The sequence below is a fragment of the Homo sapiens genome, chromosome 22 (assembly GCF_000001405.40).
Source record: "Homo sapiens chromosome 22, GRCh38.p14 Primary Assembly".
In the NCBI taxonomy this organism is placed as follows: domain Eukaryota; kingdom Metazoa; phylum Chordata; class Mammalia; order Primates; family Hominidae; genus Homo; species Homo sapiens.
In genome coordinates, this window is record NC_000022.11 from 21,988,104 (window position 1) to 23,037,913 (window position 1,049,810).

The 1,049,810-nt window shown below is 45.3% G+C and overlaps 6 protein-coding genes, 11 long non-coding RNA genes, 2 other non-coding genes, 58 pseudogenes, 48 gene segments (V, D, J or C) and 1 further gene, besides 71 other annotated features; 106 read left to right on the top strand and 20 right to left on the bottom strand.

Annotated features, from left to right (window-relative positions):
• Nucleotides 1-2,995: 2,995 nt before the first annotated feature.
• Nucleotides 2,996-55,831, bottom strand: PRAMENP (PRAME N-terminal like, pseudogene; annotated as a pseudogene). Its single transcript, NR_135291.1, has 7 exons — nt 55,579-55,831; nt 38,119-38,224; nt 37,070-38,026; nt 35,191-35,327; nt 7,030-7,329; nt 6,041-6,670; nt 2,996-3,651 (listed from the first exon to the last, which is right to left on the bottom strand). The product of NR_135291.1 is annotated as a PRAME N-terminal like, pseudogene (transcript).
• Nucleotides 30,267-30,874: an enhancer, noted in NCBI's record as "OCT4-NANOG-H3K4me1 hESC enhancer chr22:22372768-22373375 (GRCh37/hg19 assembly coordinates)". NCBI's record gives its function as "activates a minimal SCP1, AML or CMV promoter by ChIP-STARR-seq in primed H9 embryonic stem cells {active_cell/tissue: H9 hESC(primed)}" and the evidence as "EXISTENCE:reporter gene assay evidence [ECO:0000049][PMID:30033119]".
• Nucleotides 37,221-37,400: an enhancer, noted in NCBI's record as "active region_18713". NCBI's record gives its function as "activates an Ori minimal core promoter by ATAC-STARR-seq in GM12878 lymphoblastoid cells {active_cell/tissue: GM12878}" and the evidence as "EXISTENCE:reporter gene assay evidence [ECO:0000049][PMID:35858748]".
• Nucleotides 37,973-38,450, top strand: IGLVI-70 (immunoglobulin lambda variable (I)-70 (pseudogene); annotated as a pseudogene). The gene is given in 2 exon segments: nt 37,973-38,018; nt 38,147-38,450. Coding segments are annotated over 2 exon segments (350 nt in total).
• Nucleotides 37,973-934,810, top strand: IGL (immunoglobulin lambda locus).
• Nucleotides 38,501-38,620: a silencer, noted in NCBI's record as "silent region_13520". NCBI's record gives its function as "represses an Ori minimal core promoter by ATAC-STARR-seq in GM12878 lymphoblastoid cells {active_cell/tissue: GM12878}" and the evidence as "EXISTENCE:reporter gene assay evidence [ECO:0000049][PMID:35858748]".
• Nucleotides 40,547-40,616: an enhancer, noted in NCBI's record as "active region_18714". NCBI's record gives its function as "activates an Ori minimal core promoter by ATAC-STARR-seq in GM12878 lymphoblastoid cells {active_cell/tissue: GM12878}" and the evidence as "EXISTENCE:reporter gene assay evidence [ECO:0000049][PMID:35858748]".
• Nucleotides 41,265-41,394: an enhancer, noted in NCBI's record as "active region_18715". NCBI's record gives its function as "activates an Ori minimal core promoter by ATAC-STARR-seq in GM12878 lymphoblastoid cells {active_cell/tissue: GM12878}" and the evidence as "EXISTENCE:reporter gene assay evidence [ECO:0000049][PMID:35858748]".
• Nucleotides 42,094-42,874: an enhancer, noted in NCBI's record as "H3K4me1 hESC enhancer chr22:22384595-22385375 (GRCh37/hg19 assembly coordinates)". NCBI's record gives its function as "activates a minimal SCP1, AML or CMV promoter by ChIP-STARR-seq in naive H9 embryonic stem cells {active_cell/tissue: H9 hESC(naive)}" and the evidence as "EXISTENCE:reporter gene assay evidence [ECO:0000049][PMID:30033119]".
• Nucleotides 42,252-42,511: an enhancer, noted in NCBI's record as "active region_18716". NCBI's record gives its function as "activates an Ori minimal core promoter by ATAC-STARR-seq in GM12878 lymphoblastoid cells {active_cell/tissue: GM12878}" and the evidence as "EXISTENCE:reporter gene assay evidence [ECO:0000049][PMID:35858748]".
• Nucleotides 42,875-43,654: an enhancer, noted in NCBI's record as "H3K4me1 hESC enhancer chr22:22385376-22386155 (GRCh37/hg19 assembly coordinates)". NCBI's record gives its function as "activates a minimal SCP1, AML or CMV promoter by ChIP-STARR-seq in naive H9 embryonic stem cells {active_cell/tissue: H9 hESC(naive)}" and the evidence as "EXISTENCE:reporter gene assay evidence [ECO:0000049][PMID:30033119]".
• IGLV4-69 (immunoglobulin lambda variable 4-69) lies at nt 42,891-43,369 on the top strand. The segment is given in 2 exon segments: nt 42,891-42,939; nt 43,060-43,369. Coding segments are annotated over 2 exon segments (359 nt in total).
• Nucleotides 42,952-43,031: an enhancer, noted in NCBI's record as "active region_18717". NCBI's record gives its function as "activates an Ori minimal core promoter by ATAC-STARR-seq in GM12878 lymphoblastoid cells {active_cell/tissue: GM12878}" and the evidence as "EXISTENCE:reporter gene assay evidence [ECO:0000049][PMID:35858748]".
• Nucleotides 43,172-43,231: an enhancer, noted in NCBI's record as "active region_18718". NCBI's record gives its function as "activates an Ori minimal core promoter by ATAC-STARR-seq in GM12878 lymphoblastoid cells {active_cell/tissue: GM12878}" and the evidence as "EXISTENCE:reporter gene assay evidence [ECO:0000049][PMID:35858748]".
• Nucleotides 43,302-43,421: a silencer, noted in NCBI's record as "silent region_13521". NCBI's record gives its function as "represses an Ori minimal core promoter by ATAC-STARR-seq in GM12878 lymphoblastoid cells {active_cell/tissue: GM12878}" and the evidence as "EXISTENCE:reporter gene assay evidence [ECO:0000049][PMID:35858748]".
• Nucleotides 44,799-45,102, top strand: IGLVI-68 (immunoglobulin lambda variable (I)-68 (pseudogene); annotated as a pseudogene). Its single transcript is given in 1 exon segment — nt 44,799-45,102. A coding segment is annotated over 1 exon segment (304 nt).
• Nucleotides 49,207-49,356: an enhancer, noted in NCBI's record as "active region_18719". NCBI's record gives its function as "activates an Ori minimal core promoter by ATAC-STARR-seq in GM12878 lymphoblastoid cells {active_cell/tissue: GM12878}" and the evidence as "EXISTENCE:reporter gene assay evidence [ECO:0000049][PMID:35858748]".
• On the top strand, nt 55,349-55,811 carry IGLV10-67 (immunoglobulin lambda variable 10-67 (pseudogene); annotated as a pseudogene). The gene is given in 2 exon segments: nt 55,349-55,391; nt 55,506-55,811. Coding segments are annotated over 2 exon segments (349 nt in total).
• Nucleotides 68,894-69,657: an enhancer, noted in NCBI's record as "NANOG-H3K27ac-H3K4me1 hESC enhancer chr22:22411410-22412173 (GRCh37/hg19 assembly coordinates)". NCBI's record gives its function as "activates a minimal SCP1, AML or CMV promoter by ChIP-STARR-seq in primed H9 embryonic stem cells {active_cell/tissue: H9 hESC(primed)}" and the evidence as "EXISTENCE:reporter gene assay evidence [ECO:0000049][PMID:30033119]".
• Nucleotides 69,658-70,421: an enhancer, noted in NCBI's record as "H3K27ac-H3K4me1 hESC enhancer chr22:22412174-22412936 (GRCh37/hg19 assembly coordinates)". NCBI's record gives its function as "activates a minimal SCP1, AML or CMV promoter by ChIP-STARR-seq in primed H9 embryonic stem cells {active_cell/tissue: H9 hESC(primed)}" and the evidence as "EXISTENCE:reporter gene assay evidence [ECO:0000049][PMID:30033119]".
• On the top strand, nt 70,376-70,702 carry IGLVIV-66-1 (immunoglobulin lambda variable (IV)-66-1 (pseudogene); annotated as a pseudogene). The gene is given in 1 exon segment: nt 70,376-70,702. A coding segment is annotated over 1 exon segment (327 nt).
• On the top strand, nt 73,143-73,454 carry IGLVV-66 (immunoglobulin lambda variable (V)-66 (pseudogene); annotated as a pseudogene). Its single transcript is given in 1 exon segment — nt 73,143-73,454. A coding segment is annotated over 1 exon segment (312 nt).
• Nucleotides 82,122-82,608, top strand: IGLVIV-65 (immunoglobulin lambda variable (IV)-65 (pseudogene); annotated as a pseudogene). Its single transcript is given in 2 exon segments — nt 82,122-82,167; nt 82,291-82,608. Coding segments are annotated over 2 exon segments (364 nt in total).
• IGLVIV-64 (immunoglobulin lambda variable (IV)-64 (pseudogene)) lies at nt 87,083-87,579 on the top strand (annotated as a pseudogene). The gene is given in 2 exon segments: nt 87,083-87,125; nt 87,250-87,579. Coding segments are annotated over 2 exon segments (373 nt in total).
• Nucleotides 91,667-92,130, top strand: IGLVI-63 (immunoglobulin lambda variable (I)-63 (pseudogene); annotated as a pseudogene). Its single transcript is given in 2 exon segments — nt 91,667-91,712; nt 91,823-92,130. Coding segments are annotated over 2 exon segments (354 nt in total).
• On the top strand, nt 98,613-98,921 carry IGLV1-62 (immunoglobulin lambda variable 1-62 (pseudogene); annotated as a pseudogene). Its single transcript is given in 1 exon segment — nt 98,613-98,921. A coding segment is annotated over 1 exon segment (309 nt).
• Nucleotides 99,672-110,603, bottom strand: LOC102724653 (uncharacterized). Of its 4 annotated transcripts, none has more exons than XR_938059.3 (3): nt 109,874-110,603; nt 106,521-106,632; nt 99,672-100,891 (listed from the first exon to the last, which is right to left on the bottom strand). It is a non-coding gene; the product is annotated as an uncharacterized LOC102724653 (long non-coding RNA). The 4 variants fall into 4 exon arrangements; XR_430420.4 differs by lacking the exon at nt 106,521-106,632 and having other exon boundaries at nt 109,874-110,054; nt 110,416-110,597; XR_938061.3 differs by lacking the exon at nt 106,521-106,632 and having other exon boundaries at nt 99,672-100,369; nt 100,512-100,891; nt 109,874-110,593.
• Nucleotides 110,658-111,109, top strand: IGLV8-61 (immunoglobulin lambda variable 8-61). The segment is given in 2 exon segments: nt 110,658-110,703; nt 110,803-111,109. Coding segments are annotated over 2 exon segments (353 nt in total).
• Nucleotides 115,406-116,692, top strand: LOC100736408 (NAD kinase 2, mitochondrial pseudogene; annotated as a pseudogene).
• Nucleotides 123,160-123,239: an enhancer, noted in NCBI's record as "active region_18720". NCBI's record gives its function as "activates an Ori minimal core promoter by ATAC-STARR-seq in GM12878 lymphoblastoid cells {active_cell/tissue: GM12878}" and the evidence as "EXISTENCE:reporter gene assay evidence [ECO:0000049][PMID:35858748]".
• Nucleotides 123,560-123,629: a silencer, noted in NCBI's record as "silent region_13522". NCBI's record gives its function as "represses an Ori minimal core promoter by ATAC-STARR-seq in GM12878 lymphoblastoid cells {active_cell/tissue: GM12878}" and the evidence as "EXISTENCE:reporter gene assay evidence [ECO:0000049][PMID:35858748]".
• On the bottom strand, nt 129,378-129,902 carry ABHD17AP5 (ABHD17A pseudogene 5; annotated as a pseudogene).
• Nucleotides 139,856-140,371: a silencer, noted in NCBI's record as "fragment chr22:22482353-22482868 (GRCh37/hg19 assembly coordinates)". NCBI's record gives its function as "represses an EF-1alpha promoter that drives an FKBP-Casp9 reporter gene in an ReSE screen in HepG2 liver carcinoma cells {active_cell/tissue: HepG2}" and the evidence as "EXISTENCE:reporter gene assay evidence [ECO:0000049][PMID:32094911]".
• Nucleotides 167,563-167,705: a silencer, noted in NCBI's record as "fragment chr22:22510059-22510201 (GRCh37/hg19 assembly coordinates)". NCBI's record gives its function as "represses an EF-1alpha promoter that drives an FKBP-Casp9 reporter gene in an ReSE screen in HepG2 liver carcinoma cells {active_cell/tissue: HepG2}" and the evidence as "EXISTENCE:reporter gene assay evidence [ECO:0000049][PMID:32094911]".
• Nucleotides 168,815-168,974: an enhancer, noted in NCBI's record as "active region_18721". NCBI's record gives its function as "activates an Ori minimal core promoter by ATAC-STARR-seq in GM12878 lymphoblastoid cells {active_cell/tissue: GM12878}" and the evidence as "EXISTENCE:reporter gene assay evidence [ECO:0000049][PMID:35858748]".
• Nucleotides 174,095-174,578, top strand: IGLV4-60 (immunoglobulin lambda variable 4-60). The segment is given in 2 exon segments: nt 174,095-174,147; nt 174,268-174,578. Coding segments are annotated over 2 exon segments (364 nt in total).
• Nucleotides 175,617-175,804: a silencer, noted in NCBI's record as "fragment chr22:22518113-22518300 (GRCh37/hg19 assembly coordinates)". NCBI's record gives its function as "represses an EF-1alpha promoter that drives an FKBP-Casp9 reporter gene in an ReSE screen in K562 erythroleukemia cells {active_cell/tissue: K562}" and the evidence as "EXISTENCE:reporter gene assay evidence [ECO:0000049][PMID:32094911]".
• Nucleotides 179,725-179,814: an enhancer, noted in NCBI's record as "active region_18722". NCBI's record gives its function as "activates an Ori minimal core promoter by ATAC-STARR-seq in GM12878 lymphoblastoid cells {active_cell/tissue: GM12878}" and the evidence as "EXISTENCE:reporter gene assay evidence [ECO:0000049][PMID:35858748]".
• Nucleotides 179,965-180,024: an enhancer, noted in NCBI's record as "active region_18723". NCBI's record gives its function as "activates an Ori minimal core promoter by ATAC-STARR-seq in GM12878 lymphoblastoid cells {active_cell/tissue: GM12878}" and the evidence as "EXISTENCE:reporter gene assay evidence [ECO:0000049][PMID:35858748]".
• Nucleotides 181,853-183,499, bottom strand: SOCS2P2 (suppressor of cytokine signaling 2 pseudogene 2; annotated as a pseudogene).
• IGLVIV-59 (immunoglobulin lambda variable (IV)-59 (pseudogene)) lies at nt 191,062-191,385 on the top strand (annotated as a pseudogene). Its single transcript is given in 1 exon segment — nt 191,062-191,385. A coding segment is annotated over 1 exon segment (324 nt).
• On the top strand, nt 194,480-194,787 carry IGLVV-58 (immunoglobulin lambda variable (V)-58 (pseudogene); annotated as a pseudogene). Its single transcript is given in 1 exon segment — nt 194,480-194,787. A coding segment is annotated over 1 exon segment (308 nt).
• On the top strand, nt 197,367-199,013 carry BMP6P1 (bone morphogenetic protein 6 pseudogene 1; annotated as a pseudogene).
• Nucleotides 207,406-207,465: a silencer, noted in NCBI's record as "silent region_13523". NCBI's record gives its function as "represses an Ori minimal core promoter by ATAC-STARR-seq in GM12878 lymphoblastoid cells {active_cell/tissue: GM12878}" and the evidence as "EXISTENCE:reporter gene assay evidence [ECO:0000049][PMID:35858748]".
• On the top strand, nt 207,696-208,173 carry IGLV6-57 (immunoglobulin lambda variable 6-57). The segment is given in 2 exon segments: nt 207,696-207,741; nt 207,867-208,173. Coding segments are annotated over 2 exon segments (353 nt in total).
• IGLVI-56 (immunoglobulin lambda variable (I)-56 (pseudogene)) lies at nt 210,621-210,916 on the top strand (annotated as a pseudogene). The gene is given in 1 exon segment: nt 210,621-210,916. A coding segment is annotated over 1 exon segment (296 nt).
• Nucleotides 212,428-213,237: an enhancer, noted in NCBI's record as "H3K4me1 hESC enhancer chr22:22554925-22555734 (GRCh37/hg19 assembly coordinates)". NCBI's record gives its function as "activates a minimal SCP1, AML or CMV promoter by ChIP-STARR-seq in naive H9 embryonic stem cells {active_cell/tissue: H9 hESC(naive)}" and the evidence as "EXISTENCE:reporter gene assay evidence [ECO:0000049][PMID:30033119]".
• Nucleotides 212,428-213,346: a biological region, named in NCBI's record as "Sharpr-MPRA regulatory region 1853".
• Nucleotides 213,052-213,346: a silencer, noted in NCBI's record as "tiled region #1853; K562 Repressive DNase unmatched - State 25:Art". NCBI's record gives its function as "represses a minimal TATA promoter and a strong SV40 promoter by Sharpr-MPRA in K562 cells {active_cell/tissue: K562}" and the evidence as "EXISTENCE:reporter gene assay evidence [ECO:0000049][PMID:27701403]".
• On the top strand, nt 213,572-214,058 carry IGLV11-55 (immunoglobulin lambda variable 11-55 (non-functional)). The segment is given in 2 exon segments: nt 213,572-213,617; nt 213,736-214,058. Coding segments are annotated over 2 exon segments (369 nt in total).
• Nucleotides 214,946-216,054, top strand: LOC100419915 (OTU deubiquitinase 1 pseudogene; annotated as a pseudogene).
• On the top strand, nt 226,704-227,168 carry IGLV10-54 (immunoglobulin lambda variable 10-54). The segment is given in 2 exon segments: nt 226,704-226,749; nt 226,862-227,168. Coding segments are annotated over 2 exon segments (353 nt in total).
• Nucleotides 231,544-232,030, top strand: IGLVIV-53 (immunoglobulin lambda variable (IV)-53 (pseudogene); annotated as a pseudogene). Its single transcript is given in 2 exon segments — nt 231,544-231,586; nt 231,707-232,030. Coding segments are annotated over 2 exon segments (367 nt in total).
• Nucleotides 235,083-235,562, bottom strand: TOP3BP1 (DNA topoisomerase III beta pseudogene 1; annotated as a pseudogene).
• On the bottom strand, nt 240,607-242,316 carry LOC100533679 (URI1, prefoldin-like chaperone pseudogene; annotated as a pseudogene).
• VPREB1 (V-set pre-B cell surrogate light chain 1) lies at nt 256,683-257,412 on the top strand. Of its 2 annotated transcripts, none has more exons than NM_007128.4 (2): nt 256,683-256,756; nt 256,843-257,412. In NM_007128.4, exons 1-2 carry the CDS (start codon nt 256,711-256,713, stop codon nt 257,232-257,234), a joined length of 438 nt encoding a protein of 145 aa, NP_009059.1. In that variant the 5' UTR covers nt 256,683-256,710; the 3' UTR covers nt 257,235-257,412. The 2 variants fall into 2 exon arrangements, with proteins under 2 accessions (NP_009059.1, NP_001290438.1); NM_001303509.2 differs by having other exon boundaries at nt 256,857-257,412.
• Nucleotides 266,784-267,078: a silencer, noted in NCBI's record as "tiled region #5890; K562 Repressive DNase matched - State 25:Art". NCBI's record gives its function as "represses a minimal TATA promoter and a strong SV40 promoter by Sharpr-MPRA in K562 cells {active_cell/tissue: K562}" and the evidence as "EXISTENCE:reporter gene assay evidence [ECO:0000049][PMID:27701403]".
• On the bottom strand, nt 275,541-283,559 carry LOC124905087 (uncharacterized). The gene is made up of 2 exons (XR_007068018.1): nt 283,275-283,559; nt 275,541-282,393 (listed from the first exon to the last, which is right to left on the bottom strand). It is a non-coding gene; the product is annotated as an uncharacterized LOC124905087 (long non-coding RNA).
• LOC105372952 (uncharacterized) lies at nt 300,193-310,049 on the bottom strand. Its single transcript, XR_938055.3, has 3 exons — nt 309,579-310,049; nt 307,692-307,862; nt 300,193-306,827 (listed from the first exon to the last, which is right to left on the bottom strand). It is a non-coding gene; the product is annotated as an uncharacterized LOC105372952 (long non-coding RNA).
• Nucleotides 301,950-302,457: an enhancer, noted in NCBI's record as "H3K4me1 hESC enhancer chr22:22644419-22644926 (GRCh37/hg19 assembly coordinates)". NCBI's record gives its function as "activates a minimal SCP1, AML or CMV promoter by ChIP-STARR-seq in naive H9 embryonic stem cells {active_cell/tissue: H9 hESC(naive)}" and the evidence as "EXISTENCE:reporter gene assay evidence [ECO:0000049][PMID:30033119]".
• Nucleotides 309,842-310,141: a silencer, noted in NCBI's record as "silent region_13524". NCBI's record gives its function as "represses an Ori minimal core promoter by ATAC-STARR-seq in GM12878 lymphoblastoid cells {active_cell/tissue: GM12878}" and the evidence as "EXISTENCE:reporter gene assay evidence [ECO:0000049][PMID:35858748]".
• BMS1P20 (BMS1 pseudogene 20) lies at nt 309,995-334,865 on the top strand (annotated as a pseudogene). Its single transcript, NR_027293.2, is given in 11 exon segments — nt 309,995-310,108; nt 315,121-315,194; nt 315,840-316,011; nt 318,687-318,800; nt 319,003-319,142; nt 320,594-320,716; nt 321,633-321,780; nt 322,123-322,298; nt 330,796-331,148; nt 333,478-333,768; nt 334,560-334,865. The product of NR_027293.2 is annotated as a BMS1 pseudogene 20 (transcript).
• Nucleotides 330,563-331,123, top strand: IGLV5-52 (immunoglobulin lambda variable 5-52). The segment is given in 2 exon segments: nt 330,563-330,602; nt 330,796-331,123. Coding segments are annotated over 2 exon segments (368 nt in total).
• Nucleotides 334,405-334,866, top strand: IGLV1-51 (immunoglobulin lambda variable 1-51). The segment is given in 2 exon segments: nt 334,405-334,450; nt 334,560-334,866. Coding segments are annotated over 2 exon segments (353 nt in total).
• On the top strand, nt 339,248-339,713 carry IGLV1-50 (immunoglobulin lambda variable 1-50 (non-functional)). The segment is given in 2 exon segments: nt 339,248-339,293; nt 339,404-339,713. Coding segments are annotated over 2 exon segments (356 nt in total).
• On the top strand, nt 351,623-353,064 carry ASH2LP3 (ASH2L pseudogene 3; annotated as a pseudogene).
• Nucleotides 355,121-355,631, top strand: IGLV9-49 (immunoglobulin lambda variable 9-49). The segment is given in 2 exon segments: nt 355,121-355,166; nt 355,304-355,631. Coding segments are annotated over 2 exon segments (374 nt in total).
• Nucleotides 364,837-365,330, top strand: IGLV5-48 (immunoglobulin lambda variable 5-48 (non-functional)). The segment is given in 2 exon segments: nt 364,837-364,882; nt 365,008-365,330. Coding segments are annotated over 2 exon segments (369 nt in total).
• Nucleotides 369,458-369,557: a silencer, noted in NCBI's record as "silent region_13525". NCBI's record gives its function as "represses an Ori minimal core promoter by ATAC-STARR-seq in GM12878 lymphoblastoid cells {active_cell/tissue: GM12878}" and the evidence as "EXISTENCE:reporter gene assay evidence [ECO:0000049][PMID:35858748]".
• On the top strand, nt 369,692-370,159 carry IGLV1-47 (immunoglobulin lambda variable 1-47). The segment is given in 2 exon segments: nt 369,692-369,731; nt 369,853-370,159. Coding segments are annotated over 2 exon segments (347 nt in total).
• Nucleotides 378,263-380,320, top strand: ASH2LP2 (ASH2L pseudogene 2; annotated as a pseudogene).
• Nucleotides 381,545-381,984, top strand: IGLV7-46 (immunoglobulin lambda variable 7-46). The segment is given in 2 exon segments: nt 381,545-381,590; nt 381,680-381,984. Coding segments are annotated over 2 exon segments (351 nt in total).
• IGLV5-45 (immunoglobulin lambda variable 5-45) lies at nt 387,911-388,402 on the top strand. The segment is given in 2 exon segments: nt 387,911-387,956; nt 388,080-388,402. Coding segments are annotated over 2 exon segments (369 nt in total).
• On the top strand, nt 392,777-393,244 carry IGLV1-44 (immunoglobulin lambda variable 1-44). The segment is given in 2 exon segments: nt 392,777-392,816; nt 392,938-393,244. Coding segments are annotated over 2 exon segments (347 nt in total).
• Nucleotides 398,873-399,442: an enhancer, noted in NCBI's record as "NANOG hESC enhancer chr22:22741343-22741913 (GRCh37/hg19 assembly coordinates)". NCBI's record gives its function as "activates a minimal SCP1, AML or CMV promoter by ChIP-STARR-seq in naive H9 embryonic stem cells {active_cell/tissue: H9 hESC(naive)}" and the evidence as "EXISTENCE:reporter gene assay evidence [ECO:0000049][PMID:30033119]".
• On the top strand, nt 406,949-407,386 carry IGLV7-43 (immunoglobulin lambda variable 7-43). The segment is given in 2 exon segments: nt 406,949-406,994; nt 407,082-407,386. Coding segments are annotated over 2 exon segments (351 nt in total).
• On the top strand, nt 408,929-409,387 carry IGLVI-42 (immunoglobulin lambda variable (I)-42 (pseudogene); annotated as a pseudogene). The gene is given in 2 exon segments: nt 408,929-408,973; nt 409,097-409,387. Coding segments are annotated over 2 exon segments (336 nt in total).
• Nucleotides 410,181-410,479, top strand: IGLVVII-41-1 (immunoglobulin lambda variable (VII)-41-1 (pseudogene); annotated as a pseudogene). The gene is given in 1 exon segment: nt 410,181-410,479. A coding segment is annotated over 1 exon segment (299 nt).
• LOC101929255 (uncharacterized) lies at nt 414,693-421,094 on the bottom strand. Of its 2 annotated transcripts, XR_007068016.1 has the most exons (4): nt 420,712-421,086; nt 420,122-420,582; nt 419,434-419,499; nt 414,693-415,345 (listed from the first exon to the last, which is right to left on the bottom strand). It is a non-coding gene; the product is annotated as an uncharacterized LOC101929255 (long non-coding RNA). The 2 variants fall into 2 exon arrangements; XR_938052.4 differs by having other exon boundaries at nt 420,122-421,094.
• IGLV1-41 (immunoglobulin lambda variable 1-41 (pseudogene)) lies at nt 416,157-416,618 on the top strand (annotated as a pseudogene). Its single transcript is given in 2 exon segments — nt 416,157-416,202; nt 416,312-416,618. Coding segments are annotated over 2 exon segments (353 nt in total).
• Nucleotides 416,713-416,772: a silencer, noted in NCBI's record as "silent region_13526". NCBI's record gives its function as "represses an Ori minimal core promoter by ATAC-STARR-seq in GM12878 lymphoblastoid cells {active_cell/tissue: GM12878}" and the evidence as "EXISTENCE:reporter gene assay evidence [ECO:0000049][PMID:35858748]".
• Nucleotides 421,714-422,179, top strand: IGLV1-40 (immunoglobulin lambda variable 1-40). The segment is given in 2 exon segments: nt 421,714-421,759; nt 421,881-422,179. Coding segments are annotated over 2 exon segments (345 nt in total).
• On the top strand, nt 432,274-433,684 carry ASH2LP1 (ASH2L pseudogene 1; annotated as a pseudogene).
• IGLVI-38 (immunoglobulin lambda variable (I)-38 (pseudogene)) lies at nt 437,885-438,175 on the top strand (annotated as a pseudogene). The gene is given in 1 exon segment: nt 437,885-438,175. A coding segment is annotated over 1 exon segment (291 nt).
• IGLV5-37 (immunoglobulin lambda variable 5-37) lies at nt 439,442-439,932 on the top strand. The segment is given in 2 exon segments: nt 439,442-439,487; nt 439,610-439,932. Coding segments are annotated over 2 exon segments (369 nt in total).
• IGLV1-36 (immunoglobulin lambda variable 1-36) lies at nt 443,895-444,362 on the top strand. The segment is given in 2 exon segments: nt 443,895-443,934; nt 444,056-444,362. Coding segments are annotated over 2 exon segments (347 nt in total).
• On the top strand, nt 458,733-460,904 carry ASH2LP4 (ASH2L pseudogene 4; annotated as a pseudogene).
• Nucleotides 462,255-462,549, top strand: IGLV7-35 (immunoglobulin lambda variable 7-35 (pseudogene); annotated as a pseudogene). The gene is given in 1 exon segment: nt 462,255-462,549. A coding segment is annotated over 1 exon segment (295 nt).
• Nucleotides 496,318-521,051, bottom strand: ZNF280B (zinc finger protein 280B). Of its 8 annotated transcripts, none has more exons than NR_130642.2 (5): nt 520,556-520,639; nt 519,707-519,767; nt 505,960-506,077; nt 498,758-501,363; nt 496,318-497,875 (listed from the first exon to the last, which is right to left on the bottom strand). NR_130642.2 is itself a non-coding variant. In XM_047441145.1 (5 exons), exon 5 carries the CDS (start codon nt 501,293-501,295, stop codon nt 499,664-499,666), a length of 1,632 nt encoding a protein of 543 aa, XP_047297101.1. In that variant the 5' UTR covers nt 501,296-501,363; nt 505,960-506,077; nt 519,320-519,391; nt 519,707-519,767; nt 520,556-520,639; the 3' UTR covers nt 496,318-499,663. The 8 variants fall into 8 exon arrangements, 6 of the variants coding, with proteins under 6 accessions (XP_047297101.1, XP_047297102.1, NP_542942.2 ...); XM_047441145.1 differs by adding an exon at nt 519,320-519,391 and having other exon boundaries at nt 496,318-501,363; XM_047441146.1 differs by lacking the exon at nt 520,556-520,639 and adding an exon at nt 520,836-521,051 and having other exon boundaries at nt 496,318-501,363.
• ZNF280A (zinc finger protein 280A) lies at nt 525,633-532,167 on the bottom strand. The gene is made up of 2 exons (NM_080740.5): nt 531,986-532,167; nt 525,633-527,598 (listed from the first exon to the last, which is right to left on the bottom strand). Exon 2 carries the CDS (start codon nt 527,525-527,527, stop codon nt 525,899-525,901), a length of 1,629 nt encoding a protein of 542 aa, NP_542778.2. The 5' UTR covers nt 527,528-527,598; nt 531,986-532,167; the 3' UTR covers nt 525,633-525,898.
• On the top strand, nt 529,677-529,772 carry LOC124905161 (uncharacterized; annotated as a pseudogene).
• Nucleotides 531,807-533,012: an enhancer, noted in NCBI's record as "BRD4-independent group 4 enhancer chr22:22874253-22875452 (GRCh37/hg19 assembly coordinates)". NCBI's record gives its function as "activates an origin of replication core promoter dependent on BRD2, P300/CBP, MED14 and CDK7 cofactors, and independent of BRD4, by STARR-seq in HCT116 cells {active_cell/tissue: HCT116}" and the evidence as "EXISTENCE:reporter gene assay evidence [ECO:0000049][PMID:35650434]".
• On the bottom strand, nt 559,598-571,162 carry PRAME (PRAME nuclear receptor transcriptional regulator). Of its 12 annotated transcripts, none has more exons than NM_206954.3 (6): nt 571,072-571,162; nt 569,442-569,477; nt 568,709-568,806; nt 562,664-562,986; nt 561,623-562,231; nt 559,598-560,540 (listed from the first exon to the last, which is right to left on the bottom strand). In NM_206954.3, exons 3-6 carry the CDS (start codon nt 568,727-568,729, stop codon nt 559,964-559,966), a joined length of 1,530 nt encoding a protein of 509 aa, NP_996837.1. In that variant the 5' UTR covers nt 568,730-568,806; nt 569,442-569,477; nt 571,072-571,162; the 3' UTR covers nt 559,598-559,963. The 12 variants fall into 12 exon arrangements, with proteins under 12 accessions (NP_996837.1, NP_006106.1, NP_996839.1 ...); NM_006115.5 differs by having other exon boundaries at nt 568,709-568,827; NM_206956.3 differs by having other exon boundaries at nt 570,868-571,162.
• Nucleotides 566,061-566,258: a silencer, noted in NCBI's record as "fragment chr22:22896585-22896782 (GRCh37/hg19 assembly coordinates)". NCBI's record gives its function as "represses an EF-1alpha promoter that drives an FKBP-Casp9 reporter gene in an ReSE screen in K562 erythroleukemia cells {active_cell/tissue: K562}" and the evidence as "EXISTENCE:reporter gene assay evidence [ECO:0000049][PMID:32094911]".
• Nucleotides 571,059-571,356: an enhancer blocking element, noted in NCBI's record as "candidate insulator 22-2; strong CTCF association in K562 cells". NCBI's record gives its function as "blocks activity of the beta-globin HS2 enhancer when located between the enhancer and the Agamma-globin gene promoter in a lentiviral reporter assay in K562 erythroleukemia cells {active_cell/tissue: K562}" and the evidence as "EXISTENCE:reporter gene assay evidence [ECO:0000049][PMID:24098520]".
• Nucleotides 571,059-571,373: a biological region, named in NCBI's record as "IGL region enhancer-blocking element 22-2".
• Nucleotides 571,079-571,373: an enhancer, noted in NCBI's record as "tiled region #1631; HepG2 Activating DNase unmatched - State 4:PromP, and K562 Activating DNase unmatched - State 1:Tss". NCBI's record gives its function as "activates a minimal TATA promoter and a strong SV40 promoter by Sharpr-MPRA in HepG2 and K562 cells {active_cell/tissue: HepG2 | K562}" and the evidence as "EXISTENCE:reporter gene assay evidence [ECO:0000049][PMID:27701403]".
• LL22NC03-63E9.3 (uncharacterized LOC648691) lies at nt 571,240-578,496 on the top strand. The gene is made up of 3 exons (NR_027426.2): nt 571,240-571,304; nt 574,760-574,869; nt 575,564-578,496. It is a non-coding gene; the product is annotated as an uncharacterized LOC648691 (long non-coding RNA).
• Nucleotides 585,379-585,913: an enhancer, noted in NCBI's record as "NANOG hESC enhancer chr22:22915922-22916455 (GRCh37/hg19 assembly coordinates)". NCBI's record gives its function as "activates a minimal SCP1, AML or CMV promoter by ChIP-STARR-seq in naive and primed H9 embryonic stem cells {active_cell/tissue: H9 hESC(naive and primed)}" and the evidence as "EXISTENCE:reporter gene assay evidence [ECO:0000049][PMID:30033119]".
• IGLV2-34 (immunoglobulin lambda variable 2-34 (pseudogene)) lies at nt 591,739-592,209 on the top strand (annotated as a pseudogene). The gene is given in 2 exon segments: nt 591,739-591,784; nt 591,902-592,209. Coding segments are annotated over 2 exon segments (354 nt in total).
• Nucleotides 598,835-599,129: a silencer, noted in NCBI's record as "tiled region #7390; HepG2 Repressive non-DNase unmatched - State 13:Ctcf, and K562 Repressive DNase unmatched - State 25:Art". NCBI's record gives its function as "represses a minimal TATA promoter and a strong SV40 promoter by Sharpr-MPRA in HepG2 and K562 cells {active_cell/tissue: HepG2 | K562}" and the evidence as "EXISTENCE:reporter gene assay evidence [ECO:0000049][PMID:27701403]".
• On the top strand, nt 600,110-600,585 carry IGLV2-33 (immunoglobulin lambda variable 2-33 (non-functional)). The segment is given in 2 exon segments: nt 600,110-600,155; nt 600,278-600,585. Coding segments are annotated over 2 exon segments (354 nt in total).
• Nucleotides 606,464-606,953, top strand: IGLV3-32 (immunoglobulin lambda variable 3-32 (non-functional)). The segment is given in 2 exon segments: nt 606,464-606,506; nt 606,653-606,953. Coding segments are annotated over 2 exon segments (344 nt in total).
• Nucleotides 606,660-607,159: an enhancer, noted in NCBI's record as "H3K4me1 hESC enhancer chr22:22937233-22937732 (GRCh37/hg19 assembly coordinates)". NCBI's record gives its function as "activates a minimal SCP1, AML or CMV promoter by ChIP-STARR-seq in naive H9 embryonic stem cells {active_cell/tissue: H9 hESC(naive)}" and the evidence as "EXISTENCE:reporter gene assay evidence [ECO:0000049][PMID:30033119]".
• IGLV3-31 (immunoglobulin lambda variable 3-31 (pseudogene)) lies at nt 616,590-617,082 on the top strand (annotated as a pseudogene). Its single transcript is given in 2 exon segments — nt 616,590-616,635; nt 616,782-617,082. Coding segments are annotated over 2 exon segments (347 nt in total).
• Nucleotides 630,615-631,108, top strand: IGLV3-30 (immunoglobulin lambda variable 3-30 (pseudogene); annotated as a pseudogene). The gene is given in 2 exon segments: nt 630,615-630,660; nt 630,803-631,108. Coding segments are annotated over 2 exon segments (352 nt in total).
• Nucleotides 641,962-648,481, top strand: BCRP4 (BCR pseudogene 4; annotated as a pseudogene).
• Nucleotides 643,454-656,438, bottom strand: POM121L1P (POM121 transmembrane nucleoporin like 1, pseudogene; annotated as a pseudogene). The gene is given in 10 exon segments (NR_024591.1): nt 643,454-644,477; nt 645,370-645,613; nt 646,122-646,284; nt 646,943-647,071; nt 647,377-647,577; nt 649,106-649,212; nt 649,920-649,982; nt 650,066-650,072; nt 651,019-651,225; nt 654,589-656,438. The product of NR_024591.1 is annotated as a POM121 transmembrane nucleoporin like 1, pseudogene (transcript).
• Nucleotides 650,946-651,134: a silencer, noted in NCBI's record as "fragment chr22:22981520-22981708 (GRCh37/hg19 assembly coordinates)". NCBI's record gives its function as "represses an EF-1alpha promoter that drives an FKBP-Casp9 reporter gene in an ReSE screen in phorbol 12-myristate 13-acetate-treated (for megakaryocytic differentiation) K562 erythroleukemia cells {active_cell/tissue: K562(+PMA)}" and the evidence as "EXISTENCE:reporter gene assay evidence [ECO:0000049][PMID:32094911]".
• Nucleotides 656,511-659,795, top strand: GGTLC2 (gamma-glutamyltransferase light chain 2). Of its 6 annotated transcripts, NM_199127.3 has the most exons (6): nt 656,511-656,605; nt 658,209-658,418; nt 658,651-658,778; nt 658,880-658,935; nt 659,038-659,187; nt 659,492-659,795. In NM_199127.3, the coding sequence occupies exons 2-6, from the start codon at nt 658,243-658,245 to the stop codon at nt 659,636-659,638; spliced, it is 657 nt and encodes a 218-aa protein (NP_954578.2). In that variant the 5' UTR covers nt 656,511-656,605; nt 658,209-658,242; the 3' UTR covers nt 659,639-659,795. The 6 variants fall into 6 exon arrangements, with proteins under 6 accessions (NP_954578.2, NP_001378839.1, NP_001378840.1 ...); NM_001391910.1 differs by having other exon boundaries at nt 658,880-659,187; NM_001391911.1 differs by having other exon boundaries at nt 658,231-658,418; nt 658,880-659,187.
• Nucleotides 662,826-663,800: an enhancer, noted in NCBI's record as "H3K27ac-H3K4me1 hESC enhancer chr22:22993399-22994373 (GRCh37/hg19 assembly coordinates)". NCBI's record gives its function as "activates a minimal SCP1, AML or CMV promoter by ChIP-STARR-seq in naive H9 embryonic stem cells {active_cell/tissue: H9 hESC(naive)}" and the evidence as "EXISTENCE:reporter gene assay evidence [ECO:0000049][PMID:30033119]".
• On the top strand, nt 663,496-665,977 carry LOC129026 (gamma-glutamyltransferase-like activity 1 pseudogene; annotated as a pseudogene).
• IGLV3-29 (immunoglobulin lambda variable 3-29 (pseudogene)) lies at nt 672,846-673,474 on the top strand (annotated as a pseudogene). Its single transcript is given in 2 exon segments — nt 672,846-672,891; nt 673,184-673,474. Coding segments are annotated over 2 exon segments (337 nt in total).
• IGLV2-28 (immunoglobulin lambda variable 2-28 (pseudogene)) lies at nt 676,370-676,828 on the top strand (annotated as a pseudogene). Its single transcript is given in 2 exon segments — nt 676,370-676,415; nt 676,533-676,828. Coding segments are annotated over 2 exon segments (342 nt in total).
• Nucleotides 678,762-678,941: a silencer, noted in NCBI's record as "fragment chr22:23009335-23009514 (GRCh37/hg19 assembly coordinates)". NCBI's record gives its function as "represses an EF-1alpha promoter that drives an FKBP-Casp9 reporter gene in an ReSE screen in HepG2 liver carcinoma cells {active_cell/tissue: HepG2}" and the evidence as "EXISTENCE:reporter gene assay evidence [ECO:0000049][PMID:32094911]".
• IGLV3-27 (immunoglobulin lambda variable 3-27) lies at nt 680,223-680,705 on the top strand. The segment is given in 2 exon segments: nt 680,223-680,268; nt 680,411-680,705. Coding segments are annotated over 2 exon segments (341 nt in total).
• IGLV3-26 (immunoglobulin lambda variable 3-26 (pseudogene)) lies at nt 685,235-685,534 on the top strand (annotated as a pseudogene). Its single transcript is given in 1 exon segment — nt 685,235-685,534. A coding segment is annotated over 1 exon segment (300 nt).
• IGLVVI-25-1 (immunoglobulin lambda variable (VI)-25-1 (pseudogene)) lies at nt 690,831-691,294 on the top strand (annotated as a pseudogene). Its single transcript is given in 2 exon segments — nt 690,831-690,870; nt 690,994-691,294. Coding segments are annotated over 2 exon segments (341 nt in total).
• On the top strand, nt 698,666-699,178 carry IGLV3-25 (immunoglobulin lambda variable 3-25). The segment is given in 2 exon segments: nt 698,666-698,711; nt 698,878-699,178. Coding segments are annotated over 2 exon segments (347 nt in total).
• On the bottom strand, nt 704,653-705,911 carry LOC112267890 (uncharacterized). 2 transcript variants are annotated; one of them, XR_001755446.1, is made up of 3 exons: nt 705,567-705,911; nt 705,044-705,328; nt 704,653-704,959 (listed from the first exon to the last, which is right to left on the bottom strand). It is a non-coding gene; the product is annotated as an uncharacterized LOC112267890 (long non-coding RNA). The 2 variants fall into 2 exon arrangements; XR_001755447.1 differs by having other exon boundaries at nt 704,653-704,974.
• Nucleotides 704,723-704,772: an enhancer, noted in NCBI's record as "active region_18724". NCBI's record gives its function as "activates an Ori minimal core promoter by ATAC-STARR-seq in GM12878 lymphoblastoid cells {active_cell/tissue: GM12878}" and the evidence as "EXISTENCE:reporter gene assay evidence [ECO:0000049][PMID:35858748]".
• IGLV3-24 (immunoglobulin lambda variable 3-24 (pseudogene)) lies at nt 706,673-706,967 on the top strand (annotated as a pseudogene). Its single transcript is given in 1 exon segment — nt 706,673-706,967. A coding segment is annotated over 1 exon segment (295 nt).
• On the bottom strand, nt 707,726-723,491 carry LL22NC03-102D1.18 (uncharacterized). The gene is made up of 3 exons (XR_001755442.1): nt 723,363-723,491; nt 718,214-718,302; nt 707,726-708,323 (listed from the first exon to the last, which is right to left on the bottom strand). It is a non-coding gene; the product is annotated as an uncharacterized LL22NC03-102D1.18 (long non-coding RNA).
• Nucleotides 709,223-709,342: an enhancer, noted in NCBI's record as "active region_18725". NCBI's record gives its function as "activates an Ori minimal core promoter by ATAC-STARR-seq in GM12878 lymphoblastoid cells {active_cell/tissue: GM12878}" and the evidence as "EXISTENCE:reporter gene assay evidence [ECO:0000049][PMID:35858748]".
• Nucleotides 709,403-709,802: an enhancer, noted in NCBI's record as "active region_18726". NCBI's record gives its function as "activates an Ori minimal core promoter by ATAC-STARR-seq in GM12878 lymphoblastoid cells {active_cell/tissue: GM12878}" and the evidence as "EXISTENCE:reporter gene assay evidence [ECO:0000049][PMID:35858748]".
• On the top strand, nt 709,848-710,318 carry IGLV2-23 (immunoglobulin lambda variable 2-23). The segment is given in 2 exon segments: nt 709,848-709,893; nt 710,011-710,318. Coding segments are annotated over 2 exon segments (354 nt in total).
• IGLVVI-22-1 (immunoglobulin lambda variable (VI)-22-1 (pseudogene)) lies at nt 712,649-712,938 on the top strand (annotated as a pseudogene). Its single transcript is given in 1 exon segment — nt 712,649-712,938. A coding segment is annotated over 1 exon segment (290 nt).
• IGLV3-22 (immunoglobulin lambda variable 3-22) lies at nt 716,226-716,715 on the top strand. The segment is given in 2 exon segments: nt 716,226-716,271; nt 716,421-716,715. Coding segments are annotated over 2 exon segments (341 nt in total).
• On the top strand, nt 724,316-725,096 carry IGLV3-21 (immunoglobulin lambda variable 3-21). The segment is given in 2 exon segments: nt 724,316-724,361; nt 724,796-725,096. Coding segments are annotated over 2 exon segments (347 nt in total).
• IGLVI-20 (immunoglobulin lambda variable (I)-20 (pseudogene)) lies at nt 727,055-727,340 on the top strand (annotated as a pseudogene). Its single transcript is given in 1 exon segment — nt 727,055-727,340. A coding segment is annotated over 1 exon segment (286 nt).
• Nucleotides 732,560-733,052, top strand: IGLV3-19 (immunoglobulin lambda variable 3-19). The segment is given in 2 exon segments: nt 732,560-732,605; nt 732,752-733,052. Coding segments are annotated over 2 exon segments (347 nt in total).
• Nucleotides 745,521-746,021: an enhancer, noted in NCBI's record as "H3K4me1 hESC enhancer chr22:23076112-23076612 (GRCh37/hg19 assembly coordinates)". NCBI's record gives its function as "activates a minimal SCP1, AML or CMV promoter by ChIP-STARR-seq in primed H9 embryonic stem cells {active_cell/tissue: H9 hESC(primed)}" and the evidence as "EXISTENCE:reporter gene assay evidence [ECO:0000049][PMID:30033119]".
• IGLV2-18 (immunoglobulin lambda variable 2-18) lies at nt 746,517-746,986 on the top strand. The segment is given in 2 exon segments: nt 746,517-746,562; nt 746,679-746,986. Coding segments are annotated over 2 exon segments (354 nt in total).
• On the top strand, nt 750,808-751,088 carry IGLV3-17 (immunoglobulin lambda variable 3-17 (pseudogene); annotated as a pseudogene). The gene is given in 1 exon segment: nt 750,808-751,088. A coding segment is annotated over 1 exon segment (281 nt).
• Nucleotides 758,079-758,579: an enhancer, noted in NCBI's record as "H3K4me1 hESC enhancer chr22:23088669-23089169 (GRCh37/hg19 assembly coordinates)". NCBI's record gives its function as "activates a minimal SCP1, AML or CMV promoter by ChIP-STARR-seq in primed H9 embryonic stem cells {active_cell/tissue: H9 hESC(primed)}" and the evidence as "EXISTENCE:reporter gene assay evidence [ECO:0000049][PMID:30033119]".
• On the top strand, nt 759,318-759,818 carry IGLV3-16 (immunoglobulin lambda variable 3-16). The segment is given in 2 exon segments: nt 759,318-759,363; nt 759,518-759,818. Coding segments are annotated over 2 exon segments (347 nt in total).
• IGLV3-15 (immunoglobulin lambda variable 3-15 (pseudogene)) lies at nt 767,450-767,734 on the top strand (annotated as a pseudogene). Its single transcript is given in 1 exon segment — nt 767,450-767,734. A coding segment is annotated over 1 exon segment (285 nt).
• On the top strand, nt 770,638-771,108 carry IGLV2-14 (immunoglobulin lambda variable 2-14). The segment is given in 2 exon segments: nt 770,638-770,683; nt 770,801-771,108. Coding segments are annotated over 2 exon segments (354 nt in total).
• On the top strand, nt 773,976-774,471 carry IGLV3-13 (immunoglobulin lambda variable 3-13 (pseudogene); annotated as a pseudogene). The gene is given in 2 exon segments: nt 773,976-774,022; nt 774,177-774,471. Coding segments are annotated over 2 exon segments (342 nt in total).
• Nucleotides 782,286-782,452: a silencer, noted in NCBI's record as "fragment chr22:23112882-23113048 (GRCh37/hg19 assembly coordinates)". NCBI's record gives its function as "represses an EF-1alpha promoter that drives an FKBP-Casp9 reporter gene in an ReSE screen in HepG2 liver carcinoma cells and K562 erythroleukemia cells {active_cell/tissue: HepG2 | K562}" and the evidence as "EXISTENCE:reporter gene assay evidence [ECO:0000049][PMID:32094911]".
• On the top strand, nt 783,730-784,479 carry IGLV3-12 (immunoglobulin lambda variable 3-12). The segment is given in 2 exon segments: nt 783,730-783,775; nt 784,179-784,479. Coding segments are annotated over 2 exon segments (347 nt in total).
• On the bottom strand, nt 797,565-798,130 carry LOC100420967 (chromosome 2 open reading frame 27B pseudogene; annotated as a pseudogene).
• On the top strand, nt 804,430-804,900 carry IGLV2-11 (immunoglobulin lambda variable 2-11). The segment is given in 2 exon segments: nt 804,430-804,475; nt 804,593-804,900. Coding segments are annotated over 2 exon segments (354 nt in total).
• Nucleotides 823,679-824,178, top strand: IGLV3-10 (immunoglobulin lambda variable 3-10). The segment is given in 2 exon segments: nt 823,679-823,724; nt 823,878-824,178. Coding segments are annotated over 2 exon segments (347 nt in total).
• IGLV3-9 (immunoglobulin lambda variable 3-9) lies at nt 831,022-831,649 on the top strand. The segment is given in 2 exon segments: nt 831,022-831,067; nt 831,354-831,649. Coding segments are annotated over 2 exon segments (342 nt in total).
• Nucleotides 832,878-896,496, bottom strand: LOC105372948 (uncharacterized). Of its 2 annotated transcripts, none has more exons than XR_938047.2 (4): nt 895,836-896,496; nt 893,872-894,021; nt 850,466-850,559; nt 832,878-833,533 (listed from the first exon to the last, which is right to left on the bottom strand). It is a non-coding gene; the product is annotated as an uncharacterized LOC105372948 (long non-coding RNA). The 2 variants fall into 2 exon arrangements; XR_001755438.2 differs by lacking the exon at nt 895,836-896,496 and adding an exon at nt 894,218-894,325.
• On the top strand, nt 834,673-834,768 carry MIR650 (microRNA 650). Its single transcript, NR_030755.1, has one exon. It is a non-coding gene; the product is annotated as a microRNA 650 (primary transcript).
• On the top strand, nt 834,718-835,186 carry IGLV2-8 (immunoglobulin lambda variable 2-8). The segment is given in 2 exon segments: nt 834,718-834,763; nt 834,879-835,186. Coding segments are annotated over 2 exon segments (354 nt in total).
• IGLV3-7 (immunoglobulin lambda variable 3-7 (pseudogene)) lies at nt 850,487-850,785 on the top strand (annotated as a pseudogene). Its single transcript is given in 1 exon segment — nt 850,487-850,785. A coding segment is annotated over 1 exon segment (299 nt).
• Nucleotides 862,270-862,553, top strand: IGLV3-6 (immunoglobulin lambda variable 3-6 (pseudogene); annotated as a pseudogene). The gene is given in 1 exon segment: nt 862,270-862,553. A coding segment is annotated over 1 exon segment (284 nt).
• On the top strand, nt 868,487-868,957 carry IGLV2-5 (immunoglobulin lambda variable 2-5 (pseudogene); annotated as a pseudogene). Its single transcript is given in 2 exon segments — nt 868,487-868,531; nt 868,649-868,957. Coding segments are annotated over 2 exon segments (354 nt in total).
• On the top strand, nt 869,718-870,199 carry IGLV3-4 (immunoglobulin lambda variable 3-4 (pseudogene); annotated as a pseudogene). Its single transcript is given in 2 exon segments — nt 869,718-869,763; nt 869,909-870,199. Coding segments are annotated over 2 exon segments (337 nt in total).
• LOC124905086 (uncharacterized) lies at nt 874,240-875,019 on the bottom strand. Its single transcript, XR_007068015.1, has 2 exons — nt 874,930-875,019; nt 874,240-874,836 (listed from the first exon to the last, which is right to left on the bottom strand). It is a non-coding gene; the product is annotated as an uncharacterized LOC124905086 (long non-coding RNA).
• Nucleotides 883,436-883,932, top strand: IGLV4-3 (immunoglobulin lambda variable 4-3). The segment is given in 2 exon segments: nt 883,436-883,481; nt 883,608-883,932. Coding segments are annotated over 2 exon segments (371 nt in total).
• Nucleotides 884,905-885,390, top strand: IGLV3-2 (immunoglobulin lambda variable 3-2 (pseudogene); annotated as a pseudogene). The gene is given in 2 exon segments: nt 884,905-884,949; nt 885,096-885,390. Coding segments are annotated over 2 exon segments (340 nt in total).
• LOC102724638 (uncharacterized) lies at nt 889,393-893,022 on the bottom strand. Of its 3 annotated transcripts, XR_938046.4 has the most exons (5): nt 892,939-893,022; nt 892,219-892,318; nt 891,285-891,372; nt 890,950-891,090; nt 889,393-889,776 (listed from the first exon to the last, which is right to left on the bottom strand). It is a non-coding gene; the product is annotated as an uncharacterized LOC102724638 (long non-coding RNA). The 3 variants fall into 3 exon arrangements; XR_001755434.3 differs by lacking the exon at nt 889,393-889,776 and having other exon boundaries at nt 890,411-891,090; nt 892,877-892,998; XR_001755436.2 differs by lacking the exons at nt 889,393-889,776; nt 890,950-891,090; nt 891,285-891,372 and adding an exon at nt 891,811-892,045 and having other exon boundaries at nt 892,877-892,998.
• IGLV3-1 (immunoglobulin lambda variable 3-1) lies at nt 892,809-893,289 on the top strand. The segment is given in 2 exon segments: nt 892,809-892,860; nt 892,994-893,289. Coding segments are annotated over 2 exon segments (348 nt in total).
• Nucleotides 898,164-898,276, top strand: MIR5571 (microRNA 5571). Its single transcript, NR_049835.1, has one exon. It is a non-coding gene; the product is annotated as a microRNA 5571 (primary transcript).
• Nucleotides 899,713-908,008, top strand: IGLL5 (immunoglobulin lambda like polypeptide 5). 2 transcript variants are annotated; one of them, NM_001178126.2, is made up of 3 exons: nt 899,713-900,156; nt 905,597-905,715; nt 907,272-908,008. In NM_001178126.2, the coding sequence occupies exons 1-3, from the start codon at nt 899,951-899,953 to the stop codon at nt 907,589-907,591; spliced, it is 645 nt and encodes a 214-aa protein (NP_001171597.1). In that variant the 5' UTR covers nt 899,713-899,950; the 3' UTR covers nt 907,592-908,008. The 2 variants fall into 2 exon arrangements, with proteins under 2 accessions (NP_001171597.1, NP_001243225.1); NM_001256296.2 differs by lacking the exon at nt 905,597-905,715.
• On the top strand, nt 905,678-905,715 carry IGLJ1 (immunoglobulin lambda joining 1). The segment is given in 1 exon segment: nt 905,678-905,715. A coding segment is annotated over 1 exon segment (38 nt).
• IGLC1 (immunoglobulin lambda constant 1) lies at nt 907,272-907,591 on the top strand. The segment is given in 1 exon segment: nt 907,272-907,591. A coding segment is annotated over 1 exon segment (320 nt).
• IGLJ2 (immunoglobulin lambda joining 2) lies at nt 911,515-911,552 on the top strand. The segment is given in 1 exon segment: nt 911,515-911,552. A coding segment is annotated over 1 exon segment (38 nt).
• Nucleotides 912,564-912,613: an enhancer, noted in NCBI's record as "active region_18727". NCBI's record gives its function as "activates an Ori minimal core promoter by ATAC-STARR-seq in GM12878 lymphoblastoid cells {active_cell/tissue: GM12878}" and the evidence as "EXISTENCE:reporter gene assay evidence [ECO:0000049][PMID:35858748]".
• Nucleotides 912,654-912,713: an enhancer, noted in NCBI's record as "active region_18728". NCBI's record gives its function as "activates an Ori minimal core promoter by ATAC-STARR-seq in GM12878 lymphoblastoid cells {active_cell/tissue: GM12878}" and the evidence as "EXISTENCE:reporter gene assay evidence [ECO:0000049][PMID:35858748]".
• On the top strand, nt 912,873-913,192 carry IGLC2 (immunoglobulin lambda constant 2). The segment is given in 1 exon segment: nt 912,873-913,192. A coding segment is annotated over 1 exon segment (320 nt).
• Nucleotides 912,964-913,053: an enhancer, noted in NCBI's record as "active region_18729". NCBI's record gives its function as "activates an Ori minimal core promoter by ATAC-STARR-seq in GM12878 lymphoblastoid cells {active_cell/tissue: GM12878}" and the evidence as "EXISTENCE:reporter gene assay evidence [ECO:0000049][PMID:35858748]".
• Nucleotides 914,214-914,313: an enhancer, noted in NCBI's record as "active region_18730". NCBI's record gives its function as "activates an Ori minimal core promoter by ATAC-STARR-seq in GM12878 lymphoblastoid cells {active_cell/tissue: GM12878}" and the evidence as "EXISTENCE:reporter gene assay evidence [ECO:0000049][PMID:35858748]".
• Nucleotides 916,885-916,922, top strand: IGLJ3 (immunoglobulin lambda joining 3). The segment is given in 1 exon segment: nt 916,885-916,922. A coding segment is annotated over 1 exon segment (38 nt).
• On the top strand, nt 918,239-918,558 carry IGLC3 (immunoglobulin lambda constant 3 (Kern-Oz+ marker)). The segment is given in 1 exon segment: nt 918,239-918,558. A coding segment is annotated over 1 exon segment (320 nt).
• Nucleotides 918,941-918,990: a silencer, noted in NCBI's record as "silent region_13527". NCBI's record gives its function as "represses an Ori minimal core promoter by ATAC-STARR-seq in GM12878 lymphoblastoid cells {active_cell/tissue: GM12878}" and the evidence as "EXISTENCE:reporter gene assay evidence [ECO:0000049][PMID:35858748]".
• Nucleotides 919,541-919,600: an enhancer, noted in NCBI's record as "active region_18731". NCBI's record gives its function as "activates an Ori minimal core promoter by ATAC-STARR-seq in GM12878 lymphoblastoid cells {active_cell/tissue: GM12878}" and the evidence as "EXISTENCE:reporter gene assay evidence [ECO:0000049][PMID:35858748]".
• Nucleotides 919,761-919,850: an enhancer, noted in NCBI's record as "active region_18732". NCBI's record gives its function as "activates an Ori minimal core promoter by ATAC-STARR-seq in GM12878 lymphoblastoid cells {active_cell/tissue: GM12878}" and the evidence as "EXISTENCE:reporter gene assay evidence [ECO:0000049][PMID:35858748]".
• Nucleotides 920,201-920,390: an enhancer, noted in NCBI's record as "active region_18733". NCBI's record gives its function as "activates an Ori minimal core promoter by ATAC-STARR-seq in GM12878 lymphoblastoid cells {active_cell/tissue: GM12878}" and the evidence as "EXISTENCE:reporter gene assay evidence [ECO:0000049][PMID:35858748]".
• On the top strand, nt 922,467-922,504 carry IGLJ4 (immunoglobulin lambda joining 4 (non-functional)). The segment is given in 1 exon segment: nt 922,467-922,504. A coding segment is annotated over 1 exon segment (38 nt).
• Nucleotides 922,725-922,977, top strand: IGLC4 (immunoglobulin lambda constant 4 (pseudogene); annotated as a pseudogene). Its single transcript is given in 1 exon segment — nt 922,725-922,977. A coding segment is annotated over 1 exon segment (253 nt).
• Nucleotides 924,984-925,154: a silencer, noted in NCBI's record as "fragment chr22:23255258-23255428 (GRCh37/hg19 assembly coordinates)". NCBI's record gives its function as "represses an EF-1alpha promoter that drives an FKBP-Casp9 reporter gene in an ReSE screen in phorbol 12-myristate 13-acetate-treated (for megakaryocytic differentiation) K562 erythroleukemia cells {active_cell/tissue: K562(+PMA)}" and the evidence as "EXISTENCE:reporter gene assay evidence [ECO:0000049][PMID:32094911]".
• IGLJ5 (immunoglobulin lambda joining 5 (non-functional)) lies at nt 926,169-926,206 on the top strand. The segment is given in 1 exon segment: nt 926,169-926,206. A coding segment is annotated over 1 exon segment (38 nt).
• On the top strand, nt 927,521-927,829 carry IGLC5 (immunoglobulin lambda constant 5 (pseudogene); annotated as a pseudogene). The gene is given in 1 exon segment: nt 927,521-927,829. A coding segment is annotated over 1 exon segment (309 nt).
• IGLJ6 (immunoglobulin lambda joining 6) lies at nt 930,061-930,098 on the top strand. The segment is given in 1 exon segment: nt 930,061-930,098. A coding segment is annotated over 1 exon segment (38 nt).
• On the top strand, nt 931,432-931,755 carry IGLC6 (immunoglobulin lambda constant 6; annotated as a pseudogene). Its single transcript is given in 1 exon segment — nt 931,432-931,755. A coding segment is annotated over 1 exon segment (324 nt).
• LOC105372947 (uncharacterized) lies at nt 931,903-936,863 on the bottom strand. 4 transcript variants are annotated; one of them, XR_938041.3, is made up of 4 exons: nt 936,544-936,863; nt 933,721-933,801; nt 932,549-932,634; nt 931,903-932,029 (listed from the first exon to the last, which is right to left on the bottom strand). It is a non-coding gene; the product is annotated as an uncharacterized LOC105372947 (long non-coding RNA). The 4 variants fall into 4 exon arrangements; XR_938043.3 differs by lacking the exon at nt 936,544-936,863 and adding an exon at nt 933,980-934,067; XR_001755445.2 differs by lacking the exons at nt 933,721-933,801; nt 936,544-936,863 and adding an exon at nt 932,984-933,289.
• IGLJ7 (immunoglobulin lambda joining 7) lies at nt 933,295-933,332 on the top strand. The segment is given in 1 exon segment: nt 933,295-933,332. A coding segment is annotated over 1 exon segment (38 nt).
• IGLC7 (immunoglobulin lambda constant 7) lies at nt 934,491-934,810 on the top strand. The segment is given in 1 exon segment: nt 934,491-934,810. A coding segment is annotated over 1 exon segment (320 nt).
• Nucleotides 940,402-940,451: an enhancer, noted in NCBI's record as "active region_18734". NCBI's record gives its function as "activates an Ori minimal core promoter by ATAC-STARR-seq in GM12878 lymphoblastoid cells {active_cell/tissue: GM12878}" and the evidence as "EXISTENCE:reporter gene assay evidence [ECO:0000049][PMID:35858748]".
• Nucleotides 940,802-940,931: an enhancer, noted in NCBI's record as "active region_18735". NCBI's record gives its function as "activates an Ori minimal core promoter by ATAC-STARR-seq in GM12878 lymphoblastoid cells {active_cell/tissue: GM12878}" and the evidence as "EXISTENCE:reporter gene assay evidence [ECO:0000049][PMID:35858748]".
• Nucleotides 941,182-941,241: an enhancer, noted in NCBI's record as "active region_18736". NCBI's record gives its function as "activates an Ori minimal core promoter by ATAC-STARR-seq in GM12878 lymphoblastoid cells {active_cell/tissue: GM12878}" and the evidence as "EXISTENCE:reporter gene assay evidence [ECO:0000049][PMID:35858748]".
• Nucleotides 943,962-944,071: an enhancer, noted in NCBI's record as "active region_18737". NCBI's record gives its function as "activates an Ori minimal core promoter by ATAC-STARR-seq in GM12878 lymphoblastoid cells {active_cell/tissue: GM12878}" and the evidence as "EXISTENCE:reporter gene assay evidence [ECO:0000049][PMID:35858748]".
• Nucleotides 946,095-946,184: a silencer, noted in NCBI's record as "silent region_13528". NCBI's record gives its function as "represses an Ori minimal core promoter by ATAC-STARR-seq in GM12878 lymphoblastoid cells {active_cell/tissue: GM12878}" and the evidence as "EXISTENCE:reporter gene assay evidence [ECO:0000049][PMID:35858748]".
• Nucleotides 947,355-947,734: an enhancer, noted in NCBI's record as "active region_18738". NCBI's record gives its function as "activates an Ori minimal core promoter by ATAC-STARR-seq in GM12878 lymphoblastoid cells {active_cell/tissue: GM12878}" and the evidence as "EXISTENCE:reporter gene assay evidence [ECO:0000049][PMID:35858748]".
• Nucleotides 953,155-953,244: an enhancer, noted in NCBI's record as "active region_18739". NCBI's record gives its function as "activates an Ori minimal core promoter by ATAC-STARR-seq in GM12878 lymphoblastoid cells {active_cell/tissue: GM12878}" and the evidence as "EXISTENCE:reporter gene assay evidence [ECO:0000049][PMID:35858748]".
• Nucleotides 954,885-954,974: an enhancer, noted in NCBI's record as "active region_18740". NCBI's record gives its function as "activates an Ori minimal core promoter by ATAC-STARR-seq in GM12878 lymphoblastoid cells {active_cell/tissue: GM12878}" and the evidence as "EXISTENCE:reporter gene assay evidence [ECO:0000049][PMID:35858748]".
• Nucleotides 955,615-955,864: an enhancer, noted in NCBI's record as "active region_18741". NCBI's record gives its function as "activates an Ori minimal core promoter by ATAC-STARR-seq in GM12878 lymphoblastoid cells {active_cell/tissue: GM12878}" and the evidence as "EXISTENCE:reporter gene assay evidence [ECO:0000049][PMID:35858748]".
• Nucleotides 959,111-959,160: a silencer, noted in NCBI's record as "silent region_13529". NCBI's record gives its function as "represses an Ori minimal core promoter by ATAC-STARR-seq in GM12878 lymphoblastoid cells {active_cell/tissue: GM12878}" and the evidence as "EXISTENCE:reporter gene assay evidence [ECO:0000049][PMID:35858748]".
• Nucleotides 966,609-966,758: an enhancer, noted in NCBI's record as "active region_18742". NCBI's record gives its function as "activates an Ori minimal core promoter by ATAC-STARR-seq in GM12878 lymphoblastoid cells {active_cell/tissue: GM12878}" and the evidence as "EXISTENCE:reporter gene assay evidence [ECO:0000049][PMID:35858748]".
• Nucleotides 1,000,161-1,000,486, top strand: ATP5PFP2 (ATP5PF pseudogene 2; annotated as a pseudogene).
• Nucleotides 1,041,243-1,042,140: an enhancer, noted in NCBI's record as "NANOG hESC enhancer chr22:23371522-23372419 (GRCh37/hg19 assembly coordinates)". NCBI's record gives its function as "activates a minimal SCP1, AML or CMV promoter by ChIP-STARR-seq in naive H9 embryonic stem cells {active_cell/tissue: H9 hESC(naive)}" and the evidence as "EXISTENCE:reporter gene assay evidence [ECO:0000049][PMID:30033119]".
• Nucleotides 1,042,663-1,043,438: an enhancer, noted in NCBI's record as "H3K27ac-H3K4me1 hESC enhancer chr22:23372942-23373717 (GRCh37/hg19 assembly coordinates)". NCBI's record gives its function as "activates a minimal SCP1, AML or CMV promoter by ChIP-STARR-seq in naive H9 embryonic stem cells {active_cell/tissue: H9 hESC(naive)}" and the evidence as "EXISTENCE:reporter gene assay evidence [ECO:0000049][PMID:30033119]".

A 1,049,810-nucleotide genomic window follows, 5' to 3' on the forward strand; every position in this document is an offset into this window, starting at 1 on the left:
CTTTGATAATCATGTTGGTTTCATGTTTGCAGTGACCAAGAGTCAGGGGTTAACTGAAAGACCCAAACACGTATCCATTACTCAGATAACTTTCTCTGTGCTCCAAGCTGACTTTGCCAAATAGTACAAGCAACACCCCTAATGCTGCAGGGTGCACAGTGTCTCTGTAGTGATGGCGTGAGTGGTTTCTGGGGGTGCAGGCGCCACCTGCTTCCTCGGTTGTTTCTGGGGAGCTGGCACATGCTGCCTTTGTGTGTGGAAGTGGGTGTGGTGCAGGCCGAGGCAGGAGGATGCTTTGGAAGCAGGGAATATCTGGGAAAGCAGTTGATCTGGCCCTGGCCCAGAGATCCCTACCCACCACAGTCCTGCTTCTACAGGGCAACAGCAGGCAACCCATTCTTTTCCTCTAATCCTACTGAAATGTTTGGCTTTCTCCCTCCCTCCCTTCTTTTTCCACTCTCCCTCTCCTCTTTCCTGCATTTCCTCTCTTGACTGAGGCCTGCGTGGGGCTTGCTGGTGCATCGTGCACCTACTGCTTCTTCCTAGGGATCCCCTGGAGATGACTGTCCACTCACCACCAAGATGGGGAAGGACTTATTGAAAAAGACCCACATGACCACCACTCTCCCGAAGATTTTCCATGGATCATTTCCCTGAATGCTCCCACCAAGCCTCCCAGCCAGGTTCCTCTGACCACTCTACTTTGCTATGGGAACTCAGAAGTGTCCCTTCTTTTCCAAGAGGGTTTACTAGATGCCAGGCACTGTTCTCAGCATGTAACCCTTCTAAATAAGTAACTTATTCAACACACACGTAATGGTGTGAGGTAAGGACTATGATTAACTTTGTGATTCAAAATTCTTAAATTCATAGATGAAGAAACTGAGGCACAAAATAGTGGATGCAAATCACAGTCAGCTCTCCTAACCCCAACCCAGAGGTTGAGTTTTGACCCTCGGCCTGGACTGCAGGAAACCTTCAAGCAAGCTCTCAAGTGGGTGCAGCAGGAGGAAGGTCTTATGATCTTGGGGAAATTTGGTCCAGATACTTCCAGGAGCAAGCATCCTCCCATATCTGACTAAAGAGCAATACTGACTCAGGCAAGAAGAAAGTGAGTGGTCAGGGTAAGGAGGAAAGCGAGGCTGAGGTCATGGCAGCACCTGTGCCCTGACACTGCTGGAAAGACATGTCACCAGAAGGTACCTACAGGAAGCAATGGGATTTCATTCATGCAATCTGATCTTACGCTCTGATAGTGTCATGTGGAGCAGCTGCAGTTACATGCCTGCGTGGCTGCATCGGAGAGAGGCGCATTGTGTGGATCAGAGGCAATTAGCCAGTCAGGGTTTGGGGAGGCATCTGATTTTTTCAGCACAGCAAGGAACGGCACAGTACATCGAGCCCCCAGTGCATTTCTCGGTATCTCGATCTTCCTCTACTTGCGCTTTTCTGTTCCTCTGCCTGGAGGTTTTGCCTCCATTCTAGTCTCTGCTCTAACACAGACCTTGTGTGTACTTTATCGCAAACAGTTCCCTTTCCACCCCTCAGCAGCGGGCCCCACTCCCTTTGTTTTGCCCTTTCTCAATCTGAAGACGTGTCATTTACCTGCCAGCTTGCTTATCTGCATGGAGCCCATGCTCCACTAGGGCACGAACTTGGAGTTATTTCTGCTGCATCCTCTGCCCTTGCAAAAGTACCTGTCACCTGGGAGGCACTTAGCAAGTACTTGTTACCTAAATGGACAATGTGAAAAATCACCATGCTCCACTCGCAGGCCAGGCTGCTGGAGATGACTGTATGGCCTCTGGACTGGCCCTCTGAGCGTGACCGATACACAGAGGAAGGTGGGTGCACAAGGACTGTGCTATTCTGTAGGAATCCTATGAGGAATCTGCTGGGCACTATCACAACCTGGAGTCAGGGTAGTTCAGGAGGCGCTGAGGCTGCTGCAAGATGGCTCATGAGAGCAGGCAAGCTCCCTCGCCTGGATGGAAGCAGCACTCAGCAAGCAAGGCACTGAGGACCCTTCCGCTAAGTGAGGCTTTCTTACCTATCTCTGGTTCCAGGGTTTACATGGGTGGAACCAGGATGCCTACAACAGAGCTTCAGCAAGGACAGGCAAACAAACAGAAACTGACAAGTGGACTAGCAGAATGGACTGAAGGCTGCTCTGTAAACTTCTCCCACCCAGCAGTAATACTCTGGCTTTCTATGGCCCTGTGTGTCAGTTTGGTCCAGGCCTTTCTATGAAGCCCCTGTACATATCTTGGTCACTCATAAGTTCCCCTGCGTCTGCCTTCTGTCTCCATCTACATCAGCCTTGACTATATTCCACCCACATGGTGCTGGGGGCCTGGGCCTGTGAACCTCTGACCTGTCCTCTCCTGCCAGACTCAGGCCCAGCTCTCAGCTGCTGCTGTTGCCGGGCCCCTCCCAGGGTGCCTGACTCCAGATCTCTGCCACAGATTCAGGACTGGACTCAAAGGTCTCCTCTCTGAGGTGCCTTCCCTGACCTGCTTTGGCAGCCACTCCTGATTCTTCTGACTTTGCCCTGTTGTAGGGACTTCCTAAACGGTTGTGACCCATGCTCTCCATGTATGCCCGGTCTGAGGACAGCAGCGCCTGGCCCAAGCACACGCTCGATGGTGATCAGCTGACTGATGGCCGCGTGCTCTGGGTTTGGTGCCAGGCATGTGCCTCCTTCCAGTCTCCCAACAGCCCCCAGAGCTGTTCAGACCTCCAGTGCACAGCTCATGTCCAAAGGTGGGGAAGTCAGCTAAGGACCCACTTCATTCTACCCAGAAGCATAAGACAAAGAGAAACTGAGTGAGTGGCCAGAAGAGGGAGTGTTCGCCAGGGAGGGCTGGACCTCTGGGGTCTCTGGTGATCTGGCGGTAGAGCCACCTGGATAACGTGTGCCGATTGAATGAACAGGTGAAACAGGCCAGGCTTTCGACTGGGGAAGGGGAGCGAGAGGAATGAAGAAAGCGCCAGATAGTTCCCATGGAAGTTTATTTTATGTTCCTTGCAAACAACATGTGGCCTCAGCTGTGATTCCAGCTGCCCTCTCTGACTTCTGTTCCCTGAGCCTGGCTCCTGTTCTTCATTCAAACTGCACCAGCTGCATAAGCAAAGACAGTGGAGGGGCTCCACTGCATGTCAGCCTGCTGCATGGCTTGCAGCTGCTTCTGTATCTCGGCCTGCAACTGGCACAGCTTGTCCTCGTTCACAGGACCCCGGCAGACGCCATGCAGGTAGATGCAGCAGTCAACTGGGATGGGATAGAGTACCTGCTTCAGCTCCATCAGCCCCATGGTGTGCTCCAGCAGGCTCAGGAGGCAGGCACTGGAGATGGGGTTGTCGGAGAGGCTCAGGGAACTGAGGTGGGAGCAGCGGCACAGGGCGGGCAGGAGGGCACTGAGGTGGGCATCCTTCAGCCAGCAGTGTTTCAGGTCTAGGTGCTGCAGTGTCCCTGAGACTGCCCTCAGCAGGGTACCCAAGGGCCCAGGGATCATGTAGGACAAGTCGTTGACGCTCAGATCCAGCTTCTTCAGGCAGGTGGTATGATGGCTCCGGGACAAGTAGGTGATGTCAGTGTCCAGAAGCTTGCAGTTGCAGATCTCCAGGGAATGTAGTGGGACCCACAGACAGCTGAGGAGAGAAGGGTGGCTCTGTGAGGGGAGGGCCCAGGCACCCCACCCGGAACACCTATTTGTCCATGGAGGAGGCTAGTCCTATGGCCACCCCCTCATCAGGGAAGCCATTTACCAGCAGGGTCAGGAGCATGTCCTTTGGTGTCCCAAGGCCTGGCTCTCTCTCAACAGACCTACCAGGTCCTCCACGAACCCTTCTAACTCTAAGTTTCTCTTCGGTGAAAGGGAGATGCACATTATCCATACCTAATAAGACTGCTGAGAGGAGCCATTTGAAAGCGCTTATCTGATGAGAAGTAACCATAGGCTGAGGCCATTATTCCTCAGGTTTGGGTTTGGGGAAGCTGCTGCTCAGGCTTCCATTTAAGCCAGGGCTGGGGGTCCTGAATGCCCTATCTTGAAATTTCTAGGAGACGTGCACAGAGTGGATACTGATTGTCCTTCAGGGCTCTGTACCCACCTGTCTGGGGCAGTATGAGCTCAGAAGAAGAGGCATAACCTGTGCTGTGTCAGGATCTTTTCTTGGGGACCAGCATAACATTCAGCAGTGCCTGAAAATGTTTGTTGAGTAAATAAACATATTATTAGGAAAGGCGCAATGGCTCACACCTGTAATCCCAGCACTTTGGGAAGCCGCAGTGGGTGGATCACCTGAGGTCTGGAGTTCAAGACCAGTCTGGCCAACGTGGTGAAACCCCATCTCTACTAAAAATGGAAAAATTAGCCAGGCATGGTGGCCCATGCCTGTAATCCTAGCTACTTGGGAGGCTGAGGCAGGAGAATCACTTGAACCTGGGAGGCAGAGATTCCAGTAAGCCGAGATCATGCCACTGCACTCCAGCCTGGGTGACAGATACTCTGTCTCAAAAACAAAAAATTAAAAAATTAAATGAAATTCATGGAAGACCACTGTTTTGGACTAAGCTCCTGCACTAGACCTCAAAAGACCAGAGCAAACCAGAATGCAGTCACTCGTGCTAAGTGCCAGGTAATCAAACTGAACTTCGAAACTGGTCAGTTTTCCAAAAAACAGGAGATTCACACCAACCAATCAGAAGGGGCCCAGGATGATAAGGAAGTGCCCTCTGTTTTAACCCCATAAGGAAAGTAACCGTCAACTGACCAATCTGCTTTTTGTTTTGGCTTTTTTCATCACTTTTATGCTTATAAAGCCAGTCTCTTCTGCTCAGCTCATCAGAGCTCTTATTCTATTTTATAGAATGGGAGGCTGCCCCAATTTGTGAATCACAAACCTAAGCCAATTAGAAGGCCAGGCATGGTGGCTCATGCCTTTAATCTTAGTGCTTTGGGAGGCTGAGGTGGGAGGATGGCTTGAAGCCAGGAGCTCAAGACCAGCCTGGGCAGCAAAGCAAGACCTTGTCTCTCCAAAAAAGTTTTTAAAAAATTCGCAAGGTGTAGTGGTGCGCATCTGTAGTCTTAGCCGCTTAGGAGGCTGAGGCGGGAGGGTAGCTTGAGCACAGGAGTTTGAGACTGCAGTGAGATGTAATCGTGCCACTGCACTCTAGCCTGGGTGACAAAATGATGCCCTGTCTCTAAAGAGTAAAAAAAAGCCAATTAGATCTTTAAACTAAATTTGTTGTAATTTTTTTTTGAGACGGGGTCTCACTCTGTTGCCCATGCTGGAGTGCAGTGGCACAATCATGGCTCACTACAGCCTCAAACTCCTGGGCTCAAGCAATCCTCCTGCCTCGGCCTCCTGAGTAGCTGGGACTAAAGATGCACTATGCCCAGCTAATTTTTCTTTTTGTTTTTGTTTTGTTTTTGAGATGGAGTCTTGCTCTGTTGCCCAAGCTGGAGTGCAGTGGTGCAATCTTGGCTCACTATAACCTCCACCTTCTGGGTTCAAGAGATTCTCCTGCCTTAGCCTCCCGAGCAGCTAGGATTACAGACACATGCCACCATGTCCGGCTAATTTTTGTATTTTTAATAGAGATGGGGTTTCGCCATGTTGGCCAGGCTGGTCTCAAACTCTTAACCTCAAGTGATCCGCCTGCCTCTGCCTCCCAAAGTGCTGGGATTACAGGCATGAGCCACCGTGCTTGGCCTTAATTTTTGTATATTTATTTGTAGAAATGGGGTCTCACTTTGTTGCCCAGGCTGGTTTCCAACTTGGCCTCAAGTGAGCTTCCCACTTCAGCCTCCCAAAGTGGATTTTATTTTTTATAGCAACATGCATCTTTCCCCATCAAATATGTTTCCAAAGCAGATCCCAGCCATCAGCTGCATCTGAACCCTCAGTTCCCAGGCTGTGCCCACAATTCCATGAGCATCTAAGAATAAGCCCCATTTCCTGTCTTGTTCCCCTGACCTGACCTCACTTGGGAGTATTCAGAGGACTCTTCCGACGCCCCTGCCTACCCATTCACCTGAGTATGTAATGTAGTTTGCCTACGAGGTAGGAGTGAGACAGGTGCAGCTTCCGGAGGTGGCCCAGCATGGTGAGCTGGGAGAAGAAGTAGCTGGAGGGCCGCCTGACCCATGAGGAGAAGGCCCACTTGTAGTAGAAGAGCTTGAGGCTGCGCAGGTTGAAGATCCTTCCCAGCTGTATGGCAGATAGGTTTGGCTCTGCCAATACCAAGAAGTCTCTACACCAGTAAAACACCTCCAGCTCCTGGATGAAATCCAGCCTGAGTGTCTTCAGGATCCTCAGCAGACTGTCGACGGCCATCTTCTCAATGTGCAACTTCCTACAGCAGAGATGCAGGGCCCCGTGGCTCTGTTCCACTTTCGTCAGGAGGTCGGAGAGGAACTTATCTAACTTGAAGAAGCCTCATAGGAAAAGATCAATGTGTATTTCCACTGCTTCCCATGGCTGCTTTCATCCTTTTTTCATGTTCTTTGCTGGCTTGGGCCTGGCCGTGGCCTGGGGCGTCTCTGCCTTGACTGCTGATGGTAACCAAAATGGGAACTTGGCCAAGGCTTCAGAAGCCCCTTTACCACAGTAAAAGACTTGCTCAGAGTCCAGGGTGAAATCCAGCATCCTCAGTTCTGACTTCCTGCGGGGAGAGGGGTGTGATGAGATGCTGGGGAGCCCAGGTAAGATGAGTGGCAGCAGCCCTGGGCTGCTCCCCAGGCCCCAGCACCAGCCCGCCTCGCCTCTCCTCTGCAATAGGCTTTTCCTCCCTCACTCAGGCTCCTTGTCAGCCCCTATTCCTCATACAGCTTGTACCACCACCCCTAGAAAGTAAAAAGCCCTCTCCTTAAAGCCTTCTAGCTGTACCATCAACCACTTAACTCAGAAACATATAGTTTCCCCACTTGTCCCTCTAGCCAATTTAACGCTCCCCTCCCCTGGACCTCAGCTCACCCTCCTTCTGGCTCTGAACTGAGGTCTTGCTCCCAGCATCCCCCTTACCTGGGACAAGCCCTGTGGGCAGAAAAGGCCTCCAGCCCATCCACCACAGCTTGCAGGCTGTCTTGGTTGGGCCACTGCACTATCAGAGAGCCCAGATGGAGAAACCGGAAGGGCCAGGCCTGCACCAAGGCCTTCAGAGCCTTTCTGTGCCCCTTGGCAAATGCAGCAGTGAGTAGTGGCGGGAAAAGGTTCACTGTGAGCTGTTCCAACACCAGTGGAACTGAAGCCTCATTGCTCAGCAGGCTGTGGGCTGCAAGTTCCAAGAGGCTGAGGGGTGCTGGGTGGTTCACCTCCATGGACCTGGAGCAGAAGAAGGTAGAAATCCTCAGAAGACTAATGGCTCAGCATCACTCCCAGGCCAATGTGGGAGATGCAGGCCTTTCGCATCTGTCACAGAACCAAATGCTGGCTCCTCCCTCCATTCAAGACCAAAACTCCACAATTCAGGTCTTGTAAGCCTGAGACCCTGGAGCCCTAAGACCCTGGGGACATGGGATCCAGAACCTTAGGGGTTTAGATCTATTCCTTGCTAGGCTGTAGAGGCTTGGAATTGACCCACACTTTCCTCTTCTGCCTTCACCATTAACATCATGAACACCTAACTAAGGACACTGTCCCAAAACTCCACATCAATTCTCCCAAAGCGTATGTAGATTCTGAGCAGTTCTCATCACTTCCAGTTTTACCAAGCCATTATCTCTTGCCCCCATTACTGCAGTGGCCTTCTAACTTGTCTCTCTGCTTCTGTCCTTGTGCGCCCTGTGGTCAAAGTCAGATCATGACATTCCTTTGCTCAAAACTCTAGTGGCTTCATTTTCACTGTGAATACAACCCACCCTGCAGCTGCCCTCAGAGTCTAGCATCCGGGCATCTCAGGGCCCACCTCCTGTCACTCCCCTCACTATTCACTCTGCACCAGCAACCTACACTGGACTCCATTTCTCTCCTCAAACACCAGCAACGCCCTGCTTCAGGGCCTTTGCACTTCCTGTTCCCTCTGCCTAGAAGTGTCTTCTCCCAAATATCCTCATGGCTGGCCCCCTTACTTCATTCAGGTTTCTGTTAAAATTTCACATGAGAGGCCTTCCCTGACCACCCAAGTAGAATAGCACTCCCATCCCTTAATTACAGCTTTATCTTTCCTAATCTGATTTACAGCACTTCTTATATCACCAGTTTTCTGTTTCTGTCTCTCTTATACACATACACATACGCAGACACACACATGCGTGTGCACATAAATGCACACAGTCGTATATTATCTGTCTCCCCTCTGCTAAATTATAAGCTCCATGAAAAAAGGGGCTGTGTCTGCTTTCATTACTGCTGTAGTCTGAGTGATAAACATAGTTCCTGACATACACCAGACAAGCAGGATATATTTTAAATGCATTTCAAGAGCAAGTTTGCACAATACACGCTTACCACAATCCCACTGATGGAGTTGAGGGTAATGTGGAATGGAGGTTTTTTTTCTATGCTCTCACAGAGCATCAGGTTCAGGTTAGTTATGGATTCTTTCAACTGCCCAAATTCCTCTTTTTTTTCTGCCCAGTGAAATGCGGGAGTGTAGCCCCATCCCATCACTTTCCACGGTCCACCACAGAGCAGGGCTTTGTGCAAGGAGGGGGATGTTCTAGACCTGCACTGTCTAATGTGGGAGCCCCAAGCCACATGTGGCTACTGAGTACTTGAAATGTGGCTAGCATGACTAAAGGACTGAATTTTAAATTAAATTAAATTCTAATTAATTGCAATCTAAATAGCTTCATGTAGCCAGATGCTACACTTCTGGACGGCAGAGTTCTAGGATCTATGCTAGTCAGAGACAAGAAACATTCATTCACAGTCTCACAAGCTATGAAATCTATTTGTATGAGGCCACTACGGCCTTGGCAACAAACTGGGCAAGGACAGAGGACAGTATAAGAAAGGACAATTATTGGCCAATCATACATAGGAAGCTATCTAGCAAAGGCTTAAATACTAGCAAATCAAATCAAACGCCTGGCACACTAAATCTATAAATATCTCTTACAAATAGTGATCAAGAACGATTGAGCAAGAATGGTTAATGTTAGGTTTATTAATTATTAATGTCAATGCATTTGAGAAAATCAAAGAAGAAATAGAAGGCAAGGTTCTGAACCTGATATTTAGTAGTGGTGTTTTATAAACATTGCTTTTTTTTTTTGAGACGGAGTCTTGCCTGTCGCCTAGGCTGGAGTGCAGTGGCACAATCTTGGCTTACTGCAAGCTCCACCTCCTGGGTTCACGCCATTCTCCTGCCTCAGTCTCCCGAGTAGCTGGGACTACAGGTGCCCGCCACCACGCCCGGCTAATTTTTTGTATTTTTAGTAGAGACGGGGTTTCACCATGTTAGCCAGGATGGTCTTGATCTCCTGACCTCGTGATCCACCCGCCTTGGCCTCCCAAAGTGTTGGGATTACAGGCGTGAGCCACCGCGCCCAGCCAACATTGCTTTTAAAGTTAGAAACAAGATGAAGATGGTGTGGCCACCATGAGAGTGTGCCCTGCACCTCCAACTCAGGAAATGCACCTGAACCAAGGGCCCCACCCACTGCCCTTAGGAATCCCTGGCAGCCTTAAGGCCCAAGTCACACCACCACATGCTGCTCACCAACAATGACTGGGGACAGATCAGTTCCTGGGAGACAATGTGACAGACTAGTTCCTGGGAGACATCACTCCTCTGACAACCACCTTTGGCTTCAGGACTCCCTGATAGCTTTGCTAAATCTTCCTGAGTGCACACGTTTCCACCCAACCTTCCCTCCAGTTCTGCTTCACCAAACACAGCGATGTAGGTCAGTGGGGTCTCCATGCCTTCCCGCTCACCCCTCAATGCCCCTCATAGGGGGCTCCCCTAGTAAAAATCCTTGGATGTTTTTCCATCTTGGTATCTGCTTCTAGCAGGACTTTGATGGAGTTTAGGATGTGCCTTCCCAAAATACAGCAACTTGGCATACTGAATATTTTAAGCTGAAGGAATTTGAGAAATGGCATGGGCAGGCAGGATTTTCTGACCTTCCCCTGTAGTAGGTATAAGACCCTCCTGTGAGAGGTACTCCCCCTATACAGGAAGGAAAGGCATATCCTTATTTCCAAAGATGAACGCTTGCCAAGAGGGATCTGAACACACAGGCCCGCTGTTCCGCCATTTTATTACACTTGGCTCATACTCTCATACTTCTTTTGTCTTATCATTATTTCTCCATGACTAATCAAAATTTTTTTCTCTCTCTATATATAAACATATATATATAATATATGTGTGTGTGTGTGTGTGTGAGAGAGAGAGAGAGAGAGAAAGACAGAGAGACAGAGAGAGACAGAGAAAGAAAGAGAGAGGGAAAGAGAGGAGCTGTATCATGGGTATTTTTGTTGATGTCTGAATTAGAAACAAGCATGCACACTATCAACATTGTTTGGGAAAGTTGTAGCCGGTGCAGTAAGACACATAACAATAGGGTTGTCTAGGGCAATAAAAAGAGGCAAACGATTATGTACATAGTGTAGGAAAAAATGGTGTTGCGGCTCAGAATGTCACCCCGAAATACGGAACTTTGAAGGTGTCTCTCTGACTTTTCCCTGCCTTTCTGTGTGAGAGCTAGTCATAAAGGAATTCTTTGACCTTCCTTTCCTGAAAGTAGGCAGTGAGACCTCCACCCCATGTGACAGGTGTCCTGTCCTATTACCAGGAGGAAAGAAATGCTACACAGAGGGGCCAAGAAGAATCTGAATGAACAGGCCTTGCTAAGTTCTCCCCAGCTTATTACCATTAGACCACAGGTTTTTTGTCCAATCATACTTGTACATGACTGTCCATCCTTCATCAAACCTAAGCATACATATATACAGATAGTCAGGTGCAGTGACATGCACCTGTAATCCCAGGTACTTGGGAGGCTGAGGCAGGAGGACTGCTTGAGCCCAGGAATTCAAGGCCGGTCTGGGCAATACAGTAAGATCCCAGTCTCTAAAAAAAATTTTAAATTAAGAACTACAGTTCTCCCTGGGTCTTTGAGTCTTCATTTCTGAAGGTTCCTGTATCACGCAAAACTTTGATACATTTGTTATGGTGTCCTCTTGTTAATCTGCCTTTTTAAAATAGGGGTATCAGCAAAGACCCTTGAGATGGGTGAGGAAAAGCTATGATTTTTTCTCCTCTACAGTGGAAAGCAATGGATCCTCTGTAATGTACCCTTCTGGGTTATCAGATTTGAGTCCTGTTCATTATCTTTGAGCTATTTTTTAACTTTATAAGTTGTAGGTAACTGATAGACATATAAATTCTGTCTGGTCTGGTAATGATTTTCTCCTAACTTCTACCTGTGGAAAATTTTGTCTCCATCTGAAATTCATCTCAACATCCCTTCATGTCATATAAATATGTGCTGTCTTAACTCTTCTTTAACATCTGCCTGGTACTTCATATTATATGAGTAAAATAAATTCTTTAATACATGTTCATTTCTATATCTGTATAAAGTCACAATTCTACTTTTCTGAAAATTATCTTTTAACAATTGGAAGCTAAAAAGGATAAAATAGGAAACAGTTAATATAATTAATAGGAGTATTTCTGCTGATGTGACTGCACAAGAGTGCCCAGTATTTCCAGCAAGAACTGAGCTGTAAATGTATAATGGCAGAAGTAATGTAGATGTATGAAATAAACTATTCACTCACTTTTTTCTGTCATCTAGGGATGACAATAAATGTGAAAACAGTATTAAGAATTAAAAAATTAATGTAATGGAGTAAAATTAATAAATGGAAAGATGTAAATGGATGAGGAGAGCAAATATTGAAAAGATATAAATATTGTTATAGTTAGGACATTTTAAATAATGTCTAATTATGACTTTAATCTAGAAGAAATAACAAAAACAAAACTAAGAGAAGACTATTGAAGAGATACTAATGTGAAATTAATTCAAACTGGCTGGGCGTGGTGGCTCATGCCTGTAATCCAGCACTTTGGGAGGCTGAGGTGGCTGGATCACCTGAGATCAGTTTGAGACCAGTCTGGCCAACATGGTGAAACCCTGTCTCTACTAAATATACAAAAAAGAAAAAATTAGCCATGCATGGTGGTGCATGCCTGTAATCCCAGCTACTCGAGAGGCTGAGACAGGAGAATCACTTGAACTCGGGAGGCAGAGGTTGCAGTGAGCCAAGATCCGGCCACTGCATTCCGGTCTGGGCGAGACAGTGAGACCCTGTCTCAAAGAAAAAAAAAAATTCAAACTTAAAGTTACTGGAAATTGAAATTATTCTGAGCCTTGAGAGAAATGTGGCTATGTGGCCTGAGTCATGTAATATGCAGCTGCAACTTCTACTTCTCTGATTTAAATCAACTTTCTTCCTTATTCTTGTACTATAGAAAATTAGGAAGACCTAATGGCACCGGATATAGGACCCCTTCAGATCACTACCTCTTCTCAGGGAGTAACAAAGTAATCTTTCTTGGAATATAGCATTCTATAACCAACCAAATCACTGTAATGAATGCACTGGTTTTGTATGGAAAACTCTGCAATCCTGCTAAAATTTCTCTGTCTCTGCCTACATAAGTGAAACCTTAACTTCACTGCTTTGGAACGCTGACCCCGTTCATCTGGAGTTAGTGTTTCCTGGGTGGCTATACTCAAGCTTTGTGCGCAAATAAACTCTATATTTAATCATGTGTTCTGATCTCACTATTTAACATTAACACTAATATTACCATATGTTTACATAAAACAATATTATGTTGACCTGAGAACAGAAATCAATCCGTGAAAACACATAGAGCAAGCTCTCCCAAGAGCTTGTAGAATTATTGAAGGATCTGATTTTCATTATCCACAGAGCCTGACCATAGGTAGCTTAGGCAAAAAGAGGAACTTTCTGGGAGAGGATTCCATTGTAGCTTACCTAACTGAAGAAAGCTGTCTAACGAAGTCAAGGTCTTGGCAGCAGGAGACCCTGTCTACCCTCTGTTCCCTACCCTTAGAGCTATGCCATAAACCCAGCAGCAAAAAACCCTCCAGGATGGTTCCCTGGCTCTGTCTTCTCTTGCCAAATGTCAAATGGCTATGAGACAGGTAGATTTGTAAGATGCACCACCTAGGAAAGAAAAAAAACTCCTGCCAATAAAACTGATACCTATGAAGGTAAGACCCATACTGATTTTTCTGAGATTTCAATCTCTGACACATCCGTAATGAACAATGAGTGGGACTCCTTGGTTGGTGAATGAATAGTGCTAAAAGGTGGAGTACAGTGTTACAGTGAGAAGATAATTTTTTGGCCAATAAACATATAAAAATGCATTCACTATTACTAATCAGGGAGACACAAATCAAAAATACAATGAGCTATTACTTCATATCCATTAGGATGGCTACCATCAAAAAAACAAAATAGAAACAAATGTGTTGGTGAAGACACGGCGACATTGCAACCCTTGTACGATGCTGGGAATGCAAAATGGTCGAACTGCTGGGAAAACAGTATGGTGGTTCCCCAAAAAACTAAAATTAGATCCAGCCATTTCAATTCTAGGAATATACCCAAAAAGACTAAAAGCAAGGCCTTGAAGATATATTTGTACACCCATGTTCACAGCAGCATTATTCATAACAGCCAAAAGGTGGAAGCAACACAAATGTCCATCAGCAGATGAATGGATAAACAAAACATGTATATAAATACAATGGGATATTAATCAGCCTTAAAAAGGAGGAAAATTCTGACACACGCTACAACACATACGGACCTTGAGAACATTAGGCTGAGTGAAATAAGCCAGTCACAAAGGACAAATACTGTATGACCCCACTTGTATTTCCAGATTGAAGATTATTTTAAAATGAAGACATTTTAAGATACAGCAGATGCAGAAAGAAGCCATTTCAGAGCTTCCCTTATCTGGCTACAGGCAGAGCCTTCTAAGAATGAAGTTGTCATAAATCCTCTCTTTAGGAGAGCTTCACTCCCAGACAGGGCCACTTGCAATGGGATGAGAAACTGTATAAGCAAACATTATCACCAAGTGTCATACCTTCCATTTATTCTCCTAAAAGACCATTTATCTTTCCCATGGAAACCCTTTCTCCCTTCACCCTTTCCCCTATAAAGTTGGTGTATAAATCCCTATCTCTAGTTCTTCAGGGAGCTTCTCATTTAAATGCTGCCCCACACACATGTAAAGAAATCTTGTCTTTTCTCCTGTTAATCTGTCCATTGTTTGGTTACCTTTTTCCCCCTGTTAATCTGTTAATTTGCTCATTTGCAGCTCCCACACACTACTGGACCTGAGATGGCAGAGGAAAAGCTTTCCCTCCCAGCACAGTTATAAAAGATATCTACAATAGTCAAATTCATAAAGACAGTAAGAATGGAGGTTTCCAGGAGCTTGGGTGGGGGAGAAATGACACAAGACAGGGACCCCCTCTTAGGAGCCTGGAAGCTCCCAAACATAAAAAAATTTAAAACTCTTGAGTTCCTCCAAGGGAAATTCTAGATATCTAGCTAGTCCTAAAAAATAAATAAGTAACTTGGGGCTGGGTATGGTGGCTCATGCCTGTAATCCTAGCACTTTGGGAGGCTGAGGCAGGCAGATCACTTGAGGCCAGGAGTTCAAGACCAGCCTGGCCAACATGGTGAAATCCCGTCTCTACTAAGTGGTTCATGCCTGTAGTCCCAGCTACTCGGGAGGCTGAGGCGTGACAATCTCTGGAACCCAGGAGGTGGAGGTTGCAGTGAACCAAGATTGCACCACTGATCTCCAGCCTGGGTGACAGAGCAAAACTCCCTCTCAAAAAACAAATACATAAAAATAAATAAATAACTTGATAAAAAGGTATCATGTTTTGCAGGGTCTTATTTTAAAAAAAAGATAATAGTAGCCTAAAATAATTGCCAAGGAAATTAGATCTAAAGATGTTCAATTTTCCTATAAAAACTAAAAATAACATCTTAACATATATCTCTGAGTTGTCTTTCAGAAGCCTGGACCCTCACCAAATGCAACTGTTGGCTCATGGACCTTTGATAAGAGAGTTGAGGACTGAACTTTGACCACCATTCTTTGTTCTAAATTTCTTCCTGAGGGGGCCGGGTGTAGTGGCTCACAGCTGTAATCCCAGCACTTTGGGAAGCCGAGGTGGGTGGACCATCTGAGGTCAGGAGTTTGAGACCAGCCTGGGAAACACGGCAAAACCCCATCTCTATAAAGAGTACAAAAATTAGCCAGGCCTGGTGGCATGTGTCTGTAGCTCCAGCTACTTGGGAGGCTGAGGTGTGAGGATCACTTGAGCCTGGGAGGTGAAGGTTGCAGTGGGCCAAGATTGTACCACTCCATTCCAGCCTGGGCAACAGAGTGAGCCAAGATTGTACCACTCCACTCCAGAGTGCACCATTCCACACCAGAGCCTGGGCAAAATCAATAAATAAACACATGTTAAAGATGTTATTTAACTGGTTAGTGAGGAAACTGAGAAGGTGTTAAAATCAGTTCTAGGGAGAATCCAAAATAAGATCCAGAATATTGAAATGAATATGCAAATGGAGGTAAAATTGGCTTCCAGTAGGGAGAGAAGCCAATTGAATAGGACAAAATGTACATGTCTAGAGACGAGAATTATGTTGCAGTGCTATCACCAGTCTTCTAAAGTAGCTCAAAACAATGAAAGACGAGAGACAACCTGGAAGGGTTGTGATCCACTTCAGTGGAAAACTATCCTATCCACCTAGGATAGGATAGAATCCATCATTCAGCCAGCTTATTCATCCCAAGTCATACTAGATTCAAGTTTGAGTTCTACGAGACAGACTAAAATTTACAGGGCTATTTCATTACCAAATTCGAAAACATAAATTGAAAATGATGTCTCTAAAAATTAAACTACTGACCAATCTCACTTACGAATATCAATGCAATGGTACCGTTAAGACAGTTAATTGGGAAGTCATGAGGCTAAGATGTCTCCAGCACCTTGAGTTTCTACCTAAGCCAACCAAAACCCAATTCAATGTAAAAAGTAAAATGAAATTTAAGCTTAACCAATCAGAAACTGCCAACTAACCTCTAACTAGGGACTTCCCACTTTAACCAATCAAATATGTTTTCTTTGTCTTGTTTCTGTGAATACTTTATCAAATTTCCTCTGTTGCCCCCTTTCCTACCCACCCACAGTGGAGCACTGAACTACTTGTGGTCTGGTGCTGCCTGATTCATGAATCAATGAATGCTCAAATAAAGTCATTCAAATTTTATTGTGCCTAAATTTATCTTTTAACAGCATCCAGCAGCACATGAAAATAATAATGGAGTATGAGTAAATGAGAAATATTAGTAATGCAAAGAGAGTCCAATATGAGCAAATCAAGTCACCATATGTAATAAAATTTACCAAGTTAATAGGACAAAAGAGGGAAAAAAGAAACACCTTGGCCGGGCGCGGTGGCTCACGCCTGTAATCCCAGCACTTTGGGAGGCCGAGACGGGCGGATCACGAGGTCAGGAGATCGAGACCATCCTGGCTAAAACGGTGAAACCCCGTCTCTACTAAAAATAGTAAAAAATTAGCCGGGCGTGGTGGCGGGCACCTGTAGTCCCAGCTACTCGGGAGGCTGAGGCAGGAGAATGGCGTGAACCCGGGAGGCGGAGCTTGCAGTGAGCCGAGATCGTGCCACTGCACTCTAGCCTGGGCGACGGAGCAAGACTCCGTCTCAAAAAAAAAAAAAAAAAAAAAAAAGAGATTGAATGTGTGGCGAGGCCCTTCAGGGCCCAGGCGTGGAGCCCTGTACTGGGTATTCATAAACCATTTCTGCAGGCTAGCCTACGTTGGCCCTGAAAGGCCCAGGAAGCTGGGAGAGCCAGGGAGAGACATGATGGAGTTGTGGCAGGGTGAGATGTGCCCCTTCCTCCTCCTAGGACTGGACGCAGAGAATTTGTATAAAGCTCTTTACTAACCGGAGTCTTAATTAAAGGAAAGAATTAAGGAAAGCCCTAAAGGATCTATGGGAGTGGGTATCTCCACCGTGGCCTTGGTCTCAGCCATTCCTCTTTTTTATTTTTTTGGGACAGGGTCTTACTCTGTTGCTCAGGCTGGAGTACAGTGGCACAATCTTGGCTCACTGCAACCTCTGCCTCCTGGGTTCAAGCAATTCTCCCACCTCAGCCCCCAAGTAGCTGGGATTACAGGCGCGAGACACCATGCCTGGATAATCTTTGTATTTCTTGTAGAGATGGGGTTTCACCATGTTCCCCAGGTTGGCTTCGAACTCCTGAGCTCAAGCCATCCACCCGCCTCGGCCTCCCAGAGTGCTAGGATTACAGGCGTGAATCACTGCGCCCAGCCTCAGCCATTCCTCTGGGGGTTTTCTTACAGCTTAGGAGTTATATGGCAACACAAGCTGCAATCTAAAGTCATAGGCTTGGTGGCTCATGCCTGTAATCCCAGCACTTTGGGAGGCTGAGGCGGGTGGATCACCTGAGGTCAGGAGTTAGAGACTAGCCTGGCCAACAAGGTGAAACCCCGTCTCTACAAAAAATACAAAAATTAGTCTGGTGTGGTGGCGTGCACCTGTAATCCCAGCTACTCGAGGGGCTGAGGCAGGAGAATCTCTTGAACCTGGGAAGCAGAGGTTGCAGTGAGCTGAGATTGCACCACTGCACTCCAGCCTGAGCAACAGAGCAAGACTCCCTCTCTAAAAATAAAGCCACACAGATCTGTGCTTAAATCCTGGCTATGTGTGATTTTGGTAAGTTACTCAAGTTCTGTAAACCTCCTATTTTTACATCTAAAATGCGGAAAGAAATTATATTTGTTTTAGAGTTATTGTTGCAAAATATATACACTACAGAGCACAGAGCCTTGTGCCCAGTAAGTGCTCAGTTGACACATGTGCTTTTAACATTATGTGCATTGATGCAAACTCTTTTCTACTTTGCTTTATCTTTGTCCTAGTGGCATACGGCACCCTCTTGGCAAACCAGCTAGGCCAAAACAGAAAAGATTCATCACAGACTGAAAACTCTTTTATTTTAGGAGAGGATAAATAAGTTGGTTCACATTGTGTTACAAAGGGCAAAATAACATTGGAAGGTAGATTGTCACCATAGTTTAGGGCCTTTAGGTTCACGAAAGGATTTCCAGGGAAGAGGCATCAAAATGAAACAATGGAGCTAAGGAGGAATGAGCCCCGAGAAGAGAGGATAAACTTTCCAGGCAAATGGAATGTGTGAGAAGGCCCTGAGATGAGCTGGAGCATGGCAGGCTTGGAGAACTGAAGTCAGCCCTGTTTGAACTGACTTATTAATGAAGGAATGGAGAGAAGTCTGGATACAGAGGAAAGCAGGCCAGATCTTCTATGGCCTTGTAAGTCACGTTAAGGAGCTGTCATTCAAATTATCCTTCCTGATCATGTAGTTGTAATGTATGCATTAGATTAATAAATATATCTTAAAATATAGACAACATGGAATTAGCAAATTATAGCTACTTCACATGGTAATGAGGCCAGCTTTCCATAGAATACCAGGTAAAGTGACATCTCAGTTTTATACATGATGTGGCATGAAGAAATGCTCTACTTTAAGCGGTTGGTTGTGGCTTTTTCGGGAGCCCCCTTAGAGAGGATCTCGGAGGTATCTGGATAAAAATCTGGCTTGTAGCTGTTATTGCTAATTTAGCCTCATTCAGCAACAGTTTTGAGGATGTATATCCCACATGCCGCACTAGAGAAAAGGAGAGGGAATGGGAGATACAATTTTGCTTCCTGAGAGAACCTTTCCGTCATCTTACTTCAGGTATTGGCAGCAACATCTAAACCACGGTGATTTCACATGGACAAGACAGAAACACAGTGGTTATGAGTGCGGTTTTTTCATGGGGTCAAGCTGCTTGGGCTTGAAACTTTACTCCCAACGAAGTTATTTGAGTAAGTTACCTAATTTATTTGACACCCCCCCTTTTTTTTTTTCTGAGACAGAGTTTCGCTCTTATTGCCCAGGCTGGAGTGCAATGGCACGATCTCAGCTCACCACAACCTCCGCCTCCCGGGTTCAAGCAGTGCTCCCGCCTCAGCCTCCCAAGTAGCTGACATTACAGGCACACACCACCACGCCCAGCTAATTTTTGTATTTTTAGTAGAGATGGGGTTTCACCATGTTGGTCAGGCTGGTCTCGAACTCCTGACCTCGTGATCCGCCTGCCTCGGCCTCCCAAAGTGCTAGGATTACAGGCATGAGCCACCATGCCTGGCCTATTTGACCCTTAATTTCCTCATTTATAAAATGGGAACAGGAGTCTCTTGATCATGAAGTCGTTAAGAGGAGTTAGTAAGATATTTCACAGCTAGCCCTACCCTAATGCCTGGCACATAGTAAGATCTCAATATATCCTATTCATTATGATTATTAGTATTTTGCATCTTTTAATCTTTCACTTTTTTTTTTTTTGAGACAGAGTCTTTGTTGCCCAGGTTGGAGTGCAGTGGTACAATCTTGGCTTACTGCAACATTCACCTCCCAGGTTCAAGTGATTCTCCTGCCTCAGCCTCCTGAGTAGCTGGGATTACAGGCGTGCGCCACCACACCCGGCTAATTTTTATATTTTTAGTAGAGTTGGGGATTTCACCATGTTGGCCAGGCTAGTCTGGAACTCCTGACCTCAGGTGATCTGCCCGCCTTGGCCTCCCAAAGTGCTGGGATTACAGGGGTGAGCCACCACGCCCAGCCAATCTTTCACATTTTTAAAAGCCTATGATCACTAGAATTTTACAGCTTTGCTTAAGTGAGTATTATAGGATCAGAAAGCTGTACTTGGTAAACTTTCCTGGCATTAATTTAAATTCTCTAACTTATTTCTTTAAGGTATTCTTTTTTAAAGCTTCTTTTAATGGAGACACAAAAGTAGGAAAAAAATATTACAGCGGATCCCATGTACTCATAATTCAGCTTGAATAATTATTCTTTGCTGATTCCTTTGTATCCACACCCACACCCTCCTTCCTCCATATAGCTCCATTTGCAAATATTTCAGCAGATGGAGTATAAAATATACCATCTTATCATGTGTAAAAAAATTTAATACTTCTGGCCGGGCACGGTGGCTCACGCCTGTAATCCCAGCACTTTGGGAGGCTGAGGTGGGTGGATCACCTGAGGTCAGGAGTTCAAGACCAGCCTGGCCAACATGGTGAAACCCCGTCTCTACTAAAAATACAAAAATTAGCCGGGCATGGTGGCATACCCCTGTAATCCTAGCTACTCGGGAGGCTGAGGCAGGAGAATTGCTTGAGCCCAGGAGGCAGAGGTTGCAGTGAGCCGAGATCATGCCACTGCACTCCAGCCTGGCTGACAGAGCAAGACTCTTTCTCAAAAAAAAAAAAAAAAATTAATACTTCTGTAATATCATTAAATATCCATGCTCAAACTTTGAATCATCTCATAAATTGTCTGTTTAGATCAGGATCAAAACAAGGAACACATTGTGATTGGAGTTATCTTTACAATTTTTGAATTGATTTTGTCATTTTAATATGTATAGATTCAGTCTTTTTTTTTTTTTTTTTTTTTTTGAGACAGAGTCTCGCTCTGTCACCCAGGCTGGAGTGCAGTGGCACAAACTCGGCTCACTGCAACCTCCGCCTCCTGGGTTCAAGTTATTCTCCTGCTTCAGCCTCCTGAGTAGCTGTGATTACAGGAGTGTGCCATCACTCACACCTGGCTAATTTTTGTATTTTTAGTAGAGATGGGGTTTCACCATGCTGGTCAGGCTGGTCTCGAACTTCTGACTTCATGATCTTTCTGCCTCAGTCTCCCAAAGTGCTGGGGTTACAGGTGTGAGCCGCCGCACCCGGCTAGATTCAGTCCTAACCTGGCTGCAGATACCATCTCTTCCCCTTCTTCTTTATTTTCCTTTACACGACTTGTTAATACCTGTCATATTTGTGTGCCTGGTGTATTGTCTCTCTACCTGCCCATCATAACAAAAGCTTCATAACAGCTTTATAAGAAAACTGTGGAGGGGGCAAAAATCAGAATGTGCTTAATCAATGTTCTCTTCTAACATAAGTGATTTTTCTCTTGGAACTTTTTCTTCTTGAGATAGTGTGGGAGAGAGGTGTTACATTTATTTTTAATGATGATTGTTCTTTTCTAAGCCGAAGGGATTTATTCAAAGTGATAGGCATAGCAAGTCTTATGATGAGATTTTTTTTCAATGATACCAATCAAAATTCTAGCCTCCAAAATCAACTCTGACAGGATTAGAAAAGGAAAATGGAGACAAACATGTCTGTGGGGTGAGGGGGGCTGTTTGGAACTAGGATGTGTGGCATGGAGGTTTTGGCTTGGAGCAGGAAGTAGACTAGTGTGAAAGACACAATACATTAGACAATTAAGGAGAAGATATTATTCAGCTTATTGCAGTAGAGAGAGCACCCCAGATCCAATGGCTAAAGTGTCTCAGCACAGTGGTTCTACCTTAGACTTTTATAGCCAGGGGTAAACAAGTTGCAGAAGGTGTTGTTTTGCAAGTAGGGGACGTCTTGGTTATCTGAACGTCAAATGTTTTCTCTGTGGTCAGTTTCAGTGGGATAGACTCTTCTAATCTGCTAATCAATCAAAGAATAGGAGGTTGGAGCATCTGGGTCTAACCTTGTGAGCAGGCTCAGGCAAAAGGGACTGTTTGGCTTTGCCAAAGGAGTCATCTTTGACTCATGGAAGTTGTGAGAAAGTAGATCATGAGTCTTATGTAAGTCATATGGGGAAGAGTAGTTCTTTGAGGTAAACTCTTTCCAGAAACACAAGGATTTTTTGAGGGGGGCAGGGAGCGGTCTAGAAAACAAAAGGATGGGGGTACTTCCTAGCCATCACTGTGTCCTGAGAGCACAGGGCTCAGGTAAAGTTCAACCTTGTCATGAGGTTGCCTATTGGAGGACAGAATAGGTGGGGGGGACTGCTAGAGTTTCACTGCCTTGGGACAAAAAGTGCCCCCAGAACTCAGCGTTCTGAATCAGGTGTATTCAGGTATAAAACCTGGGATGCAGTTTAAGGCCTGGCTTGTGGTGAGCTGAGAAAAAGTGGAGAATGGTCTCAAGGGAGTTGCTTTCTCATCCTTTTACCTCCAAAGCACAGAACTGAGCAGTTACAGTCTGATAGTCTCCCCCAAGACTGCTTCTCTTAAGAGGCAGAAGTTGAAGACTGGTCCTGAGTATTTAGTAGGGTGGGCAATGACTGTTTTTTCTGGTGCCCTCCACCCAAGGGTTCATCCACTCTGTATCCCCTCAGCCAGTTGGAGATGACAGGGTTTGGTATCTGGTCTTTATCCATTTCTTTGCCGTATATAAGAGCCTGCTGTAGAGGGAAATAAGCTCAGCCATTTCAAATGCAAAAGAGCATACAGGATTAAACATGCCACCAGAAGCAAATACGTTAGAAAAGAGGAACACAGAACTTAAAATTAGCCTAAATAAGCATATTAACAGGGGTAAAGGGTGCTTTAAACTAAAATGAGAAAATAAGAGAATTAAGCAGAAATATGCATACAGAATAGCTGAATCAATTAAAAAAACCACTGCTATGGGGAAAATGGATAGAGCAAGGAACAAATGAGTGCATTTGAAGAAGATGTTGAGTAAACAAGCTGGAAACGAGGGTGACAAACTGTCCCAGTCTGCCTGAGACTGCGGGGTTTTGAAGACATGGGACTGTCAGTGCTAAAACCAGGAGAGACCCGGGCAAACCAGGACAGCTGGTCACTTTTGAATAGACATAAAGAATATAAAAGCAAAACTAAGAGCAATGGAGGAAAAGAAGTGCAAACATCCAGATAATTGTGATCCCAGAAGGACAGGGAAATGAAACAGAGAAGAAATACTTGAAGAAATCATGGAGATACCTTTCGTAGATTAAAAAGAAAAAGCGAGGCTTCTGGTTTCTGGTCTGAAATATAAGAAGCTTGGAAGTCATCACTCCATCCTAACAAGTAGTAAGCTGAACAAACTGAAAAATCAGTTCTTCTTAGATCCGCAAGAGAAGTGAGGCCACAGGGCAAACTGTTTCCCCCCAGATTGAAGATACAGATGGGCAGATACAGAGAATTACAATTTACCAGAGCAGAAACCCATGAGCAGGAACCTCCACAGGAATCAGTGCTGGGTAGAGAAAACTGAATTGTAATCGATGAATTACTGGAGGCTCAGTGTAGATATATCTGAGAGATAACTCCAGGGGGACCCAGCTATTGGGTGGGCCTCACTTTTCTGAGTTTTACTTCCTGAAGCTCTACCAGTTCTCACAGTAAATATCAGAGAGAACTCTCAGGCTTTGGTAGAGAGAGGAAAAATGATTTTGAAACATTCCAGATAATTCTGTTTTTTTTTCTTTTTTTTTTGAGACGGCGTCTTGCTCGGTTGCCCAGGCTGGAGTGCAGTGGCACGATCTGGGCTCACTACAAGCCCCGCCTCCCGAGTTCACACCATTCTCCTGCCTCAGCCTCCTGAGCAGCTGGGACTACAGGCGCCCGCCACCATGCCTGGCTATTTCTCTTTTTTTTTGTATTTTTAGTAGAGACAGGGTTTCACCATGTTAGCCAGGATGGTCTCGATCTCCTGACCTCGTGATCCGCCTGCCTTGGCCTCCCAGAGTGTTGGGATTACAGGCGTGAGCCACCGCGCCCGGCCAATTCTGTTCTTTTTAAATTATTTTATTATTATTATTATTATTTTGTAGAGACAGGGTTTTGCCATGTTTCCCAGGCTGGTCTTGAATTCCTGATCTCAAGCAGTCCTCCTGCCTCAGCCTCCCAGAGTGTTAGGATTACAGGCATGAGCCATTGCACCTGGCCAGTTCTGTTCTTTTTTTTAATTATTTTTATTATTTTTTAAAAATTATTATTATTATACTTTAAGTTTTAGGGTACACGTGCAAGAGAGACTACAGTAAGTCCTCAGTGTCATCACTAGGTTCTTGGAAACTGCAACTCTAAGCAAAATGACATACATATGGCCATGAATAATGTCCATTTGTTCAATGTCATTTCCTTACAATGGTGATGAGGAAAAAAAAGTTGGTTTTGCTTAAAGTCATAGTCAATAGTTTCCAAGAACCTATTGATGTTAAGTGAGGACTTACTGTATTTAACCAGAACCTAACCTGTTAGGGTTTTATCAGAGCCTAATGACCTGGAAGAAGAGAAAACCTCAGCTCCAGCCAGCTGTAGCCATCCTTTCCCACCTAACTGGGGAGAAGAACTGGGAAGCACCTGTGAAGTTCACAGTCCAGAGGCACAAGCTCACTAAAAGATCAAGACCTAGTCATGAAAATACTGACTACTTTCCTCCCCTCACACCTTACCATATTACTAAAAGCCTATTTATTACAGTTCTTTTTATCCTATACGTCATGTTGGGCTATCAAGAAAAAATTACAGGCTGGATGCAGTGGTTCACACCTGTAAATCCCAGCACTTGGGAGGCTGAGGCGGGTGGATCACTGAGGCCAGGGGTTCAAGATCAGCCTGGCTAACATGGCAAAACCCGTCTCTACTAAAAATACAAAAAATTAGCCGGGCATGGTGGCGCACGCCTGTAATCCCAGCTACTCGGGAGGCTGAGGTAGGAGAATAGCTTGAACTCAGGAGGCAGAGGTTGCAGTGAACTGAGATTGTGCCACTGCATTCCAGCCTGGGTAATACAGTGAGACTGTGTCTCAAAAAAAACCAAACCAAAACAAACAAAACCCCCCGAAATATATAAGAACTCATACAACTCAACAGCAAAAACAGAACAATTAAGAAATGGATAGGCCTGGTGCAGTGGCTCACGCCTGTAATCCCAGCACATTGGGAGGCCAAGGCAGGTGGATCACAAAGTCAGGAGTTCGAGACCAGCCTGGGCCAACATGGTGAAACCCCGTCCCTACTAAAAATACAAAAATTAGCTGGGCATGGTGGCGGGTGCCTGTAGTTCCAGCTACTCGGGAGGCTGAGGCAGGAGAATTGCTTGAACCTGGGAGGCGGAGGTTGTAGTGAGCTGAGATCGCACCGTTGCACTGCAGCCTGGGCAACAAGAGCAAAACTCCATCTCAAAAAAAAAAAAAAAGTATAAAGGACCTAAATAGACATTTTTCAAAAGAAGATACGTAAATAGTCCACAGATACATGAAAATATGCTCAACATCATTAATCATCAGAGAAATACAAATTAAAGCCACAGTGAAATGTCACCTCATACCTGTTAGGATGGCTATTATAAAAAAGTCAAAAGATAACAAGTGTTGGTGAGAACATGGAGAAAAGGGAACCCTTGTACATTATTACTGGGAATATAAATTCATATAGCTTTTATGAAAAAACAGTATGAAGATTCCTCAAAAAATTAAAAGTAGAAGTACCATATGATCCAGCAATCATATTTTTGGGTACGTGTCCACAGGAATAAAATCACTGTCAAGAAGAGGTATCTTCACTCCCATGTTCACTGCAGTGTAATTTATTGCAGTATTGTTTACAATAGCCAAGAAACGGAAACAACCTAAGTGTTCATTGACAGACGAATGGATAAAGAACATGTGGTATATATACACAATGGAATATTATTCAGCCCTAAAGAAGAGGAGAAAAATTTGGACCCAAAGAGAGAGGGATGACAAGCATGTGACGATGGAGGCAAAGGTTGGAGTTACATTGCCACAAGCCAAGGAATGTCTGCAGAGACCCAAAGGGTGTAATAGGCAAGGAAAGATCCTTTGCTAGAGATTTCAAAGGATGTATGGTTCTTTAACACCTAATTTCACATTTCTAGCCTCTAGGACTCTGAGAACAAATTTTGGTTTTAAGCCACTCAGTTGGGTACTTCTCTATGGCATCACTAGGACATGAATACACTACCCAAAGTGACTTACAGATTCAATGCAATCCCTATCAAAATCCCCATAGTGTGGCTGGGTGTGGTGGCTCACGCCGATAATCCCAGTATTTTGGGAGGCTGAGGCAGGCGATCACCTTAGGTCAGGAGTTTGAGACCAGTCTGGCTAACATGGCAAAACCTTGTCTCTACCAAAAATACAAAAATTAGCTGGGAGTGGTGGTGCACACCTGTAATCCCAGCTACTTGGGAGGCTGAGGCAGGAGAATCGCTTGAACCCGGGAGACAGAGACTACAGTGAGCCAAGATTGCGCCATGGCACTCCAGCCTGGGCAACACAGCGAGACTTCATCTTAAAAAAAAAAAAATCTCTACGGTGTTAGGCAAAAGATGGAAAAACTCATCCTAAAATTGATATGTAATTTCAAGGGATCCTAAATGGCTGAAACAATCTTGAAAAAGAACAAAAGTTGGGAGAACCCAATTTCCCAATTTCAAAACTTACTGCAGACTGCGTGCAGTGGCCCATGCCTATAATCCCAGCACTTTGGGAAGTCGAGGTGGGAGGACTGCTTGAATCCAGGCATTTGAGACAGCCTATGTAATAAAACGAGACCGTCTTTACCAACCTCCCCCCACCACCAAAACAAAAAACAATCGGGAGGCTGAGGCAGGAGGATCACTTGAGCTCAGGAGGAGGAGGCTGCAGTGAGTCATAGTCATGCCACTGCACGCCAGCCTGGGTGACAGAGCAAGACCCTGTTCCCCCAAAATTAAAAAACTTACTATGAAGCTGCAGTAATCATAAAAGTGCAGTACTCGTTAAGGTAGACACATAGACCAATGGAATAGAATGGAGAGCCCAGAAATAAACTCTCGCATCTATGATCATTTGATTTTCAACAAGGGTGCCAAGCCTATTCAATGGGGGAAAGAACAGTCTTGTCAACAAAGAAACTGTTGGGAAAACAGGATATACACATATAAAAAAATGAAGTTGGACTCTTTCTACTGTATACAAAAATTAACTAAAAATGGATTGAAGACCTAAATATAAAGGTTAAAAGTACAAAACTTTTAGAAGAAAACATAGAGACAAATCTTCATGACTTTGAATTTGGCAATGGTTTTTTTTTTAACTTTTTAATTTTATTAAAAAAAAAAATAGAGACCATGTCTCGCTATGTTACCCAAGCTGGTCTTGAACTCCTGGGATCAAGCAATCCTCTGGTGTTGGCCTCCCAACGTGCTAGGATTACAGGCATGAACCACTGTGTCTGGTCTGGCAATGTTTTTTTTAAACTGATACTCAAGGCACTGCAACACAAGAAGAGATAAATAAGTTGAATTTCATCAAAATTTAAAACTTTTATGCATCAGCAGACACTATCTAGAATGTGAAAAGGCAACCCACAGAATGGGAAAATGTCTGCAAATCATAAACCTGATAAGGGCTTAACATACAGAATATATAAAGAATTCCTATGACTCAACAACAAAAAGAGAAACACCCAATTATAATATGGGCAAAGGATCTGAATAGACATTTCTCCAAAGAAAATATACAAATGGTAAATTAACACATGAAAAGATGCTCAACATCATTAGTCATTAGGAAAATGTCAATTAAAGCCAGGGAAGATAGCAATTCACACCTACCAGACTATAGTCAAAACAAAATGGAAATAAGAGGTATTGATGAGGATGTAGAGAAAGGATAACACTTGTACATTGCTGGTGGGATTGTTAAATGGTGCGGACCCTGTGGTAAACAGTTTGGTGGTTTCTCAAAAGGTTAAACAGAATTACCATATAACCCAGCAATTCTGCTCCTAGGTATATGACAAAGAATTTGAAATAGGGACTCAAACAGATACTTGTATGCTGATGTTCACCACAGTACCCACCAGAGCCAAACGGTAGAAACAATCCAAGTTCCCATCAACAGATGAATGAATGAACAAAATATGGTACATACATACCTAGAAAGGAATGAGGTTCGGATACATCTGCAACATGGATGAGTGTTGAAAACATTATGCTAAGTGAAGTCAGCCACAAAAGGCCATTGTATTAGTTTCCCAGGGCTGCCGTAAAAAAGTACCACTAAGTGGTTGGCTTGGAACGATACAAATGTATTGTTTCACAGTTTTGGTGTCCAGAAGTCTGAGATGAAGGTTTCAGCAGGGCCAGGCACTCTCTGCAGGCATTAGGAAAGAAAGGATCTGGTCCAGGTCTCTGTCCTAGCTCCTGGTAGCTTTAGATGTTCCTTGCTTTCTACCTGTGACTTTTTCACAGTCAAACATTTCCCTCTGTGAGTGCATGTCTCTATGTCCAAATTTCCCCCAGTCATAATGGACTAGGGCCTACCCTAATGACCTCATCTTAATTTTTTTTTTTTTTTTTTTTGAGATGGAGTCTTGCACTGTCACCCGGGCTGGAGTGCAGTGGTGCGATCTTGGCTCGCTACAACCTCCGCCTCTCGGGTTCAAGAGAGTCTCCTGCCTCAGCCTCCCAAGTAGCTGGGATTACAGGTGCCCGCCACCATGCCCAGCACCCGCCACCACGCCCAAGCTAATTTTTTGTATTTTTAGTAGAGACCGGGTTTCACCATGTTGGCCAGGCTGGTCTCAAACTCCTGACCTTGTGATCCACCCACCTCGGCCTCCCAAAGTGCTGGGATTACAGGCATGAGCCACTGTGCCTGGCTGACCTCATCTTAATTTTATTACTTCTGTAAAGTCTCTATTTCCAGATGAGGTCACATCCTGAGGTATTGGGGATTAGGACTTCATTACATCTGCTTTGGAGATTTTCAACCCATAACAACCATTTACTGAGTGATTTCCCACATACAAAATATTTAGAATAAGCAAATTTATAGAGACAGAAAGTAGATTAGAGGTTATTGGAAGTGGGAAGGTGGGAGAATGAGAAGTTGTTGCTTATGGGTACAGAGTGTCTGTTTAGGGTGGTGAAAATGTTTTGGCAATTGATAATGGTGATGGTTGCAGAACATTTTGAAAAGTAACAACATGAAATGGTACACTTAAAATGATTTAAATGACTACTTTTGTTTATATATATATTTTATCACAATGTAAAGGTTTATTAATTTCCATAGAAGAACAGAGAAAGTTATCAAAAACTACCATGCAGGAAGCACCAAGCCAAGATAGTTTTATAGGGGAATGCTACTAAACTTTATCCTGAACAGGGACATCTCATTCTAAATGAGATGTGTCGGAGGCATATCTCACAATGTCAGGGAAGGGACAAGGACACCCACGTTCATGTATTCTAATTAATACCATACTGGAGAGCCTAGTCAGGGTGCTAAGGAATGAAAATTATATTAAAGACACAGGATTAGAAATGAATAAATACAATTGCTGTTATTGCAGATGACACGGAAAACACAAAAGTATCCATAAATTATTTAAGAATTAGAAGGAAGAATAGCAATAGAAGTTCTCAAGGAGTGCAGGATGGGTGAGGGGCGGCATGGGAATGAGACATGCATTTAGTATCAGTAACGTATGCAACAAAAATATTAAAACAATTCCACTTAATTAGCCTGTTTCCACCTTAATCACCTGTGTTCCATCCCAGTTGCTTCTTCTCCAGGTGACTTCACATGAAGGGCCAAGGGTTCCATGACTCTCCATTTGCAGCATCAAAAGTTTTGGCCCATCTTTCATCCTCCACTTCCCTGATTCCTTTTTTTTTTTTTTTTTTTTTTGAGATGGAGTCTCGCTCTGTTGCTCAGGCTGGAGTGCAGTGGCATGATGTCTGCTCATTGCAAGCTCCGCCTCCTGGGTTCACACCATTCTCCTGCCTCAGCCTCCCGAATAGCTGGGACTACAGGCGCCCACCACCACGCCTGGCTAATTTTTTTGTATGTTTTTAGTAGAGATGGGGTTTCACCGTGTTAGCCAGGATGGTGTCGATCTCCTGATCTCGTGATCCACCTGCCTCAGCCTCCCAAAGTGCTGGGATTACAGGGGTGAGCCACCGCACCCGGCCCTATTCCTTCTTGCTGTGCCTCTCATTTCTCTGCCTGAGAGGCCTCTCCTTATCTCTCTTGATGTCTGGCTGCTTCTCAACCCTCACCCATCAGTCACTGGTAACGTTCACAGACAAGCCTTTGTTCTCTGACCCTCACTGCTCCCCACGACTCAAGTAGAGTAGCCCCCAACCCACAACCCCAGTAGCCCTCCGTACGGGTCTTCTGTTGTTCTCACAGCACTTCTCTGAAATCAGCTTTCTTAATGGTTTGCTGACTTGTTTAGTGTTCTCAATCCCTTCGGCTGGTCAGAGTCCAGAATGTAAACCAAAAAGGAACAGACGCAGATCTTAATCAATTTAGAGGGAAAAAGAAACACAAGTCATAGTAGAATCTGTATCCTGTGCTTTATCCAAAGAGGGTTTTGAGGACTTCAATATTTAAAGGGGAAAGGGTAAGTTAGAAAGGAAGGAGAAAAGGAAGAAGCAGGAGAAAAATCAGAGTTGTGGGGTAGGCAATGAGGCAAATGGTAACATTCTTGTGACCACTCAGTAGGGACAGGCTCAGAGGAAGCAATTATAGATGAGTCTGGATGAGCTCAGTGAATCTACAGTTTACATATGAAAAGAAATGAGTGGGGGAAGTCAACTATGCATGCCTCTTCTGAATGGTGAATCTACATTTTACATAAGATGAAGTCAATATGTGAAGTTGCAGCTACCTCTGTGAACACAAGGAAGGCAGTTTTTGCACAACTCGGTTCCCAGGTGTAACTTTACCTTTGGCATAGTGAATTTGGGGTCCTGATATATATTTTTTCCTTTGACAAGGGATGCATTTTTGCATTCCTTTGAATGCAAAAAATTCTCCACCATTGGGACTTGTAGAGACTAAGAATTAGTAGTACTTCTTCTGGGCATGGTGGCTCACACCTGTAATCCCAGCACTTTAGGAGGGGAAGGCTGGCCGATCACCTGAGTTCGGGAGTTCGAGACCAACCTGGCCAACATGAAGAAAGTCCGTCTCTACTAAAAAAAAAAAACACACACACACACACACACAAAATTAGCCAGGCATGGTGGTGCATGCCTGTAATCCCAAGTACTCAGAAGGCTGCGGCAGGAGAATCGCTTGAACCCGGGAGGTGGAGGTTGCAGTGAGCCGAGATCATGCCATTGCACTCCAGCCTGGGCAACAAGAGATAAACTCTTGTCTGAAAAAAAAAAAAATAGTGGTAGTTCAAGTCCATGCTGGAGTCTTGGGATGCAGATATTTTGATGACCGCACCATGACCTGGCCACTCTCCTCTTAGTTCTCCTCACTCTGCACAGGTGAGGGCTGACCTGCCGTGGGGTGAGGACTCCACAGAGACCCTACCCATGCAGCAGCAACACCTGGGATATGCCCCCAAACTCCTGATCTTAGGAATAACAACTTCTCCTCAGGGATCTTAGAGATTCCCTGGCTCCAGGTCAGGCAGTTTGGCCTCCTCTGGGCTCCAGCCTGGGGATGAGGCTTGTTATCACTATTTAGTACAGGACAGCAGCTTTCAACAATGGTTGCATTGTGTTGGAGGCCCACAAGGAAATAAAATAAAAACCTGGGGGCTTCCTCTGACTTTTTCAGGCTCATGAAGAAGAGGCCAATGAAATGTGAGGAGATGTGGCCTGTGGGTTTCTGGTGGGTGGTGGCCTGTGGGTTTCTGGTGGGTGGTGGCCTGTGGGTTTCTGGTGGATGGTGGCCTGTGGGTTTCTGGTGGGCAGTGTTTTGTGTTTGAAGGGGCTGTTATCTAAAGGGGCTCTTTTTAAGTTGGGAGTACTACCAAAACTCAATAAATCCAATTAAGAATGCTTAGAATTATTCATTAGACACATATTTATATGCAACAGAATTCTAAATATTTTTGGGGTGTGATACTAGGCATTCCATACATTGTAAAGGACAGCGAGTCTAGACGCATCTACTTGGCCCTGATTGAGTTTCAGAAGAAACTGAGAATGCTGCTGGAATAGCTGAGGGAATCGTCACTTACCTGCTTTTTTCCCCTATCTTTCAATTCCATGTAGTGACCAGGGAACAATTATGTAGATTGTCTATCATTAACTGTGTCGATTGGCTCCTTCCTGTCATCTCTGGCACAGGAACAGTGATCCCCTAACACAACTTTCCTCTTTAGTTTTCAGGAACTGAGTCTCTTAACTTGTGCCTAGATCTAGAGCCCCATCTCCTCCTGTTTCCAGCAGTCCTTGAACTCAGCTGTTTGAGGAGAATTAAGGGTGGCCATGAGGGTACAATGGAGTTAACTCCCACGGAGCGCTTGTGCTTGGGGAGGATCTGGACCACTGAAGCCTGACCACAAGAAGTGATATCTGCTACGATGTCTTTAGGGTTAATGAAAATGAGCTATAAGGGATGATGGTGGAATGTTCCAGGCATTGTTAACAGCATTTGTCAATAATATTTTTGAAAAGAATATCTGGTTGTTGATTCTATTTACTAAGAGAGCTTGCATTGGGCCTAAGTGTGGCAGATCTCAGTGGGGACAGGGTCAGAGGAAGCCACTCTAGGTGAGTCTGGGTGACCTAAAGGAAGGATGTGAATGGATCATTAAGAGGTCGCATATGCTTGACTGCAGAGGCCATGGTAGTCACTGAAGTGTCCTCCTCTGGCATCTGTGAGCTCTGTAGGTACAGAGTGGAGAGTGGATTAAAGGGTAAACTGAGGCAACATCTGAGACTGGGAGAGTAGTTAGGCATCAAAGACAATATTTCACGGAGAGATGACAATATATTTTGTTAGATTTGTGACAGTGGAGAAGAAGGGAAGTTAGCAATCTACAATCCAGAAGGAAAGAGTAATTGGAGAGAATTAAAAATTAAGTGTGTGCCCCGTGGCAGGAAAAGGAAGGCATCTAAGATGACTCCTACGTGTCTGGTTGGAAGTTACTATATATATAAATATAAATATTTATATATATAGTAAAGCAGAAACCAGTGAAGTCATGTGATATTTGTAATTTGTTTTAATATCATTCAGTGAGAGATTAGCATGAGAGGTAGAAGGAATGGTTGAGGCTAGTCTATGCCTGTGGAGAGTTTGTTGAACTAGTCTCTATAGTTTATGTAACTTCAAAAATTACCTGATACACACACATACACACACACACACACTGTCACAGGTGGAATTCTGAAAGTTGCCAAAATATAAGCTTCCACCCTGACTTCCAGTTGAATCCCATCTCCCCCCAACAGACAGAGGGGGAGCTGGTATGGAGACCATGGAAGGGACAGAAACTCAGGATTCCCATGACAGAGAAGTGAGTAAGGCTGGAACCCCAATCAAGGGGAGGGGCTGTGAGCCAGTCAGAGGCCAGACCAGGAATGTGCCTTAGGGAAGCTGGGGAGTGTGAGTTTTATACAAACAGCAATGAGGAGTCAGTGCAGGATTCTAATCCACGGGGTGACCTGCCCAACATGAATAAAAACATCTCTCTGGATGTTTGGGAAGAGAGTACCTGGGGAAGAAGGGGATTTTGTGTGTAGGTTGTTACTGGATGGGCCCATGAGCTGAGGATTTGGGGGATCATTCACACAGTTAAAGTAAATTTGGATATGGAGTATGATGAGGAGGTGATGATTTCTAAATTTTCCTGTTCAAGTTTTCTACATGTCTACAAACACATTAAAATGTCTCTCTTAGCTTCATAATTAACCAAAACAAAGAATAAGCAAATACAGGTTTTTTTTAAAAAAGGTTTAAATGTAAACACATTATATGACACTAAGTCCAAATTCTGATATAAAATATCTGGAACAACTATTTAGAAAACTACAAACTTTAAAAAATAAACCTCACTTCATAAAATAAAAAGTGTGTATACACTATTAACTAGTGTATTAGGCCTACCAAGACCATGACTATTAGTAAATCACATCTAAGCCCTATCAAAACTCTAAGAGCATTGTGTGCTGTTAGAGGTAAAGCATTGTGTGAAATGTTTGCTGAGAATTGCCATCTTTTAAGAAGGCCACCAACCTTATCTCCTGGGAATTTTCCATTCAATGCCATTCCCTGAACAGCCCCTACACATGTTTGAAACCATCAACTGTAACAGTGTCTGTGATGCTGACCAGATGGCACACGTGGGTCATTCAACTTTTTCCAGAATATACTCTGGGGGTACAAACACCTTAAAAAGTTACATTCACAGCAGTTTGTACCACATAGAAACCAAGACTCCTTTTGGGAGTGAGAAACTACAATAATAAAGTACAACATATCAGGATCACAGAAGGTAGGATTCGGATGATGGATGTGTGAACAGAGATGATGGATGGTGAACTACAGAGACAGGCTGGGCTCTCAGGTCTCTGGGCCACGGAAGGAGTGTGTCCTGTAACCAGCACAGGACACAGCTCAGTAAGAACCATATACTCCAAGGAGCTCGGGGCTTGGAGCTGGGCCCTGTGCTCACTGATGGGGACTCAGCAGCTGTGTCCTTTCTGGCCTGGCAGAGTCCCCTGAGCAGGGACCTGTGTATGGTCTCAGCAGGTGCTTCCTCCCAGGGCCCTCCCAAGGCGGGAAGTAAACCTTCCTCCTCCTCAGGCTGCAGTGTGAGCTGAGCTCCAGCTCCAGGGCTCAGGGAGGGGCTGGGCAGTCCCCTGATGGAAACACACTTGCATGAGCAGCCCCTCCTCTGCAGAGGGTGGGGAAGAAAAGGATGCCTGGGGCAGTCCAGCCCCACGGTGTGGTGGGGTCAGGGGCTGTGTCCACCATGGACTTGACTCCTCCCCTCCTTGTGATCCTGTCTCACTGTACGTGTCGGGACGGGCCTCAAAGACCAGCCTACATCAGAAACTTTGACTGAGGCCCCTGAGAAATGTTACCCTGAACTCTGCCTTAGTATCTGGATGTGTCTTTTCACCTGATAGAGTTATAAAGATTTTCCCAGTTAAAAACAAAAGCAAAGCTCTGCCAGACTCGTGTTCGTGGCTCCAAATCTGCTTCAGCCACTGAGCAGGAGCTGAGAGGGAAGAGAGAGAGAAGAACACAAGATCCATATGGGGAAGGATTTCTATGAGGGTGTGGCAGTGAGAGCGGGTGGCAAGTTGCCAAAGAGGCCTAAGCCACAGAAGTGGGTTTCATGTGGGACTTTCGGAATGAGCAGGAGGGCGATGGGTGGAGGGTGAGGGTCAGAAGATTCTAATCAGAGGTGAGAACCCAAAGATGAGTTATTGGTCATTCAAGTCAAACAGTGAAATTACCTTGGCCTGTGCCTCCAGTCAGTGGAGCAGGGAAGGGGCCAGGATGTGCTTCCTGCAGGTGTTACTGGAAAGGGGTCCTGATTCAGATCCCAAGAGAGGGTTCTTGGATCTCATGCAAGAAATAATTTGGGAGGAGTCTATAAAGTGGAAACAAGTTTATTAAGACAGTAAATGAATAAAGGAATGGCTACTCCATAGACAGGGCAGCACCAAACACTGCTGGTCGGCTATTTGTATAGATAGTCCTTGATCATATGCTAAATAAGGAGTGGATTATTTATTAGCTTTTCAGGAATTCTTTTTAAAAATATAGACCACATAAGGTAACTTGTGGATGTTGCCATAGCATTTCTAACTGTGAGGACAACCAGAGGTCACTTTCCTCACCGTCTTGGTTTCAGTAGGTTTTGGCCGGCTTCTTTAGCGTATCCTGTCTTATCAGCAGGGTCTTTATGACCTGTATCTTGTGATCCCAGTCTGGTTGACTTCCTAGCTCATCCTGTGACTAAGAATGCCTAACCTCCTGGAAATGCAGGCCAGCATGCCTAAGCCTCATTTAATCAAGCCCCTATTCAACATGGAGTCACTCTGGTTCTAACACCTCTGACTTAGGGTGGCTGCAGAGCTGGAGGTGCAGATTGGGGCAGATCAGCCTCCTGAGAAAAGCACACAGAGCCACTGCGGGGCTGTGAGGTGGGAGAGATGAACTCACATTGGCATTTGATCAGTGACTCTCCAGCTGTAATGAGAATAGAATGGAGAGGCCTGGGACAGGAAGACAGGATGTGGTTGCTCATGCCATCCTGGTGGGAAGATCTAGGTGAGTTACTGTGGGGTAAAGAGGAGAGAGCAGATTCCTTGTCACTTTATGCTGTAGAATACATTGGACATGGAGAGGGCTTGGAGCTTGTGTGTGAGAAAAGCAGATCTATCTCGGCTGACTCCCAACAAACTGGCTGAGAATTTAGATGGAGGATTATTATTAAATAAAAGAGGAAGACTGAAATGAATATTGTCATCGTATTTTTTTACCCAGGGTTGGGATAGGTGGAAATGTGTGTGTGTGTGTGTGTGTGTGTGTGTGTGTTTAAATATTCACTAATTTTTCAATTCAAAAATATTTACTGCGTGACTACTAAGTAATAATATTATACAGGTTTTAGCGTTACCATGGAGAATCAAATTGTCAAGGTCACAGGCATCTTTTTGTTTTGTGTGGATCACTGTGAAAGATACTATGCTAAATTTTTTCTGAATCATGCAGATGAAAGCATTAAACACATACACAAACATTTACGTTTGTGTGTGTGTTGTGTGTGTGTGTGTGTGTATGTGTAATCTATCTCAGCATACAATGCCACTGAAACTACACTTGCGGATTAGGTCCTCGGAAAAATAATCGTGTTAACATTCACGATGCAAATAGAATGGTACCTGACACAAAGTAAGTGCTATAAAAGAATACTTGAGGCTGGGCGCGGTGGCTTATGCCTGTAATCCCAGCACTTTGGGAGGCCGAGGCCGGTGGATCACCTGAGGTCAGGAGTTTGAGACCAGCTTGGGCAACACGGTGAAACCCCGTCTCTACTAAAAATACAAAAATTAGTCAGGTGTGGTGATGGGTGCCTGTAATGCCAGCTACTCGGGAGGCTTAGGCAGGAGAATCGCTTGAACCTGGGAGGCGGAGGTTCAACAAGAGCAAAGCCCATTCTCAAAAACAAAAAATTTGAATGGTTAAATCACATTGGACTGTGAGTAAAGGGCTTAGACAAGGTGTCTCGGAACTTTTGGGTCATCTTCTTGATCTTTCCATAAAACTCTAACCCTTCTATTCTTAACCTCCCCCATTCCCAATTTCACCCTGATGTGCACATCCTACCTGGTGCCTAGTCATCCCGGTGGCCCCTCTCTGGGCTGTATCTAGGGAGAGTGGTGACCTTGGTCATCTTCCTCAGGTCCAAGTATCCATAAGAGAAGCAGACTTTTCTCTCTTTCATAATGATGGTCTCTTCTTGAATAATTTCCCTGTGCATTTTCATTAAGGGTCTCACCCCATCAAGGGTGTGATGAGGACAGTGATGAGGGTCACGGAGCCCGGCCTCCCACGGGGGGATGTGGGGTATGATGAGAGAGAGAAGCAGGTGCCCTCAGGCCCATATGGAGGCTGGGGAGGGTTGTTAACCCTCCTGCCCTCCTGGCCACTGGGTGCAGGACATGTTCTCTCTGAGGCTCACTCACCTATGGCCCCAACCACACAAAAATCTAAATGGGGAAGAAGCAGAGGATGACTTCATGCTGAGGAGGCCCATCTTGCAGCGAGAAATGTGCTGTGGTGAGCACCTGCAGCACAAAGAGCCTGGGGTGGGGGTGGAGGGGCGTGAGCGCTGCCTCTGTGTGGGGATGGTGTGCGCAAGGCAGTGCTGAGGACCTTCAAGCCAGTCAGGAATGAACCTGGGCTCTGAGACAGTGGAGGGAAGTGTGGCCTGTCCCTGAGGGTCTGTGGGGGTTTCAACTGGGAAACCAGGCCCTGGACCCCTACCCTGGGCCCTCTGCTCTGTGCTTTCTGGGGCCCAGCAGCTGGGACCTCCCAGGAGCAGAAGAGGCTCCTCTAGCCCCACCCCACACTCAACTTTCCCCAAGTTCAGGCCCAGGGATAGCAGGGGGAGGGGTGTGATTTGCATGAAGGGTGCTCTGTGCCCTCTTAGGAGGAGAGGATAAGAGAGACTCTGTGCAGTTCTGCTCAGCTGTGGGCTTAGGAAGCAGAGCCTGGGGCATCTCCACCATGGCCTGGACCCCTCTCCTCCTCCAGCTTCTCACCCTCTGCTCAGGTGACTGCCTGTGGAATGCCAAAGTGATTATTGGGGACACATGGGATGACTTTTCTCTTATATTTTAACATTGTGGGGTGGGTAGTGAACCCAGACTCACCTCTCTGTGCCTGCCTCCTCTGTTCCAGGGTCCTGGGCACAGTCTGCGCTGACCCAGGAAGCCTCGGTGTCAGGGACCGTGGGACAGAAGGTCACCCTCTCCTGTACTGGAAACAGCAACAACGTTGGAAGTTATGCTGTGGGCTGGTACCAACAGATTTCTCACGGTGCTCCCAAAACTGTGATGTTTGGAAATTCTCTGCCCTCAGGGATCCCTGACCGCTTCTCTGGCTCAAAGTCTGGGACCACAGCCTCCCTGACTATCTCGGGCCTCTAGCCTGAGGACGAGGCTGATTATTACTGTTCAACATGGGACTACAGCCTCAGTGCTCACACAGTGCTGCAGGCACATGGGGAACCGAGACAAAAACCTGCCCTTGGCCTGTCCCGAGGCTGATCACTCCATACTTGCCTATGACAAACAAAGAGGGTGCCTGTGGCTGATCGTACAGTTTAAGCAAGGGAGGAAGTGAGACTCAGCCACAGGCCCCTGCAAAGGGTCAGCGGGCCTTGTTCCCACATTGTCTCTATTTGAAAAAGTGAGATAAATTTCACTTCGTATAAAATGTACAATTAAATTGTCTTATTGTGTTTACAGAATTATGCATCTATCACCATAATCTAATTTTAAAACGTTTTCATCACCCCACAAAAAAACCCCCACAATTAGCAGCCACCCTTCACCCTTTCTCCCCAGCCACTGGTCATTGCTAAAGACTTTCTGTAAAGAACATGCATTTAAAGACCTAAGAAACTCAGTGATGCCAAACAGCTAGGTTTTTCAAATGCCCAAGCATGTAATAATAGATTACTGAAACCAAAGATAAAGACACAATTATGAAAGCAGACAGAAAGCTTTATAATATATACAGAAAATCAACAATTCAAACAATGAGAGGTATTTTATGAGTATACATTGAGGCCAAATGGCAGTGTTATGTTCTTACAAAGTCAAAAGAAAGAAAGAAAGAACTGTTGAGTCATAATGCTATATCCAGGTAAAGATTTTTTTTTTTTAAAAAAGGTAAAAAATAAGACTTTGTCAGATGAAGAAAACCTGAAAGAATTCATCTAAAAAAAATCAAAACAAATCAACTCTAAGAGAAAATTTTCAGGTGGAAGATAAATGATAATGGAAACATTGAACCCAAAGAATGCAGGAAGAATAACCAATAAATATAGTAGTAAAAGACCAAATTTTTAGCTCTACAGTTCTGGAAAATATGCATATCAAAAGCTAAGTTATAGCATTTTTGATATAATTTCTACTTATGAAAAATATTATATATACATATATACACATATATACATATATATACACACACACACACACACACACACACACACACACACACACACATATATATATATACATGAAACTTCAACCAAAAGAAGGAACTGTAAGGGGTCTACATGACTGGGAAAATATTAGGCCTATTATTAAATCTAAATAGATCATGAATAGTTACATGTACATGTTGTAATCTTTACAGCAACCAATGTAAAACTGTGCAGAGATACCAATATAAAATCAATATAAAAATCAAAAGAGCCCACTAAATAATACTCAAATAATCCAGAAGTAGCAGAAACAGGGTGGAGAGGAACAAAAGTTATAAAGAGAAAAAGGAAACTTACACTAAAATTGTAAGCTTAAATCCAACCATGTGAATAATTTCATTAAATGTAAATGAACTAAGCACATATATTAAACACAGAGTTTGTCACACTGAGAAAAATAAAAAACAAGAGACAAGCATGCGATTCTATAATAAACTCTAAATAGAAGTATATACACAAAAGTAAAATGATAACACAAATAAACACCTAGTTAAAATGGCATAAAGCATTACTTCAATGTTAATTGCATCATTCTGATTTTCTAAATTGCATATTGTGTTGTAAGATGCCACTTTTGAGGAAAACTGGTTGAAGTGTAACTAAACCTTTATTACATATTTTTTCACCTTAATGTGTATCTATAATTATGTTTACAGAAAACATTAAATGAAAGTAAAAGGATGGAAAAGTTTTATCATGTAATCCTGAATTAATAACACAAACATATAGTGTGGATATTTCTTTGCGTTTCTTTTTTGTTGTTGTCGTTGTTTTTTGAAAAAGTCTCATTCTGTTGCCCAGACTGGAGTGCAGTGGCACAATCTCGGTTCACTGCAACCTCTGCCTCCCAGATTCAAGTGATTCTCCTGCCTCAGCCTCCTGAGTAGCCGGGATACAGGCGCCCGCCACCACACCCAGCTAATTTTTGTATTTTTAGTAGAGATGGGGTTTTGCCATGTGGGCGAGGTTGGTCTCGAACTTCTGACCTCAGGTGATGTGTTCACCTCGGCCTCCCAAAGAGCTGGAATTACAGGCATAAGCCACAACGCCTGGCCTTTTTTTGTTTTGTTTTGTTTTTGAGACAGTGTCTCACTCTGTTGCCCAGGCTGGAGTGCAGTGGTGCAATCATGGCTCACTGCAGCCTCAAACTCCCAGGCTCAAGCAATCCTCCCACCTCAGCTTCACAAGTAGCTAAGCCTACGGGCACGCACCACCATGCCTGGCTAATTTTGCTTATTTTTTGTAGAGACAAGATCTCACTATGTTGCCCAGGCTGGTCTGTAACTACTGGGCTCAACTGATCCTCCTGCTTTGGCCTCCCAAATTGCTGGAATTACAGGCATAAGCCACCACACCTGGCCCAGTATGGATAATTCATGGGTAAAAAATGTAATACTTGAAAAACAAATTAGATGTTTTCTTATTATTTCCACATAGCAGAGTACTAACTGTAGGACATTGGGATGTACTTTTGAATAAGAAATGAAGGTTTAAAAAAAGATAAAATAAAACAAAATAAGTGCCTAAAACTGACTGGTGAGGGGTTTACCCAATGCATGAGCAGTAGAAAGAATTTAATTTTTTGCATCCAGGATACTAAAAAGTGGAAAGATAGATTTCTTTTTTTTCCTGTTTTACTTCTTTTGGGTTGCTCTATTTGATCTAATTAAAAAGCCTATTACTCCTATGCTATGCTGATGGAAGAGAAGTCTTCTCTAACTTAGTCCCAGTGAGATTGCCTCCTCTGGGCCAACAATGCTCATCTAGAACTTGGAATTTCGATAAATCCATTCTGAGGTGATGAGCAGCAGCAGCACCAGAAAAGTTGATCCAGGCCATCTAGGACCCTCCAGGGAAGGGCTCAGGCCTGTCAAAGAGGCCTGATAGAAACTGGGGCCTGCAGTCAGTCAGGGACATTGAAGCTCTCCTGACACGGTCCCACCAGCTGGGAAAACACTCGGGGTCTCCCTCGGGTTTGATCAGATGGCAAGTTCCCCATTCCCTGATTGGCCCAAAGCTTTGACCTGTTGGACCCGGGGCCTATCAAAGGCCAGGTGTCCTCTCCCCATTGGAAACCTCCCTAGGCTCAACTCTTCTCTTCTCATTCTCCTGCTGGCCTGGGAGCATCCAGGCCAAGGGGTGAGGTGGGGACAGCCCTACATTAAGTTTTTATTTCAAGGTAGAAAATCTGTCCCCTTGATTGTTTGGGAAACTATAAAAAGACTAGGGCAGCTCAGGGTCTAAAATACAGCTTCAGGGAGTACAGAGTTAGAGTGCAGAAACTTCAATTCCATTTACTCTCTAGCAATTTACCTAATATCAAAACATACAGTTATGTTATGTTTACAAATATGCACGCACCTCTATTAATATGTGTTCATAAGTACATACACATGCACCATTACGTTTACACATACATGCATGTAACACCAACTGATGTAAAAATCATTGTTTTATGTACTCAGTTTTCCTTTGAGTTTACCCTCTTTTCTCTACTTTTTAAAATATTTATTTCTAATTTGGGGAGCTACTAACTGAGATTATTTTTCATCTCACTGAAAAACAGTTTTAGAATTTCCTGTAGAGCAGTTCTGCTGGTGGCAAATTCCATCGGGTTTTGTCTGAAAAGTAGCCATTTTCTCCTATTTTTTCTGTTTATTATATAGAAAGATAACTTATATAAAGTAAAATTCACAGGTCTTAATTATACAGTTTGATGGTTTTTACAAATGCAGATGCTCATGTAGCCAACAGTCCGATCCATTCTCACAACATCTCCATTACTGCAGAATGGAGACATTCTGTTCCAGTCAATGTAAATTATCCCATTACACCTACCAAATAGAACGTGTATGAGAGACACCTTTCTCCTGAGGACTTTTGCAAAGTGGGGTGGATCATGTGTCCCGCTCCCACTGAAAAGGGCTAAATGGAAAACTAAAGTCTGAAATAAAATAGGAGGCTGCCCTGACGAGGGGTCCCACTTTGCCCTTGGACAGAGAACAGGCCGTGGTCAAGGCCCTGGTCCGGGCAGAAGCCTCTGTCAGGACCCACTGGCATCTGGTCACAGACACGATGGACCTGGGCCTAGGCAGAAGGGGGTGCTGTTGGTCTGCTGCTGAGGGCTCTGTGGGTTTCTCAGCTGGGAAACCAAACACTTGAACTTGGTCTCCACGCAGGGTTCACTGGGGCCAGCAGCTGGGCTCTCTCTGCACCCTTGGAGAGCCTCAGGCCAGGCCCAGCCCAGGTAACCCCTCCCAGAAATGTCACCCCACCACTGGGACTGACACTCAGGCACACGGAGTGATTTGGTTGGGCAGAGGAAGAGGAGCACATTTGCATGAAGGGCCCCTCTCTCTCCTCTGGGACTACAGGGTGGGTAAGAAATACCTGCAACTGTCAGCCTCAGCAGAGCTCTGGGGAGTCTGCACCATGGCTTGGACCCCACTCCTCTTCCTCACCCTCCTCCTCCACTGCACAGGTCAGGATGGCCCTCAGCACCCTGACCTCCAGCTCACTGATACCACCTCCCAAACTTATGCCAGGAATGTCCTTCCCTCTTTTCTTGACTCCAGCCGGTAATGGGTGTCTGTGTTTTCAGGGTCTCTCTCCCAGCTTGTGCTGACTCAATCGCCCTCTGCCTCTGCCTCCCTGGGAGCCTCGGTCAAGCTCACCTGCACTCTGAGCAGTGGGCACAGCAGCTACGCCATCGCATGGCATCAGCAGCAGCCAGAGAAGGGCCCTCGGTACTTGATGAAGCTTAACAGTGATGGCAGCCACAGCAAGGGGGACGGGATCCCTGATCGCTTCTCAGGCTCCAGCTCTGGGGCTGAGCGCTACCTCACCATCTCCAGCCTCCAGTCTGAGGATGAGGCTGACTATTACTGTCAGACCTGGGGCACTGGCATTCACACAGTGACACAGGCAGATGAGGAAGTGGGACAGAAACCTCAGCCTGCTCAGGGTCTTGTTATATGACAAGTTTTAAATTTTCAAATATGTTTTATATGTACACACTCCACTTGGAAGCACCGTCTGGTTTAAAATGTTTCTACTCTCAATTTCTCATTCAAGTTTTCTGAAGTCTCAGGAAAACTAAAAACAGAAACAAAAATATCATGATGACTATGAAATATTACCTAATTTTCCAAATATGCTGAATTCAGTGCCTGTGGAGCTAACCATTTTCTCTTGACAGAAGAAAAATGAGCCTTAGAAATTGTTTCCAAATCCTGAAAGAGTCATCATTCCATGTACTCAGGACAGATTTAGAGAGTGCTGACCCTGCCCTTTGAAAGATGTTATTTGCCTCTTAGTGCCCAAATAAGGAAGGATAATTAGGAATCAGAAGCCTACCTAGGGCTCCCCTCTCTCCTCTCAAAATTGCACTTGGTGTCATATTGCCCTAGAATTTATGCCTGGTGCTGGCAAATATTTTTAAATTTATTTTTTAATCTTTTCCTTTTCTGCAATCAAATTTCTTGAGGGGCTGAGAAGAAGAAATAGGCCCAGAGAGAAGCAAGGCAGTCTGGGTGCAGGCTCTAGACAGCCCAGGGAGAAGAAAGAGGGAGCAGCTCCCTGTGTCCTGGAGGGAGCCCTGTCCCCATTGGGCTTCCTGCTCTGATGTCCCCTAGTGGAGGCTCCTCAGGGAGTCCAGCCTCCCAGAACTGCCCTATAAACCTCACAGTGAGCTAAGCAAGTATATCCAGGAAGGAGGGTCTGTGGAGATGTGAGACTAAGGTGTGTTATGGCCTAAACACTGCCCATCTCCATCCTTCTTGGGGATGACAAAGTGAACAGTGGAGGAGACAGGATACATGGGTGCATCTGGACCTCAAGCAGTAGGCTGTTCTGTGGTCTGTCCCTAAATCTTGTGCTGGAGACCCCATACGAGAGCCACTCCCTGACCCTGGGCTGGAGCCCTCTACCCCCTGCTCACAAGACCAGCAGCTGTTTCCTTATAGGCCCCCAGGGAGCCACAGAACAGCATCAACCAAGACCATCCTCTTCATGTGTCAGCTTTTCAGGGAGGGATCGAAGTCATGGCCCAGGAAAGGGCTTGGACAGCCCAGGGGAGGAGGCTGGTTGGTATGAAGGATGCCCTCCTCACCCTGAGCTGCTGGAGGGAGTACAAGGGACTTGGAGAGCCCAGGCTCAGTTGATGATCCTCAGGATGTAGAGCTATGTATGGGTCTCCACTGTGGTCTCTCCCCCGCCTTCTCCTTCACTGCACAGGTGGCTAGGGCTCAGTGTCAGGGCTGGTGATCAAAAGACCAAGGTTTATGCATGTGTCTCTGTCCACTGACCCACCTCTCACCCTGTGTCTGTCTTAATGTCCAGCGTCCTGAGCCCAGCCTGTGCTGACCCAGCCACCTGCAGTGCATGCATCTGTGGGGCAGGTGGGTACCAGCTCCTGCACTAGAAGCAGCAGCAATGTTGGGCACGGGCATGTGCTCTGGTACAAACATGCCTCCGAGAGACCCAGAGCTCCACATATATAAAAGCAGTCATTGACCCTTAGGGGCATAGGCCCAATGCTGAGGCTCCAGGTTGGAGAACATGGCCTCTCTGAGCATCTCTGGACTCCAGGCAGAGGAAAAGGCTGATTTTTATTCTCAGCTTGGGACACAAGCACCAAGGCTCAGGCAGTACTTCAGGCCAGTGGGGAAGTGGGAGAAAAAGCTGCTGCCCATCCAGCAATGGAGCTTCTCTGTGCAGCCCCCACTTCTTGGGCAAGTCAGCTGATTAACGTTGCTTTTCATTTGTTTAGTAAAAATTTAGATTTTAAAACTCACTCCAGTGAACGCAGTGTGGAGAATGTGTTTCTGTCCTCTCAATTCTACCCTCACACCCAACCCTTGGCAGTAACAAATTGTCGTATTGTCTCATATTAAGAGAAATCCCTCAATACCAAGATCAGGCTGTCCTGGAAACCAAATCCATAATGGGTCAAAACAGGACCAGGGTCATTGTGTCTGACTCAGGATAGTCGACTCCCAAAGGTCTGTTTATCCACCTCATTCACTGAGAAGCTACTATGCACCAGCCTCAGATCCAGGGATTCAAGGTACATGATGAACAAGAGAGGAAGGGGCCCTGTCCTCATGGAGCTGACACTGAGTGGTGGAACAGATAAGGCAATCAAGTAAAAATGTCAATGCGACAATATGATGTCATCACACAGTGAGGAGAGCTCAGTTGGGGGTAGAGGAGCCATCAGAAGGTTGGGCAAGGAAGACACAGGATCTGACTCAAGTTTATGAAGAAAAGTCCAGATGCCTCAAAGAAGATGAACAAGGAGACAGCAAGCATGAAGGCCACGGGGCCAGTTGGGGTCATTGGAGAGAAAGGTCAGGTCTAGCCTGTGTTTGTAAGAGGAGGGACTGAAGCCTGGGTGAGGAGAGAGGGCTCAGGAATAGCCTTGGAAAGTGGAGGGAGTGGATGCGAAACCCCTGCTGAGGGGGCCTCCATGAGCAATGAGGCTGGGGGAGGCCCTGAGCTAATCACCATGATGGAAACTCAGACAACAGCCTCCCAGCCTCTTTCAAAGTTGTCACAGGACGCTTTTCTCTCCAAATGGCAAGGGGGGAATCCCACTATGAGTTTTATTTGAGATGTCTCTTCTCCATGTCCTGTCCTGTCCCTAGGCTAAATTCCCATGCGCAAACAAGATACTGCTCAGTCTCAGGTATCACATTCACACACAAATGCTCCAGAATGAGGGAATGCACTCTGACCAACCCACCAGGAATTTTTGCCTTTGAGAATACTAGATCAGATCACTCACACCATCTCCCCTGACACCATCATGTTGACCAGTGGGTTGTCTGATCGGTTTGGACAGCAGAATGCAGATGCCTGTAGTTGCAGCTGGGGTCAGTCACATGCTCATCTCATGGCTGGGAGACTTTGGGTCCAGACAACAGGAAAAAAAGGAGGTTTGCCTACGTGATCCCACAATGTGCATCACTCTGTCATCCACTCCCATCCTTAGTTCATGTTGGGTTTTGTCCTGTAGATGCTGGGACCTGGACAGGATCACAAGCCAGGCGATTTCTGGCTCACAAAGTTACAGCTCAAGCTCCCTGATGTTGCTGACATTCTTCCCACAGACCAATTTTAGACAGACACACTATTGCCATGCAGGCACTGACCTGAGATACAGGTAGTCTCAGGAGAGGGAGGAAGCAGATACACATCCCCATGATGGCCTCCTTGTCCCAGAGTGGGTAAGAAAGGCAAGGAGGCCAGGAAGCCACAGGAGTGGCCACTGCCCACCACCTGTGCACCTGTCCCTCCCTCAGGTGAGAAGCAGCCTGAGGGTCCAGCACCTGCACCTTTCCCAGTGCCCACACACTTCCAAGTGGGGCCTCCTTCTGCTCACCTCCCAAAGCTACTGCTTTCCGGGACATCTGTGTCATTGCTGAGAGTCTACTTTTCATGGGGCCCTTGTCCCAGTGGTCTGGGATCAGTGTCAGCCTGTTTAATTCAGCACTGTCTCTGTCCTTTCAGGACACCAATCTAGCTATTAAAGCTCTAATTGAATTCTCCTTTTTTTGCCCTGAAACTTTAGACTCTCCTTCTCAGTGTCTCTCTAGAATATTTTGTCTCTATCCAATAAGATCAAGTTATGTCTTCAGGCCTACAGCCACTTCTTTCCCCAAATTCTGCACCTTCTTTTAAGTTCTTATTCCCTCTTATGGCTTATTTTCCACTAACTAGCTAATGATGCCAAAACATTTATCTATTTTACCTCCTTCAGGAATAAAAAAGAAAAGCATTTATCAATAGCCCATTGTCACAAAGAAAGGAACAGAGGAGAGATATCTTCTAGAAAAATACAGGTGAACAAGGAAAAAGTTTTAATTCCTCATAGGAACTACTCCATGATCCAAGAAAATAAATTCCAGAGATTCAAGAGTTCACTCCTTAGAAACAACAGTGTAAATACAAGGTAGTAAATTTTCTTGGTTTTCTCAATGAATAACCTCAAAAGGGTTAGAGTATGATTATAATAAAAAGATTATACATTACTTTCAAAAATGTAAGATGAACATGTCAAAAATTTTAATCGACTCATATTTCTGAAAAGACCAGTAAAATGGTGAATAATTTTAAAGAACATTTTAAAACACACAGAGTTTCTATTCCACGAGGGCAGGACCTGTGAGGATAATTTCCTGTGTTAGAGAAACACTGTCCTAAACAACAATAGTAGAACTCTCTAAGCTCTGAATTTATCTTCTCCTGTAAGAAAAAATCTACAAAGTGACAGGATCCAATTTATATAAAATATCTAGCAAAGATTTTGGACATTCCCATCTCACACCTCCTCTCCAGGCTCTCCTCAAGTGAAATCTACTCTCCTTCTGCCCGTGTTCTCACCTTTCTGCACGCTTCCGCCTGCTGACACATGGCTTCTCCTGCTTTCCTTTCCAGTAGCCCTAACAGATCAGGCCCTGCCAGTAAGTAAGCTCCTGGCCTGAGGGAACCACATCGCATGTTACTGGATTTCTGAGGCACTTGCCCTGCCAGGGTCTCTCTTTCTGAATCACAATCCCTGTATTCCTGGGAATTCTCTTCTCCTGGATTCTGTTATTCAGCTCTGTGTTTCTCCCTCCATATCTACTTTGTGAATTTCTCTACATCTTCACCTGAATCCCAGGAAGCCTAAGGACATGCTGATGCTTCCTCAGTTCTCATGTCACACCCTGTTCCCTCCTCCTCTATGATCCCACCAGGTCATCCTGCATCAGAACCCTGAGTGCGGCAGAGGCTTCTCTGGCCTCCTTACCCCCAGTGGCAGAAGGGAGGAAGGGAGGTCCCCTGTGGCCTCCCATCCTTGTGCTCCCATTAGGGTCAGCATGAAGCAGGAATGAGGCTGTCTATATCATCATGGCATTCCCAACACTAAACTCTGTGCCCAGGAGAAGGTAGGCACTCAATAACTATTTGACAATTGAAGAACTGCCTCTCACCACACTGGCCACATTGTACTGGACTCAGGATGGGGCTGAACTGGAAGAGTCAGCTGTGAACCTGCTCTTGTCTCTGCCCTCAGCCTGAGAGCTGAAGGGGAACCTAACAGGGAGAGCACCCATGGGCAGGGAAGGTACATTAGTAGCCTCATCCTGTTTGTGAGGCTCTGCTCAGCCTTGGGAATCCCTGTTTATTCAAGGCAGAGAAGAAGGAAAACAATTAACCAGGCCTGGCCAACAGGCAGCATCTACAAGGCGATGAGTTGAGGGCCAGATGGTCAGAGTTGGTTCTGGCATCTCTCAGGCGCCTCTCTCCATGTTGCCCTTTTTTGCGATCCAGGGGTGAGGTTTCACCCCACTGAGCCCCCACCCATCTAGATGGGCTCTGCTGAGAGAAAAACCCATTTTCTAGATGAGCCCACTGAGGCTCAAGGGGCACATGTACTTGGTGATGCACCTTCTTCCTTTAGAGACTGGTCAGCCTAGAACACCCCCTCTCGAGTGGCCTTCTGGTCCCTCATCTGCCCAGCCCCACCCAGATCTCCATGAACCTGAGCTGTGTGAGAGAAGAGGGAAGAGTAGGAGGAAGGGAGGAGTCCAGGCCATGGTGTGGATGTTGCAGGAACCCCTGGGTCTTCAAACTGAGGCTGGACACCGCAATGTTCTTTTTATCTCCCTCAAATTTTTTGGTAAAATGTCAGTGCTTGTCTGGTCCATTATTCAAACCTGATTCTTTTTACCACCATCATAGGCATACATTTCTGAGTCTTCATCCCAGAGAACAGCTCCTCTCTAAAGGGGAGGTGTAGGGTGGCTGTGAGTTCTGAGTTTGCCCCTGGGGAGGAAGCACCTGCTCCACCATGTGCACAGGCCTGTAAGCAAGAGTCCAACTTTGTTGAAATAGGAACCATTTGAGTTTGCTTCAGGCCTTGCTGACCTCAGAAGTTTCACATTGTCCCCTGGTGACCTCTTCACAATGATGTTAGTGGTGATGGAACAATGCAGGACAGAAGGCCTTCCTTACTTTCTTTCAACAAAAAAATGGTGTATTATCTAGCCTGACAGTACCCTAGCTGGAGACAGTGAAAATAATTTACATTTTAAACAAATAATGTTTGTTATTTTTTCAATCTCATGAGTGTAAGATAAAAGTAATCCTATCTCAATACCAAAACAAACAAACACGAAAAACCAGAATCTGAGGAGACTGAAGTGTGTTGATTGAGAGACAGTAAGAATAACTTAGTCCAGCTCCCCTGCCTGGCTGTGAAATCCAATGATCCAGTGTCCCACTCTACAGACAAACCTACAGGTTTTTCACCCAATGCAGACAGAAGACATGGTATTGAATTCATGAGTCCCCGCTGAGAGTCACAATAGGCTGGTGTGGCACAATGCATTATGGGAGGCACAGAATGAAGGGACAACATGTATTCAGTGGATTCTGCTCTCTTATCAGACTGAGTCACTGCACAGACTGCTCACAGGGTTTCTCCACTGCATTCTGCCTCACATAAATAAACACCAAGAGCCATAGGATATTAGTCAATTATATTTTCTCCTTCAGTGTCATACTTGAGATCTCTATCATATTTGAAATTGGACTCAGAGAGCTTCAATTATTTTGTTGCAATATATATTATCTTTACAAAAATTACCTAGACTACTGTGTTTCTGAAAAATAAATCTTACAATTTATTTTACTTCCATGATGGTATTAAACTTGAATGGTTAGCATATCAGCCAGTAGTGTGTCTGGGGCTGGACAACAGAGAGTGTTTGGGGTCCATTCCTGAAGGGTGTGTGTGTGCTCAGAGCTGGCATCATCCACCTATTCTGACTCCTGCCCTCTGCTAAGTCCTCACAGCTGTGAACTTCCAAACCCCTGGGACAACACAGCTCCACTCCTGCTCATTCCCCTGATCCCCAAAGGCACAGGGCCCTGATCCTGACCCAAACACAGAGTGGGATCAAAAAGCTGAGAGGTTGTCACTTGCATAGGTGGATTTTTTTCCTCAAAGAGTATAAAGAGAGGGAGAAAGATTGGGAGAAGCTCTGCGGTAGCTGTAGGCACAGAAGGCAGGAATCAGGCCAATCTCCACCATGGACTGGTCCCCTCTCCTCCTCATACTCCTCACTCACTGTACAGGTGACTAGACACAGGCCCAGGGGAGGAGCCCTGGGAAGCCCAAGGGACTCTGCTTTCTCATCTTGTCTCTAGAACAGTATCACCACTTCTGTGTCTCTTCCACTTCCAGGGTCCTGGGCCAAGTCTGTGCTGACTCAACCTCCATCAGTGGCAGGGGCCCCAAGATAGAGGGTCACTATCTCCTGCACTGGAAGTGCCACCAGCACTGGGGGTGGTTTTCATGTTAATGAGTACTAGCAGCTCCCAGGAATGGCTCCATAGCTCCTCATTTGTGAAAACAGCCATTGGCCTTCAGGGTTCTGTCCTGGTTCACAGGCTTCGCTGAGCATTTCTGGGCTCCAGTCTGGGGATAAGGCTGACTATTTTTCTTTATCTTGGCACACAAGCATTAATGCTCACACAGAACTGTAGGCCACCGGGGAAGGAAGACAAAGATATGCTGTCTTTCCAGTGACAGAGTTTCCCTGTGCAGCCCCCAACCCATTCACCAAATAAGTGCTTAACTGTGATTTTTTTTGGTGGACAAAATGTGGAGTATGAGAAGCACTGAAGCAAACATGGTCTAAATAATGTTTCCCAGTCCTCTCTCAATTCTACCCCCATATCCAACCCTTGGCAATAATAAATTGTCATACTGTCATATATTGAAATAAATATCTATATTAGTCCATTCTCACATTGCTATAAAGAACTACCTGAGACAGGGTAATTTATGAAGAAAGGCTCACAGTCTTTAATTGACTCACAGTTCTGCAGGCTGTACAGGAAGCATGAATTGGAGGCCTCAGGAAACTTACAATCATGGAGGAAGGACGAGGGGAGCAAGTACATCTTGATATGGCAGAGCAGGAGAGAGAGAGAAGGGGAAATACTACGCACTTTTAAACAACCAGAACTCACAAGAACTCACTCATGATAGTGAATCTTAAGAACAGCAAGAAAGAAATCTGCCCCCACGATCCAATCACCTCCTACCAGCCCCTCCTCAGCATGAGATTTGGGTGGGGACACAGAGCCAAGCCATATCAATTCCTCAATACCAGGGTCAGGCTTCCCTGGGAACCAAGTCCATCATGGATCAGGACAGGACCAGGAACACAGCACCCACTGTGTCTGACCAAAGAGCCTCAACTGCCAGACGTCTGTCCATCCACACCATTCAATTAGCACCTACTATGTGCCAGCCTTAGGTCTAGGGGCTCAAGAAACAGGGTGGACAAGACAGGAAGTGTCCCTGTCCTCATGGACCAGACACCATCTGGTGGAAGAGATGAGACAATTGAGTAATAATATCAATACAATAAGATGTCATCACTTAGTGAGGAGAGGAGAGGAGAGCTCAGTAATGGTGGTAGAGGAGCCATCAGAGGGTTGGACAAGGAAGACAGAGGATCTGAGCTAAGTTTGTGAAGAAAAGTCCAGATGCCTCAGACAAGATGGACAAGGAGGTGGGAAGCATGATGGCTGTGGGTCCAACTAGGGTCACTGGGGGAGACTGTTTATACCCAGCATATGTTTGTGGGGAGGAGGGACTGAAGCCTGGGTGAGGGGAGAGGGCTCAAGGCTGGCCTTAGGACATGGACAGGATGGTATTGAGTCACGCTGCAGAAGGAGCCTTCATGGGCAAGGGGGCTGGGGGAGGCCCTGAGCTCATTACTCCAACGGAAATATCAAACTGCCTGTTAGCCTTTGTCAAAGGTATCAAAGAGACTTTTTCATTCAAGATGGCAAGAGAGGAATCTCCCTCTTAGACTTCTTTGAGATATTCTTTCTTCATGACCGTTTCTTGCCCCTGGATGAATGCTCACATGGGAGCAAATTACCTCCTCAGTCCCAGGATTTCAATTTGCACACAATCCCCCCAGAATGATCGAGACCTGCCATCCCTGACCCACTGATCAGGAATTCTGGCCTTCAGGACAACTTGACCAGATCAGTCACACCATGTCCCCTGACACCATCGTGGTGACTGGGGTGAACTGTCAGACTGGTTTGGGTAATACATGTCCTGTCCCTGGAGTTGCAGAACCTGTTCAGAAAGATAATGGTGTGGATGGAGGGAGGCTAATTCCAGCCACATCAGAAAGCAAGAAAGACATGGAGACCACCCTTGAGCTGGCACAGCATCCTTGGGTCTCACATGTGTCTCTAGCGACTGGAAAAGGAACTCAGATTTAACTAATTCTATTTTCTCATCTGTCACTCTCCCTTTCACTACTGACTCCTGAAGCCCCAACAAAAGCAGCACTATGGGATTATGGTCATGGAATAGAGGCCTTGCTGCTGAACTTTTCTTTTTTATTCTAAAAAGTACAACACAGATAATGCATATTAACTAAAAATTATAAAAATGTATTTAAATGATGTGACAATGAATGTATAAGGGGTTAATAGGAGAAAATAATAAACAATGTTAAAAAATACAAAATACCAATACACTATAAGAGTTATACTATGTCATGGATTGTATAAATCAGTATTGTAAAGATGGCAGTGTCCTAGGATTAATCCATCAAATTAATATAAGTGTAATTAAAATTTCAGTAATATTTTAGGAAACTGCTTAACTTATTTTAAAACTCAAATTGAAAATTGAGATAAAAATTACCTAAGATTATTTACCAAAAATTTGTAATGGAAGTGATACCAGATATTGAGTTATTTGACCAAGCAATATTAGCTAAAATCATGCATGATTGAGATCTTGACATTTACATAATTCTCTTAAAAATTAGAGTAGATAGGACTGATGATTTTTTATGTGACCTTGGAAATATGGCTAACTCTGTTCATAAAATTAAGTAGAGTACCTAATTCATACTTTTATTAAAAAATCCAAACAGATTTAAAATATAATTTAGAAAAGAAAAAGTTTAAAAACTTTAGTTTGGAAAAATAGAAATATTATTTTTATTTCATATGAGAAAGTACTTCTTAAATAAACCCAAAAGTCAATTCATAAAAGAAAATTTGAAGTATTTGGTTGCAATTATTTGAAGCTTTTTTTTTCCCAAAGAGGACCACAGTTGGTAAAAAGAGAGAAGGATATGCAAGAGTGGAAAGACATTGGCAAGGACAAAGTATTGCTGTTTGCATCCAGAAGACAACTTTGAAATGAGCGAAGACAGAAAAAAAGGAAACCCAGTAAAAATGTTCAAAGGACACAAACAAGCCATTCACGGGTCTCAAAATGAGAGCAGATAAATGTGACATCAAAATATGTTAAATTCCACCAGAGACAAAGAGAAGGGAATAAGATCTTCAAGTAGAAATTGTGGAATGAGCCAAGCATGTCTGTGCATGGGGAGCTTTCCAGGCCTTGCAAAAAGCAAAGAGAGTAAGAAAAGAGCAAGAAGGGAGTGAGAAGCCCTTTTGTAGAGAAACCAAGAAAAGAAAGTTTAGAGTGTTAGAGCCTGGGCCAGAAAGATAAAAGAGAGAGAAGAGGTAGATAATGTGGGATTTGAGTGACCTTTGATTCCTGTGGGCATACTTCTGAGTAAGACATGAAGCCACTGAGGGTGGAAAGCTGTTAAATGATATTGCAAATTTAAATAAAAAAAAAAGATGCCAGTGAGGATGTGGGGAATCCCAAACTCTCACTCACAGCAGGTTGTAAAAACAAATTCAGCTATTTTGAGCAAAGTCCCTCAGCACGAAGATACCTTAAGAGGGTGAGCATCTGTCTTGCACCAAGTCCACTCTGTACAGAGACACAAGGAAATGTTTATGAGAAGGTCCTTACTAGGGGAAAAGTATAAAAAACAAGCTAGTTGTCAAACACAAGGGGAATTTATAACCTGCAGTTAGCTGATGGAATGCTAACTAGTTGGAAGTAATAAAATAAAAGTATTATTATGAGTTTCAAAGGCAATAAATATATAAATAAAATTAAAAAGCCAAGAGCTAAAGAAATAAATTATTTTAAAATATGAACATGCACTATAATTTTTTTTAAGTTTATACCATGAGCTATTTGAAAGTTAGACTGGAAGCACATTATATACACTTATGTAAGAGCCTCTGAAAAAGATGGAAACACATACGAAGGTTAAAAGATAATTTAAAACAATAGAGAGTTATTTCAGTAGCTGAAGATATGAGTGCCAATAAAATGAATGCGATTCAACCCTGTGAGCATTGCTTTCATAAAAAAATTAAAACAGAAAATGAATATTAATAGATGACTTAAGTGAAATCACAATGTATGTGGTGATACAGCTGAAAGACAAACGTTTTGTTAGTAAGAAGGGCATCGCTAAGCCTGATGAGTGCTTTGTTTAGAATTCCCAGCTACCCTGGATTCCTCTCCAACCTCATGAACAGCTTCAGAAAAGAGGATCAGGACAACCGATGCTCCTCTCATTGAAATGCCCGGATGTGGCAGAGAGGCAGGAAATATTTTGGGTCTGAGGACAGTGAGGATCATCACTGAGATGATCCTGCCCAAATGAAAACCACTCAGGGCCTCCAAGGGAGTTCAGCCATCAGCTCACTGGACTAGGTTTGGGATGCAACACTGACCTGCCCCGACCCAGAGTCATAATGAGCCAGGCCACCTCCACCCACTGGGTCAGCTCATCTCCTCTTTATCTTTTCTCCTTCTGACCTGTGAGTACCCAGATCAGGGTGGACAAGTAAGAGACACATAGCAAGGTCTTATGTGAATACAGTGACTCTACCTTACGACGTTTTTGGGAGATACAAAGGTACTTAGAGGAGCTCAGTTTCCAAAGCAGTGCTCCAGGAAGCTGGAAATCTGCACTATGCTCTGGGCTCCTCTCCTCCATCTCCACCCTCACTATTCAGGTGAGAAAGAACCTTATGTCGGGGGATCCACACCCAGCTCTGCTCCATACCCCCTCACTCTCTGGCTCACTGGGTTGTAAACCTGCTCTCATGGCCCTCTCTGTCCCCCTGCAGTGTCTGTGGCCCAGGCAGGGCAGACTCAGCAGCTCTCTGTATCCAAGGGCTTGGGATAGACAACCACACTCACCTGCACTGGGGACAGCAACAATGTTGGCAAAGATGGAGCTGTCTGGCCGCAGCAGCACCAGGGCCATGCCCCCAAACACCTGATCAACAGGAAAAACAGCCAACTCTCAGGGATCTCAGAGAGATTCCCTGGCTCCCGGTTAGGAACATGGCATCTCTGACCATCTCTGGCCTCCAGACCAAGGACAAGCCTGCCTATTACTGCTCAGCCTGGGACAGCAGCCTCAGTGCTCACACAGCGCCTCAGGGGAAGTGAGACGAAAACTCAGGAGCTCCCCTAGCTTCACTCGGTATGCGGGGGCGTCATAGAGCACTGTTTAAACTAAACCAAAAATGACAAGGGCTGGTTTCCACGTGACAAAGTGTGTGCTATTCAAAACTATTAAAAATAATATCATAAGTTAAAATAACTAAATCTGCAGTATTAATGAATATTTATAGGAAACATTGTTGTGAATATATTTGTGGCTAGATACTTACATGAACATACACATGCATTAATCAGTAGTAAAAATGAATGCAAGGGTAAACTAAGGAAATATTTATTTTCCCAGATTTTCCTTCTCTTTTATTTGGAGATGCTGGACTAAATGCTCAGAGGTTCCGGTGGTCTGCCTTTGAGTGTGTGTTCAGCAGGGTCACCTCAAGCTTATCCCACCTTCTTATGACCTGGGCCCATGCCTGTCCTCTCATTAGAATCCCCTTTCCCTCTGTCACAGAGCTCTCTTTATTCCTTCTACAGACCCAGACTTGTTCCTCACACTTAGTTGAGGCTTCCTGGGCCCCACGTCCCTGTTTGCCCCCAACACCCACACAAGACAATGATCCCATGTGTGTGCTCTTGTTGTGCCCTTTCCTTATCCTCTGACATACCTCAGGCAGTATCTGGAAAGAACAAATGAAGTGGGAGCGTTAGCTTGTAGTTGAAAATGATTTTTGATATTTTGGGGAAAATATCTGGTTTAAAGATAGTTTTCCATCGAGATAAAAATGCATGTGTGACAGCACCACATTTCTAATGGCGGACCAAAGCCCCCCACATCTTTGCCCCCCACATGGCTCCAGGGACATTGACTTGTTAATATACAACCCAGGAGAGAGCACTGTGTCCTATGCAACTGCAATGCAGAGGCAGGTTTCTGCCCGCTCCTCCAATGAAGTGAGTAGCAACCCCAACCCCATCTTCACCCATCATTTAGATGACCCCCATACAACCACAACATAGAAACACATTGATCAAAGGGCCTTTTTCTCTTTGCAGAGACCCCTATTTGTTTATTTGGCATGTGAGATTTTAGACTTTTACCAACAATTAAAATATACTTTATTAGAAAAGTTACACTTCTTAAGAAACTCTGATTCTTACTGTGAAGTTAATACCTAATGCATCCTATAAGCATAGTAAGTGGAAAATTGTTCTGTAAGGAGAAGATTAATCAATGAAATAAAATACAAGTATTTGAGAGCAATCTAATAGGTAAAAGATTAGAGGACATAATTGTGAATGCCAGGTGCAATATAAAGGAAATGTGGGCCGGGCATGGTGGCTCAACCCTGTAATCCCAGCACTTTGGGAGGCCGAGGTGGGCGGATCACCTGAGGTCAGGAGCTCGACACCAGCCTGGCCAACATGGAGAAACCCCATCTCTACTAAATATACAAAAATTAGCCAGGTGTGGTGGTGCATGCTTGTAGTCCCAGCTACTCAGGAGGCTAAGGGAGGAGAATCACTTGAACCCAGGAGGCGGAGGTTGCAGTGAGCCAAGATCACACTATTGCACTTTGGCCTGGGTGACAGAGTGAGGCTCAGCCTAAAATAAAATAAAATAAAATAAAACAAAGGAAATGTGAATACCTAGAGTTGATTAAATTGTGGCCCCTCACCTTCAACACTCGAAAAGCTCAGAGTGGGTAGAAAAGCTTGTTGAGTTATCTTCTGATGTCATTGACAAGATAAATCAGGGACAATAGAAGGAATATGTGGAAAGAGGTGCCAGAGGCTAGAGGGGAAAGTGTGAAGTAGCCAGCAGAGAGGAGCCTGCTGGCTGACTACTTGTGTTAGTAGTAGCAGGTGGTGTTGACGCCATCTCCCAGGGGAAAACCCTGGGAAACAGGAAAGCTAAAAGCAGGCTCACCATCCTCATCCCTAACAGAACCACTGAAGTGAGCACACCAGAGTGTGGGGTTCCCTCCCGGCTCTTCAGATGACATTGTTATTTGGCACCAAGCTGATGTTAGTATGTTCTTTATAAATATATATTGCACAAAGAATTGCATAAAACCTTCAATAATTTAATGAGGACTTTCTCACTTAAAAAGGTTTTTATGTCTCTTCTGTGGCCCCCATAGGTAGCCGGGGATCCCTCACTGCATTTCAGTCTGACAACTCATCACATGGACAGAGTCCACCGTGTGTGACTGTGTGTCTGTGATAATAGGTGGCAAAGCTTCACTGTCATAGCCGCACCTGCTTCATTGCCTGGTGCTTGCCTTTCTGAAATAGGAAAATAAACTCTTACCAATGTGTCATAATTAGGTTCTATTTAAAATCTCCTACCAAAGTTAAGAGCAGCCTGCACAACTGGTCCACAAAATGAGAAACCTCCAATTTATTTGGACTCTTTTCTCTACCCTACCCAGTGATCCAACTGGTCACCAGCCATGTGGATTCTCTCTCCAAAACGCTTTTAAATTCAACTCTCCTGTTTACTTTCCATTCTCATGTCTTATGTCAAATATTCATGTCACTTACCTAGTTCTGATCAGTTCTCTGGCTCCATGGACAGCTCCCCCAACTCTGCCTCCCTGACCGTCTCTGGGCTGCGGATTGGAGATGAGGCTGACTTCTCCTGTCAGTCTCATGATGAAAGCTACAATCTCACAGTGCTGCAGGCCCATTGGGCAGTGACAGGAAAACTCCCCAGAGCGCCCTCACCCTGAGTCTGCCATCAGCCTCTCCCCACCAGCATGGGTTGCTTTTTCCTGTCCCCTGTTTGAATGTTTGAATTCAAATTTTCTGTTTATGTGTCTCTCTATTTTCTTTCCAAAATACACAACTTTTTCTTTCTTGTCTTCATGGATGGTTTTTCTGGTCCCTGTGAAATTACTTTATGAAGAATATTTAGTTTAAAACATGGCTTCTGAACATTGTCATTTTAACATTGTGCACTGGGTCATTCATTGTGTGAGGGGGGCTGTTCTGTTCATGGTTGGACATTTATAAGATTATTGGGACTCACACATCAGATGCCTATAGCACCCTAATTCCCAAATTCTAACAAACAAGCAAAAAATGTAGACATTGCAAAATATCCTAGGGAGACAGCACTGCAGAATCACCCTTGTCTGAGAACCACTGGATTAAAAGGACATGGTTTCACGTATTGGGCAGCCTTTTGTGTTGAACCCTCCTTATCCCATTCCACTGAATATAAGGCTACATGCATTATATCTCGATAGTTCCAAATTTCCTCTTAAACAAATGTGTGGGATACAACTCCAAAGGTTATGTTGACAGATGAATAATCCTCTGAACACCATTAGTTCAGAAAACCTGCTACCCAATGTACAGCATCTCTTGCTGACCAGAGTGTGGAGTGAAACATTTGACCAAACTGTGTGCATAATTGCTAATTCAAATTTTTAGGTAAAACACCTAAAACATAACACATTCTTCTCTACTTATCCTCTTAGGGGTTGCTTTTCAAGCATGGTGTACAAAATTATGACAAGGCCTCGTATGTGTGGAGTTTACATTTTAGAATGGGTAGACGACAGTAGACAAGAGCAGCCTCAGAACTGAGCAGTCAGTGAAGTCCTTTTTTTAGCCCTAGCGCTGGATGCAAATTTTACCAGCTGCCATTTGTGTTTTTGGGCTTGCTCCACCCAGTACAGTCCCCATGAACTGCATGTTGATATGTATATTTCAAAGTTAATTAATTAAAACTAAATAAACTTTAAAAAATATTCCTCAGCCACACCAGCTTCATTTCACCTGCCTCCTGGACTCATGCTCTCCATCCATGGCTCTCATGCTGGAGAGTTCAGACACAGGGCATCTCCACCATGGCATAAAGTTCTACTGCAGAGCACAGTCTGTGACAATCTATTTAACACTTCCTTAGGCCAGTTTCTTCATTACCTGTAATGGGGATATAGTAACACTCAAGTTCTCTTCACAGTCTGGAACACTATTCTCTGTGGGAGTATTACCTCGGCCCCTTCTTCCTACAGAACGGAGGAGTGATAATGTAACTAGTATTGGCCAATAAGATGAACAGAAATGAGAGGTGTAATTTCTGAGCAGTAGATGTAAGATTAGCCTGTGCTTTGTCAAGTTCTATCATCTCTGACGTAACACCCACAGTGTTCTCACAGAATTCTCTCAACCATCCTGCATCCTGGGATGAAGGTGAAGTGAACTGAAGCCCCAAGCATTTCAATCAGAGATGGGAATGGTGGAGGAGTGAGAAATATACATTCGTTGTGAGTCACCAAGATTTCTGTCAATTTCTCACTGCATCCAAGCCTAGCCAGTACTGAGTGCTATGGAAATTATAAGTGAATGTGGGGAGCCACAATGACAAAATTAACATCTATCTATAAATATATATAATATATATTAATTACATTATATCATATACTAATATTAATATATAATAAATATATAATATATAACACTTACATATTATATAAGTATATAATATATAACACTTACATATTATATAAGTATATAATATACAATAATTAATCTATATTACATATAATATATTAATATAAATATATATACATAATTTGATTTGATGCAATACTGTGAACATTTAGTAGACTACGGAGATTGCATGATGTTTCATTTTATTCATTGGCAAATATTTAATTAAGCTGTCACCATAATAAACATTAAAACACACAGAATTGACAAAATAATTCTCCTGAGCTGTGGATATACAAGTTAGACAACTGATTAGAAGCATAGGTTCACTCCTGTGCCATTTGTGGAATTTTTACAACTTATTTACTTTAAGTGATGATTTTAAGCATAATTGGTTTTTGTTCTTGCTTTTTATTTATTCAAGCAGAAGAAAGACACAAGAATGATAACCCACATACATACAGAGTAGTAGAATGGCAAGAGCTAATTATTCTCAAACACAAATTCTTAAAGATAAATGTAAAATATTTGAATTAAACATTTTGCTATCCAAAAAAAGGTATGCCGTTTTTTTCCTGAGTACTCCAGGGCAGGAAAGTATATTCATCAATCCCCCTGGTGTCCGCTTTCTTAACACATTGTTCATATTGGTATATATTTTTTTCTTATTACTTAACTTACTCATCCTATATATTGTGTTTCCTAAATATATTTCAAATTCATTCTCAGCCTTGTGATTTCCCTCGCCCTCATTATGTCCCATGTCCTGCTGGGGCTCCCCCATACCACCCCTCTCCTCATCTGTAATGCCCCCTCCCAGTTCCTGCCCTCCTGGGAACTGCTGTGCTCTTTTCTGCCCTGAGCCTTGTTACCTCCTTCTTGTACTACCTATTTGTCTCAGTGAGCTCCTCTTCCATTCTTCAAAGGCTCCAGAGCCCTAGAGAAGAGCATCATCTCAAAAAATTTCCCAAGAAGCTGCAAGTAATGAGAGTGTCTAAGACCACTCTTTCTGCTTTATGGCAATTTTATATTTAACGTGGTATTGAGTCTTGCTGAATTTTCAGTCTGAAGTCATAATGTGCTCAAATATACAAATTCCAGAGACACAGAGCAGAATGGTGGCTGCCAGGAGCTGAGGGGAGGAGGAAATGGGGAGTTGCTGGTCAACAGGTGTAAAGTTTTAGTTATGCAAGAATATGTTATAAAGATGTGCTGTGCAACACTTATCTAAATATTAATTATTAATCAAACAAAAAATTCAAAATTATTAACACACATTTCCCCCTGGGTTTACTGGACAGATGATTTTATATTTGTCTCTGCTAAGTAGACTAAGGTGTAAGGATTTGGCACGAAAGTTGTAAACCACAAACCCAGCCAAAAACAAAATATTCTTTATACAGTTTTTCAATAAATAAAATTAATTTAATATTGCTAGTTTAATAAAATAGCTGTGTCTTCTAAGTTATAGATAAATTTTGCATATTTTTCACTTTAAGGATCTTACTTAGGTAAACAACTGCATATACCAACTACTAATATTACTAAGAAAAAATGATTTAGAGAAATAAAAATAATTTTCTTGTGTCTCAGTTTTCACATATAATCTAAATAAATTTTTAAGTAACTAAATTAGATGAATATAAATGAAGTAAACACTTCTATCTAAACTTTTTGTATAATTTAAAATCTTAAAAAATAAATTAAATAATAGGTACTCTTAAAAAAGTGTAGGTCATTTAAAATTAAAAATATATATTTTGGATATAGTTATAAAAATATTAAAATAGTTCTCATGTATAAAAGATGAATTTATGAGAGACAATTCAAAGTTTCTTACATCCTAGGTTTTGAGTAAAAATTATTGTTAAAATAATTAAAAATTCTAATTAATATATAATTCAATATATAAAATAAGACAAAAATAAAAATACTAAATATATGTTTTTAAGTTAAAAAAGCAAAGTCATAAAATATATGCTTTATTAAAATAATTTTGCCAAGTTAAGATGTTATATAATGGTTACTTATAAAGCAATATAAAATAAATTAGAGAGATATAAAATATTATAAATATAGATATCTTTTTGTAAAAAACATTAGAACATAATTTTATATTGAACAATCTTATATAATTTTTGTCCTAAAATAAGATGATTTACTATTTTAAGAAGACAAATCAAAATGTCCCAACAAGTCTTAGTCTATGTAAATTATAATAAAATACATTTGGGAATTATGTCCCAACATATCTTACTCTATGTAAATTATAGTAAAATACATTTGGGAATTATTTAATAAAATTAAGTATAATTAACAGGACTATAATTTTAAAAATTATGTCTTCCTAAATATTAAACTTTAATATTGAAAATACACAAATACAAAACTGAATATTTTGATTTTCTATGTCCAAACACAGTTTTCTTAATATTAATTTACTCTAAATAAAAGAGTTAAACATTGATTTTTAATTTTAACATCTATTTCTCTTTAAAACTTCTCAAAATTACACTTCAAAAGTTCAAATTTTGTTAATATTTTCACACATAATTTACAGACTTTTATTGTCATACCTTTCAAAAAAATGTAATTTTTTTACTTCACTGGGACAATAACTCTTTTCTTTAACCTTTTTTTAAATTATTATACTTTAAGTTTTAGGGTACATGTGCACAACGTGCAGGTTTGTTACATAGGTATACATGTGCTATGTTGGTTTGCTGCACCCATCAATTCCTCATTTATATTAGGTATTTCTCCTAATGCTATCTCTCCCCCAGCCCCCCACCCCCAAACAAGCCCTGGTGTGTGATGTTCCCTGCCCTGTGTCCATGTGTTCTCCTTGTTCAACTCCCACTTATGAGTGAGAACATGCGGTGTTTGGTTTTCTGTCCTTGTGACAGTTTGCTTAGAATGATGGCTTCCAGCTTCATCCATGTCACTACAAAGGACATGAACTCATCCTTTTTTATGGCTGCATAGTATTCCATGGTGCATATATGCCACATTTTCTTAATCCAGTCTATCAGTGATGGACATTTGGGTTGGTTCCAAGTCTTTGCTATTGTGAATAGTGCCATAATAAACACACACGTGCATGTGTCTTTATAGTAGCATGATTCATAATCCTTTGGGTACATACCCAGTAATGGGATGGCTGAGTCAAATGGTATTTCTAGTTCTAGATCCTTGAGGAATCACCACACTGTCTTCCACAATGGTTGAACTAGTTTACAGTCCCACCAACAGTGTAAAAGCGTTCCTATTTCTCCACATCCTCTCCAGCATCTGTTGTTTCCTAACTTTTTAATGATCAACATTCTAACTGGTGTGAAATGGTATCTCATTGTGGTTTTGATTTGTATTTATCTGATGACCAGTGATGATGAGCATTTTTTCATGTCTGTTGGCTGCATAAATGTCTTATTTTGAGAAGTGTTTGTTCATATCTTTTACCCACTTTTCAATGGGGTTGTTTGCTTTTTCTTGTAAATTTGTTTAAGTTCTTTGTAGATTCTGGATATTAGCCCTTTGTCAGGTGGGTAGATTGCAAAGATTTTCTCCCATTCTGTAGGTTGCCTGTTCACTCTGATAATAGCTTCTTTTGCTGTGCAGAAGCTCTTTAGTTTAATTAGATCCCACTTGTCAATTTTGGCTTTTGTTGCCATTGCTTTTGGTATTTTAGTCATGAAGTCTTTGCCCATGCCAATGTCCTGAATGGTATTGCCTAGGTTTTCTTCTAGGGTTTTTTATGGTGTTAGGTCTTTTTTTTTTTTTTTTCTTTGAGACAGAGTCTCGCTCTGTAGCCCAGGCTGGAGTACAGTGGCGTGATCTCGGCTCACTGCAAGCTCCGCCTCCCGGGTTCCTGCATTCTCTTGCCTCAGCCTCCCAAGTAGCTGGGACTACAGGCACCTGCCACTGCGCCCGGCTAATTTTTTTTTGTATTTTTAAATAGAGACGTGGTTTCACCGTGTTACCCAGGATGGTCTCGATCTCCTGACCTTGTGATCTGCCCGCCTCGGCCTCCCAAAGTGCTGGGATTACAGGCGTGAGCCACCGTGCCCGGCCATGGTGTTAGGTCTTCATTCAAGTCTTTAATCCATCTTGAGTTAATTTTTGTATACTGTGTAAGGAAGACATCCAGTTTCAGCTTTCTACATATGGCTAGCCAGTTTTCCCAGCACCATTTATTAAAGGGGGAATCCTTTCCTCATTGCTTTTTTTAGTCAGGTTTGTCAAAAATCAGATGATTGTAGATGCGTGGTGTTATTTCTGAGGCCTCTGTTCTGTTCCATTCGTCTATATATATGTTTTGGTACCAGTACCATGCTGTTTTGGTTACTGTAGACTTGTAGTATAGTTTGAAGTCAGGTAGCATGATGCCTCCAGCTTTGTTCTTTTTGCTTAGGATTGTCTTGGCTATGCAGGCTCTTTTTAGGTTCCATATGAACTTTAAAGTAGTTTTTTCCAATTCTGTGAAGAAAGTCAGTGGTAGCTTGATGGGGATAGCATTGAATCTATAAATTACCTTGGGCAGTATGGCCATTTTCATGATATTGGTTATTCTTATCTATGAGCATGGAATGTTCTTCCATTTGTTTGTGTCCCCTTTTATTTCATCGAGCAGTGGTTTGTAGTTCTCCTTGAAGAGGTCCTTCACATTCCTTGTAAGTTGGATTCCTAGGTATTTTATTCTCTTTGTATTAATTGTGAGTGGGAGTTCACTCATGATTTGGCTCTCTGTTAGTCTACTATTGGTGTATAGGAATGCTTGTGATTTTTGCACATTGATTTTGTATCCTGTGACCTTACTGAAGTTGCTAATTAGCTTATGGAGATTTTGGGCTGAGATGATGGGGTTTTCCAAATATACAATCTTGTCATCTGCAAACGGAGACAATTTGACTTCGTCTTTTCCCAGTTGAATACCCTTTATTTCTTTCTCTTGCCTGATTGCTCTAGCCAGAACTTCCAACACTGTGTTGAATAGGAGAGGGCATCCTTGTCTTGTGCTGGTTTTCAAACAGAATGCTTCCAGTTTTTGCCCATTCAGTATGATATTGGCTGTGGGTTTGTCATAAATAGCTCTTATTATTTTGAGATATATTCCATCAATACCTAGTTTATTGAGAGTTTTTAGCATGAAGGGCTGTTGAATTTTGTCGAAGGCCTTTTCTGCATCTATTGAGGTAATCATGTGGTTTTTGTCGCTGGTTCTGTTTATGTGATGGATTACATTTATTGATTTGCATATGTTGAACCAGCCTTGCATCCTAGGGATGAAGCTGACTTGATCGTGGTGGATAACCTTTTTGATGTGCTGTTGGATTTGGTTTGCCAGTATTTTATTGAGGATTTTCGCATCAATGTTCATCAGGGATATTGGCCTAAAATTCTCTTTTTTTGTTGTGTCTCTACCAGGCTTTGGTATCAAGATGATGCTAGCCTCCTAAAATGAGTTAGGGAGGATTCCCTCTTTTTCTATTGATTGAAATAGTTTTAGAAGGAATGGTACCAGCTCCTCTTTGTACCTCTGGTAGAATTCGGCTGTGAGTCTGTCTGGTCCTGGACTTTTTTTGGTTGGTAGGCTATCAATTATTGCCTCAATTTCAGAACCTGTTATTGGTCTATTAAGAGATTCAGCCTCTTCCTGGTTTAGTCTTGGGAGGGTGTATGTGTACAGGAATTTATCCATTTCTTCTAGATTTTCTAGTTTTCTTGTGTAGAGGTTCTTATAGTATTCTGATGGCAGTTTGTATTTCTGTGGGATGGGTGGTGATATCTCCTTTATCATTTTTTGTTGTGTCTATTTGATTCTTCTCTCTTTTCTTCTTTATTAGTGTTGCTAGCGGTTTATCAATTTTGTTGATCTTTTCAAAAAACCAGCTCCTGGATTCATTGATTTTTTGAAGGGTTTTTTGTGTCTCTATCTCCTTCAGTTCTGCTCTGATCTTAGTTATGTCTTGCCTTCTACTAGCTTTTGAATGTGTTTGCTCTTGCTTCTCTAATTCTTTTAATTGTGATGTTAGGGTGTCGATTTGAGATCTTTCCTGCTTTCTCTTGTTGGCATTTAGTGCTATAAATTTCCCTCTACACACTGCTTTAAACGTGTCCCAGAGATTCTAGTACGTTGTGTCTTTGTTCTCATTGGTTTCAAATAACGTCTTTATTTCTGCCTTCATTTCGTTATGTACCCAGTAGTCATTCAGGAGCAGGTTTTTCAGTTTCCATTAGTTGAGTGGTTTTGAGTGAGTTTCTTAATCCTGAGTTCTAGTTTGATTGCACTGTGGTCCGAGAGACAGTTTTTTGTGATTTCTTTTCTTTTACATTTGCTGAGGAGTGTTTTACTACCAATTATGTGGTCAATTTTAGAATAAGTGCGATGTGGTGCTGAGAAGAATGCATATTCTGTTGATTTGGGGTGTAGAGTTCTGTAGGTGTCTATTAGGTCTGCATGGTCCAGAGCTGAGCTCAAGTCCTGGATATCCTTGTTAACCTTCTGTCTCATTGATCTGTCTAACATTGACAGTAGGATGTTAAAGCCTTCCATTATTATTGTGTGGGAGTCTAAGTCTCTTTGTAGGTCTCTAAGGACTTGCTTTATGAATCTGGGTGCTCCTGTATTGGGTGCATATATATTTAGGATAGTTAGCTCTTCTTGTTGAATTGATCCCTTTACTATTATGTAGTGGCTTTCTTTGTCTCTTTTGATCTTTGTTGGTTTAAAGTCTGTTTTATCAAAGACTAGGATTGCAACCCCTGCTTTTTTTTTGCTTTCCATTTGCTTGGTAGATCTTCCTCCATCCCTTTATTTTGAGCCTATGTGTGTCTTTGCACATGAGATGGGTCTCCTGGATACAGCACACTGATGGGTCTTGACTCTTTATCCAATTTGCCAGTCTGTGTCTTTTAATTGGGGCATTTGGCCCATTTACATTTAAGGTTAATATTGTTGGGTTTGAATTTCATCCTGTCATTATGATGTTAGCTGGTTATTTTGCCTGTTAATGATGCAGTTTCTTCATAGCTTCAATGATCTTTACCATTTGGCATGTTTTTGCAGTGGCTGGAACCTGTTGTTCCTTTCCATGTTTAGTACTTCCTTCAGGAGCTCTTGTAAGGCAGGCCTAGTGGTAACAAAATCTCTCAGCATTTGCTTGTCTGTAAAATATTTTATTTCTCCTTCACTTATTAAGCTTAGTTTGGCTGGATATGAGATTCTGGTTTGAAAATTCTTTTCTTTAAGAATATTGAATATTGGCCCCCACTCTCTTCTGGCTTGTATGGTTTCTGCTGAGAGATCCACTGTTAGTCTGATGGGCTTCCATTTGTAGGTAACCTGACCTTTCTCTCTGGGTGCTTTTAACATTTTTTCCTTGATTTCAACCTTGGTGAATCTGACAATTATGTGTCTTGGGATTGCTCTTCTTGGGGAGTATCTTTGTGGTGCTCTCTGTATTTCCTGAATATGAATGTTGGCCTGCCTTGCTAGGTTGAGTAAGTTCTCCTGGATAATATCCTGAAGAGGGTTTTTTTTTTTTGGTTTTTTTTGAGACAGAGTCTCCCACTGTCACCCAGGTTGGAGTGCAGTGGTGCGATCTTGGCTCACTGCAAACTCTGCCTCCTGGGTTCCCACCATTCTCCTGCCTCAGCCTCCCGAGTAGCTGGGACTACAGGCACCCACCACCATTCCCGGCTAATTTTTCATATTTTTTGGTAAAGACAGGGTTTCATCATGTTAGCCAGGAGGGTCTTGATCTCCTGACCTCATGGTCTGCCCACCTCGGCCTTCCAAAGATCTGGGATTAGGAGGCATGAGCCACCGCACCTGGCCCTGAAGAGTGTTTTCTAACTTGGTTCCATTCTCCCCGTCACTCTCTGGTACAACAATCAAACATATATTTGGTCTTTTCCCGTAGTCCCATATTTTTTGGAGGCTTTGTTCATTTCTTTTCACTCTTTTTTCTCTAATCTTGTCTTCTTTGTTTATTTCATTAATTTGATCTTCAATCACTGATATCGTTTCTTCCACTTGATTGAATCGGCTATTGAAGCTTGTGCATGCGTCACGAAGTTCTCATGCCATGGTTTTCAGCTCCATCAGGTCATTTAAGGTCTTCTCTACACTGTTTGTTCTAGTTAGCCATTCGTCTAACCTTTTTCAAGGTTTTTAGCTTCCTTGCGATGGGTTAGAACATGCTCCTTTAGCTCAGAGAAGTTCGTTATTACCGACCTTCTGAAGCCTACTTCTGTCAACTCGTCAAACTCATTCTCTGTCCAGTTTTGTTCCCTTGCTGGCGAGGAGCTGTGGTCCTTTGGAGGAGAAGAGGCACTCTGTTTTTTGGAATTTTCAGCTTGTCTGCTCTGGTTTCTCCCCATCTTTATGGTTTTATCTACCTTTGGTCTTTGATGTTGGTGACCTACAGATGGGGTTTTGGTGTAGATGTCCTTTCTGTTGATGTTGATGCCATTCCTTTCCGTTTGTTAGTTTTCCTTCTAACAGTCAGACCCCTCGGCTGCAGGTCTGTTGGAGTTTGCTGGAGGTCCACTCCAGACCCTGATTGCCTGGGTATCACCAGCATAGGCTGCAGATCAGTAAATATTGCTACCTGATACTTCCTCTGGAAGCTTCGTCCCAGAGGGGCACCGCCTGTTTGAGACGTCTGTCGGCCCCTACTGGGAGGTGTTTCCCAGTCAGGTTGCATGGGTGTCAGAGACCCGCTTGAGGAGGCAGTCTGTCCATTCTCAGAGCTCGAACACCATGTTGAGAGAACCACTGCTCTCTTCAGAGCTGTCAGACAGGGACGTTTAAGTCTGCAGAAGCTGTCTGCTGCCTTTTGTTCTACTATGCCCTCCCCCAGAGGTGGAATCTACAGAGGCAGTAGGCCTTGCTGAGCTGTGGTGGGCTCTGCCCAGTTCATGCTTCCCTGCCTCTTTGTTTACACTGTGAGCTACTCAAGCCTCAGCAATGGCAGGTGCCCCTCCCCCCATCAAGCTGCAGTGTCACAGGTTGATCTCAGACTGCTGCACTAGTAGTGAGCAAGGCTCTGTGGGCCTGGGACCTGCTGAGCCAGGCAACGGGAGGGTATCTCCTGGTCTGCCGGTTGCTAAGACTGTGGGAAAAGCGCAGTATTTGGTCAGGAGTGTACCATTTCTCCCAGTACAGTCTGTCAGGCTTCCCTTGGCTAGGAAAGGGGAATCCCCCGACCCCTTGTGCTTCCCGGGTGAGGTGACACCCCACCATGCTTCAGCTCTTTGGGTTGCACCCACTGTCCAACTAGTCCCAATGAGATGAACCAGGTACCTCAGTTGGAAATGCAGAAATCACCTGTCTTCTGCGTCGATCTCACTGGGAGCTGCAGACCAGAGCTGTTCCTGTTTGGCCATCTTGGAAGAGACCTTCCCTGTGTATTCCGAGCCTTCTGCATTCTGCCATCACTGCAGCCTCCTCATGTTGGATGGACCTGATATTTTTGCTTTTCTAGTAATTCAGAAATCCTCAGTGGAAAGGCTGTTTATTAATATGAGTTATCTCCAGACAGGGCAAAGGTGTGGTCTATGGATGCTGTGGATTAGCAATGACCAGGCTCTCAGGTGACTCCACTCATGTGATTTTCACAGAAAGACTGCTGTCTGGCCAGTGAGCAGCACAGGGCACTGTGAGTCACACTCAGTGTCTGCACAGTGAAAACCCAAAACTTGCCACCCCCCCCAAACTCCCCAGGGCTGGGTAGATGGAGTCTGCACTCACTGACACAGATTTAGCAGCTAGATATGGTCCCAGCACCCCCACCTTCTTCCAAGTCCTGTGTGCCAGACACCCCGACAACAGCTCCCAGATACTGATAAATCCATCGGGAGAGTTGGGGGTAGGCAGTGGGAGCAACACACTTGCATCCATAACCCCTCCTTTGTGAGGCCACTGAAGGGGATAAGAGAGGCCTGGAGAAGCCATTCCAGCTCTGGACCTCAGGAGGGCTGTGTCCACTGTGACCTGGGCACCTATTCTCCTGTGATATTCTATCATTTCTCAGGTAGGGACAGGTCTCACGTCCTGGGGAAGCCCCCTAGCCTGAGTTCTTGCCCTGTGTTTCACTCTCACCCTTTGTCCTGATTCCTCACCCACGATCATCTTTGCTTGCAGGTTCCCTCTCTCAGCCTTTGCTTATTCAGCTGCCCTCCCTCTCTGCACATCTGAGAAATGCTATAAGACTTCCCTGTACCCCAAGTAGTGGCTGCATTGTTGGAGGCTGTCACATATTCTTGTACCAGCAGAAGTCACGGAGCCTTCCCCAGTATCTCCTGAGATACTACTCAGACTCAAGTAAGCACCAGGACTCTGGGGTCCCCAGTCACTTCTGTGAATCCAAAGATCCCTCGGGCAATGTGCAGGGATTCTGCACATTTCTGAGCAGCCTGAGATCAAGTCCGACTATTACTATTTTACATATCACAGCAACAGTGGCACTTTCACTGTGCTCCAGACTTACGGGGAAGTGAGATTAGAACCTCCCCTGCATTCTCTCTGCCTTGTGCAGGCAACAATACACTGTCTGGGACCGAGTGTGGCTCATCAGTAGCAGCTTTGTTGTTTGTATTTTTCATTCTTCAGTACAGGGTGGGACCTTTCTACTGGCCTCCATTAATAGTGAGAGTCAAACAAGACAGTCTGTGGGTGACTCCAAAGTCTAACTCAGGGTTTCCTTATGTTAGTTAGCTTGGACTACTCTTGGCTCCTCCCCAGAGATCTCAACTTCTCTGGAATTCTCCAGGTGCCACAAGCACTGATTTCAGTCTTGGCCTTGCACCTCCCCTGAGCAGCTTCTGACTCTCCTCTCATTACATCTCCATTTATGGCCTGTCACCCACTCAATGTGTTAAAAGGTAAAGCATTTTGCAAAGTACTTATCCTGAACTTTAGCCCCAAATCCACCCAGCTTCCCTAGCCCAGGCCAGCTCTGCTTCTTATGAGGCTGATGAGAGGTACAAGGGCTGCGACCCTTGCTGAGTCCATTCCTGAAAATGCCCCCAATAAAGCCTGATTAGTGCCAATGCCACAGGACATTGTTCTGTTTCCTTTGCAGGTGGTGCCCAGTGAGGAAAGTTCTTCCTCCTGAATATGAATATTTTGGAGCATGAAACAGCTGAGCTGATCTGGGGAGGGGAGGCAACCCCTTGTGATGGTGGTCAGATTGCTTGGTTGGGATTGTCACAGACCATGTGATAATGGGATTATATTGCATATCACAGATGCCCTGGACCCTCAAGTGTGCTGGGGAACTCTGGTTAAAGAATAGAAGTGATCCCTTTGTTCATATTCACTATGCTGGATGCCCTTTTGAGATCCCTGCAGGACGCTAACCCTCTGACTGCAGCAGCCTTGCCCTTTGATCTGAAGCTTTTATCATACATTGTCCTGCTCAGGGGATTTGGGTGGGGCGTTACTCCTATATATCATCACAAGAAAGGGATTCTCTGGAGACTAAATGCAAACTGGAATATCCCCTGGAGGCTGTCCCCCTGATTGGGAAATATGAAGAGACTAGGGGTGCTCAGTGTTTAAAATAAAACTTCAGAGAGTAGAGTCTGAGTGTAAACCCTTCAATTCCATTTAATCTCTACAAATGTATATAATGTCAAAACATAGTTATGTCATATATTTACACATGTGCACACAAATCTATTAATACATGTTCATAAGTTCACACATATGCTTTATGTTATACATATATGCATTTATACATCAACTGATGTTATTATAATCATAGTTTTACAGACTCAATTTTCCTTTGGGTTTTTCCACATTTCCCCACTTTCTTTAACACTTATTTCTTGAAAATTTTGGTGGCTGCTTACTGAGATTTTACTAAAAAAGAGCTTCAGAATTTCATTTAGAGTAGATCTTGTGGCAAATTCTATTTTTTTGATCTGAAAAAATGGTATTTTTTCTCTTTTTTATTTTTAAAACTTATCTTGAAGCATAATATGTAAAGTGAAATTTGCAGATCTTAATTGTAAATTTCAGTGTGCTTTTTATGAACACATATACTCATGTGCCCCATGCGTACTCACAACATTTCCATTGCTGCAGAATTAAAACATTTTGTTCTAGTCAATGAAATTATTCCATTACAGAATAGATATGTGTACCACATAGAATGTGTACCTGAGACACACTTCCCCTGGGGACTCCTTATAAAGTGCGGTGAATTGTGTGTCTTTTTTCCCATTGAGGAGGCCAGTGTGGAAAACTAAAGACTGAGATGATGTAGAAAACTGCCCTGAGAGGGAACCTCACTCTGCCCTGAGGTAGGGAGCCAGCACTGGTCAAGGCCCCGGTGGAGGATGGCAACTCTGTTGGGTCCACCTGGCCTCTGGTCACAGGCACGATGGACCTGGGCCTGGGCAGCAGGGGGCGCTGTGGGGCTGGCACTTAGAGTCTGTGGGGCTCTTAGCTGGGAAATGATACCTGGCCCTGGCCTCTGCCTAGGGCTCACTGGGGCCAGCAGCTGGGTCCTCTCTGGGCCCTTTGGGAGCCTCAGTCCAGGTACATCCCAGGCCTACTCTTCCCAGAAATGACCCAGCCACTGGGACTGCACACGGGCCCAGGGAGGGGCACGCTTGGGCAGGGGAAGAGGAGCACATTTGCATGAAAGGCCCATCTCTCTCCTCTAAGGCTAGAGGGTGAACACGAGAGACCTGCCGCGTGGCTTCCTCTGCAGAGATCCGGGGAGTCTGCACCATGGCCTTGACCCCACTCCTCCTCCTCATTGTCCTCCTTCACTGCACAGTCCAGGACAGCACAAAGCATCCTGATCCCCCAGCTCACTGACACCACCTCCCAACTCATGCCAGAACTGTCCTTCCCTGTTCTGCTTTATTCAGTGTATAATGGCTGTCTGTGTTTTCGGGATCCCTCTGGCAGCCCGTGCCGACTCAGTCGACCTCTGCATCTGCCTCCCTGGGAGCCCTGGCCAAGCTCGCCCACACTCAGCAGTCAGCATAGCAGCTATGCCATTGAATGCTTTCGGCAGCAGCCAGGGAAGGCCCATCAGTACCTGATGCAGCTTAAGAGTGATGGAAGCCACACCAAGGGGGCTGGGATTCCCAGTCACTAGTTCTCAGTCTCCAGGACTGGAGCTGACCACTATAGTGTCATTTCTACAATCCCGTCTGAGGATGGAGCTGACTATATCTGTGGTACAGATTGTAGCATTGGTGTGCCGTTTGGGTAAAGCACAGATAAATGGGGAAATGAGACAAAAACTGTTTTTCTACTCTGCTACCAAGGTTGAAAAATGGCTCTCAGAACCAGTGTCTGCTGACCTGCATACTCAAATATGTTATGTGTGTGTGTGTGTGAATGCGTGTGTGTGTGTACTTTAATTTTACGAGTAGAGAGCCAGATATTTTCTGATTCCTGCTTCAAGTTCCCTTGGAAACAGCTTTTTAGGCCAGGCCTCTAGGGAGTGCACTCTGATCTGTAACTATTGCGCAAATATTACAACAGAGCCTGTCTCCTCCTGCTGGTCTGGTGTATTGTGGCTATATAGGGGGGTGCAAAGAAATTCTCCTTTTCATATTCAGACACTGGGACTCAGCTGCATACCTCAGTCCTGTCTTATTGAGATCATTTAAATGATCAATCTTAGAAGAAAACTTCTGACTTAAATAAATTTTAGAAGTCTATCAACATGCTAGAAAGCATATTCCAGATAAATAAAAATAGAATAAAGATTTATAGAGATTGAGATGAAAAGCTTTAAACCCTTTGGGGGTTTCTGAAGGTATTCTCAGGTGTTCAGTGCCTGGGATTTGGGAGTAAGGGATAAGGAGGAGAACTTATTTCCAACACACTGAAGATGACAACAGATAAGCAGAAAGTTACCAAAGAAGGAGGAATAGAAATAGCCATGAATATCATCCTGGTAACCCTGATCTGGAATGAAGGATTTCATTTATTTACTTATTTATTTATTTATTTTCAAAATAAGTACATCTCATGGAGTCCTTGGCAAAAGCTGAAGGAAGTATTGCTTCAGGAAATATCTGTCCAGTAATTAGGAAACTACTAATGTGATTGAGCAGAGACTTCATTAACTTCACATGCAAAGAATACAGACTTGCAGAACCCTCCTGGAAAACCATGAAACAATACATCATCAACAATAACAACTATAGCAAAAACAGCAACAACATCAACCAAAACGCTTTACAAAAAAGTTCTAATTTCCAGAACTGTCACATTATATTATTTAAAATTTCCATTTGTCAAAGCAAAATAATGAGGTAGGTTCAAGACACAGGAACATATTGCCATATATAACGGAAAATAACAAAGAAAAAAACATTAAAAAAACAAAAAAATTAAAAGTTGACAAAAACTATTTTCAAAGAGGCAGAAACACTGGTCTTATTTGACCAATACTTCAACTCCATTATTTCTCCATTTGCTCAAAGAAATTTTAAAAATGTAAAAATGTTCAAAAAAGCATGAAAAGAATGTATCTCCAAATAAAGAATATTAATAAAAGATATAAAAGAAAGAGTCATTGAAATAAACATAGATTAATTGATATTATCCTATTACAGGAATAGAATGAAATAAGGGTGGAAAAATACGCAGGACCTAAAGACCCTCTTGACACCATCAAGTGTACCAATATACACATAATGAAAGGCCCAGAAGGGTAAGAGTGAGGAAAAGAAACAGAATAATGTAATTGAAAAATGGTAACCAAAACTTTCCCAAATTTGACAAAAAGAAACATACTCAATCCCTAAAAAGTTCAATAAACCTTAATCAGCATTAATCGGAACTCATAGATATAAAACTTATGGAAAGCGTCATGGTGGGATAAAGCTTACTAAGTTCTAAAAAGTCAAATAGACAAAGACGGTTACACCAAAAGTGTGTCAATTTCTGTTTCCTGCCATGATGCAATAGATGGAGTTCTTACACCATAAACAACACTTTAAGACATAATCGAGTGCATGTAATGACTATTTCCAGACAGTGAATATTGGCCAACAGGGATAACTTGATTATGTAACCTCAGAGAAAGGACCCTAACACGCAAATGAGCACTGCAGTGGACACGGATTTCTTTTTCTTCACTTTTTTTTTTTCGAGTTAGGGTCCTGCTCTGTCGCCCAGGCTGGAGTACAGTGATGTGATCTCCGCTCACTGCAAACTCTGCCTCCCAGGTTCAAGCAATTCTCCTGACTCAGCCTCCCGAATAGCTGAGATTATAGGCACTCACCACCATGCCCAGCTAATTTTTTTGTCCTTTTAGTAGAGAGGGGGTTTCGCCATGTTGGTCAGGCTGGTCTTAAACTCCTGACTGATCTGCCCACCTCGGCCTCCCAAAGTGCTGGGATTACAGGTGTGAGCCACTGCACCCAGCCAACACAGATTTTTTTTTTTTAATTATACTTTAAGTTTTAGGGTACATGTGCACAACCTGCAGGTCTATTACATATGTATACATGTGCCATGTTGATGTGCTGCACCCATTAACTCGTCATTTAACATTAAGTATATCTTTTTTTTTTTTTTTTAGACGGAGTCTCGCTCTGTTGCCCAGGCTGGAGTGCACTGGCTCTATCTCGGCTCACTGCAAGCTCCGCCTCCCGGGTTCACGTCATTCTCCCGCCTCAGCCTCCCGAGTAGCTGGGACTACAGGAGCCTGCCACCACACCTGGCTGATTTTTTGTATTTTTTTAGTAGAGACGGGGTTTCACTGTGTTAACCAGGATGGTCTCAATTTCCTGACCTCGTGATCCGCCCGCCTCGGCCTCCCAAAGTGCTGGGATTACAGGCGTGAGCCACCGCGCCTGGACCACAGATTTTTTTTTGGAGACAATTTTTGGCCCAGAAGGAGGTGGTGACCAAGATAATCGTGAGCTTTTTACACAGCTCAGAACACACAGATGAGAAGTCAGAAAAACATAGATGGCTGAGACTTTCAGAGCAAGACACCGAAAAGCAGGCAGCTACACAGAGCAAGGTCCCTGCGCTCTGCATGAGGCCCCTTTGGATTTGGTTGGGCAAAACATGACACCTTGCAGGGGGCTCTAATTTAATGAATAGGCCTTCCCCTACTGGGAACTAAGATTCATATTTTTTCTCTCTGTCCTGTTTTTTCACCACTGTATCTACAAACCCTAGGACTCAGCCTAGCGCAAACAGCCAATTAATACCATGTTTGTTGAACGAATATGTGAATTCACCTAAATAGAATTCTCAGTAAGAGAAAAAGATCTGAGGAAAATAAAGTGATTTTTACTGCTTTATGTGTATTTTGAGTTTGGGTTGTGAATTGATTCAAGGGGATATATTAAATTAGAATGTTGACTTCTGTGTTTAGAGAACAAGAGAGGAATATGAACTTGAGTGCTGGAAAGGTGACCAGCAGGATGGACTGGGTCCCATGGGTTTGTGCAGAGACCATGGAAAAGGATGAGCCTCCAGTTACTAAGTAATTGAACAAGATATATTTTAGGTAAACACTTATTTTATAATCACCTGTTGGAATGGGTGATAACTGTAGATGTGACTGTTATTCATTGACTCTCTGAAAAAATTATTTATTCAAGGCAAGAAAGATTGGAGAATAGTTTTATCTTGAAACACTTTTCATAAACATGACATATTCTTGCTAAAGCAGATACCATATTCATCTCCAAGCTGGAAGGGTTATCTCATCTTCCCAAACATGCACCCCTTATAGTATATTTTATCTGCTTTTATGGCATGTCCACTTTCTTGGTCACAGACATTGTAAGCCTCAGAGTTTAATTTGTTTCTCTACTGTATACGTATGGCACCTCCAGTTGGTCACTGAAGCTGGAGATTGAAATCCTCTACATCCCCCAGATCTGTCCTCTGGCTCTATGGCGCTGTCCTGTTCCATCAGACCTACATTGCCCTTCCTTGTGTGAACCCTAACCTAAGTCCAATCTCTACTCCATGAAAGCTGTCTGTAACAGAAGCCTGGCACCTCTTTCTCCTTTTTATGAAATAAATATCTATTTCTATAGATAGATCTAGATCTAGACATTAATAGCTCCAAATCTGTAGAGGACAAAGTGCCTAGTTCTCAGGTGATAACCAACCCACATCTTCTGTCCTGGAATATCCAGCCCCAGATATCACCCCATTTTCTCCTCCCTGTCTCGCTAAATATATATTCACCCACCAAGCCACTGGGTTTGTAGTAATTTGTCACAACAAGAACAGAAAAATATGTGGAAAAGAATGGAAGAGGAGTGTTGCTGTTAAAAAAAATACTTAAAATATGGAAATAGTTTTGGAAGCAGACAAGAGATAGAGTTTGGCAGAATTTTGGAAAGCATGTTAGAAAAATCCTAGATTGCTTTGAGCATGGTGTTAATGCAGATATGGTTGCTAAAGACTTGGCTGGGATGGGCTCAGTAGGAAGTCAGAAGCATGGTAGCGAAAAAGCTACATTTTCTTTCTTTTTTTTCTTTCTTTTTTTTTTTTTGAGACAGGGTCTTGCTGTGTTGCCCAGGCTGCATTGCAGTGGTACAATCTTGGCTCACTGCAGCCTCCACCTCCTGGGTTCAAGCGATTTTTGTGCCTCAGCCTCCCAAGTAGCTGGGACTACAGGTGTGCGCCACCATGCCCGGCTAAGGTTCGTAATTTTAGTAGAGATGGGGTTTCACCATGTTGTCCAGGCTAGTCTCCAACTCCTGACTTCAAATGATCTGCCTGCCTCAGCCTCCCAAAGTGCTGGGATTACAGGCATCAGCCACTGTGCCTGGTCTAGTTACATTTTTCTTAGCAAATACCTAATTATACATCTACAGACTGGAAGTAGAAATACAGCCAGTACCAGCACTTTGGGAGACCAAGGAGGGCAGATCATAAGGTCAGGAGATCGAGACCATCCTGGCCAACATGGTGAAAACTTGTCTCTACCAAAATACAAAAAAATTTAGCCAGGTGTGGTGGTGCATGCCTGCAGTCCAAGCTACTCAGGAGGCTGAGGCAGGGGAATCACTTGAACCTGGGAGGTGGGGGTTGCAGTAAGTCCAGACAGATCACACCACTGCCCTCCAGCCTGGTGACAGAGTGAGACTCCATCTCAAAAAAAAAAAAAAAAAAAAAGAAAGAAAGAAAAGAAGATAAAAGAAATACATCCAGTAAAGGAGCTCCTGGTGCACTGATGGGAGTTCACAGGGAATTAAGAGCGCTCTTTTGACTTTTGTGGGAAAACCGGAGGAAAGGGGATCATTGTTTTTTGGTGGAAAACAGGTTGGCTGGATTGTTTCATGCAATTGTATGGAAAGCAGAACAGGTGAGCAGCAAACTTGGATATTTAGCTGAGAATATTTCCAAGCAAAGTATTAAAAGTATAACCTCATTCATTCTTGCTGCTTACAGTAAAATTTTGTGATAAAAAATGTGAAGTAAGGGAGGAAGTCTTAAATGGAAAGAAACTAGGGCATGATAATTGAGGAGATTACTAGCATATTTCACCAATTACTTGCTCATTCCCTCTTTTCTGGGAGACCCTAAAAGTAACTCATCATTTACTGTTTTCCATCCGCTTCCTTCCTTGTCTAGAATATGGGCCTGGACCCTCCACAAGATGCGTAGAGAAGTCAGAAGGCCTTGTCCTGTGCAAGCATTCAAGCATCCACTCCTCGCACTAATATTTCTAGACAGCAAACTGGTGATCCTTGCTCACCTGAAACATACATACGGGTTGGAGGAAGACAGAACCTAACACACCTTACCTGTGTGATGTTCAGGGCTGGCCTCTAACTTCTGAGAGCTTCATTTCACTCCACTTCCTACAAGGATTGCTCATGCCCTCCTTCACTTGTGGTGAAGTTCAAACAATACATTAGATTTGACATCTTTGCCAAGAGCTGTAGAGTGCAAGGTGCTCACCCAGAGCTACATCTTCCAGCAGATGAGGCTCACAGTTAAATCACTGCTATGGTGTCCGTCAACTCAGGCACTGTTGTGCCTTTTCACAGAGCATCGCCTGTTAACTGCTTCACCCACCCACTGTGGGAGTCCAGGTAGGAGGACAATGCCTCCCCACTAGCTGGCTCCTCTCTGGTTGTACCTGTGGGTCACACATGCAGGTGACGGTTTGTACTACCTCCTACCTGGCTGTACTCCCCAAAGCCAGGGCTGACACCCCTCACTGCACTTCCATTCCATCCCATCAGTCACAGGAGGCAGCTATTGGCTCATTACCCTTTGCAAGGAGTTCAAGGGTAGAAGTGGCCCATTTATAAGAATATTTATATGGACTATCTTGTATATCCTGTGAATCATGATACTGTTAAATCAACTCTAATACATCATGTTTATGTCCACTGAAATGATGATGATAAAAGGAAAAGTGATATCTGGACACGCAGACTGAAAAAGATCCCAAAGATTCTGCACACAAGGCCCCTATTCTCTGGGGACATGTGGGAATTCAATGGTCTTGCTGACATATAGAGTTTGCTTCACTCTGTGTCAATCTGAGGCATTTGTGACCTCAGAGTTGTGTTTTCTAAGAATTTACCATGTGTGGCAGCTGGACTTCAAGTTATACCTAAATATCTCTGTCTCCTAGCACTCACATCCCTGTACATATTGAAAAGGGATCACTAGTACAATTGATAGGATATTGAGAAAATGACTGATGCCAGGCCATAATACACTTTGAGTTTTGCGTTCTGCTCTCTCAGATCACTTGCTTTGGGGAAAGCCAGTTGCCATTTGTGAGGACACTCAAGTAGTCCCACAGGGAGTTTCATGCAGCAAGAAGCTGAGGCCTCCTGCCACCAGCTTTGTGGCTCAGTGAAACTGTAAGTTGATTCTATTGCCTTGGTAAAGTCTTCTCATGGCTTTAGTTCCCCCCACTGAAATCCTATTTTCAACCTCATGAGCCTATCTGAGCCAGAGCCACCTTGCTAAACTGCTCCCAGGTTTCTGACCCACAGAAACTGTGGGATTGCACATCTTTGCAGTTGCTAAGTTTTGTAGTATTTGATGTGAAGTAATTGAAACTGGATGCATCGAGAGAGGGGAATGGAGGTGGCAGAGTGGGTGGAATTAGGCCTGGAGGTCTGCTTTCAGTGAGATGTGATGGGACCATGGCAGACACCTCCCTGTTTCTGATTCCAGTGGATTGCTTACTGGGCCTGGCCTTTTTCTTATACTCCATGACTTCATTGTTAATACCCTACAGGAATTCTGTATGCGCTATGTCTTATCCATCTTCCTTGGGTAAATATTTAAATATAAATGAATCAAAACACATGGGCCACTTTCTAATCTTGATTGTTCAAAACTGAATTCCTCAAATTGAGGGGTATGATTTTCTTTATTGTCCTTGGTGCTCGTCTGCCAGTGTCTATCAATGGTAGAATCATGTAAACAGTCCCCTCCCCTATTTTGTTTCACTCTCTGAGGACGAGAGAGAAGTCTTGGCCTTCAACAGAAAATGGTCAAACTAGAAAGAGTAACACTTTTGAGCTCCTCAGTGAATGTGGCCTTGGAAAACCCCTTCACCTGGGCAGCAAAGGAAGAGGGAGAAAGACAGAGCCTGAACTGGTAGGAAGTCCTACCTCAAAAACATCAGTCAGTCCTCACATGGATGGCCAGGGCATTAAGGAGAACTAATTAAGTTAATTTCACATTCTCCATGACAAATGCTGTTGTCATCAGTAGGGACCTCTCCTCTCTTTTTCCATCCTCCTACCTGTTCTCACTGTCCCTGACTTACCCACAGTGAACTTTATGTTTTCACCTTTTATATCCCTATGCCTGGTCCTCTGCTGGCCTGTGCTGATCTTTTCATAAATATTTTTGAAATGAGAAGACGCATTTTCTTAAGTACCATGAAAGTCGACATCACATCCATCTTTCAGGGTCCTGCTCCCAGACTCTTCTGACTTATCTGTTCACTGTGCTGGGTTGGCAGGGAAAAGTCATCTGCAGCAGAAAAAGTGACAAAATGGAGATACATAGTGTGTCTTGGCCAAAAATCAGCCAACAGATGAGAGAGATCTAGGATTGTGAGAAGTTCTGCCGTTCCCCAGCACCTCACACTATTTGATGTCTCAATGTTTGTACATATCACTATATTTTCTAGAAGATGCACTACATCTAGAAATAGTGTTTGCTTTGTTTGTCCCCAAGCAGGACCCCACTCTCCACTCAGAGCCAGTTCACAGTTGCCTTCTTCCCTGGCCCCTGTGGAAGGAGCTGCTCAGGTGTTTGCTCCCAGAGCCCTCCGCATTTTCCCCTTACTGCGGCCTCCTCACAATGAACAATTGTCATGTTTTTCATTTCTCCTGTTCCTGTTATTCTAGAAATCCCTCAATCAAAAAGGATGGTTATGAATATAAGTTACCTGAGACAGAGCAGGGGTGTGGTCCATGGATGCTGTGACCTGACAGAGACCCAGCACTCAGGCCAACTCCACTCACATGATTCTGACTGAAAGACTGAAGTGTGCAGCAGGGGGAAATCTGGGTCTTTCCAAGCTCTGAACAGTGGTGCCCACATATCTGTTATCCCTGGGCAATGGAGCCTGCACTCACTGAGGAAGATACCACAGCTGTGTCTTCTCTGGGCTGGGTAGAGTCTCCTACTCACAGGTCTGTGGAAGGTGCAGGAGCTGCTTCCTCACTTACTCCTCCCGTGGGACAAACGCTGAATCTCACCCACCAACCCACCATATCTAAAGAATCATGCTCAGACTTCAGCTCTTCCTAGGGTGGAACAAAGATTACCAGGAGGATACACAAATTTGTGTGGACAGATCCTCCCTTTTCAGGCCACTGGAGAAGATAAAAGAGGCCTGAGTTAAGCAGCTTCCTCTGTGGGGCCACAGGAGGCGGTGTCCACCATGGCCTGGACCCCTCTGCTCCTCATGTTCCTCTCTCATTGCTCAGGTGAGAACTGGTTTTAGGTGTCTAGGGTTAGCTCCTTAGCTTGCGTCAGCCTCTCTGGCTCAGATCCCCAAGACATGTATCTCTAGTTCCTGCCCCAGCCCCCATGAGTGTCTGTGCTTGCAGGTTCCCTCTCCCAGCCTGTGCTGACTCAGATGACCTCACTCTCTGCATCTCCAGGAGCATGAGCCAGACTTACCTGCACCCTGAGCAGTGGCTTCAGAGTTGGTAACTTTGCAATATAGTGGTCAGCTGAAGCCAGGCAGCCGTCCCAGGTGTCTCCTGAGATACTACTCAGACTCAAATATCACTCAGCACCCTGGGGTTCCCATCCACTTCTCTGGATCCAATGATACATTAGCCAATGCAGGGATTCTGTACATTCCTGGGCTGAAGCCTGAGGGTGAGGCTATTACTGTTGTACGTGTCACAGCAGCTCCAAGTCAGCACTCCAGACCCACTGGGAGGTTACAAAAACCTCTTCTCTGATCTCCTGGCCTGGTGTAGTCACTCCTGCTGGTGGCTCTAATAAAGTCTATCTCACTGGGTGACTTATATTTTAGATCTTCAACCAGCACCTGATTCTTTTTTTCAGACAAGTAGATCTGAAAATGTGACTTTATTTTCTTCAATTCCACTTTCATATTGATTCATGCTCATACCTTCTCATTTCTTTCTGGTTTTCACAGGCAGAAATCCCTTGCTCAGAGACAAAAATTCTCTAAATTGAGACTTTGGAGGAGACCAAAAGAGAGTGGTTCGGGCCATGCCCGGCTCAGAGTCTAGGAGTGACTCAGAGATGCTTCTGGTCCCAGAGCTTCAATCTAGGCATTGGATACAATACCAGCATTCACAATGGAATTGTATTCTCTATATTAGCAACAAACCATCACAGATTTTGAAATAAAAAGAATATAATTTATAATAACATCAATATAAAATATTTAAGGGTAAATATTAAAAAATGGAAAGTCTTAAACTGAAAACTATAAAACGTTGAGAGTCATTACAAAAAAACCTTAAAATAACTGATATTCCTTGTTTGTAGTTGGAAAACTCAATGTGATTATAATTTTTATAATGACAATTCTTTCCAAAGTTATCTAAGGAATCATTGTAAGGTCTTCAGTAAAAATAGGTTTGCAGGGAATGAGGAGATAAAAAAATCTCAACAAAGAAATGAAAACTGTAACAGAAAACATCAATGAAACAACAGACCTGGGATAATCCTTCTCAGCTGCCATGGGATCTAACTGTATTTAAGAAAGGGGTGAGTAGGAAGGCGGCTGCCAAATCCAGGAACACAGATGTCATTTTGAGTGACCAAGGTGAGCCAAGGGAGGACAGCTTTAGTCAGAAGAGCATAGACCAGGAGCAGAACTCACATATCTGAAGCTGATGGGCAGAGTGTGGGTGCAATAGGCCTGGCATTGGGTGCTGCTGAGCTGAAATTATGCTGTCACCTGCAGTGCGCCCCTGGGGTGACATGGTTCTGGTTGTTCTTCACCCCAGGGAAGGACACTGTGACCTGTTATCTGTTGGAGGATGAGGACTCAGAAAGCTCTTTATAAGAGAGGGCACCAGTGTGATATGAGGGTCCCTGATTGTCTTTCCAAAGGTTGGAAATTGAACCCGCATCTTTCATTTTTGTGTAGAGAACCCAAGATCCTTTTCTACATAATCAAGGGTTATTTCCAATAGCTGCCTTGGCCTGTCTCAGAAAGAGTGTGGGTTTGTCTTACAGCAATGGTGCCCACTATTTATGGGAACGTCTTGTATACCCTGATCTATGCTTTCAGGTCTTTGACATCTCAGGTTTTTGGCCTACCTAATACTAGCCATACGTCTGGGTACTGTGATCTACCTCCTACTACACATATAAATGCCCATCTCAGCCTCATCTCTCCTTGGGATATAAATGTGTGCAAGGGATTTGAAGCAGCTCTGCCTTCTTTTTGGGTCCTAAGGATCAGGGTTATGGGTGTCTCCATCCTTCCCTGGGTCTTCTCCTCCTCACTGTCCTGAAACATGACCCAGACACAGGCTCCTGAGGCTCCTGCAGGCCTTCTTCCCTGCTTTTGCCAACTGCAGGTGGACCCTGCCCTGTGCTCACAGGTCTTTGTATCTCTCCCTGCTGGTCAATTGCCCTGCAGGGGCTTTTCTTATTTCTCCATTATGAGAATTCCTTTGTTTTTGGAGGAAATAATTTTTATCTAATTTTTGATTTACTTATCATAATCCTAGAATTTGTATAAAAACTCCTGTTTTTGCATAATGAAACAGTTGCTATCTCATGCCATTTTATTCAAAGTCATGTGCTTCTGTTCACTTACTGGTTAGAACTGTTGTTTAATCATTGACAAATATTTATCGAACACCCACTCTGCGCCATGTTCTCCTATGTCAGGTGCTGGGTATACATTGATGAATGAAACAGACTCTATCCTTATGGAACTTGTGTCTAGTGAGCTTAGAAGTAAATTTTGTGAGTGCTAGGATGGAGAGTCAAGCTAAGGACTCTTAGTTCTGCCAGCATTTAACATGTTGTTCTTATACATTTTAAGAATAAATTACTCCAGAAGAATCTTTTTTTTTTGTTTTGTTTTGTTTTGTTTTGGTGAAGAGTATCCACATAGACACACATAGCAAAGACCTTATAGAATGCATCAGAGATAAACAAAATAAAATGTAATGTTTCCCAGAGCTGGATGTAGTTTCTGGTTTGATTTATTTTAATGACACACAGAAGAAATCACTTTATAATGAAGTAAAATTCCACACTACAGAAACAGAGTAAAAATACTTTCTTGAAAAAAATGCCAAACCTACCTTTAATCCCAAGGAAAGAGAATTGCTTGAATAGATCTGTTAGTATGAAACACATAATAGACAACCTGCTGTGTAAAATTACTTGGAAGTCATATTTTAGAAGGTTTTAAACATTCTTAATATACTCTGTTTTTGATATTACGTCTTATATTTTTCTCTGTGGTGGAAATTTATTTCTAAGAAATAAGAAAGGATATTAGAATGGCAAAAAATATTTGTATAAATGTGTTAACATTTTAATGGTAACTATATATGAATAAAATAAAAACATTGTTAAAAATTTATTGGAATGAATAATAAAATTATCAAGTTTATAATTAATAAAATCAAGTATATTTCTTCTTATGCAATTTAAAAATAGTGCAGAATGTTTATTATTCTGGTATCACTAAAAATGACAAACTTCATTCATATCTATAGAAAAATAATTATAAAATTCAGCAAGTAATACAGGAGATAATTTGAACAAATATTGAAACATTTTCTTACTTAAAGACACTAGGTAAAAATTTCAGCAATGAGTAGAGAGGTTATCAAGGCGCATTTTATTATTGATGATTGATATATGTTTTTTCTCTCGAGAAAGTGCACAGGTGGGTATCAGCAGAGGAGACAGTATAGGCTCCCCAGATGTCAAAGCAGGGATGCGCCAATACCCATCAGTCATCATCATAAAAGACAGACTGTGCCTTCCTGTGTCAGGCTCTGTGCCAGGAGCTGTGTGCCCCACGTTCCCTTCCAGGGTCCTGCCTGAAGTCTGTGCTCACTCAGCCAGCCCCATCATCTGGAAGTAACAGTCCCCTCCTCCTGCACTGGAATAAGCAGAAGATTTGGGTGGACAGTGTGGCCTGGCCCCATCAGCTCCCAGGAGAAGCTCTCTGTCTCTCTCTCATCCTGCATGCCAGTTAATGACGATAAAACCCACCTAACCAACCCATCTACAACACTCAGCTTCATCCCTATCTCTCTCTCACACTCCATCAAGGGACACAGTCATCCCATGGGTTTTTTCCCCTGGCATCTCTCACTTTCTTCCTCTTCCAGATCCCTGGGATCAGCTATCACCCCACCCGACACCCCTTCTCCTGCTTGGCTGCCTTCAGGCTCTTTGTTGAGCCTGACACCAAAGGATGTCTTTCTAAAGTGTCAGTTTCATCTATTCTGCCCCCAGTTCACAACCTGAAACAACCTCCGATAGTGAATCAAGCCAAGCCCCTCACTCTAAAGCACAGAGACATGCCATGAATTCCTAAGGGGATGACAGAATACATCATTGATGAGAAGATTGAACAAGTGAAGTGTGAGTGGCAAGTCAGGTGAGGACATTTGAATCCAATCTGGCATTTAAAATGTCTCTTCATTTCCAAAGTCCTATCTCTCCCTAGTAATGTTGTTTGACTGCTAGTCCCAGAGCAGGACCCCACATCCCAGTGACAGCCAAGTCACAGTCGCCTCCTTCCCTGGTCCCTGTGGAAAGAGCTGCTCAGGGCTTTGCTCCCAGAGCCCTCTGCATTCCCAACTTCCTGCAGCCTCCTTTCATTGGATGGGGGTGATAGTTTGCACATGCCTTTCTAGTAATCCAAGAAAAACTTACTGAAAAAGTCTGTTTGTTCATGTCAGTAATCAGGGGCATGACCAGGGCATGGCCCATAAATGCCTCTGGACTGATACTCACCAGGCTCCCAGGCCAACACCACATACATGATTTCCACTGAGAGAATGCAGTCTGGACAGAGAGCAGCAGGGTACACTGTAGGTCTGCCCAGTGGGCATCCACAGCTGTGCCAACCCCTCCCACCCCACAAATTCCTCAGGGCTGGGCAGTGGACCCTGCCCTCACTGAGCCTGACTCAGCAGCTCTGTCCTCCCTGGGTGTGGTCCCAGCACCCACTTCCTCCCAGGTCTGGCCTGCCAGACTCCCCCCTCCACCAGACCCTAGGACTTGAATAAATACATAGGGTAAGGTAGAGGCAGGCAATGTGGGGGACACATTTGGGTCCATAACTCCTCCTCTGTGAGGTCAGTGGAGGGGATAAGAGGCCTGAGGCAGCCCACTACGGCTGTGGACCTCAGGAGGACTGTGTTGACCATGGCCTGGGCCCCTCTCCTGCTGTTTCTCTCTCAATTCTCAGGTAGGCACAGGCCTCCCATGTCCAGGGCATGTCCCTCAGGCTTCACCAGTCCCCTCTGGCTAAAATCTTACAGCAACTTTATGCTGGTAGGTGGCCCAACTCCCATGTGCATCTGTGTCTGCAGGTTCCCTCTCCCAGCCTGTGCTGACTCAGCCGCCCTCCCTCTCTGCACCTCCGGATCAGCCAGACTCTCCTGCACCCTGAGCAGTGGCTTCAGTGCTGATTTCTACTGGATATACTGGTACCAGCATAAACCAGGGAGCCTCCCCAGTATCTCCTGAGCCACTACCAAAATTCACTTCATGACCAGGGCTCCGGGGTCCCCAGGCACTTCTCTGGATTAATGGAAGGCCGGTCCAATAAAGGGCTCTTGCTCATATCTGATCTCCAGTCTGAGGATGAGGCTTACTATTACTGTATGATCGAGCACAGCAGAGCTTCTCATGCTGACACACACAGGTGGGGAAGTGGGACAAAATCTCAGCCTGCTCAGAGTCTTGTTCTCTGATGAAATTTAGATCTTAAAATAACTTATATCACTTGTGTGGGATGAGTGAGATATCCCGAGCTCACAGGAACTGTCGATGAACAGAGTCGAGCTCTGTAAAATATTGAAGACATTTATTCCAAGCCAAATATCAGTGACCAATGGCCCACAACGCAGCCCTCAGGAGATCCTGAGAACATGTACCCCAGGTGGTCAGGCTGCAACTTGGTTTTATACATTTTAAGGAGACATGAGACATCAATCAACACATGCGAGATGTACGTTGGTTGAGTCCAGGAAGGCAGCACAACTCAAAGTAGTGGGGCTCCAAAGATCGTCTTTTTGATAATTGGTTAAAAGAGTTAAATTATTGTCTAAAGACTTAGAACCAAAGGAATGCCTGGGTTAAATTAAGGCATTGTAGTGACCAAGGTTTTGTTGCTCAGAGGAAGCCTCCAGGTAGCAGGCTGCAGAGAGAATAGATTGTAAATCTTTCTTATCAGATGTAAAAAGTCTGTTCTCTCAGAAATTCCAAAAATGAGGAGGCATATCTGGCTCCCCGTTCCCAAGATGACCTGAACTCTCTTTCAGATTAACTTTGGAATGCCCTTGGCCAAAAGGAGGGGTCTGTTCAGATGGATGGGAGTCTTAGAATTTTATTTTTGGTTTACAATCCTGTAACACATCCTGTAATTTGCTGCCCAGAGGTCATTAATGGCCTGGAAGAAATAATGTGCCAGCTGCAGTGTTGTCCACAGAAAGACTTACTCATTCTGCTGCCCTGAGTAGTGATATCAGAAAGATCCATCTGCCAACAGTCAGAATGCCCTTCCAGGAGGGTTGCACAGTACCAGGGGTGCTGGAAGACCTGGGATCTGAGGCAAGCAGGGGGCACTGTTGGATGGATCCCAAGATGACAGGATTACCAGGCCACACAAGGATTAAACAAGAGACAGTAACAGTCCACTGGCTCTTACACACTTGGATAAGCAGTGACCTCCCTGAAGAATGACTTTCCTGCACCTGGGCTGAAGGACCCACATGAGCACTGGGTTTTGGATAAAATAGAGCAATTTCATTTATGAACATAGATGTGAAAATTCCTCAGCATATTCACAAGTAGAACCCATGCTGGACCTCTGACCTCTAGGATTTAGGCTGAGAACAGGACATTTGTGAGGTCGGTGGGGAATAAGCATGAACTTTGGAGGGACAGCAGGTATGAGGGGTGCTGAGCCGTATGTTAGATGCCCCAATCAGGGAAAGAGCCTCGAGGCTTCCAGTGCAGCTTCCCTGATACCCTGTGGGAGAGAAAGATAGATACTGGATATGCTGCAATAGAGCTCACTAATGCTCTAGTAAAGAGCAGGCAGCTTGCATTAGCACAGTCCTTCAGGAGAGAAAACGCAGCCCCAGGAAAGCTGTCAGAGGCCAAGATGACTCATTAGTCACATTGAATTCATAATGCATTTATGATGAAATATATGATAAATGTCTTATCCTTTTGTTCTTTTTTATTTTTTATTATCGTGGGTACATAATAGGTGTATATATTTATGGGGTTTATGAGATGTTTTGATACAGGCATGCAATGTGAAATAATTATATCATGAAGAATGGGGTATCCATCCTCTCAAGCATTTATCATTTGTGTTACAAATGATCCAATTACACTCTTTACATAATTCAAAAAAGTACAATTAAGTTATTATGACCATAGGTATCCTGTTGTGCTATGAAATAGTAGGTACTATTCATTCTTTCTAACTACTTTTTGTACCCATTAACCATCCCCACATCACCTCCTACTCCCTGCTACCTTCCCAGCCTCTGGTAACCATTATTCTACTTTCTATGTACATGAGTTTCAAATGTTTTGATTTTTAGATTCCATAAAAAAGTGAGAATATGTGATGTTTGCCTTTCTGGGCCTGGCTTATTACACTTAATATAATGATCTCCAGTTCCATCCCTGTTGTTGCAAATGACAGACTCTTATTCTATTTTATGGCTGAATAGTACTCCATCGTGTGTATTTACCACATTTTTTATGCATTCATCTGTTGATGGACACTTAGATTGCTTCCAAATCTTAGCTAAACAGTGCTGCAGCAAACATAGGAGTGCAGCTATTTCTCTGATATACTGATTTTCTTTATTTTGGATATGTATCCAGCAGTGAAATTGCTGGATCATATGGTAGCCCTATTTTTAGGTTTTTTGAGGAACCTCCAATCGTTCTCCATAGTGGCTGTACTAAATCCAAGAACATTCAAAATCATATTTATATCAGTGCTAAAAAGTGTGACTTGACTTCAAACAATAGCCAGTAGTTGGTAGGAATACAAGTATAAGTTTGCTAAAAATATGATTTGTCATTTATATGAATATTTCTGTTCCCAGAACAATCTCATGTAGACTGGCTTCTGGAATCTCTCCTACCTCCTACTGAGCTGACTCTCCTGGAGCCTGGCCGTAACGGTGCAGGGCTGGAAGCTATATACTACAAGCACATGCTGTATGGCATCCAGCACTAACCTGGGCAGATGACGGCGAAACAATGTGTGATATTTCCATTTGATTTATTTTCCTTCTTTCTCTATAGAAAGTGTTATTATAAAACTGTTATGTTGAAGGAACACAAAATTTGAAGGAAAGGAATCAAACATAAATGTTAAATGTTTATGTGTGTTTATACTGTTGATCTATGATATCTCTTGTAGTTACTGTTCAACATTTCTATTTTATATGCTTTTGTAAAATAAACAACATATTTTATACAAAAACTCTCATGTGTGCTAGTTGAAAGTAATGCCACCTAAATGCAATAACAGAATTTGAGGAGACTAAAATGTGTTGATTTGAGAGACAGTAAGAGTAATTTAGAACAAGTCCCCATCTGGCTCTGAAATCTAATCCTTTGCTGGTATCCCTACACCTGAAAACCTGCAGGCTTTGCACCCGCTGCAGACAGATGACATTGAGTTAAATTCATGGGTCTCCACTGAGGGTCACAATAGGCTGGTGTGGCACAGTGCATTCTGGGAGATACACAACTGAGGGACAGTAGGCTGGGCGCGGTGGCTCACACCTGTAATCCCAGCACTTTGGCAGGCCGAGGCGGGCAGAACACGAGGTCAGGAGATCGAGACCATCCTGGCTAACACGGTGAGACCCTGTCTCTACTAAAAATACAAAAAATTAGCCGGACATGGTTGGGGGGCACCTGTAGTCCCAGCTACTTGGGAGGCTGAGGCAGGAGAATAGCATGAACCTGGGAGGAAGAGGTTGCAGTGAGCCGAGATTGTGCCACTGCACTTCAGCCTGGGCGACAGAGCAAGACTCTGTCTCAAAAACACAAAAACAGACAAACAAACAAAGAACTGAGGGACAGTATATCCCCAGTGGACACCGATCCATAATCAGCCCCAGTCACTGCACAGACTGGGTGTATGGTGTCCTCAGTGCCTGCTGCTCCCGTGTAAATGAACAGCAGGAGATCCTAGGGTATTAGTGAATTATATATTCATTTCCAACGTCACACTCAAGATGAAGTCTCTACAGTATTTGAAATTGAACTTGGACAGCTTCAACTATTTTTGTTTCAAAAAATATTATATATACAAAAATACCCTATTTCTGAAGGTAATTGGAGTTTATTTTACTTCCACAATAATACTAAACATAAATGGTTAGCGTATTATAAAGTGGTGTGTCTAGGCATGGACAGCAGAAGGCACTTGGAGCCTGTTCCTGAGGGTCTGGGGGTGTTCGGAGCTGAGACCAGCCACTTCCCCTGTCTGGTGCTCTCTGTTCAGGGCTCACAGCTGTGATCTCCTCACCCCTGAACGGCTCACAGCACTACTCATACTTATCCCTATGGCGCCCTCAGGCAGAAGAGTCTGATCCAGAGCTCAGGGTGGGATCAGAAAAGTTCCCATTTGCATGAGGAGATCCTCCCTGCCTCAGAGTATAAAGAGAGAAAAGGAGAGAGTTGGGAAAAGCTTTACTTCAACTGTGGGGCAAAAAGGCAGGACTCAGGACAATCTCAAGAATGGCCTGGTCCCATTTCCTGCTCACCCCCTTTATTCACTGCACAGGTGACTGGACATGGGGCCACGGAAGGGGCCCTGGGGAGCCCATGGAGAGCTGCTTTCTCCTCTTATTTATAGACCCAGAATCACCATGTCTGTGTCTTTCCCACTTTCAGGGCCTTGGGTCCCATCTGCGCTGATTCAGTCACCCTCAGTCCCTGGGGCTCTGGGCCAGAGGGTCACCATCTCCTGCACTGGAAGCAGCTCCACTTTGGTTATTGGTGTGATGTACACTGGTTCCAGCAGCTCCAAGGAATGACCCCCAAACTCCTCATCTATAAAAACAATTGGTGACACCTGTGGGTCCCTGACAATTCTCTGGCTTCAAGTCTGGCAACTCCATTTTTGTGACCATCACTGTGCTACAGCCTGAAGATGAGGCTGATTATCACTGCCAATTCTACAAAAACAGCCTGAGTGCTTTCACAGTGCTCCGGGTTGAAGTAAGTCAGACCAAAACACACAGTGTGCCCAGCCATGAAGCTCTCCCATGCACCCCCTACTCTGCAGCTAAGTCAATGTGTTCTCTCACTTGTTTGTCCTAAAACTGGGGCCTGAGAACTTCTTCAGGGTAATTTTTCTAGGGAATGTGTCCTCACCCTCTCAATATCTGCCCCAAATTCACTCTTTGGCAACAATACCATGTGCTCTTTTCTCAGAGGTAGCAGCTGGTACTGAATGCCAGAGGCCAGCTGCCCTGTGGTGGAGTACATATGGGTGAATCAGTCGGCTGGGGCTTCCACAACAACACACCACAGACTGGAGTCTTCACCAACAGATATGTACTGTCTCACTGTTCTGGAGTCTGAAAGGACCAGATGAAGGTGCCACCCCGTTTGGTTTTCTCTTTGCCCTCTTTCCTTTGCTTCCAGATGGCTCTTTTCTCACTGTGTCCTCACATGGCCACCCCCAGGTCTGCATGTGGTTTTTGTACACATTTCTTATGAAGTCTTTAGTCCTTTTGGATTAGAGACTCATTCCTATGACTTCATTGAATCTTAATAATCTTAGTGTCCAGATCTCCCAATACAGACAAATTGGTAACTTAGTTATAACATAAAAAATCAGGGGGCCAGGCTCGGTGGCTCACTTCTGTTAATCCCAGCACTTTGGGAGGCTGAGGTGGGTGGATCACGAGGTCAGGAGATTGAGACCATCCTGGCTAACACGGTGAAACTCCATCTTTACTAAAAATACAAAAAATTAGCTGAGCATGGTGGTACATGCCTGTAGTCCCAGCTACTCGGGAGGCTGAGGCAGGAGAATCACTGGAACCAGGAGGTAGAGGCTGCAGTGAGCCAAGATCACCCACTGCACTCCAGCCTGTGTGACAGAGCAAGACTCCATCTCAAAAAAAAAAAAAAATTCGGGGTGGATGCAATATAATTTGTAACAAAGGATCAGGGGTCCAGGGACCCAGAGTCCATCTGTGTCTGACCCAGGAGAGGTGATGCTGCAGAGGCCACCTGGTCACTCCATTCCTCTGAGCTCCTACTATGTGCAGATTCTGGATGTGTTCTTGGTGCTCAGGGTACAGCGTGGATAAGACAGGATGGTCCCTGTCCTCCAGGAACTGATGCTATTTAGGGGAAAACAGAACACATCAGTAAATGTATCAATAGGAATATGACATGTTTTAGGAAAATGAAGAGAGGTGTGTTTTGGTGAGGTGGGGTGAGCAGACTTAGAGGAGTTGACGACAAAGATGCAGCGACTGATTAAGGTTGTAAAATTCACCTGCTGCAACATAAAGTGAACTAAGAGGAAGTGAGGGTCCAGGCAGGGCCATATGAGGCTCTGGTTTTGACACAAACATTAGGCTGTGGAGTCCTGGACATGGGCGGAACACGCAAACGGTGAAAGGTCATGTCTGCATGGTTCAGAAGTGGGAGGTGCTGAGGAATGGAGTGTGGGGAGACAGGGACCACAGCTGGGATCTCGGGACCTGTGAGGGGTATGGGTGAGCAGCAGCTAAGTGAGAAAACATTAAGGACCCTGTGTAGTTGACACAAGATTATTGACATCTTAAGTTTTCAATAAATACAATCAGCGCTGACAAATGTGGCCGTGCCTCAGAAGAGCTAGAAATGTTTATGTCTAGGTAACTCTCATGTTCTGTAGAACTTCACTTGTATTTTTTTGGTTTTAAAGGATTATTATAAGAGCAGACGTTTATGAATATACTCCATTCTTTTATCCTCAATATTGCCCATCTCTTAAAATCCTTTGGCTTTACACACACCTACAACAAACTGATCTTCAAAAATTGATAAAAATAAACGATGTGTAAAGGATACCCTATTCAATAAATGATGCTGAGAAAACTGGCCTACAATGCAGAAAAGTAAAACTGGACCCCTACCTCTTACCATATAAAAAATTAATTCCAGATGAATGAAGACTTAAATGTAAGACCTCCAACTATTAAAATCTTAGAAGAAAAGTTGGAAAATACTCTTGTGGACATTGGTGTGGGCAAATAATGTATGTCTAATCATCAAAAGAAATTGCAACAAAAAACTTGACAATCAGAACCAGATAAAACTAAGGAGCTCCTGCATGGCAAAAGAAACTCTCATCAGAGTAAACAGACAGCCTACGCAATGGGAAAAATATTTGCAAACTATGCATCTAACAAAGGACTAATATCCAGAATCTATAAGAAAGCTAAGTCAACAAAAAAATTTAACTCCATTAAAAAGTGGACAAAGGACATGGTCACTTCTCAAAAGAAGACAAAAAAGCAGCCAGCAAACATGAAAACATGCAGAACTTCACTTATCAGAGAGGTGCAAATCAAAACCACATGGGATATCATCTCATACCAGTGAGAATGGGTATTATTAAAAAGTCTAAAAATAACAGATGCTGGCAAGAATACAGAAAAAAAGGAATGCTTATACATTGTTGGTGGGGATGTAAATTAGTACAGCTTCTGTGGAAAGCAGTTTGGAGATTTCTCAAAAAAAAAAAAAAAAAAAAAAAAACTACCACTGGACCCAGGAATCTAGGTGTGTACACAGAAGAATATAAATAATTCTACCAAAAAGATATCTGAACTCATTCGTTTGTTGCAGCAGTATTCACAATAGCAATAACATGGAATCAACTCAAGTGCTCATTAGTAGTGGATCGAGTAAAAATAAAATGTGTGATACGCATTCACCATGGAATACTATGCAGCCATTGTGAACAACAAAACCATGTTCTTTGCAAAATATGGATGTAGCTGAAAGCTACTTTGCTTCCAGATGGCTCTCTTCTCACTGTGTCCTCACGTGGTCACTCTCAGGTCTGTGTGTTGTTTTTGTACAGATTGCTTATGAAGTCATTAGTCCTCTTGGATTAGAGACTCATTCTTATGACCTCATTGTATCTTAATTATCTTAGTGTCCAGATCTCCCAATACAGATAAATTGTTAATTCAGTTATAACGTGAAAATTCAGGGTGAACACAATATAATTTGTAACAAAGGATCAGGGATCTCTTTGGCTTCTCGATGGATCATCTGCCAAGGGGCAAGGGGGTAATTTTTACAATGATAGGCGCATAGCTCTTAACACAAGACAGAATTACCCTGTTGAATGCTTCATTCAAATGACATGTTAGGGAGGAGGCCAGTTGGATGATAAAGCTTTGGGAATGAACATTTAACAGCACAGGATCTAAAATGCAGAAGAAAAGAACCTCTGATGCAAACTTTCTGAGTGGAGATAAACTGTCTGATATCCTGCAGATTAATAAAACCAGAAACTTCATCTGCCCCCTCTAATAGAAATCTACACATTAACACAATTTCACTATATGAAGTTTCCAGAAGATGATGTGGAGCTTGCAGGTGAGCTTCATTTTACACTTTCCGCCTATTCATTTCTGTGGGAGGACTTACTTTCCCTCTTTCAATTTTCTCATGTGCTGTTCATGTCACACCCTCTAATTCAAGGCTCCAGCCCACCTTTCCTGCCAACACCAACACTCTCTGTAGATGAAAACCCACCAGTCAGCAGCCTCCTTGGCCTGAGAGAGGTCATCTTCCTGGGTTTCTAAGACTCTGGTCCTGCCGAGATTCTCCTTCCTCAATCCTAATCCCGTGGTCTCTGGCAGCCCCTTCACATGGACCTCATCGCTCGTCTCTGTGTTCCTCCAGCTATATCCACGTCAGAAACTGCTCTTCATCTGCACTAGAAATAAAGAATTATCCTCTCAACTCTTAAATGTTTGCTCTGATTCTCTCCTCTTCTTTGAGCTCAGGCACACCACCCCCTCTCAGATTCCTGAGTGTGGCAGTGTCCCCTCTCCAGTCTCCCTACCACCTCCAATGGTGAAGGCGAAGAAAGGATGTCCCTGCATGTATCACATCCTCATCCTTCCCTTCAGGGTCAGCTCCCTGGGTAGGGAAAACACTGTTCCCTTGAGGCTCACATACCCACTGTCAAAAAGCACCCAGCACATGGTAGGCACTCAATAAACCTTTACCAAATGCAGACCTGCCTCTCACCACACTGGACACATTGTAGTGAGCTCAGGATGGGGCTAAACTGGGAGTATTAGCTGTAAACTTGCTCCTCTCTCTGTCCCCAGCCTGAGAGCTGAGGGGGCACCCACGAGGGAGAGCACCTAGGGGCAGGGAGGGGTCACAGGCAGCCTCATCCTCTGTGTGAGACACTGCTCAGACTGGGGGATCCCTCTTCATTCAGATGGGAAGAAAAGGGAAACAAAATTCGGTAGGAACTTCTACGCATCCACACAGAGGAGGCAATGACAAGAAAACACAGGATGCAAGCACAGTGGTAATAATGTATTTCTACCTAATATTGAATAAAACTCAATATTGCCTGTATTCTGTAAACAATAACTATTTACAAAACTGACTGTAAATTATGCTTTTAAAAACCACAGCTTATGAAGAAGAGAAACCTCAAACAATGACACCCCTGAATTGCAAATCTAAGACATGGCACACATTTATTTTCAGTTCCATATGTGGCCTGGATTTATTTACAAGACAATATTATGATATTATATGTCACTATTCCATTTTAGATGGTGTATTTAAAATCTCACAGTACTGCAACTGCCTAGTAATCTACTCATCAGTATAAACATCAATGTGACAATCCTGCTATCCTTCTCTACCCCTGCATAACCCCAGCAAAAATTCATTATGAATTCACAGAATGTAATATCAGAACTGTTGTAGCCACATACACAGTTTGTTTCATTTTATGTTTTGATAAAGTAATCTTTTTTGTTTAAGCTTATTGTTTTTTAAAAAATATATTACATACTAGATGTCATTACAAATCAGAGATTAATAATTTCTCTTATGCTTATACTACTCCCACAGCACTCATTACTGAATGTAAACCATATTTATATTTTCTTTCTTTTTTTTTTTTTGAGACAGGGACTCACTCTATCACCCAGGCTGGAGTGCAGTCGCACAATCTCGGCTCATTGTAACCTCCACCTCCCAAGTTTAATTGATTCTCCTGCCTCAGCATTCTGAGTAGCTGGCATTACAGGCACCCGCCACCATGCCCAGCTAATTTTTGTATTTTTAGTAGCGATGGGGTTTCACCATGTTGGCCAGGCTGGTCTCGAACTCCTGACCTCAAGTGATCTGCCTGCCTCAGCCTCCCAAAGTGCTGAGATTACAGGCTTGAGCCACCTGCCTGGCTCCATATTTATATTTTCTAAACATCCTACTTGGAGTGGCTGATCCTACCAGCTACCATGTTTCCACCTCACCTGGGATCAAACACTGACAATTGGTAATTTTATCTCTTGCAGTCTTCAAATATTGAGCAAATTTGCCATTTTTGCTATTCAATAAAAATGCTGCAAAGTTATTTGCCATGCCACTGACTCTGTTCAGTGCTTGGAGGACAGACTCCTAGGAGTGAGAAGTTGACCACAGCATCTGAATAGCTATTACCCCAAGTCTGTGGAAATTAGAGAACAAAATTTTACCAGAAATGCCCCCCAGAGCTTCTCCCCATAACCTCACCACCCTTAGAGAAGAGAGCTCCTGTTCTCCTCAGTGCTGCAGGGTCCACAGAGGAGGAAGAGCTCTGGCCAGCAGGGAGGAGCCACAGAAGAAAGGACCTGGTGTCTCCCGTGACCAGGGTAGTGAGTCATGGGAACCAGTCACTGCTCTGGACTTGACCTGACCTAAGAGGACTTGGTATAGAGTCACCACTTCAGTCCTCACCAAGGAACATCCAAAAAGCCCTGGACAGATTCACCCTTAAGGAGACCAGTAAAGCATGAACTGCCCTGAGTTAATGAGAAGGTCACAAAAAGGGTCTGTCTGGCCTGGTGCTGAGCCTGGGGGCAGTGATCAGAGCAGGGGGAATGCACAGCTGGCTCTGGGGACATCTGGTCATCATGTCACAGGAGAGTGTGTCTGGATGTGGACACCTGGGGACATGAAGGGCTCATTACCAAGTGATCTAGGGGAGATCAGAGCTGCGATCAGCTAACTGCCTGCATGGTGCCCTCTGCTCAGTGATCACAGTGGTGAGCTCCTGATGCCCCGGAACACACAGTTTCACCCTTGCCTGCATCCCTGATATCCACGAGAGGGGCCTGACCCAAGGCCAGCGTGTCATCAGAAGGCTGGGGGGCTCTAATTTGCATGGATGGACCCTCATTCTCAGAGAATGAAGAGGGGAAGGGAGAGATTTGGGGAAGCTCTGTCTCAGCTGTGGGCACAGAAGGAAGGCAGGACTCAGGACAATCTCCAGCATGGTCTGGTTTCCTCTCCTCCTCACTCTCCTTGCACACTGCACAGGTGACTAGATATAAGGCCATGGCTAAAGCCCTAGGAAGCCCATGGGCCCTGCTTTCTCCTTTTGTCTCTCAACCCAGAATCACCATGACTGTTTCTCTCCCACTTCCAGGATCCTGGGCTCAGTCTGTGCTGACTCAGCCACCCTCAGTGTCTTGGGCCACAAGGCAGAGGCTCACTGTCTCCTGCACTGGAAGCAGCTCCAACACTGGGACTGGCTATAACGTAAACTGTTGGCAGTAGCTCCCAAGAACTGACCCCAAACTCCTCAGGCATGGTGATAAGAATTGGGCCTCCTGGGTATCTGACCAATTCTCTGGTTCCAAGTCTGGCAGCTTGGCCTCCCTGGGCACCACTGGGCTCTGGGCTGAGGACAAGACTGATTATCACTGCCAGTCCCGTGACATCTGCTGAGTGCTTGTACAGTGCTCCAGGCTTGCAGGGGAGTGAGACAAGAACCCCCTTCCTCCTTTCCCAGGAGGGTGAGTGCCCAGCAGCTACTGCACAGGCCTGGCCTGTGGCTTCTGCAGTTGCTGTTTCCCCAGTGGGCCTGGGAGCATCCAGGGCCCCACCTGGGAGTAGATGCTTCTCCTCCCCTCCGTCCTCAGAGTCACCCACAGCAGTCCCTTTCTAGGAAAAGGGCCTCCAGAAAACAGAATGTCCTGTACCCTGCAACTTGGGACACAGGGTCTCTGCTCTAAAGTCCAGGGGCTGGAGTGACAAATCCAGCAGTGAAATCTCAGATCTACATCTGATGGGGAACCTGCATCTCCATCATCCTTTTGCTATTTCCAGGAGTTTTCAAAGCAGTGTCTTCCTCTCACTGGTCCTCAGTGTGTTTTCCTGTTCTTTTTGTTTCAGCCTATTTTTTTTTTTTTTTTGAGATGGAGTCTCGCTCTGTCGCCCAGGCTGGAGCGCAGTGGCGCGATCTTGGCTCACTGCAAACTCCGCCTCCCGGGTTCACGCCATTCTCCTGCCTCAGCCTCCCGAGTAGCTGGGACTACAGGCGCCCGCCACCATGCCCGGCTAATTTTTTGTATTTTTAGTAGGGATGGGGTTTCACCATTCACAGGATTGTCTCGATCTCCTGACCTTAAGTGATCCGCCCACCTCGGCCTCCCAAAGTGCTGGGATTACAGGCGTGAGCCACCATGCCGGGTCTGTTTCAGCCTATTTTTTATGTGTCTTTTTATTGAGGAATAATTAACAAAATAAACCCCTGATATTTAAAGTGCCCAATTTTGTGTGTTTTAAGATATTTATACACCCTTGGATAATCACCACAATGAATCAGTGATTCCATCAGAAGAAATCGGTGACTGGTTCTGGCAGAATCCAGGGAACCCTATCTAATATCTCGTGAACTTCTACTTGGACTCAAGTAAGAAACAGGGCTCTGAGGCTCCCAGCCACATCTTGGGATCTAAAGATGCGTCGGCCTGTGCAAGGATTTTGCACGTTGCTGTGCTGCAGCCTGAGAATGGGTCTGTCTCGGGGTCTGCACAGGGGCAGTGGATTTCACAGTGGCTCTGAGGCTTACACAGGGCTCCAGGCCCATGGGAAAGTGAGACACAAATCTTCCCTCTGCTCTCTAGGCCTGGTGCAGTGATCCTGGCTGGAGGCTCTGATAAATCTAGCTCAGAATGTAACTTCTGTTGTGAACATCTGATTTTCCTTGGACAAATAGTTCTGACAATATCTTATTTCAGTTCGACTAGTATATCGATCCATTGCTCATACTTCTCATTCCATTCTTGCTTTCGCAATCGGTGGACCCTGTCCTGTGCCCACAGTTCTCTGCATCTCTCCCTGCTAGTCCAGCCTCCTGCAAAGGTTCAGCTCCCAGAAGAGACTCCTACATCCACTGCCCTGGAAGAAGCAACACTATGAGTAGAATGGCAAGATTTTGTCACATCAGCACTGGGGATAACTCATCACTACTCTGGGCCCATTGAAGCAATCACATACTCTCTGAACCTCAGTTTTCATTTTTGGCAGCATGTAACCCTACCTCAGCAGCTCTTGCTTTCAACATGGGGATGAGCTGAAGAAGAGGCTTGTAAATGACAAGTATCAGTCACTGTTCACCGTGCAGGGGTGTCTGTGTCCTTCTGTGTCAGGCTTTGTGCCAGCAGGGCTGTGCCCCGCAAACTCTTCCAAGGTCCTCCATGCAGTCTGTGTTCCCTCATCTGGCCACATTGTCTGGAAGTTAAGGTCACCTCCTCATGCACTGGAACAAGCAGCAGAGTCGAGTGGACAGCGTGGCCTGGCACCGCCAGCTCCTACGGGAGCCCCAGATGGTAATGCCTGCTGGTCTCCAGCTTGCAGGGTTCTGATTTTGGGCTCTTGCTCTAGGTCTGGCCACTTGGGCTTCTGCAATACTCTGGGATCCTGTATGAGGATGAGGGTGATGATCAGTGTTCAGGATGTGGAAAGAGCCCCAGGTTAACCCAGGACACCTGTCTCATGGGGACATGAGGCACAAGCCTCCCATCTGATCCCACAGCCTGGCCTATAGACTCACTTTAATTTTGTGTGACTGTCACCTGACTCAGGACATTCCTGCAGTCATTTTTTCCTCCAGGACTGATGGAATGAGGCCATTCCCTGGGTCTGTCGCCTCATATGCAGTCGACCTATATACTGGGCTTTCAGGATAAAACATTCCCAGCCTGGGCATTGCAATACAGACAGGCAGGTAGCTCAGACAGAAAATACTCTTGTTGATTCCAGATTTCTGGGCACATGGACTTGGTGTGTGTTTGTGTCCATGACTAAGGTCAGGTTTGGGGTTGGGAGTGAGAGTGGTCACCACATGGTCCAGGAAGAATGTGTTGTCAAAGATAAAATTCGTACACCTTCCTGCCCTTCCCTGTACCTGAGGCAGCTTCCTGAAGCCTGCAGGTTTCTGAGATTCTCCATAAATGGAGAGGAAACATCCCATAGAATGGATGGGTTTTTTTTGTCCCAGACAAAAAGACAAGACAGGACGAGGGTACAGATGTCAGCAAGGGTTAAACAGCAAGTATGCACTTGATCATGCCAAAGAATACTGAAATAGCTTTGAGGGTAATTCAGTGTCCTTGAGAATTAAAAACAAATTGGAGATTGAGGGCTTCAAACCCCCATTAGGTCCTTGTGCAAACAGATGCTGAATTCCAACCCACATTAAGAAAGAGGCTAAAAAGATGAGACAAAATCTCTGAAAGACAGGTGGAGGGGATTTCTGCAGTTTCTTGGTGCTTAAGAGACAGGGACCTGCCAGGCACTCACCTGAGAAATCCTGCAGGGTCACAGCACAGGGAAGGGAATGTGTCGGGTACATAAGATGACTTTGATGTTGAAAACACCACCTCTACCACTGATAATGGTTTTCATCATTCATACTTAGGTGCATGTACAACCTCTAGCAACCATAATTACCACAAAGGACAGGCATTGTGTAAACTTTTATGAGGTTCTGTGTTATAAAATAATTACACAAAATGTATAAATAATGTGGGCACTAATAAGGTGAGGTTATATGTTGCAATATCTGGGGTTCCTATTGAATTTATAGAATGTAAAACTAAATAGGTGCTAATGTAAAATGATACAGTTAGAAATACTTGATTCATGAAAAATAAAAAGTGAGCGAAAAGAAATAAAGCAAAAAGCCCAAATAAAATAAAGAGAAAGGTAAACTCACACACAATATCAGCAATTATATTCAATGTAAATGTGTTGATGAACCAGATAAAAATAATTTCCTTAAAATAAAGTTACTTGTGTGTTATATTTTAAAGGATGCTAAAAATACACTATGCAAACATTTACCTGCAGAAAGCTCTTGTGGTTATCTCGGTATCAGACCAGATAATTTCAATGAAAATTATTTACATCAGGAAATGTGGGACATTTTATGTATATAAAATGAAATATTTGACAAGAACACATAACAATTATAAAATACACATCAGTCCATGCATGGTGGCTCACGCCTGTAATCCCAGCCCTTTGGGAGGCCAAGGTGGGTGGATTGCTTGAGCTCAGGAGTTCTAGACCAGCCTGGGCAGCATGGCAAAATTTCATCTCTAAAAAGTACAGAAAAAAAAATTAGCCAGGCACGGTGGCATATGTGTCTGTAGTCCCAGATACTTGGGAGCCTGAGGTAGGAGGATCCCTTGAGCCTGAGAGGTGGAGGTTGCAGTGAGCCAAGATAGCGCCACTGCACTCCTGCCAGGGTGACAGAGTGAGATCCCATCTCAAACAACAACAAACAAACAAACGAACAAAACAAACCAAAAAAGCACACACAAATAAACAAACCAAAAAACATGTCCCTAATAATATAATCTATATAAAATATAAATTAGCAGGACTAAGGAAGAGAAAAGAATCAATTCCCAATTATAGTTATAAATAATAGCACACACTTCTATTAACTGAGTGAATCAGCAGAAAAAAAATTGCACATAACAATATGTGAACAACCTGAAAAACCAAATTCACCCACTGACGCCAGGAGCCCAAACCTGAGGAGTAGTTGGCTAATGAATATGTATTACTGAAACGATTGAATAAGTGCTAGAAGAAATAAATGAGGCATTCATTATTTTTACCCGATTTGATGCTTCTCCTCTCTGTCCTGTGAGCAGGGGGCACTCCCATGTCTATTCCTAGTCCCATTCTTATCCCCTCGTCTCTCTCCCCAAGACTGAGCTGCATTCTGCAGGGTGGCTCCCGTCCCCCTGGAGTAAATGACTGACGTGAGGAGCCCTGCCTTCCAGTGCTGCTGTTTTCATCGTGCTCTGGTTTGAATGTCTCCCTTCCAAAAGGATTTATACTTAATTGCCAGTGTGATAGTACTAAGAGGTAGGCCTTCAAAAGGTGATATAGTCTTGAACACGGAGACCTCACGGTTGGGATCAGGTCTCTTATATAAAGGCTGGAGGTAGCGGTGTGCTCTGTCTCTCTTCTTGCCATGTGAGGACACAGAAAAAAGGCACTTATCAGATGACAGTGCCTTGATCCTGAACTTCCCAGCCTCAAAAACTGTGAGAAGGCCAGGTGCGGTGGCTCATGCCTGTAATCCAAGCACTTTGGGAGGCCAAAGCAGGTGAATCCCTTGAGTCCAGGAGTTCGAGACCAGCCTGAGCAACATGGTAAAACCCCATTTCTATAAAAAATACAAAAATTAGCCAGATGCAGTGACAGGCACTTGTAGTCCTACCTAATCAGGAGGCTGAGGTGGGAGGATCACCTGAGCCTGGGAGGTCGAGGCTGCAGTGAGTTGTGATTGTGCCACTGTACTCCAGCCTGGATGACAGAGCGGGAGACTGTCTCAAAAAATTAAAAAATAAATAAATAAAAAATAAAACAGTGGGCGAGATAAAGAAAATGTGTTACTTATATACCACGGAACACTATGCAGCCATAAAAGAAAGTTATGTTCTTGGCAGCAACGTGGATGGAGCTGGAGGCCATTATCATAAGTGAACTAAGCCCCGAACAGAAAACCAAATGCTGCATGATCTCACTTATAAGTGGGAGCTAAACTATGAATATACCCGAACATACAGAAAGGAACAACAGACACTGGGAATGACTACCAGACCAAAAAAAAAAAAAAAAAAAAAGAGGATCCACCCTGTGGATCCTCTGCCCACTGCCTGGGTCATGAGGTTGTTGGGACCCCAAGCCTCCGTGTCATGCAATCAACAGATGTAACTAACCTGCATGTGTACCCTTTAAACTAGAATAGTAAGAGTAAAGAGCATTGAAAGAAAAAGTCAAGATCAGAAGCGAAGAAAATAATAAATGAAAAAACACAATCTATAGTTATCCAAACAATCCATGACTGTCACAAACACAGAACAAGGACCCAGTGGACAGAATGAGGCAGCCAAATACTCAACCCAACATGATACATAGGGAACACATTTTTCAAAACACCAAAAAGACACAATGGGAAAGGGAGAGTCTGGTTCAAGAAGTGATTTTGAGAAAACTGAATATGCACATGCAAAACACTGAAATAAGACCTTTGCATTGCACGATACACAAAATCAACACAAAATAAATTAAAGACCTAAACTCAATCTTGAAACTGCAAAGGTCTTATAAGAAAACATAGGTTGGGTGTATATTTTAGGAAGCCTGTATCTATGCACACAGGCTGCAAAAGGTGAAAAATAATCATAACACTAAAGGGAAAATTAGGGGAACTACATGCACAGACAATGCAATGGCTTGGCTATATATGTGTGTGTGTATGTGTGTGTGTTTTGTAGGGTGGAGGTTTGGATACAAAAATTACAGCTAACATGCAAATATAAACAAAGACACTAGTGACACTTTAGAACTTCTACAGGGGGAAAGAAACAATGAAATAAACAAACAAACAAAATGCATCCTAAAGACTAGGAGAGAATTATGGAAAGTCCTACCTCTGAAAGAGATTGTTATCTAACACCTACAATAAACTCACTCTACTAAATGAAAAACAACAAAAACAACAACAACAAATACCCAAGCTAAGAGGATCTGAATAGACATGTGTGTAAAGAAGACAGGAAATTGACTCACAGGTTAACAGTTTCTCAATATCACTAATCCTCACAAAAAAGTGAATCAAAACCATACTCAGGTACCATATAATTCCAGTTAAAATGAATATTGCAAAAGATAAAAATAAAAATTGTTGGAGGTGATGGCTGGTGTAGAATTGCAGGAAGGAAAACTCTTGTACGCTCTTTGTGGGAATGTAAATTAGTATACACACTATGCAAAACTGTTGGAGGTTCCTTAAAAAAGTAAAAGGTCAAAGTACAACCACCACTCCAGGTTAACAATCCCACCACTGGGTACACATTTAGAGGAAACAAAATCCCTGCATTGAAGAGGTATCTGCCTTCCCATGTGTCCTGAAGCACTAGTCACAATAGTCAAGATATGGAATCAACCTAACTGTCCATCCACAGATGAAGAGATAAAGGAACTGGATATATACATGATGGAAAGCATTTCAGCCATAACAGTTTGGGAAATCATTGATCTGCAGCCATGTGGAGAAACCTGGAAGACAATTAGGGGAAATGAAATGAGCCTGTTAGAGAGAGACCCATACTGCATGACATTAGGCAAATGGAATCCAAAAAACACTGTCTTCTAGAAGCAGAACTTTCAATAGGGGTTACTAGAAGCTGGAGAGAGGAGGGGGCCTGGGCAGGGATTGGTAATGGGTACAGAGTAACACTCAGAGGAGAGGAATCCATTCTGATGTTCTATTCCACAGCAGGGTGACCAGGGTCAACAATGTCTAGGGGAATTTTTCAAAAACAGCTGGAAAGGATGGTTCTGAATGTTCTCTCCACAGGGAAATAATAAGAAGCCAGACACCATGATTTGATCATGACACTACGTATACATATATCAAAATGTCCCTTGCACCCTCTGGTTATATACATACACTCTATAGTAATGAAACTGCCATCAAATGTTGGTAGTATTCATTCTAACTGGAGTGACATAGAATCTGAGTGTGGTTTTCAATCATGTTTTGGTGTGAATCGGCCATGTTGATAATCTTATCTTTTACCTGTGCATCAACCTCATGTCTTCAGGTCCTCTGCCCACTTTTACACATCAAATTCAAAACAAATTAACAATAACATGGCAAATATAACTAATCACACACACACAGAAAATGAAAACCACCACTCAGATTCCATCTCACTCTAGATGGAATGGATACTACAAAAAAAAAGTTGAAAAATATTAAAAGACAAAAAAACGATGGTGTGGATTTCCAGAGGGGGAACTTGTCTCCGCAGTTCGTAGGAACATAAACTAGTACACACACTAAAGAAACCACTTGGAGGTCCCTCCAAACCTTAAAACCACAACTACCATTTCATCCAGCAATCTACTACTAGTCGTATATACAGAGTACATGAAATCAAGCCATGGAAGAGATTATCTGCGTTCCCAGGTGGAATCCAGCACTATGCAGAATGGCCAAGATGAGAAATCAGCCGACCTGTCCATCTGCAGATGAAGGGATAAGGAAACTGTCCCATGCGTAGACACTGGAATACTCTTCAGCCAGAAAAATACAATGAATTCCCATCACGGGAGCCACACGGTTGCACCTGGAGGACATGATGGTAAATGAAATGAGCCAGGCAGAGACAGACAAACTTTGCATCCTCTCACTCATGCAGAAGCTGAGAAACTTTATCTCAAAGACCTAGAAAGCATAATCATGGTTACCAGAGGTTGGGGGGAAGAAGGGGAAGGGGCAAGGATTGGAAAGGGGTAGAAAGTTCCACACAGATGAGAGGAAGGAAATTCTGTTTTTCTATTCCACAGCAGGGTGACTAGGGTTAATAGCATCATTACATCTTCAAAACAGCTTGAAAGGAGGATACTGAAGCTTCTCGCCACAAAAGAATAAACAGTGGTACGAAATAACAGAAAAAATAAATACCCTGATTTCGTCATTCCACAATGTATGCAAAGACCAAAATGTCGCACTCTACCCTCTCATTGCATTCCTTTACTATTCAGCAAATTTGTTTAAAGAAATATAAATACATGATGCTAGAATTCACATGGGACCATGAATCACCCTGAATTTCTTCCAAAGCAATCCTGAGACATTCAGACTACATCAGATGCATCTCACCCACCGATTTCAAATTTCATGGAAAAACTGGGTACCTGCTTCCACACAGAGCAGTGGAACACAAGAGAGGGCCCAGAAGTAAACTCACACACCAAAAACCATCTGATCCTTGACAGAATCCACAACAATAAGCAAGGGGGAAAGGATGCCCTATTCAAACAATGGTGCTGGGATAAGTGGTTAGCCATATGCGGAAGAGTAACACTGGGCCCCGACCTCTAACCAGACACAAAAAGAAACTCCAGATGAATGAAAGATTTAAATGGAAGACCTCAAACTATTAAAATCCTGCAAGAAAACATACAAAATACCTTTCTCCACACAGGTTTTGGCAAAGAATCTATTTGGCTATGTCCCCAAAGGAAATGACAACAAAAATGGACAAGCCATGCTTAATACTCTAAAGAGCCACCACACAGCAAAATAAATTAGCAACAGAGTAAGAGACAGCATACAGAGTGGGAGAACATGTTCCCAAACTGCATCTGATCAAGGTCTAATATCCAGAATCTTCAAGGATCTTATGCCAATCATTCAACAAAAAACAACAAAAAAATCCCATTAGTGTATGGGCAAGGGATGTGAACACACACTTCTCATAGGACAATGTGCAAGTGACCAACAAAGAGGGAAACATGCTCAAACTCACTCATCAACAGAGAAATGCCAATCAAGAGCAGGTCGAGATACCATCCCACACCACTCAGAGCGGCGATGACTATGCAGACAAAGAAAGAAAGAAAGATACTGGCGAGGCAGCTGAGGAGAGGAAAGGCTGATATGGTCTTGGTGGGGGAAGCAAGCTAGTACAGACACTGTGGAAAGAAGTTTGGAGATTTCTCAAAGAACTTAGAACTACCATCCAACCCCACAATCCCTCTCCTGAAGATCTACCCAAGGAAAATATATCCTTCTATCCAAAAGACACAGGCACTTGTATGCTCACGGCCGTGTTATTCACAATGGTAAAGAAACGGAATCAACCTAGGCATCCATCAACAGTGGATAAGATAAAGAAAATATGGTATGTATACACCACAAAACACTACACAGCCCCCAAAAATCACATTTTTGGCAGCAACATGGATGGAGCTGCAGGTCATTATCCTAAGTGAACTCAAGGCCAGAACAGAAATCCAAATGCCACACATTCTCACTTATAAGTGGGAACTAAACTATGAATGCACCTGAACGTAAAGAAGGGAATGATTACATTAGGAATAACTACCAGACCAAAAAGAAAATGCAAATGGGAGGGAGGGGGCGTTGCGTCCTGAAGACCCACCTTGTGCGTCCTCTGCTCACTGCCCGGGTCATGGAGTTGTTGGGAGCCCAAGCCTCAGTATTATGCAACCAACAGATATAATTAACCTGTGTGTGTACTCTTTCATCTATAATAAAAGTAGAAACTATTACACACACACACACACACACACACACACACACACGAAGAAGCTTAAGAGCTACATAAACAAAAAAATAAGTAAAATCTATAGTTATCCAAACAATCCCTCACTGGCAAACACACAGAAACACTAACCTATGGACAAAATGAGAAAGCCAAAAATGCAGCCCAAAATTACATATGGTGAATGCATTTTTCAAGAGAACACCAAATATCACAACAGTGAAGAGAGAAGTCTGCTAATTGTCTTTGAGTAAAATGAATTTCTACCTGCAAAACACTGAAATGGATCCTCATGTTACATAAGACAAAAAAATCAATGCAAAATACAGTAAAGATCTCCACCCAAAACTGAAAACACAGGGTGTTTTCACACCCTAGAAGAAAACACAGGGTGAGCGTTTACTTCAGTGAAACTTTAATCTATGTACACAGATTGCCAAAAGGAAAGAAAACAAAAGGGAAAAGTAGGAGGAAGAAACCCACAGACAATGCGATCTTTTTTCCTTTTTTTTTGTGACGGGACACCAAAGTCACCACATGCACATGCAAATAGAAACACGCAGGACTATGGAAAGCTTTAGAGATGTTCCACAGGAATGAAACCAATGAACCGAAAGAGAAGGTGTCCTACAGATTTGGAGACAGATCTGAAAAACTGTATCTCTGAAAGCGGTTGTTATCTAACATGTCCAAGAAACTAACACCACTGTGTTTGGAAGCAACAACAACAACAAAAAAGACAAAACAAAACAAAAACACAACAACACATATGCTGAAGCAAAACTGGGCAAAGGCCCTTAATAGACATTTCTGAAAAGATGACATGAATTGACTAATGAGTCAAAAAGAAGTTGCTCAACTTTATCATTTCTCCCGCAAAGGTAAGTCCAAACCACAGATTCTCTGGGATTCTGGAGAATGTGAATTCTGACTCAGTAGGTCTGGAGTGAGCCTGAGATTCTGCGTTTCTAAAAGGTTCATTTCCCCACAAATCCACATTATGTGTATTAATATTACCAAGTAAATAAGAAAGGTCAAAAATAAAATGGCAAGCCATTAGTAGATAACCTTAGTCTTCCTCCTCATCCTCCTCCTCCACTGCATGGGTTAGGATGGTCCCCAGCATCCTGATCCCCCAGGTCACTGACATCAGCTCCCAAACTCATGCCAGGAATGTCCTTCCCTCTTCTTCCTTCAGGCCATAATGGGTATCTATTTTTCCAGCATCTTTCTCCCAATCTGTGCTGATTTAGCCACCCTCTGTATCTGCCTCCCTGGGACAAAGGGTCAAACTCACCAGCACTCTGAGCAAGAGCTACAGCAGCTGCCACATAGACTATCCCCAGCAGAGCTCAGTGATGGACACCAGGTTCACAATGCCAGTGGGCAGTGGTGCTGTTTACTGCATCCAGTGGGGATGGAGTGGTTGTCCAGGCACAGACAGATGGACAATCACACAGCAGGAACAAATGTACATTCTGAAATTTAACAAAGACAGAATAAGGGACTCTTGGGGAATAGAGGTCTCAATTGCAGACATAGTGAGTGCCTCAAAAATTAGAGAACTGGGGCCATCTCTGTCATGGCCCGGATTCCTCTCTCCTTCATCCTCCTCAGTCATCAAAGAGATTCCATTAGGGGGCAATCAAAGGATGCTGGGGCCTGCTACTAGCTCCCAAAAAACACCACAAGCATTTCAGCAGGGAGAAAAGAAAATGCTCACAAGGATGGGGTTAGATTTAGTTATAAACCAGATTGTGTGGCAGGAGGGAGGACATATCCCCCATCCTTTGGCCACTCCAAAATTGGGAGAGCTAATCTGGGGAAAGGCACCAACACCTATTCATTAGTGTCTCGGTCCTGTGTGATCATGGGTCTGTGTGAGTTCTCAGCAGCTGCCTCTCTCAAGGTCTCCCCACAGGACAGCAGGGTGAAACCTGGGGCAGGAAGAGAGGGGAAGCTGATTTGCATAAAGAACTTTTTTTATCCTATTGGGTCTGGGGAGGCATGAAAAGGCCCTGAGGAAAACAAACCCCAGCTGGGAAGCCTGAGAACACTTAGCCTTCATGAGTGTCCCCACCATGGCCTGGATGATGCTTCTCCTCGGACTCCTTGCTTATGGATCAGGTCAGGGGAAGGGACTCTATCCCTGGGGGACCACAGAAAACAGGGTCCAGGTTACTCTCATCCTCATGATCATAACTGTGTCTCTCCTGTTCGTTTTAGGAGTGGATTCTCAGACTGTGGTGACCCAGGAGCCATCGTTCTCAGTGTCCCCTGGAGGGACAGTCACACTCACTTGTGGCTTGAGCTCTGGCTCAGTCTCTACTAGTTACTACCCCAGCTGGTACCAGCAGACCCCAGGCCAGGCTCCACGCACGCTCATCTACAGCACAAACACTCGCTCTTCTGGGGTCCCTGATCGCTTCTCTGGCTCCATCCTTGGGAACAAAGCTGCCCTCACCATCACGGGGGCCCAGGCAGATGATGAATCTGATTATTACTGTGTGCTGTATATGGGTAGTGGCATTTCCACAGTGATTTAAACCTATGAGGAAGTGCAACTAAAACCTCTTTATATACTGAGAACAGTTCAGCCCTTACAGACAGGAGGGAAAGTGAGAGGGTGGAAATGGTCAACACGGTGAGTGAGGAGTCTCCTCGCCCCAGTCTCTGACGCAGGGGTTCACTGCCAGGTGCCTCACCCAGTCTCTCCCCGGGTGTGTCCACCTTCCCAGTGTGGCTTTTCCATGGCTGTGCTTCGTCTCCACTGAGAATAATGTGGAGGGAGAATTATCTACAAAATATATAAGCTCACAGTGAGTCACAGACACCCCAGTGCTCCAGGAAGACGCTTCTTATTCAAAGAGAATTAACAGGCATATGCTCACTCATTAATTTGACCATGGAGGCTGACTGAATATTTTATTTATCACTGAAGTGGGAGCATTTTCAAGGGGCTTGTTAAAAATGTAATTCTCTAACCTAAACCTACTAAGTCAGAAACTTGTGTTGGTGACAGATAGCCTGTATTTAACAAGCTGTACATGAGATTTTTATTAGCGTTAATGTTTGGGAAGAACCTACTTTTATTATCATAAAATTATTCATAAGGATCTCCATTTATAATGATGTCAGGTTAATATTCCATAATCCTACTCTCCTAAATTCCCATTCAAAGCCCCCAAATACTCAGAAACAGATTTTAAATCTCAAGCCATAGCAAAAATTATAACTTGATTTATGCAGACAGAGTAGGGAGGAATTTCTAAAACCGTAAGTTCCTAGGTGCCAGGTGTGCTGACTCATGCTTATAATCACAATACTTTGGGAGGTTGAGACAAGAGGACTGCTTCAAGCCAGGAGATTGAGACCAGTGTCTTCCACATAGCGAGAGTCTATCACCACGAAAGAAAAAAAAAAGATATAAGTCCCTTCAGGAATTTCCAAAAACTTGTTTCCTTAGGGTATATTTAGTGGTCCATATGAACATCTGTTACTGAAAACCATCCCGTAGAGGACTGGCTTCCAGAATCCCTTCTCCCTCCCACTGAGCTCACCTACCTGTGGCTCTGGCTCTCAGGGTCTTTATAGGACACAGGGCTCAGCCTCTTATCACCGATTGTTCCACAGGATCATGGTTCCACTGAGATCCTCTCAGCATAGATACGTACCTGTCCTGAACAGTGTCTTTTAACATAATGTTGGCAAGATGGGAAGGACTAAGGGGTGACGGAGCCTTGGAGCCACCAGAAGATGGCAGTAACCTCACTGCTGAGCTTTGCTAGGCCAGACTCAGGCTCCCACCCTCCTCCCTTCCTCTGACTCTTTCTTCTGGCCACCCGGGGTCCAGGAGCTTTTTCCACTCAATCTGGGCTCAGGGGTCACCTCAGAGAACCTCTCAAGACAAAGGAGGTGCTTCAGGGGATCTAACACAAGTGAGGGCAGATTTTAAGACTGTCCATGCACAGAAAATCCTGTGAAAAGAAACAAACCAGCCCTACTTGTGTCTGCGCACCTGAGTCCTTAGGACTGTTTTCTCCTGATCTCCTGGCTGAGTAAAGATTGCAAATGTGCGGTTCATTATCCAGATCCAGAGAAATCCATGAGAGTTTATGAAGACAAAGACGACAACTACCCTATCTACTTGTCACACAATGAAGACACTGGCCTTAGATCTGTCAGTGCCCTGGAACATTCTGGAAGAAGAGGGTGAAGGTTACTTGGCATACGTTGGGACTCAAACATGAGGATCTCATGATGACCCAGAGGGATAAAGGTGGGATCAGTTGTGAGGGTGGAAAATGTGGATTTCTTAAGGCCATTTTGTTAATCCTTTTCTCATTGCAAAGGATTTAAACTGAAATGAACACGATTTTTCTAATAAATGCTTATGAGGCTTTCCATTAAATTTAATCATATTTCCTGCCTTTATGAAAATAAATATAGAAATAAAATATACTTCCATAATGCATTACTGATTGTGTATCTTTAAACTAGAGGGAACCATTACTTCTAAAGAAAAATTACTAGGATTGTTTGCATTTTAATCTGGGATCCTACATGATGGCTACAGATACAGCTGTTGTTCAAGGTTTTAGCCTGGAATCTCTGCCAATTCAATAACGGAGGCAATAAAAATAGACACTAGTATTATAAAGACAGAATTCATTTATTTTGAAAGTTTTGAAAGCTATGAATATCTACCAAGAATAAAATAAATTGTACTGAAAATATATTAGAATGAATTAAAAAATGCCAAATTCACAACTAATAAAATTTATTATAAAGTTAAAAATTCTTATATTTTTCTGTCTCAGTATAAAAAATAAACATTTAATGTATCTATTAGAAAATAATTAGCAATTTTGTAAATGATATCAAAGAAAATTTGAACAAATGGTGAAATATTTTCTTATCTGCGGACACCAAATTAAAAAAATTCAGGCCAGGTGCAGTGGCTCACACCTGTAATCCCAACTACTTTGGGAGGCCAAGGCAGGAGGATCTCTTGATCCAAGGAGTTTAAGACCAGCCTGGGCAGGGACGGGTGCAGTGGCTCATGCCTGTAATCCCAGCATTTTGGGAGGCTGAGACGGCAGATCATGAGGTCAAGAGATCAAGACCATCCTGGCCAACATGGTGAAACCCTGTCTCTACTAAAAATACAAAAATTAGCTGTACATGGTGACGCATGCACTCCTGTAGTCCCAGCTACTTGGGAGGCTGAGGCAGGAGAATCACTTGAACCGGGGAGGCGGAGGTTGCAGTGAGCCAGATCGCACCACTGCACTCCAGCCTGGTGACAGAGCGAGACCCCATCTCAAAAAAAAATTAGCCAGGCATGGCTTCATGTGCCTATAGTCCTAGCTACTAGGGAGGCTGAGGTCGGAGGATTGCTTGAGCCTGGGAGGTCGAGGCTGCTGTGAACCGAGATTGTGCTACTGGACTCCAGCCTGGGTGACAAAGTGAGACCCTGTCTCAAACAAACAAACAAACAAAAAACCAAAAAAACCCCAAAATAAAACAAAAATTCAACAGCATGTAGATTAGTAATGTTAGTGCTTTATTTTTAAAAATTATTGTTAACTTATATGGGTTTTCCTCTGAGAAGGTGCACTGGAAGGTGTCAGCAGAGCAGATAGCACAAACTCCTCAGATTTCAGAAGCAGGGGTTTATGGTAAATGAAAAATGCCAGTCACTTGTCAGCATGCACAGGTGGCTATGCCCGCCCTGTGTCAGGCTCTGTGTCAGTAGTAGGGTGCTCCATGCGTCCTTTTCAGAGTCCTACATGCCATCTATGCTCACTCAGCCAGGCCTGTCACCTGGAAGTAACAGGCAACTCCTCCTGCACTGGAATTAGCAGCAGAGTCAGGTGAATAATGTGGCCTGGCCACACCACCTCTCAGCAAATGTCCCCAGTGGTGATGCCCGATAGTTCCCAATCCTCCTTAAGTAATTAATTCACTTCAATTGAATTAAAAAAATCAATCACTTCCCTATGACACACAAGGACATTCACTCTCTGGCTTTAACTATCCTTGCCTGCCTTGTTATTATCATTCCATGTGCCCAATACTGTCAAAAGATGTATTTTTGCCATACCCTCCACATGCATTTCATATGTGTGATTTTTATTTTCAAATTCTATATCTCTTCTAGGAATATGGTGTGTTTTATTTGTCCTGCTGCAGGACTCCCCTCTCCACTCAGATTAAATTATTAAATTCCAGATAAAAAATTAACTTGGAATACTGTTGAATCAATAGTAGAAGTAACCAAAATAATAAAGATATTTCAAAATGAAGATTGATTTTTAAAAGTAAAAATGTCACATACTCCACCTAGAAGATAAGAGACTGTACTACAAATTCATTAGAACATCCCCTTCATGTCATGGGCCAGTCATGTCCCTGAACTTAACCTCTGTCTTCTCGGGTGATGTTACAGGCCAATGCAGCATCAGCTGCCCACACTCCTAGTGGTGGAATCTGGGAGCACAGGCAGGAGTCTGCGCCTGTGGCCTTGGCTGGGTGAAAGATGACATTTCCAAGACTTCTTGCTTGGCAGCCATCCTCACGTGCAGGTGGTCTGGCAGCAGCACTGCAAAACCCAGGCAAGGGATGCCCCACTGCAAGGCCCAGTGGTAACTGTGGTGGCCATTGGCATTGGGGGCAGATGCAGCCATGTGAGTTGGTGGGCTGTGGCAGCCACCCTAATGATGGTTTCCACCCCTCCCAGCTGGTGGTGGCTAAAACCACCCGGTAGGAGTTTCAAAAGCAGTGGCACCATTAAGCGGAGCTCCTGGAGGAGGACTGGAAGCAACTGCTTGCATTGAAGGAATGTAGCTATAGTGGAATTATTGAACCACATCATATTTGCAAAGATGCAGAATGTATTACAGATTACGAGATATGGAAGTTGAGGTTAATCTGGTAGAGAGCAGTGAATATGAGGAGGAAGCTCTCTATTGGGCGGGTGCTATCATAGCTGCAGAAGGTGATGGTGCAATGCTTCTGCCAGTGAGTAAAGTCTTGTACAAACTTAAACCAGTTACGGGGTAAAATCTGATCCAGGACTACCTGAGGGTCACTTATGTTGGCCTGTTCAATACACACATTTCTTTCCAGGAGCCTTACCAAAGGTCTATAGTAGTGAGTTCAGTATGGAGGCAGTAATCAGATCATATCTGGAAGGAACTGGCATAAACTCCAATCCTGTGGGACATCATGGACAGCAACTAAATTCGAATCAACAGAGTAGAGCCCTTGACATTGGACAAGTTCGTGGTGAAAGATCTGAGGCTTTAGGACTCCGACATTTGTGAATGACAGCACTAAATGAAGTCTTTACTGGTGAACGTCTATCCAGAATACCTTATGCTTGGGCTGTGGCAGTGGATAATTTAAGTAGACCCACTCTATTTATTTATTTATTTTGAGACGGAGTCTTGCTCTGTTGCCCAGGCTGGAGTGCAGTGGCGTGATCTAGGTTCACTGCAAGCTCCGCCTCCCAGGTTCACGCCATTCTCCTGCCTCAGCCTCCCAAGTAGGTGGGACTATAGGCACCCATCACCACACCTGGCTAATTTTTTGTATTTTTAGTAGAGACAGGGTTTCACCGTGTTAGCCAGGATGGTCTCGATCTCCTGACCTGGTGATCCATCCGCCTTGGTCTCCCAAAGTGCTGGGATTACAGGTGTGAGCCTCTGCGCCTGGCTAAGTAGACCCACTCTAAAAGACTGGTTTCTTACTGTGAGATTTCAGTTGGTAATGGTCCATGGGAAAAATGGAAGACTTCAGGGCTCAATTTGTGAACTGGAGCAAGATCAAAGGCAACAGGGTTGCAAGTCAGGCTGTGGAGCATGATTAAAATATTGCAAATGACAAGGACGTTGGAGTCTTGCATTCAACTGTAAAATGACAGAATAACAAATAAATATAATGAATCATTGTTCTAGAGTCCAAAAAGGGCCAAAAGTAATTTTCAGTATTCAAGAACTAAAAAGCAAGCAGTTTTCTCGAGCACCCATGAGCATTGTTTCTCCTGAGAGATTTGTCCTCGTTTTCATTGCTGGAACACCTGCATGGTTGTAGATGGAGGAATGTCTTTTGATGTTCCTATTTTTATATCAGACAAGCTTTAAAGCAACAACAGTTATAAAAGACAAAGAAGGAAATTTTATAATGATAAAAGGATCGGTCCAACAGAACAATATCACAATCCTAAATATATATGCACCTAATACTGGAGCTCCCAAATTTATAAAACAATTATTACTAGACCTAAGAAATGGGATAGATGGCACCACAATAATAGTAGGGGACTTCAATACTCCATGGACAGCACTAGACAGGACATCAAGGCAGAAAGTCAATAAAGAAAAAATTGACTTTAATTATATCCTAGAACAAATAGATTTAGCAGATATTTACCTAACATTCTACCCAACAACTTCAGAATATACCATATTTTAATCAGCACATAGAACGTTCTCCAAGATAAATCATAAGATAGGCCACAAAACAAGTCTCAACAAATTTAAGAAAATTGAAATTATGTCAAGTACCTTTTCAGACCACAATGGAATAAAACTGGAAATTAACTCCAAAAAGAACCCTTAAAACTATACAAATACATGAAAATTAAATAATCTGCTCCTGAATGACCTTTGGGTTAACAATGAAATCAAGAAGGAAATTTAAAAATTGCTTGAACTGAACAATAATAGTGACACAACCTATTAAAACCTCTGAGATACAGCAAAACTAAGAGGACAGTTCATAGCATTAAATAGTCTGAAACAGCATGAACAGACAATCTAAGGTGACACCTCAAGGAACTCAAGAAACAAGAACCAACCAAACTCAAACCCAGAAGAAAAGAAATAACAAAGATCAGAGCAGAACTAAATAAAATTGAAACAAAAAATACAAAAGATAAATGAAACAAAAACTGGTTATTTGAAGAGATAAACAAAATTGACAGACCGTTAGTGAGATTAACCAAGAAAAAAAGGGAGACGATCCAAATAAGCTCAATTAGAAATGAAATGGGAAATATTACAACCAATACCACAGAAATATGAAAGATATTCAAGGCTACTATGAACACCCTTATGCACACAGACTAGAAAATCTAGAAGAGATGGATAAATTCCTGGAAAATAAGTTATTATTTGAAAAAGACACTTGTATGGCCGGGCACGGTGGCTCATGCCTGTAATCCCAGCACTTTGGGAGGATAAGCGGGCGGATCATCTGAGGTTAGGAGTTCAAGACCAGCCTGGCCAACATGTTGAAACTCCATCTCTACTAAAAATACAAAATTAGCTGGACATGGTGGTGCATGCCTGTAATCCCCGCTACTCTGGAGGCTGAGGCAGGAGAATCGCTTGAACCCAGGAGGTGGAGGTTGCAGTGAGCCAAGATTGCACCATTGCACTCCAGCCTGGGCAACAAGAGCGAAATTCTGTCTCAAAAAAAAAAAAAAAAAAAAAAAGAAGAAAAGAAAAAGACACTTGCACACATGTTTATAGCAGTACAATTTGCAATTGCAAAAATATGCAAACAGTATAAATATACATCAACCAATGAGTGAATAAAGAAAACGTTATTTTTTTATTTTTAGACGGAATTTCGCTTTTGTTGCCCAGGCTGGAGTGCAATGGTATGATCTAGGTTTACCGCAACCTCTGCCTCCTGGGTTCAAGTGATTCTCTTGCCTCAGCCTCCCGAGTAGCTGGGATTACAGGCATGTACCACCACGTCCAGCTAATTTTGTATTTTTAGTAGAGACAGGGTTTCTCCATGTTGGTCAGGCTGGTCTCGAACTCCTGACCTCAGATGATCTGCCTACCTTGGCCTCCCAAAGTGCTGGGATTATGGGCATCAGCCACTGCACCCAGCCAAAAATGTGATTTTATATATATATATATAATATACACCATGAAATACTACTCAGACCTAAAAAGGAATAAAATAATGGAATTTGCAGCAACCTGGATGGAGTTGGCCTCGTTTACTACTCTGGGTTTCTGTCTGAGGATGAGGGTGATGATTGCTGATCAGGATGCGGAAGGAACCCAGTGCTAACCCACAGCATCTGCCCCACAGGGAAATAAGGCACAAGTCTCTTGTTTGATCCCACGCTATGACCTCTAGACCTACTCTTCCCTCTTGTCACCAAAACCACAATCAGGAAAAATTTCTGCAGGCATTTCCCCATCCTGGAACAAGGATCTGAGACTCTTCACTGAATTTGTGACCTTCTATCCAGCCAATATTTATACTGAGCTATTAAGATTAACATCTTAGCCTGGTCATTGCCACACAGGCAGGCAAGGCAGCTCAGGTGGAAAATACTTTTGGTCATCCCATGTGTCTGGGCATATGGCCTTGATGTGAGTTTATGTTCATGCTCAGGACAAGTTATGGGTCAGGGGACTAGTCAGCTTATGGGCCAGGAAAAGGTGCTAAGGTTTGTGGAGTCAAAGAGGGAATTCACACATATTAATGCTCCTTGTTTCCACCTAAGGCAGTTTGTGAAGTCTGTGGGTTCTGTGACTGTCCACAAATGGAGCAGGAACATTCCTTAGAACGGATGATTGGGACCCCACAAAGGAAAAGACAAGAGGAAGCACAGGCTACACAATGAAAATACACTTGGTCATGCCAAAGGCTAGGTCATGCCAAAGGCTAATGAAAGAGCTTTGAGTATAATTCAGTGCCTTTGGGGTTGAGTGGAAAATACAAAAACCATCTTTGCCCTGCTCTCACACCACAACAATCAACACGTTTCCATGACCAAATGTGTAGGATTTCTCCCCACCCCCTAGAAAGCAAGCCATTGGTTTTGCAGCGGACACCACACAGGTGCCCTCTCATTGAATGCAATTCTGACACTATCCACATGGAGACAGGGTCAGATCTTACAGTTTGAGGGCTATTTCCCCAAGACTGTGCCCCACTACTTACGCCAATCCCAAGCCTCAGATTGCTTTACCTGTGCTTCTGTCCAAATAGCTGTAAGTTGAAGATTTCACAACATCTCCTTGGCTTCTATTAATTTGCTAGAATGGCTCACAGAGCTCAGTAGACACTTACAGGTTTATTAAAAAGGATACAACCAAGCATATAGATGAAGACATGCATAGCACAAGGTATGGGAAGTGGTGCACCACCGTCCAGTAATCTTCATGTGTTCAGCCTTCCAGAAGTTCTCCCAGCCTAGCTCCATTTGGGTTATTTTATGGACGCTTCCTCACCGAGGCTTTATGGAGTAAACCACTGCCCATTGGTGAATAATCGGCAGCCCCTCTCCCCTCCACAGAGGTTGGGAGATGAGGCTGAAAGTCCCATCCCTCTAACCCTGCCTTGGTCTTTCTTGTGACCTGCCCCCATCCTGAAGTTACCTAGGGACTGTCAGCCAACAGTCATCTCATTAGCATACAAAAAGACTCTGGTGATTTTAAGTATTTTAGGAGTTGTATAACAAGAAATGGGGTCAAAGACCAAAACCATAATTTATAATAACACAGGGATGAAAAAGAAAGTAGAGGTTGATGATTTCAAGCCCACACTAGTCCTCATTATGACAGATGTGGATTTCCAACCCATAAGAGGCAGGAGGCTGAAGAGCTGAGACGAAACCTGTGAAAAGCAGGGACAGGGGACATTTCTCAATTTCTTGTTACTGAAGTGATAGAGCTCCACCAGGCCTCACTTGGATTGACAAACTAAATTAAAAGATACACTCTTTAAATAAAAAGCACTTCTGAGCATACATCCAAAAGAATGAAAATCAGGATATTGCAGAAATATTTGCACATTTTTATTCATGCAGCATTAATCACAATTTCAAAGACATGGAGACAGCATAAGGTCCACTAATCATTGAATGTTTACAGAAAATGTGGTGTATAGCTGCAATGGATGCTGTTCAAATTCAAGAAGAATTAGGCCGGGCACGGTGGCTCCCGCCTGTAATCCCGGCACTTTGGGAGGCCAAGGCGGGCGGATCACAAGGTCAGGAGTTCAAGACCAGCCTGACCAATATGGTGAAACCCCGCCCCTACTAAAAATACCAAAATTAACTGGGTGTGGTGGCAGAAGCCTGTAATTCTAGATACTCAGGAGGCTGAGGCAGGAGAATCTCTTGAATCCGGGAGGCAGAGGTTGCAGTGAGCTGAGATTGCGCCACTGCACTCCAGCCTGGGTGACAGAGTGAGACTCTGTCTCTCAAAAAAAAAAGAATAATTAAATTTTGCCATATGCAGCAACAGGGAAAACCCTGGAGGATATTACACTGAGTGAAATAAGCCAATCTTAGAAGGGGAAATGCTGCACGGCCTCATTTATATGAGGTATCTAATTTTTTTTTTTCGAGACAGAGTTTTGCTCTTGTCACCCAGGTTGGAGTGCAATGGCGCGATCTCAGCTCATTGCAACCTCCACCTCCCGGGTTCAAGCGATTCTCCTGCCTCAGCCTCCTGAGTAGCTGGTATTACAAGTGCCTGCCACCACACCTGGCTAATTTTTGTATTTTTAGTAGAGACACAGTTTCACCATGTTGGCCAAGCTGGTCTCGAACTCCTGACCTCAGGTGATCCGCCTGCCTCGACCTCCCAAAGTGCTGGGATTACAGGCATGAGCCACCACGTCCGGCCTATAGGAGGTGTCTAATATACTCAACCGAGCAGAAATGGAGTAGAATGCTGGTTGCCAGGGGTAGGGAGAGAAGGAAATGGGGAGTCACTGCTCAAGGGCTATGAAGCTTTAGGTTTGCAAAATGAACAAGTTCTAGAGATGTGCTGTACAACACTGTGCTTACAGCTGACAACACTGTATTATGTACTTAAAATTTTATTCAGAGGGTATATCACACATTAAACGTTCTTATTAACATGAAAAAGGGATAGAAAATACCATGAAACCACTTACAGAAAGCAAGTATGGCAATCCTCTGTCCTTTGTCTTGGGAGAAAGTTTTGGCCAAGAGACAATTTAGGCAAAAAAGAGAATTTACTGAAGAAAAACAGAGAGCAAATAGTTTATTTAGAGAGACAGTGTACTCTGGAAGATAAGGCAGAGCGGGCTGCTGATAGAGAATGAGCCAGCGGCCCGAGAAATGTGCACTGAGTTTTTATGATATTGCACTTTTTCTTGGAGTTCCCACCTCTGTTTTAAGTCTCCACCTTTTTTTCTTTCTCTAGTTTTTCTGCTTCAGCCTTAAGTCCCTGCCTTTTCCCCACATAGTTTCCAGCCCAGGCTGTGGGACCCTCCCTTAACACACACATGGGCCCAGTGTTTGATAGGAATTCTACCTAATGGCTGCATTGCTCATTACTGCCACCCCAGGAAGGTTGTATGGTGGTCAAATCTATACTTACTGTACCTGCATCTCTCTTAGAAATTTCTCCTTTGCTCTCACCCCTATTATCAGCATGCAGCTAGCTACATTCTGACAGGTTAACTTCAGAGTGAGTGAATACTGGGTGTCTTAAGGGGCTTTGTTCTGGCATAGGTATTTACCCTAATCTCTGTTCGTATCTAGCATGTGTGCTTTGGGTGGTCTCTGGGGTGTGAGATTTTCCAGAACTCCCTTTTCTCAGGGGCTGCCCCTCCTGCTTCTGTCTAGCTATCTGCCTACTCTAAAGTTAGTATTAGTATGAAAGCTTTTATGAAAAACATTTTTTTCCAAGAAAAGGGAGGCATTTTATACTGGTGAAATAAGGTGTTCAATGACAACACATAACAACTGTAAATTGTATGCACCTAATAAAATAGCTTTAAAGTATTTGAAGCAAAACTGTCTCTTTTAGCAGAATTAAAAAGAGAAATAATCAATCCATAATCATATACACAGATATTAATACAACTCTCTTATTAACTGAGTGAATGACATGGAGAAAAAAGAGTATACATACAAATACGTGAAAACCATGATTAACAAAATCAATCCAGTGACACCAGGAACCCAAGCCTGAAGGGTAGTTGCTTGAGTATGCATTCATGGATGAACGCATCCAATGAATCATCACAGGAACAAACAATTGAGGCCTTCGTTTATGTATTTCTAACTGATGTTAAGTTTTTCCTTCCTATTCTGTGAGTAGAGGTGGATCCCTGTGGAAGGAGCTGCCCGGGTCTTTGCTCCAGAAGCTGTCTGCATTCTCCCCTCACTGTAGCCTCGTCACATTAGGCCATTGTTATATTTCCCATATGTCCTTCTTCTAGTAATCCAGGAGCCCTCAATGAAAAGGCTGTTTATTAATACCAGTAGCTCAGGACAGAGCAGGGGCATGGCTCATGGATGGTTTGGACCAGGCCCTTAGATGACTGCACTCACATGATTCCCACTGAGACTGCAGTCTGGCCAGTGAGCAGCAGGGGCACTGTGGGTCTGTCTCACGGTCTGCACAGTGGCTATTCATAGCTGTGCCAACCCCTAAACTCCCCAGGGCTGGGCAGTGGAGCCTGCACTCACTGAAGCCGACTCAGCTGCTGCATCTTCTCTGGGTGTGGTTCCAGCACCCACTTCCTCCCAGGTCCTGCCAGACTCTCTCATCCACCAGTCCCCAGGTCTTGAATAAATGCATAGAGTGGGGTGGGGGCAGGCAGTGGGTGGGACACATTTGCATCCATAACCCTTCCTCTGTGAGGCCAGTGGAGGGGATAAGAGAGGCCTAGGGCAGCCACTCCAGCTCTGGACCTCGGGAGGGCTGTGTCCACCATGGCCGGGGCCCCTGCTCCTCCCTGCTGCTCCCCTCTCACTTATCAGGTAGGGACAGGCCTCAGATTCCTGGGAAAGCCTCCCAGTCTGAGTTCTTGCCCCGTGTTCCACTCTCACATTTCATCCCTGCTTACTCACCCATGAGCATTTGTGTTTGCAGGTTCCCCCCACCTCGGCCTGTTCTGACTCAGCCACCCTCCCTCTCTGCATCTCTGGGAAATTCTGAGGCTCACATTTACCCTGAGCTGTGGCTTCACTGCTGGTGGCTAGCACATATCCTGCTACCAGTAGCATCTAGGGAGTGCTCTCTAGTATCTCCTGAGAGATGATATATCTCCAGTGGGATAGATATCTCAAGAGTGGGCTCCTGATAAAAGGATAAAGTTCAACCCTATTTACTCATTTTCACACTCTTCTTTGCCCTTTTTCCCTGAGATAATGCAGCAGAAAGACCCTTGCCAGATTTCAGCATCTGCTTGTGGACTTCTAAGGTCACAGAAATCTCAACCAAATAAACTTTTAGTCTCAGTAAGTTACCCAATATATGGTATTCTATTGTATCAGAAGAAAATGGAGAAAATGGACTAGGACAGCACGTGTAGAACAGTCTGCTAATCTGACTCAAGTAAGCACCATGGCTCCAGGGTCCCCGGTCACTTTTCTAAATCTAAAGATGCCTCAGCCAATGCAGTAATTCTGCACATCTCTGGGCTGCAGCCAGAGGATGAGGCTACTACATATCTCAGCAGCCATGGCACTTCCACAGTGCTCCAGAACCCCAGGGAAGTGAGACTAGGACCTCCCCTGTGTTCTCTCTGCCTGGTGCAATCACCACTGTCCTGCCTGGGACCAACTCTGGCTCAGGGATTGATTCCTGTTGTTACTTTTTCAGCCAGTGTCTAATTTTCCTAGGATATATAGATGTAAAATGTGTTTTTTTCTTAAAATGTTAATTTGATATATTTTTCATATCTTTTCCCCTTATGATGCCTACAGTGGAGTAGGTCAGTTCTTAGAGCTAAGTTTCCCTCCAGGAAGATTACAGAAGAGGAAGGAGATGAATAACCTACACGTGCTGTCCTAGTCCATTTCCCCCATTTTCTTCTGATATAATAGAATATCATATGTTGGGTAACTTACTGAGACTAAAAGTTTATTTGGTTGAGATTTCCGTGGCCTTAGAAGTCCACAAGCAGATGCTGAAATTTGGCAAGGGTCTTTCTGCTGCATTATCTCAGGGAAAAAGGGCAAAGAAGAGTGTGAAAATGAGTAAATAGGGTTGAACTTTATCCTTTTATCAGGAGCCCACTCTTGAGATATCTATCCCATTGCCAGGATAAGGGCACTAATCCATTCATGATGGTGGAACCCTCATGACCTAATCACCTCTTAAAGGTCCTGCCTCCAATTACTTTTACCATGATAATTAAATTCTACCATGAGTTTTGGAGGGGATATTCAAACCATACACATGTCCAAACTAGGGCCTAGACCTGACTTAGAGATGTGTGTGGTCTGAGAACTTCTGATCAGCTGGTTGGTCCAGCATGCCCCAACCCCAGCTCCACTGACCAGCTCCAGGAGTGAGTGAGGTCACCTTCCTCACAACTGCTCATTCCAGCCTGTCTCTGAACTGTTCACTCCTCTTGAGGTTCAGAGGATGCAGGTCTTTGTGGTTCCAGGGATGTTGGGCAAACAGTCTTTTCCACAGTGGAATATGACTGTGCTTGTGACTTCGCAGTGTGCAGAGGACACTCAGCACCTGCCTCTCCCCACCGACTTTGTCAGGCCCATGATTATCACCCTCTCCTTCATCCCAAGTTCATCTGATACGCATGCCAAGATTTCAGTGAGGCTGGGGACACATAAGGATGATGATACTAAAATGAACAAGTTCCATTTCATAATAGTGGCAGAAGATCAGAGATCTGTAGGGGAGTTGTGCCCCCACTCTGAGTATTTAGGAAGCAACTCTAGGGACATCTTGCTCTGCTTCTCCCTTCTCTGCACAGGTGAAAGAAGGAGCCTGTGCAGACAATCGTTCATTAGAAGCTCCTGCCTTCTTCCTCTTTTCCACCCCCCAGGACTGGATGGGGCCTTTGTAATGGCTTCAAATTATAGTGAGAGTCAAACAAGACAATTGGTCAATGACTCCAACATCCCTCTCAGGGCTGCCTGACATGAGACAGGATGGATTGCATCTGATACACCCCCACCCTTCTTTCTTATCGGTATATTAGGTTTTTCTTATTGATGTGAACACACTCTACATTATACAAAATAAGTTATATTTATATTTCAAACCTGTGATGGTGATTTTTAAATTATAGTAAAAATATACATATAAAATTTACCATCTTAATCATTTTAGGTGTACAGATCATAAGTATTAACTATATTCACATTGCTGTGCAACAGATCTGCAGAAATTATCCATCTTGCAAAACTGTAGCTATTGAATAACAGCTCCCCATTTTCCTGCCTCTTGTGGTGGTTTTAAATACAATGCAATACATACTAGCTGAAAATGGAAAAAAGAAGTATATGAAAATGTTAAATGCATAGCACAAAAAATGAATAATAGGGTCACTTTGGTTATAACTTTAAATGAGAAAACTCAAAGTAAAACAACAATCTATGATATATCATATAAAATGCACAATTTAAAATTTTTAAAATTTAATATTAACAAAAATATATGTAATACACCACATAAGTATTCAATAAAACTAAATACAATTATGTTTAATTTTTTTAAACTGTGAAAAAGATCCTATTAACTTTTGAATATTTACGCAAGGAAACCAAGTACATCTCTTCTTGAAAAAGTTTGATTCCAATTGTTTTTTTTCTTTTTTGAGACAGAGTCTTGCTCTATCACCCAGGCTGGAGTACAGTGGCGCTATCTCGGCTCACTGCAAGCTCCGCCTCCCGGGTTCACGCCATTCTCCTGCCTCAGCCTCCCGAGTAGCTGGGACCATAGGCGCCCGCCACCGTGCCCAGCTAATTTTCTTTTGTATTTTTAGTAGAGACGGGGTTTCACCGTGGTCTTGATCTCTTGACCTCGTGATCTGCCCGCCTCGGCCTCCCAAAGTGCCAGGATTACAGGCGTGAGCCACCACGCCCAGCCAGTTTGATTCCAATTTTAACAGACAGGTGTTTTTGACAACCAGTTTATTTTCTTACTGAAATTTTCTTTTTCTTTTTTTTAAAAATTTTAAATCTTTAATTTCCGTTTTCACTTATTTTCTTCTTGCTTCCAAAAGGAAAGGAGTGCGTAGCTCTGTTGCCTGTACATCGTCCACAGCCCCCGGCTCGGGGCAGGGTCCCCTAGGCCGCCCGGGGGTCCACATGCAGCCCCTGGGGGGCCGGCGCGGGGTGAGGTCCGGGGACCGCCTTATTGCTGAGGTCTGGCCGGTTGGGGCCGCCGCTAGGCGCGCTGGCTGGGCAGCTCCTGGGAGATGAAGCGACGCAGGCGCTCCAGGTACTGGCTGTAGAGCTCGATGTCGTTGTGCCCGGCGCCCTCCACCCACAGCGGCTCCACCGCCTTGGGGCAGCGCTCGTAGAGCGCCAGCCCGTGTGAGAAGTCGATCACCTCGTCCTCCATGCCGTGGATGATGAGCACGGGCGACGTGATCTTGGACACCTTCTCGATGTTAGGGAAGGCGTCGAAGCAGTAGGTCTTGGTGTCGGGGAAGGCGACGGGCATGCCCGAGGTGAGCGGCAGTGCAGCACCACCGCGGCACACTCGTAGCGCGAGGCCAGGTCCACGGTGGGCACCGTGCCGATGCTCTGCCCGTACAGGATGATGCTGTCCGGGCTGATGCCGTACCTGGCGGCGCCCGAGCAGGGTCAGCCGCTGCCTCCGACGCGCGCGCACCCTTCCCACCAGCGGGCGTCCCCGGGCCCAGCTCCGGATGCGACCCTCTAGTCTCCCCACTCAGCCAAGTCAGTGGGTCAGGCCCAGGCTCCACACCAGTCCCGAGGGCCACCCCCAGCCCCCCAACACCACGGCGGTGGGCGAAGCCAGCGGCCCCGCCCCGTTCCCTGGCGCTGCCGTTCACTGGCGTTTCCTAGCAAGGATCTGCAGGGATCCCGCCTACGGAGTGCCCCTGGGGCGGGGGTAGGGGAGGCCCTGGCGCCTCTTCTCCTCCTGGTCACCCCTAGGTGCACACTGGGAACTGTGTGCCCCCCACATCCTGAATGCGTCACGCCTTCCTGCCCGGGTTAGAAAGCCGTTCCTGGTGCACTGGCCAGGACAGCGGACACTCTTCCTTCCTGCAGCCCTTGCCCACCCCCTTGGCCATGAGGAATTCAGGCAGCTGTGTCCCCAAATGTCTCCACCCAATTTTGGACTCTCGGAGTCCCCACGCCCAATGAGATGCCAGTGCAACCCAGGTCAGCATCGAAGGTGGTGGCTGCGGAGGTGGCACCCCCTCCCACCAGCACCTTCCCTTGGGAGTGGACAAGTCCTTGGCCACCTCAGCACCACCAGCTCCCACCCAGGGGCACCCTCACCCCCAGGTCACTGGTGTGCGGCCCTTGACCCAGCTGATCCAGCACCAGTTACAAGGCCTCCTCGTGCCCAGTCCCAACCACGCGGGACCCACCTGCTACCCTGCCCATGCCGGGACCCCACAACTCTCCTCCCACACGCTCTAGGCTCTGATCCCAGGTAGATGCCCTCTTGCAAGGCAGGAGCATGGGCAGGTGTGCGTCCCCTCTGCCTGGCATTCGGACTCCACCAGCGGGCTGTCCCCGTCCCTGGCCTGGAATCCCAGCCTCCTGGCAGCACTCCACAGCTCGCCACTCACCCATGCCCCAAAGGATGCTGCCTGGCTGGTGCCTGTGGCCCCAGCTCTGCCTCGGCCTCCCTGGCCTGCTCCCTGGCAGCCATGGTCAGTAGTGTGCTGAGCCAGCCCAGCCCTGTCACCTGCTACAGGCAGGAGCCCCCAGCTGCCACCTGGATGTCACCACTCAAACGAACGGGACACATCCCCAGTGGAGGCCCTGGGCACGCTCTGGCCTCCCCCTCACAGCTCTGGGCCTAGGTTCCTGCAGGACAAAGTGGCAGCAGGACAGATGGCCGAGCAGACGAGCTCAGAGCTGGCCATGGCGGGTGTGACTCTGCCAGTGGCCCAGGCAGTAGAGACAGGAGGGGCCGAGGAAGTCGCATGAAGTGGTACTTGGTGTCAGCGCCCCACACTGCTGGGAGGCCCCCAGAGCCAGGGTGGTGCCAGGGGACCAGCTCCCAGGCCCACAGCAGGGACAGCCTGCAATATCACCAAGGCAACGAGGACCCCACCTCCCCAGGGCCTCTGACTTCTCAGAGTTGTGCCTGGTCCCCTGCAGGAGCAGGTCAGACCAGTGGGCTGGGCAGGGCCAGGACGAGACAGCCCCAGTGGATGGCGAGCAGGAAAGGCCACCAGAGGCCCACCCGGGTCTCCTCGTCCAAAGCAGCACTGGCCCGGGCGGTGCTCAAACACCGGTGAAGGGCCCAGGCAAGCGCAGGGCTGGGGACCTGGATGACTAGGAGGGCTGGATCTGGAATCGAGGCTGGCCCAGACCTCGGGTGTGTGCTGGGGGTCTGCACCCTACCCTGCAGGCCCTGCCCCAGGATGGCCAAGCTCCGCAGCCACAGGGCCTCGTGGGCCAGGCCTCGGGACCTGGATGCAGCAGCCTCGCCTCACTTGGCCCCAAGTGCTGCCTCGGCAGATGGGCTCCCAGCCACACGTGCACAGACCCCCAGACCACCACCCACTCCCTCCCACCGGGTGGCATCCACGCCCCTGTGACAAGCTCAGCCCCTTCCCGTCCTCAGGCCAGGGGTTCCAGGGAGCCTGGCTCCACAGGCCAGGGTGTGGGAGGACCGCCTGGCCACACCTCAGCCATGTGGAGGTGGCACCTGCACACCCCAGCTCGCCTGTCCGGCTCTCTGGCCCTGTGCATCCACTGTGGCTCCCCTCCTGCAGGGCCGCCCAACTTCCTCCCAGGGAAGCCCGCCCCCCGGCCCCCGGCTTGGTCCCCTCTTGGGTGTGCCCAGGCTGAGCTGCCCCCAGGGTCGCCCTCACCTGGTGCGCAGGGCCTGCCAGGCGGCGTCGATGTCGGCATAGAGGTTCCTCTCGGAAGGCCTGCCCGCGCTGGCACCGTAGCCGGAGTAGTCGTAGAAGATGTTGCAGTGGAGGCGGGAGCCCAGGCCAATGTAGAAGCTGCTCATCTGGCCCAGGTCCACGGCGTTGCCGTGCGAGAAGAGGACCGTGTACCTGGCACCAGGCACGCAGCGAACATACATACAGGAGACGCGGTTGCCGCGGGCGCTCTTGGTGGGGAAGACCTCGATGGTGTCCAGCTCGCGCTGGCTGTACTGGAAGTCGGCGCGCTCCGCCAGGTGCAGCTTCCAGCGCCCGGGTGCGCCCGAGGAGGCCCGCAGGGTCCCCGAGGGGGCGGCCCCGGCCCCACCAGGCCCCGGCTCGGGCTCAGGCACCAGGGAGTAGGTGGCCTCCGGCGGCAGGAAGGCGAGCTTGGCAGCGATGCGGCCGGGGCAGGGCGGGCAGCAAAGGCAGCAGAGCTCACTCAGCGACAGCCCATTCATGGCGGGCGCCGCCCGGGCCGGGCCTCCACCGGGGCCCCCGCCAACAACGCCGCCTGGCCTGGCCCGGCAGGGGAAGCGTGGGGGTGCTCCGAGTCGCGGGCAGGGGGGAGAGCGCCCCCCCAGCTACCGCCCCAGACGGCAGCCCCGTTAGGAGGCCAGGGCCCACCCCCATCGCGGTCCAAGCCGAGCCCCAGGGAGCCTCGCAACCACAGGTCTCCATGTCGTGCCCTGGGAAGCCCATCCCGGCCCGCGCCCCCGGGCCCCAGGGCCGCGCTCCATGGCTCCCGGCCGCCCGCCCGTGCATCCGTCGGTCCCTCTGCGCCCCGGCCCGGCCTCCTGCACCGCCACCGCCGCAGCTCCCCCACGGACGGAAGTGAGTTTACTGAAATTTTCAAGCCACAGAAAGAACAAAAGAAGTAATATCCATTATATTGTCCAAAACAATAGTACCTGGAAGATCTGGAGGCAAAAATGAAGCCTGAGAATAGCAGGACATAGACATATTTCATAACATAGACTCACAGCAGAATAATGGTTATGTTGGTTCATTAGGGAAGAAAACACTAAACAGCTCTTGCAAATACACTCAATATACAGTAAGATAGCTTGTGATTTTAACGAGTTAGCAAAGCAGAACAATGAGGCAAAAGCAAACAGAAACACTAAAAGAAATCCATTCTCTAGAATCATTTTTAAAGACTTTGCTAGATTTACCAAATAATTCAGTATTGACTTATTCTGTCTCCATTTTATTTCATAATGGAACCCGTCTAATTTTATGCTAAATGTATGCTGTAAGGACACCTTGCTACTCTGAAAAAATAAGGGATCAGTGGATAAAAGACCATATTTTATTAAAAAAAGAGTGTGTTTTGATGCATGATTTTGTGACTCTACATTTTTAAGTAAGGATGAAGAACTTGGTGATTAATTAAATGATTCCTCAGTTGCTCATCAATGCCATCAGATGCCTTGAATATACTGTGAGGACAGCATCTGGAAGAAATGGAGGAGATCTGAGTAATAATTCAGATGGAGCCAATTTCCACAATCTTATTTTCCCATTACCTGCAGCTCTGAATTTAACTAAGTCTCTGTGTTAACAACTTGTATTGTTTATCTGGGTGAATGACCTCAGAAGACACCAGGCAGCTGGATGCCTGCACTTCTTTCGTGCTAATGGTTCATATAGTCTCCTCACCCCCAACACTTTGATACTTCCTTGAAACTGGATTACATATGAGATAGAAACAAAGAATGCAGGTGCCATAATGACTCTCAGGAGTCACTGAATCTGTGTTCATGATGCATTACTGTGCCAGCTGCCTCCCTCTTCTTGTGAAGGCCCTTCTTTATTCCTTGAGATGTGCTCATCATGAAATAGCTACAAGCATATCATCTGCTTGCCTTGCCCGTTATAGCAACCATGAAAATAAATTTGCAGCATCATATATAGCCCAAATATTCTCGAAAGATGATCCTAATAGCTCTAATAACAAAATAAGTTTTCTACAGAGTAGCTATATGTACCTGCTCTCAGCTTATGTAAACTTGTGTTTTTATTGCTCTTAAAGCAAAATTTTTCCTAAAATTGAGAAAAGAACTAAAGTTCTTTGTCATTATATGAAGAAAGATACAGCATCTAATATTGTGAACTTCTCTATTTTGAGATGTTTTCAGACATCAAGACTGGATAATAGGCTGGGCACGGTGGCTCACGCCTGTAATCCCAGCACTTTGGGAGGCCGAGGCAGGCGGATCACGACGTCAGGAGATTGAGACCATCCTGGTTAACATGGTGAAACCCCGTCTCTACTAAAAATACAAAAAAATTAGCCGGGTGTAGTGGTGGGTGCCTGTAGTCCCAGCTACTTGGGAGGCTGAGGCAGGAAAATGGCGTCAACTCGGGAGGCGGAGGTTGCAGTGAGCCGAGATCACGCCACTGCTCTCCAGCCTGGGCGACAGAGCAAGACTCCGTCTCAAAAAAAAAAAAAAAAGACTGGATAATAAAATTATTTAACAATTCGGAACATAAATTTAGAATTGAAAAAAGCTTTATACTATACTATACTATACTATACTATACTATACTATACTATACTATACTATACTACTAACACATTTTGTTTGAGCATGGTTGCCTTATAAGTTTTTGGTAGTTCAATGAAAATAATGGCTACTTGTGAGAAAACTGAAATAGACTAGGACATAGTAGATAGAGATAGAAAGAACAGGTAAATTAACTGTCTATGCCACATGGCAAAGAAAGTTTACAGTACGTAGTCATTAAACGTACATGCTTATAAATATATAACCAATGATGAATAATTTTAAATGCAATTTAGCAGAATTCAGACCGTTTTATATTAAACATATATTTCTGAATGAAATATAAAATCTATTGAATGAGGGAGACACTTTATATGTGTAATTAATCTCATAAATAGAGAAGACTTTTACAATAGTTTGTACACTTTAGCTATAAACTGTAATTCAAGAGATTCAGTAAGAGTAGCTTTTTGTAACTTAAATATTCTATATTTTCCTTGCATACATTTTTGCCTTTGATCATGTATTTTATTTAGCCTGCTAAGATGGTAGAGAAGGTACAGACAGTAAGCTTTTCAACCTGACACATAAATTCAGGTTATTTGAAAATGGAATGGTAAAGTGTTACTGAAGAACTTTTACTATGGTTCGCATTTGGTAATATTTCCTAATTATTCTATAAACAAAATCCAAAAAAACCTTGATTTCATAACATAAACTTCTGAGGTCTAAATTAATCAATAAAATAAATTTGTTTTAATTAATTATATTTTATTTTGATGCTAATTTCATAATAGATTAAATACTAGCTGAGGCTCATTAGAGGTAAACTAGAGAATTATCATCCCATTAAGATAAATTTTGATTCAGGGAAGTAACATCTTGGAAGTTTACTAAATTTAAATTTAGGAGGAATTTACTAAATCAAGTACCAAGATTTTATTTCTGCACCAAATGGAAGACATATGTAAAATTTAAATACATTCCATTACTTAATTTACTCTTTACTATCATGAGAATTAGTATAGACAGCATATTTTACACAGAGCATACAAAGCCTTATCTTCATTGAATTACAAGTAAAATATATGTATGTACATATAATTATATATGTAATTTAGATATTAAATGACAGAATTTACTTATTTACCTGTGTGTGATGGAATTTGATTCTAGTAATTATTCCAGGTACAGTAACTGGTTGAAAATGGGACATGAAGTAAACTGATATGCTTACAAGTAATTACAGCAAGCGAATTCATTGTAATGTCTCCAAGCAAAGCAAGACTACCCACATGAGATAAGAAATGAGAGGCTACTTATTTTGACCAAGTTAGCTCGGTGACTTGGGGACCAAGGACTACATGCACATGGATGCTTCTTTTGTACCCCTACCCCTGCCAAAAAATATGTTTCCATGGCAATATTTGGGAACCCATTATTTCCCAATTGATGCTTTTACTTTCATATAAGACAACAGTTGATACTCCAAAATCAACTTACATTTTAATTAACCAAATACAATGTTCCTAAAGACAAAGAGAAACATTTCATAACAATAAGAGTTAAGCCAACAGAAAGATAGGGAGTATGAAAAAACAGAGAAAATCAATAAACCAAAATTAAATGCTTGAAAAGACAACACAATTGGCAAATGTTTATTTAGGCTAAGCAAGAAAAAAGCAGAAGAGACTCAAGTTTCTAAAATCAGCAATAAAAGAGAATCCATCACTGCTAGTAATACAAAATAAAAATAAAAGACAATGCAATGAAAATCTTATGCTAAAAAAATTAGATAGCCTAGATAGAATGAAGTCCTAGAAAGACACAAACTAAAACAGACTAAAGGACTAAGGAGCAATAGAAAATCTAAATAGACCTACAAAAGGTAAAAAGATTGGATTGTAATTTTAAGAACTTATAATAAAATTCCCATCTCAGGTAGCTATCACTCTGAGAAATTAATATCAATTGTTCACCAACTCTTGCAGAAAATAAAAGGGGAGAGAACACTTCCCAATTCATCTTATAAAGCCAGGATTACTCTGACACCAAAGCTATATCACAAAACAATATATAACAGTATCTTTCTTTTTTTTTTTTTCAGATGGAGTCTCACTCTGTCGCCAAAGCTGGAATGCAGTGGCCCAATCTCGGCTCACTGCAACCTGTTTCCTGGGTTCAAGTGATTCTCCTGCCTCAGCCTCCCAAGTAGCTGGGATTACAGGTGTCTGCCACCACGTCCGGCTAATTTTTGTATTTTTAGTAGAGATGGGGTTTCATGTTGGCCAGACTGGTCTTGAACTCCTGACCTCAGGTGATCTGCCAATCTCTGCCTTCCAAAGTGCGATATAAGTGTGAGCCTTATATCACGGTGAGCCACTGTGCCTGGCCCATTGTTTAAATAAAATTAAAAATCTTCAACAAAATACTGGACAAACTGAATCCAGCAACATATAAAATAGATTATACACTATATGCAGATGTGATTTACCCCAGCAATGCAACATTGATTTAATATTTGAAAATCAATGCATACAAAAATCGTATTAATAGAATAAAACACAAAAATACATGAGCATCTCAACAGAAAGTATTTGAGAAAATATTACACATTTTCATCATAAAACACTCCAGAGTTATGGACAAGAAGATAACTTCCTGAAACTAGTGGTAGTTATCTATGAAACCCACAGCTATCATTATACTTACCAAGGAGAGAGTGAATGACTAATCAGAATGACCACTCTTGCAAATTCTCCCTTTTTCACCTTCCTGCTCTCATCACCCTCTTTTGCTCCTCCATCTTCCCAAAAACATTTTCCCCCATCTTTTCCCAAAGCCTTCTCCCCTCTCCTGCTGCTCACCACCATTTTATCCCCCTCCACCTACCCCAAAACTTTTTTCTCACACCCCCACCATCTTTTCACAATGCCTTCTCCCCACTCCTGCTTACCAACCTCTTTTCCCCACTCCTGCCCCTCTCCCATATGCCACTCTTTTTTCACCCTCCATCTACCCCAAAACTATTTGTCTTCCCAACCCTCCTTCCCCTCATGCTCGCCACCATCTTTTCCCCCTCCATCTACCCAAAAACTTTTCTCCCCACTGTCTTTTTGCAAATCCTTCCCTCCCTCCCGCTTGCCCATTTTCCCCACCTTTACCAACCTCTCTTTACTCCTCCCACTTGCCACCCTCTTTTCCCCCTCCATCTGCCCAAAAACTTTTTACCCACCATCTTTTCCCCACCCTGTTTTCACAAAACCTTTTCTCCCTCCTGCTCAGCCCCCCGTTTTTCCCTCTCCTATTTGCCAACCTCATTTCCCCCTCCATCTACCCAAAAACGTTTTTTTTTCCCACCGTCTTTTTCCTATTGCCTTTTTGCAATGCCTTCTCCTGCTTGCCATCCTCTTTTCCCGTTGGTACTCACCACCCTGTTTTCCTCCTCCATCTACCCCAAAACTATTTTCCCCCTCTTACCACTCCGGTCGCACTGCAGTCGCCATCTCGGCCACCACCCACAGTGAGGCGAGCCGCGGTGCCGCAGGCTGCAGCCTCCAGCATTTGGCAGGTGTCTTCCTTCCCCTTCTCCTCTGCCTTTAAGTTGGGCACAGAAGAGCTGTGTAGGCAAACAGGAAAGAACCCGGGATGGTCTGACTCCCCCACCTCAGCATACTTTATATGCGGAGTTATGCAAATGAGTTCTGGGACTACATGTTCTGATTGGATGAGAGAAAAACCTCTAGGCATACTCAGATTTGGACTTTGTTATCATGTTCTGACTGGATGAGAGCAAGTCTTAAAACGACCAATCAGAACATGATAATAAAGTCCAATCAGAGTAGGCCTAGAGGTTTTTCTCTCATCCAATCAGAACATGCAGTTCAGGAATTCATTTGCATACCCTCCCTGTATAAAGCATGTTGAGTGGGCAGAGTCAGGGTCTTCCGTATATTCTCCCCGTACCGTCCGTGCTCGGCTTAGTGCAGGAAGAGGAGAAGAACGGGAAGACAACCGCGGCACAGCAGCTTACCTGCTGATGTTGGCTGTGGTGATGGAGCCTGCTACCGGAGCCACAGTGGCCCACAGCGGGAGCATGGCCAGAGTGGTAGAAAGACAGTGGGGCAGGTATGCTATCAGAGCTGCGCTGCCCGCGGTGAGGGCAGATTGGGGGCGCTATCTGGGGTTGCATTGCCTAGGTGGGTTCTGTGCAGTATCGGGGACTACGTTACTTGCGGAGGTGGAACAGGGGAAGGGGGTGGGGTGGGGGGTACACTATTGAGGATGGGATTAGGTGTGCTATCGGGGGCCGTGCTGATCATCAAGGCGGCTTAGGTGTGCTATCGGGGCAGGGGACACGCTGCTCCGAGTTGGGGGATGTTACAGGGGCTACACTGCCTGTGGCTGGCAGGGGTTAGGGGCACTATCTGGGGCTGCACAGCCGGTAGTGGGTGGCGTGTTAGGGACGCTATAAGCTACTGTGTTGTCTGTGCCCCAGGGAGGGTTGGGTGTGGGGTTGGGTGTGCTATCGGAGGCTACAGTGCTAGCAGACAGGTTAGGGGCACTGTTGGGTGTTGCACCGCTTGTGCCAAGGGGTATGTTTGGTGTGCTATTTGGGGCTACAAGGGGCAGGTTGGGAGCACTGTCGGGTGCTGCACTGCCCATGGCAAGGGGTGGGTTGGGTGCACTATCAGGGGCTACACTGCCCAGGGCGGGGCGGGTGGGGGGGGCGTGCTATCCTGGGCTTCACTGCCCATGGCGGGGGGCTGGCTGGGGACGCTGTCATAGGTTGCATTGGGGTGGTAGGGGGCGGGTTCGGTGTGGTATTGGGGGCTGCATTGCCAGCAGTGTGGGGGGGGGGGTGGTTGGGGGCACTGTCAGGAGCTTGCGCTGTCAAGCTAGTAGCAGGTTAGGTGTGCTATTGGGGGCTGCACTGCCCGAGGTAGGGGGGCGGATTAGGTGCGCTATTGGGGGCTAAACTGCCCACAGCTGGCGGGGTTTGGGGGCTCTGTTGGGGGGTTGCAGTGTCAGAGGCGGGTTAGGGGCATTATCAGCTGCTGCACTACCCGTGGCAGGAATCAGGTTGGGGGCACTATCGGGTGCTGCAATGCCTGTGGTGGGGACGGGTTGTGGGCATTATCGGGTGCTACACTGCTGGCGGTGGAGTGGTTGGGGGTGCTATCGGGGTCACACTGTCAGCGGCGGGGGACAGGTTAGGGGTGCTATCGGATGCTACACTGTGGTGGAGGGCAGGGGGTGGGGTGTTGAGAGCGCTATTTGAGGACTACATTGCTGGCAGCGGGGGGCGGATTAGGGGCACTCTCAGGGCTGCACTGCCGGCAGCAGGCAGCAGAGGTGGCAGTGACAGCAGTGGTCTCCACGGAAAGGACAGTCCTTCCCTCCCTGGACTCCAGGCTTTACAAAGCGATTTTCTCCTGCTTAAGTACAGAGGACATACAGTGTTTCCGCAGGAATACTGAGCACGGCAGGGCCCCCCACATCTGCTGTGGTTCCCTGGGTTACACCCTCTCGCTCTGTGTTGTGGATACTGCCTGGGACCCCCAGGCACCGAGTAACGTGCACCACGTGGGGGACGGTGCTCTCTGGGTGGAGGCTCAGGAATGAGAGCCCGCACTTGGGTGGGGAGAGCTGGCTGGGTCTGACTTTTTGCTGCTTCCGTTCCCCTAGGACCGCAGCTCTGGTGGGCCCAGTGGTTCCTGCGGAGTGGGGAGCCGGGCACTGTGGTGTCTCCAGTCCCCACCACAGGCTCCGATTCATGGCCAGCTTGGGCCGAAAGGGGAGGGTGGGTGTCAGTGCCTTCGCTGAAACTGGCACCTGCCACCCAGTGGCCAGCATGACCAAGGTGAGGCTTTAATGCTACCACTCCCTGCATCTGTTCTAGGTTTTTCTGGCTTTGCCTGCCCAGCAGTCTGTGCCCACCTAGAGGAGTAGGAGGGGCCACCATGCCGCATGCTGGAGGCTGGAGCCCGCAGCCTGCAGATGGCACAGTACTACAGCTCGCCTTGCTGCGGTTGGTGGCAGTGATGGAGACTGCAGCTCGACCCCAGCGATGGAGGCTGGAGGTAGGAGGGTACCTGGTGGTGGCCACGTGGTAGGAGCCTTGTAGGGTGGGGCTGGTGCATTGAGAGCAACAGCAGCAGTGGTTGTATTGGCATGGGCATTAGTGGTGGCAGCAGCAGCAAGTCTGTGAGCCGGGAAGGGGGTAGTAGGAGCCCTGCAAGGCCCAGCTGGCCTGGGGTGGGTAAGAAGCAGTGGGTGCTGCAGCGTGGGCCTCGGTGGCAGCAGTGGAAGTGCAGCCAGGGCAAGGAGTCCTCCCCCACCTTTCTGCAGTCTCTGGAGGGCGCCCACCTCCTGCTGGCTCCTGAGCCAGGCATGAGTGGCAGCATTGTCTCATTCTTAACAAAATTTAGGGAATGACTATTTGTGTATCTTTTTGCTTGTTTTTTGTTGTGTTAATCTTGGACTTTTCGAATTTCATGAATCAGGGAGTGGATAAAAGGTATCATAATAGGCCTTCTAACTCTATCACCTGATTTTTTTCCTTTCTTCCAGTCTGTTTTTTCTTATCACCATCATCTTGTTCTTTATTTTCTTATGCTGCTGCCTATATTTCTGGTTTCTATTCTTGTTTCTCTTTCTGGTCCTCCTGCTTTTTGTTTTCTTTATCCCAAGCAATGGCCTTAACAAACTGAAACTGAGTTAAAAGTAAACTACTTGCTAGTGTGTTGTATTTTTAAAGTAATTGGTCCATTACTGTGTTTTAGAGATGAGAAAGTAGTTGCATAATGATTTAGTTACTTGAATAGCTTTGCTTTCGTGATCCTGTTAATGCGTTGTAAGTAGTTATGCAAGGAATCAAAAAATGAAGCATCAAATAAAATACTGATAGCAAACAGTCATTTCATCTCTCTCCCATATAGTCTGGAGATAAATGCAAGTCAGGGGGTTAATAAGTTCCAAAAATTTATGAGATCGTTAAGTGAACCACATTCCCTTCATTTTATTTTTCTGCCACAGTTTTCAAGAGCATTGTCATTTGCATGAGCAAACCTTGTTCACCACATCTTTGCAACAGGGAAGGGAAGGGGAGGATCATATGTACAATGTTTTAAGGCAAAAAAATTCACAACCAAAAGCAAGGCTTTATTAACTTTCACCTTCGAGAAGCTGCAGTGTTGAGCCCTGTTTTATTCCTAGTATTACTGCCTTTGATACGAACTCTTAAGTGATCACTTTAGAAGTTAATGCATTTTATTGACTGCTTTCAAGAAACAGTCTATATTGTATCATGCATGTTTTTCAAGCCCGCAGAATTGTATAAGGCCTATATATACATAGGGCCTATAATTTTGACACTTTTTAATGATTTATAAGGTTACGATCATGTAAAATCCTGTTGACACGTGAGAATATGCCTAAGTACCGCTAGATAGCTTATTTTGAAGAGATAGTTATTTTGAAGAGATAGAAATTGGTTGCAGTTTGTTAGGTGTATTTGTCAATGCATTGCCTCAATGCTTTAAAGCATATAGAAGTTTGAATATGCTTTAATCTCATGTAGTCCTTTGTTTATAGGGTGTTTAATATTTTTAAAGACTAAAGATGTCACAGCCCCCTTTAAGGTTCAGTAATATTAAGATTGGAGATTTATAGGGTTAGAATCCAACAAATTCAGAGGAAAATTGTTAAATTATATAGCTGTAGAGCAGGAAATGAAACCCAGGTTCTAAGCTCTAAGGGGACCATGAGCTGCCATACCAAGTGCATCAGTGACTGGGCATAGAGTTGGCAGAATTACAGGATGGTTAAGAGAGTGAGCTGTAGAGCCTCACTCTATGTGAACATGAATTTTATATAAGTATGTATGTATTTATTTATTTTGAGATGGAGTCTCACTCTGTCGCCCAGGCTGGAGTGCAGTGGTGTGATCTTGGCTCACTGCAACCTCTGTCTCCCAGATTCAAGCAATTCTCCTACCTCAGCGTCCCCAGTAGCTGGGATTACAGGTGCACACCACCATGTCTGGCTAATTTTTGTGTTTTTAGTAGAGTTGGGGTTTCACCATGTTGGCCAGGCTGTTCTCGAATTCCTGACCTCGTGATCCACCCACTTCAGCCTCCCAAAGTGCTGGGATTACAGGCAGCCACTATGCCCGGCTGTGAACATGAATTTTTAAACTGCATGGTGCTTTGGGTCCCAGCTTCTCCATCTGTACAATGGGGACAGTACTAAGGTTTTCTTTTTCTTCTCAGTTGACTGAATTATTTCCATAGTCTGTCTGTCTTGCCACTCTTGTTACCCACACGAAAGGACCTAAGGTAATTTCTGACAGCCTGGGACTCCTTGTGCAAAACAGAAGGTGCCACAGACCTCATTTTAGGAGAAACCTTTGTTTTCCTCTTGGAACCCCAAGAACTGTAAGCAGACAGGTCCATCTCAAAATCCAAGGCTCTGCTCTGTTTTGCTTTGCTTTACCTGACTTTTTTTTTGATTTGGGTGGGCATCAAAAATTAGTAGGGGAGAGCTAAAGAAAGTTGTGGATATGAACATGTATTTATGGTAAGGTAAGTTATGAAGGAGAGAAATCTTAGGATCTTGTATGGCAAATTCTTGCACTAAAGTAGATAATGACTAATTAGGAAAGCAGGAAATATAGGACAAGTCAGAAAGTCATAAGATGGGAGAGAAAAGCTTACGCCTGGTAGATCCTCTCCTGTCTAGAAGTGTCGTATGTGTGATGTTTATATGAAGGAGCTCTAATTAATTGGATTAAAAGATAATGAAAGCTCTAAAATTGTCAGAAAAATAGAAGCTCTAATGCCTTTTATTTCACGTGACTTCAGCAATCTTTGGGAAATGAGAGTTTTAAAATTATTGGTGGTAAAAAGTCTTCAAAAAGTAGACATTTGGTCTAAATTAAGTCAGAGGTTAAATTGGCTAAGTGCTTTAATGTCATAAACTGCTTCTTTGACTTTGGAAAATTGTTCAGTTTACCTAATTTGGAACTGTTAGATTTCTAGGTAAGGCCTGGGGAGAGGTGGAGTTAGCCATGTCTCCTAGCTATGCTGGAAGAGTTAGACTTTATCTGCAGTTCTGTCATGTATCCTGGACTCTGCACCTGGTATGTAATTGAAACTGCTTACATTGAAAAGAAAAATTATGTGTTTTTGGTTTTAAAAGGGGTGGGAATATGGTTTTTTCCAAAAAGTGAGTTTTGGCAAATTTAGAAAGTTTAAGAATTATTTTTAGTTGTAAGAAAATAAAGTTTAAGCAAGTTATAGAAGGTTTATGAAAATTAACTTTGTAAAGAATTGTGTGTGTGAGCAAGTTGACTAAAGGGACAGTAATGTTAGATGTAATAAATGCAGGTACCCTTCCACTTTATCTTCTGTTTCTTAGGTTATAAATATTCACTACCTACGTTTCTAAAAACTCTTTCACTGTAATATTAACACATAACTCCATTCTCCTTGTATTGCCTGCTTTTTCATAGTATCCTGAAATTGCATTAGTAGATTTAGATTCAGAAGATGGTGGGGAAGCATCTTATGAGTGTTTTAAGTAAATTTAAGGCAAAGGGTTTTCTGTACATGGGTGGTTATCACAGCATCACTTGTTGCAGCAAAACACTGGGTAACAACAATGTTTATCAATGAGAAATTGTTCGGATAAATGATGATTTGTGCCTTGCGAGGCTCAACTATTCAAAAGCACCCTCTTTTCCTCACTTGCTTTACCTTTGGTTCTGGGCCTGGAGCCTTTCAGAGGTTACTCAGGACAGTGGACTCCTGTTTCCTGTGACTAATCTGGACAGCGGCTTCCTATTTCATTCTTCAGCATCTTCCAAAAATTTCTGAAGATAATTTCTTCCTTTGTGACCACCCATACTCTTGGTTTACTTTGCAGTTAACAATTTCATGCCTTCACTGGATTATCTGTGTGAAGGTGTGGGGTGTATGTGTTCATACTCTGGAGGGAGCAGAGGAAAATAGCCACAGCCAAAGGAGTAATCTTGCACTAAATACTCATTATAAGAATGTTGATACGTTCATAGATGGTAAATCTGTCAGTAATTTTTACTTGTATGATTCTTGGTTAAGACTGCACTCACTGGTGATAAGCGTGCTGAAGGGATCATAGGTGCTATACTTATGTGTGGGAATTGCATTCAAACCACCAATGCCTGTCTACTCAAGTTTTGTTGCCTTTTGATTAAAAACTCTTGGGAATGTTTCCCTGGCATGCAAATATGGGAACTGCAGTTTGATTCTAGGTAGAAACTCTTTGGTAGTTGAAATGCCATAATAAGAGACACAGCTGTCAATGGGCAACAATTCACTGTTGGTAAGGAATTTACAGTGCTACTTGCCATATTCTTCTTTATCCAGACTTTGTGCCAAGAAAATGAAATTCTTTTTAAAAATTTTTTTCTAGAGTAATCCTACAATATTGCTGTTATCAAGCCTGATGCTGTAATTAGTAGAAAATGTCTAGAAATTAAAAGAAAAGTAGTATTTTCCAACTATGGTTAAATTAATTGCAAAATAACTTCCTCTTAATTGTCAGATTGGAGACAAGCTTATTAAGAGTGAAATAAAACATAATGTGTTGCTGGTGCTAGGTACCTCTAAAGCCTTTGAGCACTTTCTTCTTTATAAAGGCTCAATCTACTCATGTGTCCTGTAAATAATCCTGCTCTACCAGCATCCTATGTAAATTTTAAAAATTATAGTTCATATATTAGATTGTAACAAATGTTGTTCTTCTTTAATTATATGCAATGCAATCTTGTTATAGACTCACATTAGCTTGCCTTATTCCCTGTATGTTTGCTGTAAAATGTATAGTCCTTTTCAATATATGATAGCTTAAAGATGGACTTAATATTTTGTTTTAGAACCAAAATCTTTTATCTTATATACAGGAAAATTACATTGGAATTCAGAGATCAGCAAACATTTCCTGTAAAGGATGAAATAGTAACTATTTTCAGGTTTGCTCAGCATGTGGTCTCTGACAACTAAACTCTGAAGTCATACCAAGGCAGCATCAGTAATGTTTAAATGAGTGAATGGCGCTGTGTTCCAATAAACTTTATTTACAGAAACAAGTGGTGGGCCACATTTTGACTGCAGGGTATAGTTTGTGGACCCCTGAACAATGGCTTTTTCTGAAACAACACAATTGAATTGAGATTTGAAAGAATGTTGAGGCAGCATTGTTTGTCTGGGGTAATACCTGAGGTTTGTCATCTCACACCAGGGAAATCAGGGATGTGGACACACAAGAAGTGAGTTCAAGAGTGGATGATTAATAGGTGAAAGAAAGAGAAAAGAGAACAGCTCTCTCTCCTGCAGAAAGAGAGAGGGGCACCTGAGTGGGTCTTCCGGTTTTGTGGTGAAAAGCACAAGGTTTTATAAAGGAGCTTGAGGAGGTGGTGTCTTGATTTACACAGGGCTCTAGAGACTGGTTGGACCAGGTGTGAACGTTTGCATAGCACAGGGAGAAGCTGGCCATTGCACCCTAATCTTTTATTATGCAGATGGGTTCTTTACCTTACCAGGACCATATTGTCTGTTCCTTACTGTACCTGTGGTTGACAGAGAAAAGGGAAGATGGAGCCACCATGTTGAACATGCCTGGCCCACAGGTAGCCTTTTCCTATTGGCACAGCTGCTGGCATTCCTATGAGAGCTTATCAATGTCTGCAGCCCAATTTTACAAGATGCTCTTTGTTAGAAAATAAATGATATGGGTTTTTTTTTTCATTAGTAGGAAAACTTTACACTAGGACTTCCTTACTTTCAGTATCTGCCTAAATAATTTCTTTTTAATTCCTACATCAATGTTGCATGTGCAATAGAGAAGGTGACATGTAGGGAGCTGTGTCAGCAGGGGTTGCATATTTCTTGATGAGCATCCCATGATGCATTCTTCTTCACTTGTGGCAACATTAGCATTAACTAATCTACAGTAAAGTAGATGGGTCCACAGGTCATGGGACATACACTAGCTCTGCCAATTACATGTTGATTTAAATAATATCATTCTCTAAGGACAGCTTTTTTTCCCCCAGATCCTGGTATGTATGTGGAGTTGGGGAGAGACACCAAACTGTACCCCATTTCCTCATACATTGCTTATACTTTTAGAAGTGTTTGAAAGATAATATCACATACTAGTAGTTTACTGTTTCTTATTCAAGTTAGTTTTAATAGTCGCTAGGGTGAATGTTTTCAAAATTGTATAGATATTCGGGTTGAGGCAATACTATAAATTATGAGTTCATCTCAGTTTTTTTGTGCTAGCGTAATGACATTTCGGAGACATAATGCATATGTGCAAAATACTTCACCTCTCTGGAAAACAGTAAAGGGCTACATAATAGGACAGACAAAAATAAAGGCTTGGCGTAATGGCTCACACCTATGATCCCAGCACTTTGGGAGGACAAGGCGGGTGGATTGCTTGAGCTCAACAGTTCAAGACCAGCATGGGCAACATGGCGAAACCCATGTTTACAAAAACGATAAAAATAAGCCGGGCGTGGTGGCATGTGTTTGCAGTCTGAGATACTTGGGGGACTGAGGCAGGAGAATCGCTTGAGCCTGGGAGGTCAAGGGTATAGTGAGCCGAGATCGTGCCACTGCACTCCATCCAGCCTGGATAACAGAGTGAGACCCTGTCTCAAAATAAGTAAAAATTTATAAAACAAAGAATGTTTCTAACTGTAATAAAGGAGAAGTGATCAAGCTTAAGTGTAGCTTAGATTTAATCTTTGATTTCCGGGTACTATATTACTTAAAAATATGATTTGGATATTTAGAAGTTGTTCAAATTAGAAACTCAGGAGTGGGGTCACTGGTCACTAAGGTGCTGAATATTTTTAATACCTTAGTGGATATGTAATCAACAAAGCCAACGGAACCAATAGAGCATTTGCTTTCATAAGAATTTAAGTGTTGCTGGGTACTCTTAAATCGAGCTCACATTATTGGTGTCATTTAATATAATTACTGAATTTCTTTGAACCCAGTTTCCACTTTTTAAAAATTATTTAGCTCATTAGGCTGAAAACTTCTCTTTGTTACATTTTATTACACTTCAGTGTAATATGTGTAAGATGTACATTGCTTCTCTCTAGAAAGGTGAGACAAGTTGAAGCAGGGTTGGGGGTGGGTGCTTCCAGTTCATAGGTAAATAGGAGACAAACGGTTGCATTCTTTTGAGTTTCTGATTATCCTTTCACTGAATACACAATTTACATGCAAGATGCCATAGAGGAATAGTCACTTATGCCTGAGTCTGGCTTAGTGAATCTGCATTTTTACATAAAAAACTGGGCAGAGAAAGCCAATCAGATACACATTTGTCTCAGGTGAGGAGAGGGATGACTTTGGGTTCTGTCCTTTGTCCCCCACCTGTAAAGATAATCTATCAATTGCCAATTTATATTGCCAGGGTCAAATTCAACAGAACTGTTTTAGTGTAAAGATCTTGAGGCCCACAAGAAATTTCCTTTCTGACAAATTATGAGGGAGGTATATAGCTTTCGAAATCTTTGTAGTTATTTTTTTATTTTATTATTTGGGTTTTTTTTTTCTTTATTGACAAATAATTGTATATACTCACAGGGACATAGTGATGTTTCAATACAGAAAAGTTATAGTGAGCAGAGCAGGATAATTTCATATCCTTTGTTAAAGGAAAATAAATCTCCGGGACACCCCACTAAGCCAAATAATAGTTATCTTATTTAGAAATAAAATGGGAGGCAGGTTTGTTTGATGGAGTTCCTAGCTGAGGTGGGAGAATTGCTTGAACCTGGGAGGCCGAGGTTGCAGTGAGCCGAGATCGCGCCATTGCACTCCAGCCTGGGCAACAAGAGCGAAACTCTGTCTCAAACAAACAAAGACTATAGAAAAGCTATTTGTGAAAATGCTTTTTGATGTGCTGTTTTATGTCACAGAATGCAACCTGTGTTTTGATTCAGCAAGTTCAAAACACTCTTTTTGTGGAATCTAAGAATTGATTATTTTGATCCTATTGAGCTTTCATAAGAAAATATGAATATCCAGTTGTAAAAACTAGAAATAAGCTATAAGCTATCTGTGGAATGCTTTGTGAGGTGCTGTTTTATATCATAAAATTGAACTTGTGTTTTGATTGAACAAGTTGAAATTACTCATTTTGTAGAATCTAAGAAGTAACGTTTTGGAACTTCTTGAGCCCTTATTAAAAAATAGAAATATTCAGTCCTAAAAACTAGAAACAAGCCATCCGTGCAAATGCATTGTGATGTTCTGTTTTGTATCATAAAGTTGAACCTGTGTGTTGATTAAACAGGTTCTGAACACTTTTTTTTGTAGAATTTATGAAGTGGCATTTCTGAGCCTATTGAGCCCTTATACAAACATACAGTTTTAAAAGCTAGAAACAAGCTATCTGTCAAAATGCTTTGGGATGTGCTATTTTATGTCACGGAATGAAACCTGTGTTTTAATTCAATAGGTTCAACACATTCTTTTGGTAGAATCTGAGAAGTGACATTCCCAAACCTCTGAGGCCTTTAAAAGAAAATACGAATATTTTCCTCTAAAAACTAGAAACAAGCAATGCGTGGAAACGCTTTCTGATCTGTTAGTGTCACAGATTGGAAACTTTGTTTTGATTGAGCAAGTTCAACGCACTCTTTGTAGGATCTAAGTAGTGACATTTCCAAACCTATTGAGCCCTTATAAGAAAATATGAATATTTAGTCCTAACATGCTATCTGTGAAAATGCTTTTTTTTTTTTTTTTTGGCACAGAGTCTTGCTGTGTTGCCAAGCTGGAGTGCAGTGGTGTGATCTCGGCTCACTGCAACTTCTGCCTCCTGGGTTCAAGCAAGTCTCCTACGTTAGCCTCCCTAGCAGCTGGGACTACAGGCGTGCACCACCACGCCCAGCTAATTTTTGTATTTTTAGTAGAGATGTGGTTTCACCATGTTGGCCAGGATGGTCTTGATCTGTTGACCTCGTGATCCGCCTGCCTCAGCCTCCCAAAGTGCTGGGATTACAGACGTGAGCCACCATGCCTGACTGAAAATACTTTTTGCTATGCTGTTTCATAACACAGAATTAAACCTGTGTTTTTGTGAGACAGGTTCCAAACACTCTTTTTGTAGAATCTAAAAAAGTGATGTATCCAAACCTTTTGAGCCATAATAAGAAAACATGAATATTTAGCCCTAACTGCTGGAAACAAGCTATCTGTCAACACACTTTGTGATGTGATGCTTTATATCACAGAAATGAACTTATGTTTTGATGAAACAGATTCAAAACACTATTGTAGAATCTTAAGAAGTGACATTTCTGAGCCTATTGTGACCTTATAGGAACATACAAACATCCAGTCCTAAAGTCTACAAACAAGCTATCTTGGAAAACACTTTTTGACGTGCAGTTTTATAACACAGAATTGAACCTGCATTTTGATAAAAACACGTTCCCAACTCTCTTTTTGTAGAATCTAAGAAGTGACATTTCGAATCTATTGAGCATTTACAGTAACGTATGAATATCTTGTAATAAAAACTAGAAACAAGCTATCTGTAAAAACACTTTGTGATGTGCTATTTTATGTCACAGAATGGAACCTGTGTTTTGTTTCAGCAAGTTCTGAACTCTTTGTAGAATCTAAGAAGTGACGTTTTTGACCTTATTGAGCCCTTATAAGAAAATACAAATATCCAGCTATAAAAACTAGAAACAAGCTATCAGCGAAAACACTTTTTGCTGTTTCATATCACAAAATTGAACCTGTATACTGATTAAACAGTTTCCAAACACTTTTTTTGTAGACTCTTAAGAAGTGATGTTTCTAAGGCAGTGAGGCCTTATGGGAACATATACATAATCCAGTCCTAAAAACTAGAAACAAGCTATCTGTGATAACCATTTGTGATATGCTGTTTTATGTCAGAGAATGGTACCTGTGTTTTGATTCAACAACTGTGAGACACTCTTTTTGTATAATCTAAGAAGTGATGTCACCAAACCTATTGAGTTTTATAAAAAATATGAATAACCCTAAAAACGAGAAACAAGCTATCTGTCGAAAATGCTTTGTGATGTATTTTTTTATATCAAATAATGGAACCAGAGTTTTGATGAAACAGCTTCCAAACACTCTTTCTGTAGAATCTAAGAAGTGACATTTCCAAGTCAATTGAGTTCTTACAAAAAAAATGCAAAATCCAGTCCCAAAAAACTAGAAACAAGCTACCTGTAAAAATGCTTTGGGACATGCAGTTTTATGTCACAGAACGGTTCCTGTGTTGATTCAACAAGTTCAAAACACTCTTGATGTAGAATCTAAGAAGTGCTGTTTCCAAACCTATTGAACTTTTATTAAAAAAGTAAAAATATCCATCCCCAAAAACTAGAAACAAGTTATCTCTGAAGATGCTTTGTGACGTGATGTTTTATGTCACAAAATGGAAACTACGTTTTGATTTAGCAAGTTCTAAACACTTTTTCTAGAATATAAAAAGTGACATTTCTGAGCTTATTGAGCTCTTAGACGAACATACAAGTATCCACTCCTAAAAATGAGAAGAAAAACCTATCTCTGAAAATGCAATGTTATGTGCTATTTTACATCACAGAATGAATTTTCAAACACTCTTTCTGTAGAATCTAAGAAGTGAAATTTCCAAACCTGTTAAGCCCTTATAGGAACATATGGATATTCAGTCTTAAAAACTAGAAACAAGCTATATGTGAAAATGCATTGTGAAGTGCTGTTTTATGTCACAGACTGGTCCCTGTGTTTTGATTCACCAAAGTTGAAACACTCTTTTGGTAGAATGTAAGAAGTGATGTTTCCAAACCTATTGAGCTTCTATAAGAAAATATGAATATCCAGCCCTAAAAACTAGAAATAAGATATCTGTGAAAACACTTTGTGATGTGCTGTTTTATGTCACAGAATGGAACCTGTGTTTTGAGTTGACAAGTTCCAAACACTCTTTTTGTAGAATCTAACAAAGTGACATTTCCAATCTTACTGAGCCCTTATAGGAAGATGTGAATATCCAGTCCTAAAAATGAGAAAAAAAGCTATGAAATTGCATTGTGACATGTTGCTTTATGTCACAAAATGGAATCTTTGTTTTTATTCAACACTTTCAAAACTTTTTGTAGAATGTAAGAAGTGACATTTTCAAACCTATTGAGCCCTTATAAGAAAATGCAAATATTTAGTCATAAATATTAGAAGCTCTCTGTGAAAATGCTTTGTGATGTGCTGTTTTATATCACAGAATTGAACCTGCATTTTGATGAAACAGCTTCCACTCACTTTTTTATACAATCTAAAAGGTGACATTTCCTAGCCTCTTGAGCCCTTATTGGAGCATATGGATATCCTGTCTTAAGAACTAGAAACAAGCTAGCTGAGAACATGCTTTATGACATGCTGTTTTATGTAACAGAATGGAACCTGTGTTTTTAGTCAACAAGTTCCAGACACTCTTTTTGTAGAATCTTAGGAAGTGACATTTTCTATTTTTATTGAGCCCTTATAATAAAATATTAATATTTAGTCCTAAATATTAGGAAAAAACCTACCTGTGAAAACGCTTTGTGATGTGGTTTCATATCACAGAATTGAACCTGTGTTTTGACAAAGCAACTTTCAAACACTGTAGAATCTAAGAAGTGACATTACTGAGCCTATTGAGCTTTTATAGGAACATACAAATATCCAGTTCCAAAAACTAGAAACAAGCTCTTGGTGAAAACGCTTTGTGACATGCTGTTTTATGTCATAAAAATGGAACCTGCCTTTTGATGAAACAGCTTCCAAACAGGTTTTTTTTTAGAATCTAATAGTTGACATTTCTGGCCCTATTGAGCCCTTATAGAAACATATGAATATCCAGTTCTAAAAACTAGAAGCAAGCCATCTGTGAAAATGCTTTGTGATGTGCTGCTTTTTGTCACGGAATAATACATATGTTTTGATTCAACAAGTTCAAGACACTCTGTAGAATCTAAAAAGTGAAGTTTTTGAACCTATTGAGACTTGATTAAAAAATACGAATATTCAGCCCTAAAAGCTAGAAGCAAGCAATCTGTGAAAACACTTTGTGGTATGCTGTTGTATGTTATGGAATGGAACCTGCATTTTGATGAAACAGCTTCCAAAACACTTTTTTGTAGAATCTAAGAAGTGACATTTTGGAGCCTATTGAACCCTTACAGGAAAATACGAATATCCAATCCTAAAAACTACAAACAAGCTATCTGGTAAAACGCTTTCTGATATGCTGTTTTATGTCTCAGAATGGTACTGGGGTTTCAATTCAGCAAGTTTGAAACTTTCTTTTTATGGAATCTAAAAAGTGACATTTGAGAACCTATTGAGCCGTTATAAAAAATTCAAATATTAGCCATAAAAATTAGAAACAAGCTAGCTGTGAAAACGCTTTGTGGTGTGCTGTTTTATGTCAAAGAATAATACCTGTGTTTTGATTTGGCAAGTTCAAAGCACTTTTTTTTCTAGAACCTACGTAGTGACATTTACAAATCTGTTGATCTTTTATAAGAAAATATGAATATCCAGCCACAAAAACTAGGAAAAATCTGTGAAAATACTTTGTTATTTGCATTTTATGTCACAGAATGAAACCTGTGTTTTGATGAAACAACTTCCAAACCCTCTTTTTGTAAAATCTAACAGTGACACTTATGAGCCTATGGAGCCCTTATAGAAGCACTCAAATACCCAGTTTTAAAACTGGAAACTGTCTCAAAAACACTTTGTGAGGTGCTTTTTTATGTCACAGAATGAAACGTGTGTTTTGAGTTGAACAACACACAAGTTTCCAACACTCTTGAATCTAAGAAGTGACATTTTCAAACTTGAGCCCTTATAGAAACATACAAATATCCAGTCCTAAAAACAAGCAAAGGCTATCTGTGAAAATGCTTTGTGATATGCTGCTTTGTGTCATGGAATGGAATCTGTGTTTTGATTCAAGTTTGAAACACTCTGTAGAATCTAACAAGTGATGTTTTGAACCTATTGAGTCATTATAAGAAAATGCAAATATTTAGCCATAAAAATGAGAAACAAGCTTTTTGTGAAAATCCTTTGTGATGTGTTTTCTATCACAGAATTGAACCTTTGTTTTGTTGAAATAGTTTCTAAACATACTTATTGCAGAATCTATGAAGTTATATTTCTGAGCATTTGAGCCCTTATAGGTACACATGAATATCAGATTCTAAAAACTAGAAAGGAGCTATCTTTGAAAACTATTTGTGATGTGCTGTTTTATGTCACAAAATGATAACCATGTTTTGATTCAAAAAGTTTGAAACACTCTGTAGAATCTAAGAAGTGACATTTCTGAGCCTATTGAGCCCTTAGTAAAAAAACAAACAAAAAACGAATATCCACTCCTAAAAACCAGAAAAAAGCTATCTGGTAAAATGCTTTGTGTTGTGCTGTTTCATGTGACAGAATGGTGCCTGTGTTTTGATTAAACAAGTTTGAAACACTTTTTTTTTGTAGAATATAAGTAGTGATGTTTTAGAATGAATTGAGCCCTTATAAGAAAATGCAAATATTTAACCATAAAAATAAGAAACAAACAACCTGTGAAATCACTTTGTGATATCCTTTTTTTATGTCACAGAATGGTACCTGTGTTTTGATTTAACAAATTTGAAACACACTTTTTGTAGAATCTGAGATGTGACATTTACAAACCAATCTTAAGCCAGTTAGATACTCTGATGAGCCAGCTGTGTGTGTATGTGTGTATGTGTGTGTGATCTTTGATTATTAAAACTGAAAAAATAATCGTATATTCATGACTAGTAGACACAGTGTTTTAAAACTGATTCTGAAAGATTTGAGGGTTAGGCTTGTTTTAAAAACAATTGCATAGGTCCTGGAAACACCAAGAATTAGTGGCTTCTCATTCCTAGTCACATGAAAAATATTTTACTACTCTTGTGAATGGCCATAAATAATATGCAGAATTTTTTCTGTGTCCTAACCTTTTATATAATTGGTTCTACAGTGTACATCACTGTGTGCAACTTTGTTTTGTGTGCTCAGACTTACATTTTCCAGTTTTCTCCACTTTGATACAATTGGTCTGTGTTTCATACATTTTGTATTTTCTATAGCGTTCCTTTATATGACTCTACCACATTTTATTGAGTCTCCTCATGCTGACAGGTAAGTAGATGAATTAATAAATGAATGAATAAATAAAAATGAGAGCAAATTTCAAACAGGTGATTAATTTAGTGATTGTAACCATGGACTCAGCAGGTTAGAAATAAAAACTGAAAGATTTAGAATGCAAGCAGGCACATCATACCTTCTAATAGCCATTGGAACTATGACCCACAAACCATTAGCCTAGAATGATGGGACATATCTTGTCTCTAAAAAAAGGTCACTGTTCAGTTCTCAAAGAATGGATATAAAAATGGCAGATACCATTCCACATTATTCTACTTCCTTTAACCTCTACGCATAAAACTTGAGCTGCAGGGAATGTTACCTCCTGTTCTTAAAAAGACTTGTAGTTCAGTGAGGAACTCACTCCTTTCTTCATTCATGTGTTCAAATAATATAGGGAAATGAATGGAAAAGTGAAGAGAAGTTGAAGACTATTATGGGGATAGCACAGGATTAGTCAGCCTCATGGTATTATTGATCTGCCTTATTCCACAAATATTTACCAAGCACCTGCTACATGCAATTTGTATACTAGGTGCTGGGGATACAGGAGATAACAAAGTCCCTGCTGTCAATGAAAGGGGTCAGTCCTTTGATTCATCTTTAGTTAATTTTAAGCACACAACAACTATCTCAAACTTTCTTCACACTTTCCAAGCTCCCGATCCTTCATGCACTCTTGGTAGATGCCTGACCTTACCTCTTACCTTACTAGAACCTAAGACCACCTGGTATAAAATCCCTTAAGCACACTCAGATTTGCGTGATTTTACAATGATGTCTGTTCCCAAAGCATCCTCACTTCTCTTGGAGCTGAGGGTGAAGAGCTCCTCTTTCTTCCCATCCGTGATCTTGGAACATGTACGACTACACTTGTGACAGTAAATGCTTAATACAGGCAGAAGGTTTGTTCCTTATTTCCTCCCTGGGGCCTCCCTCCAGTGAATATCTCTTCTAGCATTGTCAGTTGTATCCAACAGAAAAGCAGAGATCTCTCCATTGGTCCAAAAACCTAAGATGGACTCTCACTGCTAAACTTCTCAAATGAAAATTCCTCCACTTTAGTCCTGATTACCACTCAAACACTGTTAGACTGGGCAGGTCACTACCCCTGCCTAGTTCTGTTTCCCCATCTACATAACAGAGAAATAATTGCGCCTTATCTATCCTACAGAAGTGTGAAGAGGTTTGATGTGACAGCAGTGAAAGCAATTTAAAAAGCACAGAGTGCTATACATAAGAAGACATTTTCATAATTATTCCGCTCTAACATGATATCTGTATTCATACGATCTCAAAGTACTTACCCAAGCATGGATTCTAACTCTTGTGTATGTAAGCAAAGGTGTAAGTCTGTCACCCTCCATGCAAATAGAATCTCCCCTCCCTTGGCCCCTGCATCTCACCATATACAGGAATTAACTCAAGATGAATCAAAGTTTTAAATGCAAGACCGCAAACTATGAAAATCCTTTAAGATAACCTAGGCCATACCCTTCTTGACAAAGGCTTTGGCAAAGCATGTGTATGTCTAAGTCCCTAAAAGCAATAGAAATAAAAACAATTATTGACAAGTGAGACCTAATACATGAAAGAGTGGCTGCACAGTAGAAGATATTACCAACAGAGTAAACAGACAGCCTTCACAATGGAAGCAAATGTTCCCAAACTACATCTGACAAAGGTCTAATATGTACGATCTACCTTAAGTCCTTAAATCAGATCAAAAAGTCCAATTAATGGTTAGAGACATGAATACACACTGCTGAAAAGATGTAACAGCCACCAGTAAACATGAAAACATGCTCAACCTCGTTAATAGAGAAATGCAAATCAAAAGCACACTGGTCAAAATGGTGATTATAACACAGTCCACAAGAACAGATACCAGCAGGACAGAGGAGGGCACTGGGGCAATTGATCATGATTCTTATGGATAGTCATTTAGTGTTATTAATGAATTTCATAACAAAATGATCACCATACAAAAAATACAAAATGTGTTTTCTTCCCTGAGAAAGGAAAATAAAAACTTGGAATGCCGATTCACTATGCCAAAAGGAAAAGTTAAGCTGAAAGCTGAGTCATGCAAGAAACTGCCTTTCTTTTTTTTTCCTGAGCAGACAGCTACTGATAAATAGTTAAATTTCTCCACAGGTAGCTACTCTATGTTCATCTCATCTTACTTAAAGTGCTGATTTACTGAGCAGGAGAAAAATATATAACTGACTATTCCTTTACCTGTTTGTTTTCTCTTGCAACATGTGGATTCAGCAACGTGACCATACTCTCCCTCTTTTCCCCGCAGCCTGCTTTTCTCTTCTAAACACTGAAACCCTAAAATATTTTTGGAGAAAGGCACAGACCTCTGTCGCCCAGCCATGTCTTTAACCTTGGAAGAAGAAACTTCTAAATTGATAAGAGATCTGTCTCAGACACTTTTTCGTTTACATCCCGTTATCTCAGAAAGCAAAACAGGCTTTGTTCCAACCCAAAGTAATTTGTGAATATTCAAGCGGTATCATTCTGATGTAAAATTTACATAAATTCTTGGGTTTACCAAAATGCAAATGGGCAAGCAGATCACTATTTACAGATAATGGCCTAAAAAATGGTAAGAGTAAATGCTGTGGAGCTAAATGTTTCTGAGTCTGCCATTTCCTAGTTTTGTAGTTTCTCTCGGGCAAGTTACCCAAAGTTGCTGTATGTTATTATCTTGACATTTAAAATAGAAGTAATAACTTTATTATAAATAATAGTTAATACCATAGGGTCATTAGGAAAGTGTCTGGCATATATAGTCACAACCCAGTGAATGCCATTATTGTTTTTGCTATTATCAGTATAATAATTGATACTAATTTTGATGCTGAGGTAAAATAATATCTGGCAGCTTTTAATTTGCTAATGTTAAATAACTGAAAATAGCTTTAAAAAGTGAAAATATCCAAATCAATGACAATATTTGATTTATATAAAATAAGCTTCATTTTTTTTAGTTTTTTTGCTCCTAATTATTACTTCACTCATCACACTGATATCTGAGCACTTTTTAAAACATATCCACCCTTCTCAGTTGTACTACTTATTCCCTTTTCTTGTAATCCCAGCCTTCAAAGATCCTTTCTCATTTTTCTAACTCATTTCACGACTCCCTCACCTTGACCCCCAGTTATATCTCTCTTGAAGTCAATTCCATTGAATTGACTACTTGGCCCAAACTTCACCCCAACTCAGTCTCTCTTCAGGAAGGAAAGTCCCCACACAAAAAGGAATGTGTCTTTCAACTCATGCGCCCTTTTTGAAGAAGCTTTCCAGACAGCTTCCTTACAGTGATCTCCGTTATCCATCCTTTAGATCGCTGTGGAGTCCTACAGGGGCGCAATGTGGACAGTCATTCAAATGAAGCACACCTAAGTGCTTGCATTTTCTAAAGGCCCATTGATTCATGTAACTCCCGTACTTGCACAGATAAGATGTTCCTGCCTGAATGCAGCAGATGGAAATGAAAATTGTATTCTCTGTCAAGGCTGATTGTATTACAGCTTAATGATTTGCATTTTAAAACTTGGAAGTTCTCATAAATATTAAAGTGAAAGAACAATTGGCTACATTATTAGGTAGGTTCGGCTGTTCGTATAACCTGGTGCTAACTATCTAACCTGCCTGAGTGAGCCTCAGTCTTCATTACTGCAGCATTTGTAAGATATCAATGCCTGCTTGAACTCATGTCTTACTAAGATTATGGCCAGGATTGAGTAACATATGGATATAAAAGCACTTGACAAATCAGAGTATTTCATAAATGTAATAATAATATGCTACATTTATAACATCTATACTCTTTTCCTGTGTCTATCTTCATTTAAACCTTGCAGTTTCTATCATAATCAAAGATTTTGTAATCAGGTTACAATGAGTAGGATTTAACCCATAAGCAATTTTCAAATTTCCTAGATATGTTTTCAGTTTTCACATTTATGTTGGTGACAAAATTCTGTTTTCAGTTTTGGTGTTTGCATCTTCTAAAACAGTGTCTTGGGTACTTGCTCTTTGATGAGACACTGTGCAGACATAAAGAGTGTAAGAAAACAGAACAGTTTATCTCAGCTTTTTGTGGTCTAGATAACCTGCACACTGCTTTCTTGGCTCACTGCAACCTCCTCTTCCTGGGTTCAAGTGATTCTCCTGCCTTGGCCTCCCGAGTAGCTGAGACTACAGGCATGTGCCACCACGCCCAGCTAATTTTTGTATTTTTAGTAGAGATGGGGTTTCACCATGTTGGCCCGGATGGTCTCGATCTCTTGACCTTGTGATCCCCCTGCCTTGGCCTCCCAAAGTGCTGGGATTACAGGTGTGAGCCACCGTGCCCGGCCTGCACACTGCTTTTTAATAAGCTGATCTGTCTTCTTGTTTACATAGGCTGTGCTATAGTCATTTAAAGTTCAAAATTACTGCTAAAAAGTAATTAATCCTTTACTGAAATATTCCTGCTATTTCATGAGCTGTCTTACAATTTGGAGGAATCTATTTGTCACTGATGTTTAAAAAAGAAAGTCACAGCAGGGAGGCTTTAGCTTCATTGAGGAACATTATTATAAAATAAAATGATCGAGGGTAATTTTTTTTTGTCCTTGTGGTACTGTTTCTGCAGATCTACATTAATCTGAGCATTTAAAGTAATAATAAATTTGTTATATCCTCTTTATTATTCACTTCACCATGGTAGCCCCTAGTGGTAAAAGGAGATGTAAATTGCTCAGTGCTCACATTGCAGGGAATTTTTTCCTCAGTTGAATAAAAAGGAGTTAAGCCTCTTTGGAAATGAGGGCTATAGCCTGTCAATAACTACATATATTCCTGTTTTTAAGAAATCAGAATTCTGGTGTCCAGTAAATGTAGATGCCAGCATTATTAAAAAGTGATTGAGCAGAGAAATGAATTGAATTTTTGACCCACTCTGGCTTCCAGCTTTCATGGGAGCCTATACAGGGGGATGATGAAGAGGGATATAAGAGAATAAATGATTGCTCTATTAATCTACTTTAATTGATACTAAAATCTGACAGCGAATTACAAGTTCCAGGCAGTAAGGCTTACCAATTCATTGGTAATTTCAAGGTTCTACTTTGCTTTCTTTTTGCCTTCAGCTCCTTGCAAAGGACACCTTTTTTTTTTTTTTTTTTTTTGAGATGGAGTATTGCTCTTGTTGCCCAAATTGGAGTGTAATGGCCCTTAACATCCGCCTCCTGGGTTCAAATGATTCTCCTGCCTCAGCCTCCTAAGAAGCTGGGATTACAGGCATACATCACCACGCCTGGCTAATTTTGTATTTTTAGTAGAGATGGGGTTTCTCTATGTTGGTCAGGCTGGTCTTGAACTCCTGACCCCAGGTGATTTGCCTGCCTCAGCATCCCCCGCCCAAAGTGCTGGGATTACAGGTAGGAGCCACCACACCTGGCCAAGGACAGCCTTTTATAGTTCAGTTTCTCAGTTTATCTTTGACTATTCTTAATTAAGCTTGACCTGGTTCTCCACCACTGACGCTATTGGAGTTGCAAAGCATTTTGCTGTTATAATGATAGCTCCCTTGATGGCTGTTCATTATTAACTGGTTTTCAAAAGTGCTGCTTTTAACTTTCATTTTATAAATATTTAACTCAATTTTTATAAAATGTGCATAGACTATAGAGGTTCTGCTTACCTGTTTAATACAGTAAAAAAATCCCTTTTGTAATCTTATATAATATTAAGAATGTGTCCTTAATTCATGCTTAACATAAATTCTTACACAACTAGCAGTATCTCAAAAAATAAATGATTTAATAGTTTATGACCCTTATACATATAATTAATTGTAGTAAAATATCTTAGAAAATAGAATGAGTATTTTTTATAAAGATAAAAAATCCTGATTTTTTTTTCTGGTCTTAATATAAAATTAAATGTGTTAAAGGGAACTTATAAATTACATAGTAGTTCATTGCTCAGGAAAAGAAATGACAAAGTAATTAAGAGTGTAAAATTAAAAGGATTAATTTTTCTTAAAGGCCGATGAGTTAACAACACGCATCAATCTCTCTTCCTTCTCCAAACTTCAGACAAATGATGGCAAAGTAATTTTTAAGAAGTCAATTTATAGAGGCAAAAAACCTGAAGTACAGAGAGTAGGAAAGACAGTAATAGAATTGAGAGCAGTTGACATCCATAACATTCCTATTATTACCTCCATTTTCTGGATAAGAATATGGAGAAGAGGAATCGTTAAGCAATTTGCTGATTGTCACATATTCAGTAAGTGGCAAAGTTAGTATTGAAACCCAAGTAGTCTTGTTTTAAAGTCATACACTCAATCACTGTGCCATAATTCAATAAATTGTGAAGGATGGGAAGCAGATGGAGAAGTGATTGATGAAGCAGGACTGAGAAAGTGCTGCCTATGTGCCCACAGTGTGAAGACCCTACAAGACATCAGAACATCATCCAGTGAAGCTGTGAGCAGCTCACCACTTGGAAAAACTGAGTGTTTTGGAAGGCAGGGATAAAGTGCAGTTCTGAAAAGAGAAAAATCCATCAAGTTCTAAACGGTCGCGCTCTCTTACCCCACAGTGGGCAATGGTCTCTCCATTCATCATTTTCTTTTCCCTGAGTCCCTTGAATCTTAAATATACTATTCTGTGAATTAAACATGGTAAACATTAGACTTTGACCAGCGCTATTATCAGAAGTTCACATACCTAATCAAAGGACCTGTAACCTTCTTCCCCTCCTTAGTTTCTACACCACCAGTAGCCAATTATACTATCCCAGCTCCCATCCTAAAATCCCCTTCTAAAATAGAAGGCAAAAGATCATCAGTCATTTGAGCAAAATTTCAGCATGACAGCATGAGTAGTTGAGACCTATAGTAACAACTAAAATGGACTGGGATAAAACAAATAATGTTTGGAATCAAAGAACAGGAAAAATACAACCGATATTGGAGCAAGAAAAAATAAAAAAGAATATGAAAAATAGATAAGAAATAGCTATTGGAAAGGTACAAGAAATACAATTTTAAAACCAGTGGAACATAAGACAAACCACAAAATGAGAAAATTCTATTAATAAAAGGTCGGGGGTCGGGGAACTGTATTCTTTTTTTTTTTTTTTTTTTTTTTAAGACAGAGTTTCGTTCTTGTTGCCCAGGCTGGAGTTGCAATGGCGCAATCTCGGCTCACTGGGCAACCTCCACCTTCTGGGTTTAAGCTATTCTCCTGCCTCAGCCTCCCAAATAGCTGGGATTACAGGCATGCGCCACCACGCCTGGCTAATTTTTGTATTTTTAGTAGAGATTGGGTTTCACCATGTTGATCAGGCTGGATGGTCTTGAACCCCTGACCTCGGGTGATCCCAAAGTGCAGGGATTATGGGTGTGAGCCACCGTGCCCGGCCACTGTATCTTTTAAAAATGTAATTGTCATGGAAGGCAAGAAAGGTTTAGGAGGCTTTCCATATTGAAGAGGACTGAGGAGACATGGCAACTAATTGCAATACATGATTCTAGACTGCATGCAATACTGGAGGAAAATCATGCTATAAAGAATTGACTCAATTGATAAAATCAGAATACTAGCAGTAGATTACATCAAAGTATCGTATCAATGTTACATTTACTGAATCTGACTACCATACTATAGTTAAGTAAGAGAATATTCCTATTTTTAGGAAATACAGAAGTGTTTAGAGGTAAAGGGTCATGATATATACAACTTAACAAAAGACTTAGACAAATATGGGGTATTTAAATAAAGGAGAATGACGTGCAATCTGAGAACAAGAAGTCCAACAGAGAAAAGCAAAAATAGGGAGTCAGCGAGCAACCAGTGAGATGGGAGCAGAAGGATGGAAGGGTGGAGGAGTGACATCTAAACATATTAAGAACTCAAATATGTTGATTATTTTGTATATCTGAAGTTTGAAATTATCACTGACAATCTTCTAAACTTCAGGAAAAATGAGGATACTGTGCTACAAATGTAAACTTAAGAACAATATTTACATAGTCATCATAATGTAATTATGAAATACTGATTTCACCAAAACCAATTTGATTTAACACATCGAGAGAACAGTGGGAATAGAGTCCTGTAATTGGTGCACCTGTCCTAATTCCTATGTAGGTATTATAATAGAAAGTTAATAGGTAATGTTTAAAATTGATAAATCAAGATAACAATATCAGCATGTTAGGTTAAAAACAAGGTAATTACCAAAAGCACCAGATAAAAGAGCCAAACATTGCTTTCTCTATTGAACGGGACTACAGCATAGAGAAGTGTTAAGCAAGCTGCCATTATTCTTTTGCTCTTATTATAAGCCTCTTAATACTATTTGATTACTAGCTCATGAGCTCCTATTTATAAAAATAAAAGCAAATTTTCGAAGTCAGAACAATTCATGCTGCTACAAAATCCCTAAAGTCATTTCAACAATACAGCACACTGATGATTATATAGACATTTTTCTTGTCTGAGTTCTTTGTCTAGAAACTTTTTAAAAGAAACGTGGTCCTGTATTACATGTAGCATGCTTTGGAAGAAAAACTATCTCCAATCAAAAAGTTTTTAAAAGAGCCCAGATGTTATCGTCCTTTGTATCTCTAAAAGCAATTGCTTTTATAAAATTAGGATCTACTCTTTTTTGAAATTTGAATGCTGAAGTTTTGTGGGTTTCAGCAAAAGATAGGCATAACATACATCTCTACATTTTATTAAATATGATGGTGCAGATGTTAAAAATATGTTTGAAATGCAGTACCTTCTGTTCTTGCTTTCAACTCCTACCCTAGAGTAAATGAAATGCTAATCACCTCTTGTGTTAGTGATAGAATTTGTGAGTTTCCACAGATAAAATATGTTTACTGTAATTTCCAAATAGTTGATAGCCAGTAGCAATATCTTGACTTCAGCAACTGGTATGTAAGGGTCTATATTAAAGTGTTTATATTATGACTAGTATAACAGATGGTATTATTTGTTACAGCAGGTCATAACACTAAAAAATAAAACTATTACACATCTACAATTTGATCACAAATTTTAGTGGCAGTGATCACTTATTTTATGAAAGAGAGGCAGTAATTGCCGAAGTACTGCCTAAAAATGTAAGACAATTCTCATTACAGGGTAAGGTAAAATTATTGACTTATTAACCAGAAATTCACATCTATCCCGCTACAGGAAAAAAAGTGTACATTTAATATCTACTACAGTCAGTTGAGTTTTCAAAGTAATCTGTCATCTCTACCATGAATATGGGGAACAGGAGAATAACTGCTGGATTTTTGGCATTTGACACCTAATATATAGAACTTTAAAGGAGGTTATCTATTATATAAATAATCTTTGAAGAAGAGCAATTTATGTTTTTGGACAACCAAAAAATTACTTGTTTAGCTTCACAGGAATTTTAAAGCATGTTTTCACTTATTATTAAACAGTAACATTGAATATACTGCTCTTTTATCAGTTCTCATTTTTTTCAACATTCAGTAGATGACTTTAAAGAACTCTCACCTTCCTGGTTTTCTTTCTAAACTGAGATTATTTCTTCTCTCACTTATGCACCTATTTTCTAATGGCCATGTCTCAAAAAATTTTTATTCTAGCGTCTTTTTTCCTTTTATCTTGGTTTTGCTGTAGTGCTAGATAGATGGTTACTTGTGAGACTTTCAAATCTATATACCAGGCTCCAACTTCTCTCCCTCTCCCTCTCTTTTTGAGTAAGGGTTTGGCTCCATCACCCAGGCTGGAAGGTCATGGCTGATTGCAGCTTTGGACTCCTGGGCTCAAGGGATCCTCCCACCTCAGCTTCCTGATTAGCTGGGACTCCAGGTGTACAGCATCATGACTAGCAATTCCATTGTTTTTAGAAATGGGGTCTTGCTCTGTCGACCAGGCTGGTCTAGAACTCCCAGCCTCAAGCAATCCTCCTGCCTCAGCCTCCTAACGTGCTAAGATTACAGGCGTGAGCCACCACACCTGGCCAACTTCTAAGTTTCAGTGCTGTAGTTTTAAATTGTTTCTCATACTTATCTAATATTTTTTCCCACCATGTCAAACCCTTAAAAACTCAGTATGGACAAAATAAATATTAACTTTTTTGAGATTGATAATTGTATGATAGTGCTTATTACCTCAAAAGAATTACTGGGGCAGCAGTATAATCCAGTAGATGGGGGAAATAGTGGATATTAAGACCGAAATGGGATCATAACTTTTTAGTTGTATTTGCCCACATTAATTGTTTTAAAGGGGGTAAAGGCCTGGAATATGAAAACAGGAGGATATAAAATATATGGAGGTTGTGAAAGATGACTCAGAACTTGAAACAATTGTTTCACTGCAGTAAATACATGTTGAATGCATAGAACAGAGAAAAACAGAAGAAAAGAAGAAGGAAAAACAAACTCCATGATTTAAAATATTGATGAATGTGACAATAATTGTATCTTTAAAATAACTGAGAAATGGTAGAAATAAAAATTATAAGCTTCAACTGTATATTACTTATTCTTGACAAAGATGATAGTTGCAAGCTGAAGCCAAAATTTCTAACTAGGACTAATGCAAAGATTTCAAGAGAAACTTTAATAAAGAATTATTGATGCAAGCGCTTTCAGAAAGCAAAGGTAGGGACTAACCATTAGCTCTTGTTTAGAAAGATAAAGGTCACAAATAAAATTTGTGTTTTAATCTATACATTTTCAGCATTATGTCATCATAAATTTGCATGTTGTTTATTACAAATGGGAAAAGGTTTCCTGTAATATATCAAGATGAGTTTTAATAGTTTCAAGGACCATTGATTTGTAAACTTAAGACTATTATAGTGTTGTGGAAAATTAAATATAATTGGTGTTTTAGGAAAAGTTGTTCATTGAAGTTTCCATTTTATGTGCCTTAACAGATTAATTTTGCTTATTAATTCTGTGATATTTAAGCACTGCTGTAAGCTTCACAGATTTGGCAATAGCCACTATATACTTAATGAGTACAAACTATGGAGTATTTCCATATTAAGGTAGAAGAAATATTTAAAAGCACTTCTACTTGTGATGTCATTGGGGGTGCAACACAATATAAAGTACGCACATTGCTGGAGGAGAAGCATAAAATAAAGAACTCACGGGGCAGAAACTTAAGACACACCTAAATCAAATCTTTGTTTTCAGCATTATCTTTCATTACTATTCTTTGTTACAAAAAAACATTGCTATCTGTCCTTTTCTATATGTTCTCTACATTAAAACTTATTATTTGTATACATACTGTTCCCTACATCTGCAGTGCCATTCCCAGCTCACATATCTGCCCTCTTAAATTTATATCAAATTCAACTCCCTTCAAAAAGCCTTCTCAGTTGCTTTAACCCAAGCCAGTAGTCTGTCTTCTAGAAAACAGTTGATGCCGATGCCTCCTTTTCCTTTAGCAACTGAAAATAATATTATAGTTATTTAATGTGTGTGTGTGTGTGTGTGTGTGCATAACATCATACTATTTAGTAGTATCTATATCTATCAAGTATCTGCTACAGTGGATGATAGATGACTTAAAGACAGAAATATGTTATTCATATCTACTTCTCACAGGTCTAGTGCTGTTGCAGGATATTTTTTAAGGAATCAGAGAGACTGATGGGGTTCAGGAGGATATTTATTATTTAGGTGCACCAGCCCAGTCGGATTAACATCCAAAGGACTGAGCCCTGAACAAAGAGTTAAGTTACCTTTTAAGCATTTTGTAGGGTGGGAGGAGATCTGTGCAGGGGGAAGCATGTTAGAGAAGTGAGAAACAAAGACAGTTATTCAATTAATTGAGAAATGCGTTACATCATTTCTTACTTTTCAAGGAAAAACATGTTTTGCGACTTTTGTTTATGTGTCTAGTGACTTTGCAGCTGCCCAGCTAGGGAATCAGGGTCTTCACAATGCCTGGGAATGGAGGGGAGAGAAAGCTCATTAGCCACAGAAAAATAGGCCGTTAGTTTTTTAAAGGACTCTAGCTCTTTCTCTTTCTCAGGGGGAATTGGATTTTCTTACATACAACTGAGGTTCTGCTTACACATTCTTTAATTTCTTTTAATTCCTGTTCCAGTGCAGTGCAATGTTCATAGTAGATGCTTAATATTTTTTGAATTATTGTATCTTTAGTCATTGCGAGCCATCATTTTGAGAGTCAGTCTCATTCTTTTAGCCCTAGATTATTTTTATTTTCTTGAGATACGTGAATAAAGGGCACAGGAAAAAAACACAGTTGAGAGTTTTGGATAATAGTAACCTAATTCACCCAGATTTTACTTCATATTGGTTGGAACTCTAAGTTGGGTGCAACTAACATGAGACTTGTTTTGATTTATTGTAAACATATTCTTGAATGACTAATGAACAGTGCTTCATGTGAACAAATTTTCACCTTCTGATAATTTCCAATATTACACTTTGAAAAACATTCCCATTGTAGTGCTCTAGAAAATATAATTTCAATTGTTAAAATTCAATATTACTGTAATTGAGGATATTAAATAACTTGTTGTTACATGATGCTAGCTGCAGCTTAAATTTCAGATCATGAGTGTTGTTAATATTATATAGTTGGAATTAGTTCTGAGATCAATGAATCAATGCTGTCTTACTGTTTTGTCTTTAATTTTTATACCACATTTATTTTGTGAGTGGATTTCATAAAAGGAAGTTGCTTTATGTTGCCAAGCTCATTATCTTGGGTTTTTGTCCAGAGCTGAATTCCCTTTTTCATCAAAGGACAGAGAGAGCCCATTATAAACTATTGAGTAATGCTGATTTGATGGGTAGGCCACTTACCTTTAAGTGGAAAGGAGGCCAGGCGCGGTGGCTCACGCCTGTAATCCCAGCACTTTGGGATGCTGAGGAGGGCGGATCATGAGGTCAGGAGATCGAGACCAGTCTGGCCAACTTGGAGAAACCCTGTCTCTACTAAAAATACAAAAATTAGCCGGGCGTGGTGGCGGGTGCCTGTAGTCCCAGCTACTCGGGAGGCCGAGGCAGGAGAATGGCGTGAACCTGGGAGGCGGAGCTTGCAATGAGTCAAGATCACACCGCTGAACTCCAGCCTGGGTGACAGAGCGAGACTCCTTCTCAAAAAAAAATTACACAAAAATGTTAGACTAATAAATATTAATAAACACTAAAGGAAGAAATTTAGTGGAACATTTATCAGAGGCAACAGACCAGGAAGTTATAGTTACCCTGTGAAAAGGCATCATCTAGGATTCATAGAAAACATTTGCAAATTGGCAACAACCACCACCACAACAAACTAAAACAAATGAAAGAAATAGACATTTATACAGGGAAAATATAAATAGATAATAAGTGTAATAAATTTTGTGACTTTCCACTTGAAAACAAAGAAATGGAAATAAAACCTATGTAAAGAAGTGGTGGAGTGAGCCGAGCTGGGGTGGGAGGGGTGGGGGCATCCCAGGCAGAGGGAACAGCAGATGCAAAGGTCTGGAGGCTGGAGCAGGCTGTGAGGGGTGAGAGCAGCAAGTACATGAAGTCTAGACCACAAATCGATGCTTCACCCTCAAAAATAGCCTCTCACTGGCCACCACTCAGGCCCAGATACATGTGTAAGGTGGGCAGCCTTCAGGAAAAGTGACCGCAAAAGTGCACCACATTGGGAATTCTGAGGTGTTTGAGAAAGTTATGGATGAAGGGTGAGGTAGACTCTAGTGGGGAATGTCCTCTTGCCACTTGGACTTCTCTGTCTATTTCATGGGCTATTATCAACTTCTAAAGAGCCAGTGGTTTGGGTGCACATTTAGGTGTAAGTACCTCTTGCCTCAAGCCTTAACTCTCTTTCCAATGAGTCAAGTGAGCTGTTGTGTTTAAGTAACTTCTCTTTATTGTGAAATCTTTCCTATCACTTTAAGAACCTTCTTCTTCAGACCCAAGTAATCCCAAGGCACCTATAATGTCCCTCCTGGAGAAGACAAAAGGGTGTCTTCTATTTCTGTGTGGCCCGATATTTCAGGGCCCCTAACCAGGTTAGTTCAAGGTGCTCAGCATAACCATGAATCTGCTACCCATGTTTCTCAGGTGGGTCATAGGCCCTGGAGGGATTGTGGCTGTGGACCAAGCAGGGGGTGCTGTGGGCTGTTCTGAGAAGGAGGGTTTTGGAGTGTCCAAGCTGAGAACATAGAGGCCCCAGATGTTGTATGAGTAAATTTTCATCTGACAGAATTATATTTTCCTAACTGAAAACATGAAACAGAGATGTAACAACTGTGCCTCTTTGGCTCTGTCTTTGCATGCTGTCATCAGCCACTGAACAGGAGCTGAGAGGGAAGACATAAAGAACAGAAAACCCATGAGGGGGATGGTCCATGTGGGTGTGGAAGTGAGGGTGAGTGGGGATTTGGCCAAAGAGGCCTAATCCACAGGAGTAGAGTCTCATGTGTGACTTTCAGAATGAGCAGGAGTGAGATAGGTGGAGGGGGAGTGTTGGAACATCTCATCAGAGGTGAGAATCCATAGAAGGAGACACTGGTCATTACAGTCAGTGAGAAAAGTGACTTTAGCCTGAGCCTAAGGTCATTGGATCAAGGAAGGGGCCAGGAGGAGCTCCTTGAAGGGAAGCTGTGAGCTTGAGAGGCAGGCTGAGGCAGATCAGTAGAATGAGCCCCCGAGAAGGGCTCACAGAGTCACTGAAGGACTGTGAGGTGGCAGGGACAAGCTCACATGGCCTTTGGTCAGTGAGTCTCCAGCTGTAATGAGAATGAAATGGGGAAGATCTGGGACAGGAAGACAAGCTGGGGGCGCTGGTACCATCATGGGGAGATGATGGTGGGTGGCTCTAGGTTAGTTAGAGTTGGAATGAAGAGCAGAAAGCAGCTTCGTGATACCTTTATGTCATAAAATACATTTGGCATGGAGAGGACTTGGACTTTGTGCATGAAGGATATGGATGTTTCTAGGCTGACTCCCAAATGTTTCTAGGCTGACTCCCAGAAACTAGGATGTTTCTAGGCTGTTCCTGGCTGAGAATTTGGATGGTAACTATAGTCCAAAGAAACAAAGAACACTGAAATCATATCTTATTTTTTTTAACTCACAAAATAGAGGCAGGTAGATATTTATATGTGTTTTGTTGGCTCAATGATTTTTTTTAGTAATAAACATATTTACTTAGAAACTACTGGGTGTCTGTATGCTCTGGGATTTTTTTCTCCTGTCCTGATGACATCTCTTTCCTTTCTCTGGGTTCAGGAGTTACTTCCCAGGTTGTGGTGACACAGGAACATTCACTTTCCACAACTCCTGGAGGGGCAGTCACCTTCACCTATGGCTCCAAAATTGGGGCTGTCATCAGAGCATCTCGACAGCTGGGCCCAACAGAACATCTGGCAATGTCCCCAGGGCAATGGTGGGCACAAGCAGTCAGGTCCTGGGACCCCTGCACAATCCCCTGGTTCTCTTCATGAAGAAAAAGCCACTCTGGTTATAATGAGGACTAGACCAAGAATGAGGCCCAGTGTTACATGCTCGGTGTGGTGATCTGAAATATCACCACAGGGACAAATACAAAAATACAAGTGGGAAACTACACTCAAACCCTTGGATCAAGCCTCAGTCCTATGCTTCTGAAGCAAATTTCTTGTTTTTGGAGTCTGGTTTTCAACCACTGTAGACTCAGATCATTTATTCTTCAGGCCCCCAATGGGATCATCACAAGCACTTTTTCTATCAATCATGGCAGTCACTTGAGATCAAAGGTGAATTTCTTCTTCCTCAAGTTATAAGCAACACTTTGGCATATTTGGTGAACTTCAAAGAAAATGGCTAAGATAGAGGATGAGAGACATAAGAGGCTTCAGGAATATTTCAGCAGATGCAAAGCAGACTACAGGGTAACTCATTTCCCATATGATTTGATTGATTGCAAAATGTGAAATTAAATGCATACAAAGGGGAATGTGTGTCATTTTTCCTCTTAATGACAAAGTAAAAAAAAAGCAATAAAACAAAAACAAGCACTATTTCATGTGTCTTGATAAACTTGTAGAAAGTCTTATAATATCCACAATATCTAGGATACAGTAAAATAACTTTCCATATGAAGAACCAGAAGAACACAACTTAAATGAGAAAAGACAATTGATAGACACCAATACTGAAATAATTTAGGTGCTGATGTTATGTAACTGAGATTAATTAAGGAGTAATTATACAATTCCTTCAGTGAGCAATTTTAGACATTATTTTTTGAAGTTTTAGGTTCAGGGGTTCATGTGCAGGTATGTTACGTAGGTAAACTTGTGTCAGAGGGGACATTCTTGAAACAAGTGGAAAAGAAGCAAATCCCGAAAAGAAAAATAAGTCATAGAAACAAACCAAATTAAAATTAGAAAACAGAAAAATGCAATAAATTAAAAAGAACAGTCTGGAGGGACTCTGGAACAGGTAACAGTGAAATTAAAGTTCAGGCATTAGAGGAATTATTTACCGTTAAGTAGGGAAGAAAGTACAAACAATAGCCATCTAAGCCCAGCAGAGGGAGCTGTGGATCTTCTCAGAGGTGAGCAAGGCCGGAAATGAACTCCCGGGGCTCTCATTTATGGCTCCTGGGTCCATACTCACTGGCCCGAATTGGGGTTTAGAGCAGGTGCTTTCTCCCAAAGGGCAAACTCAGAGTTCCCAGCAGCCCATCCTCCCTGACAGAGCGGCTGCTGCCTGGCTGAGCACTCAGAACTTAGGGAGCCGGTGGTTTTGGTAGAGGCCCCATGTTTGCATAATGTCCTAACCAAACACACATCTACCCGGGGAGGTGACGAGGAGTTAGAGGAACTGTCCCAGGGTCCAGAAGTAGCCGGGGGTTCTGGGGATCCTTGGAAAGTCCACACCATAGCTTGGATGTCTATCCTCCCCTCTCTCCCTCCTCACTGCCCAGGTTCATGTAGATTTCAAAGACAGGACTTTGGAGGGATCTGTCTGCTGTGATTCCTCACACATAACATGTATCTGTTTTAGTTTCTTGGTTCAGTTCTCAGGCTGTGGTGACTCAGGAGCCCTCACTGACTGTGTCCTAAAGAGAGAGACTTATTCTCATGTGTGGCTTCAGCACCACAGCACTGAATTCAGCAGAAGCCTGGTCAAGTCCTCAGGACATTGATGTGTAACACAGATAACAAACACCCCTGGATGCCCACTTGATTCTCTGGCTCCCTCCTGGGGGAAAGCTGCCCTGACCCCTCAAGGGGCCCAGCCTGAGGATGAGGCTGAGTATACTGTGGGCTACACCACAGTGGTCCTTAGCACAGTGAGAGACCCAGATGGGGAAGCAGGACATGAACGAGCTTTTGGCTGATCCGGGGTACAAACATGAACGTAGGATATCAGGATCACGTGGCCAGACACCTGAGCTCTCAAGGACACCTAAATTTTAACTATCCGTAGAGAGAAAGGTGGGTGGAGGGGTGTAAATTGATTCCTGTATCTGTTTGAATTTTAAAGTGGAAAATATTTGTGAATCATTTGGGAGATGCAGATTCCCAAAAAGAAGAATTTATGTTTATATTCCAAACAGAACAGTAATAGTGAGATCAACTCTAAAGACTAAGGTCAAACACACTTCATCCAGAAAGATGGATCTCAAAAGATTTTGTTGTTGTTTTGCCTATTAAAAGCTAAGAGAGGAAATTATATTAATAAAGTTTATTTCATGTTCTATGTTAATAGTGTGTATTTCATAGCTTTTTAAGCATTAAAAATTATAAAAGTGTTAAGAGGGATTCTCTTCTCTAATGTTATATAAGAAAGTATCCACCTAGGAAAATATTTTGAAGGTCTAACCCCCAGTACTTCTAAATGTGACCTTATTTTTAAAATAGTGTTATTGCTTATGTAATTCTTAGGATGAAGCCATCCTAGAGCGAGGTGGCCTCTTGATCCAATGTGCCTGGTGTCCTTATAAGATGATGGTAGTAAGGAGATTGGAAGACACAGAGAGAATGCCGTGTGACGACGAAGGCAGAGATTGAATTTACACAGCTGCAAGATAAGGAGCACTAAAGATTGCTGGCAAACCACCAGCAGCCAGAAAGAGGGAAGGAAGGATCTCCCCTCAGGTATATATGGAAACATTGCCCTTTCTATGAATTTTGGGAGGCTAGCCTCCAGAACTGTGAGACAATACATTTGTGTTATCTTAACCAAACTTGTGTTTAATACATTCTGACAGCAGTTCTAGGAAACCAATACACCAGACAATAAATTACACAATACTTCTGAAATTGATTGTACTTCTTTCATTTTGGCAACCAGTTTTTCCATGAATATGATTATATCTGTGCTCATATTTCTAACTTTATAAATATGCTTGTAATTTAAGGTTAAGATAAGAAATCCTTGTGTCTTAAAAATCCCTAAATATATGAGAACTGAATAATAATATTAACATTATGAGATCTAATGGAAAATTGTAGCTTTTACATAATTCCACTTGTTCACTAGTATCAAGATGTGAAGGTGGGAAGATCACCTTGTTATTAACAAAACACTCCTGGTCATCTCTGTGGATTTGAGAGTGCAGGGGGAGACACCTACATATTGTTTGGGAAGTCACAAATGCAGCATGCCCAGAGCATCATGTACAACAGTGTGAGTTTGCTGGACATGTGGGCAGGACGCAGAACAGACTGGGGCATGAGGAACCACCTATCACCAAACCCACCAGCGCCTTCCTCCCTGGATCAGCCCAGAGCTGCTCAGACTTGAATGTGCACATGGATCATGTGGGATCCTGGATAATGTGGATTCTGATCAGTGGGTCTGGACTGTGGACTGAAATTCTGCGTTTCTAGAAGGCCCCTTCTTCCAAAGATCCACATACATGTTTTAATATTACCATATTCATAAGAATGGTGGGAAATAAGGGAAGCCACTTTCAGACAGAAACCAAATAGAAATTTATCTGAGAGGGAGCTAAAGGATTATGATCAAAGAGAAATCCCCAATTCCAGGCAGGGAGCTGATCACAGAGGGCAGATGGGAAGTTGGGAGAGGTTCTATTTTTTTTTTTTTAAGAAATAGAAATGAATGCAAACACAACTCAAACCTCCTCTTGATCCAACATCCCTGCTGGCTCCTGCCCAATTTCTGCACTGGCTTCTTCTCCAGTCTTTTCCCAAGCATGGACCCTCCTCACCCTCTCTGCTTCCCCATCTCAAACTCACAACTTCCCTTCTCAGTTCTCCTGTTTCTCTCCCTTTCATTCCACTTCCTTCTTCTCTGTGACCTCCTTAGACAATCACCAAAATATTTCTAGAAGAAAAGCCATGGGTATTTTTCATCTTTTCTTGAAAGTTGTCACTCACATTCCCTCTTCGTTCTTCAGCCTCTCTTACCCCTTACTACAAAAGATGCCTGAGGCCACTGTTTCTCTTTTCCATCCCCTCAAATAGCTTCTCCTTCCAACCCGTTTCTCTCCTCAGTTACTAGAGCATTCAGTGAAGCACTCAGTCAGGTTAAAGGATCCTCCCAAATGCTCACCCTGCTCTCTATGTGTGATCTCCTGAAGAATCAAGTAGGGAGAGAAACATGGCTTCATGAGTTTGTGGGGAAGTGGGTGCATGGCTGAACTGTCCTTGTTCTCAGCAAATGTACTTTATTTCATGCACAGTTTGTATATGAGACAACCTTCTCCTGCGGACTCCTTATAAAATGGGAAGAATTATGTGTTGTGTTTTCACAGAGGAAGCCCAAATATTCCATGCTCATGGGTAGGAAGAATCAATATCATGAAAATGGCCATACTGCCCAAGGTAATTTATAGATTCAATGCCATCCCCATCAAGCTACCAATGACTTTCTTCACAGAATTGGAAAAAACTATTTTAAAGTTCATATGGAACCAAAAAAGAGCCCGCATCGCCAAGTCAATCCTAAGCCAAAAGAACAAAGCTGGAGGCATCACACTACCTGACTTCAAACTATACTACAAGGCTACAGTAACCAAAACAGTATGGTACTGGTACCAAAACAGAGATATAGATCAATGGAACAGAACAGAGCCCTCAGAAATAACGCCGCATATCTACAACTATCTGATCTTTGACAAACCTGAGAAAAACAAGCAATGGGGAAAGGATTCCCTATTTAATAAATGGTGCTGGGAAAACTGGCTAGCCATATGTAGAAAGCTGAAACTGGATCCCTTCCTTACACCTTATACAAAAATCAATTCAAGATGGATTAAAGACTTAAATGTTAGACCTAAAACCATAAAAACCCTAAGAAGAAAACCTAGGCATTACCATTCAGGACATAGGCATGGGCAAGGACTTCACGTCTAAAACACCAAAAGCAATGGCAACAAAAGCCAAAATTGACAAATGGGATCTGATTAAACTAAAGAGCTTCTGCACAGCAAAAGAAACTACCATCAGAGTGAACAGGCAACCTACAAAATGGGAGAAAATTTTCACAACCTACTCATCTGACAAAGGGGCTAATATCCAGAATCTACAATGAACTCAAACAAATTTACAAGAAAAAAACAAAAAACCCCATCAAAAAGTGGGCGAAGGACATGAACAGACACTTCTCAGAAGAAGGCATTTATGCAGCCAAAAAACATACGAAAAAATGCTCACCATCACTGGCCATCAGAGAAATGCAAATCAAAACCACAATGAGATACCATCTCACACCAGTTAGAATGGCAATCACTAAAAAGTCAGGAAACAACAGGTGCTGGAGAGGATGTGGAGAAATAGGAACACTTTTACACTGTTGGTGGGACTGTAAACTAGTTCAACCATTGTGGAAGTCAGTGTGGCGATTCTTCAGGGAGCTAGAACTAGAAATACCATTTGACCCAGCCATTCCATTACTGGGTATATACCCAAAGGACTATAAATCATGCTGCTATAAAGACACATGCACACGTATGTTTATTGTGGCACTATTCACAATAGCAAAGACTTGGAACCAACCCAAATGTCCAACAATGATAGACTGGATTAAGAAAACGTGGCACATATACACCATGGAATACTATGCAGCCATAAAAAAGGATGAGTTCATGTCCTTTGTAGGGACATGGATGAAATTGGAAATTATCATTCTCAGTAAACTATTGCAAGAACAAAAAACCAAACACCGCATATTCTCACTCATAGGTGGGAATTGAACAATGAGAAAACATGGACACAGGAAGGGGAACATCACACTCTGGGGACTGTTGTGTGGTGGGGGGAGGGGGGAGGGATAGCATTGGGAGATATACCTAATGCTAGATGATGAGTTAGCGGGTGCAGCACACTAGCATGGCACATGTATACATATGTAACTAACCTGCACATTGTGCACATGTACCCTAAAACTTAAAGTATAATAATAATTAAAAAAAAAAAAAGAGAGTTAAAGGCTGAGATGAGGTAGGAGGCTGCCCTGAGGAAGGGTCTCATCCTCTGGCATCTGGTCACAGACACGATGGGCCTGGGCCTGGGCTGCAGAGAGCACAATGGGGCTGCTGGTGGGGGCTCTGTGCGGCTCTCAGCTGGGAAATAAAGTCCATGAACTTTGTTTTGCCTCACGGCTCACTGGGGCCAGCAGCTGGGTCCTCTCTGGGTGCTTGGGGAGCTTCAGGCCAAGCTCAGCCCAGGCTGACTCCTCCTAGTAGTGTCACCCAGCCACAGAGGCTGTACACAGGCCCAGGGAGAGTTAGGTTAAGCAGGGGAAGAGGAGCACATTTGCATGAAGGGCCCCTCCCTCTCCTTTGAGGCTAGAGGGTGGATAAGAGAGACCTGCAGCGTGGCTGCCTCAGCAGAGCTCTGGGGAGTCTGCACCATGGCCTGGACCCCACTCCTCCTCCTCTTCCCTCTCCTCCTCCACTGCACAGGTCAGGAGGACCCTCAGCATCCTCATGCCCCAGCTCACTGACACCATCTCCCAAACTCATACCAGAAATGTTGTTTGCTCTTGTCCTTCCTTCAGGCCATAATGAGCGTCTCTGTTTTCAGGGTCTCTCTCCCAGCCTGTGCTGACTCAATCATCCTCTGCCTCTGCTTCCCTGGGATCCTCGGTCAAGCTCACCTGCACTCTGAGCAGTGGGCACAGTAGCTACATCATCGCATGGCATCAGCAGCAGCCAGGGAAGGCCCCTCGGTACTTGATGAAGCTTGAAGGTAGTGGAAGCTACAACAAGGGGAGCGGAGTTCCTGATCGCTTCTCAGGCTCCAGCTCTGGGGCTGACCGCTACCTCACCATCTCCAACCTCCAGTTTGAGGATGAGGCTGATTATTACTGTGAGACCTGGGACAGTAACACTCACACAGTGATACAGGCAGATGAGGAAGTGGGACAAAATCCTCAACCTGCTGAGGCTATTGTTCAGTGACAATTTTTAATTTTAAAACATTTTCTGTATGTAAAAAATCTATCTGGATGCATCCTCTGATTTAGAACAATTTTACTCACAATTTCCCATTTAATGTTTCAGAAGTCTCAGAAGAAATTAAAACATAAACAAGAACATAAGCCTCCTGATGACACTGAGATGTCTGCTTATCCTTATGGGCTGATACCAAAGTCTGTGAAGCTCACCTTTTCTCTTGAAAGAAAAAAAGAATGAGCCTTCCCTTGAGCAAATCTTGCTCAGAGCCCAAACTTCAAGCCCACAAATGGACAGTCCCCTGCAGCATGGGCTCTTGTTCTTCAAGGGGTCAATGAGGAGACCTCCCTTTCCCACCCCAGGTGTCTGTAGTCAGGGCTGCCTGATGTTCCCTGCATCCTGGGACTAGGCACTCAGGTGTGTAATACCCCAGAGGACAGGCCTGGGAGTAATTCCAAACACAGAGCTGGCCTGATTCACTTTCAGGTTCCTTTATTTTAAGTTAAAATGTCAGGATAGAAAGAAGTTGGGTATGGGGTTATTCATGAAACTGAGGCCAGAAGATGTCTTTGTGGGCTGTGAGAGGGTGACATGGTGGCTCCACCATTGCTAGGGGAATGTTGAGTGAGCTCCTAAGAAGTTTGGGGAAATCGGTCTTGTGAGTGTGGCTTCCCTTCAGCTCATTCCACTCAGAAACATGAGGACACCCATGGGTGGATTTTTCTGAACTCACAAACACTGACTTGTGTCCTCTTTTTTCTTATCCCATTGGAGATATTCAGTAATCTACTCTGTGAGATGGGGTCTACAGGAGATCATGGAGAAGAAACTCTTCAACCTGTGCAAGTGAAACTTCCTTGTGTGAAGCTCTTGATGTGTCCAGATTCCAAGGTCACCTTCTCCTGCACAGGGGTCAGCAGAAACATTGAATATTACCATGGAAACTGGCCCAATGGCTCCAGAGAAATCCTGAATTTGTGACTGAGAACTGCAGTAATCAACCTTCAGGGATCTCAGCCTGATTCTCCTTTTTCAACTTGACTTTCCTTGACTGTGCAGCCCGAGGGTCAGGATGACTATCACTGTCAGAGCTGAATACAACCCGATGCTGCCATGAGCTCCCATTCCATGGGGAAGTGACATAAACATCTGTCCTCCATTTCCCCCATCAAATCCGTCACTGCCCTGTCCCTGCCTGTGACCGACACCTGCTCAGGTTGTGGATTCTGCTGTCACTTGTGATTCCAGCAAGTCTGATGCTTTTAACTTGGTGCATCATTATTAGGGAAGCCACTCCCTCTAAATCCTCAGAAGATGCCCCCAAGGAGTTCCCGGATCCCAAGGTGCAGGATCAACCTCCCAGTAAGGAAGGCTCTCTGGGCCCCATCACTGTTCATCTGTTCTACTTTAATCCTAAGAACCTTGAGCCTTCATTATTTCCCCTTTCTGCTTATTTGGCTGGAACGTTGCTGGAATGCATCTCAGTTCTTTGGGGACTAGAGGGATAAAAAGCACAGCCCATAGAAAGCTTTCACCTGGTTAAGTAGCATTTCCTAAGAGCCACGAGGGCATCTGCTCACTGCTCACTGCTCATCCTTGCATCATAATGGGTTCCTGGACCCTGGGCTCTCCTGGCTCATTGAGTTTACCAATCCCTCCACACTCCACTCATTGCTAGGGCTGGCTAGAGGGAAGGATAGTAATTGTCCAATAGGGAGATAGTTTTAGGGGGGATTACAGAAACTACTCCCCATAATCTTTGTTGATAACATCTTCATCTTGATGTTTGCTCCCCAGGATCTGATTGTGACAGTGGAAGTCTGACACTTGAAGAAATGTAGGTTTACCCTTCTGAAAGGCCTGGCCCTGGCTTGGCCTAGGGCTGGAAGGAAGAGGTGCTGAGCTTTGGGCAACCAAGGCACAGCTGTCAAGGGGCTGAGCTCTCTGCAATGTGGGCCTCCTGCAGAGACATCCCTAGGGAGGCTGAGACCTGACGATGATGCAGAAAAGCAAATTGAAGTGAGCAGGGGATGGTCTGTGGGGGAATCAGATGACAGGTGGGGGGCCAGATGTGATACAGATGGTGCAACATGAAGAAAAGTGTCTTTTGTGATTGTTCTGAGGAGAAGGGCTCAGTGCTAGAGCAGTGATAATGAGGCAGGAGCTGGGTCCTGAAGCCACAGGGGAACCAGGTCTTGGGTCTTTTTCTGAGGGTCCCTAGGGAAGATCACATGACAACCAAGTCCCATGTTATATGTCCAGTGCTCGGTATCCCAGATGCTGTCCCTCCCAGAGCCTCTGGGTGTCCTCGTCCCACTCTTCCCTGTGATCTGTTTTCAGCTCCAGGAGCAGGTTCATACTCTGTGCCAAGAGTGGGGCTTGCATGGCTGAGTGGAGAACAGATTTGCAAGAAGATCCCACCTTGCAGTCTGGCTCTGTGTCCTGGGTGTGGGTGGTAACTGAGGAGATGTAGGCATTTGGGCTCCACTAGAGACCACAGGGAGCAGAGCTCACAGGGGCTCCCCACAACCCGGGCTCCTCCCTTCATCCTCCTCCCATTGCCTTCCTCACTGGGGTTCGGGCCAGGGGAGAACCCAGGGCTGCTTCAAGGGCCCTGCTCTGCAACCATGGTCTTTATCCAAGTCATTGTCTCCAAACTCTGTAAGGGCTTTCTCTGAAACTGTAGGAGCATTTTTTTTCCATATGCCCAAGGCAGGCTTACAGGGTGCTGACCCCACCCCTTAAAAGTGCTAATAGTCTCTCAATGCTCAAGACAGGAGGGAGAATTAGGAATCAGGAGCCTACCCAGAGCTTCCCTCTTTCCTCACTTTCAAAATTGCACTGTGTCTAGACATAGAATTTATGCCTGGGTTGGGAAATATTTATTTACTTATTAATGTATTCATTCATTAATCTCACTTTCTGCAATCTGTGTAAGTGAGGGGCAGAAGGGAAGAGGGGCACAGAGGGAGAGGTTGAACCCAAGGGCAGGTCCTGGCAGTCTGGGCACAGGCTCTGATCAGCCAGGGGGAAGGAAGAGGGAGCAGCTCCTGGTGCCCTGGAGGGAGGGGATGCCCTGTCCCTGCTGGGCCTCCCACTTCGTTGTACCCAGGGAATGCTTTTCAGAGAGGCAGAGCTCTTAGCAGAGTCCCGTAAACCATACAGTGAGTTGGGCAGGTGAGTCCAGGGGTAGGGGCTGTGTGGAGACCTGAGACCAGGTGTGGCCTGGCATGGACACTGCCCAGCTCCATTCTTTTAGGGAGGACAAAGTGGACAGAGGAAGAGACAGGAGACATGGGTGTGTCTGAGCTTTGGGCAGCAGGGGATGCTGTGGCCTAGCCCTGAGGGCTGTGCTGTGGATCCCAGCTGGGAGCCACCCCCTGGTCCTGGCCTGGAGCCCTCTGTCCCCTGCTCACTGGGACTAGCAGCTGTGTCCTCACAGGTCCCTGAGTACCCACAGAATAGCCACACCCAGGTCCACACTCTCCCGGGGTTAGCTTTCCAGGCAGAGGTCAAGAGTCAGAACCCAAGGTGGGGTTTAGACAGCCCAGGAGAGGAGGCTGGTTTGCAAGTCCCTCCTAACCCCCTTCGCCCTGAACTGCTGGAAGGATAGGAGAGACTTGAAGAATCCAGGCCCACCTGAGGGTCCTCAGGACACAGCTGTGTGGCGGGTCCCCACCATGGCCTGGGCTCGTGGCCTCTTTCCTTTTCTCCTTCACTGCTCAGCTGGCTGGGGCCAGGCGTCAGGGCTGAGGATGAAGGGACCAGGATTGCTGTGTGTGTCCCTGTCCACTAACCTGTGTCTCTTACTCTTTGTCTGTCATGATATTCAGGGTCCTGGGCCTGTTCTGTGCTGACTCAGCCAACTGCAGTGTCCAGGTCTGTGGGACAGATGACCCCAGCACCTGCACTGGGAGCAGCACCAATGATGGGAGTATGCACGTGTTTTGGTACCAGCAGTCTCCAGGCTGTGGTGCCTCAGAAACCCTCCTAGTCAACAACACCCTGCCCAGCAGGAGCGGGCCATGCTCTGATTGCCCATCTGGGGTAGTGTCAGTGGGGCTCAGTGAGCAGCTGAGCTTTCACCCCAATATCCTCAACCAGGCGAGCATGGCAGGGCTAGTTTGAGCTGGTTTATCCTCCCATCCACCTATGCCTGATTTTGGCAGGGCCCAGTCAGGAACTGAATTTCAGCCCCCATCCCCAGCAATGAGTTGAATGAAATGGTACAAGGCAGAGCACACCAGCCCTCAGTATTCCCTCCCTGAACCCAGACTCTGGTGGTTATGGGGGCCAGGGAGGACCAGAGCTTTGTCTCCCACCTGGCAATGAGAATACTGGTTGGGGATGGAAGTCAGTGTCGTTGGCACACCTGCTGTCCCCCTCCCTGCCCTGGTGTCAGTGAGTCCTCTTTTTCTCATGAAAGTGTCAGCAGCACTGGAGTACTGAGAGCCAGCGTTCTGCCTTTGCTTTGGCAGTGGGAAGCTGAACCTACAAACCTGTGTCCTTCAACAACTCAACAAGAAGATCACCTGATAAAAGGGAGATTAGTGGTGCCTAGAGGCTCAAAATACAGTATTTAAGGTGTCTAGCATTCAGTTCATGAAATCATTGTCACATCAAGAATTAGGACATTCAGAACCCAAATGAAAGAAGACAGTGACACGCATGGACACTGAAGCAAACTCAGATGCTAAAATCATATGACGGATTTTTAAAGCAACAACCACAAAATCCCTTCAATGAATAATTAAAAACACTCTTGAAACAAATGGAAAAGAAGAAAATCTCAGAAAAGAGAAGTTATAAAATCAAACCAACTGGAAATTAAAGAACCTAATAAACTAGAGCACATTTAAAAAGAAAGTTAAGGCAGGACTCAAGAACTGGTTACATTTGAGATTCAGTCACTGGGTGAGGTGTTCCACACGACATAAAAATACAGTAAAAATAAGTAGGTAAACACATGAAAATCAATGATTCTGGTTTGACTTGGGAAACATTAAAGTGGAAAATATAAAGAATAAAATAGCATTTATTTATTGAAAGAAAGAACTACCTTTAGCTTTTTATCGTTTCCCCATTAATACTCTCTTGAAGATGTTCCCAGGGGACACTGTGAGTCTTCTCAGAGGTGAGAAAAGCCTGAAATAAACTCCCACGAATCTCATTTAATGGGTCCTGGGGCCCATGCTCACTGGTCTGAGTTAGAGGTGATAGCAGGTGCTTCCTCTCAAGTGGTGAAATTAGACCTCACAGCAGCCCAGCCCCCCTGACAGTAGAGCTGCTCTCTCAGCTGAAAACAACAGAAGCAGATGGTGTTGGTGATGGTTTTGGTAAAGTGCTTATTAATGTGTGAACCAAATATATGCCCTTCATCTAGGGAGCTGCATAGGAGATAAAAGAACCATCTCAGGGTCCAGCAGCATCTTAGAGCTCTGCAGATTTTTGGAAAGTTTACATCATGCCCTGGATGCTTCTCCTCCACTTCCCCATCCTGTTCAGTCTTTGCCCAGGTTCATGGAGATTTCAAAGACCAGCCCATGGAGAGAGCCCTCTGTTCTTCCCCATTCCTGTCGTGTCTGTTTCGGTTTCAGTATCCAGTTCTTAGGGTGTGGTGACTGAGGAGCCCTCACTGACTCTTTCCTGAGGAGGGACAGTCACTCTCACCTGTGGCTCCAGCACCAGAGTGGTCACCAACAATTTCTATCCACACTGGATGCAACAGAAGTCTGGCCAACTTTTTGAGACATTGATTTATGATGCAAGCAACAAACATTCCTGAATGACCACCTGATTCTCAGACCTTCCTGGGAGCAAAGCTGCCCTGAGCCTCTGGGGGACCCAATCCATAGGCTAGACTGAGTACTACTCAAGCTACACGACAGTGGGGGTTACTGCAGTGAAAGATCCAGATGGGGAGCCAAGACGTAACCCTGCCTCTGACAGCCTGGGGAGAAAATGATCACGTGATATCAGGATCACATGACCAGAAACCTGAGCTCTCAAGGCGGTCTAAATGTTGCCTATCCTTAAAGAAAAAGGTAAACAGAAGGGTCTACATCAATATTTATTCCTGTTTGTGTCCAAAAGTTGAGGAAATCCATCAATGAGGAGGAACTGTTCCAGAAAAGCGGATTCCTAATATTTTGTAATCCAAAAGGAATAGTATTGCCTACATCAGATCCAAGGAATAAATTTAAATATATTTTTTTGCAGGAGGAATAATCTTCAACGATGTACTTTGCCAGCTAAGAACGAAAGGAAGAAACGTTCTTTGGTATATTAATAACATTTTTTATTAGGTTGTAATTAAGGTGTATTGCACAATTTAAAACATATTAAAATGATTTTTTGTAAGAAATTCTTTTTTCTATATGTTATGTGTTGTATTGGACTCTAAAGAATATATGTTAAAGCCCTACACCCCAGTATTCAAGCACATAAAATCATTTGAAAATCGGATCATTGAAGATATAATAGTTAAGATGAGGTCATTCTGGAGTAGGGAGGTCTCTTTATCAGTGTTCCTGGGTCCTTGTAGGAAGTCAACCATGAGAAGACAGAGAGGCACAGGGAGAAAGTCATGTTAATATGGAGGCATGGAGTGAAGTTACTCAGCTACAATACAAGGAACACCAAAGATTACTAGCAAAGAGGAAGAGCTGCCAGGAAGAATCCCAGGAAGGTTTTCTCTACAGGTGTCAGAGGGAACATGGCCCCGCCCTATGGATTTGGATTTCTAGCTTCCAGAACTGTGAAACAATAAATGCCTTTCATTTTAAATCACATGTGTAGGGTTATTTTTATGGCAGCTCAAGGAAATTATTACACCAAACAGTCATTGTAACTATTTCTGAGTTTGCATGCATTCTCTCATCTTGTTTCTCAGTTTTTTCAACAAATGTGACCATGTCTGTCTTCGTATTTCTTCCTTGTATAACTGGCATTGAAGGTTGACGTAAGTTATTCTCGCTGTCACAAAAATTATATAAACATGTAAATAAGGCTTAATTTTATTTTGTTCGTAGGTACAAATGCAAAACTAATTCCAATTGTTTTGTAAGAAATTTTTGTAAATATTTTTCTCATGTAAATTAGAAGGGTCTCTTGAGTTACTGAAACACTTCTGGCCATTTCTGTGATCTTGTGGTGTCAGGATGAGATGGCTACCATGTTCAATGAAAGCTTCAAATACATTATTATTTTTTCTAGGTTTTTAAAATTTAATACAGTCTAATTAAATAGTAACAGCAGTAACTAAATGCACTGAAAAACAGACAGGTGCCTGCCTATATCTGGAATAAAATTACATCAAACTAGTCTCCATGGTAAAAAAAAAAAAAAAGACAACTGCTGATATCCATGGTTAGACAAGTCAAGGACAACTTGGAATTTCTAAAGCCATTTTTCTAAAAATCAACAGCAACAGGGACACAACTACTTCAAGGGGTAAAATATCTATATCTACATTGTTTTTTATTAACGAAGATTGAGTTGCACCTAAACAGCATGGCATTCTTATCTTTAGCCTTAAAGGAAAAGTGAAAGTATTTTCCATTTGCACCAGTTTGAAATATTTCTGAAATAAGGATTACTTCAAATGAATTATTACATTACTTATACACATAAGAGGGTCTCACATATAGTGAAAAGGCAAACCCAGGATTTTAACGTCAACCTTTTAAAGTTGATTTGATTGCATAAAATGAGAGAGAAATTCTCACACGCATAATCTGTTTAACAAAACTCCTCGGTGAATCAGGATGCAAAATATAAAATGTTCTAAGGAGACTCTGATGAGCAGGCATATAAAATTGAAGTGAAACCCATGTCAGCTTCGTTCCTCCCACTTCTTTGGTGCTTCTATGAGGAGCTCTTTCTCTACTGCAAGAGCCTGGACTTTTGACCTAATGGAGAAGAACCTCAGGAAGGCAAGGCATTCTGATAAAATGCCCCTTCAGCCCTTACTTGAGACCTTTTATTTTTTAATTTAAAGGGATCAACTGGTCTTGTTCAGCCTTAGGAAAGAAAGCATCACTCAGATAAAAGTATTTGGGGAAACTTTAAATACCTGGCTACCTCTTGATATATTTAAATTAGATTGACTTCAGCTGTTCTTAGAAAGCATTCTGCATAGTTATCCAGAGCAGCCACTGAAGTTCTGGTTCTCCTTACATGGCTGCATTCAGAGGTACTCCACATGAGGCATGTTTAGAAAAAGAAGGACCCTTATACTTGGGAGTTTTTGTTCTTCCACGTAACCTGTTAGTACTGTTGGTAAAGGCAGTCCCCAGATGGCACCAGTGCATTTTGTCAATGGTGAGTCTAGACAGTGTTGCAGGGGTGTTGCTGATGAGTAGAACAGTGAGCAGATAAAGGTGAGCAGTGTTGATCTAAAGGCTTTGGGGTCCATCTGCTTATCCTTGCACACCTGAACAAAGTCATCAGATGTGCCACACCATCAAACTGTTGAAGCTTGGACTTGATACATGATAGAGTTCCATGCCAATTGCCCATCTTCATATTCAACTTGCAGATTAGTTGGTCCAGCTGATATTTTAACAGATACTGTTAGTAGATCATCTGAATGTGAACTATCTCTAACCAAGAAATTTCCTTCTGGTGTCTCTTTTAACTTTTCTTTGGCTTCATTAACAATCATCCTTCCCCAGTGCCATCCTGTTTGAGCTCCTACGGGGACTTCACCAGATGCACCACCTCCAGGGAAGGTTCCTGTGCTGACCCTGCTCCTCACTGGCTCTGCATCTATTCCCTGCCATTCCCAGAGGGCTGGAGACACCACAGGGTCATGGAAGTAAGGTCACTGAGGCAAAGACAGATGGCCACCCAAACTGGGTGAGAAAGGAGCTTTCATTTTTCCTGGAAGTCAGTGGGAACCCCCCCAATCAACCCTATGGGTTTCTGAACTGGTGGAAGATGGGGAAGGAATGAAAAGCTGCCTGTTTTTCTCAACAGGTCCAGGTTGAGGGATGACAAAGTTCCTTGCAGATGCATCACCCACAGATCACCAGCAGGAGGATCCTGAGGCTGCGGTCAGTGCCCTGGCACAGGACACATGGGCCATGTCCCATGCAGCACCGGTGGCTCCGAGTGAGAGGGCTTATGCTGCAGGGGAAGCCAAAGATTCCTGAGCCACAGCGGTAAGACATGAGATGACTTAAATATCTGTCCCTCAAGTATATTATTCTTAATATTTAATGCACAAAATAGTGAAAGAAGAGATTAGCTTGCAGTGCAAATTGAACAGATTCAGTATAGCTTGAGGCATGAGAAACAACAGCTCTATTACCATTTACCAAAAATACACCCTGAATGGACAGGGGGTGCCCGTGAGCTGGAGATAGGGTGCCCCAATTGAGGAAATATAAATACTGGTTATCAGTTAAATTTGAATTCATGTAAACAACCATTTAATAGATTTTTATTTTTAGTATAATTATGTCCTATGCAAAGTTACTTATCTTTAATTCTAATGTAACTGGATGTCTTGCATCTTGTGAGATACCATTCCCAGCATTCCCAGCTGGGCTCTGACATCTGAGTCTATGCTATTTACCTCAAAAACAGAGTTCCTGTAACAAAGTTATCCCCAAGTAAGTACTTCGGTTAGAAATAAATATGTCTGGGCTGGGCACAGTGGCTCATGCCTGTAATCCCAGCACTTTGGTAGGCCAAGGCAGGCAGATTACTTGAGGTCAGGAGTTCAAAACCAGCCTGGCCAACATGATGAAACCCTGTCTCTACCAAAAATACAAAAGGTAGCCGGGCGTGGGGGCACCTCTGCAGTCCCAGCTACTGGAGAGGCTGGGGTGGGAGATTCACTTGAACCGGGAGGTGGAGCTTGCAGTGAGCCAAGATTGCACCACTGCACTTCAGCCTGGGTGACAGGGCAAGTCTCTGTCTCAATAAATAAATAAATAAATAAATACATAAATAATTTATAAATAAGTGTGTCATCCCATCCACCTCAAGGCTGTAAAACCTAGCATGCCTTATCCCTCCTCACTTTCTTTTTTTTTTTTTTAATTATACTTTAAGTTCTAGGGTACATATGCACAACATGCAGGTTTGTTACATATGTATACATGTGCCATGTTGGTGTGCTGCACCCATTAACTCATCATTTATATTAGGTGTATCTCCTAATGCTATCCCTCCCCCCTACCCCCATCCCATGACAGGCCCCAGTGTGTGATGTTCCCCTTCCTGTTTCCAAGTGTTCTCATTGTTCAATTCCCACCTATGAGTGAGAATATGCGGTGTTTGGTTTTTTGTCCTTGCGATAGTTTGCTCAGAATGATGGTTTCCAGCTTCATCCATGTCCCTGCAAAGGACATGAACTCATCCTTTTTTATGGCTGCATAGTATTCCGTGGTATATATGTGCCACATTTTCTTAATCCAGTCTATCATTGATGGACATTTGGGTTGGTTCCAAGTCTTTGCTATTGTGAATAGTGCCGCAATAAACACAGGTGTGCATGTGTCTTTATAGCAGCATGATTTATAATCCTTTGGGTATATATCCAATAATGGGATGGCTGGGTCAAATGGTATTTCTAGTTCTAGATCCCTGAGGAATAGCCACATTGTCTTCCACAATGCTTGAACTAGTCTACAGTCCCACCAACAGTGTAAAACTGTTCCCGTTTCTCCACATCCTCTCCAGCACCTGTTGTTTCCTGACTTTTTAATGATTGCCATTCTAACTGGTGTGAGATGGTATCTCATTGTGGTTTTGATTTGCATTTCTCTGACAGCCAGTGATGGTGAGCATTTTTTCACGTGTCTGTTGGCTGCACAAATGTCTTCTTTTGAGAAGTGTCTGTTCATATCCTTCACCCACTTTTTGATGGGGTTGTTTTTTTCTTGTAAATTTGTTTGAGTTCTTTGTAGCTTCTGGATATTAGCCCTTTGTCAGATGAGTAGATTGCAAAAATTTTCTCCCATTCTGTAAGTTAACTGTTGTACTTAGTTGTACTGGGTTTGATCGTAGTTTCTTTTGCTGTGCAGAAGCTCTTTAGTTTAATTAGATCCCAGTTGTCAATTTCGGCTTTTGTTGCCATTGCTTTTGGTGTTTTAGACATGAAGTCCTTGCCCATACCTATGTCCTGAATGGTATTGCCTAGGTTTTCTTCTAGAGTTTTTATGGTTTTAGGTCTAACATTTAAGTCTTTAATCCATCTTGAATTGATTTTTGTATAAGGTGTAAGGAAGGGATCCAGTTTCAGCTTTGTACATATGGCTAGCCAGTTTTCCCAGCACCATTTATTAAATAGGGAATCCTTTCCCCATTTCTTGTTTTTGTCAGGTTTATCAAAGATCAGATGGTTGTAGATGTGCGGTGGTATTTCTGAGGGCTCTGTTCTGTTCCATTGGTCTATATCTCTGTTTTGGTATTAGTACTATGCTGTTTTGGTTACTGTAGCCTTGTAGTGTAGTTTGAAGTCAGGTAGCATGATGCCTCCAGCTTTGTTCTTTTGGCTTAGGATTGTCTTGGCAATGCGGGCTCTTTTTTGGTTCCATCTGAACTTTAAAGTAGTTTTTTCCAATTCTGTGAAGAAAGCCATTGGTAGCTTGATTGGGATGGCATTGAATCTATAAATTACCTTGGGGAGTATGGCCATTTTCACGATATTGGTTCTTCCTATCCATGAGCATGGAATGTTCTTCCATTTGTTTGTGTCCTCTTTTATTTTGTTGAGCAGTGGCTTGTAGTTCTCCTTGAAGAGGTCCTTCACATCCCTTGTAAGTTGGATTCCTAGGTATTTTATTCTCTTTGAAGCAATTGTGAATGGGAGTTCACTCATGATTTGGCTCTCTGTTTGTCTGTTATTGGTGTATGAGAATGCTTGTGATTTTTGCACATTGATTTTGTATCCTGAGACTTTGCTGAAGTTGCTTATCACCTTGAGATTTTAGGCTGAGAGGATGGGGTTTTTTATTTTATTTTATTTTATTTTATTTTATTATTATTATACTTTAAGTTTTAGGGTACATGTGCACAATGTGCAGGTTAGTTACATATGTATACATGTGACATGCTGGTGTGCTGCACCCATTAACTCGTCATTTAGCATTAGGTATATCTCCTAATGCTATCCCTCCCCCCTCCCCCCACCCCACAACAGTCCCCAGAGTGTGATGTTCCCCTTCCTGTGTCCATGTGTTCTCATTGTTCAATTCCCACCTATGAGTGAGAACATGCGGTGTTTGGTTTTTTGTCCTTGCGATATTTTACTGAGAATGATGATTTCCAATTTCATCCGTGTCCCTACAAAGGACGTGAACTCATCATTTTTTATGGCTGCATAGTATTCCATGGTGTATATGTGCCACGTTTTCTTAATGCAGTCTATCATTGTTGGACATTTGGGTTGGTTTCAAGTCTTTGATATTGTGAATAGTGCCACAATAAACATAGGTGTGCATGTGTCTTTATAGAAGCATGATTTATAGTCCTTTGGGTATATACCCAGTAATGGGATGGCTGGGTCAAATGGTATTTCTAGTTCTAGATCCCTGAGGAATCACCACACTGACTTCCACAATGGTTGAACTAGTTTACAGTTGAGACGATGGGGTTTTCTAGATATACAATCATGTCATCTGCAAAGAGGGACAATTTGACTTCCTCTTTTCCTAATTGAATACCCTTTATTTCTTTCTCCTGCCTGATTGCCCTGGCCAGAACTTCGAACACTTTGTTGAGTAGGAGTGGTGAGAGAGGGCATCCCTGTCTTGTGCCAGTTTTGAAAGGGAATGCTTCCAGTTTTTGCCCATTCAGTATGATATTGGCTGTGGGTTTGTCATAAATAGCTCTTATTATTTTGAGATACATCCCATCAGTACCTAATTTATTGAGAGTTTTTAGCATGAAGGGCTGTTGAATTTTGTCAAAGGCCTTTTCTGCGTCTATTGAGATAACCATGTGGTTTTTGTTTTTAGTTCTGTTTATATGCTGGATTATGTTTATTGATTTGCGTATGTTGAACCAGTCTTGCATCCCAGAGATGAAGCCCACTTGATCATGGTGGATAAGTTTTTGATGCCCTCCTCACTTTCAAACAGTACAACAGTTAACATTTCCTAACCATTGGAGATATTAAAGCACAGATCTTTTATATGAGATTAGTTAAAATTTTTATCTTTAATGCACAAGAGTTTGGGAACATTAGGAATTTGTACATATGCTAAATTATATGTAAATGAAATGATACGATGTTTGGAATATGTTTTAAAATTAGTTGAGTGTGTGGAGTGAGGGGTAAAGAGGGATGTAAGATGAATAAGACAATTTTATGTTGATGATGATTTAGTTGGGATGCTGGGTCCAGGACATGCAATGGGCTTTTCTCCATAGATGTCTGCAACTTCAAAAACATCCACAGTGACAAATGTGTAAAAAAAATTCTGTGAACTCTTCTGTGGTGGTGTGTGTATTGAGGTGGATAAGGGACCCCCTATTAAGGGCCTGACTTCTCCCCCTGAAGCACGGAAATAAAGGAGAATCTTGAGTTTCTTCAAGGGAAATTTCAGGTACCTCACTGTCCCTGAGAAGAAAACCTGACTAGCAAAAAGGTTAAAGGAGCTTAAAACAACCAAGGAAGTTAGAGGCATGGGATGTCTGGGTCCCTATAGAAACTAAAAACAACAACTTAACATATGCCCCTGAGTTGTTTTTCAAACACTCAGACCACCTCCAAAAGTCTCGGCTGTCAGTAGGCCTCAGATAATGGGAAACTGAGGACTGAGGTCTGACTGCCCTTCTTTGTTCTAAGTCTCTTACTGAGGGGCCCTGAGGAAATCACGCCCATGAGCCAGAGCTAACATTTCTTTCTGTTGACCCCAATTTTTTGGACAAAGCTTTACGACCTTAACCAGTTGCAAATCAGGAAATTTCTAAATCTACTTACCTTTGACCTGAAAGCCCCTGCTTCAAAATACTCTACTGTTTTAGGCCAAATCAGTGTATAACCTCTATATATTGATTTACAGTTTTGACTATGACTTCTGTTTTCTGAAGATTTCCCCTGCTTTTAAACACCTTTGCTTTCAGGCCATCAGGGAGTTTGGGTCTTAAGCATGAGCTGCCCGATTCTCCTTGCTTGATGCCTGTGATAAATGTCTCATTCTCTTGCTGCAATCCTGATGTCAGTGCTTAGATTTGTATACCTGGTCAATGGATTCAAGTTTGGTCCATTAATAGTGTGTCTTGCTTTTAACAGACACTCAGAGTTGCCAGATGGTGTGCCTCCACCCTGACCTCCAGTTGAAGCTCATCTCCTCCCCGCACACAGAGGAGGACTTGGTGAGAAGGCCACAGAATGGAAAGGAGCTCAGGGTTTCCCAGGAAAGAGAAGTGAGTGATACCGGAGGCCCCAGAGCAAGAGGAAGGGCTGTGAGGTAGGCAGGGGCCATAAAGTGAAGGGCATGCTGGTGGGGCTGCAAGGTCCAGGGTTTATGTAAACAGCAATGAAGAACCACAAAAGGAGTTTAAGCCCAGGAGTAAGATGAACAGGCTGAATGAGAAGGATGTCTCCAGCTGCCTCGAGGAGAAAGGCCTGAGGGCACCAGGGGATCCTGGTCATAGATTATTCACTAAGAGAACCTGTGAGTCTAGAAGTTTGAAGACTATTTGCACAGTTAAAGCAGATTTGCATCTGGGATACAGTGAAGAAGTGATAATTTCTGCATTAATCTGTCCAGTCATTCAACGTTTCTGCAGAAACATTAAAAGGTCACACTTATCTTTCTTAGTAAGCCATGAAAAAAATGTAAGTAGGGAAAATTAGGTTTAGAATATAAACAAATTGTATTCTATCTAAAACAAAATTCTATTGAGAAGTAGATGAAACAGATAAGCAGAAAAATAAAAAGGTAGGAAGACAAAACTCACTTCATAAAATAAGAAATGTGTTACACCATGAACTGGTAAATGTTATGCCTACCCAAATTATTTTTTCACAAATAAAATCTAGTGAGTATCAACATGCTAAAATCATGGTGTGACTTAGGAAATGTTTTCTGGGCCAGGTGCGGTGGCTCACGCCTGTAATCCCAGCACTTTGGGAGGCTGAGATTGCGCGGATCACGAGGTCAGGAGATCGAGACCATCCTGGCTAACATGATGAAACCCCGTCTCTACTAAAAATACAAAAAAAAAAAAAAAATTAGCCAGGCGTGGTGGCAGGTGCCTGTAGTCCCAGCTACTCAGGAGGCTGAGGCAGGAGAATGGCATGAACCTGGGAGGCGGAGCTTGCAGTGAGCTGAGATCGCACCATTGCACTCTAGCTTGGGCGACTGAGTGAGACTCCGTCTCAAAAAAAAAAAAAAAGGAAATGTTTTCTGAATTGCTGGATGTTAAATCTATCACTGAGGTGATTCCTGAAACAGTCCCCTTCTATGTCATTGCCTTGAACAACCCCTTCATGCCACTCAAGTCAGCACAACTGTTTCAGCATCTGTGGTGGTGCCATAGTGACGTATGCAGGTCATTTAGCTTTTTCTAGAATGTACTCTTGGGGCACTGGCACCTTAAAAGGTTATAAAATTTTTAAACAGTTATAAACGAACATATTTGCTCCTCTCATAGATCAAGACTACTTACAGGAGTGAGATACTGGCTAGGCATCTAGTAGACCACGTCATCATCACAGGATATAGGATTCAGGACACAGATGTGTATACAGAGGAATAGTGTCCTGGTGAGCTGCAGAGATCAGCTGGGCTCTCTGGTCTCTGAGCCATGGGGAGGTGAGTGTCCTGCTATCAGCAGGCTGCACTGTGGGACTTGCCTGTGGTGTCTGCACAGCTGCTCTTTAAGAACCATTCATTCCAAGGAGCCTAGGTCTAGGGGCTGGGCCTTGTGCTCATTGATGGGGACTCGGCAGCTGTCTTCTCTGGTCTGGCAGAGTCTGCTGAACAGGGACCTGTGTATGGTCTCAGCAGGTGATATCTCCTAGGGCCCTTCCAAGGAGGGAAAGCAAATCATCTTCCTCAGTCTGCAGTGTGAGCTGGGCTCCAGCCCCAGGGCTCAGGAAGGGACTGGGCAGTCCCTGCATAGAAACACATTTGCATGAGCAGCCCCTCCTCTGCTGGGGGTTGGGAAGAAAAGGAGGCCTGGGGCAGCTCAGGCTCACTGTGGTGGTCAGGGGCTGTGTCCACCATGGCCAGAACTTCTCTCCTCCTCCTGATCCTCTTTCACTGCTGGCCTGAACTTCTCTTCTCCTTATGCTCCTCTCTCACTGCACAGGTAAGGACAGGCCTCGGAGATCAGGACTCAGTTTTCAGCCTGCATCAGTCCCTCAGGCTCAGGAACCCATGACAAATTTCATCCTCATCTTAACCCTGTCTCTTATTTGTGTCTGTGTTTACAAATTCCCTCTCCCAGCTTGTGCTGACTCAGCTGTGTCCTCCCCCCCACTTCCTGTATCTCTGGGAGCATCTTCCAGACTCACCTGCACCCTGAGCAGTGGCTGCAGTGTTGACATTTATCTCATATCCCGCTGTCAGCAAAAGCCAGTGAGCCCTTCCCAGTATCTCCTGATCTACCTCTCAAAAGTCAAGTAAAACTAGGGCTCTGGAGTCTCCAGCTGCTTCTCTAAATCCAAAGATGCCTTGGCCAGTGCAGGCAATTTGCTCATCTCTGGGGTCCAGCCAGAGGACAAGACTATCTGTTCTATCTATTACTGTCAGACCTGGGATATTGATACTTCAGTTACACAGGCAGATGAGAAAGTGAGACGAAACTCAGCCTACTAAGAATGGAACTATGGCTCTTTTTCCAATTGTCAAATAATTTTCACATACACAAACTATTTTGGAAGTAGCTACTGATTCACAATGGTTCTCTCAATGTCCCATTCAATGTTTCTGAGTCCTCAGGCAAACTAACAACAAAACAATGATAAAACATATGACAAAACATATGATAACACTGACTCTTTCCCTGCTGAACCACATGTAATAAAACCAGAGGAGCTGGTTTAATAAAACCTGAGGAGCTGACTTTTCTTTTAAAAGAAAAGATGACAGTCTTTTGGAGTCTTTTTCTTGGTCAAAATTTCCTAGACCATCCCAGCAGGTGGACAGTCCCCTACAGAAGACACGATCCTGGGAGGAATCCCAGGTACAGAGCTGGCCTGCTTCACTTGTGGGTACCTGCCACTTCAATTGTGAAATCAGGGAGGGGAGAGTAAGCATAGGGGGTAGGTGAGGATCAGGAAAGGGGCAAGGCCACTACATTTCATTAACCACCTTTGGACTCCAGTGCAAGATAGAGGCTGATGATCCCATCACACAGGTGACTACAACCTCCTTGTCATCAACAGCTCCTGCCCATGGGGAAGCGAAATGAAAATCTATCCCCATCCCTCTCTTCTTACATATCCCTGTCCTGCCCCTGCCGGTGACCAACACCAGCTCAGGTTGAATTTTGTTTTGTCACTTGTGCTATTAAAGAAAATAACTCCTTCTCTTACTGGTCTCCTAGTTCAGACAGAATCAGTTTGTTTCCAGAAATAGAAAACGCTGCTCACACACATGAGTGTAAAGTAAGGATGACAAAAAGAAAAAATCCAGGCTATGTGGCCCAGAGACCCAGGTGCCCTCTGATTGGCCTCATAGATGTCCCCTCCTCCTGGCCCAGGTTTGCTTGTCATTCCTTAAGCTCTGGAACCTTGAACTACATGGGTTCTGTCTTCATAGTTGCAGAAGAAAACCCTCCCCAAGAAGGAGATGGTTCCCAGAACCAGCACATGCTCACTTTTCTCTGTTTAATTCCACACATCTGACTTATTTTTGCTTCCATGAGCCTTTGTTGAAGATATCACTGAATACCTCTCATTTCTGTTAGGTCTACAGCCTATGGACCTATCTCCATTATATTTGTGCTTATTTTTCTAACCTTTATGACTGATTATCATTTAAGCTTAATATGAGATATGCATCTATATTAAAGATATATAAATATGTCATCAATGGTCAATATTATTAAAGTTATAAGTAGTAATGCAAAATTGTAGCTATTATATCATTTCACTTGTTCACTAACATTAATATGTGAAGTGAGAAGATCACTTTATTAATCACGCACTCCTGGTCATGTGTGCGGATGAGTAAGCTCAGGGGGGATGCTGCCATGGTCCATGGGAAGCCTCAAGAACAGCAGACCTGGCACATCAGGCACAACATGGGACACAGGGAGTGAGCCATGTCAGCAGAAAGCAGAATAGACTGAGGCATCAGAAACAACCCATTGCCAAACTCTCCACTGCCTTCCTGCATGGGTCAGACCAGAGCTGCTCAAACATAACGTGCACACAGATCATCTGGGCTCCTGGAAAATGTGGACTCAGGGGTCTAGGATGAGGACTGAGATTCTACACTTCTAAAGATCCCTTCTCCTACAAATCCACATATGTGTTTCTGTATCACAAAATTAGTAAGAATGGGGGAAAATAAGAAGGAAAGCCATTTGTAGACAGGAAGCAAAGAAACATCTTTCGCGGAGAGAACTACAGAATTTTCATGAAGAAAGACTTCCAGTTGAGGCAGGCAGACAACCAGAGAGGACAGCCGAGAAGACTGAGGAGGCTCCTCTTTCTTCACAAAACAAACAAATGAAAGCAAAAAGACACCAAGCCTCCCCCTTACCTGCCCTGCCCTCTGGCTCCTGTCCAATCTCCCCACCAGCTTCTCCTTCAGCCTCTTCTAAATTGTGGACCCTCCTCACCTTCCCTTCAGGAGATGCCCTGAGTCCACTGCTTCTCTTTCCCAACCCCACTAGCACCTTCCGCTACTTCCTGGGTTTCTCCTCAGCTACCAGAGAATGCAGTGAACCATCCAATCCAAATAAATTATCCTGTTAAACATTGACCAGTAGGTCTCCTTTGTGCGGATCTGAGGAATCAAGCAGGGAGAAAGAACCTGACTTTGTGAGCTGCCTGAGAAATGAGTTCATGGCTGAAGTGTCCCTTTTCTCAGCTAACATGTTTTATTTCATGCACAGGGTGTATACAGAGACAATCTTCCCCTGAGGACTCCATAAAAGATGGGGAGAATTGTGTGTCCAGTTCCCATTGAGGAGACACACACAGAAAACTAAAGGCTGAGGTGAGGTAGGAGGCTGCCCTGAGGACGGGCCTTGCCCTGCCCTTGGTCAGGGAGTGAGCAGTGTTCAAGACCCTGGTGGGGACAGGAGGCTCTGTCAGGACCCCGGCATCTGGTCAGAGACACGGTGGACCTGGACTTGAGCAGCAGGGGATGCTGTGGCCCTGCTGCTGAGCCCTCTGTGGGGCTGTCAGCTGGGAAACCAGAACCCTGTGTGGTCTGTGCTCAGAGATCACTGGGCCAAGTAGCTGGATCCTCTGTGGGCTCCTGGGGAGCCTCAGGCCAGGCTGGATCCTCTGTGGGCTCCTGGGGAGCCTCAGGCCAGGCCCAAGTTAGGCCCACCCCTCCCAGAAATGACACAGCCATTGCCGCTGCATACAGCCCCAGGGAGGGGTACGGTTGGGCAGAAGAGAGACAAGTTTGCATGAAGGGCCCCTCTCTCTCTTCTGGGACTACCGGATGGATAAGAGGGACCTGCATCATGTCAGCCTCAGCAGAGCTCTGGGGTGTTTGCACCATGGCCTGGACCCCACTCTTCCTCCTCCTCACCCTCCTCCTCCACCACTGCAGAGGTCAGGATGGCCCTTAGCACCCTGATCCTGCAGCTCACTCACACTGCCTCACAAACTCATACCAGGAATGTCCTTCCCTCTTATCCTTACTTCAGGCCATAATGGGCGTCTATGTCTTCAGGGTCCCTCTCCCAGCCTGTGCTGACTCAGTCACCCACTGCATCTGCCTCCCTGTGGGAGCCTCGGTCAAGCTTACCTCCACTCTGAGCAGCAAATACAGCACCTACATTATTGAGTGGCATCAGCAGTAGCCAGGGAAGGTCCCTTGGTACTTGATGTATGTTACCAGTGATGGAAGCCACAAAAATGGGATCCCCAGTTACAGTTCTCAGGATCCAGCTATGGGGCTGATCGGTAGGTCACCATCTCCAACATCCAGTTTGAGGATGAAGCTGATTGTATCTGTGGTGCAGATCATAGCATTGGTGTGACATATGGGTAAGGCAAAGTGACCCCAGTGAATGAGGAAGCAGGACAAAAACTGTTTTCTCTGCTCCACTATGAAGGCTGCCACGTGGCCCTGAGAAACAGTGCCTGTTTTCCTTACTACTCAAGAAAGATAGATAGATAGATAGGCAGATAGCTAGCTAGATAGATAGCTAGCTAGACAGATAGGCAGATAGCTAGCTAGCTAGCTAGCTAGACAGATAGATAGGCAGATAGCTAGCTAGATGCTAGATAGACAGATACCTAGATAGCTAGATAGATTTTTTGCTTTGGGTTCCTTAGGAACAAGTTTGCTAGGCCAAGCTCCTAAGGAGTACACAAGTCTGTATTAATGTGGCCAATATTAAGGCAGATCCTGTCACCCCCTGCATGTCGATACATTGTCACCACATGGGAACTGCAAGGACATTTTTCCCTGTGGATTTAAACACTGGAACTCTGCTGCATGGCACACCCCTGCCACATCAAGTTTCATTTTAACAATCACCCATAAGATATAACTTCTTAAGAAAATTTTGAATTCTAACAAAATGCTAGAAATCACACTGTTGATACACAGCGATGGAAATAATGAAAATTTATAGACAGTGAAATAAAAAGATTTAAAATTTTTGGTGGTTTATAAAGGTTTTCTCAGTTGTTCAGTGCGTGGGTTTTGGGATTAGGAGAAAATGAGGAGAAACTGCCTCCACCACATTGAACATGACAACTGATTTGCAATAATCTAACAAAGAAGAAGGATATAAATAATCATTAATGTCATCCTGACAGCCCTGATCCTAAATGTCAGAATTTTATTTCTTAACTTTTTTCTCCAAAAAAAAAATGTAGCTTCAGAAAAACTTCTGGAATGGTGGTATGAGGCCATCAGAAAACCTGATTCACCATACAAGCAATGAGAACAGCAGTAAAAATGATATAAATCTACTTTTCAGAACTCTGTACATTACCAAAAGCTTACAAAATTCTGGGAATCATAAAAAATAGTAATAACAGCCAGACATGGTGGCTCATGCCTATAATCCCAACACATTGGGAGCTGAAGCAGAGCGATTGCTTTATCACTCCTGGGATTTTGTGATCAGACTGGGCAACAGAGTGAGGCCTCTTCTCTAAAAAACATTTTAAAAAAGTAGCTATATGTGGTGGTGTGTGGGTGTAGTTGCAGCTACTGGGGAGGCTGAAGGTGGAGGATCACTTGAGTCTGGGAGGTGGAGGCTGCAGTGGGCTGTGATTGTGCCACTCTACTTCAGCCTGAGTCATAAAGCAATACCCTGTCTGAATCAATCAATCAATCAATTAAAATAATGTGGAATCTCTGTAAGAATCTGAAGCTTTGTGGTGATTTTATTTCTTTTGCTCTCTCCCAAGTTCCACAGTAGCCTTAAAAACCAACAGCCTCAAATCTCCTGGATCTAGGGAAACTAGAAAAATAGCATTCACTGAAGCAACCAAATACCAGATCTGGAATTTTCTCAAAAGCCCCATTCCCGTGCGACTGTCATTATTTGAGCTTTCCAAAGCTCAGAAAAGCTTCACGCTCTGTACTTTTCTAAATGTGAATTGTCTCAGAGCTCGCTTGGTTTAAACAGCTTCATCCTCAATACATTTATCAAAACAATCAGTGAGATCTGTTAAGGTCCTGAGTCAGTGATACAAGATGGGGTCAATAAAAGGCTGACCAAAAACCTTGAGAGAAAAAAACTGGGTGTCAGAATCTGTAGAAGATTTTGATGAGCTCTGCCATATTCCTGGAAAGACAGAAGATCACTCTCATGCTCAGAGTTATGTGCATGGCCAGGTAAAAATTAGGAAAGTCCTTAATTTTCGACACTGGCTGAAATCAACAAGGAAGGCTAAAATAGAGTTGTAAAGTGGCGGGGTTTTGCAGTCATGACCCAACCCCTGCACAGAGCATTCGGCAAATGCTGAGGAATGTGTTGTTCGAGGCGTTTAAGAACATGTCTGTCCAATAATAAGCTAATGACTGATATAATTGAGCAGAGACTGCAGTGGCTGCACAAGCAAAGAAAACAGACTTAGAGAATTATTCCAGTACCGTGAAACAATAAATCATCATCAACAATAACAACTACAACAAAACCAGAAGCAATTATGACAAATATTTTAAGGAAAGAATCTGATTTCCAGAATCGTCACATTGTGTGACTGAGAAGCTCCATTTGGCAAAGTGAAATTTTGAGGCAGGGACACAGCAAAGTACTGTCCATACACAGGGTTAAAAAGGAAAGCAAAGCAAAACATAAAAACAAACAAACAACATTAAAAATAAGTTGACAAAATGATGTCCAGAGATGCATTTGGTGGTTACTACATAAAAACTTCAAATTAGCTTTTGTAAATGTGGTCAAATAAATAAATAAAACAACGTTAACAATTGTTAAGGAAAGTACGGAAAGAATGCCTCATTACAGAGAGAACATTGGCGGGGTGCAGTGCCTCACACCTGCAATCACAGAACTTTGTGAGGCCAAGGCAGACAGATCTCTTGAGCCCAGGAGTTTGAGGCTAGCCTGGGTAACATGGCCAAACCATGTCTCTACAGGAAATACAAAAAAGCTAGCTGGGCATGGTGGTGCATGCCAGTAGTACCAGCTACTCAGGAGGCTGAGGTGGGAGGATTTCTGGAGCTTGGGAGGCAGAAGTTGCAAGAGCAAAGATCATGTCAATGCACTCCATCCTGGGGGACAGAGCAAGAGTCTGTCTCTAATAATAATATAATAATAATAACAATAGAGAATACTAATAAAGAGGTATAGAAGAAAGGATCATTGAATTAAAGACAGATAAATTGATAATTATTCTGTTCCAAGAATAGAAAAAAATGACAAACAGTCTGCACAACCTGAGAGACGATGTGACACCAATCAAATGTTCCAATACACACATAGTAAGTTTCAGTCCTTCCACCATGTGAGCTCGCAGTGAGAAGATGGCAGTCTATGAACCAGTAAGCACATCCTTACCAAACACCGAAGTATCTGCTTGTACTTTGATTTTGGACCTTCCAGCTTCCAGAACTAAACTCTGACCTATTTTTTTTGGACATTTGCATAGTGTGGGCCTCAGAAGGAAGCTGGCTGGAATTTGACATCACAGCCACTAGTAGTCTGTGGGTTGTAACCCCACAGCATAACATGGGGCTTCAGCTGAGCGTAGTGACAGAGGATGGAGTCCACATCCACCCTCTAGCTGCAGACCTGGTGGGCAGAGACAGCACTTAGGCTATGCAGCCCTTCATGGTGGCTTTCTTCAAAGTCATTGTGGTCCATGTGTGCATCACCAGGTCAGCCTCTGGCTGGCGTTGACAGCAGAGTTGTACTCACTTTACCCAGTCCCACTACGTGGCTCAAGTCTCCAGTACTTCAGATTACATCAGCAGCAAATTAAAAACAGCCTGCAGGAAGCATGAGCTATATGTGAGCTTCCAAGACCTGGATGGCAGGACTGGTTCATCGCACCCAAGGGCTATGCTGCTAATTACTGTGATGTAGAATGCTCCTTCCCAATCAATGGACATGTGAATGCAATCAACCATGTGATCATTCAGACCTTGGTTCACCTTATAGATCCTGAATATGTCCCAAAGCTGTGCTGTGTGCCAACTAAACTCAATGCCATTTTGGTTCTTTACTTCAATGACAATTCCAAAATCACCTTGAAAAAAATACAGAAATATGGTTGTAAGAGCTTGTGGATATTGCTAACTTGAAACCAGATGCTGGGGACACACATTCTGCCTTGGATTCCTTGGTCATAGCTGCCTTAAAAAACATACAGAAGCACAGTGGAGGTGGAGGGATAAGACTTTGAAACCATCTCATGCTGATGCCTTACTGCCCGAGAAAAATTTTAACGGACCTTGCTAATAATTTGCTCACTTGGTAAGTAACATGAGTAGTTGTTGGTCTGTACTAAGCTGAGTTTGGTTGTCTGGTAACTACAGAAACTTAAACTTAAAAGGTACCCCCCAAGCCCACCAAATTTAATTTTAGCTATAGTTCAAGCTATTTGGGTTATTAGTGAGTAAATAGGGAAAATAATCTCAATGGAGTTAAATGTATTCTTGGGTAAAGTATCAGCTGGTTTATTAGTGTCTATCAAAGGTACATTTTACAGATAGTGAAAGTTGGGGAAGTAGGAATAACTCCTCTATTCACAGATTTCATTCCCAGGAAGGCAAATTTTATACTGGATCCACAGTCCAGGCCATAGCCCGGGCTCCTTGGGGATGCCTCTGTCTCAGTCTTTGCTGTTATGAGTTTGTGCTGGAGTTCTGTTGGTGTGAAAATATACTTATTTCAGTCAAAACAAACCATATCATTTTCACATCTCAGTCCTCCATTTGCTGTATTCTTTGCTAGTACCCAAAGTAGACTGATTAAACTTTGAAGTGAGGCTTAGAGGAGTGGAAAGCATTTGTGACAGGCTCCATGGTAACTGTGTAACATGTGAAAGCAATGCTGCACCTCTTCTTTATTGGAATGACTTTTTGACCAGCACATTAACTTGAGGACTGCCGACTCTAATATCTATTTCAGGAAAGCGGTGCTTTGTCTTTTTACTACAGAGCATACCACGTGATTGGGTTAGAACCAACAAAGGAAATAAAATGGGAAAGGGTGCCCCACCTTTAAGAATGGCTTTAGGGGGATGAGTGTGCCATTTATGAATGGAAATTATGATTTTCTCTTGTAGAAAGGAAGGCTCAGATTAAATTTTAGAATATTTTTAAAATATCTTTTTCACCAACATGTACTGGGAAAGCAATTTCATACTAAACTGATTAAATGATAGTTTTATAATCTATAACTGCAGTAATGGTTTTTTTGTAAATATGAAGTATAATTTATTTTATATCTGTTTTGCTGTAACATTGAAGGAAATACCAGACATTTTCTTTAAGTGTTTATTTAGAAAGTACCAGGAGATGGTTCCAAGATGGCCAAATAGGAACAGCTCCAGTCTACAGCTCCCAGCGTGAGTGACGCAGAAGATGGGTGATTTCTGCATTTCCAACTGAGGTACCGGGTTCATCTCACTGGGGCTTGTTGGACAGTGGGTGCAGGACAGTGGGTGCAGTGCACTGAGTGTGAGCCGAAGCAGGATGAGGCATCGCCTCACCTGGGAAGTGCAAGGGGTCAGGGAATTCCCTTTCCTAGCCAAGGGAAGTGGTGACAGATGGCACCTGGAAAATCGGGTCACTCTCACCCTAATACTGCGCTTTTCCAATGGTCTTAGCAAACGGCACACCAGGAGTTTATATCCCGCACCTGGCTCAGAGGGTCCCACGCCTACGGAGCCTCACTCATTGCTAGCACAGCAGTCTGAGATCAAACTACAAGGTGGCAGTGAGGCTGGGGGAGGGGCGCCCACCATTGCTGAGGCTTGAGTAGGTAAACAGAGTGGCCAGGAAGCTCGAACTGGGTGGAGCCCACCACAGCTCGAGAAGGCCTGCCTGCCTCTGTAGACTCCACCTCTGGGGGCAGGGCATAGCCAAACAAAAGGCAGCAGAAACCTCTGCAGACTTAAATGTCCCTGTCTGACAGCTTTGAGGAGAGTAGTGATTCTCCCAGCATGTAGCTTGAGATCTGAGAATGGACAGACTGCCTCAAGTGGGTCCCTGACCCATGAGTAGCCTAACTGGGAGGCACCCCCCAGTAGGGGCAGACTGACACCTCACATGGCCAGATACCCCTCTGAGATGAAACTTCCAGAGGAATGATCAGACAGCAACATTTGCTGTTCAGCAATATTCGCTGTTCTGCAGCCTCCGCTGCTGATGCCCAGGCAAACAGGGTCTGGAGTGGACCTCTGGCAAACTCCAACAGACCTGCAGCTGAAGGTCCTGACTGTTAGAAGGAAAACTAACAAACAGAAAGGACATCCACACCAAAAACCCATCTGTATGTCACCATCATCAAAGACCAAAGGTAGATAAAACCACAAAGATGGGGAAAAAACAGAGCAGAAAAACTGAAAATTCTAAAAATCAGAGTGCCTCTCCTCCTCCAAAGGAATGCAGCTCCTCACCAGCAATGGAACTAAGCTGGACAGAGGATGACTTTGAGGAGTTGAGAGAAGAAGGCTTCAGACAATCAAACTTCTCCGAGCTAAAGGAGGAAGTTTGAACCCATCACAAAGAAGTTAAAAAATCTTGAAAAAATATTAGACAAATGGCTAACTAGAATAACCAATGTAGAGAAGTCCTTAAAGGATCTGAAGGAGCTGAAAACCATGGCACGAGAACTACGTGACGAATGCACAAGCTTCTGTAGCCGATTTGATCAGCTGGAGAAAGGGTATCAGTGATTGAAGATCAAATGAATGAAATGAAGAGAGAAGAGAAGTTTAGAGAAAAAAGAATAAAAAGAAATGAACAAAGCCTCCAAGAAGTATGGGACTATGTGAAAAGAGCAAATCTACATCTGATTGGTGTACCTGAAAGTGATGGGGAGAATGGAACCAAGTTGGAAAACACTCTGCATGATATTATCCAGGAGAACTTCCCCAACCTAGCAAGGCAGGCCAACATTCAAATTCAGGAAATACAGAGAATGCCACAAAGATACTCCTCGAGAAGAGCAACTCCAAGACACATAATTTTCAAATTCACCAGAGTTGAAATGAAGGAAAAAATGTTAAGGGCAGCCAGAGAGCAAGGTCAGGTTACCCACAAAGGGGAGCCCATCAGACTAACAGCTGATCTCTCGGCAGAAACTCTGCAAGCCAGAAGAGAGTGGGGGCCAAAATTCAATATTCTTAAAGAAAAGAATTTTCAACCCAGAATTTCATATCCAGCCAAACTAAGCTTCATAAGTGAAGGAGAAATAAAATCCTTTACAGACAAACAAATGCTGAGAGATTTTGTAACCACCAGGCCTGCCCTAGAAGAGCTCCTGAAGGAAGCACTAAACATGGAAAGGAACAACCGGTACCAGCCACTGCAAAAACATGCCAAATTGTAAAGACCATCGAGGCTAGGAAGAAACTACATCAACTAACGAGCAAAATAACAAGCTAACATCATGACAGGATCAAATTCACACATAAGAATATTAACCTTAAATGTAAATGGGCTAAATTCTCCAATTAAAAGACACAGACTGGCAAATTGGATAAAGAGTCAAGACCCATCAGTGTGCTATATTCAGGAAACCCATCTCACGTGCAGAGACATACATAGGCTCAAAATAAAGGGATGGAGGAAGATCTACCAAGCAAATGGAAAGCAAAAAAAGGCAGGGGTTGCAATCCTAGTCTTTGATAAAACAGTCTTTAAACCAACAAAGATCAAAAGAGACAAGGCTGTTACATAATGGTAAAGGGAGCAATTCAACAAGAAGAGCTAACTATCCTAAATATATATGCACCCAATACAGAAGCACCCAGATTCATAAAGCAAGTCATGAGTGACCTACAAAGAGACTTAGACTCCCACACAATAATAATGGAAGGCTTTAACACCCCACTGTCGACATTAGACAGATCAACAAGACAGAAAGTTAAGGATATCCAGGAATTGAACTCAGCTCTGCACCAAGCAGACCTAATAGACATCTACAGAACTCTCCAACCTAAATCAACAGAATATACATTATCAGCACCACATCACACTTATTCTCAAATTGACCACATAGTTGGAAGTAGAGCACTCCTCAGCAAATGTAAAAGAACAGAAATTATAACAAACTATCTCTCAGACCACAGTGCAATCAAACTAGAACTCAGGATTAAGAAACTCACTCAAAACTGCTCAACTACATGGAAACTGAACAACCTGCTCCTGAATGACTACTGGGTACATAAAGAAATGAAGGTAGAAATAAAGATGTTCTTTGAAACCAATGAGAACAAAGACACAACATACCAAAATCTCTGGGACACATTTAAAGCAGTGTGTAGAGGGAAATTTATAGCGCTAAATGCCCACAAGAGAAAGCAGGAAAGATCTAAAATTAATACCCTTACATCACAATTAAAAGAACTAGAGAAGCAAGAGCAAACACATTCAAAAGCTAGCAGAAGGCAAGAAATGACTAAGATCAGAGCAGAACTGAAGGAGATAGAGACATAAAAAACCCTTCGAAAAATCAATGAATCCAGGAGCCAGTTTTTTGAAATGATCAACAAAATTGATAGACTGCTAGCAAGACTAATAAAGAAGACAAGAGAGAAGAATCAAATAGACACAATAAAAAATGATAAAGGGGAGATCACCACTGATCCCACAGAAATACAGACTACCGTCAGAGAATACTATAAACACCTCTATGCAAATAAACTAGAAAATCTGGAAGAAATGGATAAATTCCTCGACACATACACCCTCCCAAGACTAAACCAGGAAGAAGTTGAATCTCTGAATAGACCAATAACAGGATCTGAAATTGAGACAACAATTAATAGCTTACCAACCAAAAGTCCAGGACCAGATGGATTCACAGCCGAATTCTACCAGAGGTAGAAGGAGGAGCTGGTACCATTCCTTCTGAAACTATTCCAATCAATAGAAAAAGAGGGAATCCTCTCTAACTCATTTTATGAGGCCAGCATCATCCTTATACCAAAGCCTGGCAGAGACACAACATAAAAAGAGAATTTTAGACCAATATCCCTGATGAACATCTATGCAAAAATCCTCAATAAAATACTAGCAAACTGAATCCAGCAGCACATCAAAAAGCTTATCCACCATGATCAAGTGGGCTTCATCCCTGGGATGCAAGGCTGGTTCAACATATGCAAATCAATAAACGTAATCCAGCATATAAACAGAACCAAAGACAAAAACCACATGATTATCTCAATAGATACAGAAAAGGCCTTTGACAAAATTCAACAGTCCTTCATGCTAAAAACTCTCAATAAATTAGGTATTGATGAGACGTATCTCAAAATAATAAGAGCTATTTATGACAAACCCACAGCCAAAGTATCATACTGAATAGGCAAAAACTGGAAGCATTCCCTTTGAAAACTGGCACAAGACAGGGATGCCCTCTCTCACCACTCCTGTTCAACATAGTGTTGGAAGTTCTGGCCAGGGCAATCAGGCAGGAGAAAGAAATAAAGAGTATTCAATTAGGAAAAGAAGAAGTCAAATTGTCCCTGTTTGCAGATGACATGATTGTATATTTAGAAAACCCCATTATCTCAGCCCAAAATCTCCTTAAGGTGATAAACAACTTCAGCAAAGTCTCAGGATACAAAATCAACGTGCAAAAATCACAAGCATTCCTATACACCAATAACAGACAAACAGAGAGCCAAATCATGAGTGAACTCCCATTCACAATTGCTTCAAAGAGAATAAAATACCTAGGAATCCAACTTACAAGGGATGTGAAGGACCTCTTCAAGGAGAACTACAAACCACTGCTCAACAAAATAAAAGAGGATACAAACAAATGGGAGAACATTCCATGCTCATGGATAGGAAGAATCAATACCGTGAAAATGGCCATACTCCCCAAGGCAATTTATAGATTCAATGCCATCCCAATCAAGCTACCAATGACTTTCTTCACAGAATTGGAAAAAACTGCTTTAAAGTTCATATGGAACCAAAAAAGAGCCTGCATTGCCAAGTCAATCCTAAGCCAAAAGAACAAAGCTAGAGGCATCATGCTACCTGACTTCAAATTATACTACAAGGCTATAGTAACCAAAACAGCATGGTACTGGTACCAAAACAGAGATATAAACCAGTGGAACAGAACAGAGCCCTCAGAAATAATACCATGCATCTACAACTATCTGATCTTTGACAAACCTGACAAAAACAAGAAATGGGGAAAGGATTCCATATTTAACAAATGGTGCTGGGAAAACTGGCTAGCCACATGTAGAAAGCTGAAACTGGATCCCTTCTTTACACCTTATACAAAAATTAATTCAAGATGGGTTAAAGACTTAAACGTTAGACCTAAAACCATAAAAACTCTAGAAGAAAACCTAGGCAATACCGTTCAGGACATAGGCATGGGCAAGGACTTCATGTCTAAAACACCAAAAGCAATGGCAACCAAAGCCAAAATTGACAAATGGGATCTAATTAAACTAAAGAGCTTCTGCACAGCAAAAGAAACTACCATCAGAGAGAACAGGCAACCTACAGAATGGGAGAAAATGTTTGCAATCTACTCATCTGACAAAGGGCTAATATCCAGAATCTACAAAGAACTCAAACAAATTTACAAGAAAAAAACAACCCCATCAACAAGTGGGCGAAGGATATGAACAGACACTTCTCAAAAGAAGACATTTGTGCAGCCAACAGACACGTGAAAAAATGCTCATCATCACTGGCCGTCAGAGAAATGCAAATCAAAACCACAATGAGATACCATCCCACACCAGTTAGAATGGCGATCATTAAAAAGTCAGGAAACAACAGGTGCTGGAGAGGATGTGGAGAAATAGGAACACTGTTACACTGTTGGTGGGACTGTAAACTAGTTCAAGCATTGTGGAAGACAGTGTGGCAATTCCTCAGCGATCTAGAACTAGAAATACCATTTGACCCAGCCATCCCATTACTGGGTATACACCCAAAGGATTATAAATCATGCTTCTATAAAGACACATGCACACTTATGTTTATTGCGGCACTATTCACAATAGCAAAGACTTGGAACCAACCCAAATGTCCATCAATGATAGACTGGATTAAGAAAATGTGGCACATATATACCACGGAATACTATGCAGCCATAAAAAAGGATGAGTTCATGTCCTTTGCAGGGACATGGATGAAGCTGGAAACCATCATTCTGAGCAAACTATCGCAAGGACAGAAAACCAAACACCACATGTTATCACTCATAGGTGGGAATTGAACAATGAGAACACTTGGACACAGGGTGGGGAACATCACACACTAGGGCCTGTCGTGGGGTGGGGGTAGGGGGGAGGGATAGCATTAGGAGATTAATGTAAATGACGAGTTAATGGGTGCAGCACACCAACATGGCACATGTATACGTATGTAACAAACCTGCACATTGTGCACATGTACCCCGGAACTTAAAGTATAATAATAATAATAAAAAGAGTCAGCCCCCTAGCCTGGCAGTGCTGCTCTACAGGCACCCTCAGCCCTGATCCCTTCACTGCACCTAGGGGACACAGTTTACAGGACTGAGTCAGTGGGACACCCTGTTCCTTTACATTCCCAGTCATGGGCTCAGATTCTGCACTTGTCTCACTGCTGGAGGGAGGAGCCTGCATCAGTCACCCTCAAAGAAGACATGAAGTTATTTCACCTGTAAAGGCAAGAAACTGTTCGCAGCACTGGGGGCAGGCTTGGGGAAGATGAGGTTTGTGAGGATGTTGAGAATTCATGCAGCTCATCCTTCAGCCCTATAGCTTTCCAGAGAAGTGTATAATGGGGGTCACTAGGCATGTGAGTAACTGATTTGGTGAAAGATGCCACTTCAGATCAAAAGTGCATTTCCCCTTCCCCAAGGTGTCAGCAACACTGAAACATATTTGACTAACTTTATAGAGGAAGATTAAGATAGAGGATGAGAGAGACATAAGGCCTCAGGAATATCTTAGCCAATAGAAAGCCTGCTGGAAGATGCATTTCCAATATGATTAGACTGATTGAAAACCTTGAAACTAAACACTTCCAAAGGAGACTGGGACCCATTTCTCCTGAGAATGACAACACAAAAAATAGTAGAGGAAACCAACAAACCAAAAGCAGACACTGTTTCAGATCTATTGAAAATCCTCAAGATAGTCTCATAATATAATATTCAAAATATCTAGGATACAATTCAAAGAAACACTTGTTATATCAAGAAGTAGAAAAATTCACCATTTGAATGAGAAAAGGCAATCCAGACATCAACGCTGAGATGATTTAGGGCTGAAATTACCTGACAGATATATTGAAATCAGCCACCATAAAATCCTGTTGATGAGCAATTTCAGGCATTCTTGAAACAAATGAAAAAGGATAAATTCTCAGAAAAAATAGAAGTCATAAAATCAAACTAAATATAAATACAAATAAAATAAATGAAAAATTTAAAAATACCTCTCTGGAGAGACTCAAGAACAAGTAACTATGAAACTAAAATCCACGCATTAGAGAAGACACTTAACACTGTTAACTAGAGAAGCACAAACCATAGTTATCACAGCCCAGCAGGGCGAGCAATCAGTCTGCTCAGAAGTGAGAGGCCTGAAAAAAAACTCCTGGTGTCCCTGATGGTGAAATCTGGCCCCTGATCCCAGGGTTCCTCCCTCTTCGTGCTCAGAGGGCTAGACCTAGCAGTGAAGGGTTCCCAACCTCACCCTATGTGGCCCCTCCAGAAGGCAGAGCCCATTCTTGCTGATATTCCCGATCTCCAATAACACAAAGTCAAAGAGAATGTCTTAACCAGAGTACTGAGTCTTGGCCTATCTGAACATATTTCAAAGTTTAAATGTACAGTGAGCATAGGATGCTGAGCAGAGGCCCCCTGGACAGTGGCTGGAGTTGGGAGCAGTGCAGGATGGAAGGACAGGTCAGGGGCCCTGAGCACCTGTACCTGCACCTGCACCTGCCCAGGGTGGACATGACTCCCACATCCACCAGAGGGCGCTGTGGTCTAAGCAACTAATCAGAGCTCCCCAGATCCTCTGCTGTTTTCCCTCCACCTGCTGGTGTTTCTGTGCCCTCCAGATGGTGTTGCTCCTCCCCCTTCTATGACCACTTTTCAGCCATAACCTTGTCTGAGGTCAAAGGAGGGGGTTGTGCAACCTCCAGAAAGGGAGAAATTTGCATGGAGCCCTACCACTCTGAGGATACGCGTGACAGATAAGAAGGGCTGGTGGGATCAGTCCTGGTGGTAGCTCAGGAAGCAGAGCCTGGAGCATCTCCACTATGGCCTGGGCTCCACTACTTCTCACCCTCCTCGCTCACTGCACAGGTGGCTGCCTGCAAGGAATTCAGGGAGCGTTCCTGGATGTCACCTGGGCTGATGATCTGTTCCTCCTGCCTGGGAACCAGTCTTCATCTCTCCCCACTGATCTCTGTGTTGCTCTCTTCTTGCAGGTTCTTGGGCCAATTTTATGCTGACTCAGCCCCACTCTGTGTCGGAGTCTCCGGGGAAGACGGTAACCATCTCCTGCACCGGCAGCAGTGGCAGCATTGCCAGCAACTATGTGCAGTGGTACCAGCAGCGCCCGGGCAGTGCCCCCACCACTGTGATCTATGAGGATAACCAAAGACCCTCTGGGGTCCCTGATCGGTTCTCTGGCTCCATCGACAGCTCCTCCAACTCTGCCTCCCTCACCATCTCTGGACTGAAGACTGAGGACGAGGCTGACTACTACTGTCAGTCTTATGATAGCAGCAATCACACAGTGCTCCAGACCCATGGGGAAGTGAGACAGAAACTCCCCAGAGCATCTCTACCTGGGCCAGTCTCAGCCTGTCTCCACCGGAGAGGGTAGCTCTCCCATCTCTCCTGTCTAAGTGCTTGAGGTGAACTTTGCTTATGACTTCCTCTTTTCCTTTTCAAAATACCAATCTGTTTTTCCACACCTTGATGGCTGATTTTCTGATATGTGCACGATCAATTGTGGGATAAATGTAGTTTATAATCGGGTCTCTGAGCCACACCATGATTGATGTTCTGGTTGGGGCTGCCTTGCACAGTATAAGTTATTGACTTGCATCTCTGGCCTCTACCCTTAGATACTATTAACACCCTCCCCTCATTTGTGACAACAAGACTGTCTTGAGACACTGCCACATGTCCCATGCTTGGGGACAAAATCAGCCCAGGTTGAGATACTCAGTTAAAGAGCATGTCTTCAGCTACTAAGAAGCTTGGCTTTGAAATGTGTTTATGCCATTCTGCTGAGCATGAGGCTGGTTTTCTAATTTTTGTTTCTGGTTCCCATCTATGAGACAAAACAATAACACCAAACTTCAATGTTTTGATGGTTGAATGGTTTTTCCAAGCAACAAGAAGTCAGAGATTGTGCTACTTAGAGGTGTAGAAGCCCTAACCAGATCCTGTAACACAGAGTTTAGCTCTGACTAGGACAGCACACAATGCCTTCCATCAATCTCCAACCCACAGCCCGCAGGCTGCATGCAGCCCAGAAAGGCTTTGAATGTGGCCCAACACAAATTTGTAAACTTTCATAAAACATTATGATTTTTCTGCAATTTTCTATAGCTCACCAGCTATTGATACTAACAGTTAGTATCAGTTTTATGTGTGTTCCGAGACAATTCTTCTTCCATTGTGGCCCAGGGAAATCAAAAGATGGGACACCCCTGCTTTGCACTTTTGTACAATGCACATGGAAATATAATAGAGCCTTCTTCCTTCTAAGGTCATGTGACTCAGCCATTGAAAGGTGGAAGTGCTGAAATGAGCTCCATATGAACGGACCTTGAAAAATTATGCTCAGTGAAAGGAACAAATGCAAATATCTAGAAATGAAATGTCTAGAAATGACTGTATTTATAACAAATGTCCATGATACGTAAATTCATGGAGGCTGAGAAGATCGAGATTATCCTCAAACCTTGTGATAATTTAGGTGAAAAGGATGATTTCAGAATTGGATAGAAAGTGATCTACTTCAAAAATAAGCTGGAAATGCCTCCACGAACAGAGGCGATGCTTTGCGGAATCCTAGGTGGAGAAGTGTATCAGGTGCAGATGAGGTCTTTAAGAATACTTCTTGTTTTGTTTTGTAAAATTAAATATGAATAAGAACACTGTGGGCCAGGCGCGGTGGCTCACGCCTGTAATCCCAGCACTTTGGGAGGCTGAGGCTGGTGGATCACGAGATCAGGAGATCGAGACCATCCTGGCTAACACAGTGAAACCCTGTCTCTACTAAAAATACAAAAAAATTATCCAGGCGTGGTGGCAGGCACCTGTAGTCCCAGCTACTCGGGAGGCTGAGGCAGGAGAATGGCGTGAACCAGGGAGGCGGAGCTTGCAGTGAGCTGAGTTTGCGCCACTGCACTCCAGAGCCTGGCTGACAGAGCGAGACTCCATCTCAAAAAACAAAACAAAACAAAAAAACACTGTGCTTGCTCGCTTACCTCCTCCTCAGGTCATTTCCTGCAGTCTCTAAGAACAGTCCGCCTGGCTTCCCCATCTCCTCCCTGAGCGCCAGCATCTGGGGCGTGAACAGCACAATCAAGGCCACACCTGTGAGACCCTCAGTGAGTCAGCAGGGCTGTGTCCTGGTGATGTCAAGGGACACGGGGTCAGCAGGGGACCTGTGAGGCTGTCTCAGGGGGTGAGCATGTCTGGCCCTGCCAGCTGGGAAGGCCCTCAGGAGGTTGAGGGGAGCTGAGCACACAGTGAGCTCACTGAGCTGAGATGGGAAGTGACTGCAGCTGTCAGGACCTTCAGGGACACTCAGTCTAGGATCAGGCTCTCTCACCCTGTGGGGCCTGGTTCAGGTCAACTCCTCATCCTCCTCTTCTTCCTCCAGACAAGAGAGACATTGCCTATGGCTGAGGGGTCCTGGAGGTGATCCGGGTGCAGGGACATATTTGAATGTAGGAAATTCTCTCCCAGTGAGACCTGTAGAGACTAAAAGAGCGTTAGGAACATTCACTGTTACTGCTGGAGTCTTAGGGTGCAGATCTCTTGAGCACCTGCACCATGGCTTGGCCCCTCTGCTTTTTGACCTCTTCCCTCCCTGCCCAGCTGAGGCACATCCTGCTCTGGGGAGAAGGGTCTATGCGGTCCTCAGCCCACCTCTGCTCCACTCCCTTTCTCACAGGGCTCATTGTTTTCTCTTTCTCTCCACCCTCCTGGGTCTGTGGTCCACATGGCACTGACAGCCTCTTTCACTGACCAAGCCTCCGGGACTGACAATTACAATCACCCACCCTGGAAACAGCCATAATACTGTCAATCAAGGCACAGCTTGGATTCAGGAGCACCTGGGACATGTCCCCAAACCTCAGACCCAGAGGGGGTAACAACCATCCCTCAGGGACCTCAGGGAATTTCCCAGCCCCATGTTAGGCAGTTTGGCCTCCCTGGCCATCTCTGGGCTCCAGGCTGGCGACGGTGCTGATTTTCACTATTTAGCACAGAATGGCAGCCTCGCTGATTATTCTCTGATTATCTGGATGCTCTGTGACTCCTTCTGTGCATCTCTGGGATCATCATTCAGACTCACCTGCACCCTGAGCAGTAACATCAATGTTGTTTGCTATGACATTTACTGGAAACATGACAGGGCAGGGAGCCTTCCCTCCCTGGTATCTACTGAGATTCTACTGAGATTCAAGCAGAACCAGGGCTCAGGGTCCCCAGCCTCTTCTCCGTGTGAGTGGGTGCCGTCGCCAGTGCTGAGGTTTTCCATATCTTTGGTCTCAAGCTTGAGGATGAGGCTACTCATGGCACAGTAGTGCCTCTCACAGTGCCATGGATGGGATGTTCTCTCTAAAATAGAAGTCTTTTTTTTTTTTAGTTTGGCCCCTTTGATAAGTAGATTCTATAATAATTAAAGAAAAAAAGTAATGTCTTTTTTGGAGGGTAGAAACACTGGTGAAAGAGAAACCGGGAAGGACTTGGCATGGGGGGTGGGTGGGCTTCAGGCCACGGCTCTGACCCCCACGAAAGGAGAGAAGGAAGGGGGATTAGTAGGAACTGCCCCAGCCCACAGGCAGGTCAGACGTCAGACAAAGCCTCAGCCGACTGAGTGGGTTCTTTCCCAGGGGTGCCCATTAGAAGTGCCCTGCTTCCTGCAGGAAGACCTGGCTGGAGGGACCCTGGGGTCCTCATTGCCTGGAGCCAGCCCAGGGGCAGGGGACATGTTAGTCACTTGTGGTCCTCCTGCAGGTTCTCCCAAAGAGGCATCTGAGTGGGACACTTCCATAGCCGCCACCAGCACTGCTGCTGCATTCCCCCTCAGGACAGGGGTAGTGCCTTCCTTCCCTGGCTCATCTACCTGAGCCCCATGTGAAGTCAAAGCTTAGGTGTCTCAGGGCTTTCCCCCAACAGGCCCTGCAGCCACTGAGACCCTTATATACCCTGAGCTGCATGCTGTGGAGAGAGGGTCTGTGGAAGACCTTGGCTCTTAGCCATCGACTCCTCTGGGGAACACCATGAAATCCTCAGACTGGGGATGTCCTCTGGAGCCATCTTTATCCTCTTCTTCTTCCCAGTATCTCCTGCTCCATGATCTGGGTCCTGTCCCTGGCCCTGTTGCATCTCCAGTGTCTGATCCATGCCAGCCCTTCCTTAAATATGTGTTGAACCCATTTCCCATTTGCCCAAGAAATGAGTGCTGGCAACGAGCTGCACTTTTTTTTTTCTAAATGGGAAATGGGTCAATAAATGAATGAATGAATGAATGAATGAATAACAACGCAACCTGAGTCTCCTGTCACATGGTTATTTTAAGACCTGCATTTTTCTTTACCCAGGAGGAAAATGAGTCCCTGCAGCTGTTATTGCCTCTGAATTGAGCTAACTTGTTTCTACACTGTCATGCCATGGTCACAGTGGGACAGATGTACACCAAGCCTACCATAGCTTTCAGCCCTGCCCTTCCACCCGCCCCGCCTGTGGCAGTGATGGCATCAAGGCTTCCCTCAGAGTCGGCCTCTACCCACCACACACTCTGGGCCATCTCCTGCTCTCTGACAGCCTGGGGTTCAGTGATCCCTGTCCATGTGTCCTACCTCAGAGACACCTGCCACTCCTCCCCTTCCCTAATTTCTCTGCCATCCTGTTTCTCCAGCCTCCCAGGAATGTCCCCTGCCCAATCTCCTGTCTCAGGTTCTAGAACTTGTCCTGGAACTTCCCCAGAGCTGAGTCTCTAATAGGAGAGCTGATGACAGGCACAGCCGCGGTCAAGCCCTCTAGCCAGCAGATGGAGGAGAATCAGCCTGAGGGCCCTGTGCATCCTCCCTGCTGCACACCTGGGCCCATAGCCCCCTCCACCCTCCATATGCTCCTGCAGCCCCCACCTCAGTGTCTGCCTCAGTGTCTCCTCCCAGCACCTTCCTCAGGAAGGGCCTGAGATCTTGCATGGTGTGTTTCCCCTTGGTGAACTCCTAGTCACAGCAGCATCCTGAGTAAGAGCCTCCTGGTGAAGAGATCGTCTTGGTGCTCCACCCTGGCATTGTGTCCTCAGCTCCAGGGCAGGTCACATGCTTTCCTGGACCAAGATTACATGCAGTCCACCCCTGCTGGCCCCTGCCCCACAGAGGGAGGCCCGGGGTCAGGGGTGGCACCAAGACCACAGCTCCACTGATCCCTGTAGGAATTCTTCCTGCATGTTTGAAAGACAAGAGTTACAGAAACAAAGCAGAGGGAAGATTCTGGATCATTGCAAAAGGAGAAATTTGCCTGCAGACCAGCAGGGGGCGCGGTGAGAACTTCTCTGTGTATTTCTGCAGGACAGGTGCTCACAGCTGGGGAGCCCTCAACTGACAGAGGCCCAGGGCTGCTCCTTCACTTCCTCCTGGGACTCTGCAGCCTTGTCTCATCTGTGCCTGGCAGAGTCCTCTACACATGACCCTGTGTGTGGTCCCAGCAGCTGCTGCTTTCTCTGGTCCCACCCGTGGGGCAAACTCTTGCTTCATGCCAGCCTCCCTGTCCAAGGGTCTGGTCCCTGCGAGTGCACCTGCGGGAGAGGCAATGGGGAAACACATTTGCATGGTCAGCCCCTCCTCTGTGAGCCCAGTGACGCTGGGATAAGAGAGGCCTGGGGCAGCCCACCCCTAGGTCTGTGGCCTCAGAGGCAGCTGTGTCCACTATGGCCCTGACTCCTCTCCTCCTCCTGCTCCTCTCTCACTGCACAGGTAGGGACAGGGCTCAGAGCCCAGGGTGGTCCCCAGCCTGATCTGTCCCTCATGGCTCAGATCCCTCAGCAGCTGCGCCCTGACCCTGCTCCTCACTGTGCTGTGTCTGTGTCTGCAGGTTCCCTCTCCCGGCCCGTGCTGACTCAGCCGCCCTCCCTGTCTGCATCCCCGGGAGCAACAGCCAGACTCCCCTGCACCCTGAGCAGTGACCTCAGTGTTGGTGGTAAAAACATGTTCTGGTACCAGCAGAAGCTAGGGAGCTCTCCCAGGTTATTCCTGTATCACTACTCAGACTCAGACAAGCAGCTGGGACCTGGGGTCCCCAGTCGAGTCTCTGGCTCCAAGGAGACCTCAAGTAACACAGCGTTTTTGCTCATCTCTGGGCTCCAGCCTGAGGACGAGGCCGATTATTACTGCCAGGTGTACGAAAGTAGTGCTAATCACAGTGAGACAGATGAGGAAGTCGGACAAAAACCAAGGTTTTAAGCTTGTCATTTTTACTGAACTGGTTAAGAACTTCAGTGGTTAATAAAATCACATTAAATACTGGATTGTTGTTAAAAATGGTGGCACATTATAACTCTCTCCCATTTTTTTCACATAATGCCCATAGTGACTCTAAGCAGCTAAAATCAAAACACAAAAACTTATACCAATACTAAGAAATACTAACATTACTAACCAATTTCCACTAGTAAAAGAGTTGTGAAACAGCTGAAATACATCCAGATGGCATAATACATAATACCACTATATACAAGAGTTGTATAAAATTATGTATCATGTATATATAAAATTATGTATCATGTATATGTATAATATATGAAATAAAATGTCAGCAGACATTACCGTCTTCCCACCAGTAGCCAGCAATTCTGCCCTGCCTCTAGAATAAATGGTTACCATGGGTTGAATAGGTGAACAGCCCTGGCAGCTCTGCAGGATGACTCTCACTGTTTGTTATTGTTTTATTTTTAAGATTGCTTTTCTTTCCTTTTTTTTTTTGAGGCAGAGTCTTGCTGTCAGCGAGGCTGGAGTGCAGTGCAGTGAGCTGGGCTCACTGCAACCTAAGCCTCCCTGGTTCAAACGATTCTCCTGCCTCAGCCTCCTGAGTAGCTGGGATACAGGCGTGCGCCACCATGCCTGGCTAAATTTTTTGTATTTTTTAGTAGAGACGGGGTTTCACCATGTTGGTCAGGCTGGTCTGGAACTCCTGACTTCGGGATCCGCCGTCCTCGGCCTCCCAAAGTGCTGGGATTACAGGCGTGAACCACCGTGCCCGACCTCTTTTTTTTTTTTTTTTTTTTTTGGTTTTGTTAGTTTAGTTTTGTTTTATCTCTTTAACTTGACAGAGATGATCCATGTGGATCTCTGCATGGGTCTGGGAGCTGCAAGGCTCCTGGTGCATGGCCCAGTCCCGCCTGCCTTGGCAGGGCTCCTCCACCTGGCTCCTGGAGGAGCTGCTGCGCCCGACTACCCTGCATGGAGCCCGCGGCTTAGCGGCAGCTCGGGAGGGGCCTGATAGAAACTTCCCCCTGAGCAAGCAGCGCCAAACCCAGGCCGCCACCCAGGATGGAGGCTGCATCACCCCCGGGGAGCCCGGATCCTCGCCAGGGTCCACCAGGAGAAGAGCACATGGCGGAGATGAGCCTGCGGGGCTGGGAGAGAGAGAAGACACGGCGAAGATGCAGGTGAAGACGCTGCACTAAGGCCCCACCCAGAGGCTGAGGTTCCCCGACCAGACCAGCAGCAGCGAGGCTGCCCAGAGCGGCGCCAGCAAGGTGGTTCTCTCCAGGTCGGATCACAGGAGAAGCTAGCCTTGCACCTGGCCCAGGCGAGAAGCAGGACATGGGCTTACGCAGAAGAATCAGCACCGATTCCACATCATTCCCCATGGCAACGGCCTCTACGGTGCTGTCAGCAAGACCCAGTGCTAGACCCGAGCCTGCACCAGGAGCTGCGGAGCGGAGGGTGCGCCCCATCCCGATCGTCTCCACCACTTTAGCTCCCTGGGTGAGGGTGACACGGGGAAGCTTATTATCGCGGCTGCCCAAAACGGGGCGTGGCTGGGTACCCTGTGTACATAGGGTAGATGCTGAATGTGAATAGCACTGAACTACTAGAGGGAGGCTGGAGAGGCCCACAGTGTCTATCTACCATGATTCATTATTTGGGCCCAGAGGATTGCCTAAAGCCTAGTATTTGGCTCAGTTGGCTCAGTAACGGGCACTAGGATGCAGTATTTGATCACTCCTATCCTAACCAAGTACGACAACTGGTGCAAACAGACTCAAAAGCAAAAGGCAACGCAATGAATAACTTGCTCACTCTGGGGCCACATATTCTGAATAAAATGCCTACCCTTGAAATGTCTGAAAACCTTACACCCTGGGAAAATTGCATACAGAACTTGTGCTTGGAGAATGACATGAACTCTAATCAGGGTAATAACACTTGTAAAGTTCCTAACAGCTTTTCTTTCCTTTTTTTTTTTTTTTTTTTTTTTGAGATGGAGTTTCGCAGTGTTGCCCAGGCTGGAGTGCAGTGGCGCGACCTCGGCTCACTGCAAGCTCCGCCTCCTGGGTTCACGCCATTCCCCTGCCTCAGCCTCCCGAGTAGCTGGGACCACGGGTGCCCACCACCACGCCCGGCTAATTTTTTGTATTTTTAGTAGAGACGGGGTTTCACGGTGTTAGCCAGGATGGTCTCAATCTCCTGACCTCGTGATCCACCCGCCTCGGCCTCCTACAGCGCTGGGATTACAGGCGTGAGCCACCGCAGCTGGCACTTCCTAATAGCTTTTCTGTGAGTGTAACGCCATAATCATCTTTTAAAATGTTTTCTCGGAACTAAAAGTTGCTGGGCGCCTAAATGATGTTGCATGATAGTTTTGGGTGATTTTACTGCATCTGTAATTTTCTGTTTAAGTGAGCACTGCTTAATTTGAAAGCTAATTTCTCACAGTGTAAATCTGTTCATTCCTGGTAGTCTATTTTCTACAAAAGTGTATTTTTACACAACATTAAAAAATGGTGTACCTTCATCTATGACAGTACATTACTTTTGACAAGCAGCTTTCAGGCAGAAATTAAGAGAAGTGTTTTATATAAAATTTATTATTTTGAACAGAGTTTGTGATTTGGTAGTTACGCTGTTGAAATTTGAATTTTACAATTCTTAGAAACTTATATTGATGCATTCTTGTTACCAAATGATTGGCCCATTACATTTTGATACAAATAGATTTGTTGTTTTGGAACCATTATTTGTTTAGAAATGGTCAATCTTTTAGAGAGAAATACTTAACAAAGGATTGTGGGAAGTTTTTTTTTTTCTTCTTCTTTAACGGATTGTACCAGGTCTTACTTGAATGAAAGTCTGATGCTTGCTGATGGCAGAGTGACTAATCTGCACTAGATTGATGTTAGAGCAGAATGTTGGGTGATCTCAATTGTTTTTATTTATGTTTGTGATTTTGTTTTAAGGTAATCTTAACATGGTATAAGACTCTGTGACAAGCTAAACCTACTGCAATATAGCATGTTGGAGTCCCCTAAGAGTTTTAAAAGCTAATGGCATAAATGCCTGGAGCCAACCTCGGCAGTTATTTCATAGCAGAAGATACCGTCTTAATACTCCTTTTAAATTCTTTTAAAAGGCAAAATAGGATCATCCTATTTTATAATGTACAAATGTCTGCAGAGATTGTATGGTTTGTTGTGTTAATGTTTCCCACCTAAAATCTATCATATTGCCACTTTGCCTAATTGTAGTCACATTTATTAAGTAATGCAGTTTGTACTTTTTATTTTGTAACATTCTGTGATTTTTGTACAACATTGTATTTGTACAATACAGCAATTCCCAGTTGATTGAATGAATAAATAAAATGTAAAATCATACTTTATAAAAAGATCTATGTGGCTGATAGAATTCTGACATTCCCCTCCAAATGGAAAGTGATGTGTTTCTTTAAAGTAAAGGTAGAGGAGTCTTAAATATAGGTGTTCCTGCCCCTATTGAGAGGTTTTCAAAACATGCTCTTAATTTAACGTTTAAATATACCAGAGTCTTAGAATGTGAGAATAATGAAATTGGTTTGTTTTAATTTTGTGATAATATTAAATCTACTGGAAAGAATATTCTCCTTTGAAAAGATTCTCAGCTCAGTGATCATAGAACCTGTACTTGCGTTTAATTCAATGAGGAAAGACATAGAAATGCCACGTTAATATCCTCATTTAGGTGGTTTCTCCCTTCACTGATCAGCCTATGAATGTGTCAATGCAGTACTCCCCAGTTTAGGCTTAGGTACTTATTGAAAGGATGCTGCCTGAGCATTTTTAATAATTGCTATTTCAAGATCACATTTTGGCCGTGAGGCAGGCTGCCACTCACTTTAGGCTCTGCCTAGGCAGGAATGGGTCCTGGAAGACACATGTTCTCTCTCTCTCTCTCTCTCTTTCACACACACACACACACACACACACACACACACACGCACACACACACCCCTCTCTTCTCTCTGGGTACACATTATTCTGGACATCTTCAGTTTCCAGGATTCTCTATGTCTCCAGCTAGAAGTCAGGGCTTAGCCTGTGGTGATCCAGCCACCCTCAGGTTGAATCTCGATGAAGTCACAGGAACCACCAGTGGCATGGAGGGTAAGGGATCCTGCTATCAGGTTCAGCCAGGAAATGCTCTGGACACCTGCTGGTGGAAAAGTTTAATGCTGGGCAATCACAGGTCAGGTCCCTTCTTCCAGTCGGCAGTTCAGCCTCCCTGACTTTCTCTGGGTTCCAGTCAGTGCATGAGGATGATGGTGACATTTATTCAGGGGCAGCACAGCAGCCTCAGTCACCACCAACAGTCACTGTCATATGAGAAAATTAGATAGAAATTGGCCTTCCAACTCTTCTGTCAGATCCATCTTTGCCCTTTTTCTGCCTGCTTGAGTGAATACTACCAAGACCAGCTCAGGTTTTTGCTGATGCTATCACACGTGCTCCTAAAACCAGAGGGCTTAATGGTATTTTCTGTTTATCTTTACGGATTCAATGAAAAGACACCTTTTCTTACTGGTCTCCCAATGAAAACATAATCACTATGTCCACAGTAACAAAGATAGCCCTCGTTGTTGTCTGCTGGGATGAGAAGAGCAGCAGAAGTTTGGCAGGTATGGCCCTCATGGGCTTCACATGTCCCTACATCTGGCCCTGGCTTTGCTGATCACCCTTTGGGCTCTGAACCCACAGAGAAGTTAGGTTTCTCTTTCTTTTGAGATTGCCTCTGGAAGAGCTGCTCTGTTCCCAGGTGCAGGGCAGCCCCTCCGCAGTAAGGACCCAGCTCTCAGAGCCATGAAGGCCTCAAGCCTCCAGGTTGACTCCACATTTCTAGTGCTTGTCTCTGGTTCTTTGGTTGGAAAGATGTTGGATGAATAGAAGTTCTCTGAGACCTAGGCTTTGTGAATCCAATCCCCATTAAATCCAGGGATCTTCTTAACGAATAAAATGAATCAGGGCCCAGTGATGGTGGGGAAATGGGACGTGAGGGTTCCTCAGGCCAGTAGTATGGGGAGAACATCCAAAAAGAAAGGAGGGGTTCCACTTTTGAGAATTGTCTTTTTATATCCATCCACATATTGACGAAAATTATAAAATTAGACTAAAATACCTTAAATATATAACATGGTCAAAAGAAAAGAGGTATTACCAGGATAATATTAAATAGCAAAAGAAGTCAGAGGCGAAACAGAGCAAGAGACACTTTTTTTCTGACAGCATCATTCTTATGGGCTATAATGCCAAGGCTTGTGCAGTAGGAGCTGAAGGAATCTCACAGGCGACCCTCACGACAATAACGACAATAACAAAATAAGTCAACCTCTAAAAGAAGCCCATGTAGAATTATCCCCAGGTATGAACCACCTGGAGGCTCAGCAGAACATTAAGCCTTAGATTGGGTTCAAGATGACCACAGACTGGTGATGACCACAGGCCCCTGGGAGAAACACACTCACACGCCTGGTGATGCTGATATCTGGTAAATCATCACTGTGCATCCTGAAACACATTCTGTGATTAGCTCTTTGCAGACCATAACTAACGTGAAAGAAATAATGTCTCAGCTGTAAACACTGCAGAGAGGACCCACTCATTCTACTCCCTTAGGTCATGAGTTGAAAGATCCATTTGCAATGGTCAGGATGTCCTTCCAGAAGAGCTGGGTCTGTGTCTGAGGGGCCACCCGACTTGGGATCGGAGCCAGCAGGGGGTGCTGTTGGACTGTTCCTGAGAGGGAAGGGCTCTGGGCCAGGCCACATAGGAAAATACTGGTTCTCATACACTTGAGCAAGCAGTGTCCTCACTGAAGTATGACTTCCTGCACCTGCACCACCGAGCAGGAGCCACTTCCTGCACCTCAGGAGCCACTGAGCACTAGACTCACACTCCAATGCTTCCTATTTTATCCTCCGCCCTCATGGAGTCCTTGTCCAAGCCTGCCCTTCAAGCAGAGACAAATCACACAGCAGGAACAAATTTGCTCAAAGGAACTTGAACTACAATGTTTCCTGGGCACAGAATGAGAAACACTTGGAATTGGGGAAGTTCCCATCCTAACAACTTAGACTCAGCAAGAAGAACCCTGGAGCTTCTCCAGCATGGCCAGAATCTCAGTCCACTTCAAAATCCTCAGTCTTTAGATCAGGAGTTCTTTTAGGGATGAGGTCAAGGTTTCTGGGTGCACATTACCACTGCCTTTCAGTCCTATCGTCTGGGCATGAGGAGCTTGTTATCTCGTTCTATCCATTATTTCTAAACCTCCTTGTAGAGGGCTGGGTTAGAGAGTGCTAACTGCCATTTATACAGTCTGGACCTTTGTATAAAATTATAAACACACACACACACACACACACACACACACAAACACACATACTTATTTTGATGTTCCAGCGAAAGAGTAAAACTAAACTCAACAGAAACAGAAACAGATTTGAATAATACAAGACAATCTCATTAATGAACATAGAAGCAAAACTTTCTCAGAATATTAGCAATTAGAGTCCATTTTATATCAATGAAGGATTATCTTGAGCATCTGGGAGGATGTGGGTTGAGACATTTGCACAGTCATTGGAAGACAGTGAACATGATTTTTGAAAAAACAGCATGTTTAGAGATATCAACCAGAGGTCAGATGCTTCAATCAGAGAAAGATCCTCTGAGTTCTCAGGGCTGCTTCCCTGAAAAGCTACGGGAGAAGGAAATGGAGTGACTGGACACAATGCCAGGGGATTCATTGACCCTTTGGCTTCCCATGGGCAGCATGCATCAGCATGGTCTTACAAGGATGAAAAAGGGCATCCCTCAAAAAAGACCGACCATTTCCCCAGAAATTAATAAAGAAATATCATGGCCGGGCGTGGTGGCTCACGCCTGTAATACCAGCACTTTGGGAGGTGGGCGGATCAGGAGGTCAGGAGATCGAGACCATCTTGGCTAACACAGTGAAATCCCATCTCTACTAAAAATACAAAAAATTAGCTGGGTGCGGTGGCAGGCGCCTGCAATCCCAGCTACTCAGGAGGCTGAGGCAGGAGAATGGTGTGAACCCAGGAGGCGGAGCTTGCAGTGAGCCTAGATAGCACCATTGCAGTCCGGCCTGGGCGAAAGAGCGAGACTGTCTCAAAAAAAAAAAAAAAAAAAAAAAAATCACAGTATTTTCACCAGTGCATTTCTGTTTGAGCGAATATGTTGGGTGAAGAAATATATAATATATACTTTTCTAAATGAAATTTTTATCTCACAAAATTGTAGAATTAAATTTTTGTTTTGGATAAGAAATCAAGAAACAATCACACACATTCTTATGATCTCATGAAAACCAGGTATAGGAAAGGAAGTGACGACCCCAAAATTCATCTAAAAAGTGAAGGTTTTGGTTCAAAGATAAGAGGGTTGTCATGTTCAAGACAAAGTCACTACCATTCGTGGTATTTAAAGCTGTTGGTACAAGTGCCTATCATTGCCGATTCCCTTCAAATTTCTTGTGTATGTTTGGATCTTAAACATGAGCACACACAAAAAGAGAAACAGCAAAACTAGAAAACAGATTTACCTTTTTGAGTTTCCAACTGGAGGAGAAAATGAACAAAGAGTAAGAATATCACATGATAATGGGAGGAGGAGTGTTAGGAAGGTGATGAGGAGCAGTTCAGCCTTCCCAGCTTGGGGACAGTCTTAGTGGAGCAGAGAAACCTCCTTCCTGCTGCCACCTGACTCTCTAGAGTAGATGAAGAATAAATAACTAAACATAAAAAGCCCTTAGGAAAAAGATTGTCATGATGTCAGTGCTATTAATAGTTCAGTTAATAATTCTGTAAGAATATGCAAAAACTTACTGGCTTTTTAAAAATTTTTATTTATTTATTTCTTTTGAGACGGAGTCTCGCCCTGTCGCCCAGGTTGGAGTGCAGTGGCGCGATCTCGGCTCACTGCAAGTTCCGCCTCCAGGGTTCAGGCCAACTTACTGGCTTTTATATTTGGAATCACAACCTGAAAGGCTGCAGAACATGAAAGGAAGAAAACTCAGATTGCAGTGTTCATTCTCTTTTATATTATGAGTTTCCTGCAAGAGCTACATCTGTTATTATGCAAAAACAAACAGATAAGGAAACAAGAATTATCCAGCCTCAAGAGTGGAATAAAACATGCACTTTTTTTGCTTGTAGGCATAGGTGAGTAATTCAGACACGGCTGCTGTGGGTGACTCATTTCCCCTTATGATGGAGCCTCAGCAAAAAAGCTTCACAGATTGGGGCTGATTTGGTATGAAGGGGTTGGAATCGACTGAAGGTGACCTCATTGAGAGTCTGCAGTGAAGCCGGCCTTGGCTGAATGACCTACCTGAGGCCTCCCATGTGGCCTGGGTTTCCAGGAAGCTGGGCAGTCCCAGAGAATTCAGAGCTCTGACTTGGTTTATAAAGTGTCACTTCCACAGAAACTGTCAGTGCCGAGAGATCACTAGTGCCAGATCTGGTTAACAGGGAGGGGCCTGATCTCACCCCTCAACGGAAGGTGACGGGAAAACAAAGGAAAAGCTGTCTTCACATCAACATGGGCAGATACCACTTTAAAGCATATTCTGTAGCAGGGTTCCCACTCCAGAAGCTGTGGTACAGGATGTGTCTCCTATGGCATGGGCCAAGGGAGGGTAAAGGTGAGTTTGACATCTGTCTCAGTCACCATGAGGTTTTTCTGACAACTAAATATAAATATGTAAGGTGTCTCACAGCACAATCATGTGACAATAAATGCAGTGCGTGCCTTCAATATTGCTCTATCAAGGAGGCTTTCCCTCCACTCCAGGTGTGAGCACGTGGCTTGCATGTCCCTCCACTCCAGGTGTGAGCACGTGGCTTGCATGTCCCTCCACTCCAGGTGTGAGCACGTGGCTTGCATGCCCCTCCAGCTTCCTGCACTGTGGTCATACTGCTGCTGCCTCATTCTCAGCCTGAGCATCCCTACACAGGCACAAACTCTATGGCTCAGGCTGGTCATCACTCTGGGTCCACAGTAGCTGGTCAGAGAGAAACTGTCTTCAGCCCTGCCCAGCAGGAGAAAAGAGCATTCCAGACTGATCAGCTGGGTTCCTGCCATCCAGAAGTCCTTGTCTGTCTGGAGGCTCAAAACATGACTGTGATTCCTTTGAGGACTCCTCCCATACCCAGGCTGTGGGCTTCGCTGCCCTCCTCAGGACCCGTGCAGCCTGTTCTATCCCTGCCTCAGCTGCAGGCAAAGCTGCTTGCCACAAGCTCCCTGCTCATAGGATGCCGGAGTCCTCCCAAGGGCTGCTCTTCCTGGAGAAGAAGGAGAACCAGGCAGTAAGGTCTACCTGAGCATCATGGGAAGGAAGTGATCCGATTCTGACTCCGGTGGGCGCACACCCTTGGTGCTTTGTGTCTCCTGCTATCCCAGCCACAGGAGTGGGGGAAATGTGTGAGTTGTAGTCCTAGCCGGGAATAATCCATAAAAGGTGAAGGTGAGAGAAGGACACTATGCATGGTGTCACCTTGTTTTCCTCGTTGTTTCAGCGGCCTGAGTCCTGTGTTTCCTGAAAGATCTGTGGCTCGAGGTGACACGCCCTATCAGGGGACAGGAATCAAAGAGGAGAATCTCTGATGGAAAAATTCACAAAGGAAGAGGGAGATAAAAATTGGGCAACATGCTCAGGGTGAGAACGATGGCTTTTTGTCCTTGTGATAGTTTGCTGAGAATGATGGTTTTCAGCTTCATCCATGTCCCTACAAAGGACATGAACTCATAATTTTTTATGGGCAAGGACAAACAACCAAACACCGCATGTTCTCACTCATAGGTGGGAATCGAACAATGAGAACACATGGACACAGGAAGGAGAACATCACACACCGGGGCCTGTTGTGGGGTTGGGGGAGTGGGGAGGGATAGCATTAGGAAATACACCTAATGTAAATGATGAGTTAATGGGTGCAGCACACCAACATGGCACATGTATACATATGTAACAAACCTGCACGTTGTGCACGTGTACCCTAAAACTTAAAGTAAAATAAAAAAAAAAAGACGGCTTTGTGTCAAGGGCTATTTATTTAGTGTCTCTCGTTCCCATTATTAAATAATTTAACAACAAAAATTGCCTTTTCTATGAATTTTCAGGAAATTCTAACCATCATTCCTTTATTAAATATCTAGATATGTACATCTACACATATGCATATACATGTGCATATATAGACATATATTATATTATATATATTTGTGTGTATGCATGTGTGTATATATTTATATATATATACATGCATGTGTATATACACACACAAAGACAAATTAAGAAATATGGGAATATAGTATACTTCTTTAATTTCTTAATAATGTCCATTTATATCTAAAAAAAAGATACCCCTAAGGTTGAACCACTAGAATCATTTTATTTTTAATGTGGAACAATAGAAAGCTTATGGCCCATAAAGATATTGGATAACATATTTTTCTAGCAATATGAGAAATAAGCAAAAGTGTAAAACATTTAAATACAATAATTTAATTCAAAAATATGAAATAATTTGTATTTTTTAGTTGCTATGTTTATCTACCAAGAAGGCATTATATTATTCTGATGTTCTTACACATTGTTGAATTAAAGCTTGTTAAATACAAATGTTATCATATGTGCAAATAGCATATCAACATTTCTTTTTCTCTCATATATTTTCAGAAATCACTTTAAAATGTAGCAGTTCATAATGTTGACAAAATATCAAAATCTATAAACTCTGGGTTTAAAAAACAATGAAATACACAGTACACATAAGAAAATAGTGTCAAAGCTCACTACTATAAGAGACAATGATCAATATTGAAATTTTCTCTTACATGAAGACGCTCAAAACATTTTAGCAGTGACTAGTGAGGTTGTATCCATTCTCTTATGTTTATATTTATGTTTAAAATATTGTCCTTGAGAAGGAGTGTAGGTAGGTATAAGCAGAGGTGGCTGTGCGGATCCAAGATTCTAGCCTGCCCCCTTGATACAGCCCATTACCCTAGTCCCATCCAATCTCACACATGGCCCATCATCATCTTCTGACTTGAGCGGGGAGAGAGACGGTGGGTAGAGAGGGAGGAAAGGAGTTAGTTCAGAGCATAGGAGACGTGGTCAGAGAGTTGGCAGAGGGAGGGAGGGAGGCAGATACTGTGGGTTCACGTGGTGCTTTGACAACTGTGGATTTACTTCTGAATGAAGCATGAAGTCATTGAGAGTGTGGAACAGTAAAATGATATTGCAAAATAAAATAAACTAAGATTCCAGTGAGCATGTTGGGAATCACAAACACTCACAGCTGGGTGAATAAACAAGTGCTGCCATCTGGAGAAAAGTTCCTCAGCACACAAGGAGAAGTGTGTTTGCCTCTGTCAAGCAGAAGTCCACCTATACAGAGACACAAGGAAATGTTTATAAAGAGATCCTTATTCGGAGCAAAGTATTGGAAGCAACATAGGTGTTCAACACAAGTGGAATTTATAACACAAGGAGAAGATAAAATGCTAGCCAGTTGGAAGTAATACAACTTCTTATGCGACACGAATAAAAATATAATTATCAGTTGAAAAACAATAACAACAAACTCCCACCAAATTAAACAAAATCAAAAGCTCTCAAGAAAAAAACAATGTGCCACTTATTTTAAAGCAGAAACATGCATAACGAATTCTTCAAGCTTATATAACGGGCTTTTTGGAAAGTAGACTGGAGGCACATTATTTCACATAAATGGGTGTCTTAGGAAGAGATGGAGACACGTATAATGGCTAAAAAATGAAATAAATCCATAGAGAGGTTTTTAGTGTCTAGTGATAAAAGTACTAATAATATTACGTAATTAAATTCCAAAAAATTAATACAGAAAAATATTCTTGATTTGGGGGTGGTAACAGATGATTAAGTAAAGCGAGTCTACATGAGCTGCTGATGCAGTGGATGACAAGCTCTCTGCAGCTCATTGTTAGTGAGAAGGGCACTGCTTTGCCAGAAACCCCTTTTATTTAGATTTCTCATGGTCCCTGGGTCCCTCTCCAACACCATGAGCAGCTTCAGAAGAGGATCAGGATAACCAGTGACTCTCTGGCTACCATGGCCCAGTTGTGTCCGAGAGGTAAGAAAGGTTTGGGATCTTGGACAGAGTGGGACAGTGGGAGAAATTCCTGAGATGGCCCCAACCAGCCTGGAAACCACTCAGAACCTGCATTGAAGTTTAGCCATCAGGGTGCTCTTGAGACTCGGTTTGGGCTGCAACACAGACCTGTGGGGACAGGGGTCACCATAAGCCAGGCCACCTCCACCCCTGGGTCAGCTCATCTCCTCCCTCTCTGCTTCAGATCTTTGAGTAACCAGCACATGGAGGCCCGGGAAAAGTCAGAGAGCAAGATCTTATTTAAATGCTGTGACTCCACCCCCATGAAGGCTTTGGGAGCTATAAAAAAGAGACTTAGGGGAGCCCAGTCTCCAAACAGAGCTTCAGCAAGCATAGTGGGAATCTGCACCATGCCCTGGGCTCTGCTCCTCCTGACCCTCCTCACTCACTCTGCAGGTGAGAGTGGACCTTACCCAGGGATCTGCACCCACCTCTGCTCCAGCTTCTCCACTCCCTGGCTCAGTGGACTCTGATCCTGCTCTCACATTCCTTTCTGTCCCCTCTACAGTGTCAGTGGTCCAGGCAGGGCTGACTCAGCCACCCTCGGTGTCCAAGGGCTTGAGACAGACCGCCACACTCACCTGCACTGGGAACAGCAACATTGTTGGCAACCAAGGAGCAGCTTGGCTGCAGCAGCACCAGGGCCACCCTCCCAAACTCCTATCCTACAGGAATAACAACCGGCCCTCAGGGATCTCAGAGAGATTCTCTGCATCCAGGTCAGGAAACACAGCCTCCCTGACCATTACTGGACTCCAGCCTGAGGACGAGGCTGACTATTACTGCTCAGCATTGGACAGCAGCCTCAGTGCTCACACAGTGCCTCAGGCCAGTGGGGAAGTGAGATAAAAACTCAAGAGCTCCCTCGGCCTCACTGAACAGGCCTCACAGAGCACTGTTTAAACTGGACCACCCAAAAGACAAGGGATGCATTCACAATAGTGTACACTATTTAGGACTGTTAAAAATAGGAACATGAAGTGAAATTAGCAAGCCTGCCTTATTAACAAATGTGTGTAGGGAACATCATTGTTTATATATTAGTAGTTACATATATATAATACTAGTGCATGAACATACATATGCACTAGCAATTAGTAAAAAAGAAACACTAGGTTTAACTAAGGAAATATTTATTATTCCAGAGTTTTCTTATCCATTCCATTTGAAGATGCTGGGATCAAGTCACCGAGGGTGCTGCTCTCTGGCCTTGAGAATCCACTCAGCAGGGCCACCAGCAGCCCCTCCCTTCTGTGGCCTGCTCATGCCCTGTCTTCTCATTAGAATCCCCTTCCCTGCTGTCACAGGGATCCCTGGACTCCTCCAGATCCAAATATGTCCAATACATTTGGTTGAGGCCTCCTGGGCCCCACATTACTGTGTAATCTCAACACCCACACACTCAAAACAGTGTTCCCATGCGTATTCTTCTTTCGACTCATCACTGTCCTCTAACAGCCATGGGCAGTGTGTGGAGAGAGCAGGTGAAGTTGGAGCTTTGGGGTACAGTTGACAGAGATGTTGACATTTTGAGAAAAAGAAAACACCTATATAGCTGTTTTCAGGATAATTTTCCATCAAGATAAAAATCCACGCATGAGAGCATCACTCTTCCAGTGATGAATGCATGGAGGATCCTTCTCACTCTATTGTTGGGTAGTGACACCTGGGAAACTTACTGTGTTATTTAGTGTGCAGACAGCTGGTAAACCACTCAGCTGACTCTAGGGAAGTTGACCAAACAGTGTCCCCACTGATGTGTGACTTTTCTCCACCCATGAGGCCCCACTACCCTGTCACCTCCTGAGTCCACCTTTCCCATTGCGTTGCTTTAGATTTGAGGCATCTCTCTCTTACCTCTTTAAAGTCTTTACCCAAGTCTGGTTCAGGAAGTGCTGATACACGGTGAGAACCCAGGGTGCATATGGATGGAGTGATTCTGTGCCTAGGAGAGCCTGGCCAGGGGATCCAACACAGCTTGTGGCCATCCTCCCCGCAGTGGAGCTTCTGGAGACAGAGCTCTGAGGTGTCCCCACCACACCCTGGGGCCTTTCTCCCTCAGTTCTTTATAAAAGGGATATTTGTCATGGGCTTAGGGGAAGAGGCCGCTGAGGTCACACAAGACCTGCCTTCTTGCTCTGGCTCACAAGGCACAAGTGAGCTGTGACCCTGGACTCTGTGTCAGTGCTGTGGTCACTTGGTCAGAACTAAGGGAAGCTGGAGAAATGTGGGTAGCTTTGATGCAGTCTGGCACCAGAAGCTCCATCCTGAAGCACTCTGAAGGTGCTGATGGCTGTTCACTGTGCTGCACCCTGAGCAGGAGGATGATCATCATCGCAGACCTAGGGTGACAGCCTCAGAGCTGAAATATTCCTCCTGGCCCTGAGAAAAGTGGGCTAAAGTTCTCCCTTCTGCGTGTGTTACCCAGTGGTTTGCCCCCCTTTCATCACCTGTGACCAACATGGGCTCATTGGGGATATTTGTGCTGTCATTTCTGGCACAAGAACCCAAAGATCTAAGACCATAAAATGCATTTGGTCTTTCATACTGTCTATTCCCATCAGGGCAGACATCTATCCATTAATACATTTTATTTAATTTTCTTGTCTTATATTTTCAGAGCAATGATGAGTAATGAGTGAGGTAAGGGGTACCTTTGCATTTTTTTGATCTCAGGGAAAATGTCCTCCATGCAGTAAGATGATGACTCCGGACCAAGACAGGTGTGTGTGTGTGTGTGTGTGTGCGCGCGCGCGCGCGTGCGCGTGCACACGTGCACACGCATGTGTGTTACCATATCATAAACAAATTTATCTGTTTCTGTATTCTTACGTGATTTTTATTAGGGATAGATATTAAAATTTGCCAAACACATTAAAAATCTATTGATACAATATGATCTTTGGTTGTGATGTAATAATATGGTATTATACCAAAACTTTTATTAATGTTGAACCCAACCATTATTTTAAGTATAAATCCCACTTGACAATGGTGTATAAATGCGTAAATCTGGTGTTGAAATCAGTTCGTTCCTCAAATTTCCTGGTTCAAGTGATCCTCCCACCTCAGCTCCTTGAGTAGCCGGGATTCCAAGTGGGTGTCACCATGCCTGGCTAATTAAAAACAAATCTTATTTGTCTCAACATATTGCCCAGTCTGGTCTCGAACTCCTGGGCACAAGCGATCCTCCTGCCTCAGCCTCCCAGAATGAGTTAACATTTTATTTTAAAATTTTGCATTAATATGTTTATTTTATTTTTTATTTTTAAAATTTTTAACTTTTATTTTAAATTCAGGTGGTACATGTGCAGGTTTGTTACAAGGGTATATTGTGTGATGTTGAAGTATACAATTTTATCTTTTTAAATTGCTCTTAATACATATTTTTAATTTAAATTTCAACTTTTATTTTAAATATAGCAGGTACACGCGCAGGTTTGTTACATGGGTGTATTGCACCCGGGTTGTGAGCATTGTACCCAACAGGTAGTTTTTTACACCATTCCCTCCTCTCCCTCCCCCTCCTAGCAGTGCCCAGTGTCTATTGTTCTCATGTTTATGCCATGCGTGCTCAATGTTTATCTCCCACTTAAAAATGAGAACACGTGGTATTTGGCTTTCTGTCCCTGTGTTAGTTGCCTAGGATTATGTCCCCCTGCTGCATCCATGTTGCTTCAAAGGACATTATTTTATTCCTTTTTATGGATGCATAGTATTCCATGGGGTATATAAACTATATTTTCTTTATCCAACCCACCACTGACGGGCACCTAGGTTGATCCCATGTCTTTGGTATTGTGAATAGTGTGGTGGTGAATATACAAGTGCATGTGGCCTTTGGGTATAATGATCTATTTGTCTTTGGATAGATACCCTGTAATGGGATTGCTGGGTCAAATGGTAGCTCTGTTTTAAGTTCTTTGAGAAGTCTTCAAACTGCTTTCCACAATGCCTGAAATACGGTGTATACGTGTTTTCTTTACTCTACAGCCTCACCATCAGCTGTTGTTTTTTTACTCTAATTATAGCCATTCTGACTGGTGTGACATGGCGTCTCATTGTGGTTTTGATTTGCATATCTTGATGATTAGTGATGATGAGCATTTCTCCACAGTTTTGTTGGCCACTAATTTAGTGCAGTTTTAAGTTCATAGCAAAATACAGAAGAAGGTAGAAAGATATTCCCTATCCTCCCTGGCTCCACACATGTCCAGCCTTCCCCCTTATCAACGGGTCCCATCAGAAATGTACATGTCCTGTAATTGATGAACCACATTGACAGGTCATTATCACTACAAGTCAGTATTTTCCTTAAGGAATTTTTCTCGCTGATGCACATCCTATGGCTATGGGTTTGTGCAAATATATAATGACATATATCCACCATTACAGTATCATGCAGTGTATTTCCCTTCCCTACAAATCTTCTGGCTTTACTGATTCATCTCTCTCTCTCCCCTAACCTTTGGAAGTCGATGACTTTTCTACTTTTTTCCTTTGTTTGACTGTAATACACTTGAAATTATTTCCCCCTTTTTGGACTGTAATATACTTGGAATCACGTATCATGTCATTTGCAGGTCAGCTCCTTTTACTTACTAATAAGCATTTAAGTTTCTTCCATGTCTTTTCGTGGTTTGATAGTGTGTTGTCCATAAACATGTAGAATATATTAATATAAAGTACTTTGGAGCTGATCACATCACTGGCCATTCAGGTTTTTCAATTACTGTTTGTTGAATGACAGTGACCAGTCAGATGACAGGAAGTCTTAGACCCCCTGAGAACACAGAAGATGGACTGAGGATGTCAGGGTCACCGAGGACTGCACTGGGTGCTCTCATGGAGGGCTCAGTAGGGGTGTCCTCTAGTTCCAGTGAGCCTGGACTGTGATGGGCACTCAGAGAAGGGTCCTCTCTAGCCTAGCAGAGCCCCTGCTCACAGGCCTACCAGCTGTCCCAGCAGCTTTCCCTCCCAGGTCCTTCCGTGGGGCAGACAGAGTCTCACTGCCTGTTAGCCCTTCCTACCCACAAGACCCTCAGCAAAAGATCCTTATTCAGTGCTCAGGGAGAGGTGGGGCAGATAGCAGCTGGGGCCACACCTGCATGACCAGCTCCTCCTCGCTGAGGCCTACAGCAGGTAATAAACTCAATCCATCCCACTGGACCAAAGGGAGCTGTGTCTACCATGGCCTGGACCCCTCTCGTGCTTGTCCTCACTCCCTGCACATGTAGGGAAAAGGCCTAGAGACCTGGGGCAGTTCCCAGCTTGTGTCAGCCCCTCTGGCTCAGACTTGCCAACAGCTTAACCCTGACACCTGCTCCAACAATGTAAATGTTTGCATTTCCAGGTTCCCTCTTCCAGGCTGGGCTGACCCAGGTGTCCTCACTCCCAGCATCTTCATGCAGATCAAACACTCACCTGCACTCAGAGCATATCGGCTTTCATATCGGTGGCAAAAATACCTTCTTTTCCCTACAGAATCCAGGGAGCCCTCCAACTATGTTCTGAGATTATGCTCAGGCTAAAATGAGTACCAGGCCTCTGGGGTCCCCAGACAATTCTCTGGGTTGAGAGGCTCCTCCAGAGTCTCAAGTTATTTGGTCGTCTCTGGCCTTCACCTTGAGGATGGAGCAGATCATCTCTCTCAGATGGGCTGACAGGGCATGGCTTACACTGTGCTCTAGGCCAATGGGAAAATCCCCTCTGCTTGTGCTGCCTGGGCTCCCACTAGGCCCCTGCTGTTTGTGACAACAGCCAGCACTGGTGGTGACGCTTCAGCCATGTATGCCCTACGGTGAGAGTCTGCAGCCCTTCCACGCAACTATCACTTGCAGAATGTCTGCATCATTGCTAATAGCACATTCTGAGCCTCCTCACGTTTCTGTGGGCAACAATTTCCTTCCCAAGACGTGCACATGATACAGGAGATTTATTTACCAAATAAGTTTATTAGGAATCCAATTATAATTAGAAGATATTCATCAGTGATCGGGGGAAATACCTGGTATAATTAAAATAGAATTTGATGAAAATATAAATAAAGAACTAAATTATGAAGGTGTGGGCAGAGAGTCTGGACACCCTAAGGGAGATGGAAAACCATTCATCCTTGCCAGGAATGAATGTCTCTGGGATGCTTCTCTAACAGGAGGAACCTGGAGTGAGACCAGGAACCTGGAGAACTAGCAGCTGGGTGACTGGAAAGGAAACCATCTGGGGTGGGGTTGGGTCTGCAAGGCAGGAGGTGTCTGGGCAGAGAAAGCAGGGCTGGGGCGGAGGGTCCTGCCTCATCCCATTCTCCTGCTCACTCCTTCCTAGATCCCTGTCAGGGCAGTAACCATGAGCAAGGCTTGAGGCTACTTCTTATAAACTGTGGCCCTGGGCACATTCCTTAGCTCACCTGAGCCTCAGTTTCTTGATGAGAAAAAATCGGGACAATAGCAACCAACCTATCTCAGAGGGCTGCTGTGAGACCCTGAGCCACTGTTTCTCAAACTGCCCCTGAGATCACCTACAACAGAATGGCTGTAGGGTGAAGTTTGAGAACCGCAGTATAGGTGAGGTGGTGCGTGGGGCAGGCCCTCCCACACTGTAAAGTGCAGTGTGGTGCGGTAAAAGCTGATATTCCCGCAGGCATCCTCAGAGTGGGCCCAATTAGACTCTTGAGCACTGATTCCATTCAAGGTCTGCGGCTTAGAGAGGATGGCAAAGTGAGGCACCACCAGGAGCTTGTCCCTATGGGCTCCAGGCCAAGGACGTGCCTGGAGATGACTCCTGCCTTGTGGCGCTGTCACTGCCTCACTGTCCACATTCCATCACGCCTCAGATCCTGGCTTCCACCCTGGTGAAAGGAATCTTTCAATATCACCCACCCAGCCACAGACGCTTCTCTGCTTCTCTGGCAAGGCTGCACCCCTGGCTAGGTGGGCAGGGCCAGGGGCTCCTTGAGACAGTCTGCAGCCACTGAGCTCTCCAGCCTCCAGGGCAGAGGTACAGTCCCATGGAGCGTGGCTGATCTGAAGGCAGTTCTGGCCTAAAAGGGGTCTTGTCCCTTCCTCGTCCTCATTGCTCCCAAGGCCAGGTTGGCAGCAGTAGCAGCGGGGTTGGATGCTATTGGATGGGAGAAGGTGAATGGACTCGGAGTGCAGAATCAAGCTGCGGAAGCCAAGGGCCTTGAAGGAGGGTCACACACAAGGGACAACTGCAGAGGAAAATAAAGGAACACTTTGTGATTAGCCCTGCCTGTGGCTGAAAGCGCAGTGCAGAAGCATAGTAAGGAAGGACTGGGTGGTCTGGGTTTAAGACCTAGGAACCGTCTCTGCTCCTCCAAGCCTGAATGAGCCCTATAACCTAAGGGTCCTGGAGGTCTTGAAACCTTCTGCGGAGAAGGCTCCAGGTCCACTGGGCCCTGTGGGTGGAAGAGCAGAGTCACAGCCCCGCACTGGGGACCTAACAGGTGTGGCCTTGCTAGGGCCCCAGAATGGGACCAGAGTGGGTGGGAGGGGGCAGAAGCTCTGAGAGCACCCCCTCCTTCCTGAAGCCTGTGCTTCTGAGACACATCCCAGGACCCTCTATGTGGTTCCCCATGTCTCTGTATTTTCATTCAGCTTCGAGTAGCTCTCCAAACTGTGTTCCAGGGAACCCCCGTGTTAACCTGTGAGGGCCTCCAGGAAGGGGGTCCAGGTGGGGTATGCTTGGTGGGCTCTGGGTTTCCTTACAGGAGCTCTCATATAAGTCCTGGTGCAGCCTGGGAATCTACTACTGAGTTGGGGCGGGGGCGGGTCTGAGTCCGAAACATTCCTGACCTGCCCCTCAAAGAAAGGTCCCACTGAACAGTCTGGAAAGCTGTTTTGCTGAGCTCCCGTCATCACTCAATGAGGCACGGGCGGAGTGTGGAGGGAGTTTCCAACACACAGTGGATCCCGCACAGGTGTCTCTCCTCGGGTGGCTGGGGAGGGGAGCACAAGAAGGCACTGAGGTCAGAGGGCAGCTGCCACCAGCACCTGGCACCACAGGGCAGTCTGGCCTACAGGGTATTTTCTAAACCTGGCATGTGAATGGGTTCCATGGGGCACCCAGCTGCCTCTAAGACCATAAGGCCTTGTTGTGAGAATGGGAATTGCAGCAGGTCCTGGGAAGCTGCCAGACGCACACGGGCACCATGTACAGGGCTTCTCAGAGATGGGAGCAGGGAGCAGGGGACGGAGAAGCGTGGGGTCAAGAGCGTGGCCCTGAGCAGGGGGCTGCAGCGAAGACCAAGGGGATTCATAAGCCAGATCCAGGGAGGGGGTCTCCCAGCCCCACCTGCTCCACTAAACTCCTCTCCTGCCGGAGCCACAGCTGTCAAGGCCGCCTTCCTTAAGGCATCAGGGCCACTGCTTGTGCACACAGCTACCATCAGCAGCACGGATTGAGATGGGGTGTGAGTGCAAACTGGGTCTATTCCCCAGGGCTTCAGGGTTGGGGCATCCCTGCCCGTACTGCCAGGGTGTAGGGATAGCAGGGAGCACTCTGGGCACGTGTATGCAGGCTGAAGGGAGACGTATTGGGTTTCGGAGAGGGAAAGAGGGCCCCACAGGTGCCCAGGGACACGGTAACGCTCTGACATCGCTGCACCAGCAAAGGGGCCCCAGCTCTGGATAAGATAAAATGCATTTTAATAGTTTGAAGTGCCATGAGGTGTCTGCATGGCACTGCAGCCTGGGTGAGGGAGGACAGGGTCATCATACAAAGTAGGCGGCCAGGGCTGACATCTTGTCCTTGGGCCGTCTGGGGTTGGGCTTCCCAGGGGGCCTCCTGGCCCGGCCCCGCCCTCGACCCTGCCTTCTCCCTGGTCCACCGCGGTGCATGGGGTGGCAGGAGGCCGCATGCTTCAGCTCCACCAGCTCCTGGAAGACGGGGTCACAAAAGACGCAGCCCATGTGCTGCGCCTCATCGCCCGGGAGTGGGGACTTGGCCTTGTTGAAGTCCACATCAAGCAAGGCGGCCTCACAGACACTGCAGGTGTCGGCGGACACCCGCACGCGGTGGGCGTTCTCGAAGCAGTGCGCTACCACGTTGCACTTGTTGCAGGCCACCTTCCACTTGGGGCCCGAGGTGGGGTCCAGCACCAGCACCCCGCTCTCACATTCCACGCACTGGCCGATGCCCAGCATGCTCAGCGAGTGCTGGCAGGAGGGGTGCGTACACTCGTTGCAGCCCATGCCTGGCGGGAGAAGGGAGCCCTGTAAAGGCACGCCCACTGTGCCCACCTGCCCTCTGCTGCCTGCTCCCAATGCCTCAAGCTCCTGGATCCCTCGTCCCAGCAGAAGGAACTCTTCTTGGCCTTGCTCTTGGGGACAGCCTTGCTCATGTTTCGGCTCCTGGCTGCCATTACCCCTGTTTTCTGCTTACCTGAAACCTCCTCAACTTTCAAGGCCCCTCGCTGGCGCCATCCCAGTGGGTTTCAGCTGACTCCATCCCCCCTTTGCTTTGCTGCCAGCTTGTTACTGGTAATGCCACATGACCCTCATGTCACTGGGCCACATGGGACCACCCTGTCAGCTACTCTGGCGGCAGCAGGAGGGCAGGGATGGGGTCTCACTCCCGGGGCAGCCTGGGTGCAGACTGAGGCCTGAGGGGGCTTTCTGCAGAGCACACGGTGAATGTGGGCAGATGCCTCACTCCCGCTGATTCCTGGTCTGGCTCGGTGCTCTGTCCTGCCTGCCTGGACATGCGCTCCCTCCTCCAGTAATGAGGACGAGGATGAGGATGGAGGACAGTGGTGGACGCTGACTGGGGGTGCCCGCTCACCGGGTGGGTCCCCCGACTGCTGCATCCTCTTGCTGACTCAGCTCCAGAGGGAGCACTGCACACCTGCGCCCAGGTCCTGAGGGTGGACTAGGGTTGCCTGCTCGATTCTGACACAGAGAGAGGGTGGCACCACTGGCTGAGGCCTAAGCAGTGCCCCAGCTACATCCAGGGTCTCTCGTCTCAGTGCCAATGAGTGCAGGAAAGGCCAGGGTGAGGGGTCCCCTCAGAGTCCAGCCTGGTGCAAGGCAGGGGTTGGCACTGAACAGAGACTGCAGCTACCTGTGGACAGGAGGGAGCGGCTGCACTCACCTTGATGCTGCTGTTCAACAATGGATTGCTGTTGCGCCTAACCAACTTTAAGACTTGGTGGGCTTGACACAACTTACCTTGTGATAGGCAGATGTGAATGTGTGGTCAACAGGTATCTTATGGTCCTCCGCTAGGGCCAACAGCACTGCAGAAGTTGTTTTACAAAACACATGTAATTCATTACTGCAGACTGCACTTAGCCCTGCTAAGTGCAGGGCTGGAGGGCCTGTGCTGTGATTCTCCCACTGGAGCTCACTGCAAATTCCACATGGCATCTTTTCTTACCACCGACCCCTCCAGTCCCCTAAATTCTGCCGAGTCTTATGGCCCAAGCAGCAGGGCTGTTTTCACTGCAGCCTTGTCAGGCAGCAGATGACTTTTCTACGCCAGGCTGCATTCAAAGGTGGCAGCCTTCTGTAGACCAACGACATAGGCCAGAAGTGGAACATGCTGTTCCCAAAACCTGAAGAGTTCTGCCAGGCATTATGTTTGGACGATCTGACCCATCCTGCCTTGACCACTTAGGCACTCAAAACTGTACTCACGTGACAGTTCCCTGAATCTTCATACAGATTATCTCCTACCCTTTATAGTGCATGTTTCTTATGAAGGCCTCCAACATGCTAGCCATTTCCTACTAAACTAACTCAACTAGCATGATGTCAACAACACAGTCAATCAATGGGATATTTTGTGGGGTGCTCAGATGGCAGAATGCTCCCACATCAATAAAACTCACCCTTATCTAATCTTCATGTTCTGGTCCCCCTCTATCACCCACCCTCATGATCCAGTCCCATGCCTAGTCCCTTGACTCCTGCTGGTACCTGCTGGTTAGGTCTTATGGCTCCTCTGGTGTGTAGTCCCTTTTCTTCCCCTTTTAAAAAATGTTTTGAGACAGGGTCTTTTCTGTCCCCTAGACTGGAGTGCAGTGTCATGATCATGGCTCACTGCAGCTTTGACCTCCTGGGGTCAAGTGATCCTCATGTCTCAGTCTCCTGAGTAGCTGGGACTACATGTGTGAGCCGCCAAGCCTGGCTAATTAAAAAAAATTTTTTTTTTTTTTTTGTAGAAGTGAATGTTCCGCTATGTTGCCCAGGTTGGTCTCAAACTGCTAGGCTCAAGTGATCTTCCTGCCCCAAACTCTTAGGCTCAAGTGATCCTCCTGATTTTCCTTATCCCCGTGAGCCTCCTGAAGTGCTGGGGTTACAGATGTGAGGCACCTCACCCAGCCTTTTCTCTCTTCTCAAAATGAGCACATCTCCTGCTGTGTTGTGCTGGGACTTAACCCTAGTTCTAGGCCAAGAGGGAAATTGGGCAAGATGGTGAAGAAGGCATATTTTGTCCTAGTGAGAGAGGCCTCTGCAAACAAAGGAGTTTAGCTCTGAATAGGCTGAGTTTAGTCCACTTCTGCAGGCTCAGGGGATTAAGGAAAATCAGTGACTTAAGATTTTAGAGGCCTCAATCCAAATAACTCTATCAATATATATGAGGGTGTTGGCCGGGCACGGTGGCTCACGCCTGTAATCTCAGCACTTTGGGAGGCCGAGGTGGGTAAATCACTTGAGGTCAGGAGTTTGAGACCAGCCTGGTCAACATAAAGAAACCCCGTCTCTACTAAAAATACAAAAAAAGAAAAAAAAAAAAACAAAAAAAAACAACCCTGGCGGGGCATGGTGGCACACACCTGTAGTCCCAGCTACTTGGGAGGCTGAGACTCAAGAATCTCTTGAACCTGGGAGGAGGCAGAGGCTGCAGTGAGCCGAGATCGTGCCACTGTGCTCCAGCCTGGGCAACAGAGCAAGACTCTGTCTCAAAAACACCAAAAAAAAAAAAAAAAAAAGAAAAGAAAAAACCCTGACTTTTCTCCAGCAGTCTGGATCAATCACCCCAAACAGTCCAGTGACCCCTGATGGTTGAGCAGCAGCACTAGAACCCCAAATTTCTAGGGGAGACCCAGCTTCCAGTTTATTAAGTTCCATGCACTTAATTCTTGTTCTGCTTGATTTTGGGTCAGCAGTTACATGAACTCACGTGTTTCTCAACCAGTGTTCTGGAGATCTGGCTCAGTGCAGGGCTGTGGTTTCAAAGTTATTCAAGCAATGCCACCAAAAGCCTGTACCCCAGAATACCTGCCATAGGCCATCCTGTCTATCCCTGAGACAGTCCCTTCTTATTGAAGATGAAGCACTTTGGCCCGTAGCTGGTTGCCAGAGCTTTCAGAAAAGCGTCGGAGTAAAACAACCATCTCTGATGACAAAAGACTTAAAATGGCTGTGAAGAGCTCTATTAATTCCTCAAATATTCATTGCTCTATTTTTTATCTCCTTTTATAACTCCTACTGCCAGGCTATTGGCCTTTCTACTTCTATCCTCTCCCCGACATTCCCATCTTAGTAAATGACTCCACAAGTACTTCAGCTCCCATTCAAGGACCTTGGATTACCCTTGGGTCCTCTCTCTTACTCAACAGCCCATCCTATGCCAAGTCTCACCAATTCTTCTCTCTCTCTACACACACACATATACAAACTTATTTGTAAACAATTATTTTAAAAAATCTCTCTTCTGAGGTTCCAGCTTTCTTCTTCTTTTATTTTTTTGAGACTGAGTCTCGCTTTGTCACCCAGGCTGGAATGCAGTGACACGATCTTGGCTCACTGCAATCTCTGCCTCCTGGTTTCAAGTGATTCTCATGCCTCAGCCTCCTGAGGAGCTGGGACTACAGGCATGCATCACCACGCCCAGCTAATTTTTTTGTATTTTTAGTAAAGACAGGATTTCACTATGTTGGCCTGGCTGGTCTCAAACTCCTGACCTCAGATAATCTGCCCACCTTGGCCTCCAAAGTGCTAGTATTACACGATGAGCCACTGTCCCCAGCCTCTCTCTCTTTTTTTTTTTTTTTTTTTTTTGAGACAGGGTCTTACTCTGTCGCCCAGGCTAGAGTGCAGTGGTATGATCTTGGCTTACTGCAGCCATGATCTCCCAGGCTCAGGCCATCCCACCTCAGCCTCCTGACTAGCTGGGACCACAGGCATGCTCCACCATGCCCAGCTAATTTGTGTATTTTTTTTGTAGATACAGGGTTTCACTATGTTGCCCAGGCTGGTGTCAGGCTCCTAGGCTCCAGTGATACCCCCACCTCGGCATCCCAAAGTACTGGGATTACAGGGGTGAGCCACCACACCCAGTCACAGCTTTCTTTTTAGAGTTCACCACAGTTTGAGTGATTATTTGGAATTTTTAAGTGGCAAAAATTACAACAATATATTTGTAAATGAAAGAGAATTGTGAAATGTATTTGAAATTTTAACTTTAAGATTTTCTTTAAAATACCCATATTGAATGAAGAGTATCAAAGTAACTATTGCTTAAAAAATGGGGCTTCATTTGGGTTAAAACACAAGAATCATGAACATGATCAAAATTCTTCAAAGTGCTTGCTTGGAATGATACAGAGAGGATTAGCAAATACAAATAGTTTTTTTTTGTTTGTTTGTTTTTTTTTTTTTTTTTTTTTTTTTTTTTTTAGAGATGCGGTCTCACTATGTTGCTCAGGCTGGTTTCAAACTCCTGAGCTAAAGCAATCCTCCTGTCTTGGCCTCCCCAAGTGCTAGGATTACAGGCATTGAGTCACCACTGCTGGCCAAGATGCTGATCTTTTTGTTGTTGTTGTTGTTGCCTAGGCTGGAGTGCAGTGGCCTGATCTCAGCTCACCACAACCTCCGCCTCCCAGATTCAAGCAATTCTCCTGCCTCAGCCTCCTAAGTAGCTGGGATTACAGGCATGCGCCACCACGCCCGGCTACTTTTTGTGTATTTAGTAGAGAGGGGTTTCTCCATGTTGCCCAGGTTGGTCTTGAACTCCTGACCTCAGGTGATCCACCTGCCTCAGGCTCCCAAAGTGCTGGTATTACAGGCATGAGCCACCGCGCCCAGTGATGCTAATCTTATGAAAGACAACCAACAACAAATTCTGAATACTAAAGTGTGCGAAATGTATTTAATTCTTTTCATAGCACAGATGAGTTAACCCACGATGTGTTGTCCCAGGCACTATGGAGTCATCTTGAATTTCATGTTCTAAACAAACACCCTTGGCCTGGAGGAATGCACCTGCATATCACGACAGGACCTAGTGTCTCAGATTTAGTCCGGCAGCTTTGAATTTGGAAATCCTCTTTGGAGCTTCTTCTGACACAGCATCTTTTCTCTCTGGGAAGGTAGGTGACACCTGAGAACAGAGGCATGGTGTGGCATCAGAGATGGAGGTAAGAATTATTTTTCTACCACAATCCCAGGAAAAGACTCTCCTGTTCCTGGTGAGGGTGAGAGCTCTGGCTGAGGATGTCCTCTTTCTTCTTTCTTCTCCAGAGGATTTTTCAGTCTCTCTGCAAATGGCTGCTTCACAGCCAGGGTTCATCGAAACCCCTGGATCGTCATGGCCAGTGGTTTGCGTCTCTCCAGCGCCACTCCATACGAGGGTCTTTCTGCATCCTGCTCTCATGGTGGACTTCTGAGGGCCATGCTCCTCATTTGCAGGGCTCACAAATATTCTGTAAATATCCACCAGTGTTCTGATAACGGGGTGACCCAGGACAAACTGACCGTCTCCAGGGTTCAGGTCCCAGGCATGTCTAGCTCCCTCTTTCCTTTCACTGAAAACTAATGTCCTGTTTTTTTCCGTATCTATATGGACCTTTCTGGGTTCAGTGGTGTGGGAAAAATAGATTGTTGGTGAAGACTCATCTTCATCTCCTGAACTGCCATCATTGCAGTGTTCAGAGTGGGGATGGTGCTTGGAATCATTCCCTTGACCTTGCCTTCGACCTTGCATTAGTTTTGACTTTAAAATGTCCTTATGAAAATTCCCCCAAGTACGGAAGCCCATAGTCTCATCAGAGATCCCACCTTTTCCCTGTTCCCCTCCATTTTTTTTTCTTTTTTGAAATGGAGTCTCACTCTGTTGCCCAGGCTGGAGTGCAGTGGCGTGATCTCGGCTCACTGCAACCTCCACCTCCCAGGTTCAAGCGATTCTCCTGCCTCAGCCTCCCGAGTAGCTGGGACTACAGGTGCCCGCCACCATGCCCGGCCAATTTTTTTTATTTTTAGTAGAGACGGGGTTTCACCATATTGGCCAGGCTGGTCTCGAAATTCTGATGTTGTGATCTGTCTGCCTTGGCCTCCCAAAGTGTTGGGATTACAGGCATGAGGCACTGCACCCAGCCCCTTCCCCTCTGTTTGTGAACTCCATCCCAGGATCATGGTTGAGTTCACCCAGCAGGTTTTCTTGCCTCTCCAGTTCTTCCAGTCGAGCCCACAGTTCCTCATTTGTAAGTAAGCATCCTTGGACTTGAGATCATTTTCAAAACCTGAGGTTTTGGATTTTGAATCAGGTTTATGTGCAATCCAGGGTTTTCTCTTTAATTCAGACTTGTTTTGAACATGTTTTCTTAGGTCAACAAGATCTCCATCCCCATCACCCCATCCCTGCAGATCTGCTGTGAATGCAACTTTAGATTCAAAGTTTCTCCTGGCTTTTGTAAAGTCATGTAGTGCTTTCCTCACACACTCCTTCCTATGCTCCACTAACCCCACTGCTTGCTTTGCAGAGCACTGGCAAAACCAGTTGTCCCCGAGGAGAAGAGTGATTTTGCTGGTATCCACAAGCCTTCCTGGTATAGAAGGCAAGAGGCCCAGTTGGCACCATGAGCTCGTAAGACAGCCTATTGGGCAAGGTTTGGAGTCGCTCTTGGAGGGTATTACAGTCCCCCTTTACCTTTTGCCAGTGTGCAATTTCATCTTGGCACCTAGAGATCATCTTTTCCTGTTCTCCTTGGGGCCTCATAACCTGTTGAGGATGCAGCTGTTTGAAGGTGGCCGAGGAGGCTGCACGGTGGGGCACACGGTGGGGCTCCATGGCTCCTGGTTCTGCGTGTGCGCTGTGGTCGGCACTGCTCAGGCTGCTGCCCCCAGTCATGGCGACTGCAGTGCCCAACTTCCTCCAGCTGAGTCCTCATGAGATCCTTCCTGCAATCAGTGCTCCCAGCTCCTCAGTCCCTTCAAAAGATAAATCATTCCGGAGATGGGTGGTGGTGATGTAGCATGACAATGTGGCTACTTTCAATGCTACCGAACTGCATACCAAAAAATGGTTAAAATGCTGAATTTTATGTTATGTATATTTTACCACATTAAAAAAATATTAGCTGGGTACAGTGGCTCACACTTGTAGTCCCAGCACTTTGGGAGGCTGAGGCAGGAGGATTGCTTTTAGTCCAGGCATTTGAGATCAGCCTGGGCAACACAGTGAAACCCCCATCTCTACAAAAAAACTCACAAAATTAGCTGGCCAAGTTGATTGTGTGCCTGTAATCTCAGCATCTCTGGAGGTGGAGGTCGGGGGATTGCTTGAGCCCAGGAGTTCAAGGCCTCAGTGTACTGTAATCACACCACTGCACTCCAGCCTGGGTGGCAGAGCGAGATCCAGTCTCCAAAATAATAATAGTAATAAATAATAGTAATAATAATAAATAAATAAGTGATAATAAATAAAAATATCCACTTGGGATAATTATCACAAGAACTTTGCTGTCATGGTTGTGATTTTTTGGAACAAATTCTCATGGTTCTAACTAAACCAAATCAAATACAACATTGATTTGAACGCCCATGCTCACAGCAGCCTTATTCACAAAAACCACAAGGTAGAAGCAACCCAAATGTCCATCGACAGATGAATGGATCAACAAGATGTGGTCTCTCCACACAATTCAGCCTTAAAAAGGAAGGAAATTCCAACACATGCTACATGCAGGAACTTTGAAGACTTTATATATACTAAGGGTACCCACCCCCTACCTCACTGTATTCATATGTTGAAATCCCAACCCCCAAGCTGATGGTATTAGGGTATGGGATTATTAGATTCAAAGTTTGGGACATAATTAGGTCATGAGGGTGGAGCTCCCATGATGGGAGTTGTGACCTTATAAAAGGGATTCCAGAGGCCCCTCTTACCCCTTCTGCCATGTAACAATACAACAGGAAGTCAGAAGTCTGTGAATGAAAGAGGGCCCTCACCAGAACCCAACCATGCTGGCCCTTCATCTTGGACTTCCAGCCTCCAGAGCCATGAGGTATCAATGTCTGTTGTTTATAAACCACCCAGACCATGGTACTTTGTTATGGCAGCCCGACCTCACTAAGACACTAATCAAAACAAACCGGTCCACAAAAGGACAAACACTGTATGATTCCACTTACATGAGGTACCTAGAGTAGTCAAATTCCTACAGACAGAGTAGAATGGTGGTTTCCAGGGGCTGAGGGGAGAGGGAAATGGAGAGTTGTTTAATGGCATGGAGTTTTAGTTTTGCCAAATAAAAAAGTTCTGGATTAGTTGGACAACGATGTGAATGTACTTCATGCTTCTGAGCTGTACACTTAAAAACGGTTGCCTGGGCATGGTGGCTCATGCCTGTAATCCTAGCACATTGGGAGGCCAGGGCAGAGGACTGCTTGAGCCGAGGAGTTCAAGACCAGCCTGGGCAACATAGCAAGACTCTGTCTCTACAAAACATTTTTAAAAAAATTCACCAGGTGTGGTGGTGCACACCTGTAGTCCCAGCTACTTGGGAGTCTCAGGTGGGAGGACTGCTTGAGTCTGGATGTTCGAGGCTGCAGTGAGCTGTGATCACACCACTGCACTCCAGCCTGGGCAACACATAGTGAAGCCGTATCTTTAAAAAAAACAATGGTGAGACTGGGTGCGTTGGCTCACACCTATAATCCCAGCACCATGGGAGGCTGAGGTGGGTGGATTGTTTGAGCCCAGGAGTTTGAGACCAGCCTGGGCAATGTAGCAAGACCCTGTCTCCACAAAAAGTTAGCTGGGCATGATGGTGCATGTCTGTGGTCCCAGCTACTTGGGAGGCTGAGGTGAAAGGATTACTTGAGCCTAAAAGATTGAGGCTGCAGTGAGCTGTGATTATGCCACTATACTCCAGCCTAGGTGGCAGAGTGAGACCTTGTCTCAAAAAAAAAAAAAAAAAAATGGATAAGGTGGTAAGTTTTATGTTATGTGTATTTTATGTTTTTTTTATTTTTTAAAGAAACAGGGTCTTGCTATGTTGCCCAGGCTAGAGTGCAATGGCTATTCACATGTGTGATCAGAGTGTACTACAGCTTCCAACTCCTCAGCTGGAGTTGAGGTGATTCTGCCTCAGCCTCCCGAGTAGCTGAGACCACAGGTGTGCACAGCTTTGCCTGGCTCCATTTTACTACACTACAGTGTCTCTCTTTTTACATGGTTGTTGCAGTAAAAGAAAATTCAGTGTATATAGAAACATCACAAGCAATTGTTTTAAGATTATATGTAAAGTGGAAATAAGTTGTAGACTCATATAGTTGTCAATAGGTTTTCTAACATAAGAACTTTGGGTGGGGCACTTGAGAACTGATTCAGATGGAAGATGGTTCTAGGCTGGTGGAACAGTGTTGAGAATTCCTGAATGTGTAGTATTCCTAGACCTCTGTCCACCAAATTAAAGCAGGTCCCCCATCACCATGATCCTACAGGGGGCATCCCCCTTAGTAACGGCCTCTTTCTCTAGCCTAAATTGAGACATTCTCCTCCTTGTTTCTCTAGGCCTCAGCCACACTGGCCTTCTTCTATTTCCAAACACACACCAAGCTCTCTCCTGAAACACAGCCTTCCCACACACCGCATCTCTGCCTAGTTCATACACTGCCGGCAAATTGTGTATTGGGGCTGGGCCCTTCCCACTGTTCAGCTGTCATCCTATTTTTTTCCTTTGTCAGGGGTCCTTTGAAAACTACGTATTCCAGACCAGGTGCCTGGACATTCTCTCTTATGACACTTATTAAAACATGTTGTTGGCTGGGTGCGGTGGCTCACGCCTGTAATCCCAGCACTTTGGGAGGCCGAGGCAGGTGGATTGCCTGAGCTCAGGAGTTTGAGACCAGCTGGGCAACATGGTGAAACCCCGTCTCTATTAAAATATAAAAAATCAGCCGGGCATGGCAGTGTGTGCCTGTAGTCCCAGCTACTCGGGAGGCTGAGGCAGGAGAATTGCTTGAACCTGGGAGGCGGAGGTTGCAGTGAGCTGAGATTGCACCACTGCACTGAAGCCTGGGAGACTCTGTCTCCAAAAAAAACAACAACAAAACCAAACAAAACCAAAACAAAACAATAAAAAAAATGTTGTTGTCATTATTTTCCCGCTAGACTCCCACAAGATTCCCCACTAGACTCTAAGCTTCATGGGAGGAGGGGCTATGCACATTCACAGTGTCTGCTCTTACCAGAGAGTCTCACAGAGCAGCCCTAACAGGTTAGACCAAAGAACAGGTCATATAAAAACCCAAGTTCCAATTTCTCCTGAGATGTTTTTCTCCTAAAAACCAAGTTAAGAACTCTAGGCCTCTACTGGGAAGCTGCCTCCCCATTCAGACAGGGTCTCCCCATTACCACAATCCCTTCTAGTCCTCTCTTCTACTTGCTTCCCTAGGTGATCATTGCAGGCATCTGAGTTTGTAAACCCGAGTTTACAAAAGGGGATTAGAGAAATGCCCACATCAAATGATCTCATTCACCCATTTCTCAGATTCTAGGTCCTTATGGTTGGCACACGTTGCAATGAGTTGGATGGGGGGAGTCCAGCCAGGACCTCAGGGTAGCCACAGACTTCTTCAATTTCCACCCTCTAAGGTTTGGTCCTCAGATTGGAATTATGTTTCCTCAATTCTCTGCAGACAGGAAGTGTTGAGATCTGACTCTTAGTAGTAATTTAAATGAGAGAAAGAGAGGAGGAGGGAGGTATTTTTATATCCTATTTGTATCTAAATACCAGAAAAGGTAGGGAGTGGGAGCTTACACCTGTAATCCCGACACTTTGGGAGGCCAAGACGGGAGAATCTCTTGAGCCCAGGAGTTTGAGAATAGCTTGGGCAACGTGGCATGACCCTATCTCTACAAAAAATACAAAAATTAGTTGGACATGGTGGCATGTAGCTGTAGTCCCAGCTATTTGGGATGCTGACATGGGAGGATTGTTTTAGCCTAGGAGGTCAAGGCTGCAGTTAACTGTGATTGTACCACTGCACTCCAGCCTGGGCGACAGAGCAAGACTGTATCAAAACAAACAAACAAACAAACAAACAGAAAAACAAACAACCCGGGAAAATGGTACTTTGGGAACAAGGACCTTGGTCAACCCAATTCCTTATTGAAGGAAATAACGTATACAGTGGTCAATTTCTTTTTTTTTTTTTTTTTTTTTTTGAGACGGAGTCTTTCTCTGTCGCCAGGCTTGAGTGCTGTGGCGTGATCTCGGCTCACTGCAACCTCCGACTCCCTGGTTCAAGCGATTCTCCTGCCTCAGCCTCCCAAGTAGCTGGGATTACAGGCACGCACCACCATGCCCAGGTCATTTTTGTATTTTTAGTAGAGATGGGGTTTCACAATGCTGGCCAGGATGGTCTCAAACTCCTGACCTCGTGATTCACCTGCCTCGACCTCCCAAAGTGCGTGCTGGGATTACAGGTGTGAGCCACTGCACCCAGCCTACAGTGGTCCGTTTCTAAGACAAAATGCTTTGAATTGGCTTAGGTCAGCAACCTACAGAAGAAACATGATACACTAGGTCCCTGCTTGGATAGCCAGCCAATGCCTGCTTGTCAGCCTCCCCCTTCCCCACCTTCGCCCCTTAGTTGCCTTCACCTGAACCAAAGTAGTTTAGTCTAAGATGAAAGTTTACTAGCCTGCAAAGTAGCTTGTTTTGTCTGTTCTTAGCCTGCCCAGCTACTTAGGTCATAAGTCTAACACTTGAAGAGCCCCTAAGCTAACTAAGATTACAATGCATTGTGGGCTGCAACAAAATGCAGCAAAACGACCCTAAAATAAACAAAAAACAAAAAACTCCTGGCGCTCCCACCCAACAATCAACAGGCGAGAAGATTATGACCCCGTAGTACTCAGCCTATGAGGAACTGGGGGAGGGACCTGTGCACTAGGGGATAAACTGCTTGTTGAAAGTGTGCTGGGTGTGCCTGTCAGACACCTGATCTTGCAAGACTGTCATTAAAAGTCTCACTTTCACTGTTCTCCGGGTCTCTGAGTCCATTCTTTGGGTTGGGATGGGCGAGACTGTTTCTCACATTATGAAAAGCTGAAGGTTAAGTGAACTTGGGGAATACTGCCTCCTGCTGGCTGGATGTCATGGAAGCCTGGCCCATCAGCAGAGAATGATAAGCTGGAGTTCTGGAGGGTCTGATTTCCAAGGAATCACCCCCTTGGAAGCTCCTCTAATACACCCTGATGAGATTAACCTGATTAGGTCCATTGTTTGATAAAAAGAGGAGGAAGTTTAATCACTTCCACATTCTTTGCCCACGACTAACCCTGATTGGATTTGGGGCTATGGTTCAAATGTATGACCGATTGATTTTTTTCACTTCTTCTGTTGGACTTTTGAAAAAAAGTTCTCTGAAAAGGAATTTAGAGGAAAGAGACTTATTCCAGTGAACAGTTACAGTTTGCAAACCCAAGAGACACAACTTTTGGTACAAAAGGAAGTTACATTCCAGAGAACAAGGGGAGGCTTTGTCTTTTCTAGAGAAAATTCCCGCTCAGAATCCCACTCAGGTCTGCTTATGCAAATGAAAGATTCAAACTTTTTAGTTCTGATTACTTGGCTCTAGCTGGGTTCTGATTAGTCAAAGCAGGTCACAGTCTACTGGTGGCGTAAACAGGAACAGGCAGCTATGTAAGTCCCAAAGTTTCTCCAGAAACTCAAAGTATGTGTGTGACCTCTGGTCAGCAAATAACCACTTGTCTCAAATTTAAATTCAGGCCCAGGATTCATCTTGAGGAATCGGCTCTTTCAGGGTTCAGAGACCAATCAAAACGTCTATCAGAATGGTTGTGTTAAAAGGCAAATAATGGGCAGGGCATGGTGGCTCAAGCCTGTAATCCCAGTACTTTGGGAGGCCGAGGCAGGTGGATCCCCTGAGCTCAGGAGTTCGAGACCAGCCTCGCCAACGTGATGAAACCCCGTCTCTACTAAAAATACAAAAAAAATTAGCTGGGCGTGGTGGCGCGCGCCTGTAGTCCCAGCTACTTGGGAAGCTGAGGCAGAAGAATCTCTTGAACCCTGGGGGCGGAGGTTGCAGTGAGCCAAGATCATGCCACTGCACTCCAGCCTGGGTGATAAGAGCAAGACTCTGTCTAAAAAAAAAAAAAACAGCAAATAACGTTGTCCTGTGCCATGAGCCACATACTCAAATATTTACACAGGTCCAGGGGAAGTAAAGAGTAAATATGGCCACCAGGCGCGGTGGCTCACGCCTGTAATCCCAGCACTTTGGCGGCTGAGGCGGGTGGATCACGAGGTCAGGAGATCGAGACCATCCTGGCTAACACGGTGAAACCCTGTCTCTACTAAAAAATACAAAAAAATTAGCCAGGCATGGTGGCGGGCACCTGTAGTCCCAGCTACTTGGGAAGCTGAGGCAGGAGAATGGTGTGAACCGGGGAGGCGGAGCTTGCAGTGAGCAGAGATAACGCCACTGCACTCTAGCCTGGGCGACAGGGTGAGACTGTCTCAAAAAAAAAAAAAAAAGAGTAAATATGGCCTGATGTGAAAAAAAATTATAACCACCAGAATTTCCTAAAATGTATTTTATTGATCTATAGTGTTATTGCACAACATCCACAAATATCTATGATGACAATTGTTTAAAATTCAAGTTAAAATACAAAATTTAAAAAGTTTACCTACTTTTACGTTGTTAATTTATGACTCTTTGGGTTTGAAATGAGATTTGATATCATTGTATTTATAGATATTCCTTGACTTCTTGTGTTATGTACCAATAAGCACATTGTTAAGTTGAAAACATCATAAATAAAAAATGTGTAGCTGGGCCAGGAGCTATGGCTCATGCCTATAATCCCAACACTTTGGGATGCTGAGGCAGGAGGATCACTTGAGCTCAAGAGTTCAAGACCAGCCTGGGCGACAAAGCAAGACCCCCATCTCCACAAAAAATTAAAAAATTAGCCAGTTGTGGTGCTGCATGCCTGGGGTCCCAGCTACTTGGGAGGCTGAGGCAGGAGGATCATTTGAACCCAGGATGTCGAGGCTGAAGTGAGCTATGACGGTGTCACTATGCTCCAGTCTGGGTAACATAATGAGACCTTATTTTTAAAAGAACACACAATGTGTAGCTGAGTAGGGCTGCGGCTCACTGCCACTGCCAGTGTTTGAAGAACAGTTCCCACTGAATGCATCTCAATTTTGCACTGTAATCAAGTAGAAAAACTGTAAGTCCAATCATTGTAAGTCTGGGACCATCTTGTCCATAGTCTTATGACAGAATACTGTTTAAAAGTGTAGATCTATCCGAATGTTGATGAATTTATTGTGAAATGCTTCCCCTTGTGTTGCTTCTATGTGATCTATGTGCAGCAGTGGACTTTTTTTTTTTTAAGTGAAAAACAAATCATGCCCCTCCCTTCATTCTCTCCCCCGTGATGTTTCCCTTAGAGAACATTCCTCCCTTCCCTTCCCAGTCCCCACCTCAGAGATGGGGCAACTCCTCCCTTTTTATCACACTTCTTCCACTCTGAGGCTCTAGGCAATCAGTTCTCGGTCACTCCCACCCATGTGAAGGTTTTTTTTTTTTTTTTTTTTTTGAGTTGGAGTCTCGCTCTGTCGCCTAGGCTGGAGTGCAGTGGTGCGATCTCGGCTCACTGCAAGCTCCGCCTCCTGGGTTCATGCCATTCTCCTGCCTCAGCCTCCCGAGTAGCTAGGACTACAGGCACCTGCCACCACGCCTGGCTAATTTTTTTGTATTTTTAGTAGAGATGGGGTTTCACCGTGTTAGCCAGGATGGTCTCGATCTCCTGACCTCGTGATCCGCCTGCCTTGGCCTCCCAAAGTGCTGGGATTATAGGCGTGAGCCATCGCGCCCGGCCCCGTATGAAGGTTTTTGATGATGCTTGCTAGAATGGACCCAGATAATTTTCGTGTGGACAGAAGGTAGATTTTTAGTAGCTCTTGTTAGAGGTCATGTAGGAGATTGTCTCAGCTTGAGCTGCTATTGTAAATACCGATACTGTAGACTGGGTGGCTTGAAAACACCAGAAATGCATTCCTCAGAGTTGTGGAGGCTGGATGTCCAAGATAGGACAGGTCTGAGATCAGGGTGCCAGCATGCTTCAGTTCTGGTAGGAATCCTCTTCCAGGCTACAGACTGCCAACTTCTCGTGTCTTCGTGTGGCAGAAAAAGGGCTAAAAAGATCTCTGGGATTTTTTTTTTTTTTTTTTGAGACAGAGTCTCACTCTGTTGCCCAGGCTGGAGTGTAGTGGTGTGAGTGGCATGATCTTGGTATACTGCAGTCTCCGCCTCCCGGGTTCAGGCAATTTTCGTGTCTCAGCCTCCCGAGTAGCTGGGACTATAGGCGTGTGTGACCATGCCCGACTAATTTTGGTATTTTTAGTAGAGACCGGGTTTCACCATGTTTGCCAGGCTGGTCTTGAACTCTTGGCCTGAAGTCATGTGTCTGCCTTGGCCTCCCAAAGTGCTGGGGTTGCAGGCACGAGCCACCGTGCCCAGCAGGGCCTCTTTTGTAAAGGCACTCATCCCATTCGTGAGGTTCTGCCCTCATGACCTAATTACCTCCTACAGGTCCCATGTCTGAGCACCATCACACTGGCATTTAGGATTTCAGCTTATGAATTTTGGGAGGACACAAACATTCAGTTCATAACAGCATTGTGTTGTCACCCACTTTTTTTTTTTTGGTAGGAACAGTGTGTCGAATTCTGGTCTCAAGTGATCCTGCTGCGTCAGCCTCCCAAAGCTTTGGGATTACAGGCACGCACTGCCAAGGCCAGCCACATCCATATTCTTAATCTCCACCATGGCCTCATGAGCCTGGTCCCCTGTCAGTGGGCTAGGGCCTCGACATGGGTAATACGCATATTAGCTGAGGTTCAGGAACCCAACTGACTTGTGTAAGAATTTCCAGCTGGCCCCGCAGAACAAGAGGCTAAAGAGTGGGGAGCAGTGCTAGTGTTGCCACTGCTACAGCTCTCGGGCAGTATTCACTACCCTCACCCTGTATGTGTGCCCAGGTGCTGGGTGAGCATTTCACTCCACACGAGAGGCATCATGCATTCCTTCATTCGTTCGTTCATGCCGTTATACTACAGTGAACAATAAACTCTTGAGGAATGTCGGGTTTAGGGGAGCCAGTCCCCTGTTCAGTTGAAAATCTGCCTGGCTATGTATATATTTTGACTCCCCCAAAACTCTTAACTACTAATAGCCTGCTGTTGACTCGAAGCCTTACTGATGATATCAACAGTCAATTAACACATACTTTGAATTTTATACGTATTATGTACTGTATGCATTTTTTTTTCTTTGAGATGGAGTCTCACTATGTGGCCCAGGCTGGAGTGAAGTGGCACCATCTCTGCTCACTGCAACCTCCCAGGTTTAAGTGATTCTCCTGCCTCAGCCTCCCAAGTAGCTGGGATTACAGGCATGTGCCACCAAGCCTGGTTAATTTTTGTATTTTTAGTAGAGATGGGGTTTCACCATGTTGGCCAGGCTAGTCTCAAACTCCTGACCTCAAGTGATCCACCTGCTTCGGCCTCCCAAAGTGCTGGGATTACAGGCGTGAGCCACTGCACCCTTCCTGTACTGTATTCGTATAATAAAGTAAGCTAGAGAAAAGAAAACGTTATTAAGATAATCTTAAGGAAGATAAAATCTATTTACTATTCATTAGGTAGAAACAGATGGATTATCCTACAGGAGGAGGAGGAAGAGGAGGGGGTTGGTTTTACAGTCTCAGGGGCGAAAGAGGCATAAGAAAATCTGCAAATAAGTGGACACACGAAGTTCAAATTCCTGTTGTTCACAGTTAGTGGTACACAGGAGACACTAGGTAAGCTAAAGGTTGGGCTGGGCATGGTGGCTCACACCTGTAATCTCAGCACTGTGGGAGGTCAAGGCGGGAGGATCGCTTGAGGCCAGGAGTTTGAGACCAGCCTGGCCAACATTGTGAAATGCTGTCTCTACTAAAATACAAAAAGTAGCTGGGCATTGTGGCATGTGCCTGTAATCCCAGCTACTTGGGAGGCTGAGGCACAAGAATCACTTGAACCTGGAAGGCAGAGGTTGCAGTGAGCCAAAATAGTGCCACTTCACTCCAGCCTGGGTGACAGAGTGAGACTGTCTCAAAAAAAAACAAACAAACCAAAAAGATTAGCTAAAGGTTGAACTTTCAGTGATGAACTAAACAGAAACAATCTCATAGAGATTGTGGACAGGAGAAGAAACAAGCACAGGTGCAGTTAAAACCTGTGATAAATGCCCCGGCAGAAACAAGTGTTAGGCCAGGCGTGATGGCTCATGTCTGTAATCCCAACACTGTGGGAGGCCAAGACAGGAGGACTGCTTGAGGCCGGGGGTTTCAAGCCTGCAGTGAGCTAAGATTACACCACTGCTCTCCTGCCTGGGCGGTAGAGACCCTGCTTAAGAAAAAAAAAAGAAAGGCTGGGCGCGGTGGCTCACGTCTGTAATCCCAGCACTTTGGGAGGCCGAGGTGGGCTGACTACGAGGTCAGGAGATCGAGACGATCCTGGCTAACACAGTGAAACCCCGTCTCTACTAAAAATACAAAAAAAAATTAGCAGGGTGTGGTGGCGGGCGCCTGTAGTCCCAGCTACTCGGGAGGCTGAAGCAGGAGAATGGCGTGAACTTGGGAGGTGGAGCTTGCAGTGAGCTGAGATTGCGCCACTGCACTCCAGCCTCGGTGACAGAGCAAGACTCTGTCTCAAAAAACGAACAAACAAAAAAACAAAACAAAACAAAACAAAAACCTAAACCAAAACCAAAACGCAGCATAGTCCATGAGAGAGGAAGAGCAGGGCAGGCCTACTCACCTGGGGCTGTCGGGGAGGCTGCCCAGGAAGGGACTCTGAAGTGAGCACCTGGAGGAAGGAGGTTAGTTCTGAGGGACTGGAATTCATCCTGGCATTGGGATCACGGGCAAAGGTCCTGTGGTGACAAGGAGACTGGTGCGAGCCTGGCTTAGCACCATGTGAGAGCAGAGGGGTGGAAAGGCACTAGGTAAGCATGCCTTCGGATGTGAAATGAGGGAGACGGGGACTGGGGGACCCTGACATGAGGGAGGAGGAAAGGAGATGGGACGAATGGGTGACCAGAGGGACCACTAGACCACCGAGGGTGAGAGCTTGCTAATATCAGAGCCATGTGTAGGAGAATGAAGTGCAATCTTGGATAGACCTCCAGTGCAGGTGGTCCAGCCATCAATGACCATAACCACATGCATGATTGTAGGTGGAACCAGAAGAACCACCCAGGCAACTCACAGAACTGGGGAACTAATCAAGTCTTGTTTTAAATGACTACATTACGGGTGGTTTGCCACGTAGCAGTGGATCGCTGAAACAGTTTAAAATATCTATTCAGCCGGGCGTGCGGTGGGTAGCTCACACCTGTAATCCCAGCATTTTAGGAAGCTGAGGCAGGAGGATCTCTCGAACGCAGGAATTTGAGACCAGCCTTGAGCAAAATGGCAAGACCCTGTCTCCACAAAAAGTAAAAAAAATTAGCTGGGTGTGGTAGCATGTGCTTGTAGTCCCAGCTACTTGGGAGGCTGGGACAGGAGAATTGTTTGAGCCCAGGAGTTCGAGGCTGCAGTGAGCTGTGACTGCACCGCTACACTCCAGCCTGGACAACAGAGTGAAACCTTGTCTCTAAAAAAAAAAAAAAATCTACAAACCAGGCAGGAGCACTGAATAGCTCCTGTCTCCCCTGAGACCCTTGTAGACCTTGAGGTCTGTTACAGAGCTCACCAACCTTCTCTTGGTCTAGAATTATCTAAAAAGAGTTGAGTGCAGCCAGAAAGGACTGAATACATGGTGTTCTTCAATCCCATCAAACTGCTGTGCCCTGCAGATGATCCCTGAGTCCAGGTGTTGGTGGGTTGAGGACAAGGCTGAGGGAACAGAGGTGGGAAGAGTGGCCCAGGGCCAGGAGAATGCAGAGTTCAGAGTGCATGACCTGCATCTAACTCTAGATGCTCCAGGGGTCTGAGACCATCTCCAGCAGGGTCTGGAAGGCCCAGTCATTCCCCAGCACGCACAGTCACCACTGGATACTATCTTGCTCTGTGAGTGATGCAAAGGTCCTGGGTCAGTGAAGCCTGTGAAAGAAAGTTGGGACCAGAGTGTCTCTACGGTTGAGGGCTGGGCTTATTTGCTCTCTAAGTATAATTGTAAGAGCAAGTAGAAACACCTATCCTCTCTGAGCTTAAAAGGATCAAAAAGCTCTGACAGTGTCAGTGGTAGGGCTAGTTCAGGGACTGCAGTAGTGCTGGTGCCCACAGGTGGAACCTTCTCCTGCCCTGATTCCCAAGGACTGGTGCTCTCGGAGGGGTCTGGGAGGTATATTTCTCTTTCACAAATACGTGCACAACACATGAATGAGCTACTGGATGAGGGAATAAATGAATGAATGAGTGAAAAAAGCTTCCTTTCTCCTCTCCAGGAGTCAGCAGTCACTGGTTAGTTCCCCACTGCCCACCAGCCTGTGCAGAGGAGGGAGGAGCAACAGGTCATAGATGTGGTTGCAGCTGTTACTGGACAGAGTGGTCAAGACATCCTGTGTCTGCAGAGGCCCTCCCCAGCCCTCACCTGGGCAGTGGAGCTGTTGGCCAGAGAGGCAGTGGGAAGAAGGGTGGGGCTCCCAGAGTCGACCCTGCGGGCTGAAACTGGTGCAGCCTGCACCTCACCAGGCAGAGAATGGATGTGGGGCAGCTTGACACCGAGCAGGGGCTCATCTGAGCCTCAGGGGTGGTTGCTCTATCAAAGTGTTTGCAAGTAAACAGTCCCAGTGCACACCCAGCTGCTCAGTGCCACCTCGTGCACCCAGGGACACTTCAGCCTTGATCACAGGCCTGCACAGGTTCCAGGGGAGGAGACACTCCAGCTTTTTGAGGGAGGGTGAGCATGTGGGATCAGAGACTTTAAGTCCAAATTTCCCCTTAATTTTTTTTTAAATCTTGCAGGTAGTATGCAAACATACATTTAATGTATTATTTTTATTCTCATTTTTTTTTTGAGGCAGGGTCTCCCTCTGTTGGCCAGGCTGGAGGGCAGTGGTGAGATCTTGGCTTGCTGCAGCCTCAACTCAACCTCCCAAGCTCAAGTGATTTTCCCACCTCAGCCTCCCAAGTAGTTGGGACTGCAGGTGCCTGTCCGCCATGACCAGCTAATTTTTAAATTTTTTTTGTAGAGATGGGGTTTTGCCATGTTGCTCAGGCTAGACTCGAACTCCTGAGCTCAAGTGATCCTCCCACCTTGGCCTCCCAAAGTGCTGGGATTATAGGTGTGAGACACTGCATCCGGCTCCCAAATTTCCCCTTTTTATAAGGACACCAGTTGTACTGACCGGGGCCCCACCTCTATGACCTCATCTAACCTTCATTAACTCCTTAAAGGCCCTATCTCCAAATACAGGCACACTGGGGGTTAGGGCTTCAACCTATGGATTTGGGGGATGCAATTCAGTCTATCACAGTGCCAAGCTGCACCTGCTCGGTGAGCCAGAACAGGGGTGGGGAAGGCACCAGGCCCTGGTGCTTCTTTCCCATGCCTGAGTCACTCTACTTGGTTCTAGTAGGGAGAGGAGCATGGGCCGAAGGCAGTGCTGCAACATGGAAGGGGCAGAACATCCCAACCCGCTCTGGGCCCCCAGTGTCTTCTGCTGTACAAAGCAGGTGTTTTCACCCCCCGAGGATGTGTCCTCCCTTCCTGGCTCACCAAGCATTTAAATGTAGACAGAAAATTTATTTATCTGGGGTGCGGTTTCCTCAGGGGGAAGTTGAGGTCACGACCCCTGAGGTACCTTAACCCAAAGGCCTCCAGGGCACTGGCCCCAGAGTCTCCAGCAGGTGCTTCCTCCCTGAATGCTTCCATATGGCAAGATCAGAGCCACAAATGCTGCCCCGACGCTGTTCCGGTAACCGACGTTGCAGACCCAAGAAAGTCTGGGATGGTAGTGGCCAGGAACGGGGTGTGCCACGGCCCCACCTCTCAGAGCAGGGAGGAGGATGCTGGGCCAGCCCTTGGGGACCCCAGGCACCGTGGCCACAGGAGTCAGAGCTCTGCATGTCTGCACCATGTCCTGGGCTCCTGTCCTGCTCATGCTGTTTGTCTACTGCACAGGTGAGGGAACCCCCAGATCCCAAAGACTCCTGCCCCTTCCTTCATCCTGCCCTGCCCCCACGGCCCACATGCATCTGTGTCACCAGGTTGTGGTCCTCAGCCGGTGCTGCATCAGCCGCCGGCCATGTCCTCGGCCCTTGGAACCACAATCCGCCTCACCTGCACCCTGAGGAACGACCATGACATCGGTGTGTACAGCGTCTACTGGTACCAGCAGAGGCCGGGCCACCCTCCCAGGTTCCTGCTGAGATATTTCTCACAATCAGACAAGAGCCAGGGCCCCCAGGTCCCCCCTCGCTTCTCTGGATCCAAAGATGTGGCCAGGAACAGGGGGTATTTGAGCATCTCTGAGCTGCAGCCTGAGGACGAGGCTATGTATTACTGTGCTATGGGGGCCCGCAGCTCGGAGAAGGAGGAGAGGGAGAGGGAGTGGGAGGAAGAAATGGAACCCACTGCAGCCAGGACACGTGTCCCTTGAACTGAAGACAGCAGAGGCACGCATCCCCTTGGAGAGACTGTCATGGAAGAGGGTGGAGTCGCCGCCCGAAGCGCCGAGGAGGCTGAGCCACTCAGCATCTCCTGGTCCTGCAGTGTTGCTGTAAATCCCCATTGGAGACTGCATTAGGGAATTAAAGCTGCTTGTCACTTTTTGCTGAGTTTGGTCTGACTGTTGTGCGACTTCGTAGTACCAGCCTTGGGCAAAGGCCCGGGGCCCCGGGAGACTGGCAGATCACTGTGGTGAGCACTCACCTGAGTCCTTACTTTTGTGGGCCATGGGAGGCAAGGGGTTGACCGAAGCACCCTGGAGGGGCATCCATGCCCAGGACAGGACCCTCTGGTGTCATCTGATTCTGCCCAGCGGTTACAGGGCAAACAAGCTTAGAAAGCACCTGGTCTGGGCCTCCAGGGAGAACAGGAGCCAGGTAATAGGCCTAGAGTGGGTTCTCCACCTTGGTCCTATCGACGTTTTGGGCTGGACAGTTCTTGGTTGTGGGGCTGTCCTGCGGATTGTTGAATGGTGAGTGGTTATCTGTGGCCTCTACCCACCAGATGCCCCTTCCCAGTTGTGACAAACAAAAATGTCTCCAGACATTGCCAAATGTCCCCAGGTGGTAAACTCACACTGATTGTGAACCACTGGTCTAGATGAGCAAGTAAATGCATTTACTTATTTGTACAAGAGAGTGGCAGGTGTCGGCAAACATGTTCTTTTTTTCCTTTTTTTAGGGATAAAGTCTTGCTCTGTGGTCCAGGCTGGAGTGCAGTGGTGCAATCATAGCTCACCGCAGCTTCAAACTCCCAGGCTCAAGTGATTGTCCTGTCTCAGCCTCCTGAGCAGCTGAGACTACAGGCGTGCATCACCATGCTTGGCTATTTATTTAGTTTTATTTTTGGAGAGATGAATGTCTCACTATGTTGCTCAAGCTGATCTCAAACTCCTGAGCTCGAGTGATCCCCCTGCTTGGGCCTCCTAAAGTGCTGGGATTAGAGGCGTGAGCCACTGCACCCAGCCCATTTTCTATAAAGAGCCAGGTGGTAAATATTTTTGGCTTTGTGGGCTATGCGATCTCTGTCACAACTGTTCAATTCTGTCCTAGTAGCAAGAAAGCAGCCACAGACAAACATGTCAACAAAGAGGCATGGCTGTGTTCTTATAAAGCTGTATTTACAGAAACAGATGGGGCTACACTGGGCTGGGTATGGCGCCCAGGCTGTAGTTTGCTGAGCCCTGCTCGGGAGCACTCCAGCTCCTGTCTCCAGGTTTTAAGCAAGCCATGCTTGGTGGGATAATCAGAGTCCCCCCTCAACTTATCTTGCCTGTGACCCCAGGCAGAAGCCTCTGGACCCATGGAGATACCTAGAGGCATGAAGGACGTGGTCTCACTGAGACTGTGTTGGACTGTCTGGGTGAAGTAGCAATGGGGAGCTCCCTGCAGCCCCGGCCCACAGCAAGGCCCCCTGAGCCCGTGGGTGGTGGGTCTGAGTGTGCCTTGCGGAGAGGGACTCTCTACATTGGGTGTTCACACAACCTGTAGACATGCCTCACTCAGAGAGGTGCCGGGCAAACCATCTCCCTTGTAACCCCAACTTGCCTGGGAACGTGCATTCACCCCAGCTAAAAAGATCCTGAGGCATCTCCCCAGAGAGGTGGACACATGTCAGTATCAGCGTTCCATGTGTGGTCATGAGTCCCTCTCTTGTTAAACAGTGGTCTCCAGCACTTTGGGAGGCCGAGGCGGGTGGATCACCTGAGGTCAGGAGTTAGAGACCAGCCTACCCAACATGGTGAAATCTCATCTCTACTAAAAATACAAAAATTAGCTGGGTGTGTTGGCACATGCCCGTAATCCCAGCTACTTGGGAGGCTGAGGCAGGAGAATTGCTTGAACCCAGGAGGCAGAGGTTGCAGTGAGCCGAGATCATGCCACTGCACTCCAGCCTGGGTGACAGAGCGAGACTCCATCTCACAAAAAAAAAAAAAAAAAAAAAAAGAGACAGTGATCTCAGCTTATGCCATACTCTATGCACTGGGTTCTTCCTGCATCAGGCTTTTACCCCTGGGCCAGGCCCACATTTTAAAACATTATTATTTACTTGTTTATTATTTTATTTTAGAGATAGGATCTTGCTATGCTGCCCAGGCTGGACTGCTGTGGCTATTCACAGGTTCAATTCATGATGCTCTACAGCCTTGAACTCCTGGGCTCCAGCGATCCTCCTGTCTCAGCCTGCTGAGTGGCTGAACTACACGTGTGAGTCACTGCACCTGGCCATGGCCCACAGTTTTAAAGACCAGCTAGATGGTTCCAGAGGAACTCTGTCTTCTGCTTGTAACCCGTCCCTCTCTTGCCTCCATCCTTCATGATTCTGGGATTCCATGCTATGAGAAGAGATCTAGAAAGCCGGGAGCTGAGTTGGACTCCTGTATCATCCTCATGCCCCCACCCCACCAGCTCAATGGAAAATGAGACCTGGAACTCAGGCTTGAGGCCAGACTGAGTGTGAGTCTTAGCTCTGGAGGAGTCACTTAAAATCTAAGCCAACATTTCCAATGTTGCATGTAAAGGGGATAATCATAGAACTGATTAACTTATATAAAAAGTTTTTATCTGGCCAGGCGTGGTGGCTCATGCCTGTAATCCCAGCACTTTGGGAGGCCGAGGCGGGCAGATCACCTAAGGTCAGGAGTTTGAGGCCATCCTGGGCAACATGGTGAAACCCCGTCTCTACCAAAAATACAAAAATTAGCTGGGCATGGTGGCGGGTGCCTCTGATCCCAGCTACTTGGGAGGCTAAGGCAGAAGAATTGCTTGAACCTGGGAGGCGGAGGTTGTAGTGAACCGAAATCGCACCACATCACTCCAGCCTGGGTGACAGAGCAAGACTGTCTCTCAAAAACAAACAAACAAACAAACAAAAAGGTTTTATCCATCATGAGTGCTCAACAAAATAATAGTATCATGATTTCCCCATCAGTCACCTGCCTGGCCTTCCCTCTTGTCAAATCCTTTCCTTTAGTCTGAGTCATTTCTCACCTTGACCATTATCTGGTCTCCTTCCCATCCATCCTCCTGCTGCATGCAGTCTATACCCACCACTCCTCATCTTTGTTGCTCCTAGATCCAGCCTTGCATGCATTCCTCCTCTCTAACCCTTTATTGTCTCCCACACTCTAAAGAACATATGCAAGCCACATCTGTAATTTCCAATTTTCTAGTGGCTACATTATTTTTAAACAGTAAAAACAAATAGGTGAAATGATTTTTTAATGATATATTCTATTTAACATAATAAATCCCCAATATTACCAATTCAACCTATAATCAATATAAAAATTAGTTACTAGATAGTTTAAACTTGTTTTTCTTTTGTATTCACACTTCAAAATCTGGTATGTATTTTATATTCATGTCTTGGATAATTTGCTCAAGTGGATAATCTGGTCAGCCAAGTGGTCAAGAGCTACATATGCCTTGTGAAGAGACCACTTTGGTTGAGGGGATGCAATTCAGCCTCCTTCCCATGACACAGCCTTTGAAGGCTGGCTCAGGCTTGGTCCCAAGTCCCATTTCTTGTGCACCCTCTCTCCCTGTTTCTGCCATGTTAAGCCAACTGCAACTGATCAAACACCCGAGTCTCTTGGTTGCTTCTAAACCTTTGCCCAAGCTGTTTACTGCCAGGACTTCCTGTCCCTTTGTTGTGGCCTCCATCTGGCTGCACTGACTCGGGGCTCCACAACTGTCTCAAATCTCACTCCTTGGGCAAGACTTCCCCGAGCTCTTCATGCAGTTATTAACTTCCTCCACTGTGCAAACAGCATGTTTTCCTAACTATATTTAGCTTCTACTGCACAGTTATAAATTTATTTAGCAAAGCTCCCTCCCCTACTAATCTGCAGATTCTCAGTGGGCAGGATCTACTCAACCCATTGATGTGCCTGATAAACACTTGGCAATTAGACAGTTGAATGAACAAATGAATGAATGTGTAACTGAATGAATTTTCGGGTTCCAAGGACCCTGACATTCTGGGATCCCATTAGGTGGCTGGGGTCACCACCTTAGAGAATTGTGATTCCCTAAGAAGGGAGAACCAGCCCAGACCTTCTCGATCATATTAGTGACTGGCCACATTTCCTCTCCTTTCCGATTCTCTCTCTCCCCCACACCCTTACTGCATGACAGTGATGAGAAAATCCACTTGATCAACCAAACTACAACTTTCGGCCTCATCCCTATCCCTCCCTTGCCTTCTGACCAGGGCCACAGTCACCCTGTGGGTTCTTCCTTTTGAGTGTCTCTCACTCCCTTCCTCCTCCATATCTCTGAGACCAGCCTCCAGCCCTGCTGGCCTGCTCTGCTGCCTTCTGGCTCTTTGTTGAACCCAAGACCAGGGTTTATATATGTTAAATATAAATATATTTTTCCATATGAAATGTAAACATATTTTAAACATTAAATATAAATATACATCTTAGATATGGCCTGTGTTGGAATGTGTAATAGATTGAGTATATAATGTCTATTCAATATAAAATTTATATTTATATATGCAGTAATGATTCAGGTTGATTGTAGTTAAGAAAAACAAGCTCCAAATTCGAGAGAAATATGTAAGAAGAGAGACAGGAAGAAAAAATAATGAGGCAGGTAAATGCAACAGACAATTCGAGACCCACAAGTGCAGAGCAGGCTTCCCAGACCCGGATAATGTCTCCTGGGCTGATAGGAAGCCCTCAACCCCCCAAGTCCTTCTCAGCCATAAACCGCCTGAGCACAGAGCCACAGGGACCGTGTTGGGGCTGGGCCTCTCGACTTTAGTTCCTCTCATTCTGTGCAAAAGGAAAAACAATTCAGAATCTACAGAGGTTTAGATGTGTGTAGATGTGGACAGAGAAGTCCTGGCACGGTGGTTCACTGCCCAAGAAGACAGTGAGTCCCTGGAGGGATAGAAGAATATACATCATGCTAATATATGTCATCCCAGTACTTTGGGAGGCCGAGGCGGGTGGATCACTTGAGGTCAAGAGTTCGAGACCAGCCTGGCCAACATGGTGAATCCCCGTCTCTACTAAAAATACAGAAATTAGTTGGCTGTGGGGGTCGATGCCTGTGATCCCAGATACTCGGGAGGCAGAGGCAGGACGAACTGCTTGAACCTGGGAGGAGGAGGTTGCAGTGAGCTGAGATCACGCCATTGTACTCCAGCCTGGGGGACAGAGCAAGATCCCATCTCAAAGAAAAAAGAAAAAGAAGTTGTGAGTGCTAAGTTCTCTCTGGATTTTCAGGAGGCCAGTTCTCCAGTCCACAGTGGCCTGGGAGGACAGGGGTTCCTGAGGGTGAACAGAGCCTGTGCCCGGTCAGGTAGGATCGCATGTCCCTGAGGTTCAGAACCCAGGAGCATGGGGAGGGTCCAGGGGGTTCCTGCTGCATGGAGGGAAGACCCTCTTTCCACAGGGGCCCCGGAGAGCGAGAGGAAGGAGGAGGGCAGGTCAGTGAGTGTGACGGGGTCACAGTGGAGAGGGAAGCAGAAAGAAGTGTCCCCACAACAAGACACACACAGTGTCTACGCTGAAGCTACAGAGAGGGCCTCTCCACCTGTGTCTGCCGCAAAGCAGTGGGGCGTCTTCTGGCAGCCCAGAGTCACCTCCAGATCCCACCTGCACCATGCTTCCTGCAGGGACTGCCTGTCTTCCTAATACACTGTCTTCTGACCAGAGTCTTCCAGACAAATCACTGGTTGCTATATATATGTATATTTTTTTAATAGCTAATATCTTACACTGATATATTTATATTATATATAAATATTTTTGTACTTTATGTTTAGGCTATATTACAGATGTAGTTAGTTAGCTATTTATGTTATATATAATATAAACATGATGTAGATTCTTATATTTCTCTGGGGACTCACTGTCTTCTTAATACACTGTCTTCTGACCAAATTCTTCCAGACAAATCAGCTGTTGCTATATATATATATATATATATATATATGTGCTATATATATATGTGCTATATATTTTATTGCATAGAATATATTATATATTAATTATATAATATACATTATATATTACATATTATATATAATATACATTATATATTACATATTATATATAATATATTATATTATTATGCTATATCTTATATATTATATATGTTATATATGTATATATATTATATATACACATACATACACTCATGTATATTTTAATAGCTAATATCTTACACTGGTATATTTATATTACATATGATTATATACAAATATTTTTGTACTTTATGTTTATGCTATATATACAGATGTAATTAGTTGTTTATGTTATATGTAATATAAACATGATGTATATTCTTATTTTCCTGTGAGGACCCACTGTCTTCTTAATACACTGTCTTCTGACCAATGTCTTCCACACAAATCAGCTGTTACTATATATATATATAATATTTATATACACATATACACATACATACACACATATGTATATTTTAATAGCTAATATCTTACACTGATATATTTATATTACATATAGTTATATACTAATATTTTTGTACTTTATGTTTATACTATATATACAGATGTCGTTAGGTATTTATGTTATATATAATATATTAACATGATGTATATTCTTATATTCTTCTGGGGACTCACTGTCTTCTTAATACACTGTCTTCTGACCAGAATATTCCAGACAAATCACTGGTTGCTATATATATATTTTTAATAGCTAATATCTTACACTGATGTATTTATATTACATATAGTTATATACAAATATTTTTGTACTTTTGTTTATACTATATATACAGATGTAGTTAGCTATTTATGTTATATATAATATATCAACATGATGTATATTCTTATATTCCTCTGGGGACTCACAGTCTTCTTAATACACTGTCTTCTGACCAAACTCTTCCAGACAAATCAGCTGTTGCAATATATATATATATATTTATTTTTTAATAGCTAGTATCTTACACTGTGGCTCATGCCTGTAATCCCAGCACTTTGGGAGGCCAAGGCAGGTGGATCACCTGAGGTCAGGAGTTTGAGACCATCCTGGCTAACACAGTGAAACTGCATCTCTACTAAAAATACAAAAATTGATTGGGTGTGGTGGTGCATGCCTGTAATCCCAGCTACTCGGGAGGCTGAGGCAGGAGAATCGCTTGAACCCAGGAGGCAGACGTTGCAGTGAGCCAAGATCGTGTCGCTGCACTCCAGCCTGGGCAACAGAGTGAGACTCCATCTCACACACACAAAACATCTTACACTGATGTATTTACATTACGTGTAGCTGTATATAAATATTTTTGTACTTACATTCTGTGTACTTATATTCTATATATTATAAAACATTATATAAAATTATACATGTATAATAAAATGTTACATAAAAATTTTAATATAATACCATTTTACTACATATATTTCTAAATTTAATATAATGAAATTTTATATATAATAGTGTATAACATTTCTAAACTTATTATAATACAATGATATATAATTATTTTCTCATATTATAATTATACATAAGGTAATTTATTGTAAATAAAATTTTATATAATCTACGTTTATTATAATAAAATTTTATTACATATAACACATTTCTAAATTTAATACAATAAAATACTATGTATAATAATTTATAACATTTCAAAATTTATTATATAATTTTATTATACAATTATTTTATACATAATTATATATAGTATATAATTGTATTGATAGAAATATAATTATGCATATACAATATGTAATTTTATTTTTACATAGTATATATACATAATTATGTATTAACAAATATAATATCAATTTTATATACTTATTTACATTAAGTTATATATTATATAAATGATGTTATATGTTATATGTTACATATATTTTTGCTTAATATATTAAATTTAATCTATAAAATTATGTATTACAAATAAAAGTGTATTTTACATATACACTACATATAACTTTATATAAAAATATAAAAGTCATATGGTTAAGTTAATAAAATATATTTATATCAATCTATTCATATAAAATATACACAATGCATATTTATATAAATACAAAGTATATAAAACTTTTACCAGTAGGATGCAAAGAGTTGCTGACCGTCTGCAGAAATCCTGAACCTCTGGAAGCAGAATAAAATCTTACCTCCCAGTCTGCTTTGAAAGGAACAGTAAAGCAGTCCCGAACCCCAAACCCACCCTAAGGGGAGATGGGGGAGTTGGGATGGACGCGTTGACCAGTGAGGACTTTCCTTTGCTGGTTTTGAGGTGTCTTAGCCCAGAAGCTAAGACGGGAAGTGATTCTGGAGCAGGTGAGCTGATCACAAGCCTGAGCCAAGAATCCATGGAGCTCATAAATAGCAGAAGCCGGGACCCTGTGCAAATCCTTCTGAAATATCCCCCGTTTACTGGGCTCTTAGGGGTGGGGAAGAAAAATTCCCTGACATTTCGGCCTCAGGGAAAGAGAGAGAGACCCCACTGGCCGGAAGCCTCTGCTATTTTTCAGAAGACAGCTGGGGCATCACTCTTTCCCAAATGACGGTGATTTTCAGAGTGGTTCACTTTTTGGAGAGACATTTCTGCCCTGGAGATCCATACATATTGAACCCAAACGAATATTTTTTAATTAAAAAAAATTAAACATTAGAAAGTTCAATATTGAGGCAGCTACGAGTTTGAATTCCTCATTTTTCCTAGATGCATGTTGTCAAAATCTGTATTGCATTTAGTAACTACTTATGTGTCTAATGTATATAAGGTTACACAATGTTTTTTTCTGCTCCTCAGGGTCAGAATTTGAAATAAAAGTTTTGGAAAGAAAAAACACTCTTGTCTGTTTGTGCAAAAATAAAAGAACCCATATTTTAAGAATATTTTAAAATAAATACAAATTTTGTGTGGGAGGGTTGCTTATAAGAATTCTTCATATCCTAAATCAAAGACAGATCTTGTTATTAACCAGGAAACAAAATGTGTGTGTATAAATGTACAACACTCTTACACTCACACAAACACAGGCACACACACACATTCACGCACTCACTGATGTACTCACACAAACACAGGCATTCATGTATAAATACACACATAAGCGTGTATTTATAGAAATATAATTACACACATACAATATATAATTTTATTTTTACATAGTATATACACATCATTATGTATTAACAAATATAATAAGATCAATTTTATTATATACTTATTTACATAAAGTTATATATTATATAAATGATGTTATATGGCATGTATATATCACATATAACTTTGCTTAGTATATAAAATTTAATCTATAAAATTATGTATTACAAATAAAAGTATATTTTACATATAAACTATATATAACTTTATTTATATGAACTATAAAAATCATATGTTTATAATAAAATATATTTATTTATATCAATATATTAATATAAAGTATACACAATGTATATTTATACAAAAATTTTTAATTAAAAAATATTCATTTGGGTTCAATATGTATGGATCGCCAGGGCAGAAACGTCTCTTCAAAAGGTGAACCGTTCTCAAAATCACCGTCACTTGGGAAAGAGTGATGCCCCACCTGTTTTCTGAGAAACAGCAGAGGCCAGTGGGGTGTCTCTCTCTTTCTCTGAGGCCGAAATGTCAGGGAATTTTTCTTCCCCACCCCTAGGAGCTCTGTAAACCGGGGATATTTTAGAAGGATTTGCACAGGGTCCCGGCTTCTGTTGTAAATGAGCTCCGTGGATTCTCGGCTCAGGCTTGTGATCAGCTCACCTGCTCCAGAATCACTGACACAAATGCAACCACACACTTACACAAACACACATCAACACCAAGACAGACAGAAGCACAAAACAAACTCATAGAAACACATGGACACACAAAGACATGCACACTCACACAAACGCAGGGACACACACACAAACACAATTACAAAAATGTGTGGGTTTTTTTGCACACGTGGGTGCACATGCACATTGACATGCTCACAAAGCACACAAACACGTATACATACAAAGACACTCATAAACAGAATCATGAAAACACTCTCATATAAACACATGGATGGCTACTCACCCACATAGACACTCACATATGTCACACGCACTCATACACACACTCAGAATCACACAAGCACACACAAACACACAAATACAGTCACACACTCATGCAAACACAGTCACAAAAAGACTCACATAATCATGTGGACACACAAACATAAAAATTCACACACTGGGGCCGGGCAAGGTGGCTCACGCCTGTACTCCCAGAACTTTGGGAGGCCGAGGCGGGCAGATAACTTGAGGTCGGGAGTTCCAGACCAGCCTGGCCAACATGGTGAAACCCCGTCTCTACTCAAAAATACAAAAATTAGCCAGATGTGGTGGCGTATACCTGTAATCCCAGCTACTCAGGAGGCTGAGGCAGGAGAATCATTTGAACCCGGGAGGCAGAGGTTGCAGTGAGCCAAGATCACGCCACTGCACTCCAGCCTGGGCGACAGAGCGAGACTCCGTATCAAAAAAGAAAAATTAGCCAGATGTGGTGGTGGGTGCCTGTAATCCCAGTTACTCAGGAGGCTGAGGCAGAAGAATCTTTTGAACCTGGGAGGCGGAGGTTGCTTTGAGCTGAGATTGTGCCTTTGCACTCCAGTATGGGTGACAGAGCGAGACTCCATCTCAAAAAAACAAAAAAAAAAAGAATTTATACATTGCCATACAGATTCACAGACATACACTCATATTCACAAACACACAAATACGATAAACGCAGGGGCACACACAAACACCATCACAAAAACACACTTCCATAAAACACAGGAATGCACGCTCACACAGAAACACGCATGGAAACACACGTTATCTTACAGATTCACAGACACACTCATCATCACATAAACAGGCACACACACACACAGCCACACAAGCACACACCCACACCCACATCAACACACACACTCCCACACGGCACCCACGCGCTCACGCACATAGGTAGAACAGGCCTGCATTACCTGATAACGCAGTTAGATCAGACGTGATGCTGCCTGCCGAGGAGACCTGGAGGCTTCCCATGAATGGGCTTTCGGATGAGAGGTCTCTGGGTGCATTTGGTGACACCCCAGGCAGTGGGGGAGACGTCCAGGCTGGAAGGCCAGCCACAGCCAGCTCTGCCCAAGGATGCCACGTCCATTTGCTTCAGTAGGATATGCACCCTGGAAACCCAGGTTCCTGCCTCTCCAGGAAACCCCACTGAGGTCAGCACATCCCCCAAGGTTTAGAAGGGGTCTCTGGGTGCATTTGGTGACACCCCAGGCAGTGGGGGGGACATCCAGGCTGGAAGGCCAGCCACAGCCAGCTCTGCCCATGGATGCCACGTCCAGTTGCTTCAGTAGGATCTGCATCCTGTAAACCCTGGTTCCTGCCTCTCCAGGACACCCCATTAAGGTAAGCACACTCCCCAGGTTTAGAAGGGGTCTCTCGGTGAAATGTGGTGACACCCCAGGCAGAAGGGGGGACGCCACAGCCAGCTCTGCCCACGGATGTCACGTCCATTTGCTTCAGTAGGATCTGCACCTTGGAAACCCAGGTTCCTGCCTCTCCAGGACACCCCACTGACGTTAACACACCCTCCAGGTTTACAAGCGGTCTCTGGGTACATTTGGTGACACCGCAGGCAGAGGGGGGACGCCACAGCCAGCTCTGCCCGCGGATGCCACGTCCATTTGCTTCAGTAGGATCTGCACCCTGTAAACCCTGGTTCCTCCCTCTCTAGGACACCCCACTGAGGTCAGCACCCCCCACCCCCCACCCCCAGGTTTGTCCAGCTTCGCTGTCTGGGGAGAGACACAGAAAGACCACATTCGGTGGAATTCTGGCTATAACCTTTTGTAGCCGGCAAGAAGGATCACCAAGCTGTCCCGTTACCTTGCTGGAGCGATCACTGGTTTCACGCTTGGCCCCCGTGCAGTTAGTGCCTGGGCCAGGCTCGATTCCTGGAGCTCCGGTGAAATTTGGGCTTGGAGCTCACGCCTGCACCATCCAGAAAGCAGAAGGCAGCCGGCCCGGGCTGTACGGTTCGTAGAATCAGAGAGAACACTGCTTGCCTTCATGTCTGTACCACAATAAATCTGCCAACTGCGGTCAAAGTCTCTGGATTCCTGCCCCCTCATTTTATTTTGTCTATTACGGAGTGGAAGGAGTGAGAAAGATTTTGCTTCCTATTTTGTTTTGCAAAGCGCTTCTAAGAAAAACAACCCGTGTTCTGAAAACGAGATTCTGAGTGTCCCCTGGGCGCGATGAAAATAAACTTTGGGAATCCAAGGGCCTGAGAGGCAGAGTGAATGTCATTTGCATTTCCCTGCGAATGACAAAGTCACTTTTTATTTATTATTATTATTATAGATTCAGGGGATCCACGGGCAGCTTTGTGACCTGGGGATATTGTATGATGCTGAGGTTTGGGGTATGAATCATCCCGTCACCCAGGCACTGAGCATTGTACATTCCTGAGGTATATAATGTGTACTAAAAATAAAATGTATATTTATATATGCACTAATGATTCAACTTGATTCCTCGTAATTAAGAAAAACAAACCCCAAATTCTAGAGGAGTTCTAGAAATATATAAGAAGAGGGCCAGGCGCAGTGGCTCATGCCTGTAATCCTAACACTTTGGGAGGCCGAGGCAGACAGATCACCTGAGGTCAGGAGTTCGAGACCAGCCTGGCCAACATGGTGAAACCCCGTCTCTGCTAAAAATACAAAAATTAGCCAGGCGTGGTGGCAAGTGCCTGTAGTCCCAGCTACTTGGGAGGCTGAGGTAGAAGAATTGCTTGAATCCAGGAGGCAGAAGTTGCAGGGAGCCGAGACTGCACCACCGCACTCCAGCCTGGGTCACAGAGCGAGACTCCATCTCAAAAAAAAAAAAAAAAAAAAAAAAAAAAAAAAAAAGAGAGCGAGAGAGAAAACAAACAAGCAAGAAAATGCAACAGAAAAATCCGTGACCCAAAGCTCTCTCCAGTTGCTGCCTTCTGCCGGAAATTCAAAGAACCTCAGGGTAGTTTTTCAACCCTTGTACCCCCGCCCCTGCTTCCTGCTCTATTAGTCCTGAGGGTCTGTGGTGCCCCTTCATTGTGTCCAGGTGCAGGCAATGTTTAGCTCCCACCTATAAGCGAGAACATGTGGTATTTGATTTTCTGTTCCTGGCATTAATTCACTAAGCATAGTGCCCTTTGGCTTCATCCATGTTGATGCAAAGGGCATGATTTTATTCTTGTTCATGGCTCTGTAGTATTCCATGATGCGGAAGGACCACATTTGCTTTATCTAATTGAGAACATGTGGTATTTGATTTTCTGTTTCTGGCATTAATTCTCTAAACATAATGCCCTTCGGCTTCATCCATGTTGATGCAAAGGGCGTGATTTTATTCTTGTTCATGGCTGTGTAGTATTCCATGATGTGGAAGGACCACATTTGCTTTATCTAGTGGAGAACATGCAGTATTTGATTTTCTGTTCCTTGTATTGATTCACTAAGCATAATGCCCTCTGGCTGCATCCATGTGGCTGCAAAGACATGATTTTATTTTTTTCATCACTGTGTAGTATTCCGTGGTGTAGGAGGGCCACATTTGCTTTATCCAGTTGAGAACATGTAGTATTTCATTTTCTGTTCCTGGCATTAATTCACTACGCATAATGTCCTTCAGCTGCATCCATGTGGCTGCAAAGGACATGATATTATTCTTTTTCATGGCTGTGTAGTATTCCATGATGCAGAAAGACCACATTTGCTTTATCTAGTGGAGAACATGTGGTATTCGATTTTCTTTTCCTGGCGTTAATTCACTAAGCATAATTCCCTTCAGCTGTGTCCATGTGGCTGCAAAGATGTGATTTTATTCTTTTTCATGGCTGTGCAGTATTCCATGGCATAGAAGGGCCACAATTGCTTTATCCAGTCAAGAACATGTGGTATTTGATTTTCTGTTCTTGTGTTAATTCATTAAGCATAATGCCCTCCAGCTACATCCATGTGGCTGCAAAGGACATGATTTTATTCTTTTTCATGGCTGTGTAGTATTCGATGCTGTAGAAGAACCACTTTTGCTTTATCCGGTACCCCACTGATGGGCAACTAGGTTGATTCCATGACTTTCCTATTGTAAGTCGTGCTGTGATGAACCTTACAGGGCTGGGCACTGTAATCCCAGCACTCTGGAGGGCCGAGGTGGGCAGATCACCTGAGGTCAGGAGTTCGAGACCAGCCTGGTCAACATGGTGAAACCCCATCTCTACTAAAAATACAAAAATTAGCCAGGCATGGTGGCGCATGCCTGTAATCCCAGCTGCTCAGGAGGCTGAGGCAGGAGAATCACTTGAACCAGGAGGCGGAGGTTGCAGTGAGCCGAGATTGCGACTGCACTCCAGCATGGGCAATAGAGCGAGACTCCGTCTCAAAAAACAAAAACAAACAAAAAAAAAAAAAAAAAGGAAGTTTACCATGCATGTATCTTTTTGGTAGAATGACTTCTTTTCCTTTGGGTAGATGCCCAGTCTTGGAATTGCTGGCGCAAATGGTGGAGCAGTTTAGATTCAGGAGGTACATGTACAGGTTTCTTACATGGGTACGATGTGTGATGCTGAGGTCTGGGGTATGAGTGATCCCATCACCCAAGTAGTGAGCATAATACCCCACAGTTGGTTTTTTCAACTCTTGTCCTTCTACCTTCCTCTCTCCCCCTAACTAGACCCCAGTATCTCTTCCCTTCTCTGTGTCTACGTATACACAACATTTAGCTCCCACTTATAAGTGAGAACACGCAGCATTCTGTTAATTTACTTAAGATAATGGCCTCCACACTGTTCACAATAGCAAAGATGTGGAACCAACCCAAATGCTCATCAGTGATAGATTGGATAAAGAAAATGTAGCACATAGACACTGTGGAATACTATGCAGCCATGAAAAAGGATGAGTTCATGTCCTTTGCAGGGACATGGATGAAGCTGGAAACCCTCATGTTCAGCAAAGTGACACAGGAACAGAAAACCAAACACTGCATGTTCTCACTCATAAGTGGGAAGTGAACAATGAGAACACATCGACCCAGAGAGGGGAACATCACACACTGGGGCCTGTTGCAGGAGGGGGGGACTGGAGGAGGGACAGCATTATGAGAAATATCTAATGTAGATGATGGGTTGATAGGTGCAGCAAACCGCTATGGCACATGTATATCTATGTAACAACCCTGCATGTTCTGCACATATACCCCAGAACTTAAAGTAGAATAGAAAAAATAAAAAATAATAAAAATAATTTAAAAAGATAATGGCCTCCAGCTACATCCGTGTTGCTGAAAAAAAAAAAACACCAAAAACATGATTTTGTTCCTTTTCAGGGTTGTGTAGTATTCCATGGTGTAGATGTACGGCATTTTCTCGAGGGTGGAGGGTGGGAGGAGGGAGAAGATCAGCAAAAACAACCTGTGGCTGGGTGTGGCAGCTCACACCTGTATTCTCAGCACTTTGGGAGGCTGAGGTGGGTGGATCACCTGAGGTCAGGAGTTTGAGATCAGCCTGGCCAACATGGCAAAACTCTATCTCTACTAAAAGTACAAAAATTAGACAGGCACGGTGGTGCACGCCTGTAATCCTGGCTCCTCTGTAGGTTGAGGCAGGAAAATCTCTTGAACCCAAGAGGCGGACATTGCAGTGAGCCGAGATCATGCCACTGCCCTCCAGCCTGGGCCACAGAGTGGGACTCCATCTCAAAAAATAATCATAAAAATAATAATAATAACCTGCTAGGCTTAGGACCTAGGTTGATTCCATTACAAAAAAAGAAAAAAGAAAAAAGAAAAAACTAACTTTTTAAAAGAAGGATCTCCCTGTTCAAAAACAAAACCAATGCCCTGTCAGGAAAGATGTTCTGTGTTTCTGGTAAAGCTGGAAGGAACCTACAGGAAGGAGTCACCCCATAAAACTAGTGGAGCAGCATTGCCTTTTGGGGTGAGGGCTGCTTCTGTTAGGCCACCAGGATGAGTACCTTCCTGGGGAGTGTGGTTCATCCTATACCATCCAGGAAGCAATTCCTGCCCCCAAATCACCCGCCAGCTTCTGCCCTGTAAGTAAAATCCCCAGCAAGCGGGCAGCAAGGAGCTACTTGCCTTGGAAGGCAGCCGAAGTCTCTGTCCACCACCCAGACTGTGTCCTCTGGGCAAGGCCAGGGCTTCCAATTGGATGGTTTTCACATTAGCGGCTGCTGTTTAGAATCATCAACATTGGCCAGGCGCGGTGGCTCACGCCTGTCATCTCAGCACTTTGGGAAGCTGAGGCGGGCGGATCACAAGGTCAGGGACCAGCCTGGCCAACATGGTGAAACCCTGTCTCAACTAAAAAAAAAATACAAAAATTAGCTTGGTGTGGCTGGGCATGGTGGCTCATCCCTGTAATCCCAGCACTTTGGGAGGCCGAGGCGGGCGGATCATGAGGTCAGGAGATCAACACCATCCTGGCTAACACGGTGAAACCCCGTCTCTACTAAAAATACAAAAAATTAGCCAGGCACGGTGGCAGGCACCTGCAGTCCCAGCTACTCGTGAGGCTGAGGCAGGAGAATGGCGTGAACCTGAGAGGCAGGGTTTGCAGTGAGCCCAGATTGCACCACTGCACTCCAGCCTGGGTGATATAGAGTGAGACTCTGTCTCAAAAAAAATAAAAAAATAAAAAATTAGCCTGGTGTGGTGGTCGGCACCTGTAATCCCAGCTACTCAGGAGGCTGAGGCAGGAGAATTGCTTGGACCCCGGAGGCAGAGGTTGCAGTGAGCCGAGATCGCGCCATTGCACTCCAGCCTAGACAACAGAGCAAGACTCTGTTGCAAAAAAAAAAAAAAAAAAAAAAAAAAAAGAATCATCAACATTGCCTTGGCCCAATCTCTTGTCAAATATTTACCACTGGACCTCCATGTTCTAGTTTCAAAGCTCTGCTGGCCACAGTGGCTCATGTCTGTAATCCCAGCACTTTGGGAGGCTGAGGTAGGAGGACTGCTTGAACCCAGGAGCATGAATCCATCCTAGGCAACATAGTGATAATAGTGTCAAATCAGAGCCAGTGTCTGGTAATTCCCCAAATATCTGAGAATTTTCTTTTCTTTAAGTCATAGTCATCCTGGCAGAAGGCTGTAGGTCCCTTTGGGGAAGACTGGGAAAAAGATAAACAATGTAAATTTTTGGCAATGTAGCAGCGTACTTCCCCAAGATCACCCAGCCTCCCCTTCACTTAAGGGGTTGTGGGCCTGTGAACTGGCTCAAGTCTGGGAATTGATTGAGGGTTTTAGATCTGTGTTTCATTAATTTGAGTTAGTCTTTTATTCAGTTGACCTAGAATTCTTCATTTTTTAAAGAACAACTAAGACTTTGGTACAGCCCATTAGCTCTCCCTGTGGATACCATGGATTACACAATGCCGTGGGTGTCTGTGAGTCAAACCATTCTGACTGCTGCTTTGACACTGCTTTCCACTGTGGTGACCACACCCACCTTATCTTCGGTGATTAAGGACAGCCCATGTTCCCTGCCACCCTAGGATTCAATTATCCTCATTTTACTTAAAGATCCCAGTCCAGTGGCTGCAGTTCCTGCTGTAACATTTTGCCTACTGAGAGCACAAGCTCAAAGCTCTTCCAGGATACTGGGCTCCTCTCACAATATTCTTTCTCATGATCGTCGTGAGGAGTATGTTCTGTAGACCCTCCAGTGTGAGTGAGCAGGTCTGACATAATAAATCCAGTCTCCGTGAGTTTTTGCATACCTTTCTGTACACATAAACCAAGGAAGTTGTGGCATCTCAACTTTATGTACCTTAGGTAAACTCTGATTCTGTTTCAGCCAACCAACCAAGTCACCAAACAAATAAGCAAACAGCCAACCAATCAACCAACAAGCAAGCAACAAACCAACCAAACAACCAAGCAAGGAAGCAAGCACCAAGCAAGCAAGCAACCAACCAACCAAGTAACCGATCAAACCAACCCTTGGAGCCCTTTCTAAAGCTTTGACTTACAACCCTGAGTCCAGAATCTCTGTTTAGTGGGCCAACATTAATAAATGTAGCCGAATCCAACTTTATGTTACTTCCACCATGGTGCCACTCACTTAATATCCATTCCCACGTATATTCTCCAGATTTCCTTCTGTATAAATTGCGTGTGTGTGTGTGCGGGTGTATGTGTGTAGAAAGAGAGCATCAACTGAAAAATCACAAAATTTTATAAATTTAGAAAAGAGAGCTTTATTTCTTATAAAGGTTTGCAGTCCGCAAGGTGGCCATTATGACAGGCTGGGAAGTGTGGCCTACAGCCAAGGCCAGAGGCAGGCATTTCCAGGGAGGGAAGGAGAGGACAGGAATTTGAGCCAAATGAGTTGGCTACATATACATACTCAATAGGATATCAGAGGAGCTACATCATTTTATGAGAATACTCATAAAAGAGGTCCTAACGCATGCATATTCAATAAACATGCATGTTCATTCTGGGGTGGAGACTTGACATTTAAATGTATTATAATTAGGCCCTACACATCAAAAAGTGAAGCAGGGACATAAAGGTACTCAGCCTCTGTAAAGGCTCAGCCTCTGTAAAGGCACAGCCTCTAAAACTGGCCAGAACCAGTCCATGGAGGATGGTCTCTTATCAGGAGAAAGTTACTGAAATCAGTCCCTTGTCCAGAGAAAGCTGTCGTTAAGGTTAGTGGGGCAGGAGATCAGTTACTCAGCGTCTGTGAACTGGGTGAGTTGTAATTGTTTTAATCTTGCTTCTCTCACAGCCAGTGCTTGCTTGGCTGCTAGAGAAAAATAAAACCCATGTGGTAGTTAGAATCTAGTTAATTCTTTAAGAGTAGGGTACAAGACTTAACCCTCGCCTGGCATGGCCCTAGGCCCTGTTTATAATTTGAGGTCTTATTGCCACAAAGAGTCTGTTCTGTCAGTCTCATGATCTCTATTTTAACATTAATGCTGCTCAGTTGTTGGGTCTAAACCATAAGAGGGAGGGAGGTACAGGGAGGTATGTCTGACCTCCTGTCCTGTCATGGCCGAGAACTGAATTTTAAGATTTATTTGAGGTTCCGTTGGCCAACAGGGGGTCTGTTAAGTCGGGTGGGGGGCTTAGGATTTTATTTTTTGTTCTCAAGGGAGATAAAATAATTTAATCCATTGGCCTCTGTGACTGTGGGACTAACATGGCTATGATCTGTCGGACAGACTTCAGGCTGGCACCCAGGCAAAATTCTATGCTGTAGTAAATGCATCATGCACATTTGTAACAACACGTACATAACAATGTCACAAAATACTTTCACGGTGACAACTAGATTAGTGTTTTATTGAATAGCTGATGACATAAACTGTCTCATTTGGTGCCAAGACTGACCATCACCAGCATACCAAGGTCATCACTGATCAGAGGTCTAACCCAAGGAGGGGGTCATGTGCAGGCCCAGCGGTGGGGAGGAAAGATGCTGCAGAGGAGATGGATGCCCACAGAGGCCCCTGAGCGGATACCATGCTCACTAAGTGGTAAGTATAGACTCAACGTAGGCTGTAAGCTCTCCCCCTGTGTAAATGGGACCCCGTACACTTGAGAGTCAAGGGTCTGTTTGGGTGGCAGGGATAGCCACTTCTGAAGGTAGAAAGGAAAATAAGCCACCAAATTGGTACCTTTCTGTGAAATGGACATCGTGCTCAGAATCTCCATTTTCCCCACAACCTGGAGGAGTAAGTACTGTCATCTGCATTTTGTAGCTGAGGAATCTGACTCAACAAAATTAAATTACTCGCCTAAGCAATTAGCAATCAACCAAGTCTTTCTGACTCAGAAACCCAGCTATTGCCTGTTCATATCCAGCCCCTGTATTGGGGTCAAGATCTGGCCTGTTCTCAATGCAGCAAGATCCAGGCAGATCACACTGGACTCCCAGCACTGAATCTGGCTCGAGGGGACATCAAATTTGACTGGGTCATGGGGCTCAGGAGCATCACTCTCAAAAATAGCAGTACAGGAAGAGGCAATGGCCCTAAACAGCATTTGCAGGCAGATCCCATGTTAATCGTAAGGGTCAGGACTCTCTCACTTTTCTGTCTCTCTCTCTGTCTCTCCTCTAGGGCTGACCCCACATCGGACACCACTGCATCCATGTCCATCACAACACAGCTGCCTTTTCTTCTGCCTGCTTATGGGAAAGTCCCCTCCTCTCCTCCGTTTCCTTCTCTTCCTGCCCTATCACACTGTGCACTTCTCCCTTTCCTTAAAGAACCACCATCAACTTTAGGAGGAGGGAAAGGGGTGGCTCTGGGAGGAAAAGCCAGAATCCCCTCTAGCCAGCAGAGAGAGAGGAATGGCTGCATGTTTTCTCCCCCAATCCAAGGCACTAGGTTTTGGCTAGGTTGCAGGTTCCAAGCTGCTCTCCTGCTGTGTCGGTGAGTTCTGGTTAACCTGCAACCTCCTGATGTGGCCACTGCAGTTCATCGAGTCTTCAGGGACTCCCCATGGCCTGGAGTACTTTGCCTTGCTTACACGGGAGAGGAGAATGGATTTATAGAGAACATCATCTAAATCCAACTTGACCATTGTGTGGCCACACTTGCTAGATTGCTATAGTCTAAATCTAGCATTGTAGAAAGACGGGGGAGCTTGGAGCTGCACAAACCCAGGTCTGGAACGGGCTCCTTACCTTGGAAGGTGAATGATCCTGGTAGGACTCTTAGCCTCCCTGGGCCTCAGTTTCTTTATCTGTTTCATGGGAATGAGGATCTCGGCTGGTTGGTTGGGTGATGCGGGGGCTGTGTGAAAACAGCTTGTCAATACAAGCTGAAATAGAAATATTTCTCCACAGAGTATGAAGATCAAATGAGAGAATACATTTAAATTAAATGGAAAATTAAAATGGCAAAAAAGGCAAAGCTGTATTGAAAGTTCCGAGCTTCTCTATAAGGAGCTTTTTGACTATGTAAGAATCCTGTACTCGTTCCCCCTAAATATAAAAAAAAAATGTTGAAGGAGGCAGAAGGGAGAGTGATGCACGATGGGCGAGGACTTCACCTGCTGTTGCTGGCTTTGAGGATGGAGGAAGGAGGCCACAAACCTAGAAGCTGGAGCCCCTAGAAGCTAGAAAAGGCAGGGACCCGATTCATCCCTTGAGCCTCCAGAAGGGACATAGCCCTGCCAGCACCTTGACTTTAGCCCAGTGAGATCCTCTTAGGACTTTTGGCAACCAGAACTATAAGACAGAAATGGAAGCCACTGAGTCTGTAGCTGTTTGTTGCAGCAGCAATAGAAAACTAATGCAGAGCCCAAGAAATCACTGGTGATGAGATGGGGAAGTGGGCTCAGGAGGTCTGGATCTGTGATGAGATGGGGAAAGTGGGCTCAGGAGGTCTGGATCTGTGATGAGATGGGGGAAGTGGGCTCAGGAGGTCTGGATCTGAGTTGGGGATCTGGAGTGGAAGGGGAATTCATTTGTTCATTGTCTATCCTTTTGCATTAATTGAATTTTTTTCTATACATACATGTGAATTTTCACAATAAAAGTTTTTTCCAAAATAAAATAAAAGAAACAAAAGGGGCTTTTTGCAACCCAATTCCTATCTATGTCTGAGTCCACTTGTATTGAATGAGTCTTTCTGCTAACGTCCTTATATTTGGGTGACTATCTGAATGTCAGTGACCAATCAGAGCAGAGGCAGACCTTGGAGTGGGCAGGGCATCCTGAGGGCCCTGATTCCTGCCATAAGGCATAACCCTTTAGGTGCCAGACCATGGGGAGGTCCAGGGGTTGCAGGGGAGGGCTGTGCATCTGCAATGGCTCTCAGGGGGCTCCCGGTGGTGGCAATTGGTGAATCTGCATGGTGGTGTTTCAATATTGTCACAACCCTGCTGTCTCTCATGCTCTCAAAAAGCATTTCTCTTACCTGTGACAGACTTCCTATACCTAACAGCTTGCAAAAATGTTCCAGATTAATGAGAATAATCTCTCGGAGCCATACCTCCCTGCTTGGGGTCTCAGTTTCCCCAAATGTCTCCAGACAAGTTAGGCTAGAAGGCCCCTGAGTCTCAGCCCCTCTATAGCCCTCCTGTCACCCAGACCTGATCTGGGTCTTGCACCCTGGGTGCAGCATGACAGGGGTGGGCAGGGGCTGGCTCTGGGCCAGAGGACCCTTTCTGATGGACTTCAGCTGTTGGCCTTCCAGGGGAGACTGATCAACCTCACAAGAGTCATATGGTGAGTAGCGGTGGGCAAATCCATCCCCCTCATCTTAGATTTATGGGGAGACAGAGACAAAGAGGAGACACTCCAGGAAGACCTGCAGGTGGGAGTACCAGGTTGAAACCAAGGACACCTTCCTGGAGGAGCTGCCGTTTGAGCCAGCTCTGAGAACAGGTGGAGACAGGACTGGAGAGGAGGAGGTTGTGCCCTATGAGCAAAGACTGGCCACCACCCCATCTAACACCCCCACAGGGCCCCTGTGGCATCCCTGTCCAGTCCCTGTCACCACCCAGTTTTTCCCTCTGGACCCAGGAATTCAAAGTAAGCAAGGAGGTCCGCTGCTCCAGTTGGCTGCAAATAATTACAACCTTGAGCCCAAGCAGCACTTTGGGTCCTGGTTTGGGACCATGAAGCGGCTCGGTGAGACTGAGAGGTAAGGCCAGGGCAGGAATTGGGATAGTAGGATTGAACTCTCCCTGGGGGCCAGCCTCAGAAAGCCTGTGGCCATGGCCTCTTGGCCAACATCAGATCCTGTGGTCTGGCAATGCCTGGGGTACCCAGACCTCACTCTGGACAGGCCCTGGGAGGGGGCCCTGGTGAGATTCCTGGCAGCCTCACAGCCACTCTTCTGTCCATAGCTACAACCTGTCATGCCAGCTGGAGGCTCCATCCCAGTTGGCTGGGAGCATAAAGTCCAGGAAGATAGACATCACCCACCACAGGGGCCAGTCAGGGCCTGAACCAGGGCGGGCAGAGGTTGGCTGCCTTGGGATATGGGTGGGCTCAGGGAGTCAGACAGCAAGGGACTAGCCTCCCATCCTACTGCTGAGCAGCCCTGTGACTGGGGAGAGTCACCTTACTTCTCTGGGCCTCAGTTTCCCCCTCTGTGGAGTGACACTAAATGATCTCTCTGGAGACGGGGATCAATAGGGTACTGGTGATTGACCAGGCACTCAGCACATGCCTGGAGCACACAGTGCAGGGCTGTGGTGGGGAGGTGGGCTGAGTTCCTAGGGAGTCACCCATGTGTGCCTGCCGTTCTGACCAGCCACCAGGCCCTCAGGGCAGAGCCCACTACCAGCAGCAGCTCACACCCCAAGACCAGCTCAGAGGCGGCCCCTACCTCAGCAGCAGGGACATCACAGACACTTTGAGCTGGCACTAGGGTGGCTTCTCCAGCTCCCACGGGGAGAGGGGTCCCAGCTGAGTCCCACTCACGTGGAGTCTCATGCCCATGAAAGTGCCATTCACCACTGGCCAGGCTCATGAGGCCGCATGAGAGGGGGGTCACTGGGGAGGAGATATCGGGGGAACAGAGAGGGTGGTTGAATTTTTGTATAATAGGCAGTGCAAGTGTTTACCGTTTGGCAGGGGAAAGGTTTGTTATTATTAGCAATGCTACACTTCAATATTACACTAAAATCCAGTTTCTCTATAACCTGGGAGTTGCTCTTTTGTTCTTTCTTTTCCCATCTTAATTAAAATGAGATGCAGACTCTCACGGTCCACAGTCGATTAAGAAATCTTGCACGGCCATCAGGTTATGTCTTGGAGAGCAGAGTTTCAGTACCATCAGCCTGGCAAGGAGCTGGGCCTGCTCCTCAGAGCTCCCGGGACTGCGAGAATTGGCATGTTCACAAGGCACCGTCACAGCCTCTGAAACACGCTGTCTTTAAAGATGTTTGCAGGCTGGACGCGGTGGCTCACTCCTGTAATCCCAGCACTTTGGGAGGCAGAAGCGGGTGGCTCACTTGAGGTCAGGAGTTCGAGACCAACATGGCAAAACCCCATCTCTACTAAAAATACAAAAAATTAGCCAGGTGTGGTGGCAGGTGCCTGTAATTCCAGCTACTCAGGAGGCTGAGGTAGGAGAACTGCTTGAACCCAGGAGGTGGAGGTTGCAATGAGCAGAGATCACACCACTGCACTCCAGTCTGGGCAACAAGAGCAAAACTTCATCTCAAAAAAAAAAAAAAAAAAAAAAAACACAAAACACAAAGACATTTGCAAGGACCATGTCCTCACCCAGAATGGTGCCTGCCTTTCTACAGTTTTTCAGGAAAAGGAAACATTTTCTGCTTCTCTCGCTGAGGTTTTTTTTAACCACCCATTAGGAACCTATAGATTTCAGGATCGAACACTGGGATTCCCTCAGCACTAAAGGAGGACAATTGCAAACAGAGCTGAAAGTGCAATGTGGAAAGGTCAGGCTGAGGAAGGTTCTTAGCCAGTAGACCAAGGGCAGGAAGGACACTGCCTCCTCAGTCTCCCACTAGGGAACTTGTGATTCTTGTCCCCTGACCTCAGAATTCCTTGTCATGTTTGTTTTGTCTCCAAGGGAAGGGTTTGAATTACAGAATTTAAGGCTAGAGTGGGCCTCGTGCAGTTAACATTAACCCTCTCTCTCCTTCGCTGGCCAAGGTGAAGTCCGGAAACATGTAGTTCTGACGTCCACTCTCTCGGGGGATCACCAGTTCACCCATCTCACCCGGCAAGCTGGGACCTAGTTTGGCGACAGGCATCTTCCACCCACCTGGGAGGCAGGGTTCAACACTCTGCCTCTGACCTTGTTTCCTTCTTCTGCCACCTGCTTAGGCAGCCAGAAGGGGTTGTCCAGCCAGCACCTGGGCTTTGGCGCTCCTCAAGCAGGTGGAGGAAGTTTCAGGCACCTGGCTCCTCAGGTGTCTGCCATCCAGGTGCTCTTCAGGCCTGCCCAGCAGAGCTCTCTTGATCCAGCTAGAACTGGCCAGAACTGACTCACTCAGGAATGTGTAGACTTTGGCATCAGGGGCTGCTTTAATTTGCACAATTTCCAAATACCTCTTTTTTCTTCTTTTTCTGATGAGTCATCTTCCTAGACTTTCATTTTAAAGAGATAGATAGTTATCAGGTTCCAGAGAAGACATGGTAGAACATTTATATCTCAAAGACACAGAGCTGAGACTTCAGTTTTAGATACTATAATTTGCCTAAACCAAAAAGGAAGGTGTAGGTAAAGTTCTAGTCAAGACAGGATGGCCAGGAAAAACACCTTAAACCAAGGGATGGCTTGCTTTGCTGATTTAAGCCAATGGCTTCTTTATCATAAGACTTCCCAGTGATTTAGTCCTCCCTCTCTTCCAGTGCACAGAGACATACCCCTCCTTACAAATAAAAATGTTCTTTATAGATGTAAATTTATTTTACAAAAATGTTTCAAAATAACCAGATGAAAATCATCCTTATGCCAGAAAGACTTGTTTTTTTTTTCATTACTAGAAATGAAACAGTAAGTATTTGTTGTATTGACATACTTAGGCTTAGACCTGTGTTTAACAAGAAAGCCTAATAATAGCACTGTGGTTAGACTGTAGCCTATTTTTCCAAACCATCATTTTATTATTAAGGAAACGAAGGACCAAATACCTTTCATTCATCTGATATGATCCTTTAAAACACATTCCACTAACAAGTCCCATTTGGAACAGCTGAAAATCTTTTAATAAAACTTTTTAAAGATGAGCTCATGGCTTAGTGTAAATTTCACAAGCTTAATTAGGTCAAATGGAAGGAACTCAGATGAGTAGTTGCCCAATCAGAGCCCATTATTTGTAAGTCATCAGACCCCTCCATGACCTTAAAACTCCACTCTGACCTGATTATTGCAAACCTATATACAAAAAAGTGAAAGGATTAATTTTCATTCATCAACCTCTCAATCCCAGATTTTCAAAGAAAAAACCTATGTAAGGAATACTTACCAAAACCAGACAGGAAAATTAGAGCCTGCATACTTTAGAGTCAAATTTGTTCCACTACAGCCAGGTCGCATACAATTACATCATTTGGTTCTTCATACACTCTAGAACTGACTAGGACAGAGTTTAGCATAGAAGAACTGTAAGAAATAGGTTCTGAAACATAGAAATTGCAAAGTTCAAAAGGCTATGAAAAAAACTAATGTAAATGAGAGACTCCCCTCACTTTGTTTTAAAGAAATAGACCCATCAGAGAAATGCAAATCAAAACCACAATGAGATACCATCTCACACCAGTTAGAATGGTGATCATTAAAAAGTCAGGAAACAACAGGTGCTAGAGAGGATGTGGAGAAATAGGAACACTTTTACACTGTTGGTGGGACTGTAAACTAGTTCAACCATTGTGGAAGACAGTGTGGCCATTCCTCAGGGATCTAGAACTAGAAATACCATTTGACCCAGCCATCCCACTACTGGGTATATACCCAAAGGATTATAAATCGTGCTGCTATAAAGACACATGCACACGTATGTTTATTGCGGCACTATTCACAATAGCAAAGACTTGGAACCAACCCAAATGTCCAACAATGATAGACTGGATGAAGAAAATGTGGCACATATACACCATAGAATACTATGCATCCATAAAAAATGATGAGTTCATGTCCTTTGTAGGGACACGGATGAAGTTGGAAACCATCATTCTCAGCAAACTATGGCAAGGACAAAAAAACAAACACCGCATGTTCTCACTCATAGGTGGGAATTGAACAATGAGAACACTTGGACACAGGAAAGGGAAAATCACACACCAGGGCCTGTTGTGGGGTGGGGGGAGGGGGGAGGGATAGCATTAGGAGATATGCCTAATATAAATGATGAGTTAATGGGTGCAGCACACCAACATGGCACATGTATACATATGCAACAAACCTGCACATTGTGCATGTGTACCCTAGAATTTAAAGTATAATAAAAAAAATAAAAAAATAAAAAAATAAATAGATGTTCTGTAAAAATATACACAATTTTTACAGACAAATACATTTATAAGTTGTTTTTATCTTAAAAATTGGGGATATTTCATATTTATAACTAATTATTGAACCTTAAGTTTTCTTGGCCATTTATAGGCTAATAAACTAAGAATCATGTAAACTAAGCCAAAGTAGAATAGACATAAAAGTCCTAACACTTCAACTTCCTATCCTTCAAGAAGTATACCTCGCAAAGCTCATTTGAGAGAGGAAAAGCTTTCCTCCACCCTCTGTTTTACAGCGCTGAGGTTTCTCATCACATTTCTATGACTTATAGCTTAAATCCATGTTACATGGTCACTGGCATTGTTAGTGCTTCTCTTTTAATACTGTAGGAATTAATCAATTTGGTGGCGTATTTAATTAATTCTATCACTAGAGGATTGTAAAATTACATATATGAATACCTCACTTTAGAGACCACTTAATTTTTTTTCCAAGGGGATATTTGACTATATTTCACTTGTGTCTTATTTAATGATTTTATAATTTAAACCCTAAATTATAAATCTAGAATTTAGAGAGTATATTTCCCCACTGGATTACATTTTTGGAATTATTATATGTGCACAAATATTACAAAATCACTGTAGACACCTGAAAACTATATTATCTTTTAAAAGCAATATTTACATTAAACTGGTATAACAAAATTGTTTGGTGCATTTTTTCCAGTACATTTTGTATATATTACATGTTTAACCTTTTTTTATTCAGCAAATAATTTTTGAGTATCTACTAAGTGCTAGGTTCTGCATTACTAATTGAATTTAAAGAGTGAAATAACAGACATGGTCTCAGACAATAAAAATTAACATTAGGTCACCTATTTACATATTTTAAAATGGTAATTATGAAAACTTTGAGATTTTAAACTAGATAACATTATAATAATACACTTGATGTTGTTAATATTTGCCAGTGAGCAAAAAAGAAAATAAAAAGATGGTTTTATTCAATATACACTTTAAAATTGCAGAAAATAGTCAAGTTTCTCTGCTTTGCAGTTTAATGTCTATGTGTTTTTCTCTGCAACTTGGCTTTTGTGGAGTGAAACAATTATTCTTCCAGCCCAATAAAGGCAGAAGAGTAACAATAAATCTAATATTTTAAATGCTTATCAAAAGATAGTAAACATATTATTTCAGAATACTGAGTTCAATAAGTTGACCTACAAAAAAAGCCAAACTGACAGTATTACTGAATAAGGAAAGGCCCAAAGAGACAAAATACTTTTTATTTTGTAACCTCGGTATGATACAACTTACCCTAACTATAAAGACCCTAAATTACCAAGATGGGTGCTTATAATATGGAGAGTAAAAAAAGTCATTTCACTTTTAGCTTTTTTATTTCTCTCAGAATAAAAAGTGTATAAGGAGTTTATAAAGAAGTTGATACTATAAGTTAGTACTACAAAGACAGCACTTTTCAAGAAAAGACTTTTTTCTCTCTTACAAATATCATGTTAGCAGTATTTGTTTTCTCCAGAAATAATGAGGAAATAAAAACATAAGTATGTGGGTAATTAGTGTAGTTTCTTAAAGAAATGAGTTAGGCAACAGGCTAATAATGTATACTTCGCTGGCTTTTGAATGCCAACAATCATATTCTTTATAAGGCACAGAGAAGATTTTTCTGAAGAATAAGTATGTGAACCTGAAAAGTAATCGCCACTTGGTAGTGACAATATGGATAGGGTGAAGGGCGTCATCAAGAAGCAATGAAAAGATACATTTGCAGTTAAATTTGAAAACCATGATGTTTAATACATATAGTAATAAAGAATACTTTCTCCTATTTCAAAATTATTTTAGAATTAAGATAGAAGCTAAAATACCTAGGGATAATGATATGACTATCAAAAATTAAAAATTAAAGGACATTTTGAGTATTATAAGTTAAGAATGAGAACTTATTACCCAAAGAACAGGGGATAATTCATTATGCTCCATATCCATTGAATTAAAAGACAGGCCCATTACCTGGATAATTTGAAAGTTTAATTTTATTTAAAAGTCTTGTTTCATTCATCAAGCTAAAGGATTAGCTCCCAGAAATATTCTAGGATTGCATATCCCCAACTCTGTAGGAAGTATAGAAAGAATGTTATAAGGGCCACCATCTAAACATTATTATGTAAATAATTTAGTACCATTCCATTTGCCTTTGTAGATTTAAAAATGTAAATGGCTTTCTCATATTAGGAAACATCACTTTTCAAAACCCAGATAAACATAGTATATTGCAAGAGAATAATTATTTTCTTTATTAAAAAATACTGGATGCTAAGTCCAAAAGACATAAATTATTTTATACTAATAACTACTAACATTTTATTCATTAAAATATAAAGGTCAAAGATTTTAAAATGATCTTTAAATGATTAATAACATGTTGATCTTTTTCTTCTTTCTGTAAACCTTTTTGAGTCTTAACAATACTAAACTATACAAGCAATATTAAATAGTATATAAACGGATTAAAATATTCAAATTTACTAGAATGTGGACATTGGAAAGAATGAAAATAAACAGAAGCATAAAGCAGCAGATATAAAATTAAGAAAGCAACTAAGAGTGTTTAAAGTACATATTCATCTGTAGTCTAATGTCTACCATAAACAATGACTCTTCTCAGTAAAACACAAATTGTTCATGAAGGGAAAAAGCATGTTGTATTAGAGAATATTCAACATAATTTTTTTAGTACTAACTTGTGCCTGGAGTATTATTGGTTTTTCCATTATGAACTTATGCACTTGATAATTTTTTTCATAAAAATTGTATGTACAACTCCATTCAAAAGCAGTTTTTGGTGGGTTTTTTTTTTTTTTTTGAGATGAGTTTTGCTCTTTTCACCCAGGCTGGAGTGCAATGGTGCGAATTTGGCTCACAGCAACCTAGCAACCTTTGCCTCCTAGGCTCAGGTGATTCTCTTGCCTCAGCCTCTCGAGTGGTTAGAACTACAAGCATGCACCACCATGCCTGGCTAATTTTGTGTTTTTAGTAGAGACATGGTTTTGCCATGTTGACCAGGCTGGTCTTGAACTCCTGACCTGAGGTAATCCGCCCACCTTGGCCTCCCAAAGTGCTGGGTATGGGCAAGAGCCACCATACCTGGCCTCAAAAGCAGTTTTTAAAAGCAAACACAATATAACACCAAAGTTGAAAAATCTATGCTCACCCAAGGATGCCAGGTTTAATAAATTATTTATAGAATACTGCATCAAAAATAAGACAATAACCCAAAATATACCATTAAAGATGTATCCACTCCTACAACTAGAGATAATTAATCTATCTGGTAGCAAATGATACTTCAATCAGTTTCAGCATGTCTGAAATCTTTAAGGACAAAAGTGATAAAACATGACTTCATTCTTCATTAGACTCTTAGAACACTTGAAGGAAAATAATTTCTGAAGCACAAAGAGGTAAAGAGGTGTAATCTTTCAAAAAGATATTCAGTGTTCAAAATCCAAGAGTGCAATATCAGGCTGGGTGCGGTGGCTTATGCCTGTAATCCCAGCACTTTGGGAGGCCATGGTGGGTGGATCACCTGAGGTCAGGAGTTCGAGTCCAGCCAGGCATGGACTCTGGCTGTACTAAAAACACAAAAATTAGCCAGGCATGGTGGTGTGCACCTGTAGTCCTAGCTACTTGTGGGGCTGAGACAGGAGAATCGCTTGAACCTGGGAGGTGGAGGTTGCAGTGAACCGAGATCATGCCACCTCACTCCAGCATCAGTAACAGAATGAGATTCCATCTCAAAAAAAGAAAAGAGTGTAATATCGGTATACACAGATAATATACTGAATGAAACAAATAGAATAATTTGAAGAGGTATCTTGATGAACAAGGAGTCATTAGAAAGGTTGTATTCATGTCTTTGAAGGAAATTGCAATGTGAGAAATTAATACTTTGACTACTATACTAAAAGTTTATTGCTAACATGTATTGAGTTATTAACGTGTGTTAGGCAGAGTGCCATATAATTTACAAGTGTTATCTCATTTATTGCAGGTGAAATGTAATTTCGAACTCTGGAAGTATAAATGAATTAGATAGAAAAAAATTCTATTTAAATGGCCACCAGTAAATCGGTATCTAGGAACAGGGTGATACAGTGCCCAAGTTTTCTATTCTTACTAAATGTTGTGTTTCATTTTCAATGTTTTCTTGGATATTGCTCTTTTTTGGTGATTTTGATTTTTTTTTATTTTAGAAAACTAATAAATTGACTCTTCTTGGTACTGACTCGGGTTTTATAGAAGAAAAAGTAAATTCTGTACATTTACCTTTACCTCATCTTTTTCTCTTTTAAATTTACTATATTTTTTATTTTTTTTGTAATTTTATTTTATTTTTCTATGATTATTATTTTTATTATTATTATACTTTAAGTTTTAGGGTACATGTGCACATTGTGCAGGTTAGTTACATATGTATACATGTGCCATGCTGGTGCGCTGCACCCACTAACTCGTCATCTAGCATTAGGTATATCTCCCAATGCTATCCCTCCCACCTCCCCCCACCCCACAACAGTCCCCAGAGTGTGATATTCCCCTTCCTGTGTCCATGTGATCTCATTGTTCAATTCCCACCTATGAGTGAGAATATGCAGTGTTTGGTTTTTTGTTCTTGCGATAGTTTACTGAGTATGATGATTTCCAATTTCATCCACATCCCTACAAAGGACATGAACTCATCATTTTTTATGGCTGCATAGTATTCCATGTTGTATATGTGCCACATTTTCTTAATCCAGTCTATCATTGTTGGACATTTGGGTTGGTTCCAAGTCTTTGCTATTGTGAATAATGCCGCAATAAACATACGTGTGCATGTGTCTTTATAGCAGCATGATTTATAGTCCTTTGGGTATATACCCAGTAATGGGATGGCTGGGTCAAATGGTATTTCCAGTTCTAGATCCCTGAGGAATCGCCACACTGACTTCCACAATGGTTGAACTAGTTTACAGTCCCACCAACAGTGTAAAAGTGTTCCGATTTCTCCACATCCTCTCTAGCACCTGTTGTTTCCTGACTTTTTAATGATTGCCATTCTAACTGGTGTGAGATGGTATCTCATTGTGGTTTTGATTTGCATTTCTCTGATGGCCAGTGATGGTGAGCATTTTTTCGTGTGTTTTTTGGCTGCATAAATGTCTTCTTTTGAGAAGTGTCTGTTCATGTCCTTCGCCCACTTTTTGATGGGGTTGTTTTTTTCTTGTAACTTTGTTGGAGTTCATTGTAGATTCTGGATATTAGCCCTTTGTCAGATGAGTAGGTTGCGAACATTTTCTCCCATTTTGTAGGTTGCCTGTTCACTCTGATGGCAGTTTCTTTTGCTGTGCAGAAGCTCTTTAATTAGATCCCATTTGTCAATTTTGTCTTTTGTTGCCATTGCTTTTGGTGTTTTAGACATGAAGTCCTTGCCCATGCCTATGTCCTGAATGGTAATGCCTAGGTTTTCTTCTAGGGTTTTTATGGTTTTAGGTCTAACGTTTAAGTCTTTAATCCATCTTGAATTGATTTTTGTGTAAGGTGTAAGGAAGGGATCCAGTTTCAGCTTTCTACATATGGCTAGCCAGTTTTCCCAGCACCATTTATTAAATAGGGAATCTTTTCCCCATTGCTTGTTTTTCTCAGGTTTGTCAAAGATCAGATAGTTGTAGATATGTGGCGTTATTTCTGAGGGCTCTGTTCTGTTCCATTGATCTATATCTCTGTTTTGGTACCAGTACCATACTGTTTTGGTTACTGTAGCCTTGTAGTATAGTTTGAAGTCAGGTAGTGTGATACCTCCAGCTTTGTTCTTTTGGCTTAGGATTGACTTGGCGATGTGGGCTATTTTTTGGTTCCATATGAACTTTAAAGTAGTTTTTTCCAATTCTGTGAAGAAAGGCATTGGTAGCTTGAGGGGGATGGCATTGAATCTGTAAATTACCTTGGGGAGTATGGCCATTTTCACGATATTGATTCTTCCTACCCATGAGCATGGAATGTTCTTCCATTTGTTTGTATCCTCTTTTATTTTGTTGAGCAGTGGTTTGTAGTTCTCCTTGAAGAGGTCCTTCACATCCCTTGTAAGTTGGATTCCTAGGTATTTTATTCTCTTTGAAGCAATTGTGAATGGGAGTTCACTCATGATTTGGCTCTCTGTTTGTCTGTTGTTGGTGTATAAGAATGCTTGTGATTTTCGTACATTGATTTTGTATCCTGAGACTTTGCTGAAGTTGCTTATCAGCTTAAGGAGATTTTGGGCTGAGACGATGGGGTTTTCTAGATATACAATCATGTCATCTGCAAAGAGGGACAATTTGACTTCCTCTTTTCCTAATTGAATACCCTTTATTTCCTTCTCCTGCCTAACTGCCCTGGCCAGAACTTCCAACACTATGTTGAATAGGAGTGGTGAGAGAGGGCATCCCTGTCTTGTGCCAGTTTTCAAAGGGAATGCTTCCAGTTTTTGCCCATTCAGTATGATATTGGCTGTGGGTTTGTCATAGATAGCTCTTATTATTTTGAAATACGTCCCATCAATACCTAATTTATTGAGAGTTTTTAGCATGAAGGGTTGTTGAATTTTGTCAAAGGCTTTTTCTGCATCTATTGAGATAATCATGTGGTTTTTGTCTTTGGCTCTGTTTATATGCTGGATTACATTTATTGATTTGCGCATATTGAACCAGCCTTGCATCCCAGGGATGAAGCCCACTTGATCATGGTGGATAAGCTTTTTGATGTGCTGCTGGATTCATTTTGCCAGTATTTTATTGAGGATTTTTGCATCAATGTTCATCAAGGATATTGGTCTAAAATTCTCTTTTTTTGTTGTGTCTCTGCCTGGCTTTGGTATCAGAATGATGCTGGCCTCATAAAAAGAGTTAGGGAGGATTCCCTCTTTTTCTATTGATTGGAATAGTTTCAGAAGGAATGGTACCAGCTCCTCCTTCTACCTCTGGTAGAATTCGGCTGTGAATCCATCTGGTCCTGGACTCTTTTTGGTTGGTAAGCTATTGATTATTGCCACAATTTCAGATCCTGTTATTGGTCTATTCAGAGATTCAACTTCTTCCTGGTTTAGTCTTGGGAGAGTGTATGTGTCGAGGAATTTATCCATTTCTTCTAGATTTTCTAGTTTATTTGCGTAGAGGTGTTTGTAGTATTCTCTGATGGTAGTTTGTATTTCTGTGGGATCGGTGGTGATATCCTTTATCATTTTTTATTGCGTCTATTTGATTCTTCTCTTTTTTCTTTATTAGTCTTGCTAGCGGTCTATCAATTTTGTTGATCCTTTCAAAAAACCAGCTCCTGGATTCACTAATTTTTTGAATGGTTTTTTTGTGTCTCTATTTCCTTCAGTTCTGCTCTGATTTTAATTATTTCTTGCCTTCTGCTAGCTTTTGAATGTGTTTGCTCTTGCTTTTCTAGTTCTTTTAATTGTGAGGTTAGGGTGTCAATTTTGGATCTTTCCTGCTTTCTCTTGTGGGCATTTAGTGCTATAAATTTCCCTCTACACACTGCTTTGAATGCGTCCCAGAGATTCTGGTATGTTGTGTCTTTGTTCTCGTTGGTTTCAAAGAACATCTTTATTTCTGCCTTCATTTCATTATGTACCCAGTAGTCATTCAGGAGTAGGTTGTTCAGTTTCCATGTAGTTGAACGGTTTTGAGTGAGATTCTTAATCCTGAGTTCTAGTTTGATTGCACTGTGGTCTGAGAGATAGTTTGTTATAATTTCTGTTCTTTTACATTTGCTGAGGAGAGCTTTACTTCCAAGTATGTGGTCAATTTTGGAATAGGTGTGGTGTGGTGCTGAAAAAAATGTATATTCTGTTGATTTGGGGTGGAGAGTTCTGTAGATGTCTACTAGGTCCGCTTGGTGCAGAGCTGAGTTCAATTCCTGGGTATCCTTGTTGACTTTCTGTCTCGTTGATCTGCCTAATGTTGACAGTGGGGTGTTAAAGTCTGCCATTATTAATGTGTGGGAGTCTAAAGTCTCTTTGTAGGTCACTCAGGACTTGCTTTATGAATCTTGGTGCTCCTGTAGTGGGTGCATATATATTTAGGATAGTTAGCTCTTCTTGTTGAATTGATCCCTTTACCATTATGTAATGGCCTTCTTTGTCTCTTTTGATCTTTGTTGGTTTAAAGTCTGTTTTATCATAGACTAGGATTGCAACCCCTACCTTTTTTTGTTTTCCATTTGCTTGGTAGATGTTCCTCCATCCTTTTATTTTGAGCCTATGTGTGTCTCTGCATGTGAGATGGGTTTCCTGAATATAGCACACTGATGGGTCTTGACTCTTTATCCAATTTTCCAGTCTGTGTCTTTTAATTGGAGCATTTAGTCCATTTACATTTAAAGTTAATATTGTTATGTGTGAATTTGATCCTGTCATTATGATGTTAGCTGGTTATTTTGCTTGTTAGTTGATGCAGTTTCTTCCTAGTCTTGATGGTCTTTACATTTTGGCATGATTTTGCAGTGGCTGGTACTGGTTGTTCCTTTCCATGTTTAGCGCTTCCTTCAGGAGCTCTTTTAGGGCAGGCCTGGTGGTGACAAAATCTCTCAGCATTTGCTTGTCTGTAAAGTATTTTATTTCTCCTTCGCTTATGAAGCTTAGTTTGGCTGGATATGAAATTCTGGGTTGAAAATTCTTTTCTTTAAGAATGTTGAATATTGGCCCCCACTCTCTTCTGGCTTGTAGGGTTTCTGCCAAGAGATCCGCTGTTAGTCTGATGGGCTTCCCTTTGAGGGTAACCCGACCTTTCTCTCTGGCTGCCCTTAACATTTTTTCCTTCATTTCAACTTTGGTGAATCTGACAATTATGTGTCTTGGAGTTGCTCTTCTTGAGGAGTATCTTTGTGGCGTTCTCTGTATTTCCTGAATATGAACGTTGGCCTGCCTTGCTAGATTGGGGAAGTTCTCCTGGATAATATCCTGCAGAGTGTTTTCCAACTTGGTTCCATTCTCCCCATCACTTTCAGGTACACCAATCAGACATAGATTTGGTCTTTTCAGATAGTCCCATATTTCTTGGAGGCTTTGCTCATTCCTTTTAATTCTGTTTTCTCTAAACTTCCCTTCTTGCTTCATTTCATTCGTTTCATCTTCCATCGCTGATACTCTTTCTTCCAGTTGATCACATTAGCTCCTGAGGCTTTGCATTCTTCACGTAGTTCTGGAGACTTGGTTTTCAGCTCCATCAGCTCCTTTAAGCACTTCTCTGTATTGATTATTCTAGTTATACATTCTTCTAAATTTTTTTCAAAGTTTTCAACTTCTTTGCCTTTGGTTTGAATGTCCTCCCGTAGCTCAGAGTAATTTGATCGTCTGAAGCCTTCTTCTCTCAGCTCATCAAAGTCATTCTCCATCCAGCTTTGTTCTGTTGCTGGTAAGGAACTGCGTTCCTTTGGAGGAGGAGAGCGCTCTGCTTTTTAGAGTTTCCAGTTTTTCTGTTCTGTTTTTTCCCCATGTTTGTGGTTTTATCTACTTTTGGTCTTTGATGATGGTGATGTACAGATGGGTTTTTGGTGTGGATGTCCTTTCTGTTTGTTAGTTTTCCTTCTAACAGACAGGACCCTCAGCTGCAGGTCTGTTGGAATACCCTGCCGTGTGAGGTATCAGTGTGCCCCTGCTGGGGGGTGCCTCCCAGTTAGGCTGCTCTGGGGTCAGGGGTCAGGGACCCACTTGAGGAGGCAGTCTGCCCGTTCTCAGATCTCCAGCTGCGTGCTGGGAGAACAACTGCTCTCTTCAAAGCTGTCAGACAGGGACATTTAAGTCTGCAGAGATTACTGCTGTCTTTTTGTCTGTGCCCTGCCCCCAGAGGTGGAGCCTACAGAGGCAGGCAGGCCTCCTTGAGCTGTGGTGGGCTCCACCCAGTTCGAGCTTCCCGGCTGCTTTGTTTACCTAAGCAAGCCTGGGCAATGGTGGGCGCCCCTCCCCCAGCCTCGCTGCCGCCTTGCAGTTTGATCTCAGACTGCTGTGCTAGCAATCAGCGAGACTCCGTGGGCGTAGGACCCTCCGAGCCAGGTGCAGGATATAATCTCGTGGTGCGCCGTTTTTTAAGTCCATCGGAAAAGCGCAGTATTCGGGTGGGAGTTACCCGATTTTCCAGGTGCCGTCCATCACCCCTTTCTTTGACTCGGAAAGGGAACTCCCTGACCCCTTGCGCTTCCCAAGTGAGGCAATTCCTCGCCCTGCTTTGGCTCGCGCACGGTGCGCGCACCCACTGACCTGTGCCCACTGTCTGGCACTCCCTAGTGAGATGAACCCGGTACCTCAGATGGAAATGCAGAAATCACCGTCTTCTGTGTCGCTCACGCTGGGAGCTGTAGACTGGAGCTGTTCCTATTTGGCCATCTTGGCTCCTCCCCCTTAAATTTACTTTAATTGACATATAATAAATGTACATGTTATGGGGTACAGAGTGATATTTTGATATATTTATACGATGTGTAAAGATCAAGTCAGAGTCATTATCATATCCATTACCTAAATCATGTATTATTTCTTTGCAGTGAGAATATTCAAAATCTTTTATTTTAGTTATTTGAAAACACACAATAAATTCCCATTAACTACAGTCACCCAACAGTGCTGTAGAGAACTAGAACTTCTTCCTTCTCTCCAGCTGTAATTTTGTATGTATTAACCACATTTTTCTTATACTCTTCTTTCTCCTACTCTTTCCAGGATATGGTAACCAAAACTCTACTATCTACTTCTACGGGATTAAAAATTTTAGCTTCCATACATAAGTGAGAACACGTAGTTATGTGGTGTTTATGTTTCTATGCCAGGCTTATTTCACCTAACATAATGCCCTCCACTTGCATTCTTGTTGCCACAAATAACAGGATTTTGTTCTTTATTATGACTAAATAATATTCCATTATATATGTATGTCACATTTCTTTATCCATTCATCTGTTGATGGACACTTTTGTTGATTCCATATCTTGGCTATTGTGAATAGTACTGTAATAAACATGGGGGTGCAGGTAACTCTTTGATATACTGATTTTCTTTCCTTTGGATATATACTGAAAACCATATGATTAAATTAATAAACACAATAAAAGCGTTTGGCAAAATTAAATATTCTTACATGACAAAAAACCTCTCAACAATTTAGTATAGAAAATATATGCCTTAACACAGAAGGACATAAAGGACAAATCTACAGCTAAGATCATACTGAGTGTGGAAAACGTGAAAGATTTTACTGTGAACAAGAAAAAGATTTTACTGGAACAGGAAAAGGATGCCTATTCTCACCAATCATATTTCACATAGTGAAAGTCTTAGCCAGGACAATTAGGTGAGAGAAAGAAATAAAGGACATCTGAATTGGAAAGGAGACAGTCAAACTGTCCCTGTTTAAAGACAATGTGATCTTATACACGGAAAAAAATAAGACTCTACCAAAAGCTTCTTAGGGTGATACATGAAATTAATAAAGTTGCAGGATATAAATCAACATACAAAAATCAGTAGCATTTCTATATATTGATAGTAAACTAGCTGAAACAAGAAATTAAGAAAGCAATTCCTTTTACAATAGCTACAAAAATGTACTTAGAAATAAATTTAACCAAGGAAGTAAAAGATTTCGACAACAAAAATGACAAATACTAATGAAAGAAATTAAAGAAAACACAAAAAAGGAAAGACATCCACGTTTATAGATTGAAATAATATTCTTAAAATGACCCACTATCCTATGTGATTTACAAATTTAGTACAATCACTAGCTTGTATTTTTAAAAGCACCTTTGCTGCATATTCTTAAGATATTCAATGACAATGCCTGGATTTAAGTTTGAGGTATTATTATATCTATTTTATACTGGGCACAATATAATGTTATCAGAGGTAATGGTTTTGATTGGTCCTAGGTCATACAGTAATATATACATTGTGATTTATAGACATGCTATCTTTTAATACTCAGGCATTTACAAAGTTCATTTAGACAAAGTTATAAAAACTTGCCTTCCTTTCTGCCTATATCACCTAAAAATCCTAATTTAAGAGGTAATAACATTTTTTGATATACAATTTATCAACACAATAAAAATCTAACAATTATCATGTGCAGAGTGTGAAAATCTCATCAGATTAAGGAACACAAAGACATCTTTTTCATATTTCGAATGTAAAACTGTTTTGGAAACTGTTATTTTTAGAAACAGTTAAAAACATTTTTTCATTAGTTTTTCATGTAAAATTGTGACAACCAGCATGAAATAACTGTCATCACAGAAGCATGGTATATTCGATTCCAAAACATATTCTTTGTAAGTTTTAATATATTTATGTATTATTTATACTTACATTGTAACCCATAATGTACAGATATTATTTTTCCTTCAACTCTTAAGAATATTCTTAAATAATAAAAAATTAATGATTTATAATTTTTGTTGGTTGGGAAAAAGAATAGACACACACGTGACAGTGCATCACTTCACCTCATCATTTCATCTCATCATTTTATCTCATCATTTCATCTCATCATTTTATCTCATCATTTCATCTCATCTCATCTCATCCCATCATTTCATATCATCTCATTTCATCAAATCTCATCTCATCTCATTTCCATTTCATTTTCATTATTTCATTTCATCATTTCATTTCACTATTTCATTTCATTTCATCTAATTTCATTTATTTCATTATGTCATTTCATATCATCTCATTTCATTTCATCTCATATTTTTTATATCATTTTTCATATCATTTTTCATCTCATCATTTCATCTCAATTCATTTCATCTCATCATTTCATCTCCTCATCTCATCATTTCCTCCTTTCAACATTTCATCTCATTTCTTCTCATCTCATTTCAATTTCATTTCATTATTTCATCTCATTTCATTATTTCACCTAATTTCATTATTTCATCTCATCTCATCTCAATTCATCATTTCATCTCATTTTTCATCTCATCATTTTTCATCTCATCATCTAATCTCATTTCACTTCATTTCATCTCATCATTTCAGCTCATCATTTCATGTCACATCTCATTTCATCATTTCATTTCAACATTTCATTTCATCTCATCTTTCAATTTCATTTCAATATCATCATTTCTTTTCATTTCATCTCATTTCATTATTTCATTTCATTTCATCTCACCATTTCATCTCATCATTTTTCATCTCATCATCTCATCTCATCATTTCATCATTTCATCTCATTTCTTCTCATCATTTCATCTCATCATTTTATCTCATTTCATCTCATCTCATTTCAATTTCATTTCATTATTTCATTTCATTTCACTTCATTTCATCTCATCATTTTATCTCATCTCATTTCATCTCATTTCTTCTCATCTCATCATTTCATCATTTCATCTTGTTTCATCTCATTTCATCTCACCTCATCTCATCATTTCATCTCGGCCTTTCATCTCTTCCTTTCATTTCATCTCATCGTTTCGTCTCATCTCATCTCATCTTTCGTCTCATCTCATCTCATCTCACCTCAGCATGTCAACAAAACAAAACATCATTTCTTATTTCATCTCATTTTAGCTCATTCCGGGTGATAGGGTCAATTCAATTTCCTTGCATTATTTCATTTCATCGGATGCAGTGCGGGGGATTTCATTACATCTCATCATTTCCTCTCATCATTACATCTCATCTCATCTCATGATTTCATGATTTCATCTCATCATTGCATCTCATCATTTCAAATCCATCATTCATCTCGGCATTTCATCTCATCATTTCCATTTCATCATTTCATTTCATCATTTAATTTCATCATCTCATTTAATTTCACCTCATTTCATTATTTCATTTCATTTTTTCATTTATGTCATTTCATTTCATCTCATTACATTTCGTCTAATTTCATTTCATCCCATTTCATCTCATCATTTCATCTCATCTTTCATCTCATCATTTCATCTCATCTTTCATCTCATCATTTTATCTCATCATCTCATCAACTCTTTTCATCTTATCATTTCATCATTTCATCTCATCTCATATCTTCTCATCTCATTTCAATTTCATGTCATTATTTCATTTCATTATTTCATGTCATCTCATCTCATCATTTCATCTCATCATTTCATCATTTTATTTCATCATCTCATCTTATCATTTCATCTCATTTCAATTTTATTTCAATTTCATTATTTCATTTCATTTCATCTCATCAGTTCATCTCATCATTTCATCTCATCATCTCATCTCATCATTTCATCTCATCACTCATCTCATTTCATATCATCATTTTATCTCATCTCATCATTTCATCTCATTTCATCTCATCTCATTTCATCATTACATCTCATTTCATCTCATTTTATGTCATCATTTCATGTCATCATTTCATCACATCTCATCGTTTCATCTCATCATTTCATCATTTCATCTCATTTCAACTCATTGCATCTCATCTCATCATTTCCATTTCATTATTCCATTTCATCATTTCATTTCATTATGTCATTTCATCTCATATTTCATCTCATCTCATCATTTCATTTCATCTCATCATTTCATCTCATCATTTCATCTCATTTTATCTCATCTCATCATTTCATCATTTCATCTCATCATTTCTTCTCATCTCATCATTTCATTATTTCATTTCATCTCATTTCATTATTTCATTTGTCATTTCATCTCATTACATTTCATCTCATCATTTCATCCATCATTTCATTTCATCATTTCATCTCATGATTTCATCTCATCTCATCTCGTTATCGCATTTCATCTCATTATTGCATCTCATTTCATCTCATCTCATCATTTCATTTCATCATTACATCTCATCATTTCAACTCATTTCAATTTCATTTCAATTTCATCATTACATTTCATAATTTCCTTTCATTATTTCATTTCATTTCATCTCATTTCATTATTTCATTTCATCTCATTTTTCATCTCATTTCATCTCATCATTTCATCTCATCATTCATCTCATTTCATCTCATCATTTTATCTCATTATTTCATCTCATCTCATCTCATTTCAATTTCATTATTTCATATCATTTCATTATTTCATTTCATCTCATCATTTCATCTCGTTTCATCTCATCATTTCATCCATCATCTCATCATTTCATCTCATTTCATCTCATCTCATCTCCTTTCAATTTCTTTTCAATTTTGTCATTTCGTCTCATCATTTCATCTCATCGTTTCTACTCACCATTTCATCTCAAAATTTCATCTCATCATCTCATCTCATCTCATCATTTCGTCATTTCATCTCATCTCAAGTCATCTTATCATTTCATCTAAGTGAAATGATGTAATGGAATCATGAAATGAAATGGATAGGATGCCCTCAGTGATGTTAAATTTAAAAATTGTTTCTTTTCATGTATGCATTTTTATATTTATATGTATTTATATTTATATTTACTTATATTTCTTTTTACTTATTTTTATTTATATTTTTACTTATTTCTTTATTTATAGACAAGGTCCTGTTCTGTGGCCTAGGCTGGAATGCAGTGGTGCATTCACAGTTCACTGCAGCCTCGAGCAAACCTCCCACCTTAGCCTCCCAGGTGGCTGGGACCCCAGGTGCACACCACCACACCTGGTTAATATTTTATTATTTGTAGAGATGGAGTCTTGCTATTCTGCCCAGGCTGGTCTCAAACTCCTGGGCTCAAGCAATCCTCCTGCATTGGCAACCCAAAATGCTGGGATGACAGATATGAGCCACAGTGCCCAACCTATTTATTTATTTATTTATTTAATAAGGACAAGGTCTCACTATGTTGCCCAGGCTGGTCAACTCCTGGACTCAAATGATTCTCCAAACGTGGCCTCTCAAAATGTTGGGATTACAGGTATGAGCCACCATGCCTGGCTAAAAATAGTATTATATTTTTGTATCATATAATTTTCAATTAGGTAATATGAATATTCTGTACAGGAAATACGCCCTTAATTACATAGGAATAAACATTTGTTACACTGAGAAAAATCTAACAGAGCTAAAAATAAAAATTAATTTGGAAAGGTCATTAGATACTGACACATTCTTACGTTTATACATTCTTTCATATATTCATATATTCTTTTAACAGTATCAATGGTTTGGAGTTATGTGTACAAAACCATGACCTATATGTAATACAACTAATAACAGGCACTTACAATTCAAGGCATATTATATACAAAGCTTTAACTTCTTATCAAAATATTTTGTTTTTTTTCTTTCTGTTTTGGCAGATACTATGAATACAACATTCAACTCACAGACACCATGGAGCCCTTACTAAGCATAAAGTACTGTGAAAGGCCAGGGCTAGGACAGAACTGAGACAGGGCCAGGGATAGGACAGAACCGGGGCAGGGTCATGGCCAGAGAAAAACCAGGGGCAGGGTCACAGCCAGGGACATGAGAGGACCAAGGCCAGGGCCAGAAGCAGGGCAGAACCAGGGCCAGGGCAGGGACATGGCAGGGCCAGGGCCATGGCAGGATCAGGGTCAGCAGAAGGCCAGGGCAGGGCTAGGGTAGCACAGGGCCAAGGCAGGGCAGGGTCAGTGTAGAGCAAGGAACGGGCCAGGGTATGGCAGGGCAGGGACAGGGAGGTCCAGGGCCAGAGTCAGGTCCAGGACATGGACAGGGCAGGGCCAGAAACATGGCAGGACCAGAAAGGGGACAGGGCAAGGGCAAGGCCAGAGAAGGACCATGGAAAAAACATGGCCAGGGAGGGTCCAGGGCAAGGGCAAGGCCAGGGCAGAACCAGAGCCAGGGCAGGCCAAAGGCAGGGCCAGGGCAGGGCAAGGCCAGGGTAGGGTGGGGCCAGGGTAGGGTGAGGGTAGGGCCAGGGCGAGTTCAGGGCCAGGGCAGGACTAAGATAGCACAGGGCCAAGGCAGGGCCAGGGCAGGGCCAAAAGGAGGGGCCAGGGCCAAGCATGGCCAGTGTCAGACCTGGGGATTGTCAGGGCCAGGGTCAGGGTCAAGGCTGGGCCAGGGACAGGGCCAGAGCAAGGGCAGGGCCAGGGAGAAAGCAGAACCAGAGAGGATCCAGAGCAAGGCCAGGGTCAGGGAAGAACCAGGACCAGGATAAGGCAAAGCCAAGGCCAGGGCAGGGCAAGACCAGGGCAGGGCAAGACCAGGGCAGGGCAAGGCCAGGGTAGGGCCAGGCCAGGGTAGGAGAAGGCCATGATAGGGCCAAGGCCAAGGCAGGGCAGGGCTAGGGTAGCACAGGGCATGGCCAAAAACAGGGCAGGGCCATAGCAGTGGCAGGACTAGCAACAGGGCCAGGGCAAGCGCTGGACCACAGCATGGTGGGGACAATACAGGGCCAGGACAGAGGATGGCAAGGCAGGTCCAGGGCCATTTCATGGACTCGGTAGGCCTGGGGTCAGGCCAGGGCAGGGCAAAGGCAAGGCCAGGGAGAAGGCAAGGCCGGGGCCAAGGCAGTGCCAGGGCAGGGCAGGACCAGTGCAGGGCCAACGCAGGGTGAGGGCAAGGCCAGGGCATGGAAGGGCAGGGCAGGACCAAGGGGAAGGGCCAGGAGAGGGCCACGGCAGGGTCACGGCCAGAACAAGGGTATGGCTGGGGTCAGGAATATGGTAGGACGAGGGCTGGGCCCAGGCTGGGACACGCAGGGCAGAGCATGGCCTGTGCAAGGCACGGCCAGAGCCAGGCCATAGAGATGGGAGGGCAACACCAAGGCAGAGTCAGGGTAGATCCAGGGCTGAGCAGAGTCAGGGCAGGTCCAGAGTCGAGGCAGAGCTAGGGCCCAAGCAGGGCCATGGTAGCACCAGGGCAGAGGAGGGCAGGGCAATGCAGGACTGGGCCATGGCAGTGCCTGGTCAACTCCGGGGCAGGGCCAGAAGCAGGACAGGGCCAGGGCCAATGCTCAGGCCAGGGACAGGGCATGACAGGACGTGCCAGAGCAGGGCTGGGCCAATGTTGGGGCAGGACAAATCAGACCAGGACACCTCCAAGTCCAGCTCTGGCCCTGCCTTGGCCCTGGACCCTTCCTGGCCTGACCTTGTCCCTGGCCCTGCCCTATCCATGCCCTGTGTGTTTGACCACTGTTTTATAACCAGAATCCTACAAGAAACTTAAATTAGTTCTTTTTGTGCATTTTTAGTAGAGATGGGGTTTCACAATGTTGACCAGGCTGGTTCCAAACTCCTGAGCTCAAGCCATCTGCCTGCCTTGGCCTCCCAAAGTGCTGGGATTACAGGAGTAATCTGGCCAAGTATTTAACTTCTTTATGCCTGTTTCCTACATTTGGAAAATGGGGATGCTTTAAGTACCTAGCACATAGAATTATTGTGAGAATCAATGCCTCACATATTTACATATTGATAAAATTATACTCATAGAACACTACTGGAAACAAAGACAGTATTAGTTAAAATTTAGTGATTACTGCAAATATTATTACTATTACAAACAACATAGTATAGACATTACTACTACTATAGTTATCTTAAAAATCTAAAATAAAAATTTTACATAATAGCCTAATGTAATCTCTCCTGCTCTGCCCTGGCTCAGCCCTAGTGCTGGCTCTGCCCCTAGTCCTACTACATCCCTGGCCCTGACCCTTCCCTGGTCCAGCCGCTGCCCTGGCCCTTCCCATCTTCAGGCCTTACCACGGCCCTACCCTGGTCCTGACCCTGCCCTGGTCTGGTCCTGACCCTGGCCCTACCCCACAGAAGGGGTATGGCAGAGCCAGGGAAGGGCCAGGGCAAATAAGTGACAGGACACATCCAAATCCAGGAAAGGGCCAGGGCTATGACAGAGCCAGGGCAAGTCCTTGGCAGGGCCAGGTTCCAGGCCAGGGCCAGGAAAGGGTCATGGCAGGGTCACTGTATGGCCAAGGTCCAGGCCAAAGCCAAGGCAGTGGCAGGGTCAGGGCTGCATAAGGGCAGGACCAGAGCCAGTGATACGGCAGGGCCAGGGCCAGGGCCAGGGCTGTGCCAGGACAGAACAAGAGCAGAGCAGGGCAGGACCAGAGCCAGGCCATAGAGAGAGTAGGGCAAATGCCAAGGCAAGGCCAGGGTAGTGCCAGGGCTGAGGCAAGGTCAGGGAAGGTCCAGGGCTGAGTCAAGGCTAGAACCAAGACAGGGGCAAAGGCCGGGGCAGATCTAGGGCACAAGCAGAGCAGGCTAGGGCAGGGCAATGGCAAGACCAGGCCATGGCAGGGCCAGCCCAGGATAGAAGAGGGCACAGGCAGGGCAGGGCCAGGGCCACAGCTGGGGCAGGACAAGGACCAGGACCGGGGTCCAGGCCAGGGCAAGGGTATGGCCAGGGCAGAGGTAGGGCCAGAGCCAGGGTCTGGGCAGGACCAAGGCAGGTCTGTTGCAGGGCCAGGGTTCAGACCAGGGCCAGAGCAGGGCTGGGACAGGGCCAGGGCCAGAACCAGGAAAGGGCAATGTCAGGACAAGGGCCATGGCAGGACCAGCAACGGGGCTGGGGCCAGGACAGGGTCAGGACCAGGGCTGGGCCAGGGTATGGCCTTAAGTAGCGAAGGGCCAGGGCCAGGGTCCATGCCAGTGCCAGCGCCGGTCCAGGGCAGACGCAGGGCCATGGCCAGGTCTAGGACAAGGCTGGGGCAGGGCCAAGGTCTGGGTCAGGGTCAGCACAAGACCAGGACAGAGCCAGGGGAGGGACAGGGCCATGGTAAGACCAGATTAAATCAGGGACAAGACACCTGCAAATCCACTTCAGGGCCAGGGTCAGGGCAGGGCCAGTTCAGGGCCAGGGCCAGGGCCAAGACAGGGCCAGGGTTAGGGCTCCCAGGGTCATTGGCAGGGCCAGGGTCAGGGCTGCCAGGGTCATTGGCAGGGCCAGGGCCATGGCAGGACCAGGGTCAGGAGCAGGGGTCAATGCCAGGCCAAGGCCACACATAGGACCAGGTCTGTGCTAGGGCCAGTGTGAGGGCCAAGGCGGGGTCAGGGCAGGGCCAAAGGGAGGGCAGGGCCAGGGCAGGGTGATGCAGGCCCAGGGTAGCACAGGGTTAAGGTAGGGCACGACCAACCAGGGCAGGTCTATGGCTGGGGCCGGGGCAGGGCCAGGGCCAGGGCAGGGCCAGAGCCAGGGCAGGGCCAAGACAGTGGCAGCTCCAGGGCAGGGCCAGGGTTAGGACCACGGACATGTCCAAGGCCAGTGCCAGGGCAAGGGCAAGGGCAGGGGCAGGGCCAGGTTCATCTAAGAACCAGGGACAAAGCCAGGCCCAGAGATGGGCCAGGACAGGTACCTGGCAGGGCTAGGGTCTGGGCCAGGGCCACGGCAGGGCCAGGGCCACAACCAGGTCTGTGCTATAGCCAGGTCCAACACAGTGCCCAGGTAAGGCTAGGTAGAAGGCCAAGGTAGGGCCAGGGCAGGGTCAAAGCCAGGCTAGGGCCAAGGCAGGGCCAGGGCTGGCAAGGCAGGGCCAGGAAAGCATAGGGCCAAGGCAGGGCAGGGCCAGGCCAGTACCAAGACCTGGGCAGGGCCAGGGGCAGGGCCAGGGGCAGGGCCACGGCCACAGCCTAGGCAGGACCAGGTTCGGGGCAGGAGCAAAACAAGGGTAAGGACAGTGCAGGTTCTTGGCACAGCCAGGGTCCAGGACAGTGTCAGGGCAGGGCCAAGGCAGGGTCTGGGCCTTGATAAGACCAGCAACAGGGCTGGGGCTAGGCCAGTGACAGGACCAGAGTCAGGGCAAGGGCCAGAGCAGTGCAAGGCCAGGGTAGGGCCAGGCATTTCAGGGTCAGGGCCAGGGGAGAACCAGGGCAAGGTCTGAAGCAGGGAAGGGCCAGGGCCAGGACAGGTCCAGGGCAGGGCCATGACACGGCCAGGGGCTGCGTTAGGGCAAGGGCAGGGCCAGAGCAAGGTAAGGGTCAGGGCCAAGGCCAGGGTAGGGACAGGGCAAGAAATATGGCAGGACCAGGGGCAATGCCAAGGCCAAGGCTGGGCCAGGGCTGAGCCAGGGCTGAGTCAGGGCAGGGCAAGGCAGGGCATGGTATGGCCAGTGCAGGACAGGACAAGAGCCAGTCCAGAGAGAGAGCAGGGCTGATGCCAAGAAAGAGCCAGGCTAGTGCCGAGGCTGAGGCAGTGTCAGAGCATGTCCAGGGCAGGGCCGGGGCCAGGGACAGAACCGAGCCAGGGCACAGCCAAGACAGGGTAGGGCAGGGAAATAGCATGGCTGGGTCAGTACTGGGACAGGGCAGAGCAGGGCAAGGCGATGGTAGCGGCAGGGCAGGGACAGGCCAATGCAGAGCCATGTCATGCCGGGGCCAGGACACCTCCAAGTCCACTTCAGGCCCAGGGCTATGGCAGGACAAAGACCAGGGCCAGGATCAGGGCCAGGTCTGTGCTAGGGCCAGCTCCAGATGAGGGTCTAGCGAAGACTAGGGTGAGGGCCAAGGTAAGGCCAGGGCAGGGTCAAAGGCAGAGTAGGGCCAGGTCAGGGTGATGACACATCCAGAGCACAACAGGGCAGGGTGATGGCAAGACCAGGGGCAGACCACTGCCAGCTCAGGGCCAAGGAAAGGCCAGTGCAGAGCCAGGAAAGGGTCTGGGTCTGAACAAGGCAGAGCAGGGCCAGGGCCATGGCAGAGTCAGGGCAGGTCCTTGACAGGACCAGGTTCCAGGCCAGGGCTAGGGCAGCAGCAGGGGCAGGGCCTGGATAAGGGCAGGGCCAGGGATATGGCAGGACCAGGGCTAGGGCCAGGGCCAGGCCATAGTGAGGGCAGGGCAAAAGCCAAGGCAGGGTCAGGGCAGGTCCAGGGCAGGTCCAGGGAGCGGCCAGCACCAAGCGGGGCCAAGGCACAACCAGCGCAGGGTAAGGCAGGACAATGGCACCACTGGGCCATGACAGGGCAAGGTCAGCACCAGGAGAGGGCAGAACAGGCAGGCCCATGGTGGGGCCAGGGCAGGGATGGGCCAAAGCAGGGCCAGGACATGTCCAAGGCCAGGTCAGGGCCAGAACAGGAGCAGGACCATGACCATTGGCAGGGCCAGTGCCATGACAGGACCAGGGTCAGGACAAGGGGCAGGGCCAGAGCCAGGGCCAGAGCCAAGGTCAGGCCAGTGCAGGTTCAGGGCAGGGCCAGTGCCAGGGCAAGACCAGGGCAGGGACAGGGTAGCACAGGGCCAAGACAGGGTCAGGATGGGAGCAGAGCAGGACAGGGCCGAGAGTCCAGGTAACAGTAGAGCAGGTATAGGGCAAGGCAGGGCAGTACAGGGCCAGATCCATGGCAGGCGCAGGGCAAAGCCAGGCCCATTGCCAATGCACCAGCCCTCCCTACAAGGCTCCTACCACCTGGCCACTGCTGCAGCCCGTCCATCGCTGTAAGCCTGAACCCCAACCCTGGCTGCAGCCACCTGCCCTCCTAGTGCGGCCGCTCTCCTACCGCTCTGGCGCACTGCAATCTCCGTCACTGCCACCCACCCGCAGCGAGGCAAGCCGTGGTGTCGCAGGCTCAAGGTGTCTCCTCCTCCTCCTGGCACGGAGCAGCTGGGCAGGCAAAGCCAGAAAAGCCTAGAGGAAGATGTGAGGGGTGGAAGGGTTAGAGCCTCAACTTGTCATGCCAGCCACTGGGTGGCAGGGGCCAGTTTCAGCAAAGGCACTCACACCCACCCTCCAAAGTCCAGCCTCTCCTTTTGGCCCAAGCTGGCCGGGAACTGGGGTCTGGGGTGGGTGCTGGAGATATCACAGCACCCAGCTCCCCACTCCACAGGAACCATTGGGCCCACCGGGGCTGCACTCCTCGGGGAGCAGGAGAAGCAGAAAAATTCAGACCCAGCCAGCCCTCCGCACCCAGGTGCCAATTCCTGTTCCGGACGCCTCCACGCACAGGGCCCTGTCCCCCATGGTGTCCCCAGGGGTGCCTGGCAGCCTCTGAGGCACAGACCCAGAGTGCACAGGCCCAGGAACCACGGTGGGTGTGGGGGCTCTGCCATGCTCAGGATTCCCACGCAAACGCTGTGTGCCCTGCCGCATTCCAGTATGACCAAGAGTGGGTCGCCCTCTGGAGTGTGGAGTCAGGGAGAGGAGAACCACTCCTTCCTTGGATGCCAACTCTGTTGACCGCCGCCAGCAGTGCAGCCCCTGATAGCACCGAACTCGCCCCCGCTCCACGGCTAGTCCTGCCCTCAATAGCGCCCCCCACCTCCGTCCCCCAATGCCGCCAGTAGCGTATACCCGATAATGCCCTAACCTGTCCTCCTCCATGGGCACTGAAGCCCCAGAAAGCGCCCATAACCCACCCTCCCTGCTGTGGGCAGTGCAGCCCTGTACAGTGCTACCAACCAGTACCCCTAATGCAGGCAATGACACCCTGGATAGCGCCCCCAACCCACCCCACACTGCGAAAGGTGCAGCCCTGGATAGCCCCTGTCCTACCACTCTGTTCATGCTGCAGTCTCTGTCACCACCACCAGCAACCACAGTGAGGCAAGCCAGTGGGCCGCAGGCTCTAGCATCCAGCAGCCAGGCATGGAGCAGCTCTCGCTGATGGCCGGCTCCTACCACTCTGACCATGCTGCTGTCTGTCTCCATGGCCATCTTCTTTCACTACAAAGGAATAAAACTAGGTATCAATAAGAAAAGTAATTTTGGAAACAATACAATCACATGGAAGTTAAACACTACCCTCCTGAATAAATGACTAGCAGGTCAATGAAGATACTAAGACAGAAATTCAAAAATTTCATGAAACAAAGGGTAATGAAAACACAGTATACCAAAACTTGTTACGCAGAAAGCCATACAAAGGCAGAGATTTACAGCTACAAGTGCCTACCATCCAAACAAAAGAAAAACTTCAAATAAACAATACATCTTAAAGAACTAGTAAAGAACAAACTAAACCGAAAATAAGAAAATAAATAAGATCGTAGCAGAAACAAAATTGAAATAAAAAACACACAAGATTAAACGAAAAGTTGGTTTTCTGGAAAGCTAAACAAAATTGACAAACTTTTAACCAGGCTAAGAAAAGAGACAAGATTCAAATAAATAAAATCAACAGATTAAAAAAAGGAGACATTACAACTAATACTTCAGAAATTCAAAGGATCATAACTGGCTATTATATGCCAATAAATTGGAAAGCCTAGTAGAAATTGGCAAATTCCTAGATGCATACAACCTACTTAGGTTAAACAATGAAAACATCCAAGACCAGAACAGATTGGTAACAAGTAATGAGATTGAAGCCATCAGAAAAAGTCTCCCAGTAAAGAAAAGCCCAGGAACTGATGTCTTCACTGCTGATGGCTTCACACCAAACAATTTAAAGACCTAGTACGAATCCTGCTCAAACTATTTTGAAAAACAGGAGGGAATACTTCCAAACTTATTCTATGAGACCATTATTACTGTGATAACAAAATCAGACAAAAGCATCAAAGAAGGAAACTACAGGCCAGGATCTCTAATATTGATGCAAAAATCCTCAACAAAATACCAGTGAATCAAATTCAGTAATACATTAAAGAGATAATTCATCATGATCAAGTGGGATGTATCCCTGGGATGCAAGGGTCACTCAACATACAATGTGATACATCATATCAACCAAATAAACGACAAAAACAGTATGATCACGTCAACTGAAACCGAAAAAGCATTTGATGAAATTCAACATCCCTTCATGCTATAAATCCTCAAAGAAACGGGCACAGAAGAAACATACCGCAACATAATAAAAACTACAGGAAAGACACCCACAGCTAGAATCATATGGAATGGGGAAAAACGGAAAGCTTTTCCTCTAAGATCTGGAACATGATAAGGATGCCCCCTGTCACCACTGTTGTTTAACATAGTACCAGAAATCCTAGCTAAAGCAATCAGTACAGCCCCTGATATGGCCCCCAACCCACCCTGCCCCCTACCACCAGCAGTGTCGCCCCCCCGCAACAGCACACCCAACATACCCAAGCCGCCCCGCCTCCCCGCACCATGGGCATTACAGCACCCCATAGCGCCCTCAACCCGAAACCGCCACCCACCCCCCCACCGCCCACAGCCGCACAGTGCAGCCCCGGATAGCACACTTAGCCCACCTCACTGTTGCCAGCAATACAGTCTGGGATAGTGCCCCCAACCGGCTCCCCGCCAAAGGCAGTGCAGCCCCGGTTTGGGCTCCCAAACCATCCCCCCGTGCAGGCAGCACAGCCCCAGATAGCACACCCAACCAGCCACCCAAGACGGGCAGTGACGCCTGAGATAGGGCTCCCAACCGGTCCCAGGCCACCCGCAGTGCAGCCTGGATAGCGCGCTTACCCCAACGCCTTTCTACGCTCTGGCTGGCTGCAGTGTCCATCGCTGCCACCAACCACAAACAGGGCTGCAAACAGGAAGGATTTTATTCACCGTCGATGCGGCCCCGAGGTGTCCCAAAGCGAGGCAGTGCCCCCAAGGTCTGTGCAGAGCAGAACGCAGCTCCGCCCTCGCGGTGCCACCGGCCCGCCCGCCCGGGTCTGTGCTGAGGAGAACATTGCTCTGCCTTCGCTGTATCTCCGAAGTCTGTGCAAAGGAGAACTCAGCTCCGCCCTCGCAAAGGCACACAGCGCCGGCGTGGCGGAGAGGCGGACAGCGGCGGAGAGGCGGACAGCGGCGGAGAGGCGGACAGCGGCGGCGCGGCGGAGAGGCGGACAGCGGCGGAGAGGCGCACAGCGGCGGCGCAGGCGCGGAGAGGCGCACAGCGGCGGCGCAGGCGCGGAGAGGGGCACAGCGGCGGCGCAGGCGCGGAGAGGCGCACAGCGCGGCACAGCGAGGCGCCGGCCCAGACTCCACTCCCCAGCTGTGAAAGGGTAAGAACTGAGGGTGGCTGAGACTCGGGGTTGTTCAGGGCGGGGTGGGCTCTGGACCCAGCAGGCCCGGCACCCAGGTCAGGGCTCCAGGGGAGGCCAGGTGGGCGAAGGCCAAGAAGGGGCCGGGGCTGGTCAGGAAGGGCTCCTGGTAACCAGAGCACTTTGCGTGAGCCAGCGTGGGAGGAAGGTGGGCTGGATGAGCTAGGGAGGCGCCGGGAGGGGCCTTGGCAGAGGCGACCCCCTCCGTCAGCCCCCAGGCCACTGAACCCTGGGTAGCGAGAACCGACAGGGGAGGCTGCATACAGAGGAGTGGAGGCTCCCCGGCTTTGGGGGCTCTGAGTAGAAGCATCTAGGGGGTCCCTCAAGAGGCCCCCAAACGCCTCCCCATGGTGAGAAAAGAAAGCGCAGAGAGGGGCACGGCTGTGATTTCTTTTATTGCCCCAAATGTACTTCATCTTGGTAGATTTCTATTGGCTTTAAAAATGTGTGTGTTTTGCTGTTGGGGAGTGGGGTGTTATACGGATGTCAGATTTTGCTGGTTGACTGTTCAGATCTTTTGTAAATCCTTGCTCCTTTTCTGCCTAGTTTCACTCTGTCACTTACATTAGAGTGCGGTGGCACGAACATGACTCACTGCAGCCTTGACTTCCTAGGGTCAAGTACTTCCCCTGGCTTAACCTCCTGAGTAGCTGGTACTATAGGTGTGTGCCGCCACACCTGGCTAAATTTAAAATTTTTTGGAGAGATGAGGCCTTGCTATGTTGCCCAGGCTCGAACTCCTGGCCTCGAGCTATCCTTTGTCTTTGCCTCCCAGAGTTCTGGGATTACAGGCATGAGCCACTGTGCCCGGCCTCTGCCTAGTTTTAACAGTTGCTAAGAGGAGGATGTTGAAGTAGATGTCTTCTTGGTGGGTTAATCCTTTTGTCATTAAGCAGTTGTTATGGTCACTTCCTTTTCACCCCATTGGTGAAGGAGGGGTCCCTGCCCTAAAGTGTAGGAGATGGCTGAACACGACACCTGGCGTGGATGGATGAGATTGACAGCAGTGTTTTAGTCACATATACCCACAGCTCAGAGGAGGACACTGCATGCCACACAGGGTCAGATGGGCACCGCACTCTGTAGCGGAGTGAGGGCTGTGGGCTGAGGAAGCAGGCAGGCTTGATAGTAACAAGAGCACACAATGACCAATGGTTCCCGAGGGGGAATGCAGTTGGCTTGTTTGAATAAATTCATGGGCTGGCAGACAGGTGAAGTGAAGCTTCTTAGGCTGAGGTGCAACTGTTTGGCTGATAAAAGAACTAGCCAGGTGGGGAGCCTTTCCTGTTGGGTGGCAGGGTAGGGGGTGTCTGGTAGAAACAGGAAAACCCACGGCTAGGCCTTTGGGGCCCTGTGAGGCTCAAAGATGTCAAGGCAGCATAGGAAATTTTAGATCTTAAAATTCAGCGAAGACCCTCTCCAGCTCTGGTAAATTATTTTGCTTGAAGTCTACTTCATGAGATATTAATATATTCACTCCTGCTTCCTTAAAAAATTAATGATTTCACAGGATATCTTTCTCCATTCTTTTACTTTCAACCTACTTAGGTCCTTAAGTGAGTTTGAAGTTTCTTATGAACAGTATTTAGTTGGGCCATGTGTTTATTATAGGCTCTCCATCAATCTGTCTTTTGGTTTATTTAGACCATTTACATTTAAGGTGCTTATAGTTACATAATTGCTTATGTCTGATGTTTTTATTATTTGCTTTTTCGTTTCCTTTTTCTTTCCCTCCATCTTGATCTATTTCTGTATAATGTTGTTGCTCGTATCTCTTTGTATAGTCTTAAAGTGTTTGCTCTGGATGTTACAATATGTGTATTGTAATACAGTAGTCTACTGGTACCAGTATTTACCACTTCAAAGTGTGGAAACCTGCCTTGCATTTATGTCTCTTTACCTTTTCCACTTGTATAAATCACTGGCTTGAGTATTAGGTGGTGGTATAGTTTTTGTTTCAGTCGTCAAATGTGATTTTAAGAACTGTGGATTGTCTCGCGTATGTATCCACATTTCTGGTCTTTCCTTTGTCCCTCCTCCTATAGTCCCATATTCATCCCTTCTGCATAAGAACTTTCTGTAGCCATTTTTTTGTTTTGATTTTTTTGTTTTAATTTTTTGTATTGTGGAAATGACAGAACATATTTCTGTAGCCACTTTTTAGCATTTCTAAATTGACCAGTGACAAATTCCTATATTCTCTTCCTCTGAGAATGTCTTTATTTCTCTCTTCATTTCTGAAGGGTAGTTTCATGGGATATAGAATTTGCAGCGAACAGTTTTTTTGTTTGGTTGGTTTTTTTGTTTGGTTGTTTTTTTTTTAAACACTTGAAAATGTTGTGCCACTTCCTTCTGGCCTCCATGGCATTTGAGTTGGCGTGTCCCTACAGGCATTCTGCCATTTTTGGTCTTTGTTTTTAGTTTTGAAAGTTTAATTGGTGTTGCTTTCTTTTGGTATACTTTGAGGTTTGCTCAGCTTCTTGAATCTGTAAGTTTATATCTTTCACCAAATGTGGGAAGCCTCAGGAATTAGTTATTTGCATGCTTTCACAGCTCTGGTCTCCTATGGGACTCAGATAACATAAATGCGGGGTTATCGTCCCACAGGTCCGTGCAGCTCTGTTCATTTGTTTTCAGGTTATTTTCTCTCTCTTGTTTAGACTGGGTGAATTCTGTTGATCAGGTTTCAGCTTCTCTGATTCTCTCCTCTGTCGTCTCCACTTTTACTCAATAGGGCCCATCCAGTTAGTTTTTTTAAAATTTCTGTTACTGGATTTTATATTTCTGTAATTTCCATTTGATTCTTCAGTTTCTTTGCTGATGTTTTCAGTTCTTTGATTGTTGCCATAGGATTTGTAGTTGCTTGTTGAAGCATTTTTATACTGACTGTTATAAGTGATGAGTCAGATGGTTCCAACATCTGCCTATGTAATTTTTTTATTTTTGCAGGCAGTCCTCCTGTTTAGGTTTAGTCTGTAGGTCTTGGTCTACTTTGTGGGCTGTGATTCCAATGGCAATTTAATTTCAGAGCCTTCATGGTGTTATTTTGGTCTCTTTGGCTTATATGTATCACTGGGATTCTCCCACCAGTCCCTGTTGTTGCCCACCTGAGGGAACAGGGGAGCCGCCCTAGGCTGGGCCACCTGCTGCAGCTAGGTGGGTGGGGAATGGTGGTTGTCTTGGTGTGTGGAGCTGGTTTTCTTGTTGTGGGGAAGATCTCCTTTGATCTGCGGGGACTGAGTCTGCCTGGGTTGCCTTCTATTGCTACGTTGGGAGTTGGGAAACTCTGGGCCTGGGTCACCTTCCTATTGGATGAGGTCCAGGGAGACACCTGGCCACTATGCATTCCCTAGTCCTAGAGTCCCTCAGCAGCCTTTTTCTGTCCACCTTTTGGAATTCTCCATTGATCCTCTCCTGTCTATTATTTCTAGAGTTTGGGTTACATTTCTTAGGAGGGTATAATGTGTTATCTTCTCTAGACCAGAAATCCTTAGTGGTGGTTTCGGGTTGTAACTGTGCTAAAGGGAGAATTGGCGTATTTGTGATGTCGGGTCTTTCTTTTCAAATGAGGACATATCATTATTCAGTATATAATATTTACAACACCTACTTCCTTGGGTTGAAGAATGTGGTTAAGGCAAGGAAAGTACTTAACACAGTGCCTGGTGTGGAGAGCACTTACGAGTGTTGGTAGTGATGCTATTCCTTTTGTCCTTTGGTAGCCTATTAAAGCTTTTCTTCTTTTTTAAAAAAATAAAGTTCCGGTGCACTTCTTGTTAGGTTTATTCCTATTTTATCCTTTTTTGCTTTTATTGCAAATAGGAGCTTCCTATCTTTTATAACGTCTACCTGGTTCTTTGGCCCTTACGTGAAAATGTTTTAATAGCCTTCTAAACATTGTTCTCTCAAATGAGTTTTAATTTGCCTCTTTCTTTTGTTTTCCTTTTTTTGAGACAGGGTCTCACTCTGTCACCCAGGCTGGAGTTCAGTGACGCAATTATGGCTCACTGCAACCTCTGCCTCCTGGGCCCCCAAAGTGCTGGGTTTACAGGTGTGGGCCACTGCACCCAGCCTTACTTGTCTGTTTCTTTTAAGAGTGGGAACTATAATTGAGCCCAGAGCTCCAAAAACAAATGAAGAAATGAATGAGTGAATAAGCTCTTCCCATGGGTTTGGTGTGGTTTGGGACTCTACTCTTAATCTAAATGCTATGTTTTATATAATCTAAAATTTCCCCTAGGTGTGTTACACGATTGTGTTGTGTTGAACTTACATTGAGACTCCTTTTCACATGTGCTGGTTATCAGCGTGGGACTTTTCCATTCACTCTTTGAATTATTCGTTTGGGGGACACAGATAGACCTCTGTGTCTTTCATAAAGAGTGTCCATTGGCCGGTTGCAGTGTCTCATGCCTGTAATCCCAGCACTTTGGGAGGCTGAGGAGGGCAGATCACGAGGTCAGGAGTTCGAGACCAGCCTGGCCAATATGGTGAAATCCCATCTCTACTAAAAATACAAAAATTAGCCAGGCCTGGTGGCGGGTGCCTATAATCCCAGCTGCTCGGGAGACTGAGGCAGTAGAATTGCTTGAACCTGGGAGGCAGAGGTTGCAGTGAGCTGAGATCGTGCCACTGCACTCCAGCTTGAGTGACAGAGTGAGACTCCGTCTCCAAAAAAAAAAAAAACAAAAACAAAAGAGTGTCCATTATCTATACTAGAAAAATTGAGATTGGGATTTTGACATGAAGTGCGGAAATGTGGATTGGGTCCATTTAGTTTACCTAAACAGATGATGAAATACTAACTGTTTTACGAAGCATTCCCTAGTGCAAAGTTTTGCCTGTGTTTCTAGTGATGGGAACAGTGAGAATCAGACTTGGAACACGGAGCGCATTGTGGGCCTGTCGTGGGTGGGGCCAGCAGCACATGCATGCCGGGCTGACAGAGCAGCCTTTGGGTGTTCTTTTCCCAGAGGAGCTCTACGGTGACTTTGAAGACTTGGAAACAGGGGACGTGCACAAGGGAAAATCGGGCCCCGATACTCAGGTATGACTTTGTCGTAGCTGGCTGTTCTTGGTCATTGTGTTCTGAGAGAGGCCCGCATTGAGAAATGCAAATCTTACTTGTGATGTGTGAAGATTGCAGACTGGATGGATAGATTCCTTCCTAAAGTGTGGGGATGTGGGGACCAAAGAGAAGCTTTCTTATTTACTTGTTAAGTTTTGGACTACAGTTACTACCGTTTCTTGCCATAGTCATTTGCCAAGTCCACTGTGATTTTTCACTCACAGAAGTCTTAGCTTCTCAGACTTACATTCAACCATTGCCATCATTCTCCTCTTTTTAAATTTAAGTGTCATTTAAAAGAATGAAATCCCTGTTCTCCCTAATATTTCTTTAGAACAGGGTCTGGGAGCATCTGGGTGAGGGACATGTCTGTTATTTTTATTCTAGTTTGTGTTCCCAGCCAGCTTAAGGAATAGCAGCTAGTTGTAATGCAGATGTAACAATTTCCTGTAGCAGTACCATGTTATTCAGAGACAAAGGTTATGTTGTGTTTTGTTTTGTTTTATTGATAATGATAACAGATTTTTGCTAAGATTTTTGTTTAAATAGAACTTTAAAAAATCTAATGTTTAAAGAAAAGACCTTCATAAACATACACAAAATTTTTTCTTCTGGAAATTTAAGAATGAAGATGTAGAGAAACAAGGAAGAAATTGACCCTGACGAAGAAGAAAGTGCCAAGAAAAAGCATTTGGATAAGAAGAGAAAATTGAAGGAGATGTTTGATGTGGAATATGATGAAGGAGAAAGCACATATTTTGATGATCTTAAAGGAGAAATGCAGAAACAAGCACAGGTGAGAAACCTCAGTTCCTCTCAGCCCCTTGTCAAGACTATCACATAGTGTAGGAATCCCTGACTTTCTTTGGGTCCCTGCTTCCTATCCTGCTTCTGTGCCTTTCACTTGGACTCCTGGGTAGATGCATGTGAGTGTGTTTATTCATGCAGTGAGCTCATTGTTTCTACAGTCAGAAGGTCACCAGAAAAAGATCCATACCTATTTTGTAACAAGAATTAGGAAACCGAAATGACTGAGACATGGTCTCTACTTTTGAGACTTTTACAATGTAGCGATCTGAGATAGTGTGTTCATTTCAGTGCAAGCCAATGCTGCCTATTCCGATCGCTGCTCCCTGATTTGAATGGCAGGTGATCAGTGGCCCGTGTGGCTTATGGACACACCAGAGCTCCCAGGGGAAGTGCTCTGAAAACATCCTGGTCAGAGTTCAGAAGGACATGTGGAGTATAAGGTCAGATGCGGAGATAAGGGAGATGGTGTGGCCCTCCTGCCCAGGGGTGCTGAGCAGGTTGCTGGAGGCGGTGATCTCACTCTGAAGGAGACAGACACAGAAACGTATGTACAGTTGATGGTGAGCATCTGAGTTGCGTCTTGTTAGTGAGGCCAGGAGTGCCTGTGTAAGCTGGAACAGATTAGGTATATGATTTGTGAAACGGAGTTTCATCCTACGTCTTCATCTAGTCAAAGGACTGTTTCCTGATTAGGCATTAGCTTAGTGGTTGCTAGTCTGTGTTGACCTTTGAAAGGCATGACTAGGCTAACTCTGAAGTTGTTGCTTCACACCATTTACAATTTAAAATTACCTAGAGCCTTGTGGGCCATTGGAAAAGACTGAATGTTTCACTCTGAAATGGGAGTCCTTGGAGGGTTTTGACCAGAGAAGAGACATTCAGGTAATCAGATCACTCTGCCAAGAGATCAGTCCAGTGGCACAAACCAGAGGGCTGGCAGTGGAGATGAGACAGAGTCAAACCCGGATTGAGTTTATTTGGAAGCTGGGTCAGTAGGATTTCCTGGTGGACTGAATGTGGGGTGTGTAAGAGGAAATGAGGGTGGCGACTGGAAGTTCCTGGAAGGGTGGGTTGTTGCAGGTTAGATAGGAAACCGTCTGCAGATGCAGTTTTGGGAAGATGATGTTTGGTTCGGCTGGGTATCATGCAGACAAGCGGAGTGTCAAGTCTGGAGAGACAGGTCTGGCCAGGGACTTAGATGTACAGCCCTCAGCATGTAGATGCCACTTAACTCTGTGAGGTGGCCGGGGAGTGAGTGCAGAGTGACTGGGAGGAGCAAGACTGGCATGGGCGAGATGGGGCGATTGCGGCCGTGAGGCCTGAGCAGTGCCTAGGAGGGAGAGGGAGAAGCAGTGTGAGCATGCAGGCACGCAGGAGTCCAGTTGTACACGGAGGCGAAGCACTGTTCAGATCCCGCTGCAGTGTTAACTACGGTAAAGGCAGAGTTGACCACTGGAGGAGTCCTTCAGCGTGGAGGCCTTCAGCGATCTTGGCAAGCACCAATTTTCGTGGATGTAGGAGAATGGGAGCAGAGGAACTGGAGGCTGCAACTGCGGAAAACTTTTGTGGGGTTTTGCTGCAGAGAGAAGCAGAGAAATGAAGCAGTTGTTGGTGGAAGAAATGGAATCAAAAGGTTTTGAGATAGAGAACAGAGGGAAGAGCTGTTGGAATAAAGTCCAGGAAGAGTGGATGGTGTCTAGTGAGCAAGTGATGTGTGGCCCTGAGTAGAGGCACGTACAAATCATCTGTGCCTGAGCTGCCCTTAGAACTTTCTGTGATCATGGAGATGCACGTCTGTGCTTCCCAATATTGTAACATTGGCCGCAGGTTGATATGGACCACTTCCAGTGTGACTAGTGTGATTGAGGAACTGCATTTTAAATATTATGTAATTGTAATTAATTTTAATTTAAATAGCCACACGTAGCTCCTCTATAGGCCAGGTCAGAGCTCTGATAAGGCTGGATATGGGAGGAAACCCTGGTAGAGGGTTGACTGTAGAGGTTCTTTTGGTTTTGGAGTGAATCAGGAAACAGCCATCAGCTGAGTGAAGGTGAGGGTGGTGGTGGGTGTTTGAAGACAAGGGAAAAGTGTGAAAGAATTGTTTGGAGAGGAAGGAAAGAAGATGTGGACTGGGGATGTTTCCAATGTTCGAGCACGCAGGGCTCCACAGTTATCTACATTTGCTGTCCCTTGGAGCAGGAGAGAAGAAAACGGTTGGGACATATTCTGAGCAGACTGTAGAGGTAAAATACGTAGTTTTTTTTTGTTTTTTGAGATGGAATCTCGCTCTATTGCCCAGGCTGGAGTGCAGTGGCACGATCTTGACTCACTGCAACCTCCATCTCCCAGGTTCAAGCGATTCTCTCACCTCTGCCTCCTGAGTAGTTGGGACTACAGGCACGCACCACCACACCCAGCTGATTTTGGTATTTTTAGTAGAGCCAGGGTTTCACCATGTTGGCGAGGCTGGTTTCAAACTCCTGACCTCATGTGATCTGCCCGCCTTGGCCTCCCAAAGTGCTGGGATTACAGGCATGAGCCACTGTACCTGGCCAAATATGTAGTATTTTTAATAGGATAAAGCCTACATAATTCTGTCCACAGTTCCTTTACTTAGAAATTGCTCATTTGTTCATGTTAATGCTATGTTTATTACAGATAACAGCATACAGGTTTCCCCCCCCGACCCCGTCATGTACAGCTGAATCATGCAGAATTTGAAGATCAAGATGATGAAGCCAGAGTTCAGTATGAGGGTTTTCGACCTGGGATGTACGTCTGCGTTGAGATTGAAAATGTTCCCTGTGAATTTGTGTAGAACTTTGACCCCCGTTACCCCATTATCCTGGGTGGCTTGGGCAACAGCGAGGGAAATGTTGGATACGTGCAGGTGGGTCCCTTTGCTGCATATTTGGTGCCTGAGGCTCTGTGGATTTCCCCTCCATCAATCATCTTACCCTCTCATCCCCCTCAGATGCGTCTGAAGAAACATCGCTGGTATAAGAAAATCCTCAAGTCCCGAGATCCAATCATATTTTCTGTAGGGTGGAGGAGGTTTCAGACCATCCCGCTCTGTTATATCGAAGACCACAATGGAAGACAAAGGCTTCTAAAGTATACCCCACAGCATGTGCATCGCGGAGCAGCCTTTTGGGATAAAATATGATTACAATAACTTGCCTATTGCTGAGATTAAACCTTACAGGCTGCGTTATTTTAGCTTTGTGCTTTTCCTTTCATAAAATTCCACTCCTAAGATTTTTCTCTTTTCTGGGAGCAGGGAGGTGGTTTGGAGTATATACGTAAATCTATATCCAAATCTAAATGTCCATATCCAGTATGTTAAACTAGAATCTAAAATTTGTGGTTTGCTATATTTCTTTTTTTCCTTTTCCTTTAAGACCCTATCACTCCACAGGGAACTGGTTTCTTGGCAATACAGTCTGTCAGTGGCATAATGGTAACTATCTTGGATGATTTCTTTTACAGATTGGTTTTGAGAAATATATCCTGAATGTGGATTACTATGTACATGAGACTTTAAGTTGAAAATTACTCATTTTTATTAATATAAAGTAAATTTCCCTTTGCTTTTAATCTTCGTACATCCTTTTCAGTAGGGTGTGGGATTAGAGGAGGGGAGGTGGAAGAATTATAATGGTACATTTCCTATTTTTGTGCATCTTTTGCATTTATTTATCTAAGCAAGTACTTAAGCAGTGCTCACCATGTGCTAAGCACTGTATGAGGTTGTGAGGAGCCATCAGAGACCACCCAGACACAAGACTCCCTGCAGCTGTGCTGGGGTAGCAGTCTGTTCACTCCATTTTCATTTGACCAGTCAGGCAGGGCAGGGTTTACTGGTCCCATTTAACAGAGAAGAAAGCAGAATAATGAGCAGATGGAATCTTCCCTGGAGGTCCAAATTTTAATTTCCTAAACATTGCAACTGTATTTTTCTTTTCCATTTCGTTCCAAATAAATCATTATAGTAAAATTACATTCCTCTGAAATCACTCTCAGGAAAGTACTCAAGTAGCCTTTTTTTTTTCTTTCTTTTTTTTTTTTTTTTTTGAGACAGAGTTGCACTCTGTCGTCCAGGCTGGAGTGCAGTGGCACAATCTTGGCTCGCTGCAACCTCTGCCTCCTGGGTTTAAGCGGTTCTCCTGCCTCAGCCTCCCGAGTAGCTGGGATTACAGGTGTGCACCATCATGCCGAGCCAATTTTTGTATTTTTAGTAGAGACAGGATTTCCCCATGTTGGCCAGACTGGTTTCAAACTTCTGACCTCAGGTGATCTACCTGCCTTGGCCTCCCAAAGTGCTGGGATTACAGGTATGAGCCACTGTGCCCAGCCTCAAGTCACCCTTGTTAGTTTGGCTTACCAACTTTAAAGTTTTGGATTGCTTTTGTCAAGCCACTGGGTTGCAAGTTCAGATGGTCTTTCTTGTTTTTCTTAGCTAATTGTAAGTAAAATTCACTTTGGTAATTTATTGTGTCACATAGAATTGAAGTTTTTCTCTTGCTAATATTATTCCTATTTTCAAATTTTGGGGTTCCTGTTAGCCTGATTTTCGGATAGCTGCCACAGGAGTTGTCCTTGATCTGGATAAATCCATAAAAATTGTGAAGAAATTAAAGCTAACTGGTTTTCCATATAAAATTTTTAAGAACACTTCATTTATTAAGGTCTGTATATCTATATATTCTCATATTTATAAATCTCCATATTGTTTGAGAAAAGGAATGAAATACCTCTAAAATATGGGCCTCATATTTTTAGAAAAGTGTTTGAAATCTTTTATAAACTTCATATTTTGTTTGCTCCTTTATATTCTGTATTACTTAAATATGCTCAGAAAAGCAGTGGTAAACAGCTATTTAGGAATTGAGGCTGTTACTCCTGACTTCCATGTGAGACTGCCACAGAACTCATATTGAAAATATGTCATTTTATCCACTAGGTTTTGTTTCCTACTTTTTAAATTTGTGTTAAGAAAGGGAAAAAAATCACAAGTTTGTCTAACTCAGTAGAAAAATCGACAAAGCATTTGCAGACAACTTGGCAAGGGTACAGAGAAACGGATGTACTGTTTTTCAGTATTTGGGGAGGGTGGTTTGAGCAGCATTTATTGACAATTTCATTAGTGGGGATGTTTCTATTGAAAACAGAGTTAGGAAGTCATAAAATGTTCCTGCAATATAAGGTAATAATACCACCAGCGTTTATCTTACTGTTTTCATGTTCTAAGTGCATGCATCTGAGTAAAAGGATCTGGGCTGCAGTCCAGTCTGAGAGATGCCAGCAAAGGCTTCCTAGGCCAGTTCAGTCCAGTAAATCCCTCTTCGATCTTCTCTTCCACACAGACAGCAGTGATGAGCATGCCCATGAACTCACATGATTATTTTGGGGAAAATGAAAGAGTTGTATTCTTTTTGAGGTAGTAATTCCACTTTCAGGGGCAAATACATTTTGATTATTTTATCACCCTTCAGTGAGTTGTTTTTGTTCTTTAATCAAGGATGTATGTTTGAAGTAAGAAGTAAAGCATAAAGTATATGATTTTGTGTGTGTGTGTGTGTTTTTATCTTGCTGTACCTGTAGGGAATGTTTAATTCAGCCTTGGAAGTGGCCAAATTTGAAGGTGCTGTGATTCGAACTGTCAGTGGGATAAGGGGGCAGATCAAGAAAGCACTCTGAGCTCCAGAAGGAGCTTTCCGGGCCAGCTTTGAGGATAAGCTGCTGATGAGCGGTGAGTGTCTTAAGTAGTGTTCAGGGCAGGGTGTTACCATTCATGCTTGACTTCTAGCCAGTGTGACGAGAGGCTGGAGTCAGGTCTCCGGAGAGTTGAGCAGCTCCAGCCTTAGATCTCCCAGTCTTATGCGGTATGCCCATTCGCCTTGTGTCTGCAGCCCCCTGGCCACACCCAGTAACAGTTCTGTGATCTATGAGAATAGTTCCCTTAGCGACCTTTCCCTTCAAATACTTTGCAGCCAGGTAGAGAAGTTTGGAGTGAAGGTTTTGTTCTTTGTTTCTTCGCAATATGGATATGAATCTTCTTTTGAAAATGTTAAAGTAAATTACCTCTTTTCAGATATTGTCTTCATGCAAACTTGGTATCCTGTTTCCATCCCAGCCTTCTATAACCCAGTAACATCTTTGTTGAAACCAGTGGGTGAGAAAGACACCTGGTCAGGAACGCGGACCACGGGCCAACTCAGGCTTGCCCATGGTGTCAGACTAAAGGCAAACAAGGACTCTCTGTATAAGGTACTGGTCGTGTGTGTGTTAGTGGAGATGAAGCCTGTGCTCTACAGACAGGGAGTCACACAGACACTTTTCTATAATTTCTTACGTACTTTGAATGTTCAAGTATAAAGTCTAACATTAAATTTGATTGAACAATTGTATGTTTGTGGGATATTTTGGAGTGGAACACCAAAAAATGGTAATAGTGGTTCTTTCTGGATTGAAGACAAACTTTTCTTTTTTAAAATAAATTTTATTTTATATATTTGAGGTTGACAACATGATCTTAAAGGATACATATAGATAGTAAACTGGTTACTATAGTGAAGCAGATTAACATAGCTACCATCTCACATAGTTAGATTTTTGTTTGTGTGACAGGAACAGCTAAAATCTACTTATTTAACAAAAATCCCAAAGACAATATATTTTTATTAACTATAGCCCTCATGATGTACACTAGATCTCTAACTTGTTCATCCTACATGTCTGCTACTTTGTATTATTTTAATGTACATCTCCCCATTTCCTATTGGTCATTTCCTATTTGGCCCATTTTTCAACTGGGTTGTTTTTCTGCTATTAAGTTGTAAGAGTTCTTTACTGATTTTTGGATATTAACACTTTATCACATATGTGGTTTGCAAATATTTCTTCCAGTCTGTTGGTTCCCCTTTCATTTTGTTGGTTGTTCCTTTGCTGTGCAGAGGCTTTTTAGTTTGATGCAGTCCTCCTTGTTTATGTTTACATTTGTAGCCTGGCTTGTGGTGCGATATCCAAAAAATTATTGCTAAGGCCAATGTCAAGAGGCTTTCCCCCTATGTTTTCTTCTAGGAGTTTTATGGTTTCAGGTCTTATTTGGGTCTTTGGTCTTGTATCTGTTTTGAGTTGATTTTTGTGTATGGTGTATGATCAGGGTCCAATTTTATTCTTTTGCATGTGAAAATCCTATTATTGAAGAGACTATCTTTTTTACCATTGTGTTGTCTTGTTTGCCCTTGTCAAAAATTAGTTGACAGTATATGTTTGGATTTATTTCAAAGGTCTCTGTTCTGTTCCATTGGTCTATTTTTTTGTTTTTATGCCAGCACCATACTGTTTTGATTACTATAGCTTTGTAATACAATTTTAAATCAAGAGGTGTGATGCCTCCAACTTTTTCTTTCACAGTAATCCGTTGGCTGTTTGGGATTTTTTGTGGTTCCATAAGAGTTTCAGGATTGTTTTTTCTTTTCTTTTTTTTTTTTTTGAGGCGAAGTCTCACTCTGTCGCCCAAGCTGGAGTGCAGTGGCATAATCTCGGCTCACGGAAACCTCTGCCTCCTGGATTCAAGCAATTCTTCTGCCTCAGCCTCCCAGGTAGCTGGGACTACAGGCACATGCCACTATGCCCGGCCAATTTTTGTAGTTTTAGTAGAGACAGGGTTTCACTCTGTTGGCCGGGCTGGTCTCCAACTCCTGACCTCGTGATCCGCCCGCTGCGGTCTCCCAAAGTGCTGGAATTACAGGCGTGAGCCACTGTGCCTGGCCAGGATTGTTTTATTCGGTTCTGTGAAGAATGCCATCAGAACTTTGATGAGGATTGTGTTAAATCTGTATATTTGCTTTGGGTAGCGTGAACATTTTAACAATATTAATTCTCCTGATCCATAAACACGGGATGTCTTTTCATTCGTTCATGTCTAAATTTCTTTCATCAATGTTTTATGGTTTTCAAGTGTACACATCTCTCACCTTCTTGGTTAAATTTATTCCTAAGTTTTTGTTTTTCTTTGATGCTATCGTAAATGAGATTATTTTCTTGATTGCTTCGTCAGCTACGTTATTTGTATATAGAAATGCAACTGATTTTTATATGTTGAGTTTATACCTTGCAGCTTAACTGAATTGATTTAGTAGTTCTCACAGTTTTTTGTGGAATCTTTGGAGTTTTTTTACGTAAAGGATCTTGTCATCTGCAAATAGAGATAATTTTACTTATTTAATTTAGTTGCCTTTTTTTCCTCATCTGATTGCTCTTGCAAGTATTCTATTGAATAAAAGTGATGAGGCTGGCCATCCCTATCTTGTACTCAATCTTAGTGGAAAAGCTTTAGTTGTTCCCCACTAACTATGATTAGACTGTGGGTTTTTCATAAATGGTCTTTATTGTGTTGAGGAACTTTCCTTCTATACATAAACTATTAAGAGTTTTATCAAGAAACGTTGCTGAACTTTGTTAAATGCTTTTACTGCATCAATTGAGGTGACCATATCGTTTTATCTTTCATTTTGTTAATGTGATATATCCCATTGATTGATTTACATATTTTAAATCAGCCTTGCATGCCAGGGATAAATCCCACTTAAACACGATGTATAATGTTTTTGATATGTTGTTGAATTCTATTTGCTAAAATTTTTTTAGGATGTTTGCATCAGTGTTTAATTTATTGGAGAAGTTGACCTGTAGTTTTTGTTTGTTTGGTGTGTGTGTGTGTGTGTGTGTGTGTGTGTGTGTGTGTGTGTGTGTTTTGGTTTGGCTTAGGTATTAAGGTGATACTGGCCTGGTAAAATGTGTTTGGAATTATTTCCTCTCGCTCTGTTTTTTCGAAGAGTTTAAGAAGTAAACTCCCAGGGGATGGGAGTGACTCTGGACATGGGAGTGACATGATAGTGACTCTGGACCCTGCAGTGGTGGGACACAGCAGCATCTCTGTCTCTGTGAGGCCAGGCGCAGCATCAGCAAGGACCCCAGAATGGTGGAGCACTACTGTGGCTTGGGCCCTCGGGGGCAGGGACCAGTGCAGCAACTACTTCTCTCCCTGGGGAGGCAGGTGCCTGGGCAACTCAGATTCTCCAGAGCTAGTCCAGTTCCAAGGAAGCAGGGTTCTACAGTTGTTTGTCCTGAAGGGCAAGGTACCCCAGTTCAGCCAATGCCGTTTTCCTGGGATATGGGGGTGCCATGTTGGCTCATCCCTGGCAGGTGTGGCTGCTCAGCTCAGCCAAGACACTGATTCCCTGTGAAGCAGGGCAGCGCTTCAGCTCTCATGCAGTGGGGGGTGTGACTGCTCAGACTGGCTAAGGCACTGATTCCCTGGAAAGCAGGGCACCAAGTCAGCTCAGGCTCCAAGGGGCAGGGCGCAATGGCAGCTGGGAGGGGAGGGGCACAGCAGCGTGGCCCTGCAGGTGGGGTGTATGCTGTGATGTGGACATCATTTGTTCCCACCAGCCATTTGAAATTTCATCCATTTGAAATTTGATTCCAAATGTGGTGGTGTGGGAGGTGGGGCCTAGTGGGAGGTATTTGGGTCACAGGGCAGATCCTTTATGAATAGATTAATGCCTTTTCATGGGACTGGATTAGTTACCAGGAGTGGATTGTTATCAGAGTGAGTTCAGCTTCCTAGACTCTCGTGTTTCCTCTCTTGCCATGTGAGCCCCTTGCATACACCTGTTTCCCCTTCCACTTTCCCTATGAGATGAAGCAGCACAAGACCCTCGCCAGTTGTGCTGCCCAATCTCGGACTTTTCAGACACAAGCAGGGTGAGCCAAATAAACCTTTTTTATAAAATAAGTTACCCCGAGTCTCAAGTATTCTGTTACAGCCACACTAAATGGCCTAAGACAGTGTAACAGCGGCTCGGGGGTGGTGGGCCACTAGGTGGGTGTGATATAGAGCAACAAAGCCTGAGGATGGAAGAAGGGTGCGGTGGCAGCTCACCCTGGGTGGGACATGCTCCCGAAGTGGTCCAGGTCCAGGAGGGCACGTTGCAGCAGCAGCTGGTCCATGGGGGTGGGGCACAATGTCAGTTCCTTCTCTGAGGGGAGTGCTGGGGCTACTGGGCCCCTCTTGCTTCCTTATCCCTGCAGGGAGACATCCCCTCTGCTTCAGGCTGATCCCTCTGGGGGAATGGGTGGTGGGGGCCAGATGTTTCCTTCCCTCCTTTATGTGACCGTCCTGGTTTTCTGTGCTCTGCTGGATTTCTGCTACTCCTTGATGCACTCTGGGGCTCTCTTTTAGTGACTTTCATCAAAATATAGATGTTTGCTGCTTTGGCTGTCTTTGTCAGGGGATGAGTGCAAGGGGCTATTGATCAGCCCCTTGCTGGCATCACTCCCTCTTAAACTTTTCACTGGGTACTCTTTTGAACTATTTTTTCCCCCACCGTATACATGTATTTTTTAAACGTTAATGTGCTAATTTCTACTGAAGCAATGTGGATTTTTCTGAAAGTTTTAATGTTTTAATAAGCTTTTTATTGAAATGTTAATGTCCACACAGAAGAGTGCCCGAATCATAAGTGTGCATCTAGATGAACTGTAGCACACCAGGCTGCCACGCCCTGGACCAAGCAGTAGCCTCGCCCTGTGGCCTCTCCCAGGCACTGCTGCCCCAACCCACAGAATAGCTACTTTCCCAGTTCCTGATGTAGATTTGTTCTGCCTGGTTTTGACTTCTATAAAATACAGCACATTCTGTTTAGCCTGGCTTCTTTGGTTCAGTATTACAGAACACATCCATGTTCTTGTCTATGGCAGACATTGATTTATCGTCATTGTTGAGTTCCATTATATGACTGTGTCACCATTTTTCCATTGATGAGTAAAATGATTTCCTATTTTTGGCTGTTATCCCACGGCCCTGAACACTAGGTCTGGATATGGGACTTGCAGGTATGCAGGGGCACACGCACTTCTGCTGGAGGATCCCTGGGTGGGGTGGAGACTCCAGGGCACCTGTGCTCTGCTTCAGTATGGAGTAGTTGGAGTGTATTGCTTAGAACAAAAGAGATGAGACACTAACACTGTGTGTATATTCTAAATCATATATCAGTGAAGAAATGTGATGTTTGCAACATCTTCTCTGGGGATGCTAACCCCCTAAGTCATTATTACCATGCATGTAAGCACCTCACCTAGATCTGCACTCCATCTAGCAGTGAGAAATTCCACCATAATCTACACACCATAATATCATCAATGTGTCTAGAAGTCAGATCCTCTATGTGTGAACCAAGACAATGCCTGGCAAACAAGACAGCTGGGCTCTCAGGTCTCTGCACCATGGGGAGGTGTGTAAGGCCATTCTTGAATTACTATAAAGAAATCTCTGAGACTGGATGATTTACAAAGAAATTTACAAAGAAATGTTGAATTGACTCACAGTTCTGTGGGCTGTACAGGAAGCTTGGTGCTGGCATCTGCTCCTTTTCTGGGATGCCTCAAGGAGTTTTTACTCACGGCAGAAGATGAAGTAGGAGCAGGCATCTCACATGGCAGAACAGGAGCAGGATAGAGAGTGGGTAGGAAAGGTGTCACAAATTTGAACAACCAAATCCCATGAAAACTCACTATCATAAGGTGAAAACCAACCCAAGAAGGATACTCTCTCATGACCCAAGTACCTCCCACAAGGTCCCACTTCCAACCTTGTGAATTACATTTCAACATGAGATTTAGTTTAGCATCCAAACTATACCATTATTCCCCTGGTCTCTAAAGTCTCATGTTCTTCTCACATGGCAAAATACAATAATGTCTTCCTAACAATCCCCAAAACTCTTAACTCATTCCAGCATCAACTCAGTCGAAGTCCACAGTTCAGAGTCTCATTTGAGTTAAGGCAAGTCCCTTTCACCTATAGGCCAGTAAAATAAAAAACAAGTTATTTACTTCCAAAATACACTGGTAGTACAGACATTGGGTAAATATTCCCATTCCAAGAGAGAAAAAACTGCCATAAAAAAAGGGCTACAGATGTCATGGAAGTTTGAAACCCCGCAGGGCATTCATTAAATGTTAAAGCTCCAAAATAATCTTTTTTTGACTCCGTCTCCCACATCCAGGGCACACTGATGTAAAGGGCAAGCTACCAAGGCTGAGGGCAGTTCTACCCATTTGGCTACGCAGGGTTCGGCCCCTGTGGCTACTCTCATAGGCTGTTAAGTGCCTGCAGCTTTTCCAGGTGTAGGATACAATCTGCCAGTAGATCTACCATTCTGGAATACAGAGGACAGTGACCTCCTTCCCACACCTCCACTAGGCAGTGCCCCAGTGGGGACTCGGTCTGGGGCCTCCAACCCCACATTTCCCCTCCACACTGACCTAGTAGAGGTTCTGTGGGAGGGTTCTGCCCCCACAACAGGCTTCTGCCTTAGCACCCAGGCTTTTCCATACATCCTCTGAAATCTAGGTGGAGGTTGTTGAGGCTCCAGCACTCTTGCATTCTGTACTCCTGCAGGTTTAACACCACATGGAAGCTTCCAAGGCTTAACATGGCTTTTGCTCCCCAAAACTGTGGCATAGCATTATCTGGAGCCTCTTGAGCCAAGGCTGGAGCTGAATCAGCCATGAGGTTGCACAGGACTGTGGGGCCCTAGGCCAGACCCAGCAAGCCATTCAGTTCACCTAGGCCTCAGGACCTGTAATGTGAGAGGCTGCCTCAGAGATATCTGAAATGCCTTTGAGGTCTTTTTCCCATTGTCTTGGCTATCAACACTTGGCTCCTCTTTAGTTACGCAAATACCTCTAGCAAGTGATTGTTTCGCAGCCCACTTGGATTCTTTTCAGGAAGAGGGGATGTTATTTTCTGCCACATAGTCAAGCTGAAAATTTTTCAATCTTCTATGCTCTGCTTTCCTTTTAAATATAAATTCCAAATTAAAGTCATTTCTTTGATCTCACATCTGAGTATAGGCTGTAGACACAGCCAGGCCACCTCTTGAACTCTTTCTGCCTAGAAATTTCTTCTGCCAGATACTCTAAATGATTGTTCTGAAGTTCCAACTTCCACAGATTCCTAGAACATGAATAGAATTCAGCCAAACTCTTTCCTAAGGCATAACATGGGAGATACTTGCCCCAGTTCCCAATAAGTTACTCACTTTCCGTCTGAGATGTTGACAGCCTATGCTTCATTGTTCCTAACACCATCAGCATTTTGATCACAACCATTTAACCAGTCTCTATAAAGTCTGAAGCATTTTCTAATCTTCCTGTTGTGAACCCCCAAAATTGGACACAAGTCTCAGTTAACTCAGAAAGCTTATTTTGCCAAGGTTGAGGAGGCACATCTGTGACACAGCCTCAGGAGATCCTGATGACATGTGTCCAAGATGGTAGGGGTACCGCTTGGTTTTATGCATTTTAGGCAGACATGAGACATCAATCAACATGTGTAAGATGTACATCAGTTCAGTCTGGAAAGGTGGAACAGCTCCAGGTGAAGGCAGGACAACTTGAAGTGGGGAAGGGGCTTCCAGTCTTAGATAGATAAGAGACACATGGTTGCATTCTTTTGAGCTTCTGATGAGCCTCTCCAAAAGGAGGCAATCAGATATGTGTTTCTCTCAGTGAGCAGAGGGGAGACTTTCAATAGACTGGGAGGCAGGTTTGCTCTAAGCAGTTCCCAGGTTGAGTGGGGTCCCAAGATTTGTTTTCCTTTCACACTGTCTTCTCCTGAGCCCCCCAAACCCTTCCAACCTCTGGCCATGACTGAGTTCCACAGCTGCTTTTGTACTATCAGGTATCTTTTAGCCATACTTTATTTACCAATTATCTGTGTTAGGACATTGTTGCATTGCTACAAAGAAATTTGTTGGGAAATTTACAAACAAAAGAGGTTGAATTGGCTTATGGTTCTGCAGGCTGTACAAGAGTCATGGTGCCTCCATTTGCTTGGCTTCTGAGGACACCTCAAGGGGATTTTACTTGGTGGAACATGAAGTGGGAGCAGACATCTCTCATGGCAGGGTGGGAGCAAGAAAGAGAGTAAGGCAGGAGGTTCCACACATCTAAACAATCAGATCTTGCAAGAACTCACTCACTGTCATGAGGACAGCACCAAGCCTCGCGGAATCCGCTTCAATGACCCAACCACCTCCCACCAGGTGCCACATGCAACATTGGGGATTACGTTTCAACAGGAGATTGAGAGAGGACACACATCCACACTATATCAGGAGGTGTGTGCCTTGCAACCATCAGGGGATGCTGCAGGACTGCCCTATGGTCCCTACACAGCTGCTTAGTAAGAACCATTCACTCCAAGGAACCTGTGCCCTGTGCTCAATGATGGGGACTCAGGAGCTGTGTCCTCTCTGGCCTGGCAGAGTCCCCTAAGCAGAGACCTGTGTATGGTCTCGGCAGGTGCTTCCTCCCAGGGCCCTCCCGAGGGGGAAACCAAACCTTCCTCCTCCTCAGTCTGGAGTGTGAGCTAAGCTTCAGCTCCAGGGCTCAGGGAGGGGCTGGGCAGTCCTTGGATGGAAACATATTTGCATGAGCAGCCCCTCCTCTGGCAGAGGATGGAGAAGAAGAGGAGACCTGGGGCAGCTCAGGCCCACTGTTAGGGCTCAGGGGCTGTGTCCACCATGGCCTGGACTCTTCTCCTTCTCGTGCTCCTCTCTCACTGCACAGGTAGGGAAAGTCCTTATAAACTGAGTCTCAGTGTCCAACCTACACCATCCCCTGTGGCTCAGACCTACAAGAAGCTTTACCCTGGGAACTGCCTTATCACCCATGATGTCTGTGTTTTCAGGTTCCCTCTCCCAGCCTGTGCTGACTCAGCCATCTTCCCATTCTGCATCTTCTGGAGCATCAGTCAGACTCACCTGCATGCTGAGCAGTGGCTTCAGTGTTGGGGACTTCTGGATAAGGTGGTACCAACAAAAGCCAGGGAACCCTCCCCGGTATCTCCTGTACTACCACTCAGACTCCAATAAGGGCCAAGGCTCTGGAGTTCCCAGCCGCTTCTCTGGATCCAACGATGCATCAGCCAATGCAGGGATTCTGCGTATCTCTGGGCTCCAGCCTGAGGATGAGGCTGACTATTACTGTGGTACATGGCACAGCAACTCTAAGACTCACACAGTGCTCCAGACCCATGAGGAAGTAAGACAAAACCCTCCCCTCTACTCTCCTGGTCTAGTGAAATCACCCCTGCTGGTGGCTCTGACCAAATCTAGCTCAGGGGGTGACATCTGTTGTCTCATCGACAGCACTGGAGCTCCCACGGAGAAGTAGGTCTAACAAAGTCCTACCTTGCTCGCATTTCACAGGCAGACATCCCTTGCTCAGGGGTAAAATCTCTCAGTGTTGACATTGAAGAAGGCAAGAGGGCTGGGTTGGGGTTCATCTCAGCTCAGAGTCTAGAAGTGACTCAGAGATGCTGCTGGTCTGAGAGTTTTAATATGAGCCTTGGGATACAATACAGGGATGCAGATGGGAATTGTATTCTCTTTGTCAGTAACGAACCATCAGTAATTGAAAAGTCAATACATTGAGAATAGCATAAAGCATGAAATACTTTAGGATAAGTATGACAAAAATTGTTGTTTTACACACTAGAAGTCCTAAAACATTGTTTAGACACAGGTCTTAAAGAAGACCTGAGTAAATGCACAGATAATCCTTTTTTTTTTTTTTTTTTTTTGAGGCAGAGTTTCACTCTTGTTGCCCAGGCTGGAGTGCAATGGCATGATCTTGGATCTCGGCTCACCACAACCTCCACCTCCTGGGTTCAAGCGATTCTCCTGCCTCAGCCTCCCGAGTAGCTGGGATTACAGGCATGTGCCACCACGCCTGGCTAATTTTTGTATTTTTAGTAGAGATGGGGTTTCTCCATGTTGGTCAGGCTGGTCTCGAACACCTGATCTCCGGTGATCTGCCCGCCTCGGCCTCCTGAAGTGCTGGGATTACTGGCGTGAGCCAATGCGCCCAGCCCAGATAACCCTTTTTTTTTTTTTTTTTTTTGAGCAGGAGTCTCGCTCTGTCGCCCAGGATGCAGTGCAGTGGCGCGATCTTGGCTCACTGCAACCTCTGCCTCCCGGTTGAAGTGATTCTCCTGCCTCAGCCTCCCTAGTAGCTGGGACTACAGGCATGTGCCACCATGCCCGGCTAATTTTTTTTTTTCCTTGTGGCAACGGGGTTTCACCGTGTTTGGTCTTGATCTCTTGACCTTGTGATCCGCCCACCTTGGCCTCTCAAACTGCTGGGATTACAGGCATGAGCCACCGTGCCTGGCCCCAGATAACCCTTTTTATGTGAGAGTGTAGAGAATGTTGCTGCAGCTGGTGTGGGATGGGGGATGGCTGGGTTGAGACTGTGTTGTCACCTGCAGTGTACACCTGAGGTGACATGGTTCTGAACATCACTTTCCCCATTGAAGGCCCGAGTGACCTATCACTTGCTTCTCAAAATTCAGGAACTAGGTGACTCTAGGAGAGTGCACAGGAAGCTTTCTGCATATTCTTTCAAGAGATTTCGAGGTCACTGACTCTTTTTTCAAGACTTAAACACAAAATCCACATCCATCATTCTTGCGTAAAGAGACCATTCTTTTTTTTTTGAGATGGAGTCTCGCTCTGTTGCCCAAGCTGGAGTGCAGTGGCATGATCTCGGCTCACTGCAAGCTCTGTCTTCTGGGTTCATGCCCTTCTCCTGCCTCAGCCTCCCAAGTAGCTGGGACTACAGGCACCCGCCGCCATGCCCGGCTAATTTTTTGTATTTTTTAGTGGAGATGGGGTTTCAACATGTTGGCCAGAATGGTCTTGATCTCTTGACCTCGTGATCCACCCGCCTTGGCCTCCCAAAGTGCTGGGATTACAGGTGTGAGCCACTGCACCCGGCCCAAGATGGGGTTTCATCATGTTGACCTGGCTGGTCTCAAACTCCCAACCTCAAGTGATCCACTCACTTCAGCCTCCCAAAGTGCTGGGATGACAGGCGTGAGCCACAGTGCCCGGCCTAGTACATTGTTTAAATGGTGCATGTAAAACCTCATGGTACTACAACTGCCTGGTGACAGACTCACCAGAGTAAATAACTATCCTGCTGTTCTCCAACCACATGGGATTCCCCAAACAAAGATTTGTTGAGTCCAAGATGCATCATGCCAGAACTCTTGCAGTCATACACATAATTTGTTTCATTTTAATAAATACGGTTATCTTTTTTCTTCAGTTTATTGTTTTTAATGTATCATCTTCTAGGTTTCATTACACATCAAAGATGAATAATTTCTCTCATCTTTAGGACATGCTGAAAACACTCATTAGTGATTTTGAACAGTATTATTTCCTAAACATCCTAGTTGGAATGGTTGATCCTAAAAGCTACCATGTGTCAGGCTCACCTGAGTGCAGACTGTGGTCTAAACAAGCTAAAGTTTTAATTCTTCCATCTTCAAATACGGAGCATATTTGCTTGTTTTGCTCTTTAGCAAAACACTGCAAAGTCATTCGCCAGGATCTCCTGCAGACTGGCATTCAGTGATGGAGAACAGACTCCTAGGTGAGATCCCTGGTCACAGGATCCAGATGACTATGACTGCAAGTCTGGAAAAGAAGAGACAGAACAAAGATTTACCAGCATAACCCTCTGAGAATGTGCCCCAGCCATCCTGGAGGGAAGAGCTCCCTATTGACCCAGCACTGCAGAATCCACAGAGGAAGGACAGCTCTGGCCACCAGGGAGCAGCCACACGACAAGAGAGGACCCGGTGTCCCCACAGGTGAGGAAATGAGTCCATGGGGCTGGTCAGTGCTCTCGATTTCATTCTGCCATAACAGGACTTTGTGTAGTCACCACCTGAGTCCTATACAGTGAACAGCCAAGGAGACATGGACAGATTCACCCCTGAGGAACCCAGTAGAATGTGAAGTCTGCCCTGAGGTCACGAAGAAAAGACTCAGGGGGCTGCCTGGCCTGGCCCTGATGGAGGGGGCCATGGACAGAACAACGGGGAGGCAGGGGTGTCTCTGAGAGGCTCTGGTCACCTTGTCATACAATGGTGGTGTACAATGTCGCACCATGGACACTAGGGGGCGCCTGCGCACCATTCCTGAGAAGACTGGGTGTGATGAGAGCAGGACCAGCGCCACCTGTCCTGCTTGGTGCCCTATGCTTAGGGCTCACAGATGTCAACTCTCCACCCCCTGGGACCACACAGCCCCACCCCTGGCACTCTCTGACATCCTCAGGCAGAGGAGCTTGACCCAGGGCCCAGGGTGGGATCAGAAAGCTGGAGGGTCTGATTTGCATGGATGGACCCTCCTTCTCTCAGAGTATAAAGAGGGGCAGGGAGAGACTTGGGGAAGCTCTGCTTCAGCTGTGAGCGCAGAAGGCAGGACTCGGGACAATCTTCATCATGACCTGCTCCCCTCTCCTCCTCACCCTTCTCATTCACTGCACAGGTGCCCAGACACAGGGTCAGGGGAGGGGTCCAGGAAGCCCATGAGGCCCTGCTTTCTCCTTCTCTCTCTAGACCAAGAATCACCGTGTCTGTGTCTCTCCTGCTTCCAGGGTCCTGGGCCCAGTCTGTGTTGACGCAGCCGCCCTCAGTGTCTGCGGCCCCAGGACAGAAGGTCACCATCTCCTGCTCTGGAAGCAGCTCCAACATTGGGAATAATTATGTATCCTGGTACCAGCAGCTCCCAGGAACAGCCCCCAAACTCCTCATTTATGACAATAATAAGCGACCCTCAGGGATTCCTGACCGATTCTCTGGCTCCAAGTCTGGCACGTCAGCCACCCTGGGCATCACCGGACTCCAGACTGGGGACGAGGCCGATTATTACTGCGGAACATGGGATAGCAGCCTGAGTGCTGGCACAGTGCTCCAGCCCAATGGGGAACTGAGACAAGAACCCCCTTCTTCCTCCCCCAGGAGGGTGAGTGCCGCCAGCTGCTGCTCACGCCTGACCTGTAGCTTCTGCTGCTGCAGGTTCTCCCATGGGCCACGGGGCAGCCAGGGCCCTGCCTAGGAGTGGAGGCTCCACCACTTTTGTCCTCAGAGTCAGGAACAGGGACTCCAGGAATGAGAATATCCTGCTCCTGCAGCTTGGGACACAGGGTCTCTGCACTGACATCCTGGGCTGAGGTGGCAGGTCCAGCTGTGTCTTCACAGTCCTTCCTGTGCCTGCCCATGGTGTGGGGAGGGAGGGAGTGGGGGAGGGGGTGTGGGCCTTTGAGCTTCACTAGAGACCTGAGGGAGCAGAGGTGCTCCCCAAGACCTGGACTCCTTCCCTCACCCTCCTCCCATCACTCTCCTCACTGTAGCTATGGCCAGGTGAGGGCTCAGGGCTACTTGAGGACCTTGCTCAGCCCAGGGCCTCCATCCCAGGCATTGTTTCCAAACTCTGTAAGGGCTGTCTCTGAATCTGTAGAAACAGTTATTTCTGTGTGCCCAGGACTGGGTTAGAGGGCACCAACCCCACCCCTTGCAAACTGCTCCTCACCTCTTAGCGCCCCAGTGAGGAGAAGAAAGAGTTAGAAATCAGGAATCTACTCAGGGCTCCCCTCTCTCCCCTTTCCCAGCCTCCCCTGGCTTTCTCTTTCTACAGAAACACCAAGGAGGCAGCCACCAAGGACGAGGGGAGGCCCAGGCATTATACCAGGCAGCGGAGCCAGCCAGTCCCCCCAGATGGTGGAGGGAGGTGGTGGAGGTGTCTGGGACCAGAAAATAGTGAGGACCCTCTTACTGAAGTGAGGACGGGTGGCATAAACTGAGGCCCAGATGGTGGACCAGATCTCCTGAGCCATCTACTCATTTCTTCGTGTGTTCCAGTTTGGGTAAGAATAGGCTAAAAAAAAAAAAAAAAGGCTTTGAAGAGGTTCCTTTCCTCAGATAAGAATTCGTAGAGGATTATTGCCCACTCAGGCATTGAGGGGAGGCTGAGCCTCACTCTCAGGCCAATAGAACTGGGGGCTTTCAAGGGAATTTGATTGTACTGAGCTCCCAGACTCTGACATCTAAGATTTTTGCCCTCGTAGCCGAACCCAGCACTGATACCAAAATGGATGAAGGCTGATAGATAAGCCTAGAATATTCTAGCTGGCACCATCTCGTGGAAAAGAGAATCAAGTTAGAATATTGATGTGATAAGGTGGCATCGCACAGTGAGGGGAGGAGAGCTTGCATGGGGGAGGGTAGAGGAGCCACTAGAGGGCTGGACAAGGAGGAGACAGTCTGAGGTAAGTTTGTGAGGAAAACTCCAGATGCTTCAGAGAAGATGGACAAGGAGGTAGGCAGTGTGAAGGCCATGGGACCAGCTCTAGTCACCGGGAGAGAGTGGTCAGATTCAGCACCAGTGTCTGGGGAGGAGGTACTGAAGCCTGGGTGAGGGGAGAGGCTCAAGGCTGGCCTTAGGACCTGAGTGGGGCACAGTGATCACACTGCTGGGGGGTCCTTCAAGTGCAAGGGGGCTGCAGGAAGGCTTGAGCTCATTGTCACAATGAAAACTTAGACAACAGCTCCCCAGCCTTGTTCAAAGGTGTCACAGGACTTTTTCCTCTCCACATGGCAACGTGGAGAAGAAAACTTATCTCTGAGATATATAAGATGTTAGTTCTCCATAACCTCTCTTGTCCCCTGGCTGAATTCCTATTTGGAAACAAAATGACTCTCCAGTTTTATATATGACATCCTCACAAAAAAAAAGTTCCAGAATGAGAAAGATCTGCCCTCCCTGACCCACTGGTGAGGAATCTCAGCCTTCAGGACAACCAGACTAAATCATTCATGCCATCTCCCATGACAGCATCATGTGGACCAGGGAGCCTACCTTATGGGTTTGGGCCACACACTGCCTGTCCCTAGCATTGCAGCTGGGGACACTTACATGCTGAACTCATGGCTGGGAGATCTGAGGTCCAGACATGACAGGAAAAGGAAAAAGACCAGGAGCTCTGCCTAAGTAGCCCCCCTGTGTGAATCACTCTACCCTCCACCCTCATCTTCAGTTCGTGATGGGTATTGTCTTGTGAAAACTGAAAGCTGGGCTGGGACACAGGCAAGAGAGTCTCTGACTCACAAATCTCCATCGTGGGCTCTCTGGCCTTTCTGATATTCTTTTCACACATCAATTCTGGGCCAAGACACATCCATGCTCATCAAGAAGGCATTGATAGGAGAATCAGGTAGCCTCCAGAGAGACAGGAAGCAGATAAACACCCTCATGTTGGCCTCCTAAGCCCAGAGGAGAAAAAAAAAAGTTGGAGGGGAAGAAGTTCAAGAAGCCACACTAGAAGCCACTGATTACCATCACCTCGGCACCTGTCCTCCATCTGCCCCTCTTTCAAGTGAGGACCAGACTCGGGACAGCACCTGCACCTCCCCCTCTGTCCATGCACTGTGTAGGGAGCCTCCTTCTGCTCTCATCTCAAGGTGGCTGCTCCGCCAGGTCAGCCGTATCACTGCTGAGAGTCTTCCCTGGGTCCTGGTCACAGGGTCTGGGATCAGCAGCAACCTGGCTTTGATTCAGCTCTGACCCTGCCCCTTCAGGACACAAAGCCCATTATTAAAGGGATAACTGAACTCTCCTAGTTCACTCAACCTTAGATTTTCCTTCTCAGTGTCCTTCTAGAAAGTGCCGCCTCTACTAAATGATTTCATGTTATTTGCTCAGGTCTAGAGCTATTTGATTTCCAAAATTCTATACTCTTCTGTTCTCATTCCCGGTCATGGCTCATTTTCCCTCAGCAGCTAATGATGCTAATCATGTATCTACCCCCCATTGTCACAAAAAAGAGAGATGGAAGAGTTCCTTAGATAAATACAGGGTTAGCAAAGAAAAGTTTCATTATCTCTTAAGAATTACTCCAAGATCTGGCCAGGCGTGGTGGCTCATGCCTGTAATCCTAGCACTTTGGGAGTCCAAGGTAGACAGGTCACGAGATCAGGAGATCGAGACCATCCTGGCTAACATGGTGAAAACCCATCTCTACTAAAAATACAAAAAATTAGCCAGGCATGGTGGTGGGCACTTGTAGTCCCAGCTACTGAGGAGGCTGAGGCAGGAGAACAGCGTGAACCCGGGAAGTGGAGCTTGCAGGGAGCCGAGATCATGTCTCTGCACTCCAGCCTGGGCAACAGAGCGAGACTCCGTCTCAAAAAAAAAAAATAAAGAATTACTCCAAGATCTAAGAAAATTAATTCCAGTTCTTCAAGAGTTTACTCCTCAGAAACAACAGCATGAATACATTAGGTAGTGAATGTTCTTGGTCTTCTCAATGAATAACGTCTGAAAGGTTCAGAGTATATGTTTCAAAAAGGTAAGTGCATAACTTTCAAAAAAATGTAGTATTAACATGTCAACAATTTTAATTGGTATATATATTTCTGAAAAAAAAAGCAGTATGATGGTAAAAGAAATGTAAAAAAGCCTTTGTAAAACCCAGTGCTTACAGTCCACCAGGATAGCACCTGTGAAGCAAATTTCCTTTGCTGAAGATACACCGCCTTTTAGAATAATAGCAAGATAGTTTGAATTTGTCTTCTTCTCTCACAGCAATCTAAAAATTAACTTGATCCCATTTATATGACATATCTAGAAATATTCCTGTACATGTGGACATTCCCATCGCACACCTCCCATCCAGGCTGTCCTAAAGTGGCATCTCCTCTTCTTCTGCTCATGTTCTCCCCCTCTCCTCACCTCTCCTGCTGACACGTGGCTCCTCCCTGCCTTCCTCTCCAGTAGCCCCAGCAGATCAGGCCCAACCAGTGAACAAGCTCCTGGACTTCTTGGATTTCTGAGGACTTGCCCTGCCAGGGTGTCTTTCTCAATCACAATCTCTCCTTCCCGGGAGTCCAGTTCTCCTAGATCCTGTTATTTATCTAATGTTATACATCTGTATCTACTTGGTGGACTTCCCTACATCTTCACCCGAACCCCAGGAATCTTCAGGTCATGCCCATATGACCTTAGTTCTCCTGGAGTCCCTTCTTCCTTCTTCCCCTGTGATCCCACCAAGTGGAGATCTCTTCTCAGACCCTGGAGTGCAGCAGGGACTTCTCTGGTCTCTGCCCCAGGGATTAAGGGGGTGGAATTGAGGACTCCTGTGCCCTTCCTATGCCTGTGTTTTCATCAGGGTCAGCTGCACAAGGTAGGGATTCCCACTCTCAGAGTATGAAGAGGGGCAGGGAGAGATTTGGGGAAGCTCTGCTTCAGCTGTGGGCACAGGAGGCAGCACTCAGGACAATCTCCAGCATGGCCTGGTCTTCTCTCCTCCTCACTCTCCTCGCTCACTGCACAGGTGACTGGATGCAGATCGAGGGGAGGGTCCCTGGGAAGCCTATGGATTCTTGCTTTCTCCTCTTGTCTCTAGAAGCAGAATCATGATGCCTGTGTCTCTCCCACTTCCAGGGTCCTGGGCCCAGTCTGTGCTGACGCAGCCGCCCTCAGTGTCTGGGGCCCCAGGGCAGAGGGTCACCATCTCCTGCACTGGGAGCAGCTCCAACATTGGGGCGGGTTATGTTGTACATTGGTACCAGCAGCTTCCAGGAACAGCCCCCAAACTCCTCATCTATGGTAACAGCAATCGGCCCTCAGGGGTCCCTGACCAATTCTCTGGCTCCAAGTCTGGCACCTCAGCCTCCCTGGCCATCACTGGACTCCAGTCTGAGGATGAGGCTGATTATTACTGCAAAGCATGGGATAACAGCCTGAATGCTCACACAGTGCTCCAGGCCCAGGGGGAGGTGAGAGAAGAACCCCCTTCCTCCTCTACCAGGAGGGTGAGCGCTCAGCTGCTACTGCTCAGGCGTGGCCTGTGGCTTCTGCTGCTGCAGCTTCCCCCATGGTCCAGGGGCATCCAGGGCCCTGCCTCAGAGTAGAGGCTTCTCTTTTTTTCTGTTCTGAGAATCATGCACAGCAGCTCCTTCCTAGGAACAGGGCCTCCAGGGACCAGAACATCCATCTCTTTGTACCTTGGGACACAGGGTCTCTGCAGTGAAGTCCTGGGCTGAGGTGTCAGGTCCAACTGTCATCACAAACCTGATGCAGAACCTGTGTCTCCATCAACCTCATTTCCTGATTTCTGGAAGTTCCGACTGTTGGCTTTCTGTCCCTGCTCCTCAGGGTGAATCGCTTGGCTTCTTTCCTCCCCAGCCTACTCTTTTTAATAAAACCCTTTCCAAGGAGGAATAATGTCCATACGAGAAAACACCTATATTTATAATATACCATGACACCCATTTTGGCATGTTTCTGGATCCTTGAAAGCATCACCACCACCGAGCTATGCAAGCTGTGACCAACCCCAGCAGCTCCTCATGACCCTTTGTCATCTCCCTTTCTACCCCAATGCCCTCCCGGGAAGCCACAGATCCTCCTCTGTCATTAGTGTTTGGTTTCCATTTTCTGGAAGGTATCAGTGTTCACAAACATTCTCTTGCCATTTGTTGAGGCTTCTTTCACTCCGCACACTTTTTGAGATTCTCCCTGTTGTTGCTGAATGACATCTCATCCCATAAAGGGCTCATCAGTACCTTTGAGGGCCCCTAGCCATTTTGCCTTTCATGCCCATTCCTGCATTTGTATATACACATATAGAATCCAGGGTAGCCTATATTCCTTTTAATCTGAATTTTAAAAAATCAATACATTTTCTGGGGCCCCTAACAGCGTCGAGTCCTGTAGGCATTTGATCTTCTCTCTCCAGTGATGCTCAGCCCTACTTGCATCTCATGCGATTATACTCACTTCTCGCCATTATTCAACAATTTTGTTTTATTCTCTTGGTTTTAAATAGGCAATACACAAACAAGATGCCACATGAGAACTATGGAAACCACTTCCCCCTCCTACATCCTGTCTCCTGGCCTGTTGGTTTCTCTCAGCTGAAGTGACCAGGAATGCTTACATTTATGTTCCCTCCCAGCCAGGATCTGTGTGTAGAAACAAGGGGGTCTGTCTGTGTCTGTGTGGGCAACCACATTATGTTTTCTTTAGTACCACTACAACCTTACTATTGACAAACAACTTTTTAATTCCTGAGACTGTGACTTCATGTAATCCTGACAGTAGCCCGATTATTGCTTTTGAGGCAGTGGTCCTGATTGGAGAGGAACTGTTTGTGACCTGGGGATGGCGTTCTCTAATTTATCAAATGTAAACACTGGAGGTCAGTTAAATTTGAATTCGGTAAAACAATGATGAAGAATCAATAGGTAGGCTGGGCGCCGTGGCTCACACCTTAACCCTGGCACTTTTGGAAGCCAAGGTTGATGGATTGCTTCAGGCCAGGAGTTCGAGACAAGTCTGACCCACGTGGTGAAACCCCGTATCTCCTAAAAATACAAAAATTAGCTGGGCCTCATGACATATACCTGTAATCCCAGTGACTCAGGAGGTTGAGGCATGAGAATCACTTGAACCCAAGAGGCAGAGGTTGCAGTGAGCTGAGACCGGGCCACTAACTCCAGGTGGAGTAACAGAGTGACACTCTGACTCAAAAAAAAATACAAAAAAAAAAAAAAAAGAGTCAGTATGTGTATCCCCCAGACAATATTGTGTATTTAAATATAAACATAACTGGGTGCCCTTTAATTTATCTGGCAACTCCACACAGTGTCACAACCTGGAAGAGGCATAGCTGGGGCAGTCATCCCCTTACTGATGCTGGGTCTAGGGGCTTAACTACAAAGACAGAGCTTTGCTAGCAAAGATACACTCAAGTGAGCACATCAGTGAGCATGAAATGCATGTGATATAATTCCCAATGAATGATGCCTCCTCACTTCTCTAATTATTCTTTCTATTATCCTTCAAGTCTGCAGATTCAGGGCCTCCCCAGGGGTTGCTTCAGCCTGAGCGCTAGACAAGTGATCTCATGTCCTGTCACACCCAGATGCATGGGGCTACTCTGTCCCCACACAGAGGGGCTTCAGCCTGGGGTGCATAAGTAACATGTGAGAGAGAGAAGAGCTCAGCCTGGCTCTGCTTATATCTAGTGAGAGACCAACTTCGGGTTCATTTGATGCTGGAGGCTGGTGAGCTGAGAGCAGAGGAGAGACCAAGCCTTAGAGTGCAGGGCTTTCAGGAGAGAAATTGGGAACCTGGAAATGGGCCACACTCTTCAGTGAGGAAGAAGCAGGCAGCTCTAGGCACAGCCCTGCATTCCTAGTGGCTTCCCCTTCATCAAGCTTGACTCCCTGCTTTGATGTCTGTCAGGGAATCTACTTCAGCAAGGTGAAGATCCCAGGGCTTTACTAAAAATAGCAGTAGACCAGGCAGGTATGTCATGGTTCAAGAGTTCTGTGCACAGAAATAAATACAGATGCATATTCACAAGGGCCCTCACAGTTGTCTCTTTTGGAGTGGAAGAGATGAAGAAAGGCAGGGAGAAATTGAAAGACTCAGTCGGTCTGGGCCTGGGGCAGCACTGGATGCTGTGGACTTATCCCTGAAGGGTCTGCAGGTGACCACAGCCAGGAAGCCAGCCCCTGCTATGACCCTGTGTCATCTGCTCACTGCTCACTGAGCTCAGCAGCTGTGTCCTCACAGGAAACTGGGTGCAGCCAGCTTGGCCTTCTCCACCCCACCTGGAAAATGTGGGCAGGTGACTGTCAGCATTGAGATCCTATGAAGGGGCTGGGAGACAAGGGAAGAGGGCTGATTTGCATGAAGCAATCATTCCACACCCTTATCTTTAAACTATATCCCATTAATGGAAGCTCTGGGGCCATCCAAACCTGATCAATCTAAGAGGGGTTATCAGCTGGAGGTGGTCAGAGTGAGGAAGAAACTGGCTTCCTTGAAAGACTCATCAACACAGCCACCAACTCTGGGACAAATGGGGTGACTCCCTATAACTGTCACCCGATATTAGCCACAGGAGCCTGAGCCTAGTCCCCTCACCTTATTGCTTCTGATTCTGGTCCAGTCCCCTGTTGTCCCTGGACCCTTGCCTATGTCTGAGTCCAGGGTGGCAGGGGTAGCCCCATCTCAGTCAACATCTATAGAGAGGTAAGAGCTACTACGGCTTCAAGCAGAGTCCACAGTTTTACCCATGAGGGCCTCTTTTGCTCCCCCACCCTGTCACACAGGTGACTACTGCTGTGGGTCTGGTGGAGTGGCCCCTGGCCCCTGAAGGACACAAGGTATTCCTTCCTCTCTAACACCAGGCATATAGTGGAGAAGGTATGGGTGGGTATAGAACAGATTGGCTTTTCTAGATGCAAATCGGTAAGACCCTGGCTACAGAAAAATTATTTCACAAAACCCCACACCCTTTCGTGACAAAAACACTCAGTGAATTATGAATAGAAGGAAATTACCTCAACATAGTAAACCCTATGTATGAAACTCCCACAGCTAACATCACGTGCAATCTGAAAGACTGAAGATATTTCCTGTAACTTCAGGAACAAAGCAAGGATGCGCACTTTCACCACTTCTATTCCAAATAGTATTGGAAGACCTAGCCAGAGCAATTAGCCAAGAAAAAGAAATAAACAGAAAAGAAATTAGAAATGAAAAAGTAAAATAATCTCTGTTTTCAGATGACCTAATCTTATATGTAGAAAATCCATAAAACTTCCACCAAAATAGCAAACTCTTCTCAGCTAAGGGACCATGTTCTAACCCAATGAAGGGAAGCTAAGAACCTTGATAAAAGGTTACAGGAACAGCTAAATGGAATAATCAGTTTAGAGAGAAACATAAATAACCTGATGGAGCTGAAAAACACAGCAGAAGAACTTCATGAAGCATACACAAGTATCAATAGCTGAACCAAACCAGTGGAAGAAAGTATATCAGAGACTGAAGATCAACTTACTGAAATGGGTGTGAAGACAAGATAAGGCAAAAAAGCAGGAAAAGAAATGAACAAAGCCTCCAAGAAATATGGGACTATGTGAAACGACCAAACTTACAATTGATTGGTGTACCTGAAAGTGACGGGGAGAATGGAACCACGTTGGAAAACACACTTCAGGATATTATCCAGGAGAAATTCCCCAACCTGGCAAGACAGGCCAACATTCAAATTCAGGAAATACAAGGAAGATCACTAAGATACTCCTCGAGAAGAGCAAGCCAAAGACACATAACCGTCAGATTCACCAAGGTTGAAATGAAGGAAACAATGTTAAGTGGATCCAGAGAGAAAGGTCAGGTTACCTACAAAGGGAAGCCCATCAGACTAACAGCAGATCTCTCTGCGGAAACCCTACAAGCCAGAAGAGAGTGGGAGCCAATATTCAACTTCTTAAAGAAAAGAATTTTCAGTCCAGAATTTTATATCCAGCCAAACTAAGCTACATAAGTGAAGGAGAAATAAAATTCTTTACAGATAAGCAAATGCTGAGGTATTTTATCACCACCAGGCCTACCTTACAAGAGCTCCTGAAGGAAGCACTAAATATGGAAAGGAAAAACTGCTACCAGCCACTGCAAAAACACACCAAAATATAAAGACCAATGATGCTATGAAGAAACTGCATCAAGTAATGTGCAAAATAACCAGTTAGCATCATGATGACAGGATAAAATTCCCACATAATAATATTAATTTTAAATGTAAATGGGCCAAATGCCCCAATTAAAAGACACAGACTGGCAAATTGGGTAAAGAGTCAAGACCCATTGGTGTGGTATATTCAGGAGACCCATCTCACATCAAAAGACACACATAGGCTCAAAATAAAGGAATGGAGGAATATTTACCAAGCAAATGGAAAGAAAAAAAAAAGCTGGGGTCGCAATCCTAGTCTCTGATAAAACAGACTTTAAACAAACAAGGATCAAAAAAGACAAAGAAAGGCATTACATAATGGTAAAGGGATCAATGCAACAAGAAGAACTAACTATGCTAAATATATATGCACCCAATACAGGAGCACCCAGTTTCATAAAACAAGTTCTTAGAGACCTACAAAGAGACTTAAACTCCCAGATGATAATACTGGGAGACTTTGACACTCCACTGTCAATATTAAATCAATGAGACAGAAAATGAACAAGGATATCCCAACCTTAGAAAACCCCATCGTCTCAGCCCCAAAACTCCTTAAGCTGATGAGCAACTTCAGTAAAGTCTCAGGATACAAAATCAATGTGAAAAATTCACAAGTATTTCTATGCATCAGCAATAGACAAGCAGAAAGCCAAATCATGAGTGAACTCCCATTCCCAATTGCTACGAAGAAAATAAAATACCTAGGAATACAACTTACAAGGGATGTGAAGGACCTCTTCAAGGAGAACTACAAACCATTGCTCAAGGAAATAAGAGAGAACATGAACTCAGCTCTGGACCAAGTGGACCTATAGATATCTACAGAAAACTTTACCCCAAATCAATAGAATATACATTCTTCTCAGTGCCACATAACATATATTCTAAAATTGACCACATAATTGGAAGTAAAACATCCTTAGCAAATGCGAAAGAATGGAAATCATAACAAACAGTCTTTCAGACTACCGAGCAATCAAATTAGAACTCAGGATGAAGAAACTCACTCAAAACCACACAACTACACGGAAATTGAACAACCTGCTCCTGAATGACTACTGGGTAAATAATGAAATTAAGGCAGAAATAAAGAAGTTATTTGAAGCCAATGAGAACAAAGAGACAATGTACCAGAATCTCTGGGACACAACTAGAAAAGTGTGTAGAGGGAAATTTATAGCACTAAATGCCACAGCAGAAAGTGGGAAAGATCTAAAATTGACACCCTAACATCACAATTAAAGGAAGTATAGAAGCAAGAGCAAATAAATTCAAAAGCTAGCAGAAGACAAGAAATAACTAAGATCGGAGCAGAGCTGAAAGAGATAGAGACGTGAATAACCCTTCAAAAAAATCAATGAATCCAGGAGCTGGTTTTTTGAAAAGATTAACAATCTAGATAGACCACTAGCTAGACTAATAAATAAGAAAGAAGAATCAAATAGATACAATAAAAAAGATAAAGGGGATATCACTACTGATCTCCCAGAAATGCGAACTACCATCAGAGAATACTACAAACACCTCTATGCAAATAAACTAGAAAATCTAGAAGAAAGGATAGATTCCTGGACACATACACCCTCCCAAGACTAAATCAGGAAGAAGCTGAATCCCTGAATAGACCAATAACAAGTTCTGGTATTGTGGCAGTAATTAATAGCCTACCAACCAAAAAAAGCCCAGGACCAGACAGATTCACAGCTGAATTATACCAGAGGTACAAAGAGGAGCTGATACCATTCCTTCTGAAACCATTCCAAAGAATAGAAAAAGAGAGACTCCTCTCTAACTCATTTTGTGAAGCTAGCATCATCCTGATATCAAAATCCGGCAGAGACACAACAAAAACAGAAAATTCCGGGCCAATATCTTTGATGAACATTGATGCGAAAATCCTCAATAAAATACTGGCAAACTGAATCCAGCAGCACATCAAAAAACTTACCCACCACAATCAAGTCGGCTTCATCGCTGGGATGCAAGTCTGGTTCAACATACACAAATCAATAAATGTAATCCATCGCATAAACAGAACTAAAGACAAAAACCACATGATTATCTCAATAGATGCAGAAAAGCCCTTTGATAAAATTCAACATCCCTTCATGCTAAAACCTCTCAATAAACTAAGTGTTGATGGAACATATCTCAAAATAATAAGAGGAATTTATGAAAAACCCATAGCCAACATCATACTGAATGGGCAAAAGCTGGAAGCATTCACTTTGAAAACCACCACAAGACAAGGATGCCCTCTCTGAACACTTCTGTTCAACATAGCATTGGAAGTTCTAGCCAGGGCAATCAGGCAAGAGAAATAAAGCGTATTTGAATAGGAAGAGAGGAAGTCAAATTGTCTCTGTTTGCAGACGATATGACTGTATAGTTAGAAAACCCAATCATCTCAGCCCAAAAACTCCTTAAGCTGATAAGCAACTCCAGCAAAGTCCCAGGATACAAAATCAATGTGCAAAAATCGCAAGCATTCCTACACACCAGAAATAGACAAGCAGAGAGCCAAATCATGAGTGAACCCTCATTCACAATTGCTACAAAGAAAATAAAATGCCTAGGAGTACAACTTACAGGGACTTGAAGGACCTCTTCAAGGAGAACTATACACTACTGCTGAAGGAAATAAGAAAGGACACAAAGGAATGAAAAAACATTCCATTCTCATGGATAGGAAGAATCAATATCGTGAAAATGGCCATATTGCCCAAAGTAATCTATAGATTCAATGCTATTCCCATGAAGACACCACTGACTTTTTCTGCAGAATAGAAAAAAGCTACTTTAAATTTCATATGGAACCAAGAAAGAACCTGGATAACCAAGACAATTCTAAACAAAAAGAACAAAGCTGGAGGCATCACACCACCTGACTTCAAATTACACTACCAGGCAACAGTAACCAAAACAGCATGGTACTGGTACCAAAGCAGATAAATAGATCAATGGTACAGAGCAGAGACCTGAGAAATAACACCACACATCTACAACCATCTGATCTTTGACAAACTTGACAAAAACAAGCAATGGGGAAAGGATTCCCTATTTGATAAGTGGTGCTGGGAAAACTGGTAGCCATAGACAGAAAACAGAAACTGGACCGCTTCCTTACACCGTATACAAAAATTAACTCAAAACGGATTAAAGACTTAAATGTAAAACCCAAAACCATAAAAACCCTGGAAGAAAACCTAGGCAATTCCATTCAGGACACAGGTGTGGGCAAATACTTTATGATGAAAATACCAAAAGCGATGGCAACAAAAGCTAAATTGAAAATGGGATCTAATCAAACTAAAGAACTTCGGCAGAGTAAAAGAAACAATCATCAGAGTAAACAGGCAACCTACAGAATGGGAGAAAATTTTTGCAAGCTACCCATTTGACAAAGGTCTAATATTTAGAATCTACAAGGAACTTAAACAAATTTACAAGAAATAAACAAACAACCCCATCAAAAAATGGACTAAGGATATGAACAAACACTTCTCAAAAGAAGACATGTATGTGGCCAACAAACATATGAAAAACAGCGCATCATCACTGGTCATTAGAGAAATGCAAATCAAAACCACAGTGAGGTACCATCTCACACCAGTTAGAATGGCAATTATTAAACAGTCGGGAAACAACAGATGTTGGTGAGGCTGCGGAGAAATTGGAATGCTTTTACACTGTCAGTGGGAATGTAAATTAGTTCAACCATTGTGGAAGACAGTGTGGCAATTCCTCAAGGATCTAGAACCAGAAATACCATTTGAGACCAGTAATCCCATTCCTGGGTATATACCCAAAGGATTATAAATCATTCTACCATAAAGACACATGGACACATATGTTTATTGCAGCACTCTATGCAGTAGCAACGACTTGGAACCAATCCAAATGGCCATCAATGACAGACTGAATATAGAAAATGTGGCATATATACACTGTGGAATACTATGCAGCCATAAAAAAGAATGAGTTCATGTTCTTTGCAGGGACATAGATGAAGCTGGAAGCCATCATTCTCAGCAAAGTAACACTGAAACAGAAAATCAAACACTGCATGTTCATACTCATAAGTGGGAGTTGAAGAATGAGAACACGTGGACACAGGGAGGGAAACATCGTATACCAGGGCCTGTCCGGGGGGGCTGGGGGTCAAGGGGAGGGAGAGCATTAGGATGAATACCTCATGCATACCGGGATTAAAACCTAGATGACAGGTTGATAGGTGTAGTAAACCACCATGTCACATATATACCTCTGTAACAAACCTGCGGGTTCTGCACACATGTATCCCAGAACTTAAAGTAAAATAAACAAATAAATAAATAAATAAATAAATAAATAAAATAAGTCCCACCAAAACAAAAACTGTTAGAACTATTAAATACATTTGGTAATATTTCAGAATACAAAATCAACACATAAAACCATCTAATGGACAGCCATGATGGCTCATACCTGTAATCCCAGCTCTTGGGGAAGCTGAGGTGAAAGGATTGGTTAGGATCAAGAGAGTTCAATACCAGCGTGGGAAATGAAGTGAGACCCTGTCTCAAAAACAAACAAACAAACGAACAAGCAAACAAACAGGGTTCTTATATTTCTATACTTAATCAACCAAACAGGAAACAAGAAGACAGGACACAACCCAAAATGAAATTAAGAAAACAATTCAATTTACAATAGCATCAGAAAGAATAAAATACTTAAGAATCAAGAAGGGGACTCTTCTATACTGAAAACTATAAAACATTGCTAAAAGAAATTAAAGAATACACAAATAAATGGAAAGAAACATTGCTAAAAGAAATTAAAGAATACACAAATAAATGGAAAGAAAACATTTGTTCATGAATTGAAAAACTTGATATTGTTAAGAAATCAATACAAACCAAAAGAAATCTACAGATTCATTTCAATCTCTATTAAAATTCCAATAATTTTTTTTGCAAAAGTAGAAAAAATTAATTCTAAAATTTACATAGACTATCACAGGACTCCAAATAGCCAAAATGATCTTCTAAAAGAAGAACAGTGTTGGAGATTTCACACTTCCTGATTTCAAAACATACTACAGAGCTACACCAATCAAAGCAGAGTGGTACAGATAGACAGACAAATAGATAGACAGACAAATAGAATAGAATTGAGCACCCAGAAAGAATCTCTTAGTTATATGATCAAATGATTTTAAATAAGGGTAGCAAGACCATTGAGTGGGGAAAGGACAGACTCCATAAAAAATGTTTTTGAGAAAACTGGATATCCACATGCAATGTGGAAATGGATAAAAGACCCAAATGGAAAAGCCATAACTGTAAAAATCTTAATAGAAAACACTAGGAAGAAGTTTAACAACATTGGGTTTGGAAATGATTTCTTGTATTTGACGCCAAAAGCACAAGAAAAAAAAAAGAAAAAGAATATAGATAAATTGGATTTCATCAAATTGTAAAATTTATGTGCAACAAAGGACTCTATCAACAGAGGGAAAATGCAAATCATGGAGTCAGGAAATATTTTGCAAACATTGTATCTGGTAAGGTGTCCAGGATATAGAAAGAACTCCTACAACTCAACAGGAATAAAAAAATAGAAACAATCTGAATAAAACATGGGCCCAAGACTTGAATAGATATTTCTCCGAAGAAGATCAATAAATGGCCAATAAGCACATGAAAAGATGTTTAGCATCACTAATCATTAGAGAAATCCAAATCAAACCACAATAATACACAACTTCACACCCAGTAGGATGGCGTTACCAAAATAATAGAAAATAACAAGTTCTGGCAAAGATGAGTAGAAATTGTGGAGAAACTATAAAATGATGCATCCACTGTGGAAGCCTTATGGCAGTTCCTCAAAAAATTAAACATAGAATTACCATTTTAACAGAATTTTCACTTCTGGGTATGTGCCTAAAAGAATTCAGAGCAGGGTCTCAAAGAGAAATTTGTACACCCTTGTTCATAGCAGCATTGTTCACAATAGCTAAAAGGTAGAGGCAGCCCAAGTGTCCATCTAATGGATAAATGGGATATAGTATACACACACAAGGGAATAGTATTCAGCCTTAAAGAGAGTGTTCTGGCCCATGCTATGGCACAGATAAACCTGAAAGACATCATGCCAGCAGAAATAAGCTGGCTTCAAAAGAACAAAAATTGTTTCATTACCCTTATATGAGGTACCTAGAGTAGTAAAAGCTACCGTGACAAGAAGTATAATGAAGTTTCCCAGGTCCTTGGGGTGGAGAGTAGGGGGAGAATGGACAGTTATTTGTTTTTTGTTTAGTTTAGTTTTGCTTTGTTTTGTTTTTGAGACTGAGTCTCCCTCTGTCACCCAGTCTGGAGTGCAGTGGCACAATCTTGGCTCACTGCAACCTCTGCCTCCTGGGTTCAAGCGATTCTCATGCCTCAGCCTCCCAAGTAGCTGGGATTACAGGCATGCACCACCATGTTCAGCTAACTTTTGGTATTTTTTAGTAGAGATGGGGTTTTACCATTTTGCTCAGGCTAATCTTGAACTCCTGGGCTCCAGTGATCCACCGACCTTGGCCTCTCAAAGTGCTGAAATCAAGGAAGTGAGCCACCACACCGAGCCGGGCAGTTCTTGTTTAATGGTTGCGAAGTTTTAGTTTGGGAAGATGAAAAATTTCTGAAGATGAATGGTAGCAGTGTGATTGTACAAGTTGATTTACTTAGTGACACTGAAGTGTACACATGAAATGGTGAAGGTAACAAATTTTATGTTTGAATATTTTACCACAGTCAAAAAGAGGAAGATTTATATTTGGCACCATTGCTCTACTTCCAAGAACAGTAGAAAGATACAGTAGTAGGAGAGTGTGCACAAGTATCCAGGACGTCTTTCATTTTTTGCCAGCCCTGCAGCATCCTAACAATCCAAGAGAGCAGGAGGTGCCTCATTACAGGGGACTCAGAATAATGTGAAGAAATCTGGGGCGGGGTGGGGGCATAATGATAGCACACAGGTGCCGGACCCAGTCCAGGAGTGGCCACAAATGCAAGGGCTGCAGAAGAGGGGGAGATGAAGCTGGTGGCAGTGGTAGCAGCTGCTTCAGCTGGAAAGGGGCATCTGTTGCTTTCCAAAGTGGTTCACAGTTGAAATATCTGGCATAGATACTTCATCCTGCCTACCTTTCATGACTAACTATATTTTCATTGCAATATATGCAGTCATAGTGAGAATACCTATTTCCTCCAGATACAAGCAAACGTGAAGGAAATGTGCTTTAGTGCTTTGGCCAACTTGACATGGCAGTCACAAAAAGAGGATGAATATCCAAAGACAACCTTTTCCAGAGATAAGGTTATTATACCATTTATTGTAAATACTGGAAGTGCACAACAATCATTCAGACACCTGGGAAAATGACTTGACCAAATACAATTGTGAAAACAATGAGTAAAGAAAGTGATATATTCTTGGTAAAAGAACCACTGGATCTAGTGAGTAAAGAACCAAAAGGAGATGACCCTAGATTGGAACTTTTAGACCAGGACCTTGGTAACATTGGTCCTGTTTATGCAACAAAAACAAAGCAATACCTTGTCTACCAGTGAGAATCTGAATGAGGGAACAGCAACAGGAAGCAGCAGAAAAAAGGAAAAGAAGCTCAGTGCAAACAGCTGAATGGGGAGATCACAGGGACCACCAAGAAGGTCCAGGGTTTTCTGCTCAGTGCCTTCCCTCTCATACACCTTAGAGCACCCACTGAACAAAGATAACTACCAGTATATTCTAGCTGAGCCTGATCCCCACGCCCTTGGTCCTCAGAAGCTTGAACTTGACTGCTGGGCAAAATTCCTTATTCCTGGAGACCTCTACAGAGGCTGCTTGTATGAACAGGTTTTGTTAGCCTGACATAATTGAGCTCCCCAGTTAAAAGTCTCCAATGACCTGCTGGCTGACTGTGGTTGAACAGAAGGTCTACTCTATGGTACGGGATTCTCATGGGTTACCTTGATATCACCATGGATGAGATGCCACCAGACACTGCTGCCAGACTGGGTTGGTCCCAGTCTTTAGATAACTGTCAAGCTTCCTTAGTTTATGATAAGTTTAACTATTCTTGGGAGAATTAAAGGGAATGAAGTTCCACCAGTCCACTGGCAAACACTACTCTTCTAGCTATAGACAAGGAGACATCCTGGGATTTTATATGAATCTTCCTGAAGAAACAAAGACAGTCAAGTCATTGCCTGATACTTACAAAGATAAGGCCTTGATAAAGTTTAAGAATTATTTGTGTTTTGAGGAAAAAGACTTTGTGACTGAAGCAGAGAAGAGCCTAAAAGAGACTTCCCACAGTGAGATAAGATTTTATAAAAATGGTGTTAGTCAAGGCATGGCTTACAAAGATATTTTCAAGGGGCTTTACTTTCCAGCAATCTTACCAGAAAACAACTGCATAATTTCCATGAACATTGGACTGTGCTTCAAGTATCCTCCAAAGGATCTCACTTACTGCCCTATGAGTGACATGGGCTGGGATGCTCTGGTAGAGCACACTCTGGCTGGTGTCTTGGTGCTAGAAATGGATTCAATCACTGGACAAGAAAGTCCTTCAGGGGCAAACATAAGGACACTGAGGGTCATCTTATTCTACCTGCCTTCTCTCCTTACTTGTATCCTAGGCCAGCCTATGCTAGCGCAACTGTCCACAGATCTCTCTCTCTCTTTCTGTCTCTCTCTCGTGTGTGTGTATGTGTGTGTGTGTGTGCATGTGTGTATCAAATGATCAAACATCTTCATTCAAAAGTCCAAGCCCTGCAGCATCATGAGACAGTGCTACCACACATGAAGAAAATGTTCAAAGGGCACCAAATAGAGATCGCATGATCCAAAGTTATTTCTGATCCCAGAAAAGAATGGCACACAATCAATATGAATAGTATTAGATATCAAAATTATAGTACAATCTCATTTGTTTTTACCATAGATTCAAACTCTCTTTAGCATATTGGAAAGCAGAATCCATGTTCTACTGATGCAATTCCCCTTGACCATCATGAAAGAATTGGACTGAAAGCAGGACATTTCTGAAGTCTCTGGAGGATACGTAACATGACTGTTGGAGGGAATGCACATAGGAAGAGGTAGTGAATTATGTGTCAAGTGCCCCAACAAAAGGCTGTCAGTGTTTGTCTCTGACACATTGTTGGGGAGAAAGGTGGAGTCACAGGACACACTGCCATGGGACCCACGAGACTTGATCCTACATCCCACAGCGGGCAGCCTGCATCAACGTGGTCATGCAGGGATAGAAACACAGCCACAGAAAGCTTTCACCTGCCCAAGCAGCATCTCCCAAGAGCCAGCATGGGTGCTGTCTCTGCTCTGCTTCTTCCTGGACTGTGTCTCAGAGCCCTGAGTTCTCCCTCACCCAGTTTCCCAATCCCCCTCTTCTCCACTGGTTACCAGGGGTTAGGGGAGTGGGGAGGGGAAATAAACGTTTAAAGGGTACAAACTTTTCACTTGGGATGATGAGAAAGTTATGGAAATTCATAATGGTGATGACTGTATCACTTTTTTTTCAGAGGTGGTAACTTGCTCTGTTGCCCAGGCTGGAGTGCAGTGGTACAATGATAGCTCACTGCATCCTTGAACTCTTGGGTCTAGGCAAGCCTCCTGCCTCAGACTCCTGAGTAGCTGGGACTACAGGTGCAAGCCACCATGCCAGGCAATTCTATCACATTGTGAATATACTTAACACCACTGAATTTTACAGTTAAAAGTGATTTAAATGGCAAATTTTATGTTGTGTGTATTCTATGACAATTAAAAATACACTTGTTCAAATGTCAAAATATATATGATGTTATATTCATAAAATTTTCCTTTTCACACTTATATATTTATCCTATTCTAACTCATTCTCATCAATTAAAAAAAGTACTGTAATTACTGGTCATTATGTACTAAATTTTCCATAATTCACATTGAAGCCTTAACCCCCAATATTACTGTATTTGGAGACAGAGCATTACAGAGGGTAATTAAGATGAAATGAGATCATAAGGACCGGCATCCTTATAAGAGGAGATTAGAAAATGGACAACATAAAATGAGATGAGGACAGAGTGAGAAGGTGGTCATCTACAAGTGTGGACACATCTTCAGTTTGTGTGGAGTAACAGTTGAAGGGCTCGCCCATCCTATAATGAAAGTTGGAACAGGTGCCTTGGGCGGGCTCCAGGATTAACTGATCTAGTCACTGCATCCCACTGTGGGACCCCAGAGGGAAAGAAGCACTGTGGAGATTCCTGAGACATTAGAAATGGAGCCTGAGAAATTTCCAGGACACCCACATGGGCTCCAGGTGAAGCAGGGGCCCAGAAGGCCTTGTCTGATCCCTGAGTGTGACGCAGCACCTGGCCACTAGGGGGAGGCAAACTCTGTGAATCCTAAGGGACCTGAGCTCTTGCTCTGAGCCCTGCCCTTGTTAATCACCAGCCCTGGGAGGGAGCCGATTTGCATGGAATGTGATGTCCCTGCCCACTTCTTCACTGAGGGAATAAGAGGCTTTAGGGCCTCAGGCTCAGCTGAGAGACTGAAGAACCCAGCATTGCAGCAGCTCCACCATGGCCTGGGCTCCTCTGCTCCTCACCCTCCTCAGTCTCCTCACAGGTCAGGGTGGGCAGTGGGCTGGGCCCCCAAAGGGACCCCCACCTCCCAGCCTCCATCTCCCCATCCCTGCTCTTCCTCCTCCAACAGCTCATCAGCCACCCACCAACAGGAGCCCTCATGGGTGTCTGTGTTTCCAGGGTCCCTCTCCCAGCCTGTGCTGACTCAGCCACCTTCTGCATCAGCCTCCCTGGGAGCCTCGGTCACACTCACCTGCACCCTGAGCAGCGGCTACAGTAATTATAAAGTGGACTGGTACCAGCAGAGACCAGGGAAGGGCCCCCGGTTTGTGATGCGAGTGGGCACTGGTGGGATTGTGGGATCCAAGGGGGATGGCATCCCTGATCGCTTCTCAGTCTTGGGCTCAGGCCTGAATCGGTACCTGACCATCAAGAACATCCAGGAAGAGGATGAGAGTGACTACCACTGTGGGGCAGACCATGGCAGTGGGAGCAACTTCGTGTAACCCACAGTGACACAGGCAGAGGGGAAGTGAGACAAAAACCTCCCGGCTGATCTGCTCTGTCCACACTTCCTTCCCACTGGCCTGACTCACATTTCAGAGGGCTGTCTCTTAACTCTGTATTTAAAGTTTTCACCTTCCCAGACATTTTGGAGTTCTAATTCACAGCATATGTTCCCTGTGTGTAAATATTTTCTCAAGAGCTTTTGAAACATTGAAGTTTGCACACCAACATTTGTGGTTTTTGCCACTCACCTGTCCCCTGATGGGATTGAAGTTTCCAGGTTGTGGAACTGCTCACAGGTGCGTTTATCAGGAAATCACCGTCACCAGCTCCCACGACCTTTGTCCATATTCAACATTTGTGAGCTGCCTATTCAATGATGGGAACTGACAATTTCCCTGGAGACACAAGGCCTTCACCCTGACTCACAGTGTCACATAATCGACGTGGACTTCAGCCATCTCCAGTCACCTCCATGTGCACAGAGCTCTCATGGTACATGTGCTTGGCTGCCCTAGAAAGAGAGAATGGACACACACCAAAGATAGTAGAATGTGAGCCTGCTCTATATCTGAGATTCTGAAAGAGGCCCCCACTGCCTTCACAGAATGAATTCCTTCACATGCAGGGAGAGAGCTCTGGTGGAATCACTCTGCAATGCTTTCTGATGACAAATACCTGGATTGAGGTCAAATTTCACAGGTTAATAACCCTTTTCAAGACTACCTCCACTACAGACTCCAGTTCCCAGGCATTAAGCCTGAGGACCCTTGTAGACAACCAACATGGGGCTGTGACCAGCAGGAGCAATGGGTAACTGTCCCAGGCCCTGCCTTGGGGCTGCTCACAGCCGGGTGAGCCCCACTGGCCACAGGCTGGCAGAGGCTGAGCTGCTCCCTGTGCTCGCTGATGAAACTCAGCAGCCTAGTGCTCTCAGGGTCCAGCAAAGCCTCTTGGGCAGGGTCCTGTGCCTGTTCCCAACAGCCGCTCCTTCGAGGACCCTCCTGGGCCCACACTCGAGCAGCTCCTTCCTCAACCTCCTCTGTCCTCACATCCCCTTTTGGGTTCCTGAATCAGTGATCAGGTAGGGTCTCATTTAGCCAGAAGGGAGGGAGTAGATTTGCATGAACAGCTTCTTCTTTTCCCTGAGGGCAGAAGGAAAAATAGTCAAGCCTGGGGAAGCCCAGCCCAACTGTGAGGTCCAGAGGCTGTGTCCACCATGGCTTGTTGCCTGAACTCCTCTGGTACCCAATCCTTGGTCTATGTTTATAGACTCAATGAAAATACCTCCCTTTCTACTGGCCTCTTAATGCTAACAGAATCATTTTGTCCCCTAAGCACAAATAGCCTTTCGGGTTGCTGGGTGGGATGACAACTAGAGCAGAAGTCTAGCATGTGCAACCCCATTCCTGGCCCATACATGTCCCTGCTCTTGGCCCAGTCTTTGCTGGTTACTCCCTGAACTCTGAAACTTCAGGGAAGTTGAGTTTCTCTTTCTCTTGAGATTGTACTCTTGAGGAGCTCCTGAATTTCCAGGTATAGGGTGACCCCTCCTCATTAAGGACATGGCTCTCAGACTTATCCCTGGTTTACTTCCCCAGGTTTAGGTCTGTGAGTTCTAAACAGTTTCCCTATGTTTCTTTGGTTGATATTTTGGTTGATATTTCCCTTTGTTTCTTTAGGTTGATATTACATTGGGTAATTACATTGGTTGATTACATTGGGTAAATATATTCTTGTAGATATACACATTATAAACTCTTCCCCCATTAAGCTCTTAATAAATAAACTTGTTTGGGTGCCAATGTACCAATGTAGGTAAGAAGTCTTGACGCTTTTTTTTTTTTTCTTCTGCAGGAGCAGAGGAGAACCTGAAAAAAAAAAGAGAGAGAGACAAGTTCAGCTTATAATACTGTTATTTTCATATAAACTCTCCTACTTTAAAAAGTACAAAACTAGACCTATACTGAAAATATTTTTAAATATATCAGAGTATCTGCATCTGTCACTGTGGAGATGGTTGCTTGCTCTACCACAGAGCACAATAATACTGAGCCTCATCTTCAGCCTAGGCCCCTGTGATGGTGAGGGCAGTCTTGTCTTCAAGCACAGAGTGTGAGAATCAAGTGGGGACCCCATGCAGAGATGGGGACGTCAGACACACACACCCTGGCTCAGCCTCACCTCATGCTCCTAACATCTCCATCTTCTTCACACAGAGGCTGCTGCTGCTTCTGGCTAACACGGGCTCCTGACGCTGGTTCTCCAGGGCCCAAGAGAAAGTGGTCACATATATTCTTCTAAGCTGCAAAATTTGTATTTTTAACCCAACATGTTATTATAACAATGTGTTCATAAAGCACAATACTAAGATCTATCATCAATTGCACAGTTATGAGTTATTTATAGGAGTGGCAAAATAAAAAGTTACGCACACACACACGCAGATTCGGGCAGGCCAGAATTTAATTACAGGAGCAAAGTTTGATATTAGTGACACAACATAACAATGATCCTATGTATAATGATAAACATAGCAATGGACCATATGAAGCTTTGAAGAAACATAATGGAAACACAGAAAAAATCTCCCTCTCACCAAATTTTAGAAAATTCTAAAAAAAATTAAAAATTTTTAAAACCCCTCAAAACTGAGTTAATTTATAAAATATGATACAAAACATAAAGTTTACATAACTTTAACACTCTTCATACTCAGTAAATGCAGGTTCTTTCTCCACAATTTAATCCAGTGTACCAAAACCGAGCCTTCCTGTTTGCTGGAGGAAAACCTCAGCACCACAACAGTAGAAAAGCACCAACCTCTCTGCCCACAGTGCATCTTCCCTCCAGAGACTCCGCAGGACTCTGCATGGTCTCCTGAGGGCCCTGAAGTGGAGGTTCTGTGATGAGAAGGGGGCATGGATGGCACAGGGCAAGAATGTCTGCAGGGTAAGAGTGTTAGAGGGACAAGCTTCATTCCTCTCTGAAACAAGCCTATCTTACATGATTTATCTTTATTCTTCTCTACAAAAAAAAAAAAAGTCACAAAGATAGCTGCAAAGAAATATGTGAAATTATACAAGGCTAAGATAACAAAGAATATTGGAAGAAAAAGTAATTATGACATCTTCTATCAAAACATTTTAGGCCAAGCGTGGTGGCTCATGCCTGTAATCCCAGCATGTTGAGAGGCCAAAGCAAGAGAATCACTTGAGGTCAAGAGTTCAAGACAAGCCTGAGATCCCATTTTTATTTTTTAAAAGCAGCATTAAAAAAAAAAGGTTCATCATAGTCTCCTCTTCCCACAGTTAATAATGAGAATGGAGAAAGTTCAAAAAGTGAAAATTTAAGCAACTCTTATGTACCCATAACAATTTTTTAAATTTTAAAAAAGAAATGAAACCCGTAGCACAACTGACCACCAGCACACAGGTGCCTCTTCTTCAGCTGCCCCTCCTGAAGTGACAACCAAACCCAGGGGCTCAGCACAATGAGCTCTCCCTCTGGCCATACATTCCCTGTGAGGCCCCATCTACTCTCATCCCAACACAATTGCTCCCCAGGCATCTGGGGGCTGCTGCTGAGATTCTCCACTCATGGGGTCCTGGGCACAGCGGTGTTATCCCAGTCCCCCTCTTCCTCTGTGTCCTGGGAGCTGGAATCAGAGTCAGCCTGATCTGACCCAAAGCCTACAATTAAGAGCCCTGAGTGGCCTCTCCTGCTTTCCCCCCACATTAGACTCTTCCTTTCAGTGTCCTTCCTGGGGTACTGTGTCACTACTCAATAATATCTTATGTCCTCAGTGCTAGGCGTTTTTCACATAATATACTCTTGTTAGTTTCTCCTCACCTTTCCAAGCTCAGTTATCAACTCTAGGCTGATGATCCTAACTATTCATTTACAGCACATTGTCATATAAAGGCCAGCGATATCTAGAAAAAAAAGTGCCAATAAATGTGTGTACTGCATCTTACGAATCACTACAAGGATACCACAAACAATATCCCTGTATTTAAATAGAGTTCACTCTTCAGACACAAGAGTTTAAGTGGAGTTCAATATAATAGTTTATATAGATAATAGTTAATATAACAGTTTAACCAGTCTGTCTGTGGCTAAACCAGTCACCATCTCCTGCACTGGAAGCAGCAACAATAAGGGTCTTGGGCTTGTGTCCTGGTACCAACAATGACCAGGAAGTGCCGCCAAACCTCTGATACATATGTACGGATCCATATATTTATATCCATATCCTGCGGCGAATATCCACCTGCAGGGATCCAGGACTGAATCTCAGGCTACCGGTCTGGCAAGGAGGCATTGCTGAGCATCTCTGGGCTACAGGCTTAGGACAAGGCTGATCTCTGCTGTTGGCTTTAGGCAGCTCCATCGAGGTCCCCACAGTGCTGCAGTCTGGGGAACTGAGACAAAGGCACACCAGGTTTCCAATGAGTATGAGCTACCTGCAGCACCACCCACTGTCAGGACAACTGGGCTCTTTACCGTTTGTGTGTATGTTTCCTGGTGCTGCCACTAACCAGTGCCCAGGACTCAAGTCAGGGACAGTGATCTAGAGAATGCAGCTTTGTTCTTTCAGAGCCAGCCCACAGAGGGAGCCCTTAGCAATGGCACATTGTCAGACTGCTTCAAAAGAATCAGAAAGCCTTTGATTCCAGGAACAGGCTGCTCTGGGGACAGACCCGAGATGGGTCAGGGGAGGCAGGGACAGATTCCAGGTGGCTCTCTCTCAGGCACATGCACTAATGCAGAGGTCTAATCATCCCTATTGTCTACTGAACAACTACTATGTGCCAGGCTATGGGGAGGGCTCAGGATACAGAGTTACCAAGACAGACAAGGTTCCTGTCTTCATAGGGCTGACACCAAACTAAAGAGAGACAGTCAAGAAGTCAATGGGAATAAGGCATATTGTGGTGTATCAAAGAGGTGACACTGGCCAGAAGGGGGAGAATGATAGAACGCCTTTAGTGGGTCGTAAGCAAGGAAGACACAGCCTTTTGTTTGAGATTTAGGAGGAAAGTCCAGCTTCTTCAAGGAAGACAAAAAATGAGGGGATAGTGCGAAGGCAAAAGGTCCAGTTAGAAAGCAGTGGCATTGTGCACATGAGAGATGAGGTATCTAGCATCTGATGTAGCAGCTGAGCTGGGAGGAATGTGCATGACCCACACCATGGTGAGAAGGACTAGAGGAAAGAGGTCACTAGGTTGAGGCCCTGACCTTGTCCTTGTGATGGAAACCTGACAACAGCCTGCAGCTGCGATCAAGCATGTCACTCTCCTCTTCTCTCTGGAAAGCTCATAGGACTCAGGACTCATTGCTGCCCTTCCCTCTTATTCAGTGAGATTTATTTGAACCATCACTTTTCACACCTGGACAGAGACCTGCTTACTTTCTCTTGAGCAAAAGCACTAAGGGTCGGGACAGAGCACTGTAGAGCACATGGGATGATGCCCTACACACTCAAGGGGCTGCTGTTACTGCTGTTAAAGCTCACGATCAAACCTCCCAGAGCTCTGTCAGAAACCATGAGACGGGAGGTGTCAGTGCTGAAGTAGCTGATTTGGGGGCACACTGATTTGCAGTCTGTGCAGTCCTGATTTGGAGGTGTGGGACAGTGAGGGCTGAAGCCCAGCATCGGCAAGAGGTTCCTGAGGTGTCTTTATGTGCCAGGGTCCTTGTGACCACCTCAGTGATGTGTGGGGGTAAAGGTCAATTGAAAAGCTGGAGAGCAGTGGACAGGCAGGATTCTGTGTCTGGGTGAGGGACGGGATGTTCAGCTCCTGCCCAGGCATCCTTATTTACATTTCTGTTTACCTCTCTTCTTCCTTGTCTCCTTCCCAGGGCAGGGTTGCAGGGCTGTTGTATCTCCGCTGCTCTTTCTCCATCACAAAGAGAGCAAGAGAGACAGGTTATGTGATGACTAATTCCCTCTTCACACTCAGTTGTCTGATTGTCCTTAGGAATTCTTCCTGAGGATGGGAATGTGCTGTTTTATTTCTCCCTTACAGTGAGATCCTAGCCATTTGTGAGGCCAAGGAGATTGACCCCATCCTGTCGATGAAGGATTATTTATAACACACATGGTCAAAAAGAACATCATCAACTTCTGCACAAGTCAGTCCATTCGTCAGGGTTATAGAAGTGCACGTCTCTCAGCTGTCAGCAATGGGCTTCAAATCCCCAGGATGACTAACTTGTCAGGATGGGATCATCCACATTAAGATGTTTCTTTACAGTTAGTGACTCTATTCACTGTGTTTCCCCTGCTGAGATCCAACCTCTATGAGATTGTTTATTGGCTGTTTTCTGTCTTGTCATTGCTGAAAACACTTCCTGGCACTAAGGACAGACTCAATACATGTTTATTAAATATGTGAGTTCACCTACATTGGAATCCCAGGAAGAGGTACAAACCTGAGGTCAAGATAATAATTTTTTTAAAAATTCTGAATATTTTGTGTTTGAGATTCCAAGTTCATTCAATGGAAGATACTAAGTAATGACTTTTGCCTTTGGATTTGGTTAGCAGGAGAAGGATATGGATATAAAAATGCAAATATATATATCACACATACCTCCCCATGGCCCAGAGACCTGAAAGCCCAGCTGGTCTCTGCAGCTGCCAATTGCAGCCTCTGTTCACTCATTTATGGTCTGATTGTCATGGATCCATATATACTGGATCCCATGGGTTCATGTGGAGAAAGTGGAGAGGATGCGATGGGCTTTCCCAGTCCTGATAAAAGAAACCACAGGAAGCGAATAGATCATAAAGCAAATTCTGGGGACAGAAAACCCTCGAGAGCAAATAAACTGCTAATATGGGTGAGTTGGGAAAATGTCTGGCAATATTTATATAACTAAGAAACTTTACATTAGATATCCTTCCTTCACAATATTCATTACGGAGCTTTAAATCATCCATATGATCAATGCAATTCAAACATTAAACTCATCAACCCCAAGTCCCATAGCAGACTTTGATGAGGAAATTCTTGAAGGAAGAAGGATGGGTTTGTGAGCTCTGTGTCCACAGAAGAGATATTTCTCCACTAGGAGAACTGGGTAAAGCCAATAAATAATTAGGAATGTAGATGCCCAACTGGACTATATTCTAATCCAATATGCAATGCTGTGAGTCCTGCATCTGCAAATTGTTAACATTCATTGTGCTTCCTTCAGTTTCCCAATTACTACAATAAATTAACTTTAGACATGGATGATTACAGAACAGATCAATTAATGTGAGAGTCCTTGGAATGTGTTGCTTTAATCCACAAAAATTACGGAACACTTCAAATGTATATATTTGTTAATTTATGTACCAATTGTATTTTACTGCTTCGTTGATCTGTTGTAAAAATCACCCAGTGAGGGAGTAAGCTGATGGGTAAAATGGGTTGAAAAATTAAACAAGATGAACCACATTGATGATGGTCAAATTTGGCTGATGGGTGCAAACAATTCATTAGAAAAGTATCTGTATATTTGTATGGTTCAAAAGTTTCCATGCTATCCAGTGTTTAAAATATCCTTGTTTGTAACTGTTCTGCTTTTAACCGGTGTACAATGTGGACAAAATGTAAGCTTACACTCTGACTTTGAGTAGAAGCCCATCTTCTCCCAACAGGCAGAGGAGAAGCTGGTGTGGAGAACATGGAAAACACAGGAGCTCAGGGTTTCCCAGGACAGAGAAGCGAGTGAGCCTGGAGCCCTAAAAGCAAGGGTGGGGCTGTGAGTTGGGCTGTGGGTGTGTGCAGGGGCCACAGTGTGAAGGGCATGCTTCAGAGGCCACAGGATTTGGATTTTATAATAAGAATGATGAGTTACTGAAGGGGTTTAAGCCAGGTAGTACCTTCCCTGCCTCATCTATATGAGAGGGATCTGTCTCCAAATGCCTGGAGGAGAGCGTGCCTGAGAAAAGTGAGTGATCCTGATTCTAGATTATTCACTAAAGCACCTCGTGAGTCTAGAAACCCAAGGGCCATTTGCACAGTTAGCACAAGAGTAGACGTGGCAACATTGAGAAGTGATGGTCTCTGCCTTTGTCTCCTCTGGCATTCAATACTTGCAAAAACACTTCGCAGGTAAAATAAATACTGATATTTCAAATAACCTGAAAGCATCCAGTAAAAAAATAAAGGTGGCAATATCAAGATACAAACAAATTGTATAACATTTAGGACAAATCGTTTACCAAAAAATATGACACGACTGTGAAGAAAGTGACGTTTTACTTAGGGAGATAATGGCTAACCTCTTAAAACAGAGATATATGTCACACTGTGACAGGAAAGTCTACAAAATCTCTTAATGTTCCTACATCACAAAATTGAGTCAAATCTCTATAAAACATATGAAACCATTAGATGTATAACTTTTGCTAAATTGCTGTCTTTAACATGTATTGGATCATTTATTTTTCCTGGAAAATTCTCATTCTTCACTGTCCTTTTGAACAACCCCAGCTGCCCTTCAACCCAGCTCCTCAGCTGACCCATTTTTCATGATGCCCACCCTGATGGCACATGTGGGCAACTCGATTTTTCTAGAATGCCATGCAGGGGTGCTGACAACTTTAAAAGTTATATATGTACATGGCTGCACATCCCACAGACCAAGACTACTTCTGGGAGTGAGAAATCACAGTAATAATGCACAGCATGATAGAAGCAGTGTCTGGGAATCAGACCATGGATATGTGAATACAGACAGTGACTGGAGAGCTGCAGAGACCAGCTGGGTTCTGAAGTCTCTGAGCTTTGGGAAAGTGTGTTTCCTGGGACCAGCGTCGGATGTTGTGGGGCTGCCCTGTGGTTCTGACACAGCTGCTCAGTAAGGAGCATTCACTCCAAGAAATCCAGGCCTTGAGGCTGGGCCCTGTGCTCACTGATGGACACTCGGCAGCTGTGTCCCCTCTGGCCTTGCAGAGTTCCCTGAGCAGGGACCTGTGTATCGTCTCAACAGGTGCTTCCTCCCAGGACCTTGCAAGAAGAAAAATAAACCTTCCTCCTGCTTAGTCTGCAGAGTGAGGTGAGCTGCATCCCCAGGTCTCAAGGAGGGGCCCGGCAGTCCCTGGGTGGAAACACATTTGCATGAGCAGCCCCTCCTCTGCAAGGGTGGGAAGAAAAGGAGGCCTGGGGCAGCCCAGTCCCACTGTGGGGTAAGAGGCTGTGTCCACCATGGCCTGGACTCCTCTCCTTCTCCTGTTCCTCTCTCACTGCACAGGTAGGAAAAGGCCTCAGAGACCAGGGTCAGCCACACAGCCTGATTCTGACTCTCGTGTCAAAGATCACTAAAAAAAATATTACCTTGGTTTCTGCCTTAAAGCCTATAAATGCCTGTGTTTCCAGGTTCCCTCTCGCAGGCTGTGCTGACTCAGCCAACTTCCCTCTCAGCATCTCCTGGAGCATCAGCCAGACTCACCTGCACCTTGCGCAGTGGCATCAGTGTTGGTAGCTACAGGATATACTGGTACCAGCAGAAGCCAGGGAGTCCTCCCAGGTATCTCCTGAACTACTACTCAGACTCAGATAAGCACCAGGGCTCTGGAGTCCCCAGCCGCTTCTCTGGATCCAAAGATGCTTCGACCAATGCAGGGATTTTATTCATCTCTGGGCTCTAGTCTGAGGATGAGGCTGACTATTACTGTATGATTTGGCACAGCAGTGCTTCTCACAGTGACACACACAGATGGGGAAGTGGGACGAAAACCTCACCCTGATCTGGGTTCTTGTTCTGTAACAGTTTTTAAATTTTAAAATAACCAGCCAAGGGACAAACTAAATTTGGAAATAACTTTCTAGTTGTAAAAGGCTCTTCTCTCAATTTCCCATCCATTCTTCTGAAGTCTCAGTAAAACAAAACCAAACCAAAGCACCTGACGACCCTGAAGTGTTGGCTGGTTGTCCATATGTGCTAACACCACTGCCTGCGGAGCTGGACTTTTGTTCTTGAAAGAAGCAAAATGAGGCTTTCCTAGCTCACATCATGGTCAGAGCCTGGGGACATCCTAGCAGGTGAACAGTCCCCTACAGCATGGACTCTGCTCTTCCAGTGTACAAGCAGAGACCTCCCCTTCCATCCCCACTAGTCTGTTCTCAGGGCTGTCTGAGGCTCACTGTGTCCCAGGAACAAGGCACTCAAATATGAAATGCTGCATGAGGACACAGGTCAGGGAATTGCAGATATAGTGCTGACCTGGCTCAGTACTGGGTACCTGCATTTCAGTGGAAATGTCAGGAGATGGGATTACGTCTGAGGGTAACTGTGGACCTGAGGCCGGTAAACCTCTATGTAGGACTTGAGAGAGTCAAGGGGAGGCTCCACCATGGCTGAGGCAAGGCTGAGGCTGCTCCTTGGCCATGGGGGAAGTAGGTCCCAGGGATGTGACTTTCCTGCAGCTCATTCCACTCAGGACCACGGGGACTGCTGAGGGTGGGTTTGCTGATCCCTCAGGGCCTGTGTTCTCTTCTCCTCTATTGCACCATTGGAGGTTCTCACTGAGTCAGGTTCTAGTAGTGAGTCTGTGGAACATCTGGGTACAGATACTGTTTGCTTCAAGTGACTCCTCCCCAGGAAACTCTTGAGAAGGCCCCCATCTCAATGTCACCTTTTTCTGCATGGGGAGCAGCAGAAACATTGGGCATTCCCTCCCAGAAAGAGCCCCTAATTTTGTGACTTAGGACATCAGTGATTGTCCCTCAGGGGTCCAAGCCTGATTCTCCTGCTCTGGGTTTATTCCCACAGCCTCCTGGACAACTTCTGCGCTCCAGCCTGAGGACTGGCTGGTTATCAGTGTCACACAGCTGCATCCTGACTCCATGTTACCAAGGGTTCCTATTCCATGGGGAAATGAGAGAAAGATCTGCCCCACTCATCCTGTCTCCCCATCCCTCCTTTATCCCTGCCTGTGACCAACACCAGTTCATGCCAAGACTTTTACTGTCACTTGTGTTACTGAAAGCAGAGCAAGGGTGCAGGGATGATAACTCGTTTTCTTACTGGTCTCCCCAATGGAAACAGAATCAACTTGTTTCTAGAAGCAAAAGGAGCTGTCCACACATGGTGGGTGTGGATGAGGTGGGGATGACAAGAAAGAATCCAGCCAGTGTGACCCAGAAGTCCAGGAGCCTTCAGCCTGGTCCCACAGGTGTCCTCTCCTTTTGGTGCAGGTGTGCTGATCATTTCCTGAGCTCTGAAACTGTGGGAAAGATGACAAGAAAGGAGAATCCAGCCTGTGTGACCCAAGACCCATATGTGAGAGCGGAAGTCTGACACTTAAGAAAACGTGGGCTCAGCATTCTGAGAGGTCTGGATCTGGCTCGGCCTAGAGCTGCTCTAGAAGAGAAGCAAGAGAAATGCTCAGCCTTAGGTGGCCCAGGCACAGTGGTCCTGTCAAAGGTCTGAGCTCTCTGCAACATGGATATCCTGCAGAGACATCCTTGGGAGGCTGTGATCCTAGAATGATGTAAAAATGCTAATGGAAGTGAGCAGGGGATGGTTTATGGAGGAATGAGGAGATGGGTGTGGGGTCAGATGTGGTAAGGAGGGTGCACCCTGAAGAGGAGACTGTCCATTGTGACTCATAGGAGAAGGATGCCCGGGGCCTAGGGCAGTGACAAAAAGAGGACCTGGAAGGACCGGCACCCTGAAGACACGTAGAGACTGGGGTTTGGTTTGTCTGTGAGGGTTCCTGAGGAGAATCACATAAAAAATCCACAGTCAGTGTCTTCTGTCCAGGGCTCACTGTCGCAACTGTTGCCCCTTCCTTCCAGATCCTCTGGGTGTCCAGGTTCCTTAGCCGTGGATCTGCTCCTCTCTCTGCCCTCAGCCTAAGAGCTGATGGGGCATCCACCAGGAAGCGCATCCGTGGGCAGGGAGGAGGCCGTGGGCAGCCTTCTCCTGTATGTGAGACACTGCTCAGCCTCGGTGACCCCCTGTTCATTAAGGTGGGAGGAAAGGAAAACAAAATTCACTGTGAACATCTATGCATCATCAAAGAAAAAGCAATGAGAAGAAACAGGAAGTGAAGCCCAGCTCTAATAGTTTATTTCTACTTGGAAATAAATAAAACAATATGCCTGATGTGTTATATAAACACAATAAACTTTTTATAAAAACTATGAAAATTATGTAAAGGAGCATGGCTTACACTAAAAGGAACATTTAAAATAATGACACCCTTGAAATGCAATCCCAAAACACAGCATCCATTTTATTTCAGTTACATATACGGACTGGTTTTATTTAAATGCCTGCAATAAATCTCACTATTTTGTTGTTTAAATGGAGCATTTAAAATCTCATTGTGGCCAGGCGCGGTGGCTCACGCCTGTAATCCCAGCACTTTGGGAGTCCGAGGTGGGCTGATCACAAGGTCAGGAGTTGGAGACCAGCCTGGCCAACATGGTGAAACCCAGTCTCTACTAAAAAAATACAAAAATTAGCCGGGCATGGTGGCTCGTGCTGGTAATTCCAGCTACTTGGAAGGCTGAGGCAGGAGAATTGCTTGAACCTGGGAGATGGAGGTTGCATTTAGCCGAGATGGTGCCACTGCACTCCAGCCTGGGCAACAGACCAAGACTCCGGCTCAAAATAAATAAATAAATAAACAAACAAATAAATAAAAAATCTCATTGTATTGCAACTGCCTGATGATACATTCACAAGTATAAATATCAACATAACCATCCAGCTGTTTCCCTCCATCCACGTAAAATTCCCCAAACAAATATTTGTTAAGAGTCCAGGGTGTATCATGCCAGAACTCATGCAATCATAAACACAATCTATTTCATTTTTCATTTTGATTAACAGAATTATCTTTTTTCTTAAGATTATTGTTTTTAGTTTATTAGATTCTAGATGTCATTACAGACCAAAGATGAATAATTTTCATCATCTTCAAGCCACCCCCACAAGACTCACTACTGAATTTGAACCATAATTTTTCCCTGGAAATCCTAGTTGGGGTGCTCGATGCTAAGAGCTATCACATATCAGGCTCACCTGAGGACAGACTCTGGTCGTCAAACCAAGTTAAAATTTTAATTCTTCCCATGTTCAAAGACTGAACATCTTTGCTCTTTTTGCTCATAAGTGAAACACTCCAAAGACATTTGCCAGGATCCCCCACAGACTGGCATTCAGTGCTTGGAGGACAGACTCCTAGGCAAGATCCCTGGTCACAGTATCCGGATGACTATGACTGCAAATCTGGGGAAGTAGAGGGAGAACAAAGATTTACCAGAAAAACCCTCTGGGAATTCCTCCCCAGGGCATCCCAGAGGGAAGAGCTCCCTTTCTCCTCAGCGCAGCAGGATCCACAGAGGAAGTGGAGCCCTGGCCACCAGGGAGGAGTCACATGAGAGGAGAGGACCCGGTGTCCAACACTGGTGGGGAAGTGAGTCCATGGGGCCGGTCCCCGCTCTGGGCTTGATCCTGAAATAAAAGGACTTTGTGTAGACATCACCTGAGTCCTCTACAATGTACAGCCAAAGAGCCATAGACAGATTCACTCCTGAGGAGTCCAGTAGAGCGTGAAGACTGCCCTGAGGTCACAGGAGGGAGACACAGGTGCCACCTTACTGGGCCGGGACTTGGGAGCGGGGGCAGTGGCCAGAAAACAGGGCGGGGCGGAGGCAGCGGTGAATCTCAGAGGCTCTGGTCACCTGATCATAGAACGGTTTGCCTTAGTCTGGACACTAGGGGGCGCTTGGGGACCATTTCTGAGAAGACTTGGGGTAATCAGAGCAGAACCAGGCACCTGCCCTGCCTGATGTCCTCTGCTCAGGGCTGGCAGCTGTGTCCTGTGTCCTCCCCACCCCCTGGGACCACAAAGCTCCACCCCTGCCACACCCTGACATACTCAAGCCCAGGAGCCTGACCCAGGGCTCAGGGTGGGGTCAAAAACCGGGGGGATCTGATTTGCATGGATGGACTCTCCCCCTCTCAGAGTATGAAGAGAGGGAGAGATCTGGGGGAAGCTCAGCTTCAGCTGTGGTAGAGAAGACAGGATTCAGGACAATCTCCAGCATGGCCGGCTTCCCTCTCCTCCTCACCCTCCTCACTCACTGTGCAGGTGACAGGATGGGGACCAAGAGAGGGGCCCTGGGAAGCCCATGGGGCCCTGCTTTCTCCTCTTGTCTCCTTTCGTCTCTTGTCAATCACCATGTCTGTGTCTCTCTCACTTCCAGGGTCCTGGGCCCAGTCTGTGCTGACTCAGCCACCCTCAGCGTCTGGGACCCCCGGGCAGAGGGTCACCATCTCTTGTTCTGGAAGCAGCTCCAACATCGGAAGTAATTATGTATACTGGTACCAGCAGCTCCCAGGAACGGCCCCCAAACTCCTCATCTATAGTAATAATCAGCGGCCCTCAGGGGTCCCTGACCGATTCTCTGGCTCCAAGTCTGGCACCTCAGCCTCCCTGGCCATCAGTGGGCTCCGGTCCGAGGATGAGGCTGATTATTACTGTGCAGCATGGGATGACAGCCTGAGTGGTCCCACAGTGCTCCAGGCCCAGGGGGAACTGAGACAAGAACCCCCTTCCTCCTCTGTCAGGAGGGTGAGCCCCGGCAGCTGCTGCTCAGGCCCGGCCTGTGGCTTCTGCTGCTGTAGCTTCCCCCATGGGTCCAAGGGCATCCAGGGCCCTGCCTGAGAGTGGAGGCTCCTCCTCCCCTTCATCCTCAGAGTCATGAACAGGCTGTCCAGGAAACAGAACATCCTGCTTCCTGCAACTTGGGACACAGGGTCTCTGCACTGAAGTCCTGGACTGAGGTGGCAGGTACAGCTGTGTCGTCACAGACCCACCTCTGATGGGAAACCTGTGTCTCTGTCATCCTCCTTTTCCCATTTCCAGGAGTTTCCAGAGTGGTGTCTTCCTCCCCCTGCTCCTCAGTGTGAATCCCTGTGCTTCCTTTCTCTCCAGCCAATTCTTTTTTTAATAAAACTCCTTTCATGTAGGAATAATGCATATTTAATAAACCACCCAGATTTATAATAGGAAATTAGACAAATGTTGACATTTTTTGATCCTTGAATACATCACCACCAACACGCAGCTATGCAACCTGTGACCAACCCCAGCAACCCCTCATGACCCCTTGTCATCTCCCTCCCTCCCTTCCCCAGTGCTATCCTGTGCAGCCACAGATCTGTCTCTGTCACTATTGTTTGCTTTCCATTTTTTGGAATGTATCAGTGTTATCAGACATTATCTTCCCATTTGTTCTGGCTTTTTTCACACTGCAAACTCCTTTTGGGATTCTTCCTGTTCTCGCTGAATTGCACCCATCCCATAGAGGGCTCATTACTACCTTTGAGGGCCTTTAGGTTGATTATTCCTGATTTTGTTTATTTATTTTAAAGTTTGAATTTATCGTCCATCAAAATCAAACTCTTGGAGTTATGTTCATCTAAGGTGACAGGAGAGTCTGTGATGTCTTGTCGGGATTCTTGCTTCTTCATCTCTTGCCTCTCGTTCTGTCTATATTGGAAGAGGTTCTCATATTCTATTTATTTACTTATTTATTTATTTGGGTTTTTAAGGATTTCAGTGTTTTTTTCTCTTTAATTATTAATTTTTTTATTTTAATAGGTTTTTAGGGAATCGGTGGTATTTGGTTACATAAATAAGTTCTTTAGTTGTGATTTCTAAGATATTGGTGCACTCATCACCCAAGTAGCGTACAGTGTACCCAGTGAGTAGTCTTTTATCCCTCACCCCGCTTCTACCATTTCCTCCCAGTCCTCAAAGTCCATTGTATCATTGTTATGCCTTTGTGTTCTCATAGCTTATCTCCCACTTATGGGTGAGAATATGCCATGCTTTGTTTTCAATTCCTGAGTTACTGCACTTAGAATAACAGTCCCCAATTCTATCCAGGTTGCTGGGAATGCCATTATTTTGTTCCTTTTTATGGCTGCATAGTATTCCATGGTATGCATATATTTAACATTTCCTTTATCCATTTGTTGGTTTATGGGCATTTGGGCTGGTTCCATGTTCTTGCAATTGCAAATTGTGCTGCTATAAACATGCGTGTGCAACTATCTTTTTTGAATAATGATTTCTTTTTCTCTGGGTACATGCCTAGTCCCAGATTTTGGGACTTTGCTGGATCAAAGGGTACATCTATTTTTAGTTCCTTAAGGAATCTGTTTTCCATAGTGGTTGTACTAGTTTACCTTCCCACCACCAGTGTAAAAGTGTTTTGTTTTCACCACATCCATGCCAACATCTATTATTGGCCATTCTTGCGGTATTAAGGTGGTATTGTATTGTAGTTTTGATTGGTATTTCCCTGATCATTAGTGATGCTGTTCATTTTTCTTTATGTCTGTTGGCCATTCATATATCTTCTTTTGAGAATTTTTATTTATGCCTTTAGCCTACTTTTTGATGAGATTGTTTAGTTTTTTTCTTGATAATTTGTTTGAATTCTTTGTAGATGCTAGCCCTTAGTCATTAGGTGGATATGTAGATTGTGAAGATTTTCTTCCACTCGGTGGGCTGTCTGTTAACTCTGCTGATTATTTCTTTTGCTGTGAAGAAGCTTTTTAGTTTAATTAGGTCCCATCTATTTATCTTTGTTCTTGTTGCATTTGCTTTTGGGTTCTTGGTCATGAAGTCTTTGCCTAAACCAATGTCTAGAAGGGTTTTTCTGATGTTATCTTCTAGAATTTTTATTGTTTCAGGCCTTAGGTTTAAGTCTTTGATTCATCTTGAGTTGATTTTTGTATAAGCTGAGAGATGAGGATCCAGGTTTATTTCTTTCACATTTGGCTTGCCAATTATCCCAGCACCATTTCTTGAACAGGGTGTCCTAGAGTATAGTTTGAAGTTAGGTAACCTGATGCCTCTGGATATGCTTTTTGTTGTTGTTGTTGTTTGTTTGTTTTTTCTTAGTCTTGCTTTGGCTATGCAGGCTCTTTTTTGGTTCCATATGAATTTTAGGATTGTTTTTTCTAGTTCTGTGATAAATGATGTTGGTATTTTGATGGGAATTGCATTGAATTTGTAGATTGCTTTTGGTAGTATGATCATTTTCACAATATTGATTCTACCCATTCATGAGCATGGGATGTGTTTTTATTTGTTTGTGTCATCTATGATTTCTTTCAGCAGTGTTTTGTAGTTTTCTTTGTAGAGTTCTTTAATCTCCTTGGTTAGGTATATTCCTAAGTATTTTTTTTTTTGCAGCTATTTGTTAAAGGGGTTGAGTTCTTGATTTGATATTCAGCTTGGTCCCTGTTGTTGTATTTGTGTGCCTTAATTTTGTATCCCGAAACTTTGCTGAATTCATTCACCAGTTCTCGGAGCTTTTTGAATGAGTCTTTAAAGTTTTCTAGGTATACGATCTTATTATAAGCAAACAATGACAGTTTGACTTCCTCTTTACCAATTTGGATGCCCTTAATTTCTTTCTCTTGTCTGATTGCTCTGGCTAAGACTTCCAGAACTATGTTGAACAGAAGTGGTGAAAGTGGGCATTCTTGTCTTGTTCCGGTTCTCGGAAGAAATGCTTTTAAGTTTTTTCTGTTCAGTATAATGTTGGCTGTGGGTTTGTAATAGAGGGCTTTCATTACCATAAGGTATGTCTCTTCTATGCCAGTTTTGCAGAGGGTTTTAATCATGAAGTGATGATGGATTTTATCAAGTACTTTTTCTGCATCGATTGAGATAATCTGTGATTTTTGTTCTTAATTCTGTTTATGTGGTATATTACATTTATTGACTTTGTATGTTAAACCATCCCTGCATCCTTGGTAAGAAACCCACTTCATCATGGTGGACTATGATTTGATAGCTGTTGGATTGGGTTAGCAAGTATTTAGTTTAGGATTTTTGCATCTATGTTCATCAGGGATATTGGTCTGTAGTTTTCTTGTTTTGTTATGTCCTTCCCCTCATTTTGGTTTTAGGGTGACACTGGCTTCATAGAATAATTTATTCCCTCTTTCTCCATCCTGTGGGTTAATGTATTAGTATTCTCCAGAGGGAAAGAACTAATGGAATATATATATATATATATATATATATATATATGAGTTTATTAAGTATTAACTCACATAATCACAAGTCACACAATAGGCCATCTGCAGGGTGAGGAGCAAGGAGAGCCAGTCCATGTTCCAAAACTGAAGAGCTTGGAGTCCAATGTTCAAGGGCAGGAAGGATCCAGCACTGGAGAATGATGTAGGGTGGGAGACTAAGCCAATCTCTCTTTCACATTTTTCTGTCTGCTTATATTCTAGCCATGCTGGCATCTGATTAGATTGTGCACGCCCAGGTTAAGGGCGGGTCTGCCTATCCCAGCCCACTTACTCAAATGTTAGTCTCTTTGGCAAAACCCTCACAGACACACTGAGGATCAATACTTTGTATCCTTCAATCCAATAAAGTTGACACTCAATATTAACCATCGCAATTACTGTCATAGACTTGGTGCCAATTCTTCTTTCAATGTCTGATAGAATTCAAATGTGAATCTGTCTGGTCCTGGACTTTTTTCGGGGTTTGACTTTTTAAAATTATTATTTCAATCTCACTGCTTGTTATTGGTCTGTTCAGAGTTTCTACATCTTCCTGGTTTAATCTAGGAGGGTTGTATATATTCAGATATTTATCAATCTTCTCTAGGTTTTTCAGATTATGTGCATATTATCTTTTATATAGTTTTTTTGTTTTAATTTTATTTAGTTCTGGTCTAATCTTTGTTATTTCTTTTCTTCTGCTGAGTTTGGGTTTGCATTGTTCTTGATCCTCCAGTTTCATGAGGTGTGACCTTAGAAGGTCTGTTTGTGCTCTTTCAGGCTTTTTGATGTATGTATTTAATGCTAAACTTTTCCCTTAGCACTGCCTTTGCTGTATCCTGGAGGTTTTGATAGGTTGTATCAAGATTTAGAACTACTGCAACCTTACTATTGACCAACAGGTTTTTAATTCCTAAGAGTGTGACCTCACTGAATCCTGACAACAGCTTTATGATTGCTTTTCATGCAGTAGGCCCTGGTTAGAGAGGGGAGTGCTTGTGGCCTGGAGGTAGGATTCTGCAATTTATCAAATAAAAACACTGGAGGTCAGTTAAATTTGAATTCAGTAAAACAATGACAAAGAATTAGTATGTGTTAGTATCTCCCACACAATATTTTTCAGTTGAAATACAACTTATCTGGGTGCCCTGTCGTTTATCTGCCAACTCCTCACAGGATTCAAGGCTTGGAAGAGGGAGTGTTGGGGCTGGCCTCGTCTTACTGATGCCAGTTCTATGAGATGAACCTCAAAGGCAGAGCTTCTCTAACACAGCTACCCTCAAGAAAGCACGTCAGTTAGCACTAAATACATGGTATAAGTTCCTCAATCAATAGTGCCTACTCACTTCCCTAATTCTTCTTTGTATTATTCTTCAAGTCTGCAGACTCAGGACCTCTGCTGGGGTTGCTGCAGCCAGAGTTCTGGATGAGGGACCTCATAAGCCTTTCAAAACCAGACGCAGGGGGACTACTCAGTCCCCACGCAGCGGGGCTTAAGCCAGGGGTAAATAAGTAAGAAATGGAAGAGCTCAGCATGGCTCTCCCTTTGTCCAGTGAGACAGCAAACTCCAGGGTCCTTTTGATGCTGAAGGTGCGTGGGCTGAGAGTAGGGGGAGACCCACCCTGAGAGCCCAGAACTTCCAGGACAGGACTTGTCAGTCTGAAAAGGGGCCACACTCTTGAGTGGGGAAGAAGGAGGCATCTCTCGCCACAGGCCTGCATTTCTGGTGGCTTCCCCTTCACCAAACTGTGCTCTCTGCTCTGATGTCTATCAGAGAATCTCCTTCAGTGAGACTAAGATCCCAGGACTTTACTAAAAATAACAGCATGAACCAGATAGATTTGTAATGGTACCAGAATTCTCTGCAGAGCAATGAGTACAAATGCAGCTTAACAAAGGCCCTCACACTCATAACTGAAAGGCTCAGTAGGTCTGGGTCTGGGGCAGTACTGGGTGCTGTAGGCTTGTCCTTGAGGCATCTACAAGTAAGAACAACTGGGAAGCCATCCTGCTGTGACCCTGTATCATCTGCTCACTGCTCACTGGGCTCAGCAGCTGTGTCCTCACAGGGAACCAGGTTCAGCCAACCTGGCCTTCTCCACCCCACCTAGAACATGTATTCCGGTGACTGTCTGGACTGAGGTTCTATGAAGGGACTGGCAGACAAGAAGAGGGGGCTGATTTGCATGAAGAAACCATTGCACACCCTTTCCTTTCATCTAAAACCCATTAATGGATACTCTGGGGCCACCCACAGAAGTCTAGCTTGTCTCCTAAATTTGAGAGTTAGGAAGGAGTCATTTCTTATCAATCTACAGGTAGAGGGGCCATCAGCAGCAGAGGGCCAGAGTGAGGGAGAAACTGGCTTCGAGAGACTCATCAACACAGCCACCAACTCTTGGACAAATGGGGCACTTGCTATAACAGTCACCCCAAGCTACTCACAGGAGCCTGAGCCTAGTCCCCTCACCTTATTGCTTTTGATTCTGGTCCATGCCTCTGTTTTCCCTGGACTCTTTGCCCATGTCTGAGTCCAGGGAGGCAGGGGTTGCTCCATCTCAGTCAAAATCTATGTATATGTAACAGCTACTATGGCTTGGAGCAGAGTCCACTGTTGTACCTATGAGGGCCTATCCTGCTCCACCATCCCCTTACACAGGTGACAACTGCTATGTTTCTGATGGACTGACCCTTTTCCCCTGGAAGACACAAGGTATTTATTCCTTTCTAACACAAGGCATATAGTGGAGGGGGTAGGGGTGGGTGTGAAGCAGAGTGGCTTTTCCAGATATAATGCAGTAAGGCCCTGGTTACAGAAGATCATTTCACAAAATTCCACACCCTTTCATGATAAAAACACTCAACAAACTATGAATAGAAGGAAACTTCCTCAACATAGTAAAGGCCATCTATGAAAATCCTACAACTAACATCGCATGCAATCTGAAAGACCAAAGATATGTTTTTGTAATATCTATCAGGATCAAAGCAACAATGCACATTTTCACCACTTCTATTAAGACAGTATTGGAAGACCTAGCCAGAGTAATTAGGCAAGAGAAAGAAATAAACAGAATAAAAATTAGAAATAAAAAGTAAAATTATCTCTGTTTTCATTTGATTTAATGTCATATGTAGAATACCCTTAAAAGTCCCACAAAAGAAAACTTTGTCAGAATGATTAAATGTATTCGGTAATATTTCTGAATACAAAAATCACCATGTAAAATTATCTCATGGCTGGGCATGGTGACTCATGCATATAATCCTAACACTTTGAGAGGCTGAGGTGGGAGGACTGCTTGTGGTCAAGAGTTCAAGAACAGCCTGGGCAACAAAGCAAGGCCCTGTCTCTACAAAAAGAGAGAGAGAGAGATGAAAGAAGAAAGGAAAGAAAGAAAGACAGAAAGAAAGGAGGAAGGAAAAGAAAGAAAGAAAGAAAGAAAGAAAAGAAAGAAGGAAGGAAGGAAGAAAGAAAGAAAGAAAGAAAGAAAGAAAGAAAGAAAGAAAGAAAGAAAGAAAGAAAATCTCTTACATTTCAATACTTGAGCAAATAGGAAACAACCCAAAACAAAATCGGGACCCACACCCATTAGGATGGCTTTACCCAAATAATGGAAAATAATAAGTTGTAGCAAAGATGTATAGAAATTATAACTGTAATGCATTGCTGGAGGGACTATAAAATGATGCATCCACTGAGGTGGCCTTGATGACAGTTGCTCAGAAAACTAAACATAGAATTACCATTTTATCAGAATTTTCACTTCTGGGCATGTGCCTCAAAGAATTGAAAGCAGGATCTCAAAATTGTCCACCCTTGTTCGTAGCAGCATCATTCACAATAGCTAAAAGGTGGAGGCAGCCCAAGTGTCATCTAATGGATAAACGGAATATAGTATACACACACAAGGGAATAGTATTCAACCTTAAAAAGAAAGTTCTGACCCATGCGATGGCATGGATGAACCCTAAAGACATCATGCCAACAGAAATAAGCTGGTTTCAAAAGGACAAATGTTGTCTGTTTGCTCTTATATGAGGTACCTAGAGTAGTGAAATCCATAGAGACAAGAAGTAGAATGATGTTTTCCAGGCATGAAATTTTGGTTTGGGAGGATGAAAAATTCCTGGAGACGAATGGTGGTACGTGACTGTACAACAATATTACTTTACTTAATGACACTGAAGCGTGTGGTTGAAAATGGTTAAAATATGTGTTTTGTGTTTGAATAATTTACCACTGTCAAAAACAAAAAGATTTATATTTGGTGCAGTTACAAGAACAATAAAAATATACAGGACTAGGAGAGTGTGCCTGAGTAGCCAGGACACCCTTCCTTCTGTGCCAGCCCCACAGCATCCTAACAGACCAATAGAGTTGGAGGTACCTCATTACAGGTGACACAAAATAACATGAGAAAGTCTGAGAATGGCCATGATGGTAGGGGTGGGTGCCTGACCCAGTCCAGGAGCAGCCTCTAGTGCAACTATGGCCAAAGAAGGGGAGATGAAGCTGGTGGCAATGGTAGCAGCCTCTCCAGCTGGAGAGGGACATCTGCTGTCCTATGAAAATGGCTCATAGTTGATATATCTGGCAAAGACATGTCATCCTGTCTACCTTTCATGACCAACTACAGTTTTCATAGTGCTTTGGTTAAGCTGGCATGGCAGTCCCAAACACAGGATGAATGCTATAGCATTTATTGATAAATACTGGGAGTGCATGATGACCATTCAGACACCTGGGAAAATGACTAGGCTGGATAACATCGTTAAAACAATGAGTAAAGAGAGAGATTTATTCTTGGTAAAGGACCTCCTGGATCCAGGGAGTAAAGACCTGAAAGAAGATTGCCCAAGATTTGGACTTTTGGATCAGGACTTTGGTAAAACTGATCCTGTTTATGACAAGCAAAAGCAAAGCAGTGCCCTGTCTGTGAGTGGGAATCTGAATGGGGCAACTGAACAGGAAGCAGCAGAAAAGAGGAAGAGGAGTTCAGTGCAAACAGCAAGATGAGATCTCAGAGACCACCAAGAAGGCCCAGAGTGACCCTTTGTTTTCTGCTCAGCGCCTTGCCCCTTACACCTTTTAAAACACCCATTTAACAAGGATGGCTACTGGTATATTCCAACCGAGCCTGAGCCACACACCCTTGGTCCTCAGAAGGTTGAAGACTGCTAGGCAGGAGAAATTATTCCTGAAGACCTCTACGGAGCCTGTTTCTGTGAACAGGTTTTGTTAGTCTAACATGATTAAGCTCTCCAGGTAAAGATCTCCAATGACCAGCTGGCTGACTGTGGTTGGAAAGAAGGGTTACTCTATGATGCAGGCCTCTCATGGGGTATGGAAAGGGACCTGGGACTTTGAAATCATCAAGGATGAGTTGTCACCAGACACCACTGCCAATGGGGTTGGTCTCAGTCCTAAGGTAACCATCAATCTCCCTTAGGTTATGATAAACTTAGCTATTCTTGGCAGAGCAAAAGGGAACCAAGTTCCACCTGTCCACTGGCAAATAATACTCTTCTAGCTACGGATGAGGACAGGTCTTGGGATTTTATATTAATCTTCCTGAAAACACAGAGACAGCCAAGTTATTGCCTGATACTTACAAAGATAAGGCTTTGATAAAATACAAGAATTATTTGTATTTTGAGGAAAAAGACATTTTGGATAAAGCACAGAAGAGCCTAAAACAGATTCTGCACAGGCAAATAATATTTTATAAAAATGGTGTCAATTAATATGTTGAATAAAAGGTATTTTTGAGGGGGTTGATTTCCAGCCATCTCACAGGAAAACAACTGCATGGTTTGCATTAACTTTGGACTGTGCTGCGAGTGTCCTCCAAAGGATCTCGCTTACTCCCTTATGAGTGACATGGGCTGGGATGCTGTGGTAGAGCACACTCTGGCTGATGTCTTGTATCTCCTGGAGACAGAAGTGGATGGAGGCACAGTCCTCCATGGGAACCCTGAACAGGTCCCTCTTTCTTTTCAAATATGGACTTTCTGGGGAATGATACTGGACGGCTTCTGTAGTTGTTGTTGTTTTTTGAACTGTCTCAAATGTTTTCCCAAAGATGCTACAGAACATAGCCTATCCATTTAGCAAGTGAAAAGGCTGAATAAGACTGGGAGAGACTCCCTGCTCATCATCATTCTTCTTCCACTTCCAGTGACTGCTCATATTCTGTGCCATAAGCCAACAGCTACTGATCCCAAGATCTTGTAATCCCTCTGTAAAACTGGTGCTGTACTGCATACCTTGCCAGCTGGGACTTTTTATCTTACTGCATTTTCCAGGAATAAATAACCTTGTCCCAAAAACAAACATATTTAAAGACATTTCCTTCTGTGGACACTGATTCCATGCTATCTGTTTTCCAAGGAAGTGGTGAGCCCGTTTCTGAGAACACCTGGTATCAATGGCTGTCCCTTCCAAACCAAGCAAAAAGTGATTTCTTGTCGGTGTGGATTTGGTTTTGTTATTAATTTTAAAACATACCTTTGAAGACTTAGATCTCTGAAACTACTAGATCTCTAGAAGTGTAATTGTGAAAAAAGTTTGCTTGCATCATCAACAACATGAAAAACTCTTTCTAAATAAAATTTGTTTTGAAGTTAAAAAAAAGAATAATGCAAGATTGGAAACTGGGAGGTCTGAAGATTCCCAAGAGCACTCTCAATTCTGAAGCTAATTTTCAGCTCAGGGACCCCAAACAGCCCTTCACTTCTTATGAGTCCCTAGAAGGACTCACATGACTCACTGAAAACTGTGACATTCATTAATGTGATTTTTCTACAGTGAAATAATACAGATTAAAATAATTCAAGGAAAGAGACACATGGGCAGAGTTCAGGAGAATTCCAAGCACAAGCATCCATTTGTCCTCTCCCAGTGGAGTAATAGACAACGCTGCATTCTGCCGGCAACAATGTGTGATTCTATGTAGGAAGCATTGCCAACCAGCAAAGCTCACCCAGGCTTGGTGTCCAGAAAAATTTTGATTGGTGGGGTGGGTGAGAGTGGGGTTGTTATGTAGACCTTGATGACCATCCTCATGGCTCACTTGAGTTTCCACTGAATTGACAATAAAACTTCAATCTTCAACCTTTGGTCATTTTCTTTTAAAAAATTTTCTAAAGAAAATTATTTTAAAAAGTCTCATATAAACGAGCTGTTTATCCAATATGAGGCTCAACGCAAATAGTTTCAAAAAGTCAGTAGGTCATTAAAACAATTATTTAGTCATTCAAACTAAATATTTAGTCATTCAAACGTTGTTATCTGGTGTTCAGATAGCAACGAACACCATGTAGCACTAAAATCGCATTATAGTCACAGGGGCAGGATTTCAGCAACAGCAAGAGAAAGTAATACAAACAGGAATGAGCAAAGAATAGACAAGTAATGGGTATGAATTGGCCTGGGAAATATTGTGGCAATGTCCAAAGACAAATCAATAGTTATTTGTTAAAGAAGTGAAAGACAACACATTCTCAGTCCAGGAAAGCCACCAGGGGGTGGTCTGGGTCTCTTGGATTGTAAGAAGCTCAAGAGGTTCAAACTTAATGAACCCTGCACAGATGCTCACTGACTCATGGAAATGTTAGAGCAGCTGCTTCCTCCCACAGGACAAATCCACAGCACACAGCCACCCTGGGCTGGCCCCCCACAGTGTAGCTGCTCTCAGGGCTGTGGACCCAGGTGGTGATAAAGGCAGTAAAGATTTGCATAAAGCAGCACACAGCACACCCCCTCCGTGCGGAGAGCTCAATAGGAGATAAAGAGCCATCAGAATCCAGCCCCAGCTCTGGCACCAGGGGTCCCTTCCAATATCAGCACCATGGCCTGGACTCCTCTCTTTCTGTTCCTCCTCACTTGCTGCCCAGGTTAAGAGAGATTTCAAATACCAGCCTTTGGAGGGATCCCTTTTTCTCCCTTTCTAATTCCTAATATATGTCTGTTTTTTTTGTTTCAGGGTCCAATTCCCAGGCTGTGGTGACTCAGGAGCCCTCACTGACTGTGTCCCCAGGAGGGACAGTCACTCTCACCTGTGGCTCCAGCACTGGAGCTGTCACCAGTGGTCATTATCCCTACTGGTTCCAGCAGAAGCCTGGCCAAGCCCCCAGGACACTGATTTATGATACAAGCAACAAACACTCCTGGACACCTGCCCGGTTCTCAGGCTCCCTCCTTGGGGGCAAAGCTGCCCTGACCCTTTTGGGTGCGCAGCCTGAGGATGAGGCTGAGTATTACTGCTTGCTCTCCTATAGTGGTGCTCGGCACAGTGACAGACCCATGAGAGGAACCAAGACATAAACCTCCCTCGGCCCTTGTGATGTGGAGATCACATGATCAGACATGCCAGATCCCAAGATAGCCTACATGTGGACCAGCCATAGAAAGGGGAAGGAAAGGGTTTGAATTGATTCCTATTTCTACTTAAGTCTTGATGTGTAGGAAATGTAAGAATGATTTGGGAGTAACTGGATCAAAAAAAAAAAAGGAAAAGTTAATTGTTTTCTATTCTAAAAGGAACACTAACAGCAGGATCACATATAAAGGCTGGGTCAAAATGCATTTCCTCCAGAAAGAAGCATCTTCAGTGTATAGGCTTTCTGAGCTAAGAGCAAAGAAACTTTTTTTGCATATTACTGAAGTTTGTTTTATTGAGTTACTTTCAAACCAATACCTCCAGAAAGAAGCATCTTCAGTGTATAGGCTTTCTGAGCTAAGAGCAAAGAGAAGAAACTCTTTTTTTGTATATGACTAAAATTTGCTTTATTGATTTACTTTCAAACCAATACATGCCTATTATATAAAATAAAAATATTAAAAACCACCAAGTTCACTGCAAAGCTGTCTCATCAGAAACAATCCAATTTCTTCATTTGGATGCATTCTTTCATTTTTGTTCTCAATATTTCCACAATGGGGGTCATACCTTGTGCTTTTTCTCTCTGGTTTTACACATCTTTATGCCTCCTCCCACACCCTGTGCCTCTCTCCTGACTCTCAGGGTCCTGGGCAGTCAGGGCTCACTTGGTAGCCTGCACAGTCTGTCTGTGACAAAACCAGTCACCATCTCCTGCACTGGAATCAGCAGCAATAAGGTTCTTGGAATTGTGTCCTGGTACCAACAATGACAAGGAAGTGCCTCCAAACTTCTGATGTATAGAAGCAAATATCTGCCTGCAGGGACCCAGGATGGATGCTCGGGCTACCAGTTTGGCAAGGAGGCCTTCCCAAGCATCTCTGGGCTCCAGGCTGAGGACAACGCTGATCTCAACTGTTGGCTTCAGACAGCCCCCTGGAGGCCCAAACAGTGCTGCAGTCTGGGGGAGTGAGACAGGAACATGTCAGGTCTCCTAGGAGCACGACCTAACTACAGCACCATACAACCAGGACAGCAGGGCTGTTTACCATTTGTGTGCATGTTTGCTGGTGCTTCTGCTAACCAGGACCCAGGGCTCAGATTAGGGACAGTGATCTAGAGAATGCTGCTTTGTTTTCTCAGGGCCAGACTTCAGAGAGAGCCCTTGGCCACAGCATTGTCAGACTGCCTCAGAAGAATCAGAAAGTCCTTGATTTCTGGAACAGGCTGCCCTGGGAATACAGCCATGATAGGCCAGGGCAAGCAGGGACAGAATCCAGCTGGGTCTGTCTCAGGCATGTGCACTAATAAAGATCTCTGTTTGTCCTTATTGTTTACTGAATACCTACTATGTGCCAGGCTCAGGTCTCATGCTAAGGATACAGAGGTGAGAAGACAGACAGGGATTCTGTCTTCACAGGACTGACACCATGCAGAAAAGTGAGGGCCAACAAGTCAATAGGAGTAAGGCATATTGTGGTGTATCCAAGAGGTGACACTGGCCAGAAGGGGGAGAGCAATAGGAAGCCCTTAGGGAGTTGTAAGCAAGGAAGACACGGAGTCTGATGGGAGACTTAGGAGAAAAGTCCAGCTTCTCCAAAGAAGATGAAAAAGGAGGGGAGAGAGTGAAAGTGGAGGGTCTAATTAGGAGACGGTAGCTTTCTCCACATGAGAGATGAGGTCTCCAGCAAGTGATGAAGCAGCTGAGGTGGTGAAATATGCGTGACCCACACCATGGTGAGTAAGACCAAAGGAAAGAGGTCACTAGGTTGAGGCCCAAAGCTTGTTCCTGTGATATAAACCTGACAACATCCTCTTGCCGTTACTGAGTGTCTCACACACCTTTTTTCTTTGGATATCTCCTGGGACTCAGGACTCATTGCTGCCCTTCCCTCGTATTCAGTGAGATTCATTTCGAACATCACTTTTCACACCCAGAGAGAGACCTGGCTCCTTTGTATGGAGCAAAAGCACTGAGGGTCAGGACAGAACATTCTACAGAACATGGGATGATGCCTTACACACTAAAGGACTGCTGTTAAAGCTCGTGATCAAACCTCCCCGGAGCTACATCAGAAACCACGAGAGGGGAGGTGTCAGCGCTTAGGTGCCTGATTTCAGGGCACACTAATTTGCAGTTTGTCCAGCTCCCTCCCAGGCATTTTTATCCACCCTTCTCTTTACCTCCTTTCATCCTTGCCTCCTTCTCAGGGCGGGCCTCCAGGCCTGTGGTGTCTCTGCTGCTCTGTCTCCATCACAAACAGAGCAGTAGGGAGATTATCTGATAATGAAGTTCCCTCCTCATACTCAGTTATCTGGTTCCCCTTAGGAATTCTTCTGCATCATGGGAATGTTCTGTTTTATTTCTGCCCTACAGTAGGAACCCAGCCATTTGTGAGGCCAAGGAGATTGACCTCTTTCCGTTGAAGCAGGATTATATTTAACACATGTATTCAAATAACATCATCAACTTATGAACAAGTCAATCCATTCTTCAGAATTATAGAAATGCATGTCTCTCAGCTGTCAGCAATTGGCCTCAGATCCCTAGAGTGGCGAACTTGTCAGGGTGGGGTCAGCCACATGAAGATGTTTCTTTATAGTTAGTGACTCTATTCACTGGGTTTCCCCTGTTGAGATCCAACCTCCATGAGACTGTTTATTGTTGTTGTTGTTTTCTGTCTTGTCATTGCCCAAAATGCTGCCTGGCACTAAGGAAAGACTTAATACATGTTTATTAAATATGTGAGTTCACCTACATTGGAATCCCAAAAAGAGGTACAGATCTGAGGTCAAGTTAATAATTTTTAAAAAAATTCTGGATATTTTGTGTTTGAGATTCCAAGTTCATTCAATAGAAGATATTAAGTATGAAGTTTTGCCTTTGGATTTGGTTAGCAGGAGAAGGATATGGATATGAAAATACAAATGGATCACACATACCTCCCCATGGCCCAGAGTCTTGAGTGCCTAGCTGCTCTCTGCAGCTCCTAATCACAGCCTCTGTTCACTCATTTATGGTCTGATTCCCATGGATCCATACATGCTGGATCCCATGGGCTTATGTGGAGAAAGTGGAGAGAAGGTGATGGCCCTGCTAAAAAAACCACAGGAAGCAAGTTGATAATGAAGCAAATTCTGGGCACAAAATCTCTCAAGAGCAAATAAACTGCAGAATGTGGGTGAGTTGGGAAAATTTCTGGCAATATTTATATAACTAAGAAGGTTTACATTACATATACTTCAACAAAATATTAATTCTAAAGCTTCCAATAAGTCATATGATCAATGCAATTCAAACATTAAACTCATCAGTCCCAAGTCCCATAATAGACTTTGATGGAGAAATTCTTGAAGAAAGAATGATGGGTTTGTGAGCTCTGTGTCCACAGAAGAGATATTTCTGCACTAGGAGGACTGGGTAAAGCCATTAAATAATTATGAATGTAGTGCCCATCTGGACTTTTTTCTAATCCAATATGCAATGCTGTGGGCTCTGCCTTTGCAAATCGTAGCATTCATTGTACTTCCTCCAGTCTCCCAATTATTACAATAAATTAATTTTAAACATGAATGATTAAAAGACAAATCTATTAATGTTAGAGTCCTTGGAATCTGTTGCTTTAATGCACAAGAATTATGGAACACTTCAAATGTATATATTTGTTAATTTATGTACCAATGATAAAATACTGCTTCCTTGATCTGTTCTAAAAATCACCTAGAAAGGGAGTAAGTTGATGGGTAAAATGGGTTGAAAAATTAAACAAGATGAACCACATTGATGATGGTCAAAGTTGGCTGATTGGTGCAAACAATTCATCAGAAAATTCTCTGTATATTTGTATGACTCAAACGTTTCCATGCTAACCAGTGAAAATATCCTTTTTTGCAATGAGATGTTTATGTTCTGCTTTTACCAGGTGTACCATGTGGACAAAATGTAAGCTTACACTTTGACTTCAAGTGGAAGCCCATCTTCTCCCAACAGGCAGAGGAGAAGCTGGTGTGGAGAACATGGAAAACACAGGAGCTCAGGGTTTCCCAGGACAGAGAAGTGAGTGAGCCTGGAGCCCTAAAAGCAAGGGCAGGGGCTGTGAGTTGGGCTGTGGGGGAGTTCTGGGGCCACAATGTGAAGGGCATGTTGCTGAGGTCTCAGGGTTCAGGTTTCATAATAACAATGAGGAGTTACTCAAGGGGCTTAAACCAGGGAGTGCCCTGCCTGCCCTATCTGAGTGACAGGGATCTCTCTGAATGCCTTGAGAAGAGAGTGTCTGAGAAAAGTGAGTGATCCTGATTCTAGATTATTCGCTAAAGCACCTCGTGAGTCTAGAAACTCAGGGGCCATTTGCACAGTTAGCACAAGAGTAGATGTGGCTAAATTGAGAAGTGATGGTCTCTGCTTTTGTCTCCTGAGACATCCAACTCATTTGCAAGAGAATTTTGCAGGTAAAATACATACTGATCTTTCTAATAAACTGAAAACACCTAGTAAAAAAATACACGTGGTAATAGCACAATGCAATTTGTATAACAGCTAGAACAAATTCTTGACCAAAAAATATGATGCAACTGTGCAGAAAATGACGTTTTACTTAGGGAGATAATGGCTAATTTCATAAAATAGTGAAATATGTCACACTGTTCACTGGTAAAGGTAAGTCTAGCAAATCTATTAGTTTTCCTGTATCACAAAATCGAATCAAATCTCTTTAAAACGTATGAAACCATTGTAAATATAACTTGTGTTGCATTGCTGTCTTTTTTTTTTTTTTTTTTTTTTTTAGACAGAATCTCGCTTTGTCGCCCAGGCTGGGGTGCAGTGGCCCAATATCAGCTCACTGCAAGCTCCACCTCCCGGGTTCCCGGGTTCACGCCATTCTCCTGCATCAGCCTCCCGAGTAGCTGGGACTACAGGCGCCTGCCACCACGCCCAGCTAATATGTTGTATTTTTAGTAGAGACGGGGTTTCACCGCGTTAGCCAGGATGGTCTTGATCTACTGACCTCGTGATCCGCCCGCCTTGGCTTCCCAAAGGAATTGCTGCCTTTAACATGTCATTGATCCTTTATTTTTCCTGGAAATTTTTCATTATTCACCATCTTTTTGAACAACCCCAGCTGCCCTTCAACCCAGCTCCTCAGCTGACCCCTTTTCCATGATGCCCACTCTGATGACATATGTGGGCAAATAGATTTTTCTAAAATGCCCTGTTGGGGTGCTGACACCTATAAAAGTTATGTATGTACAGGTCTGCACATCCCACAGACCAAGACTACTTCTGGGAGTGAGAAATCGTAGTAATAATGCATAGCATGATAGAAGCAGTGTCTGGGAATCAGACCATGGATATGTGAATACAGACAGTGACTAAAGAGCTGCAGAGACCAGCTGGGTTCTGAAGTCTCTGAGCTTTGGGAAAGTGTGTTTCCTGGGACCAGCGTCAGATGTTGTGGGGCTGCCCTGTGGTTCCGACACAGCTGCTCAGTAATGAGCATTCACTCAGAGAAATCCAGGCCTTGAGGCTGGGCCCTGTGCTCACTGATGGACACTCGGCAGCTGTGTCCCCTCTGGCCTGGCAGAGTTCCCTGAGCAGGGACCTGTGTATGGTCTCAACAGGTGCTTCCTCCCAGGGCCTTGCAAAAAGAAAAGCAAACCTTCCTCCTGCTCAGTCTGCAGAGAGAGCTGAGCTGCATCCCCAGGTCTCAAGGAGGGGCCCGGCAGTCCCTGGGTGGAAACACATTTGCATGAGCAACCCCTCCTCTGCAACAGTGGGAAGAAAAGGAGGCCTGGGGCAGCCCAGTCCCACTGCGGGGGTAAGAGGTTGTGTCCACCATGGCCTGGACTCCTCTCCTCCTCCTGTTCCTCTCTCACTGCACAGGTAGGAATAGACTTCAGAGACCAGGGTCAGCCACCCAGCCTGATTCTGACTCTTCTGGCAAAGATCCCTGAAAAACTTTACCCTGGTTTCTGCCTTAGCACCCATTAATGTCTGTGTTTCCAGGTTCCCTCTCGCAGGCTGTGCTGACTCAGCCGTCTTCCCTCTCTGCATCTCCTGGAGCATCAGCCAGTCTCACCTGCACCTTGTGCAGTGGCATCAATGTTGGTACCTACAGGATATACTGGTACCAGCAGAAGCCAGGGAGTCCTCCCCAGTATCTCCTGAGGTACAAATCAGACTCAGATAAGCAGCAGGGCTCTGGAGTCCCCAGCCGCTTCTCTGGATCCAAAGATGCTTCGGCCAATGCAGGGATTTTACTCATCTCTGGGCTCCAGTCTGAGGATGAGGCTGACTATTACTGTATGATTTGGCACAGCAGCGCTTCTCACAGTGACACACACAGATGGGGAAGTGGGACAAAAACCTCACCCTGCTCTGGGTCTTGCTCTGTACCAATTTTTAAATTTTAAAATAACTGGCCTAGGCACAAACTATATTTGGAAGTACTTTCTAGTTGTAAAAGGCTCTTCTCTCAATTTTCTATCCATTTTTCTGAAGTCTCAGTAAAACAAAACAAAACAAAACAAAACCACCTGATGACCCTGAAGTGTTGGCTGGTTGTCCACATGTGCTAACACCAGTGCCTGTGGAGCTGGACGTTTTTTTCTTGAAAGAAGCAAAATGAGGCTTTCCTAGCTCACATCATGGTCAGAGCCTGGGGACAACATAGCAGGTGAACAGTGCCCTGCAGCATGGACTCTGCTCTTCCAGCGTACGGGCAGAGACCTCCCCTTCCATCCCCAGTAGTCTGTTCTCAGGGCTGTCTGAGGCTCACTGTGTCCCAGGAACAAGGCACTCAAATATGAAATGCTGCCTGAGGACTCAGGTCAGGGAATTCTGGATATAGTGCTGACCTGGCTCAGTCCTGGGTACCTGCATTTCAGTGGCAATGTCAGGAGATGGCGTTAGATATTAGGGTAACTGCGGGCCCGATGCCAGTAAACCTCTATGTAGGACATGACAGAATCAAGGGGAGGCTCCACCATGGCTGAGACAAGCCAGAGGCTGCTCCTTGGCCATGGGGGAAGTAGATCCCATGGATGTGACTCCTGTAGCTCATCCCACTCAGGACCACGGGGACTGCTGAGGGTGGGTTTCCTGATCCCTCAGGGCCTGACTGTGTTCTCTTCTCCTCTCTTACACCATTGGAGCTTCTCACTGACTCAGGTCTAGTGGTGAGTCTGTGGAATATCTGGATACAGAAACTGCCCAATATTTGCTTCAAGTGACTCCTCCCTGGGAAACTCTTGAGGAGGCCCCCACCTCAAGGTCATCTTTTTCTCCATGGGGAGCAGCAGAAACATTGGCCATTCCCATGGAAATGGCTATGAGGCCTCCCAGAGAGAACCCCTAAGTTTATGACCTAGGACAATAGTGATGGTCCCTCAGGGGTCCCAGCCTGCTTCTCCTGATCTGGGTTTATCCACACAGCCTCCTGGAGTGCCTCTGGGCTCCAGCCTGAGGACCTGGCTGGTTATCAGTGTCACACAGCTGCATCCTGACTCCATGTTACCAAGGGTTCCTGTTCCATGTGGAAATGATAGAAAGATCTCCCCACTCATCCTGTCTCCCCATCCCTCCTTTATCCCTGCCTGTGACCAACACCAGTTCATGCCAAGACTTCAGCTGTCAGTTGTGTTACTGAAAGCAGAGCAAGGGTTCAGGGACGATAACTCCTTTTCTTACTGGTCTCCCCAGTGGAAAGAGAATCAGTTTGTTTCAAGAAGTAAAATAAGCTGCCCACACATGGTGGGTGAGGATGAGGTGGAAATGACAAGAAAGAATCCAGCCTGGCTGGGCATGGCAGCTCACACCTGTAATCCTAGCAGTTTGGGAGGCGGAGGTGGGTGGATCACCTGAGGTCAGGAGTTTGAGACCAGCGTGAGCAACATGGTGAAACATCGTCTCTACTAAAAATACAAAAATTAGTTGGGCATGGTGGCTGGCGCCTGTAATCCCAGCTACTCGAGAGACTGAGGCAGGAGAATCGCTTGAACCAGGGAGGTGGAGGTTGCATTGAGCTGAGATCATGACACTGCACTCCAGCCTGGGCAACAGGCAGAGACTCCATCTCAAAAAAAAAAAAAAAAAAAAAAAGAAAGAAAGAAAGAAAAGAAAAAAGGAAAAGAAAGAATCTAGGCAGTGTGACCCAGAAGTCCAGGAGCCTTCGGCCTGGTCCCACAGGTGTCCCCTCCTTTTTGAACAGGTATGCTGGCCATTTGCTGAGCTCTGAAACTGTGGGAGTGATAACAAGAAAGGCGAATCCAGCCTGTGTGACCCACAGATGTGAGAGAGGTAGTCTGATGCTTAAGAAAAGGTGGGATCAGCCTTCTGAAAGGTCTGGATCTGGCTTGGCCTAGAGCTGGTGTAGAAGAGAAGCAAGAGAGATGCTTAGCCTTGGGTGGCCCAGGCCCAGCTGTCCTGTCAAGGGGCTGAGCTCTCTGCAACATGGAAATCCTGCAGAGCCATCCTTGGGAGGCTGTGATCTCAGTAGGATGCAAAAATGCTAATGGAAGTGAGCAGGGGATGGTTTATGGGGGAATGAGGGGACGGTGTGGGGTCAGGTGTGGTAAGGAGGGTGCACCCTGAAGAGGAGAGTGTCCATTGTGACTCACAGGAGGAGGAGGCCCGGGGCCCAGAGCAGTGACAAAAGGAGGACCTGGAAGGACCTGGGCCCTCAAGACACACAGAGACTGGGGTTTTGGTCTGTCCCTGAGGGTCCCTCAGGAGGATCACATAAAAAATCCATAGTCAGTGTCCTCTGTCCAAGGCTCACTGTCCCAGCTGTTGTCCCTCCCGGATCCTCTGGGTGTCCACATCCTGTAGTTTTGGACCTGTTCTTCTCTCTGCCCTCAACCTAACAGCTGATGGGGCATCCACCAGGAAGCGCATCCGTGGGCAGGGAGGAGGCCGTGGGCAGCCTTGTCCTGTATGTGAGACACTGCTCAGACTCGGTGACCCCCTGTTCATTAACGTGGGAGGAAAGGAAAACAAAATTCACTGTGAACATCTATACATCATCAAAGAAAAAGCAATGAGAAAAAACAGGAAGTGAAGCCCAGCTCTAATAGTTTATTTCTACTTGGAAATAAATAAAACTTAATATGCCTGATGTGTTATGTAAATACAACAAACATATTTTAAAAACTATAAAAATTATGTAAAGGCACATGGCTTACACTAAAAGAAACATTTAAAATAACAACACCCTTGAAATGCAATCCCAAAACACAGCATACATTTTATTTCAGTTCCATGTATGGACTGGTTTTATTTAAATGTCTGTATTAGGTTTCACTATTTGGTTGTTTAAATGGAGCATTTAAAATCTTATTGTATTACAACTTATATCAACATAATCATCTTGCTGTTTTTCTGTATCCCCTTAAAATTCCCTAAACAAATATTTATTAAGAGCCCAGGGTGTATCATGCCAGAACTCAGGCAGTCACAGACATAACCTGTTTCATTTTTCATTTTGATCAACAGAATTATGTTTTCTGTTAAGCTTGTTGTTTTTAGTTCATTAGATTCTAGACGTCATTACAGATCAAAGACGAAAAATTTCTATCATCTTTAAGCCACCCCCACAACACTCACTACTGAATTTGAACCAAAATCTTCTCCTAGAAATCCTCGTTGGCGGCTCGATAGTAAGAGCTGCCATGTATCAGGCTCACCTGAGGACAGACGCTGGTTAAACCAAGTTGAAGTTTTAATTCTTCCCATCTTCAAAGACTGAGCATCTTTGCTCTTTTTGCTCATAAGTGAAACACTCCAAAGTCATTTGCCAGGATCCCCTGTAGATGGGCATTCAGTGTACAGACTCCTAGGCAAGATCCCTGGTCACAGTATCCAAATGACTTTGACTGCAAACCTGGGGAAGTAGAGAGAGAACAAAGATTTACCAGAAAAACCCTCTGGGAATGTCTTCCCAAGGCACCCTAGAGGGAAGAGCTCCCTTTCTCTTCAGCTCCACAGGATCCACAGAGGAAGGAGAGCTCTAGCCAGCAGGAAGGAGCCACATGAGAGGAGAGGACCAGGTGTCCCACACAGGTGGGGAAGTGAGTCCATGGGGCTGGTCCCCGCTCTGGGCTTGATCCTGACATAAGAGGACTCTGTGTAGACACCACCTGAGTCCTCTGCAATGTACAGCCACAGAGCCATGGACAGATTCACTCCTGAGGAGTCCAGTAGAGCGCGAAGACTGCCTTGAGGTCACAGCGGGAAGACACAGGTGTCACTTGAGCTGGCCTGGACCTGAGAGAGGGGGCAGTGGACAGAACAGAGGGGAGGCAGTGGTGTGAATGAGAGGCTCTGGTCACCTTATCATAGAATGGTTTACCTTGGCTGGACACCAGGGGACGCTGGGGGACCATTTCTGAGAAGACGCGCGGGGGGCGGGGGTGGGCGGTGATGGGAGCACAACCGGCCACCTGTTGTGCCTGTTGTCCTCTGCTCAGGGCTCACAACTGTGTTCTCCCCACCCTCTGGGACCACAGAGCTCCACCCCTGCCACACCCTGACATCCTCAAGGCAAGGAGCCTGACCCAGGGCTCAGGGTGGGGTCACAAAGCTGGGGGGGTCTGATTTGCATGGATGGACTCTCCCCCTCTCAGAGTATGAAGAGAGGGAGAGATCTGGGGGAAGCTCAGCTTCAGCTGTGGGTAGAGAAGACAGGACTCAGGACAATCTCCAGCATGGCCAGCTTCCCTCTCCTCCTCACCCTCCTCACTCACTGTGCAGGTGACAGGATGGGGACCAAGAAAGGGGCCCTGGGAAGCCCATGGGGCCCTGCTTTCTCCTCTTGTCTCCTTTTGTCTCTTGTCAATCACCATGTCTGTGTCTCTCTCACTTCCAGGGTCCTGGGCCCAGTCTGTGCTGACTCAGCCACCCTCAGCGTCTGGGACCCCCGGGCAGAGGGTCACCATCTCTTGTTCTGGAAGCAGCTCCAACATCGGAAGTAATACTGTAAACTGGTACCAGCAGCTCCCAGGAACGGCCCCCAAACTCCTCATCTATAGTAATAATCAGCGGCCCTCAGGGGTCCCTGACCGATTCTCTGGCTCCAAGTCTGGCACCTCAGCCTCCCTGGCCATCAGTGGGCTCCAGTCTGAGGATGAGGCTGATTATTACTGTGCAGCATGGGATGACAGCCTGAATGGTCCCACAGTGCTCCAGGCCAATGGGGAACTGAGACAAGAACCCCCTTCCTCCTCTGTCAGGAGGGTGAGCCCCAGCAGCTGCTGCTCAGGCCTGGCCTGTGGCTTCTGCTGCTGCAGCTTCCTTCATGGGTCCAGGGGCATCCAGGGCCCTGCCTGAGAGTGGAGGCTCCTCCTCCCCTTCAGTCCTCAGAGTCAGGAACAGGACATCCAGGAAACAGAACATCCTCCTCCCTGCAGCTTAGGACACAGGGTCTCTGCACTGAAGTCCTGGGCTGAGGTGGCAGGTCCAGTTGTGTCATCTCAGACCCACCTCTGATGGGGAACCCGTGTCTCCGTCATCCTCCTTTTCCCATTTCCAGGAGTTTCCAGAGTGGTGTCTTCCTCCCCCTGCTCCTCAGTGTGAATCCCTGTGCTTCCTTTCTCTCCAGCCTATTCTTTTTTAATAAAACTCCTTTCATGTAGGAACTATGCACATCTAATAAACTACCCATATTTATAACAGGAAATTAGACAAATTTTGGCATTTTTCTGGTTCCTTGAAAACATCACCATCCCCGGGAGCTATTGTGACCATCCCGGCAGCTCCTCATGATGCTTGTCTCCTCCCTCCCTCCCCTAATGGCCTCTCAGGAAGCCACAGATCTGCCTCTCTCACTACTGTTTGGTTTTTTTTTCTGGAATGTATCAGTGTTATCAAACGTTATCTTCCCATTTGTTCAGGCTTCTTTCACTCTGCACACTTGCTTTGAGATTATCCCTGCTGTCGCTGAATTGCACCCATCCCTTAGAGGGCTCATTACTATCTTTAAGGGTCCTTAGGCCATTTTTTTCTGATTTTATTCATGTATTTCCTTTAAAGTTTGAATTTATTGTTCATCAAACAAACTCTATGGGTGATGTTCATCTAAGGTGACAGGACAGTCCGTGATGGTTTGTCAGGATTCTTGCTTCTTCAGTTCTTTTCTTGGCTCTCTCTATAGTGGAAGAGGTTCTCATCTTTTATTTATTTATTTATTTATTTTGGGGTTTTTTTAAGGGTTTTAGCGATTTTCCCTTTTTAATTATTTTTAAAATTTGTTATTTTATTTTAATAGGTTTTTGGAGAACAAGTGTTGCTTGGTTACATATATAAGTTCGTTAGTGGTGATTCCTGAGATTGTGGTGCACTCATCATCCAAGCAGTGTACACTGTATCCAATGAGTAGCCTCTCATCCCTCACCTCCCTCCTATGCTTTCCCCCGAGTCCCCAAAGTCCATTGTATCATTGTTATGCCCTTGGGTTCTCATAGCTTATCTCCCACTTATGAGTGAGAACATACAGTGTTTTGTTTTCCATTCCTGAGTTACACCAGTTAGAATGATAGTCTCCAGTTCCATCCAGGTTGCTGTGAATGCCATTATTTTGTTTATTTTTATGGCTGTGTAGTATTCCCTGGTATGTGTATGTATACATCACATTTGCTTTACCCACTTGTTGATTTATGGACATTTGAGCTGGTTCCATGTTTTTGCAATTACAGATTGTGCTGCTATAAACATGCGTGTGCAAGTATCTTTTTTTGTATAATGACTTCTTTTTCTCTGGGTAGATACCTAGTCGTGAGATTGCTGGATCAAAGGGTACGTCTATTTTTGTTTCCTTAAGGAATCTCCACACTGTTTTCCACAGTGATTGTACTAGTTTACCTTCCCACCGCCAGTGTGAAAGTGTTTTGTTTTCACCACATCCATGCCAACATCTGTTATTTTTTTATTATAGCTATTCTTGTGATAGGAAGGTGGTAACACAGATTGTGGTACCGATTTGCATTTCCCTGATTATTAGTGATGTTGAACATTTTTCTATATGTTTGTTGGCCATTTGTACAAGTTCTTTTGAAAATTGTTTATTCGTGTCCTTAGTCCACCTTTTGATGGAAGTGTTTATTTTTTTCTTGATAATTTGAGTTCTTCGTACATTCTAGATATTAGTCATTTGTTGGATGTATAGATTGTGAAGATTTTCATCCACTTTGTTGGTTGTCTGTTAGCTCTGCTGATTCTTTCTTTTGCTGTGCAGAAGTTTTTTTCGTTTAATTAAGTCCCATCTATTTATCTTTGTTCTTGTTGCATTTGCTTTTGTGTTCTTGGTCATGAAATATTTGCCTAAACCAATGTCTAGCAAGGTTGTTCTGACGTTATCTTCTAGAATTCTTACCGTTTCAGGCCTTAGATTTAATTATTTGATTCATCTTGAGTTGATTTTTGTATAAGGTGAGAGATGAGGATGCAGTTTCATTCCTCTACATTTGGCTTGCCAATTATCCCAGCACCATTTGTTGAATATGGTGTCATTTTTCTACTTTATGTTTTTGTTTGCTTTGTCAAGCATCAGTGGGTTGGAAGTATTTGGTTTCATTTCTGGATTCTTTATTCTGTTCCTTTGGTCTGTGTGCCCATTTTTATATCAGTACCAAGCAGATTTAGTGACTATGGAGTCAAACTTTACTGGAGTTTGAAGCTGGGTAATGCGATGCCTCCAGATTTGTTCCTTTTGCTTAGTCTTGCTTTGTCTATGCAGGCTCTTTTTGGTTCCATATGAATTTTAGGATTATTTTTTCCAATTCTCTAATGAATGATGGTGATATTTTGATGGGAATTGCATAGATTTTGTAACTTGCTTTTGGCAGTATGATCATTTTCAATGTATTGTTTCTACCCATTCATGAGCATGGGATGTGTTTCTATTTGTTTGTGTGTGTCATCTATGATTTCTTTCAGCAGTGTTTTGTAGTTTTCCTTGTGGAGGTCTTTCACCTCCTTGGCTAGGTATATCCTAAGTATGTATTTTGCAGCTATTTGCGAAAGGGGTTGAGTTCTTGATTTGATTTTCAGCTCGTTTGCTGTCATTGTATAACAGAGCTACTGATTCGTGTGCCTTAATTTTGTATCTTGAAACTTTGCTGAACTTATTTACAGTTCTAGGAGCTTTTTCGATGAGTCTTTAAGGTTTTCTAGGTATATGATCATATTATCAGCAAATAGTGACAGTTTGAATTCCTCTTTGTCAATTTGGATATCTTTGATTTGTTTCTCTTGTCTGATTGCTCTGGCTAAGCCTTCCAGTACTATGTTGAATAGAAGTGGTGAAAGTGGGCATTCTTGCCTTGTTCCAGATCTCAGGAGAAACGTTTTCCACTTTTTTCCGTTTAATATAATGTTGACTGTGTGTTTGTAATAGAGGGCTTAATAGAGGACATAAGTTATGTCTTTTCTATGTCAATTTTGCAAAGAGTTTTAATCATGAAGTGATGCTGGATTTTGTCAAGTATTTTTTCTGCATGTATTGAGATAATCATGTCATTTTTGTTTTTAATGCTTTTTATGTGGTATATCACATTTATTGACTCACATATGTTAAACCATCTCTGCATTCCCTGGTTTGAAAACCACTTGATCATTGTGGACTATGTTTTTGATAGCTGTTGGATACATAGAATAATTTAGGAAGGAGTCCCCCTTTTTCCTTCCTGTGGATTAATGCATTAGTCAGCGTTCTCTAGAGGGACACAAATAATGGAATATATATATATGTTTATTAAGTATTAACTCACATGAACACAAGGTCCAACAATAGGCTGTCTGCAGGCTGAGGAGCAAGGAGAGCCAGTCCGAGTTCCAAAACTGAAGAAGTTGGAGTTCCATATTTGAAGGCAGGAAGCATCCAGCATGGGAGAAAGATGTAGGCTGGGAGGCTATGCCCATCTCTCTTTTCATATTTTTCTACCTGCTTATTTTCTAGCCATGCTGTCAGCTGATTAGATTGTTCCCACCCAGATTAAGGGTGAGTGTGGCTTTCCCACCCACTGACAAAAATGTGAATCTCCTTTGGCAGCACCCTCAACAGACACACACACCAAGGATCAATACTTTTTTTCTTTTTTTTTTTTGGAGATGGAGTCTTGCTCTGTCACCCAAGCTGGAGTGCAGTGGCGCGATCTCCGCTCACTGCAAGCTCCGCCTCCAGGGTTCAAGCAATTCTTTGCCTCAGCCTCCCGAGTAGCTGGGACTACAGGTGCCCACCACCATGGCCGGCTAATTTTTTTGAATTTTTAGTAGAGACGGGGTTTCACCGTGTTAGCCAGGATGGTCTCGATCTCCTCACTTTGTGATCTGCCCGCCTTAGCCTCCCAAAGTGCTGGGACTACAGGCATGAGCCACTGCGCCCGGCCAATACTTTTTGTCCTTCAATCCAATCAAGTTGACGCTCAGTATTACTCATCACAAGTCCACTCCTTGTCAGCATGAACCCATATACAACTTGTGATATCGTACATAATCTTCAAATAAAGACAATAATAAAGTCATAATTACGCCTAACATAATACAATTATCCTTCATACAACCAGAACGCACGAATCCCTAACACAAATACTATTACATCAAGTTACTGATACTTAAATGCTGATGTGACGTCAATAAATCTTATGTTATATGATAAAGGAGAAAGGAAATAAAATGAAGATATTTTCTTAGTACGAGTTTATAGATGCGCAAACATGTTTTTAACAAAAGAAGGAGGAAATACTCTTGACAATTACACTCCTCGTTTCTGCCGCTGGCCATAGCTGGTATTGATGACTACCTTCTTCTACTACCCATTCTGTATTCCCTTTGCCTTCAGCAAGCACCTCAGTAGGTTGTGTTTTTTTTCCTGGTGGAGTGACCCAAATCTTCATTCCTGAAGGGTCCCATTGACCTTAATCACAGGGCATGGTAATAGCAAGAAATGCCCTAATGCATCTCCTGTATTCCATGCATGTTCTTCAGTAACTCCATTGTGGAGTAGTAAACTGATTTCATTTTGATAGTCTGGGTCAATCACCCCAGCCGACACTGTAACTCCCTTCTTAGCCATTGACTTAAAGGTAGGAGAAGCCCAAAATGTCCAGGTGGCAATCTTAACTTCCAGTTTAATGGAATCATTGTTGTGTCTCCAGGTGGTAGTGTTCCTTCCTCTGGAAGTAAATCCTTTGAGCCAGCAGAACATAATGTCTCAGGAACAGGAAGGAAAACATTTGCTAGTGGATCACTAGGGTTGATGGTGAGTGGTGCCACTTCCACTTCCACCCCTTGATTCCTGGATCCATGAATCCTGGCTACGGGAGGGACAGTACCATATATTGGATGCTGATTTAAAGCATACACAGCCATCTGGAGAACTTTGCCCTGGCCCTGCAAAGTATTGTCACCTAGTTGGCAATGTAATTGTGACTTCAAAAGCCATTCCACTGTTCTATCAATCCAGCTGTTTCAGGATGATGGGGAACATGGTAAGACCAGTGAATTTTGTGAGCTTGAGCCCACTGCTGCACTTCTTTAGTCATAAAGTGAGAGCCTTTGTCAGAGCATTGCTGTGTGGAATATGATGACAGTGAATGAGGCATTCCAAGAGTACACGGATGGTAGTCTCATAGGCAAACCAATATCTAGGATAAGTGTCTATTTCAGTTAAGACAAACCTCTGCCCTTCCTGTGATGGAAGAGGTCTGTTGTATTTCTCCTCACACAGGGCACCAGTTGAGATATTGCTCCTCAGAAGACAGCATTAGCTGCGGGGGTCTGCCTGCAGACCCTGACTCAAACGACGGATGAATAAAAACGGACACTGACACACAGATATTCTGTTTGGCCAGTCCGGCTGGGTTCTTTGATTCTGAGTGTCCGACAACATACACACCAGGAGAGGTTTGTCACTGTGGTGGGTCCTGAGCAGCTGGTACTCCAGGCATTTATTTAGTATACAATTAACAACAGAAGCTTTGAGTAAACACACTTGTGGATAATTAACATGGTTAAGAGAGTAGTTCTACGAATGACTAAAGCTCAGTACCCTGGTCTAAAGTAAATACCATTACGGGGCAATATCCCTGGTTGACCTCCCACCGAGAGGGCCATCTGGCTCAAAGGTTAGTTAATGGAGATAGGGTAAACAGGCTTAACTGGGAAAGCCTCCATTGTCCCTAGCATTTACCCTATGACCTAATGCTCTAAGGTAAGAACCAGCTGCCTTCAGCCTGTACAATTATTACAAGCTATGTAACATTTTAGCCTTCCAAAATGTTTGTGATTATTCCCTATAACTTTCCCTAATATTTCCCTTTGATATTTCTGCCACCATCCTGAGTGAATCCCAACAGAGGTCCAATATAATCAACCTGCCACCAGGTAGCTGGCTGATAACCCTAAGGAATGGTGCCACATCGAGGGCTCAGTGTTGGTCTCTGCTGCTGGCAAATTGGGCACTCAGCAGTGGCTGTAGCTAGGTCAGCCTTGGAGAGTGGAAGTCCATGTTGATGAGCCCATGTGTAACCTCCATTCCTGCCAGCATGGCCACTTCCCTCATGGGCCCATTGGGCGATGACAGGGGTGGCTGGGGAAAGAGGATGCGTGGTGTTCACAGAACTGGTCATACTCTCCTCTTGATTATTAAAATCCTCCTCTGCTGAGGTCACCCGTTGGTGAGCGCTCACATGGGATACAAATACTTTCACAGTTTTTGACCACTCAGAGAGGTCCATCCACATATCTTTTCCCCAAATTTCTTTGTCATCAATTTTCCAATCATACTTCTTCCTAGTCCCTGTGACAGTTACTACAGGACAGAATGAAGGGGGACTAACACAGAAATGAAGACAAAGACAAAGGGATCTGTTTTAAAGAAGGGGTCAGGGGGCTCCTTGCTTCTAGTGAGCAAGGGCCCTGAGCTACTGCAATCCTTCATATTTATTAGGTAGAAAGAACAGGGAGGAGGAGTTAACAGTTGGTCAGCTGCTTGATTTATCACAGGTTCACAGGATTGCTTTCTTTATACAACATACTTCAGATGTGCTGCAGATAATCAAAAGAAACACTGTGCTTGGGGCGTGACAGCTCTCAGCATTCGTTCTGGTGGTAGATGCAGTTTGTCGTTTGCCAACAACCTGCATTCATGAGAACAGCTTGCTGTTTGCTCCAGTGGTATACTGAGTTGGTCACAACCCTCATTCTTTCGGCCTCCAAGAAGTCCCTGATTGTCCAGCCAAACCGTTGGCTACAGCAAATAAATTCATATATAATCACACATCTGGAGATTTCTCCTTCCATGCAAAGAGCACAACCAGGTGTGCTCCTCAAAGTTCTGCCCAATGGGAAGATTTCCCTTCACCGCTGTACTTCAGGGATGTCCTGGAAAGGGGCTGTAGTGCTGCAGCTGTCCACTTTCCGGTGGTGCCTGCATATCATGCAGATACATTTGTGAACCAGGCCCTAGTCTTCTTTCTGTCAGCTGATCATAGTGAACTGCCCCTGAGACCACCAGTGCAGGCTGGGGGATAGTGCAGGCTGGTGGCAGGAGTGGAGGTCATGGACATTTGAGCCACTTCCCCATGTAATTTACTTGTGCCTTCAGCCCAAATACGTATATACCACTTCCACTGAATGATGGAATGCTGCTGTGCATGATCCACTTTATGGCTAAATGGGTTAGAAAGCACCCACTTCATGACAGGCAGTTCAGGTTGCATGGGGACTTTAAGACGCATAGTCAAATGTTCAGTTTCCACCAAAGCCCAGTAATAGGCCAAGAGCTGTCTCTCAAAAAGAGAGTAGCTACCTGCAGAAGATGGCAGGGCCTTGCACCAAAATCCTAGAGGCCTCCACTGTGATTCACTTACAGTGGCCTGACAAAGACTCCAAGTAGCTTTGCTATCTGCCGCTGACACCCAAATACCACTGGGTCTGTTGGGTCATACGGCCCAAGTGGCAGAGCAGCTTGCACAGCAGCCTGGACCTGTTGCAGAGCCTTCTCCTGTTCTGAATCCCACTCAAACCTGGCAGCCTTTTGGGTTACTTGATAAATGGACTGGAGTAACACACCCAAATTAGAGATATGTTGCCTCCAAAATCCAAATAGGCCCACTAGCCATTGTGCCTTTCTTGGTTGTAGGAGGGGCTAAATGCAGCAACTTATCCTTCACCTTAGAAGGAATGCCTCGACAGGCCCTACACCACTGGACACCTAGAAATTTTATTGAGGTAGAATGCCCTTGAATTTTAGTTGGATTTACCGCCCATCCTCTTGCATGCAAATGTCTCACCAGTAAGTCCACTGTGTTTGCTACTTCTTGCTCACTGGATGCAACCAGCACAATGTCATCAATTTAATGGGTCAGTGTTATATCTTGCAAAAGAGACAAGCAATCAAAATTTCTTTGAATAAGATTATAACACACAGCTGGAGAGCTCATATACCCCTGAGGTAGGACCGTAAAAGTATATTGCTGGCCTTGCCTGCTGAACGCAAATTGCTTCTGGTGGGCCTTATGGACCGGAATGGAGAAAAAGGCATTTTCCAAGTCAATGGCTGCATATGAGGTGCCAGGAGATGCATTAATTTGCTCAAGCAAGGAAACCACATCTGGTACAGCAGCTGCGATTGGAGTCACCACTTGGTTAAACTTCCGATAATCCACTATAATTCTCCAAGATCCATCTATCTTCTGCACAGGCCAAATGGGAGTGTTGAAAGGGGATGTTGTGAGAATCACCACCCCTGCATTTTTCAAGTCCTTGATGGTATCACTAATCTCTGCAATCCCTCCACAGATGCAATATTGTGGGTTTATTTTTTTTTAATAAAGTTTCACTCTGTTGCCCAGGCTAAACTACGATGGCAGAATCATGGCTCACTGAAACCTCCATCTCTGGTTTCAAGCAATTCTCCTGCCTCAGCCTCCCAAGTAGCTGGGATTACAGGTATGTACCATCACACCCCACTAATTTTTTGTATTTAGTGTAGATGAGGTTTCACCATGTTGGTCAGGCTGGTCTCGAACTCCTGACCTCAGGTGAGGTGATCCACACTAAGATCCAGCTTATGTGGATCTTTTCTCTTCTTTTCTTGGTTAATCTCACTAGTGGTATATATAATTTTATTTATCTTGTCTAAGAATTGGTTTTTGTTTCATTTATCTTTTCTATCATTTTTTTGTTTGAATTTTATTTAGTTCTGGTCTGATATTGCTATTTCCTCTCTTCTGCTGGGTTTGGGTTTGCATTGTTCTTGATTCTCCATTTCCATGAGGTGTAACCTTAGATTGTCTATTTGTGCTCTTTCAGACTTTGTGATGTACGTATTTAATTCTAAACATTCCTCATAGCACTGCTTTTGCTGTATCCCAGAGGTTTTGATAGGTTTTATCAAGATTTAGTACAACTGCAACCTTACTATTGGCCAACGGCTTTTGAATTCCTAAGAGTGTGACCTCATTTAATCCTGACAACAGCTTTATGATTGCTTTTCATTCAGTAGGTCGTGATTAGAGAGGGAGTGCTTGTGGCCTGGATGGAAGGTTCTCCAGTTTATCAAATAAAAACACCGAAGGTCAGTTAAATTTGAATTCAGTAAAACAATGACAAAGAATTAGTATGTGTAACTCCCACACAATATTGTTCATTTGAGATACAAACTTACCTTGTAGTTCATCTGCCAACTGCACACAGGGTTCAAAGCCTGGAAGAGGCAGAGTTAGAGCTGGTCTTCTCTTCCTGATGCCAGGTCTATGAGCTGAACCTCAAAGACAGGGCTTCTCTAACACAGCTACCCTCAAGTAAGCACATCGGTTAGCACTAAATACACAGTATACGATGCCCAATCAATAATGCCTACTCACTTTTCTAATTCTTCTTTCTATTATTCTTCAAATCTGCAGACTCAAGACCTCCCGAAACATTGCGGCAGCCAGGATTTTGAATGAGGGTCCTCATATGTCTTTCCAAACAAGATGCAAGGGTGCTCCTTGGTCCCTACACAGAGGGGCTTAAGCCAGGAGTGCATAAGTAACATGTAAGAGACAGAAGAACTCAACCTGTCTCTCCCTCTGTGCAGTGAAACACCTAATTCCAGGGTTCTTTGATTCTGAAGGTGGGTGGGCTGAGAGAAAGAGGAGCCCCACCCTGAGAGCTCCGAGTATTCAGGACAAGACTTGGCAGCCTGAATAGGGGCTATACTCTTGAGTGTGGAAGAAGCAGGCATCTCTGGGGCACAGGCTGCTCTTCTGGTGGCTTCTCCTTCACCAAACTGGGCTCCCTGCTGTGATGTCTATCAGAGAATCTCCTTCAGTAAGACCAAGATTCCAGGATTTAACTAAAAATAGCAGCACAGACCAGAAAGGTATGTCATGGTACTTGAATTCTGTGCAGAGCAATAAGTACAAATGCAGCTTAACAGGGGCCTTCACAGTTGTATCTTTGGTGAAGGAGAAAATAGACAATGGCAGGGAGAAACTGAAGGACTCAGTAGGTCTGGAACTGGGGCAGCACTGGGTGCTATAAGCTTGTCCTTCAGGGGTCTACAGATGCTGACACCTGGGAAGTCATCCTGCATCATCTGCTCACTGCTCACTGGGCTCAGCAGCTATGTCCTCACAAATAACCAGATTCAATCAACCTGGCCTTCTCCACCCAACCTGGGGAATGTATTCCAGTGACTGTTTCAACTGAGGTTCTATGAAGGGGTTGGGGGATAAGAAGAGGGGACTGATTTGCTTGAAGAAACCATTGCACATCCTTTCCTTTCATCTAAAACCTATTAATGGAAACTCTGAGGCCACCCATAGAAGTCTAGCTGGTCTTCTAAATTTGGGAGTTACGAAGGAGTCATTCCTGATCAATCTACAGGATAAGGGGCCATCAGCAGCTGGTGGTCAGAGTGAGGGAGAAACTGGCTTCCTTGAGAGACTCATCAGCACAGCCACCAACTCTGGGGAAAATGGGGCACTTGCTATAACAGTCACCCCAAACTACTCACAGGAGCCTGAGCCTCGTCCCCTCACCTTATTGTTTCTGATTCTGGTCCATGCCTCTGTTTTCCCTGGACCCCTCGCCCATGTCTGAGTCCAGGGTAGCAGGGGTAGTTCCATCCCAGTCAACATCTATACAGAAGTAACAGCTGCTATGGCTTGAAGCCGAGTCTACAGTTCTACCCATGAGGGCCTCTTTTTCTCCCCAATCCCCTCACACAGGTGACCAGTGCTGTGGGTCTGGTGGAGTGGCCACTGGCCACTGGTCCCAGGCGAACACAAAGTATTTATTCCTCTCTAACACCAGGCATATATTGGAGGGGGTTTGGTGGGTGTAGAACAGAGTGGTTCTTCCAGATGCAAAGCAGTAAGACCCTGTCTACAGAAAGTCATTTCACAAACCTCCACACCCTTTCATGATAAAAACGCTCAGTGAACTATGAATACAAAGAAACTACCCTAACATAGTAAAAGCTATCTATGAAAATCCCACAGTCAACATCATACATAATCTTAAAGACCAAAGATATGTTTTTGTAATATCAGGAACATAGCAACAATGTACACTTTCACTGCTTCTATTCAAAACAGTATTGAAAGTCCTAGCCATAGCAATAAGGCAAGAGAAATAAATAAACAGGATAACAATTAGAAATAAAAAGTAAAACTATCTCTGTTTTCAATGGATTTAATGTCATATGTAGAATACCCTTAAAAGTTCCACAAAACAGCTTTTGTCAGAATGATTAAATGTATTCTGTAATGTTCAGAATACAAAATCACCATGTAAAAACATCTCATGGCTGGGCATGGTGAATCACGCCTATAATCCTGGCACTTTGAGAGGCTGAGGTGGGAGGATTACTTGGGATCAAGAGTTCAAGGACAGCCTGGGCTACAAAGCAAGAGCCTGTCTCAAGAAGAAAAAAGAAAGAAAGAGAGAAACAAAGAAAGAGATAGAAAGAAAGAAAGAAAGAAAGAAAGAAAGAAAGAAAGAAAGAAGAAAGAAAATCTCTTATATTTCAATACTTAGAAAATCTCTTATATTTCAATATTTAAACAAGGACACAGGAAAAAACCCAAAACAAAATTAATAAAACAAATCAAATTTCAACATCATTAGAGAGAGTAAAATATGGCTGGGCACAGTAGCTCATGCCTGCAATCTCAGCATTTTGGGAGGCTGATTTGGACGGATCATCTGAGGTTAGAAGTTCAAGACCAGCCTCAACAATATGGTAAAGCCTCGTTCCTACAAGATAAAATAAAATAAAATTGCTAGCTGTGGTGGCACATGCCTGTAATCCCAGCTACTCAGGGGTCCAAGTCACAAGAATTGCTTCAGCCTAGGAGGGACAGGTTGCAGTGAGCCAAGATCTTGCCACTGTACTCCAGCCTGGGTGACAGTGAGACATTGTCTCAAAGAAACAAATAAATAAAAATGAAACAGTAAAATACTTAAGAATAAAGTTATTCAAAGAGGTGAAAGACTTGTAGATTGAAAAGTATAAAACATTACTAAAAGAAATTAAAGAATACACAAATAAATGGAAAGAAATCCTTTGTTCGTATACTGGAAAACTCAGTATTGTTATGCTAGCAAAACAAACCAGGAGGAATTGACAGATTCATTTCAATCTCTGAAAACATTCCAGTAATATTTTATGCAAGAATAGAAAAAAATTAAACCTAAAATTTATATAGAGTATGAAGGGAACCTAAACAGTCAAAGTCATCTTGTAAAAGAAGACCAGTGTTGGAGGTCTCACACTTTCTGATTTCAAAACATACTACAAAGCTACACTAATCAAAACAGAGTGGTATATATGTAACATACATACTGACAAATAAAATAGAACTGAGTGCCTAGAAAAAAAACTCTTAGTTATACAGTCAAATAATTTTAAACAAGGTTGTCAAGACTTTTCAGTGGAAACAGTACAGTCTTTCACAAATATAGACGTTCTGGGAAATAATACTGAATGGCTTTTGCTGTTGTTGTTTTTGAATGGTCTCAAATGTTCTCTCAAAGATGCTACAGAACATAGCTTATTGATTTTGTAAGTTAAAAGGCTGAGTAAGACTGTGAGAGACTCCCTGCTCATCATCATTCTTCTTCCACTTCCAGTGACTACTCTTATATTCTGTGCCATAAGCCAACAGCTACTGACCCCAGGATCTTTTAATCCTTCTGTAAAACTGTCATTAAAAAAAAATTGTCTAAAGTAAATTTTTTAAAAAATTCTCACTTAAACCAGCTGTTTATCCAATATAAGGCTCAACACAAATAGTTACAGAAAGCCAGTAGGTCATTAAAACAATTAATTTAGTCATTCAAATAAAAATGAACACCATGTAACACTAATATCAAATTATAGTCACAGGGGCAGAATTTCAGCAACAGCAAGAGAAAGTAGCACAAATAGGAATGAGCAAAGAATAGACAATTAATGAGTGTGAATTGGCCTGGAAAATATTGTGGCAATGTCCAAAGATAAATCCACAGTTATTTGTGAAACAAGTGAAAGACCACGCATTCTCAGTCCAGGAAAGCCACCAGGGGGTGGTCTGGGTCTCTTGGACTGTAAGAAGCTCAAGAGGTCCAAACTTCATGAACCCTGCACAGGTGCTCATTGACTCATGTAAATGTTAGAGCAGCTGCTTCCTCCCACAGGACAAATCCACAGCACACAGCCTCCCTGGGCTGGCCCCTCACAGTGTAGCTGCTCTCAGGCCTGTGGACCCAGGTGGTGATAAAGGCAGTAAAGATTTGCATAAAGCAGCACACAGCACACCCCCTCCATGGAGAGAGCTCAATAGGAGATAAAGAGCCATCAGAATCCAGCCCCAGCTCTGGCGCCAGGGGTCCCTTCCAATATCAGCACCATGGCCTGGACTCCTCTCTTTCTGTTCCTCCTCACTTGCTGCCCAGGTTAAGAGAGATTTCAAATACCAGCCTTTGGAGGGATCCTTCTGTCTGCCCTTCTAATTTCTAACATGTGTCTGTTTTTTGTTTCAGGGTCCAATTCTCAGACTGTGGTGACTCAGGAGCCCTCACTGACTGTGTCCCCAGGAGGGACAGTCACTCTCACCTGTGCTTCCAGCACTGGAGCAGTCACCAGTGGTTACTATCCAAACTGGTTCCAGCAGAAACCTGGACAAGCACCCAGGGCACTGATTTATAGTACAAGCAACAAACACTCCTGGACCCCTGCCCGGTTCTCAGGCTCCCTCCTTGGGGGCAAAGCTGCCCTGACACTGTCAGGTGTGCAGCCTGAGGACGAGGCTGAGTATTACTGCCTGCTCTACTATGGTGGTGCTCAGCACAGTGACAGACTCATAAGAGGAACCAAGACATAAACCTCCCTCGGCCCTTGTGATGTGGAGATTGTGTGATCATACACACCAGCTCTCAAGACAGCCTACATGTGGACCAGCCATAGAAAGGGGAAGGAAAGGGTCTGAATTGATTTCTATCCCTCCTTGTGCCCTGAAGTGGAGGAAATGTGAGAGTGATTTGCAGTAATTGAATGAGACAAAGCAAAAGTTATTTGTTTTATATGAAAAAAAAAAACCAGAAACAGCAGGATCAGATCTAAAGGCTGAGTCTAAATGCATTTCCTCCAGACAGAAGCTTCTTCAAACGATGGGCTTTCTGAGCTAAGAGCAAAGAAAATAAACTCTCCATGGGTATATTATTAAAGTTTATTTTATTGAGTTACTTTCAAAGCAATCCATGACTATTATATAAAGTCAGAAAGTATTAAAAATCACCAAGTTCTCTGCTAAGCTACCTTATCCCATGCAATCAAAATAAGTACTTTTCTTCATTTGGATGCATTTTTTATTTCTGTTTTTAATATTTCCACAATGGTGATTAAACCTGGTGCTCATTCCTCTGGTTTGATCCACCTTTATGCTCTTGTCATTTAAAGTTAATGTAAGTAGTGTTCCATTTATTTAAAAGGATAAAATATTTTAATAGTTGATCATTGCATTTTGAACTGAGTACCAGTGAAGTATTCTAGCTTTTAGGTAATTTCAATTGTTTGCTAGTCAATGATGTTATACGTTGTTGTCATTAAACCATTCCTGGTCATTTCTGTGGATTTTGTGAGGTCAGAGAAAATGTCTGTGCTTTTCAATGGAAAGCCTTGGGTACATTATTCCTGACTTCCCAATGCACAAAATAGAGAAACACAAATTTCCTGCTCATGTTAGTTAGAGCATAAGAGATTCAGGTACGAGGAACAATTTATACCCCAAACTACATACAGTGTCTTCAGGCATGTATTAGAAGTGTACTTCTCAAACTCTCTGATACCCTTAGTTCTGAAGAAGCTCAAAGTTGGCTAATACTTTTATATTTATCTTTTTATTTTTTTTACCTCAGCCAGCACTTTCTCCTGATTCCTGGGGTTTTCTGCATTTCCAGTGAATCCAGTGAATCACACAAATAGGCTAACTGATTCTTCCCAAACTCCAGCACTCTCCCTTATGTGCTGATCTAGTGAGGAATCACATGGGAAGAGAGACCCATGGATTTCTGGCGGCCTGGGAAGTGAGTTCATGGCTGGCCTCAGCTTGCAAACCAGACACTTGTCTCCTTGTTTCCCTTTACTGTTCATTGGGTTCAGCAGCTGTGTCCTTCCAGGTTTCCTGGACAGTGATGGACCACACTCTCCCAACTCCCAACCACCCGCTCCTCAAAAAGAATAACCAGACTCAGCAACTTATGTGAGGGGCACAGCCAGGGGTCAGGATAGATTGGCATTAAGTCCCCTCAATTAAGAGAGGCCAGGGAAGGGGGGCTGTTCCCCCTAATCCGTGTGGCTCAGGAAGCAGAGCTCTAGAGACATCTCTACCATGGCCTGCACCCCCTCCTCCTCACCCTCCTCAGTCGCGGCACAGGTGGCTGGAGACAGGGAGTCAGGGACTGGCACTGGCAGGACCAGGGCTCTGCTTTGCTCCCCTGGCTCACTGAGCTGCCTCCCTCACCCTGTGTCTCTCTCCCGACTCTCAGGGTCCCGGGCAATCATGGCTCATCAGGTAACCTGCACCGTCTGTCTGTGGCTAAACCAGCCACCATCTCCTGAACTGGAAGCAGCAGCAATAAGGTTCTTGGAATTGTGACCTGGTGCCAACAATGACCAGGAAGTGCCTCCAAGCTTCTGACTCATAGAAGTAAATATCTGCCCGCAGGGATTCAGGACAGACGCTCAGGCTACCAGTCTTGCATGAAGCCCTTCCTAAGCATCTCTGGGCTTTAGGCTGAGGACAAGGCTGATCACTCCTGTTGGCTTCAGACAGCCCCCTGGAGGTCCAAACAGTGCTGCAGTCTGGGAAAGTGAGATGAGAACACGCCAGGTCTCCTAGGAGCATGACCTTCCAATGGCACCACCCACAACCAGGACAGCTGGTCTGTTTACCATTTGTGTGGATGTTTCTTGATGCTGCCGCTAACCAGGGCCCAAGACTTAGTTCGGGGACAGTGATCTAGAGAATACAGCTTTGTTCTCTCACAGCCAGCCCTCAGAGGAAGCCCTTAGCAACAGCATTGTCAGACTGCCTCAAAAAAATCAGAGTCTTTGATTCCAGGAACAGGCTGCCCTGGGGACAGACTCAAGATGAGTCAGGGTAAGCAGGGACAGAATCCAGCTGGGTCTGCCTCAGGCATGTGCACTAACGCAAAGGTCTGTTCATCCTTATTGTCTACTAAACACCTATTATGTGCCAGTCTCAGGAGAGTGCTCAGGATACAGAGTTTACAAGACAGACAGGGTTCCTGTCTTTACAGGGATAATGCCTCACAGAAGAGTGAGCACCAACAAATCAATGAGAATAAGGCATATTGTGAGGTATAAAATGGTTGACATGGGCCAGAAGACAGTGAGCAACAAGAAGCTATTAGGAGGTTGTAAGCAAGGAGATACAGACTCTGGTTTGAGATTCAGGAGGCAAAGTCCAGCTTCTCTAAGGAAGATGAAAAAGGAGGGGACAGAGTGAAGAAAGATGGTCCAGTTAGGACATGGTGGCTTTGTACACATGAGAGATGAGGTTTCTGGCAAGTAATGTGGCAGCTGAGCTGAGGCCTGTGCTGTGGATCCCAGACGGGAGCCACCTGCTAGGCCTAGGCTGGAGCCCTCTGCCTCTGCTCACGAGGACCAGCAGCTGTGTCCTTACAGGTCCTTAGGGAGCCACAGAACAGCCCCACCCTGGTCCACCCCATCCCAGGCTCAGCTTTCTAGGCAAGGGTCAGAGTCAGGGCCTAGGGTGGGACTTGGCCAGCCCAGGGGAGGAGGCTGGTGTGCATGAAGAGACCCTCCTTCATCCTGGGCTGCTGGCGAAAGTAATAGGGACTGGGGGAGCTCAAGCCCAGCTGAGTGTCATCAGGATGCAGAGCTGTGTGTGGGTCCCCACCAAGGCCTGAGCTCCTCCCTTTCTCCCCCTTCTCATTCACTGCACAGGTAACTAGGGCTAGGGATCAGGGCTGTGGGTGAATGGAACGAGGACCCTGCATGCTGCCCTCTCAACTGACCCACCTCTCTCACCCTCTGTTAGTCCAGGTGTCAAGGTTCTGGGCCCAGTCTGTGCTGACTCAGTGGTGTGAAGAGTTCCTGTGGGTGGGGTAAACTGCCGCCATCTATCACACTTGAAGCAGAAGCAAGGCTGGGTGTGGGCCTGTGTCCTGGTATCAGCAGTGTCCCCAAACTCCTCATCTATGACAGCAGTCATTGGTCTGCACAGGTCCCAGCGAAGTTCTCAGGTCCCAGGTTGGGGATCATGGCATCCCTGAGCATCTCTGGGCTCCAGGCAGAGAATGAGGCTGATTCTTTCGCTCATCTTGAGACCCAAGGATCCATGATTAGGCAGTGCTGCAGGCCAGTGGGTAGCTGGGAGGAAAACCTTCTGTCTCCCCAGTAATGTGTCTTCCCTCTTCAGCCTCCACCCCTTCAGCACAAGTTTCTGGGGAGGAGGGTCTGAAGCCCGGGTGAGAAAAAGGGTCAAGGCTGGCCTTAGGACCTGGATGGGCACAGTGACCCCCTGCTGAGAGGGCCTTCATGAGCAAGAAGGCTGGGGGAGGTCCTGAGTTGATTTTTACAATGGAAACAGACACCAGCTCCCCATCCTTGTTCAAAAGCATCTCAGGACCTTTTCCTCTGCAGATGGCAAGGGGGAGAATCTCCCTCTGAGATACATGAGAATTCCCTTCCCATGACCTGTCCTGTCACCTGGATGAATTCGTATTTGGAAACCAAATGACTCCCCAGTGCCAGGCATTACATCCTCACAGAAAACCTGCCAGAATGAGCAAGATCTTCCCTCCCTGACCCACTGGCCAGGAATCTCGGACATCAGGATGGCTGGACTAGATCACTCATGCCATCTCCCCTGACATCATCATGGTTACCGGGGGGACTCTCTGATTAATTTGGGCCACACAGTGCCTGTCCCTGGCATTGCAGTTGGGGACGCTTACAGGCTAAGTTTATGGCTGGGAGACCTAGGGTCTAGAAAGGAGAGGAATAGAACAGAAGCTTTGCCTACATGGCCCCCTGTGTGCATCACTCTTCCCTCCACCTTTATCCTAAGTTCATGATGGGTGATGTCTCCTTGAGGCTGGAACCTGGGCAGTGACATGGGCCTGTGTGTCCTCATCTCACAATGCTTCATCTTGGGCTCCCTGACCTTTCTGATATTCCTATAATGGATCAATTTCAGGCTAGGACACAGCCATGCCCATACAGGAGGCAGTGATCTGAGAATCAGGTAGTCTTAGAAGAGACAGAAAGCAAATAAACACCCTCATGTTGGCCTCCTAAGCCCAGAGGACATAAGGAAATGAAAGGAATTCAAGAAGAAACATAAATGGTCACTGCCCACCATCACCTGGGCACCTGTTCTCCACCTGCCCCTCTCTCAGTGAGGACCAGACTCAGAGGCCTAGAGAAACACGTCTTCATCTGTTCACACCGTGGGGTGCCTCCTTCTGGACTCATCCCAAGACTGCTGCTCCCCCAGCTTACCTGTGTAACTGCTGAGAGTCTTCACAGGGACCTGGTCACAGGGTTTGGGATCAGGATCAGCCTGGCTTTAACTCAGCTGTGACCCTGCCCCTTCAGGACAAAAAGTGAACTATTAGGGCTCTAACTGAACTCTCCTGATTTACTTAAATCTTATATTCTCCTTCTCAATATCCTTCTAGGAAGTTCTGTCTCTACCCAATAATGTCAGGTCATTTCCTCAGGCCTAGAGCCATTTGATTTCCAGACTTCTATACTCACACTTATGCTCTCATTCTCTGTCATGGTTCATTTACTACGCAGCAGCTAATGAGGCCAACCATGTATCTACAGCCCATTGACATGAAAAATGGGGAGGAGAGGGTTCCTTAGATAAATACAGGGTTAGCAAAGGAAAGTTTCTTAGGAATCACTTCAGGATCCAAGAAAATTCATTCCAGAGCTTCGAGAGTTTACAACTCAAAAACAACAGCATAATATATGAGGTGGTGAATCTTCTTGGCCTTCTCAATGAATAACCTCAGAAATGGTCAGAGAATATGCTTCAAAAAGGTAAGAGTATGACTTTCACAAACATATAGTATTCACATATGTCAACAATTTTAATTGGTTTATGTATTTTGGAGAAAAACAGTATGATGATAAATAAATGTTAAAAAGCATTTTTAAAAACTCAGTGCTTATACTCCACCAGGATAGAACCTGTGAAGGAAATTTCTGTGTTGAAGATACACTGTCTTTTAGAATAATAGCAACATAGCTATGAATTTTGTCTTCTCATCTCACAATCTACAAATTAAAATCACCCCATTTATGTGAAATATCTAGAAAAATACAGGTACATTTGGACATTCCCATCTGCCACCACCCATCCATCTTCTCCTAAAGTGGAATCCCTCTGCCCCCATTCTGCTCCTCTCCACACATCTACCTGCTAACACGTGACTCCTCCCTGCCTTCCTTTCCAGATCCCTAGCAGATTGGGCCCACCAGGGGAACAAGCTCTTGGACCTGGGGATCAAAAGTGCATCTTGTTGGACTTCTGAGGACTTGCCCTGCAAGGGTCTCTTTCTGGATCACAATCCCTCTGTTCCTGGGCATCCCCTTTTGCTGGATCCTGTTATTTATCTCTGTGTTACTCCATCTAGGTCTACTCTGTGGACTTCCCTGCATCTTCACCTGAACCCCAGGAATCTTCAAGTCATGCCAATATTCCCTCAGTTCTCCTGAAATGTCTTATTTTCTCTTCTCCTGAGATCCCACCAAGTCATCCCTTCTGAGACCCCTGAGTGTAGCAGGGCCCTCTCTGGTCTCTTTGCTTCAATTATGAATGAGGAGAATGGGAGGTCCTCTTTGCCGCTCCTACCCCTGTGTTGCCATCAGGATCAGCTTCATGAGGCAGAATGAGGCTGTCTAGATCAACATGGCTTTCCCAACATTGAGCTCTGTGCCCAGCACAAGGTAGGTGCTCAGTAACTATTTGAGAAAACCTACATTTCATCACACTGGCCACATTACACTGAGTCCAGGATGGGGATGAACTGGGAGAAGCAGTGGTGGAAATATTCCTCTCTCTGCTTTCAGGCTAAGAACTGATGGGACGTTCACCAGGGAGAGCATCCCTTGGCAGAAAGGGGGCCATGGGCATCCTTGTCCTGTATGGGAGACACTGCTCAGCCTGGGGGAACCTCTGTTCATGAAGGTGGGAGAAAAAGATAAACAAAATTCACTGTGAATGTCTATGTATCATCACAGAGGAGGCAATGACAAGAAAATAGGAAGTGCAAGCCCAGTTACAATTGGTTTCTACTTTAAAAGAAATAAAATTTAATATGCCTGGTGTGTTATGTAAACACAACAAACATTTTTCGAAAACTATAAAAATATTTAAAGTAACATGGTTTACAATAAATAGGAACATTTGAAATAATGACACCCTGGAAATGCAATCCTAAAATACAGCATACATTTTATTTCAGTTATTTATCTTGACTGGTTTTATTTAAATGTCTATATTAGAGATCACTACTTCATTGTGGATTTTTGTTTGTGTGCTTGTTTGTTGTTTTTGAGATAGAGTCTAGCTCTGTCACCCAGGCTGGAGTGCAGTAGCACAATCTCGACTTATTGCAGTCTCCAGCTCCCAGGTTCAAGCACTTCTCCTGCCTCAGCCTCCCACGCACCTGGGACCACAGGTGCGCACCAGTATGCCTGGCTAATTTTTGTGTTTTTAGTAGAGATGGGGTTTCTTTTTTTTTTTTTTTTTTTTTTTTTGAGACCGAGTCTTCCTCTGTTGCCAGGCTGAAGTTCAGTGGCGCAATCTCGGTACACTGCAACCTCTGCCTCCCAGGTTTAAGCAATTGTCCTGCCTCAGCCTTCTGAGTAGCTGGGACTACAGGCACCCGCCACCATGCCCAGCTAATTTTCACATTTTTAATAGAGATGGGATTTCACCATGTTGCCCAGGATGGTCTTGATCTCTTGACCTCGTGATCCGCCCACCTTGGCCTCCCAAAGTGCTGGGATTACAGGCGTGAGCCACTGCACCCGGCCTAAGATGGGGTTTCATCATGTTGACCAGGATGGTCTCAAACTCCTGACCTCAAGTGATCCACTCACCTCAGCCTCCCAAAGTGCTGGGATGACAGGCGTGAGCCACAGTGCTCGACCTAGTACATTGTTTAAATGGTGCATGTAAAACCTCATGGTACTACAACTGCCTGGTGACAGACTCACCAGAGTAAATAACTATCCTGCTGTTCTCCAACCACATGGGATTGCCCCAAAAAATATTTGTTGAATCCCAGGTGTATCATGCCAGAACTCTTGCAGTCATATATACAATCTGTTTCATTTTAATAAATAGGATTATCTTTTTTCTTCAGTTTACTGTTTTTAATGTATCATATTCTAGATTTCATTACACATCAAAGATGAATAATTTCTATCATCTTTCAGACATGCCCAAAACACTCATTAGCGATTTTGAACAGTATTCTTTCCTAAACATCCTAGTTGGAATGGTTGATCCTAAAAGCTACCACGTGTCAGGCTCACTTAAGTACAGACTCTGGTCAAAACAAGCTGAAGTTTTAACTCTTCCATCTTCAAATACTGAGCATATTTGCTTGTTTTGCTCTTTAGCAAAACACTGCAAAGTCATTTGCCAGGATCCCCCGCAGATTGGCATTCAGTGATGGAGAACAGACTCCTAGGTGAGATCCCTGGTCACAGGATCCCGATGACTATGACTGCAAGTCTGGAAAAGAAGAGACAGAACAAAGATTTACCAGCATAACCCTCTGAGAATGTGCCCCAGGCATCCCGGAGGGAAGAGCTCCCTATCGACCCAGGACTGCAGAATCCACAGAGGAAGGAGAGCTCTGGCCACCAGGGAGCAGCCACACGAGAGGAGAGGACCCAGTGCCCCCACAGGTGAGGAAATGAGTCCATGGGGCTGGTCACTGCTCTCGATTTCATTCTGACATAAGAGGACTTTGTGTAGTCACCACCTGAGTCCTATACAGTGAACAGCCAAGGAGACATGGACAGATTCACCCCTGAGGAACCCAGTAGAATGTGAAGTCTGCCCTGAGCTCACGAAAAAAATGACTCAGGGGGCTGCCTGGCCTGGCCCTGATGGAGGGGGCCATGGACAGAACAACGGGGAGTGAGGGGTGTCTCTGAGAGGCTCTGGTCACCTTGTTATACAATGGTGGTGTACATGACCAAAATGGACACCAGGGGATGCCTGCGTACCATTACTGAGAAGACTGGGTGTGATGAGAGCAGGACCAGCGCCACCTGTCCTGCTTGGTGCCCTATGCTTAGGGCTTACAGATGTCAACTCTGCACCCCCTGGGACCACATAGCCCCACCCCTGGCACTCTCTGACATCCTCAGGCAGAGGAGCCTGACCCAGGGCCCAAGGTGGGATCAGAAAGCTGGAGGGTCTGATTTGCATGGATGGACCCTCCTTCTCTCAGAGTATAAAGAGGGGCAGGGAGAGACTTGGGGAAGCTCTGCTTCAGCTGTGAGCACAGAAGGCAGGACTCGGGACAATCTTCATCATGACCTGCTCCCCTCTCCTCCTCACCCTTCTCATTCACTGCACAGGTGCCCAGACACAGGGTCAGGGGAGGGGTCCAGGAAGCCCATGAGGCCCTGCTTTCTCCTTCTCTCTCTAGACCAAGAATCACCGTGTCTGTGTCTCTCCTGCTTCCACGGTCCTGGGCCCAGTCTGTGTTGACGCAGCCGCCTTCAGTGTCTGCGGCCCCAGGACAGAAGGTCACCATCTCCTGCTCTGGAAGCAGCTCCGACATGGGGAATTATGCGGTATCCTGGTACCAGCAGCTCCCAGGAACAGCCCCCAAACTCCTCATCTATGAAAATAATAAGCGACCCTCAGGGATTCCTGACCGATTCTCTGGCTCCAAGTCTGGCACCTCAGCCACCCTGGGCATCACTGGCCTCTGGCCTGAGGACTAGGCCGATTATTACTGCTTAGCATGGGATACCAGCCTGAGAGCTTGCACAGTGCTCCAGGCCAATGGGGAACTGAGACAAGAACCCTCTTCCTCCTCCGCCAGGAGGGTGAGTGCCTGCAGCTGCTGCTCACACCTGACCTGTAGCTTCTGCTGCTGTAGCTTCCCCCATGGGCCTCGGGGCATCCAGGGCCTTGCCTAGGAGTGGAGGCTCCACCACTTTTGTCCTCAGAGTCAGGAACAGGGACCCCAGGAGACAGAATATCCTGCTCCTCAGCTTGGGACACAGGGTCTCTGCACTGAAATCGTGGGCTGAGGTGGCAGGTCCAACTGTGTCTTCACAGTCCTTCCTGTGCCTGCCCATGGTGTGGGGACGGAGTGAGGAAGTGTGGGCCATTGAGCTTCACTAGAGGCCTGAGGGAGCAGAGGTGCTCCCGAAGACCTGGACTCCTTCCGTCACCCTCCTCCCATCACTCTCCTCACTGTAGCTGTGGCCAGGTGAGGGCTCAGGGCTACTTGAGGACCTTGCTCAACCCAGGGCCTCCATCCCAGGCATTGTTTCCAAACTCTGTAAGGGCTGTCTCTGAATCTGTAGAAACATTTATTTCTATGTGCCCAGGACTGGGTTAGAGGGCACCAACCCCACCCCTTGCAAACTGCTCATCACCTCTCAGTGAAACAATGAGGAGAAGAAAGAGTTAGAAATCAGAAGCCTCCCCAAGGCTCCCCTCTCTCCTCTCAACCAGCCTCCCCTTGGCTTCCTCCTTCCACAGAAATAAAGAGGAGGCAGCCACAGAAGGCAAGGGAAGGTCCAGGCATTATACCAGGCAGTGGAGCCAGCCAGTCCCCCCAGATGGTGGAGGGAGGTGGTGGAGGTGTCTGGGACCAGAAAATAGTGAGGACCCTCTTACTAAAGTGAGGAGGGGTGGCATAAACTGAGGCTCAGATGGTGGACCAGATCTCCTGAGCCATCTACTCATTTCTTCTTGAGTTTCAGTTTCAGTAAGAATAGGATAAAAAAAAAGTCTGAAGAGGTTCCTTTCCTCAGATAAGAATTCGTAGAGGATTATTGCCCACTCAGGCATTGAGGGGAGGCTGAGCCTCCCTCTCAGGCCAATAGAACTGGGGGCTTTCATGGGAATTTGATTGTACTGAAGCTCCCAGACTCTGACATCTAAGACTTATGCTCTCGTAGCAGAGCCCAGCACTGATACCAAAATGGATAAAGGCTGATTGATAAGCCTGGAATATCCTAGCTGACACCGACTTGTGGAAAAGAGAATCAAGTTAGAATATTGATGTGATAAGGTGGCATCGCACAGTGAGGAGAGGAGAGCTTGTGTGGGGGAGGGTAGAGGAGCCATTAGAGGGTTGGACAAAGAGGACACAGAATCTGAGGTAAGTTTGTGAGGAAAACTCCAGATGCTTCAGAGAAGATGGACAAGGAGGTAGGCAGTATGAAGGCCATGGGACCAGCTCTAGTCACCGGGAGTGAGTGGTGAGATTCAGCACCAGTGTCTGGGGAGGAGGTACTGAAGCCTGGGTGAGGGGAGATGCTCAAGGCTGGCCTTAGGACCTGAGTGGGGCACAGTGATCACACTGCTGGGGGGTCCTTCAAGTGCAAGGGGGCTGCAGGAAGGCTCGAGCTCATTGTCACAATGAAAACTTAGACAACAGCTCCCCAGACTTGTTCAAAGGTGTCACAGGACTTTTTCCTCTCCACATGGCAACGGGGAGAGGAAAACTTATCTCTGAGATATATAAGATGTTTGTTCTCCATAACCTCTCCTGTCCCCTGGCTGAATTCCTATTTGGAAACAAAATGACTCTCCAGTTTTACATATGACATCCTCACTAAAAAAAAAGTTCCAGAATGAGAAAGATCTGCCCTCCCTGACCCACTGGTGAGGAATCTCAGCCTTCAGGACAACCAGACGAAATCGTTCATGCCATCTCCCATGACAGCATCATGGGGACCAGGGAGCATATCTTATGGGTTTGGGCCACACACTGCCTGTCCCAAACATTGCAGCTGGGGACACTTATATGCTGAACTCATGGCTGGGAGATCTGGGGTCTAGACATGACAGGAAGAGGAAAAAGACCAGGAGCTCTGCCTAAGTAGCCCCAGTGTGTGAATCACTCTACCCTCCACCCTCAACTTCAGTTCGTGATGGGTGTTGTCTTGCGAAAACTGACAGCTGGGCTGGGACACAGGCAAGAGAGACTCTGACCCACAAATCTCCATCGTGGGCTCTCTGGCCTTTCTGATATTCTTTTTGCACATCAATTCTGGGCCAAGACACATCCATGCTCATCAAGAAGGCATTGATAGGAGAATCAGGTAGCCTCCAGAGAGACAGGAAGCAGATAAACACCCTCATGTTGGCCTCCTAAGCTCAGAGGAGAAAAAAAAGGGAAAGAAGTTCAAGAAGCCACACTAGAAGCCACTGATCACCATCACCTCGGCACCTGTCCTCCATCTGCCCCTCTTTCAAGTAAGGACCAGACTCAGGGGACAGCACCTGCACCTCCCTTTCTGTCCATGCACTGTGTAGGGAGCCTCCTTCTGCTCTCATCTCAAGGCGACTGCTCCGCCAGGTCAGCCGTGTCACTGCTGAGAGTCTTACCTCAGTCCTGGTCACAGGGTCTTGGATCAGCAGCAACCTGGCTTTGATTCAGCTGTGACCCTGCCCCTTCAGGACACAAAGCCGATGATTAAAGCCTAACTGAACTCTCCTAGATTTCTCAAACCTTAGATTCTCCTTCTCTGTGTCCCTCTAGAAAGTGCCACCTCTACCAAATAATTTCATGTTATTTCCTCAGGTCTAGAGCTATTTGATTACCAAAATTCTATACTCACTCTTCTGCTCTCATTCCTTGTCATGGTCCATTTTCCACTCAGGAGCTAATGATGCCAACCCTGTATCTACAGGCCATTGTCACAAAAAAAAAAAGAAATGAGAGGGTTCCTTAGATAAATACAGGGTTAGCAAAGAAAAGTTTCATTACCCCTTAGGAATTACTCCAAGATCTAAGAAAATTAATTCCAGAGCTTCAAGAGTTTACTCCTCAGAAACAACAGCATGAATACATTAGGTAGTGAATGTTCTTGGTCTTCTCAATGAATAACCTCTGAAAGGTTCAGAGTATACGTTTCAAAAAGATAAGTGCATAACTTTCACAAAAATGTAATCTTAACTTATGTCATCAATTTTAATTGGTATATATATTTCTGGAAAAAAAAGCAGTATGATGGTAAAAGAAATGTAAAAAAGCCTTTGTAAAACCCAGTGCTTACAGTCCACCAGGATAGCACCTGTGAAGCAAATTTTCTTTGCTGAAGATACACCGCCTTTTAGAATAATAGCAAGATAGTTTGAATTTGTCTTCTTCTCTCACAACAATCTAAAAATTAACATGATCCCATTTATATGAAATATCTAGAAATATATCTGTACATGTGGACATTCCCATCGCACACCTCCCATCCAGGCTGTCCTAAAGTGGCATCTCCTCTTCTTCTGCTCATGTTCTCCCCCTCTCCTCACCTCTCCTGCTGACACGTGGCTCCTCCCTGCCTTCCTCTCCAGTAGCCCCAGCAGATCAGGCCCAACCAGTCAACAAGCTCCTGGACTTGGGGAACAAAAGTACATCTTCTTGGATTTCTGAGGACTTGCCCTGCCAGGGTGTCTTTCTCAATCCAATCTCTCCTTCCCGGCAGTCCACTTCTCCTAGATCCTGTAATTTATCTAATCTTATTCATCTGTATCTACTTCGTGGACTTCCTTACATCTTCACCTGAACACCAGGAATCTTCAGGTCATGCCCATATGCCCTTGGTTCTCCTGTAGTCCCTTCTTCCTTCTTCCCCTGTGATGCCACCAAGTCGAAGTCTCTTCTCAGACCCTGGAGTGCAGCAGGGACTTCTCTGGTCTCTGCCCCAGGGATTAAGGGGGTGGAAGAGTGGACTCCTGTGCCCTTCCTATGCCTGTGTTTTCATCAGGGTTAGCTGCAAAAGGTAGGGATTAGGCTGTCTAGGTAGGGATTATGGCATTAGGTAGGGATTATGGCATTTCCAGAGCTGAGCTCTATGCCCAGCAAAAGATACGTGCTCAGCAACTACTTGACAGAGACCTACCTCTTATCACATGGGACACATTATACTGGACCCAGGATGGGGCTGAACTGGGAGAGGTAGCTGTGGACCTGCTCCTCGCTCTGCCCTCACCCTAAGAGCTGATGGGGCATCCACCAGGAAGAGCATTCCTGGGCAGGGAGAGGGCCATGAGCAGCCTTGTCCTGTATGTGAGACACAGCTCAGCCCGGTCACAAGATCCAGATGACTATGACTGCAATTCAGGGGAAGTAGAGAATGAAGATTGACCAGAATAACCCTCTGGGAATGTGCCCTGGGCCTCCTAGAGGGAAGAGCTTCCCTTCTATTCAGCGCTGCAGGATCCACAGAGGAAGGAGAGCCCTGGCCACCAGGGAGGAGCCACATGAGAGGACCCGGTGTCCCCACAAATGGGAACGTGAGTCCATGAAAGTCGGTCCCTGCTCTGGGTTTGATTGTGACCTATGAGGACATTGTGTAGTCACCACCTGAGTCCTCTACAATAAACAGTGAGAGCGCCACGGACAGATTCACTCCCGAGGAGCCCAGTAAAGTGGGAGGACTGAGGTCACAGGGAGAAGACACAGGCACCACCTGGCCTGGCCCTGACAGGGGGCAGTGGACAGAACAGTGCGGAGGCAGTGGGGTCTCTAGAGGCTCTGGTCACCTTGTCATACCATGGTTTGTCTCGGTCTGGACACTAGAGGGCACTTGGGGATCATTCCTGAGAAGACTGAGGTTGATCAGAGCAGAACCAGCCACCTGTCCTGCCTAGTGTCCTCTGCTCAGGGCTCACAGCTGCGTCCTTTACACCCGTGGGACCACACAGCCCCACCCCTGCCACCCCCTGACATCCTCAGGCATAGGGACCTGACCCAGGGCCCAGGGTGGGATTAGAAAGCTGGGGGTCTGATTTGCATGGATGGACCCTCCCACTCTCAGAGTATGAAGAGGGGCAGGGAGAGATTTGGGGAGGCTCTGCTTCAGCTGTGGGCACAAGAGGCAGCACTCAGGACAATCTCCAGCATGGCCTGGTCTCCTCTCCTCCTCACTCTCCTCGCTCACTGCACAGGTGACTGGATACAGGTCCAGGGGAGGGGCCCTGGGAAGCCTATGGATTCTTGCTTTCTCCTGTTGTCTCTAGAAGCCGAATAATGATGCCTGTGTCTCTCCCACTTCCAGGGTCCTGGGCCCAGTCTGTGCTGACGCAGCCGCCCTCAGTGTCTGGGGCCCCAGGGCAGAGGGTCACCATCTCCTGCACTGGGAGCAGCTCCAACATCGGGGCAGGTTATGATGTACACTGGTACCAGCAGCTTCCAGGAACAGCCCCCAAACTCCTCATCTATGGTAACAGCAATCGGCCCTCAGGGGTCCCTGACCGATTCTCTGGCTCCAAGTCTGGCACCTCAGCCTCCCTGGCCATCACTGGGCTCCAGGCTGAGGATGAGGCTGATTATTACTGCCAGTCCTATGACAGCAGCCTGAGTGGTTCCACAGTGCTCCAGGCCCGGGGGGAACTGAGACAAGAACCCACTTCCTCCTCTGCCAGGAGGGTGAGCCCCGGCAGCTGCTGCTCAGGCCTGGCCTGTGGCTTCTGCGGCTGCTGCTTCCCTCATGGTCCCAGGGGCATCCAGGGCCCTGCCTGGGAGTGGAGGCTCCTCCTCCCCTTCTGTCCTCAGAGTCAGGAACAGGGAATCCAGGAAGCAGAATATCCCTCTCCCTTAACTTGGGACACAAAGTCTCTACACTGAAGTTCTGGACTCAGGTGGCAGATCCAGTTGTGTCACCTCAGACCCACCTCTGATAGGGAACCCATGTATTCATTATTCTCCTTTCCCCAATTCCAGGAGTTTCCGGAGTGGTGTCTTCCTCTCCCTGCTCCTCAATGTGAGTCCCTGTGTTTCTTTTCTCCCAGGCCTATTCTTTTTTTTTTTTTTTAACAAAACTCCTTTCATGAAGGAAAAATGCACACCTAATAAACCAGCTGAATTTATAGCATTAAATTCGGCCCATTTTGGCATTTTTCTGGATCTTTGAAAATATCACCACCACTGAGCTATGCAACCTCTGACTAACCCCAGCAGCCCTTCATGATGCTTTGTCATCTCCTTCACTCCCCGAATGCCCTCCTGGGCAGCCAGGAATCTGCCTTTGCCACTACTGTATGGTTTCCATTTTCTGAAACTTACTAGTGTTATCAAACACTATCTTCCCATTTGTTCGAGCTTCTTTCACTCTGCACACTTCTTTTCAGATTCTCCCTGCTGTTGCTGAATTGCATCCCATTCTACAGAGGGCTCATTACAACCTTTGAGGGTCTAGGACATTCTCTTCTGATTCTATTTATTTACTTATTTATTTTAAAGTTTGAATTCATTGTCCATCAAATCAAACTCTACGGGTGATGTTCATCTAAGGTGACAGGAGTCAGTGAGGGCTTCTCAGGATTCTTGCTTCTTCATCTCTTCCCTCTAATTCTTTCTATAATGGGAGAATTTCTTATCTTTTTAAAGTTTTTCTATTTATTATTTTATGTTGGCTTTTAAGGTTTTTAGTGTTTTTTAAAATTTTTTTATTTCAATAGGTTTTTGGGAAACAGATGTTGTTTTGTTACATAAATAAGTTTGTTAGTGGTGATTTCTGGGATTTTGGTGCACTCATCACCCAAGCAGGGAACACTGTACCCAATGTGTAGTCTTTTATCCCTCACCCCATCCCACCCTTTCTCCTGAGTCCCCAAAGTCCGTTGTATCATTCTTATGCCTTTGTGTCCTCATAGCTTAGCTCCCATTTATGAGTGAAAACATATGATGTTTGCCCTTTTATTCCTGAGTGAATTCACTTATAATGATAGTCTCCATTCCATCCGGGTTTCTGTTAATGCCATTATTTCATTCCTTTTTAAGGCTGAGTAGCAGTCTACATATATATATATATATATATATATATATATATACCACATTTGCTTCATCCACTCATTGATTGATGGGCATTTGGGTTGGTTCTATGTTTTTGCAATTGCAAATTGTGCTGCTATAAACATGAGTGTTCAAGTAATTTTTTCATGTAATGACTTCTTTTCCTCTTGGTAGATACCTAGTAGTGAGATTGCTGGATCAAATGGTAGATCCAGTTCTTTAATGAATCTCCACACTCTTTTCCATAGTGGTTGTACTAGTTTACATTCCCACCAACAGTGTAAAAGGGTTCCCTTTTCACCACATCCATGCCAGCATCAATTATTTTAATTTTTTTATTATGCCCATTCTTGAGGGAGTAAGGTGGTATTGCATTGTGACTTTGATTTTCATTTCTCTAATCGTTAGTGATCTTGAGCATTTTGCCATATGCTTGTTAGCCATTTGTATATCTTCTTTTGAGAATTGTCTATTCATGTCTTTAGCCCACTTTTTGATGAGATTGTTTGTTTTTTTCTTGCTGATTAGTTTGAGTTCTTTGTAGATTCTGGATATTAATACTTTATTAGATGTATAGATTGGGAAGATTTTCTTTCACTCTGTGGGTTGTCAGTTAACTCTGCTGACTGTTTATTTTGCTGTGCAGAGGCTATTTCATTTAATTCAGTCCCATCTATTTATCTTCGTTTTTAATGCATTTCATTTTGGATTCTTGGTTATAAAGTCTTTGCTTAAGCCAATTTCTTCTAGAATTTCTAAGGTTTCATGTCTTAGATTTAAGTCTTTGACCAATCTTGTGTTAGTTTTGTATAAGATGAGAGATGAAGATCCATTTTCATTCTTCTACGTGTGACTTGCCTATTATCTCAGCACCATTTGTTGAATAGCGTCTCCTTTTCCCACTTTATGTTTTTGTTTGCTTTGTCAAAGATCAGTTAACTCTAAGTATTTTGCTTCATTTCTGCATTCTCTATTCTGTTACATCGGTCTATGTGCCTATTTTTATACCAGTACCATGCTGTTTTGGTCATTATGGCTTTATAGCATAGTTTGAAGTCAGGTAATGTGATGCTTCCAGATTTGTTATTTTTGTGTAGACTTGTTTTGGCTACCGGGGCTCTTTCTTGGTTTCATATGAATTTTAGTTCTATGAAGTTCTGTGAAGAATGATGGTGGTATTTTGATGGAAATTGTATTAAACTTGTAGATTGTTTTGGCAGTATGGTCATTTTCACAATATTCATTCTATACATCCATGAGCATAAAATGTATTTCCATTTGTGTCATCTGTGACTTCTTTCAGCAGTGTTTTGCAGCTTTCCTGGTAGAGGTCTTTCACTTTCTTGGTTAGGTATATTTCTAAGTATTTTAGTTTTTTGGCAGCTATTGTAAAAGGGGTTGAGTTCTTGCTTTGATTCTCAGCTTGGTTGCTGTCGTTGTATAGCACTGCTACTGATTTGTGTCCTTTAATTTTGTATCCTAAAACTTGCTGAATACTTTCACTAGTGCTAGAAGCATTTGGGGTGAGTCTTCAGGGTTTTCTATGTATACAATCATATTATCAGCAAACAGTGACAGTTTGACTTCCTCCTTATCAGTTTGGATATCCCTGATTTCTTTCTCTTGTCTGATTGCTCTGGCTAAGACTTCCAGTACTACGTTGAATAGAAGTGGTGAAAGTGGGCATCCTTTTGTTGTTCCATTTCTCAGGGGAAATGCTTTTAACTTTTCCCCATTGAGTATAATGTTGGCTGTGGGTTTGCCATAGATGGCTTTTGTTGCCATAAGGTATGGTCCCTTCTATGCTGATTTTGCCAAGTTTGAATCATAAAGGATGCTGGATTTCGTTAGATGCCTTTTCTGCATCTATTAAGATAATCATGTGATTTTGTGTTTTAATTCTGTTTATATGGTGTATCACATTTATCAACTTGTGGATGTTAAACCATCTCTGCATTTCTGGTATAAAAGCAATTTGATCATGGTAGATTATCTTTAAGACAGCTGTTGGATTTGGGTAGCTAGTATTTTGTTGAGGATTTTTGCATCTAGATTCATCAGAAATATTGGTCTGTAGTTTATTTTTGTTATGTCCTCCCTGGTTTTGGTATCAGAATGATACTGTCTTCACAGAATGATTTAGAAAGGATTCCCATTTTCTCTATGCTGTTGAATAGAGTCAGAAGGATTGGTACCAGTTCTTCTTTGAATATCTAATAGAATTCAGCTGTGAATCCATCTGGTCCTGGATTTTTTGTTGTTTGCAATTTTTTTTATTACCATTTCAATCTAGCTGCTTGTTATTGGTCTGTTCAGAGTTTCTACATCTTCCTGGTTTAACCTAGTAGTGTTGTATATTTCCAGGAGTTCATCCATCTCCTTTAAGATTTCTAGTTTATGTACATAAAAGAGTTCATAGTAGCCTTTAATGATCTTTTGTATTTCTGTGGTATCAATAGTAATATCTCCCGTTTCATTTCTAATTGAGCTTATGTGGGTCTTCTCTCTTCTTTTCTTGGTTAATCTCGTTAATGGTCTGCCAATTTTATTTATCTTTTCAAAGAACCAGCTTTTTGTTTCATTTATCTTTTGTATTTTTTTTTGTTTTGACTTCATTTAGTTCTGCTCTGATCTTCATTATTTCTTTTCTTTTCCTGGGTTTGGGTTTGGATTGTTGTGGTTTCTCCAGTTCTGTGAGGGGTGACCTTAGATTTTCTACTTGTGCTCTTTCAGACTTTTTGATGTAGGTATTTAATGCTATAAACTGTCCTTTAAGCACCACTTTTGCTGTATCCCAGAGCTTTTGACAGGTTGCATTAAGATTTAGAACAATTGCAATCTTACTATCAATCAACAGCTTTTTAATTCCTGAGGATGTGACCTCATTTAATCCTGACAATAGCTTTATTATTGCTTTTCAGGCAGTAGACCGTGATTGAAGAGGTAATGCTTTGTGGCCTGGAGGTAAGGTTCTAAAATTTATCAAATATTAAATTGGTGCACAAGTAATTGCAGGTTTTACAAATAAAAGTAATGGCAAAACCCACAAGGACTTGTGCACCAATGTGATATAAACACTGGAGGTCAGTTAAATTTGAATTCAGTAAAAACAATGATAAAGAATCTGTATGTGTATCACCCACACAGTATTGTTCAATTGTAATACAAACAACTGGGTGCCCTGCATTTTATCGGGAAACTCCACACAGGGTTCGCAGCTTGAAAGAGGCAGAGCTGTGGCAGGCCTGCCCTTCCTGATGCCAGGTCTAGGTGCTTAACGTCAAAGACAGAGCTTCTCTAAGAGAGCTACCCTCAAGTGAACATGTCAGTTGGCACTAAATACATGTGATATGATCCCCAGTCAATGATCCCCACTCACTTCCCTAATTCTTTCTATTATCCTTTAAGTTTGCAGACTCAGGGCCTCCCCAGAAATTGCTGCAGCCTGAGTTCTGGACCTGGGACCGCATGTCCTGTCACAACCAGATGCAAAAGGGCTCTTTAGTCCCTACACAGAATGGCTTCAGCCAGGAGAGCATAAATAACATGTAAGATTAGAAGAGCTCAGAGGGGCTCTCCTTCTGTCCCATGACAGATGAAACTTCAGGGCTCTGATGCTTGTCAGGGAATCTCCTTCAGTGAGGCCAAGATCCCAGGACTTTACTAAAATTAGCAGAGTGGACCAGACAGGCATGTCATGGTACAGGAATTGTGTTCAGAACAATAAGTGCAGATGCATCTTAACAAGGGCCTTCACGTTCTATCTTTGGTGAAAAAGGAAATAGACAAAGGCATGGAGAAACTGAAGGACTCAATGGGTCTGGGACTGAGGTAGCGCTGAGTGCTTTGGGCTTGTCCTGGAGCAGTCTGCAGATGATAACAGCTGGGAAGTCCACCCCTGCTGTGACCTTGTTTCATCTGCCCACTGGATCAGTGGCTGTGTCCTCACAGGAAAGCTGGCTGTAGCCAGACTGGCCTTCTCCATCCCACCTGGGAAATGTATTCAGATGACTCTCTGGGGTGAGGTTCTACTAAGGGCTTGGGAGTTATGAGGAGGGGGCTGATTTGCATGAAAGAACCATTTCACCCCCTTTCCTTCATCTAAAACCCATTAATAGAAACTTCAGGGCCATTCATAGAAGTCCAGCTGGTCTCCTACATTTGTGGGGCATAAAGGATCAATGCCTGATGAATGCCTGATCAATCTAAAGGAAGAGGGGCTATCAGCAGGTAGTGGTCAGAGTGAGAAAGGAACTGACTTTTTTGAGAGATTCATCAACACAGCCACCAACTCTGGGACAAATGGGGTGACTCTCTGTAACTGTCACCCCAAATTACCCACAGGACACTGAGCCAGTCCCCTCATTCTATTGCTTCTGGTTCTAGTCCATTCCCCTATTGTCCCTAAACACGTTGCCCATGTCTGAGTCCAGGGTGGCAGGGATACCTCCATCCCAGTCAACATCTACAGAGGGCCTCTTCTGTTCCCCTCTCACCTCATGCAGGTTACTACTGTTGTGGGTCTGGTGGAGTGGCCCCTGGAGAACACAAGGTATCCCTTCCTCTGGAAAGCCAGGCATGTAATAGACATGGTATGGGTTGATGTAGAGCAGAGTGGCTCATCCAGATGCAAAGCAGTAAGACCTTGGCTACAGAAAATTATTTCACAAAATTCCACACCCTTTCATGACAAAAACACTCGATGAACTATAAATAGAAGGAAACTACCTCAACATAGTAAAGACCATCTATGAAACTCCCATAGTTTACATCACATAAAATCTGAACAACCAGAGACATTTTCTGTAATATCAGGAACAAACCAAGGATGCATACTTTCACATCTTCAATTCCAAATATTATTGGAAGACCTAGGCAGAGCATTTAGCCTAGAAAAAGAAATAAACAGAATAAAAACTAGAAATAAAAGTATAAAATTATCTCTGTTTTCAGATGACATAATGTCATATGTAGAACGCCATTAAAAGACCCAGAAAATAATTCTGAAAGAATGATTAAGTGAATTTGGTAATGTTTCAGGATACAAAATCACCACTTAAGAACATCTCATGGCTAGGCATGGTGGCTGACGCCTATAATCCCAACACTAGGGAGGCTGAGGTGGGAGAATTGCTTGGGGTCAACAGTTCAAGAACAGCATGAGCAACAAAGCAAGAACCTGTCTCTACCAAAAATAAAAAAATAAAAAGGAAGGAAAGTCACTTGTATTTCTATACTTAACCAAACAGGACACCACCCAAAATGAAATTAAGAAAACAATTCAAGAGGACCCACAGACCCTCTGAAGGAAGGGGACTGCACCCGCAGGACCCGGGAGACACCGCAAATACTGTGAGTGCCTCAACTGCGGAAGTGGGAAAAGGAGACCCTCCTCTCCCAAACACACACCCCTACTGAAGAATGTGAAAGTCTGTTAGCAGGAGAAGTTCTCAACTTTACCTGGAACGGAGTTAAGTTAGACAGCCAAGCTCAGTGAAATACACAGGTGTAGGAGGTAGCGGGGAGGCCCTGGGAACTTGCTGAATCCCCAAGCAACCCATTCCTTTCTGGCACCACAGGAATACATCAGGAAGGAGGACAGACAAGCAGCGGGTAAAACTCCACGGGAAGAAGGACTTCCCTAGCTGAACTTTGCAACAATTCGAATCGGGTGAGAGGCCTCCTGGCTCTAGTATCCATGGCACTAGTATCCATGGCTGAGAGGCCCATGGATAGTTCACATCACAGGACTCTGTGCAGAAACCCCCAGTACCAGCCCAGAGCCGGGTAGACTTGCTGGGTGGCTAGACCCAGAAGAGAAACAAAAATCACTGCAGTTCAGCTCGCAGGAAGACATCCACAGGAAAAGGGGGAGAGTGCTACATCAAGGGAACACCCCATGGAACAAAAAAAATCTTACCAGCCTTTAGCCCTAGACCTCTCCTCTGACAGAGCCTACCAAAATGAGAAATAACTTGGGGGGAAGAGTGGGAGAGGGGCGAGGAGTAAAAGACAACAAACATGGTACAGTGTATACTGCTCAGGTGATGGCTGCACCGGGATCTCACAAATCACCCCTAAAGAACTTACTCATGTAACCAAACACCATCTTCCCAATAACTTACAGAAAAAAAAAAAAGAATATTATAACAATGGAATCATATATTATGCAGCCTTTCAGCATTGGCTTTTTTCACGGAGCACAATTTCCTTGAGATATATCTGAGTTGCGTTGTATCAATTATATAGTTTGTTTCTTTTTATTGCTGAGTAATGTTTCATGGTACGGTTGTATCAAGCTTGTTTAACCATTCGCCAGTTGAGGAACATGTGGATTATTTCCAGTTTATTTTTTTGGCTATTAGGAATAAAACTACTATGAACATTCTTATACATTAAAAAAAAAAGAAAACAATTCAAATTTCGTCATTAGAATGAGTAAAATGCGGCTGGCACGGTATCTGGTGCCCATAATCCCAGCACTTTGGGAGGCTGAGACGGGGGATCATCTGAGGTCAGGAGTTGTTAGAGACCAGCCTGGCCAATATGGTGAAACCCTGTCTCTACTAAAAAAAGATTAAAAAAAATTAGCTGGGTGGGTGGCACACTCAGTGATTGCAGCTACTCATGAGGCTGAGGCACAATAATCACTTGAACCCAGGAGACAGAGTTTGCAGTGAGAGGAGATGGTGCCACTGCACTCTAACCTAGGTGACACAGTGAGACTCTGTCCCAAATAAATAAATAAATGTAAAATACTTAAGAATAAACTTAAGAAGGTAAAACACTTGCACATTGAAAACAATAAAACATTGCTAAAAGAAATTGAAGAATACACAAATAAATGGAAAGACGTTTTTGATTATGTATTGGAAAACTCAATATTGTTAAGATACCAGTAGAAACCAAAATAAAATATACTATAGAGTCATCACAATCTTTATCAAAATTCCAATACTACTTGGTACAAGAATGGATATAATTCTAAAATCCAGATACCCAAAATAGCCAAAATAATCTTGTAAAAGAAGAACGTTGTTGGAATCCTGACACTTCCTGATTCCAAAGCATACTAAAAAGATACACTAATCAAAACAGAGTGGTACATATAGACAGACATACAGACAAATAGAATAGAATTGAGTGCCTTGGAGAAAACTCTCAGTTATATGGTCAAATGATTTTCAACAAGCTTGCCAAGACCATTCGTGAGGGAAAGAACAGTCTTTTTAACAAATGCTGTTGAGAAAACTGGATATCCACATGCAATCTGGAAGTGAATCAAAGACACAAATGGGAGAGCCACAACTGAATCTTAAAAGAAAACATTGGGAAGTAGGTCCACAACGTAGGGTTTGGAAATGATTTCTTGGATATGGCACAAAAAAGACAGGGAAAACATAGAAAAAGAAGAATATAGATAAATTGCATTTCATCAAACTGTAAAACTTATGTGCAGCAAAGGACACTACCAACAGAGTGAAAATGCAGATAATAGAATGGGAAAGATTGTTACAAACTTTATATCTGATAAGGCATCCAAGCTATAGAAAGAACTTCTACAACTCAACAGTAACAACAAAAATAGGAATAACCCGAAAAAAACAAGGACAAAGGACTTGAGTAGATATTACTACAAAAAAAGATCTACGAATGTCCAATAAGTACATGAAAAGATGTACAGCATCACCAATTATTAGTACACTGCAAATCAAATCACAATAATATACAACTCTATACCCATTAGGATGGCATTAACCAAATAACAGAAAATTAAAAGTTCTAGCAAAGATGTTTAGAAATTGCAACTGTTACGATTTGCTGGAGAGACTGCAGAATGATGCTTCCACTGTGGATGCCTTATGGCTGTTCCTCATAAAATCAAACATAGAATTACCATTTTATCAGAATTTTCACTTCTGGGAATGTGCCTGAAAAAATTGAAAGCAAGATCTCAAAGAGAAAATTGTACATCCTCGTTCATAGCAGCATTGTTCACAATAGCTAAAAGGTGGAGGCAGCCCAAGTGTCAACTAATGAATCAACAAGATATATTATACACACACAAGGGAATATTATTCAGCCTTAAAAAGAAAGTCTGACCCATGCGATGGCATGGATGAACCTTTAAGACATCATGCCGTCAGAAATAAGCTGACTTCAAAAGGACAAAAATTGTTTGCCAGCCCTTATATGAGGTACCTAGAATAGTTAACTCCACAGTGACAAGAAGTAAAACGATGTTTCCCAGGTATGAAGTTTGGTTTGGGAAAATAAAAAATTTGTGGAGATGAGTGGCAGTACTGTGGTTGTACAACAGTGTTAATTTACTTAATGTCACTGAAGTATACATTTGAAAATTGTTGAAATAATGTATTTTGTGTATGAATATTTTACTACAGCCAAAAAGAGGAAGATTTATGTTTGGTGCAGTTTCTCTACCTCCAAGAACAGTGGAAACCTACAGGACTAGGAGAGTGTGCATGAGTATCCAGGACACTCTTCCTTTTATGCCAGCCCCACAGCATCCAGGACACCCTTCCTTTTATTCCAGCCCTGCAGCATCCTAACAAGTTAAGAGAGTCAGACGTACCTCATTACAGGTGACTCAGAATAATATGAGAAAGTCTAGAGGTGGCCATGATGTTAGCGGTGGGTGCCCAACCCAGCCCAGGAGCAGCCGCAAATGCAACAGTGGCCAAAGAAGGGGAGATGAAGCTGGTGGCAGAGGTAGCAGCCCCTCCAGCTGGAGAGGGGCATCTGCTTCTGTACAAAATGGTTCACAGTTGATAAGTCTTGCATAGATGCCTCATCGTTTACCTCATGACCAACTACAGTTTTCATTGCAATGTACGTTATCATAGCAGTAATGTCTATTTCCTCCTGTAGCAAGCAAACATGAACGAAACGTGCTTTACTGCTTTGTCCAACAGGACATGTTAGTCCCAAACACAGGCTGAATGTTTAAAGGTAACGTTCTCTAAAGATAAGGATATTATACCATTTATTGATAAATACGGGGATTGCATGATGACCATTCAGACACTTGGAATAATTACTTGGCTAAATAACATTGTTTAAACAATGAGTAAATTTAGTTATTCTTTGCAGAGCAAAAAAGATCCAAGTTTCACCAGTCCCTTGGCAAACACTACATTTCAAACTATGGAAGGGAGACATCCTGAAATTTTGTGCTACTCTTTCTGAAGACACAGAAACAGTCAAGTCATACCTAATACTTATGAGCATAAAGCTTTGATAAAATTCAAGAATTATTTGCATTTTGAGGAAAAAGACTTTGTCGCTAAAGCAGAGAAGAACCTAAAACGGACTCCTCATAGTGAGCTAATATTTTATAAAAAGGTGTCAATCAAGGTGTGGCTTACAAAAATACTTTCAAGGATGTTTACTTTCCAGCCATCTCACTGGACAAGAACTGGGTGGTTTTCATTAACTTTGGACTGTGCTTTAATTTCCTAAAAATGATGTCACTTACTGCCCTGAGTGACATGGGATGGGATGCTGTGGTAGAGCACACTCTGGCTGATGTCTTGTACCTGCTGGAGACAGAAAAGGATGGGAGACACAGTCCTCCACAGGAAATCTCAAATGGGTCCCTCTTTCTTTTCAGATATGGACTTTCTGGGGAGTAATACTGTAGGGCTTTTCTTGTTGTTGCCTTTAACTGTCTCAAATGTTCTCCCAAAGATGCTACTGAACACAGCCTCTCCTTTGAGCAAGTTAAAAGTCTGGGTACGACTGCGAGAGGCTCCTGCCTGCCAACACTCTTTCTCCACTTTCAGTGACTGCTCTTCTTCTGAGGGCCGTAAACCAACAACTGCTCATCCCAAGATCCACTAAGCCCTCTGGGAAATTGGTGCTGTACTGCATACCCTGCCTGCTGGGACTTGTTACATTGATGTATTTTCTAAGGAGTGAATAATCTTGTCCAAGTAACTAACTTATTTAAAGACATTTTCTTCGGTGGGCACTGACTCCATGGCACCCGTTTTCCAAGGAGTTGGTGAGCTTGTTTCTGAGAATGCCAGAAATCAATGTACATTCCAAATCATTCTAAAAGTGATTTCTTTTTGGTGTGGGTTTGGTTTTGTTATTAATTTTGAAATATATCTTTGAATACTGAGATCTCTGAAACTACTAGATCTCTAGAAGTGTAATTGGGAAAGAAGGTTGCTTGCAGCTTTAACAAAATGAGAAACTCTTCCCAAATACAACCTGTTTTGAAGTTAAAAAAAAATGTGACATTAGAACCTGCAAAATCTAAGAGTTTCCAACAGCAGTCTCAATTCTGATGCTAACTGTAAGCTAGGGACTCCCCCAACAACGCTTCACTTCTTATGATTCCCAAGAAGGACTCACATCACTCACTGAAACTTGTGACGTTTGTTGATATGATTTTTTACAACAAAAGAATGCAGATTAAAATAATTCAAGGAAGGAGGTACATGGGCAGAGTTCAGGAGAATTCCAAGCACAGGCATTCAGTTGTCCTCTCCCAGTAAAGTAATAGACAATGCTGCATTCTCCTGGCAGCAATGTGTGATTCTGTGCATGAATTATTGCCAACCAGGAAAGCTCGCTGAAGCTTGGTGTCCAGGCAGGTTTTTTTGGGGGTGTGAGTTGGGGATGGGGTTGCTTATGTAGACCTTGTTGATCATCCTTATGGCTGACTCCGACTTGAATTTCCACTGAATTGACAATAAAACTTCAACCTTAAATATTTGGTTATTTTCTTTTTAATAAATTCTCTAAAATAAATTATTTTGAAAATGCTCGCTTTAGCTAGCTGTTTATCCAATATGAGACTCAACATAAATAGTTTCAAAAAGCCAGTGGGTCATTAAAACAATTCCTTTAGTCATCCAAAACATTCAGATAAAAATTAACACCATGTAACACTAAAATCGAATTATAGTCACTGGGGCTGGATTTCAACAACAGGAAGAGAAAGTAGTACAAATAGGGATGAGCAAAAAATAGACAAGTAATGGATGTGAATTGGCCTAGGAAATTTACAGTGGCAATGTCAAAAAGGTAAATCAATAGTTATTTGACAATACATGCTCAGTCCAGGAAAGCCACCAGGGGGCGGTCTGGGTCGTCTGCATCATAAGAAGCTCAAGGAGTTCAAACTGAATGAACCCTGCACAGTTGCTCACTGGGTCGTGTAAAATGTTAGAGCAGCTGCTTCCTCCCGCAACACACGGCCACTCTGGGCAGTCCCCTCACAGTGTGGCTGCTCTCAGGGCTGAGAACCTGGGTGGTGCTAAAGGTGGTGAATGTGGTAAAGATTTGCATAAAGCACCACACAACACACCTCCTCCACACAGGGATCTCAGTAGCATCTTCAAAGGATGGGCTTTCTGAGCTAAGAGCAATAAGAAGAAACTTTCTAAACTTACTAAAATTTATTTATTGAGTTATGTTCAAAGCAATACATGCCTATTACATAAAATCAGAAAGTATTTAAAATCACCGAGTCCTCGGCAAAGGTTCTTTATTCCAAGCAATCAATATGACTATTTTTTTTTATTTGGATGCATTCTTTCATTTTTGTTCTCAGTATTTCCACAATGGTGATCAAGCCTTGTGCTTTTTCATCTGCTTTTATACCCCTTTATGATCTAGTCATTTCAGGTTAATGTAAGTAGTGTTCCATTTCTTAAAAGGGATAAAATATTTAAATAGTTGCTAATTTTATTTTTATTTGAATACCAATGAAATATTATCATTTTTAGATAATTCTTATTGTTTGCTACTCAAACGAAGATATGATATTATCTTATTATTAAAACACTCCTGGTAACTTCTGTGGATTTTGTGAGGTCAGAAAAAAAATGCCTGAAATTTTCAGTGGAAAGCCTTGAGTACATTACACCTGACTTCACAATGCAGTAAATAGAGAAACAAGAGTTTCCGATTCATGTAAGAAGGAGCATAACAGATTAAGGTATGAGGAATAATTTATATCCAAAACTACACCAGTGTCTCCAGGCATGTGTTAGAACAGTACCCCCCAAATTCTGTTGTGCATATGCATCTTCTGGGGATTTTACAAAATGCAGATTCTGATTCAGTGGCTCTGGAGTGAGGACACAGTCTCTGCATTTCTAGAAAGTTCCTACCACACAAAATCCACATATATGTTTGAACAATAACAAGGCCAGCCAGGAGAAGAGGCTCAGGTGTGTAATCCTAGCACTTTGGGAGTTTGAGGCAAAAGAATTACTTGAGGCCAGGAGTTTGAGACCAGCCAGGGTAACGTCACAAGATCTTTTCTCTACAAAACATGTTTTTAAATAATAAAAAATGAATTAGCCAGGCGTAGTGTGGCATGCTTGTCATCGTAGATACCTAGGAGGCTGAGGCAGGAGGGTCGCTTCACCCCAGGAGTTCAAAGCTGCGATGAGCTATGATTATGCCACTGCACTCCAGCCTGGGTGACAAAGTGAGACCTTACCTCTAATAACAAAAACAGCCATAACAAATTCATAAGAATAGTGTAAAATAAGGAGAAACCTTGGCAGACAATAACCTAAGAGATATCTCAGACATAGTGAACTAATGTGTTTGGATGACAGAAGAACCCCACACTTGGCTGGCTGTGGTGACTCAGGCCTGTAATCCCAGCACTTTAGGAGGCCAAGGCGGGCAGATCACCTGAGGTCGGGAGTTCCAGACCAGCCCGGCCAACATGGAAAAGCCCCGTCTCTACTAAAAATGCAAAATTAGCCGGGCGTGGTGGCGCAGCCTGTAATCCCAGCTACTCGGGAGGTTGAGCCAGGAGAATCACTGGAATCCGGGAGGCGGAGTTTGCGGTAAGCTGAGATGGAACGAGCCACACTCCATGCAGGAAGACGACCAGGGAGGACAGCTGCAAAGCAGGGAGAGGCTCCCCTTTCTTTAAGAAACAAAACAAAAGCAAACAAACAACTAACCTGACCTCCCCTCTGGCTCCCATCCAACATTCTTACTAGCTTCTCATCTAGTCTTTTCTGTAGTGTAGCCCATCCTTACCCTCTCCCCTCCCACATCTCTGATTCCTGAATTCCCTTCTTGGGTCTCTCTCCTTTTCCTGTCAACCACTTCTCCCCTCTATCATCCTGAGTTAATTATCAAGAGCTTTATAGCAGGAAGCCTATTGGTATTTTTCCAGATTTTTTTTCTTGGAATTGGACATTCATACATTTTCTCTCTTTTTTTGGGGGGGTAGGGTGGGGTGGGGGTGGGGGTAGGGACAGGGTCTCACCCTGGTTGCCCAGGCTGTGGTCTCAACTCACTGCAACCTTCACCTCCTGACTCAAGCAATCTTCTCAGCTCAGCATCCCAAGTAGCTGTGACTATGGGCACGCACCACCACACCCTGCTAATATCTTGTATTTTTGGTAGACATGGGGTTTCCCCATGTTACCCAGGCTGGTCTTGAATTTCTGAGCTCAAGTGATCCACCCTCCTCAGCCTCCCAAAGTCCTGGAATTACAGGCATGAGCCGCTGTGCCCAGCCTATTTTTTCTCTTTTACGAGCCTCTCTGATTCCCTAGTTCTGAAGTAGCCCAGAGTTGGCTGATTCTCCTATTTTGCCTCAGCTAGCACTTCCTCCTTCTCCTTTTTTTTTTTCTCCTTCTGATCCCTGGAGTCCTCTGCATTTCCACTGAATCCAGTGAACCACACAAGCATGCTCATTTATTCTCCCCAAACTCCACCACTCTGCCTTATGTGCTGATCCAGTGAGAATCAAGAAGGAAGAGAGACCCATGGATTTCTGTGCAGCCTGGAAAGTCAGTTCATGGCTGGACTTGGCTGGGACACCAGACACCTGTCTCCCTGTCTCTATTTAGTATTCATAGGGCCCAGCAGCTGCATCCTCCCAGGGTGCCTGAAGAGTCACTGACCATGCTCTCCTACCCAGCCTCAAGAAGCCACCCAGTCCTCGAGAAGTATAATCAGACTCAGCATCTTATGTGAAGGGAACAACCATGGGGACAGGTTAGACTTGCATTGAGTCCCCTCCTCTAAGAAGGGCCAGGGAAAAGGGGCTGTTCCCCCTAATCTGTGTGGCTCAGGAAGTAGAGCTCCAGAGACTTCTCTACCATGGCCTGAATCCCTCTGCTGCTCACCCTCCTCAGTCTCTGCACAGGAGGCTGGAGATAGAAAGGCAGGGACTGGCACTGGGAGGACCAGGGCTCTGCCTTGCTCCCCCGGCTCACCGAGCCACTTCCCACACCCTGTGTCTCTGTCCTGACTCTTAGGGTCCTGGGCAGTCAGGGCTCACTTGGTGGCCTGCACAGTTTGTCTGTGACTAAACCAGCCACCATCTCCTGCACTGGAAACAGCAGCAATAACGTCCTTGGAATTGTGTCCTGGTACCAACAATGAACAGGAAGTGTCCTTAAACCTCTGATCTGTGGATGTAAATATCCACCTGCAGATCCAGAACTGATTCTTGAGTGATCAGTCTGGCAAGGAGGCCTTCCTGAGCATATCTGGGCTCCAGGCTGAGGACAAGGCTGATCATTAACGTTGGATTTGGACAGTTCTCTGGAGGCCCCCACGGTGCTGCAGTCTGTGGGGAAGTGAGATGGGAACATTTCAGGTCTCCTAGGAGCACGACCCGACAGCACCACCTACAACTGGGAAAACTGGGCTGTTTACCATTTGTGTTCATGTTTGCTTGGGCTGGTGCTAGCCAGGGCCCAGGTCTCAGGTCAGGGACAGTGATTTAGAGAATGCAGCTTTGTTTCCTCAGAGTCAGCCCTCAGAGAAAGCCCATAGCAACAGCATTGTCAAATTGCCTCAAAAAAAATCAGAAAGTCCTTGGTTCCTGGAACAGGCTGCCCTAGGAACAGAGCCCAAATCGGTCAGAGCAAGCAGGGACACAACTGTGCAGAAAACAACAAGTTTTACTTAGGGAGATAACGGTTGACTGTATAAAATGAGAAATATGTCACACTACTCACTTGTAAAAGTAAGTTTACCAATGCTATTCATTTCCCTATATCACTACGTTGAGTAAAAACTCTAAAATGTATGAAACCACTGTAGAGATAACTTTTGCTGAATTGCTACTTTAACATGTCATGGATCATTTATTTTTCTTGCAAAATTCTCATTATTCACCGTCCTTTTGAGTAACCCCCAGCTGCCCTTCAACCTAGCTCCTCAGCTGACCTCTTCTCCATGATGCCTACCCTGATGGCACATGTGGGCAGTTAGGTTTTTCTAGATTTTAAAAGTTATATATGTACATGTCTACATCCCATGGACCAAGACTCACTCTGGGAGTGAGAAATCACAATAATCATGCATAGCCTTATGGAATTAGTGTCTAGCAATCAGACCATAGAGGTGTGAATAGAGACAGTGACTAATGAGCTGCAGAGATCAGCTGGGCCATCAGGAGGTAAGTGTCCTCTAACCAGCATGGGATGCTGGGGGACTGCCCTATGGTCCCTACACAGCTGCTCAGTAAGGACCATTCACTCAAAGAAATCCAAGACTAGGGGCTAAGACCCCGTGCTCACTGAGGGGTACTTAGCATCTATGTCCTCCCATGGCATGGCAGAGTCCCCTGAGCAGGAAGGTGTGTATGGTTTCAGTAGGTGCTTTCTTCCGGAGCCCTCTCAAGGGGAAAAGCAAAACTTCTTCCTCCTCAGTCTGCAGTGTGAGCTGAGCTTCAGCCCCAGAGCTTAGAGAGGGGCTGGGCAGTCCCTGGATGAAAACACATTTGCATGAGCAGCCCCTCCTCTGCAGAGTATGGGAAGAAAAGGAGGCCTGGGGCAGCCCAGTCCCACTGTGCATGTCAGGCTGTGTCCACCATGGCCTGGACTCCTCTTCTTCTCTTGCTCCTCTCTCACTGCACAGGTAGGGACAGGCCTCAGAGATCAGGGCCAGCCACCCAACCTGATTCTGGCTCTTCTGGTAAAGATCCCTGAAAAACCTCACCCTGAACCCTGCCCATCAACCATGAGTGTCTGTGTTTGCAGGTTCCCTCTCCCAGCCTGTGCTGACTCAGCCACCTTCCTCCTCCGCATCTCCTGGAGAATCCGCCAGACTCACCTGCACCTTGCCCAGTGACATCAATGTTGGTAGCTACAACATATACTGGTACCAGCAGAAGCCAGGGAGCCCTCCCAGGTATCTCCTGTACTACTACTCAGACTCAGATAAGGGCCAGGGCTCTGGAGTCCCCAGCCGCTTCTCTGGATCCAAAGATGCTTCAGCCAATACAGGGATTTTACTCATCTCCGGGCTCCAGTCTGAGGATGAGGCTGACTATTACTGTATGATTTGGCCAAGCAATGCTTCTCACAGTGACACACACAGATGGGGAAGTGGGACAAAAACCTCACCCTGCTTTAGGTCTTGTTCTTAAAAAATTTTAAATTTTAAAATAACTGGCCTAGGCACAAACTACATTTGGAAGTACTTTCTAGTTGTAAAAGGCTCTTCTCTCAATTTCCCATCCATTCGTCTGAAGTCTCAGTAAAACAAAACAAAACCAAAGCAACTGATGACACTGAAGTCTTGGCTGGTTGTCATATGTGCTAACACCACTGCCTGTGGAGCTGGACTTTTGTTCTTGAAAGAAGCAAAATGAGGCTTTCCTAGCTCACATCATGGTCAGAGCCTGGGGACATCCTAGCAGGTGAACAGTGCCCTGCAGCATGGACTCTGCTCTTCCAGCGTACGGGCAGAGACCTCCCCTTCCATCCCCAGTAGTCTGTTCTCAGGGCTGTCTGTGGCTCACTGTGTCCCAGGAACAAGGCACTCAAATATGAAATGCTGCCTGAGGACACAGGTCAGGGAATTCTAGATATAGTGCTGACCTGGCTCAGTCCTGGGTACCTGCATTTCAGTGGCAATGTCAGGAGATGGGGTTAGGTATTAGGGTAACTGGGGACCTGAGACCAGTAAACCTCTATGTAGGACATGACAGGAGAGTCAAGGGGAGGCTCCACTGTGGCTGAGACAAGCCAGAGGCTGCTCCTTGGCCACGGGGGAAGTAGGTCCCATGGATGTGACTTTCCTGCAGCTCATCCCACTCAGGACCATGGGGACTGCTGAGCGTGGGTTTCTTGATCCCTCAGCGCCTGTGTTCTCTTCTCCTCTCTTACACCATTGGAGCTTCTTGCTGAATCAGGGTCTAGTGGTGAGTATGTGGAAAGACCACCACATCTCAAGGTCACCTTTTTCTGCATGGGGAGCAGCAGAAACATTGGGCATTCCCGTGGAAATGGCTACGGAGGCCTCCCAGAAAGAGCCCCCAAGTTTATGACCTAGGACAGCAGTGATGGTCCCTCAGGGGTCCCAGCCTCATTCTCCTGCTCTGGGTTTATCCACACAGCCTCCTGGAGCACCTCTCGGCTCCAGCCTGAGGACTGGCTGGTTATCAGTGTCACACAGCTGCATCCTGACTCCATGTTACCAAGGGTTCCTGTTCCATGTGGAAATGAGAGAAAGATCTCCCCACTCATCCTGTCTCCCCATCCCTCCTTTATCCCTGCCTGTGACCAACACCAGTTCATGCCAAGACTTCGGCTGTCACTTGTGTTACTGAAGCAGAGCACAAGTTCAGTAAAAATAATCCCTTTTCTTACTGGTCTCCCAATGCAAACAGAATCAATTTGTTTCTAGAAGCAAAAGGAGCTGCCCACACATGGTGGGTGGGGATGAGGTAGGGACAAGAAAGAATCCACCCTGTGTGACCCAGAGGCCCAGAAGCCTTTAGTCTGGTTCCAAAGGTGTCTCCTCCTCTTGGTGCAGTTATGCTGACCATTTCCTGAGCTCAGAAACTGTGCGAGAGATGCCAAGAATGAAGAATCCAGCCTGTGTGACCCAGAGACCCAAACGTGAGACAGGAAGTCTGATGCTTAAGAAAACGTGGGTTCAGCATTCTGAAAGGTCTAGATATGGCTTGGCCTAGAGCTGGTGTAGAAGAGAAGCAAGAGAGATGCTCAGCCTTAGGTGGCCCAGGCACAGCGGTCCTGTCAAGGGGTTGAGCTCTCTGCAACATGGATATCCTGCAGAGACATACTTGGGAGGCTGTGATCCCAGAATGACACAAAAATGCTAATGGAAATGAGCAGGGGATTGTTTATGGGGGAATGGGGAGACAGGTGTGGGATAAGATGTGGTAAGGAGAATGCAGCCTGAAGAGGAGACTGTCCATTGTGACTCATAGGAGGAGTAGGGCCGGGGCCTACAGTAGTGATAAAAGGAGGACCTGGAAGGACCTGGGCCCTGAAGACACACAGAGACTGGAGTTTTGGTCTGTCTGTGAGGGTCCCATGAGGATAAAAATCCATGGTCAGTGTCCTCTGTCCAGGGCTCACTGTCCCAGCTGTTGTCCCTCCTGGATCCTCTGGGTGTCCAGATTCCGTAGCTGTGGACCTGTTCTCCTCTCTGTCCTCAGCCTAAGAGCTGATGGGGCATCCACCAGGAAGCACATCTGTGGGCAGGGAGGGGGCCATGGGCAGCCTTGTCCTGTATGTGAGGCACTGCTCAGCCTCGGTGATCCCTGTTCATTAACGTGGGAGGAAAGGAAAACAAAATTCACTGTGAACATCTATGCATCATCAAAGAAAAAGCAATGAGCCAAACAGGAAGTGAAGCCCAGCTCTAATAGTTTGTTTCTACTTGGAAATAAATAAAACTTAATATGCCTGATGTGTTACGTAAATGCAATAAACATTTTTTGAAAGCTATAAAAATTATGTAAAGGAACATGGCTTACACTAAAAGGAACACTTAAAATAATGACACCCTTGAAATGCAATCCCAAAACACAGCATACATTTTATTTCAGTTCCATATATGGACTGGTTTTATTTAAATGTCTATATTAAATCTCACTATTCCATTTTTAAATGGAGCACTTAAAATCTCATTCTACGGCAACTGCCTGGTGATACATTCACCAGTGGAAATATCAACAAAACCATCCAGCTGTTTTCCTCCATCCCCATAGAATTCCCCAAACTAGTAATTATTAAGAGCCCAGGATGTATCATGCCAGAATTCATGCAGTCATAGGCATAACCTGTTTCATTTTTCATTCTGATCAACAGAATTACAATTTTTCTTAAGCTTGTTTTTAGCTTATTAGATTCTAGTTGTCATTACAGATCAAAGATAAATAATTTTCTATCATCCTTAAGCCACCCCCATAACACTCACTACTGAATTTGAACCATAATTTTTCCCTAAAAATCCTAGTTGGGGTGCTTGATGTTGAGAGCTAACACGTATCAGGCTCACCTGAGGACAGACTCTGGTTAAACCAAGTTAAAATTTTAATTCTTCCCATCTTCAAAGACTGAGCATCTTTGCTCTTTTTGTTCATAAGTGAAACACTCCAAAGTCATTTGCCAGGATCCCCTGCAGATGAGCATTTAGTGTACAGACTCCTAGGCAAGATCCCTGGTCACAGTATCCAGATGACTATGACTGCAAATCTGGGGAAGTAGAGGGAGAACAAAGATTTACCAGGAAAACCCTCTGGGAATTCCTCCCCAGGGAATCCTAGAGGAAAGAGCTCCCTTTCTCCTCAGCGCCACAGGATCCACAGAGGAAGGAGAGCTCTAGCCACCAGGAAGGAGCCACATGAGAGGAGAGGACCTGGTGTCCAACACAGGTGGGGAGGTGAGTCCATGGGGCTGGTCCCTGCTATGGGCTTGATCCTGACATAGGACTTTATGTAGATACCACCTGAGTCCTCTACAATGTACAGCCAAAGAGCCATGGAAAGATTCACTCCTGAGGAGTCTGAAGACTCCTCAGTAGAGCGTGAAGATAGCCCTGAAGTCACAGGGAGGAGACACAGACACCACTTGGCCTGCCTTGGACCTGAGAGAGGGGGCAGTGGACAGAATGGGGGGAGGAAGCCATGTATCTGAGAGGTTCTGGTCACCTTATCATAGAATGGTTTACCTTGATCTGGACACCAGAGGGCGCATGGGGATCATTCCTGAGAAGACAGGGGTGATCAGAGCAGAACCAGCCGCCTGCCCTGCCTGGTGTCCTCTGCTCAGGGCTCACAGCTGTGTCCTCCCCACCCCCTGGGACCACAAAGCTCCACCCCTGCCACCCCCTGACATCCTCAAGCCAAGGAGCCTGACCCAGGGCTCAGGGTGGGGTCACAAACCTGGGGGGGGTCTGATTTGCATGGATGGACTCTCCCCCTCTCAGAGTATGAAGAAAGGGAGAGATTTGGGGGAAGCTCAGCTTCAGCTGCGGGTAGAGAAGACAGGACTCAGGACAATCTCCAGCATGGCCTGGTCCCCTCTCTTCCTCACCCTCATCACTCACTGTGCAGGTGACAGGATGGGGACCAAGAGAGAGGCCCTGGGAAGCCCATGCGACCCTGCTTTCTCCTCTTGTCTCCTTTTGTCTCTTGTCAATCACCATGTCTGTGTCTCTCTCACTTCCAGGGTCCTGGGCCCAGTCTGTGCTGACTCAGCCACCCTCGGTGTCTGAAGCCCCCAGGCAGAGGGTCACCATCTCCTGTTCTGGAAGCAGCTCCAACATCGGAAATAATGCTGTAAACTGGTACCAGCAGCTCCCAGGAAAGGCTCCCAAACTCCTCATCTATTATGATGATCTGCTGCCCTCAGGGGTCTCTGACCGATTCTCTGGCTCCAAGTCTGGCACCTCAGCCTCCCTGGCCATCAGTGGGCTCCAGTCTGAGGATGAGGCTGATTATTACTGTGCAGCATGGGATGACAGCCTGAATGGTCCCACAGTGCTCCAGGCCCAGGGGGAACAGAGACAAGAACCCCCTTCCTTTTCTGCCAGGAGGGTGAGCCCCGGCTGCTGCTGCTCAGGCCTGGCCTGTGGCTTCTGCTGCTGCAGCTTCCCCCATGGGTCCAGGGATATCCAGGGCCCTGCCTGAGAGTGGAGGCTCCTCCTCCCCTGAGTCCTCAGAGTCAGGAACAGGGTGTCCAGAAAACAAAAGCAGGGTGTCCTGCTCCCTGTAGCTTGGGACACAGGGTCTCTGCACTGAAGTCCTGGGCTGAGGTGGCAGGTCCAGCTGTGTCATCACAGACCCACTTCTGTTGGGGAACCTGTGTCTCCATCATCCTACTTTTTCCATTTCCAGGAGTTTCCAGAGTGGTGTCTTCCTCCCCCTTCTCCTCAGTGTGAATCCCTGTGCTTCCTTTCTCTCCAGCCTATTCTTTTTTTAATAAAACTCCTTTCATGTAGGAATAATGCACATATAATAAGCCACCCATATTTACAATAGGGAATGAGACAAATTTTGGCATTTCTATGGATCCTTGAAAACATCACCACCACCGGGAGCTATACAACATACAACCTGTGACCAACCCCAATAGCTCCTCATGACCCTTGTCACCTCATTCCCTCCCCCAACACCCTCCTTGGAAGTTGCAGATCTGCCTCTGTCACTACTGTTTGGTTTCTCTTTTCTGGAATGTATCAGTGTTATCAAACATTATCTTCCCATTTGTTCAGGCTTCTTTCACTCTGCACACTTCTTTTGAGATTCTCGCTGTTGTTGCTGCATTGTACCCATCTCGTAGAGGGCTCCTTACTATCTTTGAAGGTCCTTAGGCCATTTTTTTCTGATTTTATTTATGTATTTATTTTAAAGTTTGAATTTATTGTGCATCCAAATCAAACTTTAGGGGCAATGTTCATCTAAGGTGACAGGACAGTCTGTGATGGCTTGTCGGGATTCTTGCTTCTTCATCTCTTGCTTCTGATTCTCTCTATAGTGGAAGAGGTTCTCGTCTTTCATTTATTTATATATTTATTTATTTACTGATTTATTTGGGTTTTTAAGGGTTTTAGTGATTTTTCTCTTTTTGGTTATTTTTCAATTTTTTTATTTTAATAGGTTTTTGGGGGACAAGTGTTGCTTTGTCACATAAATAAGTTCTTTAGTGGTGATTTCTGAGATTTTGGTGCACTCATCACCCAAGCAGTGTACACTGTACCCAATGAGTAGTCTTTTATTCTTCACCCCCCTCCTACCCTTTCTCCTGAGTCCCCAAAGTCCATTGTATCATTGTTATGCCTTTGTGTTCTCATAGCTTATCTCCCACTGATGAGTGAGAACATACAATGTTTTGTTTTCCATTCCTGAGTTACTGCACTTAGAATAACAGCATCCAGTTCCATCCAGGTCGCTGTGAATGCCATTATTTTGTTCCTTTTATGGCTGGGTAATATTCCATGGTATGTGTATGTATACATCACATTTGCTTTATCCACCTGTTGATTTATGGGCAGTTGGGCTGGTTCCATGCTTTTACAATTGTGCTGCTATAAACATGCGTGTGCAAGTATCTTTTTTGTATAACGACTTCTTTTTCTCTGGGTAGATACCTAGTCGTGAGATTGCTGGATCAAAGGGTACATCTATTTTTATTTCCTTGAGGAATCTCCACACTGTTTTCTGTAGTGACTGTACTAGTTTACCTTCCCACCACCAGTGTAAAAGTGTTTTGTTTTCACCACATCCATGCCAACATCTATTATTATTTTTATTTTTTGATTATGGCCATTTTTGTGGTAGTAAGGTGGTATCACATCGTGGTTTTGACTTGCATTTCCCTGATCATTAGCGATGTCAAACATTTTTCTATATGTCTTTTGTCCATTTGTATATCTTCTTTTGAAAATTGTTTATTCATGTCTTTAGTCCATCTTTTGATGGGACTGCTTATTTTTTTTCATAATTTGTTTGAGTTCTTTGTAGACTATAGACATTAGTCATTTGTTGGATGTATAGATTGTGAAGATTTGCTTCCACTCGGTGTGCTGTCTGTTAGCTCTGCTGATTCTTTTGCTGTGCAGAAGGTTTTTAGTTTAATTAAGTCCCATCTATTTATCTTTGTTCTTGTTGCATTTGCTTTTGGGTTCTTGGTCATGAAGTATTTGTCTAAAGTAATGTCTAGAAGGGTTTTTTTAATGTTATCTTCTAGAATTTTTACAGTTTCAGGCCTTAAATTTAAGTCTTTGATTCATCTTGGCTTGATTTTTGCATAAGGTGAGAGATGAAGATCCGGTTTTATTCCTCTACATTTGGCTTGCCAATTATCCCAGCACCATTTGTTCAATAGGATGTCCTTTTTCCACTTTATGTTTTTGTTTGCTTTGTTAAAGATCAGTTATTTGGCTCCATTTCTGGATTCTCTATTCTGTTCCTTTGGTCTACGTGCCCACTTTTGCACCAGTACCTTGCAGTTTTAGTGACTGTGAGTCAAATTATGCTAGAGTATAGTTTGAAGTTGGGTGATGTGATGCCTCCAGATTTGTTCCTTTTGCTTAGTCTTGCTTTGGCTATGCAGGTCTTTTTTGGTTTCATATGAATTTTAGGATTGTTTTTTCCAGTTCTGTAATGAATGATGGTGATATTTTGATGGGAACTGCATTGAATTTGTGGATTGCTTTTGGCACCATGATCATTTTCAACATATTGATTCTACCCATTCATGAGCGGGGGATGTGTGACATGATTTTTTCAGCAGTGTTTTGTAGTTTTCCTTGTAGAGGTCTTTCACCTCCTTGGTTGGGTATATTCCTAGGTGTATTTTTTTGCAGCTATTTGTAAAAAGGTTTGAGTTGTTGATTTGATTCTCAGCTTGTTCACTGTTATTGTATAACAGAGCTACTGATTTGTGTGCCTTACTTCTGTATCCTGAAACTTTGCTGTATTTATTTACCAGTTCTTTTTTTTTTTTTTTTTTTTTTTTGAGATGGAGTCTCGCTCTGTCGCCCAGGCTAGAGTGCAGTGGCGCAATCTCAGCTCACTGCAAGCTCCGCCTCCTGGGTTCACACCATTCTCCCACCTTAGCCTCCCGAGTAGCTGGGACTACAGGTGCCTGCCACCATGTCCGGCTAATTTTTTGTATTTTTAGTAGAGACGGGGTTTCACCGTGTTAGCCAGGATGGTCTCGATCTCCTGACTTTGTGATCCGCCTGCCTCGGCCTCCCAAAGTGCTGGGATTACAGGCGTGAGCCACCGTGCCTGGCCATTTATTTACCAGTTCTAGGAGATTTTTGGATGAGTCTTTAAGGTTTTCTAGGTATATGATCACATTATCTGCCAACAGCAACAGTTTCACTTCCTCTTTACCAATTTGGATGTCCTGGATTTGTTTCTCTTGTCTGATTGCTCTGGCTTAGACTTCCAGTACTATGTTGAATAGAAGTGGTGAAAGTGGGCATTCTTGTCTTGTTCCAGTTCTCAGGGGAATTGTTTCCAACTTTTTTTTCCTTTCAGTATAATGTTGACTATGGGTTTGAAAGAGTGGGCTTTTCTTACCATAAGGTATGTCTCTTCTATGTCAATTTTGCAAAGGCTTTTAACCATGAAGTGATGCTGGATTTTGCCAAGTGCTTTTTCTGCATGCATTGAGATAATCATGTGATTTTTGTTTTTAATGCTTTTTATGTGGTATATCACATTTATTGACTTGCATATGTTAAACCATCCCTGCATCCCTGGTATGAAACCCACTTGAACATGGTGGACTATGTTTTTGATAGCTGTTGGATTTGGTTAGCTAGTATTTCATTTATTATTTTTGCATCTATGTTCATCAGGGATATTGTTCTGTAGTTTTCTTGTTTTGTTATGTCCTTCCCTCATTTTGGTATGAGGGTGACACTGGCTACAAAGAATAATTTAGGAAGAATTTCCTCTTTCTCCTTCCTGTGAATTAGTGCATTAGTCAGGGTTTTCTAGATGGACAGAACTAATGGAATCTGTATATATATAGCATGATCACAACATCCCACAATAGGCTGTCTGCAGGCTAAGGAGCAAGGAGAGCCAGTCCGAGTTCCAAAACTGAAGAACTTGGAGTTCCATGTTTGAGGGCAGGAAGCATCAAGCATAGGAGAAAGTTGTAGGCTGGGAGCCTAGGCCCATCTCTCTTTTCATATTTTTCTGCCTGCTTATTTTCTAGCCATGCTGTTAGCTGATTAGATTGTTCCCACCCAGATTAAGGGTGGGCATGGCTTTCCCACCCACTGACTCAAATGCTAATCTCCTTTGGCAGCACCCTAACAGACACACCCAGGATCAATCCTTTTTATCCTTCAATCCAATCAAGTTGACACTCAGTATTACTCATCACAAGTCCACCCCTTGTCAACTTCAACCCATATATATCTTCTGAGATCATACATAATCTTCAAATAAAGACAATAATAAGGTCATAATGACACCTAACATAATACAACTATCATTCATACAAACAGAAACACATCAATCCCCAACCCAAATACTGTTACATAAAGTTAACGATACTTAAACGCTGATGTGAAGTCAATAAATCTTATGTCACATGATAAAGGAGAAAGGAAATAACATGAAGATATTTTCTTAGGACAAAGGTATACACGCACAAACATGTTTTTAACAAAAGAAGGAGGAAATACTCATGACAATTACACTCCTCGTTTCTGCAGCTGGCCATAGCTGGTATTGATGATTACTTTCTTCTACTATCCATTCTGTATTCTGTATTCCCTTTGCCTTCAGCAAGCACCTCAGCAGGTCGTGGATATTTTTCCAGATGGTGTGATCCAAATCTTCATTCCTGAAGCATCTGGTTCATTTGTAGTCCTGCCTGGATAGGGCTGTTTTAGTTTTCCATGGACCTTAATCACAGGGCATGATAATACTAAGAAATGCCCTAATGGATCTCCTGTATTCCATGCATACTCTTCCTTACCTCCGTTATGGAGTAGTAAACTGATTTCATCTTGATAGTCTGTCCCAAACACCCCAGCCAACACTGTAACTCCCTTCTTAGCCTGTTGACTTAAAGGTAGGAGGAGCCCAAAGTGTCCAGGTGGCAATCTTAACTTCCCCAGTTTAATGGAATCATTGATGTGTCTCCAAGTGGCAGTGTTCCTTCCTCTGGAACTAAATCCTCTAAGCCAGCAGAACATAATGTCGTGGGAACAGGAAGCAAAAATTTTGCTAGTGGATCACTAGGGGTGATGGTGAGTGCTGCCACTTCCACTTCCACCCCTTGATTCCTAGACTCATGAATCCTGGCTATGGGAGAAACAGTGCCATATATTGGATGCTGACTCAGAGCATACACGCCTTCTGGGGAACTTAGCCCCAGCACTGCAAAGTATTGTCACCTAGTTGACATTGTAATTGTGACTTCAAAAGGCCATTCCATTGTTCTATCAATCCAGCTGCTTCAGGATGATGGGAAACATGGTAAGACCAGTGAATTTTATGAGCATGAGCCCACTGCTGCACTTCTTTATGAATAAAGTGAGTGCCCTGGCGAGAACAATGCTATGTGGAATACCAGGATGGTGAATAAGGCATTCCATGAGTCCACGGAGGATGGTAGTCTTACAGGCAAACCCATATCTGGAATAAGTGTCTATATCAGTGAGGACAAACCTATGCCCTTCTCATAATGGAAGATTTCCAATATAATCAACCTTCTACCAGATAGCTGGCTGATCACCCCAAGGAATGGTGCCATATCAAGGGCTCAGTGTTGGTCTTTGCTGCTGGCAAATTGGGCACTCAGCATTAGCCATAGCTAGGTCACCCTTGGTGAGTGGAGAGCCAGTTCGAGTTCCAAAACTGAAGAACTTGGAGTATGATGTTCAAGGGCAGGAAGCATCCAGCACAGGATAAAGATATAGGTTGGGAGGGTAGGCCAGTCTCTCTTTTCACATTTTTCTGTCTGCTTATACTTTAGCCATGCTGGCAGCTGATTCGATTGTGCCCACACAGATTAAGGGTGGGTCTGCCTTTCCCAGCCCACTTACTCAAATGTTAATCTCTTTCAGCAACACCCTGAAAGACACACCCAGGATCAATACTTTGTATCCTTTAATCCAATCAAGTTGACACTCGGTATTAACCATCACAATTAATGTCATAGGATTAGTACTAATTCTTCTTTGAATGTCTGATAGAATTCAACTGTGAATCTGTCTGGTCCTGGCTTTATTTTGTTGATTTTTTTTAAATTACCATTTCAATCTTGCTGCTTGTTACTGGCCTGTTCAGAGTTTCTATATCTTCCTCATTTAATTTGGGAGGGTTGTATACATTCAGAAATTGATCCATCTCCTCTGGGCTTTCTAGTTTATGTGCATAGAGGTAATCAGAGTAGCCTTGAATAATCTTTTATATTTCTGTGGTATCAGTATTAATATCTTCTGTTTCATTTCTATTTGAGCTTATGTGGATCTTCTCCCTTTTCTTGGTTAATCTTGCTAATGGTCTATTAATTTTATTTATCTTTTCAAAGAACCAGTTTTTTGTTTCATTTGTTTTTTGCATTGCTTTTTGTTTCAATTTTATTTAGTTCTGGTCTAATCTTCGTTATTTCTTTTCTTCTGCTGGGTTTGGGTTTGCCTTGTTCTTGAGTCTCCATTTCCATGAGGTGTAACCTTAGATTGTCTATTTGTGCTCTTTCAGACTTTGTGATGTACGTATTTAATGCTAAACATTCCTCATAGCACTGCTTTTGCTGTATCCCAGAAGTTTTGATAGGTTGTATTAAGATTTACTACAACTGCAACCTTACTATTGACCAATAGCTTTTTAATTCCTGAGAGTGTGACCTCATTTATGCCCAAAAACAACTTTATGATTGCTTTTCATGCAGTAGGCCATGATTAGAGAGGGAGTGCTTGTGGCCTGGAGGTAGGGTTCTCCAATTTATCAAATAAAAACATTGGAGTGCAGTTAAATTTGAATTCGGTAAAACAATGACAAAGAATTAGTATGTGTATCTCCCACATGATATTGTTAAATTGAAATACAAATTTACCTGGGTGCGCTGTAGTTTATCTACCAACTCCTCACAGGCTTCGAGGCTTGGAAGAGGCAGTGTTGGGGCTGGTCTCCTCTTACTGATGCCAGGTCTATGAGCTGAACCTCAAAGGCAGAGTCTCTCTAACACAGCTACCCTCCAGTGAGCATGTTAGTTAGCACTAAATACACCATATACGATTTCCAATGAATAACACCTACTCACTTCCCTAATTCTTCTTTCTATTATTCTCCAAGTCTGCAGACTTAGGACCTCCCCAGGGGTTGCTGCAGCCAGAGCTCTGGATGAGGGACCTCATAAGTCTTTCAAAACCAGATGCAAGGGGACTACTCGGTCCCCACACAGTGAGGTTTAAGCCAGGGGTGCATAAGCAACATGTAAGAGACAGAAGAGCTCAGTATGGCTCTTATGGCTCTCCTTCTGTCCAGTGAGAAAACTCCAGGGTCCTTTTGATGCTGAAGGTGGGTGGGCTGAGAGTAGGAGGAGACCCACCCTGACAGCCCAGAGATTCCAGGACAAGACTTGGCAGCCTGAAAAGGGGCCACACTCTTGAGTGGGGAAGAAGGAGGCAACTCTGCTCACAGGCGTGCATTTCTGGTGGCTTCCCCTTTACCAAACTGGACTCCCTACTCTGATGTCTATCAGAGAATCTCCCTCAGTGAGACCAAGATCCCAGGACATTGCTAAAAACAGCAGCATGGACCAGACAGGTATGTCATGGTACAGGAATTCTTTGCAGAGCAATAAATACAACTGCAGCTTAAGAGGGGCCCTCATAGTCATAACTTTGGTGAAGAAGAAAATAGACAAAGGCAGGGAGAAACTGAAGGGCTCAATAGGTCTGAGACTGGGGCAGCACTGGGTGCTATAGGCTTGTCCTTGAGGGGCTGCAGATAATGACAGCTGGGAAGCCATCATCTGTTCACTGCTCACTGGGCTCAGCAGCTGTGTCCTCACAGGGAACCAGATTCAGCCAACCTGGCTTTCTCCACCCCACCTGGGAAATGTATTCCGGTGACTGTCTGGACTGAGGTTCTATGAAGGGGCTAGGAGACAAGAAGAGGGAGACAGGCTGGTTTGCATAAAGAAAGCATTGCACACCCTTTCCTTTCATCTAAAACTCATTAATGGAAACTCTGGGGCCATCCATAGAAGTCTAGCTGGTCTCCTAAATTTGGGAGTTATGAAGGATTCATTCCTGATCAATCTACAGGAAGGGCCATCAGCAGGAGGTGGTCAGAGTGAGGGAGAAACTGGCTTCCTTGAGAGACTCTTCAACACAACCACCAACTCTGGGGCAAATGGGGTGACTTGCTATAACAGTCATCCCAAACTACTCACAGGAACCTGAGCCTAGTCCCCTCACCTTATTGCTTCTGATTCTGGTCCATGCCTCTGTTTTCCCTGGACCCCTTGCCCATGTCTGAGTCCAGAGTGGCAGGGATGGTTCCATCCCAGTCAACATCTACAAAGAAGTCTACATCTACAGCTACTATGACTTGAAGCAGAGTCCACAGTTGTACCCAAGAGGGCCTCTTCAGCTCCCCCACCCCTTCACACAGGTGACCTCTACTGTAGGTCTGGTTGAGTGGCCCCTGGACCCTGGTGAACACAAGGTATTTATTCCTCTCTAACACCAGGTATATAGTGGAGCAGGTCTGGGTGGGTATAGAGCAGAGTGTCTCTTCCAAATGTAATGCAGTAAGACCCTGGCTACAGAAAATCATTTCACAAAACTCCACGCCCTTTCATGGTAAAAACACCCAATGAACTATGAATAGAATGAAACTACCTCAACACAGTAAAGACCATCTATGAAAATCCCACAGCTAGTGTTGGCCGGGCTGGTCTCCAGCTCCTAACCTCGAGTGATCCGCCAGCCTCGGCCTCCCGAGGTGCCGGGATTGCAGACGGAGTCTCGTTCACTCAGTGCTCAATGTTGCCCAGGCTGGAGTGCAGTGGCGTGATCTCGTCTAGCTACAACCTCCACCTCCCAGCCGCCTGCCTTGGCCTCCCAAAGTGCCGAGAGTACAGCCTCTGCCCGGCCGCCACCCCGTCTGGGAAGTGAGGAGCGTCTCTGCCTGGCCGCCCATCGTCTGGGATGTGAGGAGCCCCTCTGCCCGGCTGCCCAGTCTGGGAAGTTAGGAGCGCCTCTTCCCGGCCGCCATCCCATCTAAGAAGTGAGGAGTGTCTCTGCCCGGCAGCCCATCGTCTGAGATGTGCAGAGCGCCTCTGCCCCACCGCCCCGTCTGAGATGTGAGGAGCGCCTCTGCCCGGCCGCGACCCCGTCTGGGAGGTGAGGAGCGTCTCTGCCCGGCCACCCCGTCTGAGAAGTGAGGAGCCCCTCCGCCCGGCAGCCACCCCTTCTGGGAAGTGAGGAGCATCTCCGCCCAGCAGCCGCCCCGTCCGGGAGGGAGGTGGGGGGCCAGCCCCCGCCCAGCCAGCCGCCCCGTCCGGGAGGGAGGTGGGGGGTCAGCCCCCTGCCCGGCCAGCCACCCCGTCCGGGAGGGAGGTGGGGGGGCGCCTCTGCCTGGCCGCCCCTTCTGGGAAGTGAGGAGCCCCTCTGCCTGGCCACCACCCCGTCTGGGAGGTGTACCCAACAGCTCATTGAGAACGGGCCATGATGACAATGGCGGTTTTGTGGAATAGAAAAGGGGGAAAGGTGGAGAAAAGATAGAGAAATCAGATTGTTGCTGTGTCTGTGTAGAAAGTAGACATGGGAGACTTCATTTTGTTGTGTACTAAGAAAAATTCTTCTGCCTTGGGATGCTGTTGATCTATGACCTTACCCCCAACCCTGTGCTCTCTGAAACATGTGCTGTGTCCACTCAGGGTTAAATGGATTAAGGGCAGTGCAAGATGTGCTTTGTTAAACAGATGCTTGAAGGCAGCATGCTCGTTAAGAGTCATCACCACTCCCTAATCTCAAGTACCCAGGGACACAAACACTGCGGAAGGCCACAGGGTCCTCGGCCTAGGAAAGCCAGAGACCTTTGTTCACTTGTTTATCTGCTGACCTTCCCTCCACTATTGTCCTATGACCCTGCCAAATCCCCCTCTGCGAGAAACACCCAAGAATGATCAATAAAAAATAAATAAATAAATAAATAAATAACAAAAAAAAAAAAAAAGAAAATCCCACAGCTAACATCATATGCAATCTGAAAGACCAAAGAGGTTTTTGTAATATCAGGAACAAAGCAATAATGCACACTTTCACCAGTTCTATTAAAAGCAGTATTGGAAGACCTGGCAAGAGTAATTAGGCAAGAAAAAGAAATAAACAGAATAAAAATTAGAAATAAAAAATAAAATCTCTGTTTTCAGATGACATAATGTCATATGTAAAATGCCCTTAAAAGTCCCACAAAAAATTATTAGAATGATTAAATGTATTCAGTAATGTTTTATAATACATAATCACCTTGTAAAAACATCTCATGGCTAGGCATGGTGACTCATGCCTGTAATCCCAGCACTTTGAGAGGTTGAGGTGGGAGGATTTCTTGGGTTCAAGAGTTCAAGAACAGCCTGGGAAAGAAAGCAAGGCTCTGTCTCTAAGAAAGCGGTGGGGGGTGGGGGGAAGAGAGAAAGAGAGAGAAAGAGAGAGAAAAGAAAGAAAGAAAAAGAAAGAGAGAGAAAGAAAGAAAGAAAGGAAAGAAAAAGAAAGAAAGAAAGAAAATCTGTTATAATTCTATACTTAAATAAGCAAACAGGAAACAACTCAAAATGAAATTAAGAAAAGAAATCAAATTACAACATCATTCGAAAGAGTAAAATACGGCTGGGCACGGTGGCTCATGCCTGTAATCCCAGCATTTTGGGAGGTTGATTTGGGGGTATCACCTGAGATTAGAAGTTCAAGAGTAGCCTGGTCAATATGGTGAAACCCTGTCTCTACTAAAATAAATAAATAAATAAATAAATAAATAAATAAATAAATAAATAAATAAAATTTAAAATTAGCTAGGTGTGGTGGCACATGTCTGTAATCCCACCTGCTCGGGGTTGAGGCACAAGAATCACTCGAGTATGGTAGGCAGAGGTTGCAATGAGCCAAGATCCTGCCACTGTACTCCAGCCTGGGTAACAGAGTGAGACAATGTCTCAAATAAACAAATAAATAAAGATAAACGAGTAAAATACTTAAGAATAATATTAATCAAAATGGTGAAAGACTTGTACATTGAAAACTATAAAACATTGCAAAAAGAAATTAATACACAAATAAATGGAAAGAAATCCTTTGTTCATTTATTGGAAAACTCAATATTGTTAAGCTAGGCATACAAACCAAAAGGAATCTACAGATTCATTGCATTCTCTATCAAAATTCCAAGTTAGTATGGAGATCATTAAAAAGTCAGGAAACAAAAGATGCTAGAGAAGATGTGGAGAAATAGGAATGCTTTTACACTGTTGGTGGGAGTGTAAATTAGTTCAACCATTGTGGAAGACGGTGTGATGATTCCTCAAGGATCTAGAACCAGATATACCATTTGACCCAGCAATCCCATTACTGGGTATATACCCAAAGGATTATAAATCATTCTACTATAAAGACACATGCACATGTATGTTTGTTGCAGCACTAGTCACAATAGAAAAGACTTGGAACCAACCCAAATGCCCATCAAGGATAGACTGGATAAAGAAAATGGGGCACATGTACACCACGGAATACTATGCAGCCATAAAAAGGGATGGGTTCATGTCCTTTGCAGGGACATGGCTGAAGCTGGAAACCATCATTCTCAGCAAACTAACACAGGAACAGAAAACCAAACACTGCATGTTCTCACTTATAAGTGGGAGTTGAACAATGAGAACACATGGACACAGGGAGGGTAACATCACACACCGGGGCCTCTTGGGGATGGGAGCTAGGGGAGGGATAGCGTTAGGAGAAATACCTAATGTAGATGATGGGTTGACAGGTACAGCAAATCACCATGGCACGTGTATACCTAGGTAACAAACCTGCACGGTCTGCACATATATCCCAGAACTTAAAGTATATATTTTTTAAAAAGTGCAAGCCAAACAAACAAACAAAAAGAATAGAAAAAAATTAATCCTAAAATTTATATATAATATTGAGAGAATCTAAATAGTCAAAATCATCTTGTAAAAGAAGAACAGTGTTGGAGATTTCACACCGATTTCAAAACATACTACAAAGCTACACTAATCAAAGCAGAGTGGTACATATAGACAGACATACTGACAAATAAAACAGAACTGAGTGCCTAAAAAAACCTCTTAGTTATACAGTCAAATAATTTTAAACAAAGTTGTCAAGACCATTTAGTGGAAAAGGACAGTCTTTTTCACAAATACTGTTGAGAAAACTGGATATTCACCAGCAATCTGGAAATGGATGAAAGACCCAAATGGAAGAGCCAAAACTGTCAAAATCTTAAAAGAAAACATTAGGGAGAAGGTTCATAATATAGGGTTTGGAAATGACTTCGTTAATATGACACCAAAGGCACAGAAAAAAATAGAAAAAGAAGAATATAGATAAATTGGATTTTATCAAATTGTAAAACTTATGGGCATCAAAGGACACTATCAACCGAGCAAACATTTGAATCATAGAATAGGAAAGATTGTCGCAAATTTTGCATCTGATAAGAGATGCAGACTATAGAAAGAACTCCTACCACTCAAGAGTAACTACAAAAATGAAAACAATCTGAATTATATGGGCAAAAAACTTGAGTTCGTATTGAGTAGACTCCAAAGAAGATCTACAAATGGGCAATAAGCACATGGAAAGATGTTCAGCATCACTAATCATTAGGCCAGTGAAAATCAAACCACAATAATATACAACTCCACACCCATTAGGATGGCATTACCAAAATAATAGAAAATAACAAGATCTAGCAAAGACGTATAGAAATTATAACTGTTATGCATTGCTGGAGGGACTATAAAATGATGCACCCATTGTGGAGGTCTTATGGCATTTCCCCAAAAAAATTAAACGTAGAATTGCCATTTTATCGGAATTTTCAGTTCTGGGTATGTGCCTCAAATAATTGAAAGCAGGATCTCAAAGAGAAAATTGTACACCCTTGTTCATAGCAGCGTCGTTCACAATAGCTAAAAGGTGGAGGCAGCTCAAGTGTCATCTAATGGATAAACGGGATACAGTATACACACACAAGGGAATAGTATTCAACCTTAAAAAGAAAGTTCTGCTATTCTGAATAATGCCGCAATAAACATACGTGTGCATGTGTCTTTATAGCAGCATGATTTATAGTCCTTTGGGTATATACCCAGTAATGGGATGGCTGGGTCAAATGGTATTTCTAGTTCTAGATCCCTGAGGAATTGCCACACTGACTTCCACAATGGTTGAACTAGTTTACAGTCTCAGTAAACTATTGCAAGAACAAAAAACCAAATGCCGCATATTCTCACTCATAGGTGGGAACTGAACAATGAGAACACATGGACACAGGAAGGGGAACATCACACTCTGGGGACTGTTGTGGGGTGGGGGTAGGGGATAGGGATAGCATTGGGAGATATACCTAATGCTAGATGACGAGTTAGTGGGTGCAGCGCACCAGCATGGCACATGTATACATATGTAACTAACCTGAACATTGTGCACATGTACCTTAAAACTTAAAGTATAATAATAATAAATTAAAAAAAAAAAGTTCTGACTCATGCGATGGCATTGATGAACCTTAAAGACATCACGCCAGCAGAAATAAGCTGGCTTCAAAAGGACAAATATTGTTTGCTTGCCCTTATATGAGGTATCTAGAGTAGTCAAATCCATACAGACAAGAAGTAGAATGAAGTTTTCCAGGTGTTAAGTTTTGGTTTGGGAAGATGAAAAATTTCTGGAGATAAATGGTGGTACTGTGGTTGTACAACAGTGTTAATTTACTTAATGACACTGAAGTATACACTTGAAAATGGTTAAAATAATGAATTTTGCATTTGAATAATTTACCACTGTACAAAAGAGGAAGATTTATATTCAGTGTAGTTTCTCTACCAAGAACAATCAAAACATACAGGATTGGGAGAGTGTGCCTGAGTATTAGGACACCCTTCCTTTTATGCCAGCCTGCAGCTTCCTAAGAGGCCAATAGAGTTGGAAGCGCCTCATTACTGGTGACTCAAAGTAATGTGAGAAAGTCTGGGAGTGACCATGATGTAAGTGGTGGGTGTCTGACCCAGCCCAGGAGCAGCCGCAAATGCAGCAGCTGCCAAAAAGGGGGAGATGAAACTGATGGCAGCAGTAACAGCCTCTCCAGCTGGAGTGGGGCATCTGCTCTTGTGCAAAATGGTTCACAGTTGATACATTTAGCACAGAATCTCATCCTGTCTACCTGTCATGATCAACTACAATTTTTATTGCAAAGTATGCCATCAGAGTGGCATATTTTATCCAGCAGCAAGCAAACATGAAGGAAGTTTCCCTTAGTGCTTTGGTCAAACTGGCATGGCAGTCCTGAACACTGAATGAATATCCAAAGACAAGGTTCTCCAAAGATAAAGATATTATACTATTTATTGATAAATACTGGGAGTGCATGATGACCATTCAGACACCTGGGAAAATGACTTGGCTGAATAACATTGTTAAAACAATGAGTAAAAAAAGAGATGTGCTCTTGGTAAAGGAACACCTGGATCCAGGGTATAAAGACCGGAAAGAAGACTACCGCAGATTTGGACTTTTGGATCAGGACTTGGTAACATTGACCCTGTTTACGACAACCAAAAACAAAGCAGTGCTGTGTCTACAGTGGGAATCTGAGTCAGGAAACTGCAGCAGGAACAGCAGAAAAAAGGAAGAGGAGCTCAGTGCAAACAGAAGGATGGGGAGACCACAGGGACCACCAAGAAGGCCCAGAGTGACTTTTTGTTTTCCGCTCAGGGCTGTCCTCCTCACACCCCTTGGATCACACATTTAATGAAGACGGCTACTGGTATAGTCTAACTTAGCCTGATCCTCACACGGTTGGTCCTCAGAAGCTTGAAATTAACTGCTGGGCAGGAAAACCTATTCCTGGAGACCTCTACAGTGACTGCTTCTATGAACAGGTTTTGTTAGATCAACATGATTAAGCTCCCCAGTTAGAGATCTCCAGTGACTGGCTGGCTGACTGTGGTTGGAAAGAAGGTCTACTTTATGGTGCAGACCTCTCATGGGATACGGAAAGGGTCCTGGTACTTTGAAATCACCATGAATGAGATGCCACCAGACACCACTGCCAGACTGGGTTGATCTCAGCCCTAAGGTAACTATGAAGCTCCCTTAGGTTATGATAAATTTAGTTATTATTGGCAGAGCAAAAGGGAATCAATTTCCACCAGTCCACTGGCGAACACTACTGTTTTAGCTATGGGCAGGGAGACATCCTACGATTTTATATTAATCTTCCTGAAAACCCAAGAGACAGCCAAGTTACCAAGATAAGGCTTTGATAAAGTTCAACAATTATTTTTATTTTGTGGAAAAAGACTTTGTGGCTAAAGCAGGGAAGAGTCTAAAACAGATTCCATATAGTAAAATAATATTTTATAAACATGGTGTCAATCAAGATGTGGCTTCAAAAGATATTTTTAGGGGGTTACTTTTAGCCATCTCACTGGACAAGAGCTTCATAGTTTCCATTAACTTTGGACTGTGCTCCAAGTATCCTCCAAAGAATCTCACTTACTGCCCTGTGAGTGACATGGGCTGGGATGCTGTGGTAGAGCACACTCTGGCTGATGTCTTGTATTTTCTGGAGACAAAAGAGGATGGGGGCACAGTCCTCCATGGGAACCCTGAACAGGTCCTTCTTTCTTTTCAGATATGGACTTTCTGGGGAATAATATTGGGTGGCTTTTGTTGTTGTTATTGTTTTTGAACTGTCTTAAATGTTCTCCCAAAGATGCTACAGAACATAGCCTATCCATTTACCAAGTTAAAAGGCTGAGTAGGACTGTGAGAGATGCCCTGCTCATCATCATTCTTCTTCCACTTCCAGTGACTGCTCTTATATTCTTTGCCATAAGCCAACAACCGCTCATCCCAAGATCTCATAATCCCTCTGTAAAACTGATGCTGTACTACATACCTTGCCAGCTGGGACTTGTAATCTTACTGTATTTTCTAAGGAGTGAATAATCTTGTCCAGGTAACTAACATATTTAAAGACATTTTCTTCTGTGGACACTGACTCCATGCCACCTGTTTTCCAAAGAAGTGGTGAAGCTGTTTCTGAGAACACCTAAAATCAATGGTTGTACATTCCAAACCAATCTAAAAGTGATTTCCTTTTGCTGTGGGTTTGGTTCTATTACTGATTTGGAAATATACCTTTGAACACTGAGATCTCTGAAACTACTAGACTTCTAGAAGTGTAATTGTATAAGAAGTCTGTTTGCAGCTTTAACAAAATGAGAAACTCTTCCCAAATTAAAGCTTTCTTTGAAGTTAAAAAAAAAAGAATAATGTGAGATTGGAACCTGTGAGGTCTGAGGATTCCCAAGAGTACTCTCAATTCTGACGCTAATTGTAACCTAAGGGCTCCCCAACAGCCCTTCACTTCTTATGATTCCCTAGAAAAACTCACATAACTCCCTGAAACCTGTGACATTTATTGATACAAATTTTTACAGCAAAATAATACAGATTAAGATAATTCAAGGGAAGAGGCACATGGGCAGAGTTCAGGAGAATTCCAAGCACAAGCACCCAGTTGTCCTCTCCCAGTGGAGAAATAGACAGTGCTTCATTTTGCTCACAGCAATGTGTGATTCTGTGTATGAAACACCTATTTCCTGGGTGAGCCAACCAGGAAAGCTCACCCAAGCTTGGTGTCCAGAGGGCTTTTAAGGGGTGGTCTGGGTGAGAGTGGGGTTATTATGTAGACCTTGTGGATCATCCTCAAGGCTCACTTCAGTTTCCATTGAATTAACAATAAAACTTAAACCTTCAATCTTTGGTTATTTTCTTTTTAAAAATTCTCTGAAGTAAATTATTATTAAAATTCTCACTTAAGACAGCTGTTTATCCAATATGAGGCTCAATATAAACAGTTTCAAAAAGTCAGTAGGTCATTAAAACAATTTCTTCAGTCATTCAAACCATTCAGATAAAAATTAACACCATGTAATACAAAAATTGAATTATAGTCACAGGGACAGGATTTCAGCAATGGCAAGAAAAAGTAGTGCAAATAGGAATGAGCAAAGAATAGACAAGTAATGGGTGTGAATTGGCCTCGGAAATACCATGGTAATGTCAAAAAGATAAATCAATTGTTATTTTGTTAAATAAGTGAAAGGCCAGGCATTCTCAGTCCAGGAAAGCCATCACAGGGCAGTCTGAGTCTTCTGCATCTTAAGAAGCTCAAGAGGTTCAAACTTAATAAACCCTGCACAGTTGCTCACTGGTTCATGTAAAATGCTAGAGCAGTTGCTTCCTCCCACTCAGCAAATCCACAGCACACAGTCACCCTGGTCTGGCCCTTCACAGTGTAGATGCCCTCAGGGCTAAGAACCTGAGTGGTTCTAAAAGTAGTAAAGATTTGCATAAAGTACCACACAACACACCCTCTCCACATAGGGAGCTCAGTAGGACATAAAGAGCCATCAGAATCCAGCCCCGACTCTGGAGCCAGGAGTCCCTTCTAATATCAGCATCATGGCCTGGACTCCTCTCCTTCTCCTTCTCCCCATGTACCTCCTCACTTGCTGCCCAGGTTAATAGAGATTTCAAATACCAGCCTTTGGAGGGATTCCTGTGTCTCCCTTTCTAATTCCCAACATGTGTCTGTTTTTTGTTTCAGGGTCAAATTCTCAGGCTGTGATGACTCAGGAACCCTCACTGACTGTGTCCCCAGGAGGGACAGTCACTCTCACCTATGGCTCCAGCACTGGAGCAGTCAATGGGGGTCATTATCCTTACTGGTTCCAGCAGAAGCTTGGCCAAGCCCCCAGGACACTGATTTATCATGCAAGCAACAAACACTCCTGGACCCCTGCCCAGTTCTCAGGCTCAGTCCTTGGGAGCAAAGCTGCCCAGACACTCTTGGGTGTGCAGCCCGAGAGGTGAAGCTGAGTACTACTGCTTACTGCACCATAGTCGTGCTTGGCACAGTGACAGACTCAGAAGAGGAACCGAGACATAAACCTCTCTAGGCCCTTGTGATATGAAGATCATATGATCACGCACACCAGCTCTCAAGGCAGCCTACATGTGGACCAGCCATAGAAAGGGGAAGGAAAGGATCTGAATTGATTCCTATCCCTGCTTAAGCCCTGAAGTGAAGGAAATGTGAGAATGATCTGGGAAGAACTGGATCAAAAAAAAAATCAGAAGTTTATTGCTTTGTATTCTAAAAGGAGCACTAACAGCTGGATCAGATCTAAAGGCTGAGGCTAAATGCATTTCCTCCAGAAAGAAGCATCTTCAAAGTATGGGGTTTCTGAGCTAAGAGTAAAGAGAAGAAACTCTACTTTTGTATATTTCTAAAGTTTGTTTTATTGAGTTACTTTCAAAGCAATACATGCCTATTATGTGGAATCAGAAAGTATTAAAAATCACCAAGTTCTCTGCAAAGCTACCTTATCCCAGATAATCAATAGAAGTACATTTCTTCATTTGGATGCATTCTCTCATTTTTGTTGTCAATATTTTCACAATGGTTATCAAACCTTGTGCTCATTCCTCTGGTTTTATACAGCTTTTTGCTCTGTCATTTAATGTTAATGTAAGTAGTTTTCCATTTATTTGAAAGGGTAAAATATTTGAGTAGTTGCTAATTTTATTTTTATTTGAATACCAATGAAAAATTATAATTTGGGGTAATTCAAATTGCTTGTCAGACAAAGATGTGACATTGGGCTATTATTAAAATGCTCCTGGTCTTCTCTGTGGATTTAGTGAAGTCAAACAAAATGCCTGCAATTTTCTATGGAAAGCCTTGAGTACATTATGCCTGACTTCACAATGCAGAAAATAGAGAAACAAGAATTTCCTGCTCATGTTTGCTGGAGCATAATAGATTCAGGTACGAGGAACAACTTATATTGAAAACTACGTCAATGTCTCCATGCATGTGTTAGAACAGTACTTCCCAAACTCTATTGTGCATACAAATTATCTGGGGATTTTATAAAATGCAGATTCTTATTCAGTGGGTCTGGAGTGAGGACACAATCTCTGCATTTCTCACATGTGCCTGCCACACAAAATCCACATATATATTTGAATAATAACAAGTCCAGCCAGCAGTGGAGGCTCATATGTGTAATCTTAGCACTTTGGGAAGCTGAGGCAAAAAGATTACTCGAAGCCAGGAGTTTGAAACCAGCCAAGAGCAACATAGCAAGATATTTTCTCTATAGTTTTTTTTAAATAATAAAAAATGAATTAGCCAGGCATAGTGCTGTATGCTTGTAGCCCTAAGTACTAAGGAGGCTGAGGCAGGAGGAGAGCTTCAGCCCAGGAGTTCAAACCTGCAGTGAGCTATGATCATGCCACTGCACTTGAGCCTGGGTAACAGAGTGAGACCTTGTCTCTAATAATAATAAGAAAAACGACAACATATCCATAAGACTAGTATCAAATAAGGAGAATCCTTGGCAGGCAAGAACCTAGGAGAAATCTCTGACATAGGGAATTTACCAGCTTGCATGATAGAAGAACCCCACACTCCATGGAGGGAGATGACCAGGGAGGACAGCTGCAAAGCTAGGAAAGGCTCCCCTTTCTTTGAGAGCAAAAACAAAAGCAAACAAACAACAAACCTGACCTTCCCTCTGGCTCCTGTCCAACACTCTTACTGGCTCCTCCTTCAGCCTTTCCTATAATGTGGCCCATCCTTACCCTCTCCCCTTCCACATCTCTGATTCCTGAATTCCCTTCTTTGTTCTCTTTCCCTTTGCTACCACCCACTTCTCCCCTCTAATCTCTTGAGTTAATTATCAAGGGCTTTATAACAGGAAACTCATTGGCATTTTTTCTGCATCTGTCCTTGAAGTTGACACTCATACTTTTATCTCTTTCTTGAACCTCTCAGATATGCTTAGAACTGAAGAAGCCCGAAGTTGATTGATTCTGTTTTTTCACCTCAGCCAGCACCTTCTTCTTCTCCTTTCCAGGAGAATCTGTATTTCTCTGTATTTCCAGAATTCTCTGTATTTCCAGTGAATCTGTCAGACACAGTAAGTACCTCTTCAAAGGTTTAATTTCTGACTTCATTGTTCTTTGTTCTCGAGATGAACTTCCTTGTCCCTTCTCCTAAGCTACCTGCTCTGTAAACAACTTCTCCCACCAGTCCCAATCTGTAACTCACATCTCCTCCTTATTTAGAAAGAGTCCTCTTTTACTCCTTGCTACCCATTCTGTAAACTGCCCCTCCCACAAAACTACCCTTCCCACATTTGCCACGCCCTGACATGCCCAAACATACCTTGTACCATAATGGACTGCCTCTCCCTTCCCACCTAATTAGCCATACTCAATTTTAAACAGTAGCCAATCAGGTCAGTTTAGATTGTGTGGTCCAACTCCAGCCAATGGGGACAGGACACAGAAGCAGGGACTAACCACGTTAGGGATGAAAACCCCTTCCCTCCTTTGTTTGGTGTGCTCTTGCAGTGGTCAGAAGTGCAAGCGGCACTCTTCTGTAGAAATAAGTTTGCCTTGCTGAGAAATATTTTGTCTGAGTGCTCATTTTCCTTGCGACTCTGAGCTCTTGTTTCTAACAAAATAGGGGGTCATCTGGGATTCCCATTCTCCTCTGAGGAAGGGCCTCTGATCACCTCTTAGGAGGAGATGCATCCCACTGCTTCATTGCAGTGGCCTCAGGGGTAAGGAATCAGGACCCACCCAGCATGATAAATAAACCCAGACTCTCAGCAACACAGGAAGAAAAGGCCTACAGTTACCGTGGCGACCAGGTAACTGTGCACAGACAAAGGTAAGAAAAACCACTAGGGCAGTGAAGTACTTCCTTAGTGGTCAGGACATTCTGCAGGTTGAAAATGTGTGAATGAGATGCACAATTAAGTGCAAAGTGAGTGTGGAGTAAAGTAAAGGGTGCAAGAAATCTCTAGTAAGAGAGGTTGAGCCCCAGGGAAATGGTGCAAGAAATCTCTAGTAGGAGAGGTTGAGCCCCACGCACACTCAGCAGGGAAAGGAGAGCGAGAAACCTCCAGTAGCGGGGATTGAGCCTCCAGGGAAAAGGGTGCAAGAAATCTTTAATACGAGAGATTGAGCCCCCATTAACCTCCAAGACGGGAGTGCAAGAAATCTCTAATATGAGAGATATGAGCCCCCATTAACTTCCAGGATATGAAATACCCTAGTAAAACAAGAACTACAAAGGGCAAAGGAGATAACACAATTCCCTCTGATAGCCTTCTAGGTCTCATGTTAAAATATTGGAGGGATAATGAAAGGACTAAACACAAGAAAAAGCAACAAATGATCAAATATGGGAATTGTTTTATTTGGACCAAAGAACCTATTCTCAAACCTTCAGTTTTCTGGCCAAGGTTTGGATCAAATGAGAGTTGGATTTGTCAACTTTTAATAGAGTATGTAAATGACAAAAGTCCTGCTTCCCAAGAGGAAATAGACTCTGCTGTGTCTTGGTGGCAGGGGCCGGTCCTCCTCTACCCCCTTAAAACTAGTAAGGATAAGCCAGAAACTAATTCCCCTGTAGGAACTAAGGCCCCACCCCTGAGCAATCCATGTGGGATCCCTTAGACCATCTGCCTCCACCAGATACCCCTAACTTCTCTCAAGCAGCCACCCAGACCCTTCCCCTGCTCACATTATGCCCTCCCTCCTTATAATCCTGACTGTTAGGGCTGTCCCCAACCTGAACGCCCTCCTGCAAGAAGGCTTCAACGTGAGATAGAGCAATGTAAAAAGGATATTCAAAACTTCCCTTTCCCCTCCTCCTCAAAAGAGTCTGCCCCAATCGTTTTTCCCTTAAGGGAAGTGTTTCTAGGAGGAGAGGGAGTTGGCTTTGTAAATGTCCCCTTAACTAGTTCAGAGGTCAGAAACCTGAGGGAAGAACTTAAACCACTATTAGATTATCCTTTTGGGGTCGTGGATCAAATTGACCAATTTGTAGGATCACAAGTATACACTTAGGCTGAGCTAATGTCCATCTTAAGTGTTCTCTTTCCGGGGGAGGAAAGAACCATGATACAGAAGGCTACTATGATAGCCTGGGAGTGCAAATATCCTCCCAGTCAAAATACCCCTGCAGCAGAACAAAAATTTCTGGCCCAAAACCCCCAATGGGATAATAACAATGCAGCCAACTGAGAAAACATGAAAGACCTTAGGGAAAAGGTAGTTAAAGGGATTCAGGAATCAGTGCCTCAAACCCAAAATATTTCCTGAGCATTTAATATACAGCAGGGAAAAGACCAGGGAGCCATGGAGTTTTTAAACAGACTCAAGGAACAGATGAGAAAATAGGCAGGCTTAAACATAAAGGATCCCCTTAGGCAGGGATGTTAAAACTCCATTTTGTTACTAATAGTTGGCCAGATATCATGAAGAAATTACAGAAAATAGAGACCTGGAAATATCGGCCTATAGAGGGAACAAGAGGGCAGGGAGAGGAGAGAGAAAGACTGACAGAGGGAACGGAGGGAGCCAGGGAGAGAGGGGGGGAGATACAAAGGCAGAAAGAGAGAGAGGGAGGGAGAGACAGAGAGGCAGATAGATGGAGAGGCAGAGAGACAGTGAGGAAAAGTCAGAGACCCAGACAGAGAGGGAGAGAAAGAGAGGCAGAGGGAGAGAAAGAGGACGAAACAAATGTTTCAAATGTGAAAAAATAGGTCACTTCAAAAGAGAATGTCCTGAATGGGAAAAAGAAACAAAAGTCATATATAAAAGCAGATCAGCTAATATTAAATTTCTGTTAATTCCAGAGGCAGGAACATATCTATTAGGGAGAGATTTAATGCTAAAATTTGGCTTAGGCCTTTATATTAATCAGGGAAAATTTCTCATCTCCTTAAACCTACTCACCACCACGGATGAAGAGCGTATCCATCCTGACACATGGTCAAAAGAAGAAAATTGGGGGAAATTACAGTTCCTCCAATCAAGCCCAAATTAAAAACTCCTGGGGAGGTAGTAAAAAACCAAAATCTTTCTTTTGAAAGCTGAGGGAATAACCTCACAGACCAAATAGCCAAACAAGCTGCCATTTCCTCTGAAACGCCCATGTTTCACCTCACCCCTTGCCTTTCTCCCCCAACCGCCATTGCCATCTTCTCCCCTGCTGAAAAGGAGAAATTAATAAGAATAGGAACCAAGGAAAACTCAGAAGGGAAATGGGTGTTACCAGATCAAAGAGAAATGCTATCCAAACCTCTCATGAGGGAGGTTTTATCTCAGCTGCATCAAGGAACCCACTGGAGACCTCAAGCTATGTGTGATGCAGTTCTTAGAGACTATGGATGTATAGGAATTTATACTCTAGCAAAACAAGCTACAGATAGTTGTTTAATATGCAAAAAAACTAATAAGCAAACCCTAAGAAAACCATCCTTTGGAGGAAGAAACCCAGGAAATTAAGGCCATTCCAAAGCATCCAGATAGATTACACCAAAATGGCCTCAATAGGTCACCTAAAGTATCTACCAGTAATAGTGGATCACCTTACTCGCTGGGTAGAAGCTATTCCCTTTTCAAGTGTAGCCACCAGTAATGTAGTTTAGACATTAACTGAAAATATTATACCTAGGTTTGGATTAATAGAAAATATTGATTCAGATAATGGAAACTATTTCCCTGCACATGTCATTAAAAAGCTAGCCCAAGTATTACAAATAAGATGGGAATACCATATCCCTGGCACCCACCTTTATCAGAAAGAGTAGAAAGAATGAACCAAATCCTAAAAAGCCACCTAATCAAACTAGTTTTAGAGACTCGACTACCTTCCTATTGCCTAATTGAGGGTCCGAACTGCCCCTCGGAAAGATATTGGCTTATCTCCTTAAGAAATGCTATACGGGTTGCCTTATTTACACTCCACTGCTGACATTCCTACATTTGAAACTAAAGATCAATTTCTCAAGAACTATATAATTGGTCTGTCTTCCACTTTCTCTTCCCTCAGAACTAAAGACCTTTTAGCACTGACACCACCCTTGGAGCTCCCAGCACATCAGCATCAGCCTGGGATCACATTCTCATCAAAAGCTGGAAAGAAGGAAAACTCGAACCGGCTTGGGAAGGACACTATCTAGTGCTTCTAACTACAGAAATTGCTGTCCGCACAGCTGAAAGGGGATGGACACCCCACACACAAGTGAAAGGAGTGATTTTCACAGCGAGAGAAAAATGGGCCGTCACCCCAGGGCCCACCCGCACCAAATTAAAAAGGGCTGAATAATCATTTGTTTATTTTCCCTTTTCTTTCCAACAGAAAGTCACCTCATCATCAGTGTGCCTCAAACTAATCGTCCCTTAACCCTCCAGTTCGATGCTTGTTCAGTCACCTCATGTAGAGATGAACGAGCTCAAAGGCAGCTATCAAATGTAGATAAGTATCTGTGTCCGTACCGTAGTGAGTCAACCAAGTATAAGTATAGAGCCTTAAAAAGTCCCTGTGGTGACTGGACAGATGTTTGGTGGACCACCCAATATGGAGGGTGGACAGCCAGGCCCCCTTTTTCAAACAATTCTGAGGACTGAAACAGAAACTCCAACTTATTCGTGGTACCACCCCACCAAATTGTAAGTCATTGCAGTGTAACCCCTTATTGCTAATTATAGATAATCCCCAAACAATGACCCAAGAACCCTCCATATTCGAATGATATGGGTTAGGAGCAGATGTTACAGGACAGGACCCCATAGGAATCTTCTTTCTGAGGTTGGCTAGACCATCAGTTAAAAACAATAAAGAAATCCAGACCCAGAGTCCAGGGAACCTATGGGAGCCAATGCTCTCCCCAAACATATCAGGCTCAGCATTCTCTTCTCATCTCCAGAATGACCCAACTAAGGTAATGGTTGTGGAGGTAAAAGATTTAAAGCAGACTACAGCTCTAGAGACAGGGTACAAAGACGCAAATGCCTGGCTGGAATGGATTAAATCTCCTGTCCACACTCTAAACAAAAGCAATTGTTACACTTGTGCACATGGCAGGCCAGAGGCCCTGATTGTCCCCTTTCCACTTGGAAGGTCCTCCAGCCAACCAGGCATGAACTGTATGGTAGCTGTCTTCCAACACCCCACAGCCTGGGGTAATGAATTATGCTGAACTCTCTCTCTGCTATTTCCTGAAGTCCAGCACCCTGTGGGTCAGCCCCTGAGGGCCATCCAGCTTCTGTCTCCTGATGCAAGTTTCACCCCATGTCTCTCACGACAAGGGGAAAACTTAGCATTTCTTGGAGACCTAAAGGGATGCAGTGAGCTTAAGCCATTCCAAGAGCTGATCAATCAGTCTGCCCTGATCCATCCCTGAGCAGATGTATGGTGGTATTGCTGCGGACCATTACTAGACACTTCCAAGTAACTGGAGTGGCACTTGCACTCTGATCTAATTGGCCATCCCTTTCACTCTGACATTTTGTCAACCAAAAAGGATAAAGACAAAGCATCATAAAACAAAAGATGCTCCTCATGGGTCCTTTGACTCTCATGCTTATATAGATGTCATTGGAGTCCAGAGAGGAGTGCCAGATGAATCTAAGCCCCAAAATCAGATAGTTGCAGGGTTTGAGTCCATACTATTCTGGTGGTTGACTGTAAATAAAAATGTAGATTGGATAAATTACATCTATTACAACCAGCAAGGATTTGTTAACTATACTAGAGATGCTATTAAAAGGATAGCTAAACAGTTAGGACCCACCAGCCAAATGGTTTGGGAAAATAGAATAGCATTAGACATGATACTAGCAGAGAAAGGTGGAGTCTGTGTTATGAGTGGAACTCAATGTTGTACTTTTATACCTAGTAATACTGCTCCTGATGGAACCATAACAAAAGCATTACAAGGTCTTACTGCTTTATCCAATGAAGTAGCTAAAAATTCAGGAATAAACGATCCCTTCACTAATTTAATGGAGAAATGGTTCAGCAAATGGAAAAGACTTATGTCCTCAATCTTTACTTCTCTTGACATTGTAATAGGTTTGCTTATTCTTGTAGAATGTTGTATCATACCCTGCACCTGAGGCCTACTACAAAGGCTTATTGAAACAACTCTCACTAAAACCTTTTTCAAATCCACCGCCCCCCCACCTTATTCAGATAAGCTCCTACTTTTAGAAAACCAAGCAGAACAACAGAGTCAAGGCATGTTAAAAAGGTTTGAAGAGGAAGAATTATAAAAATCAAAAGGGGGAAACTGTCAGATACAGTAAGTTCCTCTTAAAAGGCTTAATTTCTGAATTCCTTGTTCTTTCTTCCTGAGATCAACTTCCTTGTCCCTTCTCCTAAGCTACCTGCTCTGTAAACAACTTCTCCCACCAGTCCCAATCTGTAACTCACATCTCTTCCTTATTTGGAAAGAGTCCTCTTTTACTCCTGGCTACCCATTCTGTAAACTAACCCTCCCACGAAACTACCCTTCCCGCCTTTGCCACACCCTGACTTGCCCAAACGTACCTTGTACCATAACAGACAGCCTCTCCCTTCCCACCTAATTAGCCATATTCAATTTTAAATAGTAGCCAATCGGGTCAGTGTAGATTGTGCAGTACAACTCCAGCCAATGGGGACAGGACACAGAAGCAGGGACTAACCACATTAGGGATGAAAACCCCTTCCCTCCTTCATTTGGTGTGCTCTCGCAGCAGCCAGAGGTGTGAGTGGCACCCTTCTGCAGAAGTAAATTTGCCTTGCCGAGAAATCCTGTTTGAGTGCTCATTTTCCTTGTGACTCTGAGCTCTTGTTTCTAACAAATCCAGTGAACCACACAAATATACTAGCCAATTTTCTCCAATCCCCACCATTCTGCCTTATGTGCTGATCTAGTGAGGAATCAAATAGGAAGAGAGACCCATGGATTTCTATGCAGCCTGGGAAGTGAGTTCATGGATGCACTCAGTTGTAACACCAGACACCTGTCTGCCGTTTGCTGTTTAGCATTCACAGGGCCCAGCAGCTGTGTCCTCCCAGGGTGCCTGGAGCATCACTGACCACACCCTCCTACCTCCCACCCACCTACTCCTCAAAAAGAAAAATCAGACTCGGCATCTTATGTGAGGGGCACAGCCAGGGGTCAGGATAGATTTCCACTGAGTCCCCTCCCCTAAGAGACACCAGGGAAGAGGGGTTGTTCCGCCTAATCTATGTGGCTCAGGAAGCAGAGCACTACAGACATCTCTACCATGGCCTGGACCCTCTCTTCCTCACCCTCCTGAGTCTCTGCAAAGGTGGCTGTGACATGACTCTGATGACTGGAGAAACACCAGGGTCCTTTGTCTCACACTGAGAAAATTAGTGACATGGACACACATTGAGTGGTTTTAAGGAACAGAAAGTTTAATAGGCAAGAAAGAAGAAAACAGCTCCCCCATACAGAGGGAGGAGGGATCCTAATGGAAAATCCCACATGCAATGGAAAACAGCTGATTATATTGGGAGGCTGGAGGAGGCAGTGTCTGATTTGCAAAGGGCCCAGGGGATTGGTTTGACCAGGTGTGACATTCATGCAGCCTGTAAAAAAAACTGGCCCTCCCACCTTAGCCTTTTAATATGCAAATGCAGGTCACCATGATGTCCTGCACATGTGGCTTTTATCTGGAGGCTGCCATGACACCTGGCACACGTGGTGACAAAAAGAGGAGGGCGAAAGCCACCATATTGGGTGGACCTGGCTTCTAGCCACCAGCATTTGCATATCAGTGCTTGCCAGTCTGGTTTTTCAAGCTGCTTTCTGTTAGCAAAGAAATGGTTTGGGGGTCGCTTTTTATTAAAGGAAAATTCCACCGAGAACTTACACCATTTCTAGCTGCCTAAAAATTATTTCTTAATGACTCCTGTTATTTCCCCCCTCAGGAGAAGTAAACCTAACTGTCGTTAGGGGATGTTGGACAACAATTCTTTCTGGCTACTTCCTTCTGGAAAGGGGCGTCATGTAAGGGGACAGCAGTTGGGCCTCCTCCTGAGGTTGATCTAAGGATTCTCTGAAGAATGGCATGTCCATGTGTGGCTCTGTCTGCAGCATTATTTGGAGTTTGATTGCTTCTAGGTGAAAAGAGATAAATCTTACAAGAAGGTTTAAAATATAGGGTTAGAATATGAGTATTAAGATTACCACTGTTAGTGGGGGTACTATAGACCACAACTATGACAGCAGAGTTTGATACTTGTTAGTTACACCAGTGGATTGTAATACTGGGTTGTCTCCACTAGATGTCACTGAATATTACCAGAAAGATTAATATGAAAGTGACATTTTTCCTTGAGAAAACCATACATTTCCCCCTTTACTTGCCATTAGTGAATAGTTTTAGGCTTAGACCATTTTTATAACTTGCAATATAATTGGGAGAAATACATTATTGGGTGGCTAAATTAACTTTAGTGTTAATCTTGACAATTCCTTTTCTTTAATTATTAAATTATTTCATGACTTTCACAGACCCTCTTACAACATACTCAAACTTTCCGACTTGTCCTAAACATCCTTCCTTTAAATAACCAGTCATTTGCTTTTAGGACAAGAATTTCCCACACAAGATCTTTTCTTATATAAAGTTCCTTCTTTTATAACCTTCTTTCTATAGCTTAGAGTGCACCATACAACCAGTCTTCAATAAAAAGTCCTATCAAACTTAATGATAGTAAAACTTTCATGCTATATCCATAACTATTACTCCTGCTATAAGCAAAACAGCCTTGACTAAATCTTTCCTGCAATTGTTAATCCTGTTATAAGGATGATAATTAGACAAGATGTTACAGCAATTAGAATTTTACAACCAGAATTCCACATTGTGAGTGCCATAGTGTATAGTTCTATTGCAAATAGTAGTGTGACTGTAACAATTCCCACAAGACTGGCATAGTAAATAATTTCCATTGAAAACTTTACTTGCCAAGATATAACATTTCCCTTTGGGAATCTACAAGGTTACAAATGCAATTCTATGAATAATCAAAATCTCCCTGCGAATATGCATTAAAAAGAAGTTCTAATATTTGGTGGCAAATTTTTAGAGGAAGGGGTACAAATAATAAAAAGTGGCCGGGCATGGTGGCTCACACCTGCAATCCCAGCGCCTTGGGAGGCTGAGGTGGGCAGATCACGAGGTCAAGAGACTGAGACCATCCTGGCCAACATGGTGAAACCCCATCCCTACTAAAAATACAAAAAAATTTTGGGAGGCTGAGACAGGTGGATTATGAGGTCAGGAGATCGAGACCGCCTGTAGTCCCAGCTGCTCGGGAGGATGAGGCAGGAAAATGGCATGAACCTGGGAGGCAGAGCTTGCAGTGAGCTGAGATCGCGCCACTGCACTCCAGCCTGGGCGACAGAGCAAGCCTCCATCTCAAAAAAAAAAAATAAAATAAATAGCTGGGTGTGGTGGTGCATGCCTGTAATCCCAGCTACTAGGGAGGATGAGGCAGAAGAATCACTTGAACCCGGGAGGCAGAAGTTGCAGTGAGCTGAGATCATGCCATTGTACTCCAGCCTGGTGACAGAGCAAGACTCTGTCTCAAAAATAATAAATAAATAAAAAGCATCTGGTGAGGTAGGAGTGGGACTGAGTAGGATGAGTAGCCCTCACTCAGTTACTTATCTTTTATGATTTTCAGCTTAAGATCTTCTATTTCTCCACTTTGATATTCAGGACGTTCCTCTGGGCTGTCAGGGGTTGCTCCCTCAGGCATTCAGGCTTTGACTTGAGTGTGATGTATTCAGAAGTTGACACCTGTAACTTTTGCTGCCAAGGGGGTTGAAAGAGAACAGTGTAGGGCCCTTCGCAGCTTGGCTTAGGGAAGGAGAGAGAGGTGAGAGTTTTCACTAGTACCAAATTTCCTGGGTTAAATAAAGGTGGTTCTATTTCCTGGGGCTGGGCTTCTGCCAGTTGTGTCAATTTCTGTTGGAAGTGAGGTAGAGAGGTTACATGCTTAACCAATTTATAGGTTTTCTGCCTGAAAACAGTCTCTGAGCACATTGACAAATTTTATCCTTTCCTAAGTGAAAAGCTTGGTGAAGGATTTTAAGAACTTTCCATTGGCTGGAGGCTGGCAAATGGAGTTTGCCATCCTCTGGCTGTAGCCATCCTGAGAGATAAAAAGCATACCCTTGAGAAGTGGCCTATTCTGTTTCTGCAGGAAAATACTGAGGTTTAATTTCTGTTATGGAGCATTCCTAGATTAGAAGGGGGCTTGAAGTGTGTTAATGCCTTGAGGCTTCCTTGCCTTTGACTTAGCTGCCTGATTAATCTATTTCCTTTGGCTACTTTATTTGCTGCCTTTTGGTGTTCCTATAATGTATCCCTGCTATTTCTCACGGCATAAAAAGTGAAGATAATAGCCTGCTAATTTTCTGGTGATATTTTACAGGAAATCCATTAGTGGTAAGAGGATGTCTTTCCTTTTAAATGGCAGCATGAGTATGGAGAGCTAAGAAAGCATACTTGGAGTCCGTGTAAATGTTGGCTACCTTTCCCTTGCTTAATTGAAGTGTTCTCGTAAGAGCTATTAGTTCAGCTAATTAAGTGCTTGTGTCTGGGGAGAGATGTTGTTTAGAGTGACTACTGCTTATCCTGCCTTATGTATTTCTTGCTTTACCGGCTGTTAGTTAAAAGCGCCCCCTAAAGGACAGTAATCCTGCCACATTACGTGGGGTGTAAACAGTTAAGTTCTTTCCCAGGATTAATTTGGAGGCTTTTCTAACTGTAAAGCTATCATGACAATGGCTTGGAAGCATGTGTAAATAGGTCCTCCTAACTGCAACTAAGGTTGAGAAAAATATTGTACTAGAGTTTTTCCTGAGATGTTCCTTATGGTGATGCTATGAGAAGAGGGGAGGCCTGGATTAGAGAGAAGAAAAGAGAGAGATTGGCTTTAGTATTTAGAAGGACATCTACTTTCCTTCAATTTCCAGAATCACCCAGGTCCTGGCACCCTGTTAAATGTGCCACCCATGTTTGCAAGCGTGACCCTCCAAGCCATGGCACCAGAGGAACTAAGCTTGTGGGCCTAGTCGTGCTACCCCAAGCAGCTCTAGTCCTCTGCCTATGATTTCCCTTTGACTTCCTAGACTTGTGTGATCTGTGTGTCTCACCCCACCCCCACCCCCAAAAAAATAGATCTTGGCAGAAACTATATGGAAGGAAAGGCTCCTTTAATGGAGGGAATGTGCTAGATTGCCTGCTATTATGGCCTGTGCTAAAGCATTTACCCTTAGAAAAATGGTTCCAGTTAACTTCCAGACTTAAAATCTCCTTACTAATTAAGTACTGTTTTAATCGGAGAGAGAACAGGTGTCTTAAAGGAACGCGGGGACCTAATGGCGACTTTCCTGCTAATGGGACAGTATCGGGGCACAAATTCGGCTGCAGAGGAATTTTACTCCTAATAGTTAAAAGCAGAATTTTCCCGTTCACAGGAGCAGCATAAATCCTGGTTTCCAGTAGAAAGGTGCAAAAAGAAAAAAATTGAGAAGCTGCGGTGTACCGCGGAGATCAGCAATGTGTCGCATAAAGAGGATTTTATTTCCACTAGGTGGCGCTGTTGGCCTAGAAATACCATGTGCTCACCAGAGGAATTTTAGGGAGTAACCTCACTGAGGGGCAAAGGAAGACTTCTGTTCCTAGAAGATTGCAATGGCATTTTCCTGAGCTATCTCCCCAGTTACTACAGCATTTTCTGATCTTGCCTACCAGGATTACTTCCCTACGCTGTAAAAATTCCCGCACATTTGACACACAGAGAGAGTAAGAGACATAACGACCACGGATAAAAAAGGAAGAAGGTTCTGCGACAGGATAGCTAGGGATCCTTTACCAACATCCAGAGCAGGCCGTTGGAGGCTGGGTCCAGTCCCGAAACCTTTGAATAACACCAGGCTGTGCCCTGGCCAGAAATTCTCAGTTGCTTCAGAACTTTTCCCAGCCTCACGCGATGGCTAAGTTTCCCCATGAAAAGAAACTGATTTGAAGCATGACCAACATTCCCAAAGACCCGTGAGTATTGCGGGTTCTCCGTGTTCTGACCAGCAAGCCTAACACTCAAGTCTTTAGAACAACAGCCATGATAAGCGTATTTAGACGGCCAATGGATGCCCATAATTGATTTGATTTTGATTTTAAAATAGAGACCAAGAACCTCTGAATGACAGAACAGACTTTGAGTTCACTCCTCTAATCACTACGTCGATGAATGTTGTACCTTGGATTCCCAGTGAAGGCACCAGAAAGGATACGGCTCTGATGACTGGAGAAACACCAGGGTCTTTTGTCTCATTCTGAGAAAATTAGCAACATGGATGGACATATGTGGAGTGGTTTTAAGGAGTGGAAAGTTTAACAGGCAAGAGAGAAGAAAAACAGCTCCCCCATAGAGAGGGAGAAGGGCTCCGAACGGAAAACCCTACATGTGGTGGACAGCAGCTGGTTATATTGGGAGGCTGGAGGAGGCAGTGTCTGATTTGCACAGGGCCCAGGGAATGAGTTTGACCAGGTGTGTCATTCACGCAGCCTGTAAAAAAACTGGCCCTCCCACCCTAGCCTTTTAATATGAAAATTCAGGTTGCCATGATGTCCTGCACATGTGGCTTTTATGTGGAAGCTGCCGTGACACCTGGCACATGTGGTGACAAGGAGAAGAGGGCGAAAGCCACCATATTGGGTGGACCTGGCTTCTAGCCACCAGCATTTGCGTATCAATGCTTGCCAGTCTGGTTTTTCAAGCCGCTTTCTGTTAGCAAAGAAATGGTTTGGGGGTCGCTTTTTATTAAAAGAAAATTCCACCAAGAACTTTCACCCTTTCTTGCTGCCTAAAAATTATTTATTAATAACTCCTGTAGTAGCTGGAGACAAGGAGGCAGGGATGGCACTGGGAGGACCAGGGCTCTTCCTTGCTCCCCTGGCTTACTGAGCCACCTCCCTCACCCTGTGTCTCTCTCCTGACTCTCAGGGTCCTGGGCAGTCAGAACTCACTTGGTAACCTGCACAGTCTGTCTGTGGCTAAACCAGTCACCATCTCCTGCACTGGAAGCAGCAGCAATAAGGGTCTTGGGATTGTGTCCTGGTACCAACAATGAACAGGAAGTGTCCCCAAACCTCTGATCCATAGAAGCCAATATACACTTTTAGGGATGTAGGACTGATTCTCAAGCTATCAGTTTTCCAAAAAGGCCTTCCTGAGCATCTCTGGGCTCCAGGATGAGAACAAGGCTGATCACTAATGTTGGCATTAGTGATCATGTTTGTGATTTGCTATAAAATCATCCAGCGATGGAGTAAGATGATGGGTAAAAAGGGTTGAAAGATTAAACAAGATGAGTCACACTGATGATGTCAAAGCTAGCTGATGGGTGCCAAGGATTCATTAGACAACTCTCAGCATATTTATATAACTCAAAAATTTCCATAATAATCACTGCCTAAAAAAATCCATGTCTGTGATGAGAGGTATATGTCCTGCTTTTAATTGGTATGTAACCTGATTTTAACAATGTGGTATATAATCTGCTTTTAACAACGTGGACAAAATGTAAGCTTACATTCTGACTTCAAGTTGAAGCCCATCTTCTCCTAACAGGCAAAGGAGGAGCTGGGGTGGAGGCTATGAAAGGGACCGGAGCTCAGCGTTTCCCAGGACAAAGAAGTGAGTGAGGCCGGAGTCCCAGCAGAAGGACGAGGGGCTGTGAGATGGGCTATGGGAGTGTGCAGGGGCCACAACGTGCAGGTCATGCTGCTGGGGCCACAGGATTCAGGTTTTATATAAACAACAAGGAGCCACTGAAGGTGTTTAAGCCAGGGAGTGACATGCCACATCTGAATGAGAAGCATCTCTCTGAATTCCTTGAGGAGACAGTGTCTGAAGGAAGTGAGTGACCTGATTCTAGATTATTTACTAAAGCACCTTGTAAGTCTAGAAATCCAGGGGCCATTTACAATTAGCACAAGTGTAGATGTGGGCTACATTGAAGAAGTGATGGTCTCTTGTCATTCTTCACAGAACTAGAAAAAACAATCCTAAAATTCATATGGAACCAAAAAAGAGCCCACATAGCCAAAGCAAGACTAAGCAAAAAGAACAAATCTGGAGGCATCACACTACCTGATTTCAAACTATACTATAAGGTCATAGTCACTAAAACAGCATGACACTGGTATAAAAATAGGCACATAGACCAATGGAAGAGAACAGAGAATCCAGAAATAAACCCAAATACTTACAGCCAAGTGATATCCAACAAAGCAAACAAAAATATAGAGTGGGAAAATGACACCCTATTCAACAAATGGCGCTGGGATAATTGGCAAGCTAGATGTAGGAGAATGAAACTGGATCCTCATCTCTCACCTTATACAAAAATCAACTCAAGATGGATCAAGGACTTAAATATAAAATCTGAAACTATAAAACTTATAGAAAATAACATCAGAAAAACTCTTCTAGACATTGGCTTAGGCAAGGATTTCATGACCAAGAACCCAAAAGCATATGCAACAAAAACAAAGTTCAATAGGTGGAACTTAATTAAACTAAAGAGCTAAAGAAAAAAAAGAGCTTAATTAAACTAAAGAGCTAAAGAACTAAAGAAATCAAAATAATCACTTATAGAATGATGAAATCGGTGTCTGGGAATCAGAACATGGATGTGTGAATACAGACAGTGACTGGTGAGCTGCATGGCAAAAGGAACATCAGCAGAGTAAACAGACAACCTACAGAGTGGGGAAAATTCTTCACATTCTATACATCTGACAAAGGACTGATATATCCAGAATCTACAAAGAACTCAAACAAACTAGAAAGAAAAAAAAAACTCATCAAAAAGTGGGCTAAAGGCATGAGTAGATAATTCTCAAAAGATGATATACAAATGGCCAAGAAACATATGAAAAAATGCTCAACATCACTAATGATCAGGGAAATTCAAATCAAAACCACAATGAGATACCACCTTACCACCTGCAAGAATGGCCATAATTAACATATAATAGATGATGGCATAGATGCAGTGAAAAAGGAACACCTCTACACTGCTGGTGGGAATGTAAACTAGTACAACCACTGTGGAAAGCAGTGTGGAGATTTTTTTAAGATCTAAACATAGAACTACCATTTGATCCAGCAATCCCACTACTGGGTATCTACCCAGAGGAAAAGAAGTCATTATACAAAAAAGATATTTGCACACACGTTTATAGCAGCACAATTCACAACTGCAAAAATGTGGAAGCAACCAAAATGCCCACAACTCAATGAGTGAATAAAGAAACAATATATATATGATGATATACTACTCAGCCATTAAAAGGAATGAATTAATGGCATTAGTAGCAACCTGGATGGGATTGGAGACTTATTCTAAATGAAGTAACTCAAGAATGGGAAAACATTGCATGTTCTCACTCAGAAGTGGGAGCTGGCCAGGAGTGGTGGCTCAAGCCTGTAATCCCAGCACTTTGGGAGGCCGAGGCGGGTGGATCACAAGGTCAGGAGATCAAGACCATCCTGGCTAGTGTAGTGAAACCCTGTCTCTACTAAAAACACAAAAAAATTAGCTGGCCATGGTGGTGGGTGCCTGTAGTCCCAGCTACTCAGGAGGCTGAGGCAGGAGAATGGTGTGAACCTGGGAGGTGGAGCTTTCAGTGGGCTGATATCATGCCATTGCACTGCAGCCTGGGTGACAGAGTGAGACTCCATCTAAAAAAAAAAAAAGAAGTAGGAGCTAAGCTATGAGAATGCAAAGGCAGAAGTGTTACGGGAAGTCAGGGACCCCAAAGGGAGGGACCGGCTGAAGCCATGGCAGAAGAACATAAATCGTGAAGATTTCATGGACATTCATTAGTTCCCCAAATTAATACTTTTATAATTTCTTACGCCTGTCTTTACTGCAGTCTCTGAACATAAACTGTGAAGATTTCATGGACATTTATCACTTCCCCAATCAATACTCTTGTGATTTCCTATGCCTGTCTTTACTTTAATCTCTTAATCCCATCATCTTTGTAAGCTGAGGATGTGTGTTGCCTCAGGACCCTGTGATGATTGTGTTAACTGCAAAAATTGTTTAAACAACACTAAATCTGGGCACCTTGAAAAAAGAACAGGATAACAGTGATGTTCAGGGACAAGGGAGATAACCATTAGGTCTGGCTGCCTGAGAGCCATGTGGAACAGAGCCATACTTCTCTTCTTTCAAAAGCAAATAGGAGAAATATCGCTGAATTATTTTTCTCAGCAAGGAACAGCCCTGAGAAAGAGAATGTGTTCCTAGGGGTAGGTCTCTGAAATGACCGCTCTAGGAATGTCTGTCTTTTACAGTTGTAGATAAGGGATGAAATAAGCCCTGGTCTCCTGCAGCGCTCCCAGGCTTATTAGGATGAGGAAATTCCCGCCTAATAAATTTTGGTCAGACTAGTTGTCTTTTCTCAAACCCTGTCTCCTGATAAGATGTTATCAATGACAATGCGTGCCCGAAACTTCATTAGCAATTTTAATTTCACTCCGGTCCTGTGATCTCGCCCTGCCTCCATTTGCCTTGTAATATTTTATTACCTTGCGAAGCATGTGACCTCTGTGACCCACACCCTATTCATACACTCCCTCCCCTTTGAAAATCACTAATAAAAACTTGCTGGTTTTGCAGCTTGGGGGGCATCATGGAACCTGCCGACATGTGATGTCTCCCCCAGACACCCAACTTTAAAATTTCTCTCCTTCCCTTTATTTCTCAGACCGGCCAACACTTAGGGAAAATAGAAAAGAACCCACACTGAATTATCGGGGGCGGGTTCCCCTGATAAGAAGAATGACACAATGGACTTTGGGGACTCAGGAGGAAAGGGTGGGAAGGAGGGAAAGTGGTAAAAACTATAAATTGGGTACAATGTATACTGCTCGGGTGATGGGTTCAGCAAAAGCTCACAAATCACCACTAAAGAACATACTCATGTAACCAAATATCACCTGTTGATATTACTCCTATCAACATTACTCCTACCTGTGTCTGTGTATCTTTGTCATGTGACTTATCCCCCTTGACTTTGTGCTTGGCCCTGTTCTCACTTTGAGTAATGGAACATTTGTGGACCTTATGCAAGCTCAAGTTTAAATGTCCTTGCACCACTTGGTTTGCCCTCTTTTGCAACTCTCATTACTAAGATCTTGTCCTGGATAGTTTTTGGCCCTTCAGGCTGGGTTTCCAAATAAACACGTGTGAGTAATAAATGCTGATATTTGTGACTGTTACATAGCAATATATGAATGATACATCTAACATAAAGCAGACACTGGATATTGGTGTGGTGAGTGAAAACACTCAGGCTTGTATGTATGTAGATTCCTCTCCCACAGAGGGCAGTCATCAATATTACCAACTCAACTAAGAGGATGATTCTTATTTGGTGCAGTTTCTCTAATTCCAAGAGCAGTGGAGAAGTCTAATACCAGGGCAGTGAGCACGACCATCTGAACAACTCTTCCTTTTATGCTGGCCCTGACGCATCCTAACAGGCCAAGAAACTTGGAAGTGCCTCCCTGGAGGCAGCTGGGAGAGTGATGACAGATCGGGCTACGTGGGTGATTTATTTATATTCTTCTATTGTCTAAGATGGATATGTTTATTTAAAATTGGAAATAACTGCTATAATTAAAGCATTGAATAAAACTAAAATTAAGAATTAAAAATTTATATATTCTCCAACATCCTATCAGTCAAAGAAAATTACAGGTGGGTATTAAATTGTCAGATAAAAGAAGAACTTTCAGAGCAAAGGAAAGAAATGAATATTTATAATCTCCAAGCATTGCATGTATATTTTCTCTAATTCTACCATTTGGCTACATTTTAAGGTGCCCTAAAATTTGCTTTTTTTTTTTAAATTTTCTTTCGCTTTCCAATTCTATCTCATTATCACCCATGAAGTCCCATCTTTATTTTTTTAACAACAAAATATTAGGAGAAAATTAATCATCATTTAATCCATTTATTTTTATTTATTTATTTTTGAGATGGGGTCTTGCTCTGTCATCCAGGCTGGAGTGCAATGGCACAATCACGGCTCACTGCAGCCTCTGCCTCTGGAGCTCAAGTGATCCTCCCACCTCAGCCTTCCAGGTAGCTGGGACTATAGGTGTGCGCCACCACACCTGGCTGAGTTTTTAAAATTTGTATAGAGATGGGGTCTCACTGTGTTGCTGAGGCCGGTCTCAAACTCCTAGGCTCAAGCAATCCTCCCACCTGAACCTCCTAATGTGCTGGGATTATAGGTGGGAGCAATAATCATTTAATCTAAAATTCTCTCAGATGAGTAGGTATGGGAAAATTTTTAAAAAAATAATAATATTAAAATAATAATATAATCTAAAACCTTTTTTTCACAAATATATCTCAGGCCCAAATTTTCATCCGTCCATCCATACATTCATCAATTCATTCACTCAACCATCAAACATTTATTTATTTATTTTTTTGAGACAGAGTCTCCCTCCATTGCCCAGGCTGGAGTGCATTGGCTCGATCTCCACTCACTGTAGCCTCCGCCTCCCAGGTTCAAGTGATTCTCCTGCCTCAGCCTCCCAAGTAACTGGGACTACAGGTGCAAGCTACCACACTTGGCTAATTTTTTGTATTTTTAGTAGAGATGGGGTTTCACCATGTTAGCCAGGATGGTGTCGATCTCCTGACCTCGTGATCTGCCCACCTCTGCCTCCCAAAGCGCTGGGATTACAGGCATGAGCCACCACACCCAGCCCATGAAACATTTATTAAGGGCCCATTCTGGGTGACATATTATGTTAGGTTGGACTGTGAGGGTATAAATACAGGACAAATGAGAAGGGTTCCTTCTGTCAAGGAGAACACACTCGAAGATACTAGAAATAAAATAGAAACTTCTACGCTAATTACTAATACAGAGAATTACCAGATTTTTGAAAGCTCAACTAATAAAGCAACCACCCTTTTCTGGATATATCAAGAAAGTGTCTGCCTTGGATGTGGGATCTTAGAAAAAGAAGAGTAAGTATGGAGGAAATGAGGTCATCTCCAACAGAGGGACTGTGTGATAGTATGGACTGCATATTTCTGTCTCCCCCAAAATTCTTAGATTGAAACCCTAACCCCCCATGTGATAGTATTTGGAGGTAGAGCCTTTGTGAAATAATTAGGTTTAGAAGAGGACATGAGAGTGGAGCCCTCATGATAGGATTAGTGTCCTTAAAAGAAGAAAAAGAGACTAGATCTTTCTGCCATGCCAGGCTACAGAGAAAGGTGCCATCTACAAACCAGAAAGTGGACCCTCGCCAAGAACCAAATCTGCAGGCACCTTGATCTTAGACTTCCCAGCCTCCAGAGCTATGAGAAATAAAGGTTTGTTGTTTAAGCCATCCAGTCTTTGCTATTTTTTTTATGGCAGCCTGAACTAAGACAGCCTGGCAAACACAGGAAAGGAAGCTATAAAAGGGCACAATGGGCTGGGTGCAGTGGCTCACGAATGTAATCTCAGCACTTTAGGAGGCCGAGGCAGGTAGATCACTTGAGGCCAAGGAGTTCGAAACCAGCCTGGCCAACATGGTGAAACTCCATCTCTACAGAAAATACAAAAATTAGCCAGGTGTGGTGGTGGGAGCCTATAATCCCAGCTACTCAGGAGGCTGAGGCAGAAGAATCACTTTAGCCCAGGAGGTGGAGGTTGCAGTGAGCCGAGATTGCTCCACTGCACACCAGCCTGGGCGACAGATTGAGACTCCGTCTCCAAAAATAAAAGGCACCAATGACTGTGTGTTGAGTGACCAATTGTGTTGAGCCATAGAGGAAAGATGTAGGCACCAGTGACTTGTCCAGGATCAGGGATGACACACTTCTTTTTCTTGATAGCTATTCTGTCCTCTCCCAGACATTTTTTTTTTTTTTTTAACACTGCTGTCGCCCAGGCAGGAGTGCAGACATGGCTCATTGCAGCCTGAACCTCCTGGGCTCAAATCTCCCACCTCAGGCTCCCAAGTAGCTGGGACCACAGGCATGTGCCACTATGCTTGGCTATTTTTTTTTTTTATGTTTCGTATAGATAGGGTCTCGCTATGTTACCCAGGCTGGTCCTGAACTCCTGGCCTCAAATGATCCTCCTGCCTTGGCCTCCCAAAGTGCTGAGATTGCAGGCATGAGCCGCCTCACCTGGCCCCTCTCCCAAACTTTCTTTTGAGGTTAAATAATGTAAAAAGGAAGAGTGTGTAGAACAAAAGTAATAGCTAATGTAAAAAAAAAAGTTTAAAACAAAAATTATCCATATCTCACTACTTAGAGATAACCATTATATATATTTTGACAACAAATACCCTTCTGGATTTCTGCATTTGCTCTGTCAGATGTTAGTTGAGGTGGGACAGGGAAAGGGGTTAAGGGAGGAGGCAAGGAAAGAAGGGTCAGAATGCAATTTATCTTACGAGGCGTTTTCCCATTTAGTAATACATAATCAACATCTCTGCATGTTTTCAAGTATATAAAGCTCCTTAGATCATTACTTATTCATAGTATTACAGGGATTCTATGTTTTCTCTATTATAAACTACATGTTGTTGAACTTCTTTCAAACTACATCTATTCATACAGCAAGTCATTTACTTTGTAAAAATTCCTAAACTTAAATATCTGGTTCAACACAAGTATGCAAAATTTTGTACAGATTTTATTTACCATAGAACTATGGCTACAAATTAAATGAAAATAATAGTAATAAATTATAATAATATAGGAGTCACCTCACAGATGTTTCCAGTCACAAAGTAAGGCTTTTCCTGCTTTGTACTTAAGTTGAAATCCCCCCAAAGTGCATAAAGGCGGATACATCCTTTCTAGGGTACCCTTTTCACCCTGTAGATGAACCCTGACGTGGCCAACTGATCTACCGACAGTAGTACACTCTAGATGTCTTTTATTAAAATAATAGATAATAGAGTAATCCACAAACTAGGACCTTACACACATACGCACAGAGCAAAAGCTCCTGAGGTGCAGAGCCTACAGGAAACCTCATCAAAAGCTCTGATGGCTCCTGTCGATGAGCACCTTTAGGAGGGGCTGCTGTTGTCTTAAGTCAGAACAGAGATAGTTTGTGCCTCTCCATTTTGAAATGCTCCAGATTTCCCTTCCCTGTCTTGGTCTCTCAGAGCCTAATGTCTGTGCTGGACTAGCATAGTCAGTCTTTGGTTATGTGTCTGTATTTTCTATTTAAAGTAGTCTAGGCTGGGTGCAGTGGCTCACACCTGTAATCCCAGCACTTTGGGAGGCCGAAGTGGGTGGATCACAAAGTCAGGAGTTACAGACCACCCTGACCAACATGGTGAAACCCCATCTCTACTAAAGATACAAAAAATTAGTTGGGCGTGGTGGCGAATGCCTGTAATCCCAGCTACTCAGGAGGCCGAGGCAGGAGAATCGCTTGAACCCGGGAGGTAGAGGTTGCAGTGAGCTGAGATCACACCATTGCACTCCAGCCTGGGAAACAGGGCGAGACTCCATCTCAAAAAAAAAAGAAAAAAAAAACATTAGTCGGGGTGGCGGCGGGCGCCTGTAATCCCAGCTACTCAGAAGGCTGAGGCTGGAGAATCACTGAACCCAGGAGGCAGAGGTTGCAGTGAGCTGAGATTGCACCACTGCACTCCAACCTGGGCAACAGAGGGAGACTCCGTCTAAAAAACTAAAATAAAATAAGATACTCTAAAGTAAATTATTTAAATAATTCTCATCTTAAGCAAGCAGTTTATTCAGCATGAGGTTCAAAGTAAATAACTTCAAATCAGATGGTCATGAATATAACTTCTTTAGTCATTCAAAACACTCAGATAAACAAGACGGATAACACTGAAATGAAATACAGACAATGCAGTGGATTTTCAACAATAACTACAAAAAGGACTGAACAAAGAGACAAACAATGAATGTGGGCTTGCCTAGGAAATACAGTAGAAATGTCAAAAAAAGTTAAATGAATGAGAGGGGTACTACAATCCTCCACCCCAGGAAACCACAGCAAGGTGCCGTGGATCCTCTCTGAAGCCTGACGTTCAGGTTGTTCATATTTTAGGTACCCTGGACACTTGCTCATAGGCCCTGCAAGAGGTTACAGCAGCTGTTCCCTCCCACAGGGCAAAGCCAGATCTCACAGCCACCTAGGCCTCCCCATGACAGGGAGTTGCTCCCTGGGACAAAGACCAGAATAGGAGGAGGAGGGAGAGATAAAAGGCTCAGATTTGCATAATGTGTCCCACAAATACCTAACCTTTATGCAAGAGGTGAGGAGGGCATAAAAGAGCCATTAGAGAGTCCAACACTAGCTGTGAGGCCAGTGGGCCCTTGGAACTTCAGCACCGTGGTCTAGACTCCTCTCCTCCTCCTCACTCAGTCACTGCCCAGGTTCACAGAGATTTCAGATCAGCCTTTAGAATGATTCTTCTGCCTTCTTTTGGGAGAAAGTGGGTCTAGGAAAAATAGAATGCAAATATTTTTCCAATCCATAGGGAACAATAAGAGGTATACTAGATGAAGAGTTTATGGTCAAATATTTTTTCAAAAAAAAAATCTCTCTATGATGTAATTCTGACTGATAATAGCAAAGAAAACAAGCTCCTTATTTTATATAAAAAATTTTTCTTTTTTTTTTTTTTTTTGAGATGGAGTCTTGCTCTGTCACCTAGGCTGGAGTGCAATGGCACGATCTTGGCTCACTGCAACCTCCACCTCCTGGGTTCAAGTGATTCTCCTGCCTCAACCTCCTAGGGATTACAACCTCCTAGTAGCTGGGATTACAGGCAGCCGCCACAACGCCCGGCTAATTTTTGTATTTTTAGTAGAGACAGGGTTTCACCATGTTGGTCAGGCTGGTCTCAAACTCCTGACCTCGTGATCCGCCCGCCTCGGCCTCCCAAAGTGCTGGGATTACAGGCATGAGCCAACGCGCCTGGCCTAAAAAATTTTTCAAAACAATGCAAGTTTACTACATAAAATCTGGCTTTTTTTTTTTTTTTTTTTTTTTTTAATGATGTGGTCCTGCTCTGTCATTCAGGCTGGAGTGCAGTGGCACAATCACTGCTTATTGCAGGCTTGACCTCCCAGGTTCAAGCTATCCTCCCCTACCTCAATCTCCCAAGTGGCTGGGAACATAGGTGTGTACCACCACACTTGGCTAATTTATTTATTTTCTGTACAGCCTGGATCCCCCTGTGTTGCCCAGGCTGGTCTTGAACTTCTGGGCTCAAGCTATCCTTCCTCCTCAGCCTCCTAAAATTCCGGAATTACAGGCGTGAGCCACCATGCCCGACCTAGAAGTATTTGTTTCAAGGAGCATATTTAACTACGCCGTAAAGACCAAATAGTTCAGAAGTTAGATGTTACAATTTTAGTCTCTTCTCCTACTTCTTCTTTTTTTTTTTTTTTTTTTTTTTTGAGACAGAGTCTCACTCTGTCACCCAGGCTGGAGTGCAGTGGTGCAATCTTGGCTCACTGCAATCTCTGCCTCCTGGGGGGGTCAAGCAATTCTCCTGCCTCAGCCTCCCGAGCAGCTGGGAGTACGGGCATCTGCCACCACGCCGGCTAATTTTTGTATTTTTAGTAGAGACGGTGTTTCTCCACGTTGGCCAGGCTGGTCTGGAACTCCTGAGCTCAAGTGATTTGCCCCGCCTCGGCCTCCCAAAGTGCTGGGATTACAGGTGTGAACCGCCGCGCCTGGCTGTTCTTTCACATATTTTCTCCATAGTTCAGATCACAATGTATACAAATTTTTTTCCTGCTAGTTTTCTTTCACATTACTGCAATCTATCTCTTTTAAAAAAAGTATATAGTGCAGCTATTTCAGCCAGGCACGGTGGTTCATGCCTGTAATCCCAGCACTTTGGGAGGCAGAGGCGGCTGACCACTTGGGGCCAATGAGTTTGAGACCAGCCTGGGCAATGTGGTGAAACCCCATCTCTACTAAAATTACAAAAAAATAATTAGCCGGGCGTGGGGGCCCGCGGCTGTAATCCCAGCTCCTCAGGAGGCTGAGGCAGGAGAATCTCTTGACCGCAGGAGGCGGAGGTTGCCGTGAGCCGAAATAGTGCCACTGCACTCCAGCCTGGGCGACAGAGTGAGTGAGGCTCCGCCTCAAAAAAAAACCAAACCAAAACAACAATAACGAAAAACAACAAAAAAAGTAGATTGTGCAGCTATTAAATGAAAAGTACAAAACTGTTCAGTTTCCAGGCATTTAAAATTATTTCTGGCCAGGCCTGGTGGCTCATGCCTGTAATCCCAGCACTTTGGGAGGCCGAGGTGGGCACATCACCTGAGATCAGGAGTTTGAGACTAGCCTGACCAACATGGAGATACCCTGTCTCTAACTAAAAAAAAAAAAAAAAATTATTTCTACTTTACATTTACATTAGTACAACCAAAGTATTGATGAATTATCTTACATACTCAATTTTGGATATATACATAAACATTCATTCTGTAAATTTTTATTGGATATGTTAAAAGCATCCCATGAGGCCAGCAGTGGCTCACGCCTGTAATCCCAGCATTTTGGGAGGCCAAGGCAGGTGGATCACCTGAAGTCAGGAGTTTGAGACCAGCCCGGCCTACATGGTGAAACCCTGTCTCTACTAAAAATACAAAAAATTAGCCGGGCATGGTGGCAGGTGCCTGTAGTCCCAGCTACTTGGGAGGCTGAGGCAGGAGAACTGCTTGACCCCTGGAGGCAGAGGTTGCAGTGAGCCGAGATTGCGCCATTGAACTCCAGCCTGGGCAGCAGAGTGAGACTTTGTCTCAAAAAAAAAAAAAAAAGCATCCTATGAAAAAAATGAAATTATTACCTTTTTATTCATATATTGAAATAACTTCCAAAAAGGCTTATGCCAATTGAAACTCCTTTTAATACATCCTCACTGACAGTAAACATTACAATTTATATAATATTCATCAGTACGCTACCATTGCTTTAATTCCCATTTTTGTTTTTGCTATGGAGACTAAATATTTTGCATTTATTTACCAATCAGCTATATTTATTCTTTGTGAAATGGACAGGGATTTTTTTCTTTACAACAATTTTATAATAGTGCATTAGAGATTTGTCTTAGTAATCTTTTTTTTTTTGAGATGGAGTCTGGCCCTGTCACCCAGGCTGGAGTGCAATGGTGCGATCTCAGCTCACTGCAACCTCCACCTGCTGGGTTCAAATAATTCTCCTGCCTCAGCCTCCCAAGTAGCTGGGATTACAGGTGCCCACCACCATCATGCCCAGCTAATTTTTGTATTTTTAGTAGAGATGGGGTTTCACCACATTGGCCAGGCTGGTCTCGAACTCCTGACCTTGTGATCTGCCCACCTTGGCCTCCCAAAGTGTTGGAATTACAGGCGTGAGCCAACACACCCGGCCCCCGATTTTTCTTAGTAATCTTTGGAAACACTTCAGAAATATTTTTAATTAGCCCTTTCATAATCTCAGGCTATAATTTTCCTGTTTATATGCCATAAAATGTGAACATGTTACACCGTCAAATAAAAAAAGCAAGGTGCAGAAGACTGTGCATAATATAAATCAGTTATTTAAAAAAAAGAAAAGAAAAAATAAGAAACTATCTGAAAGGCTAAAAAAAGAATCTGAGTTGTTACTTTTTCGATGTTTGAAGAATGTGAATATATTATATACTCAACATTTTAAAATAAATGAACTTTAAAAAGAATCCTCTCAAAATGGTGTCAGCCACAATGGCACACCAGAGAGTGGGAAGGCAACACAATGACCATTAACTCAGTTTTAGCTGCCTTCCTTGTATCATAAAAACTTCTAATGTTCCATTTTCCCTGTGGTAACTTCCAAGATGGCCTCCAGTGATTCCCCACCCTCTGGTATTCCTATCTGTATATGGTCCATTCCCACATAGCATCAGGGTTGCTCTGGGTGACCAAGAGTATACAACAGAGTGAAGTTATTTTACCTCCAAGGCTATTATAAAAAACATTGCAATGCCTTCCTTGTTCTCTTTTGGATCACTCATTCTGTAGGAAGCCAGCTGACATGTCATGAGGACCATATGACAAGGAACAGAGGGAGGCCTCCTGCCAATACCCAAGTGAGTTTGAAAGCCCTAGTCAAGCCTTTCACATGATATGGCCCCAGTCAACATCTTAACTGCAACCTCATGAAAGAAGCTGAGACAGCACCACTCAGTTAAGTGACCCCAAATTCCTGACCCTCGGAAACCATGAGATAACAAATAGTGGTGGTTTTAGTTGATAAGTTTGCAGTAATATATTATACAGCAATAGGTAACTAATACAGATTTTAGTACCTGGAAGGGAGGTGCTGGTGTAATACCTAAAATGTAGGAGTGGCTTTGAAACTGGGCAGTGGGCAGAAGCTAAAAAATCTTCAAGGAGATTGTCAGTGCAAGCCTTAGTAGAAAACTGGACTCTGAGAAGGCTCTGGTGTAGCTTAAAATGAAGTGAGGAACATGTTATTAGAAAATTGAGCAAGGGGTTACGTAGTTACGTAGTGGCAGAAAGTTTAGTGACTATCACCTAGTCAGGTGAAAGTAGAAAATGTACCTGAGTCATCTAATTGAGATTTCCAGCCAGAATGCTGAAAGTGCTGATTGGTTTCTTCTTGCTACTTATAGTAAAATCTGAGGGGACAGAAACAAGCTAAGGGAAGAAGTGTTAAACAAAAAAGAGCCAAGAGCCAGTACCTGCTGGTTTTGAAAATTCCCAGTCTTTCCAGATGGCAAAAGATGCTAAAATTAACTGCTCCCAAGCAAAGGTTATATCCAGGGCACTAAAGAAAGGTGCAGAAATATGAAAGATGAGGGTAAAAATCCTTTTTACTTTTTCTTTGAGACAGAGTTTCACCCAGGCTGGAGTGTAACGGCTTGATCTCAGCTCACGGCAACCTCTGCCTCCCAGGTTCAAGTGATTCTCCTGCCTCGGCCTCCCGAGTAGCTGGAGTTACAGGTGCAGGCCACCATGCCCAGCAAATTTTTTTTTTTTTTTTTTTTTTTTTTTTTTAGTAGAGACGGAGTTTCACCATGTTGGCCAGGCTGGTCTTGAACTCCTGACCTCAGGTGATCCACCAGCCTTGGATTACAAGTGTGAGCCACTGCACCCAGTCAGAGGGTAAAATCCTTTAAGGCTCTGAAAGATCAAAAATGATGCTTCAGAGTACAGTAGTCCCCTTTATCTGTGGTTTTACTTTCCATGGTTTCAGTTACCCACAGTCAATTGTGGTCCAAAAATATTAAACGGAAAATTCCAGAAATAAACAATTCATAGGTTTTAGTTTATTTATTTATTTATTTAATGACAGGGTCTTGCTCTGTCCTTCAGGCTGGAGTGCAGTGGCGTGATCTCGGTTCACTGCAACCTCTGCTCCTCGGCCTCAAGCAATCCTCCTACCTCAGTGTATTGAGTAGCTGGGATTACAAGTGCCCACCACCACACCCAACTAACTTTTGTATTTAAGTAGAGATGGGGTTTCACTATGTTGGCCAGGCTGTTCTCAAACTCCTGACCTCAAATGATCTATCTGCCTCAGCCTCCCAAAGTGCTGGGATTAGAGGCGTGAGCCACCACACTCAGCCAACAATTCTTAGGTTTTAAATTGCATGCCATTCTGGTTAGTGTGATGAAATCTAGTGCAGTGGCTCTGAGTTCCATTCAGGACATAAATCATCCCATTGACCAGCATCTCTATGCTGTGTATGCTATGCTCTTGTGGTGTTATAATATACATTGGTTTTGTCCACAGTTCATAACTCCCACAGCCCTTGTTACAGTCTTTTGTTATAATGTTCGGTGTTAGGCCTCAGAGGTAGGCTTCTGACCTTCTGCCATCCTTTTACCTGCCCCAAGGCAGGACTCTAATCTTTCTGATTGTGGGTTCTAAGACCCTCCCAAGAGAGAATCCTGCCCTATACTCTAGCGGGAGAGAATGCTTAAGTCATGAAGCTTCCATAAAAACCCAAGAAGACTGGGTTCAGGGAGCTTCCAGTTAGCTGAACAACACTTGGAGGTTCTTGGAGGTTGGCGCACTCAGGGAAGCCATGGAAGCTCCATACCTCTTTCCACACACCTTGCCCTGTGTGTCTCTTCATCTGTATCTTTTGTAATATCCTTTATAATAAACCTGTAAACGTGTTTCCTCAAGTTCTGTGAGCTATTGTGGCAAATTAATGAAATCCAAAGAGGGGGTTGTGAGAACCCCAACTTGAAGTCAGTCAGTCAGAAGTTCAGTATACCCAGACTTGGGAGTGGTGTCTGGGGGTATGGGGGGAAGTCTGGAGGACCGAGACCCTAACCTGTAGGATCTGACACTAAACTGTTCCAGGATTCCTGACACTCAGAGACTATGTGAGTTAATGTTTAAGCTGTTAGTTTTGTGGTAACCTGTTATGCAGCAACAGATAACACATTCCCTTCCCTGTTTGCAAAGCACACAATCCCACCCATCAAAAAACATGGAAAAATGGTACTAAGGTTTCGATGTGTATGTTTATACACACCCATGCACACATCCCTCAGACAGCTTTTCTGTCATTTCTGACATTGTGCCTCTTTCTACTGTTTTGGATTCTATCAATCCCTGGATAGGATCAAGGAATAACCCCATCCCATTCACATCCAAAGTTCTAAGCCATTAGCCCACATACATGAATACAGGGGAAGATACAAATGAGTCTAAGTTATAACTAGAGCAGGGGTCAGCAAACTTTTTTCTATAAAGTGTCAGGTAGTAAATATTTTAGGCTTTGCTGGGTGTATATGGGTCTCTGGCTCTAACAATGTTTTGAAAATTTAAACTTAGCCTAAAAGCCACAGTTTGCCAATGCTTGCCCTAAAGCTAAGAAAGACTTGTGTCTTAGTGGCAGTCTTGCCACACATTGATAATTGTTCTAATTTCAATCTCATAACCGGGAAGGAAAGAGTCTAAAAGGGCTAACCACTGAAATGGAATTTACTTTATTTATATGATGAATGCTTTTAAAAGACAAAATAACTCACTTATATAACATTTTTTTGAGAGAGTCTCGCTCCATTGCCCAGGTTGGAGCGCAGCAGGGTGATCTCGGCTAAGCCTCCACCTTCCACCTCCTGGGTTCAAGCGATTCTCCTGCCTCAGCCTCCCGAGTAGCTGGGATTACAGGCACACACCACCATGCCCAGCCAGTTTTTCTATTTTTAGTAGAGACGGGGTTTCACCATGTTGGCCAGGCTGGTCTGGAACTCCTGGCCTCAAGTGATCCGCCTGCTTTGGCCTCCCAAAGTGTTGAGATTACAGTTGTGAGCCACCATACCAGCATTTGAAAGAATAAAAATCACTATGGGATTAAGTAAACTCAATTGTATTTAGAATTTATCATTCTTTTCCATAGATGTTATCATGAATAATTACAATTGCAAAGTACATATAACTTTGTATGTTCCTTTCTTATTTTGCATTATAGCCAAATAAAATTGTGTACTGCAATAGCTCCTATAATCACTACTTTTGATAACTGAATACTGTTTGTAGTAGGTATATATTTAATAATTTGACTTTCAGTTTGGTTTCCAAGTTTTGGGTTTTTTGTTTGTTTTTGAGGCAGCATCTCTTGTCACCTAGTGGTACAATCATAACTCACTGCAGACCTCCTGGACTCAAGCCCTCCCGCCCCATCCTCTCAAGTAGCTGGTCAGACTACAGGTGTGCACCACCACGTCTTAATTTTTTTTTTTTGAGACGCAGTTTCACTCGTTTCCCAGACTGGATGGAGTGCAATGGTGCAATCTCAGCTCACTGCAACCTCCACCTCCCAGGTTCAAGTGATTCTCCTGCCTCAGCCTCCCCAGTAGCTGGGATTACAGGTGCCCGCCACTACGCCTGGCTAATTTTTGTATTTTTAGTAGAGACGGGTTTTCACCATCTTGGCCAGGCTCGAACTCTTGACCACATATGATCCACCCACCTCTGCCTCCCAAAGTGCTGGGATTACAGACATGAGCCACCACGCCCAGCTGGTTTGAATCCTTTGTTAAAGAAAATTAAAAAATAGGTTAGGCATAGTGGCACACACTTGCAATCCCAACACTTTGGGAGGCCAGGGCAGGAGGACTGTTTAAGCCCAGGAGTTCGAGACCAGCCTGGGCAACATAGCAGAACCCTGTCTCTACCAAAAAAAAAAAAAAAAAAAAAAAAAAAAAAACAAAAACCTCACAAAAAACAATGCTAAAGAAAGCGAATGAGATATAATGAATAAAAACAAAAATAGAGAAAACAAAACTAAAGCAAATGGGGGGTTGCTTCTTGGAAAAAGTAAATCAGAAACATTGATAAAACCAGGACGAATTAATGACAGGAAGAGGAAATACACTTTAATATTAGAAATGAGAAAGGAAGTGGGATTCCGAGTAGTTAAAACCATATCCTATCCCAAATAGAACTACTTTTGCTTCAGGAAAGGAAGGTTTCTAACAAGAAAGCTGTAAGTGCAACCAAGTAAAAACTTGGGTTAGTAAAGAAAATGATTGTCTTAATAGATGTTGTAAATTATAAAACTAAATAATTCTCTTTAAAGATTCTAAAAAATAGAAATAGAAACTTTTTTTTTTTGAGATAGAGCTTCGCTTGTTTCCCAGGCTGGATGCAACCTCCGCCTCCCAGGTACAAGCGATTCTTCTGTCTCAGCCTCCCAAGTAGCTCGGATAACAGGCATGCGCCACCATGCCTGGCTAACTTTTTTGTATTTAGTAGAGAGGGGGTTTCACCGTGTTAGGCTGGTCACAAACTCCTGACCTCAGGTGATCCACCCGCTTTGGCCTCCCAAAGTGCAGAGATTACAAGCATGCGCCACCACACCTGGCCCCAAAAATGGAAATAGAAATTATTTAAGCAATATACTTATTACCTTTAAGGGCAAATCATTTCTTATTAAAGCCAAGAACAAAGAAGCCCATTAACTCCATCTTAAATATTGTTTAGAAGTTCTGGCTGTAGTGCCGGGCACGGTGGCTCACGCCTGTAATCCCAGCACTTTGGGAGGCCGAGGCAGGTGGATCATGAGGTCAGGAGATCGAGACCATCCTGGCTAACATGGTGAAACCCCGTCTCTTCTAAAAAAAATATAAAAAATTAGCCGGGCGTGGTGGCGGGCGCCTGTAGTCCCGGCTACTTGGGAGGCTGAGGCAGGAGAATGGCGTGAACCCGGGAGGCAGAGTTTGCAGTGAGCCGAGATCAGGGGCCACTGCACTCCAGCCTAGCTGACAGAGCGAGACTCTGTCTCAAAAAAAAAAAAAGTTCTGGTGGTAGCAATAAGGCTAAAAATGAACACAAGTGGCAAAAAGGCAAAGATTATACAGTGGTACTAAATAAAAATTACAAACTAAAAATAGGCCAGGCATGGTGGCTCACTCCTGTAATCCCGGCACTTTGGGAGACCAACGTGGGCGGATCACTTGAGGCTAGGAGTTCAAGACCAGCCTGGCCAACACGATGAAACCTCGTCTCTACGAAAAGTACAAAAATTAGCTGGGCATGGTGGCACACGCCCATAGTACCAGCTGCTAGGAAGAATCACTTGAACTCAGGGGGTGGACATTGCAGTGACCTGGGATCGCGCCACTATACTCCAGCCTGGGTCACAGAGCGAGACTCTGTCTCAAAAAACAAAACAAACGTCCCATTTTACTTATGGTGGAAAAACAATACAGCAACAGCATTTTTTTCACAAAACATTTTATTACTATAATTGATATTTTACTTATAATTTTTGGCAACATTAATAAAATAATAAATTTCACCTGAAAGAACAAGCGAGCAAAATAGACAAGGAAATTCACAAAGGGCAATAACAAAATAGTAATCTTGACATATTCAATATATTTGTAAACAAAACAAAGTGACATTGCCTTAAAAATATATAGAGGTATCAATAGAAAAACAGAGAAAGCTCCTGAAAGAACTCACTATATTAATTTTCATTTGGTTGCAGGCACAGAAATTGACTCAAGCTAGCTCAATTCTAAGACAGAAGCAAAGCCCTTGATGATGATCGCTTTCCAGCTTTTTCATGAAAACCTAGGAAATTTAAATACTTTGAAGAGGAAGAAAAGAGTGGGGAGAGAGTAAAGTGCCTTTAAGAGGAAAAGTAGAAGTTTTTTTTTTTTTTTAAAGGGAGATCTCATTGTCAGTGGCATTTTAAGAGCCTTGAAGCTCAATGAACCAAAGGAAGTGTCAAACAATTAAGTGAGGTAGCAAGCCATGCAGGCCTAGGGGAAGGGCATTCTAAGAAAGACAACAGCATGTGCAAAGTCTTTGGATTGGGAAGAATGTGATTTGCTTAAGGAATAGCAAGGCCAGTGTGTCAAAATAGTGCATCATTGGGGAAAACAGTGGAGAAGCATGACAGAGAATGAAAAAGAGAGGAAGGAGGTAGGCAGGGGCCAGATCACTGGAATCTACAGTTGGCAATTAATGACCATATGTACTCCTTAAGAGCATGCTTTAATGAGACTGCAAACAACAGTGTTGATAATACCAACCAATCACTCAACATACAACTAAAACACTTCATATTTTTACCACAGAAACAGAATACGGGAGGTAAGTATGAAAAGTCTGTAGATCTATTTATACACAGTGGGAGTATCTACCTGAGACAAGAAAAACTGGCACACACACACCCACTTGCACACACATACCCTTTCTTCAACTAAAGAAAGGATTCAGGCTGTAATTTTAGCAAAGTGTCTTAACCCAAGCAACGTAACTGAAAAGACCTAGTATAGTGTTCAAGGTGCAAATCAATCAAATGAGTGTCCGGCAAATAAATACAACAGAATCTATGGATCTAGAGTCAGAAAATTTTCTAAAATGTAGATAATATACTCACAACTTCTTTGTTATCTGTACTGCCTTCTACTCTAAGAGGGATGCTAAGCTCTTAATTATCTCTTCCCGGATTTTTGTGAAAGCTTAGGAAATTTAACTAGATTGAGGAGGGAAGAAAGGAGTGGGGAGAGATAAGGTACCTTTAAAAAGAAATCAAGGAAAAAGGGAGAGATTTCTCCAGACCTATGTATGTCTACAGCCAAGATGGCGGATTCCTTGACTGGTGAAGACAGGCTGCTGGGCACCTTGGTCAGGGGTGGAGGAACAAAGGATGGCACCAGAACACAAGCAGGGAGACAACTCCGGGAGTCCACAGAGGCAGCCAAGACTGCTGATGTTCAGGAACCAATACTCAAAAGGTACTCCAGAATACTGTGAAACAGCCCCTGGGGAGAGCAAGGGAAAAAGATTCACCCATAGTACAGATTAGATAGGATAGATCAGATGAAGGACATTAACTCTAAGTCTTAAAACTTATTGAATTAGAGAGACATTTCTTGCACACTGGTGTGTGTCAGGTAAGACCCAAACAGCATTAGTGTCAAAAAACTGGGAAACTATACATTTAACAGAATAGCTGCAAGCTGTAATACATTCATGTCCAAAGCAAGACATAAAGTTGCAAGCTTCACATGTTCAATTAGGGTAAGATATATATGCACAGAAAAATATAAAGCCATTATGGGTTTAAATTCAGTCAGTCACCCTGGGCTATTTTTGTCCACTGTACCTACTGTTGTTGGGACAGTCCTCATTCCAGCTTAACAGTGGGAAAACTAAATTTAGCCCAGTCCAGGAACTGGACAGACACCACTTGTTTGGCCCTTTTCAGTTAAAACTATGGGTCCAGTACAGTTCAAATTATAGATATTAGGGCTTCTTCCCCTTGGGAAACTTGCTTTACAGCTGTGGCTGAGAATATGGCCAGTTCATTCTCCACTAACGGCTAGCCAGAAGGGAGAGGAGAGGGAATGAATCAAATTCACCTTTAGATCACAGAACAGGAAGTCAGCTAGTACCAGGCACCATTCTATTAATTTTATTGCTATTTCACCTCAAACCAATGATACATGACGGCTGTTTGATGTCTGCAGGGGCCCTTCACCAAACAAAAGCATTTTACTTTGAATGGTTTGGCTTCCTTGGATGTTTTCAGGTAGGTAAAGACACTCTGAAGCAGTGTTCCTTTTGACCTGGCCCCAAGACTAGAATGAATGTGTGCCTATACTTCAACTAGAACAAAGAACCACTGCTCTCCCTCAACTAACCTCCGCCTTCTTGGTCTCTGCTCACGCAGCAGCTTCTCTTTCAATTCCACATCCTGGCTTTTCAGAATCTTTTCAGGTTATTTTATGCCAGCACAGCAGAGGCACTTCTGGGAATTCGGCAGCAAGTGGGCCAGGGCATAACAAAGCCATTCCAGTCTGACTAGAGTTAACCATGAAATGCTGAATGCATGGAAAAAGCTGTAAAGAAAACTAAGTATTTCAAAAATTCTATGAATTCTGTATATAGAAAAAAGAGCTTTCAAGCTTAGGAGTAACATGAAATACCAAAACAATAAATAGGTGCCAGGGGCAGTGACTCACACAACCCAGCACTTGGGGAGGCTGAGGCAGGAGGCTCCCCTAAGGTCAGGAGTTCGAGACCACCCTGGGCGACATAACAAGATTCCATCGCTACAAAAAATTAAAATAAAAAATTAGCTGGGTGTGGTGGCTGCGCCTGTAGTCCTAGCTACTCTCCAAAGGCTGAGGCGGAGGAATGCTTGAGCCTGGAAGTTCAAGGTTGCAGTGAGCTAGGATCACGCCACTGCACTCCAGCCTGGGTAACAGTGAGACCCTGTCTCTAAAGTAAAAAAAAAAAAAAAAAAAAAAAAAAAAATTAAAATTAAAAAAATAAATTAATACCTTTTTCTCTCTCTCACACACACACACAAACACCTTTTATGTGTTAAGCCAGATACAGTTAACATGAAAACCAGATGTTTTAAAATAATACCTCAAAATTCAGATCAAATAATATATATCCTGAATCTTGTTTAAAAAGTCATATATAATCCACTAGTTTCACTATTTTTGGTGCTACTGAATAATGTATGGTTTGTATTTTTTGTTTTATGAGGTTTTTTAATTTGGTTTGAAATACTTGCTTTAGATTTACTGAAACTAGAATTAATGGGACTTTTTTGAAATTTTGCTTTTAGACCTGGGGAGTGATGGTTCAGAGTCAGATGTGCTCACAGTTATGGATGCTACATCCACTGATCCTGGCTGAAGAGGTTCCAGCGACACTTGAATAGTAACTTTTGTTTCAGGAGGTAATCCTTCTAGTTGCTTAGGCTTCTTAAACATTTGATGACACTGGGTCTTGTGCTCCATTTTCTCCTTGAAAGTTAAAAACTGTAGCCGGCACTTGGAACACTGGTGTGCACTCTTTCCCCAGTGGCCCCTATAATGACACATGTATGGTGTTGCTGTTTTGAAAATTTTGAGACAAAAGGGACAAAGCAAATTCTTTGTGTTTTCATGGCACGTTCTAAAATGTGTTTCTACATCAGCAAAGACCGACGATCTATAATGGCAAACCTGGCACACATAGGGCATTTCGCCAGGCTTATGATGGTCCTTCATGTGTTGTAAGAGGACCTGATCTGTTTCAAATGACAATTCACAGATTTTACAGACAGTAGAGGGCTCCTGGGCAGTGTGGACATTTTCGATGTGACACTGTAGCTGGAAGGGAGTGGGAAACTGCCGGTGGCAGTGCTGGCAGGTGGTGTGGTTTTCCCAGCTGTCGTTCCTCTGCTTCTCAAATTCCAAATGATGCTTCACGTGATTCATAAACTTAACATTTTTTAGAACTTTCACGCAGCTGAGGCATTTAAAGGTGGTGTGAGTCTTCTGTTCCGGCTGCCCTTCTCCTTTATGCTGTCCATAGTAAAAGTCACTAAGTAACACAATGGGATTTTCTTTCTTGGGATCAAAGGTCTTGTTTTGACTTGTTAGACTCAAAATGTCTGTTTTTGCCAATTCATTTGCCCTATCAAGATTTGTATTTATAGGCTTGAAATGGATATTGTCCTTTGGAAAAGCTGCTGGAAAAGGTGCTCCATTCTGAACATGGCTTAATGAGGTATGAACATTATTTGAGGGTGTACTTTGCTGAGTATTCATTGTATGAAAGGTATCTGAAGGGAATGAAGCTGAAGAATTTCCTTCTATAATTCCATCCCTGAGTTTAGCCCTTTTGGGATTTATGCTGTTTACTTCGAAAGTGGAAAGTTGCTTTGATACACGAGGACTTTCATTTATACCTCCTACTGAAAGTGCTGTACTTACTGGATGATGCAATGAATCTGTGAATGTAATCAAAGGAGAAGGTAATTCTGAAGAGTTATTAGGCACAACTTGTGGTGAACTATTTCTATAATCAGGTTTAGACAAAGGCTCAATAATAATAGGACTATCTGTTGATCTCGATTCAAGTTGGGAAGCTGGCAGGACGGTCACTGCTTCTGATGTAACGGTCTCATGACTTTTAGGCTGCAATTTGCGAGCAGTATCTTTTCTAAGGTGATCATACTTTTTTCTCCTTGACCATGAACCCGGGGTGACTCTGTTCAAAATGTTTGAAACGACTGGTTTTGAATTTGAAGTCACCCCAACAAAGATTAGCTCAGCATCTTCATTTACATGTTCCACACCAACAAAGATGAGCTCAGCATCTTCGTCATCTACTTGTTTGGTTTCTTGTATGTTCTTCTGTGGTTCAGGCTCTTTCTCTTCCTCACATGATTGTTCCATTTTCTAATTTTTTTATTCCTGAATGGTGGGGCCACAAGTCCCAATGCTTCCTTTATATAAACTGCCACCTAAGTACAAACATACATCAGTAAGTACAGGAAAATGCATTACCTTATTTAATTTTCCTCCAAAACATTGTTTTTATAAACCACTATTTTACCCACAAGGACACTGAGACTGAAAGAGGATAAATAACAGCTTAAAACCTGTGATAAAAGATCAGGTTCCTATGAATCTAGAATCATAACTTTGCTGTACTGATTGTGCTCTATTCCATTTTAAAAAAAAAAACCTACCAGCAGCTAATCACTAGGCAAAATTATATGGAAAAGACACACATTTTTATGAGGGCATCATTGTGCAGTGTTTAGAAACATGGGCTTTGGAGTTGAAGAGTAAGCTGGAATCCTTAGTCTGCCACACACCAGATGCTTCCTCTTTAGCAAGTTTTTTACTTTTAAATGTATTTTGCTATCTTAAAGGCAAAAATTCTTATTTCTTAGACTTACAGTAATAGCTGGTTTTTTAAAAGCACCACCTATTCAATGGCAGCTTGATTTGTAGTGGAATTGGAAGAAAATTACAATAAATGAAAATATCTCAATTGATTCATATATAGTAATCTCATAAACATTAATATAGAAAAGAGGTATTAAATTTATAGAGTTAGAGTACCTACACATAACCAACAAACAGCATAGCACAATGTCAATTGCCAGGCAGATAATCTCATCCCAACTCATGGCCTTAATTATAATCCATTCAGTAATGCCTCCTAAATTTTCCCCTCCAGTTCTGACTTACCCACTGAACTTAAACACAACAGTGCTTCCTCCTCAATCTCTTCTCCACATAGCAAGCAGATTGATTGTGTTAAACAAAGTCAGACTGTATCATTGTTCAGCTCAAAACCCTCAAACGGCTTTCTGATTAACTGAGAGTAAAAGACCAAGTATTACCAATGCCTAGAAGACTACACTACCAACCCCACATACTGCTCCTGCAGTTATCTCATACTACTCTCCACTATCCACTTCACTGTAGTCACACTAACCTCCTTGCTATTTATTTTAATTTTTTAAATTAAATTTTATTTTTTTGAGATGGAGTCCCGCTCTATCACCCAGGTATATATTTCAGCTCACTGCAACCTCCACCTTCCAGGTTCAAGTGATTCTTGTGCCTCAGCCTCCTGAGTAGCTGGGACTACAGGCATGCACCACCACACCCAGCTAATTTTTGTATTTTCAGTAGAGATCGGGTTTCACCATGTTGACCAGGCTGGTCTTGAATTCCTTATCTCAGGTGATCCACGTGCCTTGGCCTCCCAAAGTGCTAGGATTACAGGGGTGAGGAACTGCACCTGGCCCTCCCTGCTATTTCTTGAACATACTAAGCTCTTTTCCTTGCTCAAAGCCCTTGTTCCTTCCAATATGAATGATCATTTGGGTATCCGCATGGCTAGCTCCTCACTGCCCTTAGGGCTCTATTCCAAGTATCCCTCTCGGTGAGGTTCTCAAATATTCCAACCAACCTCTAACCCACATTCCTAATCTCTTTTCCCTTTTCTTTCATCCCCAAAGCCCTATCACCATTTAACATATTACGATCCTATTTATCTTGATTATTTTCTATTGTCCATCCAGTGGAACATAAAACTCAAAAGGGCAGGTATTCTATCTTTTGTTGACTGTTGTATGCCCAGCACAAAGAACAGTGTCTGGCACAGGACAGGTGCTCAACAAATACAGAATTTGTTAAATGAATCAATAAATATCGACTCTCCTTCATAAGATCCTTTATTTTTAAAGAAGATTATGCTCCATTAATTCCACATTTTCTATGAATTTACTCTGAGAACTTTATCCATTGGAAATTCCGTAGGCCAATAAAGGACTTAAAGCTAGCTTTTTACAAATATTTGACCACAACCAATAGTTTAAAAAAAAAAAAGTTATATGGAGTCCAATTACACAAGCACATACACATAAATAATAACTACCTTTACTACACAGGCTGCATTCTAAAATTTTCTATTTCATTTTTCTTGTCTTTTTTCTTTTTTTTTTTTTTTTTTTGAGACGGAGTCTAGCTCTGTCGCCCAGGCTGGAGTACAGTGGCGCAATCTCAGCTCACGGCAACCTCTGCCTCCCGGGTTCAAGCAAGTCTCCTGACTCAGCCTCCAGGGTAGCTGGGATTACAGGCACATGCCACCACACCCAGCTAATTTTTGTATTTTTTAGTAGAGACGGAGTTTCACTGTGTTGGCCAGGCTGGTCTTGAACTCCTGACCTTGTGATTCACCAGCCTCGGCCTCCCAAAGTGCTGGGATTACAAGCATGAGCCATGGATTACAAGCCTGAGCTGTGCCCAGCCTCATTTTTCTTAAACTAACCACAGACCCACAAAATCAGTTAAGCCTCATCACTAGGTCACTACTAGTTGTTTCAAAAACTGGTCTAATGCTAGCAAAATGTACGCACTAGAAACCAAGGTTCATAACTCACCAATTTCTAAAAACATATCAAGATTCACTGTATCCCCATGTGGACCCTTCAAATCAGCATAATCCAAAGCATAAAAATTAAATTGACATCTAATAAATGCCATGCACATTTGTTTTAATTTTAATTAGGATATCAGTATCTAATTTTGGAACATATAGACAATATTTATTCCTATAAATATGTGTATCACCTTGGAAGTGAATTTAAAAAGGAATACAATATTAAGTAAGCATTGTCAACTATATACAAACTGGTGTATCATGAATAGTGATTTACAACTTAATCAGTAGATATATAATGCCAGAAAAAATATAAGGCAGATATGAATACACTGCTCTCTGGAGTCAACTAAAATTGGTTTAGTCTGTCTATATACAACTTCAATCGCCTAACTCCAGGATGATGTCACCTAGCCCAGTGTTTCCTAAGCATTACTGACATTTGGGACTAGATAATTCTTTGCTGGGGGCTGTCGAGAGCACTGTAGGATGTTTAGCAGCATCTGTGATCTCTACCCACTAGAAACCAGCAGTAGTCCCCCAGGGTGGCAACTAAAAATGGCTCCAGGAATTACCAAATGTCCTGTGGGAAAACTCCTGCCCAAATCCAATCTTCTCAGGATCACTTCCACATTTCCAGTAACTACCTTCTACATAATTCTAAATGTATTTTCTAACATCCTCTCTAAAGAAAATATCTGGCTGGGCACGGTGGCTCATGCCTGTAATCCCAGCACTTTGGGAGGCCAAGGCAGTTGGATCACAAGGTTAGGAATTGGAGACCAGCCTGGCCAACATAGTGAAACCCTGTCTCTACTAAAAATACAAAAAATTAGCTGGGCCTGGTGGTAGACACCTGTAATCCCAGCTACTTGGGAGGCTGAGGCAGGAGAATCGCTTGAATCCAGGAGGCGGAGGTTGCAGTAAGCCAAGACCACGTCACTGCACTCCAGTCCGGGTGACAGTGCGAGACTGCATCTCAAAAAAAAAAAAAGAAAATATTCTAATTCACAATCATTAATATTCTCCAATATCCTAAAAAATCAGACTATAATCTGACAACATGGCCATTAGATTTATCTGAAGATTAATTAGTTTATTATTGTTATTATTTTTTCTTTTTCAAGACGGAGTCTTGCTTTGTCACCCAGGCTGAAGTGCAGTGGCACGATCTCGGCTCACTGCAACCTCTGCTTCCCAGGTTCAAGTTATTCTCCTGCCTCAGCCTCCCGTGTAGCTGGGATTACAGGTGCGCCACCACGCCCAGCTAATTTTTGTATTTTTAGTAGAGACGGGGTTTCACCATGATGGCCAGGATGGTCTTCATCTCCTGACCTCATGGTCTGCCTGCCTTGGCCTCCCAAAGTGCTGGGATTACAGGCGTAAGCCACCATGCCCGGCCAATCTGAAGATTAATTTTTAAAGCCCCCAGAAGTTTATGATTTACTAAAGTTATATGGAGGGTTTGTAGACAGAGTTAGCACTAAGATGCCTAATTCCTGAATTCTGGTTTTGTGCTCTTTCTGCTAAAACTGACTTAGTGCACACTTATTTCTGATGATATTGCTGTTAACTGCTTAGTCTTTAAGAATTAAAGTGTCTCATTGGATTCATTTTTTCACTCTCTATTTTGTAAACCTGTTCAAACCTCCTCTACCTCCCAGAAAATGTCAAAGTACCTTATAAGCCATTTTAAATAACTTTTAGAGCATCACTCATTCTACCTCTCATGTCCATTCCTATTAATGGCCCCCAGCCCAGGCCGCAACTTCTAGGTTTAGGTCCACTGGTTACTTCATTTTTGTACACTTGTACTAGACCCTAAATTGTTCTGTCTCTTTTCTCTGTCCTTCAAATTATATAACACAACACCACAAGATGGATCTTAAAACACAACTGTAATTATATCACTCTTCTATCCCTAAGCGTTAAATGATTCCTCCAATTCTAGAGAATATTTTAGGTATACATAATTTGTGTTATGCTATGGGCTGAACTGTGTTCCCCCCACCCCCAAATTTGTATACTGAAGCTATAACCCCCAATGTGATGGTATATAGAGATGGTGGCTTTGGGTAATAATCAGGTTAAGATGTATTCATGAGGATAGGGCCCTCATGATGTGATTGGCGCCCTTATAAGAGGAGATATCACAGACCTTGCTTCCTCTTTCTGTCATGTGAGAACACAGCAAGAAGGCTGTCATCCACCAGCCAGGAAGAGAGCCTTCACTAAGGAACCAAATCGTCCAGCATCTTGATCTTGAACTTCCCAGCCTAAAAATGTGAGAAATGAATTCCTGTTGTTAATAAACCATCAAACAAGTAAAGAAGAAAAACTTAAACTGGGTTCTAATGACACTGCTGGACTTCCTAACCAGTTGCTCTTGGTTAGATTTTTGGCTGTTGTCCATACTGATTAACCCTCCATCCAACCATCAATCAAGGTGAAAAAGAGGAATAGAGCAAGGATCAGGAACAAAGCTAATAAGTTAATGAACAAGTTCATTAAGAACAAGAGTAGCATTAGACCATGAGAGTTTTCTTCTCCTCTAGATGTCCAGAGACCCTTCTCTACAAATGTCCACCAATGGATGAATGAATGCTTATTTTCCAATTTGCCAGAATCTTGAGATACTGGGGTAGGGAGGTTAGACATGCAAAGATATATCAGATCTAACAGGTTTGTCCTCAAAAATCAATTCTCACCTCCCATGATGGGAGAAGCCAATAGGAGGGCTTCAATTCCAAAGAAAGCTGAGAGATCAGTGGATGATAACCCACCTTCCAGATTATTTCTATGCATTCAAACAATGGCCCTTCTACTAGATCATTGTTTTTTGTTTTTTTTGAGATGGAGTCTTGCTCTGTCACCCAGGCTGGAATGCAGTGGCGCAATCTCGGCCCACTGCAATCTCTGCCTCCCGGGTTCAAGCAGTTTTCCTGCCTGAGGAGCTGGGATTACAGGTGCGTGCCACCACGCCTGGCTAATTTTTGTATTTTTAGTAGAGATGGGGTTTCACCATGTTGGCCAGGCTGGTCTCAAACTCCTGACCTTGTGATCTGCCTGCGTCGGCCTCCCAAAGTGCTGGGATTACAGGCGTGAGCCACCGTGCCCAGCCTCTAGTAAACCATTGTTATAACCACACACGAGTTTTTAACCACACACATACTCTTCTGAGGAAAGGCTTCCCCAAACTATTGGTCCTTATGATGAGATCTGGCCATATATATTTTTCTTCTGAACCCCAGGATTGTGGGGCTGTCACATTTCCTCTAACAGTACACCTTAGGAGCTCCCAGACTTGAAGAAAATTGGCTGTTTCCCACATTTGAACATTTTCCACTTTTTCCCTCAGTCTACCTTTTTGAATTGATTTCTGACTACTTCTAGATAACCTTTTTCCATTAATGAATATTGAGTGCTTATTGTGTGCCAGGCACTGCTTTAGGCACTTGAGAGAAATCGGTAAACATTAACAGACAGAAATGAACAACAAAAACAAACTATTTCAACAGAAGGAACTAACAAACAGTCCAGTGGAGGAAGAAAGATAGTAAGTATAATAAAAATGCAAATTCTCTGGTGAACTGGAAGATGACGTTATAGAATTAGGAAAAAAATAATAGAGCAGGCTTAGAAGTTGAGGAGGTATAAGAGAATTGTAATTTTACGTAGTGTAGTCAGAGTAAGTCTCATGGAGAAGGTAAATTTGGACATACACTTGAAGGGGATAAAAGGTCAGAGAGGTAGCAAGAGTGGAAATAGTAGTAAGGATCTGTAAATTCTTCATTTTTCTCTCAGTTTAGTCTGTGGCAACTGTCATGTCTTTTGATAAGGAACGACCTTGGTTTAATAGTTACTCCCCTCCTAGACTCTCAGGCTAGATTTTTTTTTTTTTTAATTGAGACGGAGTCTTGCTCTTGTTGCCCAGGCTGGAGTGCAGTGGCACAGTCTTGTGCACAGTCTTGGCTCACTGCAAACTCTGCCTCCCAGGTTCAATTGATTCTCTTGCCTCAGCCTACCAAGTAGCTGGGATTACAGGCGCCCACCACCATGCCTGGCGAATTTTTGTATTTTTAGTAGAGATGGAGTTTCACCATGTTGGCCAGGCTGGTCTCGAACCCCTGACCTCAGGTTATCCACCCACCTCGGCCTCCCAAAATGCTGAGATTACAGGCGTGAGCCACTGCGCCTGGCCTTTTTTTTTTTTTTTTTTTTTAAGATGGAGTCTCGCTGTGTCACCCAGGATGGAGTGCAGTGGCACAATCTCAACTCACTGCAACTTCTCCTGAGATGCTTGTGCCTCAGCCTCCTGAGCAGCTGGGACTATAGGTGTGCGCCACCATGCCTGGTTAATTTTTTGTATTTTTATTAGAGATGGGGTTTCCCCATGTTGTCCACACTGGTCTCGAACTCCTGACCTCAAGTGATCCACCCACCTTGGCCTCCAAAAGTGCTGGGATTACAGGCGTGAGCCACTGTACCTGGCCTCTCAGGCTAGTTTCAACCCTATTTTACACTCCTCTACCATCCTCAGCTTACTTTTGAAAAAGTATTTATTAAAAAATATTTATGAAAAAGTTATTTTTGTTTTATTTAGTTGCCCTGGGATGGAATACAAATGTTTGCTGTAGTTTTAAGGATCCTATAAAACTCCCATTTACTGCAAGGATCTCTGTTTAATGGGCATTCAATTCTAAGATAGCAAACGTGTAGAGTTATTTGTGGGGGTGGGGGACAAGTTTGAGAAAGAAGCAGTGGGGTGAAGAAAGTGATAGGCAAGGGAAGATGGTGGGGATAGGTACCATAGGAGTCCTGGTGGCCTAAAATCTAATCACAGAAGTTACTCAAGTGGGACTGATGCCTGAAAAAAATTTGTGTGTGGCTATAACAGTGAGTGGGATCTACTCTTTTTTTTTTTTTTTTTGAGATGGGAGTCTCGCTCTGTCACCCAGGCTGGAGTGCAGTGCCGTGATCTCGGCTCACTGCAACCTCCACCTCCTGGGTTCAAGCAATTCTCCTGTCTTGGCCTCCCAAGTAGCTGGGACTACAGGCACATGCTACCACGCCCATCTAATTTTTGTATTTTTAGTAGCGACGGGGTTTGATCATATTGGTCATGCTGCTCTCAAACTCCTAACCTCAGGTGATACACCCGCCTTAGGCTCCCAAAGTACTGGAATTACAGGCGTGAGGCACCGTGCCCAGCCTGGGATCTACTCCTAAGCAACAGAGAAAATCAGTCATTTTTCCCCTTTTCCTTCCCTTCCTCCTATGAGCAGAATCTTGGTCTCCATCTTTAAAAAAAAAAAAAAAAAAAAAAAAAAAAAAAAAAAAAAAAGGCCAGGCACAGTGGCTCACACCTGTAATCCCAGCACTTTGGGAGGCCGAGGTAGGCAGATAACCTGAGGTCAGGAGTTCGAGACCAGCCTGACCAACATGGTGAAACTCCATCTCTACTAAAAACACAAAAATTTGCCGGGAGTGGTGGTGGGCGCCTGTAATCCCAGCTACTTGGTAGGCTGAGGCAAGAGAATCAATTGAACCCGGGAGGCGGAGGTTACAAAGGAGATTTGACAGGGTGGCAGTTCAAACTAAAAGTGGTCTGATAGTTCAGAGTCAAGTTTCTTCACTAAAGCTGAGTTTTTAAAGGGCTTGAAGAATGATGTAAAGAGGGGTTGTGGAGGACCACAAAAAAAGACAACTAAAAAAAGGCATAACAAAGTCAACTTATTAAATGCCCAGCAACAGGGTGAAGTTAAGGGGAATGGTGGAATAAAGACCTACAAATAGCTGCTGCTTCATAAAAGCAAAGAGAACACTAGCAAAAACTACAAAAATCACGTTTTTCAGATCCTGGAAATTAACGAAAGCTTGTAAAACTCAAAAGATTTTATTACAAAATGGCTTGGCAGTTCCTCAAAATGTTAAACATAGACTTATGATCCCACAAATCTAAGTATACACTCAAAGAAATAAAGGTACTCAAGTACATGTATACTTGTTTATAGCAACAACTCATAATAATCAAAAGGTGGAAACAACCTAAATGTCCATCAATGGATGAATGGATAAACAAACCATGGTATATACATACAACAGAATGTTTATTCAGCCATAAAAGAAACGACATACTGATACATGCTACAACAGGGTAAACCCTGAAAATATACCATGTAAAAGAAGTCAGTGACAAAAGCTCATATATTGTATGATTTCATTTACAGGAAATATCAGAAATAGATAAATCCATAGATATTAAACAAAGATTTGTGGTTGCCAGAAGATAGGAAAGGGAAAATGGTGAGAAACTGCTTAATGGGTAAAGGGGTTTTACTTTGGAATGATGGAAATGTATCAGAACTAGATAGAGGCAGCACACGTACAATATTACAAATGCACTAAATATCACTAAACTGTTTATTTTAAAATGACTGATGTTATGTGACTTTCACCTCAATGAATTATTTTTTAAAAATAAAGAGGGTATATTACTACCAACCACACAGAAATAAAGAGAATTATAAAGGAATACTATGAAAAATTATCTGTCAACAAATTAGATAACCTAGATGAAACAAATTCCTAGAAAGACAGGAACTAATGAACTGACTCAAGAACAAACAGAAAATATGAATGGATCCAAAACAAGCAATAGAATTAGTAATCAAAAAACTTCCCCAAATAAAAGCCCAAAATCAGATAGCTATGCTAGTAAATTCTTAACGTTTTTAAAAGAATTAACACCAATCCTTCATTAACTCTTCCAAAAATTAGAAGAGGAGAGAAAACTTTGCACATCTTTCTATGAGGCTAGTTATTACTCTTACACCAAAATCAAACCAAGAAATCATATAAAAAAAAAGAAAACTACAGGCCAATATCCTTTTTTTTTTTTTTTTTTTTTGGAGACGGGGTCTCGCTCTGTCGCCCAGGCTGGAGTGCAGTGGCGTGATCTCGGCTCACTACAAGCTCCGCCTCCCAGGTTCAGGCCATTCTCCTGCCTCAGCCTCCCGAGTAGCTGGGACTACAGGAGCCCGCCATCACGCCCAGCTAATTTTTTTGTATTTTTTAGTGGAGACGGGGTTTCACTGTTTTAGCCAGGATGGTCTCAATCTCCTGACCTCGTGATCCGCTCGCCTTGGCCTCCCAAAGTGCTGGGATTACAGGCGTGAGCCACTGTGCCCAGCCAATATCCCTTACAGAGGCAAAAATCCTCAACAAAATGTTAGCAAACAAAATCTAACAACATATATAACGATTACATACCATGACCAAGTGGGATTTATTTAAAAAATACAAGGATGGTTCATTCTATGAAAATCAACCAACAATAATTTTATTTTTATTATTTTTAATTTTAATTTTTTTTTTGAGTCGGAATTTCATTCTTGTTGCCCAGGCTGGAGTGAAATGGCACGATCTTGGCTGACCACAACCTCCGCCTCCCGGGTTCAAGCAATTCTCCTGCCTCTGCCTCCCAAGTAGCTGGGATTACAGGCATGCGTCACCACGCCCAGCTAATTTGTTTGTATTTTTAGTAGAGACATGGTTTCTCCATGCTGGTCAGGCTGGTCTCGAACTCCCGACCTCAGGTGATCCGCCTGCCTTGGCCTCCCAAAGTGCTGGGATTACAGGCGTGAGCCACCATGCCCAGCCTATACCATTTTAATAAAGGACAAAAACTACACCTGCCTGCAGAAAAAACACTTGACAAAAGCTAACATCCTTTTATGATTTGAAACAACAAAACGATTGGGAATAGAAGGAAACTTTCTCCACCAGACAAAGGCATCTGTATGAGACTCACAGCTATTATAGTATCATACTTAATGGTGACACTGAAAGTACCCCTGCCCCTAAGATCAGGAACAAGACAGATATCCACTTTAACCACTTCAACTCAACACCGTACTAGAGGTTCTATAGCCAAGGTAATTAGGCAAGAAAAGGAAGCAAAAAGCATTCAGATTGGAAAGCAAGAAGTAAAACCATAATGGAGATGACAAATACAAATAACTCAATTTTTTAAAAGGCCAAAGAACTTGAATAGACATTTCTCCAAAGATGATACACAAAAGACCAAGTAAATATATTCAGTGTCATTAATCATAAAAGCAATGCACATTAAAACCACCTTGAGATACCACCTCACACCTAGTAGGATGACTACTATTAAAAAACAAACATTGTTGGAAAGAAATTAGAATCCTCATGCACAGTCACTGGATTGTAAAATGGTATAACTACTATGGAAAACAGTACAGAAATGCCTCATAAAATTAAAAACAGAACTACTATATGTTCTAGCAATCTTACTTCTGGGTATATATCTAAAATAATTGAAAGCAGGGTCTCGAAGAGATACTGGCACACCCATGTTCACAGAAGGACTATTAAAATAGCCAAGGGGTAGAAGCAACCCAAATGTCTACCCAAAAATGAATAAACAAAATATTATATATATATATATGCACACACACACAATAGAATATTATTCAACCTCAAAAAGGAAGAAAATCTGTCACATGCTACATGTTTGAACCTTGAGGATATTATGCCAAATAAAATAAACCAGTCACAAAAAGACAAATACTTTTGTATTTGTATAATTCCACCTATATGAGGTAACTAAAATAGTCAAATTCATAGAAACAGAAAGTAGAGGCCGGAAGCAGTGGCTCACACCTGTAATCCCAGGACTTTGGGAGGCTGAGGTGGGCAGATCATCTGAGGTCAGGAGTTCGAGATCAGCTTGGCCAACATGGCAAAACCCTGTCTCTACTAAAAAAAATACAAAAATTAGCCAGATGTGGTGGCAGGCACCTATAAACCCAGCTACTTGGGAGGCTGAGGCAGGAGAATTGCTTGAACCCAGGAGGCGGAGGTTGCAGTGAGCTAAGATCACGCCACTGCACTCCAGCCTAGGCGACAAGAGAGAAACTCTGTTTCAAAAAAAATTAGCTGGGCGTAGTGGTGGCACACACCTGTAGTCCCAGCTACTCGGGAAGCTGAGGCAGAAGAATCCCCTGAATCTGGGAGGCAGAAGTTGCAGTGAGTGGAGATCGCACCACTGCACTCCAGCCTGGGCAACACACCAAGACTCCGTCTCAAAAAAAAAAAAAAAAAAAAAACAAAAAACCAAAAAAACAAAAAACAGAAGGTAGAGTAATGGTTACCAAGGGCTAGGGGCAGAGGAAAAGGGTGAGTCTGTTGTTTAATGGGCATTGTTTCAGTTCTGCAAGATGAAAAAGTTCTAGAGATCTGTTTCACATCAATGCTTGAAACTACTGAACTATTAATTTAGAAATGGTTAAGGTGGTAAATTATATGCGTTTTTACCACAATAAAACAATTCATTTTAAAAACAGGCCCCAATCGGCATGGTGGCTCACGTCTATAATCCCAGCACTCTGGGAGGCCAAGGTGGGAGAATCACTTACAGTCAGGAGTTTGAGACCAGCCTGGCCAACATAGCAAAACCCTGTCTCTACTAAAAATACAAAAATTAGCCGGCATGGTGGCACGCGCCTGTAATCGCAGCTACTCGAGAGGCTGAGGCAGGAAGAATCACTTGAATCCAGGAGGCAGAGGTTACAGTGAGCCGAGATCATGCCACCACACTCCAGCCTGGGCGACAGAGTGAGACTCTGTTAAAAAAATAAAATAAAATAAAAAATAAAAAATAAGCTAGACACAGTGGCTCATGCCTGTAATCCCAACACTTTGGAAGGCTGAGATGGGAGGATCGCTTGAGCCCAAGAGTTGAAGATCAGTCCAAGCAATGTAGTGAGACCCCTTCTCTACAAAAAATTTAAAAACACAGGCACAGTGGCTCATACCTGTAATCCCAGTATTTTGGGAGGCTGAGGCAGGAGGACTTAGTCAGCTCAGGAATTCCAGACCAGCTTGTACAACATAGTGAGACCCTACCTCTACAAAAAATTAAAAAATTAACCGGGCGTGGTAGAGTGTGCCCGTGATCACATCACTGCACTACAACCTTGGTGCCAGAGCAAGACTGTCTCAAGAAAAAAAAAAAATTTAAATTTAGCTGGGCATCATGGCACACGCCTGTAGTCCCAGCTACTCAGGGGTGGAATGAGGCAGGGTGGCAGCTGAGATGGGAGGATCACTGGAGCCTGGGAGGTTGATGTTGCAGTGGGCCATAATTGTGTCACTGTACTGCAGCCTGGGCAACAGAGCGAGACCCTGTCTCAAAAACAAACAATAAAAAATGGGCGAAGGATTTGAACACTTCTCCAAAGATACACAAATGGCCAAGCAGCACATGAAATGCTGCTCAATATAGTCATTAAGGAAATGCAAATCAAAATCACAATGAGCTATTACTTCACATCCACTAGGTTAGTTATAAGCAAAAACAATCTCAAGCGTTGCAGAGGATGTGCAGCTATCTGAACCCTCAAATACTGCTGGTGATAATATAAACTTGTACTTTGGAAAAGTTTGGCAATTGCTCAAAATTTAAATATGGCGTTACCATATGACCCAACAATATCACTCCTAGGTATATACCCAAGAGAATTGAAAATATAACACATATATAAGCTAGCTGGAATATAGCCATAATGCTGCTACAAAGTGCAAACAACCGAATGTAAATTAATTGATAAATGAATAAACGAACTGTGGTATATCCGTACAATGAAATACTATTCAGCCATAAAAAAACTAAGTACAAACAAGCATACAATACGGTGTACCTTGAAAATACACTAAGTGAATAACACCAGACACAAAAGGCCGCATATTTTATTATTTTACTTATACAAAATGTCCAGAATAAGGCAAATTCATACAGACAGAAATAAAGTAGCAGCTGCCATGGGCTCGATGAAGAAGAATGAAAGGAATATAGCAGGTTTGAAAAATGGCCCCCAAAATATCAGGTCCTAATCCCTTAAGCCTGTAAATGATACCTTATTTGGAAAAAGGATCTTTGCAGATGGGAAAATTATCCTGGACTATACAGGTGGGCCCTAAATGCCACCACAAATGTCCTTGTAAGAGAAGCAGAGGGAGATTTCACACATACTCTAGGAAAAGGTGATGTGAAGACAGAAGCAAAGATTAGAGTGACATGGTCACAAGCCAAAGAACGTCACATCCACAAACTAGAAGATGCAAAGAATGGATTCTCCGCTAGAGTTTCCCAGGGGAGGACAGCCCTGCCAACATCTTGATTTAGGTCTTGTGAAACTTATTTTAGACTTCTGACCTCCCGAACTAAGGGAGAATAAATTTTTGTTGTTTTATGCCACCAAGTTTGTGATAATTTGTTATAGCAGCTATGGAAAAGTAATATAGGGAGTGACTGCTAATGGATACAAGGTTTCTTTAGAGTTGATGAAATGTCTTGGAATTAGATATTGCTGATGGTTGTACAATTTTGTAAGTATATAATACTAAAAACCATTCAATTTCACACCGCAAAGGGTGAATTTTATGGCATATGAACTATATTTCAAAGAAAAACAAATGCCTAGTAACAGGCTGGTATAACCCCCCATCTCCCAACAACTGCTGCTAAATTTTCAAAGCACCATTAAGCAGACTCAATTCGTAGCAAGGATAATGGAACAATGCAAGCTCATCTAGCGAACAAAAAGAATTAAGCTAGTATCAGGTGGTCAATTTACAAACTGTAGTGGGAGTCATACATTCCCAAGGATGGAACAGTTATATCTCCTTGCAGAGTGAACTCTTCTCCGATACCAAGGACTTGGAAGACCAAATAAATTATACGTAGGATTACCAAATATGCTGGTATGACCAAGACAGTTATAGTTTAAACTTCTATCTCTGTGGAATTATGGATAGTGCCACTCTTCAATCTTTAATAAGTCCTTCAGTTTAGATGATAAATTACATAGTCAACCTAGTTATAAGGAATCTAGAGGTTGTGAAAAGCTGTGAGAGCATATTCTATGCAGACCACATAGGTCCTATCATGACTCCCTATGTAACTTGGGTCTCTGCGACTGGGAAGCTCCCAGGGAAAAAACCCCAGTTAAGACTTCTGCAGAGCATTCACATTTTGTTTCAAACTTATACAACACTAATGCTAAAGCTCAACTCTCAGAATTGTATTATTCAGTATTATCCAAATAACTGATTAATTTACACACTGAAGGGAAAGAACAAGGAATGGACCTAAACACACTTGTAGTTTACAAGTATAAGAAGCTAACAAAGAATAAGATTAAAATAACTTGTGCCAGGCCGGGCATGGTGGCTCACGCCTGTAATCCCAGCACTTTGGGAGGCTGAGGCAGGTGGCTCACGAGGCCAGGAGTTTCAGACCAGCCTGAACAACATGGTGAAACCCCATCTCTACTAAAAATACAAAAACTTAGCTGAGCGTGGTGGCACACGCCTGTAATCCCAGCTACTCAGGAGGCAGGAGAATTGCTTGAACCCGGGAGGCAGAGGTTGCAGTGAGCTGAGATTGTGCCACTGCACTCCGGCCTGGACAACACAGCAAGACTCCGTCTGAAAAAAAAAAAAAACAAACAAACAACTTGTGCCCACATTAACTAGGTGTTAAAAGCCAAAAGGTGAAAGTCACTATTCTCTTTTCACATATCAAATTGACCCTAAGGTAATATTGCTGCATTAGAACTGAGCTGGTGGGAGGGATGTTAAGAAATTAGGGAGAAATTGTTAATCTACAGAAAGACCATCATATAAGGTTCTGTGTGTAGCCAAACATACACATTTGATGTTCTGATGTTTGCTATTTTAGTGGAACTATAGCTATAAAATGTATTCAATCAGTAGAATTAAAACATATCCCAGTCCACAAAAAACTAAGAGAGAAATTATACAGGAATGATCAAGAATCTGCACAGTTCTCATAATCTCATTACTACAGAGAAAAGGAGAAAGGGAAGCATCAAGGTAGTATTTGAGACGAATTTAAGAAGACCACTCATTCAATAAAAGTTTGGTGGGCCAACAAGGTGCCATGTATTGGTCTGGTGATATAGCAGTGATCCAAAGTCTTTCACTTCAGGGAGCTGACATTCCAGAAGGGGTAGTCAGAAAATAATTTTTTTAACAAAAGTAACATGGTTATATAAACACTAGGGAGAAAAATAAAGTAGGAAATGGAGGCAGGTTGATACTCACATAACATGAATATGGCTATCTGGGGAAGAATACTCCAACAAAGGGAACAGCAAACACAAAGCCTCTGAGACTGGAGCACTTAACACATGCAAGGACTGATCAATAGGCTAACACAGGTGGACCAATGAAAAGAGTGACAAGTTAGAAATGAGATAAAAAATGAGCTGTTTGTGGCAAAGGAAAGCCAAGATCATGTAGGCCATTCTAAATTCTTCAGCTTTGGCCAGGTGTGGTGGCTCACATCTGTAATCCCAACACTTTGGGAGGCCGAGGCGGGTGGATCACCTGAGGTCAGAAGTTCGAGACCGGCCTGGCCAACATGGTGAAACCCCGTCTCTACTAAAAATACAAAACGTAGCCAAGTGTGCTGGCACGTGCCTGTAGTCCCAGCTACTCGGGAGGCTGAGGCAGGAGAATTGCTTGAACCCAGAAGACAGAGGCTGCGGTGTGCTGAGATCATGCCACTGCACTCCAGCCTGGGTGGCAGAGCAAGACTCCATCTCAAAAAAATAAATAAAAATAAAAATAAAATAATAATAATACAAAAATTAGCTGGGTGTGGTGGCGGGCACCTGTAATCCCAGCTACTTGGGAGGCTGAGGAGGAGAATCACTTGAACCCAGGAAGCAGAGGTTGCAGTGAGCCGAGACTGCGCCATTGCACTCCAGCCTGGGTGACAGAGCGAAACTCCATCTCAAAAAATAAGTACATAAATAGACAAAAAATAAAAACAAATTCTTCAGATTTTACCCTGAGTGTGATGAGAGATTACTGGAAGGCTCTGAGTGAGAAGTAATATGATCTCACTCATTTCATTAGGATTGCTGTGGCTACTGTGTGGAGAATAGACTTTAGAGAGTAATAGTGGAAGCAGAAGACAAGAAGCTACTGAAATATTATGAACAAAAGATGATGGTAGTATCAGACAGGATGGAGAAATAGAGATACTAAGAAGTCGGACTCTAGATAAAAATCTAGAAGGCCCACAAGGTTCATTGATGGATTGGGTTTGGGATGTGAAGGAGAGGAGGAGGACACACAAGAGGTAATGCTGAGCAGGTAAATCTATGAGATCAGAGCCCAAGGAAAGTTCCGAGGTAGGTACTTAAATTTTGAAGTCTTCAGTATGTAGCATTATTTAAAACACAAGACTGGATGAGATCACTCAGGGAAAAGAGGTCTGAGATCTAAGCTCTGGAGCATTCCATTGATTAGAGGTCATGGAGATGAGAAGGAGCTGGTAAAGGAAATTAAAAAAAAAACAATTATTCACAGCCATTCAGGTGGGAGGAGAATTGAGAAAGAGAAGCATCCCAGAATCCAATGGGGAGGAGAAAAGGAACTGTAATATATGCTGCCAATAGATCAAATAAAATCACGAAAATCAACTAAAACTGACCAATGGATTAAGCAAAGTGGAATTCATTGGTGACCTTGACAGCAGTGGGTTTAAGGAAGAACGAGAACAGGAGATAGCAAATACGGACAACTCTGGAGAAATTTTCCTGTAAGGACAAGCAAATACAAATTAAAACAAGCAGATGGGAGATGTGGCATCAAAAACGAGATCTTTAAGGTGAGGTGATGGTACAATCAGTATGTTTGCTATATTAATGATCTGGAGAGATAGAAAACTTAACCCTAGACAAAGAGAAGTCTTGCTAGAATAATATCCTTAAATAAACAAGTGCACATGTAGAGGTTCTGGCCTTAGCAAGAAGTCAAATTATTCACCCAGAGTAACAGGACAATGCTTTGAGATCCTATGGAAAAGGGTTAAATGGTGGATAAATGGTTGCGGTGGCCATCCTCCAAGATGGCCCTAAATGAATCCCACTTCCTGGAATTCACATAGTTGTAGCCCTCTCCCACTAACAGGGTTGGCCTGTGGGATCAAGCACATACAGCAGGAAGTGATGGTATGCCACTTCAGAAATTAGGTCATAAAGACTCTGCCCTTCATCTTGGGTACAAGGTCTCTTGAATCATTTGCTCTGAAGTAAGCCAGCTGCTGTGACATGAACAGCCCCATGGAGAGGCCCACAGAGCAAGGAACTGAGGCCTCTTGCCAACAGCCCAGTGAGTGAGCTTAGAGGCAGATGATCCAAACCAAGTCAATTCCGCAGAGACTGACAATCCAGCCAAGGGTTTCACTGAAACCTCATGAGTGACCTTGAGCCAGAAACAGCCAGCTAAGCCACTCTTGGATTCCAGACCTTCAAAAACTATGAGGTAATAAATTTTTTTTTAAACTACTAAGTTTTGAGACAATTTGTTACACGGCAATAGATAACTAATACAATGGGTCTCACTGAGCTGTAATCACAAATTGCTGGGCACACAATTCACTATAATCTCACCTACTGGCATGCAATGACTTCAGATGACCTCCCCTGTCCTGCTGCATGCAGTTACCTCATGAAATACAGTCGCTGAGAAAGAGGGTAGGATAAAAGGAGTCAGCTTTATATAACTTAACATCCCTGATGCTCTTTTTTTTTTTTTCAAGAGATGTGGTAAAAGAATGCCACTACCACCCTCTCCTTTCTCAACAAAGCAATTTAGAGGGTTCCCGAATGACCTACATCAACAATTGGCCTGAACTAATCAAACACATCATTCAGATTCCCTCAGTAAAATATTGAATACCAAACAGCTATGTTTCAGCAAAGGAAAGGGCAGGGGAGCGAAACTGAAGGACGAAAATACAACTTTGGTCCTCATCAGGGAGACTTCTCTTTTCTTACCTCAGGTTTATTACAACGCAACTTTTAAGAACTTGAGCTATTCCAGGCAGAAGGTCACATCCTTGAGGTAACCAGAGAGAAGCATTAGTTACTTACATGTCACAAGAATATTTTCGATCCCACTGCCTGACATTGCCATTTAGGTGTTTATCAATCATCTCACACTTAACCAGATAAGTGAACTGAACTCCTTTCCCCCAGATCTGTTCCTCCAATCTACCCTACCTTAGCAAAGGAAAACGTCCCACCCGCCAACTGCCCAAATCAAAAGCCTGCAAATCACCCGAGGTCCTGGCTCTCACGGGAGGGACTCCATTAGGGTCCCAGGGGCTGCATTAAGAGTCCCGACAGCGACGCAGTAAATGAGACAAGACGCTGCGGTAGGGGAGAGAGACCCATACATTCAAATGCCTTAAGGGGTCTGGGCCTACAGGTCTCCAGAACTGGGGAGGGCCTGGGGTTACAAAGCAGTTTTCAGATTTTTAAATACATTGAGCGCCAAAAGAGACCCCGCGGGGGCGATGGGGGAGGGGAGCGCACTGGGAGCCAGGAAAGGCCCCTTCTCCAGGAGGCCCGGGCCCAGCCCGGGGGTGGGGGCGTCTGCGTGAGGGAGTGGAGGCTGATGTAAAAGTGGCGCCCGCTGAGATTAGGGAAGGGGGTGTGCGTGAGGGGATCGTGGGACCTGCTTCTGCCCTGCACTCCCCCACAGAAAGCGGCTGTATTGCAAAGGCCGCTCCGGCAGCGCACGGCCAAGCGCGGTGTCGCGACCCGCAGGGCTGCGGCTCGCCATGAAATCCCTCAAGTCTCCCCTCAGGGAACGCTGAAGCCGCGCCACGCCCCCGTCCTTACCAGTCCGGATCAGCTGCTGTTCGCGAGCTGCCGGCCACGCACCAGCCCCGGAGGCGCTCCCGGGGCACAGCCGGCGGCGACTACGCCTCCTCAGGCCCCCGGCGCCGCCGACGCGCACGCCTCCACACGCGCGCGTCCAGTGGAGACCTGCGATTGGCTGCCAGGTGCCGGCGCGAGATCGGCGCGGCTCCGAGCTAGGAGCATGCGCGCGCTCTGACGCCCCTGGTGGCGACGGCTGGACGCGGGGTTAAATTGAGAAGGAGGAGGGCAGCAGCAATACCCCTGAGGCCTTGAAAGGATCTTGGGTTCCGGATCACGGTTCCAGGCAGTCAGGGTTCCAGAGCTGAGGGGGTATCCAAGCAGTCAGGGTTCCAGAGCTGAGGAGCATCCAGGCAGTCAGGGTTCCAGAGCTGAGGGGCACCCAGGCAGTCAGGGTTCCAGAGCTGTCGCAGCCAGGGCTTGGGGTGGGGGGTAGGCTTCCAGTCCATCAGGGGATGGTTTGCCCACCAGAAGGCCAGCTGTTATAATTCTCAGGTGTGGTCCCTTTGTTGACTATCCATGCTTAAGGGATTGTGAGGAAACAACTGAACCTAACATCTGTCCTCTTCTAGTTACATCTGGGGCCAGTTGAATCCAGCCTGCCACCTGTTTTTGTACAGCTGGCAGCAAGCTAAGAACCGATTTCACGTTTTTTTAATGGCTAAAAAGAGAATATTTTGTGGCATGTGAAAATTATATGAAATTCAAAATTCAGTGTCCATAAATAAAGTTTTATTGGAACAACAAACATGCCCATTCCTTTCGGTATTATTTATGCCTGTTTTCCTGCTTCAACAGCAAAGTTGATTAATTGCCAGAGACCATGTATGAAAAGCTTAAAATATTTACTGTCTGGCCCTTTACAGAAAGTTTGCCCACTCAGTTTACTTGCAGCTTTGATTTTTTTTTTGAATTGACCAATTCTGCCAAAAGTCTATTTTAGCAATCTTTTTGGGGGGCGGGTAAATCGCTTTTGGTTTAATTAATCTATAATGTTATTTTCTTATCTATTTTATCTATTTCTTCCATTCTGTTATTTTCTTCCTTCGTGACTTCATAGGCTTGTTCTGTTACTTCTCATTACAACTTTTGGAGAAAAATGCCTACCTCGTTTGCTTGTAAACTTTTTTGTTTCTCTTGTATTTAATGCTATAAATTTACCTTTAAGTACCAGTTTAACTGTGTCTCACCAGTCCGCTTGGTAATATGTTCATTATCCTTCAATTAGATATGTCCTAATTTTGCTAGTTGTTAGAAATGCTTGTTCCCTGGTGCCGCAAAGAAATAGCACTTGAACATAAATTTAATTTTCTCAGCAAGGCCATTTTCACTTTCTGCAGAAAGGGTACACTCGCCAGCAGTTTTGCCACGAGAGTACCCCAAACAAAGGATACAGGGTTATTTATAACCTGACGCATCCACCCTACTGCTGTGTCCGGTTTCCATTGGCTGGAACAGGACCTCACATTCTGTGTTTGTCCCGATTGGCTAACAACTTAGAACTTTCTAAAAGAGGCAAAGGCAGAGGAGAACAAAGGAAGGAGGATGTAACTTGTAGAATGCTGAGAAAGGTAAAAACACCTCCAAATAGGAAGAGGAACAGGCTATGACCTAATGCTTGCTTGGACCAGTATAAGCATGCAAGGGCAAATATTTAGGCTAAATTGTGGGAGCTAAGAACACAAAGTATATTAATTTCTTTATTACGGCTAGCAGATATCTAAGAATGTTAGCACAGGTCTTTGAATAAATTTTACTTCTAAGAGAAGTTACTATTTATTCGTAATTAGACAGGGAGGAAAGTCTTTGAAGAGGAACCTCTATTTTTTACATAGTGATTCTTTCTAACACAAGGGTTATATAGTATATGTTATTTATTTTTGAAATCTATGAGATTTTTAAAAGATTTTTTAATTGTATTATAATCAAATCACATGGCCTAAATATTACTCACCCTTGCATTTGAAGATTTCTGTTCAGTGAAGTGTACCATAGTCAAAATGAAGAGATCATAGATGTAAAGAAGATATTTGCAGTATCTAAAATGTATATATGAGGCTGATATGTAAAGATATTTGCATTATCTAAAATGTATATATGAGGCTGATATGTAAAGAAGATATTTGCAATATCTAAAATGTACGTAAGAGGCCTGGCACGGTGGCTCACACCTGTAATCCCAGCATTTTTGGAGACCAAGGCAGGCAGATCACTTGAGGTCAGGAGTTCAAGACCAGCCTGGCCAACATGGTGAAACCCCATTTTTGTACAAAAAATACAAAAATTAGCTGGGTGTGGTGGCACGCGCCTGTAGTCCTAGCTACTCGGGAGGCTGAGGCATGAGAACTGTTTGAACCTGGGAGGCAGAGGTTGCAGTGAGCTGAGATTGCACCACTGTACTCCAGCCTTGGGCAACAGAGCGAGACTCCGTCTCAAAAAATAATAACATGAAAAATAAATCTATGAGAAATGATCTTCTTTTGGCTTCATAATAATTCCAATGTCCATCAGTAAATTAGTATCAACTAAGCTCCAGGCTTTATTCAAATGTCACTAGTTTTTCCCATCATCCTTTTTGTTCCAGATTCCCACCCAGGATACTGAATTGTACTTGGTCATTTTGTGTTCTTAGCCTTCTGTGGTCTGTGACAGTTTCTTAAACTTTTCTTGCTTTTCATGACCTTGACAATTTTAAGAAGTAAAGGTCAGGTATTTTTCAGAGTGTCTCTCAATTTAGGTTTGATGTTTTTCTCATGGTTACACTGGGGTTATGGTTTTTAGAAGACTATCACAGACATGATGTGTCTTTCTCATAATTTCTCATCAGCGATCCATGCTATCAATAAGACTTCCTACTGGCTTCTCCGCTGTAAATTACTTCCCCCCCCTTTCATACCTTATTCTAAATCTTGCCTACATGCAGGAAGGCCGTGAGGTCTCATTGAAGGAAAATTATCTACACAAGTTACTTTGCAATTCTTCTTTAAGGAAGATTTGTCTCTTCTTCCTTTAGTTTTAAATTAATCAAAAATAGCTTTTTAGTTTTAAATTAATCAAAAATAAAATAAAAAATTTAGTACCTCAGTCATACTTGCCACATTTCAACAGATCAATAGTCACCTGTAGCATATTGGACAGAGCAGAAGTAGAGCATTTTCATCATTGCAGAAAGATCTACGGACAGCACTGACTTAGATCATTAGTCAACCTTTCTTCTTCCCAAATATATGCATTTAGAAATATAAATTCCCATGAAATGCTTTAGTTCCATCCCATAAATTTTGTGGCTGTTTTCAATATCTTTCAGTTCAACATTTTCCTTTTTTCACTGCAATTTCTTAGAGGAGCTATGGGTTATTCAGAATGAGGACCAGGACTGGGGTGAGATAAGCAAGGAGGCTGAGGCACATTAAGGAGAGACCCACGCCCAGCTTCAGGTATGGCATATTGTCACCTTAGGTTCCCTGCTTGCCTCACCCTAGTCCCAGCCCTGTTTAGAAATGTATTGCCTAATTTAGGAACTTTGGGTTTTTTTTCAGTGATCTTTCTGTTACTGATTTGTAAGTTGATTCCCGTGTACTCAGTGGGTAACTACAAAGAGCCCCACAGCTAACATCACAATTAAAGTAAACTATTCTACCTGAGTTTGAGACCAAGAAAAGCACACCCATGAAAGCCACTTCAATTCGCAAAGCATTTGGAATAGCCAAGGCAATTTTGAACACCAAAGTTGGAGAAATGAAACTACCACACGGAGGATTATGCAAAGCTACAATAATTAAGATACTGCAGCATTAGCACAAGGATAGAGAACAGGACAAATGAAATGAAATAGATTCCAGAAACACATATATACAATCATACCTGATTCACAGTTTCCACGGCAATACAGTAGGGAAGGAGTGGTCTTTTTAGTAAGTGGTGCTGATTGATTTTGGGTATGTATATGAAAAAATTAGTCTTCATGCCTTATCACACCATTAACAAAAAATCAGTTTGAGATGTCTCATCAAAACAGTAAAGCTTCTAGAACATAGAAGGAATATCTTTATGTCGTTTGTAGACAATTTCTTAAATAAGACTCATGAAAGATAAACCATAAAACCACGATTTAGATCCAAATATGGGACATTTCCAGTGCCCCAGCACCCTTCCCAGTCGACAGCCCAGTTTTTAAAAAGGTAGGAGGGGGCAAAACTTGAATAGACATTTAATAAAAAGAAATACTCACGTGGCCGATAACTATATAATCTCAAGGTCCATTAATCATCAGGGAAGTGCAAATTAAAGCCACAATAAGGTACCACTACAATTTCAAGAGAAGGGCACTTACTAAAAGGACTGACAGTACCAAGTGCTGGATCAGTAGCAATGGAATTCGCAGTATCGGTGGTGGGAATGTAAATCGTTTCAATCACTCTGGAAATGTATTTGGCAGTATCTACACTAGACAGCTAAATATATGCAGTTCCAGCACTTCTCATAGCTATATATACCCACGAGAAATGATTACATGCTTACCAAAAGACACGCACAAGCTCATAGCAGCTTTATTCAAAATTGCCAAAGAATCAGCCTCAAAGTCCATCAACAGTGAAATAAATTTATACAAAACTGCCACAGTCACTCAACAAAATTCTACCCAGCAATGAAAAAGAATGTGCTACTGCTACACACAGCAAAAATGCATCTCACTTATTTTATTTCATTTTACTTTATTTTGAGACAGTCATGCTCTGTCACCCAGGCTGGAGGGCAGTGGCGCGATCTCAGCTCAGTGCAAACTCCCCCCTCCCAGGTTCAAGCGATTCTCCTGCCTCAGCCTCCCGAGTAGCTGGGACTACAGGCGCCCACCACCACGCTTGGCTAATTTTTCTATTTTATGCAGAGAAGGGGTTTCACTATGTTGGCCAGCCTGGTCTCAAACTTCTGACCCCAAGTGATCCACCCACCTCAGTCTCCCAAAGTGCTGGGATTACAGGCATGAGCCATCACACCCAGCCATCTCACTTATTTTAAAAAGCCAAAGACAAGAATCTTTGTGTGATTCCATTTATTTAAAGTTCATGAACAAGAAAAACCTCTGAGGTCAGAATAAGGGATGCCCTGTTGGGAGCATTTGACTGGGAAAGGGCTCAAAGACTTTGGAGCTACTTCTTGACAATAGGGAGCTGATGAGATGTCACTGTAAAAAACAACCTGACAGTTGATGACATTGCTTGCTAGCATCTACAGCCACAATGCACATATGGCCTAGCCTCACTTCTGCCTTTCGGAACTCCTGGAAGTCAGTCGAACATATTTTCAGCTAGAATCCTTGCTGCAAGGGAGTCTGGAATCTCTAGTGTTCATAGCCGTCTTCTTTTTAGTTTTTACAGGAGAAGACTGAGGGTCAGTGTTGCTAACAATAACGGAAGCCATACCACTTGATCCTGGCTGAACTGAAGTTTGAATAATAACTTTTGTTTCACTAGGCAACCCTTGCAGTTGCTCCGGCTTTTTAAATGTTTGATGGTCCTTGGTTTTGTGCTCTATTTCCTCCTTCAACGTCAAAAACTGTAGCCGGCACTTGGAACACTGAAGGACCCTCCTTCTGCTGTGCCTCCAACAATGATTCATGTATGGTATTGCAGTTTTGAAAAGTTTGAGACAAAACAGACAAAGCAAATTCTTTGTGTTTTCATGGCACGTTCTAAAATGTGTTTCCACATCAGCAAAGACCGACGATCTGTAATGGCAAACCTGGCACACATAAGGCATTTCGCCAGGCTTATGATGGTCCTTCATGTGTTGTAAGAGGACCTGATCTGTTTCAAATGACAATTCACAGATTTTACAGACAGCAGAGGGCCCCATGGCGATGTGTACACTATCAATGTGACACTGTAGCTGGAAGGGAGTGGGAAACTGCCGGTGGCAGTGCTGGCAGGTGGTGTGGTCTTCCCAGCTGTCGTTCCTCTGCTTCTCAAATTCCAAATGATGCTTCATGTGATTCATAAACTTAATATTTTTTAGAACTTTCACGCAGCTGAGGCATTTAAAGGTGGTGTGAGTCTTCTGTTCCGGCTGCCCATCTCCTTTATGCTGTCCATAGTAAAAGTCGCTAAGTAACACGATGGGATTTTCTTTCTTGGGATCAAAGGTCTTGTTTTGACTTGCTAGACTTGAAATGTCTGTCATTGCCAGGGCAGACTCACTTGCTCTCTCTGGATCTGTAAGATTGAAATGTGCCTTTCCATTAGCATCAGGCCAAGGAAATGTTACTCCATTCTGAACATGGTTTGATGAGTTGCAGATCCCCTGTGAGGGTGTATTTGTGCTTATTGTAGAAGACATATCTGAAGGGACCACAGCTAAAGAAGGTACCCCTGGGATTCCATCCCTGAGTTTAACCCTTTTGGAATCTCTGCTGTTTATATCTGAAGTGGAAAGTCGCTTTGAATCAGGAGAACTCTCATTTCTGCCTCCTCCAGAGACCATAGCTCCAACTAGACACTGAGTCCCTGGGGGGAGCGAGTCTGAGGAACTGGGAGAAACAACTTGTGGTGAGCTCATTTTATAACCAGGTTCAGATGAAGACTTCATAGTGACAGGACTATCTGTCGATCGCCCCTCAGACAGAGAAACCGGCATGATGGCTTTTGCCATAGAGGTCACATGATTTGCAGGCTGCGACACGTGAGCAGGATATTGACGGAAGTGGCCTTTCTTTCTTCTTGAATTTGAGCCTGGGGTGACTCTGTTCAAAATGTTTGAAACGACTGGTTTTGAATTTGAAATCATCCCGACAAAGAGAACTTCAGCATCTCTATGTACATGCTCCACCCCAACATAGATCAGATCTGGATCTTCATCATCCTCCTCCCTTTGTTTGGATTCTCTCAAATTCTTCTTTGGTGATTCCACTTTCTTACACAAAAAGATATCTCCCATTTTCAATTTACTTTTTGCTTGAAGCCACTGGTCTCTTCAACTTCCAGAGCTGTCTTTTTACAAATTGCCACCTAAGTGCAACCATGTGACAATAGTCAATATTTATTTCGAAAGACAAAATCATTACTTTATTGTATCCTCCCTTAAAACACTGAGATAACCATCAACATCTCTATTTTACACGTCAGAAATGAGGCTTGAAACATTTTAAATGGCATAATAATTTCAAATTTACCTGTCTCTCCTCCCCTGGTCTTCTGCAGTTGTGAGGCAAAGGAAGCAAGATTTCAGGAGGTGCAGATGGAACATCTCAGAGTGCTTGCCTCTAAATTTTGCACTCTAGATGCCTCACTCACCTCCTCCTCATCCCACAGGTACTCTCTCAGATGTCTAAGGTTTCTAACCAACTTGAACAAAACTTCTCTCAAAAACATTCTGCTCCTAGCCTGGGCAACATAGCAAGACCCCATCTCTACAAAAAAATTTAAAAATTAAAAAAAATTAGCTTGGCATGGTGGTACACACCTGTGGTCCCAGCTACTTGGGAGGCTGAGCCAAGAGGAACACTTGAGCCCAGGACTTCAAAGCTATGTTCATGCCACTGCACTCCAGCCTGGGCAACCAAATGAGACCCCATCACACAAACACACACACACACAAATCACAGCACACACACACACACACACCCTTTGCTGTTCCTGTAATGTTCCTTTTCTCAGTAAACTCAGTTGCTCAGTCTACAAACTTCAGAGTCATCCTTTGCCAGACTTTCTCTCATACACTACAGCCAATCAATTAGCAAAGCTAGTCTGCTCTATCTTTTAAAGATATCCAGAATCTGACTACTCTCTTCCACATCTACTGCCACCTCCCTGATGGAAGGTACCATGTTCTCTCCCTGGATCACTGCAGAAGTTGCCAGTCTTAAAAGTTTTGTCAGATCTCCCCATGGTGGCCCCAATGCCCCTGTTAAAATATACAGGGGAGCAAGTATATTTCGCTCTTAAGTCTTCAATGACTTTCCATTTCATTCATAGGAAATACCAGCAAACTTTAAATTTCCCCATGGAACCTTAGGTCATCATCGCCCTTGCTAACTCCTCTGTTGCTCTGATGCAGCCATCCTGAGCTCCGTGAATCTGGAACACAGCAGGCCTTTTTCTTTTTCAGAACTTTTGTTGTTCCCGGACGTTGCGTGCCTCTTTCCCCAGATTAACCCCATCTGGGCTCCTGGTCTGCCTCAGTCCCATGGTTCCTCTTCAGCAAGGCTTACCTGACCACAATATCAAAAATCACAACCTCCTTAACTCATATGTTCAAACCCTCAATGTTATTTTTCAACTTAGCATTTATCACTGCCTACCACACAATATGTAAAATATATCTTGCAAGCCCAGGAGTTTGAGATTACAGTGAGATATATCATGTCACTGCATCCAGCCTGGGTGACAGAGGAAAGGAAGACTCTGTGTCTTAAAACAACAACAAAAAATGGGACAGGTGCAGTGGCTCGTACCTGTAATCCCAACACTTTGTAAGGCCAAGGCGGAAGGATTGCTTGAGGTCAGGAGCTCGAGACCAGCCTGGGCAACATAGCAAGACCCATCTCTACAAAAAATTTAAAAATATAACTTGTTTCTTTTCTGTGTTTACCCACTAAACTGTATGCCACACGAGGGCAGGGAGTTGTGTTTCATTTACTCCTCAGCTTATAGAGCAATGTCTGTCATACTGTGCATGCTAAATCTTTGTTAAATAAATAGTAGCTGTTATTAATATGATCATTTAGGTGTACCAGAGGCTCTAATCCATTATTCCAGATTCTCTAAGCATTTAATGAAATCCAAATCCAAATGATTTAATACTGTTGTACAAGGGAGAAGGTAAACCTGTGTGTATGTGTGTGTAAATTGAAACAAAAGTTTTGTCAAATACTCTAATACCTTCACCTTACCACAAGGGATAGGCTCTGATACCTTCTATGCCATATTTTATTGATTCTAAGGTATAGGCTTAGATTTCCATTTTAACATCTCTAAATCAGATTGCATCTCATCATAGCATCTCATCAATATAAAATACATTTCATAATTTGTTTTTGCAGTATATATTTTTATTTCATAGTGGAATCAAAAATGACATATCTCAGATCCTTTTGTGAGGATAAGCGTGATGCTTGGGTTTTCACTCATGTGAGATGTGCTTCCCTCAAACCTTGTTATATCAGCATGTTTAACATCTGATGTAAAAAAAAAAAAAAAGGAGAGTAATGTATCTTTTATAATTGATGGCATCTTTTTTTTTTTTTTTTTGAGATGGAGTCTCGCTCTGTCGCCCAGGCTGGAGTGCAGTGGTGCGATCTCGGCTCACTGCAGGCTCCGCCCCGCGGGGTTCACGCCATTCTCCTGCCTCAGTCTCCCGCGTAGCTGGGACTACAGGCGCCCGCCACCTCGCCCGGCTAATTTTTTGTATTTTTAGTAGAGACGGGGTTTCACCGTGTTAGCCAGGATGGTCTCGATCTCCTGACCTCGTGATCCGCCCGCCTCGGCCTCCCAAAGTGCTGGGATTACAGGCATGAGCCACTGTGCCCGGCCAATTGATGGCATCTTATAGTCAGTGAAAAATCCTATTTCTTTTTGTAAGCTGACAGCACACTAAACTTGTTTTGTAGTTCTCTAATGGATATCAGCTACATTTTGGCAAACAATGGTTTAAGACAGAAATTGGAAAATTGGCCCTTCCCCTGTTTTTGTACAGTCAGGAAGCCAAGAATGTTTCTTACATTTTTAAGGTATTGTTTTCTTACTTTTTTTTTATTAAGATTTTTTTAAACTTGTACATTTTTAAATTTGGGGGAATAAACATGCAAAAGGAAGCGGGGCGCGGTGGCTCACGCCTGTAATCCCAGCACTTTTGGGAGGCCGAGGTGGGCAGATCACTTGAGCTCAGGAGTTCGAGACCAGCCTGGCCAACATGGTGAAACCCCTTCTCTACTAAAAATACAAAAATTAGCCAGGCATGGTAGCAGATGCCTGTAGTCCCAGCTACTCGGGAGGCTGAGGCAGGAGAATCTCTTGAACCTGGGAGGTGGAGGTTGCAGTGAGCGAAGATCGCACCACTGTGCTCCAGCCTGGGTGACAGAGTGAGACTGTCTCAAAAAAAAAAAAAAGAAAAAAGGAATATTTTGTGATGTGAAAATTATATAACATTCAAAATGTCAGTGTTCACCATAAAGTGTTGTGGAACACAGCCATAATCATTTTTTTAGTGCTGTTGTCCATGGCTGCTTTCACACTTCTATGACACAGTTGAGTACAGTAGTACCCCCTTATCTTTGGGGCATATGTTCCAAGACCCCCGAAGTGGATGCTTGAAACTGCAGATGGAACCAAATTCAATATATACTATATTTTTTCATATATGTACATACCTATGATCAAGCTTAATTTATAAATAGGCACAGTAAGAGGTTAAGCATAACAAAATAATTATAACAATATACTGTAATAAAAGATATGTGAGATAGGGCGTGGTGGCTCATGCCTGTAACCTCAGCACTTTGGGAGGCTGAGGTGGGTGGATCACCTGAGGTCAGGAGTTTGAGACCAGCCTGGCCAACATGGTGAAACCCATCTCTACTAAAAATACAAAAATTATCTGGGCAGAGTGGCGAGCACCTGTAATCTCAGCTACTTGGGAGGCTGAGGCAGGAGAATCACTTGAACCCGGGAGGCGTGGGTTGCAGTGAGCCGAGATCGCACCGTGGCACTCCAGCCTGGGCGGCCAGAGTGAAACTCCGTTTCAAAAAAATAAATTAATAAATTAAATTAAAGGTATGTGAATGCAATCTCTCGCTGACAAAATATCTTTATGTACTGTAGATCTTGGCAACCTTAGCATACGATTTTGTTTTCTTTCCTTATTATGTTAAAAACTTTCCCATTTTCACTTAAAGGAAGCAAGCACTTTACAGCTTCTTTTTGGCATATTTGAATCGCCAGCATTGCTACCCTTGTACTTTGGGGCCATTATTAAGTACCATAAGGGTTAATTGAACACAAGCACTGAGATACCACCAGGACAGTCACTCTGATAACTGCGACCGCTCCTAAGTGACTAAGGTACAGAGAGCGCAGCCAGCCAACAGCATGGGGACTCAGGACAAAGGGAGGATTACCATCCCAGGGCAGGGCTGACTCAAGAGCTTATCACACTACTCAGAAGGGCTGGCGACTTAAAATTTATGTATTGCCTATTTCTGGAATTTTCCAATTAATATTTTGGAACCTCAGGTAACTGAAAGCACAGAAAGGAATACCCTGGATAAGGGAAGACTACTGTAGTTGAAGCAGAGAATTGCAATGCCTAAAATATTTGCCATCTAGTCTTTCACAGAACAAGTTTGCCAGCTCTAGTTTTAGAGGAGCAAAATGAAAGATAGCAAATTTCTCAGCTCACCAGTTCCTAAAGTTGCGAGTGCATCCAGATGATTCAGTGCAGCTCAGTATGTTCCACTCTGGGCCGCAAGGGAAAGCGAAGCTGGAGCTTCCTTGTCTCCACCTCCCGGAGAAATTTGTCCAGAGACCGGCAGCACTGCTTCCGCAGGCGAACAACGCCGCTTGCTCTTCAAAGTCCTTTCTGAGGCCAGATCAGAAGGTCCCACTCCTTTTAAGCCCCTTATAGCCCAATCATTTTTCCAGTCACGTGTCTGAAGCAGTTTATCCTGATTGGATTTTCAGTTGTTGTCCAGCTTGATTGCCAAAAGTTTTCCTCCAATTGCTACTCAAAGGAAAGAATGAGGGTGGGGCTTCAGGGCTGCCTTCCAGGTTGATTGAGCTGGTGATGGGCATCCTCCCTCCTCTCTCTCTTGTTCAGAGTCTACCACTTTCTCTGCAGTGTGCCTGGGCCCTCAGCTATTGGGGATGAGAAGGGATGCGGAGTGGGAGGCAGTCCACATGTCTGTTCCAACAAAGCTCAGAGGTGAGCGAGTTGAAAAGCAGATGTCTTTCCAGTAGGAGCCCCAGGGGACAGGGTGGGTCTCAATCTCACAGCCCTTGAAGACCGAGCTCCCGTAGGAGTTTCCAGGTGTCCAAACAGGGTCCTCACTGTGAGTCTTCAACAGCTTTCTCCAAGCAGCAGCCCACTCCCTTCTTAATCCATTTCCAGGGGTCAAAGGTCTATCCTGGTTCCCTCCCATGCCCTCTCACTTCCTTCCCTCTGTCTCTCCCTCCTCCCTCCTCCTTCACTACCCCCTCCCTGGAACCTTCTCAGCTGAATTTCAGGCCCACCCTTTCACTCTCTTTACAGGCTTTGCAACACAGATTAGAAAGCGGGGGAGGGGGAGCCTCAAGAGTCCCTTGACAGGTAAGAAATATTTATATTTCCACCCCCATTCCAACGCAATGCAATCAAGTCTCAAAATTAAAACGAAAATCATTTGCAAATTAAAATGTTCTAAAGTACCATCTCCTGATAAAACTTTAAAAATACCTTTCTGGGCCGGATGTGGTGACTCACATCTGTAATCCCAGCACTTTTGAAGGCCGAGGCAGCAGATCACATGAGCCCAGTAGTTTGAGACCAGCCTGGCCAACATGGTGAAAACCTGTCTCTTATTCTTTATAAAGTAAAATACAAAAATTTCCTGGGCGTGGCCGTGCGTGCCTGTAATCCCAGGTACTCGGGAGGCTGAGGCAGAATAATCACTTGAACCCAGTAGGCAGAGCCCAAGGTGGTATAAAAGTGTGTGACCCATGGTCTTTATTCTTGTCTAGGGACTGGGGAAAGGCTGCTTGAGGGCATTGCAAGTAGCCAAGAGCATGACCCTGGAAAGGAAGGTGAAATGAGGCCCGCTACTGAGGTACACCTGTAGTCCCAGCTATCAAAGGCTGAGGTGAAAGATCTTTGAGCCCAGGAAATCCAGACAAACCTCAGCAAAATATCAAGACCTCTGTTTCTACAAAAGAAAAAAAATTTTTTTTAATTAGCCAGGCATTGTAGCACGTGCCTGTAGTCCCAGCTACCCGGGAGGCTGAGGTGGGAGGATTGCTTGAACCAGGGAGATCGAGGTTGCAGTGAACTATGATTGCATCACATACTTTAGCCTGGATGGAAGAGAGAGACCTTGTCTCATTCATTCATTCATAAATAAATAAGCAAGCAAAGTGAAATGAAGTGCAAGACTTAGACAGTAAAGTTCTAACAGGGGCCGGGCGTGGTGGCTCACGCCTGTAATCCCAGCGCTTAGGCAGAGGCAGGCAGGTGGCTTGAGCCCAGGAGTTTGAGACTAGCCTGGGCAACCTGGCAAAACCGTGTCTCCACAAGAAAATACAAAAAATTAGCCTGGGTGACAGAGTGAAACCCTGTCTCAAAAAAATAAAAAAAGAAAAAAGAAAGGAAGACAGAGAAAGAAAGAAGGAAAGAAAGAGAAAAAAAGGAAGGAAAGAAAGGAAAGGAAATGTGTATTCTGCAGAACTGATATTCACTCCTTCCTCTTTTCCAGAAGCAGAATCCTGCTAGGAAGATTCCAGGAAGCCTAGGCAGTGGTCAGGGGCTGGCTCAGGTATAAAGCAGGCCCTTCCCCTGAGACAGAAGGTTGTGGCAACAATGCTTGTGGGAGGTGAGAAAATTGAGAGGAGTGTCTAGAAATAGCTCGGAGTTGCATCTTATTTTCTTTTGCTCAGTTTTAAAAGTCCCAAATAAGACCACATCTAGCTGTTCTAACCAAGCTATTCTAACCCACTAATCTAGTAAAAATAAAATCACATGGTCTGAATATAAATTTGCATCAGGATACATGCCTTTCCTATGAAACATTTATGTTTCCTTATAAAATGTATCCTCCTTTTCTGCAGAAAACTAACTGTAATGCATCCAAAGGTCACAGAATGTGGTGAAACATCCTCATCATTGATTTTTTTAAAAAATTTTATTTATTTATTTATTTGTTTTTTGAGACATGGTCTCACACTCTGTTGCCCAGGCTGGAGTGCAGTGGAACGATCATGCAGTCTTGATGTCCTGGACCCGAGCGATCCTCCCACCTCAGCCTCCCAAGTAGCCAGGACAATAGGCAGATGCCACCATGTCTAACTGATTTACTTTTATTTTTGAGTAGAGATGAGGTCTCACTATGTTGCCTGAACTGGTCTCAAGCTCCTGAGCTCAAGCAAACTTCCCACCTCGGCCTCCCAAAGTTCTGGGATTACAGGCGTGAACTACCCGCACCCTGCCCTCCATAACTGATTCTTTTTTTTCAGACTTCACTCTGTTGGCCAGGCTGGAGTACAGTGGTGTGATCTCTGCTCACTGCAACCTCCGTCTCCCAGGCTCAAGCAATTCTCGTGCCTCAGCCTCTCAAGTAGCTGGGATTACAGGCATGAGCCAACACGCCCGGCTAATGTTTGTATTTTTAGTAGAGACAGGGTTTCACCATGTTGGCCAGGCTGGTCTTGAACTCCTGATCTCAGGTAATCTGCCCACCTCGGCCTCCCAAAGTGCTAGGATTAAAGGCGTGAGCCACCACGCCCAGCCATAGCTGATTCTTTATCAGTCTGCCTTTGGGAAGTTTCCACTGGGAAACACTCTCCAGGACTGTTTCGGACCAGCCCCACTTTCCAAACAAAGAATTCCAGTGATGAGATTAAAGCTTGTCACAATATGTTTTTCAAATGACTGGTAGAAGCAGACCTTAAGATTAAAAAAGAAGAAGAAAAAATGGCTGAAATCTTGAATCCTTTATTGCTTTAAGGCACAGAATAGGAAATGGATGGCGCGTCGGGAATGGATGCAGGTCAGGGACAGACCATCACTCATGCCACCTTGCTGTGTTTATGAAACAGAGTGCTAGAAGTTAAATTTGGGGGATGCACAAAGAGATGCCTAATCAGATGAACTCAGAGTTGGAATTGCTGTTTGTGAGACAGTTACATCAAAGGAAGAAAAGAAGGAGAGAAGAAAGGTGACTATCAGGAGAATTTTCCAGCCAGAAGAAAGACACAGAGGCACAGGCATTTCATGGCCTGAAAAAGGAAGAGCACAGAGACAAGTGTGGCTCCAGTTAAAGGACCAGCGGAGATGAAAGATGAGGTCAGTGATTTGGGTAGGGGACATAGCAGTTAAGATATTGTTGGTCAAGGCTGGGCGTGGTGGCTCACGCCTGTTAATCCCAGCACTTTGGCAGGCCAAGGCGGGTGAATCACGAGGTTAGGAGATCAAGAGCATCCTGGCTAACACAGTGAAACTCCGTCTCTACTAAAAATACAAAAAAATTAGCCGGGCGTGGTGGCGGGCGCCTGTAGTCCCAGCTACTTGGGAGGCTGAGGCAGGAGAATGGTGCAAACCCAGGAGGCGGAGCTTGCAGTGAGCCGAGATCACGCCACTGCACTCCAGCCTGGGCGACAGAGCAAGACTGTGTCTCAAAAAAAAAAATAGACGTGAAGGATGCAAAGATGCGTATGAGTGACAGTATGTCTAATCTCCTACTTTATGAATGGCCATTTTCAAATTCTATCATTCCTTCAATATTTATTAATTCTTTTGTAAAGAAGAATGTTGATTTGTCTATCAGTGTGGCACCAGGAAGATTTATGTTATTTAAAAATGTTATAAACAGATACTGTCATTATTTTTTTGATGCTTCAAATGTCAAGTGAGAGTCCCTTTACCATGCTCCCCATATCTTTATTTTTCCTTTTTTGAGAGAGAGAGTCATGATTATTCATTTATTTCACACCTGATTCTCATTACATCAGTCTGAGAGAGGAAGGAGTTATGCACCAGCGCATACAATTGTGCTGTTCTATTATCCTTCAGACAGTATTGGGATCTAGGTTCTAGTTATTTTTAAATTCAGGGATCTGAATCAGAGCCCAAAGAGGTTGACTGCTGCTGCTGGGGACTGGGGGCTGCTGGGAGAACAGCAGAAAACAGGCATGGAGCTGACCCTGGACGGTTCATGCTCCAGAACTCCGATCTTGGTACCTGAGGATCTTTCACGGAGATCATGGACAGGGGTGTGACAGCAGTTCCTCAAAGCAAATGGGGATGGCAAACCTGGGGCTGGTACTTGGGAGTTGGAAAAACAACCATATTTGCACAAGGAGAAACTGAAAAACCGCTGTCCTTCCATCTGTATCCCAGAATCCTATGTAGAACCATGAGGACAGGGCCAGGGTTGGTTCCTTGGTCTCTGTTTGTCCTCATCAGTAGTCCAGTAGGAGTCCTGCAAACTTATCACCATCTGGAGACAGTGCTGCCAACTCTTCTTTATGCCCCACTGCTTGAGATGCTAGTCGATTGCTTTAGACTATTCATGATTCTTCTTCCTCAACTCTTCACATTAAAGAAATTCCTAGCCAGGTATGGTGGCTCATGCCTGTAATCCCAGCACTTTGGGAGGCCAGAAGTTGGAGACCAGCCTGGGCAACATGGCGAAACCCTGTCTCTACAAAAAAATAGAAAAATTAGCTGAGCGTGGTGGTGGGTGCCTATAGTCCCAGCTACTTGGGAGGCTGAGGTAGGAGGATCACCTGGAACCTGGGAGGCAGAGGTTGCAGTTTGCCGAGATCACACCACTGCATTCCAGCCTCGGCAACAGAGTAAGACTGTCTCAAAAAAAAAAGGAAAGTAATTCCCGTTCTTTGATGAAACTCTGGATCTCCCGGTCATTCCGTGTTTTAATCAACTGTTCTCAGGGTTTTCTAGTTCCTTGGTTTCATAATTTCAGTCTCAAGTCTCACTTTCTCTGTTTTTATTCCTGAGTTTCCTCCTAAGGTTCTTTTCATTGCAGCCACAGGCCTTAGTCCAGGGTCTGCAGAGAGCTAGTACTTACTCTGCCCAAATGGAATCCAAGAGCATCAGAAGGTGCCCGAAGGTGGAAATGTGTTTCTGCTCTCTGCTTTTGGCAGTCTTGCTCTCCATGTCTTTTTTGACATGCCCCCTGATACAGTTTGGATGTTGTAATCAACCAGATCTCGTGTCAAAATGTAACCCCTGATGTTGGACATGAAGTCTGGTGAGAGGTGATTGGATCATGGAGGTGGATTTCTCATGAATGGTTTAGTACCATCCTCTTGGTACTGTCCTCGTGATAGTGAGTGGGTTCTCCTGAGACCTAATTGTTTTAAAGTGTGTGGCACCTCCCGCATCTCTCCTGCGCTGGCTATGATATAGCTATTATGGAAAGCAGTACGGTGGTTCCTCAAAATATTAAAAATAGAGCTACCATATGATTCAGCAATTCCATTTCTGGGTATATATCCGAAGGAAATGAAATCTATATGTTAAAGAGGTATCTTTACTCTCATGTACATTGCAGGACTATTCACCACAGTCAAGATGTGGAATCAACCTAAGTGTTCATGATGAATGGATAAAGATAGTGTGGTATGTATACACAATAAAATGGTATTCAGCCTTTCTTTCTTTTTTTTTTTTTTGAAACAATATCTTCCTCTGTCACCCAGGCTGGAGTGCAGTGGCACGACGATCATAACTCACTGCCGCCTTGAACTCCTGAATTCAAGCAATCCTCCCACCTCAGCCTCCAAAGTAACTGGGACCACAAGTGCATGCCACCAACACCTGGCTAATTAAAAAACAAATTTCTGTAGGGACAAGGTCTCACTTTGTTGCCCAGGCTGGTCACAAATGCCTGTACTCAAGTGATCCTCCCGCCTTGGCCTCCCAAAGTGCTAGGATGACAGGCAAAAGCCACCATGCCTTACCACTATTCAGCCTTAAAATTCAGCCTTAAAATCAAAGGAAGTTCTGTTATTTGCAACAACATGGATAAACCTGGATGACATTATGTTAAGTGAAATAAGTCAGACATAGAGAGACCAATACACAGTGTCTCACTTATAGGTGGAATCTAAAAAAGTTAAACTCACAGAAGCAGAGAGTAAAATGGTAGTTATTAGGGTCAGGACGGGTAGAGGATGGGGAGAATAGGCTAAAAGGTACAAAGTTTCGGTTAAACAGGAGGAATTATTAGTTTTGGAGACCTAACATATAGTCTTACAGCATGGTGACTATAATTAATAATAATGTATAGTATATTTTAAAATTGCTGAGTGAGTAGATTTTGAATGTTCTCATCACAAAATTATAAATATGAGGTGATTGCTATATTAATTGGCTTGATTGATATGTTAATTGGCTTGATTTAATCATTACACAATGTGTGCACATATATTTATCATGTACATCATAAAATATATACAAATTGTCATCTGTCAATCAAAATTTTAAAAAAACATTGAAGATCTGGGCACTAAGTATGCTCAATTGTTATTGCTTCAGTAGACAGACCTAGAAAATACAGTGTACTCATATTTCCATTTAAATTTAGTGCCATGCCAGGGATTCTTCTTTCATTTAATTTTATTTATTTTTATTTTTATTTTTATTTTTTGAGACAGGGTCTCACTCTGTCTTCTAGGCTGGAGTGCAGTGGCGCAGTCTCGGCTCACTGCAACCTCTGCCACCCAGGTTCAAGTGATTCTCCTGCCTCAACCTCCCCAGTAGCTGGAATTATAGGTGCATACCACCACGCTCGGCTAATTTTTTGTATTTTTAGTAGAGATGGGGTTTCACCATGTTGGCCAGGCTGATCTTGAACTCCTGACCTCAGGTGATCTGCCCATCTCGGCCACCCAAAGTGCTAGGATTACAGGTGTGAGCCCTTGTTCCCGGCCCCTTCCTTCATTTTATATTTTTATATATACTATACTCAAGTGATCCTCCTGCCTCGGCCTCTGACATGGTTTGGCTGTGTCCCCACCCAAAGCTCATTTTGAATTGTAGCTCCCGTAATTCCCACGTGTTGTAGGAGGGACCCAGTGGGAGATAGCTGAGTCATGAGGGAGGTTTCCCCCATACTGTTCTCATGATAGTGAGTAAGTCTCATGAGATCTGATGGTTTTCTAAGGGGTTTCCCCCTTTCACTTGGCTCTCATTCTCTCTTGCCTGCTGCCATATAAGATGTGTCTTTTGCCTTCCACCATGATTGTGAGGCCTCCCCAGCTACGTGGAACTCCAAGTCCATCAAATTTATTTTTCTTTATAAATTACCCAGGCTCAGGTATGTCTTTATCAGCAGTGTGAAAATGGACTAATACAGCCTCCCAAACTGCTAGGCTTACAGGCAAGAGCCACCATACCTGGTGACTATTCAGCCTTAGAATCAAAGGAAATTCTGTTATTTGCAACAATATAGATAAACCCAGTTGGCATTATGTTAAGTGAAATAAGCCAGACATACAGAGACAAATACACAGTGTCTCACTTTAATTTTTTTTAATTAAATTTTTTGTACAGATGGTGTCTCGCTATATTGCCCAAGCTGGTCACCAATTCCTGGATTCAAGTGATCCTCCTGCCTTGACCTCCCAAGTGCTTGGATTACAGGCATGAGCCACTGTGCCTGGCCTATTTATATTTTTAAATCCCATCATTCTTATTGTAAGACAAGTACAAGAATCTCTCCTAAGTCTAAATGTATTAGGTCATTCTTGCATTGTTATAAAGAAATACCTGAGACTGGGTAATTTATCAAGATGTTTAATTGGCTTACAGTTCTGTGGGCTGTACAGGAAGCATAGTGGCATCTACTTGTGGGGAGGCCGCAGGCAGCTTACAATCATGACAGAGGGTGAAGGGGAGCAGTCATGTCGCATGGTGAAAACAGGAACGACAGAGCAAGAGGGGAGGTGCTACACACTTTTAAACAACCAGATCACTGAGAACTCACTCACTATTGGGAGAATAGTACCCAGGGGGATGGGTGCTAAACCATTCATGAGAAATCACACCCAGGATCCAGTGGCCTCTCGCCAGGCCCCACCTCCAACAGTGGGAATTACATTTCAATATGAGATTTCCGTGGGCAAACACATCCAAACTATATTATTCTGCCCCGGACCCGCTCAAATCTCATGTCCTTCTCGTATGTCAAAATACAATCATGCCTTCCCAATAATCCCCCGAAGTCTTAACTTATTCCAGCATTAACTCAAAAGTTCAAAGTCTTATCTAAGACAAGGCAAGACTCTTCCACATATGAGCCTATAAAATAAAAAATAAGTTAGTTACTTCCAAGATACAACGGGGATACAACCATTAGGTAAACATTCCCATTCCCAAGGGAGAAATCAGCTAAAAGAAAGGGGCTACAGGCCCCATGCAATTCTGAAACCCAGCAGGGCTGTTGTTAAATCTTAAAGCTCCATAATAATCTCCTTTGACTCCATGTCCCACATCCAGGACACACTGATGCAAAGGGTGGGCTCCCAAGGCCCTAGGCAGCTCCATCCCTGTGGCTTTGCGGGGTTCAGCCCCACCCCTGTGGCTATGCGGGGTTCAGCCCCTGCCACTACTCTCATGGGCTGGCATTGAGTGCCTGAGGCTTTTCCAGGCACAGGGTGCAAGCTATGGGTGGATCCACTACAGCTCCACTAGGTAGTGCCCCAGTGGGGACTCTGTGTGGCAGCTCCAACCCCACATTTCCCCTCCACACTGCCCCAGTAGAGGTTCTTTGTGAGGCTAACATTTTGTTTGTTTGTTTTTTGAGAGAGGGCCTTCCTCTGTCTTCCACCCTGGAGTGCAGTGGCATAATCATGGCTCACTGCAGGCTTGAACTTCTGGGCTCAATAGATCCTCCCACCTTCCACAGTGCTGGGTTTACAGGCATGAGCCACTACGCCCAGCCAAAACGCGTGCACATTCTTACGTCAACCTAATAACAGAGAGAAGCTCTTTAAAAGAAAATGATGTGTGTTTGGCAATAGAGCATTGCAATGAAAATATGTATGCCCCTATGTGTGCATTTGGGGAGGTAAAGGAAGACAAAGGTTTTTAAAGGAAGGATAAGAAGGATTACATAATTGTTTTGAGATAATTTTCCTTGACTACAAAGATCAATAGCAAGGGTGACGCTAGTCCAAGGTTGGAGAGGCAGTTGCTGGGCAGATGCCCTTATGGAAGTATTTTTTGCTTAAGGTTGCGATGTCCTTTGTACAAGGTTGTTTCTGTAGAGTCTTTTGTCATTGTTTTTGTTATCAGGTATGCAAGCGTGAAAACACTCTCTTCATGGCCTTCCCAGGCTCTGTTTGTCAAGTTTTGCTTTGTTGTTGTTGTTGTTTTAACATTAGTGGCTCCATTTTGATTCTGACAACTTTCACACTTCTAAGAGTTTAGAAAATATTCTGTTACTGGCCAGGCGTGGTGGCTCACGCCTGTAATCCCAGCACTTTGAAAGGCCAAGGCGGGCGGATCACGAGGTCAGGAGATCAAGACCATCCTGGCTAACATGGTGAAACCCTGTCTCTACTACAAATACAAAAAAAAAAAATTAGCCGGGCATGATGGCGGGCACCTGTAGTCCCAGCTACTTGGGAGGGTGAGGCAGGAGAATGGCATGAACCCGGGAGGCGGAGCTTGCAGTGAGCTGAGATCGCACCACTGCACTCTAGCCTGGGCAACAGAGTGAGACTCCGTCTCAAAAAAAAAAAAAAAAAGAAAAGAAAATACTCTTACTTTTTTTTCCTAAAAATGTATTTTAATTTCTCTTTTTTCTTTCTTTCTTTCTTTTTTTTTTTTTTTTATGAGATGAAGTCTCACTCTGTGGCGCAGGCTAGAGTGCAGTGGTGCGATCTCAGCTCACTGCAAACTCCACCTCCCGGGTTCAAGTGATTCTCCTGCCTCAGCCTCCCGAGTAGCTGGGATTACAGGCGCCCGCCCCCATGCCTGGCTAATTTTTGTATTTTTAGTAAAGACAGGGTTTGCCATGTTGTCCAGGCTGGTCTGGAACTCCTGACCTCAGGTGATCCACTCGCCTTGGGCCCCCAAAGTGTTGCAATTATAGGGGTGAGACAACAGGCCCAGCTTTTTTTTTTTTCTTTTTATACTGGATTTTAAAAAACTAGGAACAGAATTCTTAAAGTCAAATGCTTATAAGGGCCGAGCATCAAACACATTTGCAGCATAGGGTAAAAGAGAAATGAGCCCTTGGAAAATAGAAGCATGCAACAGTCTTTCAAGGATGTTAATGGTACTACTCAATTTTATCTGATTTCTGCCTGATGGCAATGCTGGTGTTGCTGATCTATTTTCCAAGCAACACTGGAAATTTAAATTTTTATGTTGTCTCTCAATTTTAAAGTGCCAGAAAGTATATATTTTTAAGTTTTAAAGCATAATGAAGCCAAATAAAGCACATCTGTGTGTTGATTTGAACTGTGAATTGCCTGTACCCCAATCTGGCTTAATGAGATGTGTATTTTACACTTCACTAGTTTCTGAACTTAAGGTGAGTGGCACATGCAGAACTTAAGGCGAGGGGCACATGCAGAATGATGTGGTCCCTAACTGCCCACGGAAGTGTCTCTAGTGATTGCAGCAGCTTAATCTAAGAGTTATCCCAACTGTCATCTTCATCCCAAATATTTTAGTATAGTATTTTAGTATAGACATCCCTCACTATCTGAAGGGGATTGAATACCAGCATCCTTGGATACTCGAACCTCTTATATAAAATGGCCTAGGATGGCCGGGTGCCGTGGCTCACGCCTGTAATCCCAGCACTTTGGGAGGCTGAGGTGGGCAGATCACGAGGTCAGGAGATCGAGACCATCCTGGCTAACACAGTGAAACCCCATCTCTACTAAAAAACAGAAAAAATTAGCTGGATGTGGTGGTGGGCACCTGTAGTCCTAGCTACTCGGCAGGCTAAGGCAGGAGAATACGGTGAACCCGGGAGGCGGAGCTTGCAGTGAGCTGAGATCGTGCCACTGCACTCCAGCCTGGGCGACAGAGTGAGACTCCATCTCAAAATAAATAAATAAATAAATAAAATGGCCTAGGATTTGCATATAACCAACACACATCCTCCCATATACTTTATTTTTATTTATTTATTTATTTATTTATTTATTTATTTATTTATTTTTGGAGATGGAGTCTCTCTCTGTCATCCAGGCTGGAGTGCAATGGCATAATTTCAGCTCCTTGCAACCTCCACCTCCCGAGTTCAAGCAATTCTCCTACCTCAACCTCCCAAGTAGCTGGGACTACAATCATGAGCCACCATGCCCTGCCACCCTCCCATATACTTTAGATCATCCCTAGATTACTTATAATACTTAGGACAATGTATTATAGTTGTTGTTTTGAGACAGAGACTCACTCTGTCCCCTAGGCAGGAGTGCAGTGGCACGATCATGGCTCATTCCAGCCTTGACCTCTTGAGCTCAAGTGATCCTCCCACCTCAGCCTCCTGAGTATCTAGGACTACAAGCATAAGCCACCATGCCCGGCTAGCCTTTTTTTTTTTTTTTCTCTCTCTTTTTTGGAAGAGACGAGTTCTCACTGTATTGTCCAGGCTGGTCTTGAACTCCTAGGCTCAAGCAATCCTCTGGCCTCAGCCTCCCAAAGTGCTGGGATTACAGGTGCTAGCCACTGAGCCCGGCAATACCTACAACAATGTAAATGCTATGTAAATAGTTGTCATATTGTATTGTTTTTAAATTTGTATTATTTTTAATTGTTGAATTGTTATTATTATTTTTTGAAGTATTTTCAATCCACTGTTGGTTGAATCCTCAGATGAGGAACTCATGAGGTGTGGAGGGCCGGCTGTATATTGTTCAGCAAGTCAACTAATCTAAGACGTTTAAGCTTGTGGTTCTCATCGTGCTACAGATTCAAACTGCCCAACCCTACCCCAGGTCAGTTAGATTAAAACTTAGAGTAGTCCCTTTTCAGATCCTGAATGGATCCATGTGCCCTCCACCTGACAAAAAGCTAGTGGTGAGGGTTGAGGGGAAGTACCTTTTTTCCACCTCCCACTTCACAGGAGAAGGCTTTTCTTTCACTGTTTTCAGATTATTTTTATTTATTTATATTTTATTTTTTGAGACAGGGTCTCACTCTATCACCATGCAGTGGCGTGATCACAGCTCACTGCAGCCTCAATCTTCCAGGGCTCCCCAGTAGCTGGGACCTGCAGGCATATGCCACCACGCCCGGCTAATTTTTGTATCTTTCGTAGAGATGGGATTTCACCATGTTACCCGGGCTGATCTCCAACTCCTGGGCTCAAGCAATCCTCCTGCCTTGGCCTCCCAAACTGTGTGTGTGTGTGTGTGTGTGTCTGTGTGTGTGTGTGTGTGTGTCTGTGTGTGTGTGTGTTTTGAGACGGAGTCTTGCTCTGTCCCCCAGACTGGAGTGCAGTGGCAAGATCTCGGCTGACTGCAAGCTCCGCCTCCCGGGTTCACCATATTCTCCTGCCTCAGCCTCCCTAGTAGCTGGGACTACAGGCACCTGCCACCATGCCCAGCTAATTTTTTTTTTTTTTTGGTATTTTTAGTAGAGACGGGGTTTCACGGTGTTAGCCAGGATGGTCTCAATCTCCTGACCTCATGATCAGCCTGCCTCGGCCTCCCAAAGTGCTGGGATTACAGGTGTGAGCCACCACACCCAGCCGTGTTTTGTTTTTTTAAGACAGGCTCTTGCTCTACTGCCAGGCTCTAGGGTGCAATGACAGCTCACTGTAGCCTCAACCTCCCGGGCTCAAGCGATCCTCCCACCTCAGGGTCCCAAGTAGTGGGAACCACAAAAGTGGACCACCACACCTGGCTATTCATTTGATTCTTAACCCAGACAAATTAAATCGGTATTTCCAGAGGTGGGACCCAGGAGTATGTATTATGAAAGCTCCCAGATGTCTAATGAGCAGCATGGCTGGAAAACCACTGCTCTTGATGGCCCTGGCCCCTGCTCAGCTGTCACCAAGTAAAGCACCCGGTGTGAATGAAGCCCTCACCATCAATCTCTATGATGGGCTGAATTGTGCTCCCCTCAATTCCTATGTTGAAATGCTAACCCCTGGTACCTCAGAATGCAACCATATTTGGAGATAAGGCCTTTAAAGAGGTCATGAGGCCATTATGGTTGGCTCTGATTCTATCTGACAATACCCTTATAAGAGGAGGAAACATGGAGACACAGGCAGACACCAGGGATGCAAACACATAAAGGAAAGGTCAGTTGCAAGCAACAGAGAGAAGGCCTTGCAAGAAACCAAACCTGCCAACACCTTGATCTCTGACTTCCAGCCTCCAGAGTGGTGAGAAAATAGACATCTGTTGTTTAAGCTGCCCATTCTGTATGTTATGGCAGCAATATCAAACTAATACACTCTGCAAAATGAGAGCCACCTCATGCATAGGTAGGGGGTGTGCAGGGATAGCTCAACTCCCAGGTGACTCCGGGACACAAACAAATGCCCTTAGTGGGGGTTTCTTTTTCTTTCTTTCTTTTTTTTTTTTTTCCGGAATTGGGGTATTGCTCTGTTGCCTAGGCTGTAGTGCCATGGTGTGATCACAGTTCACTGCAGCCTCGATTTCTGAGCTCAAACAATCCTCCCACCTCAGCCTCCCAAGTAGGTGGACTATAGGAACGTGCCACTATGCCTGGCAAAATTTTTTTTCTTTTTTTTTTTTTTCAGAGATGGGAGTCTCACTCTTTTGCCTTGGCTGTTCCCAAACTCCTGGCGTCAGTTGATTTTCCTGTCTCTGCCTCTGAAAGTACTGGGATTATAGGTATGAGGCCCCCACACTTGTCCAAGGGTTTTTTTTTTTTTATTGTACCAATCTACCCTGATTTTCCAAGAAACAGCTTTCTCCCACTTTGGGGTATTTCCTAGAGACCAGTGCTGGTAGAGACTCCCTCTCAATTCTCTTTCTGGCCCCAACTCCCTTGATTTCTCTCCTAAACTGTGAGGGACAAAACCTTGAGGACGGAGAGAGATCAATTTTCACACTGTTTCAAAAGCTAGGGAAATATCTGTGTTCTGTCTGGTATAGGTAAGAAAATAATAAAAACAAATGATAACTGTATATTAGAATGGTCTGAAAGCTGATGGCCTAATATAAAAAAAGACCATACAATGTGAAGTTATGAAGAAGCAGAGGGCGTAAGTTCAACATGGTCTACAGATGCTGGGCAGGTCTGCTGGGGCGAGATTGCTACTTACCCAAGGTGGTTTCCATGGAGAAGGACAAGATGCTTTCTGCAGACTGAGTGGAGAGAAGACAAACTTTTCAGTTAGGCTTTGGGCCTGTAGCCAGTAATGTGAGTAGAGGGAGAATTTAAAAAGGGGAGTCTATTATTATTCAGTTTTCTCCACTTCTAGATGGTCTACACTATGAGCCTTGGACATGTGGGCTCCCTGAAGCCAGGGAGAGGAATGTCTAGTTCTGACTTTAGGAAAGCCAAAATTGGGATTGGGGTCTTGGAGCCACCTCTTACCAGTCAATATGGGGATACTCCCAGGCAGCAGGCTGGGCTCAGGAAACTACGTGCTCTCTTCCTTCTTCCTCCGGGAGTCCCATGTGTACCCGTTGTTTACCTCCAACATGTAGGTGAGAACATGCAGTATTTGGTTTTCTGTTGCTGAGTTGGTTCACTTAGGATAGCGGCCTCAAGCTTTATCCATGTTGCTGCGAAGGACATGACTTCATTCTTTTTTGTGGCTGCCTAGGACATTCTTAGATGACAAATTATGGCGACCCATGTTATCCCTAGCTCCTTCTGTCAAGAAAAAAAAGGGGTGGTCAGAGGCAGCCTCCAACTTTAATGGGTACTGCAAGGAAGAAGACTGGAGAACCGGTGACAGAAATGTACTCTGCTGGGTCAAGTGATTTAGCTGAGTTTTACCACTGCAAGGCTGGAGGAGACTGAGGCTTTGGGTAAATGCTCAGTCACTACCAGGTGGATTAAGGAAAAAACTCCAAGTAACAGTAATGAATCATCGGAGTAGAGGAGAAAAACTCCAAGTTATATCTAACACTGAAATCCTGAAATTGCATGTGTCTCTTCAGTGATTAGGAATGCATTACTATCAGCTATTGAATAAATACCTTATTTCGTACAAGTTTTTATTAATTTAAAAACAAGGCTGCAGCAAACCACCATGGCACGTGTATACCTATGTAACAAACCTGCACGTTCTGCACATGTATCCCATAACCTAAAGTATAATAATAATAATAATAATAAAAAACAAGGCCAGGCATGGTGGCTCACACCTGCAATCCAAGCACTTTGGGAGGATTGCCTGAGCTCAGGAGTTCGAGACCAGCCTGGGCGACATGATAAAAATCCCATGTCTACAAAAAATAGAAAAACTAGCCAGGTGTGGTGGCACGTGCCTGTGGTCCCAACTACTCAGGAGGCTGAGGTAGGAGGATTGCTTCAGCCTGGGAGGCAGAGGTTGCAGTGAGCCAAGGTTGCACCATAGCACTCCAACCTGGGTGACAGAGTGAGACCCAGCCTCAAAATACTACTACTACTACTAATAATAATAATAAAAACAAAACAAACTAAAACACTCAGGAGAGATTAGTGGTCTAAAAGCATATTTTTACAATGTATTCAGGGTTATTCCATTGTTTCTTAAAAACTACCTTTGGGAGCATCTCCCCAAACTTAGTTTGGAAGTGTTTTTTCTGGGTTGCAATAAACAAGCAAACAAAAAACTACCTTTTAATTAAAAGTAATCCTTAAATAGAGCTAACAATAAAATCAAACACACAAAAAAATTATCCATTTTAAAATTTTTTTTATATGAAGTCTTGCTCTGTTGCCCACCCAGGCTGGAGTGCAATGGTGCCATCTCGGCTCACTGCAACCTTCACCCCCCGGGTTCAAGCAATTCTCTCACCTCTGCCTCCCAAGTAGCTGGGACTACAGTCACGTGCCAGCACACCCAGCTCATTTTTGTATTTTTAGTAGAGACAGGGTTTCACAATGTTGGCCAGGTTGGTCTTGAACTCCTGACTTCAAGTGATCCCCTGCCTCAGCCTCCCGAGGTGCTGTGATTACAGGCGTGAGACACCGCACCCGGCCAAAATTCATCTAATAATTGTAAAGTAAATTTCCCTTCTGCCCCAGATCACAGTTACCTGTCTCTATTCCCAAAATAAATGGCTGTGTAGAATTTCTGATGTGTCCTTCAATATATATTCTCTGCGTCTACATACACTTACCTTCCCCTACCTTTTTATGTAAATGGGTGTTTATTATTCACATACTCCGTATTAAAATTGTGATTTATTAACATAATTTTACTGACTTATTTTAATTTGAATGGAGATAAATTTATAAAGGGGATTGATTATTAAGATTTTATGTTTAAATATTCGGAAGCAAACAGTAATGCATCTTATCTTCTGAGTAGGATGTGGGTTGAAACTGCAAAGGCAAGCATGAGATGTTTCATTAACACAAAGCCTTGAGTGCTCCAAACCCAAAAGTCAAAGCAACTTATCAATAAATGCCAAAGGATACTATTCTGACATATCTGTGTGCTGTGGTTTGAATGCAGACTCCAAATCTCATGTGTGGGAAACTTAATTTCCAATGTGGGACTATTGAAAGGTGGGGCCTTTAAGAGGTGATTGAATCATGAGGGCTCTGCCTTCATGAATGAATTAATCCATTCGTGGATTAATGGGTTGATGGGTTAATGGCTTATCATGGAAGGGGAGCTGGTGGCTTTATAAGAAGAGAAGAGAGACCTGAGCCAACATGCTCAGCCTCCTTCATGAGATGCCCTCTGTGGCATCAGGATGCTGCAGAGACCCCCAACCAGGTAAGAAGGCTTTTACCAGGCATGCCCCCTCTACTTTGGGCTTCCCAGCCTCCATAACTGTGAGAAATTCATTTTCTTTATAAACTACGCAGTTTCAGATATTTTGTTGTAAGCAACAGACAACGGACTAAGACACTGTGTTATCTAATTACGTGATTCTTGTTTTACTATTTATTTATTTAGCCTCTTGTCAGAAAAAAAATTTTTTTTTGAGATAAAGTCTCACTCTGTCACCCAGACTGGAGTGCAGTGCTGCTCTCATGGCTCACTGCTGCCTCGAACTCCCTGGCTCAAACGATCCTCCCACCTTAGTTTTTCAAGTAGCTGGGACTACTACAGGTGTGCGCCACCATGACTGGCTACTACTTTTTTTTTTTAATGTTGCCCAGGCTGGTCTCAAACTCCTGACCTCAAAAGATCCTCTTGCCTCAGCCTCCCAAAGTGCTGGCATTGTAGGTGTGAGCCACCACACCCAGCCCACCGAAAGTTTTTTCAGACATGTACCCGAGTGATTAAGAGTTTAGGATTGGCTGGGCACGGTGGCTCACGCCTATAATCCCAGCAGTTTGGGAGGCCAAGGCGGGCAGATCCTGAGGTCAGGAGTTCAAGACCAGCCTGAACAACATGGAGAAACCCCATCTCTACTAAAAATACAAAATGTGCCAGGTGTGGTGGCACATGCCTGTAATCCCAGCTACTTGGGAAGTCTGAGGCAGGAGAATCGCTTGAACCCGCAAGGGAGAGGTTGCGGTGAGCCGAGATCGTGCCATTGCACTCCAGCCTGGGCAACAGGCAACAAGAGTAAAACTCTGTCTCAAAAAAAAAAAAAAAAGAGTTTAGGATCTATATTCACTCTGCCTGGGTCCAAATCCTGGATGTTATTAACTGTATGACTTTGGGCAAGTTTATTAACACCTCCATTTTAAAAAAATCTGTACTAGGAATATAATAATAAATGCATACTCTCTCAGGATTTGATTAAATGGAATAAAATATATAGAATTCCTAGAACAGTGCCAGGAGTTTGAGGCCAGCCTGGGCAACATAGTGAGACCCCATCTGTACAAAAAATACATAAAAAATGAGGGGGGAATAGCGGTGCACACCTGTGGACTCAGCTACTTGATAGGCTGAGATGGGAGGATTGCTTGAGCCCGGGGGCCAAAGCTGCAGCAGTGCAGTGACTGCGTCCCAGTAATCCCAGCACTTTGGGAGGGCAAGGCAGGAGGATCCCTTGAGGCCAGGAGTTCAAGACCAGCCTGTGCAACATAAAGAGACCCCATCTGTACAACAACAACAAAAATTCTTACGCACTTAGTATTTGCCAGATATAATGCCAATTTCTAGGGCACAAAGGCAAATGGTAACTACCTCCCTGGATTGTTGTAAAAATAAAGCATGCAAAACATTTTGTGCCCCCAATGATCCCTTCCTCATGGTGTCCCCACACTTTTATTTTGTGCTGTCACAATGAGCAGGGCACCACCAGGATACTGGGAAATAATGACGTGTGATTTCCAAGACCAGGTCACAAAAAACATTTTGCCTTGCCCTCTTGAATCACCTGCTCTGGTGGAAACCAGACAACTGTTATTTATGTCATAGCATTCAAGCGGCCCTATGGAGAGGTCCATGTGGTAAGGAACTGAGGCTTCCTGCCAACAGCCAAGTGAAAGAGCCATCTTGGAAGAGGATCCGCCTCCCAAGTTGGCCAAGCCAACATTTTGAGTATAACCTCATAAGAGTCTCTGAGCCAGAACCACACAGCTAAGCTGCAGTAACTTTGAAGTAATAATGATTTATTGTTGTTAAGCCACTAAGTTTTGGGATAATTTGTTATGTAGTAATAGATAGCTAATACAGTTGTGCTTATTACGTTTGGTACTCGTTACTATCACCACCACATCAGTGCATTGTAGAAAACAAATTCTATGTATTAAACTGTTTTGTTTCCCCTCTGGATTAAGCTGGGCTCACAAGGGGAAAGGTGCCCACCAGAGTTTTTTTCTTTTTTATGTAATCAAGTTTTTAAAATTTTATTCTATTCTACTTTATTTTTTTAAGTTCCAGGGTACATGTTCAGGATATGCAGGTTTGTTATGTAAGTAAACATGTGCCATGATGGTTTGCTGCAGCTATCAACTCATCACCTAAGTATTAAGCCCAATATGCATTAGCTCTTTTTCATAACGCTCTACCTCCCTCCTACCCTCCCGTAAAAGGCCCCAGTGTGTGTTGTTCCCCTCCCTGTATCCATGTGTTCTCATTGTTAAGCTCTCCACTTATAAGTGAGAACATCTGGTGTCTGGTTTTCTGTTCCTGCATTAGTTTGCTGAGGATAATGGCTTCCAGCTTATGGATGTATAGTATTCCATGGTGTGTATGTACCAGATTTTCTTTTTTCTTTTCTTTTTTTTTTTTTTTTTTTGAGACGGAGTCTCACTCTGTCGCCCAGCTGGAGTACAGTGGCATGATCTCTGCTCACTGCAACCTCCGCCTCCCGGGTTCAAGCGATTCTCCTGCCTCAGCCTCCCGAGTAGCTGGGATTACAGGCGCATACCACCACGCCTGGCTAGTTTTTTGTGTTTTTAGTAGAGACGGGGTTTCACCGTATTAGCCAGGATGGTCTCAATCTCCTTACCTCAGGTGATCTGCCCGCCTCGGCCTCCCAAAGTGTTGGGATTACAGGCGTGAGTCACTGCGCCTGGTCAGTACCACATTTTCTTTAACCAGCCTGTCGATGGAAATTTGGGTTGATTCCATGTCTTTGCTACTGTGACTAGTGCTGCAATGAACATACACAAAATTATCTGAATGATTGCAGTAAACATCATATATTTGTTTGCCAGCTACCATAATAAAATACCATAGATTGGGTGGCTTAACCAACAGAAATTTATTTTCCCACAATTCTGGAGGCTGGAAGTCCAAGATCAAGGTGTTGGCAGGGTTGGTTTCTTCTGAGGCCTTGGCTTGCAAGATGGCCACCTTCTTGCTATATCTTTACATGATCATTCCTCTGTGTGTGTTCGTGTCCTAATTTTTTCTTCTTATAAGGACACCAGTCATTTTGGATTAGGGCTCTTTCATATGACTTCATTTTAATCTTAACTGCTTCTTTAAAAGCCCTATCTGGAAATAAAGTCACATTCTGAGGTTACTGGGGGATAGAATTACAACAAATGAATTTTGGGAGGACACAAATCAGCCCATAACACATCATTGCCAGCATCACATGTGGAGCATTCAACTGGAGAAACTGCCCTAATTTCTCATTTGAAGGTCTAAACATCTCTTTTATCAAAATAAGCCAGGTTCTATTAAGAAGGCTGAATGTGCATCTGGCTCGATCAACAGGCGTCTGGCTGCTTCAAATGCTTGATTTTTTTCATTCTCAGAGAATGAAATCAATGTTGAAATATTGAGTATATTCTATACAAAATCTTCATGTCACAATGAATAAGAAAAGTAGTTTTTTTGAGACAGGATCTTGCTCTGTAGCTCAGGCTGCAGTTTTTGGAGTGCACTGGTATGACATAACTCGCTGTAGCTTCCATTTCTTGGGTTCAAGTAATCCTCCCACCTCAGCCTCCTGAGTAGCTGGGACTATAGGCATGTGCTACCACTCCAGGTTAATTATTATTATTATTATTTTTGAGACGGAGTCTCGCTCTGTTGCCCAGCCTGGAGTGCAGTGGCGCCATCTCTGCTCACTGCAAGCTCCGTCTCCCGTGTTCACGCTATTCTCCTGCCTCAGCCTCCCAAGTAGCTGGGACTATAGACGCCCACCACCACACCTGGCTAATTTTTCGTATTTTTTTAGTATTTTTTTGTATTTTTTTAATAGAGATGGGGTTTCACCATGTTAGCCAGGATGGTCTCAGTCTCCTGACCTCGTGATCCACCCGCCTCAGCCTCCCAAAGTGCTGGGATTACAGGCGTGAGCCACCGAATCCAGCCACTCCAGGCTAATTATTTTATTGTATTTTTAGTAGAGATGGGGTCTTGCTATGTTGCCCAGGCTGGAATCAAACTCCTGGGCTTAAGCAATCCTCCTGCCCCAGCCTCCCAAAGTGTTGGGATTATAGGCACCAGCCACTGCACCCAGTCAAGAAAATATTTTCTAATACTGAATACAGCTAAAGAATGGATGGTAAACCATTATTGTCCAGTCAGGATCACTGTCATCCAAGTGGGACACTCAGTATTTGAGATTCTGGGTGGTGCTATAATACTTGTTGCCTTGGTATCTGAGTGAGCACTTAGTCTAAGTATAATAATTTTCTGGAGGAGTATATTAGGGTTCTCCAGAAAGACAGAACCAATAGAATGGATGAATAGATAGATGGATAGATAGATAGAAAGATAGATTGATAGGGCCGGGCGCGGTGGCTCACACGTGTAATCCCACCACTTTGGGAGGCCAAGGCAGGCAGATCACGAGGTCAGGAGATCCAGACCATCCTGGCTAATGTGGTGAAACCCCATCTCTACTAAAAATACAAAAAACTAACCAGACGTGGTGGCAGGCACCTGTAGTCCCAGCTACTCGGGAGGCTGAGGCAGGAGAATGGCGTGAACCCGGGAGGCAGAGCTTGCAGTGAGCCGAGATCACGCCACTGCACTCCAGCCTGCGACAGAGCGAGACTCCGTCTCAAAAAAAAAAAAAAAAGAAAGATAGATTGATAGATAGATATGTGAGTATGTGAGGGGATTTGTTAGGGGAACTGTCTCATGCAATTATGAAGGCTAAGAAGTTCCACAGCAGGCCATCTGCAAGCTGGAGATCCTGGGATGCTGACAGCATGGCTCACTCTGAGTCCAAAAGCCTCAGAACTAGCGGTGTAATTCTCAGTCCAGTGCTGAAGGCCTGAGAAGCTAGGGAGTGAGGGTGCACTGCTAGTGCAAGTTGTGGAGTCCAAAGACCAGAGAGCCTTGAGTTGTGACATCTAAGTACAGGAGAGGAAGAGTGTATCTCAGCTCCAAAAGGTAGATCAACACATTCACCTTTCCTCTGTTTTTGTTATTTTCAGTACTGGCCTTTGGATGGCACCCACCTACATGGAGGGCAGATCTTCCCCACCTAGTCCACTCACACTCATGCGTTAATCTCTTCTGGAAACACAGACACACCCAAAGATAGTACTTTACCAGGTTTTTAGGTATTCTTTAATCCAGTCAAGATGACACCTAAAATTAACCATCGCAAGGGTATATTCAATCTGAATGGCCAAAATTATCTGATAGAGCCTTCATATACTTGTACTTAACAGATGTACTCTTGGGATTAAATGAGTTTATGCTCAAGAAATGATATTAGCCAGGCATAGGGGTGCATGCCGTTGTCCTAGCTACCGTGGAGGCTAGGGCAGGAGGAGCATTGCTTGAGACTGGGAGCTTGAGGCTGCAGTGAGCTGCGATGGTTCCACTGCACTCCAGCCTGGGTGACTGGGCAAGACCCCACTGCAAAGAGAGAGAGGCAGAGAGAGAGAGTAGAAATGGTATCTGTTATTTTACATTAAAAGTTCTGGAATAGGGGAGTGCTATGGTCTGAACGTATCCCTCCAAAGTTCATGTTGGAACTTATGACCCAATGTGATAGTATTAAGAGGTGGGGCTTTTACGAGATGACTAGGCTATTAGAGGCCTACCCTTATGATGAATGAATTAATGTCCTTATCAAAAAGATTCCATTTCCACTATGCTGAGAGCGGAAAACAAACAAACAAACAAACACAAATGAGGTTCCACACAGCACTCATCCTTTTTGCCCTTCCACCCTTCTGCCATGTGAGGACAAAGCAGCAAGTCTCCATTTTGGAAGCAGAGAGCAGCCCTCACCAAATCTGAATCTGTTGGTGCCTTGATATTGAACTTCCTAGCCTCTAGAACTGTAAGAAATGTTTCTGTTTTGTTGTTGTTTTTTCCGAGACGAAGTCTCGCTCTTGTTGCCCAGGCTGGAGTGCAATGGTGTGATCTTGGCTCACTGCAACCTCCGCCTCCCAGGTTCAAGGGACTCTCCTGCCTCAGCCTCCTGAGTAGCTGGGATTACAGGCACGTGCCACCACGCCTGGCCAATTTTTGTACTTTTAGCAGAGGTGGGGCCTCACCATGTTGGCCAGGCTGGTCTCAAACTCCTGACCTCAGGCGATCTGCCCACCTCGGCCTCCCAAAGCACTGGAATTGCAGGCACGAGCCACCGCTCCCAGCTGAGATGTTTCTGTTCTTTGTAAATTACCCAGTCTCAAGTATTTTGTTATAGCAGCAAAAGCAAATTAAAGAAGGTATAATATCAGGCTCTCTTCTGATTCCCTAGGCTCTGCTGCACGAATTGTATTTCCAGAAGTTCCCATAGGAAGTTCTCAGGAAATGAAATGGATATGAGGTAACCTCATGTCGGGGAGTCAGTCTATGGAGGATCATAATCATACAACAACATGGTCCACCCTTGCTATAATCTATTTTTTTTTTTTTTTTGAGACGGAGTTGCTCTGTCACCCACGCTGGAATTCAATGGCGTGATCTACGCTCACTGCAACCTCTGCCTCCCAGGTTCAAGAGAGTCTCCTGTCTCAGCCTCCTGAGTAGCTGGGACCACAGGCACACAACACCACACCTGGCTAATTTTTTGGATTTTTGGTAGAGACTGGGTTTCGCCATGTTGCCCAGGCTGGTCTTGAACTCCTGAGCTCAGGCAATTTACCTACCTTGCCCTCCCAAAGTGTTGGGATTACAGTCGTGAGCCACTGCACCCAGCTGTTTTCTGTTTTCTGACTTTTATTTTTGAGACAGGGTCTCGCTCTGTTGCCCAGGCTGGAGTGCAATGGTACAATCTCGGCTCACTGCAACATCTGCCTCCCGGGTTCAAGTGATTCTCCTGTCTCAGCCTCCACAGTAGCTAGGATTACAGGCGCCCGCCACCACACCCAGCTAATTTTTGTATTTTTAGTGAAGACGTGGTTTTGCCATGTTGGCCAAGCTGTTCTCAAACTCTTGACTTCAGGTGATCCGCCCACCTTAGCCTACCAAAGTGCTGGGATTACAGGCACGAGCCACTGCGCCCGGCCTTGTTTTCTGTTTTGTTTGTTTGTTTTTTAAGAGATAGGGTCTTGCTCTGTCAGCTAGGCTGGAGTGCAGTGGCACAATCAGCTCACTGCAGCCTTGAACTCCTGGGCCCAAGAAATCCTCCCACCACAGCCTTCTGAGTAGCCAGGACTATAGGTGAGCACTGGTTAAATTTTTAATTTTTTTTTGTAGAGACAGAGTCTTGCTATGTAGTATAGGCTGGTCTCAAACTCCTAGCCTCAAGTGGTCCTCCAGCCTCAGCCTCCCAAAATTTGGGAATTTCAGGCATGAGCCACTGCATCTGACCGTACAAAATGTTAATAAACTGGCCAGGTGTGGTGGCTCATGCCTGTAATCCCAGTACTTTGGGAGGCTGAGGCAGGGAGATCACCTGAGGTCAGGAGTTTGAGACCAGCCTGGCCAATGTGGTGAAACCCCCATCTCTACAGAAAATACAAAAATGAGCCAGGCGTGGTGGCCCATGCGTGTAATCCGAGCTACTTGGGAGGCTGAGGCAGGAGAATCGCTTGAACCTGGGAGGCGGAGGTTGCAGTGAGCCGAGATCAGAGCACTGCACTCCAGCCTGGGTGACAGAGTGAGACTCCGTCTCAAAAAAAAAAAAAGTTAATAAACCTTTTACTCCTGGCCTCAAGTGTTCCGGCTGCCTCAGCCTCCCAAAATGCTGGGATTACAAGCATGAGCCATTTATTTTTCTTTTTTTGAGACGGGAGCTCACTCTGTTACCCAGGCTGGAGTGTAGTAGCATGATCACAACTCACTGCAACCTTGAACTCTTGGATTCAAGTGATCCTCATGCCTCAGCCTCCTGAGTAGCTGGGACTATAGGTGCACACTGACATGCTCAGCTCATTCAAAAATTTTTTCATAAGAGATGGAGGGGGGGGTCTTGCTATGCTGCCCAGCCTGGTCTTGAACTCCTGGACTCAAGCGATCCTCTTGCCTTGGCTTCCCAGAATGCTAGGATTACAGGTGTGAGCTACTGTGCCTGGCTTTTGATTTTTAGACAGGGTCTTGCTCTGTTGCCGAGGCTGGAGTGCATTGGTGTGATCATAGCTCACTGCAGCCTTGAATTCCTGAGTTTAAGTGATCCTCCTGCTTCAGTCTCCCAAGTTGCTAGGACTACAGGTGTGTGCCACCACGCCCAGCTACTTTATGAACGTTTTGATTCCAAAGTCTGAAAAAAGTTTTCCAGATTCATCTCCAGGTCAAATAATGTCCCTGCTGTCAGGCATCCTGCTTTAGAAGCAAGATGTAGCATTTTTCTTCCTTTACTTGCAGCAGGCAGCTAATAACTGTTATCCTGTGCTGGACCATCCATGTTCTACGCATTCTAACATGTGCTTTACATAAAAAATTAGCCCAAGTGACCCTCACTGTGACATTACACGGTACGTATTATTAATCTTTTTTTTTTTTTTTTTTTTGAGGTGGGGTCTCACTTTGTCGCCAAGGCTGGAGTACAATGGCTTACGCCTGTAATCCCAGCACTTTGGGAGGTTGAGTTGGGAAGATCCCTTGAACCCAGGACTTCGAGACTAGCCTGGGCAACATAGGAAGACCCCCATCTCTAGAAAAAATAAAAACATAGCCATGCATGGTGGCATGTGCCTGTGGTCCCAGCTACTTGGGAGGCTGAGAAAGGAGGATCACTTGAGCCTGGGAGGTTGAGGCTGCAGTGAGCCATGATCATGCCACTACACTCCAGCCTGGGTGACAGAGTGGGACCCTATCTCTAAAAAGAGAGAGAGAGAGAAAGAGGGAGAGCTTTTAAAAAATGGCAAAATGTGCCCACAAGCTGATGGGCCTATTTTTCTTTTTTTTTTTTTTTTATTGAGACGGAGTCTTGCTCTGTCACCCAGGCTGGAGTACAGTGGCGTGATCTCGGCTCACTGCAACCTCTGCTTCCCGGGCTTAAGCGATTCCCCTGCCTCAGTCTCCTGAGTAGCTGGAAATACAGGCACCCGCCACCATGCCTGGCTAATTTTTGTATTTTTAGTAGAGACAGGGTTTCACCACATTGGCCAGGCTGGTCTCGAACTCCTGACCTCAGGTGATCCGCCTGCCTCGGCGTCCCAAAGTGCTGGGATTACAGGCGTGAGCCACTGCACCCAGCCAATTTCTATTTCTTATAGAGCTTACGGTAGGAGGCTTGAAGATGGGAACAGAAGAAAAAAGGTTGAAGGGCCCAGCTGCTGTGTGTTGCAAGACAGGAAATTGCTGACAGTCTGCAATGCCAGCAGCCTCATGGGTGGTTATCACCAGGACAGAGGCCTCAGAACAGGCAGGACTGGGTGTGCTGGCACTCACGGCTACGTGCAGATAGAGCCCGCCCCTGGGCCTTGGTGTGTGACCTTCTTCCCAGGTGCTTCTTTGGGAAGCTGTACAGTGAGGGAGATGAGGCAGACTAAGGGCAGGACACACTAGCATAGGAGCGGTGGCAGCTAAGTAGGCTGACTGCCCAGGGATTGCAGAGTTCACCTGCACAGTATGACATCTCTCATCCTTTTGGATAGATTGTTCTATAAGGTGGCCTCCACCTACCCCCAACTCCCAAATCTGACATTCATTCATCTACTTCCCCTGAAGTGCTCCCTAGCACTTGCCATGAGTTTGTTCACTCTTGGGACCCCAAATCCAAGGCATCTCACTGGCTGAGATTCAGTTTACCACCTCATTGATGGGGGGACTCTTATGTCACAGAAGTAATTTTCTCACTGATAGGACCCAAGATGTCATCCTATTTTTAATGTGGGTACAAATACTAAGTAAATATGATCTTAGTGTTTTGCCAAAAGGAATTAAGATGTTTTTAATGGGTCACAAATTCAGAAAGGGGTTGGACCTGGTGGGACAGGTTGGTGAGGCCCAGACGCTCCACTTCAAGTGCAGTACTGGACATCCCCTTCCAGTACGGGAGGTCTGACTTGTGCAGTCAAGCCCAATACTGGCACAGCCACAGGCCAGGGATGGAGGCTTATGAGTCCACTGGAAAACAGGGAGGACTGAGTCCAGGGTCTCAAGGGTTTAGTAGTGAGGGCTCCTGTGAGGAACCCTTCACTCAGTGGTGTTCATTACCGGCCCCTTCCTTAGTATGTTCCAGGCCCTGAGAATGTACCTTGCATGCTCTGACCCTTTGAACACCAAAGAAATAAGCAAGGAGGTAACAGATGCCCCAAAGAGATGAATGGTGTCATGAGATCTGGGGGCTGGGACCTTGTCCAGCCTAAAGGTGTAAGTACCATGGATGAGCAGTGTCTTATTTAATCAGCAACTAGAGATTTCCTGAGGTTTAACTGGGAAAGCAGGTTCATATACTACAAGACACCAGGTGCTTCACATTGCTTCTCTTTATTTTCAACAGTTTCTTTACAACAGTCTACACAGGGATTAACTCCTACATGTACTTCCCAAGCCAGAATCTCCCTTTAGAAATTCAGATTCTATTTCTAACTCTATAAGATGTATCTCCCCAAAGATCACATTAACTCCTCAAGTCAACATCTGCCTACCCCCAACTTCCCCTTTTTTTCCTCACTGAACATTTGTCTGAATGTTTTTTCCTCACTGAACATGTTTTCCTCACTCACACTGAACATTTGTCTGAAACTGTGGCTGCTTTGTTGCTTCAAGATGCATGCACATCCTGGCTTTAGTGTCCAAGTATGCAGAATGAAGCATTTGATATGTGCACCCAGCTAATTAGGCATGAAACAGGGGCACAGGATGGGCTCCGGGTCATAGAAGGTTCTGTCCCCACAGTGAGGACAGGGGTTGGCACTAAGCCAGACCATGCTGGGCCGCCCCAACTCACACAGCAACTCCCTGAGCCTGGCATGCAGATAGGCAAGCCTCTCCAGGTGGAGGGTACCATGGATGTCCTCATAACTCTCCAGGGGGACAGGATACAGCACGTGGGTCAGATTGCTCAGCCCGATGAGGTGCTGCAGGAGACTCTGCAGGGCAGATATGGAGATGGAATTCCCGTAGAAGCTTAAGGTCGTAAGCTGGGAGCAGTGGCTCAGGGAAGGCAGGAGGGCAAGGAGCTGATCATCCGTGATCCCACACTCATCAAAGACCAGGTCCTGGAGGGTGGCAGAGGCTCTCTCCAGCAGAGCTTGGAGGGGCTCGGGACTTACATCGGTCAGCATGACCCCACTTAGACTCAGGACACTTAGCTGACTGACGCTGGGACTCTGGGACAGATGCATCACATCCCCTTCCGAAAGCCGGCAGTTAGTTATTGAGAGGGTTTCCAAGGGGTTCATCACGTGCCTGCAAATAGACAAAGCAGTTAGTGCTGGGGAATGGTGGTAGTGGGGTGGGGAGACTGGAGAGAGGCCCATTTCACCAAAACCCAAAGTCTTCCTGATGATGGTTAACCGCCAGGATGCCATGCTGTAACGGAGCATTCAAGGAGTACAAGTTCAGGTTTAGTCCTTTCTCCATCATTTGCTGTGTAAGTGGGTCAAGTAAACAAAGATCTCAAACACTCCCTTGGCTCATCTGTGAGGCAGGGTCCAACACAGACCTCTTAGGTGGTGTGAGCATGAATTGAATTGAGAGCCTGATTTGATGTCTCAAGCAAGGAAAGGCATCAGTGAATTTTAGTATTTGAAGATACAACTGAAAATACTTTCTTTCAACTCGGGCTTCCTTCTGCCACTGCCTGGGCCCCAGTCACCTCTATCTCTGTGCCTGATGAAGCTACTAGGGAGTATTCACAGTGGACAAACTGGGGCAAGGTCAGCAACATCCAAAGGGGGTTCCCAGGCTGCAGGGCTACCTTAGGTCACTGTATCATCAGCAAACCACCTATCAATTTTTGCAATTTCTCTGTTGTTCCTTCTCCCACATCTCCAGAATCCTGCATTTCCCACCTATTACCCTAACTGGAATTCTAAATCACCCTTTACAGACAGGAAATTTGAGGCAGGTTTAGAGGGAGCAGCTCATGTTGAGAAGCTGGTGAGCGCACAGCTTACAATTTCAAATCTCACCTTTGATGGGCTTTCCCTTCTTCAATGCCCTCCTTGCTTACTTTTGATCATCTTAGGCATCACTTCCTAAGGAAGAATGCCTAAAGCCACCCTTGCCAGGCCCCAACCTCCCATTACAGAGTTTTCTAACAAGGAGTCACTGTTAATAGCATCTATCCTAATGTATACCTCTAACCCTTATGAGTAGTAGTTATGTGATACCATGCTTGGGGACAGTGGTGAACAAGACGTGTTAACTGGTAGTGACTTGCTCACTCTTGCATTATTGGTGGCTGGCACATACAAGATATCCTTTATTGTTTACTGCAATAAGGAAGGGCTTGCTCTGGTCTGCAGAGAAATCTCACCATCCCTCACCTGAGCAACTGATCCAGGCGGCCTCTAAGGAAAAATAAAGAGTCCACATAGAGAGCCTGCAGGCACTGCAGACTGAGGAACTGAGAGGTGAACTGGGCGATATACTGCTCTTCCTTCTCCGGGGAAATGTAGGAAGATGCATGGATGTGGGAGAGGAGGAGTCTACGCAGATTAATCATCTGGCCCAGGTAAGGAGAAAATTTCGCCAAGGTGGGTAGCTTCCAGGTACAAGTCACTTCCAAATCTTCAATAGAGTCCAGCTGCACCATTTTCAGGATCATCTTGATATCCTGCATGGGCATTGCAAAAATCTTCAGCTTCTTACAGCACAGGCGTAGTACATTTTTCTTTCGCTTCACTTTCTCAATGAGGTAGGAGAACAATTCATCACAGGCACCTTCCTTGAGGAACAGGTCTACGAGCACCTCTACTGGAATGAAGGGCTGCTCTGCCTCTGTGCTCAAACCATCTACTTTTCGCTTCTTTGTCATGGGCTGAGCTGCTTCTGGCTCTGGAAATGAGTACAGACTGGCCCTGTTTCCAGACCATACAGTCCAGAAGTCCTGATGAGAGTTCTTCCGTAAATCCAGCACTTGAAGTTTCCACCTCCTGTGGGGAAAAACAGGTAATTAGCTGAGATGATGCTTTAAGATCAACTCAAAATAAGACCATGAGTCTCATAATGTAGGTAAGAACCAAACAGACATCCACCTTAGATCTGCACTTTTACTTCGTACTTCAGGCATCAGCTGCTCCCTTTCCCACTAGGATCCTGGGATCCTTCCTGGTCCCCAATTCCCACCCCACCAGGAGGAAGCAGGTGCATGTTCCTTCAGACACCTCTGCATTTTAATCAGTGCCCCATGTCCAGAAGCCCATTCCAAGAGTGACCCCTGCAGTAGCCCCAAGGCCTCCCTGAACTTCCTTGCTGGCAACCATCAGAGCCTCTGGCCCAGCCTTAGGCGCTCCATGCTCCCTGACCCCAGCTGCATCCTGCTCAGGTTCCCAGGGCCCCACACCAAGCTGCTAGGTCACCCTTACCTGGGGCGAACCTCCTGGGCAAGGAGCACATCAAGTCCATCAAGCACAGCTTTGAAGGTCTCCAGGTGAAGATGTTGTCCCTTCATCAGCACTCCCAGAGGGAGGCAGGTGAAGGGCCAGGCCTGCACCATTGCCTTCAGGGTCTGGCTGTGTCTCCCGTCAAAGGCTGCCATGAAGAGTGGCGGGAAGAGCTCCCTGGGCAGCAACTCCAGGGCGGCAATGGCCAGGGCCTCATCCTTCAGCAGGCTCTGCCCTGCCAGCTCCACAAGTCTCCGTGGGCTTGTCCACACACTCATGCTGATGTATCGGCTCTGAATGGAACCCTGAGGAAACATACAGGGAACAAGGCATCCCTTTCAGCCCAAGCATAAGCAACTCTATCTTTTCCTCACCCTTCTGAGGGACCAACTTAGGGCCAAAGTCACTGTGCTAGCAACAGCAGGGGAGTTCTCAGTTTACCCCGATTCCACTCTGCACTCGGTGGCCACAAAGCCACAGCTCTGCTGGCACCAGGATGAACATCTCATCAAGTGTAGAGGAGGGGACAGGACGGCCACTGGCACCATCTTGTATCTACCCACTACTCTATTTAATTCTAGTCCCCCTGGGAAGTGAGAACTAAGGAGCCTGAGGGCTGACCCTGCTCATTTTGGGAAAAAGTTTCTGATGATCACTCAAAGGCAATTCAAATGGGAGTGTCACATAGCCCAGGACAGCATCCTTCTCTGCTCCAACAAATAAGCCAGATGGGAAAGATGAGGAACACACACACAATGCACAATGGATGCCATTATGTTTCACTAAAAAATTTTAAATGAGAAACTACAGAAGCAGCACAACAGTATTACATAGCAATTGGAAGTACAATAAAAAAAAAACATTCTGAGACATGTATTTTAAGTGCGTCTCTTTTACGTATATTAAGAGTTACTACTTTGACATGGAAATCAGCGGAGCAAACACTTCACAGTAAAACAAAGCCTGGTTCTTTTCTCCCAAAACATTAGTTTTAAAATGGAGAAATAAAAATTGTGTATATTTATGGTGTACAATATGATGCTCTGAAATATGTATACATTGTAGAATAGGTACCTTAAGCTAATTAACATACATATGATCTCACATATGTGTGGTGAGAACACTTGAAATATACTCTTAGCAATTTTCATGTATACAATACATTATTAACTACAGTTACCATCTTGTATACTAGATATCTTGAAAAAGCCTCCACCCTCCAGCACAGTGGCTCATGTCTGTAATCCCAGCATTTTGGGAGGCCAGGGTGGGAGAATGGTTTGAGCCCAGGAGTTCAAGACCAGCCTGGGCAACACAAGGAGACCTCATCTCTATTAAAAAAAAAAAAAAGAAAAAAAAGAAAGAAAATGTCTTTAATTCCAAAGCATCTGAAAAGAAAAAGAAAAAAATCTATGGAATATTTTTTAACCTTTTAGTTAAAATGGAATATTTTTTAACCTTGTAGTTAAAATGGAATATTTTTTAACCTTGTAGTTAAAAAAAAGCCTAACTAGTAAATCACTGATTTAAAAAATCATAAATGATGCAAATTATAATTGCTTGCCACATACTATTTAAATTGTAATAAAGTAAAATTCAAAGTAGATGTCTTTTATTTTCCAAAAAAAAAAAAAAAAGCCGTTTAAGAAATTATTTTTAACATATACAAAATGGCAGAAATCAAAATGTTTGGGATTCAATATAAATAATAAATGTTCCAGGTAATGGTTATACTAATTACCATAATTTGATCATTACATACTATATATGCATAAACTGAAATTTCACATGTACCCTATAAATATGTACAATTATTGTGTATCAATTAAGAAATCAATCCAATAACCAAATAAAAATGTTTGGGATTAAGGCAAAACTACATTTAGAGACAAGAACAAAGCCTGTTCCTTTGTAAGGAAAGAAAAAGGAAAACCATCTAAGCAGCATTGGCCCTCATGGCCCGTGGAGACCCTGAGGTGACAGTAGAAGGAGGCAGTGGCCATAGCCTGAGGCTCCCGACTCACCAGACCCAGCTGTGGTGCAGAAGCCATCTGCCCAGACCTCTGGGAAGACCACAACATTGACTCCATGGCCTCTGGGTCCCTCCTCTGGCCCCTCTGAAGCTATTACAGGCCTTTCTGGGCATACCTCCCCTTTCAACTCCACGCTGCCAACGGAAGAGCCAAATCTAATTACATTCCTGGATCTCCAGCCAGTGAATCCTGATGGGGTTTTTTACTTACTTCAGGTTCAACTGATTGAATGGGATGTCTATTTACAAAAAGGAAAGAAAAAGTGAACAAAACCACCCAGAGAGTATAACTGTTAGGGGAATTTTTGGCCACATCAAAATTACCCAAATAGTCCAGTTAAGATAGCTTTATGAAGAGCATCATGACATCACCCCTTCCCACTCCCAAACAATCCCCAAGTATCAAATTGTCACTTATACCCCATGTTCCCTAACACAGCAAATCACATGCCTATCCAAGGAAAAAGGGAGGAACAACAGAGGGGTGGCTGGTCTTCCAGACTTTGAAAGTCAAGGCTGTCCTGAAGGAAGGTGGGTCAAAATTACACTACAATTAGGAGTTAGTCAGAAGTAAGGCTGGGCATTTGTAATGGGACTGAGTGGATTACCACAAAGACAGATAGGTTTTTTTGGGGGCGGAATTGAAAGACTTTGGCCTGGATGGAGTAGAGAAATTAAAAAGGGGAATGGCTAAGGAAGATGAAAGATAGTTCCAGTAAAGCCAAGGTAATCACTGAGGCAGGGAGGGAGTTCAATCTTCCTCCCTCCCTAGAGGGAAAGGGTGTTTTCTCCCAGAAAGTCAGGATCCTCTTGGCAAACAGCCTTGACAAGATTAAATCTAGGAATGTGGGCTGGAGAGGTGGGATAGAGAGTAATATTGGTGACCAAACCTAGGACAGCAACATTTTCAAGTCTGAAAGACCTTGTGGTTTCTTAGGAATCTTGGAGCCAGGAAAGAAATAAACAAGGGCTGAAAGCACACATCCCTGCAATTAAAGAAGTTGTCAGAAGACCTTCTCTTTATGGTTAGGTGTCCTCTTCCACACTGGGGCTGTTCACAAGCAGCAGGTCAGGCCTTTACCACAAACATAATCTCCAATGGCCAGCCCCTTCCTAAGTATTACTAATGTTTCCACACTTCAAGAAAACAGCTGTTCTTTCTTGCCCCTAAGCTGCTCAGGTACAGAGATTCTGGTCAGCGAGATGCAATCAGGCCTATCAATTAGACTCAGTTTTTCTCTATTTCCATGCTAGGCACAGTGCACAAATACATTTTCCGTCACAAAAAATTGAAGTTATATTTGGCATTTAAGGATCTGCTTAGGGATGATTCCTATCCTGGGCCTGATCACCCACTGGTGCTTTTGAAGTTTTGGAACCTCTCCACCCAAAGAATTCTCCAGGCCATTCTCTGCCTCATGCACTGTGAAGTCCCTACAATTCTTATATTCTACTGGCAAGTGTCCAGCTGGAATGTCTTGCGGCCTGACTTTGTTTACTGTGGCCTGCGTAAGGAGGCTGTAATTCGTTGAAGGATGTTTTCCATTTTGGTTCTCTCTCTGGAGACTTTCTCCTACTTTTCACCCTCAACACCTAATGGCCTTTGTGAAAACCGGGTTAAACTACAATTTGTTCTACATTTCCTTTAATTCCCAGGCAATCATCTTCACTCATCAGCTGCGGGAGACTGAGATTAGTAATAAAGGTCATTGTCAATGTCCCTAATTATCAAGCAGCTACTGGGCACAGCAAAGGCCGCAGCAGCTCTCATTCATTACCTCAAATAGCCTTCACAGAGAATCTAAAGTTCACTGTCATTTTCATTTTTAGTCTTGTAAGTCCCTGACTCTGTCTGGGGAAGAACCTGCTCAGCTCCAAGCAAGCAGGAATTGGTAGCCCTTATGTGAGGAGTTTAGAAAGAGTTTCATTTCCCTCCCTATCAAACAATCTAAGTGTTAGAAAGGGCTGATAAGCTTCACATAAACCATGGAAAAACAGGAAAACTGAGTAAGTCCAACAGTTAGGGAAGCTTCCATGGGATCCCCGCTTCCAGGAGATCCAAGGGAGGAGGAGGAACCGCGATCAAGTGTGAGTTGTGTAATCTCTGAGCTGTGCAATCTCCCTGTGAGGCAGTGACACTCCTCTGTCCAGCTTCACACTGCCAGTTTGTCCAGTGGCACTGGAGGAAGCAGCACCAGGGGCACATTTGCACAAAGGTGCTGTCCTTCCTCCCAGTATAAGGGAGAAGTGAAAAGACTGGGGCCCAGCATGACTCCTAGGGTCCAGACATGAATTGGGGAGATATTTCTGCATGTCCTGTCTACTGGTTCTTATGGTCCTTGTGGGCTGCACAGGCCAGAGTGGCCTCTGAGCTCATCAGGTGGGTGGTCTGCACCCTCCTCTCTAGTCATAGAATCCCAGTGGGGACCCCCGAAGTATCTGCACCAGGTCCTTCAGGTGTTTTTTTTGGAGTGCAGTGGCGCAATCTTGGCTCACTGCAACCTCTGCCTCCTGGGTTCAAACGATTCTCCTGCCTCAGCCTCCCAAGTAGCTAGGATTACAAGCACACGCCCCCACACACGGCTATATTTTTGTATTTTTAGTAGAGATGGGGTTTCACCATGTTGGCCAGGCTGGTCTCAAACTCCTGACCTCAAGTGATCTGCCTGTCTAGGCCTCCCAAAGTGTTGAGATTACAAGAGTGAGCCACCATGCCCAGCCTCTTTTTCTTTTTTAGAGACAGGGTCTTACTATGTTTCCCAGACTGGTCTTGAACTCCTGGGCTCAAGTGATCCACCCATTTCAGCCTCCCAAAGTGCTGGGATTACAGGCTTGTGGATACCAACAGCACCCGAGCACGGTCCCACAGTCCAACGCACTGTGCCGTCCTTGAGCCTTTAGTTCCAGCACAAGTCTCCCGGCTTCAACCCAGGTTGCATGTTCTCCCTGATCTCCCCAGGTGGCACCCAAGGATGAGGCAGTGCAATCTTGTTGCTCACTTCCCAGGACCGACACTTACCCCTAATGGCCCAAGCCCATGGGGCAGTGAGATCAAAGCCTCCTGGAGCTCATACTCTCTGACACCACTGGAAGTGTGGGCTTTTGCGTCTGATTACCCCGGGGAAAGGTTCTGAATGTAATCGTGGCTTTGGCAATAAGGTCCACAATGCATTAAGATTTTTTTTTTTTTTTTGGAGGAGGAGTTTCACTCTTGTTGCCCAGGCTAGAGTGCACTGGCACCATCTTGGCTCACTGCAACCTCCACCTCCTGGGTTCAAGCGATTCTCCTGCTCCTGTCTCAGCCTCCCAAGTAGCTGGGACTACAGATGTGGGCCACCACGCCCAGCTAATTTTTTTTCTATTTTTAGTAAAGACAGGATTTCACCATTTTGGCCAGGCTAGTCTCGAACTCCTGACCTCAGGTGATCTGCCCACCTCGGCCTCCCATGGTACTGGGATTGGGATTACATGCATGAGCCACCATGCCTGGCCTAGGGTTAATTTTTATTTTTGGAGACGGAGTCTCGCTCTGTCGCCAGGCTGGAGTGCAGTGGCATGATCTTGGCTTACTGCAACCTTCGCCTCCTGGGTTCAAGCGATTCTCCTGCCTCAGCCACTTGAGTAGCTGGGACTACAGGTGCATGCCACCACGCCCGGCTAACTTTCTGTACTTTTAGTAGACGCGGGGTTTCACAGTGTTAGCCAGGAATGGTCTCAATCTCCTGACCTGGTGATCCGCCCGCCTCAGCCTCCCAAAGTGCTGGGATTACAGGCATGAGCCACCGTGCCCGACCCTAGGGTTGACTCTCATACAAAGACAGCACGGGAAGTGAAATGCTCTTTTGTGGAAATGACCAGAAACAATAAAAGCGGCTCCTGCCTCTTCGTCTACTGTGAGGGACCTCAGGATGCAGCTCCCATCTGGCTCGAGTGACAAGGACAGAGGGGAACAGGGCTTCTCTGAGCACCTCAGACAGCTCAGGGGACCTTCTTACCCACAAACGCCTTCGTTCCATTTTGAAGCGACTTAGGCTGGCCTCAGGACCTCCAACGCTTGGATTTCTAGGTCTCAGTCACTTGTTGCCACGCACGTCTGAGAGTAATAATCAAAATGCTCCAAAAAGAAGAATACATGTATAATATTTACGAAGCAACGGCCTCCTGTGAAAACCTCCGCAAATACTGCTGAGGAAACTGACAACTGGCGACTCAATCCCGCCCTTTCAGTGCAAATCTCTGGCTCCAAACCTGAGCACCAGTGTTTCCTGGGCTGAACCAGGGGGCAGGAGGAACAACAGACCATGTGGTTGGTCACAAGTGACCCCTGTGGTCAAGGACCCTGACTACGGTCTTGCAGCGACATTTCTGCCTCTGCTCCCGCCTTCCTAGGACGCCTACGCCACTGCCTGGGCCGTCCCCAACCCCCAGCACCTTCAGAGGGGCCGAGTCCCAGAGCATCCACCGCATTACAAATGCGCACCCACCCTGGAGAGCTCCAACCACGAGCACCGCCGCCTCGGTTCAAGGCATCCTTACAGCCACAACTCCTCAACTGGGGCCAATTTTCCGGGGCAGGCGGCCCGGGGTGACCCAAGTGGCGCACATTATTTTCTTTGGTCTTCAACCCATTTCCAGAGAGAAAACAGGGACCCGGGACAGGGGTGGTGCTGGGGGCACAAGCCCAAGGTCACCCTGCGGGGAAGCGGAGGAATCAGGGCTCGAACTTACGTTTTTCCTCAGAGAGTTCACCACACCGCGAAGTTGCTGGAAGGAAAGAACGAGACAATGGCTCAGCTAAGCGCCCTAGCCGCTGCGTGGGGCGGGGGGGGCGGCGGTGGGGACCGGGGGGCTGGGCAGCCTGGTCTGACCAATCCCCGTTTCTCAGTCCTTCCAGGGCAAAATCTCACGAGATCCAGTGAGGTCGCCCAGAGAGTCGAGAGGGGCTTGTTTTCAAAGACTGGGAGGAGGAGGGGCAGTGGGGGAGGGGCAGTGGGGGGAGGAGCAGAGGAGAAGGGAGCAGGAGGAGGGGAAAAGGGGAGAGGAAGTTGGAGAGCAGAGGAGGCTGGGGGTGGGGAGGAGATGGGGGTGGGGAAGGAGGGGAGATGGGGGTGGGGAAGGGGGGGCGGGAGGAGGGTTAGGAATGGGGGAAGGAAGACAGGGTGGGGGAGGGGTGGGCATGGGGGAAGGAAGACAGGGTGGGGGAGGGGTGGGCATGGGGAAAGGGAGACAGGGTGGGGGAGGGGTGGGCATGGGGGAAGGGAGACAGGGTGGGGGAGGGGTGGGCATGCGGGAAGGGAGACAGGGTGGGGAACCGAGAAGAAAGACAGTGGGGGGGGATGGAGGAAGGAACACAGGGTGGGGTGGGGGGTCGGGATGGGGGAAGGGAAACAAAGAGTGGTGGAGGCGTGGGGATTAGGAACGGAGACAGAGGGTGGGGGAGGGGTGGGGTGGGGGAAGGGAGACAGGGTGGGGGAGGGGTGAGGATGGCGGAAGGTAGACAAGGCGGGGGAGGGGTGGGGATGGGGGAAGGGAGACAGAAGGGGGGGAGGGGTGGGGATGGGGGAAGGGAGACAGAAGGCGGGCCAGGGCGGGAATGGGGGAAGGGAAACAGGGTGGGGGTGGGGATGAGAGAAGACAGAGGTTGGGGGAGGGGTGGGGATGTGTAAGAAAAACAAAGGGTTGGGGAGGGGGAGGGAAAAGAGGCAGAGAGTGGGGGAGGGGGTGGGGATGTGGAAAGAAAGTCAGAAGGTGGGGGGTGAGGGGTGGGGATGGGTGAATACGTGATGGCTGCGGCCTTTCCCACCAGACAGTAGGGTGGGGGCAGGGTGGAAAAAGGGGGTGCGGTGGGCGAATGGAGAGGCAGTGGGGAGGCGGGGGGCTGACTGGGAGTGTGGGACGGGGTGTTCTGGGATCACGGAGACGTCCAAGTCTGGACTCTGTCCTGGGTCTGTGCTTCTGGCGACCTCCCTTTTCTTCAGTGGGATGCGGGGTGCAGGGGCCGGTTCCAGGGTCCCCTGAGCTCAAGTTCTCGCCCCACCCCGCCCCGCAAGTCTAGAAAAGATGCCCCTGGCCTTGGCTGGGTAATCTCTGGATTTACCTACTTCTGTAACCCCCCGGGCTGAAGAGACCACCCCCCGGGATTCAATTAACTTACTCTCTGGAGCGCGCGTTCCTCCCTGCTCCCGGGAGTCGGTTTCCCAGAACTTTCTGAGGCCCGCGCATGCTCCCCTCGACTCCCCGTGTTTCCACTCTCCACAGAAATCCACGCATTCACGCCCCTCCCCTCCCCCGAGCCTGCAGAGGACTCCGCCCTGCTTTCCCTACATTCAGGGCTGCTCCTTTTGTCGCCAATACAGACCTGTTGACAGGTCACGCCTGGGAAGCGGGTGGGGTGTCCCGGAGCGGTGCTGAGGCGCTGCAGGCCCGGCTTCTGGCTGCGGGGGAGCTGTACCCTGAAGCCTCGCCGGAACTCGCGTCTGGGGCCAGCAGGGGGCACTAGAGTCAACAGGGACTGTATGCAAAACCCACTTCCTCCCAGGCCCTCTAGGGGGATGGTCAGGCTTCTGCAGAGATGGGGAGGATCCTTTCCTGGTAAGGGGAGAGGGACGGGCTAGGAGCCAAGCGGAAGGACCCCGTGTTCAAGGCCCTTCAAGGGACGGGACAGGCGAGGAATCTCTTTGAGTCTTTTGAATTGTTTTATCAGTCAGGCCTGGGAAGTACTCCGCCTCCACAAACTCTGTTTTCCTGAAAGGGGTCGGGGGGGGGGACCCCAACATCTCCTGCCACAGGCTATGATGGGCATGGTGGCTAAGAGCAACAGGCCGCGTGGTGAGGCTGGCTTTTTGTGGCTCTGCCCTGCCATTCCCCGAGGCATCCCCATGCCAGTGAACAGAGCTGCGGGTTCCCAGCTGCACAGATGAATGCACGAACAAAACATAGGTCCATGCAAAGGAAGTCATTGCATTGATCCAGATTCGACCTGGGATTGTCGCATAAAACAGGGCTGATAAAAACCGTTGTGTTTTCACCTTCGAAACAGAGACTCAGCCTCCCCCTCTCTGCTTGAGGCATTCAGCAAAGGTTCGTCCTTGAGTGGCTGTGGATGCTCAAGGACTTACGATTTCTGACTTTATAAAGTTTAGGGTGAAAACAAAAAACAAAATAAGAAGACCATTGTTTTAAAGTGGCCGTTGTAGCTAATTATCTCAAGAAAGCAAACAGGCTGGTACTGAAAGTTACACAGGCGGGCGGCTCCCTGGGAGGGTTGCCCAGCTCTCCTTTTCTGAGACCTGAGCAGGGAGCAGCCAGAGGAGCTTGAAGGGATGGTGTTCAGGGCATGGGAACAGGCTGCACACATCTTCACGGAGTACGGTGCTTGTCCAGTTTGAGAAGGGAAAGAAACTGGGGCAGAGGGCTGATGAGAAGGCAGCAGATGGATAGTGCGGGATTGAAAAGGGGATCCATTTGAAGACTGGCCACCATTATTTATTTTCATCATCTGATTGCTGTTGCTCCATTGAGATCGATGCGTGGAGAACAAGTTGGGGAGTGGAACAAATGGCAGGGAGGGGAGAGAAGTGAGTGAACATGACCCTGGTCCAGCCTCATAGGACAGAGCGTGGTCATGAAGTCCACAGAGGAGGACAGGTAGGGAGGAATCATGGCATGGCCAGGTTGTAGGGCAAGAGGCAGAGAGGAGAGAGGATTGTGGAGGATGCCTGCGGAGTGCCGACTGTCAGTCGAGGCTGGTCCTTTATTTATTTATTTTTTTTTTTGAGACGGAGTCTCGCTCTTGCCCAGGCTGGAGTGCAGTGGCGCGATCTCGGCTCACTGCAAGCTCCGCCTCCCGGGTTCATGCCATTCTCTCGCCTCAGCCTCCCAAGTAGCTGGGACTACAGGTGCCCGCTACCATGCCTGGCTAATTTTTTTGTTTTTAATAGAGACAGGGTTTCACCGTGTTAGCCAGGATGGTCTTGATCTCCTGACCTCATGATCCGCCCACCTCGGCCTCCCAAAGTGCTGGGATTGCAGGCATCAGCCACTGTGCCTGGCCAAGGCTGGTCCTTTCTTTTATGGCGATGGGTGTTTGAAAGTTGCACATACCAAAATAAACTCACTATTTGTTGACCCAAAGTAAAACCCTGAGGGTATGAAAGGGAAGGGCTCATGCTTACATGGCTGAGATAAAAGCTGTCTCAGGAAGCTGGGTGTGGTGGCTCACCCCTGTAATCCCAGCACTTTGGGAGGCCAAGGTTGGAGGATCCCCTGAGGCCAGGAATTGAAGACTAGCCTGAGTGATATAGCAAGACCCCATCTATATTTTTAAAAAGGGTTGGCTGTCTCGGGACTTTTCGAAATAGCCCTGCAAGACATTCCTGTTTTGGAATCACAACAATTTAGATAAGATGCTTTTGAAAGAACACCTGCCTAGGCACAGCGTCTCCACCAATGAACTGATGCCAACTGTGGTTTTGAGTCTTCATAACCGGTGAACTGTTTGCAAGCAGCTTATTTAAATCTCTTTTTTTGCCAATACAACCTTCCCTTTGCCCTCCCCTCTTGAGATGCATATATGGCTTGCCATAGCTGAGCATCTTAGGTTATAATGCTTTTTCTCTTTTTTAATTTTTTTTTGTAAATTTATATTTATTTTTATATTTATTTATTTTTTGAGACAGGGTCTTGCTTTGTCACCCAGGCTGGAGTGTAGTGCATAATCGTAGTTCACCACTGCCTCCAACTCTCGGGCTCAAGCAGTCCTCCCACCTCAGCCTCCTGAGTAGCTAAGACAACAGGCATGCACCACCATGCCCAGCTAATTTATGTATTTACTTTATTAAAAATTTTTTTTTTTTGGTAGAGAGAGTCTCACTGTGTTTCCCAGGCTGGGCTTGAACTCCAGGCCTCAAGTGTTGCTCCCAACTCGACTTCCCAAAGTGCTGGGATTACAGGCATGAGCCACCATGCCCAGCGTATAATTTTGTATTCTAATTCCTGAATAAATTCAACAAATTTGGAGGTGTTTTTTGTCTGATGGTTCCTTTTGGTCGACAACTGGAATGGGAGAGGAACAGTGTGAGGGCAAACATCAAGTGCTTTGCTGAGCTCCGGGTGCTTTTTTTGGATAAGACACAGAAAATACAATAAGATGTCTGTAATGTTTGATTTTTTTCCAGGTTTCTTGAGGTATAATTGACAAATAAAAATTGTATGGATTCAAGGTGTACAATTCATATACATTGATCCACATATACCTTGTTTGATGATTAATCAAATTAGTTAACACATCTTTCACCCCAGCAGTCAATGTGTGTGTGCTCTGTTAGCAAATTTCAATTAATAATATAGCATTATTAACTATAGTTACTATGCTGTATATTAGAGTCTCAGGATTTACCATCTTATAACTAAAATTTTGTAGCCTTTGACCAACATCTCTCATTCCTCCCACCCACAGCCCCTGGGAACTACCATTCTACTCTGCCTCTATGAGTTCCACTTTTTGTGTTTCTTTTTTCCCTTTCCTTTAATTTTTTTTGTATTTGTTATATTACCAAACCATGTCAAAAGAGTTCCACTTTTTAGATTCCACATATTATTAGCTCGTACAGTATTTGTCTTTCTGCATCTGGCTTATTTCACTTAACATAATTTCCTCCAGGTTCATTCGTATTGTTGCAAATGGCAAGATTCCCTTCTTTTTTATGACTGATGATGTCTGTCTGCAATATTTGAAAAAAAAATGCAGATCACGTGAATGATTGTCTAATGTAATTCTATTCATGTAAAATTGTGTATGACCATAACAGTCACTCATTCATTGCTTCGAGTTCTTTACAATCGGATGCCATATTCCTGGGGCTCTGCTAGGCCTGAAATGGGGAGTAGGAGTTACAAGGTTCCTGGGATATCAGTAATTCATATTTGTGAATGTCTTAGATAAGTGGGCTAACATGTACAGAAAATGGTCACTAAAATGATAACACTGTTTGTTATAAAATACTTTTCTGTATTCTCTTGAACTTTTTTTTTTTATCATTTATTAGACTGCTTCAGCTGCCATAACAAAATATCACAGACTGGATGGATTAAACAACAAAAATTTATTTCTCACAGTTCTGGAGGCTGGGAAGTCCAAGATCAAGGTGTCAGCAAGGTGGGTGTCATTCTGAGGCATCTTCTCTTAGCTTATAGGCTGAGGCCATTTTGCGTTGTGCTCACGTGACCCCTTTGTGCGCATGTGTGGAGAGAGAGCATGGGTGCTTCTTCTTATAAGGATGCTGAAAGTTATGAGAACCCGACCCTTGTGACTTCACTTAATCTTAATTACTTCCTTAGAGGCCCCATCTCCATATACAGCCACAATGGGGATTAGGGCTTCAACATATGAATTTGTGGTGGGGGGACGCAAACACTCAGTTCATAAACATATGATTTTTTTTTCCTTGATCGGCAATGAAAATAGAGGTATCTTCATTTTGGAAAGTGAGAGTCAACCTGTGCTGAATTAGAGTGATGACAAGAGATACTTTAAGACTGCAATGAGGGAAGCAAGGGACGGGGACGCATTTGACAGTCTGTTCTGCTCTGCTCCTGGAAGTGAGAGAGGCTGAGTCGGGACTAACCTTTGCACGGATGAGATAGAGAACTGAGAGAGAAAAGTATGTATTTTTCTATGACCACCTAAAATAAACCTGGAGTTGAAGGGACCAGCACTCTCAACCTAACCATTCTGGGAATAAAAATCATAGAGACCTCGCTGATTAATGGAAACAATTTGCCTTTCGATTTTCTAAGCAGGTGAATGCAAGGAGTTTGTGAACTTTACTGCTGTTTTCGTGTTTTTTTAGGTGAAGACACTGACAGTAAGAAAAGGCAAACCACAGGTCCAAGACAAAGTGGTCAAGTCAAGAAGGAACTCAGGCTGTGTAGTCCTGGTGCAAGGCTCCTTGCCCCCAGCGTGGGGTCACACTGGCTGGCTGTGCTCCCACGACACTTAGTGCATACTGGGCTCCTGACTTAATAACACGTGTTTGAAATGGCCCCTGATTCCCAATCTGCTGCAGGATTCTGCAGATGCGCAACAGGCCACAGTGGAAGGTCTTGGAGAGAATTCAGAGTGGCTTGCCTACGTTCCCATGACCGTTTGTCTTAATGGGAGAATCACCATTTTGGAAAATTCTTTTGGAGGCCAGGCGCGGTGGCTCATGCCTGTAATTTCAGCACTTTGGGAGGCTGAGGCAGGCAGATCACCTGAGGTCAGAAGTTCGAGACCAGCCTGGGCAACATAGTGAAACCCCATCTCTACTAAAAATACAAAACTTAGCCTGGCATGGTGGTGCACACCTGTAGTCCCAGCTACCCGGGAGGCTGAGGCAAGAGAATCGCTTGAACCTGGGAGGCAGAGATTGCAGTGAGCCAAGATTGCACCACTGCACTCCAGTCTGGGCAACAGAGTGAGACTCTGTCTTAAAAAAAAATTCTTTTGGGGCTAGCTGTGAATGAGCTCAGAGGGAAAGGCAGGAGCCTTCAGGTAGGGAGCAGCATGATTCCACCCCAGATTCAGGCCTCCTGGGTGTACAGAGGGCAGGAGGATCCTCCCCAGGTATGTGAGAGGAAGGGAAGATGAGGTGTTTGGGTCAGTGAACACACTAGAAATCCAGGTGCTCACTGATGGATTGTGCTTGGCATCTCTGTTCTGCCAATCCAGCCTCAAAGCAACTTTGGAAGAGGATTTATGCGCTTCACACGCTTCCAGCTTGGGCCAGAGCATCTGCACACTCCCCTGGGTATAGGCCTCCAGGGCTTGGAGCAACGGAAGAGCTAAGAATTGTCAGTGCTCAGGAGGCAGATTTTCAGGGAGGATCCTCTTGCATCTCAGGACATGGAAAGGGCTAACAGAGCCTTAAGTGTCCTGTCCCAGTGCTGGGGTCTCAGAAGGCAGCTCTGGGGCATCTCCACCATGGTCTGACTTCTGCTGCTTGAAACCATTCTCCCTCACGGCACAGGCAAGAGTCCTCAAGGAAGAGCACCTGGGCACCTGGGTTGACTCTTCCTCTCTCCAGGTGGAGAGAACCAGTAGAGTTTACCTGGGGTCATGCTCTGAGTTAATCCCCCTCTGCATTTCTTTCTCTTCTCAGGGGCCTGGGCTCAGCCTTGACTCAGCCTTCCTCAGTGTCTGGGACTTGGGGTAAACAGTCACCATCTTCTGCACTGGAAGCAGCAGTGACATTGAGGGTTCTAACCATATCTCTTCGTACCTACAGTGCCCAGGAACTGGCCCCACACTCCTCATTTATTATGTCCATTCTCAACCCTTAGGGGGTCCCAGCTTGATTTTCAGTCTCTAGGTCTGGCAACACGGCCTTCCTGGCCGTCTTTGGCCTCTAGCCTGAAGATGGGCCTGACAGTCACTGTTTGTTCTGGGACAACCATAGCATTTTTACCCACATGTGCTCCAAGTCCACGGGGAACAGAGACCAAATCTGCCATGAGTGACCAGTGTCACAGGGCTTCACACCAGTCAGGCAGTCAGATGGTGGTGTTTGCTTTCATTTCTGCTCATCATCCCAAGGGGGTGGACGCTTCAGGAATGGGACCCTATGCAACTCTCATTGCTCTTTATAATGATGTGGGAAAGAGAAACCATCTCCCAGGGGACTTGGCTTTGCAAAAATGAAAATAAAAGCTCCCTCCTCCCTCTGTGCAGTGAATGGCCTCTGAATGCAGACTTGGTCTCCCTCTTCAGTGGCAAGGTTGGAGGAAGAACAACAGCTTCTTATTGCACTGAGACAACTCAGGGGCCACCTCATTTGAAGATGTGCATCAGTGTGAGCCCAGGTATTCCTGTACTCAATGATCGAGGTCTCTCTCCTTACCTTGTCTCCACCTGGATCTGACCAAAGTGACTGAGATGATCCAGGTTCTAGTTTTCTCTTGCTGTGTAACAAATTTCTGCAAACCTAGCACCTTAAAATAACACCCATTTATGATCTCCCAGTTTTCCTGGATCAGGAGTCTGGGATCAGCTTAGCTGAGTCATCTGTTCAGGGTCTTCCCAACCTGAAATCAGGGCATTGGCTTGGCTGTGTTTTCATCTGGAGGCTCAACTGAGGAAGATTCTGTTTCCAAACTTACTGGCAGAACTCACTTCCTTGCTGCTATATGACTGAAGCCAAGGTTTTGGGGGGCTATTTGCTGTCAGTGCCCGAAGCTCCTAGAGTTCCTAGAGGTCACCCATAGCTCTTTTGCCATTTAATGTAACCTAATGAAAAGAGAGATATTCCATCACCTTTGCCATATTTATTGGTTAGAAGCAAATCACAGGTTCTTCTTGAATTCAAGTGAAGAGATTGTGCAAGGGTATGACTCATTTGGGGTCACCATAGGGTACATCCTCAGTAATTGTGTGCAGTCAGGACTAGGGGAGGAGATTCTAATTATACAGAGAAGACTTGTGCCTTCTATTCAGAAGTTAAGAAGACATCCTTTACTTTTTAAGACACTCTGTCATTTTATTCATTGATTTTTAGTGGTGTTCTAGAAAGCAGATTTTCCAAGCGTAAAGCACAATAATGAAATGGCAGAGCTGATGACAGTTCAGATGCTATTAGATGGGTGTGCAGATCTAGGTTTAGAGCCAAGGGATGGAGTAGTGTCTCTTGGTCTCCACTGTGGAGAGGCCCCTTGGGAAAACCCACCACCCCCATTTCTCCTCACTCCCTGCCTGGACCCATGGTCTCTGCTTGGTCTGGCCTATGCTATTAAAAATATACTTCAATGATGATACTTATGTCTTGTGTTTCTCTACACTCTTTGTCTATTTGCAGTGGACAGCACACTGCATGCTGATATCAAAAATTATTCCAGCAAATTCAAAAATAAGACAGTAAAAAGAAATAAAAGACAGTTTTACAATGGAAGAGACAGAAATGAATAGTTGCACTTATGGTTGATTTAGCTGTTAAATCTAAGAGAACCAACTGCGAATGAGTAGAGAAAGCGGTCGTTGCTGCATACTGACCATTACTAGTGTGAGATACTGGGGGAGCTAGGATGGCCTCCTCTTCCTCTTCCTTCTCTTGCCTCTCCTCTTCTTTCTTTTTTGGTAAATATCTTTCCTAGATCAGCGGTTCTCAAAACTTTCGGTCTCATGACCTAATCACCTCCCAGAGGCCCTACCTCCAAATACCATCACATTAGGGGTTAGGTTTCAACATATGAATTTTGGGGGGACACGAATATTTAGTCTAGAATGCTTTTTCAAGAAAAGGAGGACAGAAAGATCATACTACAGTGGCTTTTAAAAATTAGATATGGACAGCTTTTGTTTCTGGAATATGTCAGTGTGCTGTTGTGCAAAGCATCCTGGGAACAACACCTCAGAATGTTTCCTTTCTGTGCCTCAGTAAGACTTGAAGGCTGGTAGGGTAGCCTGAGTCGTGGCTTTCAATGATATTCAGGTCCTAATTCCTGGGACTTGTGAATACTGCCTGTCTTTGTCCGTTTTGCATTGCTGTAAAGGAATAACCGAGTCTGGGTTATTTATAAAGAAAAGAGTTTTATTTGGCTCAGGGTTCTGCAGACTGTACAAGAAGCATGGTGCCCACATCTGTTTCTGGTAAGGACCTCAGAAAGCTTTCAATCTTGGTGGAAGGGGGAGGAGGCATCACATGGCAAAAGGCAGAACAAGAGGGAGAGGAGAGGTGCCACATTCTTTTAAACAACCAGCTCTCTCATGAATGAACTCACTGATCTCCACAGGGAGGGCACCAAGCTATTCACGAGGGATTTGCCCCCATGACCCCAAAACTTCCCACCTTCTTTTTCTTTTTCTTTTTTTTCTTTTCTTTTTTTTTTTGGAGTCTCGCTCTGTCACCCAGGCTGGAGTGCAGTGGCGTGATCTCAGCTCACTGCAAGCTCCACCTTCCCGGTTCACGCCATTCTCCCACCTCCCTAGTAGCTGGGACTACAGGCACCCGCCACCACACCCGGCTAATTTTGTTTTTGTATTTTTAGTAGAGACGGGGTTTCACCGTGTTAGCCAGGATCATTCTTTTTCTTTTTCTTAACCTCTGGGAGCACAGAACATAACATAGGATTTGGAGGGGACAAATATCCAAGCTATATCATTACTTTATATGAGAAAAGGGGTTTTGCAGATGTAATTAAGGATCTTGAGGGAGACATTATACTGGATTATGCAATGGGCCCTAAATGTAGTCACAGATGTCCTTTCGAGAGGGAGGCAGGGGGAGATTTGAGGACAGAAAAGGAGACATGAACAGCGGTGGGATGATGCAGCTACAAGCCAAGCAATGCCAGCAGTATCTAGCAGCTGGAAGAGTCAAGGAAACAGATTCTCCCCTGGGACCTCCAGAAGGAACCAGTCCTGCTGATAATTTTATTTCAGTTCTGTAAGCCTTCTTTTGGATTTTAGATTCTCAGAACTGCAAGAAAATAAATTGCTGTTATTCTAAGCCCCTAAGTTTTTGACAACTTGTTGTAGCAACAATGGGAATCTGATATAGCTAAGGTACCATACATTTTGACATCTTCTCTATATATGGTACCATTCTGATTTGTACTGTGCAAGGCTTCCTTGCCCTCTCACTGGTAAACCTTGGTATGCAGGAAATTATTTTTGTACATTCTCCAGTATATTAACTTTGGTTATAGGTGATACATTATATCTATTGCAAATTATCATTTTGTCTCCTAATTTGCATCAACCATGCTGCTTGTGTCTATTTATGACTGATTGTGTAGGAAAATTCTTCAAGAAAAAATCAAATAGGATGGTAATTCCTGCATCTTGGAATGCCTAAAAATCTTCTGGCAATAACTGATTACATAGAGAAACCATCTGTTTACTTCCTTCAGGAACTACCTGGCACCTTCTAGTGCTTTCCCTTGTGGACCACAGGTGATGGAGGCTGGGCCCTAATCCAGCACACACCTCCAGTCTAGCGGGCTTCTGGTCCAGTTATTTACCTACAGGTATTTTATTGATGTTATTCTTCCTCTGATGACACGCTGATTTCAAAACATGCCTAAAACCAAAGACACAGGATCTTTGAAGTCCCTTCCCTCAAATATCTGAGGCTTTTCCCCAATTGAGCAGCAGTTCACATGCTTGTAAGTTTTAAATGTGTTAGGCATTTTACTGGAAATGCTTTATATGCTTCACACTCCACAGGACTTCTTATTCCCAGCTCATTGATTGAGGAAAGTGAAATCTGCCATTTGCTGATGGGCCAATGTCAAGGCCAATGTCCCAGATCCCCTGTCAGGACAAAAGTGTGATGCAGCCAGAAGTCAGCCCTCACCTGCAAATGCTCTCCTGAACTTGCCTACCCTGGAGGGATCTGCTCACCAGGCAGATTCCAGGCGATGCCCAAAGCACTCCCTAATAAAACTCTGTGTGCTCATCTCCGCCTTAACTTCTGTTTCCAGGAGACCCAGCTTGTGACCATTGTTTCCAGGAAGATTACCAATTGTCTCTGTTTGCCCTGGACCGAAGGTTTTCCCAGGACATAGATCTTTCAGTGCTAAAACAGGACAGTCCTGAGTTATCTTAGGACCAGGAATGTCTATGAAAGGAGACACTTGAGAGATGGGATTCTGGAGCCATGGAGACCCCAATATGGGGGAGTTGGAGGTAGGGGCGCGAGGGTAGATGCGCATATAGCCCCTACCATGGTGGAGCAATGCAGTGTGTAAACTTTTTACCAGTGGTGAATAGGGATGATTTACCTATAGGAGGAAATGAAAAAGCAGGACCATGAGTCAGACATTTGAGAGACGTGAAGAAAACAGAACATTAAAGGAACCAATTCCACAGCTTTCTCTGTTGGAACAGTGTGGTAGCACTGATACTAAGTGTGATTGATGATTTGCAACAGATAAAATGCTGGAATGATTAATTAGCAATGAAAAACTAGAAGATGTGGGGCAACAAGGCTCCAGCTCCATCCTCTTAGGGTACCAGCTGGGCTCAAGAATTGACATAAAACAGATTCGCAGGAGACAAAACATACAAATTTACTTAATACAAGTTTCACATGGCACAGGAGCCCTCACAAGGAAATGAAGACCCAAAGAAGCAGTTAGAGTCAGTTACTTATATAAGGAATTGGTCAAAGAATAGTCAGTTGTGAAGAAACGACTAAAATATGTGGGGAAAAAAGCCCCAGAATCTGGTGTATCCAAATAGGACTCCACTCTGATGACAGGTTTCTTGGGCTGAGATTCCTTTGAGCCCCATCCAACTTCTTCCCAGCTGCTGAGAAGAGAAAATCTTTTAGAGGCTTCCTGGAATTTTCCCAGTCCACACTGATTTTGCTTAAAAGATAAAAGTTATTATAATAAGGTCTGTTCAGCAGTATCTCAGTTTTGACTTCTCATCCCTGAGGATAAGAATGTTGCTTTTCCTTCTAGCATAGGGAGGGACAGGGTTTTTCACATGGGACTTTTGTCTTCTGCTTTTAAGAAACAGAAAACAGCAGAATGATCTTTTTGCAACTGGTGTTTTCAAGTGCCTTTTACTTAAATAGTCAATTTGCTAGACCGGTACTTTTTTATTTCTTTTCTTTTTTTTTTTATTATACTTTAAGTTTTAGGGTACATGTGCACAACATGCAGGTTAGTTACATATGTATACATGTGCCATGTTGGTGTGCTGCACCCATCAACTCGTCATTTAACACCAGGTATATCTCCTAATGCTATCCCTCCCCCCTCCCCCCACAACAGGCCCCGGTGTGTGATGTTCCCCCACTGTGTCCATGTGTTCTCATTGTTCAATTCCCACCTATGAGTGAGAACATGCGGTGTTTGGTTTTTCGTCCTTGTGACAGTTTGCTGAGAATGATGGTTTCCAGCTTCATCCATGTCCCTACAAAGGACATGAACTCATCAATTTTTATGGCTGCATAGTGTTCCATGGTGTATATGTGCCACATTTTGTTAATCCATAGACTGGTACATTTTTAACTCCATCAGAGCGCAAGCCAAAAAGCTTCCTCCTGGGCTGAAAAAAAAAGCTTCCCCCTGGGCTGAAAAAAAGCTTCATCTTGGGCTGGAAAAGCTTTTTGGCTTGCACTCTTCCTCTGGGCCTGAGCCTTCCCTGCCCTCTCATCTGCTTGGACAGAGGGCAGGGAAGACTGAAGCCCAGAACTTAATCCTAAGTGTAGCAGACCATCGGGACCCTGACAGGGTAACAGTGGGGTACTGAGTCACGGGACGAGGCCATCTGGATTCACGCACCTGAAAATCTTGATGTCCTTGAATTTTCCAAACCTGCAGAAGTGGCCCTCCCTTACTCATTGAAACCCATGTCTCCCTTCCTTTTGCCTGAAGATGATGCAGAGACCTCTGACCTGTGAGATTGTATCCACCACCACAAGTGTCCCCAGAAATCTGCCACCACCTCCTATTAAGACCAATGGACCAATAACTAGAATTGAGTCCCAAAGAAACCTGGCAAGGAATGTGATAGACCTGCTGCAGAACTAAGGAGCTCCAGAACCAGCCAACACGTGCAGTGGGCCCCAGGCGAGTGTGTATGGGGCTGGATTCTGAGGGTGTAAGATCAAAGTGCAAAACCTAAGATTGGATTGGGGAGGGTTTATCTGCTGGAAGCACTCTCCTGGGACGCAGGCTTTAACCCCCTAGCAAAGACATTGAGGCATTCCGCAAGCCCGCCGCAAGGATTGCCCTTAGGAGGACAGAGAAAGCAATGGTCCGTACCAAGCAAGGTCATAATGCCAGATGTGCTGTGGCAGATGGTGGGAGAGGAATCAAAAGGTCCTGGGAGGCCAGGTGTGGTGGCTTATGCCTGTAATCCCGGCACCTTGGGAGGCCACTGTGGGAGAATGGCTTGAGGCTAGGAGATCAAGACCAGCCTGGGCAATATAGTGAGACCCTGTCTGTACAAAAGATTAAAAAAAATTAGTCAGGCATGGTGGCACACTCCTGTAGTCCCAGCTACTAGGGAGTCTGAGGTAGGAGGATTGCTTCAGCCTGGGGAGTTTAAGACTGTAGCCAGCTGTTCCAGCCTGGGCGACAGAGTGAGACCCTGAAAAAAAGAAAGAGAGAGAGAGAGAGAAAGAAAGAGAGAGATGGAGAGAAAGAAAGGAAGGAAGGGGAAGGGAAGGGAGGAAGGGAAGGAAGGAGAGAAAGAAAAAAGAAAAGAAAGAAAGAGAGAGGGAGAAAGAAAGGAAGGAAGGGAGAGAGAGAGGGAAAGAAGGAAAGAAAAGAAAAGAAAGAAAGAGAGAGAGAGAGAGAAGGGTTCTGAGAGTGCTTAGCTGGAAAGGCAATACCAGGTACTCATGGACATCTCCCCAAGTGAGAGAATTCTCAGGAGGGCCTGGGGACTGCAGTCTGTAATTGATTGATAAGCGGTGCACTGGTGAGAGAAATCCAGCATCCTTGAGAAACTCAGTGGGTAGTTCTCTAGACCAGGCCAGCAGGGGAAGCTGGTAAGGAAGTTGATAGCAATACGGATGGAAGGACCATGCAGTGATAGTGTCACATTGTCAGGGCTTAAGCATAGGAGCCAGGTGTGTGGCAAAAGATGAAGTGGCAGCAAGGCACCTGACATTGAATGATGGAGTCAGTCAGTATAGCATGGCACCTCTCGGGGCAAGATGCATAAGCCACCAAGAAAGGGACAGCTTCTAATCTTTTTAGCTTATTTTTTATTTTTTTGTTGAGATGGGGGGGTCTCACTAGGTTATCCAGAGTAGTCTCGAACTCCTGGCCTCAAGTGATCCTCCTGCCTCAGCCTCCCAAATTGCTGGGATTACAGGTATGAGCCATAGCTTCCGGCCTAGCTTTTAATCTATATTTTCAGAGGGAAGTAAGGAAGAAGGGTCAAACCCCATTAACAAGTTTCTGAAAGAGCCTAACTTGCAATGTCTAGTCATTCCAGAGTAGGATATTTACCCCAAGGATTAATTCACTGTAGTTGCTGTGATAAATGACCAAACCATAAACTGAGTGACTAAAAACAAAGACCTCTAAATGATTACACCTGGTATCTTTGGAGGAGCCATTCAATCTACTATACGCTGCTTCCAAGTCCTTGTAGAAAAACATACGGAAATCATGCATCATCCCATGGGTGGAAGACCTCGCTCCAGGTTAGTGAACTGCTCTGATTTGTGACTCCAAAGATGGACATTGGTGACAGCAAAAGGAGGACCCAGAATCTCGTGTATTCAAACAGAACTCCACTCTCATGAGAGGTCCTTGGATCTAGACCCTTGGGTCAAGCTTCCTCTGAGCATTGTCCAACATCTTCCCACTTGCTGAGAAGGAAGATTCTTTATGTGGGCCCTGGAATAGCCTCAGTCCAGCCTGATCTCTCTCTCTTCCCTCCTGAAGTTTTATTTCAAACATTTTGAGACTCTAAAAGGGTTTCTTTGTCTCATTTCTCTCCTCCAGTCCTACTACCAGGGTTGTCTTCAATTTATATCCAATGTTTCTCTGGCCTGGAACTGAGACCTACCTCCCAAGCAGCGACCCGACCCGTGGAGTGGGGTCCCTGGGGCAAGCGAATGGCCCTTTGCCTGGAGAACCTGGGCCAGCAGTCATGGCAGGTGACACATTCCATTCTGGGGCGAGGAACCAGGGAGGGAGCACTGCATAGATCAGAAGGGTAAACAAGGGGAGGGAGAAGGAGCAAACTTAGATTTGGGAGGGAAAGAGGGAAGGGTGCAGAGGAAGCAGAACACGGATGACTGGGCCTCCTTCAGTTGTTCTTGTGACTAGACCCTCCCATCTAAGCCACCAGGGGACAGGAAGGGTATGAGTTTGAGGACTCTAATGGCCCCAAGGTACTACTGCGGTTTATCCTACTTGTAGGCGGTCCCAAGAGCTTTGTTCTCTCCAGGGACTCCAAAGGGGATGAACTTGCAAGTCTTTTGTCTCCACTCAGTGCCTTCTCTGATTAGGCCAATAAACATCCCCAGGCCTCAGTCTCAGGCCACTGTAGGGGCTGAGGACAGTGAGAAAGATGTGTGAGCATCCACCCTTTGGAGAGGTTGAGTAGGAATGAGAGGTCCCCTGCCTTGCCTTTGGTCCTTGTGAAGGAAGATGTTGGATATTTCCCAGCTTGGCTGGAATCCGTTCCTCACCCTCCCCATTCAGAGCAGGGATGAGTAAGTCCTCCGCTTTCTCCGCAACCACAATTGTGTTTTTCAGGAAAGGATAAAGTGGGAAAGATCAGATCCCATGCCTCTTCCTCCTCTAAGTCATGGGATGACTGCAGAGAGTGAGCAAGAGGGTAAAAACAGTGCACTGAGTGTGACGTTTGCTAAAGGAACAGATAATTGCATCAAAACCTATTTCTAGCAGAGTTGTGGTGCTTGCCTATAATCCCAGCTACTAAGGAGGCTGAGGCTGGAGGATTGTGAGGCCGGGAGCTCAAGACCAGCATGGGTAGCATAGTGAGAGCTCATCTCTAAAAAACAAAACAAAAAACCACACTTATTTCTAATTGTCTAATTGGTATCCACAATCAGACCTTTCTGGGAAGTTTTTTTTCTAACATGCCTAAATGTGGCTTGGAGACTGTTTGGGTGAGGCCAATAGCTTAGCCTTCCTACTTAAGTTGTCTCCTTCATTCATTCAACAAGCAGGTATTATTGAGTGGATTGTTGGGTGCATTTGTGTGTCCTCAGTAGGATGCAGGCATGCAACACATGAAGATATGATAATTCCAGTCAGAGGAATGGCCTGTGCAAAGGCCCTGAGGTAGAGAGAAACTTGATAATTGAAAGAACAGAAAGAAATCCAGTGGGACTGGGGAAAGAGAGGAAGGAGATGAGAGGGGACTTACAGGCAGCCAACAGATCATGTGCAGACAGATCACTTGAAAGCAGAGGCAAATGGCTGGATGTTTTTGTTAATGAAAAGAGAATTTATTTGAAGATCTTCCATCATTTTTACATGAAGTGATTGATGTGTTAAATGAATGAAATTTAACATTCATGGTGTATGAAATTTATGGAAGAAAAATTGAAGCAGGCAGAGCATTTTATGGCCTTTGGGCACAAGAGAGTGAAGCTTGTCCCATGTAGAGTCATGGAGAGTGACTGGGAGATTCACCATTAGAGTTGGCAGATTGGCTCTTGGATTGAATATGGGGCATGAAGCAAAGAGTTGTTGACTCCTGGAAGTTTGACTTTGTCAATGGCGTGGCTACTACTTTCTTTTATTAAGAGAGAGACAGATGGGAGAGCAACAGGTTTGAGGGAAACACATAAAGTGCTTTGTTTGGACTCATGGGGATTTTTTGGAGAAGACAGACAAGATACAAGTAACAAGATCATGATGTCTGTAATATTTGGGTACAAAATGCAATTCATAAACCTGATTGTATAATATGATCCTATTTATGTAAAATCATATATATTTAGTTACCTTGATTCAATTTATACATCACTAATTGTTTCCAGTAATATTAACCAAAGGTCTACTATATGCCAAATAACCTTTTATGGCTAGAGATAGAAAAATGAACAAAACTTACTATGTTCATCCTTATGGAAGATACATAATTCATATTTGTAAACATCACATTTAAGTATGGCAAGAAATCTGGTGGGATGGTTCCTAAAATGAAACAATAGTTTCATAGGTTTGTGAGAATTTAGGTGATATTTCTACTTAACTTTCATGTACACTAAAAATTTTTCCTATAACTCAAAAAAATTTTTTGGAGGCAGATTAGCAAGATATTTATTTTGGAAAAGCAAGAGTCAATCTGAATTGAACTGGAGGGATGCTGAGAGTTCTAGAACTTCATAGAGAGAAAGAAAACTGAGTTATTGGGTGGGGGTTACACCTATCTTTTTGTCTTTTCTTTTCTTTCTTTCTTTTTTTTGAGATAGGGTCTCCCTCTCTCACTCAGGCTGAAGTGCAGTGGTATGATCTTGGCTCACTGCAACCTCTGCCTCCCTAGTAGCTGGGACCACCACAGGCATGCACCACCATGTCCGGCTAATTTTTAAAATTTTTTTGGTAGAGACAGAGTTTTGCCATGTTGCCCAGGCTGGTCTCAGACTCCTGGACTCAAGAGATCCGCCCACCTTGGCCTCCCAAAGTGCTGGGATTACAGGCGTGAACCACTGCGTTGGGCCGCTTATCACTTTAATGTCTAATGAGAGGCCCCTGGAGCTGGAACCCTTAGCCCCAGCCTGACCCCTGACCCTTCTCCCATGTCCTCAAATTCAAAAACTCACCTCTGGCTGTCCATTCAGTTGTTCTCAAGTCTGACTGTGCTCTTTGTCCTTCATGAACTAGAACTAGTCTTTCTTTCAAACCATTTTGATAAGCTGATCAATGTCTCCTCATACCATTTTTCTCATTCAGCCTTCCTCCTGGGGTTGGTTTTATTTACCATCTAACAATATTTCTGTAACCCTGAGCCTCTAGAGCTGCCTCAGGTGCACTAACGCTGTGACTAGGCTGCCCTGGGACAAGCTAAGAGGTTCTGCGGGGGAGGGTCTGGGCCCCTGGTGTGGCAGAAGGTGCATCCATCCTGGAGGAAGCCAGAGGACCAAGGGCCAGGAGCCTGGGGGGGATTAGAAGGGACCAGGAGGCCTGGTCCTGAGCTGGGATGGGAAGGAACGGGAAGGGGCAGGAGCAGGACAGGGATTTCCAGATCCACTCAGCCGCCTCCCTGGGGCTTGGGCTCCTCCATCTGAGGCCACCAGGGGGCGGCAAGGGCTTGGATTTGGGGAAGGGAATTGCTGTGGTTTAACCAGGGAGTGTATGAAGCTCCATGGGCTGCTTCCTCCTGAGACCCTTCTAAGGGAGAAGTGGGGAGTGGAATGTCCAAAATATGTTGTGTCCCAATATGTTCGTTTCTAGAAAGGCTAATAAATAGCCTCAGCCCCCAGCCTCAGAGCACTGCATAGAAAGAGGACAGAGGTATTTGAGGGTCATTCTGAGAGAACCTAGAAGGTATTGAGTGGGAATAAACAGTCCCCAGCTCTGCCTTTGGTCCCTGGGAAACAGAGTGCCTGGATCACTCCACAGTGGTCATCTGGGATCTGGTCCGAGGTCTCTTCCTTGATTCTGTTCCCTGAGCCTTTTTTATTCTATTTTGGATCAGATCCATGCACACGTAGCTCAGAGTTGTGCCCAAGATTTCATAAGGAATTTACAGGGTTTTTTCCCCCTCAAACTTATTTCTCTCCACAGTCTGCCCATTATTTATGGTTCCCCAGACTTTCCCTTTTGGTTTCTGGTGAAAAAACTGTGACTTTAATAAGCCTGCGGTGCTGTGCACTTCCTGCAACTGAGTCCGTGTCCACACCAAACACCAAGAGGACAAAGAGTAACAAAGGTAAGGGGATTAAGTGCCACTGTCTTGGAAATCAGCTCCAAAGATGAGAAAAGAAAGTCCGCACAGTCTCTACTGTCCCTGCTGTCACCACGAAGAATTTCCTGGAGGCTGGATCATGTAGAATGGAGAGAAGAACAAACATAAGAAAAGGAAAACGTGGACATTTCAAATTTGCCCTGAGCACTAGGGGTTTCCTTTCTCATCTTCAAGCCAGAACAGTGGAGCTTCTTCTGGAACTTTTGTGGCTGCACACTGGTACCCCTTCCAGGTATTGGTCTGCCCTGAGTGCAGGCCACAGGACACTGGGGGAAAATGGGAAGCTCTCTGCTGGTTTGATTTTACTAAAAGTGCTAGTATCTCCCCTAGTCTGCCTCCAGTGATTTGCTTTTCCAAGTAATCAAATTGATGCTCCATGGATTCTGTCCCAGGTTTTACAGCTGGGCTTGGAGAAAATGTGGTATATGCCACTGCATCCGAAATGGAACCTGAAAACAGTAATAATATTCTAAACGTGAAAATTAAATCAATCTGAATCACAGGCAGTGGAAAACATCAAAAGATGAAAGAGTTTTAAAAGTGATTTGAGGAAAGAAACAGAGAGAAATATTTTCACATTGGTTCTATGTTTACTCTATTTATCTTTTTTAATTTAATTTTAAAAATAGAGATGAGGAGGTCTCACTATGTTGCCCAGCCAGGCTGGTCTCGAACTCCTGGGCTCAAGCAATTCACCCGCCTCAGCCTCCCAAGGTGATGGATTACAGGCATGAGCCACCACACCCGGCCCCTGTGTTTCTTATGTGCTCCTTGATTAAGAAGAGTTGTTTTTTGTTTTTGTTTTTGTTTTTTGTTTTCTTGAGATGGAGTTTCACTTTTGTTGCCCAGGCTGGAGTGCAATGGTGCAATCTCGGCTCACTACAACCACTGCCTCCCAGGTTCAAGCGATTCTCCTGCCTCAGCCTCCCAAGTAGCTGGATTACAGGCGTGCACCACTACACCAGCTAATTTTTTGTATTCAGTAGAGACGGGGTTTCACCATCTTGGTCAGGCTGGTCTGAAACTCTTGACTTCAGGTGATCCACCTACCTCGGCCTCCCAAAGTGCTGTGATTACAGGGGTGAGCCACCATGCCCGGCCAAAAAGTTGGTTTATTGTAGCTTGTGGATACAGTGAGATGGAAGAAAACCCAGAAAGCAGAAATAACACTTCTTTGTAATATGAGGAAAAAAATAAAAGATAAAGTTGAATGAAATATTTCATATATATATGTTTCATATACATGTTTCTTATATATGTTTCATATACATGTTTCATATATATGTTTCATATACATTTCATATATATGTTTCATATACATTTCATATATATGTTTCATATATATATTGCAACATATATATGCAATATTCATATATATAGCCATATATATGTTTCATATATATATTGCATATATATGTTTCATATATATTGCATATATATGTTTCATATATGTTTCATACATATGTTTCATATATATATAGTTTTTTACAGAGTCTTGCTCTCTTGCTCTGTCACCCAGGCTGGAGTGCAGTGGCCTAATCTTGGCTCACTGCAACCTCTGCCTCCCGGGTTCCAGTGATTCTCCTGCCTCAGTCTCCCGAGTAGCTGGGATTACAGGAACGCACCACCATGCCTGGCTAATTTTTGTATTTTTAGTAAAAGTGGAGTTTTGCCATGTTGGCCAGTCTGGTCTTGAACTCCTGCCCTCAAGCGATCCTCCTGCCTCAGTCTCCCAAACTGCTGGGATAACAGGCGTGAGCTATCACGCTCGGTCTGAAATCTTTAGATAAGTATGAAGTCTATATAAAAAAAAAAGGCTCTTACTAGGCTAGAAATGGCCCATTTTAGAAGCTTTCATTTTCCACCTCACACTCATCTCTCTATAGATCCTCTGCATGGGCAGTGGGTGGGCCCTGTGGTCCTCAGTTCTCAGGCTGAGAACCAGAGGCTGAAAAGGACAAGTCACCTGCTCATGAGTGGGAAGGGCAGGATTGGGAGCAGCGGACTGTGGCTCCATTGCTCCTTGTTTCCTCCACAGGCCCCTCCCACGTGTGCCCCTGAATGACCTAGAATGACTAATGTGCTCAAGGGATTTGATGCTGCAGATGCTTCGGCATGAAGGGTGGGGGTGGGGATGGGACAAGGCTGCAGCTGAAGAGATGGGAGACCAACAACACACAGCAGGGGTTTCCATGGGGTGGGCACCCCCATTTCCTCACAGTTTAGAGAGCCTGGAGGTGGGTGCCAAGCAGAGGGCACCATGGCGTGGCCCAGGCCTGGAGGTTCACAGAGACACAGGCACAACACAGCAGAGACACTGAGGGCCAGGAGCTCACTCAGATGAGGGACTTCAGCAGATCTTTCTCTCTTGAGGAAATTAGGTACAAAGGAATCAAGTTCCTACCATCAGAATAGACAACAAGTTTTAATCTCCTCAGCTGAGCCCCGCTGTCCAGGGAAGCAGAAGTCTCTGAGCCCGGCCCAGGTGAGAGTGGGGTGAGGAGAGGAGCTCAGGGTGCAGATTTGCATGAAGGCCCCACCCTCCTCTGAGGCAGAGGGGATAAGACAAGTCTGGGGGTAGGCCCAGCGCTGGGGTCTCAGGAGGCAGCGCTCTCTCGGGACGTCTCCACCATGGCCTGGGCTCTGCTCCTTCTCACCCTCCTCACTCAGGGCACAGGTGACGCCTCCAGGGAAGGGGCCTTGGGGACCTCTGGGCTGATCTTTGGTCTCCTGCTCCTCAGACTCACCTGGGCCCAGCACTGACTCACCAGAGTGTATTTCTCCCTCTTTCCAGGGTCCTGGGCCCAGTCTGTTCTGACTCAGCCTCGCTCAGTGTCCAGGTCTCCTGGACAGTAGGTTACTATCTTCTGCACTGGAACCAGCAGTGACATTGGGGGTTATGACCTTGTCTCCTGGTGCCAGTAGCACCCAGGCAAAGCCCCCAAACTCATGATTTATGATGTCGGTAATTGGCCCTCAGGGGCCCCTGGTTGCTTCTCTGGCTCCAAGTCTGGCAACACGGCCTCCCTGACCATCTCTGGGCTCCAGGCTGAGGACGAGGCTGATTATTACTGCAGCTCATATGCAGGCAGCTACAATTTCCACAGTGGTCCAAGTTCATGCGTAATGAGACCAAAACCTGCCCTGGTCTCTCAGGCTCTCTCTCGCTATGAAGGTGCTTCCTTACCCTGTGCAGAAGAGGGCTTCATGCAACATGGCCTTGAGAATTTCATCCACTCTCAGCCCCTCTCCCCTCCAACAATGAAATGCAAAAGAAACATGCTCTCTGGTTAATTGTCTAGGGACAATGGCAGCTTCTTCTTTTCCTGTGTGATATGGTCCTGCATGGTGACTCTTTCCAACTTTTCAATGGCAGGGACAGAGCAATAGGATCCATCTGCTCAGTACCATTTCTGCAGTTTTCTATGAAACCCTCACATTAAATGCCTCCATCTCCCACACTGTGCTGACTGGCCTGGGTCTGTGCTCCAGAAATAACGTCTTACTCAACTCCATATCCACCACGCTGTAGTAAGGATGGCTGTCTTTGCTGGGTTATTTGTTCCTCTGCAGGTCTCTTCCCAAAGCAACACCAACTGAGAGAAGATCTGAAGATGTTGAGAGAGTGAGCATAAAAGTAAAGGGTTTTATTTATTTGCTTTCTTTTTTTTTTAACTTTGTTTTTATTTATTTTTTTGATACAGAGTTTTGCTCTTGTTGCCCAGGCTGGAGTGCAATGGTGCAATCTCAGCTCACTGCACCCTCTGCCTCCCGGGTTCAAGCGATTCTCCTGCCTCAGCCTCCTGAGTAGCTGGGACTACAGGCACGCGCCACCATGCCCAGCTAATGTAGAGATGGGGTTTCACCATGTTGGCCTGGCTGGTCTTGAACTCCTGGCCTCAGGTGATCTGCCCACCTCAGCCTCCCGAAGTGCTGGCATTACAGACATGAGCTACCATGCCTGGCCTTGTTTTTATTTTTTAGAGTTCCTTTGTCTTTGACCCGATGTCTATCTATGGGGGCTTAGCCAGGGCACATTTGAGTGATTGTTCTTTGCGAGAACATTGTTCTTTGCAGATCATTAAACCCCTGTCCTGGAAACAGTCCTGTACTTAGACTGTCTCCCTGTTAGCATGGGCTCTTTCCTAAATGATCCACAGGAAAGCTTATTTGGTGGATGGGTCTTCTGTTCCTCAAGGACTCTATGGGTAGTTTATTTTCAAGGTGAGCCAATACTGTTTCTAGCTGGAATCTCATTTAATCTCATAACCATGAGAATTAATTTTTTAAACCTGCAGGGTGTTCTCTAGCCATTTTTTAATTTTCTTTGATTTTGTGAGCCACTTTTAAATTATAATCATCATTAAACCTTAAAACATATAAACTTCAATTAAGCAGATTATATATTTTATTTTATTTTTTGAGACAGAGTCTCGGTCTGTTGCCCAGGCTGGAGTGCAGTGGCACAATCTTGGCTCGCTGCAAACTCTGACTCCCGGGTTCAAGTGATTTTCGTGCCTCAGCCTCCCGAGTAGCTGGAATTACAGGCATGTGCCATCACGCCTAGCTAATTTTTGCATTTTTAGTAGAGACGGGGTTTCACCGTGTTGGCCAGGCTGGTCTCGAACTTCTGACCTCGTGATCCACCCGCCTCGGTCTCCCGAAGTGCTGGGATTACAGGCATGAGCCATCAAGACCAGCCACATATTTTTAAAAAGTACATTGGTTATTATCCACATACCTTTGGACTGCTATAACACAATACCTTAAACTGGTGGCTTATAAAAACAGAAATGTATTTCTTACACTCGTGGAGGCTGGGAAGTCTTAAGATCAATGTGCTGGCAGATTTGGTGTCTAATGACTGTCTGCTTCCTCATAGAGGCCATTTTCTCACTGTGTCCTTGGAACTGAGGACAAAGCAGCTCCTGGTAAAGTTCAGATGTCTGTTTCTTGCAGGAAAATTTCTCTTTACAGTGATCTGGGCTACTGGCTCCAACACACGCACCCAGATGGATTTCTGAGCCGGTCATTGACCATTACCATTTTAATATTATCTCAAATTATAAACATTATCTCAACTATTGTTTAATATAATATAGCACATAAATGTTTAAAGCATACATAGCGAAACAAGGGTCTTACATTCAAAACTGTCATTTCCCCAATCACCCATCTCCTTGTCCACCAAGCCCCAGTGCCACCACTTAGCTCATTGCTCCTTTGGCTTCACTTTCTGGTGCTCTTGCAAGTGTCTGTCATGTGTTACAAACAACAACAAATAGTCCTCCAAGAACGTTTACCTCCATAGAATCCCTATCCTGTTTCCTGAGTGGACATTTCCATTTTTAATCTGGCAAAGATCAGTCAGCCCTGATTAGTGTTTTAAACTCATATCCATCTCTTTCTAGAAAAACACACTAGGTTAAGCATCTCTCTGTGGATGGGGGACCCTCATGAAGGCACACAGCTCTGAGCTGAGGTGGCCTCAATGTGTACAATGGAGCAAGACAAAGAAAAGTCCCATGTTCTGTGTGATAGACAGACAGGCACTGATGAGAGGTCTCCAGAGCTGGCGCCCTTAGTCTAATCTTGACTCTAGTCCTCGTCTTTCCGACCCTTAAACACTAGAATTCCTGGTCTGCATTCCATTAGGTCATTCTTAAATCTAGTGAGCTGTATCTCCTTCATGCAATGTTTTTCTTTCACTATTATTTTCAGCTTTATTGACATATAATTGACAAATAAAAATTCTATATATTTATGGTATACAACTTGATATATTAATACATTTGTTGTACATTGATATATTTGTTGTGAAATTACTGCAATAATTGTGTGAAATCACAATCAATCTAATTCACATAAAATAACCTTACATAATTATCATCTTCTTTCTTTTTTTTTTTTTTTTGGTGAGAACACTTACAATCTACCAAATTAGCAAATTTAAAGTAAATAATGCAATATTGTTAACCATAGTCACATTGCGGTACATTAGCTATCTAGAACTTATTCATCTTGTATCACTGTACTCTTTTATACCCTTTGATAAACATCTCCCCATTTCCCTTTTCCCTCCCCAGTCCTGACACCCACCATTTTACTCTCTGGTTCTATGAGTTTGAATATTTTAGATTCTACATGCAAATAAGATCATGCAGTATTTGCCTTTCTGTTTCTGGCTTATATCAGTTAACATAATGTCCTCCAGCTTTATCCATGTTGTTGCAAATGATGGGATTTCCTTTATTTTTTAAAACTTGGCAATATTTGTGTGTGTGTATGTGTGTGTATGTATGTATGTATGTGTGTGCATGCACCACATTTTCTTTATCCATTCATTTGTCATCAGAAATTTAGGTTGTTTCCATGTGTTGGCTATTGTGAATAATGTTGCAAAAGACATGGGAGAACAGATATCTATTCAAGATTCTGATTTCATTTTGTTTTGAGATATGCCCAGAATTGGTATTGCTGGATTATATGGTAGTTCTATTTTTAATTTTTTAAGGAATCCCCATACATTTTCTACAATGGCTGTTTAGTTTACATTCCTTTCAACAGTGTACAAGAGTTTCTTTTGTCCACATCCTTGCCAACATTTGTTATCGTTTATCTTTTTGATAAATTACAGGCACGTGCCAACACACCTGGCTAATTTTTTATATTTTTGGTAGAGACGGGGTTTCACCATGTTGGCCAGGCTGGTTTAGAACTCCTGACCTCAAGTGATCCACTGCCTCGGCCTCTCAAAGTGCCGGGATTACAGGTGTGAGCCACCATGCCTGGCCTATTTTTTCTATTTCTATAAAGAATGACATTTGTGTATTGATAGGTCTAGCATTGAATCTGGAGATCACTTTAGGTAGTATGAACATTTAAGAATATTAGTTCTTCCAATTTATAAACACGAGATGTCTTGATATTTATCTGTATCTTCTTTAACATTCTTCATCACTGTTTTATAATTTCCAGTGTAAAACTCTTTCACCTCCTTCGTTAAGTTTATTCCTAAGTACTAATTCCTTTTGTAAATGTGATTGCTTTCTTAATTTTATTTTCATATATTTACTGTCTGTGTGTAGAAACGTCATCAATTTTTGTATGTTGATTTTTTTATCCTTCAAATTTACTTAATTTAGTTTTAACAGACTTTTTGTTATTGTGGAGTCTTTAGGTTTTTCTACACTTATGTTTATGTCATCTGCACACAAAGATTAGGATTTTAATCCTTCTTTTCCAATTTGGATGCGTTTCATTTCTTTTTCTTGTCGAATTTCTCTGGTTAGGGATTCCAGTGCAATGTTGAATTAAAATAAGTGGAGAGGGGGCATCTTGCCTTGTGTGGGATCTTAGGGGAAAAGCTTCTGTTTTTTTCCCATTGATTATGATGTTAGTTGTGGGCTTTTCACATATGGTTTTTATTGTGTTGTGGTAAGTTTCTTCTGTACCTATTTCATTTTATTTTTGTTTTTTTAAATATTTATTTTATAATAGAGATTAATTTTGCTATGTTGCCCAGGCTGGTCTTGAACTCTTGGGCTCAAGCGATCCTCCTGCCTTAGCCTCTCAAAATACTGGGACTACAGGCATGAGCCACTGTGCCCGGCCTATCACTATTTTGTTGAGAGTTCTTTTCTTTTCTTTTCCTTTTTTTTCCATTGCTTTCTTTTCTTTTCCTTTCCTTTTTTCCTTTCCTTCCTTTTCTTTTCCTTTCTTTTCTCCTCCTCCTCCTCTTCCTCTTCTTTTTTCTTTCCTCCTCCTCCTCCTTCTTCATCTTCATTTAAAATCATGAATGGATGTTGAATTTGGCCACATGCCTTTTGTACATCTGTGGACATAATCATATGTGTGTGTGTGTGTGTGTGTGAATCTTTCAGCCTGTGGATGCGCTATACCATCCTTGCACATGCGGAATCATCCTTTTATCCAGGGATAAACCCCACCTGTTCCTGATGTATGATCTTCTTAACATACTGTTGAATTTGGTTTGCTAGTATTTTACTGAGAATTTTTGCATTTAATATCTGTTAATGTTTATCAGAGGTAGACTGGCTTGCAGTTTTTTTTCTTTTCTGGTGTTGTCTTTGCTTTGTTTTGGTATCAGGGTGATCCCGACCTCATAAAACAATTTTGGAAGTGTTCCCTTTTCTATTTTTTGGAAGACTTTAAGAAGAATTAATATTAACTCATCTTTGAATGTTTGGTAGAACATTCAGCTATGAAGCCATCTGGTCCTGGGCTTTTCTTTGTTGAGATATTTTTGATTATTGAGTCAATCTCCTTCTTTGTTATTGGTATGTTCAGGCTTTGTATTTTTTATTGATTTGCTTTTTTTTTTAAGTTGACTGTTTCTAGGAATTTATTTATGTCTTTTAATTTATCTAGCTTGGTGTATAATTTTTCAAAATAGTCCCTTATGATCCTATTTATTTATTTGAGACAGGGTCTTTCTCTGTCACCCAGGCTAGAGTGGAGAGGCTTGACCACAGCTCACTGCAGCCACAACCTCCCAGGCTCAAGTAATCCTCCCACCTCAGCTTTCTGAGTAGCTGGGACTACAGGCATGCACCACCATGCCTGGATAATTTCTTTTTCTTTCTTTCTTTCCTTTCTTTCCTTTCTTTCCTTTCTTTCCTTTCTTTCCTTTCTTTCCTTTCTTTCCTTTCTTTCCTTTCCTTTCCCTTTCTTTCTTTCTTTCTTTCTTTCTTTCTTTCTTTCTTTCTTTCTTTCTTTCTTTCTTTCTTTCTTTCTTTCTTTCTTTCTTTCTTTCTTTCTTTCTTTCTTTCTTTTCTTCTTTTTTTTGTATAGATGTGACCTCACTGTGTTGCCCAGGCTGGTCTTGAATTCCTGGGCTCCAGAGATCCACCTGCCTCGGTCTCCCAAGTGTTGGGATTACAGGTGTGAGCCTTTTTATTTCTGAGAAATCTGTTGTAATAGCTCCTTTTTTCATTTTGGATTTTATTTGAGTCTTCTCTCTTTTTTCACAGTGTAGCTAAGGATTTGTCAACTTCGTTTAATTTTTCAGAAAACCATCTCTTAGTTTTGTTTTTTTCTATTATCTGTTTGATTTATTTCTGCTGTAATCTTTATTATTTCATTTTTTTCTGCTAAGTTTGGGCTTAGTTTGTTCCTCTTTTTCTAGTTCGTTGAGTTATAATTTTAGGTTGCTTATTTGAGATCTTTCTTCTTTTTTAATGTTTGCTTATCTCCATAAACTTCCCACTTAGCACTGCTTTTACTGCATCCTATAGGTTTGGTGTGCTGTGTTTTAATTTTCATTTGAAGATATTTTTAAAATTCCCTTTGGTTTTCCTCTTTGACCCAATGCTTGTTCAACATGTGATGTTTGATTTCTGCCTATTTGTGAATTTTTCCATTTTTTTTTACTGTTATTAATTTCCAGATTCATTTCTTGTTGTAAAAAAAGATTTTTGGAATGATTTAATTCTCCTTACATTTCTTAAGACTTGTTTTGTGACCAAACATGAGCTCTCTCCTGGAGAATATACCCTGTGCATGTAAGAAGACATTTTGAGAACCCAGGTGGTCTTTTCTCATACCATTTTTCTCACCCAGTGCTCATACTGAGGTTAGTTCATTTTACATCTAACATTTTCTCAGCCTGGAGCTAAGACACCTCATGTACCTTTGACAAAGCCATTCTAGCACAAGCAAAACGGTCCTGAGAACGAGTATCTTAGCCACCTGGTATGGCAGAGGACACATTCATCATGGAAAAAGTCTGAGGAAAAGGGTCAAGATTAGCATGGATCGAGGGTCTGGTCCTGAGCTGGGAGGAGAAAAAGGCAGGTTGGAGTGGGACCAAACCAGGTATTTCTATCTCTCACTTAGAATTGTGTCTTGGTACTTGAGATGAACCATCTGAGGCCACCAGGGGGCAGCAGGGGACTAGGTTGGAGAAGATGATTGATAAAGTTTATCCTGACCTTTAAGAAGCCCCTGAGTCGGCCGGGCGCGGTGGCTCACACCTGTAATCCCAGCACTTTGGGAGACTGAGGAGGGTGGATCATAAGGTCAGAAGATCGAGACCATCCTGGCCAACGTGGTGAAACCCCGTCTCTACTAAAAATACAAAAATTAGCTGGGCGTGGTGGCTTATGCCTGTAATCTCAGCTAGTCGCGAACCTGAGGCAGGAGAACTGCTTGAACCAGGGAGTTGGAGGTTGCAGTGAGCCGAGATGGCGCCACCGTGTTCCAGCCTGGTGACAGCGCGAGACTCCATCTCAAAAAAAAAAAAGTCCCTGAATCTCAAAAAAAAGAATGTGACTTTATGATTAACTATGAACAGCTGCTCATTAATAAAAAGCCATTAAAAAAAAAAAAGAAATCCCAAGAGCTACTTACCCTTGAATATCTCTAAAGGTACTGGGAAGCAGTGCTCCAAATCTGTTGTGGCCCAGTGAATTCCTTTTTAGAAGCACCATTAATGGTCCTAGTTCAACATGTCAGGCCCCAGCTTTAAACCACTGCAGGGGCAGGGGATGTAGCAGTGCTTAGAACCCACCTTAGCTGAGAGGACCAAGATGGTTGGGCAGGGGATGAGGGAAATGAGAAGTTCCAGCACTGTCTGAAGTCTCTGGGAGGAGGAGTGATTGAACTTTCCCACCCGGCCTGGGAGCAGCCTGTCCTCACATTCATCCCTCACAGCACAAAGGAGAAGTCCTGGTTTCCTCAGCCTGGAGCTCCTGCAATAGTGAGGGTTAGGATATCTCTGGACTGGCCTGATGTCCTGGGCACTCTCATGGGTTCAGTCTCAGGAAATCCATGCCTAGGCTGGATTAATACCCTCAGCTGAGCCTCACAGGGAAGCAGAAGTCTCTGAGCCCAGGCCCAGGTGAGGGTGGGGTGAGGAGAGGAGCTCAGGACACAGATTTGCATGGAGGCCCTGCCCTCCTCTGAGGCGGGGGGATAAGACAGGGCTAGAGGCAGGCCCGGTGCTGGGGTCTCAAGGCAGCGCTCTCGGGACATCTCCACCATGGCCTGGGCTCTGCTCCTCCTCACCCTCCTCACTCAGGGCACAGGTGACACCTCCAGGGAAATGGCCTTGGGGACCTCTGAGCTGATGCTTGGTCTTCTGCTCCTGCTCCTCAGGGTCACTGGACCCAGTACTGACCCAGTAGAGTGTGTTTCTCCCTCTTTCCAGGGTCCTGGGCCCAATCTGCCCTGACTCAGCCTCCTTTTGTGTCCGGGGCTCCTGGACAGTCGGTCACCATCTCCTGCACTGGAACCAGCAGTGACGTTGGGGATTATGATCATGTCTTCTGGTACCAAAAGCGTCTCAGCACTACCTCCAGACTCCTGATTTACAATGTCAATACTCGGCCTTCAGGGATCTCTGACCTCTTCTCAGGCTCCAAGTCTGGCAACATGGCTTCCCTGACCATCTCTGGGCTCAAGTCCGAGGTTGAGGCTAATTATCACTGCAGCTTATATTCAAGTAGTTACACTTTCCATAGTGGTCCAAGTTCCTAGGGAACTGAGACCAAAACCTGCCCTGGGCTCTCAGGCTCTGTCTTTGCTCTGAAGATGCTTCCTCACCCTGTGCCAGGGGCTTCCTGCAACAGGGCCTTGAGAATTCACTTCTCTGTCAGCTCCTCTCCTTTTCCATCAATTCCCAAAGGAAACCTCCTCTCTTGTTTACTCTCCGGGATATGACAGCTTCTTCTTCACTCGTATGACGGATGTCCTCTCTGAATTGGAAACTACTTCTAGCTCTTTAACAGGAAGTACATACCGGCAGGGAAATGCCTGCCTAGTGCAGTCCCCATACTTCTCCGGATGATCCTCACTTTATTATTTATTTTTATTTTTGTATGCACTAAAGTCGTCAATGTAAATCCTTACGTCGAATGCCTCCACTTCCCACATTGTGTAGCACAGCCTGGATTCAGTTCTTCAGAAATGACGTCCTCTTCAATGATAAAGGACCACTGCTCTGTGAACACCCCACTCTAGTGAAGATAGCCCACCTTGCTGGGTTATTCATGTACATCTTTTGTGGAAGCAGTAACCACTGTGTAAAGCTCCAAAGATGTTTTAAAGCAATGAAAACAAAGAGGAAGAAGTGTGTGTGTGTGTGTGTGTGTGTGTGTGTGTGTGTGTGTGTGTAGGGTCCATCCTGTTTGCCCTAATATCTCAGGTTGCCGAGCTAGGGAGTATTTGAGTGACAGACTTGGTGCCCTCTCAGGATCCTCCTCCTCTCACATCACTGAGTCCCTGTCCTGGAAACACCCTACAGGTGGACAATCTCCCCATAGTATGGAAGTTTCCAAAATGGCTCCACAGGGAAGAGTTGAGCTGAACACACCCACTCTTTCTCATGGGCATCAAATATATCTAATTTTTCTGGGGAAATCATCAATTTCTAGCTGGAATCCTGATTAATCGACAGACTGTGAGAATTAAAAATTTTAAAAATATTCAGACATATCCAGAGTCCAGTATTTAAATTCTCTGGAATTTTGTGAGCCAATCTTTAAACATAGTTATTATTGTAGTTTAGAGTTCATGAACCTGAATTAAATAGATTCTAGTAAACATAAAGTGCCTTAGTTGTCTATTGTTGCATAAAAATTACTCCTAAAATTAACATATTCTTAATGAGAACACATATGCATTAATCTGTTTTCGCACTGCTATAAAGAAATACCTTATTTATAAAAGAAAGAGGTTTAACTGGCTCACAGTTCCACATGGCTGGGGAGGCCTCAGGAAACTTACAATCATGGTAGAAGGCAAAGGAGAAGCAAGAACTTTGTTCACAAGGTGGCAGGTGAGAAGAGCTGGGGAGGGTGAACTTCCAAATACTTTTTTTTTTGAGATGGAGTCTCACTCTGTTGCCCAGGCTAGAGTGCAGTGGCGTGCTCTCGGCTCACTGCAGCTTCTGCCTCCCAGGTTCAAGTGATCCTCCTACCTCAGTCTCCGAGTAGCTGTTATTACAGGCATGCGTCACCAAGACCGACTAATTTTTATATTTTTAGTAGAGATGGGGTTTTACCATGTTGACCAGGCTGGTCTCGAACTCCTGACCTCAAGTGATTTGCACACCTAGGCCTCCCAAGGTGCTGGGATTACAGGCGCAAGCCATTGTGCCTGGCCCCAGACACTTTTAAAACCATCAGCTCTCATGGTAACTCCCTACCCATCACGAGAACAGCAAGGGGAAAACTGCCCCCATGATCCAATCCCTTCCGTCCCTCAACATATGGGGATTACAAGTCCCTCCTTCAACACATGGGGATTACAATTTGAGAAGAGATTTGGGTGGAGACACAGAGCCAAACCATATTAATGTATTTGTGATCTTGTAGTTTTCTTGCATCAAGAATCTGAGAGCTGCTTAGTTTGGTGGTTCTGACTCTGGGCTCCTCATGAAATTGCAGCCAAGCTGTCAGGCGGGGCTGCATTCAGAGGCCAGAGCAGGTGGCCAGGCCCAGCCTGAGGGGGCTTCTACTGTCCCTAACCTCTTTGGCAGATGTAGATGAAGTCAGGGAAAAGGGGAGCTCCCCACAGTGGGTAGCATCCCAGTGTCAGAGGGAAGGCACCATGGAGCAGTGGGACCAGCACAGGACCCTGGGGGTGCACTCAGACCTACCTGGAGGGATGGCAAGAAGGGGCATTCACAGCAGGGACAGGATAAAGGGCCTCTGCCCCATGTCCAGAGCTGTCTTGGCAGCTCAGTCACATTGGTTATCAGGTAAATCGGAGGTAAACCCTATCCTGAGTTTTACCACTGAAAATGGGTACAATTTGAACTAGGAGTGTTTTCAGACTTTTTCTTTCCATATTGACTTCTTAATAACCGCGATTTAATTTTTTTTAACCCCAGCCTAGTTTAGCTACATAGCTTCCAAATGTCATGCTACTGTGAAACTGAGCAATTAGTTACTTTTATCAGAGCATTTTAAATTTGAACAGGTTCCTTGGTCTTTCTATGTGTAATTAGTCAAAGCTTAGGTATGGAGTAGAGGATCTTTACCAAATGCTTTTCTAGACTCTGTTTTCATTGGACTTATAGCAGCTGTTTCACCTGGGCCATGCAGGAATAGGAGAGTTGTTGCTCCTTGACATAGCATCTGTAACATGCCTATCCTTTCTGCCACTATAAAAATAGCTGTGCTTTCTCTCCACTCGTCTCTCCTGCTGTTTCCCTGTTTTTCCTATTAAATATGCAGTGTTTGCAATCCATCTTGCATTCTGAGAAGATGAGGATTTTTTTTCATAAAGAATGACCTAAAATAGCTCTAAAGATCATCAGAAGTCACAACTACATACTTACTGGAGTGCAATACCAAATGTGGCCTCTGATTACAGTAACCTGGAGCTTGCAGTTTAAGCAATTCAGTCCCTGTCACTTGTGGACAGATTCGTATGTCTGTGGATGAGAAGATGAGCAACGGTCACTCCTGTGCTCATGCACAGATCCCTCCCTGCCCCTGTCCTCAAATTCAGACTGAAGTGCATGGCCCTGGAGCATTACATGAGTGATGGTTTAAGAGCACGTTGGTGATACACACAATATTAATGGTATCTTAATTTGCTTGTTAAGCATAATTTGAAAACATCTGGACAAATTTGGACACAATTTGAAGGGCATATTTGATAATAGCTTGTGACAAATGATTCCGTTCTGGGAGAGATGCTATTTTTGGTTCTCTAAATCGCCATGAAATGAAAATCTCAGATTATAAAGAAATAGACTCAAATCCCAAGTGTCTTTTGCTTTTCATTCCCCATCAACTGTGTTGCCCAAGCACCATGTGGACACTGCTTACAGGGTAGGCAGCCACCAGCTGAAGGCAGGTTCTTTAGTTGTCTGAGCTGTCCTGGAGCTGGGAACAGCAGCGTGTGTTCTGTGCCTGTTGGTCCCTATGTAGCACACACCCACTGCATATTCTCGCTGACTCACCAGGAGGGCTTGCAGCAGCCCTGGCCTATTTTCTTCTGAAGCACCTGCCAATGGTGCATTCTCCCCTGGTCATAATGCACCAGGAGATAAACATGGCATTTGACACACAGGTGCTAACTGGATCTAGGACTTCTAAGCTTAAGTAGACTCAGAGTGGGCAATCTAAAAAAAAAAAAAAAAATAGGTTCTCAATCGGTAGCCCAGGCTGGAGTGCAGTGGCTCCATCTCCTACCTCAGCCTCCTGAGTTGCTGGGACAACAGGTGTGTGCCACCATGCCCAGCCAACAGAGAGGGCAATATGGACTTGAAATGGACAATTTCCATTACTTGAAAGTTTTTGAGAAAGAACTGAGGTTTGTTTAAGAGGAAATCAGCCAGAGACTCAAAGTTAAATCTATCAGGCCCAAAGTCTCTTTGGGGAAAGGAGACTCTTGGACGTGCACGCAGCAGCAAGTGGTATGGGATCCCTTCTCTGTGGGGACCTTGGCCCAACTGCCAATCTTTTCAACTGACCCATTTGCGTTTTCCATAAGTGCTCGCCAGCCAGCAGCTGTGACTGCCCCTCAGTCTCAGGAAGGGAGAAAGAAGGAAACAGGAGCAAAGCCTCTTTCAATCTTAGCAAATAAAGTGGGAGCTTTGACTTTTTTGAACACCCAGATGACAGGAAAGAGGAGGAAAATTTTCCTAAAGCTGTTATTTTTTAATGCCTCAGGAAGAATCACACCCGGAGTCTCATCCACACTTTATTTGGAGGTATTTGGGTCTCAGAGTTTGTGCTGAGTTAGTTAATGATTTGGGCTACTGGGATGGGGTGAATGTGTTTTACAAGTGAGAAAGAAATAAGCTTTGGAGTCCACAGGGTGGAGGCTTATTGGCTAAATTGTGTCCCTCAAGATTCATGCAATGAAGCCTTAATCACAGTGTGTGACTAAATTTGGAGACAGGGTCTTTATGGAGGTGATTAAGTGAAAATGAGGTCATGAGGGTGGGTTCTTATCCAGTCTGACTGGTGTTCTCCTTAGAAGAGAAAATTTGCACACACAGAAATCAGACACCAGAGATGAGCAGGCGGAGGAAAGACCATGTGAGGTCACAGCAAGGAGGTAACGACCTGCAAGCCAAGGAGAGAGGCCTCAGGGAAAATCAGTCCTACCAACACTTTCACCCTGGACTTTCCAGCTTCAGCACTGAGAAAATAAGTTTTGCTGTTGAGGCCACTAGTTCTTTGGTATCTTGTGATGGCAGCACTGGCAAATGAAAACAAGAGGGACCCCAAAGACCTTGGGTAGGGGGAACAGATGGAGCAGGGTGCAGGAGGCAGGGCAGGGAGGGGCTGGAAGGTCATGCTCTGAGGTTCGTTTCCTGGATGGAACTGGGACTCCACTCACTACTGTCTGGGGAACTTGGGGAAAAAACTTCACCTCCCAATATTGATTCCCTAATAAAATCTGGGCCCTGAGCATAGGGCTCCTCATCTTCCTACTCCATATGATGCAAGTTTTCTTGAAGTTATGCTTGTAAAACACTCACCAATGCATCTGGCATATATTAAGGGCTCAAAAGTAGGCCAGGCATGGTGGCTTATGCCTGTAATCCCAATACTTTGGGAGGCCGAGGTGGGGGATCACTGGAGTCCAGGAGTTCCAGACCAGCCAGGCCAACATGGTGAAACTCCATCTCTACTAAAAATACAAAAAAAAAAAAAAAATAGCTAGGCATGGTGGTGCCCTTCTGTAATCTCAGCTATTCAGGAGGCTGAGGCAGGGGAATAGCTTGAGCCTGAGAGGCGGAGGTTGCGGTGAGCCCAGATGGTGCCATTGCACTCCAGCCTAGATGATAGAGTGAGACTCCATCACAAAAAGGAAAAAAAAAAGGTTGTCATTCTGCAGCCCAGATCGTGCCATTGCACTCCAGCCTGGACGATAGAGTGAGACTCCACCACACACACACACAAACGCACACACACACAAAAACTAACCCCCGCCCCGCAAAAATCGAAGGTAGCCATTCTGCTGTATGATCTATTGATACATACAGGATGACATTTGTCCTGTGGGCACCAGGGGGCACTGTGACCCCTGGTTTGGGACACTAATGGCTCCAAGTCCCTGGTAGTACTTGAGTCATTTCCTTTCTGGCCCCTTCTATTGAGTGGAATCCTGAAACCCACCTGACTCTTCTACTCTTGAAAAATTACGCAGAGAATGTCCTCAGACATAGGGTCAGACAAGAACTTCGACATACATTTTAAAGAATGGAGAGCAGATTTACATCCGCTGCTTAACAGGGAACCAACTAACAAAGAATTAAGAATAAAGGAAGTAGAGTTGCATGAAGAGACTCCCCTTTCTATGATAAGAAAGGCCTGAAGGTCCCTTCCCAGCTGTGGACTCAGAGGCAGAGCTCTGGGGCATTTCCATTATGGCCTGGACCCCTCCCCTGCTCGTCCTCACTCTCTGCACAGGTGCTGCCTCCCAGGGCTCAGCCCCCAGTGGGATCAAGATCAGCCTGGCCCTGACCTTCAACTCAACATAGGGAGTGATGCAGGGTGTGGGGTTCTGGGAATGAGGCCCTCATCCTCAGACTCACCTCTCCTGTCCTCTCTTGTGGGCTCCGTTATTTCCTCTGGGCCAACTCAGGTGCCTGCAGTGTCTGTGGCCTTGGGACAAATGGCCAGGATCACCTGCCAGGGAGACAGCATGGAAGGCTCTTATGAACACTGGTACCAGCAGAAGCCAGGCCAGGCCCCCGTGCTGGTCATCTATGATAGCAGTGACCGGCCCTCAAGGATCCCTGAGCGATTCTCTGGCTCCAAATCAGGCAACACAACCACCCTGACCATCACTGGGGCCCAGGCTGAGGATGAGGCTGATTATTACTATCAGTTGATAGACAACCATGCTACTCAACTCACAGTGACACAGGCAGATGGAAAAGTGAGACACAAACCCTTTTTCTGTCTGTGTCACTCACTTCCTCCGGCCCCAGCAGGACTGTGGACACAGCCATGGGCAGGTCTGGCTCAGTTTTCCTGGATCTGAGACCCCAGGGTGCCCTGACCTCCAAGCCCTCCAGGGAGACTCTGAAGAGAGTGGGTTAGGTCAGGAGAGGACTTGGGGCTGGCAGGACCAGACTGTCCTGGTATTGTCCAGAGTGGCTGTGTCTTGGCTTAAGATGACCTGAGTGTAAGGATAGTCAGAGGGAGACAGCCATTGAGTGGTAATGGTCCCTGGATTTCCTTCTGTATGGTGACTGGACCTAAGGCAGTGCTGCTTTTCTGTGGCCCAAATGCCCCAGATCATTCTGAACTTCTCAGGTTTAACTGAGACCCTCAAGCCCCAGCTCCATGACATCCTCATATTCTGAACAGGGAGGGCCACCACAATGGGCAGTGTGGTGTCCATCAAGATTCCCCTTTCAGGGCTCACCCATCCGCCATACACCCAAAGCTGCCGGGAGGCCCTGGCTTCTCACAGCTGCTCCCCACCGGAAAATGCCATTGATTGCAAAGAATGGCCTCCCCCAAAAGTTTGCCCATGTCAGAGCGTGGCTCAGGTGCAATGACTGCTTGATGCCTCAATCCCAAAGTCAGGCCTTAATTTAGGATGGCCTTGAAGTGTGTTGCAGCTGAGCACTCAATTGTAACACATTCCCACTCATGCCTCCCATACTTCTTTCCTGAGAATATATCCCTAAACCTCACTGCATGGAATTCCCCCTCTCAGAGTAGGAGTCTGGGGAATTAAAAGATTTAAAAACAAACCAAAACAGTCCAAAGGGAAGAGTAACAAAGAGGAGAGAGTTGCACAGAGAGAGGACTCTGGAGTCTGCAAATGTTCGTGAGCACCGATGAGCACATATGTGGGAGGAAACAACCTCTGGAAGAGAAAAGAACCATCCAAAGACACTTGAGAGAACACTCCAGAGCGTGTGTGCACGCACACACACACACACTCACACCCCACATAAAGAAAACAACAACACTCATCATCATCAAATTGCTAAAAAACATTTTAGCAATTTTATGCTAAAATGATGATGAAGAAATGTGGTGAAGAAATGTAGCCTTAAAAGTAGCCAGAGAGACGAGGTGGCTCACGCCTGTAATCCAAGCACTTTGGGAGGTCGAGGCAGGTGGATCACCTGAGGTCAGGAGTTTGAGACCAGGCTGGCCAACATGATGAAACCCCGTCTGTACTAAAAATACAAAAAAGTTAGCCGGATGTGGTGGCAAGCGTCTATAATCCCAGCTACTCGGGAGGCTGAGGCAGGGAGAATTGCTTGAACCTGAGAGGTTGCAGTGAGCTGAGATCGCACCACTGCATTCCAGCCTGGGCAACAGAGCAAGACTCAATCTCAAAAAAAAAAAAAAAAAAAAAGTCAGAGGCAAAAGACATGTTAGATACAGGTGAACACAATGACAAGAGCAGAATTTTTATTAGAAGCAATGCAAGCAGGAAGTAGTGGAGCTATATTTATAAAATATGAAAAGAAAAAACTTATAACCCAGAGCAATCTACAGCCTCACTGAAATCCCTACCAAAATACCAATGACATACCTCACAGAAATAGAAGAAAAACCCCACAATTCTACAATTTGTATGGAGCCACAAAAGACCCAGTATAGCCAAAATGACACTGAGCAAAAAACAAAACTGGAGGCATCACATTACCTAATTCAAAATATGCTACAAACGGCCGGGCGCGGTGGCTCACGCCTGTAATCCCAGCACTTTGGGAGGCTGAGGCGGGCGGATCACGAGGTCAGGAGATCGAGACCATCTTGGCTAACACGGTGAAACCCCATCTCTACTAAAAATACAAAAAATTAGTTGGGCGTGGTGGCGGGCTCCTGTGGTCCCAGTTACTCTGGAGGCTGAGGCAGAAGAACGGCGTGAACCCGGGAGGCGGAGCTGGCAGCGAGCCAAGATCGCGCCACTGCACTCCAGCCTGGGTGAGAGAGCAAGACTCCGTCTCGAAGAAAAAATAAATAAATAAAATAATAGGCCATATGTGATGGCTCACACCTGTAATCCCAGCAGTTAGGAGGCCAAGGTGGGAGGATTGCTTGAGCACAGGAGTTTGAGACCACCTTGGGCAATATAATGAAACCCTCATCTCCACAAATTTTTTTTTTTAAATTAGCCAGCCTTGGTGGAGTGAGCCTGTGGTCCCAGTTACTTGGGAGGCTGAAGTGGGAGGATCACTTGAGCCCAGGAGGTGGAGGTTGCAGTGAGTCATGATCTTACCACTGCACTCTAGCCTGGGCAACAGAGAAAGACACTGCTTCAAAAGCAAGCAAACAACCAAAAAATCAAGTAATATCATTGAAAAGGGGGCAAAGGATCAGAATAGACTTTTCTCAAAAGAAGATAAACAGGTGGCCAACAAGCATATGAAAAAATGCTCAACGTCACTAATCATCAGGTGAATGCAAATCAAAGCCACAACGAGACATCATCTTACCCCAGCTGGAAAGGCTATCATTAAAAAGACAAAAAAATAACAAGTGCTGGTGAAGATGCAGACAAAACAGAAGACAAAAACCACGTGATCATCTCAACAGTCACATCAAATGTTTTCATGTAGGGAAACATTACTGTTTGTGATTTTCCAGACTTGCTAGAGCATCATAAAAAGTAAGATTTGTGGTGCCGATATTGGAGGGGGTGTTATTCTGTGCAAAAAACCTGGATATCCCATATCCAACTGTGAAGATACTTACTGATAAATGCTAAAAAATTGCAATATTGTGTGTCCAAATGTTCTGGGGGTCAGGAGTGGGGTCTCACACGGGAAAGGATTCAGTCAAAGAGAAAAATAGAGAGGCTAGAACATAGAGGAAAACATAATATGTCTGGAAATAAGGAGTCCAAACTAATTGGAGCTGAGTGATAACAAAAGAACAATGGCATGAACCATCTATTTCTCTCTGGAAATCTCATTGATATATTGTGCTCTCTCCAGGGCTATGCCCAGCTAGATTATAAAATTGTCTGTTCCTGAAACGTTTCTTGCGTATATGACAGGGCCTAACACTGGAATCAAGCTCAGGTTGATGAGGGCAGGGCAGTTAAGCACCCGACCCTGGTGGCCTGTGAAATACTTGGGGGAGACAGGGGTTTGTTGTCTAAAGCAGAGGAAGTGAGATTTTCCACTGTGGCTTAGACCAGAGCTTCTGAAATTCCAGTGAGCAAACAAATCCCCTGTGGAGTCTGTTTAAGATGCAGATGCAGCCTCAGCAGGTCTGCGTGGGGCCCCAGAGTCTCTATGTCCAGCAGCTCCCAGGTGAGGCTCATGCTGCTTGTCCTCCAAGAACCACACTTTGAGTGGCTTAACTCCTATTCGCCCTCCTCACTCAAGCACAGGTGAGACTCTGCCAAGGAAGGCACTGTCTGAGAAGCAAAGGTGACCTTCTGTCCTTCCTCCCCTGGTGTTTTAGTCCATGTTCTATTGCCATAAAGGAATATCTGAGGCAGAGAAATTTATAAATTTTAAGAAAGATTTCTTTGGCTGAAGCTTCTGATGGCCGGAAGTTCAAGAGTGGGCATCTGCATCTGTTGAGGGCCTCAGGTTGCTTCCACTCATGGCAGAAGATGAAGGGGAGCCAGTGCGTACAGAGACCAATGGGAGAGAGGAAGCAAGTCTTTTCCTAACAAGAATGCAGGGATGTAATTTAATCATATTTATAAAGTGTTTGACATAGAGCCTGACACACCCAGGTACTCCTAGTTGGCAGCAATTATTACTGTCGTCGCACATGAAAATTGGACCTGGGATGGAGGAAAGGCAGCGCAAACCCTCTGTTTGGGACAAGAGAGACTTAAATAATTTAAAATTGAGGCATAGGAGATAAGGAGAGTATCCCTGGGTGTTCTCCTGCCAATTCTCTCAGCATCTCGGAAACTGTTTCAAGGTGATGAAGTCAACCAGAGAGGGAAGCGGAGGAGTTTGTAGAACCAAGGGTTGCAACTTCATCCATGAGGAGGAGGTGTAGTCAGGGGATTGGGAAGAGGTGGCTGAGCTCATCTGAAGGGTGTCTAAGGTTTTCTGGCCCCCATGTCCTGGCCCATCCCTCCCTGCCCAGGGTCTCACCCCTCACCTGACAGCCCAGAGCTGGAGAGTGGCCTATGATTCTGATTAGAGACCCCACCAAAGCCCAGAGGGGAAGACATGGGTGGGAGGCGTCACAGAAGACAGTTTTCTGCCTGTGGTGTTGGGGCAGTTTCCTGGAAAGGAAATTCAGACACTGTAGGGGAGAAGAAAACACAGGAGAGGAAGGCCCCTCCCCAGGGGATTGTGGCGTTAGAGACCAAAGCATCTTCAAGAAGCCCAGCCCTGCAGGAGGTTCCCTGAGCCCAGAGTTCCTAGAGCTGTCTGTATTATTTTGCCTGGGGTGCCATAAAAAGTAACACAGACTACATGACTCAAAGAACAGAAATTTATTGTCTCACTAATCTTATGGCGATGGTAGAATCTGAGATCAAGGTGTTGGCAGGGTTGGCTCCTTCTGAGGCTGAGGGAGGGTCTGTTTCATGCCTCTCCCCTGGCTTTTGGTGGTGTAGCAGTATTAGCTGTTCCCTGGCTTATAGGTGAATCACCCCAATCTCTGCCTCCATGTTCATATGACGTTTTCTCTCTGTTCATGTCGGTGTCCAAGTTTTTTCTTTTTATAAAAAGACCAGTCCTATTGGATTTGGGGCTCACTCTATTCCAGTATGACCCGATGTTAACTAATCACATCTGCAACCACCCTTTTCCTATGTAAGTTCCCATTCTGAGGTCCTGATGGATAGCACTTCACCATATGAATTCCAGGGGGCACAAAATTCAAATTCCCAACAATGGGCCAGGCACGGTGGCTCTTTGGGAGGATCCCAAATCCCAGCACTTTGGGAGGCCAAGGTGGGCGGATCACATGAGGTCAAGAGTTCAAGATCAGCCTGGCCAACTGGTGAAACCCTGTCTCTAGTAAAAATACAAAAATTAGCTGGGCGTGGTGGTGCGTGCCTGTAGTCCCAGCTACTCGGGAGGCTGAGGCAGGAGAATCGCTTGAACCTGGGAGGTAGAGGTTGCAGTGAGCCAAGATCGTTCCACTGCACTCTAGCCTGAGCGATAGAGTGAGACTTCATCTCAAAACAAAAAACGAATTCCCAACAATGCCTCAGACATGGCTTAAGCTGCCCACTGGGGCTCTGCAGGTGGGATGTGCACCACCAAGCTCTCAGGTGGGGCATTACCTGACAGCCCAGAAGGACTCCGGGCCCTCTGCAAAGTGCCTGATCTCTTGCGCACCTTAAAAGGTAGCTTTTCAGGCTGTTCTTGTTCTTTTCATGCTGACGTAGGAGATTTTATCCTCTGCTTTTTAAGTAGAAGCTTCCTTACCCTCCTCATCATCCTGAGTAGATGCCTAGGCTGGTTTCAGAGAAATCAAACCAGGGTGGATTATGAGTTATATTAGCCACCAGCTGTCAATATTCTCTGAATGCCCAGCATCCATCCATGCTCTCTGACCATCACCAGAGTGAGCAAATCTCTGACATGTGGATAAGAGTTTCTTCCATGGGCTCCCAGCCAGGCTGTAAGTGAGACCAGAATACCCTTCCTTCAGTGCATGGGGCTCAGTGCAGCTGCCTCCCTGACAGTCTCCCTGGGACATTAAGCTTGTCAGCTTCTCTCTTCCAAATGCAGGTCTGGTTGTCCTAAGCCCAGCTCAGCGCTGCTGTGGACTTTGCATCCTAAAAACATTATCAACTCTGCCTTGTGCCTCAGTGGACTGGCCTGGAGGAAACAATATGAGGTGTCCTGGCTCTTTCCACCCCCAGCGTCTCTCTCCCTCAGTGGTACCAGTACGGTCCTCATGACGGTTCATCTATACCTGCCAATCTAGGCCTCCACACTGCCGACTGTGGATGGTCACAGAACCCAAAATGCTAATCAGCCTTAAGCAGATCATGCTAATAGTTTCTGCAGATCTGGGTGCCTCATCCCAGATCTAGGAGTTCACAAGCTAGGCCAGCTCCAGGGAGATAACATGTATCACAGAGTCTGGACACGACAAAGTGGCTTTGCTGTATTTTTGCTGGGACACATGATGGTGATATCAATAAGAACTGGCTCAGGTCCCTGCAGCTTAAGGCCCATTGAACAGGAAAGCAGCCAGGAGGATGTGCTGCCTTTTGACCTGTACACAAATCAGTGCCATGTGCCGACTGTGTGTGAATATCTGTGCCTGTGTGTATATTTGTGTACATGTGTGTATGTATGTGTACGTGTCCAAGTTGGTGTTGCAAGGAAGTGTTCCTACTGTCAAATGTTTCAAACTCAAATCTTTTCTGTTTTCCTAACTTACCTGCTTCTTCTATCTCTAGTGCCTTTGTTCTGCACTAAGAATAAGGATGAAGATTAGGGTAGTAATACTAGCAGGAGGAGTAAAGATTCATATGTGTTTAATACATATCAAGCAGTCTTCCAAGTACTTCATATTTATTAATTCCCTTCATCTCAACAACTCTATGAGTTGTTCATTATCCCTCCGTTTTACAGTTGGGAAATCTATGATACATAGATTTTGAGAAATGGGAAAACTAATGCAGAGAAAAGAAGAATAACATGCCTGATGTCAGAACTAGAAAGTGGCTGACCCAGGAGTAGAATCTCAGGTCTTCTGGCCCCAGAAAACCTGTTCTTAGGCACCATCCTGTCGCCTGTCATTGCATCAATGTGGTAAGGCATTGGTGTGTCTTTAAGGCTCCAGAAAGTTCTTTCTACTTTGTATTTATTTTGTTTTGTTTTTGAGACAGAGTCTTACTCTGTCACCCAGGCTGGAGTGCAGTGGCACCATCACAGGTCACTAAAGTCTCAACCTTCTGGGCTGAAGAGATCCTCTCATCTCAGCCTCCTGAGTAGCTGGGACTACAGGTGAATACTACCATGCCCAGATAATTTTAAAGTTTTTTTGTACAGATGGGGTCTCACTATGTTGCGTAGGCTGTTCTCAAACTCCTGGGCTCAACCAATCTTCCTGCCTGAGCCTCCCAAAGTTCTGCAATTATAGGCATGAGCCACTGTGCCCAACCTTTACTTTTTAAAAGTATCATATTGTGACTTTGAGTGCACCAGCAGTGCTCTAGTGCTGGTCTATTAGAAATGTAATTTTAAGAATATATATATATAATATACAATTTTTTAGTGGCCACATTTAAAAGGTAAAAGAAACAGGTGGAATTTATGTTCATAATATATTGTGTTTAAATGATTTATCCAAAATATTATTTCAGCATGCATTCAGTATTAAAATATTGAGATATTTATTTTATTTTTGTACTAATTCTTTGAAATCTGGTGTGTTTTACTCCTACAGCACATCTTACCTCAGACTACCCATGTTTCCAGGGCTCAGTAGCTCCCTGGGACTCATGGCCGCCATATTGGACACAGCAAGTCCAGATGGATAAAGGTCCATTTGGGTCACAGCCCCTGCAGTACATACTGACAGCTACCTGGGAAGAATGGAGAGTTCCATGACCCAAAGGGCCTCCTGAGGGAGGAATGGCAGCTCTACTTTCCAGCCAAAGCAGGAATATTGAGGGCACTAAGAAACAAGGGAATTTTTACAGTGTGTTTCACACTTCTTCCCTTCTCAAAGACATTAAATATAACTTCAATTTTAAAGGTGAACCTCGGCCATCAAAGGCATGTTTTCTATTGGTCTCTTTCCGGTGGAATGAATGGCAATGGTCCCTGTAAATTGTGCTCCAAGGATCCCTTTCAGTGGGAAGATTCTTGTGATAAGCCCAATAACAAGTAAGAAAGCAATTTTTTATACATAGATCTAGAACAAAAAGGGCTCATGATGAAGAATATTTTATTGAAGCTTAGTGTATTGCTATTTTTCATAAATTGCTGTTTTTGCCTATCCCACAAGCACTGATCACTTTTATGAAGGTACATTCTCCAAGGGTCGTCTTAGCATGTCAGGACCCACAAGCAAAGGTGTTACAAGTGACCTGCACGAGTGGCCAGCAGGACACCTGGAGGAGCCCAGTGAGATGAGGAGTGGATGCGCATCAGGTGGGAAGGCATGGAGAAGCTGTGTGCCACACACTCACCAAGGACAGGAGCGGGCGTATTTGTGGCCTGTGGCCTAATCTTAGGTCAGTTACCTCTTTAGACTAAATCCCAAGGAGTCAGCACATGGAGGTTTCGGTCCGTGCACATGGCACCTACAGGGCTTCACATGACGTTGCTAATTACAATGCAGCGGCACTTACAAAGGAATTAGTTTCATCACATCCTCAGCAGAACTAGGTCTAAAAACCAATATATATGTATAGGATATCAGGTGAGAAATACTTTCTTGCCAATCATGTGTATTAACGTTAAAGTGGTTCAGTATCTAGTGTGACAGTTGTTCAGGCTTAGTGGCCTTGACCACGTCAAAAATGGAATCCTGATCCTAACTTGTCTAGAGATTAGCCTGGCACAAGGAGCATGACCAGGCATCTGGATGTCCCCAGTGTCACTGCAGACACATGCTCCTTTTTCATCTGCCAGAGGGAGCATTAGGATGTCCTCACCTCTGTCCCCAGAACTCAGGAAGGGCAGTACACCTGACTAAAGAGTAGAGGGTTGTGAAAAGAGGGACCTAGGGCACTGGATAAGCAGGAGGAGAAGGAGCACTGGGTGGGAGGTAGAGAAAGGAGGGGGCTGAATGGTTAGGCTCTGAGGTGTGTCTCCTGGATGGAGTCTTGGATTCCACTCACTACCATCTGAGAACTTTGAGAAAACCGTGTAACCTCCTGATGTTGGGTCTCTTGTCAGTAGACATCAGTGCTTTCCTGATGTATAGGGTTACTGTAGAATTATAATGAATGCCTGGTTGAGGTGACATGTCTAATACACCCTCCAAAGCATCAGGCATATATTAAGTACTCATAAGCAGGCATTCTGTGTGAACTAGTCATACATGGAAGATGACATTCCCCGTGTGGGCACAGTAGGATGCTGTGGACTTTGGTTTGGGGACCCTAATAACTTCAAGTCCCCTGGTAGCACCCAAGTGTAAAAGGCAAAGGGCATGACTGGTGCTTCCTGTGAGGCCTCTTCTATTTGGTAAAATTCACTCTCCACTCATCGCACCCACCTGGCCTTTATTCTAAACTTGGAAAATTGCTAACATGAAGGTCTCAGCCTCAGGGCTCAGATAAGAACTCAGACACATCAATAGAGAGGATGGCTGAGGTGCTTGGCCGAGCTCAGTGAACACCCCAGAACAGGAACTGAGGAGTGTATGCATGTGTTGGGGGCAGCACTTTCTCACTCATCCAGAAAGTGTGAGGAATCTGTACAGAACTGGGGACAGGGCCCATTTTTATACCCTTCTATAAGCCCAGCCCTTGTCTGCTCACTAGGGAGCCATTCACCAAGGCCACAGGAGGGAAGGAAGTAGATTTGCATGAAGAGCATCCCCTTCCTATGTTAAGAGAGGCCTGGAGGCCCCTTCCCAGCTGTGGACTCAGAGGCAGAGCTCTGGGGCATCTCCACCATGGCCTGGACCCCTCCCCTGCTCACCCTCCTCACTCTCTGCACAGGTGCTGCCTCCTAGGGCTCAGCCCCCACAGGACCAAGAATCAGCCTGGCCCTGACATTCAGCTCAGCACAGGGAGTAATGCAGGGTGTGGGGCTCTGGAAATGAGACCCTTATCTTCAGACTCACCTCTTCTCTCTTCTCTTGCAGGCTCCGTGGTTTCCTCTGAGCTGAGTCAGGAGCCTGCAGTGTCTGTGGCCTTGGGATAGACAGCCAGGATCACCTGCCAGGGAGACAGCATAGAAGACTCCGTTGTAAACTGGTACAAGCAGAAGCCAAGCCAGGCCCCTGGGCTGGTCATCTAACTTAACAGTGTCCAGTCTTCAGGGATTCCTAAGAAATTCTCTGGCTCCAGCTCAGGGAACATGGCCACCCTGACCATCACTGGGATTCAGGTTGAAGACAAGGCTGACTATTACTGTCAGTCATGGGACAGCAGTCGTACTCATTCCGCGGTGACACAGGCAGAAGGGGAAGTGAGACAAAAACCTTTTCTCCATCTGTCACACTCTTTCTTCAGCTCCAGGAAAAAACTGTGGACAAATTCATGAGCAGGTCTTGCCCTGTTCACCCAGATATGAGACCTTGAGGCTGCCCTTCCCTCCAGGTCTCCAGGTAGGCTATGAAAAGGGTGAATCAGGAGTCAATACACACACAATTATTATAATTTTATTCTTGTTTGAAGAAGAAGTAGAGGAATAATTGAACATGTAAAGTGAAAACATGGAAAACCGAAAAAGAGGAATTATTGAACTTGTAAAGATGAAAACTACAATGTCTGAAATTTAGAAAATACACTGGGTGAGTTTGACAACAGAAAAAAGATTAGCTGCAAAAAAAAAGATTAGCTGCAAAAAAAAAGATTAGCAAATTGTATAATACAGCAGTAGAAATTGTCCAAGATGAAACACATATGGGAAAAATAATTATGGAAATTAATGATAGAAAGGAACAGAGTATCAGTGAGTTGTAGGACAACTTCAAACAGCCTAAAGTATGTGTAATTAGTGTTTGAAATAGAAATGGGTGGAGGAGAAATAGAAAAAAGTATTTGCATAAATAATGGCCAAATATTTTTCACCTTTGGTGAAAACCATAAACTGAAATATCCAAGAAGCTCAACAAAATTCAAGTATAGGAGACATGAAGGAAACAACTCCAACATAAATCATAATCAAATTAATAAAATCCAGTGATGAAGAGTCACCTAAATAATAATGCTAAGAGCAGTTCTCATTAAAAGCAATGCAAGAAAGAAGACGGCGGAGCAATGTCTTGAAAACACTAAAAGAAGAATCCTGTCAACCTTGAATTCTTTTTCTTTTCTTTTCATTTTCTTTCTTTCTTTTTCTTTTCTTTTCTTTTCTTTTTTTCTTTATTTTTTTTTTTTGAGACAGGGTCTTACTCTGTCACCCAGGCTGGAGTGCAGTGGCACAATCTCAGTTCACAACATCCAGGGCTTACATGATCCTCCCACTTCAGCCTCCCAAGTAGCTGGGACCACAGGCGTGCAACACTATGCCCAGGTAATTTTGTATTTTTTGTAGAGATGAGGTTTTACCGTGTTGCCCGGGCTGATCTCAAACTTGTGCACTTAAGCAATCTGCCCGCATCAGCTTCCCAAAGTGCTGGGACTCCAGGTGTGAACCACTGGGCCTGCCAACCTTGAATTTTTTTAATAAAAACAAACAAACAAAAACTTTCAAAAAAGGAGACAAAATAAACCCTTTCCAGACATATGCCAAATTAAAGAATTGGTTGCTATCAGACTCTTACAATTAGAAATGGTCAAGGACATCCCTAGACAGAAGGAAAATGATACCACAATGAAATGTGAATTTATACCGAAAAATGAAAACATCAGATATAGTAACCACAAGGATAAACATAGAAACCTCTGAATTGTGTTAATGTCTAATAAAGATAATTAACACTTCAAAGAAAAGCTAACGTAAATACATTGTGATTTGTAATGAAAATGAAAGTAAATTATGTGACAAAGCACAAAAGCTGAAGGGATGAACAACATGTTATAATGGTCTTATACTATATGTGAATATATAATAACACTTGAAGGTAAACCTTGATAAGTTATATACGTACTGTAAACCCAAGCAATCATTAAGATCAACTTTTTTTTTTTTTTTTTTTTTTGGAGTCTGGCTCAGTCGCCCAGGCTGGAGTGCAGTGGCACGATCTTGGCTCACTGCAAGCTCCGCCTCTTGGGTTCACGCCATTCTCCTGCCTCAGCCTCCCAAGTAGCTGGGACTACAGGCACCCACCACTACGCCCGGCTAACTTTTTTGTATTTTTAGTAGAGACAGGGTTTCACTGTGTTAGCCAGGATGGTCTCGATCTTCTGACCTCGTGATCTGCCCGCCTCGGCCTCCCAAAGATAAACCCTTTTAACAGAAATAATTATGGCTAGTAAGCCATATTAGAGTTCTCCACAGAAACAAAATCAATAGGATATGTATGTGTGTATATATGTATAATGTATATATGTGTATATGCATGTGTACATATAATGTATATGTGTGTATATACATATCTAGGTACATATATATGGAGAAGAAATTGGTTCATACAATTGTGGCTGACTAGGATGAAATCTACTGGGCAGGCTGAAGGCTGGACATTTAGGTAAGAGTTGATCTCGCAGTTTTGAGTCTGAATTCTGCAAGGTGGGACTTCAGGAATCCTCAGTATTTGCTCTGAAAACCTTCAGCTCATTAATGATGCCCACATGCATTGTGGAGAGCAGTGTGCTTATATAAAGTCTACAGATATAAATGTTAATCACATCTGAAAATTATCTTCGTGCCAACTTCTATACTCGTATTTGACAAAATCAACTAGGCACTATACCTAGTCAATCTAACACTTAAAATTAAACATCACTTAAACCAGCAAGGAGATAAAAAGAAATAATTTTTAAAAATCAGTCAAAAAAAGGAAACAGAAAAAGGGAAGGAGAAGCAATGAACATATGGCACAAATAGAAAATGAAGGGCAAGTTGGCATATTTCAACCAAATTATGTTACTAATCACATTAATTGTAAATAGTCTAAATATCACAATTAAAAGGCAGAGATTGTCATGTTGAAATGAACAAGACTCAACTATACATGCTGCCTAGAAAAAAAACCACTTCAAATTATAAAACCACAAAAATCCAAGTACAAATTAAGGACAATTCCCCCCACTCCCAAGTCTGTTTCACAAAGCAGTACAAAGAAGGATTCACAGTAAATTTTTTTTTTTTGAAGTCTTACTGTGTCACCCAGGCTAGAGTACAGTGGCACCATCTTGGCTCACTGCAACCTCCACCTTCCAGGTTCAAGTGATTCTCCTGCCTCAGCCTCTGGAGTAGCTGGGATTGCCTGCCACCATGTCTGATGAATTTTTGTAGTTTTAGTAGAGACAGGGTTTCACCGTGTTGGCCAGGCTGGTCTCGACCTTCTGACCTCAAGTGATCCGCTGGCCTTAGCCTCTCAAAGTGCTGGGATTACAGGTGTGAGCCACCATGCCCAGCCCACAGTGAACTCTTAACACACAGTTATAGAAATATGCATCACCTCTCCCATCACCCTTTCCTCTCTCTGGCTTCCAAAACCTTGGTTCTGGTACCAGAGCTGAGGGAAAACATTCCACAGAAATATTAAATCAAGGTGAAGAAGGGAGATTCTCAAGATGTAAGTAAAAGGCAAATGAGGGAATGGAAGTCGCAATGCCCTTGCATGCATAAGGACAGCTCCTGCATGAGAATGTTGTTTGAAACATTACCGAGGAATTGGTGTCCATGTTCATGCAGGACATAGGTCTATAGGATATTTTTGTCATGCCTTTGTCGGGCTCTGGTATCAGAGTAATTCAGGCCTCAAATAGGTAGTAGGGAAATGTTTGCTTCTCCTCTATATTCTGAAGGAGATTGTGTATGATTGGTGTCATTTCTTCCATAAAAACTTGATAGAATTTACCAGTGAAGTCATTTGTACTAGGTGGGCTTTTCTTAGCAGGAAGATTTTAAATTGCTAATTCAATATATTTATGTGTCATAGATCTATTCAGATTTTCTCCTTTATGAATCGATTTTGATAATTTATGTATTTCCAGATACTTATCCACTTCATTTAAGTCATCCATAATTTTGGCATTTATTGTTCGCATTATTCCCTATAACCATTGTACCTTTTGTAAGGTCAGTGGTGATGTCACTCTTTAAGTCATGGTTTTGACAATTTGGGTCAGGAGAAGATTTGGAGGAGGAGAGAACAAGGTTGTCTTGATGTTGTCTTGGCTGGAGTGTGACTTGGAGAAAAATGACTTGAATGAAAATACAGTCAGAGGGAGATATCTGTCAAGTGGTTCTGGTGCCTGGATTTCCACATGTGTGGTGACGGAGCCCAGCCCAGTGCTCTACTCATGCCCAGATGTCCTGGATTATTCCCCTGAAATACTCAGGTGAAGCTCCAGCTACACCATGGCATCCTGATATTTTAAACAGAGAAGACCAGTGTCATGGGCACTGGTGATCTGCTCCTCAGGGCAGACTCACTAACCGTGGCAGCTGGGAATCCCAGGGGCCTCACAGCTCTCACTAACCGTGGCAGCTGGGAATCCCAGGGTCCTCACAGCTCTCACTAACCGTGGCAGCTGGGAATCCCAGGGCCCTCACAGCTCTCACTAACCGTGGCAGCTGGGAATCCCAGGGCCCTCACAGCTCTTTTCTCCCTCAAATTGCTGCTGGCTACAGAGAACTGCCTCCACCAAGGGCATGCCCCTTTCACAGTGTGGCTCAGGCCTAATAACTGCATGAGACTGAAATACCAAGGCCCTGTCTCAGGTTAGGATGACCTTGCAGGGCCTCCCAGATGAGTCCTCAACTGGAGTCAGATTTCAGGCTGCCCAGTTGTGCCCCCCCATACTTCCTTCCAGAGCGAATATCTCCAAACACTACTGTATGCAATTTTCCCTCTCAGAGTCTGATTCCAGGGAACACAAAATAGAAAACAGTCTACAAGGAAGAGTACGGAAGAAGAGAGAGCAGCACAGAGACAGGACTCTGGAATCTGCAAATATTCCTGAGCACTGATGATCCCATGAGTGGAAGGAAAATACTTAAGGCCAAGAAAAGAACCACCCAAAGACATTTGAGGGAACAATTGCAGGGCATGTGCATGCGCGTGTGTGCGCACACACACACTCACACACACACACACACACCATCAGAATAGAGTTTGTTCCTACAACCAGTGTGGAAATGTGTCTAATCAGAGGCATCAGGTTAACTAATCAGAATTTCTCTGCCCTGGCTGAGCAAAGTGGCTTACACTTGTAATCCCAGCAATTTGGGAGGCTGAGGCAGGAGGATCACTTGAGGCCAGGAGTTCGAGACCAGCCTGGGCAACATTGTGAAACCCCATCTCTACAGAAAACTTAAAAAATATAGCTAAGCATGGGGACATGCACCTGTAGTCCTAGCTAATCAGGAGGTTTTAAGCATGAGGACTGCTTCTTGAGCCCAGGAGTTCAAGGCTGTATTGAGCCATGATCTCGCCACACAGTTTCAAAAAAAAGAAAAGAAAAGAGAAAAAAAAATGAATAAGAAAAGCTCTGCCTTAGTATAGGGGGAACTAACTATAGACTAAAATCTGCTCCTATCCCTCCTAGGACACCGTAAGAGCAAGTTCAGAAAGGAACATACTCTCTTCAAGAAACCCTTCTGAATCAAAGAAGACAAAAATATGTGGAGAAATATAAAAATATCATGCACCTAAAAAGCAAAACTTCACGATGTCTGGCATCTTATTACAATAGCAGGACAACGTGAGTCAGAAGTAAAAAAGTTGGTCAGCGCATCATGGCCCTGAAATTGCACAGGTAATACACTTTCTAGACCAGAACAAAAAGCAGTTGTTGTAACTGTAATCCATTTGTCCTGGAGGGTAGAGTATTGATGGAACAAGTTAAATGGAGACATGAAAGACATTTAAAAAACACCTACATTTAAGTCCTAGAAATGACCACAGAAATATATGAAATCAAAGTACTTTGAATGAGATTGCTGGTATATTACATGCTGAAAAAGAAGAGATTAGTGAATCTGATGATATAGTAATGAGAACTATTCAAAATGAAATATGCAAAACTACTGAAAATGACAAGAAAAGAGCATCGTTGAGTTATGGGACAACTGCATGCCAATGCAACCTAAAATAACGTAATTTGTGTTACTGAAAAAAAGAAGTTGGTGGGGGTAGGGGAGTATATAGAAAAACTACAAAACAAAATAATGACTAAAAATGATCCAAATTTTGTGAACATCATAAGCCATCCATTTTCACGAAGCTCAACCAGCCCCTGACAAAATATATTTTAAAATATAAATACGTTAAGATAACAATACCAACACATATCATAATCAAATTGCTAAAGCACAGTGATGAAGAGACACTCTTAAAAGCAGCCAGAAAGAAAAGACATGTTAGATATAATACTAAGAGCAGAGTTCTCATTAGAAGCAATGCATGCAAGAAGACAGGTAGCTACATCTTTATAATATTAAAAGGAACAACTGTCAACCCTGCAGTCTTTACCCGGTGAAATATCTCTCAAAAATGAAGGCCAAATAAAACCTTTTTCAAATAAATAAAACTTACAGAATTGATAAATCACAAGCCGTCACTAAAAGAAATGATGAAAGACATCCCTCATACAGAACAAAAATTATACCAGATAGAAGTGTGAATCTGCACAAAGAATGAAAAGCATCAGAAATGGTGACTACATGGATAAATATTTTAATAGTGCATAATGTAGAAATAAAAGGGCTTGAACAGCACTATAGAACAACTAGACTTAACCGATGCCTGTAGAACTCTTCAAGCAACAAAAGCAGAATGCACATTCTTCTTGCATGCACATGGAACATTCTCCAGAAAAACCGTATAAAACAGATTGATAATTTTTAAAAAGATAGAAATCACACAAAGTATGTTCCCAAAACAATGTCATTAGAGAAATCCAAAAAATTGAGGGAAGACCATGAAAACTGCATGAAAAAAATTGAGATGAATGGACAAATCACTAGAAATACAAATTCTATTAGAAGTGACTCAAGAAGAAATAGAAAACCCGATTAAAACTATAGAAAGAGATTAAGTTAATAATAATAAGAAAAGCCTTCCCATAAGGAAAGGCCCAGACACAGAGGGCCTCACTGGTGACTATTACCAAATGTTTAAAGAAGAATTAATATAATTTATCATTAAACTTTTCCAAAATATAAAAGAGATAAAATCACTTGCCAACTCTTTCTCTGAGGCCAATATTACCCTGATACCAAAACCAGACAGAGCCATTACAAGAAAAGATAAATACAGAGCAATGACCTTACTGGATATAGATACTAAAGTCCTTAACAAAATACCAGAAAATGTAATCTAACAAGATATAAAAAGAAGTACATACAATAACCAAGTGGTGTTTATCCGAGGAATGCAATGATGGTTTAACATCTGTAATTGAATTAATTAATAGAAGGCATCGTATTAATAGAAGAAAGGACGAACCATATTGTCATCTCAAAATCACTTAAAATGTTTTCATGCAAGCAGACTTTCTTTCTTGCTGTTTTTAGGCCATCATGAGAAGTGGAGATGGCATGGGGTAGTATTTCATGCAAAGAATCTGGATATTCCATACTCAACTGTGAGGATACTTTCTGATAAATGTAAAAGATTGTAATATTACGTTTCTGTATGTTCAGAGAACACTTCCTAGACAAGATATGTGTACAGAACCGAAAGGACAATTAGGATTTTGGCAGGCATTGAGTGAGGAGTGGAGTCACTGCAAGTGTCAGTCAGAGAACAAGAAAGATGTTAGGAACCATGTATTTCTACCTGGCCATCCTACTGGGATACCATCCCCTTCCTAACACATCACCCATGTGGCTTGTAAAAATGTCCATACTTGAAACATTTTGTCCACATAATTACAGGTCTAGTGCTGGAATCAAGTTCCCTTTGATGACATCAGGACAGTTAAAGGATCTGCGTGTCTAACTGCCCCCAGGTGATGCTAACATTGCTGCCCTCTGAGGACCACAAGCAAAGTAGCTCAGCTCCTGACCTCCTGCTCCCAGCACAGGTGAGATGCACCTCAGCTACATCTGTGAAGCCCAGGAGACTTTCTCTCCCTCCTCAGGCTCCCTGGAGTGATGACCCAGGACTCATGCCTCTGCACATTTATCCTTTCCCTCAGAGTTTGGGGCCTTATCAGTCCTGTTACATCTTCTCAGCATCTGAAACCACTGGAGAGGTGGTCACCATCTCCTGTGCTGACACAGCAGTGACATTGGGGGTTATAATTCTGTCTCTTGGTAACAAAAGCAACAGGGAAGAGCCCCATATGACTGAGGGGTGAGATCAGGAAAAAGCCTCAGAGATTCCAGTTCTAATCTCAGGCCGTTCTTTGTATTCTTTTATGAGCTAGTTAGTCAGCTGGTCAGTCAGCTGTGGCCACAAGAAGAAATGGAAGAGAGGTTCAGAAAACAGCCCTAGAGACCATAGACCCAGAGCTCTAGAGACAGCAGGCCCAATGTGCTACACAGGGCCACAGGGAAAGGCATCAGGTTCATTAGAAGACAGAAGACAGGAGGGCAGGGGATCCCTTAGACCATGACTTTTATCAGAATTTCCTCAGGAAAAGCAGGGCAAGCTAAAAAATTTATGATTGGCCAGCCTGAATAATGTCAGCAGGCTTTGGGCTACTAAGGTGGTCTCTAGCTGCTTGGTACCTGGCCCTGGGACGATAAAGGCAGAGGAATATTGTATCCTGGGATGCACAAACCAGACAGGGGTGGTGAGGCTCTGAACACGTTAGTTTCCATATGAAAGGCAGGCTTCTGGCTGAGCCCATTGCTCTTTCAAGGAATAGAGAACTGGGGAGACCCAGGAGGGGTGGTCTTTTCCCAGACAGAAATGTTTTTTAAGATGTCAAAATATCAAAATATATAGAAAATTATATACAGTTGACCCTTGAATAACATTGGTTTGAACTGCATGGGTCCATTGATTTTCTTCTGCCCCTGTCACCCCTGAGACAGCAAGATCAACCCCTCTTCTTGCTCTTCCTCTTCAGCTACTCAACCCGAATATAAAAAAGATAAAATCCTTTATGACGATTCAGTTCCATTTAATGACTAGTAAATATATTTTCTCTTCCTTATGATTTTTAAAATAACATTTTCTGTTCTCTGGCTTACTTCATTATAAAAAATACTGTATATAATATACATAACATACACAATCTGTGTTAATTGACTGTCTAAGCTAGGCCTGGCTCTGACCCTGATCCTGGGAGACACTTTAGGCAGATTACTCTGGAAATAAGTCCCTCAGTCTCTGACCATCTCTCTCTCCTCGGCGGGTTCTCTGTCCTCCCATGGGAGCTCAGTGCCCATGGTGCAGACAGCCCCTCTCAGCTGCTCAGGACCAAGTAGGGAAGCTCTGCTCTGTCTTGGTACCCGCAGAACCCAGGCTGGTGCCCATGCTGGGACTTTAATGTGGTGACAAAACTCCTCATGCAGTGCTGATTGATTCTCTGACAGTGTCTAGGAATGTAATTCCCCTGACCAGGGGACAGGTTGAGGATGAGTTTCAGGGGGGATGACAACAAGACTTCCAATGACACAGCCACAGGGAGAATTGAGATGCACAATCTGCTGTCCCCAGCCTGGATCACACGCTCCCCCTGCATTTAGGAAAGTTGCTTAGAATTAGGCTGAAGAGGTCAGGATTCAGTTTTAACATTGACCTCTCTCTCATTTTCTCTTTTACTCTCTTTTCTCCTTCTCTCTTCCTCTCTCTTTCTTTCTCTTTCTCTATGATACTGAAGCCCTTATTCACCCCCATTCTCAGCTATGAAATGGACATGGAACCCTGACATCGTGAGTTTCCTCAAGGATCACAGGAGTGGAGTAAAGATCTGAGCCCTGTCTCCAGGTGTCCTCAAGGGTCTACATCACAGGCTCCTCCATCCTGCTCTTCCCTTACACAGGGGCTCCCCTCAGATCCTGCCCATGCCTAAATTTAGGCCCCATTTCTTTGAGACCTGTGGACACTTCATCCTGAGGTTCCTGAGGGTTTTTCTCCCTGCTGACGGGAGATCCCACTGATCACATGGTCTGCTTGTTGTTTCTCAATCCTGGAGCACAGCTGCAAGTGTCACCTGAGACACGGCCAATCCCCCATACAGGACAGCAGTGAAGGTGGAAGAATCCCAGAGTGACCGGGTACCGTCATTCATTCAAATTCCATGGGGCTCTTGCTGCATCACTGGGTGTCATCCTTTGGGAACCTGGACTTCTAAACTATAAGACTCAGAGTTAGAAAACAGAATCATAAATTCCCCATGTAAGCCACTACTTCCACCCCTGGTCCTGGACTCAGATATGTTACTAATGAGGAACACAGTTCCTCATAGTGGCTGCTGATTGAGGACATGGTGGGCAAACTGTGGTTGATGGACACATCTGTCTTGCATCCTGCATTGGAACACAGTCTTGCTCATGTCTTTATGAGTGACATGTGGCTGTTTTCATGCTGCAATACAAGGCTTGGTTGTGGTGACAGAGATCCTATGGTCTGAAAATCTGAAATACTATACTAAAGGTCCCATACTGTATCATGTCTTCTACATGAATTATCTACAATAGACAAATCCATGCAGGCAGAAAGAAGATGAGTGGTTGCCCAGAATTGGAGAAGGTGATGAAAGAGGAGAGGCTGCTCACTGGGTGCAGAATTTTCTTTTGGGTGATGAAAATGTAGGAGAACTACACACACAGCTGGTGGCTGCCCAACAAAGTGAAGGTGCTAAGTGCCACTGCGTTGTACATTTTGAAGTGATTAATTCTAGGTTATATGAATTCCACACAATACAAAACTATGATTTTCAGAAATTGACTGTTATAATTGTGTTATTATATCTACAACTTTATGATGGCACTAAAGGACCATGAGCAGTCAATGCAAAGGATCCAGACAATATTTCAAGGGCTCTTCCAGAGTAACAAGACATGAAAAGGCAGCTCTGGTTCTCTCTTGCCTGGCGTATTTTACCCTCGGAGTTTTTTGTTTTTTTGTGTTGTTGTTGTTGTTGTTGTTGTTATTGTTGTTGTTGTTGTTACAGAGTCTCGCTCTGTCGCCCAGGTTGGAGTGCAGTGGCGCGATCTCGGCTCACTGCAAGCTCTGCCTCCCGGGTTCACGCCATTCTCCTGCCTCAGCCTCCTGAGTAGCTGGGACTACAGGCGCCCGCCACCGCGCCCGGCTAATTTTTTGTATTTTTAGTAGAGACGGGGTTTCACCGTGTTAGCCAGGATGGTCTCGATCTCCTGACCTCGTGATCCGCCCGCCTCGGCCTCCCAAAGTGCTGGGATTACAGGCTTGAGCCACCGCGCCCAGCCAACCCTCGGAGTTTTTATGAGCACCGAAGGGTGCAGGGAGCTGGAAGCTACCCACCAGGTGCCTGGCTCACTCATGTCTGGGTGCAGCAGCTCCCCCAACAGGCAGCTGGCAGAACTGAAAGGGAAGAGCTATATCCTTCTGAGCCCCCACAATTGTGGTGCAGGATTGTTCCCGACACTCCCATCCAGTCTGCTTGCTCCTGCACACTTAGAAATGATCATTATTTCTGCCCAGGACCTCCCTGGTCTTGCTCTCCCCTCTTCCTCCCCAGGCGACCTTGGGAACTTTACTCACCCTCTGGCCCTTCCCTCCTCTGTCCAGTGTTTTCCCCACCCACTGTGATCAGCTCAGATCAGCGAGTCTGTGGGACATTAGGGATCAGTCACCCATGTGAGGCCCTCGACGGGGTCCCAGGATGGAGCAGTGTATGTCCCCACAAGGCTGCTTATTGCACAAGTAATGGAGGAACAAAGGGGTGGGTAAGCCCCCTCCTGGGCAGCTTCAGACCCTGCTAAAATAGGAAACAGCCTGGGGCAGGTCTGACCCCACTTGTGTCTCTCCTGCCCCCACCCCAGCAGCAGCGTCCTGGAGGCCATACCATGTGCTAAGCAGATGCCAAGATCACGTCATTCATCATCACCTGGAAATTCCCCTAACCACACCTTAATACGCTGCACTCGTGCCTCAGCTAAAAGTATCACACACTGCATTGCAATGAGTTTGGATCCCAGACCCCCTTGATGTTTGTCACTGCTCTTTCAGATCCTCGAAAACACCTACCCCTCCCTGCAGGTCAGTGACAGACTCTTCTTCCTCACACTTCCTTTCACTGTTTCTTCCTTCCTGAGAGCAGCTCCAGAGACTCCTCTTCAGGGAGGCGCCCCAACCTCTGATTACACAGCAGTCTGCCTGTCATTTTCTGTGTATGCATTCTATTAATGATCTGCAGAGCACCTAAACTTCATGCCTCTTTTCCTAACATGTTTATTAATTGATTTTCTGGTGCTAAATACTCCTACAATCAATCAAAAATGCTTCTCCTCTGCTTGGACACTCATGAGAAACAGTCATGAACCATTTGCTATTTTATCCTCAAAAAGTAAGTGTGGAGTTCACTGCTGTTCCCCACATACTCACCAAATAATGAGAAACCCAGCAATTACCCAACTTTCTGCTCCACCATCATGACACAGTAGGCTTTTCTTTCATTTGTGTGGACTTAAGACCTCAGGATGGCTGCTGCAGCTCCAGCTATTATACCCATATTCAAGAGCAAAGGTGCTGCACGAAAACAGTCTGTTTATTTCCATCACAAGAGAAAATGTTCCCTGAGAAGATCTCCAACCACCTGACCCTTACAGCCCTGGGGCCAGCATGGGACCATGTGGTCAGTCCAAGCCAAGAGTGACCAGGGAAAACAAGGATCTTTTTGTAAATAAATAGAGGAGAAAATACACAGGTAGAAGATGGTGCTTCTACTACAAACTGTTTCTATTACACAGCCCCAACCCCCATGTAGGAAACTCCTGGGGTCAGAGACAGTCTTTCTCGTGCTGAATTCCCAGGATGGAATATTGCCGGATCAGAGTGGGTCTCAATAAATACTGGCTGGGTGGATATGCTCCTGCCTTTGTTTTTGGGGCAGGAGCCACCACTGCCTCATGTTTTTCTACACCTGGAGCCATGAAACTTGGTGTCTGAGGTCTGCGGCACTATATGCAGAGCCTTGGTAAGATGCACTGGACCACTTACCAACCCAGTGACAGTAGAGGGATGTCTTAGGTGGGCCCTACCCATTTTCCTCCAATAGGACGTGCTCATAATTTCATGGGTAACCGAGCCCCTTATGCCTGGTATTGAGGCATATAAGGCCAAATAAAGAAGAGGAATTCCTCTCTTGGAACCAGCAGTCCATGGACAAGGGAATCAGGGACCTGAGCAGCAGGTTCTGAATCCACACCTGATCTGGGGCAGGACCCAGAACCTATCAAAGTCTTCTGCTGTTAACTATAGAATGGGCTCACAAAATGCAGACAGAATGATCTGTGAACTCCACCTGGCCTGGCTAGCTGAGAACCAAGGCCAAGACATAGTTTAAGGTAAAGATGTTGGCCCAGACTTTGGGACCAGCAAGTGAAGGAGAATTCTGTGGGCTGAGGTGGGTCTGTAGGGTCCTCCCCTCCCCTCTCTGTGTCCCTTGGGGCTGAGCCCTTCTCTGGAAACTACAAAGCTACTCCAGTAGCAGCCCCTGATTCTGCTGACTTGCATCACGGGCCGCTTTCTCCATCAAGGGGATAAGAGAGGCCTGGGAGAAACCTACCCGCCCTGGGCCACAGGAAGCAGCATCAGGGATGTCTCAGTCATGGACTGGACCTTTCTCAGCCTCCTCGCTCACTGCACAGGTGCTGCCGCCAGAGTCCCAGCCACCCGCCCAGCCCCGGGCTGTGGGACCAGGCTGGCCTTGATTGTGAGCTCAGCAGGGCTCTGCCTGTGGTGGAAAGGATGCTCATGACCTTGCTGCAGGGTGAGGGGCTGGTAAGGTTGAAATCTTCCTGTACTCCTGTGCTCATGGGCACTCTGAGGGGCACAGTCAGGCTCCCTTTCATCCCAGAAGCTCTGTCCCAGCCAGGCAGGTGCAAAGGAATCCTGAGGATCAGCTCCTCAGCTTCAAGCCTTTTCTCCCTCATCTCCTGCAGGTTTCATGGCCACATATGAGCTGTCTCAGCCACCCTCAGTGTCAGTGGCCCCATTACAGATGGCCAGGATCACCTGCTGTGGAAATACTGTTGGAGGTGGATATGTTTATTGGTACCAGCAGAAGTCAGGCCAGACCCCTGTGCCGGTCATCTATAAAGACAGCAAGTGGCCCTCAAGGACCCCTGAGTGATTCTCTGGCTCCAACTTGTGGAACACAGCCACTCTGACCATTAGTGGGGCCCAGGCCAGGGACGAGGCTATTACTGTAGCACCTATGATGGCTGAGGGAGCAGCAGGCAGTGGCTCACAGTGAAACAGACAGATGGGGATGTGGGACAGGAACCTCTAATATAACTAGGCTCAATATCTCACATCCTCTCTAAGCCAGGATGTCCAACATTTTGGCTTCTCTGGGCCACATTGGAAGAAGAAAAATTGTCTTGGGCCACACATAAATACATTAACACTAACAATAGCTGATGAGCTTAAAAAATTGCAAAAAAATCTCATAAAGTTTTAAGAAAGTTTACAAATTTATGTAGGGCCACGTTCAAAGCCATCCTAGGCTGCATGTGGCCTGCAGGCTGCAGGCTGGACAAGCTTGCTCTAAGCAGTGACCATGACTTTGGTCTCAGTTCACTCAGGTGGTTTCTCATGGTAGCCAAAGCAGCAGGAGAAACTGTCGGATTTCTATTTAACCATGAATTTTACAATTACATTCATTGTAAATCCAAACATCTTGTCCCTTTATTACCTGGGCCCTACAGAGACTAGTGCACAGGTTCATGGGATAAGAAATGTCTCCAGAGAGCTTGGTTTCTGCACTAGAGACAGTCGTTTCCCTCCCTTTCAACACAGAGTGTGGCAGGAAAGGAACCAGTTCTCTGAGCTAACCCTGAGAACTTGGGCTTGAGAAAAAGAAAGCATTTTGAACCAGTAGGATTGTGCCCACAGAATGAGATGTGCTACTCTGGCCCAGCCCAACTCCTTTCATTTCAGGAGCTCTGTCTGGGCCAGGCAGGTGCAATGGAATCCTAGGGATCAGCTCCTCAGTTTCAAGCCTTTTCTTCTCTGGGTGTCTGAGAACAGGAGTTGTCTTGCACGTGCACATGAGAAAGAAGTGCACACACGACTCTCAGGTGTGAGCAGCAAAGACAGAACAAACCTTTCCAGAAGGGGCAAATTTCATTAAGATGACAGGGCCTTGTTACACAACCCCACATGTCTGGACTGGGATCTCCTATTGGATCTTGCCATAAATGCAAGGTTTCTTCTCCCATCATAAATTCCTGCATTGCAGTAGACCCAGCTGGGTTCTAGGGCTCAACCAGCAGGGCACTCCCACCACTGTGTGGACCTGCTGCAGAGCCTTCCTGCTCTAGGACCCACAGACATGCAACTTTTCTTTGTTTTTGCTATTTGGGTTGGAGCAACATCCCAAGAGTGAATAATGCTTCTTCCAGAATCCATCATGACCATATATACTTCTTGATGCGAAGTTAGGATGTAATAATGTGTCCTTTTTTTCTATGGGAGGTGCTCAGCTGTTCCAAACAAGAAGACCCTAAACATTTCTGCTCATATGAAGGATGACTCCCTAGGTTTGCTTTCCTATTCTCTGAATGCATGGGTCTCCCCAAATCTTCCAATGACCTTTCACTGCATGCACATCTCATCCAAATACCACCACATGGTGGATGCTTGGGCATGGTAGCGGGTGCCTGTAATCCCAGCTACTTGGGAGGCTGAGACAGGAGAATCACTTGAACCCAGGAGGCAAAGGTTGCAGTAAGCCAAGATTGCACCACTGCACTCCAGCCTGGGTGACAGAGCAAGACTTGGTCTCAAAAAAAAAAAAAAAAAAAAAAAGAAAGAAAAGTTTATATTTTTGTTCTAATGGTTATCTTAATATCTTCATTCTATAATTATATGTTTTATATAATTATAATAGCTATATAAGATATAATACCCCTAGTATGTTGTTTTTTGGATATTCTACTTGCTCCTGATGGTTAATTTATGTGTCAACTTGGCTAAGCTATGGTGTCCCGTTGTTTGGTCAAATACTTGTCAATATCTTGCTGGGAGGTTATTTCATAGATGTGATTAACACTGACAGTCAATTGACTTTAAGTAAAACAGATCACCCACCATAATATGGGTGGGCCACCTCCAATCAGTTGAAGGCCTTAAGAACAAAAACTGAGGTTTCCCAGAGAAGCAGGAATTCTGCTTCAAGACTGTAACACACAAACCCTGCCTGAGTTTCTGGCCTGCTGACTGCTCTACAGATTTTAGGTTCCAGACTTCGAGATCAACTCTTACCTGAATTTATAGCCTGCTGGTTTGCCCTACAGATTTTAAACTTGCTAGTCCCCACAATTATGTAAGCCAATTCCTAAATAAATCTCTCTATGTATAACCTATTGGTTTAGCTTCTCTGAAAAGCTTTCACATCCAGTTTCCTGGATGTTAAGAATTACTGAAACTAGCTAGTAACTTACTTTTTTTTTTTTTTTTTTTGAGACAGAGTTTTGGTCTTGTTGCCCAGGCTGGAATGCAATGGCACAATCTCAGCTCACCTCAACCTCCACTTCCTGGGTCCAAGCAATTCTCTTCCCTCAGCCTCCTGAGTAGCTGGGATTACAGGCATATGCCACCATGCTTGGCTAATTTTTGTATTTTTAGTAGAGACACGGCTTCTCCATGTTGGTCAGGCTGGTCTTGAACTCCCAACCTCAGGTGATCCGCCGCCTTGGCCTCACAAAGTGCCTCACATGAGCCACCACGCCTGGCTCCTAGTAAATTCTTCTTTTCCGTGATGTGTCTCTTACCTCTAATAATACTTTTCTTCTTAAAGTCTACTTCATTAAAAATAGTTATGCTGGGCATGGTGGCTCATGGCTGTAATCTCGGCACTTTGTTGGAGGTCGAGGTGGGTGGATCACTGAAGCCCAGGAGTTCAAGACCAGCCTGGGCAACATGGCGAGACCCTGCCTCTACAAAAAATACAAAAATTAGCTGGGTGTGGCTAATATAATTCTAAGTTGGCACACTTGTAGTCCCAGCTACTTGGGATGCTGAGGTGGGAGAATCGCTTGAGCCTAGAAGGGAGAGATTGCTGTAAGCCAAGATCACATCATTGCACTCCAGCCTGGGAGACAGTGAGGCTCTATCTCCAAAAAAAAAAAAAAAAAAAAAAAAAGTTATACAGCTTTCTTGGTTAGTACATGCATGACATATTTTTCATTATTTTCTACCTCTCTGTATCCTTATATAAAAGGCATTAGTTGGGTTTTACTTTATTTTCAATTATTTTAATTTTTATTGTCCTTTTAAATGTAACTAATGATTTATTTACGTTGAAACCCACCACCAATTTGTTTTCCATGCCTATTCTATTTCTTCTTATCTCCTCTCACATCTTGTTTTGGATTTATTATTTTTATTATTTAATTTCCTCCTTCTCTATTAGTTTCATAACTGTGCAGTCTTAGAGTTATTTTAAAAGATGACAGTGGATTATTTTAGAGCTTACAACATGCATCCTTCACTTATCAAAGCCTAACATGAGCTAGTACTTTTTGTTGTGGTTGAGACAGAGAGAGTCTTCCTCTGCTGCCCAGGCTGGAGTGCAGTGGAGCAATCTTGGTTCACTGCAACCTCCACTTCTTGGGTTCAAGCAATTCTCCTGCTTCAGTCACCTGAGTAGCTGGGACCACAGGTGTGCACCACTATGCCCGGCTAATTTTTGTATTCTTTTTTAGTAGAGACAGGGTTTCACCATGTTGGCCAGGCTGGTCTTGAACTCCTGACCTTAAGAGATCTGCTTACCTCGGCGTCCTAAAGTGTTGGGATTACAGGCGTGAGCCACCACGCCCAGCCTATGAGTTAGTACTTCTATCCTCTTCCTAGTCAGTAGAAGAACCTTGGAACAGGAACTAAATTTACCCCCAGTGACTTATATGCTAATATTTTTGTGTATTTTAAACATATGTGTGTGCATAGATGTATCTGTGTGTTTTTTGTGTTTTTATTCTTATTTATGTTGAGAGTGTAGAGCTATGTAAGAGTAAAGAGAATTGTGTAATGAAGCCCCGAGTATCCATTCAATTTCAACAACAATCTTATGGCCAAGCTCATTTCATGTATACTCTTTCCTGCTTCCCTCTACCCCACATTATTTCAGTGCAAATCCCAGATATATAACTGTACCCATACATATTTCAGTATGTTTTATTTATTTTAAACCCCACAAGATATCATTTTCTATACTACTGTAATTTCATACCAATAACATTCATTTAGATTTACCCACACATCTACCTCTTCTGTTACCCTTTATTTTTATTTATAAAAATATCTTTGGGAAAAAATATCCTTCAGCACATGGTCAAGGATCTCCTGAGGGCTATGTCATGGACAAAATATACATATATATTCCATATATATACACACATATACACACACACATATATACACATACACACACACACACACACACACACACACACACACACATATATATTCCACTTTCACTTTTTTGTTTGTTTTTTGAGACCGAGTCTTGCTCTGTGGCCCAGGCTGGAGTGCAGTGGTGGGATCTCAGCTCACTGCAACTTCTACCTCCTGGGTTCAGGTGATTCTCCCGTCTCAGCCTCCTGAGTAGCTGGGATTACAGGTGTTAGCCATCACGTCTGGCTAATTTTTGTTTGTTTGTTTGTTTTTGAGACGGAGTATCACTCTGTTGCCCAGGCTGGAGTGCAGTGGCATGATCTCGGCTCACTGCAACCTCCATCTCCCTGGTTCAAGCAATTCCCCTGCCTCAGCCTTCCAAGGAGCTGGGATTACAGGTGCATGCCACCATGCCTGGATAATTTTTTTGTATTTGTAGTAGAGACCGGGTTTCCCTATGATGGTCAGACTAGTCTTGAACTTCTGACTTCAGGCAATCCGCCCACCTCGGCCTCTCAAAGTGCTGGGATTATAGGCATGAGCCACCGTGACTGGCCTGTTTTTTTTTTTTTTGAGATGGAGTTTTGCTCTGTCACCCTGGCTGGAGTGCAGTGGCAAGATCTTGGCTCACTGCAACCTCCACCTCTCGGGTTCAAGCAATTCTTGTGCCTCAGCCTCCTGAGTAGCTGGGATTACAGGCATCCACCACCACATCTGGCTAATTTGTGTATTTTTGGTAGAGATGGGGTTTCACCATGTTGGCCAGGCTGGTCTCGAACTTCTGACCTCAGGTGATCCACCTGCCTCGGCCTTCCAAAGTGCTGGGATTACAGGGAGGAGCCACCATGCCCAGCCATTTTCACTTTTGAAGGATATTGTTAGTGAGCATAGAATTCTAGGTTGGCAGATATTTTCTTTCCTCAGTTTGAAAACATGATTCCTTGTATCTGATTTCTCCTGCTTTTATTGGGAAGCCAATTCTCAATCTAATTTTGCTCATTTGAAGGCAATGGCTTTTTATGTTGTTGTGTTTTCTGAGATGGAGTCTTACTCTGTCGCCCAGGCTGGAGTGCAGTAGTGCAATCTCAGCTCACTGCAACCTCTGCCTCCTGGGTTCAAGTGATTCTTCTGCCTCAGCCTCCCAAGTAGCTGGGATTACAGGTGTCCACCATCACACCTGGCTAATTGTTGTATTTTTAATAGAGATGAACTTTTGCCATGTTGGTCAGGCTGATCCCAAACTCCTCATTTCAGGTGATCCGCCCGCCTCAGCCTCCCAAATGCTGGGATTACAGGCATGAGCCAGCCCCCAACCCTGGCCTGAAGGCAGTATCTTTTTTCCTCTGGCTGCTTTGAAAAGTTTTGTCTTTGTTTTGAGCAGTTTACACTGATGCATTGAGGTGGCTCTTCATTCCATGACTTGATTCTTTTTTGTCCATTTTAGAAAATTGTCAGCTTTATCTCTTCAAGTATTACGTCTTCCCCATCCTCTCTCTACTCTCCTTATGAGACTCCAATTTCACATGACTTATGCCTTGTTAAAGTATCCCCCATGTCTCTTAATCCATTCCTGTATGTTCTATCTATTTTTCTCTTTGTACTTCAATTTGTATAGTTTGTATCAAACTATCTCCCAATTAGCCGGGCGTGGTGGTGGGTGCCTGTAATCCCAGCTACTTGGGAGGCTGAGGCAGGAGAATTGCTTGAACCCGGGATGTGGAAGTTGTAGTGAGCCGAGATCATGCCACTGCACTCTAGCCTGGGCAACAGAGTGAGACCCTGTCTCAATAAATAAATAAATACATACATACATACATACATACATACATACATACATACATACCAGTTCACTATTTTTTTTATGTTTGTGTCTAGTGTGCTGTTCAAATTGAGTTCCTAATTCCATTTTTTTTGAGACTTTTTTTTTTTGAGTCTCTATCTGTTGCCCAGGCTGGAGTTCAGTGGTGCAATCTCAACTCACTGTAGCCTCCATCTCCCAGGTTCAAGGGATTCTCATGCCTCAGCCTCTCGAGTAACTGGGATTACCACCATGCCTAACTCATTTTTGTATTTTTAGTAGAGATGGGGTTCTGCCATGTTGGCCAGGCTGGTCTTGAACTCCTGGCCTCATGTGATTGGCCTACCTCTGTCTCCCAAAGTGCTGGGATTATAGGCCTAAGCCACCACTCCCAGCCTCCATTTTTTTTTTTTTTTTTTTTTTTGAGACGGAGTCTCGCTCTGTCGCCCAGGCTGGAGTAGAGTGGTGCGATCTCGGCTCACTGCAACCTCCCCCTCCCAGTTCAAGTGATTCTCCTGCCTCAGCCTCCCGAGTAGCTGGGACTACAGGAGCATGCCACCATGCCTGGCTAATTTTTGTAATTTTAGTAGAGATGGGGTTTCACCATATTGGTCAGGCTGGTCTTGAACTTCTGACCTCAGGTGATCCACCCACCTCAGCCTCCCATAGTGCTGGGATTACAGGCATGAGTCACCACACCTAGTGCATCCATTTTTTGTAGCTGCCAGTTTTCTGATGAAATTCTTAATTATTTCTTTATATCCTTGATACACATGTAAAGAATTTATTTTAAAGTACATGGTCTGATGATTTTATATTCTGGAGATCCTATGGGCCTTTTTCAAAGTTGTCTGTGCTTTCTCTTGAGTTTTGTTCCTGCTGTCTTATTTCCTTGTTTGCTTGGTTGTTTTTAATTTGGCAATGGAAGTTGTGTATAAAAATTGTTACAAATAATTTTTTTTTTTTGAGATGGAGTCTCGCTTTGTTGCCCAAGCTGGAGTGCAATGATGTGATCTCGGCTCACTGCAACCTCTGCATCCCAGGGTTCAATTCTCCTACCTCAGCCTCCCAAGTAGCTGGGATTGCAGGCAGGTGCCAGCACGCCTGGCTAATTTTTGTATTTTTAGTAGAGATGGGTTTTCACCATGTTGGTCAGGCTGGTCTCAGACTCCTGACCTCGTGATCTGCCCACCTCAGCCTCCCAAAGTGCTGGGATTACAGGCGTGAGCCACTGCGCCCAGCCAGAAATAATTTTTAAAAATAATTTCGAGCCCAAGCATGATGGCTCATGCTTGTAATCCCATCACTTTGGGAGGCTGAGGCAGGCAGATTGCTTGAGCCTAGGAGTTCAAGATCAGCCTGCGCAACATGGTGAAACCCCATCTCTACAAAAAATAAAAAATTAGCTGGGTGTGGTGGTGGTGTGTGCCTGTAGTCCCAGCTGTTTGGGACGCTGAGGTGGGAGGCTCACTTGAGCCTGGGTGATCGAGGCTGCAGTGAGCCATGATCCTGAGACTGTACTCCAGCCTGGGCAACAGAGTGAGATGCTGTCTCAAATAAATAAATAAATAAAAATAAAATAATTTGAGGCCTAGGGCTCTGAAATTCTGAGATCTCCTTTATGCATTTGAGTGACTGAGATGATCTGAAGCTGGATCCAGTGCTCCTGAGGGCTGCTTTATTTCTGGTTGACTGTGACTCCTAGAGTAAGAAACCTGCACCCCATGTGTGGGGTATTATGGCATCCCCTCCCTCAGCCACATGAGTAAGTCAACAGCACTGCTCTAGACCAGGTGTGGTGGCTCACGCCTATAGTCCCAGCTACTCGGGAGACTGAGGCAGGAGGATTGCTTCAGGCCAGGAATTTGAAACCAGCCAGAGCAATATATTATTAGGTTGGTACAAAAGTAATTGCGGTTTTTGCCTTTAAAAGTAATGGCAACCCTGTTTCAGCAAAGTAAAAAGCAAAAAAAAAAAAAAAAAAAGGAAGGAAGAATTAAAAAAAGAATCAGCTGGGCGTGGTGGCTCACGCCTCTAATCCCAGCACTTTGGGAGGCCAAGGCGGGCAGATCATGAGATCAGGAGATCGAGACCATCCTGGCTAACACGGTGAAACCCCATTTCTACTAAAAATACAAAAAATTAGCCGGGCGTGGTGGCAGGCGCCTGTAGTCCCAGCTACTCAGGAGGTGGAGGCAGGAGAATGGCATGAACCCAGGAGGTGGAGGTTGCAGTGAGCCGAGATCATGCCACTGCACTCCAGCCTGGGTGACAGAGTGAGACTCCGTCTCAAAAAAAAAAAAAAGAATCACTGCTCTGTCTCTCAGCCTCCTCTTCCAGGATTGGCCGTCGCCTTGAGGGGAATGCTGGCCTTGCCTGTCTCCAGCCCTGTACCTCTCTGCCTCCTATGCCTTTAAGCACATGTTTTCTATTTGCTGGGCTGTGAAATCTGCTCTTCATCTGATGGGGTTTGCTTTATAGGTGACTAGATTCTTTTCTCTTGGTGGTTTTAGATTTCGCATTTTCACATTGACCTTAAATAGTCTGATTATAGTTTGCCACGGCAAAGACCCTTTGCATTGCATTGTTTGGGGATATTTGAGCCTCCTCTATCTGGATGTCTAATCTCTTGTTAGATGTGAGTAGTTTTCATTATTATTTTATTAATGGGCTGGCATGTGGGCCTTGGTTCCAGGCGGGCTCAGAGGGGCAGCTGCCTGATGTCTGGGCAGCTTCTCTTTCTGTCTTTTCTTACCTGGACTCTGGGTTGCTTGTTAGCTGCTTCTGCCAGTTCTGAGTTTTCAAGGGGAGAGGGGCCCAGTGATGGCTGTTCTTTGAAGGAAAGGGAAGAATGTCTCCTGTTTAACATGTTTCTATGTTTCCAGTTACTTGGTTAGTTAGTTAGAGCCAGGGTCTCTCGCTCTGTTGCGCAGGCTGGAGTGCAATGGCATGATCGTGGCTCACAGCAGCCTCCACCTTCCAGGCTCGAGCAATGCTCCCACCTCAGCCTCTCAAGCAGCTGGGACTGCAGGTATGTGCCACCATGCTTGGCTGCCTTTTTAAATTTTTTTTTTTTAATACAGACAAGGTCTCACTATATTGCCCAGGCTGGTCTTAAACTCATGGGCTCAAGTGATCCTCCTGCCTCGGCCTTTCAAAGTGCTGATATCACAGGCAGGGTTTCCATTTTTTAAAGCTCCCAGCAGTGGTATAAACTCCTCCTTTCCAGAGAAAGCGCACTCTGTCCGCATCCCTCATGTTGTCCTCTCCTGCCTCTGCTTAGGGTTCACTCCGGGGGAAAGTGCCACTTGAGAGTTTCCTTTTTATGTGTGGTTCTGACTGACCGCTCCCTGCTCACAGATGCTGCTTCTCAGGGTGGGGTCCCTGAGGCCTGGAGTGTGGCCTCTGACGACCTTCAGGGCCAGGTGCGGAATGAGAGCCTGTGGCCACATGGCCCCCGGTGGGAGACGTCCCGCCGCCCTTTGCTTCTCTGTGCCACTCTGGCTGCACAGTTCAGAGCCTTGGGAAACGTTAACCAGTAGGACCTAGAAGGGGAGGTGAGAAGGGGTCACCCCCCAGGTGTGCCTGTGGTGAGCCTTCGTGCTGAGCAGGTGCAGGGAGGGAGGCCCAGGTGCACACACCTGTGAAGTAGGGGCAGCTGGCTGGGCTCCTTGACCTGCTCCAGAGCTTCTTATTTTCTGGCCACTTCACCTGCAGAAGGCCCAGGTGGCTGTAGCCGCTAGGGTCCCTTGCAGTGGAAATGATGCCTGTCCTCAGCCCCTCTCTAGGCCTGGCGCTGTGCTCAGCACCGTCGTGTGTGTGTATGTATATGTGCACGCATGTGAATGTGTGCAGACATCATGAGGTGTGGTCCCTGCTGTTAGGCAGCTTGCCTTGTGGCTGAAGTGAACCATCACCTGAATCAAGGGATGGAAACACAAGGCCAGATGCAGTGGCCTTCTATGGAGTCAGACGGTGGCTCCGTGACCTGGCTTCACTCCAGAACTACCTGGGGTTTCTAGCTGTGCAAATCCCAGGTCCCACTCAGATTATGAGTCCAGTTCTCTGCAGGTGGAACCCAGGAAGGTGTATTTTTAACAAGATGGTACTGCTCATTCACCCAGCCCAGCCAGTGGTCTTGGCATACCCAGGAACCGCTGACATAGAGCTTGTGCTCCCCATAAAGTGGGAAACAGAGCGTTCCTGGGTGGGGGACATGTGGCTTGGTCATGACAGTCAGGGTGTTACATACCAGGACAGACTGTGTTCGGGTGACATTAAGGACAAGCTCCTGCAGGCTAGCTGCCTGGATAGTGCTGGCTGGGGGTAGAAGTTAGAGGGGTCACAGAGGGGCTTCCTCCCGGCCCCCTCATCAGCTGCTTGATTTAGGGCTTGGTTCTGGGTCCTTCTGGGCCTGATTCTGAACCATGGGACTGGTGTGGCCTGCAGGCTCCTCCCGCCACAAGCTGTTCATGGTGCAGGGGGAGAACAGTGTCCACAATTCCCCAGACAGCAGCTGTGGATGCCAGGCCCCCAGGAGTTGTTACTGAAGTTGCTGCTGGACAGCTCGCCTTTCACTGAGCTCCACATAGCACCCGTGGTGATGGGAGCCGGATGGAGAGAGCCTGCCAGCCTGCACATCAGCTCCCAACTGGGCGGGGCAGAGGGAGGAGGGGGTGGGGACCCCAGGCAGCAGGGCTCTGGGAGCAGTGGGGCCCTGGGTTCCAGGGGTGTCTGGCAGGCCCCTCCTTACTCTACGTCTCTCAGCCTCTGGATGGAGGTGCTGGCCGCAGTCGGGCTCTGCCTCTGACTAAGGGTTGGGGAAGTGGCGGGTGTGGGCTGCTGCCCCGTGGGGCCTCTGAACAGACCCCAGGGCCTCTGCCAATCATGACTCCTTCCTTTCAGCTGGACCCACAGGCCCTGCAGGACAGAGACTGGCAGCGCGCCGTCATCGCCATGAATGGGGTACGTGTCCGTGGGACTCTCCTGGCGCCCACTTCCCCCAGAAGGATAGGGTGGCCTCTGTTCATTTCAAATCAGTCAGAGGTGGCTGAGCCTGAGGCAGCATCTGAGAGGGAGCCTGGTTGGAGAAGGGAGGGCCCCCAAGAGCAGAATCACCATGCACGGGAATCGTCATTCATTGGCTGGAATGCAGTTGCCAGCCAGGCCCTGAGCATCCCTCCTCAAACAAAGGTCTCATGGCACCACCAGGACAGGTGGGGCCTCCACTCAGGGACCTGGGGGCTGCCCATAGAAATGGAGACCCCTGATTTGTCTTTAGGTACCCCAGAAAGGTTTAGGCCTTAAAAGCAATGACACACCCAAAAAGGCCCGGGTATAAATGGTAAAATGTTAATATTTGAGATTCTTGGCTTTTTCTTACATTATTCTGTCTTTCCTACTTAATTTTTAATTGTTACTAAGAGAAAGCTGGTCACAGTACACTATAATCTCAGCTACTCTGGAGGCTGAACCAGGAGAATCACTGGAGCCCAAGAGTTTGATTACAGCCTGGGCAACATTGCAAGATCCCATATCTTAAAAAAAAGTAAGCAAGCAAGAGAAGCAGCGGGGATTTTAGGAGGTGCTTCTGCAGAAACCAGTCGTTTACATCATCTTCAACAATCCTGGCTCTTGCTGAAGTAGACTAGGGGCTTCCCCGAGGGGCGGCTCCACCTCATGCTGAGACCTCTGCATGCCTTGGGGGTGGAAATATTTGATGAGACTCCCAGGGGTCCTTGGGACCTTGGGCTATGAGGACCAGAAGGATTAGAGGACTGTGCCCCTTCTCCCCACTGTAGATCGAAGTAAAGCTCTCGGTCAAGTTCAACAGCAGGAAGTTCAGCTTGAAGAGGATGCCGTCCCGAAAACAGACAGGGGTCTTCGGAGTCAAGATTGCTGTGGTCACCAAGTGAGTGGGGAGGGGCTTGGGCTCACGCACTGAGGGTGCCTGTCCCTTCAGCTGTTTCTGCAGAAAAGAGCATGTGTGGGTCTCTCCTCTCTGTGCGTGGCCACTGCACGGTGAGGTCAGGCCCCAGGGAACACGGCGTCTTCAGCTACCTCCTGTGTTTCCTGCAAACCAGCTCAGGAATGTCCTTGCCACCTTGCTTGGAAGCAGTAGGCTGGCTCCAGGAACTGCCCAAGTGCAGGGTTTTCTGCCCTTGCTTGGAATTAGTCACGGTCCCAGATTCCTGTTGAATGGTTGTAACCCCTGCCCCTTTGTCACGAGTCAGTTGCCAAGAGAAGCCTGTTTGTTGGTTTGAGAGCAGTTCATGCAGACATAGACCACTTCCTCTGAGAATTCATTTGCCTCCCTAGGATGGAATCTGGCTGGGCCTCTGACCTTGCTGGTCACGTGGGCCGGGGCCTCCATCAGTCATACCCTGGACTCCTATCTGTGTCTAAACACCACGCCCCACCCCCACTCGCATAGCACTCTGGGAGGGCTGTGGGCATGAGCAGCGAGGACTCCATCAGCAGCTCCCCCAGATAAGCCCTGCTAATGAGGGGGCTTGCGAAGCAGCTTTGATGTGCTGGTAAATCCAGGTGCAAAACAGAACTCAAGTTAAGGCCTCCGCACAGCACTGCGTTCTAACTGTGAAGGATTCTTACTCTAGTGTCCTGTGTGGAGGTATTGGAATTGTCCATTGCTAAGACTCAGAGGAGAAAAGCACTTAGCATCGCAGGACTTGGAGCACCGGTGCTGAGGCAACCCTTCATTCATTCGTCGGATGTGTGTTAAGGCCCAGGCCCAGGGCAGGGGTCAGGGATTCTCCTCTCACACAGCACGTGGGTGGCAGGACCAACACCGGGTCTGACCTCCCAGACGGGGGCACAGGCTGCTAACCCCAGGCCTGGAATCTGTCAGATGCCCTTCCCGTGCTGACTTGACTTAGACAGGCCTCCTGACCTTCCCGCAAAGGTCATGTGTGATTCGCAGGGGTTCTGGCCGCTTGAAAGGTTCCTGAGAAAGTACATGCCATGAGGACAGAGCTTGCAGAGGGAGGACAGGCATGCAGAAGGCTCTGTGTGCAGCCCCAGACCTGGGTACCTTCGTCACCGTCCTCACCCCACCTCCGGGTGTGCACATAGGGAGCAGGTCTCCTGTGTTATGGCCCAAGCAGGGCTGTTAGGACACTGAGAACATTCCCTCCTCCCGCAGGAGAGAGAGGTCCAAGGTGCCCTACATCGTGCGCCAGTGTGTGGAGGAGATCGAGCGCCGAGGCATGGAGGAGGTGGGCATCTACCGCATGTCTGGGGTGGCCACGGACATCCAGGCACTGAAGGCAGGCTTCAACGTCAGTGAGTGTCGGCCTGCGCAGGACGGGATGGAGGTGTGGGCAGTGGTGTCCGCGATGAGATCTCAGAGTGCTCCATGGCCCAGGCATGTCACATCCTTCTCTGTGTCTTTTCTTCATTTACTGTTTTATTATTTTAAAAAAAGAGAAAACAAGAGTTGTACAAACAGCTTCTATAGAAGCCAGTTTTTACACCATCGTACCCACTCATGCCACTTGGTGGAGTGGACCAGGGGCTTCTGTGGGGACTTGGCCTTCCTGCCTTGGGGGTGGACAGGAGGTGGAAGCCCAGGACTCAGTGCGGTCTGTCCACTGCCCTGTATGAGGATGTGGTGGGCAGAGGGCACTGATGAAATTCAGCGCAGGCCGGGGCTGCAGCATCTCCGCCTCCATCTCACCAACCCTCACAGGCTTTGAAGGACCCAGACTGGCCTCAAATGCCAGGGGAGGGCACTGAGACCCCAGAGGGTCCCTCCCAGCATCTTCAAAGCAACAGGATTTTGTGCCTGCAGGCCCTTCTTTGCAGCACACACCACCCACCCTGACCAGGACCCCTAGAATGCCCAGCATCCCTGGGAGGGCCCTGTGGTAGTTTCAGCTCCCTCTGGGGGCCCAGAATGAACCTGGCCTGTGGTGAGGATGTAAGCACCAATGGCCAATTGGGTCCAAAGGAAGACACCGGTTCAAACACTGAAACCAATCAGATTCTCCCACGGCCTTCCTGCTATCAGACGACACTGGTGCAGGGGTGGTTGCTATGTACAGGGCAGAGCCACCCAATCCCCACGCAGGCGCTGTGTCCTGCCATGCTGGCCTCCTCCTGGCCATCACATCAGGCCAAGCAGGGGAGAGGAATGGGAATGCCCACGCACCCCTATCAACTCTGCAGACACAGAACCATGCACAGCTCTTGGGAGGAGTCAGATGAGCTGCTCAAAGCCCAGGAGGGACCCGCACAGTGGTCAGTGTGGCAGGGACGGTGCTTTAGCCAAGGCAGGGATGGCGGGTGACTCACTCAGGATCTTCAAGGAGGCCGCTGCATTTCCATGCTCTTTCCAGATAACAAGGACGTGTCGGTGATGATGAGCGAGATGGACGTGAACGCCATCGCAGGCATGCTGAAGCTGTACTTCCGTGAGCTGCCCGAGCCCCTTTTCACTGACGAGTTCTACCCCAACTTCACAGAGGGCATCGGTGAGCACTGGAGGCCTTGGCCTCGTGGGAGATGTCTCCCCCATGTGCACTGCTGCCCTCGGAGGCTGTGAAAAGCGAGGTGTGGGAACCTGAGTTGTAACCCCTCTGCCATGGTCGGCATTTTAACCCAACCTCAAAAAGCAGGGGACCAGAACCGAGCCTGTCCTGGAAGGCCTTGCCCATCCCCAGAGGGCTCCCCATCCCTATTCCTCAAGGAGGCCAAGTGGGTGAAATGGTCAGCACTGCCGTGCTGTGGGGTCCTAAAGTCTGCTGTCCTCCTTCCTGCAGACCAGGGCTAAACACTGGTGCCCAGGTGCTCTTGCCATGGGTCCTGGTCCAGCCAAGCATGGTTTCAAACATGACCTGACCCTTAGTCAACCTGGAGGCTGATGTCTAGAGTGGGCGCTGGAGCGTGCAGCACCTGTGGCCTCTGCATCACCCTTAGGGCAGGTCTGCCTCCCGGGCCCATGCACAGAGGACCTGGTCTCCCAGCCTGCAGGTGCCCCTGTGGTGTCCAGGACGACGAGGGGGTCTCTGCGTACTTGGTGGGGCTGGGACCCTCCCACTTCCCACCTCCTTGTGTCCCTCACTCCGCTGTTTCATTCCATGCTGAGCCTCCCCTGCCTTGGGCTCCCTGGGGAGGGGGTGGTGGCAGGAGTTGCCCAAGGGCTGCTCTGCCCATGAGCAGCTGCTCTAGCGGCTCCTCCTGCTGCTGTTCGCCAGGTGCTGCTGACCCCTGCGAGGTAGAGAAAAGGCGTTCAGGTGGTTCACACCCCACACAGGTGCCCCTCACAGGGTCCTCACTGGCGGCCAGCGCTGTGGGTGTGACGATGATGACAAGCCTAAACTGCGCAAGGACTCGTGTCCCGGGCGCTCCATGTGACCACCTCGGGAGAGGTCTCCGGCTTGTCGTAACCCAGGGGAGTGACCCACTGCCTCCTGCAGCTCTTTCAGACCCAGTTGCAAAGAAGAGCTGCATGCTCAACCTGCTGTCGTCCCTGCCGGAGGCCAACCTGCTCACCTTCCTTTTCCTTCTAGACCACCTGGAAAGGTAGCCCAGCTCTCTTGTGGCTGCCCAGGACTCCAGGTCTCCAGGCCGTTGGGGTGCCCCTCTGCTCCCACCAGACCCCCAGCACCAAGGACCTTTTCCCCCGACCCCTGTCTGCAGTAACTCACTGCTTCTAAGGACTAGCACCACTGCCACCCCTGCCCCTGCCTCTCCTCTTTGCCACCCGCCTCCCTCTGCACTGTGGCCTTAACAAAGAGCTCAGAGCTTTGGCCGTGGCCAGCAGTGCATTTGGACCGCCCCCACTTCCCTCCCAAGCACATCATGAAGACCTCCCCATCAGCCCAGAGCTGGCCCCTTGTCCCGGGCCACTGAGACCCAGAAGTACCAAGGCTGGAGTCAGCTTGCAGCACAGCCAGGGTCGAGGTCACTCCCTCCCTGAGGACTCTAGCATGGCACAGCCCCTCTGCCTCTCTCCTGGTGGTGGCGTTGAAACAGCACCCTCTGCTTCGGTCCTCTACAGGGTGGCAGAGAAGGAGGCAGTCAATAAGATGTCCCTGCACAACCTTGGCACGGTGTTTGGCCCCACGCTGCTCTGGCCCTCCGAGAAGGAGAGCAAGCTCCCTGCCAACCCCAGCCAGCCCATCACCATGACTGACAGCAGGTCCTTGGAGGTCATGTCCCAGGTATGGGAAGACAGCCTCCAGCCCATGCAACCCCAGCCTGACAGAGGTGGCCTCTGCCTGCCCCACCCCCAGTCCTGCCCATCTTCCCACTTGCATTGTATGTGGTGGTGGCTGAGATTCAGAGAGAGGGACTTGCCTAGGTTTGCATGGATGGGAGTGATAGGGGGTGCCCAGGCCACCTCCTGGTCCTGCTGGTGCATCTTGCTGGGGGCTTAAAACCACCCCAAGTGTTCAGGTGTGGTGGCTCATGCCTGTAATCCCAGCACTTTGGGAGGCCAAGGCAGGACAACCGAACCCAGGTGTTTGAGATCAGTCTGGGCAATGCAGCAAACCCCATCTCCAGAAAAAATAGAAAGAAAAATTAGTCAGGCATTGTGGCACACATCTGTAATCCTAGGTATCTGGGAGGCTGACACAGGAGGATTGCTTGAGCCCAGGAGTTAGAGGCTGCAGTGATCCATGATGGAGCCACTGTACTCCAGCCTGGGGGACAGAGCAAGGCCCTGTGCATCTCTAAAATAAATAACCACCCCCCACCCAACAAGTCATGCCTTGTCAGGACCCCACCCCACCCCCGTCTCACTGTAAGGGGTTCATGACACCAGCAGGGGTTTCTAGCACCTGAGGTGGACTTGGGGGCTTGGGCCCCAAAGACCTCCCCACCAGCAGCTGTGAGCCCCCCTCTGAGCCACTCTCCTCTTCCCCACTCTGCGAGGGCAGGTCGAGGTGCTGCTGTACTTCTTGCGGCTGGAGGCCATCCCTGCCCTGGACAGCAAGAGACAGAGCATCCTGTTCTCCACCGATGTCTAAAGGTCCCAGTCCATCTCCTGGAGGCGGACAGATGGCCTGGAAACCTCTGGCTAATCGGGCCATCTGTAGAGTGGGAATCAAGATTTTCTGAGGCATCCTTGGGCCACCCCCAGGTGTCAGGCCATCTGCCAAGAGACAGTGGCCCAAAGCAGAAGGACAGGTGGCCTGGGCAGATCCCGCCCAGGTCTGAAAGCCCCAGGCTGGCCTCAGACTGTGGGTTTTTTATGTGGCCACCCGAGGGCGCCCCAAGCCAGTTCATCTTGGAGTCCAGGCCTGGCCCTGGGAGACAGGGTGAAAGCAGTGGTTTTTATGAACTTAACTTATAGAGTCTAAAAGATTTCTACTGAATCACTTGTCAAGAAGCGCCCTCTCTGGGGAGAAGGGAACGTGACCGGATTCCCTCACTGTTGTATCTTGAATAAATGCTGCTGCTTCATCCTGTGGGGGCCGTGGCCCTGTCCCTGTGTGGGTGGGGCCTCTTCCATTTCCCTGACTTAGAAACCACACTCCACTTAGAACAGGGTTTGAGAGGCTTAGTCAGCACTGGGTAGCGTTTTGACTCCATTCTTGGCTTGCTTCTTTTTCTTTCCAGAAGGATTTTTGTGCAGAAATGGGTCTTTTGTTGCCGTGTTAGTCCTCCTTGGAAAGCAGCTCAGAAGGCCCGTGAAATGTCGGGGGACAGGACCCCCAGGGAGGGAATCCCAGGCTACGCACCTTAGGGTTCGTTCTCCAGGGAGAGCGACCTCGTCCCCCGATCCTGACCGCCCTTCCGGCCCACGCTCTCCTGTTTGGCTTCCACAGGCCTGGACTTCTCTGGCTTCTCTGCCCACACACTCCCTGCCCCCAGTGTCCCTGCCCCTGCCCCAGCACAGGTGACTTCATTTCTGTCCTCTCAGCTCAGTGGACTCGCTCAACTTTTGTATAAGTCTCCACTTGGTGGTAGCAGCTTGCTGATGACTTGTTTTAAAACTTTCATCCTAAATAACCTTTTGATGCTTGAATATTTTTAAGTTTTATACATAGTTTCTAATTTTTTTCCCAGCAGATCCAGATACCTAATAAGATGCTGGAATGTAATCCCTGGACAATCCGTGTCCTGGCAGCATTTGGTCTTCCTCTAAGCGCCTGGCTCCGCTGTTCTCAGGAGTGGGTTCTGAAGTCTCTGGAGAACAGGATACGTGGAGGGTTAGGAAGGGGCCAGGCCTAGAGACGGGAGACTCCCTCCCGGAGCAGGTGGAGGCACAGGACCATTCGCTACCCCATCTGCCGGCACCTGCGGGGGAGCCCAGGCATTCTTTGTAAGCCCTCCTGACCACCTGGCTCAAAGAAAACAGAAGCATGGAGGCCGCCAAGTATTTTCAAGAAATAACCCCATGAATATTCCATCACTTTTTTAGAAAGAGGGGCTTGGGGCAGGCAGAGGAGAGAAGGGAGAGCAAACTGAGAGCCAAGTTTCCAGACAGTCCTGCAGGAGGAGAGGATGCAGCTCCCCAGAGGGAAGCAGGATCACATTTAAGGAAGTGTGTGGGGTCCCTGGATGACACCAGCACCCAGTGCGGCTCTGTCTGGCAACCGCTCCCAAGGTGGCAGGAGTGGGTGTCCCCTGTGTGTCAGTGGGCAGCTCCTGCTGAACCCGCAGCTCACTGGGGAGCCTGACAGTGGGGCCATGCGCCTGACACTCCTCTCTGCTTGTGGACCTGGCAAGGCAGGGAGCAGAAAACAGAGCCCCTTGAAGGCTTCCTGTCTGCGTCTGTGTGCAGTGTGGATTTAGTTGTGCTTTTTACTTGCTGGGAGAGCACAGCCACCATTTACAAGCAGTGTCACCCTCGTGGGTGGCGAGGACAGAACAGGAGCCTCTGCTCTCTGTACCTATCTGGGCCCGGTGGGCTCCCTTGTCCTGGCTTCCATCTCTGTCTCAGCGACCATTCAGCCCTGCGCAGGAACACATGTTGCTTAGAAAAGCCAAATCCAGCCTTGTCTCTGCCTCCTCTGGTCTCATGATGTGCATCTGTTACCTTGAAACTGGAAACCAGTCTATCAATGTCTGTGCCAATTTTTTATTCCCTCCCCAACCTCCTTCCCCATAGGACTTTTTATTTATGTAGGATGTGTGCTGTCTAATGATGGGATGACCACACTTTTCCATGTTCTAAAAGTGCTCCTCTCCCGCAGGGTCCCAGGGCTGGTGGTTGCTTTGGGTCTACAGCTACGTCTTACCCGCCTCCTGCCTCAACAGCCTGTGTGGTGGCAAAGCCGGTGTGGGGCTGGGGAACGCAGCGTTCTCCAGGAGGGGGACCCGGCTCTCCTTCTGCAGTGCAGGCAAAGGCCTAGATGCCAGTGTGACCTCCCACAAGGCGTGGCTTCCAGACTCCCCGGCCGGAAGTGATCCTTTTTTGCCGCGGGCCCTGAGTTTGAAGCAGCCTGGCTTTCTCTTGGTAAGTGGCTGGTGTCTTAGCAGCTGCAATCTGAGCTCAGCCACCTACACACCACCGTGGCCGACACTTTCATTAAAAAGTTTCCTGAGACGACTTGCGTGCATGTTGACTTCATGATCAGCGCCGCTGGGAAGAACCCCTGAGCCGGTGGGGTGGGGCTGGAAGCAGCAGGTGCAGTGATGGGGCTGGGTGCCCAGGAGGCCTCAGTGCTCAATCAGGCCAAGGTGGCCAAGCCCAGGCTGCAGGGAAGGCCGGCCTGGGGGGTGTGGGTGAGCACAGGCAGGCACCAGCTGGGCAGTGTTAGGATGCTGGAGCAGCATCCGTAACCCCACTGAGTGGGGTAGTCTGGTTGGGGCAGGGACCGCTGTTGCTTTGGCAGAGAGAGATGATCCCCACTGGGGAGAGGCTGTTCTGACTCTGCAGGTGGGACAGGGACAGATGGCCACCAGGGTGACCCGGCTGGTCTTCCTTTGCTATGCTAAGCCCTGGGACGTGGAGGATTCCTGCCACACAGCCTGGGCCCGGTTTCTTACCTGTGGCCACCGCTCTGGCACGAGCCCCTCAGTCTTGGGTGGTTTCTGCCTGGTCCGGGATTTGGTGTTCCTGCTGAGTCCAGCCTTTCTGCCACCTCCGCATGGGCCGTGGGTGGTGTTGTCAGCTGCCTCCCACCTTGGCTTCAGTAGCTCACCCAGCTCACAGGGGAGCTGCCCTGGGCTGGAGATGGGCATGCACCCTGGGTCCTACTTGAATGAATGCAGCTTGAGGAGAGCCGGCCATATACACTGGGCCACAGGTTACCCTCGGCAATGCCCACATCAGCCGTCAGCCTGAGCCTCCCCAGGAGAGCAAGGCTCACACGACAAAGGCTGCCCGTGGCCAATGAGGTGGCTGAGCCCAGCCAGGACCTTTCTCGGACTCCCGGGATGTGGCTCTGCTCGTGAGCTGCCTGGTCAGCTCTCTCGGGGTGAGAGGGGCTTGTCACACGGGCCCCTGCCTGCAGTGTGACCCTTCTCAGCTTCTCTCAGCAGCCCTGCCTGCGGAGTGTCACCGCCACCATGATCATTTCCCTGACACTGCGAGGGTGTGGGGACGTCCTGGGTAGAGACAGGGCCCGTGGCAGCAGCAGGCTCAGGGGCGCCCTACACTGGTGGGCTGGGGACCTGGTGGAGACCACGCCAAGGGCTGGACAAGGGGACGAGCCTCCACCCTGGCCTCTCCGCAGGCCTCAGCAGCCCCTCCCACAGGCAGAAGGGTTGACACTGGGTTCTGCCCTCACTGCAAGAGCTGCAAGTGCCACGTGCTGTTCTGCCCAATCTGGTGTCTGCAGGTGAGGAAAGGGCTGCCGCTGGCCCGTTTCTGAGTGTTCAGCACCTAAGGATGACAGCACTGTCTGTCCCTACCCTCCGGGTCCTGTTTGAAAATCAAACCCATGCTCACAGGCCAATTTTTTTTTCTTTTAGAGACAGGGTCTCACTTTGTCACCCAAGCTGGAGTGCAGTGGTGCGATTATAGCTCAATGCAGCCTCCAATTCCCGGACTCAAGGGACCTTCCTGCCTCAGCCTGCCAAGTAGCTTGGACTATAGCTGTGTGTTTTCTTATTATTTTGTAGACATGGGGTCTGGCTATGTTGTCCAGGCTATTCTCAAAATTCCCGGCCTCAAGCAATCCTCCCGCCTCGGCCTCTCAAAGGTTGGGATTACAGGTGTGAGGCAAGGCACCCAGCTCAGCCACAGAGCCCTATTGCATCTCTCTTACTAGGAGCAAGAGCTGACTGCCCCCTCATCCCCATTCCAGAGTGTTGGGGCTGTGTTCAGCCGAGGCCGGGCCACTGGCATGGCCCAGGGAGCGGGATCATTCACTGCTGCCCCAAATCTGAGATCATTCCACCTTGACAAGACTTCCTCATCCAATCCCTTTACTTGACAGCTGGGGAAACCAATGCGCACAGAGCACCCCCAGCTCACTCGGGGTCTCAGAGCTGATCCATGAGCGGAGGCTGAGATCCTGGGATCTTGTCCCCCAGCCTCCCTGCAACCTTAATCCCTTTCTGCTGAAAGAGATGGGGCCGGACCTCGACCAGCAGCCCTGGCCTGGACATGACTGTGCTCATGCAGGTATTGAGGCCGAGATGCCCCGGCATCATATGTTTTTCTATTTTCTTTTTTTTTTTTTTGAGACGGTGTCTCACTCTGTCACCCAAGCTGGAGTGCAGTGGCATGATATTGGCTCACTGCAACCTCTGCCTCCCGGTTAAAGTGATTCTCCTGCCTCAGCCTTCCAAGTAGCTGGGCCTACAGGCTTGTACCACCACACCTGACTAATTTGTGCATTTTTACTAGAGACGGGGTTTCCCCATGTTGGCCAGGCTCGTGTCGAACTCCTGACCTCAAGTGATCCACCTGCCTTGGCCTCCCAAAGTGCCAGGATTACAGGCATGAGCCATGGCGTCACTTAAATGTAGTGAGAGGCCGGGCACAGTGGCTCATGCCTGTAATCCCAGTACTTTGAGAGGACGAGGCTGTCAGATCACCTAAGGTCAGGAGTTCGAGACCAGCCTGGCCAACATGGTGAAACCGTGTCTCTAAAAAAAAATAGAAAAAAATAGCCCTGCATGGTGGTGAGTACCTGTAGTCCCAGTTACTCAGGAGGCTGAGGCATGAGAATCGCTTAAACCTCGGAGGCGGAGGCTGCAGTGAGCTGAGATGGCGCCACTGCACTCCAGCCTGGGTGACAGAGCAAGACTTTGTCTCTAAATAATTAAATAAATAAATATGGCTGAGCATGGTGCCTTAGGCCTGTAATCCCAACACTTTGGGAGGCTGAGGCAGGTGGTTCATGAGGTCAGGAGCCCGAGACCAGCCTGGCCAAGATGGTGAAACACTGTCTCTACTAAAAATACAAAAATTAGCCAGCTGTGGTGGCAGGCACCTGTAATCCCAGCTACTTGGGACACTGAGGCAGGAGAATCACTTGAAACTGGAAGTCAGAGGTTGCAGGGAGCCGAGATTGCACCACTGCACTCTAGCCTGGGCGATGGAGAAAGACTCCATCTCAAATAAATAAATTAATAAATACAGAGCAAGATTCCATCTTAAATAAATAAATAAATAAACATACACCTGTAATCCTAGCAGTTCGGGAGGCTAAGACAGGTCGATCACCTGAGGTCAGGAGTTCGAGACCAGCCTGACCAATATGGCAAAACTCCATCTCTACTAAAAATACAAAAATTAGCCAGGCGTTTTGATGTGTGCCTGTAGTCCCAGCTACTTGGGAGGCTGAGACAGGAGAATTGCTTGAACCCAAGAGGTGGAGGTTGCAGTGAGCCGAGATCTCGGCTGCACTTCAGCCTGGGTGACAGAGTGAGACTGTCTCAAAAGGAATAAAAAAAATACAAAATAAAAAAAATGTAGTAAGATGGCAGAGTCGTGCCGCGGAAGCGTGCTGGTCCTATCCATGTAGTGAAGGCTGATTTCATACAGAAATGTCACAAGAACTTTTTTTCTTTTTCTTTTTTTTTGAGACGGAGTCTCGCTCTGTCACCCAGGCTGGAGTGCAGTGGCGCGATCTCAGCTCACTGCAAGCTCTGCCTCCCGGGTTTATGCCGTTCTCCTGCCTCAGCCTCCCAAGTAGCTGGGACTACAGGCCTGTGCAGCAGATGCAGGGGGGCCACTAGGCCCAGGCAGTCTTGGGACTTGTGTGTCTCCTGCTGTGCATCCATACTGGGTGCTTTAGAAACGGCAGGCAGACCAGAAGCCCCTGTTGCAAGTGAGGACAAAGTGTGGGAAGGCCGTGAGGGTCTGCAGTCCGAGATGGCCTGGTCCTCAACCTGCAGTGCACTGTTGATGCACTGGAATGCCGCCTCCTTCTCCCAGTCCAGGTCTTCAGCAGTGACCCGGTACCCCAGCTCTAAGGGAGGTGGCAGCATCAAAGGCTCCCCTCGCCTGCGTGGCAGCAGGGGAAACTTGCATCTACGGGGCCTAGAGGCCTGGGATATGGGGGAGCCACCCCTGGGAGCGAGTGTCTGCCCTGGTGCTGTATCTGCCGTCTTTTCACACTGGGTGTGACCCGAAGAGACAGCCTGAGGTCCGTCCTCACTCACTGTGTTTGAGGAACTGAGGGTCAGCTGGCAGTGGGATGAGGCTGGCCCCTCTTCCACTTTCGTTCCGGGAGGCCTCCCGTAGAGCTGTAGGGGCTCGAGATGGCATTTCATTTGGGGCACGAGCTGGTCCGGGAGGTCTGCGATCTCTGGTTCTGACCTCTGGGCACCTGCTGCAGCTGTGGCTGAGGCCCAGAAATGTGAAGGGCCTCCATCCACTCCAGTAGTGACCCCAACGTGGGGTTCAATGCGGAGGGGGGAGGGGCTGCTGCGGCAGCTGCAGGAGCAGAAGTGCCACGCCTTGTTCTTCTCATGCCCGCATCCATGCTTGCAGCTGGGAAGGGGGCAGGAATCAGCGAGGTGACCTGGGCTGAGTCCTGGGAATGGGAAGAGGTGGCAGGAAGGGGATCTGAGGAGGAGAACAGGGGGCCTGGTGGTCTGTGCTTCTTCCCAGACATGGGAGCTGTAGAGGGGACCTCTGCAGCAGATGCTAAGGGGGCCAGTAGGCCCAGGCAGTCTTGGGACTTGTGTGTCTCCTGCTGTGCATCCATACTGGGTGCTTTAGAAACGGCAGGCAGACCAGAAGCCCCTGTTGCAAGTGAGGACAAAGTGTGGGAAGGCCGTGAGGGTCTGCAGTCCGAGATGGCCTTGTCCTCAACTTGCAGTGCACTGTTGATGCGCTGGAATGCCGCCTCCTTCTCCCGGTCAAGGTCTTCAACAGTGACCCGGTACCCCAGCTCTAAGGGAGGTGGCAGCATCAAAGGCTCCCCTCGCCTGCATGGCAGCAGGGGAAACTTGTGTGTACTGGGCCTAGAGGCCTCGGATGTGGAGGAGTCATTCCTGAGGGTGAGTGTCTGCCCTGGTGCTATATCTGCTGCCTTTTCACACTGGGTGTGACCTGAAGAGACAGCCTGAGGCCTGTCCTCACTCACTGTCTTTGAGGAACTGAGGGTCAGCTGGCAGTGGGATGAGGCTGGCCCCCTCCTCCGCTTTAGCCCCGGCAAGCCTCCCGTGGAGCTGTAGGAGCTGGAGATGGCATTTCGGTTGGTGCAGGAGCTCGTCCAGGAGGTCTGGGATGTCTGGTTATATCTGATTTCTGACCTCTGGGCATGGAGGTCTGTCTGCAGAGGCCCGGGCCCGGGCACAAAGGGAGAGAGGCCTCCATTGTCCCGCAGGGGCCGAAATGCAGACGGTGCATCCCCGGTGACCTCCGGGACCCTTCTCTGATCACCAGGATTCTCTTGGACTCTAGGGTCCTTGTCCTGCTCAGGCATCCCTGCCCCGCTCTCCTTGAGGGCCCTCAACACTATCTTCCCTGGACACAAGTCTGGGGACAGCCGGGTGTTGTGGACCCCAAAGGGGTGACTCCCGGCTCCTGGGCCCCACAGAGAGTCCATGTTCTCAGTGCAGTGGCTGAGCTGGAGGACGCCCTGGAACTCGGAGCACACAGCACTGGCTTGCTGTGGTACCTGTGCAATCAAATTGAAGGCAGGATCCCAGGAAGGAACGCAGCGCTTGCAGGATCACCGAAAACCTTCTTAGAGTTGTCTTGACACCACTGATGTCAAGTGTCTGGGTACTTGTAGGATGGCCTGCCACTCAGTGCACGGGCAGGAGCAACGGGGAGATCCCACAGGCAAAGTGAACTGGGGGATGGGCTGAACGGGCTCCAGGCAACTGAGCCCTACTGGCAGGTCCTCGGCCTGGGCCCGAACAGGAAGGAGGGGCACAGAGTGCCCAGGTAACCGCTCCTGGGAGCAGTGGGGAACCGTCGGTTGCTTGAACTCTCGAGAGCTGGGCTCTGAGCGTCCTCGTCCAGCCGCCAACTCGGCCAACGGCTAAGCCAGCAGTTTCTTCTGTTGCCGGGCAACGCGCCTTTTAAACCTGAGGGAGCGGGCGCGTGAGCACATCACGGCGCCCGTGACAGAGCGAGCTTAACGGATTAATAAGCGCAGCCAGGTACCCGCGCGAGGCACTTGCTGGCAATGGCGGGAGGCGGACGTGGGGGGTCATGCAATAGGTACTGGAAGGAGAGAGGCGGGCACAAAGGTCGCGGGAGGAACAGGTGCCCACAATGGCGGCAGATCTGCCCGTGGATCACTGAAGATTCCTGCTCTCCTGCTGAGGTGGAGATTGCAGTGAGCTGAGATCGCACCATTGCACTCCAGCCTGGGCAACAGAGTCAGACTCTCTCTTTTTTTTTTTTTTTTTTTTTTTTTTGAGATGGAGTCTCCCTCTGTCGCCCAGGCTGGATTCCAGTGGCCTGATCTCTGGGCTCACCGCAAGCTCCGCCTACCGGGTTCACGCCATTCTCCTGCCTCAGCCTCTGGAGTAGTTGGGACTACAGGCGCCCGCCACCACACCCGGCTAATTTTTTGTATTTTTAGTAGAGACGGGGTTTCACCGTGTTAGCCAGGATGATCTCCATCTCCTGACGTCATGATCCGCCCTCCCAAAGTGCTGGCATTACAGGCCTCGGCCTCCCAAAGTGCTGGGATTACAGGCGTGAGCCACCGCGCCCGGTGTTGAAACTCCCTTGAGGCATTTTCTTCGGCCTTCGGGTCCATCCTCTGTCTCCTCCTTGACCTCCTCATCTCCTCCTCGCCACTGCCTTGGGGACCTTGGCCAGGCTCATGGCATCCAGCAGCCACTCAATGTCAATACCTCCATGTTCATCTCTCAGCCCGCCCTTGCCCGTGAACCCATGCTTATTTATTTATTTTTTTTATACGTGCACCCATGCTCTTCAGGTCTGATGAAGTATCCAAAATCAAGCTCCTGACCATCCTCAAACCTGCCCCTTCTGCAGGGTTTACCTCGCTAGTCGGCGCCATCCTTGATTCTTCTCTTTCTCCCACCCAGGCCATCATCTCTTGCCTGGTTGATACCCACAGCCTCCCCTTTGGGCTTTATCCTTATCCCCGTCATAGCTGCCAGAGGGACCCTGTGAAAACACTCCCCAGCCTGCTCATTCTTCTGCCCTAAGCCTGCATGGCACAGAGCAAAAGCCAGTTGTTATGGGACCTAGGAGGTCCTGTGGGATGGGCCCCAGCCTGCATCTTCATCCTCTTCTCCCCACCCCACTCCATTCACTCTCTGCCTATCGCTCACCAGCCTATACCACCTGCCTCAGGGCCTTTGCACTGACCATTTAGGCCACATTCCAGGCTCTTTTCACACGTTGCCTCCTCTGAGAAGCCCTCCCTGACCACTCTGCCCATACCTCATGCCTCTTGATTCCCCTTACCTGGCTTGTGGTTTCAGCACTTTCCCTGTGTGTGTTTGTTTTTCTTGGCATGAGGGCAGGACCTAAGTGTCTGTTCCCTGTTGATTCCCCAGTTCCAGGCATGCAGTGCAAATTCTAGAAATATTTTTTGCATGAAGGAATGAGTGATTGAATGCAGCAAGGGTCTGGAGGCTGAGGACCAGGCAGACAGACATTCAGAGTTGCTGGAATGCGACAGAGACAGGGAGTCAGACTGGTCATGCAAGATCCTGGGCCTGCCCTTGGGTCCTGGGGAGCCACGGAAGGTTGTGGGTGCCAGAGGGTTGTGGTCAGAGCCACAGTCAGGGGCCTTCTGAGACCTGTGTCCCCTCCCCACCCTCCCTCCCCACCTCCTCAGGCCAGCTCTGGGGTCTCGGCAGGTGGTCCACAACATGACCTCTGAGTTCTTCGCTGCCCAGCTCCGGGCCCAGATCTCTGACGACACCACTCACCCGATCTCCTACTACAAGCCCGAGTTCTACACGCCGGTTGATGGGGGCACTGCTCACCTGTCTGTCGTCGCAGAGGACGGCAGTGCTGTGTCCGCCACCAGCACCATCAACCTCTAGTAGGGGCTGCTGGGCCGCCTGGGTGGGAAAGGGCCAGGGGCGGGTGGCCCAGGGACTGCCCACTTATCCAGTAAGGTGGCTCCATCACCTCTTTTCCTGGTGGGAAACTGAGGCCCAACCTTGGTAGCTTATCCTGGGCCTCTCAGTGAGTATGTTTGAGCCTCAGTGGGTGGATAGGGACCAGGCTGGGCCAGGCAAGGTCAGGTGCTGTCTGACCTGGCTGGGCGGTAGCTTTGGCTCCAAGGTCCGCTCCCCGGTCAGCGAGATCCTGTTCAATGATGAAATGGATGACTTCAGCTCTCCCAACATCACCAACGAGTTTGGGGTGCCCCCCTCACCTGCCAATTTCATCCAGCCAGGTATGGGGTGGAGGTCTGGGGATGGGGGACTGGGGTGGAGAGGGGCGGGTGTCCTGGGCAGGCAGCTGACGGGCATCCCTGTCTTCTCCCATCGGCCACAGGGAAGCAGCCGCTCTCGTCAATGTGCCCGACGATCATGGTGGGCCAGGACGGCCAGGTCCGGATGGTGGTGGGAGCTGCTGGGGGCACACAGATCACCACAGCCACTGCACTGATATGTGTCACCCCTTTTCTCCCTGGCCGTGCCCACCCTGCACAGCCCCCAAGCCATGCTGATCACACTCCCATGCCCCAGGCCATCATCTACAACCTCTGGTTCGGCTATGACGTGAAGCGGGCCGTGGAGGAGCCCCGGCTGCACAACCAGCTTCTGCCCAACGTCACGACAGTGGAGAGAAACATTGACCAGGTGGGCCGGGGGTTGGAGAAACTGAGTCACGGTGTGGGGCCCCAGGGCATCCTGGGCTGGAGGCCTGGATCATCACAGAGTGGACAATTGTTGGTGTCCTCTCTCTAGTGCCTGGGCCATCTGGAGCCCCTGTGCCATGAGGGCCAAGCCCCCTGCTCCAGTGAGACCCAGCAGGCCCCAACCTGCTCTTCCTGATGACCTGGCCCGAAATGGCACCACCTGGGCTGAGGCCTGTGACCACACAGGTGTGGTTCAGGTGGCATCTGGAGCCCTGCTCAGGCTTCCCCTCTCCTCCCACCCCCAGGCAGTGACTGCAGCCCTGGAGACCCGGCACCATCACACCCAGATCGCGTCCACCTTCATCGCTGTGGTGCAAGCCATCGTCCGCACGGCTGGTGGCTGGGCAGCTGCCTCGGACTCCAGGAAAGGCGGGGAGCCTGCCGGCTACTGAGTGCTCCAGGAGGACAAGGCTGACAAGCAATCCAGGGACAAGATACTCACCAGGACCAGGAAGGGGACTCTGGGGGACTGGCTTCCCCTGTGAGCAGCAGAGCAGCACAATAAATGAGGCCACTGTGCCAGGCTCCAGGTGGCCTCCCTGCCCTGTCTCCCCACTCTCTGGGCCTCAGTGTATTGTGTGTGAAATGGAGCCATCTGACTGGGGAGGAACAGAGAGGTGGGATTCGGAGATCTTCACAATGCGGACACTGGAACTAGCCTCAGCATCTTCAGCATGGGGAGAGCCAGGCACATGGCTGGGGGCCAGGGGAAGGTTCACACCAAGCCCTGCCCCTTTCCACCCTGATCCCTCGGACTTTGGGGCCAGGCCCTCCCTTACTGGGGCTGGGCAGTGACACTACCTAGGATCAGCCACCAGGGGGTGCCACGACCCTGGCACTTTCTTAGGCAGAGGGTGGCCAGCTGATGCTGGGAACCCGGGCGCCTTCTCAGACCCGTAGGCGTCCAGCTCACCCTGCCGATGACACTGGAGGTGAAGCTGAGGTCCGAGGAATGGGGACTGGGCAACAGGCTGGAGGAAAACATCTCGGTCAGAGCCACGCCCCTGGGGGGTTTCCAAGAGCAAGCCCAGAGTGAAACCCAAGCTTGTGATCCTCTCCAGAGGGAGGCCTGGTTCTCAGGGAACAGCAAACGGGAAGATGTCCCCAGATCCCAGGGATCAGGGCTTGGACCAGCCGGGGACGCAGCCCAGAGGGAGTGGGTCCAGAAGGAAACAGCTAGACACAGCAGCCTTCACCATCCGCAGCCCCTCCAGGCCTCCCTCGGGGCCTGCTCCCTCCTCTGTGCACAGTTCCAACACCTGGGGCAGGGTTCTGGGAAGGGCTGGTGGAGGTGGGCTGGTGGGAGGCGGTGATCACAGCCCAGCACCTGGATATCACCAGGGGCACTGGGGCCAGGGGCCAGGTGAGGCCAGGTCGGGGCTATCCTTCAGGAGCCCCGAAAACCTGGTGATTCCAAAGGGCCCATAGACAAACAGGTTTTTATGCCTGTGGAGTCAAGTCCCACTGGGTCTGAGCTCTGCAGGGCTGTGTCTCTGGGGCTCTGCAGGGGTGAGATGGAGGTGGGCTCAAATGGTGTACAAGTCACTCCTCAATCCTTATTTTATTTATTTAATTTTTTTAAAAAAAATTTAAACCAATAGAGATGGGGACTCACTATGTTGACCAGGCTGGTCTTAACTCCTGACTTCAAGCAGTCCCCCCATCTCAGTCTCCCAAAATGCTAAAATTACAGGGGTGAGCCAGTGCACCCAGCCTCAATCCTTATTTTGGCCTGAGAGGAAAGGCCGTGGCCCCATTTGCAGGGGAGAAGACTGAAGCTGGAGGGGCAGGCCTTGCTCTGGGTTGCACAGCAGCAAGAGAAGTGGGAGCTGGCCACGAGGCTTCCTCGACTCGACACACTGGTGGGGTACACCCTGGTTCTCCAGGTCCCATGGGGCTCAGCCCAGGACTACCTCGGGGGGTGAGGTACTTAAATCCTCTCCTTCATTCTCATCGCCCTTTCCCCCATCATTTCCTGAGGAAGAACATTCAGGGACCTGAAGGGGTGGCCTGCCCCTCCACATCTGTGGGTGTTTCTCATCAGGTGGGACAAGAGACTGAGAAAAGAAAGAGACACAGAGACAAAGTATAGAGAAAGAAAAGTGGGCCCAGGGGACCTGCGCTCAGCATACGGAGGCCCCACGCTGGCACCAGTCTCTGAGTTCCCTAGTATTTATTGATCATTATCTCTACCATCTCAGAGAGGGGGATGTGGCAGGACAATATGGTAATAGTGGGGAGAGGGTCAGCAGGAAAACATGTGAACAAATGTCTCTGTGTCATAAACAAGGTTAAGAAAAAGGTGCTGTGCTTTGATGTGCATATACATAAACATCTCAATGCATTAAAGAGCAGTATTGCCACCAGCATGTCCCACCTCCAGCCCTAAGGCAGTTTTCTCCTATCTCAGTAGATGGAATATACAATTGGGTTTTACACCGAGACATTCCTTTGCCCAGGGACGATCAGGAGAGAGATGCCTTCCTCTTATCTCAACTGCAAAGAGGCCTTCCTTCCTCTTATACTAATCCTCCTCAGCACAGACCCTTTACGGGTGTCGGGCTGGGGGACGGTCAGGTCTTTCCCTTCCCACGAGGCCATATTTCAGACTGTCACATGGAGAGAAACCTTGGACAATACCTGGCTTTCCTAGGCAGAGGTCCCTGCGGCCTTCTGCAGTGTTTTGTGTCCCTGCTTACTTGAGATTAGGGAGTGGTGATGACTCTTAACAAGCATGCTGCCTTCAAGCATTTGTTTAACAAAGCACATCCTGCACAGCCCTGAATCCATTAAACCTTGAGTCGACACAGTACATGTTTCTGTGAGCACAGGGTTGGGGCTAGGGTTACAGATTAACGGCATCTCAAGGCAAAAGAATTTTTCTTACTACACAACAAAATGGAGCCTCTTACGTCTACTTCTTTCTACATAGACACAGTAACAGTCTGATATCTCTTTCTTTTCCCCACAGGGACCTTCCTGGCTGTGCCTCGGGTCAGGACCAGAATGACACCCATTCATTTCCCTGGGCCTTTGCTCCGGTGGTCCCTGCACCCTGGCCTCTGCCTGACGAGGATGGTGGGGAGAGGAGGGGGGACGTCCCCCACACTGCTGTCTCCACTGTTCCTGCTGCCCAGGCCTCTGGGCTTCCAGGACTACAGCGGGTGGGTGGGTGGGCTGGCCTGAGCCCAGGAATGCACTTCAGTTCCTGGTTGAGCAATGTCACTGAGGCTTGGGAGTCGGGTGGGGGCGGGAGGAGGCGTCCACAGGCCCCCCCTACCGTGAGAGGCAGCCGTGGGAACAGCCTACCTCTAAACAATCACTGCAGCCCAGGCTGACCAGGGGCTCTGGCCGGACATAGGGGCCTGGCAGGCTGTGTGCCCTGTAAGGACACAGTCTGTCTCTGTGCCTCAGTTTCTCTGCTGCCCAGATGGAGGGGCCCAGACTCCAGGTGTACACATCTGGAGCAGGCAGTGTTCAGTTGGGGAGGAAGCGGGGAGGACTGTGGGGGCCATGTGGGAAGGATTCCACCCCACATCACCTGCACCCCTGCTGAGCCTGGTCAACGGAGCCCCTCAGTGGGTCCTCACTCTCCTGGCTGCCTCCCATTTAGGCACCCTGAGGCCTGGGGAGAACAGAGCCAGGCCAGTGTCCCTAGAGAGGCTGCGCTGCCAGCACAGTAGTAGCGGATTTGGATTCAGGGAAGCAGACCTGCAGCCAGGGTGGGAAAGAGCTGCAGGCGGGGTGGAGCCCCCACATGGCACAGCCCCCCTCCCTGGAGGTCCATGCTGCATTTCCAGGACAGCAAGTCCCAGGGATGGATGGTGCCTGGTGCCAAGGGCTAGAGGCATGGTCTGTCTGCATTCCCTACAGGGGCATCTTGTAGTCACCAGCATTTGATGCTGTCAAGTCCCCCTGTCCTCTGTGCAGACTGGGAAGCCCTTGGTCACCCTGGGGGGTGGGGGGACCCAGGCCAGGCTGCAGAAGCATAAGGACTTGAACCCGGGTCCTGAGTGACACCACCTTGGGTCCTCCTCCCTCTGCCTCTGTTCAGCTCCACCTTGATGCTGACTAGGCTGGGCCATGCGGAGAGGGTTAGGGGATAGAGATGAGAGCTGGGGAGCAGGGCTCCACTCTGGGAGGGGGGCAGCCTTGCGGGATCCAGGGCAGAGTTAAGCGGCCCCAGCTCCGCTTTCCTAGAGCTGCTGAGAACCCGGGAAATGGTGTGGAGGTTCCGGGGAGCCCTGCCCCTACCTGGCAACCGCAGTGCAACAGGCACCAAGTTCTCCTGCACATTGCGACAGTGGGACCCTGGGCTCTGGCGGGCGGTAGGTGGGGCCTTTGGACCTACCAGCAGTGAGGGAGTTAACACAGCAGCTGACTTCTCTAGGCAAGGAAAACTCCCCTCAGACGCTTTGCTGCCTGGCCTCCTGCCAGCAACAAGCAGGAGCTGAAAACTAGAAGCTGAGGCATGAGTTTGGTCACTCCGTAGTGTGCACTTGGTGAGGGCAGCAGCTGGCCACAGCTGCCAGCCGTCTGTCCATTCGCCCATCTGTCCATCTGGCAGCCCGCTGTTCAGACCTGTCTGTCTGTCCGCCCATCTGTAAGCCCATCTCTGTCCCATTGTCTATCTGACCATCTTTCTCTTACTGTCCTCTTTGTCTAGCTATCTGGCCTGTCTGTCGATCCATCTTCGTGTCTGTCTTCAGCCCCCACCTGTTTGTCCATCTGTCCAATTACCTGTGAGTCTATCTATGCATCTTCTTGTCCATTCATCTGCCCACCCATCTGTCCCTCCGTCTGCCCACCGGCCTCCCCTCTCCTTCTGGGCCGCAGAGCCACGGCCCAGGACTGCAGAGCCATGGTTGGCCTGGTCCTGCTGGGGCTGGGGCTGGCGCTGGCTGTCATTGTGCTGGCTGTGGTCCTCTCTCGACACCAGGCCCCATTTGACCCCCGGCCTTTGCCCACGCCGCTGTTGCTGCTGACTCCAAGGTCTGCTCGGATATTGGACAGTGAGTGAGATGTGGGAGGAAGCTGGGTGGCCCTTGGCAGCCAGCCCCTCCTGGAGAAGGCGTGTGTGTGTAAGCGTGTGTGTGTGTGAGAGATTATGTGTGTGTGTGTGGGTATGTGAGTGTGAGTGTGGGGTGTGGGTGTGTGTAAATGTGTGTGATCGTGTTTGGGTGTGTGTATGTGTGAGTGTGTGGGTGTGTGGGGGTATGTGAGTGTGAGTGTGTGGGGGGTGTGGGGGGGTGTGAATGTGTGTGATTGTGTTTTGCTGTGTGAGAGTGTGTGTGACTATGAGTGTGTGAGTGTGTGTTGGTGTGTGGGTGTGTGTAAATGTGTGTGATTGTGTGTGTGAGTGTATGTGTGGGTGTTTGTGGGTGTGTGTGAGTGTGTGAGTGTGAGTATGGGGGTGTGGGTGTGTGTGAATGTGTGTGATTGTGTGTGGGTATGTGTATGTGTGGGTGTGTGTGTGCATGTGTGTGTGTGTGCGCGCACGTGCACTGGCCCAGGAAGCAGGAGCCGTGTGTGTGGGCTTCAGCACCTGCAGGACTTGAGCGCAAGGAGACAGCCTCAGGGCCCTTGCACAGAACAGGTGGCAGGGTGTGCCCGTGGGGCAGATGGGGACTTGGGGACAATGGTGGTGTGTGAGTCCATACCTGGCTCCAGGATTCAGGAGGCCCATTTGCATATCCCAGGTGGGAACCTGTCTGGCCCCGGCTGACCCTGCTGGCCGGTGCAGGCCCCTTCAGTGAGGCCAATTCTCCAAGGCTGCGGTCTTCTCCCAGGGTCATGGGTGAAGGGGTTTGGAGGCTCCCTGCGTGGGTACTGGCCTGCTGGGGTACACACAATGCTGCCATAGCCAGTCTGCCCCTACACCCAGCCCGGGGCCACATCTCAGGTCTCTCAGTCCTGAGGAGCCCGGTGCCCCACCCCTCACATCCTCTCTCCCTGAGTCAGGGCCTGGGTCTCGTGAGCTGAGTGACTGATACTTGGTGTCCTGGATGAGGGCGTGGTGGAGAGGGGCCACAGCGGGTGTTTCCTGACCCTCTTCCAGGAAGGTGCTGCTGCCGCTGCAGGGAGGACACATACAGGATGCCCCTTCCTGCCCCCTGCCTCCCATTGGGCCCACAAAAGCCAGGGCAAGCCTCCCCTCCCTGCCAGCCACCTGGTCTGCTTCCCAGAAATTCTGTCTTGCAGGCTGTTGGGAGGATCCCAGTACTTTGTAAACTAAAGCAAGGGAGGAGTGGCCGTTCTCTCTCTTTGCTCATTCATTCACCTTTTCATTCATTCCTTCTTCCCTCCATTCCCCCATCTGTCCATCCTTCCCTGCCCTGATTGCTCATGCCACCCCCCCTCCAGCCCCTCCTGACCTGGTCCTTTGGTTTCTCTTCAGGGCTTTCTGTCTCCTCCCACAGGGCTGAGAATGGCAGCTCAGGGACAAGTGGGGGCTGGGGACTGCTTAGTCTCCCCAGTGGCTCTCAGGGGATTTGAGGGTTTGACGCCAGCTGCCACCCCAGGCTGTGCCCCTCCTCTGCTCAGGAGGACATGCAGAGATGCGACACCCACTTAAACTCGAAGTTGCAAAGATGCAAATGAGACTGGGGTCTCAGGCACCAGAGACCACCCATGGGCACGTGGCTTTTGGGAGTGGGGACCTGCTGCCACAGATCTCTGAAGAGTCTGGACCTGCTGGGTCTCCCCGAGTGACTGTCTGGGGGTCTCCATAGCATGCCCTGCTGTGTGCGCGACGGTCACTGGTTGGGTAGGGGTCTCTACTCTAAAGCTCCCTCTGCCGGCATCCCCTCGAACTCTCCCTTGGTGAAGAGAGGATGTGGTTTTCCCCCAGTGTTTTATCAAACAACTCTCTCCACTTCCTGTTTTAAGAAGCTGGGAGTGGAAGAGAGCCTGGGGCTGGCCCCAGCTGCTGCTGCGAAACAGGGGTCACTGGACGCTGGGACCCTGGCCGGGCTGGCTGGAGGCCTCAGGAAGAGGCCTGCTACAGTGTCATCCTGGCCAAGATTCCTCCCTGCAGAGGACCCTGGCCACACTGCCACAGGGTCTGCTGGGGCCACCAGAAGCCCATGCTCCTGCCTCCATCTCTCCCCTTTGTGCTCACCTCTCACCAGGAGGCCCTCCCAGAGTTCAGTCTCCTGCTTTTCTTTTTTTTTTTTTTTGAGATGGTGTCTCGCTCTGTCACCAGGCTGGAGTGCAGTGGTGCGACCTCAGCTCACTGCAACCTCTGCTTCGTTGGTTCAAATGATTCTCCTGCCTCAGCCTCCTGAGTAGCTGGGACTACAGGTGCCAGCCACCACGCCCAGCTAATTTTTGTATTTTTAGTAGAGACGGGGTTTCACCATGTTGGCCAGGATGGTCTCTATCTCTTGATTCGCCCGCCTTGGCCTCCCAAAGTGCTGGCATTACAGGAGTGAGTCATGGCACCCGGCCTCATCTCCTACTCTTTCAGCACCAGGTTTTATTCTTGGGATTCTGCTACAGCCGCAGCCCCTGGGTGCGAGCTCCTAAGCTTTCTGCGAGTGTGGACCCAGCACCGTGCCTAGTAGACATACAAAAGGAACATGGTGACAGTGAGGTCTGTCATCTCCAGCATAATGACTCTTTTGATCCTTGTAAAAAAGGTGATTTTTGGCTGGGTGTGGTGGCTCACACCTGTAATCCCAGCACTTTGGGAGGCTGAGGGGGGTGGCTCACTTGAAGTCAGGAGTTGGAGACCAGCCTGGGCAACATGGTGAAACCACGTTCTCCTGGGTGTCCAGGTGGTCCAAGACCCCATGACTATATCATGACAGGAAAGAGAGAGTTAATAAATCTGAGGGCATAAAATGTGAACATATACTGTTTCCATCCCACATGAAGGCACATGTGTCTGAGCCTACTCTCTGGGAGGAATAGAGATCTCAGTTTCCACATCAGGGTTGCATTCTATGCACCTGCAGCCATGTTATTCTGCTGTAGCAGATGCTACACTTGGCACCGACATTGCAGATGGGACCATGACCTTACTGGAGTTGTAGAAATCTACTTTCACCTTCCAGAATCCATTTAATGTTTATAGGAGCTAGTCCAAGAAATTAGATGGAAATAAAGTCCTGCTACAACCTGAGAATCTTTAGGCCTTTAAAGGTAACACTATTACATGCAACTCCCAATGAAGGGTGAAGCATGATTATTATTTACCTTTTTTGATGGGGTGAAATGGGGAGAGAGTCGGAATTCATCACATACATAAAAGGCAGGTCGTATAAATGTTAGTGTTTGTGAGTCACAAGGTCTGTCTTGCAGCGACTCAGATCTGCACTTGTGGCATGAAAGCAGCCATTGACTGAACATAAATGAAGGGATATGGGTTTGTTTAATGAAACTTTATGTACAAACGTAGGTAGTCACTATGGTTTGCTGACCCCAGCTTTTCCATTGCCCCATGGAACTTTCTTTGGGATGCCTTTTTGCAGTGGGTTCTAGGTGAGAAAAATTGGCTCGGATCTGGATGCTGAAGTTGAGACTGGTGCTGTCATGTGGCTACTGCCCTCGTCCATCCTGGGTGACTTCTGACTGTTGTGATGAGCAGGGCCCTTTGTGGCTGCCTAGCTCCTGGTGCCAAGAATGATGAACCCTCTGCATTGCCCTCTGCAAGGCAGACCACAGGACAGCCACCCTGAATTGCTCGTTCTCACTGTGTCCACCTTGCCTAAGATGGTTGGGCACATTCACTGGCTGGTTAATTCCAGATAGTGTTATCTCATTAATGCCAGGCAGTACCTTCTAGAAGAGGCTCCTACCATCTGCACTAGACTATGGAGCTTCTCCGGGGTGCTAGTGCTCTGTCACCTGAATATGCTTCAGGGATTTGCTAAACAGAATGTCCTTCAGGCCCTCCCATAGAACACAGGGAAACATTTTGTTTTCCCTTGTGTGACTGCAAAAGGGAAAACAAAAATAAGCCTGGGAAAGGGTGATTTAGGACTTTGATGATGTCGAGGCTGGGAACTCCCATCAGAGTTTCTATATATGATGGGGAGGGGCCAATTTTTTGAAAGTCAGCATTGACTGGCCATTGGACACAGGTGGCCCTACATTGACTCTCTCTTGCCCAGGACCTCTCCTCAAAAAGTCTCAGGTGATTCAGCCCCACAGCAGCAGGGGCACGACACCTTCTGTCCTGAAGGCTGATAACCGGTGATGTGGACAGCTGCCATTCACTCTGGGGAAGATGCTGCCTAATTCCACACCCACCGCCTGCATGTCTAGTGAGAGCCTGCCTATTCCTATGGGGACACCCCAAAATTAGCTCCACCAAGAAGCCTCCTCCACCTCCATTCTCCACAGAAGACACTCATCTTATATGCTTGGCTACAGGTCCTGTTTGCTCTGCTATTATCCCTATCACCTGTCCCTGTCTGTTCAATTGTCTCACATGAGCAGAGAGACGATGTCTCATTCAGCCTTATTTCCCATGGGTATTAATAAATATTCATTGAGTCAATTAAAAATTCATGTAATAACCTATCAATGCATGTCTCTGTGTGAGGTAAAGAAAGCATCCTGATTGTAAATATAACTCTCATGTTAAAAGCTGGGAGCAGTGGCTCATACCTGTAATACCAGCACTTTGGGAGGCTGAGGAGGGTGAATTACCTGAAGTCAGGAGTTTGAGACCAGCCTGATCAATATGGTGAAACCCCATCTCTACTAAAAATACAAAAATTAGCAGGGCATGGTGGCGTGTGCTTGTAATCCCAGCTACTCGGGAGGCTGAAACAGGAGAATCACTTGAACCTGGGAGGCGAAGGTTGCAGTGAACCGAGATCATGCCACTGCACTCCTGCCTGGGTAACAGAGCAAGACTCCGTCTCAAAACAAACAAACAAAAGCATTCTTACAGATTATCTTGGCTTTTATTCCTTTATTCTACCAATAAGTTGTTAGCCTCTCTTATGTGCCATTTGTTACAAAAAATCAGCTGTCATTTTTATGGAGACTGAGAAGTCCCCTGATCTGTCCATTGTAAGCTGAAGACCCAGTAGGGCCGGTTTTATGGATTAGTCCAAGCCCCAAGGCTTGAGAACCAGGGGAGCCACTGGTCTAAGACTCAGTCCAAGGGAAGGAGAGGATCAAGGTCCCACTCATGCAGTCACACACAAAGGAGGAATTCTCCCTGCTGGTGCCTTTTGTTGTATCCACGCCTTCAGTAGATTTGATGATGCCAACCACACAGAGGAGGGCAAAGTACTAACTTAGTCCAGGCATTCAAACATGAATCTCATCTGGAAACACCCTCATAGACACACTCAGAAATAGTGTTCAATCTGGGCACCTCATGGCCTAGTCCATTTGACCCATAAAACTTACCATTACTATCATTAAAATGGCATACGTTATGTATATTTTGTTACCATAAAAAATTTACATTCTGAAAATAAAGTACAGTGTCTTAGCTCATTTGTGCTGCTACAACAGAATACTTGAGGTTGAGTGATTTACAAAGAACAGACAGTTATTTCTCACAGTTGTGGAGGCTGGGCAGTCCAAGATCCTGGTGAGGGCTTTTATACTGCATTCTCATGTGGCAAAGGCAGAAGGGCTGGAGAAAGCTAAAGGCTGCATGAAGCCTCTTTCCTAAGGGCCTTAATCCTCTCAAGAGTGAGGAGCTGTCATGCCCTAATTGCCTCTTAAAGGCCATCTCTTTTAACACTACCACACTGGCAACATCTGAATTTTGGAGAGGACACATTCAAACTATAGTAGCAAGTTTAATTTGGAAATAATTCTACTCAAAAAAGCATTAGAATTGAGTAATGAAACCCTGTATATCCCCTCCCTGGATGCAACAATGGGGTACGTTGAGTCCAATCCAGGGAGCATTCTCGCTTCCTCTCTCTACTCCATCTTAAAAAATTAACAATAATTTTCTGTCCACTCCATAATCCCATTTCACCAATTGCCCAAAATACCTACAGTAGTTATTTAATTATGTTTACTAACAGAATCCTCAAGATTCCAACCCTTATATTTGATTTTTACTTCTCTCTGATCGATCTGGCATTTATCGACGAAGATTCCATCAAACCCTGGGCTTATGAAAAATTTTGCAAAAATTCCACAGATAGGAAAGTGTTCATTGTGTGCAGCAGAAAAATGTTCATCATGCAGAGTGGAAACATGTTTATGTGTGGCAAGCAATGGTAAAGTGAGTCCTGCATTTTAAAATGAAAGGACAGTAGATGGAAATTAGAGGTCACACTGTGAAATAATGAATTCTGTTAAAGGCAACAACATAGGTTAGTATAAAAGGCAGCATTATGGTATTTTTGGTTAGTAACTTCTCTTTGGAAACCTATCACAAGCAGAGAGACTGAATCCATAATTAAAACCTTCCAGCCAAAGAAAGTCCAGGACCAGATGGCCTCCATGTTTTTTATATCAGCCATTTAAAGAATTAGCATCAATTCTTATCAAACTCTGAAAAACTAGAAGAGGAAGAAACTATTCCTAACGAGCCCAACATGACCCTGACCGAAGTCAGTTAAAGACCCTACAAGATGTGACAACTAAAGACCAATATACCTCGTGAATATAGGTGCAAACATCCTCAAAATGTGTGCCAGCAACATGAATCCAACAGCATATTCAAAAGATTATGTCATATAACTAAGTGAGATTAATATCAGGAATGTAAGGAGGGTTCAATATAAGAAAATGAATCAATGGAATATACAACATTAATAGCTCAAGAGAGAAAATACATATTCCAAATAACATAGAACAACAAAATCCAACACCTTCTCTAAATGAAAAAAAAAAAGCACCCAGAAAACTAGAAGTAGAAGGAAACAACCTCTGTGTGATAAAAGGCGTTTGTAAAAATCCCACAACAAACTTCATACTCAATAATGGAAGACCGAAAGCTATCCCTCTGACATCTCCGGATGCCTAACCTTATTTAAGTGAGTTCAGCAAAGTTGCAAGATGCAAGATCACCATGCAAAACTCATTCATATTTTTTTTTGGGGGGGGATGGAATCTTGCTCTGTTGCCCAGGCTGGAGTGCAGTGGCTCAATTTCGGCTCACCTCAAGCTCCGCCTCCCGGGTTCACACCATTCTCCTGCCTCAGCCTCCCGAATAGCTGGAACTACAGGCGCCTGCCACCAAGCCCAGCTAATTTTTTGTATTTTTTAGTAGAGACGGGGTTTCACCGTGTTAGCCAGGATGGTCTCAATCTCCTGACGTCATGATCCACCTGCCTCGGCCTCCCAAAGTGCTGGGATTACAGGCAGAGCCACCATGCCCAGCAACTCATTCATATTTTATATGCACCAGCAATGAACATCTGAAAAAGAAGTTTTAAAAGTAACTCTATTTACAAGACCACCAAAAAGAATACAAATAAATTTATCCAAGAAGATGAACTTCTTGTACACTGAAAATGTCAAGACATTTCTGAATGAAATGTGCAGAGATGCCTCAGGTGGCTCCTGCATATTCCGCCCCTGGTGAAGCATGTTTGCATTTTCTTGGGAACTGAGCACCTCCTGCTTGGTCGTAAGGCAGACAGGCCACACAGAGAAGAATAATTCCTCCCTTTGGGCCAGCAGTTCAGGGATCAAGAAATCCTAGACCTGAGGAGTAATTTCTGAATCTACACCTAGACCAAGGTGGTGTCTGAGCCTCCAGCAGTCAGTGAAGAGCAACCAGCAGTGGTCAACAGAGAGTCACATGGCAAAGCCGCCTGGAGCTGGGCTGGACCTGCATGTCAGGGAGATGCTGACATGCAGGGAGGGTCAGTGACCATGACCTAACACTGGGGGGAAAAATGTCCTTCTTTTTCTAGAGTATCATCGTTAACATTGATGTACAAACTCTTTTGCCCCATGTCTCTTACATCTGGCTCTTTTAGAATTTGCTTATTTCACAGCAACAAGTTCAAGTCTTATACTACATTGCATCCCAGCCCACCCAATTATGCTAAAACTCTGGATCTGTCAAACACTTTCAGAGCAGCAGATTTGTACCTGGCCCTAAACGCATAGTGGGGACACTGAGGCACAGCTCCTAGGGCCTTCCCCTGAAGCTCCACCAAGGGCAAAAACTTATACAAGCTTCATGGATATTAAAAACCTCCATGTTCACTTAGCAAGGGAGAAATTTTATTCAAGTTCTGCAGCTCAGGAGCTGTGCTCAAGAGCAAGACCCAGAACTTCTCAAAGCCTGGTTTTGGCACCTGTAGAATGGAGCCCAAAAACGCAGACAGACTTACCTCGGAGCTCTATAGGGCCAGGACAGCCCAGGAGTAAAGCCAGTTTGAGACACAATTTGGGGTGAAGATGTCGGCCCAGAATAGAACCAGGAGAGGAAGAAGAAACCCGTGTGCTGAGAGTGGGTCTGCTGGGACCACTCCTCTCCTTCCTGGGCCCTTTGGGGCTGAGCCCTTCTCTAAAAACCACAGAGCTACTCCAGCAGCAGCCCCTGACTCTGCTGATTTGCATCATGGCCGCTTTATCCAGCAAGGGGATAAGAGAGGCCTGGGAGGAACCTGCTCAGCCTGGGTCTTGGGAAGCAGCATCGGGGGTGCCTCAGCCATGGCCTGGACCCCTTTCCTCCTCGGCCTCCTCCCTCACTGCACAGGTGCTGCCCCCAGGGTCTCACTCACTTGCCCAGCCCCAGGCCTCTGGGTCCAGCCTGGCCCTAACACTGAGCTCAGTAGGGCCCTACCTGTGGTGGGCAGGATGCTCATGAACCTGCCGCAGGGCAGGGGGCTGGTGGGGCAGAAATCCCCCCACACTGTGCTCCTGTTCTCTTGGTGCCCTAAGGGCACTTTTATTCCTGGGGCTCAGGTCAGTTCAGGCAAGTGGCAAGATATTCTTTGGTTAATCCCCAGAGTTTCAGGCCTTTTCGCTCCTCTTTTCTCTCCTTGCAGGCTCTGTGGCCTCATATGTGCTGACACAGCCACCCTCAGTGTCAGTGGCCCCAGGACAGACACCCAGGATCACCTGTAGGGGAAATAATATTGGAATTAAACCTGCTTAATGGTACCAGCAGAAACCAGGCCAGGCCCTTGTGCAGGTCATCTATGGGGATAGCAGATGGCCTTCAGGGATCTCTAAGTGATTCTCCAGCTCCAACTCGGGGAACATGGTCACCCTGACCATCAGTGGAGCCCAGGCTGGGGACGAGGCTTTCCTCTCAGGTGTGGGGCAGTGGCACTGCACACAGTGACAGAGGCAGACAAGGAAGTAAGACACAGACCCCTTCCCCATCTGTGCTGCTGTCGTCCTCCAGCCCGGCAACACTGTGGACAAAGCCATGAGCATGCATGACCCAGTTCACCTGGATCTGAGACCCCCAGTCTTTACTTCCTTCAGCCCTCCAGGCAGGCTGTGCAGAGGGGGCATCCAGAATGGATTTAGGGCTGAGGTGACCAGGATGTATTGGGGTTTTGTGGACTCCACTGTGATTCAGGGAAATTAGATCTTCCAAGCAGACCAAGGTCAATATCCTCAGTTATCTCTGGATTTCCATAGGTGGTGATAGGCCAGTCCTTGGCCGAAATGTCCTGAATCAGTCCCCAGAACTGCCCAGCTGAGGCTCCTGTCATTCTCTACAGAAAAACTAGTGGAGTGGACACTGTGGGATCCTCCCAGATCCCCTCTTATGAGCTCACCCACACAGCACTCCTGGGAGCTTCTGGCAGCTCAGAGCTGTTCGGTGCAGAAATCTGCCTCCCCCAGGTTTATGTCTCTTCTCAGGGAGGTTTGGTTTCATGACTGCCTGTGGCCAAGGTCTCAAGACTCTTCCTCAGTATAACAGGACCTGAAAATCCTCCAAGATCCATAGCTCCTTGTAGGGCTGACTGAAGCCTCAATATGTGTCAGGGCCTCCTTCTGCCTGGTGTTGCCTCCATCACTTTCTTAATCATCTGTGTATGATATTCTCCATCTCAGAGTCTGTTTCCAGGGAACCCAAACTAAGATCACCAGCCATCCCCAACACGGGCCATGAGGGAGCTGAAGAGGCCACTGTACACTAGAAAGCATCAGTTTACTCTTAAATTACCACTGCGAGTCTGCAAATGCCCAGCGAGACCTGAGTGGTTTTTTTTTTCATTTGTGTGAAATGAAAAGGGAGACTGACATGCCAGATGCTCTGGGTTCTGAGGGAGAGTTGGAGTCAGATCCTCCTGCAGGAATCCAGGGGCAGCAGGAGCAGCCTCGCCCCATGCAGGGACCACAGATGCACCCAGAGGGTGAGCTGCAGGATGGACACTGCCCACCTCCAATCTGTATATCCTGTGCAAAAAAATCATTGTTTTCACCCCTTCTTCAGCCTATCAAAGTTGTCACTTAAAAAGCCACTACATCTCATCCTGTGAACAGGAAACCCATCCACATCTCCATCAGCCACATAATCTCCACATAAAGATTCTTCAAAAAATAGTAATAATAGCTGTGAAAAAGTATCTAAAATATTGCATGACAATCATACTTAGATTACATATGAAAATGGCACTATTTTTGATATGCTAGGTAAATAAAATATATTATTTGAAGTCATTTACCTTCTTCTCTTTATATGTCTAATGTGGTGACTAGACTAGCCTAGTGGGATTCCCATTAGGCTCATCATACTGTGATTGAACAGTGCTGGTCTGCACCTCTTCAGGTTAACAGGGGCTGTGGAGTGACCTGGTGCAGGAAATATCATCTCCATCCATAGGATATCAGTGTGAACCCAGGGAGAGGCACTGGTGCAAGAGAGATGAGAACAGGGGTGTGGAGTAGGGGACTGAGCCTTCACTTTGAGCCGAAGAAGTTTCCTTTCCTATCCTCAATCCTGAACAAGAGGGATTTCTGGACTTCTTTTTGTTTTCAAGTTTGTGCCCCTTCAGATTTGGGGCTGTCTGGAATCCTGCCAGGGGACACCGAGAAAAAATAGGAGTCTCACACTGACTGTTGTATTTCATCTGCTGGGGCCATCCCAAACCACTGCGTACAATTTCCTTTCCTGGTGCTCAAATAGCTGCTCCACGCACTTGTTGTGGTTTCAGAGATGAATCTGGGTGGGAAGACAGGACAGTGTATGTTATAATATTTAAATGGAACCCAAATCCATTAATATTTATTTTAATATGGAACATTAAAAGAGTTTTGTAATAGGCAATGGGAAAAGGTAAAAAAGATAAAAGCTTTTTGAGAAAAAAAACAAAAACAAACTTATAGAATGTCTATGTGTCTTCAGTGTTGCAGGGTTGAGAGAGATCAGCTTTATGGTGCCCCATGGATGTGCTGAGATGGGGAAAATCAAGAAAGAAGGAAGTATGTACCACTGTGACTCAACAAATAAATCAAAGTAAAATGGACTTAAATCTTTCAATAAGTCATTCACAATAAATATCACTCTGGTGCACACAGAAATGCCTGTTAGCAAACTTTCCCTTCCCCCTGGCCATGTCTCCATGGATCACCTGTGTGCAGAGTGGCTCCGGTCAGTGCTCTGTGTTCCCTCCACAGGGCTCCCCACAACATGTGCCCTGTGTGGATGTGGGTGCATCGCCTGGGGTGGCTGATGTGCTCCAGGGATTCGATGCTGCAGATGCCTCAGCACCAAGGGTGGGGGTGGGAATGGGACAAGGCTGCAGCTGGGGAGACCAAGGATCAACCACACACAGCAGGGGTTTCCACGGGGTGAGCAGCCTCATTTCCTGACAGTAGAGCGAGCCTAAAGGTAGGTGCCAGGCAGTGGTATCTGTGGGGTGGCCCAGGCCTGGAGGGTCACAGAGACACAGGCACCACACAGCAGAGACACTGAGGGCCAGGAGCTCACTCAGGTGAGGGACTTCAGCAGATCTTTCTCTCCTGGTACAAAGAGATCAAGTTCCTACCATCAGAATAGACAAACAAGGACTTTAATCTCCTCAGCTGAGCCCCACTGTCCAGGGAAGAAGTCTCTGAGCCCAGGCCCAGGTGAGAGTGGGATGAGGAGAGGAGCCAGGACACAGATTTTCATGGATGCCCCGCCCTCCTCTGAGGCAGAGCGGATAAGACAGGGCTGGGGGCATACCCAGTGCTTGAGTCTCAGGAGGCAGCGCTCTCGGGACGTCTCCACCATGGCCTGGGCTCTGCTCCTCCTCACCCTCCTCACTCAGGGCACAGGTGATGCCTCCAGGAAAGGGGCCTCAGGGACCTCTGGGCTGATTCTTAGTCTCCTGCTCCTCAGGCTCACCTGGGCCCAGCACTGACTCACTAGAGTGTGTTTTTTCCTTTTTCCGGGCTCTCGGGCTCAGTCTGCCCTGACTCAGCCTCACTCAGTACCCGGGTCTCCTGGACAGTCGGTCACCATCTCCTGCACTGGAACCAGCAGTGACGTTGGGCATTATAACTATGTCTCCTGGTGCCAGCAGCACCCAGGCACATGATTTATGAAGTCAGTTATAGGCTCTCTGGAGTCTCTGATCACTTCTCTGGCTCCCAGCTCTGGCAACATGGCCTCCATGACCATCTCTGGGCTCCAGGCTGAGGACGAGGCTGATTATTACTGCAGTTCATATACAAGCAGCAACATTTTCCACAGTGGACATAAGATTGATTCTCAGGCTCCAAGTCTGGCCAGTGAGCTTCTTTGAGACTCCCTGGGATCCCAGCAGTGACACTGATCACTATTGCTGTCCCACACATCCCAAGTGATGAGGAAGTAAGACCAAAACCCTCCTGAGATTCCTGACTTGTGTCCTGACACCAGGGCTGTTGGGATTCCTGTCTTTCCTTCAAGATTGTTCAAATAAGCAGTGACAGTCACTTCCATGTGAGATATGAGAAGAAGAATAATTCCATATGAACCAAATCCACGAAGCCTACACTGAAGCCTGCCAAGTTCTCTGCAGTCCAGCGCGATGAAGGGAGCATTTTCGTGGGAACTTTTGGGAATATGAGGGGAGCCAGGCTCAGCTATGGGTTCCAGAGACAAAGCTCCTGGATGTTTCTCCCCGGCCTTGGTCCATCACCTGCTACCTCTCCTCACTCTTTCCACAGACACTGCCCCAGGCTAAGCCCCCACAGGACCCTAAGCCTATTCCTGACCCTGAGCTCAGCCCAGGTGATGCTTCAGGAGATGGGATCCTGAGAATGAGCCCCAACATCTCTTTAACCTAAGGTGTGGGGTCATGAGACACCTGTTAGCCATAAGACACCTGTCCCCCACCTGCTCAGGAGACAGTGGAGCAGGCAACAGTGCAGAGAGAACCAGCAGGAGCCAGGCCAGGCCCTGCATCCAAAGCAGGCCCCAGTCCCCACAGATTCTCCAGCTCTAGCCTGTGGTACAGCCCCCACTTTCTGCAGGCTGAAATGGGCTTCTCAGGATGGGCAGGCCATGATGGGGGATGGCAGTGTGTCCACAGGACACAGCCCTGCTGCCTGCCTGACCCTCATGCCCCCTCCTTCCCCACCCTGGTTAATCTCCACCAGAAAGGGCCCAGGTTCAGAACTCAGGACACCTGGATCAGCTCCTGGACTTGCCCCCACTGCTCTCTGTTCTCCTGAGCCACTTAGTCTCTTTTGGCCTCAGTGTTACCTGCTGTGAAGTGAGGAGGCTTATACTGAACTGAGGAAGCTCTTTTCTTCATTCAAAATTAAAAGACAGAAAAACAATGAAAGTCATGTAAATTAAAGCCTGCTGAGGGGATGTCATTTAATGGGCTTCAGTGGGTTTCAGACGTGGAACTTCTTGTCTTTTCTCTGCAGGGATTCCAAGACAGGGGCTCAAAAGAGCTTGCTTTCTGTATGGTGGGAACAGCGGTCCCTAGCTGAGAATAAGCAGGAGATTCCCAGCTTCATCAGGAAGGCAGACTAGGCTAGTGTAGAAATCCTCTCCGTACAAACTCTGAGAGGTGTTGAATAAAATAAAGATAAACATAATTTCATGTTTTCATGGTGCCGATGATGGTGATGTTAGCTCACAACTAAGCTGCAGTGCCTGGAACATCAGGAAATCACAGTGAATCACAGCTGCTCTTATTGGGTGGGAGGTGCACCAGTTTGATGCCTAAGTACATAGAAAGCCTGGGTCCCTGTAGGATGGCACATGCATCTCTCTGGACTTTGAAAGCTTTGCAGAAGAGCTTCAGTTGACTCACTCTAATTAGTCCGGACTGAACAAAACCACTAGAGGAGGGCATTTCAACCCTGAGACACTTCTATAGCCCCAACTTCCTACCCTGCGTGTGCGAACTCTCTGTGCTGGGCTGGGCAGGGCAGATTGGGTCACCCTGCACAGAATGGGGCTGGACTGTCTGGTCCTCAACTTCTGAGGTGACAGGTGCTGTGGAGGCACGTGGAAGAAAAAAGCTCCTGGGCTGAGTCTCCTCCACCAGCTGGGGGCAGCAGAGCTGCAGCCAGGAGCAGTCAGGATTAAGGCTGGGGCTGCCCAGCTGGGGCAAAGAGAAGGCCAGCCTGGCGTTCAACAGGTGTCCAAGAATCAGTCTTCAGACTGAAAGTGAGTGCAGTTCATCCTATCCCCTCAGGCTGCAGTGACCATTCTCTGAGGGTCAGACTCATACAGTGTCACCCCAGGACACTGACAGAAGCCCGGCACAGTGAAGGCCTCACCTGGGAAATGCAGCTGGAGGAGGCTGGGACCAGGTGTCAACTGGGGCAGCTTACTCAGGAAGGGGATTTCTTTGGAGACATCCCAAGGTTGAGGTGCTCTAGGAGGGGGCACAGCGTGAGGTGACGGGGCTCCCAGGGCCCGGGTTCTTCACCCAGGATGGCTGTCTGAGCCTCCTGCCACTCTCAGGGCCTTGTCCCTCTCAGTCCAGCAGCAACCTGGGGAGCTGAGCCCTCTGTCCTGGGCACTTCCAGATACACCATACCTCACTTCCTTCTGCCTCACCTTCCAGCTCCAGGCGGACTCTGACTCAGGGGGAAACTCCTGTGCTCAGGGGAGTCTCGGGTGGGTGGGGTGAAGCATTTGGGATCCTGATCCCTTCATGGGGCATCCCCAGCATCCTTAAGGAGACACTCTTCAGAGGGACAGGGCTTCTCACCTGCCTCAGCTCTGACCATGGGGCTGTCCACACTCAGTGACAGGACACTGACCAGGGATCTGACTGGAGTGACCAGGAACCTGGCTGGGGCAACCAGGGACCACCCACCCTCTGGAGCTCACATGCTGTGCAGAGACCATGACCCTGGGACCCCTTCAGAGACCATGGGGCCTGAAGTTAGATTTTCAGTCCAGTGTGGTTTTCTCCTGCTTTTTGCAAGTTTACATAAAACATTGATGAGAAAAACATACATAAATAACAGACGAGCTGAGGGTGCCAATTGCTAATCTCTTGTGGCAATGAGGGGTGATGTAGCAGGAGCAGCACCATGGCTGAAATGAGACCAGAGGCCCTGTTGACTCCACAGGGGTGTGTGGTTGCTTAAATGACCCAACTATTCCCACTGAATAATCAGCAAGTGTCCCAATGACACAGCACAGCATTTAGATGAAATGAACAAGAGGGGACTGAGTCTGAGGGACCAGGGGGAGGAAGATCATGGGTCCCTGGGCCACCTGCTGCTGAGTCAGGTGTCAGCAAGATCTCTCCGCAGAGCCCAGCTCAGCCCATGGCCAACCTCCTGGAAGGTCCACAGCTCTGCTGAGCCTGGCCCAGGACAGACCCCAGGTCAGCGAGGTTTGGGACAGTGGTCATGAGATTAATTCCCAGAAAGGTGACTGTGATCACAGGGCTTGAAGGCTGCAGCTGATTTTCTAATCTGAGACCCTGCTTCTTCCTCCTGTTGCCTGTGCTGCCCTCACAGCTGGTTTGAGTGACATCTCTCCAGGAGGAGTCGCAGAGGATGTAAATTTGCATAAACGCCAAACACTGACTGCCCCCAAAAGCTGGAGAGGGAATAAGAGAGGCCTGGGGAGCCCAGCTGTGCTGTAGGCTCAGGAGGCAGAGCTCTGAATGTCTCACCATGGCCTGGATCCCTCTCCTGCTCCCCCTCCTCATTCTCTGCACAGGTGCTGCCCCTAGGCTCAGTCTCCACAGACCCCAAGTTGAGCCTGACCTGAATCCTGAGCAAAGCCCTGCCACTGCCTCTGGGGGGGATTCCTGGCAATGCGTCCTTTGTCCTCAAGCCCCCTCTCCTGTCTTTTCTTGCAGTCTCTGTGGCCTCCTATGAGCTGACACAGCCATCCTCAGTGTCAGTGTCTCCGGGACAGACAGCCAGGATCACCTGCTCAGGAGATGTACTGGCAAAAAAATATGCTCGGTGGTTCCAGCAGAAGCCAGGCCAGGCCCCTGTGCTGGTGATTTATAAAGACAGTGAGCGGCCCTCAGGGATCCCTGAGCGATTCTCCGGCTCCAGCTCAGGGACCACAGTCACCTTGACCATCAGCGGGGCCCAGGTTGAGGATGAGGCTGACTATTACTGTTACTCTGCGGCTGACAACAATCTCACAGTGACACAGGCAGATGGAGAAATGAGACACAAACCCCTTGCCATCTGTGTCACCTTCTTCCTCCAGCCCCAGGAGGACTGTGGACAAAGCCACGAACAGGTCTGGCCCAGTACACCCAGATCAGAGACTCTGAGGCCTCCTTCCTTCCAGATCTCTACGGAGGCCCTACAGAAGGTGGATCAATAATAAATTCGGGGTTGGCAGGTCCAGTAGGTCCTGGTGTTTTCTGGGCTGGAGTGTGACTTGGGGAAAAATGACTTGAATGGAAGTACAGTCAGTGGGAGACATCTATTGAGTGGTGATGGTCCCAGTATTTCCTTGTGTGGTGACTGAACCTAGGGCAGTGCCACTACTCTGTGGCCCAAATGCCCTGGGTTATTCCTCTGAGTTCCCCGTGTATTATTGAGATGCTCCAGCCCCCACTCTCATGGTATCCTGATCTGAAGAATCATGGCCAGTGCCCATTGCAGTGTCTCCATCTAGGTGCCATTTTCAGGACTCATGCATCCAGCATCCAAACAAGGCTGTGTGGGAGACCGTGACTTGTCACAGCTGTTCCCCACTGGAAAATGCCACTGAGCTGCAGAGAACTGCTCTCCCAGTGATGTTCCCCCTTCACAGTGTGGTTCAGGTGCAATGCCTGCCTGGTCCCTAGATTTTAATGCCATGTTTTCATTTAAAATAACCACGAAGTGTCTCTTGCTGAGCGCTCCGGTGTAACACATTCCCAGTCATGCCTCTCACAATTTTCTTTCTGACAAAATTTCCTGAAACCCTATTGCAATGAATTCTCCCTCTCAGAGTAGGATTGCAGGGAGTTCACAAATTAACAAACAAACCAAATACTGTCTAGAAGAAAGAGGATCAAAGAGGAGAGAGCTGCACAGGGAGCGCACTCTGGAGTCTGCAGATATTCATGAGCACCGATGAGCATGTGCATGGGAGGAAACCTTCTGTGATAGAGAAAATAACCATTCAAAGACATTTGAGGAAACACTCCATAGAGCTCACACACACATCCATGTGCACACACATGCACAATCAGAATAGTGCCTGTTCCTCCGCTCCATGAAGAAAGGCCCGAGTTAAAGTGGGTGAGATTTACCAGTGAGAAGAGCTTTGCCTCAGTACTGGGGAAAACATTGCCCTAGACAAAAGGCATCTCTGGTGTTAACTAAGAAAGTGTACGGCCCCTGTGCTGATGCCCATGTCAAAGACCATCACACGTATTTTAACCAACTAGCCCAGAGTTGTCACCAAGAGTTTGATCTTACAATAATTCTGCAATGAACATCCCTATTCAGACTCCTTGGAGTTCACCTATGAAGATTACCATAGAATAAATCTCTAGAAGTTGAATTGTTAGGTCAAAAAGAAGTACGTTTGTAATTTTCACTGATTATTCTCAGATTCCTATTCACGGGGGGGTTGTACCAATTTACAGTGCCAGCCATAAATCTTTGACGTGAGTATGCTGTTGAAAGTTTGGGTTTTTGCCAACATGGTAGATTAAAATTTTGTTGTCTTGTAACAGTGTTATTTTGGATTTCTCCTATTCTGCTTGAGGTTGAACATTTTCTCAAACATTTCAGGGCTCTTATATTTTAGGATTTAGTGAGCTTTTTTCTAAAATGGCCAGGTAAGGAGGGTTTTAGCCCCTGTGGGCCAAGAGTCAACTTTGACCATATTATGAGGGAACTTATAACTCCAGTTACAATGTAACCATTTAAAGCTATAAAAACCACTCTCAGCTCTGGGACCACACAAAACAGGTGGCAGGCCAGGGGTGGCCACAGGATGTGGTTTAATGGTCCCTGTTTTGTAGGGTCATTTGAAGTTTAAAAATTTCACCAGCATATATTTTAGGTGGAGATCTTTTTGTGGGTAATACTGTATTTCACCGCCTATAGTGGCCTGAGATTTCTCTCTAGATAAGAACACACTTTTCTTATTTTTTGGATGGATTTTGGGTCTATCTGTGATAGCCCTGTGTCATAAACTCATAACTTTTGTGTCCGTCCTTTTACTGTGATTTTTGGGAGTGTGACAGTATATCAGGAATACACTATCCAGGGTGGAAAATCAGAGAGAGGGGGAGGAGCAAGTGGGCAAGGAAGCTTGTACCAAAGCTGGAATATCCACTGCAGCAGGCTCAGAGAAAAGGGTCCTAATATCAGCATTTGACTGAAGCCAAAACCACAAGAGACCATAGAGGTTCTGAGGATGACAAATAAAAACATAGTTTAAGTTTTAATGCATTCATTATTTTTATAATCCACAAAAATTCTAAAACTCAGAATTTAACAATGGGATAAGGAAAAGAGTTTGAGATGTTAAACGATAAAGACCCCAAGGAAAGTTGCCAGGAAAAGAACAGGACCTTTTTGGTGGAACTATGTTTATGCTGTAAATTACCCTCTTCTATATGTCTATATATATATTTAGGTATAAGAGAACATCTCATGGAACACCCTTCTTCACCACAGTCAAAGATCACCCTCACCCAAGGAGGGAACCGAAAGGGAACGTCAATATGAGACAGAAAACATAATGCACTTTTGTATAAACATTAGGAGAGTCTCTATTTGCATATCAAATGTGGATGCTTAATGTTAACATTGGAAATAGTAGGTTAATATGCATGTGAGGTGAGTTTTCTTTTGACTATTTCTGTCTGTGATTTATCTTTCTTAATAGGGACATTTCTGCCCTTAGAACAACTTAACTTGTGATATTTTTTGTTCTATTATCTGTATCAGCTCTGTTTTTTTTTTTTCAAACAGTGGCAAAGATATCCCATGACTAATGATTAATAAATTCAATTAATGGGTATTTAAATTATTTCAAGAGTGGACAGTTGTGACTTCCCCACATCTAACTCACAGATGTCGCTGATGCTGACTCACTCTTCTCTTCCAATCATAGCAAATAAAGTGGGAGCTTTGACTTTTCTGAAGACCCAGATGACAACAGGAGAGAGGAGGTGAAACCCCCTAAAGCTGTTATCCTTTAAACCCTCAGGAGGAATCATCCTGGAGAAACACCCACACTTGAGTTGGATTATACCTAAATGAGAGTTTGGTCTTAGAGTTGGTGCTGAGTTAGTTCAGGATTTGGGTTGTTGGGATGGAGTGAATGCGCTTTACAAGTGAAAAATACATGAGTTTTTGGGTCCATAGGTTGGAGAGTTCTTGGCTGAATTGTGTCCCCCAGAGTTCATACAATGAAGCTCTAATGCACGGTGTGTGACTGAATTTGGAGAGAATCTTTAAAGAGGTGATTCAGTGAAAATGAAGTCATGAGGGTGGGTTCTTATCGAATCTGACTGGTGTTCTCGTGAGAAGAGAAAATTTGCACACACAAAAATGAGACACTCGAGATGAGCGTGCAGAGGAAAGACCGTGTGAGGACTCAGCAAGGAGGTAGCGACCCGCAAGCCAAGGAGAGAGGCCTCAGTGAAAACCAAACCTATAAACACTTTCATCTTGACTCCCCAGCTTCAGAACTGTGAGAAAATAAGTGTCTGCTCTTTAGGCCAGCAGGTCTTTGGTATCTCATTAAGGTAGCACTAGCAAATGAAAACAAAAGGGACCCCAAAGACCTTGGATGCGGGAGGAGGAGGAGATGGAGCAGGGTGCAGGAGGTGGGGCAGGGAGGGGCTGGAAGTTCAGGCTCTGAGGTCATCTCCTGGGTGGAATCCTGACTCCACTCACTGCTGTCTGGGGACTTGGGGAAAAACAATTAACCGCCCAATATTAATTCCATAGTAAAGATCGGGCCTTGAGCACAGGATTCCTCATCTTCCTTTTTTATATGATGAAAGTCTTCTTGAGGTCATGCTTGTAAAACACTCAGCAATGTATCTGGCATACACTATGGTCTCAGAAGTGGTTATTATGAATTTTCTAGTGATATGTAGAGGATGACATTGGTCCTGTGGGCAGAGGGGGCACTGTGGACCTTGGTTTGAGGACTCTGAAAGACACCAAGTCCGCTGGTAGTGCTCAAGAGCGAAGAGCATCACAGATGCTTCCTCCCAGGCCCCTTCTATTGGGTAAAATTTACTCTCCACTCCTGACACCCATCTGGTCCTTCTTCTGACCTTAGCACATTATCAGTTTGAAGACTTAAGGCTCAGGGCTCAGATGGGAGCTAGGACAGGCACACTGGGGAATGAGGAGTAGATTTGCATTCACTGCTCATCAGAGAGCCCACCCAACAAGGATACAAGAATAAAAGAAGTAGATTTGCATGAAGAGCCTCTCCTTCCCATGATAAGAGAGGCCTGAAGGTCCCTCCCCAGCCATGGGCTCAGAGACAGAGCTATGTGGCATCTCCACCGTGGCCTGGACCCCTCCCTTGCTCACCCTCCTCCGTCTCTGTGCTGCCTCCCAGGGCTCAGCCCCCAAAGGACCAGAGATCAGACTGGCCCTGAGCTTCAGCTCAGCACAGGGAGTGATGCAGAGTGTGGGGCTCTGGGAATGACCCTCATCCTCATAATTAACTCTCCTGTCCTCTCTTGTAGGCTCTGTGGCCTCCTCCATGCTGACTCAGGAGCCAGTAGGGTCTGTGGCCCTGGGACAGTCAGCCAGGGTAACCTGCCAGGGAGAAAACCTAAGAAGCCATGGTACAAACTGGCACCAGCAGAAGCCAGGCTAGGCTCCTGTGCAGGTCATACATCGACAAAATAACCAGCCCTCAGGGCTCCCAGACCAATTCTCTGGCTCCAAGTCAGGAACACAGCCACCCTGACCATCACTGGGGCTCAGGTTGAACATGAAGCTGACTATTACCATCACTCATGGGACAGCAGTGCTACTCACCTCACAATGACACAGACAGATTGGGAAGTGAGATCTAAAGACCTTCACTGTCTGTGTCACCCTCTTCCTCCAGCCATAGCAGGACTGTGGAGACAGCCATGAGCAGGGCTGGCCTGGGTCACCTGCATCGAAGTCCTCCAAGCTGCCCTTCCCCCCAGCTCTCCAGGTAGTCTCTGCAGAGAATGAGTCAGGATAGGATTTGGGGCTGGCAGAACCAGGCTGTCCTGCTGTTATTTGGAATGGATGTACCTTGGCTCAAGATGACCTGAGCCATCTTACTGGAAGGACTTACTGGAAGGACGGTAAGAGGGAGACAGCTCCTGAGTGCTCATGGTCACTGAATTTCCTCCTGTGTGTTGACTGAACCCAATGCAGTGCCTCTACTCTGTGGCCCAAATACCCTGGATTATTTTTCTGAACTGCCCGTGTTTAACTGAGACCCTCAAGCCCCAGCTTTGTGCATCCTGATGTTCTGAACATGGAAGCCTTTCACAGTGTGCACTGTGACATCCCTCAGATTCCCGTTTCAGGACTTATGCACCCACCATCCTCCCAGGGCTGCAGGGAGGCCCTGGCTTCTCACAGCTCTTCCCCACCAGAAACTGCCATGCAGTACAGAGAATAGCTTTGCTCAAAGAATTGCCCATTTCAGAGTATGTTTCGGGGGCAATGACTCCCTGATGCCTTAATCTGAAAGTCATGCTTTAATTTAAGACCCTGAATATCAAATTGAAGTGCCTTCTAGCTGAACACTCAATTGTAAAACATTCCCAGTCACACACTCCACACTTCTTTCCTGAGAATATATCCTGAAACCCTATTGCATGGAATCCTCCCTCTCAGAGTAGGATTCCAGGGAACTTAAAAATTAAAAAAAAAAACAACACACCAGTCTAGAGGGAAAAATATTGAAGAGGAGAGAGTTAGGGAGTTGCACAAGGAAAGAACTCTGAAGTCTGCAAATATGCATGCACTGAAGAGCACTTGTGTGTAAAGAAACTCCCTCTGAAAGAGAAAGACCCTTGAGGGAACACTCCAAAGAGTGTGCATGCGTGCGCACACACACACACACACACACTCCAGTCACAGAGGAAAGGCCTGAGTTACAGAGCATGAGGTGGACTCATCAGAAGAGCTTCGGCTCAGTATTGGGGAAAATGTCGGACAGACATAGGGCTACTCCACTGTCAACTAAGAAAGTGTAGAAGCAAACTGGGAAAAGTTAAGACAGTTTCCAAGTAACTTTACTGAATCCAAAAATAAAAGACCAAAATAGAGAAGAAAATGCAAAAGGATTATAAACTCAACAAAGAAAAATTCACAATGATTGGCATTCTGTCAATATTTCTTGCAAGCAAAAAAGAAAATATATGCTTTAACACAGAGAAAAATGAATCAATCCAAAGTGGCCAAAAATTGCACACATGATAGACCTTGTAGGCACGAATTTTGGAGCAATTCTTTTTTTTTTTTTTTTTTTTTTTGATGGAGTCTCACTCTGTTGCCAGGCTGGAGTACAGTGGCGCGATCTCAGCTCACTGCAACCTCCGCCACCCGAGTTCAAGCGATTCTCCTGCCTCAGCCTCCTGAGTGGCTGGAACTACAGGCATGTGCCACCACACCCAGCTATTTTTTTTTTTTAATTTTTAGTAGAGACGGGGTTTCACCGTATTGGCCAGGATGGTCTCGATCTCTTGACCTCATGATCCACCCGCCTTGGCCTCTCAAAGTGGTGAGATTACGGGCGTGAGCCACCGCGCCAGCCTTGGAGCAATTCTTATAACTCTTTTCTCCTTCCTCATGAGAATGGAGGATCTATTGAATGTGTTAAGTGGAGAAATGGAAAGCATAAAGCAAGATGCAAGTTAAACTTTTAGAAATGGCCCCTAAATATCTGCATTGAAAAAATACACTGGATGAGACTCATTGCAGATTAGAAGCTGTGAAGGAATAGATGAGTGAACTTGAAGATATGGCAATGGAAGTTATGCAAGATGAAGCACAAAAAAAGTGAAGAGAGCATCAGTGAGTTTCAGGACATCTTCAAGCTGACTTACTGGTTATAATTAAAGACATGAAGGGAGATAACATTGGTGGGGGGAGAGGAAAGGTAGAAAAGCCATTTAAAGGAATCATGGCCACAATTTCCCAAATTTGGTGAAAGCTAGAAACCCACTACTCCAAAAAGCTTAACAAGTCACATACACACACACACACACAAACACACACACACAAATAACACACCACCAACACTCACCATAATGAAATTGCTAAAAACCTATTATAAAGACATACTTTTAAAAGTAGCCATAAAGACATGGTATGTACAGATGAACAACATCATAAAAAGAACAGATTTCTTTTTCTTTTTAAAATTTTCTTAAACATCTGTGGGTACAGAGTAGGTGTATATGTTTGTGGGATACATGAGATATTTTGATACAGGCATTGCCATGTGAAATAGTCACATCATGGAGAGTTGGGTTTCCATCCCCTCAAGCATTTATCCTTTGTGTTACAAACTACTCAATTACACTATTTCAGGTATTTTAAATTGTACAATTAAGTTGCTGACATGTTATCAAATAGTATTGATGTAACTCTGACATGCTATCAAATAGTAGGTCTTATTCATTCTTTCTATTTTATTTACCCATTAAGCATCCCCTAATAAGAGCAGATTTCTTCTTAGAAGTCATGCAAGCAGGAGGCAGTGGAGCTATATTTATAAAATATTAAAAGAAAAAACTTACTACCAAAACCCATCCACAGACTCAATGCAATCCCTATCAAAATACAAACGACATTCACAGTAGTAGAAAAAAACTCTATAGTTGGTATGGAACCACAAAATCCCCTGAATAGCCAAAGCAATACCAAGCAAAAAGCCCAGGCTGAATATGTCACATTATCTGAATCAAAATATACTACAAACTACAGTAACCAAAACAAGATCGATGGTATTGGCTTAAAATCAGACACTGAGACTAATATAATGGAATAGAATACCCCAAAATAAATTCATATATTTACAGCCAACTGATTTGCAGCAAAAATGCCAAAAACATACGTTGAGAAAATGACATACTTTTCAATAAATGGCGCTGAGAAAAACTGGATATTCATAGGCAGAACCTTGAAACTAGACTTTTATCTCTCTCCCTATACAATAATCAACTCAAAATTTATTAAAACTCCGAAATATAAGACCCAAAACTATAAAACTACTAGAAGGGAACGTAGAGAACACAGGGGAAGTTCTTCAGGACGTTGGTCTAGACAAAAATTCCATAGCTAAGACTTCAAAAGCACAGGGAACAACACGAACTAGACATATGGGACTTCATTAAACTGAAAATCTTCTGAAAAGCAAAGGAAACGATCAACAGAGTGAAGACAACTTCTAGAATGAGAGAAAATATTTGCAAACTATTCAACTCAAAAGGGCCTAAGATCCAGCATAAGAAAATAAGACAAGGAGCTGAAATAACTCATCAGCATAAAAAACAAATAATACAATTAAAAAGTGGATAAATGATATGAATAGACTTTTCACAGTCAAAGACATACAAATGGCCAACAGGTATATGACAAAATGCTCAATATCACTAATCATCAGGGGTACGCAAATCCAAACCTCCATGAGATATCATCTCATCCCAGTTGGATGGCTATCATCAAGAAGACAAAAAAATAACAAACACTGGTGAGGATGTAGAGAAAATAGAAGACAAAACCACATGGTCATCTCAACAGTCACATCAAATGTTTTCATGCGAGGAAACATTACCATTTGTTGTTTTTCTAGTCTTGCTAGAGCATCATAAAAAGATAAGATTTGTGGTGCCACTATTGGAGAAAATGTTATTACATGCAAAGACTCTGGCTATCCCACACCAAACTACATGAACACTTACTGTTAAATGCTAAAAGAGGCCAGGCACGGTAGCTCACACTCGTAATCCCAGCACTTTGGGAGACCGAGGCAGGCGGATCACAAGGTCAAGAGATCCAGACCATCCTGGTGAAACCCCATCTCTACAAAAATACAAAAATTACTTGTATTTTTGCACGGTGGCACACACCTGTAGTCCCAGCTACTCGGGAGGCTGAGGCAGGAGAATTGCTTGAACCCGGGAGGTGGAGGTTGCAGTGAGCCAAGATCACGCCACTGTACTCCAGCCTGGCGACAGAGTGAGACTCAGGCAAAAAAAAAAAAAAAAACCTAAAAGATTACAATTCTGCATTTCCAAATGTTCTGGTGGTCAGAGACCACTTCCTTGACAAGTGGTGAGTACGGGGATCTGATGGGATAGGTGGCATTTAGGCAGGTATTGGGTGAAGAATAGTGATATACACAAGAAACTTTCAAAGAGAAAAACACACGGAAGTTGGAACACAGAAGAGAACATAATATGTCTGAGAAATAAGGAAAGTCCAGACTCACTGGAGCTGAGTGAGAACAAGAAAAATGGCATAAGCCATGTATTTCTCTCTGGATATCTCATCAAAATATTGTCTCCTCCCCAACACACCACCCATGTGAATTATAAAAATGCCCGTTTTTAATTTTTGTTTGCATGTCGTGACAGAGTCAAGCACGTGAATCAAGCTGAGTTTGATGAGTCCAGGGCTGTTAAGCTCCAGACCCAGGTGGCCTCAGAAGGACTTGGTGGAACAAGGGCTTGTTGTCAAAAGCAGAGGAAGTGAGATTTTCCATTGTGGCTTAGACCAGAGATTCTTAAATTCCAGTGGACACACAAGGCCCCTTAAGGATCTGGTTAAGATGCAGATGCAGCCTCAGCAGTTCTGGATGTGGCCCCAAATTCTCTGTGTCCGGCAACTCCCAGGTGAGGCTGCTGCTGCTGGTCCTCCCAGGACCACACTTTGAGTGGCTGAACTCTTATTCACCCACCTCACTCAAGCCACGGGTGAGACTCACACAAGGAGGGCACCTTCTAGAAGCACAGGTCACTTCTCACTCCTCCCCTTGTGTCTTAGATCCTTTCCTGTTACTATAAAGAAGTACCCAAGGCTGGGTAATTTATACAGAAAATAAAAGTTTTATTTGGCAGACAGTTCCAATGGCTGCAGAGTTCAAAATGTGGCATCTGCTCTTGTTGAAGACCTCAGGCTGCTTCCTGTCATGGTGAAAGGTGAAGGCGAGCCAGTGTGTGCTGAGGTCAATGAGGGGAAGGAAGCAAGAGAGAAAGGGAAGATACCAGTCTCATTTAAATAAGCAGCTCTTCTGGAAACAGAGGAAATTCACTCACCCCAAGTGAGGGCATTAATCTATTCATGAGAGATCCACTCCTATCACCCTAAAAGCTCCCATTAATTCCCACCCCCAACACTGGGGATTCAATTTCAGCATAAGATTTGCAAGGGATGAAGATCAAAGCCATAGCACCCTGAGGCTTGGCCACACACTTGCTCATCTCCACATTTGTCCCTTCCTTCAGGACCGGGATCCTGACTGCTCTGACTCAGTCTCCGTCTACCTCATGGACACCTGGCAGTCGGTCATCATCGGTTTTGCTGAATCAGCAGCAACATTGGGGGTAACAATTGTGTCTCCTGGTTCCACCAGAGACAGAGTAGAGACCCACACAGCTGAAGTGTGGGGTCAAATATTAAAACTAAGAGACATAAGATTGATTCTCAGGCTCCAAGTCTGACAAGTGAGCTTCTTTGAGACTCCCTGGGATCCCAGCAGTGACACTGATCACTGTTGCTGTTCCACACATCCCAAGTGATGAGGAAGTAAGACCAAAACCCTCCTGAGATTCCTGACTTGTGTCCTGACACCAGGTCTGTTCTTCCCTCCCCTAGAATAAAACATCTCTTAAGCACAAGGCTGAAGAAATGTGGCCTCCTCCTTTCTCCCACAGCTGGTCAAAGTGGATACCTGAGAGAATTGGCTCACTGAGGCCTCTTGGGAACAAAGGCTGGGTTCCTGCCTGTGATCTGTGTACTGAGACACATTCCGGACCTGCCCAGGAAAGGCAAGTATAGATGATGTTTAGTTGTCACAGAGTCCAAGTAGGGACAATTCAGCGGTGTCTTCTTGGGACCCCTGCCTCTGGCTATTTTCATCTACTTTATAATGGGCCAGGGCCATTATTTCCAACTTGTCATATCCTTTTTCTCCTTTCCTCACCAGGTAAGGAGGTGGAGGACAGTTGATGAGGGCTGGCTTATGAGTTACCCCAGGATGCAAATGACTTTGAAGTCAAGCCCATGTGGGGTCAAGCTCAGTCTATAACCAGGGTCTTTTGAGCTCTGGAGGAGCCAGGCATCCCAGCCATCAAAGAGGTCTTGCATTTGCTAATAAATCCTCTTCTTCCAACCCACAGCTTATCTTGGCTGCCTACCCTCATCTCTGTCAGGAAGCAATCCTTCGTTGTTTAACACCAAATTATTCTTACTTGGTCAGTTTAAAAGTCCCTTCCTCAGAAAGGTCATCTGTGGCCTGAAGACAAAGTGAGAAGGCTTTGCTGCATTTTCATTTGGAACCTTACATTGCCCCTTCTGCAATGTTCTAACCACACATGGCACATATTTACAGGACAGCGTGATAATTCACTTTTGAAAATACAGAATGTGCTCATGGAACAGGACAATGTCATACTTTTGGGGCCTGATGAGCATGTCCTTTTCACAGGACCCCCCAGAGCTGCCCATGCATCCAGAAGGTACCATTCTACTCTATGCAAAACGATGGGGCATTTCTATATTGCAGTTTCTTAGGGTTCCTTAGAAAGAGGCCACCCCCAACACAGAGCTGCACACCTTGTGACCACTTACTGTCAATTCCTCAATGCTGTCTCCAAGTCTCACCATGCACAAGGGAGGAACACAGAGACCCTGGATTCCTAGAGACTTGCATTTCTTGGATGAACAAATCTGGGGTTTGGTTGGTGGCAGAGAGCTCAGGGCTCATGTGTGAGCATCACCTGATGCTTCCTCCAGGGTCAGAGTCCAGCCCCTACCCTGGAAGGATGAAAGATATTGTCCACAGAAGTGGTATAAAGGTAACAGCATCGAGGACGGAGCTGCCTCTTGAAATGGGCTATTGCTTTGCACAACGCTGGAGACCTAAATTATGTTGACTATAATGGAAGAGTAGTCCCTGCGGATGGCCTCTAATTGGGTGGAAGAAAGCAGAGGGTCTGCGTCTGAGAGAGCAGCAATGGGCAGATTCAGCACAGGCATGGGCAGAGCAGCAATCAAGGGTACCTGAGCAGCAATGGCCCCGGGAGAGGCCTGGCACCTGCCGGAAGTGACGTTGGAGACAGAGAAACATCTAAGACTTAAGGCTTCTCTTTCTGTGCAATTCCCCCACCCCACAGTTTATGTGTCACAGATATTGGCACCTCCTTACTGTAAGGGGTCATATGAATAATACAGTCCTCAGGGGCATGGGTTCGAGGGGCAGCCAGGTTTATCCTCGAAGCCCACTTCTGTTACCTGCAGCTGTGTGGCTGTAAGCAAGGCATTTAATCTCTCAGAAAACCATCCTAATGAGAGGTTAAGAACCTCTGAGAAAAAAACTTAGACAAGAATTGACAGTAATTCTTCACTATTGAGGCTGCAGGGATGTAACTTAATCATGTTTGTAAAGTGCATAACACAGAACCTGACATGCCCCAGCTGCTCCTGAGTTGGCAGCAATTATTCCTGACATCACTCATGAGAATTGGACCTGGAATGGGGATGGAGGGAAGGCAGTGCAGAGGGTTTCAGAGGGTTAGGAAAAGAGAGACTTTAATGATTTAAAATGAAGGCCTAGGAGTGGAGACAAGCGTCCTGGGACATTCTCCTGCCAACTCTCACAATGTCTCAGAGACTGTTCCAAGGTGAAGTCTACTAGAGAGCTAAGGGAGGAGTTTGCAGAATCAAGGTTTGCAATGTCATGCATGAGGGGGCAGAGAGTCAGCGGGAGGGAAGACAGCTGAGCTCATCTGAAGGGTATTTATGGTTTTCTGGCCCTAGAGTCCTTGGCCATCCCTCTATGACCAGGGCCTCAGATAAGCAGAGAGCTTATCTGCTTCTCTCCTCCAACGATAGTTCCTGGTTATCCTGAGCCCAGGTCAGTGCAGCTGTGGCCCATTCTCTCCTCTTTGTGCTCAGTGGACAGACCTGGAGGAAACAGTAGGAGGTTCCCCTGCTCTCTGTCCCCAGGGTCCTTTCCTTTCAGTGGCACCAGCCCAGCCCTAGTGTCCATCCATCTGTGCCTGCCCAGTCAGGCCTCCATGCTGCCCCCTGTAATGGCCACAGGTCAAAAACTGATTGTCAGTCTTGAGCAGATTGTCCTGACTCTTTCTGCAAAACTGAGCCTCTCACCCAGCACCAGGACGTCACAAGCAAGGCCAGCTGTAGGAAGGCAAGTAGGGGAGTAACGTGCATCACAGAGTCTGGACAAGACAAAGTAGTTCTGCTGGGACACATCCTGGTGATGTTTCTCAGGATGGTTCAGGTCCCTGCAATTGCAGGCCCAGAGAACAGGACTGAAGGCTGGAAGATGTGCTCCCTTTCTCCTGTACACAAAACAGTGCCATGTGTGCATGTGAGTAAATGCATATGCCTGTGTGCTTGTGTGTGTGCACCTGTGTAAATGCATATGCCTGTATGTGAGAGTGTGTGTGTGTAAATGCATATGATGTGTGTGAGTGTGTGCATGTGTGTAAATGCATATGCCTGTGTGTGTGCATGTGTGTAAATGCATATGCTGTGTATGAGTGTGTGTGCATGTGTGTAAACGCATATGCCTGTGTGTGTGCATGTGCATGTGTGTAAATGCATACACTGTGTGTGAGTGTGTGTGCATGTGTGTAAATGCATATGCCTGTGTGCTGGTGTGTGTGCATGTGTGTAAATCCATATGCCTGTGTGTGAGTGTGTGTGCCTGTGTGTAAATGCATATACTGTGTGTTGGTGTGTGCATGTGTGTAAATGCATATGCCTGTGTGTGTGTATGCATGCGTGTAAATGCATATGACTGCGTGTGAGTGTGTGTGCATGTGTGCAAATACATATGCCTGTGTGCTGGTGAGTATGCATGTGTGTAAATGCATATGCCTGTGTGTGCATGTGTGTAAATGCATATACCTTGTGTGTGTGCACATGTGTAAATGCATATGCCTGTGTGTGAGAGAGTGTGTGTAAATGTGTGTGCTGTGTGTGAGTGTGTGCATGTGTGTAAATGCATATGCCTGTGTGCTGGTGTGTGCACATGTGTGTAAATGCATATGCTGTGTGCTGGTGTGTGTCCATGTGTGTAAATGCATATGCCTGTGTGTGAGTGTGTGCATGTATGTAAATGCATATGCTGTGTGTGTGTGTGCATGTGTGTAATGTATATGCCTGTGTGTGTGCATGTGTTTAAATGCATATGCTATGTGTGTGTGCATGTGTGTGTGAGTGTGTGTGCACTTGCATGTGTGTGTGCATGTGTGTAAATGCATATGCTGTGTGACTGTGTGTGCATGTGTGTAATGCATATGCCTGTGTGTGAGTGCATGTGCATGTGTGCACATGTGCATGTTAGTGTTGCCAGGGAGTGCTTCAAGTATCGAATGTCCCAAATTCACAACTTTTCTATTTTCCTCACTTACCTCCTCCCTGACACATGCTTCTCAGTTAAGTGAGTTCATATGCGCAAGGCCTACAAACAGGCAAGGCATGGGCCATAGTCAGTGCTGAGTCAGTGTCATCAAATATTGTTATGCTTATATAGAACCTTGTCCAGGGTGGGCCAAATGTATGCCCCTGTCTTGTCCTGACAGAGCAGCAGAAAGGGAGACTGAGACAAAACAATGGCCAGGGCCCTGGCAACACGGAGACACCTTCCCACTCCTGTGAGCTTCACAGACAACCCTGGGTATGGGATTCCTGTCATTCCTTTAAGATTGTTCAAATAAACAGTGACAATCACTCTCATATGATATATGAGAAGAAGAAGAATTCCATATAAACCAAACCCATGACGCCCACACTGAAGCCTGCCAAGTTCTCTCCAGTCGAGCCCAATGGAGGGAGCATTTTCATGGGGACTTTTGAGAGTATGGAGAAGACCTGAGGAAACCAGGCTCAGCTGTGGGCTCCAGAGGCAAAGCTCTGGGATGTCTCCCCATGGCCTAGACCCTTCGCCTGCCACCTCTTCTCACTCTTTGCACAGATGCTTCCCCCAGGCTAAGCCCCCACAGGACCCTAATCCTAGTCCTGACCCTGAGCTCAGCCCAGGTGATGCTTCAGGAGATGGGACCCTGAGAATAAGCCCTAAAGTCTCCTCAACCTGCAGGCTCTGTAGTCTCTTAAAGACTCAGGTACCTCCAGTAGAGTTGGCCATGAGACATCTGTCCCTCCAACTGCTCAGGAGCAGGCAACAGTGCAGAGAGAAACAGCAGCCCAGGCCAGGCCCTACACTCAAAGCAGCCCCCAATCCCCACAGATCCTCCAGCGCTAACCTGGGGTACAGGCCCCACCTCTGCAGGCTGAGGTGGGCTCCTCAGCATGGCTAGGCCATGACGGGGGATGGCAGTGTGTCCATGGGACACAGCCCTGCTGCCTGCCTGGCCCTCATGCCCCGTCCCTCCCCACCCTGGTTAAGCTCTGCCCCAAAGGGCCCAGGTTCATAACTCAGGACACCTGGATCGGCTCTTGGACTTGCCCCCACTGCTCTCTGTTCTCCTGAGCCACTTAGTTTCTTTTGGCCACAGTGTTACCTGCTGCGAAGTGAGGAGGCTTATACTGAACTGAAGAAGCACTTTTCTTCATTCAAAATTAAAAGATAGAAAAACAATGGAAGTCATGCGAATGGGGGGATGTCATTTAATGGGCTTCAGTGGGCTTCAGACATGGAATTTCTTGTCTTTCCTCTGCAGAGATTCCAAGAAAAGGACTCGAAAAGAGCTTGCTTTCTATATGGTGGGAACAGCAGCTGCCAGCTAAGAATAAGCAGGAGAGTCCCAGTTTCATCAGGAAAACAGACTAGGCTAGTATGGAAATCCTCCCTGCAGAAACTCTGAGAAGTGTGGAATGAAATAAACATAAACATGAAATTAATCTGCCAACGATGGTGATGTTAGCTCACAACTAAGCTGCAGTGCCAGAAACATGCGGTGATTGCAGTGAATCATAGCTGCTCTTACTGGGTGGGAGGTGCACCAGTTTGCTTCCTAAGTGCATAGAAAGCCTGGCACGCACGTCTCTCTGGACTTTGAAAGCTTGGCAGAAGAGCTTCAGTTGACTTACTCTAATTAGTCCTGACGGAACAAAACCACTAGAGTAGGGCATTTCAACCCTGAGACACTTCTGTAGCAATTGTTCCTGCCCCACATCCCTGCACTGCATGTGTGACCTCTCTGTGGTGGGCTGGGCAGGGCAGATTGGGCCACACTGGCACAGAATGGGGCTGGACTCTCTGGTCCTCAACTTCTGAGGTGACAGGTGCTGTGGGGTCACCTGGAAGGAAAAAGCTCCTGGGCTGAGTCTCCTCCACCAGTTGGGGGCAGCAGAGCTGCAGCCAGCAGCAGTGAGGAGAGAGGCTGGGGCTGCCCAGCCGGGGAAAAGAGGAAGGCCTGCCTGAGGTTCAACAGGTGTCCAAGAATCAGTCTTCAGACTGAAAGTGAAGACAGTTCATCCTATCCCCTCAGGCTGCAGTGACCACGCTCTGAGGGTCAGACTCATATAGTGTTACCCCAGGACACTGACAGAAGCCTGGCACAGTGAAGGCCTCACCTGGGAAATGCTGCTGGAAGAGGCTGGGCCCAGGTGTCAGCTTGGGCAGCTTCCTCAGGAAGGGGATTCCCTGGAAGAAGTCCCGAGGTCAAGGTGCTCTAGGAGGGGCACAGTGTGAGGTGACGGGGTTCCCAGGGCCTGGGTTCTTCACCCAGGATGGCTGCCTGAGCCTCCTGCCACTCTCAGGGCCTTGTCCTGCCCTGTCCAGCAGTGTCCTGGGGAGCTGAGCCCTCTGTCGTGGGCACTTCCAGATACACCCTGCCTACCCTCCCTCTGCCTTTCCTTCCAGCTCCAGGCAGACTCTGACTCAAGGGCAGCTCCTGTGCTTAGGGGAGTCTCAGGTGGGTGGCGTGAAGTATTTGGGGCCCTGGTCCCTGCATGGGGCATCACCAGCCTCATTGAGGAGACACTCTCCAGAGGGATGGGGATTCTCACCTGCCTCAGGCCACAGCTCTGACCCCGGACCTGTCCATGCTCAGTGACAGGACAATAACCAGGAACCTGGCTGGAGTAACCAGGGACCACCCATCCTCTGGAGCTCACATGCTGTGCAGAGACCATGACCCTGGGACCCTGGGACCCTGGGACCCTGGGACCCTGGGACCCTGGAACCGTGACAGAATCCATGGGGCCTAAAGTTAGATTCTCAGTCCACTATGGTTTTCTGCTGCTTTTTGCAAGTTTACATAAAACATTGATGAGAAAAACATAAATAAATAACAGACGAGCTGAGGGTGCCAATTGCTTATCTCTTGTGGCAATGAGGGAATGGTATAGAAGGAGCAGCACCATGGCTGAAATGAGACCAGAGGCCCTGTTGACTCCACAGGGGTGTGTGGTTGCTTAAATGACCCAACTATTCCCACTGAATAATCAGCAAGTGTCCCAATGACACAGCACAGCATTTAGATGAAATGAACAAGAGGGGACTGAGTCTGAGGGACCAGGGGGAGGAAGATCATGGGTCCCTGGGCCACCTGCTGCTGAGTCAGGTGTCAGCATGATCTCTCGGCAGGGCCCAGCTCAGCCCCATGGCCAAACTCCTGGAAGGTCCACAGCTCTGCTGAGCCTGGCCCAGGACAGACCCCAGGTCAACGAGGTTTGGGACAGTGGTCATGAAGTCAATTCCCAAGAAGGTGACTGCGATCACAGGGCTTCAAGGCTGCAGCTGATTTTCTAACCAGAGATCCTGCTTCTTCTTCTTCCTCTTGTCGCCTGTGCTGCCCCCACAGCTGGTTTGGGTGACATCTCTCCAGGAGGAGTCCCAGAGGAAGTAAATTTGCATAAACACCAAACACTGACTACCCTAAAAAGCCTGAGAGAGAATAAGAGAGGCCTGGGGAGCCTAGCTGTGCTGTGGGTCCAGGAGGCAGAACTCTGGGTGTCTCACCATGGCCTGGATCCCTCTACTTCTCCCCCTCCTCACTCTCTGCACAGGTGCTGTCCCCAGGCCCTGCTCCAGGCCCTGCTCCAGTCTTATTCCCCACAGATCCCAAGTTGAGCCTGCCCTGAATCCCGAGCAAAGCCCAGACACAGCCTCTGGGTGCGACTCCTGGGAATGGGTCCTTTGTCTTCAAGCCCCCTCTCTTGTTCTTCCTTGCAGGCTCTGAGGCCTCCTATGAGCTGACACAGCCACCCTCGGTGTCAGTGTCCCCAGGACAGACGGCCAGGATCACCTGCTCTGGAGATGCATTGCCAAAGCAATATGCTTATTGGTACCAGCAGAAGCCAGGCCAGGCCCCTGTGCTGGTGATATATAAAGACAGTGAGAGGCCCTCAGGGATCCCTGAGCGATTCTCTGGCTCCAGCTCAGGGACAACAGTCACGTTGACCATCAGTGGAGTCCAGGCAGAAGACGAGGCTGACTATTACTGTCAATCAGCAGACAGCAGTGGTACTTATCCCACAGTGACACAAGCAGACAGGGAAGTGAGACATAAACCCCTCCCCCTCTATTTCATCCTCTTCCTCCTGCCCCAGGAGGACTGTGGACAAAGCCATGAGTAGGCTTGGCCAAATTCACCCAAATCTGAACCCCCAGGCTGCCCTTCCCTCCAGCCCTCCAGGCAGGCACTGCAGAGTAGTCAGTCTGGAGTGGATTTGTGCCTGGCAGGCCAGGCTGTCCTGTGTTTCTTTGCCTGGGGTTTGAGTTGTCGATGGAGGGTCTGACTGGAAAGACAGACACAGGGAGACATCCATGCAGGCATGTCCAAAGGGACATGGGGAACTCTCAGGTCTCAGTTGAATGCAGTCATTGTTGTATCCTCTGGGAAAGCATTCCTCTAGTGCATCTAAGACCTCCAGACCCACAGAGCCTGAGATCAGGAGGAGAGAATGTTAAATTTTTGCTAATGGACCACTGAAGACATTTTTGAGTGGAGCCACTACAATTTACTCCTTGATTCTGGACTCATGGATCCTGACTGTGGGAGAAACAGCACCATCTATTGGGCACTGATGCACAGAACATGCCCTATCCTGGAAGACATTGTCCAGCCCTACACATACTTGCCACTTGCCTGGTGCAGTAATGGTGTCTCCAAGCAGTCATTAAACCATTCATATAAGCCATATGTCTCAGAATGTTTGGGACAAGAGTAAGAATCTTGATTGCCAGAAGAAAAGGCCCATAGCCCTTTATTTGCAGTGAAATGAATTCCTTGGTCAGAACCTCCTGTGGAATACCATCATGATGGGTGCGTCATTCTGTAATCCAGAGACAACAGTTTTGGCAGAAGCATTGCTGTCAATGAAAGCAAATCCTCTGTAGAATAAATGTCAATTCTAGTAAGAAAAAAGAGCTATTCCTGCCATGATGGAAGAGTGCAAACGAAATTAATATTAAGCAGGCCCCTGGCTGTTTTCCACAGAGAAAGTCATCCTATAGGGATCTCTGTGTTAGTCTCTGCTGTTGGCAGATGGTCACTCAGCAGTGGCTACAGCCAGGCCAGCTCCAGTTAGTGGAAATCGACATTGATGAGCCCATGGACAGCCTCCATCCCTGCCACCATGGGCGCTTTTTTTTATGGAGCCCACTGGGCATTGACAAGAGTGGTTGAGGGAGGCTGCCTGATGTCCACAGAACAAGTCACCCTACTCACCTGATTAGCAAAATCACTTCATTTTCACAGAAGACTTGGTGAGTATTGACATATGGAAAAAATTCTCTTACTTTCTGCCCACCGGAGGAGGTCTATTCACACATCTCTCCCCCTGACGTATTTGTGATCAATATTCTCATTGTGTCTCTCTCAAGTCCCTGAACATCCTTGAGCATCTTTCAAGACCCTGAGTCACAACCTGTGAATTAGGAACCTCTGCCCATCTCTTGGCAGGTGACATGAGCCAATTGCACTGCTTAAAATTCTACTTTAATGAGAATGTTCCTCCAACACTGCTGTTCAGGGATTCTCAGAGGCCAGGTGGAGTACTAGCACTGTCCACACCAGTAGTGGCTGCATGTCCTGCAGAAAACTCTGTAACCCCAGCCTAAGTGCCTCCTCCTAGGCAGCTGATCTCAGGGAGCCCCTCAGGACGTCAAGGCTGTAGGTTGAGAGGAAGACATGGTGCAGGGCTCCGGTCATGTCTATTTGGCCAACTCTTCATGAAACTTACTTGGGCCTCGTGACCTAGTCCCTCAAGTCACAAATACATCCCTGCCATGTGATTGAGGAGCTGCTGGAAATGGCCAACCGGGACTGTGGTTCAGACCAAACCTAGCATACTGGCAACTTGGGTCACATGGTGAGCTGTGTGGCCACAATCACACAGAGCCTCTGCTGAGGCCCAGGAGCCTTCACAGTCTTTCTCAAATGGAGCTTTCTGCTCATTCAAAAAAATAAGTAGAGGGAGGCTGGGACCCCAGGACCACTTAGACCACGCACATGATCTTGTCTGATTATTCTGAATCCTTGCATGCTCAGCTATGCATTATGGTAACCAAGCCACAGTGTCTTTGGCAATAAAATGCCACTACTTGGCCCCCACCTACCCTGGGATCCCCTCAACCACATCTTGCTACCCAAAACAGGTTTCACCTCCACTGAGAGAAATTTATTTTTATATTGAGAAGATGAAAGATTAATTATTTCAATTGTGAAAATTTTATAGGACAGTAATGTGAAAATATTTTAAAAGACACTTTACGAAGAGTGAAAGACCTTCCATTAAACCACTCAATATATGACACTGTAATTGGCCTACCCAAACCCTAAGTTCAGCTCCGGGTTGGGACCTTCTGGGAATGGACCCTTCATCCTCACGCCCTCCTCTCCTCTCCTCTCCTCTCCTCTCCTCTCCTCTCCTCTCCTCTCCTCTCCTCTCCTCTCCTCTTCTGTCAGCCCTGTGCCTCCTATGTGCAGAGACAGCTGGTCTCAGTGTTGGTGGCCCTGGGACTGACAATCATGAGCACATACTCTGGAGATAACCTTGAGATAAACATGCATTAAGGAACCAGCAGAATCCAGGCCAGTCCATGGTGCTGGTCATCTAGTATAACAGCAACTGACCCTCAGGGACATCTGCCCAATTCTTAGGCTTCAACTCAGGGAACATGGCCACCATGACCATTAATGGAGCCCAAGCCCGGGAAGAGACTGACTATTGCTGAACTGCAGATAATAACAGTGGGAGCAGCTGGCAGGGACTCATAGTAACACAGAGAGACAGGGACTAGCCACAGAACTGTCCCATCTCGGCCTGGCTCTCATTCTCAGCTGCCCTGTGAGCAGCTGAAGGTCAGGCCTCAGGGTCAGGCGTCCTCTCTGGTCTTAACCTGGCCCCTGCAGGGCTGGTGATTCTGAGCAGCTTCTCCATCCTCTCAGGGCCTGCATGTGTCCAGTGAGAAGTGAGTGGACAGGGGGAAGCTGGTTGGAGCTGCAGGAACCTCTGTCAGGTTTGTGGTGTACATGAAAGGTTTAGGAATCCACACAACATCACATGGCCCCAGATGTAATCACACATCACACAGGGGAGGAAAGAGCTGTCGCAGAGGGTACAGTCCTGTGGAATTTCTCTTTTCCTTGGGTATAAGCAGCTTAGTGGAAGCTCCAGAGGCTGTGTCTCCTCTGGTTTCCAGATGAGTTCAGTTGACCTCCGCATTCTAAAGGGGTGCCTGAGGCCTGAGGAGGACTGGAGACCCAGCCCCTTTTGGCCCCAGGGCCCTTTCTGTGCTGACATTTCACAGAAACTGAAGAGGAAGAACAGACACTACCTTTCATCCCACCTGGGGACTGTCTTTGGGGCACGCTGAACTCCCATGGCCCCCAAAGTCCCATCACCTTCCCCAGGTAGGTCAGACCTGACTGGATGTCCCTCTAGTGCCCTGATAGTGTGGATTTTATCTTTGGGCTCTGGGCTGCTTTCTGAGGAGCTCACTAAGAACCCTTGATGCCAAGTCCAGGACCTGCCCCTCTGCTCCATGTCCCAGGGGCTGCAAGCATGACGGGAAGGTCCTGCTGGGTGAGGATGGTGCCCTTTTCCAGAAGAGATGTCTGATTCCAGTCTCTAGGGCCAGGTTTGTTGGGCTTTTTTTCTCACTTGGAAGGTCTCAGTCTGCTTATTACCTTCTTTAAAAGTACAATTGGTTTAATCGTGAAATCATGTGCATGCACTAAAGTTTACAGACTATGGTCATCAGCACATATGTACACTCTTTCTGGATGGGACAACTGTGGACACGGCCATACTGGGGTCTCTGTCTCTCTCATTATCACAAGGGAGGATACCAACAGCTCTCTCCTATGCAGACCGTAGTCATGTTTCCCAATTGCACAAGAATGTCTCTTACAGTTGTTTAATTTCCTTCCCAGCCAGGACGCTTAAGTTTCCCATGCTGATACTTGGTTGCTATTTCTCTCTGATCCAACATTTTTCAAACAGTATTGCTTGCAACCCAAGGCTTATGAAACACTTTACCAAAAGTTCCACAAGAAAAGCTCAAGTTTCTCATGCACCGTTGGACCAGGTTCATTGCGTGCAGTAGGACCTTGCTCAAGTGATGAGTCCATTTGATGTTTTCACCATCAAGGTGAAGGGTATTATGACTTTTGGGCACTGAGTTGATAGAAGGAAGACAGCAGCTGATGATGGCCCTGCCCACCGATGTGTGTGTGTGGGCAGGACCTATCGATGGATTTAGAAGTTGAGGGAACTGTTTATTCTGCAGATGGAATTTCCAGCACTGAATCTCCACCAACCAGACACTAGCACTCAGCAGGTGCTCTGTAAGAAGAAGCCCTTCACTGCCAATCACGGCCATTACACAGGTGAAGGAGAGGATGATTTTTAACAGCCATTGACCCTCACAGTAAACTGAGGTCAAAACTCTGGTACACAAAGTGACTTTGAGAGAACAGGCTGAGGAAGCAGGTTAATTAGTAGCAGAAGGCTTTGCCGAGAGCAGGAACAAAACAGGGTTGGTGAGGAACTAGTGATGCCATGGTGTGGAAGGAACAAGGCCTGTACCAGGAGCAGGAAGGGGCATGGGAAAGACCACACTGCCACATGTGATGAGTCAGCACATGGAAGGCACAGCAAATGTTGCACAAAGGTTTTTGTGTAATAACCTGGCAAACAGCTGCTTCTCTATCAAGATTGATGAGTCAAAAAATGTTACTGATGCATTGCTGTCACATGTGAAGGTGTGTGAAGAATGGTGACATTCAAGGAAACCTGTTCTCTGCAGACACCTACCCACCAGTACAGCAGACACCCCAGCTATGCCAAGGGCTTTGTCTTCCTCTGGGGTAAGAGCCTGGGAACAACAAGTTGGCCCCTGAAAGGGGTGCCCCATCATGCGCTCTTCATGGCTGAGTTAAGTGGGGAGCTCCCAGAGAACTTTCCAGTAAATGGTCAATCTGTTTGTTCTGGGTGCATTGAGCATGACCCAGGATCAATGGAAGTGACAGAAGCTTAATTTCCCCAAGGCTGCAAGGCGGGCACTGGGAGGACGGCTGAAGCAGTTTAGCCACCACCCCCTAGTGGCTCCAGCCCCAGGTAAGCAGGGACAGTTGAAGGGCCTGCCTGAGCCCACCTGTGTCTAATTAGTTCCAGCATCAGCAGCTGCATCCTGTAGACCACCAAGGAGTGTGTGTGCCCAGCCCCTCACAGATCACCTGAGCATAAACAGGAAATTCTCCTTCTTACACCTGACTGCACCACACATCTGCCCCTTGCTCTTCATTTACAAGACGCTATCACATCAGACACGGACTGATCTGAGTCCCGGGTTCCCTCAGGTTTCTGCTGTCCTCTCAGATCCCCACACACAAAAGACTCTTCACCACAGGGCGTTGAGCCAGCTCTTCCCCAACACTGCCTCTTACAGGTTACTCTTCTCCAATATGATGCGGGTTTGATTTCAGTGTTTCTACATATATACTTTTGTATTTTATTGGGTAAGCTGAGCCCCTTGTACCTGATCTTGAGTCAGGCAGGGGCCACACAGAGAAGAGGTGTTCCTCCCCTGGGACCAGCAGTCCTCGGATCAGGGCATCAGGGACCTGAACAGCAGGTTCTGAATCCACACCTAGACCCAGGAAGTCCCTGAGCCCCCAGCCCACAGTGTGGAGCGGCCACCAGGGGGAAGCAGAGAGTTACCTGGCAAAGCCACCTGGCGATGGGGCGGGCCTGGGTGACAGGGAGACGCTGACATGCAGCAGGAGCCAGTGACCATGATCTCACACCTGGAATGAAAGGGTCTTTATTTTCATAGAGTATTGTCCTTGTGTACTTGACACTCATGTAGAAATTCTAGAATAGGATTTTACCTTCAGCTCTTGCAGATGCTGCCTCTTTCTCTGCCACAGCTCCAGGCACTTGACTTCTCACAGTGCCCTCTCCTCACACACCCAGTTGTGCTAAAATGGTGTCCCTGCCATGTGCAGTGTCCTCCCTGAGGTCACAGGTGTCCCCTTTATCTCCCCTTTGCTCTGGGAGCCCCTGTCCTGCAGACACAGTGGCTTCTCCTTTCCTGGCTGCTCCTCCACTTTCATTGTCCCTGGTCTTTCCGGACTCTCTCCTGGGGAAGCTGCCAAATCATGGCTCTTGATTTCCTGGTGAGTCACAAAATAGTTGCTCATTAACCTTTAGTTGACTTAAGTTCTTAATCATTGATACATTTTCCCCAACAACTGACGACAACTTAGTTATAATAAACATTCACTTCTGGGGGTCTTGGAGTTTGCAGCCCCCTCTCATTCTCTCATGGAGCAAACATTTCCTTCGCCTTCTCATCTGTCTCTGATCCTGACAGCATCCTGGAGATACTGAGGCACAGCAGCTATGACCTACCCAGGAGCTTGCAGCCAAGGCAGAAACTTCCATCACCTCATGGATCTTCCAGCACTCTGTGTGCACTTGACAAATAAGAAATTCCATTGTCCTCTACCACTCAGGAGCTGTGCCCTGCGGTGGGACCTGCACCTTTCCAAGGTGTGTGTTATCATCTGCACAGTGGAGATGAAGAGGGAACCTGCATTGGGTTCTGGAAAGTAACATCTAAAAATATATTTAGACCTGCAACAGAAATCTCCTCTCTAACATAAAATATTTATGATCAGGACACACTGAGAGGCCTAGACCAAAATTAAGCACTGCCCTCCTGAGCCAGGATAGAATGGAGGAGGGGACTGGGGACCCCAGATAATTCCACAGTTACCAGCATGACTCTATGATCACCTCCTGGACCAGATCAAAGATCATCCCATATGAAGGACTTCATATTCCTTAGGAAATACAAAGTCACCTCTGAGCTCTGCTGTGACCAAGTGAGCCCAGGAATGAGGCTGAGCACAGTGTGATGTGGAGATGTCTGCAGAGAATATGGAATCAATTGATAAAGGAGATCCTGTGGGCAAAGGGTGGGAGGGCAAGGCCACCCCTAACCTCTTTGGGTCCCTTGGGGCTGAGTCCTTCTGGAAACCACAAAGCTCCTCCAGCAGCAGCCCCTGACTCTGCTGATTGGCATCACGGGCTGTTCTCTCCAACAAGGGGTTAAGAGAGACCTGGGAGGAGCCTGCCCAGCCTCAGACTTGAGAAGCAGCATTGGAGGCACTTCAGCCATGGCCTGGCCCCTCTTTTCCTTGGTCTCCTGACTCACTGCCCAGGTGCTGCCCCCAGGGTCTCACCCACCTGCCCAGCCCCAGGCCTCCAGGTTCAGCCTGGCCATCAGTCTGAGCTCAGCAGGGCCCTGTGTGTGGTGGGCAGGATGCTCGTGACCCTGCTGCAGGGGGAGGGGCTGGTTGGGCTGAAATGCCCCCACTCTGTGCTCCTGTGCTCATGGGTGCCCTGAGAGCTCTTTTATTCCTGGGGCTCACTCCAGCCCTGGCAAGTAGCAAGATATCCTGGGGTTGAGCCTCTCAGTTTCAAATTTTTTATCTCCCCTTTCCTTCTTGCAGGCTCTGTCACCTCCTGTGAGCTGACACAGCCACCCTCAGTGTCAGTAGCTCCAGGACAGATGACTAGGATCACCTGTAGGGAAAACAGTATTGGAAGTAAAAGTGCTTAATGGTACCAGCAGAAGCCAGGACAGGCCCCTGTGTGGGTCATCTATGGGGATAGCAGGCGGCCTTCAGGGATCTCTGAGATTCTCTGGCTCAAACTCAGGGAACAGGACCACCCTGGCCATCAACAGGGCCCAGGCTGGGGACGAGGCTATTACTGTAAGATGTGGGACATTAGGACTCCTCATCCCACAGTGACAGAGGTAGATGGGGAAGTGAGACACAAACCCCTTCCCCATACGTGTCACTCTTGTCCTCCAGCCCAGGAAGACTGTGGACAAAGCCATGAGCATGGGTTTCCCAATTCACCTGGATCTGAGACCCCCCAGGCTGCCCTTTCCACAGGCCCTCCAGGCAGGCTCTGCAGAGGGGACATCAAGACTGAATTTAGGGCAGAGGTGACCAGGATATATTGAGGTTTGGGGGACTCAGTTGTGATTTGGGGAAATGGGGCCAGAATGGAAGGTCAGGCCAAGGTCAACATCCTTAGTTGGTCTCTGGATTTCCATAGGGGGTGAAGGCCAGTCCTTGGGCTGAATATCCTGAGTCAGTTTCCAGAACTGCCCAGCTCAGGCTCCCATGGCATCCTGCCATTCTCTGAAAAGGGCCCTGGCATGCCAGGTGCTCTGGGTTCTGAGGGAGAGTTGGAATCAGATCCTCCTGCAGGAATCCAGGGTCAGGAGAAGCAGCCTCACCTGACACAGGGACCACAGATGCACCCCCACAGGGTGAGCTGCAGGATGGATGCTGCTCATCTCCAATCCTCACATCCTATGCAAAAAATCATTCTTTTCACCCCTCCTTCAGTGTATCAAAGTTGACACTTAAAAAGCCTTAAGAGCCCACTCTTGTCAACAGAAAACCCATTCACATCTCCATCAGCCACACAATCTCCACAGAATGATTCTTCAAAAAACGATAACAGTAGACATGAAAAGGTATCTAAAATGTTACATAAATAATTGAACTTAGATTACATATGAAAATGATACTATTTTTGGTATGCTAGGTAAATAAAATATATTATTTGGACTCCTTTACTTTCTTCTCTTTGTATTTCTAATGTGGTGACTAGACATTGGGATTCCAATGAGGCTCACATCATATTGTGATTGAACAGTGCTGGTCTGCACCTCTTCAGGTAACAGGGGCTGTGGAGTGACCTGGTGCAGGAAGCCCCATCTCCAATCATAGGACATCAGTGTGAACCCAGGGAGAGGCACTGGTGCAAGAGAAATGAGAACAGGAGTGTGGACCATCTGCTTGTACAGGGGACTGAGCCCTCACTTTGAGCCAAATAAACTTTTTTTCTATTTTCAATTCTGAAGAAGAAGACTTTCCTGGACTTCTTTCCGTTTTCAGATTTGTGCCCCTTCAGGTTTGGCCTGTCTGGATCCCAGCCAGGGGACACCGAGGAAATCCAGGAGTCTCACACTGACTCTGTTGTATTTCATCTGCTGGGGTCATCCCAAACTGCTGCGTATCGTTTCCTTTCCTGGTGCTCAAATAGCTGCTCCATGCACTTGTCACGGTTTCATAGCTCAGTCTAGGTGGGAAGACAGGATAGTGTATGTTATAATATTTAAATGGAACCTGAATCCATTCATTGTTTTTGTTTTTTTGTGTTTTTGTTTGTTTTTGTTTTGTTTCGTTTTTGAGAGAGAGAGAGAGTCTTGCTCTGTCGCCCAGGCTGGAGTGCAATGGTATGATCTCGGCTCACTGCAACCTCTACCTCCCAGGTTCAAGCGATTCTCCTGCCTCAGCCTCCTGGGCAGCTGGGATTACAGGCCCCCGCCACCACATCCAGCTAGTTTTTGTATTTTAGTAGAGATGAAGTTTCACCATTTTGGTCAGGCTGGTCTCAAACTCTTGACCTCAGGTGACCCACCTGTCTTAGCCTCCTAAAGTGCTGGGATTATAAAGGTGAGCCACCACGCCCGACCCAATAGTTTTTTTAAAATATGAAATGTTAAAAGAGTTTTGTCATAGGCATTGGGAAAGGTGAAAATAGATTAAAAACATTTTAAGAAAAAAACCAAAAATGTACTTGTAGACTGTCTGTGTGTCTTCAGTGTTGCAGGGTTCAGAGAGGTCAGTTTTATGGTTCACTAAGGAGGGGCTAAGATGGAGGAAACCAAGAAAGCCAAAAACACACATCTCTGCCACTCAAAACATAAATCAAAGTAAAATGGAAAAAATCTTTCAATAAATCATTCCCAATAAATATCACTCTGGTGCACATAGAAAGGCCTGTTAGCAAACTTTCCCTTTCCCCTGCTGGCTCATATCCCCATGGATCACCTGTGTGCAGAGTGGACTCTGTGGTCCCCATTTCTCAGGCTGAGAACCAGAGACTGGGAAGGACAAGTCACCTGCTCATGAGTGGGAAGGGCAGGATTGGGAGCAGCTGGCTTGGGTTCAGGACTGTGGCCCTGGTCGGTGCTCTGTGTCCCTCCAGAGGGTCCCTCCCACATGTGCCCCGTGTGGATGTGGGTGCACTGCCTGGGGTGGCTGATGTGCTCCAGGGATTCGATGGTGCAGATGCTTCAGCACAAAACGTGGAGGTGGGGATGGGATGAGGCTGCAGCTGGGGAGACCAGAGACCAGCGCCACCCAGCAGAGGTTTCCACGGGGTGGGCAGCCCCATTTCCTGACAGTAGAGACAGGCTGGAGGTGGGTGCCAAGCAGAGGGCGCTGTGGGGTATGCCCAGGCCTAGAGAGTCACAGAGACACAGGCACTACACAGCAGAGGCACTGAGGGCCAGGAGCTCACTCAGGTGAGAGACTTCAGCAGATCCTTCTCTCCTGAGCAAATCAGGTACAAAAAAAATTAAGTTCCTGCCATCAGCATGCACAAACAAGAACATTCATCTCTTCAGCTGAGCCCTGCTGTCCAGGGAAGCAAAAGTCTCTGAGCCCAGGCCCACGTGAGGGTGGGGTGAGGAGAGGAGCCCAGGATGCTGATTTTCATGGAGGCCCCGCCCTCCTCTGAGGCAAAGGGGATAAGACAGGGCTGGGGCAGGGCCAGTGCTGGGGTCACAAGAGGCAGCGCTCTCGGGACGTCTCCACCATGGCCTGGGCTCTGCTGCTCCTCACTCTCCTCACTCAGGACACAGGTGACGCCTCCAGGGAAGGGGTCTTGGGGACCTCTGGGCTGATCCTTGGTCTCCTGCTCCTCAGGCTCACCGGGGCCCAGCACTGACTCACTGGCATGTGTTTCTCCCTCTTTCCAGGGTCCTGGGCCCAGTCTGCCCTGACTCAGCCTGCCTCCGTGTCTGGGTCTCCTGGACAGTCGATCACCATCTCCTGCACTGGAACCAGCAGTGATGTTGGGAGTTATAACCTTGTCTCCTGGTACCAACAGCACCCAGGCAAAGCCCCCAAACTCATGATTTATGAGGGCAGTAAGCGGCCCTCAGGGGTTTCTAATCGCTTCTCTGGCTCCAAGTCTGGCAACACGGCCTCCCTGACAATCTCTGGGCTCCAGGCTGAGGACGAGGCTGATTATTACTGCTGCTCATATGCAGGTAGTAGCACTTTCCACAGTGGTCCAAGTTCATGGGGAACTGAGACCAAAACCTGCCCAGGGCCTTCAGACTTCCTCCTTGCTCTGAAGATGCTTCCTCACCCGGTGCAAGAGGCTTGCTGCAGCGCGGCCTTGAGAATTCTTCTCTCTCAGCTCCTTCCCTTTCCACCATGAATTCCAACAGGAAACCTGCCCTGTGGTTTCCCATCCAGGACAGGGACAGCTTCCTGATGCTTGTGTGCTGTGGTCCCTGAATGTGCAACTCTTCCCAGCTCTTCAAATGCAGGGACAGTGACAAGGAGCTGCCTGATTGGTGCAGTCACTGCTTTTTTCAGGGATGTCTTCACCCTACATGTATCATCATCCCCTACACTGTGGGTAGAATTTTAGCAACTACATTCTAATGGTTATCGCCACAACTTTGATCTTAGAAATAACAGTGCAGTGAACATCCCTATGCAGGCTCCTTTGAGTTCCTGTGTGAATACGACCATAGGATTCATTTCTAAAAGTGAAATTGCGGGTCAGAAAGATGTGTGTTTGTGATTTTCACCCAATGTTGTCAGATTCCCCTCCAGAGGGATTGTACCAATTTTCAATGCCAGCTGGAAGTACTTGTTCAGAGTACATTGTTGAATGTGGAAATTTTTGCCAACGTATCAGAGTGAAAAATGGTACCTTGTTACAGTTTTATTTTTCAGTCTCCCGTTCTGCTTAAGGTTGGGCCTTTTCACAAATAGTTCAGTACTCTTCATTTTTCATGATTTGGTAAACTTTATAAAAAATATCCAGATAAGAAGAATTTTAGTCTTTGTGGCCAGACACGGTGGCTCATGCCTGTAATCCCAGCATTTTGGAAGACTAAGACGGGTGAATCGCTTGATCCCAGGAGTTTGGGATTAGCCTGGGCCACACAGTGAACCCTCATCTCAATTAAATTAAAGAAAATAAAAATAATTTTTAAAAAAATCCTTTGTGGTCCAAGGATCAACTTTGGGGATATTACCTATGGACTTATATCACCATTTACAATGCAAACATTTAAAATGATAACAACTACTGTCAGCTGCAGAACTAATTTGACTCCATCAAAAAAAAAAAAGCTAAAAGATTATAATTCTGCATTTCCACATGTTCTGGTGGTCAGAGACCACTTCCTTGACAAGCAGTGAGTACGGGGATCTGAAGGGTAGTTAGCATTTAGGCAGGTATTGGGTGAAGAATAGGGATATACACAAGAAACTTTCAAAGAGAAAAACACATGGAAGTTGGAACACAGAAGAGAACATAATATGTCTGAGAAATAAGGAAAGTCCAGACTCACTGGAGCTGAGTGAGAACAAGAAAAATGGCATAAGCCATGTATTTCTCTCTGGATATCTCATTAAAATATTGTCTCCTCCCCAACACACCACCCATGTGAATTATAAAAATGCCCGTTTTAAATTTTTGTTTGCATGTCGTGACAGAGTCAAGCACGTGAATCAAGCTGAGTTTGATGAGTCCAGGGCTGTTAAGCCCCAGACCCAGGTGGCCTCAGAAGGACTTGGTGGAACGAGGGCTTGTTGTCAAAAGCAGAGGAAGTGAGATTTTCCATTGTGGCTGAGACCAGTTTCTTAAATTCCAGTGGACACACAAGGCCCCTTAAGGATCGGTTAAGATGCAGATGCAGCCTCAGCAGTTCTGGATGTGGCCCCAAATTCTCTGTGTCTGGCAACTCCCAGGTGAGGCTGCTGCTGCTGGTCCTCCCAGGACCACACTTTGAGTGGCTGAACTCTTATTCACCCACCTCACTCAAGCCACGGGTGAGACTCACACAAGGAGAGCATATTCTAGAAGCACAGGTCACTTCTCACTCCTCCCCTTGTGTCTTAGATCCTTTTCTGTTACTATAAAGAAGTACCCAAGGCTGGGTAATTTATACAGAAAATAAAAGTTTTATTTGGCAGACAGTTCCAATGGCTGCAGAGTTCAAAATGTGGCATCTGCTCTTGTTGAAGACCTCAGGCTGCTTCCTGTCATGGTGAAAGGTGAAGGGGAGCCAGTGTGTGCAGATGTCAATGGGGGAGAGGAAGCAAGAGAGAAGACAAAGATGCCAGGCTCTTTTTAATAACCAGCTCTTTCGGAAACAGGGGAATTCACTCACCCCAAGTGAGGGCATTAATCTATTCATGAGAGATCCACTCCCATCACCCTAAAAGCTCCCATTAGTTCCCACCTCCAATACTGGGGATCCAATTTCAACATAAGATTTGGAGGTGACAAAGATCAAAGCCATAGCACCCTGAGGTTTGGCCACACACTTGCTCATCTCCACATTTGTCCCTCCCCTCAGGACTAGGGTCCTGACTGCTCTGACTTAGTCTCCCTCCACCTTATGGGCACCTGGCAGTCGGTCATCATCAGCTTTGCTGAATCAGCAGCAACATTGAGGGTAAAAATTGTGTCTCCTGGTTCCACCAGAAATAAAGTAGAGCCCCACACAGCTGAGGTGTGGGGTCAAAAATTAAAACTAAGAGACATAAGACTCATTCTCAGGCTCCAAGTCTGGCCAGTGAGCTTCTTTGAGACTCCCTGGGATCCCAGCAGTGACACTGATCACTATTGCTGTCCCACACATCCCAAGTGATGAGGAAGTAAGACCAAAACCCTCCTGAGATTCCTGGCTTGTGTCCTGACACTGGGGCTGTTGGGATTCCTGTCTTTCCTTCAAGATTGTTCAAATAAGCACCGACAATCACTTCCATGTGAGATATGAGGAGAGAATAATTCCACATGAACCAAATCCACGAAGCCTACACTGAAGCCTGCCAAGTTCTCTGCAGTCCAGCACGATGAAGGGAGCATTTTCATGGGAACTTTTGGGAATATGAGGGGAGCCAGGCTCAGCTATGGGTTCCAGAGACAAAGCTCCTGGATGTTTCCCCCTGGCCTTGGTCCATCACCTGCTACCTCTCCTCACTCTTTCCACAGATGCTGCCCCAGGTTAAGCCCCCACAGGACTCTAAGCCTATTCCTGACCCTGAGCTCAGCCCAAGTGATGCTTCAGGAGATGGGATCCTGAGAATGAGCGCCAACGTCTCTTTAACCTGAGGTGTGAGGTCATGAGACACCTGTTGGCCATAAGACACCTGTCCCCCACCTGCTCAGGAGACAGTGGAGCAGGCAACAGTGCAGAGAGAACCAGCAGGAGCCAGGCCAGGCCCTGCATCCAAAGCAGGCCCCAATCCCACAGATTCTCCAGCTCCAGCCTGGGGTACAGCCCCAACTTTCTGTAGGCTGAAATGGGCTTCTCAGGATGGGCAGGCCATGATGGGGGATGGCAGTGTGTCCACAGGACACAGCCCTGCTGCCTGCCTGGCCCTCATGCCCACTCCTTCCCCACCCTGGTTAATCTCCACCCAAAAGGGCCCAGGCTCAGAACTCAGGACACCTGGATCAGCTCCTGGACTTGCCCCCACTGCTTTCTGTTCCCCTGAGCCACTTAGTCTCTTTTGGCCTCAGTGTTACCTGCTGTGAAGTGAGGAGGCTTATACTGAACTGAGGAAGCTCTTTTCTTCATTCAAAATTAAAAGACAGAAACAATAAAGTCATGTGAATTAAAGCCTTCTAAGGGGATGTCATTTAATGGGCTCCAATGGGCTTCAGACATGGAACTTCTTGTCTTTCCTCTGCAGAGATTCCAAGAAAGGGACTCAAAAGGGCTTGCTTTCTGTATGATGGGAACAGTGATCTCCAGCTGAGTATAAGCAGGAGAGTCCTAGTTTCATCAGCAAGACAGACAAGGCTAGGGTAGAAATCCTCCTGGCACAAGCTCTGAGAGGTGTGGAATGAAATAAAGATAAACATGAAATTAATGTGCCTATGATGGTGATGTTAGCTCACAACTAAGCTGCAGAACCAGAAACCTGGTGATTGCAGTGAATCATAGCTGCTCTTACTGGGTGGGAGGTGCACCAGTTTGCTTCCTAAGTGCATAGAAAGCCTGGGTCCCTGTAGGATGGCATGCACATCTCTCTGGACTTTGAAAGTGTTGCAGAAGAGCTTCAGTTGACTCACTCTAATTAGACCTGACTGAACAAAACCATTAGAGGAGGGCATTTCAACCCTGAGACACTTCTATAGCAATTGCACCTGCCCCACCCCACTGAACTGCGTGTGTTACCTCTCTGTGCTGGGCTGGGCAGGGCAGATTGGGTCACACTGGCACAGAATGGGGCTGGACTCTCTGGTCCTCAACTTCTGAGGTGACAGGTGCTGTGGGGTCACCTGGAAGAAGAAAGCTCCTGGGCTGAGTCTCCTCCACCAGTTGGGGGCAGCAGAGCTGCAGCCAGGAGCAGTGAGGAGAGAGGCTGGGGCTGCCCAGCTGGGGCGAAGAGGAAGGCCAGCCTGGGGTTCAACAGGTGTCCAAGAGTCAGTCTTCAGACTGAAAATGAAGACAGTTCATCCTATCCCCTCGGGCTGCAGTGACCACGTTCTGAGGGTCAGATTCATACAGTGTCACCCAAGGACACCGACAGAAGCCCGGCACAGTGAAGGCCTCACCTGGGAAATGCAACTAGAAGAGGCTGGGCCCAGGTGTCAGCTTGGGCAGCTTCCTTAGGAAGGGGATTCCCTGGGAGAAGTCCTGAGGCCGAGGTGCTCTAGGAGGGGCACAATGTGAGGTGACAGGGCTCCCAGGGCCCAGGTTCTTCACCCAGGATGGCGGCCTGAGCCTCCTGCCACTCTCAGGGCCTTGTCCCTCCCTGTCCAGCAGTGTCCTGGGGAGCTGAGCCCTCTATCGTGGGCACTTCCAGATACACCCGACCCCTCCTGCCTCTGCCTTTCCTTCCAGCTCCAGGTGGACTCTGACTCAGGACGCAGCTCCTGTGCTCAGGGGAGATTCAGGTGGGTGGCGTGAAGCATTTTGGGGCCCTGGTCCCTGCATGAGGCATCACCAGCCTCCTTCAGGAGATGCTGTCCAGAGGAACAGGGCTTCTCACCTGCCTCAGGCCACAGCTCTCACCACGGGGCTGTCCTTTGATCAGTGGCAGGATCTGCATGGCTGGAGGGACTACTGACCACATGCTCTCTGGAGCTCATGTCTTGTGTGGAGACCATGACCTGGGGACCCTCAGAAAGACCAAGCAGCCTAAAGTTAGATTTTCAGTCCAGTGTGATTCTCTGGTTCTTTTCGCAAGTTTACGTAAAACGTTGATGAGAAAAAGTGAATAAATAAAGGAAGAGTTGAGGATGGCAATTGCTGGTCTACTGTGGGGCTGGGGGATACCATGGAAAGAGCAGCACCACATGTCAAATGAGACTAGAGATTGGGATGCATCCGAAATATGTGTGGTTGCTCAAATGACAAAACTCTTCCAACTGCAATGATTCATAAGTGTCCTACAGACACAGTACATCATGTACATAACATTACCAGGATGGGGCCAAGTGACTCGGGGGTATCCGGAGCAGGGATGAAAGAGGAGAAAGATGATGCATCTTTGGTGTACTTGCTGCTGAGTCAGGCGTCATCAGTGATTTCTCAACAGGGCCCAGCTCAGCCCCAGGCCAGGCTCCTGGAAGGTCCATAGTCCTGCTCAATGCAGCCCAGGACAGGCCACATGACACAGAGGTTTGAGACAGGGACCATGTTGTCAATCCCCAGGACGGTGACTGTGATCACAGGCCTTGGAGGCCAAGGCTGATTTTCTGACTGGAGAAGCAGACGAAGGAAGCTGGGGATTCACCCCTTCATTTTAAGTTTCTCATGCTGCCCCCAGAGCTGGCTTGAGGGATATCCCGCCATGAGGAGTCCCAGAGAAGTAAATTTGCATAAACACCAAGGATGCACTGCCCCAGTGGGCCTGAGAGGAAATAAGAGAGGCCTGGGAAGCCCAGCTGTGCTGTGGGCTCAGGAGGCAGAGCTGTGGGTGTCTCACCATGGCATGGGCCACACTCCTGCTCCCACTCCTCAACCTCTACACAGGTGCTGCCCCCAGACCCTGCCCCAGGCTCAGCCCTCCTAAGCCCCTGGTCTTACCCTGAACCCTGAGCTCAGCCCAGGCATAGCCTCAGGGCGATACTACTGGAATGGGTTTGTTATCTTCAAGCCCCCTCTCTTGTCCTCTCTTGCAGGCTCTGTTGCCTCCTATGAGCTGACACAGCTACCCTCGGTGTCAGTGTCCCCAGGACAGACAGCCAGGATCACCTGCTCTGGAGATGTACTGGGGGAAAATTATGCTGACTGGTACCAGCAGAAGCCAGGCCAGGCCCCTGAGTTGGTGATATACGAAGATAGTGAGCGGTACCCTGGAATCCCTGAACGATTCTCTGGGTCCACCTCAGGGAACACGACCACCCTGACCATCAGCAGGGTCCTGACCGAAGACGAGGCTGACTATTACTGTTTGTCTGGGGATGAGGACAATCCCTCAGTGACACAGGCAGATGGGGAAGTGAGACACAAACTCCTTTTTCATCTGTGTTGTGTTCTTCCTCCAGCACCAGGAAGACTGTGGACCAAGCAATGAGCAGGTCTGGCCAAGTTCTACTGGATCTGAGACCTCCAGGCCATCCTTTTTTCCAGCTGTCCAGGTTGGCTCTGCAGAGGGTGGAGCAGGAGTGGATTTAAGGCTGCTATAATCAGAATTTATGGTGTTTTGGGGCCTCATGAGTGACTTGGGGAAATAAGAACTGGATGGAAGATGAAAGAGATGTAGAGAACCATCACTTGACCTTAGATTTCCATACGATGGTGATTGGGTCACTCCTTCTTCAAAATATCCTACATCAGTCCCGAAAAATACCCACCTCAGCTCAACACCTGAGCTTCCAGGCTTCCATGGCAGCCTGGGATTTTGAACAGGAAAAGCCAAGGAGGGGACACTGTGGCATCTGCCTCAATACCCTTTTCTGAGCTCACCCAACCTCAACTGCTGGGAGCTTCTAGGAGCTCAGAGCTGTGCCCTCACTGGGAAGTGCTATTAGCTCCAAAGAAAACTTCCTTCCTCATATTTAGGCCCAGTTTTGAGAGTTTTGGTTTGATGACTGCCTGAGCCAAGAACCCAAGGCCCTGTCCTAATAGAGGATGACACTGAAAGGCCTTCCAGATCCAGACATCCCAGTATGGATGCCTGAGGCCTCAGTTGCAACCCTATTGTGGGTCAGGGTCTCCTTCTGGTGGGCGATGCCTCCCTCACTCCTTCCAGATCCTCTGTGCATGCACATCTTTTTCTCAGAGTCTACTTCCAGGAAACCCAAACTAAGATGGCTGGCTATCACCAAAATAAACTACCATAGACCTGAGGTGGAAACACCAGCGAATTTCCCAAATTTCCATTGTGAACATCCAAATGCCCATTTATATCTGAGTGTTCCTTGTATTCTTATAAAATGAAAATGGAGCCTGACATACCAGGTTTTTGGAGTCCTGAAGGAGATGTGGAGACAGATCCTTCTGCAAGGAATCCACCGAAAGGGGAGCAGCCTCACCCCATGCAGGGGCTGGAGATGCTCCCACAGGGGCAGCTGTAGCATGGACGCTACCAACCTCCACCCTGCACATCCTGCACAAACAATCACTCTTTCACCCCTCCTTCAGCTTATCAAAGTTGACACTTACGAAGCCAGCACAGCTCACCCTTGTCAATCAGACTCCTTCAAACCTCCATCAACCACACAATCTCAACATAAAGAATCTCCCCAACATAATAATAGGAACAGTAGCTATGAAAATGGCTATAAAATATCTCATAAATAATTTTAGATTGTGTTCATGTGTAAATATTATTTTTCACACTTTGGGTTAAATAAAATATATTACTGAAACTAGTTTACCTTTTTATTTTTTATGTCTAGTATGGTGACTAGACAGTAGGATTCACATGAGACTCACATCATGTGATTGTACAATGCTGGTCTTGTCTTACCCCTTGAGGTGGCAGGTGCTTTGGAGTAACCTGCTTCAGCAAGCCCCATCTCCACCCGTAGGACATATGTGTGAAGCCATGGAGAGGCACTGGTGGAAGAGAAATGAGAACACAGATGTGGACCAGCTGTTTATGCAGGTGACTGAGTCCTGGAGCCCTGATCCTGTTCTAACCTAGATGTGTCACATCCATCTCACCAGAGACCGCTGCTGGCCTGCCTTAGCTCATAACTGGGGGGATCTGGCAGTTCATGAAACATGGTCGCTTGATGTCCAGTGTTATCCTGTCTCTCTCAGGGCCCAATAAGACAAAAGGAGCTGCTTTTAGAAAGGGAAGTAACACTCTACTGCACATGACATGGCCTTATTCCAAAACCCCATGAGTCTACGTTGGGATTCTCCAGTGGGGTTTGCCATGTACAGGAGGTTTCAGTTCCCACAGTAGAGTCAGCTGGATTCTCTGGACCCAACAGCAGGACACTCACAACCCTGCCTGCACCTGCTGCAGAGCCTCAATGCTCTGGGCCTGGAAAACAATGGGTGATATTTGTGGCTCCTGATATATGGGTTGGAGCCACATCCCCAAGTGTAAAATATGCTACTCCTAGACCTTTATAGACCTTGTGTCTGTTTCTTCCTGGAGGGAATTGAAGGGTATAATAACATGTTCTTTAATTTGTAGGAGACTCTCAGCTGCTCCAGACAACTGAAGTCCCAATTTCTGCTAATACAGAAGAGGGAACAGTTTATTTCCCACTCTTAAAAGTGCATGGATCTCACAAAAGCTTCCAGTAGGCCATGCCCATCATGTATATGTGATTCAACTATGATATCAAGATGGTCTGAACCCTCATGATGATATCATGATAGAGATAAGAGAGCTAATGATGCTGGGCAGAGAAAGTGTGAATGTATACTGTCGTCCATTCCACCTGAATGCACACTGATTCTGATCCTATTCTCTGAGGGAAATAGACAAGACCTCAGTATCTGCTTCAGTGAGGTAACTGTGCACCTGCAGCCATAGCATTCTGTTCCCAGAGATCCCCATCTGGCACAGATATTGCTAATGCCACTATTGCCCATCTGGGTCTGTACAAATCCAAATTCATCTTCCAGGATCATTCAACTATTGTAGAGATCAGTCCAGTAAACTGAAAACAAAACCCCAGAAGTAATCACACGTACTGCGGGAGAGGAGAGAGCTGTCTCAGAGGGCACAGTCTTGTTGAAATTCCTCTGCTCCTTGGGAAGAAACAGCCCAGAAAAGGCCCCAGGGGCTGCGTCTCATCTGGGTTCCTGGATGAGGCACACCCCCTACTGCACTGAGATTCCACAGAAGCTGGGGGTGAAGTGCAAATACCGTCTTTGGTTCATCCTTGGGATTTTCTTTTTATCACACACTCGTCATTTTGTCCACAATGTCCAAAGTTTCTAAAGTGCTGTCTAATAGATAGAGGTTCTTTGTGCGCTGAACTAAAAGCTCTTGGGTTGGACAATGGTGATGTTTGCACAACATTTTTACTGTACTTACTGCCGCTTAATTACACACTTAAAAATGATTAAAAGGATGAAACATTTTGTTATGTTTATTTTACCATAATAAAAATATTGCATGCTCAGGAAGCAAAGTAATTTTGCAATTATACAACTGTTAAAAATGGAAGAATTATGTACTGAGCACCATTTTCTCTGTTGTTTATGCTACAATTCAACTTTCTCTCTCTCTCACTCTTTCTCTAATTAGCAATGATCTTCTGTCTGGTCCAAGGTCACACATTTCCAGTCTTCCAGAAATGTCTGTTGAATCTGTTAATTTGTTGCCAGGAAGAATACTCAAACTTCTCATGCTCATATTTGAGTGTTAGCTGTCTCCAGCCAGCATTTCTAAGCCAGACCCTTTGTCAAGGCTTTTGAATAATTTTGTGAAAAGTACCCCCAAAGATGACAGTGTTCACTGTTGGCAGCAGGACTGTTTCCATGCAGTAGGGCTATGCTGGGTGTGCAGTGGAGCTGTGCACACTGTGCTCACGGGGCAGATTCTGTGCTGCTGACTCTGATCCCTGTGCTTGGGAGGACCGTGTCCACTGCTGAGTCTACATCTGAATTTGATTCTCAAGAAAAAGGTCATTCATAGCTATTGGACACTGAGTCACATAGAGGGACAGAAGGTGGCTGAGGACACCTTATCTCTGATGAGCATAAGGGGATTAGATCTGCTGGTGGAACAGGAAGCTGAAGAAACCTGTGGCTCTAAACATGGAATTTCCAGCCCTGAGTCTCTGCTGTCCGTGCCCCTCTCATCTGTATGTTCCTGGGAGATGTGGACCACGGGGGTTAGAGGTGAAGGGGATTGGGAAGCTTTCATGTTCTCTCTCACCATCTCCCTTGCTTATCTAACACACTCTTACACACCTACTTTATTGGAGCTTCTGCTCTACAAACATGGCTGAGCTCTAAATTAGAGACTTTTGAAAGTGCAGACGGATGCAGGAACTCGTCCATCTGGAGACTTTCCACCACTTGAAGCAGTGAACACGTCTGTGCAAGGCTCAGAATTTCAAGTGACAGGATGTTGGGATTTCAAAGAAAACTAAATCTTTGGATGAACCACGACAGAAGAGGGAAGGTTCACACATTTCCCTGCTGCTTGGGCCTCAGTGAGGACTGACTCAGCCAGTCTCAGGCTCCTGGAGACCGCCTGGGAGATCTGCACTAGGAAACCATTTTCAGCACAGCCTGGGGCTGGTAAGGGGCCCTTACTCTGTTATTCTGCTGCCTGATAATTTTGCATCCAGAGAAGAATTAGGACCTGTGAGTCCAGGAATTTCAAAGCCCATAGACAAGGTCCCCTCATTCTGCCGTGACAGCCTCAGCTCTGCTTTCCCAAAAAAAGAGCATCTTCCCAGCATGAAGAACCAGGAGCAAAGAGGGAGCTTCTCCCAGGGGTGAGCAGGGCAGAAGCCACCTTGGTCAGTGGGAAGGAAACATGCTCAGCTCACATCTGACCCAGAATGACTCAGTCACACCTGTGCAGGGTCACCTGTGTGTGAGCATCATCTATTTGCTCCATGAGAAAATACCTTGTGTGGCTCTTGGGTAAAATCATACCATAGGTGACATTTCTCTGCCTATTGCTTCAGCCGATGCTTTTCGTGATTCCCTTTAGGACACTGGCATAAGGTAAGCATGTCAGGTGTGGGACGTATTGAACAGGAAAAGCAGAGGCTTCTCATATCAATGCTCGTGGCTTGTATTTGGGCCCATACCTCATGGAAATGGGAAAAACAGAAAAGAAAATGATACTCTGCTCAAAAAAGCACTGAGAAATGCTATAGTATTAATATATCGACAACTCATTTATTGAGCTAATGAAATATTAACATAGATAGATCATTTTTATAGGGGGATCCCTAATCCTTAAACATTATATTAAAAATTTGTCAGCTTAAAGGATCATTAAAAGGCCTATGTTTGATTGAAACCTGGAGTACTGTACTTTGAGTCTTCTAATCAGCCAATGAGTGCAGGGAGCTGGCTGCCCTCCCAGGTCCTGACTGGCTCCATGTCCAGGTAGAGCAGCGCTCCCCACAGGCAGCTGGAGGAACTGACGAGGGGAAGCTGTTGGCATCAGGGCCTCAAAAATTTGACTCAGGATTTTCCCACGTCCCCTCCCCAAGTCCAGGCGGGTTCCAGGACACTCAGAAGAGCTCATCATTATGGGTCTAGGACTTCCCTGGTCCTGCTCTTCTTTCTTCCTTCCCCAGTGGCCTTAAGATTGTCACTCCCTGTCACAGGCCCTTCCTTTCCTTGTCAAGTGCACTCCCTGAATTCTCTGCTCCTGGGTCAGGAAAGCTCTGGAACTTCAGGGAAAGCAGTGCTGGGTGACCCAATGGGGACCCAGAAAGCTGGCCCAGGGCCAGATACACAGGCAGCAGGGTGGGTCCCTACAGTGCTGCCTGGTGGGCATCAGGTAGAGGGGAGTGACCAGGACCAACTCCCCTGAGTGTCTTCAGGGCCAGGTGAACTAGGGAGGGTCTGGGACCTGGTGTGGACCCATGCACTGACCCAGGAATAGGACAGGAAACTCCTCAGAGCAAGGACTGTGTTTTCCTCATGCTGAGCTCCTGAAAAGCAGTCTTGCCAGGATAGAGTGGGCCAGGGTGGATATATGTTGGGTGAATGAGCTTCTGTCTCTGTTTTATTGCAGGAGTCACTACGAAGGTACGCTGGCCCTGTATTTGTATCCAGAACCAGTCAAAGCCACCTGTGAGTCCTGCATCCCTCAGTACCAAGCCCCAGTCCCCCTTCAGGACCACCCACCACACAGAGAGACAGACGTGCAGGGAGCCTGAGGAAGAACCTGAAACCTCCTCTACTACATGGAGTGTTTGTATTTCCATCAGGAATCTTGAGCACCTTGTGCCGGGTCTTGAGGCAGGAAGGGGCCACACAGAGAAGAGGAGTTTCTTCCCTGAGGTCAGCAGTCCATGAACGAAGGGATCAGGGACTTGAGCAGCAGATTCTGAAGCAACACCTGGACCCAGGAGGCCCCTGAGCCTCCAGCAGCCCGCGTAGAGTGGCCACCAGGGGGCAGCAGAGAGTAACCTGGCAGAAGCACCTGGAGATGGGGTGGGCCTGGGCATCAGGGAGATGCCCACATGCAGGGAGGGTCGGTGACCATGACCTGAGATCTGGAGGGAAAGAGGTTCTTCTTTTCTTAGAGTATTTGTCCTTGACACCGATGTTTACATTCTTCTGGCTTCCTGGTTCTCAGATCTGACTCTTGGAGATGATCCTTATTTTTCTGACACACATTCAGGCACTTTGCCTCTTCCCATCGACCTGGCCCCCATCTCACTGTCACACATGCCATCCCATCCTGTAGTCAGACGTGTCCCACCTCCCTGCCTTTGCTCTGGGAGCCCCTGTCCTGCAGACACAGCCACTTCTCCTTCCCTGGCCACCCCTCAACGTCCACTGTCCCCGGTCTTTCCTGACTCTGTTCTGGGGAACCTGCCAATTCGTAGTTCTTGATTTCCTTATGAGACACACAATACTTACTCATTAATCTTTTGTTGACTTAAGTTTTTATCCATTGTTACATTTTCCCAGCAACAGAAGACAACTTAGTTATAATAAACACTTACTTCCTGGGTCTTGGAGTTTGCAGCCCCCTCTCATTTTCTCATGAAGCAAACATTTCCTTCACCTCCTGATCTGTCCCTGGTCCTGACAGCACCCTGGTGATACTGAGGCACAGCACCCATGACCTGACACTAGAACTCGCAGCCAAGGTAGAAACTTACCGCATCCCATGGATCTTCCAAAATTCTATGTGCCCTTGGCAACCAAGAATTGCATTCTCCTCTAGCACAGAGGAGCTGTGCCCTGGAATGGGGCCTGTACCTGTCCAAGGCTTGTGCCGTCCCCTGTGGGAGATGAGAAGCGTCCCTGCATTGGGCTCTTGGGGACCCGTCTTGGACATGAGTGAGAATGAAGAGGGTCCCTGCATTGGGCTCTGGCATGTGACTTTAAATGGATTTAGGCCTGTACCAGACATCTCATGTCTGACATAAAATATTTACAATCAGGACATTACTAGAGAAGCAGAAAAAAGCTAACCACCTCCCTTCTGAGCCAGGATGGAATGAAGGAGGGGACTGTGGACCCCAGATAATTCCCCTGTCACCACTGTGACTCTAACAACCTCTTAAATCACGGCCAACATCTATCCCATAGGAAGGTCTTTATATCCCCTAGAAAATACAGAGGAAGTCAGCTCTGAGCTTTTCCACGACCAACCCAGCCAAGGAGCAAGGCTGGGCACAACCTGGGTAAAGATGTGAGCCCAGACCATGGGACCAGTGGGTGAAGGAAAATCGCATGGGCTGAGGGGGTGGGTAAGCAGGGGCCAGCCCTCCTCTCTCTGTTTCCTTTGGGGCTGAGTCCTTCTCTGGAAACCACAGATCTCCTCCAGCAGCAGCCTCTGACTCTGCTGATTTGCATCATGGGCCGCTCTCTCCAGCAAGGGGATAAGAGAGGCCTGGGAGGAACCTGCTCAGTCTGGGCCTAAGGAAGCAGCACTGGTGGTGCCTCAGCCATGGCCTGGACCGTTCTCCTCCTCGGCCTCCTCTCTCACTGCACAGGTGATCCCCCCAGGGTCTCACCAACCTGCCCAGCCCAAGGGTTCTGGGTCCAGCGTGTCCTTGATTCTGAGCTCAGGAGGGCCCTTCCTGTGGTGGGCAGGATGCTCATGACCCTGCTGCAGGGTGGGAGGCTGGTGGGGCTGAACTCCCCCCAAACTGTGCTCAAAGGCTTGTGAGAGCCTGAGGGACTGCACCTGCCAGGAGAGAGTAGTGAGTTTTCAGTTCAAAGTCTCCATACAACAGGAAAGTCATGGGCCACTGGGGCTGGGGCTGATTGCAGGGGATACCCTGAGGGTTCACAGACTCTCTGGAGCTTGTCTGGGACAGCAGGGCAAGGGATTTCATAAGAAGCATCTTTCACCTGCAAGCCAACCTCTCTCTTATTTATTTATTTATTTATTTATTTATTTATTTATTTATTTTTATCTTTGCAGGCTCTGTGACCTCCTATGTGCTGACTCAGCCACCCTCGGTGTCAGTGGCCCCAGGACAGACGGCCAGGATTACCTGTGGGGGAAACAACATTGGAAGTAAAAGTGTGCACTGGTACCAGCAGAAGCCAGGCCAGGCCCCTGTGCTGGTCGTCTATGATGATAGCGACCGGCCCTCAGGGATCCCTGAGCGATTCTCTGGCTCCAACTCTGGGAACACGGCCACCCTGACCATCAGCAGGGTCGAAGCCGGGGATGAGGCCGACTATTACTGTCAGGTGTGGGATAGTAGTAGTGATCATCCCACGGTGACACAGGCAGATGAGGAAGTGAGACAAAAACACCCTCCCAGCCTCGGTCACCCTCTTGCTCCAGCCCCGGGAAGCCTGTTGATAAAGCCATGAGTGAATCTGGCCCAGTTCACCTGGATCTGAGCCTTTCAGGTTGCCCTTCCCTCCAGCCCCCTCCAGGAGTCTCTACAGAAGATACATCAGGCATAAATATGGCCTGGAAGGGCCAGAATCATCTGGTGACTTGGGGCTGTTGTGTGAGTTAGAGAATGAAGGCTTGGGTGGAAAGACAGACAGAGGCAACCTCTGTCCACTGTCCTACCCCTGGATGGTCATATGGTGGGGACAGGGCAAGTCCTTAGACCAACTGTCTGGATCAGGCCCCAGAACTACTGCCCAGTTCTGCTGAGGTCCTGGCCCCCAGGCTGTGTGGCAGCCTGTGATTCCCAACAGAGCAAACCAGAGGAATGGACACTGTGAAGTCTGCCCAGATCCCCTCCTCAATGTGACCCACCTGGCACTGCTGAGAAGCCCAGCAGCTCAGAGCTGTGCCCTCACTGGGAAGTGCTGTTGGTTGCAGAAAGCTTCCTCAAGTTTGTGTCCCTTTTCAGAGGGGTTCGGTTTAATCAACCAAGATCTCAAATCCTTGCCTCAATTTAAGATGCCACTGAATGAAGGGCCTCCCAGCTCCAGAGCTCCCTGTGTGGATACCTGAGGCCTCAATGTCAACTCCATCACGAGTCAGGGTCTCCTTCTGCCCCGTGTTGCCTCCCCCACTCCCTTCTGAATCTTCTGTGCATGGACATCTCTATTGCAGAGTTAGCTTCCAGAGAACCCCATCTAAGATGGCCAGCTGTCCCCAACATGGGTCATCAGGGACCTGAGTAGGCCACTATAAACTGAAAACTCTGGTTTCTGTCCAAATTTGCAGAGTAAATGTTGAAATGCCCAATCTGATGGTTCCTTGAATTTTTATGGAATGAAAAGGGAGCCTGACATGCCAGGTGCTCTGGGTTGAGGGATTGTTGGAGTCAGATCTCCCTGCAGGAAAGCCCGGGGCAGGGGGAGCAGCCTCACCCCTCACAGGAACCACAGATACACCCACAAGGTGAGCTGCAGGATGGATGCTGCCCACCTCCACCCTCCACATCCTCTGTAAATGTTGCTCCTTTCTACAACTCCAACCAGATATGTAGATGTGGCGAACTACGTAAAATACGGATCATTCATCACATCAAAACCCACTGCAGGACACCCTGGTCAACAAAGAACCCAATCACATCCCCATCAACTACATAGTTTCCAAATTTTCCATCTCCAGAAAAATAACAATAACAATATACATGAAAATCGATGTAATTTATCTCATACATAATTTCATGTTGATAACGTGAAAATGATAGTATTTTGCTCTACTGAAATAAATAAAATATATATATATATCTGAATTTATTTGTCTTATCTTTTCATATTTAATGTGGTGACTAGACACTAGGGGGTCACAGGAGGATCGTGTCATACCACTATGGGACAGAGCTCCTCACAACTCTTTCAGGTGACAGGTACTGTTGAGTAACCTGCTGCAAGCATCCCCATCTCCACCAGACCATATAAGTGTGAACCCAGGAAGAGGCACTGGAACAATAGAGAGAAAAACCTGCTTGTGCAGAAGACGGTGCCCTTGAGCCCTGCTCCTGCTCCATCCTACGGGTGCCACATTCATCTCATGGTGTAATATTTCGTGCCCTGCCTGAGCTTATGACCGAGGGGATATGGCAGGTCTGACTGTGTGGTTACTGGTGTCTCATGAGGTTCTGGATGTAACAAAGCCCTCGAATATAGAAGAGGTTGTTTTCAAAAGGAAATAATTATCTACTGCACATGACATAGACTTGTTGCTAAATCCCATGCGTCTACACTAGGATTCTCCTCTGAAGCCTTGCCTTAAGCACAAGGTTTCAGTTCCTATGTCCAGTTCCTCTATTATGGTAGAGTCTGCTAGTTTCTCTGGCCCAATAGCAGGACACTCACTCCCCCACCTGCACCTGCTGCAGAGCCTTTCTACTCTTGGCCCCAAAACACTGGGTGACACAGTTCTCAGACCCATGATTTATAGTGTCAGTATTCAGGCCTCAGGGGTCCCTGATGGCTTCTCTGGCTCCAAGTCTGGAAACACAGCCTCCATGACCATCTCTGGGTTCCAGGCTGAGGATGAGGCTGATTATTACTGCAACTCACATAGGAGAGGTGGCACTTTCCACCGTGGTCCAAGTTCATGGGGAATTGAGACCCAAACCTGCCCTGGGCTCTCAGCCTCTCTCTTGTTCTGAAGATGCTTCCTCACCCTGTGCAAGGGGCTTCTTGCAGCACTGCCTTGAGAATTTCCCCTCTCCCAGCTCCTCTCCTTTCTCACCAGGAAGTCCAAAAGGAAACCTGCTCTGTGATTTCTCATCCAGGACAGTGACAGCTTCCTGATGCTTGTGTGCTGTGGTCCCTGAATGTGCAACTCTTCCTAGCTCTTCAAATGCAGGCACATAGTGAGAAAAGCTGCCTGACTGGTGCATTCACTGCTGTTTTTAAGGATGTCCTCACCCAAAATGCATCCTCCTCCCAAATTGTGAAGAACAATCTGGACAGAGGTCATTACAGGGAGTTTCAAGAAACTGCATCTTATTCAATTGTGTCCACCATGGTCTGGTAAAGATGGCCCTCCTGGATGGACTATTCCTCTGCATGTCTGTCCTGAAGCAGTGACCACTGTGAGAAGATCTGAACATGTTTGTGAGGTATTAAGGACGAGAGGAAACTGTTGTTTTTATTATTCTTTTGTTTTTGTTTTTGAAACAAACTTTTGCTTTGTCGCCAGGCTGGAGTGCAGTGGCAGAATCTTGGCTTACTGAAATCTCAGCCTCCCAGGCTCTACCAATGCTCCCTGCCTCAGCCTCCCGAAGAGCTGGGATAACAGGTGACCACCACCATGCCTGGCTGATTTTTGTATATTTAGTAGAGACGGGATTTCACCATGTTGGCCAGGCTGGTCTTGAACTCCTGATCTCAGGTGATGCACCCACCTCGGCCTCTCAAAGGGATGGGAATACACACAGGAGCCACTGCATCTGGCAGTGTTTTTTTTATTTTTGCTCCTCCTCTTTGCCTCAATACCTCAGGTTGCTGAGCTGGGGAGATTTTGCGTGACAGGCTCAGTGCTCCCTCAAAATCCTCCCGTCTCAATTCGCTGGGGCCCTGTCCTGGAAACTCCCCAAAAGTGGATGGTGTCCCTATAGGTTGGGAGTTTCCAAAATGGCCCCACAGGGAAGAGTTAACGTGAGTCCATTCCTTCTTCCTCATTGACATCCAGCATTTGTAATTTCCATGGGTGTCAATACTTTTGTAGCTGAAATCTTTCTTAATCTACTAAAGGTGAGAATGAATTTAATAAATATTCAGACATTAGTTGCATCCAATATTTAAATTTTATGAGTCAATTGGTAGACATAGCCATTATTATATATAATTTAGGCTTCATAAACTTTGATTAAATAGGTTTTATTAAAAACAAAGTAACCATTTTATTATGTGTTTAGACTATATCAACATGTTGTGTACCTGAAATATCCACAAGAAAATATATTTCAAAAACCAAATTGTATTTATTGTCTATTGTTGCATAAAAATTGCTCCCTAATATTTAGCATGGTAAGAGAACACGTGTTTGTGATCTTGTCACTTCGGTGCATCTGGAATTGAGAGCAGCTTAGTTTTGTGGTTCTGGTTCTGGGTTGGTCATGAAGTTGCAGCCAAGCTGTCAGGCCAGGCTGCATTCAGAGGCCAGAGCAGGTGGCCAGGCCCAGCCTGAGGGGCTTCCACTGTCCCTAACCTGTTTGTCTGATGTGGAAAATCTCAGAGGAAAAGGAGAGAGTGAAGTGTAAGGCACCTGTCCCAGTCCCCCTTGTCAAAGGCCATCCCATACCTGCACCATTTCTTATTCTTTCCTGGGGCGTCATAGGCATAGAGCACTGCCCATTCATTCTAACGCTGTAGAGTATTCTGTAGTAGGATTTTAGCCATGCAGCCTCTAATGGTTATCACCATGATTTTGATCTTACAAATCACACTGCAGCAAGCATCCCTGTGCAGACTCCTTTGAGTTCATGTGTGCATATCACCATAGGATAAATTTCCAGAAGTGGAATTGCTGGGTCAAAAGGATGTGCATTTTTAACTTTTATCCATTGTTTTCATATTCCCCTCCAGTTCTACCAGTTTACAATACCAGCCCTAAATATTGATTGGAATTCATTGGTGAAAGTGCAAGTTTGTGCCAACCTATCAGATATACAAAGTTATCTTGTTACACATTTATTTTTGATTTCTCCTATTTTGCTTGAGGTTGAGCATTTACTCAAATATTTCAGTGCTCATTATGTTTTAGGATTTGGTAAACCGTTTCTTCAATGCCTCGGTAAGAGGTATTTTAGTCTTTGCCATGCACAAGACAACGTTGGGATAATATGTATGTTCTGATACACCATCTACAACGTAATCATTAAAACATATAAAAACCACTATCAGTTCTGGGGCCATTAAAAAAATTGGTGGCAGGCCAGGGATGTCCCACAGGATGTGGTTTAACGGTCTCTGGTTTCTAGGGTTATTTGAAGTTTGAACATTGCACCCGCATATGTTCTATGTGGAGATCTCTTTGTGAGGGACACTGTAATTCACCTCCTCTAGGGGCCTGAGGTCTTTCTTTGGATAAGAACCTACCTGTACCATGTGTTTGATTGGATCTTGTGTCTGCTCAAGACAGCCCTGTGTCACAAGCTCATGACTTTCATCTTCATCCATTTGCTCTGTTTTGTGAGAGCTTCAGTATATCAGGAATAGAGATTCCTCCGAGGTGAAAAATTAGAGGCAGAGGGAGGGGCAAATGGGCAAGGAAGCTTGCACCAAGTCGGGAGTGATCCAGTGTAGGCTGAGAGAAAAAAGGTCTTAAAATCAGCCTTGTAGCTGAAACCAAAAACACACAAGATGGTTGGTGTTCTGAGCATCATTAACAAATGATAAATGAAGTTGAACTTTTAAATGTATTGCAAATTTTTATAAAGCAAGTAGATCGTTAAACTCAGAATGCAACAATGGAATAAAGAAGAGAGTTTGAGATGTTTTTAAAATTTATTTATTTATTTATTTATTTTTGAGATGGAGTCTCACTCTGTTGCCAGGCTGGAGTGCAGTGGCACAATCGCGGCTCACTGCAACATCCACCTCCCGGGTTCAAGAAATTCTCCTGCCTCAGCCTCCCAAGTAGCTGGGATTACAAGCTCTCGCCATCATGCCAGGCTAATTTTTGTATTTTTTGTAGAGACATGGTTTCACAATGTTGACCAGGATGGTGTCAATCTCCTGACCTCATGATCCACCCGTCTCGGCCTCCCAAAGTGCTGGGATTACAGGCATGAACTACCGTGCCTGGCTGAGTTTGAGATTTTAACTGTAAGTCCTCCAACTAAGTTGCCATGACAAGAACAGGGATGATGAGAGTGGAAATATGTTATCCTGCAAATTATCGTTTTATGTAAAAGAATATTTTCCCTCTTTTAGGTAAAGGAAGCATCTTCTGGAGCACCTTCTCTCTGACTATCAAAGCACCATTAAGCCACAAATAAACTGTAACATGAAGTAGGAAACAACTGCCCTTTTATATAACCATTGAGAGGTGGCTTTATATGCATACCAAAATGTTGATGCTCAATGCTAAAATTGGATTTAGTAATTTAATATGCCTACAAGAAATTAATTTTCTTTGGATTATATTATTTCTGTGTACGATTTATCTTAGTTAACTTGGAAATATTCTGCTCTAAAAACAACTCTTGTTTTTTGGGTTATATTTTCTGTATCAACTATAGCTCTTTTCCAAATGCTGTCAGAGATAGCCCATGGCTACTGATCACAAAATTCAATTTTATGGCATTTAAATTATTCTATACTCTAAATTATTTTAAAAGTGCACAGATGTGAATTTTTCACATCTGACTCAAAAATGTTGCTGATGTTGACTCACTTTTTTATTTCAATCTTATTGAAGTAGGAGTTTACTTTTCTGGAACCTGGATGATAACAGGAGACTGGAGAGGAAACCCCCCAAATTGTTTTCCTTTAAACCCTCAGGATGAATCATCCTGGATAATCACCCACACTTGATTTGGGTGATATCTAAATGAGAGTTGGGTCTTAGAGTAGGTGCTGAGTTAGTTTAGGACTTGCGCTGTTGGAATGAGTTGAATGTTTTTACAAGTGAGAAAGACATGAGTTTTTTGGAGTCCAGAGGGTGGGGGGTTATTGGCTGAATTAAGTCCCCCAAAATGTATGCATTGAAGCTGTAACACACAATATGTGACTGAAATTGTGCATAGGGTCTTTAAAGAGGTGACTAAGTGAAAATGAAAAAATTAGGGTGGATTCTTCTCAAATTGGACTGATGTCCTCCTAGGAAGAAGAAATTTGCACACACAGAAATGAGGCACCAGAGGTGAGCGTGCAGAGAAAAGACCAGGTGAGGATTCAGCAAGGAGGTAGCAACCTGCAAGCCAAGGAGAGAGTCCTCAGGGGAAACCAAACCCACTACCACCTTTATCTTGGGTTTTCCAGCTTCAGAACTGTGAGAAAATATGTTTCTGCCATTTCGGTCACTAATTCTTTCCTATCTTCTTGTGGGAGCTCTAGCAAAAACAAGAGGGACCCCAAAGACCTTGGATGAGGGAGAAGGAGGAGATGGAGCAGGGTGCAGGAGGCGGTGCAGGAAGGGGCTGGAAGGTCGGGCTCTGAGGTGCATCTCCTGGGTGGAATCTTGACTCCACTCCCTATTGTCTGGAGGACTTGGGAAAAACATTTAACCTCCTAATATTCACTCACTAATAAAGATGGGCTTGAAGCACAAGGCTCCCCATCATCCTATTCTATATTACAAAAGTCTTCTTGAGGTAACACTTGTAAAACTCTCGCTAATGCATCTGGCATGTATTATGGACTCATAAGTAGCCCTTCTGAGTGATCTAGTGATGTGCAGAAAATGGCATTCATGCTGTGTGCACCAGGGGGCACTGTGAGGTTTAGTCTGAGGCCCCTAATGAGTCCAAGCCCCTAGTAATGCTCAAGGGCGAAGAGCCTGACTGTTGCTTCCTATGAGGCCCCTTCTAGTGGGTAAATCTGAAAATGCACTTGGCCCTTCTTCTGATCTTGAGAAATTACTCAGAGAAGGCCATCAGGCTCAGGGCTCAGACAAGAACCAGGACAAATGTTTTAGGGAATGGAGAACAGATTTGCATCCACTGCTCACCAGAGCCACCTAACGACGACACAAGAATAAAGGAAGTAGATTTGCATGAAGAGACTTCCCTTCCTATGATAAGAGAGGCCTGGAGGTTCCTCCTTAGCTGTGGGCTCAGAAGCAGAGTTCTGGGGTGTCTCCACCATGGCCTGGACCCCTCTCTGGCTCACTCTCCTCACTCTTTGCATAGGTGCTGCCTCCCAGGGCTCAACCCCATATTATCATGCTAGCTGTGCCAACCTGGCCCTGAGCTTCGGCTCAACACAGGGAGTAGTGTAGGGTGTGGGACTCTAGGCGTGAAACCCTTATCCTCACCTCTTCTGTCCTCTTTTGCAGGTTCTGTGGTTTCTTCTGAGCTGACTCAGGACCCTGCTGTGTCTGTGGCCTTGGGACAGACAGTCAGGATCACATGCCAAGGAGACAGCCTCAGAAGCTATTATGCAAGCTGGTACCAGCAGAAGCCAGGACAGGCCCCTGTACTTGTCATCTATGGTAAAAACAACCGGCCCTCAGGGATCCCAGACCGATTCTCTGGCTCCAGCTCAGGAAACACAGCTTCCTTGACCATCACTGGGGCTCAGGCGGAAGATGAGGCTGACTATTACTGTAACTCCCGGGACAGCAGTGGTAACCATCTCACATTGACACAGACAGATGGGGAAGTGAGACAGAAACCCCTTCACTATCTGTGTCATCCTCTCTCTCCAGCCCCAGCAGGACTGTGAACAAAGCCATAAACAGGGCTGGCCCAGTTCACCTGCATCTGAGACCTCCAGGCTGCCTTTCCCTCCATTCCTCCAGGTAGGCTCTGCAGAAGGTGGGTCAGGATGATGTGAGGCTTGAAGGACCAGGCTGTTCTGCTGTTGTTTAGACTGAGTGTGCCTTGCCTCAAGATGACCTGAATGGAAGGACCACAAGAAGGAGATGGGCAGCTGTTGAGTGGTCATGATCCCTGGAGTTCCTCTTGTGTGGTGACTGGATCTAACACAATGCCTGTACTTTGTGGCCCAAATGCCCTGGATTATTGGTCTGAACTCCCCATGTTTAACTGAGACCCTCAAGCCCCAGCTCCATGCATCCTGATGTTCTGAACAGGAAAGTCTTTTCTAGTGAGCACTGTGGCATCCCTTGGCATCCCAGCTTCACACAGCAATTCCCCACCAAAAAATGCCTTTGAGTGCAAAGAACGGCTTCATGCAAAGATGTGCCTCCTTCAGAATGTAGTTCAGGAGCAATAACTACCTGATGCCTTAATCCCAAAGCCATATTTTAATTTAGAATGACCTTGAAATGCCTTCTAGCTGAGCAGTCAGTTGTAACACATTCCCAGTCACGCCTCCCACACTTCTTTCCTGACAGTATGTCATGAAACCCTACTGCATGGAATCCTGCCTCTTAGAGTAGGATTCCAGGGATCTCAAAAATTGTTTAGAAATGAACAAAAACAGTCTAGTTGGAAGAGTATCAAAGAGGAGGCAGTTGCACATGCAGAGAACTCTGAGGTCTGCAAATATACATGAACTGATGAGCACTTGTGTGTAAAGAAACACCTCCGAAAGAGAAAAGAACCACGCAAAGACTCTTGAGGGAACACCTCACAGAGCTCACTCCCACACACACCCACCCACGCACTCACAGACACTCACACACTACAGTCACAGAGGAAAGGCCTGACTTACAGGGCATGAGGTTGACTCATCAGAAGAGCTTTGCCTCAGTACTGGGGAAAAAGTCACCCTAGACAAAATGCTGCTCAGGTCTCAACTATGAAAGTGTAAAAGCAAACAGAAAACTCAAACTGTTTTTCTGAACAGTAAAGTAACTTTACTGAATTCAACAATAAAAGACAGAAATAGAGAATGAACTGCAAAAGAATTCTCAACCCAGCAGGAAAAATGCACAATGCCTTCATCCTGTCAATATTTCCTGCAAGGTAACCAGAAAATATATGCTATATCAAACAGAGAAGTGAATCAATCCCAAATGGCAATAAAATTGCACACATGATAGACCTTGTAGGCAAGGATATGAAAGAAATTCTTATAACTCTATTCTATTCTACTTGTTCTTGAGGATATAAGATTGAAAAATCATATTAAGTGGATACATAAAACATATAAAGACAGACGCAAGTTATACTCTTATAAATGATCCATAATATGTCTGCAATAAAAAATACACTGAATGAGACTGATTGCAGATTGGATTCTGTGAAAGAATAGATGAGTGAACTTGAAGATATGGCAATGGCAGCTATTCAAGACGAAGCACAAAAGCGTAAACAGAGTATCAGTGAGTTTTAGGACATCTTCAACTGCCTAAATTGGTATAATGAAAGTCATTAAAGGAGGTAAGATTGGACAGGGAAGAGAAAAGGCAGAAAAACAATTTAAAGGAACAATGACCAAAATTTCCCAAATTTTGTGAAAACTAGAAACCTCCTATTCCAAAAAGTTTAACATGTCCCAAAGACACACACACACACACACACACACACAGAGAGAGAGAGAGAGAGATAGAGAGAGAGAGAGAAAGAGAGAAAGGGAGAGAGAGAGATACAGGTGAACAACAAAATGACAAGAACAAATTTGGTTTTTAAAAATTTTTTTAATTTTAGTGGCTTCATAGTAGGCATATATTTTTATTGGGTACACGAGATGTTTCAAAACAGGCATGCAATGTGAAATAGCCACATTATGGAAAATTCGGTATTCATTCACTCAAGCACTTATCCTTTGTAGTATAAACTATTCAATTACACTCTTTTAGCTTTATAAAATGTACAGTTAAGTTGTTATTGACTATAGTCATCCTGTTGTGCTGTCAAATAGTAGGCCTTATTGATTATTTCTAACTAGTTTTTTCTTACCCAGTAACCATCCCCAGGTAATAGTTGATTTCTTATTAGAAGTAATGCAAGCCTAAATCAGTGGAGTTACATTTAGAAAATATTAAATGAAGAAACTTACTACCCAAAGCAATCTACAAACTCAATGCAATTCCTATCAAAATACCAATGATATTATTCACAGAAATAAAAAATCCTCTAAAATTGGTATAAAACCCTAAAAGACGCTGAATAGCCAAAGCAATACTGAGCAAAAAGAACACAGCTGAAGATATCACACTACTAGAATTAAAATATGCTACAAACTATAGTAACCAAAACAGGAAGTTATTGGCATGCAATCAGACACTGAGACCAATATAACAAAATAGAAAACCCGTAAATAAATCCATATATCTATATATAGCTGACTTTCAACAAAGATGTCAAGAATGTACACTGAGAAAATGGCACAATTTTCAATAAGTGGTGCTGAGAAAACTGGATACCCATCTACAGAACAATGAAACTAGACACTTATCCTCTCCACAAAAAAATATCAACTAAAAATGGATTAAAGGCCCAAATATAACACCCCAAACTATAAAACTACTAGAAGGGAACTTAACATAGGGGAAGAACAAATTCTTTAGGACATTGTTCTAGATAAAAAATTATATGGCCAAGACTTCAAAAGCACAGGCAACAACAAATAATAGAGATATGGGACATCATTAAACTACAAAGTTCCTGAAAAGCAAAGGAAACAATCAACAGAGTAAAGACAACATGTAGAATGAGAGAAAATATTTGCAAACTGTTCACTTGACAAGGGCCTAACATTCAGTGTATGAAAATTTTAAAAAAACTGAAATAACTCATTAGCATAAAAAAACTAATAATATCATTAAAAATGGGCCAAGAATTTGAAGAGACTTTTCTCAATAGAAGATATACAAATGGCCAACAGGCATACGAGAAAAATGTTGAACATCACTAATTAGTGAGGGAATGAGAATCAAAACCCCAGTGAGATACAATCTCACCCTAGCTGGAATGGCTATGATCAAAAAGACAAAAAATGCAAAGCTGGTGAAGGTAGGTGACTTCACATTTCTCTAGTCCGATTCTCTGGGAACAATGAGAGTGCTCTGTCTTTGCTCTCCCTCTAGTAACTATTTTTCACACGCAAAAATATGGACCCTAGTGGGAAATAATGCCTAAGACCACCAACACCTTAATCATTTGTTCATCACACTAGAAATGAAACTGTTTTCCAAATAATATTAACATCTATCTGTGTCTATCGCCATTGTGTCAATGTCTGTGTGATCCTATAACATTTAGAAGGCCTAGAAGAATGCCCTTGCTTTTTGCAATATGAAAATGGCCGATATCATAGATGATATAGATATAGATAGATAGGGGGTTGTATTTTGAAATGTATTTCTCTAAAGGACTTCTTTCACTTCAAATTTGAAATTATTCTTGTTTTAAATGTCACAAATGATAAACCTTATAGAATGATAACACAATTGTATGTGTTATAAAGTCACAGGGTCTATCAAATGATGAACCAATCATTCGGTGTTGAGGTTAGTAGTATTTTTTTTATTTCGATTCTCACTAAATGAGAACACGTTTTGTATTGAGGGGCCATGCCCTAACCATACCACATCGTGGGGTTGCTCAGAGACTGTGAGGTTCTGCCCACACTAAGCCAGAAGGAGAATTTTATTCCTAAGCCAGGATGAGAATTTTATTCCTCACACTGCTCTCTGCACTTGTTTGTATCCCATAATATCCCCCAAAAGTGAGCATGAGAAGTTCATTTTTTAAGCTGCTTGTTCATTCTCTTACATTTAATACATGTACCAAAAATTGTCTTCATTTTTAAAATAAAATGTTATGCTATCTTGTAATCTATAACCCTATAGAATAATCTTGATCCATACACTTTTGCTATCACAAGCAGAACAAGATCCACTTCCTCTCTCTGGGATAAATCCCATGACCGCTGCTCTTTGAGCATTATTTTTCTTAAGTTATTTTTTAAACAGAAATTTATCTGACTTACCTTAACCAAATGTCTTTTCAAAGTAACCGCATTTCTTTTAAGTGAAAAATTAAATAGTTACCTTCTGTTATCAAGAATTATCTGAATACAAAATATTTATTGTTTCAACTTTAGAAGGAATGAAAAACATCTACAGGTTACTAATCTAAAAATGCAGGCTCTGGGTTTCTATGGTGTTAACATGTCTTCCAAATTTTAAGTAACAGGTATTTAAATAACATGAACTTTGTTTTCAAACTTAGAAAATGTTTCAACCTTTTGGCTGGGCATGGTGGCTCAAGTCTATAATCCCAGCAATTTGGAAGGACGAGCTGCGAGTTTTGTCTGATCCCAGGAGCTCAAGACCAGCCTGGGCAACATGATGAAACTCCATCTCTACCAAAAGTTATAAAACTTTGCCAGGCATGGTGGCACTGCCTGTAGTCCCATCTACTCAAGAGACTGAGATGGGAGGATTGCTGGAGCCAGAGAAGTTGAGGCTGCAGAAGGTAAACTGTAGAGGCTAAAACATGATAAATATTTAATTCATCACTTAAAAGAAATGTTGGTTACATTGAAAAGAAATTTGATTAATGTAATTAGATATATTTCTGTTTAAAAAATAATTGAAGTAAGCCCTGTTAGCACCACTGCATTCCAGCCTGGGCAACAGAGCAAAACCTGTTAAAGAAAGAAAGAAAGAAAGAGAAGGAAGGATGAGGAAGGAAGGAAGGAAGGAAGGAAGGAAGGAAGGAAGGAAGGAACGAAGGGGAAAGAAAAAAAGGAAGAAGATATTTCAAGCTTTACAGTACCAGAGCCACTCTGTAATCAATAAGCAACAGGACCAAAACAGAAAGAGATTCTGTAGAACAGTCTAACCAGCGATACAATTATACATTTCTGTTCAGATATCAAAACCATTTTCAATAGTAAATATATGGAATGAACTCCCCACAGAGATCAAGTAGGATGTATGATGTGTGAATGAAATTATGAGTTGAGAGTAGGAAATTTATAAATTTAATCAAACAAATTAAAGCATTATGAGGAAGTTGTACTGCTAATGTATTACTTGGCAAGCTGTTCAGTGGAACACCAAGATATTCTTAAGGAAGTTGCAAATATCTTTTAAAATGTTATCATTGAAGTGGATTTTTAAAAAATGAGGACATGAATACCTTTACAAAGTATTCAGGGATAAAGAGAGAAAAATAAATTTAGATTGTGCATACATATATAAAATTTATTTTAAAAGATAAGCTTGTCTTTTTTATCCCTTAAATAAAAGGAGCAGATATTTAAATTCCTTGTCTTTTATTTTAAAATTTAGAAAATGCTTACAGCTTCCCACACTGAAATTTATACTAAGACAGATAATCTAATCAAGGGATAACAAAATCAAAACAGAATTCTCTTGATGAATCTATTTTCTTGATTTTTAAGTCTCAGTGTGTACTCTATAGTAAAACTATTTATAATTGATTCTGCTGTTTGAAAATATTTACTGATCGTTTATCTTGCACCAAGTGATCTCCAGCTCTGAAGATAGGTCAGTGGGAAAACATACAAAGTTGCCCAGCTTCGTTAAACTTAAATTCTAATGAGGAAAAAAGAAGTAATTAATCAGGGACTTTAAAACAGGAGTGTTGTGATATGGCTTGGAATTCTAACTGCTTCCTGTGCTTGCTGTGTGGAGACTGGATTGAAAAATAGGGCGATAGAAGCTTAAATTCATATAGAATATGGCTAGCCTGTATTTTGAGGGCCCCTGAAATAAGAATGTATAGTAGTTCTCATTATTTCCTCAAGAAATCTGTGCAGTAGAGCTTTGGCCTTGGGAGGGAAGTACTATAGTCACCAAGTGGTGAGGGTGGGAAGGTGAATTTGCAAATACCACTTGGAATGAGTTCACTTTAAAGGTAAAGCTGGCAGGATTTTCATACATGTCAGATCTGAAAAAATGTGTGTGCGTGTGTGTGTGTGTGTTATAGAGAGAGAGAGAGAGAGAGAGTGAAAACCAGACAGATACCGAGAGAGAACGACAGATCTGCAGTGACAGAGAGAATTAAAAGCGGACACCACGAATATTGAGCTCAGAAACTATAAAATGGGAGGTGCCATTAAACAGAATGGGGAAGAGCAAGTTTGAGGAGTATCAGTGGCTCCATGTGGACTTATTGATTTTGACATTCCTAACAGATGTCCAAATGGAGAAGTCAGACAGTGTTGTGCGTAGTCTAGTGTTAAGGTATCAAAGAAAATATCAGGAAATGAGTGACACAAAAATTAGTAAGAAAGCAAAGATAAGAAACATTAGTCAAAGTCCTGAGTCCAGTGGTTATCTAACACCCAAAAAGTAGTAGGCCGGGTGCCGTGGCTCATGCCTGGAATCCCAGCACTTTGGAAGGCCAAGGCGGGCAGATCTCCTGAGGTCGGGAGTTCAAGGCCAGCCTGACCAATATGGAGAAACCCTATCTCTACTAAAAATACAAAATTAGCCGGGTGTGGTGGCTCATGCCTGTAATACCAGCTACTCAGGAGGCTGAGGCAGGAGAATCGCTTGAAGCAGGGAGGTGGAGGGTGTGGTGAGCCGAGATTGCATCATTGAACTCCAGCCTGGGAAACAAGAGCAAAACTTCATCTCAGAAAGAAAAAAAAGTGATAAAGACAAGAAGAAACCAGCAAAAAAGTACTAGGGGTAATTATCAAAAATGTCAAAGGGAAAGTAGGTTAAGTGTTCTGGAATTCTCTCAAAGAAAGTTTTGAAAAAAGGAGGGAGGAAGAGATCAACTGCTTTCAATGCTGCTGATACATAAATTAAGACAAAGGCTGAGGAATTATGCTTCAATTCATCATTTAACGATATGGATATTGTTTGTGCTTTGATAAGAGCAATTTTCTTGGAGTGAGTAGGTGAGAAACCATATTGGAGTGGTTTCTCAAAGGAATGCCTGATCTCTGGATTCTTAAGGAAACTTTTTATTGAACAGTGGAGGCACAAATTGGATTTGTTTTAATTCCGGGGTCGGGACACACTCTAAACATGTGCCTCTGCATGCCTCGCTTATTACAGCTAGGTATCCTAGTATCTTTCAGTAACAGAATAATCACCTGCAAAACCCACACCCATTTAATAGACACGCTTTACAAAGACTGATACTAGAAGTTGTTGGAGAGGATGTGGTTCCACGTAATATCTTATGAGTCACTGATGGGCAAGTAAGCTGGTAAAATGTCTTTGGAAAACTCACTATACCTGCTATACTAAAACATTCAGATACCAAACACCAGAAATTCCATATTGTAATATATTTCTATGAGAAAAAAACAAGAGCCCTGTATTAAAATATAGATTATTATTAAAAATAATCACACTGGGTTTCCTGATTTTTTTATTAGCAAGTCAGTCTCTGCCTGATTCAATAGTACAACCTCTATCTAATATATATATATAGTGTTTTTAATCAACCACTAAGAAAAAGTATTATATTTTATATCAATTCTACATTCAGTGCCGAAACCAGCATTTTGTAGATTCCAGAGATTTGTTGAATAAATAATGAATAACTTAAATAAGTTAATATTTATAGTATCCATATACAAATAATACATCATCTCAGAATACAATAATAACGTTTGTTATGCAGAAAATGATTTCAATCTCAGTTAAAAATATTTTGGGCTTAGGAGTTACTGTCATATATGGATGCTCACATTGTTTTGTTTATACGAAAATGTTTGTAGTTAACGTACGTTTTTGGTACTTAAGCCTTTTGTTCTTGCTGCCATAGCAAATAGTGTGCCTATTAGGAACAAGAACCAGAGGTTTACTTCATCTTAACAGATTTCTTAATAAAATACATGCCATACTGTTTGGTTTAATGCATAAGCAAAGAGTCATTCACTCCGCCATTGCTACGTGTCCCTCCTCTAATACGGCTCCTGAAGATGTTACCGATAGCAGAGGACTTTGTGTTCAACCTAAGCACTTTATAGCCCTTTCACTTTCAACTAAGTATGAGATAAAATAATTCAGCACCAATAAAACAAACACTTCTTAAATACTGACCCTTTTTTTGAGCCTGTTTCACGTTACGCAGCAAGACAGAGTACACTTCTCTTTCCCAGCAAATCAGTGTTGGCACTACACCCTCTACACTCTGAAAACTTGTATTATTGGCTTCCTTAGAAACACAATTTGAGCTTATAATTTAGATGTCATCAAATAATGTACAAAAATATGCTACTTCCTTCCCCTTCACTTCTCTTCTCTTCTCTTCTTATCAGATAATTGTCAGTTGTTTTTTCTCTCCAACTCCTTTCCTCCGACTACTTGATTTTTAAAAGACTTTCTGCACATTTCCAATCTTAGTATTGTAGAGACAAAATGTGTGGTCAAACTGCATATATAGGAAGAGCTGAATTATATGCAAGCATTTTTAAATACACAATTCCTCCTCAGTTTTCTGTGATTATTTCATATAATCAAATGTCTTCCAGATACACATCCCAAACGAGTGGTTGTCAAGCTCTGCTTTGTGGTCTAATTTCATCAGAATTATCCAAAATTCTTATGATAAATACAGATAAATTGACATAACTCCAGATTTATGAAATCAACATTTCCAGAACCCAGGAATATGCATTGAAAAAGTGTATTCCTCAGATGATGCTGACATGATACGGGATCCGAGTTTACAATGCAAGGAAAATTACCTTCCTTGCCCTTCAGCTGACCCTTGTATCCAGAGGTCCTCTTCCCCTTTCATATTCTGCCCTCTCTCCTTCTGCACCTTTCTCCTTTCCTCCCTCCAGTTCTGCTCATCCAGATCCCAAGCCCTCCCCCATGGATTCCCTAAACCTCCCAAATGGTCAGTTGCCACTAAAGTTCCCTCTGTCTCATGAACAAGTTATGTGGGCAAATGTAAAATTTAAGCTTGGACCAAGCTGACTCAAGAGCGGCAATTACAAATTTCCCTAAACCCAGAGGGGACCAGCAAACACTTGTAGAAGATTAGAGATTTCCTGTGAGTGCAAAGGGCTCAGAGTGTCCTGATGCTGTAGACCAAATCTTACTGTCCCCTCCAATTCATGTGTTAAAATCTAATTCCCTATGTGATGGGATTTGGAGGTGAGGCCTTGGAAGGTGATTAAGTGATGAAAGCAGAGAACCCGTGAAGGGGATCAGTGTCCCTATCAAAGGGACGGCTGAGAACTCCTCATCCCTTCTGTCATGTGAGGACACAGTACAAAGATGGCCGTCTATGAACCAGGAAGGAAGCCCTCACCAGACACAAAATGTGCTGACCACTCACTGCTGACTCCAGTGAGTCAGAGGAGCGCAGGCCACATACCTGGGTCTCTGCCTCCATGCCTCCCACAGTGCCCAGGGCTGAGAGCAGAGTGGCAGCTGCTGACTGGGGCTGTGCTGGCCACCTGCTCTCTTCTACCTCTTGCTCAAGCCATGCTTTCAGCCCCATGGCTGAGGCCAGTGGCTAGAGCAGGTGCCATGATGTCAGGCAGCTCCTTAATGGGCTGGTCCTTGGCAGGACCAGGGCAGGGGCAGGAGGGCTCTGCAGCTGCCTCTAGCTCCAGTTCTGTCCCTGAAGGGGGCTCTTCCCCTAGTGCTGGCACTGGCTCATCAGCTGGTGCTGGAAGGTCCTGGATTGCCGCACATTGAGCAGGAGATGAAAAAGAAGAAAGAGTCACCAATGTCAGTCACTTTCCACTGGAATTTCCACACACAGAATCAGCCTCACTGAATTAAAGGAATTCCAGTCCAAAAACACTGCCCCCGCAAAGTCTCCAAAACTACAGGCCCCCCCTCACCATGTGCCTGTGCCTGGAGGAACTCCAGAGGCTCCAGCAGGCCAAGGACAATGCACGGATGTGGCCCGGATGGGATCACCAGTGAGGCCTGGCCTCGTAGGGCCTGCCCAGGGCTGTCCTGTGGTACCTGGGTGCGCCTTCGGCCAGAGGTGCCTGGGGTGAGGAATGAGCCTGCATCGGCATCATGGGAAAAGGCTGTCACTCTGGGCCCTCCTGAAGCAGGAGCCTCAAGATATGCGGATGCAGCATGAGAACATCTTGCTCTCCTGAGCATCTCCCACCAAGGGAACTGGCTGCGGGACTGTCTCTAGGATGTGGGTGCCTGGTTACCAGAATTCTAAGTTCTGTGAGGGTATATCACCAAGGAAGTGAAGTCACTTCTTTAAGGTTCCGTATCCTCAGCCCCTTCCTTCCATAAGACCTACTCAGAACCCCCTGGGCTGCTGGCTGCTCACCCTCCCCCCAGGCCAGATCCTTACCTGTACACAGGTAAGTCCACCCAGGGCCTGCTTGTACACGTGCTCCTGATGTGCACCTGGGACCTAGGAATCCACTTAGGGCCTGTGATCCAACAGGGGCCTAATGTTGTTTAAAAGTAATTTTTATTATTCCTACAGGAAAGAAAAGGCCTTCTAGCAATAAGAAGCACAGTTTCACATCAAAAACATAAAAATGATCAAAATCTTGGGGAAGAAATGTATCAATTTTAATCACTGAAATGTTAACTTTTGATAAATATTTAAGTTTATAAGGAAAAATAAAACCATGCTGATAAAACCACAGTTGTAGGGAATGCTATAGAGTTTCTCCTTTGTGGTTTGAACACAGAAAGGTCCCACCTAGTTAGGCTCATAATTTTCTACCTTAATCTTCTTGTTCTTATGATTAATGGAAAAAATACCATGACAATGATGGTGATGATGGTTCAAGTACACACTGAGGTTTAGTGACAGAAACATCAGGTGCTCCCAGTTACAGTGCAGCTGTTCTTATTGGGGTGGGAAAATCAATCTTGTGTTCAGTATACACGGGAAGCAGGAGTACATGTGGATATGACCACATTTCACTGGACTTATATTTTAAACAGAAGATCTACAGTTTATTCTTCAAAAAATAATAACACTTGCCATGCAAAGTATATATATAAGATGTCTCAAATAATTGTACTTACATTGCATATGAAAGTGATACTATTTTGATATGCTAGGTAAATAAAGTAAATTATTTAACTCATTTACTTCTTCCCTTTGTATTTTTAATGCGATGACTAGACATTCAGATTTCCATGAGGCTCACATCATATTGTGAATGAACAGTGCTGGTCTGCACCCCTTCAGGTTACAGGGGCTGAGGAGTGACCTGGTGCAGGAAGCCCCATCTCCATCCATAGGACATTGGTGTGAACCCAGGGAGAGGCGCTGGTGTAAGAGAGATGAGAACACAGGTGTGAACCACCTGCTTGTGCAGGGGACTGAGCCTTCACATAAGTTGACACTTAAAAAGCCACCACACCCCACCCTTGTCAACAGGAAACCCATTCACATCTCCATCAGCCACACAATCTCCAAGATTCTTCAAAAAGTAATAACAATAGCCATGCAAAGTATATGATATATATCATAAATAATTGTACTTACATTATATATGAAAATGATACTCTTTTTGATATGCTAGGTAAATAAAATACATTATTTAAACTCATTGACTTCTTCTCTTTGTATTTATAACATGACAACTAGACAGTGGGATTCCCATGAGGCTCACATCATATTGTGATTGAACAAGGCTGGTCTGCAGGGCTTCAGGTTACAGGGGCTGTGGAGTGACCTGGTGCAGGAAGCCCCGTCTCCTTCCATAGGACATCAGTGTGAACCCAGGGAGAGGCGCTGGTATGAGAGAGATGAGAACACAGGTGTGAACCACCTGCTTGTGCAGGGGACTGAGCCTTCACTTGGAGCCAAAGTTTTCTTTCCCAGGTTCAATCCTGAACAAGAGGGCCTTCTGGACTTCTTTTTGTTTTCAGGCTTGTGCCCCTTCAGGTTTGGGGCTGTCTGGATCCCAGCCAGGGGACACTGAGGAAATCCAGGAGTCTCACACTGACTGTTCTATTTCATCTGCTGGGGCCATCCCAAACTGCTGTGTACCATTTCCTTTCCTGGTGCTCAAATAGCTGCTCCATGCCCTTGTCATGGTTTCAGAGATGAATCTAGGTGGGAAGACAGGACAGTGTATGTTATAATATTTAAATGGAAGCTGAATCCATTAATATTTATTTTAATATGAAACATTAAAAGAATTTTGTCATAAGCAATGAGGAAAGAGGAAAAGATATTCAAGTTATTTTGAGAAAAAATAAAAATGTATTTATCAAATGTCTGTGTGTCTTCAGTGTCGCAGGGTTGAGAGCAGCCAGCTTTAGGTTGCCCTGAGGATGCGCTCAGATGGGAAAAAGCGAGAAAGCAGGAAACGCGTCTCTGTGACCTGACAGATAAATCACAGTAATGGAAATAAGTCTTTCAATAATTCAAACATTCACAATAAATATCACTCTGATGCACACAGAAAGGCCTGGTAACAAACTTTCCCTTTGACCTGCTGGCTCATATCCCCATGGATCACCTGTGTGCAGAGTGGACTCTCTGGTCCCCATTTCTCAGGCTGAGAACTAGAGGCTGGGAAGGACAAGTGGCCTGCTCATGAGTGGGAAGGGCGGGATTGGGAGCAGCAGACTCGGGCTCAGGACTCTGGCCCTGGTCAGTGCTCCTTGTTCCCTCCACAGGGTCCCTCCCACATGTGCCCGTGTGGATGTGGGTGCACTGCCTGGGGTGGCTGATGTGCTCCAGGGATTCAATGCGGCAGATGCTTCAGCACCAAAGGTAGGGAGTAGGGATGGGACGAGGCTGCAGCTGTGGAGACCAGGGACCCATGATGCCCAGCAGAGGTTTCCACGGGGTGGGTAGCCCCATTTCCTGACAGTAGAGACAGCCTAGAGGTGGGTGCCAAGCAGAGGGCACTGTGCCATGTGCCCAGGCCTGGAGGGCCACAGAGACACAGGCGCCACACAGCAGAGACACTGAGAGCCAGGAGCTCACTCAGGTAAGGGATGTCAGCAGATCTTTCTCTCCTGAGCAAATCAGGTACAAAAAAATTAAGATCCTGCCATCAGAATAGACAAACAGGGACTTTAATCTCCTCGGCTGAGCCCCGCTGTCCAGGGAAGAAGAAGTCTCTGAGCCCAGGCCCAGGTGAGGGTGGAGTGAGGAGAGGAGCTCAGGGTGCAGATTTGCATAAAGGCCCCGCCCTCCTCTGAGGCAGAGGGGATAAGACAGGGCTGGGGTCAGGCCCAGTGCTGGGATCTCAGGAGGCAGCTCTCTCGGAATATCTCCACCATGGCCTGGGCTCTGCTCCTCCTCACCCTCCTCACTCAGGGCACAGGTGAGGCCTCCAGGGAAGGGGCTTCGGGGACCTCTGGGCTGATCCTTAACTCCTGCTCCTCAGGCTCACCTGGGCCCAGCACTGACTTACTAAAATGTGTTTCTTCCTTTTTCCAGGATCCTGGGCTCAGTCTGCCCTGACTCAGCCTCCCTCCGTGTCCGGGTCTCCTGGACAGTCAGTCACCATCTCCTGCACTGGAACCAGCAGTGACGTTGGTAGTTATAACCGTGTCTCCTGGTACCAGCAGCCCCCAGGCACAGCCCCCAAACTCATGATTTATGAGGTCAGTAATCGGCCCTCAGGGGTCCCTGATCGCTTCTCTGGGTCCAAGTCTGGCAACACGGCCTCCCTGACCATCTCTGGGCTCCAGGCTGAGGACGAGGCTGATTATTACTGCAGCTTATATACAAGCAGCAGCACTTTCCACAGAGGTCCAAGTTCCTGGGGAACTGAGACCAAAACCTGCCCTGGGCTCTCAGGCCCCCTCCTTGCTCTGAAGATGCTTCCTCGCCCAGTGCAAGCGGCTTCCTGCAGTGCGGCCTTGAGAATTCTTCTCTCTCAGCTCCTTCCCTTTCCACCATGAATTCCAAAAGGAAACCCGCTCTGTGGTTTCTCATCCAGGACAGGGACAGCTTCCTGATGCTTGTGCGCTGTGGTCCCTCAATGTGCAGCTCTTCCCAGCTCTTCAAATGCAGGGACAGTGACAAGGAGCTGCCTGAGTGGTGCAGTCACTGCTTTTTTCAGGGATGTCTTCACCCTACATGCATCACCATCCCCTACACTGTGGGTAGAATTTTAGCAACTACATTCTAATGGTTATCGCCACAACTTTGATCTTAAATAACAGTGCAGCGAACATCCCTACGCAGACTCCTTTGAGTTCCTGTGTGAATATGACCACAGGATTCATTTCTAAAAGTGAAATTGCAGGTCAGAAAGATTGTGTGTTTGTAATTTTCACCCATTGTTGTCAGATTCCCCTCCAGAGGGATTGTACCAATTTTCAATGCCAGCTGGAAGTACTTGTTCAGAGTACATTGTTGAAAGTGGAAATTTTTGCCAGCTTATCAGACAGAAAAATGTTACCTTGTTACAGTTTTATTTTTGAGTCTCCTGTTCTGCTTACATTTTGGCCCTTTCAGAAATAGTTCAGTACTTTTTCTTTTTTTAGGATTTAGTAAACTTTATAAAAAATATCCAGATAAGGAGAATTTTAGTGTTTGTGGGCAGGCACAGTGGCTCACACCTGTAATCCCAAGCACTTCGAAAGAGTAAGACAGGTGAATTGCTTGTTCCCAGGAGTTTGAGATTAGTCTGGGCCACACAGCAAACCCTCATCTCTATTAAATTAATGCAAATAAAAATAAATTTTAAAAAGAATTATTTTAGTCTTTGTGGCCCAAGAATCAACTTTAGGGATATTACATAGGTACTTATAACATCATTTACAATGTAACCATTTAAAAAGATAAAAATCACTGTTATCTCTGGGCCATGCAAAAACAGTTGTCAGGCCAGGAGTGGCCACAGGATGTGGTTGAACGGTCCCTGGTTTGCAGAGTTATCTGAATGTTGAAAATTCCACCAGCATATGATCTAGGTGGGGATCTCTCTGTGAGGGTCACTGTATTTCACCTCCTGTATTCGGCTGAGGTCTTTCCTTGGATAAGAACATGCTCACATCATCTATTTGATGGGCTCATGGGTTTGCCCAAGACAACCCTGTGTCACAATCACATAACTTTTATCTGCATTGCTTGTTCTGAGTTTTGGGAGAGCTTTAATATATCAGGAATAGACTCCTCCTAAGGGAAAAGTCTGAGGGATATGGATGGGCAAGGGGTCAAGAAAGCTTCTACCAAAGCTGGAATATCCAGGGCAGGCTCAGAGAGAAGGATCCTAATATCAGCATTTGACTGAAGCCAAAACCAGAAGAGAACATGGACGTTCTGAGAATAATAAGTAAATAAACAGTTTAAATTTTAAATGTATTGAATATTCTTATACTCCATGAAAATTCTAGAACGGAATTTAACAATGGGATAAGGAAGAGAGCTTGAGATGTTAAACTATAAAGACCACAAGGCAAGTTGCCAGGAAAAGAACAGGACCTTTTTAGTGGAAATAGGTTTCTGCTGCAAATTACCTTTCCTATGAAATTGGTTTTTAGGTATAAGGAAACATCCCATGGAACATTCTTCTTTCCTACAGTCAAGATCACCCTCACCCCACAAGGGAACCTCAATATCAAATAGAAAAAATAATGCACTTTGTATAACCATTAGGAGAGTCTTTATTTGCACATCAAAATGAGGATGTTTAATGGTAACATTGGAAATAGTAGTTTAATATGCATAAGTGATGAATTTCTTTTGACTATACCATTTCTGTCTGTGATTTATCTTTCTTAATAGGGACATACTCTGTTCTTAAAACAATTTAACTTGTGTTATCTTTTGTTCTATTATCTGTATCAGCTCTGTTTTTTTTTTCAAACACTGGCAAAGTTATTCCATGGTTAATGATTATTAAATTCAATTTATGGATATTTAGATTATTTAAATTATTTCAAGAGTGGACAGATGTGATTTCCCCACATATACCTCACAGATGTTGCTGATGCTGACTTGTTCATCTCTTCCAACCTCTGCAAACAAAGTGGGAAATTGGATTTTTCTGAACACCCAGATGACAACGGGAGAGGAGGTGAAACCCCCCTAAAGCTGTTATCCTTTAACCCCTCATGGTGAATCTCCCATCCACACTTGAGTTGGATGATATGTAAATGAGAGTTTGGTCTTAGAGTTGGTGCTGAGTTAGTTCAGGATTTGGGTTATTGGGATGGAGTGAATGTGCTTTACAAGTCAAAAACTATGAGTTTTTGTGTGCATAGGTTGGAGAGCTCTTGGCTGAATTGTGTCCCCCAGAATTATACAATGAAGTTCTAATGCACAGTGTGTGACTGAATTTGGAGACAGCCTTTACAGAGGTGATTAAGTGAAAATGAGGTCATGAGGGTGGCTTCTTCTCCAATCTGACTGGTGTTCTGAGAAGAGAAAATTTGCACACATAGAAATGAGACACTAGAGATGAGCATGCGGAGGAAAAACCATGTGATGACACAGCAAGGAGGTAGCCACCTGCAAGCCGAGGAGAGAGGCCTCAGGGAAAACCAAACCCACCAACACCTTTATCTTGACTCCCCAGCTTCAGAACTGTGAGAAAATAAGTGTCTGCTCTTTAGGCCAGCAGGTCTTTGGTATCTCATTAAGGTAGCACTAGCAAATGAAAACAAAAGGGACCCCAAAGACCTTGGGTGCCAGAGAAGGAGGAGATGGAGGATGGTGCAGGAGGCGGGGCAGGGAGGGGCTGGAAGTTCAGGCTCTGAGGTGCATCTCTTGGGTGCAATCCTGACTCCACTCACTGCTGTCTGGGGACTTGGGGAAGAATCATTAACCTCCCAATATTAATTCCATAATAAAGATTGGGTCTTGAGCATAGGGCTGCTCATCCTCCTATTCCATATGATGCAAATCTTCTTGAGGTCATGCTTGTAAAACACTCAGCAATGTATCTGGCATACACTATGGCCTCAGAAGTGGTTATTCTGAATTTTCTAGTGATACATAGAGAATGGCATTGTTCCTGTGGGCAGAGGAGGCACTGTGGACCTTGGTTTGAGGACTCAGAAAGACACCAAGTCCTCTGGTAGTGCTCAAGTGCGAAGAGCGTCACAGATGCTTCCTCCCAGGCCCCTTCTATTGGGTAAAATTTACTCTCCACTCCTGACACCCATCTGGTCCTTCTTCTGACCTTAGCACATTATCAGTTTGAAGACTTAAGGCTCAGGGCTCAGATGGGAGCTAGGACAGGCACACTGGGGAATGCGGAGTAGATTTGCATTCACTGCTCATCAGGGAGCCCACCCAACAAGGATACAAGAATAAAAGAAGTAGATTTGCATGAAGAGCCTCTCCTTCCTATGATAAGAGAGGGCTGAAGGTCCCTCCCCGCTGTGGGCTCAGAGACAGAGCTCTGGAGCATCTCCACCGTGGCCTGGACCCCTCCCCTGCTCACCCTCTTCACTCTCTGAACTGCCTCCCAGGGCTCAGCCCCCAAAGGACCAGAGATCAGCCTGGACCTGAGCTTCAGCTCAGCACAGGGAGTGATGGAGAGTGTGGGGTCTGGGAATGACCCTCATCCTCATAATTACCTCTTCTGTCCTCTCTTATAGGCTTTGTGGCTTCCCGTAAGCTGACTCCAGAGCCAGCAGTGTCTGTGGACAGTCAGCAAGGGTAACCTGCCAGGGAGAAAACCTAAGAAGCCATGGTACAAACTGGTACCAGCAGAACCCTGCCAGATGCCTGTGCAGGTCATACATGGTAACAACAACCAGCCCTCAGGGATCCCAGACCGATTCTCTGGCTCCAAGTCAGGAACACAGCCACCCTGACCATCACTGGGGCTCAGGTTGAACATGAAGCTGACTATTACCGTCACTCATGGGACAACAGTGGTACTCATCTCACAGTGACACAGACAGATTGGAAAGTGAGATCTAAAGACCTTCACTGTCTGTATCACCCTCTTTCTCCAGCCATAGCAGGACTGAGCAGGGCTGGCCCGGGTCACCTGGATCGAAGCCCTTCAGGCTGCCCTTCCCTCCAGCCCTCCCGGCAGACTGCAGAGAGTAGGTCAGGATAGGATTTGGGGCTGGCAGAACCAGGCTGTCCTGCTGTTATTTGGAATGGATGTACCTTGGCTCAAGATGACCTGAGTGGAAGGACAGTAAGAGGGAGACAGCTACTGAGTGCTCATGGTCACTGAATTTCCTCCTGTGTGTTGACTGAACCCAAGACAGTGCCTCTACTCTGTGGCCCAAATACCCTGGATTATTTCTCTGAACTGCCCATGTTTAACTGAGACCCTCAAGCCCCAGCTTTGTGCATCCTGATGTTCTGAACATGGAAGCCTTTCATAATGTGCACTGTGACATCCTTCAGATTCCCATTTCAGGACTTATGCACCCACCATCCACCCAGGGCTGCAGGGAGTTCCTGGCTTCTCACAGCTCTTCCCCACCAGAAACTGCCATGCAGTACAGAGAATAGCTTTGCTCAAAGAATTGCCCATTTCAAAATGTGTTTCATGGGCAGTGACTCCCTGATTGCCTTAATCTGAAAGTCATGCTTTAATTTAAGACCCTGAATATCAAATTGAAGTGCCTTCTAGCTGAACGCTCAATTGTAAAACATTCCCAGTCACACACTCCACACTTCTTTCCTGAGAATGTATCCTGAAACCCTACTGCATGGAATCCTCCCTCTCAGAGTAGGATTGCAGGGAACTCAAAAATTAAAAACAAACAAACAAAAAACAGTCTAGAGGGAAAAGTATTGAAGAGGAGAGAGAGAGTTGCACAAGGAGACAACTCTGAAGTCTGCAAATATTCATGCACTGAAGAGCGCTTGTGTGTACAGAAACTCCCTCTGAAAGAGAAAGACCCTTGAGGGAACACTCCAAAGAGCGCGCGCGCACGCGCGCGCACACACACACACACACACACACACACACATTCCAGTCACAGAGGAAAGGCCTGAGTTATGGGGCATGAGGTGGACTCATCAGAAGAGCTTCGGCTCAGTATTGAGGAAAATGTCGCCCTAGACATAGGGCTACTCTGCTCTCAACTAAGAAAGTGTAGAAGCAAACTGAGAAAAGTTAAGACAGTTTCCAAGTAACTTTACTGAATCCAAAAATAAAAGACGAAAATAGAGAAGAAAATGCAAAAGAATTATAAACTCAACAAAGAAAACTTCACAATGATTGGCATTCAATCAACATTTCCTGCAAGGAAAAAAGAAAATATATGCTCTAACACAGAGAAAAATGAATCAATCCAAAGTGGCAATAAAATTGTATACGTGATAGATAGACCTTGTATGCAAAAATTTTGGAGCAATTCTTATAACTCTTCTCCTTGCTCATGAGGATAGAGGATTGATTGAAGGTGTTAAGTGAAGAAATGGAAGGCATGAAGAAAAATCCAAGTTTAACTTTTAGAAATGGTCTCTAAATATCTGCATTGAAAAAATGCACTGAATGAGAATGATTGCAGGTTAGGTGCTGTGAAAGAATAGTTGAGTGAACTTGAAGACATGGCAATGGAAGCTATTCAAGATGAAGTACAAAAAAAGTGAAGAGAGCACCAGTGAATTTCAGGACATCTTCAAGCTGACTTACTTGGTATAATTAAAGGCATGAAAGGAGATAACATTGGTGAGGGGAGAGGAAAGGTAGAAAAGCCGTTTAAAGGAATCATGGCCAAAATTTCCCAAATTTGTTGAAAGCTAGAAACCTACAACTCCAAAAATCTTAACAAGTTACACACACACACACACACGCAAGTAATACAACACCAATACTCATCATAATGATATTGCTAAAAAACTATGATAAAGACATACTTTTAAAAGTAGCCATAGAGTAAAGACATGGTAGGTACAGGCGAACAACATAAGAAGAAGAACAGATTTCGTTTTCTTTGTAAAATTTTCTTCAACATCTGGGGGAACATAGTAGATATATGTATTTGTGGAATACATGAGATATTTTGATACAGGCATGCAATGTGAAACAGTAACATCATGGAGAATTGGGTATCCATCCCCTCAAGCATTTATCCTTTGTGTTACAAACTACTCAATTACAGTATTTTAGGTATTTTAAATTGTACAATTAAGTTGTTATCGATGTGCTATCAAATAGTATTGACATAACTCTGATGCGCTATCAAATAGTAGGTCTTATTCATTCTTTCTATTTTATTTACCCATTAAGCATCCACAAATAAGAGCAGATTTCTTCTTAGAAGTCATGCGAGCAGGAAGCTCGCATGTGGAGCTATATTTATAAAATATTAAAAGAAAAAACTTACTACCCAAACCCATCTCCAGACCATGAATTTCTCTCTGGATATCTTATTAAAATATTGTCTCCTATCAAATCTCTATCAAAATACCAATGACATTCACAGAAGCAGAAAAAAAATTCTGTAACTGGTATGGAACCACAAAAGCCCCTGAATAGCCAAGCAATACCAAACAAAAAACCCCAAGATGAATATATCACATTATCTGAATCAAAATATACTACAAATTATGGTAACCAAAACAGGATCAATGGTATTGGCATAAAATCAGACATTGAGACTAATAAAATTGTATAGAACACACCAAAATAAATTCATGTATTTACATCCAACTGATTTTCAGCATAAATTCCAAGAACATACATTGAGAAAAGGACGCACTTTTCAATAAATGGTGCTGAGAAAGTGGATACCCGTATACAGAAGAATGGAACTAGACCCTTGTCTCTCTCCGTATACAACAATCAACTCAAAATCTATTAAAAACCCCAAGTATAAGACCCAAAACTATAAAACAACTAGGAGGGAACGTAGAGGACATAGGGAAAGTTCTTCAGGACATTGGTCTAGACAAAAATTCCATAGCTAAGACTTCAAAAACACAGGCAACAACAAAAACTAGACATATGGGACTTCATTAAACTAAAAATCTTCTGAAAAGCAAAGGAAACAATCAACAGAGTGAAGACAACTTGTAGAATGAGAGAAAATATTTGCAAACAATTCAACTCAAAAGGACCTAAGATCCAGTATAAGAAAATAAGACAAGGAGCTGAAATAACTCATCAGAATAGAAAACCAGTAATAGCATTAAAAAGTGTACAAATGATATGAATAGACTTTTCACAGTCAAAGACATACAAAAGGCCAATAGGTTAATTAAAAAATGCCCAATATCCCTAATCACCGGGGCATGCAAATCAAAACCTCCATGAGATATCATCTCATCCCAGCTAGGACAGCTATCATTAAGAAGACAAAAAAATAACAAATGCTGGTGACGATGTAGCAAAAATAGAAGACAAAACCACATGGTCATCTCAGCAGTCACATCAAATGTTTTCATGTAAGGAAACATTACCATTTGCTGTTTTTCTAGTCTTGCTAGAGCACCATAAAAGATAAGACTAGTGGTGCCAATACTGTAGAAAATGTTATTACATGCAGAGAATCTCACTATCCCATACCAAACTACATGGATTCTTACTGTTAAATGCTAAAAGATTACAACTCTGCATTTCCAAATGTTCTGGTGGTCAGAGACCACTTCCTTGACAAGTGATGAGTACGGTGATGTGAAAGGATAGTTAGCATTTACGCAGGTATTGGGTGAAGAATAGTGATATACACAGGAAAGCTTTCAAAGAGAGAAACACATGGAGGTTGGAACACAGAAGAGAACATAATATGTCTGAGAAATAAAGAAAGTCCAGACTCACTGGAGCTGAGTGAGAACAAGAAAAACGGCATGAACCATGTATTTCACTCTGGATATCTCATTAAAATATTGTCTCCTCCCCAACACACCACCGATGTGAATTGTAAAAATGCCCGTTCTTAAATTATTTTTTGCACATCATGACAGGGTCAAGCATGTGAATCAAGCTGAGTTTGATGAGTCCAGGTCTGTCTGATGAGTCCAGACCCAGGTGGCCTCAGAAGGACTTGGTGGAACGAGGGCTTGTTGTCAAAAGTAGAGGAAGTGAGATTTTCCATTGTGGCTTAGACAAGAGATTCTTAAATTTCAGTGGACACACAAGGCCCCTGAGGGGTCTCGGTAAGATGTAGATGCAGCCTCAGCAGTTCTGGATGTGGCCCCAAATTCTCTGTGTCCAGCAACTCCCAGGTGAGGCTGCTGCTGCTGGTCCTCCCAGGACCACACTTTGAATGGCTTAGCTCTTATTCACCCACCTCACTCAAGCCACAGGTAAGACTCACACAAGGAGAGCATATTCTAGAAGCACAGGTCACTTCTCACTCCTCCCCTTGTGTCTTAGATCCTTTTCTGTTACAACAAAGAAGTACCCAAGGCTGGGTAATTTATAGAGAAAATAAAAGGTTTATTTGGCTCACAATTCCAATGGCCACAGAGTTCAAGATATGGCATCTGCTCTTGTTGAAGACCTCAGGCTGCTTCTAGTCATGGTGAAAGGTGAAGGGGAGCCAGTGTAGGCAGAGGTCAATGGGGGAGAGGAAGCAAGAGAGAAGAGGAAGATGCCAGGCTCTTTTAAATAACCAGCTCTTTCGGAAACAGTGGGAATTCACTCACCCCAAGTGAGGACATTAATCTATTCATGAGAGATCCACTCCCATCACCCTAAAAGCTCCCATTAGTTCCCACCTCCAACACTGGGGATCCAATTTCAACATGAGATTTGGAGGCGACAAAGATCAAAGCCATAGCACCCTGAGGTTTGGCCACGCACTTGCTCATCTCCACATTTGTCCCTCCCCTCATGACTGGGGTCCTGACCACTCTGACTCAGTCTCCCTCCACTTCATGGACACCTGGCAGTCGGTCATCATCTGTTTTGCTGAATCAACAGCAGTATTGGGGGTATTCAACATTCCACATTTGTATTGTTTGAAAATTGCCCAATCTTAGGTGTTTTGTTATTGCTACACAAACAGACTAAGACATTTACTATTTAATGGTTACATTTCATTCTCTTTTTATGAAATTTTGTTGCTAACAGGGACTTTCTGCTTGGTCAGAAGATTAACAATTGTGTCTCCTGGTTCCACCAGAAACAGAGTAGAGACCCACACAGCTGAGGTATGGGGTCATAGATTAAAACTAAGAGACATAAGATTGATTCTCAGGCTCCAAGTCTGGCAAGTGAGCTTCTTTGAGACTCCCTGGGATCTCAGCAGTCAGACTGATCATTATTGCTGTCCCAAACATCCTATGTGATATGGAAGTAATATCAAAACCCTCCTGAGATTCCTGACTTGTGTCCCGACATGAAGTCTGTTGGGATTCCTGTCATTCCTTCAAGATTGTTCAAATAAGCAGCAACAATCACTCTCATATGAGATATGAAAAGAAGAATTCCACATGAACCAAACCCTGAAGCCCACACTGAAGTCTGCCAAGTTATCTGCAGTCCAGCGCGATGGAGGGAGCATTTTCGTGGGGACTTTTGAGAGTATGGAGAAGGCCTGAGGAAACGAGGCTCAGCTATGGGTTCCAGAAACAAAGCTCTGGGATGTCTCCCCATGGCCTCGACCTCTCACGTGCTACCTCTCCTCACTCTTTGCACAGATGCTGCCCCAGGCTAAGCCCCCACAGGACCCTAATCCTAGTCCTGACCCTGAGCTCAGCCCAGGTGATATTTCAGGAGATGGGACCCTGAGAATGAGCCCTAAAGTCTCCTTATCCTGCAGCCCCTGTGGTCTCTTAGACTCAGCTACCCCCAGTAGAGTTGGCCATGAGACACCTGTCCCCCACCTGCTCAGGAGAGAGTGCAGCAGGCAACAGTGCAGAGAGAACCAGCAGGAGCCAGGCCAGGCGCTGCATTCAGAGCAGCCCCCAATCCAACAGATTCTCCAGCTCTAGCCTGGGGTACAGCCCCCACCTTCTGCGGGCTGAAGTGGGCTTCTCAGGATGGGCAGGCCATGATGGGGATTGGCAGTGTGTCCATGGGACACAGCCCTACTGCCTGCCTGGCCCTCATGCCCCCTCCCTCCCCATCCTGGTTAAGCACCACCCCAACGGGCCCAGTTTCAGAACTCAGGACACCTGGGCCAGCTCCTGGACTTGCCCCCACTGCTCTCTGTTCTCCTGAGCCACTTAGTCTCTTTTGGCCTCAGTGTTACCTGCTGTGAAGTGAGGAGCCTTATACTGAACTGAGGAAGCTCTTTCTTCATTCAAAATTAAAAGACAGAAAAACAACGAAAGTCATGCGAATTAAAGCCTGATGAGGGGATGTCACTTAATGGGCTTCAATGGGCTTCAGACAAAACTTCTTGTCTTTCCTCTGCAGGGATTCCAAGAAAGGGACTCAAAAAGAGCTTGCTTTCTGTATGGTGGGAAGAGCAGTCCCCAGCTGAGAATAAGCAGGAGAGTCCCAGTTTAATCAGGAAGACAGACTAGGGTAGTGTAGAAATCCTCTCAGCACAAACTCTGAGAAGTATGGAATGAAATAAAGACAAACAAGAAATTAATGGTGCCGACGGTGGTGATGTTAGCTCACAGCTAAGCTGCAGAACCAGAAACATGCGGTGATGGGCTGAGTCTCCTCCACCAGCTGGGGGCAGCAGAGCTGCAGCCAGGAGCTTTCAGGAGAGAGGCTGGGGCTGCCCAGCTGGGGCAAAGAGAAGGCCAGCCTGGGGTTCAACAGGTGTCCAAGAATCTGTCTTCAGACTGAAAGTGAGTGCAGTTCATCCTATCCCCTCAGGCTTCAGTGACCACGCTCTGAGGGTCAGACACACGGTGTCACCCCAGGACACTGACAGAAGCCTGGCACAGTGAAGGCCTCACCAGGGAAATGCAGCTGGAGGAGGCTGGGCCCAGATGTGAGCTTGGGCAGCTTCCTCAGGAAGGGGAATCCCTGGGAGGCGTCCCAAGGTCGAGGTGCTCTAGGAGGGGGTATAGTGTGAGGTGATGGGGCTCCCAGGGCCCGGGTTCTTCACCCAGGATGGCGGCCTGAGCCTCCTGCCACTCTCAGGGTGTCATCCCTCCTGGTCCAGCAGTGTCCTGGGGAGCTGAGCCCTCTGTCCTGGGCACTTCCAGATACACCCGACCCCTCCTCCCTCTGCCTTTCCTTCCAGCTCCAGGCGGACTCTGACTCAGGGGGCAGCTCCTGTACTCAGGGGAGTCTCGGGTGGGTGTGGTGGGGCATTTGGGACCCTGGCCCTGGATGGGCATCCCCAGCCTCCTTCAGGAGACACTCTTCAGAGGGACAGGGCTTCTCACCTGCCTCAGGCCACAGCTCTGACCATGGTGCTGTCCACGCTCAGTGACAGGACACTGAGCAGGGGCCTGGCTGGAGTAACCAGGGACCACCCAATCTCTGGAGCTCACATGCTGTGCAGAGACCATGACCCTGGGACCCTTACAGAGACCATGGACCTAACGTTAGATTCTCAGTCCAGTGTGGTTTTCTGCTGCTTTTTGCAAGTTTACATAAAATATTGATGAGAAAAACATGAATAAATAACAGACAAGTTGACGGTGCTGATTGCTAATCTCTTGTGGCAATGAGGGGTGATGTAGCAGGAGCAGCACCACGACTGAAATGAGACCAGATGCCATGTTGACTCCACAGGGGTGTGTGGTTGCTTAAATGACCCAAATATTCCCACTGAATAATCAGCAAGTGTCCTAATGACACAGCACAGCATTTAGATGAAATGAACAAGAGGGGACTGAGTCTGAGGGACCAGGAGGAGGAAGATCATGGGTCCCTGGGCCACCTGCTGCTGAGTCAGGTGTCATCATGATCTCTCCACAGAGCCCAGCTCAGCCCCATGGCCAACCTCCTGGAAGGTCCACAGCTCTGCTGAGCCTGGCCCAGGACAGACCCCAGGTCAGCGAGGTTTGGGACAGTGGTCATGAGGTTAATTCCCACAAAGGTCTATGATCACAGGGCTTGAAGGCTGCAGCTGATTTTCTAACCAGAGACCCTGCTTGTTCCTCCTGTTGCCTGTGCTGCCCTCACAGCTGGTTTGAGAGACATCTCTCCAGGAAGAGCCACAGAGGATGTAAATTTGCATAAACGCTTAACACTGACTGCCCCCGAAAGCCTGAGAGGGAATAAGAGAGGCCTGCGGAGCCCAACTGTTCTGTGGGTCCAGGAGGCACAGCTCTGGGAATCTCACCATGGCCTGGATCCCTCTCCTGCTCCCCCTCCTCACTCTCTGCACAGGTGCTGACCCCAGGCCCTTCCCCAGGCTCAGTCCCCACAGATTCCAAGTTGAGCCTGACCTGAATCCTGAGCAAAGCCCAGACACAGCCTCTGGGTGGGACTCCTGGAAATGGGTCCTTTGTCTTCAAGCCCCCTCTCTTGTTCTTCCTTGCAGGCTCTGAGGCCTCCTATGAGCTGACACAGCCACCCTCGGTGTCAGTGTCCCTAGGACAGATGGCCAGGATCACCTGCTCTGGAGAAGCATTGCCAAAAAAATATGCTTATTGGTACCAGCAGAAGCCAGGCCAGTTCCCTGTGCTGGTGATATATAAAGACAGCGAGAGGCCCTCAGGGATCCCTGAGCGATTCTCTGGCTCCAGCTCAGGGACAATAGTCACATTGACCATCAGTGGAGTCCAGGCAGAAGACGAGGCTGACTATTACTGTCTATCAGCAGACAGCAGTGGTACTTATCCCACAGTGACACAAGGAGACAGGGAAGTGAAACATAAACCCCTCCCCCTCTATTTCATCCCCTTCCTTCTGCCCCAGGAGGACTGTGGACAAAGCCATGAGCAGGCTTGGCCAAATTCACCCAAATTTGAACCCCCAGGCTGCCCTTCCCTCCAGCCCTCCAGGCAGGCGCTGCAAAGGAGTCAGTCTGCAGTGGATTTGTGCCTGGCAGGCCTGGCAGTCCTGTGTTTCTTTGCCTGGGGTTTGAGTTGTTGATGGAGGGTCTGACTGGAAAGACAGACACAGGGAGACATCCATGCAGGCATGTCCAGAGGGATGTGGGGAACTCTCAGGTCTCAGTTCAGTGCAGTCATTGTTGTATCCTCTGGGAAAGCATTCCTCCAGTGCACCTAAGACCTCTAGACCCACAGAGCCTGAGGTCGGGATGAGAGAATGTCAAATTTTTGCTGATGGATCACTAAAGGCATTTTTGAGTGGAGCCACTACAATTTACTCCTTGATTCTGGACTCGTGGATCCTGACTGTGGGAGAAACAGCACCATCTATTGGGCACTGATGCACAGCACATGCCCCATCCTGGAAGACATTGCCCAACCCTACACATACTTGCCACTTGCCTGGTGCAGTAATGGAGTCTCCATGCAGTCATTAAACCATTCATATAAGCCACATGTCTCAGAATGTTGGGGACAAGAGTAAGAATCTTGAATGCCAGGAGAAAAGGCCCATAGCCCTTTATTTGCGGTGAAACGAGTTCCTTGGTCAGAACCTCCTGTGGAATACCATCGTGATGGGTGCATCATTCTGTAATCCAGAGATAACAGTTTTGGCAGAAGCATTGCTGTCAATGAAAGCAAATCCTCTGTACATGCCAATGCTAGTAAGGAAAAAGAGCTGTCTCTCCCATGATGGAAGAGCTCTAATGAAATTAATATCAAGCAGGCCCCTGGCTGTTTTCCACAGAGAAGGTCATCCTATAGGGATGCCTGTGTTGGTCTCTGCTGTTGACAGATTGTCACCCAGCAGTGGCTTCAGCCAGGCCAGCTCCAGTTAGTGGAAATTCACATTGATGAGCCCATTATCAGCCTCTATCCCTGCCACCATGGCCACATTTTTTTGGAGTCTGTTGGACAATGACAGGAGTGGTTGACGGAGGCTGCCTGGTGTCCATAGAACAGGTCACCCTACTCACCTGATTAGCAAAATCACTTCATTTTCACAGAAGACTTAGTGAGTATTTATATATGGAAAAAAATTCTCATGCTTTTTGCCCACTGGAGGAGGTCTACTCACACATCTCTCCCCCTGACATATTTGTGATCAGTATTCCTGTTGTATCTCTCCCAAGTTCCTGAACATCCTTGACCATATTCCAGGACCCTGAGTCACAGCCCATGAATTAGGAACCTCTGCCCATCTCTTTGCAGGTGACATGAGCCAATTACACTGCTTAAAATTCTGCTTTAAGGAGAATGTTCTTCCACCACTGCTGTTCAGGGATTCTCAGAGGCCAGGTGGAGTACTAGCACCGTTCACACCAGTGGTGGATGCATGTCCTGCAGAAACATCTGTAACCCCAGCCTAATTGCCTCCTACTAGGCAGCTGATCTCAGGGAGCCACTCTGGAGGCCAAGGCTGTAGGGTGAGAGGAAGGCATGGTGCAGGGCTTGGGTCATGTCTGTTTGGCCAACTCTTCACGCAACTTACTTGGCCCTCGTAACCTAATCCCTCAAGTCACAAATACATCCCTGCCGTGTGATTGGGGAGCTGCCTAAAATGGCCACCCGGGACTGTGTTTCAGACGAAATCCAGCATATCAGCAACTTGAGTCTCGTGGTGAGCTCTGTGGCCACAATCACACAGAGCCTCTGCCAAGGCTCAGGAGCCCTCGCAGTCTTTCTCAAATGGTGTTTTCTGCTCATTCAAAACAAAATAAGTAGGGGGGGGGGCTGCTCACGTGCTTCCAGTCTGGGACACTAGGACCACCTAAACCACACCCACGATCTTGTCTGATTATTTTGATTCCTTGTTGGCTCAGTTATGCATTATGGCAACCAAACCACAGTGTCATTGGCCATAAAATGCCAATCCTTGGTCCCCACCTACCCTGGGATCCCCTCAACCACATCTTGCTACCCAGTTAAGGTTTCAGCAACACTGAGAAAAATGTATTTTTATATTGAGAGAGGAAACATTCTTTCAATTGTGAAAAATTTATAAGGCAGGAATGTGAAAATATTTTAAAAGACATTTTACAAAGGGTGAAAGACCCTCCATTAAACCACTCAATATATGACACTGTAATTGGCCTCCCAAACCCTGACTTCAGCTCTGGGTTGGGACCTTCTGTAAAGGGGCCTTTCATCCTCAAGCCCTCCTCTCCTCTCCTCTCCTCTCCTCTCCTCTCCTCTCCTCTCCTCTCCTCTCCTCTGCTCTCCTCTCCTCTCAGCCTGTGCCTCCTACATACAGAGACAGCTGCTCTCAGTCTTGGTGGCCCTGAGACTGACAACCATGATCACATGCTCTGGAGATAAACTCAGGATAAACATACACTTAGGAACCAGCAGATGCCAGGCCAGGCCTCGGTGCTTGTAATCTGGTATAACAGCAAGTGACCCTCAGGGACCTCTGCCCAATTCTTAGGCTCCAAATCAAGGAACATGGCCACCATGACCATTAGTGGGGCCCAGGCCCGCGACAAGGCTGACTATTACTATACTGCAGATAATAACAGTGGGAGCAGCTGGCAGGGACTCATAGTAACACAGAGAGATAGGGACTAGCCACAGTACTGTCCCACCTCGGCCTGCCTCTCATTCTCACCTGCCCTCTGAGCAGCTATAGGTCAGGCCTCAGGGTCAGGTGTCCTCTCTGGTCTTAACCTGGCCCCTGAGGGGCTGGAGGTTCTGAGCAGCTTCTCCATCCTCTCAGGGCCTGCATGTGTCCAATGAGAAGTGGACAGGGTGAAGGTGGTCAGAGCTGCCAGGACCTTTGTCAGGTTTGTGGTGTACATGAACAGTTTAGGAATCCACACAAAAGCACATGGTCCCAGTTGTAATCATACGTCATGCAGGGGAGGAGAGAGCTGTCGCAGAGGGCACAGTCCTGCAGAATTTCTCCTTTCCTTGGGTAAAACCAGCTCAGTGGAAGCCCCAGGGGCTGTGTCTCCTCTGGTTTCCAGATGAGTTGACCCCCACATTCTAATAGGTTGCCTGATGCCTGACAAGGACTGGAGACCCAGCCCCTTTTGGCCTCAGGGCCCTTTCTGTACTGATATTTCTCAGAAACTGAAGAGGAAGCACAGACACTACCTTTGGTCCCACCTGGGAACTGTGTTTGGGGCACACTGACCTCCCATGGCCCCCAAAGTCCCATCACCTTCCCCAGGTAGGTCAGTCCTGACTGGATGTGCCCCCAGCGCCCTGATAGTTTGGAGTTTATCTTTGGGCTCTGGGCTGCTTTCTGAGGAGCTCACTAAGAAACCCTTGATGCCAGGCCCAGGACCTGCGCCTCTGCTGCATGTCCCAGGGCTGCAGGTGTGAAGGGAGGGTCCTGCTGGGTGAGGGTGATGCCCTTTTCCAGGAGAGATGTCTGATTCCAGTCTCTAGGGCCACATTTATTGGGCTTTCTTTTCTCACTAGGATGTCTCAGTCTTTTTATTTCCTTCTTTAAAAGTACAACTGGTTTAGGGTGACCTGCTCGGGTCCCCTTCCACATTGTAGAAGCTTTGTTATTTCACTCTTCACAAAAAATCTCGCTGCTGCTCACTCTTTGGGTCCATGCCACCTTAAAAAAAAAGTACAACTGGTTTAATCATGAAATCATGTGTACACACTGAAGTTTACAGATTATTGCCATCAGCATATATATATATATATATATATATATATATATATATACTGTTTCTGGTTGGGACAACTGTGGACAAGGCCATACTGGGGTCTCTGTCTCTCTCGTTATCACAAGTGAGGATACTAACAGCTCTCTTTTATGCAGACTGTGGTCATGTTTCCCAGTTGCACACGAATGTCTCTTATGGTTGTTTAGTTTCCTTACCAGCCAAGACCCTTAAGTTTTCATGCAGACAATTGGATGTTATTTCTCTCTGACCCAACATTTTTCAAACAGTATTCCTTGGAACCCAACAAAAGTTCCACAAGAAAAGCTCAAGTCTCTGGTGCACAGTTGGACCAGGTTCATTGTGTGCAGTAGGACCTTGCTCAAGTGATGGGTCCATTTGATATTTTCACTATCAAGGGGAAGGGTGTTACGACTTTTGGGCACTGAGTTGATAGAGGGAAGATAGCAGCTGATGATGGCCCTACCCACCAATGTGTGTGTGGGCAGTACCTATTGATGGATTTAGAAGTTGAGGGAACTGTTTATTCTGCAGATGGAATTTCCAGTACTGAATCTCCAGCACCCAGCCACTAGCATTCAGCAGGTGCTCTGTAAGAAGACCTTCACTGCCAATCACAGCCATTACACAGGTGAAGGAGAGGATGACTTTTAACAGCCACTGACTCACAGTAAACTGAGGTAGAAATTCAGCTTCACAAAGTGACTTTGAGGGAACAGACTGAGGAAGCAGGTTAATTATTCGCTGAAGGCTTTGCCCAGAGCAGGAACAATACAGGGTTGATGAGGACGTAGGGATGCCCTGGTGTGGAAGGAACAAGGCCTGAACCAGGAGCAGGAAGAAGCATGGGAAAGACCACGCTGCCACATGTGATGAGTCAGCACATGGAAGGCACAGCAAATGTTGCGCAAAGGTTTTTGTGTAATAACCTGGCAAACAGCTGCTTCTCTATCCAGATTCATGAGCCAAAAAATGTTACTGATGCATTGCTGTCACATGTTAAAATGCTGGGAAGCATGGTGACATTCAAGGAAACCTGTTCTCTGCAAACACCTACCCACCGGCACAGGAGACACCCCAGCTATGCCAAGGGCTTTGTCTTCCTCTGGAGTAAGAGCCTGGGAACAATCAGGTGGCCCCTGAAAGGGGTGCCGCGTCTTCTGCTCTGCATGGCTGAGTTAATTGGGGAACTCCCAGAGAACATTCCAGAAAACAGTCAACCTGTCTGTGCTGGGTGCATTGAGCATGACCCAGGATCAATGGAAGAGACAGAAGCTTAATTTCCTTATGGCTGCAAGGTGAGCACTGGGAGGACGGCTGAGGCAGGTTAGCCACCGCCCCTGAGTGGCTTCAGCCCCAGGCAAACAGGGACAGGTGAAGGGCCTATCTGAGCGCACCTGTATCTAACCAGTCCCAGCATCAGCAACTGCATCCTGTGGACCACGAGGGGGTGTGTGTGCCCAGCCCCTCACAGATCACCTGAGCATAAACAGGAAATTCTCCACCTTACACCCGACTGCACAACACATCTGCCTCCAGCTCTTCATTTACAAGGTGATATCACATCAGACAGGGACTGATCTGGGTCCCAGATCCCTCAGGTTTCCGCTATCCTTTCCAGTCCCCACACAGAGCAGACTCTTCACTGCAGGGTGTTGAGCCAGCTCTTCCCCTCACAATGCCTGTTACAGGTTTACAAGTTACTGTTCTCCAATATGATTGGGGTTTGTTTCACTGTTTCTCTATATATATATATTTGCATTTTCTTGGGTAAGCTGAGCCCCTTGTACCTGGTCTTGAGTCAGGCAGGGGCCACACAGAGAAGAGGACTTCCTCCCCTGGCACCAGCCGTCCACAGATCAGGGCATCAAGGACCTGAGCAGCAGGTTCTGAATCCACACCTAGACCCCGGAAGTCCCTGAGCTCCCAGCCGACAGTGTGGAGCAGCCACCAGGGGGAAGCAGAGAATCAACTGGCAAAGCGACCTGGGGATGGGGCAGGCCTGGGTGATAGGGAGATGCTGACATGCAGTAAGAGCCAGTGACCACCACCTCAGATTTAGAGGGAAAGGGTCTTTATTGTCCTAGAGTATTGTCCTTGACACTGATGTAAAAATTCTAGAATCACATTTTGTCTTCAGCTCTTTTGCATGCTGACTCTTTGTCTGACACAGATCCAGGCACTTGACTTCTCACAACGCCCCCTCCTCCACACCCAGTTGTGCTAAAACTGCATCCCCCTCATGTGCAGTGTCCTCTCTGAGGTCACAGGTATCCCCCTACTCCCATTTGATCTGGGAACCCCTGTCCTGCAGACATAGTGGCTGGCTTCTAACTTCCTAGCTGCCCCTCCACATCCACCGTCCCTGGTCTTTCCCGACTCTCTCCTGGGGAAGCTGCCAAATCACAGCTCTTGATTTCCTGGTGAGTCACAAAATAGTTGCTCATTAACCTTTAGTTGACTTAAGTTCTTATCCATTGATACATTTTCCCCAGCAACTGGAGACATCATATTTATAATAAACATTCACTTCTGGGGATCTTGGAGTTTGCAGCCCCCTCTCATTCTCTCATGGAGCAAACATTTCCTTCACCTCCTCATCTGTCCCTGGTCCTGACAGCATCCTGGAGATACTGAGGCACAGCAGCAATGACCTACCTAGAAGCTCACAGCCAAGGCAGAAACTTCCAGCATCTCATGGATCTTCCAACACTCTGTGCGCACTTGGCAAATAAGGAATTTCATTGACCTCTATCACTCAGAGGTTGTGGGCTGTGGTGGGACCCGCACCTGTCCAAGGTGTGCATTATCACCTGTACAGTGGAGACGAAGAGGGAACTTGCATTGGGTTCTGGAAAGTACTGTCTAAAAATAGATTTAGACCTACACCAGAAATGTCCTCTCTAACATAAAATATTTATGATAGGACACATTAGAGGCCTAGACCAAAATGAAATACCTCCCTCCAGAGCCAAGATAGAATGGAGGAGGGGACTGGGGACCCCAGATAATTCCACAGTTACCAGCATGACTCTATGGTCACCTCCCAGACCAGGTCAAAACCCATCCCATAGGAGGGACTTCATATTCCTTTGTAAATACAGACAAAGTCACCTCTGAGCTCTGCTGTGACCAAGGGAGCCCAGGAGTGAGGCTGAGCACAGTGTGATGTGGGGATGTGTGCAGAGAATATGGAATCAATTCATAAAGGAGATCCTGTGGGCAAAGGGTGGGAGGGCAAGGTCACCCCTAACCTCTTTGGGTCCCTTGGGGCTGTGCCCTTCTCGAAATCACAAGGCTCCTCCAGCAGCAGCCCCTGACTCTGCTGATTGGCATCATGGACCCTTCTCTCCAACAAGGGGTTGAGAGACCTGGGAGGAGCCTGCCCAGCCTCAGACTTGAGAAGCAGCATTGGAGGCACTTCAGCCATGGCCTGGCCCCTCTTTTCCTTGGTCTCCTGACTCACTGCACAGGTGCTGCCCCCAGGGTCTCACCCACCTGCCCAGCCCCAGGCCTCCAGGTTCAGCCTGGCCGTCAGTCTGAGCTCAGCAGGGCCCTGTGTGTGGTGGGCAGGATGCTCGTGACCCTGCTGCAGGGGGAGGGGCTGGTTGGGGTGAAATGCCCCCACTCTGTGCTCCTGTGCTCATAGGTGCCCTGAGAGCTCTTTTATTCCTGGGGCTCACTCCAGCCCTGGCAAGTAGCCAGATATCCTTGGGTTGAGACCCTCAGTTTCAAGTTTTTTCTGTCCCCTTTTCTTTCCTTGTAGGCTCTGTCACCTATGAGCTGACACAGTCACCCTCAGCGTCAGTGGCCCCAGGACAGATGACCAGGATCACCTGTGGGGAAAGCAGTATTGGAAGTAAAAGTGCTCAATGGTACCAGCAGAAGCCAGCCAGGCCCGTGTGTGGGTCATCTATGGGGATAGCGGGCGGCCTTCAGGGATCTCTGAGAGATTCTCTGGCTCCAACTTGGGGAACGTGGCCACCCTGACCATCAACAGGACCCAGGGTGGGGACAAGGCTATTACTGTAAGATGTGGGACATTAGCACTCCTCATCCCACAGTGACACAGGGAGATGAAGGAGCAAAACACAAAAACCTCTTCCATTGGTGTCACTCTTGTCCTCCAGCCCAGGAAGACAGTGGACAAAGCCATGAGTGTGTGTTGCCCAGTTAACCTGGATGTGAGACCCCCAGGCTGCCCTTTCCACAGGCCCTCCAGGCAGGCTCTGCAGAGGGGGCATCAAGAGTGAATTTAGGGCTGAGATGACCAGGATATATTGAGGTGTGGAGGAATCAGTTGTGATTTGGGGAAGTGGGGCCTGGTTGGAAGATCAGACCAAGGTCGACATGCTTAGTTGGGCTCTGGATTTCCATAGGGGGTGAAGGCTAGTCCTTGGGCTGAATATCCTGAGTCAGTTTCCAGAACTGCCCAGCTCACGTTCCCGTGGCATCCTGCCATTCTCTTCAGGAAAACCAGTGGAGTGGACACTGTGGGATCCACCCATATTCCCTCTTCTGAGCTCACCCACCCAGCACTGCTGGTAGCTCTGGCAGCTCAGAGCTGTGCCCTCACTGAGAAGGGCTGTCAGCAGAGAAAACTGTCTCCTCCAGGTTTATGCCCCTTCTTAGCAAGGTGTGGTTTCATAACTGCCTGAGGTGAAGCTCTCAAGACTCCCTTTCAATATGGGAGAAACAGAAAATCCTCCCAGCTTCACAGCTCCTTATTGGGATGGTAGAAGACTCAATGTGGGTCAGAGTGTCCTTGTGCCCGGTGTTGCCTCCCTCACTTAGTTTCACACCTACTGTGAAAGCAAAGCTCCATCTCAGAGTCTGCTTCCAGGCATCCCAAAATAACATAACCAGTCATCCCGAACGTGAGCCATCAGGAACCTCAGGAGGCCACAGTATACCAGAAAGCACCAGTTTATTCCTAATGATCATTGTGAGTTTGCAAATGCCCAATGAGATCTGAGTGTTTCTTGCATTTGTATGGAATGAAAAGGGCCCTGGCATGCCAGGCACTGTGGGGTCTGAGGGAGAGTTGGAGTCAGATCTCCCTGCAGGGAAACCTGGGGCAGGAGGAGCAGCCTCATCCCATGCAGGGACCACAGATGCACCTGCAGGGTGAGCTGCAGGATGGACACTGCCCACCTCCACCCTCCACATTCTGTGCAAAAAATCATTCTTTCCACCCCTCCTTCAGCCTATCAAAGTTGACACTTAAAAAGCCACCACAGCCCACCCTTGTCAACAGGAAACCCATTCACATCTCCATCAGCCACACAATCTCCACATAAAGATTCTTCAAAAAATAATAACACTTGCCATGCAAAGTATATATATAAGATGTCTCAAATAATTGTACTTAGATTGCATATGAAAGTGATACTATTTTGATATGCTAGGTAAATAAAGTAAATTATTTAACTCATTTACTTCTTCCCTTTGTATTTTTAATGCGATGACTAGACATTCAGATTTCCATGAGGCTCACATCATATTGTGAATGAACAGTGCTGGTCTGCACCCCTTCAGGTTACAGTGGCTGAGGAGTGACCTGGTGCAGGAAGCCCCATCTCCATCCATAGGACATTGGTGTGAACCCAGGGAGAGGCGCTGGTGTAAGAGAGATGAGAACACAGGTGTGAACCACCTGCTTGTGCAGGGGACTGAGCCTTCACTTTGAGCCAAACAAGCTTCTTTTCCTATCTTCAATCCTGAGCAAGAGGACTTTCCGGACTTCTTTTTGTTTTCAGGTTTGTGCCCCTCCAGGCCTGAGGCTGTCTGGATCCCAGCCAGGGGACACAGAGGAAATCCAGAAGTCTCACACCGACCCTGTTGTATTTCATCTGCTGGGGCCATCCCAAACTGCTGCGTACCATTTCCTTTCCTGGTGCTCAAATAGCTGCTCTATGCACTTGTCATGGTTTCAGAGATGACTCTAGGTGGGAAGACAGGATAATGTATGTTATTATATTTAAAAGGAACTTAAATTCATTAATATTTATTTTAATATGAATCATTAAAAAAATTTGTCATAGGCAATGGGGAAGGAGGAAAAGATATTAAAATTATTTTGAGGAAAAAACCAAAATTGTATTTCTCGAATGTCTGAGTGTCTTCAGTGTCTCAGGGTTGACAGCGGTCAGCTTTAGGTTGTCCTGAGGATGTACTCCATTGGGGGAAAGCAAGAAAGCATGAAACACACATCTCTGTGACCTGACACATAAATCACAGTAAAATGGAAGTAAATCTTTTAATAAATCAAACACTCACAATAAATATCACTCTGGTGAACACAGAAATGCCTGTTAACAAACTTTCCCTTTCCCCTGCTGGCTCATATCCCCATGGATCACCTGTGTGCAGAGTGGACTCTGTGGTCCCCATTTCTCAGGCTGAGAACCAGAGGCTGGGAAGGACAAGTCACCTGCTTGTGAGTGGCAGGGGAAGGATTGGGAGCAGTGGACTCGGTCTCAGGACTGCGGCCCTCAGGACCAATGCCACCTAGCAGAGGTTTCCACGGGGCGGGCTGCCCCATTTCCTGACAGTAGGGACAACCTGGAGGTGGGTGCCAAGCAGAGGGCACTGCAGGGTGTGCCCAGGCCTGGAGGGTCACAGAGACACAGGCACCACACAGCAGAGACACTGAGGGCCAGAAGATCACTCAGGTAAGGGACTTCAGCAGATCTTTCTCCTGAGCAAATCAGGTACAAAAAAATTAAGATCCTGCCATCAGAATAGATAAACAAGGACTTTAATCTCAGCTGAGCTCCACTATCCAAGGAAGCAGAAGCCTCTGAGCCCAGGCCCAGGTGAGGGTGGGGTGAAGGGAGGAGCTCAAGGTGGAGATTTGCATGCAGGCCCCACCCTCCTCTTTGGCAGAGGAGATAAGACAGGGCTGGGGGCAGGCCCAGTGCTGGGGTCTCAGGAGGCAGCGCTCTCAGGACATCTCCACCATGGCCTGGGCTCTGCTGCTCCTCACCCTCCTCACTCAGGGCACAGGTGACGCCTCCAGGGAAGGGGCTTCAGGGACCTCTGGGCTGATCCTTGGTCTCCTGCTCCTCAGGCTCACCGGGGCCCAGCACTGACTCACTGGCATGTGTTTCTCCCTCTTTCCAGGGTCCTGGGCCCAGTCTGCCCTGACTCAGCCTGCCTCCGTGTCTGGGTCTCCTGGACAGTCGATCACCATCTCCTGCACTGGAACCAGCAGTGACGTTGGTGGTTATAACTATGTCTCCTGGTACCAACAGCACCCAGGCAAAGCCCCCAAACTCATGATTTATGAGGTCAGTAATCGGCCCTCAGGGGTTTCTAATCGCTTCTCTGGCTCCAAGTCTGGCAACACGGCCTCCCTGACCATCTCTGGGCTCCAGGCTGAGGACGAGGCTGATTATTACTGCAGCTCATATACAAGCAGCAGCACTCTCCACAGTGGTCCAAGTTCCTGGGGAACTGAGACCAAAACCTGCCCTGGGCTCTCAGGCCCCCTCCTTGCTCTGAAGATGCTTCCTCACCCAGTGCAAGCGGCTTCCTGCAGTGCGGCCTTGAGAATTCTTCTCTCTCAGCTCCTTCCCTTTCCACCATGAATTCCAAAAGGAAACCCGCTCTGTGGTTTCTCATCCAGGACAGGGACAGCTTCCTGATGCTTGTGTGCCGCGGTCCCTGAATGTGCAACTCTTGTTAGCTCTTCAAATGCAGGGACAGTGACAAGGAGCTTCCTGATTGATGCAGTCACTGCTTTTTTCAGGGATGTCTTCACCCTACATGCATCACCATCTCCCACACTGTGGGTAGAATTTTAGCAACTACATTCTGATGGTTATCGCCACAACTTTGATCTTAAATAACAATGCAGCGAACATCCCTGTGCAGCCTCCTTTGAGTTCCTGTGTGAATATGACCACAGGATTCATTTCTAAAAGTGAAATTGAGGGTCAGAAAGATGTGTGTGTGTAATTTTCACCCGTTGTTGTCAGATTCCCCTCCAGAGGGATTCTACCAATTTTCAATGCCAGCCGGAAGTACTTGTTCAGAGTACATTGTTGAAAGTGGAAGTTTTTGCCAACCTGTCAGACTCAAAAATGATACCTGTTATGGTTTTATTTTTGAGTCTCCTGTTCTGCTTAAGTTTGGGCCTTTTCAGAAATAGTTCAGTACTTTTTCTTTTTTAGGATTTGGGAAACTTTTTCTTAAATATCCAGATAAGAAGAATTTTAATCTTCGTGGCCGGACACCGTGGCTCACGCCTGTAATCCCAAGTGTGTTGGAAGGGTAGGATGGGTCAATTGCTTGCTCCCAGGAGTTGAGATTAGTCCGGGCCACACAGTGAACTCTCATCTCTATTAAATTAAAGAACATAAAAATAAATTTTAAAAGGAAGTATTTTAGTCTTTGTGGCTCAAGAATCAACTTTGGGGATATTCCATAGGTATGTATAGCATCATTTACAATGTAACCATTTAAAATGATAAAAGCCACTGTCAGCTCTAGGCCATACAAAAACAGGTGTCAGGCCAGGGATGGCCACAGGATGTGGTTGAACAGTCCCTGGTTTGTAGGGTTATCTGAGGGTTGAAAATTCCACCAGAATATGATCTAGGTGGGAATCTCTCTGTGAGGGTCACTGTATTTCACCTCCTGTATTAGCCTGAGGTCTTTCATTGGATAAGAACATGCTCACATCATCTATTTGATTGTATCATGGGTTTAAGACAACCCCGTGTCACAATCACATAACATTTATCTGCATTGCTTGCTCCGAGTTTTGGGAGAGCTTTAATTTATCAGGAATAGACTCCTCCTAAGGCAAAAGTCTGAGAGAGAGGGATGGGCATGTGGGCAAGATAGTTTGTACCAAAGCTGGAATATCCAGGGCAGGCTCAGAGAGAAGGTTACTAATATCAGCATTTGACTGCAGCCAAAAACAGAAGAGAACATGGAGGTTCTGAGAATGACAAATAAACAAATAGTTTAAGTTTTAAATGTATTGAATGTTTTTATAATCCATGAAAATTCTAGAACAGAATTTAACAATGGGATAAGGAAGAGAGCTTGAGATGTTAAAACTATAAAGACCCCAAGCCAAGCTGCCAGGAAAAGAACAGGATCTTTTTGGTGGAAATATGTTTCTGCTGCAAATTATTATTTTATGTGTGTGTGTGTGTGTGTGTGTGTGTGTGTGTGTGTGTGTGTGTGTAAGGAAACCTCCCATGGAACATCCTTCTTCCCTACAGTCAAGATCACCCTCACCCTACAAGGGAACCTAAACAAAATGTCAATATCAAATAGAAAAAAATAATGCACTTTGTATAACCATTAGAGAGTCTCTATTTGCACATCAAAATGTGGATGCTTAACGTTAACATTGGAAATAGTATTTTAATATGCATATGAGATGAATTTTCTTTAGACTATTTTTGTGAATTATCTTTCTTAATAAGGACATACTCTTCTCTTAGAACAATTTAACTTGTGATATTTTTTCTATTTTCTGTATCAGTTCTGTTTTTTCTAAACACTGGCAAAGATATCCTATGGCTACTGATTAATAAATTAGATTAATGTGTATTTAACTTAGGTAAGTTAGTTCAAGAGTGGACAGATGTGATTTCCCCACATATCCTATGGCTACTGATTAATAAATTCAATTAATGGGTATTTAACTTAGGTAAGTTAGTTCAAGAGTGGACAGATGTGATTTCCCCACATATCCTATGGCTACTGATTAATAAATTCAATTAATGGGTATTTAACTTAGGTAAGTTAGTTCAAGAGTGGACAGATGTGATTTCTCCACATATACCTCACAGATGTTGCTGGTGCTTACTCACTCTTCTCTTCTAATCTTAGCAAATAAAGTGGGAAATTTGACATTCCTAAACACCCAGATGACAACAGGAGAGAGGAGGTGAAGCCCCAAAGCTGTTATTCTTTAAATCCTCAGGATGAATCACCCTGGAGAATCACCCACACTTCAGTTGGATGATACGCAAATGAGAGTTTGGTCTTAGAGTGGTGCTGAGTTAGTTCAGGATTTGGGTCACTGGGATGGGGTGAATGTGTTTTACAAGTGAAAAATACATGAGTTTTGGGGTCTGCAGGGTAGAGAGTTCTTGGCTGAATTGTGTCCCCCAGATCTGGGTTGAGTGACATCCCACCAAGAGGAGTCCAGGAGAAGTAAATTTGTGTAAACACCAAACATGCACTGCCCCACTAGGCCTGAGAGGAAATAAGCGAGGCCTGGGAAGCCCACCTGTGCTTTGGGTTCAGGAGGCAGAGCTCTGGGTGTCTTACCATGGCCTGGACCCCCTCTCTGCCTCTCCTTCCTCACCCTCTACAAAGGTGATGCCCCCAACCCTGCCTTAGGCTCAGCCCTTACAGGATCCTGAGCTGGTCCTGCCCTGAACCCTGAGCTCAGCCTAGGCATAGCCTCAGGGTGACACCACTGGAAATGTGTTTGTTATCTTCAAGCCCCCTCTCCTTTCCTCTCCTGCAGGCTCTGTGGCCTCCTATGAGCTGACACAGCCACCCGCGGTGTCAGTGTCCCCAGGACAGACAGCCAGGATCAGCTGCTCTGGAGATGTACTGAGGGATAATTATGCTGACTGGTACCCGCAAAAGCCAGGCCAGGCCCCTGTGCTGGTGATATATAAAGATGGTGAGCGGCCCTCTGGAATCCCTGAGCGATTCTCTGGGTCCACCTCAGGGAACACAACCGCCCTGACCATTAGCAGGGTCCTGACCAAAGGCGGGGCTGACTATTACTGTTTTTCTGGTGATTAGAACAATCTCACAGTGACACAGGCAGATGGGGAAGTGAGACACAAATCCATTTTTCATCTGTCTCATCTTTTCCTCCAGCACCAGGATGACTGTGGGCCAAGCCATGAGCAGGTCTGGCCAAGTTCTACTGGATATGAGACCTCCAGGCCATCCTTTTGTTCAGCCCTACAGGTTGGTGCTGCAGAGGGTAGAGCAGGAGTGGATTTAGGGCTGCTATAATCAGAATTTTCTTGTGTTTTCAGGCCCCTGAAGTGACTTGGGGAAATAAGAACGGGATGGAAGATGAGAGAGATGTAGAGAACAATCACTTGGCCTTAGATTTCCATACGATGGTGATTGGGTCACTCCTTCCAAATATCTTACATCAGTCCCCAAAAATGCCCAGCTCAGCTCAACACCTGAGCTTCCAGGCTTCCATGGCAGCCTGGGATTTTGAACAGGAAAAGCAGAGGAACAGGAAAAGCACTGTGGCATCTGCCTAGATATGCTTTTCTGAGCTCACCCACCCTCAACTGCTGGGAGCTTCTAGAAGCTTAGAGCTGTGCCCTCACAGGAAAGTGCTATTGTTTCCAGAAAACTTCCTTTCTCATATTTAGGCTCAGTTTTGAGAGTTTTGGTTTGATGACTGCCTGAGCCAAGAACCCAAGGCCCCGCCTTAATACAGGATGACACTGAAAGGCCTTCCAGCTCCAGACCTCCCATTGTGGATGCCTGAGGCCTCAGTTGCAATCTTATGATGGGTCAGGGTCTCCTTCTGGTGGGTGATGCTTCTCTCACTCCTTTCAGATTCTCTGTGCATGAAAATGTTTATCTCAAAGTCTACTTTCAGGGAACCCAAACTAAGACGGCCAGCTGTCACCAAAATGAGCCACCATAGACCTGAGGTGGCCACTATACCCTGGAATGCATCAGCGAATTTCCTAAATTTCCACTGTGAGCATCCAAATGCCCAACGATTTCTGAGAGATCCTTGTATTCTTATAAAATGAAAAGGGATCCTGAAATGCCAGGTGCTCTGAGTCCTGAAGGAGAGGTGGAGGCAGATCTTCCTGCAAGGATTCCACGGAAAAGGGAGCAGCCTCACTCCATGCAGGGACCAGAGATGCTCCCACGGGGGCAGCTGTAGGATGGATGCTGCCCACCTCCATCCTGCACATCCTGCACAAACAATCACTCTTTCACCCCTCCTTCAGCTTATCAAAGTTGACACTTACGAAGCCAGCACAGCTCATCCTTGTCAGACTCCTTCAAACCTCCATCAACCACACAATCTCAACATAAAGAATCTCCCCAAAATAATAATAGTAACAAAATAATAATAATAATAAAATAATAGTAACAAAATAGTAATAGTAATAGTAATAGATTTTCAGGCACAGAAATAGTAATATAGTAGCTATGAAAACTTCTATAAAAATCTCATAAATAATTTTAGATTGTGTGCATGTGTAAATATTATTTTTCACACTTTGTGTTAAATAAAGTATATTATTGAACCTAGTTTACCTTTTTATTTTTTATGTCTACTATGGTGACTAGACAATAGGATTCACATGAGACTCACATCATGTTGTGATTGTACAATGCTGATCTGGTCTTACCCCTTCACATGACAGGTGCTTTGGAGTAACCTGCTTCAGCAAGCCCCATCTCCACCCATAGGACATATGTGTGAAGCCACGGAGAGGCACTGGTGGAAGAGAAATAAGAATATGGGTGTGGACCAGCTGTTTATGCAGGTGACTGAGTGCTGGAGCCCTGACCCTGCTCTAACCTAGATGTGTCACATCCATCTCACCAGAGACCACTCCTGGCCTGCCTGAGCTCACAACTGGGGGGAAATCGCATTTCTGGCAACATGGTCACTTGATGTCCAGTGTTATCCTGTCTCTCCCAGGGCCCAGTAAGACAAAAGAAGCTGTTTTTAGAAAGGGGAGTAACACTCTACTGCACATGACATGGCCTTCTTCCAAAAACCCAGGAGTCTACATTGGGATTCTCCAACGGGGTTTGCCATGTGCAGGAGGTTTTATTTCCCATGGTGGAGTCTGCTGGATTCTCTGGCCCCAACAGCAGGACACTCACAACCCTGCCTGCACCTGCTGCAGAGCCTTCCTGCTCTGGGCCTGGAAAACAATGGGTGACATTTATGGCTCCTGATACATGGATTGGAGTCACATCCCCAGTAGTAAAATATGCTACTCCTAGATCTTATAGGCCTTGTGTCTCTTTCTTCCTGGGGAAAATTGAAGGTTATAATAACATCTTTTTTTTTTTTTTTTTTTTTTAAGATGGAGTCTCGCTCTGTAGCCCAGGCTGGAGTGCAGTGGCCCGATCTTGGCTCACTGCAAGCTCCACCTCCCAGATTCACACCGTTCTCCTGCCTCAGCCTCCCTAGTAGCTGGGACTACAGGCACGCGCCACCGCACCCGGCTAATTTTTTTGTATTTTTTTATTTTAGTAGAGATGAGTTTTCACCGTGTTAGCCAGGATGGTCTCAATCTCCTGACCTCGTGATCTGCCCGCTTCGGCCTCCCAAAGTGCTGGGATTACAGGTGTGAGCCACCGCGCTCGGCCATAACGTGTTGTTTATTTTGTAGGAGACTCTCAGCTGCTCCAGACAACTAAAGTCCCAATTTCAGCTAATATGGAGGAGGAAACATCTTTGTTTATTTCCCACTCTCAAAAGTGCATGGATCTCACAAAAGCTTCCAATAGGCCGTGCCCATCATGTACATGTGATTGAACTATGATATCCAGATGGTCTGAGCCCCCATGATGATATCATGATAGGGAAGGGAGAGCTAATGAAGCTGGGCAGAAAAAGTGTGAATGTATACTGTTGTCCATTCCACGTGAATGCACACTGATTCTGATCCTATTCTCTGAGGACAATAGACAAGACCTCAGTATCTGCTTCAGTGGTTTAACTGTGCACCTGCAGCCATAGCATTCTGTTCCAGGAGATCCCCATCTGGCACAGATATTGCTAATGCCACTATTGCCCATCTGGGTCTGTACAAATCCAAATTCATCTTCCAGGATCATTCAACTATTGTAGAGATCAGTCCAGTAAACTGAAAGTGAGGACCCCAGAAGTAATCACACGTACTGCAGGAGAGGAGAGAGCTGTTTCAGAGGCCACAATCCTGTTGAAATTCCTCTGCTCCTTGGGAAGAAACAGCCCAGAAAAGGCCCCAGGGGCTGCGTCTCATCTGGGTTCCTGGATGAGGCACACCCCCTACTGCACTGAGATTCCACAGAAGCTGGGGGTGAAGTGCAAACACCGTCTTTGGTTCATCCTTGGGATTTTCTTTTTATCACACACTCGTCATTTTGTCCACAATGTCCAAAGTTTCTAAAGTGCTGTCTAATAGATAGAGGTTCTTTGTGCGCTGAACTAAAAGCTCTTGGGTTGGCTAATGGTGATGTTTGCACATTTTTACTGTACTTACTGCCGCTTAATTACACACTTAAAAATGATTAAAAGGATGAAACATTTTGTTATGTTTATTTTACCATAATAAAAATATTGCATGCTCAGGAAGCAAAGTAATACTAGTTTAATTTTGAAATCACACAACTGGTAAAAATGGAAAGAAAAGCACCATTTTCTCTGTTCTATATGCTACAACTCAACTTTCTCTCTCTCTCTCTTTCTCTAATTAACAATGATATCCTGTCTGGTCCAAGGTCACACATTTCCAGTGTTGCAGGAATGTCTGTTGAATCTGCTAATTTGTTGCCAGGAAGAATACTCAAACTTCTCATGCTCATATTTGATTGTCAACTGTCTCCAGCCAACATTTCTAAACCAGGATCCTTTGACAAGACTTGTGAAGAATTTTGTAAAAAGTACCCCCCAAGATGACAGTGTTCGCTGTTGGCAGCAGGACTGTTTCCACGCAGTAGGGCTATGCTGGGTGTGCAGTGGAGCTGTGCACACTGTGCTCACGGGGCAGATTCTGTGCTGCTGACTCTGATCCCTGTGCTTGGGAGGACCGTGTCCACTGCTGAGTCTACATCTGAATTTGATTCTCAAGAAAAAGGTCATTCATAGCTGCTGGACACTGAGTCACACAGAGAGACAGAAGGTGGCTGAGGACACCTTATCTCTGATGAGAATAAGGGGATTAGATCTGCTGGTGGAACAGGAAGCTGAAGAAACTTCTGGCTCTAAACATGGAATTTCCAGCCCTCTGTCTCTGCTGTCCATGCCCTTCTCATCTGTATGTTCCTGGGAGATGTGGACCACGGGGGTCAGAGGTGAAGGGGATTGGGAAGCTTTCATGTTCTCTCTCACCATCTCCCTTGTTTATCTAACACACTCTTACACACCTACTTTATTAGAGCTTCTGCTCTACAAACATGGCTGAGCTCTAAATTAGAGACTTTTGAAAGTGCAGACGGATGCAGGAACTCGTCCATCTGGAGACTTTCCACCACTTGAAGCAGTGAACACATCTCTGCAAGGCTCCAAATTTCAAGTGACAGGATTTTGGGATTTCAAAGAAAACTAAATCTTTGGTGAACCACGACAGAAGAGGGAAGGTTCACACATTTCCCTGCTGCTTGGGCCTCAGTGAGGACTGACTCAGCCAGTCTCAGGCTCCTGGAAACCTCCTAGGAGATGTGCACTAGGAAAGTCTTTTCAGTACAACCTGGGGCAGGTAAGTGGCCCTTACTCTGATATTCTGCTCCCTGATAATTTTGCTTTCAGAGAAGAACAAAGACCTGTGATTCTGGGAAGTTCAAAGCCCCCAGACAAGGTCTTCTCATTCTCCCGTGACAGCCTGAGCTCTGCATTCCCAAAAGGAGGAGCATCTTCCCGGCATGAAGAGCCAGGAGTAGAGAGGGAGCTTCTCCCAGGGGTGAGCAGGGCAGAAGCCACCTTGGTCAGTGGGAAGGAAACGTGCTCAGCTCACATCTGACCCAGAATGACTCAGTCACACCCGTGCAGGGTCACCTGCATGTGAGCATCATCTATTTGCTCCATGAGAAAATACCTTGTGTGACTCTTGGGTAAAATCATACCGTAGGTGACATTTCTCTGGCTATTGCTTCAGCCAATGTTTTTCAAAATTCACTGTAGGACACTTACATAAGGTAAGCATGTCAGGTGTGGGATGTGTTGAATAGGAAAAGCACAGGCTTCCTGTATCAATGTTCATGGCTTGTATTCATGGCCATAACTCGTGGAAATGGAAAAAAAAAAAAAACAGAAAAGAAAATGATACCCTGCTCAAAAAAGCACTGAGAAATACCATTGTAGTAATATATCTTCAACTTATAAGTTGAGCTAATTGAACATTAACTTAGATAGATCATTTTTATGGGGGGATTCCTAAACCTAAAACATTGTATTAAAAATTTTGTCAGGTTAAAAGATCATTAAAAGGCCAATGTTTGATTAAAATCTGGAGTCTTTTACTTTGGGCTGCAATCAGCCAATGAGTGCATGGAGTTGGCTGCCCTCCCAGACCCTGACTGGCTCCACGTCGAGGTAGAGCAGCGCTCCCGACAGGCAGCTGGAGGAACTGACGAGGGGAAGCTGTTTGCATCAGGGCCTCAAAAATTTGGCTCAGGATTTTCCCACGTCCCCTCCCCAAGCCCAAGCTGGTCCCAGGACACTCAGAAGAGCTCATCATTATGGGTCTAAAACTTCTCTGATCTCGCTCTTCTTTCTTCCTTCCCCAGAGACCTTGGAATTGTCAGTCCCTCTCACAGGCCCTTCCTTTCCTTGTCAAGTGCACTCCCTGAATTATCTGCTCCTGGGTCAGCAATTCTCTAGAACTTCAGGGAAAGCAGTGCTGGGTCACCCACATGGGGCCCCAGAAAGCTGGCTAAGGACCAGACACACAGGCAGCAGGCTAGGTCCCCACAGGGCTGCATGGTTGGCATCGGGTAGAGGGGAGGGACCAGGAACCACTCGCTGAGTGTCCGTAGGGCCAGGTGAACTAGGGAAGGGCTGGAACCTGGTCAAAGAATTGTGTACTAAGCACCACTTTCTCTGTTCTATATGCTACAACTCAACTTTCTCTCTCTCTCTCTTCTCTAATTAACAATGATATCCTGTCTGGTCCAAGGTCACACATTTCCAGTGTTGCAGGAATGTCTGTTGAATCTGCTAATTTGTTGCTGGGAAGAATACTCAAATTTCTCATGCTCATATTTGATTGTCAACTGTCTCCAGCCAGCATTTCTAAACCAGGATCCTTTGACAAGACTTGTGAAGAATTTTGTAAAAAGTAGCCCCCAGGATGTCAGTGTTCACTGTTGGCAGCAGGACTGTTTCCACGCAGTAGGGCTACTGCAAGCCACACCTGTCCCCACACAGTAGCATCTTCCTGGAGGTCAAGAGTGATTTTGTTTGCTATGCTGCCCCAGATCACCTAATTTATTACCTGTGAATTTCACACACTACACATCCTGCCTGTCCCCAAATTCTTCACTTATGGGCAAATGTCACATCTGACCTGAACTGGTTTACATCCCAGATCCCCTTCAGGCTTCCCACTGTCCTTTCAGATCCTCACACACCCAAGACCCTTCTCCGCAGGGCACAGACACAGCTCCCTGCACACGCTTCCATCACTTGTCTCTTCACTCCTTCCTCAAAGGAACTCCACAGACTCTTCTTCAGGGAGGCCTTCTCCAATCACTGAAGCTACAGCAGCCAGCCAGTCAGCTTCTGTCAGAACTTTCAATGATTAGCTGCATAGAGCTTACAATTACACATTTGTTTTTTCTATCGTTATCTTTTGACTGATTTATTTCTATTAATCATTGCATTATCAGTCAGAAATGCTTTTTCACTACAAGAACACATGTGGCAGGAACCAGGGAGCTTCCAATTTTCTTCCACAAAAATAAGTCTGCACGTGCTTGGTGGTTGTTTTCCAGATGCTCTCCAGTTCCATAGGAAGCTCAAATATTTCTACCTCTCCATTCCCTTTCAATGAGATGTTGACTTTGTTTTCATTGTTGTTGATGTAAGACCTCAGCATGGCTGCTGCAGCTCCAGCTATCACACCCAAGTTCAAGAGAAAAAGCAAAGCACAAACCCAATCTAGTCCTTCCTTCATAAGAGGAAAAGTTTCCTGAGAAGAATCTCAGCCATCTGACTCTTACATCCTATGGACCAACGCTGGGCTACATGGTCACTGCTGGCTAGAAGAAACTGGAAATTTGCCTGACTTTCAAGTGAATAGAGGGGATGACACACAAGTAGAAGGTGGTAGGGAGTATCTGCTGGGTCTGTAAACCCAATCTGCCTACTGCACTGATCCAGCAACAGGACAGGAAACTCCTCAGAGCAAGGACTGTGTCTTCCTCATGCTGAATTCCTAAAATGCATTCTTGCCAGGACAGAGTGGGTCAGGGTGAATATTTGTTGGGTGAATGAGCTTCTGTCTCTGTTGTATTGCAGGAGTCACCACCAGTGCACATTGGCCCTGTATTTGTATCCAGAACCAATCAAAGCCACCCCTGAGTCCTGCATCTCTCAGTACCAAGCTCCAGTCCCCCTTCAAGACCACCCACCACACAGACGTGCAGGGAGCCTCAGGAGGGCACTGTCACCTCCTTCTCCACATGTGAGTGTTTGTATTTCCATCAGGAATCTGAGCACCTCGTGCCCAGGTTTGAGGCAGGAAGGGGCCACAAACAGAAGAGAAATTTCTTCTCTGAAGTCAACAGTCCATGAATCAAGGAATCAGGGACCTGAGCAGCAGATTCTGAAGCTACACCTGAACCCAGGAGGCCCCTGAGCCTCCAGCTGACAGTGTAGAGTGGCCACCTGGGGGCAGCAGAGAGTAACCTGGCAAAAATCCCTGGAAAGGGGGTGGAGCTGGGCATCAGGGAGATGCTGACATGCAGGGAGGGTCAGTGACCATGACCTGAGACCTGGAGGGAAAGAGGTTCCTCTTTTCTTAGAATATTTGTCATTGACACTGATGTTTAAATTCTTCTGACCTCCTGTCTCTCAGATTTGACTCTTGGAAATGGTGCTTATTTTTCTGATACAGATTCAGACAATTTGCCTCTTCTCATTGCCCTGGCCCCCATCTCACTGTCACACATGCCATTCCATTCTGTAGTCACGCGTGTCCCACCTCCCTGCCCTTTTCTCTGGTAGCTCGTCCTGCAGACACAGGGGCTTCTCCTTCCCTGGCCACTCCTCCACGTCCACTGTCCCCAGTCTTTCCCAACACTGTCCTGGGGAACCTGCCAAATCACAGCTCTTGATTTCCTTATGAGGCACAAAATACTTGCTCCTTAATCTTTTGTTGACTTAAGTTTTTATCCATTGATATATTTTCCCAGCAAGTGAAGACAACTTAGTTATAATAAACATTCACCTCCAGGGTCTTGGAGTTTGCAGCCCCCTCTCATTCTCTCACAAAGCCAACATTTCCTTCACCTCCTGATGTGTCCCTGGCCCTGACAGCACCCTGGGGATACTGAGGCACAGCACCTATGACCTGGCATTAGAACTCACAGCCAAGTAGAAACTTATCACATCCCATGGATCTTCCAAAACTCTGTGTGCACTTGGCAACCAAGAATTGCATTCTCCTCTAGCACTGAGGGGCTGTGCCCTGGGGTGGGGCCTGTACTGGTGCAAGGCTTGTGCTGTCCCCTGTAGAGTGGGAAGTAAAAGGTCCCTGCATTGGGTTCTGGATTGTGTCTTCAAAATGAATTTAGGCCTATACCAAACATCTCATGTCTGACATAAAATATTTATGACCAGGACATTTCTAGAGAAGCAGAAGAAAGTTAACCACCTCCCTCCTGAGCCAGGATGGAATGGAGGAGGGGACTGTGGACCCCAGATAATTCCCCCATCACCACTGTGACTCTGGTAACCTCTTGAACAGGGCCAACCACTATCCCATAGGAAGGACTTTATATCCCCTAGAAAATACAGAGAAACTCAGCTCTGAGTTTTTCCATGACCAACTCAGCCCAGGGGCAAAAGTGGGCACAATCTGGGTAAAGATGTGAACTCAGACCATGGGACCAGTGGGTGGAGGAGAATCCCATGGGCTGAGGGGGTGGGCAAGCAGTGGTCACCCCTTTTCTCTCTCTCTCTGTGTCCCTTGGGACTGAGCCCTTCTCTGGAAACCACAAAGCTCCTCCAGCAGCAACCCCTGACTCTGCTGGTTTGCATCATGGGCTGTTCTCTCCAGCAAGGGGATAAGAGAGGTCTGGGAGGAACCTGCCTAGCCTGGGCCTCAGGAAGCAGCATCAGCAGTGCCTCAGCCATGGCCTGGACCCCTCTCCTCCTCAGCCTCCTCGCTCACTGCACAGGTGCTCTGCCCAGGGTATCACCAACCTGCCCATCCCCAGGGCTCTGGGTCCAGTGTGGCCATGACTATGAGCTCAGGAGGGCCCTGCCTGTGGTGGGCAGGATGCTCATGACCCTGCTGCAGGGTGAGGGACTGGCGGAGCTGAAGTCCCCTCAAACTCTGCTCAGAGGCTTGTGAGAGCCTGAGGGGCTGCACCTGCCAGGAGAGAGTACTGGGTTTTCAGTTCAAAGGCTCCATGCAGAGGGAAAGTCCATGGGCCACTGGGGCTAGGGCTGATTGCAGGGGATACCCTGAGGGTTCACAGACTCTCTGAAGCTTTTCCAGGACAGCAGGGCAGGGGATTTCATACGGATCTTTTACCTAAAAGCCATCCTCTCCTTTTTTTTTTTTTTTAATCTTTGCAGGCTCTGCGACCTCCTATGAGCTGACTCAGCCACACTCAGTGTCAGTGGCCACAGCACAGATGGCCAGGATCACCTGTGGGGGAAACAACATTGGAAGTAAAGCTGTGCACTGGTACCAGCAAAAGCCAGGCCAGGACCCTGTGCTGGTCATCTATAGCGATAGCAACCGGCCCTCAGGGATCCCTGAGCGATTCTCTGGCTCCAACCCAGGGAACACCGCCACCCTAACCATCAGCAGGATCGAGGCTGGGGATGAGGCTGACTATTACTGTCAGGTGTGGGACAGTAGTAGTGATCATCCCACGGTGACACAGGCAGATGGGGAAGTGAGACAAAAACACCCTCCCAGCCTCGGTCACCCTCTTGCTCCAGCCCCGGGAGGCCTATGGATAGAGCCATGAGTGAATCTGGTCCAGTTCACCTGGATCTGAGCCTCCCAGGCCGCCCTTCCCTCCAGCCCCCTCCAGGAGTCTCTATAGAGCATACATCAGGCATACACATGGCCTGGAAGGACCAGAATCATCTAATGACTTGGGGCTGTCGTGTGAGTTAGAGAATGAGGGCCTGGGTGGAAAGACAGACAGAAGCAACCTCTGTCCTCTGTCTTACCCCTGGATGGTAATGGGGTGGGGATGAGGCCAGTCCTTAGACCAGCTATCTGGCTCAGTCCCCAGAACCAACCCTGCTGAGGTCCTGGCCCCCAGGCTGTGTGGCAGTCTGTGATTCCCAACAGACCAAACCAGAGGAGGGGACACTGTGAAGTCTGCCCAGGTCCCCTCTTCAATGTGACCCACCTAGCACTGCTGAGAAGCCCAGCAGCTCAGAGCTGTGCCCACAATGGGAAGCGCTGTTGGTTGCAGAAAGCTTCCTCAAGTTTATGTCCTTTCTCAGATGGTTTTGGTTTAATCAACCAAGATCTCAAGTCCCTGCCTTAATGTAAGATGCCACTGAATGAAGGGCCTCCCAGCTCCAGAGCTCCCTGTGTGGACGGACACCTGAGGCCTCAGTGGCAACCCCATTATGAGTCAGGGTCTCCTTCTGCCCACTGTTGCCTCCCTCACTCTCTTCCAAATCTTCTGTGCATGGAAATCATTGCAGTCACCTTCCAGGGAACCCCATCTAAGATGGCCAGCTGTCCCCAACATGGGCTGTCAGCGACCCGAGGAGTCCACTATCCACTGAAAATTCTGGTTTCTGTCCTAAATTTTCAGAGTACATGTTCAAATGGCCAATCTGATGGTTCCTTGAATTTTTATGGAATGAAAAGGGAGCCTGACATGCTCTAGGTTGAGAGATAGTTGGAGTCAGATCTCCCTGCAGGGAAACCTGGGGCAGGCAGAGCATCCTCGCCCCACGCAGGGACCACAGATGCACCCACAGGGTGAGCTGCAGGATGGACACTGCCCATCTCCGCCTTCCACATCTTCTCCAAATGTCACCCCTTTCTACAACCCCAACCCAAATCATTGATCTCCAGAAAAATAACAGTAACAATAGCCATGAAAATCTATGTAATTCATCTCATAATTTCATGTTAACATGTGAAAATGATAGTATTTTGCTTTATTGACATAAATAAAATATACTATTTATCCAATTTTATTTGTCTTATATTTTTATATTTAATGTGGTGACCAGACACTAGGGGTCACAGGAGGATCGTGTCATACTGTTATGGGACAGAGCTGGTCAGGACTCTTTCAGGTGACAGGTGCTGTTGAGTAACCTGGTGCAGGAAGCCCCATCTCCACCAGACCCAGGTGTGAACCCAGGAAGAGGCGCTGGAACAATGGAGAGGAGAACCTGCTTCTGCGGAATACAGTGCCCTTGAGCCCTGCCCCTGCTCCATCCTACGTGTGCCACCTCCATCTCAATGTGGATCATTTCTTGCCCTGCCTGAGGTCATGACTGAGGGGATCTGGCAGGTCTGGCTGTGTGGCCACTGCTGTCTCATGTGGTTCTGGTTGTAACAAAGCCCAGGAACATAGAAGAGGCTGTTTTCAAAAGGTAAATAATAATCTACTGCACATGACATAGACTTGTTGCTAAATCCCATGGGTCTACAGTAGGATTCTCCTGTTGAGGTTTGCCTTAAGCAGAAGGTTTCAGTTCCTTTGTCCAGTTCCTCTATTATGATAGGGTCTGCAGTTTCTCTGGCCCAATAGCAGGACACTCACACCCCCGCCTGCACCTGCTGCAGAGCCTTTCTGCTCTTGGCCCCAAAACAACGGGTGACACAGTTCTCAGACCCATGATTTATGGTGTCAGTATTCAGGCCTCGGGGGTCCCTGACGGCTTCTCTGGCTCCAAGTCTGGAAACACAGCCTCCATGACCATCTCTGGGTTCCAGGCTGAGGATGAGGCTGATTATTACTGCAGCTCACATAGGAGAGGTGGCACTTTCCACAGTGGTCCAGGTTCATGGGGAATTGAGACCCAAACCTGCCCTGGGCTCTCAGCCTCTCTCTTGTTCTGAAGATGCTTCCTCACCCTGTGCAAGTGGCTTCTTGCAGCACCACCTTGAGAATTTCCCCTCTCCCAGCTCCTCTCCTTTCTCACCAGGAAGTCCAAAAGGAAACCTGCTCTGTGATTTCTCATCCAGGACAGTGACAGCTTCCTGTTGCTTGTGTGTTGTGGTCCATGAATGTGCAACTCTTCCTAGCTCTTCAAATGCAGGCACATAGTGAGAAAAGCTGCCTGACTCATGAAGTCATTGCTGTTTTTAGGGGCGCCCTCACCCTAAATGCATCCTCATCTCCCACGCTGTGCAGGCCAATCTGCACAGAAGTCATTACAGGGAGTTTCAAGAAATTGCACCTTAGTCAACTCTGTGTCCACTATGCTCTCGTGAAGATGGCCCTCCTGGCTGGGCTATTCCTCTGTACCTCTGTCCTGAAGCAGTGACCACTGTGAGAGCTGAGCATGTTTTTGAGGGATTAAGAACCAGAGGAAGCTGTTGTTTTTCATTATTATTATTATTATTATTATTATTATTATTATTTTGAGACAGAGTCTCGCTCTGTCACCAGGCTGGAGTGCAGTGGCACAATCTTGGCTCACCGTAACTTCAGCTTCCCAGGTTCAAGCAATTCTCCCTGCCTTAGACTCCTCAGTAGCTGGGATTACAGGTGCCCACCACCATGCCTGGCTAATTTTTGTATATTTGGTAGAAACGGGGTTTCGTCATGTTGGCCAGGCTGGTCTTGAACTTCTGACCTCAGGTGATCCACCCGCCTTGGCCTCCGAAGTGGTGGGAATACACACGTGCGCCACCACACCTGGCTGCGTTTTTCTTATTTTTGTTCCTCTTCTTTGCCTCAATACCTCAGGTTGCTGAGCTGGGGAGATTTTGAGTGACAGACTCAGTATTCTCTCAAAATCCCCCTCTCTCACATCGCTGAGGCCCTGTCCTGGAAACTCTCCAAAAGTGGATGGTCTCCCTATAGGATGGGAGCTTCCAAAATGGCTCCACAGGGAAGAGTTAACCTGAGTTCATTCCTTCCTCCTCATTGACATCCAGCATTTGTAATTTCCATGGCCATCAATACTACTATAGCTGAAATCTTCATTAATCTACTAAAGGTGAGAGTGAATTTCATACATATTCAAACATTAGTTTCATCCAACATTTAAATTTTATGAGTCAATTGGTAAACATAGCCATGATTACATGTAGTTTAGGCTTCATAAACTTTGATTAAATGGATTTTATTTAAAACAATGTAATCATTTTACTATATGTGTATCCTACCTATATCAACATGTTGTTACTTGAAATATCCACAAGAAACTATATTTCAAAAACCAAATTGTATTTATTGTCTATTGTTACATAAAAATTGCTCCCTAATAGTTAGCATATTAAGAGAACACGTGTTTGTGATCTTGTCACTTTGGTGCATCTGGAATTGAGAGCAGCTTAGTTTTGTGGTTCTGGCCCTGGGTTGGTCATGAAGTCGCAGCCAAGCTGTCAGGCCAGGCTGCATTCAGAGGCCAGAGCAGGTGGCCAGGCCCAGCCTGAGGGGCTTCCACTGTCCCTAACCTGTTTGGCTGATTGGAAAACTCAGCGGAAAAGGAGAGAGTGAAGTGTAAGGTGCCTGTCCTGGTCCCCCATGTCAAAGACCATTCCATACATGCACCATTTCTTATTCTTTCCTGCAACATCCTAGGCATAGAGCACTGCCCATTCATTCTAAGGCTGTAGAGTATTCCACAGTAGAATTTTAGCCATGCAACCTCTAATGGTTAACACCATGATTTTGATCTTACAAATAACACTGCAGCAAGCATCCTTATGCCGACTCCTTTGAGTTATTGTGTGCATATGATCATAGGATAAATTTTCAGAAGTGGAATTACTGGGTCAAAATGATGTGCATTTGTAATGTTTACCCATTGTTTTCACATGTTTCACCAGTTTACAATGCCAGCCCTAAATATTGATTGGAATTCATTGGTGAAAGTGCAAATTTTTGCCAACCTATCAGATATAAAAAAGTTACCTTGTTACACTTTTATTTTTGATTTCTCCTATTGTGCTTGAAGTTGAGCATTTGCTCAAATGTTTCAGTGCTCATTACTTTTTAAAATTCGGTAAACTTTTTCTTAAATGTATAAATAAGAAGTATTTTAGTCTTTGCCACACAGGAGTCAACTTTGGGGATACTATGTAGGTACTGACAGCACCATCTGCAATGTAAACATTAAAATATATAAAAACCATTTTAACCCATTAACCATCCCCAGATAATAGCTGATTTCTTATTAGAAGTAATGCAAGCCAGAGTCAGTGGAGTTATATTTAGAAAATATTAAATGAAAAAACTTACTACCCAAAGCAATCTACAAACTCAATGCAATTCCTTTCAAAATACCAATGACATTATTCACAGAAATTTAAAAAAACCTCTAAAATTGGTATAAAACCAAGAAAGATCCTGAATAGCCAAAGCAATACTGAGCAAAATGAACACAGCTAAAGATGTCACACTACTAGAATTAAAATATACTACAAACTATAGTAACCAAAACAGGAAGGTAGGTATTGGCAATCAGACACTGAGACCAATATAACAGAATAGACAACCCAGAAATAAACCCATCTATCATATAGAGCCAATCGATTTTCAACAAAGATGCCAAGAACATACACTGAGAAAATGGCACAATTTTCAATAAATGGTTCTGAGAAAACTGGATATCCATGTACGGAACAATGAAACTAGACACTTATCCCCCTCCATATAAAAAATCAACTAAAAATGGATTAAAGACTCAAATATAAGACCCAGGCTATAAAACTACTAGAAAGGAACTTAGAGAACATTGGGGAAGAACAATTCTTTAGGACATTGTTCTAGATAAAAGTTGTATGGCCAAGAGGCAACAACAAATAATAGAGATATGGGACATCATTAAACTGAAAAGCTCCTGAAAAGCAAAGGAAACAATCAACAGAGTAAAGACAATGTGTAGAATGAGAGAAAATATTTGCAAACTACTCACCTGACAAGGACCTAATATTCAGTATAAGAAAAGTTAAAAACTGAAATAACTCATCAACAACAACAAAAAAAACTAATAATACCATTAAATAGTGGGCCAAGAATTTGAATAGACTTTTCTCAATAGAAGACATACAAACGGCCAACAGGCATATGAGAAAAATGTTCAACATCACTAATCAGCGAGGGAATTAAAATCAAAACCCCAGTGAGATACAATCTCACCCTAGCTGGAATGGCTATGATCAAAAAGACAAAAAATACAAATGCTGATGAAGATATGCGACTTCATATTTTTCTAGTCCAATTCTCTGGGAACAATGAGAGTGCTCTCTTTGCTCTCCCTTTAGTAACTATTTTTCACATGCAAAAATATGGGCCCTACTGGGAAATAATGCCTAAGACCACCAACACCTTAACTGTTTGTTCATCACACTAGAAATGAAACTGTTTTCCAAATAATATTAACATCTATCTGTGTCTATCACCATTGTGTCAATGTTTGTGTGATCCTATAAAGTTTAGAAGGCCTAGAAGAATGCCCTTGCTTTTTGCAATACAAAAATGGCCTAACAGATATAGATGACATAGATATAGATATAGATATAGATGATATAGATATAGATATAGATGATATAGATATAGATATAGATAGATAGGGGGTTGTATCTTGGAATTTGTTTCTCTAAGGGACTTATTTCACATCTAATTTGAAATTATTCTGGTTTTAAACATTATAGAATGATAACACAATTGGTGAACCAATCATTCTGTGTTGAGGTTAACAGTATTTTTTTACTTCAATTCTCACTGAATGAGAGCAGTTTTTATACGGAGGGGCCATGCCATAACAATATCACATACTGGGGTTGTTCTCAGACTGTGAGGTTCTGCCTACACCAAGCCAGGATGAGAATTTTATTTGTCAAACTGCTCTCTCCACTTGTTTGTATCCCATAATATACCCCAAAAATGAGCATAATTTCATTTTTTATGCTGTTTGTTCTTACATTTAATACATGTACCAAAAAGTTGTCTTTGTTTTTAAAATAAAATTTTATGCTATCTTTTAATCTATGTCCCTATAGAAAAATCATGATCCATACACATTTGTTATCACAGAAAGAACAAGATAAATTTCCTCTCTCTCTCATAAATGCCATGACCGCTGCTTTTTGGGATTATTTTTCTTAAATTATTTTTTAAACAGAAATTCATATAACTTACCTTAATCAAATTTCTTTTCAAAGTAATCACATTTCTTTTATGTGAAAAATTATTTACCTTCTTTTATCAAAAATTATCTTAATACAAAATATGTATTGTTTTACTTTTAGAAGAAATGGAAACTATCTACACATTACTAATCTAAAAATACATGCTCTGGGTTTATATGGTGTTAACATGTCTTCCAAATTTTAAGGAATAGGTATTTAAATGTCATGCACTTTGTTTTTAAATTTAGAAAATGTTTCAACCTTTTGCCTGGGCATGGTGGCTCATGCCTAGAATCCCTGCACTTTGGGAGGCCAAGGTGGGAAGATCACCTGAGCTCAAGACCAGCCTGTGCAATATGGCGAAACCCCATCTCTACAAAAAATTTCAAAAATTGGCCAGGCATGGTGGCACCACCCACAATCCCAGCTACTCGAGAGGCTAAGATGGGAGGATTGCTGGAGCCGGAGAAGTTGAGGCTACAGAAGGTAAACTGTTGAGGCTAAAACATGGTAAATATTTAATTGTTCACTTAAAAGAAATGTTGGTTACATTGAAAAGAAATTTGGTTAACGTAAGTTAGATAAATATCTGCTTAAAAAATAATTTAAGCGAGCTGTTAGCACTACTGCATTCCAGCCTGGTCAACAGAGCAAAATCTGTTGAAAGAAAGAAAAAGAAGGAGAGAAGGGAAGGGAAGAGGGAAGGGAAAGGGGAAGGGGAAGAGGAAGACAGAGGTGGAGGGGGAGGGGTGGAGGAGGAAGAGGGAAGGGGAGAGAGAGAGAGAAAGAGACAAAGAGAGAAAGAAAGACAAAGAAAGAAGGAAAGAAAGAAAGAAAGAAAGAAAGAAAGAAAGAAAGAAAGAAAGAAAGAAGAAAGAGAAAGAAAAAGAAAGAAGGAAGGAAGGAAAAAAAGAAGGAGAAAAGAAAGGGACAGAAAAAGGAAGGAACGACGGGGAAAGAAAGAAAAAAAGAAAAAATATTTCAAGCTTTTCAGTAGCAGAGACACTTCGTAATCAATAAGCAACAGAACCAAAACAAAAAAAAAAATCTACAGAACAGTCTAAATACAATTATAAACTTCTGATTCGGATATCAAAACCATTTCAATAATAAATATATGGTATGAAAACCTCACAAAGGTCAAGTAGAATGTATTATATTTGAAAGAAATTACGAGTTGAGAGTAGGAAATTTATAAATTTAATCAAACAAATAAGCATTATGAGGAAGTTGTATTGCTAATGTATTATTTGGCAAGCTGTTCAGTGGAACACCAAGATATTCTTAAGGAAGTTGCAAATATCTTTTTTTTTTTTTTTTTTTTTTTGAGACGGAGTCTCGCTCTGTCGCCCCGGCTGGAGCCCACCACCACGCCCAGCTAATTTTTTGTATTTTTAGTAGAAACAGGGTTTCACCGTGTTGGCCAGGATGGTCTCGATCTCCTGACCTCGTGATCCACCCGCCTCGGCCTCCCAAAGTGCTGGGATTACAGGCGTGAGCCACCGTGCCCGGCTGCAAATATCTTTTAAGATGTTGTCATTGAAGTGGATTTTAAAAGTGAGGACATGAATACCTTTAAAAAATATTCAGGGATAAAGAGAGAAAATTAAATTTAGATTGTATACATATATAAAATGTATTTTAAAAGATCAGCTTGGCTGGGCGCGGTGGCTCACGCCTGTAATCCCAGCACTTTGGGAGGCCGAGGGGGGCGCGGATCATGAGGTCAGGAGATCGAGACCATCCTGGCCAACATGGTGAAACCCCGTCTCCACTAAAAATACAAAAATTAGCTGGGCATGGTGGCGGGCACCTGTAATCCCAGCTACTGGGGAGGGTGAAGCAGGAGAATCGCTTGAACCCAGGAGGCGGAGGCTGCAGTGAGCCGAGATCGCACCACTGCACTCCAGCCTGGCAATAGAGTGAGACTCTATCAAAAAATAAAAAATAAAAAAATAAGCTTGTCTCTTTTTATTCCTTAAATAAAAGGAGCAGACACTTAAATTCCTTGCCTTTTATTTTAAAATTTAGAAAATGCTTACAGCTTCCCACAGTGAAATTTATACTTAGATAATCTAATCAATGGATAATAATATCAAAACAGAATTCTTTGACCAATCTATTTTCTTCATTTTTAAGTCTAAATGTATACTCAAAGAAATAAAACTATTTATAATTGATTCTGCTGTTTGAAAATATTTACTGATCATTTACCTTGCACCAACTGACCTCCAGCTCTGAAGATAGGTCAGTGGTAAAGTATACAAAGTTGCCCAGCTTCGTTAAACTTAAATTCTAATGAGGAAAAAAGAAGTAATTAATCAGGGACTTTAAAACAGGAGTGTTGTGATATGGCTTGGAATTCTAATTGCTTCCTGTGCTTGCTGTGTGGAGACTGGATTGAAAAATAGGGCGATGATAGGAGCTTAAATTCATACAGAATATGGCTAGCCTGTATTTTGAGGGCCCCTGAAATAAGAATGTATAGTAGTTCTCATTATTTCCTCAAGAAATCTCTGCAGTAGAGCTTTGGCCTTGGGAGGGAAGTACTATAGTCACCAAGTGGTGAGGGTGGGAAGGTGAATTTGCAAATACCATTTGGAATGAGTTCACTTTAAAGGTAAAGCTGGCAGGATTTTCATACATGTCAGATCTGAAAATCTGTGTGTGCGTGTGTGTGTGTGTGATAGAGAGAGAGAAAGAGAGAGAATTAGAACAAGACAGATACAGACAGACAATGACAGAGCTGCAGAGACAGAGAGAATTAAATGGGGACACCAAGAATATTGAGCTGAGAAACTATAAAATGGGAGGTGCCATTAAACAGAATGGGGAAGAGCAGTTTTGGGGAGTGTCAGTGGCTCCACGTAGACTTATTAATTTTGAGATTCCTAAACCACATCCAAGTGGAGAAGACAGACAGTATTGTGTGTAGTCTAGTGTTATGGTATCATATAAAATATCAGGAAATGAATGACACAAAAATTAGTAAGAAAGCAAAGATAAGAAAGATAAAAGTCCCGAGCCTAGTGGTTATCTACTGCCTAAAAAGTAGTAGGCTGGGCATGGTGGCTCAGGCCTGTAATTCCAGCACTTTGGGAGGCCAAGTTGGGCAGATCACCTGGGGTTGGGAGTTCAAGGCCAGCCTGACCAACATGGAGACACCTCGTCTCTACTAAAAATACAAAATTAGCCAGGCATGGTGGCGCATGCCTGTAATACTCAGGAGGCTGAGGCAAGAGAATTGCTTGAACCCAGGAGGTGGAGGTTGCAGTGAGTCGAGATCGAATCATTGCTCTCCAGCCTGGGCAACCAGAGCAAAACTTGGTCTCAAACAAAAAAAAAAAAGAAAAGAAAAGAAAAGAAAAGAAAAAGAAAATTAGCAAAGATGAGAAGAAACCAGCAAAAAGTACTAGGTATAATTATCAAAAATGTCAAGAGGAAAGTAGGTTAAGTGTTCTAGAATTCTATCAAAGAAAGTTTTGAAAAAAAAGAGGGAGAGATCAACTGCATTAAATGCTGCTAATACATAAATTAAGCAAAGGCTGAGGAATTACGCTTCAATTCATCATTTAACAATATGGATACCATTTGTGCTTTGATAAGAGCAATTTTCTTGGAATGAGTAGGTGAGAAACCATATTGGAGTGGTTTCTCAAAGGAATGCCTGATCTCTGGGTTCTTAAGGAAACTTTTTATTGAACAGGGGAGGCACAAATTGGATTAGTTTTAATTCCGGGGTCCGGACACACTCTAAACATGTGCCTCTGCATGCCTCGCTTTTTAAAGCTAGGTATCCTATTATCTTTCGATAACAAAATAATCACCTGCAAAACCAACACACATTTAATGGACACACTTGTAAAGTGTGTACTAGAGGTTGTTGGAGAGGATGTGATTCCACGTGATAGCTTACGAGTCACTGATGGGCAGGTAAGCTGGTAAAATATCTTTGGAAAACTCACCATACCTGTTATACTTAAATATTCAGATACCAAACAGCAGAAAATCCATATTGTAATATATTTCCATGAGAAAAAACAAGAGCTCTGTATTAAAATATTGATTATTATTAAAAATAATCCCACTGGGTTTCCTGACTTTTTTATTAGCAAGTCAGTCTCCGCCTGTTTTCAGTAGTACAACCTCTATTTAACAAATGTTTTGTATTTTTAATCAGCCACTTAGAAAAAATATTATATTTTATATCAATTCTACGTTCAGTGCCAAAACCAGTGTTTTGTACATTCCACAGAATTATTTGTTGAATAAATAATGAATAACTTAAATAAGTTATAGTATCCATATATAAATAATATATCATCTCCGAATACAGTGATAACATTTGTTATGTAGAAAATGATTTCAATCTCAGTTAAAAATATTTTGGGCATAGGAGTTACTGTCATATAAAGATTCTCACATTGTTTTGTTTATATGAAAATGTTTGCAGTTAACGTACATTTTTGGTACCTAAGGCTTTTGCTCTTGCTGCCATAGCAAACAGTGTGCCTATTAAGAACACGAACCTGAGTTTTATTTCATTTTAACAGATTTCTTAATAAAATATATGCCACCTTATTTGGTTTAATACATAAGCAAAGAGCCATCCACTCCACCATTGCCCCTTGTCCCTCCTCCAATGCAGCTCCTTAAGATGTTACTGATAGCAGAGGACTTTGTGTTCAACCTAAGCACTTTATAGCCCTTTTATTTTCAACTAGGTATGAGGTAAAATAATTCAGCACCAATAAAACAAACACTCTTTAAACAATGACCCTTTTTCTTAGCCTGTTCAACAAAACGCAGCAAGACAGAGTACACTTCTCTTTCCCAGCAAATCAGTGTTGCCACTACATTCTCTACGTTCTGAAAACTTGTATTATTGACTTTCTTACAAACACCCTTTGAGCTTATAATTTAGATGTCATCAAATAATGTACAAAAACACGCTACTTCCTCCCCCTTCTCTTCTCTTCTTACCAGACTATTGTCAGTTTGCTTTTCTATCCAACTCCTTTCTTCTGTCTACTTGATTTTTAAAAGACTTTCTACATATTTACTATCTTGGTATTGTAGAGACCAACTATGTGGTCAAACTACACATATAGGAAGAACTGAATTATATGCAAGCATTTTTAAATAAACGATTCCTCCTCAGTTTTCTGTGATTATTTCATATAATCAAATGTCTTCCAGATACACATCCCAAACGAGTGGTTGTCAAGCTCTGCTTTGTTGTCTAATTTTATCAGAATTATCCAAAATTCTTATGATAAATACAGATGAATTAGCATAACTCCAGATTTATGAAATGAAAATTTCCAGAACCCAGGAATATGCATTGAAAAAATGTATTCCTCACGTGGTGCTGATGTGATATGGGATCTGAGTTTAGAATCCAAGGAAAATTACCCTCCTTGCCCTCTAGTTGGCCAGAATTACCTAGTTGACCAGAGTTGCTCTCTTGTTATCTAGAGGTCCTCTTCCCTTTTCACATTCTGCTCTCTCTCCTTCTGTACCTTCCTCCTCTCCTCCCTCCACTTCTGCTCATCCAGATCCCAAGCCCTTCTCCATTGATTCTCCTAAAACTCCAAATGGTCAGTTGCCACTAAAGTCCCTCTGTCCCATGAACAAGATTTGTGGGCAAATGTAGAATTTAAGCTTGGACAGAGCTGAATCAGAGCTGCAATTAAAGATTTCCCTAAACCCAGCAGGGACCAGCAAATACTTATAGAAGATTAGAGATTTCTTGTGAGTGCAAAGGGCTCAGAGTGACCTGATGCTATAGACCAAATCTTATGGTCCCCTCAAATTCATGTGTTAAAATCTAATTCCCCATATGATGGGATTTGGAGGTGAGGCCTTGGAAGGTGATTAGATCATGAAAGCAGAGACTGTATGAATGGGATCAGTGTCCCTATCAAAGGGACTGCTGAGAGCTCCCTCATCTCTTCTGTCATGTGAGGACACAGTAAAAAGATGGCAGTCTATGAACAAGGAAGGAAGCCCTCATCAGACACGAAACCTGCTGACGAGTTGACCTTGGATTTTACCATCTCCAGAAGCATGAGAAATGAATTTGTTTCTCTGCTACCTAGTGCAGTGCATTATCTTTTGGCACCCAGATTGGCTACAGTACCAACATATCAACTTGTACACGTAATTTTTGAAATTCTGATGCCAAATCTTTGATGGCAACAGGTGATTGATCTGCTGGAGGAATGGACTGACATGATCCCTCTTTCCACAATAAACCAGAGAGTAAAAACAAGCAAAAGTAGGTCAAGGTCTTCTAAAAGCCGTACCTGAAAGGTTTCCAGTAACAGTTGATTAGATGGTAATTCAATCACACAAACAACCACGGCAAAGATACACAACTATCAGACATTTTCAGAATAGCCTCTAAAACAACATCTGACAACATTAGGGAGTTAAAGAAGGCACGAACTTTCAAAAAGTCAAACTTTATTTAAATGTTATTGTAGAAACTTGTAATTTTAACACTATGGATGAATTCTAGGGCAGGTGGTGGCATGGCATGGCGATTTGGGGGCACAAGTGCTGAGTTTTGAAGCTTCGGTTTTGATACCCTTTGGAGATGCCCCCTGGCCTCCACACCCCTGCCCACCTGTCAAGAAGAGCCTGTCCTGGGCAGCACCTCAGGGACAAACAGCCCAGAAGCCCAGTTGAGGGCAGACCTCCAAGGTTGGAGGAAGAAGCCGCCTCTGGGAGCAGGAGGAGCTGCTGGATCCCCTCCTCCCAGGTTTCTTTTCCTGCCCCCCAGCGCCTCTTGCAGGCAGGCAAACAACCCCAGCAGGAGCAGCAGCAGGCCCTTCAGCCGCAGGGCTGCAGCTCTGCTGAATGAGAGAAGCCTCTCTCTGGCGAGTCAGAGGAGCGCAGGCCATATACCCGGGTCTCTACCTCCATGTCTCCCACTGTGCCCAGGACTGAGCCCAGCGTGGGAGATGCGGGCTGGGGCCGTGCTGGCCACCCCCTCTCTTCCACCTCTTGCTCCAGCCATGCTTTCAGCTCCAGGGCTGAGGCCAGTGGCTAGAGCAGATCTCATGATGTCAGGTAGCTCCTCACTGGGCTGGTCCTTGGCAGGACCAGGACAGGGGCAGGAGGGATCTGGAGCTGCTGATAGCTCCAGTTCTGTCCCTGAAGGGGGGTCTTCCCCTGGTGCTGGCACTGGCTCATCAGCTGGCGCTGGAATTTCCTGTGTTGCTGCACATGGAACAGGAGATGAAAAAGAAGAAAGACTCACCAACGTCAGTCACTTTCCACTGGAATTTTCACACACAGAATCAACCTCGCTGAATGTAAGGTATTCCAGCCCGAAAACACTGCCCCTGCAAAGGCTCATAGACTATAGGCCACCTCACCGTGTGCCTGTGCCTCGATGAACTCCAGAGGCTCCAGCTGGACAAGAACAATGTGCAGATGTGGCCGCGATGGGATCACCGGTGGGGCCTGGCCTGGTAGGGCCTGCCCTGGGCTGCCCTGTGGTACTTGGGGGCGCCTTTGCCCAAATGGCCAGAGGCGCCTGGAGTGAGAGATGAGTGAGGTATTGCCCCTCACAAGAGGGCATTAGCTGCGGGGATCCGCCCACAGACCCTGACCCAAATGACGGATGAATAAAACGTACACTGACACAGAGTTATTCTGCTTTGCCAGTCCTGCTGAGTGTCCCACTGCCTGCACACCAAGAGAGGTTTGTCACTGCAGCTGGCCGTGAATAGCTCGCACTGCAGGCATTTATTTAGTATAGAATTTACAACGGAAGCTTTGAGTAAATACTCTTGTGGATAATTAACATGGTTAAGAGAGTAGTTCTACCAATGATTAAAGCTCAGGTACCATGGTTTAAAGTAAATACCACTGGGGGCAATTTCCCGGGTCTACCTCCCCCCTCCTCCCCAAGAGGACTATCTGGCTCAAAGGCTAGTTAATGGAAGTAGGGTAAACAGACTTAACTGGGGAAGCCTCTATTGTCCCTAACATTTACCCTATGAGCTAATGCTCTAAGATAAGAAGCAGCTGCCTTCAGCCTGTTCAATTATTACAAGCTATGTAACCTTTCCGCCTTCCAAAAGGTTTGTGACTATTCCCTGTAACTTTCCCTAATATTTCCCTTTAATATTTCTGCCACCATCCTGAGTGAATCCCAATAGATGAGCCTGCGTCAGCATTGTGGGAAAAGGCTCTCGCTCTGGGCCCTCCTGAAGCAGGAGACTCGAGATGTGGGAATGCAGCATGAGAACATCTTGCTCTCCTGAGCATCTCCCACCAAGGGAGCTGGCTGCGGGTCTGTCCCTAGGATGTGGGTGCCTGATTACCAGAGTTCTAAGTTCTGTTAGAGTCCATCACCAAGGAAGTGAAGTCACTTCTTTAAGGTTCCGTACCCTCGGCTCCTTCCTTCAAAACCTACTCAGAACCCCCTGGGCTGCTGGCTGCTCACCCTCCCCCCAGGTCAGCTCCTTACCTGTACACAGGTAAGTCCACCCAGTGTCTGCTTGTACACCTGTGCCTGATGTGCACCTGGGGCCTGGGAATCCACTTAGGGCCTGTGATCCAACAGGGGCCTAATGTTGATTAAAACTAATTTTGATTATTCCTATGGAGAAGGAAAGGCCTTCTAGCAATAAGAAGCAGAGTTCCAAATCAAATACGTAAAAATGATCAAAACCTTGTAAAAGAAAAGTATCTTAATTTTAATCACTGAAATGTTAACTTTTTGATAAATATTTAAGGTTATAATGAAAAATAAAACAATACTAATAAAATAACAGTTGCAGGAAATGCTATTGAGTTTCTTGTTTGTGGTTTGAACACTGAAAGGTCCCACCTAGTTATGGTCATAATTTCCTACCTTAATCTTCTTGTTCTTATGAGTAATAGAAAAAAACACAATGACGATGAATGTGATGATGGTTCAAATACACAACTGAAGTTTAGTGGCAGAAACATCAGGTGCTCCCAATTACAGTGCAGCTGTTCTTACTGAGGTGAGAAAAAAAATCTTGTTTTCAATACACACGGGAAGCAGGAGTGCACGCGGATATGACCGCATTTCTCTGAACTTATGTTTTTCACAGAAGAGCTACAGTTTATCCTGCATTCTCCGTTCTGTGATCAAAAACCATGGAACAGAGAAGAGCATTTCAACCTGAGACTCAATTATAAGAATTGCGTCTGCCCCACCTCCCTGCAACCATATATGCCACCTCTCTGTGCTGAGCCTGAGGGGTTCACATATGGCACAGACTGAGGCTGGACTCAACAGTCCTTACCCTCGCAGGTGACAGGCGTTCTGGGGTCACTTGGAGGAGGGAAGCTCCTGGGCTCTGTCTTCTCCACCAGCAGGGGGCAGCACAGCTGCAGACAGAAGAGAGGCTGAGGCTGCCCAGAAGGAGCCTAAGAGGGAGGCCAGCCATGAAGGCTCAAAAGGTGTCCAAGGATCAGTCCTCAATTTGGAAGTCCAGTAAAGTGCATCCTATCCCCTCGGGCTGCAGTAACTCCGTCCTGACTGTAAGACTCATGCAGCGTCACTCAGGGCACTGACAGGAGCCCAGGGACAGTGAGAGCCTCACCTGGGAAATGCAGCTGGAGGCGCCTGGGCCCCGGTGTCAGCCTGGGGAGCTTCCACAGGGCTGGGATTCCCTGGGAGACGCCCCGAGGTCAAGGTGCTCTAGGAGGGGGCCACAGTGTGAGAGGACAGGGTTTCCAGGGCCCAAGCCCTTCACCTAGTATTGCTGCCTGAGCCTCCTGCCACTCTCATGGTCTTGTCCCTCTCTGATCAGCAGCATTCTGGGGAGCTGAGCCCTCAGTCCTGGGCACTTCCAGAGACCTCCCCCCGCCACCCCTTCTCCCTCTGCCTTTCCTTCCAGCTCCAGGCATACTGTGACTCAGGGGGCAGCTCCTGTGCTCAGGGGAGTCTCACGTGGGTGGGGTGGTGCACTCAGGACCCTGGCTCCAGGATGTGGCATTTCCAGCCTCCTTGAGGAGATGCTCTCCACAGGGAAGGGGATTCTCACCTGCCTCAGGCCAGAGCTCTGGCCACGAGGCTGTCCTTGGCTCAGGGACAGGATACACCTCATTGCAGGAACCAAGGACCACCCACCCTGCAGACCCCACACCCTGTCCAAAGGCTGTGTCCCTGGGATGCTTACAGCGACCATGGGGCTTAAAGTTGAATTTCCCATCAATATTTCATGTAAACTTGCAAAAAGCACAAGAAAACCACACTGGGCTGAGAACTCTGGTGCTATTTTGCTGCTTTTTACAAGTTTACATAAAATATTGATTGGAAAAATAAACAATGGCAGAGCTGAGGATGGCAATGGCTGGTCTACTGTGGGGATGGGGATGGCCTAGAAGTATCAGCCCCATGGGTGAAATGAGACCAGACGTCCTGATGACTCCACATGGGTGAGTGGTTCCTTAAATGACTCAACTATTCTCACTGAAATAGTTAACTAGTGTCCTAATGACACAATCCATCATTTAGATGAAATGACCAGGATGGGACATTTCCTCCAGCCAGGAAGACTGTGGACAAATTCATGAACTGGGCTGGCCCAGTTCACCTGGGTCTGAGACCCCCTGGATCTGAGTCCCTCCAGCCCTCCAGGCAGGCTCTGAAGAGGGGGCGTCAAGAGTGGATTTAGACTTAGGTGACCAGGATGTATTGGGGTTTGAGGACTCAGCTGTGACTTAGGGAAATGGGGCCTGATTGAATCATCAGACTGAGGTAGACATCCATCAGCTGGGCTCTGGATTTCCATTGGTCATGACAAGCCAGTCCTTGGCCTGAATATCCTGGATCAGTCCCCAGAACTGCCCAGCTCAGGCTCAAGTCATTCTCTACAGAAAAACCAGTGGAGTGGACACTGTAGGATCTGCCCAGATTCTTTCTTCTGAGCTCACCCACCCAGCACTGCTGGGAGCTTGTGGCAGCTGAGAGCTGTGCCTTTCCTGGGAAGTGTGGCTCAGCGCAGAAAACTGCCTCCTCCAGGTTTATGCCCTTCCTCAGCAAGATTAGGTTTCATGACTGCCTGAGGCCAAGTTCTCAAGACTCTGCCTCAATATAGGAGGAAATGAAAATCCTCCCAGCTCCACAGCTCCCTGTAGGAAAGACTGAGACCTCAATGTGCGTCAGGGTCTCTTTCCGCCCAGTGTTGCCTCCCTCACATCCTCTGTGCATGAATTCCTCATCTCAGAGTCTGCTTCCAGGGAACCCAAATTAAGATCACCAGCCATCCCCAACATGGGCCATGCGGAACCTCAGGAGGCCACTGCACACTGGAAAGCGCCCATTTATTCCTAAATTAGCACTGTGAGTATCCAAATGCCCAATGAGATCTGAGTGTTTCTTGCATTTGTATGGAATGGAAAGGGAGCCTGACTTGCCAGGTGCTCTGGGTCTGAGGGAGAGTTGGAGTCAGATCTCCCTGCAGGGAAACCCGGGACAGGAGGAGAAGCCTCACCCCATGCAGGGACCACAGATGCACCCACAGGGTGAGCTGCAGGATGGACACTGCCCACAGGGTGAGCTGCAGGATGGACACTGCCCACCTCCACCCTCCATGCCCTGTAGAAAAAATCATTCTTTCCACCCCTCCTTCAGCCTATCAAAGTTGACACTTAAAAAGCCACCACACCCCACCCTTGTCAACAGGAAACCCATTCACATCTCCATCAGCCACACAATCTCCAAGATTCTTCAAAAAATAATAACACTAGCTATGCAAAGTATATGATATATATCATAAATAATTGTACCTAGATTATATATGAAAATGATACTTTTTGATATGCTAGGTAAATAAAATATATTATTTAAACTCATTGACTTCTTCTCTTTGTATTTATAATGCGATGACTAGACAGTGGGATTCCCATGAGGCTCACATCATATTGTGATTGAACAAGGCTGGTCTGCAGGGCTTCAGGTTACAGGGGCTGTGGAGTGACCTGGTGCAGGAAACCCCGTCTCCATCCATAGGACATCAGTGTGAACCCAGGGAGAGGCGCTGGTATGAGAGATGAGAACACAGGTGTGAACCACCTGCTTGTGCAGGGGACTGAGCCTTCACTTTGAGCCAAAGAAGTTTCTTTTCCTATCTTCAATCCTGAACAAGAGGGCTTTCTGGACTTCTTTTTGTTTTCAGATTTGTGCCCCTTCAGGTTTGGGGCTGTCTGGAGTCCCAGCCAGAGGACAGTGAGGAAATCCAGGAGTCTCACACTGACTCTGTTATATTTCATCTGCTGGGGCCATCCCAAACTGCTGTGTACCATTTCCTTTCCTGGTGCTCAAATAGCTGCTCCATTCACCTGTCATGGTTTCAGAGATGAATCTAGGTGGGAAGACAGGACAGTGTATGTTATAATATTTAAATGGAAGCTGATTCCATTAATATTTATTTTAATATGAAACATTAAAAGAATTTTGTTATAGGCTATAGGGAAAGATGAAAAGAGATTAAAAGTATTTTGAAAAAATGTATTTATCGAATGTCTGTGTGTCTTCAGTGTTGCAGGGTTGAGAGAGGTCAGCTTTAGGTTGGATGTGCTCAGATGAGGAAAAGCAAGAAAGCAGGAAACACGCGGCTCTGTGACCTGACACATAAATCACAGTAAAATGGAAATAAATCTTTCAATAAATGAAACATTCAAAATAAACGTCACTCTGGTGCACACAGAAAGGCCTATTAGCAAACTTTCCCTTTGTCCTGCTGGCTCATATCCCCATGGATCACCTGTGTGCAGAGTGGACACTGTAGTCCCCATTTCTCAGGCTGAGAACTAGAGGCTGGGAAGGACAAGTCACCTGCTTGTGAGTGGGAGGGGCAGGATTGGGAGCAGTGGACTCGGGCTCAGGACTGCGGCCCTGGTCGGTGCTCTGTGTTCCCTCCACAGGATCCCTCCCACATGTGCCCGTGTGGATGTGGGTGCACTGCCTGGGGTGGCTGATGTGCTCCAGGGATTCGATGGTGCAGATGCTTCAGCACAAAGCTTGGGGGTGGGGATGGGATGAGGCTGCAGCTGGGGAGACCAGGGACCAATGCCACCCAGCAGAGGTTTCCACGGGGTGGGCAGCCCCATTTCCTGGCAGTAGAGACAGCCTGGAGGTGGGTGCCAAGCAGAGGGCACTGCAGGGTGTGCCCAGGCCTGGAGGGTCACAAAGACACAGGCACCACACAGCAGAGTCACTGAGGACCAGAAGCTCACTCAGGTAAGGGATTTCAGCAGAACTTTCTCTCCTGAGCAAATCAGGTACAAAAAAATTAAGATCCTGCCATCAGAAAAGACAAACAAGAACTTTTTATCTCCTCAGCTGAGCCCCACTGTCCAGGGAAGCAGAAGTCTCTGAGCCCAGCCCAGGTGAGGGTGGGGTGAGGAGAGGAGCTCAGGGTGGAGATTTGCATGGAGGCCCCACCCTCCTCTGAGGCAGAGGGGATAAGACAGGGCTGGGGGCAGGCCCAGTGCTGGGGTCTCAGGAGGCAGCACTCTCGGGACGTCTCCACCATGGCCTGGGCTCTGCTCCTCCTCAGCCTCCTCACTCAGGGCACAGGTGACACCTCCAGGGAAAGGGTCACAGGGGTCTCTGGGCTGATCCTTGGTCTCCTGCTCCTCAGGCTCACCTGGGCCCAGCACTGACTCACTAGAGTGTGTTTCTCCCTCTTTCCAGGATCCTGGGCTCAGTCTGCCCTGACTCAGCCTCGCTCAGTGTCCGGGTCTCCTGGACAGTCAGTCACCATCTCCTGCACTGGAACCAGCAGTGATGTTGGTGGTTATAACTATGTCTCCTGGTACCAACAGCACCCAGGCAAAGCCCCCAAACTCATGATTTATGATGTCAGTAAGCGGCCCTCAGGGGTCCCTGATCGCTTCTCTGGCTCCAAGTCTGGCAACACGGCCTCCCTGACCATCTCTGGGCTCCAGGCTGAGGATGAGGCTGATTATTACTGCTGCTCATATGCAGGCAGCTACACTTTCCACAGTGGTCCAAGTTCCTGGGGAACTGAGACCAAAACCCACCCTGGGCTCTCAGGCTCCCTTTTGCTCTGAAGATGCTTCCTCACCCTGTGCAAGGGGCTTCCTGCAGCACGGCCTTGAGAATTCTTCTCTCTCAGCTCCTCTCCTTTCCCACCATGAAATCCAACAGGAAACCTGCCCTGTGGTTTCTCATCCCGGACAGGGACAGCTTCCTGGTGCTTGTGTGCTGTGGTCCCTGAATGTGCAGCTCTTCCCAGCTCTTCAAATGCAGGGACAGTGACAAGCAGCTGCCTGATTGGTGCAGTCACTGCTTTTTTTTCAGAGATGTCTTCACCCTACATGCATCACCATCTCCCACACTGTGGGTAGAATTTTAGCCAAATATGGCTGGGCGCAGTGGCTCACACCTGTAATCCCAGCACTTTGGGAGGCCAAGGCTGGCAGATCATGAGGTCAGGAGATCGAGACCATCCTGGCTAATACGGTGAAACCCCATCTCTATTAAAAATACAAAAAATTAACCGGGCACGGTGGCGGGCGCCTGTAGTCCCAGCTACTTGGGAGGCTGAGGCAGGAGAATGGCATGAACCCGGGAGGCGGAGCTTGCAGGGAGCCAAGATTCGTCACTGCACTCCAGCCTGGGTGACAGAGCAAGACTCCATCTCAAAAAAAAAAAAAAAAAAAAGAATTTTAGCAACTACATTCTAATAGTTATCGCCACAACTTTGATCTTAAATAACAGTGCAGTGAACATCCCTATGCAGCCTCCTTTGAGTTCCTGTGTGAATATGACCATAGGATACATTTCTAAAACTGAAATTGCGGGTCAGAAAGATGTGTGTTTGTAATTTTCACCCATTGTTGTCAGATTCCCCTCCAGAGGGGTTCTACCAACTTACAATGCCAACCATAAGTATTTGTTCAGAGTACATTGTTGAAAGTGTAAATTTTTGCCAACCTACCAGACTGAAAAATGTTATCTTGTTACAGTTTTATTTTTGAGTCTCCCATTCTGCTTAAGGTTGGGCCTTTTCACAAATAGTTCAGTACTCTTTATTTTTTTAGTATTTGGTAAACTTTTTCTTGAATATCCAAATAAGAAGAATTTTAGTCTTTGTGGCAAGGCACAGTGGGTCATGCCTGTAATCCCAGCAGTTTGGAAGGCTTAGACACGTAAATTGCTTGAGCCCAGGAGTTCGAGATTAGCCTGGGCAACATAGTGAACCCTCATCTCTATTACATTAAAGAAAATAAACATAAATTTTAAAATGAAGTATTTTAGTCTTTGTGGCCCACGAATCAACTTTGGGGATATTACATAGGTACTTACAGCACCATTTATAAAGTAACCATTTAAAATGATAAAAACCACTGTCAGCTCTGGGCCACACAAAAACAGGTGTCAGGCCAGTTCTGGCAGGGTGAGGGCTACTATGGTGGGAAAGGGAAATGGAAGCCAGTAGAGCTTCTCCTACCTAGAAAAATAGTAAATCAAAAACAGTGTCATATCCCTGGAGGGATTGCAGAGATTAGTGCCACCATCAAGGACTTGAAAGACACAGAGGTGGTGATCAGCACCACATCCCTGTTCAACTCTCCCAGTTGGCCTGTGCAGAAGACAGATGGATCTTGGAGAGTGACAATGGATTATCATAAGCTTAACCAAATGGTGACTTCAATTGCAGCTGCTGTACCAGATGTGGTTTCATTGCTCAATCAAATTAACACATCTCCTGGTAGCTGGTATGCAGCCATTGACTTGGCAAATGCCTTTTTCTCCATTCCGGTCCATTAGGCCCACCAGAAGCAATTTGCCTTCAACTGGCAAAGCCAGCAATATACCTTTACTGTCCTACCTCAGAGATTTATCAACTCTCCAGCTTTGTGTCATAATCTTGTTTTTTTTTTCTTTTGAGACAGAGTCTCGCTCTGTCACCAGGCTGGAGTGCAGTGGTGCAATCTCAGCTCACTGCAACCTCTGCCTCCTGGATTCAAGCAATTCTCCTGCCTCAACCTCCTCAGTAGCTGGGGCTACACGCGCGCACCACCACGCCCAGCTAATTTTTGTAATTTTAGTAGAGACGGGGTTTCACCATGTTGGCCAGGATGGTCCCAATCTCTTGACCTCGTGATCTGAACGCTTCTGCCTCCCAAAGTGCTGGGATTACAGACCTGAGCCACCATGCCCAGCCCTTTGTGTCATAATCTTATTCAAAGAGATCTTGATCACTTTTCACTTCTGCAAGATAGCACACTCGTCCATTACATTGATGACATTATTGGATTGGATTCAGTGAGCAAGAATTCACAAACACAATGGACTTATCGGTGAGACATTTGCATGCCAGAGAATTTGAAATAAATCTGACTAAAATTCAGGGACCTTCTACCTCAGTAAAATTTCTACGGGCCAAGTGGTGTGGGGCCTGTTGAGATATTCCTTCTAAGGTAAAGGATACGTTCCTGCATTTGGCTCCTCCTACAACCAAGAAAGAGGCGCAACGCCTAGTGGGCCTATTTGGATTTTGGAAGCAACACATTCCTCATTTGGTTGTGTTACTCTGGCCCATTTATTGAATGACCCTAAAGGCTGCCAGTTTTGAGTGGGTTCCAGAAGAAGAGAAAGCTCTACAACAGGTCCAGGCTGCTGTGCAAGCTGCTCTGCCACTTGGGCCATATAACCCAGCAGATCCAATGGTGCTTGAGGTGTCAGTGGCAGATAGCAATGCTGTTTGGAGCCTTTGGCAAGCTCCCATAGGTGAATCACAGTGCGGTCCTCCAGGATTTTGGAGCAAGGCCCTGCCATCCTCTACAGATAACTACTCTGCTTTTGAGAGACAGCTGTTGGCCTGTTACTGGGCTTTGGTGGTAACTGAACATTGACTATGAGTCATAAAGTCACCATGGGACCTGAACTGCCTGTCATGAACTGGGTTCTTTCTGATCAATGTAGCCATAAAATGGGTCATGCACAGCAGCATTCCATCATCAAATGGAAGTGGTATATACATCATCAGGCTCGAGTAGGCCCTGAAGGCACAAGAAAATTACATGAAGAAGTGGCTCAAATGCCCATGGTCTCCACTCTTCCCCCCTGCTTTCTCTCCCCCAGCCTGCACCGATGGCCTCATGGGGAGTTCCCTATGATCAGCTGACAGAGGAAGAGAAGACTAGGGCCTGGATCACAGATGGTTCTGCAAGATATGCAGGCACCACCTGAAAGTGGACAGCTGTAGCACTAAAGCCCCTTTCTAGAACATCCCTGAAGAACAGCGGGGAAGGGAAATCTTCTCCGTGGACAGAACTTTGAGCCGTGCCACTGGGTGTGCACTTTGCATGGAAGGATTTTAGCCAACTACATTCTAAAGGTTATTGCCACAACTTTGATCTTAAATAACAGTGCAGCGAACATCCCTGCATCCCTGCATGGAAGGAATGCCATTTCCCATAAATCACCAAATCACTCAGAATGACTACGCATAAGCCCTTAATATACGCCAGATGCATTGGTTATTGTTTTACAAGCGGGACCTCAAGAAGACTTTCATAATACGGAATAGGATGATGCAAAGCCCTATGCTCAAGGCCCGATCTTTACTAGAAAACTAGTATTGGGAGGTTACATGTTTTCCCCAAACAGATCTTTGAGGAATCCCGCAGATGCCAAAGACCTGCTGGCCTAAGAGTAGACACTTATTTTCTCACAGTTCTGAAGCTGGAGAGCCAAGATAAAGGTGTTTATAGGTTTGGTTTCCCCTGAGGCCTCTCTCCTTGGCTTGCAGGTTGCTGCCTCCTTGCTGTGTCCTCACATGGTCTTTCCTCTGCACACTCATTTCTGGTGTCTCACTTCTGCGAATGCAAATTTTTATTAGCCTGGGTTAATAATTTTTATATCAGCCTGGCAGATTCTATCACTGATTTACTTGATTATCCTATTTACTTGATTATTAAACTCCTTCTCTGCTGAGGTCACCCATTGGTGAGCACTCGCATGGGATACAAATATCTTCACAGTTTTTGATCACTCAGAGGGATCCATCCACATAGCTCTTCCCCAAATTTCTTTGTCATCAATTTTCCAATCATGCTTCTTCCAAGTCCCTGATCATCCAACCAAACCATTGGCTACAGCCTATGAATCAGTATAAAATTGCATATCTGGACATTTCTCCTTCCAGGCAGTGCTGAGAAAAGTGGACATCCACATGCAGAACAATGAAACTGGACCCATCTCTCTCCAAATAAAAAATCAGCCCAACAAGGATTACAAACCTAAGGATAAGACCTGAAGCTATAAAACAACTAGAAGGGAACATAGATAAAATTCTTCAGGACCTTGGGATACACAAAAATTTTTATGACTAAGACTTCAAAAGAACAGACAACAAAAATAAAAATAGACAAATGGGAGTTTATTCAACTAAAATGCTTCTGCAAAGCAAACAACAGATTGAAGACACCCTTAGAATGGGAGAAAGTATTCATGTGAATAGGTCCTAATATCCTGTTCATCTGAAAAGGCATAATATCCAGTGTAAGAATAGAGGACAAGGCTCTAAAATAACTGATTAGCATTAAAAAAAAAAAAAGTGGGCAAAGGACCTGAATAGACTTTTCTCTAAAGAAGACATACAAATGGCAAACAGGTATGTGAAAAAATGCTTAAGGTGACTAATAATCAGGGAAATGCTAACTAAAACCCAAATGAGATATCATCTCACCGCTGCTGGAATGACTATCATCAAAACATAACAAGGCTAGGCGCGGTGGCTCACGCCTGTAATCCCAGCAGTTTGGGAGGCCGAGGCGGGCGGATCAAGTGGTCAGGAGATCGAGACCATCCTGGCTAACATGGTGAAACCCCATCTCTACTAAAAATACAAAAAATTAGCTGGGCATGGTGGTGGGCACCTGTAGTCCCAGCTACTTGGGAGGCTGAGGCAGAAGAATGGCATGAACCCGGGAGGTGGAGCTTGCAGTGAGCCAAGATCGCACCACTGCACTCCAGCCTGGGCGACAGAGCGAGACTCCGTCTCAAGAAAAAACCTAACAAACACCCGTGACGATGAAGAGAAAATAGAAGAAAAAATCACATGACTGTCTCAACAGTCAGATCAAATGTTTTCTTTCAAGGAAACATTTTTGTTGGTTGTTTTTTCTAGTCTTGTTAGAGCATCACGCATGATAAGATTTGTGGTACAGAAGTTAGAGGGGATGTTGTTCCATGCAAAATATCTGAATATCCCATACCCAACTCTTCGGTTACTTACTGATAAATGCTAAAAGGTTACAATTTTGTATTTTCAAATATTCTGGTGGCCAGAAACCTCTTCCTTGACAAGTCTGGAGTACAGGTATCTGACTCCAGATGATTAGAATTTAGGCAGGTATTGTGTGAGCAGTGAGGTCACACACAGGAAACGTTCCAGTCAAAGAGAAAAACAGACGGAGGCTGAAACACAGAGATCATATGTCTGAGAAATAAGGAAATTCCATACTAATGGGAGCTGAGTGAGAACAAGATATGAACCATCTATTTCTCTCTGAATATCTCATTGGGATCTTGTCCCTTTCCCAGCATACCACTCATGTGGATTTTAAAATTGTCTGCTCTTAAAACATTTCTTGCACATCATTAGAGAGTCCAGCACTGGAATCAAGCTCAGTTTGATGAGACCAGGGCAGTTAAGCACCAAACCCAGGTGTTCTTAGAAGGGCTTGTAGAAGACAAAGGTGTGTTGTCAAAAGCAGAGAAAGTGAGACTTTCCATTGTGGTTTAAACCACAGCTTCTGGAATTTCATTGGGCACACAAATCCCCTGAGGATTCTGGTTAAGATACAGCTGTGCCCTCAGCACATCTGGGTATGGCCCCAGATTCTCCATGTCTAGCAGCTTCCAGGTGAGGCTGATGCTGCTGGTCCTCCAAGGACATTTTGAGTGGCTTAGCTCCTATTCACCCTCCTCACGCAGGCACAGGTAAGACTCACCTAATGAAGAAACCTGAGAAGCACAGGTGAACTCTCCCTCCCCTCCTGGTGTCTTAGTACCTTTTGTGTTGCTATAAAGGAATACCTGAAGCTGGATAGTTTGTAAAGAAAAAAAAGGGTTTATTGGGGTCATGCTTCTGATGGCTGGAAAGATCAAGATTGGGTATCTGCGTCTAGTGAGGGCCTCAGGCTGTCTCCACTCATGATAGAAGGTGAAGGGAAGCCGGTCTGTGCAGAGATCACTGGGAGAGAGAAAGCAAGCTTTTTTTCCTAACAAAGCTGCAGGGATGTAATTGAGTCATATTCATAAAGTGCTCAATACAGGGCGTAACATATTCAAGTGCTCCTTAGTGGACAGCAATTATTACTGACCTTGCTCATGAAAATTAGACCTCAGATGGAGGAAAGGCAGTGCCGAGGGTTTTAGATTGTTCGAAATAAGAGAGATTAAAATGATTTAAAATAGAGGCCCAGGAGCTGAGGCAAGCATCCCCAGGTGTTCTCCTGCCAACTCCCCCCCATGTCTCAGAAGCTGTTTTCAGGCAAGTCAGCCAGGGAGGAAAGTGGGGGAGTTTGTAGAACCAAGGATTGCAACTTCATCCATGAGGAGGAGGTGTAGCCAGCCAGGTGGGGAGAGGCTGCTAAGCTCATCTGAAGGCTGTTGAAGGCTTTCTGGCCCCATGGTCCTGGGCCATCCCTCCCTGCCCAGGGCCGCATTCCTCAGCTGACAGCCACAACCTTGAGAGAGGCCTGTGAGTCTGATCAGAAATCCTGCCAGGGCCCCGAGGGGGCAGGCATGGAAGGGAGGTGTCTAAGGTCACAGGAGACACTATTTGCTGCCTGTGGGGCTGGGACAGGCTCCTTGAGAGGAAATTCGGGCACTGTACGGGAGGAAAACACAGGACAGGGAGGCCTCTCCCCAAAGGATTGTGATGATAGAGACCAAAGCATCTGCAAAGAGCCCAGCCCTACAGGGGATTCTCTGAACACAGCATTCCTCGGGGCGTCTGTGTTATTTTGCCAGGGTTACCATAATAAAGTAGCACAGACTGGATGCTCAGAGAAAAGAAATGTCTTCTCCACTAATCTGTAGGTGATGTTAGAATCTGAGATCAAGGTGTTGGCAGGGTTGGTTTCTTCTGAGGCTGAGCGAGGGCCTGTTCTGTGCATCTCCCTGGCTTCAGGTGCTTCTGGAAGGATGTGCTGTTCCCTGAATTACAGACAAACACCCCAATCTCTGCCTCCATGTTCATATGGCATTTTCCCTATGTGTGTCTCTGACCATGTTTCCTCGGTTTTTTGTTTGTTTGTTTTTTGCTGTTGTTGTTTTGTTTTGAGATCGAATCTCGCTCTGTCGCCCAGGCTGGAGTGCAGTGGCATGACCTTGGCTCACTGCAACCTCTGCCTCCCAGGTTCAAGTGATTCTCCTGCCTCAGCCTCCCAAGTAGCTGGGATTACAGATGCCTGCCACCACCTTCAGCTAATTTTCATATTTTTAGTAAAGATGGGGTTTCATCAGGTTGGCCAGGTTGGTCTCGAATTCCTGACCTCAGGTGATCCACCTGCCTCAGCCTCCCAAAGTGCTGGGATTACAAGCCTGAGCCACTGCATTCAGCCATTTCCCCCTTTTATAACAACACCGCTCCTGTTGGATTGGGAGCCCACTCTACTTCAGTATGATGTCATGTTAACCCATTACATCTGTAACCACCCCATTCCCATATAAGATCCCATTTTGAGGTTCTGGGGCTGAGGACTTCAATATCAATTCGGCGGGGGGGAGCCTACAATGTAAATTTGTAACATTGTCTCTGTCATGGGCCAGCTGTCAATATTCCCTGAATATCCAGGATCCACCCATGCTCTCTGGCCATCACCAGAGTGAGCAAATCCCTGACACATGGATAAGAGTTGCTTCCATGGGCTCCCAGCCAGGCTGGAAATTCTTGATTCATGGAATCAAGAATCTTTCTCCAGTGGGTGGGGCTAAATGCAGCTGCCTCCCTGACAGTCTCCCTGGGACACTAGGCTTATCAGCTTTTCTCCTAAAGCTGCAGGTCCTGACTGTCCTGAGCCCCAGCTCTGCTGTGGTCTTTGCATCTTAAGATCTTATTCAACTCGCTTTTGTGCCTCAGTGGACTGACTTACAGGAAAACAGTGGGAGATGCCCCTGCTCTCTCTCCCCAGGGTCTCCTCCCCTCAGTGGCACAAGACCTGCCCTATTGACTGGCAGTCCCCCCATGCCCATCTCAACCTCCACACTGCCCACTGTGCACGGTCACAGGTCACAAACTGATTGTTCACTTTGGGCAGATCACCTTGACAGTTTCTGCAGAACTGGGTGCTTCTTCCCAGAATCAGGAATTTACAAACAAGGCCAGTTCTAGAGATGCAACTGGGAGAGTAATGTGCATCACAGCGAATCTGGACAAGACAAAGTGGTTTTGCTGTAGTTCTCCTGGAACACATTCTGGTGATGTGTCCATCTCCCAGGATAGTCTTAGCAAGTTACATCCAATGCTGCATCAGGACCCACAAGAAAAGGAACTGGCCTGCATGAGTGGCCGGCAGGGTCCTGGGAGGAGACCCTGAGATGCCCAGTGACAGGAGGAGTGGATTCTTAGGTTGGTAAGCGTGTGGAGGAACTGCGAGTGATGTGCTCAGCCAGGTACAGGAGCAGGCGTATTGGTGACCTGTGGCCTCATCTTATCTCAGTTGTCTCTTTAGACCAAACTCCAGGAAATCAGCACATAGAGACTTCTGTCTGTCTCCGAGATCATCGCAGGACTTCACACGTCTTTTCTATTTATAATACAACATCATGTTGTGATTGAATTACTTTCATCACAGCCTCAACAGTCCTAGGTCTGAAAACTAATACATATACTTAGAATATTAATTAAGGAATACTTTCTTGTCAATTATGTTTATTAAATTAAAAGACTTCAGTATCTAGTGTTACAGCTGTCCTAATTCAACAGCCTTGACCTTCTTAGAAATAAAATCCTGATCCCAAATTTTTCTGGGGATATGACTGGCACAAGGAGCCAAGCAGACATCTGGATGTCCCAGTGTCACTGCTGACATGTGCTTTTTTGTTATCTGTCATGGGGTGAACAGAGGAAGTGTCCCTACCTCTGTCCACAGAACCCATCAAAGACAGTGCACCTGATTAAAGAAGAGAGGGTTGTGATCAGAGGGGTCCGGGGTCCTGGGATGAGGTGGGAGGAGGAGACTCATGGGAAGAAAGGAAGCAGGGCAGGAAGAAGCTGAAGTTCAGGCTCTGAGGTGCATCTCCTGCATGGAATCTTGACTCCACTCACTTCTGTCATTGTGTAATCTTTCAATGTTGGTTCTGTCATCAGTAAACTTGAGGAGAGGTTATGCCATAAGCATAGGGCTGAGGAAGGGTTATTATAAATATCCAGTCATGGTTGTGCCTATAAAACACTCACCAAAGACTCTGAATATATTAAGGTCTCATAAGTAGTTGTTTTGCATAATCTAGTGATACATGGAGGATGGCATTCCTCCTGTGGACAGCAGGAGGCACTGTGGGTGTATTGTTTGGGGATGCTAATAGCTCCAAGTCCCCCAGTAGAGCTCACGTGCAAAGGGTGTGACTGATGTTTCCTTTCAGGTCCAGTCTTTTTGAGTACAATCCACTCTCCACTCCTGACACCCACTTGGCCCTTCTCCTGCCTTTGAGAAATGACTACCCTGAGGCCATCAGCTCCAGGGCTCAGCTATGAGCTCAGACAGACACGCTTGGGAATAGAGAACAGATTTGGATTCAATGCTCCTTCCTTCTTGAGCTTCAAGAAGAGGATAAGATAGGAGCTGGTTGTGTCCAGGCTCCACTGGGCAGCCTCGATCAGAGCTCTCGGAAGTGCCTCCCACCACGGCCTGTGTCTCCTTCTACCTCCTGCCCTTCATATTCTCCACAGGTTGGAGCATCCAGAGAATTCAGGGAAACCCTTTCACTGCTATTTCCCCCCAGCACTGGTCCTCAGTGGCATTCTTTCCAGTTCTCCTGTGCATTCAGCATCATTCATGAAATTATATGTTTCCAGGTCTCTGTGCTCTGTCTGTGCTGACCCAGCCCCCGTCTGCATCTGCCTGGCTGTGAGCCTCAGCCAAGGTCACCTACACCAGTGAATAGTATCAACAGAGACCAAGGAGGTCCCCCTAGTGTATAATGGAGGTTAAGAGTAATGGCAGCAACAGCAAGGGGAACAGGATCCCCAGTCACTTATTGGGCTCCAGCCCTGGGGCTGAATGCTACTTAATTATCTTCAACCTCCAATCTGAGGATGAGGCCGAGTATCACTGTGGAGAGAGCCACATGTTTGATGGTGAGGATGGGTGAGCCACAGTGACACAGACCAAGAAGTGAGGCCAAAACATACCCCCTCCCCTTCCTCTTCAAGGACTGAGAGTGAGAAGCCCTATGTCATCTCCATTGACCCTGAGAATGTTGACTCTCCCCCTTTCAAATTTCATCATCCCAGATGTCCTCCCTCAAGACACCCTTAGGCAGAGGCAGATGCAGGCCATGATTGAGGCCATTTTGATAAGTCATCAATCTGTTTCCACCACACCAGCCTGTGGGGACTACACTGGGAGAGACCAGAACAGCCCAGGCAGGAAAACGGCCCTGAGAGAGGGGTCGGGCTGAGATGACTGCATCCAGTGAGTGCCATTGCACCCTGCACCCCTGCCTCAGGGGACTGTCATGGGGCTCTGCCTGAGGAGGCAACATGGATCTTGACATGTCCCCAGCCATTTATGAGAACTGTAGTTGTGTGCATCCTCATTAACACTCAATATTATTGTCAGTTTTTGTTTAAAGCCACTCTAATAGATCTGTAGCGATTCTTATTAATTTTTTAACTTGTATTTTCTTAGCAACATCAGGCTGAGCATCTTTTCAGGTGCTTGTTATCTGTATATCTTCTTTGGTGAAAAGCTTAATCAAATCTTGGTCTATTTTTAAAATTCACTTTTCCCCATATTCCCCTTCATGCAGTATTTTTCAAAAATGGTGAATAAATGAAAGTTTTGCTGACATTTAAAAACTCACAGAATTGTTCACCACCAGACTGTTGCTATTAGAAGGGTAAAGGATATCCCTAGACAGAAGGAAAGTGATGTCACATTGAAATGTGAATTTACACAAAAAAGTGAAAACATCAGGCTGGGCCCAGTGGCTCATGTCTGTAATTTCAGCACTTTGGGAGACTGAGGCAGGAGTATTGCTTGAGCACAGGAGTTTGAGGCTGATGTGAGGTATGATCATACCACTGCAGTCCAGCCTGGGCAACATATTAAGAATCTGTCTCTATTAAAAAAAAAAAAAGGAAATAAAAAAATTAAATATCAGGTACAGTAACTACATAGATACTTGTGAAAACCTCTGTATTATGTTAATGCCAATAAAATACAGTTCACTGATCAAAGATAAATTAATAAAATACATTGTGATTTATAATGAAAATAAAGGCAAATTATATGACAAAGACAGCACAAAATCTGTGGTGGGTGAAGAACATGTTATCAAGGTCTCATATGGGAATGTGTAACAACTGCAGGTAGATTTTCATAAGATCTCTATATACATAAACCTTAAAGTAGTCATTAAATCAAACCTTTTGATCAAAAAAGAATTAGAGCGAATAAGCTACATTAGGGTTATCCACAGAAACAAAATTGGTAAGATATATATGTGTGTATAACATACATATGTGTATATACACATGCATGTATGTGAGCATATCGAGAGAGAGAGAGAAACTTAAAAGAAGAAATTGGTTCATAGGATTGTCCTGTCTGACAAGGATAAAAATCTCTTGGGCAGGCTGAAGGCTGGAAATGCAGGTAAGAGTTGATGTTGCGTCCTGAGCCTGAATTCAGCAATACAGGACTTAAGAAATCCTCACTCTTTGCTCTAAACACCTAAACACTTTCTTTTTTTTTTTTTTTTTTTTTGTGAGACAGAGTCTCACTCTGTCACCCAGGCTGGGTTACAGTGGTGTGATCTCAGCTCACTGCAATCGCCACCTCCCAGCTTCAAGTGATTCTTGTGCCTCATCCTCCCAGGTAGCTGGGATTACAGGTGTGCACCATCACATCCACCTAATTTTTGTATTTTTAGTAGAGACCGGCTTTCTCCATGATGACCAGGCTGGTCTCGAACTCCTGGCCTCAAGTGATCCTCCTGCCTCCTTGGCCTCCCAAAGTGCTGGGATTACAGGTGTGAGCCACCAGGCCTGGCCTGCTCTATACACTTTCTACTCATGAATGAGGCCCACCGCATTGTGATGAGTAATCTGCTTATACAAAGTCTACTGAGTTAAATGTGAGTCACATCTGGAAAATATCTTCACATAAACTTCTATGTTTGTACTGGACAAAATCAACCTGGAACCACATCCTAGTCAATGTGCCACTTAAAATTAACCATCACTTAAGCCGGCATGAAGATAGAAAGGAACCATTTTTTAAAGCAATCAAAAACAGAGACAGAGAAAGGGAAAGAAAAACAAGGAACATATCCATAGATTGTATTTTTTAAGTCACTTTTTGAGGTTTTCTGTTGTTTTCCTGTTTTCTATTTCATTGATATTTGGCTCTTAACTATATTAATACCTTTTCTCTATTTAAATTGAATTTCAATGCTCTCCTTTTCCTTAGATTTATGAGGTAGAACCTTAGTTTATTTTAGATCTTGCTTCTTTCCACTGCCAAACATTCAATCCAATAGATTTATTTAAAACTACTTACTTATATCTATTTTTTAAATTTTAATACATTTGTTTTTGTGTTTTAAAAGTTCAGTATTTTCTAATTTTGTTGTGATTTTTTTCTTTGACTTATGAAATATGTAGTTTTATCTTCTTTCATTTCCAAAAAATTGAAGATTTACCACAGTTCATCATGTATCAATTCCATTTAATTAGTTAATTCTGCATTAAATCATACCTTGCATGAGCTTCATATTTTCAAATTTGTTAACATTTGTTTTGTGGCCTAGAATAGGAAGTATCATGAAAAATGTTCCCTGTGTATTTGAAATAGCAATGTTTATTCTGCTGCTGTGGGTATAGTTTTCTACGAATTCAATTAGCCTAAGTTGGCTAATAGTTCAAATATATATTCTTACTGTTTTTTTGTGTATTTATTTTGTAGGTCTGTGAGAGAGAGCTATTGAAATGAACAACACTAATTGTAGAATTTCCCATTGCTTCTTTTGAGAGAGGAAAATTTCCAGTCATGGTTCTTAATACTTTATTCTCCTGACAAAAGGTCACCTATGATTTTCCAACACTAATCAAGGAAAAAAAAAAGGCAGAGTTAAAGCCACACTCATGGATGCCACGGGAGCAGTGGGTGACCACATGATGTCCCTCCACTGGTTCAGTAGATTTAGCGAGACATTATATTTTGGCTTTTAAAAATCATAAATCTGGCTAAGACATCCATGAACAAATTTGAAGACATACACATTGAATAAAATATGAAAATTAAAAGAAAGGTAACTGCATACGTAAAACATTGCTATCACAGCACCTGACTCATGGGAAATGGATAAAAAGTATTATAAATTCAATTACATTTACTTACACATTAAACAAATATGAATTTAAACCAGTTCACTAAACTGTCTCATATACTGTTTAGGTGATGGAGATTTATTGGTGCACAAAAAAGACAAGAATACCTGCTCTCAGAGTGGCATCATGGAAGATGGTGGAGTACGAAGCTCCAGCAAATGGTCCCTCCTGTGAAATTACTTGAAGTGGCAAGAGTCATGACATTAACTCTCATAAAACAACAGAATCTTGTCCCACATTTGCAGTATTCAGGGATGTGCCGATGAAGGGAGAGACATAAAATAATCTCTGTCAGGTCAATTTCTGGCCATGGAAATAATTGAACAGAAACTGCATGGATCACTCTGACAAGGAAGCTGGTCCTTACCAAAATATTTTGGAAATGTCACCACGCAATTGAATAACAGCACCTTTCAGCAAGCAACATCAGCCAAGGCAGAGAAGAGAGACAATCTGATTTCGAGAGTGACAATATCATAACATCCAAAATACCCAGATCTCAAGAAAAGTTTACAAAGCAGACAAACATAAAAGAAAGCAAGACCCACTAAAAGGAAAGAAATAAATCAACTGAATGCATTCCTCAGGAAGCACAGGCATTGCACGTGCTACACAAACACTTCAAATGAACTGCCCGTATATGCTCAAAAAGCAAAAGGACTCCATGGAAACAGAACTAAAGGAAAGCAGGGAAATGATGTTTGAACAAGCATGAAATATCAATAATGACAAGTTTTATAAAGGAACCAAGCAGAAATACTGAAACTGCAAAGTTCAATAGCTGAAATCAAAATCTCACCAGAGGAGTTAAGTAGTGGTGTGAGCAGACAGAAGAATAATCGGTGAACTTGAAGATACATCATTGAAATTCCACAGGATGAGCATAAATTTTTTTAGAAAAGAATAAATGAACAAAGCCTAAGAGACATATGAGACAACATCAAGCATATCAATATTGCTTTATGGGAGTTTCAGAAAGAGAAGAAAAACAGGAAAGGAAAAATAAAATACATAAAGAAAAATAGCTCAAAACTTCTAAGTTTGATGAAAGATTAGAATCTATACTTTCGAGGAGCTCAATAAACTCCAAGCAAGTTAAACTGAAGTCTGCAGTGAGACACATTCTGATCAAAGCATCAAAAGCCAAATACAAAAGGAAAAGTGTAAATAGTAACAAAAGGAGAGTTGGGGTAGCTAAAGCAATTTCAGACAATATAGGCTTCAAGTTAAAAATGCTTACAAGAGACAAAGAAAGGCGTTATAATTGATGAAATAACCAACTAGTCAAGAAGACAGAATAATTATGCACCAAGGGATAGCACTTCAAAGTACATAAAGGAAGACCAATTTGAAAAAAAAAATATGTAGATCTATAATATAACTTGGAGACTTCACTTCTCCACTTTTACTGACCACCTAGGCCGGGCATGGTGGCTCACGCCTGTAATCCCAGCACTTTGGGAGGCTGAGGCGGGTGGATCATGAGGTTAAGAGATCGAGACCATCCTGGCTAACACAGTGAAACCCCGTCTCTACTAAAAATACAAAAAAAAAAAAATTAGCTGGGCATGGTGGTGGGTGCCTGTAGTCCCAGCTACTCGGGAGGCTGAGGCAGGAGAATGGCATGGACCCAGGAGGCGGAGCCTGCAGTGAGCAGAGATCACACCACTGCACTCCAGCCTGGGCAACAGAGCAAGACTCCATCTCCAAAAAAAAAAAAAAAAAAAAAAAAGATAATAAGAGAAGAGACACAAATAAGTAAAATCAGAAATTTGGGACAATAGTACAAAGCTTATGGAAATTTAAATTATAATAGAAGAACACACAAGCAATTGTATGCCAAATCTTAGAAGATATGGACAAATTCATAGTAAACACAGATTGCCAATCTGACTCAAGAAAAAAGAGAAAAAAATCAACAGAAATATAGAAAATAAGGGATGTAAATCAGCAATGGAAACTTCCGAAAAAAGAAAAACTCAAAACCAGATGGCCTCACTGGTAATTCTGCTAAATGTAAAAAGGAGTTGATATCAACCATAATCAATCTCTTCCCAAAACAGATTAAGAGGAAGTACTTCCCAGCACATTCGAAGACCCTAGCATTAGCCTGACACCAAAGGCAAACAAGGATAGTATTTTAAAAAAACTAAACTAAAGGCTAATATTCCTTAAGAATGAGCATGCAAAAATCCTCAACAAAATAAAAGCAAACCAAATCCAACGTTAAGTTAAGGGGAATAAAGGATTTCAAAGATGGTTCTACATAAGAACATGAATCAACGTAATATATATTAACAGAGTGACAGAAAAAGTGTATGATCATCTGAGTAGATGCAGAAAAAGTGTTTCACAAAATTCACATTTTCCTGATTAAAAAAAAAACACACACTCAGCAAACTCGGAATAGAAGGAAACTTCTACAAACTAATAAAGGACCTTTATCTAAAGCCACAGTGTACATCACATTAAATGGTGGAAGAGTAAAAGCTTCCCTACTAAGATCAGGGACAAAACAAGGACTCCTGCCTCCACAACTACTATTTGACATTGTACAGAAGTTTTAGTCAAAGCTCTTAGGCAAAGAAAGAAATAATAGGTATCTAGAATGGAAATGAAGGAGTAAAATCATCCCTATTTGCACAGAACCCGATTCTAAACGTACAATATCCCAAAGAATACACGCACAGAAAAACTAACAAAGTGAATAAACACATTGAACCAAGTTTCAAGGTACAGGAACAACTGGACTTGCCACAACTTTTCTTTGTTATCCTGGGCATTAGTTCTCTTGGCCTCAATTTTATCTTTAAAACTGGGAGGCTTATACTGCAGTTGAGAAAAAGACACAAAAAGAACCTGTTAGTTAAAGATGGAATAAGTGAATCTCAGAGGGTGGACACAGGTTGGTGAGGTCCTGTCCATCTCTGGGGGCATTTTTCTGGAGTGTGGGAAAGCATGTTCCCAGATGTGTTAGCAAGATACTCGCAATTTTCTCAAAACAACAGACAAGGATAGTGTAGAAATCCTCCCACCACAAATTGTGAACAGTGTGTGATGAAATAAAAATAACAGTCATAGAAAAAGATGGCGATGATGATGATAATGACTTAAGTACACAACTAAGGTTTAGTGATAGAAACATCAGGTGTTCCCAAATTCAATGCAGCTTTTCTTATAAAATGGGGGCACCAGTCTTAGTTCCCATATATTTAGGAATTGAGGGTCCCCATGAGGTGTCGCTGCATTTCTCTGGGCTTTTATGTTTATCACAGAAGAGCTACAGCTTACCCTGCACTCTCCAGCCCGCAATCAAAAATCATGGACCAAAGAACAACATTTCAGCACAAGACTCCATTATGGGAATTGAATCTGCCCACCCTCCCGAAACCATATACACCTTTCTGTGCTGACATGAGAAAACCACAGTGGATCACACTGGCTCAAAGTGAGGCTGGACTCCTTTGTCCCCAACCTCCCAGATGACAGGTGCTGTGGGGTCACCCGGAGGAGAAAAGCTCTCCTAGGCTCAGTCTTGTCCACCAGCAGGGGGCAGCAGAGCTGCAGCCAGGAGCAGCCAGAGGCTGGGGCTGCCCAGGTGGAGCCTAAGGGGTAGGCAGCCCTGGGAGGTCTACAGGTGTCCAAGGTTCAGTCCTAGGATTGGAAGTCAGGACAGTCCATCCTATTGCTTCTGGTTACAGCGACCATGTTCTGAGGGTCAGACTCAAACAGCATCACCCAGGACACCGACAGGAGCCGGGGCACAATGAGAGCCTCACCTGGGAAATGCAGCCGGAGGCACCTGGGCCCAGATGTCAGCCTGGGCAGCTCCCACAGTGCTGGAATTCCCTGGAAGATGCCCCAAGGTTGAGGTGCTCTAGGAGGGGGCCCAGTGGGAGAGGATGGGGCTCCCAGGGCTCAAGTCCTTCACCCAGGATGGCCATCTGAGCATCCTGCCACTCTCGGGGCCTCGCCCCTCCCTCTCCAGCAGTGTCCTGGGGAGCTGAACCCTGTCCCAGGCACTTCCAGGGACGCCTGACCCCTCCTCCCTCTGCCTCTCCTTCCAGCTCGAGACTGACTCTGACTCATGGGGCAGCTCCTGTGCGCAGGGGAGTCTCAGGTGGGTGGGGCGGCACATTCAGGGCCCCGGTTCCTGGGTGGGGCTTCCCGGGCCTCCTAGAGGAGATGCTCTCCAGAGGGAAGGGGGTTCTCACCTGATTCAGGCCAGAGCTCTGACCACAAGGCTGTCCTTGGCTCAGTGACAAGAGTCTGCTGCATTGCAGAGACCAGGGACCACCCACCATCCAGAGCTCACACTCTGTGCAAAGGCTGTGTCCCTGGGATATTTGCAGAGACCACCAGGCCTAAAGTTGAATTTCCCATCAATATTTCATGTAAACTTGTAAAAAGCACCAGAAAAACACACTGGACTGAGAACCCCGATGCTTTTCTGGGGCCTTTTACAAGTTTACACAAAATACTCATAGGAAAAAATAAATAAATAATGGAAGAGCTGAGGATGGCAATGGCTGATCTATGTGGGGATGGGGGATGGCCTAAAAGGAGCGGCACCATGGCTGAAATGAGAGCAGACGTCCAGATGATGCCACAAGGGTGTGTGGTTGCGTAAATGAACCACCTACTCCTACTGAAATAATTAACAAGTATCCTGACGACACAGTACGTTATTTAGATGAAATGACCAGGATGGGACTAAGTAATGCTGGGGGACCCAGAGAGGAGGGGGAATATGGTGGGTTCTTGGTCCACCTGCTGCTGAGTCAGGTTTCATCAATGATCTCTCAGCAGGGCCAAACTCAGCCCCAAGCCAGGTTTCTAGAAGGCCCGCAGCCCTGCTGAGCCTGGCCCAGGACAGACCACAGGTCAGAGAGGTTTGGGACAGTGGTCATATGGCCAGTCCCCAGGAAGGTGACTGTGATCACAGGCCTCAGAGGTCGAGGCTAATTTTCTGACCAAAGACCCAACTCCTTCTTCAGTCACCTGTGCTGCCCCCACAGCTAGTTTGAGTGACATCTTTCAATGAGGAGTCCCAGAGGATAGAAATTTGCATGAACACCAAGCACTTACTGCCCCATAGGGCCTGGGAAGGAATAAGAGAGGCCTGGGGAGCCCAGCTGTGCTGTGGGCTCAGGAGGCAGAGCTCTGGGAATCTCACCATGGCCTGGACCCCTCTCCTGCTCCCCCTCCTCACTTTCTGCACAGGTGCTTCTCCCAGGCCCTGCCCCAGGCTCAGTGCCCATAGACCCCAAGTTGGCCCTGCCCTGAACCCTGTGCAAAGCCCAGACACAGTCTTAGGGTAGGACCCCTGGGAATGGGCTCTTGATCTTCAAGCCCCCTCTCCTGTTTTCCTTGCAGTCTCTGAGGCCTCCTATGAGCTGACACAGCCACCCTCGGTGTCAGTGTCCCCAGGACAAACGGCCAGGATCACCTGCTCTGGAGATGCATTGCCAAAAAAATATGCTTATTGGTACCAGCAGAAGTCAGGCCAGGCCCCTGTGCTGGTCATCTATGAGGACAGCAAACGACCCTCCGGGATCCCTGAGAGATTCTCTGGCTCCAGCTCAGGGACAATGGCCACCTTGACTATCAGTGGGGCCCAGGTGGAGGATGAAGCTGACTACTACTGTTACTCAACAGACAGCAGTGGTAATCATAGCACAGTGACACTGGCAGATGGGGAAGTGAGACACAAACCCCTTCTTCATCTATTTTACCCTCTCCCTCCAGCCCCAGGACCGCTGTGGACCAACCCATAAGCAGGTCTGGCAGAATTCACCTGGTTAGGAGATCCTTAAGCTGCTTTTCCCTCCACTCCTCTAGGCAGACTTTGCAGGAATGAGTCAGGAGTGGATTTGGGCCTGGCAGGGCCAGACTGCCCTGTGTTTCCTTGCCCACGGTTTGAGTTGTGAATGGAGAGTATGAGTGGAAAGACAGACACAGCGGGACATCCATGCAGGCATGAACAGCCCAGAGCGACAGGGGAAACTTTCAGCTCTCAGTTCAATGCAGTCATTGTTTTATCTCTTGGAAGAAGCATTTCTCCAGTGCAACTAAGACTCTAGACTCACAGAGCCCGAGGTTGTGGGGGAGGACATTAAATTTTGCTCATGGATCACTAAGGACGTTTTTGAGTGGAGCCACTACAATTTATTCATTGATTCCTGGACTCATGGATCCTGACTGTGGGAGAAATAGTACTGCATATTGGGCACTGCTGTACAGCGCATGCCCCATCCTCAAAGTCATTGCCCAACCTTACATGTTTTTGCCATCCTGCTGCCACAGTAACTGAGTCTTCAAGCAGACACTGAGCCATTCATATAAGCCAGATGCCACATTGGTGAAGATGGTAAGACACTTGAATGCCATGAGGATGGGCCCATGGTTGCTGTTTATTTGCTGTGATATGAGTTCCTTGGTCAAAGCCCCCTGTGGAATACCATCATGGTGGGTGAAGCATTCTGTAGTCCAGAGATAAAAGGTTTGGCAGAAGCACTGCAGTCAAAGAAAGCAAATCCCTGTCTATACTAAGTGTGTATTCTGGCAAGAGCAAAGAGCTATCCCTGCCATGAAGGAACAGCTTTAATGAAATTAATATCAACCAGGCATCCTATAGGGATCTTCCTGTTGGTCTTCACTGTTGGCAGATGGTCACTCAGCAGTAGCTACAGCCAGGTCAGCTCTAGTGAGTGGTAGTCCACTTTGATGAGTCCATGGACAGCCTCCTTTTCTGCAACCATAGGGCATTTGTTATTGAGCCAATTGGGCAATGATGGCAGTGGTTGGGGCAGACTGCCAGGTGTCCAGAGAGCCACCCATCCTACCAACCTGTTTAGCAAAATCAATTCCTTCTCATGTCAGACTTCACAAAATATTCACATAGGAGATAAATATTCTCATGCTTTCTGCTTGCTCACACATCTCTCCCTCAGACACAGTTGTGATCAATATTCTGATTGTATTTCCTGTGTCCCTGAACATCCTTGATCATCTTCCAAGTCCCTGAGTCACAGCCCATGAACTAGGAACCTCTGCCCGTCTCTCTTTGCAGATGACATGAACCAGGTACACTGCTCTAAGTTCTGCCTTAAGGAGAGTGTTCCTCCACCACTGCTGTTCAGGGAAGCCCAGAGGCCAGGTGGGATACTAGCACTGTCCACAGCAGGGATGGCTGCATGTCCTGCAGAAACCTCTGTAACCCCAGTCTAAGTGCCTCCTCCTAGGCAGCTGGTCCCAGGGAGCCCCTCAGGAGGCCCAGGCTGTAAGGTGAGAGGATGGCCATGGGGCAGGAGTTGGCCCGTGTCTATCTGGCCACCTCTTCATGCAACTTATTTGTCCTTGTGACCTGATCCATCAGGTCTCAGGTACAGCCCAGCCATGTGATGGGGAGGCCACTATAAATGGCCACCTCGGACTGGGGGTCAGATAACATCCAGCTCATTGGCAGCTTGTGTCCCATGGTGAGCTCTGTGGCCACAGTCACAAAGAGCCCCTGTTGAGGCCCAGGAGCCCCCCCAGTCTTCCTCTAATGGAGCTTTCTGCTCATTTAGAAAAATAACAATGGGGAGGTTGCTCGCCTACCTCAGGTCTAGGGTCACTGGGACCACCTAGACCACATCCATGATCTTGTCTGATTATTCTGATTCCTTGTTGGCTTAGCTATGCATTAGTGTAACCAAGCCACAGTGTCTTAGGCACTAAAATGCCACTACTTGGCCCCTGCCTACCCTGGGGTCCTGTCAACCACATCTTGGTATCCAATTCAGTTTTAGCACCACTAAGAGAAATCTATTTTTATATTGAGAACAGGAAACATTAGTTATTTCTATTGTGGAAATTTTATAAGACAATAGTGTGGAAATGTTTTAAGAGACATTTTACTTAGAGTGAAAGACCTTCCATTAAACCACTCAATAAATTGCTCCATAAATGGCCAGCCCAAACCCTGAGTTCAGACCAGGCACAGCCTCGGTGTTGGGACCTTCTGGGAATGGGTCTCTGTCATCAACCCTTCTCTACCCTCCTGTCTGCACAGCCCTGGGCCTCCTACATGCAGGGACAGCTCCCCTCAGTGTCGGTAGCCCTGGGACAGATGACCATGATCATATGCTCTGGAGATAACCTCGGAATAAACACGCATTTTGGAACAAGCAGAAGCCAAGCCAGACCTCAATGTCGGTCCTCTAGTATAACATCGACCAGCCCTCAGAGACCTCTGCTTAATTTTTAGGCCACAAACTAGCGAACATGGCCACCCTGACCATCAGCAGTGCCCAGGCCAGGGACAAAGCTGACTATTACTGTGCCTCAGATTGTGACAGTGGGGGCAGCTGGCAGGGACTCACAGTGACAAAGACAGATGGGGACTTGCAACAAACTGTCCCACTTCAGCCTGCCTCTCATTCTTACCTGCCCTCTGAGCAGCTGTAGGTCAGGCCTCAGAATCAGGTGTCCTCTCTGGTCCTCACCTGGTCCCTGCAGGGCCGGAGATTCGTAACAGCTTTTCCATACTCTCAGGGCCTACATGTGTTCAATAAAACCTGTACGGGGGAAGCTCGTTGAAGCTGCAAGGACCTTTTACAGGTTTGTAGAACACATGAGAACTTCAGGAATCCATATAGTGTCACATGGCTCCATGTGTAATTACACGTCACACAGGGAAGGAGAGAGCTGTTTCACAGGGTGCAATCCTACTGGAATTCGTCTTTTCCTTGCGTAGAAACAGCTTAGTGGAAGCCGTGTCTCCTCTGGTTTCCTAGATGAGTTGACCCCACATTGTAATGGGGCACCTGAGGCCTAAGGAGGACAGGAGACCCAACCCCTGTGGGCCCCAGGAGCCTTCCTGTCCTGACATTTCACAGAAACTGCAGAGGAAGTGCAGGCCCAACCTTTGGTTCCACCTGGGGACTGTCTTCAGGGAACACTGACCTTTCCCAGTCCCCAAATTCCCAGGACCTGTCTGACCTGACTAGGTGTGCCTCCAGCTCCCTGATAGCTTGGATTTTATCTCTGGGCTCTGGGCTGCTTTCTGAGGAGCTCACTAAGAAGTCCTTGGTGCCAAGTGCAGGACTTGCCCCTCTGCTCCATATCCCGGGTCTGCAGGCACAGGGGACAGGTCCTGCTAGGTGAGGCTGGCACCCTCTTCCAGGAGGGATCTCTCATCCCAGGCCCTAGGGACAGGTTCACTGGGCTTTCTTTTCTCACTTAGAATCTCTTAGTCTTTTTGTTTCCTTCTTTAAGAGTACAACTGCTTTTTGGTGAAATCATGTGTATACATCAAAGTTAACAGACTACTGTCACAAGCGCATATATATACACATCCTCTTCCTAGATGGGGTAACCGTGGACACTCTGCCATAGTCGTCTTTTTGTTTCTCTCTCTCTACCACAAGTGAGACTATTAATAGCACTCTTCTATGCAGACCATAATCATATTCTCCAGTTGCACAAGAACGATTCTTATAGTTGCTCAATTTCCTTGCCTTTCAGGACCCTGAAGTTTCCCATGCCCACATTTGGTTGCCATGTCTCTCTGATCCAACAGTATTCCTTGGAAGCCGAAGCTTATGAAACATTTTGCAAAAAGTTCCACAAGAAAACTCAAGTTCCTTGTGCACAGTTGGACCATGTTCATTGTGTGCAGTAGAACCTCGTTCCAGTGTTGAGTCCATTTTATGTTTTGACCATCAAAGGGAAGGGCATTATGACTTTTGGGGACTGAGTCGATGGAGGAAAGATAGCAGTCGATGATGACCTTATGCACTGATGTGTATGTGGCCAATGTCTATAGATGGATTTGGAACTTGAAGGAGCTGTTCATTCTGCAGATGGAATTTCCAGTGCCGCATCTCCACCACCCAGCCACTAGCACTCGGCAGGTGCTCTGTAAGAGGAAGCCCTTCACTGCCAATCAGCCATTACACAGGTGAAGGTGAGTGAGACTTAATAGCTATTAACCCTCAAAACAAACTGAGGAATAAACTCAGGTTCACAAAGTGACTTTGCGGGAACAGCCTGAGGAAGCAAGTTAATTAGTAGCAGAAGGTTTTGCCCAGAGCAGGAGGAATCACAGGATCACTGAGGACCTAGTGATACCATGGTGTGGAGGTGCTGTGAAGCATGGTGACATTCAAGAAAACCTGTTCTCTACAAACACCTACCTACCCACAGGCACAGCAGACACCCCAGCTATGCCAAGGGCTCTGTCTTCCTCTAGAGTAAGAGCCTGGTAGCAAACAGGTATCCTCTGAAAGGCAGGTGCCCCATCAGTCAGCTCTGCACGACTGAAACAAAAGGAAAATTGCCAGAGAACTTTCCAGAAAACAGTCAACCTGCTTGTGCTGGTGCATTGATGGTGACCCAGGATCAGTGGAAGTAACAGTAGCTTAATTTCCCCATGGCTGCATGATGGACACCGGGAGAGAAGTGTGGAGGCGGATTAACCACCACTCTAAGTGGCTTCAGCCCTAGGTAAGCAGGAACAAGTGAGGGGGCTGAGCCCACTTGTGTCTAATCAGTCCCAGCCTCAGCGACTGCATCCTGGAGACCAACAGGGAGTGTATGCGCTCAGCCCCTCCCAGATTGCTGAGCATAAGCAAGAAATTTCCCTCCGCACACCTGACGCACCACACACCTGCCCCCAGCTCCTCACTTACAAGACAATATCAAATCAGACAGGGACTGGTCTGGGTCCCAGATCCCCTCAGGTTGCCGCTGTCCTCTCAGATCCCCACACACAGCAGACTCTTCCCCTCACACTCCTGTTCCAGGTTACTCTTCTCCAATATGATGGGGGTTTGCTTTCATTGTTTCTGTATTTTTTGTATTTTTATGGGTAAGCTGAGCCCCTTTTACCTGGTCTTGAGTCAGGCAGGGGCCACACAGAGAAGAGGAATTCCTCCCCAGGGGCCAGCAGTCCACGGATCAAGGCATCAGGGACCTGAGCAGTAGGTTCTGTTCCTATGCCTGGACCCAGGAGGCCCATGAGCCTCCAGCAGTCAGTATGGAGCAGCCACCAGGGGGGCAGCAAAGAGTCACCTGGGAAAGCCACCTCGGGATGGGGTGGACCTGGGCATCAGGGAGATGCTGACATGCAGGGAGGGTCAGTGACCACGACCTGACACCTGGAGGGAAAATAGGTCCTTCTTTTTCTAGAGTGTTGTCCTTGACACTGATGTAAAAATTCTAGCATCAAATTTTATCTTCAGCTTTTGTAGATGCTCCTATTTCCCTGACAAAGGTCCAGGCACTTGACTTCCCCACACATCCTCTCCTCACACACCCAGTTGTGCTAAAATGCTGTCCCTGTCACGCACAGTGTCCTTCCTGAGGTGACACGTGTCCCCCTCCCTGCCCTTTGCTCTGGGAGCCCCTGTCCTGTAGACACAGCAGCTTCTTCTTCCCTGGCTGCTCCCCATCTCCACTGTCCCTGGGCTTTCCCATCTGTCTCCTGGGAAAGCTGCCAAATCACAGGTCTCAATTTCCTTGTGAGGCACAAAATAGTTGCTCATTAACCTTCTGTTGACTTAATTAAGTTTTTAATTCCTTGATTTGTTTTCCCCAGCAACTGAAGACAACTTAGTCATAATAAACATTCATTTCCAGGGGTCTTGCAGTTTGCTGACCCCTCTCATTCTCTCATGGAGCAAACATTTTCTTGACCTCCTTATCTGTCATTGGTCCTCACAGCACCCTGGGGACACTGAGGCACAGCATGTACGACCTGCCCTGGAGCTCACAGCCAACGAGGAAACTTACCGCATCCCATGGATCTTCCAACACTCCATGTGCACTTGGCAACCAAGAAATTTTATTCTTCTCTAGCACTGAGGAGCTGTGCCCTGGGGTGGGGTCTGTACCTATCCAAGGCACATGCTGTCACCTGTAGAGTGTGGATAGAGGGTCCTTGCATTAGGTTCTGGAAAGTGTCTTCAAAAACGGATTTAGGCCTACACCCAAAATCTCCTCTCTGGCACAAATTATTCATGATCAGGATACATCTAGAGGCCTAGACCAAAATTCACCACCTCCCTCCTGAGCCAGAATGGAATGGAGGAGGGGACTGGGGACCCCAGATAATTTCCCCATCACCACTGTGACTCTATGGCCACCTCCTGCAACAGTTAGGGATAATCACATAGGAAGGGCTTCATGTATCCTAGGAAAAACACCCAGAGTCACTTATGAGCTCTACCATGACCAAGTGAGCCCAGGAGTCGGGTTGAGCACAGCGTGGTGTGGAGATATCTGCAGAGACCGTGGAACCAGTTTGTAAAGGAGATCCTGTAGGCTGAGGGTGAGAGTGCAAGGCCACTCCTCCCCCTCTCTGCATCCTTTGGGGCTAAGCCCTTCTCTGGAAACCACAAAGCTCCTCCAGTAGCAGCCCTTGACTCTGCTGATTTGCATCACAGGCTGCTCTCTTCAGCAAGGGGATAAGAGAGGGCTGGAAGGAACCTGCCCAGCCTGGGCCTCAGGAAGCAGCATCGGGGGTGCCGCAGCCATGGCCTGGACCGCTCTCCTTCTGAGCCTCCTTGCTCACTTTACAGGTGCTGCCCCCAGTGTCCCAGCCACCTACCCAGCTCCAAGGCTCTGGGTCCAGCCTGGCCTGACAGTGATCTCAGCAGGGCCCTGCCTGTGGTGTGCAGGATGCTCATGATCCTGCTGCAGGGGGAGGGGCTGCTGGAGGTGAAATCCCCCCACACTGTTCTTCTGTGCTCATGGTCCCCTGAGGACACTTCTATTCCTGAAACTCAGGCCAGGCAGGTGGGAAGGCATTGTTGGGTTGAGCCTCTCAGTTTCAAGTCTATTCTATTCTCTCCCCTTTTCTTGCAGGTTCTGTGGCCTCCTATGAGCTGACTCAGCCACTCTCAGTGTCAGTGGCCCTGGGACAGACGGCCAGGATTACCTGTGGGGGAAACAACATTGGAAGTAAAAATGTGCACTGGTACCAGCAGAAGCCAGGCCAGGCCCCTGTGCTGGTCATCTATAGGGATAGCAACCGGCCCTCTGGGATCCCTGAGCGATTCTCTGGCTCCAACTCGGGGAACACGGCCACCCTGACCATCAGCAGAGCCCAAGCCGGGGATGAGGCTGACTATTACTGTCAGGTGTGGGACAGCAGCACTGCACACAGTAACACAGGCAGATGAAGAAGTGAGACACAAACCCTTTCGCCATCTATGTCACCCTCTTTCTCTAATTCAAGGAGGACTATGAACAAAGCCTTACGCAGATCTGGTTAAATTCTCTTTAATCTCTGCCCCCAGCCTGTCCCTCCCTCCAGTCCTTCAGGCGGGGTCTGCAGAAAGTGCATCAGTAGTTCATTTAGGGTGATGTGATCAGGATGGACTGGTGTTTTGGTGACTCAGCTGTGACTTGGGAAAATAGGGCCTGCATGGAAGATCAGACTGAGGTAGACATCCACAGTTGTCTCTGGATTTCCATAGGTGGTGACAGGCCAGTCCTTGCCCCAAATGTCCTAGATCAGTCCCCAGAACTGCCCAGCTCAGGCTCCTGTGGTAGCCTGTCATTCTTTAGAGAAACACCAATGGAGTAGACACTGTGGGATCTGCCCAGATCCCCTGTTCTGAGCTTACCCACTAAGCACTACTGGGAGCTTCTGGCAGGTCAGAGCTGTGTCCTCACTGTAAAGTGCTGTTCGGTGCAGAAAACAGACTCCTCCAGGTCTATGCCCTTTCTCAGTGAGGTTAGATTTCATGACTGCCTGAGGCCGAGTTCTCGACTCTGCCTCAATATAGGAAGACCTGAAAATCCTCCCAGCTCCACAGCTCTCTGTAGGAAAGACTTGAGACCTCAATGAGGGTCAGGGTCTCCTGCCCAGGGTTGCCTCCCTCACCTCCTTTCACATCCTCTGTGCATGCAATTCCTCATCTCAGAGTCTGCTTCCAGGGAACCCAATTAAGATCACCAGCCATCCCCAACATGGGCCATGTGGGACTTCAGGAGGCCACTGTATGCTGGAAAGCACCTGTTTATTCCTAAATTAGCACTGTGAGTATCCACACGCCCAATGAGATCTGAGTGTTTCTTGCATTTGCATGGAATGAGAAGGGAGCCTGACTCGCCAGGTGCTCTGGGGTCTAAGGGAGAGTTGGAGTCAGATCTCCCTGCAGGGAAACCTGGGGCAGGAGGAGCAGCCTTACCCCATGCAGGGACCACAGATGCACCCACAGGGTGAGCTTAAGTATGGACACTGCCTACCTCCACCCTCCACATCCTGTGTAAAAAATCATTCTTTCCACCCCTCCTCCAGCCTATCAAAGTTGACACTTAAAAAGCCACCACAACCCACCCTTGTCAACAGGAAACCCATTCACATCTCCATCAGCCACACAATCTCCACATAAAGATTCTTCAAAAAATAATAACAATAGCCATGCAAAGTATATGATATATATCATAAATAATTGTACTTAGATTATATATGAAAATGATACTCTTTTTGATATGCTAGGTAAATAAAATACATTATTTAAACTCATTGACTTCTTCTCTTTGTATTTATAACATGATGACTAGACAGTGGGATTCCCATGAGGCTCACATCACATTGTGATTGAACAAGGCTGGTCTGCAGGGCTTCAGGTTACAGGGGCTGTGGAGTGACCTGGTGCAGGAAGCCCCGTCTCCATCCATAGGACATCAGTGTGAACCCAGGGAGAGGCGCTGGTATAAGAGAGATGAGAACACAGGTGTGAACCACCTGCTTGTGCAGGGGACTGAGCCTTCACTTTGAGCCAAATAAGTTTTCTTTCCCAAGTTCGATCCTGAACAAGAGGGCTTTCTGGACTTCTTTTTGTTTTCAGGTTTGTGCCCCTTCAGGTTTGGGGCTGTCTGGAGTCCCAGCCAGGGGACAGTGAGGAAATCCAGCAGTCTCACACTGACTCTGTTGTATTTCATCTGCTGGGGCCATCCCAAACTGCTGCGTACCATTTCCTTTCCTGGTGCTCAAATAGCTGCTCCATGCACTTGTCATGGTTTTATAGCTCAATCTAGATGGGAAGACAGGATAGTGTATGTTACAATATTTAAATAGAACCTGAATCCCTTAATAGTTATTTTAATATGGAACATTAAAAGAGTTGCATCATAGGCAATGGGGAAAGATGAAGAAAGATTAAACGCATTTGGAGGAAAAACTAAAAATGTCTTTATTGAATGTCTGTGTGTCTTCAGTGTCGAAGGGTTGAGAGAGGTCAGCTTTAGGTTGTCCTGAGGATGTGCTCAGATGGGGGAAAGTAAGAAAGCCGGAAACGTGCATCTCTGTGACCTGACACATAAATCACAGTAAAATGGAAGTAAATCTTTCAATAAACCTTTCAAGATAACATCACTCTGGTGCACATAGAAAGGCCTGTTAGCAAACTTTCCCTTTTCCCTGCTGGCTCATATCCCCATGGATCACCTGTATGCAGAACGGACTCTGTGGTCTCCATTTATCAGGCTGAGAACCAGAGGCTGGGAAGGACAAGTCACCTGCTCATGAGTGGGAGGGGCAGGATTGGGAGCAGCGGACTCAGGCTCAGGACTGTGGCCCTGGTTGGTGCTCCTTGTTCCCTTCACAGGGTCCCACCCACATGTGCCCGTGTGGATGTGGGTGCACTGCCTGGGGTGGCTGATGTGCTCCAGGGATTTGATGGTGCAGATGCTTCAGGACAAAGCATGGGAGTGGGGATGGGACGAGGCTGCCGCTGGGCAGACCAGGGACCAACGCCACCCAGCAGAGGCTTCCAGTGGGGTTGGGCAGCCCCATTTCCTGAGAATAGAGAGAACCTGGCAATGAGTGCCAGAAAGAGGTTACTTCGAGGTGTGCCCAGGCCTGGAGGGTCACAGAGACACAGGCACCACACAGCAGAGACACTGAGGGCCAAGAGCTCACTCAGGTGAGGGGCTTCAGCAGATTTTTCTCTCCTGAGCAAATCACGTGCAAAGAAATCAACTTCCTGTCATCAGAATAGACAATCAGGGACTTTAGTCTCCTTGGCTGAGCCCCGCTGTCAAGGGAAGCAGAAGTCTCTAAGCCCAGGCCCAAGTGAGGGTGGGGTGAGAAGAGGAGCTCAGGATGCAGATTTGCATGGAGGTCCCGCCCTTCTCTGAGGCAGAGGGGATAAGACAGGGCTGGGGGCAGGCCCAGTGCTGGGGTCTCAGGAGGCAGCGCTCTCAGGACGTCACCACCATGGCCTGGGCTCTGCTCCTCCTCACCCTCCTCACTCAGGGCACAGGTGATGCCTCCAGGGAAGGGGCCACAGGGACCTCTGGGCTGATCCTTGGTCTCCTGCTCCTCAGGCTCACCTGGGCCCAGCACTGACTCACTAGACTGTGTTTCTCCCTTTCCAGGGTCCTGGGCCCAGTCTGCCCTGACTCAGCCTCCCTCCGCGTCCGGGTCTCCTGGACAGTCAGTCACCATCTCCTGCACTGGAACCAGCAGTGACGTTGGTGGTTATAACTATGTCTCCTGGTACCAACAGCACCCAGGCAAAGCCCCCAAACTCATGATTTATGAGGTCAGTAAGCGGCCCTCAGGGGTCCCTGATCGCTTCTCTGGCTCCAAGTCTGGCAACACGGCCTCCCTGACCGTCTCTGGGCTCCAGGCTGAGGATGAGGCTGATTATTACTGCAGCTCATATGCAGGCAGCAACAATTTCCACAGTGTTTTAAGTCAATGAGGAAGTAAGATCAAAACCTGCCCTGGGCTCTCAGGCCCCCTTCTTGCTCTGCAGATGCTTCCTCACGCTGTATAAGGGTTTCCTGCAGGATGGCCTTGACAATTCTCCTCTCTCAGCTCCTCTCCTTTCCCACCATGAGGTCTAAAAGGAAACCTGCTCGTGATTTCTCGTTCAGGACTGTGGCAACTTCCTTTTGCTTGTGTGCTCTGGTCCCTTAACGTGCAACTATTCCTAGCTCTTCAATGCAGGGACGTAGGGACAAGGAGTTTACTGCTTGGTGCAGTCCCTCCTGTTTTCAGGAACATCCTCATTCTAAATGCATCCCCCATCTGTCACACTATGCAGATCAATCTGGACAGAAGCCATCAGGGGGATGGCTTCCAGTTTCCAGGAATTGCATCTTGTTCCACTCTGTGTCCACCACGCTCTAATGAAGATGGCCCTCCTAGCTTAAAGTGACCACTTTAAGAAGACTTGAAGATGTTTTTGAGGGATTAAGAACAAAGAGGATGCTGCTGTTTTTCTTTTTATTGCTCCTGCTCTTTGCCGAAATTCCTCAGGTTGCTGAGCTGGGGAGATTTTGAGTGACAGGCTCAGTGCTCTCGCAGAATTCTCCTCCCCTCACATCGCTGAGGCCCTGTCCTGGAAACTCCTCACAAGTGGACGGTCTTCCCATAGGATGGGGGATTCCAAAATGGCTCCACAGGAAAGAGTTAACCTGAGTCCACCTCCCTTCCTCATGGACATCGAGCATTTCTAATTTTCATGGCTGTCAATACTTTTGTACCTGGAATCCCTAATAATCTAATGGTGAGAATTGATTTAGAACACATTCGGACATTAGCTGGGTCCAATATTTAAATTTTCTGAGCCAGTTGTTAAATACAGCTATTATCATATATAGTTTAGGCTCCTTAAACTTCGATTATACAGATTATATTTAAAACAAAGTAACTAGTTTACTATATATATTTACAAAGTAACTACTATATAACATCATGTTGTGTACCTGAAATATAAACACTAAAATTTATTTCAAAAACCAAAGTGTATTGTCTATTGATGCATAAAAAAACACTCACAAAACTTAGCACACTAAGAGAACACATGTCTGTGACCTTGTGACTTGGATGCACCTAGAATTGGGAGTAGCTTAGTTTGGTCATTCTCGCTCCTGGTTAATCACGAGGTTGCAGCCAAGCTGTCAGGCCAGGCTGCATTCAGGCTACATCTGCCAAAGAGGTTAGGAACTGTGGAAGCCTCCCTCTGGCTGTGGAAGCCTCCCTCTGGCTGTGGAAGCCTCCCTCTGGCTGGGAGACTTCCGCAGTTCCTAACCTCTTTGGCAGATGTAGATCATCTCAAGGATAAAGGAGAGAGTGGAGTGAAGGCCCCTGTCCTTGTCCTCCATGTAAAAGACCATCCCATGCATGCACTATTTTTTATTCTTTGCTGAGACATCCTAGGCATAGAGCACTGCCCCATTCATTCAAAGGTTGTAGAGTATTCTATGGTAGAATTTTAGCCAACTCACTTTTAATGGTTATTATCACTATTTTGATCTTATAAATAACACTGCAGCGAACATCCTTATGTAGACTCCTTTGATTTTATATGTAGACATGACCATAGAATAAATTTCTAGAAGTCAAATTGCTGAGTCAAAAGGATGTGTGCTTGTAATTTTCACTCACTGTCCTCAGATTCTCCTCTAGAGGGGTTATCTACAAATTCGCAATGTCAGCCATAAATATTCGAACAGAGTACACTGGGGAAAGTTTAAATGTTTTTCAACCTAGCAGATTTAAAAATGTTATCTTTTTTTAGTTTTGATTTCTCCTGTTCTGCTTGAAGTTGAGCATTTTCTCTAATACTTCAGTGCTATTTATTTTTATAATTTGGTAAACATTTTCTTAAATGTCCAGATAAGAAGGATTTTGGTCTGTGGTTCCCAAGAGTCAACTTTGAGGATATTCTGTAGGTATTTTTAGCACCATTTATAGTGTAACCATTTAAACCTATAAAAACCACTCTCAGCTCTGGGGCCATGGAAAAACAGGTGGCAGGACAGGGATGGCCCACAGGATGTGGTTTAACGGTCCCTGATTTGTAGGGTAATTTGAAGTTTGAGAATTCCACCGCATATGTTCTAGGTGGAGATCTCTATTTGAAGGATACTGTATTTTACCTCCTATAGTGGCCTGAGGCTTTTGGATAAGAACATACTTGTATCATCTATTTAATTGGATCTTGGGTCTTCCCAGGACAGCCCTGTGTCACAGTCTCATGTTTTTCATCTCATCCATTTGCTCTGAGTTTTCAGAAAGCTTTAGTATATCAGAAATAGACTGACCCTAGGTGGAAAATCAGAGGTACCGGGAGCAGCAAATGGTCAGGGAAGCTTGCACCAACTCTGGAATAAACCAGTACAGGCTCAGAGAAAAACATCATAAAATCAGCATTGTAGCTGAAACCAAAAACATGCATGATCTTTGAAGTTCTGGGGATTATAAATAAATAAATGAAGTTTAAGGTTTAAATGTGTTGCAAATTTACATAAAGCATGTAGATTTTAAAACTCAGAATGTAGCAATGAAATATGGAAGCTTGAGATTTTAAGCTGTTAAGGCCCTACAACAAATTGCCAGGAACAGAACAGGAACTTGATAGTCATAATGTCTTATGCTGGAAATTATCATTTTCTCTAAATGAAATTTTTTTCCCTTTTTTCTTAGACATAAGGAAACATCTCATTGAACACCCTTCTTTTCCACTGTCAAACACCCTTACCCAGAAAGGAACTGTAACATTAAGTAGGAAACAACTGCTTTTTTTCATAACTATTGAGAGATTTCTTTATTTGCACATCAAAATGTTGATTGTCAATGCTAAAATTGGAATTAGTAGTTTAATATGCACACAAGAGATTAATTTTGTTTGGATTATCCCATTTCTGTCTATTATTTGTCTTAGTTAACTCAGACATATTCTGCTTTTGGTATTTTTTGTTTTATTTTCTTTGCCAACTACATGTAAACCAAAAATAAAATTCCAATGCTCCCCCAACAACCCCGCCATCTGAGTGGACTCTCTTCTCTTGGTGGGGGCACTCCAAAGTTAATCTGAAAGACTGGTTCAGGCCATGGCAGAAAAGGGGTGTCAGACATGTCTCATTAAGCCCTTTTCCTTTTTGGAATTCAGGAAAAGCCAACCTGCACTTAACATCAATACAAATCTTAAGTCTGATAAGAAACATTTACAATCTATTCTCTCTGAAGCCTGCTACCTGGAGGCTTCCTCTGCATGATAAAACTTTGGTCTCCACAACTTATTATAACCCAGACATTCTTTTCTATTAATACTTTCAACCAACTGCTATCAGAAAAATTTAAAATCTATCTATAATCCAGAAGGCCCCACAACCCTGCCTCCCATCACCCTCTTGTTTTGACTTATCCTGCCTTTCTGGACTGAACCAATGTATATCTTGAATGTATATAATTGATATATCTTGTCTCCCTAAAATATATAAAACCAAGCTGTGCCCCAACCTCCTTGAGCACAAGCTCTCAGGGTCTCCTGAGGGTTGTGTTCACCAGTCATGGTCACTGATACTTGGCTCAGGATAAATATCTTAAAATATTTTACACAGTTTGACTCTTTGTCAACATATGGCTCTTTTCAAAACACCATTTGACACCCAGACATAACCCGCTGCTAATGATTACAAAATTCAATTTTATTAGCATTTAAATTATTACTTTAAATTATTTCAAGAATGCATGGATGTGATTTCCCCCACATCTAACTCACAAATGTTGCTGATGCTGACTTGCTCTTTTCTTTCAGTCTTAGCAAATAAAGAGGGAGTTTACTTTTCTTGATACCAGAAGATAACAGGAGAAAGTAGGTGAAACTCCCGAAAGCTGTTATCGTTTCCACCCTCAGGATGAATCACACAAGGAGTCACCTGCACTTCATTTGGATGATAAATAAATGAGATGGATCTTAGAGTTGGTGCTGATCTAGTCAATGATTTGGGATGTTGGGCTGAGGTGAATGTGTTTCACAGGTGAGAAAGACATGAGTTTTAGAGTCCATAGTGTGGAGGGTTATTGGCTGAAGTGTGCCCCGAGAATTCATACAATGAAGCTCTAATCACAGTGCATGAATGAATTGGAACATAGGGTCTTTAATGGGGTGATTAAGTGAAAATGAAGCCAGTAGGATGGGTTCTTTTCTATCTGACAGGTGTCCTCTGAAGATGAAGAAATTTGAGCACACAGAAATGAGACACCATAGATGAGCATGCAGAGGAAAGATCACGTGAGGACACAGAAGAAGGGAGTGATTTGCAAGCCAAGGAGATGTTACAGTAGATAACTAGGCAGACGTGACAGGGCAGGAGACCCCCTGCCCCAGGAATGTCACGCAAGCATCAGATGATGGTCAGGTAGTTGTTAAAACTGTCTCTGTGAATTAATAATTAGTCACAGCCGGCACCAAGGAAAGGCGGTCTCCCAATAGATAGAAAATACCTGAAGCTGGTGATCAGCAGCTTTCTGATAAGATCTCAGGCCTTGGGTGAGTGGGCTCAAGCAGGCAAACTAAAAGGCAAAACAGAGGCCAGGCATGGTGGCTCACCCCTGTAATCCCAGCACTTTGGGAGGCCGAGGTGGGCCAATCACTTGAGGTCAGGAGCTCTAGACCAGCCTGACCAACATGGTGAAACCCTGTCTCTACTAAAAATGCAAAAATTAGCCAGGTGTGGTGGTGCATGCCTATAATCCCAGCTACTCAGAAGGCTGAGCCAGGAGAATCACTTGAACCTGGGAGATGGAGGCTGCAGTGAGCCGAGATTGCATCACTGCACCCCAGCCCAGGTGACAGAGCAAGGGTCCTTCAAAAAAAAAAATGCAAAATAGCAGAGTTTAACCTGGATCTGAGACTCCCATGCTGCCCTTCCCTCCAGCCCTACAGGCAGGCTCTGCAGAGAGTGAATCACCAGTAAATACACAAACAAATATGATTACGTTCCTTTTGTTTAAGAAGTAGAGGAATGGGCCGGGCGCGGTGGCTCACGCCTGTAATCCCAGCACTTTGGGAGGCCGAGGCGGGTGGATCATGAGGTCAGGAGATCGAGACCATCCTGGCTAACAAGGTGAAACCCCGTCTCTACTAAAAATACAAAAAATTAGCCGGGCGCGGTGGCGGGCGCCTGTAGTCCCAGCTACTCGGGAGGCTGAGGCAGGAGAATGGCGTGAACCCGGGAAGCGGAGCTTGCAGTGAGCCGAGATTGCGCCACTGCAGTCCGCAGTCCGGCCTGGGCGACAGAGCGAGACTCCGTCTCAAAAAAAAAAAAAAAAAAAAAAAAAAAAAAAAAAAAGAAGTAGAGGAATGATTGAATATATTAAGTGAAAATAAGGAATACCAACACAAAGAAAAATTTAACTGTAAGTATGGTTAAAAATACACTGGGTGAGATAGACAAGTTAGATGTCGCAAAACAAGAGATTAGCAAACTGTATAGTGTAACACTAGAAACTATTCAAAATGAAACACATAGCAAAAAATAACGATAAAAATAAACAGCATCAATGAGATGTAGGAGAACTTCAGACAGGCTAATATACGTGTAATTGAAGTCCTCAGAATAGAAGATGGGGTAAGAATGAAAAGAAAAAATATTTGAATGAATAATGACAAAATATGTTCCACATTTGGTGAAAACCATAAACTGATATAACCCAGAAGCTCGATAAAACTTAAGCATAGGAAACACAAAGAAAACAACTCCAAAACACATCATAATCAAATTAATAAAATCTAGTGATGAAAAGTAGTCATTTAGGACAAAACTACAAAGAGCAGATTTCTCATTAGGAGCAATGCAAGCAAGAAGATAGTGAAGCAATGTCTTGAAAATAATAACATGCAAAATCCAACAACCTTGAATTCTTTATCCACCAGAAACATCTTTCAAAACTGGAGGCAAAATAAGACTTTTTCAGACATGTGAAATCCTACAGAATTGATCACCATTAGACTCTCGCTATTAGAAATGATAAAGGACACCCCTAAACAGAAAGAAAATAATCCTACATTGAAATGTGGTTTGACACAAAGAAATGAAAAATCAGATATGGTAGCTACCTGGATCAATTAGAAACCTCTGTATTATGTAATGTCTATAAAAAGAACAGTAATGTCTATAAAGAGAACTGTTCAGAGAAAAATTAATAAGAATACATTATGATTTGTAATAAAAATAAAAGCAAACTATATGACAAAGCAGAAAAGCGAAGGTGGGTGAAGAACATGTAATAATGGTTTTGTACTATATGTGAATATATAATAGCACCTGAAGGTAGATTTTGGTAAGTTATGTATTTACTGTATACCCTAAAACAACCATTAAAATAAAACCCTCAACAAAAAAGAAATATGGCTAGTACGCTATATTAGGCTTGTCCACCAAAAATTAATAGGATATGTATGGATATGAATATATATGTATAATGTATCTATATGGTGAGAGAGACAGACAGAAACTTATTTTAAGAAGCTGGTTCATACAATAGTGGTGGCTGATGGACAAAATCTGTTGGGCAGGCTATAGGCTGGAAATTTAGGTAAGAGTTGATATTGCCGTCCTGAGTTCAAATTCTGCAAGAAGCTAATGTTTCCCCAAGACAGCATCAGCTGTTATTATGCACACTGGCTCCAAATCGAGGAAAGTGTCCCCCCTGACCATTAGCAGAGCTCATGCCAAGAACAAGGCTGATCATTAACATCAATCACTGGGAAACTTCAGTATTTATTCTAAAAACCTTGAACTCATTAATGAGACTCACACACATTGTGGAAAGTAGTATTGATACAGGAGACAGAAATTATTTAGGCAGATAGTGAGGGTGACAGGGTCCTCAGCAGAGCTTCTCATCTAACAAAAAGCAGCCCTAAAAATCATTTCTTTTATAACAAAGAGCAGCCTGAAAAAACCGTGCTGCAAACATAGATAAGCAAGCTGGAAGCTTGCATGGGGCAATGCCAGCAGCTATGCCAATAGAAAAGTACTACCTGGGGGTCAGCCATGTCCAACATGGAGGCTCCATCTTCCCTTTTTTTGTCACCATGTGTATAGCAATAGAGAAATGGGCAACATGGAGCAGCTCAGGCAGATAACCCACCTGCGTAATAACAGATTAGGGCAGGGTTGGCCAGAAATGTGCACCCTATGCAAATGGTACACCTAGTCCTAATCAGTTTTTCATGCCCTGTGCAAGTAGCACACCTGGTCTAACCAGTCTTTGACACCCACCTTATGTAGATCAGATACTGCCTCCTCACCAGCTCATCTATAAAATTCCCTACATTTCACTGCAGATCCGGCAACCCATTTTTCTGGGTCCCCTCTCTGCAGCAGAGAGCTATTATCTTTCTTTCACCTATTAAACTTCTGCTGTCAACCTCATTTGTTGTCAGATCATGTCCTAGTTTTCCATGGCCCTGAGACAATGAACTTTGAGTATTCACCCCAGACAATGAGGCTATTTCAATATGCTTATACAAAGTCTACTGGTTTGAATATTTATCACATTTGAAAAATATCTTCATGACAATGTCTACACTGGTGCTTAACAAAATCAACCTGGTACCATGTCTTAGCCAATCTGACACTTAAAATTCACCACCACTTAAGCCAGGAGCTAAAGAAAACCAATTTTTAAAAATAAATTTCAAAAGAGAGAAAAAGGAAAGAGGAACAATGAACATATAAGACAAATAGAAAAAAAGAGCAAGATGGTATATTTTAACAAAGTATATTCCTAATCACATTAACTATAAATGGTCTAAATACCACAATTAAAAGGCAGGTATTATCATCTATATTCTAAAGGAGTTCAGGTAGGGTTGGTATGCTTTCTTCCATAAAAATGTGATACCAGTGAAGCTATTTGGGTATAGGTGGGCTTTTCTTAGCACGGAGATTTTAAATTGCTACTTTAATATCTTTAAGTGTCATAGACTTATTCAGATTTTCTATGTATTCATGAGTCAATTTTCATAATTTATGTCTTTCCAGAAATTTTACTTCATTTATCTATAATTTTGGCATTTACTGTTCATAATATTCCCTATAACCATTCTCACCCTTTTAGTGTCTATAGTGATGTCATTATTTTAGTCATGGTTTTGGCAACTTGTGTTTCTTTTTCTTTTTTTTATCATGGTCACTTTACCTAAAGATAAAAATCTATTGATTTTATTAATCTTTTTGAAGAGCCAAGTGTTTTTTTTTTTTTTTTTGAGGTTTTCTATTGTTTTCCTATTTTCTATTTCATGAATGTTTGGCTGTGATCCCTATTATTACCCTCTATTCACTTAGAATTTGAATGTTCACCTTTTTTAGGTTTATGAGGTAGAAGCTTAGATTATTTTCTTTAATTCTTTCTTCTTTCCAATACTAAGCATTTAATGCCATAGTTTTTCTTCAAAGCAGACTTAGCTGCATTCCTTAAATTTTAATATGTTGTGTTTTTATGTTTAAAAAGGTTCAGTATCTTCTAATTTATGTTGTGATTTTTCTTTGATTCATGGATTACTTAACAGTCTGTTCTTTCACTTTCAAATAATTGAAGATTTCCTATGGTTCTTCCGGTATTAATTCAAGTTAATTAGTTAATTCTGCATTAAATTATATCTTCTATGATTTTCATCCTTTCAAATTTATCAATATTTGATTTATAGCCTAAACTATGAACTATCATGAAAAATGTTCCATATGTATTTGAAAAGATAACATGTATTCTGCTGTTGTGGGTGCAGTTTTCTACAAATTTATTATAATTAAGATAACTTGGCAAATGGTTCAAATCTATATTCTTACTAGATTTCTGTGTAGTTATTTTGTAGATCTCTGAGACAGAGCTATTGAAATGAACAACACAAACTGTAGAATTTCCCAATGATTATTTTGAGAGAGATCATTTTTAAAATCATGGATCTAAATAATTTATTCTCCTCACAAAATGTCTTCTATGATTTCCAAATACTAATCAAGGGAAGAAGGCAGAGTTAAACTCACACTTGTAGATACCACGGGAACAGTGAGTGATCATGTGATGTGCCTCCAGAGGTTAGGCTAATGTAGTTAGAGTGGTTTATATTTATTTATTTATTTATTTATTTATTTATTTATTTATTTATTTAGACAGAGTCTCGCTCTGTCACCCAGGCTGGAGTGCAGTGGCGCTATCTCGGCTCACTGCAAGCTCCGCCTCCCAGGTTCATGCCATTCTCCTGCCTCAGCCTCCTGAGTAGCTGGGACTACAGGCACCCGCCACCACGCCCAGCTAATTTTTTGTATTTTTTAGTAGAGACGGGGTTTCACTGTTAGCCAGGATGGTCTCGATCTCCTGATCTCGTGATCCGCCCACCTGGGCCTCCCAAAGTGCTGGGATTACAGGCGTGAGCCACCGCACCCGGCTGGTTTTTTTTTTTTTTTTAAATCACACAGTTGGGCTAAAATATCCATGAAAAAATTTGAAGCATGTACCTTGAATAAAATATGAAAATCAAAAAAGTTAATTGCACACGTACAACATTGTTACCACGGTGCCTGCCGCATGGGAAATGAACAACAAGTGTTATTAATTCAATTCTATTTTCTTACACATTCAATGAATATGTATTGAAACAAATTCACTGAATGGTCCCAGATACTGAATAGGTCCTTGAGATGTACTGGCAAACAAGACAAAAAAAAAAATACATGTTCTCCGGGTGGCCTCATGGAAGATGGTGGAGTAAGAAGCTCCAAGAAATGGTCCCTCCTGTGATATAACTATTGAAGTGGCAAGAACCATCAGCATTCACTCTAATAAAACTATGGTATCTCATCCCATATTTGCAGCATCCAGGGAAGAGCTGAAGAAGAAAGAGACAGGCTTAAGGAAGTCTCTGTCAGGTAGATCTCTGACCACAGAGATAACTGAACAGAAATTTCGTGGATCACTCTGACAAGAAAGGTAGTCCTTGCGAAAATATTCAGGAAAAGTCACAACACAAATAAACAACTGCACCCCTCAGATGAACAACTGCACAATATCAGCCAAGGGGCATAATCTGATAATCTGATCCTGGGAGTTAACAACATCACAATATTCAAAATACTCAGATCTCAACAAAAATTTGCACAGCATACAAAGTCACAAGAGAGCACGACTCATTCCCAGGAAAATAATCGACTGAAAATCTTCCTTAAGAAGCATTCATTTGCTCCCATCTTCTCCCTTGGTTATATAACACGTCCTTCCACATATACTTGATTAGAGCTTGTGCCCCACAAACATGCCTGGCATGTACATTAGTGACTTCTGAGAGGGAGGTGGGGGCAGGAAACAGTCCCTCTGGATACATTTCGCATCACATGAACCAGTGAACACATCTCTGCAAGGTCCTGCATTCTAATAAACAAGATTTTTCTGTTTAAAAGAAAACTTAAGTCTTTCAGAAAACTGCATTTCAAAAGGGAACCTTGTCTCTGCTGCTTGGGCTGCAGTGAGGACAGATTTACTAAGTGCTGGTTGCTGTGTTTTGTCTTCTAGTGTGGGTACACACATCTAGAAAAGTTTTAAAGAAGATTGGGGAACCCCCACCCAGCACTGGTGGGACTTTGAGTTTGCTACGGTTGTGAACAGAACATGGAACAGAGGACAAGGTGGCCCCTCCTGAAGATGAGAGTTTTGCTTCTTGCTGGAAGTCCCTGGACTCCTGGAGTGTTCTCAGGGGACCTCTTAACAGGATCTCAAGGGAAAGAATCCAGGGTACTGGATCCACACAATCAACCTCACGGATTTCTGAGTAGGTCATTAACCTATCATGCCTTTAGCGTTATCTCAAATTATACATGGTATCATCTCAACTAATGTCTAAAACAATATACGGCATAGATATCTAAAGAACTAGTGGTACATGGAGGATGGCTTTCTACCTCTGAGCCCTAGAAGGGACTGTGGGCCTTGGTTTGGGGACTCTAATGACTCTAAGTCCCCTGGTAGTGCTCAAGTGCAAAGGGAATGACTGACGCTTTTTTTGAGGCCCCTTCTATTGTGTAAAATTTATTCTGTACTTGTGACACCCACCTGGTCCTTCTTCTGAACATGGGAAATTGCCAAGATGAAGTCTCCAGGCTAACGGCTCAGACAGGAGCTCAGATAAACATGCTGGGAAGTGGAGAGCAAATTGACATTCAAAGCTCCTCCCAACAAGCTTCAAGAAGAGGGTAACACAAGAAGTCCTTGTAACCAGGTTCCACGGGGCAGCCTCAAGCAGAGCTCTTGGAAGTCCCTCCCACCACGGTCTGGGTCTCCTTCTACCTCCTGCCCTTCATTTTCTCCACAGGTCAGAACATCCAGGGAATTCAGGGAAACCCTTTCACTGCTATTTCTCCACAAGCTCCAATCCTCAGGGGCATTCTTTCCAGTTCTCCCGAGCATTCGGCATCATTCATGAAATTCTATGTTTCCAGGTCTCTGTGCTCTGGCTGTGCTAACTCAGCCCCCGTCTGCATCTGCCTCACTGGGAGCCTCAGTCAAGCTCACCTGCACCCTGAGCAGTGAGCACAGTACCTACATCATCAAATGGTATCAACAGAGACCAGAGAGGTCCCCCTAGTATATAATGAAGTTTCACAGCGATGGCAGACACAGAAAGGAGGACAGGATCCCCAATTGCTTCTCGGGCTCCAGCTCTGGGGCTGACTGCTCCCTCACCATGTCCAACCTCCAGTCTGAGGACGAGGCTGAGTATCACTATGGAGAGAGCCACAAGATTGATGGCCAGGATGGGTGAGCCACACACAGTGACACAAAGGGAAAGTGAGGCCAAAACCCCCCACCTCCCCTTTCTCCTCAGGGACTCAGAGTCAGCAGTCACATGTCCCCTTCCAAGTCCCTGAGACTTCTGACTCTCCTCCTGCAGAGACACCCCTAGGCAGAGGCAGATGCAGGCCATGATTTAGGCCATTTTGACAACTCATCATTCTGTCTCCTCAACACCAGTCTGTGGGGACCATACTAGGAGAGACCAGAGCAGCCCAGGCAGAAGGACCCTGAGAGAGTGGCCAGGCTGAGATGACCGTGTCCCAGTGTCTCACTGTGCCCTGTGCTCCCTTACCGGGCTCTGCCCCAGGAAAGGACATGGATCTTGACCTGTCACCCCCCATTTATGAGAGTTCAATGTGTGTGCATCCTCGTTAGCACTTGATATTGTCAGTTTTTCCTTAAAGTCTTTCAGATAGAGCTGTAGCGATATCTAATTATGTTTTTAACTTTTATTTCTTTAATGACTTATTATGCTAAGTATCTTTTCAGGTACTTATCTGTGCTTTGTATGTCTTCTTTGGTGAAATATTTAATCAAATCTTTGCATTTTTAAAATTCAGGTTTCTCAGGTTCACATTTCCTCATGTATTTGTATGAGTTTATATGCATGCATGTGTGTCTATGCATTCCATTCTGTGTGATTTCCCAACATGTATCAGCACAGGTATCCACCACTACAATCAAGACACAAACCAGGTCCATCACAACATTTCCTGGTGTTTCCCTTTGATAATATCTACCTCCTCCCACCCAGTTCCCTCCCTTGCCCAACCCTGGCAACCACTGATTTGGTTCCCTATTCCTAAAATTTTGTCTTGCAAAAACGTGATACAAATACAACCCTATTGTAGTAGACAGACTTTGGGGTTGGAATTTTTTACTTAGCATCATTCCCTATAAAGTCATTGGAAAGGTGTGTGTATCAATAGTCAGTTCCTTTCAATTGCTGAGCAGTATCTCTTGGTATTAGTTTAACAAAACCTGATGAATTACTCACCCACCGAAGGGTATCTGGATTGTTTTCAGTTTGGAGCTACTACACCTGAGGGTGCTACGAACATCAGTTTGTATGTTTCTTGTGAACATAAGTATTCAGTTCTTTGAAATGAAGGTCCAATATTATAATTGCTGTGTCATACACTAATTAGGTCTTTAGTTTTCTGAGAAGCTGACAAACTGTTTCCTGAAGTGAATGTAACATTTTTTTCTGGCCAGTAATGAAGGAATGATCAAATTTCTCTGCTTCTTTGGGAATTGTGTGTTTTTACTCTTTTTTTAGGTAACTATTGTGATAGGTGTGTAGTGATATTCCATTTTTTAAAATTTCGTGTCTCTGATCGTTAATGATGATCACCTTGTCCTGTGCTTATTTGCCATCTGTATGTCCTCTTTGATCACGTTTGTGCCCTTTGCACATTTTCTAATTAGATTGTCTTTTGTTTTGCTCTTAACTGGTATTCAGTGTTGGGTGTTTTGTTTTTTTGAGACAGGATTTTACTTTGTCATTCAGCCTGGAGTGGAGTGATGCAATCACAGCTCACTGTAGCTTGGACTTTCCTGACTCAAGCAATCCTCTTGCCTCAGCCTCCCAAGTAGCTGGGACAACACGCACACACACTGCCTCACTAATCGTTTACAGAATTTTCTTTGTAGAGACAAGATCTCCCTATTTGCCCAGGCTGGCCACGAACTCCTTAGGCTCACGCAATCCTCCCTGCTCAACCTCCCAAGGTGTTAGAATTACAAGCATGAGCCAATGCACTCGGCCGGTTTTCACTGTTCTTTATGTATTTTTTATACTAGTCCTTTACTGGATATGTGATTGGCAAATACTTAATGCCAGTCTGTAGCTTCTGTTCACATCCTCTCAAGAGAGATTTTTGCAGAGCAAAAATTGATGGTTTTGTTAAGGTTCAATTTATCAGTCTTTCATTTCATGACTTGTGTACTTGGTGAAGTCTAAGAATTCTTTGCATAGACATAGATCTTGAAGATTTTCTCCTTTTTTTTTTCTTTTTTTTGACAGAGTCTCGCTGTCGCCCAGGCTGGAGTGCAGTGGCGTGATCTCTGCTCACTGCAAGCTCCACCTCCCGAGTTCACACCATTCTCCTGCCTCAGCCTCCTGGGTAGCTGGGACCACAGGCACCCGCTACCACACTCGGCTAATTTTTTTGTATTTTTAGTAGAGACAGGGTTTCACAGTATTAGCCAGGATGGTCTCGATCTCCTGACCTCATGATCTGCCCCCTTCGACCTCTCAAAGTGTTGGTATTACAGGCGTGAGCCACCGCACCTAGCCGATTTTCTCCCATTTTTAATATAAAAATAATAGTATCGCTGGGCACGGTGGCTCACGCCTGTAATCCCAACACGTTGGGAGGCCAAGGTGGGCAGATCACAAGGTCAGGAGATTGAGACCATCCTGACACGGTGAAACCCCGTCTCTACTAAAAATACAAAAAATTAGCCGGGCATGATGGCAGGTGCCTTTAGTCCCAGCTACTTGGGAGGCTGAGGCAGGAGAATGGCGTGAACCCGGGAGGCAGCGATTGCAGTGAGCCGAGATCGCGTCACTGCACTCCAGCCTGGGTGACAGAGCGAGACTCCGTCTCAAAAAAAAAAAAAAAAAAAACAGATAAATAAAAAATAAATCTGAGAGATGGCTGAGCAATTTCACTGAGTTTCATCATGGAATTCTGGCCTCCCAAACACCAGCATGGCCCCTGTTCCTACAATCTCCTGCTTCAAGATCAACCCAACCCTGCTACCCAGACCAGATGCTAGATGGTCAAGACAGGGCTGTGAGAGCTAAAGAATCTTCAGGGTCCACGATGAATTTACATTGGAGCTTCCTTTTCCACGGATATTCACATCAATAGAGAAGATGACTGAGTTCTTGCCTACCTCTGTGAATACCTGAGACATGAACTGAGATGTGTGTGTGCATATGGTGCGGGCAGCACTTCCTCACTCAATACTAGGGAGAGTGTGAGGAAACTGGATACAGACCTGGAGATAGGGCACATTTTTACACTCTCTATTAAGCCCTGTCCTTCTGTGCTCACCAAGGAGTCACCCAACAAGGCCACAACAGGAAGAGAAGCAGGTTTCTATGAAGAGACTTCTCTTTTTGTGATGAGGGCCCAGGAAGTCCACTGTCTAGCTATGAACTCAGAGGCAGAACTCTGATGCATCTCCACCATGACCTGAATCCCTCTCCTCTACTCACCCTTCCTGCTGTCGGCACAGGTTCTGCCTTCCAGGGCTCAGCCCCATAAGACTAGGGATCAGCCTGGCCCTGACCTTCAGCTCAGCACAGGGAGTGACGCAGTGTGTGGGGCTCTGAGAATGAGACCCTCATCTTCAGACTCACCTCTCCTGTCCTATCTTGTAGGCTCAGTGGCCTCCTCTGAGCGGACTCAGTTGCCTGCAGCGTCTGTGGCTTTGGGACAGAGGGCCAGGATCACCTACCAGGGAGACAGCATAGAATACTTTTATGCAAACTTTTGTACCAGCAGAAGCTAGGACAGGTCCCTGTGCTGGTAATCTATGGTGACAGCAACTGGCACTCAGTGATTCCTGAACAACTCTCTGACTCCATATCAGAGAACATGGCCACCCTGATAATCAATGGGCCCCAGGCTGGAAACAAGGCTATTACTGTCAATCATGAGACAGCACTGATACTCATCTCACAGTGACACAGGCAGACAGGAAAGTGAGACACAAACCCCTTCCCACCTATGTCACCCTCCCCCTCCAACCTCAGGAGGACAGTGGTCAGAGCTATAAGCAGGTCTGGCCCAGTTCACTCAGATTTGAGACCCCCAGGCTGCCCTTCCCTCCAGCCTTCCAGGCAGGCTCAGCAGAGTGTAAATTAAGAGTGGATACACAATGAATTATTAGAATTGTATTTCAGTTTTTCAAGAAGTAGAGGAATGATTGAACATGTTAAGTGGAAGTATAGAATACCAAAAAAGGACTAATTGAGCTTGTACTGCTAATAATTACAGCATCTGAGACATTAAAAACACACTGGATGTGATTAACAACAGATGATGCAACACAAAAGATTAGCAAACTCAATAATGTAGCACTAGAAAATATTCAAAATGCAGCACATAAAGAAAAAATAATGATGAAAATGAAGAGAGTGTTACAGTATATTTATAGAAAAAATGAAGAGTGAGTTATAGGACAACTTCAAACAGCCTGAGGTTGGCTGGGAGGGGTGGCTCACACCTGTAATCCCAGCACTTTGGGAGGTCTCGGAGGGAGAATCCTTTTGAGACTAGAAGCTCAACACCAGACTAGACAACATAACGAGACTTCATCTCTACAAATTTTTTTTAAGAAAATTAACTAGGCATCATAGCCTGCAGCTGTAGTCCTACCTACTTAGGAGCCTGAGACAGGAAGATTGCTTGAGCCCAGAAATTCAAGATGGCAGTGAGTGAGGTACGATCATGCCACTGCACTCTAACCTAGGACACAGAGCAAGTTCCTGGGTCTCACTCTGTGGTTCAGGCTGGAGTGCCATGGTGCAATTACAGCTCACTGCAGCCTTGACTTCCCAGGCCCAAGAGATCCTCCCAGCTAAGCCTCCCAAAGTTTCTGGGACTACAGGCATGCATCACATGCCTGGTTAATTCTTTGTATTTTTTGTAGAGATGGGGTTCTCCCTATGTTGCCCAGGCTGGTCACAAACTCCTGGGCTCGAGCAATCCTCCCGACTCAGCCCCGCAAAGTGTTGGGATTACAAGCATAAGCCACGCCACCTGATGTGAAGAAATATTTAAATACAACAACCTAAAGTATGTATAATTGACATCCATGGAATAGAAAAGATGAGGTGGAGGGTCAGTAGAAAATATATTTGAATAAATAATGGCCAAATATGTTCCACATTTGGTGAAAACCAAAAATTGGTATATCCAAGAAGGTCAACAAAACTCAAGCACAGGAAACATGAAGAAAACAACTCCAAAACACATCATAATCAAATTATAAAATCTAGTAATGAATACCCACTTTAAAGTTTAATTCCAAGAGCACATCTCTCATTAGAAGTAATGCAAGGCACAGTGGAACAATATTTCGAAAATGCTGAAAGGAAAAACTTGTGAACCTTCTGTTATTTATCTAACAGAAATAACATTCAAGAGCGGAGGGTAAATAAAATGTTTTCAGACACATAAAAACTTACAGAATTGATCACTATCACTTTTGGCATTAGAAATGGTAACAGACATCCATAGACAGAAGGAAAATCATACCCAGTTGAAAAGCAAATTCACACGAAGAAATGAAAACTTCAGATAGGGCAATGACATGGATACCTATAGAAACCCCTGTATTATGTTAACATCTATGAAAGATAACTGTTCAAAGGAAAATTAGTAAAAAAATCACTGTGATTTATTGTGAAAACAAAATTAAATTATATGACAAACAGCACAAAAGCAGAGAGGAGTGAAGAACATGTTATAATGGTCTTATACCCTGTATGAATATCTAATCACACTTGAAGACAGATTTTGGTAAGTTATATATGTACCATTAACCCTGAAGTAATTATTAAAATAAACCCTTTTAACAAAAAAGAATTATGACTAGTAGTAACCTGTATTAGGATTCTCCACAGAAACAATATCAATCAGATATGCGTGTGTGTGTGTGTGTGTGTGTGTGTGTGTATTGAGAGAAAAAAGAGTGAAAGAAATGTATTTTGAGGAAGTGGATCATATGATTGTAGTGGCTGACAAGGATTAAATCTGTTGGGCATGCTGAAGTCTGGAAATTCAAATAAGAGTTAATGTTGCGGTCATGCATGCAAATTTAGCAAGCCAGCACATCAGGAAATCTCCATATTTGTTCTAAATACCTTCAACTCACTAATGAGTCCCACCTACATTGTGCAGAGCAATCTGCTTATACAAGGTCAACTAATTAAAATGTTCATCACATCTGAAAAGTATCTTCATGTTAACTCCTATACTGGTGTTTGACAAAATCAACCTGGCCCATATCCTAGCCTATCTGACACTTAAAATTAACCATCATTTAAGCCAGAAAGAAAATTTTAAAAATATTTCTAAAAATAAATCAGAAAAGGAAACAATAGAAGGGGAAAAATAACGAACATATGGGATGAATAAAAAATGAGGAGCAAGAAGGTATATTTCAGTAGGATTATATTACTAATCTCATTAATTGTAAATGGTCTAAATATCACAACTAAAATATTGTCAAATTGAAATTAACAGCAAGACTCAACTATATATGCTACCTAGAATAAACCTACTTGAAATTTTAGAACCACAAAAAGCCAAATACAAATCAACGACAATCTTCCCAACCCCTGGTTTCCCAACAAAGCATTACAAACCGAATTCACAGGGATTAACACATAGTTAAAAAATATGTCTCACTTCCACCAACACTCTTACCTCTCTTCAGCCTCTAATGCCTAGATCCCAGTACCAGAGTTGCAAGAAAACAGGGCACACAAATGTTAAATCAAGGTTACTAAGGGTCACCCTCAAGAGGTAGGTGAAAAGAGAATGAGGGAATTGAAGCCACAAGGGTCCCACTTGCATGGGGCAGCTCCTGCATCACAATGTTGATTGATACATTATTGATGAGTTTTTGTCCATGTTCATGGTGGACATAGGTCTATAACTTTCTTTTCTTGTCATGACTTTGGCTTTGGTATTGGAGTAATGCAGGCCTCAAAGAGTAAGTAGAAAAATGTTTCCCCTGCTGTATAATCTGAAGAAGTTCTTGTAGGATTGGTATCATTTCTTAATTAAAAATTTGATAGAAATTTACTATTTAAAACTGGGTGAGCTTTTCTTAGCAGGAAGACTTTTAATTGCCAATTCAATACCTTCAAATACCATAGATCTATTTGGATTTTCCATTTCTTCCTGAGTCAGTTTTGATCATTTATGTCTTTTAAGGAATTTTTCCACTTAAGTCATTTATACTTTTGGCATTAATTGCTTGTAATAATTTCCCTAACCATTTTAACTTTTGTAAGGTTGGTAGTCATGGCACTCTTTTATCATGGTTTTAGTACTTTGTGTCCTCTTTCATGTTTTCCTAGTCAGTCTACCTAAAAGTAAAATCAATAGGTTGTATTTATCTTTTTGAAGAGCCAAGTTTTGTTTTTTAGAGGCTGTCTATTGTTTTTTTTTGCTATTTCATTAATATTTGGCTCTGATCTTTCTTATTAACTTTTCTTTTTTTTGCTTTGAATTTAAATGCTCACCTTTAGCCTAAATTTATGAGGTACAAGCTTAGATAATTCATTTTAGATCTTTCTTCTTTCCAACATTAAGCATTAAATGCAATAGATTTCCTTCAAAGCACTGATTTAAGCTGTATTTCTTAAGTTTTGATATGTTGTCTTTTTGTGTTTTAAAGGTTCAGTATCTTCTAATTTATGTTGTGTTTTTTCTTTAGCTCATGGATTACTTAGTTGTGTTCTTTCCTGCTCAAATAATTGAAGATTTCCCATAGTTCATCAGGTATTAATCCAATTTAATTAATTATTTTGGCATTAAATAATACCTTCTATGATATTCATCCACTGAAATCCACTAAGATTTGACTTGTAACCTAGAACACAGATTATTTCAAAATCATTTAAAAATGTGCTAAATGTATTTAAAAGCATAATGGGTATTCTGCTCTCATGTTTGAAAGTGTAATGGGTATTCTGCCATTGTGGGTGTAGTTTTCTACAAATTCAATTAGGATAAATTGGCTATTTGGGAGGCCGAGGCGAGCAGGTCATCTGAGGTCAGGAGTTCAAGACCAGCCTGGCCAACATGGTGAAACCCCGTCTCTACTAAAAAATAATACAAAACTTAGCCAGGCGCGGTGGCAGGCACCTTAATCCCAGCTACTTGGGAGGCAGAGGCAGGAGAATCGTTTGAACCCAGGAGGCAGAGGTTGCAGTGAGCCTAGATAAAGCCATTGCACTCAAACCTGGGGGATAAGAGAGGGACTTCTCTCAAAAAAAAAAAAAAAAAAAAAAAAAAAGATAAATTGGCTGATCATTCAAGTCTGTATCTTGATTGAATTTCTGTATAGTTGTTGTGTGGATCAATGTCAGGGAGCTACTGGAATGATTTAACACTAATTTTAGAATTTCTGATTGATTTTTTGAGAGAGGAAATTTTCATGGGTCTAAGTACTTTATTCTTCTGACAAAAGGCCTTTTATGATTTCCCAAGACTAATCTAGGAAGAAAAGGCAGAGTTCAAGCCACAGTTGGTGATACCATGGGAGCACTGAATGATCATGTGAGGTGCCTCCACTGGTTAGGTGTATGTAAATGAAGATTTTTTAAAAAACTAATTGGGAGGCCGGGTGCAGTGGCTCATGCCTGTAATCCTAGCACTTTGGGAGGCTGAGGCAGGTGGATCATGAGGTCAGGAGATCAAGACCATCCTGGTTAACACAGTGAAACCCCGTCTCTACTAAAAATACAAAAAAAAAAAATTAGCCGGGCATGGTGGCAGGCACCTGTCGTCCCAGCTACTCGGGAGGCTGAGGCAGGAGAATGGCGTGAACCCAGGAGGCAGAGCTTGCAGTGAGCCGAGATCGTGCCACTGCACTCCAGCCTGGGCGACACAGTGAGACTCCGTCTCAAAAAATAATTAAAAAATTAAAAAATACAAAACAAATCTGGGCTAATATGTCCAGAAATTTTGAGAAAATGTATGTTGAATAAAGCATGAAAATGTAAAGCAAGGTGATTGCATATGTATAACATTGCTACCACAAGGCCAACCTCATGGGAAAGAAACAAAAACTGTTAGCAGTTCATTATGTTTACTTACACACTGAACAAACATGAATTGAAACCAATTCAATGAACTGTCCCAGATACTGTTTAGGTACTTGAGATGTATTGGTGAACAAAAGAGACAAAAGTACCTGATCTCACAGTGGCATTATGAAAGATGATGGAGTAGGAAATTCCAGGAAATGGTCCTTTCTGTGAAATAACTACTGAAGGGTAAGAACCATCAGAATTAACCATAATAAAATGAGGAAATCTAGTCCCACATTCGCAGCATTGAGGCAAGTACTGATGAAGAAAGAAACAGGCATAAGAAAATCTCTGTCAGGTTAATTTTTGCCCATAGAAGTAACTGAACAGAAACTTTATGGATCACTCTGATAACAAAGTCCTTGCAAAATTATTTTGGAAGAGTCAACTACACAAACGAATAACTGCACCCTTGAGCAGCAACATCAGCCAAGAAGGAGTAGGGAGACAATCTGATTTTGAGAGTTACAACATCACACATTCAAAATACACAGATTTCAACAAAAACTTAAAAAGCAGACAAAGTTAAAAGGAAGCATGACCCATTTACAGGAAAAAGTTTAATGAACTGAATGTACTCACAAGGAAGCAAAGGCATTGGACAAATGACACAAATACTTCAAATAACCATTTACATATGTTCAAAAATTCAAGAAAACCATGCGAGTAACAACCAAACAAAACTGGAAGAATAATGTTAGAACAAGTGAGGACTATCAATAAAGAAAAAGAAGTTATAATAAAAGAACCCAAGCAGATTTTCTAGAACTGAGAAGTTCAATAGCTAAAATCAAAATTTCATCAGATAAGTTCAGCAGCAGTTTGAGCAGGCAGAAAAATAATCAGTAAACTTAAAGATACATTGTTGTAATTACACAGAATGAGCATAAATTTTAAAAGAATAAATAAAATGAGCAGAGCCTAAGAGATACATGGGACATCATCAAGCATATCAATATACGCATTGTGGGAGACTCAGAAGGAAGAGAAAAAAGAAAGTATAAAATACATGTAAAAATAATGGCTAGAAACTTCCAAAATTGATGAAAGATATGAATCTATACTTTCAAGGAGCTCAGTGGCCTTCATCAGGTTAACCTGACACAGACTCACAGTGAGGCACAATATGCTCAAACCATCGAAAACCAAATACAAAAGAAAAATATTGAAAGCAGCAAGAGAAAGAGACTCATCACAAACAGTAGATTCTCATGAAATTAACATTTGGTCTTTGATCAGAAACAAAACAGTCCAAAAGGCAGCACAATAATCTATAAAGTGATTTATAAAAATATATTATCTACCAATTCTGCATTTAGTCAAACAAATCTTCTAAAATAAAAAATAAAATAAGATAATCATAGATAAGCAAAGTTTAGTAGACCTGGTAGATCTGCCCTACCAGAAACACTACAGGAAGTCCTTAAGTCTGAGAAAAGACACTACATAATTTGAATACATGTGAAGAATTAAAGATCTCTTTTAAATATAAAGCTAGTGCTGTTGTATTGTTGGTATGGAGCTGCTGTGTTTTCCATGTTATTTATGAGATATATGGAAAAAAATCAATAATTATAAAGCCATGTACATAGGCACAAAATGTTTAAAGATGTTATTTGTGACATTAACAAGGTCTAAAAGGAGAGGAAATGGAACTGGATAGGAACAGAATTAATGGATATTATTGAGACTAAGTTCGTAGCAATTCTAACAATTTTAAAACATTAATCGTTACTCCAATGATAACTAGTAAAAACTAAATTGAGTGTATAAGGGAAAGAAAATGAAGAAGGAATCAAAATGGACCCAGAAAAAAATTAATAGAACACATGGGAAACAATTATTGGGGTAATTTAGGAACAACAACAACAAAAGATAAAAGATATGTAGAAAACAAACAGCAAAATGACAGACTTTCTTTGTTATCAGTGATTACTTTAAATATAAATGGATTAGATTCACCACTTGAAGCAAAATAACAAAATGAAATTTTTAAAAGTAAAAAAAAAAAATAGAATCCATGATCTATCTACATGGTGTTTATGGAGAACCAATTTAGACCCAAAGACACAAATAGGTTGAGTAAATAGTAACAAAAGAACTGGTGTGGCTGTCGTGACATGATGCAATATTGACGTTAAGTGAATTATAGTTGTAAGTGAGAAAAAAGGGTATTCCTTATTGATAAAATGGTCAATTAATCAAGAAGATATAATAGTTATACACACGTATGCACCAAGCAATAGCACTTCAAAATATGTGAAGGAAGACACATTTAAAATAAAAGCTAGAGAGATCTATAATATAAATTGGAGACTTCAGTACCCCACTTTAAAAAAGAATAGAACATATGAACAAAAGATTAATAGAAAATGCAGCTATTGAACACTATAATCCAGCTAGACCTAACAGATATATACAAAATACTGCACAAAACAAAAGCAGAATACACATCTACTCAAGAGCACATGGAACATTCTCCAGAATGGACGCTATTTTAGGCCTTAAAACAATTCTCAACAGTTTTTTAAAACTTGAAGTCATACAGGGAGTCATCTAAAACCACCAGGAAACGAAGTTTGGGTAGGGGAGGAACAATATTTCCTTCTACTCAACTTAGATTTATTGGCCAGCAGTCCCTATCACACAAGACAGATTAAAAAATAAACTCATGCACATTTATTAAATATAATTTTTACTTGGCATGGGAGCTTTAATAAGGAAATGAAAACTCAGAGAAATGGCTGAACCTGAGGACTTTACATTTAGGTATGATGAGGAGAATACAGGTGTGGAGAAATATGACTAAGAATGAAGTAAATGCAGTAAATGGGGGAAAGAGCAAGGCCTGTGTTCATTCTTCTCAGCACACCTTCATTTTAGAGGAAACAATGCTCTCTTTTCCTCTTCTTTCTAATCAACAACTCAACTTTACAGCTCATGGAACAAGAAAGAGAAAAGCAAACTTAAACCAAAGTCCACAGAAGGAAAGAAATAAGAATCATTAGACCAGAGATTAAAGAAATAGATGAGAAAAAAAACTATAAAGAATATAAATGGCATAAAAAGTTCCTACTTGGATAAGAAGAAGAAAATTAACAAGCTGTTAGGCAAACCAACTAAAACCATAAGAGAGAAGACACAAATAACAAAAATAAGAAATTTGGGATAATACAACCAACGTTATGGGAATTAAAATGATTATAAGAGAACACCATAAGCAACTGTATGTCAAATCTAGAAGAAATTGACAAATTCATAGAAAAATACAAATTACCAATCTAACTGAAGAAGAAATAAAAAATCAGCATAAGAAATAGATTAAGTCGGCAATTGACAATTTCTCTAAAAAGAAAAGCCCAGAGCCAGATGTCCTCACTGGTAATTCTACTAGAGATTTAAGGAGGAAGTAATACCAATCATACTCAATCTCTTCCAAAAATAGATGAGGAGGGAACACTGCCTAGCACATTCTAGAGGCCAGCATTAGCCTCGTAGCAAAAACAAACAAGGATACTATAATACAGAAAACTATTGGCTAATACTCCTGAAGAATAAGCATCTAAAATTCCTAAATTAAATAAGAGAAAACCAAGTCTAACTACACATTAAAGAGAACACATGGAATGAAAAAGCGAGATTTATCCCAGAATTGCAAGGATGGTTCTACATAAGCAAATGAATCAACGTAATAAACAATATCAATAGAGTGACAAGAAAAAGCATATGATCTCAGAAGATGCAGAAAAAGCATTTGACAAAGTTCATCCACTTTCAAGACAAAAACACTTAGCAAACTAGGAACAGAAGGAAACCTGCACAAATTGATTAAAGAAGGGCCTTTATCAAAATCCACAGTGAATCTCACAGTAAATGGTGAAAGAGTGAAAGCCTCCCCACAAAGATCAGAAGCAAAACAAGGACTCCTGCTTTCACAGCTGCTATTCAACATTGTCCAAGAAGTCTTAAATTTCATTAAAACAAAAAAGGCTAGTGCTACCTCCCACCACAAGCATGGATCAGCGTTAGGAAATTAAAATAATGGTAATAGAAAAATTATAATGACAGTGATGATGGTGATGGTTTTTTAAGTACACAACTGAGGTTTAGTGGCAGAAATCCGGTACTTCCAATTACAGTGCAGCTGTGCTTATTGGGGTGACGGAATCAATCTCGTTTTCAGTATACATGGGAAGCAGGAGTACATGTAGGGTACAACTGCATTTCTCTGGAACTGTTTTTCACAGAAGAGCTACAGTTTATCCTGCACTCTCCATTCTGTGATCAAAAACCATGAAACAGAGAAAAGCACTTCAACCTGAGACTCAGTCACAAGAACTGCACCTGCCCCACCTTCCCGCAACTATATATGCCACCTCTCTGTGCTGAACCATGAAGGCCAGAGGGGTTCACATGTGGCACAGACGGAGGCTGGACTCCCTGGTCCGCACCCTCCCAGGTGACGGGTGCTCTGGGATCACCTGGAGAAGGCAAGTGCCTGGGCTCTGTCTTTTCCACCAGCAGAGGGCAGCAGAGCTGCAGCCAGAAGAGAGGCTGGGGCTGCCCAGGAGGAGCCTATGAAGGAGGCCAGCCTTTGTGGGGGGTGGTCAACAGGTGTTCAAGGGATCAGTCCTCACTTTGGAAGTTTGGTATAGTCCCTCCTGTCACCTGGGGCTGCAGTGTTCATATTCTGAGGGTCAGACACACAGCATCACCCAGGATACTGACAGGGGCCCAGGCACAGTGACGGCCTCAGCTGGGAAACACAACTGGAGGCACCTGGGCCCTGGTGTCAGCCTGGGCAGCTCCCATAGGGCTAGGATTTCCTAAGAGACGCTCCGAGGTCAAGGTGCTCTAGGAGGGGGAACAGTGTGAGGGGACAGGGCTCCCGGGGCTCAAGCCCTTCACCCAGGATGGCTGCCTGAGCCTCCTGCCATTCTAAGGGTCTCATTCCTCCGTGTCCAGCAGCATCCTGGGGAGCTGAGCCCTCTACACTTGGCACTTCCAGAGACACCCTACCACCCCCTCCCTCTCCCTCTCCTTCCAGCTCCAGGCCGACTCTGACTCAGAGGCAGCTCCTATGCTCAGGGGATTCTCAGGTGGGTGGCGTGGGACATTTGGGATCCTGGTCCCTGGATGGGGCATTCCCAGCCTCCTTGCGGAGATGCTCTCCAGAGGGAAGGGAATGTTCACCTGCCTCAGGCCACAGCTCTGACCATGGGACTATCCTGGGCTCAGTGACAAGATCTGTCTGGCTGGAGGGACCAGGGATCCCCCACCCTCCAGAGCTCATGGGTGTTCAGAGACCACGACGCTGGAACCCTCACAGAGACCAAATAACCTAAAGTTAGTTTCTCAGTCAGGTCTGGGTTTCTGGTGCTTTTTACACATTTATATGAAACACTGATGAGAAAAAATAAAGAATCAAAGAGCAGAGGATGGCAATTTCTAGTCTATTAGAGAGATGGGGGGTGTCATACAAGGAGCAACTCAGGTGAGAAACGAGACTAGACTGTGTAATGAATCCACATGAGTTGTGGCTGCTCAAAGGACCAAACCATGGTAATGGAAATCAAGTTTAGGATATAAGTATCCTAAAGACACAGAACCACATTCTAATTAAACTACCAGGACAGGACCAAGTGAGTCTGGGAAACCCAGAGCTGACTTGGAGGAGGAGGAAGATGATGGGTTCCTGGCCCACCTGCTGCTGAGTCAGGTGTCATTGATGATCTCTCAGCACGGCCCAGCTCAGCCCCATGGCCAGGCTCCTGGAAGGTCCACAGCCCTGCTGAGCCTGGCCTAGGACACAGCACAGGCCAGGATGGTATAAAACAGTGGTCATGTGGCCAAACTCCAGGAGGTGACTGTGATCACAGGCCTTCAAGGATGGAGTCTGATCTTCTGACCAGAGAAGCAGATAAAGTGAGCTGGGACCCACTTCTTCTTCCTCAGTCTGCTGTGCTTCCCACAGAGCTGGTTTGAGTGACATCCTTCAGTGAGGAGTCCCAGAGGATGCCGATTTGCATCAAACACTCACTGCCTCAAACGGCCTGAGAGGCAATAAGAGAGAGCTGGTGAGCCCAGCTGTGCTGTGGGCTCAGGAGGCAGAGCTCTGGGTGTCTCACCATGGCCTGGATCCCTCTCCTGCTCCCCCTCCTCACTCTCTGCACAGGTGCTGCCCCCAAGCCCTTCCTTCAGGCTCAGAACCCATAGGATCCTGAGCTGGGCCTGCCCAAACATGAGTTCATCCCAGGCACAACCTCAGGGTGGGACCCCCTGGGAACAGATTCATCATTTACAAGCCTCCTCTCCTGTCCTCTCTTGCAAGCTCCTATGAGCTTACACAGCCACCCTCAGTGTCAGTGTCACCAGGACAGGCAGCCATGATCACCTGCTCTTGAGATAACCTCAAAGATGAGTATGTTTACTGGTTCTGGCAGAAGCCAGACCAGGCCCATACTGGTGATATATGAAGGCAGCAAGCGGCCCTCAGGAATTTCTGATTTTCTGAGTCCAGCTCAGGGAACATGGCCACCCTGACCATCAGCAGGGCTCAGACTGAGGACGAGGCTGACTATTACTGTCACAGGTACAATAGAAACAGTGATGAGCCCACAGTGACACAGGCAGATTAGGAAGTGAGACACAAACCCCTTCCCAATCTGTGTCACCCTCTTTCTCCAGCCCCAGGATGGCTGTGGACAAAGCCATGAGCAGGGCTGGTCCAGTTCACCCAGTTCTGTGACCCCCAGGCTGCTCTTCCCTCCAGCCCTCCAGGCAGGTTGTGAAGAGGGTGAGTTAAGAAGAGATTTGAGGCTGTGTGACAGGCTATCCTGGGGTTTTTCTGGCCAAGGATAAAGCTGGTGAAAGAGAGCCTGAATGGACGGGCAGACAGAGTGGCCCATGCACGTAGTGGCAAAAGACCTGGGTTTCCACATGCCAGCCCTTCAGGCAGGCTCTGCAGAGAGTGGGTTAGGAGGAGATTTGAGGCTGTGTGGACAGGCTGTTTTGGGGTTTTCTAACCCAGGATAAAGCTGGTGAAAGAGGGCCTGGATGAAAGGACACACAAAGCGTATCTTTCATCTAGTGGTAAAGGATGTGAGTTCCATATGGTGAAGCCTGGGTCACCCCTTGGCCCAGACGTCCTAGGTTAGTCCTCAGCATTTCCCTAGCACTTAAGTTCCTGAATCTCCTGGCAGCCTTATATTCAAAACGGTGTAAGCTGGAGTGGACGCTGTGGGGTCCACCTAGACTCCACGTTAAGGTCGACCCACACACTCTCAGAGCCTACGAGTGGATACCCATGCTGTGGGGCACATGTCACCTGACAGAGTGGCTGACCACCCCTGATCTCTTCTTTCTGACCACTTGGGTGTTTGGCACTATGTCCATCATGGACACTCTATGGGCTATTAACCTATGATTCAAAGTTTCTTCTGTGTGGTGCCCGTGCCCAAAGACCACCCACAGGCTTCTGCCCATACTCCACTTCCCCCATTTCCAAGTTTTTCTCTTGCAGTCCCTGGAACACCTGCCCAGGTCATTTCCCACTGCCCTAAGCCCCTATCTGCCCTGGCATCCGGCCACTCACCTTTCCTCACAAAATGAATGACCAGGCGCCATGCCCTCATGCAGGAAAGATGTCCCCTCTCCATTGTCTCTTAATGCCACCCCTTAGTACACCCATATAGTGCAGCTGTGCTCTACTTCATGGTGATCCAGTTCATTGCTGGGCTACTCTGGAAATTTTTGCTCCATCAGCTGAGCAGAGGGACTGCTACCCACACAACGTAAGTGTAAACCCAGGGAGCAGTGCTAGAGCAAGAGAGATGCAAACTTGGCTGTGGACCACCCACAGGTTACTCAGCTCTGGGGCCCTGCTCCTGCTCCATCCTAGCTGTGTCACATCTGTCTCACCAGGGATCGCTGCTGGGGTCTGCCTGAGCACACGACGGGGGAATCTGGCAGTTCTGGCTGCTTGGTCACTGAATGTCCGATGCTGTCCTGTATCTACCAGGGAACAAGAGCACATGGGGAGAGTTGTTTTCCAAATGAATATAATTCTCTCTTGTGGATGACATGGAATTGTTCCAAATCCCATGGGATTGGAATCCCATTGGGAAAATCTCATGGGATTTTCCCATGAGAGATTGCGTAAACATGAGTTTTCAGTTCCTATCATAAATTCTTCCATTCCTATCACCAATTCTGTGACTATGGTAGAGTCTGCTGGATTCTGTGGTCCCAACAGCAGGACACTCATACCCCTGCCTGAACCTGGTGCAGAACCTCCCTGCTCTGGGCTCCAAAACAGTGGGCGATGTTCATGGCTCCTGATATATGAGTTGGAGCCACATCCCCAAGGGTTAAATATGCTGCCTCTAGACACCAGAATGACCTTAAAGCTTTGTGTTTCTTTCTGGTGGGAATTGTAAGATCTAATAACGTGCTCTTTATTTTGTGAGAGATACTAAGCTGCTCCAGAGAACTCAATCCTAAACATTTCAGCTACTACACAGGATGAATGGTCTTAGGGCTTGTTTCGCACTCTCAGGAATGCGTGGGTCTCACCAAAGCTTCCAATAGACAGGGCCCCCTCATGCACATCTGATCCAAATACAGAATAGAGCCCTAGGAGGTTCTCCTGGGTGTTCAGATGGTCAAAGCCCCTATGACAATATCATGAAAAAGAAGGGAGAGTTAATGAAGTTGAAAAAATAAAAGTATAAACCTATACTGCTGTCTACTCCTTGTATGCACACCGTTTCTGATCCTGTTCTGAGAGGAATAGAATGAGTTTCTGCATTGATGGTGCCTGCTGTGCACCTGTAGCCATGCATGGTGGTGTGTTCTATCAGGGTCTTCATCTGGCACAGCAATGGCAGATGGAACTACCAGCTGACTGCGTCTGTAGAAATCCACTTCCATCTTCCAGGATCCATTCAACAATTGTAGGAATCATTTCAGTAAACCAAACACAAGAGCCTCAACTATAACTACAAGTCCTCCAGGAGAGGAGAACGCTGTCTCAGAGGGTGCATTCCTACTGGAATTTCTCTTCTCTTTGGGACAAACCAGCCCAGAGGAGGCACAGGGGCTGTGTGTCATCTGGTTTCCTAGATGAGGTGTCTCCTCCTCACTGTCCTGAGATTTTGAAGAAACTGGGGAGATTGGTGCAGACACTCCTTGGATCCTTACAGGAAACTTCCTTCAGACCACACACTCCTCAATTTGTTCCCAAGCTCCAAAGTTTCTAAAGTCACTGTCTAAAGGGCCCACAGTGTTTTTGTGGAGTGGTGGAAAAGCTCTGGGGATGGAAAGTGGTGGTGGTTGCAAAGCATTCTGAATGTACTTACTGTTGCTGAATGCACACTTACAAATGATTGAAATGGTTTAAAAATTGTTCATTTTGCCATAATAAAAATACTGCACACTCTGGAGGAAAGTAAACCTAGTTTAATTTTGAAATTGTTCAATGGATACCAATCAAAGAATAGTGTAGCAAGCACCATTTCCCCTCTCGCTATAGCAGCAACTGATCCCCTTGTGCTCTTTTGGACTCTCTCCCCTGCTCTCTCTCTCTCAATAATAAGCAATGCTCTTCTCTCCAGTCCAAGCTCACACTTCCCCAGTTGTGCAGGAATGCCTATTGTAACTGTTAATTTATTTCCAGGCAGAGTCCTCAAGATTCCTCTGCTCATATTCTGTTCTCAGCTGTCTGGAGCCAGCATGACAAGTGAGCCAAGATCACTTGTCATGAGAGACTTGTGGAAGGTTTTGCAAAAAGTTCCCCAAGAAAAAACAATGCTCATTGTTGACAGCAGGTCCATTTCCACACAGTAGGGCCATGCTGGGTGTGCAGTGGGGCTGTGCACACTGTGCCCACAGGCCAGGCTCTGCACTGCTGACTCTGATCCTGTGCTTGGTAGGACCTTGTGCACTGCTGAGTCCACTGCAGACTCGACCCTGAATGGGAAGGTGGTTCCTAGCTGCTGGGCACTGAGTCTCATAGAGGGACAGATGGTATTGAGGATGCCCGGCCCCTGATGTACATAAGGGGACAAGGTCTGCTGGTAGAACAGGAAGATGAAGGAACCTGTGGCTCTAAAGGTGGGGTCTCCAGCCCTCAGTCTCAGCTGCCCATGGCCTCATCTGTGTGCACCTTGTCAATCCAGACCATGTGAATTAGAGGTGAAGGGAATTGAAGGACTTTCCCATTTTCTCCCATTTTCTCTCTTGGTTACAGAATGCACCCTTCCACATATACTGTATTAGAGCCTGTGCTCTACAAACATACCTGACACTAAATTAGTGACTTTTGAAAGTGCAGATAGGTACAGCAACCAGTCCCTCTGGAGACATTTCCCATAACATGAACCAGTGAACCCATCTCTGAAAGCCCTCATGTTTTAAAAGACAAGATTTTTGAATTTCAAGGAAAACTAAACCTTTGAAAAAAACATGATTCAAAAGAGAACCTTGCCACTTTCCATTCCTGCTTGGGCTGCAGTGAGGACAGATGCAGCAAGTGCTTCTGATGTCTGTGTCTGTTCCCCTGTGTGGACGCACATATCCAGGCGAGTTTCAGTGAGGTAGGAGACTTCGGCAGCATTGGCCGGGCTCTGGTTTGCTTCTGGTGCTAACGGAACATGGAAGAGAGGACAAGGTAGCGTGTCCTGAAGATCACATATTTCCTTTTTGCAGGAAGTGCCTGGGCTCCTGGAGTGTTCTCAGGGCTTTGATCCAGGCCACCGGCTCCGCAATCAACATCACTGATATTTCAGCAGGTCATTGACCTAATTCCATTTTAGTGCTATCTCAAATGGAAACATTATTTTCTTGTAACTATTCATATAGCAACATAGCACTTAAATATCTAAATAACACACACAGAAACAGTAGTCTCAAATGCAAAGCTGTCACCTCCCCACACCACACACTTTCTCACCCGAGCCCCTGAGCCCACCCTTCCCTCGGCCCCCCCTCTCCTGTGCTGTTAGAAATCTCTGTCTTCTAACAGGGACAGTGACACAAAACAGCCCCCCCTCCCGCCCAGCACTCACACCGCAGAGCCCCTAGTCCATCTCCTGAGGGAACGTTTACGTTTCTATTCTGACAGAGAGAAGTCGCCGTGAATGGAGTCTTTACCCCAAACCCAGGAGTTTCTGAGGAACACATGGGGTCAGCCACTGTCTGTGTGGGGAGGCTTCACCTCAGGGAGGCGCCCGGCTCTGGGCTGAGGGGGACTCAACGTGCACTAAAAGGCAGGACTAAGGCAAGTCCCGGGTCACAGTGTGAGGGACGCACGCGCCCTGAGGAGGGGTCCCTGGTGCTAGGCCTGACCCAATTCTAACCCCAGGCACCTTTCCTCAGCTCCTGTGGCCCTGGGACACCTCCCTACCCTGCTTCCCATGAGGCTGGTCACAGCTCTTGTGAGCACCGCCTCCTCCATGTCACACTTTTTCTGTCAACATTTTGAGGAGCCAGTTGGTTTTCTCCTCATTCCATGTTCCTGTCCCACCTGCCTGCTGGGGGTGGATTTATTTCATGTATGAGGTTTCCTCAGCCTGAGCCACAGCTGCCTCAAGGACACCAACCCTGTGGGACACTCCTCTGGGAAAAGCAAACAAGTGCCAAGAGGAGCATCTGAAGCTCTGGTGTGGGAGATGTCCTCCACCCTGGGTCAGGGGAGTCTGGAGGGGATGAGAAGGGACCAGGGGCCTGGGATTGAGCTGTGAAGGGAACCAAAAGGCAGGAGGGACAGGGCAGGGGCTGTCAGCTATGACTCAGGGGAGGTTCCTGGGCCTCAGGATCCTCCCTCTGAGGCCACCAGGGGGCGGGGGTGGCACATGCCTGGACCTGGGAGGTCCCTGCTGGGCTTCACCCTGGGTGGGTCCTAGGAGCTCCTTCCTCCTAAGTCCCCCTAAAGAGACAGAGGCATTCTGGGGTCCTAAATCTGTCATGCCCCCATAAATGCATTTCTACGAGGGCCAATAAATGAACTCCAGGTTTATCCAAGCAGCAGCTTCAGGCGTCTGCAGACACAGAGCGGGGAGGAATTAGCCAACCTGAGGCACCCTAGAAGGGCTGAAGGGGGCTGAAGGGGACTGAAGGGTCCCTGTGGGGCCTGTGGTCCTGGGGAGGGGAGAGCTGGGGTGTCTCCCAGCCACTCTGGGCCCTGTCCTGACACTTCTCCCACAAAGAAGGGAAGGGAAATCCTGGGACCCCACAGCCAGGACCAACCGTGAACCACAGGACAGGAAGGACAGGGACCCCCAAGGCTGGCTCCATTTCCCAGGCACTGTCATGGGCTGAGTCTCAGGAAATCCAAGTCAAGGAGTTTCAATCCCCCTGGCTGAGCCCCACTGTCCAAGGAAACAGAAGTCTACGGGCCCAGGCCCAGGTGAGGGTGGGGTAAGAAGAGGAGCTTAGGATGCAGATTTGCATGGAGGCCCCGCCCTCCTCTGAGGCATCAGGGTAAGACAAGGCTGGGGGCAGGCCCAGTGCTGGGGTCTCAGGAGGCAGCGCTCTGGGGACGTCTCCACCATGGCCTGGGCTCTGCTCCTCCTCACCTCCTCACTCAGGGCACAGGTGACGCCTCCAGGGAAGGGGCCTCGGGGACCCTTGGGCTGATCCTTGGTCTCCTGCTCCTCAGGCTCACCTGGGCCCAGCACTGACTCACTAGAGTGTGTTTCTCCCTCTTTCCAGGCTCTTGGGCCCAGTCTGCCCTGATTCAGCCTCCCTCCGTGTCCGGGTCTCCTGGACAGTCAGTCACCATCTCCTGCACTGGAACCAGCAGTGATGTTGGGAGTTATGACTATGTCTCCTGGTACCAACAGCACCCAGGCACAGTCCCCAAACCCATGATCTACAATGTCAATACTCAGCCCTCAGGGGTCCCTGATCGTTTCTCTGGCTCCAAGTCTGGCAATACGGCCTCCATGACCATCTCTGGACTCCAGGCTGAGGACGAGGCTGATTATTAGTGCTGCTCATATACAAGCAGTGCCACTTAACCACAGTGGTCCAAGTTCTTGGGGAACTGAGACGAAAACCTGCCCTGGGCTCTCAGGCTCCCTTTTTGCTCTGAAGATGTTTCCTCACCCAGTGCAACGGGCTTCCTGAAGCACAGCCTTGAGAATTCTTCTCCCTCAGCAACTCTCTTTTCCCACCATGAAATCCAAAGGAAACCTGCTCTGTGGTTTCTCATCCAGGACAGGGACAGCTTCCTTTTGCTTGTGTGTTGTGGTCCCTGAGTGGGTGCAACTCTTCCTAGCTTTTTAAATTATGGGAGGGTGACAATGAGCTCCCTGACTGGTGCAGTCCCTGCTGTTTTCAGGAACATCCTCATCCTAAATGCATCTGAATCTCCCACTGTGTGCAGACCAATCTGGACAGATGTTATTAGGGGGAGTTTCCAGAAGCCACATCTTACTCAACTCTGTATCCACCACACTCTGGTGAAGATGCTTTTTTGGTGCCCATCCTCTTGGGTAAAGTCCACTCTCTACTCATGACAGCCATGTGTCCCATCTTCTGAACTTGGGAAATTGCCACACCAAACCCTCAGGCTCAGGGCCCACATAGGAGCTCAGAAAGACGCACTGGGAAATGGAGAAGAGATCTGCATCCACCCCTCAGTGGAGAGACACCTAACTAGATAATAAGATAAGGAAGTAGGTTTGCATGATGAGTCTCCCCTTCTTATGATAAGAGAGACCTAGAGACCCCCTTCTCAGGTGTGCGCTCAGAGGCAGAACTCTGAAGCATCTCCACCATGGCCTGGACCCCTTTCCTGCTCACCCTGCTCACTCTCTGCACAGGTGCTGCTTCCCAGGGCTCAACCCCCACAGCACCAGGGAACAGCCTGGCCCTGACTTTCAGCTCATCACGGCAGTGATGCAGGGTATGGCACTCTGAGAATGAGACCCTCATCTTCAGACTCACCTCTCCTGTCCTCGCTTGCAGGTTTTGTGGCCTTCTCTAAGCTGACTCAGCTGCCTGAAGTGTCTGTGGCTTTGGGACAGATGGCCAGGATCACCTGCCATGGAGAGGACTTAGAAAGCTATTATGCACACTGGTACCAACACAAGTCAGTCCAAACCCCTAATCTCATTGTATACAATGATAGAAAGCTGTGCTCAGAGATCACTGAGCGATTCTCTGGTTCCTGCTCAGGGGGAACAGCCACACTGACCATTACTGGGGCTCACGTTGAAGACGAGGCTATTTTTGTTTTTCTGGAGATAAAAACACATTCATAGTGACACAGACAGATAGGGAAGTGAGGCACAAACCCCATCACCATCTGTATCACTCTCTTTCTTAAGCCCCAGGAGTATTGTGGACAAAGTCGTGAGCAGGGTTAGCCCAGCTCAGCTGGATGTGTGACCCCGAGGCACCTTTCACTCTAGTCATCCAGGAAGGCTCTACAGAGGGTGGGTCAGGAGAAAATTTGGGGCTGAAAACTAAGCTGTCCTGGTGTTGTTTAGCTAGGTATGAATTGGCTTAAGATGACCTGACTGGTAGGACAGTCACAGCAAGATAACCATTGAGTAATCATGTTGCCTGGATTTCCTTTTGTTTAATGACCAAACCTAAGGTAGCTCTCTGGTCCAAAATGCCCTGGATTAGTCCCCTGGACTCCTCATTCTTTAACTGAGACCTTTGATCCCAGCTGTCATGGCATCATGATGTCGTGAACAGGGAAGTCCATTGTAATGGCAACTGTGACATCAGGGGTCATTTACCCACTATCTACCCAAGGCCGCAGGGAATCCTTGGCTTCTCACAGCTTTTTCTCACTGGAAAATGCCATTGAGTGCAGAGTACTGTGTCTTCCAAGGATGTGCCCCCTCCATAATGTGGTTTGGGAGCAATGATTGCCTGATGCCTAGATTCCAAAGCCATGCTTTAATTCAGGATGACCTTGAAGTGCCTCCTGCTGAGTGCTCAATTGTAACACATTCCCAGAAGAGCCTCCCACACTTATTTTCTGGGACTATATACCCGAACCCTACTGCATGGAATTCAACCTCTCAGAGTAACTTTCCAAGAAACCCAAAAATTAAAAACTAAACAACAACAAGAAAACAATATAGAGAGAAGAGTATCAAAGAAAAGCAAGTTGTACAAAGAGAGAACTCTGGAGTCTTCAAATATTAATAAGCATCAAGCAGCACATGTGTGGACGGAAACTCCATTTTCAGACAAACAGCAGTCCAAAGACACTCGCGGGAACACTCCACAGAGCATTCTTTCTCTCTCTCTCTCTCTCTCTCTCTCACACACACACACACACACACACACACACACAAACACAAAATATGAATCCTGCTTGTTCCTACAGTCACAGAGGAAAGGCCTGAGTTAAGGAGCATGAGGTCGAATCCTCGGAACAGCTTTGCCTCAGTCCTGGAGAAAATGTCAGCCTAGACAATAGGCTGGTCTGGTCTCAACTAAGTAAGTTAAAAAGCAAGTTTTAAAAAGTACCAAGTTTCCGAGTAATTATACTAAATCCAAGAATAAAAGACCAAATAGACAGAGAAGTGCAAGTATATTCTAAATCCAACAAGGAAAAACTCAAAATGTCTAGCACCTATCAGATTTCCTTGCAAGAACCAAGAAAATACATGCTATAAAAAGCAGAAAAGTTCATCAGTCCAAAGTCTCCCTGAAATTGCACAGATGATAGACTTTGTAGGAAGAATACAAAAGCGATACTTATAACTATCTTCCACTTGCTCAAGAGGGTACGGGATTGATTGAACATGTTAAGTGGAGACACGGTAGACATAAAAAGATCAAAGTTGAACTTACAGAAATTACCTCTAAAATGTCCGCGATAAAAATAAATACATAAATAAATAAGGGCCAGGCATGGTGGCTAATGCCTGTAATCTCAGCATTTTGGGAGATCATGGTAGAAGGATTATTTGAGCCCAGGAGTTTGAGAACAGCCTGGGTGACACAGGGAGACCCTGTCTCTACAAAAAAATAACAAAATCAGATAGATGCATGGTGCACACCCATGGTCCTAGCTACTTAGGAAGTGGTGGAAGAATTGCTTGAGCTCTGTAGGTCAGGATGGCAGTGACCTGTGATCATGCCGCTGAACTTTGGCTTGGGTGATAGAATGACACCGTCTCAAAAAAAAAATGTCTGAGAATAATTGTAGATTAGCTCCCGCAAAATAATAGATTACTGAACCTGAAGATATAACAATGAAGCTCTTCAAAATGAAACACCAAAAAAGAGAAGATAAAAAATTACACTGAGCATCAATGAGTTTTACGACATCTTCAAGGAGCCTTAATTGTATAATTAAATGAACTAAAGGAGACAAGATTGGTGGAGGGAGAGGGAGGGTACAAAAACCACTTAAAGAAATAAGGAAAAACGTGCAAAATTTGGTGAAAACTATAAACTTATGATTTCACATAGTTTAACACAACCCAGACACCCACACACAAACACAAACACACAGACATCATATACACAAAAAAACACACACATAAAGAAAACATCAACACCCGCCATAATCAAATTGCAAAAAAAAAAAAAACAAAAACAAAAACAAAAAAAAACTGTGATGGAGAAATGCTCTTAAAAGCAGCCAGAGAGAAAAGACATGTTTGATGCAGGTGAACACCATAATGATGAGAGTAGCTTTCCCATTAGAAACAATACAAGCAAGAAGGCAGTGGAGGTACATTCATAAAACTTTTTAAAACTTACTACGCACAGCATTGTACATATTCAGTGTAATCCCTATCAAAACACCGATGTCATTCTTCACAGAAATAGAAAAAAAAAATCAATCTTGAAATTTATATGGAATTACAAAAGACACTGAATAGCCAAAGCAATAGTGAGCAAAAAGAATAAAGCTGCAGGTGTCACACCACTTGTTTTCAAAATATGCTACAAGGATATAGTAACCCAAATTATACTATACTGTTTTATAGTATAAAACAGACACAGACCAGTGTAACAGAATAGGAAACACAGAAATAATCCACATATTTACAGACAACTGGTTTTTGTCAAAGGCACCAATAACATACATTGGTTAAAAGACAGCCTTCTTGGTGCTGCTGAGAAAACTGGACATTCACAGGCACAAGAATTAAAATAGACCTCGATCTCTCACCACATACAAAAGTGAATTCAAACTGGATTAAAGACTTAAATGTAAAACTTGACACTACTAAACTACTAGAAGAAAACACAGGGAAAATAGGGAAAATGCTTCCGGACTTATGTGTAGACAAAGATTTTATACCTAAGCTTTCAAAAGCACAGGCGACAAAAACAAACATAGACCAATGGAGCTACATTAAACTAAAAGTTTCTGCTCAGCAAAGAAAACAATAAGCAAAGTAAAGAGACAACTTGTAGAACAGGAGAAAATATTTACAAACTGTTCATCTGGCAATGGATTCACATACAGAATAAGACAATAAGACAAGAAAGCAAAACAATTCAACAGCAAAAAAAAAAAATGCCAAATAATACCATTAAAAAGAGGTCAAAGAATTTGAATAGACATCCCTCAAAAGAAACATACAAATGGCCAAAGGGTGTATTTTTTAAAATGCTCAACATCACTAATCATCAGGGCAATGCGAATCAAAATCACAGTGAGACATCATCTCACCCCAGCTAGAGTGACTAATATCAAAAAGACAAAACATAACACATTCTGGCAAGAACGCAGTGTAAAGGAACTCTTATACACTGTTATATACTGTTGGTGAGAAGGTAAATTTTAAATTAATACGGCCATTATGAAAAACATGATAGTGTTTCAGAAACACTAAAAATAGACTATCATCATACAATGCAATAATCCCACTACTGGGTATTTAATCACAGGAAAAAACGTCAGTATATCTAAGGAATTCCTGCACTCCCACGTTTACTGCAGCACTATTCATAATAGCAAAGCTATAGAATCAACCTGTTTTCATCAACAGATGAATGCATAAGGAAAATGTGGCATGCATACACGATGAAATACTTTCCAGTCATAAACAAAAGAATGAAATCTTATCCTCTGCAGCAACATGATGGAACTGGAGGTCATTATGTTAAGTGAAATTAGCCAAGCACAGAAAAACAAATGTCACATGTTCTCTCTCATGTGGGAGCTAAAAAAAGCTGATCTCATGGAGGTATAGTGTAGATTAATAGTTACCAGAGAGGCTGGGAAGGGTTAGGGGTTGTGGGGATGAGGGGTAGTTGGTCAATGGGCACAAACATACGGTTACATAAAAGCAATAAGGTCTATTGTTGTATATCACACAGCAGAGTGAACATAGTTAACATAATTTATTGTACATTTCAAAATACATAGAAGATTTGAAATATTCCCAACATATAGAAATGACAAATGCTCAAGGTGATGGATATCCTAAACACTAATTCGATCCTTACATACTGTATTCATGCATCAAAATAGCACGTATACCCCATAAACATATACAATTATAATGTATCAGTAAAACATGTTCTTTAAATTAAAAAAAACTGTCAATTCTGAATTCTTTACTCAGTGAAAATATCTTTCAGAAGGGAAGGCAAAATAAAATGGTTTTAACCATAAATATACTTGCACTATTCATGACCTGCAGACACACACTATAGAAAATAATAAAGAACACTTCTCAGATAGAAAATCATACTAAAGATGTGACTCTGAATAAAGAAAACAAAAACATCAAATATAGTAACTACATAAAAACATATAGAAATGGTAAATAAACATAGATATAAACGACTTAAATTACATTACAAAACAACTAGACTTAATAGACAACTATAGAACAGTCCATCCAACACAGCAGAATACATAATAATCTCAAGTGCATATGGAACACTCTCCAGGGTAGAACCTGCAAAAAAAAAATGAGTACCTTAAAAAAATAGAAAATCTATAAAGTATATTCTTTGTGTTACTTCACTCTTGTATTGCTATAAAGAAGTACCTGAGCTTGGGTAATCCATAAAGAAAAGAGGTTTAATTGGCTCATGGTTATGCAGGCTCTACAGGAAATCTGGTGCCAGTATCTGCTGCTGGTGAGGGACTCAAGAAGCTTACAATTATGGTGGAATGTGAATGAGGAGCAGGCATGTCACATGGTGAGAGTAGGAGAGAGAGAGGTGGAAAGTGCCACACTCTTTTAAACAACCAGTCTCACATGAACTGGGAGCAACAACTCATTGTCATGAGGGCAGCACCAATTTATTCACGAAGGATCCACGTGGCCCCATGACCCAAACACCTCCCACTAGGCCCACCTCAACACTGGCAGCTACATTTCAACATAAGATTTGGATGGGACAAATATTAAAAGTATATAATTCCACCCCTGGCCCACCAAATCTCATGCCTTTCTCACATTGCAAAATGCAATAATCCCTTCTCAATAATCCCCCAAAGTTCTAAGTCGTTCCAGCATCAAGTTTAACATCCTAAGTCTCATCTGAGACTAACCTCCTGTCACCTATGAGCCTGTAGAATCTAAACAAGTTATTTACACCTAAGATGCAATGGTGGTACAGGCCTTGGGTAAACATTACCATTCCAAAAGGGAGAAAACAACCAAAAGAACAGGCCCCACACAAGTCCTAAACCCAATGGTGCAGTAATTAAATTTCAAACTTCCACAGATCTCTAGGGCATGAAAAGAATTCAGCCAAGCTTTTTACTAAGGCATCACAAGGGTGAACTTTGCTCCAGTTCCCAATAACTATCTCATTCCATCTGAGACCTCAGCAGCCTGGACTTCACTGTCCGTATCTCTATCAGCATCTTGGTCACAACCAGCTGACCAGTCCCCAGGAAGCTCCAAACTTTCCCTCATCTGTCTGTCTTCTTCTGAGCCCTCTAAGCTCTTCAAACCTGTACTTTTTACCCAGTTCCAAAGCTGCTTTCACATTTGCATTATCCTTACATCAACAATCTACTTTTGGTACCAATTTTCTGTGTTCTTTCATTCTTGCATTTTTATAGCACCTTTATAGCACCGCTATAAAGATGTACCTGAGGCTGGGTAATGTATAAGGAAAAGAGGTTTAATTGGATCACTGTTCTGCAGGCTGTATAGGAAGTATGGTGCCAGCATCTGCTTCTGGTCAGGCCCTTAGGAAGCTTACAAAAATGGTGGAAGGTAAAGTGAAACCAGGCATGTCACATGGCAAGAGAAACAAAAAGAAGAAAGAGAGAAAGGAAAGGAAAGGAAGAGAGGGAAGGAGGGAAGAAAGAAAGAAGGAAAGAAGCAAAAAAGGAAAGGAAAGAAACAAAACAAAAGGAAGAGGAAGGAAGGAAGAGAGAGAGAGAGGAAGAAAGAAAGAGAGAGAGAGAGAAGAGATGAGACGAGACGGGGGGGGAGAGAGGCAGGGAAGGAGAGAGGGAGGGAGGAGGAAGGAGGGAGAGAGAGAGAGTGAAAGAAGAAAGAGAGAAAGAAAGAAAGAGAGAAAGAAAAAAAGAAAGAAAGAGAAAGAGAGAGAAGAGTGGGGAAGTGCCACACTCTTTTAAACAACCAGATCTTGTTTAAACTAGTGGTTAGAATTCATTCGTTATTATGAGGACAGCAGCAAGCCAATCATGAAGGGTCAGCCCTCATGACCCAAACACCTCCTACTAGGCCCACCTCCTACAGTGGAGTTCATCTTCCAGCATGAGATATGGAAGGAATAAACAATGATATCATCCTCTGAACACTGATATTGAAAAATAAAAGGTATTATATGAGAACACTGTGAAAAGCTGCATACCAAAAATTAGATGAAAAGAAAAAATCCCTAAAAACATAAAAACTACTAAACTGGCTCAAGGAGGTATAGAAAGTCTGATTAACACTATAACAAGAGTTTAAATTAGTCATTGAAACCTCCCACAAAGAACGGCCCAGGCATGAAGGGTTTCATTGATGAATATTATGAACTGTTTAAGGAATTAATAATAATTATTCATAAACCCTTCCAAAAATATAAGAAAGGGGAACATGAGCAGCTCATTCTATGAGGCCAGAAGTATGCTGATACAAAAACAAAAGACATGAAAAGTGAACTGGAGCACAACAGCCTCTATGAAAACAGATGCAAAACAACCACACTTCAACAAAATACTAGCAAAATATAAAAAGGATTAAACACCATAACTAACTAGTATTCATCCCCAATATTCAAGGGATTCTTAACCTATGGAAATTAATTATTTTAATGCTCCCTATTAAAGAATAAAACCACATGGTTATTTCAACAGTCACATCAAATGTTTTCATGTACGCAGACAGGACTTCCTGTTGTTTTCCCATTCCTGTTAAAGCATCATAAAAGGCACGATTTGTGGTGCTACTGGATGGGGTGCTACTTCATGCAAACTGGATATGTCATGTCCAACCATGAATATACTTAGCCATAAATGCTAAAAGATTGTAATTTGGTGTCAGAGACTTGGTGGTCAGTGACCACTTCCTTGGCAAGTGGTAAGTACAGACATCTGAAAGGATAACTAGGATTTAGGTAGGTATTGGATAAGGAGGTGAGTTACACACAGAAAAAGTTTCACTTAAAAACTCATAGACGCTTGAACACAGAAGATGGCTCAATAGGTCTGAGAAATAAACAAAGTCCAGAATAACTGGAGCTGAATGGAAACAAGGCAAATGACATGAACCATCTGTTTCTCTCTCGACAACTCACTGGGGCATTGTCTCCTCCCTATACCACCCACGTGGATTGTAAAAACATCTGTTCTTAAAACTTTCTTGTGCATCATGACAGCATGTAGCACCTGAATCCAGCTCAGTTAAATGAGGGCAGGACAGTCAACCACAAAACCCAGGTGGCCCAGGAAGCACATCAGGGAGACAAGACCTTGCTGTCAAAAGCAGAGGAAGTGAGATTTTCCATTGTGGCTAAGCCCAGAGCATATGAAATTTCAATGGGTACACAAAAACCATATAGGGTTTGGTTAAGCTGCAGATGCAGTCTTTGCAGGTTTGAATGGGGCCCCAGATTCTCCATGGCAAATAGCCTCCAGTTGAGGTTGATTGATGCTGGTCCTCCAAGGAACACACTTTGGGTGGCTTAGCTCCTATGCACCCTCCTCACTCATGCACAGCTGAAACTCACCTACATAACGCACCTTCTGAGAAGCATAAGTGACCTATTTCTCCTCCACTAATGTGTCTCAGTCCCTTTTACTAAAAAGGAATATCTGAAGTTGGGTAATTTGTAAAGAAGCAAAGGTTTATTTGGGTCATGCTTCTGATGTCTGTAAAGTTCAACAGTGGGCATCTGCATCCAGTGAAGACCTCAAACTGCTTCCACTCCTGACAGAAGGTGAAGATGAGCCGGTGTGTGCAGAAATCAATTGGAAACAGAAAGCAAGTTCTTTCCTAAAAATACTGCAGGAGTTTAATGATCATATTTACAAAGTGTTTAACACAGAGCCTGACACACCCTAGCTGCTCATGAGTTGGCAGCAATTATTGCTGATGTCATTCATGAAAATTGGACCTCAGATGGAGAAACTGCAGTGCAGAGAGTTTGAGAAGTTTAGGGACAAGAAAGACTTAGTGACTTAAAATCGAGTTCTAGGAACTGAGGAGAGCATCCCTGGGCATTTTACTGCCATCTTTTCCAATGTCTCAGAAACTGTTTCAATGTGACGTCAACCAGAGAGGAAAGCAGAGGGGTTTGCAGAACCAGGGGCTACAACTTCATCCACGGGAGAGTGATGTAGTAAGCGGGTGGGAAGGGGCAGCTGAGCTCATCTGAAGGGTGTTTAAGGTTTTCTGGCCCAGGGATCTTTGGCCATCTCTCCCTGCCCAGGGCCTCATTCTTCCACTGACCGGCAGGAGCTGGAGAGTGGCTTCTGAGTCTGGTTAGAGATCCCAGCAGCACCCAGAGGGGGAAGACATTGGAGAGACGGGTCTAAGGTCACTGGAGACACTGTTTGCTGCCTAGAGGGCTGCGACAGGCTCCTTGAAAACAAAATTCAGACACTTTAGGGGAAGAAAACACAGGATGGGAAGGCTCCTCACCAGGGGATTGTGGATAACAGAGACCAAAGCATCTACAAGGAGCCCAGCCCTACTGGAGGTGCCCTGAACACAGAGATCCTAGGGGTGTCTGTATTATTTTGCCAGGGCTGCCATAGCAAAGTAGCACAGCCCTATGGCTCAAAGAACACAAATGTATTTTCTCACTATTCTGCAGATGATGTTAGAATCTAAGATGAAGGTATCTACAGGGTTGGCTCCTTCTGAGCACTGGAGAATCTGTTCCATGCCTCTCCCAGCTTCTGCTGGCTGCGGAGGTGTTTGCTGTTCCCTGCCATGGAGGGAAATCACCCCAATCTCTGCCTCACATTCAAATGGAGTATTCCTCATGTGCGTGTCTGTGTCACAGTTTCCCCTTTTTATAAGGACATGAGTCGTGTTGGATTGGGTACGTACTCTGCTGCAGTATGACCTTTTCTTAACTAATTTCAACTGTAATCACCCTATTTAAATATAAAATCCCACTCTGAGGTCCTTGCAGTGAGGACTTCATTATACAAATTTGAGGGGACTGAAATTCAAATTCCTAACAGTGTGTCTGCCATGACTCAGGCCTCTCCTTGGGGCTCTGCAGGTGGGATGTGCACCACCAACCTCTCAGGTGGGGCATTACCTGACAGCCCAGAAGGACCCCAGGCCCTCTGAAAAATGACGTCTCTTTCATCCACCTTGAGGGACATGTTTTCTGGCTGTCCTTCTCATCCTTTGCATGCTGACATGGGAGACATCATCCTCTGCTTTTTAAAGAAGGACTCCTTCACCTTCCCAATCACCCCAAGTAGATGCCCATGCTGGTTCCACAGAATCAAACCACGGTGGGTTACGAGTTATATTAGCCACCAGCTGACAATATTCCCTGAATGTCCAGGATCCACCCATGCTCTCTGACCATCACCAGAGTGAGCAAATCTCTGATATGTGGGTAAGAGTTTCTCCCATGGGCTCCCAGCCGGGCTGTAAGTGAGGCAAGACCCCTTCTTCAGTGCACGGGGCTCAGTGCAGCTGCCTCCCTGACCAAGTCTTCCTGGGACACTAAGCTTATCAGTTTCTCTCCCCCAGGGACAGTTTTTGGTTGTCCTAAGCCTAGCTCAGCTCTGCTATGAACTTTGCATCCTAAGAGCCCATTAAACACCCCCTTGTGCCTCAATGGAATAACCTGGAGTAAATAGTGTGAGGTGCCCCTGCTTTCTGCTCCCAGGGCCTCTTCTCCTCGGTGGCACCAGCACTGCCCTATTGACCAGCAATCCTCACCTGCCCATTCAGGCCTCTACACTGCCTACCGTGAACAGTCACAGATCACAAACTGATTGCCAAATTTGTGCAGATCATCTTGACAGTTTCTGTGGAACTGGGTGCCTTCTCATAGAACCAGGAAGTCACAAGCCAGGCCAGCTCTAGAGAAGCAACTGGGGGAGTAACATGCATCACAGCGCCTGGACACAACAAAGGGATTTTGCTGTAGTCCTACTAGGACACATCCTAGTGATGTCTCTGAGAACCAGTCTTGGTCCCTGCAACAGAAAGCCTACTAAACAGGACAGTAGGCTGCAAGGTTGGGCACAATTTGTGCCGTGTGTGAGCCATGTAGATTGTGCATGTGTGTATGTGTGTACATATGTGTACATGTGCATTTAGTGTTGCAAGGAAGGGTTGTGTCAAATGTCCCAACTCAAAACTTTTCTGTTTTCCTAAGTTATCTGCTTCTATCTTTACTACCTTTGTACTATCATAAGAATAAGGATAATGATTAGGGTTGAAATAGGAGAAGGAATAATGTTTAATTATTCATTCTTATGTGTTTAATACATATCAAGCACTCTTCAAAACAATTCATATTTATTAAATCACTCAATACGAACTACTCCATGAGCCAAATATTGTCATTATCTCTCCATTTCCAGTTGGAGAATCTGTGATACAGATTTTGACACATGGGAAAGCTAAGGCAAAGAAAGGAAAAGGACTTTGCCCGATGTCAGAACTAGAAAGTGCCTGACCCAGGAGCAGAACCTGAGTCTTCCAGTCCCAGAGACCCTGTTCTTTAACAACAGCCTGTGGGCCTGTCACTGTGCTTTAAGGTAAAGCACTGACATCTCCCTAAGACTCCAGAAAGTTCTCTGTACTTTTTGAATCAAGTAACTCATACTTGCAGTGATTTCCAATGCAGTAGGAATTCTCTGGTGCTGAGGAGTCTACTAGGAATATAATTTCAATGCCTTTAAAATTTTTCAGTAGCCACATTTTAAAAGTAATAAAGAACGGGTGGAAGCAACTTTCGTACTATATTTTCTTTAACTGAGCTTACCCAAATATTATTTCAATATGTAATCAACATAAAAATATTGAGATATTTTATGTTATTTTCCTACAACCTTTTTGAAATCCGGTGTGTTTTACCCCCACATCACATCTTAACTTGAACTACCCACATTTTAAGGACTCAGAAGCTCCCTGGGACTCATGGTTGCTATACTGGACAGAGCAGATCCACATGAATGATGATCCATTTGGATCACAGCCCCTGCAGTACTTACTTAGAACCATCTTGGGGCAATGGAGAGTCCTATGACCCAGAGGGCCTCCTTAGGGAAGAATGGCTGTTCCATTTTCCAACCAAAGTAGAAATATGGCGGGCTCTCAGAAACCAGGGAATTTTTACAATGTGTTTCACACTTCTTCCCTTCTCAAAGACATTGACTATAACTTCCAGTTCGAAGATAAATCTGAGCCATCAAAGGCATTTTTTTCTATTGGTCAGTGGAATGAATGGCAATGGTCCCTGTGGATTGTGCTCCAAGGATCCCTTTCTGTGGGAAGATTCTTACAATAAAACCAACTAAAAGTAGGAAGTTATTGTTTATATGTAGATCTAGATGAAAGGGGGCTGATCATGAGGAATATAGTATTGAAGGTGAGTGTGTTGCTATTCTTCACAAAGGGCTATTTTTGCCTAACTCACAAGCATCAATCATTTTTATGAAGGTGTATTTTCCCAGAGTGGTCTTAGCAAGTTACATCCAACGCTGTATCAGGACCCACAAGCAAGGGTGTCAGAACTGACCTGCCTGAGCGGTCAGCAGGAACCAATGTGGAGACTCTGAGGTCTCCACACCACCAACCATGTCCAACCTCCAGTCAAGTGACAGGAGGAGTGGAAGCATTGGTTGGGAAGGGCTTGGAGGAGCTGCAGTGACATGCTCAGCCAAGTACAGGAGCAGGCATATTGGTGTCATGTGACCTCATCTTATCTCAGTTATCTCTTTTCACCAAACTCCAAGGTGCAATGTGTGGAGGCATCTGTCTGTACCCATGGACACCTTGGGCTTCACACATTATTTCTATTTCTAATGAACCAGTGTTTTGTTAATGAATTCATTTCATCACATCCTTAGTACTTCTAGGTTGGAAAAGCAATACATGTCTCTAAGATATTAGGTAGGAAATATTCTCCCGCCACTCGTATTTATTAAAGTTAAAATGCTTCAGTATCTAATGTGACAGTTGTCCAAATTCAATACCCTTCACCTTGTTAGAAATGGAATCCTGATCCTAACTTGTCTGGAGAGGAGGCTGGCATGAGGAGCATGACCACACATCTGGATGTCCCCAGTGTCACTGCTAACACACGCTCTTTTGTTACTTGCCGTGAAGGGAGCAGAGGGAGCATCCACACCTTTGTCCAAAGGACTTGGAGGACAGTGCACCTGATTAAAAAATGCAGGGCTGTGATAAGTGGGTTCCGGGTCCTGGATGAGGGAAGAGAAGATGAGGAGGCATGGGGTAGGAGGCAGGGCAGGGAGGAGCTGTAAGGTCAGGCTCTGAGTATGGGTGAAATCCTGACTCCACTCACTACTCTCTGGGAGGATTTGATAAATCTTGTAACCTCCTGATGTTGGTTCTCCCATCAATAAACTAAAGGAGAGGTCGTGTCTTAAGCGTATGCTTGCTGTGGGGCTACTGTGAATGTGTGGTTGAGGTGGTGCCTGCAAAACACTCTCCAAAGGGCCTGGCACGTATTAATGTCTCAAAGGAGTCATTCTGCTTAAGCTCGTGGAGGATGACTTTCCTCCTGTGTGCACTAGAGGGCCTTGTTTTGAGGACCCCAGTGACTTCCCTGGTAGGGCTCAAGCACAAAGGGCATGACTGATGCTTCCTCTGAGGCCCCTTCTATTGGGTAAAATTCATGCTCCACTCATGACACCCACCTGGCCCTTCTTCTGACCTTGAGAAATTGCCAATATGAAGCCCTCAGACTCAGAGCTCAGACAGTACCTCAGACAGACATGCTGTAAAGTGGAGAGCAGATTTGCATTCAAAGCTCCTCCCTTCTTGAGCTTCAAGAAGAGGATAAGACAGGAGCTCATAGTGTCCAGGTTCCACTGGGCAGTCTCGAATAGAGCTCTTGGAAGTCCCTCCAACCATGGCCTGGGTCTCCTTCTACCTACTGCCCTTCATTTTCTCCACAGGTCAGAACATCCCAGGGAATTCAGGGAAATGTTTTCACTGCTATTTTCCCATGAGCACCAGTCCTCAGGGGCATTCTTTCCAGTTCTTCTGTGCATTCAGCATCATTCATGACATTCTGTTTACAGGTCTCTGTGCTCTGCCTGTGCTGACTCAGCCCCCGTCTGCATCTGCCTTGCTGGGAGCCTCGATCAAGCTCACCTGCACCCTAAGCAGTGAGCACAGCACCTACACCATCGAATGGTATCAACAGAGACCAGGGAGGTCCCCCCAGTATATAATGAAGGTTAAGAGTGATGGCAGCCACAGCAAGGGGGACGGGATCCCCGATCGCTTCATGGGCTCCAGTTCTGGGGCTGACCGCTACCTCACCTTCTCCAACCTCCAGTCTGACGATGAGGCTGAGTATCACTGTGGAGAGAGCCACACGATTGATGGCCAAGTCGGTTGAGCCACAGTGACACAGATGAAGGGGAAGTGAGGCCAAAACCTCCCACCTCCCCTTTCTCCTCAGGGACTCAGAGTCAACAGCCCTGGGTTCCTCTCCAGTACCCTGAGACCTCTGACTCTCCTCCCTCCAAGACACCCCTAGGCAGAAGCAGATGCAGGCCATGACTGAGGCCATTTTGAAAACTCATCTTTCTGTTTCCTCCACAACAGCCTGTGGGGACCATGCTGGGAGAGACCAGAGCAGCCCAGGCAGGAAAAGGACCTTGAGAGAGTGGCTAGGATGAGATGACCGTGTCCCAGTGTCTCATTGTGCCCTGTGCTCTATTACCAGGCTCTGCCCCAGGAAAGGACATGGATCTTGACCTGTCAGCCATCATTTATGAGAGTTCAATTTTTACATTTTTTAAAATATAAAAACTACAATCTCCAAGATGCTAGGAGCAATTTCACTGAGTCTCATCATGGAATTCTGACCTCCCCCAGCATGTCCCCTGTTCCTACAATCTCCTGTTCAAGACCAACTCAACTCCATTACCCAGACCAGCTGCTGGATGATCAAGACAGGGCTGTGAGAGCCTAAGAATCTTTAAGGTCCACGATGAGAACACGTCAAGAAGGATTTATGTTGGAACTTCCTTCCCCATGGATATTCACATCAACAGAGAAGATATCTGAGTTCTTGCCTACACCTATGAATACCTAAGACATGAAGTGTGTGTGTGCATATGGTGTGGGCAGCACTTCCTCACTCAACACCAGAGAGTGTCTGAGGACACTGGGTACAGACATGGAGACAGGGCATATTTTTATACACTCAATTAAGCCCTCGTCCTTCTCTGCTCACCAAGGAGCCACCCAACAAGGCCACAGCAGGAAGAGAAGTTGATTTCCATGAAGAGCCTTCCCTTTCTAAGAGTCCTGGAAACCCACTGTCTAGTTGTGGAATCAGAGGCAGAGCTCTGGGGCATCTCCACCATGGCCTGGACCCTCCCCTGCTCACCCTCCCGACTCTCTGCATAGGTGCTTCCTCCCAGGGAATAAGCCCCATGGAACCAGGGGTCAGCCTGGCCCTGACCTTGAGCTCAGTGCAGGGAGTGATGCAGGGTGTGGGGCTATGGGAATGAGACCCTAATTCTCAGTCTCACGTCTCCTGTCTCCTCTTGCAGGCTGTGTGGCCTCCTCTGAGCTGACTCAGCTGCCTGCAGTGTCTGTGGCTTTGGGACGTACGGCCAGGATCATCTGCCAGGGAGATAGCATAGGTGACTCTGATACAAACTCGTACCAGCAGAAGCCAGGTCAGGTCCCTGTGCTGGTAATTTATGGTGACAGCAACCAGCCCTCAGTGATTCCTGAGCAATTTTCTGACTGCATATCAGAGGACATGGCCACCTTGATTATTAATGGGGCACAGGATGGAAACAAGGCTATTACTGTCGCTCGGAACAGCACTGCTTCTCATCTCACAGTGACACAGCATACAGTGAAGTGAGATGCAAACCCCTTCCCATCTATGTCATTCTCTCCCTTCAACCCCAAGAGGACTGTGGTCACAGCCATCAGCAGGTCTGGCCCAGTTCATTCAGATTTGAGACCCCCAGGCTGCCCTTCCCTCCAGTCCTCCAGGCAGGTTCATTAGATGGTAAATCAGGGGTGGATACACAACTATTAAATATCATCATGTTCCAATTTTTCATGAAGTAGAGGAATGATTGAACATGTTAAGTAGAAGCACAGAATAACCAAAAAAGGACTAATTGAGCTTGTGTACAGCTAATAATTGCAATGTCTGTCACTTTAAAAACATACTGGATGTGATTAACAACAGATTAGATTATGTAAAACAAAAGATTAGCAAACTTGATCATGTAGCACTAGAAAATATTCAAAATGCAGCACATAAAGAAAAAACAATGACAAAAATGAAAAAGCATTATCGGATATTCATAAAGAAAATGAAGGTGAGTTATAGGACAACTTCAAACAGCCTGAGGTTGACTAGGAGTAATGGTTCACGCCTATAATCCCAGCACTTTGGGAGGTCTAGGAGGGAGGATCTTTTAAGACTAGGAATTCAAGACCAGACTAGGCAACATAGCTCTATAATTTAAAAAAAAAAAAAAAACTTAAAAATTAACTGGGCTTCGTGGCTTGCACCTGTAGTCGTACCTACTTATAAACCTGAGGCAGTAAGATTGGTAGAGCCCAGAAATTCAAGACTGCAGTGAGTGAGCTATGATCATGCCACTGGACTGCAGCCTGGGCAACAGAGCAAGTTCCTGTCTCTAATATAGGGTCTCAATCTGTCATTCAGGCTGGAGTGCAGTGGTGCAATCATGGATCACTGCAGCACTGACTTCCCAGGCCCAAGTGATCCTCCCAGCTCAGCCTCCCAAGTAGCTGCGAATACTGGCGTGCACCACCATGCCCAGCTAATTTTTGTTTTTTCTGGAGAGACTGGGTCTCCTTATGTTACCTAGGCTTGTCTCGAACTCCTGGACTCAAGCAATCCTCCAGCCTCAGCCTCCCAAAGTGTTGAGATTACAGGGGTGAGCCGCTGCACCTGGCCTAAAAAAAAATTTTTTTTAATACAACAACCTAAGTATGTATAATTGACATCCATGGAATGTAAAAGGTATGGGTGGGTAGAAAAGAATATTTGAATAAATAATAGTCAAATGTGCTCCACATTTGGTAAAAACCAAAAACTGGTATATCCAAGAAGTTCAACAAAACTGAAGCACAGGAATCATGAAGCAAATGACTCCAAATGACATAATAGTCAAATTAGTAAAATCTGGTGATGAAGAGCCACTTAAAAGTATGATTCTAAGAGTACATTTCTCATTAGAAGCAATGTAAGCAAGAAGACAGTGGAGCAATAATTTTAAAATACTGAAAGAAAACAGCTGTCAACCTTAAATTCTTTATCCAACAATAATAACTTTCAAAAGTGGAGGATAAATATAATGTTTTCAGACATATAAAAACTTACAGAATTGATTACTATCACTCTTGTCATTAGAAATGACAAAAGACACCCCTAGACAGGGGGAAAATCATACCAAATTGAAATATGAATTCACACAAATATCAGATAATGCAACTCCATTTGAATATATAATCACATTTGAAGACAGATTTTAATAAGTGATATATGTATCACAAAGCCTAAAGTAAACATTAAACTTTTTTATAAAAGAATTATGACTAGTAAGCTGTATTAGGATTCTCCACAGAAACAACATAAATCAGATATGCATGTATGTTATACGTGTGTGTATATATATACATATGTGTATAGTATATATATGTGTGTATATATATACATGTGTATAGTATACATATGTGTGTATATATACATGTGTATAGTATACATATGTGTGTATATATACATATGTGTATAGTATATATATGTGTGTATATATACATATGTGTATAGTATATATATGTGTGTATATATACATATGTGTATAGTATATATATGTGTGTATATATACATATGTGTATAGTATATATATGTGTGTATATGGTGAGAGAAAAAGAACAAGAGAGAAACTAATTTTGAGGAATTGGATCATATATTTGTGGTAGCTGACAAGGATGAAATATGTTGGTCAGGCTGAAGGCTGGAAATTCAAGTAAGAGTTGATGTTGCAGTCCTGCATCCAAATTTAGCAAGGCAGCACTTCAGGAAACCTCCACATTTGTTCTAAAAACATTCAGCTCACTAAAGAGTCCCACCCACATTGTGAAGAGAAATCTGCTTATACAAAGTTTACTAATTAAAATGTTCATCACATCTGAAAGTTATCTTCATGTCAACTCCTATACTGGTATTTGATAAAATCAATCTGGTGCATAGCCTACCCAATCTAACACTTAAAATTAACTATCACTTAACCCAGCAAGGAAATAAAAAGATAATTTAAAAAATCAATCAAAAAAGGAGACAGCAAAAGGGAAAGAAAACTAACGAACATATGGGACAAATATAAAATAAAGAGCAAGAAGATCCTTCCAGCTCAGCCTACTGAGTTTCTGGGACTACAGGAAGGTTTGTAGTTCTCCTTGAAGAGGTCCTTCACATCCCTTGTAAGTTAGATTCCTAGGTATTTTATTCTCTTTGAAGCAGTTGTGAATGAGAGTTCACTCATGATTTGGCTCTTTGTCTGTCTGTTGTTGGTGTATAAGAATGCTTGTGATTTTTGTACATTGATGTTGTATCCTGAGATTTTGCTGAAGTTGCTTATCAGCTTAAGGAGATTTTGGGCTGAGACAATGGGGTTTTCTAGATATACAATCATGTTGTCTGCAAACAGGGACAATTTGACTTCCTCTTTTTCTAACTGAATACCCTTTATTTCTTTCTCCTGCCTGATTGCCCTGGCCAGAACTTCCAACACTATATTGAATAGGAGTGGTGAGAGAGGGCATCCCTGTCTTGTGTCAGTTTTCAAAGGGAATGCTTCCAGTTTTTGCCCATTCAGTATGATATTGGCTGTGGGTTTGTCGTAGATAGCTCTTATTATTTTGAGATACGTCCCATCAATACCTAATTTATTGAGAGTTTTTAGCATGAAGTGTTGTTGAATTTTGTCAAAGGCCTTTTCTGCATCTATTGCGATAATCATGTGGTTTTTGTCTTTGGTTCTGTTTATATGCTGGCCACTTCTCAAAAGAAGACATTTATGCAGCCAAAAAACACATGAAAAAATGCTCACCATCACTGGCCAACAGAGAAATGCAAATCAAAGCCACAATGAGATACCATCTCACACCAGTTAGAATGGCGATCATTAAAAAGTCAGGAAACAACAGGTGCTGGACAGGATGTGGAGAAATAGGAACACTTTTACACTGTTGGTGGGACTGTAAACTAGTTCAACCATTGTGGAAGTCAGTGTGGCGATTCCTCAGGGATCTAGAACTAAAAATACCATTTGACCCAGCCATCCCATTACTGGGTATATACCCAAACGACTATAAATCATGCTGCTGTAAAGACACATGCACATGTATGTTTATTGTGGCATTATTCACAATAGCAAAGACTTGGAACCAACCCAAATGTCCAACAATGATAGACTGGATTAAGAAAATGTGGCACATATACACCATGGAATACTATGCAGCCATAAAAAATGATGAGTTCATGTCCTTTGTAGGGACATGGATGAAATTGGAAATCATCATTCTCAGTAAACTATCGCAAGAACAAAAAACCAAACACCGCATATTCTCACTCATAGGTGGGAATTGAACAATGAGAACACATGGACACAGGAAGGGGAACATCACACTCTGGGGACTGTTGTGGGGTGGGGGGAGGGGCGAGGGATAGCATTGGGAGATATATCTAATGCTAGATGACGAGTTAGTGGGTGCAGCGCACCAGCATGGCACATGTATACATATGTAACTAACCTGCACATTGTGCACATGTACCCTAAAACTTAAAGTATAATAATAATAAATTAAAAAAAAAAAAGAAAAGAAAATGTCTCTAGACAGCTTGGTTCCTGAGCTGGGAATCAACCGTCTTTTCTCTCCCTTTCAACCCAGAGTGTGGCAGGCGCGCCCCCTACAGGCAGCTAAAAGAGCTGACTGAGATGCCGTCTCCATAGGGAGGGATTTGGGCTGAGAATTTGGGCTGAGGATTTTCCCATGCCCTCCCTGGCAGGCTGGTCCCAGGACACTCAGAAGACTTACTGTTACAGGTCCAGAGCATTTCTCGTCTTCCTTTTCTCTCTCCTTGCCAAGTGACCTTGGAATTGTTCCTCCCCATCTCAGCCCCTTCCCTTTTGTGTTAAGTGCAGTTTGCAGATTTTGTGTTCCTAGGTCCTGTATCTGTAGAATTTTAGGGAAAGCAGTGCTGGTCACCCACATGGAATTCAAGACAGCGAGCCCAGGACCAGAAACACAGACAGCAGTGGGGGTCCCCACAGAGCAGCATGGTGGGCACCAGGTGGAGGTAAGAAACCAGGAACCACTCCCCTGAGTGTCTTCAGCCCCAGGTGAACTAGGGAGGGGTCAGTGGGCTGGGCTCAACCCACCGGGGACTCTCCTGTCACTGCCCCAGCAGCACCATCCTGGAAGCCCCTATATGTGCTAAGCAGCTGCCAAAGAACTTGATTAATTACCTGTAAATTTCCCTTCACCACACCTGACCACACATGACTCCTGCCCCCAAATTACTAATTTATTAAAATGGCACAATTAGCCGAAATGGCCTGAATCCAGGACCCCTTTCAGGTTTGCCGCTGACCTCTCAGGTCCTCACACATGCCAGACTCTTTCCACAGGGGCCTGACTCCACTGTTTCCAACACAAATCCCAGGACTCATTTTTCTCTGTCAGTCCTGACAGCAGTTCCAGAGACACTTCCCCATTAAGATGTCCCCAGGCTCTTATAATACAACCTGTCTGTTATTTTCTGCCTAAATCTTTTTAATTATCCCCATAGCATTTACAACTGTAGGAATCTTTGCCTATTGTTAATTTTATTAATTGATTGGTGTTAAATATTTACTTAATTGGTCATGGATGCTTTTTTACCACAGAATCACACATAAAAAACAGACACAAACAGCTAAGGGTGTATTTCTCGCTGCAATAATACCCACCACTTTCACGAAGACACCAGGGTCTTTCTCACTTTTTGTCCCACCATCCCTATGATATTGGCTTTATTTTCATCCCTGCTGATGTGTGACCTCAGGGTGGCTGCTGCAGCTCCAGCTATCACTCCCATATTCAAGGAGAAAAGGGCCTCATGAATCTAGTGCTCTTTCACAAGAGCAAAGCTTTCCTAAGAAGAATTTCACCCACTGATCTCACACCCCACTGATCAGGCCTGAGTCACATGGTCAATCCCAGCTGAGCAGGACCTGGGAATCACAGGCACCAGTCTTTTCGGTGAATATAGAAGACAGTGCTCAGGTGGAAGGTGACAGGGACTGTCTGCTGGGTCTGCAAACCCAGTTTTCCTGCACAGCCAAACCAGCACGATGAACAACTCACTTCAAGAAGGCTGTGTCTTGTTCCTGCTGAATTCACCGCATGGAACGTGTCCCAGACCACAGTGGGTCTGGATTAACATTTGATGGGTGGATGTTCTTCTGTCTCTGACTTTGGTGCAGGAGTCACCACTGTACGCTGGTCCTGCATCCACAGCGGGGACCAGTAAGAGCCAGTCCCTGAGTCCTGTGATCCCCGCCCTGCATGCCAAGCCCTGGTATTACCCCCATGACCACCCACCGCCCAGACACATGTGCAGGCAGCCTCAGATGGACCTTCCTCCTCCTCTTCCAAATATTCATGTTCATATTGTCATGAGTAATCTGCACCCCTCGCACCTGGTATTGAGGCAGGCATGAGTCACAAAGAGAAGAGAAAAATTTCCTCCATTGGCACCAGCAGTCTGCAGACCAGGGAATCAGGGACCTGAACAGAAGATTTTAATTATACACCCGGATCCAGGAGGCCCTTGAGCCTCCAGCAGCCAGTATGGAGCAGCCACCAGGGGACAGAACAGAGTCACCTGGCAAAGTCACTTGGAGGTAGGGTAGACCTGGGTGACAAGGAGATGCTGACATGCAGGGAGGGTCAGTGACCACAACCTGAGATCTAGAAAGGTGTCGTTTTTCTACAGCATCATCCTTAACATCGAGTACAAATTCTCCAGGCTTTGTGTTTCTCAGCTTTGTCTCTGGCCAATGTTGCATATTTGACACAGGTGCAGACACTTTGCTTCCCCCTACACACTGGCCCACTCTTCTGTGCTAAAACGCTGTCATTGCCACAAACGCCATCCTCCCCTGTGGGCACATGTGTTTCATCACCCTCCTGTTTGCTCTGAGAGCCCCCTCATTCTGCTACACAGCAAAGTTTTCTTTCAGCATCTAAGCTGTACCTGACCATGACCACATACTGGGGGTACATAGGCACAGCACCTGTGCCCTACCCTAGGAGCTCACAGCCAAGGCCAGGAACTTACAGCATCTCCTGAGTCTTTCAACACTCCGTGTGCACATGACAAGGGTGAAGTTTGATTGTGGAAAGCACCACTCAGAAGCAATGGCAGGTCCCTGCATGTGTGCCAGCCTTACGGTGTCACCTGTAGAGTGGGGTCATGAGGGTCACTGCACTGGGTTGAAAAGTGCCCTCCAGAGGGGGAGCTAGAACCACACCTAACTTCTGGATTTTGCCACAAAATATTTAGGGACAGGACACCCCTGGAGTCCTCAATTACCCAAGTTATTCTGAGCCAGTATTCAACAGAGGAAGTACCTTAGATCTCAGAATAATCCCTCAGTCGCCATTGTAAGTCAGTCCCTGGCCATCTCCACGCAGGACAAGGAATGGCCACATGGGCAGGACATCATACTACCTGGAAAACGCACAAAGAATTCCTCTCAGAGTTCTGCATGGCCAGATCAGCTCAGGAGTGAGGCCATAACACAACCTACAGTGACGATGTCAACCCAGATGATGGGACCAGAAGGAGAATGAGAATTCTGTGTGCTGAGGGTGGGTCTTTAGGGGCCCCCTCTCTCTCTGTCCCTTGGGGCTGAGCCCTTCTCTGGAAACCACACAGCTCCTCCTGCAGCAGCCCCTGACTGCTGATTTGCATCACGGGCCGCTCTTTCCAGCAAGGGGATAAGAGAGGCCTGGAAGAACCTGCCCAGCCTGGGCCTCAGGAAGCAGCATCGGAGGTGCCTCAGCCATGGCATGGATCCCTCTCTTCCTCGGCGTCCTTGCTTACTGCACAGGTGCTGCCCCTAGGGTCCTAGCCACTGGTCCAGTCCCAGGGCTCTGGGTCCAGCCTGGCCCTGACTCTGAGCTCAGCAGGGCCCCCGCCTGTGGTGGGCAGGATGCTCATGACCCTGCTGCAGGTGGATGGGCTCGGCGGGGCTGAAATCCCCCCACACAGTGCTCATGTGCTCACACTGCCTTAGGGCTCTTTCATCCCTGGATCTGTGTCCAGGCCAGGCACGTGGGAAGATTTACTTGGAGTTCAGCTCCTCAGTTTCAAGCCTTTTCTCTCCCGTTTTCTCTCCTGTAGGATCCGTGGCCTCCTATGAGCTGACTCAGCCACCCTCAGTGTCCGTGTCCCCAGGACAGACAGCCAGCATCACCTGCTCTGGAGATAAATTGGGGGATAAATATGCTTGCTGGTATCAGCAGAAGCCAGGCCAGTCCCCTGTGCTGGTCATCTATCAAGATAGCAAGCGGCCCTCAGGGATCCCTGAGCGATTCTCTGGCTCCAACTCTGGGAACACAGCCACTCTGACCATCAGCGGGACCCAGGCTATGGATGAGGCTGACTATTACTGTCAGGCGTGGGACAGCAGCACTGCACACAGTGACACAGGCAGATGCGGAAGTGAGACAGAAACCAGCCACCTCGGCCTGGCTCACAAGACCCTTCCCTCTCTCCTGCCCTGTCACACTGAGCAGGAGGGAGCCTTCCATGTGGAATGGAAGTTTCCAGTCCTATCCCTGCCCTTATGTTCCTGAGAGACGGGAGCAAGTTCCTGCCCACCTCTAGGCTCAGCTTATCCCAGAATAAACTGAGCTAGTCATTTTGATGATCAAATGCCAGCTCCCAAAAGACCCCAGAAACCCTGATATCTAAGTAGCACCGACTCTATTAGTATCAAGGGAGACTAGCCCTAGGGTGGAATCATTTTAGTGTCTCAGAAGGCACAGGGCAATGGAAAGTGTTTATGAGGTTTCAGGATATGCACGTGAGCAGTTAAAGGCAGGTCTTACAAGGAAGGAACCTACTAGAATTGGGGCCCATCTGTGACATCATAGCACAGCCTGGTGGACACAGAGAAGGGAAGGTCCTGAATCAAGTCTTGATCAGTAAATATTTATTGGATAAGTGAGCAATTTACATAGGTGAGAACTGTGTGCTCTCTTGAGCAGAACACTTACCTGGATAATTGGTTTTCAGGAATTCCCTGAAGCAATGAGTGACATTCTTTATTGTTTTCACCCTCATCCACCTGGGAAAGAGTATCCTGGAACCAGCAGTTAACATTGACACAGCTGGTCTCGGTCCTCAGCACAAACATTCATTGCAGGCTGAAAAGTGACAACGGAAGAGAAAGGAGTTTATTAAATCCCTAGACACAAACAAATCCATAAGCAGAGATGAGAGATGCGGGCTCAGCTGGCCCAGTCCCACAGGGGTCATTCCTCTTGTGATGGAAATGACCACATGAGGGTCCCCCAAGCGGTGTTGGGGGGCAGTCATGGGGAACTGGCCTCCCAGGGCTACCTGCTGCTTGGGCTGGGCAGAGGTTAGAGGGATGGAAGTCTGGTCCAGTCCTTCCCAGCAGCATCTCCAGGCTCCTCCTCCCTCTACTGGGGCTTCCCCTCCACTCCCCAGAACCATCATTGCTTCCTCATCTCCTGTCTCCTCCCTGCCCCAAGGCCCTCCCTGTGCTCACCCTGGCTCCTCCCCCTGCTCCATGCCCAGCCTCTGCAGAGCAGCCCAGGCCCAGAGACTTGGGCAGAAGCTTCCGTCCCACCAGCTGCAGAACCTTCCCTACAGAACCAGGCCAGTCCCTGTGTCTCATATTTGTAGAGATCCCAATCACCCTCAGAGATGACGGGTGGGAAACCAGCCCACAGTGACCTAGGCTGTTGGGCATATGGCCTTCAAGCTGGCCTTCAAGCCCACTTGGCTGCATCTCCTTGGCCAACTCCAACATCCAGGCTGGGAGTCTGGAATCCTAGTTCCCCTGGCCCATTCACTCCCACTAGGGTTGCTTCTAAACTCCCTGGGCCTCAGCTTCCTAGTCTGCCCACTGGAAGCAGCGACAGGCATTTTCCAGGGCTGCGGTAAGGGCCCTGGAACACCCTCTCTCACCCTCTCTCTCCCTTTCTCTCTCTCTCTCTCTCTCTCTCTCTCCCCCCCTCCCCCTCCCCCTCCCTCTCCCTCTCTCTCTCTGCCTCTGTTTCCTCCTCAGTAGTGGGAAGACCCCCTGTCAGGTGGGCCAGTCCATGACATCTACAGAGGGAGCAGGAACCTCTCCTATTTCCTGGAGGAGAGCTGGGGTGGAGGCTGCAACCCAGGATCATCAGAGGAGCTGGGGTCTTCAAGGTTCCTAGGGACCCCTTAAGCGGGGGTCAGAGTGGCTTCAGCGGTCTTATTGCTCGGTCCAGACAGAAGATGTTTCCAGTTGTGAAAAACGACTTCAGGGACAACAAAAACAGAGATTCGCCTCTCCAGACACCAGTGGTTGGTGTGCCTGGAGTACTCCTCGTACCAGGCAGGGGAGAGAGTCCTAGACAGAGGAGGTTCTAAGTGTCACCTAGATTTCAGGCCTCGGGGCCTGTATTGGGTAGGTGATGTCACAGTGAGTTGATGCTCTGTAGCCCCTTCCCTAGGAGGTGGCAGAGGGAAGAGCTGGTGGTCCTCTGAGGTGTGAGTGAGTCCAACCCTGAGGGTCTTCCCAAGCTGGAGGTCCCTGGGTGTAGACGGAAGAGGTTCTGGTCAAAGAGGCCTGGTGTTGAATCCTGGTCCATTTATTCATTTGGTCAAGAAATATTCATGGAGGACCCAATATGTGCCAGGTGCCAAGCCAGGTGACTGGGGACACAGTGTTGAGTGGGACAGTTGGCTCCTTCACTGCTAGAGGTATTATATTCTCAAGCCGAGACTCGGCTCTACGATTGTATGTCAGATATATAGCCTCTATGTGCATGTCTCCAGAGACTGGTTTCCTGGAGTTCCAAGTGACAGCCATCACTCACCTCGAATGCAAAAATTAAAGGAGCATCCAAAAACCTAGTGACCCAGATAAATAATACTTAATGCAATATTTTCAAAAATCAAAATTAATGCCCAACAAACCCACAATGAACAAAATTTCAGGATCTGACTCACTCACCTCAGTGGTTTTGTTCTTGGTCCTACCCACAGTCCCACAGGTGAGTGAGTACCCACAGGGATGCAAAACCAGAGTCAGGCCCCTGCACCGCCTTCTGCCCGGCCACCAGAGCCCTCCCCTGGGTCTTGGCCTTTCTCTTCTGAAGAGCTCCAGCCAGTTCCTCCTCAGGCTTCCTCTACTGCTGGTCTCTTCTGCCCCCTACTGGATTCTCCCCTTACAGCTGCACTCCAGGCAGCTGGTGGAGGTTAAAGAACAGAAACCTCCCAAAACTCCACCCTCCAGTTCCAGGCTGGCTCCACCTCATGTCCAAAAAGGCTGGTCCTCCAGGTCTTTGATTGCTATTAGTAAGTCCCAAGACACAGTCTTTACACCAAGTCGCTGTGTGCCTTGGGCAAGAAACTCTCCCTCTCTGAGACTGTGTTTCCACACTGGTAGAAGTAGCTAGAAGACCTCCCTGCCAGGTTGGCAAGTCCACTCTGTGACATCTACAAAGGGAGCAGGGATCTCTTCCATTTCCTGGAGGAGAGCTGGGGTGGAGGCTGCAACCCAGGATCACCAGAGGAGCTGGGGTCTTTGGGGTTCCTGAGGACTCCTCAGAGGGGGATCAGGAGCTGCAGAGCCAGCTTCTAACTCTGGGGACTCAGAGATCCAGAACCTTTGTCATATCCCCAGCCAATACTTTGTCATCCTGTGCCTCAGACTCCCCCAGATCCCAAGAGTGAGAAGCTCAAGATGAGACAAGAAAGACCAGCCAGCTTGAATTTAGGGATGGTGGGGAGTGGGGAGCTGGGGACCCCTGGACCTGGGGGAGAGGAGTCTGCAGTGCCTGCAGGTGGAGTTTCTGGGACCTGGGGGATGGAGACTGGGCAGGGGACTGACCAGCAGAAGGCCAAGGTGGGGGATACCCTCAGACATGGAGCAGGGCAGAAGCAACTGGATGGGGTACATCCCTCTGCTTTGGGAGAGAAGGGCCAGGGCGGGACCCAGAGAGCTCTGCAGAGGCACCACAGACCCTCAGCAGGGGGTCTGCCAAACAGGACAGCTGGACTTGGCTGCTTCTGCCCAGGCCTGGATCCAGCCCTTGCACATCTCAGGGCAGGGGATAGGCCTGGGTGGCCAGAGCTGCAGCTGCACCTGCTGGGGAGGCCTAGTCCAGTCCTCCAGGGTCCCCAGACAGACTCGGATTTCCGACTGCAGCCACCATGGAAGGATGTGGTCTGCGGTGACGATGTCTATCCAGAGGCCATGGCAGGTGCAAGGGTGGGGGTAGGGGCAGCAGCTGGGGATGCTACATTTAGGGACAGCCCCTTTTTATCCCCAAGACCTGGGACTGTCCCTGAAAGGAACCACAGCTTCTGGGTCCTGAGCAGTGGGTGAGTGTCATACCCACAGAGGGGCTGGAAGGGAGCAGCTTCAGCCTAGACTCCCAGGGCAGACCCTGCCCCAGCCCCGAATATCCAAGGAGCCCAAGATCAGAGGCAGGAATAGGCCAAGCTCCCCAGTGGAGAAGCTGTGCTGGACCAGGGGTTTCCCAGGGCCCTCCCTTGTGCCCTGAATGATGTCTGTTAGGGCACCTACACCCTGTTACTGCTCAGTGCCTTGCCTATTTTGAAGGACAGGGATGTGTGGTGATTATTTGTATAATCCAGCCCCCAGCACCTGGTCCTCAAAAGTTACCCAAGCAATGTGTATAAAGATCCAGCCTGGAGATCTTTGAAAACCGATTCGATGAGTCGAACCATTAAGTCATGATCACCATCCTCAACTTCATCTCTTTCTTCCTCCTCCTCCTCATTATCATCACCTTCAAGAACTGTTAAGAGTCTGAGACTTCATCCTATTTGCAGACTAAAAAGTAAGCCTGCCACAGTGCCATGGATGCTGGCAGAAGATACAAGACTCCTGGGTCAGAGACAACGAATAATCTGTTTTTCACAGCAATAGCAGTTGCCAAGGTATCAGCATTGTCTTGCACCAGTTCCACAAGGTGATGCAAAGAGGGCCAGGTGACATCTGCATGCCAGAGCTCAGGGATCCCAAATATTTCATACTTGACAGTAAGCATATATCTGTGTTTTGCTCCAAAGAGAGGCATTCTCTGTACCTTCCGAGGTTGTTCACTCCACAAACACTCTTGAAAAGATAATCCACAATCAGTGCCTTTGCCCGAGAGACATGCAGAAATGCAGAGATCCATAGTAGACCACTGTCTCCCAACAACCATCAACTTTATCAATGAAATGAAGTCTCAGGCTATTTGTCTGTTACCATAGCCCACAAAAATGTCTGGCTTGATTGTCACCAAATGTATCAAGGAAGTTAAGGAGTATCTGACACAAAATGTGAACCAAGCAATTCTCAAAGGAGCCTCCCAGGAAATTCACTTTAGGAAGTCCTAGGAGGCTCCTCTGAGAGTTGCTAAAACAAAACATTGAGAGTCCTAGAGGGCTGCAGATCTGAACTTGAGCAGATATTTTTAAAGATTTTGTGGCAGAAAAAGAAACTGGAAAGCAAGAGGGCAGACCCTCATTGCAGTTCTGTAATGTAAGGGGGCAGAGCAGGGGCCTTTCTCACCAGAGTATGGGGTCCTGAAGATCTCCTCAAACATTTTTATACTAGGCTCTCAGGGCAACAGAAAAGATGGGAGCGATGAATGGGGCGTAAAGGAGTGCAAATGACACAAGGGGTCACATGAAGCAAAAGAGGTTTATTCAACCAGATTTAGTCCATGTTTAATTGAGCCACTCCTTTGTGCCAAGCTCTGGGTTTTCCCATGCACCAAGCAGTGTGTTACCACCTAGACCCAGAGAGCCATGTCATCATCAGCAAAGCACGCCCTAGTGTCATGCAAGGACCAGGCCTCAGATTCCGACTCCAGACCTACTGCCTCTTGGCCCTGTGACATTAAAAGAGTAGGGAATCAGCCTGAGCAGCATTTCCTCATCTTCAAATGTGGAGGACAGTAGATGATCTTAGCTCCCAGGATTAGTGCTTGTAAAGCAATAATAATGTAATGCATTATTATTGTATTATGCATCATATTCCCATATTATAGTCAAAAAGGACCCCAACTTAAAGCACCTGCCAGCCCTCTCCTCCTCCACCACTGCCGAATGGAGCCAGGCACGAGTATTCCAGGTGGACAGACGAATAGAAATACAGGGGACGAGCCCCTTCCTAGATCCTAGCGCAGCTTGCTCCCTACTTAAGGAATGATATTGGACCCTGCATTCATCTTCTCTGGATGGTAATTTTCTCACCTGTAAAACAGAGACACTGGCCCCAAGGACACCCCACAAGTAGTTGTGAATCCCAAAGTAAGAGAAGAACAAAAAAAGAACCAGAATTTATTCAACACCCACTGAGTGCTTAGCAAACACATGGTTTCTTTAACTCTCATAAGCTTCATGCTGCAGAGGAACTCTCCCCATTTTACAGATAAGGAAACTGAGGCCCAGAGGTAACCTAGGTCTAGATAGACTCCACATTTATGACTTCACCACTCTTCCTTGCCTGAAGGATATAGAATCACTCCCTGCAGGGCTCTTGCCTGACTCAGGAAAGGGCCACAGGATAGCCAGCCAGGCTTAACCAACCCAGCCAAGAAAGGGCTGGTCCCAACTGGCTGGAGTGCAGTGTACAGGCACCCAGCCTGGAAGACTGATCAGAAAAGAAGCCACAGCTCCAGCCCCAGCCCCAACCCCCTGAGCTCAAGCCCTTGGGGACTCCTGCTGGGCAGCTCTCTAGGCCCTAGGGAGATGCTCCACAGACCCAGGCTGCCCTTTGGGAAGTGGGGAAGACAAGTGGGTCAGGTGTGCACCACCCAGGGGCGGGGCCAGGCAGCCGGCTGTGGTGGGAGGCAGTTGAGCCCTGGATTGTGACCGCTTCAGGGCAGTTGGTAGATGCCCCTCTGGGAGAGATCCCCAGGGGTGACAGCCATGGACCCTGGAAGGGCCTGGGCTAGGGACAGGGACCAGAGCCAGTCCAGGGAGAGGACAGAGCCAATGGACTGGGGTGTACTGTAACAGCCCTGCTGGCGAGAGGGACCAGGGCACCGTCCTCCAGGGAGCCCATGCTGCAAGTCGGGCCAGAGGTGCCCCTGAACCTGAAGGCCAATGAGACCCAAGACAGGCCAAGTGGGTTGTGAGACCCCTGAGGAGCTGGGCCCTGGTCCCAGGCAGCGCTGGCCCCTGCTGCTGCTGGGTCTGGCCATGGTCGCCCATGGCCTGCTGCGCCCAATGGTTGCACCGCAAAGCGGGGACCCAGACCCTGGAGCCTCAGTTGGAAGCAGCCGATCCAGCCTGCGGAGCCTGTGGGGCAGGTAAGGGGCAAGAGATTCCAGGGGATGTGGGGGTCCTGCAGCAGAGCTGGGAAAGGGTGACCAAGGGGAGACAAGCCAGAGGAGTGAGGAGGAAGGTTAACCCCTAAGAGGGGCCTGGGCTGACACTGGCTTTAGTAATGGGTTGATATTTTGTCCATCACAGATTTGTTTGAATTACTGTTTTTAATATCATATTACGATATTATTTTTCTTGATTTCTGAGTTTTCTGGCGCCACTTAAATTTTCACCAGGGTCAGTGCCTCAATCACCTAGTCCTAGTCCTCTGGGTAGGGAAGGAACAGAGGCAGGGACAGGACATCCACAGGGGGTGGTGGCCACTGTCCCCACAGGGTGCCCAGGCCTGTTCCTCCCCCTCCTCCTCTCTGCCCATGTGCCTCCTGCCCAGTGAGGGCAGGGGCCACTCCCTGGAGAAGGCAGCAAGGGCTTGGTTTGGTCTCCCCCAAGGCTGTCTGTTCACCAACTTGCACATAAATGCTTACTGGGGCCAGGCTCAAGGACACAGGGAGGGTGGGATGAACCGAGGGGAGCTGTCCAGTCATTGGAACAGGCCCACGGCCCATGTTTGGAGCAATAAAGGGAGAGGGGATCTCCCTCTGGGATGATGCCCAGGCTGGTCTCACAGATCGAGGGGCACTGGCTGGTGATGGGTGCCCCCAAAAGACAGAGCAGCGTCAGAGGAGAGGAGAGCACAGGATGAGGCTGGGAGCTCCTGGGTGACTGGGAAGGGGAGGCAAGAAGACCATAGGGTCCGTGCACCATTCCCAGTCCAGGACGAGTCCTTGGATGGATTTAGGTAGATTGATTATCAGAGTCAGATTTGTGTTTTTGGAAAAATCAGCACCGGATTGGAGGCTGATGCGACGCCCGATTAGAGGAGGGAGGAGAGGGGGTGATGGCCAAGTCCAGGGTAGGTGGGGATCCTGGAGGAAGCCGTGCCTTGGGGATGGGGAGGACACTCAGATTCAGAGCACCCAGGGGCCCAGTTTCCTATGAAATGGGAGCATGAAGTTGAAGTGAGGGCTGAGCAGAGGGGAGCAGACACGCTCGGGGACTGTCTATGGGCATTAAAAATGTATAACCATTTTAGCAACAGGCGGCGAGTCAAAAAACAAAGTGTGTTTATCTAAACTGGGCAATTCCACTTCTAGGAATTTATCCTAAGGGTTGGTTGGGGGAATAATCAAAGCTGTAACCAAATCTTTATAACAAGGGTGGTTAGCTCAGCATTATTAGTGATGGGAGAAAACTGGAAAAAATCCAAATATCTACCAGAAAGGGTGTGAAAAAACACAATTGTATTTGGGGGACTGTTGTTGTTTTTGTTTTGAAACAGTCTTGATCTGTTGCTCAGGCTGGAGTACAGTGGCGTGGCCACAGCTCACTGCAGCCTCAACCTCCAGGGCTCAAAAGATCCTCCAGCCTCAGCCTCCTGAGTAGCTAGGACTACAGATGCAGGCCACTACACCTGGCTAATTTTGATTAGGATTATTATTAGTTTAGAGACAGAGCCTCGCTATATTGCTCAGGCCTGTCTCAAATTCCTAAGCTCAAGCAATCTTTCTGCCTCAGTTTCCCACGTGCTGGAATTACAGGCGTGAGCCACTGCACCTGACCCAACTGTGTTTTTAAAGTATATATGCATTTTCAAAAACCTGTCAGAAAATATAGAAAAATGTCAATGGTGTGTCTGGCTGGCTGATGGGATTTCACCTAATTTTAATGTGGCTTTATAATTTTCTGGTTTTGTGAAGTTGTTCACAAAAAGAGACATTTCTTCTAATATAATTTTTAATACAACAGTAATGTACTCATGTGCATTACTCTTTTTGTAATGAGTATATTACAAAATGTAATGACTTTTGTACATTACTCTTTTTTCTTGCCAAAAAAAAAAAAGATTAAGCAGAGAAGTATATAAAGTAAAAGCAAGTGCTTCTGCTTACCATCTCTCACCTCTTCCCAGAGATAGCCACTGTCAGGTTGGTCAATATACTTCCAGAACTTTTCCTGTGTGTGTGTGTGTCCCTGAAAACACACACACACACACACACACACACACACACAGTTGGTGCTGGGATTTTATTTTGCAAAAGTAAGAGCCATATTCTGCATATTACCAACTTTTAATCTATTATTGACACTTTCTGTATCAGTCCATATGGATTAACCACATTCATTGCTTATAAACTTTGTTTTATAAGCAAAGTTTAGATGAGCCAGAATTTATTTCCACTAAAAAATCTAAATGACAAATGATGCTGCAGTGGAAATTTGTGTGTGTGTGTGTGTGTGTGTGTGTGTGTGTGTGTGTGTGTGTGTATGTGTACAAAGTGCACTTATATATCTCCCCAGGATAGATGCCTAAAAGTGGAATTGCTGGATCAGAGAGAATGTACTTTTGAAATCTTATAGGTAGTGTTTCCAAAAGTCTGTGTCCACTCACTCCGGTGAATGGTAGTGCCTTCGCTCCTACATTCTTACCAATAATGCAAAATTGTTGATCTTTTTATATTCTGCCCATCTGATGAGCAAAAAATTGAATGTGTTTATGGTTTTATTGTGTATTTTATTACTGGTGAAATTATTTTTTATATTTTTATTTATTGGTTTTATTTCGTCTGTGAATTAACTGGTCATCATGTTGCCCGCCTTTCCATTCAGTTGCTTTCATCTTTTTATATATCAATAACATATTGGGATATATTTGGGATTTTAACCACTTGTTTAGTGTATGTATTGTAAATATTTTTCCCTGGTCTGTTTTACGGGTCTTTTGTTTATGGGGTCTCCCACCATAAAACTGTGGTAAATTTTTATGTGTCGAACTGGTTTAATCTTTTCTTTATGGTTTCTGTGACCTCCACCATGTGTAGGAAGTTGTCTTTATTTCAATATTATAAACTCATTTTTCTGTTTTATTCTGGTACTTTTGGTGTATTGGTGTTTTATTTTTTTTTCTTTACTTCCCCTGGAGTTTATTTTTGTGGATGTAGGAATAAGACCTTATTTTCCAAATAGGAAAGCCAATCATCACACATTTGTTGAATATAAATGCAACTTTTCTCAATTACTACATTACTGATTTATTACATTCTTTCTGTGGTTCTCTTGGTTTATTGAGCTATTCCTGCGCCCACCCTGTTTTGATTATTTTAGCTTTATGGTATGTTCGGTAACTGGTAGGGAAAGAACCCGTCATTGTTACTTTTTCTCAAAATAGTCATGTCTATTATCTGTCATTCTTAGAGTTGGACTGCAGAATTGGTTCTCTAATTTTCAAAAATCATTCTTGTGTTATGTGGTAATATCACAGAATATGGGATTAATTTGAGAACTGCTATCTTTATAATGCTCAGTGTTTTTGTTCAGAGACATGATGTACTCTCCATTCACTCAGATAAGTGGTTTAATATTTTATTCATGCAAATCTTGCACACTTTGTTTTTTATTCATAAAGGGTTTGTAAATATAATTTTATTGAAGTTATAAATTTTTTCACAATTTTATATCGTAAATGATTACTGTTTCTATAGCAAGGAACCCTATTAACTTTTCTATGTTGCTCTTGTATCCAGACACTTTAACTCTTGTATTAATTCCAGCAGTTCTTCAGCTGATTCTCCGTGTGTGTGTGTGTGTTTGTGTGTTTAGTTAACTATCACACCATTTGCCAAGAACAATTTTCTCTCTTTTTCTGTAATATTTATACCTCCTTCTCTCCCCCTTTTATGTCATTTCATTGGCTGGAATCTATACAATATGCTGAATAATAAAAGTGAGACTAGACAACCTTGCCTTGTTTCTGATTCTTTAAATGTTTTGCCTTTAAATATGAAGGTTGCTGTAAATTTGGGGAGATATTCTTCACTGAGTTAAGAAAATTTTCTTCAGTAACTTAATAAAAGGCTAAATGTTTGCTTTCTTTATATGAGAAACAAGTGTTGAATTTATATTACTATTATATTAAATTCTGTTTCAAAAATCTTCTGCACATGTCTTAAATACAAATGTATTAAATACAAGCTGCTGCTAAGATGAAAGTTGCTGGCCCCATCACAATGGGTATCTTCCAATGTGAATAAATTGCCTTGGGGAATAAAATCAGATTTGGAAAAACCTGAGGATGGTTGCCATCATAAACTCTTAGAGTGTGACCTGGGTGTTTTTCTTTTTCTCTGTAGGATGTTAATAGTATCTTGTGTCATGCTAGGATGTCTAGGACAGAGGGCAATACAATGAGGGGAAGGCATTCTGCGATGTCCCCAGGCCTCTGGCTTGAAGAGTAACTTGCTGAAGTGAGGACTCTGTGGAGGAGCAAGTTATACAGAAAGAAGTTTAGTTGTGATCTGTTGAGTTGGAGGTGTCTACAGGGCATCCAAGCAGACATAGGTTGAGGAGGCAGAATATATGTGAATCTGGAGCCAAGAAGAGAGGTAAGGGCTGGAAATAGGGATCTAAGACCCCTGGACAGTTGTGAGTGTGCACAATGAGGGTCAGATGCAGAGAAAATTAGGAGACTACAGAGAGCAGAACCCAGGGTGGGGATCTGGGAGTCAGCAGTTGGGCATGGGCCTGGTAGAAAGGGAAGCCAAGGAGGAGGAGAGGGGGCAGTCTCAGACACCAAGGAGGGGAGAGTGACTAGAAAGAAAACCTTCTTGCAGAGACATAGGGGATGGGGAAGAACTGCAGACTGAACTGGGGCAAAGGACTGTTGGCCTTAACCAGAGAGATTTGAGGGAGAGATGAGGCTGAGAGCCAGGGGATCCTGCCATGTCCCAGCATAAAAACAGTACCTGACACAGATGGGTGCTTGGGAGCTGTTGTCGGATGAATGAGTGGACAGATGCATGGATGGACGGATGGATGGAAGGATGATAGATTGATGGACAAACAGATGAACAGATGAATAGCTGGATGGACAACTGGATGGATGGGTAGACAGAATGATCTCAGAGATCAGAAAAAGCTTCATGCACTAAGTGGGACTGAACCGCGTCTCCATGGGTAGAAAGCAGAGGAATCTCCACTTGAGTCAGGAATGACCCAGTGCTCTCAATCCAGGGAGAAAGCCAGCCTGGCTTCACTGGGGACACTTGTGTGGGGGACTCAGAGGCCCTTTAAATGAGGCCAGACGAGGTTGGACAGGTCCAAGCCAACTCAGCACTCCTCTGCCACACTGCACAGGAGGGGATGTGTCACTCAGGGAGTTGCTGGGACCTATGGGTCCCAGTGTTGTCATCAGCACCGACAGCCTCAGAGAGGAAAGACACACACTGGGGTAACTCCAAGGCTGTGTGTGGCACTTGCCTTGGACAGCAGACAGGCACAGGGACACCTCTAGGGGGCTGGCCACCCCCCTGCCTCATGTCTAGGTCCCAGCCCCGCCCACTGCAACCCTGTGCCCGTCATGCCCAGCAGGCTCCTGCTCCAGCCCAGCCCCCAGAGAGCAGACCCCAGGTGCTGGCCCCGGGGGTTTTGGTCTGAGCCTCAGTCACTGTGTTATGTCTTCGGAACTGGGACCAAGGTCACCGTCCTAGGTAAGTGGCTCTCAACCTTTCCCAGCCTGTCTCACCCTCTGCTGTCCCTGGAAAATCTGTTTTCTCTCTCTGGGGCTTCCTCCCCTCTGTCCTCCCAGCCTTAAGCACTGACCCTTACCTTTCTCCATGGGGCCTGGAGGAGGTGCATTAGTCTCCGGGTAACCGGCAGGAAGGGCCTCCACAGTGGGAGCAGCCGGATGCAGCCTGGTCCCGGGGCCTGAGCTGGGATTGGGCAGGGTCAGGGCTCCTCCTCTCTTCCAGGGCAGATGTCTGAGTGAGGGACAGAGGCTGGTTCTGATGAGGGGCCCTGCAGTGTCCTTAGGGACATTGCCCAGTGACTCCTGGGGTCAAGGACAGAGGCTGCTGGGGTGGGCCTGGGAGCTGCTGAGTCTCATAGTCTAGGGGAGCAGCCCCAAGAACAGCTGAGGGTCTAGGCTGAGGACTGGATGCCAATCCAGCCTGGGAGGGCCACACGGCCTGGTGACACAGAGGTCACCCCAAGGGGAGACCAATGGAGGGCACAGAGAGGGCTCTGGGTCTAGGCTGCAGCTCTGTGGCCTGTGCTGGGTCATGAGGACATGGGGACACAGAGGGACGGGTGAGACTGGGTGAGGTGCCAGAATCCAACCCTCCCAGGACAGTCACCAGAAAGGAGACAGTCTCTTAGGGCAGAGATGTGTCTGTCCCTGGAGCCCCGTCACCTCTGGGGCCCAGTGTCTCTCTGTTCACGGATCGGCCTCCTGCCTTCCTCAAAGGGCATGTTAGACTCAGGAAATGACCAGAGGGGAGTGAATGAGGGGTGCAGAGAACTCCATGGCTACCAGGTGAAGTTTGGGGTCATCACAGGCTGCTGGGGTGGGCCTGGGGGCTGCTGAGTCTCATAGTCTGTGGGAGCAGCCCCAGGAACAGCTGAGGTGAAGGGTTCTGTGGTCGGGCTTGTGGAGACAGGAAACATCTCAGAGCCTCAGAGGAGCCCTGAGGCTTGTCTAGGTGGAGCCCACTCCTTGCCAGGAGAGCCAAGTGGGCTGGGCTGGGGCAGAGCCCGGTGCCTGTGAGGGATAGGAAGCTCCAGTTCAAAGCAGGCTTGGGTCTCCCCACACACTGCCTGCCAGGACAGTCCTACAGGATGAGCAGGGGACCCACAGTTCACGGAGGAGGCTCTAGGTCCTGGAAGAATAAAGTGGGTGATGGAGGGGGGTATAGGGATGGAAATGAGGGATCCAGGGGTCAAGGCCAGATTCTAAACTCAGACTCCAGAGATCAGAGAAGAAGGAACACAGCCTGCCCTGGGTATATGGAGAAATTGAGGCTGTAGAGGAGAGGGGCTGGGCCAGGACACCTGTGAAAGGTGACTTGGGAGGGCTCCTAGGAAGGCACAGAGCTGTCTGCTCTCCACAGGGCATGAGTGGAAAGGATGGGGAAAGAAGAGGAGAGAACCCCGGGTGGACCGGATGGCCACACTGTGAACCCTCCCAGAGACTTTAGACAGAGAGAGGGGCTCCACAACACCCCGGTATTCTGTCTGCCCTCTCTCACCCCCTTCCCTGTCCACACAGGTCAGCCCAAGGCCAACCCCACTGTCACTCTGTTCCCGCCCTCCTCTGAGGAGCTCCAAGCCAACAAGGCCACACTAGTGTGTCTGATCAGTGACTTCTACCCGGGAGCTGTGACAGTGGCCTGGAAGGCAGATGGCAGCCCCGTCAAGGCGGGAGTGGAGACCACCAAACCCTCCAAACAGAGCAACAACAAGTACGCGGCCAGCAGCTACCTGAGCCTGACGCCCGAGCAGTGGAAGTCCCACAGAAGCTACAGCTGCCAGGTCACGCATGAAGGGAGCACCGTGGAGAAGACAGTGGCCCCTACAGAATGTTCATAGGTTCCCAACTCTAACCCCACCCACGGGAGCCTGGAGCTGCAGGATCCCAGGGGAGGGGTCTCTCTCCCCATCCCAAGTCATCCAGCCCTTCTCCCTGCACTCATGAAACCCCAATAAATATCCTCATTGACAACCAGAAATCTTGTTTTATCTCATTTTTTTTCTCACATAAATTGCTAGCCTCCCCGGGGTTCTCAGTGTGGGGTACAGGGAATTCTGCACCCAGTGTGAAAATCACCCAAGGGAGGAGGCTCACAGCCTCCCTGAGTCATCTCCCCAGAGGGTCCTTCCTCTCCCAGTCACCCCTTCTCCAACTCTCCACTGTACCCCTGAGCTACCAGTCTGGCATCAGTTCAGACCAGTCCCACACCCTCCTAAATTTTACTTCTCAATAAATACCTGATCATGTAAAACGCAGCATTTCTAATGTGCAGTCTCTGTCTGGTCATGTGTCTGGGCTGAAGGGTCACTGCTCAGGGACAGGGGGCAGTTCCAGGTGAGATCCCATGTCTCCGTCATCCCACACCCCACCCAACCTGCCAGGGAACCGGGTGAGCTCCCTGTGCCAGTGGGAACTGCAATCCAAGGCACAAAATTGTCCTGCAGTCCTTGCCCACCTGGGAAGGGACAGGGGCCCAGTGAGAGGTTTGCTGGCGCCCTGTGGGGAGATTCAGGAGAAATGAAGGGGGTCCCCGGAGACCAGATGAGGGCTAGAGGCAGAAATAATGGAAAAAGGACACCCTTGACTCAAGGCCACGGTCTCAGCAGGAACAGAAGGTGAAATTCCCCATTGCATACGAGGAACCAGTCAGGAGAGTGTTTACTGGGTGAGGGATAAATAACTGTGCTGCCACTGGGAACTTGTAAAAACATTGGGAAAGGAAACATGCAAGTGTCTTTCTAAGACTTGTACAATGGACATTGGCTAAGTAAACATACTGACAAGTCCTGCACTAGGGAACCAGTTTAATATGATGAGCCACAGCATATCCAAAAGCATGTTGATCTCCTTCTTCACCTTTAGAAGACCCAAAACACTCTGAAAGATACCAGCGTTTCCTGGAACTAGTTTGTGGAATATGGGGTGAGGTTGATGCACATGATGTTACGGGTATATGATCACATGGCTGTGGGTTGGGGATCAGGCTCAAAGTTAACACTAGCGTGGGGCTGGATGTCAAGCATGAAGGGTGTGGACCACTAAGTCAGGCCCAGGTAGAGTTAATTTCTGATTGGTTTGTGGCTGGAGCTTGATGATGGTCAGTCTGCAGGAGCAGGAGGATGTGGGGAAATTGGGAAAATGAGAAAAGTCACAAATCCAAGCTCAAACTCTGCATCTATTGATTGCCTGGGGGAGGCTAATCAGAGTTGAATTCAGGATGAGCTTCAGGGCTGGGTCAGACTGAATAAGAGCTGAGTGAATGTGGGCTGATGGCTCCAGGCAAGTCCTGGCCTCCACTAGGAGTCAGATCCCACAAACCCTCCTGCCCGCAGAGCACCCTCTCCCTCCGTAGCTCATGGTGGCGCAGCCTCCCCACCCCATCCCATGTACACCTGCTGCCTCATCTCAGAGACACTCATTCCAGTGTCTCTGACAGCAGATGATGTCAGCCTCCTGGGTGTGGAGACCCCAGCTGTCTTGGAGAGTCCTCAGTGCCTGGGTACTCTCAGACCCCCTGTCTCTGCCTCCAGCACATCAGAGACATAGCAGCTGCCTCCACCAGAGCTGCTGGGTGATCCCAACAGGCCAGGGACAGAGCCTGCAAAGACAGGAATCTCTGCAGTCACAATGAGGCAAAGAAAGAGCCCCTTAGAGCTTGATCACAGCCACCCCTGATCCAAATCCCAGCCTCTCATTAGAAGGAGGCTTGAGGGTTCTGTTGCCACAGCACCTGTCTGAGCCCATTTCATGGAGGGGAAAACTGAGATGACCAAGGGCCAGATCCATAGTCCTGCTGGGCACAAGGCCATCCCCAGCAGCTGCCTAATCTTTGACTGTGTTATAAGTTTCCATTATGGAAAACTTTGAACACATACATAAGGAGACAGAGAAATAATAATGCCCCCAAGTTCCCATCACCCAGCCCCCCCAATAAGCAATTCACAGACATTACTGACCCACCCATAGCAGAATAACCCCTCCATTACACAATACCAGACATCACATCTTTTCAGCTGTAAATATCCCATTTCTATGCTGGAAAGATATGGGCTTAAAAGTAACTGCAATATTATTACCAAACCTAAATAGAAATTATCACTAATTCCCTAATATCAAGAAATAATCACGGGCTCCTCAAATCCCTCACAAATGCCAGAAGCGTATTGACTTAGTTAAGTGTTGGTGCTGTGGTTATTTTGGGGTTTTGGGTGGTTTATTTCAGAATTCAATATGGCATCAAATGGTGATGGGCGCATGTGCTGTCAGGCCAGTTGTCACTGGTGAATATTTCCTCAATTGCTCTAGTGCTGCCTGGCAAGGCAGGAGCTGCAGGAGTTGAGAGCTGTCCGGGGACCTTCCCACGGTTGGAATACAGCCACACCTCCCAAAACAAGAACCCAGGGCTATCATCTACTTCTTTTTTTTTTCCCCTGCAAAATGGTTCTAGCATGGAGGGACTTAACTGGATTCAGACTAGACATTGCAAAATAGCTTCCAAGGACAGGGAGCTGCTAACAGCGAGATCACCCATGTCAGATTCTCACTCTTGTAGTAATGTTAGCTGCATAGGATGGTCAATAGCTACATCCCTCAGAAGGGAAGGAAGGCAGAGGGATGAGGCTTCAGTTCACCTCCTTCTCATGAGTGCTGCAGAGCATCTGTGAATTCAGAGGTCTGCAGCTGGGCTCTGTTCACCCAGGAGTGTGCTTCATGCTCTAGGAAGGAGCCACTTTGCACACAGATGATCCGGGGCCCAGCCATCCTTCCAGGGTGAATAATTAATGTCTTCTCTCATGGTGAACTCTAGGATTCAAGCCATCTAATGTTTTTGAAGCCACTGTCATTATATTTAATTGATGATGACAGGTGGCCACCAATGATGAATATTTTCCCAGGGGGAGTCTCCCTAAGTGGCTTTAGACTTCCTCACATGGCCCCAGGGGATTAAATGGCTCCTGATTACTCAGAGGATAAGAGGTTCTGTCTTATCATGTTCCTTTCTTATTTGTCTTATGTGTCTTTCCTGCCCCAGGCCTGGGATCCCCCACTGATCTCCCTTCCCTTAGTGAGAGGTGGTATTTGGAGACCACATTCTGGAGGCTCCCTTATGTCCCCCATTTGAAAAAGACAACGGCAGCCACCACCCCAGCTGTCCCACCCAACATGAGGCCAGATTCGGGGTGCAGGGATGCTCCCAAGGTTACCCTAACAGATGTGACTGGCACTTCATATTGGGACCAGCCAGGCCTCACTGACCAGGCCTATCCAACTAGAACTACTCCAGAAGGTGGGGCTGAAACCCACCAAGGTTCCCAGAACACTGCACTCTAGGGCAATCAGCCTCTGCATGGGAGGAGAGGGGCACCCTCTGCACCACCCCATGGTGTTACCAAAAGTTGAACCATGGGTTGGTTCAACTTTGCAGAGAAGAGACCACCTAACCCATCTGTGGAAATTCACTCCTTAGCGATACTGATGCTCCCTAAGAAATTCAATCCTGGGCCTGAGTGATGGTTGGTGCAAAAAACAAATTCAAGATCCCAGTGTCCTCCAGAAGCCTGGATTTCCAGGGATCCTGCTGTGAGTCACAGGACGTCACCGGTCCCCTTCTCTTTGTGGGTTGAGTGTGGGGGCCATGTGGACTCCCTCATGAGCAGATGCCACCAGGGCCACTGGCCCCAGCTTCCTCCTTCACAGCTGCAGTGGGGGCTGGGGCTGGGGCATCCCAGGGAGGGTTTTTGTATGAGCCTGTGTCACAGTGTGTGGTATTCGGCGGAGGGACCAAGCTGACCGTCCTAGGTGAGTCTCTTCTCCCCTCTCCTTCCCCGCTCTTGGGACAATTTCTGCTGTTTTTGTTTGTTTCTGTATCTTGTCTCAACTTGTGGTCAGCCTTTCTCCCTGCATCCCAGGCCTGAGCAAGGACCTCTGCCCTCCCTGTTCAGACCCTTGCTTGCCTCAGCAGGTCACTACAACCACTTCACCTCTGACCACAGGGGCAGGGGACTAGATAGAATGACCTACTGAGCCTCGTCTGTCTGTCTGTCTGTCTGTCTCTCTGTTTGTCTCTCTGTCTCTCTGTTTGTCTCTCTGACTGTCTGACAGGCGCAGGCTGGGTCTCTAAGCCTTGTTCTGTTCTGGCCTCCTCAGTCTGGGTTCTTGTCGGAACAGCTTTGTCCTTGGGTTACCTGGGTTCCATCTCCTGGGGAATTGGGAACAAGGGGTCTGAGGGAGGCACCTCCTGGGAGACTTTAGAAGGACCCAGTGCCCTCGGGGCTGATGCTCGGGAATCACAGAGCTGGGACCCAGAGCCAGGATCCAGACCCAGAATGAGGTAGGAGGTGGAGGGGCTGCCCTGGGCGTCTGGGGGCTGCCAGGGACTGAGCCCTGAGCCAGCCTGAGACTCAGGAAACCCCGTCAGGAGGGAGAAGGGAGAAGCAGACTCTGGACACCAGAAAGCCAGGGGAAGGGTCACAAAAGGAGTGGATGTGACGGAAGGGCGGGCTCCTGGGTCTCTTCAGAACATATCCCCTGTGCCCAGGGGGATCAGAGGGGCAGAGTCCACTGCGTGAAAGCCCCACTGCTATGACCAGGTAGCCGGGACGTGGGGTGGATGCCAGAAAAGACTCCACGGAATAAGAGAGAGCCCAGGACAGCAGGCAGGCTCTCCGATCCCCCCAGGCCCTTGCCCCATACACGGGCTCCAGAACACACATTTGGCTGGAACAGCCTGAGGGACCAAAAGGCCCCAGTATCCCACAGAGCTGAGGAGCCAGGCCAGAAAAGTAACCCCAGAGTTCGCTGTGCAGGGGAGACACAGAGCTCTCTTTATCTGTCAGGATGGCAGGAGGGGACAGGGTCAGGGCGCTGAGGGTCAGATGTCGGTGTTGGGGGCCAAGGCCCCGAGAGATCTCAGGACAGGTGGTCAGGTGTCTAAGGTAAAACAGCTCCCCGTGCAGATCAGGGCATAGTGGAAAACACCCTGACCCCTCTGCCTGGCATAGACCTTCAGACACAGAGCCCCTGAACAAGGGCACCCCAACACCTCATCATATACTGAGGTCAGGGGCTCCCCAGGTGGACACCAGGACTCTGACCCCCTGCCCCTCATCCACCCCGCAGGTCAGCCCAAGGCTGCCCCCTCGGTCACTCTGTTCCCGCCCTCCTCTGAGGAGCTTCAAGCCAACAAGGCCACACTGGTGTGTCTCATAAGTGACTTCTACCCGGGAGCCGTGACAGTGGCCTGGAAGGCAGATAGCAGCCCCGTCAAGGCGGGAGTGGAGACCACCACACCCTCCAAACAAAGCAACAACAAGTACGCGGCCAGCAGCTATCTGAGCCTGACGCCTGAGCAGTGGAAGTCCCACAGAAGCTACAGCTGCCAGGTCACGCATGAAGGGAGCACCGTGGAGAAGACAGTGGCCCCTACAGAATGTTCATAGGTTCTCAACCCTCACCCCCCACCACGGGAGACTAGAGCTGCAGGATCCCAGGGGAGGGGTCTCTCCTCCCACCCCAAGGCATCAAGCCCTTCTCCCTGCACTCAATAAACCCTCAATAAATATTCTCATTGTCAATCAGAAATCTTGTTTTATCTCATTTTTTCTTTTCTCACATATAATTCCTAGCCTTTCCTGGGTTCTCAATTTGTGGTGGAAAGAACCCTGAACCCAGTGGGAAAGTTGCCTATGTGAAGGGGTTCTCAGTTCCCTGGGCATCTCTGCAGGTAAGGCCTTCCTCACCCAGACACCCCTTCCTCAGCTCTCCACTGTACCCCTGAGCCACCAGCCTCGCCTGGCTGGGACCAGGGGGGTGTCACACTCTCCTAGATTCTGCCTTTCAACAGAAACCTAACCACGCATCACACGGCACTTCTCGCATGCCTTCTGTGTCTGCTCCAGTCTCTGGGCTAAAGAGTTGCTGGTCCGGGACAGGGGATAGGTCCGCTCTTGGTCAGATGCCAGGTCCCTGCCATGGCATCCCTGACCCTATGCAACAAGCCAGTGACTCTGGTGAGCTCTCTGTGTCAGGAGAATCCATGATCCAGAGTTTCATATTGTCCTGCAAGCATCTGGTGGGCTGTAGCTCTTGCCAAACTGGGAAATACCATGGCCCAGCATCAGGATGCAGGACAGTCCGGAGAGGGAAATCAGGAGAAGTGAAGGGGTCTCTGGGGAGCCCAGATGTGGGCTAGAGGCAGAAGTAAGGGTGAAGAGCACCTATGAGTCAATGTCATGGTCTCAGCAGGAACACAGTTGAAAATCCCCATTCCACACAAGACCGTTTAGCAGGAAAGGAGTCCATACTTGTGCTGCCACCAGGATGTCCTGAGAAGCCTTGGAGAATGAAACATACAGGTGCATTTCCTAGACTTGACAATGCACGTTAGCCAAGTAAAGGCAATGAAAAGTTCTCTACTAGGGAAATAATTTCCTGTGGTAAAGCTTAGCTTATGTAAAGTCACATTTATCCATCTGGCACCTCTAAAAGCCCCATAATATTCTGCAAGATACTAGTATGTCATGGAAGTAGTTTATGAAACATAAAGTGAGATTTAAGAACAAAGATGTTACGGGTGTATGATAAGATGGCTACAGGCTCAGGGTCAGGCTCGAGGAGTGAAGGAGGCCGTGTCAAATTCATGACAAGAGTTGGAGCTGGGCCAGGCTGGGTCAGGGCTGTGTGAATGCAGACAGAGGGCTACAGGCAAGGTCAGGCATCCATGAACACTCAGCTCCCCCAGACCCTCCTGCCCACTGGGACCTTCGCCCTCCCTTGGTCACAGTGGTGGAGCCTTCCTACCCAAACCTCTATGGAGGCCCTGGATGACTGTGCGTTCTTAGTGCCCACGCAAACTTAGACTCCCTGTCTCTGCCTCCAGCACATCAGGAATGTGGCAGCTGAGTTCACCAGAGCTGCTGGGTGGTCCCGACAGGCCAGGGACAGAGCCCGCAAAGACAGGAAGCTCTGCAGTCACAATGAGGCAGAGAAATGGCCCCTTGGTGCTTGATCACAGCCACCCCTGATCCAAATCCCAGCCTCTGAATTAGAAGAAGGCTAAAAGGTTCTAGTGGCCACAGTCCCTGTCTAAGCCCATTTCACAAATGAGAAAACTAAGACCACCCAAGGAGGGCCAGTTACGTAGGCCTGCTGGGTACAAGGCCAAGGTCTACTTCACACCCAGCAGCTGTCCAAAGACTGAGCTGTGTCATAAGTTTATATTATGAAGAACTCTGAACATATAAATAAGGAGACAGAAAAATAACAGTGTCCCATGTTCTCATCACCCAGCACTCAAAATAAGCAATTCACAGATGATGCCGACCCACCCACAGCAAAATAAATTCTCCCTTACACAACATTTAGAAAGAAATACAAGACATCAGATCTGTTCAGCTGTAAGTACTCCATTACTGTCCTGGAATGACATGGACCTTAAAATAACTATAATATCACTACCAAACCTAAATAGAAATTATCACTAATTCCCTAATATCGAGAAATAAGCAGGGTCTCCTCAAATGCATCAGAAACACCAGAAGTGCTTTGGCTTAGTTACATGTTGGTGCTGTTGGTATTTGGGGGTTTAAGTTTATATGAGGAGCAATATGACATCAAATGGTGATGGGTGCATGTGCCATCAGGCTGGTTGTCACTGGTGAATATTTCCTCAATTGCTCTAGAGCCTCCCGGCAAGGCAGGAGCTGCAGGAGCTGAGAGCTGTCTGGAGAACTTCCCCTGGCTGCTATACAGCCACGCCTCCTGGAGCAGGAACCTAGGGCTTCCCTCAGCTTTTATTTTCCTGGAAAATGATTCTAGCATGAAGGGGATTAACTTGATTCAGATTGGACATTGCAAAATAGCTTGCAAGGACAGGGAGCTGCTACCAGCAGAGTCACCCATGTCAGACTGCCACTCTTGTAGTAATGTTAGCTGCATAGGATGGTCAATAGCTACATCCCTCAGAAGGGAAGGAAGGCAGAGGGTTGAGGCTTCAGTTCACCTCCTTCTCATGAGTGCTGCAGAGTGTCTGTGATGTCAGAGGTCTGCAGCTGGGCTCTGTTCACCCAGGAGTGTGCTTCATGCTCTAGGAAGGAGCCACTTTGCACACAGAAGATCCGGGGCCCAGCCATCCTTCCAGGGTGAACAATTCATGTCTTCTCTCATGGTGAACTCTAGGATTCAAGCCATCTAATGCTTTTGAAGCCACTGTCATTATATTTAATTGATGATGACAGGTGGCCACCAATGATGAATATTTTCCCAGGGGGAGTCTCCCCAAGTGGCTTCAGACTTCCTCACATGGCCCCAGGGGATTAAATGGCTCCTGATTACTCAGAGGATAAGAGGTTCTGTCTTATCATGTTCCTTTCTTATTTGTCTTATGTGTCTTTCCTGCCCCAGGCCTGGGATCCCCCACTGATCTCCCTTCCCTTAGTGAGAGGTGATATTTGGAGACCACATTCTGGAGGCTCCCTCATGTCCCCCATTTGAAAAAGACAACGGCAGCTACCACCCTAGCTGTCCCACCAAACATGAGGCCAGATTCAGGGGTGCAGGGATGCTCCCAAGGTTACCCTAACAGATGTGACTGGCATTTCATATTGGGACCAGCCAGGCCTCACTGACCAGGCCTATCCAACTAGAACTACTCCAGAAGGTGGGGCTGAAACCCACCAAGGTTCCCAGAACACTGCACTCTAGGGCAATCAGCCTCTGCATGGGAGGAAAGGAGCACCCTCTGCACCACCCCATGGTGTTACCAAAAGTTGAACCATGGGTTGGTTCAACTTTGCAGAGAAGAGACCACCTATCCCATCTGTGGAAATTCACTCCTTAGCGACACTAATGCCCTCTAATAAATTCAATCCTGGGCCTGAGTGATGGTTGGTGCAAAAAACAAATTCAAGATCCCAGTGTCCTCCAGAAGCCTGGATTTCCAGGGATCCTGCTGTGGGTCACAGGATGTCACCGGTCCCCTCTCTCTGTGGGTTGAGTGTGGGGGCCATGTGGACTCCCTCATGAGCAGATGCCACCAGGACCACTGGTCCCAGCTTCCTCCTTCACAGCTGCAGTGGGGGCTGGGGCTAGGGGCATCCCAGGGAGGGTTTTTGTATGAGCCTGTGTCACAGTGTTGGGTGTTCGGCGGAGGGACCAAGCTGACCGTCCTAGGTGAGTCTCTTCTCCCCTCTCCTTCCCCGCTCTTGGGACAATTTCTGCTGTTTTTGTTTGTTTCTGTATCTTGTCTCAACTTGTGGTCAGCCTTTCTCCCTGCATCCCAGGCCTGAGCAAGGACCTCTGCCCTCCCTGTTCAGACCCTTGCTTGCCTCAGCAGGTCATTACAACCACTTCACCTCTGACCGCAGGGGCAGGGGACTAGATAGAATGACCTACTGAGCCTCGTCTGTCTGTCTGTCTGTCTCTCTGTCTGTCTGTCTGTCTCTCTGTTTGTCTCTCTGTCTGTCTGACAGGCGCAGGCTGGGTCTCTAAGCCTTGTTCTGTTCTGGCCTCCTCAGTCTGGGTTCTTGTCGGAACAGCTTTGCCCTTGGGTTACCTGGGTTCCATCTCCTGGGGAATTGGGAACAAGGGGTCTGAGGGAGGCACCTCCTGGGAGACTTTAGAAGGACCCAGTGCCCTCGGGGCTGATGCTCGGGAATCACAGAGCTGGGACCCAGAGCCAGGATCCAGACCCAGAATGAGGTAGGAGGTGGAGGGGCTGCCCTGGGCGTCTGGGGGCTGCCAGGGACTGAGCCCTGAGCCAGCCTGAGACTCAGGAAACCCCGTCAGGAGGGAGAAGGGAGAAGCAGACTCTGGACACCAGAAAGCCAGGGGAAGGGTCACAAAAGGAGTGGATGTGACGGAAGGGCGGGCTCCTGGGTCTCTTCAGAACATATCCCCTGTGCCCAGGGGGATCAGAGGGGCAGAGTCCACTGCGTGAAAGCCCCACTGCTATGACCAGGTAGCCGGGACGTGGGGTGGATGCCAGAAAAGACTCCACGGAATAAGAGAGAGCCCAGGACAGCAGGCAGGCTCTCCGATCCCCCCAGGCCCTTGCCCCATACACGGGCTCCAGAACACACATTTGGCTGGAACAGCCTGAGGGACCAAAAGGCCCCAGTATCCCACAGAGCTGAGGAGCCAGGCCAGAAAAGTAACCCCAGAGTTCGCTGTGCAGGAGAGACACAGAGCTCTCTTTATCTGTCAGGATGGCAGGAGGGGACAGGGTCAGGGCACTGAGGGTCAGATGTCGGTGTGGGGGGCCAAGGCCCCGAGAGATCTCAGGACAGGTGGTCAGGTGTCTAAGGTAAAACAGCTCCCCGTGCAGATCAGGACATAGTGGAAAACACCCTGACCCCTCTGCCTGGCATAGACCTTCAGACACAGAGCCCCTGAACAAGGGCACCCCAACACCTCATCATATACTGAGGTCAGGGGCTCCCCAGGTGGACACCAGGACTCTGACCCCCTGCCCCTCATCCACCCCGCAGGTCAGCCCAAGGCTGCCCCCTCGGTCACTCTGTTCCCACCCTCCTCTGAGGAGCTTCAAGCCAACAAGGCCACACTGGTGTGTCTCATAAGTGACTTCTACCCGGGAGCCGTGACAGTGGCCTGGAAGGCAGATAGCAGCCCCGTCAAGGCGGGAGTGGAGACCACCACACCCTCCAAACAAAGCAACAACAAGTACGCGGCCAGCAGCTACCTGAGCCTGACGCCTGAGCAGTGGAAGTCCCACAAAAGCTACAGCTGCCAGGTCACGCATGAAGGGAGCACCGTGGAGAAGACAGTGGCCCCTACAGAATGTTCATAGGTTCTCATCCCTCACCCCCCACCACGGGAGACTAGAGCTGCAGGATCCCAGGGGAGGGGTCTCTCCTCCCACCCCAAGGCATCAAGCCCTTCTCCCTGCACTCAATAAACCCTCAATAAATATTCTCATTGTCAATCAGAAATCTTGTTTTATCTCATTTTTTCTTTTCTCACATATAATTCCTAGCCTTCCCTGGGTTCTCAATTTACGGTGGAGGGAATTCTGCACCCAGTGGGAAAGTCACCCAAGGGAGGAGGCTTACAGCCTCCCCGAGTCATCTCTCTGGAAGGTCCTTCCTCTTCCAGTCACCCCTTCCCCAACTCTCCACCATACCCCTGAGCCTCCAGCCTGGCCTCAGCTCAGACCAGTCCCACACCCTCCTCAATTTTACTTCTCAATAAAGACCTGATCATGTAAAACCCAGTTTCCAATGTGTCGTCTGTGTCTGGTCATGTGCCTGTGCTGAAGGGTCACTGCTCTGGGACAGGAGGCAGTTTCAGGTGAGATCCCATGTCCCCGTCATCCCACACCCCACCCAACCTGCCAGGAAACCGGGTGGGCTCCCTGTGCCAGGGGGAACCATGTTCCAGAGCAGAAAGTTGTCCCTGCAGAGTGGTCCCTGAAATGCAGTTCTTGCCCACCTGGGAAGGATGTGGAGCCTAGTGAGGACAGAGTGGTGGCCCTGAGCAGGGCATCGGGGAGAAACGAGGAGTGTTCCAGGACCCCCTGCTTTGGGCTAGAGACAGAAAACCCTTGAGCCCAGGCCAAGATCAGAGCAGAAACAGGGTTGAACTTCCCTGTCCCATCCATGATACCCAGTTAGGAGACCATTTACTAGGTGCCATCACCTTACGTTACATTACAACATTACGTGATTGTGCCATCACCCGGGAGACATGAAAAAGGCTGGAAAATGGAACCCTTCAGTGTAGTTTACACTTTCACAATGTACGTTAGCTATGAAAGATGCTGACAAGTCCTGCAGTTGGAAAACAGTTCATGTTACATAACCTTGCAAGTCAAGAATTCTATTCAGTGTCCCAACCCACTTAGCCCTAGAGCGCTCTTCAAGACACTGGTGTTCATGTCACTAGTGCTGGGACATGGGCTGAGGCTGAGGCACACAGATGATTCGTTGTGATCAAATGGGTCAGGCTCAGGGTTAACACTGGCCAGGTCAGAAAGAGAGCATAGGGCTGAGATCTCAACCATGAAGAGTCTCGAATTCTAAAGTCAGGGGACGCAGTAGAGTTAGATTATGGTTATGGCTGGAGCCATGATGGCCAGCCTGTGTGAGGGTAGGACTCAGGTGGACTGGGTCAAATGAGAAAGGCACCATCCCAAGCATAGAATCGGCATCCATTGGTTGTCTGATGGAGGCTGTGTCAAAATCATACTCGCCCAAGAATCAGGGCCAGGTCACACTAGGTCAGGGCAGGGTAAGTGTGACTTAAGGGCTACAGGCAGGTCAAGTTTTCATGGGACTCAGCTACCTTAGACCCCTCCCCACCAGGGCCTACTCCCTCCCTCAATCATGTGGTTCAGCCCCTCCATGTGCACCTACACCCTGATGTCAGAGACACAATCATCCCAGGGTCCCTGACAGCGAGTGAGGTGGCCTTGGGAGATGCACTTCCCAGCCCTCCTCATCAGTCTTGGGCACTGTCAGGCCCCTTCTTGGTGCCTCCAGCACATCAGCGGTGTGGCAGGTGCCTTCACCAGAGCTGCTGGGTGGCCAGGCCAGGCCTGAGACAGAGCCTGCAAGGGCAGAGAACTCTAGGGCCATAGTGGGGCAGAGAAGGGGTTCCTCTTGGAGCCTAATCATAGAACCCCTGCCTCAAGTCACAACCTACAAGTTAGAAGGAAACTTAAGGGTCCTGATTCCCACCACCCTGTCTGGCCCCATTTCATAGATGTGAACGCTGAGACCCCTATAGCAAAGAGGACCGCTTTGATCTCCACCTTCTCAATGGCCCTGCTGGGTAGGATCCCCTCTGGATGTCCCCTGGTGCTGTCCCAAGACTAATCTCTCTAATTACTGCCTTGTAAGATATTACGGAAACTGACAGCAAGAAAATAAAAAAACAGGATAATACAGCTCATGTTGACCCACCCACAATCAAGTAACCTCTTTTACACAGTTGTTTGAAGCAAATTGTAGACATCATGTCCATTAGTCTAAATATTCCATTTGTGTCTCTAAAAATATGGACCCCCCCCAAAAAACTACATTCTTACAAACCTAAATATAAATATCTAATTCTTTCATATCAAAAAAAGAATGTTTCCCATCAAATACTTCACAAATATCCTATGCTTCTTTCACTAGACCTGTGTTTGTGTTGTTGTTATTCTGTGGTTTTCCATTTCATTTCTATGAGGATTCAATATGGTTTGAAATTGTGACTGGTGACTGTGTTTTTAGACCTGTTCTGTCTGCAGGTATCTTCCTCATTGATTTTTAATTTCCTTGCAAGGCAGGAGCTACAGGAGCTGGGGGTTGGTCCCAGGACCTTCCCATGGTCAGGATACAGCCTGTGGCCTCCCCAAGCTGGAAACAAGCGCTCCTCTCTGCTTCTGCGTTTCCTGAAAATTGGTTCTTGGCCAGAAAGGTTTAACAAGGCTCAGTGTGACTTTTCAGCAAGACCGCTTGGCTACTGGGCTCCCATGTGGGGTCATCTATTTGTGACGTTAGCTGGGCTTCACACTTTGTATCCAGTGCCATTAGATGGTATATGGATGCAAGGTGACTGCATTTCAGTTCGACCACCTTTTCCTTCTACTGACTGTCTGTAAAAGGTGTGCCCTCATATGTTCTTTGCTCCTCTGGGAGTGTGATTCTTATTTCAGTAAGAAATAGCATAGACATGTTGAGTCTTTCCTTTCATTTAGCATCTTAATAATGATGACCATGTTGCCTGCCATCTCGTGAAGATGAACAATTATTTCATGGTGAGCTCAAAGTTATGTTACTGTATGTGACTCACTTGAGTCCACCATGGTTCTATTTCATTGATGATGACAATGACCCACCGTGGCCCACTCAGTGCCTCTTCTGGTGGCCCCAGGATCCTCCTGAAGGAACCCAGGAGACCTCGATGGCTTTCCGCTCTCTGTTCACAATCTATCCTGGGCACATCTTTCTCCTGCCTTGTGCCTGGAATTGCCCATTAACCCCAAGTGGACTAGTCCCCATAACTGGGAGGTGGGATTTAGTGACCACACTTGGGGTGCTTCTCACACAGCCCTTTTGAGTCAGACACTCCAGACATACCCAGAAATGAGACAAGACCCTGAAAGGGTAACAGGGGCTTGCTTCCAACTTCTCCCTGGAGGTTGAGGCTGGCATTTCATACTAAAACCTAGTGAGACCCATCCCAAACTAAGACAACACAAGGAGGACGGAAGTGAGACGCCCTGGAGTTGTGGTTGTGGTCACGTTGGAGCTTCCCATGACTGCTGACTCTGGGGCAAGCTGCCCCTCCTCTAAGGCACTCACTGGGGACACCTGAGGACGCCTCCTGCTCTTACCCTGTAGTCACACCAAGAGATCAGGGTTACAACAACCCTATAGAGAATCCCTGTCCCCTTCCATGTCACTTCACTCCTTCGTGAAGCAAATGCCCTCAAGGAGCTCATTCCCATTCCTGGGTCACAGTCACCTGGAAAACCTGATCCAGACACCAACCTCCTCAGGCCTCGCCATTTCCAGACGTCCCGTTACTGCATACGCTTGGTCGACTGTCCCATCTCAGCTTGAGAAGGGCAGGCAGGTGTGTGGACTCTGCTGAGCAAATGCCTTCCAGGGGCAGTGGTCTGGCTTCCTGCACCATAGCTTCAGGTGGGGGATGGGGAGGGGGAGTTAGGGGCCCCAGGGAAGAGTTTTTGTATGAACCTGTGTCACCGCATTTTGTATTTGGTGGAGGAACCCAGCTGATCATTTTAGATGAGTCTCTTCTTCCCTTTCTTTCCCTGCCAAGTTGGTGACAATTTTATTCTGATTTCGATCTTTGTCTGTGACTTGCCACAGCCTGTGGTCAGGGTTTCCTTTGGGACCTCGGTCCTGGGAGGCTGATCTCTCTCCTCCCTATTCAGACCCCTGTATGCCTCAGCTGGTCACTGAGACACCTTCATCTCCTCTGACCCCAGAGGCAGGGAGCTCCAAGACAAGGCCACACTGGTGTGTCTCATGAGTGACTTCTACCCGAGAGCCATGACAGTGGCCTGGAAGATAGATGGCATCACCATCACCCAGGGTGTGGAGACCACCACACCCTCCAAACAGAGCAACAAGTATGCGGCCAGCAGCTACCTAAGACTGGCACCCGACAGTGGAAGTCCCACAACCTCTACAGCTGCCAGGTCACGCATGAAAGGAACACTGTGGAGAAGACAGTGGCCCCTGCAGAATGTTCTTAGGTCCCCGACCCTCACCTACCCACGGGGGCCTAGAGCTGCAGGATCAGGGCATGTGTCTCCCCTCCCACTCCAAGTCATCCAGCCCTTCTCCCTGCACCCAGTAACCCTCAATAAATATCCTCATTGTCAACCAGAAATCCTGCTGTCTGTCTTCATTTCTTATCTCATATTTAGTTTGCAACCTCCTTAAATTCTAAGCAAGGATGAGGAAAATCCAGGTGCCCAGTTTATCGGGTGAGAAGTCCATGGTGGTGCCATCACCAGGAACTTGTGGAAAGGTCTGGGAATGGAAACTCACAGGTGAATTTCACAGATTTTCACAATACAGGGTGGCTAAGTAAAGACACTTACAAGTCCTGCAATAGGGAAACAGGAAGTCCAGAATCCTGCTCACCATCCCAGCCAACTTAGTGAGCCCTAGGATGCTCTGCAAGATACTGGTGTTCACGTCGCTAGCTCTGGAAAGTGGGGTGAGGCTGGGGCACACGGGTGATCAGTTATGATCAGATGGGCTTAGGGTGAGGTTCAAAGTTAACCAGCACGTGGCTGAGATCTCAACCATGAAGTTCCCAATTCTAAAGTCAGGCTCTGGGGTGGAGTGAGTATGTGCTTGGTGTGTGGCTGAGCCTGTGATGGTCAGCTCGTGTGAGGGGAGGACTCCTGTGGACTGAGACAAATGAGCAAAGACACCATCCCAGGCACAGAACGGGCATCCCATGGTTGTCGGGGAGAGTCTGTGTCAGAGTCTCATTCTGGACTAGAGTCAAGGCTGGGTCACGCAAGGTCAGCACAGGGTGAACATGACCTAGGGGCTATCTATAGGCAAAGTCAGGCTTTCACGGGATCTCAACTGCCCCAAACACCCCCATCCCACCAGGCCCCACTCCCTCTGTCACTCACGTTGTTCCGTCCCCTCACCCCCTGCACCATGGTGCACCGGCAGCCTCACTCAGAGACACCCTCATCCCGGGGTCCCTGACAGTGGGCAATTTGGTCCCTTGAAGGCCTTGACAGGCTCGGTTAATCCATAGTGCCCGGGCTGGGACCCCCACTGTTTCTGGTTCATCAGGGACATGGCAGCAGCTGCTGGATGGCCAGCCAGGACAGGAACAGAGCTGCAAGGCCTGGGGGCTTTTTCCACAATGATACACAAAGAGAGGGGCCCCTTTGGAGCTCAGTCCCAGCCACCCCTGCCCCAAATCACAGCCGTGAGCTGAATTGAATTTCAGGTGCCCAGAGTCCCTCAGCCTCTGTTTGACCCATTTCACAGCTATGAAAATTCAAGCCCATGGGAGACACTGTCCCAAGCTTCACCCTCTCTATAAGTTGTACATTTTTATGATGAAGATCTCTGAACACAAAAATAGGGAGACAGAAGAATAGTAATGACTCCAAGGTTCCCATCAGCCAGTCCGCAGCATCATCCATTTTCAGATAATGCGGACCCACCCACAGCAGAATAACTAAACTACTCCTTCAAGCAAGGGTGTGAAGCAAATGCTAGTCATCACACACACAACTGGAGAGAATATCAAGGATTTCTTGACATCAAAAATAGTTAATGAGAGTCTTATCAAATGTCTTGTGAATATCATTGTGTCTATTTTTGTCGACTTTGTGGTGCTGTTGCATATTTGTGATTTAATTTCATTTCTATGTGGATTAATACTTGACGTTATCATTGGTGAATGTGTTTTTAGACCCATTCCATCTGCAGGTGTCTCCCAAATTGCTCTAGCTTTCCCTGGCAAGGCAGGAGCTGCAGGAGCAGAGAGCTGGTCCCGGGACCTCCCACAGTCGGGATGCAGGCGCCACCTCCCTGAGCAGGAACCCAGTGCTTCCCTCAACCTCTCTTTTCCTGAAAAATGGTTCTAGCATCAAGAGGCTCAAGGGGGTTCAGGCTGGACATTGGCAAACTCGCTTCCCAGGACACGTGGCTACTTCCAGCAAAGCCACCCATGTTGTGTTGTCATTCTTTCAGTGACATTAGCTGCATTTGATGATCAATAACTTCGCGCCTCAGATGAGAAGGAAGGCAGATGGTCAAGACTTCGGTCCACCTCCTTCTCATGAGGGCTTCCAGAAGGGAGGGCACAGCAGCTGCACCGTGCGCTCAGGAGTGTGCTTCATGCTTTGGGAAGAAGAAAAAATGTACATTCTTCCCTTTTGTTCACCACTTTGATAACTGATGATCTGGTGCCCAGCCATCCTCCAGGGCGCACAGCACAATGTAGTACCGGAGTGAGCTCTAGCGTGTGAGGACATCTGACATGTGGGCTCCACTGCAGATATACTGAATTGCAATGACAATGCGGCTACAAAACATAAACATTTACCCACTGGGCGCCTCCTCAGGTGGCATCTGATTTTCTCCCATTGCCCCAGGAGCTTCCATGGCTCCTGATTTCTCGGAGGATGAGAGGTTCTGTCTCATCATGTCCCTTTCCTGCCCCAGGCCTGGGATCCCGCACTGACCTCACCTCCCTTAGCAGAAGGTGATATTTGGAGACCACACTCGGGAGCTCCTTTATGTCCCTCACATTTGAATAAGGCAGTGGCAGCCACTACCCCACCTCACCCACCAAAATGAGACCAGGTTGAGGGGTGCAGGAGATCCTTCCATTTTACCCTGGAGGATGGGGCTGGCATTTCCAGTGGGGACCAGCCAGGCCTCACTGGCCAGGCCCATCCCAACTAGGACAAGCCCAGGGAAGGCTGGGCTGAGGCTCCTGGAGTCACAGATAGGTTCATGGGAAGCTTCCCAAGACACCGCACTCTAGGGTAACCAGCTTCTTCCTGGAGGGAGAGGGCACTCTCTGCATCACCCCAGGGCGTCACCAAGCAGTCAGTGTCGAGTCAGCTCCACCAGGGAGACCATTTATCCCTGACCATGGGAGTTCACTCCTAGTGACACAGTGCCCTCCAATAAACTCATCCCCATGGCTGCATGATGGTTGGTGGGAAAACCAAATCCACTGTCCTCCAGGAACCAGGATTTCTAGGGATCCTGCTGGTCACAGGATGTCAGCTGTCCCCTTCTCTCTGTGGGGGTGAGTGTGGCAGCCGTGTGAACTCCCTCATGAGCAGATGCCACCAGGGGCTGTGGCCTCAGCTTCCTCCATCACAGCTGCAGCGGGGGTTGGGGGTAGAGGCGTCCAGAGAGGGTTTTTGTATGAGCCTGTGTCACAGCACTGGGTGTTTGGTGAGGGGACCGAGCTGACCGTCCTAGATGAGTCTTTTCCCCCTCCTTCCCTGGTCTCCCCAAGGTACTGGGAAATTTTCTGCTGCTTTTGTTCTTTTCTGTATCTTGTGTTGACCTGTGGTGATGCTTTCTCTCTGGAGCCTAGGCCCTGGTCAAGGACCTCTCCCCTCCCTGTTTAGACCCTTACCTCAGTGGGTCACCAAGACCCCTTCACCTCTGACCTCAGATGTAGGGCACTAGACTGGATGACCTACTGAGACTCATCTGTCTGTCTGTCTGCCAGAGCCAGGCTGCTTCCCTAAAACTTGCTCAGTTCTGTCCTCCCCCACCTGGGCTTCTGTCTAACGAACTTTGTGCAAGGGAAACTGAGGCCCCATCTCATGAGGGAGAGGGAACAAGGGGCTCGAAGGAGTGACCACCTGGTGGACTTTAGAAGGACCTGAAACCCTCAGAGCCAAGATAGGGGAATGAAAACTCAGAGTCTCAGGGCCCAGTCCCCTGGACTGTGGGACTCTGGATCCAGGCTGGGAACAAGGTAGGAGGTGCAGGGGCCTCTCCAGGTTTCTGTGGGCTCCCAGGGAGAGAGCCCTGAGCTGGCCTGGGACCCATGAAGCCCTGTCAGGAGGGACGGGAAGGCTCTGGACATGAAGGAGCCAGGTGAAGTGTCACGAAAGGCCATGGCATTCAGGGAGGTGGCTGATGGGTCTCTGTGGGAGGCACCCCTAGAAGCAGGAACCCCTGAGTTCACCGACAGGCATATCCCAAGGCAGAAAAACTGTAGATTGGCCCTAAACACAGAGAGACTCTAACACAGACTCCACAGACAAAGAGCCCAGGACAGACAGACAGTGGGACTTGGGTGAGCAAAGGCCCTGACTCCACTGCAGAAGATCCAGGAGAGACGGATGTGGGTACAAACAAGAGCTCTTACGTGAGAGACCCACTCTCCCCCAACCCAGAGCAGCTGTGTCAGGTGAGAAAAGTTTCCAGAGTGAATCTAACAAGAGGCTCACAGAGCTCAGAGAACACAGCCAGAGCCGGATCACGTCAGGATGACAGGGTGAGGCAGCGCCAGGCAATTGAAGGTCCACTGTCTATACAAAAGCCCAAGTCCTTGGAAGATTTCCAAACAGGCGATGGGCAGGGGCCAAGCTCAGAGGTTTTCTGACTGACAGAGTTCTTTTAGGAACATGATGTCACACCCTTCTGAGACAGTGTGGACCACATCTGAGAGGTCCTGCACTGGTACTGGGGGGCCTGAACACTCCTCATGCACTGAGGTCAGGGGCTCCCCAGGTGGACACCAGGACTCTGACCTCCTGCCCCTCATCCATTCTGCAGGTCCGCTCAAGGCCACCCCCTTGGTCACTCTGTTCCCGCCCTCCTCTGAGGAGCTCCAAGCCAACAAGGCCATGCTGGTGTGTCTCATAAATGACTTCTACCCAGGAGCCATAGAAGGAAAATGGCACCCTAGTCACCAAGGGCATAGAGACAACCACACCCTCCACACAGAGCAACAACAACTATGCGGCCAGCAGCTACCTGAGCCTGACGCCCGAGCAGTGGAAGTCCCACAGAAGCTACAGCTGCCAGGTCACGCACAAAGAAAGTACCATGGAGAAGACAATGGCCCATGCAGAATGTTCTTAGGCCCCCGACCCTCACCCCACCCACAGGGGCCTGGAGCTGCAGGATCCCAGGGCAGAGGTGTTCCCTCCCACCCCAAGTCATCCAGTCCTTCTGCCGACACCCAATAAACCCTCAATAAATGTCCTCCTTGTCAATCAGAAAACATGCTGTCTGCTCATTTTTGTTTATCCACTTTCCATCCTAAATTTTTTTATCTCCAAAGATCAACAGAATCCTTTGGACTTGTGACAATGCAGCCTGGGACCATCTTCGTGTTTCTCTGAGCCATACTTTTTCCATCACCTTATCCCCATAGAATGTTCCAGAACAAGGAAATAGTCTTCAGAAGGAACCAGACATCTTCATTCTTACCCACGTCTCTGTTGTGCTTCCTGCTGCCCTGTGAGCACGTCCACCTCTGGCTGCCCGGGGACACACCCTCCTTACATCCCTATGGCCCCGGGAGAACATCTCAGCTCCCTTCTTTGTTGTCCTCGGCCCTCACTGTCCAGATGCCATCCCTCTCTCAAGGTGTTTGTCCATCCCCCTCCAAGGCCATGTGGTCACCCCACCTGTATTTCCCCTCATCAAAGCCTAGAGCATCTCCCCTTCTCCATGGGCACACTCTGTTCCCGTCATCCCAGGGACCCTGCCCTCAGCCCCCACAGGCCCTCCCTATAATAATCACTGATGGGATGCTTACCCCCTGGACCCTGGTCACTCACCCCACATCCCCCTCTGGGTGCCTCTCATCCCACATGTGTCACCGGATGCCCCAGCTGTATTCAACATTCCTAGGGGACAAGGGTCGGCTCTGCTCCTCACTGACACCATTATGAATGCCTAATGTCCTGCTGTGCACAAGTTGTCAATTGACTGGTGAGTTCAAAGTCAGATTCTGGGGTTATGCCAGGAGCTTGGGTGACGCTGATTCTTCTTCTGAAGAACTCAGCATGGGATCTGAGCTATAATACACACACACGTGTACACACACACAATGCACATAAACACACATGTCCATGCTGGGCATCCTTCTGGGAGGATCAGGAAGGTAGAAGGGGCTGCAGTCAGGCCCAGGTCAGGACATGAGCAAAGCAAAGCTGAGACCTGCTGTCTCCAGGCTTTGGGACTAGGGGGTCGCCCCTGGATATGGGAGGGTGGGGCAGGGTTTTCTGTCCAGGCCAAGAGGGAGACAGGAGAAGATGTGGACGGGATTCTGATCAGGGAGCAGCAGGCCACATCTCAGCAGTCAGGGGAGGCGCTTGCTGTGGGGAATACTGTTGGGGACTGCATGGTGCCAGGAGTGTGTCCCAGGTGTGAGCTCTTCAGGTGATGGGCCCAGACCAGGATGCAGGTCCAGGCTGTGTGTGTCCAGGCCCCACACTGCACATGCCCATCCACTGTGGGTGCCCCCCGTGCCGGTGACACTCCAGAGCACAGGCTGTGTGGGTCACCCGTGCATGTAGGGGACTGCAGAGCACACACATGTGGGTGTGTGTGTAAGCCGGGGGAGCTGAAGTGGACAGCAGAGATCCCCCACACGTAGAGCTCCTGGAGGAAACCACACTGCCAGTGAGGCCTATGACCTCCCTTGAGAAGCTCTCCTCTGGGCCATTGCAGCTCTAATCCAGCACACATGGCCTATAGGTAGGAAGCTGTCCCCATGGGTTCAGGAGGCGGACTTGGGCAGTGATCTGTGAGCTGCTCCTTCAGGACAGCTGGGCCAAGGATGCTGGAGCTCAGACCTTGCAGTGGGGTCTGTGTCCCTGTGGTCAACGTCATTCTTCCCACAACCCCCAATTCCCATTCCAAGCCCATCCCATCATAACCTCCAGTGCTGAGGATGTGGGGGGCATCAAGGACCCTCCCCACCATTCCCAACTTCTCAAAGAGGTCCCAGCTGCACCATGTCAGTGGCGTCACCCAGCCGCTCACCTCCCCTTCCTCCCTGGCATTCCTGACACCAGCTGATCCAGGCCACCCAACTCCTCAGAAATGCAATTACCTGGGAGACAATTCCACACACAGACCTGTCAACCCTTCCCATGACTGAGGTGGATGAACCCCTAAGCCCCCAAGGAAGTGATATTCAGGTCAGTAGAAGGTGACCCCCTTCACCCCACCTATGGCTCACCCACCCATGAGAAAAGGGGGCTGGACCCTGGGCCTTGTGAGCAGCTGCAGGGGGTTGGGGGGGGGTGGCCTGGGTCGGGTGTATCAGGAGGGTTTGTGTGCAGGGTTATATCACAGTGTAATGTGTTCGGCAGTGGCACCAAGGTGACCGTCCTCGGTGAGTCCCCTTTTCTATTCTTTTGGGTCTAGGGTGAGATCTGGGGAGACTTTTCTGTCCTTTCTGTTCTCTCTAGGGTAGAGGTCTCAATCTCTCTGGGGTCTGCCACCATTGCCTTTTTTCCTGGCCCCAAATTCCTCCAGCCTGTCCCTTCTTAGGCACCTGGTGGGGCATGATGGGAAGATCCCAGTGACCTCTTAATGCTCCCTGCTCAGGCCTGAACCTGCCGCTGTCACTCAGGGGGCATTCTCCCCTGGGCTCTGGGATGTTCTGCTCCCTCGCACAGAGTCTCCAGTCCCCAAAGACCAGCAGAGCAGGGGCTCAGGCTGGGGCACCAGGGCCATGGGACAGGGGAAGGATGCTGGAAAAAGTTCAGCTTCCCAGGGTTCTGGGTCCCAACTATGGGGCTGCTTTAAACACCAAGAAGGGAGGCCTTTGACTGGGGACTTGGGGAAATGAAGGGGGACAAGGATGGAGGAAGAATGTCCTGTGAGGTGGCGCCAGGGTGCTGGGTCCCTCCTCCTCCCCCGGGACAGGCAGGCTGCCATGGACAGGGTGGTTCTCAGGACACTCAGTCCAAGGTTAGAGCCTCCCCATCCCACCCAAAAAGAGAGACCCCCAAAGCAGATGCTGAGGGAGGCACTCCTGGTGGGCGCAGGTGACAGGGACCTGTCAGGACAGACATTTGTCCTAGGACAGCCAGATCTCCCAACGACAGGGAGACCCCATAGAGCAGACACAGCGCCAGGCTCAGAACAGAAAATATACCTCACATGCAAGCCCTCCATCTCCTGGACTCCCAGGACCCGGCTCCCAGGACTGACATCCCCTCCCCACCAAGGGGCCTCTGTGGGAAAGTGGGGCAGAGACTGCAATGATGGTGCTGGGGGATATGTGAGGAAGAAATTCACTTGTCAAAAGGGAGGAGAACCTAAAAACAGGACACAGATGCCCTCGTGAACAGACCCAGAGGAGGGACCTGGCAGGGGATGTTCAGACAGAGACGTCCCCCAAGGAAAGACGAGGGCCCAGGGCTGAACCCAGCCAGCGTCGGGGAGCATAGGTGAGGTGAGAGCTGGCTGATAAGGAGGGGAGAATCTGGAGAGGAGGCTGGAGCAGAAGAGGCCTGATTCTCCTCAGTCCTCAGATGCTGAGGAGTTTCCCATCAGGAGGTAAGCATCCCCGCCACCGCCAAGTTGACCTCAGTACAGCAAGGGCCCAGCCTGAGGTCCCTATCCTGGGCCTTAGTCCTTCACCCACCTGAAAACTGAGGCCAGGGGCTCCCCAGGTGGACACCAGGACTCTGACCCCCTGCCCCTCATCCACCCCGCAGGTCAGCCCAAGGCTGCCCCATCGGTCACTCTGTTCCCGCCCTCCTCTGAGGAGCTTCAAGCCAACAAGGCCACACTGGTGTGCCTGATCAGTGACTTCTACCCGGGAGCTGTGAAAGTGGCCTGGAAGGCAGATGGCAGCCCCGTCAACACGGGAGTGGAGACCACCACACCCTCCAAACAGAGCAACAACAAGTACGCGGCCAGCAGCTAGCTACCTGAGCCTGACGCCTGAGCAGTGGAAGTCCCACAGAAGCTACAGTTGCCAGGTCACGCATGAAGGGAGCACCGTGGAGAAGACAGTGGCCCCTGCAGAATGCTCTTAGGCCCCCGACCCTCACCCCACCCACAGGGGCCTGGAGCTGCAGGTTCCCAGGGGAGGGGGTCTCTCTCCCCATCCCAAGTCATCCAGCCCTTCTTCCTACACTCAATAAACCCTCAATAAATATCCTCAGTCAACCAGAAACCCTGGGTTTTGTGTTTTGCTTCTGTTTATACATTTTCTACCCTAAATTGGTCCAACCTGCAAGATGAACAAAATTCTTTTAGCCTTGTGGGAATGAAGTCTGGATTGTTTTTGAGGGGTAGTTCCACCATCACCTAGAAAGGCCCAGAGAATATTCCAGAACAGAGCCTTGGGCAGCAGGCCCCAGGACTGCCCCTTTCCCATACGTGCTGTGTTTGTGTGGACATGTCCACCTCCAGCGGCCTGGGGCGACCGCTCCTTGGTTCCCCATGGCCCAGAAGAACGAGTACCCTCCACGGATCATCAGGCCTCACCCCTGGACAGCCTCCCTCTCTCAAGGGGTCCCTCCTTCTGAGGCGGAAGGAGCCTCTCCAGTCCATGGGCCCTTGGTCTCCCCTACTCCTTAGGGGCCCACCCTGTTCCTGACTCCCAGGACCCTGCCCTCTACCCCCACATCTATCTCTGAAGCAGGCACAGACTGGACCCTGACCCTCTGGACCCAGGTCACTCACCCCACAGGCCAGCTGGGTACCCCTGGTCCCACATGTGTCACCAGTGTCCCAGTTATACTCAAGTCCCCTGGGGGATAAGGGTCAACTCTACTCTCTCTCACCCCTAAGTAACCAGCCCAAAACTGACCACACCTCAAGTACCTAATGTCCAGTTATCCACGGATGGTCAGTGGGGCTGGGGAGGTCAAAGTCAATCATGAGATTCCAGAGTGGTGCCATAGACGTGCCTGTAAACCAATTGGTCTTTTTAAGAGCTGTATGTGGGATCTAAGAACCGGGTTGATGATTGTCCCAGGAGGTAGCACAGGATGGGGGGCCTGGGCTATGAGACAAACACACATACATACATGTTCACAAACATAAACACACATGAACACCTCATAGGCACACAGGTATTCACAAACAAACATGCCTGCATGCAAATACATACACACACACTCTCCTGTGCTATTTAGAATCATTACCACATGGGCATCCCACTAGGGGCTGTGCTGGGCATCCAGGACCCTCCCAGGGAACTCGGATCTCCATAGGGGACCAGCTCCACCTTCCCTGTGGCATAAACAGGATTCTCACTTCTTCCATGGTGACAGTCTCCAAAGGAGCTGAGCCGGGACACATGGCTTCCTCCAGGACAGAGAGTAGCAGGGGACCCAGATGTGATGTGCAGACATGCCTCCTCCCTCTCCCCTCTCCCTCTGGGGGTGAAGGGATCCCTGACTTCCAGTAAAGTGTGCATCCATGCATGGAGGGGCCATCCCCCTCACCCTCCTATCGGCCAGACCTGCTTCATGACAGGGCCACTGGACCTGGGCGCCCAAGCTGCTGCAGCGGGGAACGGGTCGGGTGTGTCAGGAGGGGTTTGTGTGTGGGGCTGTGTCACTGTGTGCTGTGTTCGGAGGAGGCACCCAGCTGACCGTCCTCGGTAAGTCTCCCCGCTTCTCTCCTCTTTGAGATCCCAAGTTAAACACGGGGAGTTTTTCCCTTTCCTGTCTGTCGAAGGCTAAGGTCTAAGCCTGTCTGGAGGTCTGGAATCTTTGCCCCTCCTTGCCTGGGCTCCTGCCCTCTTCTGTGATTCTGTCCTCTGTGGGTCCCAGTTACGGGGCTGCATTAAACACAGTGACAGGAGGCCTTTGACTGAGGACTTGGAGAGATGGGGGAGGAAATGGCAGGAGGACAAAGATAGAGGAAGAATATTCCGTGAGAAGGTGGCCCCACAGCGCTGGGTCACACGCCATCCCCCAAGACAGGCAGGACACCACAGACAGGGTGGTGGGTCTCAGAAAACTCAGGCCCTAAACGTGGATGCTTACCAATTCCTCCACTGGAGGAAGACCTCAGAGCAGATGCCCAGGACAGGGACTTCTGGTAGGGACGGTGACTGGGACGGGTGCCTGTTTGTCAGGGAAAACCCACTGGAGAGTCAGATCCCCCAGATAACTTCTCACGACATGGAGACTCTTTCGAACAGACAAAGCTCCACGTTCAGCTCAGGGAGTAAAAAAAAAATGCCTCAAATGGAGGCCTTTGATCTACTGGAATCCAGCCCCCAGGACTGACACCCTGTCTCACCAGGCAGCCCAGAGGGGTCTCTGCAGGGAGGTGGGGTGGGGGCTGCAATGATGGCACCAGGGAGATGTGTGGGTAAGAAACCCACTCCCTGTGAGAGAGAAGAGCCTGAACCCAGGACCAACAGCTGCCCTGCATGAAGAGATGAGAACAAGGGGAACTGGTAGGAGGTGTTCAGACAGACACCCCCAAGATAGACAAATACCCAGGGTGAGATGTGGTCCTGGACTCCATCCCATCCAGTGTGGAGCCAGCACCGGTGGGGGTCTATAGGTGATGGAAAATATGAAAAAGAGACAGATCCAAGAGGGGGTCTGTGACCCCCAAGAGTGGGGGCAACTCCCATCTGACAGCAAGTGTCTCCACTCACCGCTGACCTGACCTCAGTCCAGCAAGGGTCCGGCCTGAGGTCCCTGCCCTGGGCCTTAGTCCCATACCCACTTCAAGACTGAGGTCAGGGGCTCCCCAGGTGGACACCAGGACTCTGACCCCCTGCCCCTCATCCACCCCGCAGGTCAGCCCAAGGCTGCCCCCTCGGTCACTCTGTTCCCACCCTCCTCTGAGGAGCTTCAAGCCAACAAGGCCACACTGGTGTGTCTCGTAAGTGACTTCAACCCGGGAGCCGTGACAGTGGCCTGGAAGGCAGATGGCAGCCCCGTCAAGGTGGGAGTGGAGACCACCAAACCCTCCAAACAAAGCAACAACAAGTATGCGGCCAGCAGCTACCTGAGCCTGACGCCCGAGCAGTGGAAGTCCCACAGAAGCTACAGCTGCCGGGTCACGCATGAAGGGAGCACCGTGGAGAAGACAGTGGCCCCTGCAGAATGCTCTTAGGCCCCCGACCCTCACCCCACCCACAGGGGCCTGGAGCTGCAGGTTCCCAGGGGAGGGGTCTCTGCCCCCATCCCAAGTCATCCAGCCCTTCTCAATAAATATCCTCATCGTCAACGAGAAATCCTGCTCCCTCTCTTCTTTTCTTATCTCACACATAATTTGAGGCCTCCCCTGGGTTCTCAGTGTTGGGTGGGGGAATCCTGGCACCCAGTGAGAAAGTGGCCCTGAGGGAGAGGCTCATAGCCTCCCGGGGTGTCTCCTGGTGAAAGAGGCCCGGATAGGAGAAGTCTGATCACTGAACACCAGTCCCTCTGCCCTTTCATTCCTCCCCCTTCTCCTCAAAGCATAGCCCCCCACCTCCCTGCCTCCTGCCTGGATGGAGTTGTCTCTGGCTGGGACTCCAGTTACACCCTCTATCTCTGCCCTAACAGAGACACCCTTCACCCACCATCTCTTTTCCCAGCCTGAAAACCCTGCTCCAAGCCTGGAGCCTCTTTGCCCCTGGCCCTTGCCCCCGGAATGCCCTCCTCCCTCTGTGCCCAGCTCAGCTCCCACCCACCCTCACCCCCTCCCTGTCATCCCTGAGAGCCAGACTGTCCAGGACACTCCAGCACCACTGACTTCTCAAGCTGTTCAATGAGGGACCCACCTCGATTCCTCACCTGACAGCAGGTTCAGACACTTAAGAGGAATGGGAGGAAGCCAGGAAGGAGACTCACACGAAAGGCCTACAGGAGGCTCGGGACACTTGGAAAAGATAGGCTCTGAGCTCCCTAGGAACCAGTGCAAGGAGGGTAATAAGCACTTCACCACTTCTGTAAATTTAAACAAACCCTTTGCTGAAGGGAAGGTGGTGTTCTCAATGCTGGGGCCAGTCATCTCGTCACAACTAAAAGTGGGAACATGTTCTATCCAAGGCCTCAGTAGTAATGGGATGTGAACCTTGACACACGCACAGGTAACTATCTGGCAGCCCTTAGACATGGTGATTCTCTCAAGTGCGTGAACAGAAAGTCACTGGCCGTCTTTGGGAACATCATTTTTGGGAACACTTCTCCATTGGATCCCGGGCCTTCACTGGAAAACCAGGTCCCTCATCAGGACTTTCTCTGTGAGGTTCCCTGAGTCTGGGGCTCCAACTGCTCTCTGAGAGGAAGGGGTGGGGGAAGAGAACACGACCCAGCCCCACCCAGCCCCTCCTGCATGGCCCCTCCTCTGTAGAGTGGGGGCACCTGCAGGGGTCAGGCCTGGGTTACTGTGGGTGGGGCCTGGGAGGGGCCCTTGTGGCATCCTGGGGAGTCTCTCCCACGGCTCCTGTTTGACTTTCCTGTGGCTGCTGGCTGTTATCACAAATGACCCCTAATTTAGTGCCTTAAAACATCACACACTGACTCTCTCCCAGGTCTGGAGGTCAGAAGTCCAAAATGAGTCCTTGGGGGCTAAAATCAGGGTCCCAGCAGGGCCGGCTCCTTCTGGGGACTCTGGGGAGAATTCGTTTCCAGGACTTTTCCAGCTTCTAGAGGACAACCTCAGCTCCTGGCCCCTTCCTCCAACTTCAGAGCCTGAGCTCAGCATCTTCAAATCTCTCTCTTGCTCTTCTCTCCCTCCCTACCTTCTTCTCTCCCTCTCTTCCTTCTCTCTCTCTCCGTCTCCCTCCATCCCCACATCTTGTCCTCTCACTCTGACCCTCCTGCCTCCCTCTTTCTTCTACAAAGACCCCAGCTTGGACCCACCTGGATAACCCAGGAGCATTTCCCACCTCAGGCTCCTAATTGACATGACATCTGCAAAGTCCCTGTGGCCACACATGACACATAGACAGGTCCAGGATTGGGACACGACTGTCCCCGCGGGGCCTAATTTAGCCGACCACAGCCCCTTTCCCGAGTTCCTCTCCCTTTCTCCATGCCCTGCCCAGTCCAGGCTGAGCCACTCCTGGGGGGCCGTCCCAGCCCAGCCCAAGCCCTCCCTATCCCTGGTCTCTTGTGGCCCCTTCTCCTCCTGGGGTTCCAGGAAGGCACTGGGAGTTTAGCCACAGCTCTAGGGCACTGTCTTCCAGCAGGCCCCCTGAGACTAAATGCCCTCCAGGCCAAATCACCCTTGGAGGAAGATCCTATTGTGATCCTCACTCTAGGATGGTGACATCACAGCCCAGAGAGCCTGAGTGACCTGCCACAGGTCACAGTAGGGACTCAAACCTGGTCCACCCAACTGCAGATCTCAGCTCTGGACCCCAGGTGCCTGGCTGCCCTCAGCCCACCTGGCCACGCCCACCCACTTCATCCAGCTTCCTCCCTGGAGAGCTCAAAGCCCACTGGACCCAGGCCCCCATCCCGGGACCCGGGATTCAAGTGACAGAATTATTGGACCAACAAGGGATGGAAGGGGACGGGGCCTCAGGTTGGAGTAGCCAGATTCCTCATGCCCCTTCTCCTTCCTCCGGGTCAAATATCAGGGTCAGGGCACTCGGAGGGAGGGACCATGAGAGTCCCCTTTTCCTAGAGACCCCATCTCAGTCCTGGTTCTGGATCCAGGGCTTACGGTGTCCCCCACCTCCAGGAGAGTCAGTCCCTGGCAGGTGGCTCCCCAAGCCCAATCCCCTCCATTCCTGGTCCCAGTTGCTCCCTCAACATCCAAAAATTCCTGACATCTTCAGTCAGGGACTGCTCTCCCAAGGGAAGAGCACATGGGGCTCTGGGTCTGGGGCTGTGGGAAAGAGGAACCCCGGTCCTCTCGGGGCCCAGCACCGAGCGCAGTAGGTGTTCGAGGGGGGCTGAGTGGTGACATGTGAGACTCTTTGTAGAACCCCAGATTCAGGTTCGTGTACCTGATATGCAGCGGAGGTCAAAAACTGACACAAGTGCTTGGAGATAGAAAAAGATTTATTTCATTTGGCTAAAGTAAGAAGACAAGAAAGCAAATTCCTCCACTCCATGTTAACAAAAGGATGAAGCAGGGAGTTTTTATGTGGCTAAGGAGTGAGGGAGGTGGCATTTCAGGGGAAAAGTCTGTGTTTATTCAGTCTCAGGTAACATCTTAAGCAACTAGACTTGCGGGCGACAGCGGCTGGTCTCTACGTCCCTAAAGGCATTCACTCCTGCAAAATACTTTTGTGACTCTGAAGTTATCTCCTCCTTCTTGACAAAGAAACAGGACATCTGCAGCTTATGATCACATTGTGTGAACAAGGGATGCTGGGCAAAAAGCAAGCAGTTAACTTGTACAAGCAGGCAAGGGCCAAATCAGAATTTTCTTTACTTCAGTCACAAAAATGCTGGGTACTGAAATCTCAACTCACCTGGTGTCACTCCCAGGGCACAGGCTAGGACAACACGCACCCGTCCCTGGAGAACTCTGGGCTGGTTCCCCCTTCTCCCCCTGCTGACCCCCTCTTAGTCTACCTCCGCTCCTCCCTTCCCCCACCAGAGAACCTCCCAGGGTTTCCATTTCCTCCCGGATAACATAACACGTGCTGCCCTGTGAGGAGGTGCTAAAGTCAAGAGCAAGGTGGCAGGGGGCTTTCGAGCAAGAGGCGACCTGACTTCAGAGACCCTCAGTCCCCAAGACAGACGCATGCCCTTTGAGAGAGCAGCCGCCCCAGGCACACGCAGGCTCTGGGCTGTCAGGATGGGAGCACGTGGTCCTCTTCCACCCACCTCCCGAATCTCCCCTGCTCCCCGCACCCATTTCCCTGTGGCCCCCATTTCCCTGTGGTCACTGTAATCGGACCCCACTCCAGTCCCCTTCCCCACTGACTCTGGGAGCTGGGGTTGATGCTGGGGCTGGAGCAGTGACCAGCCCATGGTGACCCCGGCCCCATCCAGGTACTAGGCCACTGGCCACCAATCAACTATGGTTTCCCAAGCACCCATATGTGCCCAGCCTGGGCTTGGGACCCAGACCTAGTCCTGCCTGGCCCACTGCAGCAGTAATGGTGGGCTCTTCCTGGAGAGAACCTGGACCACAGTCTCTCTGCCTCAACATCTCAGTATGAAGGGCCAGAGACCCTCCTGATGGTCACCTTAGGAGCACAAATGTGGTCCTGCCAGGAAGAAGTAATAAAATGTGAATGCTGCCTTCCTCTGGCTGCCCCTCCCTCTCTCCTGCCTTTTACAAGTGGTAATCAAGGGCTCCTGGCCTCCACGGTCCCCTCCCTTCCTGCCTCAAGCCCAGCAGTCTCACCACCACCCCATCACAGCCCCAGTGGCCTGCACGTGGCTCAATCCAATGGTCCCCTCACTGTCCTCCTTCTGTTGACCTCAGGATGGGCTTGGCAACTCACATCATTCTCGTCATCTTGAAGCCCCTCACCCACCCACCCCCACCCCCACCCCCCGCCAAGGTCCTCTCTTCTATGGTCCCCTCCCACTTTGTTCTGCTGCTGCCCCATCAGGGCCACCGGCAGCTAGCACCCTTGGTGACTCTTTCTTTCACTGTGTGATTCATGAACTACCGGAATGTAAAAGGGTTCCTTGCTCCTTCCCCGGCCCCAGCCCTCAGCCCAGTGGTGCCTCAGGCTTGATGGCTGCCCAGGGCTGCTGACCACGCTCTCCTGGTGCCGCCCTGCCCAGCACCGATCTGGGACACCACGGGAGCCTGGAAGCAGGGGCTGCACCCCTCACGTCCTCCGATGTTCAGCCAGGTGCTGGGCTGGGTATCACTGAGCCCCTCGATGGCCACTGCTCGACAGTGGAACTGCTCCCGGCTCTGCTGAAGATGCTACCTCACCTGCCACCTGGCCCAGGGCCACTTCCAGGGAAACCCTGCACTGGCGTCTGTCCTCTCTATGTCATGGGATCCCAAACCACCCCAGGAGGCACGTGTCCATGTCCCGCACACCTTACAGATGAGGAGACGGAGATTCGGAGACCAGCAGCCTGCCCGAGTCCCACAGCTGCCCAGGGCTGCACAGATGGTGGGCACTGGGACTCTGATCCAAGGTCAACCCAGAGCCAGCCCCTTCCCTAAGGCGTGCAGAGGAGGCTGAGCCTGCCCAGGTCCTGCAGGTGTTCAGGGCAGCACAGTGGTTGCCCAGGCCCCTGACCTAGGCCACCCTTCCATCCTGAGGCCGTGCCTGGGCAAGGCCAAGAGATGGTGCTGAGTGCATGAACCCCCTTGTGGCTCTGTGGGATGGGCAGACCTGGGCTCCTCATTCTCTGTTGACTCAGTGGGTGAAAGAGGCAGGCAGGAGGGCAGCCATGGGGGTGCCCTCTGAGTCTACAAAGCAGAGCCAGGACAGGTGTTCATGTGCCCATTTCACAGATGAGAGGACTGAGGCTCCGATGGGAGGGGTGATGACCCACCTAGGGTCACACAGTAGGTTACCGGCTGACCCATGCCCGCCTCTTTTCATGACTCCTCGGCCCTAAGGGCTTTTCATTCATTCATTCATCCATTCATTTGTTCAGACTCACTCATTCATTCATTCAACAAACTCTCAGCTGTGGGCCAGGGGCTGGTGTATGCAGCCCAGGACCACCTGCCCTAGAGGAGCTCACAAGCTTGGAGAACGACATGGAGACACCACTGCCCCCACCCTGTCAAGTCTCCAAGGTTGGCACTCTGCCCAGGGAGTGTCTGGGGCAGCAGGAGCATCTCCCCACACTCAGGAAAAGATTTAACTGAAAGAACCATCTGAGAGAGCCCCAGCTGTGATCCTTGGGCCACAGTGGGAACATCACAGTCCCTCACTGACCCTCACAGTGACCCTGAGGCCTAAAGCTGCCATTGCCCACCTCACAGAGGGGACGTGAACCATGATGGATGCACCAGCGCTGCCCAGGCTCCACCCAGTTCAGGAGTAGCCGAGTTGGGCCTTAGCCCACGCCTGTCTTCACATGCCACTGTGTCTAGCTCAGACCGGGGCCAGCCCCTCACGAGTGATGGCCTCATGACACCGAAGGAGGGTTGGTCTGTGCTGGGGGAACCCCTCAAGGTATAGGGAAGAGTGTCACAGTGGGGGATGGGGTGAGAGGAACTCGTCCTGGCCCTGGCCCTGCTTAGCTGCAGCCTGGGCTGAGGGAGGTGTTCTGAGTCAGATCAGGGAGGGGCCCTGTGGCTTCCTCTACAGCAAAGCCAGAGCCCAGAATAGCCTGGGAGGGGGTGCAGGGGCCCTGCTGGAGGAGAGGGGGGTGGCTGCTCAGGGCCCTGCGGGAGGAAAGGACTGGGAGCTACTATGAACTGAGTGGGTGACTCTCCCATCAGGCCCAGCCTCCTGTGGGGCCTGCAAAGCCACCAAGAGAGTGTCCCCAGCCAGGCCTGGACAAAGGCACCATTACCCTTCAACCCCCATATTCACTGAATCCAGGGGCAAGAAGGGGGACATCGACACTCACCTGGGAACAAGCAAACCAGCTCAGATGCCCCATAACGAGGCCACCAGATCCCAGGCAAGCCCCCATTCCTCAACACAAAGGTCCAAAATCAAGTTTCCAGCCAACTAGAACATGCGAATTTTGGGGACATAGAGGAAATAATCACCATCCACTCGCAATGCCCACTGCTAATGACACAGCACAATGCTGAGGATGTTGCTCCTCCCTCCCGACATGTCATCCTCTTCTCCAGAGTCTCTGTCACACCAGGGCCAGGTTCTGGATTCCCCACCCACCCCGCCTGCAGGACACGAGTCCTTGATGTTGACCCCACACCCTGGGCTCCATCCCTGACCTAAGGACCAGCTTCTACGGCCCTGAAAGAGTCGTGTGTCATGACTTGACACTGGTCCTCTTCCCTGTGCTGAATGAGACGTGAAGGAAAAATGACCCCAAATCTGCCCAGGATCCCCTGCGCCACACGTGAGATGCTCCAGTTCCCTCGGGGATTCAGAAGCATCCCTAGCTGGCATCAACGGAGGCCGGGAAGACTAGGTCTTTTCCCAAAATGCTTAGTTATGCAAACACCTCAAAAGGCACCCGTACCTCTTGTAACAACCCAAGCGTGAGGACTCCCTCTTTCTGGGGTGATCTGGGGAAACTGCTCTCCTACATGGTCATCTTGAGGATTGCAGATGGGCCACGGAAATGTCAACACAGTGACATCAGCAGGGGCAGTAGGGTCAGGATCAGGGTCAGTCTTTGTCACTTGGTCACTTGGGACCACATCAAACCTGACCCTGTTTGGCCAGTAATTTCACAAGGGTGGTCTCCCCAGGAAACACGTGGGCTGGGCAAGGTCTGAGGGGAGGGGGATGACCTGCATCCTGCATTTTCCAGGACATTCCCAGTTTGTGCCACTGACTCTGGAAGCTGAGGTGGATGCTAGAGCAGTGTCCAGCCCCTGGTGACCCTTAGCCCCATCCAGGTCCCCAGACCACTGGCCACCAATCAGCTGCAGTTTCCCAGGTGCCTATGTGTACCCAGCCTCAGCTCGGGACCCAGGCCTGGCCGTGCCTGGCCCATTGTAGCAGTAATGGTGGGCTCTGCCCAGAGACCCAGGCCTGGGCTGCCTCCAGGACCCCCACCCACATCTATCAGAGAGACTCGTGAAGTTATTAATAGTGCCCCTTCCACTCCCAGGAACATCCCAGTTTAAACAACAAATTTTGGTTGCCCAAGCTCAGAGTAACTGTTTGCTAAATGACTGAATGACGTTCTTCATAATGGCTAATAATGAGGGGGAGGAAGCCAAGCCCAGCCACCTAGCACTATGGTAAGCAGTGCTGGACATTACAATGGGGGCCAGGGGCCAGGAGAGCCTCACTAGGGGCCACATCCAGGCAGTCACCATGACATTCCTGGTCCCCTGCCTGGAGCCCCTAGAAATGAGCTCACTCAGGCCCAGCTCACAACACAACCAGGGGTGGCCCTAATACCATCTCCCACTCAGCAACAGCACACCACGTCCAGAGACCGGCAAGGGACAGCTCCTCTGGGCAGCCCTAGTTCCTGGGGAGACCACAGGCAGCAGGGAGAATGCCTCCTGGCTTTGGGACAGGAGCCAGGGAGGGGCTGGGTGACTTCTGTGGCTGGCAACACAGAGCCCCCGTGTCAGCTCCAGGAAAGAGTAGCCCACAGCCAGGACGACCCACCAGGGCACCCGCAGTGTGCCTCTTTCCATACAGGCCATCCTTCATGGTGACTCTCTCTTCCTATAGCAACACCAACACCCTTGATCTGGCCACGGGTCCCTCCTGCTTCTCACATCAGGTCTGATGTTCACTGAGCATCCAATGTGCCAGTTGCCGTGCCAGGCACCAAAGCCTGGACCCCTCACAGGTGTCACTAGGATGGGCCCTCCCTGCCCACCCAGTTCCCAGCCTGTGCAGGGACATGTTGGGACTTTCTGACTATGGAAATGATAGAGGAGAAAGGGGCCTCATCTTCACAGTTTCAGGCCAAAGGGGAGCCTCCCACTCAGACCCCTAGACACATCCTCTCCTGACCTGTCTGGGGAGGAGGATGGGAAGTGGTGGTCAGACTTGGCCTGGGCTCCCACAGGGGACAGAAAGTTTGCAAAGGTCTGGGCAGCAGAGAGCAGCTCCCAGAAGGAAGGGGTGCTGGTCCCCAGGGGCTGCTGGGCAGAGTAGCTGAAGAAGGTGAGACCCCAGACCGGCCAGGTAAGTAAGCCCCCTTCTCAGGGGCTGCCCAGAGCGAAGTCACATGTTCAGCTCTCTTCTGAGGACCTGCTGCTCCTGGAAACCCAGCAGGGTTAAGGCAGGCACAGCCAGGTTCAGACAGCTCATGTTTGCGGGAGAGGGAAATCAAGTCAACAGACAAGGAACAATGTCATGTAGGAGGCGGGATTTGTGCTGGGGAGAAATAGGGCAGAGGATGGGGGGTAGGGAGCACCTGGCTGGGGTCTCACGGGGGGCGACGTCCCAGGGGCTGGAGGCAGCCAGCGACTGAGGAGCCCTGACTAGCGCCAGGCCCCTGTGGCTGGAGTTAGTGGCTCGAGCTCAGCCTCAGTTTCCCCTCTGTGCAGCTGGGTTGATAATAATGGAAACTGACTCTCTGGGTGGGGGGAGGGACAATCAGATGGAAAATAGATGTTTTGTTTGTCTCTGCCGTTGGTTGTTTTCATCCTTGGGCTGTTCCAGCCCCAGACAGCCTCAGGCCAGCCCCCTGCCCATGCTGGGCTCCCCACCGGCCCTGGAACCCTCACCCCAGTGCAGCTGGCCTGGTGAAACCAAGAGTGCCTGAGGCCCGAAATAGCTGGGAAACCCCACCAAGCCTCAGCCCTGGCAGCAGGTGCCTCCTTCTCCCCAGGGTGGGAGGCAGGGGGGCGATTCAGTTTCCAAAGCTTCCACCAGCCCAGCTGGAGAATGGTCCTGTGTCCCCGCACCAAGACACCCAAGCCCCGTGCCCAGGCTTGAGTTAGACAGGGTCTGGAGATCATGGTCAATCAATGATCAGAAGTAGCACCTTCTGCTCCAGAAGCTTCTATTCATGCAGGCCCTACCCCCTCCTCACAGCTCCCCAGGAACCGTTCTAAATGCCAGGTTCAGAGCTGTGCCCAATTGGGGGGCACAGCCAGACACTTGGAGCTCAGAGGGGCCTGGGGTGGGCAGGGCTGGCCAGAGCTGGACATGGGACCCTGCTGATCACACTCCACCTGCTGCCCCCAGGTCTTGGACCCTTCAAGGGAGCTGGGCCAAGTAAGGGGATGGGAAGGGAAACAAGAACCCTTCCAAGAGCTTCCCTGGGAGCCCAGAGCCTGAGGCAGTAACGAAGCTCCTGGAAGCACAGCTGCCAAGAGGACTTCCGGGGTCCCTACCCAGTGGGCAGGACCTCAGACTGGTCAGTCACTTATTTGTGTGTCTGTCCATCCATATATCTGAACATGCACACACACACACACGCGCGCACACACACACACACACACACACTCATCCTTCCACAAGCCCCGAGGCCTGGCCTGTGCAGGGCTCTTGACACATGGTGTCCCAGGCAAGGCAGGACTGCCCCAGCCCACCCCCAGGTGAGACCTGGAGTGTGCCTTCTCATGGGAGGAGGGGGCTGTGGCCTTGGGGTGCCCCATTCCCTGTCCAGTCTTCCCCATGCTGGGTCTAGATGCTGAGGTCAAAGAGAGGTTGACAGGTGTGAGGAACAGGCCACTGTGGTGAGGCTTAATGCCCCCTGTCCGATGACCAGATCCTACCCACTGCCCCCGTTACAGACCTCCCTGTCTTTCTCCATGTGGAGGAAACGTTCCCAGGATATTCCAGGGCTCCAGGTTCTGATGAGAGTATGGGAGGAGACCAAGTACCCAGCCTCAGGGCCTGGGTTCACCCCTGCAGACGGCAAATCCCATCCACCTGTGGGACTTCACCAGCTCATTCTTAGAGGACACCAGCCTGGAGCTCCCTTGGCCCAGGAAAGCCAGGAGCCAGGCCCGCCACACGTAGCCATTGCACATGTCACCTGACACATAAGATGCGAACTGTAGGGTGGGCAGGCCAGGGATGAGTGCCCCCACCTCTGCCTTCCTCCCCACAGGCCCACCCACGAGGCTGAACAGGGTGGCCCTAGACCCAGCACCATCTTCAATCAGCTCATCCACTGGCATCCCCCACCACCGTCCCCTCAACATGCACAGGATGCCAGCCACCCAGGCCAGTTCCTGAAGTAAAGCAAGCAAGGGGGGGTACTTGTCCCCGCCCAGCCCAGAGCTCAGATTGCAGATGAGACCCCCTTGCTTGAAGAAGACAAGGGGCAGGAGATACTGGGGATTCCATGTGGTCATCAAAGGTAGCCTGGTGGCAGCAGCAACCTCAAACAGGCCTAGGAGCTGGATCAAGGACTGAAGGGCAGAGAGAGGACGGGTGTGTTAGGGGTGAGTGTGAGCAAAGGTATAGGAGTGACCACAGCATCCCTTCTTCCCACAGGGCCACAGTAGTGCACAAGGGCCCTCATGGAAGCACCCTGAAAGCTCACCTCAAAGGCCCCATACTCTGTCCCCCACGTCACCTGGCCTGCCACCCTACTTAATACCCAGGAAGTCCTTGGAGTCTGTGCCACATGGATGGGCTCCAAGATGGACCAGGCTTCCAGGGGGGCAGGGAACAAGGGAGAAAAGAGGTCTGGGCCCTGCATAGGACACAGGTAGTGACCACCCGGTGGAGGAGAGGGAATGAGCAGAGGATGCTGGGAGCCAGGCCCAAGGCAGGGCCCTGCAGGGTGCACAGTTCTCTGGGTTGGACGGTGGACCAAGGCCATGAACATTCATGCTGGTCCAGGCCAGTGGACCAGAGTGCCCCAAGCCCCAGAGCTCTGCAGAGGGGCAGGGGCAGGGCCCAGAGAGAGCAAGGCCGAGAGTAGAGGCCCTAAACCTCAGGTCTGACCACATCTGCAACTCTACAGGTAGCTGCATCCTGTGTTGAGACGCTATTGAGTGGCCTTATCGTCCCGTACCATTTATAAAACACGTGGACACATGTTATCCACCTGAGCCACTCAGGGATTCTGTGAGGCCACAGCCAGAATCATGGTCCCATTTCACAGGTAGGAAAACTGAGGCCCAGAGCAGTTAGATCCCAAAAAGCCAGAGCCAGCTCTGTGGTGTCCTGACTTCCAGCCCAGGGCCTCCCATCTGACAAATGGAGAAACAGACCAGGAGAGAAAGGGATCTGCCCGAGCTCACATAGGCGCCCCTGTGTGGAGGGGCCCATGTAGAGGGGCCCATGTGGAGGGGACCTGTATGGAGGGTGGCATGTGGAGGGGCCCACGTGTGGAGGGGCCCATGTGTGGAGGGGCCCGTGTGGAGGGATCATGTGTGGAGGGGCCCGTGTGGAGGGATCATGTGTGGAGGGGCCCATGTGGAGGGGCCTGTGTGGAGAAATCATGTGTGGAGGGGCCCATGTGGAGGGGCCTGCGTGGAGGGGCCCGCGTGGAGGGATCATGTGTGAAGGGGCCCGCATGGAGGGGCCTGTCGGTAGGGTGCCAGGTAGAGGGGCCCATGTGGAGGGGATCTGTTGGAGGGTGCCTGTGTGGAGGGGGCCTGTGTGGAGGGGACCTGTGTGGAGGGGCCCGTGTGGAGGGCGCTGTGTGGTGGGACCCGTGTGGAGGAGCCTGCATGGAGAAGACCTGTATGGAGGGTGGCTGTGTGGACCACTGCCCTCTGCCAGAGACCAGATTGTTCACTTCCTCCACCATTCCACAGCTCCAGCCCCATTTCAGGGGTGCAGAAAAGAGGCCTGAAAGCAGCATGGATGAGAGTTAGGGCTACAGGCCCTGATGGCCATTCCTTCCCTGTGCCTTGGGAGATGCAAGGAAGGAGGGTGGCTGCAAAGGCCTGTGGGAGCCCAGAGCACTGTTCTTCCCAAAGGGGCATCTGCCCTGGGAGCCCAGACCTCAGTGTCAGACAGAGAAGGGGTCCCCCCACCATGCTCAGCCCTCATCAACCCTTGACCTTGAGCAATCTGCTTCTCTTCTGTAGCCCTCAGTTTCCTCATCTGCCCAAGGGGGTGATAAGAGTCCCTCCCCACAAGGTAGGTTTGCGGATTGAGATGATGCCTAAGCTGTGCCTGGCCTATGGGGACCCTCACCTACCCTCAGTCATTGCTCTTGCCTGGGCCTGCGGGTGACACTGTGTGAACCTGGGCAAATGCCTTTGCCTTCCTGGGCCCAGCCTTCCCTCTGGTCAAGGAGGAACTGGGTCAGGGACCCCGAGTGCCAGCCATTCAGGAAACCAGCAGATTCCTGGGTGAAGGGGTTGGCCAGGGAGGCCTGAGATGGGAGTAGGGTGGGGGCCAGGCCAAGGGATGGGGTTGGGGGATGCGCTTTCCCAGCTCTGGTGGCCCTGCCTGCAGCTGGCCACCCCTGGAAATCCCCAGGCTAAATTTAACCCCAAGTTGGCTGAAACCAGAACTCAGAGTGACAAAAGGAGAAAAATAAGAGGAAGAGAAACTGAGCTCATGGCCACCCGGGCATGGGATGAGTGACAAACAGGCCCAGGTGTGGCCCAGGAGGAGCATGGGGCAGTTTCAGGGCTGCTGCTGGATGTTTGTGCAGCTCACAGGTGGGGGCAGTAGAGCCTGCGCCCCACCCCACCCCCTCCTAGTCCAGCCCCTGGGCCTGATGCTGCCCCCTGGCTGCCTCCCCACACCCTGAGCTCCATCCTGGGTCCCAGGGTCCACCAGAAGGCATCTCAGAACCAGCCAGCAGTGGCCCTGATTGTCAGCAGGACCCCAGGGAGGGGGGTGGCCAGGACAGGGCTCTGAAGCCCCCACCCCAGGACCTTCCCTGGGCAGAACGAGTTGGTGAGGGAGTGATGAGCAACCACAGGCCTCCTAACTTCCCAAGCTGGCGATTCTGAGAGGCCTCAAGGCTGAGACACGGTTCAGCCTTTTAGGCCCTCCTGAACGTGTCCCCTGTCTCCACAGCCTGGGAATGCACTCTCTTTTGACCCAGAAATCCTGCTCATAAGAATTTATCATGGAGATGCCAGAGAGCCAGTGCATGTGGATGTTAGCCAGGGAGCTAACAGCAAAACGTGACAGAAAAGAGCCCGAGAGCAGATGCCAGCCTCACATCCACATCCCCAGATGGCCTTGGAGAAGGGCCATAGACAGATGTTCACAACAGGGCAAGAAGAAGTGAGGAAAGAAGTTCCCATCTTTGTGATAAGCCCATGATTTCATGCAGAAAAAGATCTGGAAGGCGCCATACCAACGCGCTAACAGGGCCTCTTGGGCAGTGCAGGATCAGAGACTTGCTTTGTATTCTTATTTAATTTTTCCTGTTTTCAGATTTTATAATCGGAGAACAAAACATTAAGCCAATTTAAGATGTAAGATCCTATAAAAATGCTGTATTCGATGATGCGAATGGCATCTGAAAAGCCTTGAACATATTATCCCAAAGAGGCCACCAGATAAGACGTGACCTGTGTGTGCATGAATCCCTGCATTTTTATCCATACCTAGATGCACATCCGTATCCACATCTATTCCCCGGGGCTACCGGTTGCGGGGGTAAACTGTAGGTAATATTGGTTTTCATTTTGTACATCTAACTTTTTTCATTTTTTGACAATCATTATACATTTATTATTATGAAAAATAGAAGGTTTTGTCACTTAAATCAACATGTTTATTCCAATTCACTTAACATTCAGCAAATATTTCTTGTGTGTCTGCTACACCCACAACAGTCAGGGTGCAGGGTTTGAGATTACACTGATGAGAAGACAGAGTGTTCTCTCTTGAGGAGTAGTACAATGGGGGATTATATGGAAGAGGTCACTACGATCCTAACATGGATTCGCATCCTGTATGTCTTAGGTGCTGCCCAAAGCCCGAAATTGTCTCACAGCTCCAGCCAGCTCAGAGGCAGGAAGCCCAGGGAAAGTTGCTGAGTCATAAAAATGGAAAGAGAGGGCATTCCAGGGGGGATGAGTACCTAGCAGCCGACATTTAGCAAAGAGGATTGGAAAATGAACCCCCCCTTAAAATACAGTTAAACACAGAGGAGGGAGCAACTGCAAACAAAAAGTTTAAGCGATTTCTGCAAAGAGCAATAAAAGCCATAGAGCAGCTTGGGACAAGGTCAGGTCAGGATGAGCAGAAGTTGGGAAGGAAAGAAGGAAGCCAGGATGGACTTGGAGAGTTTTTACCAGTTCCTCAGGCAGGAAGAATTGTATGGTAGGTCAGAGCATATTTCTAGGAAGACCTCGGTTGACAAATTTCTCTGCCACTGAGAGATGACAATTTACCTTGGTAGCTAATCTCTCTCCTCATGTTCCCATCTATTTGATATTGATTTAATATGAGTAGCTACCTCCCATGTGTATAATAGGAAATGTATGGGAGAATGCATATTAATTCCTGAATAGAATATCTGGTTCCATGAATGATGGAAGTTGGTTTAGAATTTATTATTGGAAACTCACCCTGCACTACCTATAGTTGGTTTATTTTAATTATACTTATATTCATTATATAGTAACTCATATATATTTGTCATTTCTTTTCTTATATTCAAAAAGTCTCTACATAAATAAACTCTGCACCTATGGTCATTGCTGGGTATCTGTTCTATACACAGCAAGGAGCCAGACGCCCTATCTTACTTGTTCACTTTCCAGCTTCTCCTTAGAAAAAAAAATACAAGTTTTTAACCCAATTCTATGAGTCTAGTACTGTGACCCAAAACCCAAAGGGCAGGAACTCAACAGCCACCTCTCCATCCTGCCTGCCTCCCAACCCACATTCCCCTTCCAGAACCCTCACTGATGAGGGAAAAGATGATGTCTCCAAGAGGAGCAGCCCGTTCACACATCTTCAAGCTTCATCTCCCCAGCAGCCATCCAAGTGCCTGACCTTCAAGGCTCTCAATAAACAGTCTGAATGAGGAAAGAAAGGGAGGGAGGGAAAGAAGGAGGGAGGGAGAAAGGGGTAGGTGGATGGATGTATAGATGGGTGAGTGATTGATGGGTGGATGAGTGGGTGGATTGGTAGGTGAATGGATGAGTGGATAGTTGGGTGGGTGAGTGGATGGCTGGATAGATGAATGCGTGGACTGGTGGGTACATGTGTGGGTGGGTAGTTGGATGGGTGAATAGTTGGATAAGTAGGTAAATTCTAACCATGAGAAGCACAGATTGGTATCTGGCAACTCTGTGTAGAGATTAGATTCCAATTCCTGCTCTGATCCTGACTCGGGTGTGATCTTGGGCCCTTTCCTTAATGTCTTGAAGCCTTTTCCCTTCATCTGCCCTGCCCATCTCACAAACTGCTGGGAAGAACCCTGGAAGGACATATGTGCACGAAGATGCTTTAGAAACCCTAGCAAGCTTCTCAGGTGTGACCTTAGCATTGGAGGGAACTTGAAGGTCATTGGGCTGACTCTCCCGATGGTTGGATCACAGTTCATGGTAAGAGCCTAAGCTTAGAGTCCAGACAGACCTGGGTTTGTGTCCTGGCTCCACCACTTGTCCGAGTGTGACTGTCCTGCCTGTGTACTCCTCTGTGATGTGGAGGTGATGATGGTGGCAGCTTCCCCTCAGGGCTATGTGAGGATTCAGTGGGATCATCGTGGAAAGCCCTGGGCACATCACCCAGCAGGGGTGCCACGACGAAACCCAAGGTCTGCCCTCCGGGGTCCCAAAAAAGAGGCCCAGTCTTGCCTTTCCAGAGCAGGGTACCCTAGAGGCCATGGGATTGAAGGAGAGCTCTAGGATGTCCAGCTCACGGGTTCACAAAACCCTGAAAAGTGTCTGTATAAATGCTCATTGCAGGGAAAGATCTGTGGCTTTATACAGAAAGAGGCCATGACACATAAAGGGTTAACCACAGTCCATCTAATCCGGGACTCTCACTTAGGAAACTGAGACCTATGTCCTGTCCAAGGGCACTCTGTGGGTCAGGGGACAGCAAAGCACAGACATTCAACCCAGCATGGAGGCCCCTCCCCACCCAGGAGCAGGAGCCTGCCTTGGAATGCCAGACCTGAGATAGGATTACTGCCACCTGGGAACAGCATACACTGGTGAGAGGCAGGGGCAGGGAGAACACCACCACAGGGGCAGGGAGAACACCACCAGGATGGGGAAAGGGAACCACAGGGCCTACTCTTTTAATTAAGCAGTAGAATTGTAAGAAAATTGCAACTTTCTTTTAAAACCTGTCTTTCAAGGTTGTTAAAATGGGGTTTTAATAACAAAACTGTGGGAGAAAGAGGTGGCTGATGTCAAAAACATCTCAACCCACTCCCCTGGGGGACCTGCAGTTCTCTAGTTCGTGAGTTTCTGCTAACAAAAAGCACACTAAAAGAGGGGCCAAAACAAATGGAAATCAAGCTTATCAAACACAGATGACATGGAGTTGACCAAAGCATCTAGAGCTGAGATTCCAGGAAGCAGATCTCTCTCCTTTCTCTGGGACCATCCTAGGAGAGGTTCCAGGGCCCCCTGGCACAGAGGTGCCACCAGCGACCTCAAACTTCAGGCGCAGGTGGGGGCAACAGGCGTAGTTGAGGCTACAGGGACACAGGTGTCAGCACAGCATACGAGAGGGCCACCTTGTTTGTTTTCTGACTTCCTCTTAAAATACAGTTTATCGCCCTTGATCTTTAGTTTCAAATAGTAACTATTCACAGTAAACAATGTGACACAGTAAACAACGTGTACAGAAAAACAAACAGGAGAAAACAATTTGCCCCTTGTACTTCACCCAGAAGAGCCACTGCTAATATTTTGATGTATTTCCTTCTATTTTAGTTGCAAACTGTAACAACCATTAAATAAATAAATACGATGAATTTGTAAAGTTTACAGAGTAATAATAGGAGTGATGATTGCACAACATCGTGAATGTACTAAATGCCACTCAATTGTACACTTTAAAATGGTGAATTCCACATGATGTGAGTTTCACATCTATTAGCCTCCTGGGCTAGGAATACTGCCTAGACCTCAGGAACCACGGAATTCATCATCTCTTTCCTTTTCCTTAAAGTTTGACCTCCTGTGTGTGCCCTTCAACAAACGGTTTTTCAGCTTGTCCTGCTTTTGAACTTCATACGGATTGAAGAAGACCATGTGTATTTTTCATGGTTTGCTTCTTTCTCAACACTGTCTCTTTGATATTGATGTTGATGAATTACTCATTTCACTGCTGACTAGAAGCCCACTGTGTGGAGGTCCCATCACTCAGCTGTCCACTCTGCTGCCACTGACACATGGGCAGTTTTGCCCAGGAGCAGGGCATCAGAAACACCCAATTGGAGTCCAGTGTGACAGTTTGTCCAGGGCCTGTCATTGTACAACACATCATTTCACTTTGTTTTTCAAACATAGTGAATTCTTTCCTAATTAAAGAAGAAAAGAGTATAAAGAGAAAGTTTCCAGTGCAGCCTGGAGATCTGTACTGGTTGTATCTGGAATTCCAGACTCAGCCTTGCATTTCACATAGCAGATAGATGATGATGATGGAGAAGGAGAAGAAGAAGGAGGAGGAGGAGGAAAGAAGGAAGAAGAAGAAGAAGAGGAGGAGGAAGAAGAAGACGAAGGGAAGAAGAAGAAGGAGGAGGAGGAGGAGGAATAGACAGACTGACAAAGATTCTCTACGGTTGTCACTTAACAACATATCCATGCAGGTGTGGATAAACCTGGGTGCGCATCACACTGGGAACAAGCAGCTCCAACAACACTGAGGCAGCCTCTTCCCAAGTCAGCTGGACAATTAGGCTGCTTTGCTCAGGTCATTCACTGTTCTGAGCAGGACACAGCCAAAGCCCCTCGCCCCCACCTCTGTGCAAGGATCCAGTGACTGACTTGGGGTTGACCCTCTCTGCAAAGATCAAAGGTCATGCCTGTCTAAGGCCTTGGACGCATGTCCCAGACTGACTTCCAGAGAAGAGAGCCTGAACTGCCCTGCTGAGTGCCCAAAGAGGCCCCCCTGCATCCACGAAAGGTACCCATGAGGGTGTGGAAGGAGAGGCATCCACAGGAACTGGGCTCCCACCTGCCCCACCTGACCCCAGCTCTACACTGAGAATAGGAAAGATAGAGGGGCCCCCAGGGCCTCCTCCAAACTCCCCAGAGCATCCACTGTGAGGTGACCTGAACCAGGCCCCAAGCTCCCTCCTCAGGGAGGCCTCAGACTCCTCCACCTCCGCAGCCTCCACCGTGGCTGCTCTGTGTCTCTCTCTGGCAGCACCAACCACCCCCACTGCTACTGACACCACCATTGGAGAAGGCTCAGGGCTATGAGTTCAGCCTCTGGCTGCTCTGGAGATCTAGGGAGGCAGGAGGGCTGCAAGTGGGGGCTGGGAGAGCTATTCCAGGTCAGGGGTCTGTGGGCTGGAGTCTGTGAGGTGTGCACATGTGGGGCTGAGGGATGGCTGGAGAGGCCCTGTTGGTGGCCACTGTCTCCACCTTCAGAGCCCAGGAAGGAGATTTGGCCCCTCCTGCATCAGATAATCCCTAGCTCCTTAGTTCCCAAGTCTTCAGTCCCCAGCCTGGCTCTCCTGGGGTGGCTGCCCTTGCTGTGGGAGGCTGGGGGGATCTTCAGCCCAGCACCTCCAGCAGCAGGGCCTGGTGCCCCCAGCTCTGCACTGGCCCAGGTCTCAGATCCTGGGCTGTCAGCCCCTCATGGGTCCCAGGTGCCCAGCCCAGCTGCCCCAGGAGGCAGGGGGGTCTGGGGGACACCAAAAGAGTCTTAGAGAATGGACCTCACCACTCAGCCACACAGAAAAACTGAGGCCCAGAGGGGACAAAGGACTTGTCATGGGTCCAGCTGTGAGCCTGGCTGCCAGTCTTAAGGCCCAGTGCTCCCCCACAGGATGCTGTCACACACACTTGGCCCTGATGAGGTCCCCTCTTAGCTGGGATCCAGCCCCATGACCAGCACCCCGAGGCTGCAAAGGGTGCTGGGCTCCAGCACCCCAAGACTCCACATTGACCACTCTGAGCAGAGGAGCCCTTGGGTCTTTGGGGAGGTTAGAGAGCTGGCACCCCCACCCCAGTCTACCCGGCCCCGGGGTTCCTCTCTGGATAGGGGGCCCCAGTGCAGTTCACACAGGCCCTGCACGTGTTCCTTCCTCAGGGCATGCGTGGCTGAAGCTTGCTCAACACTAAACATCCCAGCCCAGTTTATTGAATGTGAGGGATACGCAGGGTCTGAGCAGAGCAGCCATCCCCTCCTGCCTCCCCTCCTTCCAGCGCTAGAGCCAGAGTGACTCCACTGTCCTGTGCCCACCCCCAGACCAAGGAGCCTCAGGACCACTCTTGGGGCAGGGAGCTCGAGGCTATAGGAAGATTGCCCCAGAGCAGGATGGCTGAGTGTTCAGGAGTCCAGCCATGTGGTAACCGTGCACTGCAGTGTCACCTGAACAGGGATGTCACCACGTGAAGGCATCCCAGCTGCATCCTTGGCTGACATATCCTAACTGTGCCTGTACAAGGGGCTCCACACACACACACATCCACACACACACACACACACAGTCACACTTACATACCCATTCATGCTCACACATTTATCCACACACATTCATACTCATTCACACACACACACGCATTCACACACTCACACCCACTCACATGCACTGGCCAGAGCCAGAGTCGATAGCGCCCTCTAGTGGCCACTGTTGTCCCTTCTCTAGAAGGTCTCTGTCTTATCAGTCACAACCCCCAGGAGTCTTCATCCGGAAATCCCAGGATGCACAAGTCTGGCAAGATCATTATCTCCTTTCACAGAGAGGGATGTGACCTGGCCAAGGTCCCTCATCAGGAAAGTGGTACAGCCCTCCCCTCCACCCACCACCAATGGTCCGGGTACTCAGATTCCGAATAACTCCAGCTCCTGAGGCCCTGTCAGAGCCCAGAGGCTGGGCCCTCTCCCAAGGGAGGGGCTGGAGCAGAGGATCTGGGGGCCCTTGTACACCCACCTGTCACATACACAGGGTGCACGGTCCCCCGGGAGGGAAGAAGACACCTTGGGGGAGAGGAATTTCCAGGCCAGAGAGTCCCAGAAACGGCTCTCCTCTGTGCCAGGTGGGACGGGGTATAGGAGGGGAGGGCCTGCCTGGGCTTTAGGAAAACACAGAAATGCCAAGAACATTGACACACAGCAGTAACAAATGCTAGCCTGCTGTCAACTATCACAGGCTTTTACTGAGAGGAAAATACAACTGATCAGGTTAGATTCCCCTCCGTTTCCCTCCCCCTTTTCCCTGAGAGAAACCCAGTGCTGCTCACTCCACATGCAGCCATTCAACAGCTCTGGATGTGGCTTTATGCCCAGGGGACCCAGTGGTGGCCTCGGGGGCCAAGCCCTGGAACCAAGTGCCATTGGGTGACATAGGCCTGGAACAAACACCACGTGATGCTGTCATTTGTGATGTGATGAGTTCTTTACGAAAAAGACAGGGTCAAACGGGAGACTGTGACAACTGCTGGTTTAGCTGGATGGTCAGGAAGGGACACCCCTGAGTCAATGAGGGGACCGGCCAGTTGTGGAGGTGCCTGGGGAGGAGCGCTCCTGGCGGCAGAAACAGCAAGTGCGAAGGCCTTGGGGTGAGACTCTGCTGACGAATTGCAGAAACAGCAAGGAGGCCATGTGGCCAGATCCAAGAAGAGAGGAGGGGTGAGGGAGGGAAGGGGTAGAGGGAGCTGGGTTGCAGGCGGGGGTGGGGGTTCCTTGGGGCCTTACAGACCATGCTGAGCAGTTTGCATTTGTTCTCAGTTTTCAAATGCACCTGAACAACATCATGTGGAACCTGTCACGCTCCTTCTAACTTGCTACATGTATATCTCTAGTACTAGGAGATGCAACTAGATAAATAAGACAGAGCTCCATGGTTCAACATACAAATAGACGCTGGTCCCGGCCCATCCCCAGTGGATGGACATCTGGGCTGTCTGGGTTATTCATTCACAAACACAGGCCAGTGAGCCCCTGCATGTCCCCGTGCATACATCATGCCTCCCAAGGACACACACTCACCCTGTAACTAGAGGGACACACGTCTATATTTGGGTTTACTATGAACTGAGTTCTCCCCAGAGCAGCCAGACTAATGCACAGCCCAGCAGGGCCACCATCTCATGCCCCACAACCACACCCTGCCTTGGAACTGTGGACGATTGGGATGTTCCTATCCCCAGAGAGCACAGACATCTGGCACCAAATGAGAACCAGGTAAAGCCCAAGGGCGAGGCCCAGCCCGCCGGGCGTCACTCGAAGGTCACCAGACCCTGCCACCCTGATGCCCATTCTGCTCCTGCCTCGTTGACCTTGGCCTCCCTGAGCCTCAGTTTCCCCATGGTTTTATTCAGAGGTTGCAGTCCTGGTCCCTACTCTTTTGAGTCTGCACAGACTGGGGCCCTTCCCAGCACTGCTAGCATGGGGGCAGAGACCCTTGGTGGCCGAGGAGGGTGAAGTGGGCCACCGGAGCCGGGATGGGATTGCAGGACAAGAGGGGGCCACCGGGTTGGGTAGTGCGACCCCCGGAAAGCACAGGGAGCTGTGCCCCTCCACAGGATTCCCGCCCTCAGAGCCCCTCCCCTCTGTGCCCCAGAGCAGAAGCTGAGCCTGGGCTGTGTCCATGGTAGAGGAAATGCTCCCTCCATTGGGAACAGCGTGGCCGGCTTCTGGGCTTGGGGAAGGAGAGGGAGAATTCTGGGCGGGCGATAGAGGGGCCCAGGTTCCCTCTGGTCATGACCTTGAAGTTGCCCAGGTGACCAGGAAGGAGGAGGGTGCTCCTCTCTGTCAAGAAGATCTGAGCTTCTCTTCCCTAGAATCAGCTACTCTTCTATCCCCCTAAAAATGTACAGGAATTTTGCACGTTGAATGAATGGATAGTTTACTAACCAGTTTGGGAAGAATTGACACCTTTCAATCCATGAATATCCTCTGTCTTTCCCATTAGTATACTTTAATAATTCTCAAGAAAGTTGTACAATTTTCCCCATAAACAGCTTGGACATCTCTGTAGATGAACCCCTAGTTTACTGATATACATTTGTTGTGAGTTTTTGCAGGGAGCGGGTCGGGGGAGGTGTTTGTTTCGGTTTTGTTTAGAGACAGGGTCTGGCTCTGTCACCCAGGCTGGAGTGCAGCGGCACAGTTTTGGCTCACTGCTGCCTCAAATTCCTGAGATCAAGTGATCCTCCCACCTCAGCCTCCTGAGTAGCTGGGACTACAGGCATGCACCACCATGCCTGGCTAATTTTTAATTTGAAATTGTTTTGGTAGAGACAGAATCTTGCTATGTTTTCCAGGCTGGTCTCAAACTCCTGGGCTCAAACAATCCACCCGCCTCAGCCTGCCAAAGTGCTGGGATTACAGGTGTGAGCCACTGTGCCCAGTCCAACTGATATTTTTAATGTGATTGTAAATTGTATCCCTCTTTAATATTATTTTCCATTCATCTGCTGATGTACAAAAATATATTAAATAATAGGCTTATATATTTGAAATCAGATCTGGTAAATTTGCTACACTTTCTCATAGTTCTAAAAGTGTATCTGTGCAGTCTGTAGGATTTGCTGCACATTTAAACATGTCATCTGTGAATGGTGACAATTTTGTTGCCATCTTCTCAATTCCTACACCTTTCATTTTTTTCTTTCACCTTACTCTCCCTGCTGGTATTCAGTACAATGCGGCATCCTTGTCTTGTCACAAAGGATGTTTATATACAGTTCACTATTAAACACGATGCCTGCTGTAGGTTCCTTGCAGGAGTCTCTCACCAGATTAAGGAAGTTATTTTACATTTCTCGTATGGTAAGTAGTTTCTGAAAATCATTCTTCAGATTTTATTCAATGTTTTTTCTGCATCTTTTATTGTGATTTTTTTCTCCTTTAATATTGCAATTTGTCATTCTTCTAATGTCAAACCGATTTTGCATCCTTGGAATGCATGGACCAGACTTGTCCATTATGTACTAGCCAGCACTATATGTGGCACTACTGTGATTAAGGCATCGTTTATTCTTCAGAATTGTTTTATTCTCTGGAGGATCTTGTGTAAGGTTGGAATTTCCTACCAGTGAATCTCTCTGAGCCAGTTTTGGGGTTGTTTTTGTTTGTTTTGAGACAGAGTCTCGCTCTTTGGCCCAGGCTGGAGTGCAGTAGCGCCATCTCAGCTCACTGCAACCTCCACCTCCTGGGCTCAAGTGATTCTCCTGCCTCAGCCTCTGGAGTAGCTGGGATTACAGGCTCGTGCAACCACACTCAGCCAATTTTTGTATTTTTAGTAGAGAAGAGGTTTCATTGTATTGGCCAGGCTGGTCACAAACCCCTGACCTCAAGTAATCCACCCACCTCAGCCTCCCAAAGTGCTGGAATTACAGGCATGAGCCACCGCACCCTGCCTAACCCAGTTTTGTTTGTGGGAATATTTGTCACTATGTATTCAATACCCTTAGAAGAACTGAGATTTTCTACTTCTTCTTGAGTCAAATATATGTGTTTGATTAGATTTTTCTAAGAATACTCTCATTTCATCTCAAAGTACTGGCATAATGTTGTTAAAATTGACTCTATTACCCATTTTAGGTATTCCACATCTATAAAACAACCCCCCGCCCCCAGCCCTGTTTACACTCGATATGGGTGATTTGTGCCTTCTTTCTTCTGTTTTTATTTTGTTTTGTTTTGTTTTGATATAGAGTCTCGCTCTGTCACGTAGGCTGAAGTGCAGTGGTGCAGTGGTGCAATCTTGGCTCACTGCAACCTCTGCCTCCCTGGTTCAAGTGATTCTCCTGCCTCAGCCTCCCGAGTAGCTGGGATTACAGGCGAGTGCCACCACACCTGGCTTATTTTTTGTATTTTTAGTAGAGACAGGGTTTCGCCATGTTGGTCACGCTGGTCTTGAACTCCTGACCTCAAGTGATCCGCCCACCTCAGCCTCCCAAAGTGCTGGAATTACAGACATGAGCCGCCGCACCCACCCAGTCCTTTCTTCTGTTCTTGATAAATTCACCGAATCAGTTTCAATTTCTGTAATATTGTAAAGGAACTAACTGCCACTTTCTTGCTGCATCATCCCACTGAATATATGATCTACTTCTTTAATACTTGTTCTTCCCTTTCTTATTTCCTTCAACTTTTCAAGATTATTTTACTGCATTTTTCTGAGATCTATGCATAGCTCATTCTTTTTCAGCTTATTTTCTATAAAATTTCTATACATATTTTAAGGTAATCAATTTCCCTCTATGTACTACATTAGCTGTATCTCACAAGGTTTTCATGTAATGATTTCATTATTGCTTAGTTCAAAATGTGACCTAATTTCCAATTTGAGAATCTCTCTAAATCACTGGGAACATATTTCCTCATTTCCAAGCATATGAGGATGTTCTAGTTATATTTTTGTGACTGATTTCTAGTATTTTGCTTACAGAACATATGTGGAATGTTTTGGTCCTTTGAAATTTGTTTAGGCTTGTTTTACAGGCCCACGTATGGTCCATGTCTTAGTCCATTTGGGCTGTTATAACAAAATCCCATAAAATGGGTGGCTCATAAACAACAGAAATTTATTTTTCATAGTTCTGGAGGCTGAGAAGTCTCAGATCAAGGCACCAGCAGGTTCAGTGTCTGGTGAGGACCTGTTTCTTAGTTCACAGAGGGTGCCTTCTTGCTGTGTCCTTATAAGATGGAAGGGACCAGGCAGCTCTCTGAGGCTTCTTTTATAAGGGCACTAATCCCATTCATAAGGCCCCTGGCCTCATGACCTAGTTGCCTCCCAATGGCCCCACTTCCCTAACACCATCACATTAGGTTTCAACATATGAATTCTGGGAACACAAGAATTCAGACCACAGTAGTCAATTTCTGCCCGTGGTCCTTTTCTTTTTTTTTCTTTTCTTGTTTTTTTGAGACGGAGTCTCACTCTGTTGCCCAGGCTAGAATGCAGTGGCACTATCTCAGCTCACTGCAAGCTCCGCCTCCCAGGTTCAAGCGATTCTCCTGCCTCAGCCTCCTGAGTAGCTAAGATTACAGGCATGTGCCACCATGCCTGGCTGATTTTTTTTGTATTTTTAGTAGAGATAGGGTTTCTCCATGTTGGTCAGGCTGGTCTCGAACTCCCAACCTCAGGTGATCCATCTGCCTCGGCCTCCAAAAGTGCTGAGATTGCAGGCATGAGTCACCGCGCCTGGCCAGTCCTTTTCTGCTTGAAGAGAATATACATCCCATAACTCTGGATGCGATGTTCCATAGATAAGTCCATTAGCTCAAGTCGATTAAGTCTTCTAATCTTCTGATATCTTCTTCAAGTTATTTCAGGTAATGCTTCTTGGCCATAAAGTTTTAAAATTTGATGTCAACATAACTATACCAATCTTCCTTGGAGTGGAAATTTCATGGTATCTTTTTAGCCATTCTCTATCTTAGCCCACCATTCTGGAAATAGGAGCTCTTCTCTAAAAGGCTTTCTTCATGCATCATTTCTGAAACGTGCCCTTATATTATGCAAGAGTTGTGTCTGTTCTCCTTGCATTTCCAACAGTTTAGTCACATCTCTGTGATGGGATTTCTTGGCCTTTTCTGCACAGTATCTGAGGCAGGGGCAGCACAGCCGGGCGCCCCTCCCCCATGCTTCCAGAGCACACATGTAACATCTGTTATAGACCATGTCAGAGAGCCATCCTGCAGGTCCCAGAAACATGACTCAAATGGCCTCAGACAAAGAGGGAGTTATTGCCTTGCATAACTGGAAATCCAGACGTGGGGCACTCAGAGCCGCCTGAACCCGGATGCCCAGCCCTGTTTCTCTGGGATTCTCTCCACCCTGTCTTCATCTCCGCATTGGCTGGCTTCCCTCATGGAGGCAAACAGCTCCGGCAGAGCAGGGCCTCACCCCATACATGAAGCCATCCAAAGGAGGAGGAGGTCGAGACCAGAATCCCAGGAGATGCAGAGAGGCCTATTCCTGATGACCAAGACCAGGGCTGAGGCCTACTGGCCTTCCTCAGGGCAACCAGGGGCAGGGTGGTGCAGGCCTCGGGCCTAGGACAGGCAGATGATCACCCCCACCCCCATCCTGCCAGGCCAGGGACAATGGAGATTCCTGAGCAAGCACAGCTCAAGAACCAACCAAAAATTCCAGCAAGAAGAACACACTTGGCAGAACTCTGGGGAGATGCAGCAGGAACCAGGTCCAAGGCCTCTGGTGTAAGGGTCTCCCCACCTGAGCATGGGGTGAGGAGTCCATGCTGGGGACAGCACAGCATCAGGAAGTTGGGGCTGTGGGCAGACCTGTCCTGGCTCTGTCTGTTTCTTGGTTCACAGAGGGTGCCTTCTTGCTGTGTCCTTATAAGATGGAAGGGACCAGGCAGCTCTCTGAGGCTTCTTTTATAAGGGCACTAATCCCATTCATAAGGCCCCTGGCCTGACAGCCAGGTCCCTGCTCTGTCTCCTGCCTGGAGTCCTGAGGACTTCCCTTGTGTCCACTCTCAGCCTGATTTTCCCACCTCCTTGCCAAGCATGGGCATCCCCTCTGCCCCTGCCCTGGCCCTGCTGCAGCTGTTACAGAGGGAGGAGACCATGGGATTTGGGTCATACCTTGGTCCAATTTCAGGTCCAATCATTTCCACCAGGGATATTTGGAAAGATATGTAACACCTTTCGGGGTAATGGCTACTTCAAGTTCATATGTACCATGTTTTGTTGATTTGAGGATTAAATGAACATGTAGGTGAATGGCCTGTCATGTTACTGGGTACAGGATATGGGCTCAGCACTGGTCACCCCTTCCCTTCCTTTTGGTTCAGAGACAGAGCCTGTCCCCTAGTCCTTAAGCACTGGGGGCTGACCTCACATACACTGCAGATCACCCAGAGATACACAGGCCAGCATCCACATTAGGCTGAGCCCAGAGGGATGGAGTCACAATCACACAGGGGAAAAGGCTGAAGAAAAGGGAGGGTTGGGCCAGATGTGGGTGGGGTGGCTCACACCTGTAATCCCACCACTTTGGGAGGATGAGGAGCGAGAATTACTTGAGGCCAGGAGTTTCAGACCAGCCCTGGCAACAAAGTGAGACCCACTTCTCTATTAAAACAATTTTTTTTTAAAAAAATCAGCCATGCACTTGTAGTCTCAGCTGCTTGGGAGGCTAAGGCAGGAGGATCAGCTGAACCCAAGAGTTCAAAGCTGCAGTGAGCTATGATCACACCCAATGCACTCCAGCCTGGGCAAGAGAAAAGAGAGAAAAAAGAAAACAAGAAAGAGAGCGAGAGAGGAAAGGAGGGAGGGAGGGAGGAAGGTAAAGATAGAGAGAAAGATAGAGAGAGAGAAAGAGAGAGAGAGAGCCAGATAGATTGAGAGAGAGAGAGAGTTGGCTTTGGGGCCTGAAGAAGGCAGGATACCCATTACAGGACCCAATCAGAGTTCCTCCACCAAAGTCACATGATTGAGCCTTTTTAACAACCAGAACTCACGGGACAATCACTATGGCCACAGATGTGCAGCCTGTGAAAGATGAGTGGCTGCAAGTCACACCACCAGCCATGAACACAAAGCCTGGTGGGCCTTTATGGCTGGAGGCAAGATGTGCCTCAGTGGAGTGGGCCACGTGGACGCATCTCCCAAGTCACACACAAGGTGGCCAGTGCTGAATGGGAACAGACAATGAGAAGTCTCTGCAGCAAGCCTAAGCTCCAGTGCAGGTGTCTCTTCCACTTGGACCTTATAATCTGGCACATTCAGTGAAATCCAGTATCTGTGGAGAGACTGGGGGTGCCACACGGAGCATCTGGCAAGCAGCAGAAGAATCACCGTGCAGACCTCTAGGACGTGGGAGCAAGTCTGCACCCTCTTCTGCAGGTGACTCTGCTTCCTCTGAGAAACAGCTTCCGCTCACCACTGGGCCTTGGTGGAAACTAAATGCCTACCCATAGGACACCAGGCAAGCACCCAGCCTGAGCTTCCCACCATGACCTGGGTGCCCTGACCCATGCAGCCAAAGCAGCAATCAATCACCAGAGGAAACTGCCTATAAGAGCCCAGGCTCAGTCAGGCCCAGAAGGGACAAGCAAGTGTCATGAGCAGGTGGCTCAGATCCCTCAACACCTGCTCCTCAGACTCCATCCAGCCTAAGGCTTCCTGGGCTGTTCCTCAGGACCAACTGACTGAGGAAGAAAACACATGAGCTTGATTACAGCTGGGTATGCACAATGTGCTGCTGATCCCTGAAGGTGACCAGCTGCAGCACTACTGCACCACTCGAGCTGCCCTGAATGACACAGGGAAGGTTGGCTTGCCCAGGGGCTGGAGACTGATGGGGGTATTTCGCTGGCAACTTGGTCTGGATTGAGAGATGGCAAATAACACAGATGATGGTGACTCATGAGGAGTTGCTAGAGGTTTGGCTGGTTGGTCAGGGACTCAGAAGGATCAATGATCAGATTTGAAAATTAATGACAAGGAAGGGTGGGAAGAGGCATAGGGATGGGCCCCTCATTATGGACACTATGAGCAGACACCAGCATTGCATATGAATGCTGACCACATGGCACATGAACACTCTCTGCAGAAGAGGCCTCGATAATCAGGTGGACAAAATGACACATTCCATAGATGTCAGTCAACCTCATTCCCCAGCCATCCCAGTATTTGCCCAGTGGGCTTGTGGACAGAGGGGACAGTCATGGTGGCACACGTAGAGGCTGTGCATTACCTCATGAGCATGGCTGCTATGGCTTGGATGTGGTTTTTCCCCTCCAAAATGCATGTTGAAATTTAGTCCCCGTTGTGGCAACGTTGGGAGGTGGGACTTCATGGGAGATATTTGGGTCATGGGAGCAGATCCATTGTGAATAGATTAATGCCTTTCCTGGGAGTGAGTTATTGGTCTCACAGGAATGGCTTACTTCCCTCGAGAGCAAGTTGTTAAATAAGAGAGTCTGGCTTCCTTAGTTTCTCTCTCTTGCTTCCTCTCCCTCCATATGGTCACTTTGCCTGCTCCCCTTCCATCTTCTGCCATCAGCTGAAAAAGCCTGAGGTCCTGACCAGATGTAGCTGCCCAACCTTGGACCTTCCAGCCACCAGAATCATAAGCCAAATAAATGGCTTTTATTTATAAATTACCCAGCCTTGGTTATTTTGTTATAATAACACTAAATGGCCTAAGGCAGAAAATCTCCCTCTTCCTAAGGTTGACCTGGCTACCACTGACAAAAGTGGCCAATCTGTCAAGGGCAGAGACCAACACCAAGACCCTTATATATCATTAATGTCGGGGGCCAGCCAGCCTCCTGCTGGCAGATTAATTCCATTGATCTCTTCTACCATGGAAGGGGCACAAATTCTGGATATGGATTTGCCATCCCTGCTTGTAATGCTTCTTCCAGCATCACCAACCCTGGACTCCTGAGATCCCTGGCCACCATCGTGTCATTCCCCACAGTGCTGTGTCTAATCAGGGAACTGATTCCACTGCAAAGGAAATGCAGCATGGAATTAACTGCTCTTACTACATACCCATGCCCAGGCACGGCCAGACTAAAAGTGGAGTGACTTACTGAAGACTCAGTTGTGGCACGACTTGAGAGATGGCACCCTGAAATATGGAGGTCCTATCTTAAGGGTACAGTCTATGCTTTGACTCAAGACCATCAAGTGACAGTGTTTTAACGGTGCCTGGGATATTTTTAAATCAGGTATGGTAAGACATGCAGACAAGGAAATGACTGGTATAAAGAAAAGATTTGTTATACTCACAGATCTCAAGAAAAGGGAACAAACCACGCCACACAGGGCCACACAGAGAAGCAGCAGCATTGGTCAGGAGGCAGAGGGGAGGGGGAGAAAACAGGCAAGAACCTCTATTGTGGTTTCCACTGGGAAGGAACAGGGGAGGCAAGGTAAGCAGGTTTAGGATTGGCTAGTTTGAATAATTTTGGTGGGCTCTGGAGCACAGGAACAACTAGATACCTACTTGTCTGGTACCTGGTCTTGGAGTGATGAGGGCAGGTGGATAGCAGCCCAGCCTGTGAGAGCCCAGGAAAGAAAGTGCTTCAGGGCCGGGCGCGGTGGCTCACACCTGTAATCCCAGCACTTTGGGAGGCCAAGGCGGGTGGATCACAAGGTCAGGAGATCGAGACCACCCTGACTAACATGGTGAAACCCTGTCTCTACTAAAAATACAAAAAATTAGCTGGGCATGATGGCGGGTGCCTGTAGTCCCAGCTACTCAGGAGGCTGAGACAGGAGAATGGCATGAACCCAGGAGGCAGAGCTTGCAGTGAGCCAAGGTCGTGCCACTGCACTCTAGCCTGGGTGACAGAGCGAGACTCTGTCTCAAAAAAAAAAAAAAAAAAGTGCTTCAGGGTATGGGTTCTGGATTGGTTGGTTTGCACAAGAAAGGCTCACTGTTTGCCATCTCTAAGAATTAGCTAACCCTGCAAGGGGCAGTGCCCCAGGGTCAGCAAGGCCCCAGATGTCAGATCATCAGAAAACAGAAAATAAAAGAGCATGGTTAATACACACAGTCTCCCCAGGAGCCACAGTACATGGGTCTGAGAATAGATGGATAGAAGTGAGAGTGGCTTCTTCCACAAATAATCCTCCTAATACGCTCAAATAAGGTTTGCTTGCTATCCGAACATTTGAGCTCTGCTGCTTTGAAGATCTTAGTTCCCAAGAATATAATGCCTCTCCCAGGGGACACCACAATGGCTCCATTGAGTTGGAACTAACAGTCAGAAACGGGGGCAACTTTACTGGAAGGACTGATTGGTGCTAACGAGGGGAAATTGGGCTGCTGTGTCACATAGTGGGGGCAAGAAGGACTTCACCTAGAACCCCGAGTACTCATCATCTTAGTACTTCTGCCTACTCAGACCCTTCAAGAATGAAGGTTTAGATCTTCCCACCAGATAAAGATCTGTAACCAGCTGAGGTTCTAGCTGTGGAACAGGGAAATATCAAATGGGTAGTGGACAAAAGAAGTCACAGATAGCATCTGTGGCTCATAACTAGGGTTTACCAGGTTTAGTAAACGAAAATACAGACGTCCAGTGAGATAGTAACTTCAGATAAACAACAAATAGTATTACTAAAAGTACTATTTGTATGTCCTATGCAATATTGGGGACATATTTATGCTTAAAAATGCATTCACTGTTTGGACATCCTATATTTTATCTGGTAATTCTATTCATGACCAAGTAAAAAAGCACATTTTTTTACTTTGCTTGTCATGTGTGGTATATGTATGTATTTGGAGTTATTAACCATTTATCTTTTCTTATTATGAGTTGTTAGCAGAGTATTCAGTGAAATTGTGACTAAAGATGAAGATAAACTAATATAGTTAGCTGTGGATGCAGTGGCTCTTGGGAGCCTGCATCTCGCTTGGAGGAGAGGGTGAGAATTTCGTTCATATAAAGGATAACTGCTTCTTATTAGACGGAAACAGAGTTGTTTTTTGGTTCCTCAGAAGTTCAAATGTGTGTAGAAAGATAAATACGGAAGCTAAGTAGGAAAGCGGGTGAACTCTGCCAGTTATCAGCGGAATGTTCTAGCTGCAAATTGCCCCTTTCTCGCAAGCTCTAGGAAGCCGGCTGGTAAACAGCGCCCTCCTTTGCCCGCCGCTGCAATGTTAGGCTTTGCCAAAAGAGAGCACCTGGGGGAAGCTGCGAGGCCACCGCGGCGAGAAGGTGCTTTCCTGTTTCCCTGCTGTCCTTTCTTTTTATTCCGCACAGAAGCCATATATATATATATATATATATATATATATATATATATATATATATATATAGTGTACATTTATATATTAGGCTTTTAGGCCATATATATATGTGTGTGTATATATGTATATGTATCGCTACATATATATACTATATATACATATATACTATATATACTTTCTACACACTATAAATAGATAGTGTGGCACATCTATATATTACACATTTAGGCTCTTTATAGATATGTACCACCACATATATAGTGATACATTTATATATATATATATATATCGACTAAACAGCATTTAGGCTGTTTCCAGCTTTTTGCTACCACAAGTAATGCAGGAATTAGCAAATAAGATCTTCCAGATAATACCCAGAGGCAGGACTGCTGGATCAGGAGGAATGCACATTTTCAGTTTTACTGCCCTCTAATGTGGCTGATGAATTTACACCCTACTAGCAATGTGTGGGTTCTGTTTCTCTAACTCTTTACCACACTTGATATCAGCAGACTTTTCCATTTGCACCACGCAGCTCTTACTACAACCCTCCTTTACAGCTCTCAACTAACCCAGGCAGGCAGCATGCGTGGGCCAGACACCAGGGCAGTCCTCCACTGCAGTTAGATATTGAGTCTCCCTCCTGTGACTGGGCAGACGAAAAGGACTTGTTCACTCTTGTTTTCTCTAACACAGCGCTTCACACACAGAGTTCTTTTCCAGTTATGTGACTAATTCAATAAACTGCCTGAGCCTTAGTTTCCCAATCCTTGTCATTAAATGGTCACTGTGCCCACTGGTGTGCTGGGAAAAGTTTAACAACTAACAGAGTAGCAAGGGCGGTGGGAGTCCTAATTTGTAGCATTTGCCCATTTCCATGGTATAAATAATCCCACCATGGCTGATTTCAAGCTACCAAGGTGCCCCACTGAACACAGAGTTGGGAAGAGATGCTCTTAAATCATCAGCTCTCCTGAGCTGGTGCAAGCCAGTTGCGGGACACCACTGGGCTTTTTGCAACCCTGTTTCTTAATTCTCAGTTCTGGGCAGGCTGTAGTCGCCTCCCCGTGCTTCTGTACAAGTAGACAGCGACATCTGGTGGCAAAGTCAAGCAAATCCCAGACCATGTAGAGAAGGGCCTAGAGTATGGGAAAACAAGAAACACCCCTCTTCTCCCACCAGCACCCCCACGAAAGGTTCCTGTCCTCTTCCTCAACCAACCCTGGGACCCATCAACTCCAGCAAAAACTCAATGCCTGGGGAGTTCCTACATGGGCAGCCTGCAGGTCTCCCTTCCTGTGGCAGCTGGGGTAGAGTGGCATGGCTCCTGGTGTTGGAATAAGCAGTGACCTCGTACAGCAGTCATTCCCACTGCCTGCCTGCAGACCCCTTGCCTTACCCCTGGTTGAGAATTATCAGAAGCGTCCCTCAACCCAAAGCAGTCACCACAGCACTCCTAGAACAAGAGTTACTCAGCTAGTGTGACCAGAGCACTGGTTCACCATGAGCGCTTCCTCCTGGAATTTGGACAACCATCTCAGGGCCTTTCTTTGGTCAATTTCCTTCTGATTCTGTGTGTAAGACTTGTGTGCAGAATCTCAGTGGCCTAAATATCTCAGCCTATGGTAGGATAGGCGGGGAAGTGAGGGTGGCCCCTGCAATAGCAAAGCCATTACACTTAGCCTTTGGCCACTAAAACCCCCTATGGCAGCAACAGGCTGCTGACCACCGAACGTTCACCTCCTTTTCCATAGTGTATTCCTTTTCTTGAGACAGGGTCTCCCTGTATCACCCAGGCTAGAGAGCAGCAGTGCATCCATAGCTCCCTGCAATCTCAGACTCCTGGGCTCAAGTGATCCTCCTGCCTCAGCCTCCTGAGTAGCCGGGACTACATGCACACACCACCACACTTAGCTAATTTTTGTATTTTTTGTAGAGATGGGGAATCTCATTATTTGCCTAAGCTGGTCTCGAACTCCTGGCCTCAAGGAATCCTCCCACCTTGGCCTCCCAAAGTGCTGGGATTACAGGCATGAGCCACCACATCCAGCTTCCATAGTGAACTGTTAAAGAAGGCATCTGTTTAGCCCAGGACTCTACTTTCCATATCCCTAAAAGGGCAATGTGTGAAAAGATTATCTGTGCAAATATAAAGTCCCTGGCTGCTGCTTCTACAGACAAGCTCCTACTGCATCCTCAGGCAATCACCTTTCCACCCTGGGGCTGATCCTCCAGACCTGCACCAGCCCACCCACATACCCCTGGGCAATGATAGGCCCTTCCATGGACCAGCTTCTGCTCACACTCTCTGGCAAGCGTCTTGGCCTCTGGCAGGCTACAGCTCACAGCAAAACCATGCTCTCCTGGAAAAGTCTGAATCTCAGCCTTGCCTGGGGTCCCATTCTCAAGCTCTTAGTTCCTTCACTCACTCCGCGTGAGTCGGTAGCTGCTTTCTGAATCTGCTACTCATGAACGTTGTACAGTCCTGCTTTATCCTTTTCATGAGCTCACCACTCTTTATAGTTTAACAACTCTGAAAAAATCCCTGTTCAAATTACTGGTGTGGTTTGCCTCCTGAGTCTACCCTGGTTGACACAATATCTCAGCATCAAAAGATGGCATGGAAATGAAGGTCATCTCCGAACTGCTACTATGATAGACCTTCAATCAAATGAAGTCAAATGAAGCCTTCAGGCATTCATCTTGCAGAATGCAAACAGTCAGCTGCCACAGGGAACTGCAGAAGGCAAGCGTTGTGACCAAACCATAAATGCTGGTCAGCCCCATCTAAATCAGGTTAAAATGGGGATAGATATCAGCCAGTGAGAACACAGGCAGCTTTCTTTGGAATGGCCACTTCGGGGGTGGTGGGTGAGCAAAGAATGGATGCAGATGCTCTCTCCTCTCCAAGGAGCAATGTGGACTTCAAAGCCCACAAAGATTCGTGAGATTTATTCCTAGAATAAGTACCCTAGAGAAGCCCGCCCAGCAGAGTATAAAAGAAATCAAGAATTTCCGGTGGACCCAGAACGTGTCACAGCTTGGGGCCAAATAAATTACACTCCTGCAAATGCCTCGGGCCTAGCTCCAGTAAAAAGTGACAGGACAGCCATGTGTCCAAAAGCTAGTGCATTGCACAGCAAGGAGGAAACCAATTTCCTTTAGCCTTTGCTCCCCTAGAGACGTCATATGACCAGAGTGAGGTTGGACACTCAGCTCTCTATCTTTTCAAATAATTCCCCATCTCCAAGTTCATGGAAAGAGAGAAAACCATCATGTCACCATAGCGATGACTCCTCTAATGATGGTTCAGAGTGGAAAACTTCTGACTTCAAGGATGGCCTCATACAGGATGGACGTGAATGCTGGTCCTCAAAACCCCAATGTCACATTTTTAAAAATCTGACCATCCCTCAGTCAGTGTCAGGGGTTTTCATGTGGGAAACCTCAAAGAAGGTGAGAAGGCAGGGGAGGTGTAACCCACAGTAATTATTAATAAAACCAACATTCCAGGACAAACTACTGCTAAGGAGGTTGAATTTTTTTTCTAAATGATCCTTCACAAGTAAAATAAGGAACTGGAGTCCTTGGACTGATCGCTATATTATGCTAAATGGATGACAGAATACAGCTCAGGAGTCAAAGATCATAAGCTTCCAAGTGGCCACAGGGACAATAAGCCTTTCAGCCCTTGGGTAATAAAGTCAGACAATCTGGTCCAGCAGCCAGAAGATGGCTGAGCTGGAGGAACATCGATGATGGGACAGTCCCAGCGTCCGCCCTCTCTGCTGGAAGGACATTAGCTGCTGAGAATAACTGGATCCAAATTGTTAACGTGACCCCCCACTGCTCATGGGGATGAAGAAAAAGATCTGGGGTGATTGGAACCTTACAAAGCAGGGACACAGATGCTTTATGTCTTTCGAAGGTCTAGTTGTAAAAACAAGACCCGAAAGCAGCCTCTCGGTCTTTTCACTGCTGGCCAGCAAAACTGGGAGAGGACTATGTTGTGATGTCCCCAGGATATCCTTCATGATTGCCACCAAGATCTGCTGGGATAGGTGCCCAAGACCTGGAAGGAACACTAAACTAGAGACCCAGGGATGCACACACCTTGCATGTTCTCACAATGAGGCTAAACCAGACTCATCACCGAAGAAATGCCAGCCAACAGCCTGTGGACATGGATGCAGATTGACTATTCCAGCCCCTCAGTGAACAAGCTCCAAGTGTGTTTCCTTGTAAAGCAGTTATACAGGTCAAAAATCACTTCATCACAAATGAAATACGGTCAAACTACCACAAAACACAGGGCTAAAATATCTCATCACCGGAGGGTGCCAGAGACCACCAAATATAATCCAGATTCAAGGCAGTCCATGTGAAAATTGCCCACCAGGTGGCGGAAATGCAGGGAGACGGCCAGCATGTACAGATAATTTGTTTCCCGGGTCCACACATTATCTGATGAGAGTGAATCTGACCCTAGAAGAGAACTACACAACTACTTGGTTGCATTAGGGTTCAACAAGACTGTGCACGCTCCAAAAATTCTCAAAAAGGTCAAATCCAAGTAACAAGGGTTTTAGCCTATGAACCAAGGTGTGGCTAGAGAAAAGATTGTTTGAATTTGAAAAGAAGCTAGGAGGTTGACTCACTGGGGCATCTATCCTTGAGTCTTCCTGCAGTGGGAGGCAGAGTGAGCGGTCAGCTGGGCATCCACATCTAGAGTGTTGAAAACCTCCTGGGGGTGGAGACGGGGGACTTCCACTTCCAGAATGGGCAATTGTGTGTGTGTATAAAATATTTAAGATATATGTATTTATTTAAAGTCTCTAGAAATGGCCTTAGGGCATACAGCAAATAAAAAAACATTTAATTCAAGAACATCTATTAAAACCTGGCAAGAAATGGGAGGGTCTGTGGCATTTCAACCACGACCTGCTCCATTCCTCCCACTGCCAGCAAAATGTGACAGAAACTCCACTCCAGGTGGGTACAGCCAAGGACACAGCACTGTCTCCACCCAGCTCCCAGTCAAGGGCTATGGTATTTTCCCAAGAAGGAAAATCCATCAGCATTTTTCTTCCCACCCCAGCTACCTGTTGCAGAGACTAAATTCCAGGTGATTGTAGTAATCGGTTGAGGCTCTCTTCTTTTGCTCAGCCCCTACTTGTGGGACAAAAGCCCTGCCTTGGGTGCAACACACTGAGAATACTGGCACCATCAACCAGCTCATTTGTAAAGTAGAGGTTCCATGCTATGAGAAGCAAGCTGGGAATACAATAGACTCTCCAATAAGCACCCACCTCCTAAAGCAGGGGTGTCACTCAGAAAGTAGCTACCTACCACTGTCCCCACCCAGCCCCAGAGCCATAGCCAAAAGCTCCTGAAACATTTCCCCAAGAGGAAAGGCAGGACATAGAGAGCTCTAAAGCCCTTCCCGAATGAACTGACTTTATTTGCAAATGAGTACAAAGTTCAACATTAAGGGGACTTTCAAAACAATGAAGCTTGGGCAAAAAGCAATTGAGAGGAAACTGGTAAGTTCATTAGTGACATAAACTAGACCATAGGCCAGCTAGTTTATCAGAGAGAACCAGGAAAAGACATGGCTAAAAACAGACCTCTTGGGGTCAAAGCAAACCTCAAACACTGACCTCAAAAACTATCCCTGCAAATGAGCCTCAGTTTAATTGGATAAGTCATCTCAATAAAGGTGTTTTTTAAAGAAAAAAAACAGCAATAACAATTATACATTCTGGTCAACATGGAGTAACAGGAGCTGGATTTATTTTTAGGCCTGGAATAATTTTAAAAACAACACAAAATATTTAAGTCACTGGACATCAGGCAATGAAAGATAGTGGTTTATAAGAGATGAGAAATGAATAAGATGAGCCCCACGATTGCCCCAGATTACTGCATGGAGAGTTTCCAGTCTGAGGCTCAAGGAGGAGAGAACGTAACCACAGCCCACTGGCCTCCCCGAGTTGAAGAAACAGAGCTGCTTGGGATCCCAGGCCGCTGGAGTTCATAGGGCAGAGTACCAAAGAGGAGGGAGCTTAACAGAAAGAGAACTCTGCAAATACGAGAGTGTAAGTATTATACTGAGTAGTGATCAGTGTATGCATATGAGGAATGTACCTGAGGCCAAGAAAAAGACTACCCAAAAGCATTGAACAGAACAATCCCCAGAGAAAATTCAGGGCTGAAAATAATGCCTGACCTCATCAACAAGTACAGAAAATCTCATAATTCATTAAGCATCAGGTAGAGTACTCAGAGGAGTCTTCCTGATCTGTGGACAAAATTAACCATAGACTTAATGCTGTTGTGGTCTCATGTAAAAATGTTAAAAGAAAGCTGGGGATAGATTAAACTGTTTCAAAATAATTTAACTGTGTACCAGAACACAACTTAAGAATACAAAAATATCTAGCACCTGCAAAGATAAAATGCACAATGTCTAGCATTCAACTACAAATTAACATGCAGGCAAAGAAGTGGAAGAATATGATCCATAGTTAGGAAAATATCAGCCAGTCAAAGCTGATCCAAAATTGACATAGGTAATAAATAGATAAGGTCATTAAAGCAGTTATTATAATACTATTCCATATGTATAAGGAACTAGAGGAAGGATTAAACATTTTTGGCGAATGCACAGAAGGTTTTTTCTAAAACCAAATTAAACTTATAGAAAACAATGTGATGAAAAATACACTAGATGGAATTAATGACAGATTAGAAACTGCAGAAGAAAAGATTAGTGAACTTGAAGGCAGAGCAGTAGAAATTATACAAAATTATCAGAGGGTTAAAGGACTAAAAAAATAAAGAGAACATCAGTGACCTGTGAGATAAATGCCAGTGGTAAAATATATATGTGGTTAAAGTCTCTGAAAAAGAAGAGGGGATTTGAAAAAATAATGACAGAAAATTTTCTTAATGTGATGAAAACTGTATACCTACGGATTAAAAAAGTTCAACCAACCGTAATCACAAAAACATGAAGAAAACCATACCAAGTCACACTATGATCATCAAATTTCTTAAACCAACTCATCTAAGAGAAAATTTTAAGTGGCCAGAAGAAAAAAAATACATTATATGCAGAAGAACAAAGAAAAGGATGACAGCAGATTTCTCAGAAAAACAATGCAAGTGGCCAGGTACAGTGGCTCATGCCAGTAATCCCACCACTTTGGGAGGCCGAGATGAGAGGATAACTTGAGGCCAGGAGTTCAAGACCAACCTGGGCAACATAGCGAGACCCTGTCTCTACAAAAAAAAAATTTTTTTAATTAGCTGGTGTGATGGTGCATCACTGTAGTCCTAGCTACTCAGGAAGCTAAGGCAGGAGGATCACTTGAGCCCAGGAGTTAGAGGCTGCACTGAGCTATAATCACATCACTGCACTCCAGCCTTAGCAACAGAGTGAGACCCTGTCTCAACAAAATAAAAAATAAAAGACACAATGCAAGTTAGAAGAGAGTGGAACAATATCTTTAAAGAATTTAAAGGAAAAAAGTTCATCCTAGAATTATTTACCTAGCACAAATATCTTTCGAAAAAGAAGGCTGAGATTTTTTAGACGTACAAAAGCTGAATGTATCATTGAATTTTCACTATAAGAATTTTTAAAGAAAGTCTTCAAGCAAAAAGAAAATGACATCGCATGGAAATCTGGGTCTACACAAAGGAGTAACGAAGGGTGCCAAAAATGGAAACTATATGGATAAATATACAGACTTGTTCCTAATTATTTAAATCTCTTTAAAGAATATTAAACTATTTAAAGGAGAAATAATGACATTCATAAATTAAAATTTAACATTTATAACAAATGTAAAGTAAAACATACAACAATATCACAGAGGCTAGAGAGGAGAAATGAAGTACAGATACTGGGAGATCAGTTCCAAGACCACCCAAGGATACCAAAATCTAAGGATGCTCTAGTGCCTTATATAAAATAATGTAGTATTTGCATATAACTTAAGCACATTCTCCCATATACTTTAAATCATCTCTAGATTACTTATAATACCTAATACATGTAAATTATCTGTAAATAGTTGTTATACTGCATTGCTTTTATTATTGTATTATTTTTAGCAATAAAATATTTTTTAATTTTTAATTTTAATTTGGGTGGGTACCTAGGCAGGTATATGTATTTATGGGATACATGAGATGTTTTCACACAGGCTTGCAATGTGTAATAATCACATCTTGTAAAATTGGGTATCCATCCCCCTGAAGAATTTATTCTTTGTGTCACAAACAATTCAATTACACTCTTTTAGTTATTTTTAAATGTATAATTAAATTATTACTGACTATAGTCACTCTGTTGTGCTGTCAAATTTATTCATATCCATTCTTTTTAACTACTTTTTTGTACCCATTAACCATCCCCACCTCCCTCTCCCCTTCCCACCCCCATCTCATCCTCTGGTAACCATCCTTCTACTCTCTATCTTCATGTGTTCAATTGCTTCGATTTTTAGATCCCATAAATAAGTGAGAACATGTGTTTGCCTTTCTGTGCCTGGCTTATTTCACTTAGCACAATGACCTCCAGTTCCATCCATGTTGTTGCAAATGACAGGATCTCATTAATTCTTATGGCTGAATAGTACTCCATTGTGTATATGTACCACATTTTCTTTATCCGTTCATCTGCTGATGAACACTTAGGTTGCTTCCAGATTTTGGCTATTGTGAGCAGTGCTGCAGCAAACATGGGAGTGCAGATATCTCTTCAATATACTGATTTCCTTACTTTTGGGTATATATCCAGCAGTGGGATTGCGGGATCATATGGTAGCTCTATTTTTAGTTTTTTGAGGAAACTCCAAACTGTTCTCCATGGTGGTTGTACTAATTTACATTCCCACCAACAGTGTACAAGGGTTCCCTTTTCTCCGTATCCTCTCCAGCATTTGTTATTGCCTGTCTTTTGGATATAAGCCATTTTAACTGGGATGAGATGATATCTCATTGGAGTTTTGATCTGCATTTCTCTGATGATCAATGATGTTGAGCACCTTTTCATATGCCTGTTTGCTATTTGTATGTCTTCTTTTGAGAAATGTCAATTCAAATATTTTGCCCATTTTTGGATTGCATTATTAGATATTTTCCTATAGTCGTTTGAGCTCCTTGTACATTCTGGTTATGAATCTCTTGTCAGATGGGTAGTTTGCAAACATTTTCTCCCATTCTGTGGGTTATCCTTCACTTTGCTCATTGTTTCCTTTGTTGTATAGATTTTTAACTTACTCTGGTTCCATTTGTCCATTTTTGCTTTGGTTGTCTGTACTTGCAGGGTATTACTCAATAAATTTTTGCCCAGACCAGTGTTCTGGAGAGTTTCTTCAATGTTTTCTTATAGTAGTTTCATAGTTTGAGATCTTAGATTTAAGTCTTTAATCCATTTTGATTTTGTTTTTGTATATAGTGATAGATATGGGTCTAGTTTTATTCTTCTGCATATGGATATCCAATTTTCCCAACACCATTTATTGAAGAGATTATCTTTTCCCCAGTGTATGTTCTCAGCACCTTTGCTGAAAATAATTTCACTGTAGGTGTGTGGATTTGCTTCTGGGTTACCCATTCTGCTTCATTGGTCTATCTGTCTGTTTTTATGCCAGAACCATGCTGTTTTGTTTTATATAGCTCTATAGTATAACTTAAAGCCAGGTAATGAGATTCCTAAATTTTGTTCTTTTTGCTTAGGATAGTTTTGACGATTTAGAGCCTTTTGTGGTTCCATATACATTTTTAAATTGTTTTTTCTACTTCTATGAAGAATGTCATTGGTATTTTGATAGGAATTGCATTGACTCTGTAGATTGCTTTAGGTAATATGAATATCTTAACAATATTGATTCTTCCAACCTATGAAAATTGAATATTTTTCCATTTTTTGGTGTTCTCTTCAATTCCTTTCATCAGTGTTTTATAGTTTTCACTGTAGAGATCGTTGACTTCTTTGATTAATTCCTAGGTATTGTATTTGTGGCTATTGTAAATAGGATTACTTTTTTATTTCTTTTCAGATTGCTCACTGTTGACATACAGAAATGCTACTGATTTTTGTACATTGATTTTGCATTCTGCAACTTTACTGAATTTATCAGTTCTAATAGTTTTTTGTGGAGTCTTTAGGTTCTTCTGAATATAAGATCATCTATAAACAAGGATAATTGGACTCCTTCCTTTCCTATTTGAATGCCTGTTATTTCTTTCTCTTGCCTAATTACTCTAGCTAGGACTTCCAGTAATGTATCAAATAACAGTGGTGAAAGTAGGCATCTTTGTCATATTCCAAATCTTAGAGGAAAGGTTTTCAGTTTTTCCCTATTCAGTTTGACGCTGACCATGGGTCTGTCACATATGGCTTTCATTATGTTGAAATGTGTTTCTTCTATACCTAGTTTTTCAAGGGTTTTTATCATGAAGGCATGCTGAACTTTATCAAATGCTTTCTCAGTATCAGTTAAAATGATTGTATTTTTTTTCCTTCATTCTGTTGACAAGATCTATCACACTGATTAATTTGCACATGCTGAACTATCTTTGCATGCCAGGAATAAATTCCTCTTGGTCGTGATGAATGATCTTTTGTTGAATTTTGGTTGCTACTATTTTGTTGAGAATTTTTGCATCAATTTCATCAAAGATATTGGTCTGTAGTTTTGTTTTGTTTTTTTCAATGTATCTTTGTCTGACTTCATCAGGGTAATGCCAGCCTCGCAGAATGAATTTGAAAGTATTCCCTCCTCTATATTTTAGAGTAGTTTGAGTAGAATTGATATTAGTTCTTCTTTAAACATCTGGTAGAATTCATCAGTGAAGTCATCGGGTCTTGGGCTTTTCTTTACTGGGAGAATTTTTATTATGGCTTCAATCTCATTACTTGTTATTGGTCTGTTCAAGTTTTAAATTTCTTCATGGTTCAATCTTGGTAGGTTGCATGTGTCTAGGAATTTGTCCATTTCTTCTAGATTTTTCCAATTTATTGGCATATGATTGTTCATAGTAGCCACTAGTGATCCTTTTAATTTCTGCCGTATCAGTAGTAATGTCTCCTTTTTTATCTCTAATTTTATTTTTTCTTAATGTGACTAAAGTTTTGTCAATTTTGCTTAATTTTTTTTAAAAACAACTTTTTGTTTCATTGATCTTTTGTATTGTTTTCTTCATTTCAATTACATTTATCTCTCCTTTAATCTTTATTATTTCTTTCCCTCTACTAATATGGGGTTTCATTTTCTCTTGCTTTTCCAATTCTTTAAGCTGCATCTTAAAGATTTATTTGAATATTTATTTGAATATTTTTTCTTTTTTTGACATAGGCACTTACAGCTATAAACTGCCCTCTTAGTAGTACTTTTGCCATATCTCATAGAATTTGGTATGTTGTGTTTATCATTTGTCTCAAGAAATTTTTTAATTCCCTTCTTAATTTCTTTATTGACCCATTGGTCATTCAGGAGCATATTGGTAATTTACACATATTTATATTGTTTCCAAAATTGCTATTATTGATTTCTAGTTTCATTCCATTGTGATAAGAGAAAATATTATATCTTAATATTATTCCAATTTTTTTAATGATTTAAGACTTGTTTTCTGACCTAACATATGGTCTATTTTGATAATGATCCATGTGCTTAGGAAAAGAATGTATATTCTGCAGCTGTTGGATGAAATGTTCAGTAAATGTCTATTAGGTCCATTTGGACTATAGTGCAGATTAAGTCCAATGTTTGTTGCTTTTTGTCTGGAATATCTGTCCAGTGCTGAAAGTGGGGTGTTGAAGTCTCCAGCTATTATTTTATTGGAACCTATTTCTCTCTTTAGCTCTAATAATATTTGCTATATATATCTAGGTGCTCCAGTGTTGGGTATATATGTATATTATATCCTCTTGCTGAATTGACCCTTTATCATTATATAGTGACCTTTGTGTCTCTTAGAGTTATTGTTTTAAAATCCGTTTTGTCTGATATAAGTGTAGCTATTCCTGATTTTTGGTTTGTTTGTTTCCATTGGCATGGAATATTTTTTCCATCCCTTTATTTTCAGTCTACTTATAGGTTGAGTATGTTTCTTGTAGGCAACAGATTATTGCATCCTTTTTAATCCATTCAGCCACTCTATTTTGTTTGGAGAGTTTAGTCCATTTACATTTGATGTTATTATTGATAAGAACTTACTCCTGCCATTTTGTTATTTGTTTTCTGGTTGTTTCATGATCTCTTCCTTCTTACCTTCTTGTTTTCGTTTTAGTGAAGGTGATTTTCTCTGGTGACACAATTTAGGTTCTTGCTTTCTATTTTTTGTGTATCCATTGTGGTTCTTTGGTTTAAGGTTACTATGAGGCTTGAAAATACTATCTTCTTACCCATTTTTTTAGGCTGATAACAAGTTAACACTGCATAAACAAACAAACAAAAAGAAAACTAATGAAGACTGTACACCTTAACTTTGTCCCCCTGCTTTTTTACTTTTGTTGTTTCTATGTATATCTTATTGTACTGTCTATGCCTTGAAAAGTTGCAGTTATTTTTTGTTTGTTCATTGTTTAGTCTTTCTACTTAAGATAAGAGTTGTACACCACAGTTAGAGTGTTGTAATATGCTTAATTTTCTGTGTACTTTCTGTAATAGTGAGTTTTGTACCTTCAGATGATTTCTTATTGTTCATTGATGTCATTTTCTTTCTGATTAAAGTACTCCCTTTAGCATTTATTATAGAACAGTTCTGGTGTATTAGACTGTTCTTGCACTGCTAATAAAGACATACCCAAGATGGAGTAATTTATAAAGAAAAGAGGTTTAATTGACTCACTGTTCCACATGGCTGGGGAGGCCTCACAATCATGGCAGAAGGCAAAGAAGAGCAAAGCCACATCTTTCTCACATGGTGGCAGGCCAAGAGAGAATGAGAGTCAAGTGAAAGGGGAAACTTCTTTAAAAACCATCAGATCTTATGAGACTTATTCACTATAATGAGAACAGCATGGGAAATATCCGTCCCCATGATTCAATTACCTCCCACCAGGTCCCTCACATGATGCATAGGAATTGTGGGAACTACAATTCAAGATGAGATTTGGATGGGGACACAGCCAAATCATATCATTCTGCCCCTAGCACCTCCCAAATCTCATGTCCTCACATTTCAAAACCAATCATGCCTTCCCAACGGCCTCCCAAAGTCTTAACTCATTTCAGCATTAACTCAAAAGTCCACAGTCCAAAGCCTCATCTGAGACAAGGCAAACCCTTCTGCCTATGAGCATGTAAAATCAAAATTAACTTAGTTAATTCTTAGATACAATGGGAGTATAGGTATTGGGAAAATACAGCCACTCCAAATGGGAGAAATTGACCAACACAAAGGAGCTGCAGGCCCCAAGCAAGTCCAAAATCCAGTGGGCCAGTCAAATCTTAAAGCTCCAAAATGATCTTTGACTGCATGTCTCACATCCAGGTCATGCTGATGCAAGAGGTGGGTTCCCACAGTCATGGGAGGCTCCAACCCTGTGGCTTTGCTCCTCCCTCCTGGCTGCTTTCCTGGGCTGGCATTGAGTGTCTGTGGCTTCTCCAGGTGCATGGTGCAAGCTGTTGGCAGAGAATGCCACAAAGATATCCTCGGGAAGAGCAACCCCAAGACACATAATTGTCAGATTCACCAAGGTTAAAATGAAGGAAAAATGGTAAGGGAAGCCAGAGAGAAAGGTCGGGTTACCCACAGGGAAGCTCATCAGACTAATAGTGGATCTCTCAGAAGAAACCCTATGAGCCAGAAGAGAGTGGGGGCCAATATTCAACATTCTTAAAGAAAAGAATTTTCAACCCAGACTCTCATATCCAGCCAAACTAAGCTTCATAAGTGAAGAAGAAATAAAATCCTTTACAGACAAGCAAATGCTGAGAGATTTTGTCACCACCAGGCCTGCCTTACAAGAGTTCCTGGAAGAAGCATTAAACATGGAAAGGAACAACCAGTACCAGCCACTGCAAAAACATGCCAACTGGTAAAGACCATCAACGGTATGAAGAAACTGCATCAATTAACAGGCAAAATAACCAGCTAGCAACATAATGACAAGATCAAATTCAAACATAACAATATTAACCTTAAATGTAAATGGGCCAAATGCCCCAATTAAAAGACACAGACTGGCAAACTGGATAAAGAGTCAAGACCCATTGGTGTGCTGTATTCAGGAGACCCAACTCATGTGCAAAGATGCACATAGGTTCAAAATAAAGGGATAGAGGAAGATCTACCAAGCAAAGGAAAAATTTTAAAAATGAAAAGAGCAAGGGTTGCAATACTAGTCTCTGATAAAACAGACTTTAAACCAACAAAGATCAAAAGAGACAAAGAAAGCCACTACATAATGGTAAAGGGATCAATTCAACAGAAGAGCTAACTACCCTAAATATATATGCACCCAATACACGATCACCCAGATTCATAAAGCAAGTCCTTAGAGACCTACAAAGAGATTTAGACTCCCACACAATAATAATGGGAGACTTTAACACCCAACTCTTGGTATTAGACAGATCAATGAGACAGAAGGTTAACAAGGATATCCAGGACTTGAACTCAGCTCTGGACCAAGCAGACCTAATAGACATCTACAGAACTCTACACCCCAAATCAATAGAACATACATTCTTCTCAGCACCACATCTCACTTATTCTAAAATTGACCACATAATTGGAAGTAAAACACTCCTCAGCAAATGTAAAAGAACAGAAATCACAAAAAAACTGTCTCAGACCACAGTGCAATCAAATTAGAACTCAAGATTAATAAACTCACCCAAAACTGCACAAATACATGGAAACTGAACAATCTGCTCCTGAATGACTGCTGGGTAAATAACAAAATGAAGGCAGAAATAAAGATGTTCTTGGAAACCAATGAGAACAAAGACACAATGTACCAGAATCTCTGGGACACATTTAAAGCAGTGTGTAGAGGGAAATTTATAGCACTAAATGCCCACAAGAGAAAGCAGGAAAGATCTAAAATCAACACCCTAACATCACAATTAAAAGAACTAGAGAAGCAAGAGCAAACAAATTCAAAAGCTAGCAGAAGGCAAGAAATAACTAAGAGCAGAACTGAAGGAGATAGAGACACAAAAACCCTTCAAAAAATCAATGAGTCCAGGAGCTGGTTTTTTGAAAAGATCAACAAAATAGACCACTAGCAAGACTGATAAAGAAGAAAAGAGAGAAGGATCAGATAGATGTAATAAAAAAGATAAAGGGGATATGACCACCGATCCCACAGTAATACAAACTAACATCAGAGAATACATAAACACCTGTAGGCAAATAAACTAGAAAATCTAGATGAAGTGGATAAATTCCTAGACATATACACCCTCCCAAGAGTAAACCAGGAAGAAGTTGAATCTCTGAATAGACCAATAACAGGCTCTGAAATTGAGGCAGTAATTAATAGCCTACCAACCAAAAAAAGTCCAGGACCAGATGGATTCACAGCCAACTTCTACCAAAGGTACAAAGAAGAGCTGGTACCATTCCTTCTGAAACTATTTCAATCAATAGAAAAAGAGGGAATCCTCCCTAACTCATTTTATGAGGCCAGCATCATCCTGATACCAAAGCCTGGCAGAGACACAACAAAAAAACAGAATTTTAGGCTAATATCCCTGATGAACATTGATGCAAAAATCCTCAATAAAATACTGGCAAACTGAATCCAGCAGCACATCAAAATCTTCTCCACCACGATCAAATTGGCTTCCTCACTGGGATGCAAGCCTGGTTCAACGTATGCAAATCAATAAACATAATCCATCACATAAACAGAGCCAACGACAAAAATCACATGATTATCTCAATAGATGCAGAAAAGGCCTTCGACAAAACTCAACAGCGCTTCATGCTAAAAACTCTCAACAAACTAGGTACTGATGGGACGTATCTCAAAATAATAAGAGCTATTTATGACAAACCCACAGCCAATACCATACTGAATGGCCAAAAACTGGAAGCATTCCCTTTGAAAACTGGCACAAAACAAGGATGCCCTCTCTCACCCTCATATTCAACTTAGTGTTGGAAGTTCTGGCTAGGGCAATCAGGCAAGAGAAAGAAATAAAGGGTATTCAATTAGGAAAAGAGGAAGTCAAATTGTCTCTGCAGATGACATGATTGTATATTTAGAAAACCCCATCATCTCAGCCTAAAATCTCCTTAAGCTGATAAGCAACTTCAGCAAAGTTTCAGGATACAAAATCAATGTGCAAAAATCACAAGCATTCCTATACACCAATAATAGAGAGCCAAATCATGAGTGAACGCCCATTCACAATTACTACAAAGAGAATAAAATACCTAGGAATCCAACCCACAAGGGATATGCAGGACCTCTTCAAGGAGAACTACAAACCACTGCTCAATGAAATAAAAGAGGACACAAAAAAATAGAAAAACATTCCATGCTCATGGATAGGAAGAATCAATATCGTGAAAATGGCCATACTGCCCAAGGTAATTTATAGATTCAGTGCTATCCCCATCAAGCTACCACTGACTTTCTTCACAGAATTAGAAAAAACTATTTTAAAGTTCATATGGAACCAAAACAGAGCCTGCATATCCAAGACAATCCTAAGCAAAAAGAACAAAGCTGGAGGCATCACACTACCTGACTTCAAACTATATAAGGCTACGGTAACCAAAACAGCATGGTACTGGTACCAAAACAGATACATAGACCTATAGAACAGAACAGAGGCCTCAGAAATAATACCACACATCTACAACCATCTGATTTTGATAAACCTGACAAAAACAAGAAAGGGGGAAAGGATTCCCTATTTTTTAAAATGGTGCTGGGAAAACTGGCTAGCCATACGTAGAAAGCTGAAACTGGATCCCTTCCTTCTACCATATACAAATATTAACTCAAGATGGATTAAAGACTTAAATGTAAGACCTAACACCATAAAAACCCTAGAAGGAAACCTAGGCAATGCCATTCAGGACATAGGCACGGGCAAGGACTTCATGACTAAAACACCAAAAGCAATTGCAACAAAAGCCAAAATAGACAAATGGGATCTAATTAAACTAAAGAGCTTCTGCACAGCAGATGAAACTATCATCAGAGTGAACAGGCAACCTACAGAATGGGAGAAAATTTTTGCAATCTATCCATCTGACAAAGGGCTAATATCCAGAATCTACAAAGAACTTAAACAAATTTACAAGAAAAAAACAAACAACCCATCAAACAGTGGGCAAAGGATATGAACAGACACTTTTCAAAAGAAGACATTTATGCAGCCAATAGACATGCAAAAATGCTCATCATCACTGGTCATCAGAGAAGTGCAAATCAAAACCAAAATGAGATACCATCTCACACCAGTTAGAATGGCAATCATTAAAAAGTCAGAAAACAACAGATGCTGGAGAAGATGTGGAGAAATAGGAACACTTTTACACTGTTGGTGGGAGTGTAAATTAGTTCAACCATTGTGGGTCTTAAGAAAGTGTGGCTATTTCTCAAGGATCTAGAACTAGAAATACCATTTGACCCAGTGATCCCATTACTGGGTATACACCCAAAGGATTATAAATCATGCTACAATAAAGACACATGCACACGTATGTTTATTGCGGCACTATTGACAATAGCAAAGACTTGGAACCAACCCACCAATGATAGACCGGATTAAGAAAATGTGGCACATATACATCATGGAATACTATGCAGCCATAAAAAAGGATAAGTTCATGTCTTTTGCAGGGACATGGATGAAGCTGGAAACCATCATTCCAAGAAAACTATCACAATGACAGAAAACCAAAACCAAACACCACATATTCTCACTCATAGGTGGGAGTTGAACAATGAGAACACATGGACACAGGGTGGGAAACATCACACACCAGGGCCTGTTGGGGATGGGGTGCTGGGGGAGGGATAGCATTAGGAGAAATACCTAAGGTAAATGACGAGTTAATGGGTGCAGCAAAACAACATGACACATGTATACCTATGTAACAAACCTGCACGCTGTGCACATGTACCCTAGAACTTAAAGTATAATAAAAACATTTTAAAAATCATCCATATAACCAAAAACCACTTATACCCCTAAAGCTATTGAAATCTGGAAAAAAAAAAAAAAAAAGATGTCCCTTAACCACACTATCCAGGGCCAGATACAGCCTATGTTCCACTGGAAGGTCAAGTGAGTATGAAAGTTTAGGTTGCTGTCACTTATGTCCCCTAAGCTGAGCTATTAACCATTAGAGGCCTCTGCCTGGCCTGCATCACCAAGCAGGAGTGGCTGGTGACAATGCCACCAAAACAATGCCACTAATTGCTAACCAATGGTGGAGTTTTTATTTTGGGTGGCCCCTACTCAGCTGAAGACTGCATGCCCATGTGACCTTACTTTGGGGTGTTTATTGGGTCACGGCTTCTTACAGTGGGACATGTGGCCCTTTGAAGTACAATCTTTGGGCAATCTCGAGGGCTTATGCATCACTGCGCTTCTAGTGGGCAGCTGCAGCAATGGAGCTGTGGACTCCTTTCTTTTAAGAGACTTTTGTATCAGAAGAGAAAATACAGGCCCTTTATTCCAAATGTAAAGGGACTCCTTTATATCTGAGATTTTTATCCAGATCATTCACATAATTTTTAAAAATTGTCCTCAGTTATTAGAAGCATCATTCTGGGTGGCCTGGGCAGGGGCTCTGAAGATTGAGCACCTGTTTGGGGATCTTTCCCTTAGTGCTGTTATTGAATTAGGAAGCCCACACAAAACTTTGTCTTGGTCACACTTTGGGTCTATGTCTGGCCAAAGGCAAAGGATGAATGAGCCATCTGGTCACTTCCAGAGGACACTTGCTGCTCCTTCCTTTCTGGAAGTCATAAAACATGCATGCAGATCCAGAAAGCTCTGATTCCTTTCCTTTTTTAGATTATCTTTCCCCTGGTTCTTTTTAAGAATCATACATTGTTTAAAAAAAAAAAGAATCATATATTGTTAACTACAAAAGTTTTGCATGCTCATTGTAAGAACTGAAAAATGCATAAAACCTTAAAGAATAAGTTACTATTCTTCCCCCATCCATTCCTATCTTTCTGAAGTAACCAGAAGCTGTGTATCTTTCCTCCCCTTCCTTTTGTCTTGTCTTTCTCTCTCTTCTTTTTTTTTTTACAGAGTCTTTTCTCTCTTGCCCAGGCTGGAGTGTAGTGTGCAATAACATGATTTCGGCTCACTGCAGCCTTGAATTCCTGGGCTCAGGTGATCCTCCCATGTCAGCTCCCCCAAGTAGTTGGGACTACTGGTGCATGTCATAACGTCTGGCTAATACTTGTTTAATTTTTTGTAGAAACAGGTATTACCACGTTACCCAGTTTAGTCTCAAACTCCTGGACTCAAGTGATTTTCCTGCCTTAGCTCCCCTAAAATTCTGGATTACAGGCATGAGCTTCCTCCCCTTTCTCAGTGCTTATGCAAACATACGAACGCATATGTAGAATTTTTGCATTGTCTTCACAAAAAGTAGGATTATATCAAACACATTACTCTGCAGCTTGATTTTTAACTTAATATATTAGAGTCCTAAGGTACAATAGATACAATACAATAGATACAGACCTAGCTCATGTTTTAATCAGCTACATAGTTGTCATACAAACGTGTACTATTCAGCTCTTCCCTATTAATTGACACTTAGATTGTTGCCAGGTTTGTTTGTTTACTGTGTTGGTGCTTTTCATTTGTGTGGTGTGGATTCCCAAAATTGAACTTGCAGAGTCAGAAGGACATGTTTACATTTTAATAGCTATCGCTAAATGGCAATCCCCAAAGGTTGTTGACATCTGCATTTCACACTGGCAGCATATGAGCATGCCCTTTTCCCCAAGCTCTCCCCAGCCTTGACAGCTGCTTGTTTAATTTGTGCATGTGCCAATCTGATGGGAAAGCAGTGATGTCTCGTAGCTTTCATTTGCTCTTCCCAAATGCTATTGATACAGGAGTTAAGAAGAAATCACTTACCCAGATAGTAAGGGTATGGAACTCCTTGGTAAGGCTTTTCTCATTAATAAAAAGCAGCCCCAAATTATTTTCTTACAAAGAACAGCCTGTAAATTCAAGCTGCAGCCACAGATAAGCAAGATGGGAGCTTGCACAGGTGAATACTGGCAGGAACTAGGGACTAGACATGTTCAAGACGACAGCTCCATATTCCCTTCACTTTGTCAGCCACGTGAACAGTAAAGAGCAGACAAGATGGCACCGGGCAACTGGTAAGCTCAGTTGCATAAGATTACTTATTATGCAATGCTATGTAAACATCATACCTGATTGAACCAATCTGTGAGCCTTATGTAAATCAGACACCACCTTCTCCAGCGTACTTATAAAATCTGCTGCGGTCCACTATCTCCCGCTTTTCAGACATCTCTCTCTCACAAGGAGCTTCTCTTCTCTCTCCTTTCTCCTATTAAACTCTCCACTCCTTAACCTACCCACATGTGTCCATGTCCTCGATTCTTTCTTGGTGTGAGACAACAAAACCCAGGGTATACACCCCAGAAAATGTAGCCATTTCAGTTGGGGGTTCTCATCTGGGATTGGGATCAGAACAGAAGGTAGAATCATTGGAGTGGTAAGTATGGAGTGAACCTCAAAATCTGTCCTTTCATTCTGAGGCTCTCAGCCTGCATTTTAAAATCAAATTAAATCAATAACATGTATACATCAGCCATTTAAAAATATGATTATCATGGCTACCCTTCTTAAAGACTCGGATGTCAGGCTTACTGGGGAGAATATGGAAAATCCCCCAATACTCACAGGTCATTGGGTTCATTGGCCATGCTTTGAACAAGCTTCCTTTCATGGAGAACCTAACTATCATGTGAGGCCAGAAGTCCTGGAGCAACTAAAAGTTTCCAACCAGGGCACACCCTGGTGTTATTCAAAGGTTTCTGGACTAACCCAGCTTCTGACAGCCCATCTGGGTGTTAGTAAAGGATCCGCAGCTATCTTGTTGCAGAATTTTCCTCCTTTTCCTATCTATAGTCGCTATGTCTCTATCCTCTCTGTGTGCTCAGTGTGTGGAAAGTTTTACAGTTCAGGGAAGTAATCATGTTTGACAAGATCAGGGAATGTCGTACTAACCAGGGATATAGCTCAAGGGAAGGCAACTCTGTGATTTTCTATGAACAGAGGGTCCCCCCACACACAGTGAGCATCTCTCTCTGCCCTTGGTCTGGAGAGCACATGGCATTTCCAGGTCTCTCTCTGCCCTTGGTCTGGAGAGCACATGGCATGTCAAAGTCACTCTGCCCTTGGTCTGGACAGTATATGGCCTTTCAAGGTCCACTGTGCCACCTAGTGGAATAGGGATCCTCTCCACGAGGCACTTTGTCCGTCCTTCACCGAAACAGCCTCACTTTCCAATTCTCTCCCCTTTTTATGCCTCTCTACTAGAAACCAGGCTTCATGCTACTTCTGTAAATGGGAAAAATCTGCTGTCAACAATTAGGAGTAAAATATCCTCCAAAACCGAATTTTAGTCTCGGTACTGTCCCATCAGCAGCAAAAATGGCCATTTGGTCCTTATGTTCTCTTAAGGCACCTATTCTATCTCCAATTAGTATGGCTTCCAGTCTCACTTATCTGCGGCCACCTCCAACCATGCCACCAGCTCTTCCACCTCCACCATCTCCAAAATTTCCCACTCCCCCACCTTCACTCTTACCCCTACAGGAAATGCCCAATGGAGGTGATGCCACTAGGGTTCAAGTTCCCTTCTCATTGCAGGACCTTAGACAGGTAAAGGGAGACTTAGGCCAATTTTCTAATGACCCTGATAGGTATATAGAAGCTTTCCAAAATTTAACTCAGGTACTTGACTTCTCACGGAGGGATGTTATGCTGCTGCTAAGGCAAACCCTAACTGTGGCTGAAAAACAGGTAACTCTGCAGGTGGCAGAGAATTTTGGAGATGAGCAATATGTCTCCTATAACAGGCAAAAATGAAAAAGAGAAAATAGGGAAAGTGAAGAAATAGGGAAAACACCATTGTCAATAGGAAGGAAAGCAATACTTCTTGACAAGTCTAATTGGAACCCCAGAATTTTCTGTGGTATTTGACCTTCTTTCACAGTTTAAAATGGCTTCTATCTTCTTTTATAATGTTCTTCCAACCTGGGAAAAGTCAATTTTCCAAACCTTAAAATGATTGGCTTAGAGTTGAGCTAAGGGGAAGAGAACCCAGAAGCCTGACATGCTAGCAGAGTAAAAATTTCTTACCAGTCAGACTTTTGGCTCCTCTCTCCCTGTGCAAACCAGTAAAAGGGATAATAAGGATCATTGTTTATATTCTCTGTAAAGTTTTAACTAATGAAAAAGGATTTGTGAGTTTGGTCTTAAGCTGTAGCCAATCTGGTGTGCTTTGTGTGTTTTTCTGTATGGTTCTGTCAAAAGAAAGGGTACTTTAGGTTAGGTTACAGACACAGGAAACCAAAAGCCTGCTGTTCAAGCAAGCCAAACAAAATAATCAGTAACAAACTTGGTTACAGGCCACCATCTTGTTTCATGTCCTTGGGAACATGACCTGTAACCACATGGCAGTACTTTGTTTTAGTCTCTGCCATTTTACAATGGTGGCTGTCTTCTTGTGCTAAGTCAATTCCTGGGTGAGGGCCACAAAATCAGATAAGCCAGTTTGTCAATCTGGGTAGTGCCAGCTGATCCATCTAGGGTAATGTTTATAAAATATCTTAAGCACTGATCTTGAGAGCAGTTAAGGAAGGGTCAAAAATCTTGTAGCTTCCAGCTGTATGACTCCTGAGCCATGGTTTCCAGTCTTGTGGCTAGTTTTTTGGTCTGGTCCCCAAACAAGAGGGAAGTATATCTTAGGAAAGGACTGTTATCATCTTTGTTTTGGACTACAAACAGTGAACCAGGCCCCTCCCAAAGTTGGTTCAGCCTACACCCAGGGATGGGCAAGGACAGCTTGGGGGCTGGAAACAAAATGAAGTTGGTTGGGTCAGATCTCTTCTACTGTCTCAGTAACAATTTTTTAAACACAGTTTCAAAAGCGCTTATCACCCCCTTAAAAATACTTTGTACACTCGCGGTTAAGTCATAACCTAATTAAGGCTTGTTGGCTTCAACTGTGAGGTTAATTTTTGTAAAGTTCAAAAACCAAAAATTTTAACTCCTTGGCATGGCTAAAGTTGAGTAACAAAAGAATTAAAAGAATTTTCTTAAAGAACACTCAGTTTAATTAAAAGTGGATATTCAAGTTATAGGTATATTTAAAAGACCTTTATATTTTTCTCTTCTTAAATTTTTCTGGGAAAAGGGTTTTTTTCTCCATCAACTGAATTATTTTTCTCCATTCTTTGTCTTGACACTTTTAACACATGCACAAGAGGCCCTAAGATAACTTCTGGTAACATGGGATTCCTTGGGAAAAACAGAGACCACAGACTCCATTTTGGGGGGGAAAACCCTCTGTTTTCCTCATAAAACCCCAGGAATTAAAAGCAGATAGTTCCCTCTCAAAATCAAAGGCTCTGTACTATTTTGCATTGTGTTATCTGACAGTTTTAAGTTTGAGGGGCATCAAATTACTGCACATTACAGAGACCTTTGGTGTCTAATAACCAGGTAAGGAAAACACTTTAAGGGATGGCTAATAGTAGTTATAAATCAGAGAAGCATGTTATTGGCCACCTGAAAGATATGGAAATATCCCCACCCCCCACTGAGAGATGAGGCTCCTGTGGGAAATGGGCTGATTACAAAATAAGCCAATTGTCTTTGGGTTGCCTTGCAATGAAATGCATAGTAGAGGCACTGCACACTGTCTTCTCCCATAGAATCTCCCTCCTTTTGGGGATCCAAGATCCAGAATAAAATGGCACCCTTAATTTTGAGGATCTGCCTTTGCCTTCAGCTGTGCTTGCTTATTTTGCCCTAGAAATGCATGCCTTCCTGGCACTGTTCCTCCAAGGGCTCCACCCTGAAGCAAGTAATCCAATTAAGAAATTGGCAAATACAAAAATCGTACAAGTGTTGAATCTTCTGTTTGTGGTCGCTATAAATGTGTTGTGTGTAATGTCTATAAAAAGAGCTCTAATTGATTGGCTTAAAGAAAAATAGGCACTTAAGTCAAATATTTTTTAGTTCATATGACTTTAATCTTTAAGAAACAAAAATAGTCTTAAGGGTTATTGGTAAAATGCAAGTGTCATCAAAATTCAAATAGGTGGTCTAAATCATACAACTTAGATACTAGGTTTGCTAAATGTTCCAAGGTTGTATTACTGGTTGCTTTACAGATAGGTAAGGCCTTGGACACGTAGAGTTAGATACTAGAAAGAGTCAAACCTTATCTGTACTTCTATCTGGGTCCTAGGTTCCACACCTGGTAAATAATTACAATCACTTACTAACCAGGTTTTTCACCAATGTAAAAATTGCTAAGAGTTAACAGCGCAACATGTATTTGAGATGACTAAACAGTTTTATCTGCAAAGTGTATAAAAACAGTAAAGTATGTCTTTTAGTAAAAGATTACAAGAAAGCATAGAAATGTAAATTTTGCCTAGGGATAAGGGATTATCTTAAATTTGATATGATAAAGGTAAAGGTTTAAGTAAGTTGTGGAAGATTGTAAAAATTAATCTTGCAAAAAATGTGTAAACATTAACTAAATTCAAAATGGTATCTTATAGTCTTTTCACAGATTGAACATTGAAATAAAAGCACAGCAAAGCTGTCTTAAGACAATCATCTTCCCTTTAGCAAAAGGGGTTATAAAAGGTTTCTATAGATTTCACCTCATGGTTACATTGGTTAAGATTAGATGGAATTGTCTATGAGGTTTCATTAGAAATTGGGGTTTAACATTAATAAACTAATGCAAGGGAAGATTTTGGCTTTGAACAGGATTTCCATGCAGTAGTAAAGGCTAATGAAAGGTTTTTGCTTTTTGAGTCATCATTTTGGCAAAATAAGTAATTTACGGTAATGTGGAATTCTATTTTGTAACATCAAGTGTTTTAAACCTCTAACACTTAACAGGCATTCCAAAATCAAACTTCAAGTTTCAAAATTGTCTTTCCTGATGCCTGGCATTCTGGATGGTTCAGAGGGCCCCTGAAACATTCAGAAAAGAGGTGTACAGGATTGTTTGACCTGTTTAGTCACATGAAATTGCCAAATGATGTCCAATTCTCTTTAAGTTATATTTTGGTGAATACTAATATATGTTCCAAAATTGTATGGGATTTCTAAAATTCTACCTTCTGAGTATATGCTATCAATCATAATTAATGGTAAAGTTATTGTAAACCATGGAGATAACTGAACTTCATCAGTCATGTTTTTAACTGTAACTACCCTGGAAATTTTGTCATTCACGGACAATTGTTGTCTTGCTTTGTTCCTTCTCAAAAGATGGTTTATAATCAAGCTATATTAAGGACTTTAACACATGTTCTCGAATGCAGGTTTTTAATAGCTTTGAAGATTGTAACATTGGAATAGAGAAAGAACATACAAGGCTCATGAAAAACTGAAATGTTTACAAATGTCAAGCAAAACAAGAGTTAACTAAATGGCCTGCCCTCAGAAAGTTAAAGCAATGTTTTTGACTTTTGCTTGGAATATTCCTGATCCTTGTTTTGTTTTTCAGAGTCAAGGAAGCTTGTTTTGAACTATTTGTGGCCTTTATTAATTGAGTAAGGTATGCTGCTGTGAACAAAATTTGGAAGATGTTTGTTTCTGTCTAGTTCCTCTAGAATGTGGAAACTATCTGTGAGTATTCTTAACATATGGCAATATAGTTGTTTAGATCAATGCAATACAAATCCATTTTTTTTTTGCAACAGGACACAATTGGAAAAACTGGCTATTTTATCAAGGCTTTGACTGGACAGGTATGCTTCCCTTTAAGGAGTCAATCTTGACCTGCAGAGCCAATAAAAGCCCCTTGGGGAAGACTGGCCTCATACCTTGTCTACACAGTCCATGTACAGGGTTTCTGACCTGTGGTCAGTAAAGAATGTCACTTTCTAACAGGTCCAGGAGCTCACAGGTATTTGAGGAGATGAACCCATGGCTGGGCTCAGCTCTAAGGGATCCTATTTAAGATTCCTTGTGGAATAGAGTTCCATCAAAGTCAATCCAAAAGGCCCATGTAGAGATAAGCATTGTTGCTGCACTTTATGCAAATGATCAGGCCAAATATAAGACTGAAGTTTATTCTACAAACAACACAGTCCTATAACCATTTGTGAAGTGAGAACTGGAGAGAAAAAGATTACGCTCCAAAGCTTACCAACATTTGTCATTAAATCCTAGTCTTACAGCCGGGCATGGTGGCGGGCGCCTGTAGTCCCAGGTACTCAGGAAGCTGAGGCAGGAGAATAGCGTGAACCCAGGAGGCAGAGCTTGCAGTGAGACAAGATCGCGCCACTGCACTCCAGCCTGGGTGACAGAGTGAGACCCTGTCTCAAAAAAAAAAAAAAAAAAAAAAAAAAAAAAAAAAAAAAAAAACAAGAAATGATCTTGTATGGTAAATACTTGTCTCAAAGAGAATGCTTGGTTGTTTAAAACATGGATGTTAAGGACAAGTCACTAGCTTCAAGCATGTTGTAGATGGATCATGGAAGTAATGAAAGGATTAAAAGGATGATAAATACTTGTCCTTAAATGAAGAGTTGGTTGTTTAAAAAGAAGGGTCTTTAGGACAAGTCAGAAAGTTTAAGCATGTCTTAGATGGTCTGTGGAAGTCATGAGGGGATTAATAATTGCAGGAAAGATTTAGCCAAAGTTAACACTGAAGTTACTGTAGCCACCCAAATTCAATGCCACTTATTCTAAAAAAGAACGTTACTTTTATATTAATGTTTCAGCAGCATCTGGTGGAAGGAAACCAGTATCACAACCCATTGGAATGACTGACAGCAATCAAACTCCAAATGGTGCTGCAGATCAAGCCACACATGGACACATCTTTCTTCCAAGGACCCTTAGATCAACCCAGGAGGAGTCCTAGCTGCTGTTACCCACATGATGGCCCCTTTCAGCAGGAAGTAGCCAGAAAGAGTCATCATCCAATTTCCCCAACAGCAATTAGGGTTAACACTCCAGAGCGGGGAGTGATACAGGAGGTAAGAAGAAATCACTAAGGCAGATAGAGCAGACAGTATGACACTGATCAACCAGAAAACCTATTTGCATAATAAGATCAGGGTGAGACAACCAGGCTTCCCTGCATGCTATGTGAATGTCATACCTGACTGAACCATTCTGTGAGCCCTATGTAAATCAGACACCACCTTCTCCAGCCTGCCTATAAAACCTGCTGTGGTTGGCCACCTCCCCCTTTTTGGATGTCTCTCTCTTGCAAGGAGCTGCTCTCCTCTCTCTTTTATTAAACTTTCCGCTCCTTAACCCACTCAGACATGTTCATATCCTGAATTCTTTCTCAGTGAGAGACAACAAACCCCAGGGTATATAACCCAAACAATGTAGCCATTTCACTATGAGGTTGAGCATCTTCTCATGAGTTTCTCTGTTGTTTCTCGTCTTCTGTGAATAGCCAGTTTATTTGGCCATTTTTGAATTGGGTTGTTTGACTTTACTTTTGTCAACCTGTCATTTCACTAATGATTTTTCCAAAGTACCAGTTGTCTAGACCAGTGTTCCTCAATCTCAGCACTACTGACATTTGGGGCCAAATAATTCCTTGTTGTGAGGCATCTGTCCTCACAAGCATGCTTAGAAGTATCCCTGGCCCCTACTCAGTTGTGACAACCAAACATGTTCCGGAGATTGCCATATGTCCCCTCAGGGGATGGTGGAAAATCACCATTGGTCTAGACTCTGCTGTTGGTGGCTTTTTCTTATTTGAATTTTTGTTCACTTTTAAATGTCAGCATTCTCTTTTCCTGTCTACCTTCTAGATTTCCTAGCTTGCTTAGGAATGTTTTTCTCTCTTCAAGACTATACAAATATTATTCTAAATGTTCTAACATTTTTATGTTTTTTAATGTTTGCATTTCTAGAATATCTAGAATTCACCTTTTTGTATGATGAGATAGGAAAAGTCTAGCTTTATTTTATTCCAGTTATTGAGCAAATCAGTCTTTTCCCACTGAATTGAAATGTCCACATTTGCACAGATGAAAACTCCTTTCTGAAAGCATGTGTAAGCTTCTGCCTGCTGGGCCCCCCACAGGAAACCGAGAAGCCTTGATCTTTGTTGCTGGTGCCCTGGCTCTTACAGGAGATTAAGGTAGGGGAAACATACACTTTTTGTTTGTTTCTCTTTATCAATTTTGGCCCAGAGATCTTTGAGAAAGTATTAAATATATCTTCCGCTCCCCAACCCAAGTCTGGCTATTGTGACTGTTGTATTATTCCAGAAAGGGAACAGGGAGGAAGAAAGAATCAGAGACATGTGGTTAAAGTCATCTTCTTTCTGGAATCTCTTCGTCTGGCTTGTTTTTTGTTGTTTTGTTTTTTAGTGAAAAGAGGGTGACTTTCTTCATCTGAGAACATTTTATAAATTTCTTTCAAAGTTCTAATACCCTTCTACCTACCTACCATTGATACCTTCTATAAGAAAGGTCAACTATACACATAGTAGGCCCTCAAATACTTACTGAATGAATGAAGTAAGATTAACTTAATGTGATTCAGGTGTTCTGGTTTAAGCCTCTCTGATGTGAAGAAACTGCCTGTAAAATGCAGATACTGCTGGTGGCAGTAATAAGTTCACTTGTTGCATGGAAAGTATTTCTACCAACAAGTTGTCATCCTTAGGTCATGCTAGGCCCAGGTAATTAGGGAAATCTCTAATATTGCCTTTTGGCCTACCTGGTCTGGGGATCAGGGCTGGGGACCCTGAGTAGAGAGCACTTGGGTTAATTAGAAGGACACTATAGCAACAGCAATGTGACTGTCCTTTTGGAAGCAGCAAGGCATCTATTAAGCTTTGCCAGTCCTGATTGATGCATACATTCACTAAACCACTTCTCTCCCTGACCCTGCTGGAAACCATGGTACTGCTTAACTATTTGGGTACGGGGGGGAGAGGCAATCTTATTTTCACATGAGGAGAAATGATTTAGTCTTGCAGTTTCATAGCTGGAAGGGACTGTAGTCTCCACGGGCCCTCCTCTAACTTAGGGGGTAGCAGGTTCCATTCCTAAAAAGAAGGGAGGAATGGACTTGGGAACAACTGAAGGTCGTCGATTTGAGAGATCTGTGTCTTTGGAGCAGTCTGGTATCTTGTATTCCACTGTGACTTTTTGGTTTTGTTTTTAGGCTGTAATGATGAGCAATCATGGAACCATAGGAAACTTCTTCCTGGCTGGCCAAAATCTATCATGGTTGCCAGTGAGCAGGCCTTGCATCCACTTTGGAAGGTATGTGTAAGCTTGTCTGTTACTTTGATTTAGACGTCTAATCCCCAAAATAATGTGAAGTTGCTAAATCAAGAATGTTATTTAATTAGTAGTTTCCTTAACTTTCAAGTAGTTTACCTAAATGTGTGCATTCAACTCCAGTTTAGTTCAGTAATTATATAATAGGTGCCCAGTGTGGACAAGGCTGTGTTGTAGGTTCCACAACATAGATAGGAAATAGCCCTGTCTTCTGTAAGCACACAACCCAGAATGAGAATTAGACACATATTTAACTAATTACAGTAATTACATCGCTGGACAATATGTCTAATAGGAGGTGCGTGGGCCAGGGATGGGTGAAAAGGAACCAAGGGCTTGCTGGGTGGAGGGAGTACGTATTGCAAGATAGGCAGGATCTTACTGAAGTGGGGTTATTTGAGCAGGATGTGGAGATGAAATCAGTGTTTGCCAGGTAGATTAAGTGAGAGGGCATTCAGGGCAGAGAGAACAGCATATGCCAAAGAACGGAGGTGTGGAACAGCATGAGGCAGGCTGAGAGGGCTAGAAACATTTTTTGTTGTGTGTTTAACTTATTGATTATGCAAAGTTATTCTGTCCAAGAATGACTCAAAAACCCCATGGCAGTGGAGGCAGCTGCCCGCACTGTATCTATGATGTGGGTGGTGGTGGGGGTGCCCTAGGGAGGAGGAGGATGTGAGGACCCATGCCAAGTTTGAGCCAGGACTGCTTTATAACTTACTATGTAAAAATATGTATGCATTTCCCACATAGGAGTGTAAGGAATATTTAGAGAATTGTGTGAGAACCAGGCCTTTGTTGAATAATTTATTGAATGTCCTCAGTTTCTCACATTGGGGTAACACTTGATAGAGAGAAGTCTTGCCTCAGGAGGAGAAAAGTACCTTATTCCAAGGCAAGAAATAAGTGCAATCATTAACTCTGCTGAATCAAACAACCTAAAAGAAATAGCCTTGCCTTGGTTATCTTGGAGACTGGGGGAAATCTTTTTTCCTGGTGTTAACTCTCTGAATGATGTTTTGGTTTTCTTCCTTTGTAACCTCAACTTAGAGAGATTGACACGGCAAAAAGATGTTTGTAATGGGCCTCCTACCTTCATTTCTTTTTTGGCAGAGGAGTCTAGCGATGCATTTCTATTCCTAGGCTGTGAGGCTCCCCAGTCTTTTGTCTGAGCCACTCTTTGGCCTTAAAGTTGTATTTTCTGTATCCAGAAAAGAGGAAATCTGCTACCTGTGTGACCTTGTATAACTGCGACAGCTGTAAGGATTTTCAGAAGTCCTGAACATGCTTTAACCTCCCAATGTTTATATACATTATGATTTATTAATTTCTGTACTATGACTTTTTTTCATTATTACATTAATTGCTTTACGAACAAAACATATTATGGTGTTATTAAAGGAAATTAAAACCAAAGAATAATTTTACTACTCTTTCTGCACTTGTATATTTCTTCAATCAGCACACATCTGATGAGTGTCAATAGCTCTGGTCAGGGACCCCAGCGACCAGCACACTGCTTATTTTTGCATTCAATTCTGAGCCCCCATCTTGCCTGGCTTAGCTGTGATGTCTGAAACCCTCAGACTCCACCCTCCCTACATGGTCACCTGGCTCCCAGGCCATCGCCCTCTCCTTCCCCTGCTTCACCAGCCCCTGCTCAACTCCCTGCCTTGTTCTTTCCCATCTCCCCAGCTTCTTCATACTGGAGGTCCCCAGGGCTTTGACCCTGACCTCTCTTCTCCAATTGCACTCCTCACTTGGCAATCTCATCCCACCTCCTAGCTTTAAATGCTAATTGGAGGGTAACAACCCCCAAATTTACATCCATAGGCCAGATCTCTCCTTGAACTCCAGACTTATGTTGTCTGGCTGCTTGTTTGACACCTGCCCTGGAAAGGCCTCTCAGGGCTCTCCCCCTGAACATGCTACAAAGGGAACTCTGGGTTTTCCTCTGTAAATCCTCTTCTCCCGTAGTCTCCCCATCTCATTCACAGCAGCCTCCTCCTGCTTGCTCAGGTTGGCAAACTTTGCATCAGCATAGGCTCTTCTTTTTCTCTCATACCCAACATGCAATCCATCAGAAAATCCTGTGCTCGATCTAGAAGATACTTGGAACCTGACCAATTCTCACCAACTCTACCCCCAGGGCCATGCTGCCGTCATCTCTCATCTCAGTTAAAACAGCCTCTTTGGGTTCCCTGCTCCCACCCTAGCTTCTCTGCATGAAGACTCCACAAAGCAGCTAAAGGAGCCTATTCTAACTCAAGGCACACAATGGCACTTTCCAGCTCAGAGCCCTCCAGCGCCTCTCCATCACCAAGAGTGAAAGCCCAGTTGCTTACAATGGCCTACATCAGGCTGCAGGGGATCTGCACCTCCTTCCCTCTCAGGCCTTGCCTCTTAGGATGCCTGTCCCCAGCTCTAGTCAGCATCCTTCAATGTTTCTGCCATGCTTCCACTTCAGGGCCTGTGCCTGGATGCTCTCTCTGGATATCCCCACGGGTCCCTCCCCTCACCTCTTCTGGTCTCCCTTGGCTCTCTCTTATGCAGTCAGCCCCGGCCGCCCTGTTACTCAGGGTTCCTGGCCACTTCCCCACCTTTCTTTGCTATATAGTGCTTATTGCTGTCTGTTATGCTATAAAATCATCCTCTAATTTATTGTGTTGTTTCTCTTCTTTCCAAAAGCATGTTGGCCTCATGAGGGCAGGGATGGGATTTTTGTCTATTTCACTCACTAATGTGTCCTTAACACCTACAATGGGCCAGGGGCAGTGGCTCACGCCTGTAATCCCAGCACTTTGGAAGGCCGAGGCAGGTGGATCACCGGAGGTCGGGAGTTTGAGACGAGCCTGATCAACATGGAGAAACCCCGTCTCTACTAAAAATACAAAATTAGCTGGGCGTGGTGGTGCATGCCTGTAATCCCAGCTACTCAGGAGGCTGAGGCAGGAGAATCACTTGAACCCAGGAGGCGGAGGTTGCAGTGAGCCGAGATCGCACCATTGCACTCCAGCCTGTGCAACAAGAGCAAAACTCCATCTCAAAAAGAAACAAAAAACAAAAAACACCTACAACGGTACCTCACCTATAGTTGGCAATGGACCCTAATGCATATGAAATTAATAATGACTTTTTTTTTAAGATGGAGTCTTGCTGTGTCACACAGGCTGGAGTGCAATGGTGCAATCACAGCTCACTATAACCCCCATCTCCCGGGATTACACGTGCCCTCTACCATGCCCAGCTAATTTTTGTATTTTTAGTAGAGATGGGGTTTTACCATGTTGGCCAGGCTGGTCTCAAACTCCTGACCTCAAATGATCCACTCGCCTCAGCCTCCCAAAGTACTGGGATTACAGGCATGAGCCACCGCACCCAACCATGAATGACTTTTTACTCTACCTTTTCATTTAATAATGTAATAAGAATATATTTCTAAGTCTATATAAACACAGATAGAGATACTTTATATGCAGTTGCGTGGTACTATATCATATAGATATTTCATTATTTATTCACTGCATTACTGGGCAATTTAGACTATAAATAAGTTTTCACTATTCTGATACAGTCAACATTAACAGTAAAAATAACCATTACTCAAGCACTTATGTGCCTCTTCTAGATTTTTTTGCTTTATATTTGTCACTGCTAAGATGTTTAGGAAGTAGATTGGTGGCGGTGGTGGCTTTGGCAGCTCAGGACCGAGTGCAAGTAACATAGAATCAGCATGACTCTTCAGAGGCTCTTCAGGTTCTCCTCTGTCATTCTGTCAGCAGTCTCAGTCCATTTGTGGAGGAACATCAGTGTTACAGCAGTGGCATTTAATAAGGAACTTGATCCTATACAGAAACTCTTGTGGACAAGATTAGAGAATACAAATCGAAGTGACAGACATCTGGAGGACCTGTTGATACTGGTCCAGAGTATCAGCAAGAGCTTGAGAGGGAGCTTTTTAAGTTCAAGCAAATGTTTGGTAAAACAGACATGAATACATTTCCCAACTTCAAATTTGAAGATCCCAAATCTGAAGTCATCGAAAAACCCCAGGTCTGAAGAAATAAAGTGAAATTAATCTGGTAATTTATCATGGGTCAATTGTACAACTAGTTAGAAGTTTCAGAATAAACATACATTTCATAACGGTCAAAAAAAAAAAGATGTTTAAAGCATGTATGTTCCCAACTGTCTTATTAGTACATTTTACCTTTTATATTTATTTTGAAAAACTGTTTTCTTTAATGCTTTTGGGTTTTTTTTTTTCCAAGATCTCTCTGCTGCCCAGGCTAGCATGCAGTGGCACAACCATGGCTCACCACAGCCTTGACAACTGCTTCAATTGATCCTCCCACCTCAGCCTCCCAAGTAGCTGAGACTACAGGTGCATGCCACCATGCTCAGCTAATTTTTGTATTTTTTTGAAGAGACAGGGTCTCACTATGTTGCCCTGGCCGGTCACAAACTTCTGGGCTCAAGCAACCCACACACCTCAGCCTCCCAAACTGCCAGGACTATAGGCGTGAGCCACCACACCTTGCCTGCTTTGATTGTGAATGCTACTTTATTTCATATTAGTATCATCGATGCTGTTTTATTTTTGTTTTCATTTACCTAAAAGACTTTGTTGTTTTCAGCCTCTCTTGATAATTTGGGTTTAAATGTGTCTCATGTCAGCAGCATAATAGTGAGGTTTTGGTTTCTATTGCAGTGGTTACCTCCACTCCATTCAAAAGTTATTATTGGTTTAGGAGGTATTTTATTCATTGTAAATGCTTCTAGGAGTTTTTATTTTGAAAGTAACAGGTGTTGATTAGTTAAAAAAAAAAAAAAAAGTTACAGCCCAAGCATAGAATTTGAAATTTCCTCCCTACTCCATCTCTATAACCAATAATTCCAGCCCCCAGAAATATTGTTATATCCACTGGTAGAATTACTCCCAGGCAAATATAAACATACGTGCACAAGTGCAATAGACATAGATAAAATTTTAATGAGATTATATTTATTGTTTACCTTATTTTTATGACTTAATAAAGCTACCCTATTATTTTTGTATGCTATGTTATATTTCATCATATTCATGTACAACAGTATTCTAACCAGTCTCTTAATCCTAGATGTCTGTTAGATTGTTAAATTTTTAAATTACAGTATTTCAAACAAATTACACTCCTACAAATATTTCTGCATTAGGGAATTGCAAGTAGAAGTTTAGTATCCATTCTCCAAAGTGCTTGAGACCAGAAGTGCTTCACATTTTAGATTTTCTCAGATTTTGGGATATTTGTATTATAATACTAGTTGTGATATAGGACAGGCAAGCCCCAAACAGGGGCCTGGCCCATGAAGGCTCTTGGCTTTGCCCAGGAAAGAATCCAAGGGCAAGCCAGAGGTAGAAGAAAACAGTTTTATTGAAGAGGCAGTGTTACAGCTCCATACTGCTCTTGCAAAGCAGGGATACCCCATAGGCAGAGAGGAGCAGTTGAGGGCAGTTTTGCAGTCACATTTATACCCACTTTTAATAACATGCAGATTAAAGGACAGTTTATGTAGAAAGTTCTAGGGAAGGGTTAGTAACTCTTGGGTTTTCAGGTCATTGCCATAGAAAGGGGCGGTAACTCCCCGGTGTTGCCATGGCGGTGGTAAATTGACATGGCACACTGGTGGGTGTGTCTGATTGGAAAGCTGCTTCCACCCTGGCCCTGTTTTAGCTAGTCCTCAATCTGGTCCAGTGTCTGAGCCCAGCCTCTGGAGTCCAGTCCCACCTCCTACCTCAGTTGAGCATCCCAAATTAAAAAACCCAAAATCCAAAAACGTTCTAATGAGTATTTCCTCATGTTAGTGCTCAAAAAGTTTCAGATTTTGGAGCATTTCAGATTTCAGATTTTCAGATATAGGACGCCCAACCTGTATATCAGTGGAGCACGTGAAGAGCAGCAGCAGCAGGACAGTTATTCTACTCTTTTCACTTCCTTCCTTGTTGCCTGGCTTCTAATTCATCATCAGAGATTATATGGAAGAAACATTAATGGGAATTCTGCCCAGGGAATAATTCCTTTTGAGAAAATGTGAAATTCAGTGAGAATGTGCATTTGTGAGCATTAATTCTTGGAGTTAGACTAAAAGTTCTGATATGTAGTCCTCTTTTGATTTTCAGATAGGTATATCTCTTTTGGCCTTCAATATTGGCAGTAGCCATATTATGGACCTGGCTGGGATAGACGCATCTTCAGGAATTGCTATTGGGGCTGGTAAGTGGAATGTAAGTAATATTATTTGCAGCAACAAACCTCCATCTTTATCATTATCCAAATAAAACTATATAAACATAAAAATTTGCTTTCAACTTTGAGTAAATATAAAAGAATTCTTGTGAAGTCATAGAGGAAAGAAGCCAAGTCTTTGACTTGTCAAAGGGATTCTGCTGATTTTCATTCTACTTAGTAAATTAATGGAGAGAGAATGTTTACATTCCAAGGAAATAGGAATGCAGTGAAGAAAGAACTGTTAGTAGATAGGTTAAGAAAAGATCATATTTAGCCGGGCATGGTGGCGCCTGCCTGTAATCCCAGCTACTTGGGAGGCTGAGGAAGGAGAATCGCTTGAACCCGGGAGGCAGAGGTTGCAGTGAGCCGAGAATGCACCACTGCACTCCAGCCTGGGCAACAAGAGCGAAACTCTGTAAGAAGAGAAAGAGAAAGAGAAGGAGAAAGAGAGGAGAAGGAGAAGGAGGAGAAAGAGAAAAAAGGAGAAGGAGAGAGAGAGAAAGAGAAACAAAGAAAGAAAGAAAGAGAGGGAGAGAGGGAGAGAGGGAGAGAGGGAGAGAGGGAGAGAGGGAGAGAGGGAGAGAGGGAGAGAGGGAGAGAGGGAGAGAGGGAGAGAGGGAGAGGGGAAGGAAGGAAGGAACCATATTAACATTAAACACATATGCAGATATATATGTATATGTGTGTATATGTGTGTGTGTGTGTATACAGAGACACACACACACACATATATATACACATATATATCTGTATGTATATATTCTGCCCTTTGCAGTACATACTGAGAATGGGCTCAGCCAATGTCCTTGAGATATTCAACTAGGAACTACAAATCTTCTGATTAATCTCCCAGGAGTACCAGGTTTTAACCTTATAAATATTTGATTATTTATTTAATTTGTGGCATATCTTCATAAAAAAGGATGAGTTCATGTCCTTTGCAGGGACATGGATGAAGCTGGAAACCATCATTCTGAGCAAACTATCATAAGGACAGAAAAACACCGCATGTTCTCACTCATAGGTGGGAACTGAAGAATGAGAACACTTGGACACAGGTTGGGGAACATCACACACCGGGGCCTGTCATGGGGTGGGAGGCTGGGGGATGGATAGCATTAGGAGAAATGCCTAATGTAAATGATGAGTTAATAGGTGCAGCAAACCAACACGGCACATGTATACATACGTAACAAACCTGCACGTTGTGCACATGTACCCTCGAACTTAAAATGTAATTTAAAAAAAATTGTGGCATATCTTTGTTATAGGAAATAGAATTTATTCTCCTAAATTATAAATGATTTTATAATTCTTTGGTAATTAACCTATCTCTGTATAAACCATTTGACATTTTAGAAATAAATCAGAAAGCTCCATCCTTTCTGAGTCTCACCTTTTTTCTCAGACTATAAAAAAATAAAGAATACTTCTGCAGTCAAAACCTAGTAAGAAGCCCTGGCCTTCACCGCCATTTACCCGTCAGAATTTTCTGGGGTTTGTTTGTTTGTTTTGGTACCTGGTAGTCATCTTAGTAAGATTGTGTTATACTTTCCATAGTTTCCATACACATTGTTTCAACATAATCAACAGACCAAATGCAGAGAAGCTGGTGGAAGCCCAAGGCTGTGGAGGCTGCTGGAAGACAGCCTCCCAAGCTTTAGAGATGCAGGCCTGACCAGAAGCAGGTGCAAATTTTCCTTCTTGATTATGAGGTGGGGAAATCAAGTCCAAACATTATTCCTATGTAATCCCTTTTGTAAGTCAAATTTGTTTTCTCCATGAGCCACTTGGTTTTAAGTTTCCCAAGTCATTTAGTGGTCTTGCTGCAGTCGTTGAGATCTACCTGTGGCCCCTTCCTGGAATTGGGCAGTGTTTTGAACCCCATCTGCCTCTTCTAGAAAGGTTCCCACCCAATTCAGCAGTCCCAGTGAGGTCCAAGAATGCCATCGTCATTCTTTCCTAACTTGTATGCTGTGGATCAGGCACAGAGACAGTACTGGTTCCTGCTTTAGAAGCTGAGCTTGGCCAGGTTTGGTGGGAGCCACAGAAAACCATTCGGTTCATTCAAAATGGTTTCACAAGCCATCTTTACATCTTTGGAGTTATCTACACATTTTACCATATCTCATCCCAAATCCTCAGTTCCTGGTGAGGGGGTGACAAGATGTAAGAATGTACCTCCCTCAATACAGAGCAACAGGGCCATTTTCTCTCATAACCAGACCAGTCTGCTCTGATGGCACCAGAATGACAAATGTGGCTCAGTTCTGAGGGCCTGGGTGGCAGGCTCTGAAGGTGGGTGGAACAGCTGCAGGATGCCGCTCCTTCCAAGAAAGCCTGTGGGCTGAAGATCTGCTAAAAGTCTACATGTGGGCAGCAAGGAAGAACAGCCCCAAGCCTGGGGCCAGGTAAAACCCCACATCAAGCCTCTAAATTGGATTTCCTGGGTCACGTCCTCATGTGACTAGGAAGCAACCTTAGACTTGGACGCCACACTCCAACGTTGGGAGGGGCACCTTGCTGGCTATAAATCTCCAGGTGACAAACTCCAGCACAGGGAGTCAGATCACCTACATGGTAGGCCTGGAGCTTGAAGAGGTGTCTCTGCGAAGAGCACTCTGGGCACTTCGAGATCTTCCCACAGCTAGAAGCTAAGCTAGGAGTGAGGATTCCCAGGAGAAGGTAAGAAGGAAGTTAATAGATGGAGGGCACAAGACCTCATTGGGTACATCAGGAAATAACCACTTAAGCACAAGTGTTCTGATGAGTCCAAAGGTACTCTGGTTCCTCTTGACCCAGTGGGAGGCAAGCTTTACAGAGAAAATCTCTGAACTCCAGGGGCTGGAGGAACCTGGGGCTTCGGTGATCATCACAGGGTTCTGTGAGAACCAGCTGCCTGGTCTCTCAGAATTTTCAAGTATCTTCTTTCTTCACATATTTAACTCATCTTATTCCTTCTTTGTAAAGAAAATCAGAGCCAAACTTATTTAATTTCAATGGTATGGAATGTTAGTATAGTTTATTTCCCTCTTCCCTGAATGGTTATTTTTCTTTCTTTTTTTAAACTATCTTTTAAATTTAATTATAAACCACCTTTATTCCCATCTGACAAATAAATTAAAAATAAATGCCTTGAAAATCAGCTCAAATAACCATCCCGAATTAAGAATGTATCCTTTTACAAGTAAAGATCATGTTCCTGCAAATTAAGTTTCTGTGCTGGAAAATGTATCCAAGCACCTTTATTGGTAAGGTCCCCAGTAATGACACATTCATTAGGCAGAAGACAAATAGGAAATAAGCTTCCTTTTCAAGCTTGGCCTAGATGAGATCCTGATTTAATTGCTCTTTTTCTTCTTGGTTTCAGGCTGTACTTCTGCTCTATGGCATTGGTTGGATATTTGTTTCTGTTTATAATAAGGCTCAGGTAAGTGGCCATTATCACTCTATTATTTACAATATGTTTCCTTATAAATATAATGTGTGTACTAAAAACATCCTAGAGGAGAAGTTAAACTTTCTCAGTCTTTTGATCCTTGTGCTGACTTCCCCAAATCCTGAGATGGCTGAAATACCATCAGTCTGTTTGGGGCAAACAGACACCTGTAACTCTCCACTATTTAACTCTGGACCTTATTCAAGAGTTTACCTCTTAAAGATTTTATAGTAAACCTTTTAAAGCTCTATGAAAAAATAAGACCTAAATAAATGAAGAGAAAAGCTATGTTAATGAATGAAGACTCAATATCCCAAAACTCTTGGTTATTCCCAAATTGATCTATATTGAATGTAATTCCAAATTTATCCAAACAGTCTTTTGAGGAATTTGACAGGCTGATTCTAAAATATATGCAGAAGAGTAAAAGTAAAAGAATAGCAAAGATACTCTTATCAAATAAAAAGACTTGCCCTACTAAATATTAAGACTTACTATAAAGTTGTAATAATTATACTGTGTGATTTTGACACAGGGATAAACACTGATAATTGGAAGAGGGGAAAAGCCCAGAAACACCACATATATGGACACTTGACTGATGACATTGATGCACTGCAGGTAACTGAAGAAAGGAGGGCCAACTGACTATCATATGGATAAAAAAAATTAGATTCCTACTGTATACAAAAATACTTTTAGATTGATTTAAAACCTGAACATAAAAGGCAAACATTTTTAACTTTTATAAGTATAGAGTATCTTTATGTCCTCGAGATAGAGAAGGATTTAAAATAAGACATAAAAATCTCAAACCCCTGGCTGACAACTAAGCACATATGCATGCATGAGACCCCAGGGATACCAGTTAGAAAAAAGCAGAAACTAGAATGAGATCTATTCTGGAAAGACATAACTGCACCTGGTAAGATTTGTGAGTTAATCGTGCTTTCAACTGAGTACATTCTTCAACTCACACAATGTAGGCAGTAGAAATCGGAAGTTTTACTGGTTTCAGGGGTCAAAGGACAAAACTAAGGACTAGTAAAGCAACTGGAAATGTATGTGGGAGCTCCAAAAACAAAGGAACCAAAGAGAGAGTGAGCCCCCAAATCGGAGTATAAATTTTGTTCAGATTTTTGGCTGACTGCCAAATTACACAGGTACAGGGGAAACCTCCAGAAAGCCAGACTGAATTAGCAGCAGCTGGAAGCTGATTAAGAAAAAAAAAAAAAAACAAGCAAAAACATCAGCTGCTGCACATTACAGAGTGGGTATGGGGGATGGCATAAAACATTTTGCAGTTTTGAGTCCAGTAAAGTTAACTGCCTACTAAAACAAGAAACAGCAAGCCCCAGAAAAACAAAACAGACTGCTACATTGTATTACATATGATAGCCAGTTTTCTGCCAAGAAGTACTAGACATACAAAGAAATGGGGAAATAAATGTAACCCACACTCCAGGAGAGAAAAGTCAATAAACAGAAACTGACTCTAGGCTCAGATGTTAATTTAATGAACAAAGACTTCAAAACTGCTATTATAAATATGTCCCAAAAGTAAAGGAAAATGTGATATTAATGAATGAACAAATAGGTCCTGTTAACAGATAACTTAAAACTATAGACAAGAACCAAATGGAAAATTTAGAGTTGAAAAGCTAGTAACTAAAATGGAAAATTTACAGAATTTCAACAGCAGATTTAAGGTGACAGAAGAGAAAACTAGTGAATTTAAATATCATAAGAATTACCCAAGAACAAGGAAAAAATCAAAGAAAAAGAAGCAAAGCCTCAGAGATATGCGATAGAATATCAAGCAGTCCAACATACATGTCATTGGAGTCACAGAAAAAGAATAGAAGGATAAGAAAAAATTTTTTTGAGAAAATGACTGAAAACTTACCAAGTGTGGCAGAATATGTTACTTTACAGATCTGAGAAGCTTACAAAACACCAAGTAGAATAAACACAAAGAAAACCACACCTAGGTACATCATAGTGAAGCTGCTGAAAGCAAAAAAAAAAAAAAAAAAAGTTTTGAAAGCAGTAAGAGAAAAATAATGTACATACAAGGGAATAATGACACACTTAATCGTTGACACCTCATCAGAAACTGGAGGTCAAAAAACATTAGAATGACATATGCAAATGCAAAAGGAAAGAAAACACTGTAAATCAATAATTCTACATTCAGTAAAAATGTTTTTTAAAATCAAGGCGATTGAATAAGTAATGGTTTTTTAGATAGGCACAAACCATAGAAAAAGAAATTGATATTTTGGACTTCATCAAAACTTAAACTTTTACTACGTGATATTATTAAGAAAATAAAAAGTCACCTGGGGCCTGCCACCACTACCACCAGTGCCTGCACACTCCACTCCACTGTGGGACCTGAGAACTAAGGACCAACTTGCCCAGGGCTCCCCTGCCACCATCATCACCACCAACACAGACTGCACAGGGGCCCAAGTGCCAGTCCATCACTGCCACCACCCAGGTGAGCCATCAGGAAGCCTGTCACTTAGGAGCCTGAGGACAAGCATCCTCATTTTCAGCAAAGCCTCACCACAGTCTTCAAAAACAACATAAGCCACTTGAGGGACTTGAAGACACCACTAATGTTGCTTATAGCTGAATAAATCATAAGGAGTTTACACTATGGCACCCACCCAAAACCAAAGCCAAAGGATCCTACCCAACCAACACTATAGATACAGGTATAAGAAAAGTCTTTCCCTATGAAAGCTACTTCACAAAACTGGAAGAAGCAACCATTGCACCAGATGCACACATTTCAACATAGGACCCAAGAAACAAAAAACCAAGGAATCATGACACCTCCAAAGGAACACAGTAACTCTTCGGTAACATACCCCAAGAAAAAGAAATCTATGAAGTGCCTGAAAATGGATTCAAGCTAATGTTCTTAAGGAAACTGAGTGAGATATAAGAGAACACAAGCAATATGAAGAAATCAGGAAAACAATTTATAATCTGAATGATAAATTCAATAAACAGATAGATATTTTTAAAAGAACTAAGCAGAAATTCTGAAACTGAAGAATTCAATGAATGAAATAAAAAATATAACTGAGACCTTTAACAATAAACTAGACCAAGCAGAAGAATTTCTAAACTTGAGGAGAAGTCATTTGAAATAACCCAAAGAAAAAAGATTTATAAAAGCCTACATGACACATGGAACACCATTAAGTGAAAGAATACTCAAATTTTGGGAGTTCCAGAAAGAGAAGAAGTGGGAAAGTCATAGAAAACCTATTTAATAAAATAATGCCTGAAAACTTCCTAAGTTTTAGAAGAGATATAAACAGCCAGATAGAGACAGCTCAAAAAATTCCCAAATAGATTCAACTCAGAAAGGTACTCTCCAAGGTACATTATAATCAAACTGTCAAAAGTCAAAGACAAAGAGAATTCTAAAAACAACAAAAGTGTCAAGTCACATATAAGGGACTACTCATCAGACTAAAAGCAGATTTCTCAGAAGAAATCTTCCAGGCCAGGAAAGAATGGAATGATATATTCAAACTGTGGAAAGGAACAAAATTGCTAGCCAAGAATACAACACCCAGCAAAGCTATCCTTCAGAAATGAAGGAGAAATAAAGTCTTCCCCAGACAAGCAAAAACTAAGGAAATTCATCACCAGTAGACTAGTTCTACAAGAAGTAAGAAGTTTCTACCTCTGGAAGCAAAAGGACAATATTTACCATCATGAAAACACTCAAAACTAAAAAACTGACTCAGAGCAGATAGACAAATGAGAAAAAGGAATCAAATTTTACCACTATATAAAACCACTAGATCTCAAAGATAAACAATAAGAGAGGAAGAAAGAAACAAAGGATATACAAAACAATCAGAAATTAATTAATAAAATGACAGGAGTAAGTTCTCACCTAACAGTAATAAACTTGAATGTAAATAGTTTAAATACCCCCATTAAAAGATATAGACTGGTTGAATAGCTATGCTGATGTAAGACAAAGTAGACTTCAAGTAAAAGAGCATAGATACAAAAAAAGTCACTATATAATGACAAAGAGATTAACTCAGCAAAAGGATATAATGATTATAAATACACATGTACCCAATACTAGTGAACCCAGATATAAAAAGCAAATATTACTAGAGCTGAAGAGGAGAGATAGAGCCCATACAATAATTGCTGTGGACTTTCACACCCCAATTTTGGTGCTGGACAGATCATCTAGAAAGAAAATCAACAGAAAAATTGCACTTAATCTGGTCTACAGACCAAATGGGCCTCACAGACATTTACAGAAAATTTTATCCAACAGCTAAAGAATATCATTTGTCTCATCAGGACATGGAACATTCTCCAGGATGTATCATATGTTAAGCCACAAAACAAATCTCACCAAGGATTTTAAAATTGAAATTATATTACCTATCTTCTCAGACCAAAATGGAATTAAACTAGCAATCAATAATGAGAGGAACTGTGGAGACTGTACAAATACATGAAAATTAAATAACATGCTCCAGAACAACCATTAGGTCACGGAAGAAATTAGAAGCAAATCAAAAAAATTCTTGAAACAAGTGAAAATAAAACACAACATACCAAAATCTATGAGACAGAGCAAAAGCAGTGTTACAAGGGAAGCTTATAGCAATCTTTCTGCACCTATATCAAAAACATAGAAATATTTTAAATAAACAACCTAAAGATCCACCTCAAGGAACTAGAAAGCAAGACCAAACCAAACCCAGAATTAGAAGAAGGAAAGAAAGAATAAAGATCACAGTAGAACTAACTGAAATCAAGACAAAAAAATACAAAAGGGCCAGGCACGGTGGCTCCTGCCTGTAATCTCAGCACTTTGGGAAGCCGAGGCAGGCAGATCACTTGAGGTCAGGAGTTCAAGACCAGCCTGTCCAAAATGGTGAACGCTGTCTCTACTAAAAATATAAAAATTAGCTGGATGTGGTGGTGGGCACCTGTAATCCCAACTACTCAGGAGGCTGAGGCAGGAGAATCACTTGAACCCAGCAGGTGGAGTTTGCAGTGAGAAGACATTACACCACTGCACACCAGCCTGGGCATTGGAGTGAGACCTAGTCTCAAAAAAAAAAAAAAAAAAGATCAACAAAAGGAAAAGTTGGTTTTCTGAAAAGACAAAATTTACAAACCATTAGCTAGACTGAAAATACAGAAGACTCAAACAGATAAAATCAGAAACAAAAAGGAGATATTACCATTCTATGGTAATTTTCTGATACCACAAAAATACAAAGGGTCTTTAGAGGTTATTATGAACAACTATATGCCAACAAATTAGAAAACCTAGAGGAAATGGATAAATTCCTGGACACATATAACCTACCAAGATTGAACCAGGAAGAAAGAAAACCTGAACAGAGCAACAGTGAGTAATGAGATTGCATCAGTGCATTAGTCTGTTCTCACATTGCTATAAAAAACTACTGGAGACTGGGTACTTTATAAAGAAATTTATTTGACTCACAGTTTCAAGGATGTACAGGAAGCATAGCTGGGGAGGCTTCAGGAAACTTAAAATTATGGAAGAAGGCAACGGGAAGCAGGCATGTCTTACATGGCCAGAGAAGGAAGAGAGAGTAAAGGAGGACGTGCTACATACTTTTAAACAACCAGATCTCACAAAAACTCACTATTACAAGAACAACAAGAGGAAGTCCACCTCCATGATCCAATCAACTCCCACTGGTCCCTCCTCCAACATTGGGGATTACAATTCAACATGACATTTGATTGAGGACACAAAGCCAAACCATATCATTTTGCCCCCTCCCCTCCCAAACCTCATGTCCTTCTCACATTGCAAAATACAATCATGCCTTTGCAACAGTCTCCCAAAGTCTTAAGTCATTCCAGCATTAACTCAAAAGTCCACAGTCCTAAGTCTCATCTGAGACAAGGCAATTCCCTTCTTCCTATGAGCTTGTAAAATCAAAATTAGTTCGTTACTTCCAAGATACAATGAGGGTACAGGCAGTGGCTAAATACTCCCATTCCAAAAGAGAGAAATTAGGCAAAACAAAGGCTACAAGCCCCATGCCAGTCCAAAACCCAGCAGGGCAGTCATTAAATCCTAAAGCTCCAAAATAATCTCTTATGACTCTAACATACAGGCCATGCTCACACAAGGGGTGGGATCCCAAGGCCTTGAGCAGCTCCACCCCTGTGTCTCTGTGGGGTACAGCCCCACAGCTGCTTTCCAGGCTGGCATTAAGTGCCTGTGGCTTTTCCAGGTGCACAGTACAAGCTGTTGGTAGATCTACCATTCTGGGGTCTGATGGACTATGACCCAATTTTCACAGCTCCACTAGGCAGTGCCCCAGTGGGGACTCTGTGTGGGGGGGTCCAACCCCAGATTTCCCTTCAGCGTTGTCCTAATAGAGTTTCTCCATGAGGGTTCTACTCCTGCAGCAGACTTCTGCCTGGACATCCAGGCATTTCCATACATCCTCTAAGATCTAGGTGGAGGCTCCCAAGCCTCAACTCTTGCCCTCTGCACACTTACAGGTTTAACACCATGTGGAAGCCACCAAGGATGATGGTTTGCACCCTCAGGAGTAGTGACCCAAGATGTGTCTGGTGCTCTTTTAGCCATGGCTGGAGCTGGAGCATCTGGGATGCAGGGAGCAGTGCCTCAAGGCTGCACAAAACAACAGGTCCCTGGGCCTGGCCCACAAAACCATTCTTCCCTTCTAGGCCTCCAGGCATGTGATGGGACAGCTGCCACAAAGGTCTCTAAAATGCCTTCCAGGTATTTTCCCAATTATCTTGGTTATCAACATTTGGTTCCTCTTTACATATGCAAATTTCTGCAGCCAGTTTGAATTCCTCCCAGAAAATGGGTTTTTCTTTTCTACCACATGGCCAGGATGCAAATTTTCCAAACTATTACACTCTGCTTCCCTTTTGAATATAAGTTCCAGTTTCAGATCATCTCTTTACTCACACATAACAAAAGTGGCCTTGGCTCCATTTCTCAATAAGTTCCTCATCTCCACCTGAGACCTCCTCAACCCAGACTTTATTATCCATATCACCATCAGCATTTCGGTCACAACAATTTAACAAGTCTCTAGGAAGTTCCAAACTTGCCCTCACCTTTCTGTCTTCCTTTGAGCCCCCCACACTCTGCCCATTACCCAATTCCAAAGTCACTTCCACATTTTCAGGTATTTTTATAGGAATCCCCCACTTCTCTGGTACCAGTTTTCTCTATTAGTCCATCCTTGCACTGCTATAAAGAAAACTACCCAATAATGGGTGATTTATAAATAAAAGAGGTTTACTTGACTCACAGTTCCACAGACTGTACAAAAAGCATGACTGGGAAGGCCACTGGAAACTTAGGCAGAAGGTGAAGAGGAAGCAAGTATGTCTTACATGGCCAGAGAAGGAGGAAGAGAGACTGAAGGGGGAGGCACTACACACTTTTAAACAACCAGATCTTGTGAAAATTCACTCACTATCATGAGAACAACAAGGGGGAAATCCACCCCCATGATCCAATCACCTCTCACCAGGTCCCTCCTCCAACACTGGGGATTACAATTTGATATGAGATTTGAGCAGGGACACAAACCCAAACCATATCAATCAGTAATAAAAATTCTACCATCAAATCTGAGGACTGGGTGTCTGCACTGCTGAATTCTACCAAAATTCCCAAGAAGGACTAACACCAGTTCTCCTCAAACTATTCCAAAACATTGAAGAGGAAGGAATTCTTCCCAACTCATTATGTGAGGCCAGCATACTCTGGCCAGAGTGTCAGTACTCTGTCTGGTACCAAAACCAGACAGAGACACAATTTAAAAAAAAAAAACAAAAACAACTGCAGGCCAATATCCCTCATGAGATACAAGAATCCACAATAAAATAATAGCAAGCTGAATCCAACAACACATCAAAAAATACACCATAATAGAGCAGGATTTATCTCAGGAATGCAAGGGTTGTTCAACATGCACAAATCAATAAATGTGATACATCCCATCAACAGAATGAAGGACAAAATCTATATGATCATCTCAATAGATGCAGAAAAAGTATTTGATAAATTTCAACATCCCTCCATAATAAAAACTTACATGACAAACCCACAAAAACTTTATACTGTATGAGGAAAAGCTAAAAGCCTTTCCTCTAAGATCTGGAAGAAAAGGAAGCCTACTTTCACTGATCTTATTCAACATAGTACTAGAAGTCCTAGCCAGAGTAATTAGGCAAGAGAAAGGAATATAGGACATCCAATTCGGAAAAGAGGAAGGCAAATTGTCCCTTTTTGCAGACAACATGATCATGTTCATATGTATATGTACATATATACACATATATATATACCTAAAGATTCCACCAAAAATCTCTTAGGGTACAGGTAGTTAGGCATGAGTGGGAGAGGAGAGGGCTCTCCCCCCACACCCACTAGAAATGCTGGGAATGCTGGGTGATGGTTCAGCAATTGTCACATTGCTTCTCTAAAAATGATAATTCAGCAGCGCCAGGGAGAGGCCATTTCCTGATGATCCACACCTGTTAATATCAAAATGTTAACTGAATGCAGACCCCAGGGTAAGCAACTTTCTGGGCATGCATGTTAAGAGTAAAAATGGTGAAGTATGATCTTCCAGGGGCACACTACAACAGAAGAGGGAAGAAAGCCTCAGATGGGCATGTGTATAACCCCCTAAACATACTGTGCAAGCTCAATCCCAAAGGGTAAGGAAAGCACTGGGTACACAGAAAGCCCACTTTAAGGGAAGAATCATGGGAAAGAGGTGAACTTATAAAAGTCCTAGGATCACAGTTAAACAGAGCACTTGACCTTCTCCCTTTAACCTTTAAGGGCCCTCTTCCAAGCGCACTTTCCTTTATTTCCTGTTCTAAGGCCTTTTTGAATAAACCTCCATTTACACACTGGAATTTGCCTTGGTCTCTTTTTCTGCTTTATGCCCCTCAGTGGAATTCTTTCTTCTGAGGTGGCAAGAATTGAAGTTGCTATGGACCCTTATGGATAGGCTGCTGGTAACTCAGGGTAACTCGGACCTCTGCCACTGGTAACATTGGAACTGATAAATTCAGTGATGTTCAGGATATAAAATTAACATACAAAAATCAGTAGCATTTCTATACACCAACAATGAACTAGCTGAAAAAGAAATCAAGAAATTAATTCCACATAGAATAGCTACCAAAAACATAAAATACCAAAGATGACATTTAATCAAGGAGATAAACTATATCTACAATGAAAACTACAAAATGCTAATGAAAGAAATTGAAGAGGACACCAAAAAATGTAAAGATATCCCATGATCATGGATTTTAATGAATATTGTTAAAATAACCATACTACTCAAAGCAATCTACAGATTAAAAGTAAGTCCTATCAGAATACCAACATTCTTTACAGAAATAGAAAAAAAATGATAAAATTTGCATCGAACCAAAGACTTTGTGTAACTAAAGAAATACTGAGAACAAAGGACAAAATTGGAGGCATCACTCTACCTGACTTTAAAATATACTAAAAAGCTATAGTAACCCAAACAGCATCATATTAGTATAAAAATAGACACACACACCAATGGAACAGAATAGAGAACCCAGAAATACATTCACATATTTACAGCCTACTGATCTTTAACAAAGGCATCAACAACATACATTAGAGAGACAACACCCTCTTCAATTAGTGGTGCTGGAAAAACTGGATATCCATATGCAGAAGAATAAAACTAGATCCTTATCTCTCACCATATATGAAAAGCAACTCAAAATGTATTAAAGATTTAAATGTAAGACCTGAAACTATAAAACTAGAAGAAAATATAGGAGAACTGCTTCAGGACATTGGTCTAGACCAAGATTTTATGAGTAACTTCACCACTATGCAATCTATACATGTAACAAAGTTACACTTGTACCTCATAAATTTATACAAATAAACAATTTTATAGGTAAGATTTAATAGGTAAAACTTTATTTTATGGGTAAAGCACAGGCAACAAAAACAAAAATGGACAAATGGGACTATGTCAAACCTAAAAGCTTCTGCACAGAAAAGGAAACAATCAGCAGAGTAAAGAGACAGCCAGTTAAATGGGTGAAAATATTTGCAAACTATTCATCCAACAAAGGACTAATATCCAGAATACACAAGGAACTCAAACAACTCAACAGCAAAAACCCCAAATAATCCAATTTTAAGATTAGCAAAGTATCTGAGTACACATTTCTCAAAAGAGGCCATTTAAATGGTCAAAAGTATACTAAAAATCTTCAACATCACTAACACTCAGGGAAATGCAAATCGAAACCACATCTCACCCCAGTTAGAATGGCAATTATCAAAAAGACACTAGCAAATGCTAGTGAAGAAATGGAGAAAATGGAACTCTTATACACTATTGGTAGGAATGTAAATCAGTACAGCCATCACAGAAAACAGTATGGAAGTTTCTCAAAAAACTAAAAATAGAAATATCACATAATCCAGCAGTTTTGCTACTGGGTATTTATCCAAACAGAAGGAAAGCAGTATGTTGAAGACATACGTACATCTGCACACCCATTTTACTGCAGTGCTGTTCACAATAGCCAAGATAATGAATCAGCCTAAATGTCTATCAAAAAATGAATGGATTTTTTAAATGTGGTATATTTACACACTGGAATACTATCCAGCCAAAAAAAAAAAAGAATAAAGTCTTGTCATTCCCAGCAACATGGATGATCCTGGAGGAAATTATACTAAGAGAAATAAGTCAGAAACAGAAAAATACATATCACATGTTCTCATTTCTATACGGGAATTTAAAAAATTGAGCTGATATAAATGGGAAGAGTGGGCGGTCTGGAGAAGATAGAGGTTGGTTAACAATCTGAAGTTACACAGCTGATGGGAGGAATAAGTTCTAGTGTTCTGTAGCACTATAAGGTAAAGATAGTTAAAAACAATTAGTGTATATGTTTGAGAAGCTAGAGAAGAGAATTTTGAATGTCCACAACACAAAGAAGTATTACATGTTCAAGGTGATCATTATGCTAATTGCCTTTATTTTATCATTCCATATTGTATACATGTATTAAAATATTATTCTGTATCCCATAAACATATACAATTATTACGTGTCAATTAAAAATAAAAGAAAAAAGTAAAACTAGTCTAGCTAGAGACTGGGAGAAAATATTTGTAAAACAAAAATTAATTCAAGATGGATTAAAGACTTAAATGTCAGCCCTAAAACCATAAAAACCCTAGAAGAAAACCTAGGCAATACCATTCAGGACATAGGCATGGGCAAAGACTTCATGTTTAAAACACCAAAAGCAATGGCAACAAAAGCCAAAATTGACAAATGGGATCTAATTAAACTAAAGAGCTTCTGCACAGCAAAAGAAACTATCCTCAGAGTGAATAGACAACCTACAGAATGGGAGAAGATTTTTGCAATCTACCCATCTGACAAAGGGCTAATGTCCAGAATCTACAAAGAACTTAAGCAAATTTACAAGAAAAAATCAAACAACCCCATCAAAAAGTGGGCGAAGGATATGAACAGACACTTCTCAAAAGAAGACATTTATGCAGCCAAAAGACACATGAAAAAATGCTCATCATCACTGGCCATCGGAGAAATGAAAATCAAAACCACGATGAGATACCATCTCACACCAGTTAGAATGGCAATCATTAAACCTCTGGGGACTGTTGTGGGGTGGGGGGAGAGGGGAGAGATAGCATTGGGAGATATACCTAATGCTAGATGACGAGTTAGTGGGTACAGCGCACGAGCATGTCACATGTATATATATGTAACTAACCTGCACATTGTGCACATGTACCCTAAAACTTAAAGTATAAAAAAAAAAAGTCAGGAAACAACAGGTGCTGGAGAGGATGTGGAGAAATAGGAACACTTTTACACTGTTGGTGGGACTGTAAACTAGTTCAACCATTGTGGAAGACAGTGTGGCTATCCCTCAAGGATCTAGAACTAGAAATACCATTTGACTCAGCCATCCCATTACTGGGTATATACCCAAAGGATTATAAATCATGCTGCTATGAAGACACATGCACATGTATGTTTATTGTGGCAGTATTCACAATAGCAAAGACTTGGAACGAACCCAAATGCCCATCAAGGGTAGACTGGATTAAGAAAATGTGGCACATATACACCATGGAATACTATGCAGTCATAAAAAAGATGAGTTCATGTCCTTTGCAGGGACATGGATGAAGCTGGAAACCATCATTCTGAGCAAACTATCTCAAGGACAGAAAACCAAACACTGCATGTTCTCACTCATAGGTGGGAATTGAACGATGAGAACACTTGGACACAGAAAGGGGATCATCACACACCGCAGCCTGTCATGGGGTGGGGGGAGGGGGGAGGGATAGCATTAGGAGATATACCTAATATAAATGATGAATTAATGGGTGCAGCACACCAACATGGCACATGTATACATATGTAACAAACCTGCACGTTGTGCACATGCACCCTAGAACTTAAAGTATAATAAAAAAAATAAAAAATAAAATATTTGTAAAACATATTTACAATAAAACACTTATATCCAGAATCTGTACATATTTAAAACTTGTAACTCAGTTAAGAAGAAGGTTTGAACAGATGTTTAACCAAAAGATATATACAAATGGCAAATAATTAAAAGGTTATTAATCATTAGGGAAATGCTAATTCAAATAAGATACCAAGCTGGGCATGGTGTCACACGCCTATAGTCCCAGCTACTTGGGAGGCCAAGGTGGGAGGACTGATTGAGCCCAAGAGCTCAAGGCCAGTTGGAGCAACAGAACAAGACACCATTTCTAAACTAAGTAAATAAATAAGATACCACTACACACTCTATTTTGTATTCTTTATGAGCCAGTCAGATGGGTTGGGTGCAGCCACAGGAGGAGACATAGAAGCTCAGAAAAAAAAAGTTTATTATACTCACAGGTCCTAGAGACAGGAGGCATGGCATGCCATGCAGGACCACATGGGAAAGACATCAGGTGGTCAGGAGGAAAAAGACAAAGGGAAGGGTTGGGATACTGCCTTTATTGAGGCTTCTGCAGAAAAGGCAAGGCAGTGCAGAATGAACAGTTTACTTTGTTATGGCAGCCCTAGCAAAGATATAAGTAGTAAGTGTGAAACAGCTTGGGAAGCTTGGGACCTTGCTAAAAAAGTAAGCCATCTACGATTTAGAGCCAAATCAAAGGTGAAAATAATAAAAGCTACAGGTATTTAGAAGAAGAGGGCATATGGTTCTTGTGAAGTCCCCAGGTAAGTCTTGATAAAGCAGGTAGAATTTGAGATAGAACTTAAAATAGACATGTTTGAGGTCAGTGGACAAGAACATATGAGAATAGTCAGGATAGAAAGTGGAACAATATTCATTAGTATCTATTCACCTACCATGAGCCAGGCACTGAGCTATGGTCCAGGAATATAGTGAACAAAAAGGGCATGGTTCTTGTCGTCTTGGTGTGCACAGCCTGAGATACAGCAGGATTGTATGGGACACCAGCATGCACACCGGCAGTGTTGGCACAGGACAAGTCACAGAGCTGTGTAGTCAGGACCTGTCTCTCTTGAACACTGGCTATCTTTGTACTATGTGATTAAGCACTTGATTTTGCTCTATGATTATTCCATAAAAGGGATTTGTCATCATTACCATTCTCAGCTGGATTTTCTTCTGCATCAAATATTGCACAAGAAGCTGGATTCCAAACTCCTGGGAGACAGTGGTGTTTATTCTCCTTTCTTATTTCTCCCATCTTAACAGATGCCAGGGGCAGTGACTCCCCATCTTGAATTCTTGGGCTACTCCCAGAATCAGCCATGTCTCTAACAACCAGAACTTGTGAGCAAGACTCATCCCCCTGGGTCTGCCTCTTCAGCACTCACTGTTGATGGTGACTTGTCTCATTGCTTGTACAGGTGGTGACAGTGCCAGAATATTTCAAGAATAGGTTTGGTAGCTATCAGAGTGAGATCCTTCTCTCCATTCTGTATTTATTCCTCTGTATCTTCAATAAGATACCAGTGAGTTGTGTAAAATCCAGCCCAAGAAACAGAACCAAGAAAAAAAAGCAAGAGGCAGGACTCAAGATTATGCTGGATTTGTCCCAGCGATTTACTCTGGGTCCTCTAAATTACTTGTTGGCCTTTGTTGTGAAGCCAGAGTAGAAAAAAATGACTTCACATTCACAAAAAATAAAAGAAGCATCTTCTTTACCTCCCAAGCCTAGGTTACAGGTCCCTCCTCTGTATTCCCAGGAACCTTGGGCTTACCCATCTCATATCAGTAGGTCATGTGCTTAAAAGAATCCAGGAATTTTCACCACCTGTACAAAACTTAAACTTGTTCTGGCTTTTAAAGGCTGTCCTGCGGAAGCCCCAGTCTACCTTTCTAAATGGATCTCCTTATTTCCTAATGGTTACACACTGTGCTCTAGTCACACTGCTTGCCTCATTGATTCTCAAGTCCAGCAAGCTTATTCCAAATCAAAACCCTCTAGACTTGCTCTGTACTGTGTCTGGAATGTTCTTCCCTCAGATCTTGCATGGCTAACTCCTTGTATTATTCCTTGAAAGAAAAATAGCACTTCCTTGAAGGGGCCTTCCAAGGATGCACCCAATTCATCTCTACTCCATTACTCAGGTCTTGGTTTTTGTCTTTAATTAGAGACAGGGTCTTGCTATGTTGCCCAGGCTGGAGTGCAGTGGCTATTCATAAATGTGATCATCATTCACTGCTGCGGCAGGCCAGGTCTCACTAACGCAGGCCTCTGTAACAACTGTTTCAGCACTGACTGAGTGGTTAAGTTAAATATTAAAAGCTGATAGAGCCAGTGCTCTAATACAAATGCTGGAATGTAACAAAGGCTCACCAAGAGTTTTGTCCAGGCCTTTCCTGGGCCTTGAAGCATGATGAGATAAAAAAGGAATTCTTAAAAGGACCCATTTAGAATTAAGCAAGTTTCATTGGGGGTCTGAAGAAACCCCCCAGGTCTCCACAAACAAGTTTATTGGAGGTCTGCAAGAACTCATCAAACCTCCATGATTTAGCAGGAGACAAGATAAGGGTAATTGCCCCAGCACCTGGGCCCATTTAGATTAAGAAAATTTACTAAGGCTCCAGAGGAAGGTCTTCAGGACTCAGATCTCAGTTACAGAATAAAAGTTAGCACTTATGTCTTTAGATAAATGCACACTTACACGTAGACATATAGCTTAGAAGGCACATAAGTTCTAGAAAACTGTAATTTTGAGTTAGTCCAAATTTTGATAATTTCCAGGCCTTCTCCCTGTAACCAGTTACATAAATAAAAAACTCTTCTTTCCCAGTTCATCTGCATCTCATTATTGGGCCACGAGAGTAAGCAGCCTGATCCTCGTTTTGGTCTAGGAACACTTGAACTTGAACTCCTGGGCTCAAGCAATCCCCCTCCTGAGCCTCCCAAGAAGCTGTGATTATAGGTGTGCACCACTGCACCCAGCTTCACTGCTGTTTTTATTTTCTGTGAAATGCCTGCCACCATGTGAAAGCAATTTATCTGCTTGCTTATCTGGCTTCTCCACTTCAGTGCAAGCTTCCTGAGACCAAGGGCCTCCTGCCTTGTTCACTGCGTTACCTTCCCCCTGTACTGAGAACATGTTTAGCACATAAGGTACTTCATAAATGTTTTCTGAATAACTGGAATAGTGGCACTTATCACACTGCATAGAAAATGCCTATTTTGTGGTTTGTCTCCATTAAACATAAGCTCTTGAGGATGGCAACTGAGTTTTGGTAACTTGTGTCTTCTGAACACTGCTGAGTGTCTATGACATGGTTGGCACTCAGTAAGTAGTTAGTGAATAAATGGATAGATGAATCTGTCCATTTTATCCCTGGCTTTGGAGATCAGAATAACAAAGCAAGGGGTTATCCAGTTAAATGATGTGCAGATGTTTCAAAATCAGTGTCAACTGAGCCAGGGGTCAACAAATCTGGTCAGCAGGCCAATCTGGATAATGATGGGCTTTGTGCAGCTCTGAAGCTAAGAATGATTTTTATAGTTTTAAAAGGTTGTAAAAAAAAAAAAAAAAAAAAAAAGAGAGATGGTATGTGACCAGCAAACTTGCCTTTACAGGAAAAGTTTGCTGATCCCTGAGAAGTCATTCCCGTTCCCTTTTTCCAGTGGTGGAACTGTAAAAACAACTAACTCTCTGAACTAATTCCCTCTCTGAAGCTCCAGAGTGGAAGAGGCTAAGTTGTGCCACTGGAAGAATGGGGTTAACTCAAGCCCTAAAAGTACTAACCTTGGCTGAACTCATGGGGCACAAGCCTATGCTCAACAAAACGGATGAACCTTACCCAGTGTCCACTGGTGATGTAGTGCTATTCAGATACCACCTCTGGTAGATGGCTTCTAAGGTCAGTGTCTTTGTGGAATCACTGTGGATTCAGTTGGAAGTGAAAGTGCAGCCTGCTGACTCCGTATTCATTTCAGTTGGAGGTTTGCTCTTCTGCCGTGTTCATGAAGATAGTTTAGGAAATGGGTGTTTAACTGATCACAATCTCGCTGAAAATTGCTGGCATTCATACCATCTCAGGTGAGGTTACTCTAACCACACAAGTACTTACATTGGCACACTCTACTTAGTGGATGACAGAGAAGTCATTCTACCTAAAGATAGAGAAGTCTATCTCTGTGAATGACAGAGATGTCATTCTACCTAACATCTCTGCAGTTTGTAGAAAAACTCTTTATAGAGTTTGTAGACATTGAAGCAGCAGTCTCCAGCTTTTGCACTTACCCTAAGTCTGTAAATGACATTGCTAAGACCTGAGGAGACTGAACAATGAAAAGAACAGAGACGGGGGGCCTAAGTAGTGTCCTCCCACTAGAAATCAGCTTGGGCTGGCTGGGTCCCTCCCAGGGGTCTGACAGGGACAACAGCGATTATGTCTGCGGTGGGGAGGGACACTGCAGGCCACCAGGTAAAAGACTGGGAGCACAGAAGACAAATGATGGGGAGGCAGCAGCCATGGGCCACCTGGTCAGGCCTGATCAGATGGAATCTTTTGTAGGGGCAGTTCTGTCCTAGGCAGCTACTGCCTAGGTTCTGAGAGTGGAAGCTCTCACCACTCCTTCTTTCCAGCAACAGTGCAAATCTCAGATGCTGGGTGTTTCCCTGGCAGTTCACCAGAGACCAAGGGGAAAGAATCAAAGTGAGGCACAGAATGCCCTCAATCAGTGGTTCACAGTGCAGAGGAGTGGGAATTGGATTTTTCTTCCCAGAGGGCACTTGGTAATGTTTGGAGGCATTCTGGGTTGTCACAGCTGGGCCAGGGGGAGCTCTGCTGGCTGTTAACTGTTGCTTCCAGGTCAGGTGCAGTGGCTCATGCCTATAATCCCAGCACTTCAGGAGGCTGAGGCAGGAGGATCCTTTGAGCTCAGGAGTTTGAGACCAGTGTGGGCACCATGGCAAACTCTGTCTCTACAAACATTTTTAAAATTAGCCAGGTGTGATGACACACACCTGTAGTCCCAGCTACTCAGGAGGCTGTGGGAAGACTGCTTGAGCCTGGGAGATCCAGGCTGCAGTGAGCTATGATCATGCCATTGCACTCCACCCTGTCTTAAAAAATAATGATAAAAATTTTTAAGAAAGGGAATTAAAGGGAAATTAGGAAATTGTGACACAGAAGGGCAAGATAAGAATCCAACAAGAGATCATGAAGGACATTAAAGAGAGAAAACAGGATGGACTAAAACTAAGCATAAGTCACTCACTGAATTAAAGAGATCAAGCGCCTGAATGTGGAGAACTGGGGGTGTGGTGGGGAGTATACAGAGTACTTGATGTGGGAGTAACTTTCAGAAGAGTGAGTCAAATGTGGCTTTCTTTCTCTCTCTTTGCCTGTTCAGGTGGTTTGATAGCTGTGGTTTATACCAGCATCTTGAATGCTGACATTATGCTTTGGGGATCAGTCATGTTAATAGGCTTTGGGAAGTAAAACAAGATGACTGGGTACCATGGTGGAACCTTTGGCTCTAGAGCTGCCTGGGCCATCAGCATCTTTGTCTCACAGATGAGGATGATACAGAAGGACTGGGCTCTCGGCTAAACCCCAACCTTAACCCTGGAACCACAGCTCTAAGTGAAAACAGCTGACCCTGTTTTTCCACCCAAATATTGCCTTTTTGGCCTGCTCCACCCCTATCCTGTGCCCATAAAAAACTTCAGAGGCAGAGCAACACAAACAGCTGAGTGTCAAGGTATAAGCGGCTGAGTGACAGACAAGCAACTGAGCGTCAGAGACTATAAAAAAACACAGCTAATTTCAGACAGTGCAGTTTTGGAGAAGGGTCTGACCAGAAACGGTTAGGCTTTAGGAAAAGATCACTTTCCCATCCTTTTTCCAGCCAAGTGGGAGGTGCCAGCCATCTGGCTACATGGGACCCCTAACCCGAGGCTTCCCTGGGGACTGGGAGGTGTGCGCAGCTCATTGCTGCCTCGCTTAGCCCTTGAACATGGCACACGCATGCAGCAGACACGCCCAGGCTCCTAAGCAGGGAGGGGAGGGGGTGAGCAGAGGAACCACCACACACCATGCCTGCCCGTGGCTGTTGGGGTGAGTGTGGGGATGGCACCTCTAAGAAAAAACGGGAATCACATTGTTCTGAATTCCATATCTAATGGCTAGGCCAAACACTCATTCTACCTAACATCTCTGCAGTTTGTAGCAAAACTCTTTATGAGAGAGATAGAAGCCAGTCAGGCACGGTGGCTCACGCCTGCAATCCCAGCACTTTGGGAGGCCGAGGTGGGCAGATCACCTGAGGTCAGGAGTTCGAGACCAGCCTGGCCAACATGGTGAAACCCAATCTCTAGTAAAAATACAAATATTAGCCAGGTATGGTGGTGGGTGCCTGTAGTCCCAGCTACTCAGAAGGCTGAGGCAGGAGAATCACTTGAACCTGGGAGGCGGAGGTTGCAGTGAGCCAAGATTGCACCACGCACTCCAGCCTGGGGGACAAGAGCAAGACTCCGTCTCAAAAAAAAAAAAAAAAAAAGAAAGAAAGAAAGAGATAGAAACCATTTGCAGGCATTAAAGAAGAAAAGATACAAAGATATCACAGCAAAGTCTGCAGATTTGGGCCGACGCCTGTTAGGGCAGTCATGGATGGAGTTTAGTCTTGGGGCCTTCCAGCAACACTGAGGAGTGGCCTCAGTCAGATGCCTTTGGTTCCCCAGGACCTTATTCCCATCCCATAAGACAGTTTGACCACCGTGAAGGAAAACAGCCACAGAGCCAACATTCTTTTCACCCAAAAGAGACATTTCGTCATGTACTCACTTGTCTGACGTATCCAGGACAAGCCTTCAGATGAGATGGGATAGTTCCCTTGATCCCCTTCATGGGCAGAAACTGGAGTGGCTCATTTCACTCAGCCCGGCGTTGGCCACTCCTCACAGGAGACAGCATGCAAGCGAGAGTGTGCAGGAACCAGAATGAACAAATGCTGGAACCGCCAATCACTCCTCTCTGCTAGGAGCAGGTTCTGTGCGGGCCGAGTAGCGTCGTCCAAGCATGTTACAACCAATGCTGTTTCAGCTCTTATGTCTGGAAACAGCCAAGTGCCAACCGGCTTGGTGGAGGGTCAGGGTGGCAGCCCCTGCCCTCTCAGCACCTGGGTTCTTGTCCAATGTCCAGGAAGAATCAGGTCACATGAACCATTTGAAAGGGGATGCATGTGGAGGAATTTATTGGGTGGTGGGTGGCTCTCAGCAGAAACGGAGGCTGGAAACGGAAGGGGATGATGGGAAGGGGATCTTTCCCTGAAGCCCAGCCATCTCCAGCCAGGCCCCTCTCCACAAAGCTGCACCATCTGAAGTTAGCTGCGTCTGTCCACAGTCTCTGATGCTCAGTTGCTTCTCTGATTGCCGCTCAGCTGCTTCTGTTGCTCTGCCGGCTGAAGTCTTTTTGGGGCACAAGATAGGGGCGGGGCAGGCCAAAAAGGCAACATTTGGGTGGAAAAACGGGGTAAGCTGTTTCACTTAGGGCCACAGTTCCAGGATTCAGCGGGGGGTTTAGCTGGGAGCCCAGCCCTTCTGTATCAAGGAGACTGAAGCCCAAACACAACCCAACAGCATTGTTGAAAGTCATGCTGAAAGTTGGGGAGGATGTTTCTGCTCACTTCAAGAGAAAGACGAGTCAAAGCATGGGAGTGGAAATGACAAACTCTAGTGCTTTGGTACACTACACTCCTCCTCACTTCTGGGCCGTCATCAGTGTTCTTCCCTAGTTAGAAGGCCACCTTCTTTTTCACCACTCAATTAAATCTATCCACCAAGGTCAACAGAAGATCCACCCCTAAAGATATAATTCCACCATTAATCCATCAACACAGCCCTCTTCTCTGGAGCTCACATCACTACCACACAAGTCAACATATTTAAACACATAACGTAATTGTTTATTGAGTGTTTCACATAAATAATCATACTCCCTACATCCAAAACTTCTGAAGAACCAGAACCATGGTACTCCCTATGCAAAGCACTGTCTGATGCATTAAGTAGATTCATGCATCACTAAACGGCCAGGACACATTCTGAGAAATGTGTCATTAGGCAATTTCTTTGATGTGCCACCATCATAGAGTATGCTTACATAAACCTAGAGGGTGTAGCCTATTCCTCCTAGGCTGCAAACCTGTACATGTTATTATACTGAATATTACAGGCAATTCTAACACAATAGTATTTGTGTAGCTAAACCTAAAAAAGGTACAGTAAAAATATGATATAAAAGATAAAATGTGGGCTGGGCACAGTGGCTCACCCCTGTAATCCCAGCACTTTGGGAGGCCGAGGCGGGCAGATCATGGGGTCAGGAGATCGAGACCATCCTGGCTAACACGGTGAAACCCCGTCTCTACTAAAAATATAAAAAATTAACCGGGCGTGGTGGCAGGCGCCTGTAGTCCCAGCTACTCAGGAGGCTGAGGCAGGAGAATGGCATGAACCCGGGAGGTGGAGGTTGCAGTGAGCCAAGATCGCGCCACTGCACTCCGGCCTGGGAGACAAAGCAAGACTCTCAAAAAAAAAAAAAAAAAAAAAATTACCATGAACTTACACGTAGACTCATGGACCAGAATAAAGAGCTGAGAGAGAGACTCCTGTGTTTACTGAATTTTTTTTTTTCCAAGACGGAGTTTTGCTCTTGTTGCCCAGGCTGAAGTGCAATAGCGCAATCTCAGCTCACTGCAACCTGTGCCTCCTGGGTTGAAGCGATTCTCCTGCCTCAGCTTCCCAAGTAGCTGGGACTACAGGCGTGCACCACTACACACCAGGCTAATTTTGTATTTTTAGTACAGATGGGGTTTCACCATGTTCACCAAACCGAAATTTAATATATATTCAAGCGGGCTCAACAAGTCAATGAGGGAGAGGCTAACTCTTTGATGATGCTGGAAAAACCAGCTTACTTTTGGAGTAACAAAATTTCATGTCTCCCTAACACTTAAACAAAGGTGGCCTTCAGATGAATTAACGACTTAGTGTGACAAGGAAAACTACAAAAGAAAGGAATGTTAGAGAATATTTTTGAGACAGCGAGGGAAGTAATCATATCAGTTTATCACGTTACATATAAGGCCTTTTTTTCCTGAGACAAGCTCTCACTCTGTCACCCAGGCTGGAGTACAGTGGTGTAATCACAGCTCACTGCAGCCTCAAACTCCCCGGCTAGCAATCCTCCCACCTCAGCCTCCCAAGTACCTGATGTGTCTGGAATTGGTGGGTTCTTGGTCTCACTGACTTCAAGAATGAAGCCGTGGACCCTCGCAGCGAGTGTTACAGTTCTTAAAAGTGGCGTGTCCGCAGGTTGTTCCTTCTGATGTTCAGATGTGTTTGGAGTTTCTTCCTTCTGGTGGGTTCGTGGTCTCGCTGGCTCAGGAGTGAAGCTGCAGACCTTGGCGGTGAGCGTTACAGCTCTTAAGGTGGCACGTCTGCAGTTGTTGTTCCTCCGGCTGGGTTCGTGGTCTCGCTGGCTGCAGACCTTCGCGGTGAGTGTCATAGCTCATAAAGGCAGTGTGGACCCAAAGAGTGAGCAGTAACGAGATTTATTGCAAAGAGCTAAAGAGCAAAGCTCCCACAGCGTGGAAGGGGACTGCAGCAGGTTGCCACTGCTGGCTGGGGCAGCCTGCTTTTATTCACTTATCTGGCCCCACCCACTTCCTGCTGATTAGTCCATTTTACAGAGAGCCGATTGGTCTGTTTTACAGAGCGCTGATTGGTCCGTTTTGACAGGTTGCTGACTGGTGCGTTTACAACCCCTGAGCTAGACACAAAAAGTTCTCCACATCCCCACTAGACTAGCTAGATACAGAGTGTCCATTGGTGTATTTACAAACCCCGAGCTAGACACAGAGTGCTGATTGGTGCATTTACAAACCTTGAGCTAGATACAGAGTGCCAATTGGTGCATTCACAATCCCTTAGCTAGACATAAAGGTTCTCCAAGTCCCCACCAAATTAACTCGATACAGAGTGCCGATTGGTGCATTCACAAACCCTGAGCTAGACACAGGGTGCTGATTGGGGTATTCGCAATCCCTTAGCTAGACATGAAGATTCCCCAAGTCCCCACCAGGCTCAGGAGCCCAGCTGGCTTCACCCAGTGGATCCCGCGCCGGGGCTGCAGGTGGAGCTGCCTGCCAGTCCTGCGCCGTGGGACCGCACTCCTCAGCCCTTGGGCGGTCCATGGGACTGGGCGCGGTGGAGCAGGGGGCGGTGCTCGTCCGGGAGGCTTGGGCAGAGCAGGAGCCCACGGCGGCGGGGAGCGGGGGAGGCTCAGGCATGGCGGGCTGCAGGTCCCGAGCCCTGCCCCGCGGGGAGGCAGCTAAGGCCGAGCGAGAAATCGAGCACAGCCGCTGCTGGCCCAGGTGCTAAGCCCCTCACTGCCCAGGGCCCGGGGGGCCTGCCGGCGGGCCGCTGGGAGTGCGGGGCCCGCCCAGCCCACGCCCACCCGGAAGCCGCACTGGCCCGCAAGCACGCGCGCAGCCCCGGTTCCCGCCCGCGCTTCTCCCTCCACACCTCCCCGCAAGCTGAGGGAGCCGGCTTCGGCCTTGGCCAGCCCAGAAAGGGGCTCCCACAGTGCAGAGGCGGGCTGAAGGGCTCCTCAAGCGGGGCCAGAGTGGGCGCCAAGGCCGAGGAGGCGCCCAGAGCGACCAAGGGGTGGGAGGGCTGCCAGCACACTGTCACCTCTCACTGAAACCGCAGGTGCTCACAACCAGGCCCGGCTATTTTAAACTTTTTTTTTTTGTAGAGATGGCATCTTGCTATGTTGCCCAGGCTAGTCTCAAACTCCTGGCGTGCAGCAAATCTCAGCCTCCCAAAGTGCTGGAATTACTGGCAGGAGCCACCATGCTCAGTCAGTAAGAACTTTTTAACAAAGAACACTATAAACAAAGTTGTCAGATGACAGATTAGGGAAGATTCTCAGAAATGTTTATAATGGACAAGACACTAATAGTAAAATCAACAAGAAAAATGAGCTCCAATAGAAATGTGAACAACAGATGATGACAATTTACAGAAAAAGGACGAGGCGTGTGGAGCACAAGGTCAGGAGTTCGAGACCAGCCTGACCAGCATGGTGAAACCCTATCTCTACTAAAAACACAAAAAATTAGCCGGGTGTGGTGGCGGGTGTCTGTAATCCCAACTACTCCGGAGGCTGAGGTAGGAGAATCACTTGAACCTGGGAGGCGGAGGATGCAGTGAGCCAAGATCGCGCCATTGCACTGCAGCCTGGCCAACAGAGCGAGACTCCATTTCAAAAAAAAGAAAAAGGAATTTCAAACAAGCGTAACTTCTAACAAGCACATAACTCAGAGGTATCAGGGAAATGCGATTTGAAGCCACAATGCACCTGGCAAAAATGAGAAAGGTCTGTAACACCAAGCATTGAGGATGCGGATGTTTAGGGACCCTCGTGCAGTTCTGGAGAAGGTCTAGACTGCAGCTGTCTGTTCTAGGGGGCAATCTGGGAGGATTTAATAAAATTAAATATATTGTACTCCATTACCTAGCAATGATGTTCCCCAGAATCTACCTAAAACATCCTCACAGGAGTTCATAAGAGAATATGTGTGAGACATTCATCAAATGTTGATTGTGTCCATTACTGTAAAGTGGGTAGATGACATGAGGCGGAAACATTTTGGAGTGTTATGCAGCGGTTACAAACAATAGGCTAGATGCACCCTATGGATTGTGAAAATGTACTGAGTAGAAGAGCGAGAAACAAGATGAGATCTGGAGCACAATACGTGGGTATTCTCTATAATGTCGTTATCTTTTTTATTTGTTTGTATTCTTTCCCATCTATTTGTTGTGTTTTTATTGTGCTACTTTACCTAGAAAATTTTTAAAACTTTCTATGTTTTTCTTTTTCATTTCTTCTATAACCATAACTGGAAAAGTTGCCTCTGAGACTTCATGTCTGACAATAAGTGAACTTCCTGAACTACCTCCCAATTAAACACCTAGGAATGCCGGGCGAAATAGAGAAACATTTTTTAATAGTCACAGAGGAGCTCATCAGAAAGGAAGAAAATCTCCAAAGGCTGAAAACAAAGAAATAACTGAAATCAAGAGAGCTAGGCTGACAGTGATGCTAAGGGTGCACTGGTGGCATTTACCAAGCTTGGTTTCCAAAGTCTTAGATTTGAGTGGCCAAGTGAGAAAGGAGAAGGGCCAAACATTCATGAGTGAGTGGTGAAGAGTAAGCCCTCCAGTAGAACTTGGATTCTTTTTTTTATATTTATTTTTTTATTTTATTTTTTGAGACGGAGTCTCGCTCTGTTGCCCAGGCTGGAGTGCAGTGGCTCGATCTCTGCTCACTGCAAGCTCCACCTCCCAGGTTCATGCCATTCTCCTGCCTCAGCCTCCCGAGTAGCTGGGACTACAGGCGCCCGCCACTACACCCGGCTAATTTTTTGTAGCTTTAGTAGAGATGGGGTTTCACCGTGTTAGCCAGGATGGTCTCGATCTCCTGAGCTCGTGATCCGCCCACCTCAGCCTCCCAAAGTGCTGGGACTACTGGCGAGAGCCACCACGGCTGGCCTTTTTTGTTTTGTTTTTTTGGGAGAGTCTCACTCTGTCACCCAGGGCTGGAGTGCCTTGGCCTAAAGGGCTCACTGCAGCCTCGAACTCCCAGGTTCAAGCAATCCTCCCACCTCAGCCTCCCAAGTAGCTGGAACTACAACTGCACACCATTACACCTGGGTAAACTTTATTTTTTTTTATTTTTGCAGACATGGGGGTCTCATATGTTGCTCAGGCTGGTCTCAAACTCCTGGGCTCAAGTGATCCTGCCACTTCCATCTCCCAAATTTCTGGGATTACAAGCGTGAAGAACTTGAATTTTTGAAAGGTCTCAGTGGGCTAGGAGAAAATCTGGCCACTAGCAAAGAGAAATAACAATAGAAAAAAAAAGTGCCTTAACCTGGGCTCCAGGAGATGGAAAAAAGTCTTCTCTGAGAATTCATAATGGTGAGCCTGCTGTCCTATATATTTGGGTTTTTTAAAATTTAACTTTATGGTAAACCCCATGTGAACAAGTAAACATAAAATCATCTAAAATTTGGCCGGGTGTGATGGCTCACGCCTGTAATCCAAGTACTTTGGGAGACCGATGCGGGCGGATCACAAGGTCAAGAGATCGAGACCATCCTGGCCAACATGGTGAAAGCCCGTCTCTACTAAAAATAGAAAAATTATCTGGGTGTGGCGGCACACGCCTGTAGTCCCAGCTACTCGGGAGGCTGAGGCAGGAGAATCACTTGAACCCGGGAGGCGAAGGTTGCAGTGATCCGAGATCACGCCATTGCACTTCAGCCTAGGCAACAGAGCAAGACTCCATTTCAAAATAATAGTAATAATAATAATAATCTAAAATTTGTTATACTCTGGCCTGGCAGGGATAATGGCAAATTCTGTCTGCGGGGATGCAAGCTTGCTGTAATTGGAATGCTTACATCCCTTCCAAAATTTACATTGAAACTTAATCTTCAATGCATCAGGAGTAGGAGGCAGGGCCTTTAGGAGGTATTTAGGCCGTGAGGGCTCTATCCTCATGGATGGTACTACTGTCTTATAAAAATGCTGGATGGAACTAGCAAGGCCCTTTTTTCCCTCCTGTCCCTTCCACCATGTGAGGAAACTGTCTTCAAGGCACCATCATGGAAGCAGAGATTGGGCCCTCACCAGACACTGAATCTACTGACATTTTAATCTTGGACCTTCCAGCCTCCAGAACTGTGAGAAATAATTTCTATTGTTTATAAGTTACTTATTCTAAGGTATTTTGTTATAGTAGCAGGAACAGATGAAGACAGCCCTCAACCAAAATCTTGCATGATTCCCATAAATAAATTGCTGCTCAAGTTAAGCCCTCAACCCAAAATTAGAAGACATGGAAGAATGAAACTACCATGAGGAAGAATCAGTACAATCAGTTACCCTCAAATGTCAGAAAATTGAAGTGTTAGATACTAAACACAAGAAATAAAAGTGGAACTGAAAATATTAACAAAATTTTGTCAGACAAGATCAGTCAGACTTGAAAACTCAAACCTCTAAAAGTGGAAAATAGATTTATTGAAATGTCAAATTCAGTAACTGATTAAATAGCAGATTACACACAGCTGAAGGAAAAAAATTAGCAACCTGGAAGATATAACTGAACAAACTCCCCAGAACACACACAAAAAGTGTAAGTGTAAAAGAGAAACAAAGTGACATGGAAGACTAAATGAGTATCAAAATACATGTCAGTGGAGTTCCAGAAGAAAAGGAAAGAGAAGCAATATTTGAAGAGAAAGTGGCTGAAAATGTTCATAATTTTTGAAAGAGCAAAAATCATCAGAAATCACAGAGCAGCTTGATAGTACATTTTAAAATAACTACAAGCTTGTATTTGGATTGTTTGTAACACAAAGGATATATGTCTGAAGGGATGAATACCCCTTTCTCCATGATGTGTTCATCTCACACTGCATGCCTGTATCAAAACATCTCTTGTACCCCATAAATATATATACCTATTATGTACCCACAAAAATTAAAAATAGAAAACTTTTTTAATTTTTGAAAAGAAATCACAGTGAATCTGAAGCATAAATAATTTTATTTATTTATTAACTTTTATTTTAAATTTAGGGGTACATGTGCGGGTTTGTTATACAGGTAAACTCATGTCACATGGGTTTGTGGTACAGATTATTAACACCCAGACATTAAGCCTAGTACCCATTAGTTATTTTTCCCAATCCTCTCTCTCCTCCCACTGTCCACCCTCAAGTAGGCCCCAGTGCCTGTTGTTTCTTCTATGCGTCCATGTGTTCTCATCATTTATCTCCCACTTATTAGTGAGAACATGGGTATTTGGTTTTCTGTTACTGTATTAGTTTGCTGAGGATAATGGCCTCCAGCTCCATCCCTGTTCCTGCAAAGGACATGATCTCATTCTTTTTTATGGCTGCATAGTATTCCATGATGTATATATGTTGCATTTTCTTTATTCAGTCTACCATTGATGGGCATTTAGGTTGATTCCAAGTCTTTGCTATTGTGAATACTGCTGCAGTGAACATACAAATGCATGTGTCTTTATGGCAGAATGATTCATATTCCTTTGGGTATATACCCAGTAATGGGATTGTTGGGTCAAATGGTAGTTTGGGTTTTAGGTCTTTGAGAAAGTTGCCACACTGCTTTCCACAATGGTTGAACTAATTTACACTCTCACCAACAGTGTATAACCATTCCTTTTTCTCCACAGCCTTACAAGCATCTGTTATTTTTTTACATACTCTGATGGGTGAAGCCACAGGGGCAGAGCAGGCAACTTCCATGGGAGGAATTTGCTGCCGTGCTTCCGACAAGGTCAAAGTGTAGAACACTTTCTATTGCTAAGTAATGTGCAGGAGACATCTCTAACCCTAGCTCATCTTTTAATCTGCCCCTGAGACATGCCTATTTTTAAATACAAATTCCTTTCCAGTTTTAACAGAGAGGAGCGCTCTGTTTCCATGTTCCCGGGTTTGGTCTTCAGCTGTCAGGCAGCCCTTTGTTAGGTATCTAGGTGGTGCTTCCTCACGGGTTAAGAAATAGCTCCCTGGCAGGGCCGGGTGCAGTGGCTTACACCTGTAATCCCAGCACTTCAGGAGGCCGAGGCAGGTGGATCACAAGGTCAGGAGATCAAGACCATCCTGGCTAACACGGTGAAACCCCGTCTCTACTAAAAATACAAAAAATTAGCTGGGCATGGTGGCGGGCGCCTATGGTCCCAGCTACTCGGGAGGCTGAGGCAGGAGAATGGCGTGAACCCCAGAGGCGGAGCTTGCAGTGAGCCAAGATCGCACCACCACATTCCAGCCTGGGCGACAGAGCAAGACTCCGTCTCTAAAAAAATAAAATTAAATAAAAATTTTAAAAAATTTTAAAAAGTACTGAGCATTTGTAGCCTCTAGTCAGTTCTTTAAAATTTTCAGCAAAATTTAATAAAATACATATATGAACTTAATTTGTTGAAATCTTTTATATCATGTGCTATACTTATCTCTCTGAAATTTTTAAATATATTACCCCTCAAGAAATTAATATTTGCCATGTATTATGTGTTTTAAGCCTGACTGCCCCAAACGTACCCTCCAAATTTGCTGAAAATTCATCCATTATCCAGTAACAGGCAAACAGACACTTGGTTTTATTTGTTCAGAAGTTGAAGTGTTTTTCTATGTAGCTCAGTAACACTCGTTTGTGTTTAAGCATATGGCTGTCTTCTCTGCTCCCACACTTAAAATGGGCATCTGAATTTAAACTAGGGAATAACTAAATTAATAGCTTATGGTTTGTAGATATTTTATTGGCAAGAAGAAAAAACTCACCAAATTGTCATTGACTGTTGGTTCAATTCACTGTTTTTTTCTTACAGTCTTACTTGTTTCCCTGTTGCATCCCTATTATGGAGATGAGTTAAAGAGAACAATTGTTTGCACACGTGCAGGCATTTAGGAGTTACCTGATGCCACCCACTATGGTAGTCTCCCTGCTTGCTGTTACAAACCAAACTAAAATGTTAAGCCCTCCAACTGACTGATGGACCCCCCAGCCAGCCAAGGGCATTCCAAAGTAAAGCTGAAAAACCAGTTCAGGCTATTATGGAAAGTGGTGGGGGTCGGGGAAAGGTGGGACATACCTCATTATATCATCCTGTCTTTGGAATTCATGCACAACTGACCAGCATTATCATTAAAAGAGATTTTTAAGATTGGCAGGGCATGGTGGCTCATGCCTGTAATCCCAGCACTTTGGGAGGCCGAAGTGGGTGGATCACCTGAGGTCAGGAGTTCAAGATCAGCCTGGCCAACATGGTGAAACCCCGTCTCTACTAAAAATACAAAAATTAGCCAGGCATGGTGGTGTGTGCCTGTAATCCCAGCTACTTGGGAGGCTGAAGCAGGAGAATCGCTTGAACCTGGGAGGCAGAGGTTGCAGTGAGCCGAGATCACGCCACTGCACTCCAGCCTGGGCAACAGAGTGAGACTCCATCTCAAAAAAAAAAAAAAAAAAGATTAACAGTATAGATTTTTTTGTAGCAATAAGACACCAGATTCCAGCCTGACACTAGTATAGCATCACATGATGGATAGCAGGCCCTGAGACAAACCAAAGTATTTTATCCCCAAAATATATTTATTTGACATATTTTGAAATGACCCTGCAAAGCTGTCTCTCATGGGGGAAATCTGAATTCTGTAGAGAATTCCCTGTTCTTCACAGGTCTTTCCCTTGATCCAGGAGAAAATTATCTAAGAGCCTGGCATGTTTTTTGGTCTGATAAGAGCTCTGAAGCCTGCTACCTGGAGGCTTCACCTGCGTGATAAAACCTTGGTCTCCACAACCCTTTATCTGAACCCAGACATTCTTTTCTATTGATTCCAGGTCTTTAGATAATAACTCTTTTAACCAATTGCCAATCAGGAAATCTTTGAATCTGCCTATGACCTGGAAGCCCCTCCACCTTTCCTGCTTTGAGTTGTCCCACCTTTCTGGACTAAACCAATGTACATCTTACACATATTAATTAATGTCTTATGTCTCCCTAAAATGTGTAAGACCAAGCTGTGGCTTGACCACCTTGGGCACATGTTCTCAAGATATCCTGGGGCAGTGTCACAGGCCATTGGTCACCCATACTTGGCTCAGAATAAATATCTTCAAATATTTTACAGAGTCTGACTCTTTTTATCAACAATAATTGGCACCCAACATCGGGCCTCAGAGCCCCCAAAAGAGTTGCCCAAATCTGAAGCTAAGGGACCAGCAGGAACCCACTGAAATATTGACTTAATGAAATTGCAAAAAGGTTTTAATTTTTAAATTCCATAATCTCTTTCTTTTTGAAATTTTTCAAGTTGGTATCTCAAAAGTTCAACTTCTGCTGTACCCCTGCTGCTTCAGCTCTTTCTTTCTTTGAGAAGGCCTGGGATGGTAACTTTTGTCAGCTCCTGTGTGTGTGCTCCTATAACTTTTTTTATTAATAGTCTAAAGTAAGGGAGAGGATTTTTGAAAACAGGCAAATCTTACAGGATCTGCCACTGTCTGTGTGTCTGTTATGTCTACATGTTTATATGTGCCATGTGGAAGTGATGTTTTACTACCAAACTATATAAAAGAGCTCTAATCAGTTGGCTTAAAGAGGCCAGGCACAGTGGCTCAGGTTTGTAATCCCAGCACTTTGGGAGGCCGAGGCGGGTGGATCACTTGAGGTCAGGAATTCAAGACCAGTCTGGCCAACATGGTGAAACCCCATCTCTACTAAAAATACAAAAATCAGTCTGGTGTGGGGCGCATGCCTGTAGACCCAGCTATTCAGGAGGCTGAGGCAGGAGAATCACTTGAATCTGAGAAGCAAAGGTTGCAGTGAGCCAAGGTCAGGCCACTGCACTCCAGCCTGAGCAACAGAGTGAGACTCCATCTCAAAAAAAAAAAAAAAAAAAAGAAATAAAAAGAAAAAATTGGCTTAAAGAAAAGTAAGTGCTTGTCGACTAACAGACGGTAGCTCAGATGCCTTTTACTTCACATGATTTTAGTAATCTTTGGTAAGATTAACTTGGCAAATTGAAGCTCAAAATTGTCTCCAGTTCTTAAGAAATTTAAAGTCATGTTATGTTAAATTAAGTAATCCTGGATTTTCCACTGGGAATTTGGATTACTAAAAATTAGAATAGTTGGAGAATAAGATATGTTTTTGGTGAGGATGTAAAAACATGAGGATATGGTTTTGCTAAAGAAAATGTATTTTTTTCTAGTTTAGAGACCATTTAAGGGTCACTTTAAAATAAAATTTAAAAAAAATTGTTTCACTCTGTTGCCCAGGCTGGAGTGCAGTGGTGCCATCTCGGCTCACTGCAACCTCCACCTCCCGGGTTCAAGCGATTCCCCTGCCTCAACCTCCCAAGTATCTGGGACTACAGGTACACATCACCACATCTGACTAATTTTTGTATTCTTAGTAGAGGTGTGGTTTCACCATGTTTGCCAAACTGGTCTCAAACTCCTGACCTCAAGTGATCCACCCGCCTCGGCCTCCCAAAGTGCTGGGATTACAGGCATGAGCCACTATGCATGGCCTAAAATAAAGAAAAAATTATACAGACTAAATGGATAAAGAGAAAAATAAAAGAAAGGGTGGAGAATGGATGTGGTCACCCATCTTAAGGAGCTGCAGCTGTGCTGCATTCAGTTACTAAAAGTTAGCAGTAGAATTTAAAGATGGATCATGCTCCCAGGAAGTTGGTTCACTGGATGCATAAGGAAATACAAGCTATAACCACAAAATAAGTGATAGAATTTTTAAAAATAAAGAAAATGCAAATTAATAAGGAAGAAGGAAAATATTTAATCCCTTGGTTATTGTTATCTGTAATAGCTGAGATGAAAACAAAAGAGAGTGCTGGGTTGGGCCTTAAGACTGGCCCAAGCTCAGATGTGGGTCTCTCTCAGCTCAGGCCACTAGCCTCAAAGTGAAACGGGAAAGGTTCCCTTGTCCCCCTCTCAGGGCATGCAATGGGGGCGTGGCTCATTTCTTCAGTGCCCCACTGCTCAAACCTCTAGGGGAGCATACAGACGGGCAGCCTGTGGGGCTCCCACCCCACAGCAGTGTCTAGGGGTGAATGTTTACAGCTGAAGCCCCAGTGGGCGTGTGTTACAGGGTGCTCTGTTACAAGTTTGCGGCCTATAGGCGGCTTGTGTAAACCCTCTCAATTAGGCCCTCTACCTTGTCACAAGGACAGAGGGCTTTCTGTATCCTGGGTTCTTGCCTTAGTATACCGGAAGAATCAGATCACACGTGGGCTTGGATAATGGGTGCAAGGTTTTACCGAGTGGAGGTAGCTCTCCACTGATGGAGGATCCAGAAGGGAGATGGTTTTCCCCTGTAGTTGGGCCACTCAGCAGCCCCGGCTCTCCTCCGACTGCTCCAGCCAAACTCCGCATTGTTCTGCTTGTCATGGCCTGCCAGCAAGCTGGCATCTGCCAGCGTGCTCTTCCACCAGCGTGCTCTTCCACCAGCATGCTCTTCCACCAGCGTGCTCCCTCGACGTCCTCTTGCCATCCAGCTGCTTGTGTCTTCTTCCGGTGATGTGCTCCTCTCAATGTCTGGCTGCCTGTGTGTTTGCCTGCTAGGGTCTTGGGTTTTTATAGGCCCACGATGGGGACATGGCAGGCCAGGGTGGTCTTGGGAAATGCAACATTTGGGTGCAAAGGCAGGAGTGCCTGTCCTCACCTAGGTCCATGTGTGTTGAGCCCCAGCCAGGGACCACACCCTCCTCTACCCAGCACTTCCCTTTCCCTTTTCATTTAAAGGGACCACGCTCTTCCCTTCCCAGCACTCCCATATCAAAAGCTACCCACAAATGGAAACATTAAGCCAGGGTGACAAAAGGTACCTCTGAGGTATGTAATTACCAAGAAGGTAGTCAATGTAGGGGAAGGGCAAAACCAAGTAACTATTAAAATAAGAGGGTATAATATAAAGAAATTGTACCATTTGGTAGATTGATATCATCAGCTTCCTGAGAAACCTTTGCTAAAATGGACTGTAAGAATAACTACTTTAAGGACAGTATCTTTAATTTTAAATGCTACAGAATGAAAGAGCATCTCTGGGTTGATGCAGGACCCATAGCTCACTATTAAACAATTGCGGCTGAGTTTATGTGATCCAAATGCCCAGGAGGTTATTCCTGAGCAAATGGCCAGCCTAGTGAATTGGATAAATGCCCATGTAAGATCTGTTTACCCTGAGAAGGGCATTTCCTAACTCTCCCTATAAAATGCCAAGTGGAGCACCCCAGATGAAATAGCTGATATGCTTTCTATACAAGCCATCTAGGACTGGCTTTATCATGACCAGGATATTCACCCACTGAATATGGCTATTACCCAAGTTATGGTAAATGCTGTAGTTAAGGGGGTCCCTTCCACATGGACACCCCAGGTTATAACCAGAAAGGGTTCCCAATCTAGACTCCAAGAGAGGGTTCTTAGACCTCATGCAAGAAAGAACTTGGGGCAAGTACATAAAGTGAAAGCAAGTTTATTAAGAAAGTAAAGAAACAAAAAAATGGCTACTCCATAAGCAAAGTTATTTCTCACTTATATGATTAATAAGAGATGGATTATTCATGAGTTTTCTGGGAAAGGGGTGGGCAATTCCTGGAACTGAGGGTTCCTCCCACTTTTAGACCATATAGGGTATCTTCCTGATATTGCCATGGCATTTGTAAACTGTCATGGCACTGATGGGAGTGTCTTTTAGCATTCTAATGCATTATAATTAGCATATAATGAGCAGTGAGGATGACCAGAGGTCACTTCTGTTGCCATATTGGTTTCAGTGGGGTTTGGTTGGCTTTTTTTTTTTTTTAACCACAACCTGTTTTTTATTTATTTATTTATTTATTTATATTTTTTATTTTTTTTTAGATGGAGTCTTGCTCTGTCACCCAGGTTAGAGTGCAGTGGCACCATCTCGGCTCACTGCAAGCTCTGCCTCCTTGGTTCACGCCATTCTGCTGCCTCAGCCTCCCGAGTAGCTGGGACTACAGGTGCCTGCCACCATACCCGGCTAATTTTTTCTATTTTTCAGTAGAGACGGGGTTTCACCGTGTTAGCCAGGATGGTCTTGATCTCCTGACCTCGTGATCTGCCCACCTCGGCCTCCCAAAGTGCTAGGATTACAGGTGTGAGCCACCACACCCAGCCACAACCTGTTTTTTATTAGCAAGGTCTTTGTGACCTGTATTTTATGCCAACCTCCCATCTCATCCTGTGACTTAGAATTCCTTAACCTCCTGGGAATGCAGCCCAGTAGGTCTCAGTCCTTTTTCTTTTCTTTTCTTTTCTTTTTTTTGAGATGGAATCTTCCTCTGTTGCCCAGGCTGCAGGGCAGTGGCACAATCTCGGCTGTCTGCAAGCTCCACCTCCCGGGTTCAAGCGATTTTCTCTGCCTCAGCCTCCTGAGTAGCAGGGATTACAGGCACCCACCACCAAGCCCGGCTAATTTTTGTAGTTTTTAGTAGAGACAGGGTTTCACCATGTTGGCCAGGCTGGTCTTGAACTCCTGACCTCAGGTAATCTGCCCACCTCGACCTCCCAAAGTGCTGGGATTACAGGCGTGAGCCACCGCACCTGGCTGGTCTCAGCCTTATTTTACCCAGCCCCTCTACAAGATGGAGTCACTCCACTTCAAATGCCTCTGACTAAGTGACATTACTTCTGCAGAACAAATTTGCTGTTCTTCATGGGTCTTGCATATGCTAATAAAACATTCGGCTTAAAAGAAAAATAGGAAAGGCAAATGGGAGTCAAAAGACTCTTCTAAGATGAGTGGTTATTAAGAAATGAAATAAAATGAAAATTGATGGGGTTAAAACAAAGGTCTTTACAACACTATCAAAGGTTATAATAGCTTTGATAGTGGCTATTATATATAGCTTGGCTATAATAGTCCTCTAAAGACAAACCAGGTTACAATTCCCTTCCTGATGTTTTTAGTTGATGCCCTAATGGAATAGGTTTCTTTTTCTGTTCTGACACACAAGTTCTCTTCTGATTGTCAAATTATTGGCTAAAGGGAGCCCCTGCTGGTCCCCAACATTATAAAGCCCGACACCAGTTTTTAGTTTTCTGCTTTCTGCATTTGCTCCAGATTGGAGAAATTTAAGAAAAATCAAAAGACACGGAGTTAAAATGAGAGAGCTGACATTGCCTGGGGCAATGTTGAGGCAAATTACGATAATGATTGACAAAAGGGCCTGAGGCCCTTCACCCAGCCCCCCTGCTGGAAACCCAGATTCACTCTCACCAGGGAAGATAAAACGGTCTGGGATAGAGAAGAAATGTTCCTAGAACAAGAACGTAAAAATATAAGGGACCTGAAGCTATCCCTGCAGTAATGGAAATAATGATGCCCAAAAGAGTTCCATGAGAAAACAAATGGTTTATGTAAGATCTTGCTTCCTGGAAAATGCAAGGAGAAGATACTTGCAAGCAGGGAGCTTCTTTTCCCCCTTAGGATTAACACTGCATGAGGAGCTGCTAGATTCTACAGTGCTTGATAAATAGCTCTTCCCTGACTGACAAAGAGCTGCTTAGTTTGCGGATGGCCGTTCCTAGGTGAACAACTGACATCCTATTTGGAAGGCTGCTACTCTGATTGTGAAGTATACTTTTATGAACAGAATTTACCTTTCTTGCTACCTGAGTTCCCCTAAATTCGGTAACTATTCATGAGTATCCTTATTTTATGGCAATATACTTGTTTGCATAAGTTCGGTTAAGAGGACATAATTGGAGACACTGGTTATTTTACCAAGGCTTTGACTAAATAATATATTTTTAGGAGTCCCAGCAAAGCCAACTTGAAAAGAGCCTATGTGGCCAATCAATTCTTGTTGAACTTTATGCACATAATTAGGCCAAGTATAAGCCTAAAACTTAACTTACACACAAATTGGCCTTACCATGATTTCTCTTTAGTGGAAAAACAGGGCTAGAGAGAGAAAAATTATGTTTCAAAAGGAAAACTATTCACACACCTGTTACTAGATTGCAGCCCTGACCTTTGTTTCTGAGCACAGATTAAATCATGAATTATTTCTTGGCTATAACAGTCCTCTAAAGACAAACAAGGTTATGATTTTCTTTATGTTTTTAGTTGGCATTCTAATGGAAGAGGGTTATTTTTCTGTTCTGACACACAAATTCTTTTTTGATGGTCAAATTATTGTTATTTAGGTCACATAGCTTTACTTCTTCTGAGGAAACCAGAATTATGGTATTCTGAAGGCTAGAGACAATTTGACAAAGCCCGTGAATCTCCCTCATTTGAGATCCTGCTGGGCCCGATGTGTTTTTCACTGCCAATGCCCTGCTGCTAAAACTATACAAGCACCTGGCTGGGCACGGTGGCTCACGCCTGTAATCCCAGCACTTTGGGAGGCCGAGGCAGGCGGATCACAAGGTCAGGAGATCAAGACCAGCCTGGCTAACACCGTGAAACCCTGTCTCTACTAAAAATACAAAAAAAATTAGCAGGGCGTGGTGGTGGGTGCCTGTAGTCCCAGGTACTTGGGAAGCTGAGGCAGGAGAATGGTGCACCGATTTCCACATGCAAAAGAAAGACTCTGAAACCCTACTTCACACTATGCACAAAAAGTCATTTAAAATAGATCAACAGCCTATGCCGGGCACGGTGGCTCATGCCTGTAATCCCACCACTTTGGGAGGCCGAGGTGGGCAGATCACGAGGTCAGGAGATCGAGATCATCCTGGCTAGCACGGTGAAACCCCGCCTCTACTAAAAATACAAAAAATTAGCCGGGCGTGGTGGCGGGCGCCTGTAGTCCCAGCTACTCAGGAGGCTGAGGCAGGAGAATGGCATGAACCCGGGAGGCGGAGCTTGCAGTGAGCCGAGATTGTGCCACTGCACTCCAGCCTGCGCGACACAGCAAGACTCTGTCTCAAAAAAACAAAAAAAGAAAAAGAAAAAGAAAAAGAACGTTAAGGGTTGATGAATGCCTGTCCACCTTTATTCCTGTCTGGCTCAGAACATTTAAATTATGTCTTTTAGCTCTAAGTCTCTTGGCTGTAGGAGTCCCACTTAGAGACAGAAGGGACCCATGGCAGGCAGCCACACCACCCCAGCAATGCTGTGGGACGAAATAAAAGTTTGGTGGCTTGCTGTTTTCTCTGGGAAATCTTGGCCAGAAGGAGGAGAATGTAAACCAAAAATAAAATTCTAAGCCCTACAACTTACTGATGGACACCCCTCTTTACCAAGGGCATTCCAAAGTAAACCTGAAAAGCTAGTTGAGGCCATGGTGGGAAGTAGAGGTCAGACATGCTTCATTATTCCCTCCTCTTTTTGGAATTCGAGCATAACTAACCAGCATTAACATTAAAACAGAGATCTTAAGACTGACAATACAGACTTCTTGTAGCAATAAGACATCAAATTCCTGGCTGACTCTAGTATAGCATCACATGACAGATGGCAGGCCCTGAAATAAAGTATTTTAGCCCCAAACATGCTTCTTTGACATATTTTGAAATGGCCCTGCAAAGCTGTCTCTTCTGAAGGAAATCTACATTCTGTAGAAAGTCCCCTTCCCTTGCCAGGTCTTTTCTGTGACCCAAGAGAATTAACTAAGAGTCTGGCACCTTTTAGGTCTGATAAGAGCTCTGAAGTCTTCATCTACATGACAAAACCTTGGTCACCACAATACCTTATTTTAACCCAGACATTCCTTTCTATTGATTCTAGGTCTTTAGGTAATAACTCTTTAACCAATTGCCAATCAGGAAATCTTTAAATCCACCTATGACCTGGAGCCCCTCCACCTTCCCTGCTTTGAGTTGTCCCGCCTTTTTGAACTGAACCAATGTACATCTTACATATATGGATTGATATCTTATGTCCCCCTAAAATATATAAGACCAAGCTGTAGCCCCACCACCTTGGGCACATGTTCTCAGGATCTCCTGGGGCTGTGTCATGAGCCATTGGTCACGCATATTTGGTTCAGAATAAATCTTTTCAAATATTTTGCAGAGTTTGACCCTTTTCATCAACACCATGTTTTGCAAGAGAGTCATTGAGCAGGTGGGTGTTGGCATGGCCACCGCATGGACCAGGGTGATGGGTTGCCTTCACATTGTAGTTGTCTTTGCAAGTGTTGCCCTAGAAGGTTCTATTTCACCTCATGGGTTTACACCCTGGCATCATTTGCTTTCTGAGACATGATTGTCTCCAGGCCAGGGTTGATCCAAGCTCCTTCTTGCTCATGGAGGCAGAGAGCTCTTATTTGTTTTCCTCCCTTTGTAGTGTAATCTGCTTTTAGCCATGCCATAGATTATGCAAAATTGTAAATGGTTCTCTCTCACACAATTTGGCTGTAGGAAAATATTATTCTGTGGCCTCTGTACACGGACGCGTCATGCTTAGAGATTTCATGCCCACAGGGGATGCATAGCAGTGGGCTCCTTCCACCTTCCCTGCAATGAGGAGGTAATTATTTGACCATCTCTTTCAGCCACACTTAACACCAAAGATCCCAACTAATGGCTCGATATTTTATCAATAAGACTGAAAGTGTAGCTTGTCAGATATTTTCTTTCTTTTTATTTTTGAGTCTTGTATTAAATCTTGTTTCCCCTAACAGCACTGCATAGCTGGGCATCGCAAAAGCACAGCACCGGAGGCTCTGTGATCTGGTCCTGCCTGCCTCTCTGGCCTCACTCTCTGCATGCACAGCCCTAGGTCCCAGCCACTCCAAACGCTCACAGTGCTGATTACTGAATTGTCGTGTACCTTCTCTGGCCTTTCTTCATTGGCAGAGACTGTTTTCTTTGCCAGAAATATTTTTTTACTCCTCCACCTGGCCAGCGCTTCCTCCCTTGAGTTCAGTCCTCTAAACCAACCTGCCAGTGCTCCCTGCACCACCCAACTTAACAGGACTCAGCTTAGCACCATGCATGTGGAAGGAGAGCACTAGGCTTCAGGGATGCCAGAGCTGCCTCTCTTTGCTCTCCCTGGGAAGGGCATGAGCAAGAGGGCAGGCAGTAATGGGACTCTGCCTCCCACCTGGGATGCCAGCCTCAGGGTATTGGAACCTATCACCACAGAAAACTGGAGGATCCAGTCAGTGGCTCTCCTGCTACCCATGGTCTGAAGTTGCGGGCACATTGCACATACTTTCCTGGATTAGAGAACTCTCCAAGCCCTCCCTCCTGCCCTGCTTCAGAGAGCATGCCAATTTGGCTTCTGCCCATCTCCAGCAATGGTTCCTGTGGATCCTCTGCCTAGCAACAGGATTTACCAATGGATCAGTGGCAGGGCAGAATAGAAAGGAACCAGGGATGGCTCCCAGAGGATGTTTTACCTTAAGCAACCAGAGAGATGAAGGTGCCACATAGACAGATGGAAAACTGTTATTTAGGACACATTTGGAACTCAGCTAGTCAGGGGAGCAAGGATGAAAATGGTTTGTCTCATCACCCACCTTCCTGCCAGGTGACTCCGGTGGGCTCCTCTTTGGTAGGGTGCCTTCTGGAGGCTGACTTGTGGGATGGTGATTGGCTTCTTTCAATTGGGGGTCCATCGGGCCTATAGCCCCTCGAGCTGCATGGAGAACAGCAACGGCCCTTTGCTCATCTGCAGCTTACAGCACTGTCTCCACTTCATCTTGATGCTGCTCCTGGTCAGTCTCAGCATGCTAGGGATCTCCTTACTCACAGACCCAACTCCTGATAACCAAGTAATTGCTACTAGGTAGGGTGCTCTGGGGTGGACCCTAATAGCACTTTGGAAGGCCGAGGCAGGCGGATCACCTGAGGTCAGGAGTTCGAGATCAGCCTGGCTAACATGGAGAAACCCCATCTCTACTAAAAATACAAAAGTAGCCAGGTGTGGTGGTGCCTGCCTGTGATCCCAGCTACTCGGGAGGCTGAGGCAGGAGAATCACTTGAACCTGGGAGGCAGAGATTGCGGTGGGCCGAGATCACGCCATTGCACTCCAGCCTGGGCAACAGGAGCGAAACTCCATCTAAAAAAAAAAAAAATAGGGGAATTCCTGCATTCTCTTTGGAAAGAGGAGGGCTGGGGGTGGCACTGGAGTGAATTAGAAATAGGAGGGTAACCCTGGAAGGGCCCGGCTTAATGAAACAAAGCTGAACTCACCTAATGCTCTGCAGTGATCTGTCAATTAGGTGTTCATTTAGATAGAGAAGTTTGGCTTTTAAAATGCAAATTTTCTTTGGAAGTATTAAGTTCACCAACCTCAGTATGCATTAATGCAATCAGGGCAATCCCAGCTGCTACCCACCCAGGGGGAATTAAGCCAATGGCAAGGGGGAGGGGTGGTGTTGTGGGCAGCTGCCTACAGCCTTCTCCTCATGAGCCATTTCTTACCTCCCAGGAGGCAGGTGTCAGTCACCCCTGTTTTGAATATTTATTACAAAGTCTGGGTTCAGAGAAATTAAGTAATTTCTCCAAGGTAACAAAACTACTAAGTGTCAGGCCTGGGCCCCAACCTGGCTCCAGAACTCATGCTGGCTCCACCAGGTTGTTATAAGTTTAGATAAGTGTGAACAGGGCAGGAGAGGGCTCTCCCCTACCCACTAGAAATGTCAGGTGATGGTTCAGCAGTTATCACATTGCCTCTCTAAAAATGATAACGCAACAGCACCAGAGAGAGGCCATTTCCTGATGTTCCACACCTGTTAACAGCAAAATGTTAATTGAATGCAGGCCCCAGGGAGAAGCAACTTCCTGGGCATGCAAGTTAGGAGACAAAAATGGTGAAGTATGATCTTCCGGGGGCACACGCCACTGGAAAAAGAAAGAAAGCCTCAGACGGGCGTGCATATAACTCCCTAAACACAGTGCGCATGCTCAATTCCAAAGGCTAAGGAAAGCACTGCGCATGCGGAAAGCCCGCCCGAAGGGCAGAATCATGGGAAAGAGGCAAGCTCATAAAAGTCCTAGGATCATGGTTAAATGGGGCACTTGACCTTCTCTCTTTAACCTTCACATGTCCTCCTGGGTCTCTTCCAAGCACCCCTTCCTTTCTTTCCTGTTCTAAGGCCTTTTAAAATAAACTTCCACTCCTGTTCTGGAACTTGCCTCAGTCTCTCTTTCTGCTTTATGTCTCTCAGTCAAATCCTTTCTTCTGAGAAGGCAAAGACTGAAGTTGCTACAGACCCATATGGATAGGCCACCAGTAACTTGGGGTAACTCGGATCCCTTCCATCGGTAACAAAGTCACCCACTTTGCCAACTTAGCAGGACAGGGACTTGGCCCCAACAGAAAGCAGCAGGAGAGAGGGTCCTGAGGGTTCAGCCAGCAAGCAACAGGGTCTGAGGTTCAGGGAGGACCGCAGAAGGGACTGGGGACAGAAGACCTGTACCTTTCTACCAGCTTCACCCAGGGTCTGGATAAAAACTGGCACTTGGAAGACTGCAAGCCCCAGGGTCCCCCAGCTCCATCGTGGGGATTTTCCCTCTGGCCACCCCATTTTTCTGCTCAGCATTTTCCATTTGGTTCATTCCTCTCTTGCACACATAGCCCTGCTGGAAGAGGGGCAAAGCACATGGGGAAAGGAGCTGGCTGCTCACACCCCACGTGATTGCCACCTGCATCAGTGACACACATGGGAGACTTCCCTGCTCCTGGCACTTTGAGAAGCTGGGGGTGGGTGACTTTCTATTTCCTGTTGCTCAGGGTCTCATCCGTTTTCTGTATTCTTTTCTGCTGTTCTCTTACTCTCAACTTCTTGATGTTGCTCACTTCTTGTTTAGTCAGCCACACATTTTTTTGAGTGTTTCCTACCTGCCTGGCTCTAGAGAACACAAAGAAAGTAGCTGCTGAAGCCAGGCACGGTGGCTCACGCCTGTAATCCCAGCACTTTGGGAGGCCAAGGTGGGCAGATCACGAGGTCAGGAGATCGAGACCATCCTAGCTAACATGGTGAAACCCTGTGTCTGCTAAAAATACAAAAAAAATTAGCTGTGCATGGTGGCACGTGCCTGTAGTCCCAGCTACTCAGGAGGCTGAGGCAGGAGAATCGCTTGAACCCGGGAGGCGGAGGTTGCAGTGAGCCGAGATTGTGCCACGGCACTCCAGACTGGGTGACAGACTGAGATTCTGTCTCAAAAAAAAAAAAAAGAAAAGAAAAGAAAAAAGAAAGTAGCTGCTGAAAGAGGAAGGGGAGAGGAAGATAAAAATGAGTGTTTATGGGTCAGTGACAACGTGCCAGGCCCTGGTCCACTGTGCATGGCACCTCTGCTCACCACTGTCAGGGAAGGATGACTCTGTCCCCGACTCAACGCAAGCTCAGAAGCCCACAGGCACTGTGCAACCCTTGGCCCTGGCTCTTCCAGTGACCTCATCCACAGGAAGCTGATTGTGTCCTTGAGAAGGCAAAATGTGCACATATGGCATCACCAGGAAGCAATTAAAGGCTAAGCTGAGTCTCTGTCATCAACACAGCAGAATCTGAGTCCCAGAATTCTAGTCTGAGAGGTGGGGCTCAGGCTGGGGAGGCAGCACAGCCCAGCAGGGCTCCTAAACATCCCTGCCATGGTTTAGCAGGAGAGAGTGTGGGCCAGAGCTTCAAATACCCTCCACTGAGGCTGGGGTAACAGGTTCCAATGTATCTACTCTCCTGATCCCAGCCCTTAAAACAAAACAAAACCACAACAATCAGCTGGGTTTTGTTACTTCCCCAAGTTCGCAGATATGTTTTTAGGAAGAGGAAAAAATGACAGACCAGAAGGGAAAGGGAGTGCCCCCCTTAGGGTCCGCAAAGGTGCAGCTGAACTAGGCCCTAGGCCCAGGTGCTGGCTCTTCTGGACTGAGCTAGCACCGTCTCTGATGCCCATAGAGGGCTCTGGAATGAAAGCAGCTCTGGGGCTGCCCTGTCCTGTGCATCCACATGACAGAGCTTCTCCCAGCACCACCATCAGAAGTAGACCCCAGCGTGATGGGCAGCTGCTCCCCATATGAAGAGGTTCACATTCCTGCACCCTCAGACGGGGAAAGAGCTCTGAGCTTATTGCCTCCAACTCCTGCCTCACAGCTGAGGGACACTGAGCCCCACAGCAGTGTGTCACCCTTTGCCAAGGTCACACACCACAGGGTGCCAGAGCCAGAACAAACTCCAGGGTCCTGATTCCTACACTTTCCCATCCACATTCCATCTTGTGTTGGAGTCTAACAACCAGATCTCTTTTCAGTCCTTTGAGATCCTGGTGTCCAGCTGTGGGCCAAGGTACTGTGTGGTCTTCATGGCAGGGTCCCAGGTGGTGACGCACCCCTCTCCTCCCTCCATGGCTCCACCAGCTCTGTTGGAGTTTATGCATCAGCCAAGAGGAAACGGTAGATCAGGATGCAGAGACACAGGGGAGCAGAATCCCCATCCCCGCAGCACAGCCAGATGAGAGGAGGTTCCAAAGTCCTGTG

Bases quoted from the DNA above. Each gene is read 5' to 3' on its own strand.
- IGLL5 (NM_001178126.2), top strand. From the start codon at position 899,951: ATGAGACCCAAGACAGGCCAAGTGGGTTGTGAGACCCCTGAGGAGCTG. The intron at 900,157-905,596 runs GTAAGGGGCAAG...CATGCCCAGCAG, and splicing joins CTGCGGAGCCTGTGGGGCAG to GCTCCTGCTCCAGCCCAGCC. The intron at 905,716-907,271 runs GTAAGTGGCTCT...CTGTCCACACAG, and splicing joins GACCAAGGTCACCGTCCTAG to GTCAGCCCAAGGCCAACCCC.
- PRAME (NM_206954.3), bottom strand. From the start codon at position 568,729: ATGGAACGAAGGCGTTTGTGG. The intron at 562,987-568,708 runs GTAAGAAGGTCC...ATGTTTCCTCAG, and splicing joins TGGAACGAAGGCGTTTGTGG to GGTTCCATTCAGAGCCGATA. The intron at 562,232-562,663 runs GTAAGGGTGACC...TTTTCCCCACAG, and splicing joins GCCCAGGAGGTTCGCCCCAG to GAGGTGGAAACTTCAAGTGC.
- ZNF280B (XM_047441144.1), bottom strand. From the start codon at position 501,295: ATGGAACAATCATGTGAGGAAGAGAAAGAGCCTGAACCACAGAAGAAC.
- GGTLC2 (NM_001391910.1), top strand. From the start codon at position 658,243: ATGACCTCTGAGTTCTTCGCTGCCCAGCTCCGGGCCCAGATCTCTGAC. The intron at 658,779-658,879 runs GTATGGGGTGGA...CATCGGCCACAG, and splicing joins TGCCAATTTCATCCAGCCAG to GGAAGCAGCCGCTCTCGTCA. The intron at 659,188-659,491 runs GTGGGCCGGGGG...TCCCACCCCCAG, and splicing joins TGGAGAGAAACATTGACCAG to GCAGTGACTGCAGCCCTGGA.
- ZNF280A (NM_080740.5), bottom strand. From the start codon at position 527,527: ATGGGAGATATCTTTTTGTGTAAGAAAGTGGAATCACCAAAGAAGAAT.
- VPREB1 (NM_007128.4), top strand. From the start codon at position 256,711: ATGTCCTGGGCTCCTGTCCTGCTCATGCTGTTTGTCTACTGCACAG. The intron at 256,757-256,842 runs GTGAGGGAACCC...CTGTGTCACCAG, and splicing joins GCTGTTTGTCTACTGCACAG to GTTGTGGTCCTCAGCCGGTG.